Source organism: Bubalus bubalis, chromosome 7 (genome assembly GCF_019923935.1).
Source record: "Bubalus bubalis isolate 160015118507 breed Murrah chromosome 7, NDDB_SH_1, whole genome shotgun sequence".
NCBI classification, from domain to species: domain Eukaryota; kingdom Metazoa; phylum Chordata; class Mammalia; order Artiodactyla; family Bovidae; genus Bubalus; species Bubalus bubalis.
The window spans coordinates 15710773-16688548 of record NC_059163.1 but is presented as its reverse complement, the minus strand read 5'-3'; the positions used below and the strand labels follow the sequence as shown (position 1 = coordinate 16688548).

General features: G+C 39.6%; 4 protein-coding genes, 2 non-coding genes and 1 pseudogene across 30 annotated transcripts; 4 read left to right on the top strand and 3 right to left on the bottom strand.

Annotated features, from left to right (window-relative positions):
* Positions 1–19396: 19396 nt before the first annotated feature.
* MAPK10 (mitogen-activated protein kinase 10) lies at positions 19397–645555 on the bottom strand. Of its 13 annotated transcripts, none has more exons than XM_044945682.2 (15): positions 392684–392814; positions 392123–392210; positions 386656–386770; positions 208997–209068; positions 179220–179389; positions 127839–127968; positions 122938–122996; positions 122003–122141; positions 121137–121302; positions 118566–118637; positions 95409–95591; positions 90596–90720; positions 36616–36679; positions 34684–34761; positions 19397–20294 (listed from the first exon to the last, which is right to left on the bottom strand). In XM_044945682.2, exons 4-15 carry the CDS (start codon positions 209060–209062, stop codon positions 20152–20154), a joined length of 1395 nt encoding a protein of 464 aa, XP_044801617.1. In that variant the 5' UTR covers positions 209063–209068; positions 386656–386770; positions 392123–392210; positions 392684–392814; the 3' UTR covers positions 19397–20151. The 13 variants fall into 13 exon arrangements, with proteins under 13 accessions (XP_044801617.1, XP_025145542.1, XP_025145548.1 ...); XM_025289757.3 differs by lacking the exon at positions 392684–392814 and adding an exon at positions 392475–392540; XM_025289763.3 differs by lacking the exons at positions 392123–392210; positions 392684–392814 and adding an exon at positions 645143–645555.
* On the bottom strand, positions 519582–520032 carry LOC123334392 (ragulator complex protein LAMTOR5-like). Its single transcript, XM_044945685.2, has one exon. It carries the CDS (start codon positions 519855–519857, stop codon positions 519582–519584), a length of 276 nt encoding a protein of 91 aa, XP_044801620.2. The 5' UTR covers positions 519858–520032.
* On the top strand, positions 557310–557382 carry TRNAG-CCC. Its single transcript has one exon. It is a non-coding gene; the product is annotated as a tRNA-Gly (tRNA).
* On the top strand, positions 560849–561432 carry LOC102395404 (annotated as a pseudogene).
* Positions 645556–645761: 206 nt separating the features above from the next.
* Positions 645762–870529, top strand: PTPN13 (protein tyrosine phosphatase non-receptor type 13). 8 transcript variants are annotated; one of them, XM_025289753.3, is made up of 48 exons: positions 645763–646221; positions 700615–700734; positions 722718–722896; positions 732839–732904; positions 736027–736212; positions 741387–741474; positions 753025–753591; positions 768926–769021; positions 770267–770360; positions 777802–778021; positions 781626–781700; positions 781818–781992; positions 787372–787525; positions 787788–787926; positions 788672–788824; positions 792375–792557; positions 795496–795658; positions 800286–800703; positions 800841–800938; positions 802580–802636; positions 816175–816264; positions 816806–816913; positions 817315–817446; positions 818465–818928; positions 819984–820130; positions 821360–821453; positions 822289–822374; positions 823310–823463; positions 824857–825071; positions 825177–825275; positions 826616–826980; positions 827765–827948; positions 829781–829939; positions 830912–831083; positions 831187–831397; positions 833811–833881; positions 836580–836641; positions 847215–847308; positions 848008–848145; positions 848242–848330; positions 856570–856625; positions 859647–859750; positions 861273–861421; positions 862061–862151; positions 864312–864649; positions 866580–866795; positions 867942–868004; positions 869866–870529. In XM_025289753.3, exons 2-48 carry the CDS (start codon positions 700620–700622, stop codon positions 869959–869961), a joined length of 7473 nt encoding a protein of 2490 aa, XP_025145538.2. In that variant the 5' UTR covers positions 645763–646221; positions 700615–700619; the 3' UTR covers positions 869962–870529. The 8 variants fall into 8 exon arrangements, with proteins under 8 accessions (XP_006055432.2, XP_025145538.2, XP_006055428.2 ...); XM_006055366.4 differs by having other exon boundaries at positions 722715–722896; XM_006055367.4 differs by lacking the exon at positions 645763–646221 and adding an exon at positions 646932–647244 and having other exon boundaries at positions 722715–722896.
* LOC112586329 lies at positions 863313–863416 on the top strand. Its single transcript, XR_003110789.1, has one exon. It is a non-coding gene; the product is annotated as a U6 spliceosomal RNA (small nuclear RNA).
* Positions 870530–877774: 7245 nt separating the features above from the next.
* On the bottom strand, positions 877775–954101 carry SLC10A6 (solute carrier family 10 member 6). Of its 6 annotated transcripts, none has more exons than XM_045166268.1 (9): positions 946953–947181; positions 908416–908594; positions 907788–908309; positions 895837–895955; positions 894173–894261; positions 890908–891083; positions 881118–881275; positions 879620–879830; positions 877775–879364 (listed from the first exon to the last, which is right to left on the bottom strand). In XM_045166268.1, the coding sequence occupies exons 3-9, from the start codon at positions 908162–908164 to the stop codon at positions 879355–879357; spliced, it is 1140 nt and encodes a 379-aa protein (XP_045022203.1). In that variant the 5' UTR covers positions 908165–908309; positions 908416–908594; positions 946953–947181; the 3' UTR covers positions 877775–879354. The 6 variants fall into 6 exon arrangements, 3 of the variants coding, with proteins under 3 accessions (XP_045022203.1, XP_006055435.3, XP_044801615.2); XM_006055373.4 differs by having other exon boundaries at positions 908452–908594; XM_044945680.2 differs by lacking the exons at positions 907788–908309; positions 908416–908594; positions 946953–947181 and adding an exon at positions 902442–903043.
* Positions 954102–977776: the final 23675 nt, after the last annotated feature.

Sequence of the window (977776 nt, the reverse complement as noted above, 5' to 3'; positions counted from 1 at the left end):
TTACAATATTGTCCTTCCCTATTAAAACATATTTATTCACAATAATTTTAAGATGTGGATCTTTAAAAGTCCGATGGTGATCAATTTGTGAGCATCACTAATGATAACTTTCCAGACTCTCTGGGACTCTCTGGAGCTGGAGATTGGAGAGAACAATTCTTCACAATTAAGGCAATGATTTTGAGAAGCAAAGCAAATAAATCTTTCTCAGACTAGAACAGAAAGTCACAAAAGGCATAATTAGAAATAAACACTACTTGAGTTTATGGGATTTGCGTTGTTTGGAGGTTCTCTGTTTGTGTGTATTTATTTTCAAGGGGACAGTAGCCTTTACAGCCTCTGTTCTTGTCACTGTGCAGCCTTTGTTTATATACTTACACTGAGCAAGCTTATGTCCTTTGGTATCAACCACTGTCTCTATAGCAATAGTTCCTTTATCTTTAGTTCCCTTTTCTCTCTCTCTTCAATTCTGCAGCAAGATACTCCTACCCGGATATCCTATAGAAAATTCAAATGCAAAATGTGCAAAAATGATCTCTTATCTTTTCCCAAGTCCCTGCCTTAGTTAACAAAAACCACAGACTCATAGGAAGCTGAATGTTACAATAGTAAAAATCAAAGACTATGCAAACTTCCCATGTTCAAAATTTTTCCAGTTGTCCAGCTGTCACTAAATCTTCTGTGCATCTCTTTTTTCATCTGTAGAATGGGTGGGCATAATAAAAATACTGCTTTTGTAGACTTATGTGGTTTCAGCAAGGTAGCTTATATCAGGTTGAGGACAGTACCTAGTATACAGGAAGGACTCCATCAATGTTAACTGGAATTTATCTCTACTATACCTTCTTCATGTTAACATTCACTCATCAAGTACTGTCTAGTCCACCCATTCTCGCCTTTTTCATCTGCTCCCTTTGATCAATTTCTGCCCATCTCTTGATGAAAGCATCTCACCCAGCCCCTTTTGTTTTGGTATTTCATTTGCAGACTGCTCTTTCTAAGTCATTCTTCTGACCACGTAGCCTTGTTGCTGCTGCTACTGCTGCTAAGTCACTTCAGTCATGTCAGACTCTGTGAGACCACAGAGCTGTGAGACAGCAGCCCACCAAGCTCCCCTGTCCCTGGGATTCTCCAGGCAACAACACTGGAGTGGGTTGCCATTTCCTTCTCCAATGCATGAAAGTGAAAAGTGAAAGTGAAGTCGCTCAGTCATGTCCGACTCTTTGAAACCCCATGGACTGCAGCCTACCAGGCACCTCTGTCCATGGGATTTTCAGGCAAGACCACTGGAGTGCGTTGCCATTGCCTTCTCTGTGTAGCCTTGTCAATAACATTCAAATGCCCCTCACACCGTATAGATGACTCTAACCTGCAGTTTCAGTCTCAGATCCTGCCACTTCCCCCATACCTGCAATGCTATCTCATGCCTCTGGAACGTTCCACCTTCTTTTTATTTAAGATTTTTTTTTTTTTAATATGGACCATTTTTAAAGTCTTTATTGAGTTTTTACAATATTATTTCTGTTTTTGTTTTGGTTTTTTTTTTTTGGTCATAAGGCAGATAGGACACTAGATTCCTCACCAGGGATTGAACCTGCACCCCCTGCATTGAAAGGAAAATCTTAACACTGGACCACCTGCAAAGTCCCTCCACCTTCTATCATTGTGCGCATCTTGACTGCCTTCCTTCTATCTGGCACACACCAACCATGTGTTTTTTTGTTTTTGTTTGTTTTTTTGCCAAATCAAAAGTCAGTTCAGTTCAGTTCAGGCACTCAGTCGTGTCTGACCCTCTGTGACCCCATGGACTGCAGCATGCCAGGCCTCCCTGTCCATCATCAACTCCTGGAGTTTACTCAAACTCATGTCCATCGAGTCGGTGATGCCATCCAACCATCTCATCCTCTGTCGTCCCCTTCTCCTCCCACCTTCAATCTTTCCCAGCATCAGGGTCTTTTCAAATGAGTCAGTTCTTCCCATCAGGTGGCCAAAGTATTGGGGTTTCAGCTTCAGCATCCATCCTTCTAATGAATATTCAGAACTGATTTCCTTTAGGATGGACTGGTTGCATCTCCTTGCAGTCCAAGGGACTCTCACGAGTCTTCTTCAACAGCACAGTTCAAAAGCATCAATTCTTCGGTGCTCAGCTCTCTTTATGGTCCAACTCACACATCCGTACATGACTACTGGAAAAACCATAGCCTTGACTAGATGAACCTTTGTTGGCAAAAGTAATGTCTCTGCTTTTTAATATGCTGTCTAGGTTGGTCATAACTTTCCTTCCAAGGAGTAAATGTCTTTTAATTTCAGGGCTGCAGTCACCATCTGCAGTGATTTTGGAGCCTCCTAAAATAAAATGAGCCACTGGTTCCACTGTTTCCCCATCTATTTGCCATGAAGTGATGGGACCAGATGCCATGATCTTAGTTTTCTGAGTGTTGCGCTTTAAGCCAACTTTTTCACTCTCCTCTTTGAGTCAATTTCATTAAGAGGCTTTTTAGTTCCTCTTCACTTTCTGCCATAAGGGTGGTGTCATCTTCATATCTGAGGTTATTGATATTTCTCCTGGCAATCTTGATTCCAGCTTGTGCTTCATCCAGCCCAGCATTTCTCATCAAATGTCAGCTCCCCTTTAAAGCTTCCTAAGAGCTCAATGGAAGGTTAGTTGTGCTTTGTGCTCCCAATTTATATACATCTTAGTGCTCCCAATTTATATATCTCTCTTTTACCATTTTCCATGTCTGATTGTTTTCTTCACCAAGTTAAAAAGCAGTTTAGGAAGTAGCAAAGTGGAATGGTAATTGCAGGAAACTGAGAACCATACAAAAGTAAGCATCTTAACAGTTAGAACCAGACATGGAACAATGGACTGTTTGGAAATTGGGAAAGGAGTACATCAAGGCTGTATATTGTCACCCTGCCTATTTAACTTATATGCAGAGTACATGCTGGCTGGATGAAGCACAAGCTGAAATCCAGATTGCTGGAGAAATATCACTAACTTCAGATATGCAGATGACATCAACCTTATGGCAGAAAGCAAAGAGAAACGAAAGAGCCTCTTGATGAAGGTGAAAGAGGAGAATGAAAAAGCTAGCTTAAAACTCAGCATTCAGAAAACTAATGTCATGGCTTCTGATCCCATGACTTCATGGCAAATAGATGGGGAAACAATGGAGACAGTGGGCTGTTTTCTTGGGCTCCAAAATTACTGCAGATGGTGACTGCAGCCATGAAATTAAAACATGCTTGCTCCTTGGAAGGAAAGCTATGACCAACCTAGACAGCATGTTAAAAAGCAGAGACATTACTTTGTCCACAAAGGTCCATCTAGTCGAAGCTATGGTTTTTCCAGTAATTGTGTATGGATGTGAGAGTTGGACCATAAAGAGAGCTAAGCACCATAAAAATTGATGCTTTTGAACTATGGTGTTGGAGCAGACTCTTGTGAGTCCCTTGGACTGGAAGGAGATTAAACCAGTCCATCCTAAAGGAAATCAGTCCTGAATATTCACTGAAGGGACTGATGCTGAAGCTGAAGCTCCAATACTTTGGCCACCTGATTCGAAGAACTGATCATTGGAAAAGATCCTGAAGCTGGGAAAGATTGAATGTGGGAGGAGAAGGGGATGACAGAGGATGAGATGGTTGGATGGCATCACTGACTCGACGGACATCAGTTTGAGCAAGCTCCGGGAGTTGGTGATAAACAAGGAAGCCTGGCGAGCTCCAGTCCATGGGGTCACAAATAGGCAGACATGACTAAGCAACTGAACTGAACTGGACTGAATATGCCTCAGGCAAGGTGCAAAATAATGAGAAGTCATTTAACCTTTGAGCCTTAGTTTTTTCATCTGTAAAGTGAAGGCGACAACTCTCTTACTTTGAGGTGATGTGCCCTGTGCCTATCCAAGTGCCTGCCACATAGCTTGATTGATAACTCTATTGATAAATGCAGTTTCTTAAGGCACCAGAAAGATATCTTATCGATTTTAAGTGCCTCCCCCTCCATCGTCACTGGCCTTCCCAGGTGAAGCAATGGTAAAGAATTCTGCCTGCCAATGCGGAAGATGCAAGAGATGCAGATTTGATCCCTGGGTTGGGAAGATCCCCTAGAGTAGGAAATGGAAAACCACTCCGATATTCTGGCCTGGAAAATTTAATGTACAGAGGAGCCTGGTGGGCTACAGTCCACGGGGTCACAAAGAGTTAGACACGACTGAGCACACACATTCTTCACCATTATTATGCCACAGAGTATCAGCATGGAGAGCTAGCAATAAATTTTGTCTTTGCTTTATGAGGGATACTGTTATTAATTTTAATTATAAATAGTGATGACAATCTTCAGTCAATGCATGCCATGAGCAACTTGTCCATCTGGGTTTTTATTGGTTTTTATATTAATTCAGCTGAAAGCCTAGAAAAATATCAATGGGAAATTGACATAAGAATAAATTGGAAATATATAGGTAGTGTTGAGGGTTCATTTGCTGCATTCTGTATACATTTCTTTAAAACTCTTTAGACAACTGTGATGATTTTTACATTATGGGCTCAGGAAAAAAGACTTGCTTCCAAGTGAGTCTATAGTACTGGTTTGACTTATCAAACTATATGGCTATGTATCCTTTAATGAACATTTAAAATAGAAATGCCCATGCCATCAAGCTAACTAAAGTGCAGATTTTATATGTAAATTTATCATGAAGTGACTAAAAACTCCAAGTAAAATTTAAATAAAGTCATTCCAATTTATTCACAAGCTGAGGATTCCTTTTACAAAATTATATCAATGCTAGGTAAGACAGTTTAAATCTCTTTTTAAAGATATAATTAATATGATATAATATTATAAAATTAATTCATATAATTAATACTGCAATAATTTTAATGATATAATTATCTCTCATTGGAAATGCAGGAGCGGATTAAAGACTGGGGTTGTTGTTTAGTTGACTTACTTGAGAACTGTTTGGTTTGATCTACTTGCAGTCCTAGGAATTCTCAAGAGTCTTTTCCAGCACCACAGTTCGAAAGCACCGATTCTTTGGTGCTCAGCCTAGACTGGGGTTGTTGTTTAGCTGTTAAGTCATGTCCAACTGTTTCCAACCCCATGAACTGTAGCCCACCAGTCTCCTCTGTTCATGGGATTCAACAGGCAAGAATACTGGAATGGGTTGCCATTTCCTTTTCCAGGGCACCTTTTGGACTCAGGAATCAAACCCATGCCTCCTGCATTGGCAGGTGGATTCTTTACTGCTGAGCCACCAGGGAAGCCCCAAGGAGCCGACCACAAACCCCAGTGTCCCTTATACTGCAGATTTGTGCCTTCTTGGTGTAGCATCCTAGAAGAGAAAATTCGTGAACTTTTGCATTTGGAGACCTGGATCATAATCCCAGCTCTGCAGCTTAGAAGTTATATAAGCTTAAAGGAAGTTACGTCACGTTTGTAAACCTGTTCATTATTATGTAAAATTGGGATAATAATAGTGTCTTTTCCTTATTAGATTTTTTTGAGGAATGAATAAGTGATTAGCACTGTATTTGGCATATATTAAGTGTTCATAAAATGAAGATCATGGCATCTGGTCCCATCACTTCATGGGAAATAGATGGGGAAACAGTGGAAACAGTGTCAGACTTTATGTTTTTGGGCTCCAAAATCACTGTAGGTGGTGACTGCAGCCATGAAATTAAAAGACGCTTACTCCTTGGTAGAAAAATTATGACCAACCTAGATAGCATATTGAAAAGCAGAGACGTTACTTTGCCAACAAAGGTCTGTCTAGTCAAGGCTATGGTTTTTCCAGTGGTCATGTATGGATGCATACATGAGTGGAGAGTTGGACTGTGAAGAAAGCTGAGCGCTGAAGAATTGATGCTTTTGAACTGTGGTGCTGGAGAAGACTCTTGAGAGTCCCTTGGACTGCAAGGAGATCCAGCCAGTCCATTCTAAAGGAGATCAGCCCTGGGATTTCTTTGGAAGGACTGATGCTAAAGCTGAAACTCCAGTACTTTGGCCACCTCATGCGAAGAGTTGACTCATTGGAAAAGACTCTGATGCTGGGAGGGATTGGTGGCAGGAGGAGAAGGGGACGACAGAGGATGAGATGGCTGGATGGCATCACCAACTCGATGGACATGAGTTTGAGTGAACTCTGGGAGATGGTGATGGACAGGGAGGCCTGGCGTGCTGCAATTCATGGGGTCGCAAAGAGTCAGACACGACTGAGCGACTGAATGAACTGAACTGAAGTGTTCTATAAATGGTAGCTGTTGGCTCCCAAGTTACTCCTGTTAAAAGGATGCTTCTGGAGCTCGTAGCTGGGTTCTGGCCTTGGGAAACGGACCAGCAATGAAGCACTAGCACGCACAGCAGCAGAGGATGTAATTGTGACCCTGTCTCGAGGACTCCAATTTTACCTTTTCTCAGATGATCCGCCGAGATTGATGACAAGAGAGAGGCATGCTAAAAGCATCCTTTCTATTTGGAATTAATACAATTACATCCATGATCTGGGAATAAAATCTAAAGAACCACCTCTAACTGTCCATCAATTTTGTCTATGTGGACACAGAGGAAGACAATGGGCATTAAAGGTATTAGGTAAAATACAGTGAAAGTGCCTAAGGATGTGGGCCAGTGAACATGCCTACAGTCATATCAGCATCACCTTTAGTGAATATTCATTGAAGGAGTCCACAGTCTAGACTAGCAGGAGGCTAGGTGCCCTGGGATACCTTGTTGGTCTTCAGTTGCTAAGTCATATCTGACTCTTTGTGACTCCATGGACTGCAGCATGTCAGGCCCCTCTGTCCTCCACTATCTCCCAGAGTTTGCTTAGATTCACATGAATCATCACAGATTCATTCACATGAATCTGAGCAAACCTGAGGAGATATTGAAGGACACGAAAGCCTGGCGTGTTGAAGTTCACGGGGTCATAAAGAGTCAGACGCAACTTAGTGACTGAACAACAACATGTCCCTTGAGTCAGTGATGGCTATCTAACCATCTCATCTTCTGCCACCCCCTTCTCCTTTTACCTTCAATCTTTTCCAGCATCAGGGTCTTTTCCAATGAATCGGCTCTTTGCATCAGGTGGCCAAAGTATCAGAGCTTCAGCAACAGCCCTTCTAAATGACTATTCAGGGTTGATTTCCTTTAGGACCGATTAGTTTGATCTACTTGCAGTCCCAGGAACTCTCAAGAGTCTTTTCCAGCACCACAGTTCAAAAGCATCATTTCTTTGGTGCTCAGCCTAGTTTATAACAATTTCCACATGAGCTGTATGGCAGATGTTAAAAGGCCACAGAGGTGAGGCTGGGCAAGGCACTGCAGAGCCATGGCTATGACATGAGCCCTAAAGGATGAGTTGGACGTAATCAGACAGGGAGGCAGTTTGGAGCCAAGACCTCCCTGGAGCACACGTGGAACAGCATGTATGGAGGCGCTTGTGCTACAGACTCCAGGGAGGGGGCCTTTTCAAACACACAAGATGCCCTATCCAGCCTGTGCCATCAAGGCGGCCTTCTACCTAACAACCTTCCTGCACCCTGTGAGACTTGAAAACACACGTAGGTCCCAGGCGGCTTCTACTCTTTTATTCAAAGGAAGCAGCCAGGGCGTGAAGTGTTTTGCCTTGTTTGAATTCACAGACCACAGGGAAAGAGTGCTGGATCGGTGGCTCCTGTAGGTCTCTTTCATTATTCTCTTTATAGTCTTCTTAATGGGACCAGTGGGAAATGAGCCAAGTCTTAGCACTGCCCAGCTGAAGTGCCTCTTGTTGCCAAGTGACTTGGATAACGAACAGTTTCCCAGGCAGCCTAACTTTACTGAACCTACTCTAGAGCTTTAAGGGGAAAGTTTAGCCAATAAAAAGTGTGTTGTTTAACATCCCATTTGCGGCTCAGGTCCAGGGCTGAACGCCACTCTTTATTCATGGACTATGTGTACCTGCCCTCGAGGGTCAAGCCCAGGCGAGACCAGCCCACACAGTAGGAGTCCTTTTGTTTTATCTCAGGGGTCCCTTTCTTACATGGAGAGTACAGGTAACAGGGTAACACTGAATTGTCTGAGTGAGGAGTCAAGTTGGACTATTTGCTTGGAGCAAAGCTATCTCTTGGCTCTGAGGGGAGCCCTTGAAGACTTTGTGAAAACACCAGGTCCATCCTAGCCCTTTCCTCCCAACACACACGTCCCCTGCCTCCACAAGCGTCATTAGAATTGGCTAACGACTCTTAGCCAATTAGAACAGGCTCCCACACTTCACCCTCTATTGTTGTTGCCATTTAGGTGCCCAGTCATGTCTGGCTCTTTTGTGACCCTATGGACTGTAGCCTGCCAGTTTCCTCTGCCCATGGGATTTCCCAGGCAAGAATTCTTGGAGTGGGTTGCCATTTCCTTCTTCAGGGGATCTTCCTGACCCAGGGATCGACCCATAACTCCTGCATTGGCAGGTGGATACTGCTGGGCCACCTGGGAAGCCCTCACCCTCTGTTACTTTTCATCAAAGTAGCTAATGGTCCTTGTCGCTTGTCTCCGCCTGTGACCTCATCCCCCTCTTGCTCAGCACATTCCCACATTTGCTTCAAACTCTGATCCCTCCCCCATTCCCCAGCCTTTCCATTAGACCTTCTAGATCTGCCAGCATCCCCTTTCCATATTTCCTGAAGCAGTCATGTCCTAAAGACATGGCTGTCCTGCAGCCCTCTCCAGGGTGGCCTATTTTTCCTTCCCACAACACAATTCAACACAAATGATAATTCCCACAATTATCATTAGCCTGATGGAGAGCAAAGTCTATCTTTGCTTTTTATTGCTACTTTCAGAGCGTTGATCATCTCTCCTCCCTAAGAAGCTTCTTGGAAGTACATGTCACATGAAAGAGTATTTTTAGCATCTAATCAGCTGTTTGTCCTAACCTCTATTTCTCTGTCATACACCAATCTGGCCACACAGCTCCTTGATCTATTCGGTCCTGAAAAATCTTGTTTTCCTTTGCCCAAACATCAGCCACCTGAGCCCAAGGTTGACCTCACACCATGACATTACAAAAAATTCTTGCTGTTCTTGGGTCTCTAAGTCATGTCTGATACAGTGACCCCATGAACTGCAGCATGCCAGGCTTCCTTGTCCTTCACTATCTCCCAGAGTTTGATCAAATCAAGTCCACTGACTCGGTGATGTTATCTAACCATCTCATCCTCTGTCATCCCCTTCTCCTCCTGCCCTCAATCTTTCCCAGCACCAGGGTCATTTCTAATGAGTCAGCTCTTGCATCAGATGGTCAAATTATTGGAGCTTCAGCTTCAGCATCAGTCCTTCCAGTGACTATTCAGAGCTAATTTCCTTTAGGATTGACTGCTTTGATCTCCTTGCAGTCCAAGGGACTCTCAAGCCTAGCATTTCATATGATGTACTCTGCATACAAATTAAACAAGTGAGGTGATAATAAACAGCCCCAAAATAACTGCACCATCACCAAAATGTTTATACCAAGCATCCACTCTCTGATTATCACTTCTTCTCTTTCTAGATCACTCCTTTTTGCACCATCACTCCAACAATTCTTGAATGCTCCCAAAGTATCTCAGAGTCATGGACTTGCCTAAATTTTCACAAATTATTATCCCCTCATGTCATCCCTCATGGCATCACTTCCCTCCTTGACCAACTTAGCTTCTGTGGCTCTCCATCATATTTATTCCTTGGAGTAGGAAATGGCAACCCATCCCAGTATTCCTGCCTGGGAAATTCCATGGACCAAGGAACCCAGTGGGCTACAGTTCATGGGGTGCCAAAGAGTCAGACACAACTGAGCACGCGCTCACACACTCCACTCTTAAATCCCTTCATCTTCTCTTCCACCACTCCACTCATCTGGGAAGCAAAGAAAAGAACTCAACTTTGGCTAAATCCAGTTTCTGATTCCTCCTAACCTTCATCTAAAAAACTAAACGTGGCTGAAGAGCAGAGGACCACTGATTGGCTTGTCTACCTTATATAAAAATAGCTCATTTCTCTCTCATTGTTGTCCAGTAACTTATCTTTGTAATTTTTAAGGTCTATTTTACACTTCATAAGCCCCATGAGCTCTTTCTATCCTCATATTCAGCTGATAATCTTACTTATATAAACTTACTTACTGATAGGCTCTTTTTACTGAGAAAAAAAAAATCCACAAAGCACATGAGATCTTAGCTCCCCAACCAGGGATCAAACCCACACCACCTGCACTGGAAGGTGAGGTTTTACCTCTGGACGACTTGGGAAGTCCCTGTTTTAATGTTTCATTGTCGTATCTACCAGACAACCTACACCCGCACTGTACACACCACCTTAGCTCTTGTTCCAAACACCGTGCTGCCTGCTCCACCCAGGCCAACGATTCCTCTTTGAGAGCACACCTCTCCTACTCCAGAATATTGTGCCTTCAAATAGATACTCCTTCTCTCTTGCATTAGATATTATGCTCTTAAGTATTAAGCCCTCCCATACATACTTCCACTTTGGTAACTTAAAAAAAATCCTTTCATCATATATATATATATATATATATATATATATATATATATATGTCTAATTTCAACATCACTCTTCTGCTTCACTTTTCAGAAAAAAAAAAACAAACTTGAATTTTCTGACCTCATTTCTAGCTTCTCGCTTCCCATGTTCTCTTGAACTCAGTGGAATCATGCTTTCTTGCTCAAAATTGCAGAGAAACTACCGTAGTCAAGGTCAGCCATGACCTTCATAAAATCAAGTCCAATCGCCAGTCTTCCGTCTCCATCCTCGCTGCCCGGTGACATTGTCCGTGGTGCCCACTCCCTCATTTTTGAAACACTTTGTTTGGCTTCCAGGATAGCACATGTTCCTGGTGTTCCCTCTGCTTTACTAGACATTCTTTAGAACACCCTCCTGTTCCTAACTTCTGTATGTTGGAACAAGAGGTACATTCATCTTCGGGCTCTTCTTTATCTACCCTCAGCCTCTTACAAGTCTCTTATACTTTCCTTGTTTCAATCAACACTTATGACTCTCAAATTTGTTTCAGCTCAACTTCTTTCCTACCTCCAACCTTGTAGAAACTCCAGCTACTTCATATGAGTATCTAATGAACTGACATTTCCAACAAGAAATATGAATTTCTTCACAAATATGTTTCTAGCCCATCATTCTCAGTCAACCACACCATCATTTACCTTGCAGCTTAGATTTCTTAAAAATACAATCATTACTTCATCTCTTTCTTCTGTATCACATTTCAATCCATCAGCAGATCTCAACTCTTACCTTCACAACGTATCCTTAATTGGACCCTGACTCCAACTCCTTCTCAGCACCAGCTCTTCTTAGCCCAAGTTCCATCTTGCCTTTCTGGACTCCTGATACACCTTATAATGGATTATTTGTTTCCATTCTTGTCTTTTTTCTTAACCTCCTCTCTCTACTCAGCAGCAAGGGAGATACTTTTTAAAAAGAAATATTATGGCATTTCCATGCTCAACTCTATCTATCATCTTCCCATGATAGAATCAAAGCCCAAGATCTTGCCATGCTCTGACTCTTTCTATCTCTTCAATTTCACTTATTATCACACTTCTCTTGTCCATTCTGCTTTATTCACAAGAGGCAGTGTGTGCTCAGTTTTGTCTGACACTTTGAGATCCCCTAGACTGCAGCCCAGCAGGCTACCCTGTCCATGGAATTTTCCTGGCAAGAATACTGGAGTGGGCTGCCATTTCCTCTTCCTAGGGATCTTCCCGATCCAGGGATCAAACCCACATCTCCCCAGTCTGTTGAAATGGCCAGGAAGATTCTTTACCACTGAGTCACTGGGGAAGCCCTTTATTCACAAGACTGTCATTCTTGTGAATATAAGAATTCTTATAAGAATATATAAACAAGCTCTTACTCCAAGGCCTCTGAACTTGCTTGTCCCTGAGATACTAATATAACTCATTCCCTCACTTTATTCAGGTCTCTGCTCAAATATCACCTCTTCTGAGAACCTTGCTCTGATCACCTCATCTAAATGATACCCCTTATCATGCCTTATCCTTTTAACTACTTTGTCTGTTTTCTTAGTGCTATCCAAGACCTTGGGCTTCCCTCATTGCTCAGTTGGTAAAAAATCTGCCTGCAATGCAGGAGATCCTGGTTCGATTCCTGGGTCAGGAAGATCCGCTGGAGAAGGGCTAGGATACCCACTCCAGTATTCTTGGGCTTCCCCTGTGGCTCAACTGGTAAAGAAGCCATCTGCAATGAGGGAGACCTGGGTTCGATCCCTGGGCTGGGAAGATCCCCTGGAGAAGGGAAAGGCTACCCACTCCAGTATTCTGGCCTGGAGAATTCCATGGACTATATAGTCTATGGGGTCACAAAGAGTCAGACACAACTGAATGACTTTCACTTTCACTTTTTCAGTGTGCATAGAACAATCATGGGAAGACTGAAGTACTTAATATCTGTGGCATGGGTCAGTGAGTGAGTGTTCAGAGTTCAATGTCAAGTTTCTGGTTCACATATTCAGTGATGTTCTGAGTTGGAGTTTCTAACAGAAAATAACTAATGACTAAACTGTACCTTATTTTAGGGCTCCAACAACCCCCACAGACTGAACAAATTTCAAAAATTTGGCTTCCTATGAGAGCATCACTGCAGAGAGACTCCAGTATCTGCTGTGATGTTATTTACTCATTTGGATATTTTGAAATATGAGCCTCAAGCTCAGCATTCAGGCCCAATAGCTCTCGGAAGAAACATGTATCAAAATGAACTTTATATTATGTAGAAAAAAGCATCCATGCTATTTTTGTTGTTGTTGTTTTTTAGCCTCTGAACTTCTTATCTATTTTTCCCCCAGGATACAAATATCAGAAGTCTTTGGCAAGGTATCAAAATGCCATCACATTTCTCCCTTTTTCTGGAGACTGAAATTTGTTTGTTGTTGTTTAGTTGCTAAGTGTTGTCCAACTTTTTGGCACCCCATGGACTGTGCCCAGGCTCCTCTGTCCATGGGATTTCCCAGGCAAGAATACTGGAGTGGGGTGACATTTCCTTCTCCAGGGGATCTTCCCAACCCAGGGATCCAACCCACATCTCCTGCATTGGCAGGCAGAATTCTTTACTGCTGAGTTACCAGGGAAGCCCATCATTAATTGTACTTATGTACGATTAGACAAAATGATAACATCAAAAGCAGATTCCGTGTTTCATTTGCTTTAAGCAAATAATAAAAATGGAATCATTCAAATCATGCCACTAATTTGAACACATTATTATTTTAAAAGAGAGTAATAGATGAGTTAAAGATTTTTTGCTTTAACCACTCATTTTTAAACTATTTAAGCTTTATTTACTCTGAAGTTGTGAGGATAAGAACTATGTTGTATTTATCTCCTACAAGGACACAGAGAGAGATGTTCAACAAATGGCCTTGGAGTGAATGAATGTGCCACTTAAGAACGTAACTCAGAATTTAAATTAGAAATTTAGAGCAATTTTCTGAGAGCTTGATTTGCACCAAATCCAAGTTTGCAAAATACTAACATTAAGAAATAAGCAATGGCTTTTTGAAAGTCTTCCTTTCATACAAGAAGCACTTTAATATCAACAGTTTCCTTAGTCCATGTAAAATATTATTTGGTTTATAAAAATTGATTTTGTGAATAGTTGTTCATAAATAATCCTTTGACAAATGCAAATATAAAAGTGTTCATGAAAAGCAAATTGTGAGAGATACAATTTTCTAGGAAGAATGTGGAGAGGTTTTAAGATGAATAACATTTTATATCTGCTTTTGAGTTGCAGACAACGTGGATCACTGGGCAAAAAGAAGGAAAAGGACAGAACCAGAAGTTCAGTGTCACGGAAGTGAACCATGGAGTAAAATTTGAATCTTTTAAATTGCATTTCAGACTTATTTTACATTGTTTTATACTATGATAAACAAGTCTTTAATATGTGACAAGAGAGGATGGGAAATTCCAAAGTGGGGTTTGATTCTTGTGTATGTACCATCATATCTCATGTGCTTAGGAACTGTACATGTCTAGTTTGTTTCAGTAACAAAAGAGAAGACACTGATCTAAGAGGATGAACAGATCAAATTCAGTCTGGACCTGGGGAGATGATTTGCCATGTTCAGTGGTCCCTGACGTGAACTGACCTGAGACAAGAGCATTTTCAGTGTGTTTCACTACTTGCAAATGTCTTCCAGGCATGCCTTTCAAAATTCAGGGAGGAAAGACATGCAACAAGTAGCTTTCTGATAAATCCATAAGGTCAAAAACCTCTAGCTTGAGTACAGCCCAGTGCAACTGCTGAGCAAAAAGAATCCTCCTTCTAGGGTGGTTGTTGCCCAAGCAAGAAAGGTAGTTTTCAAGATATCTTTATTCTCTCTGTCAATGTGCTCAGAATGACCCACATATTTGGTAACTTTCCATGGCACCTGGTGTGCACCAATAACTCCTTCTGATCCTTTCTCTCCATGAGCAGTCTTATGGCATGTGATTCCCCTTCTTAATAATGCATTTTCATGTACCTATACTTGGCCACTTTTAAACTTATTTTATTAACAGAGTAAAGATATGAGATTTGAAATAGAAGCTATGCCAGAGATAACAAATGGCTTTTGGTTTCTATTTTTCTCATATATAATAGGTTCGGTTCAGTTCAGTCACTCAGTCATGTCCGACTCTTTGTGACCCCATGAATCGCAGCACACCAGGCCTCCCTGTCCATCACCAACTCCGGGAGTTCACCCAAACTAAATTGTGTTAACTCAAAAGAATAGGTATGTTTATCTCCCAGATTTTCTTTGTAATAGTTAGCTGGTTAAATAAAACATTGTATTTATAGAAATAGAAAGCCATTCCTCAATTTTTCAGATGTTTCCAGCTTAACATGGGTTTAGTGACCTTATCAAGACATAAAATCATAAATTCAAAGAGGAGTAAGGTTAACTACCATGTAGACACACACACACACACACACACACACACACACACACAACAACTTTGACCTCTCTCTTGAGTAATGACTAAACTGATCAGGACTTCTGATAAATTAACCTGATATTTAACCCTGTTTTACTCACCTAATACCCTCAGAAAATTATTTTTTCCCTCTTCACCGATTTTACACCTTAAAGGAAACATATGAGTTGTAGATGTACAACCAACATCTCCAGACAGAAATGAAGGCTATTTTTAGGAGAAACTAATCTCAAATGAAAGTAGAGCTTTCTACATGGTCACATATGTATTACACACTCATTACCCAAAGTGAGAAAGTAGGTCACTCCTCATTTCTTATTTATTCCCTGGCACAATCAGACTGCACAATGAAATCATGTGATATGCTTCAGAGCTACTGTCAGGACATAAAACCCAAGACAATGAGCAGCAGGACAACAGTTAGCAACAGGCAAATTCCAACAGTCTGGGTTTGGATTTGGTTTTATGTTACTAGAAGCAGATTTGCTCTGTTTTTTAATAGTTCATAAGAAACAGAAATCACAATGTATCAACTTCATATCCACCTACAAAGAGTTCAAAAAAGCCAAAGTTCTCCCCCCATTCATCCTCTTGTTCCACCAATATCTTGAAAATAAAAAAGGAGAAAAAAAAACACACACAAAATGAAAAAAAGTGAGAAAGGACACAAATGATTTAAATAATTTCAATCCTTATTAAACATCACTGAAGTGCATTTGATCTATCAGGCTGACTTTCAGTTCTCACCACTAAGACCTTGCAAAGAAACTGGATGTGCGTAGTTTTGTTTCCAGGGTTGATCTAGAACTGTAAAGATGAGATGTGTATGAATGTGTGTATGTGTTTTAAGTCCATTTCATAAACACGGACACAGGACAATTCTCATCATTTGTAATAGTCTTTGGAGTCCAATCATGCAGCGTAACAGGCAGGTGTAAATTAGGTCTTGTTGCAAGATATACATGGCAAGGTGAACAGTTCAGTGCTAACTAGGGGCGGGAGATTTCTGTCCATTAGGATATACTGGCCATTGGTCCCACATAATCAAAAGTTAGATGTACAGGAGTTCATATAGAAACAGAGATCTTCCATTTCAGCTTGCTGACCAAGGAAATGAGTCAAAGTGAGCCATTTCAGACAGCGAAAGAACTGTCCAAGTGCTAAAAGAGATAAAATCTTATATTTTAATCACATGGAAAATAATTAGTGTAACTATGTACATTATAAGTTGATTGTTGTTCTTAGAGAAAGGAGTTTCCATTCTGGGTTCAATAATCTCTGTGGAAGATATGCATGTTGGGCATTGTGAGCAGGGTAGAGGGTGGAGATTTCTCTTCAGACCCAAAGTGGTTGGAATCAAAGATTCCTCAGGCTATTTAATCTCTTGCTCTGAGCTATACAAGATAAATTCTCTTCAGCTAACCTGGTTGATAGCATTCATCACAGAGCATGATGCTTCTAAGATTTAGATTATCATATGTTGAGAATTACATAGAAATAGATTTGGAATAATTTAGATTTTGCAATGACTATTTAAAATTTTGAAGTCCATTTTGCTTATTCTGCCCCCCACCCTTCCCTGGCAAGTCATAAAAGGATTTATCTAATCTCACCTAGTCTACTTATTCTATTTGTCAAGGCCTATTTTCTGATTTACCAGTCAGCTGCTATTAGTATCCTTAGGTAATATTTTTCTGATAATGATAACAGATTGGAAAAAAAAAAAAAAAAACAACAACTATACAGCTCCCTGGCCTTCAATTAAATAGTTTACTCCAAGTGGAGGGAACAGACCAGGCCCTGGTCCATCTATGGGGTACATTCTCTCAAAGCTCAGTCATCAGATTCTTGAAGATGCAAGATTATTATCAGTTTTTATTCCACAAGAAGAAATTTGGTTATTAGGCCAGTGTATCTCTTTTGGCCAACAGAATACATGTAGAAATATCAAAGTGGTGGTGGTGGTTTTGCCAAGCTCTCTGAAAAATCTAGTTCCTCCCGCACATGGACATGTAGCTATCCCTCCTGTAAAATACTACAAAACATTTCTTGAAGGATCACTATGAAACTACTTGCCCTTTAAGGAAAGTCAGGCCAACTTCGCATTCCAAAAGGAACCCCAACCATAGGCAGGAACTTCACTTTTCCCAAGAGTGACCTGACACCCCCCTACCTGAAAAGCAGGAGAGACCTTTTGAAGGAATGGGTGACTGCACTGGAAATATTTGTTTTTTCAAGAAAAGAAGATTCAGTGCAGAACATAGTATATTCTGTGGATCTGATAACAACATAATCACCTTCTGAAGGGACTGATAAAATGGACCCAAGGTTGTGAAGGGTGGGTGGACTTTTGCAATGATGCTTCTCTTTGTTGGCCTATTGCCTGTTGCTTTGATAATCTAGGAAAATTAATTGTAGAAGCCGTCAAGAAGCTAACCCTTAGCTTGCTTTGTAATACATGATATCGCAATATAAAGGTTGTTCCATTTTTCCTTGACTGGAGGGAGTTCTGGCTGAAGGTAACCCGTTTCCAAGAGACAACAGGAGAGGCCAGATTAGTGGAGTTTAGAGAAGTAAGTAAGTAGCAAGTGGAAGTAGCAAGTAAGGGGAGGGACTTTGGGTAGTTCTTGCCTGGATTCATCTGAGTGGAAAAAAAAAAAATCACTTCCACATACATGAGACAGAGTCTGTCAAGTGGTTCGAAGTTGCTGGCTGGCTGGAGATTTCCTTTTGTCTCCTGATGTTGTTTTGTGGCTGATGAAATTCTCCCTGGGATTCACTCTTTTTCAACAGCTTTGTGCTCTCTGCACTTAATCTCAATGTGGTTAAAGAGCCAGAAGGGGAGAGGCTGCAGGTATAGCAAGAGAAGAGCACAGAGAAAGGAGATAAACAAAGAAAAAGGAAAGCAGAGAAGAGAAATTTTAAAGGGGGAGGGGGAGTGAGGGGGGTGTTGAGAGAGTGTGACACAAAGAAAATTGAGAACTCATGTGAATGTGGAAGCATTTTTCCAATCAGATTGTCTGCAATATTAACCAAAAACAAGGGCAGCAAGATAGAGACACTGGGTCACTTCTATTCCAGGGGGCGAGCTGCACAGTCTAATAATTTTTCTCTCCATTTTGAACAAATGACCTCTTGTCATGAAATCTATGGTGCGAAGCAATCCCTGGTAAATGGCAGCATTGCTCCCGTGGCGATGGTGGGAGTTGATTCTATTGCTTAGGAAGAGATACGGCTTCCCTATCATTGTGTTTAAGGCAGTTTTCAGAGCACTGGCATTCTTGGCTGCTCTGTTTTCCGAGGGATTCCATTTGCCCGTCATCTCACACTCAACCAACCATCCTGTGTGTTTCACTTCTTCTTCAGGTGAAATACCACCACATTGGTGAGCACCAAAATGGTCAGAGTGCAGAGTTGTAATGGATACTTCACTAGAGTGAATAAGAGGAGAAGGGTCGACCTGGTCCTGTTATTGCTGAGAAGTTATCCTGGTATCGCCTTGTATGGAACCAGGATGTTTCACAGTGCCTCCTTCAAGTGCCTGGGAAAGCACTTTCATTTATTTTTGAGCTAAATTCAGGAGATTTTGCTAAACATTGACATCAATGCTTCATGGCTTTTAAGACACTCTATTGCTAAAGCTATTTAGCAGCAGTAACTTATGGGCAGAGTTATTGCTGTCATGTCAACTTGTGGTACAAAACTCAGATGATCAGCCCTTCTTGAATTGTTGAAATTTATGAAAAAATAAATAAACATGAGACATTGGCCACGTTAAGGAGTCAGGGAAACCCCTGAGGAACGTCTGTGGATGTTTTCAAATGCTAACCTGAGGATTGCCCTGGGCTTTGGGTATTTTTTTTAAGTAGTCTTTTTTTTTTTTTTTTAATTCCAGAAGAGGGAAGTAATATTTTTTCTCAAAATAAAACCTTGACAAGGTATAAACATGGCAAATAGCACAGTCATGGAAAACACAACCCACAATCTAAAAATAGCCTAGGCAAACTCATTTTTTGTTAGGGATACCATGCAGAGGCAGCTCCACTCTATTTCAAAGAAGGGTTCCCATCAGATATGGAAACACTAACCCTGCCTCACTAGCTGCCAATCTCTTCTCAGTTGTGACACATACTTTGCAAACAACAAATGAGGGTCTCCTTTCTCAAACAGGAATGCCGGTGTCTCCTAGAATCTGGGTCATACCTCCTTTAGTTCTTCCTCCCACATGGCCACACTACCCTAGTCTCCCCTACCCACTCACTATCAGAGAAAAGACCCTCAGCTGTTATGCCTACCTTCCTTCTAAAGGTCAAACCATTCAATACCTGGAAACTGTTACCCTCTCCCACCCCGCACTGTACATAAGCATCACATATGTTCTTTCTACAAATTGGTTTACAGGTGCCATTTAATCAGTTCAGATTTGGAAGCTACATCTTCAAGGGTCCAAGAGAACTCACTCCCTCCCCATATTCCGCCCTTTACACATTTTCTTATAAGACATACAGCTTAATCAATTAACAAACTAAGTAGCTTATATACTGGCAATATATTACAGATGGGTTTATGTCAGAGTAATAGATCACATGAAATGGACCATGTGGTACCCCAGTGCGTGATGTCTTGGGAGAGCCCTGAGGACACCGACAGTAGCATCTCTAAGTACGTGGTGCTGTGTGAATACAGACACATGCGGATCTGTATCTACATCCATCTGACTAGGCCAATAGGAGCAGGTAGATGCAAGATAGAGACACACACACATGCTGGATGGGGCCACTGCACACCTTGTCATGCCATTTGAAAGGGCAGCTACAGGTCACTGGTTCTGCAGCCATTAAAATTACACTTTATGGAGAAGGCTTCTCTAATTGTGTTTGATTTGCTTTCTGTAGTCAAAGCATCATTGGAAGAATACCAAAGCAAGAGCAACTAGGAGTTAAATATACATTTGGCTTAGCTGCAATACAGAACTCTGGAGAAGAAGCAGGCTGAAAGATGTGTTTCAATTTTAGACTCGGATTCTCTCCCTTGCCACGTTCTTGTCGTTGTGTGTCTGCGTTTGCGTGTGTGCGTGAGTGTCTGCGTGTGTGTTCCATCACATCATCTCCTGAAGAACGCTGGGTTTCGCAGGCAGGCGGCTAGTCACCTGCAACAACCCAGGGGTCCTGCCGAGGCTTCCAGGCTGCTGTCAGTGTCAGATGCCAGGGTCTGGTCGGTGGACATGGAGGAGATGTCATTGACGGATGAGGAAGGAGGGAGGCTCTCACTGCTGTTCACGGCTGCACCTGTGCTAAGAAAACGAAGACCAACATGACTAAACCTGGAACTAGACTCAGCTGGATGTCACTCAGCAGACAAGTGTGTGCACAGACGATAAGGCAGTGCTCCCCAACCTTTTTGGCACGAGGGACCGGTTTCATGGAAGACAGTTCTTCCACAGAGCAATAAGGGGGGATGGTTTGGGGATGATTCACATGCCTTACCTTTACTGTGCATTTTATTTCTATTATTAGTACATCAGCTCCACCTGAGATCATCAAGCATTATTAGATCCTGAAGGCTGGGGACCCTAGATAGGGGATGTCTGCTCCATCATTCATTTGACGAGTCCTCATAGAACCACTAATACAGAGCACTACATTAGACTGTGAACATGAGTATAACAACACAGTGTCCCTGGTCACAAGTTATTCAAGGGTTAATGCAGTCATTCAAAATTGGGAAAGGAGTACATCAAGGCTGAATATTGTCACCCTGCTTATTTAACTTATAATATCCGGAGTACATCATGAGAAACGCTGGGCTGGAAGAAGCACAAGCTGGAATCGGTGTTGCTGGGAGAAATATCAACAACCTCAGACATGCAGATGACACCACCCTTAGGGCAGAAAGTGAGGAGAAACTAAAGAGCCTCCTAATGAAGGTGAAAGAGGAGAGTGAACAAGCTGGCTTAAAAGTCAACATTCAAACAATGAAAATCATGGCATCTGGTCCCATCATTTCATGGCAAATAGATGGGGAAAGAATGGAAACAGTGACAGACTTTATTTTTTGGGTCCCAAAGTCACTGCAGATGGTGACTGCAGCATGAAAATAAAGGACACTTGCCCCTTGGAAGAAAAACGATGGCCAACCTAGACAGCATATTAAAAAGGAGAGACATTACTTTGTCCACAGAGATCTGTCTAGTCAAAGCTATGGTTTTTCCAGTAGTCATGTATGGTGGTAAGAGGTGGACCATAAAGAAGGCTGAGCACCGAATAATTGATGCTTTTGAACTGTGGTGCTGGAGAAGACTCTTGAGAGTCCCTTGGACTGCAAGGAGATCACACCAGTCCATCCTAAAGGAAATCAACCCTGAATATTCATTGGAAGGACTGATGCTGAAGCTGAAGCTCCATTACTTTGCCACCTGATGGGAAGAACTGACTCATTGGAAAAGACCCTGATGCTGGGAAAGATTGAGGGCAGGAGGAGAAGGGGACGACAGAGGATGAGATGGTTGGATGGCATCACTGACATGAGCTCGAGCAAACTCTGGGAGATTGTGAAGGACAGGGAAGCCTGGTGTGCTACAGGCCTTGGTGTTGCAAAGAGTGGGACATGACTAGTGACTAAATAACAATGCAGTAACTGTCAAATTCTGCTCTACCCTAGAAATCACCTGTAATGCTTCTAAAAGAAAAAAAAAAAAAAAAACTCCACTAAACACCCCATTCACCCTTCACACCTCCCATATTGTAACGCATCTGGCCTTGGGTAGAGTCAAGGCATTTGCATTTTTCAAAAGCACTCTGGAGACTGATGTTAAAGGCTGAAGACCACTATTCTATGAAGAGGGCAAATAAGTGAACACCTTTAAAGTAATCACCTGAACCTGGATGGTTTCGATTCAGGAAGGTGTTTATTTGTTTGTTTGCTTTCCTGCATAAGGCAGTAGGTGAGATTTTAGTCACTGACCAGGGATCAAACCCACACTCCAGGAACTGGAATCACAGAGTCTTAACCAGAGTCTTAACCACTGGACTGCCAGGGAAGTCCCTCAGGCAACTTTTAAAACAAACACATATAAGCCTCTTATCCCAGAAATATAGGCTGAGGTAATTCCCAGAGATCAGAATTACTTTGAGGCTACAGTTATAAGAAAAGAAGGTATATTAAGTAAATATTATTTTACCATCATTAATTTGACATCAAACTTAAAATCCATATAGGAAAATCCAGGTAGGACTGTGGATGAAAGTTACCATAGACCAAAAAAAGAACAGAAGTCAGAACCACAGTCAGCCTCTTGAGTGTGTTTACTTTTCATCAGGCTTGCTTACCTGGGAATCTCCAAATAAGAACTACAAAAAATTTTTAATTGATCTGCTATGTAGGAATACAAAGATTTTGAAACTCTGAGGAGAAACCTGCTCATGGTAATCACTCAATAAATACTTACTGAGCTACAGTAGTTTTAAGAACCACACAGGGGAGATTGTAAAACTGAAGTAAACCAGAGCACCCCGAAAAGTCCAATCACTTTTTCTCTTTATAGAGCCTTTATATTCAAGCGATAACGGGTGGTGACATGCATGTTTTGTGAAATAGTTCACTATTAAAAATATATGAAGTATAAGCATCTAATAAAGTGAGATATATTTGGTGAAAATCATGTATCCCTGTGAATAAGTCACGTAGTATTATCAAATACATCTAATAAGTTAGGGAAAAAATCTAATGAAGTGGAGAACTTAATACAATCTCCTTGTTCCTGGAATAGGTAGGTGATTAAAATGTGACAGTAACTGGAGAGGATACACACACTTAAACTAAGACAAATTATATGGATCCTTTTAAAACTGTTCTTTGCTGATTATAACCATATTTATGCAAATTATGAGAAATGTAAAAAATATAGGAAAAAAGACAGCAATATGCACTGATCCTCAAATTAATGATAAGAACTATTAAACTTTTGATATATTACTTTCTAGTCTTTTTGCTAGGAAGTCTCTCTAAGTATAATCATTTCATATATATCCTTTTGTATCCTGTATTTTCTTATCCAAAAAACCTATGCAATATTTCATGTTCTTTAAACTCTTAAAAATATCAGTACCCACTAATCTTAAATGTCTCTATATTTTTAAATCTGTCTTTTTAACATCTTCGTGTAAATACTTTTACTCTTATTATCATAAAAATATATAATGTAAAGTTCAGCTCAGTCGCTCAGTCATGTCTGACTTTTTGCAACCCCATGGACTGCAGCATGCCAGGCCTCCCTGTCCATCACCAACTCCCGGAGCTTGCTCAAACTCATGGCCATCAGGTCGGTGATGCCATCCAACCATCTCATCCTCTGTCTTCCCCTTCTTCTGCCTTCAGTTTGCCCAGCATCAGGGCTTTTCCAATGAGTCAGGACTTCGCATCAGGTGGCAATACTTTGGCCACCTAACGTGTGCTTAGTCGCTCAGTAAGCACACAAGTAATGTAAAGTTATCTGGCTTCAATTCATTCCAGCTTTATTTGATTATATCCTTTACAGATATGGTGCAGAGCTACTTCATTTCCTCTTGTGACATATACTAGTAGATTTCAGAGGCCAGCAGACAACCCTTGATTAAACATCCCAACTGCCTAGCTCTGTTTTTTTCCCTTTGATTTTAGATTATATTATACCAAATCCTCATATTGTTTCATTAGCTATGGTCTCTAATAATTGAGCAGTACTGCGATGGGCTTCTCAGAAACATCTTAAATTTTTCCACAGCATTATTAAAGGGTAGAGATTAAAACTAGATGCAGGATTTTAATAAAGGCTTGATCAAATTATGGGCTGAAAGAGTGAGATTACTGTCTATTCATCTCCTGAATGATATATTCTTATACTATGGATGGTTTTCAAATCACAGTACTAGAGTTTAGATTTAGTTTTAATTTGAAATATAAAATATTGCCTATATACCTTTTGTAACAGCTTCACTGAGACATAATTCACAAATCTAATTTGTATAATTCAATTTTTTTAGGTTATTCACATAGTTATGCAATCATTACAACAATCAGTTTTGTAGAGTTTTCATCACCACAAAAGGAAATCCTATCATCTGTTTCTTACTACCCAACCCTAGGCCATGACTAACTTACTTTCTGTCTTTATAAAACTGTCTGTTCTGAACATATCAGATAAATGGAATCATACAATATGTGTCTTTTGTGACTAGTTTCTTTCACACAGCTTAATATTTTCAAAAGATTCATTTGTATCAATACTTCACTTCTTTTTATGACAACAATATTCTGCTGTACGACTATATCCCTTTTGTTTATCTATTTATTAGATAATATCATATGATATTTGTCTTTCTCTGACTTACTCCACTTAGTATGATAATCTCCAGGTCCATCCATGTTGCTGCAAAGTGCATTATTTCATTCTTTTCAATGGCTGAGTAACCTTCCGTTGTATATGTGTACGTAGATCTTCATGCAGCCATCTGCAGATGGATCTTTATGCTGCTTCCTGTCTTGGCTATTGTGGACAGTGCTGCACTGAGCACTGGCATGCATGTATCCTTTCAAACCATGTTTTTCTCTGGATATATGCCCAGGATTGGGACTGCTAGATCTTATGGTAGCTGTATTTTTAGTTCGTAAGGAGCCTCCATACTATTCTCCATAGTAGTTGTACCAATTTACATTCCCACCAACAGTGTAGGAGGGTTCCCTTTAACCCATAACCTCACCAGCACTTACTGTTTGTAGGCTTTTTTATGATGGCCACTCTGGTATGAGGTGATATCTCATTGTAGTTTTGATTTTCATTTCTCAGAATCTTTATCAACCGTATTTCTAGGGTTCCATAAATTGTTGTTGCTGACTCTGTATAGCACAAATGCATTAAAAAAAGGTTCCTAACAGTCCCTCTACAAAATCGCCGTTACATTCTCACGTTGTATGTAAAGAGTTTCTCTATATAGTGCTATGGGGGGATGGGAATCTTGTGTACTGTCTAGCAGCATGCTGCGGTGGTTTTAGTGGCTTTGAGAGTCAGTTATTAGCATTTCTTTCCAATTTTGCCTTCATAGATGACATATCAGTAGCTTGAAATTGATCACAGAATATTTACACAATCCGTTCAGTTCAGTTCAGTTGCTCAGTCATGTCCGATTCTTTGCGACCCCATGAATTGCAGCACGCCAGGCCTCCCTGTCCATAGAAATTAGTAATTGCTACAATCAGTCCATCTTTTTTAAAGAGATGATTGCATGCATGCATGCTCATTTGCTCAGACATGTTCAACTCTTTGTGGCCCCATGGACTGTATGTAGCCAGCCAGACTCCTCTGTCTATGGAACTCTCCAGGCAAGAATACTGGAGTGGGCAGCCATTCCCTTCTCCAGGGGATCTTCCTGACTCAGGGATCAAACCCTATTGTTATTAAAAATTAAACCCCACACTGTAATTTAAAAAAAAAAACTTTTGCTTCTGTATGATTTTTTCTATTGCACTATACTATATGCCTTCTCAACTGTAGCCATCTCTGGCTTTACTGAATGATCCTCTCAAGTCTGTTTTTTATGTAGACAACAAATAAATTTTTAAACCATAAAAACAAACAAAATTAGAAGGTTCCAGACAAATATTTTGGCTTAAAGTTGTTAGTTTACTGCCAAACAGTTTGGGACAATATGTTAAAAGTCGAATTGAACTGAATTGAACTTATCATTGCCCAGGATATCCTAGCAATGTGATAAACACCCCTCTTCCTATATTGCTTTCAGAGAAACCAGTAAAATACATACTTTTTTTATAAAACTTTTTTGTTAGTAAAGCATCATAAATTTTTGTCAATAAATGTGTCATTTAAATTAACTGAAAATACTAATAAAGTTACAGATAAAAAATACTAGTTACTGTCAAAATTACCTGAAAAAAAATTAGGTTTTATGGAAAGACATAATAACCTCAGATATGCAGATGACACCACCCTTATGGCAGAAAGTGAAGAAGAACTAAAGAGACTCTTGATGAAAGTGAAAAGGAGAGTGAAAGAGCTGGCTTAAAACTCAACATTCAAAAAATAAAGATTATGGCATCTGGCCCCATCACTTCACGGCAAATAGATGGGGAAACAATAAAAACAATGACAGACTTTATTTTCTTGAGCTCCAAAATCATTGCAGATGGTGACTGCAGCCATGAAATTAAAAGACACTTGCTCCTTGGAAGAAAAGCTATGACCAACCTAGACAGCACATTAAAAAGCAGAGACATTACTTTACCAACAAATGTCCATCTAGTCAAAGCTATGTTTTTTCCAGTAGTCATGTGTGGATGTGAGAGTTGGACTATAAAGAAAGCTGAGCACCGAAGAATTGATACTTTTAAATTGTGGTGTTGGAGAAGACTCTTGAGAGTCCCTTGGACTGAAAGGAGATCAAACCAGTCAATCCTAAAGGAAATCAACCCTGAATATTCATTGGAAGGACTGATGCTGAAGCTGACTCTCCAATACTTTGGCCACCTGATGAGAAGAACTGACTCATTGGAAAAGACCCTGATTCTGGGCAAGATTGAAGGCAGGAGGAGAAGGGGATGACAGAGGATGCGATGGCTGGATGGCATCACCGACTCAATGCACATGAGTCTGCGCAAGCTCCGGGAGTTGGTGATGGACAGGGAACCCTGGTATACTGCAGCCCATGGAGTCCCAAAGGATCAGACATGACTGAGTGACTGAACTGAGCTGAACTTACAAAAATTTACCAGCTAAAAGTTGCGTGTGTATCTGTGCATGCACACTCAGTCCCTCAGTTGTGTCTGACTCTTTGCAACCTCATGGACTATAGCCCACCAGGTTCCTCTGTCCATGGGATTTTCCAGGCAAGAATACTGGAGTGGGTTGCCATTCCTTTCTCCGGGGAACCTTCCCAACCCAGGGATCAAACCCACATCTCCTGCATCTCCTGCACCGGCAGGCAGATTCCTTACCACTTAGCCACCTGGGAAACCTAGAAGTTATCTAGCCAAAGGCATTCATGGTCTCAAAGGAAAATATTGTTCTGCTTTTCTAAATAAAATTATTTTCCTGACCCATCCAAACATAAAAAGAGACACAACGTATTATGAGAACCACTAGAATTTTTTTTAGTCACTGAGACGTATTCCTTCTCTGTATTCATGGCTATCAGCTTCAGTTGGTTTAGGGGCTGATGTTTTTAAATAGAAAAAGTTATTGGGATAGATCTGTAAATAATTGGGAGGAACACACTCCCATAAGATGTCGAGGAGAAGGAGGGGCTATATATTAAAATCACTGGGAAAGCTTTATCTTCCATTTAGAGATTCTAAGAAATCTCTACCCATCTTGATGCTAAGCATCCCTAGCCCAGTGAGTCATTGTCACTTCCGGGAGGTTTACTTCTCAGGCCACAGGGTGGTGAACAGATTGAGAGTCTTTGTATTAGATGACCTTCTGGTTTGTTCTTGCTCTAACATTCTATAGTAAATGCTTTTAGAGGAAAATTAATTTCTATTCATGGGCTGTTATTCCCTCAGCAGTCTTTACAAATCAATTCAGAAAGCAAGCACTCATGCTATTCTTGAAAATAAATCACTATGCAAGTGAAATCAGGTAGTAGAAGGGAATACAATTATTTATTTAGAAGTGTATCTGGGGTTTAGATTTATTTCTTATTGATACACAACAATTCCATCAGTAAATTTCAAGCTTCTGTATTATTCTGCAAATGCACATTTAACTTTCTATTTACATTTTAAAAGCATCACTAAAACATGAGTTTGGGTATTAGAACAATTTTGTCACTGAAAAACTGCATTAACTTATTCCCTTGCTGCTGGGTTTCTAGTGTTGCCATGACTGAATATTAAGGGAGTCTAAGTCGTAATATTATTTCATCTCAGCTATTTACAAAATAAAATGTGATATGCAACATTCCTGAGAAAAGGTGATTATAATGAGGAATGCAATAAGGCTGAATCTTCAAAAGTTTTCTAAGTAATAGCTTTCTCTTTCCAGCATAGTTTACTGCAAATGTGTGTGTGCGTGTGTTAATTGCTCAGTCATGTCTGACACTTTGCAACCCCATGAACTGTAGTCCATTAGTCCAACTGAACTCCTCAGTCCATGGATTTTCCAGGCGAGAATACCAGAGTGGCTGTATATATATATACACCATGCACATACACACACACACACACACGCACACACACGCACAGTGGTATGCCAATAAAAATTTATCAATTGGCTCTTCAGGAGGGTTAAGAATGCCTTGATTTGTAGAGTCAGCCAATTTCTATGTCTTAAATCCTGCATGGTGGATTTCAAGCTACAATATGAGGTCAAAAAACTCAGATGTACTCAAGTGGCTCGTTGCTCCAGCACATGGCTGTCTTATGTCTCTGCATAATGCACAGAAATATATCAAACACAGGGACTTCCCTGGTGGTCCAGTGGTTGAGGATCCACCTGCCGATGCAGGGACACAGGTTCAATCCCTGGTCCAGGAAGACTCCACATGCCTCAGAGCAACTAAGCCCATGTGCCACAACTACTGAGCACTCATGCCACAGTCAGTGAAGCCCATGCACCCTAGAATCCATGCTGCACAAGAGAAGCCACCTCAGTGAGAGTCCCATGCACCGCAACTGGAGAGTAGTCCCCCACTCACTGCAGCTAGAGAAAGCCCATGGGCAGCAGTGAAGACCCACTGGGCAAAAAAATAAATAATAGCTAGCTAAATAAATAAAAGAATAAAAAATACCAAACACAAATATATCATATAATATGTATCACACATATGATTTCTCAAAATCAAACCAGGAATATTTTCCTTTAAAATCATGTAGTGAAAGATTGAATCCACAATCATTTTAACCATAAATTGCTTAAGCCAGGCCACTATAGTTTAGAGCAGGTGTAGAAGGTAGATAATTTAGTATTGTTACAGGTAGTTGGAATGGGTAAAAAATATTTTGGCCTTCTCATGTGCACAAAGAGCCTAAGGGGAATGTTTTATGATTAATTGCTAGCACACTAAACTAACCGCTAAGTCACTTCAGTCATGTCCGACCCTCAGTGACCCCATGGACTGCAGCCTTCCAAGCTCCTCCGTCCATGAGGTTTTCCAGGCAAGAGTACTGGAGTGGGCTGCCATTGCCTTCTCCGACACTAAACTAAACGGGCATGCAAAAAATTTCAGGAATATATATGTCCCAAAGTGAATAAATCAAAAAACCACATGAAAGCATGGCAAAGCTTTGTCTGAAGCAGGAGTAAATGCCAGAAGCAACATTTGTGTATTTGATACTCGGTTCATTTACCTTCATGATGATTAATAGGTGAATAGGTATTAACTGGCATAAGAACATACTGAATTGCATACTGTCCCAAAGCTATAATCCTGTCTTGAATTCTGTCTTTGGGAGAGTACCAAGAAACATGTTGAGGAAAGACCTGAGCACCAATTTCCAAATTAATAAATATTTAACAGGCTACTATTATGTGTAAGTTGCTCAGTCCTGTCTGACTCTTTGCAACTCCATGGACTGTAGTCCATGGAATTCTCTATGTCAGAATACTGGAGTGGGTAGCCTTTCCCTTCTCCAGGGGTTCTTCCCAATCCAGGGATCAAACCCATGTCACCTGCATAGCAGGCAGATTCTTTACCGCTGAGCCACCAGGGAAGCCCTTCTCTGGTGGCTCAGAGGTTAAAGCATCTGCCTGTAATGTGGGAGACCTGGGTTCGATCTCTGGGTTGGGAAGATCCCCTGGAGAAGGAAATGGCAACCCACTCCAGTATTCTTGCCTGGAGAATCCCATGGACGAGGAGCCTGGTGGGCTACAGTCCACGGGGTCGCAAAGAGTCGGACACGACTGAGCGACTTCACTCACTCATTATGTGTAAGGGACGCTACTCTGGCACCACAGGGTAAACAAAGATGAATATATACAATCTTTTTCTCAATGAATTTACAATCGATAAGGGTAATAAGACAATGTGTAAAATACAAGTACTATTAGGACCCATAGGAAAGAAAGATCTTATTCTTTGGGAAGATATGAAAAGTCTTTTGGAACAGATATGAAAAATATCTGGGGACAAGGTGGTAATAAAAGAACATTTTTGAATGGGCAGAAAGGTGGGGAGCCAGTCAAGTAAGGCAGTGACAAGGCAGGACCCTAGAATGGGTATAGTATCAAAAGTGGGGAAATGTGGAATATATTTCAGAGGGCTGTCTGTGTCAGTGAGAAGTTACTAGGCTTAAATTATAAGTGATGCAAAGCTATTGGAGGCACTGATCAGTAAAATTATTGCTCAACCTATAGTTTTGAAAGATCAACTTAGGTCAAGACTGAAGTATGGAAAATTATTTCAAGAAAACTTTAATCATAATGGTGTTAACATAAAGGGATGATAGCAACTAGATGTAAGACATCTAGCAAGCAAAATGTTTAGGATGCAAAGAGTGACTGACAGTCATAATGTGGGTATGGAGTGAAAGGTCAGTTACGGATTTCAGGCTGGGAGGCTGAGAAAAATAGAGTTGCCATTAATAGAAATGGGAAAGTTGAGACAAAATTTACGGCTGGGTGGGTGAATCTAAACGGAGAGGATGTGTTTGGTTTTAAACAAATGGAATCTGAATTGGCAGCATCTCACACGTCCTGGCCCAGTATCCTAATTTCTTTATGACTAGGTTATACTCATCATTACATAATTTGGTGGAATGAATTTATTTCACAGTGATTCCAGAAACAACAAACTGCTCTGTAAACTAGGCTTCAGCTTTATTCACCTTAGATATATTTCCTACAAATTTAAAAACAATTACTTGGCCAAGACTCAGGTTCATCTATTCAGAGCATGTAGAAATTATGTCAATAACCTTAGATACTGTTCAAGAAAATGATCCAACACTTGGGATTAGTGCGAAAAAAAAAATGAGCATATAACCTTTTACTATCACACTTGAGCATTTTTTAATAAGCCCCCTCCTAAGGGTCATCTGACTGTTTTGTGGAACATAACTTTTTGACTTAATATTCTCAATAGATTAGGATCCAGATGTTTTATAACATTTAAACTTGTAGAAAACTAATAAAGTAAAACTCTTTTCTTTTTCTGCCTAGTAAGACAACCACAAAGATAGGTTTGGTTGCTGTGTAGGACATTTGTAGGTTTTGATTTAATTTGGTAATCTGATCTCAGTGTTCTTTTTTCCATAGATTGCTGCTGCTGCTGCTAAGTCGCTTCAGTCATGTCCGACTCTGGGCAACCCCATAGACGCCAGCCCACCAGGCTCCCCCATCCCTGGGATTCTCTAGGCAAGAACACTGGAGTAGGTTGCCATTTCCTTCTCCAATGCATGAAAGTGAAAAGTGGAAGTGAAGTCGCTCAGTCGTGTCGGACTCTTAGCGACCCCATGGACTGCAGCCTACCAGGCTCCTCCGTCCATGGGATTTTCCAGGCAAAAGTACTGGAGTGGGGTGCCATTGCCTTTTCCTTTCCATAGACTACCTAATCTTAATTTCTCATATCTTCACTGAACTTTGTCATCCTGTCATTTCCCCCATTAAGGAGCTAAAAGAAACTTTTCATGTACTCACTTTCTTTTGCAGTAAGAATAATGGCTTTAATGATTAAAGAATTACACTTCAACTATATACAAACTTTGTTCCTTTACCAAACACGCAAGCCTTTCTTATGGTAGACCACTGATCCCATCCCTTTAATGATTCATTGATCTCACTTGTACCATCGCTAATTCAGTTCTGCCTTCCCTGAGCTGTACAGTTTGCCTTAAAGGAATCATGGGAATAAGAAGATTTTTTTAGAAGTGTTGCAAAAGTATTGAAAAGCAAATTGTGTATTTTTATGCCATCACAGATTAGCTGTTGTGAAGACCTGGTTGGGTTTAGGGGAAAGTGGAGGAAACAATTAGAAGATGGGGTATCCTGGAATGGATAGCAAAATTCTGAGCTCGTTACAAAAAAGAAAGGAGATAATGAGTGGATTTCCCTGGTGGCCCAGTGGTTAAGAATCTGGCTTGCAACGCAGCGGGTAGGGCTTTGATCCCTGCTTGGGGAACTAAGATCGAATATTGCCACGGGAAAATTAAGCCCATGTGCTGCTGCTACTGAGCCCATGAAGCACAACTAGAGGGTTCTTCTGTGGCAACAAGAGATTCTACATGTTGCAATGAAGATCCTGCGTGCTGCAAATAAGACCTGATGCAGAAATAAACAATTTTTTAAAGAAAGATGAATAGAAGAAACTGTGAAATTTGTCCCGTCTTGAAATGGGGCTTCCCTGGTGACTCAGTGGTAAAGAATCTGCCTGCAATTCAGCAGACCCAGGTTCGAGCCCTGGCTTGGGAAGATCCCCTGGAGAAGGAAATGGCAACCCACTCCAGTATTCTTGCCTGGAGAATTCCAGGGACAGAGAAGCCTAGTGGGCTACAGTCCATGGGATTGCAAACAGTCAGACACGACTAAGCGACTAACACTTTCACATCTTGAAATAGGGCTTCCTCAACTGAGTATCTTCACTTTCACTTTTCTCTTTCATGCATTGGAGAAGGAAATGGCAACCCACTCCAGTGTTCTTGCCTGGAGAATCCCAGGGATGGGGGAGCCTGGTGGTCTGCCTTCTATGGGGTCGCACAGAGTTGGACACCACTGAAGTGACGCAGCAGCAGCAGCAGCAGGTGGTGCTAGAGGTAAAGAAAGAATCTGAATCTGCTTGCAATGCAGGAGAAACGGGTTCAATCTCTGCGTCAGAAAGATCTCCTGGAGAGGAGAATGGCAACTCACTCCAGTATTGCCTGGAGATTCCATGGATAAAGAGGCCTGGCAAGCTACAGTCCATAGGATTGCAAAGAGTCGGACACAACTGAGCAACTAACACTTTCACTTTCAACACTTCCTGAAATGCTAAGTCACCCTTCACTGGATTCTGGTATTTCAACTTCATAATGATTATAGGAAAAAGTATTCTGAGCTTTATGATCATTCTTAGGTTAGGGAGTCTTTCTGCCTTAGCAGGTGGCATCTTGCTGTTGGATTCAGTCTCTGGGCTCTTTAATCAGCAGCAGATAGAACAGTCAGGTAAGTAAGAAGCAGCTTCTACAGACTTGTATCAATATAGAGGCTGGGTTGAATAAATAGGGTGGGCAGACAATCAACTCCGATGATTCCTTTAACCTTCTTTGACGAAAGGAAAGACTTTACATAGAATTGGACATTTCCCTAAGTCTAGAAGTGATAAAAACATGTCATAACTGAACAGCATCAGTTTGGGTATCATAGTAGTTATGGGTTGAAAACTTGTTAAAGAGTAGTATCAGCAGGAGGAATTGATTCACTCATCCTATTTTGTTTCCTGAAATGATTTAAATTGCACGGGAAAAATTATATATCAAAAGTAGGACACCAAATCTACTTTTCTCTAAGGGCAGCCTATAGTTTTGTCAGCATGATCTGAGTGTTGTTTAAAGCTGATGATAAAGTCATTACATTATTTAAAACTATTTCTATATTTTCTTTCTATTCAGAACATCGGTCTTAGGAAAAATATATTGGCATTAAAAAGTGTAAGTAAATTATCTCAAGTCATCCTAAAGCTCATTGGTGAGCTCAGGAAAATATGTGTATTATCTATATGCATGCTAAGTTGCTTCAGTTGTATACAGCTCTTTGTAACCCTATGGACTGTGGCCCAGCAGGCTCTTCTCTCAATGGGATTCTCCAGGCAAGAATAGAGAGTGGGTTGTCATGCCCTCCTCCAGGGGATTGTCCCGATCCAGGGATTGAACCCGTGTCTCTTATGTCTCCCATGTTGGTAGGCAGGTTTTTTACCACTGGGAAGCCCATGTATATGTACCAATGTGTGCTATATTTTGTAGACTGTAAATGGAAAGATTTTTCTGTGCTGACTTTAATTGGACCCCATTGTGGTTAAGGCTTCAACTCCTGTCACATCAACCTTAGGAAGAGTAAGCATTAGAGTGAATGAAGGAAAAGGTTTTGGCTGGAGGAATTGATTCCTGAACTCCACACTGATGTGGTGGTCAAGAGGGCATTATAGCTCTGAATTTTGATGAGGAGCTGCTGCTGCTGCTGCTGCTAAGTTGCTTCAGTCGTGTCAGACTCTGTGCGACCCCATAGACGGCAGCCCACCAGGCTCCCCCGTCCCTGGGATTCTCCAGGCAAGAACACTGGAGTGGGTTGCCATTTCCTTCTCCAATGCATGAAAATGAAAAGTGAAAGTGAAGTCGCTCAGTCATGTCCGACCCTCAGCGACCCCATGGACTGCAGCCTTCCAGGCTCCTGCACCCATGGGATTTTCCAGGCAAGAGTACTGGAGTGGGGTGCTATTGCCTTCTCCGTGATGAGGAGCAGCCACCCTTTAATCAGCTTATGCTAATATTTATTCAAGATTCCTTGGTGTTTTAAAGTTCTGAAAGAACTCATGCTAAATCATTATAGTCAGAATAAATGCCACACTAACCATCAAAAGGAATGAGACTGAAATCATTAGAGGGAAACAGGTGACGCTGGTTCATATGCTTGATAAGCAGTATTATTGACTGCAATCTCTCCTTAAGGCCAAGAAAAATACGCAAGTACTGGTTTGCTGGTTATTCATCGAGAGTGAGTACCTGAAGGAGAAGGCTGTCCTTTCACAACGCCGTTCTTCGTCTTTTCTTCCGAGTTCATTACTTCCTTATAGATAAGTTCTGTAACAAAGTTATAAAAATCAGTTTTCTCCTTAACCCAAAGAAAAAGTCATTAATAACAAATAATAACATTTTGATGGGATTGAGTCAATTACAAATCAAGTGGAATTTTTTACTCTTCTATTTTTTTATGCTCAGTTGTGTCCAACTCCTTGCAACTCCATGAACTGTAGCCTGCCAGGCTCCTCTGTCCATGGAATTTTCCAGGCAAGAGTACTCAAGCAGATTGCCATTTCCTCCTCTAAGGAATCTTTCCAACCCAGGAGTTGAACCTGAGTCCCCTGCATTGGCAGGTGGATTCTTTACCACTGAACCACCTGGGAAGCCCTATTTTCTTGCAGAAGCACAGAGCCTGGCAAACGTAGGTGCTCAACAGTGCATTTGATCAAATCAATGTATGTAGAGTACACATTACTTGTTTTCTGAATTCTTTGGGGAATTTCTGATGCATTCCGACTTTATCTCTTATGGATTTTAATGCCTTAGTTTTGAACATCCATTTCTCTGTTATGTTCTCTCCCTAAGAGATGCACATATTCTTGTGACTTGAAATTATTACTTTCTATCCATTTCCAACTCTTACTTCATCTTTTTTTCCAGACTCAAATTTTGGATTTGTAAAACTAAACTTGCCTAAAATCCAACATTAAAAAAAATTATTACCCTCATTTCCAAACTGGCATCCATTTCTGGCTTTTTCATTGCTAGAGATAAAAATGGTTATATATTCATTTCTTTTTACTTTATCCCTTTTAGCTAAAAATTACTCTGTGCAATTCATTCCTGCTTTGCAATGGCTTACAATTAACACAAGCACCATCCTTTATAGGTATTCCTCCAGTTTTCAGAATTGAGTCTATCCTCGTGGAGTGATATTTACACCCTATTAACTTACCTAACAAGAACCTTTGAGTGTGCTCTGGTCCTTATTTAGATCAACTTTGTTTCTGTTTATCATTCTCATCATTTTTTAAATTTGATCTACTGTTTATATGAGCTTATTTTTCCATACTCTCCAATATGATCTCTTGAACAGTGGATTCTCCTTACTATCTTTATAGCACATTTTGCTTATTCTTACCCTTTGTTTTCCTCTTATATTTTCCTCTATTTTTTATTTACCCAACTTAGAATTACTAATTCTTTCAAGATAGCTCAAACATTTCTTTCTTTCTGATGTACCCTTTCTCTTCCTCCTCATTTTGAGCTAATCATCCATTATAAACTGCATTTGGTTTTTTCATATTTATTCTACTCTGTGGTTATTTATATTAGTTTAGCAATTCTCTGCTTTGTTTCATCCTGAGTATGGTATTGACCATATAGTATGTATTTGGAAAAGTTTTGTTGAAAAAATAAAGGCAATTAATATATTCACTCACTGTTTTCTTACTTTAAATGAGAAATAAGCTGCTTGAATGCATACATTTTCATTTAAATTCTCAAGTCCTATAAATTGAGTGAGTGAATTCACATAGTCACTCTTTTATTTTATATGCCTAAAACCATCTCAGGCATAACATTATCCATTTAATGTGATAATTTTATGTACAAACTTAGAATGTTTAATTCTGAAATTTTGAATTAAAGCTTGACTTTCACCATGACAAATATTTTGACAATCAGTACTATTTTTTAAAATGTGTCAGTAATTAATTCCTTTCATTCTTGAGTAAATGTCATATTGCTATTAGTATGAAAAGACAGATGAAGTTTAAGAGTTTTGAAAATGGTCTAAGAGGATAGCCCTTAGAAAACCATCTGTTACTAAAGCATTTTAAAAGGAAAAGACTTAAAAATATTTTCTGAGTTTAAATAAAAGAAAAGGTACACTAAATTAAGCAGTAGAATCACCTTTCCATTCTTCAATGGTGTGTTCTCTTTCATCCAGCTGTTTGTCGTATATCTGAGGTGGGGGCTGCGGGGGGGGGGGGGGGGGGGGGGGGGACAAAAAACAGACAATAAGCTTTCTATAATAGCCTAAAAATAAATTCTTACAGTGAAGGAGAATATCTTGCTATTCACTGATTTTAGGGATGATCAGAATCTCATATAAATTGTGGAGTAATTACAGTGGTGAAGAAGTTTAAATTGCCCCAACAAACTTATGAAGGATTCATTTATATGCCAATATTTGCTGCTAACAAATAAGGCAGCAGAATCCAAAACCCGAGAGTTCACTTTCCAAAATCTAATTCAGAACTCATGTGTTACCAATTAATGTTCAGTTTGGAAATGACAACCTGCTCCAGTATCTTGCCGGGGTAATCCCTTTTACAGAAGAGCCTCATGGGATCGCAAAGAGTTGGAAACAATGGAGCAGGCATACACTCACTCTCTTTAGAATGCAAACAAGACACTTGATAACAAGGACCCAGAAGTTGCATTTTGTCCATTCACTAGCCCTCTAACAGAACCCTGCTAAAATTATCCCAGACTGATAAGATTCTGTTCCATTTTTAGAGCCTTGTGAAGAAGAGTCTTCAATGCCTCTCAACAGACCATAGTACTAGCCTCCAGCATAAAAGAATATTTAGACCTAACCAGTCCATTCTGAAAGAGATCAGCTCTGGTATTTCTTTGGAAGGAATGACGCTAAAGCGGTAACTCCAGTACTTTGGCCACCTCATGCGAAGAGTTGACTCATTGGAAAAGACTCTGATGCTGGGAGGGATTGGGGGCAGGAGGAGAAGGGGACGACAGAGGATGAGATGGCTGGATGGCATCACTGACTCAATGGATGTGAGTCTCAGTGAACTCCGGGAGTTGGTGATGGACAGGGAGGCCTGGTGTGCTGCGATTCATGGGGTCGCAAAGAGTCGGACACGACTGAGCGATTGATCTGATCTGATCTTAATCAATTTTTATTTTCTTGAAGCATCATAAGACATTTTTACACATAGCTGGGTGCCCTATATCTAAATGTTTTAATATATTTCCTCCCCTCAGGCAGAAGCAACTGCCAGTTCTCTAGACGGGTTCAAGGTTCACTCACCTTGGACCCCTGAGTGGCCCGAGTTAACCCTCTCTAGGAAAAGGATATGACGGAACTTTTAGCCTAACATATGCCTTCCTCTTGCTCTGAGGGATTTGGATATGGAAAAGGAGAAATTTTCACAAATTGAGGTGCCTTTTAGGAAGGAGATCTCAGACAGATTCCTTAACCTGCTCCTCCCAAATCTTGGACCTAGAGAATTCTATCATGGTGACATGGTAGCTCCAATTCAGCTCAAGGAAGAGGGAAAGGAAAAAAAATCTCTTAGAGAAAGAAAGAGGTGAGAGAAAAGGAGGTATATTGGCCAACAATGGCTTCAGTGAAAAAAAAAAAAAAAGAGCTGCAAACGTCTGGTGTCATGAGACAGGGGCCCCAGAATTCACGCTGTCCAATGCTCCAAAAGCAGCAGTTTTTTATAAGAAACAGTTGCTCTCAATAAAGTGACTCAGGTCTATTAGGATGTGTGTGCACACTCAGTCGCTCAGTTGTATCTCTTTGGGAGCCATGGACTGTAGCCCACTAGGTGCCTCTGTTCATGGAGTTTTCCAGGTAAGAATACTGGAATGGGTTGTGATTTCCTACTTGAGGGGATCCACTCCACCCAGGGTTTGAATGCACATCTCCTGTGTCTCCTGCATTGGCAGGCAGATTCTTTACTGCTGAGCCACCTGTGAAGCCTGTTCATTTTAAGGACAGCCTCCCTCACAAGGGCTATCACAGGAAGACTTTGGGCAAGATTTTCAGAGAAAGTTTCTGGCTTGTGTGGGAAGGTCTTTGACCCATGGGCAGCACCCTAGTATCACATGGTTCTTTACTGTGTGCAGAATCTCTGGCAGCCTGCATCATAACAGACAGGAGTGCTCCCGTTAGTCTTAGTATGCTGGGCCAGTGCCACATATCACAGAAGGAGTTGGATATGAAAATGAAAGACTTTGACCAGTTGTCGTGGGGCAGCTTAACACCATATGGAATTACTGAGAAACAACTACTGATGAGGTCAGACATTCCTTCAAAATCTACGATTGCTACTGGGACAGAGGTTTTAAACCAGCTACTGTGATTCCTTGGTGGTTCACCCGGTAAAGAATCCTCCTGCAATGACAGAGACCTGGGTTTGATCCCTGGGTTGGGAAGATCCCCTGGAGGAGGGCATGGCAACCCCCTCCAGTATTCTTGCCTGGAGAATTCCCATGGACAGAGAAGCCTGGTGGGCTACAGTCCATGGGGTCGCACAGAGTCGGACACCACTGAACGACTAAGCACACATGCCCCAGTTATAGCAATATGATGATTTAATGAGTGCATGAGCAAAATCAGGTTATTTTTGATGATTTGTGAAAATGTCATCTAAGTAATCTAACGCAAAGCCAAACTCTGGTTATGTAAAGACACTTTTCCCAAGCGGCAGGTTTTCTGCTTTGCCTCTTACTGAGCTTACATAAAGCCATGGTGAGGTCTTCTCTAAGTGAGCCCTGTCCAGGCCCCCCGCAGGGAGGCACACAAGCTCTCAGAGCCCCCCACTCCCCCTCTGCCCGCACGCCCGAGCTCTGTGCACTGTTGCTGCCTCTTCTAACAAGAGACTCAGCTCAGGACCCTTTGTGGCTGACATCTCCAAGCAGTGGATTTTTCAAGTTTCAAAACGGAACATGGCTCAAGAGTGTTATTTCCTGCCAAAGCTCATGAATGCCATATTCTCTTTGCAACTAAACTGTTTGAGAGAGGTTTTCCTTGGAGCTTCAGCAGATCGCTGTTGCTGATGTAGAAAGCACGAAGTATTACACTCTAACTGCAAACTATAAAGAAAGAAAGCAGACTACTGAGTCCAAGATGTTACCTTTCAACAAATCAAAAGGACTGCTTTCAACACACCTGCATTAGCGTTATGGTTGAAAGAGCAACATGTTTGTTTGTTTGTCTGTTTTAAAAGAGGGGATTCGATCACCTGCAATGGAAGGGTACTTCACATAAAGATGTTTCTACATCGCAATATAAAATAGCAATTGACCAATAATCCAAAAAGAGTAATGTCATATTCCAACATACATATGCATGTGCTCAGACAGCTATCGTCAGCATGCAGTGGTCCATACACCCCCTGCCTTTCCCTGTTAAATGAAGCTAGGGGTCTATTGCTCTGTTGTTTCCTTTCCCCACCTTACTAAACAGGAAGGATTCTCTCTTCCCAGGTAACATTCTAAATAAGAAGGAAATGAGGAGTATCATGAGAAGTGCCCCAGAGAGTATTTTAAGAAAGTTTAGTAGATTTGAACAAATTGAGATGTGAGAAAATTAAGGATGAGAAGAAATTAAGAATAATCTATGGAGAGTTAGCAGGGCTTATATCTTGCATGCTTTTGCATATTCTTCAAGAGACTGACGATTTCTTTCCTCTTGAAGATTTGAACTCTGTTTACCTGTTTTAAGTTCTTTTAGGAATTCATATAGATTGCATGTCATAAGTTAATGGATTAGATGTGTTTTATATTAATGACACCATATATACAGGTACAAATGTTTTCAGTTAAATTAGATAAACACATGGCCAAATACAAGTAACTATGAGTTAGTAGATATTGGGATTGACTTACTCATTTATTAAATTCATTCATTCAATAAAGGTTTGGGGCACCCAGTATATGTACGCTGCTGCTGCTGCTGCTGCTAAGTCTCTTCAGTCGTGTCTGACTATGTGCGACCCCATAGACAGCAGCCCACTAGGCTCCCCTGTCCCTGGGATTCTCCAGGCAAGAACACTGGAGAGGGTTGCCATTTCCTTCTCCAATGCATGAAAGGGAAAAGTGAGAGTGAAGTCGCTCAGTCGTGTCCGACTCTAGTGACCCCATGGACTGCAGCCTATCAGGCTCCTCCGTCCTTGGGATTTTCTAGGCAAAAGTACTGGAGTGGGGTGTCACTGCCGTCTCCATATGTATGCTAGGCTATATTAGAAATCGATATTTTGAAAGTGAATAATACGACTGCTTGACTTCAAGGAACTCAGAATTTAGCAGGGTAAAACTTATGCAAAACAGGTAATTAACATACAACATGAAAAATAAAAGAAATACATAGGTGGTATATGGGAGCCGAGTGAAGAAACCCTAAGCAAAGTCTTTTGCTTCTTGGAGTAGATGATACTTGTACTAGTTCAGTGAGTAAAAAATATCTTGATATTGACAAGGTAAAGTGAGGAAAGGAAAAAGATGACTCTAGGCCACAGAATCCAGAAAACAGAATGATGATGGTGGTGAGGATGGTGGTGGTGATTGTGGCCGTGGTGGTGTGTGTGTTTCTCTGCTCAGGTGCACACACGCAGCAAGAGAACAAGAAGCATCTGTGGTCATAAACCATAATTTATGTGGTCAGAAGGGACAAGAGGGCCATGCCTAGAGAAACAGATGGGTCAGAGAAAGGCTGGATCAAGAACGGTTTCAGTTCAGTTCAGTTGCTCAGTGGTGTCCAACTCTTTGTGACCCCATGAATCACAGCATGCCAGGCCTCCCTGTCCATCACCAACTCCCAGAGTTCACTCAAACTCACATCCATCGAGTCCGTGATGCCATCTAGCCAAACTCATCCTCTGTCGTCCCCTTCTCCTCCTGCCCCCAATCCCTCCCAGCATCAGAGTCTTTTCCAATGAGTCAACCCTTCGCATGAGGTGGCCAAAGTATTGCAGTTTCAGCTTTAGCATCATTCCTTCCAAAGAAATCCCAGGGCTGATCTCCTTCAGAATGGACTGGTTGGATCTCCTTGCAGTCCAAGGGACTCTCAAGAGTCTTCTTCAACACCACAGTTCAAAAGCATCAATTCTTCAGCGCTCAGCCTTCTTCATAGTCCAACTCTCACATCCATACATGACCACAGGAAAAACCATAGCCTTGACTAGATGGACCTTTGCTGACAAAGTGACGTCTCTGCTTTTGAATATGCTATCTAGGTTGGTCATAACTTTCCTTCCAAGGAGTAAGTGTCTTTTAATTTCATGACTGCATTCACCATCTGAAGTGATTTTAGAGCACAAAAAAATCAAGTCTGACACTGTTTCCACTGTTTCCTCATCTATTTCCCATGAAGTGATGGGACCAGATGCCATGATCTTCGTTTTCTGAATGTTGAGCTTTAAGGCAACTTTTTCACTCTCCTCTTTCACTTTCATCAAGAGGCTTTTTAGTTCCTCTTCACTTTCTGCCATAAGGGTGGTGTCATCTGAGGTTATTGACATTTCTCCTGGCAATCTTGATTCCAGCTTGTGTTTCTTCCAGCCCAGCATTTCTCATGATGTACTCTGCATAGAAGTTAAATAAGCAGGGTGACAATATACAGCCTTGATGAACTCCTTTTCCTATTTGGAACCAGTCTGTTGTTCCATGTCCAGTTCTAACTGTTGCTTCCTGACCTGCATACAAATTTCTCAAGAGGCAGGTCAGGTGGTCTGGTATTCCCATCTCTTTCAGAATTTTCTACAGTTTATTGTGATTCACACAGTCAAAGGCTTTGGCATAGTCAATAAAGCAGAAAGAGATGTTTTTCTGGAACTCTCTTGCTTTCTCCATGATCCACCAGATGTTGGCAATTTGATCTCTGGTTCCTCTGCCTTTTCTAAAACCAGCTCGAACATCAGGAAGTTCATGGTTCACGTATTGCTGAAGCCTGGCTTGCAGAATTTTGAGCATTACTTTACTAGCGTGTGAGATGAGTGCAATTGTGAGGTAGTTTGAGTATTCTTTGGCATCGCCTTTCTTTGGGATTGGAATGAAAACTGACCTTTTCCAGTCCTGTGGCCACTGCTGAGTTTTCCAAATTTGCTGGCATATTGAGTGCAGACTGAAATGAAGATGTTTTTCTAATAGGGGAGAACCCACTGAAGAATGAAAGAGAATAGCATGGCCAAATCTATGGCCAGAGTCAAGAAAGACACAACTAGAATCACAGAGAAGAGTCAGGGAGCTGCTGCACCATCTAGAAAAAACACTAAAAGGTCTGGCTGGGGTGGAGAAGGTAAAAATAGATAGAAAACATGGATTCAAGAATCCTTAATTCTTGGGGTGGGATGGGGAGGGAGATGGGAGGGAGGTTCAAAAGGGAGGAGATATATGTATACCTATGGCTGATTCATGTTGAGGTTTGACAGTAAACAACAAAATTCTGTAAATCAAATTAAAAAAGAATCCTTAATAAATATTAATAAACCAAATTGCTAGAATTTTGTTTTTGATGGAGTGTGTGTGATGGGGAAGAATGACTCCCAGGTTTCTAAGCACAGTAGCTAGACAATGGCAATATTGGTGGAGTCAACTGAAAATAGAGTAAAAAAATAGAAAATGAGATTGATAGAGAAATGAGCCTTAGTGTTATGTGGGCAGAGATGGTTATTTGCTAATCAAACATATAATATGGTGTTCATAGAAATGCCATTGGCTAGAGAAGGCAATGGCACCCCACTCCAGTACTCTTGCCTGGAAAATCCCATGGACACAGGAGCCTGATGGGCTGCAGTCCATGGGGTCACTAAGAGTTGGACACGACTGAGCGACTTCACTTTCACTTTCACTTTTCACTTTCGTGCACCAGAGAAGGAAATGGCAACTCACTCCAGTGTTCTTGCCTGGAGAATCCCAGGGACAGGGGAGCCTGGTGGGCTGCCGTCTATGGGGTCACACAGAGTTGGACACAACTGAAGCGACTTAGCAGCAGGAGCAGAGACATTTATTTGAGACTATCAGCAAGAGGAGTTTGCTGAAGTCAAAGCAGGAAGAAAGAGTAAAGGGCCAAAATGGACCCCTGTCAGACACCAAAATTTAAAGGTTGGCCAGAGGAAGATGAGTTAAAGAAGGAGGAGGTGGGGGAAACAAGAGGAGGGGAAAGGAACATTTACAGAAATACATGGAGAATGAGAATATTGCTATAGAGGTGCAGTGATCAGAGGGTTTAAAAAATAAAAAAGAAGTAATTGGAAGTTTCTTGTAAATAAAATAAAGATTTTGGCTTTGAAAATACCAGAAAGGCATGATAAAGTATGCCTCTGAAACCCATCAAGGTTTCCAAACTTCAAAATTGCTATCATGCCCATAAAGATCCAGATAGATTCTTGGTGGGGAACATTAATACAAGCTAGCACCTAAAAGACAGGAACAATATAGAAGAAATATCCTCAATGCTAACATGGATATGGTATATGAATAAAGCAAAAAACTGCATAATAGATTGTGACACTAAAGAAAAATGTTACAATGCTCTTAGATCTGCTCCCCTAAGTATCTTGGTATGTGCTAAGTTATTTCAGTCATGTCCAACTCTTGGCAAAGCCATGGAGTGTAGCCTGCCAGGTTCTTCTGTCCATGGGATTCTCCAGTCAAGAACAGTGAAGTGGATTGCCATGCCCTTCTCCAGGGGATCTTCCCGACCCAGGGATCCAACTTGTGTCTCTTATGTCTCCTACATTGGCAAGTGGGTTCTTTTCCAATAGTGCCACCTGGGAAGCAGGGCTTCATAAATGAAGATCACTCTTCTATATCTAATTCTATCTCTTCTATATCTAAATAAGGGAAGCAATATTTTTTTCTGAGAAGATACTGTACACTAGGCTTTTATATACAGTGTAATAATCCTCGAATCAGGAAGCTGGGATTCAAAAATGTTTTAAAAAAATATCTTGAAGTTACAAAGTTAATTAATGATAGACTTTTGATTAAAAGTTTAAGAATATGAAGAATGATTCAGAGCAAATAGTAATTGAGACGAATCTAAAATAAGGGATAATGAAACAATATCTGAACAATATTTAAATTAGGATCTTTGTAACACAGGAAATAGAAACATCAGTAGAGAGGGTTTGTGTGAAGCATACGGAGGACTGTACTTCTCAGCTTGCCCAGCACAGTCACCGTGCGTGCTTGCTGTCCTCGCAGTTGCTAATAGCCCTCGGCTCCTTCACTCTCATAAGTGCTTGGACGACAATTATGTGAGCAGCCTACTTGGCGATGCTGAAATATGCCTATTAGGGATGTCAGGGATACTGCAACTGGGAGGGTGGAGAAAATAACTGAACTGCAACGTTCTTCTACCACTTGGAGTCTCAACACTTGCAGCTGTACCCTTTCCTGCTCAAGGACAACATGTCAGCATTCTCCTCCATTTTCTGCATTTTGGGGAATGTGAAACTCAGACATTAGTACTGCCAGACAGTACATAAAAGAGTATATTTCTACATAATAAGATTGAAATTAAGGAATATGGATTTGGGGGGGCAATCTCTTGAGTTCTTATGGATGGGCATGATTTCTTGCTGAAGAGATCTTTTTAATCAGCATCTATTTAAATTCCTAGTTGATTCTCCTAAGGTACAAGTTGCTCTCTCTTGCAACTTCATTTTTTTAATTGGAGTATAATTTCTTTATAATGTTGTCTTGGTTACTGCTATACAAAAATGTGAATCAGCTATCAGTTCAGTCCAGTTCAGTCGCTCAGTCATGTCCGACTCCTTGAGACCCCATGGACTGCAGCACACCAGGCTTCCCTGTCCATCACCAACTTCCAGAGCTTGCTCAAACTCATGTCCATTGAGTAGGTGATGCCATTCCAACCATCTCATCCTCTGTCATCCCCTTCTCCTCCTGTCTTCCACCCTTCCCAGCATCAGGATCTTTCCCAATGAGTCAGTTCTTTGCATCCGGTGGCCAAAGTATTGGAGTTTCAGCTTCAGCATCAGTCCTTCCAATGAATATTCAAGACTGATTTCCTTTTGGATGGACTGGTTGGATCTCCTTGCAGTCCAAGGGATTCTCAAGAGTCTTCTCAACACCACAGTTCAAAAGAATCAGCAATAAGTATACATATATCCCCTCCCTCTTGAACCTCCCTCCCCACACCCCCATTCCCACCCATCCTCACAGAGCACCAAGCTGAGCTCCCTGTGCTACACAGCAGCTTCCCACTAGCTACCTACTTTACACATGGCAGTGCATATATGTCAATCTTACTCTCCCAACTCCTCTCACATCTTACTTCCCCTTCTGTGTCCACATGTCCATTTTCTACATCTGTGTCTCTATTCCTGGCATGCAAACAGATTCATCTGAACATCTATGCCATCTTTCTAGATTCTATATGCTGCTGCTGCTCTTTAGTAGCTAAATCATGCCTGACTCCTTATAGTCCCATGAACTGTAGCCTGCCAGGCTCCTCTGTCTTTGGGATTACCCAGGCAAGAATACTGGGGTGGCTTGCTATTTCCTTCTCTAGGGGATCTTCCTGACCCAGGGATCAAACCTACATCTCCTGCATTGCAGGGGGATTCTTTACCACTGAGCTACCTGGGAAGCCCTCAGATCCCATGTATATGTGCTAATATACAATATTTGTTTTCCTTTTTCTGACTTACTTCACTCTGTGTGACAGACTCAAAGTTTTATATCATATGCTTAAGTAATAGTTCTTAACTGAGTAGGGCTTCCCTGATAGCTCAGTTGTAAAGAATCCACCTGCAAATGCAGGAGACCTGGGTTTGATTCCTGGGTTGGGAAGATCCCCTGGAGAAGGGAAAGGCTACCCACTTCAGTATTCTGGCCTATATAATTCCATCAACAGTCCATGGGGTCACAAAGAGTCAGACATGACTGAGCAACTGAACTGAACTGAACTGAAAATATATGAATTCTTCTTTCCTTAATCTTCAAGATAATCTTATTATCAACAGCATCGTAGAAGGCTAGTGATGAAAGAGGGTTGAGAGATTATCTAGTGCCACCTTCATTTAATTCGCAAATGAGAATATGAAAACTTGGTGATCATATGTGATTTGTCCATGGTCATAGAGTTAACAGAGGATGAGATGATTGGATGGCATCACCGACTTGAGGGACATGAGTTCGAGCAAACTCCTGGAGTTGGTGATGGATAGGGAAGCCTGGTGTGCTGCAGTCCCTGCGGTTGCAAAGAGTTGGACCAAACTGAGGGACTGAACTGAACTGAATAGAATTAATTAGTGGCAGAATTACAAGTAAAATGTATTATCTCTTATGAGAAAAAATGGAATGAAAAATTCTTTAGTTCAGTTCAGTTCAGTCGCTCAGTCATGTCCGACTCTTTGCAACCCCATGAATCGCAGCACACCAGGCTTCCCTGTCCATCACCAACTCCTGGAGTTCACTCAGACTCACATCCATCGAGTCAGTGATGCCATCCAGCCATCTCATCCTCTGTCATCCTCTTCTCCTCTTGCCCCCAATCCCTCCCAGCATCAGAGTCTTTTCCAATGAGTCAACTCTTCACATGAGGTGGCCAAAGTACTGGAGTTTCAGCTTTAGCATCATTCCTTCCAAAGAAATTCCAGGGCTGATCTCCTTCAGAATGGACTGGTTGGATCTCCTTGCAGTCCAAGGGACTCTCAAGAGTCTTCTCCAACACCACAGTTCAAAGCATCAATTCTTTGGCACTCAGCCTTCTTCACAGTCCAACACTCACATCCATACATGACCACTGGAAAAACCATAGCCTTGACTAGATGGACCTTTGTTGGCAAAGGAATGTCTCTGCTTTTGAATATGCTATCTAGGTTGGTCATAACTTCTTAGAGTTGAATAAATGTTAAACAGAATAATTCAACAGTCACAAAAGATTTTCATTAATGACAAATTTAAGGCTGCCACTCTGATTTCTGTTCCCATTTTCTGTCAGTCTATACATGCAACTGGATCTGGCAGCTATCACCTGAGTAGTCAATACATATTCCAAAAGGCTTTTTGTCACAATACCCTGGCCAACATCAGGGTCTCTCCACATATGAATCCAGATATAAAAGAGCTAAATTGCACTAAGTTGTTCTTTGTATTCATCTTTAAGCCCTGAATTAACATTTTTTCCATATCAGTCATGTTCTGACCATACGACAATCATGAAGATGCTGGTGTTTGCTTTCTGCTTATTTTACCCTAATTCAGCATACAGGATGGTTTTGTTTTACCTTTTTTCTCGGTGTGTATTTGCTCTCTTGTTTAAAATGCCAATGAAAGCCTTAAATAGCATTGTCTTTCTATGTGTGCATTCTCTATTAATTCAGCAGCTGGATCAAAGAAACTTATATTCTGTCCTAGTGAAATATGCTTTGTTTTTTCTTATTAACCTTTGCAGTCTGAGCACTACCAAAGCATGCATGATTTATGGTAAGGCTTCAACCAAGATAAGTGTATTTTAGTACAAAATGATATCAGAAAATCTGTTAAAAGAAATGTGAAAACTTTGCTTTAAAATTTCCTTGACTCAACACATACAGAGGTAAGTTTTCCAAATGTATTTAAAATTTTTGAGGAATATAACTTGTTAAAATTTTAGCCTCTTGACTGGAAATAAACATTTATATTGAATAATTTTTCAGTTCAGTTCAGTCGCTCAGTCGTGTCCGACTCTTTGCGACCCCATGAATCGCAGCCCGCCAGGCATCCCTGTCCATCACCAACTCCCGGAGTTCACTGAGACTCACGTCCATCGAGTCAGTGATGCCATCCAGCCATCTCATCCTCTGTCATCCTCTTCTCCTCTTGCCCCCAATCCCTCCCAGCATCAGAGTCTTTTCCAATGAGTCAACTCTTCGCGTGAGGTGGCCAAAGTACTGGAGTTTCAGCTTTAGCATCATTCCTTCCAAAGAAATCCCAGCGCTGATCTCCTTCAGAATGGACTAGTTGGATCTCTTTGCAGTCCAAGGGACTCTCAAGAGTCTTCTCCAACACCACAGTTCAAAAGCATCAATTCTTCGGTGCTCAGCCTTCTTCACAGTCCAACTCTCACATCCATACATGACCACTGGAAAAACCATAGCCTTGACTAGATGGACCTTTGTTGGTAAAGGAATGTCTCTGCTTTTCAATATGCTATCCAGGTCGGTCATAACTTTCCTTCCAAGGAGTAAGTGTCTTTTAATTTCATGGCTGCAGTCACCATCTGCAGTAATTTTGGAGCCCAAAAAAATCAAGTCTGACACTGTTTCCACTGTTTCCTCATCTATTTCCCATGAAGTGATGGGACCGGATGTCATGATCTTCGTTTTCTGAATGTTGAGCTTTAAGCCAACTTTTTCACTTTCCTCTTTCACTTTCATCAAGAGGCTTTTTAGTTCCTCTTCACTTTCTGCCATAAGGGTGGTGTCATCTGCATATCTGAGGTTATTGATATTTCTCCCGGCAATCTTGATTCCAGCTTGTGTTTCTTCCAGCCCAGCGTTTCTCATGATGTACTTTGCATAGAAGTTAAATAAGCAGGGTGACAATATACAGCCTTGATGTACTCCTTTTCCTATTTGGAACCAGTCTGTTGTTCCATGTCCAGTTCTAACTGTTGCTTCCTGACCTGCATAGAGGTTTCTCAAGAGGCAGGTCAGGTGGTCTGGTATTCCCATCTCTTTCAGAATTTTCCACAGTTTATTGTGATCCACACAGTCAAAGGCTTTGGCATAGTCAATAAAGCAGAAATAGATGTTTTTCTGGAACTCTCTTGCTTTTTCTATGATCCAGCGGATGTTGGCAATTTGATCTCTGGTTCCTCTGCCTTTTCTAAAACCAGCTTGGACACCAGGAAGTTCACAGTTCACGTATTGCTGAAGCCTGGCTTGCAGAATTTTGAGCATTACTTTACTAGCATGGTTAGCCACTCCCTTCTCCAGGGGATCTTCCCAACCCAGGGATCCAACCTGGGTCTCCTGTGTTGCCGGCAGATTCTTTACCATCTGAGCCACCAGAAAGCCCAAGTAGACAAATGGCAGCTTGTAATACTTACCAGTTGATTTTTTTTTAATTGCTTAGACAAGTTTGAGGAAGTAAGTCTGTGCTCTTAAATAGAAGTTAAACACTCTAATACTACAGATGAAGTAAATGCCCTTTAAAAGTCTGATGAGTTGAAAGTACTCTACAGTGAGGGAAAAAAGGTTAATAAAATCTGTCTTTGGAAACCAATCTGATTAATTCTTCTTTTTTAAGTCATCTGGCACTGGGTCCTCAAGGAGGAGCTGAGAAGGGGATTTATGCACAGATGATCATTTGAAGATGTGCTATCAGGGGGCATCCTGTAAGGGAGGGGAGGAGGATGACCAGGGAAGAATGAATGACACAACAGTTAGCGACCTTAACAAGAGCTGTGTTGGTGCAGACGTCAGACTGATATGTGTGAAAGCGTTAAGTGTGAGGTAAGAAATGAAGACTTCTGAGGCTGAATAACACTGTTGCGAAGTATTTTGCGGGAGGTGGTGAAAAATTGAGAATCTTTTGACAATTTGGATTTGAAGAGGGAGATGTGTAGAGTGACTCCTAGGGATTTGGTTCAATTACCTGAGTGGAAAGTAATGCCGTGGATTGAAAGGTACGAAGTTGGGAAGAAAGAGGAATCAGTTTGGGGTGACAGGGGGTATGTCCAGCTCAAAATTCAACATGTGAATTTTGTGTTGCCAGTCTAAATGCCAATCTAAATCTACTGCTAGATTTACAGATCTGGAGTTCAGTACAGCCATGTGTAACAATGCATAGATTTGAAAGTTATTCATAGTAATTAAAATTCATGCGGTGGGCAAGGAAGCCAAAGATACCCCTGGAGAAAAGAAGTTAGGGTAATGGGAGAGGACTCCTGGGATCCCCAGTTCTAAGGGAAGAGAAAACAACTCAGCAGCAGTGGTGACTAGAGAATAGGAAAGGTGTCATCACAGTGATCAGTGGGGAATGTATCGGGAAGGAGGGTGTTTATAGTCTATTCAAATGTCAAAGATGCACAAGCTGCCAATTTTCTTTGGACTTGGCCCTTAGGAAGTCACTGGTGATCTTCCATTCACTCGCTCAGTCCTGTCCAACTCTTTGCGACCCCATGGCCTGCAGCACGCCAGGCCTCCCTGTCTATCACCAACACCCTGAGCCTGTTTAAACTCATGTCCATCAAGTTGGTGATGCCATCCAACCATCTCATCCTCTGTCATCCGCTTCTCCTCCTGCCTTCAGTCTTTCCCAGCATCAGGGTCTTTTCCAATGAGTCAGCTCTTTGCATCAGGTGGCCAACATATTGGAGCTTCAGCTTTAGCATCAGTCCTTCCAATGAATATTCAGGACTGATTTCCTTTAGGATGGGCTGGTTGGATATCCTTGCTGTCCAAGGGACTCTCGAGAGTCTTCTCCAACAGTACAGTTCAAAAGCATCAATTTCAAGGTTTGAGACATCAACTAGAGTAATTGTGAACAAAGTCTAATTTTTTACAGAAACTTGACTATAAATTGGTGGAAGATACTTCCATTGCTAATGGTGTATTTTAAAAAATAATGACTGATTCTTTATTCTTTAAATGAAGGCAGCTAAAGCATGTTTATTTGTATTAGTATACCAGAGGTATACTAGTATTACCAGTATTACCAGAGGAAAGTGAAAGATGGGACACACACCACAAAAGAAGAAATGCCCATGCAGAAAAGGAACATGGGTGAGAAAGTACCATATTCTGAGCTTTTCTGGACTTTGTGTAACTGCCTCTATCACAGCTTTCTCAGTGTCATGCTCGACATGATCCCCATCCTAGTACCATTCACACAGAGTTGATTTTCACATATTACCTCATTTAGTCCAATTAACAATCCTCCTCTTCTAGGCATACAATTAAAGCACAAAGAGATTAAACAGTCTGTTGGTAAGTGGCACAGGCAGCATTAAACCCAAATCTATCTGAATGTAAAATCTGTTTGTTTATTTTTTTTGCATTTTCCACTCAACTATAGCTTATTATATGGAGCTTCCCTGGTGGCTCAGATGGTAAAGAACAGTTCCTGCTAATTTAACCTGTTGAAGTAAAGTTTTCTGTTTAAAAGTTTTCTTAACAAACCAAAGCAAGAGAGAATAACTGGGGGGAAAAGTCAATGCTGTCTGTAGTTGGAGGAACCCTCAAAATGCTATTAATTAGCATTACTGATACAAATTTCTAAGTCCGGGCAGCAGAAGGGCCTGTGTGTGCACTGTATTGTCATACCGCCACCTTGTGGTTGCAAAAAGCAAAAAGCAACATTAACTAAAAGCCCGAGTTCACCATTTTTATCAGATTGCTCTCACCCAGGAGCTCTCAACTTTGGTTGCAGGTTGAAGTCAACTGGGAACTTTAAAAATGCTGATTCCTTAATCCCACACCCAGAGATTTTCATATGACTGGCCTGGAGTGAGATCTCAGCACCAGGATATTTCAAAGCTCCCAGAGTAATTCTAACATGTAGCCAAGATTAGGACCTCTGTTCTAACTCCTTACAGAGTAATCAAGGTTCAGTTCAGTTCAGTTCTGTCACTCAGTAGTGTTCGACACTTTGCGTGGACTGCAGCACGCCAGACCTCTCTGTCCATCACCAATTCCCAGAGTTCACCCAAACTCATGTGCATCGAGTTGGTGATGCCATCCAGCCATCTCGTCCTCTGTCGTCCCCTTCTCCTCCTGCCCCAATCCCTCCCAGCATCAGGGTCTTTTCCATTGAGTCAACTAAGTTTTGTTATTTGCCTAAGTGTGCTTCATTTGTATAGATGCAAGAGTCCCTTGGACTGCAAGGAGATCCAACCAGTCCATCCTAAAAGAAATCAGTTCTGAATATTCATTGGAAGGACTGATGTTGAAGCTGAAACTCCAAAACTTTGGCCACCTGATGCAAAGAACTGACTCATTTGAAAAGACTCTGATGCTGGGAAAGATTGAAGGCAGGAGAAGGGGACAAAAGAGAATGAGATGGTTGGATGGCATCATCGATACAATGGACATGAGTTTGACTAGGCTCCAGGAGTTGGTGATGGACAGGGAAGCCTGGCATGCTGCAGTCCATGGGGTCGCAAGGATTCAGACATGACTGAGTGACTGAACTGAACTGATGTGTTAAACAGGTAACTAATGAGAACCTACTGTACAGCACAGGGAACTCTACTCAATGCTCTGCGGTGACCTAAATGGGAAGGACATCCAAAAAAGAGTGAATATATGTATATGCATAAGTGATTCACATTGCTATACAGCAGAAACTAACACAACATACAGCAACTATACTTCAATAAAATTGTTTTAAATAAAATTTAAAAAATATTTTGCTCATGTCTATTTCTCAGGCTGCCACTAGTTCTAACCTATGTTACTACAGATTTATCCTCCAACCTTCCATTTCCCTTTTCTCTATTCGAGACTCACATTGTGTACAGAGGGACTTTGTGGTTCAGTCGCCAAGTCCTATTCGACTCTTCGTGACCCCATGGACTGCAGCACATCAGGCTTCCCTGTTCCTCACCATCTCCTGAAATTTGCCTGAGTTCATGTCTATTGACTCGGTGATGCCATCCAACCACCTCATCCTCTGAGAGTGACCTTGCAGAAGTTCAAATCAGATAATGCTATTGTTCTGCTTGCTAGCTTTCTTTTTTTAAGAATAGCTGATTTACAATGTTATATTAGTTTCAGGTGTACAACATAGTGATTCATAATTTTCATAGATTATATTTCATTTAAAGTTTTAGAAAATATTGGCTATATTCCCTGGTGGTGTACAATACATCCTTGTAGCTTATTTATTTTATACATAGTAGTTTTGAATGGCTTCCCTTCACCCTTAGGATAGAGCACACGCTCCCCCATCTTTTTCTTCCTTGTGTGGTCCCTGTTTACCAGCCCCAATTGTTTCTCAACCTTCTCCACTGAGTCACCCCCAAAGATCTGCAGTTCTCCCAACCCTCTCTTGGCTCTCAGTTTTTTGCCAACCCTTTCTTCTACCTTTCTTTCATTTGGATGACTCCTGCTTTATTTTTCATACATCTGTTTAGATATTAATCATCTAAATTTCACCTAAAATCATCCAAAGAGCCTTCCCTAATTCACATTACTGAGTTGAGTTTTTTCAATGTGCTTTGACAAACCTAGATGGCATATTCAAAAGCAGAGACATTACTTTGCCAACAAAGGTCCGTCTAGTCAAGGCTATGGTTTTTCCAGTGGTCATGTATGGATGTGAGAGTTGGACTGTGAAGAAAGCTGAGAGCCGAAGAATTGATGCTTTTGAACTGCGGTGTTGGAGAAGACTCTTGAGAGTCCGTTGGACTGCAAGGAGATCCAACCTGTCCATTCTAAAGGAGATCAGCCCTGGGTGTTCTTTGGAAAGACTAATGCTAAAGCTGAAACTCCAGTACTTTGGCCACCTCATGCGAAGAGTTGACTCATTGAAAAAGACTCTGATGCTGGGAGGGATTGGGGGCAGGAGGAGAAGGAGATGACAGAGGATGAGATGGCTGGATGGCATCACTGACTCGATGGACGTGAGTTTGAGTGAACTCCGGGAGTTGGTGATGGACAGGGAGGCCTGGCGTGCTGCAATTCATGGGGTCACAAAGAGTCAGACATGACTGAGAGACTGAACTGAACTGAACTGAAGCTTAAAATTTGTACTACTTGTCACTTAATGCCTAGTGGTTTTACTTCTCACTAGATTGTGGGGACAAAGTCTGGAGGATGAAGATTGTATCTTCATTTACCAGAGCCAAACACTGTACTCAGCACATAACAGATATGACAAGGCTTCTTTGAGAAGACATTATAGCAAAGAACTAAATTAAATAATGGAGGGAAGCCATGTAGATTTATGTTTTATGATGCAAAAAAAAAAAAAAATCTGCTGTAAGTCTCTTCAGATTTCCCTGGAAGTAAAAGAAACAGACAAGGAATGATACTATTTCTTATAAATAAATACATGTAATGTGTGTAACTGGTGGTACACATCTGGACTACATTTAAGTGTCCCATCACATGCCCAATGCTTATATTTCACCAAACCATCTAAGTCAGATTCTGTGCCAAATCCCCAAATTCGATCTATATCACATTCTCCACTGCTGCTGCTAAGTCGCTTCAGTCGTGTCCGACTCTGTGCAACCCCATAGACAGCAGCCCACCAGGCTCCCCCATTCCTGGGATTTTCCAGGCAAGACTACTGGAGTGGGTTTCCATTGCCTTCTCCGACATCACTTCCCTTGTGGCTCAGATGGTAAAGCGTCTGTTTACAATGTGGGAGACCCGGGTTCAATCCCTGGGTTGGGAAGATCCCCTGGAGAAGGAAATGGCAACCCACTCCAGTACTATTGCCTGGAAAATCCCATGGATGGAGGAGCCTGGTAGGCTACAGTCCACAGGGTCGCAAAGAGTTGGACACAACTGAGTGACTTCACTTCTCCAACATTGTATTCTCCACTATCAGACAACAAAAAAATTTCACCATTTTCAGGAAATTTACAGTCATCATGAATCAGGTAACCATTTAGGGTTGGAGAGAAATGGAAGGATCTTGATTCTTCTTTTGCCTCCCACTTCAAATATTGTGTGATAAATTTGGTTAAGATACCTTTGAGAACAAGTTGTTTTATCTGAATCAGCTAAATAATTGGTAATCAATGCTCTCAAAGACTTTTGTGAATTACTAGTCACCTCTTTTATGTTACCTGTAACTGGCATTGAAACCAAATTGTCAAACCAACCTAGCTACCACTCATTTTACCTTTGGTGGCAAAGTTGGCTTATGGCCATAAGTGGTCATAAGTACATGACAAAAACACCAGACAGAAACACTTAGTAGTAAATCGAAAAGCACTCACAGTGAACATTAGAGCTGTGGAGTTGGGGAGATGGATCTAAAAATGGATCACTTCAGCATTGTACATGATATGATGATGGCATGTGGAAGGTTCTAAAGAAAAACAGTGTTAACTTAAAATTCTGAGAAGCAACAGCTTTTACTGCAAGGCTTACCACAGGCAAAAGGCCATGTTAGCCTCCATCATACGTTATACGACGAAATTAAGGAGATAGGAAAACATCCTGGGTGAAAAGTCGACACATCAAATAGTCAGCCTCTTAAGGTCACGTGCCATTTGCACCTCTGTTGGACAGTCACAAAGCAGAAGCAAAAGGAACAAGGGGATAAAAGCCCTTCAGCACTTCCCTATCAGTAACATGACTCAGTAGCAATTCATTCTAGAGACATTAACCAGAGAAAACCACACTCCTCTAATTAGCATAAGCGAGTAGAGTAGCCCCAATAGGAATCCACAATGAATACAGAAACAGAAACTCTACTAAGGAAAACTGATGTGCCTATTCTTTACTGCCATTAAAAGAATGCTAATGTATTTTAACATAAAAATTCATCTTTTTCCTATTACAAAATAGTTTTATTAAAGTATACATTTTTTCAAATTACAAGTTTCTGCTTTTCTGTCTTTCCTAGTAGTGACCTCTGTGAAAAATCTTGGTGGTGGTGGTTTAGTCGCTAAGTCGTGTCCAATTCTTGCGACTCCATGGACTGTGAACCTACCAGGCTCCTCTGTCCATGGGATTTTCCAGGCAAGAATACTAGAGTGGGTTGCCATTTTCTTCTCCAGGGGATCTTCCTGACCCAGGACTTGAGCCAGTGTCTCCTGCATGCAGGCAGATTCTTCACTGACTGAGCTACAAGGGGAGCCCAAGAACATGACATTAAAGATTTGGGATTAGTGAAATTTTTCAATCATGTATAAAGAGTTCTGCTAATCTAGTAATTACTGTTTCTTCTACCTACCTTGGATTTCCCTGCTGGCTCACTGGTACAGAATCTGCCTGCTATGCAGGAGATGTACCTTTGATCCCTGGATAGGGAAAATCCCCTGGAGAAGGAAATGGCAACCCACTCCAGTATTCTTGCCTGGAGAATTCCATGGAGAGAGGAGCTTGGCAGTCTACAGTCCATGGGATCACAAAGAGTCAGACACGTCTAAGCAACTAACACACACGCACACTACCCACCTAGATTCAATACACTTGGCACATTATATAAGTAAATGTTCATGTACCATTTTATAAACACAAGATGGTTATCAGGTAAAAAGTAGCAAATATTGTAACTTCACTTCTATTCTAAATTTCATCAATACAAACATTATTAAAGAATTTCCTTTATGAAAAATAATAGATGTTTTTAAAGAAAATCATGACATAGTGCAACAACCACTGGTTTAGAACCAAGGTTTTTAGCTGTGGACTGTGTAAAAGTCATTTCTAAATTTTGTCAAATGGGAATAATGGTATCCAGAAATAGTGGTAGGGGTTCTTTTGCCAGAGTAACAGGAATATAGATGGGAAGATTAAATAAAGTAGTCAATATGAAGGTGATTAAAACATTTCCTTAATTAATTATTCTGAGAACTTGCAGTGTGCTAAGAACAAGTAGTTACACAGATGATACAATTGAATGAGACTAAACCTTTGTCCTCAAATTGTTCCTAGAGCAATCATTTCTAATGTATATACATATGGTGGAAACAGAATGCTGGGGTGGGTGGGTAGATGACTGGATAAGGAACAGAACCACCTAATGATGAAGGATTATTTCCTACTGATTTGCTCACAAGATCCTAGCATACCCCACACATCCCATCAAGAATTATTGCCTTGGGATTTCCCTGGTTGCCTAGTGGTTAGGATTCCAGGTTTCTCTGCGGTGACCTGGGTTCAATCCCTGGTCAGGGAACTGAGATCCTCCAAGTCTTAGAGCACAGACAAGAAAATGAGAACAATTGCCTTAACGCATGTTGATGACTTGATGATTGTTTCTCGGGTACACTGTGGAAGATACAGGTTGAGAACACAAGTTTCCTCCTTACAAGCACAATCATAGAGAACTATGACCTAATGTAAGGCATAACTATCGTCCCTATTTTTCCTCTTAAAACATTTCATATAATAGATTTTATTTTTAAAAAAGAGCATGCCTTTTCATTCAGTAATGAGATATGAAAAAGAAAATAATTCTAATTGAGCTTTTCATTAATAAGACACAAATAAACAGCATTTTCATTTCCCTTATGTCATAAAGGTTAAGACCGTTAGGTTGAAACGATTTTGACTACACTCACAAACTAAACAGTCCCTCTTTAGTAACGTCATGTATTTTCAAATTTATTGAGCATTTTCACATATAATATCTTATCTATTGACATTGTTAGATAGGAAAATTCATAGATAAAGATCAGTTGTGACAATTATACCACCAAAAACATCCTGAATCTATCATTCTTTTTTCATCCCCACTGCCATTGAAGTTCATTTTACCATCATCTTTTATATCAACTACTTCACCAGCTTCCTAACTGCTCTTTCTGATAATGGTCACCATCTCACCAGTCAGAAAGAATGGTCAACCTCAACAGACATCTCTGATCAATATTCCTACAGGCATCCTTTCTGTTTTCAGTGTGGGTTCTCTCTGAAAATGACTTAATGGTGCTTCCTGACCTGATCCCTCCCTTGGTCACACTGAATTACTTGAGAAGAACTGCAAGAAAATGTTTTTTCTCTCTTGGTCTTTGAACAGGTTGAACCTTTGAATAGAAGATTCTGCACTTTAATCTCTGTTTCATTTGGCTAACACTTCCCCTTCCTTTTTGATCCATTTAAGACTTTCTTTCCTTCTGAAAGTCTCACAAACTGGAATCAAGATTTCCGTGAGAAATATCAACAATCTCAGATATGCAGATGATACAACTCTAATGGCAGAAAGTGAAGAGGAATTAAAGAGCCTCTTGATGAGGGTGAAAGAGGAGAGTGAAAAACCTGGCTTAAAACTCAACATTCAAAAAACTAAGACCAAGGCATCCAGTCCCATCACTTCATAGCAAATAGAAGAGAAAAAAGTGGAAGCAGTGACAAATTTTATTTTGGGGGGCTCCAAAACCACTGCAGACAGTGAGTGCAGCCACGAAATTAAAAGATGCTTGCCCCTTGGAAGGAAAACTATGAGAAACCTAGACAGTGTATTAAAAATGGAGATATTACTTTACCAACAAAGGTGCGTATAGTCAAAGCTGTGGCTTTCACAGTAGTCATGTACAGATATGTGAGTTGGACCATAAACAAGGCTGAGTGCCAAAGAATTGACGCTTTTAAATTGTGGTGCTGGAGAAGACTCTTGAGAGTCCCTTGGACAGCAAGAAGATCAAACCAGTCAATCCTAAAGCAAATAAACACTGAATATTTATTGGAAGGACTGATGTTGAAGCTGAAGCCCCAATACTTTAGCTACCTGATGCCAAGAGCCAACTCCCTGGAAAAGACCCTGATGCTGGGAAAGATTGAAAGCAAAAGGAGAAGGGGGCGGCAGAGGATGAGATGGCTAGATAGCATCTAATGGACATGAATTTGAGCAAACTCCAAGAGAGAATGGAGGACAGAGGAGCCTGGTATGCTACAGTCCATGGGGTCCCAAAGAGTCAGACTTGACTTAGCAACTGAACAATAACAAATTCATTATTCTTTTGGCTTCTATAGCGCTTTATCTTTCTTTTTAATATAATTTACCAGAGGTCAAAATTTCTCATTTATTTTGTCTATCAACACTACTATATTATAAGAAACTAAGTAATAAGAATTAAGTACTTTTATAATTATAATTAATGAGCCCTAAAAGACTATATGTGATTGAAACTCAATGAAAATTTAGGGAATTAAAGGTAACATAACCTTTAATTGTGGACTGTGAGTGGTTTCCATTGTGCTCTGCTATCCCCCAGATAACGACTTTGGTCTCCTCACTCTGTAACTCCTTGTTTTCTCCCATTGCCTAGAACCCCTTGGTTTGAGGAAGCTAGGTTATATGCCTCAATATTATAAATTAACTCATTGCAAATCTTTTTTTTCTTTTTTGCTTATATTTTTGCTAAGTCTTCTATTTGTGGGGGCATTCCCAGATAGCTCTGTTGGTAAAGAATCCACCTGCAATGCAGGAGACCCCAGTTCAATTCCCAGGTTGGGAAGATCTGCTGGAGAAAGGATAAGCTACCCACTTCAGTGTTCTTGGGCTGCCCTTGTGGCTTACCTGGTAAAGAATCTGCCTGCAACGTGGGAGACCTGGGCTCGATCTCTGGGTTGGGAAGATCCCCTGGAGAAGTGAAAGATTCTAGTATTTTGGCCTGGAGAATTCCATGGACTATACAGTCCATGGGGTCACAAAGAGTCAGACATGACTGAGTGACTTTCACTTTCACTTTTCTATTTGTGGGGAAGCTACTCAACACTTAAGAGCTTCTCTGTGAGTGTATGTGTAAGAATTCTGGCCAGGGATAAACTTTTCTTTGAAATTATATAGGCGACCCAAGGCAATGGAGCAGGGAACACGAGCAAGCTTGCTTCAGAAAAAGAAGTGGTAACAGATTGCTGTAACATTATAACAGCATTCTGGTGCATATGTCATGAAAAGAAGTCACCAAAAATGGCTTATGCTAGGCAGTCCATAGTAACAAACATCTTAAAATAAGAAATTTTCAGAAAAAGTGCCCAAAGCATAGCTATTTTATCCCTTGCTACTTGCAGAGGAACATGAGTTCAGTTTTCAAAAAGTACATAAAGATGGAAATAATATCCTCCCTGGAATTAGAAACTGTGGGGAATGTCTCTTGGTTATCAATTAAAAGCATTTGCATAAACAATAAATTTCATTCTTTTACAACATGTTGTGGGTGAATAAATGACACTGTAAATCCGAAATTAAACCTGCAGCAAGTTATAGAAGTGATTTTTATCATTCTTAAGACTGTCTTGCCATTAGAAAGGGACATAATAATTTTATTATACTACATACTCTGTGAAAGACCATAAACTTTTAATAGACTTATAAAAAGGGAGTGTAACCTTTTCAATATTCTGTGTCATCCTTGGGTGAATCCATTCCACCCTCTCCTCATGCAAAATGGATGCCCCAGGGCCCAAGTAATGGTTCCACACTCGAGAAGAAAATGTTAAGATCCAGCCTTTTCCATGAATTTGAAGGTTAGCATGATTTAACACTCAAGAGCACTTCCTGGCCACCCTTTTTCTGATTCTACAGCTCCTCAGATTTCCAGACTATAGACTTCTGGTCTTAGAAGAGTTCTGCTGACTTCATCTCTATAGCTTTCATTTGGGGCTAAAAAAATCAAACTAAATATCATTCAGATTTAATAGCTTTGTTCTCACAGGACCACACATTTGTTTTCAGCACCATTAAGGATTATAGTTTCCTATTATTTCCCTAGAATGTGAAATTTCTCAATTTAACTCCTAACCTTGATAGCATGTGGTGTTGTTCAGACTCTACGTCATGACTGACTCTTGTGATCCCATGGACCATAGCCTGACAGGCTCCTCTGTTCATAGGATTTTCCAGGCAAGAATACTGGAGTGGGTTGCTGTTTCCTTTTCTTTCTCCAGGGGATCTTCCTGACCCAGGGATCGAACTTGCATCTCCTGCATTTCAGGAGATCTCCTGCACTGCAGGCATATTCTTTACCACTGAGTCACCAGGGAAGCCATTACCTTGATAGCATAAACAAATTAAAGCATGAATTTTAAAACAAAATGACTGACTAACTTGACCCTATGGTCCCCCCTACATACTGAAGAAATTAGGTCTTTTTATGTGTTTTAGCTGTTCATTTGTTTGTTTCTCTTTTATAAATAAAAAACATATCCACTTTCTTAGAAAATAGGCAAAATTCCAAAAATCTCTGGAGACAAACACGGTGGGAGAAAAATGGATACTGCAAAGGAAGGAAGTCTTTAATTAGGAGGGAAAAAATGGAAGCAAAGTATGGAGAAAACTGAACGGCTAATTCTCAGGAGACCTGTTCTTCATTGCAGAACAACGCCATCATGAAGCTATACACCAACCTGCTAACTGAACCCCTGAAAGTTCCATAGCACAAGAAAAGAGCTGGCTACTTGGAAAGTAGACATTGGCTATTAATTCTACTTAGAAAAAAAAAATGTCATTTTTAACTTGCTTAAAAACACAGAAAACCTTTTCATATCGTCAATAAACTTAAAAAATCATAATAAAATTTGCAAGCATAGTGCCTATATTTACCTATCCTTTCTCCCGAGAACCCCCGCCTAAAAAAAGTAGAACGTTTGTAGATGAAGGGTCTTTTCATACAAATAAAAATTACCTCAAGGGCACAACCTGAGATTTTTTTAAGAAGGGCATTAACTCTTTTGGCTACAGCTATGAGCGATAGCCAAATCTAATAGTCAATTACACATATTTTTGTAGCTCCCTCATCCAAAACTTTCTGAATCAGACTAATGTTTTTTAAAAACATTGGAGGCAAAAACTCTAAAATCTCATTAAACTCATGAACTATATCCATAGGAAGATGTACACACATAATTATAGGCATATAATTTCAGTATGTTTTGCACCAGCCCTCTGAGGCTCATCCAAGGAAACTCTAGGGATAAATGAATGCCAGAATAAGAGAGCTTAGGGCTAGATCATGAGCTCAGCAGAGTAGGAAAATGTTTCCCTCATTTGTGCCTCTTTAACTATGGAACGGTGCTTAACATAGCACACATGCACAAAGAATTTGTTACACTGAATTGTGCATGCTGGCATGTGTGTAGTAAGGGATTTTTTTTAAGGAGAATATACTTTTTAAAAGTTCATCATACAAATAAACTTCCTTGAATCTGGTAAACATGGGACAAAGAAAAAGGTTTTTTAAGTAGCAAACCAGAGCAGGTTTAGAAACTTGAACAGGGCTACCCACCAAATGGGCTTCCCTGGTGGCTCAGTGGTGAAGAACTTGCCTGCCCATGTAGGAGATGTGGGTTTAATCCCTGGGTTGGGAAGATTCCCTGGAGAAGGAAATAGCAACCCACTCCAGTATTCTTGCCTGGGAAATTCCTTGGACAGAGGAGCCTGGCAGGCTACAATCCTTGGGGTCACAAAAGAGTCAGACATGACTTAGTAACAAACAACCCACCAAAAAAGCATTACTGCCAGAAATAGAACAGAAAGTGAAAGTGAAAATCGCTCAGTTGTGTCTGATTCTTTGGAGACCCCATAGGCTATACAGTCCATGGAATTCTCCAGGCCAGAATACTGGAGTGTGTAGCCTTTCCCTTATCCAGGGGATCTTCCCAACCCAGGGATCGAACCCAGGTCTCCTGCATTACAGGTGGATTCTTTACCAGCTGAGCCACAAGGGAAGCCCAAGAATACTGGAGCGGGTAGCCTATCCCTTCTCCAGCAGATCTTCCTGATCCAGGAATTGAACCAGGGTCTCCTGAATTGCAGGCAGATTCTTTACCAAGTGAGCTATCAGGGAAGCCCAAATAGAACATAGGTGACCTTTAAATTATATACATACTGATTTATATATGTAATTTAATTTATACATAATTCATATATGTTTTATATAATCATTAACATGCGTGCCTTGCAGAAAATATCCCCACCTCTGCACAGCAATAGTTGTTTCTTTATCAATAAAGGTTCTATATTGAAAGCACTCATAATGATATGAAGGTGGGCAGGAAAGCCTTACAGCTGCACTTGAACTTGTAAACACAGTAGTTTAGAGGATATTCTTTTAGGACAGACAAAAAACTATGGAAAGGAAACAGCCTAGTTTGATTATTTCAGTAACACAGTGGGTAGTCAAACAAAGCCAGAATGCAAATTACCAAGTAAGTTAGGTTCCCTAAAGATGAGCGATTTTTATGACTTCTGCTTATCTCAAGGCAAAGCTGTCCAGCAGAGACTCTCTCTTCTGACTGGCCTTTCTTTTTTCCTCTTTAGTCTTCCTCTTACTATAAAATTTGGTAAGTTTTCATTGACAGAAAACCTTACAAGTTCCAATATTAACTTCTTTGCTTATCTCTTACAGACAGCTTTGAAAGGGGAAAAAATTTACTGCTTTTATTCTCTCACAGCTTGTGAATTATACTAACTTGGGCATCTTTGCCAACAAAGGTCCATCTAGCCAAGGCTATGGTTTTTCCACTGGTCATATATGGATGTAAGAGCTGGACTGTGAAGAAAGCTGAGTGCCAAAGAATTGATGCTTTTGAACTGTGGTGTTGGAGAAGACTCTTGAGAGTCCCTTGGACTGCAAGGAGGTCCAACCAGTCCATCCTAAAGGAGATCAATCCTGGGTGTTCATTGGAAGGACTAATGCTAAAGCTGAAACTCCAGTACTTTGGCCACCTCATGTGAAGAGTTGACTCATTGGAAAAGACTCTGATGCTGGGAGGGATTGGGGGCAGGAGGAGAAGGGGGCGACAGAGGATGAGATGGCTGGATGGCATCACCAACTCGACGGACATGAGTTTGAGTGAACTCCGGGAATTGGTGATGGACAGGGAGGCCTGATGTGCAATTCATGAGGTCGCAAAGAGTCAGACACAACTGAGCGACTGAACCAAGCTGTGGCATCTGCCACAGTGAATAATCTTTCTTTCTAGGATGAAAATATTAAGAAAATAAAATATGCTCTCATAAATGCCTACTCCTGTGAGTAAAGTGGGTGGATCTCACAATAACTAAAGTCATCTGGGAGAAAACAAACAAACAAACAAAAAGTTTTAGATTTGGGAGAAGCTGACAGGGACATTATAACTCAGGCTTTCAGAGATCACCACCTGTGGAATGTTCTAGAAAGATAATTTCTGTTCCCTTCCCATGTTTTTAAAAGAATTCTCCTCCAGTGGTCTATTCAAGAGATTAAAAATATTCGCTGCCTAAAGGGTCCCACAGAGGAGCAGCAAAGGATGAGATGGTTGGATGGGATCACTCATTCAATGGACATGAGTTTCAGCAAACTCTGGGAGATAGTGCAGGACAGAGGAGCCTGGCATGCTGCAGTCTGGGGGGGTCACAAAGAGTCAGACACGACAGGGGCAGAACAACAATGAAAGGTAATGTATGAAAAGAAAAGCCTGATCCCAGACTCGACCAGTCAGCAAAACAGGTATCTCCTGAGAAAACACTCTCCAACCACTCCAGTTTTGACACCTGAGAACTATATACATTCAGTGAACTCTGAATCTCCTAATGATTCGAAGTCAAGAAGGCTTTTCTTCTGTAGAACAATTTGCTAAAATTAGAGACGAATGAATTAGTGTTTGAGCGAAATATATATTCTTCTTGTAAGTCATGTAGAGAGAGGGGCCTTTAAGAGCAGGTGGCTAAATCTATCTACAACAAACATTTTGACAAGCTCCCACCAGCATGGCATCAAAACAATCCCAATGTGATTCAAAAGATATCTTCACTTTAACAGCTGAGGCACTGGGCACATGAACTGCAAGTTACATTTTTCTCCAGCAGGCAATTAGTAAACTGCTCACATTTTGCTGCTGAAAAGACTGCACCAGCATGAGCAGATGGAAATGCAGAATTCCACAAATGGCAGATATTAGGAATTAGAGATGTTGATTTAACTTTCACCAAGCAAACAAGAATCCAAAAATACACGTCACTCTTTCTATCATTAAATACATCAGAGTACATCAGATTCATATCCATTGTAAGCTCATGTTTCTTCCTTCTTGTTTCTAAATTTATATACATTCTCTGTATAACAGACCTACTCAGAGTTCAACTCCACAACAAAAGGGTCTTCTGTGACAGATAGATGGCACTAAACTATTTCTCAAATGAAGCTTGCCAGGGAGGCGCACTAGCTTTTTCCCAGCACCATGCCCGCTGCAATAATAAGAAATCATAAGACTGAAAGAGGTAGTCCTTGTGTCAGGACAGATGGAGAGAACAGCTGAGAGAAGGATTCAGCCAATTTAATAACTCCCTGTGAGTAGAATAAATCATATTGAAAGGAATTCAGAGGAACATTTAGTCTGGGGGAAAAAAAAGAATTTAAATGATGGCAATTTTAGAATGGAATGAATAGAATAAAAATGTTTCACCTTACAATATCACACAGTAAAAACAAAAAAAAACAGACAAAAGGTCACTAGTGACCTGAACCCAAATTATAGAGCAGACTAGTGACAAACGCTTGGGAAGCATTTAGACTGATTGTCACATTTAAAAAACATAATGCATGCTAACATACTAAGGGAATGAAATCCACGATGTTAGGTATTTGAGGAACCACTGTTAATTATTCTTTCCTCCCTCTGAAATGGCAGTTTACCCTACTTATGAACATAGTTAAGAGAACTTATCATTTTTGATATTCTTAAAATGCTAGAGACAATGTGAAAAATCTTTTTTTGAGAACAATTTCCTTTATACAACCTCCCAGGACTTTCATGGGAATATTTAATTTATATTCTTTATTACATATAGCAATATGTCTAGTTGCAAATATGAAAAGAAAAAAGTCTTTATAAGTTTTCCAAATTTTAATCCAAGGGGAGATGACAATGTGATTGAAATTATCTAAAGAAAAGTAAAAGGATTTTTTTTTTCCTTACCAAAAGTAAGTGTACCTAACATCAAAGAAGCAAACTAGTAATAATATCACTAGTAAAATCCCAGGTCATAGTCCGAGACACAGTCTTTTTTGCTTTAAAGAAAAGCGTTGAAGGCTTTTTGTCCATTAAATGTTAAGAGACACTAGTTATCTTATTACATTGGTGAAATAGAGTTTTTCTACCCCAATAAAAATTTCAGATTACACCAAAAAATTCTTAAATAGCATAAAGGTTGCAGGTTATGTTTACTTAAGGGCTTCCCAGGTGGTTCAGTGAGTAAAGAATCTGCCTTCAATGCAGGAGATGCAGGAGATGCGGGTTTGATCACTGGGTCAGGAAAATCCCCTGGAGGAGAGCATGGCAACTCATTCCAGTATTCTTGCCTGGACAATCCCATGGACAGAGCAGCCTGGTGCGCTACAGTCCATAGGATTTCAAAGAATCAAACACTACTGAAGCAATTGAACATGCACGCATGTTTACTTATATATGTAAAAGTTCTTTCTTTGTATTAATAGTTGAGAGTTTCTATTAAATTTTATATCATAAACTTCATATTCAAACTGGCTTCTTTCTCAGGCACACTAAAAACAAACAAACAAAAAAGTAACACCCATTAACCCTTTAAGCATGTGTCTATATTTCCCAGGCAAAATCAGGAAACAAAAAACAGTGGTTTCTGAATTTCAGATTGATTACGTATTCAGAAGCTGTCTTGAGGATATGGCCTAACCTTTTGATATTACTCACCAAAGAGAAATGTCAGTTACAAAGACTTTAATCTCCTTTCCCCTCAATAGGAGAGACACAGCCTATAGAGAGAGTTGTTTTCATTTATAACTCTTTTATATCATCTTTTCTAGATACTTCATGTTTAATGGTGTTAGACTCACTGAATTAGTAAAGAGATTGTAAAATATTTGAAGCAAACACATATACCTCTTATTCAGTGGTTTATCACCAAAATGTAAACTGCTGAGGGACTCTTTGAACATGAGAGGCATCAAGTTCATACTCACAGTGGCTCATATTTTTCTCATTCCTAAATTTACATTCATTCTGAGTCTACCAGAATGCATTTAATGCATTTATAAATGAAAATATTTATAAGCCTATTCTTTATCACATTGTTTTAGGAACTTCTATGGACTCAAGAGAATTTGGTAGAAGATAGCTGGTTAAGCCATAGTTAGTGAAGATAAAGATAATATGAACAATAACTCATTCATGAAGTAAGTAATAGAAAAAGCTAATACATGATATTTGTAATCAAATAATATTAGCTTTTACTATATATTCAGGAGAATTAGAAGTAGAAAAGGAGAATAATTTCCCACCATCATCCTCAATAACTTGAATTTTTGGAAGGCCCCAGATAGCCAATATATTTATAGATGAATCTTTAAACTACACATGAAGTCTTTACTTAGTATGCCAACTTCAGGATTCTTTGATTATTCAATAATAATCTGTGTGTTACAGTTACTAAAACATACATAGGACACTGATTTGTATTCAAAGTCAAATAGTTTTTTAATATCATAGCTAGAGATAGACTATCATAATTTATTAAACAGGTTTCAAAGTAATTGATGCACATCAGGTCAAGGATTGGAAGATGGTCATTGCTATCTAGTTATTCCTGATTAACGTTGAGGGACAATTATTACAGATTCTTCTTACATTCAGAATCTTACATACTAAACAAGTTAAATACTCAAGTAAGGTAGATAACCCACATTTGGAGTCATTTAGGTCCAGAAATGATAAGTTATAAAATTCCCAATCAATAAAAATCTTCATTAGCTATTAATTGAATATTCAAGATATATTTAAGAGAAATAGAAGATCAGTAAAAGCAGGCACTATTTTTGTTTTGTTTTGTTTTTAATTCACTGCTGAATCACCAGAAGCTAGGTCAGTGTGGGACACACAGTTTGGGTTTAATAAATATTTACAGAGTGAATAAATACTAAATTGTTAATAAATAATCAAAACAAATGTGAATAACTCTGTAGGAGCTGGATAAAGAAGACGGGCTAATAAGAGAAGAAAAGACAAAGAACAAAGAACAAAGAACCAACCAAGAAGTGAATGAGAAGAAAGAATGACAGAGTGGCCTTTTTTGGTGTGTTTTACCTGCTTGGCAACAAAAAAGTAGCATGAAAACAACCTAAAGGAAAACAGATGGCTGAGTCCCTCACGTCCCCATGCATGGGCTGTTCAGCGTTGGCTCCACAAGCTGCAGGCTCCTCCTCAGCCACACAACAAACAACTGAAAAAGTGATACCAACATACACAAGGGAGTACACATATTCCATTGAAAACCCAACGAGAAATGCTCTCTTGCCAAGACATTCAGGTTGGCATAGTATTCATGATTTCCTGGTAAGAAGCCAGAGTCTTCTCCTCTGCAGATTAAGTGTGCCTAATCAAAGAAATGCAAAAAAGCATCTGAGGAGGTCTTACAAATAGCTGAGAAAAGAAATGAAATAGAAGGCAGAAGAGTAAAGGAAAAGGATACCCATTTGAATGCAAAGTTCCAGAGAATAGCAAGGAGAGATAAGAAAGCTTTCCTAAGTGATCAGTGCAAAGAAATAGAGAAAAACAATAGAATGGGAAAGTCCAGAGATCTCTTGAAGAAAATTAGAGATACCAAGGGAGTATTTCATGCAAAGATGGGCAAAATAAAGGACAGAAATGATACAGACCTAACAGCAGAAGATATTAAGAAGAGGTGGCAAGAATACATAGTAGAACTATACAAAAAAGATCTTAATGGCCCAGATAACCACAATGGTGTGATCACTCACCTAGAACCAGACATCCTGGAGTGCGAAGTCAAGTGAACCTTGCTACTGCTACTGCTAAGTCACTTCAGTCGTGTCCAACTCTGTGCGACCCCATAGACAGTAGCCACCAGGCTCCCCCATCCCTGGGATTCTCCAGGCAAGAACATTGGAGTGGGTTGCCATTTCCTTCTCCAATACATGAAAGTGAGAAGTGAAAGTGAAATCGCTCAGTCATGTCCAACTCTAGCGACCCCATGGACTGCAGCCCACCAGGCTCCTCCATCCATGGGATTTTCCAGGCAAGAGTACTGGAGTGGGGTGCCATTGCCTTCTCCGAAGTGAACCTTAGGAAGCATCATTATGAACAAAGCTGGTGGAGATGATGGAATTCCAGCTAAGCTATTTCAAACTCTAAAAGATGATGTTGTAAAAGTGCTGCACTCAATATGCCAGCAAATCTGGAAAACTCAACACTGGCCACAAGTCTGGAAAAAGTCAGTTTTCATTCCAATCCCAAAGAAAGGCAATGTCAAAGAATGTTCAAGCTACTGCACAACTGCAATCATTTCACATGGTAGCAAGGTAATGCTCAAAATCCTTCAAGCTGACCCATAGTGAACCAAGAACTTCCAGATTTACAAACTAGATTTAGAAAAGGCAGAAGAACCAGAGATCAAATTGCCAACAAACATTGGATCATAAGAAAAGCAAGAGAGTTCCAGAAAAACATGTACTTCTGCTTCACTGACTATGCTAAAGCCTTTCACTGTATGGATCACAACAAACTGGAAAATTCTTTAAGAGATGGTAATACCAGACCCCCTTACCTTCCTCCTGCAAAACCTATATGCAGGTCAAGAAGCAACAGTTAGAACCAGACATGGAACCATGGACTGGCTCCAAATTGGAAAAGGAGTACATCAAGGCTGCATATTGTCACCCTGCTTATTTAACTTATATGCAGAGTACATACTGTGAAATGCCTGGCTGGATGAAGCACAAGCTGGAATCAAGATTGCCAGGAGAAATATCAATAACTTCAGATATGCAGATGATACCACCCTAATGACAGAAAATTAAAAGGAATGAAGAGCCTCTTGATGAAAGTGAGAGTTAAAAAGCTGGCTTAAAACTCAACATTCAGAAAATGGGGGTGGGGGGAGCAGTCCTAAGATGGTGGAGGAATAGGATGGGAAGACCATTTTCTCCCCCACAAATTCATCAAAACAACATTTGAACGCTGAGAAAATTCCACAAAACAACTTCTGAATGCCAGCAGAGGACATCAGGCACCCAGAAAAGCAGCCCGTTGTCTTCAAAAGGAGGTAGAAAAAATATATAAAAGATAAAAAGACAAAAGAGGTAGAGACGGAGCTCCAGCCTGTGAAGAGAGTCTTTAAAAAGAGAAAAGTTTCCAAACACCAGGAAACACTCTCACTGCCGAGTCTGTGGTGAGCCTTGGAACAACAGAGGGCAATATAACCGGGAGGAAAAATAAATAAATAATTAAAACCCACAGATTACGTGCCCAACAGTAACTCCCCCAGCAGAGAAGCAGCGTAGATGCCTGCATTCGCCACTAGCAAGCGGGGGCTGGGCAGGGAGGTGCCGGCTGCATTGTTTAGAGTAAGGACAGAGCCTGAATGCCCCGAGGGAAATCTGAGGGAAATAAGGTTGCTTGGGATAGCAAACCAGACTGTAGGATAACTACCACGCAAAAAGCCTTTTTCTTGGGATTCTGGACGGTCAGCATCCGCCTGAGAAGGTGCGCCAGTTATACACCCAAAAAACCGAGCGGCAGGGACAGGGGAGGTGATAAGTCGCAGCGACTGTGCTCGCCAAACACCTGGTCACCTGAGCTTCTTGGATCTGGGAAGGGCACAAAACTCAGGCCCAACCGAGTCTGCGCCTCTGAGGACTATCCGAATACCTAAACCTGAGTAGCTTAGACCTGGGAAGTGCATACTACCCAGGGCTGGCCTCAGACAGTTCCTGGCAGAGCAACCTAGAGCCTAAGCAGTGCAGACAGGGAAAGCACAAACACCATGAGCGCAGGCAAACCCAATGTGGCCGAGACACTGCGAGCACACGCCAGTGTTATTTGTTTGCAGCATCCCTCCCTCCCCACAGCACAACTGAACAAGTGGAGTCTAGAAAAGTGTCCACCACTGCCCCCTTGTGCCAGGGTGGAAATTAGACACTGAAGAGACCAGCAAACAAAAGAAGCTAAAACAGAGGGACCCTCCTTGGAAGTGACAGGTGCAATAGATTAAAACTCTGTAGATAGTACCAACTACATAGGAAGGGGCCTATATATCTTGAGAAATATAAGCAGGATCAAGGAGCTATCTGAAAATGAACTGACCCCACACTGCCCACAACAACACCAGAGCAAGTCCTAGACATATTTTTACTATTTTTACTATCATTCTTTAATTTTTTTTATTTTTAAGTCCTCTATTACTCCTTTAATTTTCATTTTTATAACCTACTATTACTTTGCAAAAAAAAAAAGAGAGAGATAGAGACCCTATTTTTTAAAACAAACTTCATATATATATATATATATATATTATAATTTTTGTGAATTTTTTCCCCTCTTTTTCTTTAATATTGTATTTTTGAAAATCCAATCTCTACTCTAGATTTTTAATCTTTGCTTTTTGGTATTTAGTATCAATTTTGTACCTTTAAGAACCCTATCTTCAGTACCCATTTTTACTTGGGAGCAAGATTACTGGCTTGACTGCTCTCTCCCCCTTTGGACTCTCCTTTTTCTCCACCAGGTTGCTTCTATCTCCTCCCTCCTCCTTCTCTTCTCTTCCCAAATCTGTGAATCTCTTTGTGTGTTCCGGATGGTGACGAACACTTAGGGAACTGATTACTGGCTGGATCTGTCTCTCTCCTTTTGATTCCCCCCTTTATCCTCCTGGCCACCTCTGTCTCCTTCCTCCCTCTTCTCTTCTTTGTATAACTCCACGAACATCTCTGAGCAGTCCAGATTGTGGAGGGCATATAAGGAAGTGATTACTGGCTAGCTTGCTCTCTCCTCTTTTGATTCCACTTCATGTCATCCTGGTCACCTCTATCTCCCTCCTCCCTCTTCTCTTTTCCAGGTAACTCGTGAACCTCTCTGGGTGTCCCTCACTGTGGAGAAACTTTTCATATTTAACCTAGATGTTTTATCATCAGTGCTGTATAGATGCAGAAGTCTTGAGGCTACTGTAAAAATAAGACTGAAAACCAGAAGCAGGAGGCTTAAGTCCAAATCCTGAGAACACCAGAGAACTCCTGACTCCAGGGAACATTAATATACAGGAGCTCATCAAATGCCTCCATTCAGTTCAGTTCAGTCGCTCAGTCATGTCTGACTCTTTGCGACCCCATGAATCGCAGCACGCCAGGCCTCCCTGTCCATCACCAACTCCCGGAGTTCACTCAGACTCACGTCCATCGAGTCAGTGATGCCATCCAGCCATCTCATCCTCTGTCCTCCCCTTCTCCTCCTGCCCCCAATCCCTCCCAGCATCAGAGTCTTTTCCAATGAGTCAACTATTTGCATTGAGGTGGCCAAAGTATTGGAGTTTCAGCTTTAGCATCATTCCTTCCAGAGAAATCCCAGGGCTGATCTCCTTCAGAATGGACTGGTTGGATCTCCTTGCAGTCCAAGGGACTCTCAAGAGTCTTCTCCAACACCACAGTTCAAAACCATCAATTCTTTGGCACTCAGCCTTCTTCACAGTCCAACTCTCACATCCATACATGACCACAGGAAAAACCATAGCCTTGACTAGACAAAACTTTGTTGGCAAAGTAACGTCTCTGCTTTTGAATATGCCATTTAGGTTGGTCATAACTTTCCTTTCAAGGAGTAAGCGTCTCTTAATTTCATGGCTGCAGTCACCATCTGCAGTGATTTTGGAGCCTAGAAAAATAAAGTCTGACACTGTTTCCACTGTTTCCCCATCTATTTCCCATGAAGTGATGGGACCAGATTCCATGATCTTCGTTTTCTGAATGTTGAGCTTTAAGCCAACTTTTTCACTCTCCACTTTCACTTTCATCAAGAGGCTTTTTAGTTCCTCTTCACTTTCTGCCATAAGGGTGGTGTCATCTGCATATCTAAGGTTATTGATATTTCTCCTGGCAATCTTGATTCCAGCTTGTGCTTCTTCCAGTCCAACGTTTCTCATGATGTACTCTGCATAGAAGTTAAATAAGCAGGGTGACAATATACAGCCTTGACGTACTCCTTTTCCTATTTGGAACCAGTCTGTTGTTCCATGTCCAGTTCTAACTGTTGCTTCCTGACCTGCATACAAATTTCTCAAGAGGCAGATCAGGTGGTCTGGTATTCCCATCTCTTTCAGAATTTTCCACAGTTTATTGTGATCCACACAGTCAAAGGCTTTGGCATAGTCAATAAAGCAGAAATAGATGTTTTTCTGGAACTCTCTTGCTTTTTCGATGATCCAGCAGATGTTGGCAATTTGATCTCTGATTCCTCTGCCTTTTCTAAAACCAGCTTGAACATCAGGAAGTTCACAGTTCACATATTGCTGAAGCCTGGCTTGGAGAATTTTGAGCATTACTTTACTAGCATGTTAGATGAATGCAGTTGTGCGGTAGTTTGAGTATTCTTTGGCATTGCCTTTCTTTAGGATTGGAATGAAAACTGATCTTTTCCAGTCCTGTGGCCACTGCTGAGTTTTCCAAATTTGCTGGCATATTGAGTGCAGCACTTTTACAGCATCATCTTTCAGGATTTGAAATAGCTCAACTGGAATTCCATCACCTCCACTAGCTTTGTTCGTAGTGATGCTTTCTAAGGCCCACTTGACTTCACATTCCAGGATGTCTGGCTCTAGATCAGTGGCGCCTCCATACCTACACTTAAACCAAGCACCACCCAAGAGCCAACAAGTTCCAGAGCAAGACATACCATGAAAATTCTCCAGCAACACAGGAACATAGCCCTGAGCTTCAGTATACAGGCTGCCCAAAGTCACTCCAAACCCACTGACATCTCATCACCCATTACTGACACTTCATTGCACTCCAGAAAGAAGTCCAGCCCCACCCACCAGAACATGAACACAAGTTCCCTAACCAGGAAACCTTGATAAGCCACCCCTACAACCCCACCCACAGTGAGGAAACTCCACAATAAAAAGAACTCCACAAACTGCCAGAGTACAGAAAGGCCACCCCAAACACAGCAATATAAACAAGATGAAGAGACAGAGGAATACCCAGCAGGTAAAGGAACAGGATAAATGCCCACCAAACCAAACAAAAGAGGAAGAGATAGGGAATCTACCTGATAAAGAATTCTGAATAATGATAGTGAAAATGATCCAAAATCTTGAAAACAAAATGGAAACACAGATAAATAGCCTGGAGACAAGGATTGAGAAGATACAAGAAAGGTTTAACAAGGACGGAGAAGGCAATGGAAACCCACTCCAGTACTCTTGCCTGGCAAATCCCATGGACAGAGGAGCCTGGTAGGCTGCAGTCCATGGGTTCGCTAGGAGTCAGACACGACTGAGTGACTTCATTTTCACTTTTCACTTTCATGCATTGGAGAAGAAAATGGCAACCCACTCCAGTAATTCTTGCCTGGAGAATCCCAGGGATGGGGGAGCCTGGTGGGCTGCCGTCTATAAGGTCGCACAAAATCAGACACGACTGAAGTGACTTAACAGCAGCAACAGAAGAAGAAATAAAAAAGAGTCAATATATAATGAATAATGCAATAAATGTGGAGAAGGCAATGGCACCTACTCCAGTACTCTTGACTGGAAAATCCCATGGATGGAGGAGCCTGGTAGGCTGCAGTCCATGGGATCGCAAAGAGTCGGACACGACTGAGCGGCTTCACTTTTGCTTTTCACTTTCATGCATTGGAGAAGGAAATAGCAACCCACTCCAGTGTTCTTGCCTGGAGAATCCCAGGGATGGGGGAGCCTGGTGGGCTAATGTCTACGGGGTCACACAGAGTCAGACACGACTGAAGTGACTTAGCAGCAGCAGCAATAAATGAGATAAAAACACTCTGGAGGGAACAAATAGAATAAGGGAGTCAGAAGATAGGATTAGTGAGGTAGAAGATAGAATGGTAGAAATAAATGAATCAGAGAGGAAGAAAGAAAAACAAATTAAAAGAAATGAGGACAATCTCAGAGACCTCTGGGACAAGGTTAAATGCCCCAACATTTGAATCATAGGAGTCCCAGAAGAAGAAGACAAAAAGAAAGACCATGAGAAAATACTTGAGGAGATAATAGTTGAAAACTTCCCTAAAATGGGGAGGGAAATTATCGCTCAAGTCCAAGAAACCCAGAGAGTCCCAAACAGGATAAACCCAAGGCAAAACACCCCAGGACACATATTAATCAACTTAACAAAGGTCAAACACAAAGAGCAAATATTAAAAGCAGCAAGGGAAAAACAACAAATAACACACAAGGGGATTTCCATAAGGACAACAGCTGATCTTTCAATAGAAACTCTTCAGGCCAGGAGGGAATGGCAGGACATACTTAAAGTGATAAAAGAAAATAACTTACAGCCCAGATTACTGTACCCAGCAAGGATCTCATTCAAATATGAAGGAGAAATCAAAAGCTTTACAGACAAGCAAAAGCTGAGAGAATTCAGCATCACCAACCCAGTTCTCCAACAAATGCTAAAGGATCTTCTCTAGGCAGGAAACACAAAAAGGGCATGTAACTCGAACCCAAAACAATAAAGCAAATGGCAACGGGATCACACTTATCAATAATTACCTTAAGTGTAAATGGGTTGAATGCCCCAACCAAAAGACAAAGACTGGCTGAGTGGATACAAAAACAAGACCCCTATATATGTTGTCTACAAGAGACCCACCTCAAAACAAGGGAAACATACAGACTGAAAGTGAAGGGCTGGAAAAAGGTATTCCACCCAAATAGAAACCAAAAGAAAGTAGGAGTAGCAATACTCATATCAGACAAAATAGACTTTAAAACAAAGGCTGTGAAAAGAGATAAAGAAGGACACTACATAATGATCAAAGGATCAATCCAAGAAGAAGATAAAACAATTATAAATATATATGCACCCAGCATAGGAGCACTACAGCATGTAAGACAAATGCTAACAAGTATGAAAGGGGAAATTAACAATAACACAATAATAGTGGGAGACTTTAATACACCACTCACACCTATGGATAGATCAACTAAACAGAAAATTAACAAGGACACACAGACTTTAAATGATACAATAGACCAGTTAGACCTAATTGATATGTATAGGACATTTCACCCCAAAACAATGAATTTCACCTTTTTCTCAAGCGCACACAGAAACTTCTCCAGGTTAGATCACATCCTGGGCCATAAATCTAGCCTTGGTAAATGCAAAAAAATTTGAAATCATTCCAAGCACCTTTTCTGAATACAATGCAGTAAGATTAGATCTCAATTACAGGAGAAAAACTATTAAAAATTCCAACATATGGAGGCTGAACAACACACTGCTGAATAACCAACAAATCACAAAAGAAATCAAAATATGCATAGAAATGAATGAAAATGAAAACACAACAACCCAAAACCTGTGGGACACTGTAAAAGCAGTGCTAAGGGGAAGGTTCGTAGCAATACAGGTATACCTCAAGAAACAAGAAAAAAGTCAAATAAATAACCTAACTCTACACCTAAAGCAACTAGAAAAGGAAGAAATTAAGAACCCCAGGGTTAGTAGACAGAAAGCAATCTTAAAAATTAGGGCAGAAATAAATGCAAAAGAAACAAAAGAGACCATAGCAAAAATCAACAAAGCCAAAAGCTCGTTCTTTGAGAGGACAAATAAAATTGACAAACCATTAGCCAGACTCATCAAGAAACAAAGGGAGAAAAATCAAATCAATAAAATTAGAAATGGAAATGGAGAGATCACAACAGACAACACACAAATACAAAGGATCATAAGAGACTACTATGAGCAATTATATGCCAATAAAATCGACAACTTGGAAGAAATGGACAAATTCTTAGAAAAGTATAACTTTCCAAAACGGAACCAGGAAGAAATAGAAAATCTTAACAGACCCATCACAAGCACAGAAATTGAAACTGTAATCAGAAATCTTCCAGCTAACAAAAGCCCAGGTCCAGACGGCTTCACAGCTGAATGTTACCAAAAATTTAGAGAAGAGCTAACACCTATCCTACTCAAACTCTTCCAGAAAATTGCAGAGGAAGGTAAACTTCCAAACTTATTCTATGAGGCCACCATCACCCTAATACCAAAATCTGACAAAGATGCCACAAAAAAGAAAACTACAAGCCAATATCACTGATGAAAACAGATGCAAAAATCCTTAACGAAATTCTAGCAATTAGAATCCAACAACACATTAAAAAGATCATACATCATGACCAAGTGGGCTTTATCCAGGGATGCAAGGATTCTTCGATATCTGCAAATCAATCAATATAATACACCACATTAACAAATTGAAAAATAAAAGCCATATGATTATTTCAATAGATGCAGAGAAAGCCTTTGACAAAATTCAACATCCATTTATGATAAAAACTCTCCAGAAAGCAGGAATAGAAGGAACATACCTCAACATAATAAAAGCTATATATGACAAACCCACAGCAGACATTATCCTCAATGGTGAAAAATTGAAAGCATTTCCCCTAAAGTCAGGAACAAGACAAGGGTGCCCACTTTCACCACTACTATTCAACATAGTTTTGGAAGTTTTGGCCACAGCAATCAGAGCAGAAAAAGAAATAAAAGGAATCCAAATTGGAAAAGAAGAAGTAAAACTCTCACTGTTTGCAGATGACATGATCCTCTACATAGAAAACCCTAAAGACTCCACCAGAAAATTACTAGAGCTAATCAATGAATATAGTAAAGTTGCAAGATATAAAATCAACACACAGAAATCCCTTGCATTCCTATACACTAATAATGACAAAGGCTGAGCACCAAAGAATTGATGCTTTTGAAATGTGGTGTTAGAGAAGACTCTTGAGAGTCCCTTGGACAGCAAGGAGATCCAACCAGTCCACTCTGAAGGAGATCAGCCCTGGGATTTCTTTGGAAGGAATGATGCTAAAGCTGAAACTCCAGTACTTTGGCCACCTCATGCGAGGAGTTGACTCATTGGAAAAGACTCTGATGCTGGGAGGGATTGGGGGCAGGAGGAGAAGGGGACAACAGAGGATGAGATGGCTGGATGGCATCACTGACTCAATGGACGTGAGTTTGAGTGAACTCCAGGAGTTGGTGATGGACAGGGAGGCCTGGCGTGCTGCGATTCATGGGGTTGCAAAGAGTCGGACACGACTGAGTGACTGAACTGAACTGAACTGAACTGAATAATGAAAAAACAGAGAGAGAAATTAAGGAAACAATCCCATTCACCATTGCAATGAAAAGAATAAAATACTTAGGAATATATCTACATAAAGGAACTAAAGACCTATATATAGAAAACCATAAAACACTGGTGAAAGAAATCAAAGAGGACACTAATAGATGGAGAAATATACCATGTTCATGGATTGGAAGAATCAATATAGTGAAAATGAGTATACTACCCAAAGCAATCTATAGATTCAGTTCAATCCCTATCAAGCTACCAATGGTATTTTTCACAGAGCTAGAACAAATAATTTCACAATTTGTATGGAAATACAAAAAAACCTAAAATAGCCAAAGCAATCTTGAGAAAGAAGAATGGAACTGGAGGAATCAACCTGCCTGACTTCAGGCTCTACTACAAAGCCACAGTCATCAAGACAGTATGGTACTGGCATAAACACAGAAATATAGATCAATGGAACAAAATAGAAAGCCCAGAGATAAATCCACGCACATATGGACAACTTATCTTTGACAAAGGAGGCAAGAATATACAATGGAGAAAAGACAATCTCTTTAACAAGTGGTGCTGGGAAAACTGGTCAACCACTTGTAAAAGAATGAAACTAGAACACTTTCTAACACCTTACACAAAAATAAACTCAAAATGGATTAAAGATCTAAACATAAGACCAGAAACTATAAAACTCCTAGAGGAGAACATAGGCAAAACACTCTCCGACATAAATCACAACAGGATCCTCTATGACCCACCTCCCAGAATATTGGAAATAAAAGCAGAAATAAACAAATGGGACCTAATTAAAATTAAAAGCTTCTGCACAACAAAGGAAACTATAAGCAAGGTGAAAAGACAGCCTTCAGAATGGGAGAAAATAATAGCAAATGAAGCAACTGACAAAGAATTAATCTCAAAAATATACAAGCAACTCCTTCAGCTCAATTCCAGAAAAATAAATGACCCAATCAGAAAAATGGCCCAAAGAACTACACAGATATTTCTCCAAAGAAGAATACATATGGCTAACAAATACATGAAAAGATGCTCAACATCACTCATTATCAGAGAAATGCAAAATCAAAACCACAATGAGGTACCATTTCACGCCAGTCAGAATGGCTGCTATCCAAAAGTCTACAAGCAATAAATGCTGGAGAGGGTGTGGAGAAAAGGGAACCCTCTTACACTCTTGGTGGGAATGCAAACTAGTACAGCCACTATGGAGAACAGTGTGGAGATTCCTTAAAAAACTGGAAATAGAACTGCCTTATGATCCAGCAATCCCACTGCTGGGCATACACACTGAGGAAACCAGAAGGGAAAGAAACACGTGTACCCCAGTGTTCATTGCAGCACTGTTTATAATAGCCAGGACATGGAAGCAACCTAGATGTCCATCAGCAGATGAATGGATAAGAAAGCAGTGGTACATATACACAATGGAGTATTACTCAGCCATTAAGAAGAATACATTTGAATCAGTTCTAATGAGGTGGATGAAACTGGAGCCTATTATACAGAGTGAAGTAAGCCAGAAAGAAAAGCACCAATACAGTATACTAACACATATATATGGAATTTAGAAAGATGGAAACAATAACCCTGTAAGCGAGACAGCAAAAGAGACACAGATGTATAGAACAATCTTATGGACTCTGTGGGAGAGGGCGAGGGTGGGAAGATTTGGGAGAATGGCATTGAAACATGTATAATATCATATGTGAAACAAAATGCCAGTCCAGGTTCGATGCATGATACAGGATGCTCGGGGCTGGTGCACTGGGATGACCCATAGGGATGGTACGGGGAGGGAGGTGGGAGGAGGGTTCAGGATGGGGAACATGTGTACACCCGTGGTGGATTCATGTTGATGTATGGCAAAACCAATACAATATTGTAAAGTAATTAGCCTCCAATTAAAATAAATAAATTTATATTTAAAAAAAAAACAAAAAAAACAAAGATCATGGCATCTGGTCCCATCAGTTTAGATCAGTTCAGTTCAGTCGCTCAGTCATGTCCAACTCTTTGCGACCCCATGAACCGCAGCACGCCAGGCCTCCCTGTCCATCACCGACTCCTGGAGTCCACCCAAACCCATGTCCATTGAGTCAGTGATGTCATCCAACCATCTTATCCTCTGTCATCCCCTTCTAATCCTGCCCTCAATCTTTCCCAGCATCAGGGTCTTTTCCAATGAGTCAGCTCTTCGTATCAGGTTGGCCATAGTATTGGAGTTCAGCTTCAACATCAGTCCTTCCAATGAACACCCAGGACCGACCTCCTTTAGGATGGATTGGTTGGATCTCCTTGCAGTCCAAGGGACTCTCAAGAGTCTTCTCCAACACCACAGTTCAAAAGCATCTGGTCCCATCACTTCATGGCAAATAGATGGGAAAACAATGAAAACAGTGACAGACTTCTTTTTCTTGGGCTCCAAAATCACTGTGTACAGTGATTGTAGCCATGAAATTAAAAGATGCTTGCTCCTTGTAAGAAAAGCTGTGACAAACCCAGACAGCGTATTAAAAAACAGAGAGGTTACTTTGCCAACAAAGGTGTATATAGTCAAAGCTATAGTTTTTCCAGTGGTCATGCATGGATATGAGAGTTGGACCATAATAAAGAAGGCTGAGTGTTGAAGAATTGATGCCTTCAAACTATATAGTGCTGGAAAAAAAAATCTTGAGTGTCTGTGGACTGCAAGGAGATCAAGCCAGTCAACCCTAAAGGAAATCAACTCTGAATATTCATTGGAAGGACTGATGTTGAAGCTGAAGCTCCAATAATTTGGCCACCTGATGCAAAGAGTCGACTCATTGGAAAAGACCCTGATGCTGGGAAATATTGAAGGCGGAAGGAGAAGGGAATGACACAGGATGAGATGGTTGGATGGCATCACCAACTCAATGGACATGTTCAGTTCAATTCAGTTCAGTTGCTCAGTCATGTCTGACTCTTTGCAACCCCACGGACAGTAGCATGCCAAGATTCCCTGTCCATCACCAACTCCTGAAGCTTGCTCAAACTCATGTCCATCAAGTCAGTGATGCCATCCATCATGACATGAGTTTGAGCAAACTCTGGGACATGGTGAAAGATATGGAAGCCTGGAGTGCTGCTGTTCATGGGATCACAAAAAGTTGGACATGACTAAGTGACTGAACAACAACAGAATAGTCAAATTCATAGAGTCAGGAAGTACATTGGTAGATGCCAGGGACCAGAAGGCGGAGTTGGAGTGGGGAGGGTGAGGGAGATGAGGAGTTAATGTTTAATGGAGACAGTTTCAGTGTAGGAAGGTGAAAAATTCGGGAGATAGATGATGGTAAGAGTTGCACAACAATGTGAATGTACTTGGTGCCACTGAACTGTACAATTAAATATGGTTAAAATTTAAAAGGAGAGAGAAAGAGAAAAGCATATCTGCTCTATCTGCTCTTGGCTTTTGCCCTGTGATCAGAAAATGTTCTTAGCTTTGCCTCTGTATAAATGCCCTGTAGGGTGGTATCTGCTCAGACCTCTGACCTTAGAGTACATGTTTCTGCTGAACTGGTCCAATGTGCCCGCCCTGCCCTATGTGATTTGTTCACATCTGAGTTAGCCCTCACTCTGGATTGCTCAGACAAAGCTCTAGAATCTGTGCTACTTTAACACAGGCTTCTGATTCTCTTTTTGATGCTTTCTGATTCCACACCTAGCCCTATTCTACTCTCCTCCTCATGCTTTCTAATCTGTGTGCCTGTCGCTGTTCATAATTGTTAGAGCTGATATTCTGGATGCTGATACTGGACGAACTGTAGCACGCAAACATTCTACAATGATCTTTAAGCTCTCATTTAAGATTTACCTTGAATAAATTTCTAGACATACACAACATTAAAATTTACACATCTATGTCACAAAAAGATAAAAAATAGTGCATATTTCGTGTATGGTTGGTCATCTCTTCCATGTGCTCACTTTGGTAATGACCAATAAGATACAAAGGCAGACAAGATAAATAAAATAATGTCAGAGAGTAACACTGCTCAAAGAGCATGAAATCTATGATGGCCTTGCAGTAAAAGAGCTTATAATAGGTTAGCTTGTTCCTATACTTTCACTGCTCACAAAAATAACATAATCCCTAGAGCAATGTAATAGTAAATATTAATAAAACATTTAAGGCTCTATTAATTACCTTATGTTATAAACAGTAAATTTGTAACATTACTGACTATTCTGGGCTTACATTTTCACCATGCTTATTTTAATTGAACTTCAGCACTAATACATGTAAGCATTACTCTGTTTCCCAAGTTATTCTCTCACTGGGGAGCTGACAACCAGGTTGTTTAACTTAGGGTCTATATAGGTAGATTAAATTCCCACACAGCCTTGTCCCAATTCCCAAATTAATCTTGAATTGGATAAGAAATAACAAATAGGTTCAGCACTGGCTTTGCTTTCCTAATCACACTCCACTGAAACTGGATTGGATTAGCCACACCTTTTCCCTTGATCTCTATATGGATGGCAGGTATATTTATATTCCCAACCTCTCTCTCTAGTCCATTCTCAGCTGAGGCCCATGTTTCAAGCCTCTCTTCCAGCATTCTCTCCTGTCACTTTGACTCAGTCACCAGGCAGAAGGTTTGGGTTGCCTGCCACTCCTCCCCTATACTGTCAAGTACCTATGGCTTGCCAACTGGAGGGCAGAATTCTCAGATAACAGCTGCCTGACTGGTTCAACCTGTCCCTCTGTCCAGATTCCCAGAGTGATGTTTTGACCATTTAGGACTGTATCTGGGCTTCTCAGAGACAGAGCCTTCCAACAGTGGACCTGATGACTACTGGCCATGAGTCTGGCCCCCAGGAGCAGTATCCCAGGAGACAATAGTTCTAGTGTTAGGTTAGAAGCTGTCCTTTTTATCATGAATTGAGAAATGAATGTCCCTCTCTAACATGGTAAGTTCCTAATTGAGATCTTCATGATGATTACTTTGAATATTTATTTGGCTACTCTGGGATCTTTGTTGTGGCATGTGAACTCTTAGTTGTGGCATGTGGGACCTAGCTCCCCGACCAGTGATCAAACATGGGCCCCCTGCATTGTGAACATGGAGTCTTAGCCACTGGGCCACCAGGGAACTCCCATGATGATGCCTTTGAGATTGGATGTCTTTGGTTTGGTAGCCAAGCATTTCTCCCTCCCTTCTTCCTCCCCTCCATCTTCCTCCCCCTCATCTCCAACACAGAAGAATTACAGAAGCCCTTAGTAAGTTTCCTATACTCATGAGCTTTCATAGGGTGCTCAGAAGTTTCTGAAAAAGTTAAAACTATGTATATAAAAAAAAAAGGTCACATATCATACTCTTCTTAAGTTACTTTTTTATATGCCCTGAGACAGAGTTAATTGACTCCTCCTTAGCTTGCAGTTCACAAAAATCCTCCTAAAGTATATCCATATGCCTATTCTCAGGGGTTGCAAGGTGAGAGTCATCCTGTATCCTAGCAGGATCTCTAAACTCAGGAATCAGATAAGAAACAAGGCAGCTGATCCCTACTGTCTCTGTATTTCCCTCCAACAGAGTACAGAGAAAATGTCAAGCTGATTCCCTAAAATTGCCCTGACTATACACTAATTTCTTAAAGATATCAATAGTTATAATGAATATTTGTAAACAATGTAATTTATCTCTGGATGCATGCTTGCATTCTCAGTTGTGTCTGACTCTTTGTGACCCCATGGACTGTAGCCCATCAGGCTCCTCTGTCCATGAAATTTTCAAGGCAATAATACTGGAGTGAGTTGCCATTTCCCACTCCAGGGAAATCTCACCCAGGGACTGAACCAGCATTTCCTGCGATGGCAGGTGAATTCTTTATCATCGAGTCACCTGGGAAGCCCCATAATTTGTCTTTATGTTGGCTTAAATTAATGGTACTGGATTTTCTTATACTTGGAGGGTCTACATCAGCAAAATAAATAAATAAAAGCCAACTATTTAAAATCTTACAGGAACTAGATGGATTTTAGTGATTTTTTTAAAAATGTAGATTATTTCTATAGTTTCTTGACCAGCTCCTCTTTTTCACCAAATATATCTGTTTTTCTGAATATCAAAAGGTAGCAAAGGCTTGAGCAGGCTTCCCTGATGGTTCAGTCAGTAAAGAATCTGCCTGTAATGCAGGAGACCTGAGTTCGACCCCTGAGTCAGGAAGATCCCCTGCAGAAGGAAATGGCAACTCACTCCAGTATTCTTGCCTGGAGAATCCCATGGACAGAGGAGTATGCCAAGCTACAGTCTATGGGGCTACAGAGTCAGACACGACTGAGTGACTAACACACACACACATACACACACACACACACACACACACACACACATAGCAAAGGCATGAAAGTAAAAATCATAATAGTAATGATTATGAGAATAAGAATTTGTGTGATATTTACTGGCTACCAAGCACTGTACAAAGTACTTTATCTACATTAACTCTAAATTCCTGAAGAACACCCTACAATACGTATGATTGTTCTCTATTCCTAGTTAAGAAAACGGAGTTGAGACAAGAAACTTGAATTAGGCCAGCTTGTAAGTGACAGAACAGGAATTTAAACTGAATGCATCTTTCCACATTTGTGATGATGCAAACAACTCAATAAATGGCATTTATGTCTGATATCGAACTCTTCTTAATGAATACTGAAACAGTGAGAATACCTCCCAATCATTTCATGAAAAAGTATTGACAGTAAATGTGGCCTTTGTGTTTGAGGAACATATTTCTGTTGCTCTGAACATTACTTGAATAAGAACTTGCTAATAATCTGAACAGATCTAACTTCAAATTCGATGTTGTGTTACACAAAAAGATGAATATTAACCTTGACATTCAACTTTTTACACTTTCAACTTCATTGTTACATGAATAATTTTCTCTCTTAGCATTATGACACCATTCATATGCTCTTCTCTTTTCAGTTTGGTAGTTTGGCACTTTTGGAAATGTGATAAGATAGCTTGTAGTATGATTAACTGATTAATACACATAGCACTTCTCTACCCTCTATTTTTCCTAAAGACATCATATTCTTTTGCACTTTCTCCTTTATTAAATCCTCTACTTGCCCCTCTTTTCCTTCAAAGACACTCACTTTGGCAATATTGAAATGACTGAGAAAAAGATTCTAGCCTTTTAAGTACCCTAAATTTGATCTTTCTATACTTTAGAGGAATCTTTCATAAGAAGTTAAAATTAATTTAAAAACCCATTGAAACTATTCATTAATATGCTGTTATAGATTCTAAGCAACTGTCTCTTTTATAGGCAACATAATTACAAGTGAATTACAAATACAGACTTTATGACTCCAATTAAACTCTAGGCCACAATCCATTAAAAACACATTATACACATTACATTACATATAAGGAAAAATATATATGCAACATGATTCCAGCTATCAAAATAACTGAGCAGTAATTTCAAATAATTTATGTTTATCTAAAATTTCATCAGCATAACCTCAAAAATCATCAGAGAAAAAAAATCATGCTTAATTTTCACATATGTCTACATCATACTTTCTCTTACTTATTTCATTATTTCATTCTACCCCAGGAATATATTTGAAGTATTTCCCAAGAATGAGAGATTGGAAGAAATTCTAGTTTTTAGTTGTAAGAACACTAGTTTTTTTTTTCAGTTTTAAGAGCATTAGAATTAAACTAAGAATATTTAATTTTAGGGATTTTACTTAGAAAAGGCAGAGGAACCAGAGATAAAATTGCCAACATCCGTTGGGTCATAGAAAAAGCAAGAGAATTCCATAAAAACATCTACTTCTGTTTCATTGACTACACTAAAGCCTTTGACTATGTGGGTTACAACAAACTGTGAAAAATTCTTTAAGAGATGGGAATACCAGACCCCCTACCTGCCTCCTGCAAAACCTGTATGCATGTCAAGAAGCAACAGTTAGAACTAGACATGGAAACATGGACTGGTTCAAAACTGGGAAAGGACTACATCAAGGCTGTATATTAACCCTCTGCTTATTTAACTTCTATGCAGAGTATATCATGAGAAATGCCAGGCTGGATGAAGCATAAGCTGGAATCAAGATTGCCGGGAGAAATATCAATAACCTCAGATATGCAGATGACACCACCCTATTGGCAGAAAGCAAACAGGAACTAAAGGGCCTCTTAATGAAGGTGAAAGAGGAGGGTGGAAAAGCTGGCTTAAAACTCAACAATCAAAAAATGATGATCATGGCATCTGGTCCCATCATTTCATGGCAAATAGATGGGGAAACAATGGAAACAGTGAGAGACTTTATTTTCTTGCGTTCCAAAATCACTGTAGATGGTAATTGCAACCATGAAATTAAAAGACACTTGATCCTTGGAAGAAAAGCTATGACCAACCTAGACAGCATATTAAAAAGCATAGATATTACTTTGCCAACAAAGGTCTGTCTAGTCAAAGCTATGGTTTCTCCAATAGTCATGTATGGATGTGAGAATTGAACCATAAAGAAAGCTGAGCACTAAAGAATTGATGCTTTTGAAATGTGGAGTTGGAAAAGACTCTTGAGAGTCCCTTGGACTGCAAGGAGAACAAAATAGTCAATCCTAAAGAAAATCAGTCCTGAATATGCATTGGAAGGACTGATTTGAAGCTGAAGCTCCAATACTTTGGCCACCTGATGCAAAGAACTGACTCTTTAGAAAAGACCCTGATGCTGGGAAAGGTTGAAATCAGGAGGAGAAGGGGATGACAGAGGACAAGACGGTTGGATGGCATCACTGATTCGATGGACATGACTTTGAGCAAACTGCGGGAGTAGGTTATGGACAGGGAAGCCTGGTGTGCTGCAGTCCATGGGGTCACAAAGAGTCAGAGATGCCTATTCAACTGAACTGAACTGAACTGGACTAAACTGAGTTGAAAGTCTAGAAAAAAATCAACTGCAAATTCACATAAGAATAAATTGGAAATAAATAGGTAGTATTAAGTGTTCATTTGCTACATTCTGTGTACACTTCTTTAAAACTCTTGAGGCAACTGCAATGATTCTTGCATTATGAGTTCAGAAGAAAAGATTTGCTTCCAAGTGTTGAGTCTATAGTATTGGTTTTTCTCATCAAACTATATGGCTGTGTTTCCTTTGTGCTGTGCTGTGCTTAGTCATTCAGTCATGTCTGACTCTTTGCAACCCCATGGACTGTAGCCTGCCAGACTCCTCTGTTCATAGGTATTCTCTAAACAAGAATACTGGAGTGCGTTACCTTGCCCTCCTCTAGGGGATCTTCCCAACCCAGGAATCAAACTGGGGTCTTCTGAATTGCAGGCAGATTCTTTACCAGCTGAACTACCAGGGAAGCTCATGCATCCTTTAGAAAACATATAAAATAGAAATATAGGCAGGAGGAGAAGGGGATAACAAAGGATGAGATGATTGGATGGCATCACCGACTCGATGGATATGAGTTTGAGCAAGCTCCGGGAGAAGGTAAAGGACAGGGAAACCTGGTGTGCTGCAGTCCATAGGGTTGCAAAGAGGCAGACACATGTGATTGACTGAACAACAACAAAATTTTGTAAAAATCAAGTCAAGTGACTAAAATTAATTTTAAGCAAATTAAAATTTCATCATCATTGTAAAGCTGCTTAAGAAAGAAGGTCTTAAGAAAATGTTAGAATGTTATACCTCAGTTTCCATACAGGAAAGTCATTTATCACTGAATTATTTTCTCAGAAATTTTGTAATGCTTAAGAACTGGGTTACTATGAAAAGTTGCTTTTTTAATATTATGTCTATAAAGTTTGATTCTACCTGATCTTTATTCTCATCCTTCAGCTCTCAATTGTCCAGTGAAGAAGGGAGGAGAATTAATGCCAGCTTGAACCTAACATCTCTGACACAGTGAAGCAGAACAAAAAAGCCAAAAAAAGCAAGCTTTGGATGGGCCAGAATACCCTGGTATATAGTGAAGTTCACAAGAAAACAAATAGAAAGAGTATTTCAAATAGAAAATTAATGACCAATTCAAGCAAAGTAATTTGAAGGTACTATGAATCATTTAGCACAGGTTTTCAAAGAATGTGAGATTTTGATGGGAGAAGGTAACACTGTTGATAGTAAAGTTTAAAAGAGGGACAGAAGGACATTCCTATTGGGAGGCCTATTGAACACACATGGGCAAAACAATAGCCCTGTTTCCTGAGCAGCCCTGGATCTACTTAGAGAAAAGGAGATAGGCAAAAAATTAAAGAGTTATGCTTCTGAGAAGATTCTTATACTATGTCTCGATGGAAAATATGGAGATATACCTTCCTATGGCAGTCAACTTAGAACCAACCTGAGACAGTGGCCTTATTGAAATACCCAATTTCTCTCATCTAATTTATGCAAAGCTTCACGAAGTCACCAATGGCCTAGTAAAAGCTTTATAATCTAAATGTTCTGCTTTTGCACAATGAAGGAAACTATAGGCAAGGTGAAAAGACAGCCTTCAGAATGGGAGAAAACAACAGCAAATGAAAAAACTGATGAAGAATTAATCTCCAAAATATACAAGGGAGCTTGTGCAGCTCAATACCAGAAAATCGAGCAACCCAATCAAAAAGTGGGCAAAAGACTTAGACATTTCTCCAAAGGAGATATGCAGATGGATAATAAACACATGAAAAAGATGCTCAACATCACTCATTATTCAGTCAGTTCAGTTCAGTCGCTCAGTCATGTCCGACTCTTTGCGACCCCATGAATTGCAGCACGCCAGGCCTCCCTATCCATCATCAACTCCAACTCATGTCCATCAAGTCAGTGATGCCATCCAGCTATCTCGTCCTCTGTTGTCCCCTCCTCCTCCTGCCCCCAATCCCTCCCAGCATCAGGGTCTTTTCCAATGAGTCAACTCTTCACATGAGGTGGCCAAAGTATTGGAGTTTCAGCTTTAGCATCAGTCCTTCCAATGAACACCCAGGACTGATCTCCTTTAGGATGGACTGGTTGGACCTCCTTGCAGTCCAAGGGACTCTCAAGAGTCTTCTCCAACACCACAGTTCAAAAGCATCAATTCTTCGGCACTCAGCTAGGGAAATACAAATCAAAACCACAATGAGGTATCATCTCATGCCGGTCAGAAAGGCCATCATCAAAAAGCCTACAATCAGTAAATGCTGGAGAGGGTGTGGAGAAAAGGGAACCCTCTTACACTGTTGGTGGGAATGCAATCTGGTACAGCCACTTGAGAGAACAGTGTGGAGATTCCTAAAAAAAACTGGAAATAGAGCTGCCATACAATCCCCCAATCCCACTGTTGGGCATACACCCTGAGGAAACCAGAATTGAAAGAGACACATGTACTCCATTGTTCGTTGCAACACTTTTTACAATAGCTAGGACATGGAAGCAACCTTAGATGTCCATCAGCAGATGAATGGATAAGGAAGTTGTGGTACATATACACAATGGAGTATTACTCAGCTATAAAAAGGAATCTGTTTGAATCAGTTCTAATGAGGTGGATGAAACTGGAGTCTATTATGTAGAGAGAAGTAAGTCAGAAAGAGAAAGACAAATACTGTATATTAACACATATATATGGAATTTAGAAAGACAGTAATTATGATCCTACATACAAGGCAGCCAAGGAGACACAGATGTTAAGAATAGACTTTTCGACTCAGTGGGAGAAGGGAAGGGTGGGATAATTTGACAGAACAGCATTGAAACATGTACATTACCATATGAAAAACAGATGACGAGTACAAGCTTGATGTATGAAGCAGGGTGCCCAAAGCCAGTGCTCTGGGACAACTGAGAGGGATAGGGTGGGGAGAGATGTGGGACGGGGGTTCAAGATGGGGGGACACATGTACACCTGTGACTGATTCACATGGATGTATGGCAAAAACCATCATGGTATTGTAAAGTAATTATCCTTCAATTAAAATAAATAAGTTAATTAAAAAGAATAAATGTTCTCAGTACCACAGTTTATTAAAACCAGGAACCTGATTGGAACAGAGGCAAAGAGATTTCTCCTCTATTACATTTTTTATTACTTAGTTTGCATCAAGAGAGACTGATCATTAAATATAAGAAGGAGATACTGGTGGTGTTAATAATTTAACAAAAACTAGTGGAAGTGTGTCATGAATAGCCAAGGTGTTGGATTGAATCACCATCTCACATAGGAAATCCTGAAAAAGAAATGCAACTCAAAACATAGGTTGAAGAAAATAACTTTTAGAAGGGAAGGTAGTCGCTTTGTGACTTAGGAATTTTATGAAGGCCCTTTGAGAATTCTTTTGGATTCTAACTCCCTTTCAGTGCACACCATGGAGCACCCAGTTACTATGATTTGTTTGTGGAAAGAAAATAAAATAAACCTAAACCTTACCGCCTCCACTTCAGCAGGGTCGTACCAGACATTGATGTACGGATGTTGTAAGGCATCATCCACTGATATCCTTTTTGCTGGGTCAATCACTAGCATCTTTGACAGCAAGTCTCTGGCTTGGCTGGCTGAAAAAAATGAATGAAGAAAAAAAATGGTTAAATTTTGATTTTGGCAAGGAAATTTTTTGGAGGGAAAAATATTTTTTAAAAAGTCAATTAGCACCTTCCTTCCAAACATCAGCTAACTTCACCAAGTGTTTAGGGAAATGCAAAATGAAACAATGAAATATTTTTATCCATCAAATACACACAAATAAAACATGGCATAATATTCAATAATCTCATTCATGTTGGTTGCAGTGTAAATTGATAAAGATTTTTTTAGAGGGCACATTTGGGAGTATCTTTTAAAATTTTAAATGTGAATAACTTATGACCCAACAGTTCCACTTTTAGGTATACAGTCTAGAGAAACAATTGCACATGTTCAGGAAAAGCATCCAGAAAGGATGCTCACTGCAGCATTGGTCAAGGATTAAGCATTTTAAACAATCTAAATGTTGCTGTTGTTCAGTCACTAAGTCATGTTCAACTCATTGCAACACCATGGACTGCAGCACACCAGGCTTCCCTCTCCTTCGCTATCTCCTGGAGTTTGCTCAAATTCATGTCCATTGAGTTGGTGATGCTATCTAACCATCTCATCCTCTGCCACCCCGTTCTTCTTTTGCCTTCTATCTTTCCCAGCATCAAGGTCTTTTCCAATGAGTCAGCTCTTCTCACCAGGCAGCCAAAGTATCGGAGCTTCAGCATCAGTCCTTCCAATGAATGTTTGGGGCTGCTTTCCTTTAGGATCAACTGGTTTGATCTCCTTGCAGTCCAAAGGACTCTCAAGAGTCATCTACTTGTACCAATTAAGTTTGGCAGTTTTAAGCCTGGCAGGCTACAGTCCATGGTGTCACAAAATGTCAGACATGACTGAGCAACTTTCACTTTCAGATGTATTCACATAGACATGGTATTAAGTGAAAAAATAACTGCAGAATGACCCATAGATCCTAATGCCACTGTATAAATCTGCCTCTTCCCAATAAAACAACAAACATTTATCTCTATTTATGGATATAAATGCATAGAAAAATTCTGCAAGGATCATAGACAAATTGAAAATCATAGGTACCTCTGAGAGGAAGAAAATTTGTACATGTATTGCTTGCATAATTAAAAATAAAGTTAAAAGAAGTGTTTTTTAAAAGGAAACAAAGTGAGTGCACACCACTCATTTTAAAACTTCAGAGCTGCAAAAAAGGACAAAGCAGTATCTGGAGGGAGGCAAGGAAGTTAGAGGTGACTTTTAGAGAATGGGAGAAATAATGAGGACTTTAATGGGAGCAGAAGCTTCAAGGATTGAGAGAAAGGGACAAATCTGAGAGAAAAAATCCACAAGATTTAGTAACCAAATTGATGCAGGGAATCTTGTTTATTTATTCAATATTCAATTTATTCAATATACATCATCTACTGTGTGCCAGGTACAATTTCAGATGCTAGGGATACAAAAAATTTGCACAGTGATAATCAGTAAATGTATTTATTTAATAACATTGCTGAGTGAAGTATATTAGTTGCTCAGTCATGTCTGACTGTGTGTGTGTGACCCCATGGACTGTAGCCAGCAGGTTTCTCTGACCATGGGATTTTCCAGGCAAGAATACTGGAGTGGGTAGTCACCCCCTTCTCCAGAGGATCTTCCCAACCTAGGGATCAAACCATGCTCTCCTGCATCACAAGTGGATTCTTTACCATCTGAGCCACCAGGGAAGCCCCTAACTTTTCTAAAGGATGCTCTAAACATATCCGAAAATACAAAAAATGTTTCAGAAAATAAGGATCCAAACTGATTTGGAAATTTTTATGGTGAAAATATTCAATTTATTCCAAACATGGTAAAACTTCAAATTAAAGAAAGGAAAATCTAAACTGGTTTGCTAAATTAGGAAAAAGGCAGTGTGTTTGAATTCATGAATATGTACCAATTTTTAAATAGCAATTGTTTATTATTAATGAAATATGGTTAATTATAAAATTTTGAAATTACATAAAACATAAAATCCAGAAAAGCTAACCTTCCCCACCATCTGGAAGCAATCATTCTTATTATTAATGTAGTCCCTTCTAGTTTTATGTACTGTTTCATAATTTTGATTATACTAGAGTTAAAATGTGGCAATCTAATTTTCACCTCTACAGCATTTATATTTCTTGTGTTATTACATTTTAATAAAATATTCACATTTACTTATACTAATTATATATTTTTAAAAAATCACTAGTTAAATTACTGGAAGATTTTTTATTTCTATTAGTCATTTTTCTGGGGATCTCAATTCCAAACACTTAATTTCTGCTACTCCCAAATTGACACTTTGAAGTTCACAAGAGTGACAAAAGTACAGAAATATACAATGATTTTCAGTATTCGTTTCTCTGATTGTTAACTTAACAGGTCTGTGTCTATTTCATTGGTTCAAGACCTCTTTGATTTGTAACTGATTTTATACCCAGACTCACACACTCCATGGGTTCTCATGTCACCCACATTTCTGTTCTTGGAAGAGTAGGGGTTGGGGTGGTCTCCTCATCTATGGGTGAATGAACTACTGGAACACCAAATAATCTCACTAAGAAACAATGATCACTACTGCTTGTAGGGAACAAAATGAGGAAGAGGAAAAGATTTTAATTCTTCATCTTTCATTCTTTTGTTTGCAAGTAAATGTCTTACACTCTTTAATAACAGTAGAATAAATCCTTCCCTTTGATTATTTGTGTAATTCTTTATAATTTGCTGATTTTGTGTTACAATTAAAATTCAATAATTATACAATTCAGAGAGTGGTACAGGTAGCTGAAGGGAGAAACCCAACTGTGTAACGAAAGTGTCACAGACACAGAAACAACACCGTACTTAATTAAAAACCACCAGATGGAAGTCTGGAGAAGACAATATGACCCTGGAAAGTTGTAACACTATATTTTGGTTTCTCCATCTCATTTAATTCTATATTAGCTATAAATTAAGTCTGTACATTTAATCTGTAACTAATTAATTGTCCACTGAACATTTGCAGTAAAATTTCACAAGTGTATGTCCTTTTGAGGTGGGGGGGATTCCCTAATAGCTCAGCTGGAAAAGAATGCAGGAGACCCTAGTTCGATTCTTGGGTCGAGAAGATCCGCTGGAGAAGGGATAGGCTACCCACTCCAGTATTCTTGGGCTTCCCTTGTGGCTCAGCTGGTAAAAAATCCGCCTGCAATGTGGGAGACCTGGGTTTGATCCTGGGTTGGGAAGATCCCCTGGAGAAGGGAAAGGCTACCCACTCCAGTATTCTGGCCTGAAGAATTCCATGGGGTCCATGGGGTCCCAGGGGAAGCTGAAGTTCCAATACTTGACCACCTGATGTGAAGAGCCAACTCATTGGAAAAGACCCTGATACTCTGAAAGATTGAAAGCAAAAGAAGAAGATATGATGAGGTTAAGATGAGCAGAGGATAAGATGGTTAGATAGCATCACTGACTCAATGGATGTGAATTTGAGCAAATTCCAGGAGATAGAGGAGGACAGAGGAGCCTGGTGTGCTACAGTCCATGGGGTCACAAAGAGTCAGAGACAACATAGCAACTTAACAACAACATAGATCCCCTGGAAATAATTTTATTATTAATAAATATTTATTATTATTTTTATATCTAACAGTTACTGCGCATTTAGTATGAGACAGGCAGTGTTCTAAGTGCTTGACAAATTATTCAATTAATCCTCCCAATGATCCTATAAGATAGACACTTCTTGCTTTAGTTTGTTAAAGAAGGTACAGAAAGATTAGATAACTTTCCCAGGTTCACATAGATTTTAAGGGATAGGATTTCTTCCCCCGGCAAAGGAAAAAAATAAGATTTGCTTCATATCCCCAATTTCTGAAATGTCATAAGTTAGAATAAGAATTAAAATATTACTTATATTATACTTTATAGCTTGCCAAATTTATTCTATGTCTTCAATCCTATAAAGAAGCTGTTATGATCCCCGTTTTGTGGGTAAGAAATTACGATTCATTACTAAAGTTTATAATGGCAGACACAGTAGTAGAAAAAATTACTTATTAATGAAAGTCTTTGTTAAAAACAAAATATGAAAGTAAAAATCTCATTTGTCACTCTAAAATTAAAAAATGGTGGTTAAGCATTTAGTAAAATACAAATAAAACTCAAACATCTATAGTTTCAAGATTTTAAAATGAAAATCTTGTGTTGAAACTATTTTCCAGAATATAAAAATAACTGGAACAATTGCTTCAATGTATATATAACGTTGTTCTTTTAGCGTTAACGTTGCAAAGTAATTTTAGATTCTAAATAAGCCCCGTGAGTAGTTAACCCATACCATTGTCACACACTTTATTACTAGTCTTCTCTCTAGATATCCAGAAAATTTTAAAATCCTTGATTACTCTCCCTTTGTAGGGAGGATCTTTTAAAAATACCTCTTCTTAAATTGAGGTTGTTGTTCAGTCGCTAAGTTGTGTCCGACTCTGCAACCTCATGGATTGCAGCATGCCAGGCTTTGCTATCCTTCACTATCTCCCTAAGTTTGCTCAAACTCATGTCCATCGAGTCAGTGATGCCATCCAACTATCTTATCCCCTGTCGCCTCCTTCTCCTCCTGCGCTCAATTTTCCCAGCATCAGGAGAGGTGTCTCCATAGTCTGCATCACCCACGCAGTGGTTCTGAAGTTATCCCTGAAGGGCTTACCTTTGAGTTTATTGTGCTCAGAGTCCGCTGGGAAGAGGGAATCTGGAAAGAGCTTAGGGAAGGTGAGTCCTGCATACTTGGGCCGATTCTCCACATAGTTTCTTACGGTGGGTTGCAATTTCTTCATGAATTCTGGACATGGTGTTCCTAGTTGCTCAATAACCTTATTCCACTGGTCAATATCTGAGAATTGAATAGTTAAGGGCAAAAACAAGTGCAGGACACCAGCTCTTGCCTTTCACTAGTTGGGAGACTAACTGCTTCTCAGAGCTCTGAACAGTCAATAACACAGAAGAAGTTTTAAAAAAACAACAAAGGACAAACATAAAAAATCAGACTGTCAGGCAGGAATCCCCTTGGAATTTTAAATTCACTTTGAGAACACATACACTTTTGAGGAATTAGCATTACTTAACAAAATATGATATCATGAAAGAGTCTTTGGGTTGTGTCAATGGAAAGGTATTTAAATAACACAAGAATTTCTTTTATTGAGTTAAACTTCTATATAGCCATGTAATTTGGAAGAGAAAAATTATAATGACACATAATAATATTATCATGAAATTATTCTAATCATTTATTTTCTAAAAATGGCAGATGAATAAATATTTTATAAGATTCATCTATATTTTTCTTAAATTCTTTATAAGATTCTTTTTTCCTCTTGTTCTCTAGAAAATGCGAAATTTCCTTGTCTGTTAATTTTTTTGACTCATGCACATTACAAATAGAATCAGTATGATAATAACTCATTAACTCTTCATCAAAGACTTAAAAGATTCTGTTTATCAAAGCAGTTGCAACTTCATACCCATTTTCTTACTTCTGATAATAGTGCCTTATATCCTGAATATTGTAATATTCAATGAAGTATGAAGGTAAACATAGGATGTTCAGTTCAAGGCAGATTTCATCCAAGCGCCTGTGTTTCAAAAGCATGTTAAACATGGGGGATTTTATAAGAAAAACATGACCTCTCTATGAAAACTAATACTTGCAAAACTGGGGGTCTTTGACAGGCACACCCACTGATTGAGATTTTCTTTTTCATCTTTCATAGATATTTGATACGTCAGAGCTTGGGAATGATAAATACCACTTCTGAAAACTCTGAATAGTCAACTGGAAGAAGTTGATTTCAAATAGATTTTCTTGCCATGTGTCAATGAAAGACAGAGGCCTTAGAAATTGTCAAATCCAATACCACAATGCTAATTCTATAACTCTATCTTTACTGTAAAGTTAATTCATTTCTGTTAATGCAATTTGTGACAGTTCAGGGAATGTTACCATAATTATTTAATTAAGATTTCTAAAATCATTACCCCTAGTTTTCTATAGCATTGGACTAAAAATGATGGACAGTTCTGACAAAATTAACTATATTTAACAAAAATAAATATATAATGCAATGTAGATAGGTGACAGAACAAAGGTAAAACCAAGCTAATTTGCAAATGTGCTTCTATTTCTCTTATAAACTAGCTGAATAAAAATTAAATTATATATCCTCTCAGTTATTAGGATGAAAAAATGTACGACTGTGTAATATCAAGAAATGAAGTAAGAGTGGGAAAAACTGAAGAATATTCCTTTACAAAATGATAGAAACAACTAAACAAGAACATCTCTCAATAAAAATTCATCTCAGTTGCCATGTATATGAGAATATATAGTAGTAAATGAGAATCATTAGGAATAAAGTAAAAAAATGTCAAAGATTAGAGTTAAAAGTTTCTCTTAGACAAAAACTTATGTTAATACTATCGATAATAGGTAAGCTAGATTTACTTAGATAAATTTTAAATAGAAAACATTAATACAGTTAAATAAACCTCAATGCTTACACTGTAAATTATGAAAAGAGATCTACTTTTTAATACAGTTCAGTTATCATGTCCTAACAAGACATAATTTAATCAGTGATCAATCTTCTTGAGAATTCTAAAGATTTGATCAGGGCAAAGAAGTTATCAGATTTTCTGTAAAGGAATCTTCTAACAAAGTTAGCAAAAGACTCCCAACACACTAGTATAGTTATATTTAGCTACAGTATGGTAGCTCAGATGGTAAATAATTTGCCTATCATGCAGGAGACCCAGGTTTGATCTCTGGGTAGGAAGATCCCCTGGGGAAGGGAATGGCTACCCACTCTGGTATTCTTGCCTGGAGAATTCCACGAACAGAGGAGCCTGACAGGTTACAGTCCATGGGGTCACAAAGATTCAGACACTACTGAGTAACTCACACTTGACAGTCATTTAATTAAAACATGAATTGCTTTTAAAGTAACATTTCCAAAACAATTGCATGGTTTTTTTACAGTAAACTCTCAGAAAAAGTGAAAGTCACTCAACCATGTCTGACTTTTTGCACCCCATGGACGATAGAGTCCATGGAATTCTCCAGGCCAGAATTCTAGAGTGGGTAGCCGTTCCCTTCTCCAGAGGATCTTCCCAACCCAGGGATTGAACCCATGTCTCCCACATTGCAGGCAGATTCTTTACCAGCTGAGCCACCAGGGAAGTTTAAGGAGAGTCAAACGTCCTGGAATTAATTAAACAAGAACTATTAAAATGTTTCTTATTAAAAGTTATAATTAAAGTCTCTAGAAGCACTCAGCATGTCTTCCTACCTTAGATCGCTCTTTAGATGAAACACTGTTATGGTCCTTGATGTAATAGTTTACCAAAAAAAACCACTAATCTTTATTATTGGCAATGAAATACTTGATTGTTCTAACTGTAAATATGTGTATAGTCATCTTTAAAAGTGTGTGCCTTTATTTTATCCAATCCATTTCAAGCTCTTTCTTCCCAAAAACATGACTAGTACATTTAAGCACTAAGTACATGTTTTACAGGCATTCACAGGATTGCATCATTAACAACTATGTACTTAGTTAACCATGTGAGTTTTCTCTATAATCATAATTAAACAAATACAATCCAATACTAGAAATAATATCTCCTGGCTCTAAACCCAGGACTTGTTCCAAGGATTCCAGAAGAAAAAGACCAAGTCTGGAACTGATGTAGTAAACATTACTTTAATTTTGCCATAAAATTGATCATATGTTTATCACAGGCAATCCCTCTTAAAGAATGCCTCTGAAATTGCTTTCTTAATCTATTAGGCCAACTTATTCACATAAAACAACTAATTTCATTAATATTTAAATAGAAAATAAGGTGATACATTTTAAAAGAACTTTTTAATCATCAGATTTCCACAATGATTATACTTTTTAAAATACAGAAAATATTAACTAGGTTTTTATGATTATGTGTTAATTTAAAATAGTATATATTTTTTAAAAGAATGACCAAAATTATTTTTGTAAAACAATTTCTCTGCTTTAGAACACTAATAAATCATCATTTTTCTACTATATGAGTAAGGATATGAATACCTACAGATTCCAGCATGTGCAGTCATCAAAAAAGCAAACTATACATATTTTTATCTACTAGTTCAGAAATCATCATACAACATAATTATCAAATGTATTTAATAAAAATTTTAAAATGTCATCTAGTAGGAATTATTTGACAATATTCTCATCTAGTTCTAAATTCACTACATAAAGATAGTTATAAAAAGTTTGGTTTTTTAAATAGAGTATGATAAGATAATGTACAACTATTGACTACTACTAATGTCTTCAATAAGTAGTATTGTAATAGATGAAAGAAACAAAGTATGGATTGTAAAAGTGATTATTTGAAATCCTAAGATTGGAAATCATTCCAGCTAATTTTTGTCAGTTACATTTAATGTCCTCCTTTTACATTAACTTCCTTGGTTGAGAAACTTTCTAAAATATATAACAAATTGCCTTGAGCCTAATGTATGAATAATGCCTTACTATTTTCTGAAAATTTGGGGTCATAATTTATACCATGTACATTTAAGCTTTCAGAGGCTACCAAGTGGGAGCAAGTGGCTTCCCTGGTGGCTCAAATGGTAAAGCATCTGCCTGCAATGCGGGAGATCCGGGTTCGATCCCTGGGTTGGGAAGATCCCCTGGAGAAGGAAATGGCAACCCATTCCAGTACCCTTGCCTGGAAAATCCCATGGACAGAGGAGGCTGATAGGCTACAGTCCATGGGGTCGCAAAAAGTCAGATGTGACTTAGTGACTTCACTTTTTCTTTCAAGTGGGATCATAAAGAGTTGTTAGTGGCTTCATTCTTCTATGCCCTTTGAATTATTTTATCTCCATTTTGTCTTTCCATTGATTACTTTTTCTTATGATGAATATGGTTTCCAGAGTTGACATCTTTGTGAATTCAGATTTGCCTTTTATTCTGCTCTTAGCCTTATATTCAGTATTCTGTGCAAAAATGCTGACATCTCTTCACAACCTAAAGAATATCAGTGTTTGTCCCCAAATTCTTAACTATGCTTTTAAAGATAATATTGTTTAAGAGTACTGTCTTTAGAAAAGTTCCAGGAGTGACTACTTGATCTTGCAAGACAAGCAGCTACCTGGTTGGCACTGTGTTGTGTATTATTGGGTGGCTTTATGTTAGCCCTGCAACAAATGTGCAATAGGAGGTGGAGGTATGCATGCCATGTGTTAGGCATCATGATAAAAAAACTGCAGTTCCCAAACTGAATATTCATAACTTGGGGAACTTATAAAAATATCGATCCCTCCCCTCTACTCATTGATCTACAAGATTCTGAATGCATATGCTTGAGATGATATAATTAAGAAACATCACAGTAATTGCAATCCAGGTGGCCCCTGGTATATTTGAGAAATACTGGCAATATCTTGTGAAAAGATAAGTCCAGATCTAAGAATAAAATACTAACCTGTTTCAGTTTTATGACACGGATTAGTTTAGGGTCAATTTCACCAAAATATTATTCCACACCTTGTGCTATGGAAAACTTAGGGGTTGTTCACATGGAAATATGACAAGGAAAGAAAAATCCTAATATTTGTTCCCTTTCCCCATGTCACTTTCCCAAAAAGACCATGAGAAATTATGACAAGTGTCACACATAAGCTCCATGCAGAGAAAAAGGGGTTCTACTCATGAATACCTATAGAAGGATTGAAATTACATGTTGCTATCATAAAAATACAGGTTGATATCACGTTACTACTCATGGGAAGTGCTACTCATGGGAAGCATAAAAGCTATTCAATATAAGTTCAAACTATTTTACTATTTTTAAGTAATTACTCCATAATTCTCTATGATAAAATTTGTTCTCAAAGAACTCTCACTTCTGAGGACATTGTAAAATTCAGGCTAGAAGTATATCTATATTCATATGACAAAGGTCTGGATTCAGATTTTCATGGTTTTGTCTTGAGTTTTTTGTTACTTTAAAAACATTTTTACTTTTTTTCATTTGAAAAGTGTTATTTTCATCTTGATAGTCCCCCTCAAATTCTAGAAATATGAATAAGTGACAATGAAAAATTATAACTAACATCTGTTTTCATTATAAATGAGCACAGGAAGGGGAAATATTATAAGCTAATAACACTTTGAAAAAGTCAAAGCTGACAGTTTGATTAAAAGGCTATTTGTTCACTGGCAGCTGATTGCTCATGGAATACTGTGGAACATGAAATATCCAGAGGCTAACATTTGAAGCATGATATATATGCACCTCAGCATAATCTATTTCATCTAATAAATCTATTTATCATTGTAATCTATATTTATTTACAAAGCAAAAAATATTGAAGAGACATTTCACATATAAGCAAATTCAATATATGTTAATATGTATCACAATGTAGAATTTTAATTAAACTATTGAGGGTTAATCTTTAGGGCCACTCATTTGCACAGGTCCCTTGCAAAATTCTATGCCTAGTTTTGCATTTGTAATATTAATTTTTTCTTTATATAACAACTTCCTCCAACTGCATTATATTCCAGCCTCATAAAGACTAGATCTGACTCTACCTACATTTTGAAACTGGAAGATGTCTTGGAAATCATTTAAACTGATATCTGTATTTTGTAGCTGAAAAATGTTGAGGTGTTTTAAAATTGGTAAGTAAAATGACTTTAAGCAAAGTAGCGGATACACACAGCTCCCAACACTAAAAGAAATACAAAATTCTATTTAACAGTTTTGGTAACTCTCTACTCTTTTCTGTGAAAACCTCTCTGAAAGATTACACTCATTTCTGGGTATAACACTATGTAAGAAAAGGTTTAGAAGGGACAATGAAGTTTATATGAGGTAAAGAAAACATGCTATATGAGGCATACTTGACAAAACTTTTTATGTTTCAATTCAAAAAGAAAGGAGAAAATCCTTGCCTCCTCCATCCTCGCACTCGCGCTTTGATCCATCTTTTCCTTTAGTTGTTAACACCTTCTAATATACCATGCCTTTTATTTTAAATTTCATGATGACAAGGATTTTTATCAATTTTCTTTACATGTATATCTCTAGGTATAAGCACATAGCAAGTGCTCAAAATATTTGTTGAATAAATAAATGTCTATTTTATGTCCAATTAGAGTTTTTCAAGGAGATAACTTGAAGAATAGGGAGAGAAAGTATTCAAAGAAACAAAAATTGAGAAATTCCAGGAATTGGATAAAGGTTGAAATTTAGGTAACAAAGGGAATCCTGAGAGGTAAATAAAAAGAAATCCAGACCTAGTCACATGGGAGAGAAACAGCAACTAACCAAAGATCAAGAAAAAAATTCCTAAATGAAAGAAGGGAAAAAAGACAGAGTATGTCCAAAGATGACTATCACACTGACAGCTAATTATTCAACAGTAATATTAAAAAGAAAAAGCCAGTGGAAAAACACTTCTAAAATGCTGGAAGAAAAAACTCTCAATCTAAAATTCTATATCCAACAAAACTATCTTTCTAGTAGGGAATACAAATCAGAATACAGCTTTATCGTCAAAGACTTCTAAAGAACTTCTAAAGGATATACTTCAGAAGGAAAGAAAATAATCCCAAAGTAAAGGGTCAAATTGCAAGAAATACTGATAAGCCAAGAAAATTATAATCATAAGGGTAAATCTAAACAAACTCTACCTTTATATAACCAAATGATAATGTCAATTTATGAGGTTCAAAGAAAAAAACTAAAATACTGAGCATAGATAGCATATTTAAATTGGTACAGTAATGATCTAAATTATTAGTATGTGGTAAGATCCTTGTGTGTCCAGGAGAGAGATAAAAATTATCTGAATTAAAACAGAAATTCTCCACAAACTGAACTATAGAGTCAATACAATTCCAAAATCAATGCAAATAGTGATCATTTTATAGAAGTTAGCAAGCCAATTCTAAAATATTTGAGAAAAAGAAATGGCTCATTAATAGCTAAGGTACTTCTGAAGAAGACAAAGAAGGAAGATATTTATCTTATCTGATATATGTGTAGTATACACTTGTATTCATTAAGAAAGGATAGTTGTGGTATAGAGATAGACAAAAAAACAACAACAAAAAAACAACAACTCATAATGAAATAGAATACAGAGCCAAAAATCTAACACCCTTTCCCCCTAAATGTGAAAACTTAAGACAAAGACAGCATTATAGAATAATGAAGAAAGAATTAGCCATTCTTCCTCAGTCAGTAACTGGAAATGAAATTCCTCTTTCACACCATACACAAAAATCATTTCCAAGTGAACTAGAAGCTTAAATATAAAAGATAAAAATATTCACACCAAAACTAAAAGAGAATATAAAGGCATCAAAGGATTCTTAAGAAAGACATATAAATAAATGAACTATAAAAAAAGCAAATTCCAAAATCAATATAAAATAAAATGGCAAAATATTCTAAATAAGGGAAAGGATATTTTCAACACATAAAATGGACAAAGGTTAGGTACCACAATAAATAAAGAACTCCTACAAGTTAGTTTTTAAAAATACAATTTAAAAATTTGTTCTAAAAAACAAAAGATATATTACCAGGAGGAAATACTAATGGCCAGTAAATGGAAAAAAATGCTTGTAAAGAAAATATAAATAAAAGCTCCAATGAATAGGATTTTACATCCAAGAGATTACTAACAAATTTAAAAACAAATCTGGTGATATCAAGAGTTGGTTTGGATGTGGAATAGACAGTTACTTTTATACATATACTGTTACTCTGAAAATCAATCTGATGTTATCAACACATAGTCAAGCTTAAAATGTGCACACCTATGAGTTCTGGTGTGACTTCCCAGATGGTTCAGTGGTAAAGAATCCACCTGCCAAGTAGGAGATTGAGGTTCAATTCCTGGGTGGAAAATATCACCTGGAGAAGGAAATGGCAACCTACTCTTACTGTTGCCTGGGAAATCCTACAGAGTAGCATGGTACATGACTCAGCAACTACACAACAACAATGATCCCAGGCATTTATCAGAAAGAATCTTGTCCATGTGCTCCTAGAAACATGTATTCATTGTTTATAAAAGAAAAAGCAAAAACTCAATGTATTCCAAAGTCTATTTGTAGAAGAACAGATTTATTGTATTAATAGAACATTCATATACTGGAATGCTATACACCAATGAAAATGAATGAACTATTTCCGATGTATCAACATGAATAAATCTTTAAAATATAATGCTAACTTCAAAAAAGCTTGCTTGCCAAAAAAAAGCAAGTCACAAAGGAATAATAGCACAATATGTAAAATGGATAAAACTAAATGGAAGGAAAGTTATGACCAACTTAGCATATTAAAAAGCAGAGACATTACTTTGCCAACAAAGGTCCGTCTAGTCAAGGCTATGGTTTTTCCAGTAGTCATGTATGGATGTGAGAGTCTGACCATGAAGAAAGCTGAGTGCTGAAGAATTGATGCTTTTGAGCTGTGGTGTTGGAGAAGACTCTTGAGAGTCCCTTGGACTGCAAGGAGATCCAACCAGTCCATTCTAAAGGAGATCAGTCCTGGGTGTTCTTTGGAAGGACTGATGCTAAAGCTGAAACTCCAATATTTTGGCCACCTCATGCAAAGAGTTGACTTACTGGAAAAGACCCTGATGCTGGGAGGGATTGGGGGCAGGAGGAGAAGGGGATGACAGAGGATGAGATGGCTGGATGGCATCACCTACTTGATGGACACGAGTTTGGGTAAAATCCGGGAGTTGGTGATGGACAAGGAGGCCTGGCATGCTGCAATTCATTGGGTCGCAAAGAGTCGGACACAACTGAGTGACTGAACTGAACTGAAATGATATGTTGTTTAGGGATAAATATGTATGTGCTAAAAATATAAGGAAAGTCCAAGAGATTGTAAAAACATGCCTTTAGGAATGCGGTGACCTCTGGGGAAGAGAGAGGATATAACCGAGCAGGAGCACACACAAAAAGTTCATAGGTATTGATAATGTTCTACTTTTTTAACCTGAGTGGTAATATATGCGTGTTCATTTTATTGATCTTTTCAAAAGCTATAAATTTAATATTCTTCTAATTCATTTGCATAATATATTTTGTAATTCTAAAGTAAAAGTGTCTGCCAGGGTGAAATTCATTAGGAGACCTCCCAATAGAAAAGTATCTCAGTAGTTGAATTCTGACTTTTCTGTAGAAAGTTAAACACATTTGATTTGAATAAAAATTTAATTAAAATATATCAAAATACAGCTACTAATAAAGGGTTTCCCTGGTGGCTCAGACAGTAAAAAATCCACCTCCAATGCAGGAAACCTGGGTTCAATCCCTGGGCTGAGACGATCCCCTGGAGAAGGATATGGCAACACACTGCTGTATTCTTCCCTGGAGAATCCCATGGACAGTGGAGCCTGGTGGGCTACAGTTCTTGGGGTCACAAAAAATCAGGCATGACTATGTGACTAAGCACACAACACAAAAATACAGCTACGAATAAAGTAGCATAAAAATGCATTAACTTTTAAGAACTGTTTTTGGTTATCTAAATTTCTCAAGGCTAAAAATAATGCGAATTTGTTTAGGTATAAAAAATAAAGGGTATACGACCGTATTTTTAAGTTTTGTTGTTATTTTATGTATTAAGAAGACATGTATAGCTCATATTGCACTGACTTTTATCAATCATTTATTTTGAGAATGTCTTCATATAAATGATATGTTAAATAAAAATAATATGACTGCCTACAGAATATTGTATAGATGTATACTACACACACTATATATCTAGTAGATTAAATATAATTTTATTGCCACTTTCAGATGTCATGTTTAATAACAGGGCATTTCAAAAAATAAGTAATCTGTTTTGTATTTTAAGAGTTTAACATTATAATAATGAGTGTTCATAATTTGTTTGCCTGAAAAATTCTGATTTGAAATTACCAACATGTTTGAAATTATGAAAAGACTGCATCTGACATTCAGAGGAGACACTTTAGTTAATAATTACCACTTGCCCTTCCCAAAATTTACAAATGTATCCCTATACAAGAGCTCCATAAATAACCAAAAATAAAAATACCAAGCTCAAGTATTGAAAGGACAATCTGAGACTTCTTAACATTAGCAGCAACCCAAAGGTTTACTTATAAGGGATTTTGGTATCAAGTTAAGAAATGATAACCAAGCAACTTAAAAAAAATGGATTCTAAGAAATGTTAATCTGTTTTAATAACTCAGTTGTGGAAATCTGATTTGATTTTCTTTAATAAAAATTATAAAAAAAGTAATGAAAAATAATCATTTTTAATTTATAGGTGGCAAATAATTCATTTCAATCATCAATTATTCAAGCAAAATGAACTTCTAAAATATCAAAGAGTACAAAGTTAATAGATTGAGTCTGTTTTTATCAAATGTCTAAAAATTAGGCAAAACTTAACTGTTTCATATTCATGTTCAAAGTCCAAATTCAAGTTTATAATCCACAAGGTATCAGAGAAATCTTGTTTTTTTTTCAATCTGAAGGAATTCATTTTTTATCATGCTAACATACTTTTAAAGAGTATTAACATAAACATGAATGTTGTAAATTTATAGATACTATTTAGTAAAATGTATATGCAGAAGACAATACTGCAAAACAGGCATAAATTTTTTAGACATAAATGTGTGTCATATAAAACTAAAAAAATATTTTTAGTAAGAATAGAGTTAAAAGTAGTGCAGTTTTATTTTTAACTAAATAAAACATTTCATGTTAAGCTTCTTATCCACAAAAACTGAGTGCCTAATTCAGTCAGTTTGTAAATTTGTCCACTAATACAGAGAATATATGCATGCACTTAATATTTGTTACATATTAATCTTCAAAGTAAATGGCTAATTGCATAGTTAGGCTACAATATTATTAATCAGATTTATTTTATACATTAAAACCCCATTATTATAGGTTCAATTTTGTTTTCGAACAGTGATCATTTAAGTAATGATCATCTTATCTTTAGAATGATAATGACATAATATTTTGTAAGTGACTGTGAGTAGGATACTTAACTGACTAAATAAAATAAGTTATTATAAACCCATACACTAAATCACACTCTCCATATCTTTTTAATACTGCAAAGCCCATAGAACCTTTACTTGCTAATCATTAGCTGCTTAAGAGATCACTTTTACTTAACCAAGTGATATACATTTGTTTTCTTTGGATATTTCATATAATCATTATTAATTAATGAGGTTTTAATCATCATACTTGTTAATAATGTGGAGAGAATAAAAGCAGTAATGGAGCTATTATTCCTAGACATTAAGGAAATGAGAAAAATTATTTTAGAAGATCATTTTTAAAAGGAAATTCATATGAATGTTCTCTGAATATGTGTTAATGATAAACTGATTGCATTTATGAATGAACATAAATTTAACTGATAAAAGATTTCCATGCCAAATGAATATTTGTTATGGTACAAAAGCATACATCTTTAGTCTTAAACTAAAAGATTTTGTCATTTATTATCTAGCTATGGATATAACAACTGACACAACTGAGTGACTAACACTTTCACAACAAAAAACAGTAAAACATAATAGAGTATATCATTGTTATTAGTTTCATAAGACTGAATTAAGGCAGATCTTTTGATAGTAATTGAACATTTCATATGTGTTACAATATTATCTATATACAAGCTTGCTAGGAGACAAGGTTACTCTCCCATGATGCCAGCTGGTAAATACGTGACATTGGAGCTTCACAGAACCCCTCTAAGGGCAGTGAGGATATACCATCAGTAGTATTATGCTGGAGACCTAATGGAATCGATTGAACATATTACCCATAGAGACCACTGGCTTCTAAGAAGGATACGATCAGTGCCAGGAAACAGCACTGCACCTTTTATCATTTCGCCCATGATGCACCCTACTGACCACATGTCAACTGAAAACAAAAATGAAATGAAGATAAACAAGAAGACAGGAATAGAACAGCAAATAAACAAAAACACTTCACTACCCAGGCCTTGGAGCAATGGTCTGACCTTTTGCTGACTGGGTTAACAGTGCTTTAAAACAGGGTGGGAAGAACACAAGAATGTCAGGGCCCTTTTTGCTATGCAACTGAACTAACCATGCCATTCAATGCCACCTAATGTATGATAATATTACTTTGCAATTATAATGCAATGATTAATTTAGGTTCTGATTTAAAAGGTCTGATTTGCATTCATCTCCTAGAATCCTACTGATTTGTATTGTAAATTATTCTAGATTGTGTTAATGTGGGAAACATGCAAATTGGTTTCTCTTTCATTCTTTTGTATACCATACTTGGAGAAAGAAATAAAGACTGAGCCACCTGCAACCTCATAAGAAAGGGTTTCTTTTATAAAACACACTTACTCTTATTTATAAATATGAATAAATTTCCGGAAGTGAAATGCCAGTTCAAGAATGAGTGTTTTGGAATAGGCTGGTTCAGTTTCATTGACTCTCACCAAAGAAGCATGTTTTTAAACAGGAAGCTTTGTCTTATTCTCATAAAAACAATTGCTTTCTAACTGTCCTTGGTTACTCACGTGTTCCTACTGAAAACTCAGAAAGAAAGATAGGTCATTCTTATGAGGAAAATTAACCTAGAAGAATACGGGAAGTTGAGGGGGAACAAATAGGGAAAGACATTAAGATAGCACACTAGAATTTTGCTTCACTTATTCTTCCAATTATATATTGTAATTTGGCAGTGACCTTACAGAATTCCTCGAGATTCCTTCCCAGGTGAAGGTCTCACTCAGGTTAAATGCAAAGTTTGACCAAAATACCTAAACATAGTTATCACTGCAAAAAAACAGTTATAGCTATGAAGGTGACAAGCATACCCAGAAAAGCAAATTTGTCTTGCTTCCATTTTAGGAAAGCAAGTGACATGCAAAAAGATCAGGAAAAGATAGAGCAAACAGTTGTGCATCCCTTTATTATTAATACATTTGGAATTCAAGATAATATCTGTCTCACAAGAGGTTGGTATTGTGAACACTTTGATTAAAGGGCAAAAAAATTCTCTAAAACAAAATTTGCTTTTGAATTGCAAATATTCTTATCATCAAAGTGACCAGTCTAAGTTGTTATTTACCATGTATCTATTTTTTAGAGATATTGTGGGAGAGAGATTTTTTTAAAAAAGAGAGAGAGCTAAAGGCTCAATAAGCAAGGCTTTCTCTTGCCTGCATCAATTTAAACATTTGGGAAAAGGTTATTTCTGCCCCAAACCTATCTGCTAGTTAAAAAACATCTATTTCTATATATATTTAATGAAAAAATATCTCTTTTATGTTATCTCTGGCAGATATTCATTTTTTTTTTTTCTGCTGCAGAACCAATCCCATTGCTTTCTAACTGTACATGTATGTGTTAGTCACTTGGTCATGTACAACTTTTCGTGACCCCCATGGACTGTAGCCTGCCAGGCTCCTCTGTCCGTGGAATTCTCCAGGCAAGAATACCAGAGTGGGTTGCCATTTCCTCCTCCAGCGGATCTTCCTGACCCAGGAATCAAATTCAGATCTTCTGTGTTGTGTCTGTCTGAGCCACCAGGAAAGCCCAGCCTTCTAAATGTGTATCAACTTGGCCAAGTTACTGACTCTCTCTTTTCATCCTCTAAAACAAGGATGGCATTTATCATGTAAAAATTTTTTGACTTAAAAGGATTATGCCTGGTAAAGATCCTTCCACATTGCCTGGCATATAGTAAGTTATCAATAAATGTTTGTTCTGTATCATGTATTATATATATATATTAGAATTAAATATACATAGAGAAGGCATATTCATTTAATATTTATATACTATTATACTATATCTTATATTAATGTCTATAATTAAGAAATTTTTCCAATGAGGGAAGCTTACCACTCACTGGGCAATCCTTTTCACTGTTGAAACCACTTTGAAAGGCACTCCACGTATTAAATCACAGTTGACTCCATGGAATTTCTCTCCATTATCTAAATCGGAATCATCTTGTTCTCTAATACAAATAATAATCTTAAAATATAATCTGTGACCCCTGACCACTCTTGCAAAACTGATAAATTTTCCTCTTTCAGACTAGAATCCCTTGCACTTTCTTCTCCCTCACCTAATGCTGTTAAACAGCAACAACAGTAACAACAGATGCCCTACAAGAAGTCTTAGTCCCGGGGTTACTTCAGTCTCACTTGGCTCTAGATAGTTGTTGGTTTAATAACTGCTGTGTCTCCCAGTTCTCACTTATGTGGCTCTGTGGGATACAGATATTCTAAAGTAAAAGGAGAACATTTTTGGAAATATAGCTTCATGATAGAAGCTACAATTGTAGACTTAATAGATCACAAAGCCTTTGTGTGAAAATAATGTAGAGAGATACAAACTCAAGATCTGAGCTACTGATGAAAATACTGAATTCCATTTGCTTTATTTAATGTACCATTTGCTTTATTTAATGTACCTTTTATGAGTTATAATACCCTGGAAACCTCTCCAAATTCCAGTTTCCATTTAACTTTCCTCGCAATTCACTATTCGTATAGACTCTCCATGCTTATGCCACAGAAATGCTAAGCCTTATGCCTGGCCTGGAAGCTAAATTGGTAAAGAATCTGCCTGCAATGCAGGAGACCACCTGCAAGGCAGCAGACCCGGGTTCAGGGATCAATCCCTGGGTCAGGAAGATCCCCTGAAGGAGGAAATGGCAAACGACTCTAGTATTCTTGTCTGGGAAAACCCCTGGACAGAGGAGCCTGGTGGGTTAGAGTACATGGGTTCGCAAGAGTCGGATGTGACTTAGTGACTAAACCACCACCACCATTATAAATTACAAAAAGGGGAGTAGATGCATATGAGTTTATATGGATTTTTATTATTCAAGGCAGGATGAAATGTCAAGAGAACATCATTGTAACAGCCACAGCGAGGGATTTTATTAATTAGTTATCACAACTAAAACAAGAAAGAGGGAATAAAAGAATTTGGTACTAGATCTTTTTAAATCCTTTGGGGATGAGGGGTGATAGCTTTCCCTCAACTAATACATCTATATGCTTATCAAGATGAGACTGGATTATTTTATGAAAATTTCAATATATTCCAATGAATACCGACTGTGCATAGACCTTAGAAGAAATTGTCAAATTCAATCACAGTTGGAAACTGGATTTTGTTGCTCTCTGAGACAGTCTGATATGGTATGTGAGTATCCATAAGATTTTTGTACACTAATACCACCTAGGCAGAACTCTAGTTCCTTCCATGATTCTGATCATAACATTCCTCTCATCATCAGTATTTCCAGAGAAAGCAGATTCATTTGCAATTGTGCCACACAGAAACTGATTTACTTTCCTTAAAAGGAATGCTTAGTAAGTTTTGATGTTACTAAAATATGGTTATCAGTTTTCTAAGGGAGAAAATCTCAAGTGTATCATTTGTCAGGCATGAGATTATGCTAAATTATAATTTTTCTACTCTAGTCAAGAGATAGAAATAAAATAATAAAGGTCGTGACAGTTCAAATCTAAATTGTTGTTGTTGTTTAGTTATGTCTGATTCTTTGGCGACCCCATGGGCTGTAGCCCTCCAGGCTCCTCCGTCCATGGGATTTCCCAGGCAAGAATACTGCAGTGGGTTTCTATTTCCTTCTTTCTCAAGGGGATCTTCCTGACCCAGGGATCAAACCTGCATCTCCTGCATTTGCAGGCAATTCTTTACCACTGATCTACCAGGGAAGCCTCTAGTGAAGAAAATGGCAACCCACTCCAGTATTTTTGCTTGGGAAATCCCATAGACAGAGGGGCCTGGTGGGCTACGGTCCATGGGGTTGCAAAGAGTAAGACATGACTTAACAATAGGTTGTGTCAGTTTAAATCTAAACATAGAAAGCACTTTATTGCTACTTCCACACCCCAGCGGCTTGATCTGTGATTTATGATGGAATATTTTTTGGACTATGAGAGCTTCTATCCAGCAACCTAACACATGTTTCCTGTCTAGGAGATTATGCGGTTCTGGTAACACAATTATGAGACCACACTGCTTTTCTCTTTAACCTAATTATATCTTCATTTAGCATAGGATTCAGACAATGGGTTTTGATAAATCTTTCAACAAGCACTTCAAAGTACAATAGAAGAAGATTTAATATGGTTTTCTAAAATCAGAAAACCATTTCTTTAAAATGTTTGCTTTAAAAGTTCAAAATTTAATTAGATATTTTACAAAAACACATTGTTTTAAACTTTAGTGCAAAGATAGAATTATGAAAAGCTACCAATATGCAGAAATAAACTGTGAATGTACCTATTTTGCATCTGTGGATCTAACTAAGAAAAATAAAAAACATTCATGGAACACAATGCTAAATATTCTAGTTCCAGGAAACAGAGGATTTTTCTCCTTGGATCTAGCTATTCAACTTGTTTTTCTTTCTTTATAACTTCTATGGCATCATATTAATTTTTAACGTTTATTTTATAGATGTTATACCATTGATTTTGTTTTGTTTTGTTTTGTTTTAATTTTATTTTATTTTTTAAACTTTACATAATTGTATTAGTTTTGCCAAATATCAAAATGAATCTGATTTTGTTTTTTAATGAAACAGAATAAAATCCATTGAAACTTACTATAAAGAAGAAAATCTTTAGCTTTATGTTAAATTATAAATAAAACTGTAGACTAATAATTTTCAAAATACTCTGCCATAAAAAGTCTTAAGTCATTTTTTATTGCACCAAAATATTTTAAATTGTCATCTTTAAAATCTCTATAATTCTGCAGTGTGTATAAATAAGGAATCTGAAGAAATCCTAATGTTGAAAAAATAATTTTTTTCTTTAAACTTTTCATGTTTTGATGAACACATAGTAAATGCTTGGCTCTGAATGTTTCACATTATCACCAAATTAAATACAAGTTCCCTGAAGATTGGGGTAATTATCCTCATTTCATTTTACACATCAGCTTGCAAAAGTGCTTCAGTAAGTGACGAACTACTCATTTTCTTTCCTTTTACTGTCTAATTCACAGATAATTTTGGTTTCTCATCACTTGAGAATTTTTTTTTTCTAGGCGGTCTTTTGGTTATTTCTATTTTTTTAAATAGTTTATCTAATTCAATTTGAAGGTTATATTTGGGCTAAGGTACCCCCAAACTAATTCCACACCATAAAAATTGGAGTTCTTTATAATTTAAAGTTATTTACAGGTATGTGTATGTTTGTAAGGGGCTTCCCAGGTGGCGCTAGTGGTAAAGAATGCACCTACCAATGCAGGAAATATAAGGGACACAGGTTCAATCCCTGGGTCAGGACGATCCCCTCAAGGAGGCATGGCAACGCACTCCAGTGTTCTTGCCTGGAGAAATATATATATATATGTATATATATATATATTATATCATCGCAGTAATTCTGTAAGGCTGGCAAAGGAGGTATTATATAAAATACATTGAAACTCCTAGGAGATAATTTATGACTAAAATGAAGAGGACCAGAGCCAGTTCTTGGAACCCTTATGCTCTGGAGTCTCATCTGACTGCTGAAGGGAGAGAGTCCCATAATAGATTATCACTATTCGTGGATTTCGTCCTAAGAGCCAATCAGGCTAAGGGTGGTTGGAATGGAATAGCACAGTAATGACTAAGGAATCTGTTGTTTGTAGTTTTACTCTGTCAATTAGTTCAGTTTATTTTTAAAGATCTTCCAGTACTCTGTCTACAGAACTGTAGAGGAATAAGGAAAAGCAATATGCTTTTAAACCTTTCTATATCTATTTCTCTCCTTTTTCACTTTCATCAAGAGGCTTTTTAGTTCCTCTTCACTTTCTGCTATAAGGGTGGTATCATCTGCATATCTGAGGTTATTGATATTTCTCCCAGCTTGTGCTTCTTCCAGCCCAGCATTTCTCATGATGTACTCTGTGTATAAGTTAAATAAGCAGGGTGACAAAGGAGCCTTGACATGCTCCTTTTCCTATTTGGAACCAGCCTGTTATTCCATGTCCAGTTCTAACTGTTGCTTCCTGACCTGCATACAGGTTTCTCAAGAGGCAGGTCAGGTGGTCTGGTATTCCCATCTCTTGAAGAATTGTCCACAGTTTATTGTGATCCACACAGTCAAAGACTTTGGCATAGTCAATAAAGCAGAAATAGATGTTTTTCTGAAACTCTCTTGCTTTTTTGATGATCCAGCGGATGTTGGCAATTTGATCTCTGGTTCCTCTGCCTTTTCTAAAACCAGCTTGAACATATGGAAGTTCACGTTGTAACCAAACTACATAGCATATTCAAAAGCAAAGACATTACTTTGCCAACAAAGGTCCATCTAGTCAAGGCTATGGTTTTTCCAGTGGTCATGTATGGATGTGAGAGTTGGACTGTGAAGAAAGCTGAGCACCAAAGATTTGATGCTTTTGAACTGTGGTGTTGGGGAAAACTCTTGAGAGTCCCTTGGACTGCAAGGAGATCCAACCAGTCCATTCTAAAGGAGATCAGTCCTGGGTGTTCTTTGGAAAGACTGATGCTAAAGCTGAAACTCCAATACTTTGGCCACCTCATGCAAAGAGTTGACTCATTGGAAAGGACTCTGATGCTGCGAGGGATTGGGGGCAGGAGGAGAAGGGGATGACAGAGGATGAGATGGCTGGATGGCATCACTGACTCAATGGACATGAGTTTGAGTGAACTCCGGGAGTTGGTGATGGACAGGGAGGCCTGGCGTGCTGCGATTCATGGGGTTGCAGAGAGTTGGACATGACTGAGTGACTGAACTGAACTGAACTGAACTGATATCTATTTCTGGGGGACAGGGGCTCCTGGGAGAAATGGCAGTCATGGTGGAGCTATGTGCATGGTCACCCAAATGCTTCTCTCCAAGGCATCAAGATCCATCACCTCAATTTATTTTTTCCTGTTCCACCACCAAAGCTGGTTTGCTGTGTCCTCCCTTACTTTCTGCCCCCTCTCAATATACCCTTCTGACCTTTTATCCCAGTTATGCCTTATCCTGCCCTCTAGTACAGTGGTCCCCAACCTTACTGGCACCAGGGATTGGTTTCATGGGAGACAATTTTTGCATGGACCAGGGATGGGGAGGAGGATGATTTCAGGATGATTCAAGCACATTACACTTATTATGCACTTTGTTTCCATTATTATTACACTAACTCCACCTGAAATCATCAGGCTTTAGATCCTGGAGGTTTGAGACCCCCACTCTGGTATACTCAGGCCTCCTCTAAATTTCCTGGGAGAAGAATTTTCCTCTTAACTCTGTTCTTCTTCCATCTGTTCAGATAATCTCAGAATCTTCAGCTTACTCAGATTTTCTTAAAGTAATAAAGGGAAGTATATTAACAAATTCACAGTGAAAAATATTCACTTAAGCAAATACAAAGAAAAAGAAGTTAAGTCTTATTTTTTCAAATGTTTGTGATTATTGGCCATTTGTTTATGGGTGTGAAGAATGACTATTTTTAAACCCTGACTATAAAGTATGTATTGTTTGAGATAATGTTTTATTACTATAATATTAGGTAGAAGACTCAGACTATAACAAAATGTATTAGTTGCAAAAGATTATTAGGAAATAAGCAAAGTTCTTTCAGAGAGGGAAGGATTAAAAGTATCTATCTGTACTAGATGGATATAATAATCCACAACCTCCAATTTTTGTTCACCTTACTTTGATTATCCCTAATTTTCATTTCTTCAAGCTTAGAAAGATGTGATATTTAGTTAATCTGAGGATGTTTTCTTTATTTCTTCAAATATATAATATTTTGGTACATCATTCCCTGTTCCATAATAACCTGTTTTCTTGGAAAGATTATATATATATATTCTTTTCTTTCTAACTGAAATTTCTCATGTCCTCAGAGGGAAAGGCAAGAAACAGTGTTTTAGCAGCTCAACTGTCAGCTTTAATCAGAAATAATATGCCTGAGGTCCAGAAGTTTCAAATGAATATGGTGTGCCTATTTATATCATTCCCCAGATCCAGAGAATTCTAGCAGAACTCAAAATAAAGGAATATCACCTATCTTGTTTAAAAAGGTGCAACCATTTGAAGTAGAATAGAAATAAAAAGGTAGAAAGAGTATATCTATTTAAAATGGATAACCAACAAGGTCCTTCTGTATAACAGAGGGAACTCTGCTCAATGTTATGTGGCAGCCTGGATGGGAGGGGAGTTTGGTGGAGAATGGCTACATGTATATGTATGGATGAGTCCCATTTTTTCAGAACAGTCCCACCTGAACCTATCACAACATTGTTAATCGGCTATACTCCACACAAAATAAAAAGTTTAATTTAAAAAAAAGATGCAGGTTTAAAGAAAGAACTGATATTACAGTATATACAAACTATACTGATATTATATGAGACTTTGGTAATCAAGAAAATACCATGCCCTGGTTGGGTTATGGAAGGAGTCAATGACTAGATAGTTCTTTAAAAGAAAAAAAAAAAAAAAAAACCAGACAAACTTCCAAGAAAGTATCATAAAACTGCTGTACTATAAGCTATTATTAAAGAAACAAGATCTTAATGAAATGTAGTCTTTGATGCCTCTTATATGATCATTGGACTATGTAAAGAAAATAGAAAATAAGTGACTTGGCATATTTATTGTTCTCTAACTTGAAATTCATCATAGACTGAAGAATTATTAGTAATACTATTATTATGTCAACCTATATGCAGGTTTTAATCATAAAACCATAATGAAAATTGAGTGTATAATAGTGCATGTTTATATAATTAAGAAACTATTTACACAATAAAAACAAATACTTTCTAAATGTTTCTTTGGATATTAAAAAGGCTTGCCAGTCCAGGTTCGATGCACGATACTGGATGCTTGGGGCTGGTGCACTGGGACGACCCAGAGGGATGGTATGGGGAGGGAGGAGGGAGGAGGGTTCAGGATGGGGAACACATGTATACCTGTGGCGGATTCATTTTGATATGTGGCAAAACTAATACAATTATGTAAATTTTAAAAATAAAATAAAATTAAAAAAAAATAAAAAATAAAAAGGCTAGCAAACTAATGAATGGAAAAGTAAGTATGTACGTATGTATTTTGCCAACACTTTAATTTAATCATCAAGAAACTACCTTGTGATATCATCTGGGTCATATCAATAGTCAAGAAACCCACACAATGTTCCTCAAAGTGGAAAGACAATTTTAACACAGGAAAATAGCTAAACCTTCAGTTGTCAATGGTAATTTCCTAAGAGCTCCCAATTTTTCAAGGTGTTTTACTATTTTCACTTAGAATACAGATTTTTTTTAAAGGAACATTAAAAAGTTCTGTTCAGAGAGAAGAATATCTTTGCTTATGATGACAGGGTGCTATAACATCATTTTTCAGCCTCAGAGAAATTCAGCGGAAATCACTCTGAATAATCTAAGTGATTTATTCACTTAGATTGTTTTTTTGTTTTTGTTTTGTCTGTGAAGAATCTTGGAAGTACCCAAGGTATAAATTAGCATATACTAAACTTTGATATTACTTCCAGTAAATGCTGAAATCATTTCATTATGCTAAAATATTGATATGAGTCTTCTCCCCATAAATAAGCTCCATCAGCCCCCAAACTTGTGTCTGATCATTATGGTCTAGTGAAGTTACTTTAGTGTTCTGATCCCTTTATTACTGGTAGTAAGCTCTAATTACAAAATGATAATAATTTCATATAAAGATTAATGAAACAATTTCACCCAAAAACACAGAGTATATATAATCCATTGTTCAATAAGGATTTCTATGGTTTAGTTTAATTTTTAAATATGGTCACGACTAAGACATTAAGTTATAATTTTTATTATAGGAAAATGAACTAATTTCAACATATTTCATGTGGAAATTATTTACCCATGTTTAAGTAAAATTTAACTTAAGCAAGACATACTATCTTTATGTAGCTTCCCCACTGACTTTTACATCTACACTCGAGATTTCATATCACCAGCTCATTTAATAATTCCAAATCAGAGATATCTGTCCAAAAAATTCCTGATGAAATCTAGCTAAAGATTCAGTGGTATAAGGCCAATCAACACAGCTTTTTTTTAATTGACTACCTCCCCCACATGGTACATTCCATTTCTTTAATTCTAAATTTCATTGGAAAAGCAATTATCTATGTCTAAGTCACATCTCCAAGTCAAATAAGGAAAGCCAATTTTGAACCTACCTGACCTCCAGCAAGTTGACTAAAATTATGATTTTTAAATGTGGAAGTTCATGTTTTAAGGAAGATGTGCCTTAAGACTGGATATAGTGTCGAGAGTAATTCAAATCAATAAAGGTGTGGACAGAAGCTTAAGATGTTGGCAAGAAGAGAAATGAGCATGCCGAAATTTGTAGAAGCATAAAATGGATTTAGAAAAAAGATGGGTAATACTTGCAAATAGTGATTTCTTTTGCTAATTCAAAATATATTTTAATCACTTGAGATATGTTGGCCTCTCTTATTTATGAAAAAGAGCACTGCTATTCTGAGTTATAGATAAAATAATTTAAGGGAAAAAAAACATCAAAAATGTAATTAAACTATTGAGATAGGTAATCTTCAGTACTGGTCAGATTATAGAAATAATCACTTTTTTTTTTTTTTTTTATCGCAGTTACACCACTTACCCAACTTTTTGCTTCTATCTTTACTCTCCTGGTAAAATCATTATGTGTTTAAAGGGAGAGAGAACAAAACAGGTAAAGCTGCAGCAAAAGGTACAAGGATACAGTCCCTTCCTGGAAACAGGATTTTGTGGCGAACCATTTCTCCCATAATGCATCCCACAGACCATATATCCACTAGAACAGGAGAGAGGGAGGTGAAGAAAAGGGAGGAAAGTAAAGTTAACTAAGATAATTGATCTCTGAAGGAGGAGGAAAAAGAACAGTTTGATTAGGAGGTACAAATTTTTGTCTCCCACCAAAAGTTGGCCAAAAAGGTGAATTAAAACCAGCACTGTAATGTGACATAAACGACGTCTAGTAGAAGAACTCAAGTTTTAAAAATTACTTTGTGAGTGCCTTAGATTTTCTTTCAGTGCCATAAGGTGGTAATGTGGACAAGCATCAGTTTAACCAAACTTATCTCCATGTCAGGTGACACAGCTCAAAGCCACCAAAGGGTTTTCAATGTCATTCTCTGGAGGGAGAGAAAATAATCTCAATCAACTCTTAGGGGTGGCTATTTCCATTTTCTATTCTACCCAATTACATGGAATAAGCCAACTAGAGATCATCTTTTTTTGGTCCAAATCCAAGAAACTAGGAAATGGCTGAAACTATGGTTTGAAGGCAGAAGTATTAGTGACTTCTTTTACTAATTCAAAATATATTTTAATCACTTGAGAAATGTTGGCCTCTCTTATTTATGAAAAACAACACTGCTATTTTGAATTATAGATAATAAAATAATTTAAGAAGAATAAAAAAACACTGAAAATTTAATTAAGTCCTGATATTCAGGACTTAGTTTTTCCTTCAGAAGTTATTCTTATAAATATCAGTTTGAGTTCCTTTTTGATATATCTCAAGAAAAAAGATGTATAATTAATTTGCACATGTATAAAGGAGTCATGAAGGAAACAGAGTATTAATGGTGTTAAAAAGTTGTTCTGCACATATGTTGGTTTCTCAGTTGCCATGCTTGTTAATGAAACATACTTCACCTTCTCTTACTAATCTTTACCCTCTTCCAACTCGCTTTTTAGTAAGGATGAAGGGAATTGGGCAAAAACATTAGGCTAAAACGCTCCTTGAGGAAGGAAGGCAGGGTTCGGTGCACAGGAGAGCTGGCATGCCTGATGTGGGAGCAAGCGGGTTTTTGTGCGTGATAACCCTCATCCCACACGTGGGTGAGAGCAGCACAAGGGTGGTAGGTATGCTTTCTCCACGGATCCAAAGAAGCCAAAAAACTGAGGCAGAAACTTGCAATCCTGTCTAGTGAGGGAAGGACAAGGGATGCAATCACATGCCATCTGTGTTCAGCAAAGATCTGAACATCATTAATAGCAAATTCAGACTCCCCTACAGATTTTTGTAGATTCTTGAATTTTTTTAATTGGTTCCCACTTTGATTTTTTTTTAAATATGAAGAATGTATACAACTATCTGCTTTTCCAAATAAGTTAGATGTAGTATTGCCTTGGAACAGGATTAGATTTTTTTCCTCCTCCAAGTCAAAAGGAAACAGAACTCTGCCACTGTTCACCACAGTTAAGCCTGACCTTCCTGAGAACTTTTTCGCTTTCTCTGAACAAATGCACAAAAGAACTGGCTCTCCTCTAATCTGGAAGGAGCACAAGACATTTTTCAAAATTTTGGTGGCCAGGAAATTTTCATAAAAGTACTCTGTAGCACCTACACATAAAAATACAATGATATTATTTCTATAGAACTTACACCTTTCCAATAACTTAATAGAATAAAGTCTCAAAACAAGTATGAATGGTATATTAAGTATACATATACAATTCTACTTTAAAACAGTTTTAATTCCTGAATATATTGGATTTTTTTTAATACACCTCATTACTTGTTAGGGCTAATCCTTCAAAATAATATACTGCAGTGCTTTCTAATAAGAATTTTTATAAATCCTCATTTTAATAAAATCAAATTGTAATATATTTTGAAGATTCTTTCTACCTTTTCTTTGCAAGTCTTTATGAATACTACATTTTCTTTATGAAAGCAGCAGTGTAAAATTTAATATTATTCTCTCTGTATGGTTTCAGAATTTATAAAAGCTTACCAGGTAATTACTACCTTAACTATTACTTACAGAACAGTACGTATCCAACTTGAACAATTTGGATTATTCTAAAATGACTATGAATTAAGCATGTGTAAAGATTCTTGCTCCAAGGATTTGTGGTATCTTTTTGTTTGTCTTTTCCTAGGACTAGAGACACCAGTTTAAGACATGACATAAAGCCAAATGGTAAAATGCAATAGATGGATTTCTTCCTGATTATATTCACTGTGAGTTGAGCTGCCTTCTAAAGATCAGTGTTTCTGAATATCTACCGCACGTGTGCTCATCAGTATCCATACGACTGTTTAATCAGACTCTATTTATAATTCTTTTGAGTTATAACATTTCAATGTTCTTCTAGTTATGCGTGCTTCTCAGAAGCATCCTTCATGTTGATTCTTCTTAGTAGTAATTTTTGAAAACCTCTGACTATGAAGGCTGGTATCCCTATTTTAAAAAAGTCATATACATGACAGAGAACACTGCTCTTGACATACTTAGTTTCTTTACAGTTTCTGTGGCTGCTGCTCAAGAGGCATCCTTACCGTTCTCCTTGTAGCCCATTCCCAGAATGACCTCGGGGGCCCGGTAATAACGTGTTACCACATAGGGAGTCATCATGAAGCTTGTGCCTGCTGTTCTGGCCAGCCCAAAGTCTAGGATTTTCAGTGTACAATCAGACTTGACTACAATGTTACTTGGTTTTAAGTCCTGACAATAAGAACAAGAGAAGAAATTAAAAACGAACATCAAATGGCACATGTGACGTCCATCTGCTCAATCAACACGGCAGTCTTGCAATATCACTGATGGGCCTCCCCACTGGCTGTAGAGCCCTATGTAAAGCCAAAGAGTACTGCCCCAAGGAAGCTTAAGATTAGGTTTGAGGATTTTTTGTTTTAATATCCTCAGAAAGTTTTTTAAACCCAGAAGATAACGGCATCATTTTTACAATTTTTGGCTCATCTTGGGAAGAGGTTTTTAGAAAAAAAAAAATCATTGATTGTCATCTGTTAGGTTTCTCTTTACAGCAACATAAGCCTTTGAGTTTATATTTCATTTCTAGGCCTGACAGAAGAGCAGATCAGGGCAGCTGTCTTTATGGAACCAGAAACAAACAGTGGAAATGAGTTGTCTTGTTTCAGCTGCATGTATGACCTCTGCCAATCAGAATTTCTGAGAAGTCTCATAAGCGGACTTTCAGTGAGCTGAAACAAAACGTTAAACAAAATGAGCTAGTGTGCTAAAGTTTCCTCCTACGCGTTAGTGAGCTATAGGCTTATTCTACAGTAAAATAAATGAGGAAGTACATTATATTTACCCAAGCTCCCCTACCTAAAGAACGTAATCTACAGTTGCCCTTTGTCTTCTCCACAAGCAACTTAATTATAATTCTGGACTGTGTTCTTACCCTGTGAATAATCCCAGCAGAGTGAAGGTGCTTGATGCCACACAACATTTGGTATAGCAGGTAAGACATTCGCTCGTGGTCTAACTCCATCTGAATCACCTGACACAAGTTAGCATCCATCAGTTCCATTACTAAGTAACTGCAAGGTAAATCCACATTGTTAGTTTCAAATCACAAGACCCACGAAGTCCTTCAAACAAGTCAGAATGCTCTCCTAAATCTCTAAGTCTTCCAAACTTCCCAGCTCAACCTCTGACTGAATTAAGAATATGAAAAACTTGCAAGTATTGCACGCGTGGTAGCCGTGGTAACCCTACCACAAAGATGCTCCTAGAGGTAGCATTTACGGGTGTGTGGTTTCTGTTTGTGTAGTTTCTCCCTTCATTTTGTTCTCAACTTTACCCTGAATTCCCTGAACTCTTTTCTGAGTATTAATATTACAAATAAGAAAAAAATTTCAGAATAGAATTTTCCATTAAATGCAGTGTATCTGTGTTAAAAAAGACAACATGCTGTGATTCACTTATAGTCACTATATTCCTGGTAATTCTTTTGCACAAAATCCAAGACACCACAAAAATAGATTAAGGATAATTTTTTTTATCATGTCCACTATTAATATTTCTCCAAGTGAACAGACTCATTCTAGAAAGCTCACAAAATACATTAAAAATAAATAAAAAATAAAGAATAAATAGCAAGCCTTCCTTGATTCTGATTGAACCAAGAACATGGGACAAAAAAACACAAAGAACCAGAAGGCCAGAAAATAGCAGAACCGTCTTTCCAGGAAGAAACACCAGAAAATGAGACTTCCGGGATCTCTTTCATTTGCTGCCAGTTCTTAAGGAATTTCATTCATTTGACTCTTGTCAACATCACTTGTGTTATTTGGATGTTATACTCCAGCTTCCTTTATGAGTTGTGTTACTTACACATCTTGGAACTCCTCCAGTGTTTTCTGGGGTGTGAAGACATTTAATAAACTAATAATCTGAGAAGAGACAGTGGGATGGGAGGAGAGAAAGAAAAAGGGAGAAAAATAATTATTTGAAAGCATATTTAAACAAGTACTTATTCCGCTCAAAGTCATATATTAGTACTATGATGGAAATAGAAAAGTTGGAAAATTTTTCTAGAACTGTCTCATAGAAAAATGTACTCAGAATATATGATCTGTCTTCGGTTAAAATGCAATTAAAAAGCTCAAATTCTTAAGCAGAAGAGTCAGAGAAGGTACATAATTGTGATATTGCTCTAGAGTGTGGTTCTCCTTGGTAAATACAAGGTGATAATATAATTAAACAAAAAAAGGAGGAAAAACCACATAAGTGAAAGTTAAGCATCAGTGAAATACCCAGCAGGACTTGACAAGGCTATATGAGGGGGTTGTGTGTGCTAAATTGCTTCAGTGGTTGTCAATTCTCTGTGACCCCATGGCCTGTAGCCTGCCAGGCTCCTCTGTCCATGGGATTCTTCAGGCATGAATACTGGAGTGGGTTGCCATCCTACTCCAGGGGATCTTCCCGACTCAGGGATTGAACCAGCACCTCTTATGGGTTCTTCACCACTAGCGCTACCTGGGAAGCCCGTGTCTTCCTCCAAATGAAAAGTTTGCTTTCTATGTCAAGGAGATGTTCTAAGTCAAGGAGGTATTCTAAGTCAAGATTTTTTTGTGTTGTTACTTTAGTTTCTTTTGCTCCTACTTCATTCACACTCCAAAACTATTTAAACTAAAACTCCAATGGTATGTGTGGGGAAAGGTATGTCTTACATGATATCAATGATGAATTTAAAGGCAAATGTATTTTTAAAGTTATTAAAATTCTGCTTTTTGAATTTTTTCTCCTGCTTTAGTTATTTAATATATTAGATAGTAAACAGAATAAGTAAACTTTAAAAGGAAAAAACCTTTGTCTTATGCAACTCAACTGCATACATAAGTTACTCAAAATTTTCTTTCAGCTAAATATCCTGTATTAATGTGTCAGTGGGAAATAAAACCATAGAAAGCAATACTCTACTCATAAAATGGATGCAACCATTTCACAAAAACAAGTGGAAGATTTATACATCTTTAAAACATGAACTAATGAATTTCAATAAAGTTCATAAGTGGTACACAAACAAGAAGTAATAAACAATATGATTTTCAACATCTGAGGAATGCAGTCAATTTAGGGAATGATTTAGGTCTTCAGTAGTTTTCATTTGTTGATAAATTACTGAAAAAAATCACAATACTATCCAATGCATATATATATATATATATATATATATATATATATATATGTAGAGCCTGGTGGTCTACAGTCCATGGGGTCGCAGAGTTGGACATGACTGAAGCGAGTTAGCACACATGCACAGGTATATATACATGGCAATGGTTGTATCGAAAAACAAGACTATCTATTCTGAAGCAACCTTGCAGTATGGAATATGCATATAGAAACAATATTGTTTCACAATATTTTCAAACTTGTGATTAAAGTGCTTTGTTATTCTGTATACTTAGTAATGGTTTGTGTTGAAAAATGCCTCCAGATCTCTTTGGAACATATATTGTGAGCCTGTTTTTATATTACTTCATCAATCTTAGAAAGTAATTTATTTTGCGTGTGCGCCAAGTTGCTTCAGTCATGTCAGATTCTTTGCGACCCTACAAATTATAGCTCACCAGGCTCCTCTGTCCATGGGATTCTCCAGGCAAGAATCCTGGAGTGGGTTGCCATGCCCTTCTCCAGGGGATTTTCCCGATCGAACAATTTATTTTAATATTTGTTCAAATGAAAACATCAGCGACTATGTATAGGACACACATACACACAATTCATACAAACAACTCTTAAAGATGAAAAAGTGCTAATCGATATTATCTGGTGAATAGATAATCTAGATAATCTAAATTTATCTAGAAAATAGCATTACCATTTTAAATAAATCAAGGTTTATTACTTTAAAAGGTAAATTCCCAACCATATATTATTGTATTCCTTTTTACCATGCCCTTGTAACACCTTCATTGTGTTTTCCTTTGAGATTTTCTCCTCTGTTCTTCCTTTGATCCCTTGTAAATCCTAATTCTTATTAATAACCAATTAAAAATCTTGTCTTTAGAAACAGATCATCACAGGTATTTCCATTTTAGTTCGACCATGTTCAGGCAGGAATCTGATTTGGTTCCTTTTTATTCTAGCATCTTAAGCTGCACAAATATGAATCAATGACCCCACTATCATACCAGCAATCACTTCCTAGAAGGGTGTTCATTTTCTAAACAGATTGTCTTCTTTATTATTAAAATTTTAATTGGCATAATTTCAATATTTTACATTACTTCCCACAGCATTAACAGAGTTCTGCATTCTGACTGCATTTAGTTAGTATTATAAGCACTAATGTAGAATTTACATTTAGTTGTAATTGAACTTCCTCTCTATTAACAAGTTCTAGAAATTTATTTCCACAGACTTATATACATACATGTATACAAACCTGTGTACACACACAGATTAATGGGATAGCATATCAGATGCCATTTAAAATCATTATTTCACTTTGGAAATCCTTTTCAGGTATCATAAACATGAACCCCCATAGTCCAGTTAAGATTGGGGAATATGAGTCCCTCATATTGACAAAGTAAGCAGGACTTTCTCCACAATGTCTTTATTGCATTATAGGGGCTTGGAGGAAGGGTTGAAAGTGAAAGTGAAGTTGCTCAGTAGTGTCCCACTCTTTGCGACCCTGTGGACTGTAGCCTACCAGGCTCCTCTGTCCATGGGATAATCCAGGCAAGAATACTGGAGTGGGTTGCCATTTCCTTCTCCAGGGGATCTTCCAGACCCAGGGATCGAACCCGGGTCTCCCACATTGCAGGCAGACACTTTAACCTCTGAGCTACCAGGGAAGAAGGGTTAGGGAAATATAAATATACGAAAACAAAAACTATCAAAACTCCCCATGTAGTTGCTTCACCATTTGTGTCCATCCATCTCCCACTGCCTGTGGTATTTCTCATCCTCTTTGCTATCATAAAAATAGATTGCATTGATCATGTGGTTAATCTTGCTCCTGCCTTTACTTATCATACTCAAAGAACAAATTACATTAGTAGAATGATTTTTCTTAGGAATCATCCTTTCTGTCATTTCTATATTCCTTCCTAGAAGTATCATGTTCCTTGCCTGGCCAAACTAGAGATGGGCTCACACTTCATAAAATTTCTCTTTCTTAGTAAGGCCTTTCCTGCTCAACCTATTTATAAAAGAGTTACCCTATCCACTCTGTACTGACCAGTAGTTTTTATCTTCCTTCTTTGCTTTGTTTTACTTGATAGACATTTTATACATAGATATGCCTATTTTGCAGACTGCCTTTCTCTCCTCAGTTGAACATGAGCATCACTTGGGCAGTGACTGGTCTCTCTTATCTTCACTGCTCTATTCTTAGCATCTAGAGTGCAATCTGTACCTGGCACTGTTATTCAGTTAACAAGTATTTGTCAAGTGACTGAATTAAAAACTTATTAGAGTAGAGTAATAGAGGAAAAAAGGAACACTATCATTGGGCCTAAATCCATATATTTTTATTTCAAATATCTTTCAACTATATACACTCATATATTTGCTTCTACTTAGCACCTTATGACAAATTCACCTATTTATAAAAGTGTACTCATAATTTCATATATTCTGTGATTTGATTCATACTCAAGAAAAACTTTGTAAGCAGTTAATATTACAGTTTTATAGTAATAATCTATTTTATTACATGCTTATATGTAACAAAATATACACTATATTTATTATGATTTATTTATTAATATTATCTTTATTAAAAGAAGAATTATCTCCCATTTATCCTTACTAAGAAGAACGGGAGCACAGAAAGAATTCTAGAGGCCTTTACTGGTGGTTGAAGATTATACTCTGAAGTGAAGAAAGCTCTGTTGTAATGGTGCTCCCTACTGAGTTTAAATGCAAAATGCTTTTATTTTTTGTGGGCTGCCCTGCAAGCCATGGGATCTTAGTTCTCCACTGCAGTCTTAAGCACAGAGTCTTAACCACTTGACCTCCAAAGAAGTCCCTGAGCAATGTTCTTGAACAAACCTGTTCTGAATGTTCTGCAGATATGTCTCTGCACCTTGCCCCATCCTACCAAAAGCAAGATGCCAAAGCACAGTATATACACTGAACGGTTGGAGACCACTGCCAGACTATAGCTAAAAGTAAAAGGAGACAAAAATCTTCACCTGCTAATAATTACATTTAAATTATTATAAAGAAATATAGCATATTGTTCTTTAAGATATTTTTGGGTGTTTTTTTTTTTTCTGGAAATGTGTTAAGTTTTCTGGTTAATCTAGAGTAAGAAAACCAAATATGGTTAATTTTTTAAATTAATTTATTTTAATTCAAGGCTAATTACTTTACAATATTGTGGTTTTTGCCATACACTGACATAAATCAGCCACTGGTGTACATGTGTCCCCTATTCCAAACCCCCCTCCCACCACCCTCCCCATCCCATCCCTCTGTGTTTTCCCAGTGCACTGGCTTTGAGCGCCCTGTTTCATGCATCCAACGGTTAATTTCTTAACAGGGAAATATCTATCCAATTCAGTCCCTCCATGCCATATGGTTTTCAGATGATTTTTAAGCAGAAAGCTACCATGAGGACAATGAAAGCAAATGTAGCATATGGGCAGGATAAACAATCTTAAGAGGCAAAAATTGCCAAGTAAAGAAAGCTTTTCCCACTCAAGTTGGCATACTGATCTTCTTTTCCCAATCTCACCACCTCCCACCACCAGCAGTTTAAAATACCAACTCACGTTTTTATGATTCACACACTTCATGAGGACCAGCTCCCGGTAGGCTCTCTTGGCATGCGTTTGGTTCTGAAAGGGTCTGCTGAGCTTCTTAATGGCCACATTTCTGTCAAGAACAGCATCATACGCAGCGCTGCAGAGACCCAAGAGCAATCCGGAATTAAGAACAAAGGAGCCCTTACAGTTCCTACCTACTGAGCTAAGGATATGGATAAGGAAAATATCAGTTTGGAACCCTACTCAAATACCTGCTTCTCAAGGCACATGTCAATCAACTGTAAATAAAGACATAAGAGTGACTAGTATAGAAACCTTCTACTTGCTAGGAAAATAAAAAGGGTTTCTTGCCAAGAAAACAGCATGTAATTGCATCAATGAGTGGGGGATAAAAGAAGAAAGAAAAGTGCTCAACTTTCTCACTAGCCACGTGACTGTGGCAAGGCATTTAATCTCGAGGGGCTTGAATTTCTCATCTATTAATATGTGATATTTAGCTATAAAACTTTATTGTTCTTTGATTATTTTAAGTAGACATTCATTCTTTCTCCATTCACAGGAACCAGTTTTTAAGGCATGATGCTAATTGCCTTGAATGCACAGGTGGGCTGATGTTCCAAGTGCACTCATTAACGATAACAGAGCTTGAAATACAGAATGTAATCAGAGAGAATTTCAGAAGCATAAATAACTGCATTTAAATACAAAGACAGAAATGAATGCTACTAACATTGAAGCTTTCAAACCATTTGAGAATAATTTACCATGCTTTATGTTTCTGCCATACTCAAAGTATATGGGTCTAGGGGTCAATGAGGAAGTGAGTCTCTTCTTGCTATTACATCTAATTAGCCCACTTACAAAGTTTTTTCCATCCCGGCAAATTTGGATTGTACTAGATTTTCTCTTATTTTCCAGGAAGGAAGGCAGCAACCAGTATCCTACTGATCTATTGTATTGGAAGTAACATTAACCATGTAGAGCTCCAGTCTCTACACTAAAAGATAAAGAAAATAATTCCTGTGTTGCAGGATGACAGACTTACAAGATAATTTTGGACACAGCCTTAGAGTTCATCTGGTCCATGCCTGCATTTATACTTATTCCTCTCCAAAATATCTTCATCAAATTTTAACCAGTCTCTGCTTGAGCAGCTTCCAAAACCTGGGCTCCTTGACAAAAAGGCAGCCCATTCTGTCGTCGGACAACTTCAAGGGTTAGAAATGTCATCATTCTAATGAACAGAATTGTCTCCGTGATTTCTATTAACTATGTTCAGCCTTGCCTTCCAGGGTAACTCAAAATAAAGTCCTCCCTTTTCATCATGCTGTGCTGTGTTGTGCTTAGTGGCTCAGCTGTTCCCGACTCTTTGAGACCCTATGTACGGACTATAGCTCACCAGGCTCCTCTGTCCATGGAATTCTCCAGGCAAGAATACTGGAGTGGGTTGCTGTGCCCTCCTCCAGGACTTTTCATCATGACAGACCTATAATGACTGAAATCTACTAAAGACCCTACTCAATCTCTGGCCTAATCTATAAGCACTCAGTAAGCACTCAATAACTCTTAGCTTTCCTTCCTGCCCCCACCCCCTCCACCCTGCCAAGTATTTTCTTTCTTAAGCTAAATATCACCAATGTACTACTCCATTTGTCAGAGTGTGATTTCAAGTCCTACTGCCATCTGGTCAGTTTCCGCTGAATATATTCCAGTCTGTCGATCTCTGAAAGTGACGTTGTTCCTCTAAGCATGTCATATCAGTGAAGAGTAGAGAAAGGCTAGCTCCTTCATACATTCACTTGCTCATTCATTCTGTTGACAGTTAATGCAGCTGAGTCTGTCCTAGCTCTTTTGATAAATGCCTCACACACTATTGATTCACAGTGAACCTATGCTAATTAGAGATACTTTTTTAAAAAAATCTTATGCTGCTATTTGACTCTGTCTTTCAGCACTGGTACTTCTATTCTTGTGTTTATTCTTGTTAACCTACCAATGGCAGCACAAGGAAAGGAAAGAGTCAAATGGGTCTTCATCTTATATGTAGTGTATAAGGGTAACAATGAGTCTGGAAATAGAGGAAGTGAAATTGCTTCCTGCAGATAAGAAATTGTATCATCAGGAAACTGATCAGAACAGTCACCTTAAAGAAAAAGACTAAATTTAAAGTCAAAATAACTAAGGTCAAGTAATTAAAATACCTAAAGAAAGAATAGCAATTAGTTATGTCAGCCTAGGAAGGAGTTCATTTCAGTTCAGTTCAGTCCCTCAGCCGTGTCCAACTCTTTGCGACCCCATGAATCGTAGCATGTCAGGCCTCCCTGTCCATCACCAACACCTGGAGTTTATTCAAACTCATGTCCATTGAGTCAATGATGCCATCCAGCCATCTCATCCTCTGTTGTCCCCTTCTCCTTCTGCCCGCAATCCCTCCCAGGATCAGGGTCTTTTCCAATGAGTCAACTCTTTGCATGAGGTGGCCAAAGTACTGGAGTTTCAGCTTCAACATCAGTCCTTCCAATGAACACCCAGGACTGGTCTCCTTTAGGATGGACTGGTTGGACCTCCTTGCAGTCCAAGGGACTCTCAAGAGTCTTCTCCAACAGCACAGTTCAAAAGCATCAATTCTTCAGTGCTCAGCTTTCTTCACAGTCCAACTCTCACATCCATACATGACCACAGGAAAAACCATAGCCTTGACTAGACGGACCTCTGTTGGCAAAGTAATATCTCTGCTTTTGAATATGCTATCTAGGTTGGTCATAATTTTCCTTCCAAGGAGTAAGCATCTTTTAATTTCATGGCTGCAATCACCATTGCAGTGATTTTGGAGCCCCGCAAAATAAACTCTGACAGTGTTTCCACTGTTCCCCCATCTATTTCCCATGAAGTGATGGGACCAGATGCCATGATTTTAGTTTTCTGAATGTTGAGCTTTAAGCCAACTTTATCACTCTCCTCTTTCACTTTCATCAAGAGGCTTTTTAGTTCTTCTTCACTTTCTGCCATAAGGGTGGTGTCATCTGTATATCTGAGGTTATTGATATTTCTCCTGGAAATCTTGATTCCAGCTTCTGCTTCTTCCAGCCCAGTGTTTCTTATGATGTACTCTGCATAGAAGTTAAATAAGCAGGGTAACAATATACAGCCTTGACATACTCCTTTTCCTATTTGGAACCAGTCTGTTGTTCCATGTCCAGTTCTAACTGTTGCTTCCTGACCTGCATACAGGTTTCTCAAGAGGCAGGTCAGGTGGTCTTGTATTCCCATCTCTTTAGAATTTTCCACAGTTTATTGTGATCCACACAGCCAAAGGCTTTGGCATAGTCAATAAAGCAGAAATAGATGTTTTTCTGGAACTCTCTTGCTTTTTCCATGATCCAGCAGATGTTGGCAATTTATCTCTGGTTCCTGTGTCTTTTCTAAAACCAGCTTGAACATCTGGAAGTTCATAGTTCACGTATTGCTGAAGCCTGGCTTGGAGAATTCTGAGCATTACTTTACTAGCATGTGAGATGAGTGCAATTGTGAGGTAGTTTGAGCATTCTTCGGCATTACCTTTCTTTGGGATTGGAATGAAAACTGACCTTTTCCAGTCCTGTGGCCACTGCTGAGTTTTCCAAATTTGCTGACATATTGAGTGCAGCACTTTCACAGCATCATCTTTCAGGATTTGGAATAGCTCAACTGGAATTCCATAACCTCCACTAGTTTTGTTTGTAGTGATGCTTTCTAAGGCCCACTTGACTTCACATTCCAGGATGTCTGGCTCTAGATGAGTGATCACATCATTGTGATTGTCTGGGTCGTGAAGATCTTTTTTGTACAGTTCTTCTGTGTATTCTTGCCACCTCTTCTTAATATCTTCTGCTTATGTTAGGTCCATACCATTTCTGTCCTTTATTGATCCCATCTTTGCATGAAATGTTCGCTGGTATCTTTAATTTTCTTGAAGAGATCTCTAGTCTTTCCCATTCTGTTTTTTTCCTCTGTTTCTCTGCATTGATTGCTGAGGAAGGCTTTCTTGTCTCTCTTTGCTATTCTTTGGAACTCTGCATTCAGATGCTTATATCTTTCCTTTTCTCTTTTGCTTTTCACTTCCCTTCTTTTCACAGCTATCTGTAAGGCCTCCTCAGACAGCCATTTTGCTTTTTTGCATTTCTTTTTCTTGGGGATGGTCTTGATCCATCTCCTGTACAATGTCACAAACCTCCATCCATAGTTCACCAGGCACTCTTGTCTATCAGATCTAGTCCCTTAAATCTATTTCTCACTTCCACTGTATCATCATAAGGGATTTGATTTAGGCCATACCTGAATGGTCTAGTGGTTTTCCCTACTCTTCAATTTAAGTCTGAATTTGGCAATAAAGAGTTCATGATCTGAGCCACAGTCAGCTCCTGGTCTTGTTTTTGATGACTGTATAGAGCTTCTCCATTGCTTCTTCAGCATTACTGGTTGGGGCATAGGCTTGGATTACTGTGATATTGAATGGTTTGCCTTGGAAATGAATAGAGATCATTCTGTCTTTTTTGAGATTGCAGCCAAGTACTGCATTTCGGACTCTTTTGTTGACTATGATGGCTATTCCATTTCTTCTAAGGGATTCCTGCCCGCAGTAGTAGATATAATGGTTATCTGAGTTAAATTCACCCATTCCAGTTCACTGATTCCTAAAATGTCGACATTCACTCTTGTCATCTCCTGTTTGACCACTTCCAATTTGCCTTGATTCATGGACCTAACATTCCAGGGAAGGAGTAAGAGAGGCAAATTCTGGTACTGCCTGGCAAAATAAATGCCTTCTGAGGTAGGGCTCTGGTGGGCTCTGGTGGCTCAGATGGTAAAGATTCTGCCTGCAGTGCAGAATCCTCCTCCAGTGCAGGAGACTGGGGTTTGACCTCTGGATCGGGAAGATACCCTGGAGAAGGAAAGGGCAAGCCACTCCAGTATTCTTGCCTGGAGAATCCCATGGACAGAAGACCCTAGTGGGCTATAGTCCATGGGGTCGCAAAGAGTCAGACATGACTGAGCGACTAACACTGACTGAGTGATGCTGGTCCAGGCATCCAGTCAACCAGGTGGACATCCCCACTGTGGAAGTCACAGACCTAGGCCAGTTAGCAATCTAGTCTGTGTCTCCTTAGGCTGATTCTATCTTCTGCAGTTAAAATTCTGCTCATCAGGCTCTCCTTCAGACTCCTGCATGTAAGAAATCCACCCATATTTAATTAGCTTGACTACTGAATTTCTTGTAATTTAAAAAATTGGCATCTGGTTTTAAGTGTGAGCCTTTAGTGAAGCTCATCAATGTGCGTTTGAGTCCCTGAGATACTGAACAGATCCTGCAACACCATAGGCCCATGTGGGATAACGGAGAAAATGTCACCTTCTGGGGATCTGGGCAGGTTCTGGCCAGTTTCTCCTAGAAGTGTTGTAAAGTTCTCTCTCCCTCTGGTACCTCTTTTTGAAACAATTCTAGGTCTGAATCAGCACTACTGCTTTATAGATGTGAAGTATGAGCAAGCCACTTGCACTTTCTGAAATCAATGTCCTCATACTTAAAAATGGAGATAATAACAATCTGACAAGATTATAAGGAGTAAATGAGATGGTGATGTATCTACAGTACCTCGCCTAATGTGTGCACTCGATAAACAATTACTATTATTATTTTTCAAGTCAATGTCTTTGTTACTTGGAGGAACAAAATCTGACTCCATGTTGGATCTGTTTCTTTTACTTTAACCTTTGCTTCCCATTGCTTTTATTTACTAAAAAGATACTGTCTATACATAATGGCCTGCCTCAGGGAACCCTGCCCCTCTGCCTGAAGGTTAAACCAAAGTGTCTAGGAATAGCTGACCCATTCCTGACCTGTGAATGGAAAGAAGAAATTAACACATCCCTTCCCCAAGGCAGGCCATTCCAGGAGATATTTAAAAGACTTTGGGCCTTTTTACTTTACTTCCTAACCTCCTCCACCTTTCCGTTCTATTTAAGAAACTGGCATCTAGACCCCTGACAAGAGTTATTTATTTTGAGACACTAGTCTGCCATCTTCTCGGTCTGCTGGCTTTCTGAACAAAATCGCTATTCCTTGCCTCAACACCTCATCTCCCAATTTTATTAGCCTGTCATGCAGTGAGCAAAGTGAGCTTGGACTTGGTAATATCCCTGCTAGAGTCATTGTGTGATGCAGGGTAGGATAAAATATATAGAGATATATCATTCTTTTTTATATTTATGTGTTATAATTGGATAGGTATAATATCTACTAATTAGCAATTTTTAATCTTTCTATTAATTACAAATCAGTTATACTACCATCTTGACCTCATATCACAATTTTGTCCCATGATATAAAAGTCTGGGACAAAAGCTTTGTTAAAATCCAGATACATCATAGCCATATAGTTCCATTACCTACCACTTTAATAAGCTATTTGCTGTGATTTATTTTTAATGAAACCCCTATTCTCAATGATCACTACATCCTTTCTCAATGGCTCACAGGTTTTCTTTTCTAACTAATGCTAGGGCCAATGTCAAGTTCAGCGGATATCTCTTATGCGTTTTTTCTTCCTTCTAGAGAAATAAGAATGTTTGCCTATCTACAGTTGTATGGAACATGGTAGTTTGGCTCACTGAGCTTCCACTTAACCCCATGAATCATGCCTTCCTATACTGAACAGAAAATGAAGATCATGGCATCTGGTCCCATCACTTCATGGGAAATAGATGGGGGAACAGTGGAAACAGTGTCAGACTTTATTTTGGGGGGCTCCAAAATCACTGCAGATGGTGACTGCAGCCATGAAATTAAAAGACGCTTACTCCTTGGAAGGAAAGTTATGACCAACCTAGATAGCATATTCAAAAGCAGACATTACTTTGCCAACAAAGGTCTATCTAGTCAATGCTATGGTTTTTCCTATGGTCATGTATGGATGTAAGAGTTGGACTGTGAAGAAGGCTGAGAGCCAAAGAATTGATGCTTTTGAACTGTGGTGTTGGAGAAGACTCTTGAGAGTCCGTTGGACTGCAAGGAGATCCAATTCTAAAGGATCCATTCTAAAGGAGATCAGCCCTGGGATTTCTTTGGAAGGAATGATGCTAAAGCTGAAACTCCAGTACTTTGGCCACCTCATGCAAAGAGTTGACTCATTGGAAAAGACTCTGATGCTGGGAGGGATTGGGGGCAGGAGGAGAAGGGGACAACAGAAGATGAGATGGCTGGATGGCATCACCGACTCGATGGATGTGAGTCTGAGTGAACTCCGGGAGTTGGTGATGGACAGGGAGGCCTGGTGTGCTGCGATTCATGGGGTCGCAAAGAGTCAGACACGATTGAGTGACTGAACTGAACTGAACTGATACTGAAGAGACTTGAAAGACACACATACTATTCCCAGAAGCTTTTGCAGCTGGTATTCTGGATTCCAATATGTCCTGCCATGCAGATGCAATCATGGGAGATTTTGTAAGGCAAAAGCAAGGGTGGTAATCTTCTATCACCTCTCAGTTGGCAGGCCTGGTCTCAAGAAGACCTGAAATTTTCTTCTGAAGCAGTGAAAATTCATGCCATGCACCAGATTCCTGGGGGAGGGGAGCATTTGAAGCAGAAGCATTACTGGTCTCCAGGGCCAAGCCACCAGGTCAACGGTTTCCAGTCACCAGCCTGATGGAGTAGCAATGATGGTAATAACAAGCACACAGTTCCAGCTCTGTGATTTTCAAATCTTGGTTACATCATGTACTCTGGAAGTTCAGGTTTTCTAGGATAATCTCAGAGATTGGAGCTCCCCTGGTGATTCAGCTCTCTTGTGTCTGGGAGCCATTCCAGGAAGCCCAGACTAGAGTCCACTTCTCCAGGCTTTCCCATGCACCCAATTTACCGAATTAAATCTTTGCTTATTTACTGTATTTCTGTCTCCCGCTATGAACCCTGGCTGACACTACTATCTTTCCCATTTTCTGTAATTTCTCAGTGATTACTGGCAGCAGTTTAGCAAATACATCTGCTAGTTGGCATCACTGATGCTGCATAGTCACAAATTAATGTCTGAAAGTTTTCCATTACTCTTTTTTTTTTAATTTTATTTTATTTTTAAACTTTACATAATTGTATTAGTTTTGCCAAATATCAAAATGAATCCACCACAGGTATACATGTGTTCCCCATCCTGAACCGTCCTCCCTCCTCCGTCCCCATTCCATCCCTCTGGGTCGTCCCAGTGCACCAGCCCCAAGCATCCAGTATCGTGCATCGAACCTGGACTGGCAACTCGTTTCATACATGATATTTTACATGTTTCTTAAGTCCTTCTTTTTTTGAATCTTGGTCTATAAAATATTACTTTATTTCTTTCAGTAGTTTTTCTTTTTTCTACATGTAGGTGAAAAAGAGAAAAATCTTTATAAAGGTTTTCCAACAACTTCTAGCAACTTTACTGAAAATTTTTGAGAAATTTCTTGACATACAGTACTAACTCACCTCCACTTCTACCAGGTTTATTCATAAAAGAAAGATATAGCCTTCTGTTGTTATGCTCCTGTTATTTAATCCAGTTTTATGATGCAATAAAGTTATGTTTACCTCCTTGAATATATTATACAAACACACATAGACATACACACACACACACACACACACACACATCCTTGTAGGCAAGTCTGTTCTCAACATAAAATCAGTTTTCCTTCTAGCAACTGTAGACAACCTTTTGCAAAATTTTCTTCTTCCTTAGTCATCATTATTTATTTGATAATTTCTCTTGTTCCCCTTCTCTATCACATTTAAAATATTCTTGATCAATATTAACATGTTAGTGCACAGAAAATTAAAAAAGAATAAACCAAAAATCCCTAGGCAGGATGAAAAGAGCTTTATGTCTTAATAAAATAAAAATTAAAAAAAAAAAACCTTATCATTGGAGCACCTTAAGATTCTCAAGCCACAGCTGGGAAGCCAAATTCTGTCCCAGAATACACACTGCACCCTCCACTGCTCTGTCCCCATGTTACTATTATGTTCTCACTTTGGCATTTACCAAAGGCCTGGTTTAATTGAAAATTATCAAAAAGTCTCTACCCAGTACCCTCAAATATCTTTTATGCCCAAACTTTAGAGTTCCTAGCCATGCTATCAAGACACTGATTCCACCACAGAAAAAATGCATAGGCCAGCCTACAAAATCACCTCTGCATCAGGACTTTTGTTCCTTCTGCCAGAAATGCTCTTCCCACATCCCCACTGGGCTGACTCCATCATATGATTCAGGTTTCAGCCTAAACATCATCTCCTCAGTAAAGGCTTTCCCTAACCCTCTTATCAAGAGTTAGCAGTTGATATTTTTTGATTGATTAATTTGTCATTGAATTGCTTGGCTATAACACTTTTATTATATTTTGTTAGAGACACTTTTTTCTGCTCATGGTCATTTTGGTTTATTTTCATTCATATCTTAATGCAGACAGATACACAGACATATAAATAAAATGAAATTTTAAAAAGTTTTAAACTCATAGAAGTATTTTTTAAAACATTTTATTGGCATATAGTTGCTTTACAATGCTGTGCTAGTTTCTACTGTACAGTAAAGTGAATTAGCTATATATATATATATATATATATATATATATATATTCCCTCTTTTTTGTTTTCTGGGGAACATAACATTTGACAAGCAGTAACTCATGGTCAAATAGAGCAATAAGCTGTGGCATTTGCCAGGATCTTTTTCTAAGCAAAAGGAAGTGTCCCAATTGTAGGTGAAGGTGGCTGGGCTCAGAGCTCAACATCAAGAAAGCCACTTCATATGTAACAAACTAACCTAGATGACCAAGCCTTATTATCTAGATGGCTTGTTTGCAGAGATGTGGATGGACCTAGAGAGTGAAAGGTTGTTGTTGAATCACGCGAATACACCAGGATTTTTGGCTCCCGGAGGAGAAGAATTCAATCCGGGGCCAGAGACAAGGCTTGATTGCTCAGAGCTTTTGTGTAATAAAGTTTTATTAAAGTATAAAGGAGATAGAGAAAGCTTCTGACATAGGCATCAGAAGGGGGCAGAAAGAGTACCCCCTTGCTAGTCTTTAGCTGGATGTTATATAGTCACTAGCAGTCTGTTAATGAAAGAAAGGAATGTCTTATAATTCAGAATAGCACCAGGCCCCTCACCCATAAGATGCATTTTGGGATAATCTTGGGCCATAAAATAATTAACTTGAATCTTAAAGAAGGGCAGACCACCATACAAATAGTTTCATTTACATAGATTAGGGGAACAATATCTGAGTATAACATACTGGTTTGTCAAGTAGGTTTTGGGCCAAGAGGCGGAACTGACTTGGAGACAGAGTTTGGGGTAAAGGCGTAGTACATTAGCATAGCTTAAGACAAACATTTCCATAAGAAAAAGGCATTGGTTATCTCTAGGCTCAAGAATAGCTAACTTCAGGCGAAACCAGGTGTCATTATGGCAACACAGTATTTTAAGAGAAACCTCTCTTTAAATTTGTATAGAGAAGGAAAAAAATATTGCTAGTTTGTTTCCTCCTGCCGCTTAAGAGAGATAAAAATGTCTGACACTTGCAGGCTATGTCCTCCATTTGGAGACCCCTGGCCTTCCTGCTGTTACCCTCTCAAGAGTGTCATACGGAGTGAAGTCAGAAAGAGAAAAACATATTAATGCATACATGAACCTAGAAAATGGTATAGATGATCTTATCTGCAAAGCAGAAATAGACACAGACATAGAGAACAAGTATATGGATACCAAGGGGTGAACAAGGGGTGGGAGGAATTGGGAGACTGGGATTGACACCCACACAATTTTGATACTATGTATAAAACTTCCCTGATACCTCAGTTGGTAAAGAATCCACCTGCAATGCAGGAGACCCCAGTTTGATTCCTGGGTTGGGAAGATCCACTGGAGAAGGGATAGGCTACCCACTCCAGTATTCTTGGGCTTCCCTTATGGTTCAGCTGGTAAAGGATCCGCTTGCAATGTGGGAGATCTGGGTTTGATCCCTGGGTTGGGAAGATCCCCTGGAGAAGGGAAAGGCTACCCACTCCAGTATTCTGGCCTGGAGAATTCCATGGACTGTATAGTCCATGGGGTCGCAAAGAGTTGGACAAGACTGAGTGACTTTCACTTTCACTTTTTTTAAATTCATAAAATAGATAATGAGAACTCAGTGTATAGCACAGGGAACTCTCCTTAATGCACTGTGATAACCTGTATGGGATGGAAGCTCAAAAAGGAAAAAATACATGTATATGTATGGCTGATTCATTTTGCTGTACAGCAGAGGATGAGATGGTTAGGTAGCATCACCGACTCAATGGACATGAATTTGAGGAAACTCCAGGAAACAGTGAAGGACAGGGAAGCTTGGAGTGCTGCAGTCCATGGGGTTGCAAAGAGTCTGACACAACTGAGCAACTGAACAACAATGGCTGATTCATTTTGCTGTACAGCAGAAACTGAGACAACATTGTAAGGCAGTTCAGCTCAGTTCAGTCACTCAGTTGTGTCCAACTCTTTGCAGCCCCATGGACTGCAGCACGCCAGGCTTCCCTGTCCGTCACCAACTCCTGGAGCTTACTCAAACTCATGTCCATTGAGTAGGTGATGCCATTCAACCATCTCATCCTCTGTCATCCCCTTCTCCTCTTGCCCTCAATCTTTCTCAGCTTCAGGGTCTTTTCCAATGACTCAGCTCTTTGCATCACGTGGTCAAAGTATTGGAGTTTCAGCTTCAGCTTCAGTCCTTCCAATGAATATTCAGGACTGATTTCCTTTAGGATTGACAGGTTGGATCTCCTTGCAGGCAAGTATGCACCAATAAAAACTAATGTAAAAAATACACTTTGCACTTGATGGACAGCAGAGTTGAAGCATGAACAGCAAGGGACTCAGAAGCTGAACCCTCAAAGATAGGACCAAAAGCAGCAGCTCTTCCAAACACTAGATACTGAACTAGAACTTTACAGCCCTCCAGCAAACGAGTGTTGTGGGAGATCACATAAAGACTTACCACATGGATGAAGAATGGGGGACTAGCTAAACAAACTCATCACCACCAAAAATAGATGAAAGTGAGGAGGATGACTGTCTTAAGCTCAAGGCAACAATATTCTTGGAAATCAGGATGATGGCATTGGAGAAGAACGGAAGGCTGCCAATCAGAAGCTGCTTCATCTCAGTGAGATGGAATGATAGGTGCTGCTTCTCTTGCTTTTCTTTTGTCTTTGTGACAAGTTGTCTCAGGCCCACTATGCTGCCCTTAGTGACCACTAAGTGCACCACCCTGTATGATCCGGTCCATGATTTAACCTGCAAAATTCACAGAGCTACCATGCTGCTTTTTGATAAACTCAGTAGGAAAGTGTTTAGTTTAAAATTACAGTTTAGCTTGATAAGAAATATCTGGGGGTAAAGAGGCTGATCAGCCTATAACGAGGTTATAGAGATTAGTCAGAATAACTGTGCGACACTGATTTTGCCATGTGTGTGGCATCAGTTTATAATTATTTATCTTTTAGTGTTTAGTAAAAGCTTTTTTAACTTTGCAATAAAACCCTTTTGACAAAAATAAATAAAACTGAGACTGCATATTTAATTAAAATACCATATGCTGAATTTTCATTTCTCATGTTTTCTTGGGCATAACTAAATGAAAACTAGAAAATAATTTTCCTAAAGAAACATCAGTACCTATTTCAAAAATTAGTAATTATTTTAAGGCCATGCCCAAAGACAATGATTTAACACATGCACCTAAAATGCATTTGAACTATGACTTTTCATTTAGGTCAAATGACAATTTTAAATAAATCTTGCTTATTTTCTATATCAAGGTGTATTTTTGGATATGTACAAAAAGTTAAGCAAAAGTTTATCAATGTGTTGCCACAGAAAAATAATTCTTAAGGCATTTAAATTATGTCTGCTTTACATCATTTTATCTGCTTTATGCCAAATACTTCAAATATAAAATCAGAACTTTTCAATAATAGTTGGATTTTATATAATATATTAGAAACTATACTACAGTTTAGCTTGATTTTCTATAGTACAGTGGTTGTGATGCAAAAACAATTCACATTTGAGTTCAAGCAAATTGAAATATTCTATGAATCAAAATAAAATTTGCATATGTGCCAAGATTTGAAAATAGAATGTATACATGGTTAAAATAACTTTATTACAAAATTTTGGAGAAAAAGCTGATGTTGAATCAAAAAATACAGATGCTTCTGGAAGGCAGTCAGCATTTTCTTAGCACCCCTTATGATTCTGGTTGAAGAACAACTTTTAGTAAATAATTCTTAAATTTCAGATTGTTTTTCATAATCACTTAGAAATCTTTAACAATAGTATTCAGTAAATGGAGCATCCCTATACTTCACCTCTTGAAATTTTAGGAAACAGCTATTGATATAAACAAAGAATACTTGCAAATAGAAGCACCCTGAAATGTGGTGAAAGGAACTGATGCAAGAAAGAAATTGAACAAATCAAATACTAAAATCATGTTTGAAAAAAGTTTCCTTCAGAAAAATACCAGTGAAATTGTATAAGAGACAGAGAGGGCAATGAATTTTCAGTTGATAAAAGTACATGAGAATAAATGAAGAATAATTATTCTTCGCATGTTATATTTTTAATATTTAGGTTATCAACATAAACACATCTTAAATTTTATTTGTATTATTTTAAGTAATTTGGAACAAACAGCTCTAATTTTAAAGTTGTTATTTAGCCACTAAGTTGTGTCCAACTCTTTGCGACCTCATAGACTGCAGCATGCCAGGCTTCCCTGTCCTTCAACATCTCCCAGAGTTTGCTCAAACTCATGTCCATGGAGTCGGTGCTGCCATCCAACCATCTCATCCTCTGCCACCCCATTCTTCTTTTGCCTTCACTCTTTCTCAGCATCAGGGTCTATTTCAATGAGTCAATTCTTTGCATCAGGTGGCCAAAGTACTGGAGCTTCAGTTTCAGCATCAGTCCTTCCAGTGAATATTCAGGACTGATTTCCTTTAGGACTGACTGCTTTGATCTCCTTGCTATCCAAGGGACTCTCAAGAGTCTTCTCCAGCAACCACAATTCTTTGACATCCACCAATGTATTGTAGTGGCCCTTTCACTGCCAAAAATTTCCCAGTTTAGAGATAAATGATATGATCCCCTGCTACTGACGGCCACTGTGCTTCTTGTTGAAGAGGCTTTTGCAGGTTGCTTCCACAAGATGGAAGAGACAGAAGCAAGGAACTGCTCTTCCAGGATTATTGCTACATTCTTATCTTTGGCTGTTTCCTGGCAATAAAATTCGAAGTCTGATTTCTATTTAATAGTTTTAAGTGCATATAGGTTAGGTGAGTGTCAGAACCTGGATGATGGCAGAGTTAGCTAAGGACTGAGCATTCGATGAGCACATCATTTTTATTTGTGCAAGTAACTCTACTCTGAAATGGCACCTCTCAAATTGGCCTTATAATAAAAAATGTGCTATGTCTAAAATTAATGTAACTAAAGACAGGAGGATGTTCCTGTGGCTCAGAGGTTGGTACTATTTCTTGACACCTGCCAGCTTAATGAGATCCATTAAGTGACCCACAGGAATTGCAAATGGTTCTTGCACACAGGACATATAATTATGTCAGGAATAAGCTTCATTGCCCAGCCCATGGGCCTACTCTCTCTTCCTCTGAGCCTGGCCCAGCACAGCGTGTCCGGCTTTACGACTGCCCTCCATAGCCTGATGACTGGTGCAGCATTGTCAACTATGGATGACCCTTGGCATCTCTTGACTCTGAAAATGTGTATTAGCTATTGTTTACGGCCCCTGGACTTCTTTCCTTTGTTATTGTCCTGTTCCTCTTTGTCTATGATTTATCTTTTTTAATTCACTTCCCTGACTCTGATATTTGGCTGATCTTTATGAAACTGACTTCTATATCTGCAACAGTTTATTTCTATGATCGTTATGGTATAATGATCATACATTACCTTCTGCTACAGTTCTTCCTATCCTCAGAGTCATTGTGCTTCTTCAAAATCCTGAGGGATTTAGCTCTGTATACCCTACAGGTTTGTTGCATGGAATTATATTTGCTGTTGCTAATTTTTTATGTCTAGAGGTTTAAAGATGTTAGCAAGATAGCACTGTATAAGTTAAGAACAAAAGTTCAAATAAACCAAGCAGCATATTTTAATTTAATGCTGGGTTACTTAAGATGCCAAGATATTATCTCTAGCTAAGATATCTGTCTCAAAGCTCCAGACTCACATATACAACTACCTACTGTACACCCCTAATTAAATGTCTAAGATTATCTGAAAATTAATATGCCCATAAACTGAAGAAACCCCTGATTTCTCTCTTCATCTGTTTCTCTTTTGCTAAGTCGCTTCAGTCATGTCCGACTCTGTGTGACCCCCATAGACGGCAGCCCACCAGGCTCCCCCATCCCTGGGATTCTCCAGGCGAGAACACTGGAGTGGGTTGCCATTTCCTTCTCCAATGCATGAAAGGGAAAAGTGAAAGTGAAGTTGCTTGGTCGTGTCTGACTCTTTGCGACCCCCTGGAATGCAGCCTACCAGGCTCCTCCGTCCATGGGATTTTCCAGGCAAGAGTGCTGGAGTGGGCTGCCATTGCCTTTTAAACACCATTTATTCAAAATAGAAGTCATCTTGATTTTTCTCTTCTCATCTCCTCCCCATACCCAATTCATGAAGGTCTATTTAATTCCAATATAAGCTTTCAAATTAATCCACTTAATTCTAACTCCATTTCCACTATAATGTGCTACATGTACTGCAGACTCCCCTTAAATGGTCTCCTTAGATTAACTCTTGCTTCTCAACAACCTGCAACTCCCCACCCTCATAGTCTCATTTTATCTAAATGGGGCTGTCCCTGCCACACTACTTTGTTTCTAAGAATCCTGCTCATTTTTAGTACTTATCAAGAATATGACTTGAAGTAACACAGCATTAATAAAATAACTGATAGAACCTCATAAATTTTTACAAAAATTGTTAGCTTGACTTAAAAAAAATCTGCCACATTGCTTGCTTTTAAGTCCACTGAGGGCAGGAGCCATCTGAATTTTGATCACCTTTTTACTCCAGTTTTACTGGATATAATTGACAGATAACATTGTATTAGTCCAAAGTGTACAGCAAAATGACTTGATACATGTTTATATCGCAAAATCATCACCACAATAAGTTTGGCTGACATTCATCTCATCAGTTCAGTTCAGTCGCTCAGTTGTGTCCAACTCATTGTAACCCCATGAACCGCAGCACACCAGGCCTCCCTGTCCATCACCAACTCCCAGAGTACACCCAAACCAATGTCCATCGAGTCGGTGAGGCCATCCAACCATCTCATCCTCTGTCATCCCCTTCTCCTCCTGCCCTCAATCTTTCCCAGCATCAGGGTCTTTTCCAACGAGTCAGCTCTTTGCATCAGGTGGCCAGAGTATTGAAGTTTCAGCTTCAACATCAGTCCTTCCAATGAACACCCAGGACTGATCTCCTTCTCCTTTTCAAGATGCTGTCTAGGTTGGTCATAACTGTCCTTCCAAGGAGTAAGCGTCTTTTTAATTTCATGGCTGCAATCACCATCTGCAGTGATTTTGGAGCCCAGAAAAATAAAGTCAGCCACTGTTTCCACGGTTTCCCCTTCTATTTCCTGTGAAGAGATGGGACCAGATGCCATGATCTTAGTTTTTTGAATGTTGAAATTTAAGCCAACGTTTTCACTCTCCTCTTTCACTTTCATCAAGAGGCTCTTTAGTTCTTCTTCTCTTTCTGCCATAAAGGTGGTGTTGTCTGCATATCTGAGGTTATTGCTATTTCTTCTGGCAATCTTGATTCCAGCTTTTGCTTCCTCCAGCCCAGCATTACTCATGATGTACTCTGCATAGAAGTTAAATAAGCAGGGTGACAATATACAGCCTTGTCGTATTCCTTTTCCTATTTGGAACCAGTCTGTTGTTCCATGTCCAGTTCTAACTGTTGCTTCCTGACCTGCATACAGGTTTCTCAAGAGGCAGGTCAGGTGGTCTGGTATTCCCATCTCTTTCAGAATTTTCCACAGTTTATTGTGATCCACACAGTCAAAGGCTTTGGAATAGTCAATAAAGCAGAAATAGATGTTTTTTGGAACTCTCTTGCTTTTTCCATGATCCAGTGGATGTTGGCAATTTGATCTCTGGTTCCTCTGCCTTTCTGAAAACCAGTTTGAACATCTGGAAGTTCACGGTTCACGTATTGCTGAAGCCTGGCTTGGAGAATTTTAAGCGTTACTTTACTAGTGTGTGAGATGAGTGCAATTATGCAGTAGTTTGAGCATTCTTTGGCATTGCCTTTCTTTGGGATTGGAATGAAAACTGACCTTTTCCAGTCCTGTGGCCATTGCTGTTTTCCAAATTTGCTGGCATATTGAGTGCAGCACTTTCACAGCATCATCTTTCAGGATTTGAAATAGCTCAACTGGAATTCCATCACCTTCACTAGCTTTGTTCATAGTGATGCTTCCTAAGGCCCACTTGATTTCACATTCCAGGATGTCTGGCTCTAGGTGAGTCATCACACCACTGTGATTATCTGGGTCATGAAGATCTTTTTTGTACAGTTCTTCTGTGTATTCTCACCACCTCTTCTTAATATCTTCTGCTTCTGTTAGGTCCCTACCATTTCTGTCCTTTATTGAGCCCATCTTTGTATGAAACGTTCTCTTGGTGTCTCTAATTTTCTTGAAGGGATCTCTAGTCTTGCCGTGTGAGGCCATCCAAGATGGACGGGTCATGGTGGAGAGGTCTGACGGAATGTGGTCCACTGGAGAAGGGAATGGCAAACCACTTCAGTATTTTTGACTTGAGAACCCCATGAACAGTACGAAAAGGCAAAAAGATAGGACACTGAAAGATGAACTCCCCAGGTCGGTAGGTGCCCAATATGCTACTGGAGACCAGTGGAGAAATAATTCCAGAAAGAATGAAGGGATGGAGCCAAAGCAAACACAACATCCAGTTGTGGATGGGACTGGTGGTAGAAGCTAGGATCGATGCTGTAAAGAGCAATATTGCATAGGAATCTGGAATATTAGGTCCATGAATCAAGGCAAATTAGAAGTAGTCAAACGAGATGACAAGAATGAACATCGACATTCTAAGAATCAGCAAACTAAGATGGACTGGAATGGGTGAATTTAACTCAGATAACCATTATATCTACTACTGTGGGCAGGAATCCCTTAGAAGAAATGGAGTAGCCATCATGGTCAACAATAGAGTCTGAAATGCAGTACTTGGATGCAATCTCAAAAACGACAGAATGATCTCTGTTCATTTCCAAGGCAAACCATTCAATATCACAGTAATTCAAGTCTATGCCGCAACCAGTAATGCTGAAAAGCTGAAGTTGAACAGTTCTATGAAGACCTACAAGACCTTCTGTAACTAACACCCAAAAAAGATGTCCTTTTCATTATAGGGGACTGGAATGCAAAAGTAGGAAGTCTAGAAACATCTGGAGTAACAGGCAAATTTGGCCTTGGAGTACAGAATGAAGCAGGGCAAAGGCTAATAGAGTTCTGCCAAGAGAATGCACTGGTCATAGCAAACACCCTCTTCCAAGAACACAAGAGAAGACTCTACACATGGACATCACCAGATGGTCGACACCAAAGTCAGATTGATTATATTCTTTGCAGCCAAAGATGGAGAAGCTCTATACAGGCAGCAAAAACAAGACCAGGAGCTGACTGTGGCTCAGATCAGGAACTCCTTATTGCCAAATTCAGACTGAAATTGAAGAAAGTGGAGAAAACCACTAGACCATTCAGGCATGACCTAAATCAAATCCCTTATGATGATACAGTGGAAGTGAGAAATAGATTTAAGGGACTAGATCTTATAGATAGAGTGCCTGATGAACTATGGACGGAGGTCAGTACATTGTACAGGAGACAGAAATCAAGACCATCCCCAAGGTGGGGGAAAAATGGCTGTCTGAGGAGGCCTTACAAAAAGCTGTGAAAAGAAGGGAAGTGAAAAGCAAAGGAAAAAAGGAAAGATATACCCATTGAATGCAGAGTTCCAAAGAATAGCAAGGAGAGATAGAAAGCCTTCCTCAGTGATCAATGCAAAGAAATAGAGGAAAACAATAGAATGGAAAGACTAGAGATCTCTCTTCATCTCATCACCTGACTTAGTTACAAATTTTTCTTATGGTGAGACTTACTCTCAGCAACTTGCAAAATAATAATACAGTATTGTTAACTATAGATAACATGCTATGTGTTACCTCTCCATGACTTATTTTATAACTAGAAGTTTATACCTTTTGACGACCTTCAACAATCCCTCTTCCCACCCTTATTCCCATCCCTGGAAACCATCAATCTGTTTCTGTATCTATGAGTTCAATTTTTTTTTAGATTCCACATATAAGTGTGATCATATAGTATTTGTTTTTCTCTGACCTTGTTAACAAGGTCCATCTACCTTGACACAAATGGCAGAATTCCCTTCTTTTTATGGATGGATAATATTCCATTGTGTGTGTGTGTGTGTGTGTGTGTGTGTGTATAGGTACCACATTTTCTTTATCGATTCATCCATCAACGGGCAATTAGGTGCTGTGTGCTTAGTCACTCAGTCGTGTCCATGTCAGTCAGTCTTTGCGACCCCATGGACTATAGCCCACCAGTCTCCTTTGTCCATGGGATTCTCCAGGCAAGAATACTGGAGAGGGTTGTCATGCCCTCCTCCAGGGGAATCATCCCAGCTTAGGGATCGAACCCAGCTCTCCCGCATTGCAGGTGTATTCTTTATCAACTGAGCCAAATGGGCACTTAGGTATTTGGTAAATAATGCTGCAATGAGACTTGCTCACCTTTGTTTGCATTGAGAGCATAGCAGTGTCTGGCATGTATTTTTAAACAAGTAACCTAACTGCTGATTGAAATACTCCTAATAGTAGAGCAAAATGAATTATTGATCTCAGATTTATAAAAACAAGAGTCAACTAACTTATAAATATTCTTGAAGTCATATGTTTCATCTTTAAAATTCATATAAAATTTGTATTTTAATACCATATGTATCCATATTTAATATAAAATTTTACTTCTTCATTAATACTTCAATCTTAACCTTAAATCTGAGCTCCAGGCAGGCCTGCCATATTTATCACGGGGCTCTGAGCATCCCGCCAAGCTGCATCAGTATCCCTCCCTAAGCAGCCCCTTACCCTCAACCACAAAGACTCCAGTTTGAAAAATGGGAGAGTAACATCTAGGCTGTTTTCTTTCCTCCAAAATTTGATTAGCATTTCTAGACAACAATAAGGTGACTGAAGTTTCTTCCACTGGCAAACCTTTTCCTAATATCAAATAATTTACCAGATGCACTTTAGGAAAGATCAACTAGGTTCATCCTCACATTGACAGACACTGATGGGAAGCCTAGGTAAACCTGAAATGGGAAGCCTTGATGTAAGTGTTAACTCTAGGTCAAAAAAAAAAAAAAACTATGCCTAGGCAATTTGATTTTAGGGGGATGTTATTTAAGTAATCATAGAAACTCAAATGGCGTTTCTTACAGTAAGTTTTATTATCTATAAAGCACAGGTTGCCATTAACTTAGGCAGGAAAAACCCCAGGTTGCTAAGTATTATGCATGTAATAATCTTATAAGATAGGCACTCTTATTACCACCATCATTAATGTGACAAAACTGAAACTTAATGATAGCAACCAGTATTTATCAGCTTTAAGCAGTCTTCCTCCAAGTTTATTTTCTTCTAAAGTTGTTAAACTTTCTATTTACTAGCGCATTTGATCCTCACCAAAATTTTATGAAATAAGTATTATTATGATCTTATCATGGTTATTTTTGCTATTCCTACAACTTTAAAATCATTTCAAAATAAAAATTTGACATCATTATTATAAATATATAGAAATACAGCACACATTTGAAAAATAAAAATGTAACTGATGTTATATGACTGCAACATTGTGAGATCTCTTAATTTTCCTCCAGTTCTTATTATTAGAATTTTCTATGTTTCCTTTACTATCTCTATTGTTAAAGTCAAAACTACAAATATTCGCAAGCCATTACACTAAGATGTCAGCCTTTCTGATTCTTCACGATTAGTTCATTCTTCATTCATGTATACATTCAATCAACAGATAGTTAATATTTATTTAGATAATTGAAAGAACTTCAAAAAATCACTTCATGATAATAACTAAAATTTACATTTCTCATCTGGACAGATGTTAGCGAACTTGCTGTATTTTTACAGAAAATTGGCAAACTAGTGGAGCTAAGGAAACTGAGACTCAGAATGGTTAAATAACTTGCTCATGAAATAATTAGCACATGAGTGATCTGGGGATAAACTGCTCTCCCATTAAAGCTTTACTGCTTATATTTATAAAAGAAACGAGCTTCCAGGAAATACCAAAAGCATATTTTTAAATAACAAATTTTTGATGTGATCAATTCCTTTGAGAAACATGGTAAAATCAGATAAATGTCTGGCAAATTCTGCTGGGGTTAGTTGTTTCTGTTTGCTTTAAACAAACAAGAACATTGTTCAGCATAGGTCTGGTCTATAAAGTATTCTTTTCACAAAACCTATCTTCCTAAAAATGTTAAACAGTGATAGAGAATTGGCACTTTAAGACTCTACATCAGAATTTCTTTGCAGAACTACCCAAAAAGGACCACACCTATCAAGTACAAGTATTGATTTTACTTCTAAATGATTGCCTGCCTCTTGCCATCTCCACCTTCTTCCTGTTGGTTGGTATCATTAGCAACCTGCTTACTGACCCCAAATGGGTTTCCTGATGAGCTGGTGTTAACAGCACTCCCACTGCATCCTGCTTTTATGGTTTTATGTGTGCTCAATTTAGGAACCCAAGGCACCCAACACTCATAAGCACCAAAATGGAAAAGAGATTTATTTATGTATTCTTTTTGTGATGCAGTCTGAGTTCAGAATGTACAAGAGTCACTTTAACAATAACAAAAATTCCCTTCTTGCAAAGGTTCTTTCTGTGTCACTGGTAAAGATTAAAGCATTGTGTATGTGTATATGCCTGTGTGTATGCCTGTGTACACAAGCACAAACACATGCATGTGCATTTGTATTAATCGTCTATTCTGGGACACCTTAATATAGATGAAACTATGTGAACACAAATTCTATGTCCTCTAGGATTATTAAAAACAATACCTCTTTGTCCTTTGGCTACACACGATAAGGAAATGGAATTCCATTGTAACGTTTCTTTTTAATTTGAACTAATACTCGGTTTTTAAAATCAAGTTAATTTAAAATTGTTGCATGACTATCTCTTTATTCACTCAACAAAAATTTACTGATCTGTCAAGTGTCTGTTTTTCTTTATTAGATATTTTTATTTGGATAAAATAAAAACTTTATAGAAGAAGGTTAAATTCTGCCAGGTAGAAAATTAAGCAAAATCTTGCAATTATTTATTGTGATATATACAAAAAAATATATACAAGTTCAGTTTCTTATACTCAAAGCACTGTGACATATTAGGGATGACCTAATACAGGAATAAAATACAAACTGAAAATATTAGCTAAAAAATGAGAGAAGAAAATACAATACACAGATGGAAAAGTCTAGTTTTAAGGAGGATGGCAAAAAGGACGATTGCTAAAGATGATAAAATGATGTGGGATCTAGTTTACACAGGACTAGTTTATACAAGTGTAGGGATTAATTTATACAGGAAAATGCTGTACAGCATCACCCAGAAAAGTAGCCTGAATAGGTTTAGATGACAGTACATATGTAGGGATAGTGGTGGTGAAGAACTTGTCAATGATCATTTCTACTGGCTTTTAATTTTGAAGTGAAACAGGAAGCAAGATCATCTGCTAAAAGAAAGAATGGGCAAAGCGGTGTTCGAGTTTTGAGGGCAGAAAAAGGAATAAAATTGTCACTGATAGGGGTAGAAATGTAATGGGCTAGAGTTTCTGAGTGCTGAGTGCTAAGTCGCTCAGTCATGTCCAACTCTGTGTGACCCTATAGACTGTAGCCTGTCAGTCTCCTCTGTCCATGGGATTCTCCAGGCAAGAATACTGGAATGGGTTGCCATGCCCTCTTCCAGGGGATCTTCCCAACTCAAGGATGGAACTCACATCTCCTGAGTCTCTTGCATTGGCTGGCAGGTTCTTTACCACTAGTGCCACCTGAGAAGCCCCAATAAGTAAAACTGAGAGAGCTCGAGTCACTGCATGTGTGTGTGTTAGTCGCTCAGTCGTGTCCAACTCATTGCGACCCCATGGATTGTAGCTCACAGGCTCCTCTGTCTATGGGATTCTCCAGGCAAGAATACTGGAGTGGGTTGCCATTCCCTTCTCCAGGGCATCTTCCCAACCCAGGGATCGAACCCGGGTCTCCCGCATTACAGGCAGGTTCTTTACTGTCTGAGTCACCAGGGAAGCCCAAATGTGGAAAGTTTATATAATTTTTGTTTTGTTTTTTGGCTGCATAACATGCAGATCTTTCCCAACCAGGGATTGAACCCATGCCCCCTGCACTGGGAACACAGAGCCTCAACCAATGGGCCACTGGGGAAATCTGGGCAGTAATAGATTCTGGGTGGGCAGAATAAAGCCCCACTTCATCTTTTGGTCTTGAATTTAGGAGCAAACAGTCAACATGACTAAATGTTTTTCTCCAGCCATGTTTGGTGGGGAGGAGTTAGATTAAACCAGCATTTGAGTTTTGCCAGGAAGGAATAGAGGAGATAGTTGAGACTTTATGTATGGGATAGATTATAATATCAGCCACAATATCTAAGCTATGGAAGGAGGAAAATGAGTGCATGAAGGTTATCAGGAACAGAGAAATGAGGACAGATAATAGGTTGTAGGTCCTTGTAAAATTGGAAATAGGGTGCTGTGTCAAATGTATCAGGCTTCCCCGGTGGCTCAGCAGTAAAGAATCCACCTGCCAATGCAGATGGTGGGCTACCGTCCATGGCATCGCAAAGAGTAGGACACAACTGAGCAACTAACACTTCACTTTCACTTTCCCCCAAATTCATATGTTGAGATCCTAATGCCTAGTGTGATGCTGATTGGAGGTGGGGCCATTGGGGGGTAATTGTGTCCTGAAAGCAGCGCCCTCATACACTGGATTAATGCTTTTATAAAAGAGGACCCAGAGAGATTCCCTCTGCCATCTGCCATGTAAAGTTGTCGCTAAAAGACACCAACTATGAACCAGAAGACAAACTTTAACCAGACACAAAATCCTCTGGCATCTTAATTTTGAAATTTCCATGAGTTTGCATGCATGCTCAGTCATGTATGCTCTTTGCAACCTGATGGACAAGTAGACCCCCCAGGATCCTCTGTTGATTGGATTTTTCAGTCAACAGTACTGGAGTGGGTTGCCTTTTCCTTCTCCAGGGGATCTCCCCTAGCCTGCCTTGCAGGCAGATTCTTTACCACTGAGCCATCGGGCAAGTTGAACTTCCCATAACTGTGAGAAATAAATTTCTGTTGTGTGTAAGCCACACAGTTTATGGTATTTTGTTACACCAGCTGGAAAAAAACCGAAACATGTGTCTACAGTTTTGTATTTGAGAAAATCTGAATAAGTAATTCTTTCTGTGGGTGTTAAACATATGAATCTAACATATGAATCTAATTCTGGATGGAATTTTAGGTTCAGACTTTGGGTGTAGAGTCAAGACATCTTCACTGCGACTCAATCCAATATTCAGCCATTACCAACAATGCGGTGCATGAAGTGAGGAGATACCCTGCCCCAAAGCTAAACATAGCACTACCTTGACCACCTTCTAGCAGCAGATTCTCTACTTAAAAACACTGATAACTTACAAATAATGTCCCTAAGGTAACAAAAATCTACACAAACTTAGAATGGGAAGAAAACTAACCCACTTAACCCAACAGTCCACCAAAAGAAGAAATTTTATGTAGAATACAATATTCTTAAGAGATAGTCATCCAAATAGCATGGTGTGTGAATGTGTGCTCAGTCATGTCCGTGTCCAACTCTTTGAAACCTTATGGACTATAGACTGCCAGGCTCCCCTCCATGGAATTTTCCAAGCAAGAATACTGGAGTGGGTTGCCATTTTCTCTTCCAAATAGCATGGTATTGGTGCAAAAGTAGAGTTATAGATCAAAAACAGAATGGGGAGCCCAGAAATAAAACCATGCCCTTACAGTCAATTAGTCTACAACAAAGGAGAGAAGAATATACAATGGAGAAAAGATAATCTCTTCTATAACTGGTGCTGGGAAAAGTGGACAGCTCTTGGTACATGTGAAAAGTGAGATTAGGACATTTCCTCACACCACATACAAAAATAAGCTCAAAATGGATTAAGGACCAACTGCAAGCTGAAAACCAGAAAAAATTAACCATTAAACCTAGAAGAGAACATAAGTAGAACATTCTGACATAAACTGTAGAAATTTAAAAAAAATCTATCTCCTAAGGCAAAGGAAATAAAGGCAAAAATAAACAAATCCAGAACAAAAAGACAACCTACTGAATGGGATAAAATATTTGTAAATAATATGATCTATAAGATGTTAATATCCAAAATATACAAATATCTCATACAATGCAATAGGAAAGAAAAAAATCAACCCAACTAAATATGAGAGCAGAAGAACTGAATAGACATTTTTCCAAAGAAGATATACAGGTGACCAACAAGCACAAGGAAAAAATGCTCAAAATCATTAATCATCAGAGAATGCAAGTCAAAGTCAAAATGAGTATCACCTCACACCTGTCAGAATGGCTATTATAAAAAAAGAAATAGTTGTGTTGGTGAGGATAGGGAGAAAAAGGCACCGTGGTACATCGTTGGTGGTGTGGAGCCCTATACCAAGGGCACAGGTGCAGAGCCCTGCACCATGTCATCTATGGGACTGACCGAGCACCATAGCAACCATCGCTATGAGCACCCCGATCTAAACTGGCCAGATCCAGAAGCCCATGTTAGGTAAAAACACCCACCCTAACCAATCACCTAATGCCACTCTTTCAGCAGGAATTTTCTTAGTCTTGAGATTATAAAAATTGGCTACTGACCCATGAAAGAGTCAGCTCTCCCTTCAGCCAGCCCACTGTTCTAACAGTCAACTCTCCCTTGAGCCTGTCCACTGTTCTAACAGCATCTCTCATTCTAATAAACTCTCCTCTGCTCTGATTATGCCTCATGTCTGGAAATGATTTTCCAACCCACACACCAAGAGAGGTGGAATTGTAAATTGGTTCACTCACTATGAAAAACAGAATGGAGGTTTTCCAAAAAAGCTAAAAACAGAACTACCATATGATCCAACAGCTCCATTGCTGGGTATATATCTGAAAAAAAAATGAAAACACTAACTTGAAAAGAAATATGCATTCTAACATTCATAACAGCATTATTTACAATAGTCAGGATATGGAAGCAACCCAAATGCCCATCAACAAATGAATGCATAAATAAGATGGGGTACATGTATATATTCATATATATAAATATTCAATATTCATATATATAATATTCATATATGTATGAATATTACTTAGCCATAAAAAATAAAATTCTACCATTTGCAATAATGTGAATGGACCTACAGAGTATTATGCTTAGTGAAATGTCAGATAAAGATAAATATTGTATGATATTACTTATATATGGAATCTAAAAAATACAATAAAGTAGTGAATATAACAAAAAAGAAGCAGACTCACAGATAGGGAGAACAAACCAGTGATTACCAGTAGGGAGAGGGGACAGAGGCAGAGTGAGACAGTGATATGGGATTAAGAGACACAAACTACTATGTATAAAATAAATAAGTTATAAGGATATGATACATAGCACAGAAAAAATAGCCATTATTTTATAATAACTTTAAATGAAGTATAATCTATAAAATATTGAATCACTATATTGCACACTTGAAACTAACATATTGTAAATCAATTATACTTCAATAAAAAGAGAGAGATTCATCCTCCCAGCTTTTGCTTAAAAACTATCAGTAACCAATTGCTTACATCTTCACAAAGAAGACAGCCCATTGATGAATGGTTCTGACTCTGATAAAGTTCTTTCTTAAAACCAAATTCATGTCCTATTAATCCCTATATATGTCCTCTGGAGTCAAATGGAGTACATTACTGATTTATTGACACAGGTATCTTCAAATATTTGAAGATATTTTCTATCTCCCTCAAAAGTCAACCTCTCGCTAAATTAAGGGTCTCTAGCTCTAGATTCAACAACCATACCCTTCCTATGTGTAAGAGAGAAAGAAAGTGAAAGTCATTCAGTCATATCCGACTCTTTGTGATCACATAGACTATACAGTCCGTGGAAATCTCCAGGAAAGAATACTGGAGTGGGCAGCCTTTCCCTTCTCCAGAGGATCTTCCCAACCAAGGATCGCACCCTTGTCTCCTGCATTGCAGGTGGATTCTTTACTGTCTGAGCCACCAGGGATGCCCCTTCAGTTCAGTTCAGTTCAGTCGCTCAGTCGTGTCCGACTCTTTGCGACCCCATGAATCGCAGCACACCAGGCCTCCCTGTCCATCACCAACTCCCAGAGTTTACCCAGACTCACGTCCATCGAGTCGGTGATACCATCCAGCCATCTCATCCTCTGTTGTCCCCTTCTCCTCCTGCACCCAATCCCTCCCAGCATCAGGGTCTTTTCCAATGAGTCAACTCTTCTCATGAGGTGGCCAAAGTTTCAGCTTTAGCATTAGTCCTTCCAAAGAACACCCAGGACTGATCTCCTTTAGAATGGACTGGTTGGATCTCCTTGCAGTCCAAGGGACTCTCAAGAGTCTTCTCCAACACCACATTTCAAAAGCATCAATGCTTCAGCACTCAGCTTTCTTCACAGTCCAAATCTCTTAATAGCAATTAGTAATCAAATGTTGCAAAACAACATCAGTCTCTACCCCATCCCCTCTATCCCACTGCCATCACACACACACGCACACATACAAACACACACACTTTTTTGGTCTATTACTTGTATTTGATCTGCAAGCTGATGATAACATTCAGGTGTTTCAGATTTTCCAAAGAATAAGAAGCCATGAAAATGAAAGAAATTTTACCTTTGGCAATAAGAACTATATATTCTACTCATCATTTAAAGGATAGGAAATTTATGTACACATTCAGATTCCTACTGGCTGCAATGTACACACACATGTGGGCATGAGTGTGTGCAGACAGATACACACTCACATATACATACATAGACACAGACTATTGGCTGCAGAGGCTTGAGAATTGGCAATTACTTCCCATGCTCCCAAGCCAAGGTTCCTAACAGATGCACAACAAATACTTTGCTAAGTGCTAAAAGCACTGTGCTTGTCAGCAGCAGTTTTCAAAAGGAATGAAAAAGCATATTGTACATTTCCATAAATAGCAAACGGGCTACATAGCAAGACTTAATTTTTAGCTAGGAAGACTTCTAATCACTGAATCCATTTTGTTTATAAAGAGGAAATTGAGGCCTAAGGAAGACAACCGACTTACCCAAAGATACATGGCTTATTTGCAACATCAGTTCTACAAGATTCTGTCTTATGTTCTAAAGATTCAGCTGTACTAAAACATACAAGTCAAGCTCAGCATGGTTAATGACCAAGACTGAGTTAAGGAACATGAAACCACCTTATAAAAAAGATACCGTTGACAAAAAATGATGTTAGTACCCAACTCCTTGCAACCCCATGGACTGTAGACCACCAGGCTCCTCTGTCCATGAAATTTGCCAGGCAAGAATACTGCAGTGGGTTACCTCCTACTCCAGGGGATGACCGAGGGATTGAACCTGTGTCTCTTGTGTCTCCTGCATTGACAGGCGGATTCTTTACCACTAGCGCCACCTAGGAAGCCTTGCTAGTATCTTACAGGAAGTTAAGTCCACAATGAACATGAGATACTTGACCGCTGAACAAGATGCTAAGAGGTATAGTACACACCACAGATGTTGTGACAGAAGATAATCGATCCCTAAATGTGAGGAAACTGTCATAAGGTCCATCTCTTCATTGGGAGTAAGGGGCAGGGAGAATTCTGTGTTCAATATAAACAAAACAAAGCTCTATAGAATTTACTGATATAGATCAGACTTTTTAAAATCCACTTTGAACAATCTAATAGGGCAATGCTAAAGAAAAGCATCTTTTACTATAATATTAATGTAATAACAGATAAGCACAATTCACATTTAGTAAGACAAAAAGAAGTATCAAGATCGGGCCAGAATAGAACACGTGTACACCCATGGCGGATGCATGTTGATGTATGGCAAAACCAATACAATATTGTAAAGTAAAAAAAAATAATTAAAAAAATAAAGTAACATAAAAAAAGAGAAAATAATCTTCAATCCAGATCAAAGAGTTCTTTTATGTATCTGTGGTATGGGTATGCACATGTTTGTGAGTTTGAGTGTGTGTGCGTGTGTGTATGTGTGTGTGTGTCAGTTTGGGCCTAGGAAGGGACAGAACCAGAATTTGTTGAGCATCTGTGTCACATACTGCGTGTTGCATTTTACTTATATTATAAATTTTAATCTTTACATACCCTCACATAATCCTGTGATATAGGTATTACTATCTCATTTTGCAAAAAAGGAAAGAAGCTCTGGAGCTTCAGGTCATATTGCTAAGAAGTGGCAGCAGCTAGGCTGAAATCTATGTATGCTGAATATTAAAATCTATAACCATTCAATTGATGTTATATTAATTACATACTAAGGTACTTATCTTTTTTTATTTTTTTCACAGTGTGGACTTGGTCATTCTCATTTAGGTATATACAACCATCAGGCCACCCCATAACAAACTAACAATTCTGTTGCATCTACATATCTTCACTGAGAAGAACGCCTAGTAGTTAGAGGAAGGTCAAAACCAAGGACTCAGTATTCTTTGGAAAACTCTGTCAGACAAGGCTTATTTCTCTTTAAACACGCTTTTTGTAAGTAGTGACTGCTGGTGGTTCAGACTGTAAAGAGTCCGGCTGTAATACAGGAGTCGCAGGTTTATCTCTAGGTCAGGAAGATCCCCTGGAGAAGGAAATCGCAACCCACTCCAGTATTCTTGCCTGGAGAAATCCATGGACAGAGAAGTCTGGCAGGCTACAGTCCATGGGGTTGGACATGACTGAGTGACTAACACTTTCACTTTCCTCCACAGTAACCTATAAGGTGCATATTTAAGTAAAATAGCTGTAGAATTCCTGATTGCAGCAAAGTTTAACAGTGTAAAACCTACTTCCAGCACTAGAAAATGAATGGCTCAGTAGCCATTAGATGTAAATTTGTGTAAAATCCTCCACACGCGGGAATGTAGGTATGTTTGACGCATTTCTAAGATATCATCCTTCCAACAATCTCATCCACTTATGAGGATTAACTGAATAATCCTCTGAGGGCAAATGAGATGACTTTGAATTAGCTTTCTATTCTGCATAATAATTACCCCAAACTTAATGGTTTAAAATAACAAAAATTTATCATCTCAGGGGTTTCATGGGTCAGGATTCCAGGCATGCATAGCCTAGCTGGACCCTTTGCTCAGGATCTCACAAAGCTGAAATCAAGGTGTCGGACAGCTGAAGGAACTTTCTAGATCTCAAGGTTCTCTTCTGAGCTCACATAGTTTTTGGAAGAAATCACTCTTCTGTGGCTGTAAGACGGAGGTCCTTACTTTCTTGCTAGCTGTCAGCCAGAGGCTCCTATCAGCTTCTAGATGCCACCTCCAAGGCAGAGGCTTATTACCCACTTACCACATAATGGCTCACTCCTTCGAAGCCAGCAGGAAAACATCTCAGTCTCCTAAGAGAGTCTTACAACCTAATCAAGGAAGCGATGATCCTATCTATCACCATTGTCATACTTAAGTGACTAGACGTAAGACACAGGTTCCATCTGCTCCCAAGAGGAGAAGGTTATACAAGGGTTTGACTCACTGGGGGTTACATCAGTGTGTATCCACCATGGACTTGCTATGACTGAATGTTTGGTATCACCCAAGTCCATGCATTGAAACCCTACGCCCTAAAGTGATCATGTTAAGAAGTGAGATTTTTGGGAGGTAAGGACAATTCAATGAAACCATGAGGGATGACCTCATAAATGGGATTAGTGTCCTTCCAAGAGTCCGGAGGGACCCTGCTTCCTCTTTCATCAGGTGATAACACTGAGGAGAGAGCCATCTGTGAACTAGGAAACAGGGTCTCATAAGACACTGAACCCTCACCAATGTAGACAACCTGACTTTGGACTTCCAGTCTCCAGAACTGTGGGAAATAAATGCCTGGTGTTTGTAAGCCAGCCAGTTTACGGTATTTTGTAATAGCAGCCTGAGATGACCAAGACGGACCTCAAATCAGAACGCTGTAGCAGTGAATTTAGTCATCCAGATCTTCTTGCTCATCAACAAGTTTTCACTCCATTCTTAATCAGTTGCAGTTTCTGACACAGAACAAGGACAAAGGGAAGCTAGCCAGCTGGGATTTAATTGTCCCATGGGAAAAAACAAAACTCAATTATGAAAGGGTTGCAAGCAAGCTATCAAGAAAATAACACAAACTTCATCCTTCTGATGACCCAGATAATATAGCTAGATTATTTTTTGTTTTAGGACTCCTAATTAGGTCAATATTTTGAAGCATCAATAGGCAGACCCAAATATAAATATAAACTGCCCAGATTTGGCAGATCAGTTGCTTCCAAAGACTCTCTTACCAATCCTGCCCTTTTGAAGCCCAAGGATAGGTCAAGTCTGAAATATACTGCTGGAAATGTTGTTTCTCCATCTGTTTCAGTTATCAAAAATGTTAAAGATTCCAACCAAAAAAAATCAATTAATATAATAAATGACATATTTGCTATTGTTAGTTACTTCATTGAATATAATTGTTTTCTCAAATTCAGCTGTAGGATTTTTCTTTTCCCGAGAGAAAAAAGAAAAATATGGCTAGTTCCTTTAGTTTTTAGAGGAAGTTCATTTTCTTTCTCATAATTTTTTGCCATAGTTAAGGATGGAATTTCAGGAATTAACTATCTACTATGCACCCAAAGATTGTGCTGGGCACTTTTTATGCTCCTCTACTGACACTGAAAACAAGGATCAGAGATTTTAAGTAATCTACATGCAGTCACTCAGCTAATATATATGGGGATGATGTTGTGCCAGTTCAGGCAGATTTTAAACCCAGATTCCTTTGGTGTTTACTTTTTATCTAAAAACTGTCATTCAAACAGAAGGGAACTTCAGGTGGGTGATCAAAGGAACTCAAATCGTGAGGCTAAAGAAATATGTGAACTTGGAGGGAATAATTTTTTCAAGCACAGACCTTGAAAATTAAAAAGCAAATAGAGACTTCCCAAGAAAAATGTGTTTTTATTTCAAAGCAAGTGAAAATCGGAACCATCCTTTTACATTCCAAAGGACTGTTAAATAGAGACCTTTCCTTTCTCTTCCTGGAGAAGATTCTTCATATTACGGACATTAGATCTCTCACTCTCTTTCTCCTGCCTTCCCCACTTCCCACACTCTGTCTTAGAAGGAGGAGGTTGCAGCTGTGTCGCATTTCCTATGCGAACTCTAAGATTCATAATTTCTTCTTGTTTTCAAAAACCCATCTGCTTATACAGGATAATATTTGGCTTTTATAGCTTAACCCTGAAAGGGGACATTGGTAACTGATGCAGTTGTTGCTATAAGTAACAATATTCTGCATCAGATCTAGAAACTTCTTGTTTGCTTTCAGGACAAAATAAATTATTATAGATATTAAAAACTTAGAATGAGATGTAAAAGAAGCAGAGATCTATGAACATCATTAGACAAGTCATCTGCTATGGACATGGTAGCAGAGTCTGTTTCCATTCCCTGCCTATTATCATCCTATTTACCAAAAGAAAAGCTATTAATTATAAAGCATTTCAACTAATAAGCTTCATCCTCCTCAAAGGGCAAAGAAACAGTTGTTCAGTCCCTAAGTTGTGTCCTACTCTTTGCAACTCCATGGACTGCAGCACGCTAGGCTTCCCTGTCCTTCACTATCTCCCCTGGAGTTTGCTCAGATTCATGTCCATTGAGTCCGTGGCAATTTTATAAGCACTGCTCTGTGACTAATGCTATTCTCTTTTGTCCCACTTTTTCTTTCAATTGCCTTTTCATATGTAGCTGCATGGTCAAAAGACTTCTTTGTCCATTCAGATCTCTACCTCTATTTGAGAGTAAAGCAACGTTAGTGAAGAAATATTACACAATATATCGAAGATGCTTCTCTATAAATGAAAGAAAAAAGCATTTTTCTCAATTTTGCTCTTTAATGAAGAATTATTATCTCTGTTTAAAGCTAATCCCATAAGCATCGTCTTGTTTCCTCAGAAATTGTTCTCTAACAGATATGTTTTCACTTGCTGGTATCTTCGGGCTCTCTGCCTCTCTCTGTTCTCTGGGCGTCTCTCAGCCACCTCTTTGTGCCCCCACATCTCTCCATCTTCACTCTTCCTTTTGTGCATCTGTCGCTGGTTTCTCTCTCACTATTTCTGTTTCTACATCTGTCTCTATCTTCTCTTACTTCTCTAGACTTGTCTCTCTGCTACCCACCTTCCTCGCCACACACTCAATCTCCAGCATCCAGCATTTCCCATCAGATGGGGTACACAGATTTTCCTGTTTTTAAAAATACACTCTTCCCTTGATCTGTGTAAAGCAAGCACTGAACACTCAAGACTGCTCCTTTGCAAGCAAATTTTAGGGGCAAGGAATCCACAAAAGAATTGAGAAGGTAAAGCTGAAAAACTCAAAGATAAACCTTTAATAAGAGAGTGCCTAAATGAAGTCGCAAGTGCCAAACCAAAGAGGAAGAGACCCACGAGAACTTGCCGTCTTTGTCATTTGGTTACTGGGAACTTAGCAAAAGCAGTTCCCACAGAGCAGTGTGCACAGAAGTGGATTCCAGTGAGCTGGGGAGTAAACAGGAGATGAAGAAGAAAAAACAGCAATAAATACTTTTCAAGTGTTTACTCTAAGCCAGGACTGTGCTAGGCCTTAGAAATACAATTGGGATCAAGTTTGACAGTCTCTGCCTGTAAGAGCTTCTATAGTCAAGTGGGAAATGAAACACCACAAAGAAACAACATAAATAGGGCATGATGATGATTTGATAAAAGAAACATGGAGTGGTGTGGAAGCATATCAGAGAGGCACTGACATTGGATTCAGGTGGGTGATAGACATTTAGGGTGGGAGGCAGGGGGCACGATGAGAAATGTTCCTTTTTTTGTCTTTAGATGAAATTCTCTGCAGATACAATTATGGAGCTATGGCAGCCATCTTGTGACCATGAGGGACAACTCTGAGACTGAAAACCTACATGCTGTGGATGGTAAAGGGAAAAGGCAGAAAGCACCTAGGCTGGGTGCTTGATGACATTTGTTGGGCCTCTGAATTAAACAATCTTGGAAATGATATACCCAGCAATAATATACCTTATTGTTTAAGCTATATTTATATTTTTTAAAAATAATAATAAAAATAAATAAAATAGGGCAAAGACTCCAAATCCTAGTCCCCCTCCTCTTCTTGGGCACATGGCTAGATGATATTTTCAGCCTCCTAAACAGCCTTGAAACTGAGCTCTGGTCACTGGACTGTAAACAGAGGAAAGCACACCACTTCTGGGCCTGTGCAATAAGAGTAACTCCATGCTTTATCTCCTGCTGTTGTCTGGAGACCTTAGATGCCACAAGATGAATATGACAGAGCCTTCATCAGCATGGCTCCTCTGATCACTGAATAGATGACTCACCCTTTTAACTATAGTTAATAATTCAATTCAGTTCAGTCGCTCAGTCGTGTCCAACTCTTTGCAACCCCATGAACCACAGCATGCCAGGCCTCCCTGTCCATCACCAACTCCCGGACTTCATTCAAACTCATGTCCATCGAGTCAGTGATACCATCCAGCCATCTCATCCTCTGCCGTCCCCTTCTCCTCCTGCCCCCAATCCCTCCCAGCGTCAGAGTCTTTTCCAACGAGTCACCTCTTGGCATGAGGTAGCTAAAGTATTGGAGTATCAGCTTTAGCATCATTCCTTCCAAAGAACACCCAGGACTGATCTCCTTTAGAATGGACTGGTTGGATCTCCTTTCAGTCCAAGGGACAAGTTGCTAAGAGAGTAGATCTCATAAGTTCTCATCACAAGAAAAAAATTTTTGTAACAATGAATGGTGACAGATATTAACTAGACTTACTGTGATGATCATTGCTAAATATACACAAATATAGAATCACTATGCTATATATCTGAAACTCATGGCAATTATACCTCAATAGAAATGTATATTTGAAGTAGATGATTAAATATACATTATATCAATAAAAAAAGAAACAAGGTGTAGCCAGAACAATATAAATGTGGAAAACATTAGGGACTGAACTGTGAAAGGAAATGAAAAGCCAAAATTGGACAAACATTTAAAGCATACAAATATTTGAAAAGTAGAGAAAAATTACTCATAAAAGAGATAGATAATTCTTTGTTAGAGAAGCCGGAAGGGACCAGGAAACAGTTGGCTTCAACCCAGTTTAATATCACAACCACTCACCCACCAGCCAATAATATTCATGACACTTGTCCTAGAGTCATTCCATTGTTCCCAAATTTCTCCCATTTTGACCCACTTCATACCGGTTTTTGGCATTTGACTCCATTCCCCCTTTAGAATCTCCCTCTCCATAGGATTTAGAATTAGTACCTGCCTTTTTGCTCATTTTGCTCTGGCTCCTGATTCCAATCTGCCTTCGGGAACTTTGGATTGATTTTTCTTTTACCATCTTTCTGCTGCTGCTGCTGCTGCTAAGTTGCGTCCAACTCTGTGCGACCCCATAGACGGCAGCCCACCAGGCTCCCCTGTCCCTGGGATTCTCCAGGCAAGAACACTGGAGTGGGTTGCCATTTCCTTCTCCAATGCGTGAAAGTGAAAAGTGAAAGTGAAGTTGCTCAGTCGTGTCCGACTCTTTGCAACCCCATGGACTGCAGCCTACCAGGCTCCTCTGTCCGTGGGATTTTCCAGGCAAGAGTACTGGAGTGGGTTGCCATTGCCTTCTCCATCTTTCTGAGCATTACGCTATCAAATACAGTTCTCCATCCAGCCAGTCCCTTAGCAACTGGCCATGACCCAGACCAGCCAACACTAATGAAAACCAACATGTATCGGCTACTTACTAAAGTCAAACACTATGTTAACTAATTTAATTTGTTTTAACAACAACCCTGTACATGCATATTTCTACTATCCCCATCTTCAGATGAAGTAACTGAGGTCACACATTGGTAAGACTGAGCCTAGATCCCAATCAGGCGGTCTGACTCCAGAATCTGCTTTCTTAACCACCATGCTGCACTTCACGTGCTACTCAGTTCATCCAATTCCAAAGGGCAGATTTTGAAAATTCCCAGCTTGACAATCAAAGTAAGACAACATTCAAGAAGAATTAAATGAATACTTACTATTTCCAAACATTAAAAAGAAGTAAAGAAACAAGGGCTGAAAAAGAAGTTGGTGGCTTATTAACCATTTAGGGGTCAATGCTAGCCTTCTCTATAGCATCCTACTCCATCCAAGGGGGTGATGGTACTAGAAATGGGGCTGTCTGTGGCATGAGAATTTAAACAATATGTGAGGCCCTAAATGTAGACTATTTTATCCAGAAGTTTGATGATGAAGAAAAGAGAGTCAAGAGGCAGAAATCAGGCACATTCTAAATAATGTTTTTTACACAAGAATTAAGTGGGAGGCCTTCAAGGGTCTGGGCAGAAGAAGCTACTGGAGAAGAGAGAGTTGAAGCGAGACAGGGAACTACTGGCAGACCCCAGAGGCAAGGAATGAAATTAAGAACCCTGGTGGGCGCCCACCTCCAGAGTTCCTCACGGAGGAGCTAATTGGGAGAGAAGACTGCAGACAGAGTTAGGAGGTGGAAGGGGAAATTGAGAGCTCACAGGCCTGACTGAGGCCATCTGTTTTCTCCAGGAAGTAGGAGGCAAGCCTTCCACCAAGAATAGCGTGGGTGAAGTGGAACCAGGAGCTTGCAATAACGGTCATAAAAGGATTGTAAGGGCCACCATGGGAAATGGGATAGGGGGCTGATGAGACACGTAAGTAAAAGGATTGCTAAGCAGCATCAAGGGCCCAGCTGAGGATGAAGCTCATAAACTTCTAATGGAGGAAATCAGCGTGATTATGTGTTTTCTCCAGCTGGGCTCAGGCTTTGGCAGGAGGAAACAGCTCGTGGAGCTGCCCAGGATGAGGGTTTGGAAAACAGAGAGCTGCAGGAGACAGAGAGGGAAGAAAATAGACAGCCTCTTATACAGTCTTTGAAATTATTTTCATGGCTCCAGACTTAATAGGAAAAATGTTAATCTAGCAGGAGGATGACAGAGAACAGGGAAACCTTGAAAGACTGACATCTGTAAGGACATACAGGGAGAGAAAGAAGGTACAAGAAGGAACAGCATCAGTGTGTGACAACAATTTGACTTTTAATTTCTCTCTGCTCCCTATTCCTCTCCATTTTCTTATATTTCCCCACCAGGGAATTATTTAACCTCCTAAATTTACTAGATTTCCACTGCATACTAGATACTCTTCAACTTCTATTTTTGCTAGGTAAATTGAGCCTCTCTCATTTGTTGCTGTTCAGTCACTGAGTCATGTCCAACGCTTTGTGACCCCATGCACTGCAGCACCCCAGGCTTCCTTGTCCTTCACTATCTCCCAGAGTTTGCTCAAACTCATGTCCACTGAGTCAATGATGCCATCCAACTGTCTCATCCTCTGTCGCCTCCTTCTCCTCTTGCCCTCAATCTTTCCCTCTTTTCCCTCTTGCCCTCAGTCTTTCAAAGTTTCTCTCATGGATCCAAAGTTCATTCATTCAATAGCAGCTCAGGTGTGGTGTGTGAATTAGGAGCAGGCAACTCCTTGGGGTACAGGGGACCTCCACAGGGCACACTGCTGGGAGGCTAAAGGGCAGCCTGGGTTTCAGCCCCTACACTTCCCTCATCTATATGCGCTTGTGCAGGGCATCCTTCCCCGGCTATATTTTCCAGTCCCAAGTGAGCCCAGTGAAAAAATGTTCAAAATATATTCAGCATTGTAGCTCTCTGGATTGGGAGTACAATCTTGATTTTATGGACGGATGTATGAAAATCTTCTATGGAAACATTTTTAATGATGAACATAGACAAAGAAGAGCACAGCTAAGAGGTCTCTAAAGTCCATGTCTTTAAACGAAAGAAGCCCCATGTCATATGAAGTGGCTAAATTCCCTCTCTGATGGTGACTGACGACCCCATCATATCGAGAAGCTTAAAATTCAATGGTTCAAAAAAAAAAAAAATTCAATGGTTCAGTGCTGGATTCAAAATGTTGGACATGCAAAGTGCAAGTCGCTTGACAAGGTCAAGTATTTCAAATACATTTAACGAGTCCAGGAATAGAGAGCGGAATGAGGGAATGACAGGGCTGTCTCTCAAACTTCTAAAAGATGTCTTCCTTTGTCCTCAGCTTCCACATTCAAATCCGTGATTAGCAAGACAGCTCAAACTCTATAAACAGAATAGGATGCTGGAATGGGCCAGAAGCATGACTCTGCAGAAGACAGGGGGCCAAGTACCTTCCCTCGGAGCTTTATAAAAAGCTCCTTGAAGCCTTAGTATTTTTAGTTACCAAATTTATTACACCTACCTGCTCTCCATTTTTTTTAAGTCATATTAATCTACAGATAGAATGGAAAGATCTCTAAGACCAGTAGCTCAGCATAATCAATGAAATCGGAGGAATAGCAATTGCCATCTGTTATTTGTTGTTGTTCAGTCTCTAAATTGTGTTCGACTCCTTGCAACCCATGGACTGCAGCCCATCAAGCTTCTCTGGCCATGAGCTGTTTCAGGCAAGAATATGGGAGTGGATTGTCTTTCCTTCCCCGGCTGATTCTCCTGACCCAGGGATCAAACCTGTGTCTCCTGGTAGCAGGCAGATTCTTCACCATTGAGCCACCTGGGAAGCCCATCTATATTGAGCATAATTTAATCTAACCAAAGACATTGTCTCCTTTCTGTGAAGAATGATGTTTTTTTCCGAACATGCAGGATAGTACAAGATTAATCTTTTAGGGATTCCCTGGTAGCTCAGACAGTAAAGAGTCTGCGTGCAATGCAGGGGTTTGATCCCTGGGTTGGGAAGATCTGCTGGAGAAGGAAATGGCAACCCATTCCAGTATTCTTACCTGGAAAATCCTTCCTGGAGGAGCCTGGCAGGCAATAGTCCATGGGGTCACAAAAAGTCTGACATGACTGAGCCCCTTCACTTTTTCACTTACATTTAGGTTATAGTTTATATATGTATATAACCATGAATGCCCTCTAATCCAAACAATCAGAATGTATCTAGCAAAAAAGTACATGAAGCATAAACTAATTTTAGCTTTGCAATGAAAATACCTATTGATAACCTAGAAGACACATCCTAAAAGAAATAAGAATTAGTGTCACTTAAACTCTTAATCTTTGGAATTGAAGTAGAAACTGAAAAAAAAAATAGTTCATTTGTTTATTATTAATAGTTTTCCTGATAGGACATTAGCATTTATATCAATAACTGATTTACAGAGATGACTCAGTCATGCATAAGTGAATAAATATCTATGGAATTTAAATGACTACTTATCCCTTCTGCCAACAAAAATGTTTCTCAGCTACAAACTCTCACTGTCCATTTTAACAACAGGGATATAAATTAATTGCAAGTTTATTAAAGAAAGACAGGATTCAGAATAAATGTCCATAATACATTGCAAAATTAAACATAGTTTTAAGATTATATACAAGCTATGCCATCATTTATTGCACTGGCAATTATATAAGTATGGACATATGTACTTTATGGTTAACACACAGAAATATGGAACTTGTATAATGTTTTCCCTAAAAGCATGCTGCTACGAAACTCCTCTACCCATGGTTTCTCAAAGTCCACCTTTTCTCAGTGAGGGAAAAAAGGTAATGTGTATAAGTCTTAATCACTAGTCGAGTAATAGAGCAAGTAAATATTTGGGGCTTATGCTAGGCAACAAGGCCAAGAAAAACAGTGAAATATAGAAGGAGAATACAGTGTCTAATTCTGTCCTATTACACCATCACAACCTCAACTGTCTTGCCAATACAAAAGGCAATATTTGAAGCTCGATGCGCCTTATACCAAGAAGGTTGTGATTAAAAAAAAAAAAAAAAAAAAAAAAACCACTATACACAGGAGACTATATTCAGTATCCTGTAATAAACTATAATGGAAATTTTTAATTAAAAAATAAAAAAGAAGTTTGCAATTAAGGGTCTACGTTGTAAAAATAATGGAAAATAACAGGGACACAAAAGTGTGCTGATATTCCAGATGTGGATCAGAAGGCAATCATGTCCCCTAGTCAGAGGCTAAATGGAAATGTGTGAGTAACGCTGCATTGTTTAGTATAATGGCTCATTAGGAACTCTAAGAAGAAAAATGCACTACAGGATCAAAAGTGATGTTTCCAGAAGCAAAATAAAACCATCATCTGGGACCCACTGATCAGGCCTCTTTTGTGTTTTTCAGGAAGCCTGATCACCCTCTGGATGGTCTCACTTCATACCATCAACCTAATTACCATAAAACATTTCTATCCAAATTCTGTGCTTCAAGAAGGTTGGCAGACTCTGTGTCACCATGTTGCAAATTTAAAAACTAATATTTAAAATTTGTGTAAATATTGTAAATATCCTTGGTTAACTGAAACTCAGATTGAAAGACAGGAATGAAAAGGTTCAGAGGCTTTTCCTGACTCCATTATGGAGCATGACATAAGTCATTTTTTGCATCCCATATTCTCAACTACAATATGCAAACAATATGCACAGTCTAAGCAACTGTTACAATCAGCCATCTTGGGTTATATGTGTTGACCTTCTGCAATTTTCCATTGATAGAAGAGTAACATTGTCCACCTTCCTTGAAATCTACTAAAATTCATGACAACATCAGATTTATAAGGCAATCTCATACATCTAATTTGTTTTATGCTATTTGAGTCCTCTGAGATACCAATATCTCCATTTCACAGCTGAGTACAGATGAGTTCTGAAAGACTGAATGATAAATACTATCACTGATAAAGCACAATGGGAAATTCAATTATTCTGACGTGTAAGTGTATTGATAATTATAATGACTGAGCATGATAATATGAGGTATCTTAAAATATGTGTAGGGCTTCCTGGGTGGCTCAGCAGTACACAGTCCACCTGCAATGCAGGAGATGCAGGAAATGAGGGTCGATCCCTGGGTTGGGAAGATCCCCTGGAGGAGAAAATAGCAACCCACTCCAATATCCTTGCCTGGAAAATTCCATGGACAAAGAAGCCTAGTTGGCTACAGTCCCTGGGGTTGCAAAGAGTTGGAGTCAGACATGGCTGAGCACACACACACACACACAACAACAACAAAAAAATCTTTAATTGAATCAATAGTATTTAAATGTGCAAATATTTTACAGAATTCAGATAATTTACTTAACTTCCATCCCAATCTCAATCAGCAATAAACATATATTGAATATCTTTCTATCACACAACCTAACATTGCCAAGGTTGCAACTCCTTTGTTTTGGTGTATATCTACAGATATTACTTAACCTTTGCCAGTCATTTTGTAAATGTGTGCCATTATTTCAAGGGTGATTAAATCAGAGTCTAGATAAAAGAGCTCCAATTCATCACAAAGATGATAAAAGCTGCTAAAAGCATCAGTGAGTCAATAACATCTTTTTTTAATAAAAAAGAACATTAAAAGGGGGAGACTTTCCATAACTCACTTTTTAAAGCACATAGAAGCTACTATAATTTGAAGAAAATTCCAAGGATTTTGATGCTCCAATAATGTGATTTGATGATTATCAGTAATTATTTTGAGCATTTGAACAAATTCAGAACTTCTTGGGGGGCTGGTTCTTGGTTGTCTTGGTTTGGTTTTTGATGAGAGCTCTGGCCTACCCACAGTAATTCTACTTACTAGGGGTTTCCCAGGTAGCCCCTGTGAATGCAGGAGGCACAGATTCAATCCCTGGGTTGGGAAGACTTCCTGGAGGAGGAAATGACAGCCCACTTCAGTATTCTTGCATGGAGAATTCCATGGACAGAAGAGCCTGGTGGGCTACAGTCCATCCAGTCGCAAAGAGTTAGACATGCTGAGCAATGAGGATACAACTCATCATTATTATTATTATTATAAGTACTATGTGGAAATTGGAAGGCAAAGATTCAAACTGTGTTCCACAATTTAAAAAAGCCATGAAGAAAACCAGCAAATTATGTTCCACAATTAAAAAAACAAATCATGAAGAAAACTCCTTTTCCTTTTATCTCTACTAAAGCACAGGGGAGATCTTCAATCAACTTAGGTTGTATGCCTTATTATATCATCACCCTTAAGGAGATTCTACTTTGAGGCATATGATAACCATCTTCCCTAAGAATTAGATGGATACTAAGTCTCATCTATCTTTTCCATCACTTTTTTTTCTTCTTGAATTAATTTTTATTGGAGTATACTTGCTTCACAATGCTGTTAATTTTACAGTATAGCAAAATGAATCAGCCAACATATACACATAATTCCTACTTTTTGGATTTCCTTCCCACTCAGATCACCATGTTGCATTAAGTAGAGCTTCCTGTGCTATGGTATGGTCTCATCACTTTAAATCCTATTTGAGGGTAAACTAGGTTCCAACACATAGGTATCTGTATACGGCTACCAAAATAATACAACTACAGTTTCAGATGCTGAGCCAAGAATGGGCCCACGAGATAAAATGCTGTAACTGACTTCGTTTTCCACATCACAGTGTTTCTTGCAGAATGTTTTCTATCCCTGTCCTCCTTCCATGTAGATCACACCCATATTAAATAGATTTTAAAAGGCCACAAGTACAGGAACTCTAGACAATTTTTCAGTCTCCGTGCAGTTCAGTCACTCAGTCGTGTCCGACTCTTTGTGATCCCGTGGACAGCAGCACGCCAGGCTTCCCTGTACTTCACCGTCTCCCGGATCCGTAACCTGACCAGGGTGATAGGACATTGCTAGGCAGGCTCGCTGCACTCACCAGTATCCACTTATCAAAGGAAGGTAACGAAATAAGAATACATGAACACATGATGTTCTGCTGAACACGTTTGGCAACTTAAATCTTAGATGGTTTATCTGCATGGTAGCTTATTGCTATAGACCACTGATTGAAGGACAATCACCAGAAATGATTTTTTACATTTTTGTAAATTATGTAAATTACATTAACATATATGTATGCAATATATTATAAATTATATATTTGTTATATATTCATTTCATATATACACATATGGATATGTATCTAATTTAAAATTGATTAACCCACTGCATTATTACCAGGGCATCTTATGACTACAATTACTTCTATTTCTATGTTCTCCTGTTCTAATTGGACTTTCAGGAAAGTTTAGTTAATACACAGTGTATAATAAATATTTAATTTTCTAAGTATACATTTTTATAATAAGCCACTGTAAGTCTATATTTTTTCAGCATTCAGTGTACATCTTTGACACAAATATCCTGTAAAAGATCATCTTACAAAATTGCATTGGGACTGCTTACAAGTTGATTACAGGTAGATAATAAAGAGGGGTTTCCCAGGTGGCACTAGCTGTAAAGAACCCACCTGCCAATGTAGGAGGTGTGGGTTCAGTCTGAGTTGGGAAGATCCCCTGGAGAAGGGAATGGCAACCCACTCCAGTATTCTTGCCTTAAGAATTCCATGGACAGAAGAGCCTGGTGGGTTACAGTCCATGGGGTCACAGAGTCAGACACAACTGAAGTGACTTAGCACACATGCACAGATGATAAAACAACCTCAAGAAGGAAAGAAAATGTCATTTAAAACTGTGCAATCCATTCTTTTCGATTAAGGGGCAGATCAAACTTGGCAAGTCTTCTGTGCTGAACTTGACTGACCTGAATTTTGCCACCATTTCACTGTCACTTTAAATCATCTTTGCAGAAAGAACTGAGAAAATAGACATGTTTTCTGGGTTTGACAAGCAACAGCAGAACTGAAGTAAGAGAAGATAATGGACTCCCTGCTGTTGATTTCTTCCTACATTCAGTTTTTGTTCTGGAGCTGGTAGTAGACACAATGCTAATGAGATCCTCTTCTGATGATTGAAAAGATGTTCTGAAATGATTTGTTCATCTGGCTCCTGACTATTGTTGTTAAAAATACATTTTATACATCACTTTATGATTCCCCACCTAGGAAGCCACAGAGGACTTCTTTGTTCCCATGGAGAAGGAAAGTCATCAGTTTCTTTTTGTTTCAATACGTAATATATTTTCCTCAGTGGTAGAAAGAAATTTTTCATTTATTCTAAAGATTTTATATTAGCTTTTATTTAATGATTCTAAATAATGACATATTTGGTCTATTATCTATGGTGAATGAAAAATAGCATGGTAATGGCGAATTCCTTTTGAAAATGCTTTAGTACTGCCTATTTATTTTCCTGATAGTAAGTAAGCAATGAAGCCATTCAAAGAGAGGAAACAACATATAAAAACCAATAAAAAGTTTAAGGTAATGGGAACAGGAGAAAGGATAATCCATTTTAAACAAGTTAGGAGAATGGAGATTCTGTGACATAAGTACTAATATATCAACAGTTCACTTGAAAAGCAAAATCCTTCTTATACATATACACAGAATTTTATAGTGATGTATGCCAAAATGAAAAAAAAATTGATGATGAATTTCCCATTTGGAGGAGGAGGAATTGGTTCCTCCATGTCTTATTCCTGTTCTAAATAAAATAAAATAAATCATCTGCTTCACACTGTCTGCCCTCCACCTCCTTCTGGGGACCTCAGACACTCCCAGTTTCTGATTTCTCCCAGTTACTCTACTCAGGATCATGCATGTGTGTGTGCTAAGTCTCTTCAGTCATTCCCAACTCTTTGCAACCCTACGTGGGACATTCAAAATATGCAAATCTGAGTTTTCATGAACAGAGGAAAGGTGTGGATTTTGCAATCATGTTGGGAATAAATGTGTTTTTGGTGTAGAGAAGTGGATGAACTCACCATTGACAAAAGGTAACAGAAAAAAAAATTAAATATAAGAAAGGTAGATAGGACAAATCTACAAAAGTAGATCTTCCAGAAAAACAGCACATCACAAACCCAAATTATAATAAGTAAACAGAGATAACTCAAAGTTAGGTTGAGGAAGAGGGACAAGGAAGAGCCAACTATATCCACAGAAGGGAATGTGCTGGAATTGTGTCTGTGCATGTGGTAGAATGGTATTGGAAGATGATGGACAGGAATACATTATCCCATTTCTGCCCCTTCATGTTTATCTTTGCTACTTTTATTTTCCTCTAATCTCAGGAAATTCCAAGGCTAATATTTTGGAATTCAGGTGTCCTTTTATTGACAAGTTTGCTGATAAAGCTATCGTTAATTTTACTGATTTTACTGGAGTAAAAATTGTACTCAAGGACATTTTATTTCCTGAAATTTGTTTCAATTACTATACTTAAGACCTTGTATGATTTCATTTCTGTACAAGGAGAAACAGAGGCCCAATGTATCCTATAAAGGGCTTCCCGGGTGGTTCAGGTGATAAAGAACCTGCCTGCAATGTATGAGACCCAGGTTCAATCCCTGGGTAGGGAAGATCTTCTGGAGAAGGGTATGCCTACCCACTCCAGTAGTCTTGCCTGGAGAATTCCATGGACAGAGGAGCCTGGTAGACTACAGTCCATGGGGTTGCAAAACCTTGGACATGACTGAGTGACTAACACTAGCAACTAGCTAATGCCCTATAAAAAATACTACCAAACTATTAGTTCTAGTAGATTTTCAAATGTTTCTGGGACAATCTGTTAACTTCTTGAGCAAAATGGTGCTTTGGGTCTATTTTTTAATCTTTAAAAATCTATTAACTTCCTCTTAATACTACTCCTGATTTTTGTGGTAGTTTTATTTGAAAGAAAGTGAAATGATTCCAATGAAGATTGTAGCATCCAAACTGAGGGTCTTGGGGAAATTTTCTCATGTTCTACAACTTTACATTTTAAAAAGGTATCCATGAATCATTCTACTTTCTCCATCTGCTATTTCTCCTACTTCACAGGAATTTTTGTTTCTGTTTTATTTTCTATTTTACTTTGAAAATTCTTCATGGATGCAGTGACCTCTTAAATGGGGTTCCTACTCTCCAAAGTGGCATCCAAACCACAGAGTAGAATGCAGAAGAAAACATAAACATGTAATCTAGAAAATAAATTAAACCTTGTGCTGCTACATTGCGTTAGTCGTGTCCGACTCTCTGCAATCCTATGGACCATAACTCACCAGGATGCCCTGTCCATGGTATTGTCCAGGCAAGAACACTGCAGCGGGTTGCCACGCCCTGCTCCAGAGGATCTTCCTGACCTAGGGATCGAACCCACATCTCCTGTGGTTCCTACATTCCAAGTGGATTTTTTACTGCTGAACCACAGGGAAGCCCAAATTAAGCCTTACTAATAATTAATAAACTGTGGAAAATTCTGAAAGAGATGGGAATACCAGACCACCTGACCTGGTCTGTGATTTGTTGTGGTGAAACCTATATGCAGGTCAGGAAACAACAGTTACAACTGGACATTGAACAACAGACTGGTTCCAAAAAGGAAAAGGAGTATGTAAAGGCTGTATATTGTCACCCTGCTTATTTAGCTTATATGCGGAGTACATCATGAGAAACACTGGGCTGGAGGAAGCACAAGCTGGAATCAAGATTGCTGGGAGGAATATCAATAACCTCAGATATGCAGATGACACCACCCTTATATAAGGCAGAAAGTGAAGAAGAACTAAAGAGCCTCTTGATGAAAGTGAAAGAGGAGAGTAAAAAAGTTGGCTTAAAGCTCAACATTCAAAAAACTAAGATCATGGCATCCGGTCCCATCACTTCATGGGAAATAGATGGGGAAACAGTGGAAACAGTGTCAGACTTTATTTTTGGGGGCTCCAAAATCACTGCAGATGGTGACTGCAGCCATGAAATTAAAAGACGCTTACTCCTTGGAAGGAAAGTTATGACCAACATAGACAGCATATTAAAAAAGCAGAGACATTACTTTGTCAACAAAGGTCCATCTAGTCAAAGCTATGATTTTTCCAGTAGTCATGTACGGATGTGAGTTGGACTATAAAGAAAGCTGAGCACTGAAGAACTGATGCTTTTGAACTGTGGTGTTGGAGAAGACTCTTGAGAGTCCCTTGGACTGCAAGAAGATCCAACCAGTCCATCAAGGAGATCAGTCCTGGATGTTCATTGGAAGGACTGATGTTGAAGCTGACGCTCCAATATTTTGGCCACGTGATACAAAGAGCTGACTCATTTGAAAAGACCCTGATACTGGGAAAGATTGAAGGCAGGAGGAAAAGGGGATGACAGAGGATGAGATGGTTGGATGGCATCACTGACTCAGTGGACATGAGTTTGGGTAAACTCTGGGAATTGGTGATGACAGGGAGGCCTGGAGTGCTGCAGTTCATGCAGTCACAAAGAGTCGGACATGACTAAGCAACTGAACTGAATAATTAATATTGGTCTCTCCCAAGCACATTTCATCCTCCTCACATTGGTCATATATAATCTAGGGTAAAAGATGCAACTTGGAAGGAAAAAGGGAATTTCACAGTTTGGGGACAGTTGACAAAGGCACTCTGAACTCCTTTGAAAATATAGTTCGGTGTGTCTGCTTTTTAGGAGATTTATAGCAATCGTCTTAATAGTAGAATATTATAATGTATCTATTAGTGTTAATGCCACAACAAATCACCAGAAACTTAGCTGCTCAAACAGCATAAATTTATTATCTTAACAGTTCTTCAGGTCAGAGGTCCTACATGAGTCTCACAGGGACAGTCAAGACGTCAGCAGGCTGAGTTCCTTTCTGGAGGTACGGTAGAACAATCTGTTTCCTTGCTCATTTGGGTATTGCTGGCAAATTTCAGCTCCTCATGGTTGTGTGACTGTGATCTCCATTGTCTTGCTAATTGGCAACTGAGGGCTATTCCCAGCTTCTAGAAGCTGCCCTACTCTTTGTTTCATGACACGTTTTCTCTGTCTTCAAAACCAGCAACAACAAGGCAAGCCCCTCTCATGTTTTGAATCCCTATTCCCTTCTCTCTCCTTGCATCTCTCTTATCCATTCTTCTGTCTTCCATTTCCATTTTTAAGAATTCATGTGATTACAATGGTCCCACCTTGATATTCTAGGATAATCAATCCCCCCATTTTAATGTCCCCTTCATCTTAAAGTTATATGGCAAAAGTTCCTTTTGCCAAATAAGATAACATACCAAGAATTCTGGGGATGATTTGAAGGACCATTATTCTGTCTACCACACTTTGAAATTGTTTTGTGCAACACAGAAGTTCACCTGCAACTTTGTGTGTGTGTGTGTGTGTGTGTGTGTGTGTGCTCAGTCACTCAGTTGTGTCCAGCTCTTTGTAACCTCATGGACAATAGCCTGCCAGGCTCCTCTGCCCATGGGACTTTCCAGGCAAGAATACTGAGCTGTTTGCTTTTCCAGGGAGTCTTCCTGATTCAGGGGTCGAACCCACACCTCTTACATCTCCTGCCTTGGTGGGTGATTCTTTACCACTGTGCCACCTGTGATATTTTGTGTCACAAAGATGTTGACCTGCAACCTTGCACCACAATAAATAAACATTAAAAATGAAAATTGACCTAGCTTTTAAAATATCTACACAATGAAGTTTTGGCCCATTATTTTAAAATGTTAAAATATTCCATCTTCAAACTGCAAAAACAGCGAATGATTGACATTGGCAAAGACTGAAATTCCCTGGGTGAATTTCAATAAAAACTTTGGTATATTTGATAAATGAGGTTTAAGCGCTAGTAAATGACTTAGTTGTATACCAGCCAGGCACTTCTGCCATTTGCATTGACTAACCAGTGTTCTTGCATGGAGAATCCCAGGGACGGGGAAGCCTGGTGGGCTGCCATCTATGGGGTCGCACAGAGTCAGACACGACTGAAGCGACTTAGCAGCAACAGCAGCAGCAAGCATTGAGAGTGAGCTTAAAATGAGTTGTCAACATGAAGTGAACTATTAAAACTTATATCCACATGAAAACTGCACACAAATGTTTAAAGCAGCTTTATTTATAATTGCCAAAACAAAAGCAACCAAGATGTCTTAAGAGTAGGTGAATGAATAAATAAACTATGGTACACCCAGACAATGCAATATTATTCACTGCTAAAAATAAATGAGCTTTCAATCCATAAAAAGACATGGCAGAAACTTAAGTGTATATTACTAAGTGAAAGACAATGAATAGCCAATCCAATATTCTGTTGGATTCCAACTATACATTCTGAAAAAGGCAAACTATGAAAACAGTAAAAAGATCAACTGTTGCCAGTGGTTGAGGATATAGAGAGAAATAAACAGGTGGAGTATATTGGATTGGCAGGGCAGTGGAAATACTCTATATGATACCATAAAAATGGATACATATCATTTTACATTTATCCAAAGCCATAGCATGTATGACACCAAGAGTGAACCCTGCTGCAAACTATGGGCTTTGGTGATTATGATGTGTGAGGTGTAGGTTCATCAGGTGTAATAAATGTACCACTCTTGTGAAGGATGTTGATACGGGGGATACTATGCTTGTGTATGAGCTAGGGATTTATGGGAAATATCTGAATCATCCTCTTGATTCTGCTGTGAACCTAAAAGTACTCTTAAAAAATAGTCTTAAAAATAAATTTTTTAAAAAGTGAAGTGAACCAGATTTTAGGATCATCTTATGAAATATGAAAAACATATATATATCAAATGAGAGGGGAAAAAGTATTTTTAAAACAAAATCGAGAGCTTCCCTGGTGGCTCTATGGTAAAGAATCCTCCTGTCGATTCAGAAGACACAGTTTCAATCCCTGATTAAGGAAGATCCCACATGCTGTGGAGCAGCTAAGCCTGTGTGCCACAACTATGGAGCCTATGCTCTAGAGCACGTGCTCCACAACAAGACGAGCCACACAGTGAGAAGCCCGCACGCCACTACTACAGAGCAGCCCCTACTCGCTGCAATGAGGGGAAAGCCTCTGTAGCAACAAAGACCCAGCACAGCCAAAAATAAATAACAAAATAAATAAAATTATTTTTAAAAAAACTTTTAAAATAATGTTTATTTCATCTTCATCTCATTCATCTCTTAAAAGGGATATTTGTATTTTTAAACAGATATCTCTACTATAGCTTTAATTTATACAACAAATAAATATATTGTTATAAGTAAATATCCCTTATAAATAAATATCAATATGCATGTATACTTATAATGCATGTCCTAAATTTTTACTTATAGCTGTGAGCCACAAAATTGAAAATTACACTAAGAATTTCACACTAAATATATTTGGTTGCTAAATTACAAGTTAAAACTACAAAATAAATGCTTACCAATCTGGTATCATCACTTTTGCAAGAGTTTTATAACCAGTAAGTTAGATCCTGAGTTGTCATCATTTCAATTTGCCACTCAAAATGTCACAAAAAGAATGGTTACCAAGGAGCCCAAATCTTTCCATTTTGGAAATACTCAACAAACATTTTTTTAATACCTCTTTTCTAATAGGCAACTGAATTTTAAACATTAAACTTTAAAAGTCACTGAAACATTTGAGATCTCATTTATACTTCTTCAGAATATAGAATTCTACTTCTACAGAGTAGAGAATTTTATTTTCTGGTTATCTGAACACATATTTCCTCATTTCTTGCTGTGAAAACATCCAAATAAGATTTTTGAAATGCTTTAGCAAAACCTCTGGTTTTCTTGGTTCCTCTATGGCTGTTGTGTAATGGATTTTTTTTTTTTTTTGACTAGGAAAAAGCTAGTCACAAGCAAAGATGTACATATTGTTAACCAATGGGTTGATAAATTTCTAATAATGTTCATAAATTTATTTTTCTTTGGTAGAATGGATATTTCCCATCTCAAGTCATACTGTTTATTTGTATACATGTGTTTGTGGCTAGTCAACATATACAGCTGTTTCCCTCTAAAAATAGAAGTTAAATCCATCCTACTTACCAGACTATTCCCTGAGCCCCAGAGCCAATAGGCTTTAGATTCTGGTAGCGTTTGAGAACCGTGAACGTTGAGTCTCCCACTTCCACGCTATAGAACTGGTTGTCAACTTTGCTTTTGCTCATGTTGTAATGTTTGGCAATATATGACACATCCACTTGTTTATCGAATCCCTGTGGAAAAGAACAACAAAAACATGAGACAAGTGAACATCCAGAATGGCAATGAGCTGCAGAGAAGCCTGTTCTTTCGATGATTACTAATACTGTGTCATCTGTGGTCATTCTATAAACCTGCATTTCACACAGGAAAAAATATCTATTAGCCCACACATGATAATCTGGAGTAAAAGAGCTTAGACATGGGCAAAGAAAAATTTGTTTTCAATGTTAAAACTATTTATGATAAAATATTCTTAGATCTGCCTCATCTTTTCTGAAATGTTTCACTGAAACCATTTATTTATGCAGCAAACACCTACCAAGCATATACTGGCCCCAGAGACTATGTTAGATATTAATAGGTCAAGGATGATCCCTGATCATCTGTTGTAACAGCCATATGAAGAAGAATAAAAGAATGTATTCAGGTCTTCCCTAGTGGTCCAGTGGCTAAGACTCTGTGCTCTCAGTGCAGGGGGCCCAGGTTCAATCCCTGGTCAGGGAACTGCTCTCAGATGCCACAACAAAGAGTTGGCATGCCACAAGTAAAGGTCTCACATGTCACAACTAAGACCTGGCACAGCCAAATAAATAAACTAAATTTTTAGAAAAAGAGCAATGAGGGCTAATTTGCCTTAAAAAAAAAAAAATTTTTAGAAAAAGAGCAATGAGGGCTAATTTGCCTTAAAAAAAAAAAAAAAGGTTGTATCTACATCCTTTTCTCAGAAAGAAATGAGATACAAAATAATGCATAGCTTTAATTTGGAAACTTTGATTTAAATACTGTTGACTTCTTTTGCTCTCAATAATACCAAAAGTGCTACTATCCTGCATTGAAAGATTTTAGTCGCTAACACTGTTCTAAAATACCACATGACAGCTTTTTTATTTATTTCAAGCTTAGATTTTAAGTATCTCAATTGCTATATCTTTCATTTATCATTAAGAGAAATTTTATTCATTATATTTAGCAATTGAAGAAATTGCTATTTTGAATCATGATTTACGAATATATATAATGTAAATATCCATTATCCATGATCATTGTTTATGCATAAACAATCTTACATTGCTTTCTATGACATTAAGTAGTTTGGATTCTGTAGTGAGAAGGGACGTTACAGAATATTATCCAGCTTCTTCCTTGTGGCACACATTGGTGGATGCCTACCCAAAAAGTCATTAGTTTCCTTCTTGCAGGTGTTGTTCAGGTTTTGAGCACACACATGCTCCATGGGTTCCTTCCAAGTTGCAGCACTTGACAACTGAACAGTCTAAACCAGTGGTTCTCTTTAGAGGTGGTGCCAACCCTTAGCAGGCATTTGGGAGACCTGTGGGCATGTTTTGGTGTCCACAATAACAGGAGATGTGGCTTACCAGCCAGTGCTACTGGTCTACGAGTGGGACACTCCCCACTCACAGTGAACGGGACATTCCCGCACAGTGAATAATTTTCTACGTACCTTACAATTTTTGAGCATGCCAAAGTTTTAACTAGTAAAAAATAAAACAAAACTGGTTTTACTGCTCTGAGCCCAGAATCTAAACTAAAGGTCTTTGTATGGTTTTAACATACACTGACCTCAGAAAATCTAATTCTCACATAATATGAAAGAAAAATTAAACCTTCTCGGGCTCTGAAATTCTAGCTGATAATAAAACCATTTCCCTAGACATTTAAAAAAATATTTTTAAATTGGAGAATAATTGCTTTACAATATTGTGTTGACTTCCACCATACATCAACATGAATCAGCCATAAGTATATATATGTCCCCTCCCACCCCATCCCACTCCTCTAAATTGTCACAGAGCACTGGCTGGAGCTCCCTGTTCCTGTACAAAACTTCCCACTAGTTACCTATTTTCCATATGGTCGTGTATATATGTCAATGCTACTCTCTCAATTTGTCCTGCCCTCTCCTTCCCCCGCTGGGTCTAAAATCTGTTCTCTATGTCTGTGTCTCTATTCCTGCCTTTTAAATAGTTTCATCTGTATCATTTTTCTAGACTCCATATACATAGCTTAATACACCAAATTTGTTTTTCTCCTTCTGACTTTCTTCACTCTGTTTAACAGGCTCTAGGTTCAGCCATCTCACTAGAACTGACTCAAATGCATTCCTTTTTGTGGCTGAGTAATATTCCATTGCATATATCCTTAGACATTTTGGCATTTCATTTCTAATTAAAAATTGAAATGGAAGTACAAACTAATTTACCTAGTATGCTCTCAGAAAAGGGGCAAGCAGCATCAATGATGCAAATGAAGAGAATACAATAGGGAACTGTGCAGACATGGTGGCAAAATCTACGAATCTAGTGCAAGAATCTTAAGACCTCAGACAGACTTGAGACCAGAATACTCGTGACAGAAGCAGTCTATGACTGGGATGCATATGCCAGAAACAATCCAGCACCAATGCACACAGACCTCAAAGAACAGAGTGGACTATATTAGGAATCTAGGTTGTTTGGACAGACTGAAAATTCAAGTCATTTACAAATACAGTGATGAAAGGTTTGAAATTCAGGAGGCAGTCTATGAAGCACAGAACAGAAAATTAAACAAGACTATTAAGAATCAGAGCATTTATCTCTGGGCTTTCTATTTTGTTCCATTGATCTATCTTTCTGTCTTTGTGCCAGTACCATACTGTCTTGATGACTGTGGCTTTGTAGTAGAGCCTGAAGTCAGGTAGGTTGATTCCTCTAGTTCCATTCTTCTTTCTCAAGATAGCTTTGGCTATTCAAGGTTTTTTGTATTTCCATACAAATTGTGAAATTATTTGTTCTAGCTGTGTGAAGAATACCGTTGGTAGCTTGATAGGGATTGCATTGAATCTATAAATTGCTTTGGGTATTATACTCATTTTCACTATATTGATTCTTCCAATCCATGAACATGGCATATTTCTCCATCTATTAGTGTCCTCTTTGATTTCTTTCACCAGTGTTTATAGTTTTCTATATATAGGTCTTTAGTTTCTTTAGGTAGATATATTCCTAAGTATTTTATTCTTTCTGTTGCAATGGTAAATGGAATTGTTTCCTTAATTTCTCTTTCTGTTTTCTCATTATTAGTGTATAGGAATGCAAGGGATTTCTGTGTGTTGATTTTATATCCTGCAACTTTATTATAATCATTGATAAATCCATGCACATATGGACACCTTATCTTTGACAAAGGAAGCAAGAATATACAATGGGGAAAAGACAATCTCTTTAACAAGTGGTGCTGGAAAAACTGGTCAACCACTTGTAAAAGAATGAATCTAGAGCACTTTCTAACACCATACACAAAAATAAACTCAAAATGGATTAAAGATCTAAACGTAAGACCAGAAACTATAAAACTCCTAGAGGAGAACATAGGCAAAACACTCTCCGACACACATCACAGCAGGATCCTCTGTGACCCACCTCCCAGAATATTGGAAATAAAAGCAAAAATAAACAAATGGGACCTAATTAAAATTAAAAGCTTCTGCACAACAAAGGAAACTATAAGCAAGGTGAAAAGACAGCCTTCAGAATGGGAGAAAATAATAGCAAATGAAGCAACTGACAAACAACTAATCTCAAAAATATACAAGCAACTCCTACAGCTCAATTCCAGAAAAACAAATGACCCAATCAAAAAATGGGCCAAAGAACTAAATAGACATTTCTCCAAAGAAGACATACAGATGGCTAACAAACACATGAAAAGATGCTCAACATCACTCATTATCAGAGAAATGCAAATCAAAACCACTATGAGGTACCATTTCACACCAGTCAGAATGGCTGCGATCCAAAAGTCTACAAGCAATAAATGCTGGAGAGGGTGTGGAGAAAAGGGAACCCTCTTACACTGTTGGTGGGAATGCAAACTAGTACAGCCACTATGGAGAACAGTGTGGAGATTCCTTAAAAAACTGGAAATAGAACTGCCTTATGATCCAGCAATCCCACTGCTGGGCATACACACTGAGGAAACCAGAAGGGAAAGAGACACGTGTACCCCAATGTTCATCGCAGCACTGTTTATAATAGCCAGGACATGGAAGCAACCTAGATGTCCATCAGCAGATGAATGGATAAGAAAGCAGTGGTACATATACACAATGGAGTATTACTCAGCCATTAAAAAGAATACATTTGAATCAGTTCTAATGAGGTGGATGAAACTGGAGCCTATTATACAGAGTGAAGTAAGCCAGAAAGAAAAACACCAATACAGTATACTAACACATATATATGGAATTTAGAAAGATGGTAACAATAACCCTGTATACGAGACAGCAAGAGGCACTGATGTATAGAACAATCTTTTGGCTCTGTGGGAGAGGGAAAGGGTGGGATGATTTGGGAGAATGGCATTGAAATACGTATAATATCATATATGAAACGAGTCACCAGTCCAGGTTCAATGCACGATACTGGATGCTTGGGGCTGGTGCACTGGGACGACCCAGAGGGATGGTATGGGGAGGGAGAAAGGAGGAGGGTTCAGGATGGGGAATACATGTATACCTGTGGCAGATTCATTTCGATATATGGCAAAACCAATAAAATATTGTAAAGTTTAAAAATAAAATTAAATTAAAAAAAAATAAAATAAAGTAAAAAAAAAAAAGAATCAGAGCATTGTAAGCCCATTCACGGAAGACTAAACAGTTTATAATTTAGACAGTGGGTGTGGACAATAACAGAAACAAGGACATTATAACAATCCTTTATTTCAACCACAGTATCAGGAACTGTTCTCCACATCTATAATCCATTTCTACTCTAGATTTTTTTTTTTTTTTTTTACATATTGGGAAAGTAACCCTAATAAAGTCATTTTCCTCTCAACTAGGAAAGGTTAAATAAATTGTAGTTAGACTAACAAATGAATTTCATCTATCAAGGTTGTACATGCATGCTATGTTACTTGAGTCATGTCCCACTCTTTGTGACACTATGCACCATAGCCCACCAGGCTTCTCTGTCCATGGGATTCTCCAGGCAAGAATACTGGAGCGGATTTCCATGCCCTCCTCCAGGGGATCTTCCTAGGGATCAAACCTGCCTCTCTTATGTCTCCTGCATTAGCACGTGGATTCTTTATCACTGAGCCACAGGGGAAGCGCCCCCCATCAAGATTAATTTGGGAAGAAATGCCTGACTTGCCATTTGGCATGTTCTGACTCTTCTTTACATTTTTTACTATTCTATTTCTGACCACCCACAAAATTCTTAGCACACACGAGTCTCATCAAACCTAAGTAATCTATTTTCTTCTTCCCCCATGTATTCTCTTCACCTCTGGAATGTCACTTATTCCAACTGCACTCCATGTGTGTAGTGATCCTCTGTAATGATCCTTTTGTTCCAGACCTCTGACACTGGAGACAGAACAAAAAGATAAGTCCCTGTCTAGATGAAGACAGTCAAAGAAGCAGGGAGTTAAAATATGGATGATGTAGCTTAGAGCAGAATAAAGAAAAGATGCTGGGAGCAAACAGAGTAGCGACTAATTGCCTGCCTACATTCATTACCATTAATTCATTCAACTACTACGTATAAAACAACCACAGATGCCAAGCCATGGTTTAAAATTGGTTATGTTGAAAAGAAGACTTGATTTGTGTTTTCTCTGGCTAACCTTATTCCCAGTCCTCCCCCTCTAACTGGTTCTCAGATGTGAATGTACGTCTGGACTACCTAGGGAGCTTGATCAAATACAAATCACTGACATAACACCTCAGAGATGTGAATTCAGGCCATCAGGATATGTCCTGAGGGTCGGGAGATTAGCAGGCAGTCCAGGTGGTTCTGATTTGAGGATCTGACTTTGAGAAAGGCAGCATTAGAACATCATTCTCACAGTGTGCTCCTTGGAGCATCCATATTGGCATCACCTGCAGACTTGTTTAGAAATGCGACAGCCTCACTCCCACCCCAATCCTATTGAATCAGAAACTTTGAGGTCCAACATTTTACTTTAATAAGCCCTGTAAGTGTTATGATGGATATTTAGAATCACACCCTGGAGTGAAGGACTGCTCGAAGCCTGTGAAACAGATCATACAGCTCTGCCTGAGATATTGGCAAAGTGAAACACTTACTACACAGCAGAAATAATATTTCTGCATCTACATCAGGGAACACACTCTATGTCTTTACATATTGCCAAATTCCATTGTCCATGGCAACCAGAATGCCTAGTTAGGACAAGGATTTATCCTATATCTTAGAGTCAAGTATTTGAAAGAGACCCTCTGCTCCAGACTCAAGGACTAACAAAATCTTGGTACTCAGACAGGTCACCAGCTGGCCAAGTACTATGTAATGGAGTATAGCATTTCATCCCAGCAATGGACCCACCTGAGAAGTACCCTGTAATTTTTCCCAGTGAGTGCCTGGAGCAGGACTTTTCACATGAAGGGGAAGTTATAAATGGACTTGGTGGTAGTTTGGTAAAATGTTTAAAACAATCACAGAGCTTGTAAGAGCAAAATTTTAGCTACAAAAGTATTCCTTGTCAAAAAGAAAAAAATAAAAGCAACTCAAACGAAATACCTAATGCCCTGACACATTTTCTAAAATAAAAATTACTCCGTGATCTTCTTTATCCATTTCAGAGAATATAATTTCTTACAATAAGATTGAAAATCATCATTGTGAAGTTTGTGAATTCACACACACACACACACACTCCTTCCTTAATTTCCATGCAGTCTCTCTTGTCATGATTATAAAGGTCAAATACAAACTCTTCTCTAAAAATGTGCCTATGAAAATATGCTATTAAGCACACTATAGAAACTATGATCAGTGATGAAGAGCTTTTTCACCAGTTGTATATTTTAATATATTCTTGGTTCATATCCCAGAACTAATGATTTGAACCCAAGAAGGGAAGAACCAAAAATTCATATTAGAAAGGCATGAGTGTATGTTCAGTCATATTTGACTCTTTGTGACCCCATGGACTGTAGCCCACAGGGCTCCTTGGTCCATGGGATTTCTCAGGCAAGAATACTGGAGTGTATTGCCATTTACTACTCCAGGGGATCTTCCTGAGCTAGGGATAGAACCCACATCCCCTGAGTCTCCTGCATTGGCAGGCAGATTCTTTAGCACTGCACCACCCAGAAAGCCCACTGGAAAGTCGGTTAAGGCCAATAGATTAAGGCAGAGATTCTGATGTTTTAATATAGATCAGAACTTCCTGAGAAGCTTATAAAACAGATTGCTGAGCTCCACCAAAAAGTTTCTGATTCAGTGGAACTAAGACAAGACCAAGAGTTTGTTTTCCTAACAAGCTTCACAAACTTCAAGAACCACTACTTTGAAGAACAGTAGATGTAAGAGATCTCACCACTCAAAAAGGGCTAGTTGGAGAGGCCAAAACTCAGAGAAATGCAGGTTAAACCAAGTAAACAAAGGATGTGGAAGTTAAAAATAATGCCAAGATGACTTTCCTTGGTACCAGCACCCCTATAACAGGCCTGGATGTCATATTCCCTAGGATATGTTCTGCTACCTCACAGGTGCAATATAGTGCCCAGTCAACTTTACCTCATTTATCTCATGGAAATAAACATTCCATGACCTATTTATATTAAATTTATATAAAACATGGGAGGAATGTATGAAATTCACAAGTATTCATACATGCTCATCAAAATGAAAAGTCTCTTTCCAGAGAAGAAGCTAAAATGTTGATGAAATTAATTATAAATAAGAAATATTACGTTAAAAATGATATATATCACAGTGGTAACATTTGGAGGTCAATACAGCTCAAAATAACTACAGGTTTAGAATAGTCTATTCTATTATTGGGTTAGGGTGGATGGATGTGAGAGTTGGACTGTGAAGAAGGCTGAGTGCTGAAGAATTGATGCTTTTGAACTGTGGTGTTGGAGAAAACTCTTGAGAGTCCCTTGGACGGCAAGGAGATCCAACCAGTCCATTCTGAAGGAGATCAGCCCTGGGATTTCTTTGGAAGGAATGATGCTAAAGCTGAAACTCCAGTACTTGGGCCACCTCATGCGAAGAGTTGACTCATTGGAAAAGACTCTGATGCTGGGAGGGATTGGGGGCAAGAGGAGAAGGGGACGACAGAGGATGAGATGGCGGGATGGCATCACTGACTCGATGGACATGAGTCTGAGTGAACTCCAGGAGTTGGTGATGGACAGGGAGGCCTGGCGTGCTGCGATTCAAGGGGTCGCAAAGAGTCGGACATGACTGAGCAACTGATCTGATCTGATTCTATTATTGACTCAAATTATTTTTTAAAGTATTTAACTCATTCTTTCACCAAATACTAATCTTATATTTAAATGACTTGACAATTTACTTGATACAGACATAATAGAATTTTCTTTGAAAAAATTCAAAACAAATTCATTTCCTCCCTGTCCCCCACCTGCCAAAAAAAAAATGTTTAAGCTAAATTAAAAGAAGACTTTTTTGTTACTAGCAGTTTGGTAGGCAGAAAGGAAATCTGAATAGAACCTCTTCTGTGAAAAGACTGCATATTACAGAGAACTATAAAAAAAGGGGGGGGGGCCTTGTTTCATGATTGCCCATCATCGGTTCAGTGGCTAGCACATTGCTTTGGAGTTTGCAAAGAAAAATGTCCCACGTTACTGATCCTATCTTGCAAATGTCCAAAGCCTTGGTTGCATTTTTCTCAAATTTAATAACCTGTATGCCATCCCCTCCCCATTTTCACTTGTGCATGGCTGGCCAATGTTACTGCCAGTCAGTTCCTGAGCAGGAAGCATTAAGGTTTAAGAATTTTTAGATGTTAAGTTTCTTTAGTTTCTCTTGAATGACATAACTGAAAAGATCATCAGGCCTGGGTTAATTCTGCACTTAATATCTGTAAAACCAAGCAATTTTATTGTTTCATTCATTTATTATTTATATTCTGTGTGGTTTCAAAAAGGATTTGTGCAGTTCACCATAAAAGATATAGAAACAATAAAACCATTAAATCCACTTTTAAGAGCAAATGTCAAATAAAGCAGGCTGAGAGATGATAGATTTACCAGAAGACTTAAGTTACGAATGCCTACTGTCTGGAACACAAAAGTTAGTGTCCTGCTTACAGCAAGCCAAAGAAAAGCATGACAACAACAAAACCACAGTGAGTGGCAAGTTCTGATTTGCTAATTTCATGAAGTATATCATACAATCAGATCAGATCAGATCAGTCGCTCAGTCGTGTCCGACTCTTTGCGACCCCATGAATCGCAGCACGCCAGGCCTCCCTGTCCATCACCAACTCCCGGAGTTCACTCAAACTCATGTCCATCGAGTCGGTGATGCCATCCCGCCATCTCATCCTCTGTCGTCCCCTTCTCCTCCTGCCCCCAATCCCTCCCAGCATCAGAGTCTTTTCCAATGAGCCAACTCTTCGCATGAGGTGGCCAAAGTACTGGAGTTTCAGCTTTAGCATCATTCCTTCCAAAGAAATCCCAGGGCTGATCTCCTTCAGAATGGACTGGTTGGATCTCCTTGCAGTCCAAGGGACTCTCAAGAGTCTTCTCCAACACCACAGTTCAAAAGCATCAATAGTTCATAGGAAAAGCAAAAGTTCTCCAGCACTCAACCCTAAGGGAAAAAATATTCAACAGTTCTTTATATAACCCTGGAATCAACAAATAGGCAGTAGATACAGCATTTTTTCATCAAAGACATAGAACTCTGCTCCATACAAGTCATATGATATCAGTCCTCAATAAGGCAGGGGGAGAAAGATGAACCAGCATTAATCACTTACCAAGTAAAGGTAAACTTCATATTCTGTTAGACACTATATTCAACACTAACAACAGGTGGGGGAAGTGGCATATAGAGTTGTTAATTGGCTCAAAGTCTTGATACTATTAATTACTAATAGTTGTACCAATTAGTATGAATTTAAGTTTGTCCAAATCCAAAACATGCAGTTTTCTTTTACTAAACTATTCATTTGTTCAGCTAAAATAACTTAGAACGGTGATGTCATTTTCTTAGGAAAAACTGAGCTGTATGAACAGAGCTTAAGAGAGATGAATGAGTAACACATCCTACTCTTTCATTGATCAATTGTCTCAGTCTGGAGTTTGAAGTTCATTGAACAGTTCAGGATTGAAGTAGACAGTCTTGTGTTGGTGATGGAAATCTGGATTTTCAGAGCTGCCCAGAAAATGTATTTGTTAAACACTTGAAGTGAAAGTGAAAGTCACTCAGTCATGTCCGACTCTTTGTGACCCCATGGACTGTACAGTCCATGGAATTCTCCAGGCCAGAATACTGGTGTGGGCAGCCTTTCCCTTCTCCAGGGGATCTTCCCAACCCAGAGATCAAACCCAGATCCCCTGCATTTCATGTGGATTCTTTACCTGCTGAGCCACAAGGGAAGCCCAAGAATACTGGAGTGGGTGTTAGATGCTTTGTGCCAGGCACTATTGAAGATGCTCTGGATGTGATGTCGAGCTAGCTCAACAGGATAGCCAAGATGAGTCCACTACAAAACACATCTCCAGAAAATGAACTGGTCAATCTGTTAGATAGTACTTTAGCATTGATATTTGGATACTGAAAACTATCTGCCAAAAGTGATGATTCTGCTTTTGACACAAGTGATAATGAGCTCTTTAGTCTTGTAGTTATGACCAATATATTGAATTGCTCATAATGTCCCTCCATGATTGAAATATAAAGTCAGCAGGAACAATGCCTGCTACTCTGTTTGTTATGCCAGAAAGGAATGTGTTGAATCCATTTAAAATCTGAATCACATAATCTACATATGAGTTTTAAAGGGTAGATTTGAGACAATATTTAATGACATTAAGGATGATTAAGGTTTCTGAAAAAGGAATTGTGGTTTTGGACAGTGAATTTTAAATCATTAAAACTAGGCTCAAAAACACCTTTATTAGTCAAAATAGGAACCATTATAATCAACATATTTCTGCCAACAAGAAATATGTTTGTTTATTCCTGCAGCATAAAAATCCTTGCTTTGGGATTCAATGAACTCTTAGAAAGCATTTTCTGCATCCTGCTGGTTATGGAAGCATTTTTCCTGCAAAAAGTTCTCAAGATGCTTGAAGAAGTGGTAGTCAGTTGGCAAGAGGTCAGGTGAATATGGTGGACGAGGCAAAACTTCAAAGCCCAATTCATTCAACTTTTGAAGCATTGGTTGTGTGACATGTGGTCGGGTGTCATTGTGGAGAACAATCAGGCCCTTTCTGTTGACCACTGCCAGCTGCAGGCATTGCAGTTTTTGGTGCATCTCATCGATTTGCTGAGCATCCTTCTCAGATGTAGTGGCTTCACCAAGATTCAGAAAGCTGTAGTGGATCGGATGGGCAGCAGACCACCAAACAGTGACCATGACCTTTTTGGGGAGGTGCAAGTTTGGCTTTGGGAAGTGCTTTCGAGCTTCTTCTTGGTCCAACCACTGAACTGGCCATTGCCAGTTGTCATATAAAATCCACTTTTAGTGGCATGTTACAATCTGATCAAGAAATGGTTCATTGCTTTTGCATAGGATAAGAAAAGATAACACTTCAAAAGAACAAATTTTTTGATTTTCAGTCAGCAAAGATTGAAGACAGGAGGAGAAGGGGATGACAGATAATGAGAGGGTTGGATGACTCACTGGATATGAGTTTGAGCAAACTCTCCAGGAGGTGGTGAAGGACAGGGAAGCCTGGAGTGCTGCAGTCCATGGGGTCACAAAAAAATCAGACATAACTTAGCGACTGAGCAACAACACGAGGCACCCACGTATTGAGGTTTTTCACCTTTTCAATTTGTTTTAAATGCTGAGCAACCATAGAACAGTCAACAGTGAGTTCTTCGGCAACTTCTTGTGTAGTTGTAAGGGGATCAGATTCAATGATCCTCTCAGTTGGTTGCTGTCACCTTCCGATGGCCAGCCAATGCACTCCTCATCTTCAAGGCTTTCATCTCTTTTGCAAAAGTTCTTAAAGTACCACTGAACTGTACTTTCATTAGCAGTTCTGGGCCAAATGCCTTATGGATGTTGCGAGTTGTCTTTGCTGCTGTATGACCCATTTTGAATCCGAATAAGAAAATCACTTGAATTTGCTTTTGGCCTAACATCATTCCCCTAGTTAAAAATAAATATAAAATAAACAGCAAGTAATAAGTCATTAGCAAAAAAAAAAAAAAGTGAAAAATGCACATTAAAATGATGTACAGAATAACATTTATTTAAGAATGCATTCCAGTATCTAACAGCAAAGTTTAACAATGTAAAAACAGAATTATTTTTGCATCAACCTAAATAGATTTTGTTCTGTCCTGAGCATATTTTCCCCATTCAACTTCTTGAAGTGTTTCCACTTTAAGAGGAAGACTGCAGTATGGAATCTATATCACTTTTATGCTGGTTGGCCCAGAGACTCTTACTCTGTGGAATCAATGGCTTGTTACAAATCAGTAATGCAGTAAAAACTCTTAAGACTTTTGTTTAATCACTATTTTCACTTACGTGAAAAAGTATATAACAGTAATCAATAACAGGACAGGCATGGCTTCTGCCTGCCTGTTCTTTGTATATAACGGAAGATAACTAATACTGCTTGAATACTTACTAAGTACCATGCTTATATTAGCACCAGATGCTGTGTTAGTGAAGTCGCTCAGTCGTGCCCGACTCTTTGCGACCCCATGGATAGTAGCCTGCACCAAGCTCCTCCGTCCATGGGATTTTCAAGGCAAGAGTACTGGAGTGGGTTGCCATTTCCTTCTCCAGGGAATCTTCCCAACCCAGGGATCGAACCCAGGTCTCTCACATTGTCGACAGACATTTTACCATCTGAGCCAAAAACACACAAAGACTTAAGTATTTTCATTTTGCACTTGAGAAATCCTAGACTGGGTACTTCAGCAAAGGGTAACAGTACAACTTTTATCTATGAATCATTACTGTGAGGCCTTGGGCAAGCTTTTAACAATCTTAGCCTTAGTCCTTTTATATGGAATGCCAGCAACATATGCATATCTTGGAAATAATGTAAGTTTCATTCCAGTTCACCATAATAAAAAAAAAAGAGAGAGAGTCACATGGACTTTCTGGCTTCCCAGTGCATATAAAAGTTGTGTTTACACTATACTGTAGTCTCTTAAGTATGCAATAGTATTGTGTCTAAACTCCAATGAGCATGAAGTGAATCATAGTCTTTCAGCTGGTGGAAGCTCTTGTCATGTCATTGGTGACTGCTGACTGATCAGGGTGGTGGCTGCTGAAGGTTGAGGGGCTGTGGAAATTTCTCAAAGTAAGACAACAATAAAGTTTGCCACATCAATGGACTTCCTTTCACAAATGATTTATTCGTAGCATACAGAGCAGTTTCATAACATTTAACCCACAGTAAAACTTCTTTCAAAATTGGAGTCAATCCTCTCAAACACTGCTGCTGCCTTATCAACTACGTTTACACTTCAGTTCAGTTGCTCAGTCGTGTCCGCCTCTTTGCCACCTCATTGCCGCAGCACACCAGGCTTCCCTGTCCATCACCAACTCCCGAAGTTTGTTCAAATTCATGTCAAGTCGGTGATGCCATCCAACCATCTCATCCTCTGTCGTCCCCTTCTCCTCCTGCCTTCAATCTTTCCCAGCATCAGGGTCTTTTCAAATGAGTCAGTTCTTCACATTAGGTGGCCAAAGTGCTGGATTTTCACCTTCAGGATCAGTCCTTTCAATGAATATTCACAAATGATTTCCTTTTGGATTGACTGGTTGGATCTCCTTGCAGTCCAAGGGACAATACCACAGTTCAAAAGCATCAATTCTTTGGCATTCATCATTGGTCCATCTCTCACATCCATACATGACTACTCAAAAAACCATAGCTTTGACTAGATGAACCTTTGTCGGCAAAGTAATGTTTCTGCTTTTTAACATGCTGTCTAGGTTGGTCATAGCTTTTCTTCCAAGGAGCAAGGGTCTTTTAATTTCATGGCTGCGGTCACCATCTGCAGTGATTTTGGAGCCCCTCCCCAAAATAAAGTCTGTCACTGTTTCCACTGTTTCCCCATCTATTTCCCATGAAGTGATGGAACCAGATGCCATGATCTTAGTTTTCTGAATGTTGAGTTTTAAGCCAGATTTTTCACTCTCCTCTTTCACTTTCATCAAGAGGCTCTTTAGTTCTCTGCTTTCTGCCATGAGGGTAGTGTCATCTGCATATCTGAGGTTATTAATATTTTTCCCAGCAATCTTGATTATAGCTTGTGCTTCATCCAGCCTGCCATTTCGCATGATATATTCTGCATATAATTTAAATAAGCAGAGTGACAATATACAACCTCAACATACTCCTTTCTCTGTTTGGAACCAGTCTGTTGTTCCATGCCCAGTTCTAACTGTTGCTCTGTGACCTACATACAGATTTCTCAGGAGGCAGGTCAGGTGGTCTGGTATTCCCATCACTTGAAGAATTTTCCACACTTTGCTGTGATCCACACAAAGACTTTGGCATAGCCAATAAAGCAGAAATAGAAGTTTTTCTAAAACTCTCTTGTTTTCTCCATGATCCAGTGGATGTTGGCAATTTGATCTCTGGTTCCTCTGCCTTTGTAAATCCAGCTTGAACATCTGAAAGTTCATGGTTCACGTACTATTGAAGTCTGTGTTGGAGAATTTTTAAGCATTTCTTTGTTAGCCTGTGAGATGAGTGCAATTGTGCGGTAGTTTGAGCATTCTTTGCCTTTGCCTTTCTTTGAGATTAGAATGAAAACTAACCTTTTCCAGTCCTGAGGCCACTGCTGAGTTTTCCAAATTTGCTGACATATTGAGTGCAGCACTTTCACAGCATCATCTTTCAGGATTTGAAATAGCTCAACTGGAATTCCAACACCTCCACTAGCTTTGTTAATAGTGATGCTTCCTAAGGCCCACTTGATTTTGTATTCCAGGATGTCTGACTCTAGACCAGGGATCACACCATTGTGGTTATCTGGGTCATGAATATCTTTTTTGTATAGTTCTTTTGTGTATTCTTGCCACCTCTTCTTAATATCTTCTGCTTCTGTTAGGTCCATGCCATTTCTGTCCTTTATTGCGCCCATCTTTGCATGAAATGTTCCCTTGGTATCACTGTTTTTCTTGAAAAGATATCTAGTCTTTCCCATTCTATTGTTTTCCTCTATTTCTTTGCATTGATTGTTGAGGAAGTCTTTCTTATCTCTCCTTGCTATTCTTTGGAACTCTGCATTCAAATGGGTGTATCTTTCTTTTTCTCCTTTGCCTTTCATTTCTTTTCTTTTCTCAGCTATTTGTAAGGCCTCCTCAGGCAACCATCTTGCCTTTTTGCATTTTTTTTTTCCCCTTGGGGATGGTCTTCATCCCTGCCTCCTGTACAATGTCATGAACCTCATTCCATAGTTCTTCGGGCATTCTATGTATCAGATCTAGTCTATTGAATCTATTTTTCACTTCTACTATATAATTGTAAGCAACTTGATTTAGGTCATACCTGAATGGCCTAGTGGTTTTCCCTACTTTCTTCAATTTAAGTGTGAATTTGGCAATAAGGAGTTCATGATCTGAGCCACAGTCAGCTCCCAGTCTTGTTTTTGCTAACTGTATAGAGCTTCTCCATCTTTGGCTGCAAATAATATAATCAATCTGATTTCATTATTGACCATCTGGTGATGTCCATGTACAGAGTCTTCTCTTCGGTTGCTGGAAAAGGGTGTTTGTTATGACCAGTGCATTCTCTTGACAAAACTCTATTAGCCTTTGCCTTGCTTCATTTTGTATTCCAAAGCCAAATTTGCCTGTTACTCCAGGTGTTTCTTGACTTCCCACCATTACATTCCATTCCCCTATAATGAAAAGGACATCTTTTGGGGGTTTAGTTCTAGAAGGTTTTATAGGTATTAGTAGAAGCATTCAACTTCACCTTCTTCAGCATTACTGGTTGGGGCATACACTTGGATTACTGAATGTAAACTATTTTTTACATTATATTCTAAATCCTTTGTTGCCATTTCAACACTCTTCAAAGAAAATCACCAGGAGTAGCTGCCTTCTCAAGAAACTACTTTTTTTGTTCATCCCTAAGAAGCAATTGCTCATCTGTTAAAGTTTTATCATGAGATGGTGGCAATTCAGTCACATCTTCAGGCTTCACTTCTAATTCTAGTTCTCCTGATTTTCCACTACAGGAATCTTCAGTTCTTCCCTCCACTGAAGTCTGAAACCGTTCAAAGTTATCCAGGAGGGTTAGAATCAACTTCCTCTAAACTCCTGTTTAATTGATATTCTGACCTTGTCCCATGAATCACAGATATTCTCAATGACAACTAGAATAATGAATCCTTTCCAGAAGATTTTAAATCTACTTTTCCCAGATCCACCAGAAAAATCACTGTTTATGGCAGCTCTGTCCTTTCAAAATGCCTTAAATAATAAGACTTGAAAGTGGAAATCATTCCTTGGTCCATGACCTCCAAAATGGATGCCGTGCTAGCAGGCATGAAAACATTAATTTCACTGTACATATCCATCAGAGCTCTTGGGTGCCAAGATGCCTTGTTAATGAGCAGTAATATGTCAAAAGGAATCTTTTTTTGAGCAGTAGGTCTCAACAGTGGGCTTAAATTATTTAGTAAACCCTATCATGAATAGATGTGCTGCCATGTAGGCTTTGTTTTTTCATATATAGAGCACAAGCAGAGTAGATTTAGCATCCTTCTTAAGGGCCCTAGGATTTCCAGAACGGTAAACAAGCATTGGTTTCAACTTAAAGTCACTGGGTATATTAACCCCTAACAAGACAGTTAGGCTGTCCTTTGAAGCTTTGAAGTCAGGCATTAATTTCTCCTCTATAGCTATGAAAATTGGCTTAAGACACAACGTTCAGAAAACTAAGATCATGGCATCTGGTCCCATCACATCATGGCAAATAGATGGGGAAATAGCAGAAACAGTGGCAGACTTTATTTTGGGGGGCTCCAAAATCACTGCAGATGGTGACTGCAGCCATGAAATTAAAAGACCCTTGCTCCTTGGAAGAAAAGCTATGACCAACCTAGACAGCATATTAAAAAACAGAGACATTACTTTGCCAACAAAGGTCTGTCTAGTCAAAGCTATGATTTTTTTTGAGTAGTCATGTATGGATGTGAGAGTTGGACTATAAAGAAAGCTGAGTGCCGAAGAACTGATGCTTTTGAACTGTAGTGTTGGAGAAGACTCTTGAAAGTCTCTTGGACTGCAAGGAGATCAAGCCAGTCAATCCAAAAGGAAATCATTCCTGAATATTCATTGGAAGGACTGATGCTGAAGCTGAAACTCCAATACTTTGGCCACCCTGATGTGAAGAACTGACTCCTTGGAAAAGACCCTGATGCTGGGAAAGATTGAAGGCAGGAGGAGAAGGGGATGACAGAGGATGAGATGGTTGGATGGCATCACCGACTTGATAGACATGAGTTTGAGCAAGCTTTGGGACTTGGTGATGGACAGGAAAGCCTGGCCTGCTGCAGTCCATGGGGTTGCAAAAAGTCGGACATGACTGAGCAACTGAACTGAATTGACTGACTCTTTGGCAGTTTCCTCATTTTTCTCAGCCTTCGTAGAATTGAAGGAACTTAAGATCTTGCTCTGGATTAGGTTTTGGCTTCAGGGAATGTTGTGGCTGGCTAAATCTTCTTTCCAGACCAGTAAAACTTCTTCCATACCAGAAATAAGGATGTTTCATTTTCTTATCATTCATGTGTTCACTGGAGTAGTGATTTTAATTTCCTTCAAGAACTTTTCTTTTGCATTCACAACTTGGCTAACTTTTTGGCAAAAGAGGCCTAACTTTTGGCTGATCTCAGCTTATAATGGCCTTCCCTCATAGCTCAGATGGTAAAGAATCCGCCTGCAATGCAGGAGACCCTGGCTTGATTCCTGGGTTGGGAAGATCCCCTGGAGAAGCGATAGGCTACCCAGTCCAGTATTGTTGGTCTTCCCTTGTGGCTCAGCTGGTAAAGAATCTGCCTGCAATGCAGGAGACCTGGGTTTGATCCCTAGGTTGGAAAGATCCCCTGGAAAAGAAAAAGGCTACCCATCCCAGTATTTTGACCTGGAGAATTCCATGGACTATACAGTCCATGGGGTCACAAAGAGTTGGACATGACTGAGCAATTTTCACTTTCACTTTCAGCTTATAATGACTTCCTCACCAAGCTTAATCATTTCTAGCTTTTAATTAAAAAGTGTCTCCAGACACTGCTATAAAATCAGTGTACGGCCAACAGGTTTCAGAATGGCCAGGTAATAAAATATTTTTCTATCATTTGTGGTGGAGACAGTCAGTTCTCTGTGGATACTCATGTGCTCTACTACATTTCCCAGCCTCCCTTGCAGTTCTATTGGGGCATTTCTGGCCAAGGGATTACAAACAGAAGTGGCAGGTGCCACCTAATGCATTTAGTAGGCGTCTTGAACTTTTTCAGAATGAGTTAGAGATGTATTGAGTATATAAATGTTTACCTTTAGAGAAGATAAACAAAAGAAGAGTTGAATAACATATTTCTGCTTAGTACTGGTTTTAGAACTCAGAATGAAAGTGGACATTACTCTTCTTAATCTACTGAAAAATTTCACCTTTGCTAAAATTTTAGCCTTTGAACCCCAACCTCAATAATAGCTTTGCAGAAGAGCAAAATTATCACTTCATATATATTTTTTGAAATCTTACACCAGAAGAGTAATGAAATTAAAATAGTGTATTTAAGGAATTGGGTTTCCCTGGTACTCAGATGGTAAAGAATCTACCTGCAATGCAAGAGCCCCAGGTTCAATCCCTGGGTTGGGAAGATCCCTGGAGAACAGAATATCTACCCCCTAATTAGTTGATATCTTAGGAACACTTATATAGATTAAAGTGGAATCCACAAATTGGTGCTTTTCTGACAGAGCATTAAAGTAATGCTCACCAGGCTTCAGCAGTACATGAACTGTGAACTTCCAGATGTTCAAACTGGTTTTAGAAAAGGCAGAGGAACCAGAGATCAAATTGCCAACATCCGCTGGATCATGGAAAAAGCAAGAGAGTTCCAGAAAAACATCTATTTCTGCTTTATTGACTATGTCAAAGCCTTTGACTGTGTGGATCACAATAAACTGTGGAAAATTCTGAAAGAGATGGGAATACCAGACCACCTGACCTGCCTCTTGAGAAACCTGTATGCAGGTCAGGAAGCAGCAGTTGGAACTGGACATGGAACAACAGACTGGTTCCAAAAAGGAAAAGGAGTTCGTCAAGGCTGTATATTATCACCCTGCTTATTTAACTTATATGCAGAGTACATCATGAGAAACGCTGGGCTGGAGAAAGCTCAAGATGGAATCAAGATTGCCAGGAGGAATATCAATAACTTCAGATATGCAGACGACACCGCCTTTATGGCAGAAAGTGAAGAAGAACTAAAGAGCCTCTTGATGAAAGTGAAAGAGGAGAGTGAAAAAGTTCGCTTAAAACTCAACATTCAGAAAACAAAGATCATGGCATCTGGGCACATCACTTCATGTAAATAGATGGGGAAACAGTGGCTGACTTCATTTTTTGGGGCTCCAAAGTCACTGCAGATGGTGACTGCAGCCATGAAATTGAAAGACACTTACTCCTTGGAAGGAAAGTTATGAACAACATATTAAAAAGCAGAGACATTACTTTGTCAACAAATGTCCATCTAGTCAAGGCTATGGTTTTTCCAGTGGTCATGTATGGATGTGAGAGTTGGACTATAAAGAAAGGTGAGTGTGGAAGAATTGATGCTTTTGAACTGTGGTGTTGGAGAAGACTCTTGAGAGTCCCTTGGACTGCAAGGAGATCCAACCAGTCCATTCTAAAGGAAATGAGTCCTTGGTGTTCATTGGAAGGGCTGATGTTGAAGCTGAAGCTCCAATATTTTGGCCACCTGATACGAAAAGCTGACTCATTTGAAAAGACCCTAATGTTGGGAAAAATTGAAGGCAGGAGGAGAAGGGGATGACAGAGGATGAGATGGTTAGATGGCATCACCGATTAAACGGACATGAGTTTGGGTAAACTCCGGGAGTTGGTGATGGACAGGGAGGCCTGGCGTGCTGCGGTTCATGGGGTCACAAAGAGTCAGACACGACTGAGTGACTGAACTGAACTGACAGAGCATTATTAACCAAACACTGAAAACCACAGATAATTCTGGGATCTTTTACAGCACAATTATTTTGACAGATATAAGCAATAACTTCATTTAATCTTATTACTACCTCAACCATAATTGCTCTCCTAATATTGAGCTACATTTACATTCAGGTTAAGATCATTCAACAAGAAGTCAAACCTGAACTTTTACATGCTTCAAGCAAACCAAACACATACTCACATAAACCAATAGAGAAGTTTATCATTACAGAACCAAATCTTAGGTAGTAGCTATGCATTTTTGTTAGATAGTATTTAGTAGCATAACAGAATCTACTTACTAACTGGAATAATTACTTAATAAATCTCTAAAAAAAGCCTGCCCGAGGTATAAGACATAAGTGTAACACTAAAGTCACTCTTTTGAAATCTGTGTAAAAGTTAAGTTTTTGTTTATTTAGAATGGCCACCATCTATGGCTAGGAAAATTATTATTACTATATATACATACATAGCAATTTGTTATCCAGACATTAGAGTAACAAAATAAAATTTAGTTACCTGGTCAGATAGTAATATTTTATATCTATTAAAAAAAGTGTTGCTTTAACTAGAAAATTCAGCATGCTCAGTCTTGGCCATTATATCTAACAAGGGGCTATACCAAAAAACACTAACTTCTGAAGACACTGAAGAACAATTTTGACATTAAGAACTCTACAAAGAGACTGCTATTTATGTCATTACCCAGTAATATTTTAGACCTTATACATCACTACTGTCCTTTGGAATTTATATAAAAGTCTTCTTTTTTTCCTACTGGTGACCAAAAGAATCTTAGGCTTCTTTGCTTTTAATTATAGTATTTTGGTTCTGAGTCCTATTTAGTCGCTACTCAGTTCAGTTAAAATTCTGTATAACCAATAGAAGATGTCAAAATTCCATGATGAGACTGGATAAAGACATTCTAGTAAAATGGTTCAGGTTTCCAACCCCAGAATAAAACATAATTGAATTCTGTCTTGGTAGTTAACGGCATTGTAAAGACTAAATGAGATAAAGTCTTAGTGAAGTCCTCACAGATAGTAAGCATCTGTTAAGTATTGAGGCGTTTCCTTTTCTGACTTGTTATCGTTTAGCATAGTTATCACTGAGGTTTTAACTCAAAGTGGAATAAGTTTTCTTTATGTTTTAAGCCAAGCTACTCCCTACTGTGCTTTAGACTAGATGGTGTGTTCTTTGAGGAGAGTCACCATATCCACCCTGTACCCCTAATTTCTACAAGTTACACGTCCATATTAGAGGTACTCAGTAAAGAAGTGTGTTAGTTGCTTAGTTGTGTTTGACCCTTTACAACCCCATGGGCTGTAGCCCTCCAGGTTCCTCTGTCTGTGGAATTCTCCAGGCAAGAAATACTGGCGTGGGTAGCTATTCCCTTCTCCAGAGGATCTTCCTGACCCAGTGATCAAACGTGGGTCTCCTGCATTGCAGGCAGATTCTTTACCATCTGAGGCACCAGGGAACCCCACTCAGTAAAGATGTGTTGAATAAATGAATGATGGAGCCAATCAATAATCATTCAATGTGTAGATGTCTCCAAGCAAAGAAGGCCCAAAGAGTTTCTGTGTCACAGCAAAAAAGCAGATCACTGAGCTCAGTCTCTTTATTTCTAGTGTTACATAAACCCATAATTGTTGACTCACTGACATGAACCTCCTGTCTCTTAAGGCTTTCTGAAAATCAAGAAATCATTTTAAATGATTTGTAACCAACTCGAGCATCAATAACAGGATAGGGCAATAAGTTGATAAATTCTTAGATAAATGTTAGATTAACACTTGTGATTAACAAATTAACCAAAATACAAATTAAATATATTCTGGTCCCATCACTTCATGGCAAATAGATGGGGAAACAGTGGAAAGAGTGGCTGACTTTATTTTTCTGGGCTCCAAAATCACTGCAGATGGTGACTGCAGCCATGAAATTAAAAGACGCTTACTCCTTGGAAGGAAAGTTATGAATAACCTAGACAGCATATTAAAAAGCAGAGACATTACTTTGTCAACAAAGGTCTGTCTAGTCAAGGCTATGGTTTTTCCAGTAGTCATGTATGGATGTGAGAGTTGGACTATAAAGAAAGCTGAGCACCGAAGAATTGATGCTTTTGAACTATGGTATTGGAGAAGACTCTTGAGAGTCCCTTGGACTGCAAGGAGATCCAACCAGCCCATCCTAAAGGAGATCAGTCTTGGGTGTTCATTGGAAGGACTGATGTTGAAGCTGAAACTCCAATACTTTGGCCACCTGATGCGAAGAGCTGACTCATTTGAAAAGACCCTGATCCTGGGAAAGATTGAAGGCAGGAGGAGAAGGGGATGACAGAGGATGAGATGGTTGGATGGCATCACCGACTCAATGGACATGGGTTTGGGTGGACTCCAGGAGTTGGTGATGGACAGGGAGGTCTGGCGTGCTGGAGTTCATGGGTTGCAAAGAGTCGGACATGACTGAGCGACTGAACTGAACTGAACTGATGTGCACTTATCAAGATGTTAAGATGTTGGGAAATTGACTTGATTTTCAAAGGTGAGCACATTTCTACTAGTGCTTTTCTGAGTTTTTATTTACCCTCTTTTATTCAAAAAGCACTTATTGAGCATTTCCTGAATTAAGGTAGAATTCTGGGGTTGGAAGACAAGGATGAGGACGCCCTGGCCCTACCCTAGAGGCCATCACCATTGAGCTGGGAAAGCATAAACCTGTACAACCAACGGTAACACAAACTGGGATGTGGTAAATGCTGTAGACACCAGTGGTTTGCATGTGGTTTCCAACATACATTATCTCTCTGTGCATATATTTCTTGGTTAAAACCATGACTCATCTATTCAGTACAGCAGAGTTCCAAAAACAGCAATTTTCACAGATTTTTTCTTAATTCACAGAGTGAAATTTAACAGTTCTTCACTTTTCTACTCAATTGAGAAAAGAGGGCTAATAAAGCTTACCTACAACTCTGGAGAATCAAGAGTTCTGGCACTTTCAATTCCCTGTTGGTCTATATTTTGTAAATGATTTATACAAGGGCAAACTTAAGATTGTTTTTTTATCATCTATGACAAATTCCTCCCCATAATAGAGCAAGAAACCTCCTGCCTGCAAAAGCGGCTTGATGTTTTTAAAGAAAAAAAAATGAAATGAATAGGAGTAGCTAAAAAATTCAATGAATCTCATGTTCTTCAAATAATTCAACAAAGAAATAAGGTTATTACTACAGTTAACTGACATATTTACTGTTGATAAGTAACTACCTGGGCAATTTTATTTTCTATATTTTCTGTGATTTCTTTCTTATAACAGTGAAAAACCTGGAAATATGATATAACTTTTTAAAGCCAGAGATTAAGATTCAAGAGACCTAGATTCTGGATATTCTTGTTGTTTAGTCACTAAGCTGCATCCGACTTTTTGTGACCCCATGAGCTGTATAGCCTGCCAGGCTCCTCTATCTATGAGATTTCCCAGGCAAGAATACTGGAGTGCATTGTCATTTCCTTCTCCAGGGACTCTTCCCCACTTAGGGATGGAGTCCATGTCTCCTGCATTGGCAGGCAGATTCTTTTACCACTGAGCCACCACGGAAGCCCTCCATTTTGGATATACTCAATCCCTAATTGTTGACAAGTTACTTAAAAGTCTTCACATACCACCTGTGAGGCAAGAAGTTGGGAAAAACCTAACCCTACTGTACATGGTGTTAAATGCCGCTGCATACCAGGGATCCATGAGATGTCTCATAAAATGAGAAGCTTTCAAAGCACATAGTTTGAAAGACAACTCAAGCAAATAAATAGATAAAACTCAAATAAATAAATTCTGTATTCATTTAGAGAAAATAAATACACCATTTTCTTTAAATTGCTAGAATAGTAAATGAGGCACACAGCTACAGGAACATCATCAAATTAAAATTCTCCATGGAAAGTAAATTAAGCACTCTGAGTCACAACTAGAAATATCCTGCTTGCTATGATATTTTTAGGGTTTGTTTTAAGTTATAGAATACACATGTATATTTTCTAGGTATTATAACTTCACAGTAAGCAAAAAAAAAAAAATCAGAGCCATTAAAAAAGTTCTTGCTTCATTTCTTCTTTTTATTCCTTTGCTTTAAACTCTTTAAGAACTCTTCCTAGAAACAGACATTCTGAATCTGTACCCAAATTTGGGGAGATGATTTAAAAATAAATTCAACCTACACACAAGCTTTTTGGATTAAAAATAATAGCTGAAGTTTTAAGATTTTTTGGATACTTTCTTAAATTCAGATTAATCTCAAAATATGTAAAAAATAAACATTTTTTGTTTGTTTTTGGTTTGGTTCTTAAGGGCTAATGCCCATGGTAAATGACTAGGATCATGGACACTAAGGAAATGGCTTGCAATCATAAAGCTTGCAAATGGTCCAGATATTCTAACCATAAATTCAGGCCTGCTCGTTTTCCACCAGGGCACTATCACAGCTGCAATTGACTGCATTAACCAAACATGTATCATTCATTCATTCATTATGCAAATATTTGGTGAGAGCCCACCCTCTGCCAGATATTATTGTTAGTACTACAACACAGCTGTGTGCAGAGGAGACAAAATCCCAACTATGTGCTGCTAATTATTCAACAACTGGCTGGGGTTGGGGGAGGGAAGAGGACTTATCTGCACGAATTGTTTATTTACATAATGTACATATTCCTATCATGGCAGATCTACCAACCCAATATCACTGAACTTAGAGCAGGCAAGAGGTGTGCACGCTCAACGCTTGTGAGCCTTGTCAGCCTGTGGGAGCTCACAGCACATCACTGGAAAAACTTCCATGCCCAAGCGAAAAAGGTATTCCAGCAGAGAGAAACAACATGCTAGTCACATATATCAAAAGCTGTCATGGAGGGGACAAAACAGAAAGACAAAGAGGTTGGGTAGGAAGTGTGAGATAGGCAGTGTGGAGTAGGAAGGGGCAATTTTAGATAGGTAAGCAGGAAAGACTCCTCTACAAATGAATATTTGAGCCAAGTTCTGAAGGTAGTGAATGAGTGAGATAAGTGGGCAATAAAGGAAGAGTATTTTAAGGAAGCGTGTCTAGGTGGCAATACCCAAGGCAAAGGCTTAGGTATTTATTTTAAGAATTTTTACCATTAGTGAGGTGGGAAGACATCTCACTGACCGAATGGTTTTTCTGTTTTATTTGTTTTCTTTTTAATCAAGGAGTGACGTGATCTCCCTTATATTTTTCAAATATATCTCTTGATGAAGTTTTGAGAGTAAACCCCTTAAGCTCTTGCAATAACCCAGGCTTGGATCAGAATCAGCTCAGTTCAGTTCAGTAGCTCAGTAGTGTCTGACTCTTAGGGACCCCATGAATCACAGCACGCCAGGCCTCCCTGTCCGCCACCAACTCCCAGAGTTTACCCAAACTCATGTCCATTGAGTTGGTGATGCCATCCAACCATCTCATCCTCCGTTGTTCCCTTCTCCCTCCACCTTCAATCTTTCCCAGCATCAGAGTCTTTTCAAATGAGTCAGCTCTTTGCAACAGGTGACCAAAGTATTGGAGTTTCAGCTTCAGCATCAGTCCTTCCAATGAACACCCAGGACTGATCTCCTTTAGAATGGACTTGTTGGATCTCCTCGCAGTCCAAGAGATTCTCAAGAGTCTTCTCCAACACAACAGTTCAAAAGCATTAATTCTTTGGCACTCAGCTTTCTTTATAGTCCAACTCTCACACCCATACAAGACTACTGGAAAAACCATAACCTTGACTAGATGGACCTTTGTTGGCAAAGTAATGTCTCTGCTTTTTAATATGCTGGCTATGTTGGTCATAACTTTCCTTCCAAGGAGTAGGCATCTTTTAATCTCATGGCTGAAATCACCATCTGCAGTGATTTTGGAGCCCCCCAAAATAAAGTCAGCCACTGTTTCCACTGTTTATCCATCTATTTGCCATGAAGTGATGGGACCAGATGTCATGATCTTAGTTTTCTGAATGTTGAGCTTTAAACCAACTTTTTCACTCTCCTCTTTCACTTTCATCAAGAGGCTCTTTAATTCTTCATTTTCTGCCATAAGGGTGGTGTCATCTGCATATCTGAGGTTATTGATCTTTCTCCCGGCAATCTTGATTCCAGCTTGTGCTTTGTCTAGCCCAGCGTTTCTCATGATGTATTCTGCATAGAAGTTAAATAAGCAGGGTGACAATATAAAGCCTTGATGTTTTCCTTTTCCTCTTTGGAACCAGTCTGTTGTTCCATGTCCAGTTCTAACTGTTGCTTCCTGACCTGCATACAGGTTTCTCAAGAGGCAGGTCAGGTGGTCTGGTATTCCCATCTCTTTCAGAATTTTCCACAGTTTATTGTGATTCACACAGTCAAAGGCTTTGGCATAGTCAATAAAGCAGAAATAGATGTTTTTCTGGAATTCTCTTTTTTGATGATCCAGCGGATGTTGGCAATTTGATCTCTGGTTCTTCTGCCTTTTCTAAAACCAGCTTGAACATCAGGAAGTTCACGGTTCATATATTGCTGAAGCCTGGCTTGGAGAATTTTAAGCATTACTTTACTAGCATGTGAGATGAGTGCAATTGTGCGGTCGTTTGAGCATTCTTTGGCATTGCCTTTCTTTGGGATTGGAATGAAAACTGACCTTTTCCAGCCCTGTGGCCACTGCTGAGTTTTCCAAATTTGCTGGCATATTGAGTGCAGCACTTTGACAGCATCATCTTTCAGGATTTGAAATAGCTCAACTGGAATTCCATCACCTCCACTAGCTTTGTTCGTAGTGAAGCTTCCTAACGCCCACTTGACTTCACATTCCAGGATGTCTGGCTCTAGGTCAGTGATCACACCATCATGATTATCTGGGTCGTGAAGATCTTTTTTATACAGTTCTTCTGTGTATTCTTGCCACGTCTTCTTAATATCTTCTGCTTCTGTTAGGTCCATACCATTCCTGTCCTTTATCGAGCCCATCTTTGCATGAAATGTTCCCTTGGTATCTCTAATTTTCTTGAAGACATCTCTAGTCTTACCATCAGAATGGATCAGAGTGGTAATGGAGAAATTGGTAAGATTCTAGATATACTTTTAAAGGGGAGCCAACAGAATTTGCTGACAGATTGGATGCAAAGTGTTGTCCAAAAGCTTATTCTGAAGATTTTGTTCTAAGCAACTGGAAAGAGGGGTTAGCATTTACTGAATTAGAGCAGAGCAATTTTGAAGGAAAGATCAAGGATTTGGTTTGCTATATGTGTCATTTGCTACACCTATTAGACATTTGAGCTGAGATGTAGAACAAGCAATTGGGTATATGAGCCAAGTTTCAGGGAAAGCCTTGCTAGAGGTATAAATGGGGAGTATTCACGGTATCGATAATATTTAAAACACTAGAGTTCAAATGAGAGCCCCACAAGAGAGAGCATGAATTTAGTGAAGATTTAGTTAACTACTTAACAAAAACATATTCTCAGTGCTCTGCAAGTATGAACTCACTTGTTTCTTATAAACCTATTACCTTTTCCCTTTTTACTAATTAACGGAAGCACAGTAAGGTTAACTAACTTGCCCAAGCTCACAAGTAAATGGCTAAGTGGCAGATTTAGAATTTCTAACCCAGGCTGTTCAGATTCAGAGCTTTGTTTTCTTTTTTTTTAATTTTAATTAAAAGAGGATAATTACTTTACAATATTGTGGTGGTTTTTGCCATACATTGACATGAATCAGTCATGGGTGCACATGTGTCCCCCCATCCTGAGCCCCTCTCCCACCTCCCTCCCCACCTCATCGTTGTCCCAGAGCACTAGCTCTGAGTGCTCTGCTTCATGCATCGAACTTGAACTGGTCATCTATTTTACATATGGTAATATACATGTTTCAATGCTATTCTCTCAAATCATCCCACCCTCATCTTCTCCCACATATTCCAAAAGTCTGTTCTTTACATCTGTACCTCTTTTGCTGCCTTGCATATACAATCGTCATTACTGTCTCTCTAAATTCCATATATATATATATATATATATATGTATATGTGTGTATATATATATATATATATGTATGTTAATACACTGTATTGGTTTTTCTCTTTCTGACCTACTTCACTCCAGATCCAGAGTTCTTATTAGAGAAATCATCTGAAAGCCTGGAAATTTTTGGCACAACAACAATTTAGAGGCCAGGAAGATAAAATAGATCAGTAAATCCTATTCATAGACCATAATACATTTTATTTTTCCATAGAAATTCTAACTACGCTCAGCGTAGAGAGTAGATTTACCAGTGTTTTGTTTTCTTTGTACTTTTCTATATTTTCTATAATAAGCATGTTACTTCTAGAATTAGAAAATATTGTATTAAAATAATATTATTTTGAGTTATTTTTTAAACCTCATTTCAAGGGACATATGTCATTCTGTGTATATAACCCATCTTGATGAGAAAATACAGCAAAAATCATTACATAAAAAATGGAAGTGCTGTTTGGAGTACGATTAGAGCTACTATAAAATTTACCAGCCACATAACAATTCTTAGTGTAAAACTGAGCTCTGTTAATGATACAATGACCACAGTCTTAAGTCAGAATGACCTAAACATACTTAGAGTAGGTATGTGTACCTCAAGTAGACTTTTTCTTAAGAATATCATTTGTATGAATACAAGAGTGCAGACCTTCTGTTGTCCATGTACGCTATTGTCACTAGTAGGTTAGAGATACCTTTATTTGTCACTATTGCTGCTAGTCTTACTTTTTCCCAACTACTGGCTAGAACAGGGCATTGAAAAACGAACTAAGGGCTGCGTGTGCATGCTCAGTTGTGTCTGACTCTTTGCAGCCTCATGGATTGTAGCCCACGAGGCTCCTCTTTCCATGGAATTCTCCAGGCAAGAATACTGGAGTGGGTTGCCAGTCCCTTCTCCAGGGGATCTTCCCAACTCAGGAACCAAAACCCCGCCTCCTGCGTAGTCTGCACTGGCAGGTGGATTCTTTACCACTAGTGCCACCAGGGAAGCCAAACCAAGCACTACCTACACACTTACATCTGAGTCCTGGAGACTCTGTGCTTGGGGCTCATCAGTCCTTGCATCAAAAATAATATCATCTATTTCAGCTATTTTGATTATTTAAACCACATTTTAAGGATTTGAAAAAGACATATTAATGCTGTTAAATATAGTAAGAAATCACTTTATACTGTGATTAAGTACAATATTTGCAATATTAAAAAAAATTTTCTTCATTCCTATTCTAAGATAAATGGACTGGGGGAAAAAAAATCTAGGCATCCAATTCTACTCCCTAGGCTACTTTTAATTCTATATAAACACTAACTTTAGTGTGAAACGTGCAAGATGAAATGGCAAAATGGAAATACAAGGGAATATACTGTACCTTGTTTTACCTGTAAGGAACACACACCTGACAAAAGGCAATTTTCACATCCAAGGTTGGTTCACTGCAGTAGTACAATAAATGGAGGCTCATAAATACCTACAGGAAAAAAGGGGGGCATGAATTGCTAACTCACCTAATCATTCATTATTTAATAGTTACAAACTTTAGTATAATTTGAATTATACACAAGGTGTCATACACAACATATATTTGGCATAATCCTTTTCAGACCAGTGCTAGGTACTTTTCACAAATTGCAAATATTAAATGAAATAAGGTAAAAAAGGTCTTATCATCTATCCTGATGGATGTCATCACAATCATGAAGACTAGATATAAGAAATTGAATATACCTCATATGTTAAAGTTAATTACATCCTATCACAGAGCACTTTCAGTTCTGGGCTTTCCTGTTGACTCAGATGGTAAAGAATCTGCCTGCAATGCAGGAGACCCAGGTTAGAACCTTGGGTCAGGAAGATTCCCCTGGAGAAATGAATGGCCACCCGCTCCAGCATTCTCAGCTGGAGAATCCCATGGACAGAGGAGCCTGGTAGGCTATAGTCCATGGGGTCAAAGTTAAGTACATCTTATCACAGAGCACTTTCAGTTCTAGGCATCTAATTCTTAAAAATATCAAATATATGTTCAAGAAGATATATATAAGAATATTTATTGTAGAATTAAGGGCTTCCCCAGTGGTTCAGCAGTAGAGCATCCGCCTGCAATGCAGAAGAGGCAGGAGACTCTGGTTCAGTTTCTGGGTCTGGAAGATCCCCTGGAGAAGGAAAAGACAACCCACTCCAGTTTTTTTGCCTAGATAAGCCCATGGACAGGAGAACCTAGTGGGCGATAGTCCATATGGTCGCAAAGAGTCAGACGGGACTGAAGCAACTGAGCACACACTCAAATAAAATTTAATTTATAATAAAAGTACAGACAGGACTTGGAATAATTGAATCAGAGCTTAGGCTATCAGCATAGATAAACATTTCAAACATGATGCCGAATGCGGAAAAAGTATCTTTCAAAAAAGTATCAATATCATTATTAGTGTAAAATTTTGAAGTATATAAAATAATATAAATTGCTTTGTTATCTAACCATATAACCATAGAGTAAAAAAGATACTATATTAACATGTGTTTAATCGTGGTGGTAAGAAAAGATATCAAGTATATTATTTTCTGTATGTTTCTTAAAACTCCTAAAGTTTTAAGGGGAGGATAATAATCTAATGGTGGAAGTGCCAAATTAGGTATTGGTTATTTGGAAATGATGAGGCAGCATCAGAAAAATCCAACTGAAATCTTATTCAGTTCAATTAAACACACTTTATTGAATATTTATTATGCAAAAGATACAATTCTGTGATTAAACAATTTTAAAACCACTATTGACAAAGACTTCTGTTTCAGGCAATATGAATGGCAAGATATCCTGAAAACCACTTTCAGTGCAAAATTGTTAAAAAGGTTAGATGAAAGAGACAAAATATTTTTAAAATGCATAGCTGAGCTGCTCAAAAAGAAAAAAAGGTAAGAAGAATTCTGCGAGACCGAAAACAAAGTGAAAGGATCCATGCGGAGAAGTAAATGAGCTGAACCTATCACTTGTGCGCAGACCATCTGCTGATGTCTGAAGATCAGAACCTTAGCTTTTAAAGGGCAGCAGGCAAGAAGCCGAAGCTTGGAGCTGATCTGTGATGGGTAGTCACACCAGAAACACCTGCATAACATTTACTACAAGAAGTTTCAAACAAAACTCTGGAACAAGCAAAATAATTCCAGAAGTTCAGAATTGCAAACATATACACACATATATATTTTTTACATTGGAATGTGTGTAGATTTTTTAAATACAAAGAAGAATGGCAGGAGTAGAATATATAAGACATTTCTGAAGAACAAGGTGGATATTTGAGGGAGTTGGGAGAGAATTGCTCCACCAGACAATAAGATTTAATATAAAGCTGTAGTATGTAAAGCTACATGGTATTATTGATGCTGAGAGAGTTGCTCATTCATGTCTGACTCTTTGTGGCTCCATGGACTGTAGCCCACCAGGCTCCTCTGTCCATGGGGTTCTCCAGGCAAGAATACCGGAGTGGGTAGCCATTCTCTTCTCCGGGGGATTTACCCGACCCAGAGATCAAACTGGGGCCTCCTGCACTGCAGGCAGATTCTTTAACATTTGAGTCAGCAGGGAAAGAAAGTGAAAGTGGAAGTGAAAGTCTCAGTCTTATCCGACTCTTTGGAATCCCATGGACTATACAGTCCATGGAATTCTCCAGGCCAGATTACTGGAGTGGGTAGTTGTTCCCTTCTCCAGGGGATCTTCCCAAAACCAGGAATGAAACAGGGGTCACCTATATTGTGGGCGGATTCTTTGTCAGCTGAGCCAACCAGGGAAGCCCAAGAATAGTGGAGTGGGTAAGCCTAACCCTTCTCCAGAGGATCTTCCTAACCCAGGAATCGAACCCGGGTCTCCTGCATTGCAGGCAGATTCTTTACCAGCTGAGCTATCAGAGAAGCCTGATTAATAGATCAGAGAGCCCAGAAGCAGATGCTTACATACATGGAATCAAACAGATAATGTTATGTTAATGTAGATGTTTAAACCTGATTACATTAAAGATACCTGGGGAAAGATGAAACTGTGCATTAAACCATGCAGAGACAATTAGTCATGAATATTGGGGCAAGGGGAGAAAGGACGTACACCCTTTGCTAAGAGACAGTTGCTTCTCGTATTTGTGCAAGTCTTACAGGCAGAGGCGCTGGCTGCCTTTATTCCAGACTATGTTCTCAAGGATAGTTATAAGAAAAAACAGCCTTGGAAGGGAAAGATGCCACTCTCTGGAGTATAAGGCAGGTTTTATTACTATCTATTATCCAGTATAATATAGACAAGGTGCCCCTCTAGGTTAAAGGTAAGGCATGCTAACCGCCCACTACAAGAGATTTGGGTAACCCTCTTTTGTAACACAACTCACTGTTTGAGCGGTAGTCATCTGACCTTCCTTGAGTCACCCTATGGGAACTGGGTTTGAGAAACTGGCATGAATTCTGACACTGTAGCTCCTGCTGTTAATGTGAGTAGTAAAGAACTTTTCACCTGACTCGGGAACTGCGTTTCTTCTGCCCCAGCATCCTCTGGCAGGCTTGTTAGCTTGCAGGCAGAGAAACATCTTAGACTGTTAAAAGTTCTTGACAATCTCTACCTCACATTGTATACAAAACACAATTCCAGATGGATAAAATTGTTTAAGAAAGTCCAAACTTTACATAATATGGAAGGAAATGTAGTTGAATGTCTGAAAAATACATCATAAATAATATGCAAGTTGCTGGTGGGAGTTGGGAGGGAAGTTCAAGAGGGAGGGCATGTATGTATACCTGTGGCTGATTCATGTTGATGTATGGCAGAAACCATCACACTACTGTAAAGTAATTATCCTCCAATTGAAATAAAATTTTAAAAAAATATGTAAGTTGCTACCTTATAAAGGAAACTGTTGACAAAACAGACTACTTAAAATGAATCATTTCTGTTTATGAAAAAATGTGACAGGGTTAAAAAAAAGTAGGCCGTAAATTCAGAAAAGATATTTGACAGACACATAACCAGAGGAAGATTCATCCAGAATCTATAAAGAGCTCCTAAAATACGAGAATAAAAAGGCAGAGAATCCACAAGAAGAATGGACAATAAAACATGGATTACATTTCATAGAAAAAGAAATATAAAAGCTTTCATAAATATATGTGTAATTTTAAGCCACACTGAGATACTATTTTATACCTATCAAATTGATAAAAACTGAAAAGTAGGATAATGTTCAGTTTTTACAAAGCAGTTGCTCAGATGGGGATGTTTATACACTGCTGATAGTTATACACTACTGGCAGTTGGAATAACCAAATTTAGGGGCAAAATAGCACTATGAAATAAACTTACATACCCTGCTGCTGCTGCTGCTGCTGCTAAGTCGCTTCAGTCGTGTCCGACTCTGTGCGACCCCACAGACGGCAGCCCACCAGGCTCCCTCGTCCCTGGGATTCTCCAGGCAAGAACACTGGAGTGGGTTGCCATTTCCTTCTCCAATGCATGAAAGGGAAAAGTGAAAGTGAAGTCGCTCAGTCATGTCCAACTCTTAGCGACCCCATGGACTGCAGCCTACCAGGCTCCTCCATCCATGGGATTTTCCAGGCAAGAGTACTGGAGTGGGGTGCCATTGCCTTCTGCTACCACCCAGCAATTCTATTTCTACACATATTTCCAGAGACACTCTTGTGTTTTGCTACCAGGATACATATAAAAGGCAGTTCATGAGAATACTTTTGTAATGGTAAAATAAATAATATAAGCATGTATAATATCATGTATGAAACGAGTCGCCAGTCCAGGTTCGATGCATGATACTGGATGCTTGGGGCTGGTGCACTGGGATGACCCAGAGGGATGGTATGGGGAGGGAGGAGGGAGGAGGGTTCAGGATGGGGAACACATGTATACCTGTGGCGGATTCATTTTGATATGTGGCAAAACTAATACAATATTGTAAAGTTTAAAAATAAAATAAAATTAAAAAAAATAAAAGTCTTAATAACAATCTCAAAAAAAAGGAAAAATAAATAAATAAATTATATTGTGCTAAACAAACAAAAAAAAAACTAATACTAGGAAAAAACAAATAATCATAGAAAGACCGATGAATAAATAAACTATGGTACATTCATTGAGTACAAAGCAAAGAAATGGTTGTTCAAAGAAACAAACATCCAGGTGACACAATATCATAAACATGTTAAACAAATGAAAAGAAATCCTACAGTATGTAGTTTTTTTTTTCTTTGATTGGGCTTCTTTTGTTCAGCAAAATGCTTTTAAATGTATCTATGTTGGCATAAATATCAATAATAGTTCTATTTATTGCTGAGTAAAATGTATCAGTTAATGTATCTATTCTGCTTTTAGACACTAGAGGTGTTTCTATTTTTTGGATATCAATAATGTTGCATGAACATTTATGTACATGTATTTTTGCACAAATATGTTTTCATTTCTTTGGGGAAAATATCTAAAGAGGGAATTGTTGGGTCATTGGATAAGGATATATTTAACTTATTAAAAACTGTTAGACACATTGGCTACCCACTGTAGCAATGCATAAAAATTCAGTTGCTTCACATCCTTGCCAACAATTGGAGTTATCAGTTTTCTAAATTTTAGTGAGTATTTAGTAATATTTCATTATAGTTTTATTTTTTACTTCCCTGATGACTAATAGTGTTAACAACTTTTCCATGTGTTTATTGGCCATTTATTTATCTTATTTGGTGAAGTGCCTTTTCAAGTACTTTGTCCATTTGGTGAGACTGTAGATAGGGGAAGGGGGTTGTCTTTTTATAGAAATTTTAGAAATTCTCTATTTCGGGTAAAAGTTTACTATTACTTACATGTATTATGAATATTTTCTTTCAGTCTGTAGCTTACATATTCAGGTTACTAATGTTGATTTTCAGTGAATAATAATTTTATGAAACTTATTTTACAATTTATTTTCCTTTAATTATTAGTGTTTTCTTGGTTTTGTTAGGGCTATTTGACCACCCCAAGTTCATTAGGATTTTCCTGCACATTTTCTTCATGAAGCTTGACGTTGTTATTTTTATTTTTAGGTCTGTGATACCTCTCCAATAAATTTCAATTCATGCCATGATGTATATGTTGAGATTCACTTTTATTTCCTTACTGATACCCAGCGGCTCAAACATTCTTTTTGAAAAGACTTTCCTTTCCATATTGAGTTGCCTGCTGTCTTCGTTCAATTGACTGCACCAGTGTAAGTCTATTTCAGCACTCCATTCTATTCCATTTATCTGTTGTCTATCTTTAACCCAACACCATCCTGTCTTGATTACTGTAGATTTATCATAGTCTTAAAATTAGGTAAATACTTCAAATTTTTGTTTTTATTTGGGAGACTAGTCGAGGTCTCTGCATTTCCACATTAATTTTAAAATCAGCCTAGTGTTTCAAAATATTAATAAATTAAAAAAGAAAAACTTCTAAAATGTTGTTTTGGATTGCATTGGGAAGAACAGATATCTTAATGTTGAGTGTTCTATCCACCACAATCATAGTATATTTGTCCATTTACTTGCTGCTGCTGCTGCTGTTAAGTCGCTTCAGTTGTGTCCGACTCTGTGCGACCCCACAGACGGCAGCCCACCAGGCTCCCCCGTCCCTGGGATTCTCCAGGCAAGAACACTGGAGTGGGTTGCCATTTCCTTCTCCAATGCATGAAAGTGAAAAGTGAAAGTGAAGTCGCTCAGTCGTGTCCGACTCTTAGCGACCCCATGGACTGCAGCCTACCAGGCTCCTGCATCCATGGGATTTTCCAGGCAAGAGTACTGGAGTGGGGTGCCATTGCCTCCTCCAGTCCATTTACTTGAGTACTCTCTAATTTATCTTGGTAATGTTTTGCAGTTTACAGTATATAAGTATACCTTATATATTTTTTAAGTTTACTCTTAAACATTTATATTTTTGATGCAATTATAAATGACATTTTCATTTTCACTTCCTAAACACTCATTTCTAAAAATAAAGTCAATTTTTGTAAGTGACCTTATATTTAGAAGCTTGCTAAATTCACTTATTATGTGTGTGTTAGTCACTCAGTCGTGTCCAACTCTTCGGTACCCCACACACTGTAGCCCACCAGGCTCCTCTGTCCATGGATTCTCCAGGCAAGAATACTGGAGTGGGATGCCATTCCCTTCTCCAGGGGATCATCTTGATCAACAGATTGAACTCAGGTCTTCTGCACTGCAGGTGAATTCTTTCCTGTCTGAGTCACCTAAATCTAGTAAATATTTTGCTGATAGTTTAGGAGTTTCTTCATACACAAAAATGTCTTCAGTGAAGACAGTTTTTGCTTTTTCCTTTCCAGTATGCCTTTTTTTTTTTTTTTCAGCTAATTGTCCTGCCTTTGAAACGTTGAATAGAAGTGATGACTTGCTGATAATCTCTGCCTTTTAACAGATCCACATATCCATTTTCATTTAAATTATGAACTTTAGTTTTGAATGTGTGTGTGCTAAGTCGTTTCAGTCTGTTTCAACTCTGAGAGTCTATAGACTGTAGCCTGTCAGTCTCCTCTGTCCATGAAATTCTCCAGGTAAGAATACTGGACTGGGTAGTAATGCCCTCCTCCAGGGGACTCTTCCCGGGGGATGAAAACCACATCTTTTATGTCTCCCGCATTGGCAGGCGGGTTCTTTACCACTAGCGCCACCTGGGACGCCATTAGTGTTGTATTTATTCTTTTATCCCAATTTTCTGGAAGAGCCTTCCTGTAAGAATTGAGCATTGTTTTGTTTCCCATTTTATTTTACATAATAAGTTATTATTTATACTTCTTTTTCTTTTTTCAATGAGTGTTGTTCTAGAGTTTGCAATCTTCATTTTTAATTTTTAGTAAATTAGATTCAAATAATATTATTCTACTCCACACATGTAGTTTTAAAAACTTACAATAGTATGCTTCAATTTTCACCTCTAATCCTTTAAGGTATTGTTATCATATGTTTTATTTATACATATTTTATAAACCCTATAGCACATTGCTATTATTTTTCCTTTGCTTAAGTCATTCTATTTTAAAGAAATTTAGAATTTACAAAGAAAAGTATTTTATATTTAATCATATATTCTAGGTGTAGTCCTTTCACACCTCTAAGTTTATTCTTAAGCACTTATATTCTTATATTTTCATGTTATTATAAATGACATTTTTATTTCATTTCCATTTTCCAAATGCTCATTTTCCACATTTAAAACATGATTTTCCATGACTTTCCTGGTGGTCCAGTGGTTAAGACTTCGCTTTCCAATGCAGTGGGTATGGGTTCGATCCTTGGTCAGGGAGATAAGATCCCACATGCCTTGAGGCCAAAAACCCAAAACATAAAACAGAAGTAATACTGTAACAAATTCAATAAAGACTTTAAAAATGTTCTACTTCAAAAAAAAAAAAAGGGGGTTGTTCCCTTGCTGTTTCACTACCTCGTGTGTGCGTGTGTGCTCAGTCACTCGGCCATGTCCACTCTGTGACGTTATGGACTGTAGCCTGACAGGCTCCTCTGTCCATGGGATTTTCCAGACACGAATACTGGAGCGAGTTGCCATTTCCTCCTCCAGGGGACCTTCCCGTAGAGTGCATTAAATGGGGAAATGTTCTCCCAGCCACTCTCAGTCTTTTCCTTCTTCTCACAGCACTTTGTTCATACTTTTATTATGAGTATCTTATAATACTGTAACTGTTCATATGTTTGCTCCATACTATATTATGACCTTTGGGGAAAATGATTCTGTTTTATTCATGCTCACAACACCAGGACAGAGCACTACTCTTAGTGTATAGCTAATGTCAAATAAATGTTTATTGAATAAAAAAAGAATCAAAGGAAAAAAGCTTCTTTCCTTCTCTACCACAAATCTAAGTATTATCACTATCTTCTCATATTGAGACCTGTGAATTTTCAATAAATTTGATGCAAACAAATTAGTAATGAGGAGTCTGCAGTAGTGAAAGTACGAAAGAGCCTAGCAAAGACAGCCTCAGAAATCTTACCAAGCAGGAATGTTTTTGTTCTGTACTGCTGAACTGGACATGTGGGAAATAATAACATCCAGCCCACCCACCTGAAATGAACAATGTATTTTAATTTTTAATGAATGAATAATCTTTCTATGGAAAGCAAGCATCTTGACCTTTCCTGGTTTGCATTATAAAGATTCCAAATGTATTAATTGCATCTATGACCAAGTCACTAAATCAAGGCAGAAGCTTCTTGGGCTACAAAGGGACATTAAGGGAAAAAGGACACTCAGTATGATAATTCTAGTGAATTACAGAAAGCTAGTCTGGTAATTATATTTCCTGATAGCATGGTAGAGAACATCTGGCACCATTACATAGAAACAGCATAAATGGCCAGGGCATTATCCTGACATTAGTCTGCAGTGGAATTAGTGAGAGCATCTTGGAATCTATGAATAGCTTGAAAAGGGAGGGGATGGTAACTGGGGGAGTTTAGTGCTTTCAATTACTGGTTGTTCTTTTGGGAAAACCCCCATATGTTCATTTCTTGCCATGTACTCTACTGAGTTCCTCCTCATTACATGCCTATAGGAGTTAATGGCTACTCTGAGCAGAACAGTAGGCCAAATTGCATGAATGAGATACACTTGAGAATTCATTAGGCTAAACTGGTGCACAGCAGTTGCTATAAAAGAATGTAACTATGATGTGTTTTAATAGCTTAGACCAATACTTAAATTCTTTTGTATGTGAGATGTGCCAGCTAAACCACAGGAAGCTTGAGAATCTTTGCAGATGAAAAAATCAAATTGTTCTGGGCAGCTCCAGGCTCCCATGGTTTGTCACTGAAATGCAATATATAGAGGGGAAGACCAAATGAACTACTGATTCCAAAAATAGCCTAAGGTCCAGCAGTTGCCAAGGTGAGTTGGTACACAACAAACTCATTGTAAATAATTTTTGTATTTCATACATGTCACATTTATTATAAATGACTAACAGCCTGCAAGCATATATACAATATTTAAATACAAAGTAACTGTTAATTACAAAAAACACTGCCTCTTCTATGCCCAAAACAATTCTCCCAACTATGTGCAGAAAAAAAGTAATTATATCTTAAAACTAGTAATTATCTTTCCAAGTGCTGATATAGAAAATGAAATTAAATTTAATTTTCTATTAACAACTGTTTATATGTTCACTTTAAAATATTATTAAGTCTTTACATCCATGGACTATCATTTAGAGCAGGACTCAGCAAGCTGTAGTCCATGGACCAAATTCAACTCACTGCTGCTGCTGCTAAGTCGCTTCAGTCATGTCCAACTCTGTGCGACCCCATAGACAGCAGCCCACCAGGCTCCCCCGTCCCTGGGACTCAACTCACTACCTGCTTGTAAATAAAGTTTTATTGGAACACAGCCCATTGATTCATTTACATATTATCTAAGGCTGCTTTTACACTATTGTGGCAGAGCTGAGTAATTGTAGGAGGGAATATATGGCCTGCAAAGTCTAAAATATTTACCATCTCACCATTTACAAAAATGATTGCCTCTGATGAGAGCACTCTTCCCACAAACATCTAGGAGAACATAATTAACTTCAGGACATATGCTATCTCCTTTCAAGGAATCAGTGCTTGTCTACCTCTAAAAGCTGCTGCTGCTGCTGCTAAGTCACTTCAGTCGTGTTCGACTCTGTGTGACACCATCGACGGCAGCCCACCAGGCTCCCCCGTCCCTGGGATTCTCCAGGCAAGAACACTGGAGTGGGTTGCCATTTCCTTCTCCAATGCATGAAAGTGAAAAGTGAAAGTGAAGTCACTCAGTCATATCTGACTCTTAGCAACCCCATGGATTGCAGCCTACCAGGCTCCTCCATCCATGGGATTTTCCAGGCAAGAGTACTGGAGTGGGGTGCCATTGCCTTCTCCGCCTCTAAAAGCTAAGTATCTCTTAAAATATTATTTATATAACAAGATGATTCCTTCCACAGAAGTCCTCTGATAAGCTTATTTAGCAGAAGTAAAGCAATAGAGACCAAAATGTAAGCGATGGGTGGTTGTATTTTGTTGTTGTTTAGTCGCTAAGTCGTGTCTGACTGTTTTGCAACCAGAGATGGGGGAAAGAGGCAAATGAATAAGAAATGGAGTGGAGTATTAAGAGATTGAACATATCAAATAAAAGATGTAGAAGTGGTGAAATTCACCAACTCAAGAATTATAACATGTACAAACATTGTTGAGCCTTCTGAATTTTGGACATAGAGCATTGCTTCCAGTCCTGGAAACCTGGTAAAGTTAGCTAACGGAAACTCATATCACAAAGCTCTACATGTGCTGGGTAAAATATAACAAAAAATTAACAGACAGCTGAACTTATAGTAAAAAAGGAAAACTGCCAGTGATGTTGAAGTTAATAAGCTTACAAAATCTGAGTGTGCACATCTCTTCCCACCTCCATGCTCAATGATACTTCTTCAGTTGTTTAAAATTGGCTATGCTGGGGATATGCTACAAACCTGAGCACTTTTTCTCAGAGAGCTTATAATTAAACATTTACTAACACACCACTGGAAGTTATGAGGTACCGAAAATGATAGAGAAAAAAAAAAAAAACACTAAAAGATGATTCATATATTTTCTATAAATATCATGAGGAAAGCAAACATCACAAGTGAGAATCGTCAGATACTGTAAAAGAAATATTACAACACCACAAGAATTTCAGACATGACAGAAAAAAACAGAAAGACCATATGTAGGAATGAGCAGAATAATTAAAGAGTCAAAATAAATGTCATAAGAAATAAGCTAGTGATGTGATAAAAGGAAAAATGGATAGATTTGAAAATGAACTAAATAGAAATTGTGAAAAACGTAGCTTTAAAATTAAAAGCCTTATAGATTAAACAGGTTAAACTGAAACAGTTGAGCTAATGAACTGGTAGGACATTCACAGAAATTTGTGACAGAATAATAAAGAGATGAAAAATATGAAAGATTGAGAGACATATGCAATACAAGGTCAAAAATAAATATAATGGGAGTTCCAGAAAGAACAAAGCAAATAAACAGAAAATGCAAAGGGGCAATATCTGAAGTAATAATGAAGTAATAACGTGAATTTAATTCTTAAAAACTGAAAAACATAATGAAGTGCTTAGCAGGATAGATAAGGATATATCCATGCCTAGAAATATCATGACCAACTGTAAAAGAGCCAACACAGTGATAAAATCTTAAAAACAATTAAAGATAAGAGTCAGAATCCCCAGAAAATAATGACTGGACTGAAGGAAGGCTGATGGGCATAAAATAAAGTGGGTAGGAAAAACGATGTTTTAGAAATAAACCAATTAAAACACGCTATAGAACTAACATAATGAGAACAATAAAACGTACAAACAAAAGAGATCAGTTTATCACCAACATATATTAGAAAAGTGCTCTAATGTTGATAAGAAAAATTCTAATTTTGATGACGAGACATAGCATGATTGGCAACCAGCTGAAAGAGAACTAAATAACACTGGAGATATTCTTCCTCCTTCACCAAAGAGAGATACAGACACCAAGCAAGGTGGTCAGTACAACAGAAAATCCCAATACAAAAGATGGCTACCAAAGTAATTTTTTAAAGGGCTTCGATCTTCAGAGTGAAGAAATAAAAAATAAGATAGCATTTTATTCACCAAGGGCTTCCCTGGTGGCTCAGATTGCAAAGAATCTGCCTACAAAGCAGGAGACCCAGGTTCAATTTCTGGGTTGGGAAGATCCCCTGGTAAAAAGCAATGTTTATCCACTCCAGTATTCTTGCCTGGAGAATCTCGTGGATAAAGGAGCTGAAGTCCATGGGGTCTCAAAAAGTCAGACAGAAACTGAGTGACTAACACTTTCACTTTTCACTCTTTACTCACCAAATTGAGGAATTTTTTTTTTGATGAAACAATATTAAATGCAGAGAAACAGACGTACCCTGCTCTCCTCCCCCCAAATATTCATTTTTCTCAATACTTCACTCATGTTTACCCAATATAAAATACACACTAAATAAATACTTGTTGAGTGAATCAATAGGTGTTGCAAATAAATATCCATTCACTAAGGGGGTAGTTGACAACAGGTATTCAATTGCTTAAAAATGCATTTAAGACAAGTAATTCTGTACCTAAGAATTTGTGCTAAAGATATAATCAAATATCTTACAAACATCTAAGAATGTTCACCACAGCACTATATATAGTAAAATAATTGCAAAATAGTGTTCAGTAAAATGGGTTAATAATTACTGTAAAACCATATATCATAATTCCATTTAAGCATTTATAAATTATAAGATGGATGAATGTTGACAATATATCATAAAGTGGAAAAACATAACAGATATATATTACAATACGTCCTCAGTCTTTTGGGCATCCCTGGTGGACCAGTGGTAAATAATACTCCTGCCAATGCTGGAGACAAAGGTTCAGTTCCTGGGTGGGGAAGATCCCCTGTAGGAGGAAAAGGCAACCCACTCCAGTAATCCTGCCTCAGAAATCCCATGAACAGAGGAACCTGGTGAGCTACAGTCCATGGGGTCGCAGAAAGTCAGACACTATTTGGTGACTAAACAGCAACAACTTCAATCTTTTAAAAACTAAATGGATATGGATAGATATGAATATAATTTTACAGAGCTAGAAATGTGCTTTGTGCTTTTATGTATTTTCCAGTTTCTACAATGAAGACTACCTCTTTTTAATAAGGAAAAATGTTATTACAGGATATGGTAAAATAACAGATGCAAAGCTTTTGAAGCGAAATAAAACACAGCAAACATCTAAGCAACTTCTTTTCACAGATGAGAAACTTGAGGCCTAATGGTAAACAGTTAGTAAATCTTCCAAATTCATATACGTCATCAGTGAGGCAATAAGGACTCTAATCCAAATGTCCCAAATGCTATGCAGTAAACACAGGTTAAGATTCCTCAAAATGTTGGCTGGCAAACATTTTAAATATACCAGTGATGGCCTCTGAGGCTTCTGAGATGGCTCAATGGTAAACAACACACCTGCCAATGCAGGAGATGTAGGTTTGATCCCTGGGTGGGGAAGAGCCCCTGGAGAAGGAAATGGCAACCCCCTCCAGTATTCTTGCCTGGAGAATTCCGTGGATGGAGGAACCTGGCGGGCTAAAGCCCATTAGGCCGCAAAAGAGTTGGGCCCGGCTAAACAACAACAAAAATAGCCTCTGACCAACTGATTTTTTTCCCTCTTCTAAATGCTCCTAAAATTCATGTATATGGGGCTTGCATCCAGACACAAGTGTTTTACTTATTTTTCTAGAATATCCCGTATACAATTACATTAACACAGAGAAACAAGATTTTTCATCATCCTTATAATTTATAAATCTAATAAAATGTTTCTTGAATTGCTTCTAGTGGGTTTAACAGATACCTCCATTTCAGATCTCATTATCACAAAACTTATTTTGTCTAGGTGTAAGATCTAAACTACTATTTTTTTGCCTGGTTATATCTTTTTTGTCATGACATTTTCCATCTAAATATCAAGAAGTATAAGGCTCGGCTCCTCTGTTACTACAAGAAACTCTGTGTATCTCCCACCACCACAGACATGATCATATTCACAGAAAACTCACCATCTGACATCTGCATGCTCCATTCACCCATAGTCATTTGTAGGTTTGTGTGTGTGTACACATGTGAATTACATGTGGTCTTTTTTTCTAAATAGTTACCCGAGGTAAAGGGAAAAGAAAGTTGTGTCTGACTTTTTGAAATGCCATGGACTGCAGCCTGCCAGGCTCCTCTGTCCATGGAATCCTCCAGGCAAGAACACTGGAGTGGGTAGCCTTTCCCTTCTCCAAGGCATCTTCCCGACCCAGGGATTGAATCCTGCATTGCAGGCAGATTCCTTACCTTCTGAGCCACCAGGGAAGCCCCAGATAAGGGAAAAGATGATTTTTTTTCCTTAGTGATTCTACATTAACAATATTTGTAAAGCATGGAGCAGAATGTTTTTTATATAGTAAGAGTTATCTATGTATCTTTATATATACATTTGATTAGATAAGTAAATAACATTTCACATCACAGAGGATAAGACATACAGATTACAAGTCCCAAACAGTAAAAATAGACAAAATGTTTGTAGTTTTATTTTTATTTTTAGTCAGAATTACTTATGAAATGTATAACCATTTTTATACTAACTTCACTTTAAAAGGAAAATTTGAATTCTTAGCAAATGAAGTCAATGAACAATATATGTATATATCCAGTATCCACTCTGTCAGGTGCTACAGAGAGGACTCCAAGTACAAAAGTGAACAATTCAAAGATAAAAGGTAAAAATTAGTGCCTTTAATGAATTCCCATTAAATTAAAATACGGTACATATATATATAGGGTTTTTTTTTAATCCTCAGAGTTCAAAATTTTCTATATTAGAGTACTTTTTAAAAATTTTTCTAAGGATGGAGTTTTCTAAGGATGTTTATTTTAACACAGATGGGCATAATAATATGCTTTAAGCCAGAAAAAGCAATAAACCTTTGGGCAATCCATTTAAAAGGCAAAATAAAATCCAATTCCACTGAACAAGTAGCATTATTGCCTTAATTATGCATCCCCAGAATAACTAGGCCAACAGGGGCTATTAATTAGGTGAAATGTCAGCTTGAATCTTTGAGAGGTGTTGAACTTACAACGAACAAATCCATCCCTTAAGTGATGCGGAAAAAAATCTAACAATGTAATGAGAAGAATAAATTCAGAGGTCACTTTATCTTCCAGTCACTTAGCAACTGAATTGGAGTGAAGAGGGCAAGAGGGAAATGATTTGTAAAAATAATTAACCATAAACTCTGAAGCAGAGATTAGTACAGAGGACGCAGTTTTTTCCCAGGGCTTCAAGCCAGCTCTCCTAGTAGGAACATATTTATTTATCGTCACACAAAGCCCCAGAGATAAGGCTTACCACCCTTTCTTTTTATCCATACATCCCTCTGCCCCCGCCAGCTTCTTCTTTCTACTGCTCTACTTCACACACACACACACACACACACACACACACACACACACACACGCGCGTGCGCAAAACTAAAGCCATGTTCTTTGTCTTCTTCACGCCCTCTTTCCACCTCGGGTTTGCAGGACAGATTCCTCCGACTAGCCTCTTGCTGCAGACACAATCAGCACACATCCTATTTGGCACAGCCAAATCTTTTTAAATTCTAAAGTAAAGCACCGTGCAGATAGACTTAGCATCAAACAGAGTGAAGTCAGAAAGAGAAAAATAAATATCATATACTAAGTTGCTCCAGGAGTGTCCGACTCTTTGAGAGCCTATGGACCTTAGCCCACTAGACGTCTTTGTCCATGGGATTCCCTAAGCAAGAATACTGGGGTGGGTTGCCATTTCCTTCTCCAGGGGATCTTCCCAACCCAGGGATTGAACCCACTTCTCTTATGTCTCCTGCATGGGCCACCTGGGAAGCACATACGTGGAATCTAGAAAAATGATGCAGACAGACGTAGAGAACAAATATATGGATACCAAGGTAGTGAGAGGAATTGGGAGATTCAGACTGACAGATATACACTTTTGATACTATGCACAAAATAAATAACTAATGAGAAGTACTGTGTAGCACAGGGAACTCTACTTAATGCACTGTGGTGACCTAAATGGGAAAGAAATCCAAAAAGGATGGAATACATGTATACCTATAGCTGATTTACTTTGCAGTACAGTAAAAACACAATATTTTAAAGCAACTATAGTGCAACTATACTTTGACTTCCCTGGTGGCTCAGACGGTAAAGCGTCTGTCTACAATGCGGGAGACCTGGGTTCGATCCCTGGGTCGGGAAGATCCGCTGGAGAAGGAAATGGCAATCCACTCCAGTACTATTGCCTGGAAAATCCCATGGACAGAGGAGCCTGGTAGGCTACAGTCCATGGGGTCACAAAGAGTCGGACACGACTGAGCGACTTCACTTACTTATACTTTGGCTACCTGATGCGAAGAACTGACTCATTGGAAAAGACCCTGATGCCAGGCAAGACTGAAGGCAGGAGAAGGGGACGAAAGAGGATGAGATGGTTAGATGGCATCACCAACTCGATGGACATGAGTTTGAGCAAGCTTCAGGAGTTGGGGATGGACAGGGAAGCCTGGTATGCTGCAGTCCTTGGGATCACAAAGAGTCGGACATGACTGAGCAACTGAACTGACTGATAGTCCAATGAAAATTATTTTAAAATATAAAGCACAAATTTAAGGACTCAAAAATGTAAACAGCTATTCATTTCACTTAGTAACATATTTCTTTATATTAAAGAAAGAAAAGGAGGATACTTGGGATATGACCAACACAAACTCGTATGACAACCCATTTATTCCAGCAGAATAAATCATAAATTCACATGAGGTCAAATGTTCCCTCAATTTATTCTTTTAAATTAATTTTTTAAAGTGGATATTTTAAAAGTATGTTTCTTATAAGAATAATGTGTGTGCTTAGTCATTCAGTTGTGCCTGACTCTTGCAACCCCATGACTGTAGCCCGTCAGGCTCCTCGGTCCATGGGATTTTTCAGGCAAGACTCCTGGAGTAGATTGCTATTTCCTCCTCCAGGTATAACAATAATATGTCTGTAATTTTAGGAAATGTAGTAGTAATATACAGTAATATTGTCTTGTGGTTATTACAAAGATTGTAGCAGGTTTAACCACGTAATACTTAACCTTTTAGAAAAAAAGTATTTTCTTCAATAATAATTAAATTAGGAGACAATTTGAAGATTTTTCTCTTTAGATAATTATTTCATAGGAAAAATATTTTATATTCTTTATGTAGAATATTTATTTTCTTGCATTCAAATTGTTTTAATTACCTGCTAGTGTAACCCATCAGAGAAGGCAATGGCATCCCACTCCAGCACTCTTGTCTGGAAAATCCCATGGACAGAGAAGCCTGCTAGGCTGCAGTCCATGGGGTCGCTAAGAGTCGGACATGACTGAGCGACTTCACTTTCACTTTTCACTTTCATGCATTGGAGGAGGAAATGGCAACCCACTCCAGTGTTCTTGCCTGGAGAATCCCAGGGACGGGGGAGCCTGGTGGCCACCGTCTATGGGGTCGCACAGAGTCGGACACGACTGACGTGACTTAGCAGCAGCAGCAGTGTAACCCATAGATTATGAAATGAAGTTAGGAGAAGGCAAAAAACATCTACTGAAAATCATCTACAGGCAGAGTTCTCTGCTAAATGCTTTTTACAATAATTAATTGTTTAAATATTTTTTCAGAAATACATAATGAACAACAGTGTATCTCCTAACCTAACAGCATAAACCTGCACATACTTCTGCAAAACTTATGTTTAGAAATCTTATCTCTATCCAACCTAAATAAATTGTGATATTCTAAGTTGCTCAGAAAAAAACTATTTTAAAATGTACACTACATAAATGCCAACAAACTACTTGTTTTAAAAAGGTGTAATCATCACTTCATGGCAAATAGATGAGGAAGCAGTGGAAACAGTGGCTGACTTTATTTTTCTGGGCTCCAAAACCACTGCAGATGGTGACTGCAGCCATGAAATTAAAAGATGCTTACTCCTTGAAAGGAAAGTTATGACCAACCTAGACACCATATTCAAAAGCAGAGACATTACTTTGTCAGCAAAGGTCCATCTAGTCAAGTCTATGGTTTTCCCAGTGGTCATGTATGGATGTGAGAGTTGGACTATAAAGAAAGCTGAGCGCAGAAGAATTGATGCTTTTGAACTGTGATGTTGGAGAAGACTCGTGCGAGTCCCTTGGACTGCAAGGAGATCCAACCGGTCGATCCTAAAGGAAATCAGTCCTGGGTATTCATTGGAAGGACTGATATTGAAGCTGAAACTCCAGTACTTTGGCCACCTGATGTGAAGAGCTGACTCATTTGAAAAGACCCTGATGCTGGGAAAGATTGAAGGCAGGAGGAGAAGGGGACGACAGAGGATGAGATGGTTGGATGGCATCACCAACTCAATGGACATGGGTTTGGGTGAACTGTGGGAGTTGGCAATGGACAGAGAGGCCTGGCGTGCTGTGGTTCATGGGGTTGCAAAGAGTCGGACACGACTGAGTGACTGAACTGAACTGAACTGAATCAAACAAAAAGGTATTTTAATATGACTCATGACAAAATAAAATGTTATGTCATACACATTTATTTTGCTTTAATTTCATCTATGATATTTCATGATTAGTTGAAATGTCACAACAACAAAAAATAAAGTTCAAAAAAACACCATTAGAAAGCTGACCTGTATTTAGCCAACACTTGCAAGAGCTTTGTGTGTGCTTAGTCGTGTCCAGCTGTCTGCGGCCCCATGGACAGGGGCAATAGTCGGCCCGACTCCTCTGTCCATGGCATTTTCCAGAAAAGAAAACTTGAGTGGGTTGCCATTTCCTACTGTAGGGGATCTTCCAGACCCTGGGATAGAACCTGCATCTCTTGAGTCTCCTGTTTTGGCAGGCGGATTCTTTACCACCAGCACCACCTGGGAAGCCACACTTATAAGAGCTACTCAAGTCAAATGTTTCATCCACAGTTAAATAAAAAGAACAAAAACAAAAATTCAAGTTTCACAAGATACTAACAGTTTGAACCTATATGTTTTTTAATTGAACAATGGGTAATGTGGAAAAATATAAGATCATTATAGGAGTAATATAATCTCAAAAAAAGATATGAATCATGAATTATATCCACTCTCTTTCTGAAAGTAATAACATTTTGATAAATGGATGGGTGGAGTCAGGAAAGAAAAGGCAGTGGTGCCATGAATCCTCCTTAAGTTCTGTTTAGTCTTAACATATGAAAAGTGACAGAGGAATATTTTATTTTCTTCTTTTATATACATTGATCATATAATTAACTGGTTAGTATTTAGAAGCAAATATATGTATACGTATTAAACTCCATTTGAGTTTAAAGTTAGAAAAGCAAGTTCAAAATTTTACAATTACTTCTGAATAAAAAACAGTAGTTAATGTTTCTTCTAGTGACATTTTCCCCACTCCAGTACTCTTGCCTGGAAAATCCCATGGACGGAGGAGCCTGGTGGGCTGCAGTCCATGAGGTCGCTGAGAGTCGGACACGACTGAGTGATTTTACTTTGACTTTTCACTTTCATGCATTGGAGAAGGGAATGGCAACCCACTCCAGTGTTCCTGCCTGGAGAATCCCAGGGATGGGGAAGCCTGGTGGGCTGCCGTCTATGGGGTCGCACAGAGTCGGACACGACTGAAGTGACATTTTCAGCCCAGTATATTGTATTTGTTATGGCATTTCTATCTAGGATTCTAATGTTTGGATCAAGGCAAATATGTCTCTTTTTGTTTATTTTACCTAATTTATTTCTGTCTTAATCTCCAGGCTCTCTATAACCTTTGAATATGGTCATAGATTCAGTTGTATCTTAATTATCTGACAACATAAGGTACTTGTGAAAGAACAATATGATATGCCTAAGGATTAGCATTTTGTACCCCTTCCTCTCAATTGAACATGTTTAAGAAAGTTCTCTCTTTCCTTGACTTAAAAGCAGACCTTGGCTAGCTCTGCTAGGATAGAGACCACTGAGGAAAAGGGGACAGGGAGATGCCAACTGCCTGCAAGAGTCAGGGTTCACACTCCAAGGAAAAGTCTAGAACATTCTTGATAATCTATTGCTATATGGATAATGAGATACTATTATTGCACAAAGAATTTGCATTTATTTCAGATAAATTTAAAGACTTTGTAGACAATCATTTTATCTAAACTATTTCATAAACGAAAGTTGAAAAGACAGGGTAAAAAAAACTTGGTAGAGAAATTTAGCCAAAATGATTTATTAAAATGACTTCTTAGTGCATAATATATCACTCCAAAGTCAACTGCATGAGTCTGTCCTTGTAAGTAACTCAATGGGAGACACTTCAAAGCTTGCCTTAATCACGCCCATTCGAAAAAACTGAGTAAAAACCTGACATGCATGTTGTTCTGTTCACTTATGCATATCTACCAGGTTGGCCAAAAAGTTTTTCTGTGTTACAGAAAAACCCAATGGAACTTCTTGGCCAATCCAATACAAACTTTGGGGTTTCCCTAGTGGTTCAGTGGAAAAGAATCTCCCTATAATGTAGGAGATATAGGTTCAATCCCTGGGTCTGGGAGATCCCTGGAGTAGAAAATGGGTCCAACTTTTTCCTACTAAAGTGGAAAGGGGAAAAATATTTCTTTTGCCTGCCTCCTGTAAGACGGAATGTGGTCAGTGATCTACGGACAGTCATCTTAAGGAAGTAATTCAGAGCTATGCATCAGATGGAGATTATTGCTGGGCAGTATTGGAAATGAGAGAGGGCAGTGGTAGCAGGTGTTCAGAAGCACCAGAGTCCAGAAACATCCCTTTCTTTGGCTTTTCGCCTCTGCTCATCACCCTTGGTTCTTGACTGGTCCTCCAGTCATCCAGAAGATAAACCACCCAATGCCCTTTTACCGAATTCTTCTGCTTAAACTAGCAAGAGCAAAAAAGATATCTTTGCAGGGTAGAAACTGTACAGAAAAAAAAAAAAAAAACTACATGGTACCCAGGAAAGTTACAATTAGGTCCAATACAAGGACTTTCTCAGTCAATGGTTAAATATTATCACTAGCTCCTTAATGGGGAGGAAGTGGAGATAACTGCCGGAATCTATTTACTTCTTTATATTCAATTATATGTTGATCTCATTAGGAAAATTGGTTTGACATTCTCAACAAATTTTATCATCATTCTCATAACATCCTGAGTTGAAGACTTCTACTGTGTTTTTTTTTTTTTCATATATAGATATCTGGACTGGATAATTAAATCCAATAATATGTTATCCAGATGAATAGAACTAGAAAAGTACAAGAGAAGATCTTCTTTACTTGTCTTGAGATAATTTTAATTCAAATTAAAGTAGATAGTCCTGGTACTAAGAACTGTTACCCTAAGCTACAAATACATGGAAATATTCAGCTGCAAAGTACAAACAGAATAAAATTGCCATAAAAATGTATTTTATCAAAGACACAACAGTTAAAGACAACAACATTAGCCTGAATTGGCAAAACAAATCTAAAATATTCACACCCTCTTTATCTTAAGCCACATTTAATCTCTTTTCAATTATGCTTTTTATTTGTTAAAATCTGTATGTCAATGAATTAGTTGCATAAATAAATATAAAAACATTCCCAAATAAGTCTCAACCTCTATTAATATAAATATTATATCAGTTTTGAAATACTTTAAAAATCAAATGGATTAAGTATTCCCAAATGTGGAAAAAAACACAATCTTTCTTACATAAACCAATTGTATAAATATATTTTACATCATTAAATAATCATAATTTCCATCAATAAAATGGTTTAATTGATATTATATATTTTATCCAGGCAATTATTTAAAAACAAGCAGCACATACACATGAGCATTTGTAGCTGTGTCTAATAGCATATGTGTTACTAAACTACCCATGCTGGTCCTTAGGTCCATAGCTCCTACTGTCTAAGTAGCCATATTCTGCACCTTTTTGGGCCAACCCTGCCATCACAGCTGACTGGACTGGGCTGACCTAGGATAGAGAGCTACATCAAACCTCTTGTGTTCTGACTCAAAATTGCGATTTGGGTCAACTATCAGATTAGATGAAACCAGAAAATTAAGAGACTGTATAAATTAAATGAAAGAATAAGTTGTGCTTTAAAATGAGGCTATGGAAGTGTAAGAAGAAAGCACATGCTACTATAACAATACACGTCAGTTAAAATTAAAATGTAGTGGGAGGTAGGACAAAATATAAAAGACAAAAAGGGAGACAAAAGAGTTAGGGATGGAGACCTGTCCTGCAGAGGGAGTGGTGAAGAAGCTTCTACACAGTAGGAAGCCCTCTCACAGGCGGGTCTGTGGGGAGTTTTCGAATCTCAGAAGGCAACATAAAACAAACAAACCAAAAAAAAAAACAAAAAACCACACCTAATTGCAGAAAGAATACACACCTAATTGTAGAAAGAGAACTTTCCCTTGATAGGCTCTAACCCTCTCACAGAACAAAGGATTGAGCAAATACCAAAGGAGAGCAGCATACCGGCCCCTCCCCACCTGGAGGCAGAGAGGCAGGCTTCCTACATCCAGGGCCAGAAGGCAACAGGCTGCTGCAATCTCAGCCACAGAGATGGCACCTTCCACCACACTGTGAGCAGGCTTCCAGCTGCTAACCAGGTCTTCCTGAGGTCCTGGATGGTTGACATCTGCCAGGAGGGTCACAGTCTGAGATCAGCTTTCTAGAAGAGACATACAGTGCACCTGAGATTGTGCTTTCATGACGCACCCAGGAAACTGCGCGGCCTGGACCAGGGAGGTGATTAAGACACACGGTCCACCTGGGACAGTGTGCTCTTCAAGAACCTAGTCACCTGAGCTGCTCAGACCTGGGAAGGGCACAAAACGCACACCCACCCACAGAGACTAAGCCAGAACTGTGTCTGAATGTCTCGTGTGAAGATAAGGGTCAGCAGTTGCCTTCCACAGGGCAGGGGCTCTGGGTGCAGCAGACCTGAGTAGGGCACAAGCCCTCTTGGAGGAGGTCACCACTAGCCCCACCATAGAACCACCAGAACTTACACAGGACTGGGGGAAACAGACTCTTGGAGGGTACAAACAGAACCTTGTGTGCACCAGGACCCAGGAGAAAGGAGCAGTGAACCCACAAGAAACTGACCTAGACATGACCATGAGTGTCCAGAAGTCTCCAGCAGAGGCATGGGTTGGTGGTGGCCTGTTTCAGGGTCAGTCACTGAGTACAGTAATGTGTGCATGGGACATTTTGAAGAAGGTCCCCATTATCTTCATTACCTCCATCATAGTTTGGCCTCAGGTCAAATTACAGGGAAGGAACACAGGCCTGCCCATCAACAGAAAATTGGATTAAAGATTTACTAAACACAGCCCCTCCCATCAGAATAAGACCCAGTTTCCCCCTAAGTCAGTCTCTCCCATCAGGAAGCTTCCATTAACCCCTTATCCTTCTCCATCAGAGGGCAGACAAACTGAAAACCACAATCACAGTAAACTAACCAAACTGATCACAAGGACCACAGCCTTGTCTAGCTCAATGAAACTAGGAGCCATGCCACGTAGGGACACCCAAGACAGATGGATCATGGTGGAGAGTTCTGACAAAACGTGGCCCGCTGGAGAAGGGAATGGAAAGCCACTTCAGCATTTTTACCTCGGGAACCCCATGAACAATATGAAAAGGCAAAAAGATAGGACACTGCAAGATGAACTCCCCAGGTCAGTAGGTGCCCAATATGCTACTGGAGATCAGTGGAGACATAACTCCAGAAAGAATGAAGAGATGGAGCCATAGCAAAAACAGCACCAAGTTGTAGATGTGACTGGTGATAAAAACAAAGTCTGATACTGTAAAAAGCAATATTGCATAGGAACCTGGAATGTTAGGTCCATGAATCAAGGCAAATTGGAAGTGGTCAAACAGGAGATGTCAAGAATGAACATTGACATTTTAGGAATCAGTGAACTGAAATGGACTGGAATAGGTGAATTTAACTCAGATGACCATTATATCTACTACTGTGGGCAGGAATCCCTTAGAAGAAATGGAGTAGCCATCATGGTCAACAAGAGGCCGAAATGTAGTACTTGGATGCAATCTCAAAAACAACAGAATGTGTCGGGAGCCGCGTTAGGCATTACTGACAAAATAGAGGCACAGCCCCAGACCCCTCTCCTCATTCCGCAGGCACGGATCCCGGATCCCGGGATGAAGGAGTTAGGCCTTGTAATTCTGACTTGTCTTTTCCTCTCCTTGGCTGAGTTGACTGAAAAGGAATATTAAGGTGCTTATTGCTCTTGAGAGGAGCATGAGAAGGCACAAAGCCTTCTGCAGCTGTGCTCAGAAAATAATTCATAAAGTTAATCATTGACATTTGTTCAAGGACTTTTACAAAAGAGTGCTCCAGGATGAGCACATAGGCCATAGCTTGAGGCCATGGGAGGGATTGCTATTTGAAGCCTATTTGTGAAGACAATGTTTATGGCAAAGGAGTTTACTGAATTTAGGGCTTAGAAATAATTAAAACAGTTAGAAGTTAAAGATTTAAGGAATGTTGTAAAGTTAGCATATTTTACTATAGCTTATAGAAGTTAGGAATTTTTAGAGATACTATAGCTAGAAGACTTTTTAAGAGATAGTGAGCACAGGATGTTAGGAAACATCAAACAGGATTTAGGAAGATAAGTAGTAAACTGAGGAATGTAGCATGAGTTACAATGAAATCACAACTATAGGACACATTAGAGGAGGTAAATAATAGATGATAAGGCTGATTTCTAGAGAATCACTGAAGCAGGAACTCTGAAGAGCAACAATGATTTATGGAGATAATAAATCTGGGAGAGGGGGAACTGAAAATGTCAAACCTCTGGCCTAATGTTTTTGTAAAAGTATAAGAGAATCTTAAACTTGAAATAAACAGGCAGTCCAAGAAAACTGAGAGGCTGCCTCATTTCTCTCGCTGACACCGTTCATCTTTTCAGGTTGAATCCCTGGCTGCTGGAGTTGGACTCTGGCAAGAATGATCTTTGTTCATTTCCAAGGCAAACCATTCAATATCACTGTAACCCAAGTCTATGCCCCAAGCAGTAATGCTGAAGAAGCTGAAGTTGAATGGTTCTATGAAGACCTACAAGACCTTTTAAAATTAACACCCAAAAAACATGTCCTTTTCATTATAGGGGACTGGAATGCAAAAGTAGGAAGTCAAGAAACACCTGGAGTAACAGGTAAATTAGGCCTTGGAGTACAGAATGAAGCAGGGCAAAGGCTAATAGAGTTATGCCAAGAGAACTCACTGATCATAGAAAACACCTTCTTCTAACAACACAAGAGAAGACCTGTAGAGACACATAGACATCACTAGATGGCCAACACTGAAAAGAATTGATTATATTCTTTGCAGCCAAAGATTGAGAAGCTCTATACAGTCAGCAAAAACAGGATCAGGAGCTGACTTGTGGCTCAGATCATGAACTCCTTATTGCCAAATTCACACTTAAATTGAAGAAAGTAGGGAAAACCACTAGACCACTGGGGTATGACCTATATCAAATCCCTAACAATTATACAGCGGAAGTGACAATTAGATTTAAGGGGTTAGATCTGATAGAGTGCCTGAAGAACTATGGACAGAGGTTTGTGACATTGTACAGGGGACAGGGATCAAGACCATCCCCAAGGAAAAGAAATGCAAACAGGCAAAATGGTTGTCTGAGGAGGCCTTACAAATAGATGGAAAGAAGAGAAGCCAAAGGCAAGGGAGAAAAGGAAAGATATACGCATTTGAATGCAGAGTTCCAAAGAAGAGCACCGAGATATAATAAAGGCTTTCTCAGCAATCAATGCAAAGAAATAGAGGAAAACAATAAAATGGGAAAGACTAGAGATCTCTTCAAGAAAATTAGAGATACCAAGGGAACATTTCATGCAAAGATAGGCACAATAAAGGACAGAAATGGTATGGACCTAACAGAAGCAGAAGATATTAAGAAGAGGTGGCAAGAATACACAGAAGAACTGTACAAAAAAGATCTTCACAACCAAGATAACCACGATGGTGTGATCACTCACCTAGAGCCAGATATCCTGGAATGCAAAGTCAAGTGGCCCTTAGGAAGCATCACTACAAACAAAGCTAGTGGAGGTGATGGAATTCCAATTGAGCCATTTCAAATCCTAAAAGATGATGCTGTGAAAGTGCTGCACTCAATATGTCAGCAAATTTGGAAAACTCAGCAGTGGCCACGGGACTGGAAAAGGTCAGTTTTCATTCCAATCCCAAAGAAAGACAATTCCAAAGAATACTCAAACTACTGCACAATTGCACTGTTCTCACATGGTAGCAAAGTAATGCTCAAAATTCTCCAAGTCAGGCTTCAACAGTACAACACTATGTGAACCGTGAACTTTCAGATGTTCAAGCTGGATTTACCAAAGGCAGAGGAACCAGAGATCAAATTGCCAACATCCGTTGGATCATCAAAAAAGCAAGAGTTCCAGAATAACATCTACTTTGGCTTTATTGACTATGCCAAAGCCTTTGACTGTGTGGATCACAATAAACTGTGGAAAATTCTTCAAGAGACGGGAATACCAGACCAGCTGACCTGTCTCCTGAGAAATCTGTATGCAGGTTAAGAAGCAACAGTTAGAACCGGACATGGAACAACAGAATGGTTCCAAATAGGGAAGGAGTGGGTCAAGGCTGTATATTGTCACCTTGCTTATTTAACTTATATGCAGAGTACATCATGAGAGATGCCGGGCTGGAGGAAGCACAAGCTGGTATCAAGATTGCCTGGAGAAATATCAATAATCTCAAATACACAGATGACACCACCCTTATGGCAGAAAATGAAGAAGAACTAAAGAGCCTCTTGAGGAAAGTGAAAGAGAAGAGTGAAGAAGCTGGCTTAAAACTCAACATTCAGAAAACTAAGATCATGGCATCTGGTCCCATCACTTCATGGCAAATAGGTGGGGAAACAGTGGAAACAGTGGCAGACTTTATTTGGGGGGGGCTCCTAAATCACTGCAAATGGTGACTGCAGCCATGAAATTAAAAGACGCTTGCTCCTTGGAAGAAAAGTTATGACCCCTAGACAGCATATTAAAAAGCAGAGACATTACTTTACCAACACAGGTTCATCTAATCAAATCTACAGTTTTTCCAGTGGTCATGTATGGATGTGAGAGTTGGACTATAAAGAAAGCTGAGCACTGAAGAATTGATGCTTTTGAATTGTGGTTTTGGAGAAGACTATTGAGAGTCCCTTGGACTGCAAGGAGATCCAACCAGTCCATCCTTGATGCTGAAGCTGAATATCCAATACCTCTTGATGCAAAGAACCAACTCAATGGAAAAGACTGAAGTTGTGAAAGACTGAAGTTGGGAGGAGAAGGGGACAACAGAAGATGAGATGTTTGAATGGCATCACCAACTCAATGGACATGAGTTTGAGCAGGCTTCGGGAGCTGGTGATGGACAGGGAAGCCTGGCATGCTGCAATTCATGGGATTGCAAAGAGTCAGACACGACTGAGTGACTGAACTGAACTGAACTGAGTGCTTATCCTATGTGCCCAAAACTATGCTAAATATGTTACATGCATCATCTCATGTAATCTTAATGATAACCCTATGTAATAGATATTCTTTTTAGTCACAATTTACAAGTAGCAAACTGAGTCAAAGAGAGGGTAAGTAATTTGCCCAAAGTCAAATACTTGTGTAAAACCAGAATTTGTATAGAACATGAGTATCTGAATCCATATTTCTTATACTTATCCACTGTACAATCCTGCCAGTTATATGAGAAAATGGCAACTAAAAAAACATAAGAAAAGATCATATCCTTTCTTGAAAAGGAAAGACAATCTAAAGCAAGAATCTTGTATATCTAGTTCCCCAAAAGATTGACTACAATATACATCCTATCCTTGGGCTCATGTAAGATTTCTATATCCTCAAAGTCAAATGTGCCAAGTAAACATAATTGATACATACATTTCTATATGCTCAACAGATTGTTCTACCTATGATTCCTTCTACCCTGTCTTAATATATATAAATTTAAACAATCACCAAAAAAAGTACTTTCCATATACATATTTTTAAATTACCATTGTACTCTTGGTTTGAGGAACACCATGATGTTGAACTTGAAATTGAGTTTATAATTTACCAAAATCACAATTAAGCATTTTTAATTATCAAAGAGGGACAGAGTGCTTATCAAGGAACACAATTATAAATATTCATTGCACGGTTCTAGGCACTGAAGATGTAACAATGAATCAATCAAACAATAAAACAATTCCTGCCTTCATTGAATTTGCATTCTATTTGTACAAGACAATTGAAAAAAAAAATGTGGTGTAGTACAAGATCCATACCAATAGACAGCTTCTAGAAGAATGATGCCAAACCACAACTTCAAACTGCATGGCCAGAGCTGACCAAGTTCATCCACATAATTGAAAAAGAGAACACTTATGAGAACTCTCCCTAAATGTGCCCACTGTTGGAATTCTACGTTTGACGTTTTTAAGAACTATTTACATAGTGTGGGCATAGATAAGTCATAAATTATAATGACTGTCCAAAATGAGAAACTTATTTGCACATGCCCATTCTGGTTGGCTGACTTCCCAGATGAATTCTGTATGAGAATATAATAAAATTCAGATGGAATTCATGATTTTGAACTGGACTTACAGAATAGTAATTAAAGTCTGCAGTGCTAATAACAGACTTAGTAAATCAGTATTATTAAATTTCTCTATCAGATAATATAAAATTTGAGGGTTAAAAAAGAGCAAGAAAGGTTATCTCAGCATGGTTTTGAACAAAAGTAAAAGTAGCATTTACATAAAAATGAGACACCCAACATTTCCTTATAAAGACACATACCTCTAATACCAAAACAGGCCACTCAGAAATATACATGCAGCTCTTTCCCACGCATGTAACAGAGTCTGATTCCATTTTTGATGCTTGATTGCTGACACTTATCCAGTTTTCCCCTTTCCCCTCCCCTCCTGCCCCACATGTAGGAAAACTGAGAAGAAAGCTCAGATGCCCCCTCTCTCTGTGATGTCAGGAAATTCAAAATACTCAAGTCCTGGTCCATAGGGTTACAAAGAGCTGGGCACAACTGAAGCAACTTAGTATGCATACAAAACTTTGCATAGCTTTTTGAAGCAAGTATGGTATCATCAGTCTTAACATCTGAAGCAAATATCGAGTGGGAGATCCATCTCTCCTCTTCACGGTGACCAGAACAACTGACCCAGCAGGCATGTCCAAATGATAATCAACCAGCGCTGGTGGGGTCAGGAAGGGTGGGGGAGGTCTTTCTCCTCTTGCTTAGGCTTGCTAACTAGCTCTGCTGCCTGTGGACTAGCTTGTGCTTTGAGCTGTGACTCCTTTTGCTGCATTTGCTGAGTCCCTGCTCAAGCTTCTGTTGCGGATTCAACTGACCTGCACCAGAAGTTTCACTCTTTGGCATTTAGGATAGGAGTATGGAATTGGGGCCCACCTTAAAGTGACCGTGGATCATGCCTCTTGACCTGGACCTATCTATGAGTCATGTGTCTTGATCCCAGCACACAATGCCACTGATGCTAGACTCAGAGTGTGTGTTTCACTGAGGAACTGGCCCTTTCTATACAGCAGCAGTCCTCAGTCATTTTGGTATCATGGAAGACAATTTTTTTTTTTTTTTTTTTTTCACAAAAGGAACAAGGGGTATGGTTTGGGAAGGACTGAAGCACATTTAGGGTCCGTGCTCTTGTGATAATCTAATGATGCTGCTGATCTGAAAGGAGGTGGAGCTCAAGTGGTGAAGCGAGTGAAGAGGAACAGCTGTCAATACAGATGAAGCTTCACTCACGCACCTGCTCTTTACCCTCTGTGGTGCAACCCAGTTCCTAACAAGTACACGAGGTACTGACCCGGGGCTTGGGGACCCCTGCTGTAGAGTGCTCAGGAGAAAGACCAACATCCTGCACAATGGGTGGGCCCACTGGCTGAGCTCCTGTGTGGAGGAAAGGCAGTTGCTATGCGGCACGCTAAGGTCCCACTCTAAGAACAGATGGCTGAAAATGGGACACTGTGAACTGCCTTTGCTGATATTGCTGCCTATACCTCTGTCAACAATAAAGGTCTTTACTCAGGATTACCAAGAAAAACAGCCATGCCCCTCTCCCCCATCCCATGACACAGCCAAGGGTTAAGCCACACACAACATCAACCTGGATTTCTTAAATTCCACAAAGTAACCATTGACATGGAGGAGAACCCTAATCTTTCAGATACTGATGTGAGGCTTCTGAAAGAAGAAACATAAATACGAACAATGTAGAGAGGACAGCCTTTCTATTGAGGTGTACTGAACAAAACAACCATAAACAGAAAACTAATACAGGACATGGAAACAAACAAACAAACAAAAAAATGAAACAGAGGTCCACACCTTGACTAACTGGAAAACCAAATTTTACTAAAAAAAAATATTTATACAACAAAGAGATAAAAGGAAACTAATTAGCTTTCATGAATTTACAATGTTGGTTCTGAATCAATTTTAACAAATATTGAAATGCACCAGCTGCCAAATTCTCATGTTGTTCGATCACTAAGTCATATCTGACTCTTAACAACCTCATGGACTGCAGCATGCCCAGATTCCCTGTCCTTCACTATCCCCCAAAGTTTGCTCAAACTCATGTTCATTGAGTCAGTGATACCATTCAACATCTCATCCTCTATCACCCGTCTCCTCCTGACGTCAATTTTTCCCAGCATTAGGGTCTTTTCCAATGAGTCGGCTCTTTGCATCTGGTGGCAAAAGTATTGGAGTTTCAGTTTCAGCATCAGTTCAGTTTAGTTCAGTTCAGTCACTCAGTCGTGTCCGACTCTTTGCGACCCCATGAACCGCAGCACGCCAGGCCTCCCTGTCCGTCACCAACTCCCGGAGTCCACCCAAACCCATGTCCATCAAGTCAGTGATGCCATCCAACCATCTCATCCCCTGTCATCCCCTTCTCCTGCCTTCAATCTTTCCCAGCATAAGGGTCTTTTCAAAAGAGTCAGCTCTTTGCATCAGGTGGCCAAAGTCTTAGAGCTTCAACTTCAGCATCAATCCTAACAATGAATATTCAGGGTTGATTTCCTTTAGGATTGACTGGTTTGATATCCTTACAGTCCAAGGGACTCTCAAGAGTCTTCTCAAACACCATGGTTCAAAAGCATCAATTCTTCAGTGCTCAGCTTTCTTTATAGTCCAACTCTCACATCCATACTTGACCACAGGAAAAACCATAGCCTTGACTAGATGAACCTTTGTTGGCAAAGTAATGTCTCTGCTTTTGAATATGCTATCTAGGTTGGTCATAGCTTTCCTTCCAAGGAGTAAGCGTCTTTTAATTTCATGGCTACAATCACCATCCGCAGTGATTTTGGAGCCCAGAAAAATAAAGTCTGACACTGTTTCCACTGTTTCCCGATCTATTTCCCATGAAGTGATGGGACCTGATGCCATGATCTTCATTTTCTGAATGTTGAGCTTTAAGCCAGTTTTTTCACTCTTCTCTTTCATTTTCATCAAGAGGCTCTTTAGTTCTTCTTCACTTTCTGCCATAAGGGTGGTGTCATCTGCATATCTGAGGTGATTGATATTTCTCCCAGCAATCTTGATTCCAGCTTGTGCTTCCTCCAGCCCAGTGTTTCTCATGATGTACTCTGCATATAAGTTAAATAAGCAGGGTGATAATATACAGCCTTGATGTACTCATTTTCCTATTTGGAACCACTCTGTTGTTCCATGTCCAGTTCTAATTGTTGCTTCCTGACCTGCATATAGGTTTCTCAAGAGGCAGGTCAGGTGATCTGGTATTCCAATCTCTTTCAGAATTTTCCACAGTTTATTGTGATCCATTATAATATACATCAAATTCAATTCAGAATTTTGAATATAACCTGTCCTGAAATTTGGAATATATTTTTGTAAGAATATTATTGTCTATTACTCAAAGGATGATAGAAAAAATACTACTTATTGAACAAATAATATATATCAGAATTTCATGGTCAATAAAGCAGAAATAGAATTTTTTCTGGAACTCTCTTTTTCGATGATTCAGCGGATATTGGCAATTTTATCTCTGGTTCCTCTGCTTTTTCTAAAACCAGCTTGAACATCTGGAAGTTCACAGTTCATGTATTGCTGAAACCTGGCTTGGAGAACTTTGAGCATTACTTTACTGGCATGTGAGATGAGTGCAATTGTGCAGTAGTTTGAGCATTCTTTGGCATTGCCTTTCTTTGGGATTGGAATGAAAACTGACCTTTTCCAGTCCTGTGGCCACTGCTGAGTTTTCCAAATTTGCTGACATATTGAGCGCATCACTTTCACAGCATCATCTCAGGATTTGAAATAGCTCAACTGGAATTCCATCACCTCTACTAGCTTTATTTGTAGTAAAGCTTCCTAAGGCCCACTTGACTTCACATTCCAGGATGTCTGGCTCTAGGTGAGTGACCACACCATCGTGATTATCTGGGTCATGATCATCTTTTTTGTATAGTTCTTCTGTGTATTCTTGCCACCTCTTCTTAATATCTTCTGCTTCTGTTAGGTCCCTACCATTTCTGTCCTTTAATGAGCCCATCTCTGCATGAAATGTTCTCTTAGTATCTCAAATTTTTTTGAAGAAATCTCTAGTCTTTCCCATTCTATTGTTTTCCTCTATTTCTTTGCACTGATTGCTGAGGAAGGCTTTCTTATCTCTCCTTCCTATTATTTGGAACTCTGCATTCAAATGGGTATATCTTTCCTTTTCTCCTTTGCTTTCCGCTATCCCTCTTTTCACAGCTATTTGTAAGGCCTCCTCAGACAGCCATTTTGCTATTTTACATTTCTTTTTCTTGGGGATGGTCTTGATTCCTGTCTCCTATACCATGTCACAAACTTCCATCCATAGTTCATCAGGTACTCTGTCTATCAGATCTAGTCCCTTAAATCTATTTTTCACTTCCACTGTATAGTCAGAAGGGGTTTGATTTAGGTCATACCTGAATGGTCTAGTGGTTTTCTCCACTTTCTTCAATTTCAGTCTGAATTTGGCAATAAGGAGTTCCTGATCTGAGCCACAGTCAGCTCCTGGTCTTGTTTTTGCTGACTGTATAGAGCTTCTCCATCTTTGGCTGCAAAGAATATAATCAATCTGCTTTTGGTGTTGACCATCTGGTGATGTCCATGTGTAGAGTCTTCTCTTGTGTTGTTGGAAGAGGGTGTTTGCTATGACCAGTGTGTTCTCTTGGCAGAACTCGATTAACCTTTGCCCTGCTTCATTCTGCACTCCAAGGCCAAATTTGCCTGTTACTCCAGGTGTTTCTTGACTTTTTACTCTTGCACTCCAGTCCCCTATAATGAAAAGGACATCTTTTTGGGGTGTTAGTTCTAGAAGGTCTTGTAGGTCTTCATAGAACTGTTCAACTTCAGCTTCTTCAGCGTTACTGGTTGGGGCATAGACTTGAATTACCGTAATATTGAATGGTTTGCCTTGGAAACGAACAGAGATCATTCTGTCATTTTTGAGATTGTAGCCAAGTACTGCATTTCGGACTCTTTTGTTGACCATGATGGCTACTCCATTTCTTCTAAGGGATTCCTGCCCACAGTAGTAGATATAATGGTCATCTGAGTTAAATTCACTCATTCCAGTCCATCTTAGTTCACTGATTCCTAGAATGTTGATGTTCACTCTTGTCATCTCCTGTTTGACTACTTGCAATTTGCCTTGATTCAGGGACCTAACATTCCAGGTTCCTATGCAATATTGCTCTTTACAGCATCGAACATTGCTTCTATCACCAGTCCCATTCACAATTGGGTGTTGTTTTTGCTCTGGCTCCATCCCTTCATTCTTTTTGGTGTTATTTTTCCACTGATCTGCAGTAGCATATTGGGTACCTACTGACCTGGGGAGTTCATCTTTCAGTGTCCTATCTTTTTGTCTTTTCATTCCATTCATGGGGTTCTCCAGGCAAGAATACTGAAGTGGTTTGCCATTCCCTTCTCCAGTGGACCACATTCTGTCAGACCTCTCCACCATGACCCATCCATCTTGGGTGATCCCATATGACGTGGCTCATAGTTTCATTGAGTTAGACAAGGCTGTGGTCCATGTGATCAGATTGGCTAGTTGTCTATGACTGGTATCCTCTCTCAGTGCCTACCATCTTACTTGAGTTTCACTTACCTTGGACGTGGGATCTCTCTTCACAGCTGCTCCAGCAAAGCACAGCCTTGCAATGAATACTCAGGGTTGAGTTCCTTTAGGATTGGCTGGTTTGAATTCCTTGTTGTCAAAAGACTATCATGACCTCCATAAATTTGGGGACTCAAATTAAGTTAAACTAGGATATCCTACTAAACTTATACAAAGTATTTTTTATACTCACAGGAAAGTTACAAGATACAAAATAAAGATAAAATCCATTCTCATCTTAACCACCAGAACTATTCTTTGCCTAAATTTCACATAGCCATGAAGATCCCATGGAGGAAGCCATGGCAACTGATTCTAGTATTCTTGCCTGGAGAATCCCATGGACAGAGGAGCCTGGTGGGCTACAGTCTTTAGGGTCACAAAGAGTCAGACACAACTGAAGCAACTTAGCACAAATGCACACATGATGTCCATTGCTCTAAAATATCTTCCAGGGGTCATGGATATTCTGACCCAAACTAAATTAAGTCTTTGGTACTTGCAACTGGCTTCTTAAAAAGGAACTCCATGGACCTTCCCCTTTGAGGACTATTATAAGAACTATTTAGGAAAAGGGTGATAATGACCACTATTCCTTCATCAACAGCCAAATTTGGGTTTTTCTTAAATCTGAATGAATGAATGGCACCTCAGGGTGGATTCAGAGAAGGCAATGGCACCCCACTCCAGTACTCTTGCTGGAAAATCCCATGGACAGAGAAGCCTGGTAGGCTGCAGTCCATGGGGTTGTGAAGAGTCAGGCATGACTGAGCGACTTCACTTTCACTTTTCACTTTCATGCATTGGAGAAGGAAATGGCAACCCACTCCAGTGTTCCTGCCTGGAGAATCCCAGGAACGGGGGAGCCTAGTTGGCTGCCGTCTATGGGGTCGCACAGAGTCGGACATGACTGAAGTGACTTAGCAGCAGGGTGGATTACTAATATTCACTATTACTATTACCTAATACCACGGTCTTACCCATGTAAGGTCTCCACACCCAATAATATTAAAATTATTGATTGGATGGATCCACTCAGCTATCGGTGTGTATTTTGGTGTTATAGATTTGGTTAATATGCTCTCTTCAGTGCCTGTTTCAACAGCCTCTCAGTCACAGTTTACAGCTTGCCCTCACCTTTGAAGGGACAGAACACACAACCTGGCTACCCATGGTTGAATACTTCAACTGCCCCGCCATGACACTCAGTGTTTGTGGCAAAGTCTAAACTTTATCCAGCTTTCTCCAGGGGCAAGTATTATATCACACTGATGACATCTTGCTCCAAAGAGATTCAGTTGAAACACTTAGTCAAGACATACAAATATTCACAAACGAGCTCACAAAAAAACGGGATGGGCATTGCCCCACACAAAGTACAAGTTCCCACCATCTCAGTTAAATTCCTGAAAATTATTTGGTAAGCCAAGTGTCACTATATCTCTATCAAGAAATAGTTGTTAACCCTCAGCACTCAGTGTTAAACAAGCCCAGCATCTTTTATGCGTTTCTGGGTTTCAGGACACACCATATGCCTCACTTGCAAATTTTACTTAAGCCCATTTAGGGGGGCTCTCCTAAAGAATCCGCCTGCAGTGCAGGAGTCCTGGGTTCAATTCCTGGGTTGGGAAGATCCCCTGGAGAAGGGAATGGCAACCCACTCCAGTATTCTTGCCTGGAGAATTCCATAGACAGAGGAGCCTGGCAGCCACAGGGTTGCAAAATGCTCAGACATGACTGAGCAACTAACACTTCTACTTTCAAACCCATTTATGCTATTATTTACAAATAAGCCCATCTAGAATGGGACCTCCCAACAAAAGGCTCTAAAATCTATACAAATTGCAATACAGAAGGTCTTCCCACTAGTGCCTCCTGCTTTCTTGAGATTTCTTCAGTGCAAGGACTTCAGTAATTTTTTATTTCATTTCCTGGAATCTCTGGACAACCTGTGATGGACAGAAATTGCCCATGGACTGTGGCACAAGAAACTGCCCTCCTCAGTTACATTCCATCAGAATGGCATTTGCTGCATGCATTCAGTACTCTTCTGAAAAGAGGAGCTCTCACAGGGTCTGAGTCCAAGATCCTCCACACTCAGCTGCCTTGAGTCATGGGAGTGCAACCTGCAAGAATCGCACCACCACTGAGGCCTCTTTGCTACAGAATTGTGTCAAACCCGGGCCCCTTATCAAACCTTACCTGCAGGAGGAAGTGGCCCACCCTATTCCACCTTCACCCCTCACCCCCTTTCCACTTCCGGGCAAGCTGATAAGAAAGCACCAGATGCTCCCTGATTTGGCACCAGCAGGACATTTGGATCACACAACCTCTGTACCATGCATAAAGAAACTCTCACCCCCAACCATAAAGAAACCCCAAGCCAGTCTCTTTCCATTGCTTTCTCATGCCACTTTTGAACCTGCTTAGGAACATACCCTGCTGTCCCCCAACAATTCCATTATATGAGCAATAAGCCTTTTCGTACCCTCTCAGTACATGTGTAGCATTATTACTCAACATAAGAACCAAATTTGGGGTGGGTGTACAGCCTCCCTCTGCAGGCTGAGCACAACACCCCTCTACATTAATGGGTTAAACATGCCACAGTTTTTATTTTAAAACTTTTTTGAACTATGGCTTACTTAACATTTTGTAATACCCAAAATTCTATTTGTAAGAGTTAGATCTCTACCTCAATTCTGATGAGCTTCCCTGGTGGCTCAGATGGTAAAGTATCTGCCTACAATGCAGGAAACCTGGGTTTCATCCCTGGGTTGGGAAGATCTCCTGAAGAAAGGAATGGCAACCCATTCCATCATCCTTGCCTGGAAAATTCCATGGACAGAGGAACCTGATGGGCTACAGTACATGGGATCTCAAAGAACCAACACAACTGAGGCACAAACACTTTCAGTTTTCATTTTTCAATTCTGATGATTTGAGTACATATAGAAACTAAGCTTTCCCTGAGCTTTCATGTAACAAACATTTATGGGACTTCCCTGGGGGTCCAGTGGTTAAGAATCCACCTTGAGATGCAGGGAATGCTAGTTCAGTCCCTGTTCAGGGGACCTAGGATCCCACATGCAGTGGGACAACTAAGCCCATGCACCTTTGCGCTGCAAAGGAAGATCCCACACAAGAAATGAAGATCCCATATGCCACAACTAAGATCTGAGGCAGCCAAATAAATAAATATTTAAAAATTTATTGAATACATACTACAAAACATTTATTGAATATATACTACATAGACAGATCAAAGCCATTTCAGGAAATGCCAATTTTCAATTGTGACAAGTTCCAGGGGAGAAAAGTCTACGATACTGGGTCGACCTATCTGTTATACTGGGATCAATCCTAGACAGGAAGTTTAAGGAACTGATATCTGTGCTGAAAGCTGAAGAATGAGTAGAAGTGAACCAGTGGATAGTGATGAGAATTCCAGGCAGGACTAACACAGGACAGGGGGAGCTTAGGGAAATCTGAGGGACTGAAACTCGGAGCGGTCAATGCCATCAAATGGTTTCAGGGTAAGCAAAACATGAGCAGCCTTGTGTTTTTAAATGATCACTCTGAGTCAGTCTGAAGAATGACTTGAAGAAGTTTGAGTAGTAGAAGATCAAGTGTCAATAACCAAATATCAGTACATAGTCACTGCAGAGGATTGTATATACCTCAGTTGGTGTTCTCTTCTAAGTTTAGGTTAAGTTCAGAGAACTTCATCTTCTGAAATGGACATTTAAAGAAAAATTACTCACAATTAATGCCTTCACCATTTATAGAAGTAATATCTTAAATATGACTCTCTATAGCAATGAAAATTAAGCCTCATTTATTTTGCAGTAATCTAAAACTTATAGACAGCAGATGTTTAGTTGGCCTAAAGAAACCTTGAAGCTGACTGCTCCCAATTAGTGTGGAAATTCAACTGCTAAAGTATATTAATACCCTAGAGGGAAAAACAGTTTCAATACCCACACAAGAATCTAAATAGTTTAATACATCTGGTTTCTGTGCAGAAAACAGTCAGTAGCAGGCCGTGTGTGCATACTAAGTCACTTCGGTCATGTCTGACTCTTTGCGATCCTATGAACCAAAGCCTGCCCGGCTCCTCTGTCCATGAGATACTCCAGGCAAGAATCCTGGAGTGGGTTGCCATGTCCTCTTCCAGGGGATCTTCCTGACCCAGGGATCAAACCCATGTCTTTTATGTCTCCTGAATTGGCAAGTGGGTTCTTTACCACTAGTGCTAACTGGGAACCAATAGCAGGCCTGAGATTGCTAATTCTAAAAAGGCTTGCTTGAAAGTTGGGCCACTGGCTGAAGTATGGGAACTTGTATTTGAGGCACATTTCCACCATGACTAGAACTGACCATGCCAAAGTTGTGTGTACACACAATGTGGTTTTGGCCGAACACGTGCTTTCCTTCTGAGACTCTCAATATTGGTACATACCAGGCAAACAGGACAATGTGACTAGACTCCTTGGGCAGTGGGTCTCCACTGAGCTTCCCCAGTAGCCATGTTGTCACAATTTTTTGCTGGAGGGATTAGGCAGGTCCTCTGAGACTCTGCTGGGAGAAGTAAGACTCTAGGAAGCTGGAATGTGATTCCCCTCAGACCTCAGCCCACCTGTCTGTTTCTTTTGCTGACTGTGCCTTGCATCCTTTCACTGTAATAAATCTTGGCTGTGAGAATGGCTATACTCAGTCCTGTGAGTCCCTGAATCCATCTCCAAACCTGACAACAGTCTTGGTGATCCTGACACAGTTTCCATATTTTATCAGTAAAATAATAGGATTGAACAAATATATCATTTATTCCTATTTTGGAATTCTTATACTTAATAATTATTAATAAAATATTAACATATTATTTGCCTAGTCATATTTAAAGGTAATAGGCATTTCTAGAAGATACTATATTCCTGGTGCCCACTGATCTAAGCATCATAGTTAAGTTTCTCTCCTATATATTCTCTACAAGTTTTTCCATGGATATATACTCTGTTGGTCTTCCCAGGTGACTCAGTGGGTAAAGAATCTGCCTGCAATGCAGGAGACATGAATTCAATTCCTAGATCTGGAAGCTTCCCTGGAGGAAGGCATGACAACCCACTCCACTGTTCTTGTCTGGAGAATCCCATGGAGTGAGGAGCCTGGCGGACTATAGTCCATAGGTGGCAAAGAGTTGGACAGGACTGAAGCAACTGAGCCCACATATACAGTCTGTTAGACATATATACACATAGGGGTTTACCCGGTGGCTGGGCAATAAAAAGTTGCCTGCAATGCAGAAGACACAGTTGATGCAGGTTCAATCCCTGGATCAGGAAGATTCCCTGGAATATGAAATGGCAATCCACTCCAGTATTATTGCCTGGAAATTCTACGGACAGAGGAACCTGGCAGGTTACAGTCCATGGGATCACAAAAGGTCAGCTACTTTTGAGCAACTGAGCATGCAAACACAGATACATGTGGATACAAATACAGATCTAGATAAGACAGATGTACATATATATATATATATATATACACACACATATATATGTATATTTCAAAAGAGAAAGAAGAGAGACTTCTAACAACAGATTTCTCTGAGAGTAGATCAAGAAAAACCTTTTAATCATGACAGTGTAATGCAAGTGGTCCTTATACCACACTAAATAAACATGGAATTTCAGTTTTTTAAGGTTAAAAATATTTTTCACTTCCTGGGGCTTTCTGGCTTTCAGCTTGTCTCACACACTTGCTTCTAACTGAGGTGAGCTTGGCAAACAGGCATGATTTTATGAAAAAATAATCTAAGTTTATAGGGGTCCACATGATAATTAACAGGCAAGTTTCTATCACTTGGGTGTCTAAATATCCAAGACTTACTCCACATGTAAAGCCAGACTTTACCAGACTTTCAGAGAGCAGTTTTAAGATCATGGTACATTTTAGAGTCCTTAGATGCTGTCAGATACAATGGGGACAAATGTAATTATATTTTTAAAATTAATTTTTTATTGAGGTATAGTTGATTTACAATGTGGTGTTCATTTCAGGTGTAATTAAATCTTAAAATAGAAGGAAAAAAGCATATTATTAGTGATAGGTTAAAAGATTATTGTTTTAGTGCCCATCATTATATTAATAGTACATTATGCCAGAATGTAAAGATATTTTGAAACCTCTTTATTGCACACACGGGTTAGTAAAGAGCATGAAACCTTATTTTTTCTTTTAAGATTTTAATTCAGTCCTGTAATTGAACATTATTTCAGTCAGTTTCAGAATGAGTGATCCTTGATGGAAGAATCCAGGAGGAAGCCACCACTTTGATTTCCCCTCAAGAGTTTCAAAAATAGTTCGAGAAAATAAGAAATGATAGATGTGCTGGGTATGTAATTTTCTATTTCATGTTAGGACAATATATTTAAGAATTCTATGTTTTATATTACAAGCATAACTGAAGACCATTTCCATAGTGAGAAGTAATTCCTTAAGAGTCTGATATGGCTGTCCTTTAACTTTTACCAATATCGTGTCAATTGAGCATAAGTCCTCCATGTGAGAAATGTACACCCTCAAGGCTTTGTAAATTCAATTTATCTGGCTAAACTCGGTAGCACGTTTTCAATATATTTGATGCATTATTTTACCTGATTTTTGAAAAAAAAAAAAAAACATTTTATGTCCAATAATAACACATCGTGAATGTCACAATTTATCTTATCATTCATGATAATATAAAACCCACAATGAACCAAAACTGAGAAAGGGCCTTTCTCACACTGTTCCTCCCATATTTGTTCTCGTGGTAGCAAAATGTAAATATCTTCTTTGCCAAACACCAAAAACTATTTGAAAAAATTCATGTAGATGGTATTATTCTCAGGTTTTTAAGATTATTTTCCCATCTGTCAGCAAAATTGATTATAAGATAGGGGTTGTCCTAAAAGACACTTAGACCAGCCTTGGAGATTATGTATGGCCAAACCAAAATTCATCAAAGACTCTCAAAAAATTTTATTCTTACATGAATAGGTAGAAAAGAAACAAAAAGTAATATTGATATGGCTCTTTCTACCTTTGCTTCTCTGATCCTCAGACTGGACACTGTCCACCTCTGTAGACATACTTCCTTCCCATCCTCACCTCACATTTTGCTTGAAAAACCTTAAACTGCTTATGATATCACATAATACTGTATTGTCTCCCTTCTCCTTTCCTCATGCAATTTCTTCTGCCTGAAATCCTTCTCTCACACACTTCTGTTTTATTTTTATACTTTGTTTCACTGAAGATATAAATTCATCTTAGAAGCCTCATCAGACCACTCCTACCAGATCTAGACTAGGAAAACTATGCTCCCAAGGTACCTGGAAAATCCCATGGACAGAGGAGGAGCCTGGCAGGCTACACTCCATGGGGCTACAAAAGAATCAGACAAAACGTAGTGACTAAACCACAACAACAATAAGATACCACAGGTATATTTCTACCACTCTCTTTACCTTAGAATTACAGTGTCTGCTACCCACTGTACAATGGGGATCTGGAAAAAGAGGATACCTCTTATTCATGTTTGTATACCTAGCACCTTACACAGTACCAGACACAACGGTAGACACACAATACATATTTGCTGAATAAATGAATACTGACTCCCAGTAAGGTATAGTTTCAGTCAACCTATCTTTATGTCTTAATTTGAATCCCTCATGAATAACAATGACTACAAATTACAGGTTGAGTCCATGCTTCAGTGATACTCATTTTATTAAGAAACAAGACTATGCATGGTTCTAAACATGTAGCAATTAAAATTCTACAGCACCTCTAAATTTGCCTTTTGAGAGAAAGCAAAAATCAAAAATTTAAATAAATTCTCCATATATTGACATTTTCAACCTCCCTTTTGAGTTTGCAAGGCAGCTAAAGATTGTCCACCAATACCCCATTGAACTTCTGTTAAGTTTAAACTTAAAAATCCCAATTAAATCCTAATGGGAAGAACAAAGGATCCATTCACATTCCAGGAGCCATATGAAGTCTAATTTGTTCATATCTACTGCCTACACTCCCAGATATATTAATTATGGATCATTAAAATATCTTCAATGAGCTAAAATTTGGTTATAATAAAATAATAAACTAGTCACTGTGAAAAGACCATATGGCAGCAATATGCATGCAGAGCCATCAAGATTAATCTACCTAATACCCACACCTAAAAGGGAAAGCCCTAGCATATTAGTCAATGTTTATCAAGGATTAATCATATAGAAATGATTAATCCTTACAAAACTCTTTTCTCCAGCACTTGTCTTTGTAGGTAAACACTCTCCAAACACTATCCATCAGGAGAAACTGATATATTGTTGTGAAGGAAATTATTCCTATTTTGATATTCATCAAAAATTCAGTGACTTCAGCCATGAAATTAAAAGATGCTTGCTCCTTGGAAGAAAAGCTATGACAAACCTAGACAGCATATTAAAAAACGGAGACATCACTTTACCGACAAAGGTCCATCTAGTCAAAGCTATGGTTTTTCCTATAGTCGTGTAGGGATGTGAGAGTTGGACCATAAAGAAGGCCAAGCACTGAAGAATTGATGCTTTCGAACTATAGTGGTGGAGAAGACTCTTGAGAGACCCTTGGACAACAAGGAGATCAAACCAGTCAATCCTAAAGGAAATCAACCCTGAATATTCATTGGAAGGATTGATGCTGAAGTTGAAGCTCCAAAACTTTGGCCACCTGATGCAAAGAGCTGACTCGTCAGAAAAGACCCTGATGCTGGGAAAGACTGAGGGCAGGAGGAGAAGGGGGTGACAGAGGATGAGATGGTTAGATGGCATCATCAGCTCAATGGACTTGAGTTTGAGTAAACTCCGGGAGACAGTGAAGGACAAGGAAGCCTGGTGTGTTGCAATCTATGGGGTCACAAAGAGTCAGACATGACTGAGCAACTGAACAACAAAAATGCAAGGATGGGACTTCCCTGGTGGTCCAGTGGTTAAGACTTCGCCTTCCAAGGCAGGGGGTGCAGGTTCAATCCCTGGTCAGGAATCTAAGATCCCACAAGACTTAGGGCCCCCCAAAAAAACCATAAAACACAAGTAATATTGAAACAAATTCAATAAAGGCTTTTAAAATGGTCCACACCAAAAAAAATTAATTTTTAAAAATGCAGAGAAACAACTGGCTTTTCATTGCAGACCAGATTAAAAACATGAAATATATATGAACTTTATTACTTTGTGCAAGATGATAAATGCAACTTTTTTGGATTTTATTTTATGAAAAACCACATGCATAATATAATTTTCTGACAAAAATTAAAATGACATGCTCAAAGAATAATTCTGAATTATCAGAACTGAAAATAATCAATCATGGTTTGGGAAAAAGTGTTTCTCAGTTTTTATATCTAAGTGATTATTTAGAAAACTAAAATAATACAGTTTGGTTGATTCCAAAATATATTTCCCACTCAGGACTGTATTTCTTTTTGAAGGTTATTAATTTCTTTCTTAAATGGGAGATTAAGCATGTGAAATGTCACTGTATGAATTACCATATGATTTTAAATTTTACCACTTAAAGAAAATAAAATGTAACATATAAAGAGAGCTTCCCTTACTCATTTCTAAGAAAACATTCAAAAAGACTATGAAGTACCTTTGCCTATCATGACAGCCTACTGTTTGCTGCTAATTTTTATTTTTTTTATTTATTTATTTTTTTTGCTGCTAATTTTTAAAATAAACTATCTCTACTAATTTTATCTCAGGATTATTTTTGTGAATATTCTACTTTCTATGCAAGTGAGGAATCAAGAGGATTATTGGAATTACTGATTCATATCACTTATAAGCTTAATATTTAAATACATCGACGTTAATACATTACCTCTGTACTAAGGAAATTGTACTCGTACAAGCTCACCTTACTAACTCCCTACTATAGAACTAATTTATAAATTATTTCTTTAAAACCACCCTTGATTTATTCACCTTTATTTTTGTACAATTTGAATTTCAGCAAAATGTTACGGCCGTAATGATTTTAATCCTAAAATATTGCATAACATCTAGTCAACATTTTTATCATCTCTAGTTTTATTGGAAATTATAAAGTCTTGGCACTTTTAAATACTTGTTCAGGCTACTTTTTGTTTTATTAATTACCTTTTTTATCTGCTCAGATATGAAAGGCAATTTAACAGTCCTGCAAATGGAAAAAGTGGTCATTGAAGCATGTATATTACCATATATAAAATAGATGACCAGTGCAAGTTTGATGCATGAAGCAGAGCACTCAAAGCTGGTGCTCTGGGACAACCCAGGGAGATGGGGTGGGGAGGGAGGTGGGAGGGGGGTTCAGGATGAGGGGACACATGTGCACCCATGACTGATTCATGGCGATGTATGGCAAAAACCACAATATTGTAAAGTAATTAGCCTCCAATTAAAATAAACTAATTTTAAAAATCTAAAGCTGAGATAACTAGAAAAGACACATTGAAGGAATATTACAATTTTAGTTCCAGCTGAATATTTTGTCAGAAAAGATGAGTTGATAAACACTAGAATCTTCACCCAAGACTAATGATGACAAGAAAGTCAAAATGCAAGGAGGGGACTTTTAATAGCCTAATGTATTACCCTGGTTATTAAAATGATTTCTGCAGTATATCCTGTAATTGTGCTGTAGATATTTAAGATACATATTTATTATCATCCCTAGAGAGCTTTTACCAGTTGTGTAGAAGTTGAACGTCCAAATAAAATACCTGCAATATTTGAGACACACTTATACTAAAACGCTTATTTATTGGTCATTATTTGAAATTCTAATTTAATTGGGCATTTGTATCTTTATTAGCTAAATCTTGCAACTTCTGTTGAAGTAATTAGAGGGATGTTCTCAGTCACTCAGTCATGTCTGACTCTTTGCAATTCCATGGACTGTAGCCTGCCAGGCTCTTCTGTCCATGGGATTTTTTAGGCAAAAATACTGGAATGTTGCCATTCCCTCCTGCAGGGAATCTTCCCAATTCAAGGATCAAACCAGTGTCTCCTGCGTGTCCTGCATTGGCAGGTGGATTCTTTACCCCAGAGCCACCTGGAACCCCAAGTAGAGGGATACTAATCATTTCCCCTCATGTTTCAACTGAAGAAACTTTTGACTCTAAACATTATAAAAATACATGTTCTTAGACAGGACTAGCTACATAAGGTGTGGGGCTCCCTTCAAATTGTAAACACAGGCCCCCTTTCAAAAATTATTATTTCAAGATGGCAGCAGTAGAGTCTTAAGCCAAGTATCCATGAAGCCAGTCCCATTCTTAGAAGTTTAGCATCCCAGACATTAGGGTACATCTGAATCAAGTACTCTTAAATTACAGAGAAACAAATGCAGCCATTTTTAACTGGAACTGGTCTATACCAGCGGTCACCAAACTTCATCTATAAAGGGTCACAAAGTATTAATAAATATTTTAGGCCAGGCAGTTTCTGTCACAACTATTAACTCTGCTGTACATAAACAAAAGTGCATAGGCTGTGTTCCAATAAAGCTTTTTTTTTTTTTTTTTCCACAAAGGAGCTGTGGACCAAATTGACCCATGGTCTATTGTTTGCTGACCCCTAGACTATACTACAAACATGAGCAAAATTATCAGTTAGATCTGTTCAGTCTACATAAATATAACACCTAAGGTAGACATTTGGGTATACTCATTTCCACAAGACATTAAAACAATTTTGCAAAAATAGATAACAGAGTTTATTAAGTATGTATCTTCACACTAAATGCAACCATGTAATTTACTCAAACCACTGCCTCAGTCTTCTAGATACTCTAAAAATGTGTACCAGGGAATGCATAATGAGAAATATAATAAAAGTTCCTTTTATCTTCCTCTTCTATTTAATTTTTATTTACTTTCATATGCCTTTTTATTGGCTAAAAAAAAAAAATGTCAAAGGAAAAAACATGAAGAAAAGCATAGACAAGTGGCTCTCTTGGTCTGTCCTTTCTGGAGTGGTAGCTACATGACAGGCCATGCAAGGCTGAAAACTGTTCATGTATACAAGCCTCAAAGGCCTTCTTGGGGTTCCAAGAGTTTTCTTTTCACATAATGCAAGTCCCTTAATGGTAAATAGGTGAAAGAGTTACTATTCCCATTTTGAAGGTAAGGAAACTAAGACCCAAAGAGGTTAAATATCTTCCAAGAATCATGTCAGAAATAGAAAGGTCAGGCTTATGTTCCAATCTTCTGAGCTCTTGGTATCACAGAAAGTGCAGAAAGTAGTCATGGCCCTTGTTTTTGAGCAGCCAGTAGTCAAATATAGACAAAGAACCAAGCACAAAGACCCAAGGAGCAAAACCATACATTTAACTAATTTAGGTAACTCAGGAATACATATATTATAATACAGAATCTAAGGTATTCAGTGAAGTCAGAATAACTGATGGTTACATAAGGCCTAGTTATAGGAATAATTGGAAGTTAAAGCTACCCACTCCAGTATTCTTGGGCTTCCCTTGTGGCTCAGCTGGTAAAGAATCTGCCTCCAATGCAGGAGACCTGGCTTTGATCCCTGGGTTTGGAAGACACCCTGGAGAAGAGAAAGGCTACCCACTCCAATATTCTGGCCTGGAGAATTCCATGGACTCTGTAGTCCGTGGGGTTGCAGAGTCAGACACGACTGAACGACTTTTGCTTTCATTTTTCACTTTCATAGTATGGGGAAGAACTAGTTTTAAAACATTCTAGGGAAAAATAAATGTTCTGAGTGACTGCCACAAAGATTTGGCTGAATAGGTATGTCTCAGCTATTTTGCTTCTTCCAGGCATGAATCTCCCTCCCCAGAGAGCATCCTTTGAAAGTTGACACACCAGTGACAAGCAAGTGCTTGGCAGTCTTTAGAATCATATTATATACAATCTTTGAAATTTTCCTTTCACTCAACATTATACTCCCCAAATTCATCCATGCTGGTGCATGCCACTCAATGTATCATTTTTACTATTGTAAAAGATTTCATTGAGTAAATAAACCACAATTTATCCTTCTATTCTATTAATGGGAATAAAAGAGCATGATGTTTTTCAACGCTTGATTTCTTCTAACTAACATTTTGGTGGTGGGTTTTCAAGGTTATCCTTACCCCGAGTCTGAAAAAAAGTAGAAAGGTACCATCTTGTACAGCAGGCTGGGAAGAACTATTTCCCATCCATTTGGTTTAGCACCTCTCTACCCTAGGCACCCTCTAGAGCAACAACAGGTTTTTCTGACCATTTCACTTTGATCAGGTTTTCTTAGCCTACCCATCTTTGTGGCAGTCATTACAAGAACCATAAGGAAATGCTCAGAACCCCAGGATACGGTATTGTGTTCCCAAGGTGTGTGCTTTCCAAGTTATGCATTCTAGGTGACACTGATTTTAGATGAAAGAAGGCGAAAAAAGATAACAGGCCAGAGCTTTCCCTTTAAAACCAAGAATCATATGTAAAATGACTGTCCTCTCAATCATAATATATATCAGAGTGAAGCTGCCCGGCATGAAGAAAAAAAAAAAAAAAGAAACTATGGAGTCAGTGTATCTGCACTAAAATGCAGGGCTCACTGTGAACTAACTATGCGACCTTGATCTTTCAGGACTTCCATTAACTTCTACATAAAATGGGAAAAATAGTATCCCTGTTTCAGGGTTGACATATGGAGTCATAAAAATAAGAAATTAATGTAAAAATTCCGATATATATTATTTGTTCAATAAGTAGTATTTTTTCTATCATCCTTTGAGTAATAGACAATACTATTCTTACAAAAATATATTCCAAATTTCAGGATACGTTATATTCAAAATTCTGAATTGAATTTGATGTATATTATAATGCTACTTACAAAATAAGGACCATTTCCTTTTTATGTCTTTATTAGATATTTGGTTTTCACTTTCATTTTCTTTAAAATAGTATCTTGAATACTTTCATTTAAACCATGAATACCTAGCCCAAATCTTCAACATGAAACACTTTATTAAAATAAATGAGTGATCCTCTGACAAATGTATTAACAAGAAAGAGAATTTGTTTTCTTTTCTAAATAATTGAACAAATCAACTTTTCTTTAAAATCATCATTGTCGTTTTCCTTATTAACATGGATTTTTACTCACCAACCTGAGTTAATCCTCTAGCTCTCAAAGTTTATAATACTCTAGAAACACTGTCTTCTACATTAAGAGGGAAGTTATAATATTAGACTGAAATCAGCAATCTCTAAGACCCTTTCAGGAAGTCCATCTCTTTGTAAGAAAAATTTCAGCCATCTTATTTACCTAAAAAAGTAGGCAGATGCCTTCACGCATTTACTGAAAGCATGCAACAACAGATTAGGAGGAAAGAGAGGAATCAAGAAAAACAAAAATCATAACCAGTCACTGCTCCTGTATTCTGGTGCTACATTCATTTTCCAGGTAAAGAATCTGGATTATATCATATTACTCCTATAATTTAAAATAATAACATACAAGCTTTAATTATAAAATCCAATTTTCCTGCATTATCAAATTCACCCAGACATCACAGAAGCCAATTCTTAGACTCACAAACGGAAATGAACTGAGATTACTGGGTTCCTCCTTGCTTTCTAGATGAAGAAATTGAGGCCTTAGAAGGAAAGATTTTTATCTGAGTCTCAAACATTTCTGTTGATCACCCTTACCTGATCAAAAGGGAAATTTCAATATTCCTAATTCCTATCAAAAATATGTTTTGTTTGCACAGACTCCCTGGTGTTAGAGGTCAGGACAGGGGTGGGATGCAAGGAGGTCTCCTGGGTGCCCACAATGTTTCATTTCTTGATCTGGCTAAAGATGTGGATGTGTTCACCTCGTGAAAACCCATCATACTGCACACTTGGGCTCTGTATACTTCTCGATATACTTGTTATATTTCATTAAAATGTAGTAAGATGCGTTTCTACTCTCTGTTAGTGGTAATCGACATATATCACATAGTAGTGAAAAGTCACTCATCTTTTACTGAATATCCACTATTTGCCAAGTCCAGTGATTTGTACTGAAAATATAAAGATAAATGAGGTTAAAAAAAAACAAAAACAAAAATCACTTCCCTCAAGCATCTTTCACAGTCTGGAGAAAGACAAGTAAACAGTTGCAAAGCTGTGAGCAAAGTGCTGATAGCTGAGTAGACGAGGAGCTGCGGGACTCCAGCACCTGAGTCAGCAGGGCTGGAGGTGAAGTGTGCTGAGGACAAGTTTCAGAAAGAGAAGATGCCCCTCCCACCCCAGGTGAGCACTGGAGTTCATTCTCTGCGGACAGAAACTCCAAAATATCAATAGGAGGACAACTGAGAGAGGAGGCTGGGCCCTGCCCAGCAAAGAGACCACGTATTTCTCATTCTCAAAGTCAGGGAGACCTTCCTGACTAGAAAGCTCCTTGAAGGTCAAAAGGGGAGTGATGCCAAAGCTACCCATAGGCCTCTTCGCTGGAATCCATCTTGGCTGAGCAGTGCGTGCCTGCACATGGGAGGATCCTGAGATAAGCCCAACGCAGACTCAGAACCAGCCAAATCAAAATGACTGGCCAAAGGAATTCCAGAAGAAATGCCCCACATAGGTGATTCAAACTACCATGAAGATGTAACTCTCCCTCTGAGAGTCACACATAGTGTACTCTTTTCCTCCTAATAAACACTTTGTTTAATTACCAAAAAGAGACAGAGAGAAGATTTGTGTCCCCTATTAATTTCTCACTGCTGCTGCAACAAATTATTACAAGCATAATACCTTACAGACTGCCGGCAGAAATATCAATAACCTCCGATATGTGGATGACACTGCCCTAATGGCAGAAAACAAAGAGGATCTAAACAGCTTCTTGATGAAGGTGAAAGAGAAGAGTGAAAAATCTGGCTTAAAACTCAAAATTCAAAAAACAAAGACCATGGCATCCAGTCCCATCATATGGCAAATAAGTAGGGAAAAAAATGTAAATAGTGACAGATTTTATTTTCTTGGGCTCCAAAATCACTGTGAGCAATGACTGCAGCCATGAAATTAAAAGACACATGCTCCTTAGAAGAAAAGCTATGACAAATCTAGACAACGTATTAAAAAGCAGAGACATTACTTTGCCTACAAAGGTCTTTATGGTCAAAGCTATGGTTTTTCCAGTAGTCATATATGGATGTGAAAGTTGGACCACAAAGAAGGCTGAGTGTTGAAGAATTGATGCTTTTGAGTTGTGGTACTAGAGAAGGCTCTTGAAAGTCCCTTGAACAGCAAGGAGATAAAACCAGTCAATTCTAAAGGAAATCAACCCTGAGTATTCGCTGGAAGGACTGATGCTGAAGCTCCAATACTTTGGCCATCTGACGCAAAAAGGTAACTTATTGGAAAAGACCCTGATGCTGGGAAAGATTGGGGGAAGGAGGAGAAGGGGACAACAGAGGATGAGATGGTTGGATGGCTTCATCAACTCAGTGGACAAGAGTCTGAGCAAACTCCAGGAGACAGTGAAAGACAGGGAAGGCTGGTGTGCTGCACTCCACAAAGTTGAAAAGAGTCGAACATGACTGAGCAACTGAACAGCAGTTCCTGAAGGTCAAGTCCACAGTCAGTCCCGCCAGGCTAAAGTCAAGGTGCTGGCTGGGATGTCTCCTCTTGGAGGCTCTGAGGGGCATCAGCTGCCTTGACCAGCTTCCAGGGCCTCCTACACTCCTCAGATCTGACCACCTTCCTGCATCTTCAAAGTCAATAGCAACGTAGGACTTTCAAATCTCTCTCCTTCTGACCTCGGCTTCAGTTACCGAATCTCTTTCTCCTGACTCTGACCCTCCTCCCCAATTCATAGGGACTCTGGTGGTTACACTGAGTCCACCTGAGTAATACAGGGTAACAGTCTTATGGCAAGATTCTTAATTCAATCACACCTGCAAAGTGTTTTACCATTTAAGGTATCATTGTCATGGGTTCTGGGAATTTGGATGTAGATATTTGGAGTGGGGGGACATTATTCAGTCTATCACATGTCCTGAAAGATGAGTAGATGTGAGCCAATTGGAAAAGAGAGAAAAGAATATGCCTGGAAAAGGGAGTCAAACTTTGAGTCCTTTGATAAGGCCAGATAGAAACATAGGTCAGATTATAATGTGATTAATACTGCCAAGGTCAGCCAGTTCAGTTCAGTTGCCCAGTTGTGTCTGACTCTTAGTGACCCCATGGACCACAGCACACCAGGCCTTCCTGTCCATTACCAACTCCTGGAGTTTACTCAAACTCATGTCCATTGAGTCAGTGATGCCATCCAACCATCTCATCCTCTGTCGTCCCCTTCTCTTCCTGCCTTCAATCTTTCCCAGTATCAGGGAATTTTCAAATGAGTCAGTTCTTCGAATCAGGTGACCAAGGTATTGGAGTTTCAGTTTCAGCATCAGTCCTTCCAATGAATATTCAGGACTGATTTCCTTTAGGAAGGACTGGTTGGATCTCCTTGCAGTCCAAGGGACCCTCAAGAGTCTTCTCTATCACCACAGTTCAAAAGCATCAATTCTTCGGCACTCAGCTTTCTTTATAGTCCAACTCTCACATCCATACATGAGTACTGGAAAAACCATAGCTTTGACTAGATGGACCTTTGTTGGCAAAGTAATGTCTCTGCTTTTGAATATGCTATCTAGGCTTTTCATAACTTTTCTTCCAAGGAGCAAGGGTCTTTTAATTTCATGGCTGCAGTCACCCTCTGCAGTGATTTTGGAGCCCCAAAAAATAAAGTCTGTCACTGTTTCCACTGTTTCACCATCTATTTGCCATGAAGTGATGGGACCAGATGCCATGGTCTTAGTCTTCTTAATGTTGAGTTTTAAGCCAACTTTTGCACTCTCCTCTTTCACTTTCATCAAGAGGCTCTTTAGTTCTTCTTTGCTTTCTGCCATAAGGGTCTTAACCTTCTCCATCAGAGGGCAGACAGACTGAAAACCACAAGCACAGAAAACTAACCAATCTGATCACATGGACCACAGGCTTGTCTAACTCAATGAAACTATGAACCGTGCCATGTAGGGCCACCTAAGACGAACAGGTCGTGGTGGAGAGTTCTGACAAAAGGTGCTCTATTGGAGAAGGGAATGGCAAACCACTTCAGTATTCTTGCCTTGAGAACTCCATGAACAGTATGAAAAGGCAGAAAGATAGGACACTGAAAGATGAACTCCCCAGGTTGGTAGGTGCCCAATATGCTACTGGAGAGCAGTGGAGAAATAACTCCAGAAAGAATGAAGAGACGGAGCCAAAGCAAAAACAACACCCAGCTGTGTATATGACTGGTGATAGAAGCAAGGTCCGATGCTATAAAAAGCAATATTGCATAGGAACCTGGAATGTTAGGTCCATGAATCAAGGCAAACTGGAAGTGGTCAAACATGAGATGGCAAGAGTGAATGTCGACATTTTATGAATCGGTGAACTAAAATGGACTGGAATGGGTGAATTTAACTCAGATGACCATTATATCTACTACTGTGGGCAAGAATCCCTTGGAAGAAATTAAGTAGCCATCATAGTCAACTGCCAAGGTAGAAAGTTCATATCACAAAAAGAAACACAGAAGAATTTAAACCAGAAGAGTGATGTGATCTGATGTGTATTTTTCAAATATTTTAACAGCTCTGCATAACCTCAGGCTTCCCAGGTGGCTCTGTGGTAAAGAATCTGCCTACTGGTGCAGGAGACACATGTTTGATCTCTGGGTTGGAAGATCCTCTGGGGGACGGCATGGCAATCCACTGCAGTATTCTTGCCTGGAGAATCCCATGGACAGAGAAGCCTGGACCACAGGGAGTTGGACACGACTGAAGCAACTTAGCATGCACATTTGGTCTATTCAATACACAGTCACCAGAGAAATCATGATCTCTTCCCTGGTCAAAACCCCAAATAACTCCAAATGCATTCAGAGTAAAATCCCAAATCCTCTCAGCAGTCTATCAGGGTAGACAATCTGGTACCCTCAGAGTCTCTAAGCTTGTTCTCAACTCTTCCTTACCTCACCTGTTCTGCTCCAGACACTCATGGTAGCTCCCCAGATACCTTAGGCACACTTCCACCTCAGGACCTTTGCACACATTCTTCGCTCCACCTGAAACTCTCTTCTTCCAGATACCCATGTATCTCCTGCCTTGGGCTGCTTCCTGTCTTGGTTCAAACATCACATTCCCACTGACATCTTCCCTGATTACCTAGTTAATGAAGTGACTACCCTGCCAACCCCAGTACTCTGAATCCCTGTTTCTTGCTTTGCTCAGTCCATGGCATTGTTGTTTGTAAACTTACAATTTATTTCTTTGCTTGTTTACTGTCTGCCCTCCCCTGTAAGCCTAAGCTCCTCCTGAACGCATTAGAATGTAGTAAGTTTCACAACAAAAGGTGTGACTTTCCATTCACTGCTGTACGTGGAACACTGCCTGGCAGGTAGTAGCAACTCAATAAATATTCGTTTCCTGATTAATGCTGGAGTGCAAGGAAGAAGACCAAATGGAAGCACGTATTTAAGAGTCACATAAGTGGGGACTTCCCTGGTGGTCTAGTGATTAAGAATCCACTTTCCAATGCAGGGGATGCAGGTTCGATCCCTGGTCAGGGAACTAATATCCACGTGCCGTGCCGTGGGACAACTAAGCCCACACTCTGCAACTAGAGAGCCAGCACACTACAACAAAAGATCCCATGTGACACAACTAAGACCCCACACAGCCAAATAAATATATATATATTTTAAAGTCACATATGTAGAGACCTATACTAGCACATCCACAGTGCTACACAGATACACACTTTTCCCGGTGTTCTTTATAATTCTTATGTTACAACTAAAGAAGCATAAAACTTGGGGGAGAAAATCTGTATGAAAAAGGGAAGTATCACATACTTTTTAAAAATATTTAGAAAAATGATGCCAACCATTTTGTGCATCTTAATAGTCTGTGACACTACAACACATCCACATAGAATCATTTTTAATGAATGACAACATGAAATCAGAGAAGACACTGCAACAAGGGTTATGCAAAAGGTAAAGCTCCTTATATTTGAGACACCTGCAATTTCCAAAATGATTTTAAATACATTATTGCTCATTAATACTTACTGGGTCTTATGCTTCTCTTTAATATGCATCAAACAAAAGGTCATTTCTCGTGGTTCAATTCACAATAGTCCTTAATAACATCTTTCAGCATTAATAAGTGAAGTGCCAGCTTAGAAGCAACTCTAATAAACACAGTGTCCTGTAAGAACCATAATGTGGCTGATGGCACTTCCTGCGAACATCCGGGAGGGACTATCAAGTACCATACAGAGTGCACATGTGCATTTTGTGGTTCCCAGAAGACATGGTGCAGAGCAATAGAATGTCAGCAACCAGTTTCAAAGGTAACTTTCAGAGGGATCATCAAAGGGCTGAGCCTAAGTGTCCCTGGCTTTTCTATTTTGAATGGCATCATCTGGTCTCTTTGAGCCTAAGAAATTTTCTTGTCAAACTTAACACTGAAATTTGGGAAACTCTAGAAGACTCCCTAATCCTTGAACACTGACACAATCTTTTCTTAGGATAGCCAATTGCTTGCATAACCTATCTCTTTCAATCCTGTGTGTATGACATAATACTAACTGTAAGAGCTCCTTAATATTTTTATTTATTTATTTGGCTGCATCAGGTCTTAGTTGAAGCACATGGAATCTTTGTTGCATCATTTGGGGTCTTTTGTTGCAGCACAGGGACTCTTTAGTTGTAGTGTGTAGGCTCGGTAGTTGTGGTTCACAAGCTTAATTGCTCTGTGACTTGTGGGATCTTTGTTGCCTGACCAGGGATCGAATTTGAGTCCCCTGCATTGCAAGGCAGATTCTTAACCACTGGACCACCAGGGAAGTCCCTATAAGAGTTCTTTATACATCTTATATTTGAGTTGCTTTGAAGACACTGATTTTCTCAGTATAACTGTATACATGGCTCTAAACTACAAATTACAGGACACGCACCAGCACAACAGCTAACTTGTTAAGGAAAACAAAAACTTACGTAATAACCATTGTTGCTTGCCTACATAGAATCTATTCATTGCTTTTACCTTTTTAATACAAAACCAATTTTGGTTAAATAATCAAAAAGTGAGAGCTAACACTTCAATAGTGCCTTCTCTGTTTCTTAATAATTTACATCTAATAACACACTAAACCTCAGGGTAACTTTATGAAGTAAGTATTGTTATCACTCCTACTAAAAATGAAGAATCTGAGTTAGAGTTAGCTTGTGCTAATTCACAGAGCAGGTAAACAGAAGAGGTGGAAATCTGAATGCAGGCAGTGGGGCTGTCTGTGCTCTTAACCTTCACACCTTCCCACGCTCAGCCTGCTTGGTTGGGGGAAGTTAATTTCCTACAATTTCAAGAGAATCTCCTGACTAGTAAGCCAATCACAGTCATTCCAACTATCTTGCATGCATTCAAGTCACTTCAGTCGTGTCCGACTCTTTGCGACCCCATGGACTGTAGCCCACCAGGCTCCTCTGTCCATGGGATTCTCCAGGCAAGGATACTGGAGTGGGTTGCCATCACCTCCTCCAGGGGCTCTTCCTGACCCAGGGATGGAACCTGTGTCTCTTATGTCTCCTGCACTGGCAGGTGGGTTCTTTACCACTAGTGCCACCTGGGTCCACTAAATGGCTTTCCTTGTCAATCATAATAGTCAGGGCTAATGCACAACTTAAGTGGAACTTAAGGACTTCCTTGGTGGCTCAGATGGTAAAGTGTCTGCCTGCAATGCAGGAGACCTGGGTTCAATCCCTGAGTTGGGAAGATCCCCTGGAGAAGGCAATGGCACCCCACTCTAGTACTCTTGCCTGGAAAATCCCATGGACAGAGGAGCCTGGTAGGCTGCAGTCCATGGGGTCACAAAGAGTCGTACACATCTGAGTGACTTCATTTTCTTTCACTTTAAGTGGAACCAATCAGCCTAAAGGGAGGAATATTTGCTCTGTGATAAGAAGGGAGGTCTACTCCAGAAAAGAATGTGCGTTACTGCCCATGCTGCTGGCAGCCACCTGCCAATCAGGAAGGAAGCCAGTCTGAGGTCAAAGCCCAGAGGAAGGAAGGAGGAGGAGCCAAAAGAATCCTGAAGTCATGAAGCTGGAGTCCTGATTTCATTCCACTCTCAGCCTGCTCTGCCTCGGTACTGTCTTTTGTTTGGACAACAAGTTCCCTTACTGTCTGAGCCAACTTGAATCAAGATGTCTCTTTCTTATACCTGAAGGTATCTGATAAATATTGTCATGATTAAGCACCTTATACACAAATCCTAGGGGCTTCCTTGATGGCTCAGCAGATAAAGAATCTGCCTACAATGCAGAAGACACAGGGTTTCGATCCCTGAGTCGGGAAGATCCCTGGAGGAGGAAATGGCAACCCATTCCAGTATTCTTACCTGAGAAATCCCATGGACAGCGGAGCCTGGTTGGCTACAGTCCATGGGGTCGCAGAGTCAGACACAACTGAGCGACTAAGTATGCATGCACACAAGTTCTAAATTGCTAAAAATCATTATTTAATCTGAACTGATTTTCCCTCCATGCTGATCCTGAGACCTGTGGTAATGCAACATTTATGTTACCGCCGCTGAACTTACTGCTGAGTCATTCCCTTTCTAGGACACTCATCGACTTGACAAAGATTTATTGCACACTTACTCTGTCTCAGGCATTTGTGAGGTCCTGGTTTAGGAAGATAAATGAGTCACAGCTCCTAGCCTCACAGAATTAATGTCTAGGAAGGGAGAAAGACATATAAATCAACAAATTACCATACTATGTGATGGTGTTAGAATATATAAGCTCTGTGATTGTGCACATGCTGTGCAGGTGCCCTGAGAGAATACAGAATAGAAACTAAGATGTTTTGAAGTCTTTATGAATGTTTTGCAGAAGACTTAACATTTTATCCTTGACTAGGAGTTTTACAGCACTTTACAGACTTCTAGGGGAAGCATCTGATCAGAAGCATATGACTACATAAAAGCTGGGAAGGTTTGAGAATGGCAGAAAGTTCCAAGTGATGTTGTGCTTCAAAAAAGTAAGAAAAGGGACAAGTTCTAGGGCTCCAGCCCTGGCTTAGTCTCAAGTCTTTCTGGTTTTTTATTCTCATACTTTAAGTAGCTTTCTACTTCCCTTCACTTAAGCTACATTACCCTCAGTTGAATTAATACAGCCAAACAAAGGGTTAAGCTCCAGTACTTTGGCCACCTGATATGAAGAGCTGACTCATTGGAAAAGACCCTAATGCTGAGAAAGATTGAGGGCAAGAACAGAATTGGGAGACAGAGGATGAGGTGTTTGGATGGTATCATTGACTCAATGGACATGAGTTTGAGCAATGTCCGGGAAATAGTGAAGGACAGGGAAGGCTGGCATTCTGCAGTCCACGGGGTCACAAATAGTCAGACACAACCGAGTGGCTGAACAACAACAAAAAAGTCAAAGCTGTGTTTCTCTGGCTTTTCTAGTTCTCCATCCAAGACCAGACACAAAAAGCTCAAGAGATGTATTTAATTACCAGTACAGCATTTGTGAGAACTAATAGTGATTTGTAAAACTCTGGTGTTACTTTCTTGACAATCATAATTTGTTAGTGCTCCATGTTGCTTTACTACTTTTCCTAAACTTTTCTTCCACAATTAGTTTTGATGTATTCTTTGAAATTTTCTGGCTATTTCAATTACAATGTTAATTTGCTAACTTCTTCCTGTAAAGCTGACTTACAACCTTAACTTAGATACAAACTGTATTCTAAATGAGTCAAGAGAATCAAACAAGAGAAATCAATAAAGTTTCTTTTAATCTCAATTTGTCACTTAGCATATAAATACTATATTTTTACTGGGTACCTAATAAATGCATAATAAGTACTGCAGATTTTTATTCAAATGTAGCTTTAGAACTAAGTCCACAGGAAATGGTTAAATAATAAAATCTCAAGTGGCTGTAGCCAGAAAATATTTCTGATGGTACCACAGAGGAAATTTCATAGAGAGCATGACCCCACCAAGCAACTCTTCTTTCCTACCTAGGTTGAGATCTCCGTCCAATGTAATTGGGGTCAACTGGGAAGATTCACTCTCTCTCACAGTGAGAGGCAACAGTGAAGCAGACTAGTGACCACCCCCCGCTCCCCCGCCTGCCAAGCAGCAATGCCATTATTTTTAGATGAAAGAGCAGCTGAATTGTCAATCTTATTAAATATTTCAAAGAAAAAATCATAAATTTCAGTATCGCAATGGTGAGGAGACAGAAATGCTGTCAATAAAGATTCTGTTGAAAATCTAAGTTTTGAATTAATTCTGAAAGACTTAGAATGTTCTGAAATTGTTTTAAAAAGTAGAATTTAGCACAGGCAATTATGACACTAATTTGAGTCAGCAAACAAAAATAACAAAAGAGAAGAAATCTGACTGGGTCCAAGAAAAATCTCTTTGCCATTTCAACCTCCAGCTTCTTATCAGATCCCTAGTGAGGATAAACTGATAGCTAAAACCAGAACTTTGTTATATTTATACATTATATATATACATATATATATATGTATACATATACCGTATGCTTTCAGGTACATATAATGAAACAGTGGCTGAAATTAAATAGAAATTTATTTTTGTCACTTAAAAAGCCATCTGGAGGTAGGTGGTTGCTGGCATTGATCTAGAGGCTCAGTTATGTAACACCCTGTTTCTGTGATTCCCCTGTGCTGGGTGGAATGGAACCATCCCAAGATGGTTGCTGGAACTCTAGGCTCATCCTCGTTAGCTGCTAAAACAAGTAGGGGAGGACCAGACTTGCCAAGTCAGTCCCTGTTAACTTAGAAAGTGACATTTTCTGAGACACAGTCTTAGCAGACTTCCACTTGGGCAGAACTATGTCCCAGGGGTGGCCCCTTTTAGCAAAAGAGGCAGGAGAGAGAATTTTTTAGAAACCTTTTGCAGCCTCTATAGTGAAAGATGAAAGCAAGAGAGAAAAAGGATTGGAAAGGACTGCAGGTCAATCTGAACCAGGTCAGCCTGTAAACACAGGAACTCATTGATCAGTATGGTGGGATACAGCTTTTTGGCCATATAGTGGGTTTGACCAATGCCAACAAATCGTTGGCACTGAACCCCACATTAAAGAGTCTTTTCAAATAATTTTAAGAGAGATTTCTTGACCAAGTGGGCACCCTAAAGACAAATTCAGCCAAGAGGTTTATACCTGAGAGAATCATCTGAGAAAACATCATGATTATACAATGAAGCCTTAACAAACTCACTCCTGACTGTATAGCCTACACATTATTGAACCCTAATGGGAATGTTAAATAAGGGTATTAAGTAACTGTACTAAAAAAAGCTTCATGTCTAAAAAGGAGGAAATCACATGAAGTGAGGTCGGAACACATACACAAAAGTAGGGCAGCTAAAAATAGTACCTTTGACTATTTCTTATCGTTTGTCTTTATCCAAAAGCAGGAAGATTGGCTAACTGACCTTTTAAGGTCTTTCCATGGTAAAACTGTGGGCTTCCTCCACGGCTCAGCAGGTAAAGAATCTGCCTGCAATGCAGGAGCCATAGGAGACTTGGGTTCAATCCCTGGGTCGGGAAGATTCCCCTGGAGGAGGAAATAGCAACACACTCCAGTATTCTTTCCTGGAGAATCCCACGGACAGAAGAGCCTGGCGGGTTAAAAGTCCATGGAGTCGCAAAGAGTCAGACATGACTGAGCACACAGAAGTACACAGTAAACTATCCAGCTACACTCACAGGAATGATGATCTTTACAAACTTTCTGCAAGGCTACAGTCCATGGGGCCCAAAGAGTCAGACATGACTGAAGGACTACACTCACTCAATCACAGAGGCAAGCGACTGATTTCCTAGCAATCCTTGTACTGTACTTGTGGTCATCTTAAGTACGCTCGTCAGAGGTTTTAAAAGATCTCAGACAGACGAGCTCAATGCTATGTTCTATTTTAAACGTTAGCAGAAGGAGATTATACAGTCTCAAGATAACTGTATCATAAAAATAGCTGTTATTCCTGGTGAACCATGTTTCTGCTGTTAAAACTGACTGAAAGCTTAGAGACTTTCAGGGTGAAAAAAAATTAGAAAGAGGCAATATTTACCCAATTTTGAAGTAAAGAATCAAGTTTATTTCTTAAATTTTAATTAAATCAAGTCTAAATTTTATAGGGGAGTCATTTGACATCCCCTGTCTTTAAATTTCCTTATTATGGAATAGAGAAAGTAGCAAAGAATAAATTGTCAATTACACAATTTCTGGAAATGCAGTCACTGCCATAAACAAGTCATGAACAAGCTTCCTGGGGCCTTAACGATGTACTAGTGTCCAGGAAACATGTTTTCAAAGAGCCAAGCTGATTAATTTCACCAGCGGTCATGAGCCACAACACAGCCAGGGGACATGACAGATTGACTGTTGGAGGAAACTATTATTTTTCCTCTGTGATCAATGCTGTAACTGTTGAAATCATAGCTGGGAAGAGTAAGCTCAATCATGCAGTTAAAATGTTGTTTTCAACCAACTGACCAATAATTTTCTCACTGAACTAAAACTTCAGGGAGCAACCCCTAGAAGTGAAGGAGTTACCCATCACAACAAATAATTGCTCCCACATTCAAAGTCTAAAAAAGATTCTGGTTCTTCAAATCACTAAGCAAAGACAGCAATCTACAATTCTCAATGTTAAGTAAACATCTTTTTTAAAAAAAAACTTTACAATAAACATAAAATTAAAAAAATAAAATATTTTCCCCAAAGTATCAAAATGCTTAAGATAATGCTTATTTTTCAAAAGAAGATAAACTAACATACAAACGCAGCTCCTCTGCAAGGATGCAATATATGAGTGATATTACTGAGTTGACCAATCTGCTTAATTAATATGATTAATATGTCAGAGTAATGTATTTTTGAAATCCTATTTTCTGAAGATAAACAATGATAAAGAGACTCTCATTACAGAAAAAAAAAAAAAAACGACTACGATGGAAGCCTAAACAGGATAGAGGATGGAAGTGGGTGAGGAGATAGGAAATAGAAAAGGTGTTCTGGTTTGGTTTCACCTGGGACTATCACTATTTTCCAGTCTAAAAAATTAGAAAAATTAGTGCACCTGCTTTCTTAATGTATAGTTTTTCAAAATGCATTTCTTGGTGTCAGTGAATGAAGAACATGAACAGAATTTGATATCGAGGTTTTCAGTCTATAACATGTCTCACTCTTCCTGACTTCTACCTCAACGCATGTAACATTTTTAGTTTTAGTCTGTATGTACTTTGGTTTTTATTTGAGTCTGATTGCTTTACAATGTTGTGTTGGTTTCTGCCGAACAACAACTTGAACCAGCCATATGTATACATACATCCCCTCCCCCGTGAGCCTCCCTCCCAGTTCCCCCATCCCACCCCTCCAGGTCGTCATGGGGCGCCAAGCTGAGCTCCCTGTGCTATGCAGCAGCTTCCCACTAGCTGTCTATTTCATACCTGGTAGTGTGCATATGCCAATGCTGCTCTCAATTCGTCCTGCCCTCTTCTTCCCCCACTGTGTCTATATGTCCGTTCCCTACCTCTTCGTCTCTATTCCTGCCCTGCATAATAGTTTCATCTAGATAGGATGCTGCGGCAGAGGGAGATAGTCTCAAATGGAAGAACGCCCTTCCTTTCTCAAAGCATAAATGCTGCCCTGATAAGACATTTTCCACTGCATCTGCTCTTATATGCAACAGGGAAAGGACTTTGGAGACCTGCGTTTAGATCTAATTAAAACCACAATCTGGTCTTGAATGATGGCTTTTACATCTGAATACTGAAATATTTTAGAAATCACGATTCTCTCTGCTTTTTTTGATTGCAAAATTTGAGAGAAGTTGATCCAAACTGAATTTTCTTTTTCTGGGGGAAGAGATGTGGGGGTTGTAGCCTGCCAGACTCCTCTGTCCATGGGATTCTCCAGGCAAGAATGCTGGAGTGGGTTGCCATGCCCTCTTCCAGGGGATCTTCCTGACCCAGGGATCAAACCCATGTCTTTTATGTCTCCTGCATTGGCAACTGAGCTCTTTACCACTAGTGCCCCCTGGGAACACCAGCATATACTTAGCACATGATATACACCGGGCTTCCCTGTCAGCTTAGCTGGTAAAGAATTCACCTGCAATGCAGGTGACCCCAGTTCAATTCCTGGGTCAGGAAGATCTGCTGGAGAAGGTATAGGCTACCCAGTCCAGTATTCTTGGGCTTCCCTGGTAAAGAATCTGCCTGCAAGGTGCGAGACCTGGATTTGATCCCTGGGTTGAAAAGATCCCCTAGAGAAGGGAAAGGCTACCCACTCCAGTATTCTGGCCTGGAGAATTCCATATACTGAATAACCCATGGAGTCACAAAGAGTCTGACATGACTGAGCAACTTTTACAATATATAATCACTCAAGAGAAAATTTGCCAGAAGATACAAAGAAAGAGAATGGAGAAGACAAATGGAAAGGAGGGAGGCCAGGTATCAGGTAAGTAAGCTGAGTTACACATTTATAGGTACTGGACAAAAGTTTCTGCATCTGGGAACCTCATGTACAGCAAGCACATAAGGGCCAAGAAATTGTCCCCATTCTTTCTCATAAATAATTTTTACTGTGCTTTATTTAACATTATCAATGGCTTTCATCTCTACAAATCAACCAATGTCCCACATAGAGACAGACTGATCTGGTGCCTTCGAAAAGCCATGACTGTGTCCACAGCTTGAATATCCCCTCCAGAGGAGAGTGGAAATATACATTTAACTAAAATTTGCCTGTTTATTTTAATTGCCAATAGTCAGAAACTTAGGGAATTAGTTACAATGAGGAAATTATAGCTGTAAAATGATGTTATAAAATTTTCCACTCCTGTTTTGAAATTGGCCAAAATTACATTATGTTTCTGTTTTGCTTATTCTGAGAACTGAATATTTGCATAAAATTAGATAATTTTCCTTTTTTTACTTTCATAGGAACATGATATATATTGCAAAATGAACAAATATTTCAATTTATTTAATAAGTACCTATATTTCTTCTGAGCAAATTACCACATTCTTTTAAAATATATATCATTGGATATCTGAAGCTTTATGTACTATATTCCACTGACAATGATTGCATTAGGTCTTTATATCAGGTAACTGGCCATGTACTATATTACTCTGCCTTTAATGTGAATATCATGTCTCACCATACTATTTTAAAGAATTACAGAAAAGATAAGGTGCAAGCATGAATATATTCTCAACTATATATGACTAATAAATTGGTATTTTTATTAACCTTAATAATAATTTATTTTCTTATGATTTCATCTCACCCAAAAAGGAAGAAGAAGCAAAGCCCAGCTAATAAATGGATCATTTTAGGTTGGTTTGGATTATGATCAACTGAGGCTTAATTTGCTATTAAAAAGGACAGATACTGAATCTACATATCATACCCACTGAGAGTGAATTTCCCAGGCAGTCTTTCTGAGTCCCACAGAAGGTCTTAAATCTCATGAACTCATCCTACAGGGCTCATGTGATCCATATATCACCTCCCTCTTTTTTACTGATTGCAATTTTCCACTGAGTCAGCAATAACTTCATACAGGTTCACAGACTCCCTCTTAACCCCTGCGATTGTGCTGGGTGAATTCGATCCTCACACTGCTAACCATCCAGTAGTCTTGCCTCCCAGTTCTTTGTCCTTCTCGGTTCCATTTACTACCCACCTCCACTTTGCTTTAGGCATCTTCATCTGAAGCATTTATATCAGTCAAAACTGCCCCATTTTCCGATGTCAAATCCACTGAACCACATCCTCTCATATCTCCAGTTCCTTCACGCCACCCCATCTTTTCTGCCCTTTAATCTCTCCAATTGGTTCTAATTCATCAGTCTACTCCTATTTATTTTCTCTCTTCTCTCTGAGTAACCTAAGCATCGTTTTAAATTCAATCTCACCAAACCCCTTAACGCCCATTCTCTCAATCAATTCATCACACGTACCAAGCAAAACCTCAAGCCTGGATCAATTCGGCTGTCTATTTATTCCTCCTCTATGCCTAGACTGATAAGGCGTACTACAGAAAAGACAGAATGCACAATCAGGAAGAAGAATGGTATGAAAAATTCATGGATGCCAGCTTCAACTGTACCTTCAAAATTGTTCTGCAGTCCTTGTCATCATATTCTTTGTCCCACAGCGGCTGTGTGAAATCATCCCATGCTTCTACCCTACTTTATCATTTTTAACAAATAGCATCGATTCCCTACTTCAAAGAAAAAACTAAAGTTGTCATTTGCCTCCCCTCAACACTAAATTATTTATAAGCAACTCAATATTTCCTTGGGGCTGCAAAGTTAGACACAACTTAGTGATTGACGGACACAACTGAGCGACTTCACTTTCACTTTTCACTTTCACGCATTGGAGAAGGAAATGGCAACCCACTCCAGTGTTCTTGCCTGGAGAATCCCAGGGACGGGGGAGCCTGGTGAGCTGCCATCTATGGGGTTGCACAGAGTCGGACACGACTGAAGCAACTTAGCAGCAGCAGCAACAGCAGTGATTGAACATTTCCTTATTCATTTTTGTCCCAGCAGAAGAGATCTTTCTCCATGTATTGGGTGGGAAATATGTTAGTTTGGGGTTTTCCACACCATCTCACAGAGGATGAGATGATTGGATGGCATTAGTGACTCAATGGACATGAGTTTGAGCAAACTCTGGGAGATAGGAAAGGACAGGGAAGCCTGGCATGCTATAGTTCATGGGGTCACAAAGAATCTGACATGACTTAGCGACCAAATAAAAACATGGTATGCTACAGAAAAACTCAAACAAACATTTTGGCCAACCCATTAGAGTCCATTCTCTTTCCCTCATTTCCCATGTCCTTAGATATCTCATCCTATAAATTCACATCATCTTGCCCATCTGGATTTTTAATCTCTTCTATGCTCTTCTACGGAGAAGGCAATGGCACCCTACTCCAGTACTCTTGCCTGGAAAATCCCATGGATGGAGGAGCATGGAAGGCTGCAGTCCATGGGGTGGCTGAGGCTCGGACACGACTGAGTGACTTCACTTTCACTTTTCACTTTCATGCATTGGAGAAGGAAATGGCAACCTACTCCAGTGTTCTTGCCTAGAGAATCCCAGGGACAGGGGAGCCTGATAGGCTGCCATCTATGGGGTCACACAGAGTCGGACACGACTGAAGTGACTTAGCCTAGCCTATGCTCTTCTAAAGCTGAGCGCCGAAGAATTGATGCTTTTGAATTGTGGTGTTGGAGAAGACTCTTGAGAGTCCCTTGGACTGCAAGGAGATCCAACCAGTCCACTCTGAAGGAGATCAGCCCTGGGATTTCTTTGGAAGGAATGATGCTAAAGCTAAAACTCCAGTACTTTGGCCACCTCATGCGAAGAGTTGACTCATTGGAAAAGACTCTGATGCTGGGAGGGATTGGGGGCAGGAGGAGAAGGGGACGACAGGGGATGAGATGGCTGGATGGCATCACCGACTTGAGGGACGTGAGTCTGAGTGAACTCCAGGAGTAGGTGATGGACAGGGAGGCCTGGCATGCTGTGATTCATGGGGTCGCCAAGAGTCGGACACGACTGAGCGACTGAACTGAACTGAACTGAACTGATGCTGGTTTCACTCTCTCTTTGTCTATAATTATGTTCAAGTCTTTCCTCTAATAATACAACAAGATTTTTCTTAAACAAAATATTTACTAACCTGCATGTCTGAATACCATATTGTTTTTCCTTTTCCCTTCATAATTATACCACTAGAAAGAGAGGATCACGTGCTTTCCCTCTTCACCTTACATTTATTCTACCAAGGCAATCTACCTTCTACCTTCTCCCCATGCTTCCACACTTCCTTTTGTCCAAGTAACATTGACTCCAAAACTCAAATGGAATCTTTTCAACTACTCTCTTACTTAACCTTCTGAAACATACGGACTGCTGTATCCTTTTTGAAATTACATCTCTCTCCCTTAACTTCTTTCAAGTCTTTCCTCAGATGCCACTTTCTTATCTACCTACCTAGGTTACCTGATTTTAAAATGCCAACACTGACCCCTGCACTCTCAGTCCCCCTTACATTTTGCTTTATTATGCTTTATTCCATTTTCATCTTTCAACAAAATTTAGAATTTACTTATTTATTATATTTTTGTCTATCTCTCCCTAGCAACAAAGAAGTTTATCTGCTGTGTTCCCTGATTTATCTCAACATCTCACAAAAAGTAATAACTCAAAAAATATTTGTCAAAAGAATGGGTCTTTTGGTTTCCAGGACAAAAGTCTCTCTCAGTTTTTCTCATGAATTTTGGATTTGTCTTTCTCTGTCTCCTTTGCAACCCCCTCTATACACTCTTTAACTTTTAGTCTTCCATCCATAGGCCCTTTTTTCATATTCCTCTGAGAGATCTCAGCCACTATTAGGATTTGAGCTACTTCCTTTACGTTAAATATGAAATACCTATATTTCGAATCCATATCTTTCTCCTGAATTCAGACCCATGTATCTCACTTCTTCCTACATATCTACACTTAAAGTTCCCACAGGCAACTCAAACTCAACATGTTCAAACTCCAACCTACTACAACCCTTCACTAGCTATGTATTTACATGTCTTCTGTAAAGTATCATTTCTAAGTTAAGTACAATATTTTACCTAAAATCTCATGGTGGAGGTGAATGATACTCTGGATGTGAAATTGAACCTATGTTTTATTTAACCAGGAAGTGCTCAAACCACATCTAGAGATTTAGAATTCTAATTGTATGAAAGGGAAATATTTATGGGTAGATCAAGGAAACCTTTGGTCTCAACCCTCAGTGATATTTTATCTATAATTCTGATAATCAGGGAAGTAATGACTTAGTATACTGAATTTTCTGTTACAAGTATATATAGAGAAAAAAAAATTTTTAATTTATCCTCCAAGCCATTTGCATCTACAAATGAAAGCCATAAACTAGCAACCATTATAATAAATAAATAAATAAATTTATTTTTTAAATAAATTAAATCTAATTTAATTTTTAAAAATATAATTTAATTTATTTAAAAAATAAATCTAATAAATTTAACCAAGATGATCGCATTTCAGAAGCAAAACATATAAGTAAAACTATGTAGCATGATCTCCAAACACCAGAAAAGTGTGACATAGGCAAAGCATACCCTATTCCAAATAAATTTTAAATAAATAACATACATACAATGTGGACTGGGGGAAAGAATACTAAAGTTAAAAACTGATGAATTGGGTTCAAATTTTACTTCTACTTAATTGTTTGGCTTCAAGCAAGTCAGTAATAGTGAATACATACTGAGTACTTACTATATGCTGCTTACTTTTCTAATAGTTTTGCATTTTTCAATTTTTATAACAACCCTACACAACAGGCACCAGCATGTTTCTCAATTTCCAGATGAAGAAACCGAGGAATGTAGAAGTAATTTATTCAAGATCACAGTTTGTAGCTGGCATTTGTGTTTCAAATCCAGGTTGTTTAGCTCCATGGCCCAAGTTGCGTTTTGAGGGTTTGCCATTTATAAAATAGAGGTTTCCTATCAAAAATCAAGGTTTATTTAAGGTAGTATGTAAAAATGTCTTTTTGCAGATTTTAAAATACTATCAAATGTAAGATATAAAATTACTAGTCTATAGAGACACAGATGTAGAGAACAAATGTACAGACACCAAGGGGAAAGGGGGGCGTGGGATGAATTGGAAGACTGAGATTGATACATATACACTATTGATACTATGGATAAAATAGATAACTTTTGAGAAACTACCCTATAGCACAGGGAACTCTACTCAATGCTCTGCGGTGACCTAAACAGGAAGGAAATCTAAAAAAGAGGGGATATATGTAAACATACAGCTGATAAAGCTAGACAGCATATTAAAAAGCAGAGACATCGCTTTGCCAACAAAGATCTGTGTGGTCAAAGTTATGGTTTTTCCAGTAGTCATGTATGGATGTGAGAGTTGGACCATAAAGCAGGATGAGAGCCAAAGAATGATGCTTTTGAATTGTGGTGCTGGAGAAGACTCTTGAGAGTCCTTGGATTGCAAGGAGATAAAATCAGCCAGTTCTAAAGAAAATCAACCCTGAATATTCATTGGAAGGACTGTTGCTGAAGCTCCAATACTTTGGTCACATCATGCAAAGACTGGACTCATTGGAAAAGATGCTGATGCTGGGAAAGACTAAAGACAGGAAGAGAAGGAAGTGACAGAGGATGAGATGGTTGGATGGCATCACCAACCCAATGGACATGAGTTTGAGCAAACTCCAGGAGATGGTGAAGAACAGGGAAGCCTGGCATGCTGCATTTCATGGGGTCACAAAGAGTCAGACACAACTTAGCAACTAAACAACAGATAGCTGATTCACTTTGCTGTACAGCATAAATTAAGGTTGCAAAGCAACTATACTCCAATAAAAATTAGCAAAAATAAATAAACAAAAATAAAATAAAATTATTAGTCTAGTAAATCATAAACTCCAAGAAGTGGTTTCTTTCTTTAGTTAGGATTTGTACTGCATCACTGCCTAAAGGGATTTGAGAAGCTATTTCCTTCATGTAGTGGATTCTCTGATTTGAATTTCATTGTTGAGTCTTAAGAGTTACTCTGCAGGGACCTTAAAGATAACATTAAAAGTCTACTAGAATTCAGAGGAGAGCTCTCAGGCATCCTGACAAATATTCTTATAGTAGTGCAGTAAAGAAAAACACACAGCTCAAATCTTATTTGCATTCTTCACCAACTTAAAGGATAAATTTTCATCTGCCATCCTTAAAAGGAAACAGATATGACTGGCTCTCTATAAAAAAAAATACAAATCTATGAAAATCGAGTTTTAATGCCATTTAACAATGGCACTGGACCATAAGAAAAATTTGGTCCAAAGTTTTAATCCACTATAGCATGCATTGTCGTTATATTCTTTCATTTATTCAACTCATCCATTCAACAAACTTTACTGAGTATTTACCATGCAGGCCACTGCATTAAATGTTACATATGCAATGATGAGACAGATAAGACTATTGTCCTCACAGGGTTATTGTCCAGTAGGGCAAATTTTTTCACAAAAGTATTATAATGCAACATGATGAGAAGTATAGTATGGTTTAGGAGGACAGGAGAGACCATGAGACATGTGACACATATATGAAAGGCCATGCTAATACATTTTTTGGAAGGCAATATGACAGTATATTTTAAATTGGGGTATAGTTGCCTTCCAGTGTTATACAATGAAGTGAATCAACTATATGTATACATAAATCCCTCCCTTCTTGGCCCTCGCCCCATCTTACCCATTTAGGTCACCACTGAGCACTGAGCTGAGCTTCCTGTGCTTTGTAGCAGGTTCCCACCAGCTATCTATTTTACACAATTAGTGTATATATGTTCATGACATATATACACTCTCCCAAGCTCCCAATTCATCTCCTTGTCCTCTCCAGCCCACATGCTTGGGCTCTTCATCTGCATCTCTCTTTCTTCCTTGCTAATAGGTTCATTTGTACCATTTTTCTAGATTCCACATATATGCATTCAGATCAGATCAGATCAGTCACTCAGTCATGTCCAACTCTTTGCGACCCCATGAATCACAGCACGCCAGGCCTCCCTGTCCATCACCAACTCCCAGAGTTCACTCAGACTCACGTCCGTTGAGTCAGTGATGCCATCCAGCCATCTCATCCTCTGTCTTCCCCTTCTCCTCCTGCCCCCAATCCCTCCCAGCATCAGAGTCTTTTCCAATGAGTCAACTCTTCGCATGAGGTGGCCAAAGTACTGGAGTTTCAGCTTTAGCATCATTCCTTCCAAAGAAATCCCATTGTTTTTCTCTTTCTGACTTACTTCACATTAACACATTTTTTAGGGCACAGGAAAAAACGCATCATCTTTTTCATATCTTTTCACTTTGCAAACCTGGAGAAGGAAATGGCAACCCACTCCAGTATTCTTTCCTGGAGAATTCCATGGACAGAGGAGTCTGGTGAGCTACAATCCATGGGGTCACAGAGTCGGACACGACCAAGCAACTAACACACACACTTTGCAAACTAAGCATTACGATATCAACTAATTCAAGGGGCTGCCTGAATACAGAACTAGCTGTTGCTCAATGCTCTTCATATAATAATAGTCAAAACAACAATTTATCATGTTCCATCATGAACCATCTCTTTGGAAGATCCTGTTGGCTCACTGGCTATTTAAAATCATCTGCTTGTACAAAATGGAATGTGGGCTTTCTTTTTTTTAACAGGAGCTGAATTGGTCTTCTGATGTTTGAAACCTTAGCCCAGTTAAGAACCTTGTCTCTTGCCCTTTTTCATGTCTTTCTCTGTTTCTATACAGGAAATCCAGCAAATACTAATTAGAAGCATAATATGTAGGGGCAAAGGTTAACAAAATCTTTTTCTTTCTCTCTTAGAATTTGACATTCAATTCACTTTTTAGATCTGTTACCTTGGCAACCTGATAGAGGAGATATATCAACTAAGTTACCAGGTAGCATTGCTTACGGTAAAAATAATCTATGCTTGGTCAGTTGCATCTGGGTTGGGAAAAACTATAAATGAATGATAAATACCTAACAGTTTTCGACTCTTGTAACTGGCATGTCTTTTGCAAAGGCTGTAGGAGCCTTGCCTCAGGAGTTGTTACTACAGATATCGGCTCCTATGGAACAGGGGGCTTTAAAGCCAAGGGAACTTTTACATCTGCTCCTTCTAAGAATCATTCTTTCAAACCTGAGCTGTCACCTGGGAAACCAAATGGTACAGCTCAAACTGTTGTACAAACTTCAGGAATTTCTGCAAGGGCTGGTCTCACAGAAGAGCAATATCTGATGTTGCCCTGCTGCTCAGCTGGGGTTCCTGTCCCATGTCCTTCAAGGTGAATCTGATGCCATGGATGACTTATGGTCATCTTGTGAATCTGATTCTTTAGTGGAACTTAAAAAAAAAAATCCCTGGCCTTGCCTTCAGAGCTTAAAGTAGAGTAATGGCAGATAACAGCACAACGCATAAATAATGAATAAACACACCAGGAAGATGCTTCTGATTGCCCCTTTTAACATACTTCATTAACTGGACTCATACTGTGTGTTAAAATAAATGAATAAATTAATAAAATAAATAGAATAAATTAATGAATCTCACCAATTTAATGACTGAAAGAAATTAGAGCCTCAGCTCTCAAGCCCCATTTGATCCTAACTCAGTTTTCCTAACTGAGGAAACTAACTAAATGATCCTAACTCAGTTGTCATAGCTCGACACTCTCCCTGATCTTCAATCTACTTATTGATCCTCTGCCTGACCTCTTGCGCTGGGGAACTTCTATCTGCTCTTCTGTAGTTCCTCTCCAGTTTTCTCCACCTGCCCTGTGTCCAGGAGGATGGCCAGCATGCACTTCATCCACTGCCTTGCCCAGCTGCTTCCTGTTGAACCACTAAGGAGCACCACAGAGATTAGAGGGAGGGTAAAGTTGGCTTCCCTGGTGGCTCAGTTCAGGTTCGATTTGATGTTCGTTCGATCCCTGTGTCAGGAAGTTCCCCTGGAGAAGGACATGGCAACCCACTCCAGAAGTCTTGATGGGAAATCCTGTGAACAGAGGAGCCTGGTGAGCTAAAATCCATGGAGTCGCAAAAGAGTTAGACACAACTTTTCGACATTCGCAAAACAGGAGGTTGGGATGTTTTTTTCACCAACTCCTCCCTTGTGGAGCACATCACCAACTCCTCCCTTGTGGAGCACATCACAAGGAGGCCGTTGTCACAGTCATCATCGAGCGGCTGTAAAGCACAGCTACTATGAAGCTGCTACTGTAAAGGTCACATCACCTCCAGCCCCTAACCCCTTTAGTAGAGACTGAGAGTTGGACTATAAAGAAAGCTGAGCACCGAAAAATTGATGCCTTTGAAGTGTGGTGTTGGAGAAGACTCTTGAGAGTCCCTTGGACTGCAAGGAGATCCAACCAGTCCATTCTGAAGGAGATCAGCCCTGGGTGTTCATTGGAAGGACTGATGCTGAAGCTGAAACTCCAGTACTTTGGCCACCTGATGCAAAGAGCTGACTCATTTGAAAAGACCCTGATGCTGGGGAAGATTGAGGGCAGGAGGAGAAGGGGACAACAGAGGATGAGATGGTTGGATGGCATCATCAACTCAATGGACATGGGTTTGGGTGGACTCCGGGAGTTGGTGATGGAGAGGGAGGCCTGATGTGCTGCAGTCCATGGGTTCGCAAGGAGTCGGACACAACCGAGAGACTGAACTGAACTGAACCCCTTTAGGCTTAGGCATGGTCATAGCTTCCTGTCTACTTTCCTCAGGAGATCATACCATCTCATTATTTTTCTACACTATGTCCATATGTTTAAATTAGTCCCTGTTTAAATATCCATACCAAATGTGAGTACACTGTCTTGCAGGACTCTGACTGAATCATCATTGCTTCTGCTATTTTTCAGATTTCTTATAATAATTTCCCTGCTCCTAATGTATCCACCTGCTGCAGCCACCAGTCATGACCTACCTTGAGTGCTCCCATATTTCCAAACTTGGTCTAATCTAGCTGCAATCAATGCTAACCCTTGATGTTTACTTACCAAATCCCTCAAGACCTCATTGTAATTTTCTGGGCCCAAACTAACTGCCCATGCCCTTATAGCCACTACCCCTTATATATTGTTATGACAAGTAGTCAGGGATTAATTTTTGCTTTGGAGACATAGCTAGATATAGTTGAAAGAGCAAAGGATTTAGGTCCAGATAGACGAAGGCTTGAATATTAATTGTGGTACTTCGCTGGTGCCTGAGCAAGTCAACAGAACTATCTGAGCTCCCATTTCTTCTGGAAATCAGAGAGAATGAGACCTATTTTGCAAGATTTGAATAAACACTGAAGATGATGTACATTGATATTAGAAGGCAACATGCACTGAAAAAAGGGGGTAGATTATGTTATTATTACATATTTAAAACCCAAGACCTATTATAAAGCTCATTCCAACAAAGGAGTCATTTTCAAAGCTGAATATATTCAGCTATATTTGTTTTTGTTCCATTGTTAAGTCTTGTCTGACTCATTGCAACTCCATGGGCTACAGTACACCTGGCTTCCCTGTCCTCCACTATCTCCCAGAGTTTGCTCAAATTCATGTCCATTGAGTCAGTGATGCTGTCTAACCATTTCATCCTCTGCCGCCCCCTTCTTCTTTTGCTTTCAATCTTTTCCAGTGTCAAGGTCTTTTCCAATGAGTAAACTCTTTGTATCACGTGGGCAAAGTATTGACGCTTCAGCATCAGTCCTCCCAGTGAATATTCAGGGTTGTTGCCTTTAGGATTGACTGATTTGATCTCCTTGCAGTCCTAGGGACTCTCAAGAGTCTTCTCTAGTGCCACAATTTGAAAGCATCAATTCTTCACAGAGAGATTTTGAAATTCTGCATTTAGGTGTAAAAAATCCTTCACTGCCTATTTCTCTCATATAAACTCACAATATCAAATGATTATGATTACTGATTATAATTGTTGCTTAGAGATAAGGTAAATATTCTATTGTCTCTAGTTGCTCCAGACATAAACAGAAGAAAAGTTATGTATCCAAGACTTCTATTTCTGGCTTATAATAAAAAATTTTGAAATTTGAAGTTAACAAGAAATGCCATATTAATTCCATTTTCCTCTATCAGTGTAACATATTATGACAGGCTTCATAGTGTATGATTTTCCTTTAACATTAAAGCTTTTTTTTGTAAAGTTGCCAAGATGTTTGGCATAGTTGCCAGTCCAAATTAAGAATATGGTCTTTCAAAGTGCAAACATTCAAAGAGTAAAAAATTTTCCAAGCCAAATGAGTTTCACACCACACAAGAACATGAGAAAACAAGATATTTCTCTTCAACTTCTTGGTCTGCATTAGAAAAAGCTTTTAAAAGTCCCACTACTATATCAGCCTTAAAGTCAGAAGAGCTGGTAGGTTGCAAATTGTAATTTTAAGGCTGCCAAAAGGATTTTTAAAACTCCTCTGCCCTTCATTCTAATCCCCTTCAATGATTTCTGAAATTCCTCTGACAATAAAGAAGTCTATCCTCTCATAACTAGAGATAAATTTAAAATTCAAAAAGTCATTAAATTGAAATGTCTAGCTATATTTGCTTCTGTTTTTTCCCGATTCTGATAAAGATTTACAGCAAGGAAGGAACTGAATGGTTGAGAGGAGGGGGCTGGGAGCACTGAAAATAAACATCACCTAATTCACATTTGTGCCTCAGGAAGGTCCCGCACCAAGCTCTTGAAGAGTTGAATAGAATTCCTTACCGTGCTTCTTTCTTCTTAAGTAAGTCCCCCTTCTCTTAGTTTTTGATGGTCATGGAATTAAGGGTCATGGAGATTCTGAGCCCATTCAGAAGCATTCCTTCACCCAATAACCTAAAAAATATTCTGTTGTGAAGTAAGGGAATTCAAAGCCCCTTCTATGCCCAACTGACTCATTGGAAAAGATTCATTGGAAAGATGGAAGGCAGGAGGAGAGGGAGACGACAGAGAATGAGATGGTTGGATGGCATCACAGACTCAATGGACATGGGTTTGAGCGAGCTCTGGGAATTGATGGACAGGAAAGTCTGGCATGCTGCAGTCCATGGGGTCACAAAGAGTAAGACACGACTGAGCAACTGAGCTGAACTGACTACGCCCAAAGGCGGCCTGCCAGGCTGTGGAATTCATGGGCCACTCCCTTGAGTATCCACTGATACAATCTAAAAAATGGATTGGCTTTGGTGACAGGAAAAACAACATGTATGGGTTATCATTTCATTTTGTTTTCCTTTGTTTCTGATACATGGGCACTGAAGGAGGATATATGAAAAAAGATTAGGAGAATGCTTGAATTCTCTTTCCACCCCTTACCTGGAGCACAAAGGGAGAGATGCATTAGAGATAGATACTGCAGAAACTATTTTCAAGAGATCTTTTTTGTTTTTGTTTTAATGATGTCCATAAGCAGTGCTGTTTTACTGTCAATGTGACAATGTGTCACCCAGAGTTGAGGCAAGGTTCATTACCCCTTCTGCATGAATGCCAAGCTTGCTCTGACCTTGAGGACTGATGGTTTCCTGGGCAGCAAGGGATAACATCTTTAACTCAGCATTTTCACATCTGAAAACAGGACTGCTTCATAAATAAAGAGAAGGATAAAGGGCAGATGGAAATTAAAAAAAGAAATGTTATAAAAAGTGTTGGCAGATTGGTTCAAGAGAACATCTGAGGAACTTTGTGGAGCTTCCTTTAACATTGGCTGGGCATACAAAACACCCAAAGAAAAGAGGAGAGATGTCTAGTAACTGGAAGATGGGGTCCTCTTTCAGCAGGTACCAAGCTGCGAGCTGCCATGGTATGTGAAATAATACAGCACTGTAATAAGATGCTGAGCTCTGCAGTCAGCCCCCAGATTAAAATGCTGGCCTAGCACTTACAGCTGTATGGCCTTGGGCGTGTTATTTAATAAACAGTGCTTTGGTTTCCTCATGAGTAAAACGGACATCATAACAGTCCCTACTTCACATTACTGCTGATTCCAAGGGTTTATACATGCAGATGCTTAGAATAGTAACAACGATAATGACAAACGTTTGAGTGTTTGAATTTCATCCCATTTGTACCCATAGTTTGATGATGTCAGAAACATCTGGAAACAGATTAAGTAGCATTCTCTAAGTCTAATAAACATCTTCCTATTTTCTCTACCATCCTAAATCAATTACAGTAGCAATTGGCATATATCATATAAATATCTATTCAAATTATGTAAAAATAATAAAAGAAGCTTTTATATTTGTTTCCTGATGGACTAGTATGTGTTAATAAAATCTTTGTGAATCATAAATGAACCAGGATTTTGAGAAGCTTCATTCTGTTTGCAACTCTGAAATTCACTTAATCCTCTAGAGTTTTAATTGATTACTGTCTACCTCTATATAATCAGACCTAGATAATACAAAATACTAAAAACACAAAGGAAAAAGTAGCATGTCCCCTCACCAAAGTATAAATTTTTTATTTCAATCCTTATCAGATCCATCATCAGTGACGTGGGTGTGTATTATATACCGCATTTTCTTTATATCAAAGTTCAGATTTCTGTAAGCAACCAAGTTGTTTGGACCATTTTAGTCTCCAACCCTAGGCTGCTCTGCTGAGCATTAGATGCAACAAATTAACAGGTGTGTAATTCAAGTGTAAATGGGTGCAATCAGCCAGAAATGGATTCACAACTACAAGAAAAATGCTGTCCTGAATGAAAAAGCCCATAGAAGTTACTATTTTAGTATAGATTTTTTTTCCTCAAATGCTATAATTTGCTTCTGCAAAGATCAAATTGCCCTCTGACTTTTGATAGGTAGACAAAAGAAAAATTCTAACAGAGCACCTGAATCAAAAGCCACATAAATGTAATTATTCCATCATATCCTTTTTCTTCTTGCCAGTGTCTCAAGATGTCCTGAGATCTTAATTCTCTGAGTACTCCTGTCAGCTACTTCTTTCCCTCAAGGAAGAGGTCAGCCTCTTGAGGTCTTCAAATAGCACCTGCTTTGAGGCTTGCAGGACAAATCACATCATGTCCCTGTCTCCTTCAGTAACCACTGGAATTCCCAGCATTCTTTCTCACAAGGAGATTGATCCCCATACTGCTCTGGACATGCTCTAACCTGTCCTTACACGCCTACGCCCGTCCACCTTGCCCTCTGCAATTCAATCTTCCATCTCCCTCCTGTGACCTCAGACAATTTTCCACCTTCCTGCTATGACTGACCTCGGGGTTTCCCTTACAGGGCTCTCAGGTGGTAGATTTAGTTTGTTTCACACCCCATGTTTCTCAAAGATTTCAAGTAAAGTTAATTTGCTCCTTCCTTCCCAGCACTTTTTCTGAGTATTTTCCCTCTTTGTCCTTCAAAATCTTTAGTCTTTGAAGCCTGTTTCATTATCGTCTACCTTTCATTTCTTTTGGGGGTCACAAATCCAACTCTCAGTCATTCTCTTCTATTTACTAATTATCTTAACATTTAACTCATTGTTTCACTCTTGTCCACTGTTTTTTAATCACCATTCTCAGTGACTTCAACATCCACCAACGAATCTTCTGGTCTCTCAGTTCCTTGACTCCCTTAGTTCCAATGACTTTTTCTCCACCAATTGCACATAGCTCTGCTCTCAAGGACTGAGCATGTGTGTGCTCAGTCGTGTCTGACTCTGCGACCCCATGGACCCTGTAGCCTGTCAGGCTTCTCTGTCCATGGAATTTTTCAAGCAAGAATACTAGAGTGGGTTGCCATTTCCTACTCCAGGGATCTTCCTGACCCAGGAATTGAACCCACATTTCCTGCATTGGCAGGCAGATTCTTTTACCACTGAGCCACGGATTACCCATCATCAATAATTATAGAAACTCCAAATCTCAATTTCAAAATACTGTTTTTGCATCCAAACCACTCATCTAGCAATCCTTACCAGTACTTTCCCATTCTTACTCAGGATCTCCAACCCATTACCCCTCTGGTGTTTCATTTCCAACCCCTCCACCATAATCTTGGCTCCCCCTTTATTTAGCATCTCATCCATGGTCCAGCACCATAATCCCTCTCTGATAGGATTTGCTTCCAGATTGGATTTGGAATGGAGAAGGAAGAGAGGAGAATCAACAATGGCTCCACAGTTAGGGAAGGATAGAGATGCTGTTTACTGAAATTGGGAAGACTCTTCCTTTATCACATCTGCCTGGAGAAACCCTGGCCTCTGTTAAACACAACTATCCAATCATTCTTGCCAGAACCTGAGCAAATGAACACTTTTGGAGAAAATCCTGACCATCTTGATTAATCGCACTTCACGCTGGAATCCACATTTCTTGGCATTGCCAGAAATAATTCACAATTCTTCTCTTAAAAACTCAATTTCCATTCTCCCAAATGATTTTCATTCCTTCTTCTTATTTTTCTGAAATCTTCAAAAAAAAAAAAAAAAGAAAACCACAAAAAACCTCTTCTGTTCCACTCTCACCTGATAATCTTACATCATAATTCAAGAAAACAATTGTAATCAAAGACCTACCCCATCTTTCCATCAAAAATTCTTGCTCATTCTCTCTGCTTTTCCTCCTGCTCTACTGCCAGAAGAACTGCTACTCAGATCTTTGCCAATCCTTCCTCTTGTGTTCCAACACTTGCTCTATTATGCTCTCATTTTCTCAAAGGCCTTTCCAATGGCGATTTCTCATGCTCTGCTGAATCCTTTCATTGGCATACAAATGTATGTTAATATTACCCAACTTAAAAATAGAGCAAAACAAAAGCTTCTGTTGAACTCATGTCCCCTTCTAGCTACCATCCCATTTCTCTATGTACTTTCATAAAAAAAATCCTTGAAAGTCTCCATTTCTTGTCTTCAAATTCCTTTTCCCCTTTCCTCTTGAACCAATACCAGTTGGGCTTTTGCCCTTACCACCCACTGAAACAGATCTTGTCAAATTTTAATGATTCCATGTTGCCACATCTAATGCTAAAATGTCAGACCCCAAACCTGCCTGATCCATCAGCATCATTTGACACGGGTGACCATTTTCTCCTTCTTGAAAGAATTTCTTCACTTGGCTTCTTTGTTCTCTGCCTAACTGGTATTTCCTCAGTTTCCTCACCTTCTGACTTGCAGACATTGAAGTGCCTGGACCCCAGTCCTCAGATCTTTTCTCTCCTCCCTAAGGTACCTCATTCTGTTTCTTCTATAAATATTATCTAATGCTGATCACTCCCACATTTGGATCTATAGTGAAAGTCAGGATTTCTCCACTGAAGTCTAGAGGATGTGTGTGTGCATGTGTGTTTGCATACACACACTCCACATCACCTTTTAGGTGTTTAAAGATGTCTCAAAAAAAGTCCAGAAAACTGATACTTGCTTTTCTTCTAAAAACTCACCTACCCTGAGGTCTTCCCCATTTCTGTAAATAGCAATTCCATTTTTCCAAAACCTTGCAGGCATTGATTCTTCTCTTACTTACCCAAATCCAGTCTGTCAACAAATACTATCTGCTCTGCTTTTCCATAACGGAGGAGCCTGGTAGGCTGCAGTCCACGGGGTCGCTAAGAGTCGGGCACGACTGAGCGAATTTACTTTCACTTTTCACTTTCATGCATTGGAGAAAGAAATGGCAACCCACTCCAGTGTTCTTGCCTGGAGAATCCCAGGGACGGGGCAGCCTGGTAGGCTGCCGTCTATGGGGTCGCACAGAGTCGGACACGACTCAGGTGACTTAGCAGCAGCAGCAGCAGCATCCTCCCTACTACCATCCTAATCCTGTTTCAGGCCTAAATGATCAAAATAGCCTCTTAACTAGTCTCTGCCTCAGTCCTTGCCTCTCCAGGCACTGCATACAACATGACAACCAAAGTGGTGCTTTTAAAGAATCTGCATTCCTCTGCTCAAAATCCACCATTAGCTTCTCACTGAATCAAAAGCAAAGTCCTTACAATGGTCCATGGTCCCCCACATCCTGGGGTGCCCGGCCTCTCCTGGCAGCACCAACTACTATCCTCCCATCCCCTCTTCATTCTACATTGCCTTCAATGCCATTTCTCTAAGAAGTCAAAACACACCTGTTTCATGGCCTCTGTGTTTTCTGTTCTCTCTGCCTGAAACTCTTTTACCCTAGATATCCTAGAAAGCTGGTACCCTTGCATTCTTAAAACGTCTGGTCAAATATCACCTTATTAAAATGACCTTCCACGATCACACTAAAAAATTGCAAGGCTACCTCCACCTTCAGTGCTCTCATCCCCGTTCTGTTTTTATATTTATCCATATTTATCAATATCCTGGACTTCCCTGTAGCTCAAATGGTAAAGAATCTGCCTGCAATGCAGGAGACCAGAGTTTGATCCCTGGATCGGGAAGATCCTCTGGAGAAGTGACTGGCAATCCACTCCAGCATTCTTGCCTGGAGAATTCCATGGACAGAGAAGCCTGGCAGGCTACAGTTCGTGGGACCGCAAAGAGTCAGACACGACTGAGTGACTAACACAGACATACACAACAATATCTTACAATGTAATCTCTATGGAGGACAGTCTTTCCTTTCCTTCTGGCTCTTTTCCCAGCATCTGGAATGGCGAATGGAATCTGTAACATGCTCGGAAAATATTTCTTAAAATTAACTCATTGAAACAGTAACATAGCCAAAATAGAACCAGTCACACACACACACACACACACACGCTACTCCATCCACCAAATTTGCCATCTCTCTAAATAGCTCCATTATTTCCCCAACTGTTCAAGTGAAAAACCTATGTTGTCATCTTTAGTCCCGCCTTGCCCTCAGACCCCACACACAATTCTTCAGGAAGTCATGCCCACATTAGGCCACCATAAAAATCAGTTCCACCTTGGGCCACTTTCTCATCATATTTACTGCCATAATTCTATCCCAAGCCTTTAGAAACTTCCACCTGGACAAGTACAACAGCTTTCTGCCCCAGTCTTGATGTCCACCCAACAACCAAGCGATAGTTCTGAAGCATAAATTCAGAGTACATCCCTTCCCCACCTCTCTGGCTTCTCATTACAGCTGGAAGAAGATCTAACATCCTCCCTGCAGCACACAGGCGCTGCATTAATGCCTGGGCTGCCTCTCAGATCCCATTCCCTCCATCCTCCACTATCAGGTGGGCTTTCTTTCCCTTTCTTAGACATGCAAAGATCATCTCCACCTGTGTTTATTTGCTTTTGATGTTCCTTCTCCTCGAATAACTCCTTCTCTAGGTCTTCATTATGGCTGTTTTTCCCTTACATTTCAGGTCTTAACTGAAATATTTCATCTTCCCATGGGCTTTCCCTGCCAGCTCTAGACAGAGTTAATGGCCAATCCCTCCCTTTTTCTATACATTACCCATATATGTAATGTTTTGTAGAACCTATCAGTATGTGAATGAATGAATTACATGTCATTGTCTCCTCTACTGTCTTATTCCCACCAGGATGTAAACTCTTTGAGGGACCTGACTACTTCTATGTCATTCTCCATTATATTTGCAGCGTCTACAATAGTGAGTGGTATGTGGTATTATACATACAGTCATGATTTAATTACTGACTTCATAATGTCTACCAGAATTTGTTGTTTTTTAGTCTCTCAATCACGTCCAACTCTTTGGCAACCCCATGGACTATAGCCCACCAGATTCCTCTGTCTGGGATTTCCCAGGCTAGAATACTGGAGTGAGTTGCCATTTCCTTCTCCAAGGCATCTTCCTGACCCAGGGATCGAACCTGCATCTCCTGCATTGTAGGTGGGTTCTTGATCACTGAGCCACCCACACTTCTTTACCCAATAGCTAAAATGTACTTTTCTCTGTTCAAAATATGGAGGCTATACAAAGGTGAAAGTAATAAAATACCCATATTATGAGAGAAAAAGATAGATAAATAAATAAATTTCAGCAATACAATGAGACATTCTCTGCATTTCTCTCCAAACTTCCTAAATATAAACTACATAAATCATTTTAACCCAGCATGAGCTATTAGGCTGTGTAGTGAGTTCACCGCTCTGTCATTATGACGTATGCCTACACTGCTTAATGTTTTTGGTTCCTGTCATTTTGACAAATTCAACTTTCTCTTTGCTAGCCTCGATGCTTCAAATCTCTTCTTCCAGTTAATGCAAATTTGGTCTTTTAAAATCTTCCCTTTTTATCACCATGACTACCTCACTGCACTCAAGTTCTTCCTCTTGCTTCCTAGGTCTTAATAATTCAATTCAGAAAGTGCTTGAGTGCTTACGAACACACTGAGTCTGTACATCCTATCTCAGCACTCAAGGCCCTGTATCTCAATTCCTACTTTCTTGCCTCTATGCAGCCCATTTATTAATTCATATTCTTTTTTCTCCATGTGTCTACTCCTATTCGGAGAGCAGTTCTACTTCAAGTACTACACACCTTGCCAACACCTGCTCACCCAAACCCAGGCTCAGTCTGATTAATAACAAAACCCTAGATAACAAAATAAAGATTGTAAGAAAGCAATTAAAGTTCATTCTAAACAGTTGCTATGATATGAGCAAAATTCAATATCTGGTGTCCTTAAGGTCATATAATAGCAAGAATCCTGTAAAGTAGTAGTAAGACTATTTAATAAGGAAACTCAAATTAAAAGATATTTATATATCAATGTAGCCTAAATTTTAAAGTAAAATATGTTACTCTGAAACTGTTTTATGAATAATTGCATATTATAATGCAAAGATCATGAAGAATATTATGAACATATTATTACATCAATTTATAAGAGAAAGCTTACAACTTTAAACAAGAAAAATGCAGTGCTTAGAAAATACCTTAAAACTTGTTCAAGAAAATCAAAATATTTTACAAGCATTATATGGACCAATTTATATAGCACCCATTTGGGTACAGAAATGGAAAGCAAACATAATATAGAACAATTCCAACTAGAAATTTAGGATCTTACTGTTCAAAAGATGCCCAGGATTCTAACTCATAAAATGAAACGATGAATTCGGATTCTCAACATTTTAGTATATTTCTTAAGAGATAATTTTTTAATTTACTTTTTCCCTAAAACAAGAAAGGATGAGGCAAAGTGAGATATGAGCAAAAATAAGAAAGCACTATATGCAGTTGCAATTTAAATTTAGGTAACTAGAATGTTGTGTGCAGAAGAATATGGAAATGCTAACTAAAAATGTCTAGAATCCAGATAGTTGTAAAATACATGAAATTAAGAGGGAAAAGCTAGGTCCTGCTAAATCTCAAAGGCTTGTACTCCTTGACTCATACTGATAAAACAGAAGATTAAATCAAAAGACTTTTACGTACCTTTGACTTCAAGACCAGATATTATTTATACTTATTTCTTTGACCCATTTTCCTGTACAACTTAGGAAACATTATGATAATTAAGAATTAAAATCTTATTGAGATAAAAATGACAGTGAGATTGAGATTGACATATATACACTGCTGCTGCTAAGTCACGTCAGTCGTGTCCGACTCTGTGCGACCCCAGAGACGGCAGCCCACCAGGCTCCCATCCCTGGGATTCTCCAGGCAAGAACACTGGAGTGGGTTGCCACTTCCTTCTCCAATGCATGAAAGTGAAAAGTGAAAGTGAAGTCACTCAGTCGTGCCCGACTCTTAGCAACCCCGTGGACCTACCAGCCTCCTCCACCCATGGGATTTTCCATATACTACCATATGTAAAATAGATAGCTAGTGAGAACCTGTTGCATAGCAAAAGGAACTCAGCTCAGTGATCTGTGATGACCTAGTGAGGTGGGATGGGGTGGGGTGAGAGGGAGGCCCAAGCAAGGGATAAATGTACACATACGTGACTAAACAACAACATAGCTTATTCACTTGATTGTCCAGCAAAGACTAATACAATATTGTGAAACAACTATACATCAATTAAAAAAAAATACCGTAAGTGCATAATTTAATGATTTTGGATACATACTTACATCCTGCAACCACTACTCCAATAAAAATACAGAATGTCTCTAATATCCCATAAAGTTCCATCATGTCATTTCTAGACCACCCCACATCTTATCAGCAACCACTATCTTGAATTCTATCACCATAGATGAGTGTTGTCTGCTCCTGTGTTTCAGAATATGAAAACAAGTAGTGTATAATGTTTTGTGCCTGGTAGATACTTCTCGGAATTATGTTTTTAAGATTTATGCCTGTTGTGATATGCATCGATAGTCGATTCTTTTTTATTCATGGGTATTATTCCTCTGAATGAATAAATCATCATTTGTTTATCCATTCAAGCTGTTGTTGAAATTCCTGGGTTGTTTCCAGGTTGGAGCAATTATGAATAAATCTCCTTTGAACACTCCAGTACAGGTCTTTTTGTGGAAAAATGTTTCATGTCTCTTTGTTAAAAAACATCTAGAAGAGGAATTACTGGTTAATAGAGAGATGAATTGATGCTTTTTTTTTTTTAAACTTTACATAATTGTATTAGTTCTGCCAAATATCAAAATGAATCCACCACAGGTATACATGTGTTCCCCATTCCATCCCTCTGGGTCATCCCAGTGCACCAGCCCCAAGCATCCAGTATCGTGCATCGAACCTGGACTGGCAACTCATTTCATACATGATATTTTACATGTTTCAATGCCATTCTCCCAAATCTTCCTACCCTCTCCCTCTCTCACAGAGTCCATAAGACTGTTCTATACATCAGTGTCTCTTTTGCTGTCTTGTACACAAGGTTATTGTTACCATCTTTCTAAATTCCATATATATGCCTTAGTATACTGAATTGATGCTTTTGAACTGTGGTGTTGGAGAAGACTCTTAAGAGTCCCATGGACTGCAAGGAAATCCAACCAGTCCATTCTAAAGGAGATCAGCCCTGGGTGTTCTTTGGAAGGAATGATGCTAAAGCTGAAACTCCAGTACTTTGGCCAGCTCATGCGAAGAGTTGACTCATTGGAAAAGACTCTGATGCTGGGAGGGATTGGGGGCAGGAGGAGAAGGGGACGACAGAGGATGAGATGGCTGGATGGCATCACCGACTCGATGGACGTGAGTTTGAGTCAAGTCCGGGAGTTGGTGATGGACAGGGAGGCCTGGCGTGCTGCGATTCATGGGGTCGCAAAGAGTCGGACACAAGTGAGCGACTGAACTGAACTGAACTGTGTTATCTATGTTAACTTTTTAAGAAACTAACAAACTGCTTTTCAAAGATGTCCCATTTGTTGTCCACATAATCCATTTGGTGTAGTCAGCTTTTCAGTGATAGATATTCGAGCAGACATAATATGATATTTCATTGTGGTTTAATTTGCATTTACCTGATGACCAACGATGTTAATACCTTTTCAAGTGCTTCTTGGCCCTTCCTATATCTTCTTTTTTTGTCTATTCCAATTTTTGCCCAATTTCTTCTACTGACCTGTTTGTCATTTTATTATTGATTCATAGTAATTTTAAAAAATATACTCTGGGAACAAGCCCTTTGTCAGATTTTGTATTGCAAGTATTTCCTTCCAGTATGTAGCTTACTTACCCCTTCATTTTCCTAGCAGTTGTCTATGGGCAAGCAGAATTTATCCTCTTTTTTTAACCATTTTTTTTAAAATCATTAATGCTTTCTGGTACCTATCTAAGAAGCTGTATCTATCCACAAGGTGTAAAGTGTATTTTTTAAATTTTTTGCAGAAGTTATATGGCTTTAGCTTATTGTTCAAATCTATAATCATCTCAAATTAATGTCTGTATGATGTGAAATAGTTTGAGATTTATTTTTTCCATACATTTATATTCATTATTAAATTTTAAGTTAAAATTTTGGGTGAGAAACATAAAAACACAATATACCTGACATCAGCACTTACTTTTTTTTCCCTTTTACATTTTGCCAGCTTTCTTTTTAATGTTGTTGTTGCTTTTAATATAGCTTCTGTCTGCATAAGAAGAGTCAAACAGAAGCAGACTAAGATGGTTCACGGGTCTGGAGAGCGCAAACTGCTTTTGCCATTTGCTTCTGGCCAAATTCTACCTTTTCTGAGGATATTTTCTGGATGGCTCAAGCTCAGGAGGTTTCTTAGAAGGTCTCACATATCCTTAGTCAACATGCATATTGAGTGGATTACATCAGCTGCTGTTCTTATGAAATGCACTGACACTGACAAATGATTTGAACTTGTACCCAGAAATCTACCAAAACCTGCAGTCGTACAGTTGCCACCGGGCCATGGGACTAAGGACTCAGTGAACTGCCAGATCTCTTTTTAATAAAGATAACACAATGCTATTTGGACGGGCTTTTTAAAATTCTACAAAATAAAATAACCAAGTAAAACCTAACACTTCAACATATCTAATTATGAGATCTCATTATTTTATTAAAATTTTTATTTAATTGGAGGAATAATTACTTTAAAATATTGTGTTGGTTTCTGCCATACATCACCCTGATTCTTTGCAACCCCATGGACTATGGAATTCTCCAGGCCAGAGTACAGGAGTGGGTAGTCGTTCCCCTCTCCGGGGGATCTTCCCAACCCAAGAATCGAACCTAGGTCTCCCGCATTGTAGGTGGATTCTTTACCAGCTGAGCCAGAAGGGAAGCCCAAAAATACTGGAGTGGGTAGCCTATCCCTTCTCCAGGAATTTAACTGGGGTCTCCTGCATTGCAGGAGCTATCAGGGAAGCCCACCATGAATCAGCCACAGGTATACAAAATATGCCATTTCTATTTACAATAAGGTACACACCAGCATTCTGACCTTAGGAAAACCACAGCTCTACTGTAATAAAAAGAAAATAAAAGCTGTATGAGCACAAAATTTGTTTGCCTAAGGCCAAACAAAAGTAAGACAGTTGCTTCTGAGGTGTTAACAAAGCCAAGACATAAGCTGCACCTATTAACAGAGTTCCAAAATCTCTCAAAATAACAGTTCACATTTCTTCCTTTTCCAAAATCCTGTTAATAAAGTCAACCAAGGGAGAAGAGTTAACATGTTTCACTTGTACTTTTCTAACACAGACATTAACGAGTTCATGGTCACTAAGTCCAGAAACCACTTTAGCAGAAACTAACACAATTTTGTCGGAGAAGGCAATGGCACCCCACTCCAGTACTCTTGCCTGGAAAATCCCATGTGCAGAGGAGCCTGGTGGGCTGCAGTCCATGGGGTCGCTAAGAGTAGGACACGACTGAGCGACTTCACTTTCACTTTTCACTTTCATGCATTGGAGAAGGAAATGGCAACCCGCTCCAGTGTTCTTGCCTGGAGAATCCCAGGGACGGCGGAGCCTGGTGGGCTGCCATCTATGGGGTTGCACAGAATCAGACACGACTGAAGTGACTTAGCAGCAGTAGCAGCAGCAACACAATTTTGTAGTGGTGTCTATGATCTTCAGAGAATCCGATTTATTGCCAAAAGTCACCAAGTCTGACTCTCTGAGCAATCAGATATTAATACTGTATAAAAATTTTTGCCTTCACCATATTTGATTTTGATATGGCACTCTTCTAAAGTATTTCAAAGTAAGAACTGAATTTATAACTTCTGTGATCTTTATATCTTTATAAAGGTATAAAGGTATACCTTTATACCTTTATATTTGAATTTATAAAATTCAAATACTTGGGTGTTATTGTTTAGTTGCTAAGTAGTGTCTGACTCCTTTGCAACCCCATGGACTGTAGCCTGCTAGGCTCCTCTGTCCATGGGATTTCCCAGGTAAGAATACTGGAGCAGATTGCCATTTCCTTCTCCAGGGGATATTCCTGACCCAGGGATCAAACCTGTGTCTTCTGCATCTCCTGCATTGGCAGGCAGATTCTTTATTGCTAAACCACCAGGGAAGCCCTCAAATACCTGGTACAAAGTGTCATATTCAAAGAAAGAAAGAAAGAGAAAGCAGCAACCAAAAGTAATTAAAAGTAACTTCAATTCCCAGTTGGACCCCTTGAAAACTATTAAAAGGGATTCAATTTACAACCCATTTTCTGAAAATCTTCTCTTTCTTTCTCATTCCTGTTGATTGCCCATTTCTTCCACTCCTGAACTCTCCCTACACTCACTTTCTCCTCTTTCCTAAACTTCCTTCCCTTTCTGTTTCTTGATGGGAACTTCCCTTTCCTTTCCCTGCTTCCTTGTTATCCCCTGCTATTCTCTTTTTTCTCAAGGCAATATCTTCATGCAAATACTCATCCCCAGTTCTATTGTTCAGCCTCCAAAGATTATGCCAATGTGCACAGTAAATTGGTTAGGCAGGGGAATAGAGAAAAAGATGTCTCCTCACACACTGATACCTTCTGTCCCTGTCACATACACATCTCCTCTTTTTGAGAAGTCTCAAGGTATGTTAAGGTACTCAGCATTCCAGTGCACCTCCAGCTAGTCGTCGTCTGTCAATCAAACTTGACAGAAACACTGAGGTTAAGCAATTTTCTCAATTAAATTGACGATAATAAGGAATTTGGCTTAGGGCTCTGTCTCCCAAATTAAAACATGTTCCCAGGGTACACCAAGCCTCTCTAAGGCTTTACATGTACAGACACATCTTATTCGTCTTCAAAACTGACTTTACTGGCATTATAAACTTTCTCCACTTTTCCAAAACAAAGGATCTTGATTAAAAAAAGAAAATTAAATGAATGGTAATCATTTGGTACAGTTACTAGGTGAACATGGACCAGCTTTTTCACAAAATAAACATAAAATTCTGATTTAATGGATGCTTAAAGAGATCACTTTCAATTATACTGCCTGAGAGATAAGCAAAAATATAAAAACCCTTATCTCCATATCTATTGGGTTGGTCAAAAAGTTCGTTTGGGTTTTCCCATACAGTGTTATGGAAAAATGAACATTTTGGCCAACCCAATACATACAGAATAAGAGTCTAGCTAATTTTGTGTAAAACATAGTGCTGCTACGTTTATAACCCTTTCTAGAATATTTTAAAAGTCACAACTTAAAATAATCTACATAACTTTTCAGATAAAAGTGAAATCTGTGACCAAAAAATGATAGAGTCTACTTCTAATGAGCAACTCCATATACTTAATTCTACATGGTCCATACTGGGACCATCACACCTAAAATCACATTTTATCAGATGTAGAAGGCCCAAAAGACAGTAAATACCCAAGAAAGTTTCACTAACTTATGAAAGATCCCCATCGTGCTATATCTGTCCAGACCTAAAATATCCTGAAGTCAAATATGATTTTATTACCTCTAGAAAAGATGCACAAGAAGTATAGAATAAAAATATGTGCTCTGGTTTCCAAAGTATAAAGATACATGAATTTTGAATTTTAACTATAAAGCCATCCCCTTCAGGAAACTTCTCATGATAAGGTTAAAGCATTTCCATCTCACTTAATTTCAACTTTCCTAACACTTCATTCATATTTGATTTGGCATTTAAATGTCACTAGTACTCAAGGCCTGTTTGACTTCTTCAATGTCAAGCCAGCCTATCAGCGATATCTGTATAGGTTTGTTCAATGAGTATCATTAACACTGAAAATATACTTTTGATATTTTGGTTTCATGAAATACTTTTTTAAGTCTTATGAACTTTTCTGATAGAAATTTGGGGCCTATATGAAAACTCTTTGTAAGAGTTTTTCCCTTGTTTTGTTCAGTTATTTAATTAACTCATATTTTTCCATAATCAACGATCTTCTAGTTTCTCAAGATAACCAGGCAATGTTTCCATATTTTCCTAGTACCTGTCTCTTTTATTCCATCTCCCACTTACCATTATTTCAAACTAATTTCATTCTTTTCAAACTTCATGCCCTTTTCCATCAATTCTTCATTCTTAGAAAATAATGTCATCTCATTCACAAAGAATATAGAATTTGTCTCTGCAACAGTATATGTTGCTACAACCAAGGATTAGCAGTAAAACTCAGTATTTCAATAAGACAAATGCTTATTTGCTTCTGACATAAGATGCAAAGGTAAATAGGCAGGCAATCTAGGTTCTGCTCAGGATAATAGCCAGGACCCCAAACGTTGACTCATGACCTTACATCATGAAGATGTCCAAGACTGACTTGCATTTCAACCAGGTGGAGGTGAGGAGAAAGAGACAAGCCCCTTTATCTTCCCCAAAAGGTGCACACATTGTTCCAGTCACATCCCACGAGCCCAAATATGATCACAGAACAAATTAGCTGTAAGGGAGGCTATGTGCCTTGCTAAAATTAAGGAGGATTCTATTACTAATAAGAATACAAGGGAAATTAATACCAGAGGCAATTTAGCATCCATCAAATCAATAGATAGGAATTTTTCAAATTAGCTCCACAAATCATAACTCTAACCCTAACCAAAAGCCACAAAAAAATGTACCTGGATCCACACTCACTCCTTCTGATGCCCTTTGGTTAGCGGAAGCTCTAACCAGCCTCCTTTCATCTTGAATCTATCCTATTTCATTGTCCAGGAGCTTCCTCTATCGTTTACTCTCTTCTGCAACTTCAAAATACCCTGTGTCTGCTCACTTCTCCCCATCAGAATTACATGTTTAGATCTCTCCTGTTTTCATTCTTCAATTTCCTTGAGCTATTTTCTTCTATAAAGCCCTTTATAAATTTAAATTCTTGAAATATTCCTCTAAAGTAGAGAGATATGCTGTTCTGTGAACTGCCTTTATCAGAATCACCTCAGGAACATTCTAAAAATTCAGATACCTAGGTCTTATCTTGGAGAAAGTCAATTCAGAAAACCTAGCACAGTGTAGAATCTATATTCATAAAGCCCCAGATGATCTTAGGAGTCGGACACAACTGAATGACTTCACTTTCATTTTTCACTTTCATGCATTGGAGAAGGAAATGGCAACCCACTCCAGTGTTCTTGCCTGGAGAATCCCAGGGACGGGGGAGCCTGGTGGGCTGCCGTCTACTGGGTCGCACAGAGTCGGACACGACTGAAGCGACTTAGCAGCAGCAGCAGCAGCAGATGATCTTAAACTTACCCAGTTTAGAACTCCCTAGAATGTACTTCCTCACCTCCTGTTTATACACCCACTTCTGTTTGCATCCTTAGTAGTCCACTTGGGAGATCATGGAAATTACATCTCTATCTACCTATTCGGATGGGCTAGAAAACTACAAGTCAATCTTGACTCCTCTTTCTCCTTTTGCCCACAAACCAACACACTACTCATTACTTACCAATATCTCCTCTATTGCTAAACATAACCTTTATTGATCAAAGATAACATTTACTGATTGAAGCACTTCATGTGTCCTGACTCTATTATTCCTCTTAATAACCCGAAGTATCTGGTACTATCATTATCACAATTTTTAAATGAGACAGTGAAACTCGGAGTGGCCAGGATGACTAGCATCACAGTGCTAGTTCAGGGCAATGGCCAGGATTTGGACTGGAAATTCGGTGCTTAGTCTATGGCCTTAACCCTCAGCCATTCCTCTAAACTGCTTCCTTATCCCTTAAAAATTTCTCCAAACTGCTCAGATCTCACCAACATAGTCTGGACCACATAATCTGCCGGGTTTAATAGAGTGGCCTCTAACTAGTCTTTAAACCTCAACTCTGTCTTCTCCAGCCAGAGATATTCTCATACCAAATCACTAGAGAACCTGCTCATATCAGTCCATTAAAGCAAACTGTTTACCCCTTCTTATCTTCACATTTAGTGACATCACGTGTGCTAAATCACTTCAGTCCTTTCTGACTCTGCAACCCTATGGACTGTGGACCGCCAGGCTCCTCTATCCATGGGATTCTCCAGGCAAGAATACTGGAGTGGGTTGCCATGCCTTCCTCCAGGGGATCTTCCTAACCCAGGGATCAAACCTGTGTCTCACGTGTCCTGCGTTGGCAGGCGGGTTCTTTACCACTAGTGCCACTTGAGAAGCCCAGTGACATCATATGGGTAGCTTTCAAATCAGCATGCTAGAAATATGTACGCCACAGAAATGGACAAGCACCACACATCAGGGGTTTTCATTCCTCTAAACAGCCACTTGTCAAGCATTTGTTAGCACACCACTGTCTCCAATCTATGTTCATATACCAAAGACTTTATAATCCATAATGCTACTCATGATCATGTGATCAACTTCATAGACATTATAAATCTGGGCTAGTTGGTTCTTTCCTGTGCTCTTCAAAGGCTTCGAACTTGATCACCCTAGCACTGATCACCCTGTGTTGCAATGGTCTGTTTACCTTACTGCCCTGTTAGAGTGTTTGAGAATAGAAAATGTTTGTTTCATTGCGTCCCTAGCAACCTAAAACACTGCCCGACACAAAATCAGTGCTTAAAACCTATTCATGGTATAAGTGAAGGAAATAACAAATAAAAGGTCTTTGCCCAAATATTTGCCAATCTTCACACCACTCCTCTTAGCAACAGCTTACCCTTTCCTCCTCAGTTTATGAACCAAATGTTCCAGGACATTATGGGTTACTGAGAGGCTATGTATCTCCAGGTCACACTTTTTAAAAGTCAGCAATAAACCTGACTGGGCTCTAAAATATTAGAAATAGCAACCATCATCAAAGTCACTGAAAACGCTCTTTTGCATTTTATTTGCTCATTTTATACGAAGTTCAGCTTGTAATAGAATTGCAGCCTCAGCTTCCACCTTACAAAAGTCTTCTGGGAAAGAAAAGAGTTCTTGACAGCTAGCTTCTGGAGCTGGAGAAATGCCACAAAAAAATCTGAATATGCTGCTGTTCCCTAAAATAAAACCCTCTCTCATTCATGTAATTAGTGTTGCTTTGGAAGCATTATTTCTGTGGATAAGTACAGCATAATTAATGCAATGTACAAACTCCATCTCCAACTAGAATTTTAACATGCTGTGCTGTGTGCTGTGCTTAGTCATTCAACCGTGTCTGACTCTTTGCAACCCCATGGACTGCAGCCCACCAGGCCCCTCTGTCCATGGAATTCTCCAGGCCAGAACATTGGAGTGGGTTGCCATGCCCTTCTCCAGGGGATCTTCCCAACCCAGGGATCGAACCCAGGTCTCCCGCATTGCAGGTGGATTCTTTACTGTCTGAGCCACCAGGGAAGCCCCAGAATTTTAACATAATCTATCCTTAAGTTCTCAGAGAAGGCAATGGCACCCCACTCCAGTACTCTTGCCTGGAAAATCCCATGGATGGAGGAGCCTGGTAGGCTGCAGTCCATGGGGTCGCTAAGAGTCAGACACGACTGAGCGACTTCACTTTCACTTTTCACTTTCATGCATTGGAGAAGGAAATGGCAACCCACTCCAGTGTTCTTGCCTAGAGAATCCCAGGGACGGGGGAGCCTGGTGGGCTGCCGTCTATGGGGTCGCACAGAGTCGGACACGACTAAAGCGACTTAGCAGCAGCATCCTTAAGTTCTATCCCCAAAGAAATGTAACAGAAGTTAAATATTTTTAATTTATATAAAAAGATACCCAAAAAACAACTGTGCTTTGTTCAGAATAGCTTATCTCATCATTTTAGGGTCTCTTTTTTTTTTTCAAGTGGTAATATTTTGTCTTCCCAGATGGCTCAGATGGTAGAGAATCTGCCTGCCACTGCAGGAGATGTGGGTTCAATCCCTGGGTCAGGAAGATTCCCTGAAGAAGGAAATAGCAACCCTTGCTATTTGTAATACTTGTAATAGTATTCTTGCCAGGAGAATTCCATGGACAGAGGAGCCTGGCAGGCTACAGTCCATGGGGTCACAAAGAGTCAGGCTGACTCGACTCAGTGACGGAGCATGCACAATACTTTGACTAATTTCATTTTACTTCATATTCAGATATCATTCTATTACCCAATCCTCATCTTAATTTAGATGCCTTTTACTGATATAGTCTATCCAAATCTTAAATTATTTTTAAAAAACAAAAATGTATTGGTCATTTACTGTGTGTTCAGTCCTGTTTTAGGCACTGAAAATCAGAAATAAAAGGATCATAGAAGATTCCTCCCCTTAAGTAGCTTATATGATAGTAAGGGAGAAAAACAGTAAACAAACAAAGTACTTACCGAGAGTAGTAAAAGTTTTAACAAAAGTAGAGACAGGGCGATGAAATAGCAAATGTGCCAGGTCAAGGGGTAGACAGGACAAGGTGGGCTATTTTAGACAGTCTGAAGGGACAACATATAAATTCAGATGGGAAAAAGAGATAAGGGTATATTTGAGGGAAAAGCATTCCAGGTAGAAAGAATACAACAGCAAACTCAAATACCCTGAGAAAGATATGAGCATAGCATGCTTGACTGGTGGGAAAAAAGTCACTAATAATAGGAGATGGGTGTGGTCTTCAAATCACATGGTCTTCCAGTATATTTCATTTTCTTTATGAAAGTACATCACCAATTAAATGGACATGAACTTGGGTAAACTCTGGGAGATAGTTAGGGACAGGGAGGCCCGGCATGCTGCAGTCCATGGAGTTGCAGACAGTCGGACGTGACTGGGCAAACAACAATGCAAGTATATACTCATATTGTTAATCATGAGCTTCTCAAACTACCAATGTGACCTCTCTGCGTACAGAGCTGGGGAGAGATGTGCAGTGCCACAGTATTAGAGAGTATTTCAAAGACAAATAACCTCAAGAACACCAATAACACAATAATAGCAAAAAGTAATTTTAGAAACCGGGAAATGATGTCTTGAATTTTTAATCTTTGTTTTGAATAGTACTTTTTGTGCCTTTATGCAATTTAATTTTTAATAATGACTGTGTTTAATAACTGGATGACAAAACTCCTTAGAATTTAACAACTGGTTCTTAGAACCAGCTGAAGCTGGTTACAAGGCAGCTTCAGCACACCGCTACTGCATGTTCTGAGTCAGGGCTCTTTAATCTGCCCAGAAACCTAAAATGATCTACAAGGACATTTAATTTTGGGTCTAGCTCCCTGTTGCCAAATGGCTTTTCCCACGTCCCCATCACTCACTGAAAAGAAAAAGGAAAAGGAAATAATGGTGTATGGGTTTATCATCTGTGGCAAATCTTGGGAAGTAAACTGTTATTTTTTAATTTTTAAGATTTCTCAAATATTAATGTTAAGGTTGAAAGCCAGTTTTCTGGGGATCCTAAGTCTTGGTAGTAACAAACTAATAAAATTGTTTAAAAGAAATCATGTGACAAATTTAAATTTAATACGAAGATTACGAACACGCTTTTAAAAGTACTCAAGCATTGAAATAAAAGCTAGTGATTATGCTATTAGATGACACAGCAGAATGTAACTTTTAAAAATGCTAGTTTTGTGGGGGGACACACAGTTTTCAAGGGCAGAAGCCCCTATAAGCCCCTTTGCCTGGCAAAGTGATAAAGCTATTCTTTTCTACCTCAAAACAAAAAATGCTAACGTTTTTTGCAAAAGCAATGTATACCAGAATGCAATGCTGAATAACCAACATTCCTGTGTCCTGAGTTGATAAATATAAGAGCATTGCTAGAATGATAGCATACTAAATAGTGGCTTATAACGAGTATATAATTTTATTTTTTCTACATTTAGCCCCACCTTCACTCTCACTCATCTAAATATAATTGGCAGGAAATGGTTTACCAAACATCAAAAATTTTCTGTATCTGTTGGAAAACTGGAGCAGATGTCACCATTTATTTTTAAAAGGAAACAAACACACACAAACAACACATAATAATACTCCTAAGATTGCAAAAAATTAAGGAGCGCTTAAAGATTGGTTCTCTAACATGAGAAAAACTTACTTATGTATAAATTTATTATAGATATTAAACACAAAAGTATAAAATTATGATGGCTTTTAAATGGGTACTTTTAAAATTATAACCAAAACAAACAAATTATAAACAGATGACTACAAAATTATTTTCTTTCAGAATAATTTATATCACTCTTTTGGCATATGTTTTACTCATATCAAAAGACAGATGCACAATTTTACGTATGGAGGATTGTTTTAATGAGCTATACACAGTATCATAAAACCTAGGCTAATAGCCAAATTGGCCTGAAGGCCTTACTGATAAATGTAGCCTTCAAAAACAGCAAAAGAAATGGCTTGGATACTCATCAAATGGACAGATTTGACTATAATTCACTAATTCCCTAGTGTGGTACTACATTTCGTTTCAGAATAAAGATTACCTTTGGCTATGGCATCCACTCCAAAGTATGAACAGAGCAGACTGCTCATCTTTCACTTAGCTTATTATACATCAGATAGAGCATTTAGTTACATGTGGCTTAAGGAACAGATTATGTTTTATATCACAGAAACTTAGACACTGAAAGGCAAGCATGCATTATTGATCCAGGAATCCATATGGTTAGAGGTGCCTCTGTATAACAAAACCTAATAAGAAAAATAAATAAAATTTACTAAAATTGAAAATGTTAATCCAACCTAAGTTTCAAAAGTTAATTTAGCAGTTTATTAAAAGGAAAAGAAACTTATGATTAAAAAGTTAAATATAGTCACCTTGTTGTCACTGTTCAGCCTCTAATTCATGTCTCTTTGCAACCCCACAGACTGCAGCACACCAGGCTTCCCTGTCCTTCACTATCTCCCAGAGTTTGCTCAAATTCATGTCACCTTAACTGAGCAATATTGAACATCACTAGTAGTAATGAACACACTGATATTACAAACTCCCTGAATGAATGCACTAAAAAGGGCATTCTTTCTCTAAACGCATAACTTCAATTTACTTATAAGAATGATCATACAAGATCCAAATCAATACTCCAATACTTTGTAGTATTTTGAAAGTACTTAAAGTACCAAAGTCATAAGAGACCTAAAGAAAAAAAAAAAAAAAAAGACAGAGGCACTGGGGCAGATTGAAAGTGGTTAAAGAGATATGGTAAGTAAATGCCATATAGGGTCCTAGGATTGGCTTTTGGAGCAGAGAAGCAATGTTAGTTAGTAGAAAGGCTAAGAAAATAGAATTAAAGTCTGTGGTTCTTTTTTTAAGCATTTTTTTTAATTGAAATATAGTTAATTTATAATACTGTATTGGTTTCAGGTGTATAGCAAAATGATTTAGCTATACAGATTCTTTTCCATTATAGGTTATTATCAAATATTGAGTATAGCTCCCTGTCCTATATTAATATATTAATAATTAATATATAATAAGCTATATTAATATAGCTCCCTGTCCTATATATTAATAATTGTCATTTATATATATTTCATATAGTAGTGTATCTATATTAATCCCAAACTCCTAAATTATCCCCCGCCTGCCCCAAAGTCTGTAGTTTGTTAATAATGATGTGTAAATGCTAATTTCTTTGCTTGTCTCATTGTGCCATGGTTATCTGATGTGTTAACCTTAGAGAGGCTAAGATTATACATGGGAACTGTTTGTACTATCTTTTCAAATCTTCTGTAAAATATAACATTATATAAACATTACAAGTTCAAAAAGTTACATGGAATTACAATATACAAAATAAAGAAAAAATAGAAAGCATATATTTTATCATCAAACAAAAGAGACATTTGTTGATTGCTGATCTGTCATTTTCTCTTTCTTTCTTTTTAATACTAAGTCTCTGAACACTTGTCTTTGCAAGACTGAGGAACGTGGAAAAAGGCATATATTCAGATTTTATCTCTATCATTTACTCTGTGATTTGGGGCAAATAAATGAATTTCCTGTGCCCAGTTCCTTTGTTGTACAGATGGGAAGAATAATATCTGCCAAATCAAGTTGTTGTGAGAATAAATGAAATAATGTGCAAAGCACAGAACAGTGTGTGCAAAAATAAGCACCATTCAACAGAAACATCAAAACAGTCTGGAAGCAGTGATGTCTCCCAGTCTGGAAAGTGAGGGGGTTCAGAATGAGCCTCCATAAAATGTACCACCTTGGCAAGTAGATTATTTTAAGCTAAAAGCAATCCAGACCCTGTGGTTCAAGAAAGACTTCTGTTCCTCCCTAACTATCTACAGAATTTAAATTGGGGATGGGGGTCTTTCCCAGAATGGAAATTATGGCCAGAGATTAATTTTATCTGAGGGACCCATCTGCATGGCAGTTCAGTTCAGTTGCTCAGTCGTGTCTGACTCTTTGCAACCACATGGACTGCAGCACGCCAGGCTTCCCTGTCCATCACCAACTCCCGGAGTTTATTCAAACTCATGTCCATTGATCAGTGATGCCATTCAACCATCTCATCCTCTGTCATCCCCTTCTCCTGCCTTCAATCTTTCCCAGCATCAGGGAGCAAACATCTAATTACCAAACATCTCCTCTTTTTCTTGTTATGCTGTATATTACCCTCCTTCCAGTTGAAACCTCAATCCTTTTCTCATTTCTTAGCTCAGGATGGCATATCTACTTCTATTTACCCTGTCTTTGAACCCCTCATATATTTGGAGGTTTCTGTACATACAAAAGTAAATTTGTTTTTCTCCTGTTAATCTGTCTTATGTCAATTTGATTATTAGACCAGCCAAGAGAACCCGTAAAGAATAAAGGAAAATTTCTTCTCCCAACAAAAGCAAAATGAAATAACTTTCCCTCCCTTTTCTCCTTTGCTCTAATGCAGCCAATATTACTAGAATTTGACTCATCTAACCGAATATCACTGACCAGAATTTTCACTTCAGAAAGAATAACATGTCAAAGGGCAGAAAATTCCCAGTCCTGGCATCTAAACAAACCCTCCCTAGATGGACTCTCAACTGACTCCCTTTTGGCTTCCTGGTCATCTTCCCACCCTGTTTCTCCAAAGCACCTGCTGCTCTGTGAGCCATCCCAAGCCCTTCCCTCTTCTGCTCAACTTGGCAAGTGTTTTCTAACACTTGCAGCCAACCGCAAACATGCTGTGTGTATGCCCTGGTGCTGCAGATGTGTTCAGGTACTGTTATCCAATTCCTAAACTGTGGGAGGAGAAGTGCCCTTACATAGCAAATGTTCTTAAATCATACTTTGAAAAGAAATGAAGTTTGTTGAGTTGGTGTTTGAGACAATAAATTGAAGAGGAAATCCCATTAGAACGTAGGCTCCTTGAGGAAAGGTGCAGTGCTTCAGTCATTTCCAACTCTTTGCAACCCCATGGAAGGCAGCCCACCAGGGTCCTCTGTCCATGAAATTTTTCCAGGCAAGAATACTGGAGCAGCTTGCCATTTCCTACTTCAGGGGATCTTTCTGACCCAGGAGTCGAACCTGCATGGTCTCTTGCATTAACAGGTGGATTCCTTACCACTAGCGCCACTAGGAAGCAGTAAGCAGAGGAACCAGAGATCAAATTGTCAATATTCGTTGGATCATAAAGAAAGTAAGGGAATTCCAGAAGAACATCTATCTACTTCCTGCTTCATTCACTACACTAAAGCCTTTAATTCTGTGGATCACAACAAACTGTAGAAAATTCTTAAAGAGATGGGAATATCAGACCACCTTAACTGTATCCTGAGAAACCTGTATGCAGGTCAAGAAGCAACAGTTAGAACCAGGACATGGAACAATGGACTGGTTCCAAATTGGGAAAAGAGTACGACAAGGCTGTACATTGTCACCCTGCTTACTTAACTTATATGCTGAGTACATCTTGGAAAATGCCAGGCTGGATGAATCACAGGCTGGAATCAAGATTGTCAGGAGAAATATCAACAACCTCAGATGTGCAGATGATACCACTATAATGGCAGAAAGCAAAGAGGAACTAAAGACCCTCTTGATGAAGGTGAAAGAGGAGAGTGAAAAAGCTGGCTTAAAACTAAACATTCAAAAAACTAAGATCATGGCATCTGGTTCCATAACTTCATGGCAAATAGAAAGGGGAAAAAGTGGAAGCAGTGACAGATTTTATTTTGGGGGCTCCAAAATCACTGTGGACAGTGACTACTCAGGAAATTAAAGGATGCTTGCTTCTTGGGAGGAAAATTATGACAAACCTAGACAGCATATTAAAAAGCAGAGACATTACTTTGCGAACAAAGGTCAATTATAGTCAAAACTATGGTTTTACCAGTATTCATGTACAGATGTGAGAGTTGGACCATAAAGAAGGCTAAGCACCAAAGAACTGGTGCTTTTGAAGTGTGGTGGTGGGCAAGGCTCTTGAGAACCCCTTGGACTGAAAGGAGATCAAACCAGTCAATCCTAAAGGAAATCAATCCTGAATATTCATTGGAAGGACTGATGCTAAAGCTGAAACTCCAATACTTTGACCACCTGATGCGAAAAGCCAACTCAGTGGAAAAGACCCTAAAGCTGGGCAAGACTGAAGGCAAAGAAGAAGAGGGTGGCAGAGGATGAGATGATTAGATAGCATCACTGACTCAGTGGACATGAGTTTGAGCAAACTCTAGGAGATAGTGAAGGACAGGGCAGCCTGGCATGCTGCAATCCATGGGGTAGCAAAGAGTCAGACACAACTTAGCAACTGAAGAACAACAACAAATAAGGATACAATTATTGATTGAACCAATAGAGGAAATGACCCCTAGGCTTGAGTTTGTTCTCTAGACAACTCATTATATGTTAAACAGTAAAATTTCAATCTGTATCTTTAGTGGATGCTTCATAAGAAAACTTTGTACTAGAGACTGGCCATGGCTATCATCGTGTTTTGCATGTGGGAAAAGTTATTTGAGAAGATGGAATAATTACTGAAGGGCCTAGATTACCATGTAAATGCAGTGTTACTTAAGTGATTGATAAGAACTCAAAAGAAATGTATTTGTCTTGCAAAAAAACTGTTAATTAAAATCTTAGAATATCCAATTAGTGGCTCAGCTGGTAAAGAATCTGCCTGCAATGCAGGAGACCTGAATTCAATCCCTGGTTCCTGAAGATCCTCTGGAGAAGGGAAGGGCTTCCCACTCCGTATTCTTTCCTGTAGAACTCCATGGACAAAAGAGCCTGGCGGGCTACAGTTCATTGGGTCACAAAGAGTCAGACAGGACTGAAAGACTAACAATTTCACGCCCTTTTAGGCTCAGATTGGGTAATACTTCACAAGAAAGTCAAAATAACACTCAATTAGTTCATCATTTGAAAGTACAAATGAAAGTCTCCACAATGGTTTGTGGATGAATGTATAACAAGAATGTTACATATTGCTAATTAAGAATCAGGAAGTCTAATCAAGAATCATACCATTAATATGATATATTTAAAGATATTCCCTTAAGGTGAATATTTTATTATTATTTTTTTAATTCATTCTATTGTAATTCTAACAACTGCATGGTTTGGAATTTTACTGTAGGCTTGCTTCATATTTATACAACTGCAAAAAGTAGAAACAGTCTTGGAGATAATTTTAAAACTGTACTGCAACTATAAAATAGTAACAAAATGGGAAAATGCGATGGTAAATACAGATCTAAAAAAACACTTTATTTTAAATTTTCCCTAGTGCCAAAAAGGAAGAGTACTTCTCCCCCTCCCTTTAGCATCTTCCTTAGAAAACTTGAAATTGAAACTGCCTTCTCTGTCTTCTAGAGATGTATATGAATCTTTTAAAAAGCTTGAAAAGCCTTATGTCAGTTCTGCATCTCAGGAATGTATTTCTTAGTGGGCTCAGAAGCATTTCTTTGAAATGTGAACTTCCAGGAGGATGGATGGCACTTGGCTCCCTGCCTCTGAGGGAATTTAAGCCTAGGTGTTCACTTTCATGATGGTTCTGTTACCAAGTCCAGGTTCGTTTTACTCACCGCATGACAGGCCAATGAATCGGAGACAAGGTGTTGAGGCAAGAAATAGGACTTTATTCGCAAAGCCAGCTGACTGAGAAGATGGAAGACTGAAGTCTCACAAAAAAACCATCTTCTCAGAGTCTGCACCCTGGGTTCTTTTATAGAACAGAGATTGCGGGGAGATGGGGGAGGTGAGGAAACAAAGCAAAAAGGACAGTAATCTTGCAAATATCTCCTAGAATGCCAAAACTCTGGTAGGGGATATGTTAATTTCATCCTTCCTGCCTTCTAAAGGTGGGCAGGATTCTTAAGAAAGGCACTTAAGTTTAACACTCACGCAGAGGGGCAGGATTCTCTGAGGCAGGCCATTATGTATGATTATAATAACAAAAGCCACGGAAAACTTGTCAAAGAAATAATTCCAACAGGGAGTCACAATTAACTTTTCCCTGCAACACTACTTCCTGCTTGTCAAAAAGATATAAGAAGTTTGGGGTTTTATTTTTGACAAAGACAATTAACATGTATACAGTGGATTGTATCTGCCTAGCTGTATAACAGGGTGAGGTTTGTTTCTCTATTTGCAGTCTCCTTAGCAGATTGCCTGTGATGTGCATCTCAGCCTGATTTAATGTTTATTCAATAATAAAACTTTTTCCTTCTTTTCTACATAGAGAAGATTCATTGGAATGTCAGGAGATTTCATTTCTAATTATATTTCCCCAATCCAGATTAGTCATAATAGGGTACAGTGGGAATAATTCCTATAGAAACTAGTTGACTTCTCTCTGAATAAACTCATGCCCAGTTCTTAAAAGCCATGTAAGATATGCCATCAGATACAGAAACATTAAATAGAATACCAACTGATCAATATAAGCTGCTAGCAGTTCTGGGGGGAAAAAATAAAATAAGACTTTTGAATAATGTGGTTTTCTATGTTAATATAAAAGCAGAGTGCACTAGAGAAATGTAATTCCAACATATAAGGGAATAGTGTCTTTATGACAGGATAATGAACAATGGACCACAAACACTTTAAGGGAATTATAATAGGGTACTACCTCTGGGCTTCCCAGGTAGCACTCGGGGTAAAGAATCCACCTGCAATGCAGGAGACATAGATGATGTGGGTTCGAACCCTGGTCAGGAAGATCCCTGGAGGAGGGCATGGCAACCCACTCCAGTATTCTTGCCTGGAGAGTCCCAAGGACAGTCCCTAAGGTCACAAAGAGTAAGACTCAACTGAAGCGACTTAGCATGCACTCACAAAATAAACCTCCAGACTGGAGATGGCTGGAGCCATGCCAATTTTGACACAGTTTTTTTACAATGTTCTGTAAATGTGTGGAGAAAACTTTCAGTGTTAAAGGTGATGATGTTGCCAAGGCTGGAGAGCTTCGATACATGGTTTTGTACACTGGATAAAGAGGGCATTCACGGTGCTTCATAAAGCTCAAAAGGCCTCTGATGGCTAGTTGTTCACAGTGCAGGTGATCACTGAAAGACATTCTCTCCTCTGTTTTTTTACTCTTCTGTATAATAAGTATGAAATAAAGAAAATTGGGCTTCCAATTGGGTTTTCCAAATAGTGGCACAGACAGTAAATAAACTGTCTGCAATGCAGGAGACTCAGGTTCAATCCCTGGGTCAGGAAGATCCCCTGGAAGAGGAAATGGCAACCCACTCCAGTATTCTTGCCTGGAGAATCCCATGGAGAGAGGAACCTGGCAGGCTACAGTCCATGGGATGGCAAAGAGTCGGACACAACTGAGTGACTAACATTTTCACCGTTCACTTTCACTTTCAGAGAAAATTTCCTAGACTCTGCTCTGTATAACACCAATCTCCCACGAGACATCATTTAAACTGCATGATAAAAAAAAAGGAGGAGGAAGGGGGAAGAGGTTCTGTGATCAAATAACTCAGAAAATCCCCCTCTGGAAGTTTTAGGATCTAGGTAAGCATATGAAAGGCTACGAGGATATATGCAGTACATGCATGCTAAGTCACTTCAGTTGTGTCTGACTCTTTGCAGCCCTATGGACTGTAGCCCGCCAGGCTCCTCTGTCCATGGGATTTTCCAGGCAAGAATACTGGAGTGCCTTTCCATGCCCTCCTCCAGGGGATCTTCCCCACCCAGGGATCAAACGCTTGTCTCTTTTGTCTCCTGCGTTGGCAGGTGGGTTCTTTACCACTAGTGCCACCTGGGAAGCCCCAGACATGCAGTAAACAAACCCAATTAATGAGAACTTTCAAATTATTTGACTGTGGATTCTCCTCCCTTTCATTTTTACCCATTCAGTAATAATGATGATGATAATAGCTCTCACTTATTGGAGACTTACTCTGTGTCACAGTTTTGACATTAAGATTCATCTGATCCTCATAAAAACCATATGAGGAACATGCTATCATTATCATCTCCATTTCACAAATGAAGAAACTGAAGCTTAGAAGGGCTGAGTAACTGGCCCAAGATTACCCAGCCTGTGGTAGAGGAAGAACTTGAATCTAGAGAGCCTGGCCCCAGTGACTTTGCTCAGCTGCCTCTCCTTCCTTAGCAGAGAGTTGTGCCTGCTCAGAGCATTTATTACCAGGGAAAGTTACGGCTTCCATTTCAACTGTTCTGAGAAATGGAATATTCCCTGCCGTATCAGTAAACAAAGGATGTCACAGTCACCAGCAATTGTCATCGCCAAAAATGGTGAGCTGGTGAGCCCTGAGGGAACTCAGGAAGGAAAGACTACCCACCATCTAGTAGCCATCAGACTACAGCCACTCCCCACGGTGAGCCCTGAGGAAGCTCAGGATGTGAAAACACAGGATCCTGGCCCCAGACAGCCGAGATGCATATTAAAGGAATGATTTCGGGAAGCCCAGATTCTTGCATCTTCTCATACATAGAAAAGTGCTAAATGCTTTAACTTGGGATAACTGGTTTTCTTTCATTTACAATAAGCTTTTTTTAATATAAATTTATTTATTTTAATTGGAGGTTAATTACTTTACAATATTGTATTGGTTTTGCCATACATCAACATGAATCCGCCACAGGTGTACACGGGTTCCCCATCCTGAAACCCCCTCCCTCCTCCCTCCCCGTACCATCCCTCTGGGTCATCCCAGTGCACCAGCCCCAAGCATCCAGTATCATGCATCAAACCTGGACTGGCGATTCGTTTCATATATGATATTATATATGTTTCAATGCCATTCTCCCAAATCATCCCACCCTCTCCCTCTCCCACAGAGTCCAAAAGACTGTTCTATACATCTGTGTCTCTTTTGCTATCTCACATACAGGGTTATCGTTACCATCTTTCTAAATTCCATATATATGCGTTAGTATACTGTATTGGTGTTTTTCTTTCTGGCTTACTTCACTCTGTATAATAGGCTCCAGCTTCATCCACCTCATTAGAACTGATTCAAATGTATTCTTTTTAATGGCTGAGTAATACTCCATTGTGTATATGTACCACAGCTTTCTTATTCATTCATCTGCTGATGGACATCTAGGTTGCTTCCATGTCCTGGCTATTATGCAATGAGGTACCATTTCACGCCAGTCAGAATGGCTGCTATCCAAAAGTCTAGAAAGAATAAATGCTGGAGAGGGTGTGGAGAAAAGGGAACCCTCTTACACTGTTGGTGGGAATGCAAACTATTACAGCCACTATGGGGAACAGTGTGGAGATTCCTTAAAAAACTGGAAATAGAACTGCCTTATGACCCAGCAATCCCACTGCTGGGCATACACACTGAGGAAACCAGAATTGAAAGAGACACGTGTATCCCAATGTTCATCACAGCACTGTTTATAATAGCCAGGACATGGAAGCAACGTACAATAAGCTTTTGATGTTCAGATTGCCTACACTTTGTTGCAAAACTTTTCTATAACCCTGGCTGCCCCATCTCACCTCCTCAGAGTAGTTCTCTCAGAGTTGCTGCCTCTCAGACTTAAGTCCTAAAAATTCCCACAGAATAAAACATAACCCTCAACTTTCAGGTTGTGAATATTTTTTAAGTCTACAGGTCTCATTCACACCTCTGAATGACTTCTATTCCATGGCTGGTTAGAGTTATATTCCCTGGTTTCTATGCCCATCAGCTGTGCAGCTGTGACTTCATTGTCCCTTCCCTCTGCATTTTGCCAGTGGTTCTCAAGTTGGCCTTCCACGGCACACTGTGCCTCTATTCACTCACCTAGAGAACCGAAATGACACCACCTGCCTCACAGGTTATTGTGAGGCATAAACAAAGACCTGAAGTGAACAGTCTTTTGAGCAGCAGCCTGTGCAGCAAAAGCGTGGTGAATACTAACGATGATGATCGCCACCATTATTTATATTATTGTTATTGTTTTCGTCATTGATTCAGACACAGAGTCAGCTTCCATGTGAGTATAGAGAACATCACATGGCTAACAGAAGGATAATGGCATTCAACTACTTAGGGTATGAAGTGACTAAGAAACCAAGGGTCTTCACACCTTCTTTCAGAAGAGCAAGCTTTTTTGTCTCTTGCAATGGAGACTATCCAGTCTAGTCTCTATGGCCTTGCAATAAGTAGAAAGTCCCTTAGAATCTAGAAAAAATAAACTGCCAATCCCTGTTTTCCTATTGTGATTTTTTTGTGTTTTCATCTGTTCTTATAGACATTTAAGTTAGAAGATGGAAATGAATGTATTAGAGAAAGCCAGTGAGATGTTATTTTTAACCAAATCATGGAATTTTGATTTTAAAAGATAGTCTTCAACAAAGTTTGCATCCTCTAAAATCCCTGAGATTTCTTTCCAGTTTGTTACTTAAAACTCAAGGAAATTGTCTTGTTTGAAAAGAGTGGTTATATAAGTTCAGTGTCATTCCCATTCATGAGTTTCAGAGAAGCCTAATATTTGTAGTTACATGGACTTTGAAAGAACTGTGAAAGAAGTCTGAAAGCTTAAATCATATCACTGTCAGCGTGCATCCCTTGATCCATACAGCAGTAGATGGTAACTAGACTGCTTTCCGCGCTTTCCATCTGAAGCTGACTTTCAGCGCCTGGGCAGCGCTGGCCTTCCAACCTAAAGCAGTGTCTCTCAACAGGGCTTTGGTGACACGGTCTTAACCACTCATTCTCATAGAGATTCTATTATTGTTCTTTCCATCACTGCCCAGAGAAGTAGTATTACTGAAAAGTAATAAATAATAACAATTGCAACAACTAACACTTACAGTGTTTACTCTGTATCAGGCAGGGTTTTAAGCACGTCATATGTATGTGTGTGTGTGTGTGTCTGTGTCTGTGTGTGTGTGTGTCTGTGCTGTGAGCTCAGTTGCTCAGTCCTGTCTAACTCTTTGTGGGCCCATGGACTGTAGCCCACCAGGCTCCTCTATTCATGGAATTTTCCAGGCAAGAATACTGGAGTGGGTTGCCATTTCCTCCTCCAGGGGATCTTCCTGACAGAGGGATCATATCCTTGTCTCCTGCATTTGCAGAGAGATTCATTACTGCTGACCCACCTGGGAAGACCTTCATATATGTGTGTATATATATATATATACCTTTAGATATGTAGGAGAAGGAAATGGCAACCCACTCCAGTACTCTTGCCTGGAAAATTCCATGGATGGAGGAGTCCGGTGGGCTACAGTCCAGGGGGTCGCAAAGAGTCAGACACAACTGAGCGACTTCATTTCACTTTTTAGATATGTATGTGTATTGGAGAAAGAAATGGCAACCCACTCCAGTATTTCTTGCCTGGAAAATACATGGATAGAGAAGTCTGTCAGGCTACAGTCCATGGAGTCACAAAGAGTCAGATGCAACTTAGTGACTCAACAAGAACAACAAATATGTGTGTGTGTGTGTGTGTGTGTGTGTGTGTGTAAACTCATTTAACTTCATCCTTCATAGTAATTATATGAGTTAGAATTATTATTATCTTAATTTTACAGATAAGGAAACTGATGCAGAGAGAAGTGAAGAAATTCACCCGAAGTCACACAGCTGATAAGTGGCAGAGCTAGTAAACGGCACCAAAGAGATTCAAATCCAGGTGGCCTGGCTCCAGAGCTCTTGCTCTTAATCTCAGGCTGTGTTGAATGAGGGTGCTGTGGAATTCCTTGTGTCCATGAGAGATGGGGTGGGCAGGAAGTTTGTCACCTCTAGAGCCTGCTCCCCCTTCGAGCTACCCACCTAAGAGTAGCCTTAGGCACGGTAACTCCGTTTGCTGGTTAATGATACTTTTCAGTGTCAGAAAAGACTGATGGGAGAGAAATCTTAAAGGCTGAACCAACAGGATTCGCAAACTGATGGATGGAGAGCGAGTTAGAGCCTGTTTGGTAGAATGTACTGTTAACAGAAATAGAGAATCAGATCTGCCTTCAGGGACCTTCAGTTGCATTAATGAAAGACCAGAGTATAAATGCACCATTTCAATTCAATGAGGAAAGTAGTAAGATTTGCTCCAGGTGTTCAGAAGGACAAAGGAGGAGCACTTACCCAGCTGGGTGAGGAAAAAGGATCATCAAGGAAAGCTTAAAATAGTTGAACCCATTTTCTAGGATTACAGACCCATAAATCCAGTATTTCCTCTTACAATCCATCAATAAAAATGTTTTTTTAATGTTGTCTATATTTATCACAGTTAAACAGAAACACTGCAGACTGTACTAGAGTGATTCTCATTTTCAGTTTTCTAAGCACCTATTAATCATGAACTATTTCTGTCAAAACATCTTATCCACGAACTTTTTTGGGTTTTGCTTTTTATTGTTTTGTGGGTTTGGGGTTTGGGGGTTTCTTTTTTACCAAAAATGGGCCATACGAACTCTACATGCTGTCTAAATATACTCTCACCCTTTTCTATATTTTAATCTTAAGAATATGCATCACCAAATAGGAAACACAGATGCTATCCTTTCAGAAAAGAGTCATGAGTAACAGTTTATTCTACATCTCTCAGCATCAGGTGTTCTAAAAAAATCTCAAGAGAGTCGTTATTTTTATTGTCCCTAAATATTTGAGGCATAATGCGATTTTCATTGTTTAAATGCTCACTTTAAAATTATCCCCATTAATCCATAAATTGCACACCACTGTATAAATCTACCTAATATCTTTTTAAAAGAAAGCCTAATCACTACCAGATGTTGATGCTGAAGCTGAAGCTCCAATACTCTGGCCACCTGATGAGAAGAGCCCACCCATTGGAAAAGACCTTGATGCTGGGAAAGATTGATGGCAGGAAGAGAACAGGGCAATAGAGGATGAGATGGTTGGACGGCATCACCAACTCAGTGGATGTGAGTTCGAGCAAACTCTGGGAGATAGTGAAGGACAGGGAAGCCTGGCATGCTGCAGTCCCTGGGGTTGCAAAAACATGACTAAGCGACTACAGCAATCACTACCAGAAATAATTCAAGTTAAGAATGGTCTTCAATAATATTGATGGTATCTAGAACCAAGCTATAGCTTGGAATTTATCTAAAAATCAGATCTGTGTCTGCCTTGTTCATATTCTTGTGATAAAAAGTTTGAGTGACTGAGTTGGGTCACTGGGGCTCCTATAAATATGAAAAAGAGAATAAAAAACGATAGAATGAAGAGGCTGGATATATGCTGGTTTCTGAGGTTACCACTGGAGATGTGGGCACCAAGATCAAGGGCATTGAGTAAGGATGGAAGAATGGCACAGTGAAGAAAGACCTGGACTATGATCCAGATATCCCAACTATAGCTTTCAGCTTAGTTTTGTCACCTCCCGAGTTCTGGCCTTCAGCTTCATCATGTATAAAATAAGGCATTGGATTAGATGATCACCATGTTGAATTCCACAAAATCAGAGATTCTTAACTCTGCATTTGCTGCCTTAATGTTGTCAAACCCTGCCTTTTTGTCATGTGGAAAACTGCATATATTTAAAAATTATAATCTAAAATTTCATATAGTTTCAGAACATCATTTAACCATTTTCTAAACCAGAAATGGGCTGCATTTTACCCAGTGCGAGACTGTTGATCATAACAATGCTACTAGCCTAATGTTTGGAGGAAACACCAGAGATTCTCTGAATCGCTTCTTTAGGAAACAATGATACCAAGTAATCATTAATTCATCAATACACTTTTAGCACCCCTATGTGCCCAGTTCTTTTCTGAACATTGGCAAACCAGAGATGAATGTTAATGTCATTTCCTTCCAAGGGTTTACAATCCAATAAATGAAAACAATTACTTCCAATTAAGATACAGGTTTTAAAATGCTATGATAGGGCTGTAAACAGGGGGGGCTATGGAAGCTAAAATTCAAAATAAATTAAAAATTCAAATAAATATGTACTATATTGCCATATGTTTCCCTTGTGGCTCAGCTGGTAAAGAATCCGCCTGCAATGTGGGAGACCTGGATTCTATCCCTGGGTTGGGAAGATCCCCTGGAGAAGGGATAGGCTACCCACTCTATTCTTGGGCTCCCCCTGGGGTTCAGCTGGTAAAGAATCCGCCTGCAATGCAGGAGACCTAGATTCGATCCCTGGGTTCGGAAGATCCCCTGGAGAAGGGAAAGGCTACCCACTCCAGTATTCTGGCCTGGAGAATTGCATGGACTATATAGTTGATGGGGTTTCAAAGAGTTGGACACGACTGAGCGACTTTCACTTCCACTTTCATATTGCCATATAATGATGAAGTTTATTTGTTGTTGAATCACTAAGTCATGTTCGACTCTTTGTGACCCCATGAACTGTAGCATGCCAGGCTTTCCTGTCCTTCACTATCTCCCTGAGCTTGTTCAGACTCATGTCCATTGAGTCAGTGATGCCATCCAACCGTCTCATCCTCTGTTGCCCGCCTCTTCTCTTGTCTTCAATCTTTCCCACCATCAGGGTTGTTTCCAATGAGTCAGCTCTTCACATCAGATGGTCAAAATATTGGAGCTTCAGCTTCAGCATCAGTCCTTCCAAAGAAGGTTATAAAGAACAGTAAAATAAGACGTGGGAATATAGACTGGTGGAGGAGTCCGTGTTTAGACAGAGTGTTCCATGTTTAATTACTGTCAGGGATGGTCTCTGTGTTGACGTGACATTTAGGCAGACATGAATGAAGTGAAAGGGCACTGAGCATATTCAAGTGAATGTTCCAGGCAAAAGGAGCATCCACAGAAAAGTAGAAAGTGACAAGGAAGGGTATAGAGATGAAAGGCAGATGAGGACTAAATTATGTAGAGCCAGTTGGATATGATAAGGAGGCTGGATTTGCTTCTGGGAGGATAGAAAGCCACTGAAGGTTTTTGAGTCGAAGATTGACACGATCACATTTTTAGTTTTTAAGGATGATTCTAGATGCTGTGTAGAGAATCTACTATGAAGAGGCAGAGGTGGAGAACAAGAGTTGAAGCAGAGAGAAAAATATTAGAAGATAATTTTTATATTCATGTTACTATACACATACATGTGTGCTTATGTCACTATATCATGGGTTATATTAATAAATAATTTCATAAATTATATTTCCATATTTATATTATAATGATTATGTAAATCACATATATACCACAATATATTATTTTATAATGATACAAATAAAACATTCTTACATACCAAGTAAATCAAACATATTTTATATATTTTCATACAGAGTTAGATCCAACAGGACCTGCCAGTGGATTTTCTATGAGAGGTGAGAGAAGAAAAGGCTTGTGGAAGACTCTTAAGTTCCGGCTTGAGCAACAATATGAGCAATGATGCCATTTACTGAGATGGCAAAAAAAAAAGGTGAAGGTTTGGGAAGCAGGGCTCAGAATCAAAAGTTTTATTTTGGACATACTAAGTTTGGGATGAATGTAGATGAGATGTCAAGTAAGCAGTGAGATATCAAGGTCTGGATAAAGTGGTCAGAAAAGTCAGGGTTGGAAATACAAATTTAGATGTATCGTGTGTAGTAAGCCACAGGAGTGGATGAGCTGATACAAGAAGTGGAAAAAGAAGAAAAGAATTATGATGATTGAGCTACAAAGTACCCCAATATTTCCAAGTCATGAGAAGGAGAAACCAGCAAAGGAGATATTGATTAAGAGAAGAGGAGAGTGGCATCTTGGTAGCAGAGTGGTCTACTGCATGGAGTGCTGCTAAGAAGGAGAAGTCATAAGAACTAAAGAACTGCTCTTTGGACTTAACAAGCTGTTCTTCTTGGAACACTGTTCCAGATGGCCACATTGCTGTCAATCTCTTCAGGTCTTTACCCAAAAGTTACCTTCTTGATGGTGTTGACAATGACCACACTATCAATAATGTCAACCCACTCTCCCACTTACTTGTATCCCCTTACTCAGCTTTATTTCTTTTCCTTAGCATGTTTTCACTGTGTAAAAGACTAGATGTTTTACTTATTGTCCATTTTCTTCCTTAGAATTTTAAAGAACAAGCAATAGACACAAAATAGAGTCACTTATGCCAAGCCACAGGCCACCAAACTGAGACTTTACTTAATTACAGTTTCAGCTCTCCCAGAAATAAAATCGCAAACCCACTCCATCAGGAACAGGCTGATTAGCACTAGGTAGGTAATCTGCCTGATAGGCCCCTGCCATCCCCTAAAGGCAAGTAACCTTGCAATAACCCACTCACTTTTCACCTAGGATAACTTCCTTGTTCCCATTCCCTTCTGCTGATAAGTCTTTCACCTTCTACAGCTCCTGGGAGCTCCCTGGCTTCCAAGGTGGCTCAGCAGTTAAGAATCTACCTGCCGATGCAGGAGACATGGGTTTGATCCCTGGGTAGTGAAGATCCCCTAAAGGAGGAGATGGCAACCCACCCCAATATTCTTGCCTGGGAAATCCCATGGACAGAGGAGCCTGGTGGGCTATAGTCCATAGGATCACAAAAGAATCGGACACAGCTTAGGGGTCAAGCATTTTTTGGAGCTCCTTTCTATCTACTAGATTAGATGTTGCCCAAATAAAATCAATTTTTTGTTTAAATAAATGCTTAAAATTTTTAACATGGGCAGTTTATCTTTCAACAAGAATAAATCCATTAGAAAAGACAGGAATTTCTGTCTTTTTTATTCATTGCTGTTTCCTTAGACATAGAATAGTGCCTGGTATCCAGCTGACACTAAGCACTTAGTAAATATTGATTGAATGAATGAACAAATCCATCAATTACTACATCAGATCTAGGAGCTCTACAAATTTGGCCTTCTTTCCTTTCTTTTCAAATCAAAGCTTACCTTTGGGCACGGACCTATCTTCCTTTAGTGAAAAGCAAATACATAAAGGAAGAGATACTTGCATATTTCTTGAAAATGTTGAAAGACTAGCTTGTTAAAAGTTTACCATTTGTATGCCATGTACTATGTAAACCATTGTAAAGACTTGATAATGAAAGGATGTATAAGGCAGGGTGGCCACTCTCAAGGGACATTCAGTATGATGGTGAATGAAGACTTTTAAACAGAAAAGCTATGAACAATACTGCCATAAGTACAAACACAGGTAAAACCAATGAAAAAATGAAAGTGAAAGTCGCTCAGTCGTGGCTGACTCTGTGAGACCCCATAGACTATACAGTTCATGGAATTCTCCAGGCCAGAACCCAGTGATCATCCCAACCCAGTGATCAAACCCAGGTCTCCCACACTGCACGCAGATTCTTGACCAGCTGAGCCACAGGGAAGCCCATGAATACTGGAGTGGGTAGCCTAGCCCTTCTCCAGAGGATCTTCCTGACCCTTCGCTTTTATTAAGTTTCTGTTGGTTTTACCTGTTTTTGTACTGTGTCTCCAGACAGCTGGAGAATTGGGTCAGACTCAACATGTGCATGATGGGGAGCACAATGCCAGAAAAAGTATGAGACTTAAGTCATCTGTTCACTGAATATTCATTGACATCTCAGCACCATATTAGACACCAGGGATACAATAAGCAAAAGAAACACAGCCACTTCCCTTAAAGAATCTGATCTAGCAGGGGTTATGATCTACCTGTGTGAAGGCAGTGCTTCAAAAAAGCAGCTGTTAAAATGCTTTAAAGGTCCTCAGTCAACCAATTCTAAATAGCTGAATTACACATCTCACAGCCTACACTGAAAAAGCAGATGCGATGGTCTGATGAATGGTTCTTAGTGAAAATATCCAAGCACACCTCATCGCTGGCCCAGTAGTTACAGAAGAGGTACAAGGTTTTATTTGAGCAAAGGGGGACAACGGAGCTATATACATTTTTTTTTTTTTTTAAGAAATGCATTTAGCTTTGGCATTTCAAACTGAGATGTGGCGCTGGAAGGCTAGATGCTGGGATGAAAAACTTGTAAATTACAACATTTCAGCATATTTTTTTTAGGTTTTCAGATAATTTATTTCTAAGTACTGGCCACTTTCTGTATGATATTCCATTGCACGTGCCAATTTCCAAACTGAAAAGATTCCAAGGAACCCAATGCCCTGGCTTACAGCAGGAGAAGGGAAAACAAATTAATTTTCAAGGGTTAATGCTACAAATTCTTATAAAACAGTTGGAAGTCAAATGCAAATAAGTATTTATATGGTTGTGTAATTTTTATTAATAATTTTATACTTATAGTATAAACTTTTTATAAGTATAAATGTCTATACATTAGTGGGGGAAAAAACTTCAGGCAATCATGCTTCCCTCAGGGAAGACCACCATTACATCAGACCATTTCTCAAATCTTCCTAAGCCGCCACGGCCTTTCATTAACAGAGCCCATGGAGAGAGAAACTTACTTCTCAGATTTAACAAGGTTTCTGAGTCTGAAGAGTGTTTATAAGGAAGCTGACCAATTAATCAGGAACCATGCAAGGTTTTCAATATTTTCTAATGATTAAAGTTAGAATTCTCTCTTTTTAAAAATGGCATCTAGTAATATATTTCTAATAAAAAATTTAGAAGAATACACAGAAATGTGTGCAACTGTTGTCCAAGAAAAGAGTAATATGACATTGACTTTCATGACTATTAAGAAAATATAATCCTTCCCTCCACACCTCCAGCACAAATTCTTGAAATGTCAAAGCATAATCCTCATTTAATTCTGTCAATAACATATTGGAGGAAAAAGCATTTAAGTAAATAAATGGAGAGATTCCGGGGTCAAGAGTGTTTGCAGTGTAGCAATAACAATAGACGTGTTGAACAGTGCTGACAAGCCAAAGGGTGGAGACAAAGGAGATAATTTAGGGGTGGGAGGGGTAATGAAACCACTTCAGAGAAGGCTATGGCATCGCTGATCTCATAACTATTTTTTACACAACTCACTAGTATTGTTTTCCTGTCCAGGCTGTAAGCTATACTCCTCCTCTCATGCTATTGCTGCTGCTGCTGCTGCTAAGTCACTTCAGTCGTGTCCGACTCTGTGCGACCCCATAGACTGCAGCCCACCAAGCTCCCCCGTCCCTGGGATTCTCCAGGCAAGAATACTTGAGTAGGTTGCCATTTCCTTCCAATGCATGAAAGTGAAAAGTGAAAGTCAAGTCATTCTGTCGTGTCCGACTCCTAGCGACCCCATGGACTGCAGCCTACCAGGCTCCTCCGTCCATGGGATTTCCAGGCAAGAGTACTGGAGTGGGTTGCCATAGCTTTCTCCGCCTCCTCTCATGAGAAAGGTACAGATGCATAAAACTAAGTTGGCAGGATATGTTTTGTAAAAAAAGCCACTTCGGAGGTTCCCATCTATTTCCTTCTCTCCACACCTACAAAGGCAACTATGTCTATGATTTCCATATATGACATTCCTTCTGGCCACGGGGAATGTGCTCAACCACATAGAGAAAAAACTGGGCGTGCAGTCAACACCCACAGAAGTGCTTCTCAACAAATGATGGGTGAGGAGTCCAGAGAAATATACCCAGCTTTCTTCCTCCCCGGTTCTGATAGCTCTGAGGCGTGATGTATCTATTCCACTTCTGCAGGCCCAAGTCCATCACCAAATCTGGTGACTGAGTTGATAACGCCCCATTTAGTGTCTTCTTCCCCTTCTCCCATTCTTCCATGTGTGTTTCTTGGGATCACCTCCCAAACAAACCACTCTGCATGTAAATCACTATTTCTGGGTTTATTCTGAGATAACCCAATCTGAAATACATGGCAGAATTTATGCTTCCACTGTACACAGGTTTTCTTTCTTTATTTTAATTGAAGGATAATTGCTTTACAATATTATGTGGGTTTCAGCCATATCAACATGAATCAGCCATAGGTATACATGTGTCCACAGAAGGCAATGGCACCCCGCTCCAGTACTCTTGCCTGGAAAATCCCATGGACGGAGGGGCCTGGTGGGCTGCAGTCCATGGGGTCACTAAGAGTCAGACATGATTGAGTGACTTCACTTTCACTTTTCACTTTCATGCATTGGAGAAGGAAATGGCAACCCACTCCAGTGTTCTTGCCTGGAGAATCCCAGGGACGGGGGAGCCTGGTGGGCTGCAGTCTATGGGGTCGCACAGAGTCGGACACAACTGAAGCGACTTAGCAGCAGCAGCAGCAGCATACATGTGTCCCCTCCCTCTTGAACCTCCCTCCTACCTCCCACCCCATCCCACTCCTCTAGGTTGTTACAGAGCACCGGACTTGAGCTCCCTGCAAATTCCCACTGGCTATCTAATTTTACATATGGTAACGTATATGTTTCAATGCTACTCTCTCACACAGGTTTTTAAGTGTGGGTCAGAGTTCACATTATACATATATAAACAGGTTAGACTCTGAGAAGCTTTTAATTAGCCCATGTGTTGGGCAATCAGAAGTTATACTGGGACTTCATATAACTTTCTCCCCATGAGGGATTCAGAGCCAAGAGGATTGCTCTCCTCCTTTAAAAAAAATTAAATTTATGTGTGAAAATAAGTTGTTGTTGGGTTTTTTTCCACATTGGACAACAGCCAGAGCAAGACTGTGACCCGTAAGAGAAGAAAAACAAATGAAGTGATCTTTACACTTTCTCCAAGTTATTGCCTAGAGGCAGCTCTAGAGCCACAGGGAAGGAGAAGCCTAAGGAAGTTCCCTAGGGCTTCCCAGGTGGCACAAGTGGTAAAGAATCCACCTGCCTTCCCAGGAAATGCAGGAGACATGGGTTCGATCCCCGGGTCGGGAAGATCCCCTGGAGGAGGAAATGGCAACCCACTCCAGTATTCTTGCCTGGAGGATTCTATGGACAGAGAAGCCTGGTGGGCTACAGTCCAAGGGGTCGCAAAGAGTCAGACACGACTGAGCAACTGAGCATTCAGGCACAGGAAGCTCAGGATCTCACTGTCTCCTGCAGCAGAGGAGTTCAAGAGGGCTGAGGCAGCCAGAATTCATGAAGTAGGGTAGCAGAAAGGGGCGAGCTGCAGAGAAAGAGCTTCTGAAATTTGAAGAGAAGGCCTTTTTAGATTTTGCAGGATGCTGATCAACACTCCACACAACCATGGAAAAAATCCTCCTGAGGAAACTCTCGGACAGCAAATCAGATTAAGAGGAGTTTGCCTCTTCATGCACCAGAGAGGAAAAAATTGATAATCCATGGAACTTGGATAGAGTCCTCAGAAAGCTGTCACCTGAGTAATCAGTTAAATTAGCCCTAGAGTAAAAGCTGCTGTGCTGGTGGTGGTTTAGTCTCTAAGTTGTGTCTGACTCTTCTGACCCCATGGACTGTAGCCCACCAGGTTCCTCTGTCCATGGGATTTCCTAGGCAAGAACACTGAAGTGGGGTGTCATTTCCTCCTCAAGGGGATCTTTCTGACCCAGGGATTGAACCTGGGTCTCCTGCACTGCAGGCAGATTTTTTACCAACTGACCCACCAGAGAAGCCCCCAAAGCTGCTGTGGACCTGCCAAAATAAAGCATAAAAGCAAGATTTGAAAAGGTCAATGTGATCCAAAGTAGCTTAACTGTGCGCTAAAGCCAAGCCCAACACTTTTATCCCCTTGGCTTTCATGTCTACATCATCAAAGAATAAAACAGCACAAAGTTCAAAGAATTCTACATCCAGTAAAACTTACCAGATATGTAAAGCAGCAGTGGAAAATATCAGTTAACAGAAACAGACCCAAGAATGGCAGAAAAGGTGAAATGAACAGGCAAGGACCTCAAAGCAGAACTTGATAAATGGGCTCCAAAGTGTAGAGAAGGTACGTACATAATGGGGAGAGAAATGGGAGACATTAAAAGATCCAAATGGAACTTCTGATTATGAATGTCTGAAGGTCTGAAAGGAGAAATTGCAAAGAATGACAAAGACTTCACTGAGCCAGTAGGATTTCACCCACTACAACCCCCTCTGGCCCCAGGCCTCAGGGACTTTGCACTGGCTGATGCCTCTGCCAGGAACCCAGATTGTGTCTGACTTGCTCTCTCATTCCCTCAGGTCTGTGCTTTGATGTCCCCATTTCTGGGAGGGCCTCTCCGCCTATCCCATTTAAACCCCTATTCTCCAACTTACTTCTCAACCTCTTTCCCTGCTTTAGTTTTCTCCATAGAATGCTGTGCTTAGTCACTCAGTTGTGTGACTCTTTGTGACTCCACAGACTATAACCCACCAGGTTCCTCTGTCCATGAAATTCTCCAGGCAAGAATACTAGAGTGGGTTGCCATTTCCTCCTCCAGGGAATGTTTCTGACCCAGGGATTGAGCCCACGTCTTCTGCGTCTCCTGCATTGCAGACTGATTCTTTACCCACTGAGCCATTGGGGAACCCCTCCATAGAATATCTCACCATATACCTTGCTTCCGCTTGTGGTAAAGAACCCACCCACCAATGAAGAAGACGTAAGAGACTTGGTTTCCATCCCTGGGTCGTGAAGATCCCCTGGAGAAGAGAATGGCAACCCACTCCAGTATTCTTGCCTGGAGCATCCCACAAACAAAGGAGCCTGGCCAGTCCAGTCCACAAGATCAAAAAGAGTTGGACATGATGGAAGCAACTTAACATGCACTTTAATGTATGTGGTCTTTCTTCTGGCGGGGTTTGGTCAATTTTCCTCACTAAACTATAACCTTCATGAGGGCAGAGACTTTTTTCCCCCTGTGTTCGCTATCTCCCTAACATGTACTTCAGTTCCTGGCACATCATACAGGGTCAAAGAATATAGGTCAAGTGAATATTTTAGAAAAATAACTCTGGCTCCAATGTACACTGACAGTCTATCACAACACAAAAGAAATAGAAAACAAAGTTTTATAAAAATGTGACACAACGTCTTTTGGTATTATACCTTCTGACATCACTATATATCTTCATATTCGTAACTGTATGTTCTCAGCATTTCCCTGCTCCTTTTCTCTCTTGTTAATAAACCAAAGATTATTTTTTCCCCTCCCCGATCAACACAGAAACCAAAACACTCAAAGGTTCTAACGGAAATGCAAAACAGAAAAATTTGGTAGCAACGCAAACTTTTTTTTATTTCCTGCTCTTAAAGATTAGGTGCCACATTAGGAGCCCTCATATAGATGAGTTAAGGCCATATTGGAGAGGAGAGGAGAGCAAAGTTCAGCGGTGACTAACTGAAAAAGAAGGCAGGGCTAAGGTCTCAGGAGTGGGAAGGGAGAACCGGACCATCTGAGGAGCATTAAGAAACCAACCTTGAGTGGTCCTACACTGTACACTGAGCCCTTAATGGAGAGATGAACACTTTTTGTGAGTCAGGATGTGAAGAAAAGCTTCACCCTTCAGATAAAGTAGAGCCAGGCAGAGCCAGGTAAAAATTTCCCTATTAGATGAGATTTTTCTTTAAATGAGAAAAAATTATTAATAAAGAGCAGCACTGGCTGACGAACCTAGGACTGGAATGCGAACATGATTTTCTTTGCCTATAAACTATTTAATGACACAAGGAATCGCATGCCAAAGACTTGGATAAGAGAAGCGACGTAATCCACTCTAAGAACAAAAGCACAGTCAAATTCTCATTAAAGTTAGAATTTTTAATAGTTTCTACTACGAGTTCTTCTTTAATAATGAGAATTTCTGACATCTTAGTCATTTGATGACCCTGCATATGCAATTCTAATTATTTCTTAAGACATTCTTTGTAAATTTTATTCCTAGGACCTCTGCCTTTAGAAAAAATGACTTCTTGTATCCTTAGTATTGAAAGAGATCAATCTCAACCTGCCAAAGTCTTGGTTATCAACCTTCAGTGAGCATGGGAATCCATTAGAGAGCTTGTTAAAGTCTGAATGTGGGCCCCAGTCTCGGAGATTCTGACTCATAAGCCTGAGATGAGGCCTGAGCATCTGCAGTTTTAACAAACTCCTAGATGATGCTGATGCTGCTGGTCCAGGTACTACAGTTGAAGAGCCACTGACTGAACATTTTAATTAAAGAGTTATAAACATTTCTGGCTTCCATTATCTGCTTTGTCTCTTGTACAACTTACAATGCAAGTTGCTGGCACATGGTGGGCTCTCAGTAGATCTTTGTTGAATGAATGAGATTGGCTTGTTTCTAAAGTCATATGAAAATCATCAGGTATCATTATATCCATATGAGTTTTTTACCAGTTATAAAGACAAACTTCTATTTTATGAACATAGCTTGTAAATGAAATTGACATTATAGAATAAGACTTAGCTTTCTGTGTTATTTAATAAGTTAAGGCTTTTATTCTACACCATAAAAAATCTTGACCTAATGGGAAAGAGTAACTCAAGTCAATGAAAGGCTAAATGATATCATGATTTCTGGTATCAACTCAAGCTTCACAGTAGTTCAAAAACCAAAAAAGGAAAGTGGGGACTTAAGACTTCACATCACATACAGCAACATAATAAACACTGAAAACCAAAAAACCTGGGCTGGATCATCATCAAACATTTGTTGTAAGCTAATGTTTTTGAGCAGAGGCCACAATAGTTGGTCAATAATAAGAAGATGCAGTGAAGAATATGTCATATTAAACAGTATTTTTAACTTTTTAGTATTATACTTTGTGAGACACTATTACATTTTGGGGTTATCAAAATAAGAGATTGTCATTTAAAAATGATTTATTTCTAAACGAGGAAAAAGAAACCAGTAACTATAATGATGACTCAAATAATCATACTCAAAGAATCACATAAACAAGCAAAACACAGAAATTAAAAACAACAACAACAACAACAACTTCCTATCCTAACACTTAATACCAGGGATCTATTTTCAGCAAAATCACACCATCTGTCTTGTTCATTTAATTTTGCTCATTCAAACCTTAATATTTTTAAATTTGGTTCATATTTAACTTGTAAATCTGCTGGCTTTATAGTTATATAAAAACTGTAAACACATAGACGTTATATAGAGTTTTATATGTGTACACATTTGAATAGCTTCCGTCATAGCTCAGTTGGTAAAGAATTCGCCTGCAATGCAGGAGTCTGCCTGCATTGCAGGAGACGCGGATTGGATCCCTGGTTAGGAAGATCCCCAGAGAAAGAAATGGCAACCCGCTGCAGTATTCCTGCTTGGGAAATCCCAGATAGAGGAGACTGGTGGGGTCTCAAGAGTCGGACACGACTTAGCAACTAAACTACCACCACACATATGAATAATTTTATTAAAAAAATGTTTACTGATGAGACCTTTGATCCTGTAATTGTTTCCATAGACATTATCCAATGTTATCACTGTCTTAAGCAGCTTTCTTATATCTAATCTTGCCTCAACTCTATTCCTTTCATTGCAGCCAGAGAACAGACGTAAAATATAAATCTTATAATGACCCTTCCCTCTGATACACTTTTTAATGGCTCCCTCTTTTCATCTGGATAAACTCTAAGTTCCCTAAGATGACACAGAATGTCTTCATGTCCTGGCCCCTTCTTGTCTCTCCAGACTCCAGGCTGACATCGCCTTGCCTCTACCCATAGTCACTTGAACCACTGCTGATTCTGTGTGTGTGTTCTTACTTGAATCAAATGTTTGCTCTCATTGTTCTCATTTGTCTTATTTGTCTGAGCTTCCATCTGCCCAAAATGCTATTCCCATAATTTCACTGGATTTACTTAATTCCATGTTTTTGTAAGATTCAGCTTAGATATCAATTCCTCTCTAAGTTTCTTGCTGACCTCTTCCAGAGCACTCTAGACTACCCATAGTAATATTCATCATAGTCATACTCAATTATCATGTTCTATTTTCTTGTTTGCATGCTGCCAGAGTTTGCAGACTTTTCCAGAGCTGTATCAATATTAATATTATTGAATTCCTCCCCAAATTTTGGTGTACAGAATGGACTAAGCAAACTTTCTAAAATATAAGAATAAAACTCAATGATAGAATAAATAGGTCTGAATCTTAATGAACCCTGCCACTGTCCCATTAACCGCCACTGAGACCCTCCTCCAGCCAGCAGGAAGACTGGAGTGCTGAGCTGTAGTAAATATCTGAAGCCCTTCCCTGATCATGCTCCTTGCAGACACTAAATACTTACCCACATGCTTGAACTAGAAACTACTCTGCTATCTCCTACTCTGGAAGCTTCACAAAGGTAGAAACTGTGTCCCCCTGCATCCCAGTGCCAGGCACATTGTAAATGCTTAGTAAACATTGGTTGCTTATTGTAACCTAATCATGGTTACTGACAAGCCTTATTTCTGGTCATTGTTGTTGGTTAGTCCCTAAGTCGTGTCTGACTCTTTTGTGACCCCATGGACTGTAACCCACCAGGCTCCTCTGTCCACGGGATTTCCCAGGCAAGAATACTGAAGTAGGTTGCCATTTCCTTCTCCAGGGGATCTTCCCAACCCAGGGATCAAACCCACATCTCCTGCATTAGCAGGCAAATTCCTTACTACTGAGCCACCAGGGAAACCCATGTCTGGTCATTAGTATATGATCAAAGTTAATTCAGACAGCCAACTGGATATTTCCTGAATGCTCAGGGACTGACTCAAACATACTTTCACTCCCCTTCACTTTCCTTTTTGTTTTTGTTTTCTTCTTCCTTTGTACTTAACTTTAAAAAGCAAGGCAGATGATGGGCGGAATGGTTTTGCTTTAGTTCTCTATTTTTCTTTATGGAAAGACGAGGTAGGACACATGAGAAATGGATTTGGATGATGAGCACAGGAAAAGTAGAAAGATATTTTCTGTGTTTTTCCCCCTTTGAAGCCAATATTAATAGTCAGTGCTAACATAACCTCTAAATTTCGACTTACAAGAAAGAAACCCAAAGGGCCTACTGTTGTTTGAGTACTTGTGAGCTATGACCTCCTTGTTATATATCTATAACTTGAATCAATTTATTAGTACAATAAACAGTAATTAGCCTAAAATAAGAAAATTAGTTTTGCAGAATAAAAGATGTAATAATAAAACTTTATTTATTGTGCAACTTTAAATATGTAAATCTTTATGAAAGAGAACTGTTTAAGTATTTTAAATAAAAACTAAAACTAGGAGAGTTTACAGACTTGATTTTGGCAGCACATAGATATGATAATATAATATTAATATTAATTTATCTAAGTACTTTATAAATTTATTTTCCAGATCTCCTTTCTTTTAAACCATCAAGAATAGGTGGTTAAAGACAAAATCTAGAAATTACTATGTTTTACTATTTACAAAGAAAGCATCTGGAAAAGGGATTTAATTATAGTATTTGAGAGCAGAAACACTACCCTTAATCACTGTTCATGGATTTGCTAAACTAGAATATTTTATGGTAAACAGTGTTCAGATCTTTCAAAAGAGATATTATTCATTTCTTATTATAAGAAGGTTGTGAGGATTAAATAGTTAACACACATAAAGAATTTTAAAATGAAAAGCTTCCTTCCCTTTAAATGTCACTGAAATCACTAAACAATGACAATCAATATCCGCTTCTTAAACTTTGGAAAGGTTTATCCAGTATTGGGCAGTTATCTAACTTTTCCACATTAGAACTGAAATTTGAACCCCATGCAAGTGTGCTAAGTTGCTTCAGTCGTGTCTCACTCTTTGCAACCCTGTGGACTGTAGCCCGCCAGGCTTCTCCATCCATGGGATTCTCCAGGCAAGAATTCTGGAGTGGGTTGCCCTGCCCTCCTGGAGGGGATCTTCCCAACCCAGGAATTGAACTCATGTCTCCTGCATTGTCAGGTGGGTTCTTTACCACTAGCGCCACCTGAGAAGTCCTTTAGCCCCATATCCATGAATAAAAGTGTTCAGTTCTTTTTAAAACAGAAGCAACAGTTAGAACCAAACATGGAACAACAGACTGGTTCCAAATTGGAAAAGGAGTAGGTCAAGGTTGTATATTGTCACCCTGCTTATTTAACTTATATGCATAGTACATCATGCAAAAAGCCAGGCTGGATGAAGCACAAGCTGGAATCAAGACGGCCGGGAGAAATATCAATAACCTCAGATATGCACATGATACCACCCTCACGGCAGAAAAAGAGAAACTAAAGAGCTTCTTGATGAAAGTGAAAGAGGAGAGTGAAAAAGTTGGCTTAAAATTCAACATTCAAAAAACAAAGATCATGGCATCCGGTCCCATAACTTCATGGGAAATAGATAGGGAAATAATGGAAACAGTGACAGATTTTATTTTCTTGACTCCATAATCACTGCAGATGGTGACTGCAGCCATGAAATTAAAAGATGCTTGCTCCTTGGAAAAAAAGCTATGACCAACCTAGATAGCATATTGAAAAGCAGAGATATTTCTTTGCCAACAAAGGTCCGTCTAGTCAAAGCTATGGTTTTTCCAGTGGTCATGTATGGATGTGAGAGTTGGATCATAAAGAAAACTGAGCAGTAAAGAATTGATGCTTTTGAACTGTGGTGTTGGAGAAGACTCTTGAGAGTCCCTTGGACTGCAAGGAGATCAAACCAGTCCATCCTAAAGGAAATTAGTCCTGAATATTCATTGGAAGGACTGATGCTGAAGCTGAAGCTCCAGTACTCTGGCCACCTGATGCGAAGAGCTGACTTTTTAGCAAAGACCCTGATGCTGGGAAAGATTGAAGGCGGGAGGAGAAGGGGACGACAGAGGATGAGATGGTTGGTTGCCATCACCAACTCAATGGACATGAGTGTAAGCAAGCTCTGGGAGATGGTGAAGGACAGGGAAGCCTAGCATGCTGCAGTCCACGGGGTTGGACATGACCGAGCGACTTAACAACAATAATATCATTCAGTTCAATTTAGAGTTTTCAAAGACAAGTGCCCAACCTAAAAATGATGTTATTAAGATTACTGAGCCACATTTACTTTCCAGAATTTGATATAATACACAAATACCCAATTTAAAATTTTTCTGCAATGAGAAAAGATTTAGAACAATATAAAATATTTAATATTTATAGCAGCTTCAAAACTTTATGTGGAGAATATTGGAAATAAAAGCAAAAATAAACAAATGGGACCTAATTAAACTTAAACGCTTCTGCACAACAAAGGAAACTATAAGCAAGGAGAAAAGACAGCCTTCAGAATGGGAGAAAAATAATAGCAAATGAAGCAACTGACAAACAACTAATCTCAAAAATATACAAGCAACTCCTGCAGCACAATTCCAGAAAAATAAATGACCCAATCAAAAAATGGGCCAAAGAACTAAATAGACATTTCTCCAAAGAAGACATACAGATGGCTAACAAACACATGAAAAGATGCTCAACATCACTCATTCTCAGAGAAATGCAAATCAAAACCACTATGAGGTACCATTTCACACCAGTCAGAATGTCTGTGATCCAAAAGTCTACAAGTAATAAATGCTGGAGAGGATGTGGAGAAAAGGGAACCCTCTTGCACTGTTGGTGGGAATGCAAACTAGTACAGCCACTATGGAGAACAGTCTGGAGATTCCTTACAAAACTGGAAATAGAACTGCCTTGCTGCTACTGCTAAGTCACTTCAGTCATGTCCAACTCTGTGTGACCCCACAGATGGCAGCCCACCAGGCTCCCCCGTCCCTGGGATTCTCCAGGCAAGAACACTGGAGTGGGTTGCCATTCCCACTGTTGGGCATACACACTGAGGAAACCAGAATTGAAAGAGACACGTGTACCCCAATGTTCATCGCAGCACTGTTTATAATAGCCAGGACATGGAAGCAACCTAGATGTCCATCAGCAGATGAACGGATAAGAAAGCTATGGTACATATACACAATGGAGTATTACTCAGCCATTAAAAAGAATACATTTGAATCAGTTCTAATGAGGTGGATGAAACTGGAGCCTATTTATACAGAGTGAAGTAAGCCAGAAAGAAAAACACCGATACAGTATACTAACGCATATATATGGAATTTAGAAAGATGGTAACAATAACCCTGTATACGAGACAGCAAAAGAGACACTGATGTATAGAACAGTCTTTTGGACTCTGTGGGAGAGGGAGAGGGTGGGATGATTTGGGAGAATGGCATTGAAACATGTATAATATCATATATGAAACGAGTCGCCAGTCCAGGTTCGATGCATGATACTGGATGCTTGGGGCTGGTGCACTGGGATGAACCAGAGGGATGGTATGGGGAGGGAGGAGGGAGGAGGGTTCAGGATGGGGAACACATGTATGCCTGCGGTGGATTCATTTCGATATATGGCAGAACCAACAGAATATTGTAAAGTTTAAAAATAAAATAAAATTTTAAAAAAAAGATAAAAAAAAACTCTATGTGGTATATTTGTAGAGCTTTGTTTTTTATGTTTCTCTTAAAAGCAATGGGATATTCAGGATTGATTATTCCTGACACTCAGTTTGCATAATTGCCTTTTTACTTTCTGGAATTTGGAGCTACTGGTAAGATAACCACGTATCTGAGTTCAGACTCCGGTAGCAAACAAGAGTCTCTGTAAGAGTCTCTGTTTCCATGGTAACCTCTTGAGGTAAAGAAAAAAAAATTTTAAGTACAAGAAAATAAGCCAAAAAGATTAGAATTAGTACAGAACTTTAAGAATATCTGACAGTATGTTGCTATTCTTTTTTTCTGAAAGAAAAGATGGTTTAAAAAAACAGCCCAGCAAATGTGATTATCACCCACATCTATAAAAATTATTCAAGATTTAAATCCGATAACTGATTCAGCCTAATGTTTTATTAAATCCTTAGTCCTATTTGTCCTCCCCTAAAAGAATCTGTATACAAGTGAGACTCCACATACAAAATGCTAACAGTTACTTGTAGCAATATTTATTTTTTAATAGGCCCTGAAGAAAGTACATCACATATTTTTATTCAATAGTGGGGAGCAGGTAGATTTAGTAAAGAATCAAGGATATTAAAGAATTGAGGCTGTTACAATGTTTGTAATAAATTATTGCAATAAAGTTGCTATTCTAAAGAAAAAGAAAATAAGCCAGACTTAAGGGGAAAAGCTTCTCAGGTGGCACAGTGGTAAAGAATCTGCCTGCCAATGCAGGAGACATGGGTTCAATCCCTGGGTTGGGAAGATCCCCTGGAGAAGGAAATGGCAACCCACTCCAATATTTTTGCCTGGAAAATTCCATGGATAGAAGAGCCTGGTGGGCTAGAGTCCATGAGGTCACAAAGAGTCTGACACAGCTAAGCACAGATGCTCATGAAGGGGATAAAACACAGGGGAGGGGGATGGAGATGAAGAAGGCATAATTCTGAAGGGTTCTGAACACGTTCCGTGAAAGAGCTTGAAGCATCAGAGCAGGATTTCTCAGCCTTGGCAATACTGACATTTCGTGCCCAAAAGGTCTTGGTTTGGAGAGCTGTCCTGTGCATTGTAGGATGTCTAGCAGCATCCTTAGCCTCTACTTACTAAATGCTGGTAGCACTCCTCATCCAACCTCATCCTCTGCCAGATGGGACAACCAAAAAACAACTCCAGATATCGCCCAATGTCCCCAGGGCAGCGGGGCTGGAGGGGAGGTGCGGGGGACTAGGGGAAAGGACACAGAGACAAAAATCATCTCCAGTGGAAAACCAGGGACAGAATTTGGCACAAAAACACCCTTGGAAGTGCCTGTATAAAACAAGTCCTGGGAGCTGTGTGATAAGAAGAGGTGGCCAAAGAGTCAGAAATGACAAATGATGCCACCAAAAGCTGTGATTAATTGGCTCCACTAACTGGAGGGGTGGGGCGGGGGCAGGGAGAGTGCTGATGGTAAGAGCTGCCTTTGAGTGGTGTCTGTTGGGAATAGACACTTGGGCCACAGCCCTAAGTACCTGCCTATGGAAGCACCACAGTTGATACCCCAAAGTGAGGATCATGGCAGTCGGCTATAGGCTCTTCAATGAAAGGAAGAGTCTAATAGCATCTTCTAGGAAACTTGACTGGCTTAAATACCAGAAATTTCTTGCAGGGGGTTCACTGAGTTTCACCTAACTCATTAAATATTTATTGAGCACTCTGTTGTGTTGTGGGCTTCCCAAGTGGCTAAGCAGTAAAAAAAAAAAAAAAAAATCTGCCCGCCAAGGTAGGAAACTCAGGAGATGCAGATTCAATCCCTGGGTCAGGACAATCCCCTGGAGTAGGAAATGGTAACCCACTTCAGTATTCTTGCCTGGAGAATTCCATGGACAGAGGAGCCTGGCATGCTACAGTCCTCAGGGTCACAAAAGAATCAGACACAACTGAGTGACTAGCATGCACGAATGCACACCCAGTGTCAGGCCCTGCTTACTGTCAGGAATGCAGTGATGAAGACAGTCTACCCTCAAGGAACTTAGGCTCTAGAGAGAAACATCATTACAACAAATCTGGTCTTCAGATTCCCAGGATAGGGTTAGGGTAGCCAAAAAGGATTCCAGTTCTCTACACTGATAACCACCACATAACTAAAATTTCAAAATCATAGTACGCTTCATTTTTAAAGAGCAAAAACTGCTTAGCTTGTTTCTCTATTCAAACGCTCTATTTTTTTCCCCTCTCATTTTAAATTTCTCAACCATTTCACTGGCATTTCAGGCAGCTGCTTTTTCTCCATTTCAGAGCAATCAATATATGAACATGTTAAACAGCAAAAAAAAAAAAATCACTTCAGTTGCAAATGTATTTTTCCACTGGCAACCATGGGCACAGCCATTTGGATTCACATGACGATGCTGACCAGCCCGGGTCTGCGAACCTTCCTGAAAATGTCTTTGACACAGTGATGACGGATGTACTGTCATTTCTCATTTAGGCGCAGCTGCCTAATAATAGCAAGGTACCATTATTAATAAATTACTTGCATAGCTGGCTTGGAAACATACAATATAATTACACACAGTATTTAATTCACGACAGGCCAAAAAGCTCACTAATTTTCCACATATCCTCGCAGGCCCATCTTCAGGGGAATTGAACCACATAGCCTTTATAGACAAGTCATTAGTATTCAGAATAAGAAACAATTGCTTGGAACAGGAAACACAGAAGCCAGACATTTGGCAGCATCACACAGAGTTCACGGCGGAAGTCAACTGTCAAACAGACTGGGCTGACAGTTAACTGGCCTCCGTTGCTATGGAAACAGCAGTGAGCTGTGTTAGTAAATAATTTGGATTCTCTTACCTGCCAGGACATAAATTCAGAATTTACTGCTGGATTTTAAGTCTACTATTTGTAAGTGACCTACTTATGAAGTAAATAAGAGAAATCACTCTTTGCTTCAGAAGAAATATCCAAACATTCATAAAAATATCTTGAGGTATCCAAACACAATTAAATTCAATTATGCAAAATACCTGACACAAAAAGTCTATCTCTTCATTCTAACGGTTGCTTATTTGGCCAAAAACTGGTTCCTAAAAATGCAAAACTGGGAATCCTAAAGACTTTTCTAAATTCAGGATAAGGAATCAAGTCACTTTTTAATTTTATTCAACCCATAGCTCCATATTTCAAATTGTAAAAAAAAGTCATATTTATTTTAAGTTTCTTTCATTCTCACTTATAAGAAATGAGCTTAGACTGCCTCTTGCCCACTTTTCACTCAAATATCCCCTTCTGGAAATTCCTCTCTCTTGATAATTATGATAATTATTATCCCTAGTTTACAGATATATAAAATATGACAGAAAAAAAATGTCTGGACTGCAGCAATCCAGGAAAAAAGCCATAATGCAAGCCTCTAAGTCTCAGCTTTCTTAATCCATATTTCTTCTAGGTCATTCTGGCTTCATTGAGCATCTTTCAACTCTTTTCAATTTCATGCTGAATTATATTTTCCCATAATATCTACAAGTAAAAGAGTTATTTGGGACTTTGCCTTGAGAAGCCTATTCCCCCTCATCCACAAATGCTAAAACATGCCCATCACCCTCTTCTGTGATTTCTACTTTCATTCATCAATAAACATTTACCAAGCAAATGTCTATATGTTGTATGTTATATGCTTGGCAAAAAAGTAGATGATACAAAGATGAATAAAGCATGTTTTTTGCTTTTGAAGAGCTAGTCTAGTGGGGAAAACAGAAATATATATGGATATACTCCAATTTGGTAAGAGCTGTGGTAGAAGTAGATTAAAATAGATTTAAGTAGATTAAAAGTGCAATGGGAGCATTATGAGGCAAAAATGTTAATTTTGCTAACAGAAATAGAAAAGGACCTACTACGAAGGTATTTTCATCATATTGTAAAGAACTGTTGTGTTGTTTAGTCGCTTAGTCACTTATAACTCTTTGCAATACCATGGACTGTAGCTCACCAGGCTCCTCTGTCCCTGGGATTTCCTAGGCAAGAATACTGGAGTGATGAAAAGATGCTCAACATAGCTCATTATTAGAGAAATGCAAATCAAAACTACAATGAGAAATCACCTCACACTGGTCAGAATGGCCATCATCAAAGTCTTCAAACAATAAATGCTGGAGACGGTGTGGAGAAAAGGGAACCCTCTTGCACTGTTGGTGGGAATGTAAATTGATACAGCCACTATGGAAGACGGTATGGAGATTCCTTAAAAAAACAAGGAATAAAACCTCCATTTGACCCAGCAGTCCCACTCCTAGGCATATACCCTGAGGAAACCAAAATTGAAAAAGACACATGTATCCCATTGTTCATTGCAGCACTATTTACAATAGCCAGAACATGGAGGCAACCTAGATGCCCATCAACAGATGAATGGATAAAGAAGTTGTGGTACATATACACAATGGAATATTACTCAGCCATAAAAGGAACGCATTTGAGTCAGTTCCAATGAGGTGGATGAACTTAGAATCTATTATACAGAGTAAATCAAGACAGAAAGAGAAAGATAAATATCGTATTCTAACACATATATATGGAATCCAGAAATATGGTACTGAACAATTTATTTACAATAAATAATTTATTTACAAATGGAGAAACAGACATAGAGAACAGACTTACGGACATGGGGAGAGGGGAAGAGAGGGTGAGATGTATGGAAAGAGTAACATGGAAACTTATATCACAATATGTAAAAATAGATAGCCAACAGGAATTTGCTGTATGGCTCAGGAAACTCAAACAGGGGCTCTGTATCAACCTAGAGGGGTGGGATGGGGAGGAAGATGGGAGGGAAGTTCAAAAGGGAGAGGATATATGTATATCTATGGCTGATTCATGTTGAGGTTTGACAGAAAACAACAAAATTCTGTAAAGCAATTATCCTTTAATTAAAAAATACATTAATTTAAAAAAAAAGAATACTGGCGTGGGTTAACATTTTCTTCTCCAGAGGATCCTCCCAACCAAGAGATGGAATCAGAGTCTCCTGTGCTGGCAGGTGGATTCTTTACCACTGAGCCACCACAGAAGCCCATCTTAAAGAATAATTAGGAGTTTATACATAGAAGTTGAAGGGGCAGATAATAAAATATACTTTTTCAAAAGTTAAAAACTTTACTCCCAGCCATATATAAAATTCATATGTGCAAACTCAGTCACTCAGTTGTTTCTGACTCTTTGCAACCCCATGGACTATAGCCCACCAGGTTTCTCTGCCCTTGGAACTTTCCAGGCAAGAATACTGGTGGGTAGCCATTCCCTTCTCCAAGGGATCCTCCCGACCCACGAATCAAACCCACGTCTCCTGCACTGCAGGCAGATTCTTTACTGTCTGAGCCATGAGGGAAAGACCCATACTGGAACTGGGATCTTGGAGTCAATTTATGAAGGATCTTACAAGCCTTGCTAAAGAGTTTAGACTTTGCTCTCAAACGGTGGAAAGCCATTGAAGGATTTGACACAAAGTGTTAAATTAAAAGATGTTTTCTGTTTCCTCACTCCTGATTCTAAATTTATTCAAATCTGCAATTTCTGCATACACAGCTTGTTTTGGAGTGTTTCTTAATCCAATATTTAATTTTTTCCTGTTTTCTAAATTTTAAAAATGTCTCCCAAAAAAGTCTCTATTTCTATCCATATTTCCTTCCATAAATGCTACCTTAGGAAAAAGCCATGTAGACTCTGGAACTTAAGAAATTATCACTGAATTATTTTAAGATTACTCCCTCGAGAAATCTTATGCTTCCATTATATAAGAATATAAAGATCATTTTCAGTAACTAAATGATAGTCACATACTAAAATTAAAATAATTAAGAATTAAAGAAAAGGTAATCCTGAAATATGACGGTAAAGCAAGAGGACAAATACATGATTTTATTGTTATTTATTTAGGGTTTCAATAAAAATTAAAATAAAATAAAAACTGACACCATCATTTTCTTTTTAAGGCAAGAAAGAGTCTCTATTAATACCCATTATTTTTAAAAATCAAGGAAGTGAAATCAATTTTCATGCCTAATATCATCACAATTTAAAATACAGTTGACCCTTGATCAACGTGGATTAGGGTCACCCACCCTCAGCACAGTGGAAATTCCACATATAACTGTACACTTGGCTCTCCATATCCATGGTTTTGCATTTGTGGATTTAACCACAGATTCTATAGTACTGAATTTACTGAAGAAAAGCCAAATAAAAGTGGACCCATGCAGTTCAAATCCTTGTGGTTCAAAGGTCAATGTAATAGTTATCATAAACAAAAACAGTCTGCTTGATAATATTGGGGCTTTATTTTATATACATGAATGTAATTATCAAAGTTTTTCTCCAGACCCTCTTAAAAATAATTGAGAGCTCCAAAGAACTTCTGTTTATGATCATTAGGTCTATCAGATTTACCAGTTTAGAAAGAAAAACTAATAAATGTTTTATATGTCTATTAGTTCAAATAACCATAATAAAGCCATTAAATATTAATACAAATAATGCATTTTCACAAGATAACCGTAGTTTCCTCCAAGATGCATGAAAAGAATGGCAGTGTTTTCGCCGCTCTGTGATGACCTAGAAAGGTTGGATGAGAAAGTGGAAGGGAGGCTCACAAGGGAGGGGATTTATGTATGTTGCATGCGTGGGTGCTTAGTCATGTCTGACTCTTTGTGACCCCATGGACTGTTGCCTGCCAAGCTCTGCTGTCTGTGAAATTTTCCAACCAAGAATACTGGAATGGGTTGTCATTTCCTCCTCCAGGGGATCTTCCTGACTCAGGGATTGAACCGGTGTCTCCTACATTGGCAAGTGGATTCTTTACCACTGAGCCATCTTCAAGTCTATCATTCAAGCATGGGTCTAATAACCTTCTGAGTCTGTGCAGTCATTCCACTCATAAACCATGTACCATAAGGATGGCCAGAAAAGAAAATGAAGCATAACTAGTGTCATCTACTAGGGCAAAAAAAAAAATCTTCAGCTGACCTACAATGGTATAAATCAAGCTAAATTTTAAGAAAAGTTTCAACAGTTCCATTAATTAGAAAATAAATATATCCTTACATCATCTACCTTGTGATAGAATGAGTCCATGGGTTCACACTGCACACAGTTTCAGACTGTCTTTTCAATAGGTTAAATGCAGATCTTTGAGACTTACCAACATGTAACTGAGAGCTACCTAGGGTGATAGTACCCCAGTTCCATTCAAATGGCCTAATATTTTTTATAAGGAACCCTTACACATATGAATGAGTGTGGGACTAGGGAGTTGGAAGTGTGTTGGAAAATGTAGCATTGATTATAATACAAAGAATTTTAAGAGAAGTACAGAGGGCTATGGGCTTCCCTTGTGGCTCAGCTGGTAAAGAATCCACCTGCAGTGGGAGACCTGGGTTCAATCCCTGGGTTGGGAAGATCCCCTGGAGAAGGGAAAGGCTACCCATTCCAGTATTGTGGTTTGGAGAATTCCGTGGACTGTATAGTTCATGGGGTTGCAAAGAGTCAGACACAACTGAGCAACTTTCACTTCACTTTCACTTTCACAGAGGGCTATGGAGATTCATAGAGAGAAGGGAGGCCTTTAGGTTGGGAAAATGAGAGAGAGTTGGAGGTGATGGACACAGACAAACACAGGCAGATATGACTTCAAAAAGTAAACATGAAAAGAGAGGTTATCCTGGGGAGGCGGGGGAATGGTTTAAAAAAAACAAAGACAGGAAACATGATTCATGTTCATGAAATGGTGAAGAGCCTAGTTTGGTTGGAGGATACACTTGTTGGACAAATAGGAGAAGTCAAACAGGAACAGTAGAATGATGGTGCTTTATTGTAAAGATCCTTGAATTCCTGGTCCAAAAGTTTATAGTTCATTTTGGAGGCAAGAGGAAATAATTTTTTTTTTAATTTAAGTAGTAATCGGAGAGTCATATATCAGGTGGATTGGAGAGGAGAGGTAAAATATCAGTGTCTTTTAGGGCTTCCTCACTGGCTCAGCAATAAAGAATCCACTTGCAATGCAGGAGACTTGCAGTAGATGTGGGTTCCATCCCTGGGTTGGGAAGATCCTCTGGAAAGGAAGTGGCAACCCAATCCAGTATTCTTGCCTGGGAAATCCCATGGACAGAGGAGCCTGGCGGGCTACATTCTGTGGGGTCACAAAGAGTTGGACACGACTGAGCAACTAAACAACAACAACAAACTTTCTGCTATTTCAGTTGAGGCCAGAAGCAAAGAATGAATGAGTCGTAAACTGGAGTTACAGAGACACAAGTCACTTTCCAGGTAAGAGTCTTTATGACGTACCAACAGGTGAATATAATGCTTAAGAGAGAAAGACCTCTCAAAAATGACTCTGATTCTGCCCCTAAACCATTAGGGAAATAGTGATACTATTAATATTAACAGGAATGTACAAAGAGGAAATAAATTGATTCGGAAGAAAGAAGTTGTTCAGCATTGTGAATTTCAGACTAGAGGTCAAGTAGGCATTAGAATAGGATCTAAGTCTCATCTATTGAGATCTTGAGATATCTCTTTAACATCTTAAATCTCAAAGGGAAGAAAAAGGTAAGAATGAGGTTCTTATGGGAAAGAAAACAGATTGATTTTATCATTACATTTAATTCCAAAAAGATGAAATACCTGACATTTAGTATCCTATATTTCTGCATACAGCTTCAAATGAGTAGTCTTCTTTCTTTGCTGAATTGCTGTCTTAACTTGAAAATTACAGGGAGAAAAGGAAAAAAAGGAGGGGAAAGAAAATAGACTTGTAAGGGTTCATGGTTGTATGCAATATAATACTTCTGTGCCTCTATTCTTGCATGAATTTCTAGAGGTCATCCCCCTTTTTGTAAGTGAGGATACGTCTCATGGCATGATTTAGTTAAATTATAAATAGCCTGTTTAGGTGATCTATCCAAAAATAATACTCACAAGCTACTTACCTGGCGAGCTGTCAAGCCTTTAGCTTACTTTAGAATAGACAGGGGAATAATGCACCTGCTGTCCTGACCAAGGAGAAAGGAGACTTTTCAAAGCTATCTGGGATTGGAAAGAAAACATACCACTGAAGAAGAAACACCATCTACCTTCTCTGCTAATTTTGCTAAAATAACTGCCATTCAATTAAACAATATTTAAATTGTACTCAGTGGACTTCATAACACTGGAAACACTCAATAGGATGATGATTGAGTTAGCGTATGTAAAGTCCTTAGAATACTGCCTGCCACACAGTCAGGTGCTATTTAAGCACTGGTATGGTCATTAGCTGCCGCAGCAGCCATATAATGCTGAGCAGTAGCTGAAAACCTTGGATATTAACATTTCTTCCATTTACAAAATTGAACAAAAATTACTATATCCTCATGTTAAAGTGAAAAGGAATCATTTCAAATTCAAAACCTTACAGGTGAGTATTCTCTGTTGGCACTGGAATCTGGCTTCTAATTTAGTTTTTTGCAGTTTATTTTGTAACTTGCTTCCTAATTTAGAAACTCTGTAACTAAAATGAAAAATAATTGAGGCTCAAGTGCAGTCCCACACTCTCCACTGATGCTAGTCAATGGCCACATCTCCACCATTGCCACAGGCAAATTATGGTCAGATGAACTCTGGCTTGCAGATATCTTGCTGCCTCCAAGCACACACACATCACGTCGGTGCCATAGGTGAAGGGGGCTTTTGCTCAGAAATCAAGGACCAAGGCCACAGTACCTTCACACACCTGCCATCTGCATTCAACAGTCTGCGGGAGAGCTTTGTAAAGGAGATTCTTCCAGCCACAGTGATGTAAATTTAAACCAAACCACTGGGACCTTCCCTTTCCTGGCCATGAGCTGGAAATCATTTTTAATGGTTAAAACCGGACCCAGAGACAGTTGGTCTGTATTCAAATCCCAGTAAATTCCAAATGTGAGACCTTGGGCAAGTTCCCAACCTTTCTCCCTGCCAGTGACTATGTGATAGTAATAGAATCTTCTTCACGGAACTGTTAAAGAGCCAATGAGTTAAGACATGTGGAGAGATCCATGCGGTGCCTAGAACACACTAAGTGCCTACTAGATGGAACTTAAGCTGGCAAGGCTGTGTGCCAGGCCATGTGCCGGCCTTGGGATTCACTGCTGCACCACTCAGCTCTGAACTGTTGGAGTCTGCTGGTAACACCTTGAGCACATCCATTAATACCCTCTGTTTTGGCTTCCATTCAAAAGTACAGAGAATATATCTCTTAAGTATGGGGCTCCATTTATTATTGTTGTTTAGTTGCTAAGCTGGGTCCGACTCTTTGCAATCCCATGGACTGCAGCCCACCAGACTCCATAGTCCTTGGGATTTCCCAGGAAAGAAAATGAGTGGGTCACCATTTCCTTCTCCAGGGGATCTCCCCTATCCAGGGATCAGATCGTGTCTCCTGCATTGCAGGCGGACTCTACCACAGAGCCATCAGGGACTCTACCACTCCAGGAAACTGGAGTGGGTCACCATTTCCTTCTCCAGGGGATCTCCCCTATCTAGGGATCAGATCGTATCTCCTGCATTGCAGGCGGACTCTACCACAGTAAAAATATAAATACCATATATTTATATACCAAGTAATATATGACTGCTGAAGTGAAAGTGTTAGTCACTCAGTTGTGTCCGATTCCTTGTGACCCCATGGACTCACCAGACAAGAATACTGAAGTGGGTTGTTGTTTCCTCCTCCAGGGGATCTTCCTGATCCAGGGATCGAACCTGTGACTCTTGTCTCCTGCATTGGCAAGTGGATTCTTTACCACTAGCACCACCTGGGAGCCCAATATATGACTAAGTGACTTGATAAAGTGTGAAGGCTTCTGATAGCCATGGGCTCCTCTATTACTAACTTCCTTACAAGCAACATAAATATGATGCCTATATAATGTCAAGGGAGTTGATTCTAAAATTGCTGGCAACCCAAAAATCCACTGAAATGTTTTCAGCTTCCTAAGCTTGAGTCCTGTTTTTAAAACATTGTTCACTTCCTCAAGGCACTATTTATGATGGCTTGCACTCTGTTGGTTTTTGTTTCCCTAATTTCTCACTGTGTGATTTAGTGCTTTTCTTCACAAAGAAAATTCTTCATTCCTTTCCTGCTGTGGAATGCTTTTCATGAAAGCAGCTTTAATTATTTACTCCATACCTCCTACTGTGGCACAAGTCACATTACTTTTAAGATGGGCTGTTACACAGGTTTCTTGTGAGAGCTCAAGTCAGAAAGAGGCCCAGAGACAAACAGTTTCAGGAAGTCAATTCCCAAGCACTATAGGATATACTTGTGACTCAGCTGGTAAAGAATCCGCCTGCGATGCGGGAGACCTGGGTTTGATCCCTGGGTTGTGAAGATCCCCTGGAGAAGGGAGAGGCTACCCACTCCAGATTCTGACCTGAAGAATTCCATGGAGTGTATAGTCCATGGGGTCACAAAGAGTCGGACACGACTGAGCGACCTTCACCTATCACTTTCATATGATACACAGTTTTAAGTTACACACACACACACACAATAACAAGCACTTCACATATCTGTCCTCACAAGCAAACAGTTCTGCTAACATGATAGCAAATACAACATGTTTTTTACTGCTTGAATAGTATAAATGTGTTAAGAACAACAAAAATGGCTCAGCATTAAGAAGCTTAAAATAATATTAAGCAGAAAAAAAAGTTATAAGATGGAAATCTTAGGCTCACTATTATCTTACATACTGGTTTTTATAATTTCCCTGTAGCTTAAACCGTAAAGAATCTGCCTGCAAGTCAGGAGACCAGAATTCAATCCCTGGGTTGGTATATTCCTCTGGAGAAGGCAATGGCAATCCACTCTAGTATTCTTGCCTGGAGAATTCCATGGACAGAGGAGCCTGGTGAGCTACAGTCTGTGGGGTCGCAAAGAGTTGGACATGACTGAGTGACTAACACACACACATTGGTTTTTATAGGTAATCCCAGGTGAATCACTATCTTTTCTATGCTCATGGCTGCAAGCGTTTTTCAAATGGCACTGACCTTACATTATAGGACCTTCAGGATAATTCTTGCATGGAGTTTGAGGACCTCCATCTCCAACACTGCCACTGAGAATTTTTTTATCTTGTAGAGAGCCCATGAGACTTTAAAATATTGTGACTAAATTCTTTTGCTAAATGATGCCAATTTCTCCTCTTCCCTTTTGCAGACAGGTCCAATGGTCCAGAGTTTCTTCCATACATATAACAATAAACACACTGAGGCTCTTTACTTCCTAGTAGGCTGCACATAACCTTTGCTATTGTAAATTACACTGAATGAATATCCTTTATACATACACATTCTAGAAGTGAATTACTAAATCTCACAATGTAAACTTTACACTGTTAACTTGCTAATACCACATTGTCATTATCAAATTACCTTCCAAGAATGTTATACCAGAATATTTTTTGCCTGTTAGTTTTATTTATGTTTATGTATAAAATTGCTTTCTAAAGTAAATAGAGAAATTGTCTAACTTTGGTAAAGTCATACATTCTTGATGCTGAGACAGATAATATCAAATAACCAAAATGAAGTGGATAGAAATCACTCTGCCTCAAATGCAGAGTTGCATTAAAGCTTCTTCACCTAGATTTATTTTTAAAAATTAAAATAAAAAATTAATAATTTCTGATATATATAAAAAACAAAATAAAATATCAGTTTCTTCCCCACAGCAATAAAAGTTGCACACTGCAGACTTCTGTGTGGGTACCTACTCTTTGTTTTTAATGTTTGTATTTGTTGTTGCCTTAATGCCTTCTGAGAAGTTGATCACAGGATCATGAGTAGCTCTGTGGATTATAGTGTTTGACGGGTATGTGAACATAGATTAGAGACAGTGGCGTGCTAACAAATGCTTGAAAACTGACTCTTCAGGGGAACAAGATCCCCTGATATGTGGTATTTGCTCATTTCTGTGGTGTACGTGCATGCATACATGATAAGTTGCTTCAGTGGTGTCTGATTCTTAGTAACCCCATGGACTATAGTCCACCAGGCTCCTCTGTCCATTGGATTCTCCAGGCAAGAATACTGGAGTGGCTTGCCATTTCCTCTTCCAGGGGATCTTCCCGATCCAGGGGCCAAACCTGTGTCCCTTATGTCTACCTGCACTGGCCGGAGGCTTCTTCACCACTAGCGCCACCTGGGAAGCCCACAGTCTATTACATTTCAAACTTGAATGAGAACCTGCAGTGGTTTAATTTGATTCACATTTTCAGGGTTGATACTTATTTCTGGTCCAAGTTCCCAAACGGTCTAATAGCGAATCAAGTAGAATATCTATATTTGTTGCCAGAAAGAATAGCACCATTGCCATAGCGTTTTGGGTAATAAAGAATCTGTATGGGTTGGTTTACTAGGCATTCTAATAGTAAACGTGTTCTGTAATTCTAAGACAGGTATGTTCTGTCTCATTTGTAATTTATTCTTTTCAAATGAAACTCTGTAAAGAGTTATTCGATAAATGTTAAATTCTATTGGAAGTCAAATGTTCATAATTCCATAAAATCATCTGCCTTGATCCATAATAGCTAAAATATAGCCTCAAACTACTGCACACATTTAAACAGTGCTCCAGCATGTTTTGAGTCATGAAAAACTATTTAAGGAACAGCTTCTGACAATTTTTGTTTACAGATCAGAAAAATCATGGAAAAAGTTGCATCTGTTTGTCCTTGAAATTTCTGTATCAGCTTCTCACATCTCAGGAGAATACGTCCCGTATACGTGAAATATTTTAGAACATAATCTAGTCAGCCACCACACATTTTGCAGAGCTTCTATTTATGGAACTCACAGAACAAGACTGCTCCAAAAAGATGTGAGGTTATGAATTCTAACACAAATTGGCAAGGAGGAGGCAAACCAACCTGAATAATATCTATGCAGAAGTTTAAGAGCCTTCTACTCGATTCTGACCTCCTTACAGAGCTTAAAAGGAAAGAAAAGTCAGTAACTGGGAATCACTCCTATGGCAGAATTCAAGTCCACACATGCTCATATGACTGACTACCTTGTTCTGAGATGTCAGCAGCTCCAGCCACGGGTTATTGCTTGTCACAGAAAGTTTATATCAAATAAGAATTACCCCCAGTACAACCACAGCACCTCATTAGAGACTTTGCCTTGGACCCAGAGAAGTCCCATTCTCTTTCCTAGGGAATTTAAAAGTCAGTAATTATGGCTTGAATGCTCCCCAAGCTCATTCAAAATCTGAAATATCCAGGTCAGGAAAGAGGCAAATTTTAATTTTCAGATTTCAGAGGAAAAAATGAGTTCATTTTGAAAAATAGCATTTATTTATAGCAGGAGGTGGACTTGATGGCTCAAGGTGTAAAGAATCTACCTGAAATGCAGGAGACACAGGAGGATGCTGGTTCAATCCCTGGGTTGGGAAGATCTCCTGGAGAGGGAGATGGCAATCCACTCCAGAATTCTTGCCTGAAAAATCCCAAGGACAGAGGAGCCTGGTGGGCTACAGTTCAAAGGGTTGCAAAGAGCTGGACATGACTGAGCAACTAAGCACCTATAGAAGGAGATAACAGCAGAAATCCACCATACATGTTGCAAAGGAAATGCTGGTAATGAGAGGCAAACTTCCTCCCTTCTCTCTTCTTTATGATCCCTCAGGAGCAAATCTGTGTAATCTCTTAATCTCTCAATGTGGTCTCATGTTTCATTTTTATTATAAATTCAGGGCAGGCCAGACATGGCACAAATCAAAATAAGCTAGAAATAATGTTTGCCAACACTGTGTCGGACATTAAGTGTTTTATGTATGTAATCACATTTAAACCTCACCAAATCATCCTGAGTGCCTTGGAAAACTAATTTGTCCAAGATTATACAATAAGTAAGTGTCAGAATCAAAGCTTAAACCAGATCTATCAGATTTTACAGTCACAATTTCTCCTATAACAGACTAAACATAACTGAAAATTCTAGGGAGAATAATAGGAAAGAATTCTAATAACATATAAAGTTCCCTGTCAGAGTCTCTGTGGCATCGGTGCCTGGTCAGAAGGTGCTATACAATAAAATTATCAAAAAATATTTTACTGTTACATTCAGTAGGGAATAATTTTTATGTATAGGATACGTAAGTTGATTTAGGGATGATCAAGAGAGTCAAACCACCAAAGACAATATACATTGAAAAACTTGCATGAAAATAATGCTTATCTTAATCTAAAGAGAAATAATCTCCCTTCTAAGAAATCCAAGTGAGGTTACAGGGGTATTTCTTTGCCATCACTGGATTACAGGATTGAACTATTACATAGTCTGTTATAGACCAATTCTAAGTGGTAAAATTGGAAATATTCTACAGGTTCTCTTCGTTTGAGGTGGAAAGTTCCCAGAAAAGATTTAGAAGAAGCAGTACCAACATCTGGGCCTAAAAGAAGGGCCACGTTACACACTGAACATGAAAAGTGAAAGTGTTAGCACCTCAGTTGTGTGTCCGACTCTTTGCAACCCCATGGTTTATTTGGCTATTAAATGCACAAAATGAACAGAAGATAATTCCTCAGAGGAAGGAGAGATAAACTCAAATAAATGACACTCAGTATTTTCCCAGCTTGAATCATACCTCTGCCTAAATGTCATCTTCTTTACTGAATATCTCTTTTTAGTAACTATCTGAAAGGCGTGCGCGCATGCTCTGTCATGTCCGACTCTTTGCCACTCCAGGGACTGTAGCCCATCAGGCTCCTATGTCCATGGGATTTTCCAGGCAAGAATACTGGAGTGGGTTGCCATTTCCTTCTCCAGGGGATCTTCCAGACCCAGGGATCAAACCTGGATCTCCTGCATTGGCAGGTGGATTCTTTACTGTCTGAGCCACTGAGGACCAAATAACTAATATTTTTGATCACTTATTGTATGCCAAATACTAGAACCACACATTCATCATCTCTGTCCTCACGACAACACTGTCTCTTATGTACTATTAATATTATCTCCATTTCATAGAGGAAGTGGAGGTTTGATGTGGTCAAACCACACCCAAATCACAAAACGTGTAAAAGGCAGAATTAAAATTTGAACACAGCCTTCCCTCGTGGCTCAGTGGTGAAGAATTTGCCTTCCAATGCAGGAGACACAGGTTTGATCCTGGTTCAGGAAGAACCCACGTGGCTCAGAGCAGCTAAGCCTGTGTGCCACAGCTGTTGAGCCTGTGCTTTGGAGCCCCAAGTCACAACTGCTGAGTGGATATGCCACAACGACTGAAGGCCGAACACTATAGAATCTGTGCTCCGCGACAGGGGAAGCCACTGCAGTGAGAAACCTGCACACCAGTAGCTAGAGAGTAGCCGCTACTCGCCACAACTAGAAAAGAGTCCACACAGCCAAAAATAAATGCATACATGAATAAACCTTTTTTAAAAAACTGAAATGCTTTAAAAAAAAGATTTGAACACAAGTAGCAGTTTGTTTTCAGATTCCTTACACCATATCATCTTCATAATATTTGGTTCCCTGGTGGCCCTAGTGGTAAGGAATCTGCCTGCCAATGCAGGAGACGCAAGAGACACAGGTTCGATCCCTGGGTCAGGAAGATCCCCTGGAGAAGGAAATGGCAACCCACTCCAGTATTCTTGCCTGGAAAAATCCCATGGACAGAGGAGCCTGACGGGCTACAGTCCCTGGAGAGGCAAAGAGTCGGACACGACTGAGCATGCGCGCATGCCTTTCAGATAGTTACTAAAAAGAGATATTCAGTAAAGAAGATGACATTTAGGCAGAGGTATGATTCAAGCTGGGAAAATACTGAGTTTATCTCTCCTTCCTCTGAGGAATTATCTTCTGTTCATTTTGTGCATTTAATAGCCAAATAAACTGTTATAGAAAGAAGAATATATTCCATCTCTATAAATGAAAGAAATTCACATTGCCTATAAAATCTACTGCAAAAATTTCAGCATAAAGAGCATCACTAATGAGCCTGTATTCCCCTCATTTTTTGTCACTCCCCTTTTGAGGAATTCTCATCTATGAATTTCTTCTACCTACTCATAAATCTGAGCACCCCCTAAAACATATATCTTTATTCACACACACACATATTCACAAAATTTGCTCTTCATAGCAAAAACTGTGCATTTTAAAATTCTTTTTTTTTTTCGTTTATAGCCTACATAAACTCTCATACTTTAGCCACTGCACTCTGTGCATAGTCTTCTAAACTGCATATTGTTTTGGACAACATTTGCACAAAGGAAATGAGGAGTTCGATTTAGTTTCTAATTCCTAACTCTCCTTTTGTCGTCATTTTAGTGCAACCTTCTGTACCTGTAAGTTTCCAACTAACAGTTGCAATTTGAAATAGAAAATACTCCTAAATACACCCTAAACCAATAATTAAATAAGCGAGGTTCAACAGAGCACAGAGGAAAAGCAGGTGGTGAAGTAATTGAGGAATATTAATAGTAATAACAGCTAACACTTATTGACCTGTACTGGGAGCCTAGTTACTTTTAAATGAAATTAACTCACTTAATTCACAAAATCATCATATAAGGAAAGTTACTAATTGTTGTTGTTCAGTTGCTAAGTTGTTTCTAACTCTTTGCAACCCAGTGGACTCAGCATGCCAAGCTCTCCTGTTCCTCACTATCTCCTGGAGTTTGCTCAAACTCATGTCTATTGAGTCAGTGATACTATGTAACCATCTCATTCTCTGCGCCCACTTCTCCTCCTGCCTTCAGTCTTTCTCAGCATCAGGGTCTTTTCCAATGAGTCAGCTCTTTGCCTCAGGTGGCCAAAGTATTGGAATTTCAGCTTCAGCATCAGTCCTTCCAGTGAATATTTAGGACTGATTTCCTTTAGGATTGACTGGTTTGATCTCCTTGCAGTCCAAGGGACTCTCAATAGTCTTCTCCAGCACCACAGTTCAAAAACAGCAATTCTTCGGCTCTCAGCCTTCTTTATGGTCCAACTCTCACATCTGTACATGATTACTGGAAAAACCATAGCTTTTACTATACAGACCTTTCTCTGCAAAGTGATGTCTCACAAATATTGTCTCCATTTTAAAGGAAAAAGAAATTTAAGTACAGTAACATCTTAAAGTTATTCAAGTAGTAATTGGTGTAGCCAATATTTCGACAGTTCGCCTCTAAGGTTACTTTGCTTAACTGTATACTCTGCTGTTTTCCATATTTCATTTATTGAATTAGCATTATCAACAAATAGTACTACTAAACAATCTTAGACATGACTGTGGTGTTAGAAATGTCTTAAATTTTATAAGACACAGCCTTCATTACTTATTTTATTATTAAAAATGTTTATTATTAAACATTTTTATTATTTATTTTTATTTATTATTAAAACCTGCACATGCTTAGATCTAAGAATCAAATAGATTTCAAAAAGATGCAATTGTATCCTAGTTTTAAATAAAATTTAAGGGGCAGTCCAAGATGGTGACATAGGAAGATTCTGAACTCATCTCTCATGGACACACTAAATCTCCAGCTATGTATGGAACAATTTCCTCTGAAAAAGACCTGAAAAGTAAAACTGAACAGCTTCTTCACAGTTTGTTAAAGGGCCACATTGAGAGGAGTAGGAGAGGCAAAGACATGGTCCCTCACAAAACAGAACCCCACCCCCAGCACAGCAACTCAGGATCAGAAGGGGTCTCACAAATCCAGAGCCCCTTCCTGAAGAGAAAGGGGTTTGGGCCCCATATCAAGAATCCTAGCCACTGGGATCTGCATCAGGGAAACAAGCCCTCAAAACATCTGGCTTTGAAAACCAATGAGGTTCATGTCCGGGTGACCTAAAGGGATGGAGAGAACTGAGATACTCCTCCTAAAGGGCTTTCATGTAGACTCACTCACCCCAGGGACCAATGAAAATGTAGCGGTTTGAATAGCACCTGGACTCTATGTGAAAGAGATTTATTTGCTAGTCTTCATGTCTGCCAGAGGGCTGGGGGCCTGCTGGGACCCTCTCTGGGGACAAAGCCATCACAAGGGATCACTTTTGCATTCTCCCTCTACCCTGATATTGCCAGGAGGCATGCAGCCCTGCACCTTCCCGTGGCCTGGCAAGAACCAGTGGGCACTCGGTAGCCCTGCGCTCTCCCAGCAACGCACACATCCGGGAGGTGTGCCCTGGCCCTGCGCTCTCCTGCTGCCGTGCCAAAGCTGGGAAGAGCACTCAAAGGAGAGGCTCCTTGATCGTTTGGCTCTGGTGACTGGGGGACTTCTGTGCCTGGGTCCTCCAGGACTTTAAATAACTGGAGAGACAGTTCTTAGCAGGCTACCACTCCCAGTGCCCTGCACAAACTACAGACTGAAATACACCTTCAGTCTTTCTGTGAAAAAAAGCCTACCTACTTGTCTTGGAGCTTCAGCCTGAGGGGCAGACTTTGGGCATGCTACACGTCTACAGGGCACAGAAATGCCCTTAGGCAATGTAGGCCAGGTGACAGCATCTTTGCACTCTTTCTCTACCTCATTAGAACTCACCAGAAGGAGAGTTCTCAGAAGTTCACTAGAATGTCTCAGAAAGGAATGGAGACACTCATCTGAAACCCCAAGTTCTGCAACTGTTGCCCAGGGGTCACCTGCCAGATCACTCAGTCTGGAGCAAACAGGGTTTATAACTGTAATCCCACGAAAGTGTGAAAGTGTTAGTCCCTCAGTCAAGTCCAACTCTTTGTGAACACGTGGACTGTAAACTGTAGCCTGCCAGGCGCCTCTGTCCATAGAATTCCCCAGGCAAGAAAACTGGAGTTGGGTTGCCATTCCTGTCTCAAGGGGATCTTCTCTACCCAGGGATCAAACCCAGGTCTCCTGCATTGTAGGCAGATTTTTACCATCTTAGCCACCAGGGAAGTCCCCCAAAGGGGACTGTATATGTTTGCACACTTTAAAAGCCAGGTTTCCAAACAGCCTGAAACTGGGTGCAAACTGCAATCTCTCCCTTTGGAATAGTGACAGGTCTTGGCACACCCTCAACAACTGAGACCTCTCAGGAATAAGTCAGGCTGCTTAGACAACCAGAGACACTCAAGAGCTAGTCCAAGGTTGAAAGATAAGGTTCATCTCCTATACAGAGCCACTCTGTTAAGACTAGGAGAGGAAGCTCACTCACCCAACACAGAGAGTCAAGCAAAATAAGGAAACGGGGGAATATATTCCAAGTAAAAAACAAAATAAAACCTCAGGGGAAAAAATCTTAATGAGACAGAGATAAGCAATTTACCTGATAAACAGTTCAAAGTAATAGTCATAAGGAGAAGTCACAGAGCTGGGGAATATGCTAACTTAACTGAGAAATGCACTAGAAGGGTTCAACAGAGACGCTACTAGATGAATCTGAAGGAAGGATTAGTGATCTAGAAGACAGAGCAGTGAAATTTATACAGACAGAGCAGAAAAAAAGAAGAAAAGAATTTTTAAAAATGAAGATCGCTTAAGGGACATGTGGAACAACATCAAGCAGATGACATTTGCATTATAGGAGTTCCAGAAGGTGAAAAGAGAGAAGGGGGCAGAAAACATATTTGAAGAAATAACGGCTGTGGATTCCACAGTATAACGGTTAGCACTCTGGACTCTGAAGAAATAACAGCTGAAAACTTCTCTAACCTGTGGCACAAAACAGACAACCAATTCCAGGAAATCTAGAAAGATCTAAATAAGATGAATCCTAAAAGATCCACACCAAGACACATTAAAATGTCAACAGTTAAAAATAAAGAGAGAATCTTTAAAGCATCAAGAGAAAAACAGCTTGTTACATACAAGGGAACCCCCATAAGACTACCAGCAGATTTTTCAGCAAAAACTTTGCAGGTCAAAAGAGAGTAGAACAATATTTTCAAAGTGCTGAACAGAAAAAATACTAACCAAAAATATTCTAGCTAGCAAGGTTATCATTTAAAACTGAAAGAAAAGTAAAGCATTTTCCAGACAAGTAAAAGCTGAAAGAATTCATTGCCACTAAATCGGCCTTACAAGAAATGATAAAGGAACTTCTTTAAATTAAAAAAAAGAACATTAATTAGTTGACAACATATGAAAGTATAAATCTCACTGGTAGAGGCCAATATATATAGTAAAGGTAGTGAATTAATTACTTAGGAAGATAGTACAAAGGTTAAAAGACAAAAAATACTAAAAATAATTATAACTAAAATAATCACTTAAGTTATAACACAAAATAAAAAGGAGGTAAAAGGCGATTTCAAAAACATAAAAGATGGGGGAAGAATAAAATGGTGCTGCCACTATGAAAAACAGTTTGGGGGTTGTTCCTCAAAAAATTAAAATGAGAACTACCATATGGTCCAGAAATTCTATTTCTGGATATTAATCTGAAGAAAATGGAAAAACTAATTTGAAAAGATATACACAGCCCTATGTTCACTGCAGCAAAATTTACAATAACTAAGATATGAAACCAACCTAAGTGTCCATTGATGGATGAATAGATAAAGAAGACGTGATACATACATTCGCAATGGAATACTACTAGCCATATAAAAGGAGGAAATATTGCCATGTGCAATAACATGGCTAGACCTTGAGATATTATGCTAAGTGAAAGACAAATACCATATGATCTCACCTCTGTATGAAATGTAAAGGAAAAAAAAAAAAACAAGCAAAACAAAACACACAGAAGACATGAGGGCAGTCGCCACAGGAAAAGGGTTGGGTTGGGGCAGCGAAACGGGTGAAGGAGATCAAGAGATAATCTTCCAGTTATGTAATAAATAAAGGGATGTACCATATAGCCTGGTGACTATAGTCAATAATACTATAGTATATATTTTAAAGTTGCAAAATACATATATAAGAACATTGTAATTTTTATTATAGTTGCAATGTAAAGAAGTGCTAAGTAAAAAGAAATTTAATGTAAAATGCTGCACGTTAACTCACTTCACCTTGTTTCCTTAAACAACTGTTTGATTAAGATTCCTAATACATATCTAACCAGTATCAAATGGGTAAATCATGACTGAGAAAAGAATACATAAAGAATTTATAAATCAAAAAGTCTATACAGAATTTATTCATTTGTCAACCAGAATTAATTGAGCACTTAGCATGTTCATATAGCATGCTCAGAGGACTGTACGAAGAAAACAGCCCTGTCTCTGAGGATGTCTCCCTCAAAAGAGTTATGAGGAACAAGAAAAGGGAGCATTATTTTTGCTGAGTGTAAAAATGCCCAGAAAGGCCTTCACAGAGTCAGGGACACAGCAAAATAAATGTGACTTACCCAGGCAGAGACTGAAATTAGCTGCACAGAAGACTCCAGTCAGAAGGAAATGCATGAAAGGACATGGCAACAAGAAAAAAAGACGGAGGACTTCCCTATCTGTCCAGTGGTTAAGACTCCTTGCTTACAATGCAGGTGGCATGCGTTCGATCCCTGGTCAGGGAACTAAGATCCCACACATGCTGCGTGGCACCGCCAAAAAAAGAAAGAAAGGATATGGCTTGTTCAGGGAACAACCAGAGTCTTAGATTCACAAGGGCCAGGAAATCAGGAAATGTGGCAGGCAAGAATATAATGAGACTTGGTTACTATGGTAAGAAATTTGGACTTTATGGGAGAATCACTGGATACATGTCAGCAGGGATGAGACATGTCTAATCTTTTTTCAAAAATTCACTCTGACAGAGCTGAGGCAGAGTCTGGGAGGGAGGTAATTGCAATGTTTTGGGGCTGAGCTGAGGCAGCCATGGTTAAGAGGAGATTTAATGGAGAGATGGCTTCTCATAGCTTCTCCCTTCCCCCTGCAACTCCTCCTAAACACTGAAAAAGGAAGCCCACTATATAGTAGCCTAAATTCCTTTTAGAGTAGTACATCTCTGGAGTTAAACACAGTTGGCTTACACTAGATTTTTAGCTGAAAAATCTACCCAGTACAAGTCTATAGCTCTCTTCGCCACTGGAAAAGAAATTAAGCAATAACAAATAATAGAACTAAAAGACAACCACATTCAGTAGGGAGATAAAATCACTAATGAAATATGGAGTAAACTATTTATGCTAACAATTATATAAGTGCACCTGGGAGCACAGGAAATATACACAGTTACTTGATTTTAAATCTGCACTGTGTAAGTATTTAACCACCTTGTTCCTTATTATACTACTTTCAGCATTCTTAAATCTATTTTAAGAACCTTTTTATAACTGTGCAGAGGGAGTAGATGTACAAGGAGGCATCTTTCTACTTCACATGGTATCTAATCCATCTGGTTGAAAGTCAAATACTTTATTAAATTTTACAAATCTTGGAAACCTTGGGTATTCCAAGAGAAGTTTACCAAATGCACAGTACCATGATTTCTGTTTTTGACTTTCACATAGATTATCCCACCTCAGGGTTTAAAAAATGATCTCATGCTGAAGTTTAAAAAATATAAATTTTTTCCTTTAGTCAGTTCCAACATGCAACTTTAACCACTAAAATCCTAAGGAATTCTACTTTATAGTGTTTGACACTCTTCCTTGAGTTACTTATAGCCCTACTTTCTTTTGCAAAGGCTTAAATATTTACAAGTTTCACTCTTGCATTGAATACTGTCCTTTGAAGGACAACATGATTGCAATGTCTTACATAATGCTTCATTAAGTAGCATAACACTGTACATTTTTAAATGCTACTTTTTCTAAACTCTCAATATTTATTTAGTGTTTATTGTTATAAACTCTATTTGCAATCAAACACAGTCCACAAATATAAACATAGCTAAACATATCATAACCAGCTAGATAAACGAATACAAGTTTTAAATTCACTGATCTCCTAGTTCTACCCCTTTTCGGATTATTACTACTATAGAGATTTTTAAGAATGCAATTAATCTTGATACTAAAATGCATTGTTGTATTAAAATTGTATTTAAGCAGGAAACCAGCACTGTGTAATAAAGAGGAAGATGTCTTTTAATATCCACGGCCTGTTACCATGAGCAAGGACAGGCTCAGCAAAAAGAGACCCTTGTCTGGGGCTTACGACAGCGTGACTCCTCTTCTCCAGGCCTGCTCTCATCACTTCGTTCTTCACTGCACCTCCTGTCAGACCGCTTTGCAAATTCTTCCCCTAGTTTTGCTGAATAACCTCCCTCTCTGGTCTCTACAGGTCACCTCATTTCTACCTGCCTAAAATGAATGAAGAAAGGAAGGAAGGAAGGGAGAGGGGAAACAGAGAGGGAGGGAGGGAGGAAGAATGAACCTTTTTGGAAAAACTATTTTAAGAAAGTCTACTGTTTTCAAATGCAGCTGTGTCCAAAGTGATAAATCTCATAAGCAGTGAAGAGAGTAAAACAAATCTTACTTGGATAAGGACTGACAGAGGCAACTATTTTCTAGACTTTCCATTTAGTAGAATTTTACATCCTTAATTCAGGAAAGTTCAGTTATGAGGGGTCACCAGAGACAGCACAGAAGAACATGTGTGTACCCTGCTGTGCGTGCGTGCATAGGTGTCCTTCGCCCTGAAAATGAGTGTCTACATATGTAAGATTTCACATAAATGTGTATTGTCTTGCGTTACTCAGAATAATCAGTATCTTTCTATGGGAACTGATACAATAATAATATGGCACTTATTTCAGTTTCTTTGTATTCAAGCAGAAGTTCATGAGAACCTCAGGCACCTGCTAGCTAAACTCCTCACCCTAATGGGATTCACAAACTATGCACAAGTGAATCAAAACAGATTTAAGCAGGAGGCTCTCAAATAAACTACATCTTTGTCACTGTGTTTCTCTATCCGCTCTTCCACACCTGAAGGAAACTCGAGCAGCGACTCAGAAGCTACAAGGATCACTACTAAGCGGGCTGCTTCCATTTCTATGTTAACTCAACATGGTCATAATGATGGGTAGAAGTCTGAATCTTTTTATCAAAATATTAAGCTAGTTAAATATGTTAAACACGCTTGTTGGTGTTCTTTCTGGGTACCAAGAGATCACATGTAGAAACTGTATACTGTTCATTTTCATCCTAGAGTTATAGCACAATGTCTAGCTACTCAATAAGTATTTGTTGAATAAAACAAAAAAAGTTTGAAAAAAATTACCAAAGAAAATAGAAATACTGGCAAGCGGTTTACCAATATTGTGAATGGCTTGCAAATAAATCTACAAACTCAGAGAGCTCGGGTCACTATGAAAGTGAAAGAAAGAAAGTGTAAGTCCTTCAGTCATGTCCAACTCTTTGCAGCCCCTGGGTCTGTAGCCCACCAGGCTTCTCTGTCCATGGATTCTCCAAGCAAGAATACCAGAGTTGGTTGCCATTTTCTTCTCCAGGGGATCTTCCCAACCCAGGGATCAAACCCAGGTCTCCCACATCACAGGTGGATTCTTTACTATCTGAACCACCAGGGAAGCCCTGGTCAGCATATATAAAATGTATGTATATGTGTATATATATAGATAGATAGATAGATAGATATTATACAATAGTTCAGCTGGCAAAGAATTCACCTGGAATGTGGGAGACCTGGGTTCAATCCCTGGGTTGGGAAGATCCACTGGGAAAGGAATGGCTACCCACTCCAGTATTCTGGCCTGGAGAATTCCATGGGCTTTATAGTCCATGGGGTTGCAAAGAGCTGGACATGACTGAGCAACTTTCACTTTCACATATATATATAAACACCTGAGCTAAAAACTCATCTTTACAAGGAAGCTAGAAAATGAAGTGTGAAGACAAAAGGAACAATGCCTTCCTCTCTAAAGGCTGACTTAATCTACCAGGAAAGTTCTTAAAATCAAAGACAATCTATAGCTTTCCCCAAGTTCATCAAAGCAGGAGCCAGAAAAACAGGCTTTTCCAAAGCTGTAGATAATTCCATTCAAAGCGGACAGCAACAGAAGCAGAGAAGGAATGTCGTTCCCCTTGCTTAACAGCACACGGGCAAGACACAGAACACGGGGCAGACTCCGCACTTGTCTCTGAATACAGGAAATTTCTCAAACATGATGTGTGGCCAAGTTCCAGTTTGACTGTGATTACAGAGTCCCCTCTGGACCCTTCTATCAGCCTGTAAACTCAAGAACAGAGTCTCATCAGAATAAACCAAACAAGGGAAAAAAGAGCCACTTCTGTTTATGATTCTCAGAAAAGGACTCTGAAAGCACAGGTGTTCCTTCCCTCTCACGACCTCACTGAACTGAAAAGAAAAATGTTCTCCACTGGCTTCATCGCCCTGTTTTTCCTTCAACAAAGACCCTGTACTGAGAATTCCCTCAAGCAAACAGTCACTGAAGGCTTTTCAACAGGGAAAGGCTCACGCATTTTTTTCTTAAGAGCAACAAATCAATCATGAAATGGACCTCATAAAAGACATGTCATAGTTATGAGGAAATGCGCAGTGTGACAAATGATTCAGCAAGTATAATTATCTACAAAGCCTGTTTGGAAGGAAAAAAATACTACCTACTACTAGAGAAAAAAGGACTCTTTAACTGGTTTTGCCTATGCTTTTCCTGGGTTTATAACTGAAATTCACTTAATCATTAACCATGTCTTTCTGTCATTAATCTTACTTTCGTTTTCCCTTGGGACCCATTTTAGCATCTGAAATGATTAACTGACAACCTTACATTTTTTCCTAAAAACGTACACCCCTGTAGCAAGACTCTATTTATGGCACACTATATTTTCCTTTAAATAATACGCAAATGTACGATGGATGTTCAAAACAACACAAACTAACATAACAAAATTAACGTGTTAAGATAATAAAACCACACTTAAACGCATTTTACATTTAAATAAATTTTTAAAGCCTTAAATAAGCTTTATTTTAAATAAAACTTTACATGAAATACAACTGTATACTGAAATGCTTCTGCTAGTACTTAGTTGGGTCTGACCCTTCGCAATCCCTTGGACAGTAGCCCTTCATACTCCTCTGTCCACTGGGTTACCTCAGTAAGAATACTGGAGTGGGTTGCCATTTCCTCCTGCAGGGGATCTTCCAGACCAAGGGATCAAGCCCATGTCTCTTGTGTCTCGTGCCTTGGCAGGCATATTCTTTACCCCTGTGCCACCGGGGAAGGCTCCCACTTAAATGCATCATTTCATAAATCATTCTCCCCCATTGCAAAGTTTTTTTTTTTTTAATTATTCTAAAGTTTCACAGACTCATCAAATTCATTTTGTGGATTTTAGATAGGGGGAAAAACTTGTGGAACAAATATATCCTTGAGATTCAGTTGAAAAAAAAATTCTGTAATTCAGCTCTCTATTGTGGAAAAGAGCTTCTGTGGTACCGGCAGTGGTAAAGAACACACCTGCAATGCAGGAGACATGAGAGATGCATGTTTGATCCCTGGGTTGGGAAAATCCCCTGGAGACGGGCATGGCAACTCACTCCAGTATTCTTGCCTAGAGAATCCCATGGACAGAGGAGCCTGGCAGGCTACAGTCCATAGGGTCGCAAAGAGTTGGACATGACTGAAGTGACTTAGCACGCATGCATAATGGAATAAGGAAAGAATGCCACCCATGAAATTCCATAGAACATTAAAGAACACATTCCGTCCTACCTTTATTGTGAAGGCACTGGTGTGGTTTGACACAACATTGTACCACTCTGGCATTTGTGACATTTCTCTGTGCCCTATTCTCCCATAGACAAATAGGCCACTTCATCCTGTAACTTTCCCCAAAATCTTTCACAAGAGCTCCTTAATAGTCTGGAGGTCATAGCAGAGATGATGGTCCAACTGACCTTCAAAGACAAAAGCCTAGGGTCAAAACCAAACCTGATTTGAAGCTGGTAAGGAAAAGCAATTTTTAGGGAAACTTCCTCAAGGCAATTCTTGCCATCTGTAATAAATGGAAAGAAGCAAGCAAGTGGAGTGAAATGCACTAAAATATAATTGTCATTTGTCCTAGGTGAGAGCACTCTATTTATGTCTGGTTACAATTTTATCCTGTATTTGTTCCCAAGGTTCTCAAGAGAGAAGGCCATAGGTTTCGCATCCAAATTTAATGCTGCAGACTGATGGATAATGGCAATCAACTAATTACGGTGTGGCTGTGGAGATTTTTAAAAAGCAGCAGAACTCTAATTTATAATCAAGGATTGCCTGATGATTATTTTAGGTCATACCTGCCTCCTTCTGGAAAAAGCATGCACATTCAGTCACATCCAACTCTTTGTGACCCCATGGACTGCAGCCTGCCAGGCCCCTCCATCGATGGGATTTTCTAGGTAAGAATACTGGAATGGGTTGCCATTTCCCCCTCCAGGGGATTTTCCTGACCCAGGGATCGATCCCGAGTCTCCTGCATCTCCTGCATCTCCTGCATTGGCAGGCAGATTCTTTACCACTGAGCCATGTGAGAAGCCTTCTAGAAAAAGCAATGCTTCTCAAATGTATTTCCCTCATAAAGAACGCCTCACTGCTCTACTCCAAAAGCAAGTTGTTTCTGTGACTTCTTTTCCTATTCCAAGTCTGCCATCTAGAATTTCCCAACACCTCTCTCCTCACCTCCCCTGTCAAACTGCTGGACAACACCCTCCACACTTGCTGTCTTTGCCCCCTCATCTCCCACTAGATCCTCAGCCTATGATCTGTCTTCTCAGGCCATCTCAACAGTAAACAAGTTCTTGTTGGTGACAAATGTCATTAAATGTAATGGACAATTTTCAGCCCTGATCTTCCTTGGCCTCTAGGCAGTGACATGGCTCTAGATTCCCTCTCTGCCCAGAGTTTCTGTGCAACACAACTCCACGGCTTTCAGAAGAATATAAAGACACAGAGAAAGAGCCCACATCACTGAAGTCAGATCACCCATGCTTAAATCAGCTCTGACAGACACCAGCTCTGTGACAATCTGTAAGGCACACAACCTCATTTAGACTCCACACATATTTTTCATCCATAAAATGAGGGATAGCAGTAGCACCAAACTGTCAAGATGACGAAATTGATTTAATATATGAAAAAGCACATAAAATAATGCCTGGCCCACAGTAACTAGGGGGCTTCCCTGATGGCTCAGACAGTAAAGAAACTGCCTGAAATTCGCAAGACCTGGGTTCAATCCCTAGGTCAGGAAGATCCCCTGGAAAAGGGAATGGCTACCCACTCCAGTACTCTGGCGTGGGAACCCCACAGGCTTAGGAGCCTGGCAGGCTTCAGTTCATGGGGTCACAAAGGGTAGGACATGACTGAGCGGCTCACACACACACACATATACACACACACACAGGAACTGCCATATACATTTTAGATTTTATCATTTTTTATTAGAGTTTTCTTCCTACTTCTCTGGTTCCTCTTTGTTTGTGTTTATCAAGGTTTGTTCCTAGATTCTCTCCTTCCCCCCACCAGCTACAGGGTCCTGCTCCTTGCTGATAAAGCCTGAAAGCCATCTCCAGCCCACACCTAGTTCTTAAACTTTAAACGTCCATATGCAGCTGCCTACCGGATATCTCAAATTCAACACATCCACAAATGAATTCATATTTCTTCCAGGCCTGTTCCTCCTCCAGTGTTCCCGTTCTCTAAAACAGCAACCACCACCTACACAGTCATTCAAGCCAGAAACCAGGGATCGTGTCTGACTCTGTCATTCCCTCATCTTCCAAATGCAGACAAGTCCTGCAGATTCTATCTTCCTCCTAAATATCCCTGAACACAACCATCCTCTTGTCTTCTAACTCTGCAGCACCTGGTCCAGGGTGCTGCTATGTTTCTCTGGACCATTGCAACAGCCTTCTTGTCTCTTCACCATTGAACTTACCCTTCTCTAAACATTTTTCATATGGCAAAGGTGGCTTTCTTCTAACCCTCAAATCTGATCATGCCTCCAACCCTTCACTTCCAGCTCTTCTACATCATAATGAATATGGCACGTAAGGCTCTTCATGATAGAACCTGGACCCTGCATGTTTCTTAAGTCTCATTTGTATTCTTGTCTCTCTTCAAGGGAGAAGGCAATGCAACCCACTCCAGTACTCTTGTGTGGAAAATCCCATGGATGGAGGAGCCTGGTGGGCTGCAGTCCATGGGGTTGCGAAGAGTCAGATATGACTGAGCAACTTCACTTTCACTTTTCACTTTCATGCATTGGAGAAGGAAATGGCAACCCACTCCAGTGTTCTTGCCTGGAAAATCCCAGGGATGGGGGAGCCTGGTGGGCTGCCGTCTATTGGGTCGCACAGAGCCAGACACGACTGAAGCGACTTAGCAGCAGCAGCAGTAGCTCTCTTCAAATCTTTGTCACTGCTAGACTCTCACAGATGCCGTTGCCTCAGTCTAAAACCTTCTCCCACTTCACCAACCTCCTTCCTTTATCTGGATAATTCCTACCCAGCCAACTTTACTCAAGGAGATGTTCTCTGACACCTAAACTATATTCGGTACTCTTGTAATATGCTCACAAAAAATGTAATATTTATGTTTATTTAAGTATTTAAAGTTAATATTAAAATAAATTATATAATTTATATATTTAAAAAATGTGATACATGCTATGAAGGGAACTGTTTGTGTCCCTCTCAAACTCTGATCTTACAAGGATAAGACCTTCTCTGAGCTCAATATCTAGAATAACAGGTATTCAAATGTGTATGTGTATATGTGTATATATATAGATACATATGTGTATGTTAGTCATTCAGTCGTGTCTGACTCTATGTGACCCCATGGACTGTAACCCACCAGGCTTCTCTGTTCATGGAATTCTCCAGGCAAGAATACTGGAGTGGGTTGCCATTCCCTTCTCCAGGGGATGTTCCCAACCCAGGGATCAAACCTGGGTCTCCTGCATTGGCAGGCAGATTATTTACCATTTGAGCCACCAGAGAAGCCTGTATATACACAGAGAGATAGTCACTAACAGAAAGAAGAGGGAAGAGAAGAAAAGATAGCCCGATTTTCTACGTGCACACACCTGTACAGGTAGAAAATCAGATTCTCTGCAGCACTTACTGTCCCTGCCCATCTCCACACATCAACCCTGCACCTCCAATGTCATCTCAGTAACTCTGACCCAGTGAAAGGTAACTCAGTACCTGGGATAAAGTTTGATACATGCTTTGATGTGATCATGCATGCTCAGTTGCTTAGTTGTGTCCAACTCTTTGCGAGTCCACCAGGCTCCTCTGTCCATGGAATTTTCCAGGCAAGAATACTGGAGTGGGTTGCCATTTCCTACTCCAGGGCATCTTCCTGACCCAGGGATCGAACATGTGTCTCTTGTGTCTCCTGCATTGACAGATTATTTACCACTAGCGCCACCTGGAAAGCCCTTAAACAGTTATTAATAATTGGCTGTATGTGATAGACTATCTTAAGAGTAGAAGTCTATTGAAATTAAAAGATCACAAAACTGTTAGAAGCTAAAGCTAAAAACCATTTGCAGCAAATATGTTGAAGACAATGGTATATAAACATTATGTGAAAAATTATTTTTCAAATTTAAAACCTGCCATAATGATCCTGCCCTAGAGTATAAGGTAACAAAGAAGCAGATAGTATTCCTACAGATAGAAGTGATAGGCTAAAAAATAAGCTGGGATTTTTTTTAATCATTTTGCTTTTTATCTTCTTGCTCTCTTTTCCTCTTACTCTTTTATTCCTTTTCTTCTCTGTCTCTGTCTCTCTCTGCAATAGATAATACCTTACACAAGTCATAAAATGTCAGAGATGCCCCCTGAGTTGGAAATTTGTCAAAAGAAATCAAACGCATATCAAAAAATTTCTAACATAAAAAGACAAGCATAATTCCTGTTGAAGCCAGTGTAAGAGCAGATAATAAATGTACGAACAAAAAATGTCATACAATAACCTTTAGAAAACAACTAGAACATGAAATTACTTTTATAAATTAATGTCAGATAATTTCCAAGTCAGGGCAGAATCAATTTCATGGAAGAGAGATAATTTTTAAAGTTTAAATTGCTATCTTTTAGGGATCTGTGTGTTTTAGGAGAGCTAAACCATTGTGACTGACTCTAGAACTTGGTCTTAACTGTTGGAGATCCAGTCTTAAGCAGAACTGAACGTTTTAACTGAAGCTTGACAACTCTACTTTCTCCTATCAGTGATTCTTGAGAACTTGTCTGAAGGGTCTCTCAAAAAATTAGAGGCACCCACAAACCCTTGGATAGATGGTATTATCCAGGAAGATAACATGTAGAGAATTTACCCAGGAAATGCTTCCACTTTTATCAAGGATACAGTTTTGGAAGGGACAAATATAGAATCACACACAGAGAGGAAATAAGCTCGTGCAGACATACCAAAAGAAGTCTGTGTTCAATATCACTCCAGGGAGCCTTCACTGGTCACCCTGTCTAAAACTGTAACCCTCCACCACACTATCCAATCCATTTCCCTGCTTTAATATTCTCCTTGACCATTTCCAACGTGTGATATACAATATATTTTACTTATTCTTCTGGTTTACTCTCTGTCTCCTTCACCCAGAACATAAGGTCATAATGTCAGAGATGATTTTTTAGTCCACTGCATTCATCACTGTATCCTCACATCTAGAAGAGGACCCAGCACACAGTAGTGCTCAGTAAATATTTGTTGAGTGAATAAAGGTAATCAACCCTATCCTATGGTAACTTATGGTAAATCATAGGGCAATTTATGGTGCAGCCAGATTACCTTTACCTCCACATGGCAAGTTTAATGTAGCAAGAAGTTTCAGTTAAGTTCAGTCACTCAGTCGTGTCCAACTCTTTGTGACCCCATGGACTGCAGCACGCCAGGCCTTCCTGTCCATCACCAACTCCCAGAGATTACTCAAACTCATGTCCATCGAGTTGGTGATGCCATCCAACCATCTCATCCTCTGTCATCCCCTTCTCCTCCCACCTTCAATCTTTCCCAGCATCAGGGTCCCTTGAAATGAGTCAGTTCTTCCCATCAGGTGGCCAAAGTATTGGAGTTTCAGCTTTAGCATCAGTCCTTCCAATGAATATTCAGGATTGATTTCCTTTAGGATGGACTGGTTGGATCTCCTTGCAGTCCAAGGGACCCTCAAGAGTCTTCTCCAACACCACAGTTCAAAAGCATCAATTCTTCGGCGCTCAGCTTTCTTTATAGTCCAACTCTCGCATCCATACATGACTACTGAAAAAACCATAGCTTTGACTAGATGGACCTTTGTTGGCAAAGTCATGTCTCTGCTTTTTAATATGCTGTCTAGGTTGGTCATAGCTTTTCTTCCAAGGAGCAAGCGTCTTTTAATTTCATGGCTGCAGTCACCATTAGCAGTGATTTTGGAGCCCCCCAACATTATAAAGTCTCTCACTGTTTCCATTGTTTCCCCATATATTTGCCATGAAGTGATGGGAACAGATGTCATGATCCTAGTTTTTGAAATGTTGAGTTTTAAGCCACCTTTTTCACTCTCCTCTTTGACTGTCATCAAGAGGCTCTTTAGTTCTTCTTCGCTTTCTGCCATGAGAGTGGTGTCATCTGCATATCTGAGGTTATTGATATTTCTCCCGGCAATGTTGATTCCAGCTTGTGCTTCATCCAACCCAGCATTTTGCCTGATGTACTCTGCATAGAAGTTAAATAAGCAGGGTGACAATATATAAGCTTGACACACTCTTTTCCCTATTGGGAACCAGTTTGTTGTTCCATGCCCAGTTCTAACTGTTGTTTCTTGTCTTCACCTGCATACAGATTGCTCAGGAGGCAGGTCAAGTGCTCTGGTATTCCTATCTCTTTAAGAATTTTCCAGTTTGTTGTGATCCACACAGTCAAAGGCTTTGGCGTAGTCAATAAAGCAAAAGTAGATGTTTTTCTGGAGCTCTCTTGCTTTTTCTATGATCCAATGGATGTTGGCAATTTGATCTCTGGTTCCTCTGCCTTTTCTAAATCCAGCTTGAACATCTGGAAGTTCATAGATTAAATTTGGAAGCAGTTTTCTACACTTGCGATAGAGGTTGGTAATTACTTTGATCACCCAAGAAAGGCAAATCATGCCTGAATCTCTTCAGATGGATACTTCAGGCACTGCTCAAGGTCTGTGTCTACACTTGCATGAGTGGTTGCCTAGAACAAGGCAGGTTATAAGCCCCTTTGTGTTTGAGAGTCAGAAAAAAGAAACTGCCTCACACCACAGAGAGAATGGGGAAATGGAAAGTGGTAAAAATTCTGAGTCCATAAGATGGTGGACATCTGCATCAGACATGATTGTGTAATCCAGCAAGTTTGCAACCCAAGAAGAGGGACTATTGCAACTAGTCATTATATCAGCACGTCAATCAGGAGCTGGCGCAGAAGACAGAGAGAATGGACATGTGGGCACAGAGCAGGTGGGGAAGGGAAGGGTGGGTCACATTGGGAGAGTAGCATTAACATACACACACTACCACATGTAAAGCAGATGGCCATTGGGAAGCTGCTGTATACAACACAGGGAGCTCAGCTCAGTGCCCTGTGATGACCTGGAGCGGTGGGATGGAGGGGGAGGTGGGAGGAGGCTCAAGAGGGAGGGGGTATGTGTATACATACAACTGATTCACTTTGTGGTACAGCAGAAACACACAACATTGTAAATCAATTATCCTCCAATTAAAAAAAAAAAGAGAGCGAGAGCTGATGCAGAGCACCCACTTTATCTGCAATTGTCAGTCCACTTATAATGAAAGAAAACGTTGCTCTCTACTTCCCTCGATCACCAGATGAATCAGTCTGTGGGACCAAGACTGATGCTGGGAATGCACTGAGGCTAAAATATCCAGAATCCTCTACCTGGCATGCAAGCTCCCATTCATCTGCCCAAATACTCAAATACTAACAGACCAGTTAATTTTATGCTTATTGTATATGCTTTCTCAAGATTTACCTATTTGCCTTTTTCTATGGGTCGGAAGATACCCTGGAGAAGGAAATGGCAGCCCACTCCAGTATTCTTGCTGGGAAAATCCCATGGACAAGAGGAGCCTGGTGGGCTGCAGTCCATGGGGTCGCAAAAGAGTCACACATAACTTAGTGACTAAACAACAGCAACAAAAGTCCAACTGCTCAAATTCTGGTTTCCTTGAATTGTGGTGTTGGAGAAGACTCCTGAGAGTCCCTTGGACTGCAAGGAGATCCAACCAGTTCTTCCTAAAGGAAATCAGTCCTGAATATTCATTGAAAGGACTGATGCTGAAGCTGAAACTCCAATACTTTGGCCATCTGATGAGAAGAACTGATTCATTTGAAAAGACACTGATGCTGGGAAAGATTTAAAGCAGGAGAGGGGGATGGCAGAGGATGAAATGGTTGAATAGCATCACCAACTCAATGGACATGAGTTTGAATAATCTCTGGGAGTTGGTGATGGACAGGGAGGCCTGGTGTGTTGCAGTCCATGAGGTCACCAAGGGTCGGACATTACTGAACGACTGAACTGAACTGAATCTTACTTTCCTTAACATATAATTTAAGATCTACTCTTCTCCCTGCCTTCCTTGACAAATTAATTCCATTCTTCTCTTCTTGTTAGAATTCCTATGGAAATTATTTTTTAATCTTACATTTGCAAAGGATTTAAGAATCTGCAAAATGTGTCTGTATACATTATTTCACTTAGATAAATAAACAGCTGAGTACTATTTTATAGACTCACTTTTTTCTTGCACTTTACCACCCTAAACCCTTTTCACAGCTTACTTTTCCCAAACCGAGTAGGGTCACCCAGAGCATGCATGCTAATAAGGATGAAAATAAAATTATTTTATTGTATTGAAAGTACCTCAGGGCATTTGCCATGATAACAACTGAGTTTCTTTAGTTATTTCAATAATGAAACTGCTTGGCAATGATCCAAAGCAAGCCAATCTTTTTCAAAGTTTTAGCGTTATAATAGCAATAACAAAATGCAATTCTCCGCTGTAGCAAGACATCATACTAAAAATGTTTTACATTCAGTTCTCTCAAAAACTATGGAATATGTAAAACATAACCATTTTATAGATGAGGAAAGTCAGTCTTAAGATTGTTAACTAATTGCCTAGTGTCAGATTGAAAATTTGGACCAGATCTGTAGGACTTGAAAGCCAAAGCCCTCTGGCTCACACTCTGCGGTCAGGCATTATTCTGTTATACAGAGTTTAAGGGCAGTCTACAGCACAGGGCACAGTCACTTGAACCATTGCCGGGAACATACAGAGGACAAAGGACAATAAATAACATTGATTTTCCTTATCAATAAGTAAATAGGAAATGTATGTGATTGCCTGGGGCTTCAGACAGTCGTGCAGTGACTAAGGCAGCAGCAGAAAAAGGAGAGAAGTTGAAGCTAAACAAGATGAGACGTCTTGAGTAAACCTGCCCTCTCACCTCACCCAGGACAGGAAGAGTTTATCTGGGTAAGGAGGTCTGGAGGCTTTCCTTCTAGATTCAACCAGAGACTTCAGGTTCCCCCTTTTATGAACTGCCTCACCTTCTCATCTTTGTGTGCATGCGTGTGTGTGTGTATGTGTGTGTGTGTGTGTGTGTGTGTGCACGCTCAGTCACTCGGTCACGTAAAATTCTTCTGCAACCCCATGGACTGTAGCCCGCAAGTTTCCTCTGTCCATGGGATTTCCCAGGCAAGAATGGAGTGGGTTGCCATTTCCTCCTCCATGGGATCTTCCCAACCCAAAGATCGAGCCCACAATTCTTGAGTCTCCTGCATTGGCAGGCAGATTCTTTACCACTGTGCCACCCGGGAAGCCCCTCATCTTCATAGTGCTAATTATTAATCTTCATTTTAATCAGGTTTATCTGGCCATATGAATAGATGTAGGGTTTGAAAGAGGGGAGGACACAGGGAGGGCCTCAGTCACTAGCCTAACAGTGTAATTTCCCTCTCCAGACACTGTAGTTGACTTGTTTCTTTATTGTCGTAAGTAAAGAGGCAATAAAGTGGAATGATAGTGTTCAGATTGTGCTCCACCATCAACAACTATGGGATCTTGAACATGTTGCTTGACCTCTCTGTGCCGCAATTTATTCATCTGTAAAAGGAGCACAGTAAGAGTACCTGCCTCACTCTAAGGTATTGCGAAGAATAAATGAGATAATACATGTGGTGTACTTGAGATGTTGCCTGGCTCAGAGTAAGTGCTCTATGAGCATTTACTACTATAATTACTATATAATGCATAAGAATTACAAAAATGATGCCCAGTATTCAATGAAAGATGCAATGTGATTTCTGTCTATTCCTCCTATGAATCTTGTGAAGTAGATGCTACCACTGTCCCAATTAAAAATGAAACAGAGGCTCAGAGAGGTTATAAAGGAGTCCAAAATTAAACAAAATTAACTTTATTTTTTGGGCTCCAAAATCACTACTAATGGTGACTGCAGCCATGAAATTAAAAGACGCTTGCTCCTTGGAAAAAAAGGTATGACCAACCTAGACAGCATATTAAAATGCAGAAACATTACTTTGCCAACAAAGGTCCATCTAGTCAAAGCTATGGTTTTTCCAGTATTCATGTATGGATGTGAGAGTTGGACTATGAAAAAAGCTGAGCACCGAAGAGTTGATTCTTTTGAACTGTGGTGTTGAAGAAGACTCTTCAGAGTCCCTTGGACTGCAAGGAGATCCAACCAGTCCATCCTAAAGGAAATCAATCCTGAATATTCATTGGAAGGACTGATGCTAAAGCTGAAACTCCAATACTTTGGCCACCTGATGCGAAGAGCTGACTCATTTGAAAAGACCCTGATGCTGGGAAAGATTGAAGGCAGGAGGAGAAGGGGATGACAGAGGATGAGATGGTTGGATGGCATCACCGACTCAATGGACATGGGTTTGGGTAAACTCTGGGAGTTGGTGATGGACAGGGAGACCTGGCAGGCTGCAGTCCATGGGGTTGCAAAGAGTCGGACATGACTGAGCGACTGAATTGAACTGAACTGAACTGCAAACTAGCCAAGCAGTAAGTGACAGGGTTGGGACTCAAGTCCAGCAAGTCTGATTCCAGAATCAAGTTCTAAACCACCATGTTATTTCAGATGGGTAATAATATTTGCTAATAGCTACTAAAGTTTTGCTCTGTGCCAGGCTTTGTTCTAATAACTTTAAATCTCTTACAGAATACCTTATATCTCTTGTGAAAATTAAGTAAAATTCTCAAAACTACCTTATGGGACAGATGCATTTATTGTGCCTATATTATAAATGAGAAAACCAAGAAGCCAGGCATTAGGTTATATGGCCAAGATCACACAACTGGCAGATGGCTAAAGTAAGTGCACCTCCTACTGAAAGGTGGGGGAAGCTGAGGTGCTAAATTTAAATTTCAGTCCATGGGACCACAAAGATTCAGACACAATTTAGTGACTGAACAACAACAATATCAGATCGAGCATCACAATTTTCAAAAAGAAAACTCCTTCCTAGTATATCCATCTGAACAATTTCTGAGCCAGAACGATTAAGACAGATACTCAATGTTGGAATCATAAAAGAAGGAACTGATTAAATGCTAATTTATTCTGATTTGCCTTACTACTCAATCATCTTCCCACCTCTAATAGCAGCTATTTTCAGTAGTCATTTTCATTCTATCCTCTACAATTTGAATAGATTCACTATTGGCAAATAAGGATCAACTTTTCATAGGAAGCAAGACCATTACCTTCATGCATTTCCTGTCCCATAGAAGTTAAGAGGCAATCTAGAGAGACAGAGTGGATGAATATTCAAGCTACACAATTGTGACTAGAGGAGAACTGATAAGCATCAGGTGTAATGGATAACAACTGACTGGGTGCTGAGCAAGACCACAGTCATCCTATAACTCTTGAACTATTTAAGCAAATTATAAAAATAAGCCCTGGTTTGGGGAGCAGAGCAAAGGTTTCATTGTAGCCCAAACAACTCACTAAGCCTCAACAGTATGAACAAAGAGTCTGGAGTATGTTTCAAATGGATCTCAATGGATGTGAGTTCATATGGGAAGGTGCCTTTAGATGTCCCGAGAGACACGATGCACAGCAAGGACAGAAACATACTGTTACAAGTCTTGAAAACAGACTGAATAAGACACAAAAGTTCAGAAGGAGGATGGTTAACAAATTTTTTTATAGAAATATTGTGTAGGAAGACAAGACTGTGCCATGAGAAATAATACCAGTCAGGTGATTAGAACAAGTCGTCAGATGTCTTTATTCACTGCACAATTAAACACACCTGATTTGCTCAGCAAAAAGAAAGCCCAGTATGGAAAAAAAAAAAAAAAAATATATATATATATATAAAATAATGAAAAATGTTTAAGATTTGGGGCATTCTTCAGAATGTTTTCCATAAAGAAAAGGTTGATGATCAATTGTGTGGTCACAAATTAACTCAGTAAACAAATAATGAATTAACAAAACATACAACAAGAACCTGATTAAGAAAGAAGACATGTTGATGATAATAGTAATACATTTGACCAAAACCAAAACAAAACCCGGCAGTTACTGAGCACTTCATGTATTTCACATACAGCTTCCCTGGTGGCTCAGATGGTAAAGCGTCTGCCTGAAATGCTGGATACCCGGGTTCGATCCCTGGGTTGGGAAGATCTCCTGGAGAAAGAAATAGCAACCCACTTCAGTGTTCTTGCCTGGAGAATCCCACGGACAGAGGAGCCTGGTAGGCTACAGTCCACGGGGTCGCAAAAAGTCGGACACGACTGAGTGACTTCACTTCACTTCACTTCATCCTTATAATAAGCATATGAGATCAGTAGCATTATTATTAATAGTACCATTTTACAGATAAGAAAACTGAAGCTTAAGAGATTATGTGATTTAACCAGGATCATTCACATGAGGTAATAGAATTTGGGTTTAAAACCAGATGGTTTAACTTTGGAGTTTATATGCTTGAGCGCCATGCTATACAGCTAAGTGTTAAATTAATGGAGGTAGCCACAATTAACAAGACCACAGATGCAAGTACCAGACATATCAAATGCTGTACACCTCTATCTGCATAGAGAAAATTCAGGATAATGAGGCTCCTGATAGCGATAAGAAACCTGACCAGAATAGAGTGATGGAAATAATGAGATACAATGAGATTCAAATGCTCTTAAAAGGATGTCTTCCCTAACCAGGAAAATAGTTTACAATAAGCAAGATTCATAATCAACAAAATAGAATGGACTTCAATGCCTGGCTTTGTCATCTCACTTTGGAATTGACAGAGAATCAGTTTGCTGTGTAGGCATTTCGTGGTAATGACTTTACTATTATTAACAATGACAATAGTTCCAGGCAATATTTCATATTTGCATAGCAAGCCTTCAACAGAGGAGCAAAAGCACCTGGCAAACATTCTCATTTTTATTATTGATGGCTTAGATTAGTGGAGCACTTTTCTATGAAGGAATTCACTAATGCTTCCATGGACTTTTGTGACACAGATAGACAAGCAATCCATTTCTGCATTTTTACATATAGAAAAGCCAAAGCCCACGGACCTTTTTATAACTGCTTAGTAATACTGTGGCTGTGTCTACAATGACATCACAAGGAACCTGAAATTCCCCTTTCTTACTGATGGAAGCCCTTCTTACTCCAAATTATCTGAACGTGGGCACCTTCTCTATCTACTGGATCCTTCCCTGCCCATTTTTACCACCTCTTCTTCCATTCTCATTCCTTCCCTCCCTGTAGCAGCTCAGCTCACCTCCATCCTCTCTCCTCCTCACACCACTCTCAGTCTTGCTGCAAGATTCATTTTCTTCACTCTGCTCAGAAAATAGCGGTAGCTCTTCTTGGTCTATGGAAAACGGACCCCGACCTCCCTTAACCTGGCCCCAAGCTTTTTCCCAGCTGTGTCTGACTTCAGTGTCCTCTGTGCCTATATCACATAAGCCTAAACTTGAGAACCCCAAGCCCACTCTTCTCTTTACTCATTCTATTGCCTCTTCTAGAAGTAACCTTTCTAACTCCAACGCTGACTGCTAAAATTACCTTCCCAGTTCCACTCTGATGCCATCTCCTCATGAATCCCTCTGACAACACCTTAGTTAAAAACAGCTGCTCCCTCCAACTCCACAATACCCATTTCCTTTATTTGTTGCTCTCGCTGAATTCTACCTGGGGCTACTGTGACTTATAAAGGTATATATCTATCTTAGAATGTTCTATCACTGAGATTCACAGAGTCAACAAGGTGTCGGGCCCTGTGACAGCTAATAGGTGAAACAAGAGACATAGATCTCTGCCTTCACAGAGGTTACAATCTTACAGGATTTCTCATCTCCAATTTCTCCTTTGAATGACCAAACACACTATAGTCTCTGTTTCTCCACGAATGATACCATTCGAGGTCATAAAAGAGATGTTAATTCATTGCATACAACAGATGCTTTTTAGAAGTGGTTCTCCAGACTTCCATGGTGGTTCAGTGCTTAAGAATCTGCCTGCCAATGCAAGGGACACAGGTTCAATCCCCAGTCTGGGAAGATTCCATATGCTGTGTGGACAACTGAGCCGGTGCATGGTAACTTCTGAGCCCACACTCTAGAGCCCTCGAGCCGCAACTATTGGGCCCACGTGCTACAACTACTGAAGCCCACACACCCTAGAGCTCGGGCTCTGCAACAAGGAAGCCACCGCAATAAGAAGCCCCCACTCACAGCAACTAGAGAAAGCCTGCATGCAGCAACGAAGACCCAGCACAGCCAAATATAAGTAAATAAATACTTTTTTTAAAAAGTAGCTCTCCAAGTATCATACATGTGCTCAGTCATGCCCAACTCTTTGCGGCCCCGTGGATGTAGCCCGCCAGGCTCCTCTGTACATGGGATTTTCCAGGCAAGAACACGGAAGTGGGTTCCCATTTCCTGAAGGTCCTCAAGACTTTTTCAGAGGGGCCCCTGAGCTCAAAACTAACTCCAAATAATATTAAGACACAGTTTGCCATTTCACTCTCATTTTTCTCTCAGATTTGTAATACAATCCTCCAGAGACTGCATGGTGTGTGATATAACAGCAGATTGAAGCCATAGGTAGATAAGGGAATTCAGCTGTCATCCATTAAGCCAGTCATTAAACAGATATACAAAAATGCAATACCAAGCTTGTCGCTAACTTATTTTTAGTTTGTAAAAGGCAGTTTTCATTCAAAGATACATTACTTCTATTTAACATATCTAACAGTTTACTGTTACTTTTTAATTACCGAAGTATTTCAGACTGATATCTTAATTTCTGATACTGTAAATACCAATGGTGAGGGGAGGCTTCCCAGGTGGTGCAGCAGTAAAGAATCCACCTGCCAATTCAGGAGCCACAGGAGATGTGGGTTCAATCTCTGGGTCGGGAAGATCCCTTGGGGAAAGAAATGGCACCCCACTCCAGTGTTCTTGCCTGAGAAATCCCATGGACAGAGGAGCCTGGCTGGCTACAGTCCATGGGATCGCAAAGAGTCAGACACGACTGAGTGACTGGGCACGCAGGCAAATACCAATGGATATAACGCACATGAACAAAACTTCTTCAGGTTTTTCAACAACTATTGAGTGTGTAAAGGAATCCTGAGGCCACAAAGTTTGAGAATGGCTACCTTAGAGACCAGGGACTCGTGTGTTTCTGTGGAGCCCCAGTCAAGAAGGTCTGAGTGATTAGTTGAGTGATTTGTAATTGCACTGTTCCCCGAACTTGTCCTCTATTAAAACAACTATCCATCCTACGTGTGACATAAATTTATTATTGACGCTGCAGCACCTAGCACAGAGGCAGCCAACAAATACTTGAGAGAGAAAGGAAAGAAGGAAGGAAGGAGGGGAAGAGAGGATGGGATGGAGAGAGGAAGGGAAACAGGAAGGAAAAAAGGAAGGAGGGAGGGAAAATAAGGAGACGTGTCTTCTTCATTCTTCAAAAATTCTACCACAGTAATCTGTCCACTGAAATTATTAACCTTCAAGTAAATGTGTCACATTGATATGATTTCTAAGGTGATTAAGATGCCACTAGTCTTATCTGATGTGTTGGTACATCCCAAATACAGCTTAGAAACCATGATTTTAAAGACAAAGTTTTAAAGAATCTTCTCATAAATAAATGAACAAACATTTACACACACTAATCCTTCAATATCAGAGGATAATTTTAAGATAAAGAAAGATACAAATTAGGAAAACAGATGCAGTCAATTTGGTTGTATATGCAAAAGTTATCTTCCTTATGGATAATAAAATCTCAATAATTAGAGGTGACTTCCTATAGTTAAAATACTTTATCCCTAGATTTAGAGTGAGAATGGGTAGAATTAAGCCAAAGATAATAAATGGGGGCGGGTCAAAGCAAAACTGGGCATAGGCGAGTCTATCTTCAAGATCCTCTAAATCTCTATCTGGCCTATTCTTCCCCTTCAGCTGCCCATGACGCTGCTTGTCATCCCTATGAAGTCCCTTCACCGACCAAGGCCACCCTCACCAAGGTACTCCACTTGGCCTGGCCTTCAGGGCATTAATCTATGCTTTAATTCAATCTGTACAATTTAATCCATATAATTTTTATAGTCAAAAAGAAGCATCTATCACAACTCCCTCATACACAATTGAAACTCAACTAGATTAAGACTTGACCCAACAGGTATTAATTCATGACAAAGCTGCAGTGAGACTCTAACATCAAGTTCTCTTCCTTTTCCAGAAATAATATAATGAAAAATTTTAAATAATCTGCTAAACCCCTTAAAAGCACTCTCTTTCAGACCACTCTTAATTCCCTCTCCATGTAACAACTTTTCCTACATATTCCATTTCCTTAGTCTCCTATGTTAATGCAGTAAGACATTTAACCAACCATGGATGTTATCTATATTCAAAATCCATTAAAGTCAATCATACTTTAACTGAAGTTAGTTTATCAGGTTAGTTCTCCAATCACTTTACCTCATAATATCGGGGGGCCTCACAGCATAGCTTGTGGGATCTTAGTTCTCCAACCAGTTCTCCAGACCCCAGCAGTGAAAACACCAAGTCCTAACCGCTGGACCACCAGGGAATTCTCATAAGATTTCTATTGTAATAGGAACAGTCTTCAACCAAAGGAGTAAGTGGGAATCTCACACATTATATCAGGGTCAGAAACATGAGAACTGAGAGCCAGAGGACATTCTGGCTCCTTAAATCATGACACAAAGTCAGAGAGAAATATACATACATGGTGCATGCATGCTCAGTAGCTTCGGTCGTGTATGACTCCTTGCAACCGTGTAGATTACAGCCTGCCAGGCTCCTCTGTCCATGGGGTTCACCAGGCAAAAACACTGGAGTGGGTTGCCATGCCCTCCTCGAGGGGACCTTCCCAATCCAGGGATCAACACAGCGTCTCCTGCATCTCCTGCATTGCAGGCAGATTCTTTACCACTGAGCCACCTGGGAAGAGAAGCTCTCTCTCTCTATATATATACATATATATATGGATATGGAAAGATATATAAATAGAAAAAAGAAAGAAAAAGAAACAGAAGAAGGAGAAAGAAAATAACAAGGAGAAAAAACATAGCCCAAGGGACTTTGTAGAAAAATAACTAGACTACCAAAAAAGGCATCAAAAATTGTACCTCTGGATACAATTTGGAAATTGTAAAATCTGGAAAGCAGCCTAACAGCCTTCTTTGTTTTATCAGCCAGCCAACATATATTCATGCAGTACTAACAAGTATCAGGCACTGTGCTAGGCATAGACAAGTCAAAGATAATTAGATCTGGCTCAAATTACTCACTGGCTAAGGTGGAGAGAGAGACATTAAACAGTTAATAAAACACTATAGTAATGCAGTGAGAAGCTCCAATACTTTGGCCACCTGATGGGAAGAGCCAACCATTGGAAAAGACCCTGATGCTGGGGAAGACTGAAGGCAGGAGAAGGGAGACAGAGGATGAGATGGTTGGATGGCATCACCAACTCAATGGACATGAGTTTGAGCAAACTCTGGGAGACAGTGAAGGACAGGGAAGCCTGGCATGATGCTGTTCATGGGGTCACAAACAGGTGGATGTGACTGAGCAACTGAACAATAAAATGCCGTGAGATAGACATGCATAGGCTGAGGTGAGAACACCTCAGCCTTATGGAAGGATTTAGGAAGGGTTTCTGGAAGGAGATAACATCTGATGAAGTCTAATGTAAGTCTAAGCAGCGCCTCTTGAACACAAAATCACCTGAGAATCTTGTGAGAAAAATTCTGAATCAGTAGATGTAGGAGAGACTTGAGATGCTGCGATTCTAATCAAGCTCCAGACAGCATTTGAGCTGTTGGTCCCCGGATCATTCTTTGAATTGCCAAGGTCTTAAAAAATGGCCAGTGACTAAGTAAAGGACGGAGAGGGTGAATACAGGCGGAAGAGACAATATGAAGTAAATTACAGAAGAAACACTTGAGTGTGTGATGAAACTGAAGCACATTGGGGTCCCCAGGTAATTGGAGAGATATTCATTGCTAAATTGGAGGTAGATGGGAGTATGGTATATTTTAAGTAGAGGGGAATTTATTACATAGGCAATGGAGCATATCTAAGTAAGCTGGGCAGTTACACAGTAAAAACTGCACATCAAATCTGGAGGTTTCATTGGTAGAATCATGAGCAAGAAGATAATATGCTAGCCTACTTTAAATAAAACTGCTCACAGTAATGACGAGGGCCTAATTTGTGCTGTTAGCAATAGATTTATTTCAAAGGGAACTGATGTGAGACATGTTTAGGAGATAAAGTAGGTCAATTTATTTTAACTTATTAATTTTTAAAAAATTTAAAAAGTTGCTATTTCTTTGCATTCTCTATCATCCAAGTGTCTCTTCTTAATCTGACAGTAACATGTGATCTCGACCAAGACACTTCTTTTCACACTAGGTTTCACATTTTAAAACACTAAAGAGTTGACCCAAGTAAACACTGTGGTTTCTTTAAACCCTAAACTTTATAATCCGATGAATTACATTCATCTCTCATTGAATAGTGCAACCATAAAATATATTCTTAAAGCCTACCACAAGACCTAGAATATATTTAAATATACATTGTATTACTAACTTTGAAGCTACCTAGCCACCAGGTCTGAAAATTTGAGACTTTAAAATCCTCCCTCTTCTTCACCCATGACATTCATTACTGGGTCCATTTAATTTGCACTTGTGTCCTACTGATGATTCTTTTGTTTATGCCCTTATTATTTTTTAGCTGAGCTCCTGCAATAGTAGCTGATAAGTCCCCTGGCTCTAATCTAAACCCCTTTCAAACATGATTCAAGAAACTGCTTGGTAGTACAGTGGTAAAGAATCCGCCTGCCATGCAGAAGACATGGGTTCAATCCCTGATCCAGGAAAACCCCACATGCATGGAGGAGCTAAGCCCGTGTACCACAACTGCTGAGCCCTCACCCTAGAGCCCACAAACCTTAACTACTGAGCCCACTACTGAAGCCCGAGCACTTAGAGCCTGTTCTGCACAAGAGAAGATAACTCCAATGAGAAACCCACGTAAGAGTAGCCCCCACTCACCACAACTGGAGAAAATGAAGCAACTTGCAGCAATGAAGATCCAGAACAACCAAAAATAAATAAATTAAAAAAAAAAGAAACTGAAGAACTCTGGAGTCAGAAAGACCTGGGCTTAAATGCTAAATCCTCTGCTTCTTAGTTATGTGATTGCTAGCAAGTTATTTAACCTCTCTGAACCTGAGTTTCCTTATCTATAAATCATAGGGATGATATGAGGATTAAATGTTTGTAAAGTGCTTAGCACAGTGCTTATTACACAGCAAGAACTCCATAAGTGCTAGTTGTCATTCTGAAAGACTAGTCTCATAAAGACTTTAGCAGGCACTTCACAATAGAAGATCAAATGGCCAATAAAAATTAAAAAAATTCTTCTTCCTTAGTAGTCAGCAAATGCAAACTACTACTTCCATGAGTACAATTATGCATCCACCTGATCAGCAAATTTTGAGAACTTAAAAATAAAGAGTTGGTGAGGATATAGGGCTTCTTATATACTGCTGATGGGAATGTAAATTCATGCAATTGATTGAGGAAAATATTTGGCATTATTTAGAAAAAGTTGGAAAAGGCAATGGCAACCCACTCCAATACTCTTGCCTGGAAAATCCCATGGACAGAGGAGCCTGGTAGGCTGCAGTCCATGGGGTCGCTAAGAGTCAGACACGACTGAGCGACTTCACTTTCACTTTTCACTTTCATGCATTGGAGAAGGAAATGGCAACCCACTCCAGTGTTCTTGCCTGGAGAATCCCAGGGATGGCAGAGCCTGGTGGGCTGCCGTCTATGGGGTCGCACAGAGTTGGACACGACTGAAGCTACTTAGCAGCAGCAGCGGCAGCAGAAAAACTTAATGTGCACATACCCCAAAACTCAAGAGTTCCTTTCCTTGATATGTATCCTACAGAAGTTCTTATGCATGTACTCTAGAATCTATGAGCAACAACATGTGCATAAAAAGTAGCATATGTATACTTAATGTTATCATATATAAATATATGTATTTATTAAAATTTACTTAGTACATTTATATATAAATAACTCAGGTTAATAATTAGGGTTGATTTCCTTTTGGATTGACAGAAGGAAATCAACCCTGAACGTTCATTGGAAGGACTGATACTGAAGCTGAATCTCCAATATTTTGGCCACCTGATGCAAAGAGCTGACTCATTGGGAAAGACCCTGTTGTTGGGAAAGTTTGAAGGCAAAATGAGAAGAAAATGACAGAGGATGAGATGGTTAGATAGCATCACGGACACAATGGACATGAATCTGAGCAAACTCCAGGAGATAGTGAAGGACAGGGAAGCCTGGCGTGCTGCAGTTCATAGGGTCGCAAATAGTTGGATATGACTTAATGACTGAACAACAACAACATACACACACAGACACACATAAGTAATGTAGAAACAATCCAAATGTCTATCAGTGGTGAAATGGATAAGTAAATTTTGATGTATTCATAGAGTAAAATACCACATAAGTTACTTGAATAAACTACATACATTAACATGAGCTTTACAGTGTTTCACAGGCTTCCCTGATAGCTCAGTTGGTAAAGAATCCACCTGTAATGCAGGAGACCACAGTTCAATTCCTGGGTTGGGAAGATCCGCTGGAGAAGGGATAGGCTACCCACTCCAGTATTCTTGGGCTTCCCTGGTGGCTCAGCTAGTAAAGAATCCACCTGCAATGTGGGAGATCTAGGTTTGATCCCTGGGTTGGGGAGATCCCCTGGAGAAGTGAAAGGCTACCCACTCCAGTATTCTGGCCTGGAGAATTCCATGGTCCATTGGGTCACAAGAGTAGGACACGACTGAGCAACTTTCACTTTCACTAGAGGGTTTCACAATATCAAGTGGTTAAGAATATATATATACTACCATGGCTTCCCTGGTGGCTCAGACAGTAAAGAATCTGCCTGCAATGCAGGAGACCCAGGTTCAATCCCTGGGTCAGGAAGATACCCTTGAGAAAGGAATGGCAACCCATTCCAGCATTCTTGCCCAAAGAATTCCATGGAAAGAGGAACCTGATGGGCTATAGTCCATGGGGTCGCAAAGGGTCAGACATGACTGAGCAACTGTCACTTTCTTTCACCATGATTACAAGATTGAAAACCTACAAAGAAAGGCAAGGGAATAAGTGACAAGAGGCAGAGTAGTGGTTACCTCTAGCGGGGAAGGGAAAGCATGTGGTCTTAGAGCAGCACAGAGGGCTTACTGGGAGTCTACTTGGTGGTTATACAAGGTTTGCTCTGTAATTATTCTTTAACTGAATTTGTTTTATGTACTCTTCTGCTGCTGCTAAGTCACTTCAGTCATGTCCGACTCTGTACGACCCCATAGACAGCAGCCCACCAGGCTCCCCTGTCCCTGGGATTCTCCAGGCAAGAACACTGGAGTGGCTTGCCATTTCCTTCTCCAATGCATGAAAGTGAAAAGTGAAAGTGAAGTCGCTCAGTCGTGTCCAACCCTCAGCAACCCCATGAACTGCAGCCTTCCAGGCTCCTCCGTCCATGGGATCTAGAGTACACGGTATTTTCTAAAAAATAAGTTTCATAGCATCATTCTACTTAAAATCTTTCAGAGGTTCTTTATTGTGGAATAAAATACAAACTCCTTAGCTTTGTCTTAAAAACTCTTTCATGTTATATCCCCTGTACCTTTCTTCAGCTTTATCTTTCCCACCCCCATTTATGCCCCAGCGCAGTAAATGACATCTAGCTCCCCATCAATCATGCTCCCTCAAGTCTCTAGGCCCTTGAAAAACGTTCTCACTGTTCCCCTTCTTCTAGCTAACCTCTTATTGTCCTTAACATTCAGCTAAAATCTCGCTCCCTCTGGGAAGCCTTCCCTTCCAAACCCCCATCCCATCTGTCTTAGACTCTCCCCTGCGGCACCTCCTTCAGCACTAGATGGCTACCCATTTAATAGCAGTGGATAAGTACCCCACTCTTTAGAAATCACTCCCTTTTTTAATGACATACTTTATCATAAGTGTCACATACGTTAAACACAGCTCCTTTAAAGCAGGTGCTGTCTTTTTCATCTATCCCAAGTGCAAAGGATGATATCCATACCACAGATTCTCAGTAAATGTTTGCTTAATGAATACATGTTTAAGAGGGGGCAATATATATTTTTGACATCACTGGGAGTGACCCATAACTCAAAAGATTAAGTTCAGCCAATCAAAATGGTTGATTACTGGCAATTGCATATGTTCCTCAGTCATAACAATCATTTAACACATATTGACTAAGTACAGCATAGTGATGACTATTATATCTGCTTCCTCAATGTAATCATAATCAGACTGTAATGAAAATCATGATGTGAAATAAGTACAAGGTTAATTTCATCAATCCTCCACAGTTATGGGTTATGCATTGATTCATAGCGCAGCCCATATACCCAGAGTTATATAAGCCAATAAACAAATGAAAGAGAGATATCGATCACTCGTTCAAAACAGCTTCTTTTGGAGTCTTACAAGCATCACTGTCATAATCTATTTCTCAGAGATGTTGTTTGACAGATTATACCTGGTTCATCTCTGCTGGAGTCTATTGATTATTGACATTGGCAACTATGAAGCATCAAGTATTAAAAAATATATTTTGCCTATGTGAGCTGATATTTTTATAAAATAATAAGATTTTAAAATGATTCCAAATAACAAAGCAGCTGGATCTATTTTTAATACTGTCTTTATTAAGCAAAGAATTTGTAGGCTAAAATGTCCACAAATTGAGTTTTATAAAACTATGATGTGGTTTCTCTTCCCTTATGTCTAAAGATCTAAATGTTATGTTAATATATATCACATATATCTTATATACACATATATATGTACACGCATGCTCTGTGTATGCTAAGTCACTTCAGTCGTGTCTGACTCTTTGCAACCCTATCTGGACTGTAGCCCACCAGGCTCCTCTGTCCATGGGATTCTCCAGGCAAGAATAATGGAGTGGGTTGCTATGGCCTCCTCCAGGGGATCTTCCCGACCCAGAGATCGAACCAGCGTCTCCTGTGTCTTCAGCATCTCTTGTGTCTCCTGCATTAGCAGGTGGGTTCTTAACCACTAGCGCCACCTGGGAAGCCCCATATACGAGCATATATGTTCCTGAAAGGAATTAAGTGTTAGAATTTAGATCAGAACCAGTATTCTACTAGAGAAGATGAAGCAGTAAAATGTAGAATTATGTTGCAGATAATAAATGCCACCGAAAAATACTGTTATGTAAATACCCAACTGTTACGCAGCCACAGGAAATTGCTCACTGCAATCATCTCACTTAGACTAGTACCATCCAGGGTGGTAGCATTATGGTGCTGTATGACGCACTTATGCCCCTAAAGACCTCAAGCTCCTTCACGTGGTATTAATAGCACCACACCATTAGTTAAACACTGATTTTCACCTCTTTAGTTGACATGATTTGGGAGCAGTATTTCTTCAGATCCACACACTAAATCATATGCAATATTTAAATTGGTTATGTAGATCACATGTTTCCTGCTAAGGAATGTGTTTAAGTTTGCAACTCACCACTGCTTGTATGGTTTCTCATCTACAGGAAATGGGTCTAATTCAACAGCTTCTTGCCTGAGTCGCCATAACAGAGATCTGAGATGGTGTTGCCGTTGGTGTTTCTCACGCTAGCCTAAAATCAAAGCAAAAACATAATCAAGTTTGATTTTACCATTTCAGTGGGGATTTCACCTGCATTTAGAAAAGTCAACAGACTAACAAAGATGTTTGGGGGATGGGTAGTGAGCACACAAGGGGAAGGAGTAAAATCTCAAGGTAGTTCACTCTGTTCAAATTTATCAAACACTAGAACTTTGGTGTGGCCATCACCAGAGTAGCTGGATATTTTAACATCTGAACATAAGCCCAATTAGTAATTGTTACCTTGGTTGACATGGATTTGAGTTTGTGATAGGAGGCACCCTATTCAGCTTCGACTATGAGCTCCCTGTTACATGTTTGCACAGTCTGCTCCTCATACAAGAACAATGGGTTCACATGGAAAAATGAATTACAGAGTCATCAATAAAGGAGAAGTTGAAAAATTTTTGAACTATGTGATATAAAATGAAAATAAACTGAATTTGAGCAACCATACTCCAACAAAAATTATTTAATAAAGAAGGCAAAAAATAAATTAAAGTGTTAAAAACTGAAGTTGGTGTAAAGCTAGAAAGAGACCTGTATGTATATTTTTCCATTATCTGATCCAGTTACAAAAGTAGGTTTGTAACTTCAGTCTGTTACTGTTACTTTTTGACATTATATTGGAAAAAAATCTCCAGGACTGTGCCAGTTTTCTATGTTCTAGGGCTTCCCTGGTGGCTCAGTGGTAAGGAACCCACCTGCCAATGTAGGAGATGCAGGTTAAGTCCCTGGATCGGGAAGAACCCCTGGAGGAGGAAATGGCAATGCATTCCAGCATTCCAGTATTCTTGCCTGGAAAATCCCATGGACTGGAGCCTGGTGGACTCCAGTCCATGGGGTTGCAAAAAGTCAGACATGACTGAGCACACACACAGCTGTTCCAAGCAAGAGTTCCCTTCCAGGCCATGTACTTACAACTGTTGTTGGACTTCTCCCCCACCGCATCTTCCTGCCCTCCCCATCCCAACGTGGCCTACCACCATTTCAGAAGGGGTGAATTGCTTTCTACTGTACATCCCTATTGCATTTGTTGAATAGGGACACTTGATCATATACCACGTTTGTTATTTAACCTCATCTCCCTAAATGACTATAAGCTCCCTAATGGCAGAAGCTGTGTTGTATGTGTGTGTGTTAGTTGCTCAGTCATGTCTGACTCTTTGAGAGTCCATGAACTCCTCTGTCCATGGGATCTCCCAAGGGAAAATACTGGAGTGGGTAACCATTCCCTTCTCCAAGGGATCTTCCTGACCCAGGGATCAAACCCAGGTCTCCTGCATGGCAGGCAGATGCTTTACCATCTGAGCCACCAGGGAAGCCCAGAAGCTGTGTTACAGTTTCCCAAACTCTATCACCCACAGTACTTAGATAACTCTGTGCATGGGATACCTTCATTCATGGAATATTGATTGTGCCCCTACTATGCACCAGGCAGACACAGTCAGTGCCTGACAGAGATTATAATTGAGTAGTGAATACATGAAGCCCAAGAAGAGGCAATTACTGTGCTGCAGGATAATTGCTATGACAGAGGAAGCACAGACGCTGAATGAACATTGCCCAATAACAGACACACCAGCCTGACTTCTCTATCCGGGCTTTCAGATCCTATTTCCAATGTATGAGAAGAGGATGATTACTTTAAGAAATTCATTTTCACGAAGTACATGGAGCACCCAGGCAGGTTAACATCCAAAACCCAGGAGGCGGTTTTACATCCATGAAGACAAGTCAGTACTGGGTTATGTGTGTGTTTTCCTGCTTACACATACACACATACACACACACACACACACACACACACACACACACACACACGTAGCAGAAGTCTTGTTTGTTATTATGCAGGCCACTCTGCAAATGCCTAATTGCCCTGGAGGAGAATTTCATTTTATACCTGTGTGCCATGCGAGGCTTTAGAGCAGCTATGGGTTAGGAATGCTTCTAAGGAAACTTCAGTTCTTTCTTTCTCCACTGAAAATTTAATTCCCATTCCAGGAGCATTAGTTCTACAAGCCTATGAGTTTCACATCTCACAGTCACCAGGGACAAGACCAGTGAGAAAGGTTTGTTATAAATCTAAAACATCAATTCAACTAGAAAATCCTTTATCAAAAATAATTAGAAACTTGCAGTCCACTTTTTAAACTAAAAAAATGTTTCTCTCAATTTAAGAATTTTCAAAGATCACCTGAAGTCTCCATTTAGAGTTTCTACCAAGATTCACATTAAGAAATGGAGTTCTTTTTCATTAAATAGTGGGGGGAAACAGAACCTGAAACATACAGGCTTTCCACTTTTCCCTCTTTGCCTTGATTCTCTTATAAGGATAAAATGTACTCAAACTAAAATATCTTTAGTCAAAACCCTTACAAGTCTGCTATGAAAATATGTACAGATAGGTACATTTCTGAAAATCCAGGCTCCAGATCCAAATTAAATTTTCAATCAATTTGCAGCATGATCTTGTATCTGAATCAGCAGCAGTGTCTCATTTCAGACTTATGCAATGCAATAAATATCTCTCATATGCTAAAGAAGCAAATGGATTCTGTTCTTTATCAATAAGCATCTCCCCGTTTAGTCTATGTGCCCAACTTTTCCCACAAGTCTTTAGTCCTCAGAAGAAGCTGTAAGAGACGCAAGTATGGTAGGAAGGAAGCCCTCAGCCTATAGCAAATAAGGCACGATACCCCTTTTGTGTCATCCTTGGACACTTTGTGCCTCTTTTTTGCGTAAGTGTTGCAATGTCCAACCAAAAACATAAAAGAGACTACAAGACAAAACAGGGGCAATGGAGAAAGAATTTAAAATGTCAATTTATCACTTCTTATTCTAAGTGAAGCAAGTCTCTCTTGCTTTGAGTTCATTATTCTCACTAGCAACTAAACAATCATTTTATTTGAGCACACCAATCCCATGTAAAGTCTTATAGCTACAAATAGGACCTGCAGCCAGAACTAGATCAGGGAGGGAGAGCATCTGCCCTTGTGCTTAACAGGAGAAACCCAATTTGCCTTCTTTCCATTATCATCTGTATTCAAAGACTGTTACACTAAGATTCACTTACATAAAGTCACACACACACACACACACACAAACAAACAAACAAACAAAAAGCCCTCCCTTTAAATATGGGAGGCTTTATCACATTACTTAAAAATTAGGCAGATTCCTTTTGCTTATGATATTCCTATAGGATATACTAACAAGGGAAATCCTATGAATTTTCCTGTAATTTTAAAATATACACATATTTTAGGGCATCCACATCCATTATCAGTTCATTTCAGCCATGAAAAATATTGACCACACACTATGAAACCATTAAACACTAATAGCTGCAGACATACCAGACAATGACAGCAAAAACACACTTGGTCCCTCTGGGATCTGTTCGTGAACATCGCCTTCCAGCCTGGCAAACACGCTCCTCCCCACAGCAGATGCTGCTCTGGGGCAGACAAGCAGGAAGCTGGAGGCAGCACCTGGTCTTTCCCACTGGTCGTATCATTTCTTACTGTCTCATCATCAAGAGTCTTTTCACCCACACTGTGAAGATTTTATAACACCAGGAGACTGTCGGATTAAAGACACCTTGCAACAACGAGAGGGAGTGACGCGCAAATGAGGAAGCAAGAAGACTCTTTTAATATCTAAGGTCATACCACCTTTGTCATTGGATTTTCCAGTTCCGTTGTCAGGGCGAGAAAACCCAGTGTGCTTTGTGTGATCAAATAAGCGAACTTAGTACTTTGTGTCAATTCTAAGAGTGAGATCAAGGTAGTGGAAGGAATACATACCCAGAGATGGCAAAACTGCTACATCCAAACTGTCTGACCCTATAATCCGATGGCTCCAAAGTGGAGTCGGAAGCTGGCGAGCTCATCCATGAGCGTGAGCATCACTGTCTAGATGTACAACAGAAACACTCACCTAAGGCAGAAAATTTACAGAAGTCTCTCTCAGAGTCATGGGCCTTCCTGCAACCATTTTTAACACATGCATCAGCGTTCTGAGACCTTCTGGGGTCTGACAACTGGCAGACGAGGGGCAGAGGGAGAAATCAGACCTCGGACTGCCAATGCCTGGTGCACTTAGACCCAATTTCCTTCCATCTAAACTGTGGCCTGTCCCATAGGACTTAGCCTGCCTCTGTCGGGTCTGTTCATAAAAGTTACTGTCAACACACCAAGGCAGGGAGGGCGGCTGTGCAGACGCTGTGGAGCTCTGCAGCAAAGACAGTCCATGTAAACAACCTTGTGACTGCCTCAGCGCCAGCTGCCACGGGATAAGCTGTTCTTCTGCTGTGGTTAAATTGCAGTACCCTAGGAATGTATGCATTTAAGGGGGTAAAAGCAGAGACTTGGTCTCTAGATTTAAATGGAGGGGGGGGGGAGAAATATGCCCATAATTTTCTTGAAATGGCTCTAGTCTTGATTTACTTGAAGATCTTCCAATAAATCACATTTATTTTGCTGCAGGCACAAAGACATCAATTCCGCTAAATATATTGCCCTGGTCCTCTCTGATGATAGATCTTTTTCTCCCAAATGGGCTCTGACATTTCTAGGGGACACGGTATCCCAGTACAGAGCGCCTGGGAACCATGCCACAAAGAAAAAATGCTGCCTGCTGTGGACTAGCTCACTTTCTTAAAGGGACCCTTTACCTGTACGACTGCAGCGCCAATGTTTCCTCTTACCTTTAACCTGACCACCCCCCACCCCTACTTTCCATTCTATGTTCCTCTCCCCAGCTCAGATTCAGCCTTGGGTCTCTCTGCAAGAGTAATGCTGTTAGTTTTGCAACTACAATATAAAAAAAAATACCGTTCCCTAACTAAAATATGTAAATATGCCCCCAAATATCTCTCTAAGCACAACATCTCATGAAGTAAACATAAATGCATAACTTAAAGATGTGATTTTAATGTTTTATGGAGCCCACAGCATTTCTTAAATATGGGACTAAGGCAAGCACTTCTAACAAGCACAGCTGTTTCACTCTCTCTCTAATTTTCTCTTCCTTTTTGCAGATCTGCAATGTCTAAAAAACCCCTGGTCACAATAAAAATGCTCCCTTCCACCCTCTGCCAACCCTCACTCCAAACAGAAAGGTTTCAACACGCCCAAGTCCTGGGAGAGATGCTTGACACAGAAGGAAAAGCTGGTGGCTTCTTGCCTCAGAGGTAGTTCACTTCATTAATCTCCTATCCACTCCATCTCTGCCCCCCTCTCCCATGCTCACTCTCCCGCCCCACCAGGAGCAATCAATAGACATCACACCACCCTCCAAAAACCCGGTTAGAACCCAGAATGAGCAAAGAGCCACCTACCATTCCGTGCTTGAGAACTACGATCCTGATCCAGCAGTGTTTGCCCCAGAAATCCTCCCTACTTGTCTCTCATTAACCACATTCCGAACTGTAATAAGGAATAGATTGTTTGGAGGTGGGGAAATTGTTTAAAATTAATGATGGACAGGTGATTGCCAAGAAAACCCAAGCGTAAAGTCATTCAAGCCCCTAGGAATTGAGGGGTGAGGAGAAAAATGGAATACTGTAAAAACGAAAAAGGAAAGAAAAAAGGTAAGTACAGAACAAGCACCAACCACCCCCATAAAAATAAAAAGAGAAGGGGAGGTTTAAAAAAAAGAAGAAGAAGACGAAGAGTGGCTTGCTGAATCACCCTCTTTCACTGCCTGGAAACCATTGTGCAGCGCGATGCTGCCTGTACCATTGTGGAACCGACCAGAGGAGACGGACAGAGGGCTTGGGGAATGGGGTTGCTATGGCAACCAAAAGGAGCACACGTGACGTCAAAGCCCAGAGAGGTCTAGGGAGGGGGGAGAGGGGGTAAAGGAGAAGAGGAAAAAGTCTCTGTGCGTCTGCAGCTACCGTGTTTTCCGATGAAATGAGGACCTGGCGAAATGGAAAGGAGCAGGGTTCGTCGGCGGCCGCTATCAGCACCTAGGACATCAGGCAGCCAGTCTGCGCAACGGAAACAGCTCTCTCCACGCAGCCCTGGCCCAGCACTCGGCAGCGCTCAGAAAACAAATGCTTGCAGACCCAAACACCATTGGAAATGTACTCAATCTATGCTTTTCAACTCGCCCAGCTTTTTGCAAACAGCACAAAGGCATGTCGTGCCTCTAAGTGTCAAAGCAAACAAGGATGGTAATAACCTCGGAGGCCAAGTGAGCGCTTGGGTCCCCCCTGGACCCCAGAGGTCATTTGAAATGTCACAATCCCTCTTGTCTGTTTCCTTATCTTTCAGAGAAATCCTACATAAATACCAACTAAACCAAAGTCAGCAAACTAATTCTGAGATTGCAGCTTGAATTTAGAAAGAAAATACTAATAATTTGAGTTACCAAATCTAGATTCTTTTTTTTTTAATTGGGTAATTCTTTAGAAAATGGATACAAATTGCATTATTACTATTTGGGGCAGATATCTCAATTTTATTTAAGTAGTTTGCCCTATATGCGACTGTCAGAGTATATTTTTGTCTCCATATATTAATAGTTTGTTAAATGTTAAATATAGGTGCTTAAATACAGATGTCATAGATTATTAAATCTAGAGTATTAATCTATAAATATTAGGTTTCTAGAGTGAGAGTTCAGAATAATGGAATACTCCCACTATTTTTTTTAATTATCTTTTTTTTTACCTGTTTAAAAATATTTTTTACTTGAGTAAATTTTTCAATACATATTTGGCCTAACCAGGCTCAAGCCTTGGGCATCTCAGGTTACATAATTGAATCATATTCCTTTTTTGCTTAAGTAACTTTGAGGTGAGTTTCTGTGTATTGCAACGAAGTAAGACTGAGTTTTATACCACTTGACACTGTTTTAGAACTAGCATACATACATGAATAAGGAGCTTCTTCCATATGTTAACAGAAAAGATACAACTTGCAACAGATACAAACCAAGCAATGATTGATCCACTGAAACACATCATAAAACCATATGGGACCATATCAGATTCCCTCATTTTAGGAGGGAATCAAGGGGGAAAAAAGTCTTGTGTTTTCTTTTTCATCCATTGGACAAGTTTTTGGATATTGCTTTTTTCTAATTTCAAGTTCAACAAGAAGCAGTTGATTATTAATTTTTAGTCTTGGCAATGAACCTACCTTACAAGACAACTTTGTCTCAAGAAAAATATGTATTAACTAGCCAAACGACTTTATAGCAAAATATAATTGGCATTCAAGCTTTTAATTTACTTTATTCTGTTTTGATATCAAAAATTAACTCTTAATAACTGGATATCAATGAGGAAAAAATGAACTTCAACTCCTACCACACACTGCAAACACAAAACTTAATTCAAGGTAAATTTACACTGAAACATGAAAGCCAAACTATATAAAGCTATTAGAATAAAATGTATCTTTCAGAAGGAAAAACAGCTTTCTGTTCTCAGAGCAGGCAAAGATTTCTTAGGACACAGAAAGTACTCACCATAATAGGAGAAAAAAAAATAGACTTGATCAAAATCAAAAGCTTCCAAAATAACCATTAAGAAAATGAATAGACAGCCTCAGGCTAGAAGAAAATATTCTTGATAAACATGTCTGAAAATACTCTTGATATTCACAATTTCTAGATTTTTTAAAAAATATCCCACAACTCAATGATAAAAACAATTTTGTTTAATGGGCAAAAGTCTTAAGCAAGCATTTGACAAGGAAAGATATATATATGGTCAATAAGTACACTAAAAAGTATTCAACAGAATTGGTCATCAGAGAAATGCAAATTAAAATTGCATATATGCCATTTCACACTCACAAAAAAAAAAAAATTGGCTAAAATTGGAAAGACTAACAACACTAAGTCCTGAGTAGGGTATGGAGAAATCAGAACTCTCCTACATTACTTGTGGGAATAGTAAACGGTAAAACTACTTTGGGAAATGGTTTGGTGGTTTTTAAAGATAAGCATATACCTACAGTATGACTCAACAATTCTATTCATAGTCACCTAAGAGAATAGAAATATTTGTCTATCAAAAAAAGTTATACATAAATGTTTATGCCAGCTTTATTTATAATTGGTAAAAACTGGAAACAACTCAAAGTATATCAATGGAAGAATGGGTAAGCAAACTATGGTATATTCATATAATAACATACTGTTTCAGCAATGAAAAAAGAATGATAATTATAAACAGGTTAAAACCAATATTTCTTCTATTAGGTGTTAATTCTTGATTTCACAAATGACAGTGGTAGATTGCACTGGGGTATATTTTACTAGGGCTTTAATATTCAACCTATTCATTTCAGTAATATTTAGATGATTAAAATGTTCTTTTAAGTCTATTCTATACAGCATAGAAAAAATAATTTCCTAAAATCAGATCATCTGATACAAGCTAATTTTTAACACTTAAATATATTTCATTCCTTATTGGATAAAGCCAAAACTCTTCATTTAAAGTCCTCAGTAAGAGAATATCACATTTTGAGAAAGAACTATGGAAATATGCAACAATATAAATGAATCTCAAAAACACGCTATGTTAAAAAAAAATGAGACAAAAGAGTGTTTAGTATATAAATCCATTTACATAAAGCTCTAGGACAGACAGAAATATTCTATGGTATTAGAAATCAGAAGTATGATTGAGGGAGCCACACAGCTGAGGGAAATTTATGTAGTGATGAAAATATTCGACATCTCGATAGAGGTGTGAGTTATTATGTAGATGTAAGCATTTGTCAAAATTCTTCAAATTCTAACTCTTAAGATCAGTGCATTCACTCAGTGTAAATTAAGTTGCTGTTTTCAAAAAATTAAAGTCAATTCCCAAGAAGAAAACTGCTAAATGAACAATAAGTTAGAGCTCCTAAACCTACAAATCTGGTCCTATACCTGAGTCCTGACTATACAAACCCAAGCAGACCAATAGAGGAAAATAACAGAATGGAAAATACAAGAGATCCTTCAAGAAAATTAGAGATACCAAGGGAACATTTCATGCAAAGATGGGCTCGATAAAGGACAAAAATAGTATAGACCTAACAGTAGCAGAAGATATTAAGAAGAGGTGGCAAGAATACACCCATCTATACAAAAATGATCTTAATGACCCAGATAACCACAATGGTGTGATCACTCATCTAGAGCCAGACATCTTGGAGTGCAAAGTCAGGTGGGCCTTAGGAAGCATCACTACGAACAAAGCTAGTGGAGGTGATGGAATTCCAGTTAGCTATTTTAAATCCTAAAAGATGATGCTGTGAAAGTACTGCCCTCAATGTGCCAGCAAATTCGGGAAACTCGGCAGTGGCTGCAGGACTGGAAAAGGTCAGTTTTTGTTCCAATCCCAAAGAAAGGCAGTGCCAAAGAATATTCAAACTACCAAACAATTGTGCTCATTTCACATGGTAGCAAAGTAATGCTCAAGATTCTCAGTAATCTTGAGATTACATCTGAGCATTCAAAGTAATGCTCAGGATGTAAACCAGGAACTTCCAGATGTTCAAGCTGGATTTAGAAAAGGCAGAGGAACCAGAGATCAAATTGCCAACATCCATTGGATCATAGAAAAAGCAAGAGAATTGCAGAATAACTTCTGCTTCATTGACTACCCTAGCCTTTGACTGTGTGGATCACGACAAACCTTGGAACATTCTTAAAGAGATGGGAATACCAGAACACCTTACCTGCCTCCTGCTAAACCTGTATGCAGGTCAAGAAGCAACAGTTAGAACCAAACATGGAACAATGGACTGGTTCCAAATTGGGAAAGGAGTATGTCAAGGCTGTATATTGTCACCCTGTTTATTTAACTTCTATGCAGAGTATATCATGCGAAATGCTGGGCTGGATGAAGCACAAGCTGGAATCAAGATTGCCAGGAGAAATATCAGTGAACTCAGATATGCAGATGACACCACCCTTATGGCAGAAAGTGAAGAACTAAAGAGCCTCTTGATGAAGGTGAAAGGGGAGAGTGAAAAAACTGGCTTAAAACTCAACAGTCAAAAAACGAAGATCATGGCATCTGGTCCCATCACTTCATGGCAAGTAGATGGGGAAACAAAGGAAACAGTGACGAACTTTATTTTCTTGAGCTCCAAAATTGCTGCAGATGGTGACAGAAGCCATGAAATTAAAGGATGCTTGAAGTGAAGTGAAGTGAAGTCACTCAGTCATGTCTGACTCTTTGCAACCCCATGGACTGTAGCCCCGCAGGCTCCTCGGTCTATGGGATTTTCCAGGCATGAATACTGGAGTGGATTGCTGTATCTCCTTGGAAAAAAAAAAAAAAGCTATGACAAACCTAGACAGCATATTAAAAAATAGAGATATTACTTTCCAACAAAGTTCCATATAGTCAAAGCTATGGTTTTTTTCAGTAGTCATTATGGATGTGACAACTAGACAATAAAAAGGGCTGATTGCCAAAGAACTGATGCCTCCGAACTGTGGTGTTGAAGAAGATTCTTGAGAGTCCCTTGGACTGCAAGGAGATCCAACCAGTCAATCCTAAAAGAAATCAATCTTTTTTTTTTTAATTAATTTATTTTAATTGGAGGCTAATTACTTTACAATATTGTATTGGTTCTGCCACACATCAACATGAATCCACCACGGGCGTACATGTGTTCCCCATCCTGAACACCCCTCCCACCTCCCTCCCCGTACCATCCCTCCCGGTCATCCCAGTGCACCAGCCCCAAGACTCTTGTATCGAACCTGGACTGGCGATTCATTTCTTATATGATATTATACATGTTTCCATGCCATTCCCCCAAATCATCCCACCCTCTCAAATCAATCTTGAATATTCATTCGAAGGACTGATGCTAAAGCTGAAGCTCTGATACTTTGGCTATCCTGATGAGAAGAGTCGACTCACTGGAAAAGACCCGAGCTGGGAAAGATTGAGGGCAGGAGGAGAAGGGGACAGCAGAGGACGAGATGGTTGGACGGCATCACTGATTCAACGGACATGAATTTGAGGAAGCTTCAGGAAATGGTGAAGACAGAGCAGCCTGATGTGCTGCAGTCAATGGGGTTGCAAAGAATCAGACACGACTGAGTGACTGGACAGCACAACAAAGCAGACCAAGAAATAGAAACAGCTAGACTCCAGGTCACCAGCATCTTAAGAGATAGAGCAGTCCCTCTGAAGTGAGGAAGACAACTGATGGAGATTTGCCTGACAAACAGGAAATGAGATGTTTAAAAAGAGATTTTTAAGAGACGCCTGGCAAGAACTAAATTCCCAGGTTCCTCTGTAGGGATTATTATTCAGCCACAGGACTAAAACTGAAGGAAATGTGATCAATACCTGGTTTTCCAAACAATAAATGGCAAAGACCTCAGGGATAGGAGGACATAAAGGAATCAAGGCAGTGAGATTGGACTTCCAAGTAGGAATTTAATTTCTAAATCTAAGTCTCAAGTACATTCATGGGGGCTAACAGTAAAACCAGTAACTGTACTAAGGTCTTTTGGGCTTCCCTTGTGGATCAGCTGTTAAAGAATCCGCCTGCAATACGGGAGATGTGGGTTCGATCCCTGGGTTGGGAAGATCCCCTGGAGAAGGGAAAGGCTACCCCCTCCAGTATTCTGGCCTGGAGGATTCCATGGACCATGTAGTCCATGGGGTCACAAAGATTCAGACACGAGTGAGCGACTTTCAAGGAAGGAAGGTCTCTTACCAAAGCTGGTCCCAGAGCAGAGAGATCAACTGGTTCTCATTTGCCAGGGACTTCCCAGGTTTTAGCAAATCCACATGCCAGGAAATCCCTCAGGCTTAGGCAAACAGGGAAGGCTGCCCTATTCCAGAATTTAGAATGGACTTGAACCCTCAAATGAGAATTAAAGGTCCCACCTGCAAAGAAATGATACAAGTGAACTTACTTACAAAACAGAAATAGATTCATAGACTTAGAGAATGAATTTATGGTTTCTGGGGGGAAGGGTGTGGGGAAGGGATAGTTAGGAGTTTGGGAGAGACATGTCCACACTGCTATATTTTAAATGGATAACCAACAAGGACCTACTGTACAGCACATGGAACTCTGCTTAATGTTATGTGGCAGCCTGGATGGGAGGGGAGTTTGGGGGGGAATGGATACATACCTGTTTATGGATGAGTCCCTTTGCTGTTCACCTATCACAACATTGTTAACCAGCTATTAACTAGTTAATATTAACCCCAAAACAAAATAAAAAGTTTAAATAAAATATAATAAAAGCACTGAGAAAAATTGAGGTTAAAAACAACTATTTAAATTTCTTAGAATTAAATCAAAACATATATCAAAATAACTTTTTGAAAGTAACTTTTAATTAATATATTTTGTCATTCTACTTGGATGGGAAACACATGGCCAACAGCTTACCATGGCCATAATAATCTTCAGTGGAACGTAACACATTATTGACCAGAGATATACTAATGGCACGGGTGTTAATTTCTGCAAAAATTCCCTGGTCAATACTGTGTTAAAGTATTCATGGTCCCTCATATGATCCAATTTCATTTCTGGGTATTTTTCTGAAAGAAACAAAAATATTAAATTGAAAAGACACATGCACCCCCATATTCATTGCAGAATTATTTACAACAGCTAAGATATGGAAGCAACTTAAGTGTCAATTGATAGATAAATGTATAAAGAAGATATGGTATATACATATATATTTACTGGTGGCTCAGATGGTATGAGTCTGCCTGTAATGCAGGGGACCTGGGTTTGATCCCTAGGTTGGGAAGATCCCCAGGGTTTCCCCAGTGGCTTAGATAGTAAAACGATCTGCCTGCAAAGCGGGAGACCTGGGTTTGATTCCTGAGTTGGAAAGATCCCCGGGAGAAGGAAATGGCAACACACTCCAGTATTCTTGCCTAGAGAATTCCATTGACAGAGGAGCCTGGCAGGCTACAGTCTGTGGGTCTCAAAGAGTCAGACACAATTGAGCAACTAACACACACACATATATATAGTGTACATATATATATATAATCACATACAACAAAATATTATTCAACCATAAAAAGAATGAAATATTGCCATTTTTGACAACATGGATGGACCTTGAAGGAATCAGTTCAGTTCAATTCAGTCGCTCAGTCGTGTCCGACTCTTTGCAACCCCATGAATCACAGCATGCCAGGCCTCCCTGTCCATCACCATCTCCTTGAGTTCGCTCAAACTCACGTCCATCGAGTTGGTGATGCCATCCAGCCATCTCATTCTCTGTCGTCCCCTTCTCCTCCCACCCCCAATCCCTCCCAGCATCAGAGCCTTTTCCAATGAGTCAACTCTTCGCATGAGGTGGCCAAAGTACTGGAGTTTCAGCTTCAGCATCATTCCTTCCAAAGAACACCCAGGGCTGATCTCCTTCAGAATGGACTGGTTGGATCTCCTTGCAGTCCAAGGGACTCTCAAGAGTCTTCTCCAACACCACAGTTCAAAAGCATCAATTCTTCAGCACTCAGCCTTCTTCACAGTCCAACTCTCACATCCATACATGACCACTGGAAAAACTATAGCCTTGACTAAACGGACCTTTGTTGGCAAAGTAATGTCTCTGTTTTTCAATATGCTATCTAGGTTGGTCATAACTTTTCTTCCAAGGAGTAAGTGTCTTTTACTTTCATGGCTGCAGTGAAATAAGAAAGAAAATACATATGATCTCACTTATATGTGGAATCTAAAATAAAATGAAAAAACAAAAACAGCTCATAGGTACAGAGACTAGATTGCCAAAAGCAGGGGCCATGCCATCTGTACTCAGCTGTGTCTGAGTCTTTTGCGACCTCATGGACTATAGCCCACCAGGCTCCTTTGTCTATGGAATTTTCCAGGAAGGAATACTGAAGTGGGTTGCCATCATTTCTCCGTTGTTGTTGTTGTTGTCCAGTCACTCAGTTGTTTCTGACTCTTTGCAACCCCATGGACTGCAGCACACCAGGCTTCACTGTCCTTCACCATCCCCTGGAGCTTGCTCAAACTCATGTCCATTGAGTCAGGGATGCCATCCAACCATCTCATCCTCAGTTGTCCCCTTATTCTCCTGTCTTCAATCTTTCCCAGCATCAGGATCTTTTCTAAGGAGTCAGTTCATCACATCAGGTGGCCAAAGTATTGAAGTTTTAGCTTCAGTCCTTTCAATGAATATTCAGAATTGATTTCCTTTAGGATTGACTGGTTGGATCTCCTTGCAGTCCAAGGGACTCTCAAGAGTCTTCTCCAACACCACAGTTCAAAAGCATCAATTATTTGACCCTCAGCCTTCTTTATGGTCCAACTCTCACATCCATATATGACCACTGGAAAAACCATAGCCTTGACTAGACGGACCTTTGTTGGTATTGTAATGTCTCTACTTTTTAATATGCTGTCTAGGTTGGTCATAACTTTCCTTCCAAGGAGTAAGCATCTTTTGATTTCATGGCTGCAGTCACCATCTGCAGTAATTTTGGAGCCCAAGAAGTAAAGTCTGCCACTGTTTCCACAGTTTCCCCATCTATCTGCCATGAAGTGATGGGACCAGATGCCATTATCTTCATTTTCTGAATATTGAGTTTTAAGCCAGCTTTTTCACTCTCCTCTTTCACTTTCATGAAGAGGCTTCTCAGTTCCTGTTCACTTTCTGTTATAAGGGTGGTGTCATCTGCATATCTAAAGTTACTGATATTTCTCCCTGCAATCTTGATTCTAGCTTGTGCTTCACCCAGCCCAGAATTTTGCATGATGTACTCTGCATAGAAGTTAAATAAGCAGGGTGACAATATACAGCCTTGACATACTCCTTTTCCTATTTGGAACCAGTCCATTGTTCCATGTTTGGTTCTAACTATTGCTTCTTGACCTGTATACAGGTTTCTCTGGAGGCAGGTAAGGGGTTCTGGTACTCCCATCTCTTTAAGAATTTTCCACAGTTTGTTGTGATTCACACAGTCAAAGGCTTTAGAGTAGTCAAAGAAGAAGAAGTAGATGCTTTTCAGCAATTCTCTTGTTTTTTCTATGATCCAGTGGATGTTGGCAATTTGATCTCTGGTTCCTCCGCCTTTTCTAAAACCAGCTTGAACATCTGGAAGTTCTTGGTTCACATGCTGTTGAAGCCTTGCTTGGAGAATCTTGAGCATTACTTTGCTAGCATGTGAAATGATTACAGTTGAGTGGTAGTTTGAACATTCTTTGGCATTGCCTTTCTTTGGGATTGGAATGAAAGCTGACCTTTTCCAGTACTGTGGCCACTGCTGAGTTTTCCAAATTTGCTGGCATATTGAATGCAGCACTTTCACAGCATCATCTTTTAGGATTTGAAATAGCTCAGCTGGAATTCCATCACCTCCACCAGCTTTGTTCGTAGTGATACTTCCTAAGGACCACCTGACTTCACACTCCAAGATGTTTGGCACTAGGTGAGTGATAACACCATTGTGATTATCAAGGTCATTAAGATTTTTTTTGTATAGTTCTGTGTATTCTTGCCACCCCTTCTTAATATCTAAAAAAATTAAACACTAATTTATTTTAAAAGAGTAAATTTTGTGACTTTTCAATGTCAAGAAAGAGATAGAGTCTACCTGTGCATGCCTTTTTCTTCTTAATGAACAGACTTTATTATTTTAAAGCAGTTTTAGGTTTATAAGAATATTGTGCAGAGAAATACAGAGAATCCCATATACCCTGCTTCCCTCTCCATGCAGTTTCCCCCATTATTAACATCTTGTATCAGTGCAGTAAATTTGTTACAGCTGATGAGCCAATGTTAATACATTATCATTCACAGAACCCATAGTTTATATTCGAGTTCACTTTTTGTCTTATGGGCTTCCCTGATGGCTCAGCAAGTAAAGAATATGTGTGCAATGCAGGAGACACAAGTTCAATCCTGGGTTAGGAAGATGCCCTGGAGGAGGAAATGGACAGAGGAGTCTGGCGGTCTACAGTTCAAAGAGTTGCAAAGAGTTGGACACAACTGAGCAATTCTACAGATTGCACTCACTTTTAACTTTCTTCCTGCTAGGAGTCAATTTTACATTCAGGAAAAAACTGTTTTCATATCAAAAGGAAGTGGATATTGGTCTGCTGAAAGTTTTTGCTAGTGGACAGGGCATTATTATAAGACTTTAGTGGCAGGAAATGTACCTTGAACCTTAAGCTTATAAAAGCACTGATTTTTTTTTTTCAGTGAGAACACCCATAACTAGCCAAATTATGTCCCTTTGTGGTTAAACACACTTTGATTATAAATGCAGAATACCTGCTGCTTGGAAAATAGTAGTTATATGCCACTTTTCAGTAGCCTGATAGACTTTTTCGAACATCTGGATTTAGTTTACAATAATTATGGGTGCTGGGATTCTATTTTTAAAAAATAGCAAACTAGCTTAAACTTCTTCAGGTAGTTTTAAGCAACAGCTTTAAAAATCTAATTAGAGCGTTTGTCTTTTGAACAATAATGCTAACAGAAAACTGCCCTTCCTTAGATCCCAACAGAAGCTGGTGTGTGAGATAAACAAAGAGCTATTCTTCCCAGACAGCCTCAGGTTTATCCACACTTCCATCCACGCACATCTGTAGGAATTTCAATTTTCCTTATCCCTGCTTTACTGCAGTGCCCCCAAAGCACAACAAAAGCATGGAGATAGCATGGATTATATTTGAGTCTGGCCTAGAAAATGAACTTCTTACAACTCTGTCGCAATTTATATCTTTATTAAAAGGACTATTCTTTTTTCCAGCTTCATTGAGATATAATTGACAAATAAAATTGTAAGATATTTAAGGTGTACCATGTGCCGATTTGATATATGTGTACATTGTGAAAAGATTCTCCCCACTGAGTTAATTATCATATCCATCACCTAATGCAACATATTTGTGTTTTATTTTTAATGAGAACATTTAAGATCTACTCTCTTAGAAAATTTCAACTCTACAACATAGCGTTCTCCGCTGCAGTCAGCATGTTATACATGAGATCCTCAGAATTTATTCATCTTATTTTTGAAAGTGCATACTCTTTTACCAAGCTCTGCCTATTTCCCCCAGCCTCCAGTCCCTGGAAATCACTTTTCTATTCTGTTTCTGTAAGTTCAATTTTTTTCAAGTTCCACATATAAGTACTATCATGCAGACTTTGTCTTTCTCTGTCTGGCTTATTTCACTGAGCATAATGCCCTCAAGCTCCACCCTTGTTGGCAGGCTTTCTACAAAGGCTGTTCTCACCACTGACTCGGACTTGCCACCACAGCACTCAAAAAGCAAACAGTCATTGACACAGGCCAAGGGACAAAACGCAAGCCCGAATTTTTGTAATCAAATTTAAGATAAAATGTTAGCATATCCTTTTTATAAATGTAGATCTTCTATCACCACTAAATGAAATTTCCTAATATTAGAGAGCTTATTTTTAAACACTAATGTAAGAAGACTTTTTTAATCACGAAATTAGTGAGTGAATTCTGGGTCTGTGCGATAGAGCAACAGGCTACATAATAGTAATGCACGGTAAGAGTATCCTAGAAATCAAAAGAATAGTAGTAACCAGAGTTAATAATATAATACAGGATTTGATCTCTTTGGTCTTATATTTTTAAACCAATAGTCACCAGCATTAACTTATATGTACAGCTTACACTTGCTATATTTTCAAATTATTAACGAGAAAAAAAAAGTCTGTGTATCCTAAAGATGCCATTTAACCTTTATTGAAATGCTATATTCAAGAGAGAGAGGGGGAAATAAGAATCCAATTTTGAAAATTATCTAAATTCACAAAGAGCAATGATGACAGTATAAATTAAATGAACGTCTTGTGGATCTATGCTGAAGACATTTTTTTTAATTACAAAATAAAGTGTAAATACTTTTTAAAGTTCATTTGAAATACTGGATAGTGAAAACAGTATTGGATTCACCAACAGATTTTGCTTTAATCTATTGTTCAAATAGCCATCCTGTTTCCTATCTGTGTGAGTTGCCCCAGACCACACAGCCTCTCTACTTCTTAATTTAAGCATTGACATAATGGGTGTAATAACATTGGCTTCACAGAATTTTTGTGATAATCAAATTAAATAATGTATATTACAGTGCCTGGCACAACCCTTGGTACATGACAGTCAAGAAACAGTCAACTGAATCTATTCACAATAAGAAATATGCAACCCACAGTTAAATTTAAATTTCCTGGTATGCAACAAGGACCTACTGTACAGCACAGGGAAGTCCACTCGACATTATGTGGCAGACTGGATGGGAGGGGAGTCTGGGCAAGAATGGATACATGTATGTGTATGGCTGAGTCACTTTGCTGTGTGCCGGAAACCATCACAACATTGTTATCAGTTACGTGTGCGCACGTTCAGTCATGTCCAACTTTTTGCAACCCCATGGACTGTAACCCGCCAGGCTCCTCTATCCATGGAATTTTCCAGGCAAGAATGCCATTTCCTATGGCTGGGTCACTTTGCTGGGCACCTGAAACCATCACAGTATTTTCAGTCGGCTATATTCCAATATAAAATAAAAAGTTAAAAAAAATTCCTGGTATGACTTTGTAAGTTATGAACACTGTCCAATGCCCCAGGAGCGTTCATCTTCTATTGCTTGATAATATTCTTAAAGTAGATACACATGAGGAGGTGTAGTTGATCATGTGCTACTTGGCGGTGTTGAACCAGCACTATGGAACTAATAATAAACTTGAAGGAATTTGAGCCTACCTGCCAGTCTACACTTGAGAAGCTATTCAGGACATCAGCAATTCTCCCTGGAAATTTCCCAGAGAAAATTCAGCTACTTGGTCAGCAGATATTCAGAGATATACTCTTTCACAAGAAAAAGAGAACCAGATCAAGAAAACTAAGCAAAAAAGAAAATAGCACAGCTGTTGGAACCGATTGACATTTCTATAATTTAATTAAAGCCCATTCAATTAGCAAATCACTGAGTAGCATACAAATACAAAACCCTGTGTTGGAGATTTGGAAAAGAAGTGCAAGATGTGGTACCCGTTAAAAAGAAACTCATGATCTTATTATAGAGTCAAGACTGACCCACCAGATTTAAAAAAAAAAACTCTAAGTCCTTAAATATAGGATAAAACAGTAGCGTCTCTTGTTAGAAGAGGGAAGACCTTAACATGGGGATCTATGCTGAAAGCATGGACCTCAAATTCTGTGTGTATTCAGAAGGAGCATGGTCCAATAAAAACAGAGATCTAAGTTCTAATTCCACTATGATGAACTATCTAGAAGGTGCTGGGCAGGCAGATGCTCTCCAGATTTCAGTTTCCTCTTTTATAAAATATGATAATTATAGTTCTTCAGCAAAATGAAAGAAAGAGCCTTAAGATGATTCTCGAGCAATAAATAGAATTTGGACAGTTGGGGATTTAAGGACAATGAGCTTAAAAGTGAGGGAAAACATATCATATTTAGACGAGAGTAAAGATATAATACTTCCCTGGTTGAAGACAGTAGGAAAGTGGTGGGAGAAACGGAAAATCTTCAACCAGATGGTCTTACGAGGCAAAAGATGCAAACCAAACATTTGTATTACAAATAAAAATGTAAGGCAGAGACAACAAGATCCATGGCTGAAGTCAGTTCTGGCTTTATGAGTCATTAAAAAACATTATTTGACAATAATAATTCATAGTTGTTATCATTTTTATCACTAATATCTTCATAAACATCTTTACAGTTATTTTTGCTACTATCTTTTAAGAGCATACTGTCTCAAGAGCTAGGCTAAATTTACAGACATCAGTTCCAATCACACAGCATTTCTTGATCAGTGTCTCACTAACAGGTGCTTCCCAGGTGGTGCTAGTGATAAAGGATCTTCCTGCCAACACAGGGGATGCAAGAGACACAGGTTCTATCCCTGGATTGGGAAGATCCCCTGGAGGAAGGAATGGCAACCGCCTCCAGTATTCTTGCCTGGAGAATCCCATGGACAGAGGAGTTCATGGCATTGAAAAAAGTCGGACATGACTGAGCAACTGAGCACACATCTCCTAACATTTATCAATAAGGCACTGTGTGCTTGAGTCCATGCTCCATGATCATAGTCCCCACTACTATCCCATCAGTTAGGTAGGATTATTGCCCCTACTTTATAGACAAGAAAACTAAGACTTGAAGTCATTAGTCCAGGATCACACAGCTAATAACTAGATGCATCAGGATTTAAATACACGTCCATCTGATTGAAGTTCCTACACTGAGAGAGTAAGAGGGGAAATGCTAATGAGCTTAAATTATAAAAGTAGTATCCTTCAAAGAGTAAGTCTTTGCACACATTCAGAATAGGGGCACTAACCATGTCCTGTTGTTACTGTTGGCTTATATGGTTTGTTGTTGTTCAGTTGCTAAGTCATGTCCAACTCTTTGCAATCTCATGGACTGCAGCAGGTCAGGCTTACTTGTCCTTCACCACCTCCCAGAGTTTGCTCAAACTCATATCCATTGAGTCAGTGATACCACCCAACCAACTCATCTTTTGTCCCCTTTTCCTCCTGCCCTCAGTCTGTCCCAGCATCAGGGTCTTTTCCAATGAGTTGTCTCTTCACATCAGGTGGCCAAAATATTGGAGCTTCCGCTTCAGCATCAGGCCTTCCAATGAACATTCAGGGTTTATTTCCTCTAATACTGACTAGTTTGATCTTCTTGCTGTTCAAGGGACTCTCAAGAGTCTTCTCCAGCACCACGGTTAGAAAGCATCAATTCTTTGGCCTTGCATGGTACACATGGAAAATTGTCAGGGCAGTAAAACCTTGTGAGCAGAAGCAGAGAAACCCCTAAACAGGAAGGCAGAAGAGGCCTTTCAAAGATGTAGTGTAACTGGGTAAAAACAGCTTTTAAAAAATATGATATGGCTGTGAACTGCTGAGAAACAGCAGTAGCTAATAGAACACCTGGAGTTCCTCTGTAAGGAAGGTGACCGGCTTTTTTTTCAGCAAAGGTTTTAGGCAAATCCACACGTTATCAGAAGTGACATCAGAGACACAGAGATACACCAGTGATTCAAAAGTGTGGTGCGCATGTGCAGGGGAAAACGGAAGTAAGTTTTCCTTCATACACGCCTGCGCACGACACACACAGCGTAGTCGGCAATGTAGTTTGCGGGAATCTGTAGGGATATAGAGAAGAAACGAGCTTAGAGTAATGAAGAGACTGCTGACTAAAGATATATAGAACACCAATAGGAACACTTGAAACGCAGAAATGGGCCAGGTTACTCACTGTCGCAAACCACCAAGAGACTGCACCAGCTTCTAGTGATGCATTTGGGACAGACAAACCAGAAATGAAGTTCAAGTTACAAGACCAATAAAAATTCAGTGGGAACTAGATTCAATTTGCAAGAAATTTAACAGTCCAGTAGAAAACACTCTCTCAATCCAGTGTGTTAAGTATTCCCTTACCTCCTGTGTAAACCTCAGACAATTTTCCATGATGAATTCTGTGAACATATTGTCATTCTAATGCAATAGATATAAGTACAAATTAATTCCCTCAATCCCACAACAGTTTAACACAAAATAGCGTCTGCAGTATGCCAAGCATTGAACTATGGGCTTTCACACTTATTCCTCTATTCTGGGCCTTATCCCATGCCTCTATTTATCATTATTATTGCTGCTGTTATTATTATTATTAATTGCACTGCGTCTTCATTGCTGCACAGGCTTGCCCTAGTTACAGCAAGCAGGGGTTACTCCTTCCAGCTGCAGCGCCTCTCACGGTGGAGGCTCCTCTTGTTGCGGAGCGTGGGTCCTGGAGCCCACGGGCTTTAGTGGCTGCAGCACGCAGGCTCAGTGGTCGTGGCTCCTGAGCTTTGTTGCCCTGAAGCATGCGCAATCTTCCTGGACCAGGGATCGAACCCACGTCCTCTGCTTTGACAAGTGGATTCTTAAGCCCTGGACCACCAAGCAAATCCTGCCTTATTCTATCCTACTGATGAAACATAATTCACACTCACTTGGTAGCAAGGATTGAGATTTGCCTACTCAAACTCCAGTAAGCATTCAAAATAAAGGCAAACATGCCAAAAGCAAAGAAGTTATCCCCTTCTTTTCCTCCTTAGATAGTCTCAGGACTTCATCTTTCAGTCTAGTCAGATAGTGTTATACAAAACGTTTTTAACTTTTTTACTGCCAACTCAAAATCTGGTCAAAATATATTCCATAATATCAGAAAACACACATACAACACCCCTAAATAACTCATTATTTTAGCTAAATGAATAGCATAAGAGAAAACTGACTTTTACACCTGGAAATGGAGGCCTAAAGCTAAGTAAACACGGTAAAACCCAACAAAAAACTTCCTAAAAATGAGTAATCCAATTCACCATATTCAGACTTCATGAGAAAGGAACTATGACCGTCCAAAATTCTTGCCTAAAGTACATGTCTAAGTCCACTGTTAAGATTACATCCTCAACTAGACTGAATGCTTATTGAGACCGTGTCCCAGACATCCCATCATCCCCAGTAGCTAATACAGTGCTTGGTAGAAAAGAAAAAGGCGGCAGGGGGCGGGGGAGAGAAATCATATTTACTTGCTGTTGCTATTGCTAAGTCACTTCAGTCGTGTCCGACTCTGTGTGAGCCCATAGATGGCAGCCCACCAGGCTCCCCTGTCCCTGGGATTCTCCAGGCAAGAGCACTGGAGTGGGTTGCCATTTCCTTCTCCAATGCATGAAAGTGAAAAGTGAAAGGGAAGTCGCTCAGTCATGTCTGACTCTTGGTTGACCCCGTGGACTGCAGCCTACCAGGCTCCTCCATCCATGGGATTTTCCAGGCAAGAGTACTGGAGTGGGGTGCCATCGCCTCCTCCAATATTTACTTGAGGACTTAAATAATTAAACATACCCTTTTTAAGACAGTTGCCTAAAGTTCCTAGCATCTGATATGCTAAGAACCAACCATGCACCTTCCCAAGACTAATGCAGAATCTCTCAAACAAATATTTTGGAGAACATACTCTTCCATGTCTTTTGAAAACGGAGAAAATAATTTAAATTCAATACAAGTGGACCACTAGAGTGAAGATGACTTCTGGAGACAAACTTCCTGTGGGAAATTCTTCTCTTAGGTTCTTTCTGACCCTTGCTGGAGGTTTCTGCTCCAGAGGAGCCCATCAAAGGTGATGAGAAATGTGATGGCTTTATAAGCAGGAACCCATTTCCAGGGCTGAGTGCCCATATCATAAATAACTAAAGCCCATGGACTCTTCAGAATTCTATGGCAGCCAGTCATTCTCTGTAAAGTAGCTACCTTAATGAGATTGGGGAGGTCTTTGATAAAGCTTCTCCACTTCCTAAGAATTGTCTTCCCATTGGTTGGCACTAGCACTCTGAAGGTGAAGGCTATCCCGATTCTCCTTGACTTAAAGCCACTCTTACACAGATCTCTGAAGACAGATGTTCATAATTGCAACAACTCCCAGCAGAGCTCTATTACTCCATAACCCAGAAGACTCAGATTTCCAGAAGAAGAGAAGGTGATTCTCCCACGTCCTGGAGAGAAGCTGACCTAACAATGAGAATAGTGATCAACTACAGCTACCTACAGAGCCTCCCAAAGAGCCTCTGCTGTCAGGAGTTGGCAATTGAGCTGCAGGCCTTGGAGAGAGAGGGACAAGAACCAAGGGCTGCTGCTGCTGCTGCTGCTGCTAAGTTGCTTCAGTTGTGTCCAACTCTCTGCGACCCCATAGACAGCAGACCACCAGGCGTCGCCATCCTTGGGATTCTCCAGGCAAGAACACAGGAGTGGGTTGCCATTTCCTTCTCCAATGCATGAAAGTGAAAAGTGAAAGGGAAGTCACTCAGTCATGTCCGACTCTTAGCGACCCATGGACCGCAGCCCACCAGACTCCTCCATCCATGGGATTTTCCAGGCAAGAGTATTGGAGTGGGGTGCCATTGCCTTCTCTGAACCAAGGGCTAGATGACCTAAACTCTTACTGGGAGGAGAAGGGAACATGTGGAGTGCACATATCATGAGGGCAGGAATGTTTTCTATTTATGTTGATATCCTTCATAGGTAGAAAGGTTCCTGGGAACCACTTAATGGACATTTTTAAAGTGAATGAAAAACAATGAATCAGTGAATCAATGAAACAATCAAGCATGAACAGTACAAGGAGCAGATGTTTTAAAGTTTCTATCATGGATTGAATTGTGCTCCCCTCAAAAAAGATGCATTGAAATCTTAACCCCCACCCCAGTACCTTAGAATGTGATCTTATATTTGGAAATACAGTCCAGATAATTTGCAGATACAATTAGCTAAGATGTGATCGGGGACTTCCTGGTGGTCCTGTAGCTAAGATGCCACACTCCCACTGCAGAATCTGCCTACAATGCAGGAGACCTGAGTTCAATCCCTGGGTCAGGGAGGTCCCCTGGAGAAGGGAATGGCTACTCACTCCAATATTCTTGCTTGGAGAATTCCATGGACAGAGGAGCCTAGGGGGCTATAGTCCATGGAGTCGCAAAGAGTCAGACATGACTAACACTTTAATCCATTAAAGACAAGATGTCCTTATAAAAAGGGGGAATCCATACACAGACAGACATGCATTGAATGAAGATGATGTGAAATGGCCCCAGGAAAAGAGGGCTATCTGCAAGCCAAGGAGGGAGGCCTGGGACAGATTGCTTCCTCACAGCCTCAGAAGGAACCAGTCTTGCCCACGCCTTGACCTTGGACTTGAAGCCTCTGGAACTGTGAGACAGTACATTTCCATGGTTTAAACCACCCACCTGGTGGTATTTTTGCTTCAGCAGCCCTAGCAAACTAAACAATCTTGCAGCTTCTCCCTGCTCCTGTCCTGTCTGTTCTCCCCAGATCAACCACCGTGATCAATTATACCACATCTCTTCGCCACACAAAATACACAATAGCTTACACCACGCTGAGAATACAATGCAAATTCCTTATCGCGATCCACCAGGCTCTGACTCCTGGCTCCCTCACTGACCTCATAATCTACCCTTCTCTCCTTCACTCCCTTCTCCCTCCAATCTCTTTACTGTTTCTCAAAATAGTCAAGAATGCTTCCATCTCATAACTTTCCCACTTGCTGTTCATCCTCTTTAAGACTCTATTCCTAAATATGTGTATTATCTGTACCTCAGTTCATTCAGATCTCATGGGAAGGGCTTCAAGAGAGGACTTTTTGATAAACCTGTCTAAAATAGCAACCCACACACCTTTATCCCTTATTCTGTGGCTGTACAGCAGTTACTGCTTCCTGATATATTCAGTGTTTACGTGTCCATTTTCTGTCTTCTCCTTTAAAATGTATGAGGATGGAGACAATGTTTTATTTACATTTGAGGATACATTTGTATCATCAGCACCCAGAACAGTGCCTGACACATAGTAGGTACACTCAATAATTATGTGGTGCAAGACTGAATGTAATAATTTTACACACACAAGGGTGCTCTGACATGCTTGAAAAATCTAGAAAAAGAAGATATCACTCAGTCACTAAACATCTACTTGGCACTTCTTTTGCAGCTGGGACTGGAATAGACACAGGAGAGATACATATACATCCATCATGGACCAAGCCCTTGAGAAGCTTGGCGAGAAATATAAGCATGTTCCGTGAGTTACAAAGGAGAAAACAATCAGTCCTACCTGGCAGGTAGGAAAGGCTTCTTGGAGTAAGTAACAGATGAATGCAGGCTTAAAAGAACTTTCAATATAAAAGAGGCCCCATAATCATGCCCAAGATAGCATGGGACAGACTGGCGGATTTGGATGACAGAAAGTGCTGAAGTATTGTTGGAGCACAAGAGTTCATGGGCACAAGAGCGCAGTGCCGACGTGGTTAGAGTTGAGGTTCAATGAAAAAGCAGGGGACAGATGGCTTATTTCCTGTTTTAAGAAATTGGGAGTTATCCTAGGGCCCAAAGAATTTTCCTAAGACCCAGCCCAGAGGACACATTACTAGTTTAAAGTCTGAAAGGGATCACAACTCTACTACCAGCATTTGTTCTTGTTGTTGTTGCTTAGTTGCTAAGTCGTGTCTGACTGTTTGCAACCCCAATGACTGTGGCCCACCAGGCTCCTCTGTCCATGGGATTCTCCAGGCAAGAAACCTAAACCTCTAACAACACGTATCACAACTCGAACTACCACCATTTGTTGTTGTTCAGTCACTAAGTCGTGTCCAACTCTTTGAGACCCCATGGACTGCAGCACACAAGGCTTCCCTGTCCATTACCAACTCCCAGAGATTGCTCAAACTCATCTCCATCAAGTCAGTGATGCCATCCAACCATCTCATCCTCTGTCATCCCCTTCTCCTTCTGCCTTCAATCTTTCCCAACATCAGGGTCTTTTCCAATGAGTCAGTTCTTTACATCAGGTAGCCAAGGTATTGGAGCTTCAGCTTCAGCAACAGTACTTTCAATGAGTATTCAGGGTTGATTTCCTTTAGGATTGACTGGTTTGATCTCCTTGCTGTCCAAAGGACTCTCAAGCGATTTCTTCAGTGTCACAGTTCAAAAGTATCAATTCTCCAGCGCTCAGCCTTCTTTAGGTCCAACTCTCACATCCACACATGACTACTGGACCAGCATTTACCATTTTGCAAAAATTACTTTGGAATAACAGCTAAAAAGGAACAAAAATGCATGCGGGCAATTTGATTTGTTAGAGATGGGAACTTTGGGGTTGTTGGTTTCTTTTTATTTTCTATTAAAGAACGATTTGGTCAAGGTCTATTACCTGTTGGCTTAGAGTCTCCAGTTTTATAATTGCTACTTCTCTATGTAGGTCTGATTTCCCTGGCATCAACACATCTCTTGAGACAGCGTGTCACAATTTGTTGATTTTGCTTGGAGTAATTTAGCTCTCAACTGTGCATTAGTCCCAGTTTTAACAAAGGGAACAGGCCAGTCGTACATAAGGACTGCCGCTGACAAATTGGTTTTTCTAACCATTTGAGTCCTGAGCGTCAGGCCTTCTGGTTGTCAGTTTTCCAATCACAAACCCTTAGTGCATTTATCTAGTCTAACTTGTTTTCGATTTTCTTAATGAAATCCTTTTTTCTTTTCCTAAGCAAAATCTTCCACAGAGTCCAGTGTATAAAATCTGTACGGCCATGTTTAATTCATTACAAATACATTATGCAGATTTAAGTTTGTACCATTTGTTTATAGTAAAAATGATTGGTGAATGCAACACGGCTTTTTTGACGAATCGGATATTTTCAATCCTGACTGATGGAAGACAGCCATGGACCTGTTATTACCATCAGGAAATCTGGTTCTGTATTTATATATACTTTTTTTTTTTGAAAATACATTTCTTTTCTGAAACTGACTCATAGATTCTGAGAGCAATCAAAGCAAAGCTAGAAATTTTATCCTATGTCTCATTTATAGAATACAATTAGTGTATGTAAGTTGTATGTTGGATGTTGTAAACTCATCACTCTAGACTCCAGTTTAGTTCAGTTTACTTCATAGTATGTTTTTTAATTAATTGCCATTGTTTACAAATTGAAAGGTTTTACTTAAAAATCTGTGTTTCTAGCTGGAGAGGAGAGGGTGTGGAGAAAAGGGAACTCTTTTACACTGCTGGTGGGAATGCACGCAAGTACAGCCGTTATGGAGAACAGTGTAGAGACTCCTTAGAAGACTGGAAATACAAGTGCCATATGACCCAGCAATCCCACTGCTGGGCATACACACTGAGGAAACCAAAATTGAAAGAGACACATGTACCCCAATGTTCATTGAAGCACTATTTACAAGAGCTAGGATGTGGAAGCAACTTAGAGGTCCATCTGCAGACAAATGGATAAGGAAGTTGTGGTACATATACAAAATGGAATATTACTTAATGAGTTGGATGAAACTGGAACCTATTATACAGTGAAATAAGTCAGAAAGAGAAACACCAATAGAGTATATTAATGCATATATATGGAATTTAGAAAGACAGTAATGATGATCCTATATGCAAGGCAGCAAAAGAGACACAGATATAAAAACAGACTTTTGGACTCTGTGGGAGAAGGCGAGGGTGAGATGACATGAGAGAACAGCATTGAAACATGTATATTACCTTATGTAAAACAGATGACCAGTGCAAGTTCGATGCATGAAGCATCAAACTCAAAGCCGTTGCTCTGGGACAACCCAGAGGGATGGGGTGGGGAGGAAGGTGGGAGCGGGGTTCAGGATGGGGGGGGGAACATGTGCACTTGTGGCTGATTCATGTCGATATATGGCCAAAAACCACAAGATTGTAAAGAAGTTAATTGACTAAAAAATAAAAAACAAAAATAAGAATTAGAGAGCATTAGGGTAGGTCAACAGTTATAACTGGACATGGAACAACAGACTGGTTCCAAATAGGAAAAGGAGTATGTCAAGGCTGTATATTGTCACCCTGCTTATTTAACTTATATGCAGAGTACATCATGAGAAACGCTGGACTGGAAGAAACACAAGCTGGAATCAAGATTGCCGGGAGAAATATCAATAACCTCAGATATGCAGATGACACCACCCTTATGGCAGAAAGTGAAGAGGAACTCAAAAGCCTCTTGATGAAAGTGAAAGTGGAGAGTGAAAAAGTTGGCTTAAAGCTCAACATTCAGAAAACGAAGATCATGGCATCCGGTCCCATCACTTCATGGGAAATAGATGGGGAAACAGTGTCAGACTTTATTTTTCTGGGGTCCAAAATCACTACAGATGGTGACTGCAGCCATGAAATTAAAAGACGCTTACTCCTTGGAAGGAAATTTATGACTAACCTAGATAGCATATTCAAAAGCAGAGACATTACTTTGCCAACAAAGGTCCGTCTAGTCAAGGCTATGGTTTTTCCTGTGGTCATATATGGATGTGAGAGTTGGACTGTGAAGAAGGCTGAGTGCTGAAGAATTGATGCTTTTGAACTGTGGTGTTGGAGAAGACTCTTGGGAGTCCCTTGGACTGCAAGGAGATCCAACCAGTCCATTCTGAAGGAGATCAGCCCTGGGATTTCTTTGGAAGGAATGATGCTAAAGCTGAAACTCCAGTGCTTTGGCCACCTCATGCAAAGAGTTGACTCATTGGAAAAGACTCTGATGCTGGGAGGGATTGGGGGCAGGAGGAGAAGGGGACGACAGAGGATGAGATGGCTGGATGGCATCACTGACTCAATGGACGTGAGTCTGAGAGAACTCGGGGAGTTGGTGATGGACAGGGCGGTCTGGCGTGCTGCGATTCATGGGGTCGCAAAGAGTCGGACATGACTGAGCAACTGAACTGAGGGTAGGTCACCTAAAGTATGGTAAAAATCTGTTGCATTTCTTAGATGGCACAAAATCTTAAGTGTGGCATTTCAGAGCTCACTTCCAATTATATCTTATGTTTATTTGTGTATTTTCTTGTGCTCTTATATTGACATTATTTCAGAACGACTTGTCCATTTAGTTTGTATTCATGGCATTGGAGAGCTATTTTTTTCCCTGAAATTGTTTCTGTGTAAGAAAATTTTATCTATTGTTCTCTAAAACCTTTACAAAATTCTGGTAGATTTAAGTAAGCATGCTATTTATTAATTTATGAAATAAACAAATATTTTTTGTAGATATAAAAATATCTGGATTTCTGATTTCTCTTGAAATCTCTGAGAATCTGCAAAAATAGTATTCCTGCCTACAACTACTTCTTTAGATGGTTTGCTGTTTCCAGAGAGCCTTACACACACACACACAATCTTCCACTCCATACCCTTATGGGTCCTATAGCAATTACATTTGTGCTCCCTGAACTATACATCCAAAGATGTTGGGAGAAGCTGTATTCCCTTCTCTCTGTCTCTACTCTATCACTCTACCCCAATCCAGGACACCATCAGGCTCCCTGTGGGCCACTGCAGTCACTCTACATGTTCTTATTCCGGGCCTACCCTCCCTGCGCAAGCCTATTTGTGTTGTATTTGCCCTGGCTCCATTCCTTATCCTTCCCTGGCTCATGTAGTCTGCATTTTCCAGACGCTCCTATTAGCTGTCTTCTGACTGGGATCAGCCAAGGGGGTGGCACTATAGGAAGTCAGATGAGGGTTAAAAGGAAAAGCCAATGCGTGTGTGTCCCTCCTCTCCACCTTGTGCAGCAACTCTAACAGGAGCATCTCCCTCCCACGACTCTTATCTCCTGAAGTCTTCACACAGGTCATTTCTTCTATTAGAAATAGCCTTGGGCTCCCAACAAGGAGATGGCACATTTGAAAAGAATAATTCAAAGTGAATTTATTTGCAAAGGGATTATTTACAAAGATATAGATACAGAGGAACTTGGAGAAGGAAATGGAAACCCACTCCAGTACTCTTGCCTGGAGAATCCCATGGACAGAGGAGCCTGGTGGGCTACAGTCCATGGGGTCACAAAGAGTTGGACACGACTGAGCGACTAAATGACAGAGGAACCACAGGGGTTAGTGCTTAGCACTCCTAGACTCAGTAACAAGGAGAGAGTCAGGCAGAGGTTCACCTTCATAAGGAGCAGGTACCTTCAGCCAACTGAAGACAACTCGGCAGGAAGGAGCGAGGGGAACAAAATCCCTCAGAACAAAATTACTCTCCTCCTTCCTCTGGGTTTCTCTACCAAGGAACTATGGCGTCATTTTGGGCCAGTAGTTCTATGTGGACAAGCAGGGCCGCCTTGTGCATTGCTGGGTGTTTAGCAGCGTTCCGTGAGATACCGCAACAACTGAAGTTGTCTCCGGACACTAATGTCCCCTGGGGATCAAAATCACTCCCCAGGTGAGAACCACTGAAGTTCAACTACCTGCTGTAGTCCATTCAGGTCAGCCGCCCAGAGCAAAGACAGAGGTAGAGAAAGGGGGAAGCTGGTTCTGGAAGGGCAAACAAAAGAGAGTTGGCCCAACTCTTTGCTCTACATTAACCGCACCTGGTATTGAGCCCCACTTTTACCTGGTGCCCACTGAGAAAGCCCTTTCCTAGCCAGCCCCCCACTTGTTAAATAAAACTCTCACTCATTATTCTAACTAACTCTTCCCTGTTCTTTCCCCTCAGACCTTATCACAGCTGGCAATAATGTATTTTATGTGTCTGTTTATTTTTAATATATGTCTCACCTGTGGACCAAAGCCCTTCTGAGGATACGGGCCATGACTGCTAATTCACCTGTCACCTAGCACAGCGGTGGCATAAAGTTGGAGCTCAATAAACATATGATGAATAATTGAATTACGATGAGTGTGCTAACTTGACAGCGTATGTTAATGTGCTGGAGGGTTTTGTTAGGTTAAATTTGTTTTGGATCACATTTGGGTGTTCTCGTAGTTAAACAAATAAAATACATTTCAAATACAGTCAAGAAATAAAATCTGACTCAAATATTCAAACAACTCTTACCTCAAGTTCATGAAAAACATAAAAATCTCTTAGCTAGTAGAGCTTCCTTATTTTATACATGAAACTAAGTTAAACTAATGAGACAGACAAAACCAGGCAAATCAATAATAAGAGTATTCACAAAAAGAATGCAAAATTTCTGAACAAATGTAATTTGGTCTATAAAAATATTTTAAATGGAGAAAAAAGGTAGAAATAAAAAGTAGTTATTGGGTGCAGTAACCTAGTTAATAAAAATGAAAACAATGTTCAAAATGAATAAATTCACTTGTATACTCACATTCATTGAAGCATTGATCACAGTAGTCAGAAGATGGAAGGAAGCCACAGGTCTATCAACAAATTAATGGATCAACAAAATGTGGCATAGCTTCCCTGGTGGCTCAGCTGGTAAAGAATCTGCCTGCAATGCAGGAGACCTGGGTTTGATCCCTACGTTGGGAAGAGGCCCTGGAGAAGGGAACGGCTACCCACTCCAGTAGTCTGGCCTGGAGAATTCCATGGACTGTATAGTTTATGGGGTCAAAGCAAAGAGCCAGACATGAGTGAGCAGCTTTCACTTTCATATACATATGATAAATATTATTCAGCCTTACAAAGGAAGAAAATTCTGACACACGTTACATTATGGATGAATCTTGAGAACATTATGCTAAGTGAAACAAGCCAGTCACAAAAGGGCAAATTCTATATGGTTCTATTTATATGAGGTGCCTAGATTAATCACATTCATAGAGACATAAAGTTCAATGGTGGTTTCCAGGGCCTGGAGGAAGGGGTGATGGGGAGTTGTTTAATGAGCATAGAGTTTCAGTTTTGCAAAATGAAAAAGTTCTGGAGATTGCACAGCAATGTAAATATACTTAACACTATTGAATTTTAAATGGTTAAAATGGTACATTTTATGTTAGGTATATTTTACTACAAAAATAAAAGTTTAAAAAGGCAAAAAGTAAGTAAATATATAAATAAGTAAGATCACTCAAAATACAAAAATAAAAATAAGTGGTATCTATACCAGTACAAGGAAAGCTATGGCAAACCTAGACAGTGTTAAAAAGCAGAGACATTACTTTGCCAACAAAGGTCCATATAGTAAGGGCTATGGTATTCCCAGTGGTCACATATGGTTGTGAGAGCTTGACTGTAAAGAAGGCAGAGCGCCAAAGAATTGATGCCTTCATGGTGCTGGAGAAGATTCCTGAAAGTCCCTCCTTGGTCAGCAAGGAGATCAAACGAATCAATCTTAAGGGAAATGAATGCTGAATACTCATTGGAAGGACCGATGCTGAATCTGAAGCTCCAGTATTTTGGTCACCTGATGCAAAGAGCCAACTCATTGGAAAAGTCCCTGATGCTGGGAAAGATTGAGGGCAGAAGGATAAGATGGCGTCAGAGCATGAGATGGCTGGATGGCATCACCGGTGCAATGGACATGAACTCAGGCAAACTCTGAGAGATGGTGAGGGACAGGGAGGCCTGGTGTACTGCAGTCTATGAGGTCGCAAAGAGTCGGACATGACTGGGCAACTGAACAACAGCAGCAACTTAGCAATACAAAGTCCTTGGGTTATCACTACCAAAAGACAGGCATACATTCCATCAGAGACTGTGACCCATTTAATTTCTTCCTGGTGATTCTGCTGCTGGCTGATGTCAGAGAAACACATTTTTAGGTCAGTGTGGGAAGCAGCAGAGAGTAGCATTAAGGGCATGAATCCAGAGACAGATAGCCTAGGCTCAAATCCCTGCTTCTTCTAGTTCTTACTTGCTGTGTGACCTTGAAAAGACTGTTAAACTTCTCTGTGCTTTAGCGTTCGCATCAGTACAATAAGAATAATGATACTAATAGCTTATAGTGAACGGTGTCGGATTTGTGATATCCGAAGAAGATTTAGCTTCAGGACCAGGGACCAGGCTTGATTACTCAAGAGCTTCTGTGTAGCAGAGTTTTATTAAAGTGAAGAAAGGGCAGAGAAGGCTTCTGGCATCGACATCAGAAGCGGGCGGAGAGTGCCCCTCTCACTAGTGTGAGCAAGGGAGTTATATACTTTTTTTAATTAGTTATTACAATAAAACAAAAGAATGTCTCAAGCTTGTAAAGGTCTTACTAGACCCAGATAACAGGATTAGCCAGAAGCTTTTCAGGAAGGAGAAACTGTCCTCAAGCAGGATACATTGTTGTTATATAATCCTTAGTACAGAGTTTAAACTGAGTTGTTTGTTGTGTAATCATCAGTTCCGGGCTTAAAGAAAAAAACGTTTTATGTGACTAAGACTAAGGAATATAGAGGAAAAAAAAAAAATGTTTGTCCTTTCCTCCTCCTTGAGAATTCCAAACCCCTATCTCCACTTCGAGAGCCGTGGACCTCTTTCTCCTCCTCAGGGACCCCGGACTTCTTATCAACCTGCCTAGGAATTGACTCTCTCAATACTACATACTTCATAAAATCATTGAAAAAAATTTTGTGGTTATAAGAATTAAGATTTTTTAAGTGCTTAGAAGATAGATAGATAGATATAAAATAAAAGAAATGTAGTCTCAGACATACATTAGGCTTTCTTTCCATGAAGTCTTGTTCTTTTACTTTTCTTCCCTTTGGGTATAAGACTGAAAGAGTCCATCCTTCTTCCAACAAACTGCTCCCTTAAGAGGTATTGTGTATTTACTCTAGGCCAAGTGGCCAGCTGAGCTATTTCAAATCCTGAAAGATGATGCTGTGAAAGTGCTGCACTCAATATGTCAGCAAATTTGGAAAACTCAGCAGTGGCCACAGGACTGGAAAAGGTCAGTTTTCATTCCAATCCCAAAGAAAGGCAATGCCAAGAATACTCAAACTACTGCACAATAGCACTCATCTCACATGCTAGTAAAGTAATGCTCAAAATTCTCCACGCCAGGCTTCAGCAGTATGTGAACCGTGAACTTCCAGATGTTCAAGCTGGTTTTAGAAAAGGCAGAGGAACCAGAGATCAAATTGCCAACATCCACTGGATCATGGAAAAAGCAAGAGAGTTCCAGAAAAACATCTACTTCTGCTTTATTGACTATGCCAAAGCCTTTGACCGTGTGGATCACAATAAACTGTGGAAAATTCTGAAAGAGATGGGGATAACAGACCACCTGACTTGCCTCTTGAGAAATCTGTATGCAGGTCAGGAAGCAACAGTTAGAACTGGACATGGAACAACAGACTGGTTCCAAATAGGAAAAGGAGTATGTCAAGGCTGTATATTGTCACCCTACTTATTTAATTTCTATGCAGAGTACATCATGAGAAATGCTGGGCTGGAAGAAGCACAAGCTGGAATCAAGATTGCAGGGAGAAATATCAATAACCTCAGATATGCAGATGACACCACCCTTATGGCAGAAATCGAAGAAGAACTAAAGAGCCTCTTGATGAAAGTGAAAGAGGAGAATGAAAAAGTTGGCTTAAAGCTCAACATTCAGAAAACTAAGATTATGGCATCCAGTCCCATCACTTCCTGGCAAATAGATGGGGAAACAGTAGAAACAGTGGCTGACTTTATTTTGGGGGGCTCCAAAATCACTGCAGATGGTGATTGCAGCCATGAAATTAAAAGACACCTACTCCTTGGAAGGAAAGTTATGACCAACCTAGATAGTATATTAAAAAGCAAAGACATTACTTTGCCAACAAAGGTCCATCTAGTCAAGGCTATGGTTTTTCTAGTGGTCATGTATGGATGTGAGAGTTGGACTGTGAAGAAAGCTGAGAGCCGAAGAATTAATGCTTTTGAACTGTGGTGTTGGAGAAGACTCTTGAGAGTCCCTTGGACTGCAAGGAGATCCAACTGGTCCATCCTAAAGGAGATCAGTCCTGGGTGTTCATTGAAAGGACTGATGTTGAAGCTGAAACTCCAATATTTTGGCCACCTGATGTGAAGAGCTGACTCATTGGAAAAGACTCTGATGCTGGGAAAGATTGAGGGCAGGAGGAGAAGGGCACAACGGAGGATGAGATGGTTGGATGGCATCACCAACTTGATAGACATGGGTTTGGGTGGACTCTGGGAGTTGGTGATGGACAGGGAGGCCTGGTGTGCTGCGGTTCATGGGGTCACAGAGTGGGACATGACTGAGTGACTGAACTGAACTGAAGTGGCCAGCAAGTGGCAAATCCTTTAGCCTTTCAAAGGTCTGTCTGTGCATTGTGGCAACAATGCCTGTCAGGATCTCCCTGCTTTTCAAGTGACAAAGCTTTGTCCAGGGAAAGCTAGAGCCTCACCACCTGTTCTCTTATTAACTCTTTGAGCCTTCTTTTTCCACCTGACATATGATAAGCAGGTAGATAAATAATTTATGAACTCAACTCCCTTCCTGGTTTTAATTTTACATTTTCCACAGAACATCTTAGTGTTGGAAAGGCAACATTTATTAATTTCAGAAGAATATGACCTAGGTGTGACCCAGTAAAATAAAATAGAAATTACACTTTTATGTCAATTCAAGATGAACCATTAATCACAAATAAACAAGTTAAAAGACCTATCAGTTCAGTTCAGTTCAGTCTCTCAGTTGTGTCCAACTCTTTGCGACCCCATGAATTGCAGCACTCCAGGCCTCCCTGTCCATCACCAACTCTGGAGTTCACTCAAACTCATATCCATTGAGTCAGTGATGCCATCCAGCCATCTCATCCTCTGTCGTCCCCTTCTCTTCCTGCCCCTAATCCCTCCCAGCATCAGTCTTTTCTAATGAGTCAACTCTTCGCATGAGCTGGCCAAAGTACTGGAGTTTCAGCTTTAGCATCATTCCTTCCAAAGAAATCCCAGGGCTGATCTCCTTCAGAATGGACTGGTTGGATCTCCTTGAAGTCCAAGGGACTCTCAAGAGTCTTCTCCAACACCACAGTTTAAAAGCATCAATTCTTCAACACTCAGCCTTCTTCACAGTCCAACTCTCACATCCATACATAACCACAGGAAAAACCATAGCCTTAACTAGACAGACCTTTGTTGGCAAAGTAATGTCTTTGCTTTTTAATATGCTATCTAGGTTGGTCATAACTTTCCTTCTAAGGAGTAAGCGTCTTTTAATTTCATGGCTGCACTCACCATCTATACATGACTTCAAAACCATGAAATTTTGCTAGCTTTCAATAAAGAATAAAATAATAAGTTTTCCCTTCTTCAACTGTATGTTATCCTTTAAACATAGATTTAATATAGGAAGAAGATACAGAAAATTTACTTTAAAAAAATTTTAAGTATCATTACAAAGAGTTGGGGGAAGTATCAAGAATACAAATGATTTTTAAAAAGAAAACTTAGACAACCATAAATAGACACGACATATTGTACCTTACATAGAGTCAAAAGGCAAAAGAGGGACTACCTATGAGTAAAGTGCATAATAATTGTAAAGAACTAAATGGCCTGGTTTATCTTCTTTGATTAATTTTTCATCTTCACATCTCTTTGCTCTCATTTCTAAACAACGTAAAACACATCATTTCTTTCATCATTATATCCCAAAGCTTCATGGACTATTTAGTACTCACTAGTTTCTACAGTACACTTAAACATTACAAGCATTGAAGAACATGAAAGCTCTCCTTACATATCACCATTACTGTCTTTTATCTGGGCCATCTCTAAAATATAGAATGTTGGCTTTGATTTTGTCATCAGCCTGTTAATCCATTTAGCAATTTTTATCGAGTGACTCCTATACCAGGAGCTGGGAAATAGCAAGAAGTTCCGGCTACATAAAGGCTATAGTCCAACTGCAGGGACAGAACAGACAGGCCTTTAAGCAAAGAACTTTGCATATTCAAGGCAGAAAGAATAACCAGTGGAAGAACCATAAGGTAAGACAGAACATGGTATATTCAGAAAACAGCAAGAAAGCCTGGAAGGAAAGCGAGAACAGTACGAAATGAGGCCAGAAGGGTAGCCGGGAGGTATGGTAGGGACTTGGAACTGTATTCTGTGTAATGGGAAGCGCTGGAGAATTTGAAGGCCAGGATTTGACAGACCCTGGCTCACACCTGCAGATCATTCTGGCAGCAGGAAATATGTGGAGACCACAGTGTAAATGGGCTTCCCTTGTGAATTAGCTAGTAAAGAATCCACCTCCAGTGCAGGAGACCTGGGTTCAATCCCTGGATTGGAAAGACCCCCTTGAGACGGGAAAGGCTAGCCACTCCAGCATTCTGGCCTGGAGAATTCCGTGGACTGTACAGTCCATGGGGTCACAAAGAGTCGGACACGACTGAGTGACTTTCACTTTCACTTTACAGTGTAAATGGAAAAAGCAAGAGACAAAGAAACAAATTAGGCAGGAATAGAGGTACAGACATACAGAATGGACACATGGACACAGGTGGGGTGGACACAGGAGAGGATGAAATGAATTAGGATATTAGAATTGGCATATATACACTACAATGTATAAAATAGATCGCTAGTGGGAAGCTGCTGTACAGCACAGGGAGCTCAGCTCAGTACACTGTGATGACTTATAGGGTAGGATGGGGGTGGAAGGAAGGTTTAAGAGGGAGGGGATATATGTATGCATATAGCTGATTCACTTCATTGTACAGCAGAAACTAACATAACTTTGTAAAGCAGTTATCTTCCAATTAAAAAAAGAAATTAGGATGTTATTGTTGCAGAAACCAGTATTCAAGAAACCAAGCACCACACTCGGAGAGTTAGAGAACTCGGGTTTATTATGTCAGCAGGCCCAGAGGAGTTAACACTCCAAGCTCTGAGCTCCGAACAAAGGGATTACAGAGTTTTTATAGACAGACTGTAGTGGGCAACACTAGCTGTTAATAGGCTGGTTTAAACTAAGAGGTTTCGTGCGCACAGGAACAGTGGTCAAGATGGGGAGGGGGATGCCTGGCCTTTACATGGACAGGCATGATTAAGCAGGTTTGCAGGGCCTGGGCAATTGCAAAGAGCAGGACGAGGATGAGTGAGATAAGCTTCAGCTCCTAGTATTGCAGGTCCCCACTTTCTGAGACTATGTGACCTACCTGATCTAGACTTTGCAAGGGGCAAGCTGAGTTACAGAGGCAGAAGGAGAAGGAGGTCATGTAAAATTTTAACTTTTCCTCTTCATTATTAGTTGAGCCAAGAGATGATGGTAAGTTGGATGAAGAGAGTAAGGGCAGATAAGAAGAGAAGTGGTTGGATTCAGAACACATTCTGAATGTGGAGACAACAGATTTGTCGATTGTAGGATGGAAAGCATGGGATAATAATTAATACTTGTTTTTTATTTATGAATGTTTCATAAAATTCCAACAACGCATCTTGCAAAGTTCAAGTCAATCAAGAACTTGTCATGCACACATGTACTAAAAGAAAACACTAAAGTTTTAACAATATCCACCTAAACAGAAGGAAAAACAGATTTCCAAATAATTACATCTAAACTGTTTTCTTAAACATGTAATGCTTTGGGGCATAGCACCGGCATAGTAGAATTTATTGGAATTTTAAAGTACATAAAAACAAAATTGTTCATATTTTGATCTTCATACACTTTACTACTTATCTTTCTCAATTTTAGATTAAAAATATGTTTCAGTGTAACATAAACATTTCTGTAATTAATGAATAGAAGTATCACCAAATATTCTGCTGATTAGCTGCTGCAGAAACAACTGTCAAATTCCTATTTGAAATGACAACCCATTCCAGTATTCTTGCCTGGGAAATCCCATGGATGGAGGGACCTAGTGGGCTCCACTGGGTCTCAAAGAATCACACACAACTTAGCAACTAAACAACAACATTCAGCCATTTAATCTACCAGTCACTGCTGATCATTTTTACGATTCTAACAACTATTGTTAATCTACCATTTTAAAATCACTCAGTTATCAGAAATGACACAAGCTTTCCAAAGGATTTCCTCACACCAGGTGAAATTTTTTTAAAAAATTTAAAAAGCCCTATGACTGAATTCAGCACTGTCACTTCCTTCAACTTACAGCTTTGATAACATTTCCTATGTGCCTTGTCTTTCTTTACAGTATAAACCATTTAATCATTGATCCTTTACAAATTAATCATGTATCTTCAATACAAACTGATAGAGATTAGTTATTTCTGAAAATCTACTTGGTTTACATTAAGGGCTGCCCACAAATTTTAAACTAAAGAAAACAAATCTATGATTTAAACTTGTAAAAATCTACACACGATGAATACAATGAGCTCCCAAAATTAAGGGGAAATTAAGAGATTGCAAATACGAAACTGAAAAGTTTGGAACACACAGCACTCCTGGGTATAATCTCCAGGATGTCAGAAAAGTGGTTATACATGTGTGCTATGTTGCTTCAGTCGTGTGCAACTCTTCGTGACCCTATGGGCTGTAGCCCATCAGGCTACTCTATCCATGGAATTCTCCAGGCAAGAATATTGGAGTGGGTTGCCCTATCCAACTCCAGGGGATATTCCCGACCCAGGGATTGGACCCATGTCTCTTACGTCTGCTGCATTGGCAGGCAGGTTCTTTACCACTAGCGCCACCCGGAAAAGTGCCTATAATTTAGTAAAATGAGACAATCAGTTGCATTGTGTCTAATGTAAGGGAAGACTATGAATAGCAACAGGATATTTAGATTAAAGAACACAAAAGAAAACCTTAGGGTTGGAGTATTTACTCAGTCTTAACCAGATAAAGAGAGACAGAAGGATTGGTAAAGGAAAAAATATTCCATCCTACTTTATCATTTGTAATTGCATGTTTAATATCTGCCTTCCCCAATGGATTATAAACTCCATGAGGGGAGGGACCACATCTGTAGACCAGTGTATCCATAGTGCATTTGGTCAGAAGGGAATTCCATTACTCCATTCCTGGATGACATAGAGATATAGTTCCCCAAACACAATTATGGCATCTCTCTGTCCGTTTACACATCCCTCATGTAAGAGAGGACTTTCCCAGGTGGCTCAGCAGTAAAGAATCTGCCTGCAATTCAGGAGACATGGGTTTGATGCCTGGGTTGGGAAGATCCCCTAGAGAAGGAAATGACTACCCACTCCAGTATTCTTGCATGGGAAAGCACATGGATAGAGGAACCTGGCAGGCTACGGTCCATGGGGTCGCTAGAGTCAGACATGACTTAGCGACTGAGTGTGCACTTGTGTGAGAGAAATGAAAGCTGGGAAGAACAATTGGGCGTTCTCAGTTGTACTGCTTTCTCTCTTGGGAGCTGCCTGCCTGCAAGAGGGCGTTTTTCACCTTCCCTCTAGGACCTAAGTCCCTAAGCAGGAAAGCTCTGTCCTGCTTTAGGACTGGAGGGACCATGCGAATAGGTATTTCTAAATCTGAGATTCAGTTTATCAGCCTGCTTGATTCTCTCACAAATCTATGTCTTCATTCCTTCTCTATGAGCAACAGAGGTGATATTTTTATTTCTATCACCTGTGCTGGTTTTTTCCTTAAATTATTCAGAATTCAGGCAGGGAGAGAAAAGTTCTTATTTATTTGGCTCTCTTGAATTCCTACACATTGCACAATATCTGACTTACTGTAGTTACTTAGCAAATATTTGTTGATTGACTGTAGAGATTAGTACAAACGGTTCATTCTGCAACTGAAGTCCTCTGCCAATAAGAAGAATTAGTGTACTACAGGTTGAAACTTGAAGGCTTAAGGCCTAGCAGCTGAAGCCCATTTTTCAGATAAAATAACAGAATGGTCTGGAGTCCTGAGACCTAGGTCAGGCTGGGATATCCTGTTGGTGTCTAGGAAGATATCTACTGACATATCTCCTAGGATATCCTGCTGCTGCTGCTAAGTCGCTTCAGTCGTGTCCGACTGTGTGCAACCCCATAGACGGCAGCCCACCAGGCTCCCTCGTCCCTGGGATTCTCCAGGCAAGAACACTGGAGTGGGTTGCCATTTCCTTCTCCAATGCATGGAAGGGAAAAGTGAAAGTGAAGTCGCTCAGTCGTGTCTGACTCTTAGTGACCCCATGGACCGCACCCCACCAGACTCCTCCGTCCATGGGATTTTCCAGGCAAGAGTACTGGAGTGGGGTGCCATTGCCTTCTCTGTCTAGGATATCCTAGGGGATCCTTTTAGGCTAGCAGACTACTGAATATGGAACATCATTCAACTTAGGACTTCAGTAGAGAAGAGAAGTGGGCTGTCTATTCAATTAAAAGGAGGTACAGAAATTTAAAAATCTAGATATGAAGCCAAAAGGATAAAAACCAGAGACACACACATACATGCAATCCATTCTAAATGTATTAGAATAAAGGCTTGTGGAGAGGAGAAATTCTGGAGAAATACTCCGATCAGACTTGCAGACAGCTGCAGTGTGTTGTATCATAAATTCTGCCACTGGAGCTGGGGTAGGGAGGAAGCAGAAGGGAGTAGGTTAAGTTGGACTTGTTTGGCTGGCTTTGAGGGGACAGCAGTCATGTTCTGAGACAGGGAAGGTATCCCTCAAGCTTAAACGGACTAAATTGCATTTTACTTGAACAAGAAAAAAGATCATATCCGGCCTGTTTCAACTTAATTTTGCCAATGATTTTCTGCTCCTGGGTATTATTATCAAAATGTACTCATTAAAAGGCCTTGTATTAAACTTGAAACAATAAATTAGGGTTTCCTTTCACAATGAACGACTACGTAGGCTCAAGCCTTTACCAAATCACACAATACTTAATTTTATCCATACAACCAGAATCTTGACATTAAAAAAGCATTTCCTGATATTTGTTCTCAAGGTTGAGGTTTGGACCAGAGTGAGTCCCTGAGCACCTATCTCCGGGTATCTGGCAGCCACTGTGGTCACTGCCCCAGTGTTCCATTCAATCTCTTCAACAGAGCAAAGGAAGGGAAGGGAAAACCTTGGTCACCTTGTTTGGAAGCTATTATTTTTACTATCCTCATATGGTAGAAGAAAAGTAAAAGGAAAAAACATCCACATAGTTCATGTGGACATGAAAAGAGTAAACTGAACCTTCTTCTCCAATTAGTGTTTTCTGAGTTATTTTTTAGGGCTTTCATAATGTCAGACTCCCCAAGTGGCACAAGTGGTAAAGAATCTGTCTGCCATGCAGGAGACGCAAGAGATGTGGGTTTGATTCCTGGGTTGGGATGATTCCCTGGAGAAGGAAATGGCAGCCCACTCCAGTATTTCTCACCTGGAAAATTCCACAGACAGAGGAACGTGGTGGACTGCAGTCCACAGGGTCACAGAGAGCTGACACAACCGAGCACATAGCCAAATGCCTCCTAAAATCAGTTATTCCTTTTAACTGAATCTAGTTGGTTCTTATTTACACAAAATACAATACACTACTTGAATATAGCTAACGTTTAAGGCAGTTACTTAACATAATGAGAAAGTTCTTTTATTTAAAAATTATTTAAAGTATACACACATAAATATGCGAGAAAAGTTTAAGATCAAAAAATAATAAAATTACTAAACAAATGGTAGATTATCAATGTAAATTTGTGAACTGTATAACTTCTGTAATCATGTTAGAAAATTCACAATATTAAAAGAGCCATAATGTATAATGTAACTTGTAATTTACCTCATACAGTTCAGAAAAAAAAAGTGTGTTTGCAGAATATATACACAATTTATATAAAACATGCCACCATTCCCATAGGGCATTGTACACTACTTATTTTTGTCAGTTAATGTGTATACACATTATAGCTATGACCAAGGATATAAAAATGTATATGAGTATTTGTATCTGACTCTTTGCAATCCCATGGACTGTAGCCTGCCAGGTTCCTCTGTATATGGAATTCTCCAGGCAAGAACACTGGAGTCGGTTGCTGTGCCCTCCTCCAGAGGATCTTCCTGACCCAGGGATTGAACCCGAATCTGTTGCATCTCCTGCATTGGCAGGCGGGTTCTTTACCACTAGCACTACCTGGGAAGCCCCTTATATAGTATTAACTTTTCCATGCAACTCTAAAATTAATACCTAACAAATATTAACACTAAATACTACAAATTAAAAAATAAACACAAGAAGAATCAAGCAGATGATCACAGAGCCAATTCAGTTATTTGCCAAATGATACATGCTGCTGCTGCTGCTGCGTCGCTTTAGTCGTGTCCGACTCTGTGCGACCCCACAGACGGCAGCCCACCAGGCTTCCCGTCCCTGGGATTCTCCAGGCAAGAACACTGGAGTGGGTTGAGGTGAACTTTATTCATTGGTCTTTATGGGAAATTGGATTAAAAGAGCCGGAAACATAGTGTCTGTGACTTCTTGCCCCTGGAAATCCTGACCACCGACTTAATGTCACAAAAATTTGCCAGGCTTTCTTTGTGATTCCAGTGTATAACAAGTCAATCCAACAATAGTAACAGAATTCATGTAACAAAACAACATTCATACTGTTCTTAGTTTTGTAATGGCTCCATGGGTAAAGAATTTGCCTGCAGGAGACATAGGAGACGCAGGCTGGATCCCTGGATGGGGAAGATCCCCTGGAGAAGAAAATGGCAAACTCCAATATGCAATATTCTCCAATATTCTTGCCTGGGAAATCCCATGGACAGAGAAGTCTGGTAGGCTACAGTCCATGGGGTTCCAAAGAGTCAGACACGACTTAGCGAATAAACAACAACTTTAATATAAGCATAAATATAAATACATATAAAGATAAATAATAATAAATCATATGAATTATACCTATGACATTTCTGTTTTTATTTTTTTTTTACATTCAATTAATTTTAATTGAAATAAAATGAAAACATGCAATATGCTTCAATGTATTTTTTTTTTTCCCCATCCTGAACACCCCCTCCCTCCTCCCTCCCCATACTATCCCTCTGGGTCGTCCCAGTGCACCAGCCCCAAGCATCCAGTATCGTGCATCGAACCTGGACTGGCGACTCGTTTCATACATGACATTTCTGTTTTTAAAAGGAAACCTAGATGAGTGAAATTTATTCAATACCACAGTTCATCATTTAATTTTAGCCTCAAGAACACTGCATGGCACAAAATAGACATATAATAAAATTTTGTTAAATGATTTAATGAATGAATAAAATGATACAATGTATGTAATATTCTTGGTAAAATAATTAAAATATAGAACTCAATATGCTAGTCCTTAACAAGAAACATCTGCTAAGTCGCTTCAGCCGTGTCCGACTCTGTGCGACCCCAGAGACAGCAGCCCACCAGGCTCCCCCGTCCCTGGGATTCTCCAGGCAAGAACGCTGGAGTGGGTTGCCATTTCCTTCTCCAATGCATGAAAGGGAAAAGTGAAAGTGAAGTCGCTCAGTCGTGTCCGACTCCTAGCGACCCCATGGACTGCATCCTACCAGGCTCCTCCGTCCATGGGATTTTCCAGGCAAGAGTACTGGAGTGGGGTGCCACTGCCTTCTCCGAAGAAACATCTACTTGTTTATTAATAATACTACTACTACTACTAATACTAATACTATACTAACCACTAATGTGGTTGTATGCACTATATTAAATAGATATTTGTTTCCTTATGAATGTAGTCTGAATATGAGGTCTTCTTCAAACAATGAGAATAGTTTCAAAATTGACAGAGGCATATGTATGTCCGTATATATATATATCACATGCACAAACACACACACAAGCACAACTCCTCCAAGCTTTAAAAGTGTTAAGCTTATACTTTTAAAATATTGATGTTGAAAAGTCCAAACAAAGCCTTGAATTGTAAGGGAATAGTGATACCCCTTGACTTCCTTTTAAGTTTTAATTTATGCTAGGTATTTATAAAAGCAAGAAATAGTAATACTAACTAATATTTATAAAGCACTTAAAGTGATTCATATATTTAATGCAATCCTGTAAGGTAGATGCTATAAGTCTCTTGATTTTACAAATGAAAAAATCCGGGCAAATTACTCAGGATTACACAGCCAGAATGCAGCAGAATCAGCCTAGAGCCCAAGATCATAACTGCTATGCTATCTGCGTCTAAGTGGCAAATGAGATTCAGGAGATACGATGGTAAGAGACAAAGGATGATAGCGCTATGCAAAATCTGCAACAAACCCTCAAAGCTAAATGTATTGCTTATGGAGAGCTATTCTGCCTATGCACAGAACAGACCACTGACACTGCAGACTTTCTAGAAGCCCAGAGTTTACAGACGGGCAGATCTAGAGAAGTGGGTTGACATTAAGTACAGAAGCAAGGCTACTTGAGTCACAGTATTGCTCAGAGTTGGATCATCCAAAGCAAGTTCATTGGAGTGAGTCTGGCTGACTTTCAGAAGTTAGAAGCTCTTACTCTGCTTGGTTGGCCCACAGAACTATATTCACTCAGGTCAGTTGTCATTGATTCTGTCACCAGTTCTGGCACTTACTTATTACCATGGCTAAAAAATAACTAGTCTTTTACTAGTAGTGTGGAAACTATCATTCTTAAACCTCCCTTTCAGTCCTCCCTGAGCCAAAGCTGCACAAAAAAACCAACAAGAATTGTCCAGATCTTCTTCACAGTTATTGATGCACCTTAAAGACAACTTCCCTTGGTAGAGATGTGGTTTCAATTGGAGAGGAAATCAGCATGATTTCTTTTTGTTTTTTCTTGGCATCATCTAAGAAGACAGTGGCTGCATAGAAAGCATTTAAGGCACTAAGAGAGATGGAACAAAAGTGAAACAAACAAAAATTGAAAGTACAATATTATAAGAAGAAACTAGAAGCCATTCTGAAAATATAAGCCTAGATTTCCTAGATTTACAAGGCTTAACCAAGTAAACAAGTTCTTCCTGTGGGAAGTTGCCAGGGGAAACAACCTGTAAGTTTCAGCATTGGAACTTTCAGCCCCACCCCCAAGCTTTTCCACCTCCCGCAAGGGGAGAGAGGCTGGTGGTTTGTTGCTGTTCAGTTGCTAAGTTATGTCCAACTCTGCCACCCCATGGACTTCAGCACGCCAGGCTCCACTGTCCTCCTGGAGTTTGCTCAAATTCATGTCTATTGAGTCAGTGATGATATCCAACCATCTCATCTTCTGTCGCCCTCTTCTCCTCCTGCCTTCAATCTTTCCCAGCCTCAGGGTCTTTTCCTATGAGTGAACTCTTTGCATCAGGTGGCCAAAATATTGGAGCTTCAGCATCAGTCCTTCCAATGAATATTTAAGAAGCTTCCTACCCTGGACCTAAAGTGGAGGCAGCCTCCTAACCAAGTCACCCAGAGTAAGGGAGTGGGGACCTAAAGGCTAAACTTCTCTTCAAAGACATTTTTGTCTCTCTCCCCTCTCCACTTTCTGATTCTTTTTATTTTTTTATTAAACTTTTAATTTTGTATTGTAGTATAGCCGATTAACGATGTTGTGATAGCTTCAGGTGGACAGCAAAGGGACTCAGCCATACATAAACATGTGTCTATTCTCCCCCAAACTCCCCTCTCATCCAGGCTGCCACATAACATTCAGCAGAGTTCCCTGTGCTATACAGTAGGTCCTTGTTGGTTATCCATGTTAAATATAGCAGTGTGGACATGTCCATTCCCTGGAGAAGGTAATGGCAACCCACTCCAGTATTCTTGCCTGGAAAATCCCATGGACAGAGGAGCCTGGAGGGCTATAGTCCATGGTGTCTCAAAGATTTGAACACAACTTAATGACTGAACAACAACAATCACCACCTTGTTTTCTTTGGAATCCTAACTCTATAATTGCAGTAAAAAAATCTGCCTTTATTAAAGTTTTTCTCTGAGAATAACCAGAAGGTTACAAACCCAGAGTCAGCTGAAGGAAGTGTAGTCCTGGGAGTTTGCGTGTGCACTTCAGCTTCACGGCACGCTGGGAAGAAGTGGTGTCAGCCACTCTAGAGACACAGAAACTCCAGCTGCAAGAGGAGAGCCCATGGATTCCGCAGGACACAAAAGTGAGGCCCGCTGAGATGTTCACTCACTGCAGATACAGGGTGTGGCTTTTAAACTTCTGAGAACAAGAAGCTCTCCAAGAAAGATCACTAATCCAAAGACCCCTGCTCATGGGTGGATTTCACTCCACATAAGAGATAATCCTTCATGAAAGTGTTCTCTGAGAATAACCAGGAGGTTAGGGCTTCACTCGTGGCTCAGCTGGTAAAGAATCCACCTGCGGTGTGGGAGACCTGGGTTCAATCCCTAGGTTGGGAAGATCTCCTGGAGAAGGGAAAGGCTACCCACCCCAGTATTCTGGCCTAGAGAATTGCATAGACTGTATAGTCCATGGAGTCACAAAGAGTCGGACATGACTGAGCGACCTTCACTAGGGCTTTCCAGGTGGTGCTAGTGGTAAAGAACCCGCCTACCAATGCAAGACAAGTAAGAGATGCGGGTTAGATCCCTGGATCAGGAAGATTCCCTGGAGGAGGGCATGGCAACACTCCACTATTCTTGCCTGGAGATTTCCATGGATAGAGGAGCCTGGTGGGCTACAGTCCATAGGATCGCAGAGTCAGGCAGAACTGAATGAATTAGCACACAACACATGTCCATCCCCAACTCTCTAACTCTCTCCACTGTGCCCCACCCACTTTTCCCCCCTCACCCTTTCAGCAACCATAAGTTCATTCTCTAACTCTGTGAATCTCCTACTTTGCAAATAAGTTCATTTGTATCTAATTAAATTTTTCATTTTAAATTTTTGCAATGACAAAGCCATCAAAAAGTATTACAAATCTTTATTTTCTTTGAAAAATCTGCATCTTTTTGGCTTATCACTTTAACAGGCAGATCTATTGCAATGGTTTTCAATCCTATCCAACCCAATACACACTTTTAATAACAAAGCTTTTTATCTCCCTCCTTTACTACCATGGAGTAAAATTTGTAAATAACACAACATATACAATTTTAAAGAATCAATATAATGCATCAACTGTTAAATAGAAAATAAATAATATTTTACATATACACATACTAAAATCACATACATTTCAGTATTTAAATGTTCAGGTGTGTCTCTACCAGAAAAGAAAACGAAGAAGCCAGATGTTTGCCCTCACTTCAGTGAATAAACTCGTATTTAAGAAAAGGCAATATTCAATTGAATATTGTCAACCTTTCTTCTCTGTATTTGTCATTTTAAAGTAGGGGTTAAATAAATATATTCAGAGTTGGACAGATGAGAGGAAAAGGCTCTTTCAACATGGATTCAAGAGCTATAAATGCAAAATGATCCACTTTAAACAATTCAAATTCCACAAGTGACACTGCCTTCAGTGACATATTGTGGGTTCCTTGCCAACTCCTAGGAACTCTGAAAACATAAAAAGATTGTTTAAAATATTTCCTCCACTTACACAGTAATTGCATTCCTAGAAAATTCAGGGCATATGAAAATCATGACAAAGTATAAAGGTTTGTCCCATGTGATATATTCAAAAGTCTCACAGAATATGGGACAGTTTCTCATTGTGTGGGGCTGTCCCACGCATTGCAAAACATCCAGCCCCCTTCTTCCCTGTGAGTTAAAGGCCAGTTGGACCCCTAATCACTGGAATACCCAACAAAGACCAAGAAATCCAAAACCTCCAAAACTTCTCCTGGGTAAGTGTGACATATCTTTTCCCATCAAGAATAACTCATCTATTGTCTCAAGATGCCTAGAACAAAACTTAGATGTTACATCTCTTACATCCTGATGGGAGTGAGGGAAGTATAAAATCTTTTGTGAAGAGTACAGAAAAATAAAAGGTCTTGACCCAGAGCATAATTTTGTGTCATTCAGTGTGACTAAATGCAACTACCAGAGAAGTGAAAGTGAAAGTTGCTCAGTCATGTCCAACTCTTTTTGACCACATGGACTATACAGTCCAGGGAATTCTCAAGACCAGAACACTGGAGTGGTTAGCTGTTCCCTTCTCCAGGGGATCTTCCCAACCCAAGGATCGAACCCAGGTCTCCCACACTGTAGGCAGATTCTTTACCAGCTGAGCCACCAGGGAAGCCCCAAAATACTGGAGTGGGTAGCCTATACCTTCTCCAGCAGATCTTCCCTATCTAGGGATTGAACTGGGGTCTCCAGCATTGAAGGCAGATCTGTACCAGCTGAGCTACCGGGGAAGCCCCTACTTACCAGAAGTTTACAGCTAAATCAAGATGCCAATAGTTTCCTCTTACTTAGCATATACCTGATTTCCTACCTGAACTTTGTTTTAACACTTTACAAAGGTTAGCAGTGATGATTAAGCTGATGAGAAAAAAGTAACCTTTTTTATAAAAGGTTTCTATAAATTTTATAATTCTTATAATTTTACAAAATTATAAAAAAAAATTAAGTTTTTATAAATTTTATAATTTAAAAATATATAAATATTTAATAAATTTTATTTAAAATTATGAAATATTGCTTTAATAATATTTATTTACAACCTAATGTGGCCCAAAATGCTAAATATCTGAATTCATAATACCTGTACTATTCATTTTCAGATATTAGAATGTATCCTGGCCAGATTTCCAAATATTAGCTTTCATCATCTATTAATAGATGAAATGCCCAGACAGGTGCTTAAAACTGAAAGTGAAAGTCACTCAGTCACATCGACTCTTTGTGACCCCATGGACTCTACAGTCCATGGAATTCTCCAGACCAGAATACTGGAGTGGGTAGCTGTTCCCTTCTCTAGGGAATCTTCCCAACCCAGGGATCACACCCAGGTCTCCAGCATTGCAGGTGGATTCTTTACGAGTTGAGCCACAAGGGAAGCCCTTAAAGCTGAAAGCATCTTTATATAAACAGTGATGCACATTGTTAGGGGCTTCCCAGGTGGCTCAGTGGTAAAGAATCCACCTGCCAGTGTAGGAGACGGGGTTCCATCCATGGGTCAGGAAGATCCCCTGGAGAAGGAAATGGCAACCACTCCAGTATTCTCGCCTGGGAAATCCCAGGGGGAGAGGAGACTGACGGGCAATAGTTCATGGGGGCGCAAAGAGTTGGACTGGACCAAGCAACTAAACAGCAGCAACAGCACCCATTGTTAGGAGAGAAAAAAATACACTCCTTTGTGTAACTGTTTTGTGCAATTGGTTCTTAGTCAGAAAAGCAAAGTAAATACAATTGTAAGCATTTATGAATTATTTGGCTGACATTCCACAAATAGAAATATATATTTCAGCATATCCTTAGCAGCACATTATAAGGCAAACAGGCACATGTATCTTACAAGCGTCCTTTCTCCACTAATCAGCTACTGTGAGCTATTTTTCAAGAAGCTACATCATGGGTGAACAGAGAAAACCCCATCTCTGCCCTTACATAAATTTCCTCCAGTATGAAGGCAAGGGTTAAAACAGTATTTCAAAAGAAAAAAAAAAAAGTGTTTCCTACAGAATTATCCAAGAACCTAGTTCTGTCTTTTCACCTTTAACTCAGTATGCTGCTGCTGCTAAGTCACTTCAGTCGTGTTCAACTCTGTGAGACCCCATAGACGGCAGCCCACCAGAATAACCCTAGGGAAATCATTTACTCTCTTGCTTCCATCTGAAACAAGTGATTCTAAGACTCAACTTTGTTATTCAAGAGTAGCATGGAAACATATACATTATCATGTGTAAAAAAAAAAAAAAAAGCAATCGGGAATTTGCTGCTTGATACAGGGAGCTCAACCCAGTGCTCTGTGACAACCTGCAGGGGTGGGATGGGGTGGGAAATGGGAGGGAGGTTTAAGAGGGAGGGAACATATGCATACCTGTGGCTGATGTATATTGATGTGTGGCAGAAACTAGCACAATATTGTAAATTAATTATCCTCCAATTTAAAAAAAAACTTTTTAAGAGTTAACTGTAAAGAAAAACAAACTAGTTAGCAACTCAGCATTGTTCAATGTACATGAATAGTAACTGTTATATCTGTGTTAAGGCCCTTATAGCTTCTCCCAAGTAGTGCGATATTTAGTGCCTTCCAAAACACTTAGGGCCAGAAACTCAAGCTACCAATCTTTGTCCATGTAGAAATTAACCTAGGTATTTTCCTGGGCTTGCCTCTTTTAGAAACTGACTCTCAAAGTAATGTGCCACACAGTTGCTATTTCAGAGGTTTCACTATTTTAACTATCTACATTACCAGTGCCTTATTTTTGAAAATAATAGAATATTTTTTAGGAAAGACCCCTTTTTTTCCACATTTGGCCTCATCTCAGACATGAAAACCTATATACAAAATCAGATATGAATTTGAGGAAGATGAAACTAGTCATGCATAATTTACATCCGAGCCTATTTGTATATTTAATGGCATCTCCCTTAAGCGTGGTTTTAGTCCATGAAATTATATTAGAATTTCTCACACTTGCATGTCATCAAAATGCAAGGCTCTATAAATATTATCATAGATCATCACTTTCATTATTGTAATAAAAAACTCTGCTTGAATAATTATCCTTTCAGATAAGACCAAATGGAAACAATTTAGATTTTTATTTTCTGGTCATATTAACCAGAGTTTAATCTTTAGCAATACCATGCATATGTCTACATGCAAGTTTTTCAAGTATATTATGATTGAAGAATAATAGAATTATCCACTCTAAGTATTCACAACTATTTTTGCAATGCCACATCAAGCCAAGTATGAAGTGCAAAATGAGCAGAGGCCCAATTCTATAGCTTAGAGTCCAGCTAGCTCTCTTTCAGTTCAGTTTAGTTCAGTCACTCAGTCGTGTCTGACTCTTTGCGACCCCATGAACTGCAGCATGCCAGGCTTCCCTGTTTATCACCAACTCCTGGAGTTTACCCAAACTCATGTCCATTGAGTCGGTGATGCCATCCAACCATCTCTTCCTCTGTCATCCCCTTCTCCTCCTGCCCTCAATCTTTCCCAGCATCAGGGTCTTTTTAAATGAGTCAGCCCTTCACATCAGGTGGCCAAAGTATTGCAGTTTCAGCTTCAACATCAGTCCTTCCAATGAACACGCAGGACTGATCTCCTTTAGGATGGACTGGTTGCATCTCCTTGCAGTCCAAGGGACTCTCAAGAGTCTTCTCCAACACCACAGTTCAAAAGCATCAATTCTTCGGCACTCAGCTTTCTTTATAGTTCAACTCTCACATCCATACATGACCACTGGAAAAACCACAGCCTTGACTAGACAGACCTTTGTTGACAAAGTAATGTTTCTGCTTTTTAATATGCTGTCTAAGTTGGTCATAACTTTCGTTCCAAGGAGTAAGCTAGCTCTCTAGTCAGTTAATTCCCTCTCTGGTGATTCAGAGATTTGATATATGAGTATGGCACTAGGGGAGATGGAGAGAGATATTAAAAGAACTTTTAGGAAGTTATGCTCTAAGATAAGCTACATTAAGATTCCTAGAAAACATAACCTAAGTTTCTGTAGTCCGTTGTTCAAGGCTTTGGGAGTTAGACTTATGTCTTTGACCGAGAGCTCTTGCAGAGGCTGACTTCAAGACAGAGCACACTTGCCAGCTGTAATAAGGATTACCCACATGTAATCCTCAGGGCTCCCCAGGTGGCACCAGTGGTAAAGAACCTACCTGCCAATGCAGGAGATGTAAGAGACGCTGATTCGATTCCTGGGTCAGGAAAATCACCTGGAGGAGGAAATGGCAACCCACTCAGGTATTCTTGCCTGGAGAATCCCATGGACAGAAGAGCCTGGCGGGCTACAGTCCATAAGGTCTCACAGAGTCAGACATGACTGGAGCAACTTAGCACACACTCATATGTATTTAAATTCTTTAAGTAGAAGTCAAATTCAAATGTGTTGATAAAAATATCCATATTTTGACATTTTATCAAGAGAAAAAATAACCTTTTTTCCCTTCAAGAACAGCTCTGATTAGAAAATTAAGATCATTTAATAAGATAATTCCAAATGTGCACCCAATAAGCCTATGGTTATTTACTTCAACAAATTCAACTCAAATTTTTGGCCATCTAAGTTCATTTCTTATAGGTTCCTCTTTCATATCAAGCTTACTTCTTTTTTTTTCTTTTTGCCACACCATGGATCTTAGTTTCCTGACTAGGGATAGAACCTTGGCCCCCAGAAGTGGAAGCATGGAGTCCTAACCATTGGGAAACCAGGGAATTCTTTTCTTAAAAGAATAATTTACTAAACTTTGCTAATAATAAAAAGAAAAGGTAGGACTTCCCTGGAGGTCCGGTGGTTGAGACTCCATGCTTCCATTGCAAGGGGTATGGGTTCGATCCCTGGCTGGGGAACTAAGATCCCATATGTCATGGGGTGTGGCCAAAAATAAATAAATAAAGCATTCCTTTAAAAAAAAAATGTTGCTATTATGTAAATTGACAGCCATACAATTTTCATAATTGAAAAAATATTCATGATTATCTACAACTCAATAATGTTTATGACCAAAAATAATGTTTCTAATAGAATTACTACCAGGCAAACATTAACAAGCTGAATATTATTTTAATATTTTATATTAAATATATATTGAATATTTTAAATACTGCCATTATAGCTTTTGTTCCATTAAGTTACTTTTTTCCCCAGTCATCAAGGATTATTTTTAGCTTTTTAAGAAAGAACCAATCTATATTGTGATGCTAATACAAGCATCCTTTACTTAATCTCTGTGAGACACTATCTTTAAATCTATGGGTCTGTATACTCAAAGACTATAAGCAGAATGGCAGAAAACGGAAACAAAACTGAAAGCTCTCCATGACACCAGGGATAACAATAGAAACATGACTCTAAGTTCCATAGCAACTCTCTGTATGACCTTAAATATCTTTCTTGCTCTCTTTATGTCTCACTGACTTGCATAGGTGAAGGTCCTCTTTAAGGGTATTACAGATCCACTCTGTTGCAACTTAAGAGCATAACATTTAAAACACGTTAGTGAAAATGAGAACATCAGATAACTAATAAGAAATAGAAATTGATAATATTTGAAATTGTTTCTATTTGAGCAAATAATAATATGCCATTTTTTCATGCTTGCTTTATCAATATTTCAAAATTATTTTTAGTTATTTATTTTTTTAGAGAGGATATATCCCAGAAGAATATATCAAAATTGGAAAACATGTAAGTTTGAAAATAAAATAACTACTTACCCTTTGTTTTGACTACTTTTTTTTTATTTCTAAAATGCTTGCAAATAATATTTTTAAACATTTTTAATTACGAACAGTATATGATACAGTTGGATGGCATCACCGACTCGCTGGACATGAGTTTGAGTAATCTCCAGGAGTTGATGATGGACAGAGAAGGCTGGTGTGCGTCAGTCCTTTGGGTCACAAAGAGAAACAACTGAGCGACTGAACTGAACTGAACTGCTATGATTTTTGCAGATTGGGAAACCAGAGTTAGTAGGTTTAACAAGAATCAAAAGCTAAAACAAACTTTACTTGGAAACTTGAAAGGAGTTCAAGGAGGCACAATTACCTATGGAAAGGGATAATGGGGGAAAATACTATATTTCTTTAACATCCAAACATTTTCTTTTTGTTCCCCAGATTTCTCAACTTTGTTATTACTATTATTAGATTTACTCAGCACCTTATCTCTAAATGTCTTTTTTTTTTAATTGGAAGATAACTGCTTTACAATGTCATGTTGGTTACTGCCATACAGTAACCGTGAATCAGCCATAAGTATACATATGCCCCCTCCCCCTTGAACCTCTCTCCTACCTCCCATCCCATCCCACCCCTCTAAGTTGTCACAGAGTACTGGGTTAAACTTCCTACTTAACACATTTTCCACCTTAAGTAGAATCTCACGTACTTTTAAAATTGAAGCGACATTTAGATCTACTATGGCAGAGCTTCCCAACCTTTACCAAACCTTGGCTCACATAGAAAACAGCATTTACACAATGCTCTGGGATTACGGATGAGGTTGCTGCAAGCTGAGATGACAGCCAAAGGCTTTGGGTCACCCCCAGACACGAGCCAGCTGCTCTAGTGGCTGAGTGGATCAATATCTCCACACATCTGTGTCCACTGTTGTATCATGTGTGGGGAAAGTTTAGTCCCCAAAATGAAATGTCATATAAATCTACCTTTTCTGGAAAATAGTGCAAAGTGCACCATTCACAAAATGAATCAGTAAAAATCCACTACCTTATTGCAGCATTAAATATTACATACAAGCTATTTTTGAGGGCCAAAGTATACTATAAGTTCAAGACTTGCATACAAAAACAAGGGCAATTATCTTCACTGCATAATTATACAAAAAAAGAAGCACTCAATTTTTCAGATCAGTCACTGAGTCATGTCCGACTCTTTCTGACCCCGTGGACTGCAGCATTCCAGGCTTCCCTGTCCATCACCAGCTCCCAAAGCTTGCTCAAACTCATGCCCATTGAGTTGGTGATGCCATCCAACCATCTCATCCTCTGTAGTTCCCTTCTCCTCCTGCCTTCAATCTCTCCCAGCATTAGGGTCTTTTCCTATGAATCAGTTCTTCACATATGGTGGCCAAAGTATTGGAGTCTCAGCTTTAGCATCAGTCCTTACAATGAATATTCAGGACTGATTTCCTTTAGGATGGACTAATTGGAACTCCTTGTACTCCAAGGGGCGCTCAAGAGTCTTCTCCAAAACCACAGTTCAAAAGCATCAGTTCTTCAGTGCTCACCTTTCTTTATAGTCCAACTCTCACGTCCATACATGACTACTGAAAAAACCACAGCTTTGACTAGATGAACCTTTGTTGGCAAAGTAATCTCTCTGCTTTTTAATATGCTGTCCAAGTTGGTCATAGCTTTTCTTCAAAAAAAAAAAAAAAAAACTTTTAATTTCATGGCTGCAGTCACCATCTGCAGTGATTTTGGAGCCCAAGAAAAGAAAGTCTGTCACTGTTTCCATTGTTTCCCCATCTATTTGCCATGAAGTGATGGGACTGGATGTCATGATCTTCGTTTTCTGAATGTTGAGTTTTAAACCAACTTTTTCACTCTCCTCTTTCACTTTCATCAAGAGGCTTTTTAGTTCCTCTTCACTTTCTGCTATAAGGTTGGTTTCATCTGTGTATCTGAGGTTATTGATATTTCTCCTGGAAATCTTGATTCCAGCTTGTGATTCATCCAGCCCAGCATTTCGCATGGTGTACTCTGCATATAAAAGTTAAATAAGCAGAGTTGCAATACACAGCCCTGAGGTACTCCTTTCCCAATTTGGAACCAGTCTGTTGTTACATGTCCCGTTCTAACTGTTGCTTCTCGACCTGCAAACAGATTTCTCAGGAGGCAGGTAAGGTGGTCTGGTATTCCCATCTCTTTCAGAATTTTCCACAGTTTGTTGTGTTCTACACAGTCAAAGGCTTTGGCATAATCAATAAAGCAGAAGTAGATGTTTTTCTGGTATTCTCTTGCTTTTCTATGATCCAATGGATGTTGGCAATTTGATCTCTGGTTCCTCTGCCTTTTCCAAAACCAATTTAAACACCTGGAAGTTAACAGTTCATGTACTGTTGAAGCCTAGCTTGGAGAATTTTGATCATTACTTTGCTGGTGTGTGAGATGAGTGCAATTGTGCGGTAGTTTGAGCATTCTTTGTCATTGCCTTTCTTTGGGATTGGAATGAAAACTGACCTTTTCTAGTCCTGTGGCCACTGCTGTTTTCCAAATTTGCTGGCATATTGAGTGCAGCACTTTCCCGGCATCATCTTTTAGGATTTGAAATAGCTCAACTGGAATTCCATCACCTCCACTAGCTTTGGTCATAGTGATGCTTTCTAAGGCCCACTTGACTTTGCATTCCAGGATGTCTGGCTCTAGGTGAGTGATCACATCATTATGGTTATCTGGGTCATGATGATCTTTTTTTGTATAATTCTTCTGTGTATTCTTGCCACCTCTTCTTAATATCTTCTGCTTCTGTTAGGTCCATACCATTTTTGTCCTTTTTTGTGCCCATCTTTGCATGAAATATTCCCTTGGTATCTCTAATTTTCTTGAAGAGATCTCTAGTCTTTCCCATTCTATTATTTTCCTCTATTTCTTTGCATTGATCACTGAGGAAGGCTTTCTTATCTCTCCTTGCTATTCTTTGGAACTCTGCATTCAAATGCATATAATTTTCCTTTTCTCCTTTGCCTTTTAAATCCATATTTTTGATTCATATCCAATGTATTTTAAAAATTCACCTATCTGATATTTGGACCTGTCTTCCTAGGTGGCCCTAGTGGTAAAGAATCTGCCTGCCAATGCAAAACACTCAAATTTGATCCCTGGGTCTGGAAGGTCCCCCAGAGTAGGAAATGGCACCCCACTCCAATATTCTTGCCTGGAAAATTCCATGGACAGTGGAGGCTGGCAGGCTACAGTCCATGGGGCGACAAAAAGTCAGACCCAACTGAGTGACTGAGCACACACAATATTTGGACAATTAACCAAAATTAATCTCTAGCTATAAAGTAGATACTTTCTTTTCGTCACTTCTATTTTTTAGCTAGCCATTTCAACTAGTGTAATATTAGCTAACACGTCAACATTTTCTAAAACCATACTCTCATGTAGCAACCAAGGATTAAGTGTTAATATAAAAAATGCCAAGAGAAGGAACAAAAGAATACAAGATGTGACCAAATCATTACGAAGAAGATGGTTAGACTATAAATCACAAAAAAACGGTAGTTGTAGAGGTTGGAGAAGATATAGCTGGAGAGAGATGAAGGTGCCAGAGAGTGGAGTTAATGTTTCACTGCATGCATCATATTCTTTATATCTGTACATTGCAAGCATTTTTAGGGCAAACCTAAGTAAGCAATCCTTACAACATGGAAGGTCTGGAGCTCCTTGACCCAAAACAGTAGCCATGAAGTGTGGTTAGGCCTAATCGTGATGAACTACATAAGTGTAAAATACACATTCTATTTTAAAGACCTAGTACCAAAAGATATCAAGTAGCTCATTACTATTATATTGACCACAAACTGAACTTAAAATATTTTCATTTAGTCACTAAGTTGTGTCCAACTCTTACAACCACACTGACTGTAGCCCCCCTGGTTCCTCTGTCCATGGGATTGCCCAGGCAAGATACTGGAGTGGGTTGCCATTTCTTTCTCCAGGGGATTTTCCTGACCCAGGGATTGAAACCAGGTGTCCTGAACCACAGGCAGCCTCCTGCGTTGCAGGCAGATTCTTTACTAACTGAGCCACCAGGGAAGCACCATATTTTAGATATACTGAGTTAAATAAAATATACTATTAAAATTAATTTCATCTCATTATTTTTTAACATAGCTTCAAGAAAATTTAAAATTATCTGTGTGGCTCACATTATCCTTGCCCTGGACAGTGCTGGTCTAGAGCACAAACTGTGTACAAGAGAAGAGAAAAATGGAATGAACACAGAGAGAAAAAAGAAGATGCTCTGGAATAGGTCAGGAAATAGACATTTCTAATAAGCACACCAAAAAAGTTTCTATTAATTCCTCAGTGAGGAGAAATTATAAATTAGGTCGCCCACTGTGTTGGGCCTAACTTAACTGTGCGTGGTTCTCAGCCTGTAACATGAATTTAGTCATTTTAAACGAAGTCTTTCGTTATCACTTTTATACATTCCTCCTTCAAGTATTTTGATAGATATTTAGATGACAGATAGATATTTCTTCTTCATGGAATAAGTGACAAGTGCAAAAAAGACCCACAAGAAAACCCCGCCACCTTACAACTGTACACTTTATGTAGATTTGCCAAGGTCTAGAAAGCCAACTACTCCAACTATGTTTTCAGGGAAAGTGAACAAATCATCACTCAAGACCGATGGTGAACTCTCCTATTTTAAAGATCTCCAAACATTTTCGAAGAAGAGGGTAATAGTCTTTGACATCTTCACCCCTTCTCAAGACATCAGGAACTTCCAGGGGAGCTTGTCTATCTGCTCTGGGCTCCCTGATATGAGATAACTTCCTTACCTTGTGGATCAGCTACACCTACTATTACCCTCCCTGGGTAAATACTCTCATTTCTTTTTTATTTAGAGTCCTATCTTATCAACTGCCATTCATTTGAAAGTTAGTCCCGGCATTCAGTTCCACTCTGTTTAAATTTACTCTGGTAGCTAAAGATAAGGGAAGAAAAGAGAAATAGACGGTGACAAATGAATTTCACAGATAGTTACATAAGCTCTGAACAGGCTATGCCAAAATAAATAAATTTTCAGGCTTTTCCGATTTCAATTAAACACCATGTGGAGAAAATGATTCTTTTTCAAGAAGCAAGCACAAAATCTATCTACTTTCCACTCTTTTTCCGTGTGCCCAGATATTATCATCCCTAATAATAATCCTCATTTCAGTCCTAGAGAGAGAGATGGTAGGTAGATAGATACAAGTTAGATAGATAAATAAACCAACAAAAACTGTGCTCTTTAGGTAAATTAAAAAAAAAAAAAAAACACTGAAGTTCAATTCAGAAGAAAAATGCCGAAAGCATATTATTTTTGAAGACTTTTTTTTAGAAGCCCAAAGATCTCATGGCTTATTATGACTATTTATTATATGCCAGATACTGTTCTCACCACACTGAGAGAGCAAACTCATTTAAATTCATAACAACTCTATGTGGCTTCCCAGGTGGCACTAGGAGCAAAGAACTGCCTGCCAGTGGAGGTAGACGTAAGAGATGCAGGTTCGATCCCTGTGTCAGGAAGATCCCCTGGAAGAGGGCATGGCAACCCACCCCAGTACTCTTCCCATGGACAGAGGAGCCTGGCGGGCTGCAGTCCATAGTGCCGCACAGAGTTGGACATGACTGAAGAGACCAAGCAGCAGCAATAGCTATGTGGTAGATAGTATAATATTATTATCAACAAGCCCCTTTAAGATGGGAGTCTAAAACTCAGAAAATTAATTTACTTGCCAGCTGGCCAGGCTATTTGTTAGCAAACAGCAGAGCTGAGACTGAACTCAGATAATGTCTGTAGAATATATGCTCCCAGTCCCTGCACAGTTCTGCATCTCTTAAGGATGAATTCAAATCTAAGTCAAGATTTTTAGTTAGCACATAGCTTTTCTTCCCAATATTAGTGCCCCTTGTTATTAATAAGTAACATACAATCTCCATTTCTATATTGTAAATAGCCTGAGGGCAAGAATCACTTGCAGTTGCAACCCTCTCTCAAAGTGGTTTTATCAATTCAGTCATTCAACAAATCCAATACTGAGCACCTAATAGGCACTAGATGCCCAAACAGGTGCTGAGGGTATATGATGGGCAAGACAGTCTCTGTCCATGTCTTCACAGTCGGAGGTGGTTTCTTAGCTGGAATGCATTTTGACAAATGCTGTCTTAGTAGTATGACAGCAGTCCAATGAGAAGGAAAGCATTCATTCAACTTAGCAATATTATAAAAGGATGAAAACTTGATAACTTAGAGATATTTATTTAAAGTTGTCCATAACACATACGGACAACTTTTAGTTGTCCGTAATACATATGGGCTTCCCTTGTGGCTCAGACAGTAAAGAATCTGCCTGAAATGCAGGAGATCCAGGTTTGATCCCTGGGTCGGAAAGATCTGCTGGAGGAGGACAGGCAACCCACTCCAGTATTCTTGCCTGGAGAATTCCATGGACAGAGGAGCCTGGCAGGCTACAGTCCAGTCCAGGGGGTCGCAAAAAGTTGAACATGACTGAACGACTAACATTTTCACTTTCACTTTCATGGTACATATAAAATTGTATGGTAGTGGTGGCTTAGTTGCTAAGTTGTGTCCAAATCTGGCAACCCCATGGAAGCTGCTGCTGCTGCTGTTAAGTCACTTCAGGCGTGTCCGACTCTGTGCGACCCCATAGACAGCAGCCCATCAGGCTCCACCATCCCTGGGATTCTCCAGGCAAGAACACTGGAGTGGGTTGCCATTTCCTTCTCCAACCCCATGGAAGAGTTTCCACCAAAAAAGTCACTTAGATGAGATGTAAATAAGTATGGGAAACTGTAACATTGAAAAACATGATGCACCTAAAGAATTCTTTTGTGGTATATATTGCTAATACATAAATATATAAATACACTCTCATGCAGACTTATACTTCTCACATCTTACAATCACATCATGTACAAAGTTTCTGCTAAACTATTATTATTTTGTCACTCTGTTAGAAATTTTAATGATATGCCTTAGGGTTAGATAACTTTCTGACAAAAGCTCATCTCCTCTCTGACATTATTTACATTATTATTTTTTCCTCTTACTTATTTAGTGTTATTTATTTTGCCTTTCTGCTAATGCTTTTCTTTTCCACATCCATGTTTAGTGCAGTTTCTTATGACCAAAAAAAAAAAAAAAGTCATATTAAAAGAGAGCAGACATCTTTCAAGCCCTGAGAACATTACTGTGGTAATGCACAGGAAAAATAAGCAAGGGGTATCAATGACTTCCTCCCTCCCTCTCTCTTTCCTTCCCTCCTTCCTTCTCTCTCTCTCTTATTCTCTCTCCCCTCTCTTTCTCTCTCTTTCTCTTCTTTCCTTCCTTCCTTCCTTCCTTTCTTTATTCTTTCTCTTTCCTTTCCTTTCTTTTAAGTTGTAGAGAGATTTAGCTACTAGGAATAGTCAGTTACCACAAAGATGCAACAGCACAACAGAAAATATCTTTTTATTCCAAAGCCCATATGAGTGTATTCAAATCAGGATAGTGTTAACAGTTGACTTAATTTCTATAATAAATTTGCTTGAATCAATTCACTTGTTCACCAAAAAATTATAATGAGCTTTCTAATTGTATAAGCTGTCACTCAACATGTAACAGATGGTACCCTCTGAAAGAAGAGTTTAATGGTGGTATTTGATTCCTTGCTCCCTGCATTTTCTTTGGAAGCTACTTCCTTCTAATTCAATGACATTTTGGTGGCAAAGTTCAGAGGCTTTACCATAAATGTACTTATAAACTAATTCCTCCATAAGTTATAATTGACCATTATTGCATTTATTTGGGGGGGGGGTGGGAGGGGGCAGCTTCCCCAATAGCTCAGTTGGTAAAGGATCGCCCTGTAATGCAGGAGGCTCCGGTTCAATTCATGGATCAGGAAGATCCCCTGGAGAAGGGATAGGCTACCCACTCCAGTATTCTTGGGCTTCCCTGGTGGCTCAGCTGGTAAAGAATCCACTCGCAATGTGGAAGACCTGAGTTCAATCCCTGGGTTGGGAAGATCCACTGGAGAAGGGAACAGCTGCCCACTCCAGTATTCTGGCCTGGAGTATTCCATGGATTACAGTCCATGGGGTCACAAAGAGCTGGACACAACTGAACAACTTTCACTTTATTTTTTAAAGAGTTTTGCCGATCCAGTAAACAATAGCTCTGATTATGTGCTTACATATACATGAATAGTGAATATAGATTGAAAAATCAAATTTAAGTCACTAAGTCAACTTCTTCATAGTTAAATAAATTATAATTTACAGAACTATAAATTAAGGGAATTAGTATATCTGACTTCATGCTTTATTAATGGAATTTCATTTCAGATTTGTCTCTATTTCTTTAACAGGTTTATAAATAAAAGTGAGGTACTGCAGGAAAGACACTAAAGTTCAAGTCAAAAATGAATATGAAATATTGAAGTGAACAAAGAAATTATCATTAGCCTCCCATATATTAGAAGAGAAATGCAACTCCTGTTTTGTCCATCCTTTACGTCTGTGAATATATTATGGGTAAGGAAGTGTGCATTATCCTGTCCTGTAACAACAGCTTTTACTGATTGGAACTTTGGCTCTAGATTGTTGCCTTCCATTGAAAGGCAAGGTAAGAAATAGCATTAAAAATTGCAATAGCTGGAGGGATGCTGTTGAGATTGTTACCCACTGCTGCTGCTGCTGCTGCTAAGTCGCTTCAGTCATGTCCGACTCTGTGCGACCCCATAGATGGCAGCCCACAAGGCTCCCCCGTCCCTGGGATTCTCCAGGCAAGAACACTGGAGTGGGTTGCCATTTCCTTCTCCAATGCATGAAAGTGAAAAATGAAAGTGAAGTCGCTCAGTCGTGTCTGACTCTTAGTAACCCCATGGACTGCAGCCTACCAGGCTCTTCCGTCCATGGGATTTTCCAGGCAAGAGTACTGGAGTGGGGTGCCATTGCCTTCTCCAAGCATCCTATATAAAGTGCCACCTAATAAACATGGCAACCATGATTTATTCTCAAGGAATCCCTTTAGTTTTTACATTTTGGTTAGTGTCCAATAAAAAGAGAATTTGTGAATATAATAGATATCTTGGTTATCATCCTACTAACCATTCTACCCTTCATCCCTAATGTTATACCCATGTGGTTCTAGAAAATTTGGTTTACCCTCATCCCAAGGATGGGAGTACAAAACCTAGCATAAGGTAATCATTGCACTCCACACTCTTATTATTGGCTCATTCACGGACATGAAATCTAGACTAATATAATCAGAGAGGGTGTCAGACCTTATGCAGCAAATTCTGGTATAAAGATAATCTCTACTTCTCAGAAGTATGTGATGTGTGGGTACAATAAGTGGAATTGTTGTTGCCACTTTACTATCATGAAAAAAAAGTAACCTGAAGAAACAGATACACAGAGGAGGGTAGAACCAGAGTAACTGCATTACAACTGTCTTGATCAAACTTTGTCTGAAGTCCATTATTACTGCTGGGTTGCCCAACTTTTAAGTTTCGTATTATGTTGGTCAGTCTGTGCTGATTTTTTCCTTTGATGCAAGTAATACTTTCTGATCTTAACAGAACTCATAATATATCCCAGCTTCGGCATCCTTTCTCTTTTAACAATTAAAATCATAGCTGTGCTAACTAATGTCTTAGCCCTTCCTATGAACTCTAGAAAACTTGATATTAAACAGCAGAAATCTCATTGCCTTAACCCCAAACTCTGAAGACCCAGGACCAGTCACTTTTGCCTACCCAACTCTGAACTAGTGCCCAAATCTGAAACCTTCTACCCTTTCTGACAACTGAATCTCTTATGCCTTGTCTTCTTAACCTTTCTAACTATAGTCAACAGGAAACAGTTGATAAGTAAACATTTTATTTTGGGCAAAATATGCCTACTGTAATCTGACAAGAAAAGATTTTATACCATTCCAGAGTCAGTTATTTCTAACCATATAAAATATACTTGAGATCAGAAGTTAGCTAGTCCAGATGGCTCAAAATCATTTACTAGTCACTAATTCAATTTCTCTCATCTTCTCACAAAAACACTCAGGAGACAGAAAAGAGTAATAAAAATTTAAAACAACCTTGAAAACTAAAACTGAAAGACAACCTAATGTCAGAATCTTAAATTAAGTAGTTAGAGTGTAAAATGAAGCTAGACAGAGGAAAATATCCCTAAATTGCATCTCACAGCAATACAGCATGGTGGTCAAGAACATGTGATCCAAATCACACAAAGGTGGGTTGAATTTCATCATTATCTAGCTAGGTGAACCTGGTAAATTAAAATTTATTAATTTTGTTTTCTATAAAATGGGGATAATTATAGTACCACTACTGGGGAATGAACCTTGACACTCATCCCCCTAAAAAAATCATACATTGAAGCCATAACCCCAATGTGACTATACTTTGAGATAGTATCTTTAAATAAGTAATTAAGGTTAAAAGAAGTCATAAGGGTGGGGTCCTCATCCATCTGAACTGCTGTCCTTATAAGAAGACAAGATTCCTGAGGAACAACACAAGAAGAGGATATTGCACTTATTACCATATAGGTACCTAATACAGTGTCAGAGTTTATTTTGGGGGGGCTCCAAAATCACTGCAGATGGCGATTGCAGCCATGAAATTAAAAGATGCTTACTCCTTGGAAGGAAAGTTATGACCAACCTAGATAGCATATTCAAAAGCAGAGACATTACTTTGCCAACAAAGGTCCATCTAGTCAAGGCTATGGTTTTTCCAGTAGTCATGTATGAATGTGAGAGTTGGACTGTGAAGAAAGCTGAGCGCCAAAGAGTTGATGCTTTTGAACTATGGTGTTGGAGAAGACTCTTGAGAGTTCCTTGGACTGCAGGGAGATCCAACCAGTCCATTCTAAAGGAGATCAGCCCTGGGATTTCTTTGGAGGGAATGATGCTAAAGCTGAAACTCCAATACTTTGGCCACCTTATGCGAAGAGTTGACTCATCGGAAAAGACTCTGATGCTGGGGGGGATTGGGGGCAGGAGGAGAAGGGGACGACAGAGGATGAGATGGCTGGATGGCATCACCGACTTGATGGACATGAGTTTGAGTGAACTCTGGGAGTTGGTGATGGACAGGGAGGCCTGGCGTGCTGCAATACACGGGGTCACAAAGAGTCAGACATGACTGAGTGACTGAACTGAACTGAACTGAACCTAATACAAGAGCACAGAAATATATAAAACAAATGTTAAAGGCATAAAAGGAGAAATTGATAATACTAAAATAACAGTAGGGAACTTTAACACCCTACTTATATCAATGGACAAATCATCCAGACAGAAAATTGATAAGGAAACACTAACCTTAAATGATAAAATAGATCAGTTGGATGTACTAGATATCAAAAGAACACTCTACCCAAAAACAGCAGAATAAACATTCTTTTCAAGTGCACATGGAGCGATCTCCAGGATAGATCACATACTAGGACAAAAAACAAATCTCAACAAATTTAAGAGGACAGAAATTACAGCAAGCATTTTTCCCCCCACAACAATAGTATGCAGCTAGAAATCAACACAGGAAGAAAATGGTAAAACTGAAACATAAGGAAACTAAATAACATGCTACTAAAAAATTAACTTCATGCAGCCATGTTAAAAGACACTTGCTCCTTGGAAGAAAGGCTATCACAAACCTAGACAGCATATTAAAAAGCAGAGACATCACTTTGCTGACAAAGGTCCATACAGTGAAAGCTATGGCACCCCACTCCAGTACTCTTGCCTGGACAATCCCATGGACGGAGGGCCTGGTGGGCTGCAGTCCATGGGGTCACTAAGAGTCAGACACGACTGAGCAACTTCACTTTCACTTTTCACTTTCATGCATTGGAGAAGGAAATGGCAACCCACTCCAGTGTTCTTGCCTGGAGAATCCCAGGGATGGCGGAGCCTTGTGGGCTGCCGTCTATGGGGTCGCACAGAGTCAGACATGACTGAAGCGACTTAGCAAATGGTTTTTCCATTAGTCATGTACGGATGTGAGAGTTGAACCATAAAGAAGGCTGAGTACCAAAGAATTGATGCTTTCTAACTGTGGTGTTGGATAAGACTTTTGAGAGTCCCTTGGACAGTAAGGAGATCAAATCAGTCAATCCTCAAAGAAATCAACCCTGAATATTCATTGGAAGGACTGATGCTAAAGCTGAAGCTCCAATACTCTGGCCTCCTGATGCAAAGAGCCAACACACTGGAAAAGACACTGATGCTGGACAAAACTGAGGGTAGGAGAAGGGCATAACAGAGAATGAGATGGTTGGATGGCATCACCGATTCAAAGGACTTGAGTTTGAGCAAACTGGGAGATAATGAAGGACAGTGGAGCCTGGCATGCTGCAGCCCAGGCACTCACAAAGAGTAAGACATGACTTAGCAACTGAACAACCACAAAGATAGAACCAGAAAAATTAATAGATATGATCCACCAATTCCACCATAGGGTGTATATCATAGGAAATGAAAATACTAATTCAAAAAATACATGCAATGTTCATAGCAACATTATTTATAATAGTCAAGATATGGAAGCAACATAAATATCCATCAATTGAAGAACAGACAAAGAAGTTATTATATATATATATATACACATACACACACACATATAATGTATATATATATTATATATGTATACACACATATACCGTGGAATATTACTTAGCCATAAAAAAGAATGAAATTCTGCCATTTGCAAGAACATGGATGGACCTAGAGGTTACTATGCTTAGTGAAATAAGTCAGAGAAAGACAAATACTTTGTTATCATTTACCTGTGAAACCTGAAAAATAAAACAAATGTATATTTTAAGAAAACAGAATTAGATTCAGATACCAGAGAAGGCAATGGCACTCCACTCCAGTACTCTTGCCTGGAAAATCCCATGGACAGAGGAGCCTGGAAGGCTGCAGTCCATGGGGTCACTGAGGGTCGGACACGACTGACTTCACTTTCACTTTTCACTTTCATGCATTGGAGAAGGAAATGGCAACCCACTCCAGTGTTCTTGCCTGGAGAATCCCAGGGACAGGGGAACCTTGTGGGCTGCCGTCTGTGGGATCACACAGAGTCAGACACGACTGAAATGACTTAGCAGCAGCAGCAGCAGACTCAGATACAGAGAACAAACTAATGGCTACCAGTGAGGAGAAAGAAGGGAGAGAGGCAAGATAGGATTATAAAATTAAGAGATACAAACTATTAGGACTTCCCTGGTGGTCCAGGGGTTAACACTGGGAGCATGGGCTCAATCCCTGGTTGGGAAACTAAGATCCCACATGCCACAAGGCATGGACAAAAAAAGAGAGAGATACAAATTACTAGATATACAATAAGTAGCATACCCATTATTTTGTAATAACTTTAAATGAAGTGTAGTATATAAAAATACTAAAGCACTATATTGTACAATTGAAACTAATATAACATTGTCAATCAGCTATGTGCTAAGACACTTCAGTCATGTCCAACTTTTTGCAACCCTATGGACTGTAGTCTGCGAGGCTCCTCTGTCCATGAGATTCTCCAGGCAAGAATATGGAGTGGGTTGTCATGCCCTCCTCCATGGGATCTTCCTGACCCCAGGATCAAAGCTGTATCTCTTATGTCTCCTGCATTGACAGGTGGATTCTTTACCACTAGTACCACCTGGGAAGCCCAAACCAGCTATACTTTAATTTTAAAAAGTGAAGAAGAAGAGATTGCAAGGATGTACATTCAGAGAAAAGGTCATGTGAGCACACAGTGAGAAGTCAGCCATCTCTGAGTCAAGGAGAGAGGTCTCAGGAGAAACCATCCCTACTGATACCTTGATCTTGGTTCTAGAACCATGAGAAATAAATTTCTGATGTTTAAGCAATTTGATCTGTGGCATTTTATTAAGCCAGCCCTAGAAAACAAATACAGCTACCCTCATGGACTGTTGTGAGAATTAAATCAGTTAATGGGGGATTAATCTTCCCTGGCTAACTTACCAAAGGAATTTTGGGACAGATATAGAGGGATGTAGAAAGTGTTCTTCCACCCTTTTCCACATGGTCTTATTAACTAATTATAATTATTTAATTAATTTATTGGGGCTTCCCTGGTGGTTCAGAGGGTAAAGAATCCACCTGCAATGCAGGAGACCTGGGTTTGATCCCTGGGTTGGGAAGATCCCCTGGAGGAGGGCATGGCAACCCACTCCAATATTCTTACCTGGAGAATCCCATAAACAGAGGAGCCTGGAGAGCTACAGTCCATGGGATCGCAAAGTGTCAAACTCGACTGAGTGACCAAGCACAGCACAATTCATGCATTCATTGTTTATGAACTAATAAAAATAACAGGAAGAAACATTCATGAGGTTTTCCATGTCCTAGACTCTATACTCATTAACTAATTTGGTTCACAGCAAGACTCTATCTTCATGTACACTTTCCTTTTTCAGGTGACACTGGGATCCAAACTGCACTCTTTATTTCCTAACACTTGCAACAAATATGAGGGTCCAGCAGTAGCTAAACCATGGTCCAGAAGGTGTCCCCTATATTAACCCACCATCAGTCATATTCTCCCAAGAGACAAATTTCTGACAGCTAATAAATATCCAGTTCTTGAACCATGGGAAGAATAGAAGGTCGAAACCAAGGGTAGAATCAATTTTATCCCCCATCCCCCACTGTATTAAGGGTCTCTCTCTTGATAACCTTCTAGTGGAATCGCTCTTATAGGTAAGTTATATGTAGGATAAACTGTGCACCTCCACATTGCCCACACATTCCCCTCGCCTTCATTTCTCTAACTCAGGGAAAACATGCCTCATCTATTTATGTCCACATGCACACACAGATAGAAGTACATAAACACATCAAAATATTAACAGTGACTTCCTAATGCTTACTAGATTATTAAAGCTTCTTTATAAAAATTTTCTTCTTTTTTTAGACTTTTATTTCTGTTAATTTTGTATGATAGATGTGTGCTTTTTACATAATTTTTGAAGTTATTTTAAAAGCGGAAGTGAAGTTAGTCATTAAGTCACATCCAACTCTTTGCAACTCCACGGACTATAGCTCACCAGACTCCTCTGTCCATGGAACTCTCCAGGACAGAGAATACTGGAATGGGTTGCCATTTCCTTCTCCTGGGGATTTTCTTGATCCAGGGATCGAACCCATGTCTCCAGCATTACAGGCAGATTCTTTACCAACTGAGCCACCAGGGAAGCCATCCTAAAGCTTTTATAAAAGATTCATATTCCCCTGAAAAAATAAAACCCTTCAATATTGATTATTTGAATAACTAAAGAATTGTAATGGAGGGTTTTTTTAATATTGTTATTTATTTGCATTTAATTATTCAAAAAAAGCTGTTGTGCTTCTCCATGACATTTTGTGTACGTGGATTCAATTTTTAAAACTTAAGATTCTTAAGTTCTTAAATAAACCATTTCCCAAATCTATCTCTTCTTCAATCTTTCTGCTTATAACTCAAAATAACCCTTGAACAACTTGTTTAAAGCTATAGCCCCAGGCTACTATAGTTATTTCAGCATGAGTTACCTAATCACAGAAACTGAATTTTGATGGAGTTGAACAAGGATGACTTAAGGTATTATGTTTAATATCCCCTTACAGATGATTTCTGAGATTCTTTTAATTAATCTGGAGATCCTCCTCTAGAGCCTGCTTATCTCTTGAGAGATCCTACTGTATTCCCAGTGTGTTCAAGGCCATTCTTGCTACACTACCCAGAGGATCTCTAGTCTCTGATCTTTTGCAAATCCTCTTGTCTCTTTTCAAGACTTTCCTTGTTTGGGGTCTTATCCCACAAGTTCTTGCTTTTCTGAAGAAATAGTAAAAAATCATTCATACTGTAGTTGTGAATTATCTCAATGGCAGATAAATAATAAATGCATTTTATATATGGATAATATGTTTTATTGATCTTTGTGCTCACATAGTGTATTGCATATGTGTATACGGTACACACTTTGTCTTTGTGACCCCATGGACTATAGCCCACCAGACCCCTCAGTCCATGGAATTCTCCAGGCAAGAATATTGGAGTGGATTGCCATTTCCTTCTCCAGGGGATCTTCCCAACCCAGGGATCGAATCTGGGTCTCCCACCTTGCAGGCAGATTCTTTACCATCTGAGCTACTAGGGAAAGCTTAATATGTTTTATTGATCTTTTTACTCACACAATGCATTGCATATGTATATATGGTACACAGTAAGCATACAAGGAGATCCAACCAGTCCATTCTGAAGGAGATCAGCCCTGGGATTTCTTTGGAGGGAATGATGCTGAAGCTGCAACTCCAGTACTTTGGCCACCTCATGCAAAGAGTTGACTCATTGGAAAAGACTCTGATGTTGGGAGGGATTGGGGGCAAGAGGAGAAGGGGACAACAGAGGATGAGATGGCTGGATGGCATCACTGACTCGATGGACGTGAGTCTGGGTGAACTCCGGGAGTTGGTGATGGACAGGGAGGCCTGGCGTGCTTCGGTTCACGGGGTCGCAAAGAGTCGGACATGACTGAGCGACTGAACTGAACTGAACTGAACTGAAGCATACAAGAGGTAGAGTGAAGAATTTTAGAGAAAAATACATAAGCTATCTTTCCCCAAATTTGACCTAAAATGTAGAAATTTTTCTTCATTCCATAGTTACTTCCTTGTTTCAAATGACTTTAAAGCGACCTTTTTCTATGAACATACTGCAGCTTCCCTTATGAACCGTTAAGCCCCAAACAACATAGAGCAGAGCCTGGCTCTACTGCAAATGAACAAACTATTAATCATTTCAAACTACTAGCTCCCTTTAGTACAGTAATCTACACACAGTACACACTCAATAAATGTTATTGGAGATTATGATTAATAGTATGAACATTAAAGGCACACAGTAGTCAGTAAACACTCATTAAATAACTCAATTTAACAGCAAATTGAGAATGTTTGGCTAAGAAAAAATGATTCTTTTTCTTTTAATCTGGAGTTATTTTCTCAATGTGTGGTGTTTGCCATTTCTAAATCACCAACTCAAATGTGTTTTCACTTTAAACCCTACATTTAAAAAACTCATATACTTTTATCCAAAGTCATAGAAAGTGTTTTACTTTCACACATCAGTTAGAGATTATAATTAAAATAACAGATTATTATAGACTTATTGCTAAATCATTTGCTGTGAAATGCACCAAGGCAGTAACTTGAAAGTCATCAAGAAGACTTAATAAATTATAAACTATTGATAAAAATTAGCAACTGCAGACTAGTCAAAACATCCTAGTATAAAATACTCCTTTTATCTTTAGCAATCTTTTCTAAAGGCTAGATCAATCAATCCTATTAATCAAAAAATAGCAATGGTAGAATATTTGCAAGGATTTACATCTAAGAAGTTTTCACAAATTTAAAAATACATCTCTTTTACTGGCTTTGGAAGGATAGCCTTGACTATTAACATAAATCTTTTTCTAAATGAAAAATTATTTCTTTATAATTTCTTTGTGCTTTTATCAGTTTTACTGGTTTTGTTTTCCGTCTCCATTTGACAGTGGTAAAATAATTGAAACATCAATTCCACAAATTAAATACAATATGAAAAATACGGCTATTATATACATTTAACTACTGATCTCTACAGCACATACATTTATGAACACAAAAATTAGATATATAACAATTTACCATACAATATGATCTTACCTATTTACTCTATAGGACTCAAATCAAATAGATTGTACCATCAAATTGGAGATCACATTTTAAATCATTTCCATAAAATTTGTGTGGTCATAAGCAGTAAAACCAAATTGCTTAATAATCACTTAGCATTTTGTAATACACCTGACTTGAATTTCAAGTTCATAGATTTTGATGAGTGAGTCTTCAATGAAAATGAAATAATGTTTCATACAAGAATACTCATTGAGATTTGAGAAAAACCCCTAAAACTTCAAATCACTTGAGTTTCATCTTCTAGTTTATTTCCTCGTATACCCCTTCTTAGGAATCTGACTTAGTGGCATCAGATAACATCCAGGATAATAAGTTTTCACTGATTTTTTTATATAAAGTCTTGGAAGTAAAGATGTGAGGACCCAAGGAAGAAGTTCTAACTGTATCTTGGTCATAACGGTGGCTCCTGTATCTCCTAACATGATGCTCTCAATGGAATTGTACTCACTCACTCATTCCATCACAATTCTGAATGCCAGCAAATACATGCCAAGTTCTGCACCACCACTGGGGTAAACAAAGAATAAGACCCGGTTCCTTCTCCTAAGGAGGCTATAGGCTACCAAGGGAAATGGGTCATAAAGGTGATTACAATGAATATACGATGAATGTTTGGTAAGGGACTGCCATTCACTTGAAAGGGAATGTGATGAGGTAATCTAGTGTGTCACATATGCATGTATGGCTGTGCATCTGATTAATTTAAATGTGCAATAAGAATTCTTATCTTCTGGGTCATTTCACCAAGTTCTAGTTCCCTTTTTGGCTTCTTGACACACCTATAGTAGTATTGGGCAACTGATTCACATTGTTCTGGATTAGGCAGTACCGTGACTCTAATTACATTTATTTTCTTACGTTTAAGAGCAATAAATTATTCTCTTTAGACCATGTTAAATTCCCAGTTTTAAAGAAAAACATGTAACAACATAAGCCTTTCTGACTTATCTTGACCTATTCTAACCATTATTATATTTTGAATAATTCTAGATATACTAAGTTTTATTTTAATTTTTAGCTGTGTGTCCTCAGTGTTCTTTGGAAGGAATGATGCGAAAGCTGAAACTCCAGTACTTTTGGCTTCTTCTTGGCCTCATGTGAAGAGTTGACTCATTGGAAAAGACTTTGATGCTGGGAGGGATTGGGGGCAGGAGGAAGAGGGGACGACAGAGGATGAGATGGCTGGATGGCATCACTGACTAGACGGACGTGAGTTTGAGTGAACTCCAGGAGATGGTGATGGACAGGGAGGCCTGGCGTGCTGCGATTCATGGTGTTGCAAAGAGTTGGACACGACTGAGCGACTGAACTGACTGACTGACTGACTGACTGATGATTAAAATTCTAAGGAAATTACAAAAATCTAATTTTTAGCTGTATGATTAAAATTAAGCAAACTTACAAAGCGAAATAGCACTAAGCAAAAAATAATAAATAGCTGCTATTTAATTTTCCTAAAAATATTACTACTCCTAGGTAGTAATTGAATAAACATTTGCACTTGTTTCATATTTTGAGGGACAAATTCTTCTAATTACTTTGGTATTTACTTGATAGTACATTGATATCTCAGGTTCAATCTCTGGGTCGGGAATATCCCCAGAGAAGGAAATAGCAACTCAGCCCAGTATTCTTTCCTGGAAAATTCCATGGACAGAGGAGCCTGGCAAGCTACAGTCCATGGTGTCTCAAAGACTCAGACACAACTGAACCACTGAGCACACACACCTACACACATATATCTATTTATTCTCACCATGATCAAATCAGACACATTTGCATAACAGTCAAGCAAGCAAGTGAACTCGATTTTGAATCTCTCTCTGTGACTCAAGAAATACACTTATCTTTCTTCTTTCACATGTAAAAAGTGGAGTGGGGACATTTTTTTTTTAATCTCTAAGTCACCTTTCATCTTTTCTGCATTTTTTGTCATTTTAAAAAAATTATTTGTACACTATGCACTGGGCTGTAAACCAAGAATACAAAGGTGAATAAATAATACATGGTCTCTGCCCTAAGTTGCTCAGAGTCTATTAGGGGAGAGAGAACTGTAAACATAATTGTAGTCCTATTTGAAAAAGGCAATAATAGTTAATATTTAATGAATCTTAAGTATGTGCCAGGTTCTGTGCTAAGTATTCTGCATGTATTATTTAATTTTTTTCTCCACAATAAAATAATCATTAAGGAAACACCATCACCTGCATTAAACAAATGAAGACACTGAAACCTGGAGAGTTTGTGGGACTTGACCAAAGTCACACAGCTCAATGTGAGCAGGGGATGGAGCTGAGATGTGAATTCTGGTGGCCTGACTTCAGGGCCCATGGTCTTCACCATTATGTATACAGCATCCAAGAGGAGAAAGAATAGTATGGAATGCTGTGACGATGTAGGTAAAAGCAACAGGGGGTCAGAGAGAGTCATTCATTCTTGCTTGGAACACTTTATTTTACTCGTCTTCCTAGGATAATTTTAACAGTGCCCCTCAAAATATCTCAAGAGGATAATAATTATGTGGTCATCCTATTCATAGAGGAGGTTGCATTTGGGCTTACAATTTAAAAAGCAAATGGGAAGGAAATCCAAAGAAGATTACATATAGCTGACTCACTTTGCCGTAGAGCAAAAACCAACACAACATTGTAAAGCAATAAAACACCAATTTGAAAAAGAAAAAAAGGCAAATGGGAGGTTGCCAGCTGGAGAATGGGTGGTTCAGGAAGAAGAAGTCCGCTCCAGGCAAAAGGAATACAAAACACCAGCTCAGGAGTCCAGCTCTGGAAAGAAGGACCTGGGCGCTGGGAAAGAAAACCTGCAGACAGATCTCAGCCAGCCACTAAAATTAGCAGTTGGTGTTAGTTACTCAGTCGTGTCCGACTCTTTACAAGCCCATGGACTGTAGCCCGCCAGGCTCCTCTGTCCGTGGGATTCTCCTGGCAAGAATACTGGAGTGGGTAGCCATTCCCATCTCCAGGGGATCTTCCTGGCCCAGGCCTCACACATTGCAGGCAGATTCTTTACTGTATGAGCCACCAGAGAAGGTCAGTTTTCATTCCAATCCCAAAGAAAGGCAATGCCAAAGAGCGCTCAAACTACTGCAAAATTGCACTCATCTCACACGCTAGCAAAGTAATGATCAAAATTCTCCAAGCCAGGCTTCCACTTGATTTAGAAAAGGCAGAGGAACCAGAGATCAAATTGCCAACATCTGCTGGATCATTGAAAAAGCAAGAGAGTTCCAGAAAAACATCTACTTTTGCTTTATTGACTATGCCAATGTGTTTGCCTGTGTGGATCACAAAAAAACTGTGGAAAATTCTGAAAGAGATGGGAATACCAGACCACCTGATCTGCCTCCTGAGACATCTGTATATAGGTCAAGAAGCAATAGTTAAAACTGGACATGGAACAACAGACTGGTTCCAAATAGGAAAAGGAATACGTCAAGGCTGTATATTGTCACCCTGCTTATTTAACTAATATGCAGAGTACATCATGAGAAATGCTGGGCTGGATGAAGCTCAAGTTGGAATAAAGATTGATGGGAGAAATATCAATAACCTTGGATATGCAGATGATGCCACCCTTATGGTAGAAAGAGAAGAACTAAAGAGCCTCTTGATGAAAGTGAAAGAGGAGAGTGAAAACTTGGCTTAAAACTCAACATTCAGAAAGCTAAGATCACGGCATCTGGTCCCATCACTTCATGGCAAATAGATGGGGAAACAATGGAAACAGTGAGAGTATTTTTGGGGGCCCCCAAATCACTGCAGATGATGACTGCAGCCATGAAATTAAAGGACGCTTGCTCCTTGGAAGAAAAGCTATGACCAACCTAGACAGCATATTAAAAAGCAGAGACATTACCAACAAAGGTTCATCAAAGCTATGCTATTTCTAGTAGTCATGTATGGATGTGAGAGTTGGACCATAAGGAAACCTGAGCACTGAAGAATTGATGCTTTTGAACTGTAGTGTTGGAGAGGACTCTTGAGAATCCCCTGGACTGCAAGGAGATCCAACCAGTCCATCCTAAAGGAAATCAGTCCTGAATATTCATTGTAAGGACTGATGCTGAAGCTGAAACTCAAATACTTTGGCCACCTGATGAGAAGAATTGACTCATTGGAAAAGACCCTGATGCTGGAAAAGATTGAAGGCTGGAGGAGAAGGGGACGACGGAGGGTGAGATGGTTAGATGCCATCACCAATGCGATGGACATGAGTTTGAGTAGGCTCCGGGAGTTGGTGATGGACAGGGAAGCCTGGTGTGGTGCAGTCCATGGGGTTGCAAAGAGTCAGACACAACTGAGCAACTGAACTGAACTTAACTGAACTCAACCAGCTGCAAATATTCCCTACACTGCAGCAAGAAGGAGCTTTCGAAAGCAAAGTGATAACAGGCCTGTCCTCTGACAAAATCCTGTCAGTGGTCTTCCATTTCTCCTAGAATAAAGCCTGAATTCCTTACTATGACCTACAAGGCCCCATGGGATCAGCTTTGCCCATGTCTCCGGCCCCATGCTCACTTCAGCCTCACTCTCCACTATGGCCGACTTCAAGTTTCACGTATTTTCCCAGTTCCTCAGAGAGGGACTTTCCTGCTTAAAGTCCTCCCCACCCTAGCTCTACTGAATTATCTATTCCAGCACCCCGCTTAGGTCCCTTATAGCTTCATCCCCTCAGTTAACTATTTCGGGTATTTATGTTGTGTATTTATTGGTCATCTGGCTCTAACATTAGAATGTGAGCCCTCAAGGGCGAGAACCTTAACTATAATGTTCACAGATATATTGCTCTTACCAGCAAAGTAACCTGCAAAATACAGGTGTTTTATGAATTATACCTGAATGAGTGAAGTGTTAGGTATAAAAGCAAAAACAACATGGAGTTGCTAAGAGGACTCTTGAAGATGGAGCTTGGAGGCCACAAGAACTCTGACTTATGCACATCTCAGTCTGGACAAAATCTGACCTTTGACCACTAACCATCTTAACAAATATATCCAGAACATCTGCCAGAAACGCAAGATACTTAGTCATTCAGTTGTGTCTGACTCTTTTGCAACCCCACGGACTGTAGCCCACCAGGTTCCTCTATCCATAGGATTTCCCAGGCAAGAATAATGCAGTGGGTTTGCCATTTCCTTCTCTAGGGGGATCTTTCCAATCCAGGGATTGAACTCATGCCTCCTGCATTGGGAAGCAGATTCTTTATCACCGAGCCACCAGGGAAGGCCTGCAAGACCCTTACCAGACCCTAAAATAATGCATAATAGTCTATCTACTTATCAGACCCTATCCTAACACAATTTGTGATTCCTTAAGAATAAATCTTTCTTATTCGCATCAGTCAATCACAGTTCTCGTCGGGCAACTTTTCACAGCTTTGTAGCTTTTTCTTTTTATAAACCTCTGACCCCTTTTCTTCCCTGAACTGTCTTTCAAAGTTCTCTGAATCTGTGCCTCTCAAATTGCAATTCTTAAGACAATCAATCTCTTATTTGCAGCCTCCTAACATTTTTTGGTAGACAAGGTTCTATATTGAATGCAGTACACTCCAAGAAGACTTGCATTTTTAAAGAAGTGAACGCAGAAGGCAATGTTCAACATGTGGAAATAATCTTCTAATGTTAAACTGGAAGCATTGGTGTGAAAGAGATTCAAATACTTCAATCTTTACCTGAAGATATATTCAATTCTGCTGATCACTTAACTGCCATGGCCATTAGTAAGGCCAATCGTAACAGCAAAAACTATCTCTGTCATCATCTGTTGAATTATAATATCATATGCCAAGTACTTTATATACATTATTAGTCAACTTTGTATTTGATTTAGGGTAATGATATCTTTCTTGTCCTTCACTCCATTGTACTTAGCAAAGATGTGAATAATGAAATTTTTAAAATGACTACCTATCTGGTTCCTGGTGTGCCTATTAAAATACTATAGAAAGACAGAATAGCTTGTTTCTCTTTTGAAAAGTGAATATTACACGTTTTTAAGCACCACATATATTAATTTCATTGGCACCCTTGGCAAATCAGTACATAGATTTCTGTAGTGTATGTACTTTAAATGTACACTTCCCTAATAGTTCAGTTGGTAAAGAATCCACCTGCAACACAGGAGACCCTAGTTCGATTCCTGGGTTGGGAAGATTCGCTGGAGAAGGGATAGGCTACCCACTCTGGTATTTTTGGGCTTCCCTTGTGGCTCAGTTAGTAAAGAATCCACCTGCAATGTTGGAGACCTGGGTTCAATCTCTGAGTTGGAAAGATCTCCTGGAGAAGGAAAAGGCTACCCATTCCAGTGTTCTGGCCTGGAGCATTCCATGGACTGTATAGTCCCATGGGATCACAGAGTTGAACACAACTGAGCGGCTTTCACTTTCACTGACTCACACAAGGTAGGATTTTTTTAACACTCACTAAAGTAAATTTCAAAAGAGACTGGCAGGCATATAAATGAAAGGGTGGGAAGTTTTAAGGGTATATGAAGCAGTGGAGGTTGTATGAAACTCAACTGGGAATGTTATCAAAATGAGAACAGCCTGTGCAGACTATGAGAATTGGAAAATCTTAGCAAACAGGAATTATACTAGGAAAAGAAACACATTAAGGCAAGCATAAGAGACTTTTTGTAATGAATTTTAATTCTTTCCTGAGCCTTTGTTGTTATTTGCTAATGTACTTTCCGAAGGTAGAAAACTAAAATTTATTTTCTCATTAGCTTTATTCTTTTCCACAGGCAGATATCAACTCTTCGCAGACCCTCACTTCAGAAATACAATCAGCTAAAATGAATACTGTCTATATTTCCCCTTGCAGTACTTACAAACACATTTGTATCACAACGAAATCAAAATAGCTTAGGGTAAAATGTATTTTACCTACAGAAGCAATGTAAAGAGAAAAGCATTCTGGGGTAGGAATGTTCCAAGAATTTTCCTCATTATTATCATACAAACTGTTCTATTAAAAAAAAACTCGGGTGGGACAAAGTAATTTAAATAGCCAGCCTTTAATTGCTTTTTCATTCTGGAAATACTGGAGCATCAACAAACAACAGTGAATAATGACTGCGCATCTGTTGCTTCTATGACACTCTCTTTAAATTCTGAGGACACAGAGAATTTTAGGCAGAAGCCTTGCTGTCGGATGAGCAAAATATCCAGGTAGGTACACAAAACATACAAGTGCTTGCTGCTGCTGCTAAGTTGCTTCAGTCATGTCCAACTCTGTGCGACCCCATTGACGGCAGCCCACCAGGCTCCACCATCCTTGGGATTCTCCAGGCAAGAACACTGGAGTGGGTTGCCATTTCCTTCTCCAATGCATGAAAGGGAAAAGTGAAAGGGAAGTCGCTGAGTCCTGTCTGACTCTTCGTGACCCCATGGACTGCAGCCCACCAGGCTTCTCTGTCCATGGGACTTTCCAGGCACGAGTACTGGAGTGGGGTGCCATTGCCTTCTCCAACACGTGCTTGCAGTCAATAGCAAATCAATCATAGGACTTAGATAATGAAGGAATTAAGGCGTAAAAGGAAAGAGTGAAGGCAGGCCAACCTTAGTTTTACTAGCAGGAGGATATTGGATAGGTTGCTTACCATCTATTAATATAATGTTAGTAAGTAATAATGGGCTTCCCTGGTGGCTCAGATGGCAAAGAATCTCCCTGCAATGTGGGACACCTGGGTTTGATCCCTGAGCTGGGAAGATCCTCTGGAGAAGGAAATGGCAACTCCAGCATTCCATGGATAGAGGATCCTGGCAGGCTACAGTCAATGGGTCACAAAGAGTCAGACACGACTGAGCGACTATCACTCAGTAAGTAATAATAAACAGGATTAAATAAGAATTAAACCAGTTAATGTATTTAAAGTATTTAGCATATTATAAAAATCAACAAATGTCAGCAAGGGCAGTGGATGTCCTTGCTCACGGTTATGGCAGTTAGGTGGTAGCTTACTGAAGGTGTAGATAGTTTTTATGGCCTAGAAAATCTGGAGACCTCGTACCTGTCACATATGACATGATGAGAGCATCCCACACCTGTCACACTAGGTCCCCAGGGTATATATGAGGTGTCCCCAGGTTGTGCTGAAATATGTCAGTATCACACACATGTCACACAGATTTCCCTCCAGGTCTATGTGTCTAAGTGTGTCCAGGCTGTGCTGGAGTGACATCATCAGGCACCTCAAGTGTGTGGCTGTGTGCTGTAAAAAACAGTCACACTGTGTGTTTCCAGATGAGTCAAATACAAAGTTTTCAAAAAGAAGCTTCATTCTCCCTGTTGAAAACTGGGAAAGAATCTATTTTTCTCAGAATGTATGCCTTACAAGGCTTCTAAGTGCTTTCTCATCTCTTTAAATGTATCTGGCTAAAGGGACTTCCACGGTGGTGCACTGGATAAGAATCTGCCTGCCAATGAAGGGGACACAGGTTTGATTCCTGGTCCAGGAAGATCCTGCATGCCATGGAGCAACTAAGCCTGTGAGCCACAACTACTGAGCCTGTGCAGAACAACTACTGAAGCCCACACAGCCAGAGCCGGGGCTACACAACGAGAGAAGCCACCGCAATGAGAAGCCTGCGTTCCGCAATGCATAGCGCCTGCTCCGCGCAAGTAGAGACAGTCCAGGCAAATCAGTGAAGACCCAGCACCCCAGCACAGCCAAGAATAAATTTTAAAAATTTTAAGAAAAAAAAAGTATCCCACTAAACACTAAATAGGTCTTTTGTCAGCCAGTCTTTTTTTTTTTTTTTTTTTTTCAATTTTATGATGTAGGAATGTCTCAAGATCCTGAGAGCCATCTTTTTCAAACATACATGTCAAGGAAATAGCTCCTTCCTCTTCCAGTTCCTGCGGGACTGTAGGAGCCAGACCTCCATAGGGAGCTTGTTCCAACTTGGAAACTCTCGCTTGCCAATGCAGGAGATGTAAGAGACACAGTTTCCATCCCTGGGTTGGGAAGATCCCCTGGAGAAGGAAATCGCAAACCCACTCCAGTATTCTTGCCTGGAGAATCCCATGGACAGAGGAGCCTGGCGAGCTACAGTCCATGGGGTTGTAAAGACATGACTGAGCGCCTAACAATTATATATATATTAATCTGAAAGTAGTATACATGGTTTATTGAAAAGGTGAATACTTGAGAGATCCACAAACCAATGGGGAGACTTGTAATATTCATATAAAGGAAGTGTATTTTAGACAACTGGCCCTATATAAAACTGAAGATGCCTTATGAAAACATTTATGGTGATACTCTGACAGCTGGTGGAATTCCACCAAACTTCACTTTCCACCCTCCACTTCAGACCCTCTCTTCAGGTCGTACATCTCTTGTTTTCATTGCTTTGCTTCAGCTTAGATGCTCATACTATGTCTAGCATCTTTGTGAAGGAGCCCTTGACATGCTGGCTGTCTGCTCTCACTCAGAGACTCCCTGCAGGAAGCTGCCTATTGAATCATCCTTGGCCACCTGCCCTAGCCCATCTTATCCTTCTCTTTAAAAAAAAAAAAGAGAGAGAGAGAGAGAAACCCAGAGTCCAGAGCTCTGGACTCCTGCTAATCTGAAAAGATGAATCAGAAGAGAGAAACTGTGACTCATTTGATTTGGAGACAAGAGAGAGAGAAAAGCTAATGCTGACTTCGGTGACTCAACCATAGCTGGCCATAAGAAATATGCCCGCTGGCAGAAGAAGGTGAAGAAATAAATCTCAGGGGAAAGCATCAAAGCCAGAAGATTGAGGAGCATCTCAGTGAGCCTTGTAAGGAAAGACTTGTGAGGAAATAGCAGAGTGTCAAGGACTGAGCCCACATTCAGTGTCAGGAGGAAGAGACATCACCAGCAAGAGGACAAAGGCAAGCAGGCATTTAGATAGTGAAAGCCAAGAAAGAATGAATCAAAACTTAGGAGCTCTGAAAACAGCAAAGAGGGCAACAAGAGTAAGAACAGATAGATTTCACTGGTGGTCCAGAAGCTAGGACTCTGTGCTCCAAATGCAGGGGGCTTGAGTTTGATCCCTGGTCAGTTCAGTTCAGTTCAGTTCAGTCGTTCAGTCATGTCTGATTCTGCAGCTCCATGGACCGCAGCACGCCAGGCCTCCCTGTCCATCACCAACTCCTGGAGTTTACCCAAACTCATGTCCACTGAGTCAGTGATGCCATCCATCCATCTCATCCTCTGTTGTCCCCTTCTCCTCACACCTTCAATCTTTTCTAGCATCATGGTCTTTTCCAATGAGTTGGTTCTTCACATCAGGTAGCCAAAGTACTGGAGTTTCAGATTCAACATCAGTCCTTCCAATGAACACTCAGGACTGATTTCCTATAGGATGGACTGGTTGGGTCTCCTTGCAGTCCAAGGGACTCTCAAGAATCTTCTCCAACACCACGGTTCAAAAGAATCAATTCTTCAGTGCTCAGCTTTCTTTATAGTCCAACTCTCACAGCCATACATGACCACTGGAAAAGCCACAGCCTTGACTAGACAGACCTTTGTTGGCAAAGTAATGTGTCTGCTTTTGAATATGCTGTCTAGGTTGGTCATAACTTTCCTTCCAAGGAGTAAGCGTCTTTTAATTTCATGGCTGCAGTCACCATCTGCAGTGATTTTGGAGCCCCCCAAAATAAAGTCAGCCACTGTTTCCACTGTTTCCCCATCTATTTGTCATGAAGTGATGGGACCGAATGCCATGATCTTAGTTTTCTGAATGTTGAGCTTTAAGCCAACTTTTTCACTCTCCTCTTTCACTTTCGTCAAGAGGCTTTTTAGTTCCTTTTCACTTTCTGCCATAAGGGTGGTGTCATCTGCATATCCAAGGTTATTGATATTTCTCCTGGCAATTTTGATTCCAGCTTGTGCTTCTTCCAGCCCAGCATTTCTCGTGATGTACTCTGCATGTAAGTTTAAAAAGCAGGGTGACAATATACAGCCTTGACGTACTCTTCCTACTTGGAACCAGTCTGTTGTTCCATGTCCAGTTCTAACTGTTGCTTCCTGACCTGCATACAGATTTCTCAGGAGGCAGGTCAGGTAGTCTGGTATTCCCACCTCTTTCAGAATTTTCCACAGAGGGAACTAAGATTCTGCATGCTGCAACTAAGACCCAGCTTAGCCAAATAAATTTTTTTTTAAAGAGATTAAGGGCTGATAAAATCCCTCTTTTTCCTAATAGAGTTTAACTTCCCAGTTGGTTTAATGGTAGATAATACAGTGGTAGTCCTAAAACAAAATGACTATTAGTTCAAACATGACTTCTAATATAGAAATGTGTTTCTGGAAGTTGCATGTATTAGTTTAGTTCATTTTTTAAAAGTTTATATATATAAAAAAGTTTATATGCATATATATACTATATATACAAAATAACTTCAAATATTTTCCTACTTTCTAAATGAAAAGAAATTTTCATTTTAGTATTTTCACTAAACTACTAAAAATATATCTGTTTTGTCTATTGGAGATTTCAGTTTTTCTAAGACCTTCTTCAAATGACCCAGTTTTATGACTCAAGCACTGGGCCTAATGTATGGCTTTCCTTCTCTTCTTGAACTCATTTCTTCCACAGCAATGTCCCACAGAGAGTTGTATTTTAAATCTACGTCACAGGTTAAAAATTTTTTTCTAGACTCAGTCTAAACTAAGCCATGCTAAAAATTCCTAAGTTTCAAATATTTCTTTCAAAAAGACTTTGTATTTCTTTTCTTGTCAGCATTTCTTTGTTGTTTTGTTGTTTGGTTTTGGTTGGTGAGGGATGTTGGGAGTGTTTTATTTTGTTTGTTTTTGCCTTTCTGTGCAGCATGCAGCATCTTGGTTCCCCCACCAGGGACTGAACTTGGGCCCTGCAGTGAAAGCACCAAGAACTAACCACTGATTTCCTAACTAACCAAGAATTCCTATAATCTCATCTTTAAATGTGAATTTTTATTGCAATCAACATTCAGAAAACTAAGATCTTGGCATCGAGTTGCATCACTTCATGGCAAATAGATGGGGAAACAATGGAAACAGTGAGAGACTATTTTGGGGCGCTTCAAAATCACTGCAGATGGTGACTGCAGCCATGAAATTAACAGATGCTTGCTCCTTCAAGAAAAGCTATGACCAACCTAGACAGCATATTAAAAAGCAGAGACATTACTTTACCAACAAAAGTCTGTCTAGTCAAAGCTGTGGTTTGTCCAGTAGTCATGTATGGATACGGGAGTTGGGTTATAAAGAAAGCTGAGTGCAAAAGAATTGATGCTTTTGAACTGTGGTGTTGGAGAAGACTCTTGAAAGTCCCTTGGACTGCAAGGAGATCCAACCAGTCCATCCTAAAGGAAATCAGTCCTGAGTGTTCATAGGAAGGACTGATGTTTAAGCTGAAACTCCAATACTTGGGCCACCTGATGTGAAGAACCGACTCATTGGAAAAGACCCTGATGCTGGGAAAGATTGAAGGTGGGAGGAAAAGGGACAACAGAGGATAAGATGGTGGGATGGCATCACCAACACGATGGACATGAGTTTGGGTAAACTCTAAGAGTTGGTGATGCACAGGGAAGCCTGGCATGCTGCAGTCCACAGGGTTGCAAAGAGTCAGACATGACTGAGAGACTGAATTGAACTGAACTGATTACGATCAAAGCACTTTTATTCAGAATAACTGGTGGGCCACTATGAACTGGATTCTTAAGCCTTTTTCAGAATACAAATGCAGGCAGAGTATGAACTTTGTTCAACACCCAAATCCCCACTTTCTCTGTAGAGTGCTCTGAAAACCTCAGACAGATATGAAGTCAGAACGACACATCAAATTCTACACTTGGTAAATAACAAGAATAACTACCATTTGTTAGGACCACTATGTGCCAGGAAATGGGCAAGGGCTTTACACACACTATTTTATTTAATCCTCCTACTTCTTCACAGAGTGGGTAACATCATCCTTACTTTACAGAAAAAGTAGCTAAAACTCAAAGAGGTTAACATGAACTCAATTATACCACTAGTTATTAATGGAATCTATATTCAGCCTGGCTTTCCCTGACTTCAGAGTGTAGGTTTTCAACTGTACACATGCCCTTCCCTTCAAATCACCCTATAACTTTAAAAATAGTTACAAATACCCAATGTAAATGTCTGAACTTTGTTATAGTTTTAAAGTACCAAATTACATTGGTGGATGATACTAAAATGGCAATGACTATTAACCTGAATTCACCTAAGTAGACATTTTAAATAAACAGTGTTAAAAACTGTATAGTGTATAAGATCCTCAAAGATGCTATTTAAATATTTGAGCTAATATTTCAAATTGCTTATTTAAAATTAAAAAAAAAATTGTTCTACTATCCAGTTAAGCAGATATTTTCATTATATTTGCTATCTTATCCTCTCTAGGAAATGAGATTACAGAATCACTTAAAGACCACCTATGCCCTACTGTGATTTCATGAAGTTCTGCTCAATGTTGGCATTCTGTTAATATTTAATAATAAAGGGATTTAAACCATAGAAACAAGCAGAGAGAACTAACTAGCATTCAAACTAGAATAACCCATAAAGGATTCAACAGAAAATTAGTGCCTGAGAATACTTCAAGAAAAAAGGTGGAAGATGGATGGACCAAGATGCAGATATGAAGATAATCAGAAATCAACTTTATGATTTCAAAATATTCTTAGCCACAAGGAGGTTTTTGTACATGTCATCAATTGTAGCACTCATTTCTTTCACCTTGTAACATTTCTGAAATTAGATATGTTTTAAACTTGATTTCATATCATAATCCTCAATACTTTTTTCTTTTCTAGTGGTCTATAAAATAAATGGTGCATTTACAATAGACAGTATGGTAGCCAGTATTCAGTGGCTCCCAGTGACCCCTACGTCCTGGCATTGACAGCCTTGACTCCTCCAACACCATACCAGGGTGGTCTGTGTATCCAACAGAATATAGTAGAAGTGATAGTATGCCATTCCCAAGATGAGTTTATAAAGGAAGCTGCTGCTTTTGTCTTAGTATCTCTGTCTCACATCACTCACTTTCCACTTTGAGGAAGTCAGCTGCTATGTTGTCAACAACGCTGTGGAGAGTTCACATGGCAAGGAATTAAGGCCTTTTGTTAACAGTCAGCCAGGAACTGAAGCCTGTCATCAGCAACCTTCTGAGTAAGCTCCCTTGGAAGCAGGGCTCCCTCTTCCAGCCCTGGTGAAGGTGACAGGTCACTGCTGCGTGGGTGGCACTGTGACTACCACCTCACAACAGACCCTGAACCAGAATCACCTTATGTTGCCCCAGGTTTCCTGACCCTTGGACACCGTGTGTGTTAATAACTGTCTTCTAATTTGGGGAATAATTTATTATGCAGCCATAGGTAACTAACACAGATGGTCTCTTAGATTCAATAAAATAGAATAAAGAAGGTTCACGGGAAGGATTTATTTCAAGAGACCCTCTAGGGTAGGGGTCCCCAAACTCCAGGATCAAATGCCTGATGATCTGAGGTAGAGCTGATGGAATAACAATGGAAATAAAGCATGCAATTAATGCATTTGAATCATCCCCAAGCCACTCCTTGCCCCTTAGTCCATGGAAAAAAATGTCCTCCATGAAACCATCACCAAAGAGGACTGAGAAGGATGGAGGTGCTTGTGCTTCATTTCAAGTCTATGAAAGTGGTTTTAATATTACCAGTCAGAGAGCATGTCTCTATTGTAGTTGGGCACACAGTTAACCAGAGAGTGATTCCCACTTGAATAAACAATAAGTATGAAGCCAGGTTTGGCTGCTGTGGCAGGGAAGAGGGACAAGTGACTTCCTTGGCTTGATCTCAAGCCCTCAAGTTTGTCAGGCCAAAGGGTAGGTTGATATACTTCAATGGGTACATGAATTCCAGAAGTGGGCCACCTGAAAAAAAAAAAAAAAAAAAGTGGCCTGCAGCCAATTAAACTTGGTAAGAGGACCACCTGAAAGAGTGATAGGCCTCAACAGAGTGAGTTTACATAAAGCAGAACAGCAGAAACCAAGGCTGAGAGGGGAAACCGCAGCAGGAAAAATAGAACATCACTGTCTGTTTCAGAAAAGATGCAGGGAAGCCTCCAAAGTCCCAGAAAGATCTAGCATCAGACACCTGCCAAACTCAGCAGAAAGCCCTGCTATGACAATGTAAATTAAGAGTTTTCTATCCCCCTTTGAAGTGATAGGGAGTTTGGGATGGACATGGACATGCTGCTACATTTTAAATGGATAACTAACAAGGGCCTGCTGTATAGCATAGGGAACTCTGCTCAATGTTAGGTGGCAGCCTGGACGGGAGGGGAGTTTGAGGGAGAATGGATATATTTGTATTTATGGCTGAGTCCCTTTGCTGTTCACCTGAAACTATCACAACATTGCTAATTAGCTATACTCCAATACAAAATAAAAAGCTTAAAAAAAGAATTTTTCCCCTCTTCTACTCTATCCTTACCTCTTTCTGCTCATGCTGAAGACCTTGTAAAAGTACAAAGGAGGGCGAGAGAGAGATACTGCCCCATGGTTAGCCCAAGCTGGGGGAGGGGGAAAGATTTTAATAACTGACCTAAGATGTTGCATTTACTTAAAGTAAATCAAAGTTGTTGTTGTTGTTGTTTACTAAGTGACCAGAAAATCTAGCCCTGTCAAGTTTTCATCCAGGGGCTAGGGAAGTACATCCCCTGTGAAAAAAGACTGTAGAGAGATAGTAGGAGACAAAAATAAAATTGCATTTGGATTGCATCCCATAGGTTGTGCTGGTCAAACACACCAGGCCCACGAGTTTGGGAAATGGTGCATACTGTGTGTGTGTTAGTCGCTCAGGGATCAAACCTGAGTCTCCTGCATGGCAAGCAGATTCTTTACCATCTGAGCCACCAAGAAAGTCCACAATTTCCCTTTGTGCTGTGCTTAGTCGCTCAGTCATGTCTGACCCTTTGTGACCCACTGGACTGTGCCCCGTCAGGCTCCTCTGTCCATAGGATTTTCCAAGCAAGAATATTGGAGTGGGTTGCCATTTCCTCCTCCAGGGGATCTTGCCAACCCAGGGATCAAACCCTAGTCTCCTGTGTCTCCTGCATTGCAGGCAGATTCTTTACCTGCTGAGTCATAGGGGAATTTTAGGGACACATAAAATATCTGAAAAACACAGCAGGAAAGTTGCATGCTTAGCTTTCCTTAATCCTATACATTCCAAACTTGTTTGAGCATATCTCCCTTTCTGTTCACTTACAACCTATTTTCTGAAATCAGTTCTTGTGCATGTCACTTTGCCCAGTTAAGCCTGGATTTCTCCATCTTTGAAATAGAGGCAATAGCCAAACTGAGTTCAGTTCAATAACTGAACTGAGTTCAGTTTAATCGCTCAGTCTTGTCTGACTCTTTGTGAACCCATGGACTGCAGCATGCCAGGCCTCCCTGTCCATCACCAACTCCAGGAGCCTACTCAAACTCATGCCCATTGCATCAGTAAAGCCATCCAACCATCTCATGCTCTGTCGTCCCCTTCTCCTTCCTTCAATTTTTCCCAGCATCAGGGTCTTTTCTAATAAGCCAGTTCTTCTCATCAGGTGGCCAAAGTATTGGAGTTCCAGCTTCAACATCAGTCCTTCCAATGAATACTCAGGACTGATCTCCTTTAGGATGAACTGGTTGGGTCTCCTCGCAGTCCAAGGGACCCTCAAGAGTATTCTCCAACACCACAGTTCTAAAGCATCAATTCTCCAGTGCTCAGCTTTCTTTATAGTTCAACTCTCACATCCATACATGACTGCTGGAAAAAGCATAGCTTTGACTAGATGGACTTTTGTTGGTAAAGTAATGTCTCTGCTTTCTAATATGCTGTCTAGGTTGCTCATAGCTTTCCTTCCAAAAAGCAAGCGTCTTTTAATTTCATGGCTGCAGTCATCATCTGCAGGGATTTTGGAGCCCCCAAAAATAAAGTCAGCCACTGTTTCCTCTGTTTCCCCATCTATTTGCCATGAAGTGATGGGACCAAATGCCATGATCTTAGTTTTCTGAATGTTGAATTTTAAGCCAAGTTTTTCACTCTCCTCTTTCACTTTCATCAACAGGCTCTTTATTTCTTCCTCACTTTCTGCCTTAAGGGTGGTGTCATCTGCATATCTGAAGTTGTTGATATTTCTCCTGGCAATCTTGATTCCAGCTTGTGCTTCATCCAGCCAGGCATTTTGCATGATGCACTCTGCATATATTTTAAATAAGCAGGGTGACAATAGCCGTTCCTACCTCATATATTATTTGAGAGCATGAAATGGTTCAATGTATATAAAGTACTTAGCATATAATAAGTATTCTTCAAATCCTAGGGAAGGGAAAACACAGAAAGTTGGTACCTGGTTTTTTCATTTTTTCAACTTGATCACTCTTGTCAAGTAAAATATTAATGTTGTATTAAATGCTCAAATGTGGTTTCCAGGGACTTCCCTGGTCTAGAGGCCAAGTTTCTGCATTCCTAATGCACGGAGCACCCAGGTTCAATCCCTGGTCAGGGAAGTAGATCCTGCATGCCACAACTAAAGGTCCCGCAAGCTGCAATTAAGACCCAGGGCAGCCAAATAAATAAATAAAAATAAATATTTAAAATAATAAGAAAAGTTTAAATGTGGTTTCCAGGTCATAAATACTATCCATATCACTCTCATAACTGCAACTCAGAGCTATTTTGGTAGCTCTGGGTCTTGTATCATCCTAATCTTCTCTTCTTTCTCAGTTGTCCTCTTTGTAGCTACACTCATTCCCATGAATCAAAATTATTTCTTCTTTGTTTCATCAGAGAGTAGGAGATCATTGAACTACTGAAAACAAAGGCTTTGTCTTATTTATTTCTGAATTCACAGCATCTACCTAAACCCTACAACATATAAGATACCCAAAGAATAATTAAGAAGAGAAAAAAGAAAAGGAGAGAGGAAAAGACAGAAGAGAAAGAGGGTTAAATAAAATATTTTGCTTAGCCTCCAATTAAAATAAATAAATAAATTTTTTAAAAATATATTTTTCTTTAATGTGTGAAAAATAGACTGTGCAAGGTTCTCAATGTACTGACAGCTTAAACAAATTGACCTAATTCACGTAAGTATAGCTCTCATTTCATATTTCTTCTTGAACATGTTGGAAATGTTATGCTCTAATTCTGTTATTTTAGTGATTGCCCTAAAATACAAAATGGATATTTATCTTAATATCAGATGATATAATACTCTTCCCCTCCTCTCAATTATTATAAGGACTATAACTACTTTATCCTGGATAAGGAAATGACTACTCACGCAAGAATGCACGCCAGGGAAATCCCATGGACAGAGGAGCCTGATGGGCTACAGTTTATGGGGTTGCAAAAGAGTCAGACACACCGTAACGACTAAACAATGACCACTTTAACTCAAGCTATGCCTGCTCATGTTGAAAGCCACCGTTTCCCGGTATTTTAACTTAGCTTTATCTTTCTTACCCCACAAATTAGATATAGTTATTGATGTTTAATATGTTTAATGGTTATTTAAATTTCATGGTTACCACGTTCCTTGCTCACCTTTACCTCTCAGCTCTTCCTTCTGAGATTTTGCTTCTTCTTGAAGTAAATCTTTAAGAATTTCCTCGAATGAGCATCTATTATACAATTGTTCTTGAGAGAGTTTCACATGGCATAGAATTCTAGATTAACATTAATTTGTTTTGTTGTTTTGTTTTTTGGCCACACTGCATGGTATGAGGAATCTTAGTTCCCGAACCAGGGATGGAACCCGTGCTCTGTGAAGTGGAAGCATGGAGTCTTAACCACTGGACTGTCAGGGAAGTCCCACAGATTAATAGCAATTTTATCTCAGTTGTTCAAAGTTTTATTACAATGTCTTCTGGCTCCTATTGTTACTATATAGAAATTAACTGTAAATAATTACCTTGCAGCTTTTAAGATCTTCACTTGTCTTTGAGGTTCTGCAATTGCACTAGGATAGATTTCAGTGTGGATTTACTTTTATACACTCTTCTGGGTTCATTGGGCCTCTAGGATTTGAGTATCATACCTTCATCATTTTGTATAATCCTCTCTACTATTTCTTCAGAATATTGTCTCTTCCTCCTTTTCTCTAGCCCCCTCTGGCACTCCAATTAGATAGAGATAATGCCTTCTTACTCTGTCTTACATATCATGCACCTCTCTTTCATATTTCCAACTTTACATCTCAATTCCTCAAGACATTTTACATTCATTCTTCCTTTCCTTATCATGTCAAGTCTGCTGTGTAAATGGTTCTTTGGGTTTCTCATAAATTTTTATATATATATATATATATATATATATATATATATAATTTCCAGAAGGCCTTGTTGTTCTTTTTTAAAATCTGATTATTTATTTTTGGTAGACTGTTGTCTTCTGTGGTATTTATGATAGTATCCTGCATCTTCTTTAAAAATATTAAATATTTTTACTTACATTTGGCATCTGATAAATTCAAATACCCAGTTTTTGCTTGTCTGATTCTGTAGGTTTTTTTTACTGGCTTTGCTCATGGTTCTGGACTTCCCAGTTGGCACTAGTAGTAAAAAAAAAAAAAAAATCCACCTGCTAATGCAAGAGACTTAAGAGATGTGGGTTTTGACCCCTGGGTCAGGAAGATCCCCTGAAGGAGGGCACAGCAACCCACTTCACTATTCTTGCATGGAGAATACCATGGACAGAGGAGCCTGGTGGGCTATGGTCCATAGGGTCACAAAGAGTCAGACACGACTGAAGCGACTTAGCATGCATTTGCACAGTTCTACATATATTTAATGATATTTATTATCTGCTTATATACATAGGAATTCTATCTGAAGGACTGCACTGAAGCTTGAGTTTGTAATGAGTTCCTCCAGATAGATTTGCCTTTGATTTTGCTTAGGGCATAAGAACGGAGAAGGTAATGGCATCCCACTCCAGTACTCTTGCCTAGAAAGTTCCATGGACGGAGGAGCCTGGTAGGTTGCAGTCCATGGGGTCGCTGAGGGTCAGACATGACTGAGCAACTTCACTTTCACTTTTCACTTTCATGCATTGGCGAAGGAAATGACAACCCACTCCAGTGTTCTTGCCTGGAGAATCCCAGGGACGGGGGAGCCTGGTGGGCTGCCATCTATGGGGTCGCACAGAGTTGGACATGACTGAAGTGACTTAGCAATGCATAAGAAAACACAAAACCCGAGAGCACTTAAGTTTTCAAAGGTTTTTTAATCCATAATAGTATGGATTTGGACACACCCCCCCGCCCCGGACCCCACAATAAAAGAATAAACTATGTTAGGGTGGGCCTCATAGAGACTTCTCAGGAGACATGTTTTCTCCTGCTTTTCCAGGAGCCATGGCAGAGATAGGAAAGAATCTGTGCATCACCCTCCAGGAGACAGGGGTTTTTCTGGTCTACTCACCGAGGATGTGGAGGAGTTAGCTTTATGGCCCAATTTTTCACTTTGTGCAAGTCCCAAGACTGGTCTCCATGGTCCTCTCACAGCTCGTGAAAGTGACACTGACTGTCCTTTGCCTTCTGATTCATGCCTTCTTGTCCTTTCTCTGGTAATTTCCCTTATTTTCCTAGTGGCTCATCGAAACATTAATTTTAAAAAATATCATACTGGACTTGTAGATGTCCTTTACAAGAAGAGTTACTCCAGATATCTGGTACACCATATTACCAGAAATAGAAGTTCCTGAATCTATAAATAGGGATATTTCTGGCACTTTTGCACAGTATCAGGCAGTGTTGAAGGAACTGTTCTCACTGAACTAAAATACCATCAACCCTTCTTTTCTATTTTTGAATGGGGATGGCCTTTCTTCTGAATACAGTGGAACACTGCATTGAGAAAACAATAGATAGATCGATAGAGAAACTTTTCTCATTTTTCCACTAATGGTTAAGACTTGTCTCTCCACCATGAAAAAAAAGAGGGAAAGTACTGTCTATTTAAGAAATAGAAATGACATATCTATCAGAGGCCTTCCACAATGTAAGGCTGAAGAATTACTTTCTAACAATATTTTGTCATTTATTTTTGAACACATATTCTCCTCACAAAAAAATTTATTCATGAAGAAGGTGTATTAATAGCAACCAGAATGCAGCCCAATACTACTAAAGTGAAAGTGAAGGAAAGTGAAAGTTGTCAGTCATGTTGGACTGTATAGTCCATGGAATTCTCCAGGCCAGAATACTGGAGTGGGTGGCCTTTCCCTTCTCCGGGGGATCTTCCCAACCCAGGGATGGAAACCAGCTCTCCCACATTCCAGGCAGATTCTTTATCAACTGGGCCACAAGGGAAGCCCAAGAATACTGGAGTGGGTAGCTTATCCCTTCTCCAGGGGATCTTCCCAACCCAGGAATTGAACCAGGGTCTCCTGTATTGCAGGCGGATTCTTTACCAACTGAGCTATAGGAAAGCCAATACTACTCTGTACGTTCCAAATGATAAGGAAATGGCTGTGCATCATTGTTATCTCCAAATAGACTGTGGCTTCTTTCACATTTGTCAAGATGCAAATTCAACATCTCATTGCACTGATTCTGTACATTAAACAGCATTTACCAAGCTTTGTGTGGTTTGGGGTTTTTGTGTTTGTTTCAGCTTTGGAGAACTCCTGAGGAGGAAAACACCATGTATGAATAATAATATTATCATTCAACAGGAATGAAAAACTGCTCTCCTCTGTTTTGTATATTACCAGTATTTTTTTTTCTTTTGGAAAATTATCTGGGCCTGCCACTTGCTTCCTCAGTACAATTGAACACATAATTACTATGTAAATGTGGATTTCCACATGCTTCCAAAGAAACATAGACCATTTGGTACTGGAGATTTTTAAAACATTAATCACTTGGAATATGGTACATTTGACTTAATCTATAAAATGAAAATACTTCTTATCTGCCTTGCATGGTCTAGTAGTAAGATTAATTACTTAATTTTGGATAAGTAATTTGAACATGAAAAGATTACACAAATGAAAGTAGGTACTAATATTAAAACAGAAATTACTGAGCTACTCTGTAAAAAAGCACAGAGATATAGTTTCTGCTCATTATTTTTCCATCTTTATTTTTATTATCATGTATATTATTAGATCATTATCTAATAATTTCTAGATTTAAAAAGGTAAGACAACAAATAGATATTTTTCTTTAAGACCTGACACTCACATAGGGGTTTTCCCTCTTTCACAAAAGTAGCATTGAGTATGTTGTTGTTCTTTAGTTGCTAAGTCGTGTCCAACTCTTTTGTGATTCCATGGACTGTAGCCCGCCAAGCTCCTCTGTCCATGGGATTTCCCAGGGAAGAATGTTGGAGTGGGTTGCCATTTCCTTCTCCAGGGGATCTTCCTGACCTAAGGATCAAACCTGCATTGGTTTGATCCTTACATCCTGACATCTCCTGCATTGGTTGAGGGATTCTTTACCACTGAACCACCAAGGAAGTCCACTGAGTATGTTACTGTGCTGTGCTTAGAAGCTCAGTTGTGTCCAACTCTTTTCAACCCCATGGACTATAGCCTGCCAGACACCTCTGTCCATGGGGATTCTCCAGGCAAGAATACTAGAGTGGGTTGCCATGCCCTTCTCCTTGCTGCTGCTGCTGCTGCTGCTGCTAAGTCGCTTCAGTCGTGTCCAACTCTGTGCGACTCCATAGACGGCAGCCCATCAGGCTCCGCCTTCCCTGGGATTCTCCAGGCAAGAATACTGGAGTGGGTTGCCATTTCCTTCTTCAATGCATCAAAGTGAAAAGTGAAAGGGAAGTCGCTCAGTCGTGTCCGACTCTTAGCGACCCCATGGACTGCAGCCTACCAGGCTCCTCCATCCATGGGAGTTTCCAGGCAAGAGGACTGGAGTGGGGTGCCATTGCCTTCTCCGGCCCTTCTCCTTATTACCACTCAAATCCGTGATTCCTAACCCAGTGATGACCTGTTTCATAAATATTGTTGTATGGCTTGGACCACTGCATGTTTTTTTTGACTGGGTGAGTATTGAGAAGAAACAGCAAGTCTCTTTTTAAAATTACTTGCAGAAAATAAAATAAAATTTAAAAGTCAGATATATAGAGAGATTGCTCTAACTTTAAAATCCATTCCCTAAACCAATGGAGAAAAAACATATTTCATTTTAATTAAAGAATTACAGATGCTCCACTTGTACTCATGCAGATTCCTGGTCATATAAAAAAAAGTCCAAGAAATAATTATTGATTGAAAATCCAACATTTTGTAAGAAGAGAGGGAAGAACAGAACAAACATAAAACTATCTGTTATTAAATGTTTCAATGACTCCTTTTTCCATAGCATACAGTATAAATCTATCAGCATAATACAAAAATCTTTACCATTTTTTCTAATGCCTATTTCTCAAACCTCATTGTTTCTTTCAATAGTTTTTAACCAATTATTTACTGAGCATCCACTCTGTGCCGGGTTCTTTGTTAAGTGCTAGGAATGCAAACAGAGGGTGAGGGGGAGAGAGAGAATTCCTGACAGCACAGAGATTAGACTCTAGCAGGAGATGCAAAAAGTTAACTAAACAAATGGTTAATTATGTACCCTGTGTAGTTAGTTCAGGTACTACAAAGGTTATCACAGGATGCAACAGGAGCATAAGACAGAGACCTAATCTAAGGGGTAGAAAAGCTGCCCCTACAGAGGTGTCATTTAAGCTAAGATCTGAAGAACCAGAAATTATCCAGGCAGAGTTCAGTTCAGTTCAGTCACTCAGTCATAACTGACTCTTTGCGACCCCACGAACCGCAGCACGCCAGGCCTCCCATCCAGGCAGAGTTAGAGAGGCATGAAGAGAGACAAGTGACTATGTGTGAAGGCTCTGAGGGGAAGTGGCTGGAGTTGGGGCTACAGGAGCAGGTGGGGCCCAGATTAGAGAAGACTTGTGACCAACTTAGTGCCTCATCTTAAGAGCAACTGGAAACCACTGACATACTTGAAGCAGTCGGTGTGAAATATTTACAAGTGTGCTTCTTAAAAAACCCTTCTCTCTGTTGTATGAAGGGGAAAACCTGACAGGGACAGGAATGAAAGCCAGGCTGTCATTGTTAGAAGGTTGCTGCAGCGGACAGGAAATAAAGGAGGAGGGGGAACGGCTGAAGTATGAAGAGAGGAGGGAGGAAAAAGGAAACTCTTAACTTCAAATGTCATATAACAATAAATAAAAATATTTTCTACAGTATTAGGCAAAGAATCAATTCCCAGCACATATACAGAACTTCTACAAATGAACAAAAGACTAGCAACTCAATGTTTAAACTAAACAAACAATGAGCACTTTATAGAAAAGAAAATATAAATATTATAAAAGCCATATAAAAATGTTTATGATTAGAGAATTAAAAGTTAAAATAATAACATTTTGAGATATTTTTCATCTATAATATTAGTAACATTGAAGGCCCCACTGAAGGTCAGTTTGGGAGTTTAAGAAGTGCTGCATGACAAAATTATTAAGTAGACTTTTTACTCAAAATGTTATCTACTATTGGTGAAAATTCACATTCTACTCTCACATAAAAGACATTTAAAAACCCTTCAGTAAAGAAATTACATTTAATTTGGCTTAACCCAGCACTGCAGGCTGAGTCTTCAGAGAGCAAGCTCTCAGTGGAGACCTGCATGTCTAGGCAGCTTACTGGGGACTGGTTTTCTTCCAAGAGGGCCAGAGCTGATAACAGAAATGATGCTACAGAACTCATTCTTTCTTTCAGGGAGATGGCAGGATCCCAGAAGAGCAAGAGTCTGAGGGCAGCACTTAACCAACCCTCAGATGCAAGAAAGGCGTAATTACCATGATGAGCAGTGAGGACTGAATGGCCTGACTCGAAAGGATCAATGAAAATGGAAATAAAACACAGGGCTCCTAGGGGGAAACAAATGGACAGCCAAATAAGGATAATCCTTAATTTATATGACCAAAGGGATCATAAATGGGTGAGCAGAAGGCTGACGTCAGACCTCCAATAGGAAAGTCATGATCCTTTCCCTAATTTCCAGACCTGAGCCAATTCTCAGACCCAGAGCTTCCTACCATAAGTAGAGGCTGGGATTACATTAGAAAAGATTGTAAAAGAGCATGGAAAATGTATGCAGTAATTCCCTGTTCTTCCCCCTAGGGAACCATAGCAATTCATTCAGTTCATGATATACCGGAAGAAGAAAAATCCAGATCTTTTGAAGGCTGCTGTACATGGGGTCTGAGCTGATGCTGATATTTGGTGTCGTTATGGAAATGAGACAATAAATGGATTTCTGGCCAAGTCTGTCTCATGGTTATCATTCATGTGAGACAGACAATGTCAATTCAATGTCTTGACGTAAAGCTATAAACCTCCTGCTCCCTGTTATAATGAAAGCACCTGGACCATCTGGACATTCTATAGAGCATCGCATTAATTCACTATATTGATGATATCATATAAATCAGGCCTGATTAGCCAGAAGTAGCTAGTATTCTGAATGCCATAGTGAAACTAATGTGCTCTAGAGGGTAGGAGATAAACCTTGCCAAGATTCAAGGGCCTATCTCATCAGCAAAATATTTAAGGGTCCACTGGTCTGGGTCATACCCAAGTATCTTCTTCAAATTAAAGAACAAGTTATTCACCTTGCACATTTTACTTACTTATTCACTTGCACACTTTGCCAACAAAGATCTGTATAGTCAAAGCTATGATTTTCAGTAGTCATATATGGATGTGAGTGTTGGACCATAAAGAAGGCTGAGTGCCAAAGAATTGATGCTTTTGAACTGTGTCCTGGAGAAGACTCTTGACAGTCCTTTGGACAAGAAGGAGATCAAACCAGTCGATCCTAAAGGAAATGTACCCTGAATATTCACTAGAAGGACTGATGCTGAAGCTGAAGCTCCAGTACTTTGGCCATCTGGCGCAAAGAACTGATTCACTGGAAAAGACTCTGATGCTAGGAGAGGTTGAGGGCAAGAGGAGAAGGGGGCAACAGAGGATGAGATGGTTGGATGGCTTTACTGACTCAGTAGACATGAGTTTGAGCAAACTCTGGGAGATAGTGAAGGAGAGGGAAGCTTAGTGTGCTGCAGTTCATAGGGTCACAAAAAGTCAGACATGACTTAGCAACTGCACAACTTTTATTGGGCTCAAAGAAAGAATCTACCTTACTGTTTTCTTAGAGAGAGATTTAAAAATTGCTCATCTATGGATCCTGTCTGTCAATATAGACCTATCCCCAACTACTAGCTCTGATATTGGCATGCCATTTAGCCAACATGTATTTCTATGTAAAAGTGAAAGTCACTCAGTCATGTCTGACTCTTTGCAACCCCAGGGACTATACAGTCCATGGAATTCTCCAGGCCAGAATACTTGAGTGGGTAGTCTTTCCCTTCTCCAGGGGATCTTCCCAACCCAGGGATCGAACCCAAGTCTCCCGCATTGCAGGCAAATTCTTTACCAGCTAAGCCACCAGCAACCATTCTATGTAAGGACCCTAACTAATCAAGGGCAAAGTTTCCTCATGATTTACAAATTTTCAACAAACTCAATTTTTTCTTAAATAGTTTTTGTCTAAATATAAATTCCATAGACAGAAGATCCTGGTGGACTATAGTCCCTCAGGTCACAAAAAGTCAGATACAACTGAGTAATTGAGCCTCACACACTGGTCTGGAAATGGATAAACACACAATCAGAAAAATAATAAGCCAAATAACTTTTTAAAATATTGTCCACCTAATACTAAGAAATAAATCTCAGTACTTTAAAAGGATTACCTTTGAAATTGTGCTTCAAAATTAAATTTACCCTTCACTCAAGAGGCAAGGGCTTCCCAGGTGGCTCAGTAGTAAAAAATCTGCCTGCCAATGCAAAAGATGCTGGAGACATGGGTTCAATCCCTGGGTTGGGAAGATCCCCATAGAGAAAGAAATGGCAACCCACTGCAGAATTCTTGCCAGGAAAATCCCATGGACAGAGGAACCTGGTGGACTGGGCTACAGTCCATGGGGTCACAAAGAGTCGGACACGATTCCGTGACTGAATACACAAGAAGCAAGTATTTATGTCCATTTACTGAACACTCATTACAAGTCTATCATTTATCTAACCCATGTCATAAACTATTCCAAATCAGGGTAGCTTAAAATAACACCCCGACATGTTTTATGATTCTGTGGGTCAGCAGTTTGTGCTGTATTCAGCTGGGTGGTTCTTCACTGGTCTCACATGGAGTCCCTCTATGGCTACAGGAACAGATAGGTTTGACTATCTGTTATCTGAGCTGCTTTAACGAAATCCCATAGGCTGAATGACTTGAACAACATACACTTCTCATAGTTCTAGAGGCTGAAAGTCCAAGATTTGGACTTACCTGCAGATATGATATCCCATGGTATCTTGCTTCCTGATTCATGGATGGGCTGTCTTCTCACTGTGTCCTCACACGGCAGAAGAGGCAAGGGATCTCTCTGGAGCCAGGGCACCAATCCCATTCATGAGGGTCTCAGCCTCATGACCTAATCACCTACTAAATGTCCCACCTCCAAATATCATTATATTGGGTATTAGGATTTAACATATGAATCTGGGGGGAGGCATAAAATTCAGTCTATAGCAACCGGGTTGGGTGGGCTAGCATGGCCCCTCTCCTATGTCTGGTGACTGGTATGGGCTATTGGAGCTCTCTCTACCTGGTCTCTCATTTTCAAGGAGCCTTCTTCACATGAAAGTCAAGGAGTTTCAAGAAGATATAAAACACACAGTCTCCTGTGACCTAAGCACAGAAGCACTACAACATCATTTCAACTACATTTTATTAGTCAAAGGCCAAAATTCAGCCCAAACTCCAGTGGGAGTTGGTGAGGCAGATGGATGGGGAAAATGGACTTCTTCTCTTAGAATAAATAGAAAATCATGCTACAAAGGGACAAGAAGCCAGGGATGGAAAAATCTGTTTGGCTATCTTTACAAACAATCATTCACCTTAGGCTCTATGGACCTATTTTACACATATTCGTCAGGTCATTTATCCTTATAATAATGGCATAGGAAAAAGATTTTCAATCCCACTTCACAAATTCTGGATCAGGGTTGCATTCTCATTTTTGTCTCTGGATTATTTTATTAGAATCTTCTCGAGACTACCCATAGGTTACAATAAAATTTACCATTGTTTTACGTTAATCACTTTAGAAGCAGAAAGTAGACTAATAAATAGAGCTTTGTGAACAGAGAAAGATGTAGCACTAATTACACATCATCTCATTTCCCCATCTGTAATGCAGGGTGAAAATGTTTTCAAAGCCTGAGCTTTCTATTATAGGGATGTATGCTTGACGGAATTGAGAACTGATAACTACTAGACCATGAGTGAGTGGGGCTGGACCCAGCACCAAGGCTCCACTTCAAGGGAGCGCTGAAAGAATAAGATTCTTCTTGCTGAGTCGCTTCAGTCGTGTCGGACTCTGTGCGACCCCACACACTTAAGGCAGAAAATTACTAAAAGATGTTTCACTTAGATATAAGGATAGTGATAGCAATAAAAATGATAGCTAACAACTCACTAAGTTGAGAAATAGGAAAACTGTCAAAACTCTGATAAGAGGGCACCAAAATACAGCAGTTTATGCTGCTGCTGCCGCTAAGTCGCTTCAGTCGTGTCCGACTCTGTGCAACCCCACAGACGGCAGCCCACCAGGCTCCCCTGTCCCTGGGATTCTCCAGGCAAGAGTACCGGAGTGGGTTACCATTGCCTTCTTACCAGTTTATAGTTGTTCAGTATAAGTACCGATGTAGCCTTACATATACAACCTACATACATGCCATCATGAGTGATTCTCACAAACATAATAATAATTGAAAGGAGCACTAGCGGTAAAGAACTCGCCTGCCAATGCAGGAAACATAAGTGACACACATTTGATCCCTGGGTCTGGAAGGTCCTCTGGAGGAGGGCATGGCCACCCACTCCAGTATTCTTGGCTGAAGAATCCCATGGACAGAGGAGCCTGGCTGGCTGCAGTCCATAGGGTCGCATAGAGTCGGACATGAGTGAAGTGACTTAGCACCCACACACAAACCAAAATAAAAGTATATGCTGAATGATTCTACTTATTTAAAATTTAAAAATATGCAAAACAGATCTATGGTGTTAGGAATTCAGGCCACTGATCGCCTTTGCAATAGGATCAATCAGTGGAAGAAGGCATTTGTTGGGGAATGAGAAGGGTTGCTTCTGAATTACTAGTAATGTTCTTATTCTTCATCTGTGTAATATTTTCACTTTGTGAAAACTCATAGAGTGGTACACTTACATTTTGTACATTTCTCTTTGTGTATACTATATTCAATTATTTACAAAAAAAGATTAGGTAAAATTAAAATGTGATTATGCATTTTATTTCTGTTGTGATCATATTATAGAGCATAAAATTGGAGGTTGTGTCAGTTCAGGTCCTACAATAAGCAGTTGCCAAGACAGGATTAAATATGCAAGGGTTTTATTCAGGGTAACACTTGTGTGGAAGACACTGAGAAGAGAGCCAGTGGGGCTGGGAGGGCCATAGCCACCATGCAAGTCTGAAGTGAGTGAAGAAGGAAAGGAGGTTGGGTGGAAGCGTCCTCCACTGCAGTGTAGCCTACAGAAGTTTCGACAGGTCCGTTGGGGAGGCCCCGGACCCTCAAGAATAGGCCTGCCTTAGTGCCCCTGCCATGCTTAGCTTAGTCATTGACAAATGCAGCAAAGTATTTCAAGCACAGTAGCAGACCCTTTGTTCCATCAAGCTCCCTGTGTTGGACGTGTGCAATGCGTATTCTTGTGGACACTAGAGACACTTTGGCAAGGTATTCTCTTTTTTATTAAAATATATTTTTTTAGTTTCTAAATTTGTATCCACTTTTTGAATTTATATACAGCAAAATTGACTTACTTTAGGGACAGTTCTATGAGCTCTGACAAATGCATAATCATATCACCACAACCACTGTTAAGAAATTTATCAGTTCTATCACCCTAAAAATTCCTCACCACATCCCCAGGCCCCAGCCACAATTGCCCCTATAATTTTTTCCTTTTCTAGACTATAAGTGAAATCACATGTTATGAAGCCTGTTGAGTCTTAATGCATTTGAGACTAATCCATATTCTTACATGCATCAGTATTTTTTTTATCTTTTTTAATATTTATTTCTGAGCAGTATTTTACTGTATTGATATACAACACTTTTTAAAATCCATCCATCAATTGAGAATGTTTAGTTTGTTTCCCATTTGAGATACTTATGGATAAAGCCACTGTAAGTATTTGCAAATATGTTTTAGGGTAGACAGAGTGTTGTGCCTCATGTCAGAGGGAAAGTGCACATGTTGGAAATCTATTTACCATCACATTCAAGTAACAGTGAGGGATAGGAGGGAGAACTCTAAGGCACTTTTTATCTACATATGCAATCAAGATCATAGAAAAACATTAGAGACTATCTGAAGCATTATGTCATCTTCGAAGGTTTGGCAACAAATTTCCAGGTTGTTACCTGGTCAGGATGCCTTGGGAATGTTGTCTCACCAAATGTTGTCTACTTCAATCCCAGGGAATATATATTTTCAGATTACCAGATAATGTTCGGGTGCAGTCAGGATTCGACACTGTTTTTAGGTGTGTCACATGGATCCAAGAGTCAACTCCTTGAAGTTTCTCAGCACAAGGGTTAGTTAGCAGTACTTGATTGGTCCTTTCCAGTGAGGCTGAAGAGGGTTCTTCTGCAGTTGTCTTTTCCAGCAGATGAAATCTCTGGGATGCAAAGTATAATGCTTAAGGTCTTTGTTTCCCAAAAACACATAGTGAAAAGACTGCTCTACCAAAACACGGTTATTTTTAATAGAAGCAGTTCAGTTCAGTTCAGTCACTCAGTCATGTCCAACTCTTTGTGACCCCATGAACCACAGCACACCAAGCCTCCCCGTCCATCACCAACTCCCAGAGTCCATCCAAACCCATGTCCATTGAGTCAGTGATGCCATCCAACCATCTCATCCCCTGTCATCCCCTTCTCCTCCCGCCCTCAATCTTTCCCACCATCAGGGTCTTTTCAAATAAGTCAGCTCTTCTCATCAGGTGGCCAAAGTATTGAAGTTTCAGCTTCAACATCAAGGCCCTCCAATATTGGAGTATCTCGCCTTTAGTCAGTTGTGAATCAAAAGGAGTCAAGTGCAATGGGCATCCAGTGACTATCTCAAAGGATGAGAGCTTATGAGTTCCAAAAAGAGTAGATTTGAGATGTAGAGGGACTGATGACAATGTTTTTGGCAACTTTATTCTCAGGGCCTCTATCAATTTTGCTAATTGAGTCTTAATTATGCCATTACTTAATAATGCCATTAGTGCATGTGAGTAAACCAGAGGTTTGAGGATGGAAAGCATAGTGACAGTGTTGTAAAATGAGCCAAACAGCACAGACTTGTTGAAGCACTGGACCAGTTGGGTTCCTTGTTTAACACGAAGTTTGAGAGGAGTTCTCCAGGTAGAGGTAATATTTCCCAAAAGGATTTTAGCCATAAAAGAAGCAGTAGCAGCCTGTCTGCAAGGGAAGGCTTCAGTCCAGTGTGAAAACATACAGATATGTCAAATATATTCATATCCATTAGATGGAGGAATGCATTTGCCAGACATAGCCATTTAGTTAGAAATGCACATGAGGAATGGCTGTGGTTTTTAAACATAAAATCAGCCAGAGTTCTCTGGGGGTTGGAGTGCCCTCAAAATACCTAGATAACTGGGATCCCATTTCCTGGAGGTTTTTCCTCTCGAGTAAAGAACAATTTTCAAAAGCTCAAACAACTTACAGCACAACAGCTCAATGTAAACAGCTTCCAAGCCCTTCCTAGCCAATCTTAAGGAGGCAGCTTGGTCTAGAGGATCCAGTTTGAAGGGTTTTTTTAGCCAGTCTCCAGAAGACAGAAGTCTTCCAAAAGAATAGGCTAATAGCTAAAAAAACTGACATCACTTCAGAGAAATAACTCCTGTTCCTGAAGGAATGAATGAATTCTTTGAACTATAAATTCTGTATCTAACAATTGGGCTTCCCTGGTGGCTCAGACAGTAAAGAATTCGCCTGCAATGCGGGAGACCTGGGTTCAGTCCCTGAGTTGGAAAGATCCCCTGGAGGAGGGCATGGCAACCCACACCAGTATTCTTGTCTGGAGAATCCCCATGGACAGGGGAGCCTGGTGAGCTACAGTCCATGGGGTCACAAAGAGACACGACTGAGCAACTAAGCACAAGAAGGAAATAATTGAGAATATACATAAAGATATATACATATATATTGGTGTACATATATACATACCAACACACACGTGTACATTCAATACAATGTCATCTGTGGCATAAGAATGCTGAACATAATCTAATTTCAGCAATATGGAATTGTTGAAATAAATATATCTATATAATGTATCATACAGTCATTTAAAATGATGTTTCAGGTACAAATCTACAGATATAAAAAAAGTATTCATGATAAATTACTATGAGAAAAAGGTAGATCACTAAAGATATTACTGTATGTTCCTATTTGTTTTAGTATATGTGTGCCTATAAGTGTGCATTTGAAAATACTTACACAAGAGTGAGCATTGGTTATCTTTGGATAACTGTAATAACTGATGTTTTCCTCTGTGTATTTCTGATTTTCTGTAATGAGTATTGCTTTAGTAATGGGGAAAGGGTAGGGAAGGAAAACAAAGCATTACAGAGAAATATCATATTTAATTATTAATAGTGATGGATGAATCATCAAGAAAAAGTTTAAATGTGTTTGATATACTTATTAAGGAAGGCAGATTCAATATTAAATATTAAAATATTCTATTGAGTTGAATATGTTTCATTTGTATAGAAAAAACCTCATTCTTATGAAGAAGGAGATGAGGTATATTTCTGTGTGCATATTTGTGTGCATATGCCATGAAAGTGAACCCACGCCAATGTTCTTGCCTGGAGAATCCCAGGGACGGAGGAGCCTGGTGGGCTGCTGTCTATGGGGTCGCACAGAGTTGGACACGACTGAGGTGACCTAGCAGCAGCAGCAGCAGCAGCACCCATGAAAGTGTGTCTGTCTGTCTGTATATTCTACAAAGTAAGCCTGGGACTCCCTAGCCTTTTTCACTTAGTCATAGAGAATATTTGACCTGAAGGGCAACGTTCTGATTCATCCCAAAGCCTGAACCAGAACTGCTGAAATGTTTTTTATTCTTATTTTGCTACAAGAATTGAGTTCACAGAGTAACTTACACTTTAACAGTTTCCCTCAATTTGGGTCAAAGAGACTTACTTTTGTATTACATAGTCACAGAAACTATAGGAACCTTTTAGCCACAAAGTATGTGTCCCAAAGACATGATACTTCACAATAGAAATTCCAGGCTTTCATAGCCCATATAGTTGTGTAGACTTCTTTTCACTTAAAGTTAGAAAGATGATTCCCAGAGGACTTTATCTCCTTCATTTTTTAAAAATAACCTCAGCCTACTGACACCCAGAACACAAACGTTTTTCCAAACAGAAAGTACTTTCCAAGTCATTCAAAAATACTGTACTTCTTAAAGCAGTCTCAATGAAGGTCAATAGCAATCTGATACGCCATGAAGCTGTAGTGATTTAGAAAACATCAACCAAAACGTCAATCAGATCAGAAACACCACCCACACTAGAGGACCAGGAGGAAGACACACAAGCAGCACATTCTTGGATGATTCTGGTTCCCTCTATTATGCCCATTGATGGCTCTCCTGTTCTTTTCTGGTATTTTGTTAATGAATAGAAGAGTAGTAAATTCCACTAGGAGCTTGAAAATATCTTTTATTTCATTCCAGGGACATAAAAGGAGGTATCTTAGTGTGTTATTAAAGTATGGAGACAAAAATCAAGTGAGCTCAGAAAAGCTTTTCTCTTTCCCCAGGAAATGATGATGGAAACCAAATCAGTCCCTGACTCCTGAAGAACAAGTAAAACTAATGCTTTCTTTTTACCTTTTACCCTTGGTTACCAAAAGCAGGAGCATCAGTGGCATTTTTAAAATAAAACCACTGCTCTAGTAAGGATGCTAACAGATGTATATGTTCTAATTTGAGTCAAATGTGGTAGAACTTGTTACAATAATAATCCAATCATTTTTTTAAATTCATACAAATTCTTAAAATATTTCAATCTTGTTTCATAGTAACTGTTCTTTACATTTTTATTATAAAATTTTTTGATGTATTAGCAATCAGATCAGATCAGATCAGTCGCTCAGTCGTGTCCGACTCTTTGCAACCCCATGAATCACAGCACGCCAGGCCTCCCTGTCCATCACCAACTCCCGGAGTTCACTCAGACTCACGTCCATCAAGTCAGTGATGCCATCCAGCCATCTCATCCTCTGTCGTCCCCTTCTCCTCCTGCCCCCAATCCCTCCCAGCATCAGAGTCTTTTCCAATGAGTCAACTCTTCGCATGAGGTGGCCAAAGTACTGGAGTTTCAGCTTTAGCATCATTCCTTCCAAAGAAATCCCAGGGCTGATCTCCTTTAGAATGGACTGGTTGGATCTCCTTGCAGTCCAAGGGACTCTCAAGAGTCTTCTCCAACACCACAGTTCAAAAGCATCAATTCTTCGGCGCTCAGCCTTCTTCACAGTCCAACTCTCACATCCATACATGACCACAGGAAAAACCATAGCCTTGACTAGACGAACCTTTGTTGGCAAAGTAATGTCTCTGCTTTTGAATATGCTGTCTAGGTTGGTCATAACTTTCCTTCCAAGGAGTAAGCGTCTTTTAATTTCAGGGCTGCAGTCACCATCTGTAGTGATTTTGGACCCCAGAAAAATAAAGTCTGACACTGTTTCCCCATCTATTTCCCATGAAGTGGTGGGACCAGATGCCATGATCTTTGTTTTCTGAATGTTGAGCTTTAAGCCAACTTTTTCACTCCCCACTTTCACTTTCATCAAGAGGCTTTTGAGTTCCTCTTCACTTTCTGCCATAAGGGTGGTGTCATCTGCATATCTGAGGTTATTGATATTTCTCCCGGCAATCTTGATTCCAGCTTGTGTTTCTTCCAGTCCAGCGTTTCTCATGATGTACTCTGCATATAAGTTAAATAAACAGGGTGACAATATACAGCCTTGACGAACTCCTTTTCCTATTTGGAACCAGTCTGTTGTTCCATGTCCAGTTCTAACTGTTGCTTCCTGACCTGCATACAAATTTCTCAAGAGGAAGATCAGGTGGTCTGGTATTCCCATCTCTTGAAGAATTTTCCACAGTTTATTGTGATCCACACAGTCAAAGGCTTTGGCAGAGGCCTTACAAATAGCTGTGAAAAGAAGAGAAGTGAAAAGCAAAGGAGAAAAGGAAAGATATAAACATCTGAATGCAGAGTTCCAAAGAATAGCAAGAAGAGATAAGAAAGCCTTCTTCAGTGATCAATGCAAAGAAATAGAGGAAAACAACAGAATGAGAAAGACTAGGGATCCCTTCAAGAAAATCAGAGATACCAAGGGAACATTTCATGCAAAGATGGGCTCGATAAAGGACAGAAATGGTATGGACCTAACAGAAGCAGAAGATATTAAGAAGAGATGGCAAGAATACACAGAAGAACTGTACAAAAAAGATCTTCATGACCCAGATAATCACGATGGTGTGATCACTCACCTAGAGCCAGACATCCTGGAATGTGAAGTCAAGTGGGCCTTAGAAAGCATCACTACAAACAAAGCTAGTGGAGGTGATGGCATTCCAGTTGAGCTATTCCAAATCCTGAAAGATGATGCTGTGAAAGTGCTGCACTCAATATGCCAGCAAATTTGGAAAACTCAGTAGTGGCCACAGGACTGGAAAAGGTCCGTTTTCATTCCAATCCCAAAGAAAGGCAATGCCAAAGAATGCTCAAACTACTGCACAATTGCACTCATCTCACATGCTAGCAAAGTAATGCTTAAAATTCTCCAAGCCAGGCTTCAGCAATATGTGAACCGTGAACTTCCTGATGTTCAAGCTGGTTTTAGAAAAGGCAGAGGAACCAGAGATCAAATTGCCAACATCCGCTGGATCTTAGAAAAAGCAAGAGAGTTCCAAAAAAACATCTATTTCTGCTTTATTGACTATGCCAAAGCCTTTGACTGTGTGGATCACAATAAACTGTATTAGCAATACATGCATGCAATCAATTCAACCCTCACAACTGCCTCTACGCCAAAGAAAGAAAACTATAGTACTTGGAGGTTAATTAACTTTCCTAAGGTCACACATAATTAACAGTTGTTCAGACTTTGTTGCATTTGCTTTACATCTTTTGTCATTTTTAGAAATAAAATATCACACACATAGATGAAGTCCCTGTTTCAGTCCTCAGTGATTCTGTTTCTTCTTACAACGTAGATGAAATCACTATCCTAAAGATATGTATCATTTGTTACATTATTTTACCTTTACTACATATATATTTATTCATAATATGTAGAATTGTTTTCTGTGTATCATTCTGCATTTGCTTTTTTTTTTTTACTGTATGTTTTTGTGCTATAGCCGCTTTAAATCATATAAATCCACTGCATTCACTTAGTTGCAATATAGTACTCCATTATATGAATATATCACAACCTAACTATTTATTTCCCCTAATGATAGATATTTAGGATATTTCAAATTTTTCAATACTAAAAACAATGGCACTGAGCAGATTTCTCATTCTCAGTAAGTCCTTCCAAGGAGCTTGGAAGTGGGCAGTCCACCCTAACAAGTAAGAAGTTAAAAATCAACAACTCTCCAGAGAGCCATCAAAGAAGTAAGGTCACAGGGCAAACTGCTGCCCTCAAAAAGTGGAGAAATGCATACAGAGAGTTACAATTTACCAGAACAGAAATCTATGAGCAGAAACCTCCATGCTGGAGTAGGAAAATCTGAACTGTAATTGAAGAATGGCTGGAGGCTCAGTGTGGACAAGCCAAGAGTTAAAATTTCCAGGGAGCCTCATCTTCCAGTTCTCCACATTTTTGTGAGTTTTACCATCAGGACTTCTATCAAGTTCTCACAGTGAAGACTGAAGGGGAAAAAAAAAAAAACAAAACAGTGCTCCTTGTTGTGGGGGTGGAGAAAAGTAACCATTTTTAACTCACTAGAGCATTCTGTTCTTAACAAATCTTGCCCTCAAAAAACTGTTTTACAAGACTCTAGTCATGTATGGATGTGAGAGTTGGACTGTGAAAGAAGGCTGAGCGCCGAAGAATTGATGCTTTTGAACTGTGGTGTTGGAGAAGACTCTTGAGAGTCCCTTGGACTGCAAGGAGATTGGATCTCCAACCAGTCCATTCTGAAGGAGATCAGCCCTGGGTGTTCTTTGGAAGGAAGGTGCTAAAGCTGAAACTCCAGTACTTTGGCCACCTCATGTGAAGAGTTCACTCATTGGAAAAGACCCTGATGTTGGGAGGGATTGGGGGCAAGAGGAGAAGGGGACAACAGAGGATGAGATGGCTGGATGGCATCACTGACTTGATGGACGTGAGTCTGAGTGAACTCCGGGAGTTGGTGATGGACAGGGAGCCTGGCGTGCTGCGATTCATGGGGTCGCAAAGAGTCGGACACGACTGAGCGACTGATCTGGTCTGATCTGATAGTACTGGAGTTTTATCAGAGCCTAATCTACTTGGAGGAAAGGAACTCCAGCCATTCAACCCCAATTCCAGCCCCCTCTAGCCATTCTGTCCCACCTACGCCAGGGGAAAAAAACTGAGAGGCACTTGTGAAGTTCACAGAGCAGGGGTGCAGACTCATTAAATGACTGAGACCAAATCATAGGACTACAGAACACTCCCCCTCCCCTGGCACTCTATCACCACACCACTAAAGGCTATTTACAGGAGTTCCTTTTACCCCATACATCATATCTGGTTTTAATAAAAAATGACAAGGTGTACTAAAAGGCAAAAAACACAGTTTAAAGAGAATGAACTAGTGACAGAACCAGACTCAGATATGGCAGGACAGTTGGAAGCATCAGACCATTAATTTGAAACAACTACGAATAATATGCTAAGAAGCCTAATGGGAAAAGCAGACAAGATGCAAGAACAGATAGGCAATGTAAGCAGAGATGGAAGTTCTAAGACAGTACTGAAAAGAAGTGCTAGAAATCAAAAATACTGTAACAAAAATAAAGAATGTCTTCAATAGGCTCATAAGTAGACTAGATACAGCTAAGGAAAGAATCTCTGAGCTCGAGGATATGTCAGTAGAAACTAAAAAGGGAAAATAAAAAGATTGAAAAAGACATAAGAGAATATCCAAGTACTATGGAAAAACTACAAAAGATGTAACATAACTACGCCATGGTTATGTGTAGTATAGTCTCCTTCATGGTAGAACAAAGAGGGGAACAAGAGCCAGATCTGAAGCAACATGACTGAGAATTTTTCCAGTTTAATGGCTGACACCAAAGCACAGATCCAAGAAGTCAGAAAACACCAAGCAAGGTAAATGCCAAAAAAAAAAAAAAAAAAAACCCACTACACCTAGGCATATTGTATTCCAATTAAAGAAAATCAAAATAAAGAAAAAAATCTTAAAATGTTGAATACATGTCAATTAAAAAAAAAATAGTAAAGAAAAACAAAAATATCCTGAAAGAAGCCAGAAGAAAAAGCACCTCACCTATAGAGGGCTTCCCAAGAGGCACAGTGGTAAATAATTTGCCTGCCAATGCAGGAGACACAAAAGATGTGGGTTCCATCCGGGGGTGGGGGAAAATCCCCTGGAGTAGGAAGTGGCAACCCACTCCAGCGTTCTTGACTGGAAAATTTCATGGAGAGAGGAGCCTGGAGGGCTATAGTCCATGGGGTCGCAAAGATTCAGACATGACTGAGTGTGTGCACACATAGAGGAACAAAGATAGGAATTACACCTGACTTCTCTTCAGAAATCATGCAGTCAAAAAGAAAATGAAGTGAAATATTTCAAGCACTGAAAGAAACAAAAACACCAAAATGGAATTCTGTATCCTCTGAAATTATCCTTCAAAAGTAAAGAAGAAAAAAAGACTTTCTCAGGCAAACAAAAATTAAGACAGGAGATCTGCTTTGCAAAATACTTTTTAGAAAGTTCTTCAGAGAGAAGGAAAATAATACAAGGTCAGAAACTCAGATCTACATAAAGAGAGAAAGATTAGAGGGGATGAATAAGTGAAGGTATATAGAAACTTTTATTTTTTTATTCTTAGTTCATCTAACAGATAACTGTTCAGAATAATAATAGCAACAATATATTTGGTGATTATTGCTTATGTATAGGTGAAATGAATGCCAGCAATGATACAAGGGTTGAGAGGGAGAAATTAGGAATACTTGGTGTATTAGTCAGTGTTCTCCAGAAACACAATGAGTAGAGAGAGTGTGTGTATGTATGTATCTACTAGCTTATTGCTCAGTCATGTCTGACTCTTTGTGACCCAGTGGACTGTAGCACACCAGGCTCCTCTGTCCATGGAATTCTCCAGGCAAGAATACTGGAGTGGATAGCCATTCCCATTTCTAGGGGATCTTCCTCACCCAGGGATCAAACCTGGGTCTCCTGCATTGCAAGCAGATCCTTTGCCATCTGAGCCACCAGGGAACCCCATTTGTGTATATACATATATAATGAGGAATTGACGTATACAATTATGGAGGCCGAGAAATCCCAAGACCTCTTATCAGGAAGCTGGAGACTCAAAAGAACCAGTGATGCAATTCAGTCTGAGTCCTTAAGGTCTGAGAATTAGGGAAGGTGTTTGTGTAAATCCCAGTCAAAGGCAGAAAAAAAATATGATGAGTTGTCCTAGTCCAAACGATGAGGTAGGAAAAAGAAGGGGCCAATTCCCCCTTCCTCTGCCTTTTGTTCTGTTCAAGCCCTCAAGGAATTGGATGATGCCCACTCATACTGGGGAGGGAAATAACTTCTTTAAGCCACAAATTCAAATGTTAATCTCATCCAGAAACACCCTCACAGACACACTAAGAAAAGATGTTTAGTCTGGCTCTCTCTTGGCCAATCAAGCTGACACAAAAGTTATCATCAGGCTTGGTTACAATAAAGCACTTGAAGTACTCACGAAGCAGCACAATGTTGTTTGAAAATGTACCTGGACCGGTTATCAACGCGTATTGCAAATTCTAGAGCAACCACTGTCGTTATTTAGTCGTTAAGTCCTGTCCAACTCTTTTGTGACCCCATTGACTACAGCCCACCAGGCACCTCTGTCTGTGGGATTCTCAGATAAGAATACTGGAGTGGGTTGCCATTTCCTTCTCCCGGGGAGTTTCCTGACCCAGGGATCAAGCCCACATCTCCTGCAATGGCTCATTACCACTGAGCCACCTGGGAAACCCAGGGCAACCACTTAAGAGAGTAAAAACATGGTGAAAGTGAAGTCACTCAGTCGTGCCCAACTCTTTGCGGCCCCATGGACTGTAGCCTACCAGGCTCCTCTGCCCATGGGATTTTCCAGGCAAGAATACTGGAGTGGGTTACCATTTCCTTCTCCAGGAGATCTTCCTGACCCAGGGTTTGAACCTGGGTCTCCCACATTGTAGGCCGATGCTTTACCGTCTGAGCCACCAGGGAAGTAGCAATGCCAATTTCATAGATGTCATGGGCATTAATTGGAAAGTGCTTTAGAAATTCTAAGATAAAATATTCGAGAAGTGCATTATCTAACATATCCAATAAAATTTTATTTAAAAGAAAATGTAACTGTGAACATCCTTGCATGGTTCTCCCTGAGCAGATGTGGATGAAACTGCTAAGCCACAAGGTCTTCAGGAGCACTTCCACTCTGCTAGGCTCCCAGAGTGCTTAAACCAATTTACACTCCACCAGTAGTTCTTGCTATTGCTCTCCATCCTTGTTGATACTCCGTAGTGTTAAACTTTTAAATTTGGGGTATGAGATGACACACATCATTTTAACTTGCCTTCTACAATTATTGGGCTTCCCTGGTGGCTCAGAAGGTAAAGTGTCTGCCTACAAGGCGGAAGACCTGGGCTTAATCCCCGGGTCAGGAAGATCCCCTGGAGAAGGAAATGGCAAACCACTCCAGTACTCTTGCCTGGAAAATACCATGGACGGAGGAGCCCAGTAGGCTACAGTCAATGGGATCGCAAAGAGTCGTACACGACTGAAGAACGTCACTTCTACAATTATTAATGTGATTCATCATCTTTTCAGGTGTTTGTTAGCCTGAACTTCCTCTTCTATGAATTAGCTGCTCATTTCTTTGCTCATTTTTTTATTAGTTTGTTTGTCTTTTTCTTATTGAGTCCTGCATATGTCCTAGCTAAGAATCCTTTGTTGGTTCTATGTGTTATAAATAAATATCTCTTCTCAGTTTTTGGAACTCATCTTTTCACTTATTTATGGTGCACATTAAATTTTTATAACATAAACTATCCTTATAAGTGGAAGTAAGATACTTGCAGAAACAGGGTATATGAACGAGGCCTCTTCCCTGTGTTTACCGCTTTTATTATTGTTATTTATTTTTCTTTAGTAAATAGCATATGTGTCTAGCACAAAATTCAAAATACACAAAATGATAAATATAAACAATAAATCTTCTTCCTTTCTCTGTTCTCCCCAAGATACATAGTTTATCTCCCCTGAGGCAAATACTAGAGCTAATTTTTTTGTATCTGTGAAGACAGACCATGTACTTATGAACATTTATCACTATAGTCTTTTTTCCACAAAATGATAATATGCTACACCATGCTATTCCTTGCAGTTTTCCTATAAAATATATGTCTTAGAAATGCTTGTGTTTCAAGACAGTCTAGGATAATAGTAGAGAACATAGAGTGGCTTCCTTCTTTTTCAAACCATCCTAGAATTCCACATATATGGGAGAAACTATAGCCTAGTTAAGAATATGTCAGCTTGAGAGCCTCAATTTGAGTTCCAGCTCCTCTATTAGGAGGACTTCCCTGGTGGCTCAGATGATAAAGCGTCTGCCTACAATGCGGGAGACCCGTATTCAATCCCTGGCTTGGGAAGATCTCCTGGAGAAAGAAATAGCAACCCACTCCAGTACTTTTGCCTGGAAAATCCCATGGACAGAGGAGCCTGGTAGGCTACAGTCCATGGGGTCACAAAGAGTCGGACACGACTGAGTGACTTCACTTTTCCTCTATTAGAAGCAAATTAGTTGTTCTGTGTCTCAGTTTCCCATTTTTGCAAAAAGAGGATAATGATTCCTACCTCATCTATTTCTTAGGAGAGTTAAATAAGATTGTATAAGTGCACATTATGGTACTTTGTAGTTGTTTAGTCGTTAAATTGTGTCCAGCTCTTTGTGACCTCATGGATTGTAGCCTGCCAGTCTTCTCTGTCCATGGGATTTCCCAGGCAAGAATACTGGAGTGGGTTACCATTTCCCTCTCCAGGGACTCTTTTCAACCCAGGGGTTGAACCCATGTCTCCTGCATTACCAGGCAGATTATTTACCCAAGCTGAGCCATCCAGGAAGCCCACTATGGTACTTAGCACACACTGAACATTCAGAAAAACTCTTACTATCCTTATAAATCATATTTTATTTAAATGATATCCTATTAAAGGGAATTTAAGTGGCTTCCAAATATTTCTATTTAAACAAACAATACTACCATGAATATCCTTGTGTTCATTCCTTTTGCCCACATATGAATATTCTTTAGGATCAATACCTGGAAAATACATAGCAAGATGAAAGGCTATATGAATTTTTCAGTTAGCAAGCTATGGCTAAGTTATCCTCCAAGGAGTTTGTATCAAATTACACTCTCATCACTAATCAGTAGGAGAGTAATTTCCCTGTCTTGCTAACCATGTATTATCAAATTTTTCTTTGGAAACTTAATATAGTGAAAATAAGTGCTATAAAATATATTGCTGTTCAGTTGCTCAGTTGTGTCCCATCTTTTCTCCACTGATATGAAATACCACTTTTACATTAAAATTCTATATATATATTTGAGTCTATTTCACAACTCTCTATTCTTTCTATTCATAAAGCAGTACTACACTTAAATTATGTGGCTTCCTTGTAGCATATACATATTAATATGAGATGAGCAAGTCCAACCAAAATCATCTTCTTCTTTTCAGTTCAGTCACTTAGTCGTGTCTGACTCTTTGAGACCCCATGGACTGCAGCACGTCAGTCTTCCTCTTTTAGTGTATTAGAATTTTCCAAGCTATAGTTTCTTGATCATTTTTCCATATGAGTTTCAGAGTAAACTAGTCTGTTAAACCAAAACAAAAATTCTGGTAGTATCTTAGCTTAGATTTATTGATTAACTTAGGGAGAAATATCAGCCTAATAACATTAAATCCTCCTTTCCTTGAACATGACATGCCTTGTTGTATCCCCAAGTCTTCTTCGCGTTCTCTAGTAATATTCTAATTTTTTCATGTAGATCTTGTAAATGTTTCTTAATTTTAGTTCTAGGTATTTCATCTTTTATCACTATTATAAATGAGCATTTTTCCATTGCATCTTCTAACTGACTGCTGTTTATCTATTGTCCTTGGGGCCTCATTTTCTTGCTTCCAGATCTAACCCTCTATGAAAGTTTTCTACCCCTGTAATCCATCAAAATCTTCTGAAGCTCTGGGCTGACCAGTAAGTACTAATCAAAAGACAGTACAAATGTCACCATGGTCATGAGGGTAGCACAGACCTCTTATTTATTTTTCTGAAATTAAAATACAAATTCAAAGCTAAAGAATGCTTTACTCAAGACCACCAGTGGTTTCAGTGAACTCATGGGCTTCCATAATATAATATTTTTTAATTGTATTTCAATTAAATACAATGACATGAGATGGAAAATCCAGCAGACCCTCAGTTCAGTACAGTTCAGTTGCTCAGTCGTGTCCGACTCTTTGTGACCCCATGAATCGCAGCACGCCAGGCCTCCCTGTCCATCACCAACTCCTGGAGTTTACCCAAACTCATGTCCATCGAGTCGACCCTAGCTCAATTTTAATGTGCTATATGACCTACTGATATAGTTTTTGGTATACCAAGAACAGTGGGTTCTCCCAAACATGACCTCCAATGAGTGATATATGCCTTTACATAATCCCCTTCAGGGCAGAAGAAATTATGACCTGCCTCTTAGCCAACAGAATACAGCACAGGTAATAGGATAAGTACTCGCTTGGTTAGGTTACATTATGCGGCAAAACGCTAGCACAGTCACCCCTGTGACTCTGCTACATTACGTAAGAATGTCTTTCAGGATGGAGGGAGAGATTCCCCCGCCAGCTTAAAGACGCCTGCTGCCACGTTGTAAGAGGGCCATGTGCCAAGCAGTTTACGAGATCTCTAGGAGCTAAACGTTGCCCTGGATAATCACCAGCAAGAAATGAGGCCCTCAGTTCTATAACCTCACGGACTTGAATTCTGCCAGTAATCGCAGGAGCTTGAAAAAGGATCTCAAACACCCCTGGTGGTCCAGTGGTTAAGAATCTGCCTGCCAATGCAGGGGACCTGGGTTCAGTGCCTGGTCAGGGCAGATCCCACATGGCCCGGAGCAACTCAGCCCGTGTGGCACCATTACTGAAGCCCGTGCAGCTAGAGCCTGTGCTCTGAAACCAAAGAAGCCAACGCAATGAGAAGCCTGCACCTGACAACTAGAGAAAGCCCCTGCGCCAACAAAGCCCCAGTACAGCCAAAAATAAACGTTTAATTTCAATGCTAAATTTAAAAAGAAGAAGACCCTGAGTTCCAGAGAGAAATGCAGCCCAGCTGGCACTCTGACTGAGATCTTGTGAAGCTTTGAGAAAAGGACCTGGCTAAGTGGTACCTGGACTACTAATCTATAGAAACTGTGAGACAATAAGTGAATGTTGTTTTAAGCTTCCAGGTTTGTGGTAACTGGTTATAGCAGCAATAGAAAGCTAATAACACTGTGCCAAATCCTACCCCCTAATGTTGCAGCTACAAACAGCAAATATCTCTTATAGATTGGCAAATTTGTGGTGAAGTTACTTCTGAGTGAAAAAATCAGTATAGTATAATTTCATTCTCTTCCTAAATTTAGATTTGTGTAAGGAATTCCAGACTATTCCCAGACACTCCCAAACTCAAAACTTTGATGTTATTCTTTCATACCACATACTTCAAAACCTAAGCTAAATATTACTCACCAGCATTTAGAACTTGTCTAAACTGAAATATGTATGGATGTGAGAGTTACACTGTAAAGAAACCTGAGCACTGAAGAACTGATGCTTTTGAACTGTGGTGTTGGAGAAGACTCTTGAGAGACCCTTGGACTGCAAGGAGATCAAACCAGTCAATCCTGAAGAAATCAGTCCTGAATATTCACTGGAAGGACTGAGCTGAAGCTGAAGCTCCAATACTTTGGCCACTTGAAGCAAAGAATTGACTCACTGGCAAAGACTCTGATGCTGGGAAAGATTGAAGTCAGGAGGAGTAGGGGACAACAGAGGATGAGATGGTTGGATGGCATCACTGACTCGATGGACTTGAGTTTGAGCAAGCTCCAGGAGTTGGTGATGGACAGGGAAGCCTGGGATGCTGCAGTCCACGGGGTCACAAAGGGTCGGACACAACTGAGTGACTGAACTGACCTGACTGAAACTGAAATCTTTTATATGTGCCAGCGTCTGCTTGAAAAATCAAAGGATTATATTAATTTATAACTGACAATGGGGAGAACAGACTCTTATTTTAGAATAAATTGAAATGCTTCATTTATCTCTGCCTTTGCTTCTTCAGTTAACCCCTGGGGTATAAATTTTAGTGCTTTCTTATGGTCAGAAACAAAACCACAATAGCCTACCCATAGTTATAACTACAATAACATTTCCATGGCAAACCCAGTTTTCTAGAATTTTGCATAATACAGCTATTTGAACACTTACAATCCAGCATATGCGTTCAAACTTGACATTTAATGTCTCAAGGCTTAAAGCAAACTGTTTCATCTCTTTCAAAAAAAAACATTAAAATGTTGGCTTCCAAAACAATATGTTGGCTGACCAAGGACTTTCAATGCTTACAGTCCTTGAATTCAAAACTACTTTTTTTATTAAATTTTTTTTCTTTTTCTTCTCCAAGTATTGTAAAAGGTTACAAAATTAGCATCTGACAGTCTACTTGGATGTAAATCCTTCAGTCACTCAAAGAAAAGGATCATGTCCAAAGTCACATTTTGGAAAGACCCTGGAGTAGATGGAGTTTCTCAAGAGGATGGGGATTAACACCACAGATTTCAAGGAGTCCCCACTCAGGGTCAGAGAGAAGCACAGACAACCAGAGAAGAAGGCAAGACCAGACTCCATTTATTTGAAAAGTCCTCTTAACAAATAGTTGTATTCATCATCCAGTTTTAAATTTTTATGTCCTACACTGTTATTTCCAAACTTTCTGGAAAGCTGGTACATAACAGCCTTATGTGGGCTTCCCTGGTAGCTCAGCAGTAAATAATCTGCCTGGAATGCAGGAGACCCAGGTTCGATTCCTGGGTTGGGAAGATCCCCTGGAGGAGGGCACAGCAACCCACTCCAGTATTCTTGCCTGGAGAATCTCCATGGACGGAGGAGCCTGGCAGGCTACAGTCCATGGGGTCACAGAGTCAGACACAACTGAGCGACTAAGAACAGCACAGCACTACAGCTTTACGTTAGCAGTTCTCTTACGAATTTGTTGTTGTTGTTCAGTTGTTAAGTTATGTCCAACTCTTTATGACCCCACAGAGTGTAACCCACCAAGCTCCTCTGACCATAGGATTTCCCAGGCAAAAATACTGGAGTGGGTTTCCCTTTCCTTCTCCAGGGGATCTTCCCGACCCAGGGATCAAATCTGTGTCTCCTGCATTGCAGGCAGTTTCTTTATCACTGAGTCACCAGGAAGTGAAAGTGAAAGTTACTCAGTTCTGTCCAACTCTTTGTGACCCCATGGACTACACAGTCCATGGAATTCTGCAAGCCAGAAGACTGGAGTGGGTAGCCTTTCCCGTCTCTAGGGGATCTTCCCAATCCAGGGATTGAACCCAGGTCTCCCACATTACAGGCAGATTCTTTACCAGCTGAGCCACAAGTGAAGCCCAAAGCCCCTATTTATACTCTAAAAACCATTTAATCAGTCATTGATTAAAAGGCTGGGGCAGAGTTGGAGGGGACTAGGGACCACAGACATAAATCCCAAATACTTTTGGGAATTCCCAAGAACTTTACAAAGCAGGTTCTGACAGTCAAGGGCAGTTGACAATAAAGACAGCCAGTGCTGGCTCTGGAATGACAGCTCATTTGGAACATGCATGCACAGAAACGGAAACAAAATCTGAAGATATTGGACAATCCAATTACTACATAACCCTCACAACAACTCCAAGAGATAGCTACTTATTTTATTTCCATTTTATAGGCAAGGAGTCTGAAATATAGAAAGATTAAGTGAGATGCCCAAGATCCTACAGCTGGTAAGTGTCAAGCCAGGACCTGACACCGGATCGTCTGCCTCCCGAGTCTGTACATATCATATGATTAAGTTAAGTGCCAGAGCAGAACGTACAGAGACCAAAGGCAGAACAAAACCATGGCTAGGAATTGAGCGATACTAAGAACAGGGAGAACCAGAAACGACCAAGATGCAGCCCAAATACACCAGAGCAAGATGATCCTTGTTTGGGCGAAGATGGTAATGAGATCTTTCTACTAAATGATTAGAGCCCATAAGGGCATCAGACCCTTGAGTTTCACATAACATTCACTTTCACTCTAAGTGTGCAGGGGAGAGAAATTATCGCAGGCAGAAAAGCAGCTATGGGGAGAGGGAAGGAACATAAGACAATTTTCCCTCCCACTTCCCTTTCCCTCTCTAACTCCCCATGTTCTCCTTCTGTACACACTGTCATGCATGTGTGCATGTACACACACACACACACACACACGCACACTGAAATCTGAAAGCTTCCTGCAGTTTGTTTCTGATATTTATCGAAAATAATTAGAGAAAATTAGCTGAGACATTAAATTCAACACACCATAGCAAGGAACCATGTCAAGAGAATTTCCTATAAGCTAAAGCTCGCCTATCAAAATAATTTAGGTAACAGATAGCTTTTTAATTAATTTTAAAAGTTAGTTGCTTCAATACATAATTTGAGACTCCCTGGGAAGGCTTGTGATCCATAAAATATTTCTTTTGTCAATCAAGTTATTAAATCTACCATTAGATTGCCCCTCATTTGAATACTTTCAACTTTAAAGAGTCTCCTATGAGTTTCAGCAATGAGATAGACTCCGCAGTACAGACACTCCTCGTGTTACCAAAAAACAAAACGCTGGATAAAATATAACCCCCAGGGACTTCTCTGATGGTCCAGTGGTTAAGACTCAGTGCCTCCACATGGGGCAACTAAGCTCCTGCACCACAACTACTGAGCCTGTGCTCTAGAGCCAGGGAGCCACAACTGCTGAAGCCCTCATATCCTAGAGCCCATGCTCCGCAACGAGAGAAACCACTGCAATGAAAAGACTGGGCATGCCACTGGAAAGTAGCTCTCACAGCAATGAAGACCCAGCACAGACAAAAATAAATAAATCAAATAATAAGACTCAGTGTTTCCAATGCAGGGGCCACAGGTTCAATCCCTGATCAGGAATCAAATATATATTAAATTCCTGGATAGACAGATATATATATCAGTTCAGTTCAATCACTCTGTCATGTCCGACTCTTTGCAACCCCATGGACTGCAGCATGCCAGGCTTTCCTGTCCACCACCAACTCCCAGAACTTGCTCAAACTCATGCCAACATCTGTTGGATCACTGAAAAAGCAAGAGAGTTTCAGAATATATATATATATATATATGTATATATGAATGAAAGTGAAAGTCACTCAGTTGGGTCCAACTCTTCGCAACCCCATGTACTATGGTCCATGGAATTCTCCAGGCCAGAATACTGGAGTGGGTAGGCATTCCCTTCTCTGGGATCTTCCCAACCCAGGGATCAAACCCAGGTTTCCCACATTGCAGGCAGATTCTTTACCAGCTGAGCAATAAGGGAAGCCTATATATATACATCTTAAGTGCCAGAAATTAAGCAGGAACTCAAAACCAGAGGTGTGACAATAGGAGTGGATTCATGGATCTGGAGGGCAGAGCCAGGAGAGGACAAGAAAACCAAGTCCTGGAAGAGGCTGTCTCCAAGATAGGAAACCTAAGGGGTGAAAAATAACTCCACCTCAGTAAATTAAATCCCCAAGGCTGAAGCATGCTTGGGTATATTTCTAAATTTAAAAATATATATATAAATATATGGAGAGACAGAGTAATTAACATAGATGAGTCCATGGGGTCGCTAAGAGTCAGACACGACTGAGCGACCTCACTTTCACTTTTCACTTTCACGCACTGGAGAAGGAAATGGCAACCCACTCCAGTGTTCTTGCCTGGAGAATCCCAGGGATGGGAGAACCTGGTGGGCTGTCGTCTATAGGGTCGCACAGAGTCGGACACGACTGAAGTGACTTAGCAGCAGCAGCAGCACACAAATAGACAAACAGAACATAACTGGAGACACCAGAAAGGGACCACACATACATGGGAACTGGATACATGGCACAGATCACATTAAAACCATCAGAGGAAAAAGGCCGGAATGGCTGATGAAAAGGCTGATCGGCCTGTTTCACTATCCATAAATATAAATAAAAATATCCATATAAATATCCATAGAAACAAACTAAACTTAGATATCTAACTCACACTACACCCCAAATATATTCAGATAGATCAAAAAGATAAATGTAAAAATCAAGCCCTCCAAAGAACATATAGAATATCTTTATGACCTTCAGTAGGGAATTATTTTAACAGGGCATGAAACACACAGACCACAAAGAAAAGGACCAGGGTCTTGGTGCGACAGACTGTGTCATTCTGAACACAACTACGCCCCCCTACACCCTCACCCCATGCTATTTGCTTTGGCCAATGAAATGTGGGTATAAAGTGACAGGTGCCACTGGCAAACAAAAGCTTTAAGAGCTTTCCTGTAGGTCTGTAATCTCTTCTCTATGCTGCAAGACTGACATGTCTAAGATAAGAGCTGCATCTTCAACTCTAATCTCTGGAGTGAAAAATTTGTGGAGCAGGGCCTATCAACCCACGTGAATGTGAGTAAAAGCGGAACTTTTGCTGCAATAAACCCTGAGATCTGAGAGTTCTATTACCATCGCGTGATTTACCTTAAGCTGACTGAAACAGTGACATTCAAACATAAAAACTATGGAAGCAAGACTTGCCTGGTGGTCCAGTAGCTAAGACTCTGCACTCCCAATGCAGGGGGCCTGGGTTCAGTCACTGGAGAACTAGATCCCACATGCCTCAGCTAAAACTCCCACATGCTGCAATGAAGACTGAAGATTCTGCAGGCAGCAACTAAGACCAAGCACAGTCAAATAAACAAATAAAAATAAATATATATCTTTTTTAAAAAACTATGAAAGTAAACAGATTCGGTACAGATCTTTTCAATGGATATGATTGACAAACAGACTGGTATACAGAAAACAGGAAGAACATCTACAAATGAATAAGAAAAGAAAAACAACTCAAGGAAAATGGGCAAAGACTATGAATGCTGCTGCTGCTGCTAAGTCGCTTCAATCGTGTCCGACTCTGTGCGACCCCATAGACGGCAGCCCACCAGGCTCCCCCGTCCCTGGAATTCTCCAGGCAAGAACACTGGAGTGGGTTGCCATTTCCTTCTCCAATGCATGAAAGTGAGAAGTGAAAGTGAGGTCGCTCAGTCGTGTCCGACTCCTAGCGACCTCATGGACTACAGCCCACCAGACTCCTCTGTCCATGGGATTTTCCAGGCAAGAGTACTGGAGTGGGGTGCCATTGCCTTCTCCGAAGACTATGAATAGCCATATCGCAAAAATAAAAACCAAATGGTCCAGAAACATAAAAATAAACCCAACCTCATTACTAATCAGGAACTAAAAATTAACACAAAATGATACCATAGTTCATGCCTAGCAATATGGCAAAAATTTTATTCTGACACTAGAATATATTATAAGAATGTGGAGCAGAAGGAATTGTCACAGACTGCTAGAGAAAAAAGGGGGATATAAATCTGTACAACTGCTTTAGAGAAAAATTTGATAGTATCTATTAATAACAAAGTTTCAGAAACTCCATTTCTAGGTTTACCCCCTAAAGAAACTTTTTAACACATACACAAGTTTAAAGATACCCACAAAAAAGACTTTATTGTTTGTAATAAGGGAAAAATTAAAACAATGTAAGTGCCTATCTACAGAAGAATGGATTTTTAAAAATAAAATATTCCAATAGGGTATTGCCATACAGTAATTAAATAGTAACATATATGAAATAGAAAGACACATACCAAGATGTGCAGATCCCAAATACTCACCACTGACTGAGAAAAAGTGAGATATAGATAAAGAAATAGAGATAGAGGATAGGTTAGAGATTGATAGGTATTGATATATTGTATGAAACCATTTAGTAAACTGAAAACATAACAAACCATACTCTGTGTGGGTGTGTGTGTCTGTCTGTCTGTCTGATGTATCATACATAAGCAGCAACATCTAAAGAGAAGAGGATTGTGGTAAACTCTGGGGAGAAAAATAAGGAAGTAGGTTGCATGGGTTCACTGTATCTGTAGTATAGGGGTTTTGTTTTTTTTTTTTTTAATGTTTTTAGAGCAAATATGGCCCAAAATGTTGACATCTGTGAAGTCCAGAAGTGAATAGTAACAATGTTGAGCTTCATCAGAGTCCTATGATCCTGGAAAACAGCAATGTTTAAAGAAACCCCCCCCCCTCCACTCACTCTTTTGTGTGCCAGAAAATGGCTTAGCTCAAACAACCACTGGTCCCCATGCAAACTAGATAAGACACAGACAGTGCCCTGGTTCACCTTCAACGTGGACAGATACAGACCCTCCAAATTCCCATTTTCCACCTCAGAAAGGATTCACTGAACTGCTTGTCCCCACTGATCCAGCAGAAGAAAGTGCTTGTTAACCTGCAATTAACTCCTCTCCTACCCCAAGGTCTCTTGACTCTGGCCAGCAGATGGCTCCTCCCTTAGAGGTCCCTGGAGAACAGACTGTCCTTAGGGTAGAAGAGTCTCTAATCTATCCCATCTAGCTACCCTTCCAGCCCACTCCTGCACACCATTCCATCTCACCTTCCTATTCTTTCTATTAAAGAAGATCCCTTTTTGTATAATGCTTGCAGATCTGATGGTCAAAGTCTTCTACCTAACTGCATTAGTCTCTTTCCCCATTGTGCAAGAATCCCCTCAAATAAAATCTTTCTCGGGCTTCCCTGGTGGTTCAGTGGTAAAGAATCCACCTGCCAGTGTGGGAGACACAGGTTCAATCCCTGGTCCAGGAAGATTTCACATGCTGCAGAGCAACTAAGCCTGTGTACTGTAACTATTGAGCCTGTGCTCTTCAGCCCAGGAGCTCCAACTACTGAGTCCATGTGCCAACTACTGGAGCCCACACACTCCAGAGCCCATCAACACAGCTGGAGAGTAGCCCCTGCTCACCGCAACTAGAGTAAAGCCCACACAGCAACAAAGACAGCACAGAGAAAAATAAAACAAATAAAATAAAAAAAATTTTTAATTAAAATAAAATAAATAAAGTCTTTACTAAGTCTGGATTTGTTTTTTATTCGACAACCTAAGTACTTCTACTTTCTCACATATTGACTATTTCATAATATAAAAGAGATTTTAAAGACGGCCTTATTAAATAGAAAAAATAATTGTTTAAAAAGAATAGTTTTCAAAATGTCTTGATGAAAACAGCAACAGAACTCAAGTTGTATCAACTTTCTAGCAGAGGTAGGATGAGAATTTCTGGTTGATCAGGCTGGTCAGGGGACCCCTAAAATACAAGTGAAGGAACTGGGAAAGTTAAATCTGGGGAATTAAGACTCAAATGGGCAAAACAGCTGCCTTCAGATATGTAATGGGTTAATTACATGAGAAATGGAAGGAAGTTTCTATACATTGCCATTAGGTAGACTTGTGATCAATAAATGGAAGCTTCAGGAAAATCTCAGCACAATCTACTGAAGAATTGTCTGACAGCATTGTCCAGAGGTGGAATGGGCTCCTCGCAAGTGCCAAGGTCCAGACATTATGTGTATGAACCGCTAGACCAATTGTGTTAGACAGGTTGTTGGACCAGGTAACCCACTGGCTTCTGGATTCCATGGTTCTATCTACTGGATAATGCAGACAGCATCTGAGTAAACTTTAATAACCAGGCGGTCACTTACTGCCAATGTTTTCCAATTGCCAATAGTTTCCAATTCATTAGACATAAGGAGCCAAAAAAAGTAAACACCACCCATTGGAAGATACACGCATTAAGAACTTTTTTTAAGAGGGAAAAGAATAAAATCAGAATAATTATTAAGCAAAAGAAGTCATTCTTTCATTAGAGTGTCCACATGAGAAAGATACAAAAAGAACTCTAACTCCCAAACACCAGATGTAGCTTATGCTTCTTACTGCATCCATCTTAAAGCATTTATGAGACAAAAAAAAATGTAAATTCTCCACCAAGGAAGTATTTGATGGCTGAACACTGGATAGAGCAATGAGAGACTTCTCTGAAAGCCATAACAGGAAACTCTGAATGGATATATCAATCAATCTAACATAACTGAGACAATAACAAGGTTCTGGACAGCCAAAAAAAAATGACAGCTGATTTAATTTAAACAACTTCTTTAGAGAAAAAAAAAGAAAAAAGCTGCTTTGCAGATCTGTTTGTCAGTGACTTTCATATTCCAGCCTCCATGACCATGAAAGCCACACAAAAGGTATAATTATATTTCACAGAAGCTGTTCTTATTTTAAATCTGCCCCTAATATAAAGCAGCCAACAGAGGAAATTGTATTTAATAAGACATCTGGCTTCTAAATGAAGATACCCATTTTTCTTCTAAAATAATGTTAATTTGGTTTGTAATTGAAACATGTAGTTGATGTCATTTAGAGTTTCCTGTCCCAGAAAATTGTTTACAAATGAAATACATCAGAATACTTTCAAGCTGCAAGATTATGCTTTTATCTAAAGTATGACAAGACTGAATAGATATTTTGACATTAACATCTTCCAAGAGAATTTAATTTCTTTTTATGCATGAGATATTCTTTAACTAAAATGAATAACACAGGATATTTTGTTTTGCTATTTGCTTTATTCTATGCTATCTTTTTATTTTAATATTTATCTATCCATTCATTCATTCTATCCATTCATTTTCTCCAGAATTAAATGTTTTTACTTACACCTCCCTCTGTTAAACAAAATTCTTCACCCGCTTCCATCGTATCTCCTTTCTTTTTCCACTGCTTTCCTTTTCTCTTATCCCCTATCTTCCTTCTTCTTTATTCTACCTTTGCAACAAAAGGATTCATAATTGTTCACTACAAAGGGAAAGAACTGAATGCTAGTGGGGGAATTACTTTGCATACAGAAGACCCTCCTATAGAAAGACACTTCTAAAAAGTGTCATCATAGAAGACAGTCAAATGTGAAGTAAAAAAGTAATAAAAGATGGCCAAAATAATCCAAAAGTCAAACTACTCAAATCTAGAAATTAAGATTAGTGGTTATCACAGTCACCAAAGCAAAGACAGTTCTATTCTTCCTAGTACTCTTGCCTGGAAAATCCCATGGACGGAGAAGCCTGGTGGGCTGCAGTCCATGGGGTCGCGAAGAGTCGGGCACGACTGAGTGACTTCACTTTCACTTTTCACTTTTCACTTTCATGCATTGGAGAAGGAAATGGCAACCCTCTCCAGTATTCTTGCCTGGAGAATCCCAGGGACAGAAGAGCCTAGTGGGCTGCTGTCTATGGGGTCGCACAGAGTCGGACACGACTGAAGCGACTTAGCAGCAGCAAGAATTAAAATATTTAGTTCTTATAGTACATTGGCAATAAAATTGGATACTATGGAGAATTCATCAAGAAAAAAATCTTACTTCATAAGTATTCCACTAATCTCTTCTTGCAAAATAAAAAATAAATCCATGAAAAGTGAATAGAGTGGAAGCCTGCACCCAAATCCATCTCTTCTCAAAATAATTGGCCTCTCCTGTCTTCTTTAAATTATACATACAGGTATTCCTGAGTTAATCTTAAAATAGAAATTTACAATTTAAAATAAAGTTGATTATATGAAAAAGATTGTTTCTTTAAAATATAAAGCATTGTTTCTGTCATTATGCATGTCATAATATGTATTTTTTGAAGATCAAATGGAGTATATTTGCTAGCATGCTGCAACACCCCTGGCTTAATTAAAATGCCTGAAAGATGCTTTTAGCCTGCAGCAGAAATTGTTATATAATTACTCTAATGCATCTGCTATGTTTTCACTTTTATTTTTTTTAACAAAGATGAACCCAGGTGATTTCTGGGTAACTCTAATATGAATCAAGAAGGATAATTGTAGAAAATGAAAGTGTAAATAACATATGTCAAATTCAGAGTAATTCTAGAACTTTGCCTTTGAATACAATTACAGTCATTTGCTTTTTAAGAGTTTAGGGGGTCTGTTATAGTTATGAAGAAATTTTCCTAGCAATATTCATCAGAAATAAACCAATTGTCACAAAGAACTTGTATGTATCAAACTGAGTTACAGGACAGGAGGCTGAGTGCATTATAGCAAATTCTAATCTCGGCTATTTTTAATTTTTAAATTGATAAATGTTCCAATGGCTACATGTGTGTGCTTAGTCATGTCCAACTCTTTGCAACACATGGACTGTAGCCTGCCAGGCTCCTCTGTTCATGGAATTTTCCTGGCAAGAATACTGGAGTGGGTTGCCATTTCCTTCTCCATCCAATGGCTAAGACGGTAACGAATCTGCCTGTAATGCAGGAGACCTGGGTTCAATCTCTGAGTCAGAAAGATTCCTTGGAGAAGGGAATGGCAACCCTCTCCAGTGTTCTTGCCTGAAAAAATCCCATGGACAGAGCTGCCTGGCGGGCTACAGTACATGGGTCACAAAGAGTCAGACATGACTGAGTGACTAACACTTTCAGTTTCACCAAATTCAAGAGTTCTCCTTTTTAGAAAACTAGAACTCTGAGAAGAACACAAACTTAAGTCATCAATAGTTCACTTTAGTTCGTTTAAATACATTTTTTTCAGTAGAGTAATAGTATGTCTCCTACAACCGTTTCTCACAATATTTTAAAATAGTAAAACTAACTCTCAAATATTTTAAGATAGTAAAAGTAATTCTTAATGATATTTATGGATTTTAAGAAATCGAGTATTTATGCCTCAATACTTTTATTCAATTATTGATATGTACACATCTGAGAGGAGTGGTTTGGCATTGTATTTATAAAAGATTTTTTTTTAAGTGTAGAATACAGATAAAAGATACAGTTGCAGACTTTAAACACAAGGTGAGATTCAGAAATATGTAAGAGCACGATATAGACAACCATATACAGAGAAAATATTCCTGGCATTTTTCAGAGGAAATTATGTCATTTGTGATTCACTTATATTTGGCAATGAAACTGCTATTTCTTCAGATGTTCTGTCCAGGGCCTGTGAAAACTGAAGTCTTACCAAAATTTTTACCTAGAAATAATGATCTTATTATATTTTGAGATCATAAATGTTGTGTTTCTCTTTGGAGGGGGTCAAAATCAGCCATATTTAAACAGATACCACATACTGAGGCAGGAGATAGATGGGCCCCAGGCTAAGCAGCCAGAATTTGTCCTTGTGGATGGGTATCCCAAATGAGGAGTAAGAAAAGAGCTGAACCCTGCTCAGATAAGAGATAAATGACCACATATTCCTCATTCTCGAAGTCAAGGAGAACTTCCCTACTACGTACATACAGAGAATCCTAAAAGATGACACTGTTAAAGTGCTGCACTCCATATACCTGCAAATTTGAAAAACTCAGCAGTGGCCACAGGACTGGAAAAGGTCAGTTTTCATTCCAATCCCAAAGAAGAGCAATGCCAAAGAATGTTCACCATACTGCAAAATTGCACTCATTTCACATGCTAGCACAGAAATGCTCAAAATCCTTCAAGCCAGGCTTCAACAGTATCTGAATCGAGAACTTCCAGATGTTCAAGCTTGTCTTAGAAAAGGCAGAGGAACCAGAGATTAAATTGCCAACATCCAGGGATCACAGAAAAAGCAAGAGAATTCCAGAAAAATATCTACTTCTGCTTCACTGACTACACCAAAGCCTCTGACTGTGTGGATCACAACCAACTGGAAAATTCTGAAAGAGATGGAATACCAGACCACTTTACCTGCCTCCTGAGAAATCTGTATGCCCGTCAAGAAGCAACAGCTAGAATCGGACATGGAACAACACACTGGTTTCAAGTCAGGAAAGGAGTACATCAAGGTTGTATATTGTCACCTTGCTTATTTAACTTATATGCAGAGTCCATCATGCAAAATGCTGGGCTGGATGAAGCGTAAGCTGGAATCAAGATTGCCAGGAGTAATATCAATAATCTCAGATATGCAGAAGACACCACCCTTATGGCAGAAAGTGAAGAGGAACTAAAGAGTCTCTTGATGAAGGTGAAAGAGGAGAGTAAAAAAGCTTGCTTAAAATTCAACATTCAAAAAACGATTATCATGGTATCCGGTCCCATCACTTTATGGCAAATAGATGGGGAAACAATTTAAACAGTGACAAACTTTATTTTCTTGGGCTCCAAAATCACTGTGGATGGTGACTGAGGCCATGAAATTAAAAGACACTTGTTCCTTGGAAGAAAAGCTATGACAAATCTAGACAGCATATTAAAAAACAGAGACATTACTTTGCCAACAAAGGTCCGTCTAGTCAAAGCTATGGTTTTTCCAGTAGTCATGTATGGATGTGAGAGTTTGACTATAAAGAAAGCTGAGCGCCAAACAATTGATGCTTTTGAACTGTGGTGATGGAGAAGACTCTTGAGAGTCCCTTGGACTGCAAGGAGATCAAACTAGTCAATTCTAAAGGAAATCAATCCTGAATATTCATTGGAAGGACTGATGAGGAAGCTGAAACTCCAATACTTGGACACCTTCTTCAAAGAGCTGACTCATTGGAAAAGACCCTGATGCTGGGCAAGATTGAAGGCAGGAAGAAAAGGGGACGACAGAGGATGAGATGGTTGGATGGCATCACCGACTCCATGGACATGAGTTTGAGCAAACTCCAGAAGATGGTGAAGGACAGGGAAGCCTGGCATGCTGCAGTCCATGGGGTCACAGAGTCCAACACAACTGAGTGACTGAAGAACAACAACAAGCACAGAAAGGCTCCTCGAAAAGGTCAAAAAGACAGGGGGCATCACCTCATGGTAATAATGTCAACCTGCTCTTAAACATCTTCACTAGAAACCATCTTGAATGCACAGAGGAAAGGACCTTGATATTAATATATACCAAATACAGACTCAGAACCAGCCAAAGCAAGATGACTGGCCAAAGGAAACCTGGAAGAAATTCCCCATAAAAATGATTCAAAGTGATGCAACTTAGAGCAGTGGGATTGAGTTTTTCAAAAAGAGGAAATGGAAAAGGGAGGAGATCTATGTATATGTAGGCTTCCTGGATGGCTCAGCAAGTAAAGAATCCGCCTGCAATGAAGCAGATGCAGGAGACATGGATTCAGTCCCTGGGTCGGGAAGATCCCCTGGAGATGGACATGGCAATTCATTCCAGTACTCTTGCTTGGAAAATTGCATGGACAGAGGACCTTGACGAGCTACAGTCTATGGGGTCACAGAGTGTCAGACACAACTAAGGGACAGAGAACACATGCATCTTTGAATGTTTTTGGCATATCACAGAAATCGTTATTAATTGTTAGAGATGAATGAAGTAGCTATACAAAACAACTGTTGATAGATAAACTGAGGTATATTTTAAATTTTAAGCAAATGAGCAAAAATTAATTGAAATGAGGCAGCACCAAACAGGAAATGGTTAAGAGTACTCTTAGACAGACTCTTGGCAGACAGGAGCCAAGGAGAAGACATACAGAGAAAGTACCGATATAAAGAAAGGAAGTTATTTGATTGGTTACAGCGTAAAGCCTAAATTGTTTGTGATTGGTCATCCCTACATTTTCAGTTTTGTAACCTTGAGGCATTTGCAGGCTAAGATTTTGTTTTGCTTACATAAGCCACCATGGCATTAGAGCCAGCAAAGTGTAATGGTCTCTCATTCAATTAATTTATCACTACATTTGGTCATTTTTCTGATTGATATGAAAAGTTCTACAAATTGTTGGCAGAGGTTCAGTTCAGTCGCTCAGTCGTGTCTAACTCTGTGCGACCCCATGAATTACAGCACGTCAGGCCTCCCTGTCCATCACCAACTCCCGGAGTTCACTCAAACATCCATCGAGTCAGTGATGCCATCCAGCCATCTCATCCTCTGTCGTCCCCTTCTCCTCCTGCCCCCAATCCCTCCCAGCATCAGAGTCTTTTCCAATGAGTCAACTCTTCGCATGAGCTGGCCAAAGTACTGGAGTTTCAGCTTTAGCATCAGTCCTTCCAATGAACACCCAGGACCGATCTCCTTTAGAATGGATTGGTTGGATCTCCTTGCAGTCCAAGGGACTCTCAAGAGTCTTTTCCAACACCACAGCTCAAAAGCATCAATTCTTTGGTGCTCAGCTTTCTTCATAGTCCAACTCTCACATCCATACATGACTACTGGAAAAACCATAGCCTTGACTAGATGGACTTTTGTTGGCAAAGTAATGTCTCTGCTTTTGAATATGCTATCTAGGTTAGTCATAATTTTCCTTCCAAGGAGTAAGTGTCTTTTAATTTCATGGCTGCAATCACCATCTGCAGTGATTTTGGATCCCCCAAAAAATAAAGTCTGACACTGTTTCCACTGTTTCCCCACCTATTTCCCATGAAGTGATGGGACCAGATGCCATAATCTTAGTTTTCTGAATGTTGAGCTTTAAGCCAACTTTTTCACTCTCCCCTTTCACTTTCATCAGGAGGCTCTTTAGTTCCTTTTCACTTAATCAGTGTTAAAATAGCTTTCATATATAATAATTGAGACATCCCAAGACTGAATCTATAATGTTGGAATCAATATACTGCTTTTTTTCCCTCCAATCAGGATTATTAAACATAACAAAATTCTATATACAAGGTGACTTAAATCTGCTGTTTCAAAATGTGGTACTTTCCTTAACCAGTATTTGATAAGTCAAGCCACAGAGGGTCAAAAGGCTTACTCTAAAATTAATCGGAAAGTGACCAATGCTTATTACATGAATGGTCTAATTACTAGAACTCTAGTATATTATATTATCTATAAGATAATTAACATAAGGTACCACTGAGGGCCTGTGACAGGCTTCGGAGCACTGATACAAGACGTCAGGAGGCCATTTTGTACACTGCCACTGTGATGCCATCATGTTTCTGGAGCATAATATTCCCACTATCTGATTCTAGACACACCACAGAAATACCAGTGGGGTATGAGGTTAGCTTAGCTGCTTGCTGGGCTAGAACAGATATCACCCCAGCATGCTCATCTGACAGGGTTCTGTGGCAGCCCAGATTGAGTCCTTGTAAATCTGTGCACAGGACTCCAATAGTGCATGGATTCTCCATTGTGTCCTCCAAGCATTGCTGCAAGGTAGCCTCCATCCCGCCACGTGTCGCCTCCTTCTGCGCCACATTGGTGTCAGGGGCCCCTCAGTCAATCACATGATGTGAGAGGTCAATATACTGCTTTTAAAAACAACACAATTTAATTTAGCTATGATTATATAATAAACAGGAACCCAAACAAAATACTGAAGTTGGAGTTACTATTAACAGAGACGCAATAGGTGTCTGATGGATGGGAGAGTTGGACTATAAAGAAAGCTGAGTGCAGAAGAATTGATGCTTTTGAATAGTGGTGTTGGAGAAGACTCTTGAGAGTCCCTTGGACTGCAAGGAGATCCAACTAGTCCATCCTAAAGGAGAGCAGTCCTGGGTGTTCATTGGTAGGACTGATTTTGAAGCTGAAACTCCAAAGCCACTTTGGCCACCTCATGTGAAGAGCTGACTCATATGAAAATACCCTGATGCTGGGAAAGATTGAGGGCTGGAGGAGAAGGGGACGACAGAGGATGAGATGGTTGGATGGCATTACCGACTCGATGGACATGGGTTTGGGTGAACTCCGGGAGTTGGTGATGGACAGGGAGGCCTGGAGTGCTGCAGTCCATGGGGTCGCAGAGTCGGACACGACTGAGTGACTGAACTGAACTGAATAGGTGTCCACAATTTCTATTACCTATCATCTCTGGCGGAATATCCTGCAAATATTTTCTTGCACCCAATGTCATACTGGTCCTTGAAACTATTTTTCTTCTTCCTTTATCATCACTGCTGACCACCTCACCCCACTGCACCGCAGTTTAGCTCACAAAGCTGCAAAGCGTGCTGAAGACAAAGTATTGATTCATGTAGTACTTGACACAAAGTGAGCAATTCCACCAAAGCCTGACCAGACATATAAATGAAGGGACAGATAAGTGAGTGAAAACATTTTGACAGAGATTCAGGAGCCTCTGTCTGTAAATACTCTCTTCTACTCTGACAAGGGATGAAGAAAACAAACATTTGGAAATGCAAGTGATCAAATGTGTAGCCAGGGGCATCAACAAACATTCAGTCACCCTAATCCCTGCCGGAGTTCAATTTGTGGGAGACAAGCTTTGAAGCCAGAGACTTTTTACCATAAAAGTTATGGAAGTGGAGGAATAAAAACTTTTAGTGCTATGATTCCCACCTCTAAATTTCTGTTTCTACAACTCGCAGCTGAAGTTCCTCTTGTGTATCCCCTAATTAGTCTCCTTTAAAATAATTGGTGTTGTTCTCGCCTGTTATTTGAGTGTTGTCCCTAGCTGTGACACAAAATGAACCTTTCTGGAAGTGTCTCCCCAGGAGGGATTTAAGTGCTTAAGGAGGCTTATTTATTCTCAAGGCTGAGCAACCACTTAGTCCATTACAGTGGAAACGGCGATTTCAAGGCAAGTGTGTACTGCTAAAAACAGGTGCATAAAAATGTGGCTGTCTTACAGTTTTAAGAAGGCAAGAAATTCAAATTAACCCCATGAAGTCTTCTGCTGGAAACCACCACGCAGACAAGCAAAACAATAAGCACTTTCTGCTCAACTCTGGACAGCTTGATTCTCCAGATTCTTGGCACTTTCGGTTATTTTCTTTTACTACTTCAAAGTCAAGAGGAAGCACATCACGAAGCTTTAGTAATTCTAAATGAAAAGCCACAGGAAAGAAAAACAGCAATGAAAGAGAAGGAAATATTGCAGGTTATTAGAAATCAAACTTTACCCAAATTTTAAAATTCATTTCTCAATACAGTGGGTACAATGTTTCAATCTAGGAGAAATTCATTTTAAATGATTTAATGCCAGCCTTGCTTATCCACAAAAACTCATTAGCTTAATAAAACAGAGGCTTTGTTTGCCAAGTCGCACGCTCCTGCCTGGCTCATTTACAGGGCTAGAGGGCAGCCTGACGCTGTTTTGTCGCTCTTAAATTCTCCCATGTGCCTAACACAGTGATAGGTGACTGTGACTGGGGAGTTAAAATTTAAAAACACCACCCAAAACCTAGTGCTGCTGCATTTCATTTCAAACAATAGTCAGTACAACAACATAAATCCTGCCTGTGGAATGAAATGCTATATGAAGTCACGTCCCAAACACCACATTCCTCCTTTCCTTTATGCCTCTTCCCCAACGTCTACTGAACAAAAACGCACAACCTGAAAGCTGAGAGTTATGTTTTATTCACTGGACAAAACTGAGGACTTAAGTCTGGAAAACAACCTCTGAAATACTGCTCCGAAGAGGTGTGGGAGGAGCTGGGATACACGGGAGTTTTTGCAACAAAGACCAGGTAGTCAGAACATCAAAAGATTACTATTAATTAAAGAAAACCAGCTATCTCAATTTAAGGAATTTAGTGCTTTTCTATGCATGGAAAGATGCAAGAGTATGGGCTCACTGAAATCATTCCTTTGATATGCACCTCAGCTCTCTTTCGGGTCAGAATATCCTGTGCTTTTTCATCCTGAGTCTCCCCAGGGTGCATGATGGGGGAGGGGCAGACACAGCCTTTGTTTACTGACAAGGCAGGCAATATGTATTCAGTGACACCCATTCATTTCTAGCTATGTGCCACAATGTGTGTGTGTGTGTGTGTGTGTGTGTGTGTGTGTGTGTGTGAAGGGGGGGAGGAAGAGAAAGACAGAGAGCAAAGTTGCTGCTATCCTAGAAGACCACGCCTTCTCCCAACAATGAGAAATTTATTGTGGATTGACTAGCCTCTTCCAATAAGCATTGTGTGGACAAAAGAAATGGCCTGAATGAGGCATCTTCGAATGACAATGGACTGACTCGATCAACTGTGGAACTAAATTGTAGTGAACTTTTTAATTCCCTACCATTAAACCTGCTCATGCTGCCAGGATGCATTGAAATTTTGCACAGGGGACCCAAGAGAATAAAGACACAGTGCTCTGGCACTCTTGGTTCTGTCTGGGATAAAATTCTAATGAAAAATGAACATGAGAAAATTCAAATCAAGTTAATTATGATCACTTAACAGAGACTTGAGTGTATTCAGTTTCTTGCTTACCTGATATTTTTCACTTTTTCTTTTGTGTGTGCGTGTTGCAGTCGGGAGACAGTTTTCCAAACAGCCAATTCTTGGATTTAGATGGTGCAAGAAGAATTCTAGCTGTTACAGCTGGGGTTTAAATGTGCAAACGCCTGCAGCACATCACTCTCTTTGACTAAGCTGTCAAAACATTTAAATTGTGTCCCTGTCTTTCCTCCCTCCCTCCTCCACGATCTCCCCAGCAGGGGCCCCCAGCACTGAATTTTTGTCAAAAGAGAAGACAGAGTCAAATTGGCAAACTGTATCTTTCTAAAAGGACTTCCAACCTTCTTTGTGTTGCTTGTCATGTTTATTTCGGTATGTCATTTTTGCATTAACCCTTGCTGATTCTTTCCAGTTTGATTTCATGGAAATGCCTTTATCTTAGGTCAGCTAACAACAAAAGACATCACATTTGGTTAACAGATGTGCTTTAAAAATAATAATCGTAATTGGAGACTTTCACCATGTCTGGACAATGAGGAAAATAAGTAGTTTGCAGAAACACCTTTTAATTACTTCAACTGATAATAGGATAAACTGTAGAAGAAAGACTTTCATAAATATGTTGTTTAAATTCTGAAATGTGTACAATGGAACAAAGAGACAAACATCACCCTTACATTATAAATAATTAAATAAATATTATTAATATACACTTATGACTGCAGTCCACGGGGTCGCTACGAGTCAGACACGACTGAGCGACTTCACTTTCACTTTTCACTTTCATGCATTGGAGAAGGAAATGGCAACCCACTCCAGTGTTCTTGCCTGGAGAATCCCAGGGACGGGGGAGCCTGGTGGGCTGCCGTCTATGGGGTCGCACAGAGTCAGACACGACTGAAGCGACTTAGCAGCAGCAGCATGACTGTAACCAATATTAAAAATTATTAAAATGTCAGAAAATATTTATTATTAAATACCTGCCAAGACCCAGGCTCTATACTTCCAAGCGCTGCATTTACTCCTCACACATCAGGCTTTCAACCTTGCACCCACACTGTGCTAACTCTTGTCATACAGATGAGAAAGACACAATATTTACCCCTCTGATAGCTCACGGTCTAGTGAGGAAAAATGACTGGTAAGAAAATTGTGAAATGAGATTCAATGGATGTATGTCCACTTACAAAGTCATCTGAGAAAGGTCATTCAACTATAATTGAGGGAGTTGAAGATGTTAAACAAATACAGATTTGTAAAAAAAAAAAAAAAAGTGGGGGGAGGGGGAGGTGATGCAAGTACTGAAAAAACTTAAGTTAGCCAGAAGAGAAAATACTGGGGTGGGAGCAAGAGAAGGAGGGGCAGTTTTTCAGATCACGAAAGCAGCCTTTAAAAAGGCAGAGAGACTTCACTGCTGGTCCAGTGGTTAAGACTCTAAGCTCTCAATGCATGGGGCACGGGTTCAATCCCTGGTCAGGGAACTAAGATCTCACAGCCAAACAAAGGCAGGGAGTTCTATGAAAGCAACGCATGTTTAGAAGAACACCAAATGGTCATCATTAAACCTCAAAATGGAAGACGAGGGAAAGAGACCTTAATACATAGCTTAGTGGACTTTGCTAAATATAGTGGGCTTTATGCAGACCCTACAGAGAGAGAGCAACATAATTTTTAAACAGAGTAGCTCAAAAACTGTATTTCTAGTCTAGAAACAATGACATAGATATTCTTTATTAATATTTCTTGCCTTTTACCTTCTACATTAATTCTATGTAATATTGTAAGTATTATATCCTCATTTTACAGATAAAACAACTGATGCTCAAAATCTTTAAGAAACTTGTCCAAGTTCATCTAGCAGCTATGTTTCACAATGTTCTCAGTTTCCCACTCTCTCGCTCATAATAGCTATAGTTGTGTGGTGAAGAGCAGGTGTTTTGGAGGCTAACTGAGCATGAATTCTTCACCACTTTATTTTCTGTGTGACTTTGTGCAAATTTTTCATCTTCTGGAAAAGATAAATGCGATAGTGCACATAAAGCAGTTAGTACAGTGCCCACCCCACAGTTTAATGCTAACCGTTAGGAGTATGATAGCAGGTCGTGCTTGAGCACATTTTACATACAAGAACCAAGTATGGGTATTAGCATCTTCATTTTACAGATTTTATTTAAATGCTGAAACTTAAAGAAATTAAGTCACTCACAGAAAGACATATAACTATTAATATATGGGAGAGCTTGTTCTGCTCCGAAGACCACACTCATTCTTTTAATGTAGAATATAGTGAATCAGAGACTGTCCCTGATGCCCTATAAAAGATAAATTAAAAGGAGATAAGATAGGAGGCAAGGAGTAGAATATTTAAACAGGTTTTTGTAGAAATGTAAGAGGGAGATTGCAAGAGTCTGAAATAAGTAGAGTTAAAAAAAAAAAAAGACACTTAAAAGATATCGACAAGGTTGAATGAACAAGACTGGATGGCAAATTGGATGTTGGGAAGTCAGGGAGCTAGAGAAACAGCACCAAGCTCCCCAGCATATGGCTATAAACTCTTGGAATGTATCTTTTTTCTGCTTTCCTCCTCACCATATAGTATTTTTAAATACTAATAAATATTAATATTTAGGATGTTCTCGTGTAACAGCTTCTATTTGCTGTGTGTTAGGAAAATTCATTCATAGGATATAATGGGCAAGGTTGCTCAAGGAAACCTAGCCAGGTTTGAATTAGCTTTCGAGCAGCAGCAATGATAGCTCAGTTGGTAAAGAATCCGCCTGCAATGCAGGAGACCCCAGTTTGATTCCTGGGTCAGGAAGATCCGCTGGAGAAGGGATAGGCTATCCACTCCAGTATTCTTGGGCTTCCCATGTGGCTCAGCTGGTAAAGAATTCACCTGCAATGCAGGAGACCTGGGTTCAGTCCCTGAGTTGAGAAGATCCCCTGGAGAAGGGAAAGGCTACCCACTCCAGTATTCTGGTCTGGAGAATTCCATGGACATTATAGTCATGGGGTCACAAAGAGTCAGACACAACTGAGCGACTTTCACTTTCACGTTCAAGAGAAAGAGAATTGCCCAGAAACACAGAAACATCAGCAAACTATAGTAGTAAAGACTACTATTACTGCAGGCAATGAATCTGCAGTGGAACTAATCCACATAGAGGTGTGCCTTATAGCAACGTTATTCTATAAATGGTTGAGCTAATACTCTGTTGGAGTATTAGCATTACTATTGGCAAAGAATTTGACAGTATTGGTGCAGATTATTAAAATGATAGTCCTTAGGGTATTCTGTTCCTTTGCTGGAACCATCAGTTCCCTATTAGACCACCTCCCCTTCTCCTTTATTTCTCTTTCTCCAGTGAACTTTTGGCCTTCCAGTAGATGCAGCATAGATATCATTTTACAGGAGATGCCTTTCCTGATTATACCAAATATGTCAGTTCTCCTCTTACACTTTCTTATGGTCTTCCCTGGTGGCTCAGATGGTAAAGAATGTGCCTACAAAGTGGGAGACCTGAGTTGGATCCCTGGGTCAGAAAGATCCCCTGGAGAAGGGAAAGGCAACCCCCTCCAGTATTCTTGCCTAGGAAATCCCATGGACAGAAAAGCCTGTTGGGCTACAATCCATAGGGTCACAAAGAGTCAGACACAATTGAGCGACTAACACTTTCACTTTCTTATACAATTCTTTGGAGCACAGTTTCATTGTCATCTTACATGTTTAAGAAATTAAAAATGCAATTATTATTTGGATTACTCTTTGATCAATGTCAGACTCCCCCAGTTGACTGTAAACTCTTGGAATTTATCTTTTCTCTGCTTTCCTCCTTGCCATTATATCACCTATGTCTAGCAAAGAGCCTATGTTTAGTAGGTGTTCAAGAAATAGTTTTTTGAATGAGTAAATTACTCAGAAATGAATGATTGGATGAATTTGTGAAAATAATAAATAAGGAAGCATATAAACAGGTGGACAAGGAGGGAACTGAATCAAAAAGGGTCAGCAGCTTCAATGAGTTCAAAAACAGTATCAAGAGTTTCACAAGAGAGCCAAAGGCTGTGGGTATTATAGACTGAATTGTGTACCCTTCAAAAATCACCTACGAAGCCCTGAAAGTCAATATCACTTAGAGGATGGGACTTTTAGGATGTAACCAAGCTTAAATGAGGTCAAAGGTTGAGAATCCAATAGAACCAGGGTCCTTATATGAGGAAGATACACCAGGGGGGCTACGGAGGAAAGCTCATGCAAGTGCACAGGGAGAAGGTGCCATCTGTAAACTAGGAGAAGAAACCAACCCTATCAGCACCTTTGTCTTGGACTCCCATCTTCCAGAATTGTGAGAAAATTAATTTCTGTTCTCAAGCCACCCAGTCTATGGTACTCTATTATGACATTCCTGGGAGGCTAAAAAGGTAAGCTATAGATTTTAAGTTTGAAAGAATGGAGTGAAAGTGGGGGGAAGTAAACTAAAACTTAATAGACACAAAAACAAATTAACATACTGTAGTTTAATAACTATATTGAGTACGTGCATGCTAAGTCACTTCAGTCATGTCTGACTCTTTGTGATCCTATGGACCATAGCCCACCAGGCTCCTCTGTCTGTGGGATTCTCCAGGAAAAATACTGGAGTGGGTTGCCGTGCCCTCCTCCAGAGGATCTTCCCAATCCAGGGAATCAAAGGATAAATACCACATAGAAGGGGAGGAAAGAGAATCAATCCAAGTAACTTTTGAGCACAGTATTTTGACATTATCCCCACAATCTAGAGAATAAAAGAGCTACAAAAAAATCATGAGCTCTTTCTGCTGGGTTTGTCATCATGATATTGGTGTAGTTATTCTGACACTATTTTGTGTGTAGAGTAAGATTGAGAAAATAATTTGATGATAATTTTTGGAGCCAAGTTTCAACTTGTTAGGGAAATTAAAATGAAGATAGTCTTGCTCAGGCTTCAGGGGAACAGGGCTCTGACTGACTTCTGACCTTGCCTGGACCTACCTAGCCTACATGCCTACCTGCAAACACATCAGTCATTTCCAGCAAGTCAAACAGCACTTTGGATGAGAAAGCAAGTGGATGTTGAAATTTCTTCAGCCCCTGGAGACCTAGCCAATCCCTCACGGTCTAAGGAATCTTATGACTCAAGAGGTGAAACAAACAGCTTTGTAAAAGTTAAAAACTGGAGCTGCATTTTTGCAAGCAAACTGATAACAGTATCGGTTTGTGGCCTGGGATTATAAGCGGGAACCCCCAAAGATGCAATTTGAAATCTCACCCATGGAGTGGATACACTGCCCAGGACCCTTTCTCAACTGGAACTCCAGATTGCTGTCATTTGGTACTTTCCAGCGCTTTTCAAGTCTGGATTAACGAAAGTGAAAGTTGCTCAGTCATGTCCAGCTTTTTGCAACCCCATGAACTATACAGTCCATGGAATTCTTCAGGCCAGAATACTGGAGTGGGTAGCCATTTCCTTCTCCAGGGGATCTTCCCAACCCAGGGATTGAACCCAGGTCCCCTGCATTGCAGGCAGATTCTTCACCAGCTGAGCCACCAAGGAAGCCCATAGGTATCAGCCCAATTTGGTGATGTATACTTGGTTACTTCTCTCTATTGCTTCTATTTATTTTCTTTTAATGACTGCATATTAAAATTAAGTTAAATAATCTATTAAAAATTGAAACTGTTTATGTGTAACAAGTAGTTTCTTTTGTTAATTAATCCTGCAAACCTGAAACAAAAGTAAATCTTTCAACAAAACACAACTGTGGGAAAAATAAGGATAAAATTATGTAATGAGATAGGGAAAAAACACCCTGAAACTATCATAATAAAGACTCATTCACTGCATCCCAGTGAGAAGAGCTCAATGAGGAGAAGGATATGTGCATAGCCCCCGAGTGTCTCCCCACAGATGACTTAGCATTGAAAGAAAAAATAATTATAATAACCATACATGGAGAAACCAGAACATCTTGGTTAGGTGACCAAATTAGCATCACCAGTAAGGGCAAATGGATGATGTGGTACTCTGAAAGGGAAAATACACTGATGTTGTGGATGGGTAGGCACACATGATCTAAGTCTAATCATCAGGAAACACCAGACAGACCCAAAGTGATAAACATCCTATCCTGTATTCTTTGAAAATATCAATCATTTGTTATTAAAGAACTTTTTTAAGAAGCTAAAGAAATCGATCTGGACACAACAGAGATAGGACAACCAATTGCAATACAGGAACCTGAACTGGATCCTGTATTAGAGAGAAAAAAGACATCACTGGGATAATTGACAAATTGTATTATGAACTATAGATGGGGGAAAAAGTATTGTGTCAATGTTATCCTAAACTTGACAACCATACTATGATAATGTTAAAAAATATATCATTTTTCTCAGGAAACACAAAATAAAGTATTAAGAGGTCAAAGGGAATCATACTGTAATATGTGCTCAAATGATTTTATATATATTTATGGGGGGAGGGTGGAGGGAGAACACAAAAAAAGCAAATGTGGCAAAATATTAAAAATTTTTAAATCTGTATAAAGGGTACATAGGCGTCTCTATTATTCTTTGAACCTTTCTATGTTTAAAATTGTTTCAAAATAACAAAGTTTTTGTGTTTTTTTTTTAATCAAACAAATGTATACTCTGGCAGGGGATGTTGAAACTCGGGGAGGCTTTGCATGAGTGAAGGCAGGTGGTATATGGAAATTCTCCACACTGTCCCTTCAATTTTGCTGTGAGCCGAACTTCTCTAAAAAAAGATATCAATTAGAAAAAATCATACATGTATATGTATGACTAAGTCCCTTTGCTGTTCACCTGAAACCATCACAACATTGTTAATCGGCTATATCCCAACACAAAAGAAAAAAGTTTCTAAAGAAAATATCAGATGAATAAACACAAAAACAAGATGTAAAGGAGTTGGGATGTTGTAAAGTCCAAGCCTTGATTTTAAGATAGATTCCTGAATCATCTAAGACACAAATCATAACAACCTCAATTTACTTAGACAAAGTTGGGACTTCAAGAGGCCTCAATATTTGAGGCTAGCTAGAGAAGACAAGACCCAGATGAGAAGAAAATGAGCCAAGTTCTTTCCTTGGCTCTACTTCCTTTCTTAATTTAGTCCCTTGACAGATGAGCTCACTGAAGGGAAGAAAGCAGTTTCCTCACACCATTCCCCACCTCCTCCCGTTTCTGAAATGATGCTCTGCTCAGATCATTAATTGTCTCATCAAGGCTCCAGCATGCACAGTTCAGTGATACTGGCCTTTTATTTCCAGACACAGATGATAATAAAGAAACTGTGGTAAGATGTCTGCCCTTACCTCACATTTCCACAGCAATAAAGGAAAAGATACTTTTTCATCAACGTCAGGTTCAGGTTTAATAAGTATGATTTTGTTTTTCAAGCTTCTTACATACAATTTTATGAGTTGGATAACATCCTATAACCCAGTTTTCCTATCCAGATAAAGAGAGGGTAATACCAGATCTAGATTACTGGACTGAGTAATAGGGAAGTAATATGGAAGTATTGCCTAAGAAATTGCTAGTATCTAAGTAGTATCTAATAATATTTAAGACTGAGTTTTGTGCAACATTTAAAAATAATTTTGCAATTTATTACTGTTTAGTCATTAAGTGATGCTGACTCATTGCGACCCCATGGACTATAGAGCATCAGGTTCCTCTGTCCATGGGATTGTTCCAGCAAGAATACAGGATTGGGTTGCCATTTCCTTTTCCAGGGGATTTTCCCAACCCAGGGATCAAATCCACATTTCCTGTGTCTCCTGCATTGCAGGCAGATTCTTTACCTGCTGAGCCACTGGAAAAATCCTGGTTATAATTGGGTATGAACTTTAAAGGGCTTCTGGGCACAATAAAGGACAGAAATGGTATGGACCTAACAGAAGCAGAAAATATTAAGAAGAGGTGGTAAGAATATACAGAAGAACTATACAAAAAAGATCTTCACAACCCAGATACTCACAATGGTGTGATCACTCACCTAGAGCCAGACATCCTGGAATGCGAAGTCAATTAGGCCTTAGGAAGCATCACTACGAGCAAAGTTAGTGAAGGTGATGGAATTCCAGTTGAGCTATTTCAAATCCTAAAAGATGATGCAGTGAAAGTACTGCACTCAATATGCCAGCAAATTTGGAAAACTCAGCAGTGGCCACAGGACTGGAAAAGGTCCGTTTTCATTCTGATCCCAAAGAAAGGCAATGCCAAAGAATGCTCAAACTACCGCACAATTGCACTCATCTCACACGCTAGTAAAGTAATGCTCAAAATTCTCCAAGCCAGGCTTCAACAGTACGTGAACCATGATCTTCTAGATGTTCAAGCTGGATTTGGAAGAACCAGAGATCAAATTGCCAGCATCCATTGGATCACCAAAAAGGATGAGAGTTCCAGAAAAACTATTTCTGCTTTATTGACCATGCCAAAGCCTTTGACCGTGTGGATCACAACAAACTGTGAGGATCACAACAAACTGTGAAAAATCCTTAAAGAGAGGGGAATACCAGACCACCTGACCTGCCTCTTGAGAAACCTGTATGCAAGTCAGGAAGCAACAGTTAGAACTGGTCATGGAACAACAGACTGGTTCCAAATAGGAAAAGGAGTACATCAAAGCTGTATATTGTCACCCTGCTTATTTAACTTATATGCAGAGTACATCATGAGAAACGCTGGGCTGGATGAAGCAAAAGCTGGAATCAAGATTGCCGGGAGAAATATCAATAACCTCGGATATGCAGATGACACCACCCTTATGGCCAAAAGTGAAGAACTAAAGAGGCTCTTGATGAAAGTGAAAAAGGAGAGTGAAAAAGTTGGCTTAAAACAGCATTCAGAAAGCTAAGATCACTTCATGGTAAATAAATGGGGAAACAGTGACAGACTTTATTTTGGGGGGCTCCAAAACCACTACAGATGGTGATTGCAGCCATGAAATTAAAAGACACTTACTCCTTGGAAGAAAAGTTATGACCAACCTAGACTGCATATTAAAAAGTAGAGACATTACTTTGCCAACAAAGCTCTGTCTAGTCAAAGCTATGGTTTTTTCCAGTAGTCATGTATGGATGTGAGAGTCGGACTATTAAGAAAGCTGAGCATCTAAGAATTGATGCTTGTGAACTGTGGTGTTGGAGAAGACTCTTGAGAGTCCCTTGGACTGCAAGGAGATCCAACCAGTCCATCCTAAAGGAAATCAGTCCTGAATATTCATTGGAAGGACTGATGCTGAAGCTGAAACTCCAATACTTTGGCCACCTGATGTGAAGAACTGACTCACTGGAAAAGACCCTGATGCTGGGAAAGATTGAAGGTGGGAGAAGAAGGTGACAACAGAGGATGAGATGGTTGGATGGCATCACCGATTCAATGGACATGAGTTTGAGTAAACTCCAGGAGTTAGTAATGGACAGGGAGGCCTGGCCTGTTACAGTCCATGGGGTTGCAAAGAGTCTGACACAACTGAGCAACTGAACTGAACTGGTGGCTCAGTGTTAGAGAATCTGCCTGTGAATACAGGAAATTCAAGAGATGTGGGTTCAATCCCTGGGTCGGGAAGATCCCCTGGAGTAGGAAATGGTAACCTCCTCCAGTATTTTTGCCTGGAAAATTCCATGGACAGAGCAGCCTCACAGGCTGTTGTTCAGGGGGTCACAGAGTCAGGCACAATTGAGTGACTAAACAACAACCACAATTTTTGCAATATGTATCCTCAAATCAACCAAACTCCTTTCCTCTAATAATTTTCCCTTTTCCCAACCAAACCCCTTTACTCTAACAGTTTTGCCCTTTCCAATAATTTCTGTTATGAACTTTAACTTCCACATCTGCCAGATTTTTCTTTACTACACAATGGTGCTTGGCCCAAGCTAGGTGCAATCCCAGGAAAAGCTTTGAAGTAGACAAAGATCATCTTTACCCTTCCCTTCTTCACACCCTCTCTCTCTTTCTTCAAATCTGCAGCCTTCACAGCTGTAGTAGATGGTAAAAACTGCATCAAACCCCTCACCACCCAGTGGCAATGTGGAGCCTCCCATAAGAGAGATTTGATTTCTCCACTCTTTGAATCATTTGGCCACATGAGCTGCCAACTGGGACGTAAGCAGACAAGAGGTATAGCAGAGGCTTAAAAGTGCTGGTGCTGGCTCCCTTGCTGCACCTAAAAACCCAAAACTGTCTCTTTACAGGCTGGTCGTAATGTGCTAGAGGATAAGAGGCCAGTGGAGGAGGACACAGAGATACCCTAGCTAACAGCCAGCCAACTACTGGACATGTGAAGGAGGCCATCTGAGACCAACCAATTCCCCAGCTGACTCACTAACTTATCTAGGCGTGACCAGAGACTCATGAGTAAGCCCAGCTAAGACCAGCAGGAAAACCAAGCTGATCCCATACCCTAACTATAAGCTAACTAATGTTTCCTATTGTTTCAAGCCACTAAATCTTAGAGTAGTTGTTCATGGGGCAATAGATAACTAATTTAGTCTCAAAGACCTCCAAGAAGGTATTGCTATCACCCAGCCTCCTGGTTACCCAAAAGTTGATCTTTTCTTCCACCATCAAATTTCATTTGTTTCATAGCTTTTAGGACCTCAAAATCCTTGACTAATGTTGACTAAAAAGATGCACAACATGAGAATTACGAGTTAAGTTTTATTTGAGGGCAAAATGAGGACTGCAGCCCAGGACACAGCACTTCAGAGAGCTCTGAAAGACTGCTCCAAAAAGGCAGTGGGAGAAGGTCAATATATAAGATTTTGGTGAAGGGAGAGTTCAATGCAGTCAACCACTTACTTTACAAGAGGTTTTCTGCTAGTCACTTAATATCTTCTGAGCAGCATGATGACATGATGAGTCACATGAGGAGCATCTGATGTCATCATGAAGGGATTTAGTGCTTTTCTAGATATCAGTAGATGCAAAGATTGGTATCATGCAAACAGTTCCTAAAAATATCTAACTCTCTAAATCTGTTCCACCAGATTCCCTGAAGCACAGAATGCCTCACTCTCCACCCCGAACTCGCTCAGGGCATGTTGCAGGTCAACAGCTGCAGTAGCACCGGCAGATGGCAAATGCCCGTGGCAAGTGCCAATTTGTAGCTGACACTAAGCTGAAAAGACCACTATGGGGAAAAGACCCTGATGCTGGGAAAAGACTCTAATGCTGGGAAAGAGTGAGGGCAGGAAGAGAAGGGGGAGACAGAGGATGAGACAGTTGGATGGTATCATCAACTCAGTGGACATGAGTTTGAGCAAATTCCATGAGATGGTGAAGGACAGGGAAGCCTGGCGTGCTGCAGCCCGTGGAGTTACACAGGGTCGGACACAACTGGGAGACTGAACAACAGCAACTAAGTTGACAAACTAATATGAGTTAAATAACTTATAACATGAATTAACCCTAATTAATGTAACTTGAGGATAAGAAATAAGATAACATACAGAGTACTTACAAAAGGCACAGCATAAGCCTTCACACTTCTTCCACCAGGTATCACCTTCTGAAGCAGCAACCTGAGAATTCATAGGTCTACCTCTTTTTTTTCCCTTCCAAGGAGTAAAAGTTAACTCTCATTTTATCCACTAGAGATAAAGTCTGTTCAAATGTACCCAAGTTAAGAAATCATTGCTCTCATTCCTTATCTCCCCTCTCTCTAGTCGGATTTGGATGGTTTCCAAATGAGTTGATTCATCTTTCTCCACTAAAATGGACATATCTTGAGTACTTTCCAACTCACTCTCTGAACAGTTAAGCCCTTCAAAAGACCATTTTTCTGTTCCTTTATCAGTAATCGCCCCACCTCCAATGTCAAAGGTAAACAAAGCCCTCCAGATAAAAAGTCAAGTATGGTTTACATATTCCTGATTCATCAGCAAGTCACAAAACATTCATTTAGACCACCAAACTTGCCACCTAACTGTTCTTCCATTGTTCATTCTTAACTATATTTATACAGTAAATTTCACATCTGCCTCTTCTTAAAACATATTCACTCATTCAGGAAACATTAACTACTACGTTACTGAGAACCTCCTTTCTCCTGGTCTCATGATTCCAAGGGTAAGAACTTCTGCAACAATAATTTCCATGGCTTCTTTCCCACCTGCTCACTCACTCCATCCAAGGCAGAAAAAGGAAGTATACTATAGCAGACTTGGGGAGAAAGTGTTACCAAACCACACTTGGGCCTGCTTTGACACAGCAAAGCCAATCTAAACTACAGTGTGTATTGCAAGGAGAAGGGGCAGCCCATGTTCAAAGGCCCAAACTCCTCGATGACTTCCAAGGCAGGCTTTTAAAGACGATGTGAGGTAGAGGGTCATGGGGTATATCATCAGCTTGTACTCAATTCTATGATTGGTTGATGGTGAGGTAACAGACCTTAGTTTCTGCTTGAGAGACCACAGTTTCCCAACCAGAGATTGAACCGGGCACTGAGCAATGAAAGTGTGGAGTCCTGACCACAGGGCCACCAGGGAATCCCAACAATAGATTATTAGAAAGTCCACTGCAGTGGTATATCTATGCAATATGCTCTAGTTCAACTTTTATTATTTAAAAAAAATATATATATATAAATATAAAACATCCTTCTGCTTTGATCTCCAGAGGCACCTGCACAAAGGTACCGGCTCTGGGGACAAGCAAAGACTGAATCCAGCCCAACCCCTGCACACCAAGCCAGCTCCCCACAGCTTTCTTCTAACTTATCCACCCAGAGAGTCAGTCTATCTTCACATCATCTTCCTGCAGTGGAAGTTTTCTTCTACTTCATTTGTCCAAAAGAAGAAAAAAATGCCTTTTTCTAATCTGAACAAAGGCAGTTTATGAGCTAGCAGCAGACAGTTGATTTCCAGCTATCTGACTCCTTTGTCTATTTCTCGATTGGTTCCCAACTTAAGAAGGAAAGCAAGTATCATTAATGTAGCTCCTAAAATTCCAGTACCGCTGCTAGGCAGGTGGTATTGGACCAGGTATTGTGCTAGGCGTTGGAAGGAGTGGAGGGAGAACATGAGTAAGATAGAGTCCTTGACTTCAAAAAGCTCCTTGTCTAGGTAAATGCTCTAGGTTCTCAAAACCACTGAGTATTTGTTTTTATAGAGAGAGAAAGTTCAATGGCCCGGAGTAGGCCTGTCCCTTTGAATGTCTGCATTCTTGGCTCCTACTCAGGGTCTTGAGGGACCTCCCAGGCATGAGTTGAGCTGTGTGAACCAGGGACAGGAACTGTGTACAGTGGTCACAAGGGTGACAGAGCTGTGGTTGATGTGAATGGACACAAGTTCCTCACATATAAGTGCATGAACTTTCCTGGTGGTTCAGTGTTTATGAATCCACCTGCCAATGCAGGGGATACTGGTTCAATCCCTGCTCCAGGAAGACCCTACATGCTGTGGGGCAACAAAGCTGGTGCCACAACTAATGAGCTTGTGCTCTAGAGCCCAGGAGCTGCAACTCCTGAAGCTCCTGCCCCTAGACTCTGTGCTCCGCAACAAGAGAAGCCACTGCAGTGAGAAGCCTGTGCACCGCAAGGAAAAGCAGCCCCAGCTCAGCAACTAGAGAAAGCCCACATAGCAATGAAGACCCAGCTCAGCCAAAACTAAAATAGATAAAACTTTTTTAAAAATTGCAAAAAGAAACAAAACAAGAAAATAGAGGTGCATGACAAAGTTTACACACTAACAGCAACTCAAGGCAGCGGAGACAGCAGACCAGAGTGAGGAACACACATCCCCTCCAGACAGAGGCGCCCGCCTGATGATCACCAAGCACCTGTTCAGGAAAAGATCTTCTGTGTCCCTCAGGAAGCTTCTTTTCTGCTTCCCTGGTGGCTCAGACAGTAAAGAATCTGCCTGCAATGCGGGAGACCCAGGTTTGATCCCTGGGTTGGGAAGATCCCCTGGAGGAGGGAATGGCAACCCACTCCAGTATTCTTGCCAGGAGAATTCCATGGTCAGAGGAGTCTGGCGGGCTGCAGTCTATGGGGTCACAGAGTCAGACACAACTGAGTGACTTTCATTCATTCATTCATGGAGCTTTTTCACATCCGCTGACTCCACCCCAGTTCTGGAGACTCTAAGAATCTGACTGCCCACCAGGGTTACCAGCCCCAGACACTGCTGCTCAGTGCTAGGCTGGGTGAACCAAAGGTCTGTGTCCCAGGAGAACATCTCCCAGCAGCTCTGGCTCAGGGCCATGAAGGTCTATTCCTGCAATCAGGAGGGAGACCCTATGACCAAAAAGATAAGAGCTGAGACACGGTGTGGGGTGCTAAGGCCCAAAATGGCAGGAAGGCTGTCTTGAAGGTTATCAAATCTGAAAAAGCCAGAAGCAAATTTCAAAGTGATGTCAAATCCTCAAATCCAGGATCAGGCAAAGGGAGCCCAGCTACAATCTGGGTACAATGAATGGGGAGAAAGAAATACAAGAGAGATGAGGATTCTTGAGCAACTCCCTAGAATATGTACAGGTTATAAAGAGAGGTTTTGTTTTTCTTTTTTTTTTTTTACCTGCTGGTTTTTCAGAAATATGTTGATCCAGTGTAAGAAGTTAAGATCAACTGAACAGATGAGAACTTATTTTGACACCCCTCATAGATAACATTCCTTTTTAAACTGCAGTTATCACGTTCCTTCCTCTTAGAAGTAACAGAATTCCTGAACCAAGAAACAAAACATATGATTTTACAGTGTGTCTAAACTGCATAAAAATCAAGTCATCTTGAGAAAGTTGACTCCCATAGTAATTTTGGATATACAAAGAGTGAAAGTGTTAATAGTTCAGTCGTGTCTGACTCTTTGCAACCCCATGGACTGTAGCCCACCAGGCTACTTCCTCTGTCCATGGAATTTTCCAGACAAGAATACTGGAGTGAGTTGCCATTTCCTTCTCCAGGGGATCTTCCCAACCCAGGTATCGAACCTGTATCTCTTGTGTCTCCTGCACTGGCAGGCAGATTCTTTATTACTAGTGCCACCTTGGAAGCCCTGTCCAAATATAACACAGGTGAATTTTTTAAAATAATATTAGTTATTAACCAGAAATATGGATTTAGACTTTGGCTGTAATATTGAGCACTTCTTTTTTTGTATGATTATGAAATAATCAGCCCTCATCAGTCCTTCTCAGCACCTACCATCAGGGTAATTTACATGCCTGGAATCTGCTAGGGGGCTTCCCTCATGGCTCAGAGGGTAAAGTGTCTGCCTGCAATGCGGGAGACCTGGGTTTGATCCCCAGGTTGGGAAGATCCCCTGGAAAGGAAATGGCAACCCCCTCCAGTACTCTTGCCTGGAAAATGCCATGGACAGAGAAGCCTGGTAGGCTACAGTCCATGGGATCGCAAAGAATCGTACAACACTGAGCAACTTCACTTCTCAGAATCTGCTAAAGTATTCTGACTACTTTTACCCTCAGAAATAAGCTCACATACTATGACTTTGTGATCAACTTCATATCTGAAAGTCTAAATAAAACTTATCTGTTGTTAAGAAAAAACAGGAAATGCACTGTTTACAATAGCCAGGACATGGAAGCAACCTAGATGTCCACTGACAGATGAACAGATAAAGAAGATGTAGTACATCTATACAATAAAACCACAAAAAGGGAACGAATTTGAGTTAGTTCTACTGAGTTGGGTGAACCTAGAACCTATTATACAGAGTGAAGTAAGTCAGAAAGAAAAAAATAAATATTGCATATGAACGCATATATATGGAATCTAGAAAAATAGCACTGATGAATCTATTTGCAGGGAAGGAATGGAGACACAGACATAGAGAATGGACTTGTGGACTCAGCAAGGACAGGAAAGGATGGGAAGAATCGAGAAAGTAGCATTGACATATATACACTATCATATGTAAAACAGCTAGCTAATGGGAAGTTGCTATATAACTCAGGGAGCCCACCCTGGCACTCTGTGATGACCTAGGGGGGTGGAATAGAGGAGGGAGGGAGGCTCAAGAGAGGAAATATATATATAATTATGACTGATTCGCATTGTTGTATGGCAGGAACCAACACAACATTGTAAAGCAATTTTCCTCCAATTAAAAAAATAAGGAAAGAAAAACCAAGAGTTGCCTGCTATTAACAAATCACTGTGTGCAAAAAATTAAAATATCTTACTTATTGAGACTACATTACTTTTTCTCTTTGCTGTTAAGAATCCTGGCTGGAAAGAAAGTAGCTAGAGAACCAAATTAGAAGCTGGAAAGGACATTCACACCTAGTCATAGTCCCTAACCACATGCTATGTGTAAGGTAAAAAATAGACCACTTCTCACCTTTAAGAAAAACTAAAAATACTTGTACATGCTTGGAAAATACAGAATAAAATTATAAGGAGTCAGCATAAACAACAACCTACAAAAAACTTTTTAAAGTCTAAGCATTAAAGTGACACACCTTCCTACCAAGAAATAAAAACAGATTATTAACTAATCTCCTACATGCATCTACATGCTTCAATTTAGGGCCACTCTTGTCAGATAACAAGGTCGAGGGGAAAGAATGCCATATTAAAGCCCTGCTCATTCTCCCACTTCACTCCAACCCTGCCCAGAGGGAAACCATGGTTAGGAAACCCCATCTGCTCATGATTTCCTCTTTAGTATTGACCTGTGATGGTTGCTATGGATTTATGAAGATGGCTTTTTGGGCTATGCTGCTTGACTAGAGATGTTGAAATGGTTGAAAAGGGAATATGTACATGTGATGTGGTCCCTTCTCCCTCTCTTCCTCAACACCCAAGAGGTGAAGGTATGGTCTCAGCCCATCCTTCCTGAGACAGCCCGCCACCCAACACCCCAACACCCTCTGTCTGGCAGGCTCATGCTCTGTTTCTCTTTCTGGGTTCTCCAGTGATGGACATGCACCCTAGACCAGCTCTCCACTGGATTTTGAGACCAACGGTCTCTAGTTCCTTCCCTTCTATCTTGTGCTCACTTTAGCCTCTTGTTGGCATACATAGAGTTACAATAATAAGATTCTGATCCACGCTGTGGAGTAGAAGCAAGCAGAACAGGTAATTAACCCCTTTTATAGCCCTCAGTTCCTTGCTCACTGAAATTCTTCACTGGGGATACACACACACATCCATGGAAAGATGGTGTATATTTTCTTATAATTTTTTAAAATTCTTTCCCACTAGGTTTATTAGAGGATATTGAATATAGTTTCCTGTGCTGTATGTGTACATGTGTGCTAAGTCACTTCAGTCATGTCTGACTCTTTGCGACCCCATGGACTGTAGCCTGCCAGGCTCCCTCTCCATGGGAACCTCCAGGCAAGAATACTGCAGTGGGTTGCCCTGGCCTCCTCCAGGGGATCTTCCTGACCCAGGGACTGAACCTGCATCTCTTATGTCTCCTGCATTGGCAAGTAGGTTCTTTACCAGTAGCACCACCTGGGAAGCCCTTGCTATTCAGTGGGATCTTATTGTTTATCTAGTTTATGAAAAGTAGTTTATATGTGCTAACCCCAAACTCCTAATTTATCCCTTCCCCACCCCCTCCTCCCACTCAGTCGCCACAAGTCTGCAAGTCTGTTTCTGTTTAGGATTCTTATTATTTTCTTCACATACTTTTTTTTTCAGGATCTGGTAAAGAAAATTGTTAGTGGGAGGCTGGACCTAGGTTTTCTGGGATCTCAAATCTAATATGGTCAAAATACCATCTTAATTACAACTCAGAAACCAAACATCCAATTTCAGTAGGAAATTTTAAGAGCTGGTAAACAATGTTTATATTCTCTTACTCCCTCAACCATGGTAGCTGACAAAGTTCCAGATGGGGGCTATTCCATCAGCATAGAAAAAGGAAGGGAATTCCAGGAAAACATTTATTTCTGCTTCATTGACTATGCTAAAGTTGGATGGCATCATCGACTCAATGGACATAAGTTTGAGCAAACTCCGGGAGACAGTGAAGGACAGGAAAGCCTGGCAGGCTGCCATCCACAGGGTCTCAAACAGTTGGACGTGACTGAGCGACTGAACAAGGAACAACAAATTTCATCAGCATGGATTCCAGAGGAGGAGACTTGAGCAAACTTCTGCCAATCTGTAGTGAGCACGTAGTGTAAAGTGAAGCGCAAACTTTGTTGTCATAGGTCACTAGGGTTTCACAGTTGTTTGTTACCCAGCATTATCTAACACAGTGATTGGTGGTGGTCGTGGTGGTGGTTGTGTTTCAAGAGGATCTAGACCTAAGCAGTACGTCAATTTGGTGTGTCAAACTCTATAACTGGCAACATAGCCAGGACCATCCCCTTGAGAATGGCCTAAGAGATGACTCAAACTATCTAGATGTCTTCAGACCCCTCAGTAGATATCAACACTTTGGAAGCTGCAGTAAAAAAAAAAAAAAAAAAAAATGCTCTCCATAAAGATTCTGCTCAAGTCTCTATTAAGAATGTAGGACCTGTGATAGATGGGTTCATCACTGCTCCCACAGTCTAGGGCCAGTACCCTACCCACTGACACATATGGGAATCCTGATGCCTAACCTTCTGTCTACACCCATCCTACATATGGGCTTCCTTGGTGGCGCAGTGGTAAAGAATCTGCCTGCCAGTACAGGAGACCTGGATTTGAACCCTGGGTTGGGAAGATCCCCTGGAGAAGGAAAGGGCAACCCACTCCAGTATTCTTGCCTGGAGAATTCCATAAACAGAGGAGCCTGGTGGAACACAGTCCATGGGGTCGCAAAAGATTCACTAGTCACACGACCTAGTGACTAAACAACAACAACCCAACATCTTACACATAAGCTATAAATGGAAAACACCTCTGACCTGATATTCCTCTCCTTTCCAGATATTACAGTGTCTTCAATATTCCCACTTTCACTGTTCAAAGAAATTTTTAGCAATTAAACAGGAGTTTTCACAGCCTTGACAAAATAGTTGTCCTACCTGGTTGCGTTTCCAAGGACAACATCACAAGTTGACTCCCTTCATTTTGAACATGAAAAATTGTTAGAAAATTCTTTCTTACAAAAGGTTGAGACTTGCCTCCACATGCTTTTCTTTTATTCTAACTTGTAAAGTTTTGATCACCTATCTTGAAATTCTACTTTTTTCTAAGTTTCCTGGAAAGAGGTTAATCCTGGCAAGAAATGGGGATTTAAGAAAGTAGATTTAAAGGAGTTTGTAGAAAAATATTCTCTCTCTGGGTCCTTGGAGTTTGTCCTGGATTATGAGTCATGAAATGGTCCAGAACAATTCCAGTGGTGAGAAAAAAAAAAAAAGCTGCCCCTACAAAGGAATGGAGAAGGAAATGGCAAGCCACTCCAGTATTCTTGCCTGGGAAACCCCATGGACAGCCTGATGGGCTACAGTCCATGGGGTCACAAGAGTGGGACACAACTTAGCGACTAAACTACCACCACCAGACAAAGGGAACTAGACCCAGAGAGGCAGAGGTAGGAAGCTAGCCTGAGCTGGTGCGGAAGACATTTCCTGCCTACTGTTCTGTCTCCTCTATGTTTCTACCTTCAGCAAACACTTAGATCATTAAAACTCACTAGTCTGCAAACGCAGTGAAGACAAGGACCTGTTCTCTCTCTTTTTTTTTTTTTTGCTTACCTTTCTATCTGCATTACCTAGCTCTGAGCCTAACATATATCAGGCATTCAGTAGGCTATTTGTTCAGAGAAGGCAATGGCACCCCACTCTAGTACTCTTGCCTGGAAAATCCCATGGACGGAGGAGCCTGGTGGGCTGCAGTCCATGGGGTCGCTGAGAGTCGGACACAACTGAGCAACTTCACTTTCACTTTTCACTTTCATGCATTGGAGAAGCAAATGGCAACCCACTCCAGTGTTCTTGCCTGGAGAATCCCAGGGATAGGGGAGCCTGGTGGGCTGCCATCTATGGGGTTGTACAGAGTCGGACACGACTGAAGTGACTTAGCAGCAGCAGCAGCAGGCTATTTGTTGAATGAATTATGAAATCGGTAGGTGTGAGATTAGGAAGTGGTTGGGGCTTAACTTGGGGTTTCCAAGGGGAAATAATTTAACTTAAAATGTGCAAAGGATCATGCCTTATTTCAGACTGACCTTAGGGTGCAGTGAGGCTTAGTCTTGTGTGTTTGTGGGCAGGGAGAGGGAACATTACATCAGAAGAACAACAATGCAAGCCTGGCAGGAGGGCAGCATCCTGGGTCTACATGAACAGTGTGTTCTAGTAGGGAAATCCAGGGAAACACTAGGTAGGCTAGCTGTACTCAGCCTCCTTGGAACAAGAAGGGGAGGGGTTTCCCACATGTGCTGAGGTTAGGGTCAGGTGGGAGGAGGAGGGAAGATGGCTGGGGAGGGATATGTATGTGAGTGTGTTAGTTGCTCAATCATGTCCAACTCTGGCAACCCCATGGACTGTAGACCATCAAACTCTCCTGTCCATGTGATTCTCCAGGCAAGAATATTGGAGTGTGTTGCCATTCCCTTCTTCAGGGGATCTTCCTGACCCAGGAATCAAACCTATCAGAATTGCAGGCAGCAGGCAGATTCTTTACCATCTAAGCCACCAAGGAAATCTGAGAGATATATAGGCAAATTTTAAACCCTGAGTGAAGTGAAAGTCACTCAGTCATGTCTGACTCTTTGTGACCCGATAGACAATACAGTCCATGGAGTTCTCCAGGCCAGAATACTGGAGTGCATAGCCTTTCCCTTCTCCAGGGGGTCTTCCCAACCCAGGGATCGAACCGGGGTCTCCTGCATTGCAGGCAGATTCTTTACCAACTGAGCTATCAGAGACGGCCCTCTTAAACCCTGAAGCTAAGTAGAATGTGAACACCAAAGTCAGTCAGTGTCGTTCTTTGTCACCCCAACCTGCCACTACTCTAACTTTAAAATGCCTGACATGTTTTAGGTGTAATAACTGTTTATAAAGCCTTTGCTTGCAAATCCTAATTGATCTTGCCACTATCTCAAGGAATTGGGTAATATGAACTTACCGCATTGTCTCTTCCCAAAGGATCCCCACCCTTGACCTTTAGTATAAGGTCCCCTTTGATTTAATCTGGAATTAGAGTCCAGATACATCAACCCAATTTCCTAATAGTTCAAGAACTCAAGGCTCAGTTTGGTCTGAGCCTGACTTCTCAGGGCTGCCCTAAGAAGTTTAGCATGTATCTTCAATACAAAATGAAGTTCAAGGTTAGCTTATTTGGGGTTGAGGAGGGTGAAGGGAATGGTTTTAGTAGTCTGACAGCCTGTATTCATTTACAGAGCTGTTACTAAATATGGAGAATTTCAAATGCACTCAAATGTAGATAGAATGATACAGTGAGTTCCCAGGTATGCCTCTCATGCCAACAACTATAAGCCCAAGACCAATTCTGCCATATCCCCGCCTCCATTCGTTCCATCCTTTCCACTATATTGAAGCAGGTCCCAGATATCATATGATTTCATCTGTAAATATTTCAGTGGAAATCCTTAAAAGACAACAACTTGTCTTTAAACAGACCTCTAATACTATTATCACACCTAAAAATAGGTCAGTTCTGTTGCTCAGTCGTGTCCGACTCTACAACCCCATGAATTGCAGCACGCCAGGCCTCACTGTCCATCATCAACTCCCAGAGTTCACCCAAACTCATGTGCATCGAGTCGGTGATGCCATCCAGCCATCTCATCCTCTGTCGTCCCCTTCTCCTCCTGCCCCCAATCCCTCCCAGCATCAGAGTCTTTTCCAATGAGTCAACTCTTCGCATGAGCTGGCCAAAGTACTGGAGTTTCAGCCTCAGCATCAGTCCTTCCAATGAACACCCAGGACTGGTCTCCTTTAGGATGAACTGATTGGATCTCCTTGCAGTCCAAGGGACTCTCAAGAGCCTTCTCCAACACCACAGTTCAAAAGCATCAATTCTTCAGTTCTCAGCTTTCTTCACAGTCAAACTCTGATATCCATACATGACCACTGGAAAAACCATAGCCTTGACTAGACGGATCTTTGTTGGCAAAGTAATATCTCTGCTTTTGAATATGCTATCTAGGTTGGTCATAACTTTCCTTCCAAGGAGTAAGCATCTTTTAATTTCATAGCTGCAGTCACCGTCTGCAGTGATTTTGGAGTCCAAAAAAAATAAAAGTCTGACACTGTTTCCACTGTTTCCCCATCTATTTGCCATGAGGTGATGGGACCAAATGCCATGATCTTAGTTTTCCAAATGTTGAGCTTTAAGCCAATTTTTTCACTCTCCTCTTTCACTTTCATCAAGAGGCTTTTGAGTTCCTCTTCACTTTCTGCCATAAGGGTGGTGTCATCTGCATATCTGAGGTGATTGATATTTCTCCCTGCAATCTTGATTCCAGATTGTGCTTCATCCAGCCCAGCATTTCTCATGATGTACTCTGCATATAAGTTAAATAAGCAGGGTGACAATATACAGCCTTGACATACTCCTTTTCCTATTTGGAACCAGTCTGTTGTTCCATGTCCAGTTCTAACTGTTGCTTCCTGACCTGCATACAGGTTTCTCAAGAGGCAGGTCAGGTGGTCTGGTATTCCCATCTCTTTCAGAATTTTCCACAGTTTATTGTGATCCACACAGTCAAAGGCTTTGGCAGAGTCAACAAAGCAGAAATAGATGTTTTTCTTGCACTATCTTGATTATTCGATGAGCCAGTGGAGTTGGCAATTTGATCTCTGGTTCCTCTGCCTTTCCTAAAACCAGCTTGAACATCTGGAAGTTCACGGTTCATGTATTGCTGAAGCCTGGCTTGGAGAATTTTGAGCATTACTTTACTAGTGTGAGATGAGTGCAACTGTGAAGTAGTTTGAGCACTCTTTGGCATTGCCTTTCTTTGGGATTGGACTGAAAACTGATTTTTCCACTCCTGTGGCCACTGCTGAGTTTTCCAAATTTGCTGGCATATTGAGTACAGCACTTTCACAGCATCGTCTTTCAGGATTTGAAATAGCTCAACTGGAATTCCATCTCCTCCACTGGCTTTGTTCATAGTTCTGCTTCGTAAGGCCCACTTGACTTCACATTCTAGGATGTCTGGCTCTAGGTGAGTGATCATACTGTCGTGATTATCTGGGTTGTGAAGATCTTTTTTGTATAGTTCTTTTGTGTATTCTTGCCACCTCTTCTTAATATCTTCCGCTTCTGTTAAGTCCATACCATTTCTGGCTTTATCAAGCCCATCTTTGCATGAAATGTTCCCTTGGTATCCCTAGTTTTCTTGAAGAGGTCTCTAGTCTTTCCCATTCTGTTGTTTTCCTCTATTTCTTTGCATTGATCACTGAGGAAGGCTTTCTTATCTCTCCTTGCTATTCTTTGGAATGCTAATTCCTTAATAATATCAAACATGTCCTGTCAACTATTTGTCTCATAAATTTGACAAATAGGTTTTCTTTACCATGCTCATTTTAATCAGGATCCAAATAAGAACCAGATATGGTAAATGATGATAGTCATTTGAGTCTCTCTTAATATTGAAGTTTCACCTTCATCTTTTTCTTTTTTTCCTCTTGCAATTTATTTGTTGAAGAATTGTGTTTTATGTCCTGTAGAATTTCTCACAGTCTGAACTTGATTACATCTCAATACAGTCTAACATGCTCTTCTGTTCTACATTGTTGCTATGTAGTCATTAGGTCATGTCTGACTCTTTGAGACCCCATGGACTGTAGCCCACCAGGCTCCTCTGCCCGTGGGATTTCCCAGGCAAGAATACTGGGATGGGTTGCCTTTTTCTTCTCCAGGGGATCTTCCTGACCCAGAGATCAAAGTCACATCTCCCATGTCTCCTGCATTGCAGAGGTATTCTTTACCGCTGAGCCACCAGTAAACCCTCTGTCCTATGAATTGCCTGTAAGTTGGTAGTTGGATCTAGAAGTTTGATCAGAATCAAGTTTAGTAAAATTTTTTTGCAATATATTAATTTCTATCAAAAAAAATGTCCACCAGAGTAATCTCAAGTTTTAGCCAAATAATTAGCCAAAATCTTTGCAGAATTTATACTAGAAGATATTGCATAAAGCACCAAGAACCTATAATTTATAAATAGACATAGGACTCTGCATCTCATGGAAAAGAGTATAACACATACACATGACCACCACCAAAAATAAACACAAGAAAAGTTCAAGTAACAACAACACCACTTAGCATTTAAGAAATGTTCAAACCTGGATTAATGACACACTTTCTAGCCATTTAAATTGAAGACTTAGATGTTCAGAACTATTTTTGATTCAAAGAATGGAGCTTTCATCCCCCAGGTTTTGGTTCAGTTTACCTCAGCTACCGGTAGAGGGAGACCAAGATACATCTAAAAAACCACTTAGAAACCAGGCCTCAAACCTGAAAGATTTTCAAGTTTCTATCACATATCAAAATTCAATATTAAGGATTATTTATTTTGCATTTTGGGCTTCCCTGATAGCTCAGTTGGTAAAGAATTTGCCTGCAATGAGGGAGACATGGGTTTGATCCCCGGGGAAGGAAGATCCCCTGGAGAAGGGAATAACCACCCATTCCAGTATTCTGGCCTGGAGAATTCCATGGACTATATAGTTAGTTCATGGGATCCCAAAGAGTCAGACGTGACTGAGCAACTTTCACTTTTTCACATTTTGAATTTTACGAGGAAACATTGTACTAAAGTCATTTTATATCTGATATCTGCCTGTATTGTGAAGAAAAAAAAAATAGCCTTTATGAGTTCTGTACAAAGTGTTTGACACAAAACACACCTTTAAAGGCTTCCTTCACGCCAGTACTTTTCAAGACAAGAAGAGGTATAAGAACCTAAGTAGAATGTATTTCATGTGAGTTTTTCTTAAAGAAATTCTAAGGACTTTTAAAGAATGCAATACTCCCAAATTCCTTTCAAATTATAATTTTAAAACATTAAGCTGTAAAAGAAGCATAAGGAAATTCAACAAATTTATATTTTTCCAACGATGACTAATATATTTTGGAGAGACTGGGGGAGATGCTTGAGGGCTAAGGCAAAAGGAGAAGGGGGCAGCAGAGGATGAGACAGTTAGATAGCATCATCAACTCAATGGACATGAATCTGAGCAGACTCCTGAAGATAGAATAAAGGACAGAGGAGCCTGGCGTGCTGCAGCCCATGGGGTCTCAAAGAGTCTGACTCAACTGAGTGACTGAACAACAACAACAAGCTTGTGCTTCATCAACTTTGGGATAAGCCAGCTGTGTTTCCTATCCTGCAAATAACTAGCTAAAAATGTCAGAATTCACTTACCTCTCCTTTTACCACAAAACATGCACTCTGCTTATTATGCTCTATTAACATAGCTCTTTAAGCTTTATAACTCCTTTTCACGTGCTATTTCATTTATCCTCAAAACTTAATAATCGAAAACTATTATTCCCACTTCAAGACAAACAAACACTCCAAGCAGTGAAATATGTTTGGGGAAGTTCCACAGCCACATAAACAGGACTACATGTAGTCTACATAAACAGGACTCAAATCCAGAACTTCAAACTTCTAAAACTCACATACTTTGTGACTCCACTGAAAAAAACCACTGCTAACACATTTCAGTTCCCCCAGGCACTGGCTTATTTCCTGTATCAATGCCTGTAAGACTCTTAAAAGCATCAAAGTGACGCTGATGGTTTCCACTTCAGTGAACTTGGCAAGGGACTACAGAAGCCTGTACTGAATGGCCAGTCTTGGTGCCAATGGAAGGCACAGTCCAGACTCCTTGGCTCTTCAGTAGGACTCAGAGCACAGACTGCACTGCAACTGTTTAGGCCCCGGGGCAGACCCAATGGACTGCATCTCTGAGAGGCCTTCAGATGGTGTAAAGGCTGGAGTTTTTCATGGCCATCTTAAATGTGCCTTTACTCACCAATCATTAACACCTCCATGGGGTCACAAAGAGTCCTACATGACTGAGCAACTGAGAACACACACAAGTGTATTCATGTTAGCTACCGTTGAAGGGGCCTGCTGATCTCCAGGCATCATTTTTCCTCAGCCTTCATTGCCCTTTTGCCCTACAAATAAACTCCACTTTCTTCAGCCCCTACCTGTGCATCTACATAGATGAAGTTGTGGAGCACCCAAGTGGCACTCAGAGTAAAATTATAAAGCTCTGCATATTTGTGAAGCACTTAAATACGTACTATTTCAGAATTACATCTAAACTACCTTCTTATCTTAAATCAATGTCCACCTGACCAAACATTTAGTTCAAATATGGAATTGAATACTTACTTTTTAAAGATCACTCTTTTTTGCAACCCCATGGACTGTAGCCCACCAGGTTCCTTCTGTCCATGGGATTTTCCAGGCAAGAATACTGAAGTGGGTTGCCATCTCCTTCTTCAAGGGATCTTGCCCACCCAAGGATGGAACCTATGTCTCCTTCATTGGCAGGTGGATTTTTTTTTTACCACTGAGCCACCTGGGAAGCCCTTTAAAGGTCACACCCAACTACAAAGAATCACAACTGATTCATACAGCTCAACAGCAAGAAAATAAATAACCCAATTTAAAAATGAACAAATGACCTGACTAAACATTATTCCAAAAAGATATATGAATGGCAAGCAGGTATATGAAAAGGTACTCAACATCACTAATCATCAAGGAAATGAAAATCACAGTGAGATATCACGTCACATGTCTATCATCTTTCTAAAACTCATAAAAAATTCAGTAAAGTCTCAGCATACAAAAATCAGTGACATGCATTTCGTTACACTAGTAATACACTATCAGAAAGATAAATTAAGAAAACAATCTTATTTATAATTGTATCAAGAATAAAATACTTAGGGTTAAACTTAACTAACAATGTAAAAGATCTGTATGCAGAAATCTATAAGATGTTGATGAAAGAATTTCTCTAACCAAAGAAGACACAAATGGAAAGATACCTCATGGCTATGGGTTGAAAGAGCTTATATATTTTTAAAATATCCCTTCCTGGTGGCTCAGACAGTAAAAGCATCTGCCTACAATGCAGGAGACCTGGGTTCAATCCCTGGGTTGGGAAGATCTCCTGGAGAAGGAAACGGCAACCCACTTCAGTACTCTTGCCTGGAGAAACCCACTGACGGAGGAGCTTGATAGGCTACAGTCCATGGGGTCACAAAGAGTCAGACACGACTGAGCGACTTCACTTTCACTTAACCCCCCAAACTGATCTATACGTCCAATGCCATCCTATCAAAATTCAAATGTCTGTATAGCACAAGGAACTCTACTCAGTACTCTGTAATGGTACATAAGGGAAAAGAATCTTATAAAGAGTAGATACAATATGTGTATACGTATAACAAATTCACTTTGTTATATATCTGAAACTAACACAACATTGTAAAACAACTATATTCCAATAAAACCTTTTTAATTCCAATGTCTTCTTTCTTTTTCCCCCTCAGAAAAAGAAAAAATAATCCTAAAATTTGTATGGAAGTGCAAAAGACCCCAAACAGACAAAGCAATCTTGAGGCAGAAGAACAAAGCTGGAAGCATCATACTTACTGGAAACATCATACATACAATATACTTCCAAACTATATTACAAAGCTATAGTAATCATAATGGTACAGTATTGGCATAAAAATAGACACATAGGTCAATGGAACAGAATAGAGAGTCCAGAAATAAACCCATGCATATTTGGTCAATTAAATCATGACAAAGGAGATAAGAATATACAAACGACAAGGGATAATCTCTTCAATAAATAGTGTTGGGAAAAGGACCAGCTTCATGCAAAAGAAAACTGCACCACTGTCTTCTACCATACACCAGAATAAACTCAAAATGAATTAAAGATTTAAATTTAAGGCTTGAAACTGTAAAACTCCTAAAAGAAAACACATGTTGGGGGTAAGCTCCTCAACATGGGTCTTGGCGATGATTTTTTTTTTTGACACCAAAAGCAAATGTTACAAAAGCAAAAATGAGCAAGTGGGACAATATCAAACTAAAAAGCTTCTGCACAGCAAAGAAAACCACCAAGAAAATGAAAAGACAACCATAGACAGGAACTATTTTCAAATCATATATCTGATAAGGGGTTAATATTCTAAATACATAAATATCTCACTCAGCTCCATGGCAAAAAAAAAAAAAAAAATGGGCAGAGGGACTGAGTAGATATTTTCCAAAGATACACAAGTGGCCAAATGATACGTAGAAAGATCCTCCAACTCACTGATCATCAGGGAAATGCAAATGAAGACCATGATGATATATCATCTCACACCTGTCAGAATGGCTATATCAAAAAGACCACAAATAAGAAGTGTTGCTGAGGATTCAGAGAAAAGAGAATCCTTGTGCACCTGTTGCAGGAATGCAAATTGGTGCGACCACTATGGTAAACAACACAGATTTCCTCAAAAAAATTAGAAATAGAACTACCTTTGATGAGCAATTCCACTTCTGAGTGTATATACAAAGGAAATGAGAACAGAATATTGAAGAGATTATCTGTACTCACATGTTCATTGTAGCATTATTCATGATGGCGCTGCGATATGGAAACAACTTAGGTGTCCATCAGTGAATTAATGAATAAATCAGATGTGAGACACACACACACACACATACACACACACGTGGGCTTCCCAGGTGGCACTAGTGGTAAAGAACTTGGTTGCCAGTGCAGGAGACATAAGAGACTAATCCCTGGATCAGGAAGATCCCCTGGAGGAGAATATGGCAACCCACTCCAGTATTCTTGCCTGCAGAATCCCTTGGATGGAGAAGTCTGGTGGGCTACAGTCCATGGGGTCACAGTCAGACATGACAGAATCGATTTACCATGCACGACAACACACACACACACACACATACACACACACTGGAATACTATTTGACCTTAAAAAAAAATCAAAAGAGATCCTGTCATTTGCAACATCATGGATGGTCTTGGAGGGCATTATGCTAAATAAAATAAGTCAAAGAATGACAAAGTGAAATAAGCCAAACAGCATGGTATCACTTATATGTGGACTCTTTTTAAGTCAAATTCATTGAAACAAGGAGAAGGCAATGGCACCCCACTCCAGTACTCTTGTTGGAAAATCCCATGGAGAGAGGAGCCTGGAAGGCTGCAGTCCATGGGGTCGCTGAGGGTCGGACACGACTGAAGCAACTTCACTTTCACTTTTCACTTTCACGCAGTGGAGAAGGAAATGGCAACCCACTCCAGTGTTCTTGCCTGGAGAATGCCAGGGACGGGGGAGCCTGGTGGGCTGCCATCTGTGGTGTCACACAGAGTCGGACACGACTGAAGTGACTTAGCAGTAGCAGTAGCATAGAAACAAAGAGTAGAATACTAGCTACCAGGAGCTAGGGGAATTGTGGAAAATGGGGAGAAATTGGTAAAAGAGTACATATTTTCAGCTATAAGATGAGTAAGTTCTAAGCTCAGCCTGGCCATTCTAGTCAATAATACTGTATTGCATAATCAAAATTTGCTTGGAAAGTAGCTCTGAAGCATTCCCGGAGAGGCAGCAAGGATGGAAAGAAGGAAAGAGCAAGAAAGAGAAGGAGAGACAAAGAGGAAGGAAAGGAAAGAGAAAGGGATGAAGAAAAAATTACTACTGGATGGCCACACCCTTTGGAGGCTTCCCTAGTAGCTCACTGGCAAATAATTTGCCTGCAATGCAGGAGACACAGGAGACGTGGGTTTGATCCCTGGGTCAGGAAGATCCCTGGAGGAGGAAACAGCGACTCATTCCAGTATTCTTGCCTGAAAACTCCCATGGATAGAGGAGCCTAGTGGGCTACAGTCCAACAGGTCACAAAGAATCCTTCATGACAGCAACTGAGCACGTCCACACCCTTTTGCAATTAGAATTTGAAGTGAAACATTCCTTTCCAGCAAGTTAGCTGCCGCCTGTGCTTTCAAACTCCTCCCAACCAGTGTCTGGAGAGTGTGGAATAGCTGGACCTCAGGATAACACACAGAGAGACAGACACACTCATGAAAGACACAGTGCAGAAAGCAGCACAAAAGGAAAAGTGGCTCTATCTCAGGTGGTTGTAATCAAACACTAAAGGGGAGATTTACTCTACGCTGTCTTGGCCTAACTTGGATCAGAGGCAGCTGAGTTGCAAGCACACCGGGAATCCAGACTTGAGTTCATGACCAAAGGGAGGGCGGGGAGGAATTCAGCAAGAACTTTTCCAAACGATTCTGCTGATGCACTGGTTGTTTCGGTTATTTTCTTGCCAGGGCCGTACATACACACCCATAGGCGGTGTCTCCAGATCACGAAATGCAGTGAAAACGGGTAGGTTGTTGAGACGATATGAACTAGACAAAAGGCTACCCAGATAATTCACTTGTCCAGAGAGGATTGTTTTGTTTTTGCTTTAATAATTGATTTTGGTTTCTTGCTATAAACCACTTGTCACCTATCTAACATACGTGCTTAGTTGCTCAGTCGTGTCCGACTCTTTGCGACCCCATCGACTGTAGACCACCAGGCTCCTCTGTCCATGGGGATTCTCCAAGCAAAAACACTGGAGTGGGTTGCCATGCCCTTCGCCAGGGATCTTCCCAACCCAGGGGTCGAACCCAGGTCTTTCACATTGAAGGCGGATTCTTTACTATCTGAGCCACCAGGGTTTCCCTTAATAATAGAACTTTGACTTTATTCCAAGCAGTGGTGTGTCCAGCTAAATGACTGCATTTGCTGACCTCTCCTGCAGCTTGGAATGGTTGAAGAACACTAAGTGGACCTTTAGAGAAAAATCCTTAAGGCAGACAGCTAGAGTGTGCCTTTTTGTCCTTCCTGATTCCTTCCTAGAACATACATGTGATGTCTCAAACCCTAGCAACTATCTTAGAGCTTAAGACAACCTTGGGGATGGGAACCACATGCTATCGACGGTGGAGAAATAACAGAAAGAGCCTGGTCCTTACTCCCACTTTAGATGCCCCATTTAAAGCCTGGGGGTATCTCTCTTCAGCCTTCCTTTATAAAAGAAAAAAAAAGACAAAAGCCCATCCTGTTAAATTCCTATCTGTGTTACCAGCAATTGAATGAAATTTACAACTAATATGCCAGCTCTACAAATCACCCAAGTTACCTGGAAACTGCCCCAATACCCATTTAAATCATTTTGGGATACAGAAACAAAGCTTTCAAACTAACCGTGATAGTTACGGGCGATTTGATTCTCAAGCCAAAAATTAGGTCACACGATAAGAATACTTTGAATCTACTTATGGGAGAAGCAGATCATCAGCTCATTTGAAAGCTGGGCTGCGCTAGTACACCCAGATCCTATGATTCTACTTGAGTTATTAAGTTCAAGCACGCTGCAGTAATCCTGACCTGATTTTCCACTTCATCAGAAAAAGGTAAGTCTAGGTACCAGGTGATACACACCATTCTAACCAGGAGCTTTAGTTTAATACGTAATCTCCGAAAGTAATTTCACAAAGGGTTCTGGGCCTCCAGAAACTCACATTCTCCTCCCCCATAAACTTTGGTAACTGTGTGGTAATTACACCCATGCTTCTCTCTGTATCCACCAAGAAGCTTTACTGGCACCTTATCCTATAGAACTCAGTTCTATATACTTAGTATTTGCCTCACCTAAGCCCTCTATATCTGTTTCCACATAGAAGGATAATAATACTTACCTTTCCTCCAAGGTATGTTCTGATGTTTAATTAATGTTTACAAAGTATATAGTAAGCTGTAGATGAAAGATGCTAAAGAAGCATAAAGTAGTATCATTAGTCTGACTCATCACTTACCCTTATTAGGTATGCAAAATGAAAGTCATGTTGCTACAGCTAAAATAGTTATGAATACACATTAGGTCAAATATAAATCCCAGAGAGATTTAAATCTGTATGCCAGGTCCACAAAGCCAACACCTGAAGCTCCTTATTATTAGAGCAATGTGCTTTTTTGTTTCCCCTTCTAACATGTATTTACTTGAAACCCCTTAGCTTTCAAGAATAGAAACTGATTAGAAGGTTAAGGTTACAGTGAAAACATGATATATTTGGGAAACATCTGAAGTTCTTCATACTTTAATATAAAGATAAAAATTCAATCTGTAGTGATGCGAAACTCCACACAACTTGGAAAAACTTTTGATTCCTCCGCAATTGAAACAAGCAAGAAAATTCCAGGACTTTCCTGGTGGTCTAATGATTAAGATCCCATGCTCCAATGCAGGGGGCCTGGGTTCCATCCCAGGTCAGGGGACTAGATCCCACCATGACATGACTAAAAGACCCCAGCATGCCTCAACTAAGACCCAGGGCAGCCAAATAAATACATAAATAAATATATGTTTATATATAGATATAATATATGTTTTTAAAAAAAAAGAATACTCTGAATTTCATAGGAAATTTAAAAAATAAACTGATAACCTTGAAAGTTTAGTACAATGTTTCTTGAGTTCAAATGTGCACTATATTGAGATGTATACATATTATTTTATATAGTCTTCAACAATTTTCAACTAAATATACAACTATATTTAGATAATAAGTATATATTAAGATTTTACATATTGCTGAACCAAGGAATCATTGACACTAAATGCTCTATTTTGGCATATAAAACTAAAATATCACTTTGTTGTGCAACATGGAGCTCTTTTTCAAGCTCTGTATCCTAATGTTCCCCTTGCTGTGTAGCAGAAAGAGAATTAGGAAATAGAAAGAGCCCTGCTGACAAGAAGGGCTCATTCTGCAATTAGTTGGGGTAAGTCCATACTATCCATCCATGGCTTACCCTGGATGTAGAGTTTCAAAGAGAAGAACTAATAGCCTTAAGAGTGAAAATGCAACGTACACACAAACCCACACAATGAACATGCACAATAGAGTAAACGCACAAAGGATGAACCCCACATGGTTCTGAAAGATGTTGCAACGGGATTCACCCTTACATGGTCTCAGAAAATGAGATGATGACTGTCCTCTTCTTCCAACTTCCACAAAATTTGGTCAGTCTGGAAACTTATGATCTAGTTAGGTTTACATGGAAGATAAAAAGACACACTCATTTCATCCCCCAAAAGCATAAAGTCAACATTCTTCTGAGTTGAAAAGCTTTCTGGAGACAATTAACTTCTTATAAAATTTTTTCTAAAGAGAGAAGAGAGGGAGTAGGTAATTGCATTACAGGAAAAGAGCAACTTTTAAAGGTCAGAGGATTTGATGACATCTTAACCAGTCCAGATTTAGTCACTGAAGTGTTAGAAATAATCTAAAATTATTTTCTTCTACCTCTTCGATGATTACTTTTCTCATCTCCATTTCTTCTTTTCTTCTTTAAGTCTGTTGTGATCCATATGTTTACAAGCTGGATGTTCCCAAAATAGACACCACCCCCTTCTATTTCCACATATTTTTATATACATTATGTGAATTAAAATGGAAAGAATCCCTATCTTGTATATGATGGAAAACCCACCTCATCCCTAATACTTTCATGAACAATAAAGGAACTTACGTTACTCTGAGTCACTTCCTCGGATTTCTTGCTCCCGCTGAATTCTTAAGTGGCATCTTTGTCTTTCCTTAGGTTTAATCCACGTTGACTCAGTATAGAATATATTCCAAAACACTAATTTCCCCAAAACACTAATCCCTTAAGATCTAATCACATTATGGCTGTGATCATGTATCTTTACTGAAGTTTCAATAACAACATGAGGTAAGAGGGTGTGCTGTATCACAGCACAACATAGCAAAAGATTTAAACATGAATTCAGTATTCCTGCTATTCAAAGACACATTCTCTCCACTTTAATGGGCTTGGAATTTTGATATATCTTACAATTAATCTGTACAATTAAAGTGCTGTCATATTTTCTCTTGAAAAGATCTTATTAAATTGACAGTATATCACATTACCATAGTATCCTAAAATCAAAGGGATTTTATTTTTTTTAAAAAGCCACCTGTGGTCTTCAAAGTCCAAAGCCACACCCACAGTCAGGAACTTCTCATTGATCTCCTCATCCCTGTTCACTCCAACACCCACTCCATCCCCTCCCATCGTTTACCATTTCCCAATTTTCCCCAGTTCTTGGAGTTCTTCCCATTCTTCCTCTATATTGATCCTGTAGGCCTCACAAACCTTGTCTCTATGTCTTCCCTAGACTACTATCATGGTGACCGACTAAAGAAAACATTTTCTTTTTTGAGAAATTTTTTTAATGGCTTTTGTTTTTCCTCCTTACTTTCTCTTTTTTTTTCAATTTTTTAAAACATGTTTTAAATTAAGATATAGTTGACAATGTAACATTGTATAAGTTTAAGATATATGACATGTTGATTTGATAAATTTATATATTGCAAAATGATTACCATCATAGCATTAGCTAACACCTCTACCACATAAGTATTTATCATTTCTTTCTTGTTGTGAGAACATTTAAGATATCAACAGTTTGGGGACTTCCCTGGTGGTCCAGTGGTTAAGACTCTGCACTCCCAATGCAGGGGGGCCAGGTTCAATCCCTGGTCAGGGAACTAGATCCTATAGGCCACAACTAAGAGTTCAAATGCTGCAACTAAAGATCCTGCATGTTGAAACTAAAAGATCCTGCATGCCACAAAGAAGACTGAAGATCTGCCTGCCTCACTAAGACCTGGCATGGCTAAATAAATACATTTTAAAATCATTTTTTTAAAAAGATCTCAATAGCTTTTAAATGTGCATCTCCTACCACCCCATCAATTTTTCAAATTAACTTTCTTTCTACATAGATTTCTTTCAGCATCTGTAATTAACAGTCTTCTCTTTTTACATTCTTTCCCTTGGGATTCTTGTCCAGTTGGAGAGCATATGACTTCCACCTTTCAATCTTCAACTTTTATCTCTTTTATCTTCTGGACTGACATTTCCATTCTGAAGGATATCTTCACCAAAACTTAGCACACAGACAGACTTCAAAATTAACACACAATCCAAGGAAAATAAGGCATATTGTGCGAGGCTCCCGTTCCATGTGAATCAACAATATGGACTACAGAGTAAAGTAACAAAGGTTTACGCTAGGAAGAAGAGTAGGATTCAATTGCCAAGGCCTCCAAGGATGTGAAAAGACCTTCTGCAAGTCAGAAGATCGTGGTTTACCAGATGCCTCTGAAGTCTCAAAGCAGGTACTGCTGATAGGGGATTGTAAAACAACAATTCAAAGTTGAGTACTGAGGGACTTCCCTGGTGATCCAGTGGCTAAGACCCAGAACTTCCAAATAAATAAATGTGTGCTCAGTCGTGCCCAGCTCTTTGCATCCCTATAGAATGTAGTCCACCAGGCTCCTCTGTCCATTGAATCTTTCAGGCAAGAATACTGGAGTGGGTTGCCATGCCTTCTCCAGGGGATCTTCCCGATCCAGGGATCGAACCCAGGTCTCCTGCATCTCCTGCAATGGCAGGAGGATTCTCTACTACTAGTGCCACCTGGAAAGCCCAAGTAAATAACTATAAGTAAATGAATAAATGGGAACACTGAAATGAACCTAGATGTGTAGAACTTCAAAGCAAAGTCATGATACATGAAATTAAAGGCATCATCTTCCGTTCCTGACAGTCCAATCTCTGTTAATGGAACTCTGAGTTTTCTAGTCACACAATTTCAAAAACTTTGCCTTTGACTCTTCTGTCTTGATCTTACCTTGTACTCCTTCAATTGTCCAGTTCTTTCACTTCAGACTCTAAAATGTCCTTTCTCTTTGCTACCCCATAATCTTTCAATAAAATGGGCACCTAAAATGTCTATCTTCAGGCTTTTTTTTTTTTCACTTAATCTAATCCTTCCCATTTACCAATGAACAGATCTTCATAAAGTACAGTGCTGATGATATCACTTCCCTATAAAATCTTCAAAGGCTCTTTATTACCTGTTAAGTTGAGTACACACTCCACAGTAAACTCCCCATTGCCAAATCCAGGGGTCAATTCTCAGTCTTTATTTTATTAAACCAATCAAGAGCATTTGACAATTAATCTCTAACTTGAATTTCTGCAGTTAGTCTCATTTCAATCCTTACTTGATAACTGATTTCATAAGCAGCTATGATGATACTTTTAAAACATAAATTAGATTATGTTTCTATTCTCATTAAAGTCCTCCAATGGCTTCTTTCTATCTCACTTGGGGTAAAATGCAAAGCACATGCAATGGCCTGCAAGACCCTGTATGATGTGGGTCTACCTCTCCGACCTCATCCTCTACCACAAGCCTTGGTGGTAGAGGCTTTTTAACCCCACTCTAGCTACACCTGTCATCTTGGTGGTACTAAAGGACAAAACCTTTAGTACCCTCACCTTTGAGGTTTTGCAGTGGCAGTTCCCTTGACCTGATTGCTGCATGGCTCTCTCCGACCCATTCAAATGTCTGTTCAATATCACCAAAATGAAGGGCTCCTCTCTCTCCACTCTGTGTAACTAACATTCCCCCCAGCCTACCCAGCCACTCCCTATCCTCCATAACACTTGGCATCATCTGAAATAGTTTATTTGTGTAACATGCTATATCTTCTGTTTCTTCCCACTAGAATATAAATGCCCTGATCAGAAGGTCTTTGTTTCTTTTACAGCTTTATTGTCAGAGACTAAAAGAGCTCCTTATACTGAAGTGACTGAGCATGCATGCACGGATGCATGAGAATATAGAACAAATATATATCAGGAAAATACTGATGATTCAGATTGATAAATAAAAACTTGAAAGTCATGGTTAGTAGTATCCAACTCTCTGAGACACCTTAGACTGTAGCCTGCCAGGCTCCTCTGTCCATAGGATTCTCCAGGCAAGAATACTGGAGTGGGTTGCCATCCCATTCTCCAGAGGATGTTCCTGACCCAGGGATCAAACCCAGGTCTTCTGCATGGCAGGTGGATTCTTTACTGTCTGAGCCAGCAGGGAAGCCAAAATAAATACTTATGCATTATAAACAATACCACTGGCACTGTTTTTTTTAAAGGAATACAATGAAATATTACTCAACTATAAAAAAGAATGAAATCTTTCCATTTGCAACAATATGGATGGAGCTTGAGGGTACTATGCTAAGTGAAATAAGTCAGAGAAAGACAAAAACTATGTGTATAACTTATATGTGTAATCTAAAAAACAAACAAATGAACAAGCAAAACAGAACAGAAACAGACTCATACATAGATCAAACTGGTGGTTGTCACAGGGAAAGAGGGCATGGAGGAACAGACAAATAGGTGAAGGAGATTAAGAGATACAAACTTCCAGTCATAAAATAAATGTCAAAGGGATGTAATATACAGCATAGAGAATATAGCCAATAATATTGTAATAACTTTGTATGATGACAGATGGTAACTAGATTCACCCACCAGGCTCCCCCGTCCCAGGGATTCTCCAGGCAAGAACACTGGAGTGGGTTGCCATTTCCTTCTCCAATGCATGAAAGTGAAAAGTGAAAGTGAAGTCGCTCAGTCGAATCGGACTCAAAGCGACCCCATGGACTGCAGCCTACCAGGCTCCTCCCTCCGTGGGATTTTCCAGGCAAGAGTACTGGAGTGGGGTGCCAATGCCTTCTCCGAACTAGATTCACAGTGGTGACCATTTCATAATGTAAGTAAGTGTCAAGCCACTATGTTGTACACATGAAACTAACACAATATTATGTGTCAACTATTTGCTGTTGTTCAGCCGCTAAGTTGTGCCCGACTCTTTATGACCCCACGAACTGTAGCATGCCGGTCTTCCCTGTCCTTCACTAGCTCCCTGAGTCTGCTCAAAATCATGTCCATTGAGTCAGTGATGCCATCTATACTTTCATAAAAAATAAAGTAAAATGAAATAGAGGAGCAATAATACAGAAAAAATTCCACATATATAGCAAACAATAATCCTTAATATACCAAGAATTCCTATATATTCAACATACATAAAACAGTCCAGTAAAAATGGGTAATGGATAGACACACAGAAAGAATAAAATGCTGAGTCCCGAGACAAAGGGAACGCAGACGCCGCCGCCGTCGCCGCGGCCGCTGCCTAGTACGCCTCGCTCGCCGGGCCGGGCCGCCCGAGGGACACGAACATGTCGGGGATCGCCCTCAGCAGACTCGCCCAGGAGAGGAAAGCTTGGAGAAAAGACCACCCGTTTGGTTTCGTGGCCGTCCCAACAAAGAACCCTGACGGCACGATGAACCTCATGAATTGGGAGTGCGCCATTCCTGGGACGAAGGGGACCCCATGAGAAGGAGGCTTGTTTAAACTACGGATGCTGTTCAAAGACGATTACCCATCCTCAGCACCAAAATGCAAGTTTGAACCGCCGCTGTTCCACCCAAACGTGTACCCCTCAGGCACAGTGTGCCTGTCCATCCTGGAGGAGGACAAGCACTGGCGGCCAGCCATCACCATCAAGCAGATCTTATTAGGAATACAGGAACTTCTAAACGAACCAAATATCCAAGACCCAGCTCAAGCAGAGGCCTACGCGATCTACTGCCAAAACAGAGTGGAATACGAGAAAAGGGTGTGAGCACAAGCCAATAAGTTTGCTCCCTCATAAGCAGCGACCTGTGGCATCGTAAAAGGAAGGGATTGGTTTGCAAGAACTTGTTTACAACATTTTTGCAAATCTAACGTTGCTCTACAATTACTGGTCATCTGGGGAGGGTGGGCGGGCGCCATTTTCCATTTCCGCCACTGGTCCAGTCTCAACTCGCTAAATCGCCCAGTTTTTCATACAGGGTCTCTTCCTTCAGTCTTTTGTATTTTTGATTGTTATGTAAAACTTACTTTTATTTTAATATTGATGTCAGTATTTCAACTGCTGTAAAATTATAAACTTATATACTTGGATGAGTCCCGAGGAGCGCGTTCCCTTCGCTCGCGGACGCAGGCATGCTCCACGCCGCCCGGAGCTGCACTTAGCCTCCCGCTGGCCGCACGACGCAGGAAAGCTGAGCCGCCCGCCCCCAGAGCCCCAGAGCCCCAGACCCCCAGCCAGCCAGCGTCGCGTTTCCGCATCACTTCCTTTGTGTTTATATGGCGTTTGTCTGTGTTGCTGTTTAGAGTAAATAAACTGTTTATATAAAAAAAAAAAAGAAAAAAGAAAATGCTATTCCCAGAAGAAAAGACAAAACGGTCAATAAGCATTAAATAATAAGCAGAAAATAAAAATGAAAACAATAATAAAATACCAGTTGCTTAGCTATCGGAATGACCAAAAAGATAAAGAGTTTGACTATATCAAGTGTCGGCAGGTGTACGGACAGAGAAATGTGGGAAAACAGCCCTTTCATTACCACTGCCACTTCAGAGGGCAATGATTAGTGTCTCTCAAACCAAAAACAGACATACCCCCGTGGCCCAATAATCCCGCTTCTCAGTATCTCCTCTAGAGAAACACCCATGAGCGTAAGAATCTTTGTAAGCATTGCTTATAATTCTACAGACAAGCCTAAAAAGGAGACAGGCTAAATATTATGAAATGTTATGTGTTGCATCTTGGGGTAGTAGGCAACTGCATACAGAGGAACAGTATTTTACTATGTTTTGTAAAAAAAAAAGCACTCATACACACGTTTGTCCTTACTCAAATTCACAAGAAGTACCAAACATGCATTTACATATCTATCACAGCTTAAACAGCATCCACAAACCTACAACTGTAGCTGCTGGAGGGAGGAAGAATGTATTATGTCTGGGGTGCCAGAGGAAAACTGACCCATTTCTGTCAAACTTTTATTTGGGAAGAGAAGCATTATCCATGTACTCTTGGTGCAGTTTACACTACATGTAAAACAGCCGATGTGTTTTTTGATGGTATGCAAATAAAAGAATCGTTCCTTAAGCAAGTGCCAAGACTGAAGACATAGTTTGGCACTTCCCATGGAGTCCGACCAGTACCGATTACCTCGTAGGCTCAAGTACACGCTTGTTAAAATGGATGAATGAATGGGGATGAAACAGGAAGTTGGAGCCAGATCATGAAGAACCTTAATTTCTGGGTTCCTGAGTTTGCAATTTGTTTGACATAACAGATAAATGAGACAATACATTTAGCACAGTTGCTATTGATACATTTTAGCATTTATGATCAACATCACATCTCAGGGCTTCCCTGGTGGCTCAGCTGGTAAAGAATACGACTGCAATGTGAGAGACCTGGGTTCGATCCCTGGGTTGGGAAGATCCCCTGGAGAAGGGAACAGCTACCCACTCCAGTATTCTGGCCTGAAGAATTCCATGGACTGTATAGTTCATGGAGTCGCAAAGAGTCAGACACGACTGAGCAACTTTCACTTCACTTCGCATTTCAATTTTATTTTATTTCATGACCAGAAGATGGAGCTCCAAACATTTAAACCTTTTTTTTTTTTCCTCTTCATAGAGGTTGTGGTTTTGTTTCTTGAGTTCTGGTTCCCATTTAAACTCTTCTATTTGCATTTAGTTCTCAGATGATCAAAATCCAATTGCTGACAGAGAGCAGATAGGAGGAGTAACTATAGGGGAAGTTCACCCTTTAGTCAAATTTTTCTACCTCTGGGGACTTCCTTGTTCCATGCACTAGGTTCCTACATTTTTATCCAACTCTTCCCATCTGGAACTCCTCAAAATAGAAAAGCGCACTCTAAACAGGTGCCAACATCTCATGCTGTCTTCTTGGGAGGGAAAATTCCAACCCTGCTACACCCAGCCTTTGTCACTGTGTATATCCAGGAACTGGTGCGCTATGGGAAGATGACCTGGCAGGGCTGGAATCAATATTTGGGACAGTTCTCCAGCTTCTATGATTTTCCAGAATAAATCCACAGAAGTCTTCCTCAAGACCTCTAAAGACTCACGGAAAATAATGTATTTTCTAAATTTCCATAATAGCCACTCTATTACCATTATGTTGATATTACTAATACAGCCTATTAGTTGACCATTCATTTATTGACTCTCTTTTTTCAATAAATATTTATTGATCACCACTGCAAATTGCAGAAAGGTTATGGTGGGACACACGTGCACACGCACACACACCTCCTACTCTAAGTCCTCAGTAAATTTATTCAAGAATACACAACCTAGGAAAGCCAGGAGAGACTCAAGCAGGAACAGCATCATCTACTAGGACTCTTCCTTGGCCTTTGTTCCTTACCCCGAGGACAAAGTTGTCAGTGATTCTGTTAAGGTTCGGCAAGAAAAATTTCTTGCTTCACTAACGGCCCTATTATACTCAGGCTGACGTTGTTTTGAAAACAATCACCAATATATACCATCGCTTAATGGAATGTTAAATACATTTGGCTCCTCTGTTTCTTGATCAAATTCATCATTAAGAGACACATGTCTTCAATACTCCAGTAAAAATCTTTCTACCCACTGCTTCTTGGAATTCTTCTTAAAAGGCTCTTTTGTCTGAACCTACCAAACTTCTCCCTAGTTATAAATCAGTATTTCTGGTCATTTCCAACTGTAAATTCAAAAAGGTTTCAACCAAACTTATTTTCTATCTTGATGCTTTTCGTCTCCCTACCCAAACCTGATCACCTCTCAGCTTTCTGGAGATCATCAACTCATATAAACCCTTGCAGAAATGACTTGGATTTCACTTCTCCTTCATCTCCCACATGCAATCAAAAAGTCCTGCCCATTCTACTTCCACAGTGTGCCCCAAATTCAATCCTTGCATATCCACTGTCAGCAGGCAACCTCCTCACCCACAATAATCTCAGTAGTCTCCTGAAAGTGTTAGTCGCTCAGTCATGTCTGACTCTGTGACCCCATGGACTGTAGCCTGCCGGGCTCCTCTGTCCATTGAATTATCCAGGCAAGAATACTCAAGTGGGTTGCCTTGCCCTTCTCCAGGGGATCTTCCCCACCCAGGGTTTGAACTTGGGTCTCCTACATTGCAGGCAGATTCTTTACCATCCGAGGTATCAGGGAAGCCCATTCTCTTTCTACTGAATCTTTGCATGTGTGCATGCTAAGCTGCTTTAGTCCTGTCTGACTCTTTGAGACCCCATGGACTGTAGCCCACCAGGCTCCCCTGTCCATGGGATTCTCCAGACAAGAATCCTGGAGGGGTTGCCATGCCCTCCTCCATGGGATCTTCCCAACTCAGGGAATGACCTCAAGTCTCTTAGGTCTCCTGCATTGGAAGGCAGGTTCTTTACCACTAGTGCCACCTGGGAAGCCCACTCAATCTATACAGACTATATTAACACCCTACCAGAGATGTCAGGTAAAATGCAGGACATCCTGTGTTTTTATTTGCTAAATCTGGTAGCCATGTACCATACTCCCTTTCTAAACACAATTCTGCTTGTGTAATGCTCCGATTTAAACTCTCTCCCTTCTATTACCAAGTTTTTTTTATTTTTAGTTTTTGTTGTTGTTTTAGTTTCCTACCCATTACTGAATTAAAGCTAAACTCTTCACTCCATCACTCTACAAATATTTCATCCATTACTCGCAGTGCACAAAAGTTCTGATTGTGTTGTCAAGTATGCAAAATAAATAATTTACAGTCTCTGTAAGGAGCTTGCATGCTAGAGAATGATTATTGACTTGAAGAAACAAGCAAATATAGAGTGATAAACCCCAATTTAGTTTGAGAGATGAGAGTTGAGGAGGTTCCCAGCTTTATAATCTTGTTAACTAAATTTGAATTTGGCCTTGGGCCAATGAAAGCTCTTTTAACCCCACCCACACACTAATCCTAAAAAAAGTCACTTAAATAAGTCAACTTCTTGACATTCATCCTTAGCCTGTGACAAAGCCAGCTAACAAAGCTTTTCCCCAGCATATAAAGCAGAAGAAAGCAAGATGTCTTTATTCAATTCCATAGCTTAGAAAACCAAGTATATAGTTTTCATAACTTATACAGAATCCTGAATGATTAGAGGAGGCAGAAGGTACATTTAGCATTATTTCGGAAGCTATATAGACTTCCCTGGTGGCTCAGACAGTAAAGCGTCTGCCTACAATGTGGGAGACCCAGCTTCCATCCCTGGGTTGGGAAGATCCTCTGGAGAAGGCAATGGCAACCCACTCTAGTACTCTTGCCTGGAAAATCCCATGGACGGAGGAGCATGGTAGACTACAGTCCATGGATTCACAAAGAGTCGGACAGGACTCAGTGACTAAACAAACTTTCTGAAGCTATATAGAACTTCAAATCTTTGAAGAGGGACTTCCCTAGTGGCCCAGTGGCTAAGACTCTGCCTTCCCAATTTGGGGAGCCTGGGTTCGACCCCAGGTCAGGGAACTAGATCCTACATGCCGCAACTAAAGTCCTGCATGCTGCCACAGAAACTGAAGATTCTGCATGCCACAACTGAGACCTAGAGCAGCCAAATAAATATATAAAAATAAAACCTTTAATGAATAAAGTGATTTTATTTGAATAAGCAACACATAGTGAGTGACATAGGAATAAGCAAATCAATAAGACATAATTAATATGGGAATAGCTGTTTCAAAGATCCAAAATTTAAAGGCAAACCCCTGAGTATATTCTGAATATCTGCTTCCGGGGAATTTCAAACACTGAGACTAACTGGGTCACAAAGAAATCATGAGAACAAGATGGTGCTGTCTGACAGCAGCTTCCAAAAACTAACCCTAGAATGTAGAAATGTATCTAGCCCACATATCTCTTATTTATGTTCATCAGTGCCATAGAAGAATCATATGCTGCTGCTGCTGCTGCTAAGTCGTTTCAGTCGTGTCCGACTCTGTGCAACCCCATAGACGGCAGCCCACCAGGCTCCCCCGTCCCAGGATTCTCCAGGCAAGAACACTGGAGTGGGTTGCCATTTCCTTCTCCAATGCATGAAAGTGAAAAGTGAAAGTGAAGTCGCCCAGTCGTGCCCGACCCTCAGCGACCCCATGGACTGCAGCCTTCCAGGCTCCTCCATCCATGGGATTTTCCAGGCAAGAGTACTGGAGTGGGGTGCCAATTATATGACTATAATATAATTTTATTTAAAAAATACTATTTTTGGAAACTTTGTGGGAGAAGGCGAGGGTGGGATGATTTGAGAGAAAAGCATTGAAACATGTATAATATCATATGTGAACTAGATTGCCAGTCCAGGTTCGATGCATGAGACAAGGTGCTCAGAGCTGGTGGACTGGGATGACCCTGAGGGATGGGATGGGGAGGGAGCGGGGAGGGGGGTTCAGGATGGGGAACACATGTACACCCCTGTGTTCATGTGACTGTATGGCAAAAACCACCACAATATTGTAAAGTAATTAGCCTCCAATTAAAATTCTTTTAAAAAAAGAAAAAATACTATTTTTGAAAACTTTAATATAAAGCAGTTCTGTGGTATTTTAAGAAAGAAATATAAGAACTGCATGGTTGAGGGAGAGGAAAGGGGAGAAAGCATATCTTCTATTCTTAGCTTTTTATAGTTTTTAAATTCTGTCACACAAGCATATATATATATATAAGTATTCAAAAATTTTTAAAACAAAAACATTGTTAAAGAATATCAGCTCATTATGAACATATAGTGGGGCTTCCCCAGTGGCTTTCCCAGGAGGTAAAGAATCTGCCTGCAGTGCAGGAGACCCAGGTTCGATTTCTGAGTCAGGAGGATCCGCTGGAGAAGGAAATGGCAACCCACTCCAGTGTTCTAGCCTGGAGAATCCCATGGACAGAGGAGCCTGGTAGGCTTCAGTCCATGGGTTCACAAAGATTTGGACACAACTGGGCGACTAACACTTTCACTCTCACATGGATATATAATGGTTTTAGTTTTCCAATAAGTTTCCCAAAGCCACACCATTTTCCTGCTGCATAGCAGCTCCCCAAACATATCATGTGCTTTGCAAACAAATATGGTTATTACAACTATCTCGTTCAACTATTTCAGACTCTGTGCTGTTCACTCAAACACTTCAATTGTATTTTCCATCAAAACTCAACTTGTCGCATGATCCATAAGAGGTTAGACTTTTAGTTTGGGACTAAAAGGAGAGGGAATTGACAAGATGACGGGGTTGGGGCGGGGACTGGGGGGAAGGTCATGAGGTAGGATTCTGGCTCTGTGCCCCCTGCACCCCTCCCTACTTCTCAGTGGGAGCACCTTTGGAATTGGATCAGGGAGCAAGCAATGAGCATCTCCTCTTGTGACTGAGCAAACGGTCATCCTCTCCTCGGTGGATTATTACTTCTCCCTAGACTATCATCTGCGGGCTCAGGGAGGACCAGTGGTGGCTCCAGGCCTCCCCTCTGGAGAGAGGTTTGGTTACATCCTTTAGCAAATGCTGCCCTGGAGGCTTCCCCCACATGTGGGTCCCTCTTTGCCCCAAGACTGCATCAGTCTTGGGACAACTGCAGCTCCCAGGCTCATATATTAGTTATTTCTCAGAGCCCACTTCCAGGTCTGCAGGCATGTGAGGGCTCCCTCATCTGCACTTTCAAGAAGGAGGAACCCTCACCAGCTGGATTCTGTTCCCCTCATGCCATTTCCACTCAGGTCTCTTTCCCCACATCCCCATCACTCACAAGGTGCATCAGCAAGTCTGCTGCTTGAGAAGGTCATGCCGCCAGGGAACAACATTGTTTACTTTCCCAGTGATTTGCTTGAGCTCCCCTCCTTCACACACTTGACTTGAGAGAAGGAATGACTTTGTACATCCACTCCCTAAAAGGCTGTCTTCCTCTCCCCCAAAGTTCCCTGGGAGTCATGGGTGGTTGGGTCCTTTCTCTAACTCTGGGCCTCTCATAGACGAGTCCTCCGGGAGGGTGGCTGACCTCAATTGCTAGTAATTTTATAAATTTAGGAAATGAACCACATTGCACTTTGGGCTTCAGTTTGGGTCTTAACAGTAGTTAGTTCCATGGCAAAAAGAAAATTCCTAGTAGGCATCCTATAATATTTGTCAATGGAGTCTATCATCCATGTATGGTACAGACACCACCACAATTTTAGTTCTAAATGAGTAGAAGGTCTTGGTAATAATGGTTCTCAAATCTAGATCACATCAAACAACCTAGAAGGCTTTTTTTTTTTTAAATACATCTATCTATCTTAGAACCACTTGATCAGAATGTCTAGGGCTAGGATCAGGGAATTTGCAATTGAATCAAATATAAGCAGCCTGATGTTTAGAACTTGTAATTAAGAACTCAAAAAAAAAAAAAAAAAAAGGAGGGGGGAGAAGAGAAAAGAAAGAGATTTTCATAAAAGGTCAAGAAATTAATTGGGTTAAATATAAGCTCCATGGACAGAAACCATATCTATCTGATTCATTTTTGTAGCTCCCACACTTAGAACAGTGCCTAGCATATACTAGAATTCCAGTAAATATTTATTGCATGAATGAATGGGTGAGTGGAACACTTCCTTTTCATGGGAAAAGCAACTACCAGTCTCACAAACATGTACCACAACACACAGTGGGAAAACAAGAGTCTAACCAAAAGTAAATGTATTTTTTTCTGTAGTCATCGTAATGTAAACAAAGAAGGTTTTTTTTGAACTTGGAAGTAGCTAAATTGGGTGAGATGAGAAATGCTACTTAGGCTGACTGGCCACTGGGGTGAGAGTTCTCAGGGCTGCCTGACACCATGACAAGATCTCAGCCTTGCCAGACCCAAAACTGATCAGGAGGCACGAAATCCAAACAAAGGGAGTTAGAAGAGCTCCATGATTGTTGAGCTAACATCGCTTGGTGCACCTTTTCCCACCATAACAAAACAAATATGTAATGTAACCTGCCAAACATGATTAAGCCATTTAAATTAAAGAGCACTGGAAATTTACTGAAAAAAATTCTCTCTCACTGGCTACCTTTTCTCTAGACGCCATTCTGTTTATCAAACTCAGTAGCTAACCAGTCTTTGTCTAAGCAAGTTATAAAGCAATTGATTCTATTTGTGCCTTTACATTAGAGTCATGTGTAAGATCCCTTACTCTGTGAATATGTTCAGATCCCCTTTATTACCAGTGTGCATTGTTCCATCAGATGAGTTAATAAGAGGGGGAAAAAAAAATAACTGATGCCTTGACTGTTTTGAGGTGGTACTTGTTGCTGTTATGCGATATTTTTCTATAGTTGCTGATATTACTATTATTGCTGTAGACTCAACAAGGAAACATAACAATCTCTTTTCCCCACCCTACTACAGGAAGCACTGGTTTCTAAAGTTGGACTCCTTGGGAATGACATGTATAGTCTACTGATATTACCTATTAAATAGGGCTTCCCCGGTGGCCCAGCAATAAAGAATACACTTGCAAAGCAGGAAACACAGGAGGCACAGTTGGATCTCTGGGTTGGGAAGATCCCCTGGAGGAGGGCATGGCAATCCATTCCAATGTACTTGCCTGAAGAATCCCATGGACAGAGGAGCCTGGCAGGCAACAGTCCATTCAGTTCAGTTTAGTTGCTCAGTTGTGTCTGACTCTTTGCAACCCCATGAACCACAGCACGCCAGGCCTGTCCATCACCAACTCCTGGAATCCACCCAAACCCATGTCCATCGAGTCGGTGATGTCATCTAACCATCTCATCCTCTGTCATCCCCTTCTCCTCCTGCCTTCAATTTTTCCCAGCATCAGGGTCTTTTCAAATGAATCAGCTCTTTGCATCAGGTGGACAAAGTATTGGAGTTTCAGCTTCAACATCAGTCCTTCCAATGAACAGCCAGGGCTGATCTCCTTTAGGATGGACTGGTTGGATCTCCTTGCAGTCCAAGGGACTCTCAAGAGTCTTCTCCAACACCACAGTTCAAAAGCATCAATTCTTCAGCACTCAGCTCTCTTTATAGTCCAACTCTCACATCCATACATGACTACTGGAAAAACCATAGCCTTGACCAAATGGACCTTTGTTGGCAAAGTAATGTCTCTGCTTTTTAATATGCTATCTAGGTTGGTCATAGCTTTCCTTCCAAGAAGTAAGCATCTTTTAATTTCATGGCTGCAATCACCATCTGTAGTGATTTGGGAGCCCCAAAAAATAATGTCTGACACTGTTTCCACTGTTTCCCCATCTATTTGCCATGAAGTGATGGGACCAGATGTCATGATCTTCGTTTTCTGAATGTTGAGCTTTAAGCCAACTTTTTCACTCTCCTCTTTCACTCTCATCAAGAGTCTCTTTAGTTCTTCACTTTCTGCCATAAAGGTGGTGTCATCTGCATATCTGAGGTTATTGATATTTCTCCTGGCAATCTTGATTCCAGCTTGTGCTTCTTCCAGCCCAGCGTTTCTCATGATGTACTCTGCATATAAGTTAAATAAGCAGGGTGACAATATACAGCCTTGACATACTCCTTTTCCTATTTGGAACCAGTCTGTTGTTCCATGTCCAGTTCTAACTATTGCTTCCTGACCTGCATACAAGTTTCTCAAGAGGCAGGTCAGGTGGTCTGGTATTCCCATCTCTTTAAGAGTTTTCCAGTTTATTGTGATCCACACAGTCAAAGGCTTTGGGCATAGTCAATAAAGCAGAAATAGATGTTTTTCTGGAACTCTCTTGCTTTCTCATGATCCAGCAGATGTTGGCAATTTGATCTCTGGTTCCTCTGTCTTTTCTAAAACCAGCTTGAACATCTGGAAGTTCACGGTTCACGTATTGCTGAAGCCTGGCTTGGAGAATTTTGAGCATTACTTTACTAGCATGTGAGATGAGTGCAATTGTGCAGTAGTCTGAGCATTCTTTGGCATTGCCTTTCTTTGGGATTGGAGTGAAAACTCACCTTTTCCAGTTCTGTGGCCACTGCTGAGTTTTCCAAATTTGCTGACATATTGAGTGCAGCACTTCCACAGCATCATCTTTTAGGATTTAAAATAGCTCAACTGGAATTCCATCACCTCCAAACCTCTAGCTTTGTTCGTAGTGATGCTTTGTAAGGCCCACTTGACTTCACATTCCAGGATGTCTGGCTCTAGGTGAGTGATCACACCATTGTGATTATCTGGGTTGTGAAGATCTTTTTTGAATAGTTCTTCTGTGTATTCTTGCCACCTCTTCTTAATATCTTCTGCTTCTGTTAGGTCCATACCATTGCTGTCCTTTATTGACCAGTAATACTGAAGAAGCTGAAATTGAATGGTTCTATGAAGACTTAAAAGACCTTTTAGAACTAACACCCAAAAAAGATGTCCTTTTCATTATAGGGGACTGGATGCAAAAGTAGGAAGTCAAGAAATACCTGGAGTAACAGGCAAATTTGACCTTGGAGTACAGAATGAAGCAGGGCAAAGGCCTGCTTTGCCAAGAGAACACACTGGTCATAGCAAACACCCTCTTCCAACAACACAAAAGAAGACTCTACACATGGACATCACCAGATGGTCAACACCGAAATCAGATTGATTATATTCTTTGCAGCCAAAGATGGAGAAGCTCTCTCTATACAGTCTATAAAAACAAGACCGGGAGTTGACTATGGCTCAGATCATGAACTCCTTATTGCCAAATTCACACTTAAATTGAAAAAAGTTGGAAAAACCACTAGACCATTCAGTCAGTTCAGTCAGTTCAGTCACTCAGTCGTGTCCGACTCTTTGAGACCCCATGAATTGCAGCAGGCCAGGCCTCCCTGTCCATCACCAACTCCCAGAGTTTACTCAAACTCATGTCCATAGAGTCAGTGATGCCATCCAGCCATCTCATGACCTAAATCAAATCCCTTATGATTATACAGTGGAAGTGAGAAATAGATTTAAGGGACTAGATCTAATAGACAGAGTGCCTGATGAACTGTGGATGGAGGTTCATGACACTGTACAGGAGACAGGGATCAAGACCATCCCCAAGTAAAAGAAATGCAAAAAAGCAAAATGGCTGTCTGAGGAGGCCTTACAAATAGCTGTGAAAACAAGAGTAGCAAAAAGCAAAGGAGAAAAGGAAAGATATAAGCATCTGAATGCAGAGTTCCAAAGAATAGCAAGGAGAGATAAGAAAGCCTTCCTCAATGATCAATGCAAAGAAATAGAGGAAAACTACAGAATGGGAAAGACTAGAGATCTCTTCAAGAAAATTAGAGATACCAAGGGAACATTTCATACAAAGATGGACTCGATAAAGGACAGAAATGGTATGGACCTAACAGAAGCAGAAGATATTAAGAAGAGGTGGCCAGAATACACAGAAGAACTGTACAAAAAAGAAATGGTCCCTTGGTATCTCTAATTTTCTTGAAGAGATCTCTAGTCTTTCCCATTCTATTGTTTTTCTCTATTTCTTTGCATTGATCGCTGAGGAAGGCTTTCTTATCTCTCCTTGCTATTCTTTGGAACTCTGCATTTGCTGCAAAGAGTCGGACACGACTGAAGCAACTGAGCACACATGCCCATAAAACAGATAACTAATGAGAACCTACTGAACAGCACAGGGAACTCCACTCAGTGCTTTATGGTGACCTGAATGGGACGGAAATCCATAAAAGGTGGGATATATGTATATGTATAACTGATTCACTTTGATGTCCAGTAGAAAGTAACACAACATTGTAAAACAATTATACTCCAATGAAAATTTTTCTAAAAGTTGAGCTCCCTGCCTTCCTCATCAGGAAGGAAGTAAACAGCTTATGTGTTTGAGGTAGACTGGAGGAGATTCAGCTTAATTCCCCAGTGGAGGCGGTGTGGAGGAGAGAAGGTAGAAGATGCCACTGGGGGAGAGGGAGCATTTCCAGCAGGGAATGGAGAAAGTATTGGGGGTCATCACAGCTGCCAAGCCACAGTCTCTTCTGGCCCAAAGAGCCCAGGGTTGGGGGAGGCTGGAACTACATGGAGTGAGAAGGAGGCTGGACAACAGGCCAAGGAACCTCAGCAAAAGATCCCGGCAACCAACGAGAGAGAGTGAGAGGAGGCACTCGTCTTTGAAAAGGATCCCAGGGGCTTCAATGACAAGCTTCTGGATAGTTACTGAATATAAGCCCTTAGGAAAGGGGAGGAACCCTCCACACTGATTGACACTTGGCATCTCACTGGGTCAGGAAGATCCCCTGCAGGAGGGCATCATAACTCACTCCAGTATTCTTGCCTGGAGAATCCCATGGACAGAGGAATCTGGTGGGCTACCTTCCATGGGGTCGCAAAGAGTCAGACAGGACTGAAGTGACTTAGCATGCTTGCATGCATCTCACTGCCAGCACCACCCCCCATCCTGTGAGAGGGTGCTTGGAGCCAAGTTTCATTAGATTTGGAAAATTAAGTGCTGTGATTTTTCTTGTGCCAAAGCATTGCAGGGAAACGTGTAAGCCCTAAAGTTTGTCCAAATTCTTTAGATCCAGATTTACAGGCAATCTCTCATGATTTACTTGTACAGGTGGCTAATCTACTGCTTGTGGGTGAATTTTATAGGCTTAACTCTCAGCAAGCAATCTTATTTCTATATAACTAGGAAACACTTCACTGTGCTTCCATGTGCCAACAAAAATCTCCTCAAGTATAATGTGTGTGGTTTTTTTGGTTTTTTTTTTTTTTTGGTACTGTTCACAGATGGACGGGAGGTAACACATTTATAAAGAACCCACAAGGTCACTAACTAGTCAGACAAGTCCCAATAGAAAATGAGAAGAGCTAGGTTAATTTTGCTGCTAAGTCACTTCAGTCGTGTCCGACTCCGTGTCCATAGACAGTAGCCCACCAGGCTCCCCCCATGGACTGCAGCCTCCCAAGCTCCTCCATCCATGGGATTTTCCAGGCAAGAGTACTGGAGTGGGGTGCCATTGCCTTCTCCAAGGTTAATTTTACTTTCTGACTAATGGAGTTAGTCAGAAGCACCAGCTTCTGTGATTTCCGAGAAAAGGAAACGATATTTGTTAAGCAACTTGTTCGGGATTCCACAGGAGAAAATATGCACCGGGAGTAACTGATGATTCATCTCTCAGCTTTTGTTTTTTTTTTAACTTTCTTTCTTCCTAACCTTTGTTTTGGGCTGCCACTGAAAGGCGTCTGGCATGTGAAGACTGGGGTATCTGGTAATGGATTTCTCTTCAATCCTTTGCTTCTTGTCCAGGCCTGGAAGAGAAATGCCTTCAGTTACCTCCTCACTACACTGCTGTTATAGCTCCTCCTCACCTGTCCAGTTTCTCTATACACTCTCATTAGATTAATCTTCCTAAGTCAGAACCTTGGCCATTTTATCCAATTCTCCCATCAAACCCCCCCCCCCCCAATCTAATACCATCCATTCAAAGAATGCTGAATGAGGAATTAGGAAGTTAAAGACATTTTGTTTCATACTCTGAGACAAGACCTTGAAGAAGACAGCTCTGCCTTCAGGCAGTTTACATTCTCAAAGGAGATGCAGACATCTTCCAACCCACTACAGGGCAAAGTATGCTAACTTACTATAAGGCGGTACTTAGTCACTCAGTGTTTCAAAGCACAAATAAATTAAAAAAAAAAACCTTGTAAAATTTTGTTTGAGGTTGCATTAGAACTATAGATCATATTGGGAAGAATGGATATCTTAATGTTGAATCTTTTATCCACAATCATAGTATATTTGTCCATTTACTTTAGTGTGTAAGTGTTACTCACTTAGTCGTGTCTGACTCTTTGCAACCCCATGAACTGTAGCCTGCCAGGCTCCTCTGTCCATAGGGATTCTCCAGGCAAGAATACTGGAATGGGTTGCCATGCCCTATTCCAGGGGATCTCCCAACCCAGAGATCAAACCCAGGTATTCTGCTTTGCAGGCAGATTCTTTACTGTCTGAACCACTAGGGAAGCCCTATTATAAGGCTAAAGTATTCTAATTAAGGTTAAGGTTGAGGCTATAGCAGTCAAGGTGAAGAAAGAATGAAGCTGGTTCCTTTTCTGATGATTCCCATGGCTTACAAAAGAATCTGAATCACGTATCCAGTGCATTTCATAAATGGGCACCATCAACTTACTCCTGTCTCATGCATTCTTTACACATGGTAGAATCGGTCTGTTCAGCTCCAAAAGCATCTTGCTGTGTCCACCCCCTTCTCTGTCCTGATGCCACGTTTTCTGAGGAGATCATCAGCTCAGGCCTTGCTGCCTGTCCAGATTCTACCCACTTTATATACCAACTTTTCTATGAAGACTGTCCTGCATCAACCACCCAGAGTGGCCTTCCCCTCCTCAGCACCTGAGTCACTCACTGGAGTCTTTCCCTGTGTCCACAGTCACCTCCACATGCACTCCATCTCCAGGACGCACAGGATTCTGGGTCCTTCCCATCTAGTATCTCTGCCCCAGTCCAGCATCCTAGCCTTACACCACCGGCCTTGGCATGGTGATCCAGTGCTTCATGGTCCACATCCCCAGTGCTATGCCTGGTCTTCAATCTCCAGCTCTGTCTCTCAGAATTTAGAGACCATCCCGCCCCTACTATGGAGACCACACCCTCTTCCCCTCCAACATGTGTTTCATTTGTCTTCCTATTTACCTCAGGCTATGAAACTACCTCAGGAAAAAAAGCAAAAACTCAGCAGAATTTGGCTGGGATGACTTTAGGAATGAAAGTATAGCGTGATGACATGGATGAGACTTGAAAGACATATGCTAAGTGAAATAAGACGTTCAGTTCAGTTCAGTCACTCAGTCGTGTCTAACTCTTTGCGACCCCATGAACCGCAGCACTCCAGGCCTCCCTGTCCATCACCACCTCCCAGAGTTTACCCAAACTCTGGGTAAACTCAATGTCCATTGAGTCGGTGATGCCATCCAACCAGCTCATCCTCTGTCGTCCCCTTCTCCTCCTGCCCTCAATCTTTCCCAGCATAAGGGTCTTTTCAAATGAGTCATCTCTTTGCATCAGGTGGCCAAAGAATTGGAGTTTCAGCTTCAATATCAGTCCTACCAATGAACACCCAGGACTGATCTCCATTAGGATGGACTGGTTGGATCTCCTTGCAGTCCAAGGGACTCTCAAGAGTCTTCTCCAACACCACAGTTCAAAAGCATCAATTCTTCAGCACTCAGCTTCCTTTATAGTCCAACTCTCACATCCATACATGACCACTGGAAAAAAACATAGCCTTGACTAGACGGACCTTTGTTAACAAAGTAATGTCTCTGCTTTTTAATATGCTGTTTAGGTTGGTCATAACTTTCCTTCCAATGAGTAAGCGTCTTTTAACTTGCTAAGTGAACTAAGCCATACAACTAAAGAACAGATACTATATTATTTGGCTTAGATGAGGTACCGAAAGTAGTCAGATACCTAGAAACAGAAGGTGAAGTGAAGTGAAGTTGCTCAATCGTGTCCAACTCTTTGCGACCCCATGGACTGTAGCCTACCAGGCTCCTCGGCCCATGGAATTTTCCAGGCACGAGTACTGGAGTGGGTTGCCAATTCCCTCTCCAGGGGATGAGACAGAAGGTAGAATAGTGGTTACCAAGGGCTGGAGGGAGAGAGGAACGGGAGGTAATTGTTTGATGGGAACAGGTTTCCAGAATGGAATGAAGAATAAATTCTAGAGATGGTGGCACAATAATGTGAATATACTTAGTGCCACTTAACTGTACACTTAAAAATGATCAAAATGGAAGGTGTTCCCTGGTGGTCCAGTGGCTAAGATTCTGTGCTTCCAGTGTAGGGGGCCCAGGTTTGATCCCGGTCAGGGAACTAGATCCCACATGTCACAACTAAGAGTTCAAGTGCTGCAACCATAGAACCCGCGTGTCCCAACCAAGACCCAGTAAAGCCAAATATATAAATATTTTTTAAAGGTGACTAAAATGGTAACTTTTATGCTATATATATTTTACCATGACAAAATAAATAAATTAATTTTAAAATGAATTATTCACAACATGAAGAGAAAAAGTAAGGCACTGAGAGTTTGGTGGAAAATCAAAATAGAGAACTCTATCCGCACTCATTCTTTTGAGATTCCTAACTAGCTGGCTAAGTATCTCCCCTACTAAGATTTCATAAGACTGAATATCTGCTCTGGATATACCTTTGTTCTTTCTAGTACTTGGCTTTAGTTTCTTCTGAGCCACTTTGTGGCCTGACTCTGAATAATACACTTTAAAATAAAGTGTGTGAGCAATTTAGAGCCAAGAGTTTCTAAACAAATAAGTTCACCAAGGTATGACTTCCTGCTCATGGTCCTACTGTTTGATTTTCCCACCCTCTTCGGCCTTCATGTCCTGTCGACTCAGCCTCATTTGCTCCCTGACTAGTGAGTATACTTCTCCCATGAGAAAGAGAGGAACCCATCTCTTTCACTATCTCAGTTTCCCTCCCGCTCTCACGGACACACCACAACCATCTGCTTAGAATCATGGCTTCTAAAGATACAGCCTTCTACTGCCTCCACAGGGATCCTGTTGCCATAACCACTGAATTTATTTACCATACAGCTCCCAAGACACTTCATTAATACTTGTCTTTTCCATCACGTAGTGTTTCCTTGTAATATTTACCTCTCTGGAAGGCAGAAGTACTTTCTCATATGTCTTTATACTTTGTAGTGACTTTATGCATGCCACATTTAAAATATATATATAACGAGAATGTGAGACACTTTAAGGAATCATATCATAATTATTAATCCAGAAAAAAATTTTTTAATTAACCACAGAATTTCTTTTAAGCATGAATCTATGTATTACTTTTAAATGTTGCTCCTGTTTTCCTTAATTCCCACAAAGTTCATGCAGGCTATTCTCAGAGTTCACTGAATTCCATTGCAATGTCCCTCAGGTATGAATCATAGAGATTTTAATATATGTCAGTCTGATAAATCCTACTCACTCTAATGAAAATTTCCAAGATGATATAATATGAGTACTGTTCTTCAATCCTATAATTCACTTAAATGCCTTTTCATAAAAATCCTCAGTAGGGTGGTTTCCGGTAAAATTCCTAGACTTTGGATCATGCCTTTGATCACTATTGTGAAAATTGTCTGAGCTCTGTCTAGGCTATAACCCATTAGAAAATTTCACCCAAATATCATTCTCCAGCAAACGAATGAGAACTTCTTAGAGAAATGCTGATTCTAGGGCTAGAGTAGAACAAATATATGAGGAGCCCAGAGCAACTTATGGTGCCAGAAAGCTCAAAAAACAAAAAGATAGAGGAATATCAAAGGTACTTATAAGCTAATCTGAAAACTCCCAATGGACAAAACTGGAAAAATTTAAGCAACGAAATAAAAAACATGGCAAGGAATTACAATCCAAAGTACAAAATAAATGCACGTGAGTCCACACTAATATAAATGAATGAATGAATAAACAAATAAGAGAGAGCAAATAAAATTTTCTTAGAAATGACTTCCAAACATAGATAGATAGACAGATAGATAGATACTCCCCCTTCCAGGAAGTGAAAATTAATTCCCCATATACTCTCTTCTGTTGGGTGTGAGCTAGACATAGGGACTTGCTTCCAAAGAATTGGGTTCAGAAATGGAAAAGTAGTGAACTTCCAATGGGGAAACTTGGCAAACAAAAACTGACATGGTTAACATCACCGGGAATAGTAATGTTGATAGCATGTACCCCTAATAGGATGTGAAGAGAAGGGTGCTTCACCCCTGTGACTTTCTTCCCCAAACTTGTAACCTCACTCTAGTCATGAGAAAAACATTAGACAAACCAGAGTTAATGAACATTCTATAAAATACCTGGCCAGTACACCACAAAACTGTGCAGGTCATGAAAATCAAGAGACAACTGAGAAACTGTCACAAACTAGAGGAGATTAATGAGATATGATGACTGACTGTGGTCCCAGAGCAGATCCCGGAACAGAAAAAAGACATACTGGAAGAATGAGAAAAATCCAAATAAAGTATGAAGGTCAATGAGCAGAAATGTGCCAATGCTAGGATTTTAGTTATGACAAACGTGCGATGGTAATGTAAGGACATCATTCAGGGAAACTGATGAGGAATATGTAGAAACTCTGTACTATCTTTGCAACTTTCCATGAATTAAAATTTTTCCAAAATAAACAGTTAATTTTGAAAAATCCATTAATACTTTTTCTAGTCATCTTTAGAAGCAAATGGAGAAATATTCCCCTGTTCATGGAAGAGGCTCCTTTTCTATCCTGAGACTTAAAAAAATCAATACTATAGACTTATGTCCCTCTGTGTAAATAGCTTAACAGGGCTTAATGCTTTTTCTCAACCTTGTCATGACTGGATTGGGGGTCTTACTTCCATTTTGAGTTTTGTTGGTGAAAAGAAACAGAGTTCAAGGGGCTCACCCTTGATTCTTCTGAATCTTGAGCTCACGTTCAAGAAGTGAGCACCCAAGAGTCTTCTGCCAAAACAGTGACTTCCAGGATAAATTTATAAAATGCTAAAATTTGCTAGAAAATAATTCAAGTTAATGACTGCTGAAACAGATTTGGCAATTTATTCAAAACCAAGAACCCAGGAATCATATGAAGACACAACCCAAATTAACTATACTCTCTTCTATCAACAACTATACACTTAATTAAGGGGAATTCCCTGGTGGTCCAGTGGTTATGACTCCATGCTCTCACTGCCAAGGGCCCAGGTTCAATCCCTTGTTTAAATATACTTAATTATTACAAGAATATATTTAAATGTATGTACTCTTTATGCTATGAGATAGCTATGTTTTCATAAACTCCTTAATCTACTTCAGTAGTTAACCAATTCTGAACGGAATAATAAAAACAAGCTGAGTTAAAACCATCTGACCCACCAAATTTCCAGGGTTGAAATTTTGAAACGTTTGCTTGTCTATTGTAACAAAGTACTGGAGGATACTTCAAAGCGTGATATCAACTGTGATGCAAATAATCCCACAAAATTTCTATCAAGTCTATGGCCATTGTACTCTTAAGGATTAAGTAGATCCAAGAGAATTATGGGATGTATCCCAGAGAAAATTCACAGCGAAACTGAAAGTGAAAGTGTTAGTCGCTCAGTCATGTCCAACTCTTTGTAACCCCATGGACTGTAGCCACCCAGGCTCTTCTGTCCATGGAATTCTCCAGGTAAGAATACTGGAGTAGGTAGCCATTCCCTTCTCCAAGGGATCTTCGCAACCCAGGGATCAAACCCAGGTCTCCTACACTGCGGACAGATTCTGTACTGTCTAAGCCACCAGGGAAGCCCAGAGGAAATTCCCAAAGGAAAATCCTAGAGGAAGTTCATAGTAAATCTACAGTAATATCATAAGGAAAAAATGTAATGAGGACATTTTATTTCCCTATGTCCCCAGATATTGACAACTGTGAGGTTCTAGTCAACTGAAAACTTGATGTAGGAAAATTAGAAAAAGACAGTCTGATTCAAGGCAAAATTGAAGCAATAACAGCATCAATCTACTAAAGAATTTAGTGATAGAAGAGTATAATCTACACTAAAAACACTCAGCAGGCAGTCTTCTGCAATAATACCTATAATAGTAAATAGGCTTACATAAATCCATGCTTTCTTTGGACAGTTTTTGGTTTTCAGTGTTTAATTTTACTTGACATAATTCAAAGAAGTGGAGCCAAGGGTAAGAAAGGGCTTTTTTGTTTGTTTTTCTAGATGGAAACAGATGTGTATTAGAGAACAATCCGTCATGAGTAACTCATGTACTGCAGTCACAGAGCCCAGACAATATTACATCTATTCATCCTGAGGTTTCAGATTTTAGGGAATAGCCTTCTCTATTTAATTTTAAAATTCTCCTGAGTTCTACTTTACATACCATCTTCTTAAAGGGAAACTTCAACCTTGCTAAAATTCAACTTCAGTTTTCCTCTTTTAGTTGTAGACAAAACCTTGTTTGCTTCATTGCTCCCAGGGTTGCCTTTCTACCACTTTCTTCAAAAATAAGGATGATAACTTATTTCAACATTGTATATTATGCCAATCAAAAGTATTTATATGGGGATATAAATAACTATTTAGTAAATATTTGTTCAGGTTTTTCCTAAGATGGTATGGAAGAATTCGAATGAACATTTTGGCCAACACGATTTAAAACAAAGAAAGAACTCCTTCATATACTGAAGGTGAGACTCTTAAAGCTAAGAGCGAGGGCTTTCAAGAAGATCATATGGGGTGGTTCCAAAAGGAGGGAGTCCTTTTTCTGCCTGGAAACCTCCAATGGAAGTTGGTTAACTCCTTACATGCCACTACTCATTTAGGAGAAAAGGCCCTCCAAAGATTACTAGAAAGGTCCTTCAGAGGAACAGGCCTCCAAACAACTATAAGAGAGGTGGTCTCCTCTTGCCCCATTTGCCAATTAAACAACCCTCAAGGAGCTCAAAGACCCCCAGCTGGCCCAGCCCGTCCAACGATGTGGGGCCTACCCAGGAGAGGACTGGCAGATGGACCTCACCCAGATGCCAGTTTCTCAAGGGTATAAATACCTATTAGTCATGATAGATACATTCACAGGATGGATTGAAGGCTTTCCCACCCGGACTGAGAAGGCTGAGGAGGTGGTAAAAAAAACTGCTCCATGAAATCATTCCAAGATTTGGTCTGCCCAGGTCATTACAAAGTGACAATGGGACATCATTTACTTCTAAGGTCACCCAAGGAGTCTCGAAAGCATTGGACATTACTTATTATCTCCATTGTGCCTGGAGGCCTCAATCTTCAGGAAAAGTAGAAAGAGCCAATCAATTCTTAAAATCAGCGATAAAAAGGATAACCCAGGAGACCTCTCTGGGATGGAAGGAGGCTTTACCAATAGCTCTCCTCCGCATCCACATTGCCCCTAAGGAACAGGTTGGTCTTAGTCCTTATGAGATGCTATATGGGAGACCTTTTGTTTATGTCAATGACCTCTTCCTAGATCCAGAGGTTCAGACCCTCCAGTCTTATACCATGGCCATTGGGCAATTCCAACAGGATATATGCTTGTGGGGTATGAACCAGGACCCGAAAGATTCTAAAGAGTCACCACTATATGCTCCAGGGACTCAAGTCCTAATTAAAGTCTGGAAAGATGGGTTCCCAAAGGCTCAACTCCAGCCCACATGGAAGGGCCCCTACCCTGTAATACTTTCTACCCCCACAGCAGTCAAGGTACCGGGACATGACTCCTGGATTCACTATTCACGAGTCAAGCCATGGAAGAAAACAGAAGACACTCAATACACCTGTGAGCCCCTGGGAGATCTCAGATACCTATTCAGAACTACCAATGAGTGTCATTCTAATGAACACCCCCAAAATCTGGTTTATGGGGATAACATTTCTCAGGATAACTCTAAGGAGCCAACAGAGCTTGACAGAGACTGTACTCCAAAACAGACAGGCGATAGATCTTCTGCTCCCTGAACAAGGAGGGACTTGAGCTATCCTGGCAATGTGAATTTAAAATTGACCAATGTCCCTACTAGTCCTCGTTATGCTATATTGATGATGCCTATGATTATTCCATGTACTGTCAATTGCCTAACCTGTTTTGTCTCTGCCCAGGTCAACCAGCTACAACATGCAGTGCCAGTTCAACAAAGATATAAAACTACAGCTGACCACGGAAAATATCACACACCCTTGGACACCGCTATAAGGACTCTGAGGCTTGAGACTAGCAAGAGGGGGAGGCCCAATACCCCTCGCTGACCCAGTTCAGCAGGAAGTAGCCAGAAAGACCTCGACGCCCCTATTCCCAAAGAACTGGGTCTCCCATCTCTTGAGGGGGGAATGTTAGGTAGATAGAATAGGGAAAAGGAGTCCAAAATGGCGGTGGCTAAAAAACAAGGAAGGTCCGAGGACCAGAGTGAAGACTTCAGGCAGAACAAACAGAACAGACAGCACTCCTGGCTAAGCCCAATTTGCATAGGGCAGGCCCAGGTGGAGGAAAAAACATATAAAAGGAGGAGCCAAAGCGCTTTCTCTTGGACTCTCTCCCGCGTGCATGCTCACTCGCTCTCTCGCTCTCTCTCTCTCTCTCCCCCTCTCCCCCTCCCCACGCACTCCTCCACTCTCTTCTCTTCAAGTCTTGGATTCTCCTGCTATCTTCTAAATAAAATAGAGCTGTAACACTGAAAAAAAAAAAAAAAACAAAGAAAGAAAAGAAACCACAGAAATCTAGAGAGCTCTTCCTTTCCACTTCTCTCTTTTTTCTTTTCTCTTCTCTCTTTTTTTTTTCCCCAAAACAATTAAGTTCTAAAGTCATTAGGTGGAGACAAGCAGGAGAGGGAAAGTCATGGTGACCCTGGGTTAGGTTATATGAGCATCTATCTGCATAGAAGGAAGACCCAGCAAGGATGCTGGAGACGAAGCAGGAAGAGGAAGATGTCCATGCATGAGGGTGCCTGGCTCAGGGTACGGGAGACTGGGTAGGGTGAAAAGGGGTCAGCTTGGTGGTGTCCAGCTACAGCTGCAGGACCCCTGCAGTCACTGAGAGGACTGTCCCCCTTCCTGGGTAGAAATTCAAGATGGAGACTTGAGGTCCAAATAGGTTTCTAGATCTGAGAAAAGCAGGTACTTTTGTTCTACTTCCTCCATGAGATAAGGAAGGAGTCACTTTCAGAAGAGTCGCTGACAACCTAAGGTGGTTGCAGAGGGGTATGGAAGGCAGCAGGTCAGGGCTAGAGATGGAGAGAGTGGCCAGCCTGCATAACCTCCGTGATCCTGCACAAGGAAAATGGAAGGGAGCTGGGACTAATGAGACAGCTAGCTTGCAGGCAGGTGGGGAGTGGGGAATGACCACCTCAGAGGATAAGGAGGCCCCACACTAAAGCTTGGGGCAGGTGGTTTTCAGCAGCAGCAGGAGAGATACTAAAACTCCCAGCAGCAATTGCTCTGTACTGCACTGCCCATGCCCAGAATATAAAGAACATGCTGCATCCTCAGCACATCAGCAGGGCCAGGGACCCACAGGCGACATTTACAGAAGGCAGGATGCAGCCCGAAAGGACTGGAGGGTAACACAAGGACCGGATACCCATCCCCTACCGGCAGGACAGTACCATGAGTTTCCTCTATTCCCAGAGGCCGTTGCCTGGGCAGAGGAGGGTAGGAGGAAGGAGAAATCCTGAATGGGAGTTTGAACTTTGAATGCCATAATGACCTGGAAGAGAAATACTCTGAACTAGTAACAGATTGACTTCAGTTGCAAAGAAATTTAAAGTCATTCATGTATTCATACGAGATGTGACTGTAAATTTCAAAACTAAGACCTCTATATCCAGTGTTATTTCTGCCTATCCAGTATTTATCCTCTCTTCTGATAAAAGCAGCTGAGCTTCCCTTGGTACTTTTTTCCCAAGACCTGGGTGTTTGATTTTGTAGCCTGCCAAGAAAGTACTTTCCTTCCTTTAAATTTGAAAGTAGGTCAGTTTGTTATTTGCAACTAAAGGATACCAGCTGATACAAAGTATATAACCTCAGGTTTGTAACTGCACAAGAGTGTGCACACACCTACACACACATGGACACAGGGAAAAGAAAGAAATCAATGAAATGTTAATAGTGATCATCTCTGGGTAATAGGATTATAAAATATCATTAGTTTCTTCTCCCTTTGTTTCTAAATTTTTTACACTTCATAATGAGTACACATTGTATTTTTATTCAGAATATGAAAAGATAGAGAAGTACTTGGTGGCTCAGAGGGTAAAGAATCTGCCTGCAATGCGGGAGACCAGAGTTCATTTCCTGGGTTGAAAAGATCCCCTGGAGAAGGAAATGGCTACTCACTCAGTATCCTTGCCTGGTGAATCCCACAGACGGAGGAGCCTGGGGGGTACAGTCCTTGGTCACAAAGAGACACGACTGAGCTACTAACACTTTCACCTTCAGAGAAGTATTATTCATAATTTTCTGGAAAATAACATTAGGAAGTCCAATTTATTAAAAAGACATGCCACCGGTCTTTGTCTCTTGGCATCCTGGGCCAGTCAGCATCTGCGAGCCTAAGACCTTCAGGGCAGCACCAGAGAGCTACAGACCTGAGTTTTAGCTCTGGCTCTGTCCCTAACAGGCTGCGGACCTTCGATAAGTCTTTCAACCTCCTTGAGCCCCAAGCATCTTCATCTGTGAAATGAAGGATTGAACTGCCTATAAAACCACAGAGGTCACTGACCTATCAACCAGACTCAGACTCAGGTTCCAACTCCCAACATTCTCAGATACATGTGAGACAGGACAAGATGTCCCTGTTGGGCCAGCCACATTTTATCTTTCAGAATACTCACAAGAGAACTCTACAGATGCCGCTTGCTTTGCTTCTGAGCCCGAGACCTAACAGTATCACTTGGATGTTTTCCATCTGGTTTTCTTGCTATCTGTTAGGCGAAAGACTGACAGCCCTGCGTTGCCTGCCACCGGCGTGAGAGCGCAGTGAGCACCTGGCCCTGACAGCAGCCCCAGATGAGCCTACGCACCCAGATGCTGCCACCTTTCTCCCTACCGTTAGCACACTGCCTCGTCATGCGGTCCGTTACCAGAGGCACAGACATCGGGAAAGGGATTACGCAGGGATCCAGGGAGGGGCAGGCTAGCTTCTGCTGTTTCAATCCCAGGAAATCACAATGTGAAGGAAGCCCAAAGGAATGTGGCGCTGTATCTCACACCATATCCTCAGTTGGCAGGGAGGGGGTGTGTGGCGGGCGAGTTTGACCAGGCAGGGGACCTGGATGAAGCCCAGATGAAGAACATGCACAAAGAGGAGAGCAGGCATCAAGGACCTCCTGCACAGCTTAAATTCTGCTTTGGGGAACTCTGCTCAATGTTGTGTGGCAGCCTGGATGGGAGGGGAGTCTGGGGGAGAAAGGGTGCATGTGTATATATATGGCTGAGTCCCTTCGCTGTTCACCTCAAACTATCACAATGCTGTTAATCGGCTATACCCCAACACAAAATAAAGAGTTTTTGTTTTGTTTTGTTTTTTTAAAGGAAAAGAGTACAGTAGGCATGAAGCTGTAAGGATGTCAGAGATCAAACTAGTAACTTTTATATCTGTTGTAAACAAACCATAACTTCTCAAAACTAGTTTCTTAGCTGTTTTTTTTCTTCTTCCATTCTCATATCTATGTTTGGCAACTTCCTCTGGGAATCTGCTTCCTCTTCTTACACACATCTAAAAAGTCCTCTTTGGCTTCCTGGGGACAAACTCCCCATGTGGCAGAGTGATGCATGGTCGGAGGCTCTCCACCATGTCCCAGGAGACACTAACCTCTGAGGTCTCCGAGAAAAATAGAAGCCCTGAAGCTCTTTAATTCTCTACAGTAAACACCAACTGCCCAGTTTTCTGTACATCTTCATTTCTAATCTGAGGGAAGAAAATAGAATGGGAATGGACTGGGTAACCTTTTCTAAGAAAAACTTGAATTTGTTAAATGCTTAAAAAGAGAAGAAGTAAAACTTGAATGCAGAAAAGATACAATAAAGCACGCTTGCAACCTTGGCAGTAACCTTACGAGGAGCGAGGAGCATAAAGGGAATTAGACCGCGTGGGAGTCAGGATCAGTCCAAAGAAGACAAGCCCAGGAATGTTTCAAGATGGGATCTAAAGAGATGGAGTGCGTCACTGAGTGAAGAAGGGAAAGAACAGGAAACACCAGAAGACACAGTCTTTACAGCGAAAGAAACCCTGGAACCAGCAATGAGGAAGTTTAAAGGGTAGAAATGCTATTTAAACTAAAAGTGAAGAAAAGGAAAGAGAGAGGAAAAAAATAGCCATTTGTCTCTTTGCCAGTTCAGTGTTGCCAACAGGGAGGGAACGGAATGAGGAATGTGGGAGGGACTGAAGAATTCCAATAAGGAGGTTATCTCCCCCAAAGAATGCCTGAGAAAGGTTTTTTTCCACAAGAGATTAAGTCATTATTCTTAAATAACCCAAGAGGTCATACATGGTCTTCTGGGGCTTACTAATATAATCGCTGAGCAGAAAAAAAAAAAAAAAAGAAAATCTAGTATGAAGTAGGGGAGCAGGAAAGGATAAAGATCCCTCAAATTAAAAATACGAGGGCACTGTTCATTACTTTGCAATGTTAGGAGCAAACTCAAAGGAGAATGTGTATGAAGGTTTTAATATCTTCAAAAGATCCCCTCTTCAACTCCTCAAAAAAGGAGGGCACTTCAATGGTTTATGGTTTTTAAAAAATGGGGGTTGGGGGGTGTAGAAAAAGTCTTGACTCTGCAGACAAGGCTGACATTACAGACTGCATCATAGTTAACTGCCTACCAACTATTCTTATTAAAAATGCTGCAGGACAGAAAGCCACAAACATCTTCTAAATCGTCCTTTATCTTTCTCTCTTGTAAGTTGCTTCAAGTCACAAATATAGCTTTAATTCAGTGAATGAAAGTGTCACCTACTCACATTCTCTTTCAAACCCATAACCAAAATCAGAGAACAGCGCAAGCTAATTTAATAAACAAAGTATAAAATAAAATTGTAGCCACTTTGAGAGAACTCTAGTTTTCTTGATTATATTTTTTAAAAATCATTTCTATTCTGTTGTCAATGGAAATTTCTGGTAGTGGGTCTATCTGATAAGCTTCAAAAACAATAGTTGTATTGAGCTGTTGGAAAGGAAGTTGTTATGACCAGATTGCTTCCTGTGGTGAACAAAGGGCTTTTGCTGACATGGCAACTTCATGGTTACACAGACAAGCCTGCAAATTTCGTCCTTCAGAAGTGAAAAGTTGTTGATGTTGTTGCTTAATTTCACTATTTCAAGAGGTAACAGAAATCTTTAGACTTACTTCCTAAGCTACAAATGTTACAAAGCCCATGTGGGTATCATCTTAAGGCTAAGAATAAAGGGCAAAGCCCACACCTGGTCAAGGATGCAGGGTTTGTAAATGAATGCAAGGATTTGTTCACCTGAAGATGTTTTAAGAAGTTGAATGGATGTTTCAGGTTAAAAGGCTGAGTCTTGGGAATGAATGCATGAAAAAAAAAAATAGGATACTTTCTCTTTCAAATCCTTCCTTTCTCTTTTGTCATTGGTGTTGAGGGCATCATTGGTAGACAGAATGAAACGGGTCACTGTTGTAAGGATCAGGAAGTCCTAAAGCAGGTGTGCTTTCCCCTGAGCACTTTCTCTATGACAGGCCCCTTTCCCAGACCCCCTTTCCCATGGTTAAACCCATGATGAAAAAACCCCAGAGGAATTACTGTGGATCACCTGAGGCTACTTTCCAATGGTACAGCCTAGATCTGTATGGTACTGGAAGAGAAAGCAAGTATGTCTTGATAGGTATGTCTCTAAGTGAAAAATATAGATGCTTGTTGCATTTTTCATGATGGAACATCAGGGAGAAGACCTGACGGAAGTCCAGGAAGGAGCACAGAAGAGAGGTGTTAATGAGAAGAGAGAATTCAGTTTAGTACTTCAGACATTCATTTTGCTTCATCTCGACTGGGGACATTTTGCCTTAATACCTAAATAGAATAAACCCCAGCTTCGGGTTTTTTAAAAAGAAATTAGTCATATATTAGACATACATTGGAGAGTAACTATATCATTCTTTCTTTGAAAGTAGAAGCAAATCACTGCAACAGAACTGGTTATGTAATTTGCAAGGTCCAGCACAAAATGAAAATGCAGGGCTCAAAACAAAGAATTCCAAGAGGGCAACAGCAGAGCATTAAACCAGGCAAGGGGCCCTTCTGAGCACAGGTCCTGTGTGATGGCTCTAGACATACACCCAAGAAGCCAGTGCTGCCCAACAATTAAGATCAGATTTGGATGGATTCAATAAAGCATTGAGGGTGGGGGGGAAATCCCACTGTAAAAGTTCAAGAGGGAGAGCGTGACTATTGAAAGCAGACCCAGTTACCCTGTGCCTTTATCTGAGCTTCAATAGGTCAGGACGATGCCCTCGATTCTCCTTCCACTCCTGGTATTTTGCCATTCCAACAGATCACAGCCTGCTCACTATGAACAATGAGAGCTTGGAAGGACATCATATACAGCTCTCAAATCCAGAAAAGGCTGAAAATGTGTTCTACACAGTTTCAGCTCTCTTTAAATACTTTTACTACACTGTGAGTCCCAAGTAAATCTATGCTTTCATTGTTATGCATTAGTAGTTTCAGTTCTGGAGTAAAGTGAAAATACTACTGATAAGTCACTCTTTATTTCAAGTATTTCTAAAACACCAGTATAAATGCTATCATTTTAAAGGTTAAAAATTAGCAAAATTAAATATTTAATACCTTTAAATATAAAATTTTATAGATTTATTAGATATCAAACAAAAATGAAAATTTATAAAAATATAAATGTTAAACATTCATTATCCATGTGATAAAAATTTTCCATAGATAAATTATTCAAAATATTTAAAAATATATTAAACACTATATTTGAATTAAGATAATTGAATTAAGGGTGGTCCAGTGGCTAAGACTCTGCACTCCCAAAGCAGGGAGCATGGGTTTGACCCCTGGTCAGGAAACTAGATCCCACATGCCACAATTAAGAATCTGCATGCTGCAACAAAGATCAAAGATCCAACATGCCACAATTAAGACCCAGTGCAGCCAAATAAATAAATATTTTTTAAAAAGATAAATGAATTAACCATGAAAAGTCAGAAATAAAGTGTACACTTTTCTCTCTCTTTTTTTAATTTATCTTTTTATCGAAGGATACTTGCTTTACAGAATTTTGTTGTTTTCTGTCAAACCTCTACATTAATCAGCCATAGGTATACGTATATCCTCTCCCTTTTGAACCTCCCTCCTATCTCCCGCCCCATCTCACCCCTCTAGGCTGATACACAGCCCCTGTTTGAGTTTCCCGAGCCATACAGCAAATTCCCATTGGCCATCTATTACATATGGCAATGTAAGTTTCTATGTTACTCTTTCTATATATCTCACCCTCTCCTCCCTATTCTCTATGTCTGTTTCTCCATTGCTGTCCAGTAAATAAATTCTTCAGTACCATTTTTCAAGATTCCTTATATATCTGTTAGAATATGATATTTATCTTTCTCTTTCTGACTCACTTCATTCTGTATAATAGGTTCTAGGTTCATCCACCTCATCAGAACTGACTCAAATGTGTTCCTTTTAATGACTGAGTAATATTCCATTGTGTATATATAACATAACTTCTTTATCCATTCATCTCTCAATGGATATCTATGTTGTTTCCATGTTCTAGCTGCTGTAAATAGTGCTGCAATGAACAATGTGATATTTGTGTCTTTTCCAGTCTTGGTTTTCTCAGGATATATGCCTAGGATTTCTGGGTCATATGATGGTTTTATTCCTAGATTTTTAAGGAATCTCCATACCATCTTCCATAGTGGCTGTATCAATTTACAATCCCACCAATAGTGCAAGAGCATTCCCTTTTCTCCACACCCTCTCCAGCATTTATTGTTTGTAGGCTTTTTGATGATGACCATTCTCACCAGTGTGAGGGGATATCTCATTGTAGCTTTGATTTGCATTCCTCTAATAATGAGTGATGTTGAGCATCTTTTCATATGTTTATTAGCCATCTATATGTCTTCTTTGGAGAAATGTCTGTTTAAGTCTTTTTTCCCACTTTTTGATTGGTTTGTTGTTTTTCTGGCATTGAGTTGTATGAGCCACTTGGATATTTTGGAAATTAATTATTTGTCCATTGTTTCATTTGCTATTATTTTCTCCCATTCTGAGGGTTGTCTTTTCTCCTTACTTATAGTTTCCTTTGCTGTGCAAAAGCTTTTAAGTTTAATCAGGTTCCGCTTGTTTACTTGTGTTTTTATTTCCATTACCCTAGGAGGTGAGTCATAGAGGATCTTGCTTTAATTTATGTCATCAAATGCACTGCCTGTGTTTTCCTCTAAGAGTTTTATAGTTTCTGGTCTTACATTTAGGTCTTTAATCCATTTTGAGTTTATCTTTGTGTGTGGTGTTAGTTCAGTTCAGTTCAGTCACTCAGTCGTGTCTGAATCTTTGTTACCCCATGAACCACAGCATGCCAGGCCTCCCTGTCCATCACCAACTCCTGGAGCCCACCCAAACCCACATCCATTAAGTCGGTGATGCCATCCAACCATCTCATCCTCTGTCGTCCCCTTCTCCTCCTGCCCTCAATCTTTCCCAGCATCAGGGTCTTTTCAAATGAATCAGCTCTTCACATCAGGTGGCCTAAGTATTGGAGTTTCAGCTTCAACATCAGTCCTTCCAATGAACATCCAGGACTGATCTCCTTTAGGATGGATTAGTTGCATCTCCTTGCAGTCCAAGGGACTCTCAAGAATCTTCTCCACACCACAGTTCAAAAGCATCAATTCTTCAGCACTCAGCTATCTTTATAGTCCAACTCTCACATCCATACATGACTACTGGAAAAACAATAGCCTTGACTAGACGGACCTTTGTTAACAAAGTAAAGTCTCTGCTTTTTAATATGCTGTCTAGGTTGGTCATAACTTTCCTTCTAAGGCGTAAGCATCTTTTAATTTCATGGCTGCAATCACCATCTGCAGTGATTTGGGAGCTCAGAAAAATAAAGTCAGCCACTGTTTCCACTGTTTCCCCATCTATTTGCCATGAAGTGATGGGACCGGATGACATGATCTTAGTTTTCTGAATGTTGAGCTTTAAGCCAACTTTTTCACTCTCCACTTTCACTTTCGTCAAGAGGCTTTTGAGTTCCTCTTCACTTTCTGCCATAAGGGTGGTGTCATCTGCATATCTGAGGTTATTGATATTTCTCCCAGCAATCTTGATTCCAGCCTGTGCTTCCTCCAGCCCAGCATTTCTCATGTATGGTGTTAGGAAGTGTTCTAATTTCATTTTTTTACAGGTAGTTGTCCAGCTTTCCCAGCACCATTTATTGAAGAGGCTGTCTTTTTCCCGTTGTATATTCTTGCCTCCTTTGTCAAAAACAAGGTGCCCATAGGTGCATGGGTTTAATCTCTGGGGTCTCTATCTTGTTCCTTTGGTCTATATCTCTGTTTTTGTGCCAGTACCATACTGTCCTGATGACTGTAGCTTTGTAGTATAATCTAAAGTCAGGAAGGTTGATTCCTTCAGCTCCATTCTTCTTTCTCAAGACTGCGCTGGCTATTTGGGGTCTTTTGTGTTTCCATATGAATTGTTAAAAATGCCATTGGTAATTTACAGGGATTGCATCAAACTTGTAGGTTGCGTTTGGTAGTATAGTCATTTTCACAATATTGATCCTTCCTACCCAGGAACATGGAATATCTCTCCATCTATTTATGTCATCTTTGATTTTTTCATTAGTGTTTTATAATTTTCTGTGTACAGTTCTTTTGTCTCCTTAACTAAGTTTATTCCTAGATATTTAATTCTTTTTGTTGCAGTGGTGAATGGAAGTGATTCCTTAAATCCTCTTTCTGATTTTTCATTGTTAGTCTATAGAAATGCAAGTGATTTCTGTGTATTGATTTCGTATCCTGCAACTTTGCTAAATTCACTGATCAGCTCTAGTAATTTTCTGATACTATCTTTAGGGTTTTCTATGTCCAGTATCATGTCATCTGCAAACACTAAGAGCTTTACTTCTTTTCCAATCTGGATCCCTTTTAAGAAATAAAGTATATACTTTTAATAAAAATGCTTTATAAGAACAAAGTGCATGTGTGCTAAGTTGCTTCAGTCGTGTCTGACTCTTTGTGACCCTAAGGACCATAGCCCACCAGGCCCCTCTGTCCATGGAATTTTCCTGGCAAGAATACTGGAGTGGGTTGCCATGCCCTCCTCCAGGGGATCTCCCCAACCCAAGGATTGAACTCACATCTTTTATGTCTCCTGCATTTGCAGGCAGGTTCTTTACCACTAGCACCACCTGGGAAGCCATAAGAAGGAAGGCATCAATTACTTGTCATGATTAATCCTTGAACAAAATTTTCTACAGTTTTTTTTCCAGCTGCTGCAAAAGTGTTCTGACTATATATTAGTTGGAAGAAATGGAAAAGAATAATTACATGTGTCATCTCCAAATAATTTTCTCTGGCCCTTCATTTTCAATTAACTCTGTTTATTATTTGATAACTTCGAGATGAACTTTGGAAGCAATTTTTTGTTTCAGAGACTACAATGTTTTGATTGATAATGATTGTCTTGTTTTACTGATATTTTAAAGGAAAGTATTTCAAGTTCATCTTCATTTTCTTTAATTTTATTATGTATAAATGAAGATTCCCAAATAGAGCTGTATCAGTTTCAAAATCAGTATTTTTACATTCCATTTGTACAGAAAATCTTTGCACTGGGGGTAAAATTTAATTTTTAAATAGAAGTTTTCCACTTCCACATTATGGTTACTTCACTGAGACTCTCATAAATGCAAATCTGTCTGGAGTAGTTATCTTTCTGTATAAATTGAGTTTTGGGGTCATTGTTCTTGATCTCAAATCATAAGTGATTCAATAATATTTTTTTAGTTAAATTTGTTGAAAAACAATAATTTTTTCAAAACAATAGAACACTGTTATCACACAAGCAAAAAATTAATATGTAGGGGGTCACAGTCCATGTCACAAAGAGTTGGACATGACTGAGCGACTGTACAACAACAAGGGCATTACAAATATCACTACACGGAAGAGTAGCAGTTACGAAACACCAGTCTGCCATCATTGTTATGGTTCATTTGCTGTAGTGACCCAATCTCTCATGTATATACAAAAGTTAGTTTTATTTTGAGAATTCCAAGGTTATCCTTGAGAAAAGTAGAAATACGCTGTAGTATCAAAAACCCGAGGTTAGAATTAAATTTAAATCATAATTAAATTAAATTTAAATCATAATTAAATTTCTGATCAATGAACAATCCAGAAATATTTCCAAGTTAAGACCAGGCAACAGTATGACAAAGAGCATAACACCATCGACATAGCATCTCCATCATCAACTCATGCTTCATACTCTGATAGCAGCCAGCTTGGGTTATGAAGTAACCTTGGCAATGGAGGCTCACCCTCAATAGAACAAGAAAAAAGGACCCTGGATCCCTGATACACGGGACAGCCAAACCAGCCTTAAATTGACTACTTCAAGACATATACAAGAGAGAAAATACTTTTTCTAGGTCTTTGTTATCTGAGATTTTCCACCATACACAGTCAAGCTAAAAAGACAGAATTCTGTGTACCAAGCATGCTGCTTCAGACACAGAACCTGAACTATGTGGTGCTGGTTCAGTGAAAGTAGTTGGCATACTTCCTAGGGGCTGGAAGGTAGCAGCCCTTCTTATGGCTTTTGCTGTTGTTCAGTTGCTAAGCCATGCCTGACTCTTGTGATCCCATGGACTGTGGCCCACCAGACTCCTCTGTCCTTGGGATTTCCCAGGCTAGAATACTGGAGTGGGTTGTCATTTCCTTCTCCCTACCCAGGGATCTTCCTGACCCAGGGACCAACCCACATCTCCTGCATTGGCAGGCAGATTCTTTACCACTGAGCCATCAAGGAAGCCTCTTTGGTCTTAGAAAATATTTAATAAAACTGTTACTTACAATAACTCAGAATGTAGACCACTTGTAATTAAGAATGTGGTACTTGGAAAATGGTCAGAAAATATAAGAATACTTGTTGGCTATGTCAAATTCTTACAAGCTTCAGTTACATCTAGCCAGACTTCAAGCAAAGCTGGAAAGGGCTTCAGTTTTGCTGAGAGAGAGCTACTCTGCTGATAGTCTGCAAAGGGAACTGAAAATCTGAGTCGTCCTGCAGTGCAGGAGAACCATGTTCGATCCCTCACTTAGGAAGATCCCCTGGGGTAGAAAATGGCAACCCACTCCAGTATTCTTGCTTGGAGAAGTCCATGGACAGAGGAGCCTAGTGGGCTACAGTCCATGGGGTCACAAAGAGTCGGACACGACTGAGTGACTAATGTGACGTGTGAAGATTTAAAAAGCCAAGGCTTCTCTCCCCCAAATGATATAGTTTTAAGCAGTGCCTTACAAACCACAGGAGACCTGGGTTCGATCCCTGGATCAGGAAGATCCCCTAGAGAAGGGAAAGGCAACCCACTCTAGTATTCTTGCCTGGAGAATTCCATAGACAGAGGAGCCATGGGATTCTATAGCCACAGGCTATAGTCCATAGGATCATAGAGTCAGAAACGACTGGGCAACTAACACTTTCACTGCCTAGAAACCACAATCTTAACAGTACATATACCCTATCTTACGAACATTGCTAAAGAGATGGATTTAAGACTTTTGCCTTCTCCAACCTGTCCGTTGCTTTAGTTGACTCCCTAGTTACCATTAGCTGAGTGACAGGAAATGAGCAGAACTCAAAGGCTACCAAGAGATACCAGAGTTTTCATGCAAAAAAAAAATTATGTCTACACAAGTATTTTGGCTGTCATTACTTACATATGGAACTGCCGAGACTGGACGTGTACTAGATTACAGAGCACTCTATTGCCAAAGGATTCCCACAAGACCAGCTTGCAAAAGGCTGAGACTGTTCAATTCCAATAACCCACTGGGCATCTAAATCTGAACCAACAGAAAGTAATGGATACAGTAGCCTCTCCAACGGCTACTTCACTGGGAGATAATGAAATCTTACCATGGAAGATAATGAACAATGAAGAATCTCCCAGAGGGCAGTGGCAGGGCTACAGAGGATGATGGGCAAGGGAGTTCCTCCAGGGAAGCAGAACCAGGAATTCCAAAGCAGGTGGGGTGAGAAAAGGCTAATCCAGAACTTACCCTCCTCCCAGAGAAGACAGTCTTTCCTATTTCTGTATATTGGAATTTGAGGGATACCGGATCTTCCCTTTACCAAATGGGTGTTTCTATTTTAGCTATCTTGCTGCTATACCATCATGGTATAAAGTAAGAGAAGCAAATACCTTATCCTTCAGTTTGCAGCTCGTTGAACCAAGAGGACCCACATTTAGAACTGGTAGAAAAGACCATACTTTATTCAGATCCTAGACTTCAGACCTTTGATCTGACTGAGACTTTGAAATTGTCTCTCTTGGGAAGATAGCAGCGAATGTATTATTTACACAGGAAGAAGGGTGTACAGAGCAGACACTGGCAAAGACTGATGGTTGTTCCTCAACAGATTCTGTAGCAAGAGAACTCTTGATTTGTATCTACTCATTCAGCCACCTGAAATAAAAGCTACATTTTCCAGACTTCCCTGTAGTTAAGTACGGGGTCTTTAAGCCATGTGACTACTTTCTTATCAAAAGGATGCAGATAAAAGTGGCACACACATTTCTAAGATGCAACCTTAAAGGGAAAAGACATACTCTTCTCTTTCCTTGTCTTCCTCCCCGTTAGTGGAATACAGACCTAGTGAATGGAACTGCATCAGCTCTTCTGGACAAATGATCTTGTGAATGGAGGTCATGCAGAAGCCTGGGTCTCCAACGCTGTCAAGTGTTACGCCATGCCTGGACCTCCGACCTCTAGACCTGCAGTGTTCCACACACTACTCTTCAGCCATATGTGGCCATCGAGCATTTGGAATAAAGCAAATTCCAACTGAGCTGAAAGTGTCAAATGCATATCAGACTTCTATTTAAAAAAAAGTAAAATATCTCAATAATTTTATATTAGTTACATGTCTAGCTATAACATTTTGTATACATTGAGTGACTAAAATATATCACTAAAATTAATTACAACTGTTTCTTTTTACCTTTTTAACATGGCTGCTAAAGAATTTTCAATTACATATGTGATTTGCACTGTACTTCTATTGAACAGCCTTGTACTAAACTTCTATGGGAGGGAAAAAATCTTCTTTCTTAAGCCCTTGTTATTTTGGATTTTCTGTCACTCACAATTGAACTTCATCATAACAAATTATCTACAAATACCTTTTTAAAAATTCTGTCTCACATCTCAGACCTCTTATCTGAATTCCAGATATATATTCTCAAACATCTACTTAACATTTCACCTTGGCTATCTCAAAGGCATTTCAAACCTACAGGTCTCATACTGAATTCGTGATCCTTTCCTACATACACCCACATTCAAACAGTTTCTCTTCCACTGTATTCTCAGTGAAATCACTACCATCCATCCAGTTATACAAGCCAGGGGACTATGTATAGTATTCTTTGACATTTACCTTTCCCTCACTCAGAATGCTCAATTTATCATGAAGTTCTAGAAAGTGAATCTGAACTAGCTCTCCACTACTCCACTTTACTCCATCACCATGACCACTCTCTAGTCTTAACCATCTTCCTTTCTGGAATATTCCCAGGTGGCACAGTTGTAAAGAATCTGTCTGTCAACGCAGGAGATGCAAGAGATGCAGGATCAAATCCCTGGGTTAGGAAGATTCCCCCGGAGAAGGAAATGCCAACCGGCTCCAGTATTCTGGCCTGGAAAGTTCCATGGAAAAAGGAGCCCAGTGGGCTACAGCATATGGGGTTGCAAAGAGTCAGACAAAACTGAGCATACATGACATACCTTCCTTTCTACTCTGATTTACTATGATAGTCTCATCCAGCCTCTTCATTCCAGTATCTTTTTCATGCTGGCAACAGAATGTTCTTTTCTGAAACTTAATCTGGTCACATAAGCCTCAGGTTTAAAAATTTTGGAAGGCTTCTTATTGTAAGGTAAAAGCCAGTCTCCATTTAAAGGGCCATAATACTCTACATTGTCTAACCCACTCATCCCTTGCTCTCTGTATTCCTGACACATGAAATGTGCCATGCTCTCTCATGTCAGAGGGCCTTTGCTTATGCTGTTCTCCCCATCTGTGTTTCAGGGCCTTCCCTTCATCCTCTCTTTGCCCAGTTGACTCCCATTCATACTCTGGAAACTAGGAAAGCTTTTTCTGACCTCCTGTATATTATATATGAACATTATATATTCTCACGGAATTATATTTCTCTTTCTTAGATGACAGTCACTTTAATTTATGTCTGTCTGTGAAAATTGCAACAGTGTCTGTTTTGGTTTTCTATTGGATTCTCAGTGCTTAGCATAATTCTTGGCTAAAAATAACAATCCCAAAGAAGGGCAATGCCAAAGAAAGTTCAAACTACTGCACAATTGCACTCATCTCTCATTATAGCAAAGTGAAAGTGAAATCATTCATCACTCAGTCATGTCCAACTCTGTGCAATCCCGTGGACTGTGGCCTACCAGGATCCTCTGTCCATGGGATTTTCCAGGTAAGGGAACTAGAGTGGGTTGCCATTTCCTTCTCCAGGGGATCCTTCCTATCCCAGGATTGAACCTGGGTCTCCTGCATCTGGTACAGATGCTTTACCACCTGAGCCACTAGGGAAGCCCATTCTAGCAAGGTAACGCTCAAAATCCTCCAAGCTAGGCTTCAACAGTACGTGAAGTGAGAACTTGCAGATGTACAAGCTGGATTTAGAAAAGGCAGAGGAACCACAGATCAAATTTTCAACATCAGTTGGATCAAACAAAAAGCAAGAGAATTCCAGAAAAACATCTTCTTCGGCTTTATCGACTATGCTAAAGCCTTTAACTATGTCAGATGAGATCAGATCAGTTCAGTCGCTCAGTCGTGTCCGACTCTTTGCGACCCCATGAATCGCAGCACGCCAGGCCTCCCTGTCCATCACCAACTCCCAGAGTTCACTCAGACTCACGTCCATCGAGTCAGTGATGCCATCCAGCCATCTCATCCTTTGTCGTCCCCTTCTCCTCTTGCCCCCAATCCCTCCCATCATCAGAGTCTTTTCCAATGAGTCAACTCTTCGCATGAGGTGGCCAAAGTACTGGAGTTTCAGCTTCAGCATCATTCCTTCCAAAGGAATCCCAGGGCTGATCTCCTTCAGAATGGACTGGTTGGATCTCCTTGCAGTCCAAGGGACTCTCAAGAGTCTTCTCCAACACCACAGTTCAAAAGCATCAATACTTCGGTGCTCAGCCTTCTTCACAGTCCAACTCTCACATCCATACATGACCACGGGAAAAACCAGAGCCTTGACTAGACGAAACTTTGTTGGCAAAGTAATGTCTCTGCTTTTGAATATGCTATCTAGGTTGGTCATAACTTTCCTTCCAAGGAGTAAGCGTCTTTTGATTTCATGGCTGCAGTCACCATCTGCAGTGATTTTGGAGCCCAGAAAAATAAAGTCTGACACTGGTTCCACTGTTTCCCCATCTATTTCCCATGAAGTGATGGGACCAGATGCCATGATCCTCGTTTTCTGAATGTTGAGCTTTAAGCCAACTTTTTCACTCTCCACTTTCACTTTTATCAAGAGGCTTTTTAGTTCCTCTTCACTTTCTGCCATAAGGGTGGTGTCATCTGCATATCTGAGGTGATTGATATTTCTCCCGGCAATCTTGATTCCAACTTGTGTTTCTTCCAGTCCAGCATTTCTCATGATGTACTCTGCATATAAGTTAAATAAACAAGGTGACAATATACAGCCTTGACATACTCCTTTTCCTATTTGGAACCAGTCTGTTGTTCCATGTCCAGTTCTAACTGTTGCTTCATGACCTGCATACAGATTTCTCAAGAGGCAGATCAGGTGGTCTGGTATTCCCATCTCTTTCAGAATTTTCCACAGTTTATTGTGATCCACACAGTCAAAGGCTTTGGCATAGTCAATAAAGCAGAAATAGATGTTTTTCTGGAACTCTCTTGCTTTTTCCATGATCCAGCGGATGTTGGCAATTTGATCTCTGGTTCCTCTGCCTTTTCTAAAACCAGCTTGAACATCAGGAAGTTCACGGTTCACATATTGCTGAAGCCTGGCTTGGAGAATTTTGAGCATTACTTTACTAGTGTGTGAGATGAGTGCATTTGTGCAGTAGTTTGAGCATTCTTTGGCATTGCCTTTCTTTGGGATTGGAATCAAAACTGACCTTTTCCAGTCCTGTGGCCACTGCTGAGTTTTCCAAATTTGCTGGCATATTGAGTGCAGCACTTTCACAGCATCATCTTTCAGGATTTGGAATAGCTCAACTGGTATTCTATCACCTCCACTGGCTTTACTTGTAGTGATGCTTTCTAAGGCCCACTTGACTTCACATTCCAGGATGTCTGGCTCTAGGTCAGTGATTACACCATCGTGATTATCTGGGTCGTGAAGATCTTTTTTGTACAGTTCTTCTGTGTATTCTTGCCATCTCTTCTTAATACCTTCTGCTTCTGTTAGGTCCATACCATTTCTGTCCTTTATCAAGCCCATCTTTGCATGAAATGTTCCTTTGGTATCTCTGATTTTCTTGAAGAGATCTCTAGTCTTTCCCATTCTGTTGTTTTCCTCTATTTCTTTGCATTGATCGCTGAAGAAGGCTTTTACTATGTGGATCACAACAAACTGTGGAAAATTCTTCAAGACATGGGAATACCAGATCACCTGACCTGCCTCCTGAGAAATCTGTATGCAGGTCAAGAAGCAACAGTTAGAACTGGACATGGAACAACAGACTAGTTCAAAATTAGGAAAGGAATATCAAGGCTGTATATTGTTACCCTGCTTATTTAACTTATATGCAGAGTACATCATGCAAAATGCTGGGCTGAATGAAGCACAAGCTGGAATCAAGATTTCAGGGAGAAATAACAGTAACCTCAGATACACAGATGACACCACCCTTACAGCAGAAAGTAAAGAGGCTCTAGAGAGCCTCTTGATGAAAATGAAAGAGGAGAGTGAGAAAGCCAACTTAAAACTCAACATTCAGAAAACTAAGATCATAGCAACTGGTCCCATCACTTCATGGCAAATAGATGGGGAAACAATGGAAACAGTGACAGATTTTATCTTCTTGGACTGCAAAGTCACTGCGGATGGTGACTGCAGCCATTGAATTAAAAGATGCTTGCTCCTTGGAAGAAAAGCTATGACAAACTTAGCATATTAAAAAGCAGAGACATCACTTTGCTGACAAAAGTGCACATAGTCAAAGCTATGGTATTTCTAGTAGTCATGTACGGACTTGAGAGTTGGGCCATCAAGAAGGCTAAGTGCTGAAGAATTGATGCTTTCGAAATATGGAGTTGGAGAAGACTCTTGAGATTCCCTTGGATGGCAAGAAGATCAAACCAGTCAATTCTAAAGGAAATCAACCCTAAAAATTCATTGGAAGGACTAATACTGAAGCTGAAGCTCCAATACTTTGGCCAACTGATGAGAAGAGCTGACTCACTGGAAAAGACCTGATGCTGGGAAAGATTGAAGGCAGGAGGAGAAGAAGATGACAGAGGATGAAACGGTTGCATGACATAATTGACTCAATGGACATGAGTTTGAGCAAACTCTGGGAGACAGTGAAGAACAGAGGAGCCTGGCAGGCTACAGTGCATGGGGTCGCAAAGAGTCGGACATGACCGAGCAACTGAACAACAAAAAGGACTTAGTAAACATTAGTGAAAAGAGTTAATGGATTTGTATCTATTTTTTTCATTTGTAAATATTCTATTTGAAATACTTAAGATACAAAAAGAATCAGAAGCAATATAACATGGCATTTTAAGTTCATTTAAGCTTATTTAAATAAAATAATTTCCTCAAAAACTATATTCTACCAAAGAAGAGCACATTACCAAAAAAAAAAGGCATAAGACATATTATACCCTAAAAGTCAGGCATCTCAGAACTTCTCAGAGAAGAAAATAAATAAATCTCAGAAGTAATCTATAAGTTATTATGTATTATTATCAGTACCTTTCAAGGATTGCATTTAAGTCACCACAGTGGCCTGGTATATAGATTTACCATCTACTTCAAGGACAAAAGCTTTTCCATATAGATATATACTAAGAGACATGTTTCTCACAAACATTCTGAGCTTGGGCCCAAAGTGAACTAGCTCATTCAGGACTCAAAAGCACAAACATACATAGCCACTATCCATACCACTGAGTCTGGATGTCACAGTAAAATCCAGTGGCATTAAAATATGACAGTGGACAATTGGGGGGGGGGGGACAAGGGGAACAGGCATGGATGCATTAGATCTACAAGGCTCTTATAGCATTCAATATGCATCAGAATTCAGAATAAAAAAGATGCAGTAGCATCATTATACAGTAGATATTCAGCTAAGAAGAAATAAAAAGAAAAGCAAAACCTCAAATGTCAGGGGTTTCATTGAATTAAAGTTTAATTCTTGCCCACATGAAATCCTTTGAGGCTTGCTTTACTCTGTGGTCCACTTTCTAGACTCCGCTTTGGTATTACGACACCTCCTCATCAGCACATGTTTCCACAATACTGGTGATAAATGTCTCCTCCTGAGAGTGACACACATCACTTCTACACCCAATTACATAAGCCAAAGCGAACCACATGGCTACACCTCATCTCAAGGAGGTAGGTAAGTGCAATGCTCATGCTTTCCTAAAAACAGAGGAGAAGAATAACTAAATGAATAGCAATGGTGCTATCCATAGTGCAATATAGTCATCCACATTTGGGACAGTTTGTAGTTTGACCTTAATCTTTTAATATTTACAGTGAAAATTATGTGTGTGTGTCCATCAAGTAAAACTAATACATTGACATTATCTTATAGAAATTTATGACTTCTACTATTAATGACCACATCACATATTATTAAATTTAGTAATAATTATTTTATTTTGTTTTGATTTTGCCTATGAATTTTCTAAGACAAAACCAAACAAAATAATTTTGTTGTGATTTTTATTTTTTATTTTTTGTAATACTCTTATTTTATTTTTGGAAATTACTTAGAGTGTCACAATAACACAAATCAGCCACAACAGTAATATCAACAAGTACACTTGAGCATCTACAGGCTTCCCTGGTGGCTCAGCTAGTAAAGAATCTGCCTGCAACGTTCAATCCCCGGTTTAGGAAGATCCGCTGGAGAAGGGAACAGCTACCCACTCCAGTATTATAGCCTGGAGAATCCCATGGACTGTACAGTCCATGGGGCTGCAGAGTCGGACATGACTGAGTGACTTTCACTTTCACTTGAGCATCTCCTGTGTGGCAGACTTTTATACCTATTATTTACACTCATTTTTAAAGTTTATTTAGTAATTTAATTAATGAATTTTTAAATTGAAGTACAGTTGATTTACAACATTATATTAGTTTCAGGTATATAACATAGTGCTTCAATATTTTTATAGATTATACTCCTTTAAATATTGGCAGTATTCTCTGTGTTGTACAATATATCCCTGTAGATTATTTATTTCATAGGTAGTAGTTTGAACCTCTAAGTCCCCTGCCTCTACTTCCCCCTTGTTCCCCCATCCCACTGGTAACCACTAGTCTGTTTTCTACGTGTATGAGTCTGTTTCTGTTTTGTTATATTTATTCATTTGTTTTAATGTTTAGATTCCAGATTTAGATATGTGATAAGGTACAGTATTTGTCTTTCTGTGTCTAACTTATTTCACTAAGCATAAAATTGTTGTGATTTTAGAAATTGTCTTTACTCAAAGCATAACTGTAATTAAGCTTAATCATAAACAGTGAATGAGATTTTGTCAAAAAGATCATTCCTGGACTTCCCTAACAGTCTAGAGGTTAAGAATCTATGTGTCAATGCAGGGGACACAGGTTTGATCCCTGGTCCGGGAAGATTCCACATGCCATGGGACAACGAAGCCCATGTGCCACAACTACTGAGCCCTGGCACTCTAGAGCCATGCTCCCCAACAAGAGAAGCCACACCAATGAGAAGCCCACGCACCACAGCTAGAGAGGAGCCCCAGCTCTCGGCAACTGGAGGAAGTCCACTGGAGCAACAAAGACTCAGCGCAGGCAAAAATAAATTAAATAAACAAATAAAAATGTTAAAAGCCGATCACTCCTGATGTTGAATTTTTATTAGAGATGGTGAAGTATCTACTTCAAAAGCGCATTCAAAAAGTACTTCTTTTGCAACCCTTTGCTGCCGTAACACTTTGGGGCCTGACTTTTTATTTTCATAGGTTTAAAGATATATTTTTTATTTCTGTTGAATTTTGTCACTAAAGATACCTATTACTAAAAAATACTTCTGGTGGATCAAATCATATCTTAAAAGCAAATAAAGAGGAGACAATAAGAAACACAAAAAGGAAGGGTTTAGGGACTTCCCTGGTGGTCCAGTGGTTAAGACTCGGTACTTCCAACCCAGCGGCACAGGGTGGATCCCTGGTCAGCTTGCCATGCAGTGTGGCCAAGAAAAAAAAAAAAAAAGTTGCAGGGAAGGTTTAAGAGAGACAGGAAGAAAAGAATACTTAGAAACTGCTTGTTGGGAAACTGTCCTCCATGGATCTCTCACATTTCTGCCTGTCATGCAAGCATGACTCCCCTGACCCACACGCCACCGGATAATCTTTTTAAGGATGTTTGTAAGAGAACAACCTTGGAAGAATGAAGGAGTATGTCTCTTTGGAGCTCGTTGCGCAGCACAATTGAGATAATGTTGGGCAAAGGTTGCAGTTCCCTTATAATTGACTGGGGGTTCCTAAGCTCGGGGGTCCCTCCGCTGTGATGGAACCCCCCTGCTTGTGTAGTGTTTGCCTGGACCACTGCACATCAGCTCCCCAAGGTTTGTGGGGGCACAAATGACCTGAACACAAAGCGTGTGCTGCCTGATGTGCTGTACGTAATAGTCCTCCTTCTCTGACCTAGGAATCGTCCTGTCTTTTGCCAGCATCTACACGTTTAGATATATGATTTCATCCACATTCTAGAAGCCATTTTAAATGCTCATGGTTCCCAAGTCTATATCTCCGGTTCTATCCTGTCTTCAAGTCCCAGACCAGTTGAAATGCCTGTTAACTTGGCTATTTCAACAGGCACTTGAAAAAAAAAAAAAAATTGGAGTAAGTATATCTTTTCACTCCTTCCTTGGGCTTCCCAGGTGGCTCAGCAGTAAAGAATCCACCTGCCAATGCAGGGGACTTGGGCTCAATCCCTAGATTCCCTGGAGAGAGAAATGGCAACCCACTCCAGTATTCTTACCTGGAAAACCCCATGGACAGAGGAGCCTGGCAGACCAAGGTCCATGGGGTCACAAAGAGTCGGACATGATTGAGCAACTAAATGAAAACATTCCCTCCTTTCTTTTTATGGTTAATGGAATCAACATCTTCAAATCTCTCAAGCAAAAAACTGATTCTGGAGTCCCTCCTCTTTTTAGCCATCTACACCCCAATCCTATCTTTTTTTTTTTTTTTTTCAGAAATACATTCAAAGTATGACCATTAGCCCCCATTTCTACTGCCACTAATTAATTCAGACTTTTCTGATTTCTATCCCAAATTAATGGCACGGTGCTCTATCTGGTCTCTCAATCTCACCTCAGTCTCACCTCCACTCCATTTTCCTGCCACAATTATCTTCTTACCAAATGCGATTACGTCCTTCCTTTTGTTTAATGGTTTCCCTTGATTTCCCACTAGCTGCTCCATGAAGGCCCAGATTCTTTTGTCTGGGTATGATGCCCTTCATGGTGTAACCAATATGCTGTTCCAATTTCATTTCCCACTCCCTACCACAGCCCCAAGGTCCAAGCCGCAATGAACTTCTCACATATCTTTTCATAACCCGGTGCCTTTGCACATTTTGTTCTCTTTGCCTGAAATGCCCTTTCTCCCTCTACTTCATACAGCAAATTTCCATTCTATCTTCAAGAATATCAAGCGCTCACCTCCCACACAGATGTAGAGAATGGACTTTTGGACACAGTGGGGGAAGGAGCGGGTAGGACGAACTGAGAAAGTAGCCCTGACATATATACATCATCATATGTAAAACAGATAGCTAGTGGGAAGCTGCTGTGTAACACAGGGAGCCCAGCCTGGTGTTCTGTGATGACTGAAAGGGATGGGATGGGGGGTTGGGAAGGAATAGATATCTAGTTATGATCGATTCGTGTTGTTATGCAGCAGATACCGACACAACATTGTAAAGCGGTGACTCTCCAATTAAAACATAAATTTTAAAAAGAGAAATAAAATAAGAAATGGAAAACATTTTTTTATAAAAAGGACTCACCCCCTCTCTCAAGCCATCCCTGATGTTCTCAGCGTCTACCACAGCACTTATTTCTGTATATTCAATTTATTTCCTCATGCATTTACTTCTTCCACTAGACTGAATTCTTTAAGAGTAAGGATCATAGGTTTTCATTTTTGAGTCCTAAACGCCTTATGCATAAGGTTTTGAATGTGGCTCAAAAAAATGCTCATTAGCTTAATAACAACTTCTTATGTTAAATCAGGGTTCAGTGAATGCCTTAGCCTGGAGTCAATTCTTGAGCAACTACATGCTGTTATTTTATATATTTTCCATATTCTATATTACATACATTTTATTCTTGGAACCCTTTATTCTTTAGGTTACTTAATGCTCATGCTCAGTTGCTCAGTCATGTCCGACTCTTTGTGATCCCATGGAGTGTAGTTCGCCAGGCTCCTCTGTCCATGGGATTTTTCAGTCAAGAATACTGGAGTGGGTTGCCATTTCCTACTCCAGGGGATCTTCCCAACCCAGGGATCAAACCCACATCTCTCACATCCCCCACATTGGCAGGCTGATTCTTTACCACCTAAACAAACATAGTAACTATCACATAGGGGAAAAAACACATTTAAATTTTATTCATTATTAAAAGTTTAAGAAGTTTGGGAAGGGAAAATATAGATGCTATTAGCTAAATTAAGGATGAGGAGTATCTATGAATTATCTTTGCATCCCTTGGAGTCATGAAAAATCAAGAATGTGACCATTTGACTAGATACAAATGTATTACTGATCACATCATTCCTTATAATATCTGGAATTTCATTAATAAAATAAAAGAATTTAATTTGAAGATCCCAAGAGATTATTCTGTATACAAAGTTATATTCTGTTCTGAGTGTGGATTTCATTGGTTTGGGCCTTAGCATTTTACAGTCTACTGCAATATATAGCTTGTCATTTTATCAAACTGAACAAATACCTCCTGTGCTATCTCAGAAACACGTCAAGGTCCTTGAGGACAGAGAACTTTTACTTATCCCTTCTCCTCTCCGGGTGAATCATTCTGAATGCACCTTTGCTGAACTGTATTAAACGGAATGCTTCAGTCTTTCTTTACAAAATTCTAGATGATCTTCTAATAAGGCATACTCATCAACTATCTGATATAATAAAACACATGTGCATCAGAAAGAATGAAAAGATCTGCTTTTACTCTTGTGTACTATTTAGCAGAAATAAATAGGGAAATGTTTTTAGGCAGAGGGACCTGCAGAGTAATTGCTGACTCAGTCACTGGAGGTAAAAACAGTTTACTTCTGTCAACGAAAAGAGATAGTACATAACAGACCCAGGGAAAGGAGAAATATTTTTGCTTCACAGACTACAGAACTGTGAATACAAAAAGAGCTAGATGCTGGGCAAAGCAAAAATAGGGTGTTTATTTATTATGGAGCCTTTTAAAGTTTTGGGTATACAAAACAAATAACTAAACCAAAAGGTAACTTTGACAGTATTTCCTAAAGCCTGAAAATCCTTTAAAAAATTAAATTTAACAATGTGAAAAATGAAAAAACATTTTAATAACACTGGCAAAGTCATCAAGTTATAAGATGTCCCTCCAATGTCATTTCGGTCAGTATTCAGCCGTAACCTCCATGAGTTTTATTTTTTTCTGAATGGGCTGGGCAGTGAAACCCACAAGATTTGCCCTCTGGGAGAGAGCCACTTAAAACACAGAGCTCTGCTCACTCATCACACACAAGAAAGCAGTGAATCATTCATCTTCCAGCCAAAATTAAGCTGGGTAATTGCATGGCTATCAACCTTGACAGTTAATGTTTACATTCAGAATTTGGGGTAAAGGATAAATGAGTTTTTAACAACAATGACAGAAATTATATGAAGTGAATTATTAATGACATTCTAACTGGAAAGAAACTAAATCTTTTTTTTTTTTTTCTTTTTGATGGCAATAGTAAATGTTTTAAAGGTATATTACTTGTTTTTCAGCCTGTCTTTTTCTTGACCACAACCAGCACAGGATATAATAATTCTAAAATAACAACCTCCTAAGTTATGTTATTGTAGAGTAGTTTTACAGCCCAACCCAAAGCAAAATAAACATCAGTAAGAAATTCTTCCCATGAATCAACCCAAGGAAAGATTGCCACTAAAGGCTCATACTAATTTTTAAATGCCTAAGAAAGGTAGAACTCTGAGGTATGACAGTTTCATTGCTAATTTATGTCATCCAAGGTTTCATCCAGTTGAGCAATTATTCAATTAGGAAATAATATCTTGAGAGTCTTATTGGCTCTAGTTGTAATCATTTACAAACAACTGATAAACTTAAGGATATTTCAAAGGGTAAAACTGTTCATTTACTTAGTGCTACTGGTTGAAATTAAATGAAACCAAAATGCAATTTCGGTTTCATTTAAAATAGGTGACAAGTATTTTTTTCTTAATACAGAACATAGAGGTAACTGATTCATCATAGTCTTTTTCACATTAGCCATTTAGCATCCAAGAAACTTAATATATCATGGGAGGTGGTGCAAGAGGAGCCATATTTCTGAAAATGAAAAATACTGTTTTCATATACTCTTTCTGTTGGCTCTTAAATTCAAACATTTAGAGAAAATATGTTTTCCTTGATTAAATGTCCTGACTCAGGCAGAATTTAATAACAACTTTTTTCTAAGCTGAATCATTGTTGTCTTGATGCTGCTACGTGGTGGCAACACATTAAATGTTTCATTCTTCCATGTACCCCACCCCCACCACCACCAAAGAAGTTCCTCTGGACGTGGTCATTCTTTGGAAACAAACAACTTATCAACTTATTGATGAATATACAGGGCTTCCCTGGTGGCTAAGTGGTAGAGTCCACCTGCAATGTAGGAGAGGTGGGTTCTATCCCTGGGTCAGGAAGATACCCTGGAGATGGAAATGGCAACCCACTCCAGTATTCTTGCCTGGGAAATGCCATGGACAGAGGAGCCTGGGAGGCTACTGTCCATGGGGTTGCAAAGAGTCAGATACAACTTAGCAGCTAAATAACAATAAACAACAAAGAACATACAGAGGTGAAACAAAAAATGAATAAAACACATTTTTAAAATTCTAACTGGTTATAATTACTATTTTCAAACTAGTCTTCTTCTCTATTCTTTGATTAGCCTAGATTGAGAAATTAAATATAGAGCACTTAAATAAATCACACTTATGAATCAATTCATATATTTAAGTCACATAGGTTTGGGAAAGTATACTCTTATTTCAGAATTCTTATTTGAAAATTTAGATGCTTCATAATTTTGTCAACATTAAATGAGCTTTTATATTTCATCAACTGCAGGGCCAATAACAAGGCTTTGTATTTAGCATGGTGTCTTTCATCTTTGGCCTTTGAAACACTTTATGGGCCTTAATTGATTCCCACTACACCCCTCTGAGACAGGCTGGTATTATTATCACCTTTTTATAGTTGAGGAAATGAAGACAAAAAGAAATTAGTATGAGATTTGCCCACTGACATAGGAAAAACCAGGGACTCACTCAGGGTGATTACAAAACTCCTCAACAGATAATCAAGCTGTTGGCTCTTCGTTTTTCCTTCCTATCAGCATCAGTGGTTTAACCTTCTGCACAGAAAAAGTTTCTCATTTACCAGAGTTAAGCTGAATCACTTTCTCATTCTGAAAAATTTACATTGCCTCTTAGAAGATTTATTTTACTGCTTTCTTTTTGTTATAAAGTATATTTTTTTATATTTTGCAACTAAATGTATAACTTGATACCCTGAGAAAATTATAGAGTATGCCTTACTTTCAATGAGATATAAAACTTTCAGGAAATGTCTAGCATACAGTTTGGATCATTTATAGGGATATTTTAGAGTCCACAGAGGCCATTCACCAGAAATCTTTATGTAACATTAGGATACGACCTCATGAAATGACTCATCTTGGCTTGTTCAGGCTTGTGCGTTTTGTGAACTGAAGGTCTGCCATAAACCCAGTTATGACTAGTTTCTCTGTCTATTGCATTATGTCTCGCATTGACTGTGAAAGTAAAATGTGCATATCCGTTTTGCTATCAGAGCCCAGTGGCACATGTCTGCTACTGAAGCAAAATGAAAAAAGAAAATGAACACTTTTTTTCCTTCCTTTTTCTGTTGAGACATTCCAAAAAGTTTATCTTCAGGCTTAACCAAATCCAGCAGCTTTGCTTTTCTAGCTCTTCCATGACCAGCATGTCTTATTAAGAGAGATAATGCTCCTCTTTCAAAACAAAAATGTCTTGTCTGGATGGAAATGCTTATTGGGAGATATCTCTATTCTTAGATTTATTTCAAGTTTGGTTTTCTTGTGCTGTCCTACCAGCCCATTAAATCATACCAGATACTTATGCTTCCAACAAATGGTCTCGCTTCAGATTGAACTCTTCTTCTTTTCCCTGCTCAGCTTTGAATTGTTTGTAAAAAATATAATGCAGTGTTTACCGTTGAGGAAAAAGTTTACCGTTGAGGAAAACCCTAACCCTAACCCTAACCCTAACCCTTTGTAAAAAATATAATGCAGTGTTTACCGTTGAGGAAAAAGTAAATAGAAGAATGGCAAAACCACACCATTTTAACTTTAAAACTTTTGAAACTACACTATTCAAATATGTTATGCTCTTTACCTTTCATACCCACTCACTTTCCTTATATAATACCACCAGTCTTTATGTTTAGGACATTATTAACCATATGATAAAGCTTCCCTGGTGGCTCGAAGGTGAAGAATCTGCCTGCAATGTGGGAGACCCATTCCACCCCTGGGTTAGAAGATTCCATGGGTAGAGGAGCCTGGCAGGCTATAGTCCGTGGGGAAGCAAATAGCTGGACATGATTGAGTGACTAACACACACACACAATCATGTTACCAGCAGTAAACATTTTGTTTCAAAATTCTGCGATATTACACAGGGAACTCTGCTTAATATTCTGTAATAACCTAAATGAGAAAAGAATTTGAAATAAATACATGTATAACTGAAACACCCTACTATGCACGTGAAACACATTGTTAAGCAACTGTACTGCAGTATAAAATATAAAATATTTTTAAAAGAGTAAAAAATTCTGCTCTACTAAATTATAATAAAGATCACCATGTTGTGTATAATATATGTATATATACACATATGTACATCATATATTTTTGTTGTTGTTTAGTTGCTAAGTTGTGTCCAACTCTTTTGTGACCCCATGGACTATAGCCTGCCAGGCTCCTCTGTCCATGGGTTTTCCCAGGCAAGAATACTGGAGTGGGTTGCCATTTCCTTAACCAGGGGATCTTCTCGACCCAGGAATTAAACCTGCATCTCCTGCACTGAGCCACCTGGGAAACCCATGTAAATACATATACATACATTTCAAGAAGAATAGCAAGACTTTTCAATATGAATGAATCATTTACTCTAAGTCTCAGGTTTGATAGAACCCTGTAGTTAGCAAATCTCAATTGCTAGATATTTTAAATATCTTCCAAAGTTCACCAGTGTGTACCTATTCAGTTTAGATATGTTATAAAATAATCCTTCCCCCTTAAAATAGAAATACGTTCTATTTTCCTTAAATGAAATATTTCAGTTGAAGAACACATCTTCTTTCAATATTTACTGCAACTTATAATGGAATTCTTATTGTAAGATTTAGATAGAATCAGTTATACCCACTTGCCAAATACTCCTAAATATTTACTTTATGGAGTACCTGACAAATCTGCCTGTTCTATTTGGCAGTTTAAATGAGGTCAATTTCACCATTTGGAGCTAAGCACCATACAGCACCCTTATCTTGCTAACAGCTAATCTGAAGTAGTTAAGTAGTAATTTATTGACATTCCTCTTTTTAACTGATGCAGCAAGCATTACAAAACAGAAGAGAAAAAAAACCAATAATATGCAATAATCCTCACTGATTTCATGGTAGAAAGCTTGGTAAACTATTTTCAATTCAAAATAAACTTAAAACCATTTTCATACTGTTAGTGGATTCTTTCCTGTGCAGGCCTAAAACATCACAGAGCATACTTAATGAACTGTGCAAGGAATGAAGGGTGCTTCCCAGGTGGCTCAATGGTAAAGGATCTGCCTGCCGATGCAGGAGACACAGGTTTGATTCCTGGGTTGGGAAGATCCCCTGGAGAAGGAAACGGCAACCCATTCCAGTATTCTTGCCTGGGAAATCCCGCGGACCGAGGAACGTGGTGGGCTACAGTCCATGGGGTCACAAGAGTCGGACTCAACTTAGCAACTAAACAACAACGAGAAGGAATGAAACCTTTTTGCTCTTACAGAGTTCACATCAGAAATACAGCAAAGCACATTACATTCTTCTCTCATTGTAGTAAAATCCCTGTTTAATCTCCTAGGTGACTCTCTGTTGCTGTATATCATGACTTTTAAGGATATAATGTGAATAATATGATACTTATTATTAGTAGTGGTAGTCTTTCTAATAATCATTCTATCATGCCTTAATAAACCAGACTCACATGTGCTCCAGGCAAATGAGTTCAGTTTCAAAAGCGCTTTCATTATTTTTACTGAGAGCAATTCACCAAAACCTCCGCCCTCTTTTCCAGAATCGACTCTTCATTGTTGTTTCTCTTTTGATTTACAGTGAATGAAAAGCTGCTCTAACATTATGGAGTTCTGTTCTTTACAGAAAACTAGCTCTGCTGGGGGATAAAGTACATATATATTAATTAGTAGCATATGAAGACATAATTATTTGAAAGCAGACAATATGAAATTCGATGAAGTAGATAATAAAGGAGGATATTTATTCACCATAAAACATTTCTCTGGATCAAGCCATGTACTGGGCACTGGGGAGACAAGATACAGACACAATCCTTGCTCTCAGGAACTGACAATCTGGTTAGATTAAATAGAAATTGCTTCCCCGCCACCCCATTCTAATGTTTATCATTCTAATTTGGGCACTTATCACTTCCTGCTTAGATTACCACAATGGTCTCGAAAAAGAGGCTAAATTGATTTAGCCTTTGGTAAATCCCCCTATTTGATCCTTCCTGGATTGCCTATTCATTCTACCTCTCCCTTTAAAAAAAAAAAAAAATAATAATAATATTAATGCAGGATTATGTAATCCTGCTTAAAAAGCTTAAGAATTGATGCCTTTGGAATAAAGTTCTAATTTTTTAACACTTCTAAAATCTAATGCCAATCTACTCACCAGTCCTAACTGCTGTATTATCCTCATACTATAAGTTAAACTATACAGCAAATCATTCCCTATATATGACACATTCTTTCCCATATTTCCATATTCCTACCTTGGATAACACTGTTCCTTTGTTTAGAATTCCCTCTGTTGAAATCCTACCCATCTAAGGTTAAGTTCATGTTCCACCTCTACCATAAAGCCTACCCAGAATTCCTCTAGCCGAAACTACTCATGCAGGCACCCCCAAGCCACTCTTACTTCTGTGTGCATGCGTGTGTGTGTGTGTGTGTGTGTGTGATCTAAATGCTTTGACTTCTTTGTATCACTCTTACGGCACCAGTCAAATACTACCTTGTATTGTTATGTTTCTTTCTTTCTTCCTCACAAACATATTAAACACCCCCACGTAACTCTTGGCATGTGTCATATACATTGAGCGATTAGTAAGTAACTGTGAGGTGTTGAACAAATACAGTGAGAGGAACAAGTGCACCAGACATGAGAGCAAATACGTTGGTGGGGACAAATGTCATGGGAAGCTCTGTAAAAAAATAAAAGAAGCGGAGCTTAATATTGAAGAAAGGAATTTTATTCACAATTGTGTCGATGTATTGTTTCCTTACAAGAATGTTCCAGCTTCTCACATAAGCATTTCATTCATTTGTAAGATATGTTGCTGCTGCTGCTGCTAAGTCGCTTCAGTTGTGTCGGACTCTGTGCAACCCCATAGACAGCAGCCCACTAGGCTCCTCTGTCCCTGGGGGAGGTACAAAAAAGTGTGGAAGTCACTAGGTGAAATTATTGTGAAAATGTCAGGAAAGAGGAAATTTAGAATACCTGAAAGAAAATGTGTCCATGGTAGCAGCATTATTTGCAGTCCAGGCAATTAAGTGACCAGATTGTATGTGCTAAAATATCTGTTTACTTCTGTTTTCTGTATTAAGGTGTCAGGACTTCCCTGGTGGCTCAGATGGTAAAGAATCTGCCTACAGTGTGGAGACCCATGTCTGACCCCTGGGTTGGGAAGATCCCCTGGAGGAGGGCATGGCAACCCACTCCAGTATTCTTGCCTAGAGAATCCCCATGGACAGAGAAACCTGGCGGGCTACAGTCCATGGGGTGACAAAGAGTAGGACACACACTGAGCAACTAACACTTTCATTTCACATGGTAAGCAGGTCCATTTGGGACTGGAGTGACTTTTCTGATTATTTGATACATGTAACCTACTTCCTTCTGGCTCATTTGGAGGCTTTGTTTTGTTTTTTAATATTTATTGATTTATTTGGCTGCGTTGGGTTTTAGTTGCAACACATGGGATCTTCAGTACGTTATGCGGGATGGGATCCTTCGCTGGGGTGCACAGACTCTCCAGTTGTGGTGGAGGGCTCAGCAGTTTCAGCATACAGGATTAGTTGCTCCAAATCATGTGGGATCCTAGTTCCCAACTAGTGATTGAACCTGTGGCCTCTGGATTGCAAGGCCCATTCTTAACCACTGGACCACCAGGGTAAATCCCTGGTTCACATAGTTTTAAGGTGAACAGTCTCCTGACCATTAAAAGGTATTAGATGCATAATGGTTTTTTATATTTTTAAGTTTTTTTTTTAATTAGAGGAAGAGAAAGGCAAATATCATATATTAATGTATATATATGCAATCTAGAAAGATGCATAGTGTTTTGAAAAAGAAACAAACACAAGAAGAGAAGAGGAAAGGGACTGCAACAGTCAGAAGTAGCACAGGAATTCAGTTCAGTTGCTCAGTCGTGTCCAGCTCTTTGCGACCCTATGAATTGCAGCACGCCAGGCCCCCCTGTCCATCACCAACTCCCAGAGTTTACCTAAACTCACGTCCATCAAGCCGGTGATGCCATCCAGCTATCTCATCCTCTGTCGTCCCCTTCTCCTCCTGCCCCCAATCTCTCCCAGCACCAGAGTCTTTTTCAACTCTTCACATGAGGTGGCCAAAGTACTGAGTTTCAGCTTTAGCATCATTCCTTCCAAAGAACACCCAGGACTGATCTCCTTTAGAATAGACTGGGTGGATCTCCTTGCAGTCCAAGGGACTCTCAAGAGTCTTCTCCAACACCACAGTTCAAAAGCATCAATTCTTCGGCGCTCAGCTTTCTTTACAGTCCAACTCTCACATCCATACATGACCACTGGAAAAACCATAGCACAGGAGTTGCCTGCCCTCAAAGCAGCTGGTTTCAGAGGCCCTTTCTTGCTTCTCCATGGCATCTTTTTCCCCTCCCTTAAGATATAGCACTTGACTCAAAGGGAATGCCAGCTGACCACAGAAAGAAGGTAAGAAATCATTGTATAAAGTGTTTATTTTTCTATGGATGCAAATAAGAAGTGCTGAGATGCCACCCAATGAATCCTGTTCTCTCCACTCTGTGGGATCCCACATGGGCCTAGAGTGTGTGTGTGTGTGGGGGGGGGGGGGTGACCCTTTCCTCTCTTCCACCACCACTTTAAGAGGAGATGAAACAGGGTGCACATTCTTCAGGCTGGATTTAGGCCTCAAAGTTCTGAAAAGGGTGAATTTCCGGGAGGGCAAGAAAGTCTTGGGGAAGAATTCTTCAAGCATACAAGGTCAAACTACTCTGGAGAATAACACAATGGAGTATTTGCCTAGGCTTGCGGAACAATCTGAATTTATTCAAGCTAGCGAGAGTGGGGGAGGTTCAAGGGCCTCCCACACTGGAAAGTGTGCTTAATGATCTGGCATCCTGAGAACTTCTCCACACTAGCAGGAGGAAGTCGAACTCTACAAGTGTGCTTCTGGAGAATTCTTACATTTCCCACTCCTGTTGAGAACTCAACTGGCCGCACATGTTGGCAGCCAGATGGCTCCCCAGTTAACTCAGAATATGAAGTGGTGGGGACAGAGGGAAGATGGGTCAGCCTCCGACTGGACACCCACAACACCTTCATCAAATCAAGCTCATCTGTACACAGCTTTGTCTTCTAATAGCTCAGAGCAACATTTTTATTGAGCAAATCCAGAGTATATTTTCAAAGTACACATATAACTTATTTCTCACTTTGCTCGGGAAAACAAATCCACGTTAAAATAAACTGAAAGCTTTAATTCCCAGGATTTCTATTAATATTACTTTGCAATGACATTTAAAAAGCAAACAGGATGCAAAAATCTGAAATGCAGAAGATGTCATATATCTCCTAACACTATGATGAACTATTAAGATGTTCTCAGTCACACAAATTTTCTCTAAAGCTGCACTTTGGCTCATCCACAGTATCATAATTGATCCCAAAATGGGACACAGAGTCGAAGCACTTGAAAGATCTTCAAGTTCCTCTTGAATCATTGCAGATAAAATTGTGTTTTTTTTTTTTTTCAAAAACCAACTCTGTTGGATAAAAAGCACAATGAAAAGGCAAAGACAAAAATGTTGCATTTTTATGTAGCACATGCTACAGCAAAAATAATCCAGTATTCAGTGCTCCAGTCCAGGAAGAGATAAGATTCAGCTTGCTTACAATGCTTGTTGCCTATGCATCCCCATTTTCTTGTTTAAACTTCTTTGACAGCTCACCATTTCCTCCGATAAACTTTCTAACTCTTTTATTTGGCCTTTCTCCTCACATTCCTAACACTTCAAATGTATTCCAGTTACTTCCTTACATAAACCTTTGCTCAAGATAAACTGATCTATTTATTGTCTCCTGAACACATCATTCACATTCTTTCTACATTTGTGGTTTTGCTCAAGCCCTTCTCCATGAGTTTTATCCCTTCTCCGTTACTCTTTTTTTCTCTTCAATTTTTTTAGTATTTTGTCCAAGCTGTTACAGGAAGGGAGACCCTTTCCAGGGCCCGGAAGTGGACTCTTGTCTAACACGTAGAATTGAATTGTCCGAGGAGACACATGTGCTGAAAAAGCAAGAGATTTTACTGGGAAGGGGCACCCAGGTGGAGAGCAGTAGGGTAAGGGAACCCAGGAGGACCGCTCTGCCACATGGCTCTCAGTCTCAGGTGTTATGTTAATGGGATCAGTTTCTGGGTTGTCTTTAGCCAATCATTTTGACTCAGAGTCCCTTCTGGTGGTGCACACATCGCTCAGCCAAGATGGATGCCAGCAAGAAGGATTCTGAGAGGTGGTCAGACACGTGGTGTCTCCTTTTGACCTTTCCTGAACTCTTCCAGTTGGCGGTGGCTTATTAGTTCCCTGTTTCTTACCAGGACCTCCTATCGTAAAATACCTCATGAAATCGTTAGGGTGCCTGGCCAGGGTGGGCGGCTTCAGTCAGTGTGCTTCCCCTAACAAAACTACACAGCATGTGGGATCTTAAGTTCCCCAACCAGGGATCAAACCTGTGCATGCCCCCCACCCCTATCTTGGAAGCATGGATTCTAAACCACTGGACTGCAGGGAAGTCCCCCCATTATCTTTCTGGAAGATCCAGTTTAAGCGCTACCTCTTCCAGGAAGCCTTTCCCCACCCTCTCACTACCAACCAATCCACACACATTCACACCCCTGCGGAACACCCTCTTGCCTATATTCCTCTGACAAGTACTATTGGCCTCCCTTTTGGTCTTTACCTCATGCCTCCACCCATTGCTATACTGCCTATATTTATTCCCTCTTTCCAAGATCAAGGATCAGGTCTACTATTTTTACCCCCAGAAACTAGAACTAAAAAGTACTCAATAATACTGTTGGACTAAATATCCATCAACAGAGGAATGGATAAAGGAGATGGAGTACATATATACAATGGAATATTACTCAGCCATAAAAGGGATGAGACTGGGTCATTTGTAGAGGCTTGGATGGATCAACAGAGTCAAACAGAGTGAAGTCAGTCAGGAAGAGAAAAACAAATATTGTATATTAATGCACATATATGGAATCCAAATAGAAAAAGATATAGATGGACTTATTTGCAAAACAGAAATAGAGACACAGACGGAGAGAACAAATATACGGACACCAAGAGAGAAGGCGGGGTGGGAGGAAATGGGAGATTGGGATTGATTTATATACACTATTGATATTATGTACAAAATAGATAACTAATGAGACCAACAAAGGTCTGTCTGGTCAAAGCTATGGTTTTTCCAGCAGTCATGTATGGATGTGAGAGTTGGACTATAAAGAAAGCTGCGTGCCAAAGAATTGATGCTTTTGAACTGTGATGTTGGAGAAGACTCTTGAGAGTCCCCTGGACTGCAAGGAGATGCAACTAGTCCATCCTAAAGGAGATCAGTTCTAAGTGTTCATTGGAAGGTCTGATATTGAAGCTGAAACTCCAATACTTTGGCCACCTGATGCGAAGGGCTGACTCATTTGAAAAGACCTTGATGCTGGGAAAGATTGAAGGCGGGAGGAGAAGGGGATGACAGAGGATGAGACGGTTGGATGGCATCACCGACTCAATGAACACGAGTTTGGGTAAACTCTGGGAGTTGGTGATGGACAGGGAGGCCTGGCATGCTGCAGTTCATGGGGTCACAAGGAGTCAGACACGACTGAGTGACTGAACTGAACTGAACTGAATGAGAACTTACTGTATAGCTCAGGGAACTCAACTCAGTGCTCTGTGATGACCTAAATGGGAAGGAAACCCCCAAAAGGGGGGATATATGAATATATATAGCTGATTCACTTTGCTGTACAGTAGAAACTAACAAAACATTGTAAAGCAACTATACTCCAATAAAAATAAATTAAATCTTTTAAAGGAAAAAGAATAATCCCATTGCAGATAATAATGTTCCACATCCTCATTTTCCATTTCTATTGATAGACATTTAGGTTGTTTCCATGTCCTGGCTATTGTGAACAGTGCTGTGATGAACATTGGGGTACATGAATCTTTTCAAATTTGGGGTTTATTCCTGGATATATGCCCAGGAGTGGGATTACTGGATCATATCTTACAGTTTTCTGTGGAACCCCCATATTGTTCTCCATTGTGGCTGTATCAGTTTGCATTCCCACCAACAGTGTAGGAGGGTTCCCTATAATAATGTTGATGTGATGATAATGGACTTATGGAAAACAAAGATTAGGATGGAATCTCTTGGGAAATTACTGACCACAAAAACATGAAAACACCCTATTCCTTTGCTAAATTCACCAGATATAAAAGTAACTTCTACCATGTTTTGACTAATAATCACATGTTTGCTCATTTCTTCATGGTAATTACATTCGTTTTGGTAGATCTCTTTTAACTCTGAATTTCAAAATTATACACTATACATAAAAATATTATTCAAAAGTATGATGTCTCCCACTTGAAAACTCAGCACAGAACATTATTTCTAGGAATTTTAAGTTATAGTCAGAGTTTTAGTGCTCCCCTCCCCGCCCCCTCGGCTAGATGCTACAGTAATTTCCCTGTCTGTCTATATCAGCCCAGGATGGGGGAGCCTGGTGGGCTGCCGTCTATGCGGTCGCACAGAGTTGGACACGACTGAAGCGACTTAGCAGCAGCAGCAGGGTTTACTTACACCTTTGAATTTTCTGATAATTGATAACACTTAAAATAGACAAGAGACATATACACCTGAGAATGTACTGTAATCCTTTGAAAACCTTCTATAGCTGAGACTAGAATTTGTTAATTTTAGTCTTGGCTATACTTCTGTGTCACTTTTCCATCAGTGAAATAGGAATAATAAAACCAATCCTTTTCTTATTGCATATTAAATAATAGATAGGAGACAATAGACCTGAAAATCCTTACATGAAAGGTAACACATAAAGTCAAAGTATTATCCATTAAGATAAAAAGCAAATTTCTTCACTGCTTGAAAAGGAAATTTTATGTCACTAAGCACCTATAATGTGTCAGGTAGCTCACTGCTTTGGAATTCAAAGATAAATATGACCAAGGTTCTGGATCTCAAAACAGAGTAGAGACAAAGACTTAAACAAATAGAGCAGAGGTCAGGAAACTTCACTGCCTGTTTTCGCAAGCTTAAAAGCTAAGAATGATTTTTACAGAAAAACACTTGCCATCAATTTGATAAATGAGAACACTAACTTTGAACAACAATTAAGAGAAATGTTATCCCTTCGAAAAGAATTCTATCGTTCTGATAAGTTTATCTGTATCACAAAAACTGTACTCAATTGTTATTTTTTTCAGTAAAAGTCATTAAAACTTGTTTTCTCTCTTATATATAAGTACCTACATCATATCTTTGAGTTTGTCTCTTGGTCTGAACGCTAAAAATATTTACCAACCATAAACTTTATAGAAGCAGTGTGCTGACTTCTGAAATAATGAAACCTATAATGTGGTAGATACAGTGATACAGACTGCAACTTGAGGATTTAAGTTACTGAGAAAACACCTAAATTCGCTTTTGTTTTCAGTTGCCAAGTCATGTCTGACTCTTTGCGACCCCCATTGACTGCAGCATGCCAGGCTTCTCTGTCCTTCACTGTCTCCTGGAGTTTGCTCACATTCATGTCCATTGAGTCAGTGATACCATCCAACCATCTCATCCTCTGTTGCCCTCTTCTACTCCCCTCAATCTTTCCCAGCATCAGGGTCTTTTCCAATGAGTTGGCTCTTCTCATCAGGTGGCCAAAGTATTGGAGCTTCAGCTTCAGCATCAGTCCTTTCATTGAATATTCAGGGTTGATTTCCTTGAGGATTGACAGGTGTGATCTCCTTGCAGTCCAAGGGACTCTCAAGAGTCTTCTCCAACACCACAGTGTGAAAGTATCAATTCTTCGGCACTCAGCTTTCTTTACGGCCTACCTCTCACATCCATACATGACTACTGGAAAAATCATAGCTTCGACTAGATGGACTTTTGTGGGCAAACTGATGTCTCTGATTCTTAATATGCTGCTTTGGTTGGTCAACCTATGGTTTCAGGGTAGACTTCTGGGAATAGAAGCAATAGGACTGAATCTGAAAAAGTAAGTAAAAGTAAATAAGAGTGGTGAGCAGAAGGGTCATCAAGGTGTATGGGTGGGTTAGGTCAGGTCCTCAGGTAAACAGATGCCCAGATGGGATTTCATGGGATTAGTTTAGGTATTCATGGTACTTAACTCTATGCCCTGCCATGGACTAGATTTCAATTATAACCTGCTGCCTGATTATGCACAGAACCAGCTGTGAAAGAGCTCTGTGAGTGGGAGCAGGGGTCTCTACTGAGAAGACACCAGTCTCTATCCCTCCTATGGATATGGTACATGTTATATGTTCTCTTATCTCTTTAGTGTGTTCACTGTTCATTTTTAAAAGTTGCACTGTTTTATACAAAAAGTAAAATAATTAAATTTTTTAGTGACAAATGTCTGTAGAGAATAAAATGAACTGAAAAAAAATACTCTTTACAGTGACCTCCAAATTTCACTTATTTTCAGTAACAGATTGTGAATAGAACATATATATATATATATATATATATATATATTTATATATATATATATATATCCAGGGCTACCCTAGTGGCTCAGTGGTAAAGAATCCACCTGACAATGCGGGAGATGTGGGTTGATAAGCAGGTTGGCAAGATCTTTTGGAGAAGAAAACAGCAACCCACTCCAGTATTTTTCCTGGGAAATCCCATGAACAGAGGAGCCTGGTGGGCTACAGTCAATGGGGTCTCAAGTCAGACACACCTTAGCAATTAAACAGTAACATTTCATGCAAAGATGGGCTCAATAAAGGACAGAAAAGGTAGGGACCTAACAGAAGCAGAAGACATTAAGAAGAGGTGGCAAGAATACACAGAAGAACTGTACCAAAAAGATCTTCACAACCCGGATAAAGACGATGGTGTGATCACTCACCTAGAGCCAGACATCCTGGAATGTGAAGTCAAATGGGCCTTAGGAAGCATCACTACAAACAAAGCTAGTGGAGGTGATGGAATTCCAATTGAGCTATTTCAAATCCTGAAAGATGATGCTGTGAAAGTGCTGCACTCAGTATGCCAGCAAATTTGGAAAACTCAGCAGTGGCCACAGGACTGGAAATGGTCAGTTTTGATTCCAATCCCAAAGAAAGGCAATGCCAAAGAATGCTCAAACTACCGCAAAATTGTACTCATCTCACACTCTGGTAAAGTAATGCTCAAAATTCTCCAAGCCAGGCTTCAGCAATACGTGAACCGTGAACTTCCTGGTGTTCAAGATGGTTTTAGAAAAGGCAGAGGAACCAGAGATCAAATTGCCAACATCCGCTGGATCATGGAAAAAGCAAGAGAGTTCCAGAAAAACAACAATTTCTGCTTTATTGACTATGCCAAAGCCTTTGACTGTGTGCATCACAATAAACTGTGGAAAATTCTGAAAGAGATGGGAATACCAGACCACCTGACCTGCCTCTTGAGAAACTTGTATGCAGGTCAGGAAGCAACAGTTAGAACTGGACATGGAACAACAGACTGGTTCCAAATAGGAAAAGGAGTACGTCAAGGCTGTATATTGTCACCCTGCTTATTTAACTTATATGCAGAGTATATTATGAGAAACACTGGGCTGGAGGAAGTACAAGCTGGAATTAAGATTGCTGGGAAAAATACCAATAACCTCTGATATGCAGATGACACCACCCTTATGGCAGAAAGTGAAGAAGAACTAAAGAGCCTCTTGATGAAAGTGAAACAGGAGAGTGAAAAAGTTGGTTTAAAGCTCAACATTCAGAAAAATAAGATCATGGCATCTGGTCCCATCACTTCATGGCAAATAGATGAGGAAGCAGTGGCTGACTTTATTTTTTTGGGCTCCCAAATCACTGCAGATGGTGACTGCAGCCATGAAATTAAAAGACGCTTACTCCTTGGAAGGAAAGTTATGACCAACCTAGAGAGCATATTCAAAAGCAGAGACATTGCTTTGCCAACAAAGGTCTGTCTAGTCGAGGCTATGGTTTTTCCAGTGGTCATGTATGGATGTGAGAGTTGGACTATAAAGAAAGCTGAGCACTGAAGAATTGATGCTTTTGAACTGTGGTGTTGGAGAAGACTCTTGAAAGTCCCTTGGACTGCAAGGAGATGCAACCAGTCCATCCTAAAGGAAATCAGTCCTGAATATTCATTGGAAGGACTGATGCTGAAGCTGAAACTCCAAAACTTTGGCCATTTGATGTGAAGAACTGACTCATTTGAAAAGACCCTGATGCTGGGAAAGATTGAGGGCAGGAGGAGAAGGGGACAACAGAGGATGAGATGGTTGGATGGCATCACCGACTTAATGGACATAGGTTTGGGTGAACTCCAGAAGTTGGTGATGGACAGGAAGGCCTGGCATGCTGTGGTTCATGGGGTCGCAAGGAGTTGGACACGACTGAGTGACTTCATTTTCACTTTTCACTTTCATGCATTGGAGAAGGAAATGGCAACCCACTCCAGTGTTCTTGCCTGGAGAATCTCAGGGACAGGGGAGCCTGGTGGGCTGCCATCTATAGGGTTGCACAGAGTCGGACACGACTGAAGCGACTTAGCAGCAGCAGACAGCATACTGAAAAGCAGAGACACTACTTTCCCAACAAAAGTCCGTCTAGGTAAGGCTATGGTTTTTCCAGTGGTCATGTATGGATGTGAGAGCTGGACTGTGAAGAAAGCTGAGTGCCAAAGAATTGATGCTTTTGAACTGTGGTGTTGGAGAAGACTCTTGAGAGTCCCTTGGACTGCAAGGAGATCCAACCAGTCCATCCTCAAGGAGATCAGTCCTGGGTGTCCATTGGAAGGACTGATGTTGAAGCTGAAACTAATTCTTTGGCCACCTGATGAGAAGAGATGACTCATTTGAAAAGACCCTGATGCTGGGAAAGATTGAGGGCAGGAAGAGAAGGGGACGACAGAGGATGAGCTGGTTGGATGGCATCACCAACTCAATGGACATGGGTTTGGGTAGACTACAGCAGTTGGTGATGGACAGGGAGGCCTGGTGTGCTGTGGTTCATGGAGTCGCAAAGAGTCAGACACGGCTGAGTGACTTAACTGAACTGAATCTGTGGCCTGTTTTTTCATTTTTGCAAGAATATTTTTTGAAGAACACGAGGTTTTAATTTGATGAGATTTATCAATTTTTTTGTTTGTTTATGGTTCATGCTTTCTTTGTCCTAAGAAATCTTGTTAACAAAAGGTCACAAGGATTTTCTTCTAGATATTTTATAGGTTTTACATTTTGTTCTATGATCCATTTCAACTTAAGTTTTTTATATCAGTCAGTTCAGTTCAATGGCTCAGTCGTGTCTGACTCTTTGTGACCCTATGGACTGCAGGACACCAGGCTTCCCTGTCTATCACCACCTCCTGGAGTTTACTCAAACTCATGTCCATTGAGTCAGTGATGCCATCCAACCATCTCATCCTCTGTCGTCCCCTTTTTTATATAGTGGAAGTAAATTTCAGGTTCAATTTTTTGCATATGATGTTCAATTGTACCAGCACCATTTATGGAAAATCTTTTGCATCATTAAATCATCCTGTCGTCTTTGTTGAAAGCCATTTGACCACAGATATGTGGGTACCTTTTTGTGCCTGCAATGTAGAAGACAAGTTTTGTCCCTGGGTCGTGAGATCCCCTGGAGTAGGAAATGGCAACCTACTTCAGTATTCTTGTCTGAAAAATCCCATGGACAGAGGAGCCAGGCAGGCTACAGTCCATGGGGTCCCAAGAGTTTGTCACAACTTAGTGACTAAACCACCACCACCATAGACTACTTACTATGTGCTAGGCAATAAATGCTTCACAAATGCCATTCATTTAATCCTCATATTGGCTTTATGAGGTGGTATTACTATTAATTGGAGAAGGCAATGGCACTCCACTCCAGTACTCTTGCCTGGAGAATCCCATGGATGGAGGAGCCTGATAGGCTGCAGTCCATGGGGTCACTAGGAGTTGGACATGACTGAGCAACTTCACTTTCACTTTTCACTTTCATGCATTGGAGAAGGAAATGGCAACCCACTCCAGTCTTCTTGCCTGGAGAATCCCAGGGATCGGGGAGCCTGGTGGGCTGCCGTCTATGGGGTCGTACAGAGTTGGACACAACTGAAACGACTTAGCAGCAGCCGCAGCATTACTATTAATTACAATTTGCTGATGAGGGAACCAAAAGACAGAAAACTTAGTTAACTTTCCCAAGATAGGTGGTTCTCAACTGGGGGTGATTTTGTCCCTTTCAGGAGACATTTGCTAATGCCTGAAGACAGTTTTAGCTATTATAGGTGAGGGGGAGAATGCTGCTGAAATCTAATGAGTAGAGACCAACAACACTGCTACATAACCTACAATGCAAGGATAGCTCCTCACAACAAAGTTGACAGAAGCCTTGAAATTAAAAGACACTTGCTCTTTGGAAGAAAAGTTATGACAAATCTAAGCAGCATGTTAAAAATCAGAGACATAACTTTGCCAACAAAGTGATGGCTAAAGCTATGGTTTTTCCAGTAGTCATGTACAGATGTGAAAGTTGGACCATAAAGAAGGCAGAGTGCTGAAGAATTGATGCTTTCAAACTGTGGTGCTAGAGATGACTCTTGAGAGTCCCTTGGAGAGCAAGATCAAACCAGTCAATCTTCAAGGAAATCAACCCTCAATATTCATTGGAAGGGATGATACTGAAGCTAAAGCTTCAATACTTTGGCCACCTGATGCGAAGAGCTGACTCACTGGAAAAGACCCTGATGCTGGGAAAGATTCAGGGCAGGAGGAGAAGAGGGTGATAGAAAATGAGATGGTTGGATAGCATCACCAACTCAATGGACATGAGTTTGAACAAACTCTGGGAAATGGTGAAGGACAGAGAAGCCTAGTGCGCTGCAGTCCACGGGGTCGCAAAGAGCCGGATAGGACTGTGAGACTGAACAACAACAAAATCAGAAGAAAGAGCTGAAAAATTGAAAGTACTTGCTTCTATGGAGGTATAACATCAGGTGGGAAAAAAGGTCAGTAGAATATTTTTGTGTATGTTTTTGTTGTTGGTTCTGTTTTTTGTTGTTCTTTAAGAAGACCTGAAGAAGTACTTGAATTATATTTATTTTTAAATGTTCAAATGATTAATAATATTCAAATCATAGACAAATTTTAGCTTGACCATTGTTTCTCATATTTTTGAAGTGTTTAGTAATATGCAGAAGTGATATGGAGAAGGAAATGGCAACCCACTCCAGTGTTCTTGCCTGGAGAATCCCAGGGGTAGCAGAGCCTGGTGGGCTGCCATCTATGGCGTCACACAGAGTTGGACATGACTGAAGCGACATAGTAGTAATATGCAGTTTATAAGAGTTTTCTCCCAGTGAATTTTAGTTGAATGAATGAAAAGAAGTAAAAATATTTATGAAGGACAGAATATACAAAAAGAGAACTTCCATCTTGATTGACATCTTGCATATCAAGCTCCAACTTGCGACATAATGAAGCATTTCAGACGGAAAAACCTGAAGATCCAGATTCCGAACAGAAAAGCTATTTCAAACCTAATTATAAGCAAGAAAAAATAGCTTTACTAGATAATGGTAGATTATCAGCTCCATCATTACATATATAAAAGCATCCAGAATAGAGGAAGAACGAAGTTTTGTTTTTTTTTTTTTAATTGAAAAGTAGGTGAACTAAGGATGACTGTTACTCTCTTCAGTTTCCCCTCAGTTGTATCACATGGCTTATGGTATCTTAGTTCCCTGATCAAGGATTGAACCCAGGTCCCAGCAGAGAAAGTGTTGAAAGATGACTGTTTTTCTTAATAAATATTTTTAAACTCATAAATATGTGCAATCTTTTAAAATCTGTACAGAACATACAAATCTAACTTGGAAACTCTCCAACCCCCAGTAGCTTGTACTGGTAACAATATATTTTTAACTTAAGAGGATATACTGCAGAGAAAAAGAAGATGCCAAGTTCATGTCACTACCAGAGCAATAGATTGGATCAACAGATTATCTCACTCTATTCTCAGAGAAAACAAAAGCAAGACTCTTCCCCATCTCTATTTTCTCCCCATATCTCTATTTTCGTTCTTTAGCTATCTCTGTTTGACGTTCTCTATCTGTGCTTCCCCCACCCTCTGACTACATAATTTCCCATTTTCAAAAAATAAAAGGACATCAACGTGTGCAGTAAGCAGTCTTGTTCCTGCTGCTGTCCACATTCAGGCCATTCCTCCCTGTCCCCTAGAGGTAACTATTTGTAACAGCATGGGTCTTCTTAGCATTTCTTTATGTAAATACAAGCAAGCCTAGGTATGTACATATATGCATATATTTCTCATATGCCTTGTTCTATTTCTTGCTTTTTTTCACATAGCAACACTCTAAATAAAATTTAATACGTTAAAGTCTGGCCATCTTAGAAACACTCATCCTGTAACAAATGAGAAAATGTAAGTCCAAGAAGAGTACATCTCTATTAAAGGGATATAATTATATTTAACAATTATTTAACAACTACTAAATAATTATTTAACAATCTTAAAATGTTTCTCAGTTCTCTGGTACACTAAAAGAAAAATATTTGTAAAATCAAATATATACTATCTATGTTTTTAGGATGTCTTTAAAAGTTTTAAAAAGTTACTAGTTAAGCCAACTAAATAAAAATTTGTACTTTAACAAATAGTGTGCTAGGAAACAAAGTCATCATGAGACCTAACAATATTCCTTGTTTAAAAATAAGTCAGTAGTTTTAAATTGGATATACTTTGTCGCATTTTCTGTACTGCTAAACAGTAATTACTTAAAATTTCAATAATGTGCTGCTTTATGCACACTTAAAATGTGCAGATTTTAATTTCTTATATTAAAAAATCACTCCAGGTGTAGTCAAAGATCATAAAATAAATGCTGAAAGCTTAAGTAAACACACTGAATTCAAATATTATTCAACAATATTTTAATGGGAAGCTAAGGGTCTTAGAACTGTGTAAAAAATTAAACACTTCCACTGTTCTACCAATATTTCCTATCTCATAACTCCATGCAACCTGGACTGCTCAGTTGCAAACATATTTCTTTGAGTGGAGGTCAGAATGGAGAGAGAGAGGAGAGGAGAGAAAGAAAAATGCAGGATATAACAACCATCCACCAAGTTAATTCAGGGGTTCCCAGGTGGTGCTACTGGTAAAGAACCTGACTGCCAATGCAGGAGACATAAGAGACACAGGTTCGATCCCTGGGTTAGGAAGATTCCCTGGAGGAGGAAAATGGCAACCCACTCCAGTATTCTTGCCTGGAGAATTCCATGGAGAGAGGAGCCTGGCACGCTACAGCACATAGGGTCACAAAAAGTTGGACAGGACTGAAGCAACTTAGCAAGCAAATTAACTCAGGAATATGCCTCTTCACATTGCTTCAGTCAGGCAGATTTGGCCTGGAGCTGTGAAATAAGGAGTGTGTGAGGTTCTCTGTGGCCTTTCCAAGATTCTTTCCAAGAGAAAAGCCTATTTCATATTCACCGGAAAAATCACTATTCTATACTGAGTGGTATTTGAATGAATGGTTTTCTATTCCAATGCAAATTAATACTATTTTTGGAGTATATATTAAATTCATGGGCCCCTTTTATTTTGAGTGGGAAAAAAAATTATTGTGAAAACAGAGAGGTGACCTAGGAGACAGTCAGAAGTTATTACATCACATCTGTTTGCATTTCTTAAGGCATATGGATATATGCTTGTTTCAAATAAAGAATACAGAAAGGAGATCAGCTCCATGCCTTAAAACAGAGAAAGACAAAATGTCAACATATGTAAAACAATTAAAAGAAATTAAACATGTATTGAATCACTACTATAAGCAAAGAAGGCATTTGCCCCTTATAACTTCCCAGAGGTTAAAAAAAAAAAGTCCTATCAAAAATAAGACAAAACCATCAGATATAGATATTACCAGCTCTCTATTTAAGAAAATTAAATCCATTAAAGATTGTGTATATTCACAAGCAGGACATTAAAAACAAAGAAAAACAGTAAGAACTTTATCAAAACTCCATCCATGATATCTCAGCTGCATCAAATCCTCCCAGTGGGTGTTCCATCTGAACAAATATGTATGTTCACTCTTGTTCAGTTCTGCATAACCAACTTATCTTTCTTTGAGTTGTTAGTATGTGTCCTTTATTGTTGAAGACTGAGATGTATAAATTTGAAATTCTTTATATAATCTATAAATCTGAAGCTTTGAAGTGACAATTTTTTAAAACATTATTAATAGGAATAAAAGCATAACCTAAAAATTGAACTGAATGATCTTGTATGTTACTAGTTGGCATTGATAAGCTTCTATAAATTATGAAAATATAATGAATCATTCTTCAAACATTGAAGTGGCATGTGAACCAAATGATTTTCACAACTGATGCCAAAATAGGAACTAATTTTCTGTTAAAATACCATTAATCAGGTATATCCAGTATAATAGGAATTCCTAGGAATGTCATAGCAAATCTAAAATTGTTTTCCTTTCTTTTCAAAAGTATAAGAAATATCTATCATCTGTGAAGGTAATAGCAAACATGAAATCCATTTATGAAAAAATAAGCCAAAAGTAATCTTCAGCTCTTTCAAAGTCAAAAGCAGTCCTTATTGGGAAGAAGAAACTTAAATGTGAAAGGCAAAATGGCTAATTTTAATACATATTTATATCCTTAGAAGTACATTATAAAGTTATATTATTTTCAAGGGCTACATGCTATTATATTTGTTGGAAGGACTGATGCTGAAGTTGAAACTCCAATACTTTGACCACCTGATGTGAAGAACTGACTCATTGCAAAAGACCCTGATGCTGGGAAAGATTGAAGACAAGAGGAGAAGGGGATGACAGAGGATGGCATCACCGACTCAATGGACATGAGTTTGACCAAGCTCTGGGAGTTGGTGATGGACAGGGAAGCCTGGTGTGCTGCAGTCCATGGGGTCACAAAGAGTTGGACATGACTCAGTGACTGAACTGAACACGCTGTTATTACTAATATAAATATATGATTTTCAGAGAATGATTACAGGAGTAGTATGGAACAGGCAACAGTAGTAACAGAGTAGTTACTGCAATAGTAACTAAGTTAAGCAATAGTAGTAAAAGACAATAGTAGTAAGCAACAGGTTTTTGCATATATAATGCAAATATTATATCAAGACTTTGGTTTTACCAAAACTATACAAGTGTTAACTTCATTCCTGATCATATCAAAATAACTACTTTGGCTCTTTGCTTTCCCCCTCTAAAACAGGACTCTTGTGTCTCAAAGCTATTACATTTTACTTAGTTTAATCTATATCTAGAGCAAGACTGAAATAATCATGTATGTTATCTTTAAAAAACCCATTTATATGACACTGTGGGGGAAGAAAGGCAGTTACCTGCGCTGATGACCATCAAACAGAAATTGGGAACTAAACCAATGGACCCTGAAAGACTAGTAATTTGATAGGAAATTTTCTATAGTAACAGACAAATTAAGGATACTTTAAACTCTTTTAAAACCAAAAACTAATCTCTTTTATAAGATTTTTACATTTTAGTTCATAATTTACATGTACATTTTAATTTTACTACTGTAGTTATAGTTGAACATGTTATTAATACAATTGTTGAGGTGATATAAAACTTCATACTTTATGAAACTATTGCATTATAAAAATACAGATAATTCATTTACAATTTGTTTTACATTGAAAGAGCTCATAAAGTTCTTGCTTGTTTACTGAAAGAGTCAGGGAAAAACTCATTGTTACTACAGCTGTGTGCATGTTCACCCTTCTCTCACCACCCACTGGCTGTTTGCTGAAAGGGAGGGCTGGTGATCTTTCAAAGCATCTCTTTGAATGAGTTTTAGCACAAAAGTGCTTTTCCTTTCCATTGAAGGGAAAGAGTAGTATGTGTGTGACTGCATGTAGGGTGATGACAGTGAAGAGAAAGGCATGGCAAGGTGACTATCCCTCTTTACCTCCATCCACACGAAATAATTTCGTCAGAGACCTTGTGATGTAATGAACGTAAGCAGTGCTGCTTCAAGATCAGATCAGATCAGTCGCTCAGTCGTGTCCGACTCTTTGCGACCCCATGAGTCACAGCACGCCAGGCCTCCCTGTCCATCACCAACTCCCAGAGTTCACTCAGACTCATGTCCATCGAGTCAGTGATGCCATCCAGCCATCTCATCCTCTGTCGTCCCCTTCTCCTCCTGCCCCCAATCCCTCCCAGCATCAGAGTCTTTTCCAATGAGTCAACTCTTCACATGGGGTGCCCAAAGTACTGGAGTTTCAGCTTTAGCATCATTCCTTCCAAAGAAATCCCAGGGCTGATCGCCTTCAGAATGGACTGGTTGGATCTCCTTGTAGTCCAAGGGACTCTCAAGAGTCTTTTCCAACACCACAGTTCAAAAGCATCAATTCTTCAGTGCTCAGCCTTCTTCACAGTCCAACTCTCACATCCATACATGACCACAGGAAAAACCAGAGCCTTGACTAGACGAACCTTTGTTGGCAAAGTAATGTCTCTGCTTTCAAATATGCTCTCTAGGTTGGTCATAACTTTGCTTCCAAGGAGTAACCGTCTTTTAATTTCATGGCTGCAGTCACCATCTGTAGTGATTTTGGAGCCCAGAAAAATAAAGTCTGACACTATTTCCACTGTTTCCCCATCTATTTCCCATGAAGTGGTAGGACCGGATGCCATGATCTTCGTTTTCTGAATGAGCTTTAAGCCAACTTTTTCATTCTCCTCTTTCATTTTCATCAAGAGGCTTTTTAGTTCCTCTTCACTTTCTGCCGTAAGGGTGGTGTCATCTGCATATCTGAGGTGATTGATATTTCTCCCGGCAATCTTGATTCCAGCTTGTGTTTCTTCCAGTCCAGCTTTTCTCATGATGTACTCTGCATATAAGTTAAATAAACAGGGTGACAATATACAGCCTTGACATACTCCTTTTCCTATTTGGAACCAGTTTGTTGTTCCATGTCCAGTTCTAACTGTTGCTTCCTGACCTGCATACAAATTTCTCAAGAGGCAGATCAGGTGGTCTGGTATTCCCATCTCTTGAAGAATTTTCCACAGTTTACTGTGATCCACACAGTCAAAAGCTTTGGCATAGTCAATAAAGCAGAAATAGATGTTTTTCTGGAACTCTCTTGCTTTTTCCATGGTCCAGCGGATGTTGGCAATTTGATCTCTGGTTCCTCTGCCTTTTCTAAAACCAGCTTGAACATCAGGAAGTTCACGGTTCACGTATTGCTGAAGCCTGGCTTGGAGAATTTTGAGCATTACTTTACTAGCGTGTGAGATGAGTGCAATTGTGCAGTAGTTTAAGCATTCTTTGGCATTGCCTTTCTTTGGGATTGGAATGAAAACTGACCTTTTCCAGTCCTGTGGCCACTGCTGAGTTTTCCAAATTTGCTGGCATATTGAGTGCAGCACTTTCACAGCATCATCTTTCAGGATTTGGAATAGCTCCACTGGAATTCCATCACCTCCACTAGCTTTGTAGTGATGCTTTCTAAGGCCCACTTGACTTCACATTCCAGGATGTCTGGCTCTAGGTGAGTGATCACACCATCGTGATTATCTGGGTCGTGAAGATCTTTTTTGTACAGTTCTTCTGTGTATTCTTGCCATCTCTTCTTAATATCTTCTGCTTCTGTTAGGTCCATACCATTTCTGTCCTTTATCGAGCTCATCTTTGCATGAAATGTTCCTTTGGTATCTCTGATTTTCTTGAAGAGATCTCTAGTCTTTCCCATTCTGTTGTTTTCCTCTATTTCTTTGCATTGATCGCTGAAGAAGGCTTTCTTATCTCTTCTTGCTATTCTTTAGAACTCTGCATTCAGATGCTTATATCTTTCCTTTTCTCCTTTGCTTTTCACTTCTCTTCTTTTCACAGCTATTTGTAAGGCCTCCCCAGACAGCCATTATGCTTTTTTGCATTTCTTTTCTATGGGAATGGTGTTGATCCCTGTCTCCTGTACAATGTCATGAACCTCATTCCATAGTTCATCAGGCACTCTATCAGATCTAGGCCCTTAAGTCTATTTCTCACTTCCACTGTATAATCGTAAGGGATTTGATTTAGGTCATACCTGAATGGTCTAGTGGTTTTCCCTACTTTCTTCAATTTCAGTCTGAATTTGGCAATAAGGAGTTCATGGTCTGAGCCACAGTCAGCTCCTGGTCTTGTTTTTGCTGACTGTATAGAGCTTCTCCATCTTTGGCTGCAAAGAATATAATCAATCTGATTTCGGTGTTGACCATCTGGTGATGTCCATGTATAGAGTCTTCTCTTGTGTTGTTGGAAGAGGGTGTTTGTTATGACCGGTGCATTTTCTTGGCAAAACTCTATTAGTCTTTGCCCTGCTTCATTCCATATTCCAAGGCCAAATTTTCCTGTTACTCCAGGTGTTTCTTGACTTCCTACTTTTGCATTCCAGTCCCCTATAATGAAAAGGACATCTTTTTGGGGTGTTAGTTCTAAAAGGTCTTGTAGGTCTTCATAGAACCGTTCAACTTCAGCTTCTTCAGCGTTACTGGTTGGGGCATAGACTTGGATTACTGTGATATTGAATGGTTTGCCTTGGAAACGAACAGAGATTGTTCTGTCGTTTTTGAGATTGCATCCAAGTACTGCATTTTGGACTCTTTTGTTGACCATGATGGCCACTCTATTTCTTCTGAGGGATTCCTGCCCGCAGTAGTAGATATAATGGTCATCTGAGTTAAATTTACCCATTCCAGTCCATTTTAGTTCGCTGATTCCTAGAATGTCGACATTCACTCTTGCCATCTCTTGTTTGACCACTTCCAATTTGCCTTGATTCATGGACCTGACATTCCAGGTTCCTATGCAATATTGCTCTTTACAGCATCGGACCTTGCTTCTATCACCAGTCACATCCACAGCTGGGTATTGTTTTTGCTTTGGCTCCATCCCTTCATTCTTTCTGGAGTTATTTCTCCACTGATCTCCAGTAGCATATTGGGCACCTACTGACCTGGGGAGTTTCTCTTTCAGTATCCTATCATTTTGCCTTTTCATACTGTTCATGGGGTTCTCAAGGCAAGAATACTGAAGTGGTTTGCTGCTTCAAGAACCAGGTGACAAAGTATGGCACAGAGCTGGCCTTGCCCCTGCAACTGAGCTCAGTCCCACTCTTGCTCTTGGTGAGCAGCTTTGAGAGCACTCAGAGATAATCCCCTTGACCCCAGCGTGGATTCCCTCATGGAGGATATTAGCAGCAGTGGAAGTGGCAAGCTCCGTAATGCAAGTGATACTCAGCACTAGACTTTCAGGAGAAGATTTGAGGACAAGAACAAAGACAAACATCACAACATTACAGAGCACATAGGAACTGTCTCTTGGAGAATTCTGGAAATATGGGAATGAGGTGAGACATTTTCAGGAGTCTAGGGGCCTAGTGGAAGCAGAAGGGGCTAAATTTATATTATTAATATACCTGGAATTCAGTTCATACCCCAGGCTGGTGAGAGCTTTAAAGAGTGATTTTTGGCTAACGGGTTGTTAGCTAACAGATACTCTTCATGTAATTCAAATTGCCAATGGTGGGACCAAGAAGACTTTCCCACTAAGAGAACTGGACAAGAGAAAGGAAGATCATTCAAAGTACAATGATGGAAGAGAATGCTTATGGAAACCTGAGTAACTGGAGTATATTCTCTGATCAAAGGCAACAGGGGTCATTCTTCCAGGGACAACAGAGGATGAGATGGTTGGATGGCCTCACCGACTCAATGGACATGGGTTTGGGTGTGCTCCGGGAGCTGGTGTTGGACAGGGAGGCCTGGCGTGCTGCAGCTCATGGGATCGCAAAGAGTCGGACACAACCGAGCGACTGAACTGAACTGAACTGAACTGTTTTGAGAGAGTAGAAAAGTCTCTTTTCCCCCCACCCCCAACACTATACGTGGAATATTAATATTTCTGCTATTTGCCCTTTCCTCTTTTCCCCTCTCCCTCCCTCAATAGCGTGACAAGAATAAATGTATCAACCGACAATCAACAAAGATTAATATTTTCTAAATACTTCTGGTGTATAAGATACTGTGCTAAGTACTATACCAGGATTTTTCAAAATAAAATAGAAGCACTATTAAATGACCTTCACTTAGTCAAACCGCGAGATTAACTATCATTCTCCATTCCCTCTATAAGACACACAGACTGATACCCACAGCCTTTGAATGTTTACTAATGAGCCAAATCATGGGATGTGAACATTTATCCTTCCTCCAGCTGAGTTAAAACAACCAAAAGCCATTCATTCATTGCCTTCACAGAATCTGAGTGCCTACCATATGACAGGCACTGTTGTAGGAGCTAGGGATATAGCAACGAATAAAACAGACAAAAATCCTACTTTAATGAAACTTACATAAAAATCAACTGTTTTAGTTTTCCAAACTCTTAATGTAAGTTATTCCTGCTAATGTAACTAGGTAATTTAATTTTTATATACTTAAGTGTAAAAGACATTTTCCTATTGAAAATAAAGTTCAAATTTTAAAATGGTTAAAATGGTTCATTTTATGTTATGTATATATTTTACCATAATTTTTAAAAAATGAAGTTGAATGCTACAGAAAGACAAATTGTTGCCACAAATTACCAGAAGCAAAAAAAATCTGGAATATACTATACAAATATAGAAGTACTCTAAAGTCATATTACTGTGCTAGTGTCCTTTAGGTTCCATATTTCCTTTAACATAAAACAAAACAGAAAATTGTAGCTTTTGCATTTGGAAAGAGTTTATGTAAAAAAGACAACTTGGAACTCATGGTCAGAATCAAAGATTGGCCCAGCATCAAAAGATTTGCTAATGAATGTGTAATGACAAGTTTTTTTCATAAAAGTAAAGTGCTTAAAATTATATATGTATAATTTTTTTTTACACTTTCCTACTTTAACTTTGTAGATGAACTAAAGGACTGCTCAGCTTCAACTCTCTAAGATAAACGTCCTCTCTTCGCGTGGTTGTCAAGTGTAGCCGGGTTCAGTGTTTCTCCCACTACATGATATTCTAAGTCAGGAGAGGGTCCTAAACTGGTAACCAGTTTCCATAAATTAGATCATTTTCCTCTTAGGTTTTCTTTTAAACATTACAGAAGAGAATGCAAAAATCAAGGCAATCAACTTTTGAGGAATTTCTTAAAAGTGATGCTTTGTTTCATTAAACATTCTGATTCTACCTTACAAAGCCTTTAATGATCAACTTTCCTGCATAGCAGCTCACTCTCATCAGACTTTAGTTTATGTTCCTTAAGACAGTGCATAAACTAGAAAGCTTAACTTCTGATTTGGTTTCCATTTCTGGGAACACTTAAAAAAAAAAAAAATCAAGATTAACAGTCATGGAACCCTAAGGCAAGTCCTTTATGTCAGATTTAGATGACAGCATATTCACATTAAATTACCTTGTGTGTGTTCAGACATGGCCAAGTTTCAAAAAGCAGAAGGGCTATGCTTATTTGCCATACTCCCTTCAACCAAAGTGAAGAGGTGGTTCCAAAACTTGCCAGGACTAGTAGTAGAAATGAGTCAGAGAGGACCGGCCCTGGTAAAAACTGTGAATTAGGCAGTTTGACTTCAGTGCCACACCCCTTGCATACTATATACTTCTCTGCCCCTCCCTTGGTATCAGCAGCCCTGAGGGTCACCCTCACACCACATACCTCTTCTACTCACGCTGAAACTAGCTTCCCCTCATTCCTTTTTCCCCTTCACTAATTAAAATTTACCTCTCCAGTATCTCTCACCCTCAGGGTTTAAAGTGACAGCTACCTAATCTGATAAATCAATCACACGAATGCCCGAAGAGAGAAAGTTGGAAGGCAAAGCAAATTTAACTTCACACTTCTAAAGTTAACACCTTGCAGTTTAACTCATTAGTGACTAAAAGTGAGAATTACCAGCTGAGGCATTCAGGGGAGAGAAATATTCTGAGTCAGGTGGAGCACCTGGCAAATCAAGCAGGAGGAAGTGAATGCTTTTAGCCTAACATGGTACCAGCCTTCACCTGAGTGGCTAATAAGTCGTGGTCAAGTTTGGGGGCCAAGGCTTCCCTGGTAGCTCAGTTGGTAAAGAATCTGCTGGTAAAGAAACCCTGGTTCAATTCCTGGGTCGGGAAGATCCCCTGGAGAAGGCATAGGCTACCCACTCCGATATTCTTGGGCTTCCCTGGTGGCTCAGATGGCAAAGAATCCACCTGCAATGTGGGAGATCTGGGTTCAGTCCCTCGGTTGGGAAGATCCCCTGGAGGAGGGCATGGCAACCCACTCCAATATTCTTACCTGGAGAATCCCCATGGACAGAGAAGCCTGGCATGCTACAGTCCACGGGGTTGCAAACAGCTGGACACAACTGAGCAACTAACTACACAGGAGTAGTGTGTAGTTAGTAGTCTAGTAGTGTAGTAGACTCTTTGTGACCCCATGGACTGAAGTTCGCCGGGCCTCCCTGTCCACTGTCAACTCCCAGAGCTTGCCCAAACTCATGTCCATCAAGTCGGTGATGTCATATAACCATCTCATCCTCTGTTATCCCCTTATCCTCCTGCCTTCAATCTTTCCCAGCATCAGGGTCTTTTCCAATAAGTCAGTTCTTCGCATCAGGTGGCTCAAAGTATTGGAGCTTCAGCTTCAGCATGAGTCCTTCCAATGAATATTCAGGACTGATTTCCTTTAGGATTGACTGGTTGGACCTCCTTGCAGTCCAAGAGACTCTCAAGAGTCTTCTCCAACACCATAGTTCAAAAGCATCGATTCTTTGGCACTCAGCTTTCTTTCTGGTCCAACTCTCACATCCACACACGACTACTGGAAAAACCTTAGCTTTGACTAGACAAACCTCTGTCAGCAAAGTGATGCCTCTGTTTTTAAATATGCTGTCTAGGTTCGTCATAGTTTTTCTTCCAAGGAGCAAGCATCTTTTAATTTTATGGCTGCAGTCACCACCTGCACTGATTTTGGATCCCAAGAAAATAAAATCTCTCACTGTTTTCATTGTTTCCCCCATCTATTTGCCATGAAGTGATGGGACTGGATGCCATGATCTTTGTGTTTTGAATGTTGAGTTTTAAGCCAGCTTTTTCACTCTCCTCTTTCACTTTCATCAAGAGGCTCTCTAGATCCTCTTTACTTTCTGCCACAAGGGTGGTATCATCTGCATATCTGAGGTTATTGATATTTCTCCTGGCAATCTTGATTCCAGCTACAACTAAACAGTACGGGGGAAATTATAAAACAGCCAAGAATCTGGTTGGCAAAAAAAAAAAAACAAAAACAGAAGTTACAGAAGCACCACAATTAAATTTTTCTGACAATCTTTCATAGGACTACCTGACCCTGGCACCTAATAAATACTTTTGAAAGTTTCTCTTCAGAATGAAAGAGATTATTTATAATTTCTGTCTCATTAAGTTTAACACTAATTGCAAATATCTGTACAGTTTTGGTTGTTGCTGTTATTTGATTTTTTAAAACAGTGCTGTAAAGTTTACAAATAGCTTTTATACACGTATTTCATTTACTTCAATTGAACACTGAAAGAACATTACAGGCTAGTACTCAATGGACATGGGTTTGAGCAAATTCCGGGAGATAGTGAAGGACAGGGAAGCCTGGCATGCTGCAGTCCATGGGGTTGTAAATAGTCAGACATGACCTAGCAACTGAACAACATGTGGAACATATCAGCTATTCTTATTTCCTTCACTTTCTAGAGGAGGAAAATCATGCTCAAAGGAGTTTGATAACTTGCCAAGATTTGTCCTCGAGTCTTCCGAGTGCAAATGTTGTGCTCTTCCATTGCACTGAGTTACCAGGCCGCCTCCCAATGCTTAGAGTTACCTTTGCCACTGCTGTCATGTAACTTCCCATCCTAGGGGAATTCTCACATTTCAAAGAGAGTTCAGCTACCACCAAAAGAAAACAACCTGCTTATTCAATGGAGCCGAGGGTAATTGTAGTCCTATCTGGTTTCCATCACTGCATTTTCTCGCTAGGTAATTCTTGGTTCACTTGGACGTGTTACTACTGCCTCACAAAGTCTTCCTTAAACACTTGTCAGAGTTTGTGCTCCAATTACCTGCTCGTGTTTTGGAGGATTACTTATCTCCCTTCTGCTTCTCATCTGAGCAAAGTTCCCATCACAGTCCTTACTTTGTAAACAAGAAAGGATAATATGTTGCTGGGCTTATAGTGGGAAAAAACACTAACATAGTTGGTACAAGTCAAAATACAAATATTTCATATTGAGATGAACACAAGAAGTCAGCTGGGAAAACACTGCTATTTACAGATTTCGATTAGCTTAGGATTCATTTCAACCTTTAAAAGGTGGTATTTTAAAATCACTGGCATTTAAAGCACACAATTGCAACATTTTGGAGAGATATATATCCTTTTCTGAATCTGTTGAAATGTTTATTAGACACTTTCTCTAGAAAAATAAACAAAACACACATTCTTGGAATACAGTCTCAAGGAGACTGTTATGGGGTGATCCCTGGGTCCCACAGAAAATATTTCTTAGGATGGTCCTCAAGTAATGAACATTCTGAGGCTCACGGACCATGTTTTCCTTGTTCAGTTGTTAAGTTGTGTCCAACCCTTTGCGACCCCATGGACTGCAGCATGCCAGGACCCCTGTCCTTCACTATTTCTCTATTTGCTCAGATTCATGTCCATTGAGATGGTGATGCTATCTAAGAATCTCATCCTCTATTGCCCCTTCTCCTCCTGCCCTCAATCCTTCTCAGCTGCAAGGCCTTTTCCAGTGAGTCAGTTCTTTGCATCAGGTGGCCAAAGTTTTAGAGCTTCCACTTCAGCATCAGTCCTTCCAATGAATATTCAGGGTTGGACCATATGGGAGCCCAGTTAAATTTGTGTTATGGCCAGCTATCTAATTTCTTTATTGTTAGTAGTGATAAACTATATTGACCTTTTTGTTTATAAGTTTTAATAGAAACTAGCAAAAGAGAAATGGCAACCCACTCCAGTATTCTTGCCTGGAGAATCCCAGGGACGGGGGAGCCTGGTGGGCTGCTGTCTACGGGGTCACACAGAGTCGGACACGACTGAAGTGACTTAGCAGCAGCAGCAGCAGCAAAAGAGAAAGATTTTCTTTCATCTTTCAGAGAAAAATCAGGTATGCTAGCCTCTGAATTAGCACTGTCCTATAGGACTTCTCCCACAGAAGGCAATGGCACACCACTCCAGTACTCTTCCCTGGAAAATCCCATGGACGGAGCAGCCTGGTAGGCTCCAGTCCATGGGGTCGCTAAGAGTCGGGCACGACTGAGTGGCTTCACTTTCACTTTTCACTTTCATGCATTGGAGAAAGAAATGGCAACCCACTCCAGTATTCTTGCCTGGAGAATCCCAGGGACAGAGGAGCCTAGTGGGCTGCCGTCTATGGGGTCGCACAGAGTCGGACATGACTGAAGCGACTTAGCAGCAGCAGCAGCAGCAGCAGCATAGGACTTCTCCGGGAATTGGTGATGGACAGGGAAGCCTGGCGTGCTGCAGCCCACAGGGTCGCAAAGAGTCGGACATGACTGAGCAACTCAACTGAATAAGACTTCTTGCCATGTTCTAAATGTTCTGTGTCTCTACTGCTCTGTATCTGTACTACACTTGAAACACTCCTAGTTTGACTGAGGAACTGAATTTTTAATTTAATTAAAATTTACAAAAAATTTTTTTTCATGATGAAAACTTTTAAGATCTACTCTCTTAGCAACTTTCAAATATACAATAGAGTGTTATTAACTATAGTGCCTTTGCCATACATTATATGCCCATGAATTTATACATCCCCATGACTTATTTTATAGTGGGCAATTTGCCTTTTTAAATCCCTTTGGCCTTCTATACAAAAGTAAACAATCTTGTGAAGATTTTAAATTAAAACATTTCAGAAATGCAATGTTTTCTGGATTTCTAATTCTTGTAGAAACCATTGGTAACAGTATAAGTATCACCATATATAAATACATAGATATATGTACTTTTGAACAGAAATAAGATCATTCTACATGGCCACTTGATTTTGTCACCAGGTAATATACCTGAGTAACCATAGTTAACTTAATCATTCCACCATTATGGACATTTATTTTGTTTTTAAATTTTCTGACTATCAACAATACTGCAAAGAATATTCTTTTTTTTTTTTTTTCTTTTTGCCACACAGCATGTGGGATCCTCACTCCCTCTCTGATCAAGGATCAAACACATGATTCCTGCATTGGAAGCCTGAAATCTGAACCACTGAGCCACCAGGAAGGTCCCAGAAAGAGATCATATCTCTGGTCATGGGTATACATATTTTTATAGGATAAATTTCAAAAAAATAAGTAAAAGGATATAAACACCATAAATTATGAAAGACACTGCAACTGCACTCCCAAATGGAATAACCCAATTTATAATCCTACCAACAATGATGAGACAATATCTATTTCACGTGTTTTCACCAACACCAGATATTACATCTTTAAAAATATTTTTCCAATTCAATAGTTACAAATATATCATTTTTAGTTTTACTTCTCTATACAGTTGTTTTATTTTTAAATATTTATTGCTTTCTAAAATTTCTTTTGTAAATTTCCTATTTGTTGCATTTTTATTACTCTATAGAAGCTTTACATGGCTATGTAGTAAAATTTACAAATTCTTTTAAGGTTTTGGGGGACAAATGGGTAGTTACTGCTACCACCAAAATAAATTCCATATGGATCAAAGAATAAACTGTGAAGGCTATAAAAGTTCTAGAAGAAAATATGGGATAATATTTTTGGTAACAGAAAATAGACTGGCTTATAGACATATAAAAAGTGCTCATAAGAGAATTGCAAGTACAGATGTAATGTGATAGCATTTTGTATTTATTAGATTGGCAAAGTTCAAAAAAGTTTAATGATGAGGATGTAAAGAAACAGAATGCACTCTCAAAATTTCCATCTGTATTAGAATGACTGTAACTTGTACCACTTCTTGGCTTTGTCTATCAAAACATAAAATGTTACTCTAACTCATCTTTTATTGCTTCTGAAAGTTTTTCTATTAGTCCTTAGAGTTTGCAGATAATTTGCAAACAAATAACAATCCTAACATTTTCAGTGTTTAATTTCTTGTTTCTATTCCACACCAGTGGATAAAGAATCCAGCTGCATTGTAAGAGACACAGAAGACTCAGATTAGATCCCTAGGCCAGGAAGATCACCTGGAGGGAGAAAATGGCAACCCACTCCAATATTCTTGCTTGAAAAACCCCATGGACTGAAGAGCTTGGTGGACTATAGTCCAAAGGGTCGGAAAGAGTCGTTCACAACTGAGTGACTAAGTACATTCCATATCTAATTTCATTGGCTATCATTTCCTTACATGGACTGATGGTGGGCATTCTTGGCCTTGCTCCTGACTCCAGCAGGAATTAGCATAGTGGTTCATTATTCAGCAAGTTTCTGACTTTGATGTAAAATATACATTCTTCAAAACTGTTTATTAAGGAATGATGCTGGATTTTACAAAATCCTTTTCAGTATCAATTAAGGCACACAGTTTCTCTCCTTTGACTTAATATAGTCAACTATATAAATAAGTTTTCTATTACAGAATCATTCTTATATACTTGGCATAATTCTTCGGCATACATTCGTAATATAGTTCTAGTTCTACTGTTAATATTGTACTTTAATTTTACATTATATCCAAAAAGGAGATTAAACTATAGATTTCTCTTTTGTGTACTCTATCAGGTTCTGGTATCACAGTCATTTATTTTAAAACCAGCCTTTCAGCTCTTATAAAACACAAGGATCACTGGGAAGAAGCCTGGAGGGCAACCACCTGAGAAGGCCTTAATGCGCACACACACACACACACACACACACACACAAACTCACAACACTTTAGTTTTTCTAACTACTTTTGTGAAAATTTCCAAACCATCCTATTTATACCTTCTTTCTGACATGAATGCATAAGTTATCCCAAGTATTATGGATATTGCTTTTCTTTCTAATAAATGCAGGAACTTTTCTTTCAGTGGCAAACAGAGGCAGATGTTCCATGAAAGCTTTTATTCTCACAAAATGACCTCTCCCACTCTACCTTCCCAACCCATACTTAAACCAGAACATTTAAAACCTCCTATTTCAGAAAATGAGGGAAGGGCTAGGGAATTGCTCCAATCCTTCATTTCTGTCTCTAGGTCAGCTGGCCTGATCTTCTTATTGTTATTTACTCTCACCACTCTATTCCTGCTGTTGCATTTTGGTTTTACATTTTTCCTTCAAATAAATGTCTTTCCTCATCTTTGCTTCCTTCATCCCACTCCCTACCCTTCCAAGTCCAATTTAAATTCCTTTCCTCCTTAATCTGACTAATCCAGCCCATTCGACATACCACAGACTTGCTCTGGTTGACTACTGCATTGCACTCAGTGTTTGGCTGCACATTCTGGCTATAATCTCAAATTGTTTCAAGAATGCTAGTTTTCTTTCTTAGGCCTTGAGTTTATCTCCTTGAGGGCAGTGTCCTTATCTTAAAACTCTGCTGTGCATTTTCTGTTGTGTTTAGTGCTGTAAGTAATCACACTCAGCCCATATTTGCAAGGCATATTCGACTGAATACATCCATCACAGCTATTCATTTAGTAAATGAGATTATGAAAACGCAAGTGCTCACCAAAGGTAAATCATTATTATTAATTCCCTCATTCATCATACATGTACAGCAGCCTCAGGGACTAAGGAGCCTAAAGATTGCAGCTCTTATTTTGCTTCAGATCTCTCCATTTTGGAACCAGCCAAGAAGCTGAGATTCATCTAGGGCTTAACACGGGGTCGGGGGGCGGGGTGGGGGGGAGGGGGTGGTCCAAGAATAACTTAACCTTTAGGTCCGCTTGTACCAGGTTTACCTTATACTTCTGAGAGTAAACCCAAACTTTTGAAACTCAAATGATGAGATATCCTTTGCTCTTGAATTCAGTAAGACTTCCTGGTTAAACTGTGGACACCAAAATTTTTTAGCTGCTAGGACATACTTTTACCAAGCTGTAATATGTAGTTCTATAGAAAAATGGGTGTCTTTTATTCCATTATGTCGAACTTTTTACTTCATTTTTTTTTAACTTTAGGATTATCTGAACTTCAGAAGGAAAATAACAGGATTTTACATACTTTATTATTATTATTATTATTATTATTTTTTTTTTTTTTCAAAAAGACGAGAATGTGAGTTTTCCTGAGGGCATCTGGGGTTGACTAAGTGTTCCACCGCATCTCTGAAGATCACTTTACAACTGTGGGAAAACTCACCGAGCTGTTTTCGTCGACCCCGCCATTTCCAAGTTGCAATATTGCTGCAGGGAACTGGCACAGCCCCGCTCGTTCTCACATTCTTCTCCTCACCCTTTCAAAGCCCAAATCCGCCCGGTGAGAATATGGAAACAAGGCTGGAGACAAGGGAGGGCAAAGATGGGGGGAGGGGTTTATTTAGATTCGCAGAGGAAGAGCAGGGCATTTTTCCATTCTCCCTCGCATTCCCCAGGTCCATAAAGTTCTGTTTCTGAAGTTGGAAGTGTGGGGGCGGTCGGCGGCATTTTCAACTTGGTCTGAAATTACGAGTCCACCCCGGAGGGGCTAGGAACTTTTCCTGCGGGGCCATCAACCTGAGCTTCTGGCAAGCCAGAAGTTCGCGAAAAGCCAGGCCCAAGGCACTGGTTGTCATAGGAACCTGGGCGCCGGTCTCCCCGGCGACCTCGTCTCTAGGGAGGGGGCGGGGCTGAGGGGCCGTCGGGCCAATGAGGTCGAGGGGATGGCGGGGTCGGAGATCCGCGGGGCTCCAGAAGTCCGAAGAGGGTTGATTGACAGGGACTGGGGCGGAGCCGGGCGAGCGCCAGAGGTGGAGCCCGAGAGGAGCCGGGAGCTCCCGCAGCCGCGGCGCGGCGAGGGTGACACACTGGGATTACCGCCCCGGGAGACCGTCGTGGCGGGCGGGCAGCGCTCCCCGGCTTCCCGGTCTGCCTCAGGCATATCTCGGCAGCGCTCGGAGCCGGCGGCCTGAGTTGAGCGGCCTCGCTCCGGAGGGTTTGGGGAAGCCCTTGGAGGCGCGCGGGGCAGCCGAGGGTGCGCGAGCGCTCCAGGGTCTGGCGGTCGGCCGGAGTCGCCGCCGGAGCGGTGTTTCGGAGGCGTGGAGGAGGAGGAGATGCTGCTTCTCTTCTCCCCCTCCCCAGGCTCCTTCTCCAGCTTCTTCGGCCCACGCCCGCAGCCGCTTGGGGGAGAGGAGGTGGTGGCTCTCGGCGCCCGCGGCGGCTGCCCGTGGCCCGCCTCGACGCCGCGTCCCCTCTGCCCTTGCCCCGCGCGTCAGTAGCCGGACCGGGTCTCGGGACGAGCGGGTAAGGACGTGCGCTGTCCTGGGCGCTGGGCTGGAGGGGCGCAAAGTGCCAAAGTGCGCCGCGCTCTCTATTCCTCCCTCTCTCTGTTTTTTGTTTTTGTTTTTGTTTGTTTTTGCTCCAGCTTCTCAAAATCAACCTCTCTATGGCCCTGGTGGAAGGAACTTTTCTTTGGTGGTGTGTTAGGGTGGGGGTGGGAGTGAGGTGGCGGGGGAGGGTAGGAAGGATGAGATGCTGTTTGATTGTGAATTAAGTAGATCCGCCTTCTCGGCGGAGGAGAGTCGGATCCTTGAGAATTAAACCCCAGAGGGGATGAGTACAGAGATTGTGGGGCAATCGAGAGTGACATTACCCGCATCGTGCTACTCCAGCTCTGTGCGTGCTGAGGGAAGGGCTCCCGGAGTCTGTTTCTCATTTCTGTAAATGATTGTGGATATGGTGTGGTTAGAGGCCGCCCAGAAGAATGTGTATATGTGAGGGTTCGAAGAAGAGGGGGTGGGGTGGTGGGGAACAGAGAGCAGAGGGACGGACAGTGCCTGATGCAAGCTCTTTTATTGCTCTTCTCCGCGTTCTGGAGTTAACCACCCTCTCCCCGCACCCCACCCCCCCCGCGCCCCCGCCTTTGCTCTTTGCAAGATGCTGTAGTACCGAAAGCTGGGAAGCTAAAGTTCGGTAGAGGCAAGAAAGTTTTTACGAAGTTTAATGTTTAATTTCCCTGTATTATAAGTATATTGGAGAAGGACGAACTGGGAGAAATATTACCACTAAAATAGATTTACAGCAATACAGTTTTCGTTGGCCTTACGCAGAGATGATTGGCTCCTCCACGCACTTGGGCAGCTCATCTGTTCGACAGCCTGTGTCATTTTCGTTTAATTGCATCTTTGAAACAACAAACGCGGTGACTTCATAGGGAGCTTCCTGGAGCTGAGTTTACCTCTCAGAAAATGGGGTAATCGGGTTTGTTTTCAAGGCGGCGACCTAAACAAAATGTAGGACACCTGATCTGTGGGTTGACGGGCGCAGGTAACTAATTTAAATGATTTTAAAATTTAGACCTACAGAGGTTACTAAAGGATTGGGGGGACGGGGGAGGGGGAGGAAAGAAGTTATTGTATTTTGAAACAAGCCTTGGTATTTTCCCAAATTCTTGATGACTGGTTGGCAGGATCAACGTGAAAACTTGCTTCATGCTCATTGCTCGCTTGTGTTGTGCTATGATACAGATTATTTTTTGTGTTATTATCATCAGCATCAGTAAGTTCTTGTATGTATTGAGTAAGTAAATTCGTACAGAGGCGAGTGGAGTGCTTTACGATCCAGTTTTAGATTAGTTTACGTTTTTCATAATAACTTTGTGTTCTAACTTTGATGTTCTAGCGGCTTTGTGGGAGTATGTGTGGGGGAGATGGCAGAATGGAAGCAGGAATTAAATAGAAAAACATCTAGGTTAGTTATTAAGAAAAGGAACTAATTTGTAGTGTGTTTCACTTTTACAAGAACTTATTTTTAGCTCTTATGTAGTTTGTCTTGGATTAACATTTGTTCCACCAAAACTTTTACTTGCATGAGAAGCCCACTTACTTTTAGGAGAGTGATTACCAGCATTTTAAAATATTTATAGATAGCTTTTCATGTCACAAGTAACACACATACACAAACCATAAAAACCAGTGTCAATTGCAAGGGCAGACTTAGATACTATGATGGGATCAAAAGTTTTAAAAGATTATTTTTTCTGGAGGCATGCCTCAAATGAAAAGTGAATGTGAAAATTAGCTAATCAGTTGTTTTCAGTAAATGATAGATATCAGTCTTGAAATAAATGGAATTTATGTTTTTTTTTTTTTAATTAAGAAGAACAGGTCAAATCCTTGCTTTATTCTACTTTAGTAGGTCAGGGATGGGATGAAGAACATTGTAACTTCTTCTGTATCAGTTGAGTATGTATTTTTTCAGCTCATCTTACTGCCCAGGCCAGACTTCCTAGAGAAAGGGAGTATTGGGGATAAGCTCCTGCTGCTGCTTCCTTTTTATTTTTATTTTTTTTGGACAAGAGTTTGTAATTTTTCAATAAACTACAAAACACTATTGTGGTGCAACTAAATTGTAATTAATACAAATTGAAATCGAAAGGAAATAGTTAGACCTCAAGGCTGTGCATCTAGGAGTTAACTCCTGTCAACATTTTATTTTGGAATATGCTTTGGGAGAAGTCTGTGCCATGAATTAGAAGAGTGAGTTGAAGGTTTTCTCCTGTCAGGCCTCTGATGTAACCAAGTGTTACTCATTTGAGTTGATGTCTCTTTGCAAGGCTGGGGCCTGAAAAAGGAGAAAGGATATCTGGTCTCAGGACTGGAGAGTTAGTGCTGATGGGGAAGGGTGAGGGTCTCTTGCGCTCTTTCTCATTTTTTCCACTGACAGCTTTTCTTAATTTGAAACTTAAGAACAACCCAGGAACTGCATTTAAAAAGCTTTTAAAGAGCAAATTATGATAGAACATTAAATGGTCTAAGTTAAATTAAAAGTTATATAGTCAGTGTAAATTTGTTGTTGCCCAGGAAATCCCATGACAGACTCACTTGTAGGTATGTCACATCAAAACTGTGGTCTGTAATTGACAGACTGAGAGGACGAACTTAAAGGTTGCAGGGGGAAGGATGGGGGCAAGGATGGTTAGGGAGTTTGGGATGGACATGTACACATGCTGTATTTAAAATGGATAACCAACATGGTTCTACTGGGTAACACAGGGAATTCTGCTCAATGTTATGTGGCAGCCTGGATAGGTGGGGAGTTTGGGGGAGAATGGATACATGTATTTGTATGGCTGAGTCCCTTTGCTTTCCACCTGAAACTGTCACAACATTGTTAATCGGCTATGCTGCTGCTGCTGCTGCTAAGTCGCTTCAGTCGTGTCCGACCCTGTGCGACCCCATAGACGGCAGCCCACCAGGCTCCCCCCGTCCCTGGGATTACTCCAATACAAAATAAGAAGTTAAAACAAAAAACTGGTCTGTAAACTGCTCTATGAGGAAGAGTTCCAGTCATCCTGTGAGTCTAGGGGGCAAAATGAAAACCCCTGTCTTATTCCTGTTTAGTGGCAGGCCCTGTGACTGTGCGGCCTGTACGAAGGCTGGATGACAGTAGCTAACAGCTTGTGAGGCAGTAGGAGACCAGCTATTTAACTTCTTAAGGTAGAAGGATAGCAACTCCTGTATGGTCTAGTGCAGAGGCTGGTGGGGATTTGAAGCACCGATGCACATGTTTTTTTCCCCAAGGTTTGCTTAGGAAATACAGGAGCTGGTCTAAGCACCTGTTTAAGGAGGTTTGCCTTAGCCTGTGCTCCACCACTGAATCCTGCTTTTTCTTTCTTTTTCTTTCTTTTATTCCAGTATGAGAATTTATTGAAACAGACTTCCTCAGAGAGAATTCTGCTGCAGTGTAAAGAATGTGGACTTTACTGTTTGAGAAACATGTGTCCAAATCCTCGGGAACATCTTTATTTTCCACATCTGTAATTTAATAATACCTACTTCTCAGAGTATTTTGAGAATGAAATTAATAATATATATAAAAGTGGCAAGTGCAAATTGACAGTAGTTTATTTCCTCCTTTTTTAATCTCTTTTACATATTTGAAAACATTCAGTAATAGCAAAACTTATGTTGGTACACTGAAATTATTCCTGAATGTTTAGAACATGTAACTCACCATAGTCCTCAGGGTGAACTCGAATCTGGGTTGCCAAAAGGCCCTCTTGCCTACCAGCAAATAAATGTGTGTGGTTGTATACTGCATCTGTGCTTAATAAACAGTTTCTTAGTTTCTTTCTAGTTTAGTGATACTCTGGCTGCATGATAGAATCACTTGGGTGGCTTTTAAAAATCTTAATGCCCAGGACTCAATTCAGACCAATTAAACTAGAATCTTTGGGGTTAAGACCCAGACATACATATTTTTGGAAGCTCCCTAAGAAATTACAATGTGGAGCCAACTTGTGAACCAATATTCTAGTCCTCTCTAGAAGGTTAACATAGAAAATTCGATTCTCAAAAATGTAGCACCAATATTGTTACATTATGTACTTTCCTCTACATAAATCACAAGAATTTAAAGAAAATAAACTTACGTCTCTGTGTATATACCCATCTACAGGCTTTTTACTATTTGAATCAGAATGTAAGGTGTAAATGTTTCCCTCCAGTTCCTTAAAGCTGCACATGTTGTTAAATTTAAATGAATTTAATTAGGTATCATTTAAAGTTCAGTTCCTTATTTCACTGAAGAATTTTTTTAAACCATTTTATTGAGATATAGTTGATTTACAATGTTGTGTTTAGTTTCTGCTGTACAGCAGAGTGACTCAGTTGTATATTTTTTTTTCATTTTTTTCCCATTATGGTTTATCACAAATATAAAGTATCATTCCTTCTTGTTTATCCATCCTATAATAGTTTGCATCTGCTAATCCTAAACTCCCTCCCCTCACTAACCAAATTTTAAGGACTCAGCAGCTACTTTTGGCTCAGTAGCCGCTGTATCGAACAGCTCGGCTATGGAACATTTCTGTCACCACAGAAAGTTCTGTATTACCTAGAGATTTTAAAATTTATATTCCAGTTTCTCCTTTGAAATGAGATATATGTGACATATATATAGTCTTTTCTGTCAGATTTATAATTGAAAGTATATATAGTATTATTTTTGATAGTTTTTTAGGGAGAAATACCACATTTTTGATGCTTATATTTCCTCTTTCTTCAGTTTCTTGTACCTAGTTGTGAGGTGTTCTTTCCAAGTTAACCGAGAAGAGGAACTTGAGTGTCCTTATATTTGTCATTTATATCAGTATGCTCCGAATCTAAATAGATTCAGGAAACAGAGAAATTCATCAATTCAGCCTAAGTGCTGGAATTTGATTCAAGGTTTTTCTTTCTGGAGGAGGTTCTTTTTTTTCTTTTGCAAATGAAGTCTCTTCGTTGTCATATGATATGATTGAATTTTCCAACAGAGAATCATCTTTAGTTTTAACATGAACATACACCAGAGACTTTTTCTTCCCACAAGAAAGCATCCCCTTTAACAAAAACGAGGTTCCTAAGCAGTTTGAGATGTTTGAAAGCTAACACTGCGTCATCAGTTTTAGTGGTATTTGTCACTTGTTGAACACTGAGGCTCAACTTAGAGGAAACTGTACTCGTAGTTCATCTCAGCTGCACCCCGCCCCCCCCCCCCCCCCAACTGTAAAAAAAAGTCAGTTTTCCTTATTGGCTTAGGGTTTTAGACACTTTTTCTAGAAAAATGTAATTTCTAAAATAAGCATTTAAACTATTAAGGGATTACTTATTTTAGGTCTTTGTGTAGTCAAATACCTCTCTGCGATATATAGTGTTGAAGTGAAGAAATAATCAGTATTTTGACCCAGGAGTTTCCCTTATCATAAGATTTTGAATGATAAATTTATTCCCCCAGAGTCTTTCATATTCTTGGCTTTGAGGTATAATTTCATGGGATTATTTGAATGCAGTATTGATTAAAGTCATTCTTCAAACAGTCTATTTTGATTTTATTCTTATGGCTAGTTTCTAGAAGTGAAGGAATGAACTTCAGACAATGATTCAGATGTAACATATATCAATTTTCTAGGTACTGTATGAAAATTTACAAAAGCTAAAATGTATCCTTGTAGCTGTACTTCATGAAAGCTGAAATAGATGTTTCATTAAAAAAAAACTGATCAGCTATACTTGAGTTAAAAAAAAATTTTAGATTAAAAAACTGATAAATTTAAAATATATAATAAATAAATATAATTTAGGAGTATTTGATTATCAAATGTAAACTATCTAAAACTGTTCTGTGGTTATATACCATTCAATTGAGTTCAATCAGAACTTTGAAATTCTGGCAGTGCTTTGAGGTATATAAAAATAATTAATAAGTAGGATATGTGCTATTACTTAATACATGGCAGTATTGCTATTTCAGTTATAATTCAGGTCAGCACATACTTCAGTGTTCATTGTTATGTAATTCTTACACTTACAAAGAAATCTAGACTGTATTGTTTTCCATTATTAAAATTTAATGGAAATTTTCAGTTTTTAAATAAAAGAAAATATATTAATGTGATCACATATACTTGTGTAACTAAAGACAAAGCAGAGCTATATTTTCTTTAAAAAAGAATTTGCCTAAATCTTTCTGTTTGTACTTAAAGACTTTGTCTAAATTCAAAGGTATTTTAAGGCTGTATTGAGGTCCTGGGGTTTAACTTAAAAACAGATGATATTGTTCCATCTAAAGGGATTTTAAAGAATCACTGTTGATGGACCAAGCCAGTTGAGTGTTTTTCTAATAGCAACAGTGATGAATCTGGAGTGATAACCTTATTGTGATGACCTGCTCCCTTTTTAGTTGTTCTGTATTCAGTAAGTATACATTGAGTACAGTAAGTGTACATTACATTAAGTTCAGTAAGTGCCTCTGCCAGGCACTCTACTAGCCACTGGTGATACACAGAGGTCACATTTCCAAGGTAGCAGATAAATGGAATAGCCTGTGCCCACATATATTTGATCATCTGAGATCATGCCAAGTAAACCAGCCGATTGACAGGATATATTGACACAGAAGAGTTGTGAAGATAAAAATGAAATGATATGTGAAAACCTTACAAACATCTGGGTACTGACTTGAATAGACATAAATTGTTTTTAGATGCAGTTGTGCATGGTGTTGACCATTCCTCTTGGTTTAGAGAGAGTATAGCACAGAATTTCGACCATGGACTCTGGAGCCACGCTGCCTGGGTTTTAATTTCTGACTCTGATATACAGGCTCTATGGCCTTGTGCAAATTTTCGCTTTTTTCCATCTACAAAATAAGGATTATAGCTAAGCCTCTTTTATAGGTTTGTGGTAAGGATTAAATGATTAATTCATTAGAACATGTAAAGCAACAAAGCAGTACCTAATACATGTTGTTGTTCAGTCACTAAGTCATGTCCGACTCTGCAGCCTCATGGACTGCAGCACAGCAGGCTCCATGGGGTTCTCACCTAATGCATACGGGTATTTAATAAATATTAGATTATTATTTTTGATACATTTACATTTTACTTATAACAGTTTTTTTTTTTTAAACATTGGGTAAAGGTAATATAGGAACTTAAATGTGTCTTTTTTTGTTTCAACCTTCATGGCCCTGCTTGTTCCTTGGGTTACATGTTTCTGTTTCTTCCACACATTATTTGGACTTGATATATGTTACCTGTGCCTAACTTTCACACACTTCGTGGAACTTGTGAAAATAAATGTCATTCTCTTCAGACTACTCTCTTTTTTTTGCCATGGCTTACAGCTTGTGAGATCTTAGTTTCTTGACCAGGGATTGAACTTGGACCATGCAAGTGAAAGCACAGAGTCCTAATCACTGGACCACCATGGAAGTCTGTAAACTACTCACTTTTAGAATCCTACATCTCCTGTTTTGGAGTTACTTTTTAGATCATGTGACATGTGGCATATGTCTTCTTTGAGAATAGATTTGATTCAATTAAATAATACATTCATATTCTAGTAAGGTGAATGATTAAGGAGGATATACTAATTTCAAGTAAATTGGGAAATGATTATAAAGTAAAAGGAGCAATTTTTTAACTGAGACTGTAAACATGATTAGAAAGGAGAGTCCTAGAAATGTCTCTGATAATGTGTGTGTTAGTCACTTAGTCGTGTCCGACTCTTTGTGACCCCATGAACTGTAGCCCGCCAGGCTCTTCTGTCTGTGAGATTCTCTGGGCAAGAATACTGGGGTTGATTGCCATTTCCTTCTCCAGGGGATCTTCCTGACCCAGGGATTGAACCTGGGTCTCCTGCATTGCAGGCAGATTCTTTACCATCTGAGCTATAGCAAAGTCCAGAAAGGAGAGTCCCAGAAATGTCTCTGATAATACTGTGTTTGAAGCTGAAGGTATCTATCCTCCCGAAGTGTCTATTTTGGAAAGTTAACACTCTCAGATATGTGAATTGTCCACAGTCACACAAACAGATATTGTTGCAGTCGTGGAGTCGTTGGACACAACTTAGTGACTGAACATGTTGTTATGCCCTTAGGAGTAAGCATTTTGTAACATAACGTAAAATTCTTGAGTAAGTATTACTGGACATTCATCCTGTTATTGTGTGCACTTTTAGACCCTTTGATATTCTAATATATCTTACGAATCTCCAAGATAATAACATATACAGTTGTTCCTTACTATTCTCCAGGGGATTGATTCCAGGACCCATAAGGATATAAAAGCTGTGGCTAGTCAAGTCCCTTATGTAAAATGGCATAGCATTTGCATATTACCTATGCAAATCCCCCCACATACTCTAAATCATCTCTAAATTACTTATTCTATCTAATACAATGTAAGTACTGTGTAAATCATTGTAAATACTATATAAATCCTATGTGAATAGTTGCCAGCATGCAGCAAATTCAAATTTTGCTTTTTGGAACTTTCTGAAATTTTTTCCCCCCAAATATTTTCCATCCGAGGTTGGTTGAGTCTGTGGTTGTGGAACCTGTGGTTACAGATGGTCAACTGTTTATCATTTTCATTTCTTTGACAATTTAACTGCAGAGTTCATAATGCATCTCTCGTAACAGGGGCGCTGATTTGGGAAATATTCTGTGTGCTTGCCCTATCCAAGACCACTGCAATGAACTGTTTTGCTTCTTCCAATTAGAAATTGCATTGGGTTGCTAGTACAGAGACGTGGCATAACAGTGACCTAAAGAAGGTTGGGATTTTTTTTTTTTTTTTTTCTGTAACATAAAATCTTGGCATAGTACTCCAGAGCTGCTGGATTACTGTTTCAAGAAATGGCAATGAACCTAGACATCTTTTTTTTCTTCTCTACCTCCTTATAATATGGCTTTCATCCTCATGATGCCCTCTTGGTGACAGAATGGCTGCTGGCATTCTGTTAAAAATGTTGTCCTTCTAGTTAGACAAAATATGGAAGAAATGGAGGAAATGGCAAAAATAACAAAAGGTGAGTGTGCCTGCCAGCTGAGTCAGATCTTTTCAAAAAATTTTCTTGAATTCCTTACCCAATGCTGTACATCATGAGATGCTGGGAATTGTTTTTTGCTGGGCACTTGGCTGTCCCCAACCTGACAACTGAAGAGAGTAGATATTGGGGATTCAATGATTGTTTTCTTCAGATTTCCTAACACCTGATCTCCATTTGTTTCCAGCTTAATGGAATTTGGTTGTAGTAGGTATGGATAAATTATAGGTCCTACGCTAGGTTTTGGGGTGAATACTGGTTTTACTAACTTATTGCTTGATAGCCAACACATCTATTATGCTAATTAAAGTGCCTTGGCCTAGAAAATAATTAAAAACTGGATTTACTGTCTGTGGAGGCTAGTTCACAGAGATTGTTTAGTATTTTATACTTTGTGTGGTTTGATACTTAATTCCTTATAATAAATATGAATCATTCACACAATTTTTATTATTTAACCTACCATTGAAATATTAAACTGAGTTACTGCTAACTTTTAACAGGACAAAATTAATATATTTATGTTCATTCTTAAATGTTTAGCTTTTGTGAAAACTAAATCTAGGCCGTGTCATAATTTGCTATTCACATTCAAACAAATTTGGAAGCATAGTATAGTAGAAAGAGCATAGATTTTAAATTTAGGTGGTCCTTGGTATGTATTTTAGATCTTTTAGTAATTAGAGTATTTTGGATAAGTGATTTATCCAATCTGTTTGATCTATAAAATGGAAATAATATCTACCTCAGGAAGTTCCATGAGCTTTATTCCTGAGCTCATACAATTTATGTATGAGCTTTACATACATAAATTGGTTGGGCACAGCCCATTGATTCAGTTAATAAGAATTCTTTACCTTTCACCACCCTTTTCATCTGTATATATTGGACAAAATAGCAAACTACTAAGAAATATGATTCATTATACTGAGAAAAAAGCATGGCTTATCTCTTTATCCACGCAGATTTTAGCCTCAGAAGTATGTTTTGATTAGGTCACTGACTATGCTTTGGTTATCAGATGTATTCCAAGCAAGATCTTTTTAGACGTAGTAACTACACATTGGTCACTTTAAAGCTAAAATGATTGACATCTTAAGGGAAATAAAATGGGCAAACCTGCCATGTCCCCTTGAATATGAGAAAACTATAGAAAATGGTAGAAAAAATACCTGCAAAATTATTTGACGATAGTTAAAATAGCAGCAATTTAAAATGTCTTACAAGTAATATAAATTTTTGTTGTAATGGTCTTTTGTTTCTTAACTAATTATATAGCTGTAAAGCATTTGACTGACTCCTCTGTGTGTGGAATTATTTTTGGTATATTGAGGAATGGGCTTCCCTGGTGGCTTAGTGGTAAAGAATCTCCTTGTCAGTGCAGGAGACACAGGTTTGATCCCTGGATTGGGAAGAACCCCTGGAGAAGAAAGTGGCAACCCACTCCAGTATTCTTGCCTGGGAAATACCATGGACAGAGGAGCCTAGTGGGCTACAGTCTCAAGAGAGTCAGCCATGACTTAGCAACTTAAACAACAGCAGCATTGAGAAATACTAAAAAAGGAAAGGAAGATGGTTCCTACCAAAAAAATTAAAATCTAGGTTTAAAAAAAAAGCAAATAATAAAGATAGGAAACCATTATATTACAAAACAATCAATACAGTACAAGTTTTAAGAAAGTGTGGCTTTATCAAAGGATTCACTTGGGTAGAGATTGATCTGTCTTGGAGACATTTTTATTATCTGGGAGCAAGCATGGTGTATCATTGTTTGTTGTTGTTAAGTTGCTAAGTCATGTCCAACTCTTGTGACCGCATGGACTGTAGCCCACCAGGCTCCTCTGTCTATGGGATTCTCTAGGCAAGATTACTGGAGTGAATTGCCATTTCCTCTTCCAAGGGATCTTCCTGACCTACTCACTAGATAATTTTAATAGTGAAAATCATTTGTAACTTTTAGTTTAAGGTTAGAAGTAATGATCTTATTAAGGTGTGATCATTAAGAATAGTTTATGACCCACTCTCCATTCCATTCTTAGTGCATTTAAAAATTGTCCTTTGGTTTGGTTGACAGCTGTGTTTACAGAGCCCCAAACTCTTAGTGACTGCTAACAAAGTTTCTTTTCTTCTCCTTTGAATTGACTCTTTCAGTAGGCTTGCATGCCTTGTATGTGGTGTTGTAGAAGGGAGATAAGAGAACTCCAAAATTTCTAAATTTTAGTTTATCATACAGTTTTAAAATTCATTTGCAATATAAATTGATTGACATTTGCTTTATTTGGAGAAGTGGAATTTACATCCTGGAGTTCTTTGAAACATAAAATCTCTATTCATCCTTTCCCTTAACTGTTTCCATGGCTTTTTTCCCACTTAAGAATCCCATAGCATCCTCATGCAAACAGTTAGATGATCATGCAGTTTTTCACTCAGTGAAAAGTTTTGTTGCTCCACAGGCTTTCATTATGGTAGCAGGTAAAGTGTGTTTTATTATTTTTAGGTATCTTATTTTTCAGAGTAGGCAAAACGTGCATATTGAACAAGATTGAAAAGTATAAACATTAAAAAGTCAGTCATCTTTCTAGTCCTGTCTCCAGGTCCCCTCTTGGGGCGCTTTGCTGCAACCTTCATTTTCAGTAATGTCGTCAGAGCCAGGAGGAAACATTATGAATGATATACCAAACTAATGGTTTAGTGTTCCTCAACGGGAAGCTTTACGTGTACCCTCTTAGTACGCTGAAAAGGTCTGTGCTTTTGAAAATAATTTATAGAAAGTCTTCCTTTTTTTATATATTTAACAGTTCACCTTTATGTTTTTTATTTTCTCCCTGCCCCCAATTACCTCATTAGTCAATCATGTCTCACATTTTTGACCAGTTTATCTCCATTCTTTTGTTACTGGTTAGAAATCTGTTAGTAGTAAAAGCAAAGTTGAATGTTTTACCATTAATATACTGTTTTGTTTGTTAAGTTGGACATTTTCTTGGTAAATATTTGGTTGATAAATATTTGGTACAGCTGAAGTTGGATCGTTTTGCAGTTGAAGGGCAACTTAAATGTATTTCAGTTCTTTTATGGAGCATTGAGTTACAAAGAAACCCTAGTATATAGAAATGTTTGGTATATAGAAATTCACTTATTCTTCTGGTTTTCTTGGTTAATGCATGAAAACTGAAGACTACATATGGACTGTATATGGACTCTTTATACCCAAAGTTCAAATTTATTATCTGCTTAGAGTGCATTGGCAGAAAAAGTAAGAGCATACTTTTCTGATAACACTGTTATAGCTCTTTGTAATTATGCTGTCTTTTATGTGTACCTTTTGAAACATAGGCAAAAGATAGGGTAGATTGTAGTTTCTAAATGCAAGCTGTATCTGAAAAATCTTATGAATTGGTTAAAATAAACATTTTGGGATGCTTCCTAGACCCCCAGGAATTTATAGTTTTAAAACATACGCCACATACAGCTTTCCTAAAATTGGTAGAAAATAAATATGCTTTTTATTGTATCTTTTTAGGAATCCTATCTTCACCCTTTAAAAAAAAATAACATTTTCACCATGCTTTTATACATTTGTTTTATAAGTTAAAAAATATAAGTTAATTTGTTGGGATAATGTTATACATACCCTTCAGTAGGTATCACTAGCCTCCATACCTGTAGGGACAAGAAGGGTCAGAGATAGTTGAGGGGGAGAGGAAGACAATAATGAATGATAGATATTGTGGTGAATGAAAGAGCTCAGACTGTAGCTAACGTGGACATCTGCTCCCCACCTGGAGTTCTGCCCCATCTCCTTTTCTCCCAAGATTTTTATATGACATTTCTCTAATTTGTGAAATTTTCCAATTTACAAATACTGGCACAATTTCACACTTTGGAAAATATGGTCTGGGCCATTGCTGTCCAGGCAAAACCCAAGTCTGCAGGCCAAATAAAGCCCATGGGCCACGGTATGCCACCCGTGCCCTAGATTCTTTTAACTACCTTACATTTGTATGAACTTGCCATATTGTGTTTTGACATTTATTAAGGGATAATAATGATGATAATGCTTCCAGCTGTCTGCCTTGATTAATATTTCACTTTAGCATATTAGTTATATAAACATTGGATTTTTGCGTAAGAAGAAAGGAAAGAATAAGACTGTTTTCTAAACTGTGTCAAGGACAGTGTCTGTGTAAATGTATCAGAGACTTGGTTCCATGATGTTTCTTAGAAAAATTTAGTTCTCAATCCCTTTCTTTCTCAAAGTCTGTCCTTCTTCCTTTGCCTGCCTGCACATCCAGTATCTTCATGCTCTTCCCATGAATGTTCTTTTCATTTGCAAGAATTATGAAAGAAATCCTTCGTATAGAAATTCTGCAGAATGAAAATCATTCTGTGACTGACTTAAGCTGCACAAACTTCTAGACATTCTTCACTATTAGCATTAAAATTCCATAGCCTTAGTACTATTTCTTTCAAATGTGCTTTTTAAACAGAAGAATGACTGCCTTTAAGGCCAGCAGTGAAAAGACTCACACAGAGGCAATCTAGGGGGGCAAGCTCGTAACCATGAAAGATTTGACCCCAGGCCATCAGGAGGGATGGTTGAACTGAGATGCCGTTTACAGTGGCTCAGTACAGAGAAACAAGCATAATAAAGCAGCAAAACTTCCGCTTCTAGCCAAGATGCAGTAACAGGGACAAGATTCTGTCCACACCAGCTAAAAAACAAAGAAAATGCTGGAAACAACTATTTTTAAGTCACTGGACATCAGGCAGTGAGAGACGGTGATATCCACGAGAGAGAGAACTAAGGTGAACCTTCGGATTGCTCAGGTTACTAACTTGAGAGAGTTTCTAGGCTGTGGTGCAGGGGTGGGAAACCAGGTGCAAAATGGTATACACCCTGAATTCAGCACTTATTGCTGAAAGCCTGGGGAGACTAAGGCAACCAGAGTTAACAGGACAGAGTAGTAAGGTGAGAACAGAGCAGAGAGAACCCCAGAAGGGTTCCTACAGAGGGCCCTGCAGAGGGTCCTCTTTGAGTGTTCGGCCGAGTACTCTAAATACATGCATGTGAGGAAACTGATGGACTGTAGAGGAACCACACAGAAGGAAGAAAAGGTACAGTACTTGAGGATGCTGGCAGGGCTGGGAATAGTGCCTGTTCCCACACACCAGACTGGAAGACCTCAGGGTTCATAGGGTTTTAGATAGGGTACACAGAAGAACTCACCCCACCAACAGAGCCCTAGACCTGCATTGCTCTGGGCCAAACTAACACATCTTAAAAGTTAGACCTGAAAGGATCAAATTTACAAGTTTTCAAGTAATTTAACTTCATCCCTAAGCAAAACTCAAGAATATGTATAAATACATTCAGTATCCAACAAGATGAAATACACAATATTTGGCATTCAATCAAAAATTTCCAGGCTTGTAAAGAAGCAGGAAAATATGACCTGTAATGACAAAGTAAATAGATTAGACTGCACACAGAGGTTAGAACAGCAGAAAAGTACATTAAAATAGTTTTTATAACTGTATTCCATATGTGCAAAAGTTAGTAGGAACACACTGAACTTCTCAATATGAAAACTAGAATGTCTGAGATGAAAAATACAGGGATGGGATTAATGGCAGATTAAAAATTACAGAAGAAAAGATTAGTAAACTTGAAGACATACCAGTATAAAAATCATTCAAAGTGAAACACAAAAAGGAAAATAGTTTTTTAAATTAACACAGCATCGATTGTGAGATAACTTGAGGTGGCCTAATGTACATGAAATTTGAGTCCCTAAAGGAGAGAAAGCCATGATGAAAAAGACACTTGAATAAATTATGGCTGAAACTTCCAAATTCGCTGAAAGCTATACACACGCAGGTTCAGAGTCTTAATGAAGCCCAAGCATAAGGAACATGAAGAAAATTGCACCAAGGCACATCGTATTCAAACTTCAAAACATGCGAAAGAGGCAGTCTTAACAGCAGCCAGAGAAACAGAGAGGAATAAGGAGAAGTGTGACAATATATTTCTTGTTACAGACAATACAGACAGGAAGACAGTGTAGCAATGTCTTTAAAATATCGAAAGAAACTGTCAACCTAGAATTCTCTACTCAATGAAAATCTTTCAAAATTGAGGTTAAATACTTTTTTCAGAGATAAAATAGCTGAAAGAATTGATCACCAGCAGATCACAGAATGAAGTTCCCCAGGCAGAGAGGCCAAGTGATACCAAATGGATAGAAAATAAAATGCTAACTACACTGGTAAATATATATGGTATTTTTCCTGTTATTTAAAAGTGTTTTAAAGGTAATCTATAAAAGGCTGAGAAAAGTAGATTCATAGGCCCATTCTATATAAGAATCCCAAAATGCAAAAATGAAATAATAATGGCTAACATATTTTGGCCACTTACTGTGGGCAAGAAGTTTTATATCATTTTTCACTTAATCCATCTGACAGTCCTTTAATTAAGTACCATTGTTGTTACCTTGAGGAAAGTAGCTTGTTAGGAGGCTGAAATAACTTGTCCAGGATCACACAACTGTTAAATGAATGAGCAGGAATTTAAATTCATTCTGACTCTAAAGCCTAGATACTTCACCATTTTCCTATACTGCCTTCCCAGGGAAGGAGCAAAAGAGTATAGAACATGTGATCACAGGTCAAAGAGGATGAGGAAGGAGTCAAGGAGGAAGGAATAGAGAGGCGGCAGACAGTTTGGCAGATTGCATCAATTCCTTATGTATGTATCACCGATTATTTCTAGTTAGATGGGCAAGGGTACTCAAGGTGGCACTCTTCTTGGATTTTATTTATATTCATTTGGCTGCATCGGGTCTTAGTTGCAGCAGGCAGGCTCGTCATTGTGACCCACAGACTTCTCTCTGGCGGTGGCAGGCAGGCTCGGTAGTTGTGGTGTGCTGGACTAGTTGCTCCACAGCATGGAGGATCTTAGTTCCCTGAGCAGGGCTTGAACCTGGGTCCCCTGCACTGACAGGTGAATTCTTAACCACTGGACGACCAGGGAAGCCCTAAGGTGGCACTTTTAACTCTAATATTTTTTAATGTAAAATTTACACAGATGTGGGAGCCAGGGAGTTCAGATGTCTTGTTTTTAGCTTCACATCGTTCAGAATATGCCCTCTGGAGTTACGGAAGGGAGGTGATGAACCTCTCTGTTCAGGCAGCCAGCTCTTGCATCACTTCAAGTAGCTCTCCCCAGTTGGCTGGACTACAGGCCCAAGTTATTTAAATAAATTTTCTCTTTCATTTTTAAATAACAGTTGTAATATTTTAACACTGTACTTGCAAGGTCAGCTAGCCAGAAGAAAAACTAATCTGACTTGTGCTAGTAATAACAGTGATTAGGGCTCAGGAGAATGGTTTAAAAATACCTATGGATAAAGAGTGGTACTTTTTAATGTGCTTTCATTATGTGTAGTAAACTTTTTTAAAGAGATAATTTATTTTAAACAAAATAATAATGTAGTATGGAGGTTGTAGTATGGAGTATGGCTGTAGTATGGAGGTTGTAGTATGAGATTTCCCTGGTGGCTCAGACAGTAAGGAGTCTGCCTGCTATGTGAGAGACCTGGGTTCAATCCCTGGAGAAGGGAATGGCTATCCACTCCAGTATTCTTGCCTGGAGAATTCCGTGAACAGAGGAGCTTAGCCAGCTGCAGTTCATGGGGTCTCAAAGAGTTGGACATGACTAGCAACTAACATTTTCACGTTTTTCACCGTGGAAGTTAAATACATGTAAAAGTAAAATGCATGGCTTTGGCCCACAGGTTGAGAGTGGGACGATGAAAGACAGTTGACCCTTGAATAACACAAGTTTGAACTGCATGGGTCTACTTACATGCAGATTTTTTCCAGCAGTGTTATAGTGCTGTGTGATCTGTGGTTGGTTGAGTCCATGGATATGGGGGAACCACATATGAAGGGTTGACTGTAAATTATACACTGATTTTCAGCTGCATAGAAGATCAGTGCCCCTAACCCCTGTGTTGTTTGAGGGTCTGTATACATTATGGCTTCTTATGAAATGATATAATACCATGTGAAGATAGATTGGGATAAGTCAAAGATGTGTACTATAAACTGTATAGCAGAGATTAAAATAACAAAAAGGGTTATAGCTAAAAGCTAACAAAAGATAAAATGGAATCATGAAAACTGTTGTTAATCCAAAGGCAAGAAAAGAAAAAAAAGGTGAGAGGGAAAACAGGCGGGACAAATTTTTTAAAAATAGCAAAACAATAAATCCAACTATATTAATAATCACATTGAATGTAAATAGTTAAAACACCCCAGTTAAAAGGCAGAGCTTGTCACATTGCTGCAATCTGGTCTTGATTTTTAAATCCATTCTTAATTGATTAAAGGATGGGAATTCCCTGAGGGGTCAGTGTTTAGGACTTGACACATTCACTGCTGTTGCCTGGGTTCAATCCCTAGTCAGGGAACTAAGATTCTGTAAGTTGTGCAGTGTAGCAAAAAAAAAAAAGTGAAAGGATGGAAATTGGCTATATTAGTATCAGACAGAGTGCATCTCAGGACGAAGAATGTTACCAGATTGAGAAAATACCGTTTCATAATGACAACAGGATCCATTCATTAAGAAAATATAACAGTTCTAAACATTTATGCAGCTAATAACAGAGCTTCCAAATACTCAAAGCAAAAACAGAACAAGTGAAAATTGACAAACCCACAACTGTAGCTACAGATCAATATGTCTCTTTCAGGAGCTGACAAAATAAGTACAAATGTACCTTGGAGATACTGTGGACCCAGTTTCAGAGCACCACAATAAAGTGAGCCACACAGTTTCTTTGGTTTTCCAGAACTTAAAAAAGTTATGTTTACACTAACTGTAGTCTACTAAAAGCAATAGTATTATGTCTTTAAAAACAATGTACTTAATTAAAAAATAATGAACTTGCTTGATACAGGATTGCCAAAAACTTTCAATTTGTAAAAATTCAAAATCTGAAGTGTAATAAATAAAGCAGGGTTCAATAAAGTGAGGTGTGCCTGTAGAAAATCAGTAAGATACAGAAGACTTTAACAACATAATAACTAACTTAACATTTATAGAGCACACAGCCCAACAACAGGAGAACCAACACATTCTTTTCTAGTGCACATAGAATAATCACCAAGATAGTTCATATTCTGGGTCACAAAACAAGTTATAATGCATTTAAATGTATTCAAGTCATAAAATGTCTGGGAAATTCTCAAGAAGTTGAAAACTAACACACTTCTAGATAATCCATGGCTCAAAGAGGAAATGAGAAAGTATATTATTGGGGATAAAAATGATGACATGGTATATAAAAATGCATGGCATGTAAGCTCCTAAAGCAAAACTTGGGGGAAATTTTATAGCATTAAATACCAACCACAGAAAAGAAAATATGTCTCAGACCAGGTTTCTCATAGAAAAAGAAGCAAAGTAGTAAATAGTAGTAAACTAAGTAGAAGAAAGGAAAGTATGAAGGTCAGAGGAAAAATCAAACGAAACAGAAAGGAAAAACAGGATTGGAAATCAGTGAAACTTAAAGTTGGTTCTTTGAAAAAACCAAGTAAATGTATAAACTTCTAGCCAGACTGATCAGGAAAAAGAGAAGACGCTAACTGCTGATGTAAGGAATGAGAGAGGTGGCATTGCAACAGATTCTGCACTTAATGAAAGAATAATAAATGAATATTATCAATGATTTTATGCCAGATAATTCAGGAACTTGAAAGGGACAATGAAATCTACTGAAATATAGGCCCTCTCAAACCTTACTGTTGGATTGGCCCAGAAGTTCTTTCAGGTAAAAAAAAAATGACCATGATGCATTTCTTTTGTGCTTTCCTGGAGAAATTAAAATTTAAAACCTCCCAAGAGTAATGTCTTCAGATAACTCTATTTTACTTTTACCTAAGCAGTTCTTTAGAACGCTTGGAATAGTACTTACATAGATTCTTTCCCTTACAAATGATTTTTTATTTAAAAATGCTAAATATAAGGTAGGGGTTTCCCAGGTAGCTCAGTGGGTAAAGAATCCACCTTCAGTGCAGGAGATGCTGGTTCAATCCCTGGCTTGGGAAGATCCCCTGGAGGAGGAAATGGCAACCCTCTTCAGTATTCTTGCCTGGAGAATCCCGTGGACAGAGGAACCTGGCTGGCTACAGTCCACGGGGTCACAAAGAGTCAAACATGACTGAAGTGACTGAGCATGCACGCAAACATAAGGTAGAAGGTTCAAATGTTTGTTCAGTGGTTCATTCGTGCATTTTATAAGGTTCGTGGGGTTGTTTTGTTTTTTCAGCCTGCTGTTCATCTGAATGTTATCTCGAATCCTTAAGGCTTATACTCCAGTATTTGCCATAAATATAGCTGCCACAATTCCAGATATTGCCTGTAGATACCTCACTGGCTAATGTGTTGGGGGTTCCCACGATCAACCCAAGTTCCGTGCTGTGTTCGGACAGCTCACAGGACTCAACAGAATAGATTGGCCACAACAAAAGGGTGCAAAGCAAAATCCACAAAGGGGAAAAAGGCAATGAGACAAAGCCTGGAAGAAACCAGGGGCAAACGTCTAAGAGTCCTCTCCCAAGGGAATCACACAGGATCCATTAGTTTAAAGAGTTGCTTATTGTTGTAATATTGCAAATTTCTTTTCACACAAGAGTCTTTGTCTACACTATTATATAGTTGATTTTCCAATTGATACTCTTTTTCAAAAAGAGTCACCTTATTTACCATAAGAACATTAATCTTTTCTCAGTGAAGTTGTTATTTTTTGGTTTGACATTTATGAATTTCCTTCATGATTGACAGAATACTTCTGCCATGGTCAATTAAATAGTCAATTCAAGTGAAAAATCAGTTGGAATTATCGGATAAATGTAATCACTTTGGGATTTTACAGTGGAACAAAAGTCATCATAATTCATTTCCTAATATGACAGTTGTAGTATGTTGTTAGGTGCTCAGTCGTGTCCAACTCTTTGCAACCCCATGGACTGTAAGCCTCCAGGCCCCTCTGTCTATGGGATTTTCCAGGCAAGAATCCTGGAGTGGGTTGCTATTCCCTTCTCTGGGGTATCTTCCCTACCCAGGGATTGAACTCAAGTCTCCTGCATTGCAGGCAGATTCTTTACTGTCTGAGCCACCATTCCTGACCATGTGCTATGTTGGCCATGGATTAAAACAGAACAGTCCTTTAATGAATGAAATTCCAATAAGGGATTGTTGATTTTGGAAATGCCTCTGACAATAGACTGCTAAAATGTAGGTGTAGGTTTAAGAAAGTTGAAATGTTCTTCATAAACAGACTTTAAAATTATTCATTTTTGAATGAAGAAAGAAATCTGTTAGGAATATAATTGCCCTGCTTACTTAAGATTTAATTACTCGTGGAAGTAAGAGATTGTCATCCAGTTTCTTATTCACTAACAAATTCAAATATCCTACTGAACCACATGTTAATGCTAACATATATTTTAGTTGTTATTCAGTCACCAAGTTGTGTCCAACTCTTTGCAACCCCATGGACTGCAGCCCGCCAGGCTTCCCTATCCTTCACTATCTCCCAGAGTTTGCTCAAACTCATGTTCATTGAATCAGTGATGCCATCCAACCCTCTCATCCTCTGTCACCTGCTTTTCCTTCTGCCCTCAATCTTTCCCAGCATCAGTGTCTTTTCCAGTGAGTTGGCTTTTCGCATCAGGTGGCCAAAGTATTGGAACTTCAGCTTCAGCATCAATCCTTCCAATGAATATTCAGGGTTGATTTCCTTTTGGGTTGATTGGTTTGATCTCCTTGCTGTCCAAAGGACTGGTCCACATCAAAAAATTTTATTAATAGTAGTTAATGACATGATTAATAATGAAAGTAAACTTACCTAAATAGGAATTCTAAAAGCAGAATGGCCAATATTTACTTTAAAAATAAAGTAAATAAAAACTCAGTTCCTCTTGTGCACTGGCCACATTTCAAGGGCTCTGTGGTCACATGTGGCAGTTGACTTTATCATACTGGGAAGCACAAATGTAAGATATAGCCATCATCACAGAAAGTTCTGCTGGACGGCACTGTTCTAAACAATATAGAGGAACCAATAGAGGTCTTGAAACTTATCAGATATAGTCAAGATATATTTTGAAAGAAGGGCCAACAGGATTTTGTAACTGATTGGATATGGGATATGAGGGAAAGATTGAAGTCAGGTGACTCCAAAGTTTGTGGCCTGAGTAATTGGCTCAGTTCCATTTCAAAATGGAGAATGCTGGAGGAGAGGTTTAGTAGATGAAGTTCAGTTTTTTATTTGATAAATAACATGGCTATATAAGAGTCAGACATGACTGAGCAACTGAACTGAACTGATACCTATTAGAGAGAGTATGTGAAAGTGAAGCCACTCAGTCGTGTCCAACTCTTTGCAACCCCATGGACTGTAGCCTACCAAGCTCCTCTGTCCATGGGATTTTCCAGGCAATAGTACTGGAGTGGATTGCCATTTCCTTCTCCAGGGGATCTTCCTGACCCAGGGATCGAACCCAGGTCTCCTGCATTGTAGACAGGCGCTTTACCGCCTGAGACACCAGGGAAGTCCTGAGAGAGTATAAGACGAGGATCATTGAATTTGGCAACATGGACATTAATGCCCTTAAAATTTTTTTTCAAAATACTTTTTTTTTCTTTGACCTGTGATAATTAAGTCTGTGCACTTTTCCTAAAATGAGAATGCAATTGTTTGTGTGTAAATTACATCCAGTTTAAGAAGGTTGAACATATTTATCAACTTAATATCTTAAGTCTCTGCTTAAATGATAGTAAAGAAGTTAAAATGTTAAAGGGTTTCCTAGGCAGTGCTAGTGGTAAAGAACCGGCCTACTAATGCAGGAGATGTAAGAAACATGGGTTCCATCCCTGGATCGGGAAGGTCCCCTGGAGGAGGGCACAGCAACCTACTCCAGTGTTCTTGGAGAATCCCATGGACAGAGGAGCCTGGCAGGCTACAGTCCATATGGCCAGCCACAGTCCATAGCGTCCCAAAGAGTTGGACATGACTGAAGCGACTAAGCACGTATGCACAATAAAGAGGAGAACAGATGAGGGGGCATCTGTTTCTAGAAAAAGTTAAAATTTTTAAAAATGATCCTTGGAGCAAAGGCACCTGAGGAAGCAGAGTAGAAGAAATCAAGCTCAGAAAATGAGCAGGATAGAAAAGTGAAAGTTGCTCAGTCGTGTCCGACTCTTTGCGACCCCACGGACTGTACAGTCCATGGAATTCTCCAGGCCAGAATACTGCAGTGGGTAGCCTTTCCCTTCTCCAGGGGATCTTCCCAACCCATGGATTGAACCCATGTCTTCTACATTGTGGGCAGATTCTTCACCAGCTGAGCCACAAGGGAAGCCCAAGAATACTAGAGTGGGTAGCCTATCCCTTCTCCAGGGATCTTCCCGACCCAGGAATTGAACCAGGGTCTCCTACATTGCAGGCAGATTCTTTACCAACTGAGCTGTATAGATAGAAATATAGAAAAGGGTAGACCCATTTTGTCCCAGTGAACCCTGGAAAGACCTAGGCTCAGAAACATTAGGCATGAAGGGAAGCAGGAGTACAATGTGTGATAGAAACAAAGATGGGAACTGAAAGACTTAATATGTATTATTAGTGCCTCAGGTTACATAATTCTGTTATTATTTGAATCAATGAAGATTCAAAGAGTACATAGTATGTCATTTTTTTCTGCCTATAGTTTCCAAAGCATTAAATGAAAATTCAAGATGCCCCATTGCCTTGACCATGCACTCCTTCTATGCTGAACCCCTGTTTTTCTTTAATTTTGAGGAAATCCCAGATACATGTCTTACATATTTAGGAAGGAGTGGCGGGAATTCCATTGTGACATTAAATATGGAGGAGCCGCTTTCAGGTTCTTCCTCTCCCATTTCTTTACCTTTGCCTTGGACACAAGAGATAATTAGGAAGAATTACCTCTTACCTGCACGATAAGGCCAATTCAGTTCCAGTGAAATTCACCATCTCTTTCTTTTGTGAGCCTCACCTCAGTTCTTTCTGTGATTCCCAGAAGGGAAACTGCTCTGCCTGGATTTGGACCCACTAAAGAGGATAGAGTTATGCAGTGATTTAGGGGAAAGGATCTTGTAAAAATTCTGTTATATAGGGAAACATAACATGTATATAAATAGCTATTTTGTGATGTAATTGTAATATTGAATTTAATTGAGGTATAGTTTATGTCAGAGAAGGCAATGGCACCCCACTCCAGTACTCTTGCCTGGAAAATCCCATGGACGGAGGAGCCTGGTAGGCTGCAGTCCATGGGGTCGCTGGGAGTCAGACACGACTGAGCGACTTCCCTTTCACTTTTCACTTTCATGCATTGGAGAAGGAAATGGCAACCCACTCCAGTACTCTTACCTGGAAAATCCCATGGGCAGAGGAGCCTGGTAGGCTGCAGTCCATGGGGTCACTAGAGTCGGGCACAACTGAGTGACTTCACTTTCACTTTTCACTTTCATGCACTGGAGAAGGAAATGGCAACCCACTCCAGTGTTCTTGCCTGGAGAATCCCAGGGACAGCGGAGTCTGGTGGGCTGCCGTCTATGGGGTCACACAGAGTCGGATACGACTGAAGCGACTTAGCAGCAGCATAGTTTGTTTCATAATGTCAGCAATGTTGACTGTTTAGACAGGAGGTTCTGAAGTTTAGTTATGAGTCATGAAATCTGGAGAAAGAGGTTCTAGAATGTTTTTGCTCTGTTCTCCTACACAGATAACCCATAAGTGTTAATGCGCCCATTAACTGAACCATCTAAGTCGTCAGTTTTTCCTTAAGAACAGAATTTGTTTAAGCTTGTGTTTCCTGTGCTGTATTCATTTGAGTACTACCATCATAATCTTTGTCATATCCTAATGCTCTTTACTTAATATTTTTAAATATCTCATTTTTATGTTTGAATTTGTTTAAAAAATGAAATCTTAAATCTGTATTATTTTCTTAAATGGAAAACCAGTAAAATGTCCTGCCAATAGAGACTAAGTGGAAAAGTCAATATCATTTTGAAACCTGAAAACATAATAATGTCATTAAGTACAAGCTATAATAGAGTGGCCTGCCTGTGCAGCAATGCTCCGTGTTTAGGACATGTCTGTATTTGTTGAAAGGGGAGATTAGCAAATAAAACAAACTAACTAGTACTAAAGTGGAACTTTCTCCATGACCTAAGCAGGAACATTGAAAGAAAATTTAAAACAGAGCCTTGATGAGGGTGAAAGAATAAAGTGAAAAAGCTGGCTTGAAACTCAACATTTAATAAAGCTAAGATCATGGCAGCTGGTTCCATCATTTCATAGCAAGTAAAAGAGGAGAAGGTGGAAGCAGTGACAGATTTTCTTTTCTTGGGCTCCAAAATCACTGCGGACAGTGACTGCAGCCATAAAAGACACTTGCTCCTTGGAAGAAAAGCTATGACAAATATAGACAGCATATTAAAAAGCAGACACATCACTTTGCTGACAAAGGTCTGTGTAGTCAAAGCTATGATTCTTCCAGTAGTCACGTACGGATATGAGAGTCGGACCATAAAGAAGGCTGAGTGCTGAAGAATTGATGCTTTTGAATTATGTTGGAGAAGACTCTTGAGAGTCCTTGGACTGCAAGGAAATCAAACCAGTCCATCCTAAAGGAAATCAATCCTGAATACTTATTGGAAGGACTGATGCTGAAGCTGAAGCTGGTGGTGGTGGTGGTGGTTTAGTCACTAAGTTGTGTCCGACTCTTGTGACCCCATGGGGTGTAGTCTGCCAGGCGCCTCTGTCCATGGGGATTCTCCAGGCAGGAATACTGGAGTGGGTTGCCATTTCCTTCTCCAGGGGATCCTTCCGACCCAGGAATCGAACCCAGGTCTCCTGCACTGCCAGCAGACTCTTTTACCGACTGAGCTATGAGGGAAGCCCTTGTAGGGAAAGTGGTGGTAGGTGAAGCTGAAGCTAGATACTGGGAAAGACCCAGCATCTGATGCTAGGAAAGATTGAAGGCCAAAGGAGAAAGAGGGTGGCAGAGGATGAGATGGTTAGATAGCATTGCAGACTCTATTGATGTGAATTTGAGCAAACTCCAGAAAACAGTGGAAGACAGAAGATCCTGGTGTGCTACAGTCCGTGAAATCCCAGAGATCTGAACATGACTTAGCAGGTGATTCTAGTGGTAAGAATCTGCCTGCCAATGCAGGAGACAGAAGGGATGCGGATTCAATCCCTAGGTGAGGAAGATCCCCTGGAGGACAGCATAGCTACCCACTGCAGTGTTCTTGCCTGGAGAATCCCATGGACAGAGGAGCCTGGTGGGCTGCGGTCCATAGGGTCACAAAGAGTCAGACATGACTGAAGCGACTTAGCGTGTGTAGCGACTGAACAGCAGGAACAACTTACTTGCTGTGAAATTCAGTTTTCTAAAATTTAGCTGCAGACATCCTCTCACCACTAGCATTACTCTTAGAAAAGCTCTGCTTCATCCAAATGTAATAATCTGAGATGTTAGAAAAGATGTTTAGGGATATATTGATAGAAATGTGATATCATGACAGAAATTGAATCTTGGGTTTCTTCCTATTGCTGTCTTTCCACTCCTCCTAAGAAATGAAAGCCCTTAGAATATGGAAGGGTTCCAGAATTGTCTCTTTTCCTTATCTGAATTTTAAGGGAGTTTCAGCATGTTTACTTACCAAAAACAGCAAACATTGCCTTTTTCCTCTTTTAAATTTTTCCTTTGTAGTAGATTTTTGAAAGATCAAAGAACTTGAATTTTCTTTCTTCATCTGTGGGGTAAGCCCATCTCAGGCTAGTGGCTAGTATACTTGTAAATGCAGCGTACATTCTCCTTTATGAAATTTCCATCCTTGAACTGCCAGAAAGACTGAAAAACCCAGCTCATTTTTTGGTGTTTCTTTCAATGGACTCTCTCTCTAATCTGTTTTGATACTAATGAGTAATGTTTATTAAGCAATTATTATGTGCCAGGCACATGTTCAAAGACTGTTATATATATGTTAACTCAGCAACCCCCATTTTCAGATGAAATCATAGCACTTGAGTTCACATCCCAACTGCACAATTTCCTGGCTGTGTGATCTTCGGCAGTTTATGTAATCTCCGGTCCTCATATGTACTATGGAAGAGCCATAGTATCCACCCCACGGAATTGTTGCAACAGCAGTAATTTCCTGTGCTACCCAGCAGGATTGTTGAAGGGCGAAGTGTCTCTTGCTTAATATAGTCAGTCTGTCCATTTACTCATTTCAGAAGCCAAATCTTTACTGGTTTGATTTTTGTTTTGCTTTTTAGTTTTTGTGATACTTTGGTTTTTTGGGTGGGTTTTTCTTTTGTTTTTTGTTTTTTTGCATTAGAGAAAAAAACTTGTAAAGTTTGTACAACAGGACAAACAGGACTAAAGACTATTCTCTTTCCTGTTTTTGGAGATATTGAAAAAAATTTCCTTATTGGCCATTTTGACAGTTTCCTTATTCTGTAGAGTTATATGTAGAAAGAACCAAAATTTAGTGATTGTTATGAGTATACGAAAAACTGTACAAAAAGATCTTCATGACCAAGATAATCATGATGGTATGAGAGCCAGACATCCTGGAATGTGAAGTCAAATGGGCTTTAGAAAGCATCACTACGAACAAAGCTAGTGGAGGTGATGGAATTCCAGTTGAGCTATTTCAAATCCTGAAAGATGATGCTGTGAAAGTGCTGCACTCAATATGCCAGCAAATTTGGAAAACTCAGCAGTGGCCTCAGGACTGGAAAAGGTCAGTTTTCATTCCAATCCCAAAGAAAGGCAATGCCAAAGAATGCTCAAACTACCACACAATTGCACTCATCTCACATACGAAGAGTCAGACACGACTGAGCGACTTCCCTTTCACTTTTCACTTTCACGCATTGGAGAAGGAAATGGCAACCCACTCCAGTGTTCTTGCCTGGAGAATCCCAGGGATGGGGGAGCCTGATGGGCTGCTGTCTATGGGGTCGTACAGAGTCGGACACGACTGAAGCGACTTAGCAGTAGCAGCAGCAGCAGCACACGCTACTAAAGTGATGCTCAAAATTCTCCAAGCCAGGCTTCAGCAATACATGAACCGTAAACTTCCAGATGTTCAAGCTGGTTTTAGAAAAGGCAGAGGAACCAGAGATCAAATTGCCAACATCCGCTGGATCACGGAAAAAGCAAGAGAGTTCCAGAAAAACATCTATTTCTGCTTTATTGACTATGCCAAAGCCTTTGACTGTGTGGATCACAATAAACTGTGGAAAATTCTGAAAGAGATGGGAATACCAGACCACCTGACCTGCCTCTTGAGAAACTTGTATGCAGGTCAGAAGCAACAGTTAGAACTGGACATGGAACAACAGACTGGTTCCAAATAGGAAAAGGAGTACGTCAAGGCTGTATACTGTCACTCTGCTTATTTAACTTATATGCAGAATACATCATGAGAAATGCTGGACTGAAAGAAACACAAGCTGAAATCAAGATTGCCGGGAGAAATATCAATAACCTCAGATATGCAGATAATGCCACCCTTATGGCAGAAAGTGAAGAGGAACTAAAGAGCCTCTTGAGGAAAGTGAAAGAGGAGTGTGAAAAAGTTGGCTTAAAGGTCAACATTCAGAAAACGAAGATCAAGGCATCTCGTCCCATCACTTCATGGGAAATAGATGGGGAAACAGTGGAAACAGTGTCAGACTTAATTTTTTTGGGCTCCAAAATCACTGCAGATGGTGACTGCAGCTATGAAATTAAAAGATGCTTACTCCTTGGAAGGAAAGTTATGACCAACCTAGATAGCATATTCAAAAGCAGAGACATTACTTTGCCAAGAAAGGTCCATCTAGTCAAGGCTGTGGTTTTTCTAGTGGTCATGTATGGATGTGAGAGTTGAACTGTGAAGAAGGCTGAGCACCGAAGAATTGATGCTTTTGAACTGTGGTGTTGGAGAAGACTCTTGAGAGTCCCTTGGACTGCAAGGAGATCCACCCAGATCATCCTAAAGGAGATCAGCCCTGGGATTTCTTTGGAAGGACTGATGCTAAAGCTGAAACTTTGGCCACCTCCTGCGAAGAGTTGACTCATTGGAAAAGACTCTGATGCTGGGAGGGATTGGGGGCAGGAGGAGAAGGGGACGACAGAGGATGAGATGGCTGGATGGCATCACCGACTTGATGGATGTAAGTCTGAGTGACGTCTGGGAGTTGGTGATGGACAGGGAGGCCTGGCGTGCTACGGTTCCTGGGGTTGCAAAGAGTGGGACATGACTGAGCAACTGAACTGAACTGATGAGTATACAATATTCATAATTCTTACAAGTATAATCAAAATTCTTAATAATATGTAATATTTCAGATTTGAGTTGGTATATGTATTTTTTTTTTAAACTGTCAGTAATTTAGTGTGTGTTCTTAAATTCTTACATTTCATAAAATGTACTCTTTTACCTCTCTGGTATGCATTAGCCATCCTTGTGGAGTTACGTTCCTCCATAACTTTTATAGCTATATGCTTTTCTGTTTACTTATTGTCTCTCTCTTCTGATGCTAATATTCTAACTCCGTGGGACTTGATGTTTTTGTCTGCTGTTCACTGTTCACTGCTGTTTTCTTCAGTGTCTCAAAGAATGTCTGGCTTATAGAGGGAACTCAATAAATATTTGTTGATTTAATGAATAAAAATAGAGCAGCTACCAATGAATAGCACATAATCAGATCAGATCAATTGCTCAGTCGTGTCCGATTCTTTGCGACCCCATGAATCGCAGCACGCCAGGCCTCCCTGTCCATCACCAACTCCCCAGTTCACTGAGACTCACGTCCATTGAGTCAGTGATGCCATCCAGCCATCTCATCCTCTGTTGTCCCCTTCTCCTCTTGCCTCCAATCCCTCCCAGCATCAGTCTTTTCCAATGATTCAACTCTTCGAATGAGGTGGCCAAAGTACTGGAGTTTCAGCTTTAGCATCATTCCTTCCAAAGAAATCCCAGGGCTGATCTCCTTCAGAATGGACTGGTTGGATCTCCTTGCAGTCCAAGGGACTCTCAAGAGTCTTCTCCAACACCACAGTTCAAAAGCATCAATTCTTCGGCGCTCAGCCTTCTTCACAGTCCAACTCTCACATCCATACATGACCACAGGAAAAACCATGGCCTTGACTAGACGGACCTTTGTTGGCAAAGTAATGTCTCTGCTTTTGAATATGCTATCTAGGTTGGTCATAACTTTCCTTCCAAGGAGTAAGCGTCTTTGAATTTCATGGCTGCAGTCACAATCTGCAGTGATTTTGGAGCCCAGAATATTAGCACATAATAGTTTTAACAAATACTTAAATAAATAAATAAATGAGTGGTTAAATAATCTAGTTGGTGGATCATCTCATTCTCTCCTAATGTATTTGACTCTCTTCTAGCTTTTTTTTTTTTTTAATATTGAGGTTTGTTGATAAACAATATTTTACAAGGTTCAGGTGTACAACCATAGTGGTTCACAGTTTGCAAAAGTTGTATTCCAAACTAGTGGCTCTAGTCCCTGTGTTGTACAGTATATCTTTGTAGCATATTTATTTTATACATAGTAGTTTGTACCTCTTAATCTCCTACCCTTGTCATGCCCCCTCACCTTTCCCTTGCCCCACTGGTAGCCATGAGTTTATTCTCTGTATCTGTATATCTGCTTCTTTTTTGTGGTATTCTCTAGTTTATTAAGAAGCTGACTTCTGACTCCAGGGATAACCATGAAAGAGACACCTAGGGACCCTTATTCACATTATGATGTGATGTGTGACCCTGTACTCAGAGACTACAACTCCAGCAGTCCCTTTGCTTTGGTTTGCTAGTTTTCTACACTGAAAAGAGTCCCACTTAAAATAGCCCTTTGTCATTAGTTAGTTAAAGAGCCTCTAATTGCTAGAAATCAAGGATTAACTTGACAAGGAAGTACTCAACTGGCTGATCTTTGATTCATTCGGAAAGCCTGACGCTGATTGCTCCTCTTTTAAAATTGATTAATTTCAGGATGATCATAGGAGTTATTGGAACTGTGAGTTAAAGCTTTATCTGAAGATGTTTAGTGCAATGATTCTTTAATATTATTACCTATGAGAATTAGCAGGAGAGTTATAGATTCCTGAAACACCCTGAAAGAAAGTCACTTTTTGCAGTATGTAAGCAAATGCACATGTGTACCCAGCATTTTGAAACAAGTCACAGGGAGTGCATCACTCAGCCCAGGAGGCCCTTAGGCAAGAAGTCTTCCTCATAACTTTCCTCTGTCTGCTCACATGCTGCTTTCTGTTTGACTTCAGTGGACCTGATGAAACATCTAAAGGATAATCAGTTCCTTTGTAACCTTGCCTACTAGTCACGCACCTCCTCTTGTATCTTCAGCCTCTTGACTGGTTCTTTCCCTCAACTTATACACAGGGTCCGTTATAATTTAAAGTCAGAGCAAACATCCATCTTCACCTTCAAATTTATCGTCCTAACTTTACTCCTGTCACCAACCAAGTTTCTAGAAATTTGACTACATTTAAAATTCAGCATCAATTGCTTCCTATCTTACTGGACTAAAACTTCTTAGGATAAAATTACCAATGACATCCAGAGAGCCAAATACATATGTTCTCACATTGCATGACTTTCCTATGTGGTTTGAGAAGGACAGTGATGAAGGGCAGTTATTAATGCTGCATACTAGGTCCTGAGGCTTATGTTTCTCATTTAACTCTTGCCAATTTCCCTTAAGATAGGAATTGTTTATAACTTTCTTTAAGAAAAAAGTTGATCTTATTTGCAAAGCAGAATGAGAGACAGAGACCTAGAGAATCAATGTATGGATTCCAAGGGGGAAAGGGAGGGAAGGAATTGGGAGATTGGGATTGACATATATATACTATTGATACTATATATAAAGTAGATAACTAATGAGAACCTACTGTATAGCACAGGAAACTCTACTGAATGCTCTGTGGTGACCTAAATGGGAAGGAAATCCCCAAAAGAGGAGATATATGTATACACATAGCTAATTTACTTTGCTGTAAAAGCAGAGACATTACTTTGCCAACAAAGGTCCATCTAGTCAAGGCTGTGGTTTTTCCAGTGGTCATGTATGGATGTGAGAGTTGGACTGTGAAGAAAGCTGAGTGCCAAAGAATTGATGCTTTTGAACTGTGGTGTGGGAGAAGACCCTTGAGAGTCCCTTGGACTGCAAGGAGATCCAACCAGTCCATCCTAAAGGAAATCAGTCCTGGGTGTTCATTGGAAAGACTGATGCTGAAGCTGAAACTCCAATACTTTGGCCACCTCATGCGAAGAGTTGATTCATTGGAAAAGAGCCTGATGCTGGGAGGGATTGGGGGCAGGAGGAGAAGGGGACGACAGAGGATGAAATGGCTGGATGGCATCACCAACTTGATGGACATGAGTTTGGGTGAACTCTGGGAGTTGGTGATGGACAGGGAGGCCTAGCGTGATGCAATTCATGGGGTCACAAAGAGTCGGACATGACTGAGCGACTGAACTGAACTGACAGTAGAAACTAACACAACATTGCAAAGCAACTATAATTGAATAAAAATTAACTTAAAAAAAAAAAAACTGAGCCTAAAAATAATTAATTTGCGAAAAGTTACAGAGCCAATGATCTGAATCCAGACAACATGGCACAAAACTTCACATTCTTAATCTTCGTTCTGCCAGTCTCCTGTTTGAAACTTCTCTTTCATCCTCCCTAACATAATCATCTTATGATTTTCTTCTTATTTCTCTGGCTGTTTCTTTTACAGGTACGTTTGCAAGCTCTTTTCCCTCCTATAATTTTTAAATGCTAGTGCCTTCCAGGTCTCTGTACTTGCTTCTTTTTCTTCTTAATAAGAAGTCCCTCTGCCTGGGTGACTTTATCCAAACTCATGATTTTGTCTATCATTTACATACTAACCATTTCCCAATCTATAGTTCAAGACCTCTGTTGGTTCCATTCTCTAATTAAAATGATCCTTCAAGAATTCAGATTTTGTCACTTTACACCTCACCCTGATATTTGCTGTTGCCTCTTCATAGGTTGCAGCATAAAATTCAAGCTGCTTAGCCAAACCACAAAACGGCTTCAGTGATCTGGCTCCTACTCACTGCTGTTGCCTCATGTTTCCCCTTCCCATTACAGAATTTGAACACCATCTCTGTTTCTTATCTGTTTTCAGGTTTACAGGGTGTTCCTTTGCCTGGAAGACCTTAACTCTAACTCTTGTATCTTCTTCATCTGCCTTCCTCCACTTTATGAGACTTGAAAGATTAATTTCAGAGAGATTGAGAATGAATAAGCAGCAGTTCTTAGGAGACAAAGGTGAAAGAGAGAAAAAAAAAGTCAAAGAAGAGAGACTTGGAGCCTGCTAGCAATGGCACCCCACTCCAGTACTCTTGCCTGGAAAATCCCATGGACAGAGGAGCCTGGTGGGCTGCAGTCCATGGGTCACAAAGAGTCGGACACGACTGGCGACTTCACTTTCAGTTTTCACTTTCATACATTGGAGGAGGAAATGGCAACCCACTCCAGTGTTCTTGCCTGGAGAATCCCAGGGACGGGGGAGCCTTGTGGGCTACCATCTATGGGGTCGCACAGAGTCAGACATGACTGAAGCGACTTAGCAGCAGCAGCAGCTAGAGGAATAGCGCTAATCTTAATCTTCTTGGAATAATGAGATTGGCTGATTTGGAGGAAAATATTATTTTATTTTAGGGTTTTGGGGCCACTCCATTTGCAGGATCTCAGTTCCCTGACCAGGGATTGAACCTCGTCCATGGCAGTGAAAGAATAACTACTAGGTCACCAGGGGACTCCCTAAATGTATTGAATTTGATACAAGAGCATCCAGGCCAAAAAAAAAGTGCAGTACATAGTTAAATTTAAAAATCTAGAACTTGAAACAGGGCTTTCTCAAGGCTGGAGATAGATTTAGGAGTAATCTGCCCTGAGGTGATTAGGTGAAGTCTTGGCAGCAGATGCATTTCTTCAATAAAAACTGGATGTAGAGAACACTTCTAGCTTTATGAGAATAGATGGAGATTATATGAGTTAAAATTAATTTTGATATTGAGCAGCATTGATTAGTGTTAAAAGAGATGGTGTGATGTAATCTGAAATTAAACTCAGAATTTTGACAAGTGACTTGTAGAGGGGAGTACATTATTCTAGGTTATTCTAACCTATAATACATTAGTATTCAATTTGAATAATTTACCCAAAATGATTTTACCATTATTTGTCTATAAGCATGAACTCCTTTATTTTCTCCTTTGAAAAAGGCTACCATTGCATTTACATATTAGTGATTCTTTTCTATGACAGTTGCACAAGAGCACTGCATAGTTAATTAAAATAAAAATTAAATATGGAAACTACACCTCGAGAAACACATCTTTATGGAGTTAGTTGGATTGCCACAAATTAAAGGAATACCCTAAACCACATGGGATTGGGTTGGTAAGTTTTTTTAAGTCATGTCATTATTTCAGTTATAAGCAATAGTCTCATTTAGTTGTCACAGTGATATTAGATAAAATAAAAATGGCATAATAAACAGCAGTACTCAATATGAATATCTCGTGTCACTGCTTAGTATTTTCGATTTGGTTTTTAGGTTTATTGAATTTATTGTTTTAGGTAATTAGATGTTTTATACCACATTTCAATTTTTTAAATGTTTCAAAATGGAAATTGGTAATGTCAAAATCACTTTTAGGATGGAGCAATTTGACTGTCTCCAAACATCAAGTTGAAATTACTTTTGTAATTACTGGAGCGTGCGTAGGTTTATTGTGCTTCATCTGTGACTTGTGCGGTTATTTGGGCTTACTCTTGTTTCATTTATTTTTATCTAGAGTCAAAGTTGATTTGTCCACATTAATACAGAATGACATCTACTGCTTTATTTCATACTGCAGTATAAATTTACCCCCCGATTTTTAGATTCAGTAGATTTGGATAGATTTGTAAGAAAGGTCAGGAAGAGAAGACAAACATCACTTTCTCCTTCAGTATTCAACTTTTAGTATTGAGGTTGTTTGGGTTTTTCCATAAGATCATAGGGGAAAACCCAAAAGAACTTTTTGGCCAACCCATTATCTGCCAGTTAGGTAGAGTTTGTTGCCTTCTGCCTTCTAACACCTCTAATAGCTGACTTCTTGCTGCTCATTTAGATTGTAACTGTAGAAGTATTGCCTGATCTTGAGAATGCTAACTAGTGGAAAATCAGGAAAATATTATAGCAAGAGCCTCTTTAATAAACTGGCACTATTTGTCTTGCTTATATTAGTCATTCACTTCTGAGTCGAGTGAGCTTTGGTCCACTTTTCTGGATCACCTAACATTATATCCCAAACAGTGTATGGTAAAGGCACCTCAGTGCACATTGCTTTGTCAATTAAAGCATGAAGTAACAGGTTTGTATAAACCTTGATGTCTAGAAAGACAAGCTTAATTTACTCAGCATGTTCCCTCTCTTATGAGATCCACTTTAATGGTCTGAAAGCATAATCCTGAAAACTTTAGAAGTATAATAACAGGACTTACTTTTTTATATTTTCTTCAAAATCTGTACCCTGGTTGTATTTGTTTTCTATTGTTTCTATTGTATAACAAATTGCCATAGAGTTAGTAGCTTCAAACAACACATTTATTTATTATAATCTGACATTATTTATCTTTGGCTATGCTTGGGTCTTCATGGCTATGAGGACTTTTCTCTAGTTTCAGTGGGCAGGAGCTCCTGTCTTGTGGAACATGAGCTCTAGGGCACACAGGCTTCAGTATTTACAGCATGTGGGCTCAGTAGTTGGCAGCTCTCGGGCTCAGTAGTTGTGGCGCGGGGGCCTAGTTGCTCTGAGTCATGTGGGATCTTCCAAGATCAAGGATTGAACCCATGTCTTCTGCATGGGCAAGCAGATTCTTTACCATTGAGCCACCAGGGAAGCCCCAAACGACACATTAAGTTCCTGTGGGTCCGGAACTCAGGTGCAGGTTAACTGGGTGCTCTGCTCAGGGTCACACCAGGCTGGAATATCAGCTGAGGCTTGGAGGTCTTCTTCTGAGCTCTCTAGTTATTTGGTAGGACTCAATTCCCTGCAGCTGTAAGGTGTAAATTTATCATTTTCTTGCTGGCTGTCAGCTGAGGTCTGCTTTCAGCTCAACGGTCTAACCATCGACTCCTTGCCATGTGGTCCCCTCCATAGGCAGTTGACGGCATGATTGTTGGCTTCATCAGGGTGAGCAAGGGAAAGCTCCCTGTTTTTGAATTCCTTTCCAGTTTGCTCCAACAGTCTTCTATATCAGGGGTCCCCAACCTCTAGAATCTAATGCCTGGTGATCTGAGGTGGACCTGATGTTATAATAATAGAAATAAAGTGCACAGTAAATGTAATATGCTCAAATCATCCTAGAACCATTCCCCCCAACCCCGTCCGTGGAAAAACTGTCTCCCAGGAAACTGGTTGCTGATGCCAAAAAGGTTGGGGACCACTGTTCTATATCACAGCCGAGTCAAGTGGGCTCCTATCCCTTGATATTTACTGGTCCCATCCATATGCAAGGGATGATTATATACACTAAGATATATGCCAGGGTATACCAAGGGGACAGGAATTTAGGGAGCTATATCAGAGTTCTACTTACCATAGTTTTGCCTCTGAACCCATATGCTCACTCACAAGCAAAATACACCCCCTCCCCTGGTTCCCAGAGTTCTCATCCTATTAAAACATCAGCTCCAAGTCCAAAGGCTCATCTGAATCATCTACATTAGGTATAGATGAGGCTCTTGTGTGTCTCTTATCCCTTGAACCTGTAAAACTATAAAACTAAAGAGACTGTTCCAAACATTCCCAGCATAAAATGGTGGGACACACCTGGGATAACTATTGCAGACATTCTAGTCCAGAAGGGAGAACGGCAGGATGGAAAGTCAAAAAGGAGTCTCTGTCCATCACTGTCCCACTGTCCATAACAGTTCTGAAAATCAGATGGGCAGATTGGCTTTTTTTTTTTTTTGGTTGGGCTTCAAAGCCTGGGAATAACCCTTCAAGGCAGTCAGCTCTGCCCTCTGAGTCTCAATTCTGCCTTCTGAATCAGTCTTCCTTTTTCTAGGATGGTAGTGTATATTTGCAGCTGAGTGGTTTCTTTCAACCAGCCTTTGTCCTGGCAGTAGAACTGAGGTTGCAATCCAACAGCCTCCTTTCATTTTATATTCTTTCTTTTAGTCCAACCCGACAGTGTTTATGCTGAAACCATTTTCTCAGGAACTTTGGGTTTTATGTGGATTCCACAGGGATTCACTACATAGACAGAAGTTACACCTGTGAATTTTTATTTTTTTTCTTTTCAAAATAATTCTTTTTCTGTCTTTGCCTCCTCCTGCGATGGCTAAGGGAAAACTCTAAAGCTTACCAGAGACCCTTAAAATCTTGACAAGGCCCTCTCTGTGACTGAATCCTCTGACCTTTTGACCTTTCTGAAATTTTAGCAGAAGATCATTTTTTGTCTGTTGTATTTTTGGCAACCATTTCTGGTTTTTGGCATCTTTTGCTATCTGGAAAGGCTGGGTACTTTCAGAATTATGTAGTCCTGATGCTTCCTCTTTAACAGGACTTTCCTCTATTTCTCTCTCTTTTTGCATTTTACTGTAAAAAGCAAGAGTAAACCAGACAGCATATTTAAAACTTCTCTTGGAAATCTCCTTTGTATCATATGTCCAGTTTTGCCACTTGGAAGTTCTGCTTTCCATATTAACTGTAGGACACAATGTCATAAGATTTCTGCCACTATGTAATACGGATTCCCCTTTTTCCAGTTTGCAATAATGTGTTCTTCGTTTCTTTCTGAGCCCTCACCAACAATATTCAGGTTGAAGTCCAGTCATCTATTAAAAATCTGTTTGAGGCAAATTAGGCTTTCTCAAAATTCTTTCAGCTTCTGCTCACTACAGTTCCAAAGCTTCTCCTCCATTTCTAGTCATTGTTGTAGTGGAATCCCAGGGTCCCCTGGTAACTCAGATGGTAAAGAATCTGCCTGCAACACAGGAGACCTGAGTAGGGAAGATCCCCTGGAGAAGGGAATGGCTACCCACTCCAGTATTTTTGCCTGGAGAATCCCATAGACAGAAGAGCCTGGTGGGCTACAGTCCATAGGGTTGCAGAGTTGGACACAACTAAGCAACCAACACTCTCATTCATAGTGGAATCCCACTTTCAGTTGCTACAAATTTAGCTCACACTTATTACCTTGCACTTCTTGTTTGTCAGGATTCTGGGTACACATGATCCTGTTCCCTTTTTCAGGATTTCACCAGACTGAAATCAGAGTGTCGGCTTGGGAATACGGTAACATCTGAGACTCTCAGTCCCATGACACATTCACTGGTTGGTGGTAGAATTCGGTTTCTTGTGGTCATAAGACCATTGTCTTGCTGGTTGTTGGCTTGAGTATCCCTCAGCTCCTGGTCTTGTACCTCCCCATAGGCAATTCACAACATGAAAGGGAATGTTGAGGACAATCTCTGAATTCTGCCTACAACATTCATTTGTTTATTACAATATGAAAAGCAAATAGGAATTTTTTTTCATGGATTTTGTGCCTTATTGTATTTGTTTCCTTTATTGGCTGTTTATTCTGAGGCATTTGAAGTCTGCATTTCTTTTTTCTAAAAATTATTTATTTATGTTGGCTGTGCTGGGTCTTTGCATTGCTCAGGCTTTTCACTAGTTGCCAAGAGCAGGCTTCTCATTGCTGTGGCTTCTCTTGTTGCAGAGCATGGGCCCTAGGTGCTCGGGCTTCAGTAGCAGCTCTTGGGCTCAGTGCTTGCGGCTCCGGGGCTCTAGAGCACAGCTCAGTAGTTGTGATGCATGAGCTTAGTTGCTCTTGGCATGTGGGATCTTCCCCCATCAGGGATGGAACCCTTGTCTCTTGCATTGGCAGGCAGATTCTTTACCACCGAGCTACCAGGGAAGCCCCGAAGTCTACATTTCTTGAAGACGACCAACCACATATTCTAAAGCAGTGATCATAAGGAAAGCCAGTGGGTGGAGAGGAGAGGTGATGCAGAAAAACCGAACTTCAGAACTAAAGTTCTACCATTACATTGTTTTCTGTTGGTACATCCCAATTGGTGAGGAAAAATATAACACATGTGAAACTAGAGATTTTCCCCTCAATTTGTTTTTCTCTTAAATTTCAATGATCCAGAGAGATAAAAAAAGTTCTAGAATGTTTCTTTTGGTTTTTTGAAGCTGTCCTTTGAAAAACAGGGAATAGGCATATATGATTTCTATTTAGATAAGTAGTTGACTTGAGCCAGAGGCCCAGAAAGGCAATTTAGACGTGCATTTGTTTTAGTTTCTCTTCTCTAACTGGAAAAGTATAATAGAAAAGTTGACAAATATTAAGCTTTCCTCTAACATCATTAAAAATGTTTAGACACATGCTATTTTCTACCTTGAGGCAACGTCCAATTAAAACTTCACTGACTTTTACCTCTTTTTCTCTTTAAAATCTCAATTCTTTCTTAGTCTTTTTCTAATTACAGTGGGCAGTAACATTTTTCTCTACTACTTGATCTACTACTTGTACGTACGCCCTAATGGAAGAGAAATATTCTGTTGTTTTTTTTTAATTAGGGAGATGAGCTTTAAGTCTTTAAGAGATCTAGTTGTGCTTTTGTTGTTACTACTTTGTGTACATCTGGCTTGGTGTTGACCGTTTTTTTTTGGATTGACAGATAAAAGGTAGAAATAATTTCACATTATTTCACATGGCCTATAATTTTCGTAATTATACTTTCAGGTCTAAATGCTTTAGGAAATTAGAAGTTGAGAGAAAAACAAGAGCTTGCTATCTTGAATAAAGGTTTTTACAAAATTATTGTGTTATCAAGCCACATATTCTAGCTTGAATAATATAAGCTACACAGCATCTTAGATATGCTTTGGCTGTTTAAGAAAGGAAAATCGTAGATTTAGCCTAGCCGTGGATTTTGATTCTTTGTCTAATAGATTTTATTTTAATGGGAGAAAAATTAACTTTAAGATTCCTTCCCCAGGGGATCTTCCCGACCCAGGGATCGAACCCAGATCTTCTGCATTGCATGAGGATTCTTTACCATCTGAGCCACCAGGGCTTCCTAACTTTTAGAATAGCGGTCCCCAAACATTTTGGCACCAGGGACCTGTTTTATGGAAGACAGTTGTGAGGGAGAGGGTGGTAAGGCAAGTGATGGGAAGTGGCAGATGAAGCCTCACTCTCTGGCCTGCCACTCACCTCCTGCTGTGTGACCCGACTCCTAATTTGCCCCTGGACCTGTTTTAGAAAAAAAAATTTTTTTTTCTTTTTAAAGCATGTGTTGCTTGTTGTCAGGGCTTGGTTTCTTCTGGGGAAAAAAAATGCAGTTCGCTTCCCAGGACAAAGAAAAGGAATGCTGTCCTGGCTTTGGTCAGGTTTAGTTTGCTTTCTCTTTTTAACAGCTTTATTGAGGCATAACTGACATATAATAGACTATACGTATTGTGTGCAGTTTGCTGAGTTTTTGACTTACGTGTGCACCTACCTGTGAACCATCATCGGGGTAGGGAATGTATCCATTATCCCCAGATGTTTTCTCACGCTTGCTTGTAGTCACTCCCACCTGCCTCTTCATGGCGCAATGCCATCCTTAGGCAACTGAGCTATTTGTCATAACTATAGTTGCCACTTTCTATAATTTTGTACAAATGTAATTATAAAGCACATACTCTCTTTTTTTTCCTTGATCTAGCTTCCTTTACTCAGTATAATTATTTTGAGATTCATGTTGATGCATGTATCAATACTAGTCCATTCCTTTTATTGCTGATTAATATTCCATTGTGAGAATATACTAAGATCAGTTTATCCATTCTCTTGTTGACAGTTGCTTGTTTCCAGTTTTCGGCTGTTACAAATAAAGCTGTTATGAACATTTGTATATAAGTCTTTTTATTTTTTTAAGAAATTGAATGTTTTATTTAAGATGAATTTGAGGATTATAACCTGGGAAGAGCATCTCAGAAAGTTTTGAGAACCATTCCCTTTGTGTAGATATAAGCTTTCATTTCTTTGGGGTAAATACTTAGGAGTGGAATGGCTAGATCCTATAGTAAGTAGGCTTATATTAAACTTTTTATGACACTGTTAGTTTCCCCAAAGGTACCATTTTACATTCAGACTAGTTGTGTGTGAGTTCCGGTTTCTCCACATCCTTGGCTACACTGAGTATGGTCAGTTGTTTTCATTTTAGTCATTCTGATAGCTGTGTGGCAGTATCTCATTGTTTTAATTTCATTTTCCTAATGACTATTGAAGTTGAGCATCTTTTTATGCTCATTTGCCATCCATGTATTTTCTTTCTTCAGTGAAACACCTGTTCAAATCTTTTGCGAATTTGATGTAAAAAATTTGAATTGTTTGTTTTCCTATTGTATTTTGATAGTTTATATATTCTGGGTTATGAATCTTTTATCAATTATGTGATCTGTAAATGTTTCCTTTAATTTGTGACTTTTCTTTTTATTCTTTGAACAATTATTTTCAAAGAGCAGAAGTTTTAATTTTGATGAAGTCTTAACATTTTTTCTTAACATTTTTTTTTAACTCTTGCCTGAGATCAACATGTACACGCTGCTATTTTTATTTTTTATTTATGTATCTTTGGCTGAGCTGGGTCTTCGTTGCTACACAATGGCTTTCTCTAGCTGTGGAGAGCAAGAGCTGCTCTCTAGTTTGTGGTGCACGGGCTTCTCGTTGGAGTTGTCTTTTCTTGTGCAGCACAGGCTCTAGGTGCATGGACTTCAGGAGTTGCGGTATGTGGATTAGGGATTGAACCCCTGTCTCCTGCATTGGCAGGCAGACTCTTATCCACTGTGCTACCAGGGAAGTTGAAACTCGTAACCATTTTTTAAGGGTAATTTTGATGTTGTATCTAAGAAAAATTTGATCCAGAACCACAATGATTTTTCTGCTAACTTTAAAAAAATACATACTGTATATAGCAAAGCTTATTGAAAATTATTATTAAATGAATATTGTTATTAAATTACAAATTCTGAAACCCAGTTGTTAAGTTTCTAAGGTCAGTTACTTTACTTGTAGAAAAGATTTGTAGTCACTTTTAGGGGACCTTTTGATTGAGTATATAATCCTATTTTCAAACTTAATTAAAATGCCTCAATTGTTTTAAACTGCATTCCTACAGTTAAAAATTGTCTTCTAGAGACTTCCCTGGTGGTCCAGCTTCCACTGCAGAGGGCATGGATTCAATCCCTGGAACATTTATTTACGATTTTTTGACTTCTAAAAGTATTTCAGTTGTCTGACTGACCACCGCCCCCCCCCCCAAAATTCCTGAGTACTTAAAGAAGTCTCTAATGAATGGAAACTTGTAAATATGCTAAGATATAAGTTCTTTTATGTTCCAGTGGTATTTGTGATATTTTATATAAGCCTGAAATCGTTTTCTCAGTTACATTATTTAAATTGGAATCACAAGCAAGTCTGTTATTCGGACCTCTTTTTCTTAAACATTATAAACAGCTAAAATACTAAATATGTACAGATACTAATATATGGGCTTTCTGCTCTTAAAATTTTATGAAATTCATTGTAAATTTTCCTGAATTAAAGATGTTTCTAACTTTGGGATTGCTTTCTCAACTCACTGTGATTTCTTAATGACCTTAGCTAGTCCTTAGACAACGATGAGTGTCTCTATGCTCCAAACTAGCGGCACATCTTTGTTTTATGGTTGGCTTTGTTCTTGAAACAGGTGCTCTTACAGTCGTGTTTCTTTTTTTCTTCCCCCAAACTTTAAACTTTTTATTTTGTATTGGAGTATAGCCAATTAACAATGTTGTGGTGGTTTCAGGTGAACAGCAAAGGGACTCAGCCATACATATACATGTATCTGTTCTCCCCCAAACCCTTCTCCCATCCAGGCTGCCACATAACATTGAGGAAACTTCCATGTGCTATAGAATAGGTCTTTGTTGGTTATCCTTTTTAAATATAGCAGTGTGTACATGACTTCCCAGACTCCCTATCCCTTCCCCCCAGCAACCATAACTTCATTTTCTAAGTTTGTGAGTCTCTTTCTGTTTTTAAGTAAGTTCATTTGTATCATTTCTTTTTAGATTCTGCATATAAAGCATGTCATATGGTATTTCTCCTTCTCTGTCTGACTTATTTCACTCAGTATGACACTCTCTAGGTCCATCCATGTTGCGGCAAATGGGATTATTCCCTTCTTTTTAATGGTTGAGTAATATTCCACTGTATATATGTACCACATCTTCTTTATCCATTCCTCTGTTGATGGACATTTAGGTTGCTTCCGTATCTTGGCTATTGTAAACAGTGCTGCAGTGGTCACTGGGGTGCAAGTATCCTTCCAGATCATGTTCTTCTCTGGATGTTTGCCCAGGAGTGGAATTGCAGGGTCATATGGTAGCTCTATTTTTAGCTTTTTAAAGAACCTCTATACTGTTCTCCATAGTGGTTGTACTAATTTACATTCTCATCAACAGTGTGGAAGGGCTCCTTTGTCTCCACACCGCTCCAGCATTTGTTACTTGTGGATTTCCCTCATGGCTCAGCTGGTAAAGAATCCGCCTGCAATTTGAGAGACCTAGGTTCAATCCCTGGGTTGGGAAGATCCCCTGAAGAAGGGAATGGCTACCCACTCCAGTATTCTGACCTGGAGAATTCCATGGAATGTATAGCCCATGGGGTCACAAAGAGCTGGACATGACTGAGCGACTTTCACTTTCATTTCCTTCTGATTGGTGTGAGGTGATATCTCATTGTAGTTTTGATTTGCATTTCTCTAATAACTCGTGATGTGGAACAGCTTTTCATGTGCTGTTGGCCATCTGTATATCCTCTTTGGAGAAATGTTTATTCAGATCTTCTACCCATTTTTTGAGTCATTGTTTGTTTTGGTATTATTGTACAGTTTGTGGGTCACCCACCTGATGGGTATGGGGTTTGATTTTATCATCATTGCACCCCCTCCTACCGTTTCTCTGAAGCTTCTTCTTTGTCTTTGGACATGGGGAATCTTTTTTTGGTGGGTTCCTGTGTCCTCCTTTTGATTGTTGTTCGACAGCTAGTTGCAGTTTTGGTGCTCTCTCAGGAGATGAGCACACATCCTTCTCCTCTGCCATCTGAGTGGGTTGTTTGTTTGATGCTCTTAAGTGTTATAAACTGTTTATAAATTTTGAAAATGAATCCCTTAATCGGTCACATCATTTGCAAATGTTTTCTCCCAACTGTGGGTTGTCTTTTCATTTTGTTTATTGTTTCTTTTGCTGTGCAAAACCTTTTGAGTTTAAATAGGTCCCATTTGTTCATAGTTGCTTTTATTTCCATTATTCTGGGAGATGGATTGAAAAAGATGTTACTGTGATTTATGTCATAGAGTGTTATACTTATGTTTTCCTCTAGGAGTTTTATAGTGTCTGGTCTCACACTTAGGTCTTTAATCCATTTTGAGCTTATTTTTCTGTATGGAGTTAAGAAATGGTCTAATTTCATTTTCTTTTACTTGTGGCTGTCTACTTTGCCCAGCACAGTTTGTTGAAGAGACCGTCTTTCCAAAATTGAGTAATCTTGCCTCCTTTGTCATAGATTAATTGACTGTAGGTGCTTGGGCTTATTTCTGGATTTCTATCCTGTTTCATTGATCTATATTTTTGTTTTGTTTTTGTGCTAGTACCATACTGTTTTGATGACTGTGGCTTTGTAGTACAGTTTGAAGTTAGGGAGCCTGATTCCTCCAGCTCTGTTATTCTTTCTGGAGATTGCTTTGGCTATTCAGTGTCTTTTGTGTCTCCGTATAAGTGTTGAGATTTTTTTGTTCTAGTTCTGTGAAAAATGTCATTGGTAATCTAATAGGGACTGCATTGAATCTGTAGATTGCCTTGGATAGTATAGTCATTTTGACCGTATTGATTCATCCAATCCATGAACATGGTATATCTTTCCATCTGTTTATGTCTTCTTCAATTTTTTTTCATCAGCATCTTATAGTTTTTGGAGTACAGGTCTTTTGTCTTCTTTGGTAAGTTTATTCTTAGGTATTTTACTCTTTTTAATGCAGTGGTAAACAGGATTGCTTCTTGAATTTCTCTTTCTGATCTTTCATTGTTAGTGTATAGAAATGCAACAAATTTCTGTGTATTAACTTTACAAAATTCAATGATGAGTTCTAGTAGTTTTCTGGTAGCATCTTTAGGATCTTCTATGTATAGTATCATGTCCTCTGCAGTGGCAATTTAACTTCTTTTCCAATTTGGGTTCTCTTTACTTCTTTTTCTTCTCTGATTCCTTGTAGCTAGGACTTCCAAAACTATGTTGAATAAAACTGGTAAGAGTGGACATTCTAGTCTTGTTCCTGATCTTAGAGGGAATGCTTGCAGCTTTTCACCATTGGTATGACCTAGTTGCAGGTTTGTCATATATGGCATTTATTATGTTGAGGTATGTACCCTCTATGCCCACTTTCTGTAGAGTTTTTATCATAAATGGGTGTCAAATTTTGTCAAAAGCTTTTTCTGCATCTATTGAGATGATCATATGGTTTTTATTCTTCAATTTGTTGATGTGGTGTATCATACTGATTGATTTGCAGATGTTGAAAAATCCTTGCATCCCTGGGATGAATCCTACTTGATCATGGTATATGAGCTTTTTAGTGTATCACTGGATACAAATTGCTAATATTTTGTTGAGGATATTTGCATCTATGTTCATCAGTGATATTGGCCTGTAATTTTCTTCTTTTGTGGTATCTTTCTCTGGTTTTGATATCAGGGTGATGGTGGCCTCATAAAATGAATTTGGAAGTTTTCCTTCCTCTGCAACTTTCTGAAAGTTTCAGAGTAAGTGTTAGCTCTTCTCTAAATGTTTCATAAAATTCACCTGTGAAGCCATCAGGTCCTGGACTTTGTTTGTTGGAAGGTTTTTAATCATGGTTTCAATTTCAGTGCTTGTGATTGGTCTGTTCATATTTTTTATTTCTTCCTGGTTCAATATGGAGACTGTCCCTTTCTAAGAATTTGTCCATTTCTTCCAGGTTGGCTGTTTTACTGGCACATGGTTGTTCATAGTAGTCTCTTATGACCCTTGGTGTTTCTGTGTAGTCAGTTGTAACTTCTTCTTTTTCATTTCTAATTTTACTGATTTGGGTCCTCTCCCTTTTTTTCTTGAAGGTTTGTCAATTTTATCTTTTCAAAGAACCAGCTTTTAGTTTCATTGGTGTTTGTGCATGTTTTCTTTGTCTCTTTCATTTATTTCTGTTCTCATCTTTATGATTTCCTTTCTTCTACTAACTGCCTAAGTTTTGTTTGTTCTTCTTTCTCTAGTTGTTTTAGGTGTGAGGTTAGGTTGTTTACTTGAGATTTTTCTTGTTTCTTGGGATAAGATTGTATTGCTACAAACTTCCCTCTTAGAACTGCTTTTGCTGTATCCCATATGTTTTGGACTGTTGAGCTTTTGTTTTCATTTGTCTCTAGGTAATGTATTCTTACAGTTCTGTTTCTTTAGAATCTATTTAAATGGTCCAAGTTCATTAGTCAATCCCCAGACAAGTTGTCATACCACTTGAGTGGATTCAAGTCAATCTGTTTACTGTTTAGTTCTTTTTGGAATCACTTTTGTATGTTTCCTATTTGCTGAGTGCCACAAATTCTTCAGGATTAAAATGACATTATTAGAATCTTTTTGTGACTTTATCTAACTCTGTGGGCACAGTATTAAGGTCATGACAATAATACCTATGTTAACCAAAATCATAAAGCTCAACATTCAGAAGACGAAGATCATGGCATCCGGTCCCATCACTTCATGGGAAATAGATGGGGAAACAGTGGAAATAGTGTCAGAGTTTATTTTTGGGGGCTCCAAAATCACTGCAGATGGTGATTGCAGCCATGAAATTAAAAGACACTCCTTGGAAAGTTATGACCAACCTAGATAGCATATTGAAAAGCAGGGATATTGCTTTGCTAACAAAGGTCCGTCTAGTCAAGGCTGTGGTTTTTCCAGTGATCACGTATGGATGTGAGAGTTGGACTGTGAAGAAGGCTGAGTGCTGAAGAATTGGTGCTTTTGAACTATGGTGTTGGAGAAGACTCTTGTGAGTCCCTTGGGCTTCAAGGAGATCCAACCAGTCCATCCTAAAGGAGATCAGTCCTGGGTGTTCATTGGAAGGACTGATGCTAAAGCTGAAACTCCAATACTTTGGCCACCTCATGCGAAGAACTGACTCATTGGAAAAGAGCCTGATGCTGGGAGGGATTGGGGGCAGGAGGAGAAGGGGACGACAGAGGATGAGATGGATGGATGGCATCACCAACTCGATGGACGTGAGTCTCAGTGAACTCCGGGAGTTGGTGATGGACATGGAGGCCTGGCGTGCAGCAATTCATGGGGTCGCAAAGAGTCGGACATGACTGAGCGACTGAACTAACCCAAAATATAATGATGATTCTGATTATTTATTTGATAGTCTTTCCAACAATGTGATTCTCATGTAACCTACCACTTTCAAGGAAATAAAAGTGAATTTTATGCTTATGTGTATTGTAAAGTGAGACCTTTTTGATAGTAAAATAATGCCAGTCATTTATCTGCACCCCAAGTTATCTCATAATGTGTCCAAAGGAAACAAAGTAATAAACTGTTTAGAATGTTCATAACTTTTTCCCTCTTAAGATTTATTTATTTTTTCTCTACTTCCTTTTTGTTGCATCCCTCTTCTACTTCTGCATCTCTTTCATTCCCTTTCTTCTCTTTCCTTTCAGACTTACTGATCTGGAGAGCTATAGTAAAGGTGAATAAAAATAACAGAGAGAGAAATGATGATGACATGTAGTTGCCAAAGTTGGTGATGGTAGACAATTTATAATCTATAGTTATGTGTTATTTGCTTGAATTTTAGAAAACCACTTTAACATTATGTTATCTTGAGACTGGGTGATTAGAGGGTTGAGGCAGTTTTTAAAAACACTAAACCTCTTTTCTAGCAAAGTTAATACATTTAAAGTATCTAATCTCTTGTGTTAGCTAGATGATATTATGTCTAAAGACATATATTCCTTCTATGTTTTGGTGGACTAATAAATTCCAACCAGAAATATATACAGATCTTACACTAACTAGGCAAATTTTAAAATTTTAAAGAGGATTAACAACATATAAATCAGACCTGACTGAATCAAGCAATAAAGGTGTAATTTTTGTAGACAGAGAAAATTCTGTTGTCTGGTAGTTACTTTTAATTTTTCTTGTTCTTATTTATGGGAAGATTTTATTTTAAAAACCAATTTCTTTATACCTAGAATAGTTAAATTCATACAGTCAGAAAGTACATTGGTAGATGCCAGGATTTGGGAGAGGGAGTTAGAAGAGAGAATGAGGAGTTACTGTTTAATGGGGACAGAGTTTCAGTTTAGGAACGTGAAAAATTCGGAGATGGGTGTGATGTGACTGTACCTGGTGCCCCTGAATGGTACAGTTAAATATGGTTAAAATAGTATGTTTTATATTAGAAGACTTTTTCAGATCAGATCAGATCAGTCGCTCAGTCATGTCCGACTCTTTGCGACCCCATGAATTGCAGCACGCCAGGCCTCCCTGTCCATCACCAACTCCCGGAGTTCACTCAGACTCACGTCCATCGAGTCAGTGATGCCATCCAGCCATCTCATCCTCTGTTGTCCCCTTCTCCTCCTGCCCCCAATCCCTCTCAGCATCAGCGTCTTTTCCAATGAGTCAACTCTGCGCATGAGCTGGCCAAAGTACTGGAGTTTCAGCTTTATCATCATTCCTTCCAAAGAAATCCCAGGGCTGATCTATTCAGAATGGACTGGTTGGATCTCCTTGCAGTCCAAGGGACTCCCAAGTGTCTTCTCCAACACCACAGTTCAAAAGCATCAATTCTTCGGCGCTCAGCCTTCTTCACAGTCCAACTCTCACATCCATACACGACCACAGGAAAAACCATAGCCTTGACTAGACGAACCTTTGTTGGCAAAGTAATATCTCTGCTTTTGAATATGCTATCTAGTTTTCATTCCAGTCCCAAAGAAAGGCAATGCCAAAGAATGCTCAAACTACTGCACAGTTGCACTCATCTCACATGCTAGTAAAGTAATGCTCAAAATTCTCCAAGCCAGGCTTCAGCAATATGTGAACGTGAACTTCCTGATGTTCAAGCTGGTTTTAGAAAAGGCAGAGGAACCAGAGATCAAATTGCCAACATCCGCTGGATCATGGAAAAAGCAAGAGAGCTCCAGAAAAACATCTATTTCTGCTTTATTGACTATGCCAAAACCTTTGACTGTGTGGATCACAATAAACTGTGGAAAAATTCTGAAAGAGATGAGAATACCAGACCACCTGATCTGCTTCTTGAGAAATTTGTATGCAGGTCAGGAAGCAACAGTTAGAACTGGACATGGAACAACACACTGGTTCCAAATAGGAAAAGGAGTTCGTCAAGGCTGTATATTGTCACCCTGTTTATTTAACTTATATGCAGAGTACATCATGAGAAACGCTGGACTGGAAGAAACACAAGCTGGAATCAAGATTGCCGGGAGAAATATCAATAACCTCAGATATGCAGATGACACCACCCTTATGGCAGAAAGTGAAGAGGAACTCAAAAGCCTCTTGATGAAAGTGAAAGTGGAGAGTGAAAAAGTTGGCTTAAAGCTCAACATTCAGAAAACGAAGATCATGGCATCCGGTCCCATCACTTCATGGGAAATAGATGGGGAAACAGTGTCAGACTTTATTTTTCTGGAGTCCAAAATCACTACAGATGGTGACTGCAGCCATGAAATTAAAAGACGCTTACTCCTTGGAAGGAAAGTTATGACCAACCTAGTTAGCATATTCAAAAGCAGAGACATTACTTTGCCAACAAAGGTCCGTCTAGTCAAGGCTGTGGTTTTTCCTGTGGTCATGTATGGATGTGAGAGTTGGACTGTGAAGAAGGCTGAGCGCCGAAGAATTGATGCTTTTGAACTGTGATGTTGGAGAAGACTCTTGGGAGTCCCTTGGACTGCAAGGAGATCCAACCAGTCCATTCTAAAGGAGATCAGCCCTGGGATTTCTTTGGAAGGAATGATGATAAAGCTGAAACTCCAGTACTTTGGCCAGCTCATGCAAAGAGTTGACTCATTGGAAAAGACTCTGATGCTGAGAGGGATTGGGGGCAGGAGGAGAAGGGGACAACAGAGGATGAGATGGCTGGATGGCATCACTGACTCGATGGACGTGAGTCTGAGTGAACTCCGGGAGTTGGTGATGGACAGGGAGGCCTGGCGTGCTGCAATTCATGGGGTCGCAAAGAGTCGGACACGACTGAGCGACTGATCTGATCTGATCTAGGTTGGTCATAACTTTCCTTCCAAGGAGTAAGCGTCTTTTAATTTCATGGCTACAGTCACCATCTGCAGTGATTTTGAAGCCCAGAAAAATAAAGTCTGACACTCTTTCTACTGTTTCCCCATCTATTTCCCATGAAGTGATGGGACCGGATGCCATAATCTTCTTTTTCTGAATGTTGAGCTTTAAGACTTTTTACCACAATAAAAAATATTTTTTAAAAACCTATCTCAAAGCTTCCCAGGTGGCTCTGGTAAAGAATCCACCTGCCAGTGCAGGGGACACAGGTTCCATCCCTGGGTGGGGAAGATCCCCTGGGGAAGAAAATGGCAACCTACTCCAGTATTCTTGCCTGGGAAATCCCGTGGACAGAGGAACGTGGCAGGCTACAGTGTATAGGGGCACAAAGAGTTGGAGCCAACGTTGTGACTAAACAACAAAAACTAGTATCTTAATATTTAATATGGTGTGTGTGAGAATATAGCATTTGCTTTACAATAGGTAATCACAAGCATCTTATTTTGCCCCTCACTTTTCTTTCTTTCTGCCTTCCCTCCTCCTTCCCTCCCTCCTTCCTGTCTTTCTTTCTCTTTTACCTTCGCGAGGGGAAGTTATTCTTTTGCCTTTATATGAAACTCACGTTCATTCTTCTCTATTCATCCTTTGAGAATAATAACTGCAGTCACATATGTTGAAAATATAATATTTCTTTAACTAAAAGTCTGAAGGAAAGAAAGAAAGTGTTAGTCACTCAGTCGTGTCTGACTCTTTGCGACCCCATGGTCTATAGTCTGCCAGGCTCCTCTGTCCATGGAATTCTCCAGGCAAGAATACTGGAGTGGGTTTCCATTCCCTTTTCCGATAATTAGGGCTTCCCTGGTGGTTCAGACGGTAAAGCATCTGGCTGCAATGTGGAAGACCCATGTTCAGTCCCTGGGTCGGGAAGATCCCCTGGAGAAGGGAATGGCAACCCACCCCAATACTCTTGCTTGGAGAATCCCATGGACAGAGGAGCCTGGTGGGCTATGGAGTCAGACATGACTGAGTGACTAACACTTTCTTTCAGACTTCAGACTTCACTTTCACTTTCTCCAATAATTAAAAGTCTAGTCTATATATTATTTAACATTTCAGTCTTCATTCAAAGATGAACCAGTTCCTTACCCCAGCTGGGATTAGCAGTAAGTGGGAAGCAGTGTGATTGGCTTCACTTCTTGTTGCTCATCTCCTCATCCAGTTGCCAGTTGCTGTATCTGATTCCATTGGGATTTAAACTAGGGGTAGGAAGAAAGGTAGAGAGGCAAATAATTTTTTACTAGCTTTTGTTATAAAATGGCTTCACACTCTCTGATTCATTGTGCTATTCATTCAGCTTAAGGCTGACTTTTTTTCTTGTGTTTTCTTGGGTTTCCTCCACTGGAGCTATCCCTCATGTGACACTTCAAAAAGATTTTCCTTCTAGCCAATACCCAATTCTTCTTCCTCTTCCTCTACTCCCTCTCCCCTCGTATTTCTTTTTCTAATGCTTCCTCATTTCCTCCTCCTTCTGGTCAGTACTCTGGGAACCTCAGGCGGTACTCCAGGTAGAAATTTTTTTTAACAGCTTCGTAAGTAATTACTTAATTAAATTTGCTTTTGGCTGCACCAGGTCTTGGTGTCTTTGAGCCGGTTTTCTCTGTTTGTGTCCAGCGGGGGCTACCCTCCAGTTACTTCTCACAGCAGTGGCTTGTCTTGTGGAGCACAGACTCCAGGTGCGTGGACGTCAGTAGTTGCGGCACATGGGCTCCGTAGTTGCAGTTTGCAGGCTCACGGGCTCAGTTGCTTCACAGCGCGTGGAATCTTCCTGGACCAGGGATCAAACCCCTGTCCCCTGCTTTGGCAGGAGGATTCTTTACCACTGAGCCACCAGGGAAAGTCCTTTTTTTTTTTTTTTAACAGCTTTATTGAGATATAATTGACATACCATAGAATTCACCTTTTTAAAATATACCTTCAGAGTTCTGCAGCCATTGCCACAATCTAAATTTGGGGACATTTTCATCATCTGGGTAAGATTTCATTAACTCCGAGCTATGTGTTCCGGCTCCTCGCCCCTCTTCCCCTCCCCTACCCAGCTGATATCAGAGTCAATAGAGCTTGCCTCCTCCACCAGCTCTCTTGTGTGCCCTCTCCTCCCTCTGACTGCTGTCTTAGCCTAAGCCTTCAGATTCCTGAAGTATCAAGCTCAAGTCTATGGTGTCCTCCCTACCTCCAGGGAACACATACCAAACACCCCTTTCCACCGCCTCCCACTGGAAGAGGCATGAGAATCAGTACAGCTGTCTTCAAAGAAATTCTCTTTATGCAATTTTCTCCCTACTGTTTATACCCTGTGTGTAGGCTTTAGAGCTATCTAACTGGTTCTCATTCATATCGCTTTGGAACTGTGCTACAGACTAGTCTTTCTCACAAGTCTCGTTGGTATCTGATGGCTAATAGTATCTTCTGTTGAAATTTCCAATTTAGTATAGTGTTTTATGTAGAAGATTATTCAGATACCTTTTAGAAAAGAATGAAGCTTCTATTTTTTTTTTTTTTTTGATTCAAAAGCTGTGCCATTACTGTGCTATCATATAATAAAATACATGAGAAACTTTGAGAGTTGGAGGGGAGGGGGTCTGAATAAATGATCCCTTTCTTGTTCAAGCTGGATAAAACTCTGTGACTTTTTCAAAGCATTATCTTACATTTTCCCTCTAACCACCACATTGCTCATTTAAGTAGGCACCCCTCAAGGCAGACTCTAAGAATTAAATGCTATAGTAAACATGTGAAAAGGACAGTAATAGCACAAAGCTGGCCTCATGTATAGAACTGTAGTTGATGTTTTTCCATCTGGGTTAAAGTATCATAAATGTAAATTAAAAGAAAATATTAGGTTTTCTTGCTAGCTGAGTAAGCAAAGTCAACTTTTATCAGAAAAAGATGTTTATTTTTAAAACATCTCTTAAAGTTTAATGAAGGATATAATTACAGAAAATAAGTATTTAACATTTTCTACTCCTTCTAGTTTCTTTTCCAAACCCACTGCTTCTGCCTATCAATAGATATACATTATTCTTAATTTAGTTTGGTTAGTGTAGAAATCTCAGTGATCATTACAAAGAGCAATTTTCTTTTCAAGGAAGGTTAATTTAGGAAAACTTATAAAGGAAGATTTTGACTAGCTGCATTTCCCTCTTCCAGGGTGAAAAAAAAGGATTATTGAGCCCCATGGAAAATCTTGTTTCATCAATATATTGCCTACACATTGAATGCTTTAAAAAAAATTGACCTTACAAAAATGTCACAACAGAGGCACCTTTCTGATTTTCTGTTAATTCAACTTGTATAGTGTTTTAGATTACAAAGCATGATTACGAGCATAGCTTCTTTCCTTATCACAGCCACCTCAAAATGGCATTATTGTTCCTGTCTTGTTATTATTCCCATGTCATATATGGAAAACTGAAGTTTAGATGTAAAATGACTTTGCCAGGGGCAAATGGTAAGTTGGCAGCAAAAGCTGAGTCTAGAAATATTTAAGTTTATTTAGTGCAAAATTATAGTATATTTTGAGAAATATAGAAATCAGTGAATGGAAAAAAATGTGTCCATCTTATTTCTAACTTTTTCCACCATGGTCATTGGGTCTCCTCTCTATTCTTTTTACCTGGGATGAATAGAATGAAACCTGGAACTCCAGTCTGGTTGCTTTGATTTAATTGTCTGTACTTTTGGTGTCTCTGGTACTTTGAGTCTCTCTTCTCCCATGAAGTAGTCACCACTGTCACCAAATCAGGCTTGGTCTGCTTGCCACATGCAGCTGCTGCTAAGTCACTTCAGTCGTGTCCAACTCTGTGCAACCCCATAGACAGCAGCCCACCAGGATACCCCGTCCCTGGGATTCTCCAGGCAAGAACACTGGAGTGGGTTGCCATTTCCTTCTCCAGTGCATGAAAGTGAAAAGTGAAAGTGAAGTTGCTTAGTCGTGTCCGACTCTTCGAGACCCCATGGACTGCAGCCCACCAGGCTCCTCCGTCCATGGGACAGGCCAGTAAATCAGTAGAGGAGAAATAGCGACTTTATTCAGGAATCCAAGTATCTGAAAAGATGGCAAACTGGTGTCCTCCAATACCATCTTATCAGGGTCTGGTTGCCAGTTTCTTTTATAAGAGGGGGAGGAGGTGAGAAAGTAAAATCAGAAAGATGTAATTCTTGCAAAATATCTCCTGGGTTGGCCAGCATCAGAGAGGAGATGTGTTAATTTCTTTTCTGCAGCTTTTCACAGGTGGGCAGGGTCAGAATGTCTGTGAACTGATCGAAGGCGCTTGTTTAACATTCAGTCAGAGGGGCAGGGCTCCTCGAGGCAGGCCATTGTGTATGCTTTTAGCTATAGACAGCATCCTTCTAGTGGTTATAGTAACAAACATAACAAAAAGCAAAGGGTAAAGAAACAGATCCAACATGGAGTCAGGTTTTGTTCTTCCCTGTTACACCACTATGGCCATTCTCCAGGTCTGTCTCTGAAGTTGACCGTACTGGGCTAGGGCATATGGTTGTTTTGAGAGTCCTTTTCCTCTAAGTCCTTTCTGTCTACTACTTGAAGCTGTAGGACTATGTAATATGTATATTGAAGGCCATTTTGAGAACTTAGGTGGACAGGGACTTCATAGACTCATTACCGATGGAGAACTTTCACTACTGCAAATGCAGTAAATTGGCTCATGTGTAGACCATCTGTTACCTTTGTTTCGTAGGTAATATGCACGTGTCACTAGCTGAGGCCCTGGAAGTTCGGGGTGGACCACTGCAGGAGGAAGAAATATGGGCTGTATTAAATCAAAGTGCCGAAAGCCTCCAAGAACTATTCAGAAAAGGTAAGTGTGTGTGTGTGGGGGGCGGGGGGGGTGGGTTGCAGAAAAGCAGCTACTGTGGCAGACTGTAGAAAGCAGTGCTTTCTTTTATCTCTCAGGACTGAAAAAGCTCAGATCTTCTCTGCTTTCACTGGAACATCTTATGTATGCTAAGCACTGAAAATATCATAGTGTTTAAAACTGAAAATCTTGCCTATCTCTCTAGAACTTACAATCCAGTGTGGAAAATACCTGTTAATAAAATACTTATATAAACAAATGTAAAAAATGCAATCATGACAAGGACTACCAGGGAGGGAAATTAGTTGACTATCAGAGCCCATAGTAGGAGGTTTTGACCTGGTGAAGAGGAAGCAAAAGAAGACTTCCCTGTATAAATCACCCCTGAGATTAGACCTGAAAAAAGAAAAGATAACCATGTAAGAGGGAGGAAAAAACATTCCTGGCAGAAAGAATTATATGTGCATCCCCAGAATAATGAAAATTGAAGAACTAGTGTGGTGCTGCCTGATGAGGTGGTTACCTGGTGCAAATGGTTGTGTGACATTTTGAAACTAGAAAATTTACAGAGTGAGTCACCCTTTATTTGTTCAAAACCATTTGACATTGTGCCGAAAAGCTCCACACAAAGATGGTGCTTGCCATTCACACCTTATGTCCAACTCTAATTTAGAATAGTAAAGAAACCAAACTTCATCTAAAGAAAGAATTCAACTTTATAATTGATTTTAATTAATCTGAAGTCGAATGGTTCTATGAAGACCTGCAAGACCTTCTAGAATTAACACCAAAAAATAGATGTTCTTTTCATTACATGGGACTGGAATGCAAAAGTAGGAAGTCAAGAGACACCTGGAGTAACAGGCAACTTTAGCCTTGGAGTATAAAATGAAGTGGGGCAAAGGCTAACAGGATTTTTCCAGGAGAACGCACTGGTCATAGCAAACACCCTCTTCCAACAACACAAGTGATGACTCTACACATGGACACCACCAGATGGTCAACACCGAAATCAGATTGATTATGTTCTTTGCAGCTTAAGAGGGAAAAACTATACTGTCAGCAGAAACAAGCTTGGGAGCTGACTGTGGCTCAGATCATGAACTCCTTATTGCAAAATTTAGACTTAAATTGAAGGAAACAGGGAAAACCACTAAGCCATTCAGGTATGACCTAAATGAAATCCCTTACATTATACAGTGGAAGTGACAAATAAATTCAAGGGATTAGATCTGATAGAGTGCCTGAAGAACTATGGATGGAGGTTCATAACACTGTACAGGAGATGGTGATCAAAACCATCCCCAAGAAAAGGAAATGCAGAAAAGCAAAATGGTTGTCTGAGCAAGCCTTACAAATAGCTGAGAAAAAAAGAGAAGCAAGAGGTAAAGGAAAAAAGTAAAGATTTACCCATCTGAGTGCAGAGTTCCAAAGGATAGCAAGGAGAGATAAGAAAGCCTTCCTAAGTGACCAGTGCAAAGAAATAGAGGAAAGCAATAGAATGGGAAAGACTAGAGATCTCTTCAAGAAAATTAGAGATACCAAGGGAACATTTCATGCAAAGATGGGAACAATAAAGGACAGAAATGGTATGGACCTAACAGAAGCAGAAGATATTAAGAAGAGCTGGCAAGAATACACAGAACTATATGAAAAAGATCTCAATGAGCCAGATAACCAATATGGTGTGATCACTCACCTGGAACCAGACATCCTGGAATGCAAATTCAAGTGGGCCTTAGGAAGCGTCACTGTGAGCAAAGCTAGTGGAGGTGATGGAATTCCAAATCCTAAAAGATAATGCTGTGAAAGTGCTGCACTCAATATGCCAGCAAATTTGGGAAATGCAGCAGTGGCCACAGGACTGGAAAAAGCTTTCATTCCAATCCCAAAGAAAGGCAATGCCAAAGAATGTTCAGACTACTGCATAATTGCACTCGTCTCACAGGCTAGCAAAGTAATGCTAAAAATTCTCCAAGCTAGGCTTCAGCAGTGCATGAACCGAGAACTTCCAGATGTTCAAGCCAGATTTAGAAAAGGCAAAGGAACCAGAGATCAAGTTGCCAAAATCCGTTGGATCATAGAAAAAGCAAGGGCATTCCAAAAAACATCTATTTCTGCTTCATTGACTGTGCCATACCCTTTTTTTGTGGACCACAACAAACTGTGGAAAATTCTTAAAGAGATGGAAATACCAGACCACCTTACCTGCCTCCTGAGAAATCTGTATGCAGGTGAAGAAGCAACAGTTAGAACTGGACATGGAACAACAAAATGGTTGCAGATTGAGAAAGAAGTATATCAAGGCTGTATGTTGTCACCTTGCTTATTTAACTTACATGCAGAGTACATCATGTGAAATGCCAGGCTGGATGAAGCACAAGCTGGAATCAAGATTGCCAGGAGAAATATCAATAATCTCAGATATCCAGATAACACCACCCTTATGGCAGAAAGTGAAGAGGAACTAAAGAGCCTGTTCATGAAAGTGAATGAGGAGAGTGAAAAAGCTGGCTTAAAACTCAACATTCAGAAAGCAAAGATCATGGTATCTGGTCCCTTCACTTCATGGTAAATATATGGGGAAACAATGAAAACAACAACAGACTTTTTTTTCTTGGGCTCTAAAATCACTGCAGATGATGACTGCAGCCATGAAATTAAAAGATACTTGCTCCTTGAAAGAAAAGCTATGACCAACCTAGACAGCATATTAAAAAGCAGAGACATTACTTTGCCAACAAAGGTGTATATAGTCAAAGCTATGGTTTTTCCAGTAGTCATGTATGGATGTTAACGTTGGGCCATAAAGAAGGTTGAGCGCCGAAGAATTGCTGCTTTTGAAATGTGGTGTTGGGGAAGACTCTTGAGAGTCCCTTGGACTGCAAGGAGATCCAACAAGTCAATGGTAAAGGAAATCAGTGCTGAGTATTCATTGGAGGGACTGATACTGAAGCTGACGCTCCAATACTTTGGCCACCTGATGCGAAGAGCTGACTCACTGGAAAAGACCCTAATGCTGGGAAAAATTCAGGGCAGAATAAGAGGGTGATAGAGAATGAGATGGTTGGATGGCATACTAACTCGACGGACATGAGTAGGAGCAAGCTCCAGAGGATAGTGTAGGACAGGGAAGCTTGGCATCCTGCAGTCCGTGGGGTAGCAAAGAGTCAGACACAACTGAGGGACTGAATAACAACAACAATTAATTAAGCACAATAATCATAACAGAAATAGGGGAGCATTTGAGGATAGTCAAAGTTCTCGAAGTGGATCCCTGGATGGGTAACACCCATGTCACCTGAAGCCTTGTTAGATATGCAGATACTTAGGCTCACCCTAGACCCACTGAGAAGGAAATGGCAACCCACTCCAGTATTCTTGCCTGGAAAACTCCATGGACTGAGGAGACTGGTAGGCTACAGTCCATGGGGTCACAGGATTGGAAACGGCTGAGCTACTTCACTTTCACTTTTAGACCCACTGAACAGGAAATCCTCTGTGTGGAGCCCAGCCTTTTGTGTTTCCGCAAATCTTTAGGGATGTTCTGATGCATGTTAAAGTTTGAGAGCCATTATACAGTTGAATTGCTGAAGACCAGGAGCCATGGGAACCTTTTGAAAGGTCTAGAGGTTAGGTGGCTGCTGACTAAGTAAGGAAAGTCAGGAGCACAGGGAAAGAGTGAGGGTAGATGATGATACTTTGTTTTGCTGCTGTCGTTTTCCAATCCAGAAACAGAAACTTAAAACAAGGTTAGGACCCATCCCATTTTTCTAGCCTCTGGAGTAGGAAATGGCAACTCACTCCAGTATTCTTGCCTGGAAAATTCAATGGGTAGACAGAGGAGCTTGGCAGGTTACAGTCCATGGGGTTTCAAAGAGTCAGACACAGCTGAGCGACTAAGCACAGAAGCACGATTCTTTTATAACCTAGATATTTGACAATCTTTGATTAGAGTTAGGATTCATTTAAAGGATATTTATTCCTTTTATCTAACATGACTTACTTAGAACCTAGTTATTTTCAGTGGACCTTGTTTGCTTCATTGTAATTTTTCAGAGAATTTTCAGAAAAGTATTGGCCCTCTGGAGTACAGAGCAGGTAGCCGTGCTGCAGAGGTGTTGTTGAAGGAAAGATATGTTGGTGGCATTACTCAGCTAATTACCAACAGTCCATTAATGTTGAAAAATCATCTCCTACTTGTGAGGTATTGTTTGGAAGATTCCAATAAATAGAAGGTGTGGCTTGCCCTTAAGGGATACGCACCAAATAGCCAGGTGCATGTGGAAAGTTTACTACTTCAAAACAGTGTGCCAGATATGTGATAGAGACAGGAAGTACTAGGGATGTTCAGAGGAGGGAGAAATAATGCCTTTTTTCATTATGCTAATGGGGAGATCACTGCCCTGCCCATGACTCATAGACTATAAAGCATCTCGCACACTGTGAGTACCTAAGGGTTTCCTTCTTTCAAATTTTGCAACATTAATAGAGATTGAAACTTCCCCAGTGGCTCAGACAGTAAAGAATCTGCCTGCGCTGCAGGAGATCTGGGTTCGATCCCTGGTCGGGAAGATCCTCTGGAGGAGGGAATGGCTACCCGCTCCAGTATCCTTGCCTGGAGAACTCCATGGACAGAGGAGCCTGGTGGGCTACTGTCCTTAGGTTACAAAGAGTCAGACACAACTGAGTGACTAACGCTTGCACTTTCAATAGAGATCAAACATCTGAATATTAAGTCCTTGTCATTGAGATGCAGTTATTGCATAACATATTGGCCCATTGCAATAAAGAGATTTATTGGATGCGTTCATAAAATTAATTGTGAGGCAGCTATATCTTAAACACTGCCCAGTGGGATCTGGTTATCATAAAGCCTTCCGTTGAACTCACAGAATAACATCAGTGATACAGAGAAATTGAATTTGTGTTCTTTGACAGTCTGGAGATTAACAAGTCTTATGATTGCTAGTTGGAATTTGCTATTTATTTGGAGGAAACTCATGCTTATTTGATTTAGTTTAACTGAAATCTAAGGGTTTCCTAAATGGCTCTGTAGTTAAGAATCCACTTGCAATATAGGAGACGTGGGTTCAATCCCTGGATTGGAAAGATCTCCTGGAGTTGGAAATGGCAACCCACTCCAGCATTCTTGCCTGGAAAATCCCATGAACAGAGGAGCCTGACAGGCTACAGTCCATGGGGTCTCAAAGAGTTGGACACGGCTGAGCGACTGAGCACAGCACATCTGAAATCTCTGGTTTTTCATTCCTTTTATTTGATAGCACACTCTTTTTTTTTTTTCTTTTTAGTAGTGTCTTTTTGCCACAAGTTCTTCTCCTAACTGTTTTAACAAACTGAAATAAAAATAACTATTTTCTTTGCTTATTTTGTGGATGAATGGTGTTTGTCTTGGTAGACACATTTATGAATAATACTGGGAACATTATGGGGAACAAAGCGGGTAAAATACAGTGAAGTCCAAGAAATTTGTTTTTTTATAATGTGTTTTCCCCTCTAGATTTTCTTTGTCCTTTTGTGTCTGTTATATAATCTCTCAGTTCTTATGGATTTTTTTTTTCCTTTATTTTCTTGAACTTGTATGTTGCTACTGTGTCTTTTTCAGTGCAAATTGACATTCCTATTAGTATAAATAAAGGCTGAAAATAAGCATTTCTACTGGGGGATTATTGAACAGAAGGTCAAGAAAATTATTTCTTCATGTTTTTAAGACTCCTAGTAATTTGAGTCCTTTTGAAAAACAAAATTGTTATGGTAAATATTTATAGAATAATGATATCTAAGCATGACCTCCAAGCATCTTGATGATGGTGATGATGATAAGTGGTTCTTTTGTTGTAAGTTCCTTAGTGTGACTGTCTTGTGAATATTAAAACAAGATCAGTGTGATGACTTTTTAGAGTTTTTTGAGATTTTTGTCACAGCCTTGCCACATGGTCTATTTTTGTAATATCCTGTAGGATATTTGTGGGAATTTGAAAAGAATGTGTTGTTTCTATTTATAAGGTATAACTTAAGCTTGTTAGATGTTTGCGCTTTAAAATTTTTTTCTATATCCTTATTGCATGGCATTCTTGCTCTGTCAAATTCTTAGGGAAAGTTTAAACTTTTCACTATAAGGATGTTTTTGTCTGTCTTCTTACTTCATGTTTTTGTGCTATTTTGTGATACATGTAATGGCTAATGACTAATTTAAATGGGCTGGATCTTTTTTCACTGTAAAATAAGCTTCCCCCCTCCCATTTTTACTACTCATCGCCTAAAATCCTGTTCCTCTGCTCTTAATATTGTCACCTGTGTTTCCTTGCTATTTACCTAGTATGTTTTTTAATCCTTCCTTAATTTTCAAATAATTTGTATTGTAACTTAGATATCATTTGTAAATAATAAGATAGCTGAATTTTACCTTAAATGTGGCCATTGAAATAAAAGTTCTGGAGGAATTTCATAATCAGAGGTCCACTTGTATCATGACTTCTAATTATATATATATATTTCTCAGTTCATCTTATTAGCTGTATTATATATATATATTTCTCAGTTCATCTTATTAGCTGATTGGGAAAGCTTATATCTGAAAATGTATACATACTTAAAATTTTAGCTTTTACATCATGGATGAACTCATGCAGGGGCTCATGATAATTAAGTTCTGGATAATTTTTTTTTTAAATGCTGTTTTCACATGAATTCTGGATAATCTTTAGAAATGAAATTATTGCTGTGTTGAAAGTTTTAGCTTGCAGTTACAAATTCTGATAAAGGTGACTTCATCCTTTTTTCTTTTATGAATCATCCATTCAATGTCATATCTAAGAAATGTTTGTCCAACTCAGAGTCACAGTTACTGTCTCCTATGCTTTCTTTGGGCTTCCCTGGTGGCTCAGTGGTAAATAACTCACCTGCCAATGCAGGAGGCTCGGGTTTGATCCCTGGGTCAGGAAGATCCCTTGAGGAAGGAAATGGCAACCCCCTCCAGGTATAGCCTGGGAAATCCCATGGACAGAGGAGCCTGGAGGGCTGCAGTCCATGGGGTCGCAATAGAGTCAGACACAACTTAGCAATTAAACAACAACATGCTTTCTTCTAGAACTTGAATACTTCTAAGAATCAAAATTTTTTTCTGCATCTACTGAAACATATGGCTTTGATTCTTTAGTGTGTAATAAAAAAATAAAAGCAAAAATAAGCAAAAGGGACCTAATCAAATACTCATAAGCTTTTGCAAAACAAGGAAAGTAATAAATAAAAGTAAAAAGGCAACCTTTGGACTGAGAGAAAGTATTTGCAAATGATGTGACTGACAAGAGCTTAATTTCCAGAATATACAAACAGCTTATACAACCTAATTAAAAAATGGCCAACCTAAATAGACATTTCTCCAAAAAAGACATTCAGTTCAATTCCATTTAGTTGCCTCCTGAACATACCGTATGATATCACTTATATATGGAACCTAAAATATGGCACAGAGTTGTCTATGAAACAGAAACAGATCCACAGACATAGAGAACAGACTTGTTGTTGCCAAAGAGGAGGAGGGTGGTGGAGGGGTTAGATGGGGAGTTTGGGACTAGCAGATGCAAACTGTTGTGTATAGAATGGATACACAACAAGGTCTTACTGTGTAGCACAGGGAACTATATTCAATATCTTGTAATAAACCATAATGGAAAAGAATGTATACATATATATTTAAAATAATGAATCACTTTGTTATACCCCCAAAACTAACATACCATTGTAAATCAACTATATTTCAGTAAAAAATAGATAAAATAAAAATACTCTAAATTTGAAATTTAATCCCTCAGTTGTGTTAGCCACATTTAAGTTCCTAAAAGCCATTTATAGCTGGGCGTGCATGCTCAGTTGCTCACTCATGTCTGACTCTTTGCAACCCTATGGACTGTAGCCCACCAGCTTTCTCTGTCTATGGGATTTTTCCAGCAAGAATGATGAAATTGTTTCCTCCTCTAGGGGATATTCCTGACCCAGAGTTCAAATCCACCTCTCCTGCATAGTCGGTGGATTCTTTACCACTGAGCCAGCAGGGCTTCCACTGAGCCCCCTGGGAGACCCAGGTTTGATCCCTGTGTTCGGAAGATCCCCTGGAGAAGGCAATGGCAACCCACCCTGGTATTCTTGTGTGGGAAATTCCATGGACAGAGGAACCTGATGGGCTACAGTCCATGGGGTTGCAAAAGAGTTGAAGATGACGTAGTGACTGAACAACAACAGCAGTGATACGTGGCTATCGGTTCACTTCAGTTGCTCGGTCGTGTACTACTCTTTGCGACCCTGTGGCTAGTGGCTACTAAAATATGCAGTTAGAATTTAATGTCCTTCTAAACTGAGGTTCACGAAAAGGGACTTCCCTAGTGGTCCAGTGGTTGAGAGTCGGTTCGGGGAACTCATGTGGCGTGAGTCCACGTGCCACGACTACTGAGCCCTTGTGCCATAGCTAAGACCCAACGCAGCCAAATAAATAAAAAAAATTTTTAAACAGAAAAATGTCTCTCTTTTTTATCCACATTTTCAGACAAAAACTCAAGTGTATTTACCATCAACAAACCCTCACTGAGCAAATTGCTAAAAGGTGTATTTCAGGATGTAAGAAATTTAATTCAGAAGGAAAAAGAAAGCTTCAAGAAGGAATGAAAGCAAATTAGTCAACTTGATAATAAATCTAAATAAACATTGGCTATATGAAACATCTATAATGATGTCAAATTTAACACTATAAATAAAATAGTAAGACTTAGACTTGGATAGATGGTAGGAGTAAAACAAGTTACAGGTTTGATTCTATTTATGAGAATGATTGGTTTCTTGACCTTAAAGTTTGTAATGGTAACCACAAAACAAAAATAGAGAAAATGTGGAACTTCCAATCTGGTGGAATCAAAGGAGAGTAAGTAACTCAATGCATGAAAAGGGAGACAAAGTACTGAGCTTCAAATTGGCTTACTGGTTGGTTTGTTTCTTTAAGCCTTTATAAGAAATACGGAAAGTTTTGTGGATTAAAAGCTTTTGAGTAAATCTTTATACAGTCTCTGCAGCTTTTAAAAGACCAAAGCCTAACTTGTCTGTCTATATTAACATTCCTAATTATTTACAATCATAATTTTCTTGATTAACAAGGTTTACTAGTTGTCTTTGACATGCTATGTCTTGTCCTGCCTTCATAAAGCCAGAGTGAACAGGTTCTTCAAGTTAAATGTGTTTGAACCAGGTACAATTACCCCATATGTTCCCTGGAAACAAACTATAAAACCTGAAATTAATTTAGTGCCTAGCATTCTTAAAATGAATAATGTGGGTTAACAAGTGTATAAGGCCCTCATAGTAAACCATCCCTCCTCCACAACTATTGTCAATACACTATGTTTTGATTTGAAATTCTTTTGGCTCTAGATGTGAAAAACAGGCCATTTTATAAACTTAAAGAATCATATATTTAGAGATGAAATCAGCTACAGGCCATGCTCTCTAGCCCCTTCTTTGCTGACAAATATATATTTACTATATATACATTTTTTTAATTTAATACAAGAATTTTTTCAGTCAGGTATATTTGGCAGCATTATTCTTAATTGTACTGTCTAATGAATTTTATAAATGTGCATAGTTGTATAACCACAACCTCAGATTGTTTCTAGCACCCCAAAAGGTTTCTGTCCCGCCTCCTCTTAATCAATTCTTGGTTACCAAAAGCAATCATGATTATGACATAAATAAGTTGTTAAAAATCTAATTTTAAGCATTCTATAAATAGAATCATGCAGTGTGGACTCTTTTGTGTCTGACTTCTTTCACTCAACATTTTGACAGATTTTTCCACATTATGTACTAAGCTTTTTAAGGAAAACATTTTACAATACTCACATTTCTCAAATATAGAAATTAGGGGGCTTTATGCTTGTATCATTTAGTGACAAGTAAAGATTTTTTTGTGTTGGGGTGATGTGTACCAGTCATGATTAACATTTTTATAAGAAATTCTAATATTTCTTTTTGAAAAATAGATGTTTACCATTTAAATAAGCCTCCTCCCTCCTTTTCCCTTCGAGAAGGAAAATTTCTTTCAAATAGGAGGGTGATCATCTAAAGAGCCACAGAGAATAGCATAGTGAGCATAAAATATTTTTTATAAGTAGCTACAGATCATGCTTATATGGAATCATGTCACCATAAAGCCAGTCCCTCTCTGGAACACTATATATTTCCTTCTGCTGCAGACTGAAAATATACAGTAATCTTCATTGACCTTTTCATCTAGTTCAAAAACAAAAAAATGACAGTCACCCTTGGAATTATTGGTTTTTCAGTCTTGGTATAAATTCCAGGTCCTTGAAACCTAAAGAGAAGTTGCTGAGTTCATCTTTTTTAAATTTTGTGTTCTTTTTTTCTCCCGGCTTTATGCAAATAGCAAGGGTGGAGGATCTTTAACCTGAAACTTGGTATTGGCTGGAAACCCCAAAACATCTTCTGGGTAAAGGGCCTTTACTATATAACTTACATCTGTTTGCTGATTTCTTCAGTTATAGTTTATTTTGTCTGGCAAAACACAGTGCCACAGTTGTGTGATCGACAAAGGCTGTCGTGAAGTTTTTAGGTGGCAGCACAAACACCAGTGCTTTAAGCAGCTTAGCACTTAGTTCCAAGATTGCATAGACAAAATTGTTAAACTCACAATAAAAGTCAAGTTTTTTAATAAATTTTCCCATTCAGGATTAACATTTTTACAACTGTTGAATGGAATATTCAAATAAGATATGACTTGTGCATTTTAAGAAAGAAACCACCTTCAAGCAAATGTGTTTCTTGGAAGTCTACAGCCTAAAATAACATAGACATAAGAAACAGTTTTGCTCTCAAAGTTTAAACTCTCCTTGGGGAAATAAAAATTGGTATTAATCCCAGGATCTTTTCCATGTACTGGTTGTGTGCTTAATACCACATTGACATTTCAGACAGGATAGAAGAGATCAAAGTGGCTCACCCCAAGGCTTGAACAGATACAACGTAGATATTCATTGGCTGTAAGCAAGTATCAGAAAACAAGCAAAGTGCATCGGAAGTTCATTTGTAGTTTGCTTTCCTTTGGGAACAAGATAGAAAAAAGTCAAAGATAATTTTATTAGCTGCATAAGGCAATTTATTTCTAAGTTCTCAGTCAATGACATCCTCAGTTCTGTGCCATTTATTCAGCTTCCTCCGAATAAATAGAGAAGAGCTATTTAAGTCTCACTTCTAGTCTAAAATTATTTCTGATAGTCATTCTGCCTTTCTAAATCAAAGTGACTTTATTATAATTTGATAAAAATAGTTACTTGTAAAACTTTCTGGCTTACCATATCTCTTATTAAATGCCTCATTTGTGGCTTTATAAGTTAAAAAGAAATTTGAGCATTAAGGAAGGATATAAAGTCATACATATTCTATCTCATGATATCCTTAGTAATAATTAATTGACATAGAAATGGAGCCATGTGCAAGGTCAAGTTGCAACTTACTTGAGCTATGATACCATTTTATTGACTCTAATAAGGGCATTGGTTCTTATTTGTCTGTTGGGTAGATTGATGTGCCCATCTGAATTCCCAGGAAGCTTTTGGAAAGTACTGTGTAGAATCCTGTGCCCAGTCTCCAGAATTCACACAAAAATCCTGTGTATTAGGAGAGAGAAGGCCTCTGTGCTTTCTCAGTTACCCCAAAGCCGTCAAAATCAGAGACTTTGTGAATATTTGTCAAAAAAAGCTGACACTTCCTTTCCTCACACTTGAAAATGTAACTGCAAGTAATAAAGATTGGAGAATACAAAGAAGATGCAGAGTTAGAGTTCTTGATGTTCAAAAGTTGAAAGAAAACTTTTCTTTATAATTGTCAAAATAATATTTATTTTTGTGATCTGCAAAATGTAAATTGTTAAGTTGTTGTCCGAGAGCAGGGCAGAAGGATGTTTTTAAGACTAGTGATCTAGAGTTAGCATTGTAAACAAATTCATATTAAGTATTGCAGTTACCTTATCATAATGTTATACTTGATTTTTTTGGAAATTCATATTTCCTATTCTTAGGTCTCATATTCTAGAAGAAGTGTGTGAAACAGAGTTGCAAAAGCATTATGTTCAGTATTTGGCATATAATTTTGAGGTGTGCAGTTTTTATTAATGAGGATAAAAAAGATTGGTGAGAAAGGTGAATGCTGAAGAAAAATGAGAGGGAAAAGTTAGTATGTTAAAGAAACAATGTGGGCAGTTTCTTCAGAATATGATAAGAATGCAGTAGAAAAATGTTTCTGCAGCTGTTTCCTTAACGCTGATCAGGTGGCCAAGGAGATTTGCTGAAAAGGAGGACAAATCCTTTGATACTTGCTGCCTTCTATTCATATTGTTCATTTAAGCCCTATTACTTTTAATAGTCATAAGCAATTTAGTTTTACTAATATAGATTATATGTATATCTTATATATATGCGTATGTGTTATTGTTGTTCATTCATAAGTTGTGTCCAACTCTTTGTGACCCCATGGACTGCAGCACACCAGCCTCCTCAGTCTTCCACTATCTCCAGGAATTTGTTCAAATCCATGTCCATAGAGTCAGTAATGCCATCCAACCATCTCATCTTCTGCCTCTCCTTCTCCTTTTGCCCTCAGTCTTTCCCAGCATCAAGGTCTTTTCCAATGAGTCAACTCCACATCAGGTGGCCAAAGTAATCACAAAAGTGATTTTATATATACATATATATAAATCTTTTTTTTTTAATTGGAATATAGTTAATTTAGTGTTATGTTGGTTTTTGGTGTACAGCAGAGTATTTTGGTTACACATATACATATATTCATTATCTTTTTAAGATTCTTTCCTCATAGAGGTATCTCAGAATATTGAATAGAGCTCAGTATTCTGGCCTGGAGAATTGCATGGACTGTTATAGTCCATGGGGTCACAAAGAGTCAGATACAACTGAGCAACTTTCACTTTCACTTTTCCTGTGCTATAGAATAGATTCTTGTACTATCTGTCTTTTATAGTAGTATGTTTGTGTGTTCATCCCAGGCTTCTGATTTATCCCTCTCCCACCCATGTGTCCCCTTTGGTGACCGTAAGTTTATTTTTGATATCTCTGTTTCTGTTTCTTCTTTAAACAAATTAGATTCCACATATGAATGATATCATATGAGATATTGTCCTTCTCTTTCTGACTTACTTCACTTAGTGTGGCAATCTCTGGGTTCATTCTTAACTGCTGCAAATGGCATTATTTCATTCTTTTTTATGGCCAAGTAATATTCCATTGTATATATGTACTACATCTTCTTTATCCATTTCTCTGTTGATGGACATTTAGATTGCTTCCATGCCCTGGCTATTGTAAATAGTGCTGCAGTGAGCATCAGGGTATATACATCCTTTCAAATTACAGTTTTCTCTGAATATATGCCCAGAAATGAAATTGCTGGGTCATATGGTGAAACTCCAATACTTTGGCCACCAGATGCAAAGAGCTGATTCATTGAAAAGACCCTGATGGTGGGAAAGATTGAAGGTAGGAGGAGAAGGGGACGACAGAGGATGAGATGGTTGAATGGCATCACCAACTCAATGGACATGAGTTTGAGTAAACTCCGGGAGTTGGTGATGGACAGGGAGGCCTGGAGTGCTGCAGTCCATGGGGTCGCAAAGAGTCAGACATGACTGAGCAACCGAACTGAACTGATAGTAACTGTATTTTTAGTTTTTAAAGGAACTTCCGTATTGTTCTCCACAGTGGCTCTGCCAATTTACATTCCTTCCAACATTGTAGGGGGGATCCATTTTATCTACATCCTCTCCAGCATTGATTGTTTGTAGGTTTTTTTATGATGACCATTCTGACTGGTGTGAGGTGATAACCTCATTGCAGTTTTGATTTTCATTTCTGTAATAACTAGTGATGTTAAGCATCTTTTCATGTACTTTGTTGGCCATCTGAATGTTGTCTTTGGAGAAATGTCTGTTTAGGCCTTCCACGCATTTTTTGATTGGTTGCTTGTTTTTTTTTTGACCTAGAACTGCATGGGCTGTTTGTATATTTTGGAAATTAATCGCTTGTCTGTTGCTTCGTTTGCAAATATTTTCTCCCATTCTGAGGGTTGCCTGTCTTTTTGTTTTGTTTATGGTTTCATTTGATGTGCAGAATCTTTTAAGTTTAATTAGATCCCATTTGCTTATTTTTGTTTTTTTTTTTTTCCCATCACTTTAGGAAGTGGCTCAAAAAAGATATTGCTGCAATTTATGTCAAAGAGTGTTCTGCCTGTTTTCCTCTTACAGTTTTACAGTATCCAGCCTTACATTTAGGTCTTTGATCCATTTTAAGTTTATTTTTGTGTGCGTGGTGTTATAGAGTGTTCTGATTTCATTCTTTTTCATGTAATTACCCACTTATTGAATAGACTGTTTTTTCTCTATTGTGTACTTTTGCCTCCTTTGTTATAGGCTAATTGACCATAGATGCATGAGTTTATTTCTGGGCTTTCTATTCTGTTTCATTGATCTGCACTTTTGTTTATGTGCCAGTACCATAATGTTTGGATTGCTGTAGGTTTGTCATATAGTCTTAAGTCAGGGAGTCTGATTCCGCCAGCTCTGTTTTTGTTTCTCAGGGCTGCTTTGGCTCTTTGGGATCTTATATATTTCCATATAAATTTTAGAATTTTTTGTTCTCATTATGTGAATTTTTTGTTCTCATTGTGTCATTGGTCATTTGATAGGGATTACATTGAATCTGTAGATTGCCTTGGATACTATAACCATTTTGACAATATTGATTCTTCCAATCCAAGAACAAGGTATATTCTTCCATCTGTGTTGTCTCCAATTTCTTTTATCAGCACCTTATAGTTTTTAGAGTAGAAGTCTTTTGTCTCTTTAGGGAGGTTTATTCCTAGGTATTTTATTCTTTTTGATGCAGTGGTAAATGGGATTATGTCTTTAATTTCTTTTTCTTATCTTCTGATGTTAGTATATAAGAATATGAGAGATTTGTGTGTATTTTGTATCCTGAAATGTTGTTGAATTCATTGATGAGCTCTGATAGTTTCCTGGAACTATGTTTAGGTTTTTCTATGTATAATATCATGTCATCTGCAAACAATAACAGTTTTACTTCTTTTCCAATTTGGATTCCTTTTATTTCTTTTTCTTGTTTGATTGCAGTGGCTAGGACTTCCAAAACTATATCGAATAAAAGTGATGATAATGGACATCCTTGCTGTGTTCCTAATCTTAAAGGAGGATTTCTCAACAGCTTTTCACTGTTGAGAATGATGTTAGCTGTGGGTTTGTCATATGTGGCCTTTATTATGTGAGGTTCATGCATGCAAAGTCACTTCAGTTGTGTCCAACTCTTTGTGATCCTATGGACCATAGCCTGCCAGGCTCCTGTGTCCATGGGATTCTCCAGGCAAGAATACTGGAGTGGGTTGCCATTTACTTCTCCAATTATGTTGAGGTATGTTTCCTCTTCCCTGGTGGCTCAGACGGTAAAGCGTCTGTCTACAATGCGGGAGACCCAGGTTCGATACCTGGGTCGGGAGGATCCCCTGGAGAAGGAAATGGCAGCCCATTCCAGTACTATTGCCTGGAAAATCCCATGGCCAGAGGAGCCTGGTAGGCTACAGTCCATGGGGTCGCAAAGAATCGGACGCAACTGAACAACTCCACTCCACTTAAGTTTCCTCTATTCCCACTTTCTGGAGAGATTTTATCTTAAATGGGTATTGAATTTTGTTAAAAACTTTCTGTATCTGTTGAGATGATCATATGGTTTTTTATTCTTCAGTTTGTTAATGTATTCCACTGATTGATTCACAGATATTGAAGAATCTTTGCATACCTGGAGTTAATTGTATTTGATCATGGTGTACAATTTTTTTAACATGTTGTTGGATTTGGTTTGCTAGTATTTTGTTGAATATTTTTGCATCTGTGTTCATCAGTGATACTGGCCTGTAGTTTTCTTTTTTGGTGGTATCTTTTTCTGATTTAGGTAACAGGGTGACAGTGGGCTCATAGAATGAGCTTGGGAGTCTTCCTCTGCAATTTTTGGAAGAGTTTCAGAAGTATAGATGTTAACTCTTCTTGAAATGTTTAATAGAATTTGCCTGTGATGTCCTCTTGTCCTGGACTTTTGCTTGTTGGAAGTTTTCTAATTACTGTTTCAATTTCAGTACTTGTTACTGGTCTGTTCATTTTCTGTTTCTTGCTGGTTCAGTCTTTGAAAGTTGTCTCTCTCTAAGAATTTGTCTATTTCTTTTTGGTCCACTTTATTGGACTAGTTGTTTATGATCCTTTGTATTTCTGTGGTATCAGTTGCAAGTTCTTTTTCATACCTAATTTTATTTATTTGAATCCTCTCCCCTGTCCTTTTTTTTTTTTTTTTTGGTTCCAGTGAATCTTAAATGATTTAATCACAAAGCTTTACTATTAGTGAAAGTGAAGTTGCTAAGTCGTGTCCGACTCTTTGCGTCCCCATGGACTGTAGCCTACCAGGCTTCTCCATCTATAGGATTTTCCAGGCAAGAATACTGGAGTGGGTTACCATTTCCTTCTCCAGGAGATCTTCCCGACTCAGGGATTGAACCTGGGTCTCCCACATTGTAGGCAGACACTTCTGTCTGAGCCACCAGGAAAGTCCTAAAATATAGGGGATTTATTCTAAACTATATATTTTTCTGTTTGTGCATTGTTTCACCAGATCATTGACTTAATACTGTGTGTCTTTTTTTTAATGCACATGTGAGCTGAGTTTATGAGTGAATTCTGTGTGATAGAATGACTTCATCAGATCCTTCCGAGTTTGAAACAGTGGACTCTGCATAGATTTTTGCCAAGTACTGTAATAGAACATGTGTGTGTGTGCTCAGTTGCTCAGTCATGTCTGACTCTGTGACCCCATGGACTGTAGCCTTCCAAGTTCCTCTGTCCATGGAATTTTTCAGGCAAGAATACTGGGACGGGTTGCCATTGGATCTTCCAGAGCCAAGGATCATACCTGCATCTCTTGTGTCCCCTGCGTTGGCAGAGGACTTCTTTACCGCTGAGCAACCGGGGAAGCTCATAATATGTGCTTAAATAGAGCAAAGGATTTTTCAGGTCAAAATGGTTTCATTGTTATTCTGAGTTTTTAGATGATTTCATGATACTTTCAGTTCTTTTGCCTTATCATGTTTGTTACCCAGTTACGATCATTTCTCTAATTTTGTACTGTAATTGGAGGGCCAAAAAATGAAATGAAGTGGACAATCTAAAGGAAATGAGAAGATCCCTCAGTGCAGGGAAAATATGTAGATATGTCTTAGTTTAAAGGCACATCAGAAAGAAGTGCTAAGATGTTTCTTTGCATATCAGATTTCTGCTTATTTCTAAGTTTGCCTCTAACTGCATAATATTTTGAGTAAGCAGCTTTTTCTGTGGAATGTTGGTGAAAGCCTTTAAATAGAATCGTTTGAGCACTGAAATCGGTTCACGTAAGGTTTACTCTTTCATAACAACAGCATTCTTGAGGACAGTCATCACACAACTAAAACATTAGGGAACACTAAATTACAAGCTTCTGGAATCCTGTTTTTAAATCTTCTTTTGTTAGCATTCTTTGAGGGATTTTGAATACATTTGCCTTAAATTCTTTCTCTTTTAGTTAGACAAGGAGGGTGAATTAGACAGATTTTAGCCAGGACTCTAAGTTTCCTCACACGAAGGTTTGCATAACCCTTTACATTATTAAAAAATATATTTTGTGGTCTGTTTTCTAAAGAACGTGGTGCTTAAATGTTGTGTGTGTGTTTTGGGAATTTGACAACAGTGTAGTTTGTTGTCACAGCTGCTTCAACTTTATTACCAGACATTTAAAAACTGCACTTGAGAGCAGTGATAATATTTGTGTCATTTCTTTGTATGTGTGTTTTTTAACAAGTAAAAATATGACCCACCTTGGTAATTGTGTTTCTCACTGCTCTCTACCATTCCTCTGCTCCAGATTCTTGCTGTTCCTTGTACAAATTTAATAATTTCCTCACCACATGCTTTTGCCTTGGCTGCCTCTTTTTGGAATCTCCTCCTTAGCCAAGGTCAAATCGTACTCATTTTAAAGGCACATACAAAAAAAAATTAATTCTCTCTTCATTGTTACTGAAGTAATTTCCTCTAAATCCTCTTTTATATTCTTTTCTCCTGTTTAGATACCTTATACTTACAATCTTATTTTTATTTTTTTAATACCTTTTATGTTTCCAATAACCCTATGGACTCTGTCAGCAATGGACATGAATTCGAGCAAACTCCTGAAGATAGTGGAGGACAGAGGAGCCTGGCGTGCTGCAGTCTACGGGATCGCAGTGTCCGACACAACTTAGTGACTAAACAACCACAACTATGAGCAAATGACTTGAAGTTTTGCAAATATTATGTTTAGATATAAAAAGTGAAAGTGAAGTTGCTCAGTCATGTCCGACTCTTTGTGATCCCGTGGACTGTAGCCTACCAGGCTCCTCCATCCACGGGATTCTCCAAGCAAGAATCTGGAGATTCCACTGGAGTCCACTGGAGAACCCACTGGAGTGGGTTGGCATTTCTTTCTCCAGGGGATCTTCCCAACCCAGGGATCGAACCTGAGTCTCCTACACTGCAGGCAGACGCTTTACCTTCTGAGCCATTTAGATATATAAACTACTTAAAATAATGGTATACTTTAGATGTTCAGTAAAAACTAACAAAAATCTATTGTTTAAAGCAAAAATTGAAAGATACATTTGTCAGTGTAGTTTTTTTGACCTTCGTTGTGCTGATAAGTGAATAAACAAACCTGTTAATTTCAAAGCTATAAGCAATTATAGATAACGTTTACCTGCAGCAGTTTCTGTTGTGTGCCGCCCTGTAAAGAAGAGGGTAGGGTCAGTCTGTTGCCTGGGGCAGGGAGGAAGAGTGTGGTGGAGGTTTAGTCTCTAAGTCATGTCAAACTCTTTCAGTCCTGTGGACTGTGACCCGCTAGTCTTCTCTCCACATGAAATTTCCCAGGCAAAAACACTGGAGTGGGTTGCCACACCCTCCAGGCGGTCCTCCTGACCCAGGGATCGAACCCACGTCTCTTGCAGTGCAGGCAATCTCCTACATTGTAGGTAGATTCTTTTACCACTGAGCCACCAGAGGTCTGAGTGGATACCAACACCAAGAATGGCGGGACAAGACAGAGCATTTAGACTTCAGGATGGCACTCCTTCTGTATTAGCTGTGATCCCTAATAATTTATAAATTCAAATGGCAAGAAGTATACCAGAAATCATACTTCTGTCCCCCGATAAGGCTGCTGTCTCCAGATAAGGCTGACAGGAACTAGGCATGAGAGTTGGAATTTCAACTCCCTCTCTTAGGTTCAGGATTGGATGCTGGGCCACTTGATAGAATGACTATTAAATAAAAAATTAAAATGGTGAAGTGGAGCTTGACAGCACAGTGAATTGTATGAGATGCACAAAAGAATTGTATGAGATGCACAAAAGAATTGTAAGAGAGAGATTGCGATGCCATACTTGTGTGGATGCCCCAGAAAAGAACAGCAAGCTGGAAGGAAAGACTGAGAATGAGCAGTTGGTCTTAATGTTGGAGTAGCCCAAGGCGCAATCCTTGTTCTTGATTTCTTTTCGATCTTAAAACTAACTTTTTGTTCATCTCATCCAGTTACAGGGTTTTCAATACCATCTCTTAGGGCAGTGACTCCCAAAATATATCTCCAGTTCAGATCTTTCTCCTAGACTTGAGATCCAACTGCCTACTTGACACCTGCATTTGAATATATAACAGATATCTTCAACTTAATAGGTCCCAAAGTAAAGTTGAATTCCTACCACTGTCTCCCAGCCCTGCCGCAGCAACCTATGCTACTCCTGTAGTCTCCTCACTCTCAGTTGATGGCACACTATCCTTCCTGTTACTGAGACCAAAATCTTGGAGTCATTCTGATTCTCCCCTTTCTCACTCCACATCCAGTCTGTCAAGAAATTCTTGTTGTAAGTGTCTCTGAAATACACTCACATTCTAACAGGTTCTCACTACCACTGTGGTTCCAGGCCATCATCATCTTACACCAGGTATCAGTGCATTGCCTTTGGAATTGTTCTAGTGTTTGTTCCATTTGGGCTTTCCTGGTGGCTTCCCTGGTAAAGTATCAGCTTGCAATGTGGGAGACCCAGGTTCGATCCCTGGATCAGGAAGATCCCCCGGAGAAGGGAATGGCCGTTAGTTGCTAATTTGAAAAGAATTGATCATAGACTATTTTATTATGTCTGTGACACACATGAAATCTCAATTTAATGAATAGCAACGTTTGGTAAAGAAAATATTGTTCTACCTGGTTTGAGTTCTGTGGCTGAATTTTGTGCTATTTGTGCATGAGATAGATACCCAAGAAGAAGCTTTAAAAAGAAAATGTGTAAAGTGGCTGAGAAGCATAACAGCTATGATGATTCATTGAGACTTATTTTGCCATGAGAATTGAGAGTCTTGTTCTTAGCAACCTAATGTGTGGTTGAGTTGGAATATGAAGACCAGTGATCTGTAACTGGGCTTCAGGGCAACACAAGGTACACTGAGTGAATAAAGATGCATTCAAACACTTTTCTCTTCCTTGACACAATTATTAAAGACATGTTTCAAATTCATAAGAATGCAGGAGAGTGTGTAGTTGCCTTTTTAACCTTCAAAGGAGAAATAAAGTTTACTTTTTTATCAACGTAAGTCAAATTCTGATGGTTAGAATCTTGACCACAGGTAGAGGTTTAAAAGTCAAAAAAGATCAATGATTCTCTTCTAATAGAAGTTGATTTTAGGAAAGTATACTTACTGTGTATTTGATAAACTATTGCATAGACTTCTGCCAGTTTCTAATGATTTGAGTTAGATAGCAGTATCGCCCATTCAGATCAGACAATAGTGTCGCTGTTTGTCAGAGCCCTTTTGTGACTTTGCTATAGAGATATCTTGAGTCTGTAACTCAGTTTCATTTAGCAGTTACCTTAAAACCTATATTAATTTCCTTTTGAAATGTGAGGTCAAAATAAAATTCCCTCTAATAAGTGTGTTTTATTGAGCCTAATGTATATAGTTTTACTTTTAGAGGAGGCCTGCTAAAATTAAAATCTAAGGATTTTTAAAAAACTACTCTTAAACTGAATTCTTAGGTGCAAATATAAACAAACATCTAAACAAAACAAAATTAACAACCTCATTGATTCCATTTGGTAGCATGGAAGCTGTCTGAAACTCTACTGAAATGATGAACAAATGGAAACTAGACAGATATACATATTGATGCAAAAAAGAGATTTTCATTTTAGCTGGAAACTTTACTATTTCTAAATCTGATGAATTATCAAGGGAATTATTTTCTGTCCGTTTCAGGGCTCAATACTATAAATCAGGGACTCAACCTGGGATCCATAAATGGGCTCTAAGGAGATCCATGAACACCTTTTGCTCATAGAGTTTTATATTTATGGGCAGTTTCCTTGAAAGGGTTTCTTTATCATAGTTTTCACCAAATCCTCAAAGGAATCCATGATCCCTTCCCCTACCACCAACATGTAAGGACTGTTGATTCTTATTCATATCTCTGTATCACTGTGATGGAGTATTTGAACCAAGTTTGATCTTATGACTAACAATGAACATTCTCTAGTTTCTTAGATCTGCCATCTAGTCTAAGTGTGAAAGACTTAAGCCAGATCCAGATCCATGGTTGTTGATAATGCTAACAGTAGTAGATGAATGAAACCTTGTCTCTTTTTATAGCATGTTGATTTAGTGTATGTAACTGCATGTATCTATGACTATGCTCGGATATTCATTTAAGTGATCTATAATTGCCTAATTTTAAACACCTATCTTTTTTTTTTCCTTTTCATTCTGTGCGGTTACAAAGCAGTACGCATGGCTGACCCTGCTGCTCTCGGCTTCATCATTTCTCCATGGTCTCTGCTGCTGCTGCCCTCCGGCAGTGTGTCATTTACAGATGAAAATATTTCCAATCAGGATCTTCGCGCATTCACTGCACCAGAAGTTCTTCAGAGTCAGTCACTCACTTCTCTCTCCGATGTTGAAAAGGTAACATTAAGTCTTTTTTTTTCTTTTTGTCTTGATTTTGTTTTGGTGGGCACAGGAAAAATAGACACTGGACTACCCTACATCAACCCTCTGAAAAACACTCATTGAATTTTAAATAATCATGAAATCACTTATATATGGAATCTAAAAAATACAACAAACTAGTGAGTAAAACAAAAAAGAAACAGACTCACAGATACAGAGAATAAGCTAGTGGTTACCAGTGGGGAGAGGGAAGTGGGGAGGGATAAGAAAAGGGGAGAGGAGGGAGAGGTACAAACTGTTAGGTATAAAATGAGCTATAAGGGTATACCGTACAGCATGGGGAATATAGCCAGATATTTTTAGTAACTATAGGTGGAGCATAACCTTGAAAATCTGTGAATCACTATAACTTATAGCATATGGTGTAGTATTATAGTATAAGTGAAAGTCGCTCAGTCGTGGCTGACTCTTTGTGACCCCCATGGACTATACAATCCACGGAATTCTCTAGACCAGGATACTGGAATGGGTATCCTTCTTCTCCAGGGGATCTTCCCAACTGAGGGATCAAACCCAGGTCTCCCATGTTGCAGGTGGATTCTTTACCAGCTGAGCCACCAGGGAAGCCCAAGAATACTGGAGTGGGCAATCTATCCCTTCTCCAGGGGATCTTCCTGACCCAGGAATTGAACCGGGGTCTCCTGCATTGCAGGCGAATTCTTTACCAGTTGAGCTACCAGGAAAACCCCCTGCTATTACAGTATGCTTCAACTAAGAAACAAAAGGACCGTGTATTCCAAGAAGTTCATATTTATTTTAAGAATTCAAAGTAATTTTATAAAAATGTATAGGTCTAAGGAAAAAAACATGAAAAAAATGTGAGCCTTTATTAATTCAAGGTTTAAAATACTTATTAAAAGCCTGCTATGTATAAAACACTGTACTTGTGAGGAAGATACAAAAATAACTAGAAGATGGATCCTGATCAATGTATATAGACCAATAAGGTAAATACAAATAAATGATGTATAGAGGGATAGAGTTTAGAAGAGGAGCAATTTTCTGTTTAGAATGGTATGGCAGAGAAGGTAGCATTTGTGTTGGCGTATGAAGAGTGACTAGAATTTAGAAGTCCATCCTAAAGAAAATCAGTCCTGAATATTCATTGGAAGGCTGATGCTGAAGCTGAAACTCCAATACTTTGGCCACCTGATGTGAAGAACTGACTCATTTGAAAAGACCCTGATGCTGGGAAAGATTGAAGGTGGGAGGAGAAGGGGACGACAGAGGATGAGATGGCTGGATGGCATCACCGACTCAACAGACACAAGTTTGAGTAAACTCCGGGAGTTGGTGATGGACAGGGAGGCCTGGAGTGCTGCAGTCCATGGAGTCGCAAAGAGTCGGACACGACTGAGCGACTGAACTGAGAATTTAGAAAATTGAAAATAGGTAGGAATGGGGGTTCCACTCAGGGTTGCTGTGCTGTGCCATGCAGAGTAGGAGATTGTGCCCTCTGATGAGGAGTGTTTGGTCAGACTGGTTAGGCTGGAGCATCCCCTCTGTGGAAGGCTGCGGTTAAAGGGAGATGACAGGTCAGAATGAAGAAGACAGTGAAAACTAGAGACTTAAACTTTCTTCTGGGATATATCTTTAGGAGAGTGATGTGATGTGATTTGTTACCTCCAAGTTTGACGAAAGTGGATAAACGAGATGAAAAACTATGTAGGAATCTAACTGAGCCATTTTAATAATCTGAGGGACAGAACTAAAAAATTGTATAAGGCCTTGGGCATGTAAAGGTGGGGATGATGGGGTTATAGTAGAAGCAGAGCTAAAAGAGTTTCACAGTTGATTTGATGAAACAATGAAGAAGGAAAAGTTTATGATAGGAATATCCAGTCTGAGGATAGCAGTGCCATTGATATTTGAAGATCTGATTTCATTGTCAAGGCTCTGAAAGGAAATTTTGGAATAAATATGTGTATTTTGTGTAGCAAGCTGTGATAATTTTTATTTATTTTCGGCTTATCACATGGCTCGTGAGATCTTAGTTCCCTGACTAGGGATTGAACCAAGGCCCTTGGCAATGAAGGCACAGCGTCCAAACCACTGGAGCACCAGGGAATTCCCAAGCTGTGATAACATAGATAGGGAACTTTGGAGAATTCAGAATTGGCTATGGATATCATTTCTCATACATCAGTGCATGTAAGTGCAAAAACTAACCTAATAATTTCCTAGTAGTAAAATTATTAAATCAGAGTATGTGCATTTAAAATTTTGACATGTGGTTGACCCTTGAACAACTCTGATTTGAACTGCATGGACCCCCTCATGTGAATATTCTTCTCAATAGTAAATACTCCAGTACTACACGATCCTCAGTTGGTTGGACCTGCAGATGCAGAACCACTGATACAGAAAACCAAGCCTGCCTGTTACACAGATTTTCTAATGTGAGGAAGACATCTTGATTTGAGCCACTGATTATATATCTGAAATAAGACTGACGAGAATTGGTAGAGAATCCAGTTTTATCTACCTTTTATATTCCGAGAGCTGCTTAAGAATTTGGGAAGGTACATGCAAAGCAACCAGTGAATAGAAACCATAGCTATGAAGTGGAAGTAATGCTTAAGGCATTAACCCTAAGAAATTTCCCATTATGTGCAAGGAGGTGTTTGCAAAGGACTTTGTTTAATACACAGTATGTACAGTGTTGGTAGTTTTATATCATGAAGGTGTTTATACTGGTAGTGTTTTATTAAACTGGATAGCATATGTATAGCTATGTATATTTAAATAGTGTGCATTCATTCTGTATACTCTGTGATTCCTTTAATAATAAGATTTTTAAAGATAGAGGTTAACTGGAATATTGGAGATAGGCATGATGTGTGTGTAAATTATTTAACCTTTGAGATTTCTGAATCTTAACTGAGCTTCAGGATATCTACAAACCAATGAAATGATGTACTAAGTTTTATGTGTCTGAGCACTTTAGGGGCTGAGTGTCCTTCAAACTGGGTTATCAGTCTCTCAGGTGGGTCTGGTGACCTAAGGAAAACTGTAAGAATCACTGCAGTAGACTCACAAGTGTCTTAGTTTTAAAAACTGCTGCTGAATTATAAGTAAGTTTTCTCTAGTTAAGAAAAAATTTTGCACAAGTGTTTATGAATTCTTTTTGCAAGGTATTTAAAATCCACAATTGAAAAACTGCTTGATAGGTGCACGAGTGCTTTTCTGACTTGCCAAGGGCTTTCCCAGTTTGCCCTGCGATGTCAGAATACCCAGACAGTAAACCTCCCATGTATTTAGGTACAACTGTTAGATCCTGAGTTTGGGAAAGTGATTGAAGCCTCCCAGTATTAGGCTAGGTGTTCAGAATCAAGTGTTGGGGATGTGATGGGCATTGTTCCATTCCTACAAAATTGCCAACTATATTCTGACATCTTGAGAAAAAGGATGGTAAAGGCATTTCATAGTTTCCTGAGTTAAGGATATACCATTTTTAACTTGTTCTCAATAAATGCTTGCTGTTGGATAGCATATGAAATTTTTTTAAAAATATGATACTTAAAGCCTAGCTTATGAATAATAATGAATAGTTAGTAAGATCTTAACCTGTGGAAATGTTTCCTTCATTCAGTGAAACTTGTTTTGTAAACTACTTGTTCAGTTATATGAAAAAAAGTTTACCTTACCACGACACTTTGCATTTATTTGCCCTAAAATTTTACTTTTCCAGATAGCATGCCCATTTATTTAAATAACTAGACAAGATTATGTAGGTCACACAAAGCTTTTTGATTCTCTGGTTTTCCCTTCAGTGAGCAATTGTTTACTTCCTGCTTGCTTGGCACATGATTAATTTGGCAATTCTTTTGAAATCATTTTGTTAGGACTAGAACCTGAATCAAATTCTTGTTTTGTTTTCTTTTCAAGATTATTGGACATGCACCAGGGATTTGAACTATATCCCTGGTGAACTAAAGGGATCTTAGGTTAAGTGTTTATTTTCACTAACTTACAGTGTAAGTATCAGTAATTGTGTTTCTTGCTACTGCTAAGTCGCTTCAGTCATGTCTGACTCTGTGCGACCCCATAGATGGCAGCCCACCAGGCTCCCCCATCCCTGGGATTCTCCAGGCAAGAACACTGGAGTGGGTTGCCATTGCCTTCTCCAATGCATGAAAGTGAAAAGTGAAAGTGAAGTCACTCAGTCATGTCTGACTCTTAGCGACCCCATGGACTGCAGCCTACCAGGCTCCTCTGTCCATGGGATTTTCCAGGCAAGAGTACTGGAATGGGGTGCCATTGCCTTCTCTGAATTGTGCTTCCTCCCAGACACTAAAGAATCTGCCTGCAATGCAGGACACGCAGGAGATCTGGGTTGGATCCTGGGGTTGGGAAAATCCCCTGGAGAAAGGAATAGCTACCCACTTCAGTATTTTTGTCTGGAGAATTCCATGGACAGAGGAGCCTGGCGGGCTACAGTCCATTGGGTTGCAAAGAGTCAGACACAACTGAGCTACTAACACTTTCACCATATCTATACTTATTAAAATCAAGAGTCATCTTTAGATGGATAATATGAGGAAACAGCAGAAACCTCAAATGAACTTGTTTTAAAAACCAAATGCCTTTAACCACACTACACTACATTTATTCTACATTAATTCTTACTATTCCACCCTCTCTCCCTTCCATTTGTTCCCATTTATCCATAAATTTGAAAGTATAGTTATTACACACAGGCATTTGAAGAAACTCCAGGGCTGTCTAGTTCTAGAGTCCAACATTTAATGACAGAATTAAATTTAATGACAGAATAAAAATTTAAATGCTAGGGTTGTAGAGATATCATCTTGCACCCATTAGACTGACCACTATCAAGAGAACAAAAAATAGCATGTGTTTTTGAGAATAGAGAAGCTGGGACTTTCATTTACGTTTCTGAGACTGTAAATTGTATCGTCATTATGAAAAACAGCATGGCGGCTCCTCGAAAAAGTTAAACATAGAACTGCTATGTGATACAGCTTCTCACGTTTGAATGTATGTCCAAAAGAACTCGAAGCAAGGTGTAACTGGCAGGTATGGCATAGAACAGTAGTTCTCACACTTTATCCTGCATCAGAATTACCAGAGGGACTTGATAAAACACAGACTGCAGGGCTTACCTCCAGGATCTCTGATTCAGTAGGTCTGGGGCAGGGTCTGAGAACTTGCTTTTCTCCCAAGTTCCCAGGGGATGCTGATGCTGCTGGTTGGGGAATAACTCTTTGAGAATCACTGGTATAGAGCTGAAAGCTAAATGCGATGATACTTGTTAAATGCTTAGAACAGTCCCCAGCATAGAGTAAGCACCCACTGAGTATTATCAGTTACTATTATGTTAAGTGCTGTCCTAGGTCCTGGGATAAAATTATGGATAAGACAAAGTCGTTTCATTCACAGAGTTCATATTCCAGCCCATTATAACTGTAAAGACAAAAAAAAACATATTTCTCTTTCCCATGGAATATATTGGCTCTTTCAACTCTGTGTGTGTGTGTGTGTGTGTGTGTGTGTTTTAATGTTACATTTTCACATCTTTATCTCTGATTCCTGCCTTTCCACAAGTCCACTTAATTGCCTAAATTTCTCAAGTCATCTTCCCAAGTCCAGCCATTCTATCCTCTCCTTTTCAGCCCTATTGCCAGGGCTATGGTAGGGTCCCCATTTCCTTTCTCTTGAACTTTTATCATAATCTTCCACCTTATTTCTGCTTCTTGACTATTTGCCCAACTGCTGTCAGATTAACCCCTCTGATCATGTCTCTTTTTTTTTTTCCTTCAAAAACCTTCTGCTTTTTTTTTTTTACCCAGTTAAGTACAGATTCCTTTGCAAAACCTAGGAAACCTCTCCAGAGTTTGATTCCAGCCATATTTCAACTCCTCTCTTTCATATGCACAAGTTGTAGTCAGTGATTATTAAAGAGATTCTATGCTTTGTGGCTTCCCTCTTTTGTATAACAGTGCCCTTCCCCATTTCTGCAAACTCACATCCTAAGTACCAACCATTCTTTCAATGACCATCTCTTGAGGACTCAGATATTCCACACTATATTAGGCATAAGTTTACAGAGATATTGAATAAGAAATTGTCTTTGCCCTCAAAGGGCAAGTAGTAATGTAAGTATCAGTAATGGAGAGACAGACAAAAAGCAATTAATAATAATAATAATGAAAATACAAGGATAGTAGGTCTGTACAAAATATTAAGAGAACACAGAAAGGGGACACATAACCTATATTCAAGGCTCAGCTTAAACTGCCCCTGCTTTAAATTTCTTCCCTAATCAGAAGTAATCTTGTCTTTTTTGGATTTCGCTAAGAGTCAGACACGACTAAGCGACTTCACTTTCACTTTTCACTTTCATGCATTGGAGAAGGAAATGGCAACCCACTCCAGTGTTCTTGCCTGGAGAATCCCAAGGACGGGGGAGCCTGGTGGGGTGCCGTCTATGGGGTCACACAGAGTCGGACACAAGCAACAGCAGCAGCAGCAGTACAAATTTACCACTTCTTCTTTGTTTGATTCATACATATATATTCTCTCTCTATATATATATACACACACACACACACACACACATATATATATATATATATCTCATATTTGGATATTTATTAAGCAGGAGTCTCCAAAGAAACCAGATCAGTAGGGTGTGTGTGTGTGTGAAGAGAGACTTATTAGCTCATGTGATCATGGATACTGACAAGTCCCAAGATCTGTAAGATGAGCTGGCAAGCTGGAGACCAGGAGAGCAACATTGTAGTTCTGGTCTGAGAACCAGGAGAACCAAGGGTGTAGCTCCACTCTGAAGGCCAGAAGGCTCAGGGCCCAGGAAGAGCTGATATTTTGGATCAAGTCCAAAGGCAATAAAAAGCTGATGTCCTAGTCTGAAGGCAGTCAGGCAGAAAGAATTCTTTCTTACCTGGGGATGGGTAAACCATTTTGTTCTATACAGGCCTTCCAATGATTGGATGAGGACAACCCATATTGGGGAGAGCAATCTGTCTTGCCCACTTTACCAATTTAAATGGCACTTTCATCCAAAACACTCTCCCAGAAATACCCAGAATAGGGTTTGATCAAATATCTAGGCATCCAGTCAAATTGACACATAAAATTAACCATTATAGTGTATATATATGTAGATGATCAGCAAATGTATTAAGTTTATAATCTATTTTTTAAATGTTATTAATCTTATATAGTCCTAGATGTTATTAAAGTAATTCAATTCACGTACTGACAAGTATATATAATAAAGGATCTTAAAGTACTACCAGTATCTCAAAGAACCACAAATCAGAATTAATATATTGAGACATATATTTGAGTATGCAGTTCATCATTTTTGCTAAAGGTATGAAAAATGTTTTTCATGTATGAGGCTCTTTGAAAAGGTGTTCCCATATGAGGTTCCTTGAATTCTAAACAGAAATGTGATACAAATAGTCTGCAACATGTTGCCTTGAACTTCATGCACATTTAATTCAGTTCACCAGGCATGTATTGAATATCTACTATGTACAAGTTGTGTCAGTTGCTAAGAGGGATATTAAGATGTATAAAAAACGAGGCTCCCTCAAGGAAGACAAACAAGCAAACATCCTAAGTATGTTGCAGGTAGTATTAGTTAACTGTTTCATTAGAGATACAAATGAAATGAAAACTGTATCATATAAGAGAGAATGCTTTATACAGTTGGGAAAAGATTTATATAGCATTCGTAATAGATAACAGCATCTTTGGGCTAACAATAATGGGTAGAACTTTTATTGACCGATGAGGAAAGAAATTCTTGGTAAGAGGAACGGTTCAAAAAAAGCTGGGAAAGAGAAAGATTGGTTTGCCAGCAGAGAATTATCTTTTAGTTTTGAAGTGTTTAGGTGTGATAGAGAAAGGAATGAGAAGAGAAGGAAGACTGAAAAATCTGTTTGGAAAATGGAGATGGAGGCAAGTCAGAGTGAGCCTGGTGTATCATAAAGAATTTGGAATTTTGAACATTGGGAGCCATGAAAATATTTAAAAAGAGGAACAAACTTTTTCTAATCTGTAATTTAAATGCTGTGAGATTCTAAGGATATCCAGTTTTATATGGATTTATCTCACGTATATCTAAAGAGGTTTGAGACAGTTTGTATAATTAAAAATAGAGATGGAAAAATGACAGCAAAATGGAAAAAAAAGAAAAGACACTGAAGAGGACATTGCAATAAGATGGCTGCAAACAAAATGTTTGTGGTAAGATTATTCAATACTGGGAGAGCTGGCTGAACATTTAGCTTTGAATCTCTTAAGGAGAGCTGGAAAATGATTACTTAGAAGGATTAACTGTCCACTCTTTAGGTCGATAATCTTGCTTCCTGTTTCACCAGGGGGAAAACAGTAGAAGTAATCAGGAGACTTCTCCCAAGATCCCATGACCAGATTACCCACATAAATTTTCATATTCTTTGCTTCCCTGCTTTGTAAGAACTGGCTGTGCTCCTCTGTGAAGCCAACTCCTTCATCTGTGTGTTAGCCTCCACTTCCTCCTGCTTACTCATCAGTGTTCTCCCAGCTGTCTCCTCTCTCCTGCAATTCCAGTTTTCCCTGTTCTATCCATACTATCAGCATAAAAATATGTTGTCATTTTTCCAATCTTTAAGAAGCAAACAAACAATGAAAAAGGAACCTTTTCTGACCCACCTTTTTTTTTCCATGTGCTACTACCTCATCCATTCTTGGTAAGAAAAGTGCTAATCAAACTGTAATGAGATTTTTTTTCTCTTTTCAGTTCAGCAAACAGCTTCATAACACATTCTATGGATAAGGCTTGTGGAAAAAAAGTCTCATATGTTGCTGTAGAAATGCAAAAGGATAAAACGTTGTGGGGGGAAATCAGACAAAAATGTATCAAAACTACAGATGATTTGCTCTTTTATTCATAATGTAAGAGAGTCAATTTAAAAGGAATACTTGCATGTACAAAAAGACATTTCCAAAACTGTTTACTAAAACTTTATTTATGATAGCAAAAGTTTAGGAAATTTCTAATTGCCAATTAGTGACAGATCAGTTAAGTAAACAATACAGTAACCACAAAATATAGTTCTATGCAGCAGTGAAGAGTTAAGAGATTCAAAGCTAAAGAGATTCAGTGCCATCTCTAAACATTCATAACCTGTCTTGTTATATTAAAACTGCAAGGTGTTGAGTAATTTTTTAAAATTTCTGACCTTTTGTAAAAGAAATGGAAAGTCAGAGTTTTTATTCATATTCTCTTGAGTTTGCATAAAGAAACTTTAAATAAGAAATGGGGGAGAATGGATACATGTAAGGTATGGCTGAGTCCCTTAGCTGTTCACCTGAAACCATCACAGCATGTTAATTGGTTAACCTCAATACAAAATAAAAAGTTTAGAGTTAAAAAAAAAAAAGGACTGATAAAAATGATTACTCATAGCAGACAGACTGAGGAGTTGGAAAGTAAAATCTGTTCTGATCATTTACAGTCTTATTTTCTGTTTTAAGCTCTCATATACATTTTTAATTTAAATTTATTTATTTTTAATTGGAGGATAATTGCTTTGCAATACTGTGTTGGTTTCTGCCATACATGAGCATGAATCAGCCATAAGTCCCCTCTCTCTTGAACCTCCCTGCCACCTCCCACCCCATCCCACCCCTAGAGGTTGTCACAGAGCACCAGATTTGAGCTCCCTGCGTCATACAGCAAATTCCCACTAACTCTCTGTTTTATATAAGCTCTCACATTCTTTTATGCAAAATATGAAATGATGGTTTTGTCAAATCATGTGTTACATTTTCTTTGGAGCAAAAAGTGATGAATGTATAGTACTTGCTAGATTAACTTTTTACCATAAAATGATTTTTTTTTTTTAATTCTATTCCTAGATCCATATTTATTCTCTCGGAATGACATTGTACTGGGGAGCTGATCATGAAGTGCCTCAGAGCCAAGTAAGTCAAGCCATCACATGTGTACAATATTGTACTTTTTAAGAAGCTCTTCTGTGCATTGAGGTGTTCTACAGTGTGGTGTCAGGCACGTCAGCGTTTCTATACTGGTTGTTCACGTTAATAATGTCTTCTCTCAGAATGAAGTAATAAAGTACTAAAGAAATTATTTTTCTGAGAATGTTCTTAGAAATATAGAAGTCATCAGAGGATGGTATGGCCACCCACTTCAGTTTCCTTGCCTGGAGAATCCCCATGGACAGTGGAGCCTGGCGGGCTACAGTCCATGGGGTTGGACACAACTGAGTGACCAAGCACAAATACACACCTGTGTTTCAACAACTCAGTGAAATGCAGTAGCCTCTTCAAAATTATAGCAAGAGAAATAGGAGTCCCCTTTATTTCTTCTAATTTAGTGACTGATAAAGGGGAATTGTAAATGTCTTTGATGATTCATTCTTGACTAGAAAGTGATAGCCTTTTTTGATACAAAAACTATAGGAATAGTAGTAGCTCTAACTACATATCAGAGTTTCTACTTCGTTAGTTTTTTCTCTTATAACTTCAAAATCATACCTCACGACCCCTGCAGCAGCAGACATAGATAGTAAAGTAATATTTTCTGGGGTCTTAGGCTCTGATGACCATTGGGCTGCTTCTGGTCTTTGTTTTCTAAAATAACTGATTTCCTGAAGACACAATACATCGTAGTAAATGGAATTCAAATTTTTAAAATAGGTATATTTCCTCAAAGATACGGCATATAGAATTGTTTTATTTTAGACATTTAGACATTTAGAACTCAAAACAAAAATAACTAGGTGTGTCTTTTATAATCAAATTAAGAAGCAGTAAGCATTTTAGGCTTTTATTCTAAAATTCAGACATCGTAAGGTCCATGAAAGATGAATGCTAGTCTTCAGCTTCTTTTGGTTTTCATTTTATATCATGAAAAATACTGTGTATTTACTTTCTCTCCTCATTTCAATTCTATAAATATAAATAAGAAAGTTAAATTATTACTGGAAATAATAGTGTCATATTTTATACAACCTAACTTACATGTAAAATGTGATCATATCCTATAATTTAACACTTCTCTCTCTCTGGTAACTGAAAATAAAGTCAGTATCTATCATGTATAAATTGGAAGGGAAGCATATATAAACTTTTACCTCTATTTTACTATCAGATATCATTAATTGTTTTGGAGAAATATTTAATGTTAATTCAAAAGTATTTATTAAGCACATACCTTATGACAGACACTGTCCCAGACACCAGGAAAATAATGTCCCATGCCTGTGGAGTCTTGTCATGGGTATGGACAACCAAATAACCAGTTACAATGCAATGTGATAAATGCTATGTTAAGGGGAATGAAATTTCCTGCAGTACAGGAGACCCAGGTTCCATCCCTGATTTGGGAAGATCCCCTGGAGAAGAGAATGGCTACCCACTCCAGTATTCTTGCCTGGAGAATCCCATGGACAGAGGAGCCTGGCGGGCTACAGTCCATTGGGTCACAAAGAGTCGGACGCGACTGAGCAACTGACACACACACGTGGAAAACCAGATGTGGAGCCTCTAACTAGACTTGGAGGGCTAGGATAGGTTTATTAAAGGAAGTTGTTGCTAAGCTGAGCTCTAAAGGATGACGTATGATATCCATAATGGATGAAAAGTAGAAAGAAAGGGTTACAGGGAAAGCATATGTTAAAACCAAAGCAGATGTACTAGTTCAGATTCCAGTCAGCAATGCTCTTCTCACCACTACTTCGTATCATCAGTGTTTTTATTTTTAACCATGCCACTGAGTGTGCAGTGACTTATCTTTGTGGTTTTATGTTGCATTTCTTGGTATGATCTTTGGACATTTAGATATAATATTCTATAGATTATGTCAACTAATTTAAAAAAAATTTTCACATTCTGGCTTCTGTTTCACCAGCAAAACGAGAACTTATATTAAAATGACCTTGAGTCATTGCGATATTTGAAATCTCTTCTAAGTTATCACGAGAGTATAAAATTATATTTATTATTACTTTTTATGAAATATTAGGAAATTGTTTATTCCTCCCCAAATAGTGTGTGTATATGTGTTTGTGGGTTTTCCCAGGGGGCTCAGTGATAAAGAATCTGCCTGCTGAGGTAGGAGATGCTAGTTCAGTCCCTGGGTCGGAAAGATCCCCTGGAGGAGGAAATGACAACCGCTCCAATATTCTTGCCTGGAAAATCCCGTGGACAGAGGAGCCTGGTAGACCACAGTCCAAAGGATCACAGAGTTCAGACATGACTGAGCCACTGAGCACAAACATGTTTGTATGTGTGTGTGTATGTGTGTGTGTGTGTGAAATGAAATATGTATGAAATGAAATGTTTATGTATATGTATAAGTGAAGTGAAAGTGAAGTTGCCCTTGTGTCTGACTCTTCACGACCCCATGGACTGTAGTCTATCAGGCTCCTCCATCCATGGAATTTTCCAGGAAAGAGTACTGGAGTGGGTTGCCATTTCCTTCTCCAGAGGATCTTCCCAATCTAGAGATCAAACTTGGGTCTCCCACATTGTAGCCAGACACTTTACCATCTAAGCCACCAGGGAAGCCCATATATATGTATATAAGCAGTTTATATATATGTATACATGTATGCTGCTGCTGCTAAGTCACTTCAGTCGTGTCCGACTCTTTGCGACCCCATGGACTGCAGCCTACCAGGCTCCTCCATCCATGGGGTTTTCCAGGCAAGAGTACTGGAGTGGGGTGCCAATGCCTTTTCCACGTATACATGTATATGCATATATATAAACTGCTTACCAAAACCCTTGGTTAATCAAAACATTCCATTTCTTATGCATACCAAAAAAACCCAGGTTTTTTTAAATAATAACTCCTATTCTTAGGAGATATATGTTAACCATCCTCCGCTAATACAGTTTTTATGTTATGAAAAGGTAAAATGCAGTCAAACATTTATGCTACTACATAAGGAATTCACTTCCTCCAGGTATTTGAAGTGTATTTATTTGGTATGGTTCCTGTGACTCTGGAAATGATTTGTCTCCCATTCGTTCGATTTACCCTCGCTGATCAACGTGACCTTTTCCTTCTTTGTCCTCAGCCTATCAAGCTTGGAGATCATCTCAACAGCATACTACTTGGAATGTGCGAGGATGTGGTTTATGCTCGGGTCTCTGTCCGGACTGTCCTGGATGCTTGCAGTGCCCACATCAGGAATAGCAATTGTGCGCCTTCATTCTCCTATGTGAAGCAGTTGGTAAAACTGGTTCTGGGAAGTCTTTCTGGGGTAAGCCACAGTTCCAGCTGGCGCATCTAGTCATACTTTAAACTTCAGTAGCATTTCACAAGATTTTCTTTAAATATGGATAGCATTTCTCCATGAAGACTAGGAACAGGAGACTGAATTTCTTTCAAACGTTAGTTGTTTATTTGAAACAGTACTTAAAATAGAAGCCCACTGCAATAATTTAGTTTTCTAGATTTTATGAGAATTTGTCTTTTTAAATTTTTTAAAATAAAAAAAAATTTTTAATTGGAGGATGATTGCTTTACAGTGTTGTATTGGTCTCTGTAGTACAATAGCACAAATCAGTCATAACTATATATATATACACACATATATAGTTATAGGGAGGGAATATGTATATATATGTACATATACATATTCCTTCCCTCTTGAGCCTCCCTCCCACACACCCCATTAAACTATCCCACCCGTCTAGTTCATCATAGAGCACTAGGCTGGGTTCCCTATGTTATATAACTATAATACTAGCTATCTGTTTTATACATGGTAGTGTATATAATGCCAGTGCTCTCTCTCAATTGATCCCACCCTGTCCTTCCCCTGTGGTGTCCATAAGTCCTTTCTCTACGTCTGTGCCTTTATTCCTGTACCGCAAATAGTTTCATCAGCACCGTTTTTCCAGATTCTATATACATATGTTAATATACAGTATTTGTTTTTCTCTTTCTGTCTTTCTCCACTCTGTATAACAAGCTATAGGTTCATCCACCCTAGTTCAACTGATTCACGTTTGTTCCTTTTTATGGCTGAGTAATATCCCATTCTATAATGTACCGTAACTTCTTTAACCATTCATCTGTTGATGGACATCTAATTTGCTTCCAGGTTCTGGCTATTGTGAATAGTGCTGCAGTGAACACTAGGGTACATGTGTCTTTTTGAATAGTCTTTTTTTTAGAACTTTATTCTAGAAAGTAGTATAGAATCACAGCATGTTAAAGCTAAAAATGTCTTCTTGCCTCTCTTCTTTCATTTTTTCCTATGGAGCTTTCAGTGAGTGAGTCTATCTACTGTGAAAGCCATATGGGCATGCAGCATGGGTTTTAGAGTCATTTACATGCATTTTCAATTTCTTGAGACCTCTTTCTTGCCCACTTAGTCTGGACCTCTTAAGGATTTCTACACCCTCCCCACCTTATTGGACATTGGCTTCTGGTGTGTGAGGGGGATACATGCTTGCATTCCTACCAGATTAGTCCAAAACAGGGACTACCTTTATTTTCTCGCTTGTCTTAGATATGAAGAATCCCAAGACTAACAGTCTGTATATCTAATAATCCCTCCATTGTATTTCTCAAGCTGTATTCTATCCTATTTGCCATAGATTGGCCATCCTTTGTTGTTGTTTTTTAAGGAAATTCTTTTCTCTCTCTTTTTACAATAATTTTTGTTTATTTATATATTTATTTTTGGCTGTGATGGCTCTTTGTTGCTGTGCAGGCTTTTTTCTAGTTGTGGCAAGCAGCGGCCACTCTCTAATTGTGGTGCACAGGTTTCTCATCGCGATGGCTTCCCTTGTTGCTGAGCATGGGCTCTCGGACATGTGGGTTTCAGTAGTTGCAGCTCCCGGGCTCTCATGTGCAGGCTCAGCAATTGTGGCTCAGGGGTTTAGTTGTTCCACGGCATGTGGATCAGGGATCAAACCCATGTCCCCTGCATTGTCAGGTGGATTCTTGACCACTGAGCCATCAGGGAAGCCTTCTTTTGATTTTTGGTATTTGATCTAGATTTGAACTTCATCTGCTCTTGCCCCTTACGTTATGGTACCTTGAGTTCCTCTCTTTCATGTGACTTTGGATGGACTTGTCACTGTCGCACAGTGTTCTTGCTGGCTTCCTCTTAATTTCTCATCCCTAGGGATTTAGTTCTGCTAACCTTAACCAAGATGTTGTATGGCTGGCAAGGATATATCCAAATTCCACATGCTTTGCTAGTTGATAGGTTCATAAAGTCTTCTAGGCAAGTGGTTTATAAAGTAGACTCCAAGGAGCCTTTGCAATTCTGTAGTGAGAGGAATTGGGATAGTAGAGGCTAAGTGAAGAGGGTTCTTGGCCGTGTATTTCCCCTTCTTGACTAGGGCTGATTTATTTGTTTGTATTTCTTGTGTGACCTTTTTTTTTTCCAAAACAAAGATAAAGATACTAAAAACTTAGGAAAGCCCTCTATCCCAGAGGTCCCCAGCCTTTTTGGCACCAGATTTTGTGGAAGACAGGTTTTTCCACAGACTCAGGCAGTGGGGAGAGTGGTGGTTTGGGGATGATTCAATTGCACTACATTTATTGTGCACTTTATTTCTATTATTATTGCATCAGCTCCACCTCAGATCATCAGGCATTAGATCCTAGAGGTTGGGGACTACCACTCCATTCAGACCAAACTATCCTACATATTTTGAAATACATTTTTGTTTAAAAAAAATTTCTCTGTGTTCGAGTTGAGGGAGAACTCTTTAAGGAATATTAAATGTAAATTCACTGTAGAACTTCTCAGAGCCTTTAATATACTAGGTTGTATTACTAACCCTCAAGAGGGAAAGGCACATAGGTGAAACATTTCCCAAACTTATTTGTGCCTTCTTTCACAGATCTTCTCATAATACTGATGTTCTTGTGAAAACTCCCTCTGAGGAATGATCTGTACTAACTCCTTCACTTTATAATTTACCTATTTCTATTTTGGCTTTGTTTTTTAAAAAAACATTTTGAAGATTTTTTTTTTTTTTTTTGCCTGTGCTGGGTCTTTGTTGCTGTGCGGGCTTTCTTCTAGTTAGGGCCAGTAGGGGGCCGCTCTTTGTTGCGCTGCGTGGGCTTCTCACTGGGGTGACTTCCTTTGTTGCGGAGCTCGGGCTCTAGGCACGAAGGCTCAGTGGTTGTGGCACATGGGCTTAGTCGCCCCGGAGCATGTGGGATCTGCCCGGACCAGGAATGGAACCCATGTCTCCTGTATTGATAGGTGGATTCCTATCCATTGGACCCCCAGGGGCATCCTATATATTTCTTAAAGAAATTGAGACTCACAAAGCTTATGTGACTTCCGTTTCCTATTAATCAGTCAGGAATTTAACAGCTATCAGAGTTTGAGGGGAAAGGATACAAGGAATGACTGAGTTGAAAAAGAGCGCTTTAAACTAGATCCCAGAGACTGGATAGAAAGAAAGGGTAATCCAGGCAGAGGGAAGTAAACTTGGATCAGTGCCCTGAGACGGGAAAGAGCAGAATGTTCAAGGAACAGGGATAAGTCTGACACAGGATGTGCTGTGGGACTTTTTAGTGGGAGAGAAGCATAGAAAGGTCAGTTGGAGTCAACAGGGAGAGAGCTCGCTTTTCCAGAGGCAGATTTCAAAGTAGAAATAATAACACTCCCCCCATCCTTCGCTCTTGAGAGTCTCCTGGATATAATCGGACAGAAGTAACTCTCATAGCTACCATTTTTAAATGTTGAGTTTGTTTTGTGCTGAATGACTTATGTGTTTTTTTCACCTTTATTCACCAAAATAGCCCCAGGTTATAAGACAGAATTTCATCCTCCTCTTAGAGAGAATGAAACTGAGGTTCAAATAGATGAAATAACTTGCCGTGGCCACATGCATGGTAAATGACAGAGACACAATCGGAATCTGGATCTCTCTGACCCTGAAGCCCATGCTGTTAGCGAGCACGCCCCTCTGAGACTATCATTCTCCCCAGTAGCTGATAGAAAGACTTAGTGTTTCATCCAGTGTGAAATTCACTACAAGTGTCCATAATCCTAATTCACTTAAAATTAATTAGCCTAGAGTAAAAGTCAGTAGGCCAGCTTACTTGTCAACATTCTTCCACTGATTTAATCTTATAACATGTTTGAATGCAGTTTTACTTACCTGTAAGGTAGTAGTAATAGTGCATACCATCCACCCATATTAGTGAGTAGTTGTAAAGATAATTATTTCAATATTGATGAGCTGCTTCAGGGTCCTTAGAAATTTGCTATTTCTCCCTTTATTGTAATGTGAAGTTAATAATAATATATACCACATGAGGTTTTTTTGATAGTTAAATAACATTAAGTATGTAAAGTCCTAAAGGTGGTACCTGCCTTACAGTAATTGCTCAGTAAATGTCAACTGTTATTAATAGTAGTGTTCATGCAGGAATACCCAAAGATGATACAGGATATTGTCTCTTCTGTTACTGATAATACAGTACAGTGTGAACTAATATATAATTGAAACAATACCATCATTTCAGAAATATTTCCATTTAAGTCTTCTTATAGGTAGGAAGCATAATGCCTTCGATATACTACCTTAAATGGATTTTTAATTCATATTTAAACAAGTTCCACTCATGGAGAAATAATAAAATGTATTAAATGTGTGTAAACAGATAAGTCTGCATGCTCTTGGTGCCAGAGTTAAGTAATTTTTCTTTACCATTCTCTCTTCTTACATTTATTTCTTGAAGTTTCTATTCTAATTGATCATCTGAATAAACTCAGTAGTAGTCTTAACATTTCACCCCTTGTAATGTGGAATTTGATCTAATTTGACGTGCTTTATTTTAAACAGGTACCCTCGGTTAAAAGTTTAAGTTAAAAGTTAAAAGTTTAAGACTACTTAAACATTTAGTTCTAAAAGAGTCTCAAAAGAGCATTGACTTAAATTGAATTGTTATCCCTCAATATATCCATTTAGTTTAAAGCGTATTTCAAATGTAACTTCTGGCAGGCAAAATCTAGAAAATTATTTTCAAAAATAATTTAAATCAGCACTCTCAATTCATAGTTACAAGCAGGAGAAAGCTTTATTATACCAGAATTAATTTGGTTTTAAAATTTTAATCACACTTGAGAGATGAAAGTAGTTTGGGGAAAGAAGAATACTTCAAGTTTATTGCTTTGAAATGGAACTCATTTTAACTAACTTTGTTCCCTAGTTAGCAAATTAGGCTTTGATAGATGTTTCTTGGCTTGTATTTCCTGAAGATGAATTGGCCAGAACTAAGCTACATAAATCTTATCTAAGGAGTATATATTAACAATAGCATATGTGCAGTGTTTTTACTCAAATATTACAGCTTCCAAAAACTATCTAGCTGGTGTCATTCTGTAGACACTTACCTTGAACAGAAGGGAGATTCTTTAGTCAAACTTGACTTTTGATTACCTGTGTACAGACGGATCAGCTTTCCCGTAGCAGCGAGCAAAAGCCTGATCGAAGCCAGGCTATCCGAGACCGATTGAGAGGAAAAGGATTACCAACAGGTAAGAGTGTGTTAACAGAAAATTTTTAGACTTTAAATTTGTTACTATTTCCTTTACAAAATCTTAGTTAACCTAGCTTGGAAATCTGGTACTATGATCATAATCATAAGTGTGCAAAGTGGAGGCATTGAACAGGTAGGAACACTGGATGTATTAATATATAAATCCTTGATCATTTTGCAGAAAATGTTAATACAGTCAGGACACCCACAGTATATCATTTCTTTCCCAATATTGTTATTATAGCAATAATATCTTTATTTACTTTATTGTGATATTTTATATTAAAAATACATTTTAAAGGATGATAAAACATAAATTTATGAACATAAATGTTACTAAAGCAAAAGTTTCAGAAAACAACATTATTCTTGTTGCATACTATTATTTTCTATTTTTCTTTTTTTTAATGCTAATCTCAACCCACTAAATTGATTTCATGACCAATGAGTTGACTTGCAGTTACCAAATACTTAGGTTATACAATGCTTAGTAAGTAAAAACTGATGAAGAGTGGTTTTGCTGTTTGCCAATAGCATTAGATAATTATAGGGTCTACATAGTTATTAAATTTATTTTTTTAAGGAAATGAATACAAAATCAGATTCAAAACACAAGAAAAAGTAGAAAACATAAATTTTTTACATGAAAGTTTATTTTTCAGTGTTAAGTTTCAAGCGTGGTTTATTTATAAAATGAAATTTTGTTTTTGCTGATTATCTTTTTTCTCTTTACTTCTCATCAAGAAATATTGATAATCATGGTCATTTAAACATTAACAAAAATGTTTTGTGAGTGAAATATTTTGTCTTAAGTCTGGGAGCTGGGGTAAAGTAAATATAAATATTGCTTAAATATATTCTAATATAACATACTAATTGATATAGTCATATTAAAAATTAAGATGTTTAACTATTTAATTAGATCATCAGAACTCAGCTAGCTTAATTGAAACCTATGAGAAACTCTCATTGTGAAAACCAAAAACAGACATTTGATTTTCTGGACTAAGCATTTTGCAGAATTCAGAACTCTCATGTCTGAGAGGGACAGATGTGCCCTAAGCAAGTGTACTGGTTACTTTAAGACAAGAAAATCAATAAAATTGTTTCTAATTGGAGTTGGTGATGGACAGGGAGGCCTGGCGTGCTGCAGTCCATGGGGTTGCAAAGAGTCGGACACAACTGAGTGACTGGACTGAACGGAGTGATCCTGCCATAGTGCTGTCGGTTACATGTCTGTTTTGGTGCTTTCGTTTTACTTATTGTGAATAGGGATTTTTTTTTTTTCTGAAAAGGCACCAAGCTTTCATATCATCAATATAATTAATGTACTTCGAGTTGCATAAATTTCTGTTTCTAATACATACATTATTAGTTTATGTACGGGTCAGAAAAGAAGGCAGATTTTAAATTTAAAAAGTATTTTTAACCCTTTTTCTGTTTTCTTACTATACTCACATCCTCAAATGTATATATAAAATATATATAATATAAATATTTATATAAATAAATAAAAATAAATATTCCTCAAATATATATGTGTGTGTGTGTATAGATATATAGACACACCTTCCTCTCATAGGTAAAAGTCTGTTTTCTTTTGTCTTAAAGGACATGAGGATTTGAGATATAGTGTGAACCTTGATGCTAAAAATAGCAGCACTTTGTTAGTCCATCAAATTTTCAATTAGTCCCCTGTTTTGGAAATAAACGAGTCCTTTTTGAAGGGACATGATGAATACTTTGATAAATGAACATTAGATTTAAAAGAAATGATTTTTTAATTTATTATCTTTCTATTTCTTACTCCTTCCTTCTCTCTTCTCTTACCTCCCTTTCTCTCCTGCTCCTTGCTTTCTTATTTCTCTTTTATGTACTTTCTCTTTATGTAGTTCCCTATCATCTCCTGCTTCAAAGTGGCCATGTTATAAATTTGAAGTTTGTATGCTTGGTTGTTACTTGTTGATTTAGTAATTTTAATGCTATATTATTGATGATTAATTTTTAAAAATAGTTTTTTTTTTTAACTAAAACAAGCTTAGTTTCTTTAAGAATAAAAAATGTTCCTATAAATATGAAACCCCTCATTCTATCTCTATGCATTATAAATTTATTGAGTCTAAAGAAAAAGATCACTCTGTCATATTTAGTTTATCAAATTTTGAAAACTAACAAATGTTAACATAATTTAGTTTATATTACTTTCAATGATTCAGTTTTATTTTTTCAGACATGAAGTATTACATAATATTTTAGAAGTAGCAATAGAGATTGAACTGAATCTATACCAACTCTACAATATACTTTTTTTTTCTGGTTAGCTGTTTTTAAAATTTTTATTTCGTATTGGAGTATAGTTGATTTGCAATATGTTAGTTTCAGATGTACAGCAAAGTCATTTAAAGGTATACATATACATGTATCCATTCTTTTTCAAATTCTTTGCCCATTTAGGTTATTCCCATTAGGTTAGATTAGAGAGTGTTGAGTAGAGTTCCATGTGCTGTATAATAGGTCTTTGCTGGCTATTTGTTTTATTTATAACGTATTTGGTTAGCCAAAATGTTCATTCAGGTTATTCCACATTACAGAAAAACCTGAACAAACTTTTTGGCCAACCCAATACTTTAAATAGCCAGTTATTTATTTATCTTAGATAACTCAGTCATGTCTGACTCTTTGTGACCCCATGGATTTCTCCAGGCCAGAATACTGGAGTGGGTAGTCTTTCCCTTCTCCAGGGGATCTTCCCAACCCAGGGATCAAACCCAGGTCTCCCGCATTGCAGGCAGATTCTTTACCAGCTGAGCCACACTGTTTCTGAAAGCCATATACAAAATTAAGTTTTCTAGACATGTATATACTAGAGATGAGGAAAATCTACCAAATTAAGCACATTACTTTTTGTAGATGTTAAATAAATATTTGTTGATTTTGAGTTGATTTTCTCATGAGTATGGGAAAGATATAATAACATGTCTATAATATAATTTTAATGGTTCCAAAAATAAATATATGAGACTCTTATTTTTTTAGATAACTTATTTTAAACATTAAGTTGCATCCAAAATAAAAAGTAAACTATAGTTCACTATTTTAGCTATAACAACAAATACATCATAAGTTTTAAGCCAAATTATTAATGCCTTTTATTTATGATTTTGTTTTTATAATATTAAAACTTAGTATAATTGTCTAATAGTGCTTTAGAATTATTATGACTAATAGACTGTTGAATGCAGATAATCTAGAATTGACTGTAATAACTTAAGAAAATTTACAGAGAAATCTTTAAATGGCCTATCCATTGATTTTAATTCTCTAATAATCCTGTCTGCTTATTGGAGAATAAAATGTCCCCGATATCGAAACTCAAGAGAATTTTTGTAAGGAATTACAGTTTGTCACACAGAATAAACCTGAATGAGTTCCTTTAATTTAGGGTAGAATTAGAGGTTCTTGTATTTAAAGAAACAGTAGCCCTTTTTTGGACTGTGTGTGTGCATGCTCAGTCGGGTCCAACTCTTTGCGACCCGATGGGCTGTAGCCTGCCAGGCTCCTCTGTCTGTGGAATTTTCCAGGCAAGAATACTAGAGGGAGTTGCCATCTCCTACTCCAGGGGATCTTCCCAACCCAGGGATCGAACCCTCTGGACTCTCCTGCATCGGCAGGTAGATTCTTTTACCACTGAGCCACCTGCGATAGCCTTTGTTGGATCAGCTATAATGGAAGGATTCCTCAGTTCATCTTAGTCATTGCTTACCACAATAGTAATAATGCTCAAAGGCTTTTTTAATTTATCCTTAAAAATTTATAAAACCACATCTCAAGGACAGAATTAATATAGTATACTAATTTATAGGCATTATCAGACAGAAGAAGTTAGAAGCTAATAGTGGCATAAACTTAAATAATATAAATCTTTTTAAAAATTAACTCATAAAGAAGAAATACTCTTGTATGACAGTGGTATTACTTTGGGGCAGTACCAGTTCTTAACTGTCGGTGGTCACTTGGGCAAAGCAACATTGTCATATTAAGTTAGTACTCTTGCCTGGAAAATCCCATGGATGGAGGACCCTGGTGGGCTGCAGTCCCGGGGTTGCTAGAGTCGGACATGACTGAGCGACTTCACTCTCACTTCTCACTTTCATGCATTGGAGAAGGAAATGGCAACCCACGCCAGTGTTCATGCCTGGAGAATCCCAGGGACGGGGGAGCCTGGTGAGCTGCCGTCTATGGGGTCGCACAGAATCAGACACGACTGAAGCAACTTAGCAGCAGCAGCAGCAAGGCATTCACTTTGATGTAGATTAACCTAAAACCTTTATGTAGTGATAACTTGTAGTTTATTCGGTTCCTGACCACTGTTCTCGATAAGTAAAATGTCAGGATTTGACATTTTCCAGTGAGATATAGAATTAGATTAAAAGAAGTGGACAATTTTAGAGATAATGCCTCATACCTAAGTGATTTGATTGTTCAGTTAAAACATAGCAATAACATTTTTCATCTATGAGTAAATGAACTTAAAAAGTCTCTCCTTATATCTTACCTCTGAGATCTGTTACAGAAGCTAAGGCCTGAACTAGCGGGCTGTGGGCCCCTACTTTGTTATTTAATACTGCCAGCGCACGAAGTGTAACGGCTGCACTAAGCAGAAAGAAATCGAGCGCTTCCTGCCAAGTGAGCTTAAGGTAGAAACCTACACCTTGATCAGATCAGCACGATGGTGCTCCAGAACTCAGGCATGTTGATAATATCATGTTTCTTTTTTTTTCGAACCTGATCACATTTGTGAGGACAGATGGGGAATCAGGGAGCCTGTTTTAATACTGAAATGTCATTTTGAAGTTAGCTGCTAAGAGGTGCTGTGAATCTGAGTCTGTGTGTGAGGGGAAAGATGAATGATGCTATCCCATTAAGGATAACGTTAATCATAAATAACAAAAAGAGTTAAAACAGTGTACTTTACAAGGAAGGTTTTTTAATTTAATAAGTGGAATATGTTATATTACGAATACTCTTTATGATCTTAAAATCTTTTATTCATACCTCTTCAAAGTTGATTGTTTGCTCTTTACTTTTTAGCAAACTACATACTCTCTGAAAGGGAAATGCTTGTGGTTTCATTTTAAATTTGAATACTTATAATTGTGTGTAATCTAATGTCTGTAAATTCTCTGAACTCAAAACATCCTTAAGAAATGGAAAAATCTACCTACAGTGCCTCCTTGTTCTGAATAACTTGATTTTTTATTATAGAATCTAAAACTTTTCTAGGAGATCTTTTGATTTCTGTTTTTATGATTTTTCTTTCAAAAGGAACTTAAATTCTCCCTCAGTAGATAATTATATGCTGAGAAAAATAAAGCAGAAGCAAAAAAAAAAAAAAAAAAAGAGGCAAAATTTAGAATTTTATGCTGCTACTTGTTCAGAAGAGCTTATGATCGTTCAAATGGGCTAGTTTATTTATCCTATCATCTCTAAGAAGTAGGCATAGCAAATTATATCCACATTTTCGTAGATGAAGGAAGTGAGAAACAGAAATTAAGTGGCTTGCCCAAACTCATGGATTGAATAATAAAGCCAGAATTAAAACCTCATCTTTTGACAGTAATCTTTCTGGTAGACTATGCTACTTAAGTTGGCTTAAAAAGGTTTCGTAAGTTATGTATTCATTCTATTCTATAAACTTCTTTGAAATTTCTTTTATCAGAAACTGGAAATACAAAAACAAGTAAGACATGGTCCTTTATGTTATTATTCCAGTTAGGGGTGGAGGTGAGAAAATGAGTAGGAATGATGACAGATACAGAATATAATGGATAATTTTAATATAGCAAGAAAAATGTCTTCATAGAGGTCCAGCATGCACTGTGAGTTTAGGTGAAGGAACTTCTAATTCTACCAGAATGGGAAAATACCATAGAAAGCTCCTCTTGAAATCTTTTAAGAGTAGTTACAGTGGGTATTCCTTTCAGAAATACTGTTAGTTACATTTCCTGTGATCAAAATGAGTAGCAAGGATAGCTTTTGAAAGTGAAAGTCGCTCAGTTGTATTGGACTCTTTGCAACCCAATGGACTATATAGTCCATGGAATTCTCCAGGGCAGAATACTGGGGTCGGTAGCCTTTCCCTTCTCCAGGGGATCGTCCCAACCCAGGAATCAAATCCAGGTCTCCCCATTGCAAACAGATTCTTTACCAGCTGAGCCACAAGGGAAGCCCAAGGATAGCTATTAGGTATACTTAATTAAAGGAGAAGGCAATGGCACCCCACTCCAGTACTTTTGCCTAGAAAATCCCATGGACAGAGGAGCCTGGTAGGCTGCAGTCCATGGGGTCGCTATAGTCGGACATGACTGAGCGACTTCACGTTCACTTTTCACTTTCATACATTGGAGAAGGAAATGACAACCCACTCCAGTGTTCTTGCCTGGAGAATCCCAGGGATGGGAAGTCTGGTGGGCTGCCGTCTCTGGGGTCTCACAGAGTCGGACACGACTGAAGCAACACAGCAGCAGCATACTTAATTAATGATTTCAGTGGTGTTTATTGCTTGTTTGATAAAGTAATTATAATGGCCTGGGCACATATTTAGAAGCTCTGGAAAGAAGCTAAAGAAACTGCATTTTATATAGTGTCAGATATAGGAGGTGGCACGGGTATTAACTGTTGATGGTTTTCACTGGTGTGGTAGACTTAGGCATCTAATACACGGGCCTAGAATGCCATGATTCTCCTCATTTATATGGCCAGATTCTATATTTCAGCTGTAATTTTGAATTCTCAGATTAGTGAAATTTTTTCCCTAAGTACTTTAGCATCACAACAGCCATGATACTATTCTGCTGTGTATGATGCCATATGTATTTTATCTACCTGTGAAGTGTTAATGAGGCAATTACATATCTCATGTGGTTGAAGATAGCAAGCATCATTGACATAACAAAATGCATCAAGACTCCTGCCGGTTAGGAATATGTGATTTAAGAATAGTATGTTTGTAACCAGCTGAAACCCACTTCTCTGTGTCCTTACCTAAAGGTGTATCTCCTTTTTCTTCCAAAAAGCAAACAGAAGCAGTCCTAGGCTAGAAGGTTCACTGGAGAAACCACTTAGCTCAAAACATCTCTTTCCTACCACTTCCTTTCTCTTCCTTCAAAAGCTCATCCACACTGTTTCTCCCTTTAATAATTTTGTAGCTCATAGCTCTTACAATTTTACTTTAGATCATCTGTAACAAGTATATACGGATCACTTTGGACCTTATTTCACACCTCCACAACCTTTTGCCTGTTTTCCTGAAGAGTGTCAATGCCTTCTCCCTCCCCTACCCACCATCTTACTTTCTCATTCCACTTCCTGTATCATCATGCCTTTCTTTGTCCTCTTGGCTACTAGTAAAAGTGAAGTTGCTCAGTTGTGTCCGACTCTTTGTGACCCCATGGACTGTAGCCTACCTGGCTCCTCCGTCCATGGGATTCTCCAGGCAAGAGTACTGGAGTGGGGTGCCATTTCCTTCTCCAGGGGATCTTCCCGACCCAGGGATCGAACCCAGGTCTCCCGCATTCCAGGCAGACGCTTTAACCTCTGAGCCACCAGGGAAGCCCCTTGGCTACTAGAAGAGACCTCAACTGTGGTTCAAAATCATCCTTTATAAGTAACAGTCATTAGATCTTAGGTTAGTTATAATATGACTTTCAAACATATAGAGCAAAATGAGTCATATTTTATAGAAACAAAGTAGGAAGTTAGTGTGAACTTTTTAAAAAAAATAAATCAAAGATTGATATTTGTGTAAACTTTTAAGTGAGTTATTTTCATTATAATTTTGTACTACCCTACAGAATTTAAAATGATAACTTTCTGAATTTTTTAATAAACATGAACTGAAATATTTTTATATCTACTAATTTTCATAAGGGTTTCCCTTGTGGCTCAGCTGGTAAAAAATCCACCTGCAATGTGGAAGACCTGGGTTCCATCCCTGGGTCGGGAAGATCCCCTGCAGAAGAGAAATGCTACCCACTCCAGTATTCTGCCCTGGAGAATTCTATGGACTGTGTAATACATGGGGTCGCAAAGAGTTGGATACAACTGAGCAACTTTCACTTTCATTTTCAATTTTCATGAAGACAATAAAAGCTAGCATTTATAAAATAGTAGTAATCTAAGAGCCACCTTATTAGTTTTTAGTTTTAAACTTCATATGGCTAGTGAGAAGACATGGTTCTTTTAGAATACCATGGCCCATTTATATATTGCTAATAAATACTAATGTCCTAAAAGGGGATGATAGTTTAATTGTTACAAATAGTCTCATGATATGTCAGTGGTGGTCAGGGTATCTTCACTGAAGAAGTCATAAGTAAAACTGTAGAATGGGAAGCAACTAACCACAAAAAAGGTCTAGAAGAGACCACTCAGGGAAGATAAAATGGTATATACAAAAGCCCTAACATATAAGAGACCTTAACAGAGAAAAACCTGTGGCCTGGATGGAATAAAGAAAGTGGAGATGAATCCCTAAAAAGGATTCAAGTTGCATACCCAGAAGGAGTCTAAATTGTATTGGAGTGCAATAATTATGCCTTTGAGACTTATTAAGAATAGTGACATCATGGAATGCGCTTTTAAAAGATGGTTCTGGCTGTTGAGTGGAGTATAGTGGATGCAAAAAGAAGCAGGGTGACCATTGCAGTTATCTAGTCAAGTGGTAGTGTTAATTGGGAATAAGGGGATTTCAGTAGAATTGGAAATAATCACATGGAGTAACATATCTCTGAGAATTTAGGTAGCCAGCACTTTCTGATGAATTTAATATGGGAAATGAGGAAGATGAAGAGTTTCAGGAGGGTGCCCATATTTCTGTTTTGAGCAATCAGCTGAATAATGGTGCCACTGACCCAAGTTGGGAAGAGTTGGGTAAAGGACATCTCTGGGTGTGGGAAGCATAAGGTTAGTTTTAAGCATGTTCGCTTTGAGGTGCTTCTGAGATACACGAGTAGAAGTTCCAGTTTCTGTTTCAGATTGGAGCTCCCAGAAGAAGTCAGTGCCACGAATATAAATTTGGGAGTTGTCAATATGTGGATAATATTTAAAGTTGTCAATATGTAGAAATATTTAATATTTCACTCTGTTAATAGAGTGAAAACATAAGATTCTAAAAGTGAGACCTGAGGAAAACCAACAATTGCATATCCAGTAGAAGAGGGGAAAAAAAAGACTTAAAAGGAGCTAAGTAGGAAACCAGGCTTGTAAAGAGAGGAAAGTGATTCCTTAAGGGATTGTTCTCACTGTTAGTTGTCACTGAGAAGTAAAATATGAATACAAAAGTGTCTACTGAATTTGGTAATATGGATGCTATTAGTGATAACATGATGGGAGCTACCAAGTTGGAGAGGAGCTGGAAGTTGACTAAAGTGGGTAGAATAATGAATGGGAAGTGAGAAATTGGAGACAGCAGTAACTAGACGGGAATGTGGTCAGAGGGGAGAGATTTTGTTTAGTTTGTTTTGTGATAGAGATATAAGGGAACATTTGTATACTAATGAGAAGGACTCAATAGAAATGGGAGACAAGGAGGATGGAAGCAGAGCGGGCAGAAGTTAACCAAAGATGCAAAATCATTGATAAAAGTAAGAGGAGGGGGGAATAGAACACACACTGGGAATTGGCCTTCAACCGGTAGGAAATTTCACCCCTTGAGACAGTAGGGAAAAGATTGCCAAGACAAATAGATATATAGAATTAGGCATGGAACAATGAAAAAGCTCTCTTCTGACAACTTGTTTTTTCTTGGTGGAATATGAGACAAGAGCATCAGATAGAGAGGTAAGGTGGGAAAGAACGAAGAAACGTGAATCCATTATTGTGAAAAGTGAGTGATGTTGAGTGTTTATCATGGTTGACCATGAATTTATGTTGCTGCCAGAATATTTGTTTGATTTTCTCCAAGGTTTGACTCAGCTTGGTAGCCAAGATAGTAAAAGGAGGCAGATTGTTGAGCTCATATATGCTTCTATGATTCTTAAATCCTTTCGATTCTTATTTTTTATCGATTGTATCCTATCAACTTTTAAGAATATCTTTGTTCTCTATTTTTTAATACAATTTTAAATAACTGAGTTTCAATATGTGATTTAAGAATGTAATTCACCACTGAAGTACTATAACATAGACATATGTTTATCAGTTTTAAATTATTTTATATCAGGATCCAAAGTGTGTGGCAATCTATACATCCAGATGTAGGATGGTCTATTTCCCAGTATTCTGAGCCCCAGATACATGATGTATCCTTACTTGCACTTGAGTGGATTCATGTTCAGGGGAAGATGAATTCCAAGAAAAGCAAAACATTTGAATCTAATTTTCAAGCAATTATGTGTTGCCATTCTGAAATTAATTGACTATGATGTTTAACGTAAAATGTGTGGTGAGGGAAGAAAGCTAATAGTTGTTACCCTGAAGAGGCAGTCGACTTATTCATATGTGTTAATAAATCATTTATTGTTACTGGGAAGGTTTTAGTTATCATTTTATATTGTATCCATAGCAAATAGCTTATCAAAGAGGGAATACAGATGGTCATTCTGGAAATCTTCAGTGTTTATGGGTTATTGATGTCAGTAACTATAAAGTGTTTTTCTACATTTTTCTTTTAAATAGTGGAGCCATATATATGTGTGATTTTTTGTTGTTGAATCTGTGAATTCAAAAAATTTCTGACTGGGCATTTTTGCTCCTCTTCCATGCATTTATAGACTGCTGCCTTGAAAAAACATTAGAATGGCTTACTGGTTTTAACTACATCAAGGACCAAAGCGTAAATAAGAATGGGTAATTTATTCCAGTTAACAAATATTGATACATAATGTTTGAGAGGAAAAACTATTTCAGGATATGATGGTCTGCTATAGAAAAATTAAGTTACTTACGTAATTTAAACACAATCAAATTGTCTGGATTTTAAGCATAATCAAATTTTCTGGAAACATATATGACCTTAATAAAACTTTGATACTCAATAATTCTAAATACTATAGCAGGAATTTTTTTTTTTCCTTTGAGCACATTTATTTGAATGACCAGAAAATGGCAAGGCTTTATATTGAAATAATACATATTTGAATTGTATCTGTAGCCATTAAAAGAGTGTACTATGTATTCTATTATTAACTCCAAATCATTTTATGAATAATTAATATCTACCAAACTGGATAGTATCAGAAACTCTTATCTATTTTTTTAAAACCAAATAATTCACCTTTGAATATAAAACAATGTTACTTTAAAAACCAAGTTCTATATGTTACTGATACCATTTGGTAAGAAACACTGGACTCTGAAACATAGCATCCAACTAACAAACATACCATTTTTTTTCCAGTTCCCTTATCATCATCACCATCCCATTTCATCTCTGATTCTCCATTTGGAGAACTGGAAAATGCCACCACTTTCATTGTCAATAGTAAGGTGACATTCCAGTTATTTTCTAAAAAGTCTGTGCATACATGATAGATTCTTATCATTCCAGGAAGAAGCTCTACTTCTGATGTTCTAGACACATACAAGTCTCCATTCTGTCATCAGGCCTTTCTTAACAAAGGGCTTAGTAAATCCATGGGATTTCTATCTATCAAAGACACACGAGATGAGGAAGATTATTTCAAGGACCTTTCATCAGATAATAACTCTGGACAAGAAGATTCGGAAAATTCCCGCCCCCCTTACCCGTTCAAATCTAGTGGCCCAGAAAAAAAAGCTGTCCCTGGTCTTGACGTGCTTCCCAAGAAGAAGATCTGGGCTTCGTCCATGGACTTGCTTTGCACAGGTGACAGAGACTTCTCTTCTGGGGAGACTGACAGATACCAACGTCGTCTCCCTGAGGCGGTTACAGTGCGGACTTCAACCACTCCTAGAAAAAAGGAGGCAAGATACTCAGATGGAAGCCTAGCCTTGGATATCTTCGGGCCTCAGAAAATGGATCCAGCATTTCACACACGAGACTTGCCCACCTCCTCGGCCATATCAAGTGCTTTGGACCGAATCCGAGAAAGACAAAAGAAACTTCAGGTTCTGAGAGAAGCCATGAATGTAGAAGGTTAGTAATTTTGTGTGTGTTTGAGAGAGAATTGAATCAAATTGTTTACAGTTGTGTTTTGAAATAAAGAAGGGTTATGAAACCATTCCATAAGTCTTATTTCCACTGCCAAACCTTTGTACCCAAGTCAGGCTCTTTCTTCTTTGTCAGCTTCTATTCTTCCTCTCACAAAAACCCTAACTAAAGTACACTGTTTCCAAAAGTCATCTCTGCTAAACATACCCAGTCCAGCCACCTTATAGTCTCTCCATGTTTTAGGAAGGCAGAGGCCATGTTTTCAACTGCTTTTTAATTCTCCACAGCATTGTCTTTCACGCACCATCTTGTGGGAGGCTTCCATAAAGGACTAGTTCATGGAAATGAGATACAGTTAATCAAAATCAGTTATCCAAGGGAGACAACATAGCCTGGTGATAGTGCAGTAGTCTGGAATGATGCTTAGATCCATGTTTTTATTTATTTTTGTTTAGATCTCTGTTTTTTGAAATCATAGTATTTAGGTTTATCAGTTTAGAGTCAGGCAGCCTAGGCTTGAATTATTTACTCCCTTCAGTAGTTATGTGATCCTTACTTTAGCAATGGGGCTTAATCATGTCAGGTCTTAGGTTAGCCTGTGTGTGTGTGTGTGTGTGTGTGTGCTTAATCACTCAGTTGTGTCCGACTCTTTGCAGCCACATGGACTATTAGCCCACCAGGTTCCTCTGTCCATAGCATTCTCCAGACAAGAATACTGGAGTGGGTTGTCATTCCCTTCTCCAGGGGATCTTCCCAACCTAGGGACTGAACCCAGGTCTCCTACATTGTAGGCATTCTTTACTGTCTGAGCCACCAGGGAAGCCCATGTATAAAATGGGCTTAATAAAAATAAATTAATTCAGTAATGAATGTAAAATGATTACATTAATAAATTAATAAATAATTATTAATTAATAAATTATTATGAAACTACTATGGGGCATAAAATGACTATAAATTACCAATTCTTATTATTCATAGGGGAATGCTCTTTCAAAAATACCTGATTGGTACACAAAGCACAGTATATTGAATAGAATAAAATTGTGTTCTAGTCATATGATAGAGGCTATTTTTAGTACAGATAGATGGAACAGAAAGCAAAATAAATGTTTTCAATCTCATCCTCTACATTTTTGAAGATTAAAGTTTTATATATGCCCCTTGATCACTAGACCCCTGGGGCATAACTGATTAAGAGGCTGTAAGGTGCTTCTAGTTCAGTGAGAATAGTAACGTAATGAAGGGTCATATTTATTCAGTATTTTTAAAGTCAATGTCCTAGTTGAATGTTTTTAATTCATAGGTTGCCCTTAAAATACTCTGCTAACGGTTTGTTCTGTTACTTAAGTTTCAAGCATAGTTCTAGAACTGAAAACACATTCCACATTGTGCTTTAATTCTCACAAATGAAGTCTTGCATTTTTTTCAACATAGGAATTGCATATTAGTGAGGAAATTGGAATTATGAAGGAAATTATTGAACACTTAATATAGATTTATATATAATTGCACTTTTATAAGCATTAGTCAGCATTATGAGATAGTTGAGTATAACCTGGATCTAAAAACTTTCAAAGTCACGGACTTGCCTGGTCATCCAGTGGCTAAGACTCTTGAGATGCCAATGCAGGGGCCCAGATTCGATACCTGGTCAGGGAACTAGATCCTGCATGCATCAACTAAGACTCAGTGAAGTTAAATAAATATTTAAAAGTTTTCAAAGACAGAAAATGAAAAATTAGAAATTTATTTAATGCATAATTTCACTGTTTAAGTCTTAGAGTTGTGACAGCAAAAAGTAGTCACTTTGTAGCTTAAAATAAAGTCTCTCTTTTCAGAATTTGTATTTTATGACCATTTAGTGTTACACCGCAGCTAACATATGAATATAATTTAGCTTCACATTCGTATGAGCATTCCTTCATGGAGCTGCTGCTAAGTCGCTTCAGTCATGTCCGACTCTGTGCGACCCCATAGACGGCAGCCCATCAGGCTCCCCTGTCCCTGGGATTCTCCAGGCAAGAACACTGGAGTGGGTTGCCATTTCCTTCTCCAATGCATCAAAGTGAAAAGTGAAAGTGAAGTCGCTCAGTCGTGTCCGACTCCTAGTGACCCCATGGACTGCAGCCTACCAGGCTCCTCCATCCATGGGATTTTCCAGGCAAGAGTACTGGAGTGGGGTGCCATTGCCTTCTCCTCCCTCATGGAGACATTTATATAAATAAATTCTGCCCATTGTTGTGGGGGGTGGGTAACAATCCTTCAGTGATTCAAACAGATAGGACCATGGTCGTCTCAGAATATAAGGAGTGAATATACGCACCAATTTAGATGGCTTTCTAACATTTAAGAGGTTCAGTGGTATCTTTTCTTAACATGTGAATATTAAAATTGTTGTTATTGTTCAGTAGCTAAGTCATGTCCCATTCTTTGTGACCCCATGGACTGCAGCACACCAGGCTCCCCTGTCCTTCACTATCTCGTGGAGTTTGCTCAAATTCATGTCCATTGAATTGGTGATGCTAGCTAACCATTTGCCACCCACTTCTGCAAGTAGTAGTTTGGATATGTGAAGTCTGAGAGAAGTGTTTTTACATTTGAACCTTGGTTGAGAGTTAAATAGTAAAAAAATAAAAACTTTGGTGAAAATATTTTTAAAAATCATATTACAGTAAATAGTCGGTTTAGCATGTTTTGCTTGAATATATAATTTATAGGAATTTCCTATAAGTAAAACTCTGTCATGGTTTGCATGTGCATGCATGAATGTGTAAGTGTAAAGAAACTCAAATAGATCAACTTGTTTTCAGATATGCATATATACATATATATCTGTAAAGATAATATATTGAGTTGGCCATAAGGTTACAACCAAATGAAATTTTTGGCCAACCCAATATAATCTGTAGAGACCCTTATTTGTTCAAAATACTAAAGGTAAAATACTTGTTACCTCCCCAAAAAATTTTCTGAATTGAAAAATTTTAGGTTTGTTATAAGAGATACAAGAAAAGGAAAAGTTTTCCTTTTAAAAGTAAGATAAAATATGCTTTCAATTATTTGATGTAGGACAATTTTTATCCTGAAATCTGTCTTTGGCATTAAAAGAGTGTTCAGAAGCATTTGCTCCCACAAAATATCTACCAATTTTTTCCCAAGAGTATATTTCCTAACCAAATTAAACAAAATAGAACACCTTGAAAAATGTTGGTTTATTATGGAAATACTTGTACCACCTTAAATAAGCTCCTTTATTATATAGTAGTAATAAATTATGTTTGTTTTTGACTAAAAGCATTGTTTGAAAGGAATGTTTGAGGTTTGGAATTCAAAAGCAATAACTCTTACTAGTTATTTAGTTGAGTAACTTGCTGGTTTTATGCTGTGCTGTCTTTTTGTAAAGGTAAAATAATTTATGTTGGCTGTGCAAAGTACAGATTGTTAATATGAAGAGTTTAGCTAGTATACTAAGAAGAAAAAAGAATGGAAAATAACAAACCACTTATTTAATTCTTATGAAAAATAGGCTTCATAGATCCCTTTTGTGTGTGACAAATCAAGCAGAACAGTGGATATTATTCATGTACCCATTTTCTTGTACACTTTTCTTTTGAAACATTCCTATTTTAAAGCATTTAAAAGTTATAATACTCTACAGTTTTGTGATCTTTACAATTGAAAGTTGTCACTGAGGATCAGTAATTTTAGAATTAGAAGAGGTTTTAGAGCGCATGTGCTTGGGCATGTGAAGATTTAATAGCATACCCAGAATCACATAACTGGTTAATGATAAAGTTTCCATCATTATGGGAGATTGTAAATTTCCATCACAGATTTGACATTCCAGTCTAAGGATTTCCCACTACATGTTACCTCCTAATTTTTAAAAAAGATGTATTACAGTGTCCAGTGGGATAATATACAATCAGAAGAAAAGAAATTGCTAAATTTCAGTTCATTCTTTGGGGCACATGAACATTCATGAACTGATGGAAAAGACTGTTGTCTCCTTCAACCTCAAATGGATAGCTGTTTCCTTTAGCCCAGGCCCCATCCTCTTGAAAGGAACCTGTACCTAAATCACTTCCACAGCATCTCCTCAGCTGACAAAACCAACCAGCAAACTAGCACAAGGGAAACCAGACTTGAAAATCATGGAGTAGTGCTGGAAGGAACTTGGGTACCATTTTAAACATCTCATTTTCAGGCATCATCAGACCCCTTTGGTCTCTTCCTAATAACATTATATACTTTTTAATATAATAAAAGTATTTTATTATGAAATAAAGGCTCATTTGGGTCTTCCTTCAATAAACCATACTGGGTGAAGGGTTGAGATGGAGCTCCATTTAACCCTGTAGCAGACAGAGGGATTTTATTTTCCTTTTTGGGGTAGTGTTTTGAGGGGGCTCTGTTATTGCAGAATCTGTAAAATGGTTATCCAGTACCTAATGACATAAGAGAGTAAGCTATCAAAAAGCAATGGTGGTTATTAAGTGCTCTGATTTCTTTGGGAACAAAATAAAGTTAAGAACAAGGAAGATTCCAAGGAAGAAATTGTAGTTGAAATTTAAAAATTATAAATAAAAGATTATCACTAAGATTATTAATCATTTCCTACATTCGTAAAGCCTTTTCATAATGTTGATGGGGTTCTCAAGGCAAAAATATTGAAGTGTTTGCCATTCTCTTCTCCAGTGGACCATGTTTTGTCAGAACTCTCCACCATGACCCGTCTGCCTTGGGTGGCCCTGCAGGAGATAGTGAAGGACAGGGAAGCCTGGCATACTGCATTACATGGGGTCACAAAGAGTTGGACGCAACTTAGCAACTGAACAACAACACTCATAAAGCAGTAGAAGAGAGGCAGGAAAGAACATAACAGCTTTCTCGCATAGAAACTAGTTTTAAAATTTGATGTCATTCCCTTTTTTTTTTTTTTTTTTTTTTTGCTTTATTCTTTTCATTTCACTCTTTCCGCCTTAGCATAGGACTGTCCTATTCTACTCTTTTCCTTCTTCATTTCCAGGCTTTTCTTTTCCACCTCTCTCTGCTCCATCTCAAGAGCTGAGAAATCGTCTGCTTTCTAATGAAAGTTTCTGTCTCTGTGTTGTTTGTGGGGTAATTACCACACACTCCCTGTCCATCGCTCTGTGGGTTGGCAGCACATTGCTGATTATGAGAGATTGACTTGGAACTGGTACTGTGAGTATAGTATGAACAGACTCCACACCCTGGGTGGGGACCGTGAATAGCATTTGCTTACAACAGTCAAAACTCCCCTGCATTCTGTGTAATACTAGAAGGGCGAGTGTAAACAACAGATATAATTAAATTCTATAAAAGTGACTATGGTTAAATAGGACTTATTTAAGGAGTTTAAAGTCAACCCATTGTACGTCATGTCTAAATTAAGTGTTGTCTCCTTTCTTTCAATGCTGTGTCTTCTGGTCTGGCCTAGTTTTGCTCTTCTATGACTTCTCTGTGAATGCAGCTTAAACTCTCTTGTGCAACTAGAGTGTGTAAACACTCAAGTATGTGAGCCTGTTCTCATTATTGAGGCATCGTAATACTTCCTTTCCATTCATGTTCATTCCATTGAACTTGAAAGTGCATGTATTTTTATAGTTACATTTCAGAAAAGCAAGAGGGTGGATTCATAAATGTTATAGTTCATCATATTGGATGCTACTCGTGACACTTTACAGGCTTCCCTGGTGGCTCCGATGGCACAGAATCCACCTGCAATGCAGGAGACCTGGGTTTGATCCCTGGCTTGGGAAGATCTAGAGGAAGGCATGGCAATCCACTCCAGTATTCTCGGCCTGGAGAATCCCCATGGACAGAGGAGCCTGGAGGACTGCAGTCCATGGGGGTCACAGAGTCGGACACAACTGAGTGATTAAGTACAGTGACATTTTATGGAGAGAGAGAAATGACTGCAATTTCAATTTTTAAAATTTTTGTCGTTCTTTTCTAAGATCCTGAACTAGTAAAAATGAGCTATTCTGTTTTTTATTTCCTTCACTATATTTCCCTCTGGGTAGCACCCCTCCCCTCCAAAAAAATAAAGATTGTTATTTGGATTATTCCCTGAACTTAAATAATTTAAATAATCAGTTTCCATAGAAGTAAATATGAATAAACAGGGATTTTATATGATGTCACACGTATTTAAGTATAATTACACTGAGATACAAATACGTTTAGTATCTCTGAAGAACACACTAGTATACATGGATTCAGCGACTTAGCCAGAAAGAATCAAGCGCCCACTGTGTTTCCACAAAAAAAAAAAAATTTTATTTTATTTATTTATTTATGGCTTCACCCCACAGCATGTGGGATATTAGTTCCCCAACCAAGGATCAGAGTTGCCATTCCTTCACTGGAAGCACAGTCTTAAACACTGGACCGCAGGGAAGTCCCGAGATTTGTGTTTTAGACCAGCACTGTCCAGTAGAACTTCTTCAGTGGAGGAGAAGTACTGCATCTGCAAATTCCAGCTAAGCAGACTGGACTTAAAGTTACAAGTCACAGGTGACTGTTGGGCATGTGCTTTCTACTGCACCTGCAGAGCTGAATATTTTATTTAAATTGCATAGCAACACAGGGCAGCTTCAAACCATTCTCATGTAGAACTAGTCCAGTAAAAAATACCAGTATTCAATGGAGGGAAAATTGGCTTGAGAAGCATTTGAGAAGAGATACACAGTAAGTTATTCTTTAGCTTAAAAACAACAGAGAATAGACATTTGCTTTTTTGATTTATCCAAGTGGAAAAATGAAACTGCATCTTTAAACACTAAGGAAAGTTAAAAATGAAACCAAAGCAAATGTTCCAGTGTCTATATCCATAGTAATATTGTACTGATTTTGGAGTCCACAGAAATCCATGGCTACTTTATCAGAAATTAGAGACCTAATTTAACTCATACATAGTTAACATAGACCCAGTTTGGCTTTGATATAGAAACCTTCTGAAAAGCATGGACTGATATGTATTAAGAGAGATTTAAAATAGAGCTTACTGGTAATGAGTATCTACACAAGTTTTAAGACCCAACAGTTTGGGGGTTTTTTTGCCACACCATGTGTCATGCGAGGTCTTAGTTCCCCAACCAGGAATCTGTGGGCTCAGAATCTTAACCACTGGACCACTAGGAAAGTCCCAAATGCAGGGTTTTTATTTTTGTTTTTGTTTTTTCTTTGTTGTTGTTATTTTTGGTCACATAGCATGTAGTAAATCTTAGTACCCTGACCAAGAATTAAACCTGCACTCCTTGCATTGGAAGCATGAAGTCTTAACCACTACACCACCAAGAAAGTCCTCCAACAGTTATAACCCCCAAAATATTTCATTTCATCCCAGTCTTTCAGTTCCTTCTATTGTCCATGGACTGTAGAACTAGCTTTCTAAATTGATCTCTTAGCTATAATTTGTCCTCCATTTCCCTGCCGTGCAGATTTGAATACATTTCTTCTCTGCCTGCAGCCACTTAATAACTTTTCATCTGTTGAGCAGGATAAAATTCAAGCTCCTTAGATTATGGCATTTAAGGCTTTCCATTATCTCCATTATCATTTCTCTCCAGTCTTGCCCTTTTGCATTTCCATCTCACAAGTTGCTCCAGCAATATATGTGTTCTCTCTCCCTCCTTCCCCCTCTTCCTCCCCTAATACGTGCCATTTTATATTATCATGATTTTATTCATGCAGCTTTCTGCCTTAAGACTTTAAACTTTCTCTCATCTTCACACTTCAGGATGATGGCCTGTATTTTTCACTAAAATTATTTGTTTTGAGGAGCTTGTTTCTCCTCTTGTAGACACTGGAATTTTGCCCTGGTCTACTTCATGGCTATATCCTTAGTGTCCACCACTCTGCCTGACATGTAATAGACACTCAATTAATCTAAGCTGAATATTGCAACATGGCTCTTAACCCTAAATATTTAGTGTATTCAGTGGTGCTATTTCGGATACAGAATACAGTAATATTCTCTGAATTATACTATATAGTGAGGAGAAATCTCACCTTCGTCTCCTGTTTTGTCCAGCTCTAAGAAAATATCACATACTTGTCAGTCACAGCCTGACCAATCAACAGCAAATGCAATCACTTTTCTTTAGAGCTCTGTACTGTTTGAAAGCTTTAGAGGGGACAGTTGAAGTCATGACAACAAAGGATGCTAGAGGATGCTGGAAGAGTGGTATAGCTGGCCTAGATTTGTGGCTACGATGTTATACAAAACCCTTGTAGAAGAACTGTTCACTCTTGTAGCAATCCTACTCTGCACAGATGTTCCATCTATAAAGTCATTTATATTTCACAGAATATTCCTCTCTTACCTTCCTTGTTTATATATATATATATTTTCATACTTACATGAGCTCCATTCCTCCTTGTTAAAAATTTTATTGATCATGTCTGGCTCTCAAAGAATTTTAGGATATGTTATCTTCTTGTATCATGCAGTGTGATGTAATATAGAATACACTGGACTCTATTGATCATAAAGAAGGTACAATCTCTAATCTCCAGAAGTTAACCCTCTAAAAAGAAAGCATAGAGAAAAACACTTGGTACGTGAATACACAGTGTTCCTACTTTTGTTTGTCTGCTTATTTGAATATTGAAATATTTTATTTGTTAGGAACCATAGCTATAAAAATGCAGGGGTTTAATTTTCTTGTTTTCCCCAACAATTCTAGCCACAAAACCAGCCATCTTAGTGCATTTCTGTTTGAAACTTTTTTCTGTAATTTGGGTCATGTATTAAAGGAGATAAAGAAATGCCAGGTTAAAAGTGTTTATTTAATTCCTGATGTTGCAATTGCCCGAGTCTCAGTTTCTTCATGCTACTTGTCTGAGCTTGAATATGTGTCACTTGTAAATGGTGCTTTTCGATTACACTTTGTGCTGGCTTAGGTTCATTTTAACATGAAGATTGTAGATTTTAGTGTTTCATCTAAAACAGCTTTATGTAACCGCTGTATATCATGCAAGTCTTCATAACCTTGTGCCACAACTTTGTATGTTTAAAGTGTTAAGTGTGTTAAGTGTTGGTGGAAATTTGTGGCTCTTAATTGTCAAGGATTTATGATAGAATGCTAACCTATGGAAAAACTGCCTTTTAATGTTGCTATGTACAAGTGGAGTCAGTGCTCTATTAGAGTTGGCATTTAGAGAATCCAGATTAAAGGATAGTAAAATATTTGTCAGATTTTTATGCATTGTCATCTGGCATAAAGATGGTATACTCTTAATTATGGTAAATTAATACTAGAAATTAAAAGATATTGTCAGAGAATGTATTTTTACAGAATCTCTATAATTAGACTTTATCCAGATTTTTTATTATTAAAATATAATTGCTTTACAATATTGAGTTAGTTTCTGCTGGACAATGAAGTAAATCAGCCATATGTATACATATGTCCCCTCCCTCTTGGATGTTCCTCCCACCTGCATCCCACCCCTCTAGCTAATCACAGAGCACCCAGTTGACCGTCCTGTGCTTTATAGCAAGCTCCCACTAGCTATCTATTGTACACGTAGTATCATATATATATGTCAGTCCTAACCTCCCAATTCATCCCACCCTCCCTTTCCTACCCCCACATCCATGTCTGTTCTCCTCATTAATTCTTTAAGCCATTCTTCTGCAGTCCCTATTTTTCTCATCCTCTTACCACTATTCAACAGATTGCTTTCAGGAGACACTGTATTCCTCTGTCTTTATGTCTCTACATTACACACACACATACATGCACACACTGAATTTGGTGCTGCTTTTTTTGGTGACTTGTATCCAGGCTAATTTTATTCTCCCATTGTTTTCCTTTGCCCGCATTATTATTTCTTCATTAAGATTCTTAATTCCAACCTCAAATTCCATGTCTAAAAACTGTCCTTGTAGGAAGTCAGAGATGGAAATCATGTAGTGAAATGAGGAATAATCATGATCCTAAAGGAATTCTAGTATACGGATTTCTACAGTGTAGATTTCATTTAAATATTTACTAGCTGAGAAGTTTGCAGGCCAAAAATTAGATCTGAATCTAATTTTACCCTACAAGTCAAATAAATTCAGTTCTCCAATTATAATGGTGACAGCTTAAAATTTTGCTTACAGTTTTAGCACTGCCGTGAAAGTAACTACATGTATATTTTATAAAATGGGTATTTGAATATTCTTAACAGGTTCATTGCACATGACTTAAGAACTTTGGCATTCAGAAAACTTTGTAATGGTCTATAAATACTTAGGAGCATCTCGTTTTTTAAAAAAAAAGTCTAAAACTTTCTAATTAAAATAACAGTTATTAGATTTTGTTGATGCTGGGAGATGAGTACATATGAGGACTTACTGTGTACTCTTGTCTTCATGTCTGTTGAGTTTTCATAATAAAAAGTTGTGTTGTTTTTTTTTTTTTTAATCACTTGGTAATATCACATTCCTAGGATCTGGACCAAACCTAAATGCTAATATTATACATTTAAGTGTAGACAGAAAACATATCTGTGTTGTTTGGTTCCTCTGAAAAGAAGTTATTAATAATGTTAGGATCTTGTGGAAAATTAGAGATTACCCTTCTTTTGTTGACTAGATCAGAGGAATAAAGCCTGTATCTATCTAGTTAGTATCTTTTCATGTTAGTCGCTCAGTTGTGTCCGACTCTTTGCTACCCCATCTACTATAGCCTGCCAGGTAGGTTCCTCTGTCCATGGAATTCTCCAGGCAAGATTACTGGAGTGGGTAGCTATTCCACGCTCCAGAGGATCTTCCTGACCTGGGATTGAAGCCATACTCTGCCGCACTGCAGGCAGAGTCTTTACCATCTGAGCCACCAGGGAGGCCCAGAGTTAGTATCTGCTTGGTGCCTTTTGTGTAGGTCATCAGAAAGTCAAGAAGTGTTTCTTTCCAGATGATCTGGAAAATATGCCACTCCATATGCACCAATGCAGATGATCTTGGTAAAGGAAATGTAATTTATTAATAATTCATGAAACTGTTAAATTTACTATTCAGAAATGGAAGCTTGTAAGGCTAACCTTTCTCATAAGCACAACTGAGTAGTAAATTTTGACTGAAAACTGAAATCTGATTATAGCCTTCTTATAAGCATGACTGAGTAATAAATGTTGCCTGGGAACTGTAATATCGTTAGATCTGCCGTGCCATTGCATGAAAGGAACATGGCTAACAACATTCTTTTTTAAAGGTACATTCCAGAATACAAGAAGCTCACAAAAGATCCCTACCACTTAATTAACATAGATATACCACTCCTGTTTTGTTTTTTTTTTAATCTGAGTTTAATGTTTTTTTGTAATTTACTTTTTAATTGGAGGAAATTTGCTTTTCAATGTTGTTGATTTCTGCCATACAACAATGCAAATCAGTCATAATTATATATGTATGCCCTCTCTCTTGAGCCTCTTTCCTTTCCCACCATCCCACCCCTCTAGGTCATCACACCCCTCCTGATTTAGAAGAAGGATAAAAAGGTCTTCCTACCCTCAATTTTCCTGCCATGCTAGTCATCCAGTTCATGTTTCTGGAGTGCTTGTGCCCAGTTACTCTGAAATGGTAAACCATTGTAAGCCAATGTCCTTCCTCCCCCAGGTGTGGTACTGAGAACATTTAAAGACCAACAGTTCATCTAGGGAAGATGCTTTATTGTTATATTTTTAAGAGGGTTTGTCAAAGTTACATTAATTTGTCTTACAGAGGAATCCAAGGGTTGAAAAAAGTTTACTAGTGTTGTCAATAAAGGAAACAAGGAGGAAAAAGGAAATAAAATATAGGCAAGCTGAAAACAAGGAATGCGGACCTGTGAAATAATGTAAGAACAATTATAAAGCACCACCAAAGAACAGAAATTGAAATTAAAATTTACTCTCTTACAGCCACTTTGCAGAAATAGTTATGAAACAGTAAATTCATGAAATTGTTGTTGCATGGCCTAGATTCACATGACTGAGGTTCTCTACTCTGTCTACCGAATAGGTTTATTGCAACTTTCAACTTTTCTTTGTGAGGTAAAACTGTATTGCCTCCATCCATGTGGGTCTTCTCTTTGGCCTTGTTGGTTTTACCGTCCTATAGGTTACAATGCCAGGTTTGGCATTTGGTCAAGTTACCTTGGGAAAATCCCTCAAAACTTTTCCATGGAAGTTCTGTACAACAAAAGAAAAAGTTCTTTGTTGCTCCTTGAAAATAGCGTTCTTCTTACATAATCATTTAACTATGTTCATTAAATTCAAGTAGTATTAGATAAAGCTATTATTTGACATCTTCTATAATCCTTTCAAATCATGTTCCTCTTATACCAGAGGAATTTGTTTTGTTTTGTTTTTTATTTTACCATGTCACTTCCTGTGGTAGCATGGAATCCTTTTTTTTTTTTTAAGTGCTGGTCAATATTTGTCTTTTCAATTCCAGAGCTCTTTTAATTATAGTTTTATTTGACACTTACATTCACTGTATACAAAGCTGGACAAAGTAGGAGTCACGTATATTATACCTGCTTCACCAGGTAAACATTGTTATAAGAACAATACACAATATCCTGTCCATCAAATCCATGGCCATTTATCCTCCTACTCCTCCCGGCATGACGTCTACCCTTTGCCTCAGCATGACCTCCCATTTTTTCCAGCCCATCATTTCCATCCTGATTCTACAAGCCTAGTTTCTGTGGTGCCATTTAATTATTTCATTCATTCATCTCTTTTTATTTTTATTTTTAATAAGCTCTCTTAAAATACCTTCTAGCACAAGGGAATAATTCATTTTGTGAAATACCTGCCCTCAAGTTAACAAAGAAGTAAAAAAGAAGCCCTCACATACGTTGATCATCTGTTACCTTGGATCCCACACCACTCCTCGGGTATTTCCCATGGTCTGCTTTCTCTAGTGCCTAGAAAAAGCCACACAACCATTCTGATTGGCTTCAGTAAAATTCATGCATTCTAACCTCATCTAAACTCATTGCTACATAAAAGCTTTCACGTGTATTTGCTGATTCTTATCACAGCAGAATTTCTTTAGTCTTCTTGGGAAGTGGTTTACTTTTCTTGCCAGGAATGAGGCATATTTCTAGTACAGGTTTCTTAGGATTCCCTCTGTTTTTTCACTCCTTTCTTTGTTTCCTTTCTCGTAAGAAGGAAGGGTTCTTCCTTCTACATTAGCCATCTTATGTATGTTGGGTCTTCTCCCATCTCCTGTTTTTCCTTCACATTTTTCCATCTGTATTCCCCACCGTCATTTGCAATCTCCTCCAATCTACAGTCTTATTATCCACTGCTTAAAAACATTCTCAAACATTTCTCTCTGCCAAAAAGACCCTAATAACTCATTTAGTCTCATTTAGTTTGTTTTTGTTTAAATCTTTCTCCTTTCTCAAATCTTCGAACTTCTTTAAAGAACAGTGTTACTCATTTTCTCAGTTTCCTGTCTTCCAGCCTGATTTGGCCCCTCACCTGTCTGTGCAATGGAAATACTCCTCTTTAAAGATCATCAGTGACCTTTGTGTATCACTTATATTCCTCTGTTCATTCATTTATTCATATCCACTCAGAAAATATTTATTTTGTGTTTGCTGTGCATCAGACACTTGCTTGATAATAAAGGTACATCTGAAAAAGATACAGTCCTTTTTGCCTAAGTTTTTGATTTAGGTAGAGGAAAACAAACAGGTGGGGAAATAACTATAAGGCAGTGAAGAGTTACAGTTATGTAAGCATAAGGCAATATGAAAGTATTAGAAACTGTGTATAACTCAGTCTTTAGGTGGTCATGAAAGCTTTTGTGAACAGGAAAGTCTTCTTTAAGTCTTCTTTAAGTCTTCTCTCAAAGGACAAAGAAAAAGGATTCAAAAGAAAAGAGGAGGAACAGCATTCTAGCAGGAAGAGTATCTGAGGAAGGAATTTCAAAGTTTATATGCTTTTGGTTATTTGTAAATTCAGTAGCAAGAGTGGAAAATCTGGAGAACTGGGTGGTGATGATGCCCTGAAACAAGGGTTCTACCTAGATTGAGTTTTTCAAGTTCTCTGTCCATATTTGTGTGCCCGTGTGTTTTAGGGCTGCGGGAGGAGAGAGGTCTATGCTTTTCATGATTCTAACAAGTTAGAATCTATATATTCACAGCATGTAGAGCTACTGCTGTAAATGTAGTCGTGGATCAACTTATGAAAGGCTTTGAATACTAAGGAGACATTAAACTATATCTTAAAAACTCTAGTTTGAAGAAGTTTAAGAAATACAGCAATGTGCTCAGATTTTCGTTCGTGGAAAGTTCATTCTCTGTAATGTGCGTTATAATATGAGACAAGCAAGACTGCAGAAAGGGGAATCTAGGACAGTTAAAAGTAGTCCAGGCATGAGACTTATCATGGAATTATCATCTATGCTAGTGATCACAGAAGTGTGAAGATGAGGGGCTGAGGCAGAGACATTGAGAAGGTAGAATTTAGATTTCAGTGGAGTGCTTCCCCCCTTGTACAGAGCATACACCGCACAACCCTGCACAGACCCCCACCCACTCCCAGTGCTTACTCATCTCATTCTGGTGGAACCAAATGTCCCATCTTGAGTATTTTGTATTTCTACATTTAAAAAAAAAACAAACTTGTATTGGTGTATAGCCAATTAACAATGGTGATTAACAATATTGTGATAGTTTCAGGCAGACAGCAAAGGGAGTCAGCCATACATTTATATGTATCCATTCTCCCCCAGTCTCTCTTCCCATCCAGGCTACCACATACCATTGAGCAGAGTTCCTTGTGCTACACGGTACATCCTTGTTGGTTATCCATTCTAAATATAGCAGTGTTGTACTTCTGCATTTTAAATTATTTGAGCTTGGGGCTGGGTCTCTGGATTTTTCCATCCCTAATAGCACCTGAAACAGAATGATGTTTATATAGCATCTGCTCTGTTCTAAGAGCTTTGCATGTGAGTTCAGTTAATGCTACAGTAACCTTAGGAGATGTGCATTTCCCTTATACCCTCTTTTCAATTGAAGAAGAGTCACAGGAAAGTTAAATACCGTCCCCAAGTCATGCACTTGGTGAGTAGTAGACCTGGGATTCAAACCCAGGCAATATGGCTTCAGAGTCCAGGCCCCCAACCAGGATGCCAAACCACCTCAAAATTGTGGTCACATTTTTAAATGACCATCCAGTGATTAGTAAATTTAAAGCAATAGATGTTCTGGTCTCACAAGAATAAATGTAGTGCTTTATATGATTGTGGAACAGCTAATGAGATTGCTTTCTAATGTTTTTGTTTTAATCCTTTCAGAACCAGTTCAAAGATACAAAACTTACCACAGTGATCTCTTTAGTACGTCCAGTGAAAGTCCATCTATTATTTCCTCTGAATCGGATTTCAGGCAAGGTAAGAAGCATCTGAACAAGCAAAACATTCGTAAGAAACCATGATCATGCTGTTTGATTCCACATGATTGTGCTGTTTGGCACCCTACTCCAGTACTCTTGCCTGGGAAATCCCAGGGATGGTGGGCGGAGCCTGGTAGGCTGCAGTCCATGGGGTCTCAAAGAGTCGGACACGACTGAGCGACTTCATTTTCACTTTACACTTTCATGCACTGGAGAAGGAAATGGCAACCCACTCTAGTACTCTTGCCTGGAGAATTCGAGGGACGGAAATAGCTGCCTTCTATGGGGACACGACTGAAGCAACTTAGTAGCAGTATACCAGATACCTAGAATAGTCAAATTAATACTGTCAGAAAGTTCTTTCATAGATGCCAGGGCGGGGAATGGGGAGTTAGTGCTTGATGGGGACAGAGTTTCAGTTTAGGAAGGTGAAAAATTTGGGCGATGTATGATGGTGAGTGTTGCAAAACAATGTGAATGTACTTAGTGCCACTCAGCTGTACAGTTAAATATGGTTAAGAATAGTACGTTTTATATTATGTGACTTTTACCACAATTAAAAAAAAAATTTACAAAAGAAGCTATGATTTTTGTTCTTTCAGTAGTGTTGAGATATAAGGTGTGAAAAGAATAATTCTATATAAAAATTTTAAATTACAAAAAGCTTCCAATTACTCATTTTAACACTGTTATAGGTACGTAAGGGCTTCCCTCATAGCTCAGTTAGTAAAGAGTTAGCCTGCAGTGCAGGAGACCCGGATTCAATTCCTGGATCAGGAAGATCCCCCAGAGAAGGAAATGGCAACCCACTCCAGTATTCTTGCCTGGAGAATCCCTTGGACAGAAGAGCCTGGCAGGCTATAGTCCATGGGGTTGCAGGAGCCAGACATGATTTAGTAACTAAAACCACCATAGGAACTTAATAGCAGTTTCACCAAACAGCAGTATAGTCATTTTCAAATGCTAAGTCGCTTTAGTCGTGTCCGACTCTGTGTGACCCCATGGACTGCAGCCTACCAGGCTTCTCCATCCATGGGATTCTCCAGGCAAGAATATGAGAGAACATAATTCATTGTTTTCAAAAATAAAATGACTGCCACTGAAGAGTTTAATGACATTATATCATTAATTTGATTATATGAATATGATTTGTAAAAATTATGTGTCTTCTGAGTGCTTATGTTTTAAATAAGATTATTTCATATTTTTATGACTTGTGCTATTCCTTTTCATTCACAATTAGTGAGAAAAAGTGAAACTTCAAAGAGATTTGAATCCAGCAGTGGTTTCCCAGGCGTAGATGAAACCCCAAGTCAAGGCCAGTCACAGAGACCAAGGTATGTAATATGAAAAAATGGCAATATATTTCCAGTTGCATGTGGTTTTTTTCTTCATTAGAATCAAGAAGAATATTTTTTTAATTATTCTCTTCCCTCTGTTTTCTCCATTCTTCTTTTCTTCCCTCCTCTTTAAGTTCTTGCAAATTCAATTATATAAAAGATGTTACAATTGTTTGAGTTATTGGAATCTTTTAAAATTAGAATTGGCCCTGATTATTTTAGTTTGTGCTTGATTTTTTTTAATTGCCAGTATGAATATAAAATAACTAACAGTATGGACGTTTTAAAGGTATAGCATTAAACGTCTATGAGAAGATATAAACTTTGATTTCTAAAAGAATAATGCTTTTTTCAAAAGGTTACCTGGGCTCAACAAGTAGGCTTTCAGTACTATTTGTTTAATGAATAATTAGTAGATTACTACTAAGTAACCTATCATGTGAAATCTGTTACATAAAAAGTTAAGTTTTCACTACATCTTCCTGAATTAAAAGAAGCTATCTTGTACTTAAACTTTTTTTAAGCCCAGTTTGGACTTAATCGCATGGACGGAGAAGCCTGGTAGGCTGCAGTCCATGGGGTCACACAGAGTCGGACACGACTAAGGCGACTTAGCATTTGAAAATGACTATACTGCTGTTTGGTGAAACTGCTATTAAGTTTAGAGTTCATTTTCATACTGAGACACTCAGCATACTTATAAGATTAACCCTAGCAGTTATTCTTATGGTATTATAACTGTGGGTTGATTTACTTTGTTTGAAGTGAAATGTGTCAACTCAGTACTGAATATATTAATGTGTGTCTTCATGTGTGCACAGATCCCTTACATGAACAGAAGCATATTGTTAAAGTTAAGCATTAATTTGAAATTCATAGTGTAATATTAGAGAATCAGAAGTTGCTTCAGAATTTACTACCAAACTATAGTAATACTTTTAAATTTGATATCTCAGTTCATTTGATTTAGGTACCATTATATACAAAAGTATCATTTGGAAATTAACAAAAACCTGCCCCTTAGCTGATTAATTCTGGCAGGCAAATGTTTCATACCCATAAACTGTTAATAGTCTAGGTAACCCTACCCATGTGATTAAAGCAGACAGTTTATCCAGGGTTAACACTCCAAGTAATTACATACATTGCACTAAAATTATTCTGTAATATTTCAGTTTTTATGAAATTTATGTCTTTTTCTCGTGTTCCTTTTTAAAATGTCTGTGATACTTTCTATGAGGAAAGTTCTAATCAGTGTTCATTTGCCTAAAGTGATATAATCTTCACATAATAGCACTGTATATTACTATAACCCCATTGTGGGAATAGTAATTGCAATGAGCCTATTTTGGTAATTTTGACCAAAGAGATTAGAGACAAAGATAGATCTATGCTTGATAGTAGATAGTTTTATTAAAGAAGCAAAACTGTTTGGAGATGACCAGCAATAAGAAGCAAATGTTGAATTGCACTAAGGTCTGTGTTGAATTGAGGAAGTCACTCCTCTCTATATATGTAATTTAGAGAAAGCTTACAGTTACTATGATGCCTTTTTAGCTTAATCAAAAGAAGGAATAGAGAGCAATGGAAGAATTGTCGGAATTATATGTTAAAATTGATTGATTTTATAGTCAGTTTGCTAGTTATTTAGAAAACATATTCCTCCAAACAAAGTTAAATCATTTTGTGAGACTTACTTCAGTTTTCTTGAGAAGGTAACTCAAAAGCATGGGGATTATAAGAGAATCTTAGTTTTGACTGTTTCCAGTTTTTTTTAGGAAACAATAACATTAAAGTGTTAGCTCATCAGATCATAATTTAGTGATAAGCTGCTTTTATTTCACACTTTAAGATGTTTAAAAACACAACTTGATGTTCATAGCATCTGCATTAGATATAGGTGAAACAGAAATATTTCTTTCAAGGAGAAGTTGACTGTTATTGTTGTTTAGTCGCTAACTTGTGTCCAACTCTTTGAGACCCCACGGACTTAAGCACACCAGGCTTCCTTGTCCTTCACTGTCTCCCAGAGTTCACTTGAACTCATGTCCATACAGTCGGTGATGCCATCCAGCCATCTCATCCTCAGCTGCCCCCTTCTCCTCCTGTCCTCAGTCTTTCTCAGCATCGGGGTCTTTTCCACTGAGTTGGCTCTTCACATCAACATGCAGCTTCCAGTGAATATTCAGGGTTGATTTCCTTTAGGATTGAATGGTTTGATCTCCTTGAAGTCCAAGGGGCTCTCAAGGGTCCACGGTTCAAAAGCATCAATTTTTTGGCACTCAGCCTTCTTTATGATCCAACTGTCACATGACTACTGGAAAAACATAGCTTTGACTTTGTTGGCAAAGTGATGTCTCTGCTTTTTAATACGCTGTCTAGGTTTGTCATAGCTTTTCTTCTAAGGAGCAAGCGTCTTTTAATTCCATGGCTGCAGTCACCATCCAGAGTGATTTTGGAGCCCAAGAAAATAAAATCTGTCACTGTTCCATTTTTCCCCTATCTGTTTGCCATGAAGTAATGGGATAGGATGCCATGATCTTAGTTTTTGAATGCTGAATTTTAAGGCAACTTTTTCACTCTCCTCTTTCACCCTCATCAAGAGGCTCTTTAGTTCCTCTTTGCTTTCTGCCATTGGAGTGATATCATCTGCATATCTGAGGTTGTTGATATTGCTCCCAACCATCTTGATCTGTCCAAGGAAAAACACATTAACTGAGGTATTGTCTAAATTTCTTATTCAAGTGCAGAGTTTTCTGTATGTGTACAAAGTCTTCTGATAATATCTTTAACATGTCAGTACACAATCAGGAGGTTCTGTTTGTTCCTTAGGTCACGTATTTGTGAGATCTATAAATAGTTCTGTATTTAGATATGTTGCATAATTCTTTATAAAAATTTCCATTCCTTTATCTAGAATGAAATGGAAAAAGAGATCCACACAGTGCTATTGATTTCTATCATAGTGGGTGGGAGGAGATTAACAGGAAGTTATGAGTCAGATCCATCAAACTGAGTAATTTTGGATTTTGAACTATCAAAAGTGTCTTTCAGTACCAAAAAAAGACATTCAAAGCTATTTTCCGAAGAGCATCTCTAAATTTTTTTTCTGTGTTAACTTTTGAAGTACGGTTTTACGTAGTGCAATTCCTACTGCTTCTATGCTTATCTGTTTAATGATGTAACCTTTTTTTGTCTTGAAAGAACTTGTTTATCCATTCCTAAATCATCTAGGTTTTGTGAGTTTCTTGTTTGTTTGCATGTGTTTTGTCTATATTTTGTTCATTTTTGTTTTGCCTCTCAAACGTTGCAATCAGATACTGTGATGGGACACAAAATGATGATCAGTCACTTTTGTTATCTGTTTCTTGCTCTGGTAGAAAAGAATTTGAACAAGAAGGCTAATATATTTGATGAAAATGACAGGTGTGGGTTAAAATGTATAGATTCAAAGTTTTATCGTTTTCTTTGACCCCCATTAAGTGAGAGCAAGCCATAAAATCATATTCGATCATTGGCTCAATAGTGTCTTCCCTGGTGGCTCAGAGGTTAAAGTGTCTGCCTCCAACGTGGGAGACCTGGGTTTGATCCCTGGGTCGGGAAGATCCCCTGGAGAAGGAAATGGCAACCCACTCCAGTATTCTTGCCTGGAGAATCCCATGGAAGGAGGAGCCTGGTAGGCTGCAGTCCACAGGGTTGCAAAGAGTCGGACACGACTGAGCGACTTCACTCACTCACTCACTCACTTACCTTGTAGAGGGTACTTCTATGTACGGGAAATGAGATTATGAACAAGACCAAAAAATTCCCTCCAGAGATGTGATAGGGCTGAGAGATATTCGGTAAACCACTAAAAGAAAAGTAAGTAATGCACCATCAAAATGTGATGGTACTTGGAAGGAAAATAAACCACGCTAAAGAGATAGAGACTGCAAGGGTATGATGTCCAAGTTCTAGTTCACTTAGGTAGACTGGTCAGAGGAGGCATCTCCTAAGGGTTAGGGTTAGGATTAGGATTAACTATTTTGAGTATAATGGGAATCCATTGGATGGTTGAGACATAGCTATGATCATGTTTACATTTTAATGGGATTACTCTGATCTGTTCTGTGAAAAACAGATTACAGAAGTAAAAGACTGGTTTGGAGGCGATTACAGTGCTCCATTTGAGATGCATACAGCACAGACTAGTTTGTTAGTAATAGAGAAGTGTTGGAAATAGATTTCTTCAATGTTATGCCCTTAAGGATTTGCTGCTCATTCAGATGTTGGATTTGTAAGGAATGAAGAATGACTCCAGATTGTGTCCTAAGCAACCAGTGAATGATTGAGAGAAGGTTGCACATAAGGAACAAGTATCAAGAGTTTGGTTTTAGACATCTTAGGCTAAAGATGCATAGTCACATCCAAGTCGAACACTAACCTAAGCAGGTGAGTAGAATCAGAATTCAAGGGAGAGCCTGGAGTTATGGAAATACAAGGTAATTGAGGCCATGTGACTACACGAGATCAGGTAAGTGTGACCTGTATATGGAGACTAGAAAAATCTGGAGGTCTGAGCACTGTTACAGTCCAATGTTGTTGTTGTTCAGTCGCTAAGTTGTGTCTGATTCTTTGTGACCCCATGGACTGTAGCACACCAGGCTTCCCTGTTCCTTACCATCTCCCAGAGTTTGCTCAAACTCATGTCCATAGAGTCAGTGATGCCATCCAACCATCTCATCCTCTGTTGCCCCCTTCTCCTCGTGCCCTCAGTCTTGCCCAGCATCAGGGTCTTTTCCATCGAGTCAGCTGTTCAGATCAGGTGGCCAATGTTTTGAAGCTTCAGCTTCAACACCAGTCCTTACAATGAATACTCAGGGTTGATTTCCTTTAGGATTGACTGGTTTGATCTTCTTGGTAAGAACTCTAAAGATTCTTCTCCAGCAACGCAATTTGAAAGCATCAATTCTTCGGCGCTCAGTCTAACATTAAGAAATTAGAAATGAAGGAAGATCCAGAAAAAAAGACTAAGGAGGAGCCAGTGAATATTTATTTTTGGCTGTGCTGAGTCTTCATGGCTGTGCACGCTGCTGTCTAGTTGCAGCAGTGGTTGGAGGGGAGGTGGCTGCTCTCTGGTTGTGCTACACAGGCTTCTCATTGCAGTGGCTTCTCTTGTTGCGCAGCACAGGCTCTTGGGTGCTTGGGTTTCAGTCGTTGTGAGTCATGAGATTAGGGGCCCCATAGTATGTGAGATCTTCCTGCATCAGGAATCGAACCCATGTCTCCTGCACTGGCAGGAGGATTCTTAACCACTGAGCCACCAGGGAAGCCCCAGAAGTCAGATGTTTAATGACTGAATAACTATGTTGTAAGGTGCTTGGAGGTCAAGTAAGATGCAAACTAAGAATTATCCTAAAAAAAAAAAAAAGAATTATCCTTTGTCTTTGATTACACTGAAGGCAGTCTTTTCTGTGACTGGTTTTGGTGAACTGGTAAGGACTCAAACTATGGGTCTGAGTCCAAGAGGAAGTGGAAGATGAAGTGGAGATAAAATTTAAAAGACAGTTTTGAAGAAACTTACTCTAAAAGACAGCAGAAAAATGAAATAGAATCTAAAAGGGGATGTGGAGCCAAAGAAGAGTTTTTTTGTTCTAAGTAGAAAATAGTACAGCATGTTTGTATAACATAAATAACCTAGTGGACAAGATGGATGATGCGTGTGAGAGGGTAACTGCAGGAGCAAAGTCTCTGGATAGGGAAGAGGGTTGGAACCCCATGTACAATAGAGGCTTGAGGCCTATGTAAGTGTGCAGGAGATCTATCCATTGTACCAGAAAAGATCAGAACATCGATCTGGAAAGTCTGGTGGTAGAAGGATAAGGAAGTTGTTTCCTGTTTGCTGCTTATTTCACCAAAAAAACTGAAGAGAAGTCATCAGTTGAGAGAGAATGAGGGAGGAAGTTTTGAAAGAACTTTGATAAAAAAAAAGAGGAAAAAAATATGATATAGTTCTCTAAGAAAATGAATCACCATGAAGCACTGAGAACCCAGTGAGATCAGTCAGCATGGTTCTGCAGTTTCATGAGAGTTCAGGTCATATGCCAAGAAATGATTTTCATGATGGGCTGTACAACTCAAGCAATGTGAGGGCTAGAGGGGGTTAATGGAATTAATGTATAACAGGTATAGAAAATTTAACATCTTATGGAAAAACTCTAACTTTTTGGCCTATCCAGTACTAACTGGTTTTATGACATAAGTGGAATGACATCTATCAGATGAATTACTGAAGACTGTGTTGTACCCTGAACCATAATACTTGTAATACCAATACATGATAAAGCAGTGTGGTCTAGAAGATAAACATTTCTAATTTCAGATCATAAAGTAATCCATTAGTTAACATGACATTAAAAGTGTAAACTCTAAGTCAAGATTTCTAAAGCATTAATATATCACATTTATGGGAAGTAAAAAATTTTAAAAAGTGTAAGTTTTAACAGAGAGGAAGTGGTCCAATCGGTGAACTAAAATTCCTGATAGAGTCAATGAATGGTTTGATGGAGAGTGTTAGAAGAAGTGAGCTAGAAAACAACAAGGAGATTAGATGGAGAGGGTTTTGGAAGATAGAAATAGGACATTCTAGAGGCTGCACAGTTATTGTTATAGCCAACATGACTTGCCATGGGAGCAGAATTCTGGCTGAGATGGAGGAAGCCAGGGTGTTATAAGACTCCCCAGTCTCTGTAACACCAGCATGAGTGATGATAGCGGTGGTGTTAGAGAAGACCGCTGCGTCAGGCACTTAAGTCTGTAATGCATAAAGAAGAGTTGGCCAACAGAATGAAGTCTAGAGCAAAGCAGATCAGTGAATGGTTTGATTTCATAGCTCATATTTCAAGGAAAGGGTAGAGACCTGGGTTTGATGCCTGGGTTGGGAAGATCCACTGGAGAAGGAAATGGCAGCCCACTCCAGTATTCTTGCCTGGGAAATCCCATAGACAGAAGAGCCTGGCAGGTTACAGTCAGAGTCAGACGCAACTGAGCAACTAACGCTTTCAATTCAAGGAAGCTGGAGGCTCTTGGAGGGGGAGTCGGTAATGATCTGGAAGCTGAAATAAAAATCCAAGGAAATCTCTGTCTCATGTCCAGGCCCACTGGTGCAGGATTATGAGTATAAAACAGCCTCAATCTGAGAGAACCACAGCGGGAACAGTTTCAGATGTTGAGCTATTTCAGAGAAGAGGTAGAGGATATAGATCTACCCACTGAAAATGAGACACCACAGTATATTAATACATTAAAAATAGGACTGAGGAGTTACTTCAAAGGTTCTTTTGAAATGAAAAAGTAAAATTTGTCTAAGTTCTTGATAGCTTGCTTACCATGATATTTTTTCTTGATTAGACTTAATATGTTTTTTTCTCAATCCACTTTTCACTTTTCTATATGGCAGACAATATGAAACACCCCTTGAAGGCAACTTAATTAATCAAGAGATCATGCTAAAACGGCAAGAAGAAGAAATGATGCAGCTGCAAGCCAGAATGGCCCTTAGACAGTCTCGGTTGAGCCTGTATCCAGGGGACACCATCAAAGCTTCCATGCTTGACATCACCAGGGATCCCTTAAGAGAAATAGCTCTAGAAACAGCCATGACCCAAAGAAAACTGAGAGTAAGTTGATTCTCAGGTTACTGCATCTAAACTTGGTCTCATAGGGAAAATGTTATGCAAAGTACTTTAAAAAATTGTATAATTCTGAAATCTCATATTTAAGTTTGCATTGATGTTAAATATCCTGTTGGTTGACATTAAAATATTTAGCTCTTTTCATGGTTTCATTTTTACAATAACATGAGATGGATTTACAATATCTTAACTGTATATTTTTAAAAATATATTTGTGATCCTTAAGTCAACTGGCTTTATTCAGTATTGTGGTGGATTACCTTTTAATATTTATTATCCCACAAACCAAGAAGATCAGAGATAGAGAGTTCAAGGTTGGTTCAGAAGCTCAAGAATTCTATCAAGTACATTCCATCTTTCTGCTCTGCCATTCTCATAATTTTGGCAGTAATTCTCTTTATAGTTAAAAGATGGCTGCATTAGCTCCAAGTATCATATCCTTGTATTACAGTATTCAAAGGTAAGAAAGAACAAATCTGTGGGAGAGTTTTCTTTTATGTGTTCAGTTGGTTTATTTTTCTTTCATCATATATCCTCTGTATTTTTAAAAACATAAGCTCAAAATGAACGTAGTCTTTTCTCATATAAAATGTCATGAACATTTTACAACTTTTATAATATTATTGTTAAGGGCTGTAAGGTACTCTATTATGTGAATTTACCATGTACCATAATTTATTTAATCATTTTCCAGATATTGGACATTTAAAATCCTTTTAATTTGTAGTTACTATGAACATCCTGATAGCTAAATCTTTGCAGATAGCTTCCTCCAAGTAGAACAGCCAAGTCAAAGGCAAATACCTTTTTAGATATTTTTATACCTTATCAAATTGCCCTTTAAAAATTTCAGTTTGTGTTTCCTCTGATCATGCCTGTTTCACCATTTTCTTACTGACTCTCATTGTGTCATTCTTTTTTTTTATCATCACCAATTTGATAGATGAAGCAATATCCTCATTGTACTGTTGCTTTATGAATAATTCTTCAAAAGCAAAGTAAATAATAGTAAAAGTGATAAAATCTAAAGTGATTTTTTTTTCTTTCTAGTCCCATGCTAAAAAAGTATATTATCCTATTACATTTTGGGTTTTGTTGCTTATTTCAAACAATCTTCTTAAAAGCAAATTTGTATACCCTGAAATTGACAGAATTCAAAATTTTCCTTCTAATTTTCTAAGAAGAAAAGTGTTGCATGGTGAAAATTATACTGAACTACAAATTAAGAGACTTGGATTCAATTTCTAATAATTTCATTTCTAATATGTCTTTATGCATATTTTTAAACCAGTTTGTGTCTCACTGTGCCAATTTTTAAAATGTGTAATTAAGTTGTAATTTATAAGACAGATTCCAGTTTTAAAGTTACTCGATTTCAATAAAATATAACTCAATTTATTTTAAGCCAAAAGGAAGAAATTCCATAAGACTTCATCAATTTATCATTGTAAATAATACATTTGTCAAAATTAAGCAGTAGTCAGGTTAGCATGGGTTTCCAATAATTAAAGGCACACATAAAGCAAAAGGGGCACATGTATATACACATCTTTTCCTAAATCATAGTTTCAGAGAATACAGAATTCTGTTACATTTAAGAGTCATAAATGATATTCTGTACCTTTATAGTATACCACTGTTAGGTGTCATCTCACTAAAGACTTGTGTTTCCTTTTAGGCAATGCTGTCTGGCTATTTTAAAAAAAAAAAAAAAAGGCATACTTTTTTCAACAGGCTACATCAGTGACTAAAGAATTTGAACTGCTGATCATTGAAGAACCACATAGTATTTTTTCTTAAAAAAAAAAAAAATTAACAGGAAGGGAAAATTCCCCAGCGGTCCAGTGATTGGGATTCCACACTTCAACTGCCGAGTGTGGCCAAATAAATAAAGGAGGAAGGATACATTTTTGAGGCTGAATAAAGAGTTCTAGTGCTCAGAGGACCGATTTCAAAATTGAATTAATATTCTTTTCTAAAACATAACTTTTTATTTTTTCTAGATTATTTTTGGTGTAGGCACATTTTAGTGTTCATACTCAGTTTCTTTAGTTGATTTGTATCAGATTCTGTCTTTAACATGGCAAACCATTGTCATTTCTTCTACTCTTTCTATTCCCATTTAAAATGTGTCCTGCTGGTTCCCTGAAAATTAACAAATGCTTAATGTTAAACTTTTACCTAAGTGGTATGGGTCACATGTTCGACACGCCATTGATTGGATAGAATTCCCACATCAAGTAACCAAATGAAGTGTACAGAGAAGATGCAAAGAAGAAACCAACAAAAATAAATCTCCATATATTTATGGCGTGCACAAGAGTGCACACACACACAAACACGTAGACCACCTGCCTTTGGCCTCAAGATTAGCCCTGTGTTCATTCTACTTTTCCCCCCCTTTGGATGTCATGTTTCAGTCTATTCTGAATCCTACTCCCCTGTTGAAGTCTAACTGTTTTAAGTTATCTTTTCAACCAATTCTTCTCTCCAGGCAGAAACCCCTGGATGTACAAGACATAAAGGGAAAGAGTAGATTGAAAAGCAGTAAATGCAGAGTGTGGACTCTGCTTCTCCTAGCTCCCAAGATACTATTTTCGTAGTAGAGGCAGCAGGGCAGAGCAGAGACCGTGACCCCTGTAATAAGCCTGCATACATGCTAAGTCACTCAGTCATGTCCGACTCTTTTGGGACCCATGCACTGTAGCCCACCAGTATCCTCTGTCCATGGGGTTTCTAGGCAAGAATACTGGAGTGGGTTGCTGTTTCCTTCTCCAGGGATAATATCCCTAATTGCCACTAATTAGAGTACAGGGTTGTGAGAACTTGGTTACAGGTGAATGTGTCTTTTGTAGTCACAAAGCAGATGTGGTCCACTAGAAGACTTGTTTTAGGACAAATTGAATATCACTCTCTGAAATAATAAGATTCTATTCAATTACTTTTCACATTAGCAATAGAAACCAAATCCTTATATGAACTTGATAACCCTATATTCAATAAATGAGACTGGTGTTTTTTTTGAGAGAGAGAGTTTGGGTCTACCTGGAGTCCAAAACATGAAAACCTTTATTTATGTAAAATGGTATAAAGCCAGGCTTTATATTTTACATCTCTGGTAGGATTCGAAGCTGATAAAATTAATATTTACAGTGTAAGGCACATTTCAGCCTTATTCCTTTTTTTTTTTTTGAAACAGATATTTTTACCTTATAAACATGGCAGAGTATTCAACATTGAAACAGAACAACAATGAAACTGGTTTTTAATTGCACTTCCAGTTTATACATTAAATATTATATCTTTGAGCCCACCAAATTTCTGATTGTCTGTTTTTAAAAAATGATTATAATTCTGCTGTACTTCTTTATCAAAAGTTATACATTTATTTCAGATCTCTAGTTCTACTATGATGACCTTACGTGTAGTTTGCTATTATTATTTGATTATTTATTATATTTTTATTTATTTTATTTATATTTTTAATTTATTATTATTTATATTACTATTATTATTACATTATTTTCCTTTCAAGGGAAGAGCTAGAATAAGTGATAATAACTATTGATTCCTCTTCTATGATTCACAGAATTTCTTTGGTCCAGAGTTTGTGAAAATGACAATTGAACCATTTATATCTTTGGATTTGCCACGGTCTATCCTTGTAAGTAATAAAACCACTTTGTCACTCTGAGAAAATAATTTTGGTAATGATTTTTAAGGAGTTAAAATTCTTATCATGGTTACATTGGTAACTGCCATTCATTTTTTTCAATTGTAGACCAAGAAAGGGAAGAGTGAAGATAACCGAAGAAAAGTTAACATAATGCTTCTGAGTGGACAGAGACTGGAACTGACTTGTGATACCAAAACAATATGTAAAGATGTGTTTGATATGGTTGTGGCCCATATTGGCTTAGTGGAACATCATTTGTTTGCCTTAGCTACTCTCAAAGGTACCAAGACATTTTAAACTCAGGGTAGAGTGTGGAAACCTGGCATCAGTGACCTCCTATACCTGTTCTACCTAACCTTCTTCTGGGAAATATTGGTGGTGGTTTAGTCACTAAGTCATGTCCAGCTGTCTGTGATCCCATGGACCAGTAGCTCACCAGACTTCTCTGTCCATGGGATTTCCTAGGCAAGAATACTGAAGTGAGTTGCCATTTCCTTCTCCAGAGGATCTTCCTGACCCAGGGATTGAACTCAGGTCTCATGCATTGCACACAGATTCTTTACCAACTGAGCCACCAGGGAAGCCCTTGGGAAAATTGAACTAAATGGATATGTCAGCATTGAGAAGTAGGAGTTAGGAGCTGTCTTTCTTTTCCTAACTCAGTGCATTGTCTTAATAGCTGTGTCTTTTTAGCATTCTCTGTACTCAGCCGTGAAGATTTGTCTCTGGCATTGTCTATATCAGTTCAGTTCAGTCGCTCAGTCGTGTCCGACTCTTTGCGACCCCATGAATCGCAGCACGCCAGGCCTCCCTGTCCATCACCATCTCCCGCAGTTCACTCAAACTCACGTCCATCGAGTCGGCGATGCCATCCAGCCATCTCACCCTCTGTCGTCCCCTGTTCCTCCTGCCCCCAATCCCTCCCAGCAACAGAGTCTTTTCCAATGAGTCAACTCTTTGCATGAGGTGGCCAAAGTACTGGAGTTTCAGCTTTAGCATCATTCCTTCCAAAGAAATCCTAGGGCTGATCTTCAGAATGGACTGCTTGGATCTCCTTATAATAGATTTTAATTGTTATATTTTGGGGATCATTATTTACCCATATATGTACTTTAGAAATCAGTATCTGTTTGAATATATAGCGAGACCCTATTTCCAAATCTCCATGTGAACTCCTTCAGCTTCAGGTCAGTTCAGTCGTGTCCAACTCTTTGCGACCCCATGAACTGCGGCATCCAGACCTCACTGTCCACCAACTCCCAGAGTCTTCCCAAACTCATATCCATCGAGTCGGTGATGCCATCCAACCATCTTATCTCTGTTGTCCCCTTCTCCTCCTGCCCTCAATCTTTCCCAGCATCAGGGTCCTTTCAAATAAGTCAGCTCTTCACATCAGGTGGCCAAAGTATTGGAGTTTCAGCTTCAACATCAGTCCTTCCAATGAACACCCAGGACTGATCTCCTTTAGGATGGACTGGTTGGATCTCCTTGCAGTCCAAGGGACTCTCAAGAGTCTTCTCCAACACCACAGTTCAAAAGCATCAATTCTTCAGCACTCAGCTTTCTTTATAGTCCAACTCCCACATCCATTCATGACTACTGGAAAAACCATAGCCTTAACTAGACGGACCTTTGTTGGCAAAGTAATGTCTCTGCTTTTTAATATGCTGTCTAGGTTGGTCATAACTTTGCTTCCAAGGAGTAAGTGTCTTTTAATTTCATGACTGTTGTCACCATCTGCAGTGATTTTGGAGCCCGAAAAATAAAGTCAGCCACTGTCTGCACTGTTTCCCCATCTATTTGCCATAAAGTGATGAGACTCGATGCCATGATCTTAGTTTTCTGAATGTTGAGCTTTAAGCCAACTTTTTCACTCTCCTCTTTCCCTTTCTCAAGAGGCTCTTTAGTTCTTCACTTTCTGCCATAAGGGTGGTTTCATCTGCCTATCTGAGGTTATTGATATTTCTCCCAGCAATCTTGATTCCAGCCTGTGCTTCCTCCAGCCCAGTTTCTCATGATGTACTCTGCATATAAATTAAATAAGCAGGGTGACAATATAAAGCCTCGAGGTACTCCTTTTCCTTTTTGGAACCCATCTGTTGTTCCATGTCCAGTTCTAACTGTTGCTTCCTGACCTGCATACAGGTTTGTCAAGAGGCAGGTCAGGTGGTCTGGTATTCCCATCTCTTTCAGAATTTTCCACAGTTTAGTGATCCACAAGATCAAAGGCTTTGGCATAGTCAATAAAGCAGAAATAGATGTTTTTCTGGAACTCTTGCTTTCTCCATGATCCAGCGGATGTTGGCAATTTGATCTCTGGTTCCTCTGCCTTTTCTAAAACCAGCTTGAACATCTGGAAGTTCACGGTTCACATCTTGCTGAAGCCTGGCTTGGAGTATTTTAAGCATTACTTAACTAGCGTGTGAGATGAGTACAATTGTGCAGTAGTTTGAGCATTATTTGGCATTGCCTTTCTTTGGGATTGGAATGACAACTGACCTTTTCCAGTCCTGTGGCCACTGCTGAGTTTTCCAAATTTGCTGGCATATTAAGTGCAGCACTTTCACAGCATCATCTTTTAGGATTTGAAATAGCTCAACTGGAATTCCATCACCTCCACTAGCTTTGTTCGTAGTGATGCTTCCTAAGGCCCACTTGACTTCACATTCCAGGATGTCTGGCTCTAGGTGAGTGATTACACCATTGTGATTATCTGGGTCATGAAGATCTTTTTTGTATAGTTCTTCTGTGTATTCTTGCCACTCTTCTTAACATCTTCTGCTTCTGTTAGGTCCCTACCATTTCTGTCCTTTATTGAGCCCATTTTTGCATTTTCTTGAAGAGATCTTTAGTCTTTTCCATTCTGTTGTTTTCCTCTATTTCTTTGCATTGATCGCTGAGGAAGGCTTTGTTATCTCTCCTTGCTATTCTTTGGAACTCTGCATTCAAATGGGAATATCTTTCCTTTTCTCCTTTGCTTTTCACTTCTCTTCTTTTTACAGCTATTTGTAAGGCCTTCTCAGACAGCCATTTTGCTTTTTTGCATTTCTTTTTCTTAGGGATGGTCTTGATTCCTGTTCCCTGTACAATGTCACGAACCTCCATCCATAGTTCATCAGGCACTCTGTTTATCAGATCTAGTCCCTTAAATCTATTTCTCACTTCCACTGTATAGTCATAAGGCATTTGATTTAGGGCATACATGAATGGTCTAGTGGTCTTCTCCACTTTCTTCAATTTAAGTCTGAATTTGGCAATAAGGAGTTCATGATCCGAGCCACAGTCAGCTCCCAGTCTTGTTTTTGCTGACTGTATAGAGCTTCTCCATCTTTGGCTGCAAAGAATATAATCAATCTGATTTCAGTGTCGACCATCTGGTGATGTCCATGTGTAGAGTCTTCTCTTGTGTTGTTGGAAGAGGGTGTTTGCTATGACCAGTGCATTCTCTTGGCAGAACTCTATTAGCCTTTGCCCTGCTTCATTCCGTATTCCAAGGCCAAATTTGCCTGTTTCTCCAGGTGTTTCTTGACTTACTACTTTTGCATTCTAATCCCCTATAATGAAAAGGACATCTTTTTTGGGTGTTACCTCTAGAAGGTCTTGTGAGTCTTCATAGAACTGTTCAACTTCAGCTTCTTCAGCATTACTGGTCGAGGCATAGACTTGGATTACCGTGATATTGAATGGTTTGCCTTGAAAACAAACAGAGATCAATCTGTCGTTTTTGTGATTGCAGCCAAGTACTGCATTTCGGACTCTCTTGTTGACCATGATGGCTACTCCCTTTCTTCTAAGGGATTCCTGCCCACAGTAGTAGATATAATGGTCATCTGAGTTAAATTCACCCATTCCAGTCCATCTTAGTTCACTGATTCCTAGAATGTCGACATTCACTCTTGCCATCTCCTGTTTGACCACTTCCAATTTGCCTTGATTCATGGACCTAACATTCCAGGTTCCTATGCAATATTGCTCTTTACAGCATCGAACCCTGCTTCCATCACCAGTCCCATTCACAAGTGGGTATGTTTTTGCTTTGGCTCCATACACACAATGCCTTTTTTTTTTTTTTAACACAAATTTAAGTATTTGTTAGAAATAGAAAATTTATTCACAAAGACAGTATTAAAATTTTTTGTTATTATTACAGAATTTCAGACATGGAGAAACATTTTCAAGAATAGTCAAAAAAATTCCCCAGTACTCTTTATTCAGATTCCACCAGTGTTAATAATTTATTACATTTGCTTTTTCACTGCTCTCACTCTTGCTGTCTGTGGAGACAGTGTCTTTCTTAAATGTTATCATTTGATGACTGAAGCTAAGTCTTTTCACATTTTTTAAACATTACGTCTGCTAACCTTTGACATTCACAACCACTGTGGTCTCAGAACACAGATTCGGTAGAAGCTGCTGCTATTTATCAGTTAGAATTGCCATAGCAATAAGAAACCCTTTGGAATCGGGTTTTACTGAATATTTCTTTAATAAGTTACTATATTTATAGATTGCTTTTCAATACTTAAGATTCCTGTTTACCTCAAAATAAAAAGCTTGACAACAAAGTACAATAAATTACAATTGAAGGATCAAATCATCCTGAACCCCTTTAAGATCAGGATAACACTGTCTTCTTCATACAAGAAATATTTTCAACTTAGTTTATTGAATTCTTGTTTCTTAAAAGCAATAATTGATTTTGTAAATCAAATATTTGATTTGATTTCGTCCAATAAATATTCAGTTAGTGTGTACTGATGTTCTCTCACTTTACTGATTACAATGTTAGACTAATCATGTAATCAGTGCCCACTCACTCAGTTGAGTCCAACTTTCTGCAGCTCCGTGGACTATTAACCGCCAGGCTCCTCTGTCCCTGGAGTTTTCCAGGCAAGAATAGTGGAGTGGGTTGCCATTTCCTACTCCAGGGAATCTTCCCCACCCAGGGTTCGAATCCACGTCTCTTGCATCTCCTGCATTGGCAGGCAGATTCTTGACCACTAGTGCCGCCTGGGAAGCACATAAACATGTAATGCTATCTATATAAAAATATTCAATTAGTTAGAATTTTTATTTAAATTGTACCTAACTTCTTAAACATTCTGGATAAGTCAGATTTTACTGACTAATCTTTTATTTGGAGAGAGTCAAACTACATGATATGATAGCTAAAGATAAAATGATGGTTATTGTTCCTTCTCGGTTTCAATGGTAGTTCAAGTATAACAGATACTAGCTAACATTTATTGAATGCTTACCACCTGCCACATGCTTTAAACTACCAAGTGTTTTATATCCATTATGTCTTTTGATCTCTACAAAAACCCTAAAAAGCAGAAATTAGCACTATTCTGATTTTACAGACAAGAACACTGATATCTGGATAGGTTACATAATTTACTCAGTATCTCACAGGTAGTAAATGATGTGGCCAGGAGTTGAATCCAAGTCTCTCTGTCTTCAGAGGCCTCATTTATGAAAGACTGAGTCATATTGCCGGTCATCCATATGCAGTGTATCAGAATTCCCTGCCACACTTCTTAACAATCCTGTTAATAGTGTGAAACTGTTTTGTGCAAGTCTGACCACAAAATGAAGAAATTAAAAGACAACATGAAAGTATTTTTATTTTATCTGAGTATTTCTCATTCTGTTCTAGATAATGAATATTTCTTTGTTGATTCTGATCTAAAATTAACCAAAGTAGCCCCAGAGGGATGGAAAGAAGAACCAAAGAAAAAGAGCAAAGCCTCCATTAACTTTACTTTGTTTTTCCGAATTAAATTTTTCATGGATGATGTTAGTCTGATACAGTGAGTACACAAGAGTTTCTCTGTTTCTCTTTTGGCCCCTGGTTTTTTGACCCTTGAGTTTACTGATACTGAATTATTTGCTTCTGACCAATGATAAAGTCTTCTTTATCATAAAAGAAATGTTTCTTTCCACATTATTTATTCATTTCTCATGCTTAATCATAAGCCATGTTGGCAACTAAACTTATATGCCAATTTAAAAAGTCACCCAGGCTTCAAGATCAATAGCCTGGATGTTTTGTGTGTGTGTTTATTTTCCCAGACACACTCTGACCTGTCATCAGTATTATCTTCAGCTGCGAAAAGACATCTTGGAGGAGAGGATACACTGTGATGATGAGACTTCTTTATTACTAGCATCCTTGGCTCTCCAAGCTGAGTATGGGGATTATCAACCGGAGGTATGATTTATTTTTTTCTGTGGGACAAGTATTTTGCATTGTTCTTATCCTGAGCATGGTTAAAGACCGAACCTGGTTGAGTGTTGACAGTTTAGATCCGGAGATTTTTGAGGCTAGTTCAGTGCCTCAGAATGACAAAGTTCCCCATGTATATTGCTTATTTAAAATCATGTAGTGTGGGATTTTTTCTTTCTTTCTTTCCTTCCTTCTTTCTTTTTAAAATTATCCTGTTTCAGAGTTTTGGGATATCTAGCACTTACCTTCCTAGCTCCCTATTTCTAACTCACAGATACTAGACATAAGGGTTTCCAGCCAAATCTGGATCAAAGGGGTCTTCCGCCTCGCCCATGGATCCCTGTGGCTGAGAACCTAGCCGAGCTCTCTCTATGGGAACACATATTCAAGGCCAAGTGTTCCTGAATATACACGGACCTGAGAGGAAGCAGGAAATTGGAAGAGACTGTGCCACTCAAGTAGCACCCTTCACAACAGTAGCCCTTAACTTTAGTGACATTTGGTTTACATTTGGTCTGAGACTGTCAGTCTTTCCTCAAGCTTACCAATCAGTTCAGTCTTTCTATTCTGCCTCACTGAATAAAAGAGAAAGACTAACTGTACTTTTTCTAAAACTCACTCCTCAGAGAGAAGAGTGAATAGGAATACCTGATCTCTTGATTGAGGCAAGAACTTTAAGACTGGAGGAAGAGAGAAACAGACTTTCTTACCAAATCACTCTCCTTTCTAGGTTCATGGTGTGTCATATTTTAGACTGGAACATTACTTGCCTCCAAGAGTGATGGAGAAACTTGATTTGTCCTATATTAAAGAAGAACTACCCAAATTGCACAATACCTACATGGGAGCTTCTGAAAAAGAGACAGAGTTAGAATTTTTAAAGGTAAGCCCGCCAGATTACAAAGGATAAACTGTATTTTTCCAAAGTAAACAAGAAATGTTGGAGGCCATATATCTAAAAACTCAGGTGCCAATAACTGAGCCTGTGTGCTTCATCTCCTCTTATTTATTCCTGGCTAAAACCATAGTATTTTAATTCTCATTTTGTAAAAGAGGGAACTGAGGGTCAGAGAAGAGACATAGTGTTCCCAAAGTCAGCGGCTGGAATGTGGGTCACAACTGTGATTTGAACTCACGTCTGAGTAGGGATTATATTCTTTTATCCTTTTTTATACTCTCAAAATCAAGATATATATTTTAATATATAGTGAAACTATATGTAACTTTGTTATGTATTTTCCAAATCTCCTGTAAATGTGTTATCATACTTTCATAATTTAAAAAAGAAAAAAAAATCAAGATATGTTGTAAAGAATAAACAATTTTGTGACTGAATAAGAGGGGCAAGTTCAAACTAATTCTAGAGTTGTTTTGCTTTTTTAGGAAAAAAAAAGCTTAAGATTCAATTAAGTCTTCTAAAAAATAGTCTTTCCATTAATGCCAACTAATTCATGCAGGGGACTGGGGTTAGAAAAAGTCGTTTATATCTTTAATTCTGCCACTAGCTACCTATAAGACCTCAGATGCATGTGTGTGTGTGTTTGCTCAGTCGCTTCAGTCGTGTCCAACTCTTTGCAACCCTATGGACTGTAGCCTGCCAGGTTTCTCTGTCCATGGGACTCTCCAGGCAAGAATACTGGAGTGGGCTGCCAAGCCCTCCTCCAAAGGATCTTCCTGACCCAGGGATGGAGCCATCATCTCCTGCATTGCAGGTAGATTCTTTTACCACTGAGCCACAGAGGGCATCAGATGTATAATAGTGCATTTATGATTAGAAAAGATAGTGCTTCCAATATGAATAATAAATACATGATAACATTCTGTTGAGAAGAGAAACTTCAGAACATTCTTGTCTTACTGCTCCCCAGGATGTAGCAGTGTTCCTTAACCTTACTGCTCTGTAATAAGGGAGCCAGGTTTCCCAGCCCTACAAATACCTATGAAAGGGTTTCATTCACAGACTCACACCACATTTAATCTAGGATTCATGGTTTGTTTTGTTTAAGGTGAGTCTACTTTTAAAGACATTACATTATGTGCTTATTTTTTTCCCTCAGTTATTACATTTTTTACACTTGCAGGAAATAAATATCAAGTTATATCTTTGTCAACAAAGGTAGAAGACATTAGCACAGTGAAATGATTTTGCATGGGGATTTTCAGACAGTCTTTCATTTGAATTCTTGTTTCAGCCAGCTGGGTGAATGTGGACAATGTACTTAAAATCTCTGAGTTTCAGTTGTCCCTTTCTAAGTATTGTGCTCAGTGCATAGTAGGTTGCCCTTCTCCTTCTAATAATGTATCCTCTTCCTCCTTTTCTCTTTAGCTTGAGCATGCTTCTTCTAACATAAGAATTTTTTTAATCTCATTAATATACCCTTCCAAGGTTACCCTTCTGTTACATATCATATTGCCTTTGAAAAAATTTTTTTATGTAAATCTGCTTTATTGATGTATAATTTGCATATAGTAAAACTGACCACTTTTAAATGTTCGATTCAGCGAGTTTTGATGATACATGTACAATTGGGCATTTCCTAGCTGAGTGGTAGAAAACCCACCTGCCAATGCAGAAGACTCAGGTTCAATCCCTGGGTCAGGAAGATCCCCTGGAGAAGGAAATGGCAACCCACTCCAGTAATCTTGCCTGGAGAATCCCATGGACAGGGGAGTCTGGCGGGCTACATACAGTCCATGAGGTTGCAGAAGAGTTGGACATGACTTAGCGACTAAACTACAACAACATACAGTTGAGCAGCCACTCCACAATCATGATAAAGAGCATGGGTTAGCACACTGTGGCCTGCCTGTTTTGTAAGTAAAGCTTTATTGGAACTTGGCCAAACTTATTTGTTTCCATATGGTCTGTATCTGCTCTCACACTGCAACAGCAGAGTTAAGTATCTACAACAGATATCATATGACCCACAAAGCCTGAAATATCTGGCCTGTTAAATAAAAAATTTGCCAGCCCCCAACATAACACATTTCCAACACCAGAAAGTTCCTTCCTGTTGCTTTCTAGTCAGTCCCTTCCCCCACTCCTAAACTCTGGCGACTACTGATTTGTGTTCTATCACTATCATTTTTTCTTTTCTAGGATTTCATTGAAAGAATCATATATCACCTAGTCTTCTGTGTGCCTCTTTTTACTTAAAACAATACTTTTGAGGTTCATCTTTGGTGTGGCGTGTTTGGTGCTCAGTCACTTGTTTGTGTTTGACTCTCTTGCCCACCCCATGGACTGTAGCCCGCCAGGCTCCTCTGTCCATGGGATTCTCCAGGCACAGATACTGGAGTGGGTTGCCGTGCCCTCCTCTAGGGGTTCTTCCTGACCCAGAGATCAAGCCCAAGCCTCCTGCCTCTCCTGCACTGGCAGGCGGAGTCTTTACCACTAGCGCCACCACCCGTGGTGTGTATAGTAGTGTGCTTACTTGTGACTGAGTAGTTTTCTGTTGTACAGATTAGCAGCAATTTTTGTTTACTGTTTCTTTAGTTAAGGGATATAAAGCTGATGTCAATACTCATAGACTGATTTTTGCATGAACATATGTTTTTGTTTTTTTTTTCTCTCGAGTGAATACTTAACGTTAGGTTTGCTGGGATCTACAGTAAGTGTGTGTTTAACTTCTACAAAATTACCAAATTGTTCTCAAGTGGTTGTACAGTTTTGCACTACTGCCAGTAACGTATGGAATTTCCAGTTGCTCTGTACCCTGAATAGCACTTGGTATGTTTTTTTTTTCTTTTTAGCTATTTAAGTAGGTAAGTAGAGATATATGACTGTGGTTTTAATTTGTATTTCCCTAATTACAGTTATTTTCAGCATCGTTTTATGTATTTATTTATTGTTCATATATATTCTTTGTTGAAGTGTCTAATAAAATCTGTTGCCCTTTTTTTATCTGGATATGTGTTTTTTTGTTGAGAAGTATATGTTCTTTGTATGTTATAGATGCAGTTCCTTTATCAGATGTATATTCTACATATATATATTCCTGGTCTGTGACTTACCTTTGTTTTCTTATCAATGACTTTTGAAGAGCAAAAGCTTCTAATGTTAATGAAGTTTCAGTTTACCAATTTTTTATTCTATGGTTCCTACTTTTTATGCCCCATCTAAGAAATCTTTCTCTAATTAACAGCCATGAAGATCTTCTAAATTTTATGGTTTTTAGCTATAAATTATAATTATAAATTATAACTAAAATAGAAATTTTATTATATATTTAAGTCTCATCCTTTTGTGGGTAATTGTTATGTATTGGTAAAGCAAGGGTCAAGATTCATTTTCTTGGCATGTGAATTTCCAATTCCAGCAACATTTGTCTAGGAGGCTGTCCTTTCCATATTACACAACACTAATACAACTGCTGATTCTCTCCGCCACCTTTTGCCAAGGGCATTGCTATGTTGTGGTATTGTTCCAACAGGTCTGCCAAAGACTGACAGAATACGGAGTTCATTTTCACCGGGTGCACCCTGAGAAAAAGTCACAAACGGGAATACTGCTTGGAGTCTGTTCTAAAGGTGTCCTCGTGTTCGAGGTTCACAATGGAGTTCGCACACTGGTCCTTCGCTTTCCGTGGCGGGAAACCAAGAAGATTTCTTTTTCTGTATGTCCATTTTAACCTCTTTTGATTCTACATTTAAATAGGTGTTGCTGATTTCCAATGTAACATATTAATTGACTTTCCTTAAATGAACTTTAGACCCTAGCATTCAGTAGGGCTTATCTTTATGTCTTAATATTATTTAACTCCTCTTTCTTGGTTATAGGAAGTATTATTGAGGTTTTGTTTTTGGTTTCCTCAGGAGGTGATTTTTAAAAGAATTCTTAGCTGGTTATATGCTCAGTTAACTTTAGTTAAATTACAACCAAGTTGACTTCTCTGTTAAATCAGAACTTCTCACATGGAGAAAACCCACTAATGTATTTAAGATTGATGATTACCTCAACTGCAGTGAACTTGGTCTTGCTCAGTAATAGGCCCCTCATAACAACTGTATTTGAGTCTCAGTGGTCCAGAGGTTTACTGGCTTTTAAAATTAGCCTCAGGATTTTCTACAGTTTTCAGTTTTAGGATATAGTCTCTGGAGATAAAGTTAGGAAAGTGGTTTTTAGAAAATCATGTTTATGAAAGATACTGAGGCATATTTGATTTTGGGTGTAGATGGAAAATCTGAACATTGATGTGCCATTAGTAAACCCCAGAGGCAAACCAAAAATCTGTTCAGGTGTTTGTTTCCCTAAGAGTGTTCAGGGACTACTGACATCTTTAGTATATATTTGGGCTCCTCCTCAGAGGAGCCTGGTGTGCTGCAGTCCATGGGGTCACAAAGAGTCAGTCAGATGCAACTTAGTGACAACAAGAATGGTCTTAGCACAACAAAGTTTATAAGGAGGCAATAGGAAGGTCCCAGCTGACTCTGGATAATCTCCAAACTAGAGAACTTTGAAATCAGTTCTAGATTTCAGTCTGGTTAGTTGGTTGGTTTCCTGTGAAACACAGAGTTACCACTAAGATAACCAGATAATAATGTATTCTCTCAGGAAAGCCCAGACCGTCCTTCTGTTCCCAAGATTGTCAAGACCAGGAAATTACCTCGGTTTAATTTACCTTCCCCAGTGGTAAAGAGCAAGTGCCTAGAAGAAGCCATAGATTAATTAAAAATAAATCTAATTTGGACCAGTTTTGAAAAGGCAACAAATCAAATAATCACCCAGCATTCAGCACTCTGTCATTTGCCAGCTGTCACATCAGCCCTGCAATAAAAATAGAACAAGCTCTGATGAGCTCATTTTTAAAGATCTCTAGTAATAAAGAATAAACCACATTTCCCCTCAAACTATTCCCATCTTCAACAGCACTTGTTTATCATAAATTTCTCGCTAACATAGAGCTCTCTTTTTAAACTCTCCTTTTTTTCTTGCACTGGCCTCTGGAGAGGTGGAAAAGTCACCCTTTTCCCTTCTCATCTCTTACCACTGAATTCCCCTAGGCACATTTCTTGTCCATCTATCAGTTAACATTTAGAACCAATATTCTTATGATTTGTTTCAAACCCGTACAGCAGTGGAGTTCAGCATCCTTGGGAATTACTTGGTAGTGGTAAAGGGCAATGTTGGATAGGAAGAAAATTCCCCAACTATTTGAAGAGTTACTACGTAGACTACTGGTAGTCAGGATGCTAGTTTGGTGCTGCTGTATCTTGAACTAAGATTTGCTGACCTCCTTTTTTTTTTTTTTTTTTTTTTTAACAGAGTGAACAGGGTCCCCCAGATCTCATTGGTAACAACATCTAGCAAGAATTTAATAGTCTAATTTTGTTTTTAAGACCAGGAATCATGGAGATGACACTTGCCATCTCTTCATAACAGAGTTTGAATAATACTCTGTTACATCTTTTGTGAGCCTGTGAAATTTGACTTGTCTGAGCATGTTTCTGCATTTGACATAAAGACAAACGACATGAAATAGAATAATTTATAGAGTAGAAGAAGCCAGGAGCTACAGCAGATCTAACTGGGCTTGAGCCATTCTCTAGAGACATGAGTCTTATATCCCTGACATGATGAATGCTCGTCTTTACGGCATCTTTTAAGGCATATGGATCGCTGCAAGCTAGAATATAGGTCACAGTATTAAGATGTCCTCTTATATGAGAGACATTCATTTTTTTAAGAAACAGGGAGGTACAAGTGATCTGTGGTTCTCTTCCTTTCCCTGAATTTAGCAAGACATTCTTGCTAAATGTCTCTAAATATTGATGTGTTTCATCTCTGAGCCCAGCAGTTACATTATCCAATGCTTTTATAGTCCAACATTTTCCATAATTTCCCACATCTTCCAGCCCAGGCTTTATGCCACCAAGATTTTTCTTGACTAAATCACAGTTCTTATTGTTGGATATTATACCAGTTTTTTATGAACTTCATTTTCTTTATCCAAAGGATTAGGATATATATTTCTTGTCATTTCTTTTTCACACAGTGTTTGTAAACATTGCAGTAAACTCAAAATATCAGTAATCTTTAAAGGAACCTGTTTCCCTTGCTCATGGCTCCATGCATGTGTGCTAAGTCACTCAGTCGTGTCCAACTCTTTGCGACCCCATGAAGTAGCCTGCCAGGCTCCTCTGTCCGTGAAGCTTTCCAGGCAGGAATACTGGAGTGGGTTTCTACTTCCTCCTTCAGGGGATTTTTCCAACCCAAGGATCAACCCATATGTCTTCCGTCCCCTGCAGTGGCAGGCAGATCCTTTACCACTGCACCACCTGGGAACCCCTTTGTTGATGGCTGGTATACAGTTTATATAGTGTGACTTAAGCTACAGTTTCTAAAAGTGGCAAACTATTAACTTCATTTATTTTCTGAATTTCTAACAATACAGGATTATATTTTTCTGTATTTATATTAGATGGAGGTCAATGAATATGAATGCCTAATGATGTGATATAAAAATAATGTCTCAACTTATTCATTATTGTTTCTAGAATTGTTTTTAGATAGAGAAATATCCTAATTTTTAATACCCCTGATTAATATTGCAGAAAAAGAAAATCACGTTGCAGAATACTTCAGATGGAATAAAGCATGCCTTCCAGACAGACAACAGTAAGATATGCCAGTACTTGCTGCACCTCTGCTCTTCCCAGCATAAGTTCCAGCTGCAAATGAGAGCAAGACAGAGCAACCAAGATGCCCAGGATATTGGTAAGGAGGCGCAAACTGTGTCAGATGACTCCAGGGTAAATGCATGATTTTTGCCACAAACTTTAAAAGGACTTCCATGTTTAGGATGAAAATGACAAGGTACGTAGATGTCAAATGACTGAGTCGAATTCATAAAGGTATCATAAATGAAGCCGGGGCATCAATTTCATGGATATTTTGAAAATAAACAGCCCTGATGAGTCAGGGAGTACCTGTTGAACTATTTTGTGCTTATCATTAGGCTAGCCAGTGTATCAATAAGTACTGTAAAAGTTTCAGTCATATTCTCTACCCATAGTAAGCTTACACACTGTTTGGGAAGATAAGGTCAATATACATGAAACAGTAATACACACGAGAGGGTCAGAGTTTTAAGAACAGGTTATATTGCACAGCCTCTGTGATCTACATTACAGGAGGAAAGGGAGCTCAAAGGAAAGAGTAGAAGAGTAGTCGCACTTGAATTGAAATTTGAAGGACAAAAATAGTTAAGTAGACTGAAGATAAATGGAAGGACTCTCCAGATGAGGGAAAAACATGGGAAACAAGGCAGGGAGCAAGGGGGGTTACATACCATAACAGTTTTAGGGATGATCCATTTCCGTTGAACTTGGTCACATCCCTGTTCTGAGACCAACGTGAATAACTTATAGTGCCCAACGTGAGCGCTCAGGAGAGTGATTTCACTTACTTTTGAAAAGGAACCAACAGAAGAAACTAGTTTAGCTCTGAAAATAATCAGAGCTGAAATATTTAAAGCTTACTCTACAAGGCCACGTGTAGAGATTAAGGTTGTAGAAAGTCTAGTTCTGCACAGTCAGTTCTTAGAGACTTGAGCGAAGCATTCTGAAGAATTTGATTAAAAAATTAAATATGGTAGCACTGATGACTTTGTGCAGTAGAGCCCTATGAATTCTTTATCCAAACTTTCTCCTGTCCTAAAATCTTACAGAAAGATATATTCCCTGTAGGGTCAGACTTGGGTGATGGCAACCTATGAATAGATGTTTCTCACCTTTTCAGAATCAAGATGGTAGGGACTGTATACTTATTAAAAATGAAGATTCCAGAAACGTACCTGAAACTTAGTGAATCACAATCTTTGGGCATTTGGTCCCTGGAATCTGCATTTTAACAGACTTTCCTCTGTAATGATTTTTATGCATGCTAAAATATGATAACTACCACTACTGTGATCTTATTGTTCCTTTTCTTTCCCTACTTTGCTCTGCTAAAAAGTGTGTATGCGCTTATGTATTTTCAAAAGATCGTAAAATATCAGACTTATCAGAGCTATCCGTATTCCTATTTGGACTAATATTCTCTTCAATACAAATCAAAATTGCAACAGTTGAGGGTTACATTATAATAGATGGTGGTACAGTGTGCTATACAGTGAAGAGTCAAAACCATGAAGCCAGCCTTCCTCCCTCAACATTTCAATGGTAGAGTGTAGTAGTTAAGAGTATGGACTATGGAACAACACTGCCAGCGTTCAAACCAGTATTCAGAGCTTGCAAGCTCTGAAACCATGGTCAGGCCACTCAAACTCTCTGCCTTAGTTCCCCATCTGTAAAATGATGATCATAGTAGTAATACCGGCATCATAAGGTTATTGTGAAGATGAAATGAATTCATGCATGTGAAAGTGCCGGGCACAGAATAAGTTTTGAATAAATATTATGATTATTTCATCACCATCTTCAACATTGTTTTACCACAGCTACTACTAGTAAAGGGGCTTCCCTGGTGGCTCAGATGGTAAAGAATCTGCCTGCAATGCTGGAGACCTAGGTTCAATCCCTGGGTTGGGAAGATCCCCTGGAGAAGGGAGCAGCTACCCACTCCAGTATTCTGGCCTGGAGAATTCCACGGACAGAAGGGTCTGTCAGGCTACAGTCCATGGGGTTGCAGAGAGTTGGACACGGCTGAGTGACTTTCACTTTCACCACTAGTAATAACAGTGTAGCAGTAGTATTAGCAACAGTAGTAGTAGTAGAGTGACCTTGGGAAAGTAATTGACTTTTCAAAGTCTTGTTTTCTTCAACCGTGAAGTGAGTATATTCAACGAATCTGTTTTGCCCCTTGGAACACAACTGTGTATCCCTAGCTCAAATGTTAAAGGACTTTACGGTGGTATTAGCTACATCTATTCCCTGATTTTGGTAAGCTTTCAAAGGAATTATTTTCTTCTTGGAATTGGCTTAGAAGTAACCATCTGCCTACTTAACTGTCTGTACTAGTGAAAATAACAAGTGAAACTAACTAGTGTACTCTAAAGGAGGTTGATGGGGGCTCACAAGTGTATGTTGCTTTTTTAGCATCATAAAATATGGGTTCTTTCTAGAACCTCACAAGCCATTAAGCCCAAAATTTTACTGCTGAGGAAACAGGTTCAGACAAAACAGTGTCTCCCTTCACCTCATAGTTAGAGGTCAAAGAAGACTGGACCCTGATCTTTTAATTCCTAATCCAGTGTTCTTTCTTTTGATAACTTTCCAAAGAACTAATTTGCATGGAATGAAGTTAAGATTAATAATCATTTACTGAGCACTTACTGCTTACAAGATACTCTGCTAGGTGCTATGGGTTAGCAAAAATAAATGAATCCAGAGAGCATACAGTTAAGTTGATGATATAAAGAGATACAAAACAAGTACAAAAGACAATAGAAACATGTAGATTGCAGACTGTGGCCTTTGAGTTCAAATTTGAAACATTAGTAATAGGATGTAGGTTCATTCTAATGTCCTTCCCATCCTGGCGGTCCTTGTTGGAGTCCATTCCAGGTGAAAAGCAGTTGGACAGGAGATAAGTGATTGGTTTATTATCTATTCCATGAATATGTGCCGGATTTTAAGTTCTGCCCAGGAGTGAGCTATGAATGGATTTGAATAGCATATCCTTGGTATGTTTACAAAACAGACATAACCTAAGCTGAACTGTCTAATCCTATTCCTGATAAAATTTGTCTGCATTTCCTTCAGGGTAAGGAAATGTATTGGGTAGAGAGGCATTTTCCAGCAGCTGAATCTGTATCAGACTCAGTTTTGCATTTTTGAATAAACTCTGTTTTCAAAGAAAATAGAATTAATGTAATCTGTTCTAAGGAAAAAAATCTATTTTAAGCTTAAGATTATTCTGGGAATTTTAAAACCACTCTTTTTTTTATTATCCTGTTTTAACTTGCTGTCCACTTCTACTTTTGAGAAAAAAATGATGAATTTTCCCAGTGACAGTGAGACATGTTTATTTAAACTTCATTCTGATGCATGAACATGAAAGAATTTTAGTGTTTTTCCTGTCTGTTTATGTCTGAGATGAAATACTGATTATTAATTTTCCTGGGAATTAGAAGATAAATGAAACAGAATCTAAAGATCCAAATCAACAGCATTTGACATTTTCTTTTTAAAAACAAGTTTTGGGGACTGTTTACATAGTGGTCAAGCTGTAATTCCCTGTAGAGTGCAAAACAGGGTTGGTACTTTCCATGGGGGGGACCAATGTGTGTGCCTTGTGATATGGATTACTAATGCATGAACAACCAAATCATTTGAAATTCTGTGCTCCTGATCCTTTATATACATGAAAGGATTTTGACGCCAGAATTCTGTGATTCATTGCTTTCATTTATAGCCTCAAATGTTCAACCGCTAACATGACATTGGCTCTCACAAAATAGAATGGTCAGTTACTTGTTAGGAAGTATCCCTAAATTTAGCCCCAAAAAGAAGACTTGGATAAGTATTTAAGACTGAAACGAATTTAAGCATAAAGAGAATCTCAGCTCATTGATGTGTTAATTAACAGAAACATCCTATGAGGAAAAAAGTTAACAAGAGGGGAAGGTGGTTATTGACGTTGAAATGAAATGACAGAAAATTTGCCATAAAAGGTTTTTGTTTTGTTTTGGGTGGTTTTTGTCTCGGTTTTTTTTTGTTTGTTTTGGGGGTTTTTTTTGGGGGGGGCGGATAGTAATTCTATTGAGATCTAATTCACATACTGTACAATTTACCCACTTAAAGTGCACAATTTAGTGATTTTTCATATATCCTCATTGTTAACCGAGTTGTGCAAACATCACCACAATCTGCCATAAGTTTTAAAAATTATAATAAGAATGTTCTCTCTGAGCGAAACTCTCCTCTGCACAACTTTTTTCAGGCATGAACTCACCATATCGGCCTGTCCAGGTTTGATCTCTCCCTCTCCCCATCCTTGGTTCCTGGTGTTTTAGCAGAGGTACTCCTAGGGTTAAATGTCATTCTCTGTCAAATGTCATTTTCCTTTGTAAATGAGCACTATAATTGGGAACTCAGGGTCAACAAGCCTGAATGAAGCCCAAACATTAGTAAATCCAAGATCACTAGCTGAAGTTAGAAAGGCTGACCAGGCCCCTCCCTGGCTGTGAGAAAGCTACAAGGATGGAGAGATGGTCTGGAAACCAGGATCTTCCCACCTACTTTTTAAAACCCTCGATTGCCACTCTCTGAAAGCTGCCTACTTCTGCAGGCAATCAAAATGAGTGAAAACTGCATGCTGTCTTTTCTATTTCTTAAAATAGCTCTTCTCCTAAAGATTCTATGGTGTTTCCATCACGTAAAGCAATCCTGTTTCCTTGTAGAGAGAGCTTCGTTTAGGAGCCTGAACCTCCAAGCAGAGTCCGTTAGAGGATTTAATATGGGACGAGCAGTCAGCACTGGTAGTCTGGCCAGCAGCACCCTGAACAAACTTGCCGTTCGACCTCTGTCGGTTCAAGCTGAGATTCTGAAGAGGCTCTCCTGCTCAGAGCTGTCGCTTTACCAGCCATTGCAAAACAGTGCAAAAGAGAAGAATGGCAAAACTGCATGGGAGGAAAAGCCTAGAGGGATGAGTAAATCATACCACGATCTCAGTCAGGCCTCTCTCTGCCCTCACCGGAAAAATGTCAATGTTAACATGGAGCCCCCACCACAAACCATTGCGGAGTTGGTAGGAAAAACGCTTCACCAGATGGCAAGATCTGATACAGAATCTCTGGCAGGAGTCACAAAACTCAATAAGTAAGGACATAATTAAGGCAAACTACCTACTTGTAAATTCTACATTTTATACTTTTGTTTTTGATGATTTATTTTCACCGTTTTTTTTTTTTACATTGACACTTCCCCGCTTCCTACCTTTGCTTTTCCCTCTTTAGTTCAAAGTCTGTTGCAAGTTTAAATAGAAGTCCCGAAAGGAGGAAACATGAATCAGACTCCTCATCCTTTGAAGACCTTGGTCAAGCATATGTTCTAGGTCAGCATAAACCGGCTTACCTTCTTTCTCCTATACCCCTTGCTCATAGTGAAGGGAATGAGACAATGTTAATTACCAGGAAGTTAGAATTTGGGGTCCTGTTTCCTAATGGTCTCAACTTTTTGTGAATGTAAAATTTCAGACTACTTTAAAAGTACCAAAACAAAAATAAAAAGCACCAAGTCAAATTTTAAAAATTGATTTAACAGGTTATTCATGACATGGGCTGTTTGCTTTCTCTTGGTCGCAGTTCAAAGTCATGACAGTCTTACCGAGAGAACCCAGACAGTCTGGTGCCACGGCTCTGGCTAGCCTTTGGGTTTTCCTTACAGCCTATGAGAGTAGACTCCACTAATGCTACATGTTTTAAAGAGCAGTTTATTTAAGGTACTTTCTGAATGGAGACAATAGACAAAAGTTTATTTAGGGTACTTTCTGAATGGAATTGTCTCTAAAAAGGAGATAAGTTTTAAGAACTGTGCTATGGTTGTTAGGTAGAAATTCCTAGTTGATTTAAGTTTTCTCAGATTCTCCCAGCTAGCTATGAACTCTTTTAGACAAAAGTCATTTGTGTTGCTGATACACACACATACTACCTTATAAATAGTTAAGGATTCCCGTTGTTTTGTGCATCTTAAAAGGGAAAAAATGTGGGAATCCATCTTTAGAAGACTGGATATTTAAGCACAAAGGTCTGAATGATTACTCAAAATAGGAAATAACTAGGGAGACCAGAGATCAACAAGGATGCCCTCTGCAGTTGTTTTGTTAAATAATACTAATTAACTCCCCCTTAGAACTGAATTGATTGTTGAGCCCTAAGCACACAGAGTTAAAAAAGTATTTTCTCACCCTGTAATTGGATTGGGAATAAGTGGAATAAATGAAGTCAAAGAGAACTGTACACTATAGTTGTTAAATATTTATAGAAAGTCACATTACTTCATTGATATAGATTTCTACAACTTTCAGAGATTATACTATCATCAATTTAAATTGAATTGCTTAATAAAAAACTTAAAATAGCTGAAAGACAAGACTCCATCTTATAGGTTACCCTATGCATTGAAAATAGCCTAAAAAGCCACCAATTCAATCTTTTAGAAAGTAATTTTCAAAGTGTATTCATGTATAATGAGATCTCTTATAGACTCTTAAGTTATTTTCATTAGGAAGGCTTTGTTCATCATAAAAATTCATCACATATCAGGTGCTGAGTGGTAAATATTCCATAGAAAAGCACAAGTAAAATTCAACCATGAAAGAAAATTTCTGTATTTGTTTTTGATTGATTATTCATTCTTTTTGAATATTGAACTTCCTTTTAACATTTAAGCAGACACCTTTAAAAATCATTTTAGTTTCATCATTTCATATATCACATATCAAAATGTCATTGTCAGAAACAATACATTTGTGTTTCAATTTATTCTGCAGAACAAGTTGATATGCTTAACTTGGACATTAAAAGTAGTTTTTAAAAAAAGTTCATTGTGGGAAGACATTTTTCTGAGTGTAAATAACAGAAATTGTTGCTGCCTTGATGTTTTATTGATTTTTATTATTTTATCAGAAGAAATTTCTTCTATATATAATATCTGACAATTTTTAAACTGTCTAATAATCTAATTTATACTACAGGAATGACTTTGCATAGTTCTGGAAATTCTTCATCCCAAGTACCCTTAAAAGAAAATGGTAGGTTTACAAAATGTTTTTCCCCTCATTTCCATCATATTTTTTCTCTTGTACTTTGTAAGAACATCATGGACCTACTAATAAATTGTTTTCAATTCCATGCCAAGGATTTTAAGCCTTGCCTTACATTGGAGTCAAAGGAGAGTTGTGGTTTTCAGCATTTTGATGATGTGAAGGGACCTATAATGTAGACTACTGTGAAGTCACAAATTCGAGATAAGGACACTAATTGGGGAGCTAAGATAGCTTAGATGGGAGATAATTTTGATTGAAAAGAGCTTTAACTGAGGTAGTTATTTGAAAGGGATACTTCTGCTGAATCTTGAGATAAAAGGAGTATTTATTCAGGCAGAGTGGTGTAGATAAGTATTTCAGACCAAGGGCATAGTATGATCAAAGACATGCAGACATGGGAGAAGATAACCAGATTCAAGGAAATGTACGAATCTCAGACTGGGGCTATGTTGGGGTCAAGGTGAAGATCAAGAACTAAACGTGGACTACACTGAATCTTACCATAAATCTTTTGGGAAGAATCTGAAGACTTTAAATGTTGAAGTAAAGAGTTTAGAAAGAATCTGAGAAGAAACAGAATTGTAGGAAAAAAACTTTGTGCAATGATTTGAAAGTCAATGGGTTCAGAATGTTTAGAATTTAGCTTACTTTCATGTACATTATTTTATTTTTCTAACAACTTTCTTGGGTCTAAAGAATATTATTATCAGTATGTATACACTATTTTTTCTCCAAAAATATTTATGTTTTACCCTTAAATTCTTAAAGTTGAAATAATCAGAAGCCTGATGAGAAGGAAGCAAATATGCTAATCAAAAGTGTTAATATTGTTAAACCTGATGAAACTTTAAGTTTTGTCCTCATTTTCCTGAGAGCCAAGGCAAAAATAAAGGCATGAATATTGGTTGAACCACATGAAACTTGTTTTTGTAGGCCAAAACTGTCAGACCCCAGGAAGTTATTTTGTATAATTCTCATTCTATAATAGAAATACAAATACACATGCAAGAGAAGAACATTTTTCTTGGGAAGCAAAATTGTGTCCCAAAGTAGATCTTTTTGCTTTTATAATATCTTAAATACTCAGAACAAATAAAGATTTTTTTCATTTCATAGTTTTTCATGTATCAATCCTCAAAAAATCTGAAGGTATACGAGTAAAGAAAAAGTTATTCAACTTATACTTGGGCATAAGTTACTAAGACCTTGTTGTATAGCTTTTTGATAACCAAGTGTTTTTCATGGACTGAAGTTAGAATACCTCTGTACCTAAAAGAACTCAGTTATTAACATGTCCATAATGGTTGTACTTATTGTCTGACAGTTCTTAGTGCTTACTATGTGCCAAACACTTTTCTAAGTGTGTTATGTTTAGCTCTCAGTCCCTACAACAGTCCTGTGAGGTGGATCTAATGTTATTTCCATTTCACATGTGAGACACCAAAGAACAAAAAGGTTGAGGTGCACAGTATGTCATGGAGCTGGCAAAAGCTGGTGCCATGATTTGAATGCAGGATGTCTGTTTCCAGAGCCCACACTCTAAACCACCCTTTAGGCTGTCTCCTAGAATAATAATGCCTAATTTTTTGTAGGTATTATTTTTCCCAGCTAAACTTTTGAAAGAAGCTGGATAATAATCTTTTCAAGAATGAGAACCTGAAATGTGTTCTTTACCTAGATTCTAACAGGAAAGAATATGAACTTACATTCTGAATTCGAAATGAACAGCCTGTGCAGAGTAGGATCTATGTTTAAAGCTCTGGGCACCTTTATTTTCCCACCTGCCCCCTACAGCAGGGCCAATCCACCTTCCCATGGAGGCGTTCCCCTGTTGGCTTACAGACAAGTTTATATTTTCTTTAAGATTTTCCTTGAATCAGTCCAAGTAGCCCTGAATTAATTAATGTCGAGAATTGAGTTTTGACATAATAGAGCATGGCAAACATGTTTTTCCAGATAAGGTAACTGAAGATTAAAAAGTTAAGTTATTTGCCCATTGGTCAAATATAGGACTTTTTAATTCTAATTTCAGTGTTTTTCTTTGCTCATCAAGACTACTAGGAGAAAATTAGAAATGAGCATTAGGTAATACTGAATTACTTACCACTTATATTAAGGACCAATGAATAAAATTTAATCTTAGCCTTTTACAACTTTCAGAGACCCATAAAGAGTGTGAAACTTAGAGAATAAAAGAAAAAGGCAAGAGTCTTCTATCTCATGAAACAAATATGCAAAGGATTCTAGTCCTTTGATTAATTGTAATTTCTCCCCCCTCCCCAAAAGAAGGTTGCTTAACCTTTCAAAAAAAGATACATCGTATAATAGCCCTTTTTTTCTTTTTTAAAAATTATGGTTGACATATTAGTTTCTAGAGTACAACATAGTGAAGAGTATTTTATACTTCATTAAAAGTTATTATGAGGCAATATCTATTATTATTACAAAGCAATAATTGCATGTACTGTATAATATATCTTGTTGCTTATCTGCTTTATACATGATAGTTTGTATCTCTTAATCCCATACCCCATCGACCCTCCCTGATTCCGTCTCCCCACTGGTGACCACTGGTTTGTTTCCTATACCTGTGCATCTGTTTTGCTATGTATATATCCATTCCTTTTATATTTTAGATTCCACATGTAACCAATATCATACAGTATATGTATTTTCTGTCAGACTTATCTCCCTAAGCACAGTATTCTTATTCTCTAGGTTCATCCACATTGCCGCAAATGATAGAATTTCATTCCTTTTTATAACTGAGTGATATTCCATTGTGTGTGTGTGTGTGTGTGTGTGTGTGTGTGTATCAATCTTCTTTATCCATTCATTCTTTTGATGGACACTTGGGTTGCTTCTGTATCTTGAATATTTGTAAATTGTGCGGCTATGAACGTTGGGGTACATGTGTATTTTTGAATTAGTGATTTTGTTTTTCCTGGATATATACCCAGGAGTGGAATTGCTGGGTCATGTGGTAGTTCTGTTTTTAGGTTTTTGAGAAACATCCATACTGTTTTCCATAGTGGCTGCACCATTTTACATTCCCACCAACAGTGTACAAGGATTCTCTTTTCTCCACACCCAGCAGCATTTGTTTTTTGCATGTAGCCATTCTGACACGTGTGAGGTAATAGCTCATTGTGGTTTTAATCTGAATTTCTGATGATTATTGATTTCAAGTATCTTTTTCTGGGCGTGTTGACCATTTGTATGTCTTCTTTGGAAAAATATCTTTTCAGGCCTTCGGGTCATTTTTTTTTATTGTGTTTTTTATATTGAGTTGTATGAGTTATATATTTTGGGTATTATCCCTTGATGGTCATATTTGCAAAATACTTTATCTCATTCAATAGATTGTCTTTTCATTTTGTCAGTGGTTTCCTGTGCTTTGCAGAAGTTTTTAAATTTATTTGTTCATTTTTGCTTTTATGTCGTTTGCCTGAGGAGACATATCCAAAAATATATCACTACAATTTATGTCAAAGTGTGGTTCTGCCTATGTTCTCATCTAGGAGTTTTATGGTTTGGGGTCTTTGATCCATTTGGGGTTAATTTTTGTACATGGTATGAGGAAATGTTCTAATCTCACTATTTGACATCTACTATTCCAGTTTTTTTAAGCAACACTTATTGAAGAGACTGTCTTTTCTCAGTCGTATATTTTACTTCCTTTGCTATAAAATAATTGATCATATTCTTGCTCAGTCACTCAGTCATGTCCAACTCTTTGTGACCCCAGGGACTGCAGCATGCCAGGGTGCCCTGTCCTTCACCATCTCCTAGAACTTGCTCAAACTCATCTTCATTGAGTCAATGGTGCCATCCAACCGTCTCGTCCTCTGTTGTCCTTTTCCCCTCCTGCCTTCAATCTTTCCCAGCATCAGGGTCTTTTGTAATGAGTTGGCTCTTCTCATCAGGCGGCCACAGTATTGCAGCTGCAGCTGCAGCATCAGTCCTCCCAATGAATATTCAGGACTGATTTCCTTGGATTGACTGGTTGGATCTCCTTGCAGTCCAAGGGACTCTGAAGAGTCTTCTCCAACACCACAGTTCAAAAGCATCAATTCTTCAGCACTCAGCCTTCTTTATGGTCCAACTTTCACATCCATACATGAGTAATGGAAAAACCACAGCTTTGACTAGACAGATCTTTGTCGGCAAAGTAATGTCTCTGCTTTTTAATATGCTGTCTAGGTTTGTCGTAGCTTTTCTTCAAAGGAGCAAGCGTCTTTTAGTTTCATGGCTGCAGTCACCATCTGCAGTGATTTGGGAACCCAAGAAAATAAAGTCTCACTGTTTCTGTTGTTTCCCCATCTATTTGCCATGAAGTGATGGGACCAGATGCCATGATTTTCATTTTCTGAATGTTGAGTTTTAAGCCAGCTTTTACTCTCCTCTTTCACTTTCATCCAGAGGTTCTTTAGTTCCTCTTCCCTTTCTGCCATAAGGGTGGTGTCATCTGCATCTCTGAGGTTATTGTTATTTCTCCCAGCCATCTTGATTCCAGTTTGTGCTTCATCCAGCCTGGCATTTCGCATGATGTATTAGGCATATAAGTTAAATAAGCAGGGTAACAGTATACAGCCTTGACATACTCATTTCCCGATTTGGAATCAGTCCATTGTTTCATGTCCAGTTCTAACTGCTGCTTTTTTAGCTGCATACAGGCTTCTCAGGAGGTATGTAAAGTGGTCTGATATTCCCATCAGTTTAAGAATTTTCTGCAGTTTGTTGTGATCCACACAGTCAAAGGCTTTAGCATAGTCAGTGCAGCAGAAGTAGATGTTTTTTTGGAATTCTCTAACTTTTTCAATGATCCAACAGGGTGTTGGCAAATTGGTCTCTTGTTCCTCTGCCTTTTCTAAATCCAGCTTGTACATCTGGAAGTTCTCAGTTCACAAACTGTTGAAGCCTAGGTTGGTGTATAGCAAGGGCTTCCCTGATAGCTCAGTTGGTAAAGAATCCACCTGAAATGCAGGAGACCCCAACTCATTTCCTGGGTTGGGAAGATCCGCTGGAGGAGCGATAGGCTACCCACTCCAGTATTCTTGGGCTTCCCTTGTGGCTCAGTTGGTAAAGAATCCACCTGCAACGTGGGAGACCTAGGTTTGATCCCTGGGTTGGGAAGATCCCCTGGAGAAGGGAAAGGAGTCCCACTCCAGTATTCTGGCCTGGAGAATTCCATGGACTCTGTAGTCCATGGGGTTGCAAAGAGTTGGACACTACTGAGCAACTTTCACTTGCTAGAGTGTGAAATGAGTGCAATCATGCGGTAGTTTGAGCATTCTTTGGCATTGCCTTTTATTGGGATTAGAATGAAAACTGACCTTTTCCAGTCCTGTTGCCACTGCTGAGTCTCCAAATTTGCTGGCATATTAAGTGTAGCACTTCAACAGCATCATCTTTTAGGATTTGAAATAGCTCAACTGGAATTCCATCACCTCCACTAGCTTTGTTTTTTAGTGATGCTTCCTAAGGCCCACTGGAGAAGGCAGTGGCAACTCATTCCAGTGTTCCAGTGGGATTCTGGAGAATCCCAGGGACGGGGGAGCCTGGTGGGCTGCCGTCTATGGCGTCGCACAGAGTTGGACACGACTAAAGCAGCAGTCAGCTTAGCAGAAGCTACTTAGCAGCAGCAGCAGCCTAAGGCCCACTTAACTTCACATTCCAGGATGTCTGGCTCTAAGTGAGTGATCACACCATCATGGCTATCTGAGTCATTAAGATCTTTTTGTATGGTTCTTCTGTGTATTTTTGCCACCTCTTCTTTATATCTTCTGCTTCTGTTAGGTCCATACCATTTCTGTCCTTTATCGAGCCCATCTTTGCATGAAATGTTCCCTTGGTATCTCTAATTTTCTTGAAGAGATCTCTAGTCTTTCCCATTCTGTTGTTTTCCTCTATTTATTTCCATTGATCACTTGGGAAGGCTTTCTTATCTCTCCTTGCTGTTCTTTGGAACTCGGCATTCAGGTGGGTGTATCTTTCCCTTTCTCCTTTGCCTTTATCTTCTCTTCTTTTCTGAGCTATTTGTAAGGCCTCCTCAGACAACCCTTTTGCCTTTTTGCATTTCTTTTTCTTGGGGGTGGTTTTGATCACCGCCTCCTGTACAACATTATAAACCTCCGTCCATAGTTCTTCAGGCACTCCGTCTGTCAGATCTAATCCCTTGAATCTATTTGTCATTTCCACTGTATAATTATAAGGGATTTGATTTAGGTCATACCTGAATAGCCTAGTGGTTTTCTCTACTTTCTTCAATTTAAGTCTGAATTTTGTAATAAGGAGTTCATGATCTGAGCCGCAGTCAGCTCCTGGTCTTGTTTTTTCTGACTATATAGAGCTTCTTCGTCTTTGGCTGCAAAGAATATAATCAATCAGATTTTGGTATTGACCATCTAGTGATGTCCATGTGTATAGTCGTCTCTTGTGTTGTTGAAAAAGTGTGTTTGCTATGACCAGTGCATTCTCTTGGCAAAACTCTGTTAGCCTTTACCCTAAGTAACCATAGGTGCATAAATTTATTTCTAGGTTCTCTGTCCCATTGAGCTATGTGTCTGCTTTTGTGCCAGTACCATGGTGTTTTTATTAATGTAGCTTTGTAGTATAATATGAGATGATGAGAGCTTTATTCTTTTTTTTTTTTTTTCCCCAAAATTGCTTTGGTAATTCAGGGTCTTTTGCCATTCCATATAAATTGTAGGATTATTTCTTTTACTTCTGTGAAAAATGTCATATGTATTTTTACATTAAATCTGTAAAGTGCTTTGAGCAGTATGGCCACTGTAGTTTTCAGAATGAAGGTCTTTTACATCCTTGGTTAAGTTTGTTCCTAGGTATTTTATTATTTTTGATGTGATTTTAAGGAGAATTTTGTTGTTGCTTGCATGCTTTCTTTTTAACTTTCTCTTTCTGATATTTCCTTATGAGTATATAGAAAAGCAACATTTTTTTTTTTTTTTTTGCTGCTGCACTAGGTCTTCGTTGCTGTGTGCAGGCTTTCTCTGGTTGCAGCAGTCAGGAGATACTCCTGGATTCAGTGCCCAGTCTTCTCATTGCGGTGGCTTTTCTTGGTGCAGAACACAGGTTCTGGGGCACCCGAGCTTCAGTAGTTGCGACACACAGGCCTAGTGGTCGCAGCTCACAGGCTCTAGAGCGTGGGCACTCTCTGTGGTGCACTAGCTTAGTCGCTCCACAGCATGTGGAATCTTCTCAGACCAGGGACAAACCCGTGTCTCTTGCATTGGCAGGCAGATTCTTATTCACTGTGCCACCAGGGAAGTCTGCAACAGATTTCTATATGTTAATCCCATATCCTGCAACTTTACTGACTTCAGTACTAAGTTGAATAGAAGTGGAAAGATTTGGGCATCCTTGTCTTATTCCTGAATTTAGAGGAAAGGTTTTCAGCTTTTCACTGTTTGGTATGGTGTTAGCTGTGACCAGCGTGTTGGTCACACACTTTATTATGTTGAGATATGTTCCTCTATACCCACTTTCTGGAGAGTTTTTATCATGAATAGATGTTGAACTTTGTCAAATGCTTTTCTTTGTCTATTGAGATGATCATGTGCTTTTTATCCTTCCTTTTGTTTATGTGGTATATCAGACTGTTCTGTGTAACAAACAATCCCTGTGTCCCTGGAGTAAATCATGGTATATGACCCTTTTTATATAGTTTTGCATTTGGCTTCCTAATATTTTGTTGAAGATTCTTGCATCTATATTTATCAAAGATATTGGCTTGTAGTTTTCTTTATTTTGTAGTGTCTTTGTCTGGTTCATACCATAATAATGGATGGTGGCCTCCTAGAATGAATTTGGGAGTATTTTATCATCTTCAGTTTGAGGGAATACTTTGAAAAGCATAGGTGTAATTTCTTCTTTAAACATTTGATAGAATTTTCCTGTGAACTGTCCAGTACTGGACTTTTTTTTTACTGGGAATTTTTTAACGACAAATTCAGTTTTCCTGCTAGTGGTAGGTCTGCTCAAAGTATCCATTTCTTCTTGACTCAATCTTGGCAGGCTGTATGTTTCTAGAAATTGGTCCATTTATTCTAGGTTGTCTAGCTTGTTGGCATGTAACTGTAATATTCCCTTATGATTTTTTGTATCTCTCTGCTGGGCTTCCCAGGTGGCACGTGGTAAAGAATCCACCTGCCAAAGCAGGAGACACATTAAGGGATGCGGGTTCAGTCCCTGGATCAGGAAGATCCCCTGAAGGAGGGCATGGCAACCCACTCCAGTATTCTTGCCTGGAGAATCCCATGGACAGAGGAGCCTGGCGGGCTACAGTCCATAGGACTGTAGATTCAGACACTACCAAAGAGTCAGACACAACTGAAGCAACGGAGCACGCACAGTGTTCATCGTTATTTCTCCTCTTTTAACTTCCTCTCTGATCGTTATTATTTTCTCCTTTAGGCTGGCTTTCGGCTTTGTTATTTTTCTGTTTCCTTTAGCTAGTAGGTTAGGGGAATTTTTTTTTTAATCTGGTAGATTACATTGTTTATTTGAGATTAAAAGATTACTTTTTAGTCAGATATCAAGGAGCAGTATAATTTAAATGCTAGGGGTTTTTTTTTTTTTTTTTCCACCTAAAGTTTAATTAGGATACATACATAGTTGAAGATTATGAAAAATAAAAGTCCAAAGTGCTCACAGAAGATTCAGCAGATATGAGAATTAACCAGAAACAGAATATAGAGTCAGATAAATTGAGAACTGAAAGGAATTTAAAAGTTTATCTTAAAAAAATACAAAAAGTTTATCTAAAGCAAGCCTTTCAGTCTATGAATGGGTTAAATGTGTCCCTGAAATGTTGTATGGTTCCATTTCACTTCGCTGATTTGGGCTGTGACAGAAGCAAAGCACCAAAGTTCCCACCATGATTTTCTGCTTCTGCCACCAGAGCAGTTAGTGATATAACAATGAAAAATACCTCTTTCTGTTTTTGTACCAATATAGTGCTGCTGGTCCATCACCTCCGGGTTTGAAATGGGTCTTTTTTCCCTAGATTGAGTGATGAATTTATCAGGTGCCTCCTCTACCTTTTGTCCGTTTCCTCTTAGAACCCGTTTTATGGAGCTGCTTGATAATTGACAAGGGTCTGTATCTGTAACCAAAAAAAATACTTTTCCTTAGAAAAAGAATTATTGATTCACTTAAATCAATTATATGCCTTGGCCTTATCTGAAAAGTGCTTTTACTAGGAAATTCTGACAGTTTACTCATATAGGTATCTATCATTAGTATCCACAATTATTCTGCTTGAAGACTGATACATCCTCATGAACCTGGAGACTGATACACAATTATTCTACTTGGGGACTGATACATCCTCATGAGCCTTATGAGAGATGAGAAAGGCAACACTGAAACAGTCTCTAATGCAGAGTGCATTTAATTTCTAAATTATACATTTATCAGTTAAGATATTTCACAGGTAAACATTGGGAATAACACCAGCATGTATTACTTAAAGAAGTGGAAATTTCTATTTGAGCCTCTTTTTCACATTAAAATATTTGTGGAATTTGCTGTGGCCATAGGAAAAGAAAATAATTTTAAAGATGTAAAAAATACATACCTTGAATATTAATGCTTGTTTCCATACAGTAATTAAAATAACTCAGAAATGTCTTGGTACTTGAAATGTCTTAAAATATCTGGTTCCTCACTTTCAGTAATTCATAAATTCTATTTAATCCTCATTGAATTCTGTATCTTTAAATTTAGTTGGGTTCTTATGTACTATATACCTCCAGATACTTGTCTTTTTTTTAAGCCAACAAAAGTATTTTGAACATCTATGTGAATAGAATACAAGATAAATGTAAATTCAGTATGTGCACAGTACAGTCTACTCACAGGTAGCTCTACACTGACCTTCTTCCTCTGTCCCCACGTTAATAAGTCAGGATGACGGGGGTGGTTCCCTGTTATAAAGAGTAGGTTAGCAAAGCTTCACTTTCCAAAATAATATTCAACTCCACCTGACTCATCTTGTATTTTAGCCAGGCTGATCTGTGCCATCTTCCCAGAAGCTTTTCCACCTTTTATCCATCTCAGCTTTTGTTAATGCCTTACATGATTGTCCAGGCTGGCTCAAATGGTAAAGCGTCTGCCTACAGTGCGAGAGACCCAGGTTCAATCTCTGGGTCGGGAAGATCCCCTGGAGAAGGAAATGGCAACCCACTCCAGTATTCTTGCCTGGAAAATCCCACGGACGGAGAAGCCTGGTAGGTTACAGTCCACGGGGTCGCAAAGAGTCAGACACGACTGAGCGACTTCACTTTCTTTTCTTTCTACATGTTTTACATGTATACCATCTACATAATCCACTTTTTAAACTGTACCTCATGTCCTTGAGGAGCTTCCCAGATGGCACAGGGGTAAAGGAACTGCCTGTCAATGCAGAAGATGCAAGAGACTTGGGTTTGATCCCCAGGTTGGGAAGATCCCCTGGAGAAGGAAATGGCAACCCGCTTCAGTATTTTTCCTAGAAAATTCCATGAACAGAGGAGCCTGGTGGGCTACAGTCCATGGAGTCATGAAGAGTCAGACACGACTGTGTGCGTGCATGCGTGCACACACATGTCCCTGAAGTCTCTTTTATTTCTGGCAGGGAGAAAGCTCTCTGCTCTTACAGGTCCGACTCATACTTTTGTGATACAAATATTTCTTTGAGTGGTTACCATTCTGTTCATCAGACAAATCTTTGTTCTTCTAGCCTGACCTGATTGAGCTCTGATCTGAGCCAACTTTATTACGCTAGCAGTTTTTATATATATTGTCACTTTTTTGTATTATCTCTCTTTATTTTCACCAGTTGCCTAATGAGTGACTTTCATAGGAATATTATTCAGCAAATGTTGGGTTAGCCAAAAAGTTCACTCGGGTTTTTCTGTTAAGATGTTATGGAAAACCCCAAACGAACTTTTTGGCCAACACAGTATTTGAAAGGTGAAAGTATAACTGAATGAATGAATATTCAAATCTCACTGATGAATCCTTGAATATAGAGAGCCTAATCTGTTGCTTCTAGTTAGAGAAATAAATACCAAAAAGATTAATTAGTGAGTGTATGTACATATGTCCCAATATTGTTTACCTAGGAAATGTTTTATATACATGCACACACATATTTTTTAAAATAAGTAGCATAAATAACCAATCTTGTAAGTACATATTGTTGGAAATAAATAAAGAAATGGCATTTTTATTCTTTGAATCAATACCTTTGACTTGTAGCAGATACTCCTTAAAAACATTCAGAATATTGATCACTTTTATAATCAAAGGCAGAAACACTCTGCATAAAGGAAATGGACTCTGTCTTCACAATGGTGATAAAAGTTTACATTTAATACCTAACATGACTTCATCCCTTATTTGTTTCATTTTATCAGTTTCATTCTGTTGTATTTTTTATTCAACTCTAGCTGAAAATTAGAGTTAATCATCTATTTTAGGATGACAGTAGAGTCGGACATGACTGAAGTGACATAGCAGCAGCAGCATATCAGCCACTTAGATAATATTAATTTAGACAATAACTAATTCATGAACATTATTTGTATAAACTAAATATATAAGGCTCTTCATACCATTGTCCAGTGATCTTTTTCCTTTTTTTTTGATATCTCATTAGTTAGAAATATTGAACTACTACTACTTCTGTTGATTATAGCTGAGTTTTTTTTTTTTTTAACTTTACAATATTGTATTGGTTTTGGCATATATCAACATGACTCCGCCACAGGTATACACGTGTTCCCCATCCTGAACCCTCCTCCCTCCTCCCTCCTCCCTCCTCCCTCCCCGTACCATCCCTCTGGGTTGTCCCAGTGCACCAGTTCCAAGCATCCAGTATCGTGCATCAAACCTGGACTGGCGACTCATTTCATATATGATATTATACATGTTTCAATGCCATTCTCCCAAATCATCCCACCCTCTCCCTCTCCCACAGAGTCCAAAAGACTGTTCTATACATCAGTGTCTCTTTTGCTGTCTCGTATACAGGGTTATTGTTACCATCTTTCTAAATTCCATATATATGCTTTAGTATACTGTATTGGTGTTTTTCTTTCTGGCTTACTTCACTCTGTATAATAGGCTCCAGTTTCATCCACCTCATTAGAACTGATTCAAATGTATTCTTTTTAATGGCTGAGTAATACTCCATTGTGTATATGTACCACAGCTTTCTTATCCATTCATCTGCTGATGGACATCTAGATTGCTTCCATGTCCTGGCTATTATAAACAGTGCTGCGATGAACATTGGGGTACACGTGTCTCTTTCACTTCTGGTTTCCTCAGTGTTATTTGTTTGCAGCATCCCTCCCTCCCCTATAGCTGAGTTTAAAACTACGTTTTGGTCAAAAAGAAACAACACAGTAGAAACACGTATACTATAGGGAGCTATCAAGCTTGCACTGGTACTTGGTGTTTAAGCGACAGGGTTAATTCACTTCAGAGAGCATCTGATGGTGGTGGTGGTTTTCTGCAATTAAAGGAGTTTATTGCTAGAATATGAACTATCACATTTGCATCATTTAAGCATTAGTACATGTTGTGTAAGATGTTATTATTAATAACATAATAATGCAGTTTGTAATCCATGGGTAGTCATATGTTGATGGATAACCTCTAATTTTCAAAAAGTTTCAATATGCCTAAAAACTATTTAGAGATAAATTTGCAGATTTAAACAGATATCTTTCTGAGTGTGTTGAACTCACTTGCTGTCACCTCGTCACACACAGACAAGTGTCAACTATTAAATTACAGTTGATGTTAAGAAATGTACTAATTTACTCGAGATGCCATAACACAGTCCCACAGATTGGGAGGCTTAAACAACATAGGTTTGTTCTCACAGTCTGAGATCAAAGTGTCAGCAGCATTAATTTCTTGAGACCACTCCTTGGCTTTGTAGATGGAGGTCTTCTTCTGTCTTCACATGATTTTCCCTCCATGCACACATATCTATATCCACATTCCCTCTTTATAAGAGAAGTCACTCAGTCGTGTCCAATTCTTTGTGACCCTATGGACTGTAGCCCACCAGGTTCCTCCGTCCATGGAGTTTTCCAGGCAAGAGGACTGGAAGTGGGTTGCCATTTCCTTCTCCAGGGGATCTTCCTGACCCAGGGATTGAACCCAGGTCTCCCTCATTGCAGGCAGGTGCTTTACCATCTGAGCCACCAAGGAAGACTAACTGAGTAAACTTGCTCAAATCATGGAACTTCTTGAGACTTATTTATGCGTTTGTAACTGAAATATACTGATTTCACAGGGAACCATTCATAAGGAATAAATGAATAACATAATCATTTGGTAAACTGTAACTCATCAGCAGATAGATGATAGCATATTATTAAAATATGATTTTAAAGTGACTCAGCAATCTAATAGTGAGCTTTATTATTTAAATTGGAACAAGCAGACAATCTCAGTGCCTAACCATGTCATGTTAATTGTATCTTAAAATTTCCCCGTAGATGTGCTACACAAAAGATGGAGCATAGCATCTTCACCAGAAAGGGAGATCACTCTGGTTAACCTGAAAAAAGATGCCCAGTATGGCTTAGGTAAGTCACTGAGATTCTTCAAGGTCTGTGAGAATTCAAAGAGAAAAGGTCGATTGCATAACATGGGCATTGAGGAACCAGCCCACTTGTCCGCACCTGAGTCCCCTTCTCCCAGTTGCCCAGTCAGGAAATGCCAAAGGTGAAATGCATACAAGCAATGTTTCCACCAATTTTAAGTCCTGTCTCACATGTGTTACCTATTAAGTCATATTCAGTATAAGTCTGTACACTTCTGTGTGTCAAGCAGACTCATCATTAGTCCTTGAAAGCACCAATGCCATGAGATATTTTCATTTTTACTTTTTTTAATTGAGACAGTTGATTTATAATGCCATGTAAGTTTTAGGTGTACAACATAGTGATTCACAATTTTTAAAGGTTATATTCCATTTATAGTTATTATAAAATATTGGGTATATTCCTGTGCTATGTAATATATTCTTGTAGCTTATTTATTTTATATATAATAGTTCCTGTTAGTTTCCTAATCTGTATCCTGCCCTTCCCCATGAAGATTTTATTTTAATGTGCTGATTCACAGGATTTCAAATTATTGGTGGAGAAAAGATGGGAAGACTGGATCTAGGTGTATTTATTAGTTCAGTTACTCCTGGAGGACCAGCTGACTTGGATGGATGCTTAAAGCCAGGTATTTATTTTTAGGTAATTTAGGGAATTTCCTAAGTATTTACTGGGCTTCCCTAGTGGCTCAGATGGTAAAGCTGCCTGCAATGTGGGAGATCCAGGTTCGATCCCTGGGTCGGGAAGATCCCCTGGAGACGGAAATGGCTACCCACTCCAGTATTCTTCCCTGGAGAATTCCATGAACAGTGGAGCCTGGCAGGCTACAGTCCATGGGGTCGCAAAGAGTCAGACACACAACTGGGCGACTAACACTTTCACTTTGAAGTATTTACTGACAGTGAATTTGCACAGATGGCAAAAGTAGAAGTTGGGTAAAACAAAAATAATGAGGGGGAGGTAACATTTCTAAGATGTAGCCTGAATTTCTCTTAGCTGTAGAAGACATTGGGTTGTCTGTTTTTACAGGAGACCGTTTGATATCTGTGAATAGTGTCAGTTTGGAGGGGGTCAGCCACCATGCTGCAGTTGAAATTTTGCAAAATGCACCTGAAGATGTGACCCTTGTTATCTCTCAGCCAAAAGAAAAGCTTTCCAAAGGTAACACTGTGGATGTCTCTGAGCTGTGGATTCTGTTCCAGTTCCCACAAAAATTTCAGTACCTTGACACATAAATTAGATTTAAACTTTTATTTCCTTTCTGTAAATCTAATATGTGTAGTTCTGATTGCTTTAATTTTATGCATCAGTACAAGTCTTTCATTCATCACTTCTAAGATTTCCTGTCTCATTCCTCTTTACATGCAGAAAAATGATTTGTTGTGCAAAATCAGTATCACTTGAGTAAATTCCAAGTACTTGGTGTGTTCTATCACATCTTAGGCCAAATTAGAAATAAAATTCTTAATCATTGCCCAATTAAAATAGTTATATAACAGTTATCTATGAAGTCCTGCCTTGAACCTGTTTATAAAAGGGAAAGGATGCCAACATACCAGAAATATAAAAGACATATTTATGTAAAAGACACATATGTAAAAGACCATATAATTTTGTACAATTTTTCTATTCCACATATATGTATTATCTATAATTCTTTTACACATGTCACCTGTGATTTTTGTCTTAGAAAGCTTTCCTAAGTGGCTTTTTAAAAGACCTATGTATGTAAGGAGTATGGAATTACCTTCTTTGATAATTACTTGGAGTCTAAAACATGCAGTTTGTTAAGACAATATAAAACAAGTATATAAATAACCATTCAACAAAGATCTTTGGAGATTCAAGTTATCTCTGGATAGGGAATTAAGAAAGTCTTCACAGGGGAGACTTGCTTGAAACAGGTCTTGAGGAATGGAAATGAGGAGTTCAGGTGAGGCGGGTACACATTCCCATAGAAGTTGCCCAAAGAAAGACCAAAAGAGGAGGCAAAGGAGACAGAAAGCAGCTTCAGTGTTTGTTGGGACCTTGTCGCGGTTCCAAGCCCTGGTCAGGTGTTGTGCACATGTTATCCTGCATAAAATCCTCGCAGCAGCTACCAGGGAACATTGTGCATGGGTGTGAGCCCAGGCGTGTGTCACTAACCTGTCATCCTCACAGGCTGATTTTGACTTTGCAGTGCCTTCTACTCCTGTGCACATGGCCAATGGCACGAAAAACTACATGAAAAAGGCTTCCCACCTGCAAGACAGCACTGTAAATTCTTCTGAGGACCACTGCTGGCCACGGGGTGCCCCGAGGCACATCTCAGAGAGCTCGTTTGGGCTGTCTGGGGGCCTACGGGAGGGCAGCCTGAGCTCTCAAGATTCCAGGACTGAGAGTGCCAGCTTGTCACAGAGCCAGGTCAACGGGTTCTTTGCCAGCCATGCAGCTGACCGCAGCTGGCAGGACTCGCAGCGTGGCAGCCCTTCCCCATCTGTGATATCCAAAGCCACCGAGAAAAAGTGGACTTCTACTGACAGTAACCGAAGCAAAGCTAAAAATACAGGCATTTCTGATGCACCAGATTACTCTGACCGTGGAGATTCAGACATGGATGAAGCCACTTATTCCAGCAGTCAGGATCATCACATACCAAAAAAGGCACCGTTTAATTTGAATCTTGGTTTTTATTCCCCACCCCCCCCTCCACTTAACAAAACAAAAAACAGCAAATGTATTACAGAGCAGAATAATCTACTATGAACAGAGTATATTATTCTGGAAAGGAGAAATCGTTTATGTATAATGCTACTAACTGCTACTGCATTTGATGCTAACTTTCAGAGAAATTAGCAGCTTTGAATACTAATTCCAAAGAACTTGCTACATGATTACACAAAAGAATGAATAAACAGATTATGATTGTTTTCTATAAATTGTTTTTCTCTTGCATACTTAATATTTGTATTAATAAGAGAACTTAATATCTGAAAAAATTGTTCCTAAGTAATTCGTATAATTGGACAGTTGACTTTATTATTAACAGCCTAAATTACTCTGAAGTTCTGAATGTATGATAATAAGAACAATAACATAGAAAATTGACCATTTCCTAGAAATATTAGACATGATATAATTTAGACCCATTTTCACAAGTGGATTCAGAAAAGAACCTTAAGCCCTTTGTTCACTGAGAAACATTCCTCATTAATGTCTCCAGCATTCCTCCTGAGAGAGTTATGTCCTTATAGGTTGGGCTTAGCTGTTGTGCCTATGTTTATATTGGATTTAAACATTAGCAAAATAAACTTGAGGCCTACTCATCTTAAAGGCCCAAGTTAAAAGCTACTACATGATATATATGGATTTTTTTTTTAACGGAAATAGAAGTGCTTCCTAAGTTTGAGTGTATAAAAAGCACTGGATAAGGATTATGTAAAAGCCAAGGTTTGAATTGGATTCTGGGCTTCCCTCAGTCATATCTTTTTACCTGAAGCAAGCCCTTTAGGCTCTAGATCTCAATTTCCTCAGTTTTAAACTCTGAAGGCCTTGGATTAGATGATCCTTAAGATCTTTTCCAGCCTTCATCATTTTTGAGTCTACTCTATCCTTTAATATCTTGCTTTTTCTTAATTTTTCAAAAAGAGAAAGATCTTCCATTAATAATTCTGTTTGACTCTAACAAGAAATGCTTTTGTTTGTTTTTCTTTGTTAAGGAATCTTCCTCCTCCATGAATACATCCAACAAAATGAATTTTAAAACTTTTCCTTCATCACCTCCTAAACCTGGAGATATCTTTGAGGTTGAACTGGCTAAAAATGATAACAGCTTGGGGATAAGTGTCACGGTACTGTTTGACAAGGTTTTCAAATGTTTTCTCTTCTCCATTTCCGGCAGCCTATCATATGCCAATTTTTTACTTGAATTATTTTGCTTCAAAAAGGAAACTTGTCAAATATTGGCAAAATTGTGAATTGAATTATATCTTAAGACTTTTTAAAAAAAACTTATGTTTTCTAGTCACTTTTTCCTGTGGTTTAAAAGAAATTAGACAAATGCTATTTTCGCCCAGAGATTTCATACTTGTTTAATCTGAATACAAGACTTGAAAAATATAAAATTGAAAAGTATGTCTTATATATACTTGGCAGCTTCTACATCAGCATGGAATAATTTTAACCTACATCATAAATAATTAAAGTCTAGTATATATTTATATGCCCTTCACTTCATAATACATCTTGACATGTAAATATGATTAGTAGCTTAATATTAGAAGTTCCAAAAAATATGTGTAATACTTCTAAAGAAGTTAAAATATGAGCATAGGCTATTTGATGAAACTGCTTTAGAATTCTATTAATATACTATACCCTAAAGTGTAATATTACCATTTATATTTGAAGAGTGTTGTTTGTTAGGAAAAGTCATTTAGAAATAAGGTAGAAATAACACTCTTAACGTATAGAGATCCAAAAGAAAACCTGATTTTCTATCAGTCCTCAATACTGTAACCCTTTTTATCTTGTCCGTAACTTCTTTAGAATTTTATTATCTTCCTACTGTGAAGGGAAATAAAAGCTGAATATCCACAAGAGATGGAGCATCTACTCATTAGAGCTCATCTACTCTGTAGCACAACTTCTATACCAAAACCTTTTAAAATGAAAAGAAAATTTTCCATTGGCTAATGAGATTTGTTTTCAGATTAGCAAATATGATCTGAAGTATATTACTCCATATGCTGTTTATTTCTGACAGTTATATTCTCACACTAATATTTCATGGCTGGATTTTGCTTGCCATTTGTGCCTAATGCGTGGTATAGACTTCTGAAAGGAAGAGCACCCCCTCATCCAGGCCAAGATCTGGCATGTCGTTATTTTCTGAATAAAGAATGTTTCTAAAACGTAGCTGCTTTTGCATTTGGAAAACTTACTAGAAATATTCTTGGGTATTGAAGTAATTGCATGTGCTAATGTAATGCTGCTGCTTTGGCTGATGAATGGAATGCTTTTTAGGTCTCAGACCTGAAAGATGGAGTGCAACATTTTTCATGTGACAAAATGTTATTTGTCTTTTTCCACTTAGGGAGGTGTGAATACCAGTGTCAGACATGGTGGCATTTATGTGAAAGCCGTTATTCCCAAGGGAGCAGCAGAGTCTGATGGCAGAATTCACAAAGGTAGAGTGTTTGTGGGTATGGGAATTACATAAGGATTATCATGTCAACAAATAAAGAAGAAATTGGAAAGTTGATGAAGACCTTCAAATTATAAAATTCATAATATAAAATAAGAACATATTATTTTAAGATTACAACATGAAAAAGCTCCTTGATATGATTCCAAAGACTCTTATTTCCAGCTTATCCTCTGTGCTGTGCTTAGTCACTCAGTCGTTTCTGACTCTTGGCAACCCCATGGACTATAACCCACCAGGCTTCTCTGTCCATGGGGATTCTTCAGGCCAGAATACTGAAGTGGGTTGCCTTGGCCTCCCTAAGGGATCTCCCTAACCCCGGGATCAAACCCAGGTCTCAGGCACTGCAGGCAGATTCTTTACCATCTGAGCTACTAGGAAAGCCCGTCCTCTAGAGTATCAGAAAATATCTTGTTTTAGTTCAGGCTTTGTACTTTTTAAGAAGCAAATTTCCAGAGAATTGGAAAGGGGTAGTGCCCTTGTAAAAACAATGACATCTGCATTTCTAATAAGAACTAACTAGGTTAGTTCCCTCCCATCTCTCTGCTTTTGTAGCTCTGTGTGTCATTTTTTTCATAAATAAAATTGATTTTATAGTATATATAGTATCCAGTTTGAAAATATACCTAAGATTAGCTGTAGAATAGAGAAAGGAATTAAGTACATGTTAAAGAAACTCTGTGACAGACTTTTGTCCAGAATTTGTCTGAGTCTCTTCTCGAGCAAATTACTATAAAACAAGACCTTAAGGTATTAAAGAACATGTAGAATCCTTATTTTATGACTTGCTTCTTTCATCATTACTGCCTAATTTATAGGTGATCGTGTCCTCGCTGTCAATGGAGTTAGTCTAGAAGGGGCTACCCACAAGCAAGCTGTGGAAACACTGAGAAATACAGGACAGGTAAGAGATCATTATACCAGCCTTTTCTAGATATCTCAGAACATAATAATGTGTGAATAATACCAGTTTCACTGAGATCTCCAAATTTATTAGTCAGGAAACAAAGCCTGATTAATGTAAATAAACATGCTCATATTTTTTTCCTTCCAAATTGGGAAGCAAGGATTATGACGAGGATTTTTATTGTGGAAGCAGGCTTTCTATATCACATTTAGCCCTGATATCACCAGAGATCTGCCAGGAGGAAGGGGAGAGATTGCCTTAACATTTTTTTTCCATAAACATCTACAAATACCTAGTGGGTTTCACTTCCAGGTATCCTTCTTAAGTCAGGGAGTTTACAAATTGCTTATAATGGTATTTATATTTATTAAGATAATAATGATTTTTTTCCATCTTTAATTGGAGGATAATTGCTTTACAGCATTGTGTTGGCTTCTGCCATACAACATCATGAATCAGTCACATGTGTTGGCTTCTGCCATACAACATCATGAATCAGTCACAAGTGTGCATGTGTCCCCTCCCTGCTGAACCTCTCTTCCGCCTCCCACCCCATCCCACCCCTCTAGGTTGTCACAGAGCTCTGGGTTAAGCTCCCTGTGCCCATACAGCAGCTTCCCAATGGCTATCTGATTTTATTTTAGTATCTGAATTTTCTAAAATGTGTTTATATTATTTTTATAATAGAATTTTTTTCTTTCTAATCATTTATCTTCTTTATACAGAAAATAATAAAAAAAAAAAAAACTTGATTTTGACATTTTTAGTCCCTTGCTTTTGTCTGTTTTTTCCTCCCTCTACTTGTGTTTTGGTAGACTAGAAAGTTACTTTAAATGATTTTTATACCACCAACTGTACAAAGTCCTGAAAATTTATTTGCTTTCTTATGTAACTTTCTTCTTAGTTAATAAGGCACTCTTCTATTTATACAGGTGGTTCATCTGTTGTTAGAAAAAGGACAGTCTCCAGCATCCAAAGAACATGTCCCCCAGTGTACGGTCTCTGATCCAGACACCCAAGGTCAAGCCCCAGAAAAAATGATGACGAAAATGACTCATGTCAAAGACTACAGCTTTGTTACCGAAGGTCAGACCTTGGGAAGCTGTCATCTCACCTTAAACTTATTCCTGGATTATTCAAAATTTGATTTTTACATGTCGGATCATAATTCATACTGAGTCTCTTGATTCTTGTCAAGTATAAATAATAACCTGATGCAGCACTATACTGAATTTGGGGAGGGCAGGGGGAACCACGCATAGTTATAGTTCTTGAAGTCTGAAAGGCTTTGACTAATGAAATCAGGCACAAAACAAATTATGGTCATTTAATGGTGCCTAAAATAGTTGTAAAATTCAAAATAAAATTTGTAAGAGAAAAAAATAACTATAAATAACTGCTGAGAATGACTTCAAACCCATATGAAACCTTGACTCTTAGGTTTTCTATATATCTATTTGATTTTACGAACTTGTGAAGCTAACTCTGATAGAAATTCACTAACAGTTCCCAGATACTTGTTTTCCTTACAAACTTTTCCAGCTAACTGGTAGTAAAATTGGACATGCCACTAACTCGCAATGAAAAAAGGAAATCAAGACTAATGTAGTGAGTTTTTCATAAGGTTAAATGTAGTCATAATACAGAAGTACTCTTCATTCTGAGTCTATCTGTCTTCCTTTTGATGGGTATAAATGTCCTTTACTTTATAAATGGTGGTGGTGGTACATAAGCATTGTTTTGTCTTTATTTTAGATTTTTCTTTGCTTATACAACTTTCATCAATTCTGAATTAGTCCCCAAAACAAGGAGAAAATATTAGCCCAACCTATATCATCTTTGCTGATTATGAAAATAAGATTAGCATGTCCACTTAATCTTACTGCCTTCTGTTTATCCATTATTTCTTCTGTTACTATGTCTTTAAATATATTTCTTCATGCTTTCCTGGTTATTATTCTTTTAATTTCTTCTGTTGATGAGAATTTTATCATCATGCCTTACAGTTTTACTGAATTAAATTATATCTCACCTAAATATTAGGTCACCTGTCCACTTCCCCATAACCCTTCTCTGTTATTTGTTTTGTTCTTCTTACCATATCTGTCCCACTTATGCCTGAATTTCTTTCACTGTCTCTTTTCTTGGATTTTTCCCTCTTTTCTCTGTCATTCTGCAGTTTATAAAACATGGAATTAAGACATAGTTTCCTTTTTAGAATCTAATTTTCAGAACCCACTTTTCTAATCAGGCAGCCTATTACTTCATGCGGCTCAGTTCAATAAGTTAAATTTTCTTAATAACAGAGTGTAAAGTAGGATTTGAGTATAGAATAAGAGTGCAATAAGTGCATATAAAGCTGTGAGTATGGTGGAAATGGGCTTTTTAATAATGTATTCAAAACTATATATGTTTATACATGCATATAGAGAGAGCGCCTGTTCAGAATACTCAGATTTTTTGATACTTTTTTTTCCAGAGAATACATTTGAGGTGAAATTGCTGAAAAATAGCTCAGGCCTAGGATTCAGTTTTTCTCGAGAGGATAATGTTATACCCGAGCAAATGAACACCAGCATAGTAAGGGTTAAAAAGCTCTTTCCTGGACAGCCGGCTGCAGAAAGTGGACAAATTGATGTGGGAGATGTTATCTTAAAAGTGAATGGAGCCTCTTTGAAAGGACTGTCTCAACAGGTGAGCCCCCAGCCTGTGGAATGCAGCATTTTTAATGAGACAGATCGGTCTTTCGGAATGAAATGGTTTAACCTTGTCTTCATTTCTCATTCATGGTTCCCCCAGGAGGTCATATCCGCTCTCAGGGGAACGTCTCCAGAAGTATCCTTGCTCCTCTGTAGACCTCCACCTGGGGTGCTACCAGAAATTGACCCTGCTCTTTCGGTGAGACTGAGGAAAAGTACTTTACACTATTATAGAATGTCAACGAGTGATTAACTCAGTTGTAGTGGTTTCATCGTTGATTATCTCCTGGGTTTCATCCTAGTTAATTCTTTAGCTAGGAGTATTATCTTACATGGGTCACATAACCTGTGAGTGTATTCGATGTTTATAATATAAAGTAATTCACTTTCTCTTCTCTTCCTTCTGATTCTAGGATTTGGGGAATTTATTTGCCAAACATAAGTAGAAAAAGATGTAAAATATTGGTTATAAAAACCTTTTGTCCATTTCTTCATTGAATCAAATTTTAAAATATCCTCATTCTGAGCTAGTTTAGATGAAAATGAGAATTATTTAAGATTTTTTTTTTTGGCCTTAATTTTTAATACTGGGAATCAGAGAGTAGGCAATATGTTTGTCCATTTCACTCTCTTGTATGAAGGAATAGCTAAAAGACCCAAAATCTATTTTGATGGTTATTTATGAATTGCATACTGGTAGTCAGGAACCCACACATAAGTGAATAATAATCTAATTGAAAGCCTTTGTCCTATCTACTTAAAATACTGTTCCATTACCAATGAACGTGATCACTGGGTATCAAAGACAGGAGTGTCTGGCCCCAGAAACTTTAACCCTTATACTGGGGAGAAGGAGGGAGTATTATAAAGACATTAACAGGGAACTAACGTTTCTGTAAGGTCATTGTCATTAGCATTTTAAGAGACGACATTGGTTTTGGTCATCAGATAGGAAGAACTGAGAAATTCTCTCAGCTCCTGAGTATATAAGTTGATACAGTCTTTCTGGAAAGCAATCTGGAAATATTTAACAAGGCCTTTAAAAACATCTTATGTTCTGAATATAGAAAATTATATTTCTGTTACAGAAAATTGCAAGGAAATAATGAGAAACTCGGATGAAAACCTACATACAAAGAAGTTCTAGATTTCTATTAATAGTGAAAAGCTAGAAAGAACTCTGTATCCAATAAAAAGCTGTAGCCAGTTTTAAGATTATTATAGTTTATGCAGTGTTTGCAAAGCATGTTTAAGGATCTCAGAAAATACTCATGGTAGAAACCTAAATTTTGAAAGCAAGATACAAAGTACAGTATATACTATGACTCTAATTCTGAATGAAAGTACAAGTTGTACAATATAAACAGTTGTTACTTTTACATATGATTTTTTTTCCTCTAATGAGCATAAATTACTTGTATCAAAAAATTGAGTATTTTAACAGGAAGTACTGATGTTTAATTTGTTCATTTTCACCTAAATGAAAATATAAGTTAATATACGTTGTCACCCTGACCTTTTAAAATGTGTCCATTACAGACCCCCTTGCACTCTCCAGCACAAGTACCTCTGAACAACAGCAAAGACCCTCCTCAGACAGCGTGTGCAGAGCAAGGCACCAGCTCAGATGAAAATGAGACGTCTGACAAAAACAGGAGAGCATGCACGTCCCCATCCAGGAGAGACAGTTACAGTGACAGCAGCGGGAGTGGAGAAGACGACTCAGAGAAAGCTCCAGCAAAGACACCCAACATGAGCTGGAGCTCAGCTTTGCATCAGACTCTAAGCAACATGATGTCACAGGCACAAAGTCATCACGACGCACTCAGGAGTCAAGAAGATCCCATTTGTACCATGTTTTATTATCCTCAGAAAGTACCTAATAAGCCAGAACATGAGGGCAGGTATTGTCAATATTGGGCTTCCCTGGTAGCTCAGCTGGTAAAGAATGTGCCTGCAATGCAGGAGACACCAGTTCACTTCCTGGGTCGGGAAGATGCTGTGGAAAAGGGTTAGGCTACCCACTCCAGTATTCTTGGGCTTCCCTGGTGGCTTCATCGGTAAAGAATCCGCCTGCAATGCGGGAGACCTGGGTTTGATCCCTGGGTTGGGAAGATCCCCTGGAGAAGGGCATGGCAACCCACTCCAGTATTCTTGCCTGGAGAATCCCCATGGCCAGAGGAGCCTGGCGGGCTACAGTCATGAGGTCGCAGAGAGTCGGACACAGCTGAGCAACTTTCACTTTCTTTCACTTTGTGTATATTCAGGTCCAACTGTATTTGTTCACATTTTTTATTGTTTGTTTTTTTTTTTCTATGATGTCATCCAAAATAACTACAAGAGTAAGGCTCTTTATTTCTTCTTTTTTCTTATTATGTTGAAACACACATTAGGCTTCTGATAACATTAGCTTCAGCCTTAGCTCCAAAATTAACAACTGGGAATCAAAAATATATTTATTTAACTTTTCTCACTGATTTGTGCAGCTTAAAGAGATCGACAGAGAATAAAAATCAGTAATATTAGCACATAACAGATGTGAAATAAATTCATAGTCCAGAATCAAACTAAAAATGATCTCACTAAAAAGCAGATGTAAATGTTTGTTAAGCATTTTCTATCTGTAGTACAAACTCACTCTATTGGCATTGCAATGTGTTTGAAAATAGTCTTGCTGTGTCTCTGTAGTAACCCTCTTCCCCCTCGACCACTGGATGTGACTCCTGGGCAGAGCTGTCAATCTCAATCAGAATCTGTTCCCATAAATGCAATGGATAAATATCATACGCATCACACTTCTGAACCAACTAGGCAAGAAAGCTTGACATCTTTGAAAAATGACTTGGAAAACCACCTTGAAGACTTTGAACTGGTGAGTTATTTCCTTTGTATGAAGAACATTCTATATTTTCTCAAGTAAAATGTAGTTACTCAAGTAAAATACACAGCTTCCCTTTAGGGAAATTGCTGTCCTTTAGATCAGCCTCATATCTATGCTCAGTAAATAGACAACACATCTGCCGTGTTTCTCTGCTAAGAATTCAGGGAAAAGACAAAAAGACTTGGGTACACGTCCTGACTCTCCCAGTGACTTGCTATAATTTGGCAGATGCTATGGATAAATTACTTAATTCTTCTGAGTTTTAGCAATTTTAGCTGTAAAATGGGACCAGTTACCTCATGGTATTGTGGTAAGTATTAAATGAAATAGCATATACAGAGCACCTAGCCCAGTACCTATTATTTCCCAAACTCGACGAGTTACCTGTTTACTGTTTAATCAAGTTTGAGTGTAATTTCGTTCTCTTCCACATTGTTTTATGGGTGCCTAAATGAAATCCTTTATACTAATAACCCTAGAACTTCTAAACTTACAAATTCACTTTGGAAGTCACATTTCTAATAGAAATAACATCCCTTGGACATAAACAGTGATAGCTCAATCATCTGAAGAAAAAGAAAGAGAATCTGAGTTTTGTCATTTCTGTCATTCTGTCTGACCACTTGGAGTTTTTAATTTCAAATGTAAAAGGTGAAAAAATTTGTTTGAAAAAAAGTTTACGAAGTCTAAATTTTTTGGTAGTTCCAATTTTTGATAAACATAGTATTTTTTGAATTTGAAAAAAAAGAATATCCTTAACACTGATTCAAAGTCACCCTTTTAATACTTTTTTTTGTTATCTAAGTAATAAATGTGATGTGAAGTCACTCAGTCGTGTCCGATTCTTTGTGACCCTATGGACTGTAGCCGACAGGCTCCTCAGTCCGTGGAATTTTCCAGGCAAGAGTACTAGAGTGGGTTGCCATCTCCTTCTCCAGGGGATCTTTCCAACCCAGGGATTGAACCGGGTCTCCCGCATTGCTGCTGCTGCTGCTAAGTCGCTTCAGTAGTGTCTGACTCTGTGCGACCCCATAGACAGCAGCCCACTCCCCCGTCCCTGGGATTCTCCAGGCAAGAACACTGGAGTGGGTTGCCATCTCCTTCTCCAATGCGTGAAAGTGAAGACGCTCGTGTCTGACTCTTAGTAACCCCATATAATAAGTAATAAATACTTATTATAGAAAAGTTAGAAAAGATTAAAACCATCAGAAGTCAGAACCCATAAACACTTTAATCTTTCCAGGTACTTTGTTTCCCTATAATTGTGTGTGTGTGTGTGAGTGTGTGTGTGTGTGTGTGTAGCATCTACATCTTCAATTTCATTCTCAGCAGTAGAGTGAAAATAATCTTTGGATGATTTCCTTAGAAATCTGTCATCACGCCTATAGGTCCTAAGCAACCCTTGTGCCTCAGTTAAAATCTTAAAGAAAAATTTTTCATGCAACTAAATATATCAAGTTGTGATATTTAATCACCCAGACTTCATGTTTTTACCCAAAAAAAGCTTTCTTCTGTTGCTCTTGGCATGGGTGGTTTTTTTTGTTTATTCTGAAAATATAAGAATTAAAGCTTGAGTAAGTTCTGGGTCAGCTATCTCCAGATAAGCACATAATGTTGAATTTAAACCCAACTTTTATTTTACATTGGCAAGCAAGAGGTTGGAGCAGTACCTTCTGTCTAGAACTAGACATACATACCTGCCTTCTTCACTTGGGCAAGTTAAGCAGCCTTTTAAGGTTTAGTTTTCTCCTATGTTAATCAATGGAAAGAATAGTTTTCTTTCTCTTTGTACTGCAAAACAGAATCACTGTTTGTTTCCTTAGGAGGTGGAACTCCTGATTACCCTAAATAAGTCAGAAAAAGGAAGCCTGGGCTTCACAGTAACCAAAGGCAATCAGAGCATTGGTTGTTACGTTCATGACGTCATTCAGGATCCAGCCAAAAGTGATGGGAGGCTGAGACCTGGGGACCGGCTCATCAAGGTAAGACATTTGAGCAGACTGTGTTTGTGCCAGTGTGGCTAGACAGGTGGTGCTAGTGGTAAAGAACCCACCCGCCAATGCAGGAGACGCACATTTACGATCCCTGGGTGGGGAAGACCCCCTGGAGTAGGGCATGGCAACCCACTCAGTATTCTTGCCTGGAGAATCCTATGGACACAAGAGCCTGGCGGGCTACGGTCCATAGGGTCGCAAGAGTCGGACACGACTGAAGTGACTGAGCATTGCAGCAGAGCCAGAGATCAAGCCGGTGCTGCAGAAGGAAAACCAAGAAGGTTGAGTTGATATAATGCTCTATTTCTCCGTTTGGTTTATGTTTTCCTTCTCCACCTCTTAAAAATGAAGGCCTTTATATAGTCATAGTTTGGAAAGACTTTAAACAAGCAATCTTGAGTCTCAGAAAGCAAAAGTTCCTTAAATTGCTCTAAGAATAAATTTTCTGTATTAGCAAAGTAATAACATCTGTACTAGCAATAGTAATAGCATTATTATTTCATTTATAATTACTTGGTCTTTGTGTTCATGATTTCCACAGTAAGGAAGATTATTAGTAAACTAGAGACTAGACTTTTTTTTTTGCTGCACTGGGGTCTTTGTTGCAGCACATGGGGGGCTTTGCTCAGTGCAGCATGCAGTCTTCTCATGTTGTGGCACATGGGCTTCTTCTCACTGCAGTGTGCAAGTTCTGTAGTAGCACTGCATGGATTTCATTGCCCCCTGGCATGTGGGATCTTAGTTCCCCTACCAGGGATCAAACCCATGTCTCCTACATTGCAAGGCAGATTCTTAACCACTGGACCACCAGAGAAGTGTCCCTAGAGACCACTCTTCATTGTGAATCTCCTACTAGCCAAAATAGATTAAATGGAAAGTTAGGGAAATTACTATATTTTGTCAGCAACTCCTGTGTTCCAAAACCTGTAATCCCACTTTGGCCCTTTCTCATCTCTGTAGGTTAATGATACAGATGTTACACACATGACTCACACAGACGCAGTGAACCTACTCCGAGCCGCGCCCAGGACAGTCAGATTAGTTCTTGGCCGCGTTCTGGAATTACCCAGGATGCCCGTGCTGCCTCATTTGCTACCTGATATCACATTTACGTGCAACAAAGAGGAGTTGGGTAATGGCAAATTCAAGCTTTGGGCAGTGTGACTTTTCTTGGATAGATTAAAAGTACATACTGTTAAGCCTAAGGAAACAAATATTTTTTCTATTTCCTGAAGGTTTTTCCTTATCTGGAGGTCGTGACAGCCTTCATCAAGTGGTGTATGTTAGTGATATCAATCCAAGGTCAATCGCAGCCACAGAGGGTAATCTCCAGCTCTTAGACATCATCCACTATGTGAACGGAGTCAGCACACAAGGAATGACTCTGGAGGAAGCTAAGAGAACATTAGACATATCACTTCCTTCAGTGGTGCTGAAAGCTACAAGGTACTCCACGGTTATTCATGGATTTTTGTGTGTGTGCACATGCATTTCAGGCCGTTAGATTCTCTTAAAGATATTCCTGAATTAGTAATTCGCAGACTAAATGGATGGGGAATTAGTAAAGATTACGTGTTTCCTTCATGATAGTCAAATGGCTGTGTCAGTTTCTTGACTCATGTGCATCCCACACCGTCCAGACCAATCTTCAGACAAGTCTCACTGATCATAGTAATAAAGCAAGAACTGTATGCCGATTGCCTTAGACCTAAATTCAGACAAGTCCTGATGAGGCAAAGGAATGAGAATATTTTGGTTGGCCCTGGCAAGTCCTGCTTGATTCCCAGAGCTGGAACACAGTCTGTCCTCCCAGAACCTCATGCCTACAACCAATGAGGCATAGACTGTCGCATCCACTATACCTCCTGACCATTTCCCATTATAAGAAATGCAAATAGCAACTTTTCTTTCACTTAATAATGGAAATAAATTTTTATAAATGTATGTGTTAGTTTCCTGCTATCAAATGACTACAAATGTAGTGGCTTAAACCAATAAAATTAATTATCTTAACAGTTCTGGAAGCCAGAAATATAAAACGGTCTCATTGGGTTAAAAATTGAGTGTTAGCAGAGCTGCATCCCTTCCAAAGGAGAAAAGTATCTCCTTGCCTTTTCCTCCTTTTAGACATTGGCCATCTTTCTTGGCTCATAGCCCTCAGTCATCCTTAAAGCCAGTGATCACAGCACCCTTGGTCATTCTATCTGTCTGACTCTGACATTCCTACCTTTGTGTTTAACTTATAAGGACCCTTGTGATATCATGAGATAATCCACGATAATCTCTTAGTCTCTAGATCTTTAATTTACTCACTCCTGCAAAATTCCTTTTGCCATGTAAGATAACATATTCAAAAGTTCTGGGGATTATAATGCAGACATCTTTTGAGCCATTACTCTGCCTTCCACAAGGACATGAACCCAGGCTTTTTAGATTACAGTCTTATATTACATAAAAGAAAACTTCACATTTGTGTCTGTGACGCAGGATGGACTTTACATAGTATGGTATTCCACCATATAGGAACAGTTAATAAATCATTTGATCATAAGCCTATTTCTCCTTCTGAACCTTTAAGTTCGATTGTATACTTTTCCCCTTGAACATAATTCCTGACCAGTTTCCCTCAATATTTCTAAAAATTTGATTGCCTACAGTTATTTTCATAAATGTAGCTGGATGTTAATTAGTGGAGGAGAGAAGTGTTCAGACAACCTGGGAAAATGTTTTTCTGATTCTACTAACCATAGATCTAGAATTTTTTGCCTCCAGATTACTAGAGCATCTCTTGAAAAAGAAAGTGGGAGTGTTGGTCAGTCTGTCGTGTCCAGCGCTTTGTGACCCCATGGACTGAACTGTAGCCTGCTAGGCTCCTCTGTCCTCAGAATTCTTCAGGCAAGAATGCTGGAATGGGTTGCCATTTCCTGCTCCAAGGGATCTTCCCAACCCAGGGATCAAACCCAGGTCTCCCGCATTGCAGATAGATTCTTTACCATCTGCGCCACCAGAACATCCCTTTCCTCAGGTCTAAAATCAGTTTTTTTAATCTTTCTACTTTCGTCTTTGCTGAAGTCACTAAAGATACAGCTCAGTTCAGTTCAGTTCAGTCGCTCAGTCGTGTCTGACTCTTTGCGACCCCATGAATCGCAGCATGCCAGGCCTCTCTGTCCATCACCAACTCCCGGAGTTCACTGAGACTCATGTCCATCGAGTCAGTGATGCCATCCAGCCATCTCATCCTCTGTCATTTCCTTCTCCTCCTGCCCCCAATCCCTCCCAGCATCAGAGTCTTTTCCAATGAGTCAACTCTTCATGAGGTAGCCAAAATACTGGAGTAGTCCCAATTACCTTCCCCTTCATCCTGCTTCCAGCTACAAACTAGCCAGTTATTATTTTATTATTTAAAGAAGTGATTCTTAATCTTTTTTCAGTCACAAATATCTCCTTCCAGCATATATAGATGAAGACTGATAAAATCTTGTCTACAGCGTCAGAAAGTACCTAGACCCCTGAAAGTGAAAGTGAAGTGAAGTCGCTCAGTCGTGTCCGACTCTTTGTGACCCTGTGGACTGTAGCCTACCAGGCTTCCCCATCCATGGGATTCTCCAGGCAAGAATACTGGAGTGGGTTACCATTTCCTTCTCCAGGGGATCTTCCCAACCCAGGAATCGAACCCAGGTCTCCCACATTGGAGGCAGACGCTTTAACCTCTGAGCCACCAGGGAAGCGGACCCCTGAAGCCCATCCAAAATAAAACTCGAGGCAAAATGGTTAATAGATAGTTTGAAGGATACTTAAGCAAATATCTTAAATAATTTACAATTTTGTTTTCTTTCTTTTTCTGTTTTAAACAACACAGAGATGGTCATCCAGTGGTTCCCAGTTCTAAGAGGTCTGCTCTTTCAGCTTCAAAGTCAGCCAAAGCCAATGGTAAGGATACAGTGATTTTTTTTTTTTTTTTTTTTTTTTTTATGATACAAGTACTTATGGAGAGGTAACTATGTTTTCCCAAAAGCAAGTTTGGGTGCTGTCAATATAGTGTTCTATTGCCCTTGCAGACTATTTTGTAGAATCTAAGTGAAAAAGTGACATTTAAATAAAAGCTTGTCTAAAATTCAGTGCATGATAGGAAAGAGTGGAGCAGCATGGACCCTAGGATTTAAAGCCAGACAGACCTGAGTTCATTAGGTCCCGTGTAACCTTAGCAAGTTACTTGATCTATATCTAAGCCTGTTTTCTACCATAGAGATGAAAAGATTATTATAAAAATATCTACCTTATAAGGTTAAAATGAGGCATAAATACAATAATATGTCAACTTATTACAATGATTGTCACATAATAATTTATTCAGGCAGTTACTGAATTTCCTTTCTCTGACAGGCAGAGTTCTGGGCATTGTGAGTATAGCAATGAGTAAACAAAGCACCTGTCTTGTAATCTAGCATAGCAATAGAAATTATAGTATTAAGAGTGGTGGCAGCAGTTACGATTAATTTAATGCTTTTTCTGGACTAAGCATTCTTCCAGGTGCTCAGATACTCACAACAACCCTGTGAGACTGTTATATCCTCCTTTTATAGAGGCAGGAACCGAGGCCCTGAAAAGTATGATAGCTTGCCCAAGCTCAAAGGATAAATAAATAGTCAAAGCAGAATTTAAACCTAGGATGTCTGACTCCATGCTCTCATTTACATAATCAGGCTTGGTAAATGTAGCTTTTATTGGCAGTATTCATACCATATAAGAATGTTAGGCACAGGGGAATGTGGTCAAACTTAGTGTTTGAAATGTAAATCCAGTAGTTCTTTATAGAGATAAACTTTTAGGGTATTTGGCCACCACCATGCTCAGAAGCTCAGTCGTGTCCAACTCTTTGCAACCCCATGGACTGTACCCCACCAGGCTCCTCTGTCCATGGGATTGTCCAGACAAGAATACTGGAGTGGGTTGCCATTTCGTTCTCCAGGGGATCTTCCCCACCCAGGGATCGAATCTGGGTCTCTTGCTTTGCAGGCAGATTTGTTATCCTCTGAGCCACCCAGGAAGCCCAGTATCTAAGTACCAAAACAGCTCAGAGAAATCTGACAGCTGCAGCCACGGTTTGATTATCTTCTGAAAGCTAAAACACATCTGTTTCTCTCCTCCTCTGTCGTTATCTTGAATGCCTTAGGGGCCCTTCCTGCTGCTCTCTGATAATTCTGGTTCACAGTAGAGTCAGACTAGGTCACACAACAGTCAGGAGAGCATTTATTTGTCTAGTGACCTCAGAGACAACTCAGAAGTTTGTAACTTTCAAGCCTGAGGAAAGTAGCTGTACCCTGCCCTCCTTGTAGAAACTGCCTAGTAATCTGTCTTGATGGGATTCTGACCTAATTTCTTTATGAATTCTGAAAAATCATATAGTATCATTCATAGGAATTCTCTTGCAATGATGAATATGTAAAATGGTACAACCATTTTGGAAAGCAGTTTGCCAATGTCTTAAAAATTTAAACATACCTACTGTGTGATCCAGTCATTCCACTTCTTTATTTACTCAGGAGAAAAGAAACCATATATCCAGAGACAAAAATTTGTCCAGGAATTTTTTTAGCAGCTTTCTTTGTAACTACCAAAATCAGAAACCACTCAAATGACCAAGAACTGTTAAATGAATAACCGTTTGTATAAACAGCCTTTGGAAAAACCCTAATGAACCCTAACCCAATAATATATTCAAACAGTAGAATATTACTCAGCAATAAAAATGAATAGACTGTTGATACATGCAACAGCACAATTAAAATAAACTCAAAATAAGTATGCTGAGTGAAAGAAGCCAAATATAATAATAATATAAAATAATACAAAAAGGAATTCATATTATATTATTCAGTTCATACAAAATTCTACAAAAATGCAAGTTAATCTGTAGTGCCAAAGCAGATCAGTGGTTGCCTAAGGACAGAGGGCGAGAGAGCGGGGACAGGGGAGAGGTTGCAAATTATAAACTATTTGTTTCATACCATTGCAATATGATTCCTTTGAATGAGTGGTTCAATTTTGGTACCCTGTTTAATTATTTTTCCTGGCAATTTAATAAAGTATCTCCTAGAAATAATCTAATTTTTTCAAATACATACATTTTTAACTGTAGAGAAAACAATCTCATTTTTAATATTTGTATTGAATTTTTGTGCTGAGGGCTAAGAGTTAAAATCAGCATTTTAGAAACATAGTCTCCAGTTATATCCATACTTATTTTCCTGTGTTAAATTGATAGTCTTTGTGAAATGAGATAAAGGATCTGCTATCTTTCCGGTGACTGTAGTTCAGCACCTGTGATTTCTCTCCCATTTAGTTGGGAAAATCTATATTCAGTTTCAAATACTAGAAACATTTAGACCAAACTGAGCTTTTATACCAACTTTTTTTCTTTTTTAAAGAAAAATAGTTGACTTTGTCCGTGGAATAAACCCTCCTCTAACATTTGATTCCATCTAGTTGATTTAAAATCACATGGTGTTATGACCTCTCAGTATATTAATAAAAATAAGAACATGCTTAGAAATTGTTGGTCTTCTTTCACTATTATCCCTAATGTGGTTCTGAGTGGCTCATCTTTTTCTTTCTGTTCTTCCTTCAGGTCCTCACATTGTGGAGCCTTGTGGCAAACCTTCGCTCACACCTAATAACTCGTTCTCCAAGGTAAGTCAAAGACCACCTTCTTTAGATACCGTCTTTAGTATTGATTTTAGATACATGTACTTAGTAAGCAGATTTTATTTTCTTGGGCTCCAAAATCACTGCAGGTGGTGACTGCAGCCATGAAATTAAAAGACACTTGCTCCTTGGAAAGAAAGCTATACAAACCTAGACAGTGTGTGAAAAAGCAGAGACATCACTTAGCTGACAAAGGTCTGTGTTGTCAAAGTTGTGCTTATTCCAGTAATTGTATATGGATGTGAGAAAGTGAAAGTCACTCAGTCGTGTCAAACTCTTTGCAACCGCATGGACTATAGAGTCCTTGGAATTCTCCAGGCCAGAATACTGGAGTGGATAGCCTTTCCCTTCTCCAGGGGATCTTTCCAACCCAGGGATCGAACCCAGGTGTCCCACATTACAGGCAGATTCTTTACCAGCTGAGCTACAAGAGAAGCCCATGGATGTGACAGTTGGATCATATAGAAGGCTGACCACCAAAGAATTGATGATTTCAAATTGTGGTGTTAGAGAAGACTCTTGAGAGTCTCTTGGACTGCAAGGAGATCAAACCAGTCAATCCTAAAGAAAACCCTGAATATCCATTGGAAGTGAAAGGTTGTTGCTGAATCATGCAAAGATGCCAGGATTCTTGGCCTCTGGAGGAGAAGAATTCAATCTGGGGCCCAAGACGAGACTTGATCACTCAGAGCTTTTGTGTAATAAAGTTTTGTTAAAGTATAAAGGAGATAGAGAAAGCTTCTGACATAGACATCAGAAAGGGGTAGAAAGAGTACCCGCTTGCTAGTGTTAGCAATGGAGTTATATACTCTCCAGTGAATCAAAAGAATGTCTGGAGGTTGTAAAGATCTCACCAGACCAACTCCCATAATTTACATTTTAAGATAACAGGATTAGCCAGAAGGTTTAATCCAGAGACTATCCTCAGGCAGGATACATTATTGTTGTATAGACCTACTCCCATAATTTACATTTTAAGATAACAGGATTAGCCAGAAGGTTTAATCCAGAGACTATCCTCAGGCAGGATACATAATCCTAAGGAATGTAGAGGGTAAAAAAAAAAGTTTGTCCTTTTTTCCTCCTTGAGAATTCCAGACCCCTCTCTCCTTGGGGACCCCTAGACTTCTTATCAACCTGCCTAGGAAATGACTCTCTCATTCCCCCCTTTTCTTTTAGGAGAATTATGTTGCCAAGGGAAAAGGCATCATTTTCATTCCATAACTACTTCCTGCTGTTTAGGGATATGGTCCCTATATTGTTGAGGCAACATATTCTCCTAATGCTCATATTGAGGGTCTCTGATCCAGGGGCCCCAAGTAATAGTTGGAGGAGGCTGGTGGCACCGTAGGAGCTTGGACAACCATTTGTAACTTAAAAACTAGAAACAAATCCAATTACACAGTTACAAATGCAGGGAACAAACAGCAAAAATAGAACAATCAGAATTATTGTAATTAAGATAGTTTAAAAGTCATGTTATGTCCATAGTTACATCAGTCCTTCTTAGGATTGTTAGATGTCATCAGTTTAAGAAGAAGCATCACGTATGATTGTTGTCGAAGGTATTCACAGACTTGGAGAAAGTCTTTTCCTTGAAGTGGAGATGTCCACCATGGGAAGCCTTCCACTGACGAAGAAGGGAGTGCTCCACAGACCCAGCAGTTAGATTGATTGTGAAATGCTGAGTAGGAGTGAACCCAGGACAGGAAGGCATTGTCTTGAGGATCAAACAGCAGACTGGATTTTTAGAGTCAGCAGAAGTAGGCTCACATAGATTATCAGGCCCATCTCTGGGCTCATCTAGACAGTCCCATTATGGAAGTGGATCAGGAAGAAAGTGGGCCAGGGGCTTCAGTAAGTACGGAGTAAGTTGCCCCAGTATCTAAAAGGAAATTGACAGATTGGCCCCTCACAGTTATTGATAGCTGGGGTTCCTCAGGTGTAATTAGGACAGGAGCTTGTGTGGGGACCTTCAAGTCCTGATGGTCTTGAGAGTCCAAACCCTGAAACCTATGCCTCTGGGGGCAGTCTCTCTTCCAGTGTGGTCTTTTGCAGACCGAACATGGAGCTGGGGGTGGCTTAGGTGCCTGAGGGTAATTCTGCTTCAGATGCCCCCCCTTTCCACAGTAATAGCAAGCCCATCCCTTTTCACCTGGGTCCCTCTGGGCATTTTTCTCAGGCTGTTTAAGAACAGCCATTTCGAGGGCTTCTGCCTTTTCCTTTGTCTTTTTCTGCCTTTCTTTTCCTCATATTCCCTACCATAATAGACTGTCTGAGCCAGTTGTAACAGATTATCTAAAGACTGATTTGGCCCATACGCCCATTTCAGTAGCTTACGGCAGATATCTGGAGCTGACTGAGTGAGAAATCTATCTTTTAAGATCACTTTTCCCTCTTCACTTTCGGGATCAATCTCAGTGAATCTTCGAAGGGCTTCTCTCAGTCTATCTAGGAACTTACCAGGAGCGTCCTTCTCCTCCTGTTCTATGTTTGCCAATTTGCCATAGTTTAAAGGCTTAGCACATTCCTGCCTGAGTCCTTCAAGAATACACCTAACAAAATGACTCTGATCCCATCTTCCTTTAGCTGTGTTGTAGTCCCAGTCTGGTTCTGTAGTTGGGACAACCTAATTCCCAGTGGGGAGGGCGGTTATCTCGTCCTCCCTCTTCCCTACTGATTCATTATCAAATCATTCATCTCCATAAGCAACCGCTTTTCCCAAAAGTTTTTGAATAGGGAGTCAGCATTTGTCCCAAGATATACATCACATCCTTCCAAGTAAGGTCAAAAAGCAGAGTAACACCTTTAAAAGCTCTAATATATTTTTCTGGGTCCTCTAAATAGTCTCCCATATCCTCCTTGATTCTTTGTATTTCATGATAAGAAAAAGGCTTATTAACTCTCATAGACTGATTATTTCTCCCAGTGGGTGCTTCATGAAGAGGCAACAGCTTGTGTGGCTGTTCCTCAGTCTCTCTGGCTGCTCTGCGCATATGATCCCAGAGATAGATTGGAGAAACCTGCTTTTCTTTATCTCTTTGTCTCCTGTCTTCCATCTCATCTAGCAAAGTAGGAGGACTGGAGGGAGCTGGAGGAGTCACCCTTAGGGTGACTAAGGTGTGACAAATCTGTACCCTTAGGACATAAGTCTGGCATATTTCGCAGACAGAAAAAGGGCAACACATAGGCTACTTCTACCCATTTCCCTTGTTTTCTACAGAACCGGTCTAATTGTAAAACAGTATTATACTTAAGAGACCCTCCAACCGGCCACCCTTCGCCATCCTCCATTGGATACTGTGGCCACGCAGTATCATGTAGGAAGACCAGGTGTGTCTTCTTTAAGCCCTGGGAATCAAATCTATCCCAGTTTTTCAGGATACAGTTCAAAGGAGTGAGGCTGGAATTGTTAGCTCCCATCTATAAGAGAGGAAAAAAGGGACCAGCGCCATCTTTCTACCGGAGACGTCCCTCCCTGCTTTAAATGGGGGTGTAGACAGACTTTACACCAAAGCTTTCCTTCCCTAGTTGGACTTAGTCTGTCCCTTACTGACACAGGCGACCTACTCATCCCTCCCAGTTCTACCACTGAGACAGGGTGGAGTTGCACCGGGGGTAGACCTGAAGGCATCCCTAACTGCCGTCCAGCTCCTCACCATTAAAACCTTGCTTGCTTCTGAGGCCACCCGGGGTGCAATCAGAGTAACCTTCCAGAATGCCTCCCAGGCTAAACCGCTGGGAGAAACATTCATCACCTGAGTGCCTATGCACAACCCTGAGTATATTCTGACCACAATAAGACTGATACGAACATAAAACTGAAATGTTTCTTCCAAGCATCACCACACCAATATAAGAGCCTCCTCTGGCCCACTAAGAGCCAGTGTTACCAAAGGAAAAAAGCCCATTGTAGTTTCAATCTGAGTAACCTAGTTCCAATCTGACTAACCTTTAACCTCAGAGATGCTCTTGTAGCTAGAGCTCCATCTAACTTCCGAACTTTTGATTTCTAGTGAGGCTAGGTGCTTCCTGGCTACCAATCCAAATTTGGGACCTAAGTCATAGTACACAGTACCAGCATAAATCACAAGTCTCTCTTTTTTTTTTTTTTTTCACAAGTCTCTTGGAAGTCTGTGATCCAACAGATTAGATTCGTACTTCTAATTTCCAAGGAGTTATGAAATGGTCAAAGAGACCGAAAAGTTTGACCGAGAAAGGAGAGTTCAGTCCATATGTTTTGCCCATTTCTGGTCGGTCACCGAAGGAGATGTTGGGTGCCTCTTGGCATTGGCAGGTCGGTATAAACCCCTGACAGGTTTCTGCCATAAGCCGTATGAGGTCACCATGGAACCGCAGAGCAGGGCTCCTCACTTGCTTCATGCAGGATGTTTCATTCATTCACGCAAACAGACACCATAGAGTTAGTAAAGTACATCAGAAAATGTGTTCACTAGGAGAACAAAAACTAGAGCTCCAAGCATCCTTACCTTGTCCTGAAGGATCCTGGACAAGCCCCCAAGATGAAAGGCTGTTGCTGAATCACGCAAAGACGCTGGGATTCTTGTCCTCCAGAGGAGAAGAATTCAATCCGGGTCCAGAGATGAGGCTTGATCGCTCAGAGCTTTTGCATAATAAAGATTTATTAAAGTATAAAGGAGATAGAGAAAGCTTCTGACATAGATATCAGAAGCGGGTGGAAAGAGTACCACTTGCTAGTGTTAGTGATGGAGTTATATACTCTCCAATGAATTTAAAGAATGTCTGGAGGTTGTAAAGACCTCACCAGACCTACTCCCATAATTTAGCCTTGGAATACAGAATGAAGCAGGGCAAAGGCTAATAGAGTTTTGCCAAGAGAATGCACTGGTCATAGCAAACACCCTCTTCCAATAACACAAGAGAAGACTCTACACATGGACATCATCAGATGGTCAACACCAAAATCTAATTGATTATATTCTTTGCAACCAAAGATGGAGAAGCTCTATACAGTCAGCAAAAACAAGACCGGGAGCTGACTGTGGCTCAGATCACGAACTCCTTATTACCAAATTCAGACTTCAATTGAAGAAAGTGGAGACAGCCACTAGACCATTCAGGTATGACCTAAATCAAATCCCTTATGATTATACAGGAGAAGGCAATGGCACCCCACTCCAGTACTCTTACCTGGAAAATCCGATGGACAAAGGAGCCTGGTAGGCTGCAGTCCATGGGGTCGCACAGAGTCGGACATGACTGAAGTGACTTTACTTTCACTTTTCACTTTTCATGCATTGGAGAAGGAAATGGCAACTCATTCCAGTGTTCTTGCCTGGAGAATCCCAGGGACAGGGGACCCTGGTGGGCTGCCGCCTATGGGGTCGCAGAGAGTCGGACATGACTGAAGCGACTTAGCAGCAGTAGCAGCAGAATGATTATACAGTGGAAGTGAGAAATAGATTTAAGGGACTAGATCTGATAGATAGAATGCCTGATGAACTATGGACAGAGGTTCGTGACATTGTACAGAAGACAGGGATCAAGACCATCCCCATGGAAAAGAAATGCAAAAAAGCAAAATGGCTGGCAGGGGTGGCCTTACAAACAGCTGTGAAAAGAAGAGAAGCAAAAAGCAAAGGAAAAAAGGAAAGATATAAGCATCTAAATGCAGAGTTCCAAAGAATAGCAAGAAGAGATAAGAAAGCCTTCCTCAGCGATCAGTGCAAAGAAATAGAGGAAAACAACAGAATGGGGAAGACTAGACATCTCTTCAAGAAAATTAGAGATACCAAAGGAACAGTTCATGCAAAGATGGGCTCGAAAAGGACAGAAATGGTATGGACCTAACAGAAGCAATAGATATTAAGAAGAGGTGGCAAGAATACACAGAAGAACTGTACAAAAAAGATCTTCACAACCAAGATAATCACAATGGTGTGATCACTCACCTAGAGCCAGACATCCTGAAATGTGAAGTCAAGTGGGCCTTAGAAAGCATCACTATGAACAAAGCTAGTGGAGGTGATAGAATTCCAGTTGAGCTATTCCAAATCCTGAAAGATGATGCTGTGAAAGTGCTGCACTCAATATGCCAGCAAATTTGGAAAACTCAGCAGTGGCCACAGGACTGGAAAAGGTCAGTTTTCATTCCAATCCCAAAGAAAGGCAATGCCAAAGAATGCTCAAACTACAGCACAATTACACTCATCTCACATGCTAGTAAAGTAATGCTCAAAATTCTCCAAGCCAGGGTTCAGCAATACGTGAACCATGAACTTCCAGATGTTCAAGCTGGTTTTAGAAAAGGCAGAGGAACCAGAGATCAAATTGCCAACATCTGCTGGATCATCGAAAAGCAAGAGAGCTCCAGAAAAACATCTACTTCTGCTTTATTGACTATGCCAAAGCCTTTGACTGTGTGGATCACAATAAACTGTGGAAAATTCTGAAAGAGATGGGAATACCAGACCACCTGACCTGCCTCTTGAGAAATCTGTATGCAGATCAGGAAGCAACAGTTAGAACTGGACATGGTCGCTAAGAGTCGGACAGGACTGAGCGACTTCACTTTCACTTTTCACTTTCATGCATTGGAGAAGGAAATAGCAACCCACTCCAGTATTCTTGTCTGGAGAATCCCAGGGATGGGAGAGCCTTGTGGGCTGCCGCCACTGGGGTTGCACAGAGTCGGACACAACTGAAGCGACTTAGCAGCATATAGACCTACTCCCATAATTTACATTTTACGATAACAGGATTAGTCGGAAGGTTTAATCTAGAGACTGTCTTAGGCAGGATACATAATCCTAAGGAATGTAGAGGGGGGAAAAAAAGTTTGTCCTTTCTTCCTCCTTGAGAATTCCAGATCCCTCTCTCCTTGGGGACCCCTAGACTTCTTATCAACCTGCCTAGGAAATGACTCTCTCAGAAGGACTGATGCTGAAGCTTCAATACTTTGGCCACCTGATGTGAAGAACCAACTCATTGGAAAGGACCCTGATGCTGGGAAAGATTGAGGGCAGGAGGAAAAGGGGGCAGCAGAAGATGAGACAGTTAGATAGCATTACCAACTCAATGGACATGAACTTGAGCAAACTCCAGAAGATAGTGAAGGACAGGGAAGCCTGGCGTGGTGCAGTCCATGGGGTCACAAAGGGTCAGACATGACTTAGCGACCGAACAACAACAATAGGACTTAGAAAGTAGCTCACACAGTGGAAAGCCCAACACAAGTAACCCTTCATCATTGGGCACACATTCAGCTCTTGGTGGCGGTGGTGGTGTGACTAAGTTGTGTCCGACTCTTGGGAGCACATGGACTAGCCTGCCATGTTCCTCTGTCTGTGGGATTCTCCAGGCAAAAACACTGGAGTGGCTTGCCATTTCCTTCTCCAGGGGATATTCCCAACCCAGGAATCAAACCCGGGCCTTCTGCATTGCAGGCAGATTCGTTACTTAGTGAGCTACGAGGGAAGCCCACATTCAGCTCTTAAATAGGCTAATTACTTACATAGATAGCTTTAGTGCTGTGATTTTTTGATTAACGTGCACAGTTCTTTTGGTTGTCTCTTAGATATCCAGAAGAGAAGAATGTGGTTAAGAGTGGGTTAACGTTGACCAGCAGTGACTCTCAAATGACAAGTCTCGAATACTGAGGCAAAACTAGTGGCAAAAGAAACAGGCTTACTTGAAAATGCTTCACTACATAATAAAATGAAAGAACCTGAATCATTTAAGATTAGGATAGAGAAATCTGGAGGTGATTTAGCATAACTTTAAATATGTAAATAAATTCCACTTTCCAGCTCTTTGTTTAAGGCTACATGTGTGCCCATTTGTGTGGTTAACATTTGTTTTGACTTTCTGGCATGTAATGTATGGGACTTCCTAGGTGGCGTGGTGGTAAAGAATCTGCCTGCTTATGCAGGAGATGCAAGAGATGTGGATTCAATCCCTGGGTAGGGAAGATCCCTTGGAGTAGGAAATGGCAACCCACTCCACTGTTCTTGTCTGGGAACTTCCATGGACAGAAGAACCTGGCAGGCTGTAGTCCATGGGGTCGCAAAGAGTCAAGACACGACTGAGCAGGCACGCACACATGTAATGTACACAGCTCACACTGCATCTTTATTTTGTGGAATTGTTTTATCTCAGACACATCTCCTACAGTCTCTTCGGAACCTCAGTACTTGAATGTTTTTCCTCTTAAAATCCAGACCTGAGGCATTTCCCTCCTAGTAATCTGAAAATCTTATCAGCTCAACAAGATTTCTGGGAGTGAGCTGGGTTTAGTGCAGGAAGAGAAAATGAATTTACTGACCAGAAGCCCCAAATTCCATGCTTTTCATCTCACTGTGTTGTCTCAAACTTGTGACATGGTTTAGCATGTCAAATGATTAGGACACAAAACTAAAACTTTCTTAGTGTCTGTATGTTGGTAGATTAAGACATGGCTACACATTATGTTCTGTTTATTCAGAAGGTCTCCAATTTCACATAGCTGAAGCAACTAAATTTCCATGTATTTCTAATATTAGTCGTGCCGTGTAGTGCTTATTTTCTTTGTAATTATCACCATGTTGTTGAAAGGGAGAAAGGGTAGAGTTTCTGTTTAAATTAACATAAAACTCTAGAAATTAGAACTTTTGTTATTTGTGATTGCAAACATTTTTGTTGGAATTAAAATCTTCCAGGAGGGCTCCCAAACAATATTCTGTCCTTGAATACTAATGTCTGTACTATGAATTTCTCATGTAGAACAGAGTTTTATAATCCAATGAGATTTTTGACTTTATGTAACCACTGTTTGAGGCTTCTCATATGGCTCAGTGGTAAAGAATCTGCCTGCCAAGCAGGAGATGAGGTTTCAATCCCTGGATTGGAGAGATCCCCTGGAGGAAGAAATAGCAACCCACTCCAGTGTTCTTGCCTGGAGAATCCAACTGACAAAGGAACCTGCCAAGCTACTGACCATGGGGTCGCAAAGAGTCGGACACAACTGGGAGACTAAAGAACAGCAGCAACCACTATTTATAGAAATAACTTTATCCTTGCATCTACTATCCTTTTCATTTTAATTTAAAAAATAAAATCTTTAGAGCAAACCACCTTTTATTTGTATAAATTATTTTCATTTATTCAAATCACTTAATTTTGCATTTTTTCCCCTAATCATCTTTCTTTTTATAGGTTGCATGCCATGAAGTGCTTCACAATTAACCATTAAATTTTAAAAGTTACATTCCATTTAATAATTACTTTATAGTTACAAATCCATTGCTCTTTTCTTGGAGCCAAGATGAGATTTAGATTAGATTTGAAAATCTTGACAGCCAACAGTTGATCAGGTCACTAAATCGAAGACTATCCATGAAACAACTTCATAGATACTTAAAAGATTGACTTTTATCTTTGACAAAGGAGACAAGAATATACAATAGATTAAAGACAATCTCTTTAACAAGTGGTGCTGGGAAAACTGGTCAACCACTTGTAAAAGAATAAAACTAGAACACTTTCTAACATCATACACAAAAATAAACTCAAAATGGATTAAGGATCTAAACGTAAGACCAGAAACTATAAAACTCCTAGAGGAGAACATAGGCAAAACACTCTCCGACATACATCACAGCAGGATCCTCTATGACCCACCTCCCAGAATATTGGAATTAAAAGCAAAAATAAACAAATGGGACCTAATTAAACTTACAAGCTTCTGCACAACAAAGGAAACTATAAGCAAGGTGAAAAGACAGCCTTCAGAATGGGAGAAAATAATAGCAAATGAAGCAACTGACAAACAACTAATCTCAAAAATATACAAGCAACTCCTACAGCTCAATTCCAGAAGAATAAATGACCCAATCAAAAAATGGGCCAAAGAACTAAATAGACATTTCTCCAAAGAAGACATACAGATGGCTAACAAACACATGAAAAGATGCTCAACATCACTCATTATCAGAGAAATGCAAATCAAAACCACTATGAGGTACCATTTCACACCAGTCAGAATGGCTGCTATCCAAAAGTCTACAAGCAATAAATGCTGGAGAGGGTGTGGAGAAAAGGGAACCCTCTTACATTGACTTTTTTTCCATTTTCCTCAACTTCTAAGTTTAGTAGTACTATTTAACTTTTATGAAAAAATTCTATGGAAGATAAGTCCCATGAAGTAAGTTTAGGAGATGTACAGGAGATGTAGTTTAGGAGATGTAGTCAAGTAAGTTTAGGAAATAGTACACGATGCATTTATCTTTTGACAACTCACAGTTTATATTAGTAAGTATTATGAGAATTCTTGAAATAAAAATCTTAGTTTAATGTTGTTTAATCTAGTGTTTCTAGATATATTTGATGAAAAGGCCCATCCCCTTTGCACTGGTATCATTGCACTGGTATTTCTTGGAAGCGCTGATGCAATGTGGGGAGATAGAAGGATTTTCTACTGAGAAAGACGGGGAGAAGGACATGGAGGGCCAATGTGCATTCTCTACCTAATCCTGGAAGTTAGTAAAATAGTAAACTAATGATTTACTTTGTTTTTTTTTGTTGTTTTTTTTTTTTTTAGGTTAATGGAGAAGAAATCATTGAAATTTTGTACCCTGAAGGAAAATGTTCTACTTATCAGATGAAGGAATCAGCAAATCTGATTCTGTACAAAGGTAGTTTTCCAAATCAGCCATCCAATTACTCTAAGTGCCCTAATAATTCAAGTTTTAAAGAAATATTGGTAGCCTTTCTTATTTGCCTTACATGTTCCTATATTTTACAAGGAAAGATTGTTGTTCAAAGAAATAAAAGAATAGCATAAAATTAATACTATTAGCTATACTACTGTACAAATTTCCAGTATTCATACTCACCTCTTAAGATTAAAACAATTTTTAATTGCTTGAAGAGAGAGCAGTTTTATTTGATAATGTTTCTTGTATTCTTTGAAGCAGCAACTCACAAGCTATCTAATAACTGAGAAATTTTTTCTTACAGATGTTTGGGCTGCCCTGTTATTATATATTATATATCCATAATCTTTATAACATCTTTAGTCGACCTTCTTTAGTTTCTTTTATAAATTAATAATTTAGGACTAGTTTAGGGAAATAAAACATTAAATTATTAATATTTCATGAAAAGGTATATCACACACATTGATTTTGGTTTATTCAGTTGCATTTGTGTGGCCTTTTGTCTTAAGAGTCAGAACAGTTCTAGAAGTAAAAAATGCTTTCTCTGTCATTGCTGCTTTTTCAGAGTAAATGCTTAAAATTTGAAGTACCTGGCATGTTATATGTGCCACATGGTCTCTTTCTCCTATCAATATTTTTTAAAGTAAAACCCCATGTCGATTACTGTTTTTCAAGAATCTGATAGACAAGAAGATGAGAACTATGATGATCCTCAAGAAGCTGAAGTTATCCAGTCTTTGCTGGATGTTGTGGATGAGGAAGCTCAGAATCTTTTAAACCAAAATAATGCAGCAGGAGATGCCTGTGTTCCAGGTAGATGAACCAGAATGAGTAAGTTAGTACCCTAAAGGATACTGGAAGGCCTCTACAGAGCATTTTAATTCCTCTTGGCCCATTTCTCTTGCCCAGGTGCATTGAAAGCCAATGAGAAGTTATCTGAAGAGAGAGCACAAGATACATACTGTGATGGTTCACCTTTACCTGAAGGTTTTACAGAGGTGAGGATAATGCCTAGGTAGACACTGTGATGCTGAATCTTGTTAGAATTCTCTGATACGGTCTTACCTCTCCCAGCCTACCAGTTTGCCTTCTAAATATTATAGATAATATCCTGATGGCTGGTTAGTAACCTCAGTTACTCAGAGTTAGAACTGATATCTTTTACTCATTTTGCAGAAAGAACTTATCTTTAAATCATTTAACCTCTTTTGGTGAAGGTTTCCATTCAGGAAAAAAGTGCCCAAAAATCTTGATTTTTTTTTTTTTTTTTTTTTTTTTTTTTGGTATCTTTATTATTGTTGCACCAAATAAAAGTTGGTAATTCCAATATCCCATTCCAGTTAATACCTAACCTAGGTAGGAAATTTTATTTTTATCCTTGAATGCTTGTTTTCTTCTGTCTTTCTTGAATTCTTGGTCTTAATTATCATGAAAACATATTTTTTCAGTTATTCCATGGCTTTTGCTGTGATAGGCCCACAATTTCAATTGAGACATCTTTTAATAGATTTGGGCAGCTGGCTCATTCATAATAATGAATCCAAGCTAATAAAAAAAAAGCTATCCAAGAATTAGTGTTCAACATATATAAATTTGTTAAAATTTTTAAGAAAATAAAACTCAAAAGTTGGAATCATCTTAGATTCATTTTCTTGTTGCATTGGAGAGTCATCCTATGCCAAATAGTTACGTTTAGAATGAATAAACAACAGGGTCCTAATGTGTGGCACAGAGAATTATTTTCAATATCCTGTAACCATACTGGAAAAGAATACTAAAAAAAAGAATGTTTCCAACAAAAAGTCATCCCATTCCAGAGAAAGTATTACTATTCAAATTTCCTTAAGCCAAAAGAAGAAAAAGACAGAGAAAGAAACAATTTTCAAAATGTAATGATAAACTTATTTAAGACTAAGGCTTCATATTTTCTGGGATATTGAGCTGACTAAGAAAAGAGCATGAAATAGTGGATAAATAATATGTTGTTGTTCAGTCTCTCAGTTGTGTCTGACTCTTTGCAACCCCATGGACTGCAGCATGCCAGGCTCTCCTGTCCTTCACCATCTCCCAGAGCTTGCTCAAATTCATGTCCATTGAGTGGATGATGCCATCCAACCATCTTGTCCTATATTAACCCCTTCTCTTCCTGCCCTCAATCTTTCCCAGCATCAAGGACTTTTCCAATGAGTCAGCTTTTCGCATCAGGTGGCCAGAGTATTGGAGCTGCAGCATCAGTCCTTCCAATGAATATTCAGGGTTGATTTCCTTTAGGATTGGCTGGTTTGATCTCCTTGCAGTCCAAGGAACTGTCAATAGTCTTCTCCAGCACCACAATTTGAAAGCATGAATTCTTCAGTGCTCAGCCTTCTTTATGGTCCAACTCTCACATCCATACATGACTACTGGAAAAACCATAGCTTTGACCATAGGAACCTTTGTCGGCAAAGTGATGTCTCTGCTTTTTAATACGCTGTCTAGCTTTGTGATAGCTTTTCTTCCAAGGTGCAAGCGTCTTTTAATTTCATGGCTGCAGTCACCATCTGCAGTGATTGTGGAGCCAAAAAAATAAAGTCTTTCACAGTTGCAGTTGTTTCTCCATCTGTTTGCCATGAAGTGATGGAACTGGATGCCATGATCTTCGTTTTTTGAATGTTAAGTTTTAAGCCAGCTTTTTCATTCTCCTCTTTCACCTTCATCAAGAGGCTCTTTAGTTCCTCTTCTCTTTCTGCCATAAGGGTGGTGTTGTCTGCATATCTGAGGTTATTGATATTTCTCCCAGCAGTCTTGATTCCAGCTTGTGCTTCACCCATCCTGGCGTTTCACATGATGTACTCTGCATATAAGTTAAATAAGCAGTTAAAATTTATGAATTGTTTATTTCTTGAATTTTCCATTTAACATTTTCTAACTGAGGTTGCCTGTGGGTAACTGAGACCTCTTAAAGTGGAACTGTGGATGGGAGACAGGGAGAGACTGTTGTAGTCAAGGGTTGTTTTTGTTCAGTCACTAACTGGTGTTCAACTGTTTGTGACCCCATAGAGCGCAATATGCCAGACTCCCCTGTCCTTCACTATTTCCCTGACTCATTGACAATATACTGCCTTGATGTACTCCTTTCCCAGTTTGGAATCAGTTCATTGTTCCATGTCCAGTTCTAACTTGTTTCTTGACCTGCATACTGATTTCTCAGAAGGCAGGTCAGGTGGTCTGGTATTCCCATCTCTTGAAGAATTTTCCACAGTTTGTTGTGATCCACACAGTCAAAGGCTTTGGCATAGTCAAAATAATACATAAGCCTGCTCAAACTAGGCATCACTGTATCTATATGAGTCTGATCTTGCTCATTGTTTGAGGATAATTTCCCCTCACAGGTCTTCTTCAACTTCCTAATGAGCATCTTCAAAATTGTGCAAACCAAGCTGCTTTGGATTCTTACTATGTATGCACCCACACACAGTCTTATATACACTTGATTATTTTCATTAAAAACTTACAAATAATTAATGTGTATAAATAAAAGGAAGCATTTATCTGTTTGGTATGTATTTCCTAATCTTAAAAAAATGACTACACAAATATTGGATAGCTCACAATATATCATGCTGTAGTGTTTTTTACGTAAGATGCTGTTCTTTTGTACTATTAATAATTATAGCAATAAGCTCTTTGTAAAAGGCTTTTTGAATATTTTAAATCATACTGACTTTAATCATATTTTATTAATAATACGATTTAAAATATGCCTTGCAACGTATGTTCTGAAATCTCTTAACTAAGGCCATAATGACACATCTCTCTAGACAGCATATTAAAAAGCCAGAGACATTACTTTACTGACAAAGCTCCATATAGTCAAAGTTATGGTTTTTCCAGTAGTCATGTATGGATGTGAGAGTTGGACCATAAAGAAGGCTGAAGACTGAAGATGTTTTCAAATTGTGGCACTAGAGAAGATTCTTAAGAGTCCCTTCGACTGCAAGGAGATCAAACCAGTCAATTCCAAAAGACATCAACCCTGAATATTCATTGGAAGGACTGATGCTAAAACTGAAGCTCCAATACTTTGGCCACCTGTTGCAAAGAGATGACTCATTGGAAAAGACCCTGATGCTGGGAAACATTGAGGGCAGGAGGAGAAGGGGGAAACAGATGATGAGATGGTTGGATGGCATTACTGAATCAATAGCCTTGAGTTTGAGCAAACTCTGGGAAATAGTGAAGGACAGGGGAGCCTGGCATATTGCGCTCTATGGGGTCACAAAGAGTCGAACAGCAGTTAGTGACTAAACAAAAACAACCCTTGACTTCAATAGTCTCTCCCTGTCTCCCATCCACAGTTCCACTTTAAGAGGTCTCAGTTACCCACAGGCAACCTCAGTTAGAAAATGGTAAATGGAAAATTCAAGAAATAAACAATGCATAAATTTTAAACTGCATGCCATTTTAAGTAGTGAGATGAAACATTTTGCACAGTCATGCTCCATCCCACCCATAACACAAATCATCACTTTGCCCGTAAGTCAATTAGTAGCCATCTTGGTTATCGGAGCAACCATTGCAGCATTGAAGTGTGTAATGTAACTTATTTGTGTTTCTATAACTTATTGCACTTAATAATGGCCCTGAAGTGCCAGAGTAGTGATGCTGGCAGTTTGAATTCACCAAAGAGAAGCCATAAGTGCTTCCTTTAAGTGGAAAGATGAACGTTCTCTACTTCATAAAGGAAGAAAAAAATCATATGCCGAGATTAGATCTGTAGTACAAACAAATCCGTGAAATTGTGAAGAATGAAAAAGAAATTTGTGCTACAACTTCTGTTGTTGCACTTCAGACTGCAAATGTTATGGCCACCATGCATGAAAGTGCTTAGTTAAGATGGAAAAGGCATTCAGTTTGTGAGTGGAAGACATGAACAGGAGACAGTGTTGAGTGCTGTCCACGGTTTCCATCATTCACTGGGGGCTGTGAAACAAATCCTGCTCAGATAAGGGAGGGGATTACTGTGACTCTTAGTAAAGTACTTCAGGCCAGTGTCTGTGTCTTATTTAGGAATGAAGGAATGAATGCCAGTCATAGGCGTTATTGTAAATTATCATCTAATGTTTCAAAACTCTTCATTTCAGCCGTTGCAGAACTTGTTGGATTATTTGGGGGATAACAGGGTTAGAAGGACGTCAGGGTTTCTGTCCGTTTTTGCTTGTGCGTCTAGCGGTCAGTTTGGGAGAAGTACACATGCAAGTGGCTCAGGAGTAAAAAATCTGCTGCCAATGAGGCGCAGGTTCAATGCCTGGGTCAGGAGGATTCCCTGGAGGAGGAAATGCCAACCTACTGTAGTATTCTTGCCAAGATAATCCCATGGACAGAGGAGCCTGGAGGGCTACAGTCCACGGGGTCACTCAGTCAGACACGACTGAGCAGGCACGCACACACACACAAACCATACATAGATGAACTTTGCAAAATGAGTGAGAAATCGGTTAATACAAGTATCAATATAGTGTATGTCAGACTGGGCTTTATCTAGTTATTTTAATGTTGATAATAACACTTTACTCTTATAAAAGGCTTTATACTTTGCAAAATGATTATACACATGGTAGATTCCTAGATCAGGATTATAGTGGGGAATAAGAAATCCAAATGACTACTTGGAAATACAAGTTTTAGACCAGACTAAAATTTTCAACTCTTAAAAACAGGTAAGATCTAAGAAGCTTTGGTTTTTTTTAGTTGTCAGTGGATTAAAAACAACCTACTCTTTTTTTTCCTCCATAAAAGTTTGTGTTTCCCTCAGATCAATTGAAAATGATAACAGAGTAACTTAATTATAGATACTTTTTAACTCTACAATGTCTATAACAAGGCAAATAAACATGCAATTACAAGTTGTGATAAAGTCTATGAAGTTTAAAAAAGAGAGTGCTTGAAAAGAGAATAACCAAGGAGAACTGTGTTTAGCCTGGGTGGTAGGAAACGTCCTCAGAAGATAAAGACACTTACATTAGTAAGGAAAAAGTGAAAAAAGATGAGTGATTTTGAAGAGCTCAAGAAAGGCCCATCAGTTTAAAGTCTAGTTAGGGAAGGCGAGAGTAAAACCAGATGGAATGTAGAGGCAGACAGAAGCCAGATAATGCAGAGTCTTGAAGTGAAAGCAATTTCCGGTTATGATAATTTGTTCTGATGAAGATTGAGATGTGAGATTAACCATGTAAAAATTCCACTTGGCATCTTTTTCTGAGTGTAGCAAAATACTTCTTCAAGACTTGGGTCTCTGGGACTCAGCTACACTATGAACTAATTAATTTGTATTCCCTAGAGAGACACCCTTTACTTTAAAAGGGCGAATGTGGTATTACTTATGTGTGCAATCTGAAGTATGATACAAGTGAACTTACTTATAAAATAGAAACAGACTCACTGATAAAACAAACTTATGGTTACCAAAGGAGAAAAGGGTTGGGAGTTGGGATTACTGAGTTTAAGATGGACAGATACTGACTTTTATATATAGAATATATAAAACAAAGACCTACTATATAGCACAAGGAACTATATTCAGTATCATGGAATAAACTGTAATGGAAAATAATATATAAAAGTGGTTTTATATGTGTTTATAGATACATATACATTTATATGTATATAACTGAATCACTTTGTTGTACACCAAAAACTAACACAACATTGTAAATCAACTGTACTTCAATTTTTTAAATATTTTTTAATAAATAAGTGGGCAAGATAATTTAACACGTTGGAAATTTTAGATTTTAAACTGTTGTTCAGTTGCTAAGTCATGTCTGACTCTGCCACTGCATAGACTGCAGCATGCCGGGTTCCTCTGTCCTCCACTGTCTCCCAGAGTTTGCTCAAACTCCTGTCCATTTAGTTAGTGATGCTGTCCAACGATCTCATCCTCTGTCGTCCCCTTCTCCTCCTGCCTTCAATCTTTGCCAGCATCAGTATTTTCCAGTGAGTCGGCTCTTCACATCAGGCAGCCAAAGTATTGGAGCTTCAACTTCAGCATCAGTCCTTCTAATGAATATTTGGGGTTGATTTCCTTTAAGATTGACTAGTTTGATCTCCTTGCAGTCCAAAGGACTCTGAAGAATCTTCTCCAGAACCACAATTTGAAAGCATCAGTACTTCGGCACTTAGCTTTCTTTATTTTCCAACTCTTAATCCGTACATGACTGCTGGAAAAAACATAGCTTTGACTATATAGACCTTTGTCGGCAAAGTGATGTTTCTGCTTTTTAATACGCTGCCTAGGTCTGTCAAGGTCTGTCATAGCGTCCCTCCCATGGAGCAAGCATCTTTTAATTTCATGGCTCAGTCACCATCTACAGTGATTTGGAGCCCAAGAAAATAAAGTCTATCACTGTTTCCACTCTTTCCTGTTCTATTTGCCATGAAGTGAACTCTTACTTTTTTGAATGTTGAGTTTCAAGTCAGCTTTCACTCCTCTTTCACCCTCATCAAGAGGCTCTCTGGTTCCTCTTTTTACTTTCTGCCATTAGTTCAGTTTCAGTTCAGTTCAGTCACTCAGTCGTGTCCGACTCTTTGTGACCCCATGAATTGCAGCACACCAGGCCTCCCTGTCCATCACCAACTCCCGGAGTTCACTCAAACTCATGTCCATCGAGTCGGTGATGCCATCCAGCCATCTCATCCTCTGTCATCCCCTTGTCCTCCTGCCCCCAATCTCTCCCAGCATCAGGGTCTTTTCCAATGAGTCAACTCTTCGCATGAGGTGGCCAAAGTATTGGAGTTTCAGGTATCATCTGCATATCTGAAGTTGTTGGTATTTCTCCAGGCAGTCTTGATTCTAATTGTAATCCATCCATCTTGGCATTTCTCATAATGTGCTCTGTGTATAAGTTAAATAAGCAGGGTAGCAGTATACAGCCTTGACATACTGCTTTCCCAATTTGGAACCAGTCCATTGTTCCATGTCCAGTTCTAACTGTTGCTTCTTGACCCACATACAGGTTTCTCAGGAGACAGATAAAGTGATCTGGTATTCCCATCTCTTCAAGAATATTCCACAGTTTGTTTTGATCCACACAGTTAAAGGCTTTCATGTAGTCAATGAAGCAGAAGTAGGTGTTTTTCTGGAATTCTCTTGCTTTCGCTGTGATCCAAAATGCTGGCAATTTGATCTCTGGCTCTCTGCCTTTTCTAAATCCAGCTTGTACATCTGGAAGAGCTCAGTTCACATACTGCTGAAGCCTCACTTGAAGGATTTTAAGCATAACCTTACTAGCATGTGAAATGAGTACAATAGTACAGTAGTTCGAATGTTCTTTGGCTTTGCCCTTCTTTGGGATTAGAATGAAAACTGATCTTTTCTAGTCCTGTGGCCACTGCTGAGTTTTCCGGGTTTGCTGAGTATTGAGTATAGCATGTAAATACCATCATCTTTTAGAATTTTAAATAGCTCAGCTGAAATTCCATCACCTGCACTAGCTTTATTCATAGTAATGCTTCCTAAAGCCCACTTGACTTCACACTCCAGGATGTCTGGCTGTAGGTGAGTCACCACACCATCGTGATTATCTGGGTCATTAAGATCTTTTTTGGATAGTTCTTCTGTGTATTCTTACCATCTCTTCTTAATCTCTTCTGCTTCTGTTGGGTCCTTACTGTTTCTGTTCTTTATCGTGCCCATCCTTGCATGAAATGTTCCCTTGATGTCTCCAGTTTTCTTGAGAGATCTCTAGTTTTTCCCATTTGATTGTTTTCCTCCATTTCTTTGTATTATTCATTTAAGAACACCTTCTTATCTCACTTTGCTATCCTCTAGAACTCTACATTCAGTTGGTTATATCTTTCCTTTTCTCCCTTGCCTTTCACTTCTCTTCTTTTCTAAGCTATTTGTAAAGCCTCCTTAGACAACCACTTCACCTTCTTGCATTTCTCTTTCTTTAGGATAGTTTTGGTCACTATTTAAAAACATGTCACAAGTGCACATGTAAACAGTCATTACTTTAGGTTTTCCTTTTTCTTTTTCCTTACCTCTGTACATTCATATCCCCTATATAAGAAATGGAAAAACAAAATGAATGTGAAGATGGGTAAATGGAGCCAGCAATAATTATCATGTCATCTTTGTAACATGAGGATAAATGATAACAGTAAACATTGGCAATAATTCATAGGAAAAAACTGAACATTATATAAGATAGTTTTTTTTTTATAATAGGCTGTTTTGATATTGATTTCTCTTTATCGTAGTCTACCAAAATGAATGGCTGTGAAGAACATTGTGAAGAAAAAGGTAAAAGTGAAAGGTAAGAAAATAATTTTCAAGTGTCTATAACAATTTGATTCTTTTTTTAGAAGCACTCTGAAGATTTCCATTTAGATGTTGATTTTTAAGTTAGTTTATCTTCTCCTATAAAATGAGACCTGTTGAGTAAATTATGAAACTACAGTTGAAAATTTTAAATGTTTTAAAAATGTTGTTACAAGGCGGTTCTAGTGACATGTGACAATGTGTTTATTATAACATTGCTCAAAAAAAAGCCATATATTCTCTTCACCATCAGAAAGAATTCAAGAAGGGTCTACAAGAAGATACAGTGATAATAGTATCTTCTCCTGGTATGTTTATAGGCAACTTATTTTTCTACTTCTCTTTTTCTATACCTCACAAATTTCATTCTTTAATAAAACCATAGCAGGTAAGAAAATAAAATAAGTAAAATAAAACCATAGCAGGTAAGAAACATTTTGAACCCCCACAAATGTTTTTCCTGTTGAAAACAGTTTCTAATGTAAGATTTTTTATTTTGTAACACTAAATGATGTATCAGGAAAAGTTATATATATTGTTGGCCAGCAAAGCAATTGTATGTGAATTTTGCTTCGTATTTAAATGATAACCAAGCAGTCGAAGGGAGTTATATACAAATTGACAGTGAATTTTTCACTAAGTAAAGTTAATACATGCTAAGTCACTTCAGTGGTGTCTGACTCTTTGTGACCCTATTAATGTAGAAGTGCATGGTTTTATACTTAAAAGATTAGCAGATATCTGGGCCAACTACCAATATCTGTAAGACATAGGCTTCTCCCTGTTTGGCAGGCAAGGGGGAAGAAGAGTAAATTAGTATATAATTTCTTCAAGTGGCAACTGAAAACATTATTAACACATAGATTTTTTTAACATGTTCCCAATTCTTGGAAGCACTTTTGAAATTTTAACATCTCTGAAATCATGAAGAGTTATAAAATTACAGTCATTGATATTATTTCTTTCTTAATGTAAACTAAGTAACAGTGTGTCTTATAATGATAGATGTCATGTGTTCAAAGAACTGTAGTACTGATACATTCCCTTCAACCTAGCAATTTTATTTCTAAGAATTGGTCCCCACTCTTGCCCAGAAAATCCCATAGATGGAGGAGCCTGGTGGGCTGCAGTCCATGGGGTCGCTAGAGTCGGACGCGACTGAGCGACTTCACTTTCACTTTCATGCATTGGAGAAGGAAATGGCAACCCATTCCAGTGTTCTTCCCTGGAGAATCCCAGGGAAGGGGGAGCCTGGTGGGCTGCCGTCTATGGGGTCGCACAGGGTCAGACACGACTGAAGCGACTTAGCAGCAGCAGCAGCATACAATGAAATACTAAGCAGCTATTCAAAAGAATGAGAAAGAAGGGACAATCCTGGTGGGAGGAGCTGCAAAACATATCCTTCCAGACAACATGAACTTACTGGAAGACCAGAGAGACCTCATGGATGCAGAGCTTGCAAATTATATGTTAATTGTGATGTACAATTAGTCAGAGCAGAGGAAAGCGTCCACTATAAAAGCAGCATAGTTGCTATCCTGTTATGATGTTTCAGGAGCATTAGTACATGTCCTCCTTAATGGTGTATACAGTGCCATCAGACAAATGTACTCTGCTTTGTTCCCCTGAGCATCAGAAAGTGAAAAAGTGTACTCTGGCCTTTGTGTTATCCTTTGTCATCTCATCTTATCACTAAACACTGTTCTCTTCTACGTAGCTTCTCTTTTCTAGCCACCTATTTTACCAAGGAGATGGCTTCTGCTGTGTATGCCTAGAATAATGAGAACTTGTGCTGAATTTATTGCATTAAGTGAATACCCAAATACAGGACTGTAGCCCTAGTTGGCTATAGTCCATGGGGTCACAAAGAGTCAGACGTGACTGAGCACATGCGTGCATACACACACACACACACACACACAGTATCTTTATACTGAGGACTTCCCTGGTGGCTCAGTGGTAAAGAATCCGCCTTACAAGAAGGAGATGGAAGTTTGATCCTTCAGTTGGGAAGATCCCCTGGAGGAGGAAATGGCAACCTACTCCAGTATTCTTGCCTGGGAAATCCCATGGGCAGAGGAGCCTGGCGGGCTACAGTCCATGGGGGTTGCAAAAGAGTTGGACAGGACTTAGCAACTAAACAGCAGCAAATACAGGAGTGTCCTCTTAGCCTCCTTTTGTAGCAAAAGATGGTCCATCAGTTGGGACTTCTGTAACTAAAGAATCATTTTATTTACATAATTGCAATCACTGGTCCACAACGAAGGGTGGAAACAAACCATCACCTCTCTGTCTCCAAGAGGACTCCTTTAACCAAAGACTTGGGGTTTATTTAAGCACACAATGTAAACTGTATTAAGCAATCTGGCTCTCAGTCTTCGTTACCATCTTTTGAGAAACCTCTGTGCCATGAGAGTGAAGTGAAGGAAGAAGCAAATGGGCAGGCTGAAGCACAAAAGAAGAAAGATGAGGCAGAGGTCCAAGTAAACTTGTACACCCACGGAAGCCACAGAAGCAGAAACAAGGGAAGCCAGAGGCCAGGGATGCTGGTACAAACTGCTGGACTGCCTGCCTTCTATCTAGAACTTGTCTCAATGGATCTGGAACACCTGTGGCCATTCTGATTGCCTTGACCACCTTTGAAAGACCCACCTTGCTCATATCAAAATGGTCCCTTTTGGTCCTTTACCCTGGACCTCTGATTTTATGGACTAATTCTCTTCTCAGTTGTGGCTGAATGTAATGTGTGTACAATAAATCATCTCTTTTGCCATCTTAGCTGAAGGAAAAAAAATTCTGTACCTCAGTTTAATTATATCTACCTATAAATTTTAGGAATTATGGATTTGAGGATTTTTTTTAATCATATAATCTGTTTTTAAATAGATTATTTTTATTATTAAAATTACTAAATTCAATAATAATTGTGGAAATGTGTGGTTCAAGGACATAGTATTTACATTTATTTTGGTGAGAGAACTGAAGAAAATATTATAAATGTGTTTTGTTGTCATAGCTTAATTCAAAAGTCAGAAGAAAAGAAGACTGAGGATGATGAAATAACATGGGGAAGTGATGAATTGCCAATAGAAACAACAGACCACGAAGATTCCAATAAAGGCAAGAAATTTATTAGCAACTTTTAATCAAAAACAATAAATAAATAAGCGTTTGAGAATTACAGTTTTCAGAATATATAGATATGTTATTTCACCGTAGGTCTACGTTATTAGGTTCTGTACATAAAGTTAAATCACATACGCAGACATCAACGTTCATTTCTATGACCAGATTTTTTGCACAGTTGTTAGAATAAAATTGTCAGTGGCTTGGAATAAAACATGTAAATAGATGTATAGACACACAGAAACACAAAATCAAAATTTTGCCGTCTTGGAATAAGTCAAGGAGCACATTTTATTTATAGCAAAGTAGGAAGAACGGGTTGAAGACAGGAAAGTGTTTAAGAGCAAAAATCAATTGGTCTGTCCCGTTACTGCCTCTTTGTTTTAATCTGAGCTAACAGAGCAATAACGTTCCATCTAGTGCTAAAGTTCTCTTTTCTCATGTAAGGAAATGCTATACTAATATAATGAAACAGCATGGTTTTGTAATTTGAAGTCATTGTTGAAAGAAACGAAACAAGTTGAATTAATACTTTTTTGATTTAGGTAGATTGTTGGTATCAAAGGAAATGCTCAAATCCTATAGCCCAGGTTCATCCCTCCAGCCTCTGAGCTCCTGTTGCCTTCACACTCAGTCCTGTAAAAGTTTGCAGCTATTTCGTATGATTGTATTTTGTATTCACAACTAGCCTTCACTCCAGACAGACGTTAAGCTTCTTGAGTATCCCCCTGCAGTGCCTGGAATTGCTGTCACTTGCATAGTAGCTGCATCATCAAAATCCTCCTATCAACTGATTGATGTAATTAAAGCTACACTTGTGCAGACTATAGCAAGAAGTCTCTCCTACATTTTTTCCCGGATAACAGTTGTCTTCTGTTATCAGCAGTTTCCATAGCCAGTGCAGATACTAAATTGACACATACTACTTCCTTAGACACTGATATCACTTATTTGATAAACTTCTAAAGACCCTAAGGATTTCATTTGCATGGAGAAAACTATAAAATGCCAGAGATAGTGGCACCCAGTACCACGGGTGGGTAGAGAGAGGAGAAATCAGTGTTTCTAGGGCAGTGTTCCCTGGTAAGGAATTTCTGGAGCATCCCTTCTTCATTTTTCCTCCATGTGCTTGGAAGCCAATTTAAATGCAAAGTAAAAACAGGACTAAATACATTTTTATCAAGTGAAAAGTGCCATTTGAGTCCAGAGAAACAGAAGCAATTTAAACTCCTTTAGAAACTTTTAAGTAATTGAGAGTCAAGAGCCCTTAAGAACACTGAACATTCAGCAAGGAGTTCCCTTAAAAGTTGGGTACAAAGATCTTGCTATGGCTAGGATTTCCCTTTGTTGACTGTAGATACCTGCCTACCTGTTAATTCTATTGCCTTATTAATTTCAATACTCTCAACTTTTGTAAAAACCAGATGAGGTGAGGATAAGCTCAAATTAGTTCTCTTATTGGCTAAATCAGTTGTGGGGGAATTTTTTTTTTAATTAACTGGTGTCTTCTTTTTAGAGCATCCCTTTCTGACAAATGAGGAACTCACCACACTCCCCATCGTCAAAGTGCTTCCCTCCGGGAAATACACTGGTGCCAAGCTGAAGTCAGTCATTCGGATGTTGCGGGGTTTACTCGATCAAGGAATCCCATCTAAGGAGCTGGAGGTAAGGAGCTTCTGACAGTGGTTCTTTCTCAGATGAAGTTTTATGCAAGGTTAAGAGAAATTTTGAAAAATTTGAAAATGTCTACTTTACAACCTCCAACTATAAAAGCACCATCTTGTCATTTCTAGCATGCTCAGTCACTCAGTCGTGTCTGACTCTTTGCAACCCCATGAACTGTAACCCTGCCAGGCTCCTCTGTCCATGGGATTTTCCAGGCAAGAATACTGGAGTGGGCTGCCATTCATTTCTAGCAGTAAATTAATTTTTCTGATTAGAGTCCTAATAGAATAATTTCAAGGAATCTCTTTAGACATTTTGGAGCTTGATAAATCTCCTTGAAGAATATCCTCTTATGTTAAGATGAAGAGTTTTTTTAAAAAGCCAAGTATCAATTCTAACCATCCACTAAACTTCATAGTTAATATATTATAGATGTGATGCATCATTTGCAACAGTTTATTGATTTAGTATTGGGATTTTAGGCTGATTTGTATTAACAGGACATAACTATTTCTAAACAAAGTTCGCCCTAATCAATAGTCAGTTTTGCTGCCTGCACATTTAAAGCATTTGCAATCATTACAATGAATTACTGCTTATCTCAACAAATTTAATTTTATTTCTATTTTTGCTTAACAGAATCTTCAAGAATTAAAACCTTTGGATCAATGTCTAATTGGACAGACGAAGGAAAACAGAAGGAAGAACCGATACAAAAATATACTGCCCTGTAAGTTCCAATTTGGTTTCAAATCAAATGTATGTTTACTATAATTTAAACCAGTTTAAAACTTATGTGCTAGTTTATCACTCGCGTAAGTGTGCACACACACAGAGACATACATCCAGAGATTTACATCAGTAACAAATTTGTATATATAGTGTGAACTCTTTTAAAAGTTTCTGTGTATTCTGAAAATTGATTAGGGGAATCTTAAATGTATCTTCAGACATTCATGAATATTTAAGGTCTTTCTAAAAATATTAAATGGCTTCTGGATAAGCAATTTCTTAGTTCATGTGTCATAGATCTACATATTCTGCATTTTAAGCACAGAGAAATGTCTGTGGTCATAACAGCTGTGGATGTGCACGTGGCCACTGTGGGACTCCCAAGTTGCATTGTCCTTTGAATTGTTTCAGATGCCACATGGGAAAGCTGGTGATCCTTTTTACCCATCCCATTTCATGAATCAACATGTGACTTTTTAAAAATATATATATATATATGTGTATATAACTAAAATACTAACATCTAGCAACTTCTTATAATAATCACTAGTCACGTTTACATATATTGACATATTGAATTATATCACATGACACATTGACCTTATCTTTGCCAGGAAGTCATAACATCAAAGATAAATTACAGAACCAATAATGACAAACATGCAATAAAAATAACACAATTGAATTTTTTCAATCAGGGTAGAAGATACAAAATTCATTTAGAAAAACCTCCTTTAAGAGTTGAATTTCATATAAACCAAATGCATTTCAAGAAAAATTTTTTTTAAAAAGAATTGAATCTTAGACAAGATTTTTTCAATGGAATAAATAAAATAAAAATGGAATAGAGAGCCTGGTTTGCCATAAAGTACATGATGATTATTTCAGGCAAATAAAAAAATGGCTGGACTAGTATCTCAAAGCAGAATGGGATAAATCATAAATCAAGAATTACTGAGTGGATTTGCTTCTGTGGAACAAGAAACAGAAGTCAAGTGATAGAAGGGCAATTGACAGAGGATTTTGAAATCTATTACTAAATGTTATAATTTGGCAATCACAGAAATAACCAGTTAAATTTGTGAATATTTAAAGTAGAAATTACTTGCAATGTATAAGTACATACAAATTAATTCTCTTGGATAAGATGACTTATATAGTGCTTACTTCGGCAGCACATATACTAAAACTGGAACGATGCAGAGATTAGCATGGCCCCTGCGCAAGGATGACATGCAAATTCGTGAAGCGTTCCATGGTTTTTTAATGGAATATTACTCAGCCATAAAAAGGAACACATTTGAGTCAGTTCTAATGAGGTGGATGAACCTAGAACCTATTATAGAGTGAAGTGAGTCAGAAAGAGAAAGATAAATACCGTATTCTAACACATCTATACGGAATCTAGAAAAATGGTACTGAAGCATTTATTTACAGGGCAGCAATGGAGAAACAGACATAGAGAACAGACTTATGGACAAGGGGAAAGGGGAGGAGGGGGTGAGATGCCTGGAAAGAGGAACATGGAAGCTTACATCACCATACGTAAAATAGATGGCCGACGGGAATTTGCTGTATGGCTCAGAAAACTCAAACAGGGGCTCTGTATCGACCTAGAGGGGTGGGATGGGGAGGGAGGTTCACGGGGGAGGGGATATATGTATACCTATGGCTGATTCAGGTTGAGATTTGACATAAAACAGCAAAATTCTGTAAAGCAATTATCCTTCAATAAAAAATAAAAAAGAAAGATGGCTTATATATACTTTTCACTGGGAAGCCTGCTTTGAAAATTTATAATGCCTGGAGAATGAAGCAGCCTACCTTTTTATTTATTGCATTAGTTTATTATTTTGGCTGCTTACTTAAAGGAATATAATTAGATAAGCATTAATTGTGCCAATCATATTTGTAATAAGTACTTTAGTAGTTTCCCAACTTGGGGGGAAACTCACTGAGTTACATCTTAAATATACTTGCAACATGAGGGAAATGTACAAAATGATTTCACTGTACTACACCTTGAAAAGATGCCTTTATTAAAATACATTTGTGATTTCATCTGTGCTTATGAGGAAAGTCTCATAATCTAGTCTATGAGGCTCTTGTTTAAAAATGCATGATACAGATGACTGTGTATTGTGATGGAAATTCACAGATGACGCTACCAGAGTGCCTCTTGGAGATGAAGGTGGATATATCAACGCCAGCTTCATCAAGATACCAGTGGGGAGAGAAGAGTTTGTCTACATCGCCTGCCAAGGTCCTCTCCCCACAACTGTTGGAGATTTCTGGCAGATGATTTGGGAACAAAACTCCACAGTGATAGCCATGATGACCCAAGAAGTAGAAGGGGAAAAAATCAAATGCCAGCGCTATTGGCCTAACGTCCTAGGCAAATCGACCATGGTCAGCAACAGACTTCGACTGGCTCTCGTGAGAGTGCAGCAGCTGAAGGGCTTTGTAGTAAGGGCAATGACCCTGGAAGACATTCAGGTGCGTGCATTCAATCTTTCCATGATTACATCAGTGTCTTTCTCTGAATAAAAGCTAATGATTTGAGTCCCATTTCAGTGGAACTAATTCCACCTATTAATTTTAATCTAATAGAAACTTTACTGTGACCCTCGTCATGAATTCTGCCAGTTTCCTCTAGTATATTGTTTAGTGACTAAATCATGTCCAACTGTTTTGCAACCCCCTGGACTGTAGCCCGCCAGACTCCTCTGTCCATGGGATTTCCCAGGCAGGAATACTGCAGAAGGTTGCCATTTCCTTCTCCGGGGGATCTTCCTAACCCAGGGATCAAACTCGCATGTCCTGCATTGGCAGGTGGATTCTTTACCACTAAACCACCAGGGAAGCCCTTCCTCCAGTATATACTGTATTAAAATGAAAATGGAAATGCAGGACTTTTACAGAATCAACCATCATCCTTTGCTTGGTGTGATAGCACAGAACAGCTCAGAAACTATGTGCTAGAAACTCTTTTTTTTTTTTAAAGGTCAAACCTCTAAGTAGGCTCAATAAAACTTTTTTTAAAAAAATCTCCACATAGAAAATAATCCCCTACAAAGACAACATATTTTAATATAAGGACAATTGTAGCATAAATGTTTGTTAATCGGGTGATTCTGATTGCTCCACCTAAGCACTGAACAAATTATCTTAAATTAGATAAGTGGTTATACCTGAGGTTAAGCTTCTACTGTTTCCCCACCTCCACACACCCTCACATTTTTTTCCTTTGTCCACCCAGTAATGCTAACTTGGTTTGAATAATGTGTTAGGTTCCTACTGGAGTTTTAACTTTGTTAAAGAATTATTTTATTTTCATAGAAACAAAGCTTATTGACTCCGTGTTGTTGGTGGCATGTAAACAGAGCCTGAGAATTTCCTTCATGATTTCTAATTTGTGATTTTACAAAGATTATATCTCTGTATTCATTTACACCAGCCTATGCATTACTTGGGGGCTTCCCTGGTGCCTCAGATGGTAAAGAACCTGCCTGCAATGTGGGAGACCCAGGTTCGATCCCTGGGTCAGGAAGATCCCCTGGAGAAGGGAATTGCTCGCTGTCCACTCCAGTTCAGTTCAGTGTCTCAGTCGTGTCCGACTCTTTGCAACTTCATGGACTGCAGCATGCCAGGCTTCCACTCCAGTATGCTAGCACAATTGTTCGATATTTTCTAAACGACTTATTAAACAACACGTTTATAGAGCTTAGGCTTTGTTATAGAATCTAGGGATTCAGAAATTAACCATACAACCAAAGGCAATTGCTGACCTCATGGAAAGTAATTTCTAATGGGAAGATACTGATGTTGATGCCGTGAGAAAGTCAACATCACAGGGACGTTGTGGGGAGGGAAGCATTTCAGTCAGAAAGAGCAAGTGCAAAGGTCCTGAGACTAGACTGTGCCTAGTGTTTTTAAAGAACCAGAGCGGGCCCTGTGCTGCAGCACAGCGGCCAGGAGGAAGAGGTTAGGTGCGAGAGGAAGCCGGACCACATCTGTAGGGCTTTTAAGCCCTGCAATGACTGTGGCTTTTACCTGAGTGAATTTGAAAAGGGGTCATTTAAAAAAAAAGGTTGTTATTCATAACAAAACAGAATTTGCTTTTAGGGTTTCCAAAAAGTAGTTTTTACCAATATTTAAAGCATGGATCTAGTAACCTTTTTTATTTTTCATTGGAGGATAATTGCTTTACAATGTTGTGTGGGTTTCTGCCATTTCAGCAATCTGGTAGCCTCCTTTATAAAGGTCCTCCATGTGTTGTCTGATGGAGTCTCTTTGTCTCTTCCATTTTTATTTGGATCTAATCCAATGGCCCAGGCAAAATTTTTAAAGGACAAAATAATAAGAATTAATTATATGTAAATGACATAGTATACCTTTATCTACTTATTCTGTTGTACAATTTCAGACCGGAGAGGTACGACATATTTCTCATCTGAATTTCACTGCTTGGCCAGACCACGATACACCTTCCCAGCCAGACGACTTGTTGACATTTATCTCCTACATGAGACATGTTCACAGATCGGGCCCAATCATCACACACTGCAGCGCGGGCATTGGACGTTCAGGGACCCTAATATGCATAGATGTGGTTCTAGGATTAATCAGTCAAGATCTTGAAGTGAGTACAGGATGTGTTGTGATCTCACAATTTTTTATTTGTTTGTATGAATGACAGTTTTCTTACTACATAGAATTGCAATTTAGTAAACTTTCAAAACTGCATAGGGCATAATCAAGAAGAAAATAATATTCCAAACTTATATTTGTTTTACTGGGGTTTTTTAACCATCCATTTAAAGCCCCTTATGTGGCATTGCATTTTTACTCTGTATAGTCTTTAGATTTGTGTAGGATATTCATTGTTATTATCACACTTTTAGAGACAGAAATATTGAAGTGCCAAAGAAAGTGTATCTTTGAAATGAAAGTTTATATTATTTTGTTATTGTTATTGTTACCTATAGGTGGGAAACACATACTTTATTATACAGATTGATACTGAATTGTCTAAACAATTACTCCTGATTTTTCAAATTACTACTAAATAAGCTAAGTTAATAAGAGTATGCTGCTGCTGCTGCTGCTGCTGCTAAGTCGCTTCAGTCGTGTCCGACTCTGTGCGACCCCATAGATGGCAGCCCACCAGGCTCCCCCGTCCCTGGGATTCTCCAGGCAAGAACACTGGAGTGGGTTGCCATTTCCTTCTCCAGTGCATGAAAGTGAAAAGTGAAAGTGAAGTCGAATAAGAGTATAATCTTACTTAAAACCTAAATTAGTATAAATCATACTTAAAATGTTATCTTACTATACATAATATGTAACTAATCATTATCTCTTAAAGAATTTGCCAAGAACCATACTATCTTGCTCTTCACACTCTCATGATAATTTAAGTAGGACAAAACAGTCTATTTCTCCATTGGGGATATAAGAAGATCAGGAATTTTATTCTGAGCAACAAAATATAGGAAAAATAGTTAATGGAGACACTAGAAATTAGTTGTTCCAAAGGAAAGAGAATTCCTATTGGAGATTTTCTAATAGGATAAACATCCTAATTCTTAGAAAGATAATAAATAAAATTATCAAATGATGGCAAAGTCAGTTCACCAACTCATTTTGTCTAGAAGACTTTCTCAAGACTGATAGAAGAGAAAGGAGATCGGGGTGAAGAAATCTATATAAGCCACTCCTTGGTGAATCTTTGGGGTTCAAAGTCAGTTATCATTTTTATATAACATACAGACTCTGTTTCCTTTGGCAGTTCGACATCTCCGATTTAGTGCGCTGCATGAGACTACAGAGACACGGAATGGTTCAGACAGAGGTGAGTGTCGGCTCCTACTTTCTGATGAAGATTTTTGTAAAAGTATTTCTAGGGCTGTCTTTTTTTCAATATTGCCTTTTAGTTTAAAAAATAAGAAAATGCCATACCAACAATGAATAGATTACAGAGAATAGGATGGCACATTGGGGGCAAAAATTTGAGGTGGGACAAAATAGCATGTAATTAGTGGCATTTCAATTCCAACCTAAAAAAGAGAGAGAAGGTAATATTCTTGCTACAGAATTTTCCTGAGAGGGAATGGTTTCAGCAGCATTGACTTGAAGGCATAAAGGGAGCCTGGAGTTCTTAGCTTGGGAAAGAGTTCGTTTATCCTCTGCTTTGGTCATTTTCATTTCTCTTACCTAAAGTCAAAAGGTAGGTTATGTCACCCACTGACCTGCAGACATGGGTCCTTCCCAGGGACTACATGACTTAGAGTGTCTGTCTGCTCTGCATAGTTCAACTGTCCTTTTTGTTTATATTGGGAGGGGAATACATTGCACAGTTCTGTATCCCGCATCTTACATTCAACCCTATAAACACGATTTTTCCATATTTTCAAAGTTGCTCAAACATCACTTCCAATAGTGGTGAAGCTATATATATCAGTATATATTCACACTATACATCTGGTCTTCTGTTCCTCTCTCTTTTTCCTCCTCTCTTTTCTTTTTTTTTTTGTTTGATGTGGAAGTTCTGTCCATATATCTGTTAACTTATATTTCTCTACCTCCCCAAAAATACAGAAGTTTACTATTTTTAAAATTAAAACTTGCCACCTTTCCTTTCATATACCTTTTAAATTCAAATTAAGTCTCCTAAATATTAAGACTTATTCAGTCTTTTTTTTTTTTTTTTTTAGGTAAAGAAAACATATAAAAAAATAGTTCTTTAGACTCAGAAGTTCACTTGTTCAGCAGATATTTATTAAGTGCCTACTATATGCCAGGCACTCTTCTAGGTGCTTGGGGCATGTCAGTGAATAACATGAATAACAAAGATCTTCTGCCAGAATAAAAGATCTTCTAATGGATGGTGATGAGCAAGGCAGATAATAAATCCATTAACTGTACTCAATTATGATATAAGTTATAAGATATTTGAAAGTGGTAAGTGCTTTAGAAGGAAAAAGAGTTGGGTAGAGGATGAGTCATGGCAGGTTGGGTGATACTTTACATAGAGTGGTTCCACTGAGGATGTAACCCCTTGAGCAGAGATGTGAAGGACATGAAGCAGGTGGTCATACGGATGTCTGGGAGAAAGAACCTTTCAGGCGGACAGAACCGCCTTTGAAGAGGTCTATGATAGCAGTTTGTCTTCTGTGTTCAAGAGTAGTCACAACCAGTGGCTGAGGCAGAGGGAGCAGGAGGGGAGGTGTGAGAGGAGGTGATGGGGCCAGAGCTTGGGGCTTCCCCCTGAGTGAGATGGAGCCATCACGGGATTGTCAGTATGGAATGACATAAGCTAACTCCCATCTTAAAGGACCACTCCAGCTGCTGTGCTAGAACAAGACGTGGTTTGGGGAGGAGGGTGCAGGGTTAGAAACCAGAGTATCACCAAAGCACAAAAAATAGAGGTGGCCCACCCATCGGAAACAACTGCAGTTAGAGCTCACCCACCACCCCAAGGCTGCTTCCTTCCACACTTTGTCAGTCGGGTTTCTCTTTCTTGTCATTTTCATGACACTGCACAATTCTGTATCCTGCTTTTACTTTCAACCTTATAACACAGCTTTTCCATATTTTCAAAATTATTCACACATCGCTTCCAACATTGGTGAAGCTATATATCATATATTCACACTATACAGCTGAAGTCTGCTCTCCCTGTCTCCTTTTTTTTTTTTTTTTTTTTGTTCTAGGATCAATATATTTTCTGCTATCAAGTCATCCTTTATGTCCTGACATGTCTTCAAGCTGAAGAAGAGCAAAAAGAGCAGCCCCAGCCTCTGAAATGACATGAGAAGAACAGCCTTCTGGATATCTGTCCATTTCTTTGCTCTCTACTTAAAGGTCACAGGACAGCAAGTCCATAAAACCTCATTATACTTATTCTCCTCTACCTTAGAGGAGCATTCTTAATAACAGTAAATAATGGTGACATGCTGTATTTTTACAGCTGCTTCAACCTGTGATAAGTATCAGAGATTTTTTTTAACACTAACTGAATAATGCAGATCTTAGGGATGAATAAGGCAGCATTTGATTATAGACATATCGAGTCTATTTTTCATGTACCAATCTTGTTTATAGCAAAATTATTTTCCAGTATTTTTTTAAAAACTAGAGCTATTTTATAGGGGATACTTGAAGCCAATATTTAAGCTTTAAATGACAGTAATATTGGCATAGAAAAAAAAAGGTAGCAAACGTTCACTATATCAATTTCTAATGTTTACTATCTAGAACTTCCTGTAATATATTTATATACTTTTCCATGAAAATAGAGATACCAAATATGTTTGTAACTGCATCATGTTATACATCCGCTCACTTTGTAAATAAAAATACACCTTAAAACATGAACAAGCCAAAAGTGTGCAGACAAGTTGAACATTTTCAGTGTGCTGTTTTTTAACAACACCTAGGACCCTGTGAAGGCAGCAACTTCTGGACTCCAACTTCCCATCTCCCCATTTGGTCCCATTCATGCCAACCACAGAGACTGGGAGTATTGTTGGACCCCCTGGAAATCTGCAGACTCTGACGTGAGGTTCAGGTACTGACTGACCGTGGCTAAGAAATTCAGTCTCCCTTCCTGCCTCCTCCCCATAAGCCTAACTGATACCTGAATCAGAATTTTCAAGTCCTAGTTGTTGCAAAACTCAGAATATCTCGCTGACAAGGGTTAATGAAAGAAAACAGTATCACGCTTCCTGGGAGGTTGATATTGATTCTGCCTGAAGGAAACAGCTTCCCAGGCGGCGCTAGTGGAAAAGAACCCGCCTGCCAGTGCAGGAGACGTGAGAGACTCGGGTTTGACCCCTGAGTTGGCAGGATCCCCCTGGAGGGAAAGCATAGCAACCCACTCCAGTATTCTTGCCTGAAGAATCTCATGCACAGAGAAGCCTGGCAGGCTACAGTCCATAGGGTCACCAAGAGTCAGACATGACTGAAGCAACTTAGCATGCCCCACAAAGGAAAGAGATCGGCTTTGAAGAACCCACTTCCAATTCTCAGTACCAAACGTGTTTCACTAACTTCTAGTTCTGGCAGCATTCCTCCACTCTGCCATGATTGATGCCATCCCAAGACCCCGGAAACTGCTTGATTCCTCCTCATAGGATTGACCAATTCTGAACTAATTAACTGGAATGTCTGATCTTACCCAAGATCTCCTGGGAACTACTCCTGAAGAGCTGCTGCTGCTGCTAAGTCGCTTCAGTCGTGTCCAACTCTGTGTGACGCCATAGACAGCAGCCCACCAGGCTCCCCCGTCCCTGGGATTCTCCAGGCAAGAACACTGGAGTGGGTTGCCATTTCCTTCTCCAATGCATGAAAGTGAAAGTGAAGTCGCTCAGTCATGTCTGACTCTTAGCGACCCCATGGACCGCAGCTTACCAGGCTCCTCTGTCCATGGGATTCTCCAGGCAAGAGTACTGGAGTGGGGTGCCATTGCCTTCTCCAGAGGACAACATCAGGAAATGCACAAAAGTCCACAGGGATGTGGCTGACTCCTCACCAGGCAGCAGGTTTGAGTCCTATCTCAGAAGTGGCAGAACTACCCTGGTGACTCAGACGGTAAAGAATCTGCCTGCAATGCAGGAGATCCAGGTTCGAGCCCTGGATCCGGAAGATCCCCTGGAGAAGGGAATGCAACCCACTCCAGTATTCTTCCCTGGAGAATCCCATGGACAGTGGAGCCTGGTGAGCTGCAGTCCGTGGGGTCACAGAGAGTCCTGAAAGTGAACACTTTCAGTTCACTTCACTTTTCAGAAGTAGCTCTGAATCTCGCAAGAGAAGCATACTTCATCACCATCACTCCCACTTCCATCAGAACAGTTTCTACAGATTGGGTTGTAGTGAAAGATTTAGAGGGGGGTGGGATGGGGGTTCTGTTGCTTTAAAAGCTATTTGGAGACTCCTGAGTGGGCTGGAACGGTGAGACTTTGTTTTCCTGTCATAAGCACAGGAAATGAGGCCAGCGGGGCTCGGGAGCCAGTACAGCTGGAGGTGATTAGCTCCCATCCGAAGCCACAGAGGTGGGCGGGGGCAAGCTGGAGAAGATGCTTTTTCTGGAAAGAACGTAGCTAGGAAATGCAAACTGGGGGAAGAAAATGTGAGTTTCGCTTTACGGACCCTGAATGGAAACTTCATTACAGTAAACATGTTGCTGCCCTCACCTGGAACGTGGCTCCACTACCAGAGTGCGGGGAGCCTTTGGCCAGGGCCGCACTGGTTAGGAAGCACGCTGAGGCCACAGAGCTAGGGTGGCACATGGAGGCACTCAGCAAACGGATGAATAAATACACCTCGGCTCCTAACGCACGTTAGACAGCTAAGTACTAAAACACGCACAGCCAAACAGAATGGCTCAAACACAACAGAAGTTTCTCTAAGAGTTCTGGGTAGGTGAAGAGCTCGGCAGGCTACCTCTTCTCCCTCCAGCTGGTAGGAGCCCGGGCTGATGGAGTTTCTATAATCAACACAGTTTCCAAGGTCATCGTGAGAATCATCTCCATACCCCCAGCCAGAAAAGGGGGAAAGACTATGGGGGATCTTTCAAGCTGGGCAGCCTGGAAGCAAAGCACATGACTGGCACTCATTCTATCAGCAAGAACTGGTCAGTGTCCCTGAGCACAGAGAAGCTGGGAAGTGAGTTGGCTAAGCAGCTGATCCCAGTGACAAGACAACTCTACACAAAAGAAGGAGAAGCACAAGTAGTGATGGAATCCATCTATAAAACTGCACTGAAGTTGCATATTCTAAAAGATATATCTTAGTATGGTCCTGAGCACTGTAAGACTGGATACATCACTTTTGTCCCCAGGTTTGCTATATGTATTAGTAGAAGTATTTCTGTATCAAGATAAAAAGGAGAGAAATGGTTATTGAGAAAAGGTCAGGTGTTCACATCTGTGGTTCCAGATTGCCTGTTAGATCTCTTGGTTTTAAAATGTCTAGTTATCTAAATGCAGTGTGATACATCCAAGAAATTAACAACTCACAAAAGCTGCTCTTCAGTCAGATATCTTGATAGTGAAAGAATGTGTTTCCATTTTACATAATTCAAGGTACTTTGTTATGGTTGAGATAAATATAACAAATTATGCATTGACCTGCATAATATTTTAAAGTCAATTTAAACTTTAATATATCAATTTGGAGTTGCACTTGACTGCAAACAACCAAAAACTAAATCAACAGGCTTACACAATTTAGAGGTTTCTTTAAGAAAATAAGTTCAGAAGTAGACAGTTGCCGGGCTTGATTCTACAGTGTGGTAATGGCAGATGTAGTCCCATTTGTGTATTTTTGGTTTTGTTTCCCTTGCCTGAGGAGACATATCCGAAACATTACTGCTAAGACCAGTGTCAAAAAACATACCACCTATGTTTTCTTCTAGAAGCTTTATGATTTCGGGTCTTATTTGTTGTTGTTCAGTCACTAAGTTGTATCTGACCCTTTGTGACACCATGAAGTGCAGCATGCCTATCCAGCTTCTCTATCCTTCACTATCTCCCAGAGTTTGCTCAGGTTCATGTCCATTGAGTTGGTGATGCTATCTAACCATTTCATCCTCTGCCTCCCTTTCCCCTTTTGCCTTCAGTCTTCCCCAGCATCAGGGTCTTTTCCAGAGAGTCAGCTGTTCACATCAGGTGGCCAAAGTATTAAAGCTTCAGCTTCAGCATCAGTCCTTCCAATGAATATTCAGGGTTGACCTACTTGAGGATTGTCTGGTTTGATCTCCTTGCAGTCCAAGGGACTCTTGAAGAGTCATCTCCAGCACCACAATTTGAAAGCATCAATTCTCTGGCATTCACCCTTCTTTATGGTCCAACTCTCACATCCATACATGACTACTGGAAAAACCATAGCTTTGACTAAACGGACCTTTGTCAGCAAAGTAATGTCTCTGCTTTTTAATATGCTGTCTAGGTTTGTCATAGCTTTTCTTCCAAGGAGCAAGCGTCTTTTAATTTCATGGCTGCAGTCACTGTCTGCAGTAATTTTGGAGCCCAAGAAAATAAGATCTGTTACTGTTTCCACTTTTTCCCCTTCTCTTTGCCATGAAGTGATGGGACCAGCTACCATGATCTTAGTTTTTAGAATGCTGAGTTTTAAGCCAACTTTTTCACTCTTCTCTTTCACCCTCAAGAGTTTCTTAGTTCCTCTTCACTTTCTGCCACTATACTGGGTGCATATATATTTACAATTGTTATATCTTTATGTTGGATTGATATCTTATGTAACCATTATGTAATGCCCTTCTCTTGTTACAATCTTTGTTTTAAAGTCTGTCCTGTTTGATATAAGTACTGGTGCCCCAGCTTTCTGTTGTTTTCCACCTCTCACTTTCAGTCTATGTATGTCTTTAGATCTGAAGTGAGGCTCTTGTAGGCAGCATATATGTGTGTCTTTTTTTTTTATCCATTTAGTCACTTTGTGGTAATTAGTAATAGGTATATACTTATTGGCATTTTGTTCATTGTTTTCTGGTTGTTTTGAAGCTCCATTTTGTTTGTTTGTTTGTTTTTACTGTGCTGTGCAAATGTGGACTCCTAGTTCCCCAGTCATTGAACCGTGTCCCCCTGCAGTGAAAGTGTGGGGTCTTAACCACTGGCATAATCCCGCCAAGGAAGTCCCGTTCCTTCATCTTTTGCTCTCCTCCCTTACGATTTGATGATTATCTGTAGTGTTGTGTTTGGACTCCTTTCTCTTTTGTGTGTGTATATTTAAGTTGATTTCTTAAGTTCAACTGCATTGGTAACAACCCTGCATTTTTGTTCCCTCTCCCCACATTTCATGTGTTTGACATATTTTACGTCGTTTTGTTTTGTGTATCCTTAACCAATCATTTTAGATATAGATGATTTTACTACTTTTGTCTTTTACCTTTCCTGCTAGCTTTGCACGTGTTTGATCTACTACCTTTATATATACTTGTCTTTACCAATGAGACTTCTTTCACAATTTTCATACTTCTACTGTTGGCCTTTTCTTTTCCACTTAGAGACATCTCTTTAACGTTTCTTAAACAGTTGATTTAGTTGTGCTGAACTCTCTTAGCTTTTGCTTCTCTGTAAAATTCTTTCTCTCTCCTTCAAACCCGAATGATAGCCTTGTTGGATAGGGTACTCTTGGTGTACATTTTTTTCCGTCACTTTGAATATATCATGCTACTCCCATCTGGCCTGCAATCTACTAAAAAGTCAGCTGATAATCTTATAGGAATTTCCTTGTACATAACTAGGTGCTTTTCCCTTGCTTCTTTTAAATTCTCAGTTTATCTTTAATTTTTGCCATTTTAATTACAATGTGTCTTAATGTGGTTCTCTTTAGTAGATTTATCTTGTTTGGGACTCTGTGGTTGCTGGACCTGAATGTCTGTTTCTTTTCCCAGATTAGGGAAATATTCAGCTATTATGCCTTCAGGTATGTTCTCTGCCCCTTTCTCTCTCTCCTCCTTCTGTGACCCCTAAACTGTAAATGTTAGTATCCTTGATGTTGTTCTGGAAGTCTCTTAAACTGATTTTTGGTTTTTTTCAGCTTGAGTGATTTCCTCTGCTGTCTTCTAGCACTGATCCACTGCTCCATATCATCTAATCTACTGTTGATTCCTTCTAGTGTATATGTTTATTTCTTTTATTGTAGTCTTCAGCTCTGTTTGGTTCTTTATATTTTCTAGCTCTCTGTTAAACTTATCACCGTGTTCATCCATTTTTCTTGGTTTTTTTTTTAATATTTATTTATTTGGCTGTGCCGGGTCTTAGTTTCAATATGTGGGGTCTTTGCTATTCATTGAGGCATGTGAAATCTTTCGTTACAGCATGTGGGATCCAGTTCTCTGCCAGGGATTGAACCCAGGCCCCCTGCATTGAGAGCACAGGAGTACGGCGTCTTAGCCACTGAACCACCAGGGAAGTCCCCATCCATTTTTCTCTTGAATTTGTTTTGCATCTTTATGATCATTACTTTAAACTCTGTTGGGTAAATTGCTTATCTCCACTTGGTTTTTCTGAGATTTTGGTCTTGTTCCTCATCTGGAACATATTCTTCTGTCTTTTCATTGACTTAATTCTCTCATTTGCATTATGTAGGTAGGTTATGTTTCCCAATCTTAAAAAACTGCCTTATGTAGAAGACACATTATGGGCCTCAGCAGTACACTCCCTCTGGTCACCAGAGCTACATGCTTTAGGCATTCACCTTATGTTGGCTGCATGGGCCCCCTTTTTTTTTTTTAATGACAGGGCTGACTGCAGTGGGCACATTGTTGGGCAAGGCTAGTCCTGGCCCTGCTCCTGCCAGGCCCTGCCTAGTGCAGTGGCTTCAGGCCCATGGTCGGCACCATTGGGTCCCAGTGTAGTTGACTGCACAGCCAAAGGAGGTCAGCCAGTGCCAACCCAGTGGTAGACTGGTCAGGGTCTCAGGGCAGCCCGCTGCAGACCCCAGGCGGTCCCAGGGGTGATTCCAACCCACTGGTGGGCAGGATAACATCCTTTTTAAGAAGGGAGACTGAACCTTGCTCAAGATTGTCCAAATAACAGCTGGGATTCAATTCAAGGACTGCCTGACGACAACCCGTTCTAGCTCTTTAAGTGTGTTACAACAAATAGCCCTGGTAAAGCCCAGGTTCTTCCCACTACACTCTGCTGTCTCAGCTGCCCACCTGGGTCTTTTCCAGACACAGAGCTGACTCATTCTGCTTAACATTCCTCTGCACTCCCCACTTCTGAACTTCATAGGGGCCCTGCTTTTATGAACACGTGATTATTTAGATCAGTTAGAATACAATTTATTCAGTTAGAGCTTTTGTTTAGTTACATTTTTTTTTAAAGATAATGCCTGACCTCTTGGACAACCTTTTTTTTTTTTTTTTCATATTTATTTATTTGGCCGTGTCGATCTTAGTTGCAGCACGCAGGATCTTTCAGTTGCCACGTGCAAGCTCTTAGCTGCAACATGTGGAATCTAGTTCCCCGACCAGAGATCAAACCCCCAGCCTCCTGCATTGGGAGCACAGTCTTAGCCGCTGGACCACCAGGGAAGTCTCAACTTGACTATTTCTGTTTGCTCTCAATGACGTGTTTACATACCATCTCTGGAGACGGCAATCTTCCAGTGTGACTACTTTCAAACCCTTACGTTGATTTCTGTTGTTTCTGTCTTAAAGGATGGCTTTTGGTGTACTTGTCTCCAGACCTGTCCTGATGGTGGTAAACACTGATCATGCAGTTAATACTTTGAGAATGGAACATGGGAATTTACCATTTTCTGTTAGGTGCCTATGTAGACAAATGATTTAACCCCTTCCTTTTGGATCCTTTCAAACTCATGGTAATGCTCATTTTGGAACTGGGGATCTCTGAACATCCAATTCTACTATGTTAACTGCAGCAGTTGAGAATTAACAATCATGTCACACATGTGTGAACTTCCTTTCCATATAAATATACTTTTGATACCTAATATGTCTCTTTCTGTACTACCATGAAGATGACCTTAATTGGGAAAATACCGTAATAACCATTGACATTATATATAAAACCTATAAGTTCTTGGGTATAGTTATAAAATAAAATTGTAAAGCACTAATCTCAGACAATATGCTTTTACACATTTCACAATTTACAAATAATTTAAAAATGGAACCAAACAGAGCCCAATAAAACACAGTAATAGAAAGTTATACAAGTGGCATTTCATATCAGTAGAGAAAAGATGACTGATTCAGTATATAATGTTAGGACAATTAAATAGACTTTTAACATAGCCTAGAAAAATTCAAAATAAATATGTACATATTTAGTTGATCAAAGTAATAGAAAATATAGGAAATATTTTTAATAATGTTAGAGGAGAAGGATGGGTTTTATCTACTGCCAGACAGTATATTCGGCAGCTAGTAAATATGTTGACCCCAAAAAGAACTCCCTGAAAAGGGGCCACATACATTCATGAAAAACAGGTCCTTTTACAATTCATGATCCACACAAAGATATAAATATTCTAACATTTGATATATCTATCTTAAGGTCAAAAAACAATTTTGAAAGACTAATAAAGCTGAACATGTGAAACTTCCATACAGCAAAAGACATTATACAAAACTAAGAGACAAAGAGCAGTAAAATATTGACAAAACAGAGCAGAGAGTCACTGTCCACCATGTGTTCAAATTTATCAGTCAAAAAGGAAGAAATATAATAGAAAAGCGGGCAAAGGACATGAACACGCACTCATGAAAAATGCTTCACTCGATTTTAACTATGCAGTTTTAAATGAGATATTTTCACAAAGCAGAACAATCGTCCTTAAGATGAATGTGGCTGTGGGAAACCAGACATTCTCAGGCACTGCTGGTACCACGTTGCCAGAGAGCTCTCTGCCCAGCATTTTAATATGCAATCAGCCTGGCAATTCAAGTCTAGAAAAGGATCCTACAGAGATACTGGCATGGAGGCACGGGTGTTTGTGATAGCGCCGTAATACCAAGAAGCTGACAGCTAGCTAAATGTCCTTGAATAAGAAATGGTGAAATAAATTACAATCCTTCCATACACTGGAATACTTCTATGAAGCCACTGTTCTAAAGAATGAGGTAGGTCAACACAGACCGACATGTAAAGATCCTCTGTAATATATTGTTGGGTTTTGTTGTTCAGTCGCTAAGTCGTGTCCAACTCTGCAATCCCATGGACTGCAGCACCCCGGCTCCCCTGTCCTTCACCGTCTCCTGGAGTTTGCTCAAACTCATGTCCGTTGAGTTAATGATTAATCATTTAGTGATTTATGAAACAGTATACATGGAATGCACTTTTTAAATTATATAACTCATACATCTATATATTAGGAGAATAAACATGTGCCTGTCTCTAGGGAGTAAAAATATTACTCTCAAGGGTTCATTAGATTCCCTCTAGGGAATGTAATGTAATCGCTCGTATTACATCTATAAATCTAAGATTTTCAAGCCCTTAAAAAACAGTCATCATTTGAGAAAAGACCCCATTTTTATAAGAGCTATGTGCTTTCTCCCCACCACCCCAAAGCACCTGCCCAAAGTCAAGGAGTCAAGTGGGTCCAGCCTCGGTCCTTGCCCTGCAGTGTGAGGTGACATTTCTACCCAGAGGCTTAACTTGTGGGATTAAAATTCACAGCTTGACGACTTCATGTAACGATGGGGATCACTCTTCACTGTACGGGAGACAAGAACACACATAGCAACTAGTAAACATTTTGTGTAAACCCCCAAAGGAAGAACCAGAAATAGGCAGAACATATTCTCCAAGGGGATCCTATGACAACTCACAATCCACACAAAAATATACATATGTTAACATCACACACAAACATTCCCATAAGCCCCGCCAACAAGATTCATTCATCAGCTCTGCGCTCTCTACTGGCCGCTCAGGGAGGCAAGGTGTAGTCAAACCAACAAGCCCCTACTTGGCACGTGCGATGTCACCAGTTGGCGTGGGAGCACCGTGGAGATCCATGGGTCCCGACGGCCCAGGACTTAGAGTGGCTTCTTCATTCACCTCCAAGAAAGCAGTGGTCTCTCTGGGAGAAGTGGATTTCTTCCTATGGCGGGCTTCTTGACAACTGGGCTTCTCGTTTCCATGTTTGTTCTTCAATCTCCTCTTGTACATCTTATATGCTAAATGTTAAAACACACCAGTACTTAAAAATCACTTTGGCAAAGACTATAATTTGGTAACATTGTACATGGGTCAAAACTCGGGGGGTTTGTTTGCTTTGGATCACGTATGTATAAACACATGGGGAAAAATAGGAAGAAGAGAAAACTAGAACAAAATAATTCAGTGTATCAGGATGGCTATTTCTGTCTGGAATGAACCTTCTGTGATTGAGACACTCATCAGATTGCTGACAACTCATCCATACATCCATCTATCCATCCGTTCATCCAGTCATTCATTCATTCAATCAGCAACTCCTGTGGATTGCTTACTATGGATCAGGTGCTCCCCTGGTACTTTTGTGACTGGGAATGGACCAAGCATATTCCTTCAGAAACAGTCTCACCATGAGAAGGTATTAAAATTTGGATCTAAGACCAGGGTTTTACTCTTCTAGAATATATCTTGTGGGAAAATTAAACCCTGGTGTTCCTTATACTGATTGTTCTGTCAGTAATCAGTATATAATCAGTTTTATGAGTAATCATTGAGGCTTAGTCGAATCTGTTCTGTGACAACAATAAATTCACAATGGCTAAGATTAATCTATCAGTCTACATATTTTAAATTTAACTTCTGTGAACCTGAATAATGATAGGGATGGGTAAGCGCATATCTGCTGTGCTGTGCTTAGTTGCTCAGTCATGTCCGACTCTGCGACCTCTGGACTGTAGCCTGCCACACTCCTCTGTCCATGGGATTCTCCAGGCAAGAATATTGGAGTGGGTTGCCATGCCTTCCTCCAGAGGATCTTCTCAACCCAGGGATCAAACCCAGGTTTCCCACATTGCAGGCAGATTCTTTACTGCCTGAGCCATCAGAGAAGCCCAAGGACATATAAATGTATGTTTTTTAAAATGTATGTGTATGCATTGTATTTCACAGCCATTCAGCACAATTCTTAGTCACAGAAGTACTGTGAAATAACATTTGGAATATTTCTTAATAAAACATAAATGTCATTTTTGAGATTAAATCATTGCTCATGGACAGTTCTGAAGAGTGCATTGTTTTTTGCAAAGCATACTGGTTTATAAGATCACTTTCACAGTTTTTTTTTTAATATTTTTCTGTGAAACTTCCATTTGTGGCACAGGCTCTTGTTTATCCATTTTATGTTCCCTAGAAATGTCATGCTAAAAATGTATCGCAAGGGCAGTCCCTATAGATTCATGTCGAAAAAGGAGTTTGTGAACTGGGTGAACAATTTTCAGTCAAGCCTACGCACTGGGGGCTTTACGTACCAGCAACCATGAGAAACCCATCCAGCATCTGGAAAAGTCCATAGGCCAATGTGAAGCTAAATATCTGGACCAGCTGCTCTGCAGTGAAAGATAACTGCAGCATGGTGAAGCACATCTGAACATTCTGAGTTCCAGTTTCTAAGGAAATTGTCCTGCACCTACCAAGACAAAAATTTTATGCACCAGCAATAAGGATTATACAAAAACCTTCTCTTATATAGTAATAAGTGCAAGCCATGAGCTGAGACTACCAAAAGTGCTTACTAAAAATGCTTCAATAATTATTTGCTGAGTACCTACTCTGTAGGCGGTCTCTTAAGAAGCACCTCTTGAATGGGGCTCTACCAACCTTCCCCTGGATACACAGAAACAACACACGACCAAGCATGATGACGGGTCAGGGAGATGGTGTAGAAATTCAGAAAAGAGGCGTAAATGCCACTTTTAGAGAAGGCTTCACAGAGGAAGGGTGGGATTAAAGGATGGAAAGGGAAAGAGGCATTTAATGTGGGAAAATGGTTGTTTGGGGACAGGCATGAGTGTGGCCTGGTCAGTAAGCACTGCTTATGCTCTAAGCCAGCCTGTAGGAAGTGAAGGACGAGGAGGTGAGAATGGAAAATTGAGTCAGAGACAAAACAGTGTAAACTAAAGAATCTGCCTGCCAATGCAGGAAACTCAGCTTCCATCCCTAGGTTGGGGAGATCCCCTGGAGAAGGAAATGGCAACCCACTCCAGTATTCTTGCCTACAAAATCCCATGGGCAGAGGAGCCTGGCAAGCTACAGCCTATGGGGTCGCAAAGAGTCGGACACGACTGAGCAACTAAACAGCGACCTAAATGACACTTAAAAATAAACAGGGCTTCTCCAGTGTCTCAGTGAGGAATCTGCCTGCCAGTGCAGGAGATGTGGGTTCGATCCCTGGGTCAGGAAGATCCCACATGCTGCGGGACAACTAAGCCTGGGAGTCATGACTACTGAGCCAGTACGCTAGAGCCCAGGAGTCACAACTGCTGAAGCCCACTCTCCCTAGAATCTGTGCTCCACAAAAGGGAGCCCACAGCACTGAGAAGCCCATGCACCACAACTAGAGAGTAGCCCTCATGGCAATGAAGACCCAGCATGGCCAAATAAATAAAACTATTTTTTAAAAAAAGAAACATAAAAGTCCTATGTGAAAACCAAATGTCTGCAATGAAGTCTTTGGGGAAAGGGTTTAGTAATAAGTTTTGTCTACTTTTCTGTTTGATTTGTTTTCAAAGGAAGAGAGGAAGGGAGGAAGGAAGGAAGAGCAGGAAGGAGAAAAAAGGAAAACCTAGGCAGGACCTTGGAGGCTGGGTTAGGCAGTTCCATCTTTTCCAATTTCCAAAGGGCGTCTTGAGGTTTTCACAGATGGCAGAAGAGGACAGAGACATTTGATAAGGCAGCTCCTCTGCACACACTGGCTTCCCAGGTGGCTGTAGTGGTAAAGAACCTGCCTGCCAATTCAGGAGACTTAGAGACAAGGGTTCAATCCCCGGGTCCAGAAGATCCCCCGGAGAAGGGCATGGCGACCCGCTCCAGTATTCTTGTCTGGAGAATCCCATGGACAGAGGATCCTGGTGGGCTGCGGTCCATGGGGTTGCAAAGAATCGAACATGATGGAAGCGACTTAGCACGCTATGCAAACTGGACTGAGATGTGAAGGTAACCAGGTGTGTAATGTGGGAGTAAACCTATCATCACTAGTACAGGGCAAATTCAGTGGCCCTGATTTTATTTCTAATTATGCTGTTTCTTGTTATGCTTTCTGCAGATTACTCTCAGTTCTTTCAGAGACCTTGTCCATAACTTGACATGATTAAGCTACACAGCTGTACCTCACACCTGGACCATTCACAAAGCAAATGCAGTATCTCAGTCCTGATATTTCTCAAGCTATCAAGTGTGGAAAAAAACAAGACTGTTGACTACACTCTGCCATAGGAATCCTTCTCTCCAGACTCAATTATATTTCAAATACTCAACAGTCTGTGTTCCTAAGGACAGTCAGCCCATGGATTCAACCAGATCAAAAATATTTTGGAAAAGAAAAATTCTGCAAGGTTTCTGAAAGCAAAACTTGAACTTGCCTCGCAGGCAACTATTTATATAGCATTTACATTGTGTTAGGTATTATAAGTAATCTAGAGACAAGTATACGGAAGATGTGCATGCATGCTCAGTCACTATGTTGTGTCCAAGTCTTGCAATCTCATGGACTGTAACCCGCCAGGCTCCTCTGTCCATGAGATTTCCCAGGCAAAAATACTGGAGGGGGTTGCCATGCCCTCCTCCAGGGGATATTCCTGACCCAGGAATTGAACCCGCGTTTCCTGTACTGCAGGCAGATCCCTTACCATTGAGCCACTTGGGAAGACCTATGGAAGATGTACATAGGTTAAACGCAAACACTATGTTATTTTATATAAGGAAGTTGAGCACCCTTGGAGTCTGGTATCTTCAGGGGATCCTGGAACCAGCCCCCTGCAGATAGGACTATACTGACCTTGTAAAAAAAAACCCAGGTCCAAATCTTAACTCTGCCACATTCTGGTTCTATGAACTTGGTCAGGTTACTTCTCCAAAGGGTTTGCTCATCTGTAGAATGGGTAACCAAGAGTATCTACCTCTTAGACTTGCAGCAAGAAGTAAATGAGATACACTTGGCAGAGCCTCACTAAGTATTTGGTACCATCCTGAATGTTTCCCAAGTAGACAAAAACGTAAAGCTGATTAAAAATCTCCCACTTCATGTTTTTAAATACATATATGTGTCTATTCTGTTTCTTGAATACAATTTTACTAAGGATCAAAAGAAGAAACCCTAGAATTTAAATGAGGAGATCTACATATCACAGTGGATTTCCTCTTAAACTGACAATGTTTGTGCTGTGCTAAGTTGCTTCAGTTGTGTCTGACTCTTTGTAAGCCTATGGACAGTAGCCTGCCAGGCTCCTCTGTCCATGGAATTCTCCAGGCAAGAATACTGGAGTGGGTTGCCATTACCTACTCCAGGGAATCTTCCCAATCCAGGGATCAAACCCATGTCACTTTCCTCTCCTGCGTTGGCAGGCAGATTCTTTACCACTAGCACCACCTGGGAATCCCCAACGATGTTTAGGTTGTAAACAAAGTACCAGTTAACATGAAAAAAAAAAAAATTCCCAAACATCACTTTGGGAATTTAACGGCACAGCTTATTTTTCAATAATACTTTTCTGATTTTAAAAGTAGTATATAAAAATAAATAAATAAATAATAAAAAATAATAATAATAAAAGTAGTATATATTCATTATGCATCAAAAATTTTAGATAATATATCAAGGAAATATTAAGAAACTAAAATTATTCTTCATCCCACTACTCAAAATTAAACATTTATCATAGTGGTGGTTTAGTCACTCAATTGTGTCCGACTCTTTGAGAGCCCATGAACTATAGCCTGCCTTCCAGGCTCAGCTGACCATGGAATTTTCCAGGCAAGAATACTGGAATGGGTTGCCATTTCCTTCTCCAGGGGATCTTCCTGACCCAGGGACCAAAACCCATTTCTCCTGCATTGCAGGCAGTCTCCTGCATTGTAGGCAGATTCTTTACTGACTGAGCCATGAGGGAAGCCAAAATATTTTTGTTTATGTGACTGCACAGAGTTTTAGTAGTGACATGCAAACTTTTAGCTGCAGCTTGTAGGATCTAGTTCCCAGGGATTGAACCCAGGCCCTCTGCATTGGGAGTGAGGAGTACCAGCCACTAGACAACCAGGGAAGTCCAATTAGCCTATGGTATATTTCATCCAATATTTTTCTAAGCATAAAATTTTCTATTTTCTTCTACAAATGGGAATCAAAATGCATACTATTTCCTGCTCTTTTTAAACTTATTTCAAGTATTTTCCAAAAGCGTTAAAATGGATGAATTATAGTACTCACATAGACACAGTCATGAATTAAATATCTCTCTTTTGTCAGATATTTAAACTGTGTCTATTTTTTATATTCACACATAACACTGAAATTAATATCCTTGCACATCAGTATTTGTGTGTTTATCTGATTTGCTAGCTTCAGGACAGATTTCTAGAAATAAAATTACTGAATTAATAGCTATAAATATTTATAAGGCTGTTGATATGACTAAATAGCCTTCCAGAGAGTTTGTGCCAAATTATGTTCCCACCAACACTGTATGATAATGCTCATCTCATCAACAGGCAAAACAGTATGGAGTGTTATCATTTGTAATATTTTATAATGTTTATTTCATGTAAGGATGGGCATGATAAAGGCCAGAAATGGTAAGGACCTAACAGAAGCAGAAGAGATTAAGAAGAGGGGGCAAGAATACACAGAAGAACTACACAAAAAAATCTTAATTACTCAGATAACCACAATGGTATGGTCACTCACCTAGAACCAGACATCCTGGAATGTGAAATCAAGTGGGCCTTAGGAAGCACTGCTACTATCAAAGCTAATGGAGGTGATGGAATTCCAGTTGAAGCCATTTAAAATCCTAAAAGATGATGCTGTTAAAGTGCTGCACTTTATGTGAGCAAATTTGGAAAACTCAGCAGTGGCCACTGGGTTAGTTTTCATTCCAATCCCAAAGAAAGACAATGCCAAAGAATGTTCAAACCATACAACTGCACTCATTTCACATGCTAGAAAGGTTATGTTCAAAATCCTTCAAGCTCAGCTTCAGTAGTATATGAATCAAGAACTTCCAGGCGTACAAGCTGGATTCAGAAAAGGCAGAGGAGCCAAAGATCAATTTGCCAACATTCACTGGATCACAGAAAAAGCAAGAGAATTCCAGAAAAAAAAATGTCTACTTCTGTTTCACTGACTATACTAAAACTTTTGACTGTGTGGATCACAACCAACTGGAAAATTCTTTAAGAGATGGGAATACCAGACCACTTTACCTGCCTCCTGAGAAACCTGTATGTAGGTCAAGAAGCAACAGTTAGGACCAGATATGGAATAATGAAATGGTTCAAAGTTGGGAAAGGAGTATGACAAGGCTGTATATTGTCACCCTGCTTATTTAACTTATATGCAGAGTACATCATGTGAAATGCCTGACTGGATGAATCACAAGCTGGAATCATGATTGCCAGGAGAAATTTCAACAACTTCAGATATGCAAATGATACCACTCTAATGGCAAAAAGTAAAGAGGAACTGAGATTTCTTGATGAGGGTGAAAGAGGAGAGTGAAAAAGCCGGCTTAAAACTCAACATTCAAAAAACTAAGAGCATGGCACCTGGTCCCATTACTTCGTGGCAAATAGAAGGGGGAAAAGTGGAAAAAGTGACAGATTTTCTTTTCTTTGGCTCCAAAATCACTGTGGACAGTAACTGCAGGCACGAAATTAAAAGATGCTTGCTCCTTGGAAGGAAAGTGATGTCAAACTTAGACAGCATATTAAAAATCAGAGACATGACTTTGCCAACAAAGGTCCATATAGTCAAGGCTATGGTTTTTCCAGTAGTTGTGTATGGATGTGATAGTTGGACCATAAAGAAGATTGAGCACCGAAGAACTGATGCTTTCAAACTGTGGTGCTGGAGAAGACCCTTGAGAGTCCCTTGGACAGCAAGGTGATCAAACCAGTCAATCCTAAAGGAGACAACCCTGAATAATCATTGGAATGACATCCCACTTGTGGATGGGACTGGTGATAGAAGCAAGATTTGATGCTGTAAAGAGAAATATTGCATTAGGAACCTGGAATGTCAGGTCCATGAATCAAAGCAAATTGGAAGTAGTCAAACAGGAGATGACAAGAGTGAACATCGACATTCTAGGAATCAGTGAACTAAGATGGGCTGGAATGGGTGAATTTAACTCAGATGACCATTATATCTACTACTGCGGGCAGGAATCCCTTAGAAGAAATGGAGTAGCCATCATGGTCAACAAAAGAGTCTGAAATGCAGTACTTGGATGCAATCTCAAAAACAACAGAATGATCTCGGTTCGTTTCTAAGGCAAACCATTCAGTATCATGGTAATCCAAGTCTATGCCCCGAGCAGTATCGCTGAAGAAGCTGAAGTTGAAGAGTTCTTTGAAGACCTACAAGACCTTCTAAAACTAACATGCAGAAAAGATGTCCTTTTCATTATAGGGGACTGGAAAGTAAAAGTAGGAAGTCAAGAAACACCTGGAGTAACAGGCAAATTTGGCCTTGGAATACGGAATGAAGCAGGGCAAAGGCTAATAGAGTTCTGCCAAGAGAATGCACTGGTCATAGCAAACACCCTCTTCCAACACACAAGAGAAGACTGTGTGTGTCTTCTCTTTGAATGTGTCAACATTCAAAAAACTAAGAGCATGGCATCTGGTCCCATCACTTCGTGGCAAATAGAAGGGGGGAAAGTGGAAAAAGTGACAGATTTTCTTTTCTTTGGCTCCAAAATCACTGTGGACAGTAACTGCAGGCATGAAATTAAAAGACGTTTGCTCCTTGGAAGGAAAGTGGACATCACCAGATGGTCAACACCAAAATGAGATTGATTATATTCTTTGTAGCCAAAGATGGAGAAGCTCTATACAGTCAGCAAAAACAAGACCGGGAGCTGACTGTGGCTCAGATCATGAACTCCTTATTGCCAAATTCAGACTTAAATGGAAGCAAGTAGGGAAAACCACTAGACCATTCAGGTATGACCTAAATCAAATCCCTTATGATTATACAGTGAAAGTGAGAAATAGATTTAAGGGACTAGATCTGATAGAGTGCCTGATGAACTACAGACTGAGATTCGTGACATTGTACAGGAGACAGGGATCAAGACCATCCCCATGGAAAAGAAATGCAAAAAAGCAAAATGGCTGTCTGGGGAGGCCTTACAAATAGCTGTGAAAAGAAGAGAAGCGAAAAGCAAAGGAGAAAAGGAAAGACATAAGCATATGAACGCAGAGTTCCAAAGAATAGCAAGAAGAGATAAGAAAGCCTTCCTCAGTGATCAGTGCAAAGAAATAGAGGAAAACAACAGAATGGGAAAGACTAGAAATCTCTTCAAGAAAATTAGAGATACCAAAGGAACATTTCATGCAAAGATGGGCTCAATAAAGGACAGAAATGGTATGGACCTAACAGAAGCAGAAGATATTAAGAAGAGGTGGCAAGAATACACAGAAGAACTGTACAAAAAAGATCTTCATGACCCAGATAATCTCCATGGTGTGATCACTCAACTAGAGCCAGACATCCTGGAATGTGAAGTCAAATGGACCTTAGGAAGCATCACTATGAACAAAGCTAGTGGAGGTGATGGAGTTCCAGTGGAGCTATTTCAAATCCTGAAAGATGATGCTGTGAAAGTGCTGCACTCAATATGCCAGCAAATTTGGAAAACTCAGCAGTGGCCACAGGACTGGAAAAGGTCAGTTTTCATTCCAATCCCAAAGAAAGGCAATGCCAAAGAATGTTCAAACTACCGCACAATTGCACTCATCTCACATGCTAGTAAAATAATGCTTAAAATTCTCCAAACCAGGCTTCAGCAATACGTGAACCATGAACTTCCAGATGTTCAAGCTGGTTTTAGGAAAGGCAGAGGAACCAGAGATCAAATTGCCAACATCTGCTGGATCATCGAAAAAGCAAGAAAGCTCCAGAAAAACATCTATTTCTGCTTTATTGACTATGCCAAAGCCTTTGACTCTGTGGATCACAATAAACTGTGGAAAATTCTGAAAGAGATGGGAATACCAGACCACCTGACCTGCCTCTTGAGAAATCTGTATGCAGGTCAGGAAGCAACAGTTAGAACTGGACATGGAACATCAGACTGGTTCCAAATAGGAAAAGGAGTACGTCAAGGCTGTATATTGTCACCCTGCTTATTTAACTTTATGCAGAGTACATCATGAGAAACGCTGGGCTGGAGGAAGCACAGGCTAGAATCAAGATTGCTGGGAGAAATATCAATAACCTCAGATATGCAGCTGATACTACCCTTATGGCAGAAAGTGAGGAAGAACTAAAGAGCCTCTTGATGAAAGTGAAAGAGGAGAGTGAAAAAGTTGGCTTAAAGCTCAACATTCAGAAAACGAAGATCATGGCATCCGGTCCCATCACTTCATGGCAAATAGATGGGGAAACAGTGGAAACGGTGTCAGACTTTATTTTTGGGGGCTCCAAAATCACTGCAGATGGTGATTGCAGCCATGAAATTAAAAGACGCTTACTCCTTGGAAGGAAAGTTATGACCAACCGAGACAGCATATTGAAAAGCAGAGATATTACTTTGTCAATAGAAGTCTGTCTAGTCAAGGCTATGGTTTTTCCAGTAGTCATGTATGGATGTGAGAGTTGGACTATAAAGAAAGCTGAGTGCCAAAGTACTGATGCTTTTGAAATGTGGTGTTGGAGAAGACTCTTGAGAGTTCCTTGGACTGCAAGGAGATGCAACCAGTCCATCCTAAAGGAAATCAGTCCTGAATATTCATTAGAAGCACTGATGCTAAGCTGAAACTCCAATACTTTGGCCACCTGACACCTGATGCGAAGAGCTGACTCATTTAAAAAGACCCTGATGCTGTGAAAGATTGAGGGCAGGAGGAGAAGGGGACAACAGAGGATGAGATGGTTGGATGGCATCACTGACTCAATGGACATGGATTTGGGTGGACTCCAGGTGTTGGTGATGGACAGGGAGGCCTGGTGTGCTGCCGTACATGGGGTCGCAAAGAGTCGGAGATGACTGAGTGACTGAACTGAACTGAACTGATGCTGTAGTTCCAATACTCTGGCCACCCGAAGCGAAGAACTGATTCATTTGAAAAGACCCTGATGCTGAGAAAGACTGAGGGCAGGAGGAGATGACAGAGGATGAGATGGTTAAATGGCATCACTGAGTTTGAGCAAACTCTGGGAGATAGTGGAGGACAGGGAAGCCTGACCTGGTGCATTCTATGGGGTTGCAAAGAGTCAGACACGACTTAGTGACTGAACAAGAACAACAGTATTTAGGTATTATATACCCCACATTGTAATGATAATATTTAAGATAAATTCCTATTGTATTTCTTGAATTTGTCCTATCTCCTCTTGCCCTTTATAATTAACATTTTCTAAAAATTTGGCACAAACAATAGATAAATGCTTAATCTTTGAATCCTTGCTCATCCTCTAGAATGATCTCTGTATTTAGTGAAACCATCTCACCCATCCTCTTAAACTATCAGACTAAGAAGAGAAGTGTGTCCAGATTGCAACAAGTGGTTTGAAACCAAGGCCAAATTGATGGGAAGTTGTAATTTGTGAAATTAGGATTGGCATATTGACACCATTAATGAACGATCCCTGGGTTGGGAAGATCCCCTGAAGAAGGGAAAGGCTACCCACTCCAGTATTCTGGCCTGGCGAATTCCATGGACTGTATAGTCCATGGGGTCACAAAGAGTCGGACACAACTGAATGACTTTCACTTTCACTTTTTCATTTATGTGAAGAATTACTATGATCTTTCCACTCTCTTTTGGAGAAGGAAATGACAACCCACTCCAGTATTCATGCCTTGAAAATCCCATGGACGGAGGAGCCTGTAGGCTACAGTCCATGGGGTCGCAAAGAGTCGGACACGACTGAGCGACTTCACTTCACTTCCACTCTCTTTACGATGAGTTGTCCTGTTCCACCCACTTTATAAGGCAAAACTCTTTGTGCTTCCAGACACAGACAGGCAACAAAGTCTGCCAACAGCAATGTGTTTAATTTGTCCTCTTTATAAAAGTTTATGGATAATTTAACTGTACCTCTGCCAAGATTGGTGGGTAAGAAGTGCCAGGAGAAAGCCTGTGGCATGGCCAATCAAAGGAAAGATGAAACTGATCATCAGAAGAATGATGTCTGAATTCCAAAATTCTTTCATCAGCACCATACCAGCCCCTGTGACGACCAAAAAGAGGAGTCCACCAGCAATGGTCCCGATCTAAGACAAATCAATAAAAGAGGTATGCGTGAACATCATGGTCTTTTTGCAAAGTCCATCACTGCTCTAAAAGCCTTGAAACCTAGAAGAGAGGAACAAAGAGAGGACTTAGAGAACCACCAAATCCTATGTCATTTTACAGATGTCCAACGTGGTCAAGTGACTTAGCTGAGGAGCTAGAATTCGATGAAGTTCAACACAAACCTAAGTCTTCTTATTTTATGATCGGTACCTTTTTCCTTTCAAGTGGAAGATTTTGCCAGAAGAATTGGGTAGTGAAATTTTTCATGGATAGGACAAATTTGTGAAATAAGGGGAAAATCTGTTAATAAGCATCCAACACCTTCACACAGGGCTTCCCTGGAGGCACTAGCAGTAAAGAATCTGCCTGCGATGCAGGAGACATGAGAGACGTTCGATCCCTGGGTTGGGAAGATCCGCTGGAGGAGGAAATGGCAACCCACTCCAGTATTCTTGCCTGAAGAATTCAATGGACAGACGAGCCTGGCAGGCTACAGTCCATAGGGTCACAAAGAGTATAACACAACTGAGCTCCTCTGCACACAACCTCTCGGACCCCACCCTGGAATCTGTTGTCTGAGATCTGCCCTGCCCGACCATCCACCACTGTTTTCCCACCACCCCTTCAACTGCCAGAGATTTCTTACAGCATTGATTCCTGTGCTTCTCTCCACCAAATGAAATTTACCAATGCTTCATTAGACCACCTGAGCTAATATTAATGTAATATGAGAGATACTGACAGATATCTCTATCTCTCCCAAATGAATACTCTCATACTTTTGTTGATCAACAGTTAAAAATTAAACAAAATTTTTTTCCAAGAAAGGAAGCAAGACCCAGAATATTGGCAGAAAATCAGGATCTTGGCAAGTTCCCACACACATCGTGTATACAGCAAACTCTTCACCAAGCGACAGCATCAACCTTGATTTCAAATGATTCGGGGTGTGGAGAACCAAAGCAAAATAAAAACAACCCAGCGTACCTTAGGTGTGTCCTGGGGTCAAAATCAGGGAAACACTGGGCCTCCGCCTAACCGAAGATGCCACAACACACTAAGGCCTCTGAACTTTCTACCAAGAGAGGGATCTCAGAGTTTAAAATCTACCAAAAGCAACTGTCCAGAAAATAAATTAGATCTATGTTGATGTCTGGCAGAAACCAACACAATTCTATAAAGCAATTATCCTTCAATTAAAAAATAAATAAATTTAAAATTAAAAAAAAGAAAATGAATCAGATCTAAAATTAAAAGAGGACTAGGAACAGAGAATGAAGACATCCCAAAATGATGATTAAAGTGTCCTAATTTTAATGAAGATGCTCTAAAATATAGTTATACACATTATTAAATATTTTCTGCCACAACTCCTATGGAATAGCCAAAGGGTTTAGAATTTGCTCTTTATAAACATATAGAAAATATTTCTCCAATGACACTGATGAACTAGTAGAGGATTTGGAAATGCCAAAACCATTATTTTTTTTGTTAGGTACTCTTTTAAGGAAGTAATTCAAAATAGAGTACTTGAAAAGTAAGAGGTTCCTGGGACTTCTCTGGTGGTCCATTGGCTAAGAATCTGCCTTCCAGTGCAGGGGACACAGGTTTGACCCCCAGGTCAGGGAACTAAGATCCTACATTCCACGGGGCAACTGCTGAGCCTGGGTGCCACAACCAGAGAGCGACCCATGTGTCACAACCAAGGACCGACACAGCCGAAGATAAATAAACAGGGAGAGGTTCCCGTGATCAGACTCTTTCCTGTTGTTTTGTAAACAAAATTATAACCACCCACTGCCACCCTGGAAATTTTCTCCTACTGAAATAACCGTAAAGTCACCATGTCCAATCCACACACATACCATTTCATCCTTCCCCCAGTTCCCTAGGAATTGATTTGTCTGCCTCCCAACCTCTCTTCTCTCATTCTCCACCCCCCTGGAGGAAAGGTGGGAGTGGCTCAGTCTCACGCCAAAATGGAGAAGCAGCATCCATGCAGGCGAATGGAGTGGCATGTTCTGCCAGGTACAGCCAAACACCAAGCTTAAGCTGAACCAAGGTATAATCCTCAAACTAAAAGAAGCTAAGATTTCATTTGCCGAAATTCCAATTAGCTCCGAATGTTTCTTTCTTTATAAATACAAAAAATAACTAAAACATTTTTTAAATCTTCATGAAAGCAGCATATATTAAAAGGGTAAAAGCATATATCTTCTAAAACAATACATACTTGGAATCCTAGGGGAGGGACACCATTGTTAAGAATGCCTTCTTTCAAGCCAGATAATTTTTTAAAGCCATTTAACGAGGACATTTGCTTGTTTCTCCAATAAACTAAAGACAACCCTAAGGAACTATATTTAATGTCCTTGACTAACCCATAATGAAAAAGAATATAAAAATGAATATATATATATATATGTAAAACTGAGTCATTCTGCTATATACCAGAAATTAACACAACAATGTAAATCAACTATACTTAAAAAAAAAAACAAAAAAAAGACAACCCTGGAAAGTCAAGAGGAGGCAAGAGGTCCCAGTTCCCATCATTCCCAGAACTCAACACATTCTGGATGATTTCATTTTGACAGTGATTTGTGTGGTCAGAAGTCCTTGCTTGTGTGTACAGACTCCATCTTTAGAGGCTCCCCCAGGAATGCTTCTGAAAGACAGCGCTGCTCCCTGCTCTTCCAGGAAACCAGCCACATCCTAAACACTGGCCCCCACTTCACGCAGCCTTGAGCAGCCTTCGCTGGGGGGCACCATGTGAAGCCTTGTGAGTGAATGGACGCTCTCTGTCCACACGCAGGCCTAAGCTTTTCTGCCCCTAAAGCATGAGTTCCACGCTTTGCAGGATGTCATAAGCCTCAATGTAGGGGCCCACGGAAGTGATAAGGCAAGCCTTAGACTGGAGAAAATAGGGCGACTGGACACAAAAATGCAGGGCATGTAAAGAAAACTGCTGGGTGTGGGCTGTATTCTGCTGGTCCGTTTGTTCCGGTCGTTGCCTACATCCGTTTGTCAAGGCTCAGTGTCTGAAATGTCCCATGGAATTCCTTATCTTAAGAATAATTTTGGATTGTTTTGGCCACCTATAATTCACACAGACACCAAAGGCCACAGGAATGACCAGGCACACAAGGGTGATTCCTGAAAAGAAGAAACAGCTGTCAGATCGTAGGTATCCTTTCTCTACCCTTACCTCCCAGGCCTCAGCAATTTATGTCTGTTTCACGTAGATAAAAACTTTAATTAAAGCAACATTTTATTTCTGCGTCCACCTCCAAAATTTTTTTTAATCTCAAAAGACAGTCTTTGAAGGGTATATGATAGCACTGAATGCCATCATGTATTTCTCTCAGAATCCTTCAACAAGCACATGGGATTTTAGAGACAACTGAAAATGTAAAGATTAGAAAACAGATGGACCCTTTTGTGTCTTCAAGATTCTTTGGTTGCTATGTATGGGGTCACCACTCTACAACTACAGCTATTCTTTCTCTATTTGAAGCCAATGAGTCATTCGCTTTGCAAAGAATCCTTATTGCAAAACAAACACACCAACTGTTTTAGAAACCAAAGCAAGTTCTCATACTTTCACTTGTAACCAGGTAACCCACAGGCAGGTAGAGAAACACATCAATACATCGTTTAGTGAACACAAGTAAATGAAGACATTGAAGGCAGGCTCAATACAGCAGAGGTCTACTTGCCCAACAGGAGCCATACCCTGACATTTTCCAGTGCCACATTCCAAATCTGCTCACTTGAAATACTAGCCAAAGCCATATAAGTTGCTTACAATATTTGGGGCTTAAATTGTATACAAGTGCCTATTATTATATATTATCAAAACAGAATATATTAAATCTCTTAGTAACATGAAGAAGTTGCACATAAAATTATGATTTCTAAGTTAAGATTTCACTCAAATTTTACAAATTCAATGGGCTTCAGCTGTTATCCAGATGTGGCTCTGTTCATAGTTTTGAACTACGGGCCATGGGTTGTAAGCCCTCCAAGTGATAACTTGAAACTTCAGATTGACTCTTTGGAGTTCAAGAACCACAGTTTCTAACAATTCTTCAAAGACTCTGATCAAACCAGGATAGACATATCATCTCACCAAGTTTTTCCTCCAAGCTGAGTAAGTTCACAGAGCTCTCTAAAAAAAGGAGAGTTTAAGGAGGTGATGAAGGAGATATGGGTGTGGTTGTGATGTGTGGATGTGCTTTAACAGTTCATAAGAATTGTTTGTGTTGATCAGTAAAGAAGTCGAGGCTCACAGGCCATGTGACAGATGAAACTGGGGAACTAAGGTCTCGTGAGAGTCACTGAATGCAGTCAACCTGCGGGTCACAGGGGTCAAACTACTTTCCAGTGAATTATATAAGGAGAGTTTGTTTGTTTTTAATAAGTGAGCTTTCTGACTTTATTTTCAAAACTGAACACTTGTAGGCATTAAGAACTGGGACTTTGCCGTCAGATTCCAGAGTCAGAAATCAAGTTCTGCACTTAGCAGGTGCAAAACCTTGGTCAAGTGAGCTCACCTATTTCTGAAAATACAAGAAATGGAACTGGTAACAGAATCTATACTGTTGGGTTATGTGGTGAATTAAATTACACGTATGTAGAATCCCCTGTCTAAAGCAGACACATACTAAACCACAGCTGCTATTATGACCATCACTATTAACTATTTCGCGTCACAAGCCCAATACACACCTATGTTCTGATATGGAATCGTGAGGTTCTGCTCGAGGTTCCAGGACAAGGTGTAGAGATAAAGGCAGAGTGGCATCATTCCCAGGGCAGCCATTGTGGAACAGGTTGTCATACTGATGCTGAAAGTAAAATTAAAGTCATGCTTACAAGGGAGGTTTTGAAATAAAGGATTTAATCCTTAACCAAAACGACTTCTGGGGCACAACTTCTTACACATGATGTAAGGTAATGTACTTGAAACTCCCTCCTGTCTTATTATTCAACAAATGATGGCAGATTTGTGGTCTAGAAAAACATTTCCAGCAGTTCTTATCATCTATCAATTAATTCATTTTTTATGAACATTTTCTTGTCCTAAATATTCTGATAGTCACTGTAAGGATTCATTTTTTTCCTTATACAGTTCTTTATTGATACATAACCCATAGACAATAAGATTTCATTTTAAAGTATCTTTAGTGGGGAATTCCCTGGTGGTCCACCAGCTAAGACTGAGCTCCCAATGCATGGGCCCCACATTTGATCCCTGGACAAGGAACTAGTTCCCACATGTCACAACTATAGATCCCACATGCCGCAACTAAGACCCAACATAGCCAATTAAAAAAAAAAAAGTATTTTTAGTAAATGTGACTATGCTATCCTATTTCCAGAATATTTTCATCACCTCCAAAAGAAGCTCTACCCTATTAGCAGTCCCTCCCCATTCCTTTCTTCCTCCATCCCGGACAACCAGGAATCTACTTTCTAATCTATGGTTTAAGATGTCAAATTTTCTCCACTTTTATATCAATTCAGAAAGGGAGCCAAGAAGTCTTATCTGGGTCCTGAAGTCTTATAATGTTTCAAAAAAACAGGGACGGAGCCAAAAGATGCCAGGCTATATTCGAGATTGCTTATTCCTTCTGACCAATGGTCTTCTCACTGGCTTACTGTTTCTGTCTATAGGATTTTGTCCCTATCTGGGTGATAAAATCAACAAGAAAATGAGTGTGGCAGAAAGTGAAGAGGAACTAAAAAGCCTCTTGAAAGTGAAAGAGGAGAGTGAAAAAGTTGGCTTAAAGCTCAACATTCAGAAAACGAAGATCATGGCATCTGGTCCCATCACTTCATGGGAAATAGATGGGGAAACAGTGGAAACAGTGTCAGACTTTATTTTGGGGGGCTCCAAAATCACTGCAGATGGTGATTGCAGCCAGGAAATTAAAAGACGCTTACTCCTTCGAAGGAAAGTTATGACCAACCTAGATAGCATATTCAAAAGCAGAGACATTACTTTGCCAACAAAGGTCTGTCTAGTCAAGGCTATGGTTTTTCCCTTGGTCATGTATGGATGTGAAACTTGGACTGTGAAGAAAGCTGAGCGCTGAAGAATTGATGCTTTTGAAATGTGGTGTTGGAGAAGACTTTTTTTTTTTTTTAATATTTCTCTTGAGAGTCCCTTGGACTGCAAGGAGATCTAACCAATCCATTCTAAAGGAGATCAGTCCTGGGTGTTCTTTGGAAGGACTGATGCTAAAGCTGAAACTCCAATACTTTGGCCACATCATGCAAAGAGTTGACTCATTGGAAAAGACTCTGATGCTGGGAGGGATTGGCGGCAGGAGGAGAAGGAGACAACAGAGGATGAGATGGCTGGATTGCATCACCAACTCAATGGACATGAGTTTGAGTGAACTCCAGGAGTTGGTGATGGACAGGGAGGCCTGGCGTGCTGCAATTCACGGGGTCGCAAAGAGTCAGACACGACTAAGCGACTGAACTGAACTGAACTGAACTGTGTTAAGTCACGTCCGACTCTTTGAGACCCTATGGACTGTAGCCTGCCAAGCTCCTCTGACCATGGGATTCTCCAGGCAAGAATACTGGAGTAGGTTGCCATGCCCTCCGCCAGGGGATCTTCCCAACTCAGGGATAGAACCCACGTCTCTTACATCTCCTGCATCGGCAAGCAGGTTCCTTACCACTAGCGTCACCTGGGAAGCTCAAAGTTAGGGGAAATAAGATAAATGGAAGGGCCTCCCAGGTGGCACCTATGGCAAAAGAAACTGCCTGCCAATGCAGGAGCCATAAGAGACATGGATCTGATTCCTGGGTAGGGAAGATCCCCTACAGGAGGGCATGGCAACCCACTCCAGTATTCTTGCCTGGAGAATCCCATGGACAGAGGAACCTGACGGGCTACATTCCATAGGGTTGCAAAGAGTTGGCCACGACTGAAGCGACTTGGCATGGACGCAAGGTAAATGGAAATGAGATATCCTTCAGGTCAACAAAATACTTTATCTTTAAAATTGCTAGGAAAATTATACAATCTGTTTATGAATGGACAAACTGTCTATAGACACGAGAAGTGCTGCTCTACTGATTAACTGAGGCACAGGAAACATCATACAACACAAACCAGGGATAAACAAGAGTTTGTTCACTTTAACACTAGCCCTCGAAAGTCAGAGAATGTTTTAATATTCACTATTTAGGTTCTCAGAGCAACCTGCCTTGCATGTAGTACATGCCTAACCTGTGTCTGTGGTGCAGATGGCTGAGAGACTGAGGCTTACTACCTCCCACCCCACTTGATCAGGCCAGCAGGTCAACCATCATTCCTCCCCATACTATGAATCACCAATGTTTCCATTTAATTAAGTACCCTGCCTATAAAATAATCTGCCTGTGATGACTTTGACATTTTCTATCAAAAGAACAGTTGTGAGAGCCAGATGGTAAAGAAGGCATAGTGCCGAAGAATCAATGCTTTTGAACCGTGGTGCTGGAGAAGACTCTTGAGAGAGAGAGAGAGCAAAGAGATCAAACCAGTCCATCTTAAAGGAAATCAACCCTGAATACTCATCAGAAGGATGCTGAAGCTCCAATACTTTGGTCACCTGCTGCAAACTCCATTGGAAAAGACCCTGATGCTGAGAAAGACTGGAGGCAGAAGGAGAAGAGGGAACCAGAGGACGAGATAGCTGGATGGCATCACCGATGCAATGGACATGAACTTGAGCAAACTCCAGAAGATGGTGAGGGACAGGCAGGCCTGGCGTGCTGCAGTCCATAGAAAGAGATGGACATCACTGGGTGACTGAACAACAACAATCAGAAGAATGCTTATACTCCCAGAAAAGCAGCTATCATTATACTTCAGTGATATTAAAAATACTCCTTCTGGGAACTTTCCTGATGGTCCAGTGGTTATGACTCCATGCTTCTAATGCAGGGGGCCCGGGTTCAAGCTCTGGTCAGGGAACTAAGATCCCACATGCCATGAGGCATGGTGAAAACAATACTCCTTCTATACTCTCAATCATTGACAGTAAAAATGCAAAATGGTGCAAAACCTGGAAGGAGTTTGGCAACATCTAGCAAAACTTTGGCCACCTGCAAAGAGCTGACTCATTGGAAAAGACCCTGATGCTGGGAAAGATTGAGGGCAAGAGGAGAAGGGGACAGAGGATGAGATGGTTGGATGGCATCACTGACTCAATGGACATGAGTTTAAACAAACTCCGGGAAATAGTGAAGCACAGAGAAGCCTGGTGTGCTGTAGTTCATGGGGTTGCAAAGAGTTGGATACAACTTAGCGACTGAATAACAACAGCAAGCAAAATTACACATGTGTTTACCCTTTGATTCAACAATCCCCCACCTGGGAATCTAACCCAAAGATGCACCGTCAAATATTTGGCTGACTGATGACCCTTTAAGAAAACTAGAGTTAGGTAATTCACAAGTATTTGTATATATCATCCTTCTCCTCTCTGTTTCTATTTAAACATTCCTGTTTCATGGTTGCTTGTTCATTGAATAGAGGTTTATTCTTTTTTCTTTTTAGAGAAATCACACAATATAACTTACTCTGTAGCTTGGTTGCTTTTGCATTCTTTTCCACTTAATATCACAGTCATTTTCAGGACAGTAGATATAAGAAACTCATTTTTTTTTTTTTTTTCAAAAGAACTGCAACATAAATATGCCAAAATTTCCTCAATTACTCCATTAATGATGAAAAATTGCTTTGAGTTTTCTTCTGTTATAAACAATGTTATAATAAGCATTCTTACACATATTTCACTTGATTAATTCTTTTCCTTCTGTAGAATAGATTCTCCAAAGTTGAATCACTATGTCAAAAGCCTGTTTTTCATTTTAATAGATACTATCAGATTACTTTCAAAAAATTTTATTATATTTCACTATCTTCCCAACACTGGAGGTGATCCCTTTTACTTCCCATGAAAACACTGAATAATGCACCTCACTCTTCTTTTGTTATACATCTGATTCTCTACAAGGTTGTGCTTTCCAATGTTTACTAGCCTCTTGGAAATGCCCTCACAACAGCCCTGCTTGTCTGATTTTTCTTTTCTCAACTTGCAGGAGCTATTTTAAAAGTAGGTTTGTTGGTGTTCAGTCGCTAAGCCATGTTCGACTCTTTGCAACCCCATGGACTGCAGTACATCAGGCTTCCTGGTCCTGCTCTATTTCCCGGAGTTTGCCCAGATTCATGTCCATTGAGTCAGCGATGCTGTCTAACCATCTCATCTTCTGCTGCCCTCTTCTCCTTTTGCCTTCAATCTTTCCCAGCCTAACTCTTTCAATGAGTCAGCTCTTCGCATCAGGTGGCCAAAGTACTGGAGCTTCAGCTTCAGCATCAGTCTTTCCAATGAATATTCAGATTTGATTTCATATCATCAAATGTAATACAAACATTTTTCCAAGCTTATATTTTAACTATGCTTATGACTTCTGCCACAATAAATAATGAACACAGAGGTAGTCAAATCTGTCCATTTCCCCCCCCGGCTTCTGAGTTCCCTGTTTTATTAGAGATCCCCCCTTCTCCTGAGGTTTTTCAAATATTGCCCCACTTTTTACTTTTTCATAGGTTTATATTTTACATTTATGTTTTCAGCTCATCTAAAATTTATATTTTATATTGTATAAGGTATGAAACTGATCTATTGTCTTCTTTTATTTACTTGGCTGTGCTGGGTCTTAGTTGCAGCCCTCGGGATCTTTGCCCCAGGGCCCGTTTGCCAAAACAAACCACCACAGTGAGAGCCTTCGCTCTGCAATTAGAGCCCCCACTTGCCACAACTAGAGAAAAACCTCTGCAGCAATGAAGACCCAGCACAGCCTAAATAAATTAATAAAATAAAATAAAATAAAAAAACAATGAATGTTTGAGTTGGGCAAAGCCTTCTTCCTAACTGAAGAGCAAATTAAGGAAGAAAAGCAGTTTGCCAGAGCTTTCAAATCTCTGTATCCATGAAGAGTGTGTCTGGGACACTTCCTAATTCCTAGTCTATGACAGCGCTACATTTCTGGCTCTTCCTACCACCACATGCTGAAAGGAAGTCGATACCACCTCACTTTGATCGTGAACTTCTGGAGAACTAGCATAGCATTTTCCACCTGTATGGCTTTGGATCAAATCCCAGAAAGGTAGGGTTTCCCAGGTGGTGCAGTGGGTAAACAATCTGTCTGTAAGGCAGGAGACACAGGGTCCATCCCTGGGTTGCGAAGATCCCCTGGAGAAGAGAATAGCAACCCACTCCAGCACTTTTGCCTGGAGAATCCCATGGACCAAGGAGCCTGGTGGGCTACAGTCCATGGGGCTGCAAAGAGTCAGACATGACTGAAGAGACTGAGCATGATGCACGCACCAAAAATGTAGGATTCATGACTGTGGGAAGCAAACTGTGAGATTCTATCAGACTCATTCTATACCCTTGAGTACACAGGTGACGGTTTCCACCCTTGACACAACTCATGCGCAACACATGCATAGTGATGGTCAAGGATGGATGGCCATCCATGACCCCGGTGCTCTGCCAACAATTACAAATGCCAACAAAGCTTGGAAAAGCACACGGTGAGTGTGCATGAGTGCGATGGACAGTCACACCTTTTGTTTTACTGCCATGAAATTCCAGTGCAGCATAAACAGAGGATGTGGCCAACTGGGTCTCTCAGCTACTCACCGAGGAAAATTGTTGGCAAAATCTGACTGCAGTATAACAAGATTCCGCTTGCACTAAGCAGAATGGCATCACTGTCACAAACCCTTATAGAGAATAATGAGACAGAGTCGACAAGTCTGGACAAACAGGTAAACCCTGAACCTCCTTTAAAACATGGAAATTACATATCTGTGCATTATACTAAAGTGTAGTGTCCATGGGTATACTATTTTGCAATGGGTTTAAATTATTCAATGGTTTTTAGCTTGAAACCAGTAAACTCTGGAACGCTGACACTCAAAACTGTGAAAGAATACATTTGCTTTCCCACTGGAAAAAAAAACACATAAAATTATCTAGCTAGCCAGATGGACATGGAATATACTATAAGATCAGATCAATAGACTTGGCCCTAGAGACAGGTTCCAGGCCAGGTTTTTCATCCCCAAATATAAACATTATTCCTGTCTGCTGCTCCTCAAGAAGAGTAATCAGCATTTATTGAGTACCACGTGCTAAGTATCAGACTTCATTACATACATTTTCCTCTTTTCATCTATAAAACAATTCTATGTGTGGGTATTATTTTCATTAGGGAAAAAAATACTAAAGTATGTAGAGTTACAGACAGAAACTTACACTGAGTCACATGGATTCAGTCTCAATTCTGTCTCTCTCCTCTGCAGTTCTCCACCAGGCCCTGTTAAGTAGACTTGAAGAATCTGAAGTCCTATTTTCAGGGTCTCTGCTGAAGGATCAAGAACTTCTTTAAAGTCAAAATTGGCCGCTGACTCTCTCAGCTCTACCACCATAAGTGCCCAGAATTCTTTCTTTGCTGCTGAGGACAAAAACACGTCCTCAGGGAAGAAAAGACTTCGTACATCAAAGTTATCAAACTTGAGTTCCCAGGTGACCTAGTGGCTAGGATCCCAGGCTATTGATGCCAGGAGCCAGATTCAGTCCCTGGTTGGGGAACAGATCCTGCAATATCCTGAAAGTACTTAATGCCACTGCCTGTACACTTAAAAATGTTAAAACGGTAACTGCTATGTTATCTATATTTATCATAATGGAAAAAAGGACCTCATATGACACGAACTTACCTACGAAACAGACGCCAAGTCACAGACCTGCGGCTGCCAAGGGGCAGGCAGCAGGGAAGGGCTGGATTGGGAGTTTGGGATAAGCCGATGCAAACTATTATATATAGAATGGGTCACCAAGGTCCTACTGTATAGAACAGGGAACTATATTCAATATCCTGCAATAAACTACAATGAAAAGAAAAGAAAAAGGGACCTCAGAGAGTCTAACCCATTACTTTCACAAATGAGGAAACAGTCCAGAAAGGCAAATTGCTTAAAGACACACAGCTCCTTGAGCAGGACCTAAAACACAGACCTCTGACACAGTGCTCTTTTGCCTAACCTATATAATAATAATAATAATAACTTTATATTTATACATATATATATGTGTGTGTGTGTGTGTATGTATATTGCCTCATTCAATCCAGACAACAACCAGTGAGGCAGCTTATGTTTTTCCCTATTTTAGAAGTGGGTTTCCTAATGAAATAAAAGCATACAAAATTTACACGACCTGCCAAGATGACCAAGTTAGTAAGTGACTAGGACTTCAAGCTCCCAACGTGGGGGGCCCAGATTCAATCCCAGATTGGAGAACTGGAAGGAAAGTTATGACCAACCTAGACAGCATATTAAAAAGCAGAGACATTACTTTGCCAACAAAGGTCCATCTAGTCAAGGCTATGGTTTTTCCAGTGGTCATGTATGGATGTGAGAGTTGGACTGTGAAGAAAGCTGAGCACCGAAGAATTGATGCTTTTGAACTGTGGTGTTGGAGAAGACTCTTGAGAGTCCCTTGGACTGCAAGGAGATCCAACCAGTCCATCCTAAAGGAGATCAGTCCTGAGTGTTCATTGGAAGGACTGATGTTGAAGCTGAAACTCCAATACTTTGGCTACCTATTGCGAAGAGCTGACTCATTTGAAAAGACCCTAATGCTGGGAGGGATTGGAGGCAGGAGGAGAAGGGGATGACAGAGGATGAGATGGTTGGATGGCATCACCAACTCAATGGACATGGGTTTGGGTGGACTCCGGGAGTTGGTGATGGACAGGGACGCCTGGCATGCTGCGATTCATGGGGTCGCAGAGTTGGACACGACTGAGCTACTGAACTGAACTGAACTGAACTGGAGAACTGGATCCCAAATGCTGCAACTAAAGATCCCACGTGCTGCAAAAGGACCAGGCACAGCTAAATAAATTAATTAAAAAAAATTTTTTTATGTGTGGGATATGTTTAAAGAACAGTCCATTCTTACTACAGACCAGCTATGCTTAAGGGGTTAATGGGAAATAAACCTACAAAAGTCCATTAGACTTGAATTAGGTTCTATTCAATTTAGCAGGTGTTGAAAAGCCTTTATATGTATATATTCCTTTTCTCCTCACAATACCACAAAGGAACTACTATGATTTCTAGTTATAAAAAAGAGGTCCCAAGTCAGGATATAAAGACAAGCAGTCAAATCTCAGAGCCTGTCTTAACCACTTACTACAAAACCATGATGGAGAGATGGAAGGCAGAGAGTACATTGTGAAGGTGCTGCAACTGGCCAAGAAAAGAACTGTGGGGCCTGAATAGAGGTGATGGCAGTGGAGAGATGGGAAGCCAAGCTCTGCATGATGCCAAGAGGCTGGGCTACAGTACGAGCCACAGGACTGAACAGAGGAAGAGAAGCATGGACGGAGTCACAGGGGACTGCTAAGATGATGAGCCCAAGTGACTGGGAAGAGGACTGAGGTCAGCATCAGACACTCAGAATACAGAAACTCAGTTATGTCTGACTCTGCAGCCTCACGGACTGCAGCCACCAGGCTCCTCTGTCCATGGACTTCTCCAGACAAGACTGGAAGGTGTAGCCATGCTCTTCTCCAAAGGATCTTCCCAACCGAGGGATCAAACGTGGGTCTCCTTCATTGCAGGTGGATTCTTTACCATCTGAGCTACCAGATGCTGGACTAAATGCTCTTAGATTTCAACTAGTATGAAAAACAGAATTCCTATCAATGATTGTCTGAGTTTTGTTAAAAGTTATTTTTGTTAGTAGTCAAGTAAGAAAAGCAATGAACTTGGATACTGTTTCAGTCAATAATACTGAGTTTCCAATTTATAATTTTTACAGAAAATTAAGATTCATTACTCTTGTATCTATAAGCTTTTGAAAATCTAGTATTTAGTCCCCATTTAAAAATTTCATTTCTTTGAATTTAAACATTTTTACTTGATTTTTGTTTTGTTTTTTTGTTTGTGAGGCTTGAAATCAAAATTTTATAAGAAAAAGGGGAAAGTAGCTAATATTTACTGTGTACCTACTATGTGCCTGGCACCCTGCATATATATTTCCTGCTTAAAATACAGTCTCATGGGGAATAGGTAATTTTAACCTCATTTCACAAATGAGGCTTATAGGTTAAATAAATTGACCAAAGTTAAAAGCTAATTAAGCAAAGTAAAATGAGCTTTACCTTTTACAGACTTCCTATTATTGGTGCTTTTATTATAATGTTGGCTAATAAGAGATGAAGATAAATGTTCTCTTTCCCAGAGGTATTTAAGAACACTGTTTAAAGATGTATGCTCCTACCTAAATGTCCATCAACAGAGGAATGGATAAAGAAGATGTGGTACATATATACTATGGAATACTATTCAGCCACAGAAAGGAACAAAACTGTGCCATTTGCAGAGAGATGGATGGACCTAGAGACAGTCACACAGAGTGAAGTAAGTCAGAAAGAGAAAAAACAAATACTGTATTAACACATATATGTGGAATTTAGCAAAATAGTCCAGGTGAACTTGTTTGCAAAGCAGACATAGATTCACAGATGTAGCGAACAAAAGTACAGATACCAAGCAGGAAAGAAGGGGGTTTAGGACAGATTGGGAGATTGGGATTGATATACACTACGATGTATAAAATAGATAACTAATGAGAACGGACTGTAGAGCACAGGGAACGCTACTCAATGCTCTACATGACCTAAAGTGCTCTAAGTGGCCTAAATGGGAAGGAAATTGGAAAAAGTGGTGATTTAGGTAAACATACAGCTGACTCACTTTGCTGTACAGCAGAAACTAACACAACATTGTAAAGGAACTATACTTCAATAAAAAAAGTTTTTTAAAGATTTATGCTCATACTCAGAAGATCTAGTTGTGCTAATAAATAGCATTGAAGAAAGTGCCCAAATTGCAGACTGATGAGAAACAGCTGTGACTTTAAATCTGAATTTTGCCATATTCAATGTGTAGCATTTGGCAATCTACTTAACCAATCTGAGACACAATTTTCTCAGCCATAAAATTCAGAATTATAAACTGTCATTTACAAGGTTGTTTTGAGGGCCAAGAAAGAAGAGAAAGAGCATGCGTGAAAGCATCAGTCCCGTGCCTGTTCAGGGTACTTAATAAATATGTGTCCTTTTTCTTGCCCAAAACTTGCAGTCCCTGGAAGTTATCACTGTTATATAGACTTTGTGTAAAGAATATTTATCATTTTCCAATTATTATGTTAATGGTCAGCTTTACTGAATTTCAATTAGCAGTGCACATTGAGGGGGGAGGGTTTAAATGAGCGAGACAAGTGATTCATTTTAAATCTTTGATAAGTGGGTAACTAAAAACATAACCATATGAAAATTAATTATTGGTCTGCTTGGCATGAACCCATTAAAATTTATAGGTGAAATAAGTTCCATATGCTAAACATTGAGCACATGCAGGAAACTAGAAACCCATACCAGCAGCTGACTCACTAACGTCAACTCCCAGCAAAGTCACCACCTCCGATTCATTCATTCATTGTATAATAAATTTCAACTAAATGGCATACATATCGAACAAAGATTTAAATTTATAAGTAGGTCTTTCCCGGGGCAAAAGGTGAAACAGCTTGTTCATAAGTAAGCAAAGATTCTAGAATGACCACTGCTTTGTAGCCCTTTCATTTTTATAATTGTGATTCCATCCTTTCCTCAAATGCCCTTTTTTTCCCCTCATTGGAACAAGTACTCCAAAATATATGTGATTAATTCATTTTCATTAAAATGTAAATGAATGATAACGCTTGATGTCTCCCCAGGGGTTTTCAGCTACACTGTAACTGGGATCAGGGTCATTGACCAAAATGAAAGGAATGAGATTCTAGTAGTGAATGCTAAGCATCTTGAAAGCCACAAAAAAGCTTTAGTCATAAAAGTCTTTGTGCTACTCCGCAAGTCAACTCAACAGGCCTCTTAAAGCAGGATACCCCTGAAGCACCCTTATCCAATCCCCCAAAATGCTGATCTCATAAAGCAGGTGCTCATTAGGGTCACCAGGCCCTCATTCTGCTTGTGTGGACACCACCATCACCACCACTACAATAGCAACCAACTATCCTTAGCTTCCTGGGAGTCTGATCCTATTGTGAAATTAGGACTGTTGTTAAAGCCATCGGTGTGGGTGAGAATGAGTTCACGCCTAGGAAGGGCCACTGGGTGAGGCGGAGACGTGACTTCACTACTGTGTATGAGCCCAGCCCCTTTACTCAGAAAAGAATAACAGTTGCCAGTGAAACAGAGGACAGTCACAGCAAAGTTAATTTTAAGTTCAAAAAGGAAAGTCCTGGGGACTTCCCTGGTGGTTTAAGGGCTTAGACTCCCCACTTCCACTGCAGGGGGTGTGGGTTCAATCTCAGGTCCGGGAACTAAGATCCCACATGCTGTGTGGTGTGGCCAAAAATCAAGGGGGAAAAAAAGATGAAAGTCCTTCTGGGACTGAACAAGTCTCTGTAAAATGTTTCCCACTGGAAACTCTATCTAGACTGGCAGAGTGTTTAACACAACCGTGTAAGCCTCCCACACCCACCCCAGGCAGGGGAAGACAGCTGAGCCTCCCTCATGTAACTTACCTGAGATCCATATCTCCATCCACCCAGAAGGTGAAAATGTTTGAGACGGTTCCCCCTGGGCAACACCCCATGATGAGGACAGCTATAGCTTGGAGGGGCTTCAGGGAGAAGCTGATGATCAGGAGGTAGGCGATGAGAGGCATGAGCCCAAACTGGCAGAGCATTCCCACAGCGATGCCCCAGGGTCTCCTGATGTGTCCCCAGAGCTTCTGGACCTCCACAGAGCATCCCAAGGAGAACATCAGTAGGCCGATCATCAGGGCCGACACCACTGTGAATACGAGGTCCAGGTTCCCATACGCCTTCAGCCCCTCCGGCAGCTCCTCCTCCGAACTGTTGGCCGGGCAGGCCAAGCCACTGGAACAATTTGCTCTCATCTCCTTATCTCCTTAAGGCAGCATCACAAATGAACCTCCTGCTGTAATGGCTGGGCAGGTCTATCCTGCTGTATTTTGTAATAATGTCACCAAGTCACACGTGAAGGATCATTCCAGGAGCCAAGGGCCAGCCAGGTGATTCATCCTAATTTGGTCAATTTATTCACAAGTGGATTATAAAAGTAATTATCATGGCCAAGAAACATAATAAACTGTGGAAAGGAAGGCTTTCCACATTTACTGATACTTACCGGTGACATTCACGTGAAATGAGACAAGAAACTTACTGTCAAGTGGAACAACTGGTGCGCCATCAGCAATCACGTTGGGTTCCAGGAAAGCAGGCTGGTTGGCAAGACATAATTTCTCCAGATTCAGTGGGGATTTCCAAGAGCCAGGATGCAATGTTTTGCAGAGAGAAAGGCTAACTCTGGGGGAAAAGAAAAAAAACAAAGGCAGCTAAGCCAAAGCCACACCTCGTAGCATGAGCAAAATACTTCAGCCTAGAGAATTCTATGAGGAGCATAGAGGAGCCTGGCGGGCTCCAGTCCATGGAGTCACAAAGAGGCGGACACAACAGAGTGACTAACACTTTCACTTTCTGTTGAAGAAATTAAAACAAAAGAAGGCCAGTTTAAGAAATGTCAGGAGGGAATAAGGATCATTTCAAGAGAGCTTTGGAATTAGTCACTTTTTCTTCTTTCTGTTTCTACTAGAATGCGTGTCTAAAACCAATGGTTAAATGCCTGTGAGAGTAATACGGTGTTAAGCACCCGGTGCGTCTCGTGAAACATGTGGAAACTCATTTCTGATCTGAACCCAAAATAATTCAAGGGAAATGTCACTCTCCTTCGGAGAATAGAGTCGGCTTTGAGATGCCCCACCCCTGGGTCTTGAGGTGAGGTCTGGGAATTCAGCAATGAAATGTGATAAAGAGCTTGTCTGGGGAAGGCTCGAGACAGAGTCTGAGGTCAGCCTGTGACCGCAATGGCCTGGGGCCTCTCTGTGTGTCTTAACCACACAATCACATGTTTTGTTGGCAAAACCAGGCGAGAAAAGAACGGTCCCATGAAACTAAGGCTCCAAAACAGCAGACACCACACCCTTTCTCACTGAAAGCAGGAAGTATATTTGTGGCACAGAGGCTGAGGACAGGGAACACTTTATAAATGGGCCCACGTGTCTTCAGACTGACACTAGCTCTGCATTGTTTATTTCTAGATTAGCAAATTACTTTCCATGACAAAATGTTCTGGGCATGCTTGCTGTATACAAAAACAAGCTGAATACAAATGTGAAATGAAATCTATTTGCAGGAAGTATAAACTGACTCAGGCAACCTACACCCCAAAAGCAGCTCTGAAGGGAGAACCTTGCTGGAGGCCATTCACAGGTCTTGTTTTATGCCCAAGAACAAGCTAACATCTACAGCAAACCTGGTGAGCTTGTCAGGAGACAACCCAGAACCATCTGCATTGTGTTTATTCAGAGTCAAGCAAAGAAATGGGCTTCCCTTGTGGCTCAGCTGGTAAAGAATCCGCCTGCAATGAGGGAGACCTGGGTTCGATCCCTGGGTTGGGAAGATCCCCTGGAAAAGGGAAAGGCTGCCCACTCCATTATTCTGGCCTGGAGAATTCCATGGACTGTATAGTCCATGGGGTAGCAAAGAGTTGGACACGACTGAGTGACTTTCACTCACAAGCAGAGAAATGGATATTCAGGAGTGGGTTAGGTCTCTGGAAAGCTGGTGTTCTCAGCTGAAAGATGTTAAGGTGTGGTCAAGCTGAAGCGGAATAGAGGAAGGAAAGAATTAACATTTTTTTGAGGACCGACTAAGTGACAGGGGGTTTCCCAGGTGGCTCAATGGAAAGAATCCACCTGCCAAGCAGGAAATGCAAGTTTGATCCCTGGGTCAGGAAGATCCCCTGGAAGAGGAAATGGAAACCCACTCCAGTATTCTTGCTTGGGAAACCCCAAGGACAGAGGAGCCTGGTGGGCTGCAGTCCATGGGGTCACCAAAGAGTCGGACACAACTGAGCAACTCAACAACAAAGTGACAGAGACATGCTAGGTTATTTGCACTTATGTGGCTGTGTCTGGTGAAGCAGAACATTTTTTAACTTTATTTAGTAAGAAAGTGAAAGTGAAGTCACTCAGTCGTGTCCGACTCTTTGAGACCCCATGGACTGTAGCCTACCAGGCTCCTCCATCCATGGGATTCTCCAGGCAAGAGTACTGGATTGGGTTGCCATTTCCTTCTCCAGGAGATCTTCCCAACACAGGGATCGAACCCAGGTCTCCCGCATTGCAGGCAGACGCTTTACCATCTGAGTAAGAAAGTATCAGATTATTTCTGTTTGGATAATGTTAAAAAGTCCCTTAGTAGACGTTTCTTACTAAAAGAATCACTTGAACAACTCTTCTTAGTTATACAAATTTAAGTTTAGTAAGCCATACCCAATAGTGATTGGTTTTGCTACTCAGCTCTAATAGCTGGAAAATGAAATGAAATGTTAGTTGCTCAGTTATGTCTGACTCTTTGCCACCCACTGGGCTGTAGCCTGCCAGGCTCCTCTGCCCATGGAATTCTCCAGGCAAGAATACTGGAGTGCGTTGCCATTCCCTTCTTGACCCAGGGATTGAATGAACCCAAGTCTCCTGAATTGTAGGCAGAATCTTTACCGTCTTAGCCACAAGGGAAGCCCTGAGGAGGGGGCTAAATTTGCAAAGTAAACTTAAGTAGTCTCCAAAGGCGAAGGTGACCTTGGCCACTTGCCTTTTAAAATATAGTGTTATCAGAATTTCTCAAATGTAATTCAGTTGGATGATTCCAACGGAGGTCCATTGACAGGAATAGTTACAAAAGTCTAATTACACACCAAGAAAGGGATGTCTGGACTGGTGACAAGTTCCTCTGGACCCAGTTGTCTTGGGAGAGATGTTACAGGGTGATAAAGGACACAGTGACTGAGTACATGGATGCAGCTGGAAAAGAAGTAGCCTTGAGAGGCCAAGCTTGGGCACCACCATGATGTGTACAAGGCAGCAGTGAGAGAGGACCCACTGGCCTCGGTAGAACCAACTTATTCAAAACATCCTGAGGCAGGAAGTAGATGGGCCAAGATGAAAATAGCAAGACAATCAGGGAGGAGGCTGAGCCCTGCCCAGACAGAAGATAAGAGACCACATATTTCTCCTTCTCAAAGTCAGGAGACCTCCCTGTCTACACATGTGCAGAAAGACTCCTTGGAGGTCAAAAAGGGAGTGATGCTAAGTGATGCTAACTATGCATAGGCCTCTTTGGTGGAATCCATCTTGGCCAAGAGATACGTGAGGATCCTGAGATATACCAAATATGAACTCTGACCCAGGCAAATCAAAGTGACTGGCCAAAGAAAAAGTCAGAAGAAATGCCCCATAAAAGTGATTCAAACTACCACAAGGACTCAACTCTCTCTCTGAGTCCACCCAAGTCTATCTACAGGTACTATACTCTTTTCCTCCTAAATAAACACTTTTCTGGTTTCACTACTTCTGTCTTTGTGGGAATTCTTTTCTGCAAAGCCAAGGAGAAAAGGAAAGATATACACATTTGAATGCAGAGTTCCAAAGAACAGCAAGGAGAGATAAGAAAGCCTTCCTAAGTGATCAATGCAAAGCAATAGAGAAAAACAATAGAATGGGAAAGACTAGAGATCCGTTCAAGAAAATTAGAGATACCAAGGGAACATTTCATGCAAAGATGGGCTCAAGAAAAGACAGAAATGGTATGGACCTAACATAAGCAGAAGATATTAAGAAGAGGTGGCAAGAATACACAGAAGAACTGTACAAAAAAGATCTTCATGACCCAGATAACCACGATGGTGTGATCACTCAACTAGAGCCAGACATCCTGGAATGTGAAGTCAAGTGGGCCTTAGGAAGCGTCACTACAAACTACTGGAGGTGATGGAATTCCAGTGGAGCTATTTCAAATCCTGAAAGATGATGCTGTGAAAGTGCTGCACTTAATATGGCAGCAAATTTGGAAAACTCAGCAGTGGCCACAGGACTGGAAAAGGTCAGTTTTTATTCCAATCCCAAATAAAGGCAATGCCAAAGAATGTTCAAACTACTGTACAATTGTACTCATCTCACATGCTAGCAAATTAATGCTCAAAAGTCTCCAAGCCAGACTTCAACAGTATGTGAACCATGAACTTCCAGATGTTCAAGCTGGATTTATAAAAGGCAGAGGAACCAGAGATCAAATTGCCAACATCTGTTGGATCACCAAAAAAGCAGGAGAGTCCCAGAAAAACATCTACTTCTGCTTTATTGACTATGCCAAAGTTTTGACTGTGTGGATCACAACAAACTGGAAAACTCTTAAAGAGATGGGAATACCAGACCACCTGACCTGCCTCCTGAGAACTCTGTATGCAGGTCAAGAAGCAACAGTTAAAACTGTACATGGAACAACACACTGGTTCCAAATCTGGAAAGGAGTACGTCAAGGCTGTATACTGTCACCCTACTTATTTAACTTATATGCAGAGTACATCATGAGAAATGCCAGGTTGGATGAAGCACAAGCTGGAATCAAGATTGCCAGGAGAAATATCAATAACCTCAGATAAGCAGATGACACCACCCTTATGGCTGAAAGTGCAGAAGAACTAAAGAGCCTCTTGATGAAAGTGAAAGAGGAGAGCGAAAAAGTTGGCTTAGAGCTCAACATTCAGAAAATGAAGATCATGGCATCTGGTCCCATCACTTCATGGCAAATATATGGGGAAACAATGAAAACAGGGACAGACTTTATTTTCTTTGGCTCCAAAATAACTGCAGATGGTGACTGCAGCCCTGAAATAATCAAAAGACGTTGCTCCTTGGAAGAAATGTTATGACCAATCGAGACAGCATATTAAAAAGCAGAGACATTACTTTGCCAACAAAGATCCATCTAGTCAAAGTTATGGTTTTTCCAGTAGTCATGTGTGGATGTGAAAGTTGGACTACAAAGAAAGCTGAGTGCTGAAGAACTGATGCTTTTGAACTTTGGTGTTGGAGAAGACTCTTGAGAGTCCCTTGGACCGCAAGGAGACCCAACCAGTTCATCCTAAAGGAAATCAATCCTGAATATTCATTGGAAGGACTGATGCTGAAGCTGAAACTCCAATACTTTGGCCACCTGATGCGAAGAACTGACTCATTGGAAACTACCCTGATGCTGGGCAAGACTGAAAGCGGGAGGAGAAAGGGACAGAGGATGAGATGTTAGGATGGCATCACTGACTTGATGGACATGAGTCTGAGTAAGCTCCGGGAGTTGGTGAGGGACAGGGAAGCCTGGCATGCTGCAGTCCATGGGTTTGCAAAGAGTCAGACATGACTGAGCAACTGAACTGAACTGAAAGCAAGGAGTCAGGGCCTTGTCACTGACCACTGATCTAGTGGCTAGGACCTGGTGCTCTCACTGCTGCGACCCAGCCTCAGTCTCTGGCGGGGAAACCCATCCCGGCTTCAGGCTGCTGCAGGACAAGACCACCTGAGATCATATTTGGTACCAAAATCTGGGAATTCAGAAAGTCAAAGTAAACCACAGGCGTTGCCGAGCTGCTGCTTGAGGCCCCCAACTTTTGCTCTTGCTTTCTGATTCTCACTCTCCACTTTGCTTTCAAGACCCAAGGGAATAATCTCTGCCCATTAACAGCATTACGGGTACCCCCCCAACATGGCGGTGGCAGGCTAATTTCCCCAGGCCATGCTGATTCAAATAATGCTTGGGTGATAGCTGATGCTGTCCTCTGAGACATGGTGGAAACCAAGTAATTTCCACCATGAAACCATCACAAATTATTTGTGATTTCCAACCGTGCAGGAGCCTGAGGGGTCTCTCTCACTGTCCTATATGGAACCCTATATAAGAAAACCCATATAGTTTTCTTTTCCACTTTACTCCCACAACAAAGTCTCTTTCTCACTCCTTATTGCTGTGCTCTTCTAAGGAAGGATTTCCTAGATATCATTCCTAAACTGCATCCCCGCCACAGTCACAATTGGTGCTGTCTATGTCAGACAAAATCGTCAGATGATTCTCAATTGTATCTCAGCTCCCAGGAAGACAGAGAAAATGATTTGGGGTTCTTCTGTTGTCTAGCCTCTCACCTCACTCAATGCCCAGAAATCTACTTTGAGAATTTCTCTGCCTTTCAGCCCTCAAGCTTGAACCCCGTGTCATCTTCCATTGCACCCAACTCCAATTTCCTCAAGGGTTCTTCTTTGCATCTATCGGGTCTCTTCACTCCAGGCCTTGGCAGTCTATATATCCTATTATGGACAGCCTATCAGACTGGCTGCTACCCAGAATCCCAAATCATAAACATCATAGATGCTCAGTCAGTCACGAGAAATACACCCCAGCACAGGAAGACTTATCACAGGACATAAACTCTATAGATAATGGATCCTTCCTAAGGAAAGTCCAGGCAACCAGTCTGAACTGGTTCAAAAGCCCTTCTCTGGCCGTGCCGGGGGAGGAGCTTCGCACAAAGTCACAAGGAAGGCCAGACATGTCTGGTCGGCAATCAGTGGGCGAGTAGAGGATGCCTGAACCCCCATCAAGTTCAAAGGGAATTTCAGGGACACCCAGAACTCCTTCAGGTTAAAGCCTCCTGTTAACTGTTCCTGGGACACTGGATTCCATTCTCAGAGTGCTCTCTCATTCTTTGCTGGAGGTTTCTCAACATGGGAGAATCCCCCTCCAAGCCAGAAGACACCTCTGCAGTATATCCTTAAGAATTGGAAATATTTTAATGGATGGGCCAAAAAAGGAAAAACTTAAAATTCTACTGTAACAGGGCTTGGCCTTGTGTAAGTCAGGAAATGTAGAAAAATGGCCTGAAAGTTGGTCTCTCGATTACAATACCATTCTGCAATTGGATCTTTGCCACAGGATGGGAAAATGGGGTGAGGTCAGCTTCTCTATAAAGGCTTTCATGATCCTTTACCCAAACCCTGCCCTATACAACTCTTGTAATTCAAAGCCTGGGAACCAGCAGAAGACTCTCTCTTGACATTTTAGATGATCCTCTTCTCAGCTCTCTTATCTTTCAGGGGGAAAACTGAGCTCCTCCTACTTCTGACAGTATCTCTGCATCTCCGGAGCCACCTATTTCTCCTGGTCCCTCTGACTGACCCAAACTCCACCTTCCCAATGTCCCGTCATACATTGTTACCCCAAGAAAGAGAGACTAGACCCTCTGGGGTAACTCGCAGTGGAGCTTCCTATCGCCCAGGATAAGGGGAAGTGGCGAATGGCAAAGGGCCCATCAGATTACATGTGCCTTTCTCTTTAACTGACTTAGTCCAATGCACACAGAAACTGAAGACCCTAGTAAGTTTCTTGAAGGGTTTCATGTCCTAAGGCTGGTCTATGATTTAACTTGGGAGGATGTTTGGGTAGTCCTATCTACCTGCTTGTACCCATGAGGGAAAATGGAGAATCTGGAAGCAGCCCAGGAGTAGGCTGACCAGCTTGCCAAAGACCAACCCGAACATTATGCTATGGGTGGAGAAGCAGTCTCAAATCAGGAACCCTCTTGGAATTTTTTTTTTCCAGAAACTGTTTATTTTCCATCAACCAAATTCATTTTAAGAGTCTGTATAAGCACAGCTTAAGATCACTCAGTGGTTCTTCCTACCCGTGCAGTGGCCTCAGCAGTGGGAGATGCAAACCAGTCTTCAGTGGCAGGCCGAGGAAATCAAGGTTGATGCCACCTAAGGGGCTTCCTGCTGCAAGGAATTTGAGGGACACCCTGGTCCTCTATTCACAGGACATCAAGGGTTCTGGACACGGTGAATGTTTCCCTCTTAAGTTACGACGGGAATCCAGAACAAGGCTGTATAGATCCCTGTCTGAGTAACCCCGCAAAGCCTCTCTTGGAATTATAACTCCCAGGAGGGAATAGAAACCAGGAAGTACATGATCCAGTGTGTATTAGAAAGGATGGGAAAGCATATCAAAAAGTCAATTAACTATGAAAAGGTTAAAGAAGTGACCTAAGAAAAAAGAGAAAATCCAGCCCTCTTTCATGGGTGGCTTGCGGAGCCATTTAAGGAAATATACTAACACAGTCCCCCTCCTCTGCTGAAGGTCAGTCCTTGCTGAGCCAGGCCACCCCTGACACTAGGCAGAAGCTCCAAAAGTTACAGTTTGGCCCACAAACGCCCATCCCCCAGCTCTTAGATGTGACCTTTGGGTTTCTAATAATCAAGATCAAGCTCAGGGAAGGATAGAACCCAACATAAAGAAAGACAGGCCAGGGTTCATGCAAAATTGATAGTTGTTGCTGTCTGTCATGCCTTGCGACCTCAGAACAACCCAAGGGGGCTAGGAAAGTCTGATTATCCATCTGGAGATAAGACCAACAAGAGAGAATGCTAAAATGCAAGCCAACAGGCCGCTGAGATTGCCAGAAAGAACTCCTGGGGCCATGGCCAACATGCAAACAAACAGATCACTGGAAGAGGGAGTGCCCCCAGTCCTGAAGGGGAAGCGGGGTGCTCCCGATCCCGAGATGGCCTGGGGATTCTAGTAGTTCCCCCCAACAAGACATCTATATCCATTGAGGAGCCCGGGGTGGTCCTTGACGTGACAGATACGAAAATCGATTTCCTAACTGATATGGAAGCCACTTACTCTGTCTTAATTTCTCACACTGGACCTCTTTGCTCCAAAAGCTGTACTGTGACCAGTGTCGACAGAAAGCCGAGCGCTCATGACTTTACTGGGCCTCTCACTTGCCAATCTGAGCAGCGGTTGATTTTGCATGACTTTCCAGTTGTGCCTCAGTGTCCTACCCCACTCCTGGGAAAGGACCTTCTGAGCTCCCTCGGGGTCACTCTCTGGTTTAAAGGTCCTAAGCAGCCCCTTATCTTGACTCTAAGACACACCAGCCAGAAGAGCAAGATTCTACTTCCAGCCATATACTATAGGCAGTAGACGCTTCAGTACGGGACAAAGGAACCCCTGGAAGGGCCGTAAACACCCAACCTGTAAGAATTAGCCTTAGGCCAGAAACTGCCTATCCTAACAACAGACAATATCCTATAAAGTTGGAAATGAAGAAGGGTTTACAACCCCTCATAGATAAATTCCTAAGGGATGGCCTCTTGGTGCTCTGCCATCTCTGTACAACACTCCTACTCTACCAGTTGTTAAGCCAAATGGGGAATACAGGATGGTACAAGACCTGAGAGCAGTAAACGAAGTGGTGGGCCCTATACATCCCTAATGGCCAATCCTCCAGTTCAGTTCAGTCACTCAGTCGTGTCCAACTCTTTGCGACCCCATGAATCACAGCATGCCAGGCCTCCCTGTCCATCGCCAACTCCCGGAGTTCACCCAAACTCATGTCCATCCAGTCAGTGATGCCATCCAGCCATCTCATCATCTGTTGTCCCCGTCTCCTCCTGCCCCCAATCCCTCCCAGCATCAGGCTCTTTTCAAATGAGTCAGCTCTTCGCATCAGGTGGCCAAAGTATTGGAGTTTCAGCTTCAGCATCAGTCCTTCCAAAGAAATCCCAGGACTGATCTCCTTTAGGATGGACTGGTTGGATCTCCTTGCAGTCCAAGGGACTCACAAGAGTCTTCTCCAACACATTTCAAAAGCATCAATTCTTCAGCACTCAGCTTTCTTCACAGTCCAACTTGCATATCCATACATGACCACTGGAAAAACCATAGCCTTAACTAGACAGACCTTTGTTGGCAAACTAATGTCTCTGCTTTTGAATATGCTATCTAGGTTGGTCATAACTTTCCTTCCAAGGAGTAAGCGTCTTTTAATTTCCTGGCTGCAATCACCATCTGCAGTGATTTTGGAGCCCCCAAAAATAAAGTCTGGCACTGTTTCCACTGTTTCCCCATCTATTTCCCATGAAGTGATGGGACCAGATGCCATGATCTTAGTTTTCTGAATGTTGAGCTTTAAGCCAACTTTTTCACTCTCCTCTTTCACTTTCATCATATTAATGCAAATCCCTAAGGACGCTAAATGGTTTATTGTACTCGACCTTAAGGATGCCTTCTTTTGCATCCCAGTTCTTTCCTCATCATACTATCTGTTTGCCTTCAAGTGGACTAACCCCAACTCAGGTCAAATACCACAATATACCTGGACAGTATTGCTTCAGGGGTTTCAGGACAGCCCACACTTGTTCACCCAGACCCTAGAAAAGGAACTAAGGAAACAGATGGCTGGCGGCACATAGATCAGAAATCGCTCATACCTCTCTCTGACCAATGGAAAATTAATAAAGGGCTACATGATTCTCTCCATCTGGGGGAGATGCAAGGTCTATGATTGTTTTCCAACGTTTTACAGGGAAAGGGCTCCTGGTGACAACGGTAAGAGTTACTCAAGCCTGTGCCCTTTGTGCCACCCATAATCCAGGAGGTACCCTCAAGCCTCCCCTTCTTGCTAGCCCAGTCCAGTGATGAGGAACTCATCCAGGAGAGGACAGACAATTAGATTTCACTCAGATGCCTTCTTTTCAGGGCTTCACATATTTAACTAGTCATTATGGATGCCTTTACTGGATGGATAGAGGCTGTCCCCATTAGAGCAGAGAAGGCAATTGAAGTGGCTAAGTTGCTCCTAAAGGAAATTATTCCTAGAGTCGGGTTGCCTCGTCACCTTCAGAATGACAATGAACCTTCATTTGTAACAAAGGTCACGCAAGAGCTTTCACAGGCTTTAGGAATTAAATACCACCTCCATTTATCCTGGAGACCTCAGTCCTCAGGAAAAGTGGAATAGGTTAATCACACACTAAAGAAAACTTAGGGCAAACTCTGTCAAGATATGTCAGAGTTGTGGTATCACCTGCTGCCAACAGCCCACTTAAGGATCAGGGCAGCTCCTAGAACCACCACCAAGTTAAGCCCTTTCGAAATGACCGACAGAAGGCCATTCCTTACTCTGGACATGCTAACTGATCAAGAACCCCAGGCTCATCTTAAATATTAACACATTATAAATCTGGACCAGGTCCAGAAGGCCACACACGAATATGGCAACCGAGTACAGCCTGCTGCAGATGACCGTCTGAGTTACCCTGTTGTAAAACCTGGAGATTGGGTACTCTTATAGACTTGGAAAAACAAGTCCCCCAGCGACTAGCTACTCCCCAAATGGAAAGGTCCTTACCAAGCCCTGTTGTGCGCTCCTATGACAGTCAAACTCCAGGGGCTTCCAGCCGGGCTCATCTGTCCAGGATTAAACCTGTTCTCCACTGATATATTACAGAAACCTGAAGACCCACATTCCAACTATCTCTGTGATATAGTTGATATAGATATCCACCCCTTTCTCCAGGATCCAGAGGACCCAGAACATGAAAATTCCAGTGCATGACCTGAAACTACTGTTCAAAAAGACAAAAGAAAAAAGGAAAAAAAAAACCTTAAGACCCTAGGCTAAGTATCCATAGCTACTGTCTTCCTTTTGCCTCCCAGTACTTCAATCCACTTACAGAATATTTGACATGGTCTGGTAGATTTAGATAATTATTCTCTTTTTTGCTCTGACCCTTCCCTGGTGGCTTAGACGGTAAAAGCATCTGCCTACAATGCGGGAGACCTGGGTTTGATCCCTGGGTTGGGAAGATCCCCTGGAGAAGGAAATGGCAGCCCACTCCAGTATTGTTGCCTGGAAAATTCCATGGACAGAGGAGCCTGGCAGGCTGCAGTCCATGGGGTCGCAAAGAGTCGGACACGACTGAGCGACTTCACTTTCATTTTGCTCTGACCCTTCCTCTTAGAATTCACTGAGCTTCTCTGTCCATGCTGGGTGATTTAAATATGTCACTGACTGGTGCTAGTATGAAGCTAATGATTGCCTTGGTTTTTCTATGCCTTGTTGTTCACTAAGTCATGTCCAGCTCTTTGCAACCTCATGGACTGCAGCAAGCCAGGCTTCCCTCTTCTTCACTGTCTCCCAGAGTTTGCTCAAACTCATGTCCATTAAGTAAGTAATGCCATCCAACCATCTCATCTTCTGTTGCCCGCTTCTCCTCCTGCCCTCAATCTTTCCTAGCATGAGAGTCTTTTCAAATGAGTCAGCTCTTCGCATCAGGTGGCCAAAGTATTGGCGTTTCAGCTTCAGCATCAGTCCTTACAGTGAAAATTCAGGGTTGACTTCCTTTAGAATTGATTGGTTGATCTCCTTGCAGCTCAAGAAACTCTCAAGACTCTTCTCCAGCACCACAGTTCGAAAGCATCAATTCTTCAGTGGTCAGCCTTCTTAATGGTCCAACTCGCACATCTGTACAAGACTACTGGAAAAACCATAGCTTTGACTATACGGACCTTTGTCAACAAAGTTATGTCTCTGCTTTTTAATACACTAATTTATGTTACATTTTGCCTAGTGCTCTTCTGTCTTCCATACTTGTTGCAAATCTGAAACTAAGACTTTTCAGTCCAAGAAGAAGGCCTGGGACCAACAGGATCAGACCTTCCATTTTAGAAACAGAGAATAACTAGAGAAATAGAAAAATACTAAAATTTTAAGCCTGAGATTATCAAAAATATGCTGACCTTGTACAACCAGATTTCTACCCTTGTTTGAGTCTCTGATTATAATAATCTTTTACTAGTCTTTAGCTCCTGCCTCTCTAATCTAACTATTTACTTTGTTTTCTCTTGGGTGTCACAGGACAATGGTGATACAGGGACTCCAGACACTCCCCAGAGCAGATCTTGTCAAAATAACAATGGAATTCACACTGGGGCCCTTTAATGAGACAGGGAAAGAGCTCCACGACCCCCAACTAGGTAGGGTCTAAAGCCCCTTGCCAGCCTGAAGAAGGTACAGAAAACAAACCTTATGTCCTCCCAATAAAGATTTCTCAGGGTCTACGTCTCTCAGAGATTTGAGGCAGGAGGTAGATGGGTCCCCTCAGGGTAGACAATCCAAGATGAAAATAGAATGATTAGGGTGGAGGCTGTGCCCTACCCAATGGGAGACCACATATTTCTCATTCTCTAAGTCAGGAGACCTCCCCAACTACATATGTGCAGAACTGCTCTTTGGAGGTCAAAAGAGGAGTGATGCTAAATGATGCTAACTACCCATAGGCCTCTTCAGTGGAATTCATCTTGGCTGAGAGATATGCATGCAAACATGGAAGAATCCTGAGATATACAACATTGTAAATCAACTGTACTTTAATAAAATCTATTTTCTAAATAATCCTACAGAGAGTGCCCTGGTGGCCTAGTGGTTAGGATTCCAGGCTCTCACTTCTGTGGCCTGGGTTCAGTCCCTGGTCAGGGAACTAAGATCCCACAAGCCACATGGTACAACCAAAAAAAAAAAAAACCTTAAAAATACTATCACCTCGTGTTGTGTGTATGAGTACATAGGGCAGGGATACACCAGTTGTCAGGCAGGCAGGGAGGAGGCCATGGCTGCAGTCTGAGGAGGTTCCAAGGCCCTCTGTGCCTGTGTCTGGCAGAGCCGGTGTGAGATGAAGAGACAATCCTAGCACCCAGATAATCAAGAGTTTGGGCCAGACCTTTGGGCAGACACTGAGATAGGAGGAGACACTGTCAAACACTGACACTGAGGAGCCAGACAAAAAGCATAGACTAAGGTGATGAATTAATAAGGAACTTAGTGATTTGGGGGCTTCCCTTGTGGCTCAGATGGTAAAGAATGCTCCTGCAATGCAGGAGACTTGGATTTAATCCCTGGGTTGGGAAGATCCCCTGGAGAAGGGAACAGCTACCCAGTCCATTATTCTTGCCTGGAGAATCACATGGACATTGGAGCCTGGCGGGCTACAGCCATGGGATCACAAACAGTAGGACATGACTGAGCAACTTTCACTTTAGTGATCTGGCCCATGACCCTCCAGCACAATGTTCTGCAGGTCAAGCTGGGGATGATGTTTCATTGGCAAGCCACAATTATGGGACCTAATGACAGTCCATATCAAGGTGGTATATTCTTTGTGACAATTCATTTTCCTAACACTACCTCTTCAAACCACCTAAGGCTACATTTACCCTAAGAATTTATCATCGAGATCTTCCCTGGTGATCCACCTTGCAAAATAGGGGATGCATGTTTGATTCCTGGTCAGAGAACTAAGATCCCACATGTCATAAAGCAACAGAGTCCATGTACTCTGGAGCCCACAAGCCCCAACTAGAGAGCCCACATGCCACAACCACTGAACGCTGGGCACTCTGGAGTCTGCATGCCACAGCTAGAGAGCCTGCACACCGCAACAAAGGATACACATGACATAGCAAGGAACCCGAGAGCTACGACTATTAATAAAACCGAGGTAGCCAAAAGAATACATATTTTTTCAAAAAAAGACTTTATCATCCAAACATCAACAGGAATGGCAGCCCTTGTCTCAAAATCCTAAGATTACAGTGGTCACCTGCTTTAACTATTCTTAAGTTCTTTTACTCACTTGTTCACTGCTCTGAGATCGAAACCCAGATGATCCCTGAGTACTAATATCCTGAGTACTAATCCCCAATGCCAAAGAATGCTCAAACTACTGCACACTTCTACTCATGTCACACGCTAGCAAAGTAATGCTCAAAATTCTCCAAGCCAGGTTTCAACAATACATGAACCATGAACTTCCAGACGTTCAAGCTGGATTTGGAAAAGGCAGAGGAAACAGAGATCAAATTGCCAACATCCATTTGATCATCAAAAAAGCAAGAGAGTTCCAGAAAAACATCTACTTCTGCTTTATTGATCATGCAAAAGCCTTTGACTATGTGGATCACAAAAAACTATGGAAAATTCTGAAAGAGATGGGAACACCAGACCACCTGACCTGCCTCCTGAGAAATCTATATGCAGGTCAAGAAGCAACAGTTAGAAATGGACATGGAACAACACACTGGTTCCAAATTGGGAAAGGAGTACGTCAAGGTTGTATATTGTCACCCTGTTTATTTAACTTCTATGCAGAGTACATCATGAGAAATGCTGGGCTGGAGGAAGCACAAGCTGGAATCAAGATTGCCAGGAGAAATATCAATAATCTCAGATATGCAGATGACACCACCCTTATGGCAGAAAGTGAAGAAGAACTAAAGAGCCTCTTGATGAAAGTGAAAGAGGAGAGTGAAAAAGTTGGTTTAAAACTCAACGTTCAGAAAACTAAGATCATGGCATGTGGTTCCCATCACTTCATGGCAAATATATTAGGAAACAATGGAAACAATGACAGACTTTATTTTCTTTGGCTCCAAAATCACTGCAGATGGTGACTACAGCCATGAAATTAAAAGATTCTTGCTCCTTGGAAGAAAAACTATGACCAACCTAGACAGCATATTAAAAAGCAGAGACATTACTTTGCCAACAAAGGTTCATCTAGTCAAAGCTATGGTTTTTCCAGTAGTCAGGTATGGATGTGAGAGTTGGACTATAAAGAAAGCTGAGCACCAAAGTACTGATGCTTTTGAGCTGTGGTGTTGGAGAAGACTCTTGAGAGTCCCTTGGACTGCAAGGAGATCAAACCAGTCAATCCTAAAGGAAATCAGTCCTGGGTGTTCATTGGAAGGACTGATGCTGAAGCTGAAACTCCAATACTTTGGCCACCTGATGCAAAGAACTGATTCATTTGAAAAGACCCTGATGCTGGGAAAGACTGAAGGCAGGAGGAGAAGGGGACGACAGAGGACGAGACGGTTGGATGGCATCACCGACTTAGTGGACATGAGTTTGGGTGAACTCTGGGAGTTGGTGATGGACAGGGAGGCCTGGCGTGCTGCGGTCCATGGGGTCCCAAAGAGTCGGACACGACTGAGCAACTGAACTGAATTGAACTGAATCCCTGAATACTATAGATCCCTGCATGCATCTATAACACAGAGATAAGCACAACAGAGTATCTCAGGAATAGACTCAGAAGTATGCCATGTGATACCGCCTTAAGGTCAGAATAACTCACATGATAGATGGAATAAATTTGTTACATTTTTAAAAAAATTTTCTTATCAGGCTGCTCCCCTCTCAGGCCTTGTCTTTTTTTATTTTATTTTTTGTTTATCTCCCTCCATTCATTCACATACTCATCTGAGAAGACTTATAAGTTCTTCCAGCTTTGGACAATAACTGCTCCTAGAAACTGTGAAGTAGTTAAAAGAGAACACTTGCCCAAGAGTCAGAATTTTTTAAAAAATGGAAGATGCATATTATATGGCCAAAGTCTTCACTCTAATGTGGTTATGAGGCTAAAACCATTCTTCACAGTTCCAACATGCTGAAGAATCATCTGAGGGAGAGAGAAATGGAGGCTTGGTTGTCACTTCAAATGAAGCAGCATTGCTCCAGCACCATCCATGCCATTCTTGTGTAAGCCTCCCACTGTAAGAGATTTGAGATTACATGATATACTTTATGCTCATCACAGATGTGGCTGGAGAATTGGTATTGAGCTGGTAGCATCAGCAGAACAGTAAATGAGATGTATTTTATATATGTCAATAAAGGAATGACCTGTTTTTAGCCTACAGACAGTGCAAATTGGAAGTCAAACACCCTTTGTATTCCAAAAGAGGGCCTCAAACATCTTGTAATTTTCATTTAAATTGTAGGACGCTTGAAGCTGTTAATCTATTTTTCCAATAACATACTGTTTAATATAGCCCAGAATAAATGATGCAAGTTGTCAATGGATGAGTGATCAACTAATAGCTTTGCTAGTAATTGATTTATTTTTCTTCAATAAAGTTGCAGAAACCAGTGGGAAAACATATTAGCAACTCACAGAAAAAAAGAACCCAATACTTGAACAGAAAGTTCAGAAAAGAGTTAACAAGCGTAGCAATCACTAATAATTTTTACGTACATTACATTAGCATTTTGGGGCTTCCCTGGTGGTCCAGTGATGAAGATTTCCTGCTGGAAGCGCAGGGTGCACGGGTTTGATCCCTGGTCAGGGAACTAAGATCCTACATGACATGTAGTTTGGCTGGAAAAAAATTTTTTTAATTGAAAAAAAGATAACTTTGTGTTTCTTAAAAAAACAAAACTATTTTAAAATGAATGTCACTTGTTAGTAAATAAGAGTTGAGTGAAAAAGACATTCTCATATGTTGCAGACAGGAGTGAAAACTCATACAATCTTTCAGGAAAATGTCTGGCAATAATGTACTGACAGCCTCATCACTGTCAGTCTAAGGAGTTGTCATAAATGAAACAGAGACCAAGAAAAGATCAATGAAACTTAATGCTGTTTCTTTGAGAAGACTGACAAAATTGATAAACTTTTAGTCCGATTCATCAAGGAAACAAAGGGAGAGGACTCAAATCAATAAAAATAGAAAGGAAACAGGAGAAGTGACAGCACTGGAAAAATACAAAGGATCATAAGAGACTACTACAAACAACTACATGCCAATAAATGGACAACTTGGAAGAAATGGACAAATTCTTAGAAAGGTACAAGCTTCCAAGATTGACCTAGGAAGAAACAGGAAATATGAATAGACCAATCACAAATAATGAAATCGAAACTGTGATTAAAAGTCTTCCAACAAACAAAACAAAAGCAGGTGTTGTAATAAATAAGCTGAAATACTGGCAAAAATTTATTATTATTATAAACATTCCTGTTTATAATAGCACTATTATTTATAAATACATCCTTATTTATAATAGCATTCTTATTTATAAAAGCTGAAAACTGAGAACAACTTAAATGCCCAAAATGAGTCTAATTTAAGTAAGTTTACAGTACAATGAGATACGATGGCGTTCTTAAAATATAAACATTCTAACAGTGAGAAACGTTTATGTTAGGAGGTTAAGCAAAACAAATCTAGATCAAGTGACATAGACAGAATGCTCCTAGCCACGTTAAACAGCACCAGAAGAGACCAAATGGAAAGGCTCTAACATCTTCACAGTGATTCCTTCTATATGGAAGATCTTTCTTCTTTATTTTTCTACTATCTAACATGTTTGAAATAACTATGAATTACTATTTGTATAATCAAGAGAAAGGGAACTAAATGGAGTAAAAAAAGAGTAAGTTGTGGTTCTTTCTTTTTTAAGAAGACATTCTTTGTTTTATAAACAGAGAAGGTAGGTGAATTACAGAGAATTTAGAATGGCACACATAGATGTTTACATGGAGATTATTTTAATCAACAATTAATCTAATCAGTCCCTGTGTAAAAAATTCCAGAAAATCTATTATATGAGAGGGAAGGGGTAATATGATTTTCTTTTTTTTTAATTTACTTTTTATCAACATAAAGTTCACCACGTTGTGTTAAGTACTGCTGCACAACAGTGTCTCAATTATACATATGTATATATTCTTCTGCATATTCTTTTCCATTGTGCTTTATCACAGGCTACTAAATATAGTCTCCTGTGCTCTACAGTAGGACTTTGTTGTTTATCCATTCTATATACACCAGTTTGCATCTGCAAATCCCAAACTCCCAATCCAACCCTCTCCCAACCTCCGCCTACCTCACTCCAGCACTCTTGCCTGGAAAATCCCATGGACAGAGGAGCCTGGTAGGCTGCAGTCCGTGGGGTCGCTAGAGTCGGACACGACTGAGTGACTTCATTTTCACTTTTCACTTTCATGCATTGGAGAAGGAAATGGCAACCCACTCCAGTGTTCCTGCCTGGAGAATCCCAGGGATGGGGAGCCTGGTGGGCTGCCGTCCATGGGGTCGCACAGAGTCGGACACGACTGAAGCGACTTAGAGCAGCAGCAGCAGAGCTGCTTTACTATGCTGTGCTTGTTTCTGCTGTACAATAAAGTGAATCGACTATGCTGCTGCTGCTGCTGCTGCTGCTGCAAGTCACTGCAGTCGTGTCGGACTCTGTGTGACCCCATAGATGGCAGCCCACTATACGTATACATATATCCCCTCTTTTTTTGGATTTCCTTCCCATTTAGATCACCACAGATCATTGAGTAGAGTTCCCAGTGGTATACAGTAGATTCTCATTAGTTATCTATTTTACTGGGTTGGGAAGATCCCCTGGAGAAGGGAACGGCTACCCACTCCAATATTCTGGCCTGGAGAATTCCATGGACTATTCCAGGGGATCTCAAAGAGTTGGACCCGACTGAGCGACTTTCACTTACACATAGTAGTGTGTGCATGTCAGTCTCAGTCTCTCAGTCCATCCTGCCTTCCCTTCCCCACTTGGTAACCCTAAATTTGTTCCCTATATCTGAAGCTGTGGTTATTTCAAACAGCTTTCTAAAAGTTGATGACTCCATGAGGAGCCAGATTGTTGAGATGACTCAACCATTGTCTTTGTTCATAGGTTTTTATAAGAAAACTTAACAAATAGCAAAGCTTCCAGGTAAGAGATACCTGCAGAAAATGGAATGCAAGGGTGTGGGAAGGACTGATGGGCAGAGTCAGGACCTAGAGAAGGATGGTAATGGGGTTAGCCCGAAACAGCACCGCTCCACCCTCAGGATAAAATAACCCAAAGGGAAAATGAAGCATCTCAAAACCAACTGGAAATACCTGTTTTACCCTGCACTGGTGCCCTGCTATTTATAATAGTACTGACAGTCCTTTTCCCAGGATCTTTTCTGGCCTCAGCTCATCAAATCAGATGTAGTTCAGATTATACCCATACATTCGTGTAGCCAGTCTAAACCCTAGAATTGTGAGAAGAAAATCCACTAACTGTAACAAATGCGATTAATGGAGTTTGTCAGCCATGAAAGCAAATGACTAATTCTGATTTTCTATGATAATATCAGTAAAAATAGCTACCATTTAGCTCTTCCTATAAGTGTCAGGCCTTATGATAGGTCCTTTATATATGAAGATGAACAGAATCTGACACCCCCAAATATACCACTTTGGCATAAAGATTATTTTCAGCAGAAATCAATTAAGAAGAAGCAGATACAAGACTAGTTCCTTACCCTCTTCCTATTTGCCTAAAAGTAGGACATAAAGTTATAAAAGTGTTTCCTCTCCCCTCTCTACCAGGAGGACAGGAGCTAATCACTGGAGACAACTCTAGACCCTTTTAAGCCTAGAGGAACCCACCTAACAAACCTTAGCTACCACTGGTTTCCCAGTATGTTTGCCTTCCCACCTCTAGAAGCTAAAAGTCCCTTTCCTTTGTCATGTCTCTAACAATGTATTGTGCCTTTAAGGTGGTATGTAAGGTGAAGTTCTAACCACCTCTTTGAGTCACTAATTTTTGAGTACTCCCATGCGTATGTGTGACACATATGTTAATAAACTTGTTTTTCTCTCGTTAGTCTTTCCTTAGTCTAATTTACAAGGTCCCAGCTGGAGAACTCAAGATGGGGAAAGAAAAAAGATAATTTTTTCCTCCCCCATACATCTCATTTAGTCTTTTCAACAATCCTGTCATGTAGGTACCTTTTTTTAGTCTCATTTACCCATGAATATAGAGAGATTTATAGAAGTTAAACAACCTACCATGGGCTAAGCTAATAAATGACAAGGCAAGATGATGGGAATTGACTCCAGGGTCCATACTACATACGAAAAATAAAACAATAAAAGTTCATGAACTCCCCTTGTACAAAACATTATTCTTGCTATTGAAACAAAATATCACATCCTGGGGACTTACCTGGTGGTCCAGTGATTAAGAATCCACCTTCCAATGCAGGGGACGTGGACTCAACCCCTGGTCGGGAAACGGGGACCCCACATGCTGTGGGGCAACTAAGCCCAAGCACCAGAAGCTACTACTAAGCAATCCCAGTCTGGAGTCCGCATGCCACAACCAGAGAGAAGCCTGCATGTTGCAACAAAAGATCCCACATGCCGCAACTAGACCCAGTGCAGCCAAAAAACAAAAGAAAAAAATTTAAATAAAATAAAATCATATCCTGGTTGCTGTTATTCACCTTCCTAAACCCTTAATTCAGGTGCTGAAATACAGGTGCACAGTGAACATCTGCTAACTGATACAAATGTTCATGAAAAGGTAATGATATAAACAATACAAATGTTACTGCAAAGGTAATGTCCTAATTTACATGTCTGAATAACTCCTTTGTTTTGAAGAAATTACATGATTCAAACATTCATGATCTTAAATATAAAGAATATTTCCTAGCACTCACTGTAGGTTGTAAGGTACTTTATAGAGGTCTTCCTAAAAAAATATATAAGCAAAACTCAGCAATCAACTACCAAAAATGGGTGGAAGCAGGAAAGTCAGACATTTGACAGTCATGATGAAAGTGGCCATTTATCTTTTCTTTCGACACTTTTAGCAGAGGTTAAACCCTAAAGCCATGGCTATTTTTTCTCTACCTTTAACGGCTCAACCAGGAGCTCACGTACCGAGTCCAGTAGCCAAAATTAATAAAAATATAGAGTGCCACTGAGTTCAAGTATTTTGTAGGAAAACCCAGGATCAATCTCAAGCATCTGGTATAAATTTCTAGGTTTTTTGATCAGACCATTTCTAGCTACCATGTCTGGGACATTTAACTGCTCATTAAATATTAGCTTTTGTGTTGTAATTATTATTCAGTTCAGTTCAGTCGCTCAGTCGTGTCCGACTCTTTGCGACCCCATGAATTGCAGCATGCCAGGCCTCCCTGTCCATCACCAACTCCCGGAGTTCACTCAGACTCACATCCATCGAGTCAGTTATGCCATCCAGCCATCTCATCCTCTGTCGTCCCCTTCTCCTCCTGCCCCCAATCCCTCCCAGCATCAGAGTCTTTACCAATGAGTCAATTCTTCGCATGAGGTGGCCAAAGTACTGGAGTTTCAGCTTTAGCATCATTCCTTCCAAAGAAATCCCAGGGCTGATCTCCTTCAGAATGGACTGGTTGGATCTCCTTGCAGTACAAGGGACTCTCAAGAGTCTTCTCCAACACCACAGTTCAAAAGCATCAATTCTTTGGCTCTCAGCCTTCTTCACAGTCCAACTCTCACATCCATACATGACCACAGGAAAAACCATAGCCTTGACTAGATGAACCTTTGTTGGCAAAGTAATGTCTCTGCTTTTGAATATGCTATCTAGGTTGGTCATAACTTTCCTTCCAAGGAGTAAGCGTCTTTTAATTTCATGGCTGCAATCACCATCTGCAGTGATTTTGGAGCCCAAAAAAATAAAGTCTGACAACTGTTTCCACTGTTTCCCCATCTATTTCCCATGAAGTGATGGGACCGGATGCCATGATCTTCGTTTTCTGAATGTTGAGCTTTAAGCCAACTTTTTCACTCTCCACTTTCACTTTCATCAAGAGGCTTTTGAGTTCCTCTTCACTTTCTGCCATAAAGGTGGTGTCATCTGCATATCTGAGGTGATTGATATTTCTGCTGGCAATCTTGATTCCAGCTTGTGCTACTTCCAGTCCAGCGTTTCTCATGATGTACTCTGCATATAAGTTAAATAAGCAGGGTGACAATATACAGCCTTGACGTACTCCTTTTCCTATTTGGAACCAGTCTGTTGTTCCATGTCCAGTTCTAACTGTTGCTTCCTGACCTGCATACAGATTTCTCAAGAGGCAGGTCAGGTGGTCTGGTATTCCCGTTTCTTTCATAATTTTCCACAGTTTATTGTGATCCACACAGTCAAAGGCTTTGGCATAGTCAATAAAGCAGAAATAGATGTTTTGCTAGAACTCTCTTGCTTTTTCCATGATCCAGCGGATGTTGGCAATTTGATCTCCGGCTCCTCTGCCTTTTCTAAAACCAGCTTGAACATCAGGAAGTTCACTGTTCACATATTGCTGAAGCCTGGCTTGAAGAATTTTGAGCATTACTTTACTAGTGTACTGAGATGAGTACAATTGTGCAGTAGTTTGAGCATTCTTTGGCATTGCCTTTCTTTGGGATTGGAATAAAAACTGACCTTTTCCAGTCCTGTGGCCACTGCTGAGTTTTCCAAATTTGCTGGCATATTGAGTGCAGCGCTTTCACAGCATCATCTTTCAGGATTTGAAATAGCTCCACTGGAATTCCATCACCTCCACTAGCTTTGTTCATAGTAATGCTTTCTAAGGCCCACTTGACTTCACATTCCAGGATGTCTGGCTCTAGGTCAGTGATCACACCATTGAGATTATCTGAGTCGTGAAGATCTTTTTTGTACAGTTCTTCTGTATATTCTTGCCATCTCTTCTTAATATCTTCTGCCTCTGTTAGGTCCATACCATTTCTGTCCTTTATCGAGCCCATCTTTGCATGAAATGTTCCCTTGGTATCTCTAATTTTCTTGAAGAGATCTCTAGTCTTTCCCATTCTGTTGTTTTCCTCTATTTCTTTGCATTGATCACTGAAGAAGGCTTCTTATCTCTTCTTGCTATTCTTTGGAACTCTGCATTCAGATGCTTATATCTTTCCTTTTCTCCTTTGCTTTTCACTTCCCTTCTTTTCACAGCTATTTGTAAGGCCTCCCTAGACAGCCATTTTGCTTTTTTGCATTTCTTTTCTACGGGAATGGTCTTGATCCCTGTCTCCTGTACAATGTCACGAACCTCTTCCATAGTTCATCAGGCACTCTATCTATCAGATCTAGGCCCTTAAATCTATTTCTCACTTCCACTGTATAATCATAAGGGATTTGATTAAGTCATACCTGAATGGTCTAGTGGTTTTCCCTACTTTCTTCAAGTGTGAATTTGGCAATAAGGAGTTCATGATCTGAGCCACAGTCAGCTCCTGGTCTTGTTTTTGCTGACTGTATAGAGCTTCTCCATCTTTGGCTGCAAAGAATATAATCAATCTGATTTCAGTGTTGACCATCTGGTGATGTCCATGTATAGAGTCTTCTCTTGTGTTGTTGGAAGAGGGTGTTTGTTATGACTAGTGCATTTTCTTGGCAAAACTCTATTAGTCTTTGCCTTGCTTCAGTCTGTATTCCAAGGCCAAATTTGCCTGTTACTCCAGGTGTTTCTTGACTTCCTACTTTTGCATTCCAGTCCCCTATAATGAAAAGGACATCTTCTTTGGGTGTTAGTTCTAAAGGTCTTGTAGGTCTTCATAGAACCGTTCAACTTCAGCTTCTAAGCATTACTGGTTGGGGCATAGACTTGGATTACTGTGATATTGAATGGTTTGCTTTGGAAATGAACAGAGATCATTCTGTCGTTTTTGAGATTGCATCCAAGTACTGCATTTCGGACTCTTTTGTTGACCATGATGGCTACTCCATTTCTTCTGAGGGATTCCTGCCCACAGTAGCAGATATAATGGTCATCTGAGTTAAATTCACCCATTCCAGTCCATTTTAGTTCGCTGATTCCTAGAATGTCAACATTCACTCTTGCCATCTCTTGTTTGACCACTTCCAATTTTTAATTATTATTAGTTATTATTATGACTAACATCTGTCATGCTTACTCCTTGGAAGAAAAGTTATGACCAATTTAGATAGTATATTGAAAAGCAGAGACATTACTTTGCCAACAAAGGTCCATCTAGTCAAGGCTATGGTTTTTTCAGTGGTCATGTATGGATGTGAGAGTTGGACTGTGAAGAAAGCTGAGAGCCAAAGAATTGATGCTTTTGAACTGTGGTGTTGGAGAAGATTCCTGAGAGTCCCTTGTACTGCAAGGAGATCCAACCAGTCCATTCTAAAGGAGATCAGCCCTGGGTGTTCATTGGAAGGAATGATGCTAAAGCTGAAACTCCAGTACTTTGGCCACCTCATGCGAAGAGTTGACTCATTGGAAAAGACTCAGATGCTGGGAGGGATTGGGGGCAGGAGGAGAAGGGGACAACAGAGGATGAGATGGCTGGATGGCATCACCGACTCGATGGACGTGAGTCTGAGTGAACTCCGGGAGCTGGTGATGGACAGGGAGGCCTGGCGTGCTGCAATTCATGGGGTCGCAAGAGTCGGACACGACTGAGAGACTGAACTGAACTGAACTGAATATCTGTTACATCTAACTGAGAAAAATAACTATGTCAGTACCAAAAATGAATAGCTCTTTGCTCCTGCTTACAGTTTTCGGATTTGCTTTTCAAAGACTTTTGTTAATAAAATTTAGTAATTTCTTTCAAATGCTAAAGAAAGTGAAGTAGCTCAGTCATGTCTGACTCTTTGCGACCCCATGGACTGTAGCCTACCAGGCTCTTCTGTCCATGGAATTTTCCAGGCAATAGTCCTGGAGTGGATTGCCATTTCCTTCTCCAGGGGATCTTTCCAATCCAGGGATGGAACCCGGGTCTACCACATTGTAGACAGACGCTTTACCGTCTGAGCCACCAAGAGTCATGCAATTCCATAATGAAAGGAGACCACCATTATGAAACCACCTGCCTTTTCTCTTGAACGAAATGAAGTCAGCTATGTATGACTTTTAATTTTAATGTAATGCATGTAAAGTAATTTTGATATTGTTAAACTGCAGTGCATTCAATTGGGTATATCTTTCCCTTTCTCCTTTGCCTTTTACTTTTCTTTTCTCAGCTATTTGTAAAGCCTCCATCAGACAACCAATGTTGCCTTCCTGCATTTCTTTTTCTTTGGGATGATTTTAGTCACTGCCTCCTGTACAATGCTACGAACTCCATCCCTAGTTCTTCAGGCACTCTGTCTCGATGGTTAGACAGCATCTCTGACTCAATGGACATCAATGTGAACAAACTCCAGGAGACAGCGGAGGACAGAGGAGCCTGTTGGGCTGCTATGGGATCACAAAGAGTTGGACATGCATGACATAGCAACCAAACAACAACAACAAAACCCAGTGCTCGAGATCTGACAGTCACTCTCGTGGGAACACCCAAAGTTTGATGCAACAGAGCTCCTGGGGAAGGAGGCGGTTCAGGTAATGAAGCTCAGGACATGTTTGGTTATTTGTTGGGTTCAGGTTATTCTCTTCGTAGCTGTTCTAGACTAAATTCCAACAGAAATACCCATTTGGTGAACAATCTCTAAAATGATGAGAGGGAGTTTGTTTCTGGCACTTGGAAGTTGTTTTGACAGAGTTGATTGATGTAGGAAAAATGGCACCTACAAGTGCAGTGTATGAAGGAGGCTACACCTACATTCCAATACTGTCAAAGTCCCAAAGTGAAAAGCAAGTCTGTAGAGTGAAGGTAGATGACTTGAAGAGAAGGAGAGAGATCGAAACTGAAAGGAGTACATGAATGGAGGAAATGAGCCTGTTAGTAGAAAATCCAAAACAGACTGAGATGCCTGATACACTGGCAACTTTCTCCTTCTTTAAGACAATGCTAAGTCATGTCTGACTCTTGGCAACCCCGTAGACTGTAGCCTGCCAGACTCGTCCATGGGATTCTCCAGGCAAGAATACTGGAGTGGGTTGCCATTTCCTTCTCCAGGGGATCTTCCCAACCCAGGAATCGAACCCAGGTCTCCAGCATTTCAGGCAGATTCTTTACTGACTAAGCTATATGGGAAGAATATGCCCATGATTAAAAATAAAATAAACCATGGTCACTAGGTTCTTTTCATAGGTTATATCTGTTCTGAGAGACAATGAAAACATCACTAAGCCTTCCTGTCAGTGCCTCTGTTGTCTTGCTTCCTGCCCCTTCAACTCCCAAGTGAAGCAAAAGAAAATTGTAATTCAGTTTCACCTTGGGCTCCATAATGGTGGGTTGGTGGCTCAGTGAAGTCTGAATAGATTCAGCAACTTCCCTGCTATCTGCCCCCAAACACCAAGGAAGGAATGGCAGCATTGTGATCCAAGACTGTCTATCTATGGGATGAAAGATGGTCTTATATGTATCCATTCTGTTCTCTCTCCATCATGATATAACAATTATGTTAGAGTTAATGGCATATTATTTAGCTATTGGTCACAAGATCCATGCTAAAGAGAACAACTGTGTATCACTCTGAAATCCTGGACTTGGAACTGGTTATGATTTTGAGGAATAAGTGAGTGGGTTTATATATAAAAAGAAGGGTGTAAATGAATGGGAGTGGTCAAAAAGGTAACTGGAGACATCTATTCACTGCTGCCCAGCTGTCATTCTCCTCCTGCCATGGTAAAATAGCATGGCATTTCTTTTGGGGAAATACCCCACCTCGTAATTCTCAGTCACGCAATTTGACCCAAACTTCTGGTCCTGTATTCAGAATAGCTTAAACCAATCAGCCAGATCAGGGTTTTAGCCTTGAAACATTTGGAGCTCTATATTATATGTGGGGGCTGGGGGAGGGGTGCTGTCCTGTATATTGTAGAATATTTAGCAGCATCACTGAACTCTACCCACTAGAGGTCTTTGTAATACCCTTCAGTTAAAGTAACCAAAAATGTTTCTAGGCATTGCCAAACATCCCCTGAGGAGGAGAGGGAGGAAGAAAAAAAATCACCCCTCATAAGGAACCATTGAGTCAAATTCACCCTTCATCTTACTAATCAGAGTTCTTGATTTCAAAAAAAATTAATAACAGGTATACCTTATTTATAAATTATTGAGGCTTTACTGGTGTCTCAGACAGTAAAATAATCTGCCTGCAGTGTGGCAGACCCAAGTTAGATCCCTGGGTTGTGAAGATCCCCAGAAGAAGGGATTGGCTACCCACTCCAGTATTCTTGCCTGGAAAATTCCATGGACAGAGCAGGCTGGCAGGCTATAGTCCCTGGGGTTGCAAAGAGTCAGACATGACTGAGCGACTAACACTTTGACTTTAACCATACTTAGCATTTATTATACATGAGGAATTGCTCAAATAATACTCAATAGCTCCATGAGATAGTGTACTAGATGGGGTAAAGACAATATTTATACAACAAAAAGAACTCAAAATGCAATGGCTTAGAAAACAAAGACAGTGCTCTCATATTCAATAATCTTGATGTGAGTAGCAAACATTGGTGAACTCAAAGACCCAGGTCCCCTCCATTTTGTTGTCTATTTGGTCTACATTATCACTGTCTACATGGCCAAAGCTGGATGACAACCACGTCAGGGTTCCACCCACCAAGAAAGGGAAAGGGTAATGGAGGAGGTATACACAATGCCTTTCAAGGTTCAGATGTGAAAAGGGAACATATTCCATTGGCAAGAACTTAGCTGCATCCCCACACTTAGTATAAGTCAACTAGCAAATATGTCCTAGCTGTACAGTCATGTGCTCAGCTATCACACAACTGTGGATTTGAATGTTTGTGTCCCCCCAAATTCATGTTGAAGGGGGATTGCCCACTATGGTATTATTTGGGGGTGGGGCCTTTGGGCGGTATTTAGGTCATGATGGTGGAGCCCTCATGAATAGGATTAGTGCCCTTAAGAGATACAAGAGAACTGATCTCTTTCTCTATCATGTGAGACAGAACAAAAGGCAACCATCTGTAAAGCAGAACATAGGCGCTCACCAAGAAACTGACAATGTTGGCACCCTGACCTTGGACTTCCAGCCTCCAGAACTGTGAGAAACAAACACTTGTCGTTAAGCCACCCAGTCTTTGGCATCCTCTTGCAGCAGCTTGAACTGATTTTCAAAAAATACCATAGCTTTGAAAAAAGGGGGAAATAATTTTTGTAGAAAACTAGCAGTCTCTGAATACTACCAGTTTACAAATTAGGACAGTAAAGTACAGAGCTAAAGTAACTTGCCCAATGCCATATGGCTGGCAAGTCAATTCCAAAGCTCATGATCTTAAACACTAGGTCACTATTTTTCAAATCTCTGAATGATAACCTAAAATAAGAAAAGCATTTTACTTAGCAACTTAGGACATATATATGCATGTTTATACATGTGTATGTTTCATGACACAATCCTTACCCTTATCACAGTCAATGAACACCAATATTTCTATTCTATAGTGTTTCATTTTTAAAATGTTGCTAAGACCCACTATATTGATTTCATAAGCCTTGATGTATTGAGATTAACAGTTAGAAAACAGTGCACCACACTCAATTCTGGTAGGAGAGCTGGGATTTGTTGAAAGACTACTGGAGAGCTCACAGTATGAACTATATGAATAAGAAGGCTGAAAAATAAAATTTAGAAAACAGGTCAGTCCAGCAACTTCAAGAAACCCAGAATCACAGCTAAAATAATATCATGGGAAGGGTCTGTTAAAATGAACCTGATGCCATCAATATTACTTCCACCTCTGCCTCTGGACACTGGATGCCATGACACTGTCACTGAAATCAATGCCAAACCAGCTTGGCGTCTGTGCCTCTCTTGCTCCAGATTAAATGTCCCAGGAGGAGGCATTCAGTTGGTATATTTTGGCTACATGCCTATGCCCAGGCTCTTGGGATCAGGCAGAGCAAGAATCTGGCTTTTTAGCTCACAAAACCATAGACATGAGGTTATGGTTCTGGGCAGCCCCCAAAATGAACAAAGAAACAAAAAGGCAAATGTCCAATATACTCATAAACCACTAGAAGTATATATTGGTATAGCCATTTGGAGAGCAATTTGGTATTATTTTGCAGAAAAAAATGTGCATCCTATGATGTAGAAATTCCATTTCTAGGCATAGAGTCTGGATTGAAATTCCCACACAACTGCATAAAGAGACTTGTTTAAGTATGTTCACAGAAGCATTATCTGTAATAATGAAAACTAGAAACAAGTTAAAGGCTTATCACTTAACAAATGGACAAGACTGGGTCTTGTTCATCTTTAATTCCTAGTACCAAGCACTGCTGACAAATTATCAGAACCCAGTAAATACCTGTTGAAATGAACAGCAATTGAATGAATTACCAATCAGAAATTATCCAGGGAGTGATACACAGGTTTGTTGTTCAGTCTCCAGGTTGTGTCCAACTCTTTGTGATCCCATGGACTGCAGTACTCCAGGCTTCCCTGTCCTTCACCATCTCTCGGAGCTTGCTAAAACTTATGTCCATTGAGTCAGTGATGCCATCCAACCATCTCATCCTCTGTCATCCCCTTCTTCTCCTGCCTTCAATCTTTCCCAGTATCAGGGTCTTTTCTAATGAGTCAACTGTTTGCATCAAGTGGCCAAAGTATTGGAGCTCCAGCTTTAGCATCAGGCCTTCCAATGAATATTTAGGACTAATTTCCTTTAGGATTGACTGGTTTGATCTCCTCGCAGCCCAAGAGACTCTCAAGAGAGTAGTTCAAAAGCAAAAGGATACACAGGACTGGACCAAAATATTCAAAGAACCTTTAGAAGAAAGGTCATATGGGGGCTTCCCTGGTGGCTCAGATGGTAAAGAATCCACCTGCCAATGCAGGAGACCCAGGTTCGATCCCAGGAAGATCCCCTGGAGAAGAGAAGGCTACCCACTACAATACTCTTGCCTGGAGAATTTCATGGACAGAGAAGCATGGCAGGCTACAGTCCATGGGGTTGCAAAGAGTCAGACACAACTGAGCGACTAAAACTTTCACTTTTCACTTTCAGGGTCATATGAGATCTAAAACACTGTGGTTCTTGCCAGTTCTCCTGTAAGTGGCTCTCCTAAAAGTCCCAAATGATTTAGTAATGGCCTCAATATATTCTTCATATAGAAGACCATCTGGGAACCCTCCAAATACATACAACAAAAGTCAAGGGATCTTACCTGCTAAACTTCACCTTGACGCTAACCATCTTTTTACCTATTCTGTCTCAAGAAGACGTTATCTGTCTTGTATGTTATCACACATAAAGGTATTGAGAAGGAACACCCCTATCCTGGGTGTTCCCTTCCATGGGAAGGGAATTCCAACAGCATTACACTCCTGGCCTCTTTCTGCCCCCGCATTCACTCCACCTCAAGGGAAGTGGAGCTAACTGATAAGTCTGGAAGGATAAAGTGGATACATGTGGTCCAACTCTTTCCTTCTTTCTTCCCCTTGGAAGCTAACATCCTAGAAAACATGTATTCTTAACTCAGCACACTTATTGGAAATCACCCTGCTACCCAGAAGGCCTGCTGTGGTCCACAGCTACCATAATAAGATGAGGCAGGGATCAAACCTGTCTCATTCCATCCTGTCTCATTCGCTCCTGTCTCGTTCCAAATTCCTACTTACCCCAAACCAGCCATATTCTCTGATCTCAGCTTTCTTAATAGGTCAAACAGGCATCCAGGCCAAACTGGACCAAGCAGGTGGCTTAACAGCATAGGTTTCTGGAAGATGTTGGACTTTGAATTCCATTCCTTTAAAAGATGTGTCACTTTGGGGAAGTTACAAATCCTTCATCTAGCCCCATGATTCCTTCAGAACTGAAATAGGGACTTGAAAACGTGCCAGGTTAAACATACACCTACTATACAATCCAGGCATTCCTCTCCTTGAAGTTTCCATCCAAGAGAAATTAAAACATATGCCCACACAATGCTCAAAGCAGCTTCATGTGTAAGCACACAAAACTGGAAACAACCCAAACATTTATCAATGAATTCACGGATAAACACAGGGGTATATTCATACAGCAGAACACCACTCAGCAATAAAAAGGACTATATACACAACAACATGGATGAATCTCAAAATAATTATGCTGAGCAAAAGAAGCCAGACTAAAAAAATATTACATATTGTATTTTGCATGTATAGGAAATTTTCAAAAACACAAATCAATCTATAGTACTGGAAAGCAGTTAGATCAGTGGTTTCCTAGGACTGGAGATGGGAAGCGAGCAGTGAGAAAGAATGGATTATAAGGCACACGAGAAAACTCTAGAGGAGGTGGATATGTTCATTGTCTTAATTGTGATGACGATCCTACAAGTGTCAAAACTCAAATTGTATTTTAAATATATAGCTTCTGGTATAGCCATTGACACATCAATAAAAGTGACAAATACGAATGTCAAAGTATATACAGAGAAGAAACAACTGGTATCAAATCCCCTGATCACTCTCCAAAAGTGGCAACTTTTCAATCAAATATACTACTTCAATAAAAAAAATTTTTTGATCAACAAACTTCTGTCCAGGCTCAACAAGAAGAAAAAAGTGAGGACCCAAATAACTAAAATAAGAAATAAGAGAGGAGAAATAGGGAGTTCCCTGGCAGTCCAGTGGTTAAGACTCCACGCTTCCACTGCAGGGGGGGTGGGTTCGATCCCTGGTCAGGGAACTAAGATCCTGCATGCCGCAAGTCTTGACCAAAGAGTAAGAAAAAGAAAATTTAGAAACTGAAAAGATGGCCAATACCAACTGAATTATTTGATGTTTGACAGAAACCAACAAAATACTGTAAAGCAATTAGCCTTCAACTAAAAATAAATAAATTTTAAATAGAAAAAAATCTTAAAAAAATAAAAAAGGAAATGAAAAGATGGAACTACCCATGAAATAATTTAATTTCCCAGAACTACTGCTACTGCTACTGCTGCTAAATCACTTCAGTCATGTCCGACTCTGTGCGACCCCATAGACGGCAGCCCACCAGAACTAAGGGACATGAATTTCCAGCTTGGAAAGACCTGTGGAGTGCCAACCACAGTGAGTTCTGCTAAGAGTATTGATAGCTAATGCTGTCAGTGTTAGTGCTTCCTCTTATGCCGGGCACTGGTCTAAGTGCCTTTCATATTAACTCATTTACTTGTCACGAGTGTCACTAAAGGACGGAGAAGTTAAATAATTTGCCTGACTCCACACTTTCAATTCAGGAGATGTAGGTTCAATCCCTGGTCAGGGAACTAAGAGGGCGCTAAGACCCCACACGGCCCTGGGGTGTAGTCAAGAAGAAAAAAAAAAAATTGTCTGAGATGACACAGCTAATAAGTGATGGAGCTGGCATGCAAACCCATTTGACCCATGCTCTACACTCAGTGCTCTAAATATCTATGCTACATTGGATATAAATAGTCTTCCACCATGATTCCTATCAGAATACTGGGATCTAGGAGGACATGCCATAGTTTCCAGAGAGAGAGAAAAAAAGCAGCTTCTAAGGAAAGGATCTGGAGTAAAACCAGCTTTAGGAATGCTCACTAACAATATCAAAATCTAAACAGAATTAAACAAGGCCTTCAAAATGTAAGAGACCTGGGTTTGATCCCTAGGTAGGGAAGATCCCCTGGAGGAGGAAATGGCAATCCACTCCAGTATTCTTGCCTGGGAAATTCCATGGACAGAGGAGCCAGGCAGGCTACAGTCTATGGCATCCCAAAGAGTCAGACATAAATGAGCACACTTAAAATATTACAGGAACATATTTGCAACCTAGACTTCCATACCCAGCCAATCTATCAATGAATTCTAAGTAAAATAAAGACTTTGGACAATAAGACCTTAAATTTTTTACCCACATGTACCCCTTCTCAGGTGACTACTGGTGGACATTTTCCATGATAATAAAAGAATAAAGCAAGAAAGAAGATGATGAGGGACATAGGAAACAAAAGTATCTACACTAAAGAGTATGAAATGGATCTCCCTGATGGTAATGTAGAAACCATAGGAGAGCTAGTTCTGAGTGTACAAATTAACAGCTCAGGTTACATACAGCAAGTCTTTCTCAGAGGACTTCTCAGGAGGATGAAATTATAGACTATATAGGAATGTTCTAAGAACATTAACAACTGGCAAAGAGCTTGGGATTGATTGAGTGATAAATATATTGAAAAGCAATTCCCAGCTGGCTTAGTGGTAAAGAACCTGCCTGCCAATGCAGGAGATGCAAGTTTAATAACTGAGTTGGGAAGATCCACTGGAGAAGGAAATGGCTACCTAGTCCAGTATTCTTGCCTGAGAATCCCATGGACAGAGGAGCCTGGCGGGCCCAGTCCATGAGGTCGCTAAAGAGCTGGACACAACTCTCTAAATTGGAAGTGGTCCAACAGGAGATGGCAAGAGTGAACATCAGCATTTTAGGAATTGACTGCAATGGGTGAATTTTATTCAGATGATCATTATATCTACTACTGTGGGCAAGAATCCCTTAGAAGAAATGGAGTAGCCCTCATAGTCAACAAAAGAGTCCAAAATGCAGTACTTGGGTGCAATCTCAAAAATGACAGAATGATTCCTGCTCATTTCCAAGGCAAACAAATCAATATCACAGTAATCCAAGTCTATGCCCCAACCACTAATGCTGAAGAAGCTGAAGTTGAATGGTTTTATGAAGACCTAAAAAACCTTCTAGAACTAACACCCCAAAAAAGATGTCTTTTTCATTATAAGGTACTGGAATGCAAAAGTAGGAAGTCAAGAGATACCTGGAGTAACAGGCAAGTTTGACCTTGGAATACAAAACGAAGCAGGTCAAAGGCTAACAGAGTTTTGCCAAGAGAACTCACTGGTCATAGCAAACACCCTCTACCAACAACACAAGAGAAAACTCTACACATGAACATCATCAGATGGTCACAACTAAAATTAGACTGATTATATTCTTTGCAGCCCAAGATGGAGAAGATCTATATAGTCAGCAAAAATAAAATCGAGAGCTAACTGTGGCTCAGATCATGAACTCCATATTGCCAAAGTCAGACTCAAACCGAAGAAAGTAAGGAAAACCACTAGACCATTCAGGTATGACCTAAATCAAATCCCTTGCAATTACACAGTGGAAGTGACAAATAGATTCAAGGGATTAGATTTGATAGACAGAGTGCCTGAAGAACTATGGACGGAGGTTCACGACATTGTACAGGAGGCAGTGATCAAGACCATCCCCAAGAAAAAGAAATGGAAAAAGGCAAAATGGTTGTCTGAGGAGGCCTTACAAATAGCTGAGAAATGAAGAGAAGTGAAAGGCAAAGGAGAAAAGGAAAGATATATGCCGGGGTCCAGCCCCGGCTGATCCAGGGTCTTCGAAGGAGAGACGGCTAGGCGGCCTATTCAAATGTTAATTAGATATAATAAAGAGGAATAGAATGAGGGTAGCTCAGTAGGAAAATTCAGTGGAGAAAAGAAGCTGAGTGGCTTGGTTTACGCGGAAAATCAATATAACCCGTGACACCAGGTTAGCTCTGACCACGGAGGCCGCAGGCGCCCTCTCGAATAGCGGAAGGTGCCCCACCTTAGACACCTTCTCGAGTGGGTCTTAGAAGCCCAGGCAAATAAATGGTCGCAGAGGACATCCACGCTCCAGATGGACACTCAGCTGGAAGTTAAAGGGAAGAATGACATGGGGAGACCAAGCGTTGGTGAGCAAGGCCCATAGCTTTATTTTCAACAGGGGCTTTTATACCCTAAGTTACACATAGAGGACAATAGGGGATGCAAAATCAGCAGTCTTTGATGCTTATCAAAAACCAGGGTTTCTTTCCTGCAGATTTATCGTATACAAATGGTTTAGGTGATTTACATCATCTTCTGGCCAGAGGCCTATTAACATTTTATGACTCTTGACAAGGACTTATCAACAAAGACTTATTTTCTCTAAGAGTAATTATTTTAAGGTTTGGCGCCATCCTCCGAAGATAAGATTACGTTCCTATAGGGTGGATGTGTAATGGGTTTACAAAGGAAAGAATTTACTACCTTAAGGGTCTAAAGTTACTAACACCAGGCCACTACTTATTTTTTCTACATACCAACTATATTAATTAATGCACATTCAAGGATACAATTCAAGGGATGTGAAAACTTGGCAACAAACATTGGCTCATCAATGAAATCTTTTACTAGTTTTATTCTGACAGTTTCTAATTCTCTGAGAGGCTCTAAGCTATTTGAATATCTTAAGCTTCCCGTGCCTCTGGAGGCTGGGAGACTGTAAACAATCGTATGCATAGCTGTAGGTGTCCGGGTAAACTTGTCAGGCGAGTTAGAGAGCCATCTGAGGGGTTTGGATTTAAACACTCCTAATTGCCCAGGAACTTTATTAATTGGAGCTGTAAGTTAACTCTTTGACAGAGAGAGTGAGATGGTGGTGGGGGACAGCCCCCAGTAAAGTCAGAGGCGAGAGCACAAAGCAATAAAGTAGGCAGACTCTGGTTTTTGGGGGGTAGATGCTCGAGAATATCCGGGGGCACTCCCGAGGCTCGATCCCGCCTTTGCGTATGCCGAGCCCCCTTCCTCATGACCTTTGTCACGAGTGGAATGTCTCTCGCCGGCTCCCGGCAGATATAAGCATCTGAATACAGAGTTCCAAAGAATAGCAAGGAGTGAGATAAGAAAGACTTCCTAAGTGATCAATGCAAAGAAAAAGAAGAAAAACAATAGACTGGGAAAGACTAGAGATCTCTTCAAGAAAATTAGAGATACCAAGGGAACATTTCATGCAAAGATGGTCACAATAAAGGAGAGAAATGGTACAGATCTAACAGAAGCAGAAGATACTACGAAGAGGTGGCAAGAATACCAAGAACTATACAAAAAAGATCTCAATGACCCAGATAACCACGATGGTGTGATCACTCACCTAGAGCCAGACATCCTGGAATGTGAAATCAAATGGGCCTTAGGAAGCATCATTATGAACAAAACTAGAGGAGGTGACAGAATTCCAGTTGAGCTATTTCAAATCCTAAAAGATGATGCTGTGAAAGTGATGCACTCAACATGCCAGCAAATTTGGAAAACTCAGCAGTGGCCACAGGACTGGAAAAGGTCAATTTTCATTCCAATCCCAAAGAAAGGCAAAGCCAAAGGATGTTCAAACTACTGTACAATTGCACTCATCTCACACGCTAGCAAAGTAATGCTCAAAATTCTCCAACCAAGTCTTCAACAGTACATGAATCAAGAACTTCCAATGGTCAAGCTGGATTCAGGAAAGGCAGAGGACCCAGAGATCAAATCGCCAACATCTGTTGGATCACAGAAACAGCAAGACGGTTATAGAAAAACATCTACTTTTGCTTCACTGACTATGCCAAAGCCTTTGACTGTATGGATCATAACAAACTGAAAAATTCTTAGAGATGGCAATACCAGACCACCTGACCTGCCTCCTGAGAAATCTGTAGGCAGGTCAAGAAGCAACAGTTAGAACTGGACATGGAACAACACACTGGTTTCAAATTGGGAAAGGAGTACGTCAAGCCTGCATATTGTCACCCTGTTTATTTAACTTATATGCAGAGTACGTCATGAGAAATGCCAGGCTGGATGAAGCACAAGCTGGAATCAAGATTGCCAGTAGAAATATCAATAACCTCAGATATGCCGATGACACCACCCTTATGGCAGAAAGTGAAGAGAAACTAAAGAGCCTCTTGATGAAAGTGAAAGAGAGTGAAAAAGTTGGCTTAAAACCCAACATTTATAACACTAAGATCATGGCATCCGGTCCGGTCATTTCATGGCAAATAGATGGGGAAACAATAGAAACAGTGACAGACTTTCTTCTCTTGGGCCCCCAAAATCACTGCAGGTGGTGACTGCAGCCATGAAATTAAAAGACGCTTGCTCCTTGGGAAAAAAAACTATGACCAACCTAGACAGTATTTTTAAAAGCAGAGACATTACTTTGCCAACAAAGGTCCATCTACTCAAAGCTATGGTTTTTCCAGTAGTCATGTACAGATATGAAACGTGGACCATAAAGAAAGCAGAGTGCCGAAGAATTGATGCTTTTGAACTGTGATGTTGGAGAAGACTCTTGAGAGTCCCTTGGACTGCAAGGAGATCAAACCAGTCCATCCTAAAGGAAATCAGTCCTGAATGTTCGTTGGAAGGACTGATGTTGAAGTTGAAGCTCCAATACTTTGGCCACTGATGCGAAAAACTGACTCACTGGAAGACCCTGATGCTGTGAAAGACTGACAGCAGGAGGAGAAGAGGACCACAGAGGATGAGATGGTTGGATGGCATTACCGACTCGATGGACATGAGTTTGAGCAAGCTCTGGGAGTTGGTGATGGACAGGAAAGACTGGCATGCTGCAGTCCATCGGGTTGCAAAGAGTCGGACACGACTGAGCGATCAGACTGAAGTCAGTTGCTAAATAATGCATACATTGTTTGTTGTTGTTGAGTTGCTAAGTCGTGTCTGACTCATTCTGTCCATGCCATTTCCCCGTAAGAATACTGGAGTGGGTTGCCATTTCCTTCTCCAGGTGATGTACCCGACCCAGCGATCAAACCAAGGTCTCCTGCATTGGCAGGAAGCTTCTCTACTGCTGAGCCACCTGAGAAGCCTACAATAAACACTTAATTGTGCTTAAATATAGCCTTCATATCCAAGTGTACTTTACTGGATTCAAATTCTAGGAAAATTGGTTCATGCAAATCCAATTCTTTCCAGTTAGTCAATTCCCCATTCTCTAACCACTCTGTACAAGTGAGTTATCCTCACAGATGCTGTCTTTGTATTTTCATGTCATTTTCACATATGTATGTGCATTCCACATGCTCCAGAGGGCATCCCAGAGAGACAGTATGAAAATAAGCAAAAGGAAAAAGATGATTTTTTGGAGAACAAAAACTTTAAACTTGCCACTTTCAAGTTCCACATGAGAGGGACTTCCCTGGTGGTCCAGTGGCCAGGACTCCATGCTCCATTCAATGCAGGGGGGGCCACATTTGACCCCTGGTCAGGGAATTATTAATAGATCCCACATGCCACAACTAAAAGATCCCACATGCTGCAACTAAGACCTGGTACAATCAAATAAATACTTTTTAAAAATAAAGTACCACATGAGAATAATAAATGATGTTTCATTGAAAACTGGAAACTAGGTTACTAAAATGAAACCCACAATTTTTCTTTAATAACATTTTTTACATTTAAAAAATAATTTGTCTCTCTCCTTTTTTGACACCTCCTTGGGGGTCTCAAAGATGAAAATTCAAAATATTCTTCAAAATAATGTCTCTTGGGGGCAGGGGGCAATGCCTCTGACAAGGAGTTTCCCTTTTCCTTGGTGCAATTTTACAGAAATCAAAATGAATAGCACAAGTGACTCAACGCCAGAAACATTTTCATCTACTTACAGTGCTGTTGTCTGTGATATAACGGTACAAATAGGTGGCTGGAACACAGATCTTTGAGAGCTGTCAGCTAAGAGCTGTCGGCTAAGAGCTGTCCGATAACCCACAGGAGCTGGCTCACCCACCAGGGGGCATTCAGATGTCTGCATCCGACTGCACACAGGGAAAGGTCAGAGTCCTTCATCCTCTTTGGATGCAAAACCCACAGAGAACAGATTCAACTATGAGATGACAGTCACTTAGGTGGAAGAGGTCTTCTCAAACCAATTGGCCTTTCCCTTAGGGAAAACTGAATTTTCTTAGCTGCATTTTCCTGACATTTCAGGTTATTCAAGCGCTTCATTTCATACTCCCTTTCACATTGGATGGCTGAAAAATAAAATACACAAAGCAATCCAACTGACATTTTTTACCAGGTATAGTTTAGTCCAAGATGAATATTTATCACACAGAAAAATCCACATTCTTGCATACTAAACAAGAAGACAGAGCTACATAGAAGGGAGCATGGGTGTGAATGGGCAGATTTAAACACATGTCTAATAATCAAAATAACACACAAAACTTGAAATTTATTAAAGTAGTCCCTACAGAACTTACATTCTGCTGAAGGGAGCAGACCATCCTTAATGGTTTTACATTTTTTGAGGTGTACACAGCTACCAAATGCAATTTCTTCCAAGAAAGGCAACTTGATGTTCGCTAGTTTCGTGTACCACGTCTTTGTGAGTAGTGCAAGTTCCCAGGGTTCCTGTCTGGGGCAAAAATTAACTCATTCAGTAAACATTTATTGACACTGATGACAGGATATAGATAAGATATTTGCATTCTCAGTTCCATTTCCATGACAGGATATAGATAAGACATTTGCATTCTCAGTGGAAATGGAAAAACCAGTGGAAAAATGGAGATTTTGGTTTGCAGAGGAGTATTCAGGATTTTCCAGAGTTGCAAATCTAGCCAGGAGAAGGAGCCTTAAATCAACATGTTATAATCTTTCAATGTAGAAATATTAATATATTGAAAAATAACCATAAATTATAATGATAGGAATGTTAGCTCAAAAAACAGCCTTCATGGAGTCAATCCAATCTTTCCATGTCTTTAAAGAGGATGTAGTTAAAAACTATAAGCTCCAAGTCTTTCTTGGTTGATCAAAAATATGATCACATTAGGGAAGGAACAAATGGAATATAATGAATATGGTGCCTGGCACACAGTAAAGCTTTGAGTGTGTGATCTGATTTTTTTTTTAATTTTTAGAAATATTTATTTATTTGGCTGTGCTAGATCTTAGTTGCAGCATGCACTCTTAGTTTTGACATGTGGGATCTAGATTTTGGATCAGAAATCAAACCCATACCCCCTGCATTGGGAGCATGGAGTCTTAGCCACTGGACCACCAGGGAAGTCCATGATCTGATTTTAATCTTTACAACACCATGGAGGTAAGACAAGGGAACAAAGACTCAGAAGTTAACTGAGAACCAGAGCTTAGATGTAACCCAAGTGTATTTAGAAGTATCAACAGAATCCTTAGAAAACAGGAGAAAGGAATGAAATCCCAAACTACAGTATTTAAAAATAATCACAACGAAATTTTAATGGACTGCTTTATGTATCCTACTTTGGAAGTTTTAAGTATCAGCTATGTTTCTCAGTTATACTCATATGTATGAGGAAAGGGGAAAGACCTGCTTTGGTATAGGTGGGCGAAATGAGCTTATTACATACATGCCATCTGTCTTCCTCCTCCAGCTTCCTTGTTACTTTATCGTCTAACCTTAAGGAGGGACTTGAAGTCTACAATTATTATAAATGCACTTGAACAAATACACAAAGATGTATTTACAAGAATCCTCAGTGAAGCATTGCTTATCCAAAAAACCTCACAAAACAGTCTTAATGTCTACGAAGAAGAACCTGGCTAAACTGTAGTACACATATGTAATGAAAGCATGAGGTTTATCCTTATCTATGGATTTGGAAAGATGAGCAATCAAACAGTTAATGTTTTTCTAGCACCTACTACATGCTAGATACTTTTAATCAGTTTACATATATAAACACATTAATTGCCACAGTAATCTACGAAGTAGGCAAGGTGCTATTACACTTATTTTATAGGTTGGGAAGCAGGAGCAGAGAAAAATTTATTCAAGGTCACAAGGCTTGGGTTTGAAATTTTAACGCATGTACAAATATATCTATGTATACATATATAGGAGTGTATATATACATATATGTATGCACACATGCATAATGCAGGTTTATATAAATAATGTGAATACAGTTGAGACACTGATGGCATTATGGACTAAAAGAACAAAAGTGTTCTAAAATCTAAGACGTAAATGTCTAAAATCTACAATTTACTCAAGATCACAAGGCTTGAGTTTGACATTTCAACTCGGAAAATCAGATTCTAGAATCTATGCTCTTAACCACTAGGCTACACAAGATAAAGTAGGGGAGGGAGCAAAATTCAATATAATCCCCCATATGCAAAAATGTGTGTGTGTATACATATGTGTACATATGTGTAACACATACAAGAGACAGAAATTGTAGGAAAACATAAAACATTTTACCTGAGTGGGACTGGGCAGGTAGTATAGGGATGGGAATGGAGATACGAGAGATAACATTTTTATTTTCCTTTCAAAGCATTTGAAAATAAAAATGTTAAGTGGTTTTGATCTTCTAAATTGCTTAACCAATAAAAGCCCAAAGTGACAAACTGCCTGAGCAAATGAAAGGATCTGCCTGTAATACAGGAGACCCCAGTTCGATTCCTGGGTCAGGAAGATCCCCTGGAGAAGGGATAGGCTACCCACTCCAATATTCTTGGGCCTCCCTGGTGGCTCAGATGGTAAAGAATTGGTGTATAATGCAGGAGACCTGGGTTTGATCCCCGGGTTGGGAAGATCCCCTGGAGGAGGGCATGGCAACCCACTCCAGTACTCTTGCCTGGAGAATCCCCAAGGACAGAGTTGCCGGGGAGGCTACAATCCATGGGGTCACAGAGTCAGACATGACTAAGTGACAAAGAACACCATTCTACTCCTCTTAATTTAGCTGCTCTTATAAACAGAATGATATCAAATACTTTCTTGTGAGATTGACAGAGAAAACACTGGTTTTGCAGATATTATTCATGATATAAAATGCTATATAGCCAAAACCACAGAATCAGTGCTTTAAATCATTCTCCAAATACAGGAATATCTTTGTTATAAAAATTATTTCCTGCAACAATGACTATAGTGGTTATTTGCCTACAGTTCAAGGTGTAAAGTCATACTGAACTACAGATCTAAGCAGAGTGCAATAATGAGTTTTCCCATAACTCTGGTTTTATAACCCCATGGGATGTCTCCATTTCCTTCTTAGAATATTGTCAAAAAGTAAAATTCAATTCACTCACCATGATAAATATATCATAGATTGTGGCAGAGAAGTTAAAAAACAAGTTCAAAAATTTAAAACAAGGTAGCACAACAGTAGGAGAAGGCGATGGCTCCCCACTCCAGTACTCTTGCTGGAAAATCCCATGGATGGAGGAGCCTGGTGGGCTGCAGTCCATGGGGTCTCGAAAAGTTGGACACGACTGAGCGACTTCACTTTCACTTTTCACCTGCATGCATTGGAGAAGGCAATCCACTCTAGTGTTCTTGCCTGGAGAATCCCAGGGACAGGGGAGCCTGGTGGGCTGCCGTCTATGGGGTCGCACAGAGTCAGACACGACTGAAGCGACTTAGCAGCAGCAACACAACAGTACTACAGAGTGAAACTCTCATGTAGTAGCAACCCATGTTCACTATGGGTTTACTATTATTTCAGACAACATACAAGTACCTTACCTACATTACTTCATTTGTATTCCATACCATGTAGGTCGGTTCATTTCACAGATGTGGAAGCCAAGGCACAGAGAAGTTAAGTAATTTACTCAAGGCAGCATGGGCAGCCAGGGGCAGAGCCAGGCTTTGAGCCCTGGTTTTCTTGGTAGGTTTTTCTTTCTTTTTTTTTTTTTGAGCAGAGTTCCTTTTGCTAACAATGGGTCCTTGTTGGTTATCCATTTTGAACACAGCAGTGTATACATGAAGTATTTCCTAAAGTTCTTAACTATCCCTTAGTTAAGATAGTTAAGATAGTTCTCAACCATCCCTTCTCAACTCCCCCACCCCAGCAACCATACGTTCATTTTCTAAGTCTGTGAGTCTCTGTTTTGTAAGTAAGTTTATTTCTTTTTAGATTCCATGTATAAGGACAGTCATACACATTTCTCCTCTGTCTGACTTACTTCACTCAGCATGACACTCTCTAGGTCCATCCATGTTGTTGCAAATGGCATTATTTCATTCTTTTTAATGGCTGAGTATATATGGACCACATCTTCTTTATCCATTCCTCTTTCAATGGATATTTAGATTGTTTCCATGTCTTGGCTATTGTAAACAGTGCTGCATGAACACTGGGGTGCACATATCCTTTCAGATCATGTTTTTCTCCAGATATATGCCCAGGAGTCAGACTGCAGGATCATATGGTAGCCCTATTTTTAGTTTTTTTATGGAACCTCCATACTGTTCTCCACAGTGACTGTACCAATTTACATTTCCAGAGCCCCAGTCTTCTTGATTGGAAAGCCCATATTGTCCATTTACTACCCGCCAAATACACAGGATGCAAAACTGACTCTGTACCAGTTAATCAAGTGTTCTGTTAAGATGTATCAGACACCAAGGCATTTTTAGTTAGATTTACACTATCTAAAGAGGTATTTTAAGGTTGTGGTCAGTAGTAGAAAATGTTGCTTTGGAGTAAGAAAACTCATACTTCAGTCCTTGTCACTCCCTTACTACATGACTGAGGGACTTTGATCATATTACCAAATTTTAGTCTTCTCGTTTGAAATTTGTTTTGTTGTAAAAAACCAAGTAAGAATAGTTAACAATCCTTATAAAAGCATTTTCCTTTTTTTAAAAAAAATCAGTATCAAAAAAAAAGAATCAGTATCCAGGCACCAGAAAATGCCTCATACAGTCCAGTATCTCAGGGGGAACGTAAGGATGTCCAGTACTTTTATTTTAACAAGGACGCCCCCCCTCCACCCTGAGTCAGTGCTTACCTGATAAAAAATACTTACACTTTATAACAATTGCACCGCAAAAGCTTTTCTACTCCATTCTTTCTTTGCAAGCCATAAGCCATGGTGAATTATTACAGTCCAATTTCCTAACACAGGTGCCTGATGCAATGACTCAGATATTCTTGTTCAATTTACCTGAAATGATTGCAACGCACCTAATTAAGATAAAATATTCACTTGACTATTTTAATATCCAAATAATAAAAAGATCCAGAAAAAAAAAGTCTGAATCTAAGAACCTCCCTAACCGATGTTCCTGAACTCAATCTCTATTCTCTTCTATTTTCCACGAACTCATTTTATCACTTCTTGCCACGTTAGGAGAAAATGCCAGCTAAACAGCATCCGCATTCTGGCCTCGTATTCTGTCCTTGCCTAAAGCCTGACAAATGGGCTCAAAAAACCTCAACACCAAAACGTGTCTCAAACGTGACAGTGTTAAGCCACAAAGCACAGGCGGGCACCGGGACTTTCCGTCCTCCATCCGCGAGCCCTTTTAAAGAATGCAGACCTTCCTCCCAGGTTTTCCCTTTTGCAAAAATCTGCGCTTAAAATGTGACCCACTTCATGTACCACTCCCATGCCTCCTCCAGCTCAGGCTTCGGGATGGGTGTCCTCCCGCTGCATGCGCAGATCCCGGGAGGACCCGGGTCCTCCCGAGCTCGGGAGGGGAGGAGAGATGAAGAGGGGAGGGAAGTGGGGATGAAGAAGGGAGGGAAGTGGGGATGAAGAGGAGGGAAGAAGAGGAGAGACGGGAAGAGGGAAGGAAGATTGCGGGGAGAGGGTGGGGCCGGCCCTCCTTGCGCCTTCCCCACCCACGCCTAGCCCCGCCCCTCCCCCACCCACGCCACACACGGGGCGGAAGCGGCCACTCCGCCCAAGCCTCGCGAGACTGGTGCCCGCGAGAGGACGCCGGCGCCCGATTACCCTCGTTGGGGTGTGGGAAGGTCTCGGGGTCCCCATGGGTCGAGGGCCGAGCGCGCGCGTCTAGTCGCCCATGGCCGCGCGCACAGGCCTCCTTCCTGCTCGCGCCTGAAGGTGCGGGCGGCCCTGCGTCAGGCCAGAGCCTCCATAAAGGGCTTTGTGGTGCCGGCCGCGCCCGCGAGAGGTCCCGTCGGGGTCCGGGGCTCGGTGTCCCACAGCCGACGGCCGGCTCACGCTTGACGGAACCAAGCCCACAGCTTGTAAGCTAGGCCTTTCCCTGAAGACGACGCTTCTGACAGCGAGGGGGTTGAGTGCAGCGACCTGGGGGACTTGGTTTGGGGGCAGCACTTTGAGAAACGCGCTGGGTTCTGACGTGTGGGCGTGCGTGAGTCTCCCGCGTGCCCTGAGGGCGTGGAAGCTGCGTTAGTTCCCGCACGCCTCACGCGTCAGGGCCGCTTCAAACAGTGATGCTCCAGACATCTGATGAGCGTTATGGGCAAAGTAGGCTTGCGAAAACGTGGTCTGATGGACACGTTTCTGAAGTCCTTACAGGGTGGTGACTCAGGACGAATCTATATTACTATGTCAGATGGTCACCGCTTAACGTCAAACGAAAATAGTTTACCTCTATTTTGCGCGCAGGTTTTGGAGTCAGAACTGGGTTAGACTCCTAGTTCCGCCACTTTTAAGTTGATCACTTTTAAAGTTAATCTTGCTTACGTAAGTTTTCTAAGCCGCAATTTCTTTCACCTGTAAAACAAGTATAATATTCTATATCTTACAGGGTTGTTGTGATGATCAAAGGTCGAGTCTAAATTCTCTGCCACAGAGTAAATGCCCAATTACCTAATTTTGAGCCTATTAACAACTTTATGGGATTGGGGAGGGATAAGCATTCCAGTTGTAAAGAAGTGGATTGAACTAAGATTGAAGGATTGCCTAGGGTCCGGTAGCTAAGTGAGTTTCAGGGCCAACTTTTGAAGCTAAGGGCTTCCCATGTGGCTCAGCTGGTGAAGAGTCCGCCTGCAATGCGGAAGACCTGGGTTCGATCCCTGGGTTGGGAAGATCCCCTGGCGAAGGGAAAGGCTACCCACTCCAGTATTCTGGCCTGGAGAATCCCATGGACTGTATAGCCCATGGGGTCGCAAAGAGTCGGACGCGACTGAGCGACTTTCACTTTGAAGCCAAACCCAGTACCCTTTTCACTTTGACAAGCTACTTCTGATACTGTGTTAAGTCCTGTCCGACTCTCTGGGACCCTGTGGACTGTAGACTGTGGGGCTTCTCTGTCCATGGGATTCTCCAGGCAGTAATACTGAAGTAGATTGCCATGCCATCCTCCAGGAGATCTTCCCAACCCAGGAATGGAACCAGCATCTCTTAAATCTCCTTCATTGGCAGGTGGGTTCTTTATCACTAGGGCCACCTGGGAAGCCCACTTCTGGTACTAGCTCCTGCCTTAATTAGAACAGGCTGGTAGGATTGACACGCTGGTAGGACCACGTTGTTAACTAAGGTCACACCCAGATGGAGCAGGGATAGACTACCTTAGAGTTGAAGTGGCCATGGTTTCCTGGCCTGTATTCTTTTTATAGATGAACAAATCAAGATGCAGGGAGAGGATGTGGTCATATTGAGAGAGATCAGACTGTGATTTCTCCATATGGGAACCCCCATTTTTTTTAATTTAAATTTATTTTAATTGGAGGCTAATTACTTTACGATATTGTATTGGTTTTGCCATACATCAACATGAATTCCCCCATTTCTTTTTTATATGTATATATTGCTGACAATTGTAGTTATTTTCTGTGTGACTCACTTTGAACAAATACGGTGGAAGTTAGAGCATGACTTCTGAAACCAGGTCATAAAAGCTGTCGTGGCTTCCTTCTTGTGGTCTCTCTTGGATCACTAACCCTGGAAGAGGTCGGCTGCATGTTGGAAGAATGCCCAAGCCAACTTACTGAGAAATTCATATGCGGTGGGATGAAGGCCTCTAGCCAACAACTGGTGAGGAGCTGAGGCCTCTTGACACCAACCATGTGACTGAACCATCTTGGAAGCAGGTCCTCCAAGGCTCAGGCAGGCCTTCAGATGACTGTAGCCTCAGATCATGTCTTCACTGAAATTTCATGGGAGAGCCTAAGCCAGAACCACTTCACTAAGTCACTTCAGGATTCCTGACCCTCAGAAAAAAATGAGATAATAAATCATTTTAAGCCACCAACCTTACAGATACCTGTTACAGAGCAATAGATAACTAATGTACCATTAAGTGTCTTAATGTAGAAGGAATATTTTGCAAAGAGGAAAATAGCCATATTTTTACAATTGAGGTTAATGATTTAATTTAAATGAACAGTAAAACACATTATGCTTTACTGACATTTACTGGGCAGTTGGTATTGTTAAATCTCTTTAGGACCACCACGGTGGTGGTCCAGTTGCTAAGTCTTATTGGACTCTTGGGACCTCATGGATTGTAGCCCACCAGGCTCCTCTGTCCGTGGAATTTTCCAGGCAAGAATACTGGAGTGGGTTGCCGTTTCCTTCTCCAGGGCATCTTTCCGACCCAGGGATCAAAGCTGGGTCTCCTGCATTGTAGGCAGATTATTTAAGGGAAGCCCTAGGACCACTATAGATCTTTAAAAACTGTCAACACAGAAAATACACTTCAAACTTGAACAACATGGGTTTGAACTGTGCATATCCACTTATATGTGGATTTTTTTTTCAGTAATAAGTACTACATGATCCAAGGATGAATAAATCTGTGAACACAGAGGAAACACAGGTATGGAGGGCCAACTGTAAGTTATAGTCAGATATTTGACTGTGTGGGGATCAGTGCCCCTGACCCCTGCATTGTTCAAGGGTCAACAGTATATAGTAACCACCACTCCCTATGTGTATTTATAAACAAAAATAACACTAGATCCTATAGAATGTGAAACGATATTCAATAAGATCTGGTTCTATGCCCACCCCATAATCACTATTTCAGTGTTTTCTTTTGCAATATCAAGTTATTTCTAAACATTTCTCTCTCCCTCTCCATCCTTCTCTTGCCCTCTTTTTCCTTCCCTCCCTCCTCCCTTCTTCCTCTTCTCTCTCTGACTCTATATAACCGCTCCCCCTATTTTTCTGATGCCCTACACACATCTTCCTATTGGATAAGCCTTCACTAATTTCAAGTCCTCCAGAAAGTTGTCTCTTTTCATTTAAATTGGTTAAGGGAGCATTGCCGCCATCTAGTGATAAAATACAAGGAGGGCTGCAATGGAGACATAATCCTAACAGGGACTTCCGTGGTGGTGCAGTGGTTAAGACTCTGCATTTCCAGTGCAGAGGGCACAGGGTTCATTCCCTGGTTGGGGAACTAAGATCTCACTTGGCATGGCTGGAAAAAAAAAAAAAACACAAAAACATTATTGATATGATAACATCGACTATGCTTTGGTTACTGTTCTAGGTACTTCATATGTGCGTGTGTGCATGCAAAGTCGCTTCAATCAGGTCTGACTCTTTGCAACACTATGGACTGTAGCACACCAGGCTCCTCTGTCCATGGGATTCTCCAGGCAAGAATACTGGCGTGGATTGCCATGCCCTCCTCTAGGGGATCATTCCAACCCAGGGATCAAACCGAAGTCTCTTAAGTCTCCTGCATTGGCAGACAGGTTCTTTACCACTAGCGCCATTTGGGAAGCACCAGGTACTTCATATGCATTGTTTCATTTAATTATCACAAAAGATGCTATAGTTTAGTGATGTGATTTTCCAGTTATTGAGAAGAAAAAACAGGTACCTCAAGCAGGTCACAGGGTTTGACCCAAGACTATCTGATTCTGGTTTTCTGCTCTCTCTACCACACTATACATTCTCCCAAGATTGTAGTTAGAGCAAGGCTTCCCTGGTGGCTCAGACGGTAAAGAATCTGCCTGCAATGCAGGAGACCTGGGTTCAATTGCTAGTCTGGAAGATCCCCTGGAGAAGGGAATGGCTACCCACTCCAGTATTCTTGCCTGGGAAATCCCATAGACAGAGGAGCCTCATGGGGGACTACAGCCCATGGGGTTGCAAAGAATCAGAGACAACTGAGTGACTAACGCTTTAGCGTGTATACTTGTAAATATTTTTGCAACTGCCCTTTTCAAAGACAGTTAATTTCTCATCATATATACAGTATATATATATATATATCCCTGCTACTTTGAAGGAGCAATGTTTTGTTTCTTTTAACTTAATATGTAAATCATAGATGCAGCCTATACTCTTTTCATGCTACCCGCAAAACTTCTCTAGGAATGATACCAACTCAAAGCGAATGATAAAGTAATTCATCTGAAAAACTTTAAAATCACCAAAGAACTTAATGCACTGAAAGCCCTATATGTACTTCTGTACTTGCTCTTCAGTTGCTGAGTTGTGTTGGACTCCTTTGCAACACCACCAAGCTCCTCTGTCCATGAGATTTTCTGGGCAAGATTACTGGAGTGGGTTGGCATTTTCTCCTCCAGGGCATCTTCCTGACCCAGGGATCGAACCCATTATCTCCTGCATTGTAGGTGGATTCTTTACTGCTGAGCCACCAGGGGAGCCTTCTGTACTGCTGCTGCTGCTGCTACGTCACTTCAGTCATGTCTGACTCTGTGCAACCCCATAGATGGCAGCCCACCAGGCTCCTCCGTCCATAGGATTTGCCAGACAAGAGTACTGGAGTGGGGTTCTATACTAGCACCTTCCTAATTCTCTTACTTCTATATCCAGTCCTTCCCATGTTTCCCTCTTTCTTCCTCCCCTGAAGTTTGTGTGTGCCCATAATTGAGATGCTTTTCTTCTGTTTGTTCTATCCCAGCACTCTCAGTGGCTGTACTCTCACTAATGTAATTATCACTTCTCTTTGGAGAGGCCCCACATCTGATTCTCTAGCCAGCCTTGCCTTCTTTCTGAATTCACATCCTGCATTTCCACAGGTTTGTGGGATCTTCTTACCTGAATATCCTGTCCAGTTGAACATTTAGCATATCCAAAATGTAATCCATCGCCTACTCACTAAACTATCTCTTTTGCTTCTACTTCTAGGAATGGTGATGCCCTGTAAGTGTCCCATGAGTCACACTTAAAGTATTGAGCCAATTTAAAGCATACTTTTGGGAAGCTACTCCACACCAGCCAACATTCTTGGCCATCTTCCATAACATTGGATCCTCATAGGTTAGGAGGGAAGAAGTATAGCGGGGAAAGAGTTTATAGGGCTACAAAATGACTTGCTTACAGTTATATTACTAGTAAGCTGCAGAGCCAGATTTAACCTAGGTCAGTTTCACTCCTGACCTCCGTTGAGTTCTCCAGGTCACCTGCCTTGACTGTGTCCCTTTGTCCATGAGATTTTCATTGCATGCTTACAACATTAACTACCCACTCATTTTATTTGAGGTCAACGGATTATGTTTCTGTACCTTAAACACATAATTTTCCAACCAAAACAAGAACCTCAACTAGGGTCCAGGCTTCTCTGCTCTGCTTAGAGGCAGAAGCTACAATTTTCTAGGTACCCAGTTCTCCTGTTCTTTAGGAGGCAAAACAGATCAGAATGCATTATCCTGATCCAAGACTATGACACATGATTCACAGACTAGGATTCTCTCCAGGACAAAATCTGGAGCCGCAGGGATCCCTGACTGGCTTTAGGAGGGCACCACAAACTGCACCAGCCGTGTAGCTGTGGACACCAAGAGAGCTCAGTGGCACTTGAATTCCTCCACTGCACAAGCATACAGCATTTGTTGTAAGAGCAGGAAGAAAGTCTTTATTTACTCAGCATAACATATGAGGTCTTTGGGCTGTTACAGGATCACCCTGTTAAGTTCTAAAACAAAAGGTTTATCTGCTTCATTCCAATTGACATTTCAACTTCATGCTAATTTATAATGTCACTTTAAAAAAAGTAGGGGACTTCCCTGGTGGCACAGTGGATAGGAATCCACCTGCTAATGCAGGGGACACGAGTTTGATCCCTGGTCCAGAAAGATTCCACATGCTGCGGAGCAACTAAGCCCACTTGCTGCAACTCCTGAAGCCGCCCGAGCTCTGGGACTCAAAGCTGCAACTCCTGAGCCTGTATGCCTCAGCTCCTGACATCTGTGTGTCTAGAGTGTGTGCTCTGAAACAGGCCACTGAGATAAGAACCCCATGAATCACAACGCAGAGTAACCCTGCTCACCACAACTAGAGAAAGCCTGCACGAGCAACAGAGACCAGCAGGACCAAAATAAATAAATACAATTATTTTTTAAAAAGAACTTTGTCTTTAAAAAAAAAAAAGTAGGAAAGTAGAAGCAATCAGAAAATAATAGATGAGATCTCTATTCATTAAATATTTATTAAAATGATTCATATTTGGTTGATTTTTCAAACATAAATCTGATCCATTGAGCTTTCCTGAGGAGGTAGAGACCCTCTGAAGAGGAGGTGGACTCTGATAAAAAGGGTCTAACTAGGAATCCAGAACACCTGGATTATAGACTTCATAAATATGAAAGATTCTAAGCCTGTGTGTCATTTATAAAACCAAAAATTCAGAAATATTTTTATGACTGATTCCATGAATTTGTCTAAATCCTTTATTTATGTGAAGGATTTAGACAAATTCATGGAATCAGTCATAAAAATTTTTCTGAATTTTTGGTTTTATAAATGACACACAGGCTTAGAATCATTCATATTTATGAAGTCTATAATCCAGGTGTTCTGGATTCCTAGTTAGACTCTTCTAAATCCTTAATCGGAGAAGGCAATGGCACCCCACTCCAGTACTCTTGCCTGGAAAATCCCGTGGACGGAGGAGCCTGGTAGGCTGCAGTCCATGGGGTCGCTAAGAGTCAGACACGACTGAGTGACTTCACTTTCACTCTTCACTTTCATGCATTGGAGAAGGAAATGGCAACCCACTCCAGTGTTCTTGCCTGGAGAATCCCAGGGACGGGGGAGCCTGGTGGGCTGCTGTCTATGGGGTCGCACAGAGTCAGACACGACTGAAGCGACTTAGCAGCAGCAGCAGCAGCAAAATCCTTAATAACTTACTAAAGGTCAATAATTTACCTATTTTATATTTTGGTATATTTTTGTAAAGAATAAAAGGACATCAATTTTGCTTGTCCTAAAACTTTTAAAGATTTATATCCAAGGTTTATTGTATCCATAAACTTTTTGATTCATTTCAGTGATTCATATTTCATTGTAAGCTCTAATTCAATTAAATTTAAGCCAATTTAACACACATCTATTGAGCACTTTCTGTATGCATAGTTCTGTGATAGGCCCCTTCAGTCTAAACTATGTCCTCCCTTTCCTCCCTCCTCTAAATGTGTAAGAAAAGCTCTCTTTTCCCTTGAGGATTTAAGTTGATCATAGAAAGTATACATTCTCAGCTTGGAGAAATATGGAAAAAGAAATTATTGCCTCTCTCTGTCAGCTGTGAAAGTTGTCTTGAAACAATTAAGATTCCTTTTTTAGGCCAGAATCTAAAATTAGAATGCATATAAGCCCCCAAAGGCAATAAATATTAAATTACTTAAATTCTAGATTAAAAAAAAAAGATTATTTCAAAGCATAGAATGTCTTACACTTGCTCAAGCACTGATTTCCTAATGTTAAATTTGTTTGTGAATTTAGTCTTTGATTTTTTGTTTTCCGTTTGAATCACTAAGACAAATTCTTTGTGTGTGTGTGTAATAAAGTTTTATTAAAGTATAAAGGAGATAGAGAAAGCTTCTGACATAGACATCAGAAGGGGTAGAAAAAGTACCCCCTTGCTAGTGTTAGCAATGGAGGTTTTTTTTAAATAATTTTATAATCTATAATTTATAATCTTTTTTTTTTTTTTTACTTTACGATATTGTATTGGTTTTGCCATACATCAACATGAATCTGCCATGGATGTACACATGTTCCCAATCCTGAACCCCCCTCCCACCTCCCTCCCCATACCATCCCTCTGGGTCATCCCAGTGCACCAGCCCCAAGCATCCTGTATCCTGCATCAAACCTGGACTGGCGATTCATTTCTTATATGATATTATATATGATATTATACAACCACCAGACTGTTCTCTATGTCAGAAATCACCAGTTCTTAACTGTTTCTCAGCTCCCATTTCTTCTTTCAAGGCACCATCAGGAAATCAAAGGACACCCCCTGCAGCTCATTAGTAGGCATTGCAACCTAACATGCTTTTAATTTTTAAGGTTTATTTCATATATACTGTATATGGCAATGGCACCCCACTCCAGTACTTTTGCCTAGAAAATCCCATGGAGGAAGGAGCCTGGTAGGCTGCAGTCCATGGAGTCGCTAAGAGTCAGACACGACTGAGCGACTTCACTTTTCACTTTTCACTTTGAAGCATTGGAGAAGGAAATGGCAACCCACTCCAGTGTTCTTGTCTGCAGAATCCCAGGGACAGGAAGCCTGGTGGGCTGCCATCTATGGGGTCGCACAGAGTCAGACACGACTGAAGCGACTTAGCAGTATATTTGAGAAAGGAAATAACAGAGGTAAAATAATGCTAGAACAAACTCAAATTTTATGCCAAAGTTAAGCAAATTCTCTCAAACATATATAAGTAACTTTATAGTTTCCTCAAATATCTAAAATAAGTAATCTATTCTAAATCTCAGGAATTGGAAATGTTCAGAATAATACTTCTTATTCCAGGGAGTGCTTTATATTTTGCAAGTTGTGAGTCTTTCAAAGAACACTTGAAATTCCATAGCAGAGTGACAATAACTTTATAGTAACTTTTATAAGAGCCAATGTTGGCCTTAAAACTCTAGCCAAAATTCTAAAATGGCGGCAGAATTCTAAAATGATCCCTGGAATGGGCTGAATTATATTCCTCCCAAATTTATATGTTGAAGTTCTAACACCTAGTACCTTAGAATGACTGAATTTAGAGAAAGGGCCTTTAAAAAGATAATTACAGTAAAATGTGATCTGGGTCAGCCCTAATCCAATGTGACCAGTATCCTTATAAGAGGAGCATATTAGGACATAGACATGCACAGAGGGAAGACCATGTGTGGACACAGGGAGGAGAGACGGCCACCTTTAAGCAAAGGAGAAAAAGCTCAGTAGGAAACCAACCCTGCTGATAGCTTGATCTCAGAATTCTAGCTTCTCGAAATGGCAAGAAAGTAAATTTCTGTTCCTTAAGCCGCATAAGCTGTGATGCTTATTATGGCAGACCTAGCAAACCCATACGGAGAAGGCAATGGCACCCCACTCCAGTACTCTTGCCTGGAAATCCCATGGATGGAGGAGCCTGGTAGGCTGCCGTCCACGGGATCGTGAAGGGTCGGACACGACTAAGCGACTTCACTTTCACTTTTCACTTTCATGCATTGGAGAAGGAAATGGCAACCCACTCCAGTGTTCTTGCCTGGAGAATCCCAGGGACAGGGGAGCCTGGTGGGCTGCCGTCTATGGGGTCGCACAGAGTCGGACATGACTGAAGTGACTTAGCAGCAAACCCATACAGCTCCCAAAGTTCTCACCTACCTATGTACACACCCTGTATAAGCTGCTATGGAAGTCAGCTGTTGTGTTGTGGCTAGAGCATGAGACTAGCCTCTCAGAGCCAAGAGCAACCACTGCTGACAGCCAGCAAGATAACAGGGACCCAATCTTAAAACCGAAAGGAACTGAAGTCTGCCAGCAGCTTGCAAGAGGCTCTGAATAGACAGTGTGCTCTGATAGAGTCTAGTCTATCAGATGAGAATGCAGCCCAGCTGACACCTTCGTTTCAGTCTTTTGAGGTTCTAAGCAGAGAACCAGCTGTGCCAGGCCCAAACTTACAATTTGTGAGATGATAATTGAGTGGTCTTATAGACTGTTAAAGTTTGTGGTACTGATTTACAGCACAGAAAACTAACACAGCATGAACACCCAAGAGTTGGGTGGTCACTGTGTGTGATGCAAAGTCACTTACTTTAATTTTTCAAAGAAAATGCAGTGCCCAAGAGGGTCTCTCTTTTTCCCATCGTGTCTTAATAAGTCCCTGAAAAGTGAAAGTGGAAGTCACTCAGTTGTGTCTGACTCTTTGTGACCCCATGAACTATACAGTCCATGGAATTCTCCAGGCCAGAATACTGGAGTGGGTAGCCTTTCCCTTCTCCAGGGGATCGTCCCAACCCAGGGATCGAACCCAGGTCTCCCGCACTGCAGGGAGATTCTTTACCAGCTGAGCCACAAGGGAAGCCCTAAGTCCCTAGTATTTTTTTTTAATTAGAATTCTAAGTTGAAATGTCCCATTCCCTTTTCAAGTACTACACTGTTCATTCAGAATTAGTAGTGGACAGTTTTCTTTTTTCTTTATGGCCATCCAGGATCTGCTCTGCTTCCTTTATTGAAGAGTGCCTGTGTGAGTTTTGAGGGCAAATAGGACTTACCTTGCACAACAACAAGACCAAACTCCGCTTGCTCTGGCCGCATTGGTCAGGACACCACCTCTCCCCCCTAGTCTTGGCTCCCTCCTGGGTTTTGGAATCTAAAGCAGGTAATATATATAGATGTGGAACTTAATTTCCCTCCCTTTGAGTGTGGGCTAGACTTACTGACTCTCTTCTAACAAATACAATAGAGAAGAAGTGACTATGTATGACTCAGAGACTCCATCATAAAGGGCACCGTGGCTACCTACATGTTCTTCCTTTCAGATCACTTGCTTTGGGGGAAGTCAGCCACCCTGTTGAGCAGTCCTGTGGAGAGGCCATGGAGTGAAAAACAGGCCTCAAGTCAACAGCAATATGGGTGAGCCGTCTTAGAAGTGGATCCTCCTGCCCCAGTTAAGCTTTCCAATGACTGCACCCCTTGCCAGCATCTTGACTGCAACCTCACAAAAGATCCTGGGCCAGAAACACCCAACTAAGCTGCTCTCAAATTCATGACCCACAGAAGCTATCCAATCACATGTCTATTTTAAGGCACTAACTTTGGAGTAACTTGTTACTCCAGTAGATAACTAACATAATAGGCTGGATTAAATCTCTTACATGAAAAAGAAACACAGAAGGAAAGATCCAGGAATCAGGAGGAGTTAAGAGGAGAAAGAAGTAGAAAGAGGGTGTAGTGAGGATTTCAAAGGTGTTCATTCTTTCGGAAAGACAGGATGAGACTAAAGCAACTGATATAGAAAGTGGAACTCTGGGGACAAAAAGATGTTAAAAGGTATATTTAGAAAACTTTTTGCCTGGCTATGTGGTATAAATCTCTCCCCTGTATTCCAGGAAAACTTTAAGTAAAGATCTATATATTTTTAATAATAATCTTAACACTGCCCAGTGATTTAATGTGTCCCCAGGCTCATGAACCACTTATTTAAGTCTACCCTAGTCATTTTCTCCTGTATCCTCAACTCCCCAACTTTTCTTATAACTCAGGTGGCCACAGTCAAAGCTCTGGCCAGTGAGACAAAGGAGTAAGTGTGTTGGGAGTTTCTGGGAAATACTTTGATTCCTGCTACAGAAAGAAACACAATTTGCTAGCACTGCCCCTGACTTCCTGTCTTAAGTATCGTGAAAGATTGTGTGAAGCCCACATCTTGTGCCAAGGAGAAGACAAGCCTAAAGATGGAAAGGTATCCAGCGGAGGGTGGCTGAGCATCAGAACAGAAAGCGATAGGAATCCTGGAGCCAATCACTGAGCAGCTACATCCAACCTGGATTGCCTCCTGCTCACTTTCTCCTTAGGAGAGAGTAGTAACATTCTTTATTGTTTAAGCCAGACGTCGTGTCTGACTCTTTGCAACCCCATGGACTGTGTCCATGGAATTCTCCAGGCCAGAATACTGGAGTGGTTAGACTTTCCCTTCTCCAGGGGATCTTCCCAACCCAGGGATCGAACCCAGGTCTCCTGCATTGCAGGCAGATTCTTTACCAACTAAGCTATCAGGGAAGCCCCCAAGCCAGACAAGCTATGATTAGTATGGTTTTCTGTTATGTGTGGTAAAACCATTCCTGATACTGAGATGAATATTTGCTTATAGGTGGTGCCACCCTCAAGTGGGTCAACATCATATGTGTTCGCATGAGACCAAATGAGTTCAAAATTGCCTCCCACGGCACTGAGGAGTCCTCCAGTTAGGAAGGTGCCTCAGCACCTCAGTGTTCTATCCACAAGATGGATATAATTATACTTTCATCACACAACTGTCAGGGTCAGTAGTTGAGAACACATATTACTTAAAAGACTGTGTAGCCCATATTATATCAGTTCAGTTCAGTCCCTCAGTTGTGTCTGACTCTTTGTGACCCCACGAACCACAGCACACCAGACCTCCCTGTCCATCACCGATTCCTGGAGTCCACCCAAACCCATGTCCATTGAGTCAGTGATGCCATCCAACCATCTCATCCTCTGTCATCCCCTTCGCCTCCTGCCCTCTATCTTTCCCAGCATCAGGGTCTTTTCAGATGAGTCAGCTCTTCACATCAGGTGGCCAAAGTATTGGAGTTTCAGCTTCAACATCAGTCCTTCCAATGAACACCCAGGATTGACCTCCTTTAGGATGGACTTGTTGGATCTCCTTGCAGTCCAAGGGAACTCTCAAGAGTCTTCTCCAACACAACAGTTCAAAAGCATCAATTCTTTGGCACTCAGCTTTCTTTATAGTCCAACTCTCACATCCATACATGACTACTGGAAAAACCATAGCCTTGACTAGATGGACCTTTGTTGGCAAAGTAATGTCTCTGCTTTTGAATATGCTGTCTAGGTTGGTCATAACTTTCCTTCCAAGGAGTAAGTGTCTTTTAATTTCATGGCTGCAATCACCATCTGCAGTGATTTTGGAGCCCCAAAAAATAAAGTCTGACACTGTTTCCACTGTTTCCCCATTTATTTGCCATGAAGTGATGGGACCAGATACCATGGTCTTCGTTTTCTGAATGTTGAGCTTTAAGCCAACTTTTTCACTCCTCTTTCACTTTCATCAAGAGGCTCTTTAGTTCTTCTTCACTTTCTGCCATAAGGGTGGTGTCATCTGCATACCTGAGGTTATTGATATTTCTCCCGGCAATCTTGATTCCAGCTTGTGCTTCCTCCAGCCCAGCATTTCTCATGATGTACTCTGCATATAAGTTAAATAAGCAGGGTGACAATATACAGCCTTGACGTACTACTTTTCCTATTTGGAACCAGTCTGTTGTTGCATATCCAGTTCTAACTGTTGCTTCCTGACCTGCATACAGGTTTCTCAAGAGGCAAGTCAGGTGGTCTGGTATTCCCATCTCTTGAAGAATTTTCCACAGTTTATTGTGATCCACACAGTCAAAGGCTTTGGCATAGTCAATAAAGCAGAAATAGATGTTTTTCTGGAACTCTCTTGCTTTTTCAATGATCCAACAGATGTTGGCAATTTTATCTCTGGTTCTTCTGCCTTTTCTAAAACCAGCTTGAACATCTGGAAGTTCACAGTTCATGTATTGCTGAAGCCTGGCTTGGAGAATTTTAAGCATCACTTTACTAGTGTGTGAGATGAGTGCAATTGTGCAGTAGTTTGAACATTCTTTGGCAATGTCTTTTCTGATCACATGGATCACAGCCTTGTCTAACTCAATGAAACTAAGCCATGTCGTCTGGGGCCATTCAAGATGGTGAGGTCATGGTGGAGAGGTCTGACAGAATGTGATCCACTGGAGAAGGGAATGGCAAACCACTTCAGTATTCTTTCCTTGAGAACCCCATGAACAGCATGATAGGACACTGAAAGATGAACTCCCCAGGTCAGTAGGTGCCCAATATGATACTGGTGATCAGTGGAGAAATAACTCCAGAAAGAATGAAGGGATGCAGCCAAAGCAAAAACAACACCCAGTTGTGGATGGGACTGGTGATAGAAGCAAGGTCCGATGCTGTAAACAGCAATATTGCATAGGAACCTGGAATGTCAGGTCCATAAATCAAGGCAAATTGGAAGTGGTCAAGCAGGAGATGGCAAGAGTGAACATCGACATTCTAGGAATCAGAGAACTAAGATGGAGTGGAATGGGTGAATTTAACTCAGATGACCATATTATATAATACGTATAAATTCTCATTATGTTAAAGGTTTAAAAAGCAAAAACGTAGTATTCAAAATCTTGAAAACCAAGAGGATTCTCACAAAACTTGAAGCTTATCAATTATCAATTTAGGGTCTACAGATAATCTGCTGCTGTAATTAGTAGATCTTGCAGAGATGTAGAGTGAATTTGGTTCTTAACTCTTCATTCAGTGAAGGAAATTTCCAACAAATACAAAAGCAAAGAGAATCATATACTGAATCTCCATCTACCCATTATTTACCCAATGTAAGCAGCTATCAGGGCTTCCCAGGTGGCTCAGTCAGTAAAGAATCTAACTACCAATGCAGGAGACACAGGTTTGATCCCTGGGTGGGGAAAATCCCTGGAGAAGGAAATGGCAACCCACTCCAGTATTCTTGGCTAGAGAATTCCATGGACAGAGGAGCCTGGTGAGCTATATAGTTCATAAGGTCACAAACAATCAGACACAACTGAGTGACTAACACGCATACAAACAGCTATCAATACATCTCTGGTCTGGTTTAACCTGTCACTCTCCCCAGAAATGTTGTTGTTGTTGTTTAGTCACTAAGTTGTGTCTGACTCTTGTGATCTCATGGACTGTAGCCCTGTGTATATATTTCTAGAACTAACTCTGTGTGTGTGTGTGTGTGCGTGTATGTATGTGAGTCACTCAGTCACGTCTGACTCTTTATGACCCCATGGACTGTAGCCCGCCAGGCTTCTCTGTCCATAGAATTCTTCAGGCAAGAATACTGGAGTGAGTAGCCATTCCCTTCTCCATTCCCTTCTGCCATTCCCATCTTCCCAACCCAGGGATGGAACCTGGGTCTCCTTCATTGCAGGTAGATTCTTTACCATCTGAGCCACCCCATTTTTTTCACCTGCAAAAAGGCACAGATTAGCAGTCAGGATCCAATCTCTCGGGTCACTGTGAGAAATAAATAGCAAAACAATGGTGAATAATAGCTGTAATGACTAAACCAGCCAAGCACTTCCCTAAGCACTTTTCCTGCAGTATCTTTAATCCTCAGCATTTGGCACATTCCCAGTGCTCAGCAAATGTTCCTTTCCAGGCCTAGAAGCAGGCTTTACAGCGATAAAGATGATGGAGTGGCGGCCCTGGTCAGGAGAGGTTGGTGAGAAAAAGTAGTACCTTATGAGGCAGAGTCCTCCACAAAGCCAGGAGGGGGACAGGAGTGGCTCAAGAAAACCTTCTCAAATTTGCAGCTGAGTCCTGGAGCCTGGAGAGTGAAGAGTGGTGTGAAGAGATGGGAACCAGGTTGAGAGGAAATGAGGAGTCAGGAAGAGAGGAAAGTACCCTGAGGCCTCTCAGCCTCTAGAGTGCACTCCCAATTCACACAGCACCTCCCAGCAATTAGCAGTCTGCACATACCCTTGGGTTCCGAGCTGGTCCAGACTCAGGCTAGGAGGAGATGAGGTCAAGAGTCAAACCTACAGCCATCTCAGAACGATTGTTGTGTTCCACACAACCACAGCATGCCCTTTGAAGATTATTATTTTATTTATTTTTGGTTGCTCTGGGTCTTCATTGCTGTCCGAGGGCTTTCTCTAGTTGCCATGAGCAGAGGTTACTCGCTAGTACGCAGGCTTCTCATTACATTGGCTTCCCTTGTTGTGGAGCTTGGACTCGAGGGCTTGTGGGCTTCAGATTCTAGAGTATTGGCTCAATAGTTGTGGCCTGTGGGCTTAGTTGCCCTCTGGCATGTGGGATCTTCCTAGAGCAGGGATGGAACCTGTGTCTCCTGCATTGGCAGGTGGATTCTTACACACTGCACCACCAGGGAAGTCCCATCATGCCCTTTGCAAATGATCTGAATGAGAGTTATTTTTTTACAAGACTGGCTTGTGACACAGCTTTGGGAATGGGGGATACCAGGGAGGGTGGGAGGCTGACCTGAGCTTGGCCCCAGAAAGACCACCACCCCCATTATCCGGGAAGGCAGTTCCCAGCACCCACTAAGCTTCTGAGGTTCCCACTGCTGTTTGATGGGCCTGCAGAGAATGTCTGGTCTGCAAATCAGGGCTGGCTGGGATGGACCCATCAGCTGACTACTCCAGCAGTCCTGACCACTCCAGAAGTCCTGACCACCCCACCTGACCTTAAGGGCCCAACCATTTCCCAGGAAAGGCTCCAGTCAGCAATAAGCTGGGAACAGAGTTAAGAAAGGATGAATCCAAAATCAATGTTTATTAGAGAGGAAGGGCTTCCCATGTTTCTGTTTCTGTCTTCAGAGGGCTTTGTGTCTAAACTGGGCTTTAAACTTGGTCTCACAATACTTCTCAAAGGGGGAATCTGTGAACCCAAAACAATCAAGTGGAGAATTAATTTAACATGCATAGTCTCAGACCTTGTTACCAAAATTCTAATTCAGATGCTCCAGGGGTGAGGAATCAAGAATTAGCTTTTCAAAAATAAGTCCCCAGGTGATTCTCCTTTGGGTGTTTTTGGACATTTCTCCAAAACTGGCCTAAAGACCATTGTATCAGATAAGCACCTGGTGTCTTGGGAAAAACACAAATTTCGTGGATATCCTGAATGGTCAATCTGCAGGGGCAGAGTTAGAGGGGGAAAGTGAGAGAGGAAACCCAGCCATCTGCATTTTAAAGAAGCTTCCCAGTTGAAGGTGTACTGGCAGATTTTAAGAATCACCTGCCCAGGGAATAACAAAATGTTCTCTTAGAGGTGCCACTGGCTGGAAAACCTATTTCTGCTGAATCTTCTTAAGCTACTTTGGGTGTATTTTCATAAAACCACAGCCCCAAGGCTCAAATAATGAATGAGAAAAAGACAAGGTACTAAGAATAAGAATTAAGTAAACCAACAATGAAAGTGTTAGTTACTCAATCACGTCCAACTCTTTGTAACACCGTGAAGTGTAGCCTGCCAGGTCCTCTGTCCATGGAATTCTCCAGGCAAGAATACTGGAGTGGGTAGCCATTCCTTTCTCCAGAGGATCTTCCCAACCCAGGGATCCAACCCAGTCTTCTGCAATGCAGGCAGATTCTTTACCATCTGAGCCACCAAGGAAGCCCCCAAACCAAGAATGTTTCCACGTCAAAGATTTTTTTGTCCAGTTTCTCCAGCAGGAACACCACACTGTATTTGCCCTCTTATTCATCATACTTTGCCTGCAGAAGTTTTCTTATATCAAGATGCTCAATAAATACCCATTGACTTGAATGTATTCCCCTTTGGAGAGCAATACTTTCAACAAGGATTGCTGCTAAGTCGCTTCAGTCGTGTCCGACCCTGTGCGACCCCAATAGATGGCAGCCCACCAGGCTCCACCGTCCCTGAGATTCTCCAGGCAAGAACACTGAAGTGGGTTGCCATTTCCTTCTCCAATGCGTGAAAGTGAAAAGTGAAAGTGAAGTCACTCAGTTGTGTCCGACTCTGCGACCCCATGGACTGCAGCTCCTACTAGGCTCCTCCGTCCATGAGATTCTCTAGGCAAGAGTACTGGAGTGGCTTGCCATTGCCTTCTCCACAACAAGGCTTGGGTTGGCCAAAAAATTCATTTGAGTTTTCCATACCAGTGTATGGAAAAACCCGAACAAGCTTTTTGGCTAATATAATACTATATTATTTAGTGCTGGTGTTTGGATGAATTCACACGTGTACATGGGCAAGGGACAGAAGAGGTGGTGCTGAACAAAAGTGGGTTTGATAAAGAAAGGGAGATAAAACTCAACGGGTTGCTAAGTAGACTTAAGTTGTAGTTAGGGAGAACATAAATACAAGTTCTAATTTTGGCTTACTTCCTCTCTTGCCCTGGGATCTTAAGCAAGCTACTTTCATTTTGCTATTTCAACCGTGACTTTTTTTCCTTTTTTTAAAGGAATATTCCTGTGGAATTATTTTAAGAAGTAAGAAAGAAGACATTGGAAAGCACCTTTTCCTCTTAGCCAAAATTATGCAGAAGAGAATTGGAACAGTTCAATGTCAGAAATAGTTTCTTCCTTCTTTTTCTTTCCTTTTTTAAATTTTGTATTCTTCTAAAAAAAATTTTAGGCCACACCATGCAGCATACACGATTTTAGCTCCCCAACAAGGGATCAAATCTGCATTGGCAGGGCAGAGTCTTAACCACTGAACCACTAGAGAAGTCTTTCTTTTCTTTCCATAAACTAAAAATAATTCATTTAGTAAATATCTACTGAGGATTTATTATAGAAGGTATGATGACTTCTATGGGCTTCCCATGTAGTGCTAGTGCTAAAGAACCCACCTGCCAATGGAGGAGACATAAGAGACGTGGGTTCAATCCCTGGTTCGGGAAGATCCCCTAGAGGAGGGCATGGCAACCCACTCTAGTTTTCTTGCCTGGAGAATCCCATGGACAGAGGAGCCTGGTGGGCTACAGTCCATGGAATCACAGAGAGTCGGATATGAGATAAGTGATCCATGCAAAAAAATAGAGGAAAACAATAGAATGCGAAAGACTAGAGATCTCTTCAAGAAAATTAGAAATACCAAGGGAACATTTCATGCAAAGATGCGCTCAATAAAGGACAGAAATGGTATGGACCTAACAGAAGCAGAACATATTAAGAAGAGATGGCAAGTATACACAGAAGAACTGTACAATATGACCCAGATAACCATGATAGTGTGATCACTCACCTAGAGCCAGACATCCTGGAGTTTGAGGCCAACTGGACCTTAGGAAGCATCCCTATGAACAAAGCTAGTGGAGGTGATGGAATTCCAGTTGAGCTATTTCAAATCCTGAAAGATGATGCTGTGAAAGTGCTGCACTCAATATGCCAGCAAATTCGGAAAACTCAGCAATGGCCACAGGACTGGAAAAGGTCAGTTTTCATTCCAATCCCAAAGAAAAGCAATGACAAAGAATGTCCAAACTACCACACAATTGCATTCATCTCCACATGCTAGCAAAGTAATGCTCAAAATTCTCCAAGCAAGACTTCAACAGTATGTGAACCAAGAACTTCCAGGTGTTCAAGCTGGATTTAGAAAAGGCAGAGAAACCAGAGATCAAATTGCCAACATCTGTTGGATAATAGAAAAAGCAAGAGAATTCCAGAAAAACATCTACTTCTGCTTCATTGACTATGCTAAAGCCTTTGACTATGTGGATCACAACAAACTGTGGAAAATTCCTCCTGAGAAATCTGTATGGAACAGTTAGAAGCAGACATGGAACAACAGACTGGTTCCAAACTGGGAAAGGAGTACATCAAGGCTGTATATTGTCACCCTGCTTGTTTAACTCATATGCAGTGTGAAGTGAAGTGAAGTCGCTCAGTCGTATCTGACTCTTTGCAACCCCATGGACTGTAGCCTACCAGGCTCCTCTGTCCATGGGATTCTCCAGTCAGGAATACTGGAATGGGTTGCCATTTCCTTCTCCAGGAGATCTTCCCAACCCAGGGATAGAACCCAGGTCTCCCACATTGCAGGCAGACACTTTACCATCTGAGCCACCAGGGAACCTCGTATGCAGTGTACATCATGTGAAATGCCAGGCTGGATGAAGCACAAGCTGGAATCAAGATTGCCAGGAGAAATAACAATAACCTCAGATATGCAGATGACACCACCCTTATGGCAGAAAGCAAAAAGGAACTAAACAGCCTCTTGATGAAAGTGAAAGAGGAGAGTGAAAAAGCTGGTTTAAAACTCAACATTCAAAAAATGAAGATTGTGGCATCTGGTCCCATCATTTCATGGCAAATAGATGGGGAAACAATGACAGACTTTATTTTCTTGGGCTCCAAAATCACTGAGGACAGTGACTGCAGCCATGAAATTAAAAGATGCTTGCTCCATGGAATAAAAGCTATGGCCAAACTAGACAGCATATTAAAATACAGAGACATTACTTTGTCAACAAAGGTCTATCTAGTCAGAGCTATGGCTTATCCAGTAGTCATGTATAGATGTGAGAGTTGGACCATAAAGAAGGCTGAGCATCAAAGAATTGATGCTTTTGAACTGTGGTGTTGGAGAAGACTCTTGAGAGTCCCTTGGACTGCAAGGAGATCAAACCAGTCCATCCTAAAGAAAATCAGTGCTGAATTAAGCTGAAGCTCCAGTACTTTGGCCACCTGATTGGAAGAGTTGACTCATTAGAAAAGACCCAGATGCTGGGAAAGATTGAAGGTGAGAGGAGAAGGGGACGACAAAGGATGAGATGGTTGGATGGCATCACCAACTCAATGGACATGAGTTTGAGCAAGCTCTGGGAGTTAGTGATGGACAGGGAAGCCTGGCGCACTGCAGTCCATGGGGTCACAAAGAGTCAGACACGACTGAGCAACTGAACTGAACTGCTGAGTTTTTATATGGTGTTTAATAGCAACAGCCATTAAGAATCACTTTAAAATTTAATCTTTTATCAGATTTAGATTTATGAGGTGTCAGAATGCTCATCTGTTCAAATATTTACTAATGTTTACTGTATGCCACATGAAAGAACAGTGAAACATCCTTCTAGTCTCTGCATGAATCAAACACACACCCTCTCTACCAGTTCTTGCTTACAACAGCTCAGATCCTTTTCCCAACCCCACCAGATTCTTCATAATGTACATGCATGCATGCGTGCTCAGTAGCATCTGACTCTTTGTGACCCCACAGACTATAGCCTGCCAGGCTCCTCCATCCATGGGCTTTCCCAGGCAAGAATACTGTAGTGGGTTGCCATTTTCTCCTCCAAGGGATCTTCCCGACCTGGGGATCAAACCCCCGTCTCCTGCATCTCCTGCATTGGCAGGCAGATTCTTTACCTACTGAGCCACCTGGGAAGCCCCACAAGGTACACCAATAAATAAAACCTGATGATAAGACAGAAAGAGGCCCTGACTCACATGATAAAGTCACAAGCTCTGAAATTTTATAGCCTTAGTCCAGAAGGACTGGTCATAATCCCTTTAGTTGTAATTTGGTTAAAAATAGAACTTCCAAGGAACTAGATTAAATTGAAGGAGCATGGCGATACTGGCTTATCTCATGAGACCCCAGGGTAGGAATGCAGCCAGCCCTTGGGCAGGGCCTGAAATCAAGCAGTGGAAAGCCAGGAGCACTGCACTGTATCTCATTTCTGCTTCTTTCTGCATTTGCACTCTTTCCTGCAAGCTGATTTTTCTAGTCTTCAAAGCACAAGATAGAATACAGCTGCCTCTCTTGAAGTTTGAAGTTAAAGTTGGAAGCAAATGGAGGCTGTCTTTCTTTCAGTTCTAATACCAAATACAGAGAGAATCTGATGGGTTTAACTTAGGTTCAGTGTCCTTTCCTTGGACCGATTAGCCTTGGTGGTGATGGAAGTAGGTGAGCAGAGCTTCAGGACAAACCTGCAGCCAGGGCCCCATCTCAGTGAACAGCGGAGCACCCAGTACCAACATCCTCACTTTAATGATAGGAGATACAAGGTTAATCTGATGCCAGTCAAGGGCACAGAGATAAATGACTTCCTAGGAAGACTTCAAAAATCAAGCCAACTCTTCAACATTCTATAGACAGTGATAGAAACAACAGAAGCCAATTCAAAGTCAGAGCCTAAAAATACAATAATCGAAGGAACTGTAGTAAAGTCAGGATCAATGTAGCAAAGTATGTCCAGGAGTGCAGTAGATGTGGATGACCTTCCAAAACTGTTTCTCCTCCTTCATTGCTAATACAGCTCCAGTTCTGTTCAGGCATCTACCCTCCTCCACTTGGTCATGTGCTTGTGTGGATACTGCTGCTATTTAGTCACTAAGTCATGTCTGACTCTTTTGCAACCCCAGGGACGGTAGCCCACCAGGCTCCTCTGTCCATGGGATTTCCCAGGCAAGAATACTGGAGTGAGTTGGCATTTCCTTCTCCAGAGGATCTTCTGACCCAGGGATGGAACCCATGTCTCCTTGGCAGGCTGATTCTTTACCACTGAGCTACCTGGGAAGCCCCTGCATGGATGCTGGCTACTCCCTAATCCTGAGAATGAAAGTGAAGTGAAGTCGCTCAGTCATGTCCAACTCTTTGTGACCCCACGGACTGTAAACCTACCAGGCTCCTCTGTCCATGGGATTTCCAGGCAAGAGTACTGGAGTGGGTTGCCATTTCCTTCTCCAGGGGATCTTCCCAACCCAGGGATAGAACCCCGGATCTCCCACATTGCAGGCAGATGCATTGCATCTGAGCCACCAAGGAAGCCACCAATCCAGGTAATACCATTCCCTTTATTACTGATAGATTTGGGCTTGAGTAGGTGATGCAGTCTCACCAATGAAACATGAAGTAAAATGGACTAGGAGTTTCTGGAAAAGGTCTCTTCACGCCTAGAAAAGATACATTATGAAGAGATTATCTTATTCTCTATTACACCCTTCGGTGTCTGGATGTTTGATACACTGAGAATTGCTGCAGCCATTTCACAACCCTGAGAGTAAATAATGCAAGGAAAATAGCAAAAAGGGAAAAGCTAGAAATTGGAAAGATGAACAATAATGCCACTTATCACTGAATTAACTGTCCTGGGAGCCATCCTACTTTGGACTTCTTATATGAGATATATTTTCTTATTTTTTTAAGCCACCTGGAGTTGATTTTCATTCTCTTGCTGCTGAAGGCATCCTAACTGAAGCAGAGGATATGGTGAGATTTAAGGCTTCAAAGGCAAGTAAATTGATCCTACATTCAGAATCAAGAGTCAGAATGGAATCAGACTTCTCAGCAACAACCCTGAAAGCCAGATGATGAGATTGTGAAGGAAAATATTTTTCAGTACAAAATTTTCTGCTCAGCCAAATTATCATTCAAGTATGAAAGCAGAATGAGAATATTTTAGTACACACAAGGTCTCAAAAAATATATGTACACTGAATTCTCTCTAGGAAACTAGAAAGTATGTGCTTTTCCAAAATAAGGGAGTAAACCAGAAAAGAAGAAAACATGGGATCCAGTAGATAAGACCTCCATCTTGAGAAGTGAAGAGAGAACCCGTAATAACTGTGGGCAAATTTTGAAGGCACCTCCAAAGTAAGGAAAGTGTTAGTCACTTGGTCGTATCCAACTCTTTGCAATCCTATGGACTATAACCGTCTAGGCTCCTCTGTCCATGGGATTCTCCAGGCAAGAATACTGGAGTGGGTAGCCATTTCCTTCTCCAGGGGATTTTCCCAACTCAGGGATTGAACCAGGTCTCCTACATCATACATGGATTCTTTACCATCTGAGCCACTAGGGAAGCCTGAGGGCATCTCTACAAGATGCACAACAGAAGGAGGTGAAATTATTTTTTTTTTAAGTAATGCCTCTGAATACGGTGCAAGGAGTTTTATAAAACAGAAAATTGAGGAAATGGGGGAATTAAGCAGAAAAGGGAAAGTTGTTATAATATACTACGTGTCTCAGATTGGATTAGTATTTGCATGAACACTTATTTGTGCAAAGTTATGGTATACTGGCAAGATGGGTGCACAGGAAGGATGTGTGAGTATGTGTGTGTGTATGAAACAGCAACATCTTCAGGACTGGAAAGTTTAAATTTTAAAATTGAGTAGTGACATAAGCATTGTATTTAGAGATATGAGGAATATGTGAAAATAATCAAGAGTGAAAGTTGTAACCTCTGAGAAGAAGGAAATGGCAGGGGACTGTTTACAGAGCAATATTTTAGACTGTTTTTCTTATCTTTTTTTCTTAGACTCTCATTTTTCTATGGGCATTTTAAACTGTGATTTAAAATATTTTAACAGGTAAAAAGAAATTGTTATTGCAAAAAAGAAAAGGAAGGCTTAGGTAAAAAGTTTAGGTAGAAATGTGAAAACACATCCCAAGGGATTGGGAATATATTGCCTCTATCCATTTTTGCAGATTGTATGACAGGAGGTCCTTGAATGATATCTAAGATAAACAAAATTTTATCCTGGAAGAAATAGGATTCGGGGAGTTTTGTGGGCATGACATAATCATGCCCATGGAAATCACTACATGGCAGAATGGAGAATGGTTTGGAGAACATCAAAACTAGGGGCAAAGGGGCTTTCCCACCAATCCAGTGGTTAAGAATCCGGGCTTCCACTGTAAGTGGTGTAGGTTCGATTCCTGGTTGGGGAATGAAAATCCCACATGCCACATAATGCAGCCAAAACAAACAAACAAACAAACCGCGGAGCAGGAAGACCAGTTAGAAACTTTTTCACAAGTTAACCAAGTCAGAACTGAGGACTGGAACCAAAGAGGGGAGGTGAAGAGAAACAGAACAGCTGTGGGAAATTGGGAAGGAAGTCTTGGTGACTCATAGGGTGTAAGCGCTGTTGAGAGAGGGAGGAAATTTCGAAGACTGGTTTGAGCAGGAGTGAGATCCCAGTGGTAGCCTATTTTCATAGGAATTTCCTCAGCTTATTAGTTTTGTGAAACAAAATCAAAGTGGCATAATTCCTCTAGTGCCACACCGTCCAACCCCACTCTTGGCACTATCCAACACCCAAGTCAGATCTCTTAGCACAGATTTTATTAATAGGCTTAATTAACACGAAAACATTACATATTAATTTTAAGTCTGGCCTATGGGGGATTGGAAAACCCCTGGAACTCCACCAAATTCCTGGTCTATGAGCTGAGAGGAAGATTTGGGAAAGTTTTCACAGAGTTTTTATTTTTGTTTATTCCTTTGATTTTTGCTGC

What these genes read in the sequence shown, in the direction of transcription:
- MAPK10 (XM_025289763.3), bottom strand. Translation starts at nt 209,062, where the DNA reads ATGAGCCTCCATTTATTGTACTACTGCAGTGAACCAACCTTGGATGTG. An exon ending in CTGGAGGAGTTCCAAGATGT is followed by an intron (nt 122,142 to 122,937) that starts GTAAGTAACACA and finishes TTTACCTTGCAG; the next exon opens with TTACTTAGTAATGGAACTGA. An exon ending in AGGACAGCCTTCTCCTTCAG is followed by an intron (nt 20,295 to 34,683) that starts GTACTCACTCTC and finishes TTCTTAGCACAG; the next exon opens with GTGCAGCCGTGAACAGCAGT.
- LOC123334392 (XM_044945685.2), bottom strand. Translation starts at nt 519,857, where the DNA reads ATGGAGGCTACCTTGCAGCAATGCTTGGAGGACACAATGGAGAATCCA.
- PTPN13 (XM_006055366.4), top strand. Translation starts at nt 700,620, where the DNA reads ATGCACGTGTCACTAGCTGAGGCCCTGGAAGTTCGGGGTGGACCACTG. An exon ending in GAAAAAGGTAAAAGTGAAAG is followed by an intron (nt 856,626 to 859,646) that starts GTAAGAAAATAA and finishes TTGTTGTCATAG; the next exon opens with CTTAATTCAAAAGTCAGAAG. An exon ending in TGACCCTGGAAGACATTCAG is followed by an intron (nt 864,650 to 866,579) that starts GTGCGTGCATTC and finishes GTACAATTTCAG; the next exon opens with ACCGGAGAGGTACGACATAT.
- SLC10A6 (XM_045166268.1), bottom strand. Translation starts at nt 908,164, where the DNA reads ATGAGAGCAAATTGTTCCAGTGGCTTGGCCTGCCCGGCCAACAGTTCG. An exon ending in ACCCACCAATCTTGGCAGAG is followed by an intron (nt 881,276 to 890,907) that starts GTACAGTTAAAT and finishes TTGTCTTGGTAG; the next exon opens with GTGCAGGACAATTTCCTTAG. An exon ending in TGGGTTTCTCATGGTTGCTG is followed by an intron (nt 879,831 to 881,117) that starts GTACGTAAAGCC and finishes TTTAACATTTAG; the next exon opens with CATATAAGATGTACAAGAGG.